The sequence below is a fragment of the Staurois parvus genome, unplaced genomic scaffold, assembly GCF_062004578.1.
Source record: "Staurois parvus isolate SC_StPar_1 unplaced genomic scaffold, SC_StPar_1.0 ptg000458l, whole genome shotgun sequence".
Taxonomy (NCBI): domain Eukaryota; kingdom Metazoa; phylum Chordata; class Amphibia; order Anura; family Ranidae; genus Staurois; species Staurois parvus.
Window position 1 is genome coordinate 1013860 of NW_028318254.1, and position 1153433 is coordinate 2167292.

A 1153433-nucleotide genomic window follows, 5' to 3' on the forward strand; every position below is an offset into this window, starting at 1 on the left:
ACGCAGGGGTGGATTGACCATTAGAGCACTCGGGCGCTGCCCCAGGGCCCAGGGTCAGTAGGGGGCCCCATGAAATGCCCCTGGTACCTTTTATAGGTTTTTTTGGGTGTGTTTTGAGTGTGGTCAAGGACACAGGGGCCCCATGATCCCCTATTGCCCAGGGGCCCCATAAGTTGTCAGTCCTCCCCTGGTAACACGTCATAACATGCATGTAAAAAAAACGTATTGACTGGTCTAGTGAAACCTGCATGCACTATGCTCTGAAGAAGCTCTTTATAACTTTTTCTAAATCAGAATTCATTTTATGTTATATGGACAATTTTGATGGAAATAGTGTTTATTGGAGCTCTTCTCTACCTTACTTTTCACCAGAACCTTTCCTCTTGATAATTCCTGTGAAATCTGGCAGAGTGCCCGGCTCCTACAGCCTCACTGTCATAAATAAAAACATTAGCGATGCCATGTTCTATAAGGGACTGTAAATTACCATTGCCGTGTTACGCCTGGCAGGTAAGGTCACAGGGAATACTCCGCGTTGCCTCATGTTTTCTAATTATTTGTTTTATTCATCAAAGCTCTGAAAAATTGCTTGTCTCATCAACGTTATCATTTTCTCCAGAGAGGAAGAGGAAAATGATTTGGTACGGAGGAGGAAGGTGAAACTGCGGCCTGGATTAATTAAACGGTGATAAATATTTAAGAGATGCAATCATTTTATCACAGGCTGTAAAATATGTCCTCTTTTATTTTTGCACTATCAAAGGATAGAGACTGTATGCAAAATAGCTGTTGGTTATCCAGACTAAAGGTGTGTAGCACCCTTGCTTATGGTGCAAGGCCACTTAATAAACTGTTGACATTTCAATCCAAGAACAACAGTTTAATGGTTCAATGAAGTGACAAACAATAATAAAATGTATTCAACAGAACAGCTCCAAACCTTGCATGCGGTGATTGTTAAGGATGGTTTACTGATGGGCATCTCAGCTGTGAGGGGTTCTCTGTAATGGGCTCAAGAAGGGGGAACCATGTGAGTCAAAACCTGCCACATGTGGCGGTGTATAGGTCCATTTCCTAGTTGGTGGAGTGTCTCCCAGAATGCAGAGAGGAACATTCACGGTGTCACTGGGAATTGCGCGCCTGAAGTGACCTCAGTGGACAACAAGGATGCCGGCACAAACTGTGCGAAACACGTCATCATGGTAACCAGGATTTGTCAGCAGGGCTCCCTGCTATCATCCTACTTGGCTGATAGACGACGACCAATGCCAGCTTCCTTGCAGTCCACTGAGGTCACCTCCGGTGCGTCGTGACATCACTTCCACTGATTCCCAGTGACACCGTAAATGTTCCTCTCTGTGATCTGGGAGACACTCCACCAACTACAAAGTGGACCTATACACCGCCACACGTGGCAATTTTTGACTCACATGGTTCCCCCCACCTTGAGGCCATTATAGAGGACCACTCACAGCCAGGATGCCCACCAGTAAACCATCCTTAACAATCACCACAAGCAAGGTTTGGAGCTGTTCTGCTGAATATATTTTATTATTGTTTGACACTTTATTGAACCATTAAACTGTTCTTTTTGAATTGAAATGTCAACAGTTTATTAAGTGGCCTTGCCCCATAAGCGCTGTACACTTTTATTGCTATACACCCCTTACCCTATCCAAGTTCTAATCCGCTCACTAAAATAACAAAACAAATACGTAACGACAGATTTCTGTCTATGGATGAGAGCTTGTGTGGAAACATGCTAAATGACTGGCTGTGCAGGACTATAGGGGGACCCAAATTCATCAGCAACCCTAAGGCGGTAGTGCTACAGGTGTTTGAAAAAAATAATGAAATTCATGGCATGAAAATAACTTTTGGTGATACTAAAAAAAAAAAATGCTAAAAAAAAGGTAAAAAAAGAGCAGTGCCAGATTTGCATTGGTGAAACCTGCCGGAACAGAAAATTTGGTGTTATAGATAACATATCCCTGCTGCGATCATCTCTGTTGCAATAAAGTATTTTTAGTTTTCTTGGTCCTAACTGGGCATCTGATACAGTAACATATCTCTGCTAGAATCAATTCTATTAGGAAAGTCTTCCCAAAGGACCTAGACAGCAAAAGTAAACACAGACTTTTTCATTCTTTGTTTCATTTCAGCACTGCTGGTGATCACCTGCAGCTTTTTTGCAGCCACTTCCTGTCTCCATGCACTCCAGCTATGGCTGTATGACATTTCCAGGGTGAGTTTCTTGCTGGTGAGAACAGTGGACCATGTCTGGGCATTGGGCATTGATATGGCCACTTGTAGTCTTCAACAGAAACCCAGGTGCAACACAAAAGCACAAATGGAAGACAGAGACAGAGAATGTTGTCACTAATTAACAGGAATTACCTGAATGTGAACCTTCCTAGTGGATTATCAGATACAGTGAGGAACAGAAGTATTTGAACACATTGCGAGTTTGTAAGTTCTCCCACTAAGAAATCATGGAGGGGTCTGAAATTCACATTGTAGGTGCATTCCCACTCTGAGAGACAGAATGAAAAAAAAAAATTCAGGAAATCACATTGTATGATGGTTAAAGAATTTATTTGTCTTGCACTGCTGAACATAAGTATTTGAACACCTGAGAAAATCAGTGTTAATATTTGGTACAGAAGCCTTTGTTTGCAATTACAGAGGTCAAACGTTTCCTGTAGTTCTTGACCAGGTTTGCACACAATGCAACAGGGATTTTGGCCCCCTCCTCCACAGAGATCTCCTCTAAATCTGTCAGGTTTCGGGGCTGTCGATAAGCAACACAGAGTTTCAGCTCCCTTCAAAGATGTTCTATTGGATTTAGGTCTGGAGACTGGCTAGGCCACTCCAGAACCTTGATATGCTTCTTACGGAGCCACTCCTTGGTTATCCTGGCTGTGTACTTTGGGTCGTTGTCATGTTGGAAGACCCAGCCATGACCCATCTTCAATGCTTTGACTGAGGGAAGGAAGTTGTTGCTCAAAATCTCACAATAAATGGCCCCATTCATCCTCTCCTTAATACAGTGCAGTCATCCTGTCCCCTTCACAGAAAAGCACCCCCAAAGCATGATGTTACCACCCCCATGCTTCACAGTGGGGATGGTGTTCTTGGGATGCAACTCATCCTTTTTTTTTTTCCAAACACGACGAGTGAAGTTTAGACCAAAAAGTTCTACTTTGGTCTCATCTGACCACATGACTTTCTCCCATGCCTCCTCTGGATCATCCAGATGGTCATTGGCATTCTTCAGACGGGGCCTGGACATGTGATGACTTGAGCAGGGGAACCTTCTGTGCAATGCATGATTTTAAACCATGACGGCGTAGTGTTCTACAGACAGTGACCTTTGAAAATGTGGTCCCAGCTCTCTTCATGTCATTGACCAGCTCCTCCCTTGTAGTTCTGGGCTGATTCCTCACCTTTCTAATCATCAGGGATACCCCATGAGGCGAGATCTTGCATGGTGCCCCAGTCCAAGGGAGACTGACAGTCGTCTTTAGCCTCTTCCATTTTCTAACAATTGCTCCAACAGTTGATATAATTTCACGAAGCTGCTTGGCAATTGCCCCATAGCCCTTTCCAGCCTTGTGGAGGTCCACAATTTTGTCTCTGGTGTCTTTTGACAGCTCTTTGGTCTTGCCCATGGCAGTAGTTGGCGTCTGACAGACTGTGGGGTGGACAGGTGTCTTTAAAGAGCTCAGACAGGTGCTACTAAGTTAGATTATTGAGTGGAGTAGAGGTGGACTTATAAAGGCACAGTAACAGGTCTTTGAGAGCCAGAATTCTTGCTGTTTCTTAGGTGTTCAAATACTTATGTTCAGCAGTGCAAGACAAAAATTCTTTAAAAATCATACAATGTGATTTCCTGATTTTTTTTTTTAATTCTGTCTCAGAGTGGGAATGCACCTACACAGTGAATTTCAGACCCCTCCATGATTTCTAAGTGGGAGAACTTGCAAAATTGCAGGGTGTTCAAATACTTCTGTTCCTCACTGTAAACTGTGATTTAAAGAGATTGAAAATTGCATTGGTACATTAAAACTTCTATGGGTTTTTAGTGAGTGGGCTTAGAGATATTTAATTTCCATAATGCTCGCAGTGTAGCACTATGGTTTTGAGTCATACAGCCATTCACACTCAAGGGTGTACATGTACTAATTTGCACTCACCTGGGTTGCAGACCAGTTGACTCAGTCTTTATGGAGTAGTAGAAGAAATAACACGTGTGTGTTGCATTGTTGACGGAAAATGAGTGACAGGAATCTGGAGCGGATTAACTTCAAATTTTGTGTGAAAATCAGCAACTGTGTGAGTGAAACTTTAGCTCTGGTGAACATTCCATGAAGAAATCTAGTGTTTTTGAATGGTTTAACAGTTTAAGGAGGGGAGGGGAGGGAAGATGTCGATGTTGAGGCAAGAAGTATGAACCCTCATGCGCTCATATGGAAATTGAGTGTGCAAATGATGACAGAAGAACCGAACATGAACAGGGAAGCATTCTAACCGAGGATTTTGGGTATGAGAAAGATTTCCGCAAAGATGGTGCTTCAAATTTTGACAGAAGATCAGAATGAACATTGTTTCCAAGTTTTATATCATCCTTTGAAGAATGAAGATCTGGTTTATAGGGTTATTACAGGTCTATTCTGGGAAATTATTTGTCATACTTAAACTTCGGCCAAACTGACAATTTTATGTCAATGGAGGTGGTCAGGAAAACAGAGCAGTCTAGTACTGGCTTTTCAGGAAGACTAGTAGAAATTGTCCCATGTTTTCTATCTGTTGGGTTGCCCACCCTGGCAGTGGTTGGCTTCTATTATCAGGGACTCTAACCTAAAATGACAGCATTGTCTGATCCTGCTAAAAGCAACTGTCATATCCATTCCATGGCCCTCTTTTAATGACACCCATTGTCAGGGAAAAACTCTGACATGATAATATTAATGAGTTCCTAAGTAATGCAGTCTCCCAATTATACTATTAGAGCTACAACAAGATATATAAACAGAAATGTTAGTATTGTTTTTAGGATCACAAATAGCAATTGGCCTAGGTTTTTCATCTGATGGATTACTTACTCCAACAGCATCTGGCTTCTAGTATCAGGGGCTCCCTCTTGAAATGAGGACATTGTCTGATCCGGCTGGAAACGACTGTCATGTTCTATCTATGAGAACCCTTACAACAACACTCATTGTCAGGTAAAACCTCTGACATGATCCTTTTAATGAATTCTGAAGTGACGACATCACCCAATTATATGATTACAGCTACAAGAAGGTATACAAGCAGAAATGCTATGCCTGTATTATATAATAGGAGACGTCTCTTTCTTCGGCTTTAGGCAGTTTGCTAATTGCATGACAATCATAATTATTCAATTTAAGGCACGAACAGAAAGCAACAACTGCTAAGAGGAGGAACGCGGAGCGTTGTAATCCATTAATCTATGAAACGCTCTCTGTTTGTTTGATACACTTTACATATTCTGATTTCATATTCTTTGAGCAATTCATTATCTCCTGATCTCTGTCTATTCTGTTACATTTTATGAAGTGCCACCGTCAATTACAAACAAACCCATCTGCCTGGGATCCTCCTGGGTTTTGCCTGACCCCTTAATAAAACAAAAATCATTTTGCATCAAGTCAAGCTGTGAGTACAGAATACTCCAGGAGGGAATAGATGAAACCTTATTTTCTGTTTGTACATAGACGGGTCTTAGTGATAGACTGCACATCACTGTTATTAGCTTGAACTGCAGTACATTACTCTGATAGCATCAGAGCCAAACAAGCCTGTAATTGGAGTGCCAGGTGAAAAATCCCGATTACGAAGTGTTTGTGGTTGGTGAGTCTTCATGGATCTTATGAGCCTACATGTACTGTAGGCATGTTATTTTTCAGGCTTGCAGAACATGCCAAAGGGGAGTTGGTTATCATTGTTTTCAAGGAAAGCTATAATAGCTGGGGTCAGTAGCATGTTAATTATTTTTTAAGTCAAACTCCAGGTTTCCTGAATTCCCCCCTCCCTTCCCTTTCCCCTTGGTCTATGCTTTAAAAACACATTATACTTACCTCTTTTTCTTGCAATCTTCAGGCCAGTTCATTGAGGACTCATGGTGGTGCATGTCATTCTGTTCAGGTGTACAGTTGGTCTAGTCTGCACTATGACACACCCCCAGGGAGCTGTGTTCATGACAAAGAAAAGCAAAAAAAGGGGTGCACCAGTCTAGTGCATTATCACACACATCATTTATTAATAAAAATGTAAAAGAATACTCTCAAAGGTAGTAGATATTTAAACTTGTGATATATCCAATAGCAACAGTATCTTGGACCTCTATGAATTGAAAGCAACATCGCACAGACCATTGCAAGAATGCTAAGGTGTTTCAAGGGATATACCCTTGTCTTCAGAACTCTATTTGTTTGATATACTTTACATATTCTGATTTCATATTCTTTGAGCAATTCATTATCTCATGAGCTCTGAAAAAGAGGGTATATCCATTGAAATACATTTGAATTCCTGCAATGGCTTATGCAATGTTGCTAAGGTCTCCCAGGTCACAAAGGTCCAAGATACTGTTGCTATTGGATTTTTCACAAGCTTGTGTATCTTCTACCTCCTTATACTCTTCAGAATCCTGTGTCATGTTTTGTTTTACTTGAGTGCAGATAAGGTGTTTTTTTATTGGTGTGCCCATGACAGCCTGGGCTCACAGGAAGTGAGTTGGATGACAATGACCATCAGTCAACTGGGAGGATGAGCTCTGCTGAATGCCTGGAGTGGTCAATGCATGGAAGATAGCATCAGAGAGTAATTGAGTATTACTATTGTTGTGTGCCGAGTGCAATGGGAGCTGTTTTCTTTCAAACTCTGTTTCTGACTTTGTATGGAGCTGTCTGAATGGAGCAAGCAGGGGATAGAAAAAAAGGGAGGGTACATGCCTCTGACTCTTTCAATTGCATGTGTAAATTTCAGCTTGGAGGATTAAACTTTGTGGAGAACATGGCCAATGCCATTCAACCAGCTATTTGTGGGTCCAGCTTGTCAGGGGACAATGATCAATGCTTACTGCTAAAAAATGGAACAGAAGAATGACCCCGCTGACCATGTCACCAATAAAAGAACACCTGGTATTTAGGCCTGTGTCCCTGAAGTTTAACAAAATGTATAACAAAGAACGGTTATGGGGGATCCTAATGGAATTGGGCTTTAAACCTTACTTAAAATAAATATGTTAGAGACAAGTGGGGGTAGATTTAGTGGACTGTTGCATAAACTTTATTTATCTATTACAGATACTTATAAAACACCATCAATAAATATATCGAACATTCACCTCAGTCTCTATCCCTCAAGGTGCTTACAATCTAAGGTCCCTAATTCACATTCCTACACATACTAGGGCCAATTTAATTACCAGCATGTCTTTAGAGCATGTGAGGAAGCCCACACAGGCACAGGGAGAACATGCAAACTCCAGGCAGGTAGTGCCCTGGTTGGGATTTGAACCAACAACCCTAGTGCAGCTAGGCCTGAGTGCTAACCACTTAGTCACTGTGCTTTACCTTATACATACTATTTTTCTTTGGAGCAAACACTTCACATCAGGTTTTCACCAGGTTTCAAAATGTTCTCTCTCCATCTGTTGCCTGTAGCGCCTTAGCAAAAACACACAACCTGCTCTTTTGTAGTATTTAGGAAGTTCTTGTAGACAGCAGCACATACAGAGGTAAATGGTGGGGATAATAGTATGCAGTGGCAAACAGAAGGGTTTAAGAGCACTTAGTGCACTGTTGTGAAACATGTGATTTTTTTAGTACCAGGCCTGCAGGAAATTTAATTATAGTAATATTATATATAAATAGGGTCCTCTAAACAAAGGGCAATAACTTGAAAATAGTTTAGCAAAATAAAGGCAATCCAGGCTTTACATAAACTTAACAAGTGTTATTGTTGCAATGTATCAGTAGCAAATGGGCAGTTGCCACAATACATTGGCAACAAACTGTCAAATATTACAATATATGTGCAAAGAATTGGCATCTTTAAAGTGGTCGTAAAGGTAAAAGGTGTATTACCTTTATACATTCTCTGCATTACGGTCACAAACCTTTTAATAGTAGCTCTCCCAGCCCTCCCTAAGATGCTTGCCTGAGCCCCATCTCATGTGCTGCGCACATCTGCAACAGCTCTTCTCTCCCCCTGCTCTCACTTGGCTTGGCTCAGAGCAGTGGGAGTCATTGGCTCTTGCTGTTGGCAGTCAAAATTTGTGAACATAAAGTAGGGGGCAGGGGATGATCCGGGTTATACCTGAATAGATGCAAACAGCCTGGCTTGGGATTGAGCCCAAACAAGTGCGCCAATAGGAAGTGGTTTCCTATAGGGCACTCAGAAGGGGAGGCCAAAATCACCTGTGGGGGACCCCAGAAGAGGAGGATAGGGGCTGCTCTGTGCAAAACCACACCATACAATGATTGTTATAAAAAAAAAAAAAAGAGAGCTTTACAATCACTTTAATTAAATCTGGGCAACAATTGAACAATTGTTACAATACACAAGCAACAAATGGGCAAAAGTATCAGTATGTAGACAATGACAATAACAGTGACAATAAGACTGACTTTAACTGGTGCCCAGTCTGTCTTCCCTTGTACACTTTTCTTTACTCCAGGCTTCTAGCCAGCTCCACGCTGAGACCAATTTGAGATCAGCATCTTCATTGCCGACTCACCTCTTTGGGTACTGCATAACAGGTGTAGTGATCTATTATCAGCAGAGGTAGCAGTAACTCCAGGCAAACTAGAGACCCATTTATCAAGCTGATTAGTCTCCAGAAGAAATCTGGAGAGTTTCCAAAAATGCTTACATTCCAAATTATATTAGGATTGTAACAAAATGATTAAGTCTTAAATATTATTATTATTTTGAACATGTATTATTTATATCAATCTGAAACTAAAGGGGAATGAAAACCCCAATTTACTTCCTTTATTCTTCTTTAACAAAAAATTATAGGATTTGTCTTGAGTCACTCTTTAAACTTTACATAAACCTAAATGTTTAAGCAACTTGAGTTGAAAATTATTCTAATATATATTGATTCTACAATAAAATCAGATATGAATAATCATCAGTGCTTTAAAAGAGCCAAGATAATTCCCTTGCACCGGTTCTATCTCCTGACTTTTGAAAATAAAAAAAGTAATTAAAATAACAATTTTCTGTTTTAAAGGCTTCTTCGTAATCCATTTATAATGTCTTCCCAGCCCCCCTTCCCCTTTAAATGTCTTACCCATTATTCACCTACATCATTGTCAGAATTTTCTCAATCATTCTTATTATCCATGATGACTTGTAACATATTGTGCCACCTTAATAAATGTTTAAAAGTGGAATGTTGTGTAAAACGCCAAGAAACCACTACGGAACACAGAGTGACTGATGATCCCAATGCTACTGCCAAGAATATTGTCTGCTAAAACTCATCTCCTCCATGGGACTGGAGGTAATTGCTTATTTAGAAGCTATTTCTGGTGAATAAAATTATTGTTTTATTTATATAAAGCCTAACTCCTGATTCCGGATTCCCCCTTCCACATTGCTCCTCCTCTGAAGCCCCCCAGCATGCATTTTATGCTTTCCTTTTTTTTCATAGTTACCTTTTCCAGATATCCCCAGGCTTATCAAATGAAGAGAAGGGTCCCTTTCTTTTTTACCTCTTTTCCAATAGCTGTCCTCAATATTTCAGATAGTTCTTGGCATTCTCACATACAATGCAAAACCTGAATTGACTTTGAGAATGTGGGAGAGCTGCAATTGGTCAAGGAGCCAAGAGGAGAGGCTTTGGGGGACTGGTTGTCCCCCAGTCATACAGGAGGTAAGAATTTATAAGGTAAGTATTTCTCTTTCAATATGTTTATTAAAGGTTTTACAACCATAACAAAGAGATTCATCATTCTTAAAGCCAGTAGTCCCACAAGGGAGGATATTGGCAAGATCAACATACCAATAAGGTACAAGATGTGTCACAAGGTAGCCTGCAGTTTCTTGTTTGTGTGTTCTTACCTCCTTGCTTCAGTGCTTTTCCTGATTCCTTTCACATGTGTGGTTTGTCTGTGGTCACCTATGGGCGTCGCCTGCTATTCTCTGGGTTTTATTTCCTTCCCTTCCATCACTTCCTGGCCCTCTTCCTAGTTTGCTTGTCTATATAAGACATGCTCAGTCTAGCCCACTTTGCCTGAGCAATGGATTTTATCTCTGAGCGCCTGGTTTTTGCTATGCCTGTATCCAACCGACTGGACTTGGTTTCCGCGTGTCCTGACCTTGGCTTGTCTATGGGATTTCCTGATGTCTCCTGCTATTGTACTCTGCTCACACGAGCAGTCTCTGAATCCCCAGATGGATGTACCTGGGGGCTGTGACCTGGGTCTAGCTTGCTGCAAGTCCATCCCCACCATCAGGGGCTTTGGTGAAGAAGCAGGATGGGGCTTAGACTCTGCACCCTGGGAAACCTCGAGTTGGCAATCTACAAGGGCTCACTACCACAGACACGTGACAAGACGTAGGGTCACAGATGTCCAAAACTCAAATCAAAAAGAAGCTTAAATATAAACAGAAAATAATATGATTGTGCTCCAAACCCACAAGTGGGACACTCCAATGCTAAATCATGGTACTCATCCATTAAGGTAAGCACTTTCGCATAATCATCTAAAACAGCCATTCTCAACCTGGGTTTTGTGGATCCCTAGGTTTTCTCCAGAGGTTGCTATGGGTTCTTTGAGCTGTGGCTGGTTGAACTTATTTTATGGTACCTGCATAGTTCCATGGCTAGCACCATTTGGCAAAGCTGGCAGAATGACACCAATGATCTTTTTAGCTATCATTGTGACCACCACTATAAGAGTTTTATTCATCCTACTGACAAATGTATAAAGCATTTTTCTGATTGCCCATTATTTTTATCTTATACAGGATTTATATAGCGCCAACAGTTTACACAGCACTTTACAATATAAATGGGGACAGTACAATTACAGTACAGTTCGATACAGAAGGAATAGAAGGGCCCTGCTCATGGAGCTTACAATCTAAATGGAGGTGGTACAAAAGGTAATAGTTGTAGGGGGTGATCTGATGGAGGTGACTTAAGTACAGTTCTTTGGTGGAGGTGGGTTAGGCTTCCCTGAATAAAATTGTTTTCAAGGATCGCCTAAAGGCAGACAGGGTAAAAAATTACTGGACATACTGAGGCAGGAAGTTCCAAAGGATGGGAGAGGCTCTGGAGAAGTCCTGGAGGCTAGTGTGGGAGGAGGTAACAAAGGTGCTGGAGAGCAGGAGGTCTTGCGAGGAGCAGAGAGGACGGTTTTGACAATATCTGCAGATGAGGTTGGTGATGATGTAGCTGGGGGCGATGTTGTGGATGGCCTTGTATGTTGTGGTTAGCATTTAGAATTTTATACAATTGGGTAGGAGAAGCCAGTGAAGAGATTGGCAGAGAGGGGCAACAGTCTTGAATCGGTTAGTAAGGTGTATTAGTCTAGCAGCAACATTCATAATAGACTGAAGGGGGAATAACCTGTGTAAGGGTAGGCCGGAAAGGAGGGAGTTGCAGTAGTCAAGACAGGTAATACCCAACAAGTAAATAAGCTGTTTCATGGTGTAGTTAGTCATGAAGGGGAAAATTCTGCAAATGTTGCGTAGGCTAAGGCGGGAAGATTTAGTCAGTGATTGGATGCAGTGGCTGAAGGAGAGCTCAGAGTCTAGGATTACACCTAGCATGTGTGGAGGGACCAATGGTTGTGCCGTTGATCTCAATAGTAAAGTCATGGGGAAGGGATCGGGCAGGAGAAAATATTAAAAGCTCAGTTTTGGAAAGATTGAGTTTGAGGAAGTGGTGTGACATCCATACTGATATGTCACTCAGTAAATTTGTGATCCGTCAGGAGATTAAGGGGGTGAGATTGATATCTGTAAGTGTTCACTGAGAGCTGAAAACTATTTTAGGGGTTCCTCTGGGGTAAAAAGATTGAGGAAAGATGACCTAGGCCAGTGGTGGGCAACCTTTTTTTTCAACTGAGCCAAATCTCGCCAAAACCACGATTGAAATTTATTTTGAGAGCCACATTTTTAAAACTGAAAATACATCCCCCATATAGTAATTCATCCCCCATAGTAATTCATCCCCCCCATAGTAATTCATCCCCCATAGTAATTCATCCCCCCTATAGTAATTCATCCCCCCTATAGTAATTCATCCCCCATAGTAATTCATCCCCCATAGTAATTCATCCCCCATATAGTAATTCATTCCCCATATTGTGTCAATTCACTTACCTTTGCTCCGCGCGTTCCTCTCGCCGTGTTCCGGCGCCGTTCCGGTGTTTAGGGCGGACTGTGAGAGGAGAGGAGTTCGTCACGTTGCCCCGCCTACATCCTGACAGCCAATTTTTGCCACGCTCCGCGGGCGCGGATTAAAACGTCCGCCGGGCCGTATGCGGGCCGTAGTTTGCCCATTGCTGGGCTAGCTGCAGAGTCCTGACTTTTGGGGCGGCCGCCCGAGAGGAGGGAGGGGAGCGGGCGCCCGGCACACAGAACAGCCGCATTAATGTGTGTAAAGAGCCGCATGTGGCTCGTGAGCCGCGGCTTGCCGACCACTGACCTAGGCTAATCAAAAACTTAACCCTTTGCTGTGTCCCCAGTGAATTTTTACACATAATGGGACTAAAACAAACATAAAAACTATAGTGTCCACCTTAAAAAAATAAAGAATAAGAGGTTCTCTTTTTTTCTCCCCAGATGAATGAATATGACCATAGTCTTAATCCTTGATATACAATGTTGCTTTTTACCTACATATTAGACTGAAGTCCAAGTATTGTCTTAAGACTCACAGAAACCCTTTAAAACAGTCTATTATTTTCCCGACTTTGGGTGATTTCCATTCACTGGCGGGGATTGTATAATTGAAGCGTTTCATCTTACAGACAGTATAGCTTAAAGAATTCATAGCTGGTGTTTCCATTTGATTTTTCTTATCTCTAGATAGCAGATACCTGAATTATGCAGGCGAAACACAGTCATAAACATGACACATTTTACAAACCCAGGCTGCAAAACTGCTTTAATGAGAATGTTCCCGATTTGGGAAATATGTGCAGACATTCGCTTTGTCCCCAGTGTTTGTTTACAGCTTCCATGGATTCTTTCTAAGCTTCAATTCCTGCATCTTCTAGTTATATCCGGATATACAAATTTTATTTCCATGCCGAACTCTTAGAATACAAATTAATTTTTTTAAAAACTTGATTACAGCGTAATGCGTGATGCAGTTCTTCTACCATGTTGTATTTAAAGGCCAACTTCATTCAATATGAAGTTGTCCAGTAAATATTCTCCACCACCCCTCTGAGTGGCAACCTGCTATCTAAAAACTTACCTTCAAACCCACTCTTGAGTTCTGCTCTGCCTTGTGCTAAAATAATCTGCAGAAAATTCCTGGTCCATGCTCATGGTAGTCCCATTCAATTCAGAGAAGTGCAGCTCCAAACATAGGAATGACAGGTTAGGTATATGTTAAGCAGAACCTGCTAGCAGCCTGGACTTTATTCCCCAAAAGCTGTGCAGCAGGGGGTTAGTTTGAATTGTGAAGTACTTAGCTGCCAGTCTAAAAGAAAGCATTTTATAGTATATAGTATATATTTTATAGTTTATTGCCAGCTCATACAGACATTATCCATGCAGTCAGGTACAGCACACTCATCACCAATATTTAGTCACCCATTTTGCCTGTTAAAGTGTTACTAAACCCACAACAGTAAAATCAGTCCGTATATGCAGTAAAGCATGCTTGCTATACTCACTGTGGAACCTAAAGGGTTAATCCTCAGCATTGTGTAAAAAGGATGTTTGATCCGGACTTCTCTGATCCTCCCCTTCTTCCAGTGTCCCCCTTTTATCTCCTGATAAGACATATTGTGTGGAGACACTCTGCACATGCTCAGCTTGGTGTGTATTGCTGAGAGGTTTGCTTTTTTTCTTGAGAGAGTGCATGTGATCAGCACAGGGCCAATAAGCGCTGTCCAGATCTGTCAGGGGTTCTGTGTCCTCCTAGAGCAAAATGAAAACTCCTACATGCTTTAACAAGTGGTCGGCTGGACGCTGAAAGAAGTCACTGCTGATGAGGAAAGATATTTAGCAGTTTATATTTACTAAAATAATTGCAATTCTATGTTGTGTGTTCTGTGGGAGACCAGATAGAGTGAATGCAGGGTCCTGGGTTTAGTAAGACTTTAATTTATGTATCTCACCCTAAGCTAAAGGAGACCACTTCCCTTTATACCACTCCAGACCAGGGGCGGACTGACAACTCATGGGGCCCCTGGGCAATAGGTGATCATGGGGCCCCTGTGTCCTTGCCCAAACTCAAGAAAGCCTACGAAAGGTACCAGGGGCATCTCATGGGGCCCCATACTGGCCCCAGGCCCTCAGGCAGTGCCCGAGTTTCCAAATGGTCAGTCCGCCCCTGCTCCAGACCAGATTCTATAAAAAAATATATATGACAGCATACTTATTTATTTCAGGTGTTTCTATACTGCTGTCAATTCATGCAGTGCTTTACATACATATATTGTACATTCACATCAGTCCCTAAGCCTCAAGTGGTATATAATCTAAGGCCCCTAACTCACATTCATACATACACATACTAGGGCCAATTTACCTACCAGCATGTCTTTGGAGTGTGGGAGGAAGCCCACACAGGCACAGGGAGAACATACAAACTCCAGGCAGGTGGTGCCATGGTTGGGATTCAAACCAGCAACCCTAGTACTGCCATGCAGAAGAGCTAACCATTTAACCACTGTGCTGCCTACATTGTCATCATGATGTTCTAAATTAAAAAGTTTGGTAAATTCTGTGCCAAGTGCTGTGGTTCTTATTAAATTACCACAAGTTATTTTTGTTCTTATTAGATTAGTTTTTATTATATAAGTCATTGTTTTTCTGGTTCATTTCCCAAGTCAATTTCTCTAACATCTGCAGGCAGGGAACATGATTGGACGCCCCCATAACCTTTAACTAAAATCATAGGTCTGTAACGTTTGTCTGAACCTGTCGTCCTCCCACTTCCTGTCTGTCATGTTACTTTACCAGGAAAATGGCTTCAACCTCCTAACTGTAACTTTGACATCCAGCTTTGCAAAAGCTCTGCAGTGTACTTTATAAAAAAAGCAGAAGAGTTAATTATATAGAAAGTCTTCTAATCGGTCCTGCCTGCAATCATGTTGCTAGGCAACCTATAAAAACGTATGTGGCGTCTAAAGATAACAGTGCAAAATACACATAAATATCTCCTGGGAAAATACACTGTAGAAAGAAATGATTAGACGCTACTTAATGTCAGCAGCTCTTGATGATCTTGTTGACCTTTTGCTTGATAATTTACATCTAGTTAAGTAGGCAGGATTGGGTTGATGCTAACTAGCTGTGATCTATGTCACTTGGATACTGGTAAAGCCTATGGAATAACAAACAGTGCTTTTGGGTTTTAATACAAGATTCTTACTGAGGTCCACATCTGATTTTAGATAAGTCTAGTTCCTATGTTTGCTACAGAAGTTTTTTTGGTTTTGGATGGGTAAGTATTATAGCTAAGTGAGATCAAGGAAACGGAATTCATTATTTTTGTAGCACTACCCCCTTAAGGGTTGCTTAGTAATGTTTGGGTTCCCTGTCAACCTGGACCTCTCGTTGAAAGCCCAAGCTCTGCTGACACCACCGTGCTCTGGTGACCCCTGTAAAATGGACTCACACCATATAAACCAAAATGAAGTTTATATCGGATTTGGAGGTAACTGAGTCAAGAATAATAACAAAATAACACTGGTACGGGCAGTATGTTTGATCACTCTTGGCAATTGTGAGCAAAGGTAATGACATTCACAATAAAACTGTTAGCAGGCCTGCTTTCAGAAAGAATCCACTGCCTCCAGTCGGAGGGGACTGTTGAGTCCCCAGTGAACAGGAATCAATAACTATCAATAACAGATAAGCTCACTGCAGGTCCTCAGAAATAGATAACAAGGATTAAATGTGAAATTAAGAGAATTCTCAGTTATATTTGGCAGTGTCCCCTTTAACCTCTTGGCGCCAGCGCCTCCCGGCCCTTTAAGGGTTTCAGAAGCTGGGAGGCAGGGCGGGGTTTTAGGGTCATGTGACCACCGTGATTCGCTGTCACATGATCGGGAAAGGTCCCGATCGCAAGAGGAGATCGGGACCTTTCCGTGAGTACCAAACATGTGTGCTGGGAGCGTGCAGGGCACGCGTTCTCAGCACATTTGTTTTTCTTAATTGCACGCAAATGTGCGGCCACTTGGCGTCAAGGCCCAGACGTCGGTAGGCCACACATTTCCATGCAGCCGGCTCTAAGAGGTTAAGAGTTCTATAATATCTTCTGGCTACTCCAGGCAGTGTGGGCGGGCCTTACTGCACCCCTGCACTGGGGGTACTTTTGCTCACCAATGCTCAGGACTAGGAGGGGACTACGTTTTATGTGAACAGTCTAACATTAACACCTTCCCACCTGGCCTATAGCAGATTGACGGCCGGGCGGGACACTCAATGTTGTGGCTGGGCGTCATATGATGTCCTGTCAAAACGAGCCGCTCACATGGTCGTGGGACACAGCCGATGACATATCACTACACCGCCCCGTTGCCAGTGTCATGTGACTGCTGTGACCAATCACAGCAGATCGCATGTCAATTGTATACAATGGATGGCTTCCTGCTATGCCATTCGTTGTACACAATTATGTTGTTAGCTGTGACTGGTCAAGGCAGTCACATGATACAGACAGGGCCAATCACAGGCCATCTGTATCATGTGATCAGCTTTGCCCAATCGCAGCTAATCACAACAAAAGACTGAATGAATCAGTTTCATTAAGTAACAATGATTGCAAAAATCTATGAAATACATTGGTATTAGCAATCATAATGTGTTAAAAAAAATCCTGATCGCTTGCCCAGAGTAGTTCAATGTTACTATGGTAACATTGTATTGCTTTGGCCACAGTGTGCTAAAAAATAAAATAGTAAAAAAAAGAAAAAATTTAATAAAAAATAAAAAAAAATAGAAACATTTGAAAAAAATACAAATTCAATTATTATTATTATTTTCACCAAAGAAATGTAGCAGAATACATTTTGACCTAAATTTATGAAGAAATGTTATTTATTTGCAAAATTTTATACCGGAAATGAAGAAAAGTGCATTTTTTTTCAAAAGTTTCAAGTGTTTTTTGTTTTATTTAGAAAAAAAAAAACTCAGTGGTGATTAAATATGACCAAAAGAAAGCTCTAATTGTGTGAAAAAAATTCTAAAAGTTTCATATGGATACAGTGTTGCATGGCCGCGCAATTGTCATTCAAAGTGTGAAAGCTGAAAATTGGCCTGGGCAGGAAGGGGGTATAAGCAGGGGCGGACTGACCATTTGGAAACTCGGGCACTGCCTGAGAGCCCAGGGTCAGTAGGGGGCCCCATGAGATGCTCCTGGTACCTTTTTCATAAGCTTTTTGAGTTTGGGCAAGGACACAGGGGACCCATGATCCCCTATTGCCCGGGGACCCCATGAGTTCTCAGTCCGCCCCTGGGTATAAGTGCCGGTATTGAGGTGGTTAAGATAGTCTCCTGACTTAGAGATGAGTTGACACTGCATGTAGTATGAAGCCAGGTTTCTCTATTAGGTGTTGTCCCATTCGGTTTCTCTATTAGGTTATGTTGCATTCGGAGTAGCTGGCCGGGCCGCACTGCCTCCACCGGTCAGCGTACCTCTGTGATCTCACTCCCAATAACAGAATGTGATCCTGCCAGACACATAGCACGGATCTCATGTGTGTCCTAGAATCGAGGTCAGACCTAGATTAACCACACAGTCATGCTGAGGGCCTTCATAAAGCTGGTCTGCTTCTGGTTGCTATTGAAGACAGACCGCTAGGGTGGGAACCCAAGAGGCAACTCCCTTGCTATGGGAGGATACCTCATCTTACCCAGGTACCACGCCTAATAAAGAAACTTGGCTTCATACTACATGCAGTGTCAGCTTATCTCTAACTCGGGAGATCGCCTTAATGTTAGACTGTTCGCATGACCGCAATTCCCACCTGGTTCCGGGAATTGGTGAGCGTGCCCTTGGGCAAAAGTTGTTCTGAGATCTTCCTAATGTCTGGTCCACAGGATCCTAACCTCTTACAAATGCAGATTCCCAGTGCATTGCCCAGTATGTGCCCATACCCCTTCACCAGGTTATCCAAATAATTATCATCATCATTATAGTCATCATCCATTCTGTTAGGTACCAGTATAACTTCAAAAGACGTCAATAGATCTGTTTAAATGTACATATGGATTGCAATGCATAGAACAGGCCGTGAAAATCATAATGATTTCATCTACTGTATTTATTTATATAAATGTCAAATCACAAATACTCAAGGTACTGTAGCAACGCCTAGAAAGATTTTTGCTGTTGTATTTATGCAATCAAAATGTTGAATAGAAGTGCAGTTACTGACAACATAATCTGAGGTATCAAGTCAACTTATTTTGCTTTGATTTCAGGTTTAATTATGTAGAAAGATCTGTTTCTTTTTTTTAGAATTTAATTGGAGATCTAGTCCCTGTTTTTGGCTTTTGACATTTTTTTCTACAGCCAGTAAGCCCCCCAGTATGATAACCTATGTGTCCAGGCACTCATAGACTGTAATCAACGTTTTTTGGCAGGGAAGTTTTTTGGCAGGAAAAAAACCCCAGAACTAGTGGGTTTCTACAGGAGTTTAACTCTGAAAAACGCAGTAAAATGCAGAAAATTTGTGTTTTTGGACTTTTTTTGACCCAAAAATAATTTTTTTTGGTACAAAAAATGCTAAAAAATGCAAATGCTGAAAAACGCCAGTCAACGGTAAAAAATGCTGGAAAACTCTCTTTTTTTAATGTGACTTTACACAGCTAATGCTACCAGCGTTATTAAAATGCCCAGTGTGCATGGAGACTAAAAACGTGAGTTTTTCATCGTTCTTTTAGCGTTTTTGCATTAGAGTTTGGCGGCGTTTTGCTGTTTTTTGGGTTTTTTTTGCGTTTGTGTTTTTAGCATTATTTTGGCAAAAAGAACATCCAAAAACACTGATTTTCCATGATTTACAGCATTTTACCACTTTTTTGCCACATTTTTCAGCGTTAGAGCGTTTTTACAGCTAAAAAAACTGTTCTAGAGAGCTCTCTAAGCAGAACTAGGCTTTACGTAGTAACAGTCTAGCTAAAAAAAGACACAAGTCCGTAATTCACCCAATAGAAAAAACTAAATACAGAATCCTATACCCACAGTTGATCCAGAGGAAGGCATAAAAAAAACCCTCTAGCCTTTTCCAACCTTTTTACCATGGAGGAACCCTTAAAATATTTTTTTGGCTTCAGGGAACACCTGCTAATAGTTATTATATTTACAGCCCACAGTACATTAGTGTGATGGTCAGTGGGAAGAATGCTCCTTACATTTGTGATCACTGGGAAGAATTCCCCCTTACAGATAGATAAAAAGATCATTGGTGTCAGTAGGAAAAATATGAGCGGTAGAAATTGCTTATTGTCTGAGGAACTCCTAGAAACCTCTGGAGGAACCCTGGTTGAGAAACCCTGCTTTAATGTATGGTCCAATTTGCTCCAGTGGGGTAAAAAAATATTCCTGATCCCTCAGAAGGCAATTAGATATTCCCTGTATCAACTACCCCAGTATTATTACCTATAAATGTTAGAATCTATTTATATTTTATGTATTTAAGAATGCATCCAGCCCAGCTTTTTTTTTTTTAAATCTTTGAGCTAGCCAGAACTAATCCTTGAGGAAACTTTAAATGGAAACTGTATTGGTTTTGAGTCATATAAATTTTATTCTAAGTTTACATGTTCAACTGTTTTATATCTGTTTTCTTATTATACAACATACAGCATCATTGTTTTACAAATACATTTTTAATGTATGAGAAAAGATTCCCAAAGCAGTATGAGTTAGCCAAACAGACAGTAGGCTCGCTTTGCAGTTCCCTTTGTCTGAATTAAACATTGTACTGATCTGTATAAAAAACAGAATATGTTTTAATGAGACTATTGCTCCATCTACTGGCTGAATAGGATACTGCACAATATTGAAGCTAAGCTCCATGCAAACACATGCACAGATGAAGATATAAGTGATCTGTATTATTTGCCAAAATATTTGTATTCCTGTCCACCTAGTTTGTTTGCACAGTCTTTCCAGACAGCACAGCCAGGCAGATCACACCTCTTTCTCTGTTACACCCCAGTCACATCAAACACTACTTTGAAATTGTGCAACTTACATTGAAGTCGCATGATTGCAAAGTCGGATGACATGCCGAATTCAGGTGCGAATTTGCAAGACATCTGATACAGATGTCTATGCATATCGTACCAAAAGTAGTGCATGTACTACTTTAGAAATCGGTGCGGCTCTGACCAAGTCGGAACCACACCGATATAACCGCTCTAATTGCGTACATTAGACTGCGATTTTGCATGCGATTTGCATCCAGAGTGACTGGGGTCTTAGAGTTTTCAACTGTAGAAGGGATAAAATGATGTTACCTCGCCATCTAGTGAAAGAGACTGTGAAGGAGTAGCAGACAGATGAGGTCATCCCTCTGCTTACTCTGTTCTTTTTTCCTATCCTCATGCTCCCAGTCAGCACATTTCCAAGCAGAGCACCTATTTGGCCAGATCAGTCCTGCCCCTCCCTGTCCCAGTGTTGCAGTGTAGGAGATTGCAAGAGGCTGATACCAAATCGAGTTCCAGTCTTACACTAGCTGCATAAAAAATAAATTTAATGATTTATTGATAAATATTTAACTACATTATGTTTTGTCTTTTTGCCTTTGATATCATCCTGGAGTTTGGTTTTAACCACTTCGCCAAAGTTTATGTAGTTACACTATACTGGGATGAGGATTGCAACTATAGGCATCATCCTGGCATCAAAACTTGCAGCTGGTGATGCTCTTTTTTGTAGAGTGGCTATACAACCATTTGATCACTTCTATAGGTGACGGAAGGGAGTACCCCATCACCTTACATGGGCTCTCCCATCACATCGGGGAGGGACCACTTCAATTGGTGGCATACTGTGACCTGCACAGAGAGAGAGGAAGTGATGTTGTTCCTCCCTCTCTGTGAGATCAGAAAGCGGAATCAACAAGGATTTAGCCACTTCTGGTTTCTTTGTGTACTGGCCAGTGAAGCAGTCGATCAAACTGATCTGTCTCTGATCAGCTGCATTTGGAGGCCAGAAGATCAGGGGTCTAATAGATCTCAGACACAGCTCATGCTATCACAAGGAATGTTATTTATTGTTCAATAAAGCTGATTAAAATTAAAATTAAAAGAACAATGTACACATTTTTTAAAAATAAAATAAGTATTAAAAAAAAATTAAAGCGACCTCATCCCCTCCTGCTATTGTGCAAATGCAATTGCATATGTAAGTCCCGCACTCGTGCAAATGGTGATCGCACCACACGTGGAGATTTAAAGGTACCATAGTTTGGTGCCATTCCGCAGGCATATGAAATTTTAAAATGTGACATGTTAGGTATGTATTTACTCAGTATAACATAATCTATCATATTTTACCAAAATATTGGGTATTATATTGTGTTTGTGTGCAGTAAAATTCATTAAAGTGTATTTTTTTCAAACAATTTGTGTTTGGAAAACCACTGTGAAAGTACCCATAAAAAATTACAACTCCCACCATTTTATTTTCTAGGACATCTGCTTAAAAATATATAATGTTTGGGAGTTCTAAATAATTTTCTAGCAAAAAAATGCTGATTGTTACAATTGGCCCCATGGGCAAGTAGTTTAAAATAATATTCTATTTTCAGCTCATAACATGTTTTAAAATGTTTACTTCTTTTGTTTTAAACATAATAATGAGACCATTTACAGAACCACTGCACATTCCCTTTAAATCCCCTGAGCTTGCAGCACGGGTCAAGGAAAACCTCAACAAACAGCGGCAATAGGCATCAGTTATGTAAACTTTCAAAACTATTCACATGAAAGCAAAGTCACTGTCCTTTTACTGAAAACTTTAGAAAAGACAGCAATTATCTTCGACCAAAATACCTACAAAATATCAAACATGTCGGGTATATTAATACAGTTTCTTTGCTGCGTGCTCCCATACCAGGATAAAATTTACATTGCTTCCCCATCTGAGAGAGCAGATTAACAAAATTCTGCAATGACCCACATGGGATTGGAAGTGATTTGACAGTGGGGGGGCTAGCTCAACTAATGACTTTGCATAAAGTAACAGATGGTATTCCTTAGCCATAGTGCCATAGATTTGCGTAAGATATACATTTTATGAGGGGTAAAAATTACCCATAACATAATTTTACTTTTGAAGCCATGCCTTTAGGTTCTCTTTAAAGTATCACTCTCAGTATATAGTTTTACTGACTAGCTCCACTAGACATATGCAGGAGTCTATGCTCTGCAACCTTCCGGCATTCTAAAACTGTACTGATCTTTATGTGATGCTACACTCTACCTGTTTTTCCTATAACGTGATGCATTGATATTGCAGAAATAAAAGAATTACAAAAAATGTGCATGAAACCAACAGTACCTGTAGACCTAAAAAAGTCTTCCTAACCTTGACAGGATCTCTGAATCCCTGGAACCTCATACAAGCACATTTCAAAGCTTCCTAGCAGTGTCAGGAGCGGACCACCCCTTCTGCCTCCCACACCTTCCATCAGCCAGTAAGGCCAACAATTATAGTGATGGGATAAATGAAAGTGAGTGAGGTAGGTAGCTGCAGGCCAGCACTCTGCATTGCTAGGAAGTGATGAAATTTGCCCATCGGTGCACCTCAGGATTCAGAGCTCTCATGGTGCTGAAGGAGACTTTAAAAGGTTTTAAAAATAAGTCCTAGGGCATGTTTGGTAAATGTATACATTGTCAGGTGTATTTTAAACTGCTCGCAGTACAGAACCAGTGGATGAGCAATTAACAGGCTCCTGCTCTAGGAGTCACTAACAGTAAAGTAACGTTCCAATTGTAGAGCTACCCCCAGAGGAGTTGCTGAATTGTTTTACGAATTCTTTGCACACCTGAAGATGGCACACCTTGTTCACTCAGCACTTAATGACACACCTTGAGATATTTCAAAGAAGTTATTAGGCCAAGCATAGCCTATAAGAAGAAATGATTAGCTAGCAAGTCAATTAGAAAACAATCACTAGGACAATAGTGTTACTCTGAGAGGTATGCTTAAACACCAGCAGTATTCTGACTGCAGCGCAGACCCCTGACAGGCCCTGCAGATTTGCTTCAGGTTCTCTTCCCAAATGGGTGCAGAGCAGCTAGGCACACAGCAGTACCAACAATCACTACTCAAGAACCAGGCAGAGAATGCCCTTTGTAGATTTAATGCTCATTGAACTTGGACGGGGCACAGGGTGAGCTTTGGTATACTCCAAATTTAGTGCACAAAGTAGGAAAGGACATACTCCACTCTAATTATACTCTTCAAGATAATTTCTTTCTTGACTAGCAATAGGCAAACAAGCAACTAAGGGAATCCAAGCACAGGAGCAGTCCCAAGTCAGCAATACTGGAGCAAGTGCTTAAAGGGTTAAAGCAGCAAAAGTCACTAGGATCTCTCACTCTGAATTGTTTTGCTTCTGCAAGTAAGATATGTATGTATATATATATATATATATGTATATATATAAAAAAACAAAAAAAAACAAACAAAAAAAAAACCTTTTTTTCAATCAGTGTATTGCTTATTATGTTTTCATATGCAAATTTTGTTATGTAAATTGCTTTACATTGGAACTTGTTTGTAGTTTCTTTCCTTTTGATATGTTGTAATTTTGATGGAACTTCATTATGTTTTTTCTTGTGTTATGGAAAAAGTGATGATTAACGATATGTTCATTTTGATATTTTTCTAATAAAAGAATTAAAAAAACTAGGATCTCTCACCCCTTTAAATGGACTCCAACTCCACTCAGAAAGTAGGCCCCGCAGCTCTCCCTGAGCTGGCGCCTCAATGAACTCCTGAACCCCTTCAGGCTGGGTCTTCTCCCCTGGACAAGAACTCTTCTGTTCCATGCCCCAGACAATTTATGCACTCCTCAGTGACCCACTGGGCTTTCTTGTCCCCATGATTGGATTAGACCACATGAATATTTAGGCCCAAGGTCTGCCTCTTCCAGCCTACTACATTATGGAATACACTAGAAAAGCAAGGGAAAGTAGTTGAGCCTGCAACCAGAAAGACCTAGAACAGCCCAATATAATCACACACTGCTCCACTGATTACAGTGGAGCTAAAAAACTAAATTTACCTTAACTTCTCTAGCAACCTATTCTAGGAGGATGCTACATGACTGAAAATAATTAATAGATCTAAACTGCATTTACCTAGCAACAGTATAGACAGTCCTATAACAGTCCTAATTTTATCCCACTGACCAGTGACTGATGAAAAAAACACTGGTTGGTAAAGTTGGTGCCCTTGAAAAAAGCACAACAGTACCCAGCAGACAATAGATTAACTTGGAGCAGCAGCTCCGATTTTTATCAGCACTCTTCTCCTGGACAGCGCAGCATTAGATAGTTCCAGCAAAAACTGTGGCCACTCACCACTGTTCCCATTTCACTGCACCTTTGTTGTGTTCCCTGCCACCTGTAGACCCCTTGCCCTTGGTTTGTTACTTCAGTCAATTGCCACCAGGATCGAATCAGACCCATCCAAGATGCCTGCCCCTTGCACTGGAGACACTCCACAAATGAGCATTGGAAAGTGGTTAACTAAGTCCAAACTGTAGAAAGATAATGCAGCAGCAACAAAGAGACGTTCCACAGCAGTCATCAGCTACAGCCCAGGTTATAAAAGTAACACTTTAGGTTATTAAAAGTAAATAGAATTTATCACCCCAAATAATCTGTTGCACATTGTATTGCTGCACAACATGGCGCTCACACATCATTTTCAGACAAGAGGAAGGGCCAACCAACCGGAAAACACCTGGCAAATTCTGTGCAAGGAGGACTTCAAAGAGGTTGGGGGCCAATATGCTGGGCTCTAACTCCTTCCCACCAACAATCCCTATTTTAACATTCCTCAATATGATTACCTGGGCTGCTAATACATTAATCAACATTCCATAGCAGTACTAGTGGCTGGAACCCATGTTGGCCACTGTTTTTTTACAATCCTGTATCTGACAACAGCTGCTGTCAAATACAGCAATTGGTATTCAATTATGGTTTCCAGCCATGTGATCGCTGTAATGCCACAGTGGTTACATGACACTGTCTTCAATTATTCCAGCTTTAGCTGTCTGAATAGACTTTGTGCCAGAAGGAGAGGCACTTTGACAAAAGCAACTCTTAAAGTGATGGCGTAACTGTAAAAAAAAAAGATAAGAACGTTATTGTTAATTTAAATTCACTCCCTTATTATCTCACGGCTCGACTACTGCAACTCCCTCCTCACCGGCTTACCTCATCACAGACTCTCCCCGCTTCAGTCTATCCTGAACTCAGCGGCCAGACTCATCCACCTCACTAACCGCTCCATATCCGCCACCCCCCTCTATCATTCCCTCCACTGGCTTCCGATTGCTCAACGCATAAAATTCAAACTACTAACACTGACGTACAAAGCTATTCATAATATTGCCCCAAACTACCTCACCGACCTGATATCCAAATACCACCCAACACGTACTCTTCCCCTCACAAGAGCTCCTACTCTTCAGTTCCCTGGTCTCCTCCTCCCATGCCCGACTCCAGGACTTCTCCAGGTCTTCCCCTATCCCCTGGAGCTCACTACCTCAATCCATCAGACTGTCATCTACCCTCCTCGCCTTTAGGCGCACCATGAAAACCCATCTCTTCAGGGAAGCCTACCCCGCCTTCACCTAACATCTGATCTCCTCCACTCCCCCTACCACTCCATCCCCCACAGCCTTTCCTCCTGTACCACTATCCCCTCCCTCCTAGATTGTAAGCTCCAAGGAGCAGGGCCCTCAAACCCCTTGTGTATTGTATTGTTACTGTATTGTCTCATGTACTGTCCCCCACTATAATGTACAGCGCTGAGCAAACTTTTTGGCGCTATATAAATACTGTATAATAATATAATAATTAAAAAAATATATATTGTAAGCATTTTTTCAGCTCAGAATAAAACATTTGAGCAGGTTTTTTAATTAAATGATGTTCCAAAATAAAGGTGTAAAACTTTCTAGAGTAGGAACCTTAGAGTTACAATTAGGTGGAATTACACATTTGGCCTCGGAATTTAGGCAATGATGAACCTCGATTATTAAAAAGTTAAAGATCATGTGACATTCAGCCAGGTGGATTTAAACTGCCAGCTAAATAAAAAAAATCGCAATATCTAAAACCAAGAACCTTCCCTGTTACACCTTCTCACTTTCTACAGTAGTTTTTCTCTGTCTTATTTTTTTTTTAGAAGTTGAATTTCTTAATTGAATAGTCCTCCAGCCCTGAAATTTATAAGCTCAGTATGAGATGCATGGCATATAACACAAGTCTCCGATGGCATTGAGATACAAAAAGCAATTTTTCTGATTTGATTAACACATCGAACATGGCATTGTTCCTGTCAGCGGCTTAACAAATTGTATTTTCATTGCATTTCTTTGGCAATCTTTTATTATGCACAAGTCACATCTGTCAAAAACAGTCTTCTCTGGGTTCCATAAATAAAAGAAAAATGAAACTGCTTGGAAAATTGGATCAGAAACTTGTGATTAGCATCCGCTATGTTCTAATCCACTTCACTTTATAATATTACAGGCTCCCAGCCAGGGCAATTGACGGCTTATGTCTGAGCACGTGTCAACACCTGATGATGCGATGAGCTGGCTTTTTTCACATAAGTCGCATCTTCAGAATTGCTGGTTAATGAGAGGACTGTGTATTGGGGCCAGGGCAGCTCAACAAAAATTGTAGGTCTTAAAGGAATTCACATATGAATGTTCTAGCTAGAACAAGTTAGATGAATGAAAGTGATTTTAAGATTTCTCAGTTCCAGTTTGATTTCCTATAAAGAAAATGTATCCAATCTAATAAAAAAAAAAATGAAGACCAATGTGTGACCCCTCCCTCTCCATAGAATGTCATAGATGGGAAGATCTGGAGTAGATATAGAACAGGTTTAGAGGAGCACATGTACAGTGCAGGGTTAGAAGCCCTGCACCATGGAGGATGATGTCTGGAGTTTAATGGCAGGACGAGAGCCTGCTGGAGTGAGGAATGGGGTAAGTAGTACAGCTTATCACTGCATATGTAGGCTAAATGAGCGTTTCTCTAATTGATTGATTAGTTCAAGGCTAACCGCCATGTACCTTAACATTTCTCATTTTCATATTATATATACTGTATATATATATATGTACACATCAAATTAAATTTAAAAAATGTGCCATTAATTAAAGACACGTGTGCTCTCGAGCTCCATCATGTGACATATGCCTTGAATAGCCTGGTATCTAACTACCGAGAGCTTTGTGCATGTTTCATGTCTTTAGCCACTTTGCCCTAGGTGGACATCATATGGCGTCACCAGGTTTAAGTGGTTATACAAGAATGATACCTGCATTATCCGTGCATCAAAATTTTCATTAGTCCACGCTGTTTCTTGTAGAGGTTGTTGGGGTAGCAGAACAGTTCACATCTACTCTGGTAGCCCCCCCCGCTTCTGCCATCCCAGAGGGGAGCCCAGGACCGATCCGGCTGGTGGGTGTTTTTCTCCTTCTCTGTGAGGTCAAAAACCAGAAGCAATGGGGATGTTGTCACTTCCAGTTTCAATTCTGTGTTTACTGGCCGATCACCATCCAGTAAAGCAGCCAACCAATTTGTGTCAGATCAGCTGCTTTGGGGTCTAATAGATCCCAGATCTCTCTATAAAGAGGACCTGTCATGCTTATGGTGAACAACATCCCTTGTGAAAGCAATGAAGTCGATAAAGAAATTAAAGGAAGAGTGTTAAGAAAGTTTTAAATAAAATAGATTTTAAAAAATGTAAAGCTCCCCTTAACCCCCCCCCGTGCTCACATGCAAATGCAAACACATACGTAAGTCCCACATGATATATAAATGGTGACACCACAGGTATCGTTGAACATGAGAGTGAGAGCAATAATTCTTGCAGTACTGTAACTCTAAACTGGTAATCTGTAAAGGTTTTTAAAGTGTCTCCTATAGAGATTTTTAGGTTCTGTAGTTTGGCGCCATTCCACCGGTGTACACAATTTTTAGGTTTGACATGTTGCATATCTCTTTACTCAACACAGCATAATCTTTTAGATTTTACCATGAAATTGGGTATTATTTTGTGTTTGAGTTCATTATAATTCATTAAATTTTTTTATAAAAAATTTGCATTTGAAAAACCGCTGTGCAAATATCATGTGACATAAAAAATTTAAACTCCCACCATTTTGTTCTCTAGGGCCTCTGCTCATAAAATATATGATGTTTGGGGGTTCTAAGTTTTTACATGTATGTGGGAAGTCTCAGAATTGACCCGGTATGCAAGAATTTAGAGGCTGCAGACAATCTGTAGTTTACAAGACACGCTATATGCATCCCTGTCAGGAGCCAACTGGTGGCAGCCTCTAGCGACCCACAGGCCGGAATTCCCCAGGGCGCGGAGTCTAAGCCTCAGTCTGCTGTTTCACCAGGGCCCCTGATGGTGGGGATGGACTTGAAGCAGGCTGAGACCAGGTCGCGACCCCCGAGTACAACCAGCCGTGGTAGAGGTAGCCGCCAATGGCAGGTGGCAGGTGAGAGCCAGATGTGAAGAGGTAGTAGCATAGTCAGACAGGCCGGATCGGTAACAGCGGAGGCAGACGGTACAGAGCGGCAGGCAAAAGGATAAAGAGGTCAGGTTCAGCAACTAGAGGTCAGACAATCAGGATCAGGCAGTGAATAGTCAGGACGAGCCAAAGGTCAGAGCAGGAGATGAGCAACAGGATCAGGGTCAGGCTGGGTCGGCAACAAGGCAATCACTGGACAGAAACGAGCAGGAACACAGGAAACAAGACCATACGGCAATTTGGAGATGCACAGGGCTGGTTTAAATAGTGCGCCCTGTGCTCTCATTGGTGCCAGGCGCGCGTCCGCGATCGCGAGTGCGCATGCACGGTTGCTGTGGTTGCCTATGCCCTACTGCCCATCGGCTAGTGCGCATTGGCGTTCTGCACATGCCCAGACCCCCGAGCCGCCGCGATCCCTGCCAATCCCTGCCAAACAGAGAGCGATTATAAGAAGAATACATCTTTCCAGGTACGTATACAATGTAATTACAAACTATACATATAATCATAATTAATTTAGCCAACATTGATTACATTATTTACATTAGCTCTAAGTTTAATATCTGTATTTGTACTCTAGTATAGTAAAAAAAAGACTAAAGTTCCCCTTAAAAGGAAACCTGTCATAATGGTAACATGGAGGCTGCCTTTTTAAACGTTATTTTATCTACAAGCCTGACATTTTATGACACATAAATTGCTTTGAGAATGGTCTTGATTTGGAATTTACAGCAGTGGTAGTGAAAAGGTTAAAGTCTACAAAAGCCATATACAAGGGCATCACCATATTTCCCCCATAGGAGGATTGTCAGAACAATAAATGCCTCTTCCGAAGTGTGTGGTCAAAACAGCAATCTCAAGATGTCAGCACAATAATACTTTACAGACAGGAGGCTTTTCACTTCTCCAAATCTTTAAATCAATGTTGACGTTTTATGTAATAACAACATAATTCATCTTGGCACATCCGAAAATTCAAACTTGTCTAGGTAAAAATAGAACGCAAAGAAAGCTCAAGTCCTTAATGAAAAATTACAGTCACCTAATACCAAATAATTCATGTCTGAACTAGTGTGTTAAGACATGACTAATGAACATGTTCCTCCTTGTATGTCTAGGGATAGGACATACAGGGATCTTTAGCACTTGGCACCCAGGGCATGAGCCTTGATCTCCCTTTTGGTGCAGTTCCTTCTCAATACCTCCATAGAAAAACTTTATAAATTGATTAGCATCATTTTCCCCTACTAGCCTTTCTTCTCTGCCCAGAATGTCATGTAAGGGGTGCTTATAGCATTTTGGCCCCTTTCCTCCCAATGTAGTAAGTAAATGAGGTCCTGTTCTGTGATTCAAGGAAACGTTTCTCCAATCTAAAAAAAAGCACTGGATGTTGGGTGGAGATGGGTTCTAATGAAGCAGTTACATAGTTACATAGTTAGATTCATCAAGTTCAATCAACAGAAAAAATAAAGCTTTTCTGTATGATGTAGCGTGCCTCCTTGTCTTTTGTAATGATCTTAAAGTGAATAACTCTACTCTAGGTTCATTATATAGACCACTTATGTATTTATATATGGGACTCATATTCACCCACATCTTCTCCAAAGAGATAATAAATTCAGCTAAACTAATGTCTGTATTCAGTATGGTTGCCCATCTCTGCACTTTCATCAGTTCTCCAATACCATTTTTGCAAACTGGTGCCCAAAAGTGCTTAAAAAGCCAGTCAAAGAGAAGAGACTTATTCTCTGAAGCTGTGGGACACCTAGGTCTTGACATTAGCAGGAAGAGAGTCCCATCTCTCAATAATCAGATACCTCAATACCATAGGGGGACGACGTTCCCCAGCCTGTGTTTATCCTGCAGTATACAAGAGGTGGCAGAAGAAGATGATAGAGGACTGTGTTACAAGGATGCTACATCCCAATATGTGTATCAACTAGAGTTCCGGAGACCCATGAAAGGAATGATGTTGGAACTTTGTTTTTATTTTGCGTTACCATGTTGGAAAACATGCCTTTAAGATCAAGAAGTTCCTGTATACAATTTCAATAACTTTCTTCAAGATACTGTAAAGTTTTAAAGCTTAGAGCAGTGGACGAGTTCCTTGTCTCCAATGGTACTTAGAAAAGTACTTATTTGAAGGGGGTGAAATGAGTACAAAACTGACAATCAAGGATGTGCTAAATAGTTAGCCAACATAATAGGTTGACTACCTAGAAGGCAGTAAGAGGAAATGCCTCCAGTATTCTACAGTGCACTATAGCTATAGCGTACTTCGTGGACTGATACTTTATATTTCTCACTAATGCCCTCAAGGCTGCCCTCTAAAGTGAAGGCATCCCCTAAGGGGTCTCCAGAGGTTACAGTAGATATATTGGCAAAATTAGAAAAATGCTATATATGATGCAGTCTGTCAAGCGCATTAATATAGTTTTCTATTTCAGATTCACCATTCCTGCCCTCCTCCTCCTTCCTTGAATGGAAGATGATGCCGTCTAGGATATGTGATGTGCACATCCCATGAGGCACCGGGTGCACAGCATGTCAATCTTGTCTAGGCAAGCATACAGGATGAAGGACAGGCCAGAATGTGCAAATAAGTTTTTAAAAAAGGAAAACAAACAAAAAAAGAGGGGATTTTCTTGCTGGGGAGGGTTTTATGGACGAGAGTATTTTTTTCCATTGAAGGTCCACTTTATCATGTAACTATGGCTAAGATTAAAAACTACAGTTCCATTTTAATTTTCCACTTTCTGTAATAGGATGACAACACTGTTTGTTCTGCAAGAAAACCACACAGCATGTCATGGAAGATCCATTCCGGTACACAGAAGATTGGTTTTGCAGCCAATTTGCAGGTGCATATGTGCGAGTGCATGCATGTGCACGAACGAGTGTGCACCAATGCCAGACGGGATATTTAAGCTGCACTATGAGCCTGGATCCTTGCCCTTTGGTCTATTATGTTTTCTGAAGTATCTGATACATGTTCTGTAGCAATTGTATGTACAGAGATGGACGCGGTCATCCATCTTGCTAAGGATCCTCCATCTTGTATCAATCTCTCTCCCTCCAATTACCCCTCCCTCAGGATTGTGGTCTGTATGTATGCCGAGAGATCACAGGCATAAGGCCCAGCTGGATAGCTTCATGGTTATAAACTCCAATTAGCCTGGGCCCAGTATGTCTGTGAGACTCTTGCTTGGAGGTAATCGTAAAGCCATAAACCAGTCCTTCACTGGACTTCAAACGCATTCCGGGATAGCTGTAAAACACACATCACATTTAAAACCCACTTTTCCATATAATTTCATATCTGGAGATAGGAAATAATTACAATCAAACAAAGCATATATTCGGATAGCTCAGTTTAATGCGAGTCGCCTGATATCTTACAACCCTAGTTGAAGTCTACAGGAGAGCAGAGAGCCATATAGTTCTAGCTGAAATAGTGAAATATGGCATGTTTGATGTCGGGACATTCAGGATATCATTCTGCATATTAATCTACTAGTGGCTAGGTTGCTACATGCACCTAGGGAAGGTTATTGACCATGATACAAACTGGGAGTGATTTGGTCATAGCCTGAGTTCACCGCCTAAAACACCCGTTCCCAAATGAGGCAATTGATTCTCTGCTGTAAGTAGACACCCTGCTGAGTTCCTAGAAAAAAGGCTGTCAGGTTTGGAGAAGTAAGATGAAGAGATTTCCCTTTTAACATCAGGAACCAAATTGGGAGATGGTACCCTTTTGTTCAGGAAACTTGATCTGCTTAAACCGGGTGTCGGCAACCCGCGGCTCCAGAGCCGCATGCGGCTCTTTTTCACCTTGGCTGTGGCTCCGGAGCACACTGCCCACCAGGTGACAGGCAATAGGGCAGCAATGGGCAAACTACGGCCCGGCAAACCTTTTAATCCGGCCCGCGGAGCTAGGCTCCCGCTAGGCTCCTCTCACAGTCCGCCCTGAAGACCGGTGTAGCATGAAAATCTGTCTCCTATGAGGATCTGTCCCCCTCGACGTATCTGCGCATGTGCCGGAGATCGCCGATCGGCTGCTAATGCCTGAAACTGGCACATGCGCAGATACGTCGAGGGGGACAGATCCTCATAGGAGACAGATTTTCATGCTACACCGGAACGGCGCGGGAACACGGCGAGAGGAACGCGCGGAGCAAAGGTAAGTGAATTGACACAGGGGGGACTTGGGGACTTAATAGGGGGGATGAATTACTATATGGGGGATGAATTACTATATGGGGGATGAATTACTATGGGGGATGAATTACTATATGGGGGAAGAATTACTATGGGGGATGAATTACTATATGGGGGGTTAATTACTATGTGGGGGATGAATTACTATATGGGGGATCAATTATTACAGTGGGGATCGAATGTTTTGGCACCCCAGCTAAAAATTTGTATTAATGTGCATAAAGAAGCCAAGGAAAGATGGAAAAATCTCCAAAAGGCATCAAATTACAGATTAGACATTCTTATAATATGTCAACAAAAGTTAGATTTTATTGCCATCATTTACACTTTCAAAATAACAGAAAACAAAAAAATGGCGTCTGCAAAAGTTTGGGCACCCTGCAGAGTTAATATCTTGTACTGCCCCCTTTGCCAAGCTGAGACCTGCCAGTGTCATGGATTGTTCTCAATCATCGTCTGGGAAGACCAGGTGATGTCAATCTCAAAGGTTTTAAATGCCCAGACTCATCTGACCTTGCCCCAACAATCAGCACCATGGGTTCTTCTAAGCAGTTGTCTAGAAAACTGAAACTGAAAATAGTTGACACTCACAAAGCTGGAGAAGGCTATAAAAAGATAGCAAAGCATTTTCAGATGTCAATATCCTCTGTTCGGAATGTAATTAAGAAATGGCAGTCATCAGGAACAGTGGAAGTTAAAGCAAGATCTGGAAGACCAAGAAAAATATCAGACAGAACAGCTCGCAGGATTATGAGAAAAACTATTCAAAACCCACGTTTGACTGCACGATCCCTCCAGAAAGATCTGGCAGGCACTGGAGTTGTGGTACACTATTCCACTATAAAGAGATACTTGTACAAATATGGTCTTCATGGAAGAGTCATCAGAAGAAAACCTCTTCTACGTCCTCACCACAAAAATCATTGTTTGAACTTTGCAAATGAACATATAGACAAGCCTGATGCATTTTGGAAACAAGTTCTGTGGACCGATGAGGTTAAAATTGAACTTCTTGGCCAGAATGAGCAAAGGTACGTTTGGAGAAGAAGGGGCACAGAATTTAATGAAAAGAACCTCTGTCCAACTGTTAAGCATGGGGTTGGATCAATCATGCTTTGGGGTTGTGTTGCAGCCAGTGGCACAGGGAACATCTCACGAGTAGAAGGAAAAATGGATTCAATAAAATTTCAGCAAATTTTGTATGGTAACTTGATGCCATCTGTGAAAAAGCTGAAGTTAAAGAGAGGATGGATTCTACAAATGGATAATGATCCTAAACACACCTCGAAATCCACGGGGGATTACATCAAGAGGCGTAAACTGAAGGTTTTGCCATGGCCTTCACAATCTCCTGACCTCAACATAATTGAAAATCTATGGATAGACCTTAAAAGAGCAGTGCGTGACAGACAGCCCAGAAATCTCAAAGAACTGGAAGACTTTTGTAAGGAAGAATGGGCAAAGATACCTCAAACAAGAATTGAAAGACTCTTGGCTGGCTACAAAAAACGTTTACAAGCTGTGATACTTGCCAAAGGGGGCAGTACAAGATATTAACTCTGCAGGGTGCCCAAACTTTTGCAGACGCCATTTTTTTGTTTTCTGTTATTTTGAAAGTGTAAATGATGGCAATAAAATCTAACTTTTGTTGACATATTATAAGAATGTCTAATCTGTAATTTGATGCCTTTTGGAGATTTTTCCATCTTTCCTTGGCTTCTTTATGCACATTAATACAAATTTTTAGCTGGGGTGCCCAAACTTTCGATCCCCACTGTATATGGGGGATGAATTACTATGGGGGATGAATTACTATATGGGGATGTATTTTCAGTTTTAAAAATGTGGCTCTCAAAACAAATTTCAATCGTGGTTTTGGCGAGATTTGGCTCAGTTGAAAAAAAAGGTTGCCCACCACTGACCTAAGGCTATGATTGTAATTATGACGATACACTGTGGCCCTGATTAACCCTTTGCTTACTGGGCCCTTACACCCCCTTCATGACCAGAGAGCTTTTTGCAATATATGCAGTGTCGGATTTGTTTTAAATGTTGCAATGGCTTTGCGGCTCCCAGTCTTTTTTTCCCTCTCGGAAACGGGTCCAAGTGGCTCTTTATGTCTTAAAGGTTGCAGACCCCTGGCTTAAACCAAGGCTGACGGCAAGTATTCTACCTCTCTAAACTTCTGTTATCTCTCTGTTGTGGTATTGCTCTCTGTATTTATATATATATTGGCTACATCTTTTTCTGTAAATATTTTTATTGCACCACTTTGACCTTTTTAGTAATAAATCCTATTTTCTGAGAAGTATTGAACTGTTTCTAAAGCTCTTTAATGCAAACTAAGAATCCCTGTCTCTGAAGAGCGCTACTGTGTGCTTTAAACTTCTGCATACATTTGTCTGCGGTGACATTGTGTATACATATGCTTATTCAAACATCATAGTGTTATTGCTAATATTGGCAAGTTTCCTCCTTTTCTCTACAAAAAGTCGGCGGTGGCAGTGTGAAGGGTTAATTGCGCAATTAATCTGACCCAGTAACAATCGCTCTCAGGCTGCAGGTACATAGATTGTGGTCCATTAGCTGGAAAATCTTTTTGCAGGGTGCAGCTGAGCGTGGCATTGTTACGCACTTGACAGCGCGGTTTTAGATTGACTAGTCCTTCGGTCACGAGTTGGTGAGAAGGGCTGGGGGCCTGACGCCGCGATCGTCACATGTTCCTGTGTTGACTTCCTGCTACTGATTTGATCTGCTCCTGACCCTGCCTGAACGCTGTGTGTTCCGTCCCCTGGCTTGTCTTTGGATTTCGTATTTGCCTGCTCCGTCTGTTTATCCATCCATCTGCCTGCTGTTACCCACCCTGGCCTGACTTTGACTATTCCTCTGCTTGCTGTCTGGTACCTTGATCTGCCTTCCAGTTGCTGATCTGGACTGCCTGACCCAGCTCATCTGCATCTGAGCCTGCTAACCTGTGCCTGCCTCTGTTCCAGTCTTCTTGCCTATATAGCCTGCTCTTCAAAAACACACAGCCTGCTCTTCAGCAACAGCATCCTGCAACAGAAGACCAGTCAGGCACCTGTGCCCACTCTGTGCTCAGGCACTCCTGTCACTTTACCAGGGCTCCTGAGCCAGAGGTGTAAGAGTGTATGACAAGGCAGGTAGATGTGCAGTTTTTTAACTACATTATGCATGTAGACTCTCCAGCATATTTAATTAGAGATGTGGTTGTTGGAAGATCACATTGCCACAATTAATTTTTTTACATGCAGTAGTGAATTAATAGGATATTTTTCACAAACAGCATGGACATATAGTACTTTGAATTACACCCCAAAACACTCAGTTATTCTTCCTGAGTAAAGGGATATATGTGAGACTTTTTTTTTGCAGCCTAGAAGCAAAGAGGGGCCCAAAATCCAAGGAGCACATTATATTTCACCAGTCCAGTAGAGTTGTAAAGAATATGATTTTAAGTAACTGTATGTGTATATTGTTTTTTAATAATAGGATGCCTCTACAATAAACTTAATTTTGTTTTATACATTATTGTCTTGTGATGTGCCTATAAAGTCCACTCAATTGGAGTTGGTGGGGACTTTCTCTGTACCAGGGGCGAACCGACCATTTGGAAACTTGGGCACTGCCCAAGGTACCGTGGTCAGTAGGGGGCCCCATGAGATGCCCCTGGTACCTTTTTCATAAGCTTTTTTGAGTTTGGGCAAGGACACAGGGGCCCCATGATCCCCCATTGCCCAGGGGGCCCCATGAGTTGTCAGTCCACCCCTGCTCTGTACAGTACATTTATGTGTGAGACATTTTCAATGTTTAGACTGATTATCTATAGGACACTGTATCTTGTCTATCACAAAATCAACCAACATTGAATCAAAAATAGTTTACTGTAATCTTTACCTCTGGACAAGAGTTCAGGGAATAGAGCTTAGTGTAGAATCACCTATAGTAGTGCCTGTTCTAGCCTATTCCTACCTGGCTGTCCCCACAAATATCATGCTCACTGGCCAGGAAGTATATAAAGCTAAGCAAAGTTTGAAGGAGTGCCTGTGGTTTCAGGAATGCAGTTGTATGCAAGGGATGGCTGGGCCTGGTGTCTCGCAGTCAAATGAGATGCATAGATGCATCAGTTCAGGCAGCAAGCAGAGACGTGGTTAATGAACAGACCAGGGTCAGTTCAGGCGGCAGGCAGAGGCAACACTGCACAGGTGTGGTGGTGATGAAGAACACTTTTGCTGGCTGCATTGACTCTGGTGACACAGTCACTGATGTGGCAACAATCAGAAACACTGATTCTGGCTGCACTGGTTTGGCAACACTGTGATTGGTGTGGCGGCATTCAGGAACACTGTTGATTGTTACACTGGTCTGGTAAAACTGGGACTGGTGTAACAGCTATCAGGAACACTGTTGCTGGCTTACACTGGTCTGGTGACACTGCAACTAATGTGGTGGTGATCAGGAACACTGTGACTGTCTTATACTGATCAAGTGACCCTGGCCCTGGTGTGGTGGTAATCAGGAACACAATTGCCTGCTGCACTGGTCAAGTGACACTGCTCTGGTGTGGTGATGATCAGGAATGCTGTTTCTGACTGCACTGATCTGACGACACTATGACTGGTGTGACTGTGATTAGGGACATTGCTGTTGGCTACACTGGTATGGCCACACTGTACTGGGATGACTAGTGTTCAAGGGCACCGGCTGGGTGCGCCATCCCACATAGAAGAAAAATATATTTTAAATATATTTTAAAAATATTCTTCCCAAATATATTGCTATAAATTTGAAATACTACCATTTTGGCCGTATTCAATATATTTAAAAAAAAATAAAAATTAGATAGATAGATAGATACACTATATGTTCAAATGCATTTTTATTATAAAATATATGAAAAATATTTTTAAAAATACATTTCAAACATACTGTATGTCTTTAAAAATACAGTTAATCTACATTTTTGGAATTCATTTACAAATATATGTAAAATATATTATAAAATTACTTTTTTTATTTGTTAAAAAAAATCTGAAGAATATATTTAAAAATTATATATTTTTCAAAATATTTTTCATATATTTTGTAATATATAAAAAATGAATTTCAACATGCACTGTCAGGGGCGGACTGACAACTCATGGGGCCCCGGGCAATAGGGGATCATGGGACCCCTGTGTCCTCGGCCAAACTCAAAAAGCCTATGAAAAAGGTACCAGGGGCATCTCATGGGGCCCCCTACTGACCCCGGCCCTCTTTTTTAAATATATTGAATACGGCCAAAATTGTAGTATTTAAAATATATGTCAATATTAAAAATACATTTCAAACATACTGTATGTCTTTAAAAATACAGTTAATCTACATTTTTGGAATTCATTTACAAATATATGTAAAATATATGTTAAAATTACTTTTTTTATATGTTAAAAAAAACCGAAGAATATATTTAAAAAATATATATTTTTCATATATTTTGTAATATATAAAAAATGCATTTCAACATGCAGTGTCAGGGGCGGACTGACAACTCATGGGGCCCCCGGGAATAGGGGATCATGGGACCCCTGTGTCCTCGGCCAAACTCAAAAAGCCTATGAAAAAGGTACCAGGGGCATCTCATGGGGCTCCCTACTGACCCCGGGCCCTCTTTTTTAAATATATTGAATACTGCCAAAATTGTAGTATTTAAAATATATGTCAATATATTTGAGAATAATATTTTTAAAATATATTTCAAATGTATTTTTCTTCCATGTGGGATATGATGACACTGTACTGTGTACAAAGTTTTTCTTTTTTAAAACTGCTGCAATTCACTATTGGAAACACTATGCTCCCTCTCACAGCTGCTCTGTGTAAAAGAAAATGCAGCACTGGCTACATGCAGCCTTGATTACATGTGTGATCGGTCAGAGGGTGCACTTGACCATTGCAAATAAAAAAAGCCTCCTGCCCTTGGCTGGATTGCCAGCAGTTAAAGAAGTAGAAAGATAATGGATCTACTCGCAATGACAGGTAATAATACTATGTTATAGGGGAACTAAAAAAAAACCCCAAAAAACTGGTGTGTTAATGCTGCTGGCAGATTGTATCTTTTATTATGCATATAGTTTCACTTTAATGCCAATCAATTTATCCAAAAACCTAAAAAAAAAAAAAATCCTTGTAGTTAAAATAAAGAAATGCTACATAGACATAACTACTGTACATGCAAATCAACTTATTTCTGCATTAATTAGTGTTCTGCTTTAAAGCCCAATGGAAGTTAGAACTTTTTTTGTTTTGATCGTAGCAGAAAAGGGTTAGAATCTTTGTTGATCTTTTATTGTTGACTGTTATCCATTGGGAAGATTCTGCTCACTTCTTTTCCAGGTGTCACTGAAACAGGAAGAGAAGTGAGATCTCCCTAGTGTGGACACCAACAACAATAAGGCATTTTTAAAGTAAAGTGAGTAAGATTCAGAGGGTACATGTGTCACTGGGTCATGGAGGAAAAAATCTATCGAGGGGACACATCCTTCAGCTAGGAAATGAAGCGGATTCTGACTATCTTCTCGTGTACACTTTGGAGTTTATTTACTAAGGCTGGAGAGTGCAAAATCAGACTCACTTCTGCATAGAAACCAATCAGCTTCCAGGTTTCATTGGCAAAGCTTAATTGAACAAGCTGAGGTTAGAAGCTGATTGGTTTCTGTACAGAAGCGAGTGTGATTTTGCACTCTCCAGCTTTAGTAAATAAACACTGAACTCAGAGTAAGCAATTTCAATTCAGGGAGGAACCTGTGCAACTGTGCAAGACTGGAGGGAAGGCTGGAGTTCACCTTTAAGGAAAAGCAGTCAGAAGTTCTACCTCTTCTCCACTCTAAAACTCTGCTAGAGTTTCACTTTAAGTCTTTTTTTTTTTTAACACTTTTATCTTCAGCAAGGGCAGATTTAACAATACATGATTTCCCCACTGTCTGCTTTGAACAAACATTTATGAATTAGCAAGAGAACCCTACGGACTAATTATCCTACTTGTCAACTTTCAAGTTTAAACAGGTTTTTTCAAACTGATGAATGTACAAAACAGATAAAACGTACTTAGATTGAAAGACCAGCAATTTCTGCACTTTGCTAAATATATGCCGTTTTGCTAATAATTAGAGAGTTTGCACAAAAAAGAAACAATTCAGAGTTGTGCATTATAATTGATATGCTCTGAAGGAAGAAAATATGCATGGTATACAAGGTGTCTTTTCCTGCCTTTAAGTTTTCGAATTGTATCCCTGTATACATGCAATGTGCAATATCACCACCAATAAATATATAAAAAATAGGTGAGCGCACAATAAAATCACATCAAAAAGCTGCTAGCATAAAAGGATAGAACCCCTATAAATAGCGGACGGCGTCAGCGGCAAGGCCATCCCTTCGAAAACAAGCTGTTGCACGAAACGTGTCAGGGAGGAGCCTTGCGGTGCTGACGTCACGACGCCGAGGACGCATGTTGGTCCGGTGGCCATCTTGAGTTCACATGTAAGCTGGATTTCTTCTGTTCTTGTTTATACTTGGATTACTTTACCCAATACAATTACTACACTATATGATTCCTGTCTGGTGGCCTGGTTTACTGAGCCATTTCTAAGGAGGAAGACTGACATCTATTAGTGCCGTGGCTGGGCTGAATTGGGTATTAAGGAGCAGTTCCTTTCCCATCACCTGCGCTGGATTGGTCTGTTGGACGTGTGGAGTGATTCCCCTGCTGTATGAATATGCCAGTGGAGCCACCTTCTGCCCTTGACCAGATCCATGATGAACACCAGGGTTCTGTTTGGAAATTATTACTACATGCGCATATGACTTGCGTTCTGGTAAGAGCAAGCACATATTAATTATTCACCACCTGAAGTCATGAGCACTGGAGTCATTCCTAATCCCAGTCACCAGAATCACTATTGGGTTTGAAGTTTGAAATCGTTCTGATACTCATCCAATCACGAGTATACTTGATTATAAATTATTTATTGAGCACTTTTGTGGCACTTTATGAACTTAATTTATTCAGATTGAACTTTATTTATTTATATTCAGATTTACCTTTTGGTGCAGTACTTGTGCACTTATTTTGCTCACTGTTCACATTTTTATCCAGCTACAACATTACTGGATTGCTTCCTTGCTGGCACTTTTAGGCACTTAATTTATTTATTTTTTTCATGTTTACAATCATATATTTATAGTGAAATATATATACTGTTAGTGCAATATTTTCAGTGCAATAATTTTATATTTTCATTTTTACTATTGAATATAATCATTCATCCATTCACTATATATTTTGCTACTGGATGTTAGTTAATCTTTCTATATTTCATTAGCGCTGCATATTGCTATATCAATATCACCACCAATATAAGATTCTTCCGATGTCACCCCTAATCACCAAATGCTTGTCACAGTTTCACAGGTATTACTTTCAACAAAATGTAATTTTAGATGTACAGTCATGGCCGAAATTGTTGGCACCCTTGATATTTTTCCTGAAAATCAAGTATTTCACACAAAAAAGGTATTGCATTAACACATGTTTTGCTATACACATGTTTATTCCCTTTGTATGTATTGGAACAAATATAAAACAGAGGCAGAAAAGCAAATATGACATAATGTCACACAAAACCCCAAAAATGGGCTGGACAAAAGTATTGGCACCCTTAACTTAATATTTGGTTGCACACCCTTTGGAAAACATAACTGAAATCAGTCGCTTCCTATAACCATCAATAAGCTTCTGACACCTCTCACCCGGAATTTTGGACCACTCTTCCTTTGCAAACAGCTCCAGGTCTCTCTTATTGGAAGGACACCTTTTCCCAACAGCAATTTTAAGATCTCTCCACAGGTGTTCAATGGGATTTAGATCTGGGCTCATTGCTGGCCACTTCAGAACTCTCCAGCGCTTCTTTGCCATCCATTTCTGAGTGCTTTTTGACGTATGTTTGGGGTCATTGTCCTGCTGGAAGACCCAGGATCTTGGACGCAAACCCAGCTTTCTGACACTGGGCCCTACAGTGCGACCCAAAATCCTTTGGTAATCCTCAGATTTCATGATGCCTTGCACACAGTCAAGGCACCCAGTGCCAGAGGCAGCAAAACAACCCCAAAACATCATTGAACCTCCACCATATTTTACCGTAGGTACTGTGTTTTGTTCTTTGTAGGCCTCATTCCGTTTTCGGTAAACAGTAGAATGATGTGCTTTACCGAAAAGCTCTATCTTGGTCTCATCTGTCCACAAGACGTTTTCCCAGAAGGCTTTTGGCTTACTCAAGTACATTTTGGCAAACTGTAGTCTTGCTTTTTTATGTCTCTGTGTCAGCAGTGGGGTCCTCCTGGGTCTCCTGCCATAGCGTTTCATTTCATTTAAATGTCGACGGATAGTTCGCGCTGACACTGATGCTCCCTGAGCCTGCAGGACAGCTTGAATGTCTTTGGAACATGTTTGGGGCTGCTTATCCACCATCCGGACTATTCTGCGTTGCAATCTTTCATCAATTTTCCTCATCCGTCCACGACCAGGGAGATTAGCTACAGTGCCATGGGTTGCAAACTTCTTGATAATGTTGCGCACTGTGGACAAAGGCAAATCTAGTTCTCTGGAGATGGACTTGTAACCTTGAGATTGTTGATATTTTGCCACAATTTTGGTTCTCAGGTCCTCAGACAGTTCTCGTCTCCTCTTTCTGTTGTCCATGCTTAGTGTGGCACAGACAGACACACAATGCAAAGGTTAAGTGAACGTCTCTCCTTTTTATCTGCTTTCAGGTGTGATTTCTATATTGCCCACACCTGTTACTTGCCCCAGGTGAGTTTACAGGAGCATCACATGCTTGTAACATTCTTATTTATCCGCAGTTGTGAAAGGGTGCCAATACTTTTGTCCAGCCCATTTTTGGAGGTTTGTGTGACATTATGTCGAATTTGCTTTCTTTCCTCCCTTTTTTTGTTTTGTCCCAATACACACAAAGGGAATAAACATGTGTATAGCAAAACATGTGTTAATGCAATACGTTTCGTGAGAAATACATGATTTCCTGGAGAAATATCAAGGGTGCCAACAATTTCGGCCATGACTGTATGTAGGCAGCAGATTAAAGCCCCAAGACATCCATGCTGGTATCTTTTGGCTCAAAAGAGGTGAGTATGCCAAAAAAGGGTTAAGTTGTCTGACAGTAGGCCTAGGCTTCATGTACATATAGTATATGGATGAAGGAAACTGACTGCTGGAAAAAGTAGGTTAAAAAACATCTGTTTAGCCGCGATTGCATACTGCGTTTATGAGCGTTTGAGTTTAGAAGCGTTTTTTAAAGATAACCTCAGGAGACCATCCAAAATGCCCAGAATGCACTGAAAAACAGTAAAAAATTAACTATTTCAGACATTTTGAGAGAAATAGAGAGAGCAGAAGCAGAGAGAGCCGTATTTGTTGAGATTAGCTGTCTTTTTTTTTTTGTGGTGTTTGGATGTGTTCCAGCTCATTTATGTGCAGAAATTATTGCAGCAGTGTCTGACATATTTTCTTTCATGCGAAACCTCAAAGTATGGTGTACCAGGTCCATTTGAGTACCGGGAAAACACTTTGCATGCATTTTTCATTTTAAAAAAAGGCTCTGGACAGCATCTGGAAATGGAAGAGTTAAAAAAAATTTCCAAACGCTTATAAACGCGGTTAGCCACGTTTACACGCATTTACAAGCATTTGGCGTTTGATACGCTGATAAAATCTACTCCTGAATGCAAGTTTGGTGTGTTCAAAAAAACAACTGTAAACTCAGCTGCCTGTAAAGGACTGTAAACAACATAGTGTACATGGATACATAGGAAAACATTAAGGAGAGTTCAGGGGCTGCTGAAAAAAATGCAGAAAAGCTCCTAAACGTGAGTTTATCAGCTGCAGTGTACATGGAGCCTTCAGTGTTATCTTAGGGTCACAGAATAGGGTAATGTGACAGTTATAGAATAGGGTTGTCGTTCTCGGTACAGAGTAGCTTTGTGTGAGTATTAGGGCCCTTTCACATGGGCAAGCCAATCGTACCATCCATTGCCCTCTATGGAGTGGTGGATGTAAACATACATGGGTCTGCCTGCATCCAGGCTGTGTATGTGTCCATTCTACATAGGTGGAGCCAGGGGCGGACTGACAACTCATGGGGCCCCCGGGCAATAGGGGATCATGGGGCCCCTGTGTCCTTGCCCAAACTCAAAAAAGCCTATGAAAAAGGTACCAGGGGCATCTCATGGGGCCCCCTACTGACCCCGGGCCCTCGGGCAGTGCCCGAGTTTCCAAATGGTCGGTCCGCCCCTGGGTGGAGCAGACATGGACCCAGTGATGTATTTAGGTTTCGTGCTGCCCTAGGCAACACAAAAATCAGCTCCCCCCCCCACGGAGAGCGGCCCTGACACTGACTGCCTCCCCCCCCCACAGAGAGAGACCCTGACACTGACCAACACCCCCCTTCCCCACAAAGAGTGCCTGACACTGACATTGACCAACAACACCCCAGTCCCCCACCTGTGAAGAGACCCTTCCACTACCACTGCCCCCCATACACTGGCAACCCCCCCTACCCCAGCGAGAGAGAAGACACTCACCTTCACAGCTCCGGACATCTCCGGGAACAAGAGTCAGGCTCTGCATACACCATCAAGCAGCCCACAGCCTCTCTCAGATCCCACCTGGTCCCCATGCTGTGTGTCTCTTCTTCCATCCCTTCTTTAGGGGGCCGGCTCTGCCCCCCTGAAAGATGCCGCCCTAGTCAAATGCCTTGTTTGCCTTGTGATAAATACGCCCCTGCATGGACCTGTCATCTACCTGCTCAGTAGGATCAGCAGACAGATTCCCCGCAGAACAGGTGGATCTGTTTGTGGAGTCCACCAGAAAGGGGCCTAAGTATTACAGGGAGAGTTGGTGCTAGGGCTAAAATAAAAATGAATCCGACAATAAAGGTTGCAGGGAAGGAGAGTGTTAGGGTTACAGGTAGGTATAATGTTAGGGTGATAGTGAAGGTAAGTGTGAGGATTACAGATAAGAATAGTTACAGAGCGGGTTAGTGTAAGGAATGCAGGTAGGTATAAGGGTAGGGAAGTGTAGCACTACCACCACAGGAGCTGCTTGGTGAATTGGGTTCTTTTTCTTCTGCCTCAACTGAAAACTAAGGTTCAGTATCAAAAACCAATCATCAGACTGGTTAGTGGTAAATGCACCCAATATCTTGTCATGGGTGGAAGGAAAGAAAATCGCTTTATTCCCCATAAACACTTCTAGTGTTGATGTGGGAATCCCTCCTGTAGCACTATTGTATTATGCCAGCGGGGAGTCTTCCCAGCCAACAGAACACAATGATTACTGCTAGCAGATATAGCTACTAACAGTAATCATATGTAAAAAATCCAACAGGCTGGTTGTGCCCAAGTCGATCGATGGATCAACTTAAGTACAACCAGTCTGTCCATAGATGGATTGAATCAACCAGTCCCTGCTGAACCGACTGAGATTCGACCCATCTATGGCCGACTTTAGCCTCTGATCACATATGTATATCAGAATTCGGATGCGTTTTGTACCCCACTTATTCACATGACATGCAAAATGAAGCACTTTTCTGCTTTTGTTCACATATATATGGGCCAGCCGCAGCTGGATTTTAAAAAATGTCCTGTGAGATTTTCAATGAGGTGCCGGTGCAGTTTCCAATCTGATACACTTTAACAATTTGCATTGGAATCACACCTGCACTGCATGAACAAAATTGCACCGCACTGGCCTTTAAAATCGCACTGCATGCTGCACAGCATATATAGTCATTGCCAGGGGCATGGCTTGAAGCTTGTGGGCCCCGATGAAAACATTGACCTGGGGCCCCCCACTACCTTCCACCATGCGCCAAGATGCTCCAAATGTGCGCCAAGATGGTGGCTGCCTCTCTCTTCTCTCTCCTGCTGTCATCTGCCTGTGCACACAAGGAGGGGGCAGGCAGGACACACTCTGAGCTGTCAGGTGAAAGCGGTGGGTTTGTATGTAAAAGAAGAAACTCAGCAGGCCCTCTGACTTCCAGATCCACAGCCTGCCCCACCCTGTGTGCTCGTGCAGGGCTGAGCAGGTGCAGGAGGGGGTACTGTACTGGGCTGAGTGGGGGGATGATCAAAAATCTGCCACTGCAGATATCAGATTTTTAAATTATATTTTCATTGTTAAACAGCACCCAGTTACCTCTCTCATGGCCAGGCTACAGTGATATTAGGGAAAAGTAATACCCCCCCCCTCCTAGTAAAGACAAATGCCCTCCTGCCTCCTCTTGGCATTGACAGATGACCCCTCCTTCAAGAGCCCCCCACTTCAGCTAATTAAATATGACCCCTTCCTCCTATAAAGACAAATGACTTGGTTAAAGAGTTGGTTCTGACCAGCTCAGTGGATTGCTTTAAAAAAGTCCTGGATTCTTTCTTGTATTCACAGAATATAACTGGATACTAACATTTATAGGTAAAGTTGATCCAGGGAATATCTGATTGCCTCTCGGGGAATCAGAAAATACTTTTTCCCCCTGCAGGAGCAAATTGGATCATGCTTGGCTGGGTTTTTTTGCCATCCTCTGTATCAACTGTGGGTACAGGATGATAATTTTTTTTTTTTTTTAATGGTTGAACTGGATAGACTTTTTTCTTTTTTCAGCCAGACTAACTATGTAACTATGTGACTTCCTCTCCTGGTAATGATACATGTTCTGCCACCAGGTAATGACAGATGACCCTTCCCACAACCAGGTAATGACAAATGACCTCCCTCCCCCCAACAGGTAATGACAGATGGCTTCCTTCCTCCAACCAGGTAATGACAGATGACCCCCCGGGGTGACAGATGACCCCCTGGGGTAACGACAGATGACCCCCCTCCCACTCCAGGTAATGACAGATGACCCCCCGGGGTAATGACAGATGACCCCCCGGGGTAACTACAGATGACCCACTCCAGGTAATGACAGATGACCCCCCTCTCCACCCCCAGGTAATGACAGATGACCCCCACCAGGCAATTACAGATGACCCCCCTCTGCCTCACCAGGTAATGACAGATGACGCACTCACCCACCAGGTAATGACAGATACTACTTTCCCCACCAGGTAAGGAGAAATGACAGATGACCCCCACCTTCAGGTGCCCTCCTCCTAGGGAATTACTGGTAATGTCACATTATTCCCACCCCCCTCATGCTGACAATGACAGATTGTCCATCCAGCTCCCCCTCTGCTCATCCAACTCAAACTGGCACAGTAAAATTTCCTGCCTCTGGAGCCCGCAGCCCCTCAAAGGCCCCTCAGGAGGTGTAATGGGATTTTGTGAGAATTTTTGTGTGAGTGTCAGCAGGAGTTGTGGGGAGGGGTGGGGTGTTGTGTGTCTGTTCTCTGCATGGATCTGACTAATATATTTTTCCCTCCCCAATGACAGAAGTACCAGCTCCTGGACAGCGTTCTCCTCCTCCTCCCTCGCTCAGCCTGGTGACAGCTCGGTGTCCATCCCCACTAGAATGTCAGTACTGACACCTTCCCGTCCAGCAGGGCTGGCCTCACCCCATCCTTCCTTCGCTACTCTCCGGCTCAGGACTTGGAAATGGAGCTAAAAGCTCAGAGCTGCCCCCCTGGAGCATGAGCGGGGTCACAATTGTGACCCCTGAGACCCCTGATGCTACACCATTAAAAAATATTGGCACCCCTGAATTTCTGTCAGATAATGTACTACTTTGCTCAGAAAACTGTTGCAATGACAAATGTTTAGGAATTCTTATGTTTATTTTTTTTGCTTGTATTGGAATGAAACAAAAAAGTGGAGAAACAAAAAGCCAAATCTGACATTCCACACAAAACCCCAAAAATGGACTGGACAAAATTATTGGCACCCTCTATTTAATATTTGGTAGCACACCCCTTGGAAAAAATAACTGAAATCAATTGCTTACTGTACCCATCAATGAGTTTCTCACACCTCTCTACTGGAATTTTAATTGCAACATTTTTCTCTGCGAAGTGGTGCATTATCTGAAAAAAATGCAGGGGTGCCAATATTTTCGGCCATGACTGTATGTGAACCTAGGCTTAGATGTTCTAGCCAATTTAGATAAATAAAATAAATCAAAGATTAAAGCCAAACCCCAGCACTTTATAAGCAGTTGCAGTAAACAGTTGTTTTCCTCTTGGGATAACGGTTATATATAAATAAATAAAAACTGATCATTAAGCACCCCTGTCAGTTGTAAATGGTTTGTCTCAACCTTGTACCTACTACATCTGAAGAACAGGTTGTTCTGTTAAATTTATCAGACTTCCTGGCCATATAAATAAATAAAGGAAAGAAAGCTTAAGAGAAGAAAACTAATTCAGCCATCACATCTAGGAATTGGTAAGCTGCAATATAATAAATGATTGCTTTTTGGGTTTAATACTGTTTTAAGGTTCCATGGAATATTAGTGTTAGAGTCAGAGGAATAGTTAATGAGAGAGTTATTGGGATGGGTATTATGAGGGGGTCTGGTTTTTTTTGTTAGTATGATGGGGAACATTGCTCTGCAACATAAACTACCAGTGTCAATCTCCTTTTTTTTATCTATTTTAATTATTACTTTACAGTTGTGACATTATTACTTACCATATCCTTTTATTTTTGCAGGATATATTACATATATGCATACCACTTGTGTACTCTATTGATCTTCACCTTCAGCAGCGTATACGACATGTTCCAATCAGTGACATGTTAGCTGGTTTGATGTCAAGCTTGCCAAAGCATGCCCCTAAAAGACTGTGACAGAGACGTACTAGATGTCGACACTCCCTTTAAAACAAGTGTTATTATCCCATGAAAAATACATCAAAGAGACTACCAAATAAACAGGCTGCAGATTTATTATTTTCCGCTTCTAAGAGAAGAAGAGATGCTTTGGATGAGCCGTTTTATCTGATTTTAATAGACTGTGCTGTGACAGCTGGTCCCCAGGGAAAGGAAGGCAGCAGATGTTGTATACTGACCCATATCACTGCCATTAGTTTGTTCTATCCAAATACAGTGTGGGGCCAACATGGAGCGCCACACAATAGCCCAGCACCAGAATCGCTCCCCATATCTATGTAGTCTACACTTCACTAAATGGTCCGAGAGAATCAGAATCCACATATGAGCAGAGAGGAAGTCTACCTTGTAGGATCAGCACTTTCTGCCTTAGCAGTTGGATGGTTAGGACAAACCTGGCTGTTTTGCTTTATTAGTCTACATTAGGATGGGATTACTAAGCAGTGTTTAAATATCTGCTGGACCTGACATTCTTTATGCCTTAAAGCCAAAGTTTAGTTACATATAAATATAAGCACAGCATTACTTACCATCAGTGTGATGCTGTCTCCAGGTTTAGGTGAAACCTTCTTCCTCTGATACCCACCCCCCCACCATAATCTTTCAGTGCAGCGGGGTAATAGAACTCAGGGAGCTGTTGCAGGCTCTCATCAATAGAGCTCAACTATTCCCACACGTTCTGTCCAGTTCCTCTATTCATAGAAGCTGTATATCTTCTGTGAATAAGAAGTGATCTATGAGTGGAGGAGGTGGACCTTTCAATCACTTACCCGTCCTTCATTGATAGATCCATTTCATTACTAGAATCTGTAGTTTGTCAAAATGTCACTTTTGCTGTAGCACATATCACAGCAAGAGTGAAAAGAACTTGGCAGCACAGTGACTAAGTGGCTAGGATTTCAACCTAACAGCATTAGGGTCATTGGTTCAATTCCCAACCAAGGCACTACCTGTCTGGAGTTTCCATGTTCTTCTGTGTGGGTTTCCTCCCACACTCCAAAGATGTGCTGCTAAGTTAACTGGCTCCTGTCTAAATTGATCCCTGTAAATTTATGTGATATAAAGACCTTAGATTGTAAGCTCCTTGAAGGCAGGGACTGATGTGAATGTACAATATAACTTGTACAGGGCACTGGGAATGTGTCCTTGATGGCAGGTACATTTTCCAAATATTTAAGTTTTGGTCTCTTTAAGGAGGAAAATTGCACTCAGAGGTTCTCACTCATGCAGGGTAAAGTGTCCCCAGTTAAGTTTGGCTGGAGAGGACTGATTTCCAGTGCTCTCTGGATTGCTAAATTTGTATTAGGGATCTGAGATTTCGTAGGTTCAAAGAGACTTGGTTGGGAAGAGCCTCCAAACCCTGACTACCAGGACTTTGGTCCAGAAGGGGTTAAGTCCCAGGTGATAGAGGCTTGAAAGGCAGCAGAGGGAAATAAGCACCCATGTCAGGGAAGTGAGTGGAAGAGAGACTTACAATCTATGTGGCAAGTGTGAGCTCTCAGACAAGCTGAGACCCGGGTTGCTAACCCCTGTGTTGCCTGCCTGGCACCCTTACTTTGGAGGAGCCTAACCCCTTTATGGGACCAAAGATTGGTGGTGAGCCTGTGGTTTAGTTTTATGATACCAAGATTTGGACTATTTATTGACTTTGGCTGAAGTAAACTGTCTTTTTTTTATCCGTGATTCAAATAATGGAACTGTTTTGCTTCTACCAAACTGTCTGGTGGTCATTCCAAAACTATCCCAGATCACAATATGTAGGTTGTCAGTGCTATGTAAATACCTGTAATAAATAAAATGTGTGGTATCCCCCCCCCAAAATGCATACTAGACCGTTTGCAAAAGAAAAAATATTGAGGTCACCTAAAAATTCATACCAGACCCTGCCATTGTATGTCGTTGGGAATACAATAAAAGCACATCAGTATGAAAGAGCACTTAATTTAAGCATGCAGTTTGGCTGGCCATGAAAAAAGGGGACTAACATTTTCCACCACACGTTCCACCCCCCCCCCCCCCCTACATCTGTACCAGGTCACATGCTCTCAACATGCCCTTATCAGAATCTGGAATCCCCCTGTACAATAAGAGGACCCCGGATACTGCCTTCCCTTGGGTGACTGAGTAAGGGGTACATGCTAAAAAATGCAACCTAGGAATAGACACCTAAATATTTGACAAGTCCTTTTTTAAAACAACCCCCCCCCCCCCCCAAATGTCCCTTTTTTGTTCCCTCTTTTTAAATCTATTCTGATTAAATTGAAAACCTGACAGGCCCGGTGCACATGGCCAATCCCAATGGTAGTGCTTGAAAAATGACAACTCCCTAAGACAGGGATAGAGGTGACATAATTGCCTAAATATGGCCAGTGGCCATACATGGGCAGCGATGTCACTGCTATCTCCACCTATTTCCTTTTGTGGCCAGGTATTCCGGGCCATACAAGCCAATGTGCCAGCGACAGCTGCTAGGAATACAGCAGCTGATGGTCCTCTCTTCTTCCTTAGCTGTCACTGACAGCTGGAAGTTGTCATATATAGAACAGATAGAAATACCACTTCTATATATGATGCCTGACTCCTGCTGAACAGGAGACCTAGATGGACACCAAACCATTGGCTCATTTTGGTGAGGTTTTGAGACCAAATTAGTGAGATAGCTTAGAGGAGAGTTGTGAATGGCTTTGTAGGTTGTTAGTATTTTTAATTTTATTCATGGGGAAATCAGAAGGCAGGGGAAGAGACTAGCAGGCATGGGAAGAGACTAGCAGACAGGGGTGAAGGACACTGAGCAGATGGTAAGGTATATGAGACTGGCAGCAGCATTCATGATAAAATGAAGAGGGGATAGCCTGTGTAGAAGTAGGCCAATGAAGATAACATTGCAATAGTCAAGACAAAAGATAAGGCAGTTGCTTGGTGATTTTATTGGTTAAGAAGGGCCATATTTTGGAAATTTTACAGAGGTAAATTCTGCAAGATTTGGGCAGTAATTGTGTTTAACCATTTAGTGTAGGTGTGTTAGATGTCCACAAGCTTTCGGCCTTATAGTGTACTTAGTTGCACTTGGAGTTAGCAACGGAGTATAGTGCCTGATATATACCTGAACCAGGAGACAAAAGTGAGGAAAAATCAATGTAACGGTCTACTATTATTCAGACTGCATGATGTTAAGAGACAGAAGGTGGCAGTGTCCTGCAACTCAGTGGCACACACTCTGCTGAAAAGCTTTATGGGTTTTGTAGACTGAACCGCAGGACTTTGTTAGAAGGCTGCTAATTTGGGGACTACATTTCCCAGAGGAGCTGGCGTGTGGGCGGAGGCATATAAAAGGTAGAAGCCTGGGAACAGAGGCAGGAAGTAAGCTGGGAGAGAGCTGGAAGGAAGGTGTGAGGAGGAAGCTGGGAGGAACACCGGAGGACTGGACCAGGCCGCAGAGTGGGAGAGCGGAGGAAAAAGGAGGAATAGCTGACCGCTGACATTGCCAAAGAATCTGGAGAACTACCCTGTCAGTTGGAGACTCAGAGGGCTGCTGTCACCAATGAACTCTGCAAGAGGAACTGCAGGACTGCTGGGAGCCCTCATCTGCAGCCAGACCACCAGTGATTGGGATAATGCCACATATCGGGTGAAAGAGTCCCAATCTCCAGCCAATTAAGTGAAAAGCTTACAATGTGCAGTAAAATCAGAGCAAGCCATTTCAGAAGAGGAGAAAAGAGTGTGCAACTGTGCAAGACTGAAGGTAAGGCTGGAGTTCAGCTTTAATGATACATAATCTTGTAGAAATGTCTGGATCATTGTACACAGAAAAGTGTGTGCCATATAACAAATTTCATGCACTTTTAACACTGACATGATAATAATAAATGAAATATATGTCTATATGGAAATGTTAATGTAATTACATGCTGTATAATTACTTTTTTTTACAACGTCTCCCGATGACATCTATTCTCATTCTCTCACATTAAGTTATTTAACAGATTGATTTAACTGTAAAAGTGCTAGACGTGATGAGTTATAAATAAATCTGGCTATAACTTAAACAGTAGCAAAGTGGACCTGTCATCTGTACACATTTACATCTGAAGAGATATTGCACTTCATTTAAAGCATTAGTTGGCACAAGACTGTAACATAAAATAAAAGTGTGTGTCAATTAACAAGCCCTCCTATTTATGTCTACCCATAATCAAAGTTTAATTAAGATGTTCATTTTGGGAGAATTTAGTGTCCACACACATTGTAATCTAGTTATAAGATTTAGTATTTTTATTTTTTAATTAGATACAGTCAGTGACTTATGATCAAAATTAGCGGAATACCAGTTGGATTTATTTATCCAGCCAAATTATAATGGGGGTTCATGATGTTTTTTACATTTGATTATTCTTTCAAATAAAGGGAACACAACCCATCTTTAAAGCAAATACCTTTTGATAGTTTTTCTATGCCTTTAACTACCCAAATTTAAGCTCAATACCATTTCATTAGGCTTATCCATCTAGTACCAGCCAAGGTTCCCTTTGAATGCCCCAGTGAAGGAAACGTTTCTTTAAGTTTATCTAAAGCCAACCTTTTATTTTCTTTAGTTTGGGCTAGGGTGGGGATGTGTTAAAACCTTCACCTTTTAATTGAATTTATGTGTTTGTCCTTGTAGGGGAGGTTCATCCTTTTTGTTTGTTTTGATTACAGCAGAAAGTGATGAGAAATCCAAAATATTACAGTTAATACTGGAATGGGAAAAAAGAGAAAATCTTCCATTGTTATAGATCATCCTTTCTCAAACTTCTCAACTCGGAGGAACCCTTGAAAAAACTTCCTGGTCTCAGGAAGCTCCTGCTAAAAATGATTATACAGTATCTACAACTCATGAGACATTAGTTTGATGGTCAGTGGGAAGAATGCTCCTTACAGTTGTGGTCTTTGGGAAGACTTACCCCTTACAGATAAAAAAAAGATTGATTGCATCAGCAGGAACTTATCTGAGAGGCAGAACGTGTTAATTGCTCAAGGAAGCCCTGTCAACTTTTCGAGGAACCCTAGGGTACCATGGTACCCTGGTTGGGAAACCCAGGCATGGAAGTTCCACAGGCAACTATCAATGATAGGATTTCCCCTCATTTTAGAGAGAGATCCTCATTTGCTGTTATGTCTTCGGGACAGTAAATTAAGTGAACAGGACACAAAAAAAGTTTTTTCTTTATAAACACTTTATGGGAGGAAAGGTCCTCTTTCTAACTAAAACCATTGTCGAGGAGAGATAAGTAAATATCTTAGTGTTGGGTGGGGTGGAAGGCTCAAGGTTTGATTATGAAAGGGGACTAGGTAGGGTGGACTGGCGTGTTTTGGTTACAGCTTTGTCCTTCTAAGTATTTTGCTTACTCAATAGCATAATGTCTTTTCTACAGATGTGTTGGACACATTCATGCTGCCATCCTCCTATTCCATTGTATCCTAAAGATTCTTATTTGGATTGGGATCTGAGGATTGTGAGGCATATTTTAAACCTACAGATTTCAATAAAATACTACCTACTGATCCTCTCATGAAGGACCTTATTCAGGTTCTTTCTGATATAGGGTGGCAACACTTTTTTTTGCTGTTTTCAACAAAACAGTCTTTAATAATAAAAGTTGTTTATGACACAAGGTGCTTTAGCATACTAAATGTCATTCAGTTAGGGCTTACATCTACTTGATATCATCAGCCTGAATGACTGACACAATACAGGGTTGATCCATGGATTAATGCAGTGTGTGTCTAATTCTGGCCCCACCATCTGCACATAGCGGTGGAAATTAAGATTCATCGGACCAGGCAACATTTTTCCAGTCTTCAGTCATCTAGTGTGGAAATCTGAAGATTAATGTAACTATTGGGTGAAAAGGAGGTGCTGCCTGGCCCTTTAAATTAACAACAAAAATTGATTGTGCAAAAAATCAAAATCAAACACATAATTAGTATCAATAAATTCCAATACAATGTGATAAAAAATAATGTCCATCAAAAAGTGTAGAAAAAAGTCCCAGCATCACCACATTTCTGTGTATACATATCAGTAAGAGTGGCTAGATCTTCTCCGCCAAAAGATATTTTAAGTGCTCCACCATATGTACAGCTGAAATACCAACTCACCAGAACAAAATTGCCATAGACAATGGCCAGACCAGCAATGTAGACAAACTCATGATATTTTGCAATTAATTCTTCTCCATGAACTGTACCATTATTCCACATGTAGATGTTATCAATATGGGACTCCCACCAACTCAGCAACAACTGGAGAAAAAGCCCAATAATAGAGTGACATAGTGTAGTAGATTATTATAACTGAGGAATCACAAAGGAAAATATGTCAATGCACTCACATGATTTTGGTGCTAAGGGGGGCACCAACATAAATGGCTCACTAGGGGGATCCTCGCACTGCCGTTCTCACCTTTTGAGCTGGAGTGTGTTCCAAAGACCAGATAGGATGTGGACCTGGGGACCGGAAGTGACGTCAGTGACTCAAACTTTTATGCAATTTGCACATGCTATGCATCATCAGGTAAAAAAAATGTTTTTCAGAATGTTTTTACCTGGCAATCATACTCCTTGAGCTACGGCTGATACTGAGGAACTCTCTATAAGAGAGCAAATACTAATTAGCAACAACTTTCAGCTGTTTTCTGAAAATAGGTGTGTATGTGTGTTCTCCCTTATGCAGGCCATAGAGGGGTTGAACATCGGCCGATTTTTCTAACGATAAACGAAAAATCGGTCGTTCGTTCGGCCGACATTACCACCAACGATTAAAAAAATTGACCGACTAAATCATAAAGTTCACCCCATAACTTCTGTCCCCTGCAGGTCACGGCTCATGCGCAGATTTTTTATCGTTAAAATGATCGGCCGATTTGGCCATCATTGCCGGGAAAATCGGCCGATCGTCCAAATTGGCCGCAAATTTTCCAACATGGCCGACCAATCAACCCACTAACAGTGCTAAAATTGGCCAATTTTTTTTTTTTGGCCGAAAAATTGGCCGATTTTCGAATCTTCTATGGCCGCCATTAGTTAAACACACTATATGGCCAAAATAAAGTGGATCTCACTCCAAATTATTGAGTTCAAGTATTTCCAGTGAAGGGTAATTTTAATGTTACAATTTACAAAGACATTTTGGACAATTGTACACTTCCAACCTTGTGGAAACATTTGAGAAAGGTCCTTTTCTGTTCCAGCATTACTGTGCCGAGTTTGGTGAGATACGTTTTGTGTGGAAATACTTACTTGGCCTACAACTAAACCCTACTGAAAATTTTTAGGATGAATTGGAATTGTAAGCCAGGTCTTGTTATCCAACATGAGTACCTGACCTCACAAATGCTCTTTTTGCTGAATGAACTGAAAGTCTCACAAACACAAAATCTTGTTGAGAAGCCTTCATAGGATATTAAATACATACAGCTCTGAAATCCAAGTCCCTTGGTTTTGGAGTAGACTGCCCAACTAACTATGTAACTATGATGGTCTGGTGTCCACAAAAGTTTGGCCATATAGTGTATTTTGGGTATTTATTCAGCCTTCAGTGGCACAGTGGACCAGTGAAAGATTGGCCAATAAGTACAACGTAAAATCTGTTGGCACTGCCTGCTGTAATGAGAACTTGTTATTTTGACCAGTATGAGCAAAGTACAGGTTCCCTATAACAGCAATAGCATTTTTACATAGCTGGATGACATTATTGTGCTCTGCCTATCAAGATGTAATTGCATCACCAATCTGGTGCAAGACCAAATATTATTTGCAAAATGCAAGTCATCATTCTAATGCTTCTATCAAGGGTGTGATATTTTTATTAAATCTAATGATATTCTTTCTCCGATTTCTGCCGGGAATAATTTGCAGCACATTTATCTTCTCTTTTTGTGATTGCATTAACATATGGAGTAATTCCTCTGACGTGTAGGTCACTCAGAAAGATGAGCTTTTGAGTTATAGCAAAGGCCATTTTTTCTGTGGCAGGAAAGGACGACCTGATTTAAAAAAAAATTACAATTAGAGATTTGTATTAGATCTAACTGACTTGGAGACCCAGGCGCAGATACACTTACAAAGCTCCATGGGGTAGATAAGTAAATTTGGCTGAGTGATGCTTGAGTATAAAAACCTGTTATTGATACAGTCACTCTGCTCTTTATGGGGGACATTTGCTTCTGCAGTAATAATCTTTAATATTTTAACAGCCCTCATGAACTTGCCCTTAGATAACTACATTTGCACATCTAGACTAAACCAATTTAAAGGTCTATTAAAATTAAATCATGTTTATATACAACAGTTTTCAGCAATATTATGCATAAACATGTGATATAATTTGATAAGTTTTTTTTTATCATGTAAAGGACCTAATGTACTGAGGTTAAGAAATGTTTACGCTCCCTTGCTGGCAAAATTATGCTTTCTTGCTTTCACTCTGCCTCCTTGCAGAGGTGTCCACGGCTGAATTTCAATTTCCTGACCAACTACGTCAAGTCTCCTGTGCTGCACTCCTCCTATCCCAGCTAACAGTCATAGAATCATAATAAAATAAGAAAGTGCAGCGCTTAAAAATGAATCAATAAAAAACAGTCCACATAAAAATCAATGAAAGTCATCAAAATAGTAATAATCCACAGGTGACAATCTGTGCACATATGTTGTGCATTGCAGCGATACTTCAGTGCTGGTGCTCCAAAACAGTGGGGTAAGAATACACACTCACCAGATGCGTAATGGTATTACACATTAAATCAATCAACAGAGGTCCCCTTTAGGAAATGGATATCAGCCAGGTCAAGGATAATCCCCCCTCTGGGTGGTGTGTGGTACATCAGAAACTCCTGGGCAATATGGGATCCAGTCAGTCAGAGGTCCCCTTTATGGGCTGGATGGGTGTAGCAGCCTGTGTGACAGGAACTCCCTCCTCTGGATGCTGTAGTGGATCGGGTGGGCTCTATAAATCAATCGCTCCATATAGGGAGGCACAAAAAAGTGCCCATAGTGTAGTAGGTACTCATAAAAGTATTTATTCCAAAATTTGCAAATCCAAACGTTAAAATGAAAAGAATGACACAGCAGTAAAACCCAGACTAACCGCCCATAAGCAAGATGGCCGCCGGACCTTCACGAGGCTCTGGCAGCGTGACGTCATGGCGTATTGGCTCCACCTTATGCGTTTCGTGCCACGTAGGTCTTCAAAGGGGATGCCAATACGCGAGCTGCAAGGGCCACATAAAATGTTCTGGTGGGCATGATTTGGCCTGCGAGCCTCGTATTTGACTCGTGATGCATGCTCTACAGAGGGTCAAAGCACAAGAGTTTGCATCAGGCAGGAGACTCTAATCTTGGTCACTTGTGTCAGTACACCTAGGTCTGACAACTAAAACGTCATGGTGGTAGTGGACCTTCCGTATCACCTGATGAATGAAGGCTCTAAAGAAGGCCAAAGCACAGATCCCAAGAGGCAATCCAGTATTTAACAATTCCCCTGTGATGGACTTTACTGTAAAATGGCTCCCAGGTTGCGGCCTTTGAATACACCTAGGTTTGCAATAACTGACAGGAACACGATGATGTGCAAATCTGAGAGACAAGATTGTGATCTAAAAAAGCAAGGGGGCAGGGGTGGGTGCATACAAGGATCATCCAAAAAACCATACAGAGGTTGTGTCAGGCAGGAGGCTGTAATTGTGATCACAGGCAAGCTGACTCATTAAATGTAATCAGAAACAGGATCAGGAAATCAGGAGCAAGGTCACAAAAACTGGAGACAGGGAACAGTGTTACAGAAAGAGGTTTTTGCTTTTCTGGAGCTTATTGCTCCCTTACATAGTACTGAAGGCAGCTAGCCATGGATGTAATTTGATGTTTTCCAGCAAGTAGCAATACCCAGACTACCAGATGACTAGTGATGTGCTGAACACCCCTCTGTTTGGTTCGCGGTCAAACATGACAAAGGTTCGACCGTGAACTTCGAACAGAGAGGACAATTCACTAAGCGGTGTCTTACCGCCAAGTATGCAGTAAGATACCACACAGCTACTAAACACATTCTTTATTGTTCCCCGCAGACAGCTGAATGTGAAAAGAATTGCTGGTATTGGCCAGCAATTAAACATTTATTTTTTTAAAAACCGGTGTTGTTTCCCCCTCCCCATCCATACCAAGCTCTTCAGGTCTGGTATGGAGTTTGAGGAGAACCCCCACGTCGACTCTTACACACAGCCCATCCCTATAGATGACATGTAGAACATACAAGAACAGTGATAAAGTTAAACCACTAGATGGTGCACATCTTTGGAACATATATGACTGAAATCTGTAAGTTCTAGGTAAGGCCACTGCAAGATTTGAATAAAATGTAAACAAATTTAAAATGGTTCTAAAGACTGAATGCATTTCCTGAGCCCGATCTAAAGCCAGCACTGTGTACAAGAGCAGTGGCTCTCTCCTTCCTCATAGGTTTAAAGAAAGCAGCAGGAGCCAATGTCAATCACAGCCAGTGAGAAGGGAGTGGGGGCAGGGCCAAGTTACAGTGTGTGTATGTGTCAAGGGACACACAGAGCATGGCTCAAAAGAGAGCCTACACAAGTACCCCCATAGCAAGCAGCTTGCTATTAGGGCACTTGGCGAGGAGGAGGAGCCAGAAGTGCCAGCGGCAGAACCCTAAAGAGGTTCATCAGGGTTGCTCTGTGAAAAACTATTGCATATAACATATACGCTGCTCAAAAAAATTAAAGGAACACTTTTTAAACAGAATATAGCATTGGGTCAATTCAACTCCTGGGATATTGATCAGGTCAGTTAAGTAGCAGAGGGGGTTGGTAATCAGTTTCAGCTGCTTTGGTGTTAATGAAATTAACAACAGGTGCCCCAGATGGGCAACAATGAGATGACCCCCAAAACAGGAATGGTTTTACAGGTGGAGGCCACTGACATTTTTTCCCTACTCATCTTTCCTGACTGTTTTTCACTGTTTTGCATTTGGCTAAGGTCAGTTTCACTACTGGTAGCATGAGGTGATACCTGGACCCTACAGAGATTCCACAGAAAGTCCAACTCCTCCAGGAGGTCAAATCAATACGTGCCTTTGCCAGAAGGTTTGCTGTATCTCCCAGCACAGTCTCAAGAGCATGGAGGAGATTCCAGGAGACAGGCAGTTATTCTAGGAGAGCTGGACAGGGCCATAGAAGGTCCTTAACCCATCAGCAGGACCGGTATCTGCTCCTTTGTGTAAGGAGGAATAGGATGAGCACTGCCAGAGTCGTACAAAATGACCTCCAGCAGGCCACTGGTGTGAATGTCTCTGACCAAATAATCAGAAACAGACTTCATGAGGGTGGCCTGAGGGCCCGACGTCCTCTAGTGGGCCCTGTGCTCACTGCCCAGCACCATAGAGCTTGATTGGCATTTCCCATTGAACACCAGAATTGGCAGGTCCATCATTGGAACCCTGTGCTTTTCACAGATGAGAGCAGGTTCACCCTGAGCACATGTGAAAGGGTTTGGAGAATGTTATGCCACCTATAACATCGTTCAGCATGACTGTTTTGGTCGTGTGTCAGTGATGGTCTGGGGAGGCATATCCATGGAGCGACGCACAGACCTCGACAGGATACACAATGGCACCCTAACTGCCATTAGGTATCGGGATGAAATCCTTGGATCCATTGTCAGACCCTACGCTGGTGAAGTGGGTCCTGGGTTCCTCCTGGTGCATGACAATGCCCGGCCTCATGAGGCAAGAATATGCAGGCAGTTCCTGGAGGATGAAGGAATTGATACCATTGAATGGCCCCCACGCTCACCTGACCTAAATCCAATAGAACACCTCGGGGATATCAAGTTTCAGTCCATCCAACATCGCCAGGTTGCACCTCAGATTGTCCAGGAGCTCAGTGATGCCCTGGTCCAGATCTGGGAGGAAATACCCCAGGACACTATCTGTTGTTTCATTAGGAGCATGCCCTGACATTGTCAGGCATGTATAAAAGCACATGAGGGCCATACAAACTTCTGAGTACCATTTTGAGTTGCTGCAATGAAATTTCAGCAAAATGGACTAGCCTGCTGCATCATTTTTTCACTTTGGGGTGTCTTAGAATTCAGTCCTCTCTAGGTTGACAATTTTAATTTCCATCAAACGATGGGGCATCCTTACGTTCCTAGCACATTACCCAGTCCATATCAGTATAGATATCCAGCACGATACTTTTCCCCATTGAGATCTGATGTGTTTTAATTTTTTTTTTAGCAACAAGAGCAGTAAAATAGAAGAGCAGAGGGGGGAAATGTAACCCTTCTCTGCTAACAGTTCGGTTCTAGATGTACATACCCCGAGTGGGTGAACTGTAAGTACACAGTACACCACTGCACCAATATAAATGCACAAACAGCAAAAATGAGGACCGTGCTTGGAACATTGTATAATAAATGGGAATGTATTACAGCCATCAACATCCTGTATGGCTCTGTGCCATCCCTGGCAAACCTGCCTCCCTAGGAGCTTAAGCTCCCTTTTTTACGTGTTTTCATATATCTTCTTAATTCTTGTAGTAATAAGCCTGGTTTCACAGAGCTCAATGGCTCAAGATAAAATAAACAACACAAGTGAATGAATCATAGTAACTTTATTGGAACACTCCATATGAGTTTTCAGTGATAACCTGTCACAGCCTGTCACAGAAGCAGGCAGGAATCTGCAATAGTGTTCATTAAAATCTATGTTTTATATATATATACATATATATATATATATATATATATATACTGTACATATATATTTAAATATAAAATGTACTGGGTAAGGATTTTAGCATCAAAAATCAGAGTTTAATATCAACACAGACCATGCTAATCTCAACTGCTTTTCTATTCCATTATTTTTCCCCATGTTAAAAAAAAAAAGTAGTCTGTTGGATATAAAAACACCGTGATAGTTTTCAGCACCATGTGAGCAGTGTTTACATACAACAGCCTTTTTCCTTTTAGTTTGTAACAAAATGTTTGAAATGAAAATGAAATGATTTAAACAAAAGGAATTCTTTCCCATCATTAGAATTTCCTGTGGAATAGACTGCCTATTCCATATGGTTACTTTCGAAAACTCAGAAGACAAAACACATGTCAGGGAGTGCTTGTGAAGCATCATTCATAGTCTGTTCCCAGGACTTGTCCATTTTTAGCTCTGGATGACACTAGCTCTTGTTCTTTACAGTTCATAAATGTGGACATTGGAAAACAGAGAACTGGGATTCATCACGTCCAGGACTATTCTAATTTCACCAGTAGTCATGACCTTCTTCATTCTCAAGACTTGCATAAATCATGTCAGTTTGAGAATTTCTCTATAAAATTAATCTGTTGACATAAACTGTATTTTTTGTCCAACAAAAGATGTCTAAAAGGGGCCTAAACATAGTACATTAAAGTGTTCATTTTTCCTTTAGACGTAGAAGATGCAATAAATCTGTCTGTCATAGTAAAGTCCAGGTTGGTTTGAATTATTTCATAATAAAGTAAAACAACCAACGCATCTCGTAGGCTCAAACACACTCAATTCATCTGGGCTATGCTATAGAGCTCCTATAATTTTCTAAGGACTCCTATCATGTTAAGCACACATATCTCTAAAGCTCTGATCGAGACGTGTTTGATGCTCTGAAATTTTTTGACTGGGTTATTTTATTTCAAAAAACTAAAAATCAGCTTGTACTCTACAATCATTGGTGTGGAGCTCTTCTTGTTTCCAGAAAACTTGGTTTGGGGAGTTCGCACAGTAATATGTTCATCTGGGTACCCAATATCCAATTATTTGGAGGGTGTCACCACAGAATACAACTAACAAAACAAAGACATTTGTGAAGAGTGACACCTTCTCAGGGTAACCCAATTCTTTAATGGCAAAAAATTAAAAAAAATGACATATACAAAAATGCCCAAAAATACAAAAATGGATGAAACTGGGAATTGGTAGGTAACAGTACTCATCATCATACATTTTTTTTATGTTATATAGGGAATTTTTATATATATAATTTTTGTTTTGTATTTTTGGTTATAAAGGTTTGGGAAACCCTGAGATGGTGTCACTCTTCACCAATTTCTTTTTGTTAGTTGGCTCTTCTTGCTTTTTTAGAGTCTGAAATCTACCCAGGATACCTCCTGGGGTTCCCTGTCTAATAACAGTAGCCTCACTAGCGCCGGTGAGTTCTAGAAACTGGCTTTGCTTTTAATCATCTGGGATTGCAATGTCTTAAGCATTTATTGCCTCATACCCACATTTCCTGAGTTAAGTATTCCTCTTTGTTTCTTGTTGGTGAGATTCCCCTTCACTTCCTGTCCTGGAAGTGAGAGGAAATCCTCCAAAGTGCGGGAGAGAAATTCTGATTTTAGACAGTTGTTGAAGGTGTCCCCATTGGAAGATTTACCCTCACCTTGTTCGATTGAGAACTGTAAAAGCTTAGATCTCCCATCACTTTCTGGTGATATATGGTTTTTTACTAACAAATAGAGAGTATGAATTTCCTCAGCAGGGACACTGGCAAAACAATAAAAACCACCCCCACTTTATCCTAAAATTAAAAAAAAGCTTTGGCTATAAGAACACATAAAAATGTATTGTCCTAAAAAAAATGTCATACCTGTAAACCTAAGAAAAAAAGTATGCTCACAACCTAGTCCCTTCCTCTACGCCTTAGGGCAACATCACTTTCAAGGAAAATCTATAGCAAATAGGAAAAATGATATAGCATATGCAATTGCTACACAAGACATGCTGTAACTTATTGTTCTTAAAAATGACCCTCCCTTTTCAATCTGCAGCCAATGTCATTTTCTGCAAAATGAAATGCTTTATGGCAACCTGGAGGCCTTCTGTAGACCACTGGTGCAGACCGCCCCCAGAACGTCATTTCCTGCTTCTCTGATTGGCTCACTGATTTTCCCAACAGAATAAAAGTCCAATTAAAAAGTCCAAAAAAAAGGGTAAAAGTCAAATTTTAGGCACCCCCTGCAATAGGAATTTCAGTTTTGCTGAGGTACTCCCTAAAGGTTAAATACAGTCATGACAAAAAATATTGGTACCCCTGCATTTCTGTCAGATAATGCACCACTTTGCCCAGAAAATTGTTGTAATTACAAATGTTTAGGCATTCTAATGTTTATTTCTTTTTGTTTGTATTGGTATGACACAAAAAAGTGGAGAAACAAAAAGCCAAATCTGACACATTTCATGCAAAACCCCAAAAATGAACTGAACAAAGTCAATTTAATACCTTGGCTGTGCTTACCCTAAAACTATAAATAATCTTCTGCAACAATAAATTAATATGCATATATAAAGAGCGAACACAATTGTTTTTACATAAAAAAAGTGGACGAGTAATTAAATTATTTAAAATCAGCTTAAATAACCAAATACATAGTCCCAATTCATATAACGTAATAAACTTCATGTACTGGATTCCTTATATCTCTTTCACCATCAGTGTTATTTAACTTCAGAAATTCAGTGATTCCCACCACCATTCACAATTGGGCTCACCAGAAGATGTGACCTGCAAATAATTAGATCAGATACGCCTTCCCCAGCATGGGGTAAATCTCTGTATCTAAAATCCCTACTGACTTCTTTTGGTAGCTTCTTATTCAGCAGGTGTATGGCCCTTTAAGAATCTGATTGCCGCTCAATATGATCATTTCTATTGCAGGAAGCAAAGTGTAGTGCTGTGCGACCCATGTCCTCAGACAGACATGGATCTGCTCCTTCATCTAGCAAATGCCGGACTGTATACATGTCATTCCCATTCGCTGCTTCTCTTAACTTCCTTAAAGCATAGTTCTCCTTCTCCGGAGGACAGATCCTGTAGCGTGTTGTCAGTGAGACTTCACTCGGACCCGAAACAATAATCCTTAACCTAACCTCCATGCTTAACTGCATGGTGTGTGCAGTCTGCAGATTAAGACACACACACTCTATATTGGGGCAACCCTCCCAATCATTGGATCCAGGTGTTCCAATCCCCTCCATGGCCAGAGGTGTATAAAATCAAGCACCTATGCATGCAGATTGCTTCTACAAACATTTGTGAAAGAATGGGTCGCTCTCAGGAGCTCAGTGAATTCAAGCGTGGTACCGTCATAGGTTGTCACCTGTGCAATAAGTCCATCCATGACATTTGCTTGCTACTAAATATTCCACGATCAACTGTTATTGGTATTATAAAAAAGTGGAAGGAACTGGGAACAACAGCAACTCAGCCACCAAGTGGTAGGCCACGTAACATGACAGAGCGGGGTCAGCGCGTGCTGAAGCGCACAGTTCGCAGAAGTCGCCAACTGTCTGCAGAGTCAATCGTTTAGAAAAAAAAAATCATATGGCCTTCAGATTAGCACAACAATAGTGCATAGAGAGCTTCATGGAATGGGTTTCCATGTCCGAGCAGCTGCATCCAAACCTTACATCACCAAGTGCAATGCAAAGCGTTGGATGCCGTGGTGTAAAGCACGCCGCCACTGGACTCTAGAGCAGTGGAAACATGTTCTCTGGAGTGAGGAATCATTCTTCTCTGTCTGGCAATCTGATGGACGTGTCTGGGTTTGGCGGTTGCCAGGAGAACGGTACTTGCCTGACTGCATTGTGCAAAGTGTAAAGTTTGGTGGAGGGGGGATTATGGTGTGGGGTTGTTTTTTAGGGGTTGGGCTTAGCCCCTTAGTTCCAGTGAAGGGAACCCTTAAGGCATTAGCATACCAAGACATTTTGGACAATTTAATGCTCCCGACTTTGTGGGAACAGTTTGAGGATGGCCCCTTCCTGTTCCAACATGACTGTGCACCAGTGCACAAAGCAAGGTCCATAAAAACATGGATGAGCAAGTTTGGGGTGGAGGAACTTGACTGGCCTGCAGAGTCCTGACCTCAACCCGATAGAACACCTTTGGGATGAATTAGAGTGGAGACTGCAAACCAGGCATTCTCGTCCGACATCAGTGCCTGACCTCACAAATGCACTTCTGGAAGAATGGTCAAACATTCCCATAGACACCCTCCTAAACCTCGTGGACAGGCTTCCCAGAAGAGTTAAAGCTGTTATAGCTGCAAAGGGCGGGCCAACTCAATATTGAACTCTACGTGTGTGTGTGTATGTATATGTGTGTGTGTGTGTGTGTATATATATATTGTGACAGTGTGGTGATCAGTCACCCAGGATTCTCAACAAGGCAGGTTGAGGGGCTCCAGGGTAAATGTTTGATATGGAGGAAAGTGGCTTTTCACTCTCCTTTGTTTGTAAGGTCTGTTTTGGGATCTGGAGATTGGAGATTTCAAAGAGATCTGGGAGGGATGAAATCTCCAATCCTGGGACCAGGTTTTGGGAATGGCCAGGAGACTGATTGCACAGGTGTGTGCAGGCCTTTAGATAGAGTCAGGACCAGGGTTCTGGGCTCCACCCCGGCAGATAGGAGTCAGGAGGGCTCCACTTGGAAGACAGGAGGTCACTGCCTGGAAGTCAGGTGGGCTTCACCTAGGAGAGGTGGAAGCCAAAAGCAGCAAGGGGCTGCTAGAGACTAGCTGTGTGCTAGAGGCCAGCGGTGTGCAAGAGCCATATTTTGGGAAGAAGTCTGCAGGAGACAGACAGCAAGCTGAGTATAAGCCAGGAGGCTGAACCATTGTTTTGTGGATGATCGATACCCCTGTGTGGGAAACATCTGTTTTGAACTTTCATTTAAATAAAAGTGGGCTAAAAAAGGCCTTAAAAAAGAAAGCGAGTAGCTGTGTGCGTTTAAAAGCTCTACCACTTTGAAGCGAGTTCCCACAATATATATAATAATGTATGTATATTAGCAACACCATGCAACCCTTCAACGTATCAAAATATATACACTGTAAATGTAATTGCAAGGTACCCCTGATAAAGTCATATTGACAAAACACAGTGGAGCCTGGTAAACTGATGTCCAGATGATTTACGGGAGTGGACAGGTCCTTATGTGGTTTAAGCTTATGCATTTAGGATACTTCTGCAATGTACTTTTTAAATGTGAATTGATATGCTTTGGTGTTATTAAATGAAAAGAATGAACACTATTTCTGTCTTTGTTCTTGCAAGGTATATAAATGGAGGATGTTTGTTGCATATTTATTGCCATGGGGATACATCTAAGCTGTGTTTGCCTCTCCATGATAGAAAGGTAAGCAAAATGTGAGTGTGGTTCCTATTTAAGGTTTGAATTCACACATGGACGTTGCGTAGATACACAACTGAAAAAAATGTATTTTTGAAAAAATGTATTTTTGAATTTCAACAATGGGATTATATTCATGTGTTTTACATTATCATGGACTTACTTGTTTATTACTGTTTGCAGGATTGTAGAGAAGTGTGGGGCCCTTTAGCCGGGGTCCAATCCAGATGGTTGCTGGGCATTGCATCCTGTCATTCTTATTTATTTACTAAGGGGTACTATAAAGGTCTGGTAGGTGGAGTTAGTTGGATCATTCAGTTGGTTCTGTACTGTTATGGAGTTAAAGGATAAGTTCACCTTCGGAACATGTTACATGTTCCACCTGTTTTTAAGGTGGAACATGTAACATGTTCCCAAAGACGCAGCAACGCACGCCCTCCCTCTGATGGATAGTACGGGGAGAAGTCTCCCCATTCTATCTGTCAGATTTGAAAACAGAGCAGCTGTGCAGGGCTCCTCCCACACATTCGCATCACTTATTCACAGAGTTCTGTGAATGAGTGCCTACAAGTCCCGACAGCCTTAGCGGCTGTCGGCTTGTAGTTTTCCATGAACTACTATTGAGCACCGTGGTAGTTCATTGGAGCTTCCTGTCAGTATATCTGCTTGTTTGTACATCCCATATGGCTAGCAGATATTCTGACAGGTCTGCAGGAGACCTGCATGGCATCAGTGATCTACTGATCGCTGGTGCAATGCTTTACATTTGGACAAAAATAATACATCCACATTTTTTACCTGTAAAAAAAACTGTTAATTTATTATTTTTGTCCAAAAGGTGAACTTATCCTTTCAGGGGGAACTCCATTCATACAGAGCTCACATCAATAGCCACCATGTGAATGCTTTGATTGCCGGGCTGTGCACAGCTGTTTAAAGGAACGGTGGGATTGCTCAATGATAGATATGTAAGAGAAGGAGAACACTTGCTGTTTCTTTTTGAGGCTTAGATGAACTGTGTGAACATTGAGTCTGTCTGTTTGGAGCTGCGTTGTTGGTGTATATACAGTCTGCGAAGAAAAAGATTCCTTTGACTTGTCTTGGCACTCATTTGTTGGCTCAAGGCATTTCTTGATGGAAAAATAGAGGAATGAGGACAGATGCTATTGAGGAGTTTTTGGGTCCTGTAGTGGAGCTGGTTAATCTGGCTTTGCCAGACTGGTTGCTACCTAGTAGTTTGGAGCGGTTGATGGTGTGGGCACACCCATTGGTGCTGCCCTGGGTGATTTGGCACAGCCACGTTTCAAGGCTTTCTACAAAATTATGAAGTGTAATTGTGGGGATTTGTGCTTAATCAACCAGATGAGCATTAGTGGGGTCAGGTATGGTTGTTGGGTGCGAGGAACTGGTTCACAATCTGTATTCCCAAAAATGCTCATTAGGACTGAAGTCAGGGCTCTGTGCAGGCCACTCAAATTCCTTCTCACCAAAATTCTCAAACCACATGTTTATGCACTGGTGCACATTTTTTTGGACACAAGTGGTGAAGAGTTGGGGAGATTGGGTTGATCCCACATCCATTGAAGGACTTATGTCATTGTGTGGTGTTGGGTTATACACTCTGGCAGACTTTTACTTTTATTTCTCATTTTTTTTGTTTTCAACTCTGCACAGATTTGTATTTATGAATTGTTGATGTATTATTAGGAATCTAGCAAGAGCCTATCTTTATTTCAGCATATTGTATCACGTGTTTATAGAGCTGGTGTTAAGCACAGAACACCGTCATGCTGGAACAGAAAAGGGCCTTTCCTAATCTATTGCCACAAGGCTGGAAGACAATTGTCTAAAATATGTTTGTATGAATAGTACCCTTCACTGGAAACACCTGCACTCAATAATTTGGAGGGGTGTCCATATACAGTACATTGGCATCAATGAACTCCATTAGCTAATGCTGTATTCATTTAGTATTGGCCAATGGAGGTCACTGATGCTATTTAGGAGGTGAAAAATAAAATTTCATCAATTATGCACAGCGTGCAAAGAAAACTGAATTTATAAAATTAATATTTGCTGAACAATTTTTATTTGATAGGCCCAATGATAATGTTCCACTCAAGAAATTGATTTTTTCTTCTATGCTGACTATACTGTAAGTTTAGATCTAATTCTCTCTGACAAAACCACAATCTTGATTACTAGTTTTTATCGTATTTATTTGTGTTTTTTTTTTATAAAATATTTTTTATATATTTTCAGGTGAAAGAGTGAGTCACATTAAGAAGACTTTGGTGGAGCTGTTCTTGGCATATTTATCTTTTGATATGACTGTGTAGCCCTGTTGTCAAAAACTTCAAGATGTTTTAGGCTACTAAAACAAAAAGCACCTGTATGGTCCCTTGAAGTCTGAGCCTCCACAGGGTGGGAGCATAGGACCATGGTATAGTCTCTTTGGAATGGCTCCTCTCCTTGTGTAGTGCAAGTTGGACCACCATTTGTGATTAATCTTGCCCCCCCCCCCAGACATAGTACTCTCTCATCTATCTTTTACAGTAATGGAAGTCCAGTACATGGATGCTGTTAAAGGATTATTAAAGAAGCAAAAGGAAAAGGGGTGGGTGAAATACCCAAACGGTAGCACATCTTCTCTTAGCCGACAGTCAAACCAATGACTGTTTAAGTGTTACATCAGTCCCCAGTGCTACCTCTTTAGCTACAACAAGATTGGTGTGGGTAGGGTCATCCTAATCATCAGGCAGTTGAGGCCCTCAAATCTGAGCACCAGCCCAGCACCTCAGACTCAGGCAACAGCTTGTAGGCAAAGAAAAGTCTTCCAGAAGCCTGATCAGGATATCTGTTAACCCCTTTATGGCATCACCCAGAGGAACTTTAAGTTGAATTTGATGTACGGGAGGCAGTGCAGCTTCATATGTATCGTGTGGCCTCTGTGATTGGCTCTCACAGCCATCACATCAATAGGAACCTATTCTGCTTGCGCCCAATCAGAAGTCTTGACCAAAAACTGTTGGTGACAACTCAGTCAGTGTGCTGGGATATGGATGTGTAAGTGTCATGGCTGAGCATTAAACTCCATCATATGCATTATTATTCTGAAGTCAGCAAGAGATAGGTCCAACCAAGTGAAAAAAAACCATCAGTGATTAACTAGTCAACAAATACGCAAGGCCAGCCCATGCTGCATTTCTGACTCCACTGTCTCAATCTCTCAACAGAATCTAGCAGATAGTACATTATACAAAGCCACTGCGCACACCATACTGGAGAAATACCTGCACTAACACAATTCCAGAAAAACAACAGCAGATTTAGGCAGTCTTATGTAACACATCTATATATTGTCCTGGCCTCAGAACCCATGTGAGCAGAGCCTTAGGGAACACATTCCTATATTTGCAAAATTCTAATTAAATCACAATAGAAAAAGAATTTGAAGTCTTTAATGTTAATAGTTTGCAACGGTATAACATTAATTAGTTTTAAAAAGGAACTATACATCATTAATGTTTTAATTAGATGTCCTAACGATGAGAGCCTGCCTTCCTAACTATGATGAGCACTTAATAAAAAAAAAAACACTAATCTGTTATTTGGTGGCGAGGGAGATGGCTGATTTGGCCAGACCATTTTATAATGCAGTAGTCTCCAAACAGCAGCACGAGATCCAGATGCATCCCCTTGTCTCCCTATATCCAGCCATTGGGGCACTGTTATTCTCACTGACACCAACAATGGGGCACTATTACTCCCACTGACACCAACAACGGGGCACTATTCTTCCCACTGACACCAACAACGGGGCACTATTCTTCCCACTGACACCAACGACGAGGCACTATTCCTTCCACTGACACCAATGATGGGGCACTATTCCTTCTCCTGATACCAATGATAGGGCACTGTTATTCCCACTAATACCAATGACTGGACCATAGTTTACTCCCATTGACGCCAGGGCATTTTCTATTTACACTGACAGCCAGCCCCCCAAAGTCTGAAGAACAGTAAACTGGCCCTTTCTATAGAAAGTTTGGAGACACCTGGTATTGTCAATTCCACAACCTCAAACATTGTGCTCTACATTTATGTTCCACATATGAATTATTGGAATTTAATGCGCTTCCATTCGGCAGCAACAGAAGACAATTATGTAGGCAACTAAAGTCGAAATCTTGTAGAAGACTATTTCATACAGTATATCCTCTTCCTACGTGTGTTTCTCTGTATTTTCTTCCTTATTTTCTCCATGATTCATCTAACGTCTATCATTCCTTGGTTGTAGTTTTTTATAGAAACATGGAAAACATTTTTCAAGAAGATACTCACTTTTAGTGTGTTTGGAAGCTCATTTGAAACGTGTGTCGCAATAAAAAGCTTTTCTTTCTCCTGCCTATATTGAACGTGGCGACTTACACACTAGGTTATGATGAGCAGCAATTAAGTTCCTCTTCATTCAACACAAGATATCCCAAGAAATCCATGTGGATGTGCTGGTGATGAGTGGGCTTCATCCCTTCCTTGACCCTTAAAAGCTGGGATGCTCGAGTGCATGAGGACAAATCAGTACTAAACCAAAAGTTCAATTACACCAACTCTAGTTACTGTGTTAACGGGAGAGATTGGAGAACATTAGCTGAAATGATAGACAAGGCTCTTGCTGAAGTTTGTCAAAAAGTGATGAATCATAACTTTCTGTGATGTTCAGGCTCTATTTGAAGCAGTTCACTAGTAGTGTAGCACTACTCCTGTAGGACCCGCAGGAATAGTGTCTAGGTCTTCCCCAAATACTTTGCCCCACGGCCAGGCACATTCACTCATTTCTCCAATAATCATTCTAGGGGTGTTTTTTTTTTTTTTTTTATTAAGAGTTGGGATAGGGATTAGGGATATGAGTGGGATACTCCAAATTGGGAATTATGTATATTGAGGACTTTGTCTGATCTTTATGGCAAGCTATATCAGAGTCCGTGCTTGAACCAAACCACAGACTTCAGTTTTAAGCAGTAGCAACAAGTAGTAGCAGTAACAGCGGTAACTTCTTTAGAGCAGTAGAGCCGTGTCCCTTTAGGTAGTAGTAGACAGGTGGACAATGCTCTTCAGAATGCCAGCTGGTGTTCCCTTTGCTAAACCTGCAGCTGACTTCCTAATACCAGAGGGGGTTAAACAGCACACAGTCTCTAAGACCCTTTAGGGATGTTTGTACTCACAAGGCCCAAGAGCAGCTGGATGCCTTCCTCTGTGACACCAGACCAGATCTTCAATAGACAGCCCATCAGTCAGCATAGCAGAACCTGGGTCTCAGCAATTCAGGCCCTCCGGGAGCCCAGCTGAGGCCTATGGCCGCAACTGCCTGAAAAGGGACCGTACCCTTTCCCAGGCTTGGGCAATCCTTGGAGCTCATCTCTCTAGGCTGAAGCTGTATGAATATTCATGCTGCCATCTGCATAGCTCCACACCTATCATCAAGAAACTTCTGCAGTTTCCTGGATACAGAAGAAGCTAGGCAGGTGAGCACAAAAAGTAGACCTCACTAAATGTTCACAGCTCACTTAGTACAGTGAGCTAACTATACTTTTACCTAGCAATAATTACAGCCACTTTGCATGCAGAATGACAGCTACATTTACCTATCAAAAACATAACTAATCCTATTTACCTAATCCTAGCACCTACCTAGGAGGCTGCTACATCAGTATTTTATTCATGTTTCAAAAATTACCTGTTTTTGGATTTCTTTTGTTTTCAATGATCCCTTTGATATTGGTCCATGGACAAGTTAGGCAATTACGGTGGGATAGGGTGGGCGTTTGTGGATAAGCCCTGGTGGGTAAGGTGGTTTTGGAGGCTTCAATAACTGGTGGTCTTGGGACCAATTTCTGGTCGGTGCACTTTGCTTAATGGTACAGATGGAACTCTGACTAATCCTACCTAACTACTCCAATGTTATTATTGTACCACCATATTGACCAATTTGTGTCCCTTACGGCTCACCTTTTATGCATTTAGGGATTCCTCTACACACTATACGTGTTGATTACCAGAGATCTTGTCTGGACCAGAATCAATGATATGAATATATTCCCTTAACATACTTTACACTACTGAATTTTCCCTTTATATGGCCCAAGTGGTCCGGAATTGATGACACTAACGCACCTCTATTTGTAGGAAGGAAGCCCTTTGAGGGGCTGTCGCTTGTCCGTTCGGTTTATTGGGGTCCCCCTGTCGACTGGCTCTAGCTGGGAGGGTTCAGATCCCCCTCCTCAACCCCTGCTTTGAAGCTTGTGGATTAGGTAAATCCTGAAGAAGCAATATCGCGAAACATGTCGAGTCACTACAGCCACTGACATTAGAATATGTCTTTTTAAACACTTACCGGGTTACGGTATATTTGTATTGTGGGATGCATTAACACTACATGTACCTACGAGATTTGTAACTGCACAGAGTGTATTATCCTATTGGGGACTACACTCTCTGCAGACGGTTTTACTAATTGATGTACGTCTATGTATATTTAAAAAAAGAACAATTTTAATGAATACTGTTGTAGTGCCTACAAAGTCCACTCTATGGCGCTCTTTTCCTGTTTGTTTTTCCCAATAGCTTTAATAGGACGTGGCACCTGGGAACGCTGTACATATCCTCACAGTTACCACTCTGTGTTGGATACCATATTTTTATAGTCAAGACATGAAACCTGCCATACCCCCTTTAAATGCTCAAGAATTGTCTGAATCTACAGCCGAAGCATCTTTCTGACCCACAATAAAACAACTTGGCATCCGTACGGCAAAGAGATTTCTCATATCCAGCAAAGCGTTGATGATTAATAACACAGAGGCTCACAGAGCCTACCAAGAGTTGGATCACTGGTCTTGCGGTGCTGGACCTGGAGCATGGGCAGTATGCCGCATCCACAAGACAATAGTTCACAACATCTCAACTAACTTCCATCACCCACGTCTCACAATAGACCAGACTTCAGTCCATGGTCCACCCCACAAAGTCAAGTTACAGCTTCCTACTCACATTTTATTTTTTCTGATTTATTCAGGTTTAAGTCTGAGGAAAGACCCATGTTTATGAGAAAATTCAATAAATGTTGATTGCCTCACTACTTCTGCTGTAACTATGAAGAAATATTACTATTTGTAGAAAAAGTATACTTAGTTATATATACTGTAGGTACTAAAGCACAGGATAAAATACCACAATTATTACTCTGTTCTTTCTTTGCTGGCAGGAGATTTTAGTAGACAGACTTGGTAAGTACGAAGCAATTGAATGATGGTGGTTTCAGAGTTTATTCCTTAGAGACTAGAGCCTAGAAATTGAACTAAAATCACAGATACGATTCATTTTTTTCAGAGACAAGGAAGCGAAATACATTTAAACTCTCAAGAGTATAAGAAGACAGAGTAGTGTAGAACAGCTAATAGCAGTACTTACTGCTTTTTTCTACATGTGTATCAACCACAGTTTGGGCAATACTGAAAGAAGAACACCAAGAACTCAAGCGGAACTTACAATACTTCAATAAGTCACATGTAGGCCAGCTCTAATGGATTTATTATTGTTAATTTGGAAAATCCAAGTACCGTATTTTTCGCTCCAAAAGACGCACCTGACCATAAGACGCACCTAGGTTTTAGAGGTGAAAAACAAGAAAAAAAAATATTCTGAACCAATGGACTGCAGACATAGTACAGGGGATGACCAGAAACTGCGGACACAGTACAGGAGATGACCAGAGACTGCAGACATAGTACAGGAGATGACCAGAGACTGCGGACAAAGTACAGGGGATGACCAAGAGACTGCGGACATAGTACAGGAGATGACCAGAGACTGCAGAAACAGTACAGGAGATGACCAGAGACTGCGGACACAGTACAGGAGATGACCACAGACTGCGGACACAGTACAGGAGATGACCAGGGACTGCGGACACAGTACAGATGACCAGAGACTGCGGACACAGTACAGGAGATGACCAGAGACTGCGGACACAGTGCAGGAGATGACCAGAGACTGCGGACACAGTGCAGGAGATGACCAGAGACTGCGGACACAGTGCAGGAGATGACCAGAGACTGCGGACACAGTGCAGGGAATGACCAGAGACTGCGGACACAGTGCAGGGAATGACCAGAGACTGCGGACAGTGCAGGGGATGACCAGAGACTGCGGACAGTGCAGGGAATGACCAGAGACTGCGGACAGTGCAGGGAATGACCAGAGACTGCGGACACAGTACAGGGATGACCAGAGACTGCGGACACAGTACAGGGATGACCAGAGACTGCGGACAGTACAGGGAATGACCAGAGACTGCAGACAGTACAGGGGATGACCAGAGACTGCGGACACAGTACAGGGATGACCAGAGACTGCAGACAGTACAGGGATGACCAGAGACTGCGGACACAGTACAGGGAATGACCAGAGACTGCAGACAGTACAGGAGATGACCAGAGACTGCGGACAGTACAGGGGATGACCAGAGACTGCGGACAGTGCAGGGAATGACCAGAGACTGCGGACAGTGCAGGGAATGACCAGAGACTGTGGACAGTGCAGGGAATGACCAGAGACTGCAGACAGTGAAGGGGATGACCAGAGACTGCAGACAGTGAAGGGGATGACCAGAGACTGCTGACCTTTGGGGAGGGAGGGGGAGCGGGTACCTGAATTTGACAGGTACCCGCTCCCACTTCCGCGGAGTTGCCTTCCCTCTTCTTCCCGGGCCGGCTTCTGTGACAGCCGGGTGCCCACTGCGCAGGTGCAAGAAGCGCTTCGCTTTGTGAATGGCCCGGCGCCTTCTGTGACCTTTCATGTGTCCCAGAAGACACCGGATCATTCACAAAGCGCAGCACATGCGCAGTGGGCACCCGGCTGTCACAGAAGCCAGCGCGGGAAGACTGTGCAGCGCTGGAGCGAGGAACAGGTAAGGCCCTGCAGGAGAGAACAGCTGAGCGGCCGGCCCGGTATTCTGACATGGTGGCGGCAGAAATACCGGACCGGCCGCTTTACATTCGCTCCATAAGACGCACTGACATTTTCCCCCCTTTTTGGGGGGGAAAAAAGTGCGTCTTATGGTGCGAAAAATACGGTATATTATTTACCTTTAGCATCTCCAGGTTAGAAGAGTAGCTACAAGGCTATAGTTATTTAGGCTATATCAACATTTGCCCAATTTTAAAACTCAACTCTGTAGGTGTTAACAAATCTGCTGCTGTACCATTGAACAATCCCATGCAACCACAAGATGTCCTCAGGGGGAATGACACTCAAGGTTCTATTTCTGAAAACAAAAATTTAGTTGAATCTGACAAGCATTTGCCCATCCTTGATGAATTCTGACTTTAATTTGCCTAATTCAATGATTTTTTATGATCATCAGCTACATCTAGTGGGCTTTTTTTTCCTGAAATACCTCAATCGGAAAAAAAAAACTATATTATGGCCACTGGATGGCACGAATTATTAAAGGACATTAAGAATAATAAACACAATACAGTCATAATCTGTCAAGGAAGGATGAATGCTTGTCACAATAGTACAATGGATTTTTTTTAGAGTCCTCCCAGCGTCATTAAACCTAAAAGACAAATTTTGAGTGCAGGTTGTCATGAACCTGTCCCTGAGAAAATGTCACCACAGCCTCTTGCAGTCAGTATATGGAGGTAGCGAGCGTTTTGGAATGATCACGTCAGCACTCCTCTCTGCATAGTTGAGCAGGTAGATATAACCATAAAAAAAGCATAAAATACTGCATGGTAGACCAAAAATGGGGGAGAGGGAAGCACTGGGGAGACGGAGGAAGGGATGGGGGTCAGTTAGTCTTTTAGCATTCTATACTTGCCTATAAAACTATACTTGTTATACTTCCCACACGTTTTGCATGCTGCCTCCTTTCTGTATCCCTGCTTGGAAGATTCACCCTTTCCATATGCCTTGATGGCCAAACTGATCACCAAGCAGGTAAGGGGGAATCAACCAATGGGGGCACCTGTTCTGGTACTGTCTAAAAGAGTATTTAGAGTCGACTCTCGCTTCCTGTTATATCTCCCTGTTAGGAAGTGAAGGGAAATCCTCCCCCTGCCTCATGGGACATAGCAAAAAAAAAAACTGATAGGGGTTTTAACTCATTCTATTCAAAATCTAAAAATGTTGCACTTTTATTTAGAGTTTGGAGCCCTGCACTGAGAAGTACCATAGCCGGTCTCCCAGAGCTGAGAAGAAATGTATCCTGACACTGAGCCAGTACCAAGAAATTCAGATCAAACTCTCGTTTCCTGTTTACTTTCACATCTGGAATCAGATTCTATCTGCCTTGTTTTTATTACAGCGCATGGCATGTATGCTTTAGGGAGACTAACCAGCTGTGTGATGTTACAATGGCAGTGACATTCTACAATCTCCCCTATTAGTATACACAGCTTGTGTGGACCAGCTAATTACAGCATAGCCATCATTCCTGGCACTCTGCTGCCACCTGCTGCTCCATCATATATTTGCATGGGCTTTCATATTTTATTAGAACTTAAAGTGTATATCTAGTTTTGTAGTCAAATTTGAGAAACCCTTTTCTATATGTTTATGTGTTCCCATTCACACAGCGTATCTAAAAAGAACGCACACACACACATTAACTTTTCTGATTTTTTTTGGAGTAGATTTATACATAGAACACTATAGGCAGCTTAACCATTTGATGGGTGGCACAGCCAGGCTCAGCAATGTAAATATATGTTGCCTGGCACATGCGTACTCTTGGTGTGCAGTGTGCTGCTGCTATAACCAGACACAACAGATTATGGTTCCCGGTATCTGGGGATCGTGTGACCACTATGCAATCACATGATCACAATGTCAACAAAGCTGTTATGAGGGCCAATTCACACTGACTTTTAACTCATGCTGATGTCCATTGACATATATTTTGATGTCCGTTGACATGCATGTGCAGCGTTATGATATGAATTGGACACATTGCAAATTATTGTTTTTCAGATGTCCTTCCATTGATATAATGTTTTACAGTCGTGCTAAAATGCAGAACAATGCACTGGTGTGAATCGGCCCTTAATCAATTTCATTCATAACACCTGTGCTTTCTATAGTGATGTTGTGATTGGCCCACAGTTATCACATGGTAGCTGAGCCAATTACAGCACCCTGTACCATGTGATTGGCTGCAGCCAGTCACAGCATGTCAACAATAAGCACAGCTGTTGGAATCCATTCATGACAGTTCAAACGATTGCTGTTAGAATAATAATGACTGTAACTGCAAATCACAATGTAAAAAAACCCCTATTGTGACTGAACTACTCTGATGACAGAATGTAAAAAAAAAATCTTAAAAAGTAAAAAAAAAAGTTTGAAAAAATTTGAATAAAAATGACCACTTCTTTTATACACACTGTCACCAGTCAGTATCCCTGACCACCGCCACACCAGTCATATGATGACGCTCTCCGCTGTTCTATTGTAAATTACCCTGCTGTCAGAATACACTGATCAGTGCTGCTGGCTATAACCAGTGACACGGATCATTTATGAAAAACCTGACAGGCTGGTTGTATAGAAGCCCACTGGTAGACTGAACCCTTCTGAACGAGCTGAATTTTGATCCATGAATTACTTATGGCAAACATTAACTCCCTAGTCCCCTCCTTAACATTGCATAGAGGTGGAAAGTAAGGTAGGATTTTAACCAAGTGGAAGCAAGTAAAAAGGAAAGCAGCAAGTGTATTTTTCTAGGTTATGCTTTGTGAATGGGAACATGTAACAAGTATACCATAGATGCTATCCTCATTTGGCTGCAAAAATGGAAATACACTTTAAGAAGGTTCTGTATCAAGAGTCATCATAGAACACCAGTGAAAAAGATCTTTATGTCTTTGGATGATTGATGGAGGAGGTTAGTGTTAAGAGGACATCTGCAGGTGTTGGCGTATGTCAAGAGAAAACAAAGATGATTGATGAGAAAGGCTGATCGATTGTCAAGCGAAGCTGCAGAATACACATGGACATGCAAACATTTTCTGAAGCCAACTGGCTTGATCTGGTGTCTATATAAAACTTAAAGCTGAACTCCAGGCAAACAGCTATATCCACAGGTGAAATACATACTGTATATAGCATTTCTATTTCTGTCCATTAATTTCTGAGATTTAAATACCTCTGCCACATAGCACATCCCTGTCAAAGCTTTCTGTGACTGGAGGAGGTGGACCTTTCAATCATCTGCCCATCCTTCATTCATGGAATGCTTCACATGGTGGGAACCTATAGTATATGTGTTACGAATGGCGCACAGGAGCAGAAGGGATGTGCATAGCCAGCACTTTTGAAAAGTGCCTGTCACATATGCAGCAGCTGATGTTAATCCCCACTGCACCAGAAGATCACTGCTGAAGAGGTATACAGGGCAAAGGATTGAGGATTTCTACTGTAAACAGCAGCCACTAGCATTGGCGATACGTTGCATCCCTGGTGATGTTTTTTAAAAAAACTAAACTTCAGCTCTAAAACAGTCTTGACCATTGAGGTTAAAACTAGTGTTTCTCAACCAGGGTGCCACAAGCATGGGACCCCATTTGCCCTGGATCAGTGGCTTAAGTTGCCATGGCCAACACCACCTCAGCAAATGCTTTAGGGCAGCAGGCAGGGAATCACTCATTGCTATGGTGTTAGCAGCTGACCCAACCACTCAATGACAACTTATGATGCTGATCCAGAGCAGGTGGCATTCAGAGCCACCCCAGAATTCAGCAGATGAAAGATAACTGGCTGCTCCAGACCTTCTCCACCTCCCATGCTCTGCCACTCTACTGGAGGCATAAGGGCTCTGATGTGAATAGGGTACTGTGTGATTGGGGGCTTTCTAATGGGGGACTGTGTGATGGCTCTGATTTGGGGCCTATATAATGGGGGGAACCTGATGTGATGAGAAGACTGTGATAGGGGGACTATGGCATATAGGGGGACTTTGGCATGATGGGGGGATTCAGTCATAATGAGGAAACATCTGAAATGATGAGGAACCTCTGACATGAAGGGGGTTCTGATGTTATGAGAGAACCATCAAAAAATAAATAAACCCAAAACAGTTTTTTTTTCAGCACCTCCTGGACTGTTGTATGCAGCAACCAAATGAATACAAATTCCAATAAACGTTGGTGGTTAACCCAAACAGATAACACTATTAGAATCCCTATCTATGTGTCCCTCACCTGAAGCTTCATGTATATCCCCTAAAACCAAGCAAAGCACAGTACTGGTAGAGGTGGCATTGAACCTCAAGCCTTACAAATTATGATACATTTTATATATTTTTTCTGTGGCAAAATTCAGCAGGATGAAAGTAGGAGGAAGTGGGTTAAGGGAAAGTTGGGAGGAATAAGGAGGAAATTTGAACCCATCTTATTGATGGCCTGCATGGTTAAAATGTATGTGTTTATATAGAACAGACTCCATGCTTTCACCAATAGCTCAACCTAGAAGAAGTAAAAATTTCATAATGACCAAAAGAGTGGAGTCATCAAGGCGATGGTCCACAATTGTCATTATAATAAATACAGCTTGGACTGTGACTACTGCCCTTTACATTGATCTCTTTGCTTCTTCCACTGTTGTGTTGGCTGTATCAAGAATTGTAGTGTACCAGTACACTGATACTGGAAACATGCAACAGTGTAAACATGTAATATACCACACATTTCTATATGTAGCGCCACGTTCGTGACACCCGCTGTGTTTTGGCTCTGCACAGCTAGACAACAGGTATTTTCTTCACACAGACTTGCATCCAAGATACAGTAACCAGTCCAAGGGCTTGGTTTTGTTATTTTATTAGAAGAAAATAACTTGGATAGGGAAATAGGGATTATAGGATGCCCAGTTTGGCTTGAATCAATGAAGCGGGGGACAGCTTCTTTCTTATGTACAAAGCCAGATCCTGGACTATTTTTTTCTTGAAAGCCATCAGTCATTACGGATCAGTAGCAACAGCCCTTTATGGGCGAGAAACTAGCACCCTCTCAAAGACCAGCTTAGCTTCTCGTAACTACATGCAGAAATGTCTTTAGAGCTGCTCCCAGCTCCACAGCCTGCAAACACTACCAGCCCTCCTGGCTGCTCAGAAGATCTCCTAGGACAAGGATAAAGGATTGAGCCCAGCACTGTCCTTTAAAAGCGTGCTACATTCCGCACACGTTCCCCTTGCAGATCCCAGAGAGTGCTACACTCTGTCCTCCTTGCTCTCTGCTGCTCCAGGTCTCGATCCAATTCATGCTACCTTCTGAATGTAACCTCCTGAGCCAGCCTAAGCCCAGCCTAGCGGCCTGCCCCCCTAGACCTAGGGGACCCCTCCCAGGCTCCGACAGTCTCCTCAGCACTCCATCTTCCACCCAACTCCCCTGTCAGTCTGACTTTCCCAAATTTATGAGCCAGTCCACCACTATACCAGGGCCTCCAAACCTGGGATTAGCCGGACTCCCATAAACATGCAAATTAGGTCTCCACAATTAGGTTTCCTGCTTATGTACTTCTGGAAGGTTATATGGTCCTCCAGAGTCACAACTTGGACCCACAACCTGCTAAGCCATTCAGCTGACCTGCAATAACCTGACAGCAATCACAGACTCACACAGTTACCATGAGTCATACACAATGATTTTACCTACAATACACTATTGTAGTAGCACACTAGAGGGTGCTACATATATAACAAAAAAAGAATTTTAGCCCCAGTGCCTATCAGTTTAAGTTTTCTTAACAGCTTGCTGTGTTTTCCTATATTAACATTGTTATACAACACATATAAATTTAACATCAAAATCTGCGCTGCTTCAGATGAATCGTAAGCTGCCAACACTAAATTCTGACACAAAGAATTTGCAAAACATACAAATAAAAGTGTAGTGCTAAAAAATATGGATAAACAATATTAATGCTTCACATCCATGAAGTTAGATGTGACATAAATCCCAATACAAAATGGAAAATAATGTAAAAGTGAAAAAATAAGTCCCCATACAATATGGAAGATAAAATAAAAGTGAAAAAATAAATCCCAATTCCAGAGAGAATGGAAAATATCAGAGAATATAAATGTGCATCTTCAATTGCTAGGTGATCAAACGTTATCCATGAGAAACACATATCACCCCACTACGTGCTCAAAGAAAGCTTACCAAATGTATTTGACCATTATATTATAGAATGGTCAAAATCAGCTCAGAATGATCATAAAGCAACCACTCCAGCCTCCTCCATAGCCTACAAATGTATTTCAAATGGCGTTCACCCTCTCTCCGTATTGACAGTCAATGCATGCGTTGTCAGTAGAGATGAGCGAATCGAAGTATCCGAAGTGGAATTCGAGTCGAATATCGGAAAAATTTCGATTCGTGCCGAATCCGAAAAATAGCCTAATTCGGACGCGCGAATCGAAATTTTTCAGAAAATGGCGGCTGACATGTGCGGCGACGGAGCGGGGATGCCTGGGAAGGCGCGCAGACAAGGCGCGCTGACCCATAATGCATTCCTCAACGACATGTGATCGCATCAGCCAATCAGCAGCCAGCCAGCCAGCACTGTGTAATGGTCGAGCTATAAATAGCGGCCATTTTGGAATTCTTCATTTGCCTGCAGTCATTGAACAGAGGCAGACCGCTCTGTACTAGGGACAGGGACAGAGTTAGGGCCACAGAAACGATAATTGGGGACAGAGAAAAGTTACTTAGGGACAGAGAACCATTACTCAGGGACACAGACTTGTTAATGAGGGCCACAGAATCGTTATTTAGGGACAAAGAAACGCTAGTTAGGGCCACAGAATTCATATTCAGGGACAGACAGAATTGTTACTCAGTGCCAGAGAATTGTTACTTAGGGCCACAGAAACGTTATTAGGGCCACAGAATTTTTACTCAGGGACAGACAGAATTGTTACTGAGTGCCAGAGAATTGTTACTCAGGGACAGACAGAATTGTTACTGAGTGCCAGAGAATTGTTACTTAGGGCCACAGAAACTTTAATTAGGGCCACAGAATTTTTACTCAGGGACAGACAGAATTGTTACTGAGTGCCAGAGAATTGTTACTCAGGGACAGACAGAATTGTTACTGAGTGCCAGAGAATTGTTACTTAGGGCCACAGAAACTTTACTTAGGGCCACAGAATTTTTACTCAGGGACAGACAGAATTGTTACTGAGTGCCAGAGAATTGTTACTCAGGGACAGACAGAATTGTTACTGAGTGCCAGAGAATTGTTACTCAGGGCCCCAGAAACTTTACTTAGGGCCACAGAATTTTTACTCAGGGACAGACAGAATTGTTACTGAGTGCCAGAGAATTGTTACTCAGGGACAGACAGAATTGTTACTGAGTGCCAGAGAATTGTTACTTAGGGCCACAGAAACTTTACTTAGGGCCACAGAATTGTTACTCGCACAGACACAGAATTGTTACTCGCACAGACACAGAATTGTTACTGAGGGCCACAGAACTGTTACTTAGGGCCACAGAATTGTTACTCGCACAGACACAGAATTGTTACTCGCACAGACACAGAACTGTTACTGAGGGCCACAGAACTGTTACTTAGGGCCACAGAATTGTTACTCGCACAGACACAGAATTGTTACTCAGGGCCACAGAACTGTTACTTAGGGACAAAGAAACGCTAGTTAGGGCCACAGAATTCATACTCAGGGACAGACAGAATTGTTACGGAGTGCCAGAGAATTGTTACTCAGGGCCACAGAAACTTTACTTAGGGCCACAGAATTTTTACTCAGGGACAGACAGAATTGTTACTGAGTGCCAGAGAATTGTTACTCAGGGACAGACAGAATTGTTACGGAGTGCAAGAGAATTGTTACTTAGGGCCACAGAAACTTTACTTAGGGCCACAGAATTTTTACTCAGGGACAGACAGAATTGTTACTGAGTGCCAGAGAATTGTTACTCAGGGACAGACAGAATTGTTACTGAGTGCCAGAGAATTGTTACTTAGGGCCACAGAAACTTTACTTAGGGCCACAGAATTGTTACTCGCACAGACATAGAATTGTTACTCGCACAGACACAGAACTGTTACTGAGGGCCACAGAAACTTTACTTAGGGCCACAGAATTGTTACTCGCACAGACACAGAATTGTTACTCGCACAGACACAGAACTGTTACTGAGGGCCACAGAACTGTTACTTAGGGCCACAGAATTGTTACTCGCACAGACACAGAATTGTTACTCAGGGCCACAGAACTGTTACTTAGGGACAAAGAAACGCTAGTTAGGGCCACAGAATTCATACTCAGGGACAGACAGAATTGTTACGGAGTGCCAGAGAATTGTTACTCAGGGCCACAGAATTTTTACTCAGGGACAGACAGAATTGTTACTGAGTGCCAGAGAATTGTTACTCAGGGACAGACAGAATTGTTACTGAGTGCCAGAGAATTGTTACTCAGGGCCACAGAAACTTTACTTAGGGCCACAGAATTTTTACTCAGGGACAGACAGAATTGTTACTGAGTGCCAGAGAATTGTTACTCAGGGACAGACAGAATTGTTACTGAGTGCCAGAGAATTGTTACTTAGGGCCACAGAAACTTTACTTAGGGCCACAGAATTTTTACTCAGGGACAGACAGAATTGTTACTGAGTGCCAGAGAATTGTTACTCAGGGACAGACAGAATTGTTACTGAGTGCCAGAGAATTGTTACTCAGGGCCACAGAAACTTTACTTAGGGCCACAGAATTTTTACTCAGGGACAGACAGAATTGTTACTGAGTGCCAGAGAATTGTTACTCAGGGACAGACAGAATTGTTACTGAGTGCCAGAGAATTGTTACTTAGGGCCACAGAAACTTTACTTAGGGCCACAGAATTTTTACTCAGGGACAGACAGAATTGTTACTGAGTGCCAGAGAATTGTTACTCAGGGACAGACAGAATTGTTACTGAGTGCCAGAGAATTGTTACTCAGGGCCCCAGAAACTTTACTTAGGGCCACAGAATTTTTACTCAGGGACAGACAGAATTGTTACTGAGTGCCAGAGAATTGTTACTCAGGGACAGACAGAATTGTTACTGAGTGCCAGAGAATTGTTACTCAGGGCCACAGAAACTTTAATTAGGGCCACAGAATTTTTACTCAGGGACAGACAAAATTGTTACTGAGTGCCAGAGAATTGTTACTCAGGGACAGACAGAATTGTTACTGAGTGCCAGAGAATTGTTACTTAGGGCCACAGAAACTTTACTTAGGGCCACAGAATTTTTACTCAGGGACAGACAGAATTGTTACTGAGTGCCAGAGAATTGTTACTCAGGGACAGACAGAATTGTTACTGAGTGCCAGAGAATTGTTACTCAGGGCCACAGAAACTTTACTTAGGGCCACAGAATTTTTACTCAGGGACAGACAGAATTGTTACTGAGTGCCAGAGAATTGTTACTCAGGGACAGACAGAATTGTTACTGAGTGCCAGAGAATTGTTACTTAGGGCCACAGAAACTTTACTTAGGGCCACAGAATTTTTACTCAGGGACAGACAGAATTGTTACTGAGTGCCAGAGAATTGTTACTCAGGGACAGACAGAATTGTTACTGAGTGCCAGAGAATTGTTACTCAGGGCCCCAGAAACTTTACTTAGGGCCACAGAATTTTTACTCAGGGACAGACAGAATTGTTACTGAGTGCCAGAGAATTGTTACTCAGGGACAGACAGAATTGTTACTGAGTGCCAGAGAATTGTTACTTAGGGCCACAGAAACTTTACTTAGGGCCACAGAATTGTTACTCGCACAGACACAGAATTGTTACTCGCACAGACACAGAATTGTTACTGAAGGCCACAGAACTGTTACTTAGGGCCACAGAATTGTTACTCGCACAGACACAGAATTGTTACTCGCACAGACACAGAACTGTTACTGAGGGCCACAGAACTGTTACTTAGGGCCACAGAATTGTTACTCGCACAGACACAGAATTGTTACTCAGGGCCACAGAACTGTTACTTAGGGACAAAGAAACGCTAGTTAGGGCCACAGAATTCATACTCAGGGACAGACAGAATTGTTACGGAGTGCCAGAGAATTGTTACTCAGGGCCACAGAAACTTTACTTAGGGCCACAGAATTTTTACTCAGGGACAGACAGAATTGTTACTGAGTGCCAGAGAATTGTTACTCAGGGACAGACAGAATTGTTACGGAGTGCCAGAGAATTGTTACTCAGGGCCACAGAAACTTTACTTAGGGCCACAGAATTTTTACTCAGGGACAGACAGAATTGTTACTGAGTGCCAGAGAATTGTTACTCAGGGACAGACAGAATTGTTACTGAGTGCCAGAGAATTGTTACTCAGGGACAGACAGAATTGTTACGGAGTGCCAGAGAATTGTTACTCAGGGACAGACAGAATTGTTACTGAGTGCCAGAGAATTGTTACTTAGGGCCACAGAAACTTTAATTAGGGCCACAGAATTTTTACTCAGGGACAGACAGAATTGTTACTGAGTGCCAGAGAATTGTTACTCAGGGACAGACAGAATTGTTACGGAGTGCCAGAGAATTGTTACTCAGGGCCACAGAAACTTTACTTAGGGCCACAGAATTTTTACTCAGGGACAGACAGAATTGTTACTGAGTGCCAGAGAATTGTTACTCAGGGACAGACAGAATTGTTACTGAGTGCCAGAGAATTGTTACTCAGGGACAGACAGAATTGTTACGGAGTGCCAGAGAATTGTTACTCAGGGACACATAATCGTTGAATTAAAGAGTATGTCAGACAACATGCAGAGGAGTGGCAGAGGAGGCAATTTTTTAGGAGCGAGCAGACGTGGCAGCAGAGGAAGGGGTCGAGGCAGCACTATTCGCAGCCAGAGGCCAGTGCTCCCGGTGTCATCCAGCGGTCCTGTCTCCACCGAGAACCCTGCCGTCATTGATTGGTTGGCTCGGTCGTCTTCCTCTTCCCAGGTCACCTCTGACACCTACAGCCAACGGTCGGTGGGTACGTCAGACACAACCGTTAGTTGGCATGGCCCGGGAGCAAGCCCACTGAAATCACATGTCCTCTACCTGCCCCTGTCCTTTGCTGTTCCCTCACCAAGCGAAGTATCGCATGCTGTGGGCTCAGCCCCACTGTACAGTGAGGAAGAGCTAACAGAGGGCGGTCAGGAACGGGGGGAGACATCGGCCTTTTCAGCAGCCAGGCGAAGAAGTACTGGCGAGGAGAGTGGCTCTGTAGCCGGTCTAGAGACAGGTCTGTCTCCTGACCCAGACGCAGCCGAGGGGGCTAGTAGTGAGGCGGAGACCGTACCTGATGATGAGGAGGTTGATCGCACTTGGCTGCCTCGTCGTCATCAGGCAATTTCTTCCGCATCATCAGGAGAAGAGGGTGCCAGCTTGGCAGCGAGCGAAACAGTCGGTGGGTTGCCCAGGAGGCAGCAGGGTCGCATCAGTGTCAGTGGAGCCAAACGGCCACGGAGTAGAGCACCAGCTCCACTGCAGCCTACCACCACGGCCAGTAGTGGTGCCGGTGCGCACGGAGGAAGTAGCAGTCAGCCAGTGAGGAGTAGCGGGGGCAAAGTTTCCTACTCGGTGGTGTGGCAATTTTTCGTCAAGCCGGCCGAGGAAGTAAACGTAGCCGTATGTTGACTATGTGGCCACCTCCTCATGCTGCTGCCAGTTCCAGAGTCTCTCATGGGTCCCTGTACGGCCTCCCATTGCTGCTGTCTCCATCGCCACACTCTGCCATGTGCCACTTTCAGGTCTCCTCACACTGCTGGTGTGTTGAATTTTTTGACATAGGGTGCTGGCAGATTACGGGCCTCCCATAGCTGCTGCCAGGCCCCTAATCTGCCATAGGCCCCTATATACCGCCTCCTCATGCTGCTGCCAGGTCCAGAGTCTCTCATGGGTCCCTGTACGGCCTCCCATTGCTGCTATCTCCATCGCCACACTCTGCCATGGGCCACTTTCAGGTCTCCTCACACACTGCTGGTGTGTTGAATTTTTTGACATAGGGTGCTGCCAGTTTACGGGCCCCCTATAGCTGCTGCCAGGCCCCTAATCTGCCATGGGTCCCTATATACCGCCTCCTCATGCTGCTGCCAGTTCCAGAGTCTCTCATGGGTCCCTGTACGGCCTCCCATTGCTGCTGTCTCCATCGCCACACTCTGCCATGTGCCACTTTCAGGTCTCCTCACACACTGCTGGTGTGTAGAATTTTTTGACATAGGGTGCTGGCAGATTACGGGCCTCCTATAGCTGCTGCCAGGCCCCTAATCTGCCATAGGCCCCTATATACCGCCTCCTCATGCTGCTGCCAGTTCCAGAGTCTCTCATGGGTCCCTGTACGGCCTCCCATTGCTGCTGTCTCCATCGCCACACTCTGCCATGTGCCACATTCAGGTCTCTTCACACTGCTGGTGTGTTGAATTTTTTGACATAGGGTGCTGGCAGATTACGGGCCTCCTATAGCTGCTGCCAGGCCCCTAATCTGCCATGGGCCCCTATATACCGCCTCCTCATGCTGCTGCCAGGTCCAGAGTCTCTCATGGGTCCCTGTACGGCCTCCCATTGCATCTGTCTCCATCGCCACACTCTGCCATGTGCCACTTTCAGGTCTCCTCACACACTGCTGGTGTGTTGAATTTTTTGACATAGGGTGCTGCCAGATTACGGGCCCCCTATAGCTGCTGCCAGGCCCCTAATCTGCCATGGGCCCCTATATACCGCCTCCTCATGCTGCTGCCAGTTCCAGAGTCTCTCATGGGTCCCTGTACGGCCTCCCATTGCATCTGTCTCCATCGCCACACTCTGCCATGTGCCACTTTCAGGTCTCCTCACACACTGCTGGTGTGTTGAATTTTTTGACATAGGGTGCTGCCAGATTACGGGCCCCCTATAGCTGCTGCCAGGCCCCTAATCTGCCATGGGCCCCTATATACCGCCTCCTCATGCTGCTGCCAGTTCCAGAGTCTCTCATGGGTCCCTGTACGGCCTCCCATTGCTGCTGTCTCCATCGCCACACTCTGCCATGTGCCACTTTCAGGTCTCCTCACACTGCTGGTGTGTTGAATTTTTTGACATAGGGTGCTGGCAGATTACGGGCCTCCTATAGCTGCTGCCAGGCCCCTAATCTGCCATAGGCCCCTATATACCGCCTCCTCATGCTGCTGCTAGGTCCAGAGTCTCTCATGGGTCCCTGTACGGCCTCCCATTGCTGCTGTCTCCATCGCCACACTCTGCCATGGGCCACTTTCAGGTCTCCTCACACTGCTGGTGTGTTGAATTTTTTGACATAGGGTGCTGGCAGATTACGGGCCTCCCATAGCTGCTGCCAGGCCCCTAATCTGCCATAGGCCCCTATATACCGCCTCCTCATGCTGCTGCCAGGTCCAGAGTCTCTCATGGGTCCCTGTACGGCCTCCCATTGCTGCTGTCTCCATCGCCACACTCTGCCATGGGCCACTTTCAGGTCTCCTCACACACTGCTGGTGTGTTGAATTTTTTGACATAGGGTGCTGCCAGTTTACGGGCCCCCTATAGCTGCTGCCAGGCCCCTAATCTGCCATGGGTCCCTATATACCGCCTCCTCATGCTGCTGCCAGTTCCAGAGTCTCTCATTGGTCCCTGTACGGCCTCCCATTGCTGCTGTCTCCATCGCCACACTCTGCCATGTGCCACTTTCAGGTCTCCTCACACACTGCTGGTGTGTAGAATTTTTTGACATAGGGTGCTGGCAGATTACGGGCCTCCTATAGCTGCTGCCAGGCCCCTAATCTGCCATGGGCCCCTATATACCGCCTCCTCATGCTGCTGCCAGGTGCAGAGTCTCTCATGGGTCCCTGTACGGCCTCCCATTGCATCTGTCTCCATCGCCACACTCTGCCATGTGCCACTTTCAGGTCTCCTCACACTGCTGGTGTGTTGAATTTTTTGACATAGGGTGCTGGCAGATTACGGGCCTCCTATAGCTGCTGCCAGGCCCCTAATCTGCCATAGGCCCCTATATACCGCCTCCTCATGCTGCTGCTAGGTCCAGAGTCTCTCATGGGTCCCTGTACGGCCTCCCATTGCTGCTGTCTCCATCGCCACACTCTGCCATGTGCCACTTTCAGGTCTCCTCACACTGCTGGTGTGTTGAATTTTTTGACATAGGGTGCTGGCAGATTACGGGCCTCCCATAGCTGCTGCCAGGCCCCTAATCTGCCATAGGCCCCTATATACCGCCTCCTCATGCTGCTGCCAGGTCCAGAGTCTCTCATGGGTCCCTGTACGGCCTCCCATTGCTGCTGTCTCCATCGCCACACTCTGCCATGTGCCACTTTCAGGTCTCCTCACACACTGCTGGTGTGTTGAATTTTTTGACATAGGGTGCTGCCAGTTTACGGGCCCCCTATAGCTGCTGCCAGGCCCCTAATCTGCCATGGGTCCCTATATACCGCCTCCTCATGCTGCTGCCAGTTCCAGAGTCTCTCATGGGTCCCTGTACGGCCTCCCATTGCTGCTGTCTCCATCGCCACACTCTGCCATGTGCCACTTTCAGGTCTCCTCACACACTGCTGGTGTGTAGAATTTTTTGACATAGGGTGCTGGCAGATTACGGGCCTCCTATAGCTGCTGCCAGGCCCCTAATCTGCCATGGGCCCCTATATACCGCCTCCTCATGCTGCTGCCAGGTGCAGAGTCTCTCATGGGTCCCTGTACGGCCTCCCATTGCATCTGTCTCCATCGCCACACTCTGCCATGTGCCACTTTCAGGTCTCCTCACACTGCTGGTGTGTTGAATTTTTTGACATAGGGTGCTGGCAGATTACGGGCCTCCTATAGCTGCTGCCAGGCCCCTAATCTGCCATAGGCCCCTATATACCGCCTCCTCATGCTGCTGCTAGGTCCAGAGTCTCTCATGGGTCCCTGTACGGCCTCCCATTGCTGCTGTCTCCATCGCCACACTCTGCCATGTGCCACTTTCAGGTCTCCTCACACTGCTGGTGTGTTGAATTTTTTGACATAGGGTGCTGGCAGATTACGGGCCTCCCATAGCTGCTGCCAGGCCCCTAATCTGCCATAGGCCCCTATATACCGCCTCCTCATGCTGCTGCCAGGTCCAGAGTCTCTCATGGGTCCCTGTATGGCCTCCCATTGCTGCTGTCTCCATCGCCACACTCTGCCATGTGCCACTTTCAGGTCTCCTCACACACTGCTGGTGTGTTGAATTTTTTGACATAGGGTGCTGCCAGTTTACGGGCCCCCTATAGCTGCTGCCAGGCCCCTAATCTGCCATTGGTCCCTATATACCGCCTCCTCATGCTGCTGCCAGTTCCAGAGTCTCTCATGGGTCCCTGTACGGCCTCCCATTGCTGCTGTCTCCATCGCCACACTCTGCCATGTGCCACTTTCAGGTCTCCTCACACACTGCTGGTGTGTTGAATTTTTTGACATAGGGTGCTGGCAGATTACGGGCCTCCTATAGCTGCTGCCAGGCCCCTAATCTGCCATAGGCCCCTATATACCGCCTCCTCATGCTGCTGCCAGGTGCAGAGTCTCTCATGGGTCCCTGTACGGCCTCCCATTGCTGCTGTCTCCATCGCCACACTCTGCCATGTGCCACTTTCAGGTCTCCTCACACTGCTGGTGTGTTGAATTTTTTGACATAGGGTGCTGGCAGATTACGGGCCTCCTATAGCTGCTGCCAGGCCCCTAATCTGCCAATGGCCCCTATATACCGCCTCCTCATGCTGCTGCTAGGTCCAGAGTCTCTCATGGGTCCCTGTACGGCCTCCCATTGCTGCTGTCTCCATCGCCACACTCTGCCATGTGCCACTTTCAGGTCTCCTCACACTGCTGGTGTGTTGAATTTTTTGACATAGGGTGCTGGCAGATTACGGGCCTCCCATAGCTGCTGCCAGGCCCCTAATCTGCCATAGGCCCCTATATACCGCCTCCTCATGCTGCTGCCAGGTCCAGAGTCTCTCATGGGTCCCTGTACGGCCTCCCATTGCTGCTGTCTCCATCGCCACACTCTGCCATGGGCCACTTTCAGGTCTCCTCACACACTGCTGGTGTGTTGAATTTTTTGACATAGGGTGCTGCCAGTTTACGGGCCCCCTATTGCTGCTGCCAGGCCCCTAATCTGCCATGGGTCCCTATATACCGCCTCCTCATGCTGCTGCCAGTTCCAGAGTCTCTCATGGGTCCCTGTACGGCCTCCCATTGCTGCTGTCTCCATCGCCACACTCTGCCATGTGCCACTTTCAGGTCTCCTCACACACTGCTGGTGTGTAGAATTTTTTGACATAGGGTGCTGGCAGATTACGGGCCTCCTATAGCTGCTGCCAGGCCCCTAATCTGCCATAGGCCCCTATATACCGCCTCCTCATGCTGCTGCCAGTTCCAGAGTCTCTCATGGGTCCCTGTACGGCCTCCCATTGCTGCTGTCTCCATCGCCACACTCTGCCATGTGCCACTTTCAGGTCTCCTCACACTGCTGGTGTGTTGAATTTTTTGACATAGGGTGCTGGCAGATTACGGGCCTCCCATAGCTGCTGCCAGGCCCCTAATCTGCCATAGGCCCCTATATACCGCCTCCTCATGCTGCTGCCAGGTCCAGAGTCTCTCATGGGTCCCTGTATGGCCTCCCATTGCTGCTGTCTCCATCGCCACACTCTGCCATGTGCCACTTTCAGGTCTCCTCACACACTGCTGGTGTGTTGAATTTTTTGACATAGGGTGCTGCCAGTTTACGGGCCCCCTATAGCTGCTGCCAGGCCCCTAATCTGCCATTGGTCCCTATATACCGCCTCCTCATGCTGCTGCCAGTTCCAGAGTCTCTCATGGGTCCCTGTACGGCCTCCCATTGCTGCTGTCTCCATCGCCACACTCTGCCATGTGCCACTTTCAGGTCTCCTCACACACTGCTGGTGTGTTGAATTTTTTGACATAGGGTGCTGGCAGATTACGGGCCTCCTATAGCTGCTGCCAGGCCCCTAATCTGCCATAGGCCCCTATATACCGCCTCCTCATGCTGCTGCCAGGTGCAGAGTCTCTCATGGGTCCCTGTACGGCCTCCCATTGCATCTGTCTCCATCGCCACACTCTGCCATGTGCCACTTTCAGGTCTCCTCACACACTGCTGGTGTGTTGAATTTTTTGACATAGGGTGCTGCCAGATTACGGGCCCCCTATAGCTGCTGCCAGGCCCCTAATCTGCCATGGGCCCCTATATACCGCCTCCTCATGCTGCTGCCAGTTCCAGAGTCTCTCATGGGTCCCTGTACGGCCTCCCATTGCTGCTGTCTCCATCGCCACACTCTGCCATGTGCCACTTTCAGGTCTCCTCACACTGCTGGTGTGTTGAATTTTTTGACATAGGGTGCTGGCAGATTACGGGCCTCCTATAGCTGCTGCCAGGCCCCTAATCTGCCATAGGCCCCTATATACCGCCTCCTCATGCTGCTGCTAGGTCCAGAGTCTCTCATGGGTCCCTGTACGGCCTCCCATTGCTGCTGTCTCCATCGCCACACTCTGCCATGTGCCACTTTCAGGTCTCCTCACACTGCTGGTGTGTTGAATTTTTTGACATAGGGTGCTGGCAGATTACGGGCCTCCCATAGCTGCTGCCAGGCCCCTAATCTGCCATGGGCCCCTATACCGCCTCCTCATGCTGCTGCCAAGTCCAGAGTGTGTCATGGGTCCCTGTACGGCCTCCCATTGCTGCTGTCTCCATAGCCACACTCTGCCATGTGCCACTTTCAGGTCTCCTCACACACTGCTGGTGTGTTGAATTTTTTGACATAGGGTGCTGCCAGTTTACGGGCCCCCTATAGCTGCTGCCAGGCCCCTAATCTGCCATGGGTCCCTATATACCGCCTCCTCATGCTGCTGCCAGTTCCAGAGTCTCTCATGGGTCCCTGTACGGCCTCCCATTGCTGCTGTCTCCATCGCCACACTCTGCCATGGGCCACTTTCAGGTCTCCTCACACTGCTGGTGTGTTACATTTTTTGTCATAGGGTGCTGGCAGATTACGGGCCTCCCATAGCTGCTGCCAGGCCCCTAATCTGCCATGGGCCCCTATACCGCCTCCTCATGCTGCTGCCAAGTCCAGAGTGTGTCATGGGTCCCTGTACGGCCTCCCATTGCTGCTGTCTCCATAGCCACACTCTGCCATGTGCCACTTTCAGGTCTCCTCACACTGCTGGTGTGTTGAATTTTTTGACATAGGGTGCTGGCAGATTACGGGCCTCCCATTGCTGCTGCCAGGCACGTAATCTGCCATGGGCCCCCGTACCGACTCCTCATGCTGTGACGTTGCAACAAGGTGGAATTCAACCCTACATATGTTAGACCGCCTTTACGAACAGCGAAAGGCCATCACAGATTTCCTGATGTTAAAAGCGGATAAAGGTACTCCCTGTGTAACTTAGATGTCAGCCATTGGCAGCTCATGCGTGACACCTGCCGCTTGCTCAGGCCCTTTGAGGAGGCCACGCTATTCGTGAGTCGGCAGGACTATGGGATGAACGACGTCATTCCTCTGTTGCACGTCCTGGAACAAATGCTGTTAACAATGGCTGGTCAGGGTGCGGTAGACGTGGCGCACAGATCTCAACGCCACATGACCCCTGTGGGGGCAGGACAGGAAGAAGAGGAGGAGGTAGAGGAGGACATTGGTGCTCAGGAATTATTGAGTGAAATGGGTGGTTTTTCCACTCAGCGGACAGGAGTGGAGGAGCAGGAGCATCTGGTAGAGGAGGAGGAGGAGGAGACAGAGGACCCAGACGCACCGTGGCAGTATGCTGTGGAGATGGAGGCAGGGAGTCCCTCGCATTCCTTGGCACAAATGGCCCATAGCATGCTCGGTTGCTTGCGTAGCGACAGCCGAATAATAACCATCAGACAGAGGGATGACTTTTGGCTGTCCACCTTGTTGGACCCTCGCTACCGGTCCAACATGGTGGCCTTTTTCACACCTGCTGAGAGGGAGGCCAAAATTACGTACTATAAAAACCACCTATGTAGTCAGTTGGTCTCTGCCTTTGTGCGCCAACGTCCATCCTCAGACACTGTGGGCCCTGTGCGCTCGCGTTCCGCTGGCATGGCAGCAGGGGAGGGGTGGGGTGGTAGGAGCAGTGGCAGCTCCACCAGCAGCGGCTGCCTCAGTCTGCAGTCGATGATGAGTAGCTTTCTTCACCAGCGCAGTGAGGAAACTACTAACCAGCCGCAGCAGCAGCAGCAGCATCAGGTGGACCTGGAGCAGGAGCTCAAACAACAGGCTTGGGCCTACTTGGACAGCACCCTGCCAACCGAGGTAGACAATCCCCTTGACTACTGGGCAACGAAACTTGACCTTTGGCCCCAACTAGCTGAATTTGCCCTTGAAAGGCTGTCATGCCCGGCCAGTAGCGTGGCATCGGAGCGCGTGTTTAGTGCGGCAGGAGGTATTGCAACTCCGCGGAGGACACGACTGTCCACCCAAAGTGTGGAGAGACTCACGTTTGTGAAAATGAATCAGGCGTGGATTAGTCTGGATTTCAAACCACCAGTTCCTGACACAACTGACTAAATCCGCCATGAATCATGCCCCAAACATGTGCCACTTTCAGGTCTCCTCACACACTGCTTGTGTTTTCAATTTTTTGACATAGGGTGCTGGCAGATTACGGGCCTCCCATAGCTGCTGCCAGGCCCCTAATCTGCCATGGGCCCCTATATACCGCCTCCTCATGCTGCTGCCAGGTCCAGAGTCTCTCATGCCATGTGCCACTTTCAGGTCTCCTCACACACTGCTGGTGTGTTCAATTTTTTGTCATAGGGTGCTGCCAGATTACGGGCCTCCTATAGCTGCTACCAGGCCCCTAATCTGCCATGGGCCCCTATACCGCCTCCTCATGCTGCTGCCAGGTCCACAGTCTCTCATGGGTCCCTGTACGGCCTCCCATTGCTGCTGTCTCCATCGCCACACTCTGCCATGTGCCACTTTCAGGTCTCCTCACACATTGCTGGTGTGTTCCATTTTTTGTCATAGGGTGCTGGCAGATTACGGGCCTCCCATTGCTGCTGCCAGGCCTGTAATCTGCCATGGGCCCCCGTACCGCCTGGTCACGCTGCTGCTGGGTCCACAGTGTGACATGGGTCCCTGTACCGCCTCCCATTGCTCCCACTCTGCCATGTGCCACTTTCAGGTCTCCTCACACTCCCGCTGGTTTCCATTTTGTCATAGGTTGCTGGCAGATTACAGGTCTCCCATAGGTGCTGCCAGGCCCCAAATCTGCCATGGGCCCCCGTACCGCCTCGTCACGCTGCTGCTGGGTCCACAGTGTGACATGGGTCCTTGTACCGCCTCCCATTGCTCCCACTCTGCCATGTGCCACTTTCAGGTCTCCTCACACTCCTGCTGGTTTCCATTTTGTCATAGGTTGCTGTATGGCCTCCCATTGCTGCTGCCTCCACCGCCACACTGTGGCTCCAAACACTGGTTTTGGCCCCGTGACTGGCCAAATGAGTGAAGTGTGCGGTGATTCTAAGATCGACGGCACTCATCTGCATGTCATACTGAGTGACAGTATTATTTCTCTTCCCCAGCAGACTCCAAGGGCATTTAAATTAAAGGTACAGTGTTCTGCACTAATATTAAGTCTCTCTGAAGCCTAGAAACACCCTTTTTTAAGTTAAATTCACAGCGAATTTATTCGACTCGAATCGAATATTGTCCACGAATTCGCCGAATCAGTCGAATCGAATTTTTCATTTCTTCGCTCATCTCTAGTTGTCAGGCATTAAAGTGGCGTGTGCAAGAATTGATAAAGCTTCAGCAGCTGGTCATCCGGCCCCTGGAGGCTATGGAGGAGGCTGGAGCGGTTGCTTTATGATCATCTTGATCACGTGTTTGTATGCATGCCTGACAACAGAGCTCCTGGACAATCTGAGGTGCAACCTGGCAGCATCGGATGGACCCAAACATGATATCCCAGAGGTGTTCTATTGGATTTAGGTCAGGCGAGCTTGGGGGCTATTCAGTGATATCAATTCCCTCATCCTCCAGAAACTGCCTGCATACTCTCACCACATGAGGAACCCAGGACCCACTGCACCAGCGTAGGGTCTGACAATGGGTCCAAGGCAGGACCTGGTCCAAGGATTTCATCCCGATATCTAATGGCAATCAGGATGCCATTGTCTATGCTGTAGAGGTCTGTGCATCCCTTCATGGATATGCCTCCCCAGACCATCACTGACCCACCACCAGAATGGTCATGCTGAACGATGTTACAGGCAGCATAACGTTCTCCTCGGCTTCTCCAGACCCTTCAGATCTGTCACATGTGCTCAGGGTGAACCTGCTCTCATCTGTGAAAAGCACAGTGTGCCAGTGGTGGACCTGCCAATTCTGGTGTTCAATGGCAAATGCCAATCGAGCTCTATGGTGCCGGGCAGTGAGCATAGGACCCACTAGAGGATGTCAGGCCCTCAAGCCACCCTCATGAAGTCTGTTTCTGATTGTTTGGTCAGAGACATTCACACCAGTGGCCTGCTACAGGTCATTTTGTAGGACTCTGGCAGTGCTCATCCTGTTCCTCAAAGGAGCAGATACTGGTCCTGCTGATGAGTTAAGGACCTTCTACGGTCCTGTCCAGCTCTCCTAGAGTAACTGCCTCCTGGAATCTCCTTCCATGCTCTTGAGACTGTGCTGGGAGACACAGGAAACCTTCTGGCAATGGCACATATTGATGTGCCATCCTGGAGGAGTTGGACTGCCTGTGCAACCTCTGTAGGGTCCAGGTATCGTCTCATGCTACCAGTAGTGACACTGACCCTAGCAAAATGCAAAACTAGTGAAAAACCATCAGAAAAAATGAGTAGGGCAAAAAATGTCAGTGGCCTACTTCTGCAAAACCATTCATGTTTTGGGGGTCATCTCATTGTTGCCCATCTAGTATACCTGTTGTTAATTTCATTAACACCAAAGCAGCTGAAACTGATTAACAACCCCCTCTGCTACTTAACTTACCAGATCAATATCCCAGGAGTTTAATTCACTTGATGCTATATTCTGATTAATAAGTGTTCCTTTATTTTTTTTGAAGCAGTGTATTTAGTTTTTGGATAGAGCCAGGGTAGGTTAGAATTTCTGTTTATCCACTTGCCGAACACCCTGTAGCAGTTTCATTGCTACATCATGTCCGTTCTACACAAAACCACGTATATATACATGATTTTGCGTTTCCGGGACGCTGTCTTACCCTCGCTGTCATTGGCTCCTGTTAGTGTCAATCACCGGGTTCTGGCCAAAGATTCATGGCCAGGACTTGGTGATTGGCAGAGCATCTGACCAGAGAGAGATCTCTGGAAACTGTGTAAATAACTTGACTGGGCACTGGTCAGCAAGTAGGAAGAAAAAACAACTGTATGTTATTTCAAGGAGAGCAGCCAGAAATATTGTACAAACTCACTGCACATTATGCAAGCATCTGTGCTTGTCCACTGTTGGAGGAAGAGGTGAGGCATATTTTATCGTGAAAAAAGATGACAGATTATAATCGTAATTATAATTTCATAATAATTATTATGTTACTGTTAACAGCCAAAAATATTTCATGCACACTCTGCACAAGATATAGGCATTCTACAACAAAATTGGGAGAGACTAGGCAGGTTTTATCAGGAAATAAAAATTAGCGTGTACATTTTCATAGCCAAAATCATTAACTATAGAACTAATTTGGTAGACAGTATGTACTGCTTTTTTGTTAATATGCATATAATTAAGACTTTTAAATCTTTTATTGATAGTCTGCTATTTGAGAGGGAGAGAGCATGCAGATTTCTAGAGAAAAAAACAAATATATTTTTTTTTTACTAACAGAAAAAGACAGAAAAATTGTACAAGCTTGCAACACACCTTAAATGGATAGGCCACAATTACTGAGGGAGACAACAAGCATATTGCATCTGGAAATAAATATTTAGTGTCTTATTTGCAAACTGGAAACAGAACATTTTCACACAATTGAAACAGAGCTATTGAGCCTTTTTGGACAGACTGCAACTTTCTGAGGGATCAAACAGGTATATTGCAGTTGTAGATCAAAAATAAGTGTTTTTTATATATTATATTATTATATATTATAAAGCAGAAAATTGGACAGATTTACAACACACTTGCAAGCCTTAATTAGAGTCTTAAAAGTCATTAAAGACTGTGTTCACCTTTTAGAAAAAAAATAGCAAATACACATATTTTGCAGGAAAACAATCTGTATTTATAATTTTTTCCACAGTGGCCTGCAAAGCATTGCATCTGCAAACAGTGGATTGCAGTTTGTCTTGAAAACTCTTCCTCCAGATTTCTGTCTGTACTTCTGTATGGTTGGCTGATTACTTATGTTCAATTGAGAACTACAAGTCCATCTGCCTTTGTGACAGAAGGGACTTGTAGTTTATTTATTCACATATCTCTTTGAATAAACAACGTGACTGTGCGGGCAGAGCCCCACATAGCCCCCCAAATTGTAAAAGTTACAAAAGCTGCAGGGGAGAAGAACCCCAAATGCTGTCATGTGAGGGGCTCAGGGTGTGGGCGCTTAGCAACATGTTACACCCTAAACACAGGTGTAACATGAAACATGATGCTAAGGGTGGAGTTACTCTTTAAGCCATTTTAGACAGGCTGCAATTTCTGATGAATCATCTGAAAATAAAAATTAGCGTCCCTTTGTTTTTATATTATAACAGCATTGTCCACAATTTCTGAAGGGGAGAGCAAGCATATTGCATCTGGAAATAAAAAATTGTGTCATTTTTCAGGGACTGAAGATGGATAAATTTCACACATTTTTACTACAGCTATTAAAGTGATACTAAAGGCTTATTTTTTTTAATAACAAACATGTTTTTCTTACCTGCTCTGTGCAAGGGTTTTCCACAGAGCAGCCCCAACCATCTTCTTCTCAGGTGTCCTGCTGGAGTTTCCCCACTATCTTCTGCTCTCTCCAATACTCTCTCCAATGCCTCCCACTGCTGTCTCTGAGCCACAATGTCTCTGAGCCGATATCATGCACATCATGCTGGATACGGATTAAGCTCAGGTAAGTATTGGGGGGCTGCTGAGGGAGCTGCATGCTAATGGTTTTTTACCTTCATGTAGAGAATGTTTTTATTTTAAATTGAATACATACAAATTGTATCAGATTGCAGCACACCTTTTAAGCCTTTTTGGATAGGCTGCAATTTCTGAAGGAGAAAGCAAGCAGACTGCATATGGAAAAAAAACCCCTTCGTTTAAATTGAAGACAGAAAAATGTTACAGAATTATAACAAAGAGAGACTATGATAGTTATAAAGATTTGCTGTGCATATTCTCATAATTTTTAATAGGATGCAGTTCCAAAAAGAGAGAATAGGCAGACTACATCTGGAAAATAAATTTTAGTATTTTTTTAAAATCAAAGACAAAATACATTGCATTTTTTAACCACTGGCCTACCAGGACAATTTCTCAATGTTTCACATACATGCTAAAATCGGCATTTTTTTCTAGAAAACTACTTAGACTCCTTCAGGTATTACATATTTTCTGAAAGCAGAGCCCCTGGAGAATAAGATGGTAGTTGTTGCAATTTTTAATGTTGCACAATATTTGTGCAGCTGTTTATCAAATGAAAACTTATACAAAATATTACAACAAAATCAATTTTAGTGCACACAGCAAAATACCCAGTTTTTGATAAAATGTAAAAGATGTTGCGTCATGTAAATAGATACCACACGTTAGGATTTAAGATTGCGCACGCCTGTGAAATGGTGACAAACTAAGGTACCTAAAATTATCCATAGGTGATGATTTACAGGTTACCAGTTTAGTTAAATGTGAGCTCTGGCACTAGAATTATTGCTCTCACTCTGACCTGGCTGTGATATCTCACTTGTGGTGAAATCACTCTTTACATGTGCGAGGCCAAAGTGCAAGACTGCAATTGCGCATAAGCATTGAGGAGAAAGTGAGGGTGCTTTACACATTTTTTGTTTTATTTATATTTGGTTTTCTAAATTTTTTTCTCATTCACCTTTATTGTTATCATCAGGGGTAAACACCACCTTTTGTGATAGCTTTGGCAGTGACAGATACTCTTAACTAGCTGCCGACCACAGATAGCCGAATGACGGCTGCACTGCGGCCGGCCAGTTCTGAGTGGACGTCATATGACGTCCTCCCAGAACGCGCTCTCCTGCGCGCACCCGGCGATCTCCGTGATCGCTGTGTCCTACGGACACAGCTGATCACGTGATGTGGTAAAAGGCCAATCACAGCGGCCTTTTACCACGTAATCAGCGGTGTCCAATGACACGCTGATCAGAGGGAAATGCAAGTGCCGGTTCTCGGCTGCACTTTCCTCACGCTGTCAGATCGTGAGGAAAGTACTGCCGAGAACCGGCAGTTGTCAGAGCGGGGATCGGCACCGATCATCAGGGCACTGATGATCAGTGCCCTGATGATCGGTGCCCAGCAGTGCCACCCGCAAGTTCCGCCCACTTGTGCCCAGAAGTCCGCCCACTAGCTCCGCCCACCCGTGCCCAGCAGATCACCCACCTGTGCCCAGCAGTGCACCCACCTGTGCCCAGCAGTGCACCCACCTGTGCCACTCTGCAGTGCCACCTACCTATGCCCAGAAGTGCCACCCACCTGTGCCCACCAGTGCCACCCACCTGTGCCCACCCACCAGTGCCGCCCACCAGTGCCACCCACCAGTGCAGCCCAGCAGTGCTGCCAGTCAGTGCCACCAGTCAGTGCCCAGGGGTTGTGCCAGTCAGTGCCGCCAGTCAGTGCCCAGCAGTGATGCCAGTCAGTGCCGTCTATCAGTGCTGCATATTAGTGCCGCCTATCCGTGACACCTCATTAGTGCTGTCTATCAGTGCCGCCTATCCGTGCCACCTCATTAGTACTGCCTATCAGTGCCCTTTAGTGCTGTCTATCAGTGCCCATCAGTGCCGCCTATCAGTGCCCATCAGTGCTGCCTCATCAACGCACATCAGTGAAGGAGAAAAAATACCTATTTGAAAAATTTTATAAAAGAAACTTTTTTTTTTTTTTCAAATTTTTTGCAATTTTTTTATTTATAGCTCAAAAAGTAAAGCGCCCAGTGGCGATTAAATACCACCAAAAGAAAGCTCTATTTGTGAGAAAAAAATGATCAAAATTTCATATGGGTACAATGTTGCATGACCGCGCAATTGTCAATCAAAGTGCGGCAGCGCTGAAAGCTGAAAATTGGCCTGGTAAATAAGGGGGTATAAGTGCCTGGTAGGCAAGTGGTTAATGGAGAGATCAGGGATCTGTAAGACCCCTGATACCTGGGCTGTCATCCAAGGCAGCTGATCAAACAGAGATCTATAAGATTGGCTGCTTCCCTGGTAGTACCGGCCAGAGAACACTGAACTGAAACCACAAGTGACAAAATCCTCAATGCTCCCAGGTTAACTACTCACAGATGACAGCATACAATGGGAGTGCCAAGGAACAGTGGTAGGTGGTGGGAGGGGTCCCTTCTGAGCATTTTAAAAGTGATTGGATGGCGGTGTAGCCACTCGGATCACTGTTACTGGAAAGCTGGTCGCCAGCTAAGAAAAAAAATGATGCCAGCATCATGGCTGCAGCTGAAGCCATGTTTCTGGTATAACCGCTTCCTTATGGCAGGGAGCAGTTTAGCCTAGTTGGATAGGCCACTATTTCAGAGGGAGAGAGATGGCAGATTTCATCCATAAATATTAAATTAGAGTGTATTTGTTCCAAAATAGAATATAATCTCATCCTATTTAATAGGATGCAATTTCAGACAGAGAGAGCAGGCGGATTTATCCCATAAATATTAAATTAGACTGTACCATTCTTTGAGAGAAAATATAAAATGTTAACCTTTTAATTTGGATGCAATTTCAGAGCAGGCAGGTTACATGCTTTCCAGTTTCTCCTAGATTCATGTGAAAAAATCATGTTGTTTACAGAACTCATATCTGTAAAAAGTTGGAGGGGAGTCAGAGCATTTTCTTCTTTGATTTACACCCACTACCTCCATGTGGCTCAGACACTGTTGCTTTGCCCTGAATAGGCGAGGTAACAGTGTCCACCAGTCACCAATTTACTGTAAAAAAAATCTAATCTCAGAAAATCAAGTATTTTTTTTTTAATCAGAAATTAAGTTTATTGAGGTACATCCAATAAACATAAAAAGTACAGCCATCAAACAAGCCAATGAAATGCGTTTCAAAGCACTGATACATCACAAAGAAAAGCATAGAAAAGAAAACAATGCCTGTAAATAAATAAATCAACAGCCTGTCTATAACCAAATCAGCAGGCGCAAGGCCTGGAACAGCTAACCAGTCCTCCTATAGTTTGTTAAATTTTCCTGGGCAGCCTCTGTGCTGAAAAATGATTTTTTCTAATCTGAGACTATCACCCACATACGTGACCCATTCTTTATCAGTGGGAGCTCTATCAGACTTCCAATGTTGAAGGATAAGCCTACAAGCCTGAAACAGGGCCCTATTAACTGCAGCCTTTTGGAAGTCTGTTAATGGGAGCTCGTCTAATATACCCAAAATGCAGCAGATAGGTTCAATAGGGACAGTAATATGTAAAACCGCATTTATGGTGGCAATAATATCTGCCCAGTACCGATGAAGTTTGGGACAGCGCCATAGAAGGTGAATAAGGTCCAGTAGCACATCTAGTACAAATAGGAGACTGGAGGAGACCCATGCGATGAAGCCTGAGAGGGTTGTAATGGGTACGGAGTAGTATGTATAGCTGAGAGACTTTGACTGGTATTGAGGGAGCTAAGCAAGACAGCTTCCAATGCATTACCCCACAACTCCTCATCCAATGGGCCTACATCCTGCTTTCTTTGTTCCATAGTCTTGCAGGGATGACCTTCTAGGAATGAGAAAAGTAGCATGTCATAACACCTGGATATGAAGCACTTTGTATCCTTTATAGACCATGCATAAATTATGTATGACACAGAAAGTGCAAACGTGATGGATCCTTGATAATTAACTCCGTATTAAGGTGACAGGTGCTTTACTGTGCTCAGACTGGTGCCCCACATGGATTTACACTCATCATTATTCCATGACCACCTATCTCTAGGTAGGTCACTAGCATTTTAATTGGGAGTAGCCCAAAATGCCATGTGTTGTTACTCTTTCCAGTTGTTCCATGACATTGCTACTGGTAACCAGTGTGTCATCACCGGGTCAAATGGTAAGTGATAGACAGTATCCTCCTCTGGGGCTAGTTTGATACTAGCACTACTCCTCTCCTCCACAAGCAATGTAGTATGTTGTCAGCATAAAAAAATAAAAAAAACAAACATCCCATAGTGTAAAACTGTATACTTTAATATTGGGGATAAATAGTTTGAAATAAAACTCACAAAAAAAGTGCCTAAACCCTCGGCACTGAGTGTGTACAGCTCTGTTGATTTGTATTGGAAGAAAAAGATAGCTGCCACGCTCCAGCATGCGTTCCAAAGGGCGGAAGTGATGTCGGCGGAAGTTACGTCATCAAACCTTGATGCGTTTCGGTCAATAGATCGCCATCAGGATGACAATCTATTGGTCAAAACGCATCAAGGTTTGATTACGTAACTTTCGCTGATGTCACTTCTGCCCTTTCGAACGCGGTGACCATCCTTGTTGAGCATTAACAATTTTGGTCAAAAGGTGTCCCGTTTGCTCGCCCTCCTCATAATAGGCCTGTTTTCTAAAAAATCTTTTCTGCTCTGCTGCTGTCAGATTCAGTTGTTTAAGTACTTTTTGGGCTTCCAGGCACGCCTTCTGGTGTGCTGGAGAGGGGTAACCTCTCACTCATATGCCTTGGTTGCGTTTTTCACCGCCTTAATTTCTAAGATTAAGAGATCCCTAAGATAGCATTTGAAAACGTCCCAGCATAGTAGAGGGTCCCTAAAATCCACATGCCAAAGAAAGTAATTAACAATACTAGATTCAACTGCTGCTGGGTCTTGGAACAACGTAAGCCAACATGAGTTAAGTTTTCAAGAGACTTTAAGTAGTGTGGTGTTAGGGTGAGTGGTGAACAACGCAACCAGGGGGACGTGATCAGAAACAGTTCTAGTGACATTTTGTAATTTAGAGACCAGAGCTGCACAATTAACAGAAACTAGACAGAGATCAATCCTAGAAAGGGACATACAGGTTTTGGAAAGCAAGAAAATCGACACTTCTTGGGATTCCTACATCTCCAGGTCTAACCAGCCCACTTCACTCACAAATCTACTAAAGGCAGTACCCCTATAATAATATACACAAAGACAAGGATACAAGCAATGTGAAAAATCTTGCAGTGGAGAAAGATATATCTACCCTCAGTATCTATCTCACGTGCCAAGACCTCAAAGCCAATTTGATGGTGCACCAAGAGGCTTATGCCATGTGAATAGGATGTGTGAACCAAGTGGCAGGCATTTCCCTCCCAGCAGTAAGACATACAGGTAAGAACATCATGCATTAGGTGTGTTTCTTGTAAGCAAATAATGGCAGGCTGATATTTATGCAATATTGAAGTGACCATTGTACGTTTTACGGGGGTCACGCATACCCCTAACAATACTAAGAAACAAACAGGATCAGTTTTGTCAATGTATAGGCGAGAAAGCTCATCTTGGCACCGCTGGTAGTGTCTCTGAGTACCACATATTGGAAATGGTGTAAACAAGCATCAGCCTAATAAATAATAATAATAGCCAAAAGCAACCATAGAAGATATGTGCCTGTGCAGCAGCGAACGTGGCATCCAAGTTCCCCTGTGCCTCCTGACTGTGGGCTTCCATTTTGCGTGTAGTCTCCCTAGTGGTCTGATTATGTCAGTATTTATGTGCTCAAAGCAGTAAATTTTTTTGCATGGAAATATGTCGTTTTTTTATTGTAGGCCTGTCATTTTTAGGAATAACTCACTGAAATCTGTCCGAACAGTCTAGTACACATCCCGAGTATGATAAAATTTGAAACACAAAATCATAAATTATAATTTAATAAATAATCATAAAAAATAATAATATAATAATAATACATTTAATTCAATAATGTAATCAAACCAAAAACACTGAAATTTGAAATATAGCACCAAGTTCGCACATCACTGAGCAAAGTCGCAAAACATTTTCAGTGTCTGATGACGAATTTCCCCCACGAATCATTATCACTCAATTCTGCAAGTAGTTCTAATTTACTATTGCTGTTCTCTAGCTGGTCTAAAACCGCTTTTGACCTAAAGGGATGCTTTTTGGACGCTATGGACATTTCTCAGTTTCCAGGCAGAAAGAACAGTAAAACTGCAGGCAGGGCACAGGACAAAGTACTCGGGACAAAATGTATGTGAAATGGTCTGATACAGTAATGTTTTACTATGTGATTTTAGTGTATTTAGTGAATGTCACTTTTTGACATTTTTAAATTTCCCACCGATCACGTCCCCCGTACGTCCTGACGTCACAGGGAACAAAACCTGGAAGACAGATGCCGGCATCGGCCGGAGGAGATGGCAGGGGATGCTGCAGGGGGGACATCGTGGGAGCGAAGGACAGGGTAAGTGCAGAAGGGATCCCGGAGCAGCGCTGCAGGGTGTTCCCGAGTGTAGCTCGAGGTTACCGCTTGTAGTGCTGAAACTTTACCCCGAGCTACACTCGGGAATGCCGCCAGGGGGGTTAAAATATCATATCTTTGGGGGTGTTCTTTTTTGTTCGTGGAATGGTTTCAGTCAGCAGATTTACTCACTGCATCTTTGAGCTTGTCTGCGGCACCTCGTGGTGTGCACTGCGGGAGCGGGGGGGGGGTTGTGTCTTCTCTATTTTTCTGGGTCATCTTTTAAGGGTGCAGTAAAAGGAACTGGTCAGCAGAGTCCCGGAGCCTGGCAGAGCAGCAGCGGGTGAGAGTGCCACTATCAGGATCGATGTGTGGATCAGTGTCGGGAGCTCCGTGAGACACATCCGCTCACACACCTGTCTAGGCCACGCGCCCGAAAATCAAGCGTTTTGAAATGAATAATTGCTGTGTTTTTAATTTCCATACATATATGTTATTCATATGCAATGTGCCTTTGAATTGCTAGACAATTAGACTGCTTGGGGAAGGGTAGATTCCCTAGATTCTCTTCTCACCTTCCAACAAAACCTTTTATGTAGCTGCTGGGGAAAGGGTGAAGGAGAATGCTATAAACTGTCACTTGAAGAACAGATTTAAGTCTTCCATGAGTTTCCCCAGCAGCAGTCTCAAAGTTTTTGGATGTGCACACAATGTAGGCTTTTACAGGTAAATAACATGCGTAAAATATTTTGAATGTATGGACTCTGGCAACAGGGCCCTTCAAATAAAGTTCATAGTGCTCTGTGTTCCTTAATGATTTTTTAAATTTAAGTCCAAAAGTCTGCACTAATGCAAACCAAGAAAAAAGATAAATTCACAGTGTGCAATAGACTGATACATTTTTTGGTGAATGCATCACTTTTACCAACATGACCTCCACCAAAAATTGTAAAGGGTAACTCCCTAGATGGTTGGATGTCTCGAACAAAAGGGGTCTATATGTTCTTAATGGATGTCCACATGAGATATGTATGAAAGACCTTTTGCCAATGAAATTTACAAAGAAGAAAGCTGTATTCATATGTGCTTGCTCAACCTAGTTAAAACACTCTGTTTACCCACAAGCAAATATCAACATAAAAAAGAGAGGAAGAGTCCAGTATCATAAGTACCATTGAAACATGTTTATTCCATAATAAAATACATACATGTATAAAATTGCTATCACCAGCAAACTAATGAAGTCTGACATCTCTGTGTTCTTAACTACACCCAATTAGGGGCGGACTGACCATTTGGTAACTCGGGCACTGCCAAGGGCCCGGGGTCAGTAGGGGGCCCCATGAGATGCCCCTAATACCTTTTTCATAGGCTTTTTTGAGTTTGGGCAAGGACACAGGGGCCCCATGATCCCCTATTGCCCGGGGGCCCCATGGGTTTTCAGTTCGCCCCTGCACCCAATGCATTTCATTCTATATGATGTCATCATTGGCTGGATGGCATTCCATAGGACAAAATGCATAGGAAGAAGCTAAGAAGGCACTGACATCAGATGTTATTCCTTTGCTGGTTATAGCAATGTTTTACATGTATATATTTTACTATTGAGAAAAACATATGTAACCCTCTTTCGGTGGTGGTGGTAGTGGTGGGGAGAGGGTTATGAAAAATGGCCCTCCACAAACAGGGTATTGTGCTAAACCTAGGTAAATAAGAGAACTAGCACCTTGGTGGAACTAGCACCTTGGTGGAAGAGTGGGTTTGAAAATAAAGTTGTCAGTGCCTTCACCCTGGATAGGGTCTCTGAGATCAGAGGGGATTCCCTTCCTGAGGAATTAACCAGTAAATGAATCAAAGTAATTGGATGCAGATGAACTACTGCACCCAGTATATACAATTAATCACAAGTATATAGATACACACCAATATGGAAATAAAATAAGCTTTATAAATTAAAAGATAACTAATAGTACAAACATCCTATGTATAAACATGTATTATCAGCAAATGGCCCGCTAAAAGTCCAGGTGAAATTGTGCACATACTGTATACCCGGGTATTAATCATCAATAAAGATACCTTCAAATGAATGTTACAGCAAAGTTCAGTTGCAGGGGCCCCTGAAGAGGATTGCAATGCAGCATCAGTAAATCGTCGATGTACATGAGCAGCTGCTAAACTCGAGTTTAGGAACTTTTGGCATTTTTTTGTCAAAGCTGCTAAACTCAACTCCATAAAAGCCTCGGTGTCCATGTACACATAGGCTTTTAGCAGAGTTTAGGAGCTGCCGTGTTTAAGTGAGGTTAAACCTCCCTCTCCTGAACGCAGAAGAATCATGTTCAGGATAGGAACATTTTGACCGCCAACCGCGGAAAAACACAAAACACGGCAAAACTGTGGCAAAATCGTGGTACTATGGTTACCGCGTTTTGCCACGATTTACGTTTTCCTGCAGCCGGCGGTCAGCGTAGGCTCGTGTACATAGAGCCTTATTGTGACAGAGATCTAAAGACAAAACTTTGTAGTTTCTTAGTATTTAGTAACTTCTACTCCGTCATGCAACGAGACCTCTAACTACCAGAGGTGGCCTTCAAATGCCTATCCTGGCACTAGCCTATGTTGGTTATTGAGCCCTAAGCTAAAATTAGCTATAGAATCCCAGACCAGAAGGAACTCTATTGCAATAAACAGATTCACCTACTAATATACTGGAAGGTGACCATATGATAAATATAATAGCACAGACCTAGTTATCTTGCACTGTGCGAAATATAGCAGCACAGACCTAGCTATCTGAACCTATGGTCAGCTGTAGTTAAAATTTTAGAACATAGAAATACTTTTCTAATCTGGAAACTCCCCTTTTATATACCAAAACAGTCATCCAATCAGGTTTCTGACCCAATTCGCAATTGCAGTAAGTACCTGTCTGTAACCAATTAACACTAAGGTAGTTAATAACTCAATATACAGCAGAGCTCAGAAAGGAGGAGTGAGAAGTGGCACAAGTTTTGTTGCTGTAGTCATTTGCTAACAATGAACATGCTGATGGGAGGAGAGAGAAGAGTGACAGAGAAATTAGCTCACCAGTCTCCCTCACTGTCCCATTTTCCAGCTACAGGCTGAGGGAGGGGCAAGTCCTGAGAATAATCAGAACTCTTTGCCCTGCAAACATGGCTGTGCTGTGCAAATCTCAGGACTGGATGGACATAAATACAAATGTTTTTTGCAGGTAAAATAGTTCCCATGTCTATGTACAGTTGTGTTCAAAATAATAGCAGTGTGTTGAAAAAAGTGAATAAAGCTCAAAATCCTTCTAATAGCTTTTATTTCCATACACACAAATGCATTGGGAACACTACACATTCTATTCCAAATCAAAACATGAAGAAAAATATATCAAGTTTGTGTTGTTCCTCTAAAAAAAAATTGAAGAAAAGTGAATATTAGACTGTTCAAAAAAATAGCAGTTTGTATTCTTCTTTACAAACTCAAACATTCACTATATAAACTGAAAAATGTTTGAAGATTTTGCTTTCCTTTGAATCACTTAATGAATATTTAGTTGTATAAGCACTGTTTCTGAGAACTGCTGTACATCTGTGTTGCATGGAGTCAACCAACTTCTGGCACCTGTGATCAGGTATTCCAGCCCAGGATGATTGGACTACATTCCACAGTTCTTCTCTCATTCTTGGTTTTGCCTCAGAAACTGCATTTTTGATGTCACCCCACAAGTTTTCTATTGGTTTAAGATCCGGGGATTGGGCTGGCCACTCCATAATGTCAATCTTGTTGGTCTGGAACCAAGATGTTGCACATTTACTGGTGTGTTTGGGGTCGTTGTCTTGTTGGAACACCCATTTCAAGGGCATTTCCTCTTCAGCATTAGGCAGCATGACCTCTTCAAGTATTCTGATGTATTCAAACTGATCCATGATCCCTGGTATGCGATAAATAGGCCCAACACCGTAGTATGAGAAACATCCCCATATCATGATGCTTGCGCCACCATGCTTCACTGTCTTCACAGTGTACTGTGGCTTGAATTCAGTGTTTGGGGGTCATCTGACAAACTGTCTCCGGCCACTAGACCCAAAAAGAACAATCTTACTTTCATCAGTCCACAAAATGTTTCTCTTTAGGCCAGTCAATGTGCTCTTTGGCAAATTGTAACCTCTTCAGCACGTCTTTTTTTCAACAGTGGGACTTTGCGGGGGCTTCTTGCAGATAGCTTGGCTTCACATAGGCGTCTTCTAATTGTAACAGTACTCACAGGTAACTTTAGACCTTCTTTGAGCTTCCTGGAGCTGATTGTTGGCTGAGTCCTTGCCATTTTTGCTATTCTTCTATCCATTTGAATGGTAGATTTTTGCTTTCTTCCACATCTTTCAGGTTTTCTTTGCCATTTTAAAGCATTTGCGATCATTTTAGCTGAGCAGGCTATCATTTTCTGCACTTCTTTATATGTTTTCCCCTCTCCAATCAACTTTTTAATCAAGGTACGCTGTTCTTCTGAACAATGTCTGGAACGACCCATTTTCCTCAGAATTTCAGAGAGAAATGCACTGTAACCAGCATGTACAACATTTGCTGCCTTCCTTCCTTAAATAAGGGCAATAATTCTCCACCTGTTTTTCAAAGACTGAATGACCTCACTAATAGAACTCCACACTGCTATTATTTTGAACATGCCCCTTTCAATTAGTGATTCAATTACACATACATGTCATGACTGTTGGGTCTGTTGGATTTCTATTACTCTACTACACCTGCTAGTAAATTATTTGCCATGTAGAAATATCATTTCTACCAAAAACAGTGATTGGTCAGATTAGTGATGTCTGACTGCTATTATTTTGAACACAACTGTATGTAACTGTTTGTTTGGAATATATCTATTGAAGCTAAGGAGCCAGCATGACAGCCAGTCAACTAGCTCTTTGAGAAAGAGCTCAGTAATGGCAGTCTTCGTATTACTTTAAAGGGAGAGTTTACTTTAACCATTTATCTGACAATGAAACACCAATGGTAGAGTTCTTGAGTACTTAGAAATATTGGTCTTGATCCACTCTTGTATTAAAAACAGCTGCCTACACAGGACCTGTGCCATATCATCAAAACATTGACCACAGCTATTTCTCTAATTACCTGTCACTTTCAATCATGTCCCAAGAGATAGTAGCTTAAGCAATATATCACTTTCTTCCCTAGCTGCAAAGACTGAAATAGATAACTCAGCACATATAGTGCAAATGTTCCGAATTCTGTAATATATACATGAAATCTGCAGTCTTGAACAAGCAATAACTGTAAACATCAATTTCAACAGAATGGCTTTCAAAACCCCGGGATTGCCATTGACGTTTACGAATAGCCAGTCAAATGCTTGCTTCTGCTTTCTAAGGCATATATTTAAAATTGACAGCTGGAATCTGATTGGTTGTTATGGCAAACCCTCCAACATAATCTTAATCCATAAAGTAAAATCATGCTGGTCTTGGACTTCTCTCAATAAACTCTTGTAAAGAGTCTACTGAACTGTCGGGTAATTTAAATCAGAAAGATAAAGGGCAGTTCAGGCACAGAGCAATGTGTACCTTATAGATTGAGCCATGTTGGAGGGCCTGTATAGGTCGTGCACATCAGCCCCTGCTCACATGTGGATCAATCCCCTGCTCCTAGACTAAGGGCTCATTCATATATGCAGCCCCCCCTTGCCACCCTTCTGAAAAGAGATCTGCAGTAGATCCTCATTGCCTAATTTAACCCTGTAAATTCCACACCAAGTAGTTGTGGCATGGCCCCATAGACTTGCATTGGTCATATTCAGGGGCAGTAACCCCTGCTGAATGCAGCATGCTATTTCATTTTTGTTGTAGCACGTGTACAGAACTGAGAGGCTGGTGAACAAAAGCAAAACAGGGCGCACTTTTTTCGTGCATTAACGTAGTAAACCAAGAGTTTATTAGAAAGCATAAAAATGCATACTCACAAACCAAAGGGGGATAAAAACAGACAAGAAAAGTCTGTAATGACAGTCCAAGGTGACGGTAGACCCTAGGTGCGGTAGGCTACCTCACCTAGGGTCTACCGTCACTTTGGACTGTCATTATGGACTCTTCTTGTTTGTTTTTATCCCCCTTTGGTTTGTGAGTATGCATTTTTATGCTTTCTAATAAATTCTTGGTTTACTACGTTAATGCACGAAAAGAGTGCGCCCTGTTTTGCTTTCGTTCACCAGTATCAAGATTTCCCGATCTATAAGGGCTTCACCTCTACGAATGACAGTCTCAGTTATCCTAGTCTGCATGAAGATTTGAGCGCTGGTTTCATTTATTCATTTAGAACTGAGAGGCAGCATGTCCTGGTTCGAGCAGGCAGTGTGTGGGGGGGGAGAGCAGTAGAACAGCAGCTCAACCACCTGCTTTTACTTCCCCCTAGCCCCGAAAGAAGCCTTGAAGCAAAGGGCATAGACATCAGAATAATCCTCAGCCTGTGCTGTGTAAAGCCTGGTAAACACATTGAGTTTTTTTGTTCAACCCAGTGGGCTGAACGAAAAAAACTGTACTAACAAAATGTGAACTATGCAGCAATCTCTCCCGCTGTGCCTTTGTGTTCTGACAGGGACAGCTGTGGGCAGCGAGCCCTGAGCGGATTATGGTTTTCCAGCATGTCCCTTTGACAAAAGCCGGTCCTGATGACCTGACCCTTATACTCTGCTTTCTATATCAATATTGCTTTAAGAATTCTAAATTGGAATGTAATTGGTGGCTGTGAAAAATTTTTAACCACCAAAATCAGGCTTTCTACTGTATATATGGTAGACAACAATGGGTGTGCTTGAAAATTCCACACTTGCATCACAAGCAGGTGTTCTTAAATCATCAGATTGACAAACAAGGTAGTGGTGGTTGACCACAAGAGTGCCTGGATAAAAAATTAACTACTGAGAAGTTGGCTGCATCTCAAAGCTTAGTTAATTTTTTAAAGATCTGGATACAAGATGATGGGTAATGGGCTATTAATCTCTCACATGGTGGAATCTAGTTGGTAATGCCAGGTGGCTTAGGTTTGGAGGCTTTTTTGTAACCTGTGGCCTCTCGAGGAACCCTGGGTAGAACCCTTGGGTAAGGAAAACCAATGCCAGCATCACACTGCAAGTCAATAGAATCCAAACTAAATGTCCCTAAATTCATAAACAAGATGACATGACAGAAAACATCCAATGCATTTCGGAGGTTGAGATCAGTCCCCCTTCATTAGGGTTTTAAGCTTTGTTTCACTCTGGTTCAACTTCTGGTGTGACTTGCGATTTAGAAATCTCACCTGAAATCACATCTAATGTATTTCTATGGCAATGTCTTAATCAGTGCAATATGAAGTAGCTCAATTTCAAAAATAGTTCCTGCACTACTTTTTTCTGATTTGATTGCAACTTGCAATTACTTCTTTTAAATGAAGTCGCAAGCCACAACGAGGTACAAATCGCACTGATCTGTGGCTTTGAAATCATGTTACTTCAAGTAAAGTAGCATGATTTTAAAGTTGTATTCAGTGTGAACCAGGACTTAGGGCTGTTTGTGCACAGACGACTGGACCCTGGGCTTGCTAAAAGATGAATTTGTTGGATTTTCTACATTTATAAGAAGTAGCATGTACCTATAAGACACCAGCGCAACTCTTTGTATGTGGTAGACGTGACTCCCTGCATTGTCCCAAGTGTAATGCTCACAGTGGTATCGTGATACATGTTATAGAAATATCCCAAATTAGCGAAGTATTGGAGGCATGTGGTTGCTGTGTAGGTCAAACCTATGCTGTGCAACTCTCATTTGACCCTTTGATATATCTTTTTGGTGCATTACTGTAGATGAGGAAATTATGCCCCAGCTGTTTATATAGCCCTCACCCAGCTTTTGTACCTTGCTAAAAAATTGATAGCACGCTACTGGCTGTCCCCACAGTCCCCTACCTGCCAGAAATGGGTTGAACAAGGGAATTCCATTCTCATTCATTCATGAGAAAAACACCTATCGGCATAGAATTCCCCCACCTCCCCAAATGTAAGAACATATGGCAATGCTGGCTAGATACCCCTGGTTTAGCCTCCCCCCCCCACAATCCCACTGCAACATTAACTTCAACTTTTATATGCATATTGTCTATTATACTATATTACATTGGCATTGACCCATGCTATCATTCCAGTTGGTCTCAATGCAGCTGACTCTTCCTTACAGATTTGTATACCAAAGGTACTTACCCATGACTTAATGGCTTTGATAATTCTAGTTCCATAATAAAGGCCTGGAGCTAGATGAGCAGCATGGGTGGAAGGCCAGACATGACTAAGTTGGCAGCATAGGCTGGAGCAACGTAGGATTAATAGAGGAGTTTTTGTTTAAGAAGGGAAAAAGTGTTAGCTGATTGGTGGGAGTTCAGGTGTGGCTTAAGAGGTATGCCAGCTAAGGGGTTTCACATACCAGGAGAATGGCCTCAAAATGAGCCTTCCGAATATAGGCTCCATGGTTAGGTAGTTATGTCCTACGTGAAGATATCAACTTATATGAAAAGTGAGTTTTTAAAAGTAAGTTTGTTTTTACGACCCCTTGGAAGGTCTTTTGAAGTTCAGTGAGGAACTCAGTTTATACTTTTACGATATGCCAGATTGCACAGTTTCTTAGACAGCTAGGCACCCAGCTCGTGAGGTTTTATAGCTCGGAGCTTCCGCCTGTGACCCTTCTCATCACTGAGACCACATGTTACTGTGGATGAACAGAGAGGGAGGGGGATGAGCAAAGATATATTTGTACAAGATGGACGATCCTTTGCCAAGATGGAGGTTGGAGCAAAATGGTTGAACCGCGTCCATCTCTGTGGGTACGATTGCTACAATGAGGTGTTCATAACTCACTCTGGGTGGTTTTTGTTGTTGCTTAAGTATTGTTATATCGTAACTGCCTGGTGTAACAGTATACTGGTTCTCTCTGCTGTACGTTACAGTAAATGTAAGACTGATTGTATCATTGTTCCATTTAATATTTTGTTGGAATATGAACCTGTATGCTGAATTTTTTATACTTTAATAAACAAGCACTTGATTAAAAAAAATAGAATCTCCTTGGGTGAAAAACATGTTGGGTGTTCAATCTCAACTTATTTATGATTTAAATGACATTAATTTCAGACTTTAAAAACTGGTGGCATGACCCTAGCATAAATTTCAATTTTAACTGTATACATCCAGATAAGAACTGATAACCTTCGGCTTGAAAGGTCAACACAACCAACTATGGGTTCCATTCTGACTGAGGAGGAGTGAGGTGAGCTCACCAATTGGAGCCACCAGCCCAACATATATTAGTGTAGTAGAAGGCAGGGCCAGTGCTACCACTAGGCAAACTAGGCAGCCTCCTAGGGTGCACTGCCGCCTAGGGCGCCACTGGTTTTCCTACTTTCCACCATGGTGGGACCTAGGGGGGTGCTGGGGTGGGCTATGCCTCCCAGATATCAGTTGTGCCCTCCCCCAGCCGGTCTTTCCATGGATGCCATGCTTGGCCACTGAGTGCCTTCCCCCATCCCTGCACTCACAGTTGGGACAAGGGGAGAGCAACCTGGAGCAGTGAAGCCTGTAAAGGAGAAATGATAGGAGAGAGGTGGGAGGTGCAGGCTGTGCTCTCCTCTCCTGTCAGTGGAGTGATCCTCCATCAGCATATTCAGTTTTTTATTAATTCCCTGGCTTCCTAATGTCAAGAGATCAGTCATCATTGGAGGAATTTAGGGGGCGGGCTAGCCAAACTGTGTACAGCCTGATCCAAGAGCGTTCCTGTGTCATCTGCTGTATGGAGGATCGCTCCACTGACAGGAGTGAGAGCACAACCCGCACCACCACTTGGTTTCCTGCCTGAAAGTTCGGGGTGGGAGGGCTGAGCTTACAGGCCAGGGAAACTGTGCACAATGAAAGGGGGGGGGGGGGAGTAACAATCATTTATGCTGAGATGAGAGGTTTGTGCAGGAGGGGAGATGGGGACTATTGGTGTTGGGAAGGGCAATGGGAATGATGAGGGGGGAATTTGTGCTAGGAGAGAGACTTGAGGGTATTTGTGCTAAACGGGGGGGGGGGGATTTTATGCTGGGAAGGGAAGATTGAAAGGGTTTTAGCTAGAGGAGGGATTTACGGGAATTTGTCCTAGGTGGGGGGGGATTTAAAGGAAGAGGATTGGTACTGGGAAGGGGTTTTGTGCTAGCAAGGGGGAGTTGGGGGGGGATTCATACTAGGAGAGGGGATATGGGGGATTTGTGTTAGGAAAGGGGATTGGGGGGGGAGTTGTGTTAGGAGGGGGGATTTGGGGGGAATTTGTACTAGGAAGGGGGATTGGGGGGGTTGTGCTAGGAGGAAGGATTGGGGGAGGGGGAATTTGTGCTAGGAGGGTGATTTGGATAGGGAGAAAGGATTTGTGCTGGGAAGGGTAATTAGGAGGGGGGATCGGGGGGTAACTTGTGCTAGGACGGGGATTTGGATAGGGAGAAAGAATTTGTGCTGGGAAGGGTAACTTGAAGGGGATTGTGCTAGGAGGGATTTAGGGGGATTTGTGCTAGGAGGTGGGATTTGGGGGAGAGGGTTTGTGCTAGGGTAGAAAAGTTTAGGTTAAAGAGGATGTGTGCTAGGAGCGGTGAAGCAGACCTACAGGTGAAGTTTTATTTTTTTTTGACATGGGGTGCAAGTAGCTGGTCTTGCCTACGGTGCAAAATAGTATAGCACCAGCCCTGGTAGTAGGAGGGACAAATGCTCTCTTCCCATATAAAGCTTTATAACTGTATTATTTGTTTTGACAGAGTAATATTTCCAAGAATACATACAAAGATGATAATAAGGGATTTAGAAGATGTTGCACCTCCCCCTTTAAATAAAGAATATATATCTGTATTATTATTTAAAATATGTTAATTTTGGATGACTTTTTAATATTGCTATATATAATCAAAGATTAAATGGTGAGCGCAAGACAAAAAAAAAGGACAAAATAAAGCAGCTAGCACAACGTGGCAAACCCTCTGTCTCCACTAAAACAAAACACTATAATATCAATGTGCAGCGCTAATAAAAATGTGTGTTATAATCAATGATGACCAATGTGATAGTAAAAGAGAAAGGAAACATCATAAAAAGAAATAGAGAATAGTGAATACTCCAATGAAGAAACAAAGTATAACAAATAACAAATGAAAATAAATAAGTCCTCTAAATATCATAATAGTCCCAAAAATAGTGATGTGATCAAATCAATAAAATGTAGTGACTTCTGTGACTTCCGCACTGCACCTCCACCATAATGCACTCACCAGAAGTAAGTAACAGAGCGGAATGACACTAAGGGGTGTTCCTGCTTGTTCCTCCTGCCGGTGACCCGGTTGAAGGTGGGATCTCTCCAGAAGCCAGTGATGCACCAAATGAACAATTAAAAGTAGAGTAGCCAAGTCTTCATCTCCTGCCCAAGGTGAACCAAAGAAAGGGATTCCACCTAGAGGGCAAGCTCATAGACCGAGCCCGGAGACATTAGTATTATATAGTGTAGTATGTTTTATTAAAAGGATAGCAACCACGTGGAGCATAAAATCATTAATGGATAAAAAGCACTTACAAAGATGGCCACCAGACCATCATGTGGACAACGCGGCGTAAAGTCAGCATGTAGGCTCCCTCTGACGCGTTTCGTGCACACGCACGTTCTCAAAGGGATCCTTTAGCGCTGCACATTGATATTATAGTGTAGTATTGCTATATACTAATACTTTCCTACTGTGGAGCCCATTGTTGTTTTGTGTGTAAACTGTTCATTTTGAAATTTTCTGTAAGAATTCATTTTGGAATATTTTATAGTATCAAGATTTATTTATATGTTTTTTTTAATATTGAGAACTGAGCCTTTTGACATCCAAGGATGTACACTGCTCAAAAACAATTAAAGGAACGCTTTGAAAACACATCAGATCTCAATGGTGGAAAATATCATGCTGGATATCTATACTGATATTGACTGGGTAATGTGTTAGGAATGTAACGATGCTCCATCGTTTGATGGAAATGAAAACTATCAACTTACAGAGGACTGAATTCAAAAACAACCCGAAAATCAAAGTGAAAAATTGATGCAGTAGGCTAGTCCATTTTGCTAAACATTTAATTCCAGCAACTCAAAATGGTACTCAGTAGCTTGTATGGCCCCCACGTGCTTGTATGCATGCCTGACAACGTCAGGGCATGCTCCTAATGGGACGATGGATGGTGTCCAGGGCTATTTCCTCCCAGATCTGGACCAGGGCATCACTGAGCTCTTAGACAGTCTAAGGTGCAACCTGGCAGCATTGGATGGACCAAAACATGATATCCCAGAGGGGAGCTATTGGATTTAGCGTGGGGGGCCATTCAATGGTATCAATTCCTTCATCCTCTTGGAACTGCCTGCATATTCTCGCCACATGAGGCTGGGCATTGTTGTGCACCAGGAGGAACCCAGGACCCACTGCACCAGCGTAGGGTCTGACAATGGGTCCAAGGATTTCATCCCGATACCTAATGGTAGTCAAAGTGCCATTGTCTAGCCTGTAGAGGTCTTTATGTCCCTTTATGAATATGCCTTCCCAGACAATGACTGACCCACCACCACAATGGTCATGCTGAAAGATGTTACAGGCAGCATAACATTCTCCACGGCTTCTCCAGACCCTTTCTTGTCTGTCACATATCCACAGGTTGAACCTGCTCTCATCTGTGAAAAGCACTGGGTGCCAGTGGCGGACCTGCCAATTCTGGTGTTCAGTGGAAAATGCAAATCAAGTTGTATGGTGTGGGACAGTGAGCACGGGCCCACTAAAAGATGCCGGCCCTCAGGCCACCCTCATGAAGTCTGTTTCTGATTGGTCAGAGACATTCACACCAGTGGCCTGCTGGAGGTCATTTTGTAGGGCTCTGGCAGTGCTCATCCTGTTCCTCTTTGCACAAAGAAGCAGATACCGGTCCTGCTGATGGGTTAAGGACCTTCTATGGCCCTGTCCAGCTCCCCTAGAGTAACTGTCCCCTGGAATCTCCTCCATGCTCTTGAGACTGTGTTGGGAGACACAGCAAACCTTCTGGCAATGGCAAATATTGATGTGCCATCCTGAAGGTGTTGGACTGCCTGTGCAACCTCTGTAGGGTCCAGGTATCACTTCAGGCTACCAGTAGTGACACTGACCCTAGCCAAATGCAAAACTAGCGAAAAACAGTCAGAAAAGATGAGTAGGGAGAAAATATCAGTGACCTCCACCTATAAAACCATTCCTCTTTTGGAGGTCGTCTCATTGCTGCCCATCTAGTGCACCTGTTGTTAATTTCATTAGCACCAAAACAGCTGAAATTGATTAACAACCCCCTCTGCTACTTAACTGACCAGATCAATATCCCAGGAGATTAATTCACTTGATGCTATACTCTGATTAAAAAGTGTTCCTCTCATTTTTTTGAGCAGTGTATTTAGTTTTTGGATAGAGCTAGGGTAGGTTAGAATTTCTGTTTATCCACTTGCCAACCTCCCTGTAGCAGTTTTACTGTTACGTCGTGGCCGTTCTACACAACATCACATATATATACATGATTTTGTGTATCTGGCGCACTGTCCTACCCACTCTGTCATTTGCTCCTGTAGGTGTCAATCACTGAGGTCTGAAACTGATTAGCAACCCCCTCTGCTACTTAACTGACCAGATCAATATCCCAAGAGTTTAACTGACCCAATTCTATACTATGATTAACCACTTCCCAACCGGCCGTTGCATATAAACAGCCGGACAGTGGCACTGCAGGGTCGGGTGGCCGTTTATAAACGGCCTCCCCGCACCCTGCTTGTGCGCGCTCCCTGGGAGCGCGCAGCTGCGCAATCCGGTGCCCGTTGTGTCCTCCGGACACAGTGAAACACCGATCGTCGGACGGGACCTCTGTACGAGGTCCCGATCATGTGATCACTGATTGGCCAATCAGTGATCACATGCAAAGTAGTAAGCAAGATGTCACTTCTGACATCATTGCTTACTACGTGTGAAATCTGTGAATGATCACAGAGGTCACATGGTACAAGGCTATTCACAAAGCCTTGTACCATGTGACAAGCTGTGACCAATCACAGCTCACTCAGTACTTCTCAATGAGTGCAAGAATAAACACAGGGAGAAAGAGAAATGATTGCTTTTACATCCTATATGGGTGTAAAAGCAATCAGTGTAAAAAAAAAAAAAAATCTTCATCACCCCCCACAAGTAGTACAGTGTCACCATGGTGACACTGTACTGCTAGGGTGACAGTATGTAAAAAAAAAAAATAAATAAAAAATAATAATATAAAAAAATAAAATAAAAATGTAAAAAAAATGTTTAAAAATTATAATTTTTGGTTATAAACTAATTTGGATTTTTTTTTTTTACTAAAAAGATAACGGAATAAATTTTGGCTAAGATTTATGATGAAATATTATTTATTTGCAAAATTTTATTTAAAAAAAACCTTTTTTTCAAAATTTTTGGACATTTAATTTACATAGCAAAAAAAATACAAATCCCAGTGGTGAATAAATACCACCAAAATAAAGCTTTATCTGTCTCAAAAAAAATGGTAAAAAATTCATTTGGGTACAGTGTTGCATGACCGCGCAATTGTCATTCAAAGTGTGATAGCGCTAAAAGCTGAAATTGCCCTGGTCAGGAAGGGGGTAAAAGTGTCCGGTCTGGAAGTGGTTAAAAGGTGTTCCTTTAATTTTTTTGAGCAGTGTTTTATCATAGCAATGGCAGGGTTAAAAAAAAGCACTAGCATCCATTTTTTCTCATTATTATAGAAGCTATTCAAGTGAACCAAAAGCCAACTAATCACTTCTGCAAATCTTCAAAGGAGAATCTTGTATGAAAACAAGAACATTTCTGGCTACCCACAGCAACCCATCATAATAACTGAGGTATCTTCAACTATGCAGAAATTACAGTTGGTAGCTGATTTATAAACAAGAAATATTCTTACAGCATTTTTTACACACAAGGCCTGAAATGGTTGTCTGAATCATTTGGATCGCTATGAGCCATTGAGCCTCTGCAGCAGAACTAAAGATGGCTAGTAATAATAAAATATTAAATACACCAGCGCCTTTGTACTATGTGAACCTGGAAGTACTTACCCATGAGTACATCTGAACTCATAGTGCCCCACCAGAAAAACTATAACAGTTTTGGATCAGCTTTTGTTCTATTTTCTATACAATTAAATAAACATTAAAATTCAAGCATGACAAAGGATTCCCAATGCACTGTGGATTCGCTAAAGATACAGCACAACAGACACTGCTTACTTTGCAGCTCCTTTGTTCTTATTAAAACTTATTGAGCAGCTGAATAGGGATGAGTCACTGCTCTGTGACCTAAATTTTGTAAACTACAGGCTTCTTTACGTATAAGCAAAGACTCAATGCTGACTATATGAAGGAGACTGCAACTCACCCTGCTGACCCTAAAGGGTGCTATGTATTATACTGCAGGAGTCAGGCTCATTCAGGCTTATTCTGTAAAAGAGTGCAAAGTGCAATACCCATAACAACCACTCATAACACATCTTACTCTAGTCTAAAATTAATTCTGATTGGTTGCCACAGATTATGCACTTTGCATGTCACACTTTACCCCTTGCACTGTTTATTAAATATTCTTGTTTGACTTTTCATAGTTCATATACAGAGGAATGTGTCCCCTTGGAAAATTGCATGTTTTATTTTTATTAATCGTTGAATCACAGTGTATTTTTTGTAACTCTTTTGCTAGATAAATTTAGTGTGATTTGCCCAGAGGAGCAGGGATCTGTTACCTTGGTCTATTTTGGCGTCACAGTCTGAGGATTTGATTGATCTATCCTGGCTCTGTTGAGAACCTTCCAAAGCTCAGGGTGCAAAATTCAAACGTTAAGGCTTGGCTTTTACCATGCTTCAGCCAGTCTCTGAAAAGGTGTGCCCAGATGGTGGGTGGGAAGCAGGTAACTAGCTGGGGGGTCCAAGCAGATATGCTCTTCCCCTGTAGGAAGAGGGACAGTGTGCTTCATAGTTGCATAGTTACATACATAGTCTGGTTGAAAAAAGAACACATGTCCATCTAGTTCAACCATTAAAAGCTGGATAAAAGTTATTTTACATATATATATATATATATATATATATATATATATATATATACATATATATATATATATATATATATATATATATATACACGTACATACACATCATATACATACATTCAATCCTATATACACAATCCTATACACACAGTTGATCCAGAGGAAGGCAACCCCCCTTCCCCAATAAAGCTGGATTCAATTTGCTCCTTCAGGTGAAAAAATTCCTTCCTGATCCTCCAAGAGGCAATCGGATATTCCCTGGATCAACTTTACCCAGGAACACTAGTATCCAGTTATATTATGTGCATTTATGAAAGAATCCAGGCCTTTCTGAAACAATCGACTGAGCTGGCCAGAATCAAGTCTTAATGGAGTCTATTCCACATTTCACAGCTTACTGTGAAGAAGCCTTTCCATATTTGGAAGTTAAATCTCTTTTCTTCCAGATGTAAAGAGCGCCCTCTTGTCCTCTGTGATGACCTCAGGGTGAATAACTCTACACGGAGTTCACTATATAGGCCACCTATGTATTTATACATGTTCATCATATCCCCCTTAATCTCCTCTTCTCAAGAGAGAATAAATTCAGTTTCTCTAATATTTCCGTGTAGCTGAGCTCCTCCATGCCTTTGGTTGCCCTTCTCTGCACTTTCTCCAGCTCCCCGGTTATCCCTTTTCTGAACTGGTGCCCAAAACTGAACTGCATATTCCAGATGAGGTCTTACTAATGATTTGTACCGGGGTAATATGATATCTCTCTCTCCGGAGTCTATACCTCTTTTAATACAAGAGAGGATTTTGCTCGCTTTAGAAACCGCAGCTTGGCATTGCATGCCATTATTAAGCTTGTGATCTACCAGAACTCCCAGATCCTTCTCCACCATTGATTCCCCCAGTTGTACCCCCCCTAGTATGTATGATGCATGTATATTCTTAGCCCCCAAGTGTATAACCTTACATTTATCACATTAAACCTCATTTGCCACATAATTGCCCAATCAAACAGTACATTGGTGTCAGTTTAAACTAGCTTCAGGGGACTGCTAAGCCTGAGGCTTTCCTGACTGGCTGCTGGACTACATCCTCCCGTAGTTTGGGTCCATGGCCTTGCTTCCACCTGGATTTGTAAGTAGGGCCTAATCTCCTGAGCTGCAGTTTATCTATGATCCCCAGCTGTTGATGTTACAACCTTAGACTGTTCCTGTCCACTTACTATACATGTTCTACCAGTGCTTTCTTATTCTCCTGGTCTACAGTTGGGAGTGAAAGACTGTGTTGCTTCCACCTAGAGAAAGCATCCTCTGCAAATTCATGTTTTAACATTTTGGAGTATCCCATACCCCATTGCCCTCCCCATTTACAAATTCCAGCAATAAATCCAAAAGCACGACATCCCCTAGACCAGTTGTAGGCAACCTGCGGCTCTCCAGCTGTTGTGGAACTACCATGAGGCATTGCAACATTACAAAACTGACAGTTACAACTATGACTTGCAGAGGCATGATGGAACTTGTAGTCCTGCAACAGCTGGAGAGCCACAGGTTGCCTCCCCCTGCCTTAGACTAAGCATTGAGCCAGAGTGAGTGAACTGTTGCTGTGTGCCATGCTGCCTCTGTACTAACTTTGGGGGAAATTCAATTCAAAATCTGTGAAATTCAGCATGCCTTGCAGAGGGGAGCGCTACATTTTTTACAATGATCAGCAAAAATATACCCTTTTGTCAACATGGAAAAAGATCTCTGTAAAATTATTTAAAGTCTGCTTCCATAGATGGATGATGACAGATTGCCATCTGTTTCCCTATTGGGGAGATTTCTCCTCACATCCTGTCTGAACTGGAAGTTATGGGAAATCTCTCTGTTGGGTAGATAGACAAAAACACACTTTTAGAAGCATAAAGACAGGAAAATCTTCTCAACCGGGGGGAAAATCTCCCCACTGGACTCAAACAGAAATAAGGGAAAATCTCTCCAAATATATCTCCAATGAGGAGGGAGAATCTCCTTAATGGTGTCACAGATAGAAATAAAAACCTACTCAAATGAATGTTAACAATGTCACAAATGATATCCAAAGAAAATACTGGCATATTCAAATCTTTTTTTTTTTGTAGAGAATAATTAGTAGCTAATGCATTTTGGAGGTGAACTCTTGCCCCCCCCCCCCCCCCCCCTTCATTAGGGCTTCAGAAAGTAAGGATGGTAATAAAAATTGATAAAAAATGCAGCTACATGTAGTTATCATGGTATGCATGGTGAGAAATCCTAAAATGACAAGTCAATAATTAAACATCAAATGAAGACTCAAGTTTTCTACCCCTTCTCCAACCACGTAAAATTAAAAAAAAAAGTACACACACTATATATATATATTATTTTTTACAAAGGCCTTCTAGCAGGTCCAGTAATATCATCTGTCCTTCTTCCTCTTAGCAGCACTGGTGGTTGGCCCTTTCTGTTGTACTGAATAGAATGACATCCTCCCTTGGGGTGGGTCCATGATATTCTGGGCTCAGAGGTAAGGACACTGGTCATCATTCATCCTGGAAGACTGATGACCTCTAGTGCAGGAAATAAACTACTGTGGCGGACATCTCCAGACCTAAGGTGAGTAATGCAGGAAAAACTGATACCATAAAGACTGGAGTTCCACTTTGTGGTTTGAGTCAAACCTTATTCAGCAGCCACATCTAACAACTGGTAAGCTGCGAAATATTACATTTTTGTTCTTGGGTTGAGATAACCTTTTACAATGTATATTAAAGAGTCCCAATAGATGAACTGCCAGGACCTCAAAGCAACCAATCAGCTTCTTCTTTTAATTTTCCAGCCTGCACTTACATTATGAAAGGAGGATCCCTTTGCTTGCTATGGGCCTGATGGCTAGCCCTTGCAAACACAACGACAAAACTCCCGTCTGCAGTGCAGCGTATGCAAGGTTGTGGTTTCATCTATGTAAATCAGATGTACACTGAACAACTTTATCCTTTGTTATTTGTATTGCACCTTACATGACTGTGCTCCTGGAGCCAGCAGTCTCACACTACCTCACCCACGTCTACAGGCTGAATATGCTTTTTTTATTATTGTTATTATTATTTCAGCATAGACCGATATTACACAGACCCTCGAAGCGTATTTTACAACTGTTGCATGCTGCTGAATGTTAATTTGGCCGGGATGCCGTTCATTATCACACAGTCTATAAATAATCATGCAGGTCACACGCAGATTGTGAGCCGAGCCAGAAGGCTGGCACGGCAGCATACATCACCGGATTGATTAAACATGAGGCCGTTACATATCGGAATAGGTGACACTTACCTGCCTCCATCACCTCACACTGCTGTCCAAAGGCGTGCGAGAAGGTGACGGGCCCAGAAGCATCCATGGCTCTCAATGTCATGGGTCTGACGGTCCAAAGCACCGTGCGCCGCTTGTTTAGCTATGTACGGCTTCCCAACCCTGTCAGCCCGGCTTCCAGACAACAAATATTTATTGAGGGCTCGAGTTTTTTGCAGGGATCCAGAAAGCTGTTCCAGCAGCTACATCCTCAGATGCAATTACTGAGAAGCAGAGGAAGAGATGCGAGGGGGGGAATGTCTCTGGCAGCTGCAGACGATCGTGTAAAACAAATGCAGTTATTACCTTGTATATGCAATATCTGCATTTATTTTGGACATGTTGGTAAGCTTGGACATCCTCCCAAGCTTAGGGCTGATCGACGGCTATATTTGTCCTACTTAAAATTCTAACAAGACGTTTGGGATCCCTGTATTGTTCAGGCTTTGTGACTGCAAGGCTGGTGTGTGACTGTGCGGCTTTCAAATGACTCAGTGTTCCCCTTTTTTTCTCCCTGCACATGATAAGGAAAATACATTACTCTTTGGAAAATGAATGACGGTTACATTAAAAATGCACAAATGGCCGTGTTAGTCTGCAGTATAGAACTTGAGTTGACCTTGCAGAATAACAAAAGAAATGGATTGTTGTAATCCGTAGCAGCCAATCAGGGAGCAGCTTTAGATCGTTCTCTGCACTCAGCCCAATAAAAGTTGATTTCTGATTGGTTACTATTCAGTATTGATTTTTGTGCCATGTTGTTAAAGTGCACCAGTAGTTTTGCAATGAGCATGCTGTATAGAAGGATGGTAGCGGATGTAAGTACAGCCCTTTTTTCCAATATATTTTTGCATTTTAGAAAGGTTGTGTGGCATTCAACCATAAGAAAAAAAAAAGTTAAAATAAAAATCTTATATCCTCAGAACCCTTCGGCTGATCCAGAGGAAGGAAAAGCAAACCTTTCCAATTTTCTCCAATAGGGAAAAAATATTTGAATCCCCTATAATTTAAGTTATTCCATGAATCAAAAATCACAGTGCTATGACTTTAAAATATTAATTTTCCGTTATATAGTGTACATTTGAGAGCACACCTATGATGAAACAATCTATATAATTAGCTTGAACCTTCCCCTAGTGTATACAGAGGTTAAACCGCTTTTCCTTGAGATGCAGAGGATCACCTTGATTGCAATTTCCTTAAATTGGCGCTCCACCCAAAAGGGGAAGTTCTACTTTAAGGACTGCTCCCCCGCTCCCCATTAAGGATTGGCACCTTTGGGGGGGGGGAGGGCGGGTACCTGAATTTGACAGGTACCCACTCCCACTTCCGGTCTGATCGCCTAGGTGACCTGAAGCAGAAGGTGTCCTCCCTCCCTCCCTGTAGTCTTTTGGGACATGTAACAGGTCCCAGAAGACTACAGGACCATTCATGAAGCGCAGTACTACTCGCGGATGCGCAGTGGGTACCCAGCTGTGAAGCCGCAAGCTGTCACAGCCGGGTGCAAACACTGAAGATGCTGGCCTCCTGGAATACAGGACGGCTGAAGAAACGGGCTGCAGGGGACTTACCGCGGGACCGAGGGACAGGTAAGTGGCTGTTTTTTTAAAAGTCAACAGCTACAGTCTTTTTGGCTGCTGACTTTTATTTTTCGACAGGATGAGTGGAACTCCGCTTTAAAGTGAACAACTTTGCACCAAGTTTACTATATGTACTAATCCTGTGTCTATAAAAGGTGATCATATCTCTCCTCGAGCTTGGGTTCACATATATGTGGTGCAGTATATTGCATGTGATGCGCACAGGAACCGCACCGCATTCCTGTGCAAATTACATGAGATTTGTGTGCGGTGCGATTGGAGCCGTATTTTATATGGTACTAATCGCACCACACCCACACCAAAAACGTGTAGGACCCTTTTTAGGGTCCGCACTAGAATCGGATCACATAGGTATTCACACCTATGTGATCCAATTCTGCACATCACACTGCGTTTTGCGGACCGCTTTTGAGGTGTTGTTAACTTAACATACACACCCACAGCAGTTCCCATGAACGGGGTGCGATTCTGGTGCTTTATGGAATTCGCACTGAAAACGCTGCAAATTCCGCACCACATCAGTGTGAACCAGGGCTAAATGCCTTTCCTCAAGGGAGAATGAATTTAGTTCAGTTATTCTTTCCTCTTAACTTAGGTTCTCCATGCCCCATATTAATTTAGTTTTCCTTCTCTACTACTTTTATTGCTTAAACCAAAGAAAACTGCACTTAGTGTGACAAATTAATTCATATGTGTCCAGCAGCACTCAACAACACCCAATACAAGTGTAGTAAATATATATGTACATGTTTGCTGCGCTGTATCTTAAAATGTGTAAAAATAAATGTGTATAAAAAAAGTGTATAATACCCGATGTGCATTAATAGGTAATACAAAAGCCCACTAAATGCCCATACAAACCAAGTGTTGTAAATAAATCCAGATATTTTTAATGAATTCCCTGTTGAGTTCCACTACCACTGCCACATTCAGCCTCTTACCAATGAAAAAAAGACCCCAAATTATAGGTGGTCTTTTCTTGCTTATAGATGTCTTATAGATGCCTATAGAACTCTTGCAGCAATCATACCACAGAGGGCAGGAACCATAAGGCACACCAGCAGGGATTACATCCAAGTCATCTCCTCTGCTCAGCATATATCATGAATCCAGAAAGAGAACAGGTGACAAGTTTGCATAGTGTAAAACTGCCAGGTTTATTTTGCCTTAAGTTAAAATACTACTAACAAAGGTAAATGAGCAAGGGCACATCAAACAAACTCTGCTGCTGCCGTCTCCTCTGGCTGCGTGATGACATCAGCACAGGCTCCAGCCAAACGTGTTTTGTCTTTCTAGATGTTCTCAAGGGTCTGGAAAAATCCTACTCTATGTGCTTCTCTGAAAACGATTGCTATTTTTATTGGGGGAGGGGGGATCTAGACTTTTGAACTATGCCAACAAACTGCCACAGTAGTCAATAAGGGGTCTCTCATTAGACAGGGGGATGAGGGTTGGTGGGGCTCAGCCCATAATTGAGGTCACCATAAGAAATTAAAACTGCACAGATAAGAGTTATCTCGTTAATAATGATAATAGCAAAGAACGTATGGTGTCTTAGACAGGACTGTACACAATTTAAAATTATTTAAATAAGTTTACCCATAAACAGAGATGAGCTGAAGGTACAATACAAGTTGGAGCAAACATTGGGTCTTTGGATATTTGCTTGAATGCCAGACCTTTAGCCAGTTCTGCAAGAGTCAAACATTATATATATATATATAGGTTCTAGCACTACCCCCCTAGGAGTCACTAGAAGATCTGGGTCCCCCTATAGTCCTGCACAGCCACTCATTACGCATCTTCACACAGGCTTGAATCAAGAGTCAGAAATCAGTCTTTGAGCTTTGGTTTTCTTGTTTTATTTAGGGGAGTGGAACTGGGATAGGGTTAGGGGTGTGCAGGATGCCCAAGGGTACTGATAAACTAAGGACAACTTCCTGGAATTATATACAGGCCTTCTCTGCTGCACAATCTTTGTTGGAGAGCTAGCCAGCGTCTCCTTAGTGTACCACGTCAGACCCCAGATAAACTTTTCCTTTTCCCCCCGCAATCTAGAGGTATCCATGAACAATGAACAGGGGATCTGGTTTCTGTCACTTTAAGAGATGAACAGTCACTGGCAGGTGGCTAATGTGGTTTTCCTCTGAGAGCTCCTTCCTCTATCCACCCAGGAGGTGTAGGTGTACTCACTAAGATCCTCTCTTGTACTTCTTGTGGGTTGCTCCTTCCCTGCCATACAGGTGGTGCTCTCTAAGGGGGGACGGTGAGCTTTGAGCTTTCCTCCTTTCCAGCTCCAGGCCTGCAGGTAGGCCCCATCCCACTGGGCCTCCTCACAGCCTCCTTCCTTCAGCCTCAGACCTTCCTCTATCTTCCACCTGAACTCTCCTTTCACTCTCCCTCTACTGAGCAGGCTCCAACATTTTTAAGTGTGTCCAGACCCTTCTTTTGGCCATTGGCTAGGACTCCTCAAGAGTGCAAGCCAGCCATGTCTCAGATCCACCCACTGCCTCTAGGGTCTTCCTCCAAAGCCCTGGAGCAGGGAGAAATTCCAGAGGGGCTGGCCTGCATAGCCTTTCAGCTCATGACCAAGTTTTGACCTTTTGGTTATTACACCCAGGCTGCTACTCAGCCTTCCTCACTGACAATGAAAACACTAGCTCCCCCTAGCTAAACAAGAGGGTGCTACATATTAGGTATTAGGTATACGTATTAGGTATACGTATTTTAGCAGGTGCATCCCGACATGGGCACAACGTGATCTCATTGGGCACTATAGACATACCTTGTGGGCCCCTTGTCTGTGTGAATACAAACTCCTGGAGGGAACACACAACTTACAGTTTCTTAAGCAGTATCTCAGTAGATCCCAAACAGTCCCGATGGGGCAAACACAATCAGAAGCTGCTTCTTCCCCTGCTTCACACTACTTTCTTCTCCCCTATGCCTACTCACACTAGCTTTTATACTCTACAGGGGCACCACCTAGTGGCTGAATAATTGAGTGTCCTGCCCAGGGGCGGATTGACCATTTGGAAACTCGGGCACTGCCCGAGGGCCCGGGGTCAGTAGGGGGCCCCATGAGATGCTCCTGGTACCTTTTTCGTAGGCTTTTTTGAGTTTGGGCAAGGACACAGGGGCCCCATGATCCCCTATTGCCCGGGGGACCCATGAGTTGTCAGTCCGCCCCTGGTTCTGCCACCCTTCTACATAAAGTACTATATAGTAGCAGTATTACTGCTGCTACTATACAGTATATGACAGCTTCTTATCTGTAAATGGCTGCTAAGGAAGTGGCAGGTGAAAGGCACTGGTGAAGTCCATAGCAATCAGTGACATAATCCAGCCCCTTTCATTTACTGGATGGGAATGTGTGACATCACTGACCAATCTGGACAATGACATTGAACAAATATAGCGGTGGCCATATTTGGTCAGTGACACACAGAGGATCCCTCCCCTTTGTTTACTTTTTGTGGTGGGGCCCCAGGATATGTAATTCTGTACTAGTAAGCGACAGGATTAGATGTGTCTGTCAGCTGTGGTGATTTTGTTCTTTCATCAAGCATTACTCATTATGATTCAGGTGGAGCTAAATCATTAGATGTCCTGTCAAAAAATCTGTAAGTGTCTTTGTTTACTGTTTATGTTTTTTTCTGTGAATTAGTGGGGGTACTGAGTGGATGAACGTGGGTCCCCTATTATTGTTAAGGGGGATTTCAAATTCCAATAAGCACCCTGCTTGCAGAACCCCACAATGACTCGGCAAGGGTTATGGGAGAAGAGGCCCTTGTCCTCATCAACATGGTACCACCAGGACATGTGGCCTGGTATGGTTCAGCAGGGGGAGCCATACGCTTGTTGTACCATTTCCTGGCTGGCCATGCTGAATGCTTGGATAAGGGTCTGGTATGGATTTTTAGGGGGAACCCCACACTTTTTTCCTTCTTTTTTTGCATAAAATTCCCATGCAAAATTAAAAATCAGAAAATCTGGTATGGAATTTGTGGCAACTCCAAACCACTGTTTCCTTTTTTTAGGGATAAGGACCAGGGGTGTATTTACCACAAGGCAAACATGGCATTTGCCTAGGGCGGCATTTTTCAGAGGGGAAGCACCACTCCCCGGAAGAAGGGATACACATGGCATGGGGACCAGGTGGGATCCGAGAAAGGCTGCGGGCTGCTTCATGATGTACGCAGAGCCTGACTCTTCCCAGAGGATGTCTGGAGCTGTGAAGGTGAGTGTCTTTCTCTCTCTCGCTTGAAGTGGGGGAGGTGTATGGAGGGTGGTGGTAGTGAAAGTCTTTCTTGGATGGGAGTGTGGTGTTGGTTGGTGTCAGGCTCTCTCTGTCAGGGGTTACTATTTTTGGGTTGCCTAGGGCAGCACAAAACCTATATACACCACTGATAAGAGCCTGTTATAGATGAAGATGAAACCCTGAATATTTGTTTAAAAACAGAAGTAAACATCCAGGAGCTGTCATTTGCCAGAAATTTAAACTGCATTTCTTTTCTTTGTAAATGTCAGTGTTGTGTTAGTACGTTGTATACATCATACAGATGCTCAACTTCACAGGCAGGCTAACAGCATCCTAGGCATGTCATTTGAAGGAATTTTGTGATTTTAGTGTTGACTTAAAAGTAAAACTATAGGTAAACCTTTTTTTTTTCATTTTATATAGAGTATGAGAAATTATACCCCCTGTAAGGTTTATTTTTGCCATCTTTGTCCAATTGGGGAGATTTACCTTCACTTCCTGTTCAATAGCCAAACAAAAAGTGAGAGGAAATCCCTGCAAATTAAGGGAATTTCTTGGTGACCCGCAGGTCACCAGAACTAGTGCCCCCATTGGAAAATTTACCCTCTTTTACTTTTCTGGGGACAGCACAAAATTTGGGATTTTCTTTTACTTTCACTTTTAATGATAACAGTAAACAGGACAACTGGAAAGGGGGAATCTCCCAAATGGGGACACAGATATCAAAATAAATTGTCAGGTGTTCTAATCCCTTTCCACTCTATCCAAAACTAAAAAAAAGTTTTTCCTTCAGTTATACCTTAATCATGATTAAAATCGCTACTTCCTGTCAAATGAACTTTGTAAAAAATTTTAATGCTTGGGTATCAGTTCTCCAGGGCAGTGCTTAGCCCCCATGCCATTTGTTTAACAATGTCTTGCCTATTAGCCCAGAAAATGGACCTTGCTGTTTTTTTATTTTACTGGGAATTGGCAACCAAACTAGTCATGTTCTGTGAACCCTGCTCAAACATTTGGCTCATCTACATATAAAAGGCAATTGGTTATGCGACCATTTTTGGCCAGATTTGGGGACAATCTCACGTCTAACAGGGTAACATTTAGTAGAGAGACTAACAAACAGACAAGTAGAAGAAATGTAAATGCCTAGGCCAGCATGCATCTTTAAAGCAACAGATTGTGCTTGCTTGTCTGAGCAGGAATATAGGCACCTTAAAACTTTTAAAGGCTAATCTGCTAATCACGAGATGGCAATATTCAACTATTATGAAATCATTAGTGATACCTCATCTGGAATATGCAGTTCAGTTTTGGGCACCAATTCACAAAAAGAACATTGGGGAACTGGAGAAAGTACAGAGAAGGGCAACCAAACTGATAAGAGGCATGGAGGAGCTCAGCTGTGAGGAAAGATTAGAGGAACTGAATTTATTCTCTCTTGAGAAGAGGAGATTAAGGGGGGATATGATCAACATGTATAAATACATCAGTGGTTCATATAGTGAACTCGGTGTAGAGCTATTCACCCTGAGGTCATCACAGAGGAGAAGGGGGCACTCCTTACGTCTGGAGGAAAAGAAATGTAATCTCCAAACACGGAAAGGTTTCTTCACAGTGAGAGCTGTGAAAATGTGGAGTAGACTCCCTCAAGAGTTGGTTCTGGCCAGCTCAGTAGATTTCTTCAAAAAAGTCCTGGATTATTTCTTAGATACACATAATATAACTGGATACTAACATTTATAGGTAAAGTTGATCCAGGGAATATCTGATTGCCTGGTGATCCCCCTCTCGGGGGATCAGGAAGGATTTTTTTTCCCTGCAGGAGCAAATTGGATCATGCTTTGCTGGGGTTTTTTGCCTTCCTCTGAGTCTACTGTGGGTGTAGGATTATAACTTTTTTTTTTTATGGTTGAACTGGATGGACTTTTGTCTTTTTTTAGCAAGACTAACTATGTAACTTGGAAGGCAGACAAGACTAAAGTAGGCCTTAAAGTGACAGTGCTGCTTCACTAAGAAAATAAGGGCACCTGCTCCCCGCAATACAAGAAGCTGAATGCTTACCTCTCTGGTGTGTGGGAAGTGAAACCTTCCCTGTCTTCTTCAGTTCCAGGAGCCGTAGCTATCTGACACTGTGTCCTTTTGAGTATCACCCACTGACGGTGTGGTTCCTCCAGATGGCCACTATGGTGATAGTCGCAAACGATTAATAGTAAAGAATAATTATAAATATAAATTAAATAAATAAAGTTATACATCAACTATAGTACCAATGTGCAATAATATGCAATAATATGCAAAATACTCTGATATCTGTGCAAAGAGAATGTGATGAGTCCACACAGTCCCACTTTAAAACTAAAAAATCCTTCTCTGTGAATTTTGTGATCTTGTAAACCTGTTAATAATCCGCCTCCATCAAAACCTTAAGGGTATTCTCTCACCTCTAAAAACTGTCCCTCATTATAAAGATCTGCTGATCTCACAGTGAACTGGCTGGTTGTGAGCTGTAGAGACCTTTACACTCGGTGGTGCCTCCTCGCAATTCTGCCATTCTCTCATGTAAAGCAGTTTTCTTCTATTTACATGTGAGTTTAACTTTACCTCTTCATACAATAAATTTGCCACAGTGAGCACTATGATTTTGATTTTTATCTGAGCTTGATTTCTGGATGGTGATCCTGGATGGCTGGAGAGATTGAAGTTGGTCTTTAGACATTTACCTGGATCCCGGTTTTATGTAACATGTATGTTTGACCTTTGTAATGAGGGTTGGATTTTTGAGGTAAGTGAATACCCTTAAGGGTATTAAAGTAGATTATTCACAAGTTTACAACTTCACAAAGAAGGACTATTTACTTTTAAAGTGAGACTGTGGATTTATCACATTCTCTTTGCACAGGTATGAGAATATTTCACATATTGGTGCACATGGGCACTACACATTTGTTATATACGTGATGCATAACTTTATCGAATTTACATTTTATGACTAATCTTTACAATTAATTATTTATAACATTTGCGCTGCACTTAATCACATTTAACTGAAGGTGTATGTCACACCATGCTTACACTTCTATTGGGGCTCTGTGACCATTCCCCGGTCGGAGGGTGGAATGCCTGACGCATGGCTGGAGCAGCGCTGGCTGATGCCACATTCATCTATATATTCATCTATATACTAAGCACCAGGTTGGTGAGCGGCATGCCCTCTTTTCCTTGACAATGTCTCTACACTTCTGAATGGCACAAAGACGCCTGCTCCCTTCACTGGTACCAGTAGGGAGACCTTAATCTCAGCTTGGAGCGGCACTGCTAATATTACAAGGATCACTGCTATTGGAGCTGTTGTGCAATTTTTTTTCACATATAATATCACAAAAGAACATAGCAGCCAACAGGAGGAAGCATGGCACCCAATGGAGTACATGATGTCCAACGCCTCCAAATATGTTGAAGGGCTGATGGAGACAGTGAAGATTTCACTCATTGTATGCTAAACAGGTAAATATGAGTTTCTTGTATGGCTAAGAGCAGCTGGCTGTATTTTAGAGAAGCGGGTTGCTTTCACAAAAGCCAAAACCATAAAACCTCATTACTAAAAAGGCTAATCTGTTAGTTATGAGATGAGAATAGTCAACTAGTAAACAGGAATACAAGACTAGAATAGGCCTTAAAGTAACCTTGCTGCTTCACAAAAAATGCAAACACCTGCTCACTACAATAAAAGAAACTGAATACTTACCTCTCTGGCATACAGGATGGGAAATCTTCCATGTCTTTCTCAGCTCCAGGAGCCCATTCTTTCTATAGTGCAGTGTTTCTCAAATGGAGTGCTGCTTGGGTGCCGCACACATAATATGCAGTTTGCATTGGATCAGCATCATGTACTGCAATGGTGTCAGTGGGCCACCAGCACCATATTAACCAATGAAGCTCTAGGGCCAAGACAGCACCCAACCTGCACCATGGCATTGCATGACTCTTATCCAGGCCACCCCATCAGGAGGGAAATGAGGACAGAAGTTTGTCCAGATCAGTGCCACCTCCCACCCTCTGCCATGCTGCTCGAACCATAAACTGTGAATCCTCTGAAGGGACTCTGTGATAGAGGGGTCTCATGTCTGGGGGGGGGACTCTGATATTTGGGGTGGAATATGATGAGAAGGATCCAGCTTCTGATGTGATGAGAAGTTTTTGTGATGTAGGGGACTTTGATGAGATGGGAGGACCTCTGATGGGAAAGGGGGGGGGGGCACTGATGTGATAGAAGGATGCTGATGTAATGAAGGGATGATGCAAACAGGAGACTCCAATACGATGGGTGTAATGAGGGCATTGTGATGTGAAAGGGGCACCTGTGATAAAAAGGGTGCCTTCTGATGAGAAGTTCATTTCATTAAAGCAGTTGTGTATATTGTCCCCGGATCTGGTTTGGTATTGATGGTAAGTAACCTTTACCCTTTTTACATTTTAGACTAGGGTGACTCAAGATTTTGTATACATTTGATGGGTGCTGTGGTTGAGAAATGCTGCCCTAGTGTGTCCCTTGTTGAGTGCTGTGGTTTCTCCCACCAACCACTACATCAAAAAAGGACACAGTAGTCATCAGGAGGAACCACAGTGCCCAACAGGACATCTCATAAGTATTTTCAAAATAACCCAAACAAACAAAATTTACCCAGCACATTTACCAGATAGCTTACAAAAAAATGTCCCTGTCTATCAATTCTCATTAAAAACAGAGGATTTAGTTTGCACACACTTGTAAATATACTGTATGTGTAAGCCACAATGTCTACGTCAAGGCCCCTCTGTATACTGATGTCCTAACTGAGAGTCTCCAAGTTTGAGCACATATAGCAGTGGAGAGATTAAAGTGTTACTAAACCCACAACAGTAAAATCAGCCTGTATGTGTAGTAAAGCATGCTTGTTATACTCACTGTGGAACCTAAGGGGTAATTCCTCTGCATTGTGTAAAAACGCTGTTTGATCCTGTCTTCTCTGCTCCTCCTCTTCTTCAAATGTCCATGTCTTACCTCCTGATAAGACAGACCGAACCTGTAGCCATTTTGCACATGCTCTGGTTAGTGTGTATTGCTAGAGAGGATTTTTTTCTTGGGAGAGTGCATGTGATCAGCCAACAGGGCCAACCAGCACTGGTCAGACAGAGGTCAGGGGTTTTGCATCCTCCTAGAGCAGAAATAAAACTCCTCCTACAAGCTTTAACCAGTGCTCTGCTGAACACTGATAGAAGTCACAAGACTACTCTAACTGCCAATGAGATAAGGTATTTAGCAGTTTATATTTACTAAAACAATTGCAATTCCATGTTGTGTGTACTGTGGGAGACCAGATATAGTGAATGCAGGGTCCAGGGTTTAGTAACACTTTAAGGGCAGGTTTGCCTGAAGGGAGACCACCCCTCCATAAAGGCATAAAAACATACAGGACACCAGCAAGAGCACAACAGCAGCTGAAGGCATCCAGTGCGTCCCCGCATCTAAGTTAATCAACTGTAAAGCAAAGTGAGAGAAATGTATAGAGTTAGGACTGAGGTACACAGAGGAGCCTTGACATAGGCACTGCAGCTCACACATTCTGTATATTTGCAAATGTGTACAAACTAAACCCTCTGTTTTTAATGGGAATTGTTGGACAGGGTCAATTTGATTTTTTTTTTTTTGTAGGCTAGCTTGTAAGTGTGCTGAGAAATGTTTGTTTGCTTGAGATGTGCATTGCCCTTACTGAAAAGGCTGGTTATAGGTTGGGGTGCTATTTTTTTGTGAATTCTTGTGAATTAAAGAAAAAAAAGAAAGAAAGAAACAAGTGAAGAGAAAACAAATCAATCATGTGTCTAAGAATGGCCGTATTGTTCTAGGCTTCTGGGCTGTTAATGGAATGCGTGTTTTTGCTACAATGCGGCACAATCTAGTCATTTTTTAAAGCTCAGCCGCATGCATAGAACTGGTGAGCCAGGGAGGCTGCATGTCCCATACTGTGAAAAAAATTGCTGCCTGTAAAATAGGATATTAAACATTCCTCTGTTTTCTATTTCAGCAGATGTCTATGCAAGGGATTGGCTTTTTGCCTAGAGATGCGAATAACTATATTTATACTTCCATTCTGAAATAAATAGCCAGTGTAACAGTCCTGGGTGAAATGTATTGTAACGATTGCTTTTGTTTTAATAAAAAGTTAAATTATTGCAGATCAGGAACCACAAACTTTGCTTTTATTATGAAATCTGAGTATTGACCCACTGACCTGGGCCAGGGAAATTGGATTTTATACATTATAGCTAGCTATTCTTGGCTTTTCTATTCTCACAGGACAGTTCTATGTTCCTGCAACATCCTCCAGACAAATGTGAACTTGTAAGGCATGGCAATGAAACAATCAACGTTGTAAATAGTATTTACAACTTATTTTGTTTCCCTTTTGCCTATAATAGCTTTTGAAGTATCTTGGTATCCCATGGGAGACGTTCATATTTTCCTTGTTGCAAGAACATGCTCAGTGCTATGCTGTGCCTCTGTACAAACTGGAAAGTTAACCACTTGACCTCTGAAAGATATTACCCCCATCATGACCAGGCTGTTTTTTTGCTGTTCATCACTGTGCTACTTTAACTGGCAATTGCTTGGTCATGCAATACTGTTCCCAAATGAAATTGTTATAATTTTTTTCACACAACAACAAAACAAAAAAAAACTGAAGATTTTGCAAAAAAAATGTTTCTTAGTTTTTGTTAATCTTGTGACAGTATGTAAAAAAAATGAACTAATTTTTGATTAAATTTTTCAAACAATTTTTTTCTTTTTCTACTTGGCACTGTACTACTCTAGGGGGTGATCAAGGATTTTTTATATTGCTTATAACAGTGATGATCAATGTTATAAGCAGTAGTTTTACCTGTTGGGAATGGCTTTCATTCATGACAGCTTGCTTTCTATTGTGATGCTGTGATAAGCTACACCTAATCACATAGTACTGGGTGCCAGGTACCATGTGATAGCTGTGGGCCAATCACAGCTTCACAACAGTAAGCAAGCAGTCATGAATGGAAGCCATTTATGAATGTTTTGTTTACATTTTAATCATGTGGTCACTATGATTGGTCATAGTGATCACATGGTACCAAGGGCTATTATCAGCTGTGTCCACCGGACACAGCAGTCATGGGATTGCCCCATGGGTGTACTAGTGAGCATGTGCTAGGCATCCTACAGGTGATGTAGGGGTACAGTACAGTAAAAGCAGCTAGAGGTAAAAAAATAAAATAAAGAAAAAAAAGCTAGATCAGGGTTTGAACTAGGTCAGGGTCAAGATTGGGATCAAAGGTCATATTTAGAGTCAAAGGTCAGGTTCAAATATCAGGTGCCAAAGGGTTAGAGTCCATGTAATATAGGTAGGATTAAAAGAAAAAAACATTTGTTTAAAATAGTATCAGTGTCAGAGTGTTTTAGGTAGGATAAAAAAAGCAAAATGCTATTGTTTCTGGGCCCTACTACAGGTACAAACAACAAATAACATACACATATGTGCAATCCCAGCAATCATCAGGAACATTTATTTTGGGTTGTTCTTTGGTAGTAAGTTATGTTAATGACAATAAATATACAGCCTCATTAATTTTTTTTTATTACTTTTTTTTACTGTTTTATGCCAGTTTTCCTTTGATAATAGAAAAAAATCAGGAGATATCTATTATCATTTACCAGCAAAAGAAAGCTAGAAGCCACCTGGATATATTATGTAGTTGTGATGATATGTACAGTTGCAAAGTTGCAAAACTGTGTTAAGGCATTTGTTTTACCCTCCGTTATGAAGGTGTTACTAGTGCTCCAGCAGCACACCAAATACCCTCATCTCCTGCAGATTGGCTTTAACATGGTTTAATATCTTTGAACTATAAATATTCTACATAAAATCTTTTTGACGGCCACTTTTACGTCACTGTTCCTGAGGCTGTATATGAATGGGTTAAGTAGTGGTGCAATAAAAGCATACAAAGCTGCAATCAACCTATCCTTATTCATGGAATAGCTTGATTTGGGTCTGAAGTACATGAAAATAGCAGAGCCATAAAACATAGTGACAACAATAAGATGAGAGGCACAGGTTGAAAAAGCTTTCTTTCTCCCAGAGGTAGACTTTATATTAAGTATTGCTGAAATGATGCGCACGTAAGACGCAACGGTTAATAAGAACGCACTGACAATGACACAGCCGCATGCCACTAGAAGGACAATTTCATTAATCTCTGTCGCAGAACAAGCCAAGTCAAGCAGAGGAGGGATGTCACAGAAGAAGTGGTTGATGGTCTTGGCACCACAGAAGGACAAAGTGAATGTGAGAACCGTATGTATTAAAGAGTTTATTGCTCCACTAATCCATGAGACAGCTATAAGCCCTAGACAGGTTCTCTTATTCATGATAACACCATACACAAGGGGATGACATATGGCATTATAGCGATCATATGCCATTGCTGCAAGCATATAGCACTCTGTGCCACCCAAGAGCAAAAAACAAAACATCTGAGCAACACAACCCAAGAAAGAGATGGATTTAATTCCTAGTAGAAGACTCGACAACAATTTGGGAACTGTCGTGGAAATGTAACAGATCTCCAGAAAGGAGAAGTTGGCTAGAAAGAAGTACATTGGAGTGTGAAGGCCTGAATTGAACCTGTAGGCTGAGATTATAGAGAGGTTGCCAATCACGGTAATGATGTAGATGAACAAAAAGACCACAAACAGTAAATGCTGGAGGGCAGGAGCTTCTGAAAATCCCACAAGAATAAATTCTTCTATTGATGTTTCGTTCATGTTTCCCATTGTGCTCTAAAAATCTGATAAAAGATCATGATTGATTAATAGAAAACTAAATTCCAGGCAATTATGGAAAAAACATGAATAAATTCAGTTATACAGAATATTTATTTTAAAAAATAATAATAATAATTTAAATGCAACTTGTATAAATATCTACATTTGACTTGATTTTATTATTTTGTAATCTGCTGGTGTTACTTGGGTCCAATCGTGTATTGTGCTTTCACGTGTGCTTACCAGAAACATGATGGCAGGATAAAAGAGCAGAGAGATCACCTTATCAGTCTGCTCCTGTTCCTTCGCTATCCAGCTATAGATAGAGGACAGGGAAGTGGACTTGCTGTATTACTTAACTGAGCAAAGAAGAGTCGTGTGGCAGGACTGTGTAAAGCTCATAGCTGGATAGTCAGAAATATTTTGGAAAGCAAAATAGCTTCCTGTAGCTGCTTTCCTGGAATTCAGCTTAAAAGATAAGATTCCCAGTTCCTTCAGAATCAATCATTAGTAGGTAATTGTTGCTAATTAGTTTACTTGTTGAGTACAACACTTGAGTTGTAACAACTGTTGAGTACTGTGCCCCTTTTGCTTTACTTCATATTTTTGGTCAAGCCTTTGAGAGACGTACATCCTTCTTCAGGCCAAGATGGTACTCTGTGTATTGTGACATAAAGGAGAAAGTAGACCTCTCAACAAGATATATCAAGTAAACATTACCCCTCCAGGCCAACCCACTCTTGCCTGGATGCACATCCAGCTCATAACTGAGATATGATGACCAGACAAACGCTAAGTAGATAGCAGCCCAAGTACTCAATGCAAAGTCTTTTATTCCATAGAAACTAGGATATTAAACAGATAGAATCTGTAAAGTGTTTCATGCAAACCCATAGACTCTATGATTAAGAGAAGGCATGTGTGAAACACACTAGAGATTCCATCTGCTTGCTACCCTGCATTGAGAACTTGGAGTACCATCAACCTGGCATTTGTCTGGTCGATTGGTCTCTCAAAAGCTTGTCAGTATTCAACTCTATTGACCTTCAGGGTCTGGAATACATCAAGCTCCAGCACTACTACTCTTTTTAACACTAGTGCTACTACAACTAGTTCTGTTAAAGTGTTACTAAACCCACAACAGTAAAATCTGTATGTATATGCAGTAAAGCATTCTTGTTATACTCCCTGTGGAACCTAAAGGGTTAATCTTCTTGTGTAAAAATTATGTTTGATCCTCTCTTTTCTGATCCTCCCCTTTCTGCCATTGTCTCCTAAATATTTCCTGATAGAACAGAGGCTTGGGGAAAGCTGCACATGATCAGTTTGGTATGTATTGCTAGGTATTTTTTGGGTTTTTTCATGGGCAAGTGCATGTGCACAGGGCCAATCAGCACTCTCCAGACAGAGGTCAGGTGTCTTGCATCTTCCTACAGGAGAATGAAAACTCCTCCTACAAGCTGTAACCAGTGCTTTACTAAACACTGATAGAAGTCACAAGACTGCTATAACTGCTGATGAGAAAAGGTATGTAGCAGTTTATATTTACTACAATAATTTCATTTCCATGTTCTGTGTACTGTGGGAGACCTGATATAGTGAATGCATGGTCCTGGGTTTAGTAACACTTTAAATCTGTTATTACACTCATTATTGCTGCTATTTTCAAATTAGAAATTAAAAAAAGAAAAAAAAGAAAGGTCAACAGCTGGAAATAGGAAGAAATAGTTACAAAGTGGTAAAAAAAAGGACAACGAAACAGAGGTGGGGTTTGGACACGTCTGTGGCAGAGCAATGACGGCATCTCCTGGAAAGTTATGGCAGTCTGTATTTGCTACATGCACTTTGTCTTTAGTGCACAATTTGGTTGCACCATCTAATGTGAGTTTTTAAAAAGAATTTATGTTTTTAAAAAAAGCATTACGAGGTCTATTTATGTCTCTTTTATCCTGGAAACAGATTTCAGAGTCATGTATATTTTACAGCTCAGTATTTGTGGCAAAAGGCTCATATTGACATTTATAATTAGATTTGTTTTTATAATTTTAAGGTCCATCCAACCAGGTGAGGTCCAGCCTACTTGAGAATCTGTCAGCACAAACCTTTTCCTGAATGGAGTGAAGCACTATTGAGTATTTTATGATTTATATTGGCCTTGGAGCACCAGAGAAACAGAATCACTTTCTTTGCACCTTCATAGGCACACACTTCTTATAACCCCCAAACCTTGTGGATTTATTGTGTAATATATTTATTTATCATATGGGTAGTGCTACCCCCAGAGGAATCGATGAATTGTTTTCTAATTTCTCTGCACACCTGAAATGACACACCTCACCTACTGACATACCTTGAGGTATTTCAAATAATCTATTGGGCCAGGTATATCTTAAAAGAAATAATGATTAGCAAGTTTACTTATGCCATTAATTAAAAATACAATAACATCAATCTGAGAAATATAGTTAAACAGCTTCAGTATTTAACAGAGCAGCATTTACCTAGTGCTAGTATATAAATACAGTCTCAACTTGCTATACCAGTCCCCGTTTTATCACACTGGTGAGTGAATGATGGAAAAAAAAGTTGGCCTGCAAAGTTGGGGCCTTTGAAGAAAGCACAAATGTTCCCAGCAGACAACAGATTAAGTTGTGCAATATTAGCCTCATACCAGACTCAGGACACCCTCTTCTCGGTCTCCACATATGTGCTCTGATTCAGTTCAAATCCTCAGGCAGGGATATAAGGTGCTGTGATTTCTCTCTTTTTGCCCTTCTAAGACAGTCCCTTTTTTCCTTCCTTACAAGAAGTGGGGGTGCTCACTAGTACAGTCTGATCACACCAGGCATCCAAACCACACTTCACATCCTCCCTGGGAGAGGTTTCCCGGTCTCTGAGGCTAGGTCCTGTGCGATGAACTGTTTTGTTACTTCTCTAAAGTCTCACCCAATTGTGGTCAGCTATTGCAGGGTTCCATTGAGCCAGCAGTCCAGTCTTTTCTGACCCACTGATAACTTAAAAACTGTCCCCTTTTTCCTCTCAGAAGCCCCCTGCCATGTTGTCCTTGCTCTGTTGCATCAGCCAATCACTTTCTTTTCAGAATTAATCCAGACCAAGCCAAGATGGCTTCCCCCTGCACAGGAGATGCTCCATACACAAGCATTGCAAATTTGTCTCCTCAAAAATGGCGGCTGCACATCTGCATTGATGAATATTCAGTTTAACCCTGTCTACACTGCAAAAGAATAATATAGCAGGAACTAAAAAAAGAAATTCCTCAGCAGTTATCAACTACAGTCCACATTACACATGTATTTAGGCCTAAGTATGATATACAGTTTTTGAAAATGTTATAACTGGAAAGCACTGGAGTTGTGATTTAATTTTCAAGTTTGGCCATATTGTATATGAAAAATGTCATGCTGTGAATGTTTGGGTTTTTTGAATAGAATGTATGATTTTAGGTAGGTATTCATAAGTAGTGTGGCATATCTATTTAAATGAATCATTATTGGGGAAATATAGTCTCTAAGTGTTTGAACATTTAGGTTTGAGGGTTTATTAGATAGGAGATAAAAAAAAGTACATTATTTTATTAGTGTGATTAATACATTTTAAACATTTGTGTTGTTTTGTCAGGTTATAATAAAAAGAGTTTTTTTTTTTTTAAATAAAACAGTGTCCCAAATAAAAGTCTTTATGTAATGTAAAAATCATTTAGGTTAATAAATTTAGTCATGCCGGTATTGTCAAGTCAACCAATGCATACTGATGCTGCTAACTTTGGCCTGGACATCTAGGCTTTAATGACCACTGTGCATGAAAGGTTACAATCTTGCTGTGACGTTTGCAGGCAATAAATGATCTCCATCACAGTTATTCTATCTTGTTTACTAGAATCCACATCTCTAAATATCAGGACAAACTCCATGTATTTAAACAATATGTTATAAGAATGTGAAGTAGTGATCTGAAATACATCAGATGGCCATAGAGGATGGTGTGAACACACTAAAAATGTCTACTTTTTCCAAACACCAGCTCTATCCAAATGACTTTCTGAATGGTACATGACAGCTATGTTCCTTTATAGCTAATAAGCCATTTACCTGACAGTGAATTTTGTACTTATTTTGTAATGGTAACTCTGATTGATTCCCCTGGATGCCTATGTATTTATTAGATGATTCTTCAACTCCCTTACAGTCTGACTAACTTTGTCACTTTGTAGACAACAGCACAACAACAGAATGATTTCTAATAACATTTTATAGTGAAATATTGTGAAACACAGACCTTGAAAATCCTGAGAGAGACATCTTTAAATGTATAATGTGTAAGCAGAAAAAAAATTGTATTCCGTTCAACATAAGACTTAATAAACAAAACTAGTGAAGCATGACTTTGCCAGAATTGGATTAACTTGCAATATCTAAACTAGTAGGAATATGGAAATGGATGTTCTTGTGAGAACGCCTTACATTTCTTAAAGGGAATCAACAGTGCTGCAAACATTTTCTTTAGACACACAGGTACTGTATGTGAATGTGTCTATGACCACACTAACTTGAATTTGTCTGTTTATCATAACAAGGTCCCTAAAAGCCTTTATGTAATAAAGAATGTTCATTTCCTAACATAGACCTAGCCTTAAGCTTGTGTACATGATGTCATGGATGGGTCATGGTAGGCAGGTTTACTGTAAATCACTGTTGTTTAGGATGTGGTCATTTAAAGGGGACAACAAGGTATATTTGGAGTACTCTGGGATTCTCACCCATGTAGGGTAAGGGGTTCTAAGATGATCCATCACAAAGGAAAAACTGACTTGCAGGACTGTTAACTGACTTTCCAGGATTGTTAAAATGGCTGAAAAGGCTCCTATTGTTTTTCTTAACTTATTAAATATGTTATAGTTTCCGCTTGTTATGCATTAAGAAATGGTTATGCATTAAGCAACCTCAAACCCCCTCCGCTTCCTATGGGGTTGCATGTGCACCCACAACATCGCTCAGCCCCACCCTTAGTTCCCTCCTCACAGAATTTGACTGGCAACAGCAGGAGCCAATGAGCTGACAGAGAGAGAGAGCATTGACTCTGCTCTCAGACATACAGCATGGACCGAAAGAGGGATCAGGTAAGTATGGGGGGGGGGGAGCTGGGGGAAGATGACCATGGAAGGTTTTTTACATTCATGCAGAGAATGCATGAAGGTAAAAAACATTATGCCTTTTAAACCACATTAAGTCCTGATATGGAATCCTGAATTCGGAGGCTTATAGAGATCTTGGGTGGGAAAGAGCCTTAACCCTGACTACAGGCACTTTGGACCTGAATGGGGTAACCCATATGAAAGAGAGGGCTGAAAGGGAAGCAGTCAGCAGGTGTTGATGAGGTGTTGTGCAGAGCAGGATCCACTTGTGAGAGAGAGCTGTGTGTTACTGAGACACTGCTAAGCTGCTGGTGACCCTTTTTTGGACCCTTGGAACAGGTGGGGACTGAAAACCCTATTAAGGCACAAGTGTATGCTGGCGGTGAGCCGAACATTTTTTTCCCAGAGATTGATGGACTGTTTTCTTTATTTCTCATGCTGAAGACAAGCTGTTTTTTATTTATTATTTAAAAATAAAGATTGTTTGCCTTTAACAATATGGATGACTAGTGATTCAGACGCCCAACATATCACACTGGTCATACATAGATTGAAATTTGCTCTGTGGGTCATCCTGTCAGCACCACCCAGCCTGACAAAAGTCAACTTTTGCCTAAGGAGTCAGGCAGAAAATTTTCAGCTGAAGAGCATTTGCATCCAATCAGATGCAGGCACTGGGGTATGCTGACAGCATCAGGTGCTGCAACTCTCATAATACAATATAGGTAAAGCTGATCCAGGGAATATCAGGAAGGATTTTGTTTTCCCTGCAGGAGCAAATTGGATCGTGCTTTGCTGGGGGTTTTTTTCCTTTCTCTGGATCAACTGTGGTTATAGGATTATAACTTTTTTGTTTTAATGGTTGAACTGGATGGATTGGATTGGAACTGGATTGTCTTTTTTCAGCCAGACTAACTATGTAACTATGTAACAATAGTTGGTGCTGCAGAATCATCCATTGACACTTTTTAGCTGGATGGGGAAATCTAATGATTTTTTAACATGTATGGCCAGCTTTAGATATATTTTTTCATATTAAAGTGAATGTAAACCCTTACCTTGTAAAACAACCCATTCAGTTTAAAATAGAAATGAAAGGCAAAACATTGATGTATATGTAATATACACCAATGTTTTGCCTTTCTGTTTCTTTGAATTTCTGCACTCAGTTACGGAGTGACCAGACTACATTTTCCAGAAGAGCTGGCAAAGGGGTGGGAGCCTATATAGACCAGATGCGATTTCTGCTGCGCTCTAGGACCCAGGCCGGTGGTGAGTGGATGGAACCAAAACTAGAAAAAGCGACCACCAGTGCATAAAAGGTTGTGCAGCTCCAAACAAGGCTGGGGAAGCCCGACCAATACTGCAAAGTAAAACAAAAAAGAGAAGTGCACCAACCTTGCGCATTACCTCACTAACCAAAATTTATTAATTAAAGAATGGTACTCACAAACAGCAAATAAAATCAGGCATGTAACTCAGAGTTAGCTCTGATGAAGAAGGCATGGCCTTCAAAACGTGTCAGCTGTACTGAGTGTCTACCCCCATGATGGGATTCGCGCTGGCTCCTTTTCTCTGAAGTCCCTCGGAGGACTTACATGCCTGATTTTATTCGCTGTTTGTGAGTACCATTCTTTAATTAATACATTTTGGTTACTGAGGTAATGCGCAAGGTTGGTGCGCTTCTCTTTTTTGTTTTACTTTGCAGTAGGAGCGTATATATTTAGAGGAACTTTACAGCAAAGAAGAGGATGGAGGATGATGATAGGCAGAGGACGTGTGAGTGTGGGGGGGGGGAGACCGTGCGAGACTCAGAGGATCCAGGCTGGATTGGGCCGCATCACATTGAGGGAAAGAGAGACTGCAGACCGCTGGTATCACTGATGAGCAGGATATTCAATCAATCAATTTATTTGTCTGCTACATATGCAAACTTATATATACAGGTTTTTTTTCTTTATTTTAATGATGATAATTAGCAAAATAAAATGAGGTACTGGATTCATCATATTTCATATTTGCTGTGACAACATTCTGTTTAAATTGCAGGTTTTTGCCTTGGATTTGTTTGTCAGCCAACAAGAAAACTAATATATTTTTAATATAAATTAATTATTATGATTGCCTAAATGGAGTCTTGAAGGAACATTATAATATTGATCATTTGACAGCTGAATTACAGGGGGAGTTGTTTTGCTTTTTAGTCTATTCAGATCATTTAATTATAGCATGAGAATTTAATAAGTGTACATCAAATCTTACATCGCATGACATGAGATGACAAACTGATAGGTTTATCAAAGCATTTATCAACACAATATTATTAGATTAGCTTGAGGTATACTGTTAGCCTGCTTTGTTAGATTAAATTTAGAGGCCAAAGTGTTTGTTAAGAGATTTTTTTAAATAATAAACATACTTACCTGCTTTGTGCAATGGTTTTTCACAGAGCAGCCATGATCCTCCTCTTCTGGGTTCCCCCACCGGCTCACCTGGCTCCTACCCCCTTCCTAGTGCTCCTATAGCAAGCCACTTAGCCACTTGTTACAGGGGCACTTGTGTGTGCTCAATCCAGAGCTGGACTCTCTGTGTCAATTGACACACATAGTGTGGCCCCTTCCCCCACTCCTTCCTCACACCATGTGATTGACAGCCAATGGCTCCTGCTGCTGCCTCCAGGTCCACGGAGTAGAGAGAGTGGAGAGAGTCGCTGCTCTCGGGCACAGCACTGCATAAAGATCGAGCTCAGGTAAGTATTTAGGGGGCTGCGAAGGAGATGAAAACAGAAGGTTTTTTATTTTAATGTAGAGAATGCTTTAAGGTAAAAAAAAAAAAACCCTCCTTTACAACCACTTTCACACCTTTGAAAAATGATCCACAGCGTAATGCTTTTCAGAAAACAGTATAGCAGCAGCTGGCAGGCTACTGCCTCCTCTTGAATGTTTTCTTTTTTCATTGCTAAATGGGAATTTTAAATTGAGGGACTGTGCTGCAGCTGTGACCCAAGCGTTTGTCACACAGTTGTAGTGCAGCCCCATTGATCTCAATGGGCAGGTCTGAAAGCCAGTGACACCTGTCAAACACTACAGCCAAAGTTAAAGTTTCTTCTTTGATTCACAGCCGCAGCATGTGTACAAGCTTGTCAGACTGTAATGGTAGAATCTCGATGGGTGGCTAGGAGTGGTAAAACCACAGCTCAACCGTCTGCATTTACCATCCCACAGCAACCGGAGTGAAAGATCCCTAAAGGTAACATTCCATTTACAGTGATATTAAACCCAAAAATAACAATGGAATATATTGCAGCTTACCAGTTCTTAGATGTGATGGCTGTATCAGTTTCCTTTTTTAGGTTTTTTTTTTTATCCACATTTCCTGTCCTAGGGCTACAACGCTCATTCACTGTTCTGTGTCTATAAAGGAGCAGCATATCATTCTAGAGCAAAAAGATATGTTTGAACTAATGAGCCCCCTCCTCATCCCTATAACCCGGGGGGGTGTTCTGTAATATCAGAGAAAACTCAAGCAGGACTGATACTGCTGTTTGAGATTTCAGTGCAGAATTGTTAGCACACAAAAACATTCGAAGCTCGTTGGATTTCTGGCGGGATTGATGGTAATTTTTTGGAAATCAAATAGATACAACAAAATACGTTCAATGGTGTATACACAGTATAAGAGATCAGAATGAAACTAATAAAAATGCTGTTAGGGTTTACATGTACTTTAACCACTTGCCTACTGGGCCCCTACATCCCCTTCCTGCCCAAGCCAAATTTCAGCTTTAAGCGCTGTCGCATTTTGAAAGACAATTGCGTGGTCATGCAACACTGTACCCATATGACATTTTAATTATTTTTTTCACACAAATAAAGCTTTCTTTTGGTGGTATTTACTTGCCACTGGGTGCTTTATTTTTTGCGCTATAAACAAAAAAAAAGGGCAAAAAATTAAAAAAAAAGTTTTTCTTTGTTTCTATTGTAAGATTTTGCAAACAGGTAATTTTTCTCCTTCATTGATGTGCGTTGATGAGGCTGGACTGATGGCCAGCACTGATGAGGTGGCACGGATAGGCAGCAGTGATAGGTGGCACTGATGAGCTGGCACTGATGAGGTGGCACTGATATACAACAATGATGGGCACTGACTTACGGCACTGCTGGGCACTGACTGGCGGCACTGCTGGGCACTGACTGGCGGCACTGCTGGGCACAGGTGGGTGGCACTGCTGGACACTGATGGGCGGCACTGCTCATCAGTGCCCTGATGATCGGTGCCAATCCGTCCTCTGACAATTGCCGGTTATCGGCAGTAATTTCCTCACACTGTGACAATGTGAGGAAAGTGCAGCCGATAACAGGCAACTGCATTTACCTCGTGATCTGCTGCGTCTTTGGATTTGGCCTTTTACCACATCATGTTATCAGCTGTGTCCATAGGACACAGCGATCACGGAGATCGCCAGGTGCACGCCTCCAGAACTGGACAACCACATTGTAGCCGTCATTCAGCCATAGCGTGGTTGGCAAGTGGTTAAAGGCCCATTCACACTCACAGGTTTTTTGTTGTGGTGCTTAAACTGGTTGTAAAGGCTCAAGGTTTCTTCTACCTTCATGCCCTCAATGCATGATAGTAAAGAACATTCTGTGTGCAGCAGTCCCACCAGCCCCCCCCCCGATACCTACCTGAGCCCCATCTCGATCCAGTGATGTACATTAGAGCCTTGGCTGTTTGGGGAATCTCCCTTCTCATTGGCAGAGACAGCAGTGGAAGCGAATGGTCAATCAGAGCCAGTGAGCCAATGAGAAGAGAGAGGGGGCGGGGTTGAGTGGCAGCTGTGTGTGTGAATGGACACGCAGAGCAGCGGCTTGGGAGTGCACCTGCTCAGGTGCCCCAAAGCAAGCTATTTGTTCTGGGGGCACTCGGCAGGGGACCCCAGAAGAGGAAGATTAGGGCTGCTCTGTACAAAACCATTGCACAGAGAAGGTAAGTATGACATGTTTGTTATTTTATTTTTTAATTGCCTTTAATATTACTTTAATGCACACGCTTTACCCTTGGTAGAATTAAGGCAGCTCATTCACTACAAATGGACTGGCAATGCACCACAACAGAGGACCATTTTTTTAACAACGCAACACACAATGTGTTGTGGTGTGCTGGTTTGTGTTGTGCATTTGGTTCAACTCTATGATGCAAACACCTTTTTGCGCTGCAATGTGATCCCAATTCAGAAGTATATAACGCCAACATGCTTTGCTGCCCTCTTCGGACTGGGGATGCCCTGATATGCACAACACTAGAAAAAAAGCAAATTGAGAGTGTGTTATAAACCATTTATTAATCAATAAAAGCAAATATTATACTTACAAATGAGTGAATTGACAAGCCCATCAATATTCTCAAAAACACAGACGCCAGATCTGTTGCATTTGCTCTTCGACATGGAAGGTAGCCATCCAGGTCAACTGCGACTAATGCGTTTCAAGGGGTAACCTCTCTCCATCAAACCCCTGATAAACATGGGTTACCCTGTGAAACATGTCGGCCACAGTTTACCTGGATGTCTGCTTCTCATAATGAAGAGCAAATGCACCAGATATAGCTTCTGTGTTCTTGATAATATTGGCGGGCTTGTTAATTTACTTGTTTGTGAGTATAATATTTCCTTTTATTGAGTAATAAATGGTTTATAAAAGGTAATGTGCTAGGCTGATGCGTCCTCTTTTTGTAATTTGTTCCTCTACTGTACAATGTGTACGGGTGCCTTTTACAATGAATGGGACCATATCACAGGTGCATTGCCACTTATTGTGGCAATACATATTAACACTTGCATTTTAGAGAGCATTGACACAACACACAAGTGTAAATGGGCCCTAAGGGTCAGTAAGTTCCTGATAAATTTTCAAGTGTGATAAATACATTTCTCGGGTGTGACAGGTTTTTTAACATATGTGATAAAGTTATTTCTGCCATACAATATTTGCTGAAATTGCTGGTTCTGAAACTCCAGCACCAAAAATACCAACGCCAGTTTTCAGATGTCAAAAACAAACATAGCAAAAAGGATTGGTGATTATAGATGAAAAATCAATTTGATATACTTTTGCCATCAGAATTTCTACATTCCATCAATATTGTGATCATTTGTGTTTATCTTTTCCCTATACAGCACACCAGAACACATAGCTTATATATGAATAATAATACTAATAATGACGATTATGAATTATATTCTGTAGATAGCAGATGAACAGATATTACAGAGACACCTTACCTCCTTATCTTTCACTGTGTGACAGCCATCATTCATATATGATGGATACATTGTCAACTAGGCAAGGGTTGTTATTCTAAGAAAGAGTAATTGCTTAAAGCAATATGACGCTGAATAAATACTGATATGTTGGGACATAATTGCCTGGTGGAGAACCTATGTTATCCTCTAAGGTACAAATGCGCACAGAAGGCTAATGACTAATTATATATAAACTGGGAACAAATAGTTTCTTTCTACTATAGCAGATGAGACCAAACTTTTTTTTTGCAAGTAACATTCAACTGTTAACTTTGTTTAAGAAACAATTCCTGGAAGATTTGTTTTCTTCATCTGTATTAACTATGTCAAATAAAACACACAGGTAAGTTATTACGGTTATCCTGCAAACTTTGAATGTGTGCTAAAATCAGAAAATTAATTTTGTTTGTTTTTTAAACTTAACTTGTGTATTTGTCCCAGCCATGGGTTTGCACAGAGCAGCCCCGATCCTCCTCTTCTGGGGTCCCCGTCGGCAAGCCTGGCTCTTCTTTTCTACCAAGTATCCCCCTTGCTAGGGGTGCTCTCGTGCAGGCTCAGTTCTGAGCCACATTGTGTGTGTCTGTTGAAACACACAGTGCAATTTGGCTCCACCCCCTCATCACTAGATATGACTTTTAGCAGGAGGATCCAATGACTCCCGCTGCTCTCACTGAGTTCAGTGAGGAGAGAGGGGGCAGCGCCATTGCTCTTGGGCAAATTGCTGAATTGAGATTGAGCTCAGTTATGTATTTGGGGGGTATGGAGGGAGCTGCACCTGTAGTGCTACCTTCATGAGGGCCGCTGTAAGACATGGACCCCCAAAGGTTGCCCTGACCTTGCAAGCCACCTGACACCTCTGACACCCTGGGTACAGACAGTCCACACAGAAAACAATTGCACAAACACTTGCATGCAGTAATGCAATTGAGTATTTATTAAGAATGATTAAGTCAGCACACAGTAAATAACGTTTATGAAAATACCTCTTCACGTAACCACCACCTTGTAGAACTCAAAATGTGAACACAGGTAAACTTGGTAGAGATGAACACAATGATTAAAACAGTGTTTCAAACATGCTCTGTAGGGAGCCTTTGATCTTAGGTATAAAAAGGGAAAAGAAAGGATTCTCAGTGTCAGCCTGCTCCCTTAAAATTCTGATGCCACAGGTCCAGACACAACAGAACACTATGTAAAAGCTAAATGTATGAGCTATGTTATGAACAATTCTAAACAAAGTCCCCCTTTTTCATGTGCACAGAGATAAGCACTGAGACTTGGGCTTGAGGAGTGTCAGAGTCTTGGTGGAAAGATTGTCCTGGGTCTTCAGCTAACTCAAAGAGGACCCAAAAAGATTGCTGTGCTATGGTGGTGACCAGCAATAATAGATATTTTAGGTAGATGATTCCAGGTAAAGATCACAAACTTTAAGAAAGCGTGAGGTATAAAAGGTGTCTGCATGCAGTGTACCTTACTGAAGAGTGTACACAGTGTGGGCTTCTGCCCACTCACCCATCCTGATGATACCGTAGCTCAAGGGATCCGGGATGTTCTGGAGAGCTCCTACAGAATCTGCTACCAGCATGGGATGCTTGGCCTAGCACCTGGTGACACTGGGATTCCGCTGTAACTGTAATGGTGACGATGCCCATGTCTTGGAGTCTTGGATCAGGCACTTCTGCTAACAGGAGGCTGGGGCTGGATGATCTGCTGGCAGGTCTGTAGCTCTCCTGCCAAGTTCCACATGGTCCGGACCACACGTTCTGCTTAACTCTCCATAGCAGCCAGGTCCCTGCTTGTAGCTTTGGCCCGTAGTCCCGAGAGGAAGAGCATTCTCTGTGGTCCGAAATATATATTCTCTCCCAGCATTCACTTCTCCTCCAGCCGGCTTGTAGTTCCCACCACTTCCTTGCAAATCTCAGCTTTCTGAACTACATGTCCCACAATCTCCAGCTCTTTGTTGGATCCTCCTCTGTTTCTTGGTGCCACTGAACACAATGTCACTATTACAACTATGGGCTAGGAGAGAGAGCAGAAGGGCAGCTGTGGGCTGGCAGAGAGGGCAGAAGGGCAGCTGTGGGCTGGGAGAGAGAAGAAGAGAGCTGTGGGCTGGGAGAGAGAAGAAGAGAGCTGTGGACTGGGAGAGAGAAGAAGAGAGCAGTGGACTGTGGGAGAGAAGAGTTGGAAAAAGGAGCGACCCGCCCTAACACTGGGACTTTAAGGGCTTAGAAAGTACTGGAAGTATTAAAAAGGTATACATTTTGGCAGAAAAGGTGATAACACAAACACATACAATACAATACATCATACAGAGTCATAATAAAGCATCACAATCAGAAAATGAGATTACATGGTAAGGATACCCAATATGAATGTGTTTGACTGGTCATAAAAGATACAAATTGGTATCATCATAGATGTAACAAAGCTGCAAAGATACTAATCTAATAGTTCCAACGCGTTTAAAGTGATTCCACTCCTTCCGCAGGGAAAAGAGAAGAACTCTGCATATGGGTGACATCTACAAGATTAAACATATTTGTTTGGAACATGTCTCATGTAGCAGACTCCTTTGTACAAGAGGATTCAGAAGGAATCACATGATCAACAGTCAGTCCTTTCTCTCTCTCTCCTATTTGTAAAACCTGGGCATTCTGCCAAGTTCATGACTCATCCGCTACACAGCAAAGAACGCTGGGAGGGGGAGGAAGCAGGAAGTGAAGGGGAGAACAGAGAGACACGAGGCTGGAGAAAAGACAGGGACATGTGGAGCCCGTCCAAGCAGAGGAGGAGGCACTACAGCACCCAGCGCGGATAGAGGGACCCTGCTGTGTGTTCAGAGTCTGGTGAGCTGTCCCCCTGGAGAGAGTAAGACACACCATTTACACTTTGCATATAGACTGGGACATCCGCACCCCACTGCTGGGATCTCACCCATCCGGGGCCCTGTGCAAGCCACAGATCCCTCTGCCTGCTTTGCCCCTCACCACCAGTGTAATTGAGACTGTCTGCCCCGGGGACTGACACATACTGGGAGATTGCATCCTGCGACTGCCCCTGGTCTTGGGGTGCTTTGTGTTGCTCTAGACACTGAGGTTGGACCCTCTCAGCCCAGAAACCTAGTGAAATCTGATGTAACCCACACCAGCTGAAACTCCAAAGAAGCCTTCAGCTGCTATTTACTTCATTGTAAGGACTAAACGTGCACCAACTAGAGCTCCACCGTTACAAGGACTGAAGTGGGGGAATCTGGCTTAGTAGCCTTATTAGAGGTACCTCTTTATTGCATTCTGTTCTGACTCTGAGGTGATTTTTGGCTAACGCCCCTCAGAAGCAGAATCATACCCCGGTGTGGGTAATACATTTCATTGATAGAGCATAAGTAAGTTTATTTGTTTGATATCAGTTGTATTCTGCTTAAAGTGCGACTCTGCCATCCGGAGACTCTTGGCTGTGAAGCCCTCTAGTGGCAGACCAAATTTACTGCATTGCATAAAAGAAGAAAAGTAAGTTTGGAAGTTGAAAGGTGAACCCCACCCCTCTACACTGCATTTCATTCTCCATAAAATTGTTCTTGTTTTATTTAACCCTGTGTCAGCAAATTTCTTGGCGGGGTATTTGCTATTCATTACCAGTTGTGCCAGAGGGATTGGGTTTGCTTAGGGTTGGATCTATTGAGCGCAGGACCCATAATATATTCCAGCTTGTCCCAAGGGGCAGTGCTACACGTGGGGGCTCGTCCGGGATTCTTGCTGCTCAATTACCCAACAACCACTCAAGCAGTGCCCTATACCAACTCCTAAGATGGACGTCATAGCCATGACCAAGTGGTGCAGCAGGGAAAATGCTTGCCCAGAACGGAGTGTAGTGGTCGAGTTCCCCAAAGAAATGGGGACCGAAGAACAGATTACCAAGATAGTGAATGAACTACCCACAGAGGGAAAGAAAACGTGGGTGATAGATGTGATACCCGCCTCAGACACCACCCTGGCATATGCCCTGCTAGAGTGGAAGAAGGGGATCCCTGACAGTTTCCAAGGAGCCAATATCCAAATAGAGGATGGGACAAGGCTCCAGTTACTTCAGTTGAACACCCCCGGGCCTAGTTGTGCAAGACCTGAGAGGGAAGAACCCCTGTCCCAGACACCTCTAGCCACCATAGGCCCGGAATTCCTCACTGCATTGCGGGACTTCATGTTAAAATGCCGCAAAGACCCCTCTCCATACACAGGGATGTATCGGAAGCTCCGATTCTTCTCGGGTAGGCAACCAATACCTACCGGGGAGGATGGCTTTGAAGAGTGGCTAGACCAAGCCATGCAAGCAATAAGTGAATGGGACATTCCTGAGGCCCACAAGAAACAGAGGATTACGGAGAGCCTAAGGGGCCCTGCATTGGAGGCCATTCGCAACCTAAAACTTAGCAAACAGGATTGCACTGCTCAGGGCTATCTAGATAATTTACAAGATGTATTTGGGCGTACTGAAAAGGCTTCAGACCTCATCTATCAGCTAGAGCATACCTACCAAAATGAAGGGGAGAAACTCTCCAGTTACATGGGACATCTAGACAAGATAATATACCAAATTCTGCTAAAAAGGGGAATAGGCCCTGAAAGAGTAGATGAGGTTAGGGCGCAACAAGTCCTACGGGGAGCCAGGCCCCTAGACCCCATTGCCATTCTATTACGAACTCGGCGAGATGGTGGTCTCCTGAACTATCCAGACTTGATCCGGACTGTGAGAGAGGAGGAAGCCATTTTGGATGACAAAGAGAGACAGTCAGACTCTGTTGTAGGGGTCCGGGTAGTCAATGTGGGAGGTGACACCCCTGAAGTTGAACTCCTTAAGACTCAGGTGTCCCAACTAATGAAGATGGTGACCATACTAATGGTGGGACCGTCGGGTTTAGCGAGAGAGACGAGAGCAGTTTCTGAAAACCTGTCAGGAGCTGCCCCAACGCAAGCAACCAGTCCCACCATTCAAATGACCTGCTTTAATTGTGGAGGGACCAGACATGTCAGGAGAGTCTGTCCGAGCCCCAGGAAGCCTGAAGCTAAGCGCCAAAAACCGGCGGAAAACTTCAGAGGGCCCTGGTGAAGGAGCAACCCAGGGACCCCACCACCGCAGCTAGCTCCACTCAACCAAGTAAAAGGGGGGTGAGGAGAAAATCTGGCCCTATCCAGAAGGACCCCACCATCCCTTACAAACAGCCTAGGGAAAATGCCACTTCACCTCAGGGAGTCAGTGCACACCTCAAACCTGGGAGTCAACCACGGCTTAGGCCGAGCCAAAACTCCCCCAGGAGGAGAGTAAGGATAAGAACTGCAGAACAGAAGAAGATGGCTACCTGTTCACCACTCCCTGAGAATTTAGTGGGACCCTCCCCTGTCGTCCCGATTCAGGTAGAAGGGATTTATACCAGGGCTCTTCTGGACACCGGAGCCCAAGTAACCCTTCTGTACCGAGACTTCTATGACAAGCATTTGAAGCATTTGCCATTGCAGAAGCTGGAAGATCTGGAAATATGGGGCATAGGAACCCAGAAGTTTCCCTATGATGGTTACCTATCGGTCAGACTAACTTTTGATCCTTCCATGACAGGGAAGGCTGAGACTTTCGAAGCCTTAGCCGTCATCTGTCATCGGCCGCCTGGGGCCGATGGGAGTCCCCTAATCATAGGGACCAACACCAATCTTGTCAGAAGGCTGCTGGCGCCATTGGTCGAAGAGCCCAATGATCAACCCACTTCTGTACATCCCATGCTGAGGCAAGCATATCAGCGCCTGGTACAAGAGAGGAGAGCCCCAGCGGAAAGAATAGGGAAGATATGGCGCCTGGATCAACATGAGAAGGTGCTACAACCCGGAGAGGTGGCGTGTTTACAGGCATCAGTCAAATTGACCTGGAAGCAGCCAGGCCCCTTCATTGTCCTTGAGGCTGGTGGCTGTGAAGAGAACACAGGAGTGGAGATCCTTCCGGAGGTAGTGTCAACAAAAGCGCTACGGAGGAGCCACGGAAAGGTTTCGGTCAGTGTTCATAATCCAACTGCTGCCCCAGTGAAAATCCCAGCTCGGGTGCTGTTAGGACATGTGGATCCTGCAACCCCAATCTTGCCCACTGAGCTAGGGGACGGAAGAGAGAAAGAAATCCCTGTCGATGCATTTTACCCAAGGAACACCCCCCTTTCCCTGGAATGGAGAGAGAGAGCGAAGAATCAACTCCTAAGGTGGCGGGCTGCATTCTCCAGAAGTGAGTTTGATGTGGGGTGTGCAGAGAGTGCCCATCATCGGATCCGGCTTCGAGAAGACGCCCCATTCAGGGAAAGGGTTCGACGAGTTCCATTGGGAGATTTGGAAGACCTGCATGAGCAACTGGCAGAGTTGAAGAGGACAGGCATCATCAGAGAGTCCCGAAGCCCATACGCCTCTCCGATAGTGGTGGTCCGGAAGAAGAACGGATCTTTAAGATTGTGCATCGACTACCGGACGCTAAACCGAAGAACTGTTCCTGATCAGTATACCACCCCCAGGATAGAGGATGCTTTGCAAAGCCTATCAGGGGCAAAGTGGTTCAGTGTGCTGGACCTGAAGAATGGGTATTACCAGATCCCCATGCACCCGGAAGACCGAGAAAAGACCGCGTTCATAACCCCAATAGGGTTCTTTGAATTTGACCGGATGCCTCAAGGTTTGTGCAAGTCTCCAGCCACCTTTCAAAGGCTGATGGAGAAGATGGTGGGTGACATGAATTTAATTGAAGTACTGGTATACTTGGACGACATCATTGTGTTCGGGAAGACCCTGGAGGAACATGAGGAGAGATTGGAGAAGGTGCTCAAGAGACTTCATGATGAGGGACTGAAGTTGTCTTTGGAGAAGTGCCAGTTTTACCAACCCTCGGTCAATTACCTGGGTCATATCGTATCTGCCGATGGAGTGGCCACTGACCCCAAGAAGCTGGAAGCTGTCACCTCATGGCCGAGACCCACAAATGTCACAGAGCTCAGATCTTTCCTGGGGTTTTGCTCCTATTATCGCAGATTTGTCCAGGGCATTGCTCGGATAGCCCGCCCACTCAATGAACTGCTCAGAAACGAAGAAGACAATGATGATGCAGATCTTTCTAGACCTGCGAAGCCAGCAGTGGGACCCAGGAGGCCTAGGGAATCTATTCAAGGACAATGGACAACCCAGTGTGAAGAGGCCTTTGAACGGCTGAAAAAGAGTCTAACCACCGCCCCAATCCTGGCCTATGCAGACCCAGCCAAGCCGTACGAATTGCATGTGGATGCAAGTAGAGATGGGTTAGGGGGAGTCCTCTATCAAGAACAGAATGGATGCTTGCGACCTGTCGCCTATGTGAGCCGGGGTTTGGCGTCCGCTGAGAAGAACTACCCCACCCACAAGCTTGAATTCTTGGCCTTGAAGTGGGCAGTAGTGGACAAACTTCGAGATTACCTATATGGAGCAGAATTCGTGATAAAAACAGATAATAACCCCCTCACATACATTCTCACTACAGCTAAGCTGGATGCTACTGGCCACAGGTGGTTAGCTGCCTTATCGGAGTTCACTTTCAGCCTCAGTTATCGGCCAGGGATTGGGAATAGGGATGCAGATGCCTTTTCCCAAAGACCTCACTGTTCCAAGGATTCCCCAGAAGAGTGGACTCAGGTGCCCTCTGAAAGGGTACGAGCCTTATGCCAAGGAGTGGAACACCGAACAAGAGGTGGGTCCAGGGCAGAAGACATTGGGATTTCGGCGTTTGGCATTCCCAGGTGTTATTGCAATGTCACCCAGGTTGGGGATGAAGGTCTGCCCAAGCTTTCCAGGAAGGATCTGCGAAGAGATCAGTTGGAAGACCCCCTCTGCGGCCTAGTATTGAAGGCTTTAGAAAGCAAAAGCCCTGATTTGCTTCTTACATCGTCAAGGGAGGCCCGGCGGCTACATCGTGAGTGGGATCGGCTACAGTTACGCCACGGAGTGGTCTACCGAAGGGGCCCCTCTGATGATCCTGAAGAGAAATGGCAGCTATTTTTGCCCGCAAAACACAGAGAAACGGTGCTGGCCGCTCTCCATGATGACCATGGCCATCTGGGACCAGAAAGAACCTTTTGTTTGGTAAGAGACCGCTTCTACTGGCCCTGCATGCGGACAGAAGTTGAAAGTTACTGTCACTCCTGCATCCGATGTATTCAGAGGAAGACTCTGCCTCAACGAGCTGCCCCAATGGGCCACCTTCAAAGTCAGGGACCCATGGAGTTGGTGTGCATTGACTTCCTGTGCCTGGAGTCGGATCAGAGTGGACAGGGAAATATCCTGGTAGTGACTGACCATTTTACCAGGTATGCCCAGGCTTTTCCTGCTAGAGATCAGTTAGCATCAACTGTGGCAAAGATTTTAGTAGAAAGGTTCTTTGTGCATTACGGACTACCACAACGTATCCACTCAGACCAAGGGAGAGATTTCGAGAGCAATCTCATCAAGAGACTCTTGAGTCTACTAGGCATCCAAAAGTCAAGGACTACTCCATACCATCCTCAGGGAGATCCTCAGCCAGAGAGATTCAATCGTACCCTCCTGAATATGCTCGGGAATTTGACTTCAGTGCAAAAGCAACACTGGAGTAAGCATGTAGCAGCCATCGTACATGCCTACAATAGCACTGCCAACGATGCTACAGGATACTCTCCTGATGTTCGGCCGGGAAGCCTGACTGCCAGTAGACTTGGCTTTTGGAACCTCTGTAGACCATACCTCTGCAGCTTCCCATAGAGGATATGTGGACCGCCTAAGGAAAAGCCTGAAGATTGCTTATGATAAGGCTCAAGCCACCTCAGACGCCAGGGGACAGAGAAACAAAGAGAACTTTGATCTCAGAGTGCGAGTACAGGACTTACAATCTGGAGACAGAGTCTTACTGAGAAATCTGGGTATCCCTGGAAAACACAAGTTGGCGGATAGGTGGCGATCAGAGCCCTATGTCATCTGCAAACAATTGCCTGGATTGCCAGTTTACCAGATTCGACCGGAAAAGGGTGTTGGCCCACTCAAAACCTGGCACCGCAACCACCTTTAGCCTTTGTCAGATGCAGTCCGTCTACCATCACAATCTGATCCACAGTCTACCCCCTCAACTTCTCAGAGGACTAGACCTGTGACCAGGTCACAACCCACACCACTCCTGCAGATGAAGAGGACAGTGAGAGTGAGGAGGTAGGGACAGATTTGCTGTGGCCATCTGACATTTCCGAACCCACCATTCCTTCTTCCACTGGAGTGACTGACGTAGTTCCTCTTAGGCCAGAGGCTCCTGAATTTGTGCCTCAGGCCCAACCTGCAGAAGACTTGCAAGAACCTGAAGACTGGTGGTCCATTGTTGATGAGGGAGAAGATGTGGAGGAAGCTGAACTGGGAGAGACAGAGAGCGTCGAGCAAGAAGCGAGGGTTGATGAGTCAGTAGTGTCAGAACCAACATCGGAAGCAACGCCAGAACCATTGCTAGAGCCCAGAGAACAGAGAGAGCGTAGAGTTATTCAACCCCCAAAGAGACTGACATATGATGTGTTGGGTGAAAACTCTGAGGAAGTAGTACATGCTTCTCAAAGGAACCTCGTGACGCCTGGTTCTCCTACAGCAGTTTCGGTAGAGAACAGCCCCAACTCACCCCCTGGCACATCTGGTTGGGCCATTCCCATTAGTGTGGCCTATGGGCAGGACAACCCTCACTCTGCTACATGGTGGGAGGTTCCTCTGCCAGATTCTTATGCAAGTGTGAATAATTTAATTTCCTGTGTTACTAACTTTGCTTTTTCTCCGCGTGTATATAAAAAGCATGTAACAGGTTGCTTTTACTGCTGTCTTCGGAGGACCAAAGCTTCTCGAGTGGGGGGAGTGTGTAGCAGGCTCCTTGTACAAGAGGATTCAGAAGGAATCACATGATCAGCAGTCAGTCCTTTCTCTCTCTCTCCTATTTGTAAAACCTGGGCATTCTGCCAAGTTCATGACTCATCCACTACACAGCAAAGAACGCTGGGAGGGGGAGGAAGCAGGAAGTGAAGGGGAGAACAGAGAGACACGAGGCTGGAGAAAAGACAGGGACATGTGGAGCCCGTCCAAGCAGAGGAGGAGGCACTACAGCACTCAGCGCGGATAGAGGGACCCTGCTGTGTGTTCAGAGTCTGGTGAGCTGTCCCCCTGGAGAGAGTAAGACACACCATTTACACTTTGCATATAGACTGGGACATCCGCACCCCACTGCTGGGATCTCACCCATGCGGGGCCCTGTGCAAGCCACAGATCCCTCTGCCTGCTTTGCCCCTCACCACCAGTGTAATTGAGACTGTCTGCCCCGGGGACTGACACATACTGGGAGATTGCATCCTGCGACTGCCCCTGGTCTTGGGGTGCTTTGTGTTGCGTTTAGACACTGAGGTTGGACCCTCTCAGCCCAGAAACCTAGTGAAATCTGATGTAACCCACACCAGCTGAAACTCCAAAGAAGCCTTCAGCTGCTATTTACTTCATTGTAAGGACTAAACGTGCACCAACTAGAGCTCCACCATTACAAGGACTGAAGTGGGGGAATCTGGCTTAGTAGCCTTATTAGAGGTACCTCTTTATTGCATTCTGTTCTGACTCTGAGGTGATTTTTGGCTAACGCCCCTCAGAAGCAGAATCATACACTGGTGTGGGTAATACATTTCATTGATAGAGCATAAGTAAGTTTATTTGTTTGATATCAGTTGTATTCGGCTTAAAGTGCGACTCTGCCATCCGGAGACTCTTGGCTGTGAAGCCCTCTAGTGGCAGAGCAAATTTACTGCATTGCATAAAAGAAGAAAAGTAGGTTTGGAAGTTGAAAGGTGAACCCCACCCCTCTACACTGCATTTCATTCTCCATAAAATTGTTCTTGTTTTATTTAACCCTGTGTCAGCAAATTTCTTGGCGGGGTATTTGCTATTCATTACCAGTTGTGCCAGAGGGATTGGGTTTGCTTAGGGTTGGATCTATTGAGTGCAGGACCCATAATATATTCCAGCTTGTCCCAAGGGGCAGTGCTACACTCATATCAATAACAACATATAATACCTTATAATCTGTAGATATACTTACAGTATATGAAAATGCAAAAAAGATAATTGGTTAAAAGACATAGATGCTTCAGAAAAGTCTCCTCATTAAACTGGGGGCCGAACGAACCAGGACAGCCAGGGGCGGACTGACAACTCATGGGGCCCCCGGGCAGTAGGAGATCATGGGGCCCCTGTGTCCTTGCCCAAACTCAAAAAAGCCTATGAAAAAGGTACCAGGGACATCTCATGGGGCCCCCTACTGACCCCGGGCCCTTGGGCAGTGCCCGAGTTTCCAAATGGTCAGTCCACCCCTGAGGACAGCAGAACCCCCCAAAAAGACCTGGAATCACAAGGGCATCCCAACTCACTGCAATAGATGACTAAATGAGTAATTGAAAACATGCTATATATATCACATCAAAGTGTGAACAGGGGACCCACCATAAAGTGTATAGACCTCCAAGTCAGCACACACAACCCCAAAGTTGTATTTGATGGAAATTCGTGAGAGACACCACCAACAGAAAGGGGAAGAAGGTACAAAACATTACGGCCACACCAAGAAAAACTGCAATGAATGACTATAAATGTAAGTTATAAACACACGTACTGTGTCCAACAGGGTATAATGTTAATTGAAAAGACATGAAAAACCCACCATAAAATATCTGTCAGGAATGGACTGGCCAGCAATGGTGGGACTCGCCTGCCTTATGGGCTGCAGTACCAGGGCTGGCCAGCGGGTGCTTTCAGCAATCAGAGACTCAACCTTGCAGCCAGCTAAACACCTGAAACTGCTTATACTGGTGTATTTAAGGGATGGCCAGACCTGCAGACTCTGCCTTGGTGTGTGTTTTTCCTGGGCCCTGTATCCTGTTCCTGCATCCTGTTCCTGTCTTGTTGCTGACCCTGCCTGATCTGACCTCTGCTGACTTCTCCTGCTCTGACCCCGGCTCGTTCCTGACCATCCCTCTGCCTGACCCTCTGTACCACGCTGCCCGCTACCTGCTGAACCTGGCTTGTGACCCCGACCATTCTCTGCTTGCTCCCCCTGTACCTACCTGCCCGATTGATATTGACCCGGCCTGCCTGACGACGCTTGCATTGTATGTACTGTTATCTGTGGGTGGTTGGTTTGGTACGTTTGCACTGTGTTGTTTTAGTATTGCACTGCGTTTATGTTTGTATTGTTAGTGTTAATAAATTATATTGTTTATAACATATCTGAAGTCTGCGTTTCCCTGCGTCAGTCACACACCTCTGGTCATACCCGGGAGCCCTGACATTACACCAAGGCCAATCCTGACCAGAAGTGGCTGCACAGGGAAGCCATCTTGGTTTGTTGATGGGAAGGATGGATCTTGATGAGGTTGTGTATTTATATCTGCAAGTGTTTGATGACAGAGAGTATGCTTATCAAACTCTGAAGGAGTATCCCCGGGATGAACTGCTAGAATGTATACGGCTCGCTCATGTTCTAGTAGATCAGAGCACAGAATTCTCTGAGGTGCAGCCATTGATTCAGATTTGTGCGGAGTTGGTTTCATCTGGTACCCCCGAATGCAGGGATGAATTTTTGCCGCCATTTAGTGCCGACCAGGTAGAGTCCCTGGTATGGTTATTAGAGGATGATGTGGATTGCTTCTTGGAGCATTATGCTGCATGTTCACCACAGATACTAAGAGATTGTATAAACGCAGTGCAGTCTTTGGTCAGACAGGCTTTGTGTAAGCTCAGCTTTGTTCAACCCATACTGCAGACATGGACAGATTTGTTGCACCCAGCCTCAGTCAGCCTACAAAAACCCAGTCCTGCTTCTAATCTATTTCCTCAAAGCTCTATTCCTGCATTCCCAACAGCTCCTCCTGCCCTGCTATCTACCGTATATCAGTACCCTGTTCCCACTCGCTGCACCTATCCTGCCTTTAACCCTGTAAAAAAGCCCTCTGTAGCAACTGCTCCCTCCCCTGTTCCATCCTCCAGCTCTTCTCTGTCTCCAGCTGCTCCATTCCTTTACAAACCTGCGTTTACTTGCAGTGCTCCAGTAGTTAAAACCAGAAAAAAGCGAAAATTCTTTCCAACCAATACCATCCTGCCAGTATCTAAACCGGTGAGCCTGCCGTCTGAGAACCTGCCTTCCGTGGTTCAGCCTGGTGCCTCGGCACCCGCACTGCAACCTGATGTCTGTACCCGGCCTGATGCCTGTACCCAGCCTGATGCCTGTACCCAGCCTGATGCCTCTATTCAGCCTGATGCCTCTATTCAGCCTGATGCCTCTACTCAGCCTGATGCCTCTACTCAGCCTGATGCCTCTACTCAGCCTGATGCCTCTACCCAGCATGATGAACTGATCCAGCCTGATGATCCTATTAGGCCAGGTGACTCGATGCCCGCTGTTGATCCAGATGATCCGGTACCTGATCCGGTGCCCGCTGTCGTGCCAATTGACTCAGAGCCCCCTGTCGTACCTGGTGACTCGGTGCCCACTGTCTTGCCAGATGACGCGGTGCCCGCTGGCAAGCCAAATGACCTGATGCCTGGTGACCCAGTGCCCGCTGTCATACCTGGTGACCCGATGCCCGCTGTCGAGCCAGACAATCCGGTACCTGATGACCCGGTGCCCGCTGTCATGCCAATTGAGTCAGAGCCCACTGTCATGCCTGGTGACTTGGTGCCCACTGTCTTGCCAGATGACGCGGTGCCCGCTGTTGAGCCAAATGACCTGATGCCTGGTGACCCGATGCCCGCTGTCCAGCCAGACGATCCAATGTCTGACCCAGTGCCCGCGGTCATACCAGTTGACTCGGAGCCCACTGCCTTGCCAGATGACGCGGTGCCCGCTGTCCAGCCAGACGATCCATTGTCTTACCCAGTGCCAGAGGTCATGCCAGTTGACTCGCAGCCCACTGTCGTGCCTGGTGACCCGGTGCCTGTCGCTCCGCCTGGGGGTTCGGCGCCCGCCGCTCCGCCTGGGGGCCCGAGACCTGTCGCTCCGCCTGGGGGTCCGGCGCCCGCTGCTCCGCCTGGGGGCCCGAGACCTGTCGCTCCGCCTGGGGGCCCGATGCCTGTTGCCCCGCCTGGGGGCCAGATGCCTGTTGCCCCACCTGGGGGCCCGATGCCTGTCGTCCCTCTTAGGGGCCCGGCGCCCGCCGCTCCGCCTGGGGGCCCGGCGCCCGCTGCTCCGCCTGGGGGCCCGATGCCTGTCGCCCCGTCTGGGGGCCCGATGCCTGTCGCCCCGTCTGGGGGCCCGGTGCCTGTCGCCCTGTCTGGGGGCCCGATGCCTGTCGCCCAGTCTGGGGGTCCGGCGCCCACCGCTCCGCTTGGGGGCCCGAGACCTGCCGCTCCGCCTGGGGGCTCAATGCCTGTCGCCCCGCCTGGGGGCCCGATGCCTGTCGCCCCGTCTGGGGGCCCGATGCCTGTCACCCCGTCTGGGGGCCCGATGCCTGTCGCCCCTCCTGGGGGCCCGGCGCCCGCTGCTCCGCCTGGGGGCCCGATGCCTGTCACCCCGTCTGGGGGCCCGGTGCCTGTCGCCCCGTCTGGGGGCCCGGTGCCTGTCGCCCCGTCTGGGAGCCTGGTGCCTGTTGCTCCGCCTGGGGGCCCGGTGCCTGTTGCTCCGCCTGGGGGCCCGGGGCCTGCTGCTCCGCCTGGTGGCCCGCTGCCTGCTGCTTCGCCTGGTGATCCGATGTGCCTCTGCCCGGAGTCCAGCCCGATGTGCCTCTGCCCGGAGTCCAGCCCGATGTGCCTCTGCCTGGAGTCCTGCCCGATGTGCCTCTGCCCGGAGTCCTGCCCGATGTGCCTCTGCCCGGAGTCCAGCCCGATGTGCCGCTGCCCGGAGTCCAGCCCGATGTGCCGCTGCCCGGAGTCCTGCCCGATGTGCCGCTGCCCAGAGTCCAGCCCGATGTGCCGCTGCCCGGAGTCCTGCCCGATGTGCCTCTGCCCGGAGTCCAGCCCGATGTGCCTCTGCCCGGAGTCCAGCCCGATGTGCCTCTGCCCGGAGTCCAGCCCGATGTGCCGCTGCCCGGAGTCCAGCCCAATGTGCCGCTGCCCGGAGTCCAGCCCAATGTGCCGCTGCCCGGAGTCCAGCCCGATGTGCCGCTGCCCAATGTGCCGCTGCCCGGTGTGCCGCTGCCCGATGGGCTGCTGCCCGGAGTCCTGCCCGGTGTGCCGCTGCCCGGAGTCCTGCCCGGTGTGCCAGTCTTTGATATCCCGCCAGTTACCAGACCCGGGCGGTGGAACATTTTGCCCAGCTAGGACTGTTTGGAGCGTCCTGAGGCCGCTCCTTGGGGGGGGGTACTGTCAGGAATGGACTGGACAGCAATGGTGGGACTCGCCTGCCTTATGGGCTGCAGTACCAGGGCTGGCCAGCGGGTGCTCCCAGCAATCAGAGACTCAACCTTGCAGCCAGCTAAACACCTGAAACTGCTTATACTGGTGTATTTAAGGGATGGCCAGACCTGCAGACTCGGCCTTGGTGTGTGTTTTTCCTGGGCCCTGTTCCTGCATCCTGTTCCTGTTCCTGTCTTGTTGCTGACCCTGCCTGATCTGACCTCTGCTGACTTCTCCTGCTCTGACCCCGGCTCGTTCCTGACCATCCCTCTGCCTGACCCTCTGTACCACGCTGCCCGCTACCTGCTGAACCTGGCTTGTGACCCCGACCATTCTCCGCTTGCTCCCCCTGTACCTACCTGCCCGATTGATATTGACCCGGCCTGCCTGACGACGCTTGCTTGTATGTACTGTTATCTGTGGGTGGTTGGTTTGGTTCGTTTGCACTGTGTTATGTTTTAGTATTGCACTGCGTTTATGTTTGTATTGTTAGTGTTAATAAATTATATTGTTTATAACATATCTGAAGTCTGCGTTTCCCTGCGTCAGTCACACACCTCTGGTCATACCCGGGAGCCCTGACAATATCTCAATGTCCAAAACTGATTCTATATCCTCTTCATGTTGACACAGTGAGTATAATAAAGGGCTTCAAGGCAAATATGCCCAATTGGAACCACAGATTACTAAGACCACACCACAGAACACTGCAAAAAATAACTATGTAAACAAGTCATAAGACCACATACTGTGTCAGACAGCATATAGAGAGAAAAGGAACACATAGAAACCCATCATAGAGTGTTTAAAAATCAAGATTCTGCACTTCCTCTTTATATTGGCACAATAAATATAATATAATGTGGGGCTTCAAGGACAAATAGGTCCAAAAAAGGATACAAATTACTACGACCACACCACAGGGCATTGCAATTAATTTATATATATGGGTCATAGGAACCCAGAATGTGTCCAACAACTTATAATAATAGATGAAAAACACACCATGGAATGTCTCAGTAGTGTCCAAAGGAAGGAAACCAGAAAAGGCTTACCAAAGAGCCCTGAATATGGTGCTCTCATGTATACAGGACCAACCTGCAGCGCTGCAAGCAACCATGTTCAATGGCTCACAGAAATAGACGTACATATGCCACTCAATGCTGTCATTAAGAAGATAAAAAACATAAGCGCAACTATCCAACTAACAAGTTCTGAACAACAGCATAGAAAGCACTATTATACCCAAAAAAGGGCTAACCAACATGGCCGCAATGTGGCTTGCCAAAACCCATAAGGATACTGCTCTCCAACCTACACAGAAAAGGAAAGAAACCTGCAGTGTGTCAAAGACCATGTGTGTCAGCTCACAGAGAACGAGGATTATCAGAGAACAGGAGAGAGGCTCCCTGTGATATAGGAGCCTAATTAGAGCAGTGATGATGTCCAGCTGTGCCACAGGGATCCAAGATGGCGTCTTAAAAACGCCGGACCACTGCTGCAAAAGCATGGACGTTGCTGGGAACTGCCCCCCCCCCCCCAACGTCGGTGCTCGATGTCGCTTTCCGGCTATGACTCGGCTTGCTTTCCAACCTGCCTCTTGACTTTTGATTCTTTATTATGAGGTTGGCTTGCGTTAAGGACTCCTGCTGTCTTCTGTCTTGTACTAGGTGTGCCTGACTGCTACTTGCAGTATATTAGTATATTGTGTGTAATATATATATATATATATATATATATATATACATATATATTGAAGATATTGAAACACATACTGTTCATTCTTGGACAGGCCCCTGACAAGACCACTTTACACATCAAAAGAACTCTTTGCTATGTTAATTGTATGCAAGGTCACCTTGGTATTTGGAGAATAGCCTGTTTATCTTCAAAGGGTACATTGTTTACATGTTTAAGAATGATAAAGAATGTGATTTGACCATACAAAAAGAATTTATTGATGGTAATTAGACTTGAGGGGGGTATTATATAGTGAAAGGATGACTTGATTACCTGGTAAACACTATAGTAAACACTCCATGCCCCCACACTCTATGTGACCACCCTCTGGAATGTTTTGCAGGAGGCATAAGAGGAGCCCTATCATCAACTCAGTCTCTATGTGATAATATGTGCCAATGTGGCCATAAAAGGAGATGTCTTTTTTTCAGAAAGAAAGTTGGACAACAGTGGCTAAGCGGTTAGCACTTCCACCTGGCAGCACTAGAGTCGCCAGTTCACCAGCACTATCTGCCTGGAGTTTTCATGTTTTCCCAGTAGCTGTTTGATTTTCCTTCAACACTCCAAAGACAAGCTGGTAGGTTAATTGGACTTAGTATGTATATGTATGAATGTTAGTTAGGCACCATAAATTGTAAGCTCCTTGATGGCAGGAACAGATGTGAATATACAATATAAATGTAAGTGGTCTGTGCTATATAAGTACCTGTAGTAAATAAACATCTTGGAGGCTGAGGTGTAACTAGTCCAGAAAGGAAAAGGTTGTCAAGAAAAAGTATATAGGTTTGTAGAGCTCGGCACCTAATCAGTAGGCTGCAATTATATAAAAATTTCTACTCGCTCTAATTATGTAGATATTCAAGAATATCAGAAATATGAACTTTTCAAGTGTGGGTATTTCTAAAAATCCCATTAGAATGTATTCTATAAAAGAAGTATTATGGCAACCATCCATTATTTAAACCTTTAGATTATACTGCAGTTGATTCAGACCGTATTAAAGTTGACCTTAAGGCATACAAAAAGATAAAAAATTAGTGTGTCTCTGTATTCATTAATACATTTTTAAAGTGTAAGTTCACCTTTTCAGAAAAAAATTTAAATTTAACACCCTACACCCTCCTCACAAGCAGCCAATGCAGCAGTCCAGGGATTTGATATCATTATCTTGTATTGATAGCATAAGTGGACCACTTTGGTAATTTAATATTAAGTTTGTACCCAGCCACACATTACATAGACCAAATCGGTTGGCAGCAGCAGGGAAACATTGTTGGATGATGGGTCATTGTGAATAATCATGGATCTACATTGCTGTACAACGTGATTGGTAATTTTATCAAGGAACATTATTTATTATTTTTGGCAATAAAGGGCATTTTCTTTTGTGGGAGTCTTTTCTTTTTTACATCTTTGCTGAAATATGTGAAGGGCACCAATGTACTAACACGGCCTAGTGTGATTCAGGAAGGGAGGGCACACATTCGCTGCCTTCAGTTTACTGGCCACCCAATTTGCCTGTATGGTTAGGAGTTTAAGGGGAACCCCATGTCTTTGTTTTTTTTTAAATTTGTACTACCCTTTTAATAAAAAAAAAAACCCTTAATAGTAAGTAATCATGAGTTGAAATTTTATTATATATGTAATTACAGAAATATTGAAAATTACCTTTGATATATAGATTGGAGAAATCATAAATATTGTACATTATGACACATTTAATACATTATATTACATATAATAATCAAATCTTGTAAAGAACACATATCAGTAGTTAATTCATATTTAAAAAATAATAATGAATGCTATTTTAGTAAAACAAAATGCAAGAAAAGGCAATATATTCTCAAAGTTAATGGGAAGAAGACAAATGTTGGCAGGCAAAGTGAATAAAGCAAGTATGCCAAATCTTCCACTTCCTAAAAAAGCAAATGCAGTTTTGTGCCAGGGTAGGGGATTAAAGAGACCCTGTCATCAAACGGTGCATTTTAATAAAAATACTCTGCTGCCAGAAGATGAAAAGGCAATGATGGTGGAGGTTGTGCTAGGGAACTGAGGTTTTTTGCCGTAGTCAGGTTTTCTAGTAGGTTCATAAATACAAGTGAATAAAATAATTTATGGAAAGGAAAAACAAACAAAATGCAAAAATGCAAATCCCATTATTTGTATTAACCTACCTGTAGAAACATAGACACAAATAGGGGTGAGTTTATATAACCCCAACCCACAAAAAAATATGTGACCATCTAAATGATGCATCTTATACAATCTTGCATGCACCTTAAATCTTTCAACACGTTTCAGGCAACTTTGGTGAATCCTTTAGGGCTCATTGACACTTGCAGTTAGGAAGTGGTAAAAACACAAGGTTGAGCCATGTTTTCCCACACCCAACCGCTCCTCTTTAAGCTGCAAATGCAGTGAATGCAGGCATACACATGATGGGCCTGCAGCAAAAACTAAACTCCCTGTCAGATTGACAGGAAAAGGGGGAGTATCCATTTTTGGCCTCCCTTTTACTCATGGGACCTGGCAGCGGAGAACAAAAACTATTTATAATAGATTTGAATGGGGTGTAAATCTATTGGTTGTTTGAGGTCACATGTTAGGGAGCCTTCAGGAATTTTTTGGGGGCTGAATGGTGATTGGTTAATCAGGGTCAGATGACCCCTCAGAAGATTCCAGAAGGCTCTGAATTCCCTATTTAAAGGAGCTGCCAGAAGGGTTCCATGCCAGTTGCCAGAGAGACAGCGGCGGGAGGAGCTCCCCTCCCCCCCATACCCAGTCACGGCTGGTTTATGTGGTGGGTCTCTTTGTTTATAAAGCATAGGGGACATGTAAGAAGTTGGTTTATATTAGTGATTTGTCAGCTCGAGTCGTAGTGGCTTGGCTGAGTTTTTAATACATTCATATTATTTATTAAATAAAGTTATGGTGTGGCAAATATTTTATTGTTATGATGTTTTAAACCAATAAACCAGGCTGTGTCCTATAAATATCCAATACAGTGGGAGTTCTTACTGTATATTTATTACATGTTTGTGGATATGCCTGCTGCCTACAGTCCCATTGGCAGGCAGTACCACCAGCTGAACACGACCCATTCAAATGTAATGCACTCAGTAGGCTTTTAGGGTTAAATAAGTAGTGAGGAGGCAAAATGATATCTGTCAAATGCCTTTCGGAGAGCTAAGAAAGCCAATGTTGAGATGGAAAAATAAGAAAAAGAGGTTTGCCTGGTCCATGAAGCATCACCAGTGGACTATTGAAGACTGGAAGATGGACTACTGAATCAAAATTTGAGATCTTCAGTTCATCATGTAGGGTTTTTGTATGCCTTTGAGTAGATGAAAGGATGGTTCTTCGGTGTGTGACACCAACTATCAAACATGAAGTAGGAAGCGTGATGGTCTGGAGCTCTTTTGCTGGGTGAGGTGAGTTGCATAGTGTGAGTGTCACCCTGAACCAAAACTACTACCACAGCATTTTGCAGCCCCAGGCAATAGCCTCTAGAATATGCCTGGTTGGTCAGGGGTTCATTCTACAGCAAGGTAGAACAACTTTAGAAGAAAAGAAAAAGATGGTAGGCTCAAAATCATGGCATGGCCAGCACAGTCTCCAGACTTAAACCCCATTGAGCTGGTTTGAGATGAACTGAATAAAAGGGTGAAAGCAAAGTAGCCTACAAGTGCTACACATTTGTGGGAACATCTCAACAGTGTTGGGAAAACCTTTCTGAACAAAATTTGATTTCCTTGGTAGAAAGAATGCCACAAGTGTGTTTGGCTGTTATATCTGCAGAAGCTGGCTACTTTGATGGGTCAAACATTTAGATTATATTTTGCTAAAGAAAGCAATTCCATGATTTATTTTTTATGCCCTACTGTTTATTTGTTCTATGCTTTATTTTCAGAGTACATTGTGACATTAAACCACAAAATTTCAATAAAAACTGGAAAAATGGGGGGTTCTAAAACATTTTACCAGTATTGTATATGTTTGTTATTGCAGAAGAGACATTAGGGTTGACTTACTTAGGCCTCATGTACACTGCTGCTCCTAAACATGAGTTTAGGAGCTTTTGGCGTTTTTTTGCCAAAGCCCCTGAACTCAACTCAATAAAAGCCCATGTCCATGTACACATACAGGATAATGCTCTGAGGAAAGGCATTCATCCCCAAAACGTGTCAGCAACCCGACCATACTGACAGTTGGACACCCTGCCAATTGTTGTGGCCATCTCCATTGTCATACAAAGAGTTATATACATGCCACCTTTGTGAGTATGTTTTTGTCTTTTATACATTTTGAATAAACCATGGATAATGCACTAGGTGTTTGCGACACCTGTTTGCTCTTTTCCATGTACACATAGGCTTTTACTAGAGTATAGGAGCAGCAGAATTTATAGGGGTAGCTAAACATTTTTTCTTCTGAATCTAGAATAAACGCGTTCAGGAGAGGAAAGTTTTGTCCAAAAACCTCTAAAAATGCGTGTAAATGCGGCTAAACACTAGGCGCGTTTAACGCTTGTTTGTTTATCCATGTCAATGGAAAATACTATGACCTACCAAAAGAATAAACGTCCAAGCGCTAAACGTGGGTAAACATGGCTAAACATGGTACCATGTTTACACTAATTATTTCCCCGTTTAGCATTTTTCTGCTGCCAGGAGAGTTTAATGACTAGGTGAGTTCATGTGTGCATGATGCCTACAACTGGAGAGTGCAAAAGCTGGTGCAGTTCTGCATAGAAACCAATCAGCTTCCAGGTTTTTTCTTTTTTTAAAAGCTTAATTGAACAAACTGAAGTTAGAAGCTGATTGGCTACCATGCACAGCTGCACCAGATTTTGTGCTCTCCAGTTTCAGTAAATCAACCCCATAACCAGGGGCGGACTGACAACTCATGGGGCCCCTGGGCAATAGTTATTCATGGGGCCCCTGTGTCCTTGCCCAAACTCAAAAAAGCCTATGAAAAACGTTCCGGGTCATCTCTTGGGGCCCCCTACTGACCCCGGGCCCTTGGGCAGTGCCCGAGTTTCCAAATGGTCAGTCTGCCCCTGCCCATAACATATCAAAAATATACGGTGTCCCCTTCACTCAGATAATACAAAATCCCCAAAACGCATATAAACACTTTAACCCCAAAAAGTGTAATATTCTTAATAACTAACTTTGTAGCTCAGTTGGCTAACCAAATGAAAGGGTTTTTTTTTCAAGTGGGCATCGTTTGGAGCATGGAGAGTTGGCTAACCAAATGGCTAACTGAGCTACAAAGTTAGGCTAAATCCAAATACCCATGTGTTTCATATAGGAAGTGCTACTCTGAAGAGCTGTGTGTACAGCAAACCTTTGTGCAGCTTCAAGCCTGCTTTCTAAACTACAGAGGTGCTGAGAGGAGGAGTTTCAGGAGGCGGAGTCAGTACAGGATCCCCTGCTTGCAGGCAGCAACGTACCTTGGGACATGTAGTCTGTAGAAAAGGAAACGGCAGAGGTGAACCTACAAGACATGCAGGAAGTTGTGGAAAGAGATGACAAGCTGAACTCATAACATGAAAGGGTTTTTTTTTTTCAAGTGGGCATCGTTTGGAGCATGGAGATTGCTGTTTAGAGAGGAGTGTATCTATGTGGCTGTGAAGATCCCTTTGGTGGAGCATATTATATGACATCACCCTGCCTTGATGATTACAAGCCCTGTGGTTTATTTTATTTGGTAAGGGTATCTAATCTGCAGACTATAGAAGTGGACACAGTTTTTCACAGTTTTGCTATTGAATTGATTTTTTCACGAGATTGTTTCACTGGCACGTTTTACACGGTTGTTCACTTTTTGCACTATTAGTGATCACGTGTGTTTTTTTGCGTGCGAATCACATTCGTCTATGTAGTGGATTGTATTCAAGTTGGTAAGGATAATGCACTATATGAGTTTTCTTTCTTTTTGAGATTTTTGGTCTCAGAAGTCACTTTGGAAGCTGTTTTCAACATGGAGGTTTTTTCTTTGAACATTATAAATGACTTTGATTTTTGAGCGACTATATTTACTTTGGAGGACATTTTTCATATTATTTATTTCAGATATTGGGATTTGAATATTTTTGTGATAATTGATTATTTTTAACCCCATAACATGTCTTTAGAAGTCTACTAAAGTCTGCTAACATATTGTTTAAGTGACAGTTAGAGCTCCCATTAGGATCTGTGTTTATCCTCCCCAAACTTGAGTAATATGTTAACAAGCAGTGAATCAAGTCTAGTGCTGCAGTAATATTATCTGAAAAAACGCGTATTTATGTGATTTCTATTATTATTATTGCAGCAGCGCTTTACTTGATTCCTTACTTATTATTTCAATATTTGTGGGAACACACATGAGTGTATTAGCAGCAGCTGTCTTCTTACTATTTATTATTATTACTTTCTTTATTTGTTTCTGGCTTAATTTACATTACATTACATTTATATTTCCATGTAGGGTAAGAACTTTATTATTCACTTGAGACCTTCATTTACTGACAATATCTTTGTAAGCGCAGGAGATGTACACTTTCCATGTTGAGCTTTATGTTATGAAAAAAGCTGCTTGACACCTGCTGAATGTCTTGGAAAAGCTTGATATACACACTGCCCTTTGACACCCACACCCTTGTAAAAAAGCAAGGCCAGGACAAGGGTGGAGCAAAGGGGCACGTGTCCATGCACAGTGGCTGTATGTAGAAGAGGGGGCATGCTGGGATTTCCATCTGCTCCCTTCAGGGGGAGGAGGGGAAGCTCTGGTCTGTGAAAAATGGGAGAGAGGGGTAGCTCTGTTCTGTGAAAAAGGGGGGAGAGGGGTAGCTCTGCACTGGGGAGTTGAGCTGTGTAGTGGGAAAGGGGGAGGGGGGGGTCAGGGTTGAAGGAAAGACTCTGTAATGAGGGTGGAGGAGGAGCTTTGCAGTGGTATTTCTTCCAGTGGTACCACTGAGACAGAGGCATTTTCTAATTCCACTGACATCTCCGATGCAGGGACATTTCAGTGACACCACAGATGCAGGTACACTTTTCCTTTCAGTGACACCACTGATGCAGGTCTTTTTTTTTCTTTTCAGTGACACCACCAGCACAGGAACATTTTTTCCTTTCAGTGACATCCCCAATGCAGGAACATGTTTCCTTTCAGTGACACCACTGATGTAGGAGTATTCTTACTCTTCAGTAATACCACCAATGCAGGGACATTTTTTCCTTTCAGTGACACCACAGATGCAGGGCATTTTTTCTTTTCAGTGACACAACCAGCATGGGGACATTTTAACTTCCATAAACACAACTGACTTAGGGACATTTTTTCATTTCAGTGACTCCACCGACGCAGGGACCTTTGTTCATTTCAGTTACATCACCAATCTAGGGACATTTTTTCTTTCAGTAACACCACAGATACAAGGCATTTTTTCTTTTCAGTGACACAACCAACATGGGGACATTATTCTTTACAGAGGCCCCACTGACTTAAGTACATTTTTTCATTTCAGTGACACCACCGACACAGGGACCTTTGTTCATTTTAGGTACATAACCAACACAGGGACATTTTTTCCTTTCAGTACACCACTAATTCAGGGAAATTTTCATTTCAGTGACACCACTGACATTTTTCCTTTCAGGGACATCTTTTTATTTGCCACTGGATGGGTGGGGGGTTGATAGGCAGTAAGGGGGCAGAGAAGAGTTTCCTGTCTTTGTCATGGGCACTGGTTGACCTTCTCCTAAACAAGACCTTGTCCTTAAAATATCAGCTTAGTTTGATACAATACAGAAAACAAGTATCTTATTTTTGATTGTTAATTTTACTTCTTTGTTTCTAGGAGTGTAGATAAATGGGTTTAATGAGGGTGCAATCACGGTATACATCAACACAACCATGGTATCTTGTGCTGAGTCATAATGAGACTTAGGTCTAAAACATACAATTATTCCAGGGATGTGAAATATTGCAATCACTATCAAGTGAGAGGCACAGGTTGAAAATGCTTTCTTCCTCCTAGAACTGAACCTATTACCTTGTAATATATTGAGATGATTCGTATGGAAGAGGGAAGTGTTAATATTAGTGAGCTGATCATGATACAACCAACAGAGATAAATAGTGTCAACTCATTGATTCAGGTGTCTTGACACTACAGCTTAAGCAATGATGGGACTTCACAGGAAAACTATTACTCTGATTTGATCTACAAAATGGCAAAGAAAACGTAAGAACTGTGTGTAATACTGAATTGATTGCCCTAATGCACCATGATCCAATGATGTGCTTAATGCAAGATCCTTTGTTTATTATAACTGTATATAACAGGGGTCGACAAATGGCGTTTTATATTGATCGAATGACATGACAGCCAACATATAGCACTCAGTTCCTGCCAGAAGTAGGAAATAATATACTTGGATGACACAACCATATAAAGAAATGGATTAATAGTTTGACAAGAAGTTGAACACATCGAGGGGAAGTAAATGTCACATAAAATATTTCCAAAAAGGAGAAATTGGCCAGGAAAAAGTACATTGGGGTGTGCACATTAGCAATTAAAGTATACGTTAGGATTATACACACATTTCCAGCCATTGTTATGACATAAATGAAAAGGAACAGTAGAAAGAGCAAAAATTGACCTTCGTTTAAAATGGAAAACCCAGAAGGGAGAATTCTGTAGCCACAGTGTTATTTGCAGTTATTTTATATTTCTAGAAAAGACAAAAGTAGTAACTGATAACTTATTTTCTATAGCATTCTGTTGGAAAATCGGCCAGTAGAATGCTTTATAGCAGTTTCACAAAATCTAGTTTGCTATATAAAAATGATTTTTCAGCCCTGTGGGTACACAGTTAAACAATTTTGTGCTCTATTTTTAAATTGGGGACTTTGAGTTAAACATCCATTTGTTAGAGGCTGGTACCTGGTTGTGAGTTGTCTGAGGCATATGCCTTAGAAGACCTGCACCTGAGTTGTTCCTAGAATCCCCAATGATGGTGACCACAGTGTCTTGGAAGACCTGCATCAGAATTGTTCCTAGAATGCCCAATGATGGTGACTACAGTTTCTTGGAAGATCTGCATCTGAATTGTTCCTAGAATTCACAATGATGGCGAACAGACTGTCTTGGAAGACCTGCATCTGAATTTTTCCTAGAATCCCCAATGATGGGGACAAGAGAGTTTTAAGAGTCCTGCATCTGAACTGTTCCCAGAATCCCTAACAAGGGGGACCAGAGAGTCTAGGAAGACCTGCATCTGAATTGTTCCTAAAATCTGCAATGATGGCGACCAGAGTGTCTTGGAAGACCTACATCTGAATTGTTCCTAGAATTTGCATAGACGGGCATTAGTAACAATGGGGCGAGTACAACAAAAGTGTTGGAGTTGAGCTTTAAATTTCAGTCATTAAATATGTTGCTTAGTCAAAACTGACGTGCTTTATATGGGGCTTCTCAAACCAACATGACATAACCAGGGGCAGACTGACAACTCATGGGGCCCCCGGGCAATAGGGGATCATGGGGCCCTTGTGTCCTTGCACAAACTCAAAAAAGCCTATGAAAAAGGTACCAGGGGCATCTCATGGGGCCCCCTACTGACCCCGGGCCCTCGGGCAGTGCCCAAGCTTCCAAATGGTCAGTCCACCCCTGGACATAATAATGCTATGTCACTGAAGTACCAAGTGCTTTGAAGACAAAAAAAAAACACTTGATGGTACAATTTCTGTTAAAAAAAATAAAATGGGATGTTATATTATAGACATGGTGTAAGAACATGCTTTCCTCCACAATTACCCTCTAGTTAGGTACTGAGGGTGAATTACAATATGGGGTTGATTTACCAAAACAGCTCTACATAGAAACCAGTCAGCTTCTGGGCTTTTTTTTTCAAAAGTTAATTAAACATGCTGAAGTTAGACATGATTGGCTACCATGCCCAGCTGCACCAGATTTTGCACATTCCAGTTTTAGTAAATCAACGCCTACGTGTTTTCAAGGGCAACCGCTCAGCACGGGACCTGGAACCAAGTTGAGATCTCTGGAGTAGCAGCATCTACTTCAGTGATTTCCAACTTCCAGGGCCATTAGCTTGGTGCCATGTATGTATAGTTACTTAGGCCCAAGCTAGACCAATGTAACTATGTATAAATAATCCATACCTTGAATTCTTTGAAATGCAAATAACATTCCATATCCATCTAAGACTACCTTCTCCACAGGGTGAAAATTCTGCTGTGCGATTTCACTGCATAACAAACAGCACTGTCAACCCGTTAAAGCAAATGGATCTACTGGCAGAATTAAAAGGTAATAAAACCATGTTTTAGGGGAACTTAGAAGCACAAACACTGATGTGTTAATATTACTGATAGCCTGCAACATATATCTCATTTTTTTATTTGTGAGTTCCAATTTTAAGTCAGGGACCCAGCGGTGGTGTGCTAATGTCCACAAAGGCCAATTACACTTTTCAAACTATCGTCCTGAACATGACAGTTTCATTATTATTCTAGAATTTGAAAGCAAATACCTGACTGGTTACTAAAAACAATTGCTTATGTGTCTGGAAGAAAAGGGCTAAAAAAAAAAAAAGTTACTAGAATCATTAAAACATTATTTGCTAGTTGAAGTTAACATAGACAGGGATATCCAATTCCTATCGCCTGACGCCTAGGACATGTAGTTCCAGGCGCTGGGCAGGTAGTTTTTTTTTGCCTTTAGCCCTGCTGCAGGCAAGCAGCAAGGCTCACCTGTCAGGTGGAAGCAATCGGGCAGATTGCTTCCACACAGCCCACAGTGTCAGCCTCCCCCCCCCCCCGCTATATGTTCCGTGCTCTGCTTGCCCATCTGTGGGCCTGAGACTGGTTCGGTGGGTGCCGCAGGAGGTGGTATAGGGGAGGGAGAAGGAGAGTGGACACATCCGCTCCCCTCCCCTTCTCCTGATCCGGACATGATGTGACGTCACTTCCGGGTCCCCGTTTGACAGATTCCCGGTCATTGATGCTGGGAAAGAATGTAATGCGGTGCGATGTGCACTGCATTATATTCAGTGTAGTACAGGGGAGACTTGCATGTCTCAAAAAAGAGAACCTGTCACCAAAAAATCATAAATCATGTTAAATGGAAGTTATACCCAAGCATATAACACCCCCAAATTTTTCAAAGCCCCCCCACCCCCACATATGTACGCACACACAAATGTAAAAGCACATACTCTGGCGCCTGCACATGAAACCGTCGATTGTGATACACATGTTACATATCACTGCACGTACCAGAATGAGAGCAATAATTCTAGCACCAGACCTCCTCCATACACTATACTGATGACCTATAAGGGGCTTTAAAAGTGTCACCTATAGAAAATATTGGGTACTAAAGTTTGTTGCCGTTTCACGAGCGCACACAAATTTAAGGTTTGACATGTTGGATATCTATTTACTTGCTGCAACTTCGTCTTTTATATTTTACAAAAAAATTGGATAATTTATAGCTTTTTGTACCATAAATTAACTTAAGTGTATTTTTTACTGAAATTTTGTGTTTCCTAGACCTTTGTGATAATATCGTGTGACATAAGAAATTAGAACTACCGCTATTTTAGTCTCTGATTTCAGAAAATATACAATGTTTGGGGGGTTTGTGTCATCTTCAGGCCTAAATCGATTTTTTAAATGTGTGAAAATTATGCAAAAACAGCTCTGGTAGCAAAATGGATAAAGGATAAGTCCGACACTCCCCTTTCCTGATGAGCACCCAATAGGTGCTCATTACACTGCAAAGTCTCTCCCCTCCCTGCTAGTCCCCGGGTGCCATGCTGGAGGCAGGCAGGGAGGGGAGGTGGAGATAAACATGGCAATGTTAAAAATATTAAATGTTTAAGTTGCCATAAAGCCCCTTTTGTTTTTAAAAACCCCAGACATTACTTAAAGCAGATTTAAATACAGTTTTGGTTAAAATGTATGTTTTTTTTTATCAGGACAAGTAGATTGGGACACTGATTTAGTCCCTGGACAAGTAGTTTTTTAATGAGACAGGTGTAATTATTGAACATTGCTGAACTCCTGAAGTATAGTTAAACCCTTCTTCTTTCCCTTGTTTTGTCTTGTGGGGGGATGTTTTGCAATCCTTTTGGCATATTACCAGTGGGATTGGCTTCTGCTGTTGCCTTATTGTAACAGTCCAAACTTTGTACCTTTTGCTCCTGAAGAAACGAAATACACAAAACATGACAAACCCTATGTGAATGTATGGTGGCAAATAGACACCAAACATTCCATGTCTTAAAATTGCGTGTGTCTGCGATATCGCCAAAAACTATGGTGCCCAAAAATCACCATAGGTGATGCTTTAAAAGCGTTTACAGCTCATCGGTTTAGAGTGAACTTCGAGCTCTTGTGCTAGTACTCTGACGTCTACGGCGATATGTGTGGTGTGACTGCGGTTTCAATACGTGTGCACACCCTGGGCTTCCGTTTGCATTTGCACAGGTGTGTGGGGCTTGGGGGGTTATGGCAATTTTAATATATTTTATTACAATTTTTTTTTTACTTTTTCCTTTTTGCTTGATTGCTATCACAAGGGTTTAATAAACCTCTATGTGATAGCATTGTGCAGGTAATGGGTGCTCTTTATGGAGATATTAGGGGTCTAATAGAACCCAATGTCTCTCCTGCCCTTCACGCCATCTAACCAAGCACAGATCAGCTTGGTTAGATGTGTCCCCTGGCTGTACTGGCCAGTGAAGGGTGCATCTGAATCTGAAAGTGACATCACATCTGGTTTCACTGCTTGCATGTGAGATTGAGGCATGGATTTCATTCTGTCTCACATCTCTCTTTCTCCCCTAGCCAGCAGTTGCGTTCCTGGGCGGAGATCCCGGGAACGGCGCGAGGAGGGGGACCGCTGGCAGGAGGGAGGAGGAACCGTGCTGCTGGCTCCATGAAAGTGATTAGCAGCTATGGAGCTGCCGCATTCTTTAACATTCCAGACAGCTGCGTCAGGCAAATTACTGTGAGAATGAGGCCTTAGGCAACCGCCTAATTTTCCTAATTATAGAGCCGCCTTTGATATACAAAGAAAACTCGTGGATTTCTGTAACTAAAAGGCAGTCTTCTTCCACTCACTGGCTTGTGTACAATTTTTGGGCAATTTTGAGGCATTTTGCCGAGGCATCCCTGAAGAAACCCGAAGGCACCCTGGTTAAAAAAAAGCTGATTTAAAGGGTGCAAATTATGTTATGTGTATCATTATTTTTAATTATGAAATTATATATCTCTGTAACAAAACTAACATAGTTAAATCTGTATAGATAGAGCTTAATTTATCCTATACCAACTTGATGCAGGCTTTCCCTGATAACCTGAAGATAGACATTTCTGGTCTCAGGGTGCCTCTTGGTGGCCAAGATGAAGTGGTGCTTGTCCCAACAAACAGACCATCGATAAATTGATCCACCAATGATAAGTAAGTAAACAACACTAGCTACACCCTCTGGGCAGATTTCCAAGAGCTGTATTGTTTTAATTTAATATTTATAGCAAGCTCAGGGAAACAGAGGGGGGACCCATCATCTGACACACACTCATCATCTGGAAGAGACACCTTATCATCTGACACACACTTCATTGAAGCCAGGACACATATCTCTAGCATAGGTAGACATCATTTTGAGGAGACAAACTCCACCCATTGATTGGCAGCAATCTTTAAGAGTTTGTTCTTCAGTCATTTTAAATCCTTCCTGTTTTACCCAGCAATCCCTTACATCCACTTTTGGAGGGTAGCTATAGTTTCCATTTTTCTTGTTGATTTTATTATGTTTGCAATACTTTTATGCTGGCTGATTTGCTCTCCCATGAGATACCCTAACACCCCAAGATTTGGTCATTTTATTTGCCATATTGGCATAATTTTAGAAAGATTACACCCTTTGATTCAGCTGCAGTGGATCAAAGGATATAGTTGTCAAATGCAGATTATTGTCTGCCAAATGTAATAAAATCAGTTAGGGTACTGGTATCCCTCGCTTAACGACCTACCCATTTAACAAATTTTTGCCCTTAAGACCTTTTTTTCAGCTTGGACTTACGACCTGACCTTGGACTTACGACCTGATTCAATTTCCTTTTCTCGGACTTACGACCCACTGTTTGGACTTGCAACCCTGCTGGGGGACTTACGACAGAGAAACTGAGCGGAAGTGTCGCCTTTGTTGGATTTTCTTGTGAAGCGGCAGTGCGGCCTATGGTGGCTTGTTTGTGGCCTAGGGTGTCTTTTCCGGCCTATGGTGGCTTCTGTGCAGTCTATGGTCACTTCTTTAGTGGCTTTTTCTACTCCACAAATTCCACAGATTTCTTGGTGAGTACTGTAATGTCTTCAGTATGTACTGTACTGTGTGGACAGTACTGTAAAGTATGTGCTTGGTGTTGCCTGCCATTCTTAGCCACCCTAGGCATTGCTGTTTCTCTGATGTTCATCCCAGGTGGTACCATACTTGCAAATAAAAGCAAAGTCATCAAGTTGGAGTTTCCTTTATCCATTTCTTTGTTCTGCATATTGTAATATACATACTAAATACAGTTGCTTGTATAACGAGCAAACTCACTTAACAACTCCCAGAACGTTAAGCAAGGAATATCTGTATCAAGGAGGGGGAACTAATTGTTTGATCTAATATAGGGTGCGTAGGTGTTAGGAGATAAATTCATTGCAAAAGCTTGTCTGTTCAAATCCTATTCTGACTGTTATTTATGATGTTTGTAAAGTGATTTCAGTAAATTAAATTATATAGTCTGCAGTCCATACTTACACCCAATTTAATTGTGTTTAAACAAAGAATTTCTGTATTGGACAAAGTATCTCGGGAATAACTAATTAGCCAGCTTAATTTTTTTTTAATAAATAATTTTTTTATTGGAGGCACTTTTGTTCATTAAGCACTATCGGTCGATATAGCTGACTAAACTAATCATTCAAACATTCTCAGACAAGGTAATACTACTTATCAGAGGTAATAATTGTTCATTATCGCCAATTTTTCCTGTAGATACCACAGTCAAAACAAGAGTAAAATAGTCTGTTTACCAGGGCTGAAATGCACACGCATCTGGTTTGATCATCTGCCAAGTCATGGGAAACAGGCAGGACTCCTTGGAAAAAGGCATCTATAGCTATGTTTATTGTTAATTTATTGTTACATTTTTTCGACATTATTACATTTGTTATCTCTATCTGTCATTACTTAATTAAATGGTATACATAGTTTGATTTTACCTGCAAGTGTTGTGATCGCTTTGCATATCTCAAAAATAAACCTCAAAACAAAAACTATTCCACAACCGTGATAAAACATTTGGAGTCAGAAGTTGGATTTCTGATTTGTGTGATCCAGGGATATTCATGATAGAATGTATAGTGGGGGGATCGTGTTACATTGAAATAAACCCCAAAAACATAAATGATCACATAACCATGATAAAATGATTATACACACATTTCCACCCACTGTAGCAGCACACATGAAAAGAATAAACCCAGAAGGATAAATTCTGTTACTATAGTGTTATTTGCAATTTATTTTATGTTATAGAAAAAGATTTAAAATTTTACTTGATTAATATGTTTTTTAAGGTGAGGAAAAAAGTGCATTATTTTTTATAGCTTTCTGCCAGAAATTGTTTTTGTTTTTTAAATGTAAACTGGTGGCCTCAAAATCATACAAACAAATTGAAATACAGTTTCTTTCTCAGAGCTGTACTATCTATTTTTCCAAAAATGGAATTTGAAGTGCCACAGGAATACCCTTTATCAGGACTTGATTGCAAACAATGTGAATAGACTAGAAGTGAGCAGGATCTCAGTTTGGCAGACAAACCAGCTACTGACAAAGGCCTGTGCTTGTAATCACACTGGATGAAATAACAATAAAGTTCCAGTCAGGGGCGGACTGACAACTCATGGGGCCCCCGGGCAATAGGGGATCATGGGGCCCCTGTATTCTTGCCCAAATTAAAAAAAGCCTATGAAAAAGGTACCAGGGGCATCTCATGGGGCCCCCTACTGACCCCGGGCCCTCGGGCAGTGCCCAAGTTTCCAAATGGTCAGTCTGCCCCTGGTTCCAGTTCACTTCTAGTCCATTCACATTGTTTGCAATCAAACCCTGACAGAGGGGGTGATTTTGGACCCGCAAACTACGTTGGATACTCTTTGAATTGTCCTTCTGCCTTTTATTGGAAAAAAGTTGTATCTGGACTTTCTAGCAGTGTTGTGGCACTTTAATTTCTATTTTTATTACATTACACTACAAGCCAAGGAGAATATTTTAAGATAGCAGTACCATTATGATAATCTTACAGGTCCAGCACTATTTTCCACTTTTCTCAACTATCCAATATTCCATCAGTTCAATCTCCCAGAAATGGTATTTATCTTTTTATGCAAATATTGTATTTATACTGTATCTTGTTTCTTACTTTTATAATATTTGTATTAATTTGAATACATTTTTATTATTGGCACGGTCTATTGCTTACATTTTACTGACTACCTATAGAACACTAAAAAACTTCAGTAAAATGGTGGTGTCCTGAATTTGCTTACTAGCTGTCTGAGGTGACTGTGAGAGTGGGAGGAAGTGAAATATCAGACAGAAAGTACTTGTGCTCCAATGCTGGAGTGTGCTCCATATACAGACAGTTAGTTCTACCTCTGCTGGATACACACACTGGCGGTTCAGGGTTGGTTCCTGTGGTTATGCAGCGGGGCACCTATGTGTGAAAATGGCAGTTGCACTACTTGTGATAAATGATTACTTACATGATTACTTATGATACGGACAACAATTCTAGGTGGTTAACCTTAAACCTTAAACTGATGATAAGTAAGACATTTTAAAGGTTCACCTATGGAAAATGTGGGTCTTCATTTCACGGGCACATGCTCATCTTTTATATTTCAGGAAAAAAATGGTAATATATTGTATATGTGAGAAATAAAATTAACTTTAGAGTATTTGTTACAGAAATTTTGAGTTTGACAAATTGTTGCACTAATATTGTGAGGCATAAAAAATTTAAACTATGACCATTTTATTCCCCAGGGTCTCTGCTTTCATAAAATATATACTGTTGGGGGATTTATATAATCTTCAGGTCTAAGAGCCAGTGTCACCACAACAGTATAAGACTCCATGTACACTGCAGCTGATAAACTCACATTCAGGAGCTGTTCAGCGTTTTTTTCAGCAGCCCCTGAACTCTCCCTAATGTTTTCCTATATGTCCATGTACACTATGTCGTTTACAGTTGTTTACAGGCAGTTGAGTTTACAGTCGTTTTTTGGAATGCACCAAACTTGTGTTCAGGAGTAGATTTATCAACATTTCAAACGCCAAACGCTGTAGACGTGGCTAACAGCGTTTGCGTTTGGAACTTTTTTTAACTCTTCCATTTCCAGATGCTGTCCAGAGCCTTTTTCCATCATGAAAAATAGATACAAAGTGTTTCCCGGTACTCAAATGGACCTGGTACACCATACTTTGAGGTTTCGCATGAAAGAAAACATGTTAGACAATGCTGCAATAATTTATGCACAGAAAAGAGCTGGAACACATCCAAACACCACAAAAAAAGAAGACAATTAATCTCAACAAATACTGCTCTCTCTGCTTCTGCTCTCTCTCTTTCTCTCAAAATGTCTGAAATAGTTAATTTTTTTACTGTTTTCAATGCATTCTTGGCATTATGGAAGGTCTCCTGAGGTTAAAAAAAACGCTTCTAAACAAAAACGCTCATAAACATGCATAAATGCCGTATGCAAACCCTGCTAAACAGACTGTTTTAACCTACATTTTCCAGCAGTCAGTTTCCATCGGTCAGAAGTGTCCCATGTACTGTACATGGAGCCTAAGCCAGCAACAGTGTTTCTGATTACCAACACACTTGTCAGTGTCACCAGACCAGTGCAGGCAGCAACAGTGTTCCTGATTGCCACCACACCAGTTGAGGTTTTGCCAGGCCAATGTAGCCAGCAACAGTTTTCCTGATATCCATCACACAAGTTAGAGTGTTGACAGACCAGTACAAGCCAGCAACAGCTTTCTGATCATCACCACACCAGTACAATGTCAACAGATGAGTGCAGCCAGCAACAGTGTTCCTGATCATCACCACACTAGACCAGTGCAGCCAGAAACAGTGTTCATGATTGCAACCAGGCCAGTCCCAGAATCACCACAGCAGTGTAAGTCAGCAATAGTGTCCCTGATCACAACCACACCAGATCAGTGTAAGCCTGAAACAGTGGTTCTGATCACAGCCAGTTGCAGTTGCCAGTGCAGCCAGCAACAGTGTTTTTGATTGCTGCAAAACCAGACTAGTGCAGCCAGCAACAGTGTTCCTAATCACCACCACACCAGTCCCAGTGTCAAAAGGCCAGTGTAAGCCAACAACAGTGCTCCTGATCATCGCCAAATCAGTCCAAGTGTCTCCACACCAGTGCAGCCAGTAACAGTGTTCCTGAATGCCACCACACTAGTCCCAGTATCTACAGATCAGTGTAAGCCAGCAACCATGTACCTGATTGCCACCACGCAGTCCCAGTGTCACCAGACTAGTGTAAGCCAACCACACTCTTCTTGGTCACTGCTATACCTGTCCCAGTGTCGGTAGACCAATATAAGCCAGAAACAGTGCTTCTGATCGTCACCACACCAGTGCCACTGTTACCAGACTCGTGTAATCCAGTAATCGTGTTGGTGATCGCTGACACATCGGTTCCAGTGTCAGCAGACTAATGTAAGCCAGAAACATTGTTTCAAATTACCACCACACCAGTCCCAATGTCATCAGACCAGTGCAGTCAGCATCAGTGTTCCTGATCACTACCACACCAGAGGCAGTGTCACCAGAACAATGAAAGTCGGCAACAGTGGTCTTGATCATCACACCACTAGTGCCAGTGTCACCAGAGTCAGTTCAGCCATTTACAGTGTACCTGATCACTACCACCTCAGTACAGTGTCACCAGTGTCACCAGAAAACCTTTATAAAAACCATAAAGACCCTATTGGAATAGCACCATCTTGTACTTATATGATTTGTATGCATTTATAAACATCAATATATATATATATATATATATTTTTTTTTTTAAATGTACTATATTTTTTTATGTTTAAGTTGTAGACATATGTGTTTTAAAGAGATTGACGTGAGGAGAAGGAGGAGGAAGTGTTTGAGGAGATGGGATACCATAGCGACTGTAAACAAACACTGCCATAAAGGTAGTGAGTGAGCACCCAGCCACGTACCCCTGAGGAAGTCATGTGACGATGGCGATTGACACCCATAACCGGAAGTGACTCGGGAGCAGCAACCCCGCTTTCTTATAATCAATGCCAGTTTTTTTAATGCAAATGTAAGTGCAATTTTATTAAATAAAAATTATTATAAGATTTACTACACTATTTTTTATGTGAGTTCACTACAGGAAGAAATCATAATCTTTTAAAGGGCCATACACCTGTTAATGTGTGCTGATACATAACCTCCAAAGTGTAAAGAAGTAAAGTGCTCCAGGGGAAGCTTTGAGTAGGAGGAAACCACAGCAATCCCCATGTGGTGGAAAAGTGTTGTTGACCTGATATCTGGCAGGTCCACTATTAGAGGTGAACGCATATAGTGAATGCTGGTGGGAATCACTGCAAGAAATAAATAAGAATACCATGGGTAAAAAGAAGATTTGGAACCATATGAATTGTTTATAACATAGGAGTAAAGAGGAATTGATAATTAATTATTTACTTTATTATTATGTCTTAGATTTTTATTGGTCACAAATGTTGAATTGATTAAGTGTTGAATTAAGAAGGTGCAGCAGTCTTTTACATCTGTAACTTTTGAAAAAAAGAATACATTTTAATTTTATTTCTGCAGTTTCCAAAAACATGTGGCATAAAATGAAATCCTGAAAAGGCTAACCATGTATCTTAAAATAGCAAATTGGGGTGTCTGCTTTCCAAAATGTGGTCATTTTGTGGGTGTTTCTAGTGTCCTGGCACTCCAGGGCCTCCAAACATGATAGGTAGTCAGGAAATTATATGCCTAATTATTGCCCTTTGAAATCCTGAAGGTGATCCTTGGATTTTGGGGCCCTCTATGCAGTTAGACTGCAAAGAAGTCTCACATATGTGGTATCCCCATACTGAAGAGAAAGTGTGTGTTTTGGGTGAAAGTGTGTACATGCTATGTGTAAGAAATATCTTCGTTATTGACAGCTGTGTGTAAAAAAAAGTTAATATTTTTTTCTTAATTTTCCAAAAATGTTTGGCAAAATGTGATCTACAGAAGACTCACCATTCCTCTAAATAAAAAAGATTGAGGGTCTGATTTGCAAAACCTGGTCATTTGATATTTGGCCCCTCTATGTATCTAGGCATCAAAGAAGTCTTATACATGTGTTATCCCCATACTTGGGAGGAATGAAAGAATCTGTTTTAGGGTGTAATTGTAAGCATGCCAATGTTAACATTTGTTTAAAAAAATGAAAAATATTAATTACTTTCTTCATTTTCCAAATAATTGTGGCACAAAATTACATTTTCAAAAACACACCATTCTTCTTACTAAATAACTAGGCGTTTCTGCTTCTAAAAAAAATGGGTCATTATGAGGGCGTTTCTACTGTCCTGGCATTTTATGGCCTCAAGAAATGAGATAAACAGTCAGAACATCAGGGCTGACAAATTTCAATTATACCTGTATACATAGGTGTACGCAGCCTATGGCATTAGGGCTTGCACCCTAAAACTCAAACACACGTGTTTGTTTGTGTGTGTATATATATATGGGCCCATCACAATGATCTTCCTGCCAACACAGTGAAAGAGAAGTGCGTAAGCACTTCTCTTGTGGTAGAGCCAGTAAGAGGGAGATCTTTCCCATGTTCCTACCGACACACAGAGAGGTAACACTAATGCACATGAGGTGATTAGGGTGTGCCCAGGCACATCCAGCACACCCTGTGAGCACACCTTTGCCTGTATATACCATGTTTTGTAAACTCTCCAACTTTCACACAGACTAAATATGATTCTTTTTTTTTACCCTAAGAAATTTAGTGGAATATATTTTGGCCTAAATTTATGAATTATTTATATTCAAAATTGTATAGCGGAAACTAGGGAAACAGTTTTTCTTATTTTGTTTTGCAAAAAAGAAAATAGTGGCAATTAAATACCAGTAAAGGAAGGTTCCTTTGTCTCAAAAAAGTAAAATATAAAATGAATTTGAGTACAGTGTTACACAACTCAGTAACTGTCAGTCATAGTATCACAGTACTGAAAAAAGGCTTGGGCAGGAAGGAAGCACAGGAACTGACTGAAGTAAATGTGAATTAAAAAAAAATATATTATATATATATATATATATATATATATATATATATATATATATATATAGTATATATCAGAACTTTACTTCAGTTATTATAGAGAATATCACAAGGTCTTGTTTGTTGACACAATATCCTTGTGATTGCTGATTTTACTTCTTTGTTTCTTAGAGTATAAATAAAAGGGTTTAAGAGAGGTGCAATCATAGTGTACATTAGTGATACAAAACTGTCATATGGCATCCAATAACTTGACTTGGGTCTAATATACATGAAGATCCCAGAGCCATAAAAAACTGTAACTACTGTCAAGTGAGAGGTGCAGGTTGAAAAAACTTTCTTTCTCCCAGAACGTGAATGTACTTGTAGAACTGTTGAGATGATCTGTATGTAAGAGAAAATTGTTAATATGGATGAGCCAATTATAACGCAACCAGCAACACTGAATATCATCCATTCATTCATCCAGGTGTCCTGACATGACAGTTGAAGCAATGGTGGAATGTCGCAGAAGAAATGGTTAATCTGATTAGATCTGCAAAATACCAAAGAAAATGTAAGGGCTGTGTGTATTATTGCATTAATTGCTCCAATGAACCATGATCCAATGATGTGCATAATGCAAGCTGTCCTGTTCATAACAATGGTATAAAACAAGGGTCGGCAAATAGCATTATATCGATCATATGCCATGGCTGCCAACATACAACACTCTGTTCCTCCCAAAAGCAAGACACAGTACATTTGGACTGCACAGCCATAAAAAGAGATAACTCTATGGTTAGATAATAAATTGGACAAGACTTTGGGAATGGTAGATGTCACATAAAATATTTCCAAAAAGGAGAAATTTGCAAGAAAAAAGTACATTGGGGTGTGGAGATTTGGACTAAACATATATGTAATAATTACAGATACATTTCCACCCAATGTAATGACATAGATAAGAAGGAACAGCGGATAGAGGAAAATTTGACTTTCCCTTAAGTTTGAAAATCCAAGGAGGATAAATTCTGTTACTATGGTGACATTTGCACTCATTTTATTTGTATTTTTCTGTAAAAGATAAATATACTTTATAAACGTAATGAATATTTGAAAAAAAGCATTTTTTTGTATAGCAGTCTGTTTTTTTAGCATTTTGTCTTAAAGTCAAAGTAAACCCTAACTGGATAATTTTTAGTTTTCTAAATCATTACATACAATAAATGTATTTTTTTTTTTTAAATTAAAATGCTTGTTTTTATCTTTTTCCCTCCCCTGACATATCTCAGTGATGCTGATCTGCTGCAACCCATTTTAAGCCGTCTAATGTCTACATCAACTCCAGTAATTGCTGCATGGCATTTTTAGGGCAGTTTTCATGATAGCGACCACCCGTTTTTCCCCTCCAAGGCACTTCTTTTCTCTGGTCCTCTCAGCCAGTACTGGTTTATCATGTATATTATGATGCCGAGGGCCTCACCACATTCCAGGGTGAGAGGGAAGATGACTAAAGCACCAGCTGCCATAGAAGCACCAGCTGCCACATACCTTGGAGTTAGGTATGTAATCCTCCATATTAGATCTCCATAAGAAAAAAAAATGTTCTGATATTAAGAGTTGTCTCATTAAATTTTTTCATTTTGCTTTGAGTTGAGTTTTAAAGTATATTTCCACTTTTGCAGTCAAATATGAGAAAAGTCCACCATATGTTTATTATGTGTTCCCATTAAAACAGCATACCTAACATATATTGAAAAAATATTTCTTACCTTTCTGAGAAGAAGGTGACATTGCTGACTACAAGCAATTCTCAGCTAGCTCAGCCTGATCTGTCCAATAGCTGGACTGGGGACTGACTGAGTCCACTTCTTATTAACATACAGAGGAGAAGCCCACCTCATGAACCTTTAACCTTTTGTTAACGGATAACTTCACCTTTTTAAAAAAAATAATAAATGCACATCGTTTTGCATTTATTATTTTTGCAATGAGAAAATAATAAATGCCACATGGCCACATTTTTTTAAAATAGTGGCAGATAGTGTGGGGGGGAGATCCCCCTTTAGCTGTCTTTAGATGCAAGGCATCTTCCCAGCTCTCCTCCCCATAACAAAGAGAACTAAGTAGAATTATTCCTTGTTTGAAATTTAAAAAGGTATGCTGCAATTTTTTTTAAGTAATGATATTTAAATGGGGACATGTACAAATATAAAGTAGTATTATCCCAATTTAGCTAAAATGTGGAAGTATTCTTTCCATTTTTGCTGTATTCTGAATATACCACTTCTTGGGAAATGTTTTATTTGTTTCCCATTTGTTTGAGAAAATTAAAGCAGTTAGGAAGCCCTGAAATTCATCATTGTGCATGAACTGACTCCATTAAAAAACAATCTATATTTGGTGCTCACCCTAGTGAATTAGGTTTTTTCAGATATCACCTGCAATCATCAAGCAGTAATAGGCCCAATGGCAGACAGAAATAGGCCAGCTGTTCACTGAGGCTCTCTCCCTTTTCTCACTGATGCAAAGTGCCCTGCCACTGGCCAGTTTCTATTAAACCCCTATTAGGAAATAGAAGACTGAAGGTGAAACAAGCGTTTTAAAACCAGCAGGGGGCCATTTTTATAAGCAAGTTTAAATAGCAAATAAAGTGCAAAGTGTACCCCCTTTAATTGTGAGGAGGATGGCTTAACCAAAGATCCTTATTGGCCATTCTTTGCCTGCTGGCCATGGTTCCATGGCCATGTAGTGCATTATGGTTAAAAAAAACACTGTCTGGTCAGATTTACATATAAACCTATCTGTACCATGAAGTTTGAACCCAAATCCATGGCTACAGCCAATCCATAATCTCATTCCTAGTTATCAGAGATGTCCTAAGTGCAAATAGAAACAGTTAAAACAACTTACTGGCCTTTTTTTTTATTAGTAGTTTTAGAGATTGAGATGTCATCATTCCAATACACAGGCCCGTAAAGCTAATCTTCTTTACATTCTCAGCTGTATTTCTTCTGTATCATTTTTGATGCCTTGAATACAATAAGAGGAGATGCATATGGTTACACAGACCTTGCATGGTTATATAATGAAAGTGAACCTGAGGGAATAGTGGCAGGGGAATTTCAAACTAATTTGCTGTAGTAGTGAGGGAAAATAACTTTTGTGTGAAAGTTTTAACTGTACAATGGGCAGCACAGTGGCTAGGTGGTTAGCAAGTCCACCTAGCAACACTAGGGTTGTAGACTTGAATCATAGCACTACCTGCCTGGAGTTTGTTGTCCCTGTGCTTGTGTAAGTTTCTTCCCACACTCCAAAGACATGCTGGTAGGTTAAATACCTCCTATATAAATTGGCCCTAGTATGTGTATGTATAGTGCCTTGAAAAAGTGTTCATACCCCTTGAAATTTTCCACCAAAAATGTAAATATATATTATTGGGATTTCATGTGATAGAACAACACAAAGTGGCACATTTTTGTGAAGTGAAAGGAAAATGATAAACGGTTTTCAAATTTTTTTACAAATAAATATTTGAAAAGTGTGGCATGCATTTGTATTCAGCCCCCTTTAACCCCTAACTAAAATCTAGTGGAACCAATTGCCCTCGGAAGTCACCTATTTAACAAATAGAGTCCAATAGAGTGTGTATTTTAGTATAAATACAGCTGTTCTGTGAAACCCTCAGAGGTTTATTTGAGAACATTAGTGAACAAACAGCATCATGAAGACCAAGGAGCACACCAGACAGGTCAGGGATAAAGTTGGGGAGAAGTTTAAAGCAGGGTTAAGTTATAAAAAAAATCCCAAGCTTTGGATATCTCATGGAGCACTGTTCAATCCATCATCTGAAAATGGAAAGAGTATGGCACAACTGCAAACCTACCAAGACATGACCAGCCATCTAAACTGACAGGCAAGGAGAGCATTAATCAGAGAAGCAGCCAAGAGGCCCTTGGTAACACTGGAGGAGCTGTAGAGATCCACAGCTCAGGTGGGAGAATCTGGACAACTATTAGTCATGAACTCCACAAATCTGTCCTTTATGGACTAGTGGCAAGAAGAAAGCCATTGTTGAAAGAAAGCCATAAGAAGTCCCATTTGCAGTTTGTGAGAAGCCATGTGGGGGACACAGCAAACATGCGGAAGAAGGTGCTCTGGTCAGATGAGACCGAAATTGAACTTTTTGGCCTAAAAGAAAAATGCTATGTGTGGTAGAAAACTAACACTGCACATCACCCTGAACACACCATCCCCACCGTGCAACATGGTGGTGGTAGCGTCATGCTGTGGGGAAGATGGATGGAGCTAAATACAGGACAATCTTGGAAGAAAACCTGTTAGAGTCTGCAAAAGACTTGAGACTGGGGAGGAGGTTCACCTTCCAGCAGGACAACGACCCTAAACATACAGCCAGAGCTGTAATGGAATGGTTTAGATGAAAGCATATTCATGTGTTAGAATGGCCCAGTCCAAGTCCAGATGTAAATCCAATTGAGAATCTGTGGCAAGACTTGAAAATTGCTGTTCACAGATGCTCCCCATCCAATCTGACAGAGCTTGAACTATTTTGCAAAGAAGCATGGACAAAAATGTCCCTCTCTAGATGTGCAAAGCTGGTAGAGACATCCCCAGAAAGACTTGCAGCTGTAATTGCAGTGAAAGGTGGTTCTACACAGTATTGACTCATGGGGGCTGAATACAAATGCACTCCACACTTTTCAGATATTTATTTGTAAAAAATTGTGAAAAACATTTATCATTTTCCTTCCACTTCACAATTATTTGCCACTTTGTTTGGTCTATCACATAGAATCCCAATAAAATATATTTACGTTTTTGGTTGTAACATTTTTCAAGGCACTGTATCAATGTGATTTAGGGACCTTAGATTATTAGCTCCTTGAAGGCAATGCTCTGTGAATTGACGGCACTATATAAGTACTTGTAATTAATACATTTCAAAACTTTTAAAAAGGTAACAAAGTTTGAGCCTCATATATGATCATAGTTTCAGGATAAAGGGTACCTGCATCATTCATAAAACCTTTAAATTCCTTAAAAAGTGAACATTTACTATCTTACAGGGGACATTTAGAATTAAATGTTATTCCTACACAGTATCCTGAATTATTTGTCTTGAATTCTTCCTGGTAAATGGAAGTACATTTCATTTGCCTAGACACTCCTGTGCCTTGAAATTCATACCAGTATATCTGTAAAATGTATGTAAGATCAATGCACTTCTGCCTTTGATTGCTAATCTCACAAGATTTGGCATGTGGAGATGTAACTACTGTGCTACTCATTGTTTTTTTTTTTGTTGGAAAGAAAGCTGTACCCGAGGACCTGTAGTGCAAAGATCGCCTTGCTTCTGCATTATTCATTCTCTGGAGCTGTCTTTTCTGCACTTCTGCAACTTTTTGAATATTCTAACATTAGTTATCAGATTACCAGTCATTGGAGGGCAGGTCTGAAATTTAAAGTGGTTCTAAAGTCTCAAGGTTTTTTATCTTCAAGCATTCTATGCATGAAGGTAAAAACCTTCTCTGTGCAGCAACCCCCCTAATACTCATCTAAGCCCCCTCTCAATCCAGCGATGTGCTCTGGAGTCTCAGCTATCCTGGGACTCCCTCTTCTCATTGGCTGAGTCAGCAGCGGAAGTCATTGGCTCCCACTGCTGTCATTCACAGCCAGTGAGACAAAGAAAAGAGTGAGAGGGTGGAGCTGAGCAGCGGATTTGTTTGTAAATGGACACAAGGAGAAGCAGGTGCCCACCTAGCAAGCTGCTTTCTGTGGGAGCATCTGACAGGAGGGGAGGAGTCAGGAGCGCTGGCAGGGGACCCGAGAAGAGGAGGATCCGGGCTGCTCTGTGCAAAACCATTACACACAGCAGGTAGGTACTGTATAACATGCTTGTTATTTTAAAAAAAAATAAGCCTTTAGTATCACTTTAAAAACAAAGCCCTGCCTCGAACAAGATGGCCTCTGCCATACAGAGACACAATGCAGAATAATACATATTAAGTCAGTAATGAGGAAAGGATCTTCTTCAGGGAGCCTATAGGCAATCCTTTTGATTAATCATTGGACCCTTGTTTGCCTTATTTTTGGGCAAAACCCTGACAGTACAGAGGTCCTCCTTAACTTGGAAGAATAAAAGGTGTTCAGATAGTTAGCCGTAGATTTTTCAGGCTTAGTTTAAACTTTATAGAAGTTGTTAAATTGTTGAGAAATGATTCTTAATAGTCCTCCCTTTACCCATCTTCACCCTTTTATCTAAGGGGCAAATGCACAATTATGTGTTCATGGTTACATGCATGTTAAAGTGCATTGTTGCCCCCGTTCACATCCTACTTGCCCAACACAGCAAAAAACATGGCTGACTTGTTTTTTCTAACACTGCATTGCAATCTATGTTCTGTAGTGTGTTGAAGGGTCAGGTGTGTTGTTCACTGCTTTTACGTGCATTGAAGGCTCATTAGAACTCTACTAAATGACCCGCTAAAATCTATGTGCAAAGCATGCTACTCATGGGTGTTAGCACACTTGATAACATGACCTAGCATGCCTTAAAGCGACTGAAAAGCCTAGTCTTTTATTTTTTTAATATAACAAACATGTTATACTGACCTGCTCAGTGCAATGGCTTTGCACAGAGCAGCCTTGATCTTCCTCTTCTGGGTTCACATGCTGACTGTGTCCACTCCCCCCCCACCCCGCAAAGTGCCCTCATATTAAGCTGCCTGCTACAGGGGCACTTGTGAATGCTTGCTCCAGAGCCATCTCTGTGTGTCCATAAGACACACAGAATGCGGCTTGGCCCTGCCTCCTGCTCCATCCTCACTGGCTGTGATTGACAGCAGCTAAAGCCAATGGCCCCCGCTGCTGTGTCTAAGCCAATGACGGGAGAGAGAGCTGAGAGAGCCTCTGCTCTTGTGCACATTGCTGGATTGAGATCAGGCTCAAGTAAGTTTTAAGGGGACTGGGGGGAACAGCACACTGAAAGTTTTTTACTTTAATGCAGGTAAAGAACTTCAGACTTTAGAACCACTTCAAAGTGCACATAACATGCCGGTGTTACAGGCAATATACCTGCATATGTAGGTTTAAAAACTATCCTTGGTGCCTAAACGGAAAAAGAACTACAGTAACCTGTGATTTTCCATGTTTGTGAGCGCATTATACATATTTGTTTAATAAAGTGTTCATTTATTACAGTATCTTACTGCACTATGATTGTTTGCTATGTGTCTCCCTGTCCCTTTTTGTCTTTGACATGCAGGATGCCTGAATATTTTTGAAATTTCATGTTATATTTAATACCTGTATTTAGAGTTGTTCTTATTACGGCAGCCAGGGAACAGTGTTTGAAAGTAACATAGCATACCATTGATGGCACTGTTAAGAATGGGGAGCATAGATCCCCAGAGATCATGGAGCAGGTGGTGACAAGGCAAAGTCTGTAGTGCTGAATGTTGCTCATGGTATTATGGAGAGGGATTGCGGTGGAGAGTAGTGTGAACAGGCCCAGATCTGATCTGAATGTATGGTGGACACTGTGTGGGTGGGGTGACCTGAAAAAGAAATAACTGCAGATAGTGAATGGAGAAATACAGAGAAAGGGATGGGAGAGATGGAGGAGGGAGAGTTGCAAAAAAATGCACTGTCGACAATGAGGAGACAGCTGCTACAAAACAGTGAGGACGGGAACGGGGGGAGGAGGAGCTGTTCCAATGTACTGTATTAATTCAGTTCTACAAGAATAAAGTTGGGTACATTTTCCTTCAATTTTTTTGTTTAACCTTTCGCCGCCCGGCCAATGGCCATTTGGTGGCCGGTAAAATCCCTCAGCGTTCCAGGTGGACGCCATATGGCGTCCTCCCGGCATGCGCAGTTTGCACGCCTGCAGAGCCGCGCAGCGGCACGATCGGTCATCGGCCATGTACCTCGGACACGGCCGATGACAGATCTGAGTACCAGCCCCCTTGCAGGTATACAGTTGTATACAATACAGTTGTATACAATGGATGGCTTCATTCATGCCATCCATTGTATACTAGTGTGTCTAGCTGTGAATGGTCACAGCGATCACTTGCACAAGCTGGGCCAATCACAGCCGTGGCCAAATCACAGCGAAGCACAAAAAAAAAAAAAAAAAAAAACCCCTGAATGAATCAATGTCATTCAGGTAAATGCTTGCTTATAGCAAAGTAATTCTTTGCTATAAGCAAATGGTGTAAAAAAAAAAAAAATACTGATCACTTCCCCAAAGTAGTACAATGTTACTATGGTAACATTGTACTACTTTGGTCATAGTGAAATATGAAAAAAAAATCTTAAAAAAAAGAAAAAAATGTAATAAAAAATTAAAAAAAATTATATATTTTTTTTTTATACTGTCAGTGTCCTGATCACCGCCATGCCAGTTATATGATGACGCTGTACTGCACTGGTGACAGTATGTAAAAAAAAAATAGTGAAAAAATTTTTTTTCATTTTCCGAAAAATTATGACAAAAACATACAACTTCAAAAAACTCGCCATGCCTCTTATGAAGTACGTCGGAATGTCTACTCTGCAAACAGTGGTCATTTGGGGGATATCTGTACTGTTCTGACATTCTTGGACCTCAAGAAATTAGATTGGCCGTCAGTACTTCAGGATTGATCAATATTCAGATCTATACCATAGTTTGTGAACTCTATAACTCTCCTACAAACTAAAAAATACATCCTAATTTGGGTTATTTTCACCAAAGACATGTAGCAGAATACATCTCGGCCTAAATTTATGAAGAACAATTATTTATTTGCAAACTTTTATAACAGACACAAAGAAAAAATTTTTTTTCTTCAAAATTTTCAGTCTTTTTTTGTTAATTTAGCAAAAAATAAAAATCCCAGCGGTGATTAAATACCACCAAAAGAAAGCTCTAGTTGTGTGAAGAAAATGATAAAATGTTAGTTTGGGTGCAGTGTTGTATGACCGCGCAATTGTCATTCAAAGTGTGAGAGCACTGAAACATGAAAAATGGCCTGGGCAGGAAGGGGTCAAAAGTGTCCTGTATGGAAATGGTTAAACCATTTGCCCTCCAGAGGATTCCCCCCCCCCTTTTTCTGCGATACAGCTCTGCGTTACATTAACTGACAATTGCACGGTTATGCAACGTTGTACATAAATGAAATTTATGTCCTTTTTTACCCACTAATAGAGCTTTCTTTTGGTAGTATTTGATCACCTGTGCCTTTTTTATTTTTTGCACTATAAACAAAAAAAGACCGACAATTTTGAGAAAAAAACAATATTTTTGACTTTTTGCTATAAAACATGTGCAGTAAAAAAAATTTAAAAATCACATTTCTTCATAAATTTAGGCCAACATGTCCTTGCTAATAAATAGAGATGAGCGAATTATTCAAAAATTCGATTCGGCTGATTCGGCGAATTCGCGGAATAAATTCGATTCGAGTCGAATATATTCGCTGCGAATTTAACTTATAAAAAGGGTGTTTCTAGGCTTCAGAGAGCCTTTATATTAGTGCAGAACACTGTACCTTTAATTTAAATGCCTTTGGAGTCTGCTGGGGAAGAGAAATAATACTGTCAGTCAGTATGACATGCAGATGAGTGCCGTCGATCTTAGAATCACCGCACACTTCACTCATTTGGGCAGTCACGGGGCCAAAACCAGAGTGTGGAGCCACAGTGTGTGTCAGAGCCTGGAATCGAACCTGGGCCTTCTGCGGTGAGAGACAGTGTTTCTTCTCGCTGAGCCACCTGGAATGCTGGACAGCTCCCTTGACAATTCTTTGGATGATCCTGCCTTTGCCCTGTTTTGTCTTGAACCTTGAACTCCTTGCTCCTCCCATGAACTTCCTATAAAAGCCATGTCTCTGCACTTCCTGGTTGCCAGATTATTGTGCCTTACCAGCCAATATCCTGCTTACTGTTCCTGCTGCTGTCTTCATCTACGTTACCGACCTTTGGCTTGCTACTGACTACGATTCTGCCTCATCCTATCTACTACCATTGGTGACCGACCCCTTGGCTTGTGACTGACTCCGCTTCTGTTTAATCCCTGAACTGATTGATCCGCTTTTGGTTTCCAGCCTACTCATTCCCTGGTGGGGTGATCCTGAGACCTGTGACCTGGCATTCACACGCAGCCAAATCCATCTCCACCATTAGGAGCTCTGGGGAAGACCGGTGGATGCTTAGACCCCGCACCTCAGGTGAGCCTGCGTCATTCCCAGGGTGGGCCGCTGGTGTACCAATCCTGCTGGTTTCAGGTAAGCCTTACAACTGCTGTAGCAACTGGTCTCTGAACCTGACCTTATATCGTGACAGAATAATCTGGCCCAAACATGGAGGCCGCTATAGCAAATGTTGTGAATCCTCTTAGGCAGCAAATTGCTGAGCTGCAGGAATTTGGGGTTACCCATCAGGAAAAAGTTGCCAAACTGGAAAGCATTGTGGATAGGCAACAGGGAGAGATTCAGGCTCTGCAGAGGCAACTGCTGAACCGTGATGATCCTAGCTCACATATGCCCCTGCCCCAACCATCTAAGTTTAATGGAGACCGCCGCCAATACAGGGGTTTCCTTAATCAATGTCGCATATATTTTCAAATGTACCCTGCTGCGTTTCCTTCAGAGAAAAAGAAGGTAATGTTTATTATTGGGCTTCTTACTGGGGAAGCTTTAGCTTGGGCCTCCCCTTATATAGAGCAAAACCATGGCATTCTAAATAATTTTGATACCTTTTTGACCGCGATGAATCAGGTTTTTGATGATCCCAACCGTTGTGCTTCTGCCGAAGCAAAATTACATAGTCTAAGGCAGGGTAGACGCTCGGTCGCTGAATACACAGCCGAGTTCAGAAGTTGGGTTGCAGATACCACTTGGAACCCTGCAGCACAAAAGAGCCAGTTCCGCCAAGGGCTTTCTGAACAGGTAAAGGATGAGCTTGCCAGAGGTGATACTCCTAATGATCTTGAGGAATTCATCCAATTGTGTATCCGAATCGATCAAAGACTTACAGAAAGGAGAAAGGAGAAGCTGGGAATACTTGGAAGTAATAGGGGCATGCATCTCTCTGCTAGTCCATTTGTTCAGCAGGATTCAAGAGTCTCTCTGGGTTCTAACACTCCTGAGCCTATGCAGGTTGATGCAATCAAGAGATCCATCTCCATTCAGGAGAAAGAGAGAAGACGTTCAGAGAATTTATGTCTTTATTGTGGGGATTCTGGTCATTATGCAATTAATTGTCCTAACAAGGTTAAAAGAACTATTGCTGTGACTGATGTGATTGAGCCTGAACACATAAACTCTATAAGCCAGTCTGTCTCCCCACTGATTTCTGAAGAGAATAAAGTGAACTCCCTACTTTCTCACTTTGTTATCCCTATTAAACTTGTATTTGAGGGCCATGAAATCTCCTGCTCAGCTATGCTGGACTCCGGGGCGGGGGGGAACTTTATGGATATAGAGTTTGCCAACAGCAATAATATTGACGCAAGAGACACATTTACCCCTATTGATATGGAGACAGTTGATGGGTCACCCTTATCTTCAGGACCTGTTACCCATAAAACGGTCCCCCTGAAACTGTTGTTTGCGGCTGACCATTGTGAGACCATCAGCTTTCAGCTGATTACATCACCCAAGTTTCCCATCATCCTGGGCATTCCTTGGTTCTCCACTCATAATCCTTCCATCAACTGGGGAGCACGGACTATAGATTTTACGTCCTCCCACTGTGAAAAACATTGCAAAAAACCTTGCCGACCAAGTTCATCACCGACCAAGGAAGCGCAAGGTGATATAGTGGCTACCCAGTCATATGACAACTTGCCCACACATTACCATGAGTTTCGGGACGTCTGTGACAAGAAGAATGCAGATCTATTACCCCCTCATCGCCCATATGATTGCCCCATTGAGCTGCTCCCAGGGGCAGAAATACCTTTTGGCCGCCTCTTCAATCTGTCGGAACCTGAATTAAAAGTACTCAGGGTGTGGATCGATGAGAATTTGGAGAAGGGCTTTATTAGACACTCAACTTCTCCAGCGGGGGCAGCCCTGTTCTTCGTTGAAAAGAAAGACTCCACCTTGCGTCCATGCATTGACTACAGAGACATGAATAAAATTACTATTAAAAACCGCTATCCATTACCTTTGATCTCTGAAATGTTGGAAAGACTTCGCTCTGCCAAGATCTTTACCAAGCTTGATCTACGAGGGGCATATAACCTTGTCCGCATTCGTCAAGGAGACGAATGGAAGACTGCCTTCAGAACCAGGTATGGGCATTTCGAGTCCTTGGTGATGCCGTTTGGGCTTTGCAATGCCCCTGCAACATTTCAACATTTTGTCAACGATGTTTTTCATGATCTGCTGGACCAATTTGTGATTGCCTACCTAGATGATATCCTTATCTTTTCCAATAATTGGGAGGAGCACCGCAAACATGTTTGCACAGTCTTTGAAAGATTAAGGAAGAATAGACTCTACATTAAATTGGAAAAATGTGAGTTTGAACAAACCCAGATCCAGTTTTTAGGCTATATCATTTCTCCAGAGGGCGTGAGCATGGATCCTGAGAAGATCAAAGCAGTGGTAGATTGGTCAGCACCTGGAAATGTTAAGGAAATTCAACGTTTCGTTGGGTTTGCCAACTTTTACAGAAAATTTATAAGAAACTTTTCTAAAGTGATAGCTCCAATCACACAGCTTACAAAGAAAGGGGTACCCTTCGTGTGGACCTCTGAGGCACAAGCTGCGTTTGAAAAACTAAAAACTCTTTTCACTTCTGCACCAATTTTGGTACATCCGGATCCTGAACTACCCTTTACAGTGGAAGTGGATGCCTCCAATTCTGCCGTGGGAGCGATCCTGTCTCAGCGAAGTGGTGAAAAGATGCAGCTTCATCCTTGTGCCTTCTTCTCCCGTTTGATGTCCTCAGCCGAAAGAAATTACGACATTGGGAATAAAGAGCTACTGGCAATTAAGGAAGCCTTTTCTGAATGGAGGCATCTGCTAGAAGGAGCTAATCATCCTGTAACTGTTCTCACAGACCATAAAAATCTGGAATTTATTCGTTCGGCCAAGAGATTGTCTTCTAGACAAGCTCGCTGGTCTCTATTCTTTTCCAGATTTAATTTTGTTATATCATATCGACCGGGATCGAGGAATGGTAAGGCCGATGCCTTATCAAGGATGTTGTCCGAGCCTCTCCTGGAGGGCAACTCCGAATATTCCATCCTAACACAAAAGAACTTCCTAGGGGCCACAAGTGCAAAGACGTTCTTGAGTCTTCTCAAAGAGGGGTATGAGAATGACCCACTTCTCAATGATCCTCCTAGGGACATGAACCTGGTGTACAAAAATGGCTTTTGGGTTCAAGGACATCATCTTTATGTACCTGAATCTGTTCGGGTGGAAGTTCTCAAGTTGGTTCATGATTCCAAACTTGCTGGGCATTTTGGAGTTACTAAGACCGAAGAACTGTTGTCACGTTCCTTTTGGTGGCCGGGGTACAAGAAGGATGTCAAACGCTATGTGGCCTCATGCTTGACCTGTGCACGCAATAAAACTCCCCGAGCCTCTCCTTTGGGGTTGCTTCAGCCACTCCCTGTTCCATCGAGACCATGGGGGTCTATTTCTATGGATTTTGTGGTAGATTTACCTCCCTCAAAAGAAATGACCACCATTTTGGTGGTGGTTGACCGTCTCACAAAGATGGCCCATTTTGTTCCAGTGAAGGGGGTGCCCACTGCTGAACAGACTGCAGAACTAATGGTTCGAGAAGTATTTAAACTGCATGGAATCCCTGATGATGTGGTGTCTGACAGAGGTGTGCAGTTTACTTCAAGATTTGGAAAAGCTTTTGCTCAGCCTTGGGTGTTACAATTAATCTGTCCTCTGCTTTTCATCCCCAGTCTAATGGGCAGACTGAGAGAACTAATCAAACAATGGAGCAGTATCTTCGATGCTTTGTCACTTATCTTCAGGATGACTGGGTGGACTGTATTCCCACTGCAGAGTTTGCATACAACAATTCTAAACATAGTTCCACCTCTCAAAGTCCCTTTTACTTAAACAACGGTTATCATCCAGTTTTTATTCCTGATCTCCCTATCACAACTCCAATTCCTGCTGTTACCAACAGACTAACTACATTGCAGGAGATTCAGGAGAAATTGATAGAGACTTTGAGGGAAGCTCAGGAATATTACAAAAAGGCTGCTGACAGACACCGGAGAGCACTTCCTACGTTTCATGTGGGTGACAAAGTTTGGTTATCAACGAAGAATCTGAAGGTGCATGTGCCATCTGCTAAGTTGGGTCAAAAGTTTGTTGGTCCTTTTCAGATTTCGGCTCAGATCAACCCAGTTACCTTTCGCTTAAAACTTCCTGACAGTATGAAGATTCACCCGGTTTTTCATGTATCGCTTTTCATTTCATGAAAATCCTTTCTCTGGTAGATTTCTTCCACCTCCTCCACCTGTTGAGGTACAGGGCGAAGAAGAATATGTGGTGGAGAAGATTCTTGATTCTAGGATGTTTAGAGGGAAGTTGCAATATCTGGTCCAATGGGAAGGATATGGGCTAGAGGAAAATTCTTGGGAGCCTGAGGAAAATGTTCATGCTCCTAGACTAACAAGAGAATTCCACCAGAGGTTTCCCCACAAGCCTGGTCCTAAGACATCCAGGGGACGTCCTGTGAGGAGGGGAGTACTGTCAGAGCCTGGAATCGAACCTGGGCCTTCTGCGGCGAGAGACAGTGTTTCTTCTCGCTGAGCCACCTGGAATGCTGGACAGCTCCCTTGACAATTCTTTGGATGATCCTGCCTTTGCCCTGTTTTGTCTTGAACCTTGAACTCCTTGCTCCTCCCATGAACTTCCTATAAAAGCCATGTCTCTGCACTTCCTGGTTGCCAGATTATTGTGCCTTACCAGCCAATATCCTGCTTACTGTTCCTGCTGCTGTCTTCATCTACGTTACCGACCTTTGGCTTGCTACTGACTACGATTCTGCCTCATCCTATCTACTACCATTGGTGACCGACCCCTTGGCTTGTGACTGACTCCGCTTCTGTTTAATCCCTGAACTGATTGATCCGCTTTTGGTTTCCAGCCTACTCATTCCCTGGTGGGGTGATCCTGAGACCTGTGACCTGGCATTCACACGCAGCCAAATCCATCTCCACCATTAGGAGCTCTGGGGAAGACCGGTGGATGCTTAGACCCCGCACCTCAGGTGAGCCTGCGTCATTCCCAGGGTGGGCCGCTGGTGTACCAATCCTGCTGGTTTCAGGTAAGCCTTACAACTGCTGTAGCAACTGGTCTCTGAACCTGACCTTATATCGTGACAGTGTGGCGGTGGAGGCAGCAGCAATGGGAGGCCATACAGCACCCTATGACAAAATGGAACCCACCAGCAGTGTGAGGAGACCTGAAAGTGGCACATGGCAGAGTGTGGCGATGGAGACAGCAGCAATGGGAGGCCGTACAGGGACCCATGACACACTCTGGACCTGGCAGCAGCATGAGGAGGCGGTACAGGGGCCCATGACAGATTACGGGCCTGGCAGCAGCATGAGGAGTCGGTACGGGGGCCCATGGCAGATTACGGGCCTTAACTGGCTGATAGAGGGCGATTGACGTCGGGTGACGGAGCAAGTAACGGAGCGGGTGATGGAGCGGGGGCTGGGGCAGGCAGAACCGCCGTATCTTTATCACGGTTTTCCCAGGCCACCGAATGGCGACGCTGCATATGCTGCCGCAACGCTGTAGTCCCAACATGGGCCCCCTGGCCACGCTTGACTTTCTGGCCACATAGTCGACATACGGCTACGTTTACTTCCTCGGGCGGCTTGACGAAAAATTGCCACACCGCCGAGTAGGAAACTTTGCCCCCGATACTCCTCACTGGCTGACTGCTACTTCCTCCGTGCACACCGGCACCACTACTGGCCGTGGTGGTAGGCTGCAGTAGAGCTGGTGCTCTACTCCGTGGCCGTTTGCCTCCACTGACACTGCTGCGACCCTGCTGCCTCCTGGGCAACCCACCGACTGTTTTGCTCGCTGCCAAGCTGGCACCCTCTTCTCCTGATGATGCGGAAGCAATAGCCTGATGACGACGAGGCTGCCAAGTGCGATCAGCCTCATCATCATCAATTAGGGTCTCCGCCTCACTACTAGCCCCCTCGGCTGCGTGTGGGTCAGGAGACAGACCTGTCTCTAGACCGGCTACCGAGCCACTCTCCTCGCCAGTACTTCTTCGCCTGGCTGCTGAAGAGGCGGATGTCTCCCCCCGTTCCTGACCGCCCTCTGTTAGCTCTTCCTCACTGTACAGTGGGGCTGAGCCCACAGCATGCGATACTTCGCTTGGTGAGGGAACACCAAAGGACAGGGGCAGGTAGAGGACACGTGATTTCAGTGGGCTTGCTCCCGGGCCATGCCAACTAACGGTTGTGTCTGACGTACCCACCGACCGTTGGCTGTAGGTGTCAGAGGTGACCTGGGAAGAGGAAGACGACCGAGCCAAGCAATCGATGACGGCAGGGTTGTCGGTGGAGACACGACCGCTGGATGACACCGGGAGCACTGGCCTCTGGCTGCGACTAGTGCTGCCTCGACCCCTTCCTCTGCTGCCACGTCTGCTCGCTCCTGAAACATTGCCTCCTCTGCCACTCCTCTGCGTGTTGTCTGACATACTCTTTAATTCAACGATTCTGTGTCCCTGAGTAACAATTCTGTGTCCCTGAGTAACAATTCTGTGTCCCTGAGTAACAATTCTGTGTCCCTCAGTAACGCTTCTGTGTCCCTCAGTAACGCTTCTGTGTCCCTCAGTAACGCTTCTGTGTCCCTCAGTAACGCTTCTGTGTCCCTCAGTAACAATTCTGTGTCTGTCCCTGAGTAACGATTCTGTGTCCCTGAGTAACGATTCTGTGTCTGTCCCTGAGTAACGATTCTGTGTCCCTGAGTAACAATTCTGTGTCCCTGAGTAACGATTCTGTGTCCCTGAGTAACAATTCTGTGTCTGTCCCTGAGTAACGATTCTGTGTCCCTGAGTAACAATTCTGTGTCCCTGAGTAACGATTCTGTGTCTGTCCCTGAGTAACGATTCTGTGTCCCTGAGTAACGATTCTGTGTCCCTCAGTAACGATTCTGTGTCCCTGAGTAACAATTCTGTGTCTGTCCCTGAGTAACGATTCTGTGTCCCTGAGTAACGATTCTGTGTCCCTGAGTAACGATTCTGTGTCTGTCCCTGAGTAACGATTCTGTGTCTGTCCCTGAGTAACGATTCTGTGTCCCTGAGTAACGATTCTGTGTCCCTGAGTAACGATTCTGTGTCCCTGAGTAACGATTCTGTGTCTGTCCCTGAGTAACGATTCTGTGTCTGTCCCTGAGTAACGATTCTGTGTCTGTCCCTGAGTAACGATTCTGTGTCTGTCCCTGAGTAACGATTCTGTGTCTGTCCCTGAGTAACGATTCTGTGTCTGTCCCTGAGTAACGATTCTGTGTCTGTCCCTGAGTAACGATTCTGTGTCCCTGAGTAACAATTCTGTGTCTGTCCCTGAGTAACGATTGTGTCCCTGAGTAACGATTCTGTGTCCCTCAGTAACAATTCTGTGTCCCTGAGTAACAATTCTGTGTCTGTCCCTGAGTAACAATTCTGTGTCTGTCCCTGAGTAACGATTGTGTCCCTGAGTAACGATTCTGTGTCCCTGAGTAACGATTCTGTGTCCCTCAGTAACAATTCTGTGTCCCTGAGTAACAATTCTGTGTCTGTCCCTGAGTAACGATTCTGTGTCCCTGAGTAACAATTCTGTGTCCCTGAGTAACGATTCTGTGGCCCTAAAGTCTCTGTGGCCCTAACTCTGTCCCTAATACACAGAGGTCTGTCTCTCTTGAATGACCGGAGGCTAATGGAGAATTCTAAGATGGCAGCAATTTATAGCTCCACCATTACACAGTGCTGGCTGGCTGGCTGGCTGCTGATTGGCTAATGCGATCACATGTCATGAATGAATGCATTATGGGTCAGCGCGCCTTGTCTGCGCGCCTTCCCAGAGATCCCCGCTCCGTCGCCACACATGTCGCCGCCATTTTTGGGAAAATTCGATTCGTGCATCCGAAGTTTACTAATTTTCGGATTCAGCGCGAATCGAATTTTTCCTGATCTTCGAAACGAATTCCACTTCGCCATGTTCGATTCGCTCATCTCTACTAATAAAAATCACAATACATGTAAATTAATTGGTTTACATGAAAGTTATAGTGTTTACAAATGGCAGTATATATACCGGAATTATTTTATTTTTTTCACTAGTAATGGTGGCGATAAGCGACTTATTGCGGGACTGTGGGACTGCGGTGGGCATTATGACACTAGGTGGGACCTGACTAACTGCCACAGACATCCCCAGTGACACTAATACAGTGATCAGTGCTAATAAAAAGCACTGTCACTGTACTAATGACACTGGGCAGGAAGGGGTTAACATCTGGGGCGATCAAAGGGTTAACAGTGTGCTGTGTGTGTTTTACTATGTAGAGAAGCTGCTTTGCATTGCTCTGGTGTGCAGAGCAATATAAAGCAGCCTGTTTGTGTTGACAGGGGAGAGATCTGTGCTGTTTACACCCAGACCTCTCCCCTGGCAGCTCTGCCAACGATCACCGAGTCCCAGCCGAGAACCTCTGTAAGATTTCAGTGTCCATGTTGGGGGGGGATTTCCACTCATGGCGATTCCAAGACACATCTTTCTAAAGGAGATATATACAGCAGTAAAAACAGTAGGTAACACAAAGAAGCTTTGTCAGGTTTTTGATGCTTTTTGTGTTCTTAATGAGTTGAATATCTTCATCCAAAATAAAACTGGCACTTGCTATAATCAGCTTTTAAAATAAAGTATGCATGGGCAGGGCAGTTCTCAAAACAATATGGCAACATGATACAAAAAAATTACCCCGAACACAGGCCAACTAGCCAGAAAAAAAAATTAAAAAAAAAAGTCTAAACTGTTTCATCCATGTGTGGTAAAAACAGAGGTTTTTGTTGCATACATTGGAAAATATTTGTTAATCACACTGGACCCCGAGTCTCCTCTGCAAAGCATGGTCCCTAATTCTAGTCTAATGGAGCTTCCAACTTGGGATATATACTGCAATAAATAAAATGAGGGCAGGTACTGTATACCTTGTAGGTAGCCCTCATCCACACCTTAGAGGTAAACCCAACCCTCCTCAAATATGCAGAGACACACAAGAAGCTCAATGATAGGTTGAAACCACCTGAAGAACTCCAGGATTTATTAGCTCTAAATCCAACAATCAAAGTGAAAATGGCGTCCGCCCTGACCAGTATATACCTAACTGTTTACTCATAGGTCCGCTTCCATTTGGCAGTGATGATAAATCTCTGCATTAAATAACTTTCAGAAGTTCTATCGTTTCTAAAGTTTCCTAAAAAAAATACAGTTTTGCAATGGAAATACACAACTTAAACAGATTTCAGAAAATGAATTTCACAATAACATCTCAAAGGATTAAGTGAAAGTTGTTCCATCTGTTTACTTGAATTAATATAACAGTTACTCTGTGGAATAAAACAAGACTCCCCAGTTACTATTTTCTCATTGTAATGGTTTGTGAGTCATATGGGACAAGTCTCAGAAATGTTTGCAATGTACTTGAGAAAGGCCTTCTGTGTGAAAAAAAACTGGAAATGTATTCAAACACATTCAAAACTTTCCCAGAACTTCTACTGACATTTGCAGAGGAAAGATCAGTGGCAGGCAAAAAGCCAAACAACCAATACTGTACTGTTCAATAGGGATTGTCTATCTTATTACAGTTCGCATCCCTTTATAAAAGCCAATGTTGAATACCTCCTAATGTGCAACACCTACTTTCAAGTACTCCTTGACTTTGGATCAGTTATTACCAGAACCTCCTAATTGTGTGTCCATGTTTTCCAAAAAAAAAAATCTGTTTTGACTTATAAATCTTCACTGCAATCAATTGTGAATAATATAATTTTTTTGTTAAAAACTCTAAAACTGAGGTGATGCTTGCTGTAAGAGGTACCATTTGAACACATTAGAAGTGACCAATGATGTACGTCTACCATTTATAAAGATAAAGTTCTCTGGATCTATAAAATATTGTTATAGTGCATATTTCAATGTTTGGTAGATGATGATATTATACACCAGACAATTTCTATCATCTCTCTGTGACCATATTGGTGAGATCTGTGATGACTTCCCAGGATTGCACAGAATCTATTGCCGTCAGATGGGTTTCCACTTTCTTTGACAATTTTTGTATTAGTTTTATTTTTACTTAAACAATGACTGTTTTATATTTTTAAACTTCTCTTGCACACAATTCGGCATTCTAACAGTACACAGATGTATCTAAATTACTTGCCTTCACTTTGCCAAATGCATGTTAACTTTTCAAAGTGAACATTCATTTTGTAAATTGAATAGTTGCTCCTTTAGTAAATAAACTCCAGTCAGTTAAAATATTGTTGGGATGGGTAGGTTTAACTGGCCAGAATTTGTATTTTGGAACTGAGCCAATGGTCACGATAAGGATGAAGAAGCTAGGAAGTAAAAAGCACAACCTGAACACTGATGTTTTGGTTGTGACCATGAGAATGAACATGGCAACTTGATCATTGGAATCTCTCCAAATCCCTCCATTCAGGGCTATAAGAAATATCTTAGATAAATTAGAATAAAATCTGTTCCTCACCTCCACTAGATAAATACCGGTAACATGTTTTGGTTGAAACGCATGGGGTTTTTCTTTGAATATTGAAGCAACCTGTGTTTATGATTGTGTACACAGCAGGTAACATCACGCTTTATATGTTTTTAGCATATTGTTATACTATTTATTATATTGTTTATATGTTGGGGTGTGTTTAGCCCTTGGACAGTGGTGTATGTAGGATTTGTGCTGAACTAGGCAACACAAAAATCGGCCACCCCCACATCCCCCTGTGGAGAGAGCCTGACACTGACCAACGCCACCCCCCCACGCCTGTGGAGGAGAGAGCCTGAGACATTGCCACAACACCCCTGCCCCCCACATCCATCCGAGAGAGCCTTCCATTACCATTGCCCCCAATACTCCGCCTTCCCCACTCGGTAAGAGAGAGAGAGACACTCACATTCACAGCTCCGGACGTCCTCAGGAATGAGAGTCAGGCTCTGCATATACCATCAAGCAGCCCACAGCCTCTTTCAGATCCTACATGACCCCCATGCCACCTGTGTCCCTTCTTCAGTCCCTTCTTTCTGAAAAATGCTGCCCTAGGCAAATGCCCTTGGAGGCTTTTTTACATCATGTAAATAAAATTTGTATACTTTTATAACATTACAATGAAGTCTATGCATGAAGGTAAAAAATCTTCTGTATGCAGCATATGCACTGGAGTCTTGGTTATCCTGGGACTCCCTCTTCTCATTGGCTATTACAGAAGCAGGAGCCATTGGCTCCCACTGCTGTCAATCACAGCCAGTGAGCCAATGAGAAGAGAGAGGGGGCGTGGCTGAGCCGTAGCTCCGTGTGAATGGACACACGGAGCAGTGGATGCCCCCATAGCAAGCTGCTTGTTGTGGGGGCTCCCAACAGGAGGGAGAGGCCAGGAGCACCTTCGGGGATACCTGAGAAGAGGAGGATCTAGGCTGTGCAAAACCACTACACAACAGGTAAGTAGAGACACGTTTGTTATTTTTTCTTAAAAAAAATAAACTTTTAGAATTACTTTAAAGTCTTAAACTTTAATATATAGCTAAAGACAAGGACTGTAGATGAGCAAGAAACAAGGCTGATTTTCTGCTATCCTGTACAAAAAAACAAATAAGAAAGACACATGAACAATGTGAGTACATTATGACTAATGTTGAGAAAATATCTAAGTTTATCTCTTGCAAACCAGGAATAACTTTCAAAAAATACATGTTGGTGCAGTGTACCTATAATGCCAATAGGGAGAAATTAAAGTGTTACTAAGCCCACAACCGTAAAATCAGTCTGTATATGGAGTAAAGCATACTTGTTATACTCACTGCGGAACCTAAAACATTAATCCTCCACATTGTGTAAAAAGGCTGATTGATCCTGTCTTCTCTGATCCACCCCTTCTACTGTCCCCAATCCATCTGCTGATAGAACAGAGCCTAAGGGGCAATTTGCACATGCTCAGTGTGGTGTATATTGCAAGAAAGTTGTTTTTTCTTTGTAGAGTGCATGTGATCAGCACAGGGCCAGTCAGCACTGTCCAGACAGAGGGTTATGGGTCATGCAGCCTTATAGGACAATCAAAGGAGAACGAAAACTCCTCCTACAAGCTTTAACAAGTGCTCTGCTGGACACTGATATAAATCACAAGACTGCAGTAACTGCTGATGAGGAAAGGTATTTAGCAGTTTATATTTATTAAAATAATTGCATTTCCATGTTCTGTGTACTGTGGGAGAACAGATATAGTGAATGCAGGGTTCGGGGTTTAGTAACACTTTAAAAGACCAGTGAATATCAGGGCTAAAAATGTAATTTCTGTTAATATATTTTAGTAAGGAACCTATTACAAGCCCTTCTGGCCAAAACATTTCAAACTGTGACACCAAAGGCTACACCTACTTTTAATGTAAATGTGGTGGATATTACATAAGGAAAACAAATAGAGAATTTAAGGCAAGCATCAGAGATTACATGTATGATAGCAAGAATTGTAAGCTAAGGGCTAGTTCACACTAAATGCAGTTCAGTGCAGTTTTTTTCTGCATCGAAAATGCATGCACAGTGTTTTCCATGTATTCCAATGGCCCTAGTTCACACTATTGCTGTCAGTTCCAGTCAGTTTCCAGTGCAGAAAAAACATAAAACGTTCTGCATTATTTCTGCACAAAACTGTACTATAACACAGCAAAACGCATAAGAAAGGAGTGTGGTGTGAATTGTAAACAAAAACTCATCCAGAATGCATCTGAGTGTGTTTTCATGGTGTGAACTGGCCCTTAGGTCACCTGTAGCAAGGTACGTTTGCCTCAAACGTAGTAAAGAATGTAAGTTGATCAGTTTTTGTATGTTGAAGCGGGTACATACTCGAGATAAGGTGACTTGGAAAATAACAATTACCACCTTGCATGGCCATATACTACATTTTCCAGGATTTAAAGAAGCCATGAGTTTTGTCTGTATTTATAGGCCTTATTAGTACTTTTTTGTGATTTTATTTTAGATGCAGTTTAGTCTCTTCATGGCTTTTTGAAAATGTTTTTCGTAACCATTTTTTCATATATTTTGGATGTTTACTTTTTACTGTTTTATACTGAATGGACAAGTCATCCCCTTTCTTGGCACAAGTACATTGCATTTCACTTTGGAACACAACCTAAGCACATTACCTTGAATCTTCTCACTTCCAGCTAGCTAGATAGCATGCACCACTCAAGCACCTCCTTCTGAGGAAGCATTTGCATGAAACATGTCAGATTTGGGTGGCATTTTTTTGGCATTGTTCCATGAGGACCATGGACACGACACACACCATTTGGCAGAGGGCTTCCCATGGACTCCACAGCACTGGTAGGCCTTGGTGATATCATTCTTTTTTGCAAACTTTATCCAGCTGTTTACTTTTGCCACTTTTCAGATCCCATCCATGTAGCATACCTTAACCACTTGATCTCCAAAAGTTTTTACCCCCTTCATGGCCAGGACCTCTTTTGCTATCCAGTACTGTGCCAATTTAACTGGTAATTGCTTGGTCATGCAACATCGTACTCAAATTAAATTTATATTGTTTTTTCACAAAAATAGAGCTTTCTTTTGGTGGTATTTAATTACCACTGGGTTTTAATTTCTGCTATACTTTTTAAACTAAAAATGACCAAAAATTTTGAAAAAAACACATTTTTCTTAGTTTCTGTTATACATGTTTGCAAACATATAATCTGTCTTCAAAAATGTAGACTAAAATGTAGTCTGCTACATTTCTTTGGTAAAAAAAATAACCCAAACCAGTGTATAATATTTAGTCTGTGTGAAAGATAGAGTCTACAAATGATGGTATATACAGTATATTTGTGTATTTAAAAATTGATAAATTGATCAATCCTGATGTATTGACTGGACAGGACAGTACATACTGTATACACCCCAAATAAACCCTTTCTGAAAAATAGACAATCCAGATGTAAGAGCTATGGCAAGTTTTTTGCAGTTGTAATTTTTTTTGTCACAACTTTTTTGAAAATGGAGAAATTAAATAAAAACTGTCACCAAATGCAGTACAGGGTCATCATATCACTGGTGTGGCTGTGATCGGGGATGCTGACTGGTAATAGTATGTAAAATCAATCAATCAATCAATAAGTTTTTATTCAATCTTTAAAAACATTTTTTTCTTTTTTTTTTAAACATTTTTTTCATTGTCACCATAGTGACTACAGTGGTGGGGTGATCAGGGATTTTTTTACACTGTAATAAACAATCATTTTAACTGTCATGAATGGCTTTCTTTCATGACAGCTTGCTTAATATTGTGATGTTGGGACTGGCTACAGCAAATCACATGGTACAGGGTAGCAGCTACCATGTGATAGCTGTGGGCCAGTCACAGCATCACACAATAGTAAGCAAGCTGTCATGAATGGCTTCCATTCATAACCGTTTTGCTTTCATTTAGTCATGTGATCACTATGATTGGTTATAGCGATCACATGATGCCCTAGCTGCTCACAGTGACTGGGTACCAAGCCAGCATGCCCCACATGGAGACCAATCAGAATTCTTAATTTATTTTTCTAAATAAAGTGTAAGGCCTGATAGGTTTATTTTGGCAACAACTCCAATTTTGTGCTCATTAATGCTTTTCATTTCTCCACATGGACTTAGTTACTTTTACAAGAGCATTTTTAACCTCACTGTTCCTTAAACTATATATAAAAGGGTTTAAAAATGGTGCCACCACAGTGTACATGACAGCCACCATTTGATCCTCATGCGTGGCATAACTGGATTTGGGTTTTAAGTAGACAAAATTTGATTGATCCATAAAATATCGTTACCACTATTAAGTGGGAAGTGCAGGTAGAAAATGCTTTCTTCATCCCCCTGGTTGAGTGGATTGTCAAAATTGATGATATGATCTTTATGTAAGAGAAAAGGATTAATATAAAGGAACAAAGTATAACCAGACCACTTGTACAAAATATGACAATTTCATTGGTCCAGGTGTCAATACAGGAGAGTTTCAGTAGAGGCGGGATGTCACAAAATATCTGGTTTATTTTATTGTCACAGAAAGGCAATTGGAAGGTCAAGACTGTATGTATGAAAATGTTGGCACTCCCAATAATCCAAGAGCCAGCGATAAGCTGAAGGCAAGTCTTTCTATTCATTATGGCGGTATACAGCAGTGGATGGCATATGGCATTATATCGATCATATGCCATGGCTGCCAGTACATAGCATTCAGTACCGCCACACACTCCAAAAATGTACAACTGTAGGATGCACCCGTAAAATGAGATGGTTTTATTACCTGACATCAAATTGGACAACATCTTGGGTACAGTAGATGAAATGTAACATATATCTAGGAAGGAGAAGTTGGCAAGAAAGAAGTACATAGGAGTCTGGAGTTTGGGACTAAATCTATATGCAGTGATAAGGGATAGGTTTCCAAGCACTGTAATGATATAAATCCAAAGAAGTACAATAAAAAATATATACTGAAGTTCTGGATTTTCGGAGAGACCAACAAGAAGAAAATCTGATACCATAGTCTGATTTTTCTTTGCCATTGTAGCAGCAGTTTCTGCAAAGACAAGATAATACACATTATGGTTTGTATGCAAATAGAAGTGGCTGCTCACTGTGACATTACTAAGTTCTGATGGTGGCCAAGCACGTAGCAATTTTTGATCAATACAAGTTTGAGCGATCACAAAGCAAGTTATTGATTAAAAAATTGAACAATGCCAAAAATGCTTTTGTTCTGCACTTTGCAATCAACTAAAATATATTGTAAATATTTGATCTATCAGTCATATATCTCTCTATTGTAACGAATTGTTTAATCTGTCTTTATAATGACTTCTCTGGGATACGCAGATATTTGTTTGATTGAAGATGTCCGAATGCTATTTACACAACAAACATTCTCATATTTTACAGTATTCTGCCACTAAAGAACTTACTATATGCTCTGAGCACAAAGATTAACCTGTGAAAGACCGCTCCTGGTCCAGACTAAAGATCAGTAGCCGATCATATGACCACTGTAACAGTGCTCACAAGTTTGCTGATCCTTCCCACCTCCAGAGCATTCAGAACTGTTTAAAGGGATTTCAGGGTGGGCAGGAAGGCCTAAAAGTAAACACATTTTAGAAGTTCTTGTGCCAGGTCTACGAATGTACTGACGACTTTTGTTGAAATATTCATACAAAAGTATTATTATTATTCAGGATTTATATAGCGCCAACAGTTTGCTCAGCGCTTTACAATATAACGGGAGACAATACAGTAACAATACTGTTCAATACAAGAGAGTTAGGAGGGCCTGATCCTTGGAGCTTACAATCTAAGAGAAAAAGAAAATCTACTAGTGCATGGCCAGCTTAAAAGGTAGTATCATAAGTATTACGTTTAAGCTTGTATGATATATTATTCTTTCTAGTGGAACCGCAATGGTTATGATGTATTTTTCTGTTCCTACGTGTGGGTATGTTTTGTTTGGTCCAGTAAGGTTGCTTGCATTGTAAGCCAAGGAAGCGTAGACCTCGGTAGAGTATTAATGCTTTGAATAGACAGAAAAGCTGCACTTACAACTGCAGAAAACACAATTCATAGCATGCAAGTTATAACAAAATATTCCTACAAGATGCACAAGCTGACTCTCTTCCTAGCAAAAAAAGCATGTGCAATATGTATACAATAAGTATACTAAACAGATACTCAACTTGGGCTTTCCATTAATGGAATTTTCTTCATGGTTCATTGCTCAGAGTCCAACTGCTTCCTCCACTGTCTTCAGAACAAGCGTGTTCCTATTTTGTCTCGAAGAGCAACTCTGTCTTTGAGTACATGTTCTATTCAAAGGGCTATCCCCCTCCCCTGTTTCCTGTTACATCATATTCTGTAGCCTGAACTTCCTGTGCTGAGCTGATAAACTAGTCTAACTAATTCATTTGCATATCAATAGGGGGATCCTAGCTTCAAACTCAACACATGTAACTTAAAAATCACATATGTAAGCTATAAAAAAATCACCAACTGATTTATAGCAACACAGTGGGATTGATTTGCTAAAACTGAAGAGTGTAAGAATGTTGTGCAGCTGTGCATGGTAGCCAATCAGCTTCTAACTTCAGCTTGTTCAATGAAGGGTTGGCGAAAAAACCTGGAAGTTGATTGGTTTCTATGCAGAGCTGCACCAGATTTTGCACTCTCCGGTTTTAGTAATTCAATCCCAGTGTGCTCCTGTGGTTTTCTAATAGAAAAAAGAAGTTCACTCAGCAATGTATCTTGCACCATCTGACTGGTAAGATGACATACCTGCAGTAGCTTTCCAACAGGTGTGAGTCGACCAGCAATATTCTGCTGCAGACAGTTGATTTGAAATCAGTCAAGAAATCAATTTATCGATCAAATACAGAGTCTTTGGTTTGTGATTTTTGTTCAATCCAACCCATTTAGTTGTATTGAATGATTAATTGAGTAATGACATTGATTTGCGTGTGGCCACCATTAGAACGTTTAACTTTTTCTTCAACTAAAGATAATTTTTGAATTGGACCACAGTGAGCAGTCATCTTTGTTTGTAAATTAATTATATTATGTTGGTTATGGATGGGCCAAACTGCACTTGTGATCTACCTGGTTGATCTGCAAGCTGACCGGGAACAGTGTTTACCTGTTTGTGGAAGACATTCGGATTTATGTAAACCCATCAAAAATGGGAAATAAAAACTATTATCAATTATCAAAATTAAAAGTTTTTATTTTCCAGTTTTTGATTCTTGATACAATGATAATGAAGCAATCATTGTAAAGATGTGGTTTACATCTCTTTAGCTTGGTCCTATGGGACAGTAATAGGTTAAATTCTGCTTGTACTAAAATCTGAGGATATTGCTTACCCATGAACTGGAACTTCAGAGAAACAAACATCCATATACACACTCAAAATACACATGAGCTCATCTCTGCCAAAGGATTTGCAATTCTGTCCAGCCACCTTTGTCATTCATACACCCTTGATAGACAGCACAACCAACAGGATGACACCGTTTTGTCTGATAGAATTAAGAAATACAATGGTGTCACCTCCCCATGTCTAGTCTTCTGATTGGGTAATGAAGAGCAAAACATTGACAAATCATCAGATGTGCTCACTCTGCTCTCTCCTCCTGCCAGCATATTGTCTGAAAACACATATGCTTGCAGCAGGGCCTTATTGAACCCTACTGCTACCAATATTGGAGGGCAATATAAAGATAGACTCAAGTACCTATACTAGTTGCAAATTCATTTAATTCTTTTTTTTTTTTAAATATATACAGTATAAAACTGCATTAAATCGTGTTTCCACACATACCAGGGGGACTAAGTACAGAAAACCATTTTATTAGAGAGGGATAAGATACTTGATTCCTACCAATTCATATCTGACCTACAGTGGGGATCGAAAGTTTGGGCACCCCAGCTAAAAATGTGTATTAATGTGCATAAAGAAGCGAAGGAAAGATGGAAAAATCTCCAAAAGGCATCAAATTACAGATTAGACATTCTTATAATATGTCAACAAAAGTTAGATTTTATTTCCATCATTTACACTTTCAAAATAACAGAAAACAAAAAAATGGCGTCTGCAAAAGTTTGGGCACCCTGCAGAGTTAATATCTTGTACTGCCCCCTTTGGCAAGTATCACAGCTTGTAAACACTTTTTGTAGCCAGCCAAGAGTCTTTCAATTCTTGTTTGAGGTATCTTTGCCCATTCTTCCTTACAAAAGTCTTCCAGTTCTTTGAGATTTCTGGGCTGTCTGTCACGCACTACTCTTTTAAGGTCTATCCATAGATTTTCAATTATGTTGAGGACAGGAGATTGTGAAGGACATGGCAAAACCTTCAGTTTACGCCTCTTGATGTAATCCCCCGTGGATTTCGAGGTGTGTTTAGGATCATTATCCATTTGTAGAAGCCATCCTCATTTTAACTTCAGCTTTTTCACAGATGGCATCAAGTTACCATCCAAAATTTGCTGAAATTTTATTGAATCCATTTTTCCTTCTACTCGTGAGATGTTCCCTGTGCCACTGGCTGCAACACAACCCCAAAGCATGATTGATCCAACCCCATGCTTAACAGTTGGACAGAGGTTCTTTTCATTAAATTCTGTGCCCCTTCTTCTCCAAACGTACCTTTGCTCATTCCGGCCAAAAGGTTCAATTTTAACCTCATCGGTCCACCAAACTTGTTTCCAAAATGCATCAGGCTTGTCTATATGTTCATTTGCAAAGTTCAAACGATGATTTTTGTGGTGAGGACGTAGAAGAGGTTTTCTTCTGATGACTCTTCCATGAAGACCATATTTGTACAAGTATCTCTTTATAGTGGAATAGTGTACCACAACTCCAGTGTCTGCCAGATCTTTCTGGAGGGATCGTGCAGTCAAACGTGGGTTTTGAATTGTTTCTCACAATCCTGCGAGCTGTTCTGTCTGATATTTTTCTTGGCCTTCCAGATCTTGCTTTAACTTCCACTGTTCCTGATGACTGCCATTTCTTAATTACATTCCGAACAGAGGATATTGACATCTGAAAACGCTTTGCTATCTTCTTATAGCCTTCTTCAGCTTTGTGAGCGTCAACTATTTTCAGTTTCAGTTTTCTAGACAACTGCTTTGAAGAACCCATGGTGCTGATTGTTGGGGCAAGGTCAGATGAGTCTGGGCATTTAAAACCTTTGAGACTGACATAACCTGGTCTTCCCAGACGATGATTGAGAACAATCCATGACACTGGCAGGTCTCAGCTTTGCAAAGGGGGCAGTGCATGCTATAAATTCTGCAGGGTGCCCAAACTTTTGCAGACGCCATTTTTTTGTTTTCTGTTATTTTTAAAGTGTAAATGATAGAAATAAAATCTAACTTTTGTTGACATATTATAAGAATGTCTAATCTGTAATTTGATGCCTTTTGGAGATTTTTCCATCTTTCCTTGGCTTCTTTATGCACATTAATACAAATTTTTAGCTGGGGTGCCCAAACTTTCGATCCCCACTGTATATTACCCTAAATGCTTTAGGGATCGGAAAGAACTATCATCTTTTCACAGGCCATTCACTATATTTTTGTTAGAGTTTTTATTGGGGCAGTCAAACATACCTTTAGTATTTGACTCAACTCACAATGTATCATTTTGTCTTTATATCAGGTAATTTAGTCAAGTTGAGCTGCACATATGGTAAAGTCTTGAAAAAAACAATGATTTTCAATAATCCTGGTAACTGGCATAGCTATAAGAAATTGGGATTTTCCTTTTGTGTATTAAAATAATTAAATTTCTGGAAAAAAATAGAGTTGAACAGTTTTCTGGTTTTATAATGCTGTAGTCCCTTTAATTCTTGCATGTTACTGAAAAAGAAACAAGAAAAACAGAAATGATCAGTGTTTTACATATACATAACTTGTAATCTTGAATGTTGTTTATTATTGTGCAGAGACTTTTAATATGTTGTCTCATAAACCAAGTGGGACAAGTCTTCTAGAGTAGATCTCAAGGCAATTCTTAATTCTAGAAGGAAATGCTAAACTTAAATAATAATTGTGCTGTTTTAATTTTAACACAGAGGAAAACACAAGGGCTTATGTGTGTTGTCTGCGACTGATACATTTAAATAGTTGACTTGACTTGGATTTCCTCTAAAGGCATACATAATATTCCCAATGGTTGTTAAAACATAGTGAAATAAATGCAGCACAACTTGAGCTGGCCATACAAATAAAATTTAATTCAGGAATGTTTGTATTCTGTACGTTCAGTTGATGTTCTACTGGTTAATGGGGTCAAATTAACAATCTTTTTGACAATAGTGACTAAAAAAGCTAATGAACATTTTTTTTTCTTTTTATTATTATTATATCTTTATTAACTTTTATAATACAAATGCATTTTAAACCAACATCATGCAATATAAAATCCATACTTAATTACATTACCCATCCCTATAGTTACCCCACCTCCCCCACCCACCCTCTTCCCTTTTTCTTCTTGGTCCTTCTATTTACTTCTTGTTCTTTGTTAATCTGTCTTACTGTTTCCCCTCCTTATATTTTTCCTCTTTCTTTCCTATTATTTCCAAACTCTTGTTTATTTTCTTTTTTTCTCTACACTCCAACCACCTCTAAAAATCTTTTTGATTTTTTTAAATTATACCATCCTTCCTAGGCCTTATTCAATTTTTCCATTTTGTCCTCGTCTACATAATATAATTCTTCCATTCTATGTATATACTCAACTCTGTCCATCCAATCTTTTATTTTTGGGGACTCTGGTGTTTGCCAATATTTAGGAATAAGGCTTTTGACCGCATTTAAAATATGGAATAATATTATATTTTTATATTGCTTCACCAAAAGCTCTGATTTATAAAACAGGCAAACCCTATCTATTGGTACACTAATCTTGGTACACTAATCTTCTGGATCTCTTGTATATTGCATTATATCCCTCCAAAACTCCTGTATTTTGGGACAGTGCCACCAGATATGTACCATTGTACCCTTACTCCCGCATCCCCTCCAACACTGGGATGTGACCTCTGGCTTAGTTTATGCATCACATTGGGTGTAATATACCATCTTACTAGACATTTATAATTCATTTCAACCAGGTTATATTCACCAACCCATGTATTAAGCTAAACATTTTATTTTTTTGTTGCTCATTGAATTTTGTTCCAAGCTCCATTTCCCACTTCTTCAAAAATTTTTGGGATACTGGTCCCTCTATTTCAGTGAGGATTCTATAAATCCTAGAAGTAATATGTTTCTGTGTTCTATTTGTACTCAGCAGTTGCTCTAAAGGATACATTTCTTCCTCAATCCTTAGTGGTTGTGGGAGCTTTGCAACAAAATGTCTTATTTGACCATACCGCCACTCATCCAGTGTAGAAAATATTTCCTTCGTATTCTTCAAATTGTGTAACGAACATAAAACCCCTTTATCCACAATATCTTTTAAACCTGCATTACTATCAATTATCCATTTCCTTGAAATATTATCATTCCCAGATGGGAAAACATAGTTCCCGCCAATGGGATTGACAGTGAATTAAACTTCCAATCCTTATGCTTGCGCATTTCATCCCAAATCCTAAATACATTCCACGTCAAAGTGCTTGTAGCCTCATCCCAGGTGCGAAATTCCTGTGGTATCCAGATAAACTTATCTAGTGGTGCCTTACTAAGTGAACTTTCCATTTTTACCCAACTTTTCCCTGTGCGTTATATATCCAATCTACAATTCGTGCTAGTAGCACCGAATTATAATATCTCCTAAAATCTGGCATAGTTAATCCCCCCTTTTTTTGTTACTGCATAAAACTTCATATTTGACTCTTGGATTTTTGTTGGTCCACACATATCTACAGTCAGGTCCATGAATATTGGGACAGCGACACAATTCTAAAATTTTTGGCTCTATACACCACCACAATGGATTTGAAATGAAACAAACAAGATGTGATTTAACTGCAGACTGTCAGCTTTAATTTGAGGGTATTTACATACAAATCAAGTGAACAGTGTAGGAATTACAACAGTTTGCATATGTGCCTCGCACTTGTTAAGGGACCAAAAGTAATGGGACAGAATAATAATCATAAATCAAACTTTCACTTTTTAATACTTGGTTGCAAATCCTTTGCAGTCAATTACAGCCTGAAGCCTGGAATGCATAGACATCACCAGACGCTGGGTTTCATCCCTGGTGATGCTCTGCCAGGCCTCTACTGCAACTGTCTTCAGTTCCTGCTTGTTCTTGGGGCATTTTCCTTTCAGTTTTGTCTTCAGCAAGTGAAATGCATGCTCAATCGGATTCAGGTCAGGTGATTGACTTGGCCATTGCATAACATTCCACTTCTTTCCCTTAAAAAACTCTTTGGTTGCTTTTGCAGTATGCTTTGGGTCATTGTCCATCTGCACTGTGAAGCGGCGTCCGATGAGTTCTGAAGCATTTGGCAGAATATGAGCAGATAATATTGCCCGAAACACTTCAGAATTCATCCTGCTGCTTTTGTTAGCAGTCACATCATCAATAAATACAAGAGAACCAGTTCCATTGGCAGCCATACATGCCCACGCCATGACACTACCACCACCATGCTTCACTGATGAGGTGGTATGCTTAGGATCATGAGCAGTTCCTTTCCTTCTCCATACTCTTCTCTTCCCATCACTCTGGTACAAGTTGATCTTGGTCTCATCCGTCCATAGGATGTTGTTCCAGAACTGTGAAGGCTTTTTTAGATGTCGTTTGGCAAACTCTAATCTGGCCTTCCTGTTTTTGAGGCTCTCCAATGGTTTACATCTTGTGGTGAACCCTCTGTATCCACTCTGGTGAAGTCTTCTCTTGATTGTTGACTTTGACACACATACACCTACCTCCTGGAGAGTGTTCTTGATCTGGCCAACTGTTGTGAAGGGTGTTTTCTTCACCAGGGAAAGAATTTTTCGGTCATCCACCACAGTTGTTTTCCGTGGTCTTCCGGGTCTTTTGGTGTTGCTGAGCTCACCGGTGCATTCCTTCTTTTTAAGAATGTTCCAAACAGTTGTTTTGGCCACGCCTAATGTTTCTGCTATCTCTCTGATGGGTTTGTTTTGTTTTTTTCAGCCTAATGATGGCTTGCTTCACTGATAGTGACAGCTCTTTGGATCTCATCTTGAGAGTTGACAGCAACAGATTCCAAATGCAAATAGCACACTTGAAATGAGCTCTGGACCTTTTATCTGCTCATTGTAATTGGGATAATGAGGGAATAACACACACCTGGCCATGGAACAGCTGAGAAGCCAATTGTCCCATTACTTTTGGTCCCTTAACAAGTGGGAGGCACATATGCAAACTGTTGTAATTCCTACACCGTTCTTCTGATTTGGATGTAAATACCCTCAAATTAAAGCTGACAGTTTGCAGTTAAAGCCCATCTTGTTCATTTCATTTCAAATCCATTGTGGTGGTGTGTAGAGCCAAAAATGTTAGAATTGTTTCGATGTCCCAATATTTATGGACCTGACTGTAAGTGTCATTTTTTTTGAGAAAGCTAAAAAAGACCCCAGAAGAGGTATTGGAAGCATATTAAATTTATATACAACTTTTGGTACTATAATCATTTTAATTATATTTATCCAAGACAACTTTTCCATAGAAGCTTTCCTCAATTCATCCTTTATCTCATTTATTATTGGGATATAATTTGCCTGATACAGATTCTTTATAGGCGATGCTAATTTTATTCCCAAGTACTTTAGTTCTTTTTCTCTCCATGTAAAGGGGAATTCTTTTGTAAAATTAGTTTATCAGCCTTTGAAACATTTATATTTCAAATATTTATATTTAAATCTCACTTTTCGAGGGATTCATTTTCAAATTGGATAACTCTCCATATTTGTTTTCAATTTTCTCATTAAGTTTGGTAATGTTAATCTGGGGTTTACGATATAGATCAGCATATGCTGCCACTTTATGTTCAATGTCCCCTATCCACATTCCCTTGACATCTGCACTATTTCTAACAGTTGCTAATAGCAGTTCCAAAGAGATGACAAACAGCAACGGGGACAAGGGACATCCCTGTCTGGTTCCATTATGCATCCTAAAGAATTATGATAGTGAACCGTTTACCTTCACTGCAGCTGAAGGATTCCTATATAACTCTTTTATCCACTGCATCATTCTAGGCCCAATTCCTAATGTTCTCAGCGTGTCAATCATAAATCCCCAATCTACTCTATCAAAGGCCTTTTCAGCATCTACTAACAGATTATTTCTCAGTACCTCCCCTCTTTCATTCTTTTGCAAGATAAGCAATATTCTTAGGCCATTATCCTTTCCCTCTCTGCACCGGGATAAATCCCACTTGGTCTAAGTGTATCTAGTCAGACATCAACTCTTTCATCCTTATAGCTAATACCTTCACAGATAGCTTTGTATCAGCATTCAAAAAAGATATAGGTTTGTAGCTGGTACATTGAGACCAATATTTCCCCTCCTTGGGAATTACTGTGATATATGCCTGTAAAGATTCCTCCCTCATATTTGTCTCCTCTCCCAGTGCGTTCAGGTAAATACACAGTTTGGGGACTAGATGTTCTTTAAACTTCTTATAGTATCCCACGGTAAATCTATCAGGTCTGGGACTCTTTCCTACAGCTGTACCCTTTAATGCTAAGTTGACTTCTTCTATTGATATTAAGCTGTCTAGAGCTGTTAATCTGGCTTTGTACAATCTAGGTAAACCGGCCTTGTTCAGATAAGTCTGCTTCTTCTTCCTCCTCTCATCTTCTGATTCCTTCTGGTTCTTACTTTCTGCTTCATACAGACCACTATAGTAACTCTGGAATGTGTTAGCAATGTCGGTGGTTGAATAAACCAGTTTACCTTTTTCATTTTTTATTTTATCTATAAAGTTCCTTGATTTCTTTTCCTTCAACTTCTTCATTAGGTATCTCCCTGGTTTATTCCCCCACCGATATCTTCTCTTCGAAACCCCATTAAATATCTTCCTTGTTTCTTGTTCCATAAAACCTTTTAACTCCTCTCTTTTTAATATTTTCTCTTGCTGTAACTCTATGTTTATTTTCTTTTTGTGTAATTGTTCCAGCTGATGTAGTTCTTCCGTTAATATCCTTATTCTTTTTCCCTTTTTTTTCTTTATCTCCGCCCCTATTGCAATCAATATACCTCTAATATAAGCTTTATATGCTTCCCATACCGTGGTGATAGAAACCTCTTCGGATTCATTTAACTTAAAATATTGATATATTTCCTACTTTACTCTTCTTTCCACTTCCCGGTTTTGTAAAATGGTCTTGTTTAATCACCACATATTTATTTTGTTCTGTTCCTTTCCAAACCATAGTCTTATTTTGACATGGGCATGGTCTAATATAGATATTACTTCTCTGTTAGTTTTCACCAAAGACTCCAAGAGTCTATGTTCAATCAACATATAGTCCAGTCTTGAATTCATCCTATGCCCCGCAGAGAAGAAGGTATTGTCTTTTTCCTTTGGGTGTTCAACCCTCTAAGCATCCATCAGCTGGCATTGATCTAACTTTTTTTTATATTCTTTAGACTCCTATCTCCCTCTCTCCAAGCGCACAATGAGACATCCATCTCTGGGTCCATGCAAAAATTAAAATCACCTGCCACAATCATGCTACCCCTTTAAAAGTCTGTTAGTTTTGCCAATATTCCTTCCAAATATTTTGACGGGTTTTTATTAGGGCAATAAACATTTGCTAATGTATACTCTCTTCTCTGAAAGCTTCCTCTTAAAAATAAATATCCGCCTGCTGCATCTACCAGCTTTTCATCCAAAGTAAATTTTATGTTTTTTCCAAACCCTATCGCTACACTCTTTGCCTGGCTTATTGGATAGTCCGCATAGTACCAGGTTGGTAAAAATCTAGAATATAGCTTAATATTTGAATCCTGGGATGATATATGTGTCTCTTAAAGAAACACCACTTTAATAGATCGATAGTATATTTCCCTTAAAACCTTATGTCTTTTTGTTGGAGTATTCAGTCATTTAACATTATGGGGTTTATTTACTAAAGCTGGAGAGTCCAAAATCAGACTCCCTTCTGCATAGAAACCAATCAGCTTCTAACCTCAGCTTGTTCAATGAAGCTTTGGCAATGAAACCTGGAAGCTGATTGGTTTCTATGCAGAAGGGAGTCTGATTTTGGACTCTCCAGCTTTAGTAAATAAACCCCTATATGTCATATTCCATATTCCTTCCTCCCATTTAACTGTTTTCCTCTATGTATCCTTTGTAGGGGTAGAGGTAAACAAAATTTTAGAACAAGAAGACCTTCCTTTTTTCCCCTCTTCCCACCCCTCCCCAACCCCTCCCTCTCCCCCTCCCCTTGAGAACCCCAGAGACCTATTTTTGGTTCTTGAATCAACTGTGACCCACAGTCACAGTTGATGCCTTCTTCTGGGTAAGAATCGCATGCCCATTCAGACCCTCATATTTTGGTCTGAAGTTTGGCAGCATGTTTGGCCTCCCTACTACCCGCCATGATACATCTTCCTCCCCCACCTACCCAATCTTCTTTATCATAGTTTTTTAGCCTATCTAATACATATTTATCTTAACATGAGAGCCCCCTTTTACCCAGAGAAATGTAAAAATATATATATATTAAGGGGGTAGAGAACACCACACTTGGATCCTCCACCTCCCACTTCTCTCTCACCTCCCCTCTACAACCGTCACCCCCCCCCCCCCCCACCTATCTCTTTTTAGAGATTATTTGCCATTTATCCTCATCTAATCTTATTTTCTCTTTCCCTCCTACAGACCACTCATTAATGTCTAAAATCTGTAATTCTAATTTTTCACAAAAGTTATTTAGATCTTCTGGGAATCTCATGCCGGGAATCCCCAAATGTAACATGTTTTTATTCCTCATTTGTTCTAACAATGGTTTCAAAGATCTTCTTCTAGCGAGTGTCTCCTGTGCTATGTCTGCAAAAATTTGCACTTTCGGCTCTCCATACTTTATATCTGGCATTCCGCGTAGCTTTTTCCAAATGAGTTCTCTATCTTCATAAAGGTGGAGCCTTACTATCACATCCCTAGGAGTATCTGATGTGACTTTTTGGGATCTTCTTATCCTGTGCACTCTTTCTATATTCAAGTGCTCTGTCTCTTTCCTTCCCATTATTGGATTAAACAGTCTTTTCATAGTGTCTAGAGATGAGCGAAGAAATGAAAAATTCGATTCGACTGATTCGGCGAATTCGTGGACAATATTCGATTCGAGTCGAATAAATTCGCTGTGAATTTAACTTAAAAAAGGGTGTTTCTAGGCTTCAGAGAGACTTAATATTAGTGCAGAACACTGTACCTTTAATTTAAATGCCCTTGGAGTCTGCTGGGGAAGAGAAATAATACTGTCAGTCAGTATGACATGCAGATGAGTGCCGTCGATCTTAGAATCACCGCACACTTCACTCATTTGGGCAGTCACGGGGCCAAAACCAGAGTGTGGAGCCACAGTGTGGCGGTGGAGGCAGCAGCAATGGGAGGCCATACAGCACCCTATGACAAAAATGGAAACCACCAGCAGTGTGAGGAGACCTGAAAGTGGCACATGGCAGAGTGTGGCGATAGAGACAGCAGCAATGGGAGGCCGTACAGGGACCCATGACACACTCTGGACCTGGCAGCAGCATGAGGAGGCGGTACAGGGGCCCATGACAGATTACGGGCCTGGCAGCAGCATGAGGAGTCGGTACAGGGGCCCATGGCAGATTACGGGCCTGGCAGCAGCAATGGGAGGCCGTACAGGGACCCATGACACACTCTGGACCTGGCAGCAGCATGGGGAGGCGGTACAGGGGCCCATGACAGATTACGGGCCTGGCAGCAGCATGAGGAGTCGGTACGGGGGCCCATGACACACTCTGGACCTGGCAGCAGCATGAGGAGGCGGTACAGGGGCGCATGACAGATTACGAGCCTGGCAGCAGCAACTTGGACAGGAGGACGTTCAGCTTCTGCACCGTCGGGTGCGTGCTCGCAAACTGTTGTCTCTTGGAAACGGATTCCAAGAAAGACTGCTGACGGAATCCGTGAAGAGGAGTAGCAGGAGAAGGAGCATCTGAACGAGCGGAATATGCCAACAAGCGACAACAGTGGCCCATGACAGATTACGGGCCTGGCAGCAGCATGAGGAGTCGGTACGGGGGCCCATGGCAGATTACGGGCCTGGCAGCAGCTATGGGAGGCCCGTAATCTGCCAGCACCCTATGACAAAAAATGGAACCCACCAGCAGTGTGAGGAGACCTGAAAGTGGCACATGGCAGAGTGTGGCGATGGAGACAGCAGCAATGGGAGGCCGTACAGGGACCCATGAGAGACTCTGGACCTGGCAGCAGCATGAGGAGGCGGTATAGGGGCCCATGGCAGATTAGGGGCCTGGCAGCAGCTATGGGAGGCCCGTAATCTGCCAGCACCCTATGACAAAAAATGGAACACACCAGCAGTGTGAGGAGACCTGAAAGTGGCACATGGCAGAGTGTGGCGATGGAGGCAGCAGCAATGGGAGGCCGTACAGGGACCCATGAGAGACTCTGGACTTGGCAGCAGCATGAGGAGGCGGTATAGGGGCCCATGGCAGATTAGGGGCCTGGCAGCAGCTATGGGAGGCCCGTAATCTGCCAGCACCCTATGACAAAAAATGGAACACACCAGCAGTGTGAGGAGACCTGAAAGTGGCACATGTTTGGGGCATGATTCATGGCGGATTTAGTCAGTTGTGTCAGGAACTGGTGGTTTGAAATCCAGACTAATCCACGCCTGATTCATTTTCACAAACGTGAGTCTCCCCACACTTTGGGTGGACAGTCGTGTCCTCCGCGGAGTTGCAATACCTCCTGCCGCACTAAACACGCGCTCCGATGCCACGCTACTGGCCGGGCATGACAGCCTTTCAAGGGCAAATTCAGCTAGTTGGGGCCAAAGGTCAAGTTTCGTTGCCCAGTAGTCAAGGGGATTGTCTACCTCGGTTGGCAGGGTGCTGTCCAAGTAGGCCTAAGCCTGTTGTTTGAGGTCCTGCTCCAGGTCCACCTGATGCTGCTGCTGCTGCTGCGGCTGGTTAGTAGTTTCCTCACTGCGCTGGTGAAGAAAGCTACTCATCATCGACTGCAGACTGAGGCAGCCGCTGCTGGTGGAGCTGCCACTGCTCCTACCACCCCACCCCTCCCCTGCTGCCATGGCAGCGGAACACGAGCGCACAGGGCCCACAGTGTCTGAGGATGGACGTTGGCGCAGACAGGCAGAGACCAGCTGACTACATAGGTGTTTTTTATAGTACGTTATTTTGGCCTCCCTCTCAGCAGGTGTGAAAAAGGCCACCATTTTTGAACGGTAGCGAGGGTCCAACAAGGTGGACAGCCAAAAGTCATCCCTCTGTCTGATGGTTATTATTCGGCTGTCGCTACGCAAGCAACCGAGCATGCTATGGGCCATTTGTGCCAAGGAATGCGAGGGACTCCCTGCCTCCATCTCCACAGCATACTGCCACGGTGCGTCTAGGTCCTCTGTCTCCTCTTCCTCCTCCTCTACCAGATGCTCCTGCTCCTCCACTCCTGTCCGCTGAGTGGAAAAACCACCCATTTCACTCAATAATTCCTGAGCACCAATGTCCTCCTCTACCTCCTCCTCTTCTTCCAGTCCTGCCCCCACAGGGGCCATGTGGCGTTGAGATCTGTGCGCCACGTCTACCGCACCCTGACCAGCCATTGTTAACAGCATTTGTTCCAGGACGTGCAACAGAGGAATGACGTCGTTCATCCCATAGTCCTGCCGACTCACGAATAGCGTGGCCTCCTCAAAGGGCCTGAGCAAGCGCAGGTGTCACGCATGAGCTGCCAATGGCTGACATCTAAGTTACACAGGGAGTACCTTTATCTGCTTTTAACATCAGGAAATCTGTGATGGCCTTTTGCTGTTCGTAAAGGCGGTCTAACATATGTAGGGTTGAATTCCACCTTGTTGCAACGTCACAGCATGAGGAGTCGGTATAGGGGCCCATGGCAGATTAGGGGCCTGGCAGCAGTTATGGGAGGCCCATAATCTGCCAGCACCCTATGACAAAAAATGGAACACACCAGCAGTGTGAGGAGACCTGAAAGTGGCACATGGCAGAGTGTGGCGATGGAGACAGCAGCAATGGGAGGCCGTACAGGGACCCATGAGAGACTCTGGACCTGGCAGCAGCATGAGGAGGCGGTATATAGGGGCCTACGGCAGATTAGGGGCCTGGCAGCAGCTATAGGAGGCCCGTAATCTGCCAGCACCCTATGTCAAAAAATTCAACACACCAGCAGTGTGTGAGGAGACCTGAAAGTGGCACATGGCAGAGTGTGGCGATGGAGACAGCAGCAATGGGAGGCCGTACAGGGACCCATGACAGACTCTGGACTTGGCAGCAGCATGAGGAGGCGGTATATAGGGGCTTATGGCAGATTAGGGGCCTGGCAGCAGCTATAGGAGGCCCGTAATCTGCCAGCACCCTATGTCAAAAAATTCAACACACCAGCAGTGTGAGGAGACCTGAAAGTGGCACATGGCAGAGTGTGGCGATGGAGACAGCAGCAATGGGAGGCCGTACAGGGACCCATGACAGACTCTGAACTTGGCAGCAGCATGAGGAGGCGGTATATAGGGGCCCATGGCAGATTAGGGGCCTGGCAGCAGCTATAGGAGGCCCGTAATCTGCCAGCACCCTATGTCAAAAAATTTAACACACCAGCAGTGTGAAGAGACCTGAAAGTGGCACATGGCAGCAGAGTGTGGCGATGGAGACAGCAGCAATGGGAGGCCGTACAGGGACCATGACAGACTCTGGACTTGGCAGCAGCATGAGGAGGCGGTATATAGGGGCCCATGGCAGATTAGGGGCCTGGCAGCAGCTATGTGAGGCCCGTTATCTTGCAGCACCCTATGTCAAAAAATTTAACACACCAGCAGTGTGAAGAGACCTGAAAGTGGCACATGGCAGCAGAGTGTGGCGATGGAGACAGCAGCAATGGGAGGCCGTACAGGGACCCATGAGAGACTCTGGACCTGGCAGCAGCAGGAGGAGGTGGTATATAGGGGCCCATGGCAGATTAGGGGCCTGGCAGCAGCTATGTGAGGCCCGTAATCTGCCTGCACCCTATGTCAAAAAATTTAACACACCAGCAGTGTGAAGAGACCTGAAAGTGGCACATGGCAGCAGAGTGTGGCGATGGAGACAGCAGCAATGGGAGGCCGTACAGGGACCATGACAGACTCTGGACTTGGCAGCAGCATGAGGAGGCGGTATATAGGGGCCCATGGCAGATTAGGGGCCTGGCAGCAGCTATGTGAGGCCCGTAATCTGCCTGCACCCTATGTCAAAAAATTTAACACACCAGCAGTGTGAAGAGACCTGAAAGTGGCACATGGCAGCAGAGTGTGGCGATGGAGACAGCAGCAATGGGAGGCCGTACAGGGACCATGACAGACTCTGGACTTGGCAGCAGCATGAGGAGGCGGTATATAGGGGCCCATGGCAGATTAGGGGCCTGGCAGCAGCTATGTGAGGCCCGTTATCTTGCAGCACCCTATGTCAAAAAATTTAACACACCAGCAGTGTGAAGAGACCTGAAAGTGGCACATGGCAGCAGAGTGTGGCGATGGAGACAGCAGCAATGGGAGGCCGTACAGGGACCATGACAGACTCTGGACTTGGCAGCAGCATGAGGAGGCGGTATATAGGGGCCCATGGCAGATTAGGGGCCTGGCAGCAGCTATGTGAGGCCCGTTATCTTGCAGCACCCTATGTCAAAAAATTTAACACACCAGCAGTGTGAAGAGACCTGAAAGTGGCACATGGCAGCAGAGTGTGGCGATGGAGACAGCAGCAATGGGAGGCCGTACAGGGACCATGACAGACTCTGGACTTGGCAGCAGCATGAGGAGGCGGTATATAGGGGCCCATGGCAGATTAGGGGCCTGGCAGCAGCTATGTGAGGCCCGTAATCTGCCTGCACCCTATGTCAAAAAATTTAACACACCAGCAGTGTGAAGAGACCTGAAAGTGGCACATGGCAGCAGAGTGTGGCGATGGAGACAGCAGCAATGGGAGGCCGTACAGGGACCCATGAGAGACTCTAGACTTGGCAGCAGCATGAGGAGGCGGTATATAGGGGCCCATGGCAGATTAGGGGCCTGGCAGCAGCTATGTGAGGCCCGTAATCTGCCTGCACCCTATGTCAAAAAATTTAACACACCAGCAGTGTGAAGAGACCTGAAAGTGGCACATGGCAGCAGAGTGTGGCGATGGAGACAGCAGCAATGGGAGGCCGTACAGGGACCATGACAGACTCTGGACTTGGCAGCAGCATGAGGAGGCGGTATATAGGGGCCCATGGCAGATTAGGGGCCTGGCAGCAGCTATGTGAGGCCCGTAATCTGCCTGCACCCTATGTCAAAAAATTTAACACACCAGCAGTGTGAAGAGACCTGAAAGTGGCACATGGCAGCAGAGTGTGGCGATGGAGACAGCAGCAATGGGAGGCCGTACAGGGACCATGACAGACTCTGGACTTGGCAGCAGCATGAGGAGGCGGTATATAGGGGCCCATGGCAGATTAGGGGCCTGGCAGCAGCTATGTGAGGCCCGTTATCTTGCAGCACCCTATGTCAAAAAATTTAACACACCAGCAGTGTGAAGAGACCTGAAAGTGGCACATGGCAGCAGAGTGTGGCGATGGAGACAGCAGCAATGGGAGGCCGTACAGGGACCCATGAGAGACTCTAGACTTGGCAGCAGCATGAGGAGGCGGTATATAGGGGCCCATGGCAGATTAGGGGCCTGGCAGCAGCTATGTGAGGCCCGTAATCTGCCTGCACCCTATGTCAAAAAATTTAACACACCAGCAGTGTGAAGAGACCTGAAAGTGGCACATGGCAGCAGAGTGTGGCGATGGAGACAGCAGCAATGGGAGGCCGTACAGGGACCCATGAGAGACTCTAGACTTGGCAGCAGCATGAGGAGGCGGTATATAGGGGCCCATGGCAGATTAGGGGCCTGGCAGCAGCTATGTGAGGCCCGTAATCTGCCTGCACCCTATGTCAAAAAATTTAACACACCAGCAGTGTGAAGAGACCTGAAAGTGGCACATGGCAGCAGAGTGTGGCGATGGAGACAGCAGCAATGGGAGGCCGTACAGGGACCATGACAGACTCTGGACTTGGCAGCAGCATGAGGAGGCGGTATATAGGGGCCCATGGCAGATTAGGGGCCTGGCAGCAGCTATGTGAGGCCCGTAATCTGCCTGCACCCTATGTCAAAAAATTTAACACACCAGCAGTGTGAAGAGACCTGAAAGTGGCACATGGCAGCAGAGTGTGGCGATGGAGACAGCAGCAATGGGAGGCCGTACAGGGACCCATGAGAGACTCTAGACTTGGCAGCAGCATGAGGAGGCGGTATATAGGGGCCCATGGCAGATTAGGGGCCTGGCAGCAGCTATGTGAGGCCCGTTATCTTGCAGCACCCTATGTCAAAAAATTTAACACACCAGCAGTGTGAAGAGACCTGAAAGTGGCACATGGCAGCAGAGTGTGGCGATGGAGACAGCAGCAATGGGAGGCCGTACAGGGACCATGACAGACTCTGGACTTGGCAGCAGCATGAGGAGGCGGTATATAGGGGCCCATGGCAGATTAGGGGCCTGGCAGCAGCTATGTGAGGCCCGTAATCTGCCTGCACCCTATGTCAAAAAATTTAACACACCAGCAGTGTGAAGAGACCTGAAAGTGGCACATGGCAGCAGAGTGTGGCGATGGAGACAGCAGCAATGGGAGGCCGTACAGGGACCCATGAGAGACTCTAGACTTGGCAGCAGCATGAGGAGGCGGTATATAGGGGCCCATGGCAGATTAGGGGCCTGGCAGCAGCTATGTGAGGCCCGTTATCTTGCAGCACCCTATGTCAAAAAATTTAACACACCAGCAGTGTGAAGAGACCTGAAAGTGGCACATGGCAGCAGAGTGTGGCGATGGAGACAGCAGCAATGGGAGGCCGTACAGGGACCATGACAGACTCTGGACTTGGCAGCAGCATGAGGAGGCGGTATATAGGGGCCCATGGCAGATTAGGGGCCTGGCAGCAGCTATGTGAGGCCCGTTATCTTGCAGCACCCTATGTCAAAAAATTTAACACACCAGCAGTGTGAAGAGACCTGAAAGTGGCACATGGCAGCAGAGTGTGGCGATGGAGACAGCAGCAATGGGAGGCCGTACAGGGACCATGACAGACTCTGGACTTGGCAGCAGCATGAGGAGGCGGTATATAGGGGCCCATGGCAGATTAGGGGCCTGGCAGCAGCTATGTGAGGCCCGTTATCTTGCAGCACCCTATGTCAAAAAATTTAACACACCAGCAGTGTGAAGAGACCTGAAAGTGGCACATGGCAGCAGAGTGTGGCGATGGAGACAGCAGCAATGGGAGGCCGTACAGGGACCCATGAGAGACTCTGGACCTGGCAGCAGCAGGAGGAGGTGGTATATAGGGGCCCATGGCAGATTAGGGGCCTGGCAGCAGCTATGTGAGGCCCGTAATCTGCCTGCACCCTATGTCAAAAAATTTAACACACCAGCAGTGTGAAGAGACCTGAAAGTGGCACATGGCAGCAGAGTGTGGCGATGGAGACAGCAGCAATGGGAGGCCGTACAGGGACCATGACAGACTCTGGACTTGGCAGCAGCATGAGGAGGCGGTATATAGGGGCCCATGGCAGATTAGGGGCCTGGCAGCAGCTATGTGAGGCCCGTTATCTTGCAGCACCCTATGTCAAAAAATTTAACACACCAGCAGTGTGAAGAGACCTGAAAGTGGCACATGGCAGCAGAGTGTGGCGATGGAGACAGCAGCAATGGGAGGCCGTACAGGGACCCATGAGAGACTCTGGACCTGGCAGCAGCAGGAGGAGGCGGTATATAGGGGCCCATGGCAGATTAGGGGCCTGGCAGCAGCTATGTGAGGCCCGTAATCTGCCTGCACCCTATGTCAAAAAATTTAACACACCAGCAGTGTGAAGAGACCTGAAAGTGGCACATGGCAGCAGAGTGTGGCGATGGAGACAGCAGCAATGGGAGGCCGTACAGGGACCATGACAGACTCTGGACTTGGCAGCAGCATGAGGAGGCGGTATATAGGGGCCCATGGCAGATTAGGGGCCTGGCAGCAGCTATGTGAGGCCCGTAATCTGCCTGCACCCTATGTCAAAAAATTTAACACACCAGCAGTGTGAAGAGACCTGAAAGTGGCACATGGCAGCAGAGTGTGGCGATGGAGACAGCAGCAATGGGAGGCCGTACAGGGACCATGACAGACTCTGGACTTGGCAGCAGCATGAGGAGGCGGTATATAGGGGCCCATGGCAGATTAGGGGCCTGGCAGCAGCTATGTGAGGCCCGTAATCTGCCTGCACCCTATGTCAAAAAATTTAACACACCAGCAGTGTGAAGAGACCTGAAAGTGGCACATGGCAGCAGAGTGTGGCGATGGAGACAGCAGCAATGGGAGGCCGTACAGGGACCCATGAGAGACTCTAGACTTGGCAGCAGCATGAGGAGGCGGTATATAGGGGCCCATGGCAGATTAGGGGCCTGGCAGCAGCTATGTGAGGCCCGTAATCTGCCTGCACCCTATGTCAAAAAATTTAACACACCAGCAGTGTGAAGAGACCTGAAAGTGGCACATGGCAGCAGAGTGTGGCGATGGAGACAGCAGCAATGGGAGGCCGTACAGGGACCATGACAGACTCTGGACTTGGCAGCAGCATGAGGAGGCGGTATATAGGGGCCCATGGCAGATTAGGGGCCTGGCAGCAGCTATGTGAGGCCCGTAATCTGCCTGCACCCTATGTCAAAAAATTTAACACACCAGCAGTGTGAAGAGACCTGAAAGTGGCACATGGCAGCAGAGTGTGGCGATGGAGACAGCAGCAATGGGAGGCCGTACAGGGACCCATGAGAGACTCTAGACTTGGCAGCAGCATGAGGAGGCGGTATATAGGGGCCCATGGCAGATTAGGGGCCTGGCAGCAGCTATGTGAGGCCCGTTATCTTGCAGCACCCTATGTCAAAAAATTTAACACACCAGCAGTGTGAAGAGACCTGAAAGTGGCACATGGCAGCAGAGTGTGGCGATGGAGACAGCAGCAATGGGAGGCCGTACAGGGACCATGACAGACTCTGGACTTGGCAGCAGCATGAGGAGGCGGTATATAGGGGCCCATGGCAGATTAGGGGCCTGGCAGCAGCTATGTGAGGCCCGTTATCTTGCAGCACCCTATGTCAAAAAATTTAACACACCAGCAGTGTGAAGAGACCTGAAAGTGGCACATGGCAGCAGAGTGTGGCGATGGAGACAGCAGCAATGGGAGGCCGTACAGGGACCATGACAGACTCTGGACTTGGCAGCAGCATGAGGAGGCGGTATATAGGGGCCCATGGCAGATTAGGGGCCTGGCAGCAGCTATGTGAGGCCCGTTATCTTGCAGCACCCTATGTCAAAAAATTTAACACACCAGCAGTGTGAAGAGACCTGAAAGTGGCACATGGCAGCAGAGTGTGGCGATGGAGACAGCAGCAATGGGAGGCCGTACAGGGACCCATGAGAGACTCTAGACTTGGCAGCAGCATGAGGAGGCGGTATATAGGGGCCCATGGCAGATTAGGGGCCTGGCAGCAGCTATGTGAGGCCCGTTATCTTGCAGCACCCTATGTCAAAAAATTTAACACACCAGCAGTGTGAAGAGACCTGAAAGTGGCACATGGCAGCAGAGTGTGGCGATGGAGACAGCAGCAATGGGAGGCCGTACAGGGACCATGACAGACTCTGGACTTGGCAGCAGCATGAGGAGGCGGTATATAGGGGCCCATGGCAGATTAGGGGCCTGGCAGCAGCTATGTGAGGCCCGTTATCTTGCAGCACCCTATGTCAAAAAATTTAACACACCAGCAGTGTGAAGAGACCTGAAAGTGGCACATGGCAGCAGAGTGTGGCGATGGAGACAGCAGCAATGGGAGGCCGTACAGGGACCATGACAGACTCTGGACTTGGCAGCAGCATGAGGAGGCGGTATATAGGGGCCCATGGCAGATTAGGGGCCTGGCAGCAGCTATGTGAGGCCCGTTATCTTGCAGCACCCTATGTCAAAAAATTTAACACACCAGCAGTGTGAAGAGACCTGAAAGTGGCACATGGCAGCAGAGTGTGGCGATGGAGACAGCAGCAATGGGAGGCCGTACAGGGACCCATGAGAGACTCTAGACTTGGCAGCAGCATGAGGAGGCGGTATATAGGGGCCCATGGCAGATTAGGGGCCTGGCAGCAGCTATGTGAGGCCCGTAATCTGCCTGCACCCTATGTCAAAAAATTTAACACACCAGCAGTGTGAAGAGACCTGAAAGTGGCACATGGCAGCAGAGTGTGGCGATGGAGACAGCAGCAATGGGAGGCCGTACAGGGACCCATGAGAGACTCTAGACTTGGCAGCAGCATGAGGAGGCGGTATATAGGGGCCCATGGCAGATTAGGGGCCTGGCAGCAGCTATGTGAGGCCCGTAATCTGCCTGCACCCTATGTCAAAAAATTTAACACACCAGCAGTGTGAAGAGACCTGAAAGTGGCACATGGCAGCAGAGTGTGGCGATGGAGACAGCAGCAATGGGAGGCCGTACAGGGACCATGACAGACTCTGGACTTGGCAGCAGCATGAGGAGGCGGTATATAGGGGCCCATGGCAGATTAGGGGCCTGGCAGCAGCTATGTGAGGCCCGTTATCTTGCAGCACCCTATGTCAAAAAATTTAACACACCAGCAGTGTGAAGAGACCTGAAAGTGGCACATGGCAGCAGAGTGTGGCGATGGAGACAGCAGCAATGGGAGGCCGTACAGGGACCCATGAGAGACTCTAGACTTGGCAGCAGCATGAGGAGGCGGTATATAGGGGCCCATGGCAGATTAGGGGCCTGGCAGCAGCTATGTGAGGCCCGTAATCTGCCTGCACCCTATGTCAAAAAATTTAACACACCAGCAGTGTGAAGAGACCTGAAAGTGGCACATGGCAGCAGAGTGTGGCGATGGAGACAGCAGCAATGGGAGGCCGTACAGGGACCCATGAGAGACTCTAGACTTGGCAGCAGCATGAGGAGGCGGTATATAGGGGCCCATGGCAGATTAGGGGCCTGGCAGCAGCTATGTGAGGCCCGTAATCTGCCTGCACCCTATGTCAAAAAATTTAACACACCAGCAGTGTGAAGAGACCTGAAAGTGGCACATGGCAGCAGAGTGTGGCGATGGAGACAGCAGCAATGGGAGGCCGTACAGGGACCATGACAGACTCTGGACTTGGCAGCAGCATGAGGAGGCGGTATATAGGGGCCCATGGCAGATTAGGGGCCTGGCAGCAGCTATGTGAGGCCCGTAATCTGCCTGCACCCTATGTCAAAAAATTTAACACACCAGCAGTGTGAAGAGACCTGAAAGTGGCACATGGCAGCAGAGTGTGGCGATGGAGACAGCAGCAATGGGAGGCCGTACAGGGACCCATGAGAGACTCTAGACTTGGCAGCAGCATGAGGAGGCGGTATATAGGGGCCCATGGCAGATTAGGGGCCTGGCAGCAGCTATGTGAGGCCCGTTATCTTGCAGCACCCTATGTCAAAAAATTTAACACACCAGCAGTGTGAAGAGACCTGAAAGTGGCACATGGCAGCAGAGTGTGGCGATGGAGACAGCAGCAATGGGAGGCCGTACAGGGACCATGACAGACTCTGGACTTGGCAGCAGCATGAGGAGGCGGTATATAGGGGCCCATGGCAGATTAGGGGCCTGGCAGCAGCTATGTGAGGCCCGTAATCTGCCTGCACCCTATGTCAAAAAATTTAACACACCAGCAGTGTGAAGAGACCTGAAAGTGGCACATGGCAGCAGAGTGTGGCGATGGAGACAGCAGCAATGGGAGGCCGTACAGGGACCCATGAGAGACTCTAGACTTGGCAGCAGCATGAGGAGGCGGTATATAGGGGCCCATGGCAGATTAGGGGCCTGGCAGCAGCTATGTGAGGCCCGTTATCTTGCAGCACCCTATGTCAAAAAATTTAACACACCAGCAGTGTGAAGAGACCTGAAAGTGGCACATGGCAGCAGAGTGTGGCGATGGAGACAGCAGCAATGGGAGGCCGTACAGGGACCATGACAGACTCTGGACTTGGCAGCAGCATGAGGAGGCGGTATATAGGGGCCCATGGCAGATTAGGGGCCTGGCAGCAGCTATGTGAGGCCCGTTATCTTGCAGCACCCTATGTCAAAAAATTTAACACACCAGCAGTGTGAAGAGACCTGAAAGTGGCACATGGCAGCAGAGTGTGGCGATGGAGACAGCAGCAATGGGAGGCCGTACAGGGACCATGACAGACTCTGGACTTGGCAGCAGCATGAGGAGGCGGTATATAGGGGCCCATGGCAGATTAGGGGCCTGGCAGCAGCTATGTGAGGCCCGTTATCTTGCAGCACCCTATGTCAAAAAATTTAACACACCAGCAGTGTGAAGAGACCTGAAAGTGGCACATGGCAGCAGAGTGTGGCGATGGAGACAGCAGCAATGGGAGGCCGTACAGGGACCCATGAGAGACTCTGGACCTGGCAGCAGCAGGAGGAGGTGGTATATAGGGGCCCATGGCAGATTAGGGGCCTGGCAGCAGCTATGTGAGGCCCGTAATCTGCCTGCACCCTATGTCAAAAAATTTAACACACCAGCAGTGTGAAGAGACCTGAAAGTGGCACATGGCAGCAGAGTGTGGCGATGGAGACAGCAGCAATGGGAGGCCGTACAGGGACCCATGAGAGACTCTGGACCTGGCAGCAGCAGGAGGAGGCGGTATATAGGGGCCTATGGCAGATTAGGGGCCTGGCAGCAGCTATAGGAGGCCCGTAATCTGCCAGCACCCTATGTCAAAAAATTCAACACACCAGCAGTGTGAGGAGACCTGAAAGTGGCACATGTTTGAGGCATGATTCATGGCGGATTTAGTCAGTTGTGTCAGGAACTGGTGGTTTGAAATCCAGACTAATCCACGCCTGATTCATTTTCACAAACGTGAGTCTCTCCACACTTTGGGTGGACAGTCGTGTCCTCCGCGGAGTTACAATACCTCCTGCCGCACTAAACACGCGCTCCGATGCCACGCTACTGGCCGGGCATGACAGCCTTTCAAGGGCAAATTCAGCTAGTTGGGGCCAAAGGTCAAGTTTCGTTGCCCAGTAGTCAAGGGGATTGTCTACCTCGGTTGGCAGGGTGCTGTCCAAGTAGGCCCAAGCCTGTTGTTTGAGCTCCTGCTCCAGGTCCACCTGATGCTGCTGCTGCTGCTGCGGCTGGTTAGTAGTTTCCTCACTGCGCTGGTGAAGAAAGCTACTCATCATCGACTGCAGACTGAGGCAGCCGCTGCTGGTGGAGCTGCCACTGCTCCTACCACCCCACCCCTCCCCTGCTGCCATGCCAGCGGAACGCGAGCGCACAGGGCCCACAGTGTCTGAGGATGGACGTTGGCGCACAAAGGCAGAGACCAACTGACTACATAGGTGGTTTTTATAGTACGTAATTTTGGCCTCCCTCTCAGCAGGTGTGAAAAAGGCCACCATTTTGGACCGGTAGCGAGGGTCCAACAAGGTGGACAGCCAAAAGTCATCCCTCTGTCTGATGGTTATTATTCGGCTGTCGCTACGCAAGCAACCGAGCATGCTATGGGCCATTTGTGCCAAGGAATGCGAGGGACTCCCTGCCTCCATCTCCACAGCATACTGCCACGGTGCGTCTGGGTCCTCTGTCTCCTCCTCCTCCTCCTCTACCAGATGCTCCTGCTCCTCCACTCCTGTCCGCTGAGTGGAAAAACCACCCATTTCACTCAATAATTCCTGAGCACAAATGTCCTCCTCTACCTCCTCCTCTTCTTCCTGTCCTGCCCCCACAGGGGTCATGTGGCGTTGAGATCTGTGCGCCACGTCTACCGCACCCTGACCAGCCATTGTTAACAGCATTTGTTCCAGGACGTGCAACAGAGGAATGACGTCGTTCATCCCATAGTCCTGCCGACTCACGAATAGCGTGGCCTCCTCAAAGGGCCTGAGCAAGCGGCAGGTGTCACGCATGAGCTGCCAATGGCTGACATCTAAGTTACACAGGGGAGTACCTTTATCCGCTTGTAACATCAGGAAATCGGTGATGGCCTTTCGCTGCTCGTAAAGGCGGTCTAACATGTGTAGGGTTGAATTCCACCTTGTTGCAACGTCGCAGATCAGGCGATGCTGTGGAATTCCGTTCTGCCGCTGCAGCTCAATGAGGGTGTTCTTTGCGGTGTAGGAATGGCTGAAATGCATGCACAGTTTACGTGACATTTTAAGGATGTCTTGCAGTGGGATGGTGGATTTTAGGAACCGCTTGACAACCAGATTGAACACGTGAGCCATGCATGGCGCATGGCACAACCTTCCTTGACGCAGAGCAGACACCATGTTCTTTCCGTTGTCAGTCAACATGGTTCCGATTTTTAGTTTGCGCGGAGACAGCCATCTGTCGATTTCTCTGTTCATTACACTCAGCAGTTCCTCCCCTGTGTGACTACGTTCGCCAAGGCATACCAGGTGCAGCACAGCGTGACACCGTTGCGCCCTGCACATGTGATATGCCGGTCGGGTAATGGGACTTGGCACGGGGGTGGCGGCTGAGGACACGGCGGAAAAAGAGGTGGTAGAGGCGGACATGCTTGCTGGACCAAGGACGTGCAAACGTGGAGGCAAAAGCGTCGTGACCTGTCCAAGTTGCTGGTGCGGCTGTGCCGGCACCACGTTCACCCAGTGGGCCGTAAATGACATGTACTGTCCCTGACCGTAGTTACAGCTCCACACGTCGGCGCTGCCGTGCACTTTGGCAGAGACCGACATGCTCAAAGACTGGCCCACCATCTCTTCTACATGTGAATGCAGGGCTGGCACTGCCTTTTGGGCAAAGAAATGACGGCTTGGCACTCTCCACCGCGGCGCGGCACAAGCCATCATTTCTCGGAAAGGTGCTGAGTCCACCAGTTGGAAAGGGAGGGACTGCAGCACCAGCAACTTGGACAGGAGGACGTTCAGCTTTTGCACCGTCGGGTGCGTGCTCGCAAACTGTTGTCTCTTGGATACGGATTCCAAGAAAGACTGTTGACGGAATCCGAGAAGAGGAGTAGCAGGAGAAGGAGCATCTGAACGAGCGGAAGATGCCAATGAGCGACAACTCCCCTCAGCAGAGGTGTTGGAGCCTTGACTGGCTGATAGAGGGCGATTGACGACGTCGGGTGACGGAGCAAGTAACGGAGCGGGTGATGGAGCGGGGGCTGGGGCAGGCAGAACCGCCGTATGTTTATCACGGTTTTCCCAGGCCACCGAATGGTGACGCTGCATATGCTGACGCAACGCTGTAGTCCCAACATGGGCCCCCTGGCCACGCTTGCATTTCTGGCCACATAGTCGACATACGGCTACGTTTACTTCCTCGGGCGGCTTGAGGAAAAATTGCCACACCACCGAGTAGGAAACTTTGCCCCCGCTACTCTTCACTGGCTGACTGCTACTTCCTCCGTGCGCACCGGCACCACTACTGGCCGTGGTGGTAGGCTGCAGTGGAGCTGGTGCTCTACTCCGTGGACGTTTGGCTCCACTGACACTGATGCGACCCTGCTGCTGTCTCCTGGGCAACCCACCGACTGTTTTGCTCGCTGCCAAGCTGCCACCCTCTTCTCCTGATGATGCGGAAGAAATTGCCTGATGACGACGAGGCTGCCAAGTGCGATCAACCTCCTCATCATCAAGTAGGGTCTCCGCCTCACTACTAGCCCCCTCGGCTGCGTCTGGGTCAGGAGACAGACCTGTCTCTAGACCGGCTACCGAGCCACTCTCCTCGCCAGTACTTGTTCGCTTGGCTGCTGAAAAGGCCGATGTCTCCCCCCGTTCCTGACCGCCCTCTGTTAGCTCTTCCTCACTGTACAGTGGGGCTGAGCCCACAGCATGCGATACTTCGCTTGGTGAGGGAACAGCAAAGGACAGGGGCAGGTAGAGGACACGTGATTTCAGTGGGCTTGGTCCCGGGCCATGCCAACTAACGGTTGTGTCTGACGTACCCACCGACCGTTGGCTGTAGGTGTCAGAGGTGACCTGGGAAGAGGAAGACGACCGAGCCAACCAATCAATGACGGCAGGGTTGTCGGTGGAGACACGACCGCTGGATGACACCGGGAGCACTGGCCTCTGGCTGCGAATACTGCTGCCTCGACCCCTTCCTCTGCTGCCACGTCTGCTCGCTCCTAAAACATTGCCTCCTCTGCCACTCCTCTGCATGTTGTCTGACATACTATTTAATTCAACGATTAGGTGTCCCTGAGTAACAATTCTCTGGCACTCAGTAACAATTCTGTCTGTCCCTGAGTATGAATTCTGTGGCCCTGAGTAACAATTGTGTGTCTGTGCAAGTAACAATTCTGTGTCTGTGCAAGTAACAATTTTGTGTCTGTGAGAGTAACAATTCTCTGGCACTCAGTAACAATTCTGTCTGTCCCTGAGTAACAATTCTCTGGCACTCAGTAACAATTCTGTCTGTCCCTGAGTAACAATTCTGTCTGTCCCTGAGTATGAATTCTGTGGCCCTGAGTAAGAATTCTCTGGCACTCAGTAACAATTCTGTCTGTCCCTGAGTATGAATTCTGTGGCCCTGAGTAACAATTGTGTGTCTGTGCAAGTAACAATTCTGTGTCTGTGCAAGTAACAATTTTGTGTCTGTGAGAGTAACAATTCTCTGGCACTCAGTAACAATTCTGTCTGTCCCTGAGTAACAATTCTCTGGCACTCAGTAACAATTCTGTCTGTCCCTGAGTATGAATTCTGTGGCCCTGAGTAACAATTCTGTCTCTGTGCGAGTAACAATTCTGTGTCTGTGCAAGTAACAATTTTGTGTCTGTGAGAGTAACAATTCTCTGGCACTCAGTAACAATTCTGTCTGTCCCTGAGTAACAATTCTCTGGCACTCAGTAACAATTCTGTCTGTCCCTGAGTAACAATTCTCTGGCACTCAGTAACAATTCTGTCTGTCCCTGAGTAACAATTCTCTGGCACTCAGTAACAATTGTGTGTCTGTGCAAGTAACAATTCTGTGTCTGTGCAAGTAACAATTTTGTGTCTGTGAGAGTAACAATTCTCTGGCACTCAGTAACAATTCTGTCTGTCCCTGAGTAACAATTCTCTGGCACTCAGTAACAATTCTGTCTGTCCCTGAGTATGAATTCTGTGGCCCTGAGTAACAATTCTGTCTCTGTGCGAGTAACAATTCTGTGTCTGTGCAAGTAACAATTTTGTGTCTGTGAGAGTAACAATTCTCTGGCACTCAGTAACAATTCTGTCTGTCCCTGAGTAACAATTCTATGGCACTCAGTAACAATTCTGTCTTCCCTGAGTAACAATTCTCTGGCACTCAGTAACAATTCTGTCTGTCCCTGAGTATGAATTCTGTGGCCCTGAGTAACAATTCTGTCTCTGTGCGAGTAACAATTCTGTGTCTGTGCAAGTAACAATTTTGTGTCTGTGAGAGTAACAATTCTCTGGCACTCAGTAACAATTCTGTCTGTCCCTGAGTAACAATTCTCTGGCACTCAGTAACAATTCTGTCTGTCCCTGAGTATGAATTCTGTGGCCCTGAGTAACAATTGTGTGTCTGTGCAAGTAACAATTCTGTGTCTGTGCAAGTAACAATTTTGTGTCTGTGAGAGTAACAATTCTCTGGCACTCAGTAACAATTCTGTCTGTCCCTGAGTAACAATTCTCTGGCACTCAGTAACAATTCTGTCTGTCCCTGAGTATGAATTCTGTGGCCCTGAGTAACAATTCTGTCTCTGTGCGAGTAACAATTCTGTGTCTGTGCAAGTAACAATTTTGTGTCTGTGAGAGTAACAATTCTCTGGCACTCAGTAACAATTCTGTCTGTCCCTGAGTAACAATTCTCTGGCACTCAGTAACAATTCTGTCTGTCCCTGAGTAACAATTCTCTGGCACTCAGTAACAATTCTGTCTGTCCCTGAGTATGAATTCTGTGGCCCTGAGTAACAATTGTGTGTCTGTGCAAGTAACAATTCTGTGTCTGTGCAAGTAACAATTTTGTGTCTGTGAGAGTAACAATTCTCTGGCACTCAGTAACAATTCTGTCTGTCCCTGAGTAACAATTCTCTGGCACTCAGTAACAATTCTGTCTGTCCCTGAGTATGAATTCTGTGGCCCTGAGTAACAATTCTGTCTCTGTGCGAGTAACAATTCTGTGTCTGTGCAAGTAACAATTTTGTGTCTGTGAGAGTAACAATTCTCTGGCACTCAGTAACAATTCTGTCTGTCCCTGAGTAACAATTCTCTGGCACTCAGTAACAATTCTGTCTGTCCCTGAGTAACAATTCTCTGGCACTCAGTAACAATTCTGTCTGTCCCTGAGTAACAATTCTCTGGCACTCAGTAACAATTGTGTGTCTGTGCAAGTAACAATTCTGTGTCTGTGCAAGTAACAATTTTGTGTCTGTGAGAGTAACAATTCTCTGGCACTCAGTAACAATTCTGTCTGTCCCTGAGTAACAATTCTCTGGCACTCAGTAACAATTCTGTCTGTCCCTGAGTATGAATTCTGTGGCCCTGAGTAACAATTGTGTGTCTGTGCAAGTAACAATTCTGTGTCTGTGCAAGTAACAATTTTGTGTCTGTGAGAGTAACAATTCTCTGGCACTCAGTAACAATTCTGTCTGTCCCTGAGTAACAATTCTCTGGCACTCAGTAACAATTCTGTCTGTCCCTGAGTAACAATTCTGTCTGTCCCTGAGTATGAATTCTGTGGCCCTGAGTAAGAATTCTCTGGCACTCAGTAACAATTCTGTCTGTCCCTGAGTATGAATTCTGTGGCCCTGAGTAACAATTGTGTGTCTGTGCAAGTAACAATTCTGTGTCTGTGCAAGTAACAATTTTGTGTCTGTGAGAGTAACAATTCTCTGGCACTCAGTAACAATTCTGTCTGTCCCTGAGTAACAATTCTCTGGCACTCAGTAACAATTCTGTCTGTCCCTGAGTATGAATTCTGTGGCCCTGAGTAACAATTCTGTCTCTGTGCGAGTAACAATTCTGTGTCTGTGCAAGTAACAATTTTGTGTCTGTGAGAGTAACAATTCTCTGGCACTCAGTAACAATTCTGTCTGTCCCTGAGTAAGAATTCTCTGGCACTCAGTAACAATTCTGTCTGTCCCTGAGTAACAATTCTCTGGCACTCAGTAACAATTCTGTCTGTCCCTGAGTAACAATTCTGTCTGTCCCTGAGTATGAATTCTGTGGCCCTGAGTAAGAATTCTCTGGCACTCAGTAACAATTCTGTCTGTCCCTGAGTATGAATTCTGTGGCCCTGAGTAACAATTGTGTGTCTGTGCAAGTAACAATTCTGTGTCTGTGCAAGTAACAATTTTGTGTCTGTGAGAGTAACAATTCTCTGGCACTCAGTAACAATTCTGTCTGTCCCTGAGTAACAATTCTCTGGCACTCAGTAACAATTCTGTCTGTCCCTGAGTAACAATTCTCTGGCACTCAGTAACAATTCTGTCTGTCCCTGAGTAACAATTCTGTCTGTCCCTGAGAATGAATTCTGTGGCCCTGAGTAAGAATTCTCTGGCACTCAGTAACAATTCTGTCTGTCCCTGAGTAACAATTCTCTGGCACTCAGTAACAATTCTGTCTGTCCCTGAGTAAAAATTCTGTGGCCCTAATAACGTTTCTGTGGCCCTAAGTAACAATTCTCTGGCACTGAGTAACAATTCTGTCTGTCCCTGAGTATGAATTCTGTGGCCCTAACTAGCGTTTCTTTGTCCCTAAATAACGATTCTGTGGCCCTCATTAACAAGTCTGTGTCCCTGAGTAATGGTTCTCTGTCCCTAAGTAACTTCTCTCTGTCCCCAATTCTCGTTTCTGTGGCCCTAACTCTGTCCCTGTCCCTAGTACAGAGCGGTCTGCCTCTGTTCAATGACTGCAGGCAAATGAAGATTTCCAAAATGGCCGCTATATATACCTCGACCATTACACAGTGCTGGCTGGCTGGCTGCTGATTGGCTGATGCGATCACATGTCGTTGAGGAATGCATTATGGGGCAGCGCGCCTTGTCTGCGCGCCTTCCCCGACATCCCCGCTCCGTCGCCGCACATGTCAGCCGCCATTTTCGGAAAAATTTCGATTCGCGCGTCCGAATTAGGCTGTTTTTCGGATTCGGCACGAATCGAAATTTTTCCGAAATTCGACTCGAATTCCACTTCGGATACTTCGATTCGCTCATCTCTAATAGTGTCCCTTAGATCTTCTCCATGAGACATTTCTGGTATACCGCTGATCCTTAAGTTTATCCTTCTATCTCTGTTTTCCTGATCTTCTGATTTATAGGATAACAGTCTCTGTGCTCTTTCCATTCTCTCCATTTGCTCTTCTAATTTATGAATTACTTGTGCTTGTTTCTCCAATTTCCCTTCCATTTCCTCTACTCGTGACAGAAATTGTCCCATTTCGCAGTGTAAAAACGCCATTTCGCTTTTTATAGAATTTTCTAGTTTTAAAAACAGATCGCCGATTTATGCTTTTGTGGGCATTTGTAGCCTTGTTTCTTGCTCCTCCATATTTCTTTTTCCCCTTTCACTCTCCGGCTTTGAGATTTCTTTCAGCTGATTTTTGTCCAATACCTCAAAAGACAATCTCCCTTGACTTCCAATACAGTTTTCCTCTCCATGACTTTCTAGAGTTGGTTCCTCTGGGCTTTTTTTGTCATGCAAAGGCATGTACTTTTTTATTGTACTTGTATTTAAATTCGACTGAGGAGTTTTCTCTACTCCTCCTTTAACAGATCTACTCTTCATGTTTCTCAAGATGTACAGAGGGTTATGATGCCAAGTGCAGATTTACTTTTCAGATTGAATCCTGAGTAGACTATCTCATCCACCTCTGGGGCCCCCAAAACACTGATTTTATATCCCCATGTCCCCAAGCCTTCACTGTAGCATTGGACACAGCTGATCACATCTTAGAGCCTACATCATCGGCTCTTTACCGAGATCTGTGATGCGTTGTGTCCTAGGGACACAGCACACCACCGATTGCCGTGTGCCCCCAGGGGCACACATACGCAGGTAGAGTGGGAGAACATCATATGATGTCCCCCCAGAACAAGAGAGTCCCTGCTTGTCTGTCATTTCCCTATACGGTGGGTAGGAGGTGGTTAATTTATCAGTTTTCTCTTCTCTGTAAGATGAAATCATATTTTGTCATATACATCCTTCCTGACCTTGTGCATTGTCAGCACAATGCCTGAATAAATCCCTGAGACTCGTGGTAATGCAAAAGCAAATACAATAGTAGTAAATGGGTATCTTTTATATAAACAGAGTTTCATTCAAATAATATTTTTTCAAAAGTAATGTTTCTGTGAGCCATGAAATTACCTTTTATATGACACTCGGTGTGGAATAAATATAATTGCTTTGGATTCCATTGATCTGAGATTTTAGCTCTCACATTTTCAAACAACAGAATCCATAACTGTTTCATAGGAACATTGATAATGTAATTAAAAATACAATTTCCTCAGAACCTTTGGCCAGCTATGATCTCGATAACCTAAAGTGTTACTAAACCCACAACAGTAAAATCAGTCTGTATATGCAGTTAAGCATGCTTGTTATTCTCACTGTGGAACCTAAGGGGTTAATCCTCAGCATTGTGTAAAAAGGCTATGTGATCCTGTCTTCTCTGATCCTCCCATTCTTTGAATGTCCCTGACTCATCTCCTGGCTTTGGAGTCACTCTGCAGTCTGCACATGCTCAGTTTAGTGTGTATGTGCTAGAGTTTTTTTTCCGTTGGGAGTATGCATGTGATCAGCACAGGGCCAATCAGCACTATCCAGACAGAGGGTTAGGGGTTATACAGCCTCATAGGGTAGTCATACCAGAATGAAAACTCCTCCTACAAGCTTTAACCCCTGCACACCTAAGGGTAAAACAAATCTTAAAGCCTAAGTAAAATTTTACAACTTTGACATGTGTTAGTAAAACTGTACATATCACCACAACTACTTTGTACATCCCGGTGAATTATACCTTGTTTTTTTGGGGACAAATAGGGCTTTCATTTGGTGGTGAAGTGTAATGAATATCCCCTGATTTTTATCAATGGAAATCTGGCCCAAAATAGTAAAAATATATCTATTTTTTTTAACCGCTTGCCGCCCTGCCACTGTGTATATACGTGTGCAGGGCGGCAGTGGAGCGCAAAAGCACGTTTTAAAACGTGCTCCGCGCTCCCGTCACATTCGCAGGTAGGGGGCGCGCGTGCTCCCGCCGACCCGCGGGTGATACGATTCGATCCAGGAGGGATCGATCATTAGATTTCAGCCAGTGATTTCTGGCTGAAATCACATGATCGGTCCCTGTCCTATCCTGTCCTGTGTTGATATTTACACAGGGCAGGATATGATGTCATTCTTCTCTGCCTGGACACATTCCGTTCCAGACAGAGAAGAAGACATCCAAAAAGTGAGTGCACAAGCACTACACTACAGTTAGAACACACTAGGACACATTTAACCCCCTGATCGCCCCCCCCCCTCCCAGTTAACCCCTTCACTGCCCTGTCACCATTTTTATTGATCAGTGTCGCTGGCGACTTCCGATAGAGTTAGCGCCCCTCCTAGATAGCGCCAGTTTGCCCGCTAATGCACGGGAGTGTCACTGATCAGTGAACCAATTTTTACTGATCACTGTATCAGTGTCACTGGCGACTTCCGATAGTGTTAGCGCCCCTCCCAGATAGCGTCAGATTGCCCGCCAGTACACCAGTAATCCCATTTAACCCCTTGATCCCCCCCCCAGTTAACCCCTTCACTGCCCTGTCACCAGTGTCACTGATCAGTGAACCAATTTTTACTGATCACTGTATCAGTGTCGCTAGCGACTTCCGATAGTGTTAGCGCCCCTCCCAGATAGCGCCAGTTTGCCCGCCAGTACACCAGTAATCCCATTTAACCCCTTGATCGCCCCCTTCCCCCCCCCCCAGTTAACCCCTTCACTGCCCTGTCACCAGTGTCACTGATCAGTGAACCAATTTTTACTGATCACTGTATCAGTGTCGCTAGCGACTTCCGATAGTGTTAGCGCCCCTCCCAGATAGCGCCAGATTGCCCGCCAGTACACCAGTAATCCTGTTTAACCCCTTGATCGCCCCCCCCCAGTTAACCCCTTCACTGCCCTGTCACCAGTGTCACTGATCAGTGAACCAATGTTTACTAATCACTGTATCAGTGTCGCTGGCGACTTCCGATAGTGTTAGCGCCCCTCCCAGATAGCGCCAGATTGCCCGCTAGTACACCAGTAATCCCATTTAACCCCTTAATCCCCCCCCCCAGTTAACCCCTTCACTGCCCTGTCACCAGTGTCACTGATCAGTGAACCAATTTTTACCGATCACTGTATCAGTGTTGCTGGCGACTTCCGATAGTGTTAGCGCCCCTCCCAGATAGCGCCAGATTGCCCGCTAATACACCAATAATCCCGTCTAACCCCTTGATCGCCCCCCCCCCCCCGAGTTGACCCCTTCGCTGCCCTGTCACCAGTGTCATTGATCAGTGAACAGATTTTTACTGATCACTGTATCAGTGTCGCTGGCGACTTCCGATAGTGTTAGCGCCCCTCCCAGATAGCGCCAGTTTGCCCGCTAGTGCACCAGAAATCCCATTTAACCCCTTGATCGCCCCCCCCCCCGCAGTTAACCCCTTCACTGCCCTGTCACCAGTGTCATTGATTACAGTGAACAGATTTTTACTGATCACTGTATTAGTGTCACTGGTGACTTCCGATAGTGTTAGCGCCCCTCCTAGATAGCGCCAGTTTGCCCGCTAATGCACGGGATTTTTTTTACCAAAAACATGTAGCAGAATACATTTTGGCTTAAATTTATGACTAACTTTGAGTTTATGATATATTTTTTATAGCTTAAAGTAGAAAATATTGGGTTTTTCAAAATTTTCGTATTTTTTTTTTATTATAGCGCAAAAAATAAAAAGCGCACAGGTGCTCAAAACCACCAAAAGAAAGCTCTATTTGTGTGAAAAAAAGGACGTAAATTTTGTTTGGGTGCAGCATTGCATGACCGCGCAATTATCATTTGAGTTAGTGCAGCGCTGTATAGCAAAAAAATGCATAAATTACAGTATCTATACCAGCGGTTCTCAACCTGGGGGTCGCGACCCTTTTGGGGGTCGAACGACGCTTCCACAGGGGTCGCCTAAGACCATCGGAAAACACATATTTCCGATGGTCTTAGGAACCGAGACACCGCTCCTCGCCGCCGCCGCCGTCTCCAGGTGTGGGCGGGATGACATGCCGCCCCTGTCATCTGGACACACCTCGAGATCAATCCTCGCCTGTGATTGGCCGCCGGCACTGTAGCTCAGGCACACAGGCGGCCAATCACCGGCAAGGAGGTGGAGCTTGGAGAGGAGGGGCCGAGCGGCACCGCGAAGATCGAGCGAGTGAAGAGGAGGAGAGCTGCCGGAGAAGGAAGACAGCTGACAGGTAAGTGTCTGTACCATGGGAGAGGGAGGGAGCGAGCGAGCCCAGGCTGGAGCAGGGGTCTGCAAGGTAAGTATCACTGGTGTCAGTGGGAATAGTGCCCCATCATTGGTGTCACTAATACCAATGATGGGGCACTATTCCTCCCACTGACACCAATGATGGGGCACTATTCCTCCCACAGACACCAATGATGGGACACTATTCCTCCCACTGACACCAATGATGGGGCACTATTCCTCCCCCCACTGACACCAACAATGAGGCACGATTCCTCCCCCAAATGACACCAACGATGGGGCACTATTCCTCCCCCACTGACACCAAGGATGGGGCACGATTCCTCCCCCCACTGACACCAACGATGGGGCACAATTCCTCCCCCCACTGACACCAACGATGGGGCACAATTCCTCCCCCCACTGACACCAACGATGGGGCACAACTCCTCCCCCCACTGACACCAAGGATGGAGCACAATTCCTCCCCCCACTGACACCAAGGATGGGGCACAATTCCTCCCCCCACTGACACCAAGGATGGAGCACAATTCCTCCCCCCACTGACACCAAGGATGGGGCACTATTCCTCCCCCCACTGACACCAAGGATGGGGCACTATTCCTCCCCCCACTGACACCAAGGATGGGGCACTATTCCTCCCCCCACTGACACCAAGGATGGGGCACTATTCCTCCCCCCACTGACACCAAGGATGGGGCACTATTCCTCCCCCCACTGACACCAATGATGGGGCACTATTCCTCCCCCCACTGACACCAATGATGGGGCACTATTCCTCCCCCCACTGACACCAATGATGGGGCACTATTCCTCCCCCCACTGACACCAAGGATGGGGCACTATTCCTCCCCCCACTGACACCAATGATGGGGCACTATTCCCCCCACTGACACCTATGATGGGGCACTATTCCTCCTCCCACTGACACCTATGATGGGGCACTATTCCTCCTCCCACTGACACCTATGATGGGGCACTATTCCTCCTCCCACTGATACCGATGATGAGGCACTATTCCTCCCACTGATACCAATGATGAGGCACTATTCCTCCCACTGATACCAATGATGAGGCACTATTCCTCCCACTGACACCAATGACGGGGCACTATTCCTCCCACTGACACCAATGAAGGGGGCACTATTCCTCCCACTGACACCAATGAAGGGGGCACTATTCCTCCCACTGACACCAATGACGGGGCACTATTCCTCCCACTGATACCAATGACGGGGCACTATTCCTCCCACTGACACCAATGACATGGCACTATTCCTCCTACTGCAAAATTACAGTTATGAAGTAGCAACGAAAATAATTTTATGGTTGGGGGTCACCACAACATGAGGAACTGTATTAAGGGGTCGCGGCATTAGAAAGGTTGAGAACCACTGATCTATACCATAGTTTGTAGACGCTATAACTTTCACACAAAGCAATCAATATACACTTATTGGGATTTTTTTTACCAAAAACATGTAGCAGAATACATTTTGGCTTAAATTTATGACTAACTTTGAGTTTACGATATATTTTTTATAGCTGAAAGTAGAAAATATTGTTTTTTTTCAAAAGTTTCGTGTTTTTTTTGTTTATAGCGCAAAAAATAAAAAGCGCACAGGTGATAAAATACCACCAAAAGAAAGCTCTATTTGTGTGAAAAAAAGGACGTAAATGTCGTTTGGGTACAGCATTGCATGACCGCGCAATTATCATTTGAATTAGTGCAGCGCCAAACAGCAAAAAAAGGCCTGGTCATTAAGGGGGGTAAATCCTCTGGGGCTCAAGTGGTTAAATTTAGCTCTGTGTTCCTTGTTACTATCATAATTTACCAACAAGAACAACCCAAAATAAATTCTCCAGCTCTTGACGATCGCAGTGATACCATATACGTGTATGTTATTTGTTGTTTGTACCTGTAGTACAGCCCAGAAACAACAGTGTGCATTTTGTTTTTTGTTTTTTTAATTGAACCACACTGACACTAACTGACACTGATAACAATTAAAAAAAAATTAAAAATCCTGACCTTTGACCCTGTTTACTCAAACACTAACCCTGGCACTGAACTAGATCAAACCTTGATCTAGGTATTTTTTTTATTTTTTATTTTATTTTTTAATATTTATTTTTTTATAAACAGTTTTTTTTTTCTCTCTGCAAGGAGAGAGAGATACAATGTATCTCTCTTCTCCATTCAGAGAGAAAAAAAAACAAGGGGGGAGACTTCATAGTGACTGATCTCTGTGATAGCCAATCAGAGGCTATCACAGCGATCATGTGACCCAGAATCGGGAGTCCGGGGTCCCAATCATTAGACACCCCGATCAAGGACCTCAAATATGCGGCCCCACGGAAAAAAAGCCAAGTTCTGTGAGGCCACATATTTGTGTTAGGTTGGCACCAAGGGGCTAACCAGTGCTCAGCTGGACACTGATAGAAGTCACAAGACTGTCGTATACTGCTAATGAGAAAAGGTATTTAGCAGTTTATATTTACTAAAATAATTGCGATTTGTTGTGGACCTTTTGAATCATGTCTCAAAAATATGACTTTATCAAGACATAATATTATATGACAAACAGCTCAGTATAGCCGGATGCTAAGAGTTAATTTTGTCTTGGTTGAACCCTCAAGGATTCTAGTTAAGAAATGGATAGAATGGGGGAAGTGAGACTTTTCCAAGACAATAAGACTGTTTGGACTGTCAACAAGGACTATTTGTATATTGAGGTTGAGAAGAATGCATATACAGAAAGTCAAACAGATAGCCAGATAGGACTTTGACTTTCAAACATTTTAACAATAATGAGACGGGAACTCAACTGGTTGAAAGCTTTACCCAAAACTTGCAGAGTGTGATAAACCAACAGAACTCTCAAACTATCACAATATACTATTGTCCACCAAGGGTGAAAGCATTAACAGTTGTTTACCATGATTCCAATACAAGAGCCAGGCAAACAGAGAGTTTTTTTTTCCTACACATAGAAAATGTTGGTTCTAAAACAAAGAAGTGAAATTCAGGACATTTAAGTCTAAGAATTGACTGTATATAATTACAAAGATATATTACAAAAACATATTATAAATAAGATGTTATAGATTTTACACACCACTAAATATTCAGCAATGGGAACTATATATCACTAACTTGAGTATTGAGATGATGGAAAGTAAGATGTATTATAAACTAGCATTAGTTACATGTCTTATCAGGAAACAAACAGGATGGTATTTCAAGAAGGAATAACTGAATATATACCTATATTCCATGGTCCCTATTTAGAATATTATAGGTATGATCACTTCTATATCTGGAAAAAACCGTATATTTAATTCCTGAAATTACCTTAAGATTCCACCCAAGGTGAGTCATCTCAAATACTCAAATTGTTCTATGATACATGACCGCCACCTGGCGGGCAGGTGAGAAATAGCTTATGTACACACATTTCTCAACTAGCCAATCAAGAAGCCTGGTGGGAAGGTATTTTAGAACAATGGATTGGTTGGTATAAAAGCCCTTGTACCTTTAAGAAAAAAAACCTCATCAAGAAAACCTCATCAAGAAAAGACCTCATCAAAAGAAGACCCTGACATCTGAAGAAGATCTCTGCTGAATAACTACTCTTCCATCCTTTCAAACTTCCTAAAACTTTAACTAAATTTCTAAACCTCTAACCTTATAACTTCCTACATTCTCCCCTACTGAATATCTATCACTTGCCCTATAATATCAGTCTAAAGGCGTTCCACTGCCAGCTAAATCCACGGGAGAGTTGCCTAGTCTGAATGCCGGGTGCGGTGAGATTGTTTATTTGATTTTGTATTACCTATTTTCTCTGTTGTGTGGAATCATAAAATTACCTTAGTGTATCACAACAAATTTGGGTAGTTAGATATATGTAGAGAGATCCTGTTTTACTGTTAAAAAATTGTTTGTTGCCATATTATAATTTTTTTTCATATTTCATAATTTATTGAATATTAATAATCAGAGTATAAAATATCAAGGGCTAACTTCTTGCAATCCTATGGCCACGGCTTGTGAGAATATAACCTTTGAGATACTCGAAATTATTAATTATTAATAAATTTAATAAATAATCAGATCATTTAAAAAGTGTGATATTGATGTAATTAGTTAGAAACCTTATTATTGTGTTTTACATTGGTAGGATATATTTTTGATTGTGTGTACCAATATTCATTTATCACCAGTCTTTTGCGTTTTGTGTTAATATATATATAATTTTTGTACATAAATAAATTTTTATATTTATCTATTATAAGGCAAATTTTGTGTGTATGGTACGAAATCATATTGGCTAAAAGAATTCAAGGTATAATAATAAGTGGTGATCAAATTATCAAGGTGTCCAAATTATTGGTTTACTAAATATTTGCCGTATTTTAACGGCTGGAGGCACTGTAATATTTCATCTAAGGGAAAGGGACACGCCCTTTATAAATAATATATATCCTTACATAAACCACCACAATTTCCATGTTCTGTGTACTGTGGGAGGCCAAATATAGTGAATGCAGATCCTGAATTTAGTAATACATCAATAAAAAAAAAAAAAAAGGTTTTCCCTTTCTTCCCCTTTTTTAAAAGTGATCACGTTCCCTCTATTATCAGTGCGGGGGAGGGGGGTGTCAGCAGAAGCCTGATCCATGAATGAAAGCCCACTGAGTTCCCAGCACAGATTGAGAACTGACCACGCTGTTCTCTCGTGTGGACTGGCAGAAACACCAGGGCTTTCACACATAGGAAGCAATACAAAGAGAGCAGGATACTTTTTCATATAGGTACATGGTAAGTAGGCACATATCAAGAATATGAAATTTTGGGTTTATGCATTTTTTAATTTTTTGCAGCTGCTTTCCCTTCCACCTGGACCTCAATTTCCGCTATCCATTTGGTACTGCCTGTAGTTCTTTGCTGTATGATTTCAAAAAAATTTTCTGTCTGTATTGGTGCATTTTACCTATGGTAGTGCCCAGCTTTCCATGACCCTAAAGTGGAACTGCACTGCATCTGAGTACCACAAACCAAAAATGCTATACAATTCAATTATATTATTCAAAACAAACTCCCCCATCTATCCATCTCTCCATGCTTTACTTTGCTAAGAAATAATTTTGAAACACATCCCCCAGCATTTCTGGCTATGGCCATCTTGACTAAGAGCAGATGATTCATGTAGCAGTTACTTCCTGGAATCCATCTGTCCTTAGTTCAGGCATTGGCTGAGCTGAGAGCCCTCTCTCCCCTCCTGAAGACTCCTTGGATGTATGACATAATTTGCCTAGGCATGGATACCAAGAAGTAAATGAAGGAATGCAAAAAAAAGAAGTTTAAATTAGTAAATATGATATACTTTCCTATCTTTTTACTAATTCTAGCAGCATAAGGATTAGAAATAGTCCATGTTGATTGTGAGAGTGAAGTTCTGCTTTAATTGACAAACCCTTGCATATTAGCCTTGATTAGTGAGCTGCTGTTTCTCCTTCCCCAGTTCTTTGAGCTCTTTATGCAGCTGAGAACAGAGGGTATGTGATCACTTATAAAAATTGGAAAAAGCAAGTCTTTTTGGAGATGTCTCTACAAGCTTTGTGAAAGGACCCTTAGGAAATCTTATTGAGTGAACCCCATATCCCAATTTGTACTGTCAAGTCCCAGGTATGGGCAAGAGGATATAGGAATCTATGTGTTGATTTAGCAGATCCTGGTGGCCAAGGCCCACCATCCACCTCCTAGTTATAAGTCTGACAGGTCCTAAGGATAGTTACAGTGCCTTAAAAAAGTATTCAATTTAATTTATACAAATAAATATCTGAAAAGTGTGGCGTGCATTTGTATTCAGCCCCCCGGAGTCAATACTTTGTAGAACCACCTTTCGCTGCACTTACAGCTGTAAGTCTTTTTGGGGATGTCTCTACCAGCTTTGCACATCTAGAGTGAAATTTTTGCCCATTCTTCTTTGCAAAATAGCTCCAGCTCTGTCAGATTGGATGGAGAGCATCTGTGAACAGCAATTTTCAAGTCTTATAAAATAAGTATGCAGCGCTTATATATGTATAATAAAGTGATGAAAAAGATGAATAATTAAATAATGAATAATTAAATAATGCAAAATAACATATATTAAATATGTTAGATAACTCAGTCCTTATAATAAAGTGATTAAGTGCAGAAGTTCCAACAGTCCATGATCAAGAATTTTCAAGTCTTGCCACAGACTCTCAGTTGGGTTTAGGTCTGGACTTTGACTGGGCCATTCTAACACATGAATATGCTTTGATCTAAACCATTCCATTGTAGCTCTGGCAGTATGTTTAGGGTCGTTGCCCTGCTGGAAGGTGAACCTCCACCTCAGTCTCAAGTCTTTTCCGGACTCTAAGAGGGTTTCCTCTAAGATCACCCTGTATTTGGCTGCATCCATCTTCCCATCAACTGTGACCAGCTTCCCTGTCCCTGCTGAAGAAAAGCATCACCATAACATGATGCTGCCACCATGTTTCACAGTGGGTATGGTGTGTTCAGTGTGATGTGCAGTGTTAGTTTTAGCATTTGCTTTTAGGTCACAAAGTTCAATTTTGGTCTCGTCTAACTAGAGCAGCTTCTTCCACATGTTTGCTGTGTCCCCCATATGGCTTCTCACAAATTGTAAAGGGGACTTCTTATGGCTTTCTTTCAACAATGGCTTTCTTTTTGCCACTCTTCCATAAAGGACAGATTTGTGGAGTTCATGACCAATAGTTGTCCAGATTCTCCCACCTGAGCTGTGGATCTCTACAGCTCCTCCAGTGTTACCATGGGCCTTTCGGCTGCTTCTCTGATTAATGCTCTCCTTGCCCGGCCTGTCAGTTTAGGTGGACGGCCATGTCTTGGTAGGTTTGCAGTTGTGCCATACTCTTTCCATTTTCAGATGATGGATTGAACAGTGCTCCGTGAGATATTCAAAGCTTGGGATTTTGTTTATAACCTAACCCTGCTTTAAACTTTTTCACAACTTTATCCCTGACCTGTCTGGTGTTTTCCTTGTCCTTAATGATGTTATTTGTTCACTAATGTTCTCTAACAAACCTCTGAGGGCTTCACAGAACATCCGTATTTATACAGAGATTAAATTACACACAGGTGGACTCTACTTACTAATTAGGTGATTTCTGAAGGCAATTGGTTCCACTAGATTTTAGTTAGGGGTATCAGTGTAAAGGGGGCTGAATTAAAATGCATGCCACACTGTTCAGATATTTATTTGTATACATTTTTGAAAACCATTTATCATTTTCTTTCCACTTCACAATTATGTGCCACTTTGTGTTGGTCTATCACAAAAAGTCCCCAAAAAATACAGTTACTATTTTGGTTGTAACATGACAACATTTGGAAAATTTGAAGGGGTATGAATACTTTTTCAAGGCACTGTATGTATGATGTATTGGAGAGGGGAGTGGCATCCAAGTCTAGCAGTTTTTTGTATCTAAACTAAAAATAGAAATCTACTTTCTGAAAATGTCTTTTCTTTTTGAATAGAGTGAGAAAGGGCTTAGAGAATCTGCTGAATTTTTACTGCTGTCAATGACTCCTTTGGAACAATGCCTCCCCAAATTTAATACTTGTGAAACCAAGACAATTAAGGTGGAAAAAAGAATGTCCCAAACAGAAAGCAAGATGAAATTTACCTGAAGAGTAGTGTATGAAAATTTTACTCACCTTTCCTCTGAATCAACCCTTCTCAACATTTTTACCCTAGAACAGGGGTCAAACTGGCGTCCCTCCAGCTTTTGCGAAACTACAAATCCGAGAATTACTACCTTTGGGAGTAATTCTTGTAACTGTCAATCTTGCAATGCCTCATGGGACTTGTAGTTTGGTAACAGCTGGAGGGCCACCAGTTTGACACCTGTGCCCTAGAAGAACCCTTGAAATAAGTTTAAGGTTTCAGGAAACACCTGCTAAAAGTAATTATTTGAGGGTTAGTGGGAAGAATGCCTTCCTCACAGGGGTTGTCAGAATGCCAACCTTAAAAACAGTTAAAAAAAGGTCATTAGTGTAATGCTGATGGCTCTGCCGAGAACTATGAAGGCACCATCAAATTTGAACCCAATCAGTCACAGCAACGGAACCTCTAGCAACCTCTGGAACCTGGTTGAGAATGGCTGACCTAGATGCTTTCAAATTCAACTATTTCTTTGGAACATTGAAAAAGACAATGTTTACAACAATAGAAGCAAAAATAATAATAATCAGAGCTGTATAATACAGTACATAATTTGTTATCAGTGTGATAACCATATCAAATGTTTACCCTCTTTCAGTCCTTTGGGACATAATCCCAGCTGGTCTAATTTTCTTTCAGCTAAACATAGTGTGACAACAGATGTTGCTTGTTTGATTTCAGGGAATTGCCATACCGAACCCTTCTTTTTAATTTCAAGTTCTTATCTATGTTATCTATCTAATCCAAATATAATAAAGTATAACATTTCAAAAGTATTTTTTCAAAGAGTTATGGTGACTGTGATGACTGAAACTGAAATCACCTAAAAAAAATAGTAATGAGAGTGGCATCAGCTAGACCTTTAGGAAATAAAGGTGCAATCCAGATAATGGTAATATAAAAAAAATTGATTGTCCTAGGAATATACTGAAAATGTATTTATTTTTTAAATTTAAAGCTGAATTTATAAAATACACAAATGAATGCAACTCTCTATCCATTAATACATCACGGAATCTATTTTTTTTAAATGCAGTTAGGTACCTGAATTAAGTCGATATCAGGCTCTTGATGTCCCAGTACAGCAGAGCTCAGACTGGGAGAGGAAGAAGCATTACAAGGGGTGTTGGAATTAATACATTTGATTTCCCTGCAGGATATAAACTAAAATAAGCCCCCTGGAAAAACAAATTGCAAATGGAGTTGTATTAAGGCGAACTAGAATGATGAGTACTGACATTAATCAATGAATACATGCCTTAGGGAGAAGTAGCATGGGGATGGTATGCATGCATTAAGGGAAGCAAGAGACAAGTGTTCTTTCTGAAAGGCCCATCAACTCAGGAATGTTTACCTCCATGGTGATAAAGGCCCCAAGTGATGTCTATGGGTGTGATAGATTCTGTTGATGAGGGAACATGGAATCTTGAGTGGCCAAATATATTCCAAGTATATGAGGGCATATACACATATTGCTCAGTTACTAGACTGACAATGATCTTCCTTTGGTAGACACTGTATACCCATTTATTGATGTGTGCACAACCTGGATGAATCTGTTTTAGTTGAATCCCCAGGATTACAGTCATAATTGGAAACACAAAAAACTGTTGCATATAATTTGCTAAACGATAGAGGGTCTAATTTGTGTCTAATTGTATTGCTGACTTACTTAATATGTGCTTTCCTTTGCTTTTATGAAAAAAAAATTTTTCAGGTTTTTAAATTAAATTATTAAATAATATGTGGTGCTACTAACATAATACAATGATCAATAAATACAAACAAATCAAATGAAAAACAATATTTTAAATAATGAGCAATATGTTATGTGCGGTGATCAGTCCAAAAAGTGCATTTAATATTTTCTAAGTGTATATACAGTATATATATATATATATTTATTTTTATTTTTTATATATATATACTGTATATGTGTATGTTATGATTTGTTTATTATGAATTGGTAGGAGCAGCAGAAGGGGTTAATGTAACTTTGTCTAATTATATTTAGGAATGTGAGTAGCACAGTGGATGAAGTGAATAATAAAGATTCATATGTGGTAGAATGTTAGCTGTGCTTTGTAAGGCAGGCCACGTATGTAAACTGAGGGGTCAAAGATGCCCACTGCCCTCTAAAGAAGTCCCTACCCAAGGACCCAACATGTAAGCACGGAGCCAAGGCGGTGACATCAACACTTTCAGCAGCTCAGTTCAGGTGAGCGAGCAGTGCTTGCATACTACTGGCAGTTCCCAATCTCCATTATATTAAAGGGACAGGTGTCTCCTGGTGTTGTGTGCTATTTTTGACGGCTATAATGTGAGTAGTTGGTGTGTTTATTGTACAATAAATTTTGATTAAACTGGTATTATTGCTTTGAGGGACACTTGGTATTATTGGATTGGATTTTTCAGGATAGGATTGCAGCTATTCCAATTGTGGTCATGGATCTTTCATTTATTTTGATTGAATCTTGCCTACTTTAACCATCTGGTGTTTCAGAGGTCAGTCTTGAGGTGAGCAGATTCAGTTTTTATTTTGTGTGAAGAGCACATTTGAAAGGTGGAAGTATATAGTTATCTGAAGATCTTTAGGACTGATCACAACACATATAGCAAATATTGTTCATTATTTAAAATATTGTATTTTTATTTGTTTGTATTAATTGATCATTTTATTATGTTAATAGCGCCGCAGGTTATTTATTAATTCATATTGATCATATTCGCAGGAGGTGGAATCTTGCTTTTTTGTTGTTGTTTATATATATTTTTTGTTTCACAGACACAATTTGAAATTTGGGTTTTTAAGTGTTTAAAACAATAAAGGTTTGGATATGATCAATTCATAGCAATGACAAAATTATAAAGTTAATGAATTTTGGAAACCTGTCATGGATGAAATATAGCACATCATTGGAGATTTCTTTCTAAAATATGTTAGATACCTGACCGTAGTGGTAATGCCCTGACTTCAGCACATTCTGAGTCACATTCTGAGGTTTACTTGTGACACTTGTGATTTCTTTTGAAAGTACTCTGTGATACATGTGTTGTAGTCAGAAAGTAAGATAATTCTGGACACCTATATTTAAGATATATATCAATCTGCTGTATAAAATCTAACTTTTGAGGTATCCCATATGTCTATGTATTTCTTGGGACTTGTCAACTTCCTCAGGATGTGCATGAACAGTTACATGTTCACAATTAGAGATGAGCGAATCGAACATGGCGAAGTGGAATTCGTTTCGAAGATCAGGAAAAATTCGATTCGCGCCGAATCCGAAAATTAGCAAACTTCGGATGCGCGAATCGAATTTTCCCAAAAATGGCGGCGACATGTGTGGCGACGGAGCGGGGATCTCTGGGAAGGCGCGCAGACAAGGCGCGCTGACCCATAATGCATTCATTCATGACATGTGATCGCATTAGCCAATCAGCAGCCAGCCAGCCAGCACTGTGTAATGGTGGAGCTATAAATTGCGGCCATCTTAGAATTCTCCATTAGCCTCCAGTCATTCAAGAGAGACAGACCTGTCTGTATTAGGGACAGAGTTAGGGCCACAGAGACTTTAGGGCCACAGAATCGTTACTCAGGGACACAGAATCGTTACTCGGGGACACAGAATCGTTACTCAGGGACACAGAATCGTTACTCAGGGACACAGAATCGTTACTCGGGGACACAGAATTGTTACTCAGGGACACAGAATCGTTACTTTCTGCTTCACAACCACTATTGAATTAAAGAGTATGTCAGACAACACGCAGAGGAGTGGCAGAGGAGGCAATGTTTCAGGAGCGAGCAGACATGGCAGCAGAGGAAGGGGTCGAGGCAGCACTAGTCGCAGCCAGAGGCCAGTGCTCCCGGTGTCATCCAGCGGTCGTGTCTCCACCGACAACCCTGCCGTCATCGATTGGTTGACTCGGTCGTCTTCCTCTTCCCAGGTCACCTCTGACACCTACAGCCAACGGTCGGTGGGTACATCAGACACAACCGTTAGTTGGCATGGCCCGGGAGCAAGCCCACTGAAATCACGTGTCCTCTACCTGCCCCTGTCCTTTGGTGTTCCCTCACCAAGCGAAGTATCGCATGCTGTGGGCACAGCCCCACTGTACAGTGAGGAAGAGCTAACAGAGGGCGGTCAGGAACGGGGGGAGACATCCGCCTCTTCAGCAGCCAGGCGAAGAAGTACTGGCGAGGAGAGTGGCTCGGTAGCCGGTCTAGAGACAGGTCTGTCTCCTGACCCACACGCAGCCGAGGGGGCTAGTAGTGACGCGGAGACCCTAATTGATGATGATGAGGCTGATCGCACTTGGCAGCCTCGTCGTCATCAGGCTATTGCTTCCGCATCATCAGGAGAAGAGGGTGCCAGCTTGCCAGCGAGCAAAACAGTCGGTGGGTTGCCCAGGAGGCAGCAGGGTCACAGCAGTGTCAGTGGAGGCAAACGGCCACGGAGTAGAGCACCAGCTCCACTGCAGCCTACCACCACGGCCAGTAGTGGTGCCGGTGTGCACGGAGGAAGTAGCAGTCAGCCAGTGAGGAGTAGCGGGGGCAAAGTTTCCTACTCGGCGGTGTGGCAATTTTTCGTCAAGCCGCCCGAGGAAGTAAACGTAGCCGTATGTCGACTATGTGGCCAGAAAGTCAAGCGTGGCCAGGGGGCCCATGTTGGGACTACAGCGTTGCGGCAGCATATGCAGCGTCGCCATTCGGTGGCCTGGGAAAACCGTGATAAAGATACGGCGGTTCTGCCTGCCCCAGCCCCCGCTCCATCACCCGCTCCGTTACTTGCTCCGTCACCCGACGTCAATTGCCCTCTATCAGTCAGTCAAGGCTCCAACACCTCTGCTGAGGGGAATTGTCGCTCGTTGGCATCTTCCGCTCGTTCAGATGCTCCTTCTCCTGCTACTCCTCTTCACGGATTCCGTCAGCAGTCTTTCTTGGAATCCGTTTCCAAGAGACAACAGTTTGCGAGCACGCACCCGACGGTGCAGAAGCTGAACGTCCTCCTGTCCAAGTTGCTGGTGCTGCAGTCCCTCCCTTTCCAAGTGGTGGACTCAGCACCTTTCCGAGAAATGATGGCTTGTGCCGAGCCGCGGTGGAGAGTGCCAAGCCGGCATTTCTTCGCCAAAAAGGCAGTGCCAGCCCTGCATTCACATGTAGAAGAGATGGTGGGCCAGTCTTTGAGCATGTCGGTCTCTGCCAAAGTGCACGGCAGCGCCGACGTGTGGAGCTGTAACTACGGTCAGGGACAGTACATGTCATTTACGGCCCACTGGGTGAACGTGGTGCCAGGCACAGCCGCACCAGCTACTTGGACAGGTCACGACGCTTTTGCCTCCACGTTTGCACGTTCTTGGTCCGGCAAAGATGTCCGCCTCTACCACCTCTTCTTTCGCCGTGTCCTCAGCCGCCACCCCCGTGCCAACTCCCATTACCCGACCGGCATATCACATGTGCAGGGCGCAACGGTGTCACGCTGTGCTGCACCTGGTATGCCTTGGTGAACGTAGTCACACAGGGGAGGAACTTCTGAGTGTAATGAACAGAGAAATCGACAGATGGCTGTCTCCGCGCAAACTGAAAATCGGAACCATGTTGACCGACAACGGAAAGAACATGGTGTCTGCTCTGCGTCAAGGAAGGTTGTGCCATGCGCCATGCATGGCTCACGTGTTCAATCTGGTTGTCAAGCGGTTCCTAAAATCCACCATCCCACTGCAAGACATCCTTAAAATGTCACGTAAACTTTGCATGCATTTCAGCCATTCCTACACCGCAAAGCACACCCTCCTTGAGCTGCAGCGGCAGAACGGAATTCCACAGCATCGCCTGATCTGCGACGTTGCAACAAGGTGGAATTCAACCCTACATATGTTAGACCGCCTTTACGAACAGCGAAAGGCCATCACCGATTTCCTGATGTTACAAGCGGATAAAGGTACTCCCCTGTGTAACTTAGATGTCAGCCATTGGCAGCTCATGCGTGACACCTGCCGCTTGCTCAGGCCCTTTGAGGAGGCCACGCTATTCGTGAGTCGGCAGGACTATGGGATGAACGACGTCATTCCTCTGTTGCACGTCCTGGAACAAATGCTGTTAACAATGGCTGGTCAGGGTGCGGTAGACGTGGCGCACAGATCTCAACGCCACATGACCCCTGTGGGGGCAGGACAGGAAGAAGAGGAGGAGGTAGAGGAGGACATTGGTGCTCAGGAATTATTGAGTGAAATGGGTGGTTTTTCCACTCAGCGGACAGGAGTGGAGGAGCAGGAGCATCTGGTAGAGGAGGAGGAGGAGACAGAGGACCCAGACGCACCGTGGCAGTATGCTGTGGAGATGGAGGCAGGGAGTCCCTCGCATTCCTTGGCACAAATGGCCCATAGCATGCTCGGTTGCTTGCGTAGCGACAGCCGAATAATAACCATCAGACAGAGGGATGACTTTTGGCTGTCCACCTTGTTGGACCCTCGCTACCGTTCAAAAATGGTGGCCTTTTTCACACCTGCTGAGAGGGAGGCCAAAATAAAGTACTATAAAAACCACCTATGTAGTCAGTTGGTCTCTGCCTTTCTGCGCCAACGTCCATCCTCAGACACTGTGGGCCCTGTGCGCTCGCGTTCCGCTGCCATGGCAGCAGGGGAGGGGTGGGGTGGTAGGAGCAGTGGCAGCTCCACCAACAGCGGCTGCCTCAGTCTGCAGTCGATGATGAGTAGCTTTCTTCACCAGCGCAGTGAGGAAACTACTAACCAGCCGCAGCAGCAGCAGCATCAGGTGGACCTGGAGCAGGACCTCAAACAACAGGCTCGGGCCTACTTGGACAGCACCCTGCCAACCGAGGTAGACAATCCCCTTGACTACTGGGCAACGAAACTTGACCTTTGGCCCCAATTAGCTGAATTTGCCCTTGAAAGGCTGCCATGCCCGGCCAGTAGCGTGGCATCGGAGCGCGTGTTTAGTGCGGCAGGAGGTATTGTAACTCCGCGGAGGACACGACTGTCCACCCAAAGTGTGGAGAGACTCACGTTTGTGAAAATGAATCAGGCGTGGATTAGTCTGGATTTCAAACCACCAGTTCCTGACACAACTGACTAAATCCGCCATGAATCATGCCCCAAACATGTTATTATTTTTAACATAGGCCTCTGTATGGCCTTCAATTTAAGCTGCTTACGCTTCGCCACTCTGCCATGGGCCCCTGTACTACCTCCTCTTGCTGCTGCCAGGTCCAGAGTGTGTCATGGGTCCCTGTACGGCCTCCCATTGCTGCTGACTTCATCGCCAGACTCTGCCATGTGCCACTTTCAGGTCTCCTTACACTGTTGGTGGGTTCCATTTTGTGATAGGGTGCTGTATGGCCTTCCATTGCTACTGCCTCCACCGCCACCCTGCGCCATGTGCCTCTGTCGTCTGCTCACGCTGCTGACGGCTTCCGCTTTTTAACCGAGGCCTGTGTTAGGCTTCCGAATACTGCTGCATCCACCGCCACCCTGCGCCATGTGCCTCTGTCGTCTGCTCACGCTGCTGACGGCTTCCGCTTTTTAACCTAGGCCTGTGTATGGCTTCAGAATAATGCTACCTACACCGCCACCCTGCGCCATGTGCCTCTGTCGTCTGCTCACGCTGCTGCCAGGTCCATACTGATTCATGGCCCCCTGTACCGGCTCCTCATGAACGTGGTTCAGCGGGTTTGCATCACTTAACGGCAAATCGTTGACAAACGCTGGGACGTTCAGTGTTGTGCGCATTAAGCCAGACACCAAAGGGCAGCACAGACCTGTTATTACTCGCTCAAGCATGGCTGAACAAAACCAGTCTCTACCACAAATTGGACCCAGACCTGCCCAGGGTCTCGTAAGTAGATTGCACGGAGGAGTACAGTTCGTTATTGGAATTAACTGTGAGGGACTTTTAAACCTAGGCCTGTGTATGGCCTTCAATTGAAGCTGCTTCTGCTCCGCCACTCTGCCATTGGACTCTTGATAGTCGTCGACTGGTTTTGTTCAGCCATGCTTGAGCGAGTAATAACAGGTCTGTGCTGCCCTTTGGTGTCTGGCTTAATGCGCACAACACTAAACGTCCCAGCGTTTGTCAACGATTTGCCGTTAAGTGATGCAAACCCGCTGAACCACGTTCATGAGGAGCCGGTACAGGGGGCCATGAATCAGTATGGACCTGGCAGCAGCGTGAGCAGACGACAGAGGCACATGGCGCAGGGTGGCGGTGGATGCAGCAGTATTCGGAAGCCTAACACAGGCCTCGGTTAAAAAGCGGAAGCCGTCAGCAGCGTGAGCAGACGACAGAGGCACATGGCGCAGGTGGCAGCAGCAATGGAAAGCCATACAGCACCCTATCACAAAATGGAACCCACCAACAGTGTAAGGAGACCTGAAAGTGGCACATGGCAGAGTCTGGCGATGAAGTCAGCAGCAATGGGAGGCCGTACAGGGACCCATGACACACTCTGGACCTGGCAGCAGCAAGAGGAGGCGGTACAGGGGCCCATAGCAGAGTGGCGAAGCGTAAGCAGCTTAAATTGAAGGCCATACAGAGGCCTATGTCAAAAAGTCCCCCCAGCAGCAGCGTGGGGAGACGACTATTAGTCGTCTCCCCACGCTGCTGCTGGGGGGACTTTTTAACATAGGCCTCTGTATGGCCTTCAATTTTAGCTGCTTACGCTCCATGGGCCATGGGCCCCCGTACCGACTTCTCATGCTGCTGCCAGGCCCGTAATCTGTCATGGGCCCCTGTACCGCCTCCTCATGCTGCTGCCAGGTCCAGAGTGTGTCATGGGTCCCTGTACGGCCTCCCATTGCTGCTGTCTCCATCGCCACACTCTGCCATGTGCCACTTTCAGGTCTCCTCACACTGCTGGTGGGTTCCATTTTGTCATAGGGTGCTGTATGGCCTCCCATTGCTGCTGCCAGGCCCGTAATCTGCCATGGGCCCCTGTACCGACTCCTCATGCTGCTGCCAGGCCCGTAATCTGTCATGGGCCCCTGTACCGCCTCCTCATGCTGCTGCCAGGTCCAGAGTGTGTCATGGGTCCCTGTACGGCCTCCCATTGCTGCTGTCTCCATCGCCACACTCTGCCATGTGCCACTTTCAGGTCTCCTCACACTGCTGGTGGGTTCCATTTTGTCATAGGGTGCTGTATGGCCTCCCATTGCTGCTGCCAGGCCCGTAATCTGCCATGGGCCCCCGTACCGACTCCTCATGCTGCTGCCAGGCCCGTAATCTGTCATGGGCCCCTGTACCGCCTCCTCATGCTGCTGCCAGGTCCAGAGTGTGTCATGGGTCCCTGTACGGCCTCCCATTGCTGCTGTCTCCATCGCCACACTCTGCCATGTGCCACTTTCAGGTCTCCTCACACTGCTGGTGGGTTCCATTTTGTCATAGGGTGCTGTATGGCCTCCCATTGCTGCTGCCAGGCCCGTAATCTGCCATGGGCCCCCGTACCGACTCCTCATGCTGCTGCCAGGCCCGTAATCTGTCATGGGCCCCCTGTACCGCCTCCTCATGCTGCTGCCAGGTCCAGAGTGTGTCATGGGTCTCTGTACGGCCTCCCATTGCTGCTGTCTCCATCGCCACACTCTGCCATGTGCCACTTTCAGGTCTCCTCACACTGCTGGTGGGTTCCATTTTGTCATAGGGTGCTGTATGGCCTCCCATTGCTGCTGCCAGGCCCGTAATCTGCCATGGGCCCCCGTACAGACTCCTCATGCTGCTGCCAGGCCCGTAATCTGTCATGGGCCCCTGTACCGCCTCCTCATGCTGCTGCCAGGTCCAGAGTGTGTCATGGGTCCCTGTACGGCCTCCCATTGCTGCTGTCTCCATCGCCACACTCTGCCATGTGCCACTTTCAGGTCTCCTCACACTGCTGGTGGGTTCCATTTTGTCATAGGGTGCTGTATGGCCTCCCATTGCTGCTGCCAGGCCCGTAATCTGCCATGGGCCCCGTACCGACTCCTCATGCTGCTGCCAGGCCCGTAATCTGTCATGGGCCCCTGTACCGCCTCCTCATGCTGCTGCCAGGTCCAGAGTGTGTCATGGGTCCCTGTACGGCCTCCCATTGCTGCTGTCTCCATCGCCACACTCTGCCATGTGCCACTTTCAGGTCTCCTCACACTGCTGGTGGGTTCCATTTTGTCATAGGGTGCTGTATGGCCTCCCATTGCTGCTGCCAGGCCCGTAATCTGCCATGGGCCCCCGTACCGACTCCTCATGCTGCTGCCAGGCCCGTAATCTGTCATGGGCCCCTGTACCGCCTCCTCATGCTGCTGCCAGGTCCAGAGTGTGTCATGTGTCCCTGTACGGCCTCCCATTGCTGCTGTCTCCATCGCCACACTCTGCCATGTGCCACTTTCAGGTCTCCTCATACTGCTGGTGGGTTCCATTTTGTCATAGGGTGCTGTATGGCCTCCCATTGCTGCTGCCTCCACCGCCACACTGTGGCTCCACACTCTGGTTTTGGCCCCGTGACTGCCCAAATGAGTGAAGTGTGCGGTGATTTTAAGATCGACGGCACTCATCTGCATGTCATACTGACTGACAGTATTATTTCTCTTCCCCAGCAGACTCCAAGGGCATTTAAATTAAAGGTACAGTGTTCTGCACTAATATAAAGGCTCTCTGAAGCCTAGAAACACCCTTTTTACACGTTAAATTCGCAGCGAATATATTCGCCTCGAATCGAATTTATTCCGCGAATTCGGCGAATCAGCCGAATCGAATTTTTGAATAATTCGCTCATCTCTATTCACAATCATTAAATTAATAAAGCTGTAAATATCTATATACAGTTTTGTTACTCCTAAGTAGTGCAGAGGTCTGACCTGATGTCATTGGGTGAGGGGACTGATACTGATGTGTGGTGGAAACAGATGTGCTTTTCTCTCCCATCAGAACAGGAAGGGACTTAGGAAATTGGAAACTCTAAATTCGGAACTCAGAACTGGAAAATCAGAATTTGGAATTTGGATCCCAGAATTTGGAATTTGGAAATCGGAATTTGGAAATCAAAATTTGGAATTTAGAACTTAGAAGAGTTTGCAATTCAATACTCAGAATTGGAATTTGGAATTTGAAATCTGGAGCTCGGAATTTTAAATTTGGTGTTCAGAATTTGGAATTTAGAACTCGGAAATTATCAGCATACGGAACTTGGAATGCTGAATTTAGAGCTCAGAATTTGGAACTCAGAATTTGGAACTTAGAATTAGGAACTCAGAGTTTGAAATTCAGAATTTAGAATTCAGAACTGGGAATTTGTACTTCAAAATTTGGAATTTGGAACTCAGAACTTGGAAATCAAAATTTGAAATTTGAAATTTGGAACTCACTATGGTGTGTGCAGTACATAGATATATAGCATGTGTGGGGCAATCACCATTTTCGCATGTAGGAGCCCCACTGCATACATTTTTGTATGTGTGTGTGGCGGTGGAGTGGGCTTTAAACATTTTTTTCTTTATTTGTCACTTTAAAAACCTTTCTTTTACATAACTGTACTTCTATCACATAGGGGACCAATAGCCTCCAATGTGATAGGATATGTTGTGACAGGTTCTCCTAATGGACCCCCTGTACTCCACTGACATAATACTGTACATGTCAGTATTATGCCTCTACCCCCTCCCTCCTAGATTGTAAGCTCGAAAGAGTAGGGCCCTCTAACCCCTTGTGTACTGTTTGCTGTTACTGTTCTGTTTCATGTATTGTCCCCCCCATTGTACAGCGCTGAGCAAACCCTTTGGCGCTATATAAACACGATAAATAAATAAATAAATAATGTCAGTTCCTTATTCATTCACTGGAGGGAGGAGCAGTGAATGGAAGTCTGCTGAGTTCATTCTGCCACACCCATTCATACCTGTCATGGCCATCCTGGGCCCACAGGTGGGACAGAGAAGCTTAGTATACATAGGGGATGCTTGGGGGGGCATCATGTTGCGAAGTGATAAGGTGGCTTCATAGCCACCAGTATCACTTCCACCTTAAAGCCAACAGTTGGCTTAAATTGGAGCTAAAATTATCTTTCCTCAAATGGTCTACATCCCTCACTGGCACCATTATCTGCTGCTGGGTGCTGGTCTTCGGCCATCTTCATTGGCTGGCTCAGGATGATACAGTGCAGTCATTCCGCCACACAGGTATTGTGTTTGAATGTAAACTGAGCTGCACTTGTGCAGCTCAATCTACATTCTAAAGAAGACTGTGATCAGGCAGGTAAGTTTCTTTTCTTGAGGAGACATTGTATTCAGGGGTGGACTGACAACTCATGGGGCCCCCGGGCAATAGGGGATCATGGGGCCCCTGTGTCCTTGCCCAAACTCAAAAAAGCCTATGAAAAAGGTACCAGGGGCATCTCATGGGGCCCCCTACTGACCCCGGGCTGTACCCGAGTTTCCAAATGGTCAGTCCGCCCCTGATTGTATTTCTTTTCTTCAGTAAAGATCCTGCCTGCTAGTGGGTTTTGGCAGCAGGACTTCAGCTGTAAAGGGAGTTCACAAACTCCTGGCCATTATAGCAGCTGTGAGTGTGTTTAAAAGCCCCTGATCCCAGCGCTACTTTAAAACGGTGCTAGGAAAAAAGTGGTTAAAGGGGCAGTCATGTTATATATGTTATAAGTGTTAAGAGACTTTTACTGTATATTGTAAGGAAGTTCAGTAAGCGTCCAGATTTTTATGAAAATTATTAAGCATACGGTATAATAAATAATGTACGTTTGTAGTAATCAATGTAGTGAAACAATCATTTTTTCAAGTTTTGATCTGCATGACAACCTCTCTTTCTATTTGTGCACGTTTGGCCATTTAACATATTGAGGTGATAAACACTGAAAAATCCATATATCAAAATAGGAAAATCTGAAATTGGTTTTAACAAGAAAAGCTTTATTTTAAGACAAACCTTGTTTATTACACATACTATACTATTCATATACTGTATGGTCAGTTTAGATGTCAACAGTATTTGGTAGAGGTATTCTTTAAAAGCTGATTTTCAGACAGATATGTAAAACACCATTTATCCAGTTATGTATTTTTTTAAATTATATGTATTATTATGATTATTTTATATGTACACTCAGAGAAATAAAACTTTCATAGTGTAGTGTATTTATTTTAATAAAATAGAAAAGTCACTAGAACAAATTGCACTCACATTTTGTTGTGCCTGATTGACACTAACACATAAAGCGTAGGGTCGGATAAAACACCAAGTACTGCCGCTCACAATCCCTGACTTTTCTCTTTTAACCAAATAAATATAGTACACTATGGAAGTTTTATTTCTCTGAGCGTATGTGTGTCACTTCCATCTATGCGCGATTACTCATTAGAAGATTGTGATGTTACCTGCTCCATTTCCTCTTCTTTCTGATGGTCACAATTGAGAGGTGTGATAGGATTACTGGTTACAAAGATCTGGTAAGTTATTAATCTTACCACATGTGGTGGACCACTGGATTTGGTTTATGGAATGATTATATATTGATTATTTTTCACAGAGTTTGTTGATATTTTTCAATTTATTTCAGAGGTTATTAGTATTACATATATCAGGAGTAGCTCCTACCTTTAATTATTGTTTTTTTTTTTAATTTACAAACTGGTTAAAACTCTAAAAATGTGCATGAAACTGATCAGATCAAGACTCTGATAAATGCTTCTTAGAGACCATCAGCTTATGATACATTTTAACAAGAGCAATTTTGACGTCTTTGTTCCTTAGACTATAGATAAAAGGGTTTAACAGAGGTGCAATAGCTGTATACATGACTGCCACCAACTTGTCCTGGACAATGGCATTGCTGGATTCAGGCTTTAAGTACATAAACATAACAGAACCGTAAAATATAGTGACCACCGTGAAGTGTGAAGTGCAAGTGGAAAATGCCTTCTTTCTACCGGATGTGGAATGAATTCTTACAATGGCCAATATAATATATACATAAGATACCAAAATTAATAAAAATGAACCAACCACAACACAGATACTTGTCACAAATATAACAATCTGATTAATCATGGTGTCAGCACATGCTAAGGTTAATATTGGTGGAATATCACAAAAAATGTGATTGATTTTATTAGAACCACAAAAAGGCAAAGTGAATGTAAGAACTGTATGCAGCAGAGAATTTGCTGAGCCAACCAAATATGATCCGATGAGAAGTTGAATACAAACCACTCTTTTCATTATGATGCTGTATAAAAGAGGGTGACATATTGCACTATACCGATCGTATGCCATTGCCGCTAATAAATAACACTCTGTCCCACCACAGACTCCAAAGCTATAGACCTGTACAGCACAGCCATAGAAAGATATGATCTTATGTTCAAATAACAAGTTGGAAAGCATCTTTGGAATATTGACCGAAATGTAACAAATTTCAAGAAAAGAAAAATGAGTAAGTAGAAAGTACATAGGGGTGTGAAGATTTAGACTAAATAGATAAGCTAAAATAATACATAGATTTCCAATGACAGTAATCATGTAAATAAATAAAAACACCATAAAAATTACAACTTGGAGTTCCACAATTTCTGAAAGTCCAATGAGAATGAATTCTGTCACTGTTGTATAATTATGGTCCATGTCTAGTTATTTTCTGTCTGTAAATACAAATATTGACTGATTCAAATCTACAGTTTCAAACCAATCATCACAGTGTTCTTTTTTATTACAGTTTTGTTGTTCTAGAAGCCTGGTCTCCAAACTGCAGCCCAGGGACTGGATGTGTAGGTTTGCATGCCTTTATCTGGCCCTTGGGGCACTATTCCTCCCACTGACATTAACAATGGGACATAATGCATCCCACTGACACCAATTATAGGGCACTATTTCTCTCACTGACACCAATTATGGGTCACAATTACATCCCACTGACACCAATGATGGGACACTGTTCTTCCCGCTAACACCAAAGATGGGGCACAATTCCTCTCATGGACACGAGCGATGGGACACTATTCCTCTCACGCACACCAATGATGAGCCTTTATTCCTCTCATGGACACCATTGATGGGACATTATTCCTCTCAAGGACACCAGTGATATGGCATTATTCCTCTCATAGACACCAATGATGGAGCACTATTTGTCCCACTGACACCAACGATGGAGCATTGTTACGGACACCAAGACATTTTCTACTGCTACTGGCCACAGTCTGGCCCTGTGCAGCACAGTGGCTAAATGGTTAGCATTTCCATCTGGCTACTAGGGTCATTGGTTCAAATCCCCACCACGGCTCCACCTGCCTGGAGTTTGCATGTTCTCCCTGTGCCTGCGTGGGTTTCCTACCACATTTCAAAGACATGCTGGTAGGTTAAATGGATCCTGTCTAAATTGGCCCTAATATGTGTATGTATGAATGTAAGTTAGAGACCTTAGATTGTACACCCCTTGAGGGTTAGGGACTGATGTAAATGTAATATATATATATATATATATACTGTATATATACATATATGTAAAGCACTGCGTAAATTGGCGGCACTATATAAGTACCTGAAATAAAGTCTGAAGGATAATAAACTGGCCCTCTTTTTGGAAAGTTTGGAGACCCCTGTTCTAGAGTAACCTAATTACAACACAATAAAAACAGGTGTTTTAAAATTGGTAGAATCTGCATTTACCAAAAGGATTTGCAAGATTTGTAAACGGTGCAATTCATTGATAAGCATTGCTTTTGTTTTTACAATATGCTATAAAGAATAGAAAAGTATTAAATATATCAACTTTCTACCATCCACATAGAAAAATATATTACCAAAGCATATACAAGGATTTAATTTCCAAGCATCAATAGTCTAGATACTTCAGAATAGTACAATTTGAAAAAAGTAAGTTCCAACCAAATACTTCTTGTGTGAGTAGGTCCTCTTAAACCATCACTCATCACAAAATTGTTCTTAACTCAAAAAACAGCACATGTGATGGATCAGATCTTTATCAGATTCCTACATCTCGTTTGGAGTCCAATGGCAAGGTTTATACACCCAAACTTCCTTTGGCCCATTTTAAGAGGTCAGCCAACTCTATAGGACTCTGTAGGTGAGATCTCTGCATTTGTCTGCATATATGCTGTGATGAGCAGTTTCCACTCTCCTTGTTTGATAGCTTATTTACTTTACATAACCGACAATAGAAACATAGAATGGCAGAAAAAGACCAAATGGTCCATCGAGTCTGCCCGTTTTGTTTTGTGGGCGGGGGGTTTGCTAGTTTTTTTGTTTGGGGTTTTTTTTCTGTTTTATTTTTTTTTTTTAACCTTTTTGTCTGAGTATAGATCTATGCTTGTCCCATGCATGTATGAAGCTATTTATTGTTGACTGGCTCACTACCTCTGCTGGAAGTTTATTCCAAGCATCAACTACTCTTTCAGTGTAGGACAATATAACAGGAGGAGCTGGAACATACATTACATTACATTAGTATGTTACATTACATTACTCAACTGATTACAAAAGGAATTATAGCAAGGAGATCTCAATAATGAAGTATCCAGAGCCAAGACATAGGAATCCAGGTGCTGATTTAGACTACCAGGCGCAGTATGTATATATAGTCTGTGTGTCTGAATATATATTTGTTTGTTTTTTTGGGTGGACACTTAGGCACATCCTAATCATCCTGTGCAGTGCAGATTCCCTGTGCTGCCCGGGGTGTGTGTTTTCATTACTGAAGCACAGTAAACTGTGTTTACTATGCATCAGTTTGTAAAAGAACTGGAGCCTTCTGTTCATTAATTCAGTGCAGCTGGAGCTGCAGAGAAAGGGACTGGGGAATCTATGTCTTCGGTCCCTTTCTCTGTCTCAAAACTGTGACATCAGGAGATTCCTAAATAAGTTTAAAAAAAATATAAAAAAATGATATTGTAAAAAAAAAATAAAAAAAATTGTAATAAAATAATAAAAATAAAAAACTACTGACACTGTCCACTGCCCTATTGACACCAACCTTTGCCCTACTGATACGTTCACTGCTCTATTGACACCGTCCACTGCCCTACTGACACTGTCCAATGCCCTACTAACACCATCCACTGCTCTTCTAACATCGCTCACCATCCACTGCCCTACTGAAACCATCCATGTTTTTATACATTTTAAAATGTTTGTTTATGTTTGTTTTTCAGAGTGTGTGTGTGCATGTGTGTGTACAGTATATACATACTGTATATACACACACACATGCATGTGTGTTTGAGCTTTGGGGTGCACACCCTAATGCCATAGGATGCACCTTTGGGTAGACAGACCCTTTAAGGAACCTATTGAGTGCTTAAACCATAAAAATAGTCTATTGTGTTTTGTATAAAGTGTTTTAGTTGTTTTACTTGTTATTTTGCAGATTAGTTATCCCCAGAGGCACATGTACTAGCTTTTAGTACATATTTTTGCATCTGAGCTTTAATAGATGCACATCTAGGGATTTTTGAGCCCAAGAATTTTAACAATAACTTTGGTATTAATAAACATTTTGAGAAAGGACTCCTATTTTTTATGAGGCTGAGATGATTTGTGCAATTACTAAAGAAGAGCAATAAAACTGTATGGACTATCTACATGGCCCCAGAGACTGGCGCTATCAGTGTGTATGTATTGACCAATAATGTGCTGAACTAAACTATTTGCTGAGTTTTGTGAGACATGCGGCACACTGGGACTATAATAGTTTGTGTATGAATGTTTCATCTTTGTAGCTTGAGTTGTCTATGTGTCTACCAATATGATCTATATGGGATGTATGTACTTACTGTGTCACGTTGAGATTTTGATGTTTTTCAAGTTTTGACCAGTTAAGCATCAAAGCATTTTCCAATTTCAGCTATTTTAGACTATTTATTTGGCAATAATGTTGATACCAAAGTGAGGCATGTATTGCTTTATGGGACAATTCTTTTGGTGGAATTGTATTCCAGGAGTTGTTTAATTTTCTATAATTGAAAGAATTAAAAAAAGTAAAAAACTAGAAAAAAATGTTATGTTTCCAAGTTTGATCATCTATTTAATGCAACTGTAAATATAAAGTGCTAATTTTATTCCGCAAGTTTTTCCTGAATGTCCATAACACCACATTATGTTGTACTGTATGTTTCTGTTAAAAGTTTGTTCCAAGTTATTTACATATTATTTAAATTTTGTTTTTTTTTAACCATAAATGCTCATGCATATGGCTGATCAAGGCTGTACACCACCCAGGTCAATGTATTTTTGTGGCGGGTATGTCCAGGTGTTTCCAATCAGCCAAAGACAGAAAGCCTGTATAAATCAATGACAGACCGTCCCTATCATCAGCTGATGGCATGAAATTGCACATGGAGCAAATACCACTTGTTAAGGACAGATGTGCACCCTTGGACAAAGGCAGACCACATCCAGGGTCGCTCATCTGACCCTACCCAAGGTAATCACTCCATGTGAAATTACATGCATAGATTAGATATGGTAGTTGCATTAGTTTCCTTTTCTCAGGCTAAGTACATTTCCTAAAATAATAAACAAATGTTAGTGCTGAACAATGGTGGAATCTACAATCCTTTATCTACCAAAGTTCTAATTATTGGTGCAGTCCCTTTTTTTTTACCTAATGTAGTAGAAAAAAAAAATGCACTCTCTCCAGACAATGGAATTCTCAGAAAAACTGTAAATGAAACAGAGATGTCACTGACATAGTGTAAGATCCTGAAACAATCTTACATGGTTAAAATAAGTATATTGTACATAATTTTTCATCAACCAACAAATGCACTCATGGACAGATTTGTTTGTTGGTGAGAAGCTCCTTGTGGGAATTTTTTGAGATTCATGTCTTTATATCACTATTGTGTGTACAATAAACTGTATTTATATTAACCAGTTAAAGATATTTTGAGGCCTTTATGCTATGCCACTGCGATCTCAGTGTCAATTACATTTTTTAAGTATATTTTCTATGGCAAGATCAATTAAATACCATGATCTTGACCATAATCCAGTGTCTATGTAATGTCTTGTGTGCTGAACTGGTATCTCAAACAATATTATCAGCTATCTTTTGTGAACCACAGAATACCTCCATCTTTCCTATTTAACGGAGATGGGGAATTGTATAGGTGTTTGTAGTCCAACTCAGGAGAGCAGCATTGCCGCTCCTCCAGAAGATCCAGTACAGTAAGAGAGCATTGTCACCCTGGGACAATAAGTGTTTTAATAGGAGGATTACCAGGTGAAAAATAGGAAAATTAATGTAGCGACCACATCTGAAAACGGGTAAACTTCAGTACATTACAGTTTTGTAATTTTGTTCTTAAGTCGGCCATAGACGGTTCGAATCTTGACTGGTTCAGCAGCAACCAGCCAAAATTCTAACCACGTATGGGCAGACTGAATGTACCCAAGTTGATCGATTGATCAACTTGGGTACAACCAGCATGATGGATTTTACATGTGATTATTGTTAGCAATTGTTATAGCCACTAGCAATAATCACAGTGTTCTGTTGGCAGGTACAGCTCCATCCACCCCCAACCACCCCCACCAGGAGAACACAAAGGCTCAGCAGGAGGGATTCCCTCATCAACACTGACTGTGTTGATTGGGGAATCGAGTGATTTTCTTTCTTGCAACCCATGGTTGCAGTAAAGGAAATTTCTTCATCTATGACCATCTTTAAGCTTAAAATACACTTTATTAAGTAACTGACCTGTTAAAAGCTTGCAGGACAAAAGTTTAGACATTTTCAGATATTATTCTCTGCTTAATTGTAACTCACTCAATAGGTCATTATGAACATGAGAGCCCTGAATCCTAGACCTTTAAAAACAAGTCAGCCATAGAAACTCACAGATTCACTTTAAAAAGATTACAAGAAAAAGTAACTCAACTTACCTTGCCCATCAATTAATTATATAAAACAATTTCCCAGTGTAATAGTCTTAAAACTGTTATATGCTAATGCTGAAAATTATTGAACATTTTCTAACTTCCATTTTTTTTACAGAACATACACAGACTGTGTTGCACTCATCCCATGGTAATATAGAGTTCCTGTACCTCCGGGGACAAATCCTCAGTGTCACTCGCTCTCATTTTGTACACATTAATTGCTGTTTTGATCATTTGTCCTCAAGGAACAATTATTACCCAATCGGGAATTGCTATTGTTACATCTCTTTTAATTGGACTGATAGTTTGTTGATGAAGGGTTCATTATACAGATCAAGACACATGGCTCAAGACATAAACTTCAATTATTAAACAATATTGACACGCAAATTCACGAAGCATACCATATTTAAAGTCCTGAAAATTGTATAATAGTGCAAATAAAAAACGTATAATGGACAGTACTCAATTGTTGCACATGCACTAAAACCTTATACACAATATTTATAACTCAGAAAAATTCAACGTACACTGGGGTAATTGTGTGCAATTAGCTGCATGTTTCATAAGAAGACACTTTAGTCAACAATTAGGTGAAACAAAACATTGTCATTAAAGTGCATCTTACACTATCTTAAAGCCTAACGGAACTTCCAGTTTAAATCAGCTAAATACATCCCAGGTGCAGCACAATAAGTGTGCAAAGTCTTAGGCTGTGGAGCAGGGGGTGATAAAAAACAGGCAGCTGAGACATGGTTTTTATGACCTCCCCCTATCCCCCTCCACCCACCTAAAGGCTAAACAATAGCTGAAGAGAGGCTATTCACATGTCACAGCAAATTTAACAGGACATGGCTAGTTGACAGGCGAAGTAGCCATTCAAGTCAATGGGGTCGCACAGCAACCGTGAACCAAAGGCAGCAGGATTACGGCCTGAATGTCTGACAGCAGAAGTGTGAATTGCATTTCAGAGCATTGGCAAGTGTAAACCTAGCCCTACAATTTTTATCTTTAGAAAGTAGCCACAGTCCAAGGTAAAAAGCTTTTGTACTTAGGATGTAGCAGTTTTCTAAATACAATGAACTGTAAGACTTTGAACAAAGAAACACAGCGCCTCTAAGTGTGTACTGTGAAGGTATTTAATAGAAAGATAAGTAGTAACTCACATCTTAGAATTACTACTTATCTTTCTATTAAATACCTTCACAGTACACACTTAGAGGCGCTGTGTTTCTTTTTTCCCTTCTGCACAGTAATGCTTCGCTCCTACGCAGCTTGCCCTTAGTGCCTACTGGACTACCCTTACCCCTGCCCATTTGGAACTCATCAAACATACATGGACTGCCACACCATGCGCCTGTTATCCCTTTTGTAAGACTTTGAACGCCTTTTGTTTCGATGTACCTGGAATATATTTAGCTGATTTAAACTGAAAGCTCAGTTGAACTTTAAATATAATATAACTTAACTTATGGATTGGGGGACTAATTGGTAGCACAGCGGCAGAGTTGCAGCTCTGGGCCCTGGGTCCAATCCCCCCCACCACCCCTCAAATAATTTACATAGATAGATGTTATCTGATCACCTTGTAAGGGACCTGGATTGGACAGCAGTTCCAGACAAGCTGACCCAGGTACCACCCAGCTTCTTTTCCAGACAGGACATGCACATACAGTATCTGTCCTTTGAGAGAGACTCCACAATTTTGTGTCGCCATCTCAACAGGCTTGAGGCCCATCCTCATCATGGCACTCACATATTCCTGGCTGCCAGGCTGAAGGTTTGTTTCCCAGAATAAAGACTGTCCAAACAGGGTGCCATTCAACGATTTACTGGAAAATATTTGCATAGCATTACAGTCCACAATCTGATTTCTTCAACATTGTCTTTACAATGCAAAACACAGTAGCTCCATTACACAACTTCCTGAACAGTGGTCCCCAGGTCTGTCTTAATGCATGGGCACCCTTGGGCACTGCCCCGATTTGTCAGGACAGTCATGTTTTTTACCAAGCTGTGAATGAACTGGGCAGAGTCCCAGAACCTGTACTGTGTCTTTCTGATCCCAGTATTGTGCCCTCCTGACTCCCCCTTTACTGTTCCCTTCTGTCTCCCTCCCCCTGTACTGTACCCTTTGTGTTGATTAGTCTTTGATTTATGGCATGTTTTCTTATTGTTTGAAATCAATTTTATTGAAAGTACTAATATATGTTCAATTCTATCAACTATTTATATTTTAATTCTTGAGAGTAGGTGTGTAAATTGGGGTAAGTTGGTAGGGGCCCCAGTGCATTACTTTTCCCTGGTGCCCATTTTGCTATTAAGATGGCTCTGGTAGTTCCTACAATGCAGAACACAATATTGCAGTGATCTCAAACTCAATAAGTCCAACCATCTCTCCTCTTGCTCTTCCATGAGTCCTCACATATGCAGTCTCCTCTGGCCCAGGCTCCAATGGGCTACTCCACTTCCAGGTACAGACCTGCTAAAGGAAGGTCAGGGGTAAGTACATCCTTCTGTTTCCTCCCACTTGAGTGTTCCATAAAAGCCTTTCACCAGTTCAGCCCTGCAGAGCTCTCTCTCTCACAGATCACAAGCCTACCTGTCGTTTTCTAAAGGTGACCTGTTCTCATACCCAAGCTAACTGGTCCCGCCCACTAAATATAATAAAATAGCACAGACTCTACCCATTACATCACCGGAGTGGCACTACTTAAGGGGCACTATACCTGCCAATAACCTCCTAGAATCCAGAAGAAACCAGTAGCATCATTTGCTTCTAGGCAATATTTTTGTATGCACAGGGTCATTTTTGGGCCCTGGGCAAATCTCATCCGGGGGCCACAATATCCTAAAATGGTGTCAGATTGCAGAGGCATTAATGAGACTGACCTGTTGTTGAATTGGTGCAGCAGTAGCCTTCCTTCAAATATTACCTATGTAGTGATATATGCAGAGTTTAAGTGGGAGGGTCCTCGTGCCTAATAGAGTGAAGGAGTGAATAGAGTGTTAAAATATTGATACAGCAGGACTTTTCCTCTGAAACCCTTCCTATATCAGTACATGAGTAGAGTTTTAGTGGAAGAGTCCTGATGCGCCAATTACAACATCTTGCTGCAGGATTTATACAGGGTGGAGTGGTCTATGTTCTGCATATTTGGGGATGTTGCAGTTCTGGAGGTGGGCTCCACTAGGAAATATGTGGCTTTTCATTACATTATCAAGTTTCTTCCACCTTCCATATCACTACCTAATAATCTACTCTATGATACACTAATGTAAGCATGGTGACCTTTAAAGTTTAAGATCACTTTTTCAGGAAAAATGAAAAGGCAAACCAACACTGTGCATCCTCCCCACCCCCCTGGCCCCATTGTACTTACTTGTGGGTATTGAGCTGTCCTGGGATTTGAATCCTTGCTCTTCTCCCTCTTCTCTGTGCACTACTTCCAGGATGGATCAGAATGATGTTCTGCGTTGTGCTGACCATTTAGAAGCACTCTAATCCCTCCAGGAAGTGCTGCACAGAGAAGGAGAAGAGCGGGAATTTCAAGTCTATGAACTACTGTACCAGTGCATGGGTACTGACAGCTCATCACCCACAGAGGCTATGTGCGAACCATAAAAAGAAGAGAAGCAGCGCCATCTAAGGGCAGCAATAAAAACAACTTATTTCCAAAACATTTACAACTTATAATAGTAGTCAAATGAGCACTTGTTAAACTGGTATCAACTGTTGTGCAACTCTGGTCTGGTCCAGCTGCAGGCAGGTCTCCAATGCATTGCCCTTGGCTGTGCTGGTGGCTTCCAGCACTTCCTGGTCGGCATGGATCCACAGAGTGGGCGGGAGTGACGTCAGCTCCAGGTACAGCAGCAGAATATAAAAATTAAAAAGAGGCTTTAAAAAGCGGAATGATTGAGCTGAAGCAAGTTGCCAGCTTGACCCCAGTCCTTTCACATTTTCGGTTACCCTATACCAGCTGGATCCAGGGCCAAGACAAGGGGTGAGCAGGAGGGGCGCTGTGTAGAGAGTTTCTGTAACGGAACCGAACCCAGACTACACTAGGGTATTTCCAGCTTTCCTGTCCAAACACAGATCCACGGACACCACCGCTGGCAATACAAGACGAAACAGCACCAGACAGGAAATAGACTGCTTTATTTTAACATAGATACAAGATATATAAACAGGGTAGGGAAATACACACTCAGACAGGAAACACATCAGCAGGCCGTCCCATTAGGGGGAAGGGCTGCTGGAAACATTACATCCCATAATAGTTTGCTAGAACAGAGAACATTGGGATAAACCAGGTGGCAGTAGACAATACACAAACATTACATCCCATAATAGTTTGCTAGAACAATGGGATGCACCAAGTGGCAGTGAACAATGACCAACCCCCACACCAATACACTAACATTACATCCCATAATAGTTTGCTAGAACAATGGGATGCTTCAGGTGGCAGTGAACAATGACCAACCCCCCACACCAATACACAAACATTACATCCCATAATAGTTTGCTAGAACAATGGGATACAGCCGCATGGCAGTGAACAATGACCAACCCCCACACCAATATTAGAACATTCCACCCTGTACCCCTAAGAGGCACAGGGTGACTTACACATAATGGGGATATGGGGAGCTGAGACAGGGGTCCCCCCACCCCCAAAAGTCACTCCCATCACAGTTTCTACCTACAAGCTGGAAGTAGTGACAACAGCTTTAGAGTAACAAACATTTGTGCTGGGGATGAAAGTATTTGCGATAGAAGGTTGAGAGAGAAGAGTATTAGTGCTAGGTGGTAGGTTTGTGGGGATGTGTCACAGGAGGGGGGATTGGGGGGAGGGGATTTGTACTGGAAGGAGGAAATTTGGGAGCGGCTGTGGCATACAGTTCAATTTAGAAGGAAAAATTGGGGGGGGGGAGGTAATTTGGGGGGTTGTGCTAGGAGGCAAGATTTGGAGGAAGGGAAGGATTTGTGCTCAGAGGGGAAATTTGAGGGGTAGAGGATTTGTGCTAGGAGGAGGGACAGTGGGGGCAAAGGTTTGTGCTGGGTTGGGGATTTGAGCATGGGGAAAGGATGTTGTACTAAAAGAGGGGGATTTTTTGTTTGAGGAGAATTCTGGCTTGCAAATAGAATTTATGCTTGGGGATAAGTGTGCATATTAGTGCTCAATTTTCTTTGAGAGAGAGGGAGGGGACACATAATGCATACATTTTTTTGTGCGGGAAGAGGGGTGTTTGGCATCTTCACCCTGGGCATTAGATGGCCTTGTCCTGACACTGGCTGGATCCTCCAAAGATCTTGATTGTGGAGCTGCAGTCAGTGCTTAGTAAGACATCCCATGGATTCCAGCCATTCCCATACATCTGATGTTTTCACGTATTCACTATGTTTATTAAATTTTACAAGACAACATGGAATCAAAGCATATTTAGTTTATCACACAGGGTACAAAGGGTTCAGTAGCTTATCAACAGTAAAATAACAAACACATAAAACAGACTAAACTAAAATATAGGAATAAATGAATAAAAATAATTGTGCAGGAGTAGGGAATGGATGGAAGATCACTAGTAAGCATATATTGAAAGAAAGCAGGAGGGGTCATTCCAAAAGGTATGTATCATGAGGACAAAAGTATATTGTGCAGATAGAATAGCACAAGGCCTTCTCAGTGGTGGATGGTTGATGGTTTGACATCTGATTTTTTTTATTAAGAGACTGTACTGTATATGGACTATTGAATTCTTTTTGTGCTGGACTTTTTTACAATTTATTTTTAGCAATATGATTTTGATAGCGGTTTCATAGGTTGTGCTACAGTACATTTATTGTTTGGGTGTATTTCATATCTGCCTGGAATTCAACTTTAAAGGTATCACTTTTTTACAATCCTGTCTTTTTTGTCCCTTTGAACACAATTCATTTCCTAATTAGGCTAAATCTGTGATTTAAATGATAAGAACAAGAGCATACATATATTTTTGCATAGCTGTGCCCATAATCCTAAAATGTTTTTTTGTTTTCTTTTATTAATTTTAAGAAGGCCGCTTTCAGGGGCAAAGTACACAAAATGCCATCTCCCCACAGTTATTTTCTTTAGCATTTTCATGAAAGCCTCTTTCATTTCATTGTTACGTATACTGTATATAAAGGGATTTAACAAGGGAGCCACAATCATGTACATGACAGACACAGCTCTGTCGTGCTTTAGATTGTACATTGATTTAGGTTTGAGATACACAAAAAAGATGGAACCATACAATATAATAACAACAATGAGGTGAGATGTGCATGTTGAAAAGGCTTTCTTCCTCCCAACAGATGACTGAATTTTGAAAATGGATGTAATGATGTATACGTAAGAGATCACTATTAACAAAACTGTACTTGCAACAAGTTAGCTACCTAATGCAAAAACCACCAATTAGTTAACCCGAGTGTCAGTGCCAGTCAGTTTTAGTAAAGGTGGAACATCACAAAAGAAGGGGCTTACATTAGACCTACAGAAAAGCAAACTGAATGTAAGTGGTGTACGTTACATAACTGAGCACCCCCAGAAGGTACGTATGACCCAGCTACAAGTAAACTGCAAGCGACTTTATTCCTAATCCTACTATATAATAATGGATGACATATAGCACTATATCGATCATAGGTCATGCTTGTAAGTACATAACACTCGGCACCACCAAATAACGTACCACCAAACAGCTGTGTGGCACAACCAGAGAAGGAAATGGACTTGTCTTACGATAGTAAAACACACAACATTTTGGGTGATGTGTCAGTTACATAGCACATTTCTAGAAAGGAAAAGTTGGCAAGAAAAAATTCATGGGGGTCTGGAGGTTTGAACTCAGCTTGTTGGCAAGAATTATAGACATGTTTCCAAGTACAGTGATGATATAGATGAATAAGAATAAAATGAAAAGATAAAATATATTAGCAGGGTTCTCTGATAGGCTTACAAGGAAGAAATCTGTAACTCTGATCCTGTTGACTTTGTACATATTAGTTTAGAGAAAAATAAATTATTATGTTAGTAAAAAGCTCAGAAGATATAGATTAAGCTGCTCATAAATAGCTGAATAAAAGCAAGAGATGTCCCCAGTTTCGAGCACCTTATCTTGACCATTTCTGATCTGCTAGAAAAAGACTATGGGGGAGATTTCCTAAACTCAGTGCACACAAAATCTGGTGTAGCTCTGCATAGTAACCAATCAGCTTCCAGGTTTTATTGTCAAAGCTTAAATGAACGAGCTGAAGTTAGAAGCTGATTGGTTACTGTGCACAACTGCACCATATTCTGTGCACCAGTTTTAGTAAATCTCACCTAATAACCTCCTTAAGCAGTTGGAGGTACTTGTAATGGCACAGGGAAATTTTCCAAGGGAGATCTTTAAGGACCTATGCACATGTACTGTTTTGGCAAGTCAATTGAAATGCTTGCTAACAAGTCAGTTGTCATTAAAGCGATACTAAAGGTTCTTTTTTTTGTAAAGTAACAAACATGTTATACTTACCTGCTGTGTGCAGTGGTTTTGCACAGAGCAGCCTGGATCCTCCTCTTCTCAGGTCCCCTGCAGGCTCTCCTGGCTCCTCCTTTCTGTTGGGTGCCCCCACGGCAAGCACCTTGCTATAGGGCACCCATTGTTCCGTGTGTCCATTCACACTCCGCCCCCTTTCTCTCCTCATTGGCTGACTGGCTATGATTGACAGCAGCGGGAGCCAATGGCTCCTGCTTGCTGTCTAACCCAAAGAGGAGGCAGAGACCCGGGAGAGCCGAGGCTGTTGTGTACATCGATGGATTGTGATGGGGCTTGGGTAAGTATTGGGAGGTATGGGGGCACTGCTGCACACAGAAGGTTTTTTACCTTCATGTGTAAAAAACCTTGAACCTTTACAAATGGTTTAAGTTAATTGAAATTAAATTGTATTTAAATTTGTTGGCAAATCAAATAAAAATACAACTTAGAAAAACATCAAATGCAGGTGAGAAGGAGGTCAATTGTTAAATGAATTGTCAAATGAACCTGTGAAGGTCATATGAATTCCAAACTGATTTCACATTCAACTTGCTAAGTAGAAATGAATGAGATGCAAATTGATGTTGTAACTAACGTAAAATGAGCCCTAATATAATAAATTGAGGATTCACAACATATAGTCTTGCCTGTCCAGTTTCTGCTCAAATGCGTTTCACCTCATAAAGGGCTGATGGGAACTAGAGGTACAAGGAAAGAGACATGTATGGAGCGGCACAGTTACTATAAATTTTGCTTGCAAGCTAAATGAATCTGAATGCAACTTGCATTTCTCCTTCAAAGCAAACATCAGGCAGCACCCATAGTACTCTGTGCATTGGGCTCTCTAGGCTAATGTGAGAATAAATGGATTTATTTCTGCCTGCCAATTTTTTTAGAGCAATATTTGCATGTTTATAACAGAAGTCTCTAAACTGCAGCCACTTGCTTGCCTTTATCTGGCCCTTGGAGCACTATTCTTGCCACTGCTATGGGGGACTTTCCCCCACTGAACTCAAACAGTGGGGCCTAGTTCCTGCCACTTTCACCATTGATGGAGCATTAACCCTCCCATTGATAAGATAATAGGGCACTATTCCTCCAACTAATACCAATGATGGAGCACTATTCTTCCAACTAATACCAATGATGGGGCACTATTCCTCCAATTAATACCAATGATGGGGCACTATTCTTCCAACTAATTCCAATGATGGGGCAATATTCTTCCAACTAATACCAATAATGGGGCAATATTCTTCCAACTAATACCAATGATGGGACACTATTCCTCCTCCTATTGACAATAGATGTAACTGTTTTAACCACAAAGCCTGAGACATTGTCTACTTTCACTGATGTTGAGAAATGTTTGCAATCTGGCACATATAAAGTCTCGACAGTAAACTGGCCCTTTGTTTAGAAAGTTTGGAGACCTTGGTTTATAGCTAGTCTAAATATAACTGTCCTTACTAAATAAAGAACTCCTATTCTCCTTAGTAAGGTATTGATCTGTACATAAAAAAAATCTTTTTTTTGTCAGGTAAATCTGAGCTAACTGTAAATAGACATTCAAATCACTTTACAACTATAGGCTACTTTCCACATGTTTAAAGAATGTCTAATTCCAAAAACAAAAATATAATACATTGTAGATTAGCAGTCCTTAGTTATGGTGGCTACATTTGATTTTTTTTAATTCGGGCTAAGAGCATTGAGGTGATTAGAACTTGGATAGGGTAAGGAGGGGGTATAGGATGCCCAAGGGCACCGAAATCTGAGGACAACGTGATGAACTAACCACTTGCCCCTCTGAGGATTTACCCCCCTTCATGACCAGGTCATTTTTTGCATTACAGCGTTGCGTTACTTTAACTGACAATTGCGTGGTCATGCAATGCTGCACCCAAATGAAATTTATGTCCTTTTTTTCCCATGAATTAAGTTTTCTTTCTGTGTTATCTGATCCCCTCTGTGTTTTTAATTTTTTGAGCAAACAAAAAAAATAGGCCGACAATTTTGAGAAAAAAACTGTATTTTTTACTTTTTGCTAGTAAACATGTCCAGTAAGAAAAAAAAATCAAATTTTGTCATAAATTTAGGCCAAAATGCATTCTGCTACATGTCTTTGCTAAACAAAATCCCTATATGTGTAAATTAATTGATTTACGTGAAAATTATAGCATTTACAAATGGCGGCATAGATAATGGGATTTTTTTTTCCACTAGTGATGGCAGCGATCAGCGACTTTTAGCAGGACTGAGAGGGAATTAACTTGGGGTCACTAACATCTCCAGTAACACCATTACAGTGATCAGTGCTAAAAAAAAGCACTAATACTGTACTAATGGCACTTGGCAGGAAGGGGTAATGTGAGGGTTGACCAAAGGGTTAACTGTGTACTGTGTGTGTTTTACTAGGGGGCGGGGGTGTGCTTCACTCTAAGCACATTGATCGGTATGGCTGTACTGTACACAGCCATCCAGAGCAGTGTGCTTGAGCTGACCGGGAGGAAGATTGTTTGTAAACAAAACAATCTTCCTCCCTGTTGAAGATGCTCGGTAATCACCGGGCGCCGGCAGGTAATTACCTTTCGGGACTCGCGATTGACATCTGCGGCTGCAAATGGAGGTGTGGGTATGGTGTTCGCGCACCTCATACCTGGAAATGCAAAATTACGTATATATATACGAGATCCCGAGCACAGGTGCCGCCCAGTAGCAGTATATCTGCTATAGGGCGGTCCTTAAGCGGTTAAACCTATGATTGCCATGCAAGTCACTCGAATGCAACGCGGTAATACAGCAATTAGAGGTTTAAATCAGGTGAGAGGACTCAACACTGTGCCTAGTGATTTTTGACTTCTCCCATGTTGTTCAGGTTGATATCCTGAGGAGATTGAGGAGAATGGCATAATAATTGCTCTATAAATTGCTTATACTCATACTTTCCTTTGTTTCTGGACAATGTTTGAGATATTTCAGAATTTCTTTCTTTTTCCCTGTTATTGTAACATTTAAAGATATAATAAAACAATATTAAATGGAAAAAAAAGAAAAAGGAAAAAGATTAACCGAGATGGAGATATTTTCAAAAGTGGAGTAAGCCAATTTGATCCTAAAAATATGTCCAACAAAATGTTTATACTGAACTTCGATCACAAAATACCTCCATGAAACAACATTAAAAATAGACGAAGACATGCTAAAATGCAGCCAAAATTTTTATTTAATTTTAGGCTGAGTGGGAAGTGGTTAGAATCCCTGCCAGGTTTAGATTGCGTTCTATGTCCCCTCTCTCTCTGTTTGACCTTGTGATCCTTGTTTTTAGACATTTTAGAAAATTCCCCTCACTTTGTGTTTCTGCTTAACCAAGGCAAGAAATAGGGCAACATGCTTCTGGAACAAGAAGACACAGGCAACAATATAAAAGCAAATAAATGTGTTATACCTTTTACATTGTATAAAACGTGTTATTGTCTGTGTCCCCACTTGAGAGATTTCTCACCACTTTCTGCTCATTTAACACTCTTGGACAGGAATTGAGGGAACATTTCCATTATGGGTCCATTGCAATAAAAGCACAACAGATTTTCAAAACAAAAGAAAATAACACTTTACCTAGAGTTGGGCTTCTCTGTTCTGTCTGACATAGCTGACTTTATATTATTTCATGACAAATTCTAATAGATAGGCCTTGAGGGTCTGTGGCTAGGTTGGCAATCAATTGCTGAAGATGAGGACTGCACCTATAACAGTACATATGACATCTGTGCTTCTTCAGTCACTTGGCCTCTGGAAGGTTTTACCCCCTTTATGACCAGGCCATTTTTTTGCTATTCAGCACTGTGCTACTTTAACTGGGAATTGCATGGTCATGTATCACTGTACGCAAATTAAATTTATATAATTATTTTTCACACAAGAGAGAGCTTTCTTTTGGTGGTATTTAAACCAAGTATTTTTATTTTTTTATTAATTAAATAAAAAAAAGACAGAATATTTTGAAAAGAAAACAATATTTTCTTCTTTATTTTTTTTCTTTCTTCTGTTATAAAACATGACCAATAAAAAATTAAAAAAATAAAAAGTTTTCATAAATTTAGGCCAAAAATGTATTCTGCTACATGACTTGAATAAAAAGACTGGGAGGATCACTAACTGACACTGACGTCGCTAGTGACGCTAATGCACTGATCAGTGATAATACTGTACACTGACACTGTACTAATGACACTGGTTGGGAATGGGTTAACATCCAGGGACAATAAATGGGTTAACTGTGTGCTTGATACATGTAATTTTTGCTGCTTTTACTTATTAATTTGGTTGTTTTTTCTCCCGGTTTTTCAGGGAGAAGAAACAGCCAGATCACTGTTCACTGTACACAGAGTTCTGTTTGTTTGTAAACACAGAACTCTGTGTGTGATTGAACAAAGCCGATCAGCAGATTTCAGCCAAAATTATTGGCTGAAATCTGCTGCCAAACTCGTGCGGTGTCCGATCACAGCATAGGTCAGCAAGGAGTACCTGGAAGCAAGCCAGCAACATACATGTACATTGCCTTGCCTGCACATGCTGCCTGCTTGCAATAAATTTATTGTGAGCGGTCAGCAAATGGTTAAACACAATAGTAGCTCTTGTATTTGAAAATGCAGATATATCATTTGTAACCTCAGCTGTAGTGTTGAGCTGTCCCATTTTACAGAAATTAACCATTTAGCTTAAAGCGTATTACCTAAAGTAATTTAAAGTAATCACAGTGATTTTGTGGGGGTAGTGGACAGTGTCAGTAGGGAGTGAACAGGGAGCACTAGTATATATTGGGCTATCATTAGATTGGGATGAATAAACAGAACCTATACCCCCTTATATCGGAAGGAAGGGAATGGATGGAAAGAAAGAAAGAAAGAAAGAAAGAAAGAAAGAAAAGGAAGGGAATAGATGGAGGGAGGAAGAAAGGGGATGGGAAGGAAGGTAGGGAAGGAAGGAAGGAGGGAGGGAACAGATGGAGGAAGGAAGGAAAGAAGGAAGGAAAGAGGGGTGGGAGGAAAGAATGAAGGGAGGGGATGGAGGAAGGTAGGGAAGGAAGGAAAGAAAATGGATGGACAAAGTAATGAAGGTAAAGGAGGCAAGCAAGGAAGGAAGGAAGGGGAGGAAAGGAATGGGAGGGAAGGAAGGAATGGGAGGTAAAGAAAGAAGGAAGGAAAGGGAGGGAGGGAAGGAAGGAAAGGGAGGGAGGGAGGGATGGAAGGAAGGAAGGAAGGAAGGAAGGAAGGAAGGAAGGAAGGAAGGAAGGAAGGAAGGAAGGAAGGAAGAAATGATTGAAGGATGAGGGAGGGAAGGAAAAAATTAAGGAAGGGGATAGAGGAAGGAATGAAGGTAAGGAAAAATGGGAGGAAGGGAATGGAGGAAGGAAGGAAAGAAGAAAATGAATGGAGGAAGGAATGAAGGAAGGGGAGGGAAGGAAGGAGGGAAGGGAGGAACGAAGGAAGAAAAAGGAGGGAAGGAAGGAAGGAAGGAAGGAAGGGAAGAAGGGGAGGGAGGGAGAGCGAAAGGAAGGGAGAGAGAGAGGGCAGGAAAAAAGGAAAGAATGAAGGGAGGGGATGGAGGAAGGAAGAAAAGAGAGGGAGGGAATGGATGGAGGAAGGAAGGAAATGGATGGAGGAAGGAATGAAGGAAGGGGAGGGAAGGAAGGAAGAAAAGGGAGGGAGGGAGTGGATGAAGGAAAGAAGGGAGGGAAGGAAGAAAAGGGAGGGAAGGAAGGAATGGATGGAGGAAGGAAGGAATGAAAGAAGGATGGAATGAAGGAAATGAAAGGAGGGATGGGAGGAGAGCATGAAAGGAGGGGAGGGAGGAAAGAATGAAGGGAGGGGATGGAGGAAAGAAGAAAAGGGAGGGAGGGAATGGAAGGAAGGAAGGAAGGAATGGGAGAGAGGGAGGGATAGAGGGAGGGGGGATAGAGAGAGATAGAGGGGGAGGGAGGGATTGAGGGAGAGAGAAAGGGAGGGAGAGAGGGTGAGAGAGAGGGGGGGTAGGGAGAGGGAAAGGGGGGGAGAGCGAGAGAGAGAGGGGAAGGGAAAAAGGAATGAAGGAAATGAAAGGAGGGATAGGAGGAAAGAATGAAAGGAGGGGAGGGATGAAAGACTGAAGGGAGGGGATGGAGGAAGGAAGAAAAGGAAGGGAGGGAATGAATGTAGGAAGGAAGTAAGGAATGGATGGGAGAGAGAGAGAGGGAGGGAGAGCGAGAGAGGAGGGAGAGAGAAAGAGAGAGAGGAGGGAGGGGAGAGAGAGGGAGGGGGAGTGAGTGAGAGAGAGGGGGGTAGGGGATGAAGAGGGAGGGAGGGAGGGGGAGATAGAGAGGGAGGGAAAGAGAGGGGGGGTGAGAGGAAGGGGGAGAGGGGGAGAGGGGGGAGGGAGAGAGAGAAGGGGGGTGAGAGTGGGAGGGAGGGAGGGAGGGAGAGAGAGAGGGGGGAGAGAGAGGGGGGAGTGAGTGAGAGGGGGAGGGGGAGAGCTACAGAGGGAGAAAGAGAGGGGGAGGGAGAGAGAGAACATTCAGAAGCATCACGGAGCTGCCGGCTGATCTGGACAGGGGAGGCAGAGCAGATCCTCTCTCCTCTGCTCTGCCGTGGAGGATGGGGGGTGGGGCTGGACACTGTCAGAGAAGACGAGGCATCAGAGACCTGTGGGGCGGGGGATGAGGTGCACAGAGGGGGGGCCCAGGAGGGAAATCCGATGCAGAGTCAGTGATGATAGGTGCAGTGGAGGGACAGTGACAGCACCAATCTCCCTGCATGGATTTCAACAAGGCAGCTGGAAGCCTCCCCTCCCGTCACCCGACTCACTCTACCACCACAGTGACAGGTGACCTACTTCTGGGTCAGGATCTGAGATTGCCTCCTCCTCCCCTCCCCACACTGTCACTGGACAGTGATCCTCTCATAAGCCCCCTACTGACCCTGCGCCCTCGGGCAATGCCCGAATGGTCAGTCCGCCCCTGGAGAGGTGTGTGTTACAGCGCTGAGCACACCCATAAGGTATGACCCAAGTAAAAGTAATCTACAAGCAATTTTGTTCATAATACTATTATATAATAATGGGTGACATATATCATTATACCGATCATAGGCCATGCTTGTAAGTAAGTAACACTCGGAGGAACCACCCAACAACAAACCACCAAAGAGTTGTGTGGCACAACCATACAGAGAGACTGACTTGTCTTGTGATAGTAATACAGACAGCATTTTGGGTGATGTACCGCTTACGTAGCAAATCTCCAGTAGAGAAAAGTTGGCAAGAAAAAATACATGGGTGTCTGAAGGTTTAAGCTCAGCATGTAGGCAAGAATTATAGACATGTTTCCAAGTACAGTGATGATGTAGATCAATAATAATAGAATGAAAAGGTAACATTTCATTGCTGGGTTCTCAGACAGTCTTACAAGGATGAAATTGGTGACTGTTGTCCTGTTGACTTCATGCATATTGGTCTGGAGAGAAAAATAAATTCCAAAAAAGGTCAGCATGTGCGAATTGAGGTACCTATAAGCCTGCTCAATAAAAGTGTATAAAATTTCTGATTTCAAGCATCACATGTGACTGTTGCTGCTTCTGATATACTGGAGGAAGACGATGAGCATGTTAGGCAGCTGGAGGTACTGCTTTTTACACAGGGAAATTTTCTAACCTAATGAAATATCACAATGAAATTGGAGGCAATCCTTTACTCTCCTGTAGAGAAGAGGGAAAGATCCAAACTATACAATATGACCCAAATTTTCTGGATATCTAACCATCACACCTACCTACAATATTTGGTCAACAGTTTGAGGACATCCCTTCAAACTATTGAGATAAAGTATTCCCAGTGAAGGACCTCTTCTGACTCAGAATGACTGTGTCTTTGTGCATGTTTTGAAGTTTGAAGTGCGGAGGAAGGTGAGCGGTGTGCAATGTCCTGACCTCAACCCCACTAAACACCATTGTAATGAATTGGAAAGCAAACTGCTTGCCAGGTTTTCTTGTCAAACATCAGATCAAACTGTACAGTATGATATCTCAGCAACCAAAGTGTTATCTCATGATATGCTATAATTATCATAACACTATATAGTATCATCTCATTGCCAATACTGCCAACATTTTTATTTTACTGTTATTTAACTTACTATTCTCCTCGATCCCCTCATGTTTTGCATTGTATTGGTATTGTTCTGTCACATGTTCTGTCCCCCTTTGTAATGTACAGAGCTGAGCGAACCATTGGCGCTTTATAAATACTGTATAATAATATTCTTGTGGAACATACTTGTATGCAGTATGTTTTCCTTGCATTGTAAAACTTTATAATCTTTAAATAAAAGAATGTATAAAAAACATCAGATCAACATTTATATTCTACTCATATCTACAGCCGGCATCTTATACACTCATCAGCCACTTTATTCGGTACATCTGTTCAATTGCTTGGTAACAAAAATTGCTAATCAGCCAATCACATGGCAGCAACTCAACGCATTTAGGCATCTAGATGTACTGAAAACGACTTGCTGAAGTTCAAACCAAGCATCAGAGTGGGGAAAAAAGGGGATTTAGGTAACTGTGAACATGGCATGGTTGTTGGTGCCAGACGGGCTGACCTGAGTATTTAAAAAACTGCTGATCTACTGGAATTTTCACACACAACCATCTCTGGTGGTCGCATGAAAAAGGGGAGGAACAGAGAAGAAAGGATCAAACAGCCTTTTTACACAATGCAGAGGATTAACCCCTTAGGCTGCATTCATATGTGAGCATTTTGTAGTGTGAAGCTCAACGCTCCAAAACATTTAGGAGAGATGATTCACATCAAGTCGCCTGTAGCAGCACACCTGAAGCTCAAAAAAGTTTTGGAGCTACTTTTGTAGCTCAGTTTGGGCAGATGTGCACGTTTTTCAGCGCGTTTTCATTCCAATTGAAAAGAGTAGAAACATGCGTTTGTGTGTGTTTGTGTACGCAGTTTGTGTGATTTTCTGATCAAATGAAAAAATGTCAAATAAAAAATAGTATTAGTAAATGAAAAAATAAATGTAAAATAAATATAAATACACATATGTATAAAAAATAATGATTAATAAATCATACATAAATAAATAATAACTAACTAACCCCTAACCTTAAAAAATTAAATAAATGATTATTATTATTATTATTATTATTATTAATAATAGTAAACACACAAACAAAAAAATATTATCAATAACAACAATAATAATAATAAAAAATTATTGTTTTTATTATTTTATTACTTTTTTAGGTTTTGGGGTTAAGGTTATGGGTTATTTATTATTAATATACTAATTTACTATTACAAGTATTTATTTATGATTATTTTTATTTATGTATTTATTTTCCATTTATTTATTCATTTTATTTGTATTATTATTATTATAACAATAAATAAATACATAAATAATGAGAAAATAATAAGTAAAATACTATAAATAAAATAAATAATAATAAAATAATAAATAAAATACTAATCTCAACCCAAACCCAATCCTAACCCTAACCTAACCTTAGCTAACCCCTTACTCTAACAAAAAACAAAATAATAAAAAATGAATAATAATAATAATAATAGTAATAATAAAAACTAAAGCTGATGGAAAAACTAAAAAAGAAAAACCTAGCAACAAATGATGTAACAAATTATATTTCTATTGGCTAATAAGAAACACCAAAGTTCATAAACGCCTAAAAAATGCGCAAAAAATGGCAAAACGCAACAAAGATGCTGAAAACGCTACACTCAGATGTGAATGGAACCTTAGTGAGTATAACAAGCATACTTTACTACATACACAGACTGATTTCATTGTTGTGGGTTTAGTAACACTTTAAGCTATACTCACAATTTTTCAGTATTCTTTTCATCAGTGTAACATGAAAAGGGAAAAATGCGCTCAACTGACAGGTGTATTAATTAGCAAGTAATTATAATTTGGGGTTGTGTCAATTTGTACAAGTAACATTAGAATCACTCTAACTCTCCCCCTCAAAAATATTCAGACTACAAAGGTAACAGTTATGAGATGCAAAACCTACATTTCCAAAAAAAGACAGAATGATGTACCCAAACCACCATGCATGGGTAAAGATAACAAAGTGTATACCTTCAATCAGCTAACTTTTACTCAATGAAACAAGATTTAGTTACTCCAAAATAAACTGGAAGCAAATGAATGCAGTGATACAAATGTAAAGCTAGGATGTCATGTAACAAGAAATATTCTAGGAAATGAAGGAAAGGAGCAATGAATACTCATGATCATTTACTGCAGGTTTACTTTTTCTATCATATATTTGTGTTTGGGTGCTGCCCCCTGCTGGTTAGTTGTTCTCAATGTTCCCTTCTAATAAGCAGCATGAGGAATTTCACCCAATTACTTCTCTGAACTCCCCTGCCACTTCACTGGGCAAGAATGTGGGCAGTCAGTGAACGAATACAGAGCGCTGTCATTTTAACTTCAGCTGAATGGTGCATGTCATGATACAGCCAAAAGACAGCAAAGATTTGGATAAAATTTTATTTCTATAAACATTTTTAATTTTGCAACCAGGGAAAAGTAAACAGTTATAGGCTCCATGTACACGGGATGTTTGGAAACACTTCTGAATGAAGGAACCTGACTGGAAAACGTAGGTTGAAAAACGTCTGTTTCACCGCATTTGCATACCACGTTTATGCGCGTTTGTGAGCGTTTGCGTTTAGAAGCGTTTTTTAAAGATAACCTCAGGAGACCTTCCAAAATGCCCAGAATGCACTGAAAAACAGTAAATAATTAATTATTTCAGACATAGAGAGAGCAGAAGCAGAGAGAGCAGTATTTGTTGAGATTACCTGTGTTTTTTTTTTTTTGGTGGTGTTTGGATGTGTTCCAGCTCATTTCTGTGCAGAAATTATTGCAGCGGCGTCTGAAATATTTTCTTTCATGCAAAACCTCAAAGTATGGTATACCAGGTCCATTTGAGTACCGGGAAAACGCTTTGCATGCATTTTTCATGATGAAAAAAGGCTCTGGACAGCATTGGGAAATGGAACATTAAAAAAAAAATTCAAACGCAAACGCTTATAAACGTGGTTAGCCACGGTTAGCCACGTTTAGCCACGTTTACACATGTTTACAAGCATTTGGCATTTGAAACGCTGATAAAATCTACTACTGATCGCAAGTTTTCTGCGTTCAAAAAACGATTGTAAACTTACCTGCCTGTAAACGACATAGTGTACATGGACACATAGGAAAACATTAGGGAGAGTTCAGGGGCTGCTGAAAAAAAACACAGAAAAGCTCCTGAACGTGAGTTTATCAGCTGCAGTGTACATGGAGCCTTAAGTTTAGACGTACAAAAGCAATAAAAGTGAGCGCTCTTATGGGTAAGCAGCTAGGCACTCAAGGAAACCAAATAAAGCCTTAAGGAAAACGCATAAAAAACGTGCAGCGCTAAAAAGACAATGAAGCAGTCATTCATAGCACCTGCCTGATCCAGCAACAGTAAAGATTCCAGAGAAGGGAGATCCTGTACACAGGCACCTGAACCCACCTATCCCTTAAAGGGACCTCTGGCCAGCTGGATCTTCTTATCATCCCGTGTGCTCCTGTTACTACCACCCACTCAGAGGGAGGATTATCTCCTTGTGTTCCTGACCAGACCAACCACCTAGAGGGAGGATATCTTCCCCCATCCCAGACCAGACCCTTAAAGGAGGCTTCTGTGGATTTTTCTTAATGCACATTTACATTGTGCATCTGGTGAGTGCACAATCTCTCTACATTGCTTGGAACATCACTGCGGATTTTAAAGGGGAACACACTATAAGTATATGACTCCTCTCATATACTTGCTCACCATATGTCTCCTTACTCACTGTTATACTGCAGCCAGCATTACACCTTCTTATAGTCACTCATCACTCATCTTGATTTCATCATTCATTTATTACTATAATGTATATCCAAATTTCTTTCCATAGTAATTATTTTAGGTTTTATCATGATTGCCCACCCACTTTGAATCTGCTTCTGGCTTGTCCCCTTGGGTTCTTGCGGAGTCGTACCTCCACAGCTCCCGAGTGAGACTCCCCTGGTGATCATTATTTGGAAATACTGTTATATGCATTTTTAGCTGATTTTAGGGTCCCTCTGGTGACCCTTGAGATAGGAGCCACTTTGTACATTACCAGATACCACTAGGTTGTTATATACTTGATGTTTTACCTTGCAGATATTATACATGCATCTACTCCTGAAGAAGTGAACTGAGAGTCACGAAACGTGTCGAGTTTTGGATTCAATGTTAATGTAATTATGTAGTGACATCTGGATTGTATATGGTCAACTGTATGTCCAATTATGTATGAAATGCATTAATATGGATTTATTACAAATCAGTTTGTTACCATTTTATCCTTTTTTTGTAAGCAATGCGAAGTTTACTAATTTATTAAAAATCAACGTTGGAAACTAGCTATTCTTTGGTTATGTGTGTTGTGCCTGATTTAAAGTCCCAGGACAAATAAATTTTTTGTATGGATTATCCTAGGAGAACGTCATATGACGTCCTCCCAAGATCACGCCTCAAGCTCACCCCACGGGCCGGTGTGAACTGTCACCAGCTGTGTCCACCTGACATGGCCGATGATGGATCACTACACTGGCCCGCTGCCTGTGTCATGTGATCGCTGTGACCAATCACAGTAGATCACATGGCAGTTGTAAACAATAAATGGCTTCCTTTCATGCCATTCATTGCTTACAATGGTGCTGCTAGTTGTGACTGGTCACAGTGGAACAAAAACAGACTGGGCCAATCACGGCCCATCTGTAGCATGTGATCAGCTATGGCCAATCACAACTGATCACAACAAAAACTACTGAATGAATTAGTTTTATTCAATAAAAATGCTTGCTTAGACCAATGAAATTTGTTCGTATAGACAATCATTTGTAAAAAAAAAAATCCTGATCACTTGCCCAGAGTAGTACAATGTTAATGTGGCACATTGTATTGCTCTGGTCACAAAAGTAGAAAAAAAATCATTAAACATTTTTTAAAAATGTACTAAAACTTAAAACAAAGTAAAAAAATTTATTTTTTTTTTTTTTTTTTTACATACAGTCAGTGCCCTGGATCACCGCCACACCAGTTGTATGATGACGCTGTCCTGCATTAGTGAAAGTATGTTAAAAAACAAATTGTGAATATTTTTTTTTAATTTCTTCATTTTCCACAAAAGTACATCAGGATTTATAAATTTTTGTAGATATACTGTATACCACAGTTTGTGAACTCTAACTTTCCTACCAAATAAATAATAAACCTGATTTGGGTTATTTTCACCAAAGAAATGTAGCAGAATACATTGTGGCCTAAATTTCTGTAGAAAGATAATTTGCTAAATTTTATAAGAGAAATGAAGAAAAATGCATTTGTTTTCAAAATGTTCTGTCTTTTTTTCATTTATAGCACAAAAAAATAAAAACCCAGTGGTGATTAAATACGTCCAAAAGAAATCTCTATTTGTGTGAAAAAAAAATTTGTGCAAGTATTGTGCAACATATAAAACTTCAATTGCCACAATTGTATTGTACAAGGTCTTTGTTTACAGAAAGTATATAATTGTTTACAGGTTTTAGGTAATTTTCTAGCAAAAAATGTTAACAGGTACAAAAAATTACAAAATTGCTCAAGCAGTGAAGTGGCTAATGCAGGCCATAGACGGGTCGAAAATCGGCCATTTAAAAAAAAAAAAAACAAGGTCGTATTCATATGGGGCATACTAAAGTGTACACCCGTGGGGGCCTGTTTTCCCACAAGGGGATACTTCCAGTCCTGTGCAGCGGTGAGGTAAGAACAGACCACATGCTTGTTGAACTTCAAGTAACAGATCAGCTTTTGCTGTTGACCTGTGACACAAATTTCGTGGAAAGAGTTCCATCACCTCCATGGTGTTCAACATAGGGGACGGCTGAGGAGCCAGTTCTATATCCTGTGTGGTATTAGTCGGCTCATTGATATCCAAGGAAGTGCTGGCACACGGCTTGTTTACATCTCCTCAGTTACCTGTGCTGGGCAAACAAATATGATACCGTCAAGTATGCAACTAACATGCAAGGTATTGGCCCCATCATATTTCCACTCACCCGTGCTCCCCCATTATTAGAGAAGTGCTTTAACTGATTCTTTCACAAGGAGATATCAAGTTTTGCCTGGTTCCAGAAGCTGTGCCGTAGTCAGCAGAAGAGGTATTTATAGACTCACAATGCAACATATCAGCTTCCTCAAAAGAGCTTGGTGCTGTTTTTCTCCTCTCTGTCTACTTCATCTTCCTCTCCCTTTAATCCCTTACTCAACAGAGTCATTCACAGACTGCCGTTTGCCGTTTGTATTTCCTGAAGCTGCATGGCTGTTCTTCAATGGTATCATTTCAGAAGCTTCCCAAACCAGCAAGGACTTACAGGGTGTGCAATTATATTTACATAGTTAGTCTGGCTGAAAAAAAGACAAAAGTCCATCCAGTTCAACCATTAAAAAAGTTATAATCCTACACCCACAGTTGATCCAGAGGAAGGCAAAAAAAACACTGCAAAGCATGATCCAATTTGCTCCTGCAGGGAAAAAAATTCCTTCCTGATCCCCCTGATCCAATCATATGGAAAAGGGACAATATCCCTTACCCTTACCCCCTTAATATTGGCTTACCCCACCGCAAGCTATCCCTACTTCAGTCTGGCCTGAATACTGAGGCTAGACTCATCCACCTTACTAACCACTCCGTATCCGCCACCCCCCTCTGCCAATCCCTCCACTGGCTTCCGATTGCCCAATGGATAAAATACAAAATGCTAACATTGACGTACAGAGCTGTTCATAATACTGCCCCAAACTACATCACCGATCTGGTATCCAAATACCACCCAAAACGTACTCTCCGCTCCTCACAAGACCTCCTACTCTCTAGTTCTCTGGTCTCCTCCTCCCATGCCTGTCTCCAGGACTTCTCCAGGGCTTCCCCATCCTCTGGAACTCTCTACCCCAATCCATCAGACTATCACCTACCCTCCTCACCTTTAGGCGCTCTCTGAAAACCCATCTCTTCAGGGAAGCCTACCCCGCCCTCAGCTAATTGCCGATCTCCTCCACTCTTCCTACCACTCCATCCCCCACAGCTATTTCCTCCTGTACCACTATCCCCTCCCTCCTAGATTGTAAGCCCAAGGAGCAGGGCCCCTCGAACCCCTCGTGTATTGAGTTGTATTGATACTGTACTGTCTCATGTACTGTCTCCCATTATAATGTACAACACTGAGCAAACTGTTGGCGCTATATAAAATAAATCCTATATGATAATAATAATAATATCAATACAAGACACACCTGACTTCCCTTTTATCCTACCTGGACTCCTCCCGCAGTCTTGTTTCTGAGCTTTTAATCTGCTTTACTGGCACTCCATAACGAAAGAACTTCTATGTATAGTAGCAGAGACTCTAGGGGACTTTCACATGACGTGGAATTTGCACCTTTTGGACTTTTTGTGTGACATTCATTGGATACGTTTTGTCCTTTTTGCATTCTTGTGCTGTATTTGAATCCATGTCCACTTAGATAACACTCACCAGCCACTTTATTAGTTACACCTGTTCAATTGTTTGGTAACACAAATTGTTAATCAGTCAATCGCATGGCGGCAACTCAATGCATTTAGGCATCTATCCATGGTGAAGGCGATCTGCTGAAGTTCAAACCGAGCATCATAATAGGGAAGAAATGGTATTTAAGTCACTTTGAATGTGGCATGGTTGTTGGTGCCAGACGGGCTGGTCTGAGTATTTCAAAATCTGCTGATCTACTGGGATTTTCACACACAACCACCTCTAGGGAAATTGAGACTAATCAGCCTAGGCAATGCTTTTCCAATCTTCTATTGCCCAATTTTGGTGAGCCTGTGCGAATTGAAGCCTCCTTGTCATGTTCTTAGCTGACAGGAGTGGCACCCAGTGTGGTCTTCTGCTGCTGTAGCCCATCTGCTTCAAGGTTCAACTTGTTGTGCATTCAGAGATGGTATTCTGCATACTTTGTAACAAGGGGTTATTTGAGTTACCGTTGCCTTTCTATCATCTCGAACCAGTCTGCCCATTCTCCTCTGACCTCTGACATCAACAAGGCATTTTCATCCACACAACTACAGCTCACTGGATATTTTCTTTGCAAACCCTAGTTATGGTTGTGTGTGAAAATCCCAGTAGATCAGCAATTTTTGAAATACTTAGACCACCCCGTCTGGCACCAACAACCATGCCACGTTCTAAGTCACTTAAATCCCCTTTCTTCCCCATGTGGACCTGAAATTACTGTTGAGTCATTCTTAATGTCCTTCAGTGACATATGTTGAAACTGCTTCATGCCAGCTATCAGCTCAATGGTTCTTGCAGTAGACCCCTCAAGATTTGTATATGCAGTTAACTCTTGCTGTCATAACACAGACCAGTTAAAACGTTTGTACACTTATAAAGCTGAATTCCAGGAATTCAGCCACTTCGCAAAAAAGTGCAGGCACATTATAAGTTAAGTCTAAGGAGGTACATTACATTTGAACTTCTCTATTATTTATGTCTGACAGGTTTATAGCTGTGCTAGAGAAACACTCAGGATGGTGAGAGAGATGCTATGCCCACCCCTACCCTCTGCTAGCCATTCAGAGAAGCCTTTGTATTTTGTGAATTAGTTCACATAATATAAAGGCTTCTGTGACTGGGCAGGAGGAGGGAAGGGGCAGGCATAGCAGCTGCAGCACTCTACTGTTAAAGATGCCACGATTTGAAGGATCAGCTTCGGGCTTCTGGAAATACAATACCAGATACAGTAGTTGTTTTTCTGGAACACAATAAACCTGTCAGATATAAATAATAGAGATAAGTTCAGGAGAATTCATGCTCCTCTTTGGACTTAACTCATAGTGTGCCTTCACCTTTTACAAAGGAGCTGAAGTCCTGGAATTCAGCTTTAAAGCTTTGGATGGAAAATAAAGCTTTGGATGGAAAAATGGAAAATGAAGAAGTAAAGTGAAGACTCCAGTCAAGTTTTATTGTTTTTCCTGTATCCTTTTTGCAAAACTCCCCTGTACTCCCTGTCCCGAAGACACAATGAGAAGTTTCCTTTTAGACAGCTGTCACTGGAACAAATGACCACATTGGAAGATTTTTCCTCTATTCCTGTTCTGCTGACAACTGTAAACATTGAATTTCTGATCACTTTCTGTCTCAGGAACAATGGTCACCAACACCAGTAGAGGGGGTGAATTCTTATTACAATTCTTAGCAAGACCACAAATGTCAATTAGTATTAGTGAGGGGGATTCCAATATTTAGCAGGTGGTGTTAGTGAGGGGCAACCAGATTTCACAGGCAGTGTTGGTGAGGAGATAGTAGATTTCACAAGCCATGTTAGTGAAGGGATGCCAAATTTTACAGTTGTGTTTTTGAAAAGATACTAGATTTCACTGGTCTTGTTAGTGAGGGGACACCAGATTTCAAGGGCCATGTTAATGAGAAGATACAAGACTCCATGGCCCATGTTAATGAAGGGATACCTGAGATTTGTCCATTACCAGCACCTGCCACCTCTCCTAGACTGCCAACGTTATCATCTCATCCACCTTTGCGGACCATCATTTCCAGCTCTTGCTACCTCTGCTGGCCTTCCACTGTTGCCATTCTGCTACCACATCTAATCATGTGCCACCAATACCAACTCCTTCCATCCCTGCTGGATTGTCACCATTAACAGCTCCTGCCACAGCTCTTAACATGCCACTGCCACCATTAACAGCTCCTGCCACTGTTCCTGGCCTGCCTCCAATACCAGTTCCTGTGACCTTTCCGGTCCTCCAGCCCTATAAAGGAGCCACACAACTGGGCCGCAGCTGCAACATTTCTAATGTTTGCTGCAAGGTAAATCATGTGTTTTCTAGTTTGTGGGCTATTCCGGCATGCAAACATATTTGTGGATATCCGCTGTCTGCAATACCAGTCTGGTTATTTTCAGGCAAAAACTGACTTCTCTCCCTGTTGCACTGCAGCCTAATAAAGTTACTTGTGTACTCTCCAGCAAAAGTTAAAGCAGAGCTCCACCGAAAAGGGAAAGTTCCGCTTTAAGGACTACTCCCCCGCTCCCCATTAAGGATTGGCACCTTTGGGGGGCGGGGAGGGGGGAGTGAGTACCCAAATTTGACAGGTACCCGCTCCCACTTCCGGTTCAATCGCCTAGGTGATCAAAAATGGAAGGTGTCCTCCCTGTAGTCTTTTGAGACAGGTCCCAGAAGACTACTGGTCCATTCATGAAGCACAGCGCTACTTGTGCATGCGCAGTGGGTACCTGGCTGTGAAGCCGCAAGCTATCACAGCCGGGTGCCCACACTGAAGATGCCGGCCTCCTGCAATACAGGACGGCTGGTGAAACAGGCTGCGGGGGACACACCACGGAACCGATAAGACAGGTAAGTGGCTGTTTTTTAAAAGTCAGCATCTACAGTTTTTGTAGCTGCTGACTTTTATTTTTTGACAGGGTGAGTGGAACTCCCCTTTAAATATTTTTTAAAAATGCACTCTCATTTTTATGTAATGACAAAATCTGTCTCATCTCTCCATCTTAAATTTCAGCCTAATAAGGCTGCTTACATACTCTCCAGTGAATGTACAAAATGTGTGGTTTTGCCTCTGTAATAAAACTTTATTTCCTAATTAATGAAAAATGCCTTATCTGCATAATTGTCTCGGACACAGGTTTGGAAAGTATTGAAACTGGTTGAGGTCCATTGTTTACCCAGAATGCTCCTGTGCTGAGGTCCGAAGTTGTACTGCCTTAACCGATTTGCCGTTTCTTTATATATACCCCTGTTGCATGTTTCAGCCAGTTCTGGAGTTCTCCTTGCATGTCCTTCTCCACAGCATGGTTCCTGTCTCCACCTCTGCCACTAGCACTCCATGAAAGGGTCCCTAGTGGGCAGCAGTGGCTAAATGGTTAGCACTTGCCTGGAGATTGCATGTTTTCACTGTGCCTGTGTGGGTTTCTTCCATGTATTCTAGTTTCCTCCCACACTCCAAAGACATGCTAGTAGGTTAATTGGATCCTGTCTAAACTGGCCATAGTTTATGAATGTGAGTTAAGGACCTTAGATTGTAAATGCCTTGAGGGCAGGGCTGGATGTGAATGTATGATATATGTAAAGTACCTGAAATAATAATAACAGAATACTTGCTGGCCCTTAAACTCTGTGTCCTGGGGGATCCCACAAGTTCACTTTAAAGGATAAGTTCACCTTTTGGACAAATATAATAAATGCACATTTTTTTGCAGGTAAAAAAATGTGCATTTATTATTTTTGTCCAAAGGAGCCTGGAAAACACTGCACCAGCAATCAGTAGATCGCAGATGTCGTGCAGATCTCCTGAAGACCTGTCAGAATATCTGCTTGCTGTACGGGATGTACAAATGAGCAGATATACCAACAGGAATCTTCAATGAACTACCACGGCGCTCCACAGCGCCATGGTAGCTTATTGAAAACTACAAGCCCACTGCCACAAGGGCTGTTGGGACTTGCAGTTCATCCATTTGCGAAAGTCCATGAATGATGTGGCCGTGTGGGCGGAGCTGTGGTTCATGTTCCCAAAGGTGAACTTATCCTTTAAGGCCTCATGCACACTGGGCATTTTAAAAAAGCGGGTAGCTTTAGGTGTATATGGTCATGTTTAAAACACAAGTTTTTCTGCACTTTTGCATTAGCATTTAGCCGTGTTTTTCCACATTACGATTTGTTAGACTAAAAAAAAAAATTTACTTTTGCCTCAAAAACACTGGTTTGCCATGTTTTACAGCTAAAAAAACTCCTCTAGAAACCCACTAGTTGTGGGGGATTTTTTCCAGCCAAAAAATGCTGATTAAAGCCCATGTGTGCATGGACACATGCTGGGGAGTTTACTGGCTGTAGAAAAAACCCCCGCCAAAAGCCAAAAACAGCAGCTGTTAAAACATCCAGTGTGCATGAGGCCTTATCACATGCATAACACCAGGCTTTATTGGTAATTTGCTAGAACTTAGAACAAAATCTGATTTAATTGTGAAAAAACGTGCACAGTTAGGTTTCATTCACACTTTCTGCGTTTGGGTACCAGCGCCCACATCGATGTCAAATTGAGAGAAAAGGCTGTGTCCGTGCAGCCACTGTGTCCCAATCAACATGGATGCGACTGGCTGCACATGGATGCATGGAACACTTGTGCATCCCATGCAGCCAAAATACGGCCTTTACACAGGTGTACACTTAAGTACACCCATGTGAATGAGGTCTTGGAGTAAAAGTATAAAGAACTGTTTGTGACCATTGACAAAGGGTGATCATTGAGCCTTTGTAAACAGGAAAAATGAATATGAAAGATGCACAGAAAATAAAGAATAACACCTGAAAACATATTTATTATATGGTAAAGTCACATTGCTGTCAGCATTTCAGTTCAGACAGCCATCATTTCCTTTGTTACAGGAAATATTACAGTGCACAGCGCAAGGCATCAATGTTCTCCATTGACATCTGAAACAGAAGAGTGAACTGTAGGAACTGTGAAATCATCCCATATGTGGAGGGAAAACTGCCAGCGTCACACAGACCCATCATATATGATATGTCTAATTTCATATGACTATATACTAGAAACTTCATCCCTGCCTGCTGATAAATTCACATATTCAGTGGGGTCCCTCCAGCATTGCATGGGTTAAATGTTCATTTGGCTAGGAGGGAATACGTACACATGACCCTATTCCTTGCTCCCCTGTCTGTTGCTCCCAGGATGTAGGTGGGCCCTCATTGCCCTCTCGTAAAATGCAGGACTGCTGGTCCTACACTGTACATGATGATGTCAGAGAGCTAAAGCTAGCCAAGCAGTGAAGTGAAGTGGCTTAGACGACCATTTGCATTGAGAGGAGGTATGAGGGATCAAGGAATAAAGCAAATATTTCAATTTATTTCCTTCTAGCAAAAGAAGTAACCCACACAGTGCAGGAGGGAACCCAGTTCTGGGGTGCATTTAACAACAGTCTGAAGTGGGATTGTAATCAGTTTTTGCTGTCTTTTGTGAATTCTACCATAAAACAGCTTTATGTCATCGTCACAGAAAACACAGCAAAAAAAAATATATATTTATTTTTGTCGCAGTGTCTCTAAAGTCCACAATTGGCCTTTGCTTTATGTGTTTGTATGATTCTATTTAATGTTTTAGGACGTGGCACATAGCAGCCTATATATGCCACTACAGTTGGTCACTCATTTGTTATATTTATTTGTGTGAAAACACAGCAAAGACCATCAATACGGCATCTAACAGAGATATGGAGAGCTAGCATGCCCAACTGAAAACTGGAGACACACAACTACTGTGTGCAAATAAAAGAGGACAAAGTAAATCATAACTGCAATTCAGGCTTACATCTATTAAACAGCATAACAGATATCAAAACCTAAAGCATTTTAAATACTAAGATTATTTACAAAATGTGTTTTATTATAAAGATATACGATCTGGTAAGGGACATATTAATACTGATTTTATGGGTTGCAGAAATAAGTCTGCTACGAATTCATATATATATCTTTATAATAAGAAAACATTTTTTTTGTAATTACTCATTGTTAAAAAAAAATTATATATATATATATATATATTGGCAGTGGCATCACTAGGGTGGTGCCTGACCCCCCTACACCAGAGCGGAGCCTGCCCCCGCCTTCTGATTGGATGGCTCCTACTCTACATGTCAGTCCATGAATGGTAATGACCCCACCCAGAGCTCGCCCCTCTGCATCACACATAACTGGCCGGTCCCTGCACAGGACATCCTTCCGTCTCCAAACACAGAGCCCGGGACCAGGGTGACACCATGTGTTACCACACCGGGTGACACCAATCCTTGTGATGCCTTTGTATTTTGGTACATGTTGCTGCTACTGTGTGGTTCAAAAGATGTAAGAGGGAATTTCAGTTCATAGGAATATGGAGATCAGAATGATGTGTCTTACACTATGTAGAGAGGATGTGACATCTTTTCTCTGTTGGGGAGCTAATGGATATGAGCAGTTTACAAAAATCATACACACTTTAGATAATGTGCTGTTCATCAGATATTCCCATTTAAATACATTGGTTATTGAGGACTTGTAATGACAGTAGAACCCAGTCTCATCCATAAATGTGTATATAGAATGAGCACCAGCTTAGACAATGCACTTATGGCATGAAGATGTTGTGTTCATCTGCTAATGTGACCTGAACCAGTCACTTGCTGAATGTTCAAAAGTAGCGATGAGTAAACCCAAAGCCATTTTCACTGATAACAGATATTGGTTGCAGATTTGTTTCTCCATTTTGATCACTAGCTGGGAAATAGGTCCCTGTGGAACAGAACAAAATTATCATTTCATATACAATATTTAAAGACACCTCTATCAGAACGAAGGTTTCTGCTAAAGAAGATAAACATCAACATGTAAAGGAGGGCTTGGGGAAGACACTCAGCTGCTGATAAGTTAGTGAGAGCCTCTTGCAGTTACAGGGAATCTTTACTGTGAGGGCCAGTTCACACCAGCTGTAAAGCGCAGATCAATGGAAGGACATCTGAAAAACAATCATTTCCAGGGTGTCCTATTCACACCATAACACTGCGTTGACCTGCGGTGCGCTAAGAAGCAACATGTATGCATTTTAGTGCAACATAACAGATGTAAGTGAATGTCAACACAATGCACAGAATATCCTGTGAAAACGCTGTATGCTTTAACACTCTCTAAAATGCATGTCAACAGATGTCAGCGCATGACTAAAATGGATGGAAAGTACATCCATTTTCCAAACATTTTAGCGCAATTGAGTGTGAATTGGCCCCTTACACACACTGCCAGACTCCTGCATTGCATAATCATTGATTACGCCACGTCTGTCATTTAGGTAACTGCTATTTCCCTCAGTGAGACTGTGGGAACCCCTTTTTTTCAATGTCTTTTGGTTACCATGAAAACACTGAACAAGTGAGTTGGCTTTATACTCTATATCGTGAGACTTTTTTTTTCTTTTTTTTGGTTATACTGTCAGCCTGTACCTCCCATACGGGCAGGCAGTTACTGATTTGCAGGAAGAATCACCAATGTCCTCGCAGTTCATTGAGAACTACAAGGGGTGCTCAAGTCAAACCGGGACCTTTACTTTTTCAGGTATAAAAAGGGATGCTAGAATGGCGGTACTACACGCAGTAGTAAGTGGCAAGTGTGTCCTAGTACTGATATGTGACGCACATGTCATGGGCAAGCCTAGAGACCGGTAATCGAGATGGCCGACAACAGTGTTAGTGCGTGCATGGAACAGAGTTTGGTGATGAAGTTTCTTGTGACCGAAGGTGTAAAACCCATAGAGATCTACAGAAGACTTCAAGCACAGTACGGTGATGAGACGCTCAGCCACAGTAAGACATTTGAATGGTGAAAACATTTCAAAGATGGCCGCACGTCTATTAGTGACGATCCCGGCCGTGGTGGTTCTCAGCCCACAGCAGTCATTCCTGTGAACATTCAACGCATGGAACGCCTGATCCTGGACAATCAACGCATAACCTGTCATGAAACTGCACAAGTGACGAATCTTTCTGTGAGAATGGTGAACACAATTATCATAAAGTGAAGCAGGCTGTCCATGCAGCTTTCCAGGCATTAAACACTGGGATAAGTGTATAAATGTAGCAGGGGAGTAGGTAAAACAATTAATGCAATTTGCTCCCCGTGAAATTTGCTTTTATTATATAAACTCAAAAGTCCTCGTTTGACTTGAGCTTGAAGTTTGGTGGAGGGGGGATTATGGTGTGGGGTTGTTTTTCAGGGGTTGGGTTGGTCCCTTAGTTCCAGTGAAGGGAACTCTTAAGGCATCAGCATACCAAGACATTTTGGACAATTTCATGCTCCCACCTTTGTGGAACAGTTTGGAGATGGCCCCTTTCTGTTCCAACATGACTGCGCACCAATGCACAAAGCAAGGTCCAGAAAGACATGGGGGAGCAAGTTTGGGGTGGAAGAATTTGACTGGCCTGCACTTGCCTGAGTCCTGACCTCAACCTGAAAGAACACCTTTGGGATGAATTAGAGCGAAGACTGCGGGCCAGGCCTTCTTGTTCGATCAGTGCCTGACCTCACAAATGCACTTCTGGAAGAATGGTCAAACATTCCCATAGACACACTCCTAAACCTTGTGGACAGCCTTCCCAGAAGAGTTGAAGCTGTTATAGCTGCAAAGGTGGGCCAACTCACTATTGAACCCTACGGACTAAGTCTGGGAAGCCATTAAAGTTCATGCGCATGTACCACTGGATGGGACTGATGCTTCTGTGTTGAGCACGTGCTCACTGCGTGCTCTCAGCACAGAGACCAATCTGTCAAAGTCAGTTCACAGTCTCTGTGGGACCAGCTCTCAATCATGTGATCACTATGACAGCAAATCACATGGCAACAACATTGTCGATCCTCCCCCCACCCCCAGGTGTTCAGGGATATCAGGGTGGGCATGAGGGGTTATAAAATGATCATGCATGCCTTGCTGTAATAAAAACCTTCTGCCTTTGATGGCAAGTCACTGAACATATAATGTGGATCAGGAGATAAGAACTCCATATCTGTATATTTGCCCCAGGTCAGTGACTCAAAATACTGAAGAAAGAGGCAACCTGCCAACAGTAGCCTCCGCAATAAATTAGGCCTGTTAAGATGGATGTAATGGCAATCCTGGCTGAACACCAAAATATCTAATACGGTGATTATGAAGAGCACAGGGATTCTGCTGGATCTGAGCAGATCCATCTTCTTTTATCGACATTTGCAGGTCAATGATTCTGAAGTAAGGTAAACATGCCTAATCCTGTCCCTTCCATCTCTGCAAACCTCCAGCAGCCTATCAATGTATCTGACCAAGAGTGATACCCAGGAGTTGGGGCCAACTTTATTGATCTTCAGCTTGCACAAGAGCACTAAGGCTTAAAAAACATTTCCAATGCTTTCTCTACAGGTATTCCTAGCTAATATACCGTTTGAAACCTTTTGATATATTTGTTTGATCCATGCAATCACATATCTGTTGTTTCTGACAGAAATTTAGAGCTATCCTTAGTACACTTCCGGTATTATCTCTCAGTGTCTCTGGATTACTAATTACTTTCCATGTTGTGGAAAGGAGTGGTTGAGTTATTTGCCAGAAGAGGACCAGACAGGGATACAGCAACACTACTAAGTCTACAGATATATTATAGGCTGATAATAAAGGGAAAACAAAATAAAATGTTGTTTTAATATTTGACCTATCCCAATATTTTTCCTATTATTACAAATATTCATTAAGAAGTGTCCCTATGCACAACAGAATACACAGAAAAAGAAATAAACTGACACCCATTTACAAGCATGTGACAATCACTTTGTAATGAACATCACATCATCAGTGGCCATGCAGATTGGTTCCCAATCTTTAAACGTGACTGGGGGGAAAATTTGCTGAATATACTGCTCTTATCCAAACTGAAGCCTGTGTGTACAAGGCCAAATATCACCCCAGACTTTCAGGGCTTCATGGATCCTCTAGAAGAGAGGTAAAACCATGCGCAGGCACCTACCAGCCAATGCATCAAAGCTGATTTGATTATATTGTATGTATTTGATTATATAAAAGTAACTTTAAAGGTTTTGAAAGAAGCGATGATGCATGGTATTCCACAGTCACTACATTTCTCCCCGAGAAACTGGCCATCCTACCAGGATGTGCAGGGGAGGGCGCTGCACTGCTGTATATGTAAAAAGAGGAACGCCTTTTTGTCAGTCTCAGCTGAGAATATCATTAATGATAACAGACCTGCACATTTTATTAAAACTACTTAAATTAAACGTCCAGAAATCAGACAGGTAAAACCTGTCAGTTCTGGGCAGAGGCCACCGATGGATGACACAAACTCCCGTGGCCAGCGGGAGGTAGATGAAGGAATACTGGTGGCACCGCAAGCAGAAGCATATGTGGAACCTCTGACAGTCTCTGACCCATTGGGGTTTATTTACTAAAGCTGAAGAGTGCAAAATCAGACTCCCTTCTGCATAGAAACCAATCAGCTTCTAACCTCAGCTTGTTCAATGAAGCTTTGGCAATGAAACCTGGAAGCTGATTGGTTTCTATGCAGAAGGGTGTCTGACTTCGCACTCTCCAGCTTTAGTAAATAAACCCCATTGGGTCTGTGGGCCAGAAATGACACTCACCAGGAGCCCGGAAGTGATGTCATGGTACTGGCGGAACGACCCAAACGGATGCCGAAGTAAGGGAAAAGGAGACTGCTGATGTCTTCAAGAGCCATCTGCAAGCGAACACCCAAAAACAGAACAAGGTGGTTGCTATGAGTACATGTTTTGGGGCAAGGCCCTTCCTCAGGTCATGTCAATGATATTTTTACTTGGGACCGACAAAAAGGCATCCTCTTGTTGACTTTTACAGTTTAATTTCATTCAGTCCATATGGAATCTCAGAGCAGCCATCTCTGTAGTGTTTTTCATTAGTATTCCATGGACATCCACGTGAGCGCCCACATTCTTTTACTGCTGTGTATGTGGTCATCTTATTAGACTCTGCAGGGAAGGAGATGCACTGCTGAGTATGTGGTCAACTTGTCAGGTTGTGATGGGAAGGGGGGTGCACTGCTGTATATGTGTGGTCTTCTCACCAGGCTCTGCGGAGGGGGGTGCACTGCTGTATATGTGTGGTCTTCTCACCAGGCTCTGCGGAGGGGGGTGCACTGCTGTATATGTGTGGTCTTCTCACCAGGCTCTGCGGAGGGGGGTGCACTGCTGTATATGTGTGGTCTTCTCACCAGGCTCTGCGGAGGGGGGTGCACTACTGTATATGTGCGGTCTTCTCACCAGGCTCTGCGGAGGGGGGTGCACTGCTGTATATGTGCGGTCTTCTCACCAGGCTCTGCGGAGGGGGGTGCACTGCTGTATATGTGCGGTCTTCTCACCAGGCTCTGCGGAGGGGGGTGCACTGCTGTATATGTGTGGTTGTCTCACCAGGCTCTGCGGAGGGGGGAGCACTGCTGTATATGTGTGGTCTTCTCACCAGGTTCTGCGAAGGGGGGTGCACTGCTGTATATGTGTGGTCTTCTCATTAGGCTGTGCAGGGAGAGGGTGGACTGCTCTGTGTGTGTATTTATTTATATATATATATATATATATATATATATATATATATATATATAGCGCGCCATCTTATCAGGCTCCCCAGGAAGGGGGTGCACTGCTGTATATAGGGTCATCTTACAGATTCTGCAGAGGAGGGATGCACTGCTGTTTATGTGGCCATCATAACAGTCTCCGCAGGGAGGGGGATGCACTGCTATTTATGCGGTCATCTCAGCAGGCTCTACAGGGAAGGGGGTGAACTACTGTATCTGCAGCTATCTTAGTAGGCATTACAGGGAAGGGGGTGCACTGCTGTATAAAGGGGCATCTTACAGATTCTGCAGAGGAGGGATGCACTGCTGTGTATGTGGCCATCATAACAGTCTCCGCAGGGAGGGAGATGCACTGCTATTTATGCGGTCATCACAGCAGGCTCTACAGGGAAGGTGGAGCACTACTGTATCTGCAGCTATCTTAGTAGACTCTACAGGGAAGGTGGAGCACTACTGTAGCTGCAGCCATCTCAGCAGGCTCTTCAGGGAAGGGGGTGCACTACTGTATCTGCAGCTATCTTAGTAGGCATTACAGGGAAGGGGGTGCACTACTGTATCTGCAGCTATCTTAGTAGGCATTACAGGGAAGGGGGAGCACTACTGTATCTATGGCCATATTATCAGGCTTTGTGGGGAAGGGGTGTACTGCCATATATGTGGCCATCTTACCAGGCTCTGAAGGGGTGGGGGGTGCACTGCTGTGGAGACAGTACTAGTCCCTTTCTTTGTGACCCTAAGTGGGCACTGACAGGCCTTGATAACCCCGACCCCCACCATCCCACTAAGACTACTGCACAGTATGCTGTTGCTGTATAAACCATTCATTATAGAAAGTGGCTCACTTAGAATGTAAAGAACGTATTTATACAATTATTCTTCACTTCCCCCTCTGATAACTATACAATGATGTGACTGACTACCTTTCACACGCTGTAAAAAGCATTCAATAAGCAGCATTATCTCTATCCATTCTGTGTTATATCCTTTCCCAAATGAAATGTACACAAAGTTTTTACCTTTAGAATGGAAAACTTACAAATCCTGTGAATGACAATGACCTTTTCTTAGTTTAATAATATATATAGTGAGAGACAGCTGGAAAGGCAGCCACAGCCATTTACCTGCAGTGATGCTATGTGCCCATTATTTCCCAGTGTCCTGGTCACTTAAAAATTTTCCTCCTAACGCTACAAATAATTATCATAGTGCAAATCAGCTGCACCGTGTACATCCCCACTTCCCTCCCCATCCCAACACATATCTGGGCTATCCCAATATTTTTCCTATTATTACAAATTTACATGTATAAAAATACTCTCCACAAACACTGAATGTTATTAGAACAGAAAAATAGAAAATCATAGCCAGCTTACTCATACCAATGACAAACAATATATTGCTGACACAACCAGCAGAGGGCAGTAAAGTGTCACTATTCGCTGGACTCAGTTCAGGGCGCAGCAGCCCGTAGCCCCAGGACTGTGGGAAGAAACTCTTCCAGACGATGAACCATTAACATATCACTTCTCTAGGATAAGAAATCCCATTTTATTCCATTACCCCAGCAGTGCCTGGGAGGGTCGGTGTCAGCCCCTTGCTGATGTTCAGTAATTCTTCTGTGCTTCCATTTTGTTTTTGTTTGTTTTTTTATGAAGAAGTGACTTCAGTTCATCTTGTGACAACTTTCTGCAAACAGCTTCAGTGAATTCCTGGAAACTAAAAACGCTTTATATTTGGCAGTGATCTGGCTAATACTGTAAACGGTACAGACACACCCACACATGGCGGGAAGTTCCCGCTTCCAGCGGAGGATGGGCTGCTTGGACTTTGGCAACACTCAAACATTTCATAGTGAAGTGCGGTCTTCTCCAATTCAGTGCAAGTTTTTATTTCGCCAAGCTTCTTACTCAGATGACAAAGGAAGATTTATGTCGGAAATCGCCCTAGAAAAAGATCATACAGTCAGTTTTTTCAGTTGGTGTCTGAATCACTGCGCAATAGGATTCTAGAGCCATTTGTTCATTATTACAGTCTGTATGCGTACATGTGGCCACTGCATTACCTGTGCTGGCTGGCAATCCCTGGAAGACAAATCTTTATTAAAGTGTTCTAAATCCTAAACTTTTTTTTTTTACCTTATTGCATTCCCTACATTAAGAAAAAATGTTCCAGTACCTGTACCGCCCCTCCCCCATATGTCCTCACTTGATCCAGCAATGTGCCAATCTTTGGAAGCTCTCCACGCTCAAAGGCTTTGCTGAAGCCTTGGTTCCGGCTGCTCTCAGTCAAATCCTGTGATGATGGAGCAGGGGGTAGGACCAAGCCGCGCTGTCTGTGTCTATGGATGCAGATAGCATTGCTCTATAGTGGCACACCGTGAGGAGGAGGAGCCAGGAGTGCTGGCAGGGAACCTCAACAGAGGAGGACCGTGGCCACCAGATAAGTATGACATTAATATTAGACTTTGCATTCACTTTAATGTAACAACAAAAAGGCCTAATTTCCACAGCCAATCACTAGGGTCATCCTGAGTTTAGCACACAATCCACAGTATGCTCAGGAGTTTTGACTTCACTCCAGACCACTATGCTGCATACCACCTATCATCCTGGGGGTTCCAGGCCACAGAGATAGGTTTGTGCATCCTTCAAACTCATCTCTAACCAAAACTGTGAACTCCAGCTTTTTTGAACTCCATTGAGTTGCAGAATGGGTCATTCCTAAACTCTGAGGCTCATGAACTCCCCCGCAGCTCAAAGTTCGGAATTCAGGATAGAGATGAGAGCCCAAGGTCATCTCTAGTAGGCAGCAGTATCTAGCAGAGCTAGACACATTTCTGGATAGAGTACATTACATGTGCATTTGGCCCTTTGGGTTTCATATGTCCTACATGGTCCCATAATCTTCTGGTCTCATGGAAAATGGCTCTGGTATAATATGGCTATGGTCTGTGGGAATATAGCTTCAGTGACTTACTTTGTTTATGGTGGTGTAGGAAGAAAGAGCAAAGGTGGCTGAGGAGGAGGAAGAGCAAAGAGCTGGGCTAGTGGAGGTAAGAGGGTTCAGCGCAGGAGACAAAAGTAGTAAAAGTAGGTCAGTGATGGTACAGATGAGTGGGAAAAGTTACCGTACAGCAGAAGCAACTGAGGTTGGGAAAGAAGGCCATCAAGGGACCAGAGGAGGCAGAAATGTGAGAGACTGGAAATTCATGGCTGGCACACTGCAGTGTGCTCCTTCCCCACATAGTACACAAATCTTCCACAGCAAGGGTGCAGCTAAAGCTTTGGGCTTCCAGCTGAATACATCAGAGGAGAGAAGTAGAGCTCCAAGTCCAGCTGCTGATGACTGTGCAAAGCTGTATGTCATACGTACAGTAGCAGCCATGAACGATTAAGCCCCGAGAGTGGAGCGAAATGAGTTGGGGCAATGGCATGGACGGAGCTTGCTGAGCCTGCTACTATCCTTATGACATACATGTTTGCACGGTGTGCAGTGTCTAAGACCTTTCCCATGCCTTTACATTATGCATGGAGTCAGGATGGACTCCCATCCAGTCTGCACTTACAACAGGATCCACCGAACAGGTCTCTAAAAGCCTGGGCAGAGGACCCAAAGCTTCTTTCAGGTCAAGCTGTTGATGAGTGTTTTTTTAATAAGCCAGTATAGCAATGTATTCCAACACATTCCGCATTAAAAATAACCCCCAATTGTTTGTTTCTTATGGTTTTGCAGCTGTTTTAAAAATCCTCCTTCCTGGGGACAATTTACTTCCACCCTTTCTGCTAGTCCGAGCTGTAATCTTGCGCATGCGCTTTGGGGTCTCAGGCAAGCCTTATTCTAGTTCCGGGATCACTATGGCAACCATGTCCCTCTGCAGTGTGCTGTGATGTTCCAATGTTCGCACCCCCTTGTGACGTGTAAGGTCACATGGGATGTGTCAGGAAATGCTGAATGAGCAAATGAGCTGTAATATTGCAGAATCTTGGCGCTGTGCCGCAGATAGCGAATGTGACGGACACAACATACATCTTTATGAATATGACGGCACAAAGAGCGTGGCATGAACTGAGTTAAAGATGCGCATGTGCCGGTGACACCAGCAAAAGCAACGGGACAGATTACAAGCAAACAGAGCGAGTAAGATGACATTTACATACAGCTATTTTAACAGTTTTTAGTGATGATTGATATGTGCAAAACCTATGGGGGAGAGTTTACTTATACTTTAAAGCATAAAGAGCTGTAGAGGACAGAATCGATCTGAGAGGGAATGAGTCAGGACTGGGAACACGCAAATGACTACGCTAGAGTCCATCCAAGCTCAAGAGAGGACATGAGGCCATGTTTTGATGTGTGAGCCTGAAGAGGAGGAGGAGGAAAGGACCATCATCCAGGAGACAAGATGAAGGAAGGGAGATATATTTTTTTAGGATAGATTAGTAAGGATAGTAGAATAGATTAGGTATAAAAACCTGAAGAATGGAAGAAGAGATTTAGAAATGAGGGATGAGAAGAAGAATATATAGGGAAAACATGACACTTAGGAAGGAAGAATTGAGAAAAGGAGACGACATCTAAAAAGAAAGATGAGAAAGAAACACACAGAAAACCTAGAAAGTAAGATGGAAGAAAATGGCTGGACATTTACAATGGGAGAGCAAAACTCTGGAGACCTTAAGTGGACCAGCAAGGACAGAAAATTTGGAGCTCTTCTGGGGCTGTCATCATCATCCTTGCTGTAACAGTGATCCACTGACCTCATACAAGCATACAGGAAGAGGGGGTCTAAGTTTTTAGTCTTTATTAGTCTTTATGCTTGCTTTAGTTTATTGATTTACTAAGTAGTAAAACAAAGGTAATGATGACAGCCCCAGAATACGTAATAATACAAAAAATCAGTGATGGAAACTACCAGATTTCTATCCTGAAGGCTCTGCAGAATTACTCATCTATTCCTTTCTAGATGCCCCATCTTCCTCCTACTGCTACCAAGCTTCAGCTTCACATTTGGTGGTGTACTATACGAACAGTTGGTGCTGAAATGATGGACTGCCTGGACTCACATTGCAGTCTTCTGCATTTGTATGCACTCTGAATCCTAATATGCTTATCCTTGTCAGCAAGCCACATATGTTACATATAATACATTAGAAAATGAACATTACATGAGCTTAGAAATGAGGGCCAACATGTCAAGGAACCAGAATAGATCCCGCCACATCCTCACCTCATCATTTGACCGCAAATAGTTCATAGCGTCTGGCTTAGCAGAATTCTTGTAGCTGTAGGAAAAGGAGAATGTCAGAGAGACAGCAAGTTTCATTACAACAGTGAGCAGAAATGAATCATTCTTATAGTTAAAGCATACTGGCAGACCAGAACCACCACTGTATATTTACATACAGAAATTTTAAAAAAGGCTCATTCTCCCAGCATAGACCTTCCAGAAAACCGTTTGGCCAGTGCACTATTTGCTGAGCGTGTGGGTGACTTTCTCACAATGGAGCAACAATTTAGGTTTTGCCAATTCAACAGCCCTATCTATGTACAATCTGATAAGTGTAACATCCAGAGTAACTACAGCACTCTAATCACTCCATTTAGTAAAATGGCAGAGCTGTGGGAGCTTCACAGATGGCAGCCAGAGAGATTGCTGTGCAGGGAACAAATTAAACTGAGTCGTATACAACTGCTGAGTCAGAATGATCAGGGGCATGATGGGTAGTAGGAAATCTGTCTTTTAATTGAGAAATGTGACATTTATTTTATTTATTTATTTTAGGTACTTCTATAGCGCCATCAATTTACGCAGCGCTTTACATATATATATTTATTGTACATTCACATCAGTCCATAACCCTCAAGGGGCGTACAATCTAAGTTCCCTAACTTACATTCATACATAAACATACCCAGGGGCGGACTGACTCCATCAAAAGTGTTGGAGCCTGCTCAGTAGCAGAAGAGTGGTAGTGGGAGAGGAGTGAGAAGCAGGAAGATGTGATGCTGGAACAGGGGCGCACTGACAACTCATGGGGCCCCAGGGCAATAGGGGATCATGGGATCCCTGTGTCCTTGCCCAAACTCAAAAAAGCCTATGAAAAAGGTACCAGGGGCATCTCATGGGGCCCCCTACTGACCCCAGGGGATCATGGGGCTCCTGTGTCCTTTCCCAAACTCAAAAAAACCTATGAAAAAGTTACCAGGGGCATCTATGGGGCCCCTTACTGACCCCGGGCCCTCAGGCAGTGCCCGAGTTTCCAAATGGTCAATCCGTCCCTGAACATACCTCACTATAGACAATTTAGACAGGAGCCAATTAACCTACCAGCATGTCTTTGGAGTGTGGGAGGAAACCGAAGCACCCGGAGTAAACCCACACAGGCACAGGGAGAACATGCAAACTCCAGGAAGGAGGTGCCTCCAGGAAGGAGGTGCCGTCGAACCAACGACTCTAGTACTGCCAGGCAGAAGTGCTAACCATTTAGCCACTGTGCTGCCCATATTTGAACAGTTAAAGAATTTACCCTTCCATATAGAAAATAGAATAAGCGGCACTCAGTCAATAATAAAAGCCTGTACATACATTTAAATACTTAAAAATCAATAAAATTGTTAACAGAAAGTAAATAATATAAACATGGAGATGCAGTATAATAAATAGTTATCAAAGTTTATTCAGAAATGTGTATTTAAATAAACTGCTACAATTAGATCTCACATGTCATGTTTCACCAAGTGTCTGACTGAGGTAGCAGAACACAGACTGGAGATACTGCTTTTAAAATTTAGCATTGCTCCTCTGCTGACAGATGAGACATGAAGGAACGTTTGTCCTCCTAGTATTTGATGACATGGAGAGGGCAGACAGGAACGTGACAAGGTCCAGACAGCTGGTGACTCACCTTTGGCCGCTGCCTCTACTGCTGCTGGAAAAGTAACCTTTACGGTAGGCACAACAGATGCCAACAGTGATCAAGACCAGCACCACCACCACCACTAGGATACCTCCAACAATGCCAGCAATGTTCAGATCATCTGAAAATTAAGACAAAGCTCAGATTACGTTAAAAATAACTAAACAAGACCCAACTTTGAAGACAACGCCAGGCTGTGAAAATACTGTGCTCTGCACAGGTGTACTGGGTGTGGGAACATTGTCCAAAATCATCAGCGCTGTATATTCATTCTACGCTCATCTCTGCTTCTCTATATGACATCTCCCCAAATGTTTTTGAGATCACCTTGCTTCATTAAAGGCATAATAGGAAGAGGAAGACATTCTACTCAGGAGCTTAAAATGCAGGTTCATGCTCAACTAAACATCTGTCTTCAATTACCTTGCTGCCTGTCTTACCCAGGATCAGGGATGGGAACGCCTTTTTGTGCACTGCTTACACAAGTCCGCAAACTGCAGCTGATTTCTGAACCCTGCATAAAATGTAATGGCGGGCACAGTTGTAACATCACACAAATGACAAAGGAAGACTGTGAACCTTTGGCTTGGGAGACAACAACCCTTTCACCGCAAGGACAGTTTTCTGCCAGCTAAAGATAGTGCATCACGTTAAGTGTTCCACGGGTATTGCTGGACATGTTGAAAGGTGGGTGTTGTCACCAACCTTTTCAAATACAGTACATATGACAAAAAGGAAGATTGAAAGGGATACACTGTCAATTATAAAGTATTAAGCAGAACAGGAAGACTGCTGATCTGTGGATATGATATAACATATCATTATGACAAACAATTCTTATTATTCAACTCCTTTAAAGTATATGTACCTAAGTGTATGGAACCCTAACCAATTGTAAGGTGCTTTTTGTTCCTGATAATCTATGCTTTTATATGTCATTTTCATGATAGTCAACCCAAAACACATGGTGAATCCGCCAGTCTACTATGCCCTCTGAAGCTTCCTGCTCTATACGCCAAGCCATGAAATGATTTTAGCACTGATTTATGGAGCTTTAGGATCCACACAAATCTCAGTAGGGTCCGCACAGTCTATTGGACATTGGCTGATACAGCCTGAGTCAACTATTTCCCCAGAAAAAGGTTGTTCAAATATCCCACTATGGAGTGTCGCTGAGCAAGAGCAGGGGCAGCACTTTTTGAAAAATTCAATGCTGCAGTGGAAAAGCCAAAGGAAAAAGAGGAAAAAATGGTAATGTTACATGCCCACAGCCAAACGCAGGTGCTGGGAACATGTACATAGGAATCCTTGATTTCCACAGAGGCCAAAAGGTCTCCCGAATGGACAAAAACCAATGACCAACCTTGAGGATTCCATGTAGAATATTGTACAAGGAGAAAGGTGTTTAGGACCATCAGATCCAGTATGGGGCAGATTTCCCTTTATATTCTGGGGACAGTGAATATGTTGAATAGAAACCTAAAAACTTCTCCTTTTCAGGGACAATTATCTCTGAGACAAAAGCTGTACCAGAACAGTGTGAAGGTCCACCAGCCTTTTCAGGGATGTTGGCAAACTGGACAACATGAAGCTTGGTGGAGACTGGAATTCCAGTCTGTATCCTCTGGATACAATGTTCCTATATTCTGGACCCAAATGTTTGAAATGTCCTGGGAGCAGATGGCTACAAAGGGTGCCTTTTTATTGTGATGAGGACTGGTTTGTGAAATTATAGAGGACTTGGGTGTTCACAATTTATGGAGGACCTGAGTGTTAGGCTTTGTCCTAGGTTAAGGCTTGGGAATAAGGAAATTAACACTTTCCAACTTCGGGGGTATAAGGTTTCTCAAGTGGAGATGATGGCTTCCTTTTCAGGGGAAAATGGGTACTCTTTACCCTGGTGTGTCCTTGGTAAAGTTGCCTAGGGATTCACAAAAAAAGCAGCCCCCATCAAAAGGACATGCATCAATTGCTGGAGAAGAGAAGAACCTGTCAGGATTGATTGAAGATCCAGAGACATAACCATGGACCAGTTAGTTTGGGCCTAGCAACTGATCATGTCTACAATGAAAGGTTGTAGGGTAGGACCTGCAAGGAAGAATAAGACCTCAGAGAAAGGGGTTGAGCATTTGTCTACTGGGTCTTTAAACACAAGGATGTCCATAACAGTGACAGAATCTTGTGTAGAAAGGAAACAGCTGGGTCCACTTTTTAGAAAAACCTTTTCCAAAGGTTATTGATGTGTAAAACATTCAGGAGGAACAAAGATTTTATCCAGGTTAGGTCAATCACTATAGAGGAAAGGTTGAAATAGGGAATGCACTGGAAAAGTCTTTTCCAGGCTCGGGGCTTTTTGAGGAACCCCAGCTGATAAACTTAGGCATAGCTGAAAAAGGGAGCTCCAAGTCAAAGCATGTATAGACTGCGTCAGTAAGGAACAAAATGGTATTCTTAAATTGAAGGGTTTTGTCAGAAGACTGAAACTCCTCCTGTGCCAATTCTTCAAATAAGGATAAGGTACAATTCTCTTCATCCCCAGCTGACAGTGCAGACGCAATTACAGCCCCACAGAAATCAGAGGCAAAATTCAAATCTGGTGCAGCTCCCCTTTCCCGCTGACAGCCAAAAGAGTTGCAGCTGGGGCACAGTAATTTAACCAGTTATTTGGACAGGGCAAAATCGCACCAGCAGGCACTCTAAATAAGGGCAAAAGCCACTTCCGGTATGTAGATAGCAGAGAGACTTGGAATATGGCTCTACAACCAAAAAGACATTCAGTCTTTGGCTGCTTGACCCCCTTGCCAAAGACAAAGCCATGACTTTGTCTGACTGCACCCTGATTGGATGACTATGTAGGAACGAGGTTCAGTGTAGGAGAATCAGTCTTATGGCACTCTGTTTCAGAATGTTGATGGGTAGCATCAACTCCTGTGGGGAACAGGGTCCCTAGACAGTCAGGTAGTTGTAGACCCAGCCCCAGTCCTTCAGGTTTACGTATGTTGTTGCCACTTTCCGGGAAGGGGGAAGGTACAACTTCCTGGATTCTAGGAGTTGCAAATCCACATTGCCAGGTAGATTTTTGACTGGCTGGACGACAGTAACAGGCAATCTAGGGTGGGGGTCTAATTGTCGCACATTGGGAGATTGTTGTGCTGTAAAGATCTAGAGTGGAACTGAGACTTGAAGAAGGCCACTATGCAGAAGTGAGTCAAGAGAATCCAGGTTTGCCCAACAGTCCAACAGCTGGACCTCAGAGATAAAATCTTTTCCTGGGGAAGGAAATTCTCTGCCTGGGCTGTGCCAAAGTACAGCCCCAAGTACTCTAGACGATGGGAAGGCTGGACAGCAGACTTTTTGAAGTTGATTAGCCATCAAAAGGTTTGAAGGAACTAGATTGTCTTTTGGATGTTGGAAGTCAGGACTGTGGCTGAGGGATCTTTCAGGAAGGAGTTGTCCAGGTATCTCACAACCTGGATGCCCTGAAATATGATCAAGCTCTTTGGTGAAGACTGATACAGAGGAAAGTCCAAATGGCAGGGCAACAAATTTAAAAAGTGTTGGTCTCCCACAGCAAACAGTAAAAAGCATTGGTGTGCAGGGAGATGGGAATGTGAAGATAGGCATCTTCACACTGATGGCAGAAATTCCCTTGGTCTGGAGAAGCAATGACAGATTTTGCAAACTCCATGCTTAATTTAAGAACATGCAGATATCGGTTTAGGGATTTTAGGTCCAGAAGGAGGCAACTGACACCGTTTGGTTCTGGGACTGTGAATATGTGTGAGTAATAACCTTTGCATTTCTGCAGGTATTGAAGTTATCCCTTATGCCTTCAAATTTGCCTGACTTTGAGGTAGGGCTGCCAGGTTGAAGGGTAGGATAGAAATTCTATTTTGTAGCCCTTGAAAATAACAGAATGGATCCAGAGGTCTGGGACATATCTGATACAGACTGACGCAAATGCCAACAGACATCCCCCCAGTCTAGAGTGTGGGGGCATCCCTTCACTGCAAGGAGGGCTTCAAGTTTTCATTGAAAGGACTGACCGACCTCTGACTTAAGAAAGGATACCTGGGTGGAGAAAAAAGGACCTCTTTTGGTTAAAACAGGCAGTAGCCTTTTTTGTGGGGTACTTTCCCACCAGTAACTTCATTAATAAATCTATTAAAGAATTCACTGAACATGCATTCACCATCGAAAGGAATGCACAAAGGCCTTTTGCATGCAGGCTCAGCAGACCATGCCTTTAATTCTGGGCATATGCACAGACAACAGGGACACCTTAGAGACCTGGCAAATAACATTCTCTAGAGCAGTCATTCTCAGCCAGGGATCCGTGAAACCGCAGGGTTTCTCCAGAAGTTGCTAAAAGTTTCTTGAGCAAAAAGGCAACTTCTGTCTCTCACGCTGAGTAACCAATGATAGCAATGATCTTTTTAGCTATAACTGTAAGGAAGGGATTTTTATAAGCTACAAATGGATGGAGCATTTTTTCCTCAATGACCATCACACCAATATACTGTGAGCTGTAGGTAAACATTCGCACCTGAGGAGGAGCTAGAATTAGAGGAAGGAAGCAGTGTCAGCACAGGGTCTTTTTCCAGTGCAAGGGAACAGCTATCACCCTTAGCATTTTGAGCCATCTGTAGATTGAATGCTATTAGGCCCTTTGTCTCTAAGCTTCTCTGCGCCTTGAGTTCACAATTACTTTGTGAGGGGATCCTCTGTGGGGTATTCATGAAGTGGATGCGGAATGAAAGGGAAAAAGTGTGTCCTGAAAAGGAGTCGAAAAAACCCAAGACACTGACCAATGTCCAGTGGCTGAGTCTCCGGAATGTCAGGCAGCTGGGAGATAAGCAGATGCGCTGCTTGCGTTCTCAACACAAAAGGTGGGCAATAGTGTATCGGTCAACACCCAAGCCTCAACGCTGTGTAGGAAAGCCCTTCAATGTTTTAAAAGTAAAGCAGCATAATCACTTTACTGATCACCAATGTAGTAGAGACATTTACAGAGGAGAATAAAATGTTAAGTGAATAACACCCTACATGTAAAAACAGGACTTGGGCACAAATACAGGGAAACCCTGTCCAACTTTATCCACACCGCAGTCTCCTAAAGGAAACCAAACTCTACCCGTCACAATGGGCCTACCGTTGAAAGTGGTCTTCAGGGATGCCATAAGAATGGACCACAGCCCCGAACCTGTAATAGCACTCTGTGGCTAACAGAACTCATTGCACCACCTGCCAGTGGGAGCACCGAACACAGGATCCAGTGTCCAAAGCAAACATTACAGGCCAGCCCCTCAGTTGCAGGGTCCCAATCCGGTTCCCAAGTTGTACATCAATGGTAACCGATCCGGAAATGGTTAGTAAGCCCTGAGGCAAAAAGCAGTTGGATCTCAGTATAAGTGTCAGTCGAAGTAGTTAAAGAAATTTAACAAAAGAATGGTTTAGCTGGTGCAGTGGGGGTATCAGCTTTTGCAAATGTCCAATCACCTGAAGGTAGCGGCATATACAGTAATCCAGGGACTATGATTTGCTGTCCTGTGTTCTGTACAGTGCAATTAAGATATATATTACAGTTTTATTTTTTGGTGTATATATTTGGGAATGAATAACAGTTCAGTTAAAAAAAAACAAAAAAAAAACATAAGAACAGCTGTGACATGTACAACTTACACACTTCCAGGAGCTGTGAATCACAACGAGCAGACCCGGCAGAATTTCTGGCTACACAGTAGTATAGTCCCATGTCTCCTTTATTAACTGCAGCAAATTCCTACAAAACACACAGTGCAAACTTCAGATCATTGTGGCCAAAGCATTTCTCCAACCCATGCTTCAAAATGTGAACTGCAGTCATAAACCCAGATTCTAATCTCCTCTGATCTCTGCCACCAGCCCCTCAAATACTAACAAAACGACAACTCCTCTCCACAGCTCAAACACTGCTGTCTCTGAGCCAATGAGGAGGGAGAGAGCAGACAGATTTGCTCTTGTGCACAGTGCTGGATTGTGAGCAGGTTCATGTGTGTATCAAGCAGGGCTCGGGGGAACTGCATGCAGAATATTTTCTTTACCTTAATGCATAGAACACATTCAGGTACAAAAAAAATTCTGCCTATAGAACCACTTTAAGATCAGACCCTGCTCATATGCTGAACATTTGTCTTGTACCTGTATGCCCCCCTGCTTGGTCAGAAACAGTCTAATCATCAAGTTCAAAATTGGTAGCTTCACTTTTTTTGCATGCTTTCATTGGACTAATTTATGACCACATAAGGCAAACAGTCTTTAATTAAGATTCAAAATTAGGGACTATTTTTCCTAAATTGTGTTTGAAAAACCAGAACATATGGTGATCATATACTCTTCAATTACTAAAGAAGAGGTCAAATATAACTGGCCTATTTGCCAGATGTTTGCAGACTTCAGAAAAACAATCATATGCGTTAAACAAAAGAAAAATCAAAGACCCTAATAAAGTCTATAATGTGCCTAGAGATTATAAACTGATAAATGTATGGTAGCTTCAAGGCCAAGCAGAGCATGGAAGCCTGTCAGAGTCTGTACAAGTCTAAGACAGGCATATAACATGGATTTTTATCCTATCAACTCCAACCTGGCCTACAGAGACAAGCAGAGTGCCTGTCTCTGTACACTATGTAGCAGGTGGCATGCTTCCCCTCCCCATCTGTTACAGGTTGTTAAAGATGCTGTTGGTTTCAAAGCTGACAACCTCCTAGTAAACAGTGAAGCTGACAGTGGGTAGAGCTTGATGGTGAAGCCAACACACTAGTTCCCCATTAGGTCTGCTCTCTCCTTGTGACTGACAGCAGGCAGATTCTATACAAACAAAGATGAAATTTTCTCATGGCCTGGATCAAAACGTAGCTGCATCAGCAGTATATCCAGAGAGATGGAATGAGATGGAGGTCCACTGGCTCTTAACCACTTCCAGACTGGACACTTTTACCCCCTTCCTGACCAGGGCAATTTTCAGCTTTCAGCGCTATCACACTTTGAATGACAATTGCGCGGTCATGCAAAACTGTACCCAAATGAATTTTTTACCATTTTTTTGAGACAGATAAAGCTTTATTTTGGTGGTATTTATTCACCTCTGGGATTTTTATTTTTTTTGCTATGTAAATGAAAATGTCCAAAAATTTTGAAAAAAAGTGTTTTTTTAAAAAGATTTTGCAAATAAATAATATTTCATCATAAATCTTGGCCAAAATTTATTCCATTATCTTTTTAGTAAAAAAAAAAAAAAATTAGTTTATAACCAAAAATTATAATTTTTAAACATTTTTGTTTACATTTTTATTTAATTTTTTTTATATTATTATTATTAATTTTTTTTACATATTGTCACCCTAGCAGTAGTGTCACCATGGTGACACTGTACTACTTGTGGGGGGTGATGAGAATTTTTTTTTTTTTACACTGATTGCTTTTACACCCATATAGGATGTAAAAGCAATCATTTCTCTTTCTCTCTGTCTGCATTCTTGCACTCATTGAGAAGTACTGAGTGAGCTGTGATTGGTCACAGCTTGTCACATGGTACAAGGCTGTTGTGAATAGCCTTGTACCATGTGACCTCTGTGATCATTCACAGATTTCACACGTAGTAAGCAATGATGTCACAAGTGACATCTTGCTTACTACTTTGCATGTGATCACTGATTGGCCAATCAGTGATCACATGATCGGGACCTCGTACAGAGGTCCCATCCGACGATCAGTGTTTCACTGTGTCTGGAGGACACAGCGGGTGCCGGATCGTGGTGCTGCGCGCTCCCAGGGAGCACACACAAGCAGGGTGCGGGGAGGCCGTTTATAAACGGCCACCCGACCCTGCACTGCCACCGTCCGGCCGTTTATATACAACGGCCGGTCGGAAAGTGGTTAACCAATCCATCAATAAAAAACAGCAGCAACTGGTTAGTCCTGAATGCTGTCAGGGACAAACTGAGTGAAGAATCATGTATGAATGAAAGTGTTAGCTGATGTCCTGTGCCACTAAATCAGGTCATCTTCTGTATTCCATATACAGCTTCATTCCTAGATCATAAACACCTTCTAAACCACTGACTCCACCTTATTTCTATGGCCTTTTTTTTCTACCCTAGATTCTGTGTTTGATGTTTCTCCTTTTTTTTGGAGTACAATATGTGTTGTTTATAAAAAACCTAATGAAAACTATTTGGGGGAAAATAAAAACCACTGACTCCATACGTCTGCCATATATTATCCTGCTAGACTAGGGTTTTACCCAAAAATCCATGTCTTTCCCCTAGACCAGTGGGACCCTATATAAAGCCACACCCTACTCACACCATATACAACCCTTTAATGCCATTGGCTGTTCAAAATCTCAGAATAACTCAAATATCTTTGTCTAGATTACATTCTGTATAAACTTGGTGCAGAGCTATACCAAAATGTTACATTCACTAAACGGATTCAACCATTGCGAAGACCAATATTGTGCAATCGCTATGCTGCGCAAATAAAATGATGCATAAAACAATACAATCTTCAAAATCAAAACAACTGGACAAAATGTTCTAGTCAAAGTATGAAAGTGCTGCTATTGTAAACAAGAAGGCTCCATGCAAACTAGCATTTTTTTTAGGCTCAAAAAAACGCAGTAAAAAATGCTGGATAAAAAAAAATGCTGGCGATAACAGTTTAGTACCATTTAGAAGCATTTTATTAGCATTTTTACAGTATATGTAGGGGGAAAAAGAAGCTGTTAGCAACTTTTTCGTAGCAGTTTTCCTGCCTGGAAAAAAAAAGCTCCCAACAACTTTACAATTTTTTTCTGCTCCTAAATGCTGGAGCTTGAAAAACGCTACTAGCCTCAAATAGTGCGCATAGACACATAGGAAAATACCTTTTAGCTTCTAGGAGCAGAAAAAAATGCTGATAACAGCTTCTAGGGACTAAAAAAAACCCCAAAAAACCCAAGAAGCCTAAACGTGTCTACCCTAGTGCGAGTAATCAATAAAATGCTCTTCGAAAAGAAAGTCTGTGCAGGTTTATTCCTTCCCTTCATCCTCAACCGTGCTCCACATCAACCATAGAAGTGTTTGTGCTTCTCCCCACACCCTCTGTGAGAGACACTCACTGGATAGTTAGTGACCCCTTTGGTTAATTATCATGTCAATAGCACTTTAATAGCCCTCCTTCCCCTCTGTAGCACCTATGCTGATGTCATTTCTGAGTGGATTGCATGACCATCTTTACTGGGAAATGAATGTGCCATTGAAGTACATGGAGGCTGTTACCCGTTCAATTACTGTGGAAGTGCAATGATTGGTTTTATGTGATTTAACCACTAGCCTACCGGGCACTTATACCCCCTTCCTGCCCAGGCCAATTCCCAGCGCTGTCACACTTTGAAAGACAATTGCGCGGTCATGCAACACTGTACCCTTATGAAATTTTTATCATTTTTTTGAGACAGATAGAGCTTTCTTTTGGTTGTATTTAATCACCTTTGGGATTTTTATTTTTTCTAAAACAAACCAAAAACCGCTAAAAATTTTGAAAAAAACATTTTTTTTCTTAGTTTTTGTTATACAATTTTGTAAATAAGTTATTTTTCTCCTTCACTGATGTGCGCTAATGAGGCTGCAGTGATGGGCACTGATAGGCTTCACTGATGGACACTGATAGGTGGCACTGATGAGGAGGCACTGATGGGCATTGACAGGCATCACTGATGGGCACTGAAAGGCAGCACTGATACATGACACTGATGTATGGCACTGATAGGTGGCACTGATAGGCAGCACTGACTGGCACTGATAGGCAGCACTGACTGGCACTGATAGGCAGCACTGACTGGCACTGATAGGCGGCACTGACTGGCAGCACTGATTGGCATTGATAGGTGGCACTGACTGGCACTGATGGGTGACATTGAAAGGCAGCTCGGATGGGCACTGATATGTGGCATTGATGTGCACTGATATGTGGCATTGATGTGGCACTGATAGGCACTGGCACGTGGCATTGATGAGCACTGACTGCTGGCACTGATGGACACTGACAGGTGGCACTTCTGGGGCCACACTGATCATCAGGGCACACTGATCATCAGTGCCCTGATGATCAGTGTACATGTCCCCTCCGCGGAAAGCCGATTACCGGCTCTCCTCTCCTCTCGAGCTGTCAGCGTGACAGCTCGAGGAGAGAAATGCTGATAACCAGCATTTCCGTGTTTACATGTGATCAGCTGTGATTGGACACAGCTGATCACATGACCGAGCCGGCATCTTCGGCTCTTTCTGTGATCACAGCGCACCGGCGATCGCTGCGCGCTCCCTGAGCCGCGCATGTGCGGTGAGAATGGAAGGACGTCATATGACGTCCTATCAGAACGAGAGAACCACCTTGCGTCCGTCATTGTACTATATGGCGGGCGGAAGGTGGATAAATAAACAGAAGTACACTATCGCAGTCTTCTCTCTGATTACCGGAGTGTGGAGGTGATGAAGAGCGGTGAGGAGGTACCCCACTGAATCAAGCATAGATGACACTGAAGAGCTCTTAAAGTGCCACTGACCTGATAATCAACCTTAGGAGGTCATTATCATCTAGAGCAGTCTTTCTCAACCAGGGTGCCCAGGCACCTCGGGGTACCTCGAGGTTTCTTCAGGGGTGCCTTGGTAAAATGTCTAAAAATTGCCCAAAACTTGTATACAAGCCAGCAGGTGGAGCAAGCCTGCCTTTTAGTTACACAGTCACAGATCTTCATTGTGCACCATTACAACCTTCTAGCCACCAGCATCCTGACAACCAATGAGGTCATCAGTTGATGAGGATGTCAGCTGCCTGCACAGCATCCTAGTTTGACCCTCCCCATCCCTCTCCGTCAGTGCTGGGGACACATTAGCACAGTGATGGAGAAAAACTGAGGGAGAAGAGAAACATTGGAATACTAGTCAGTACCAGTGTAAGCGGATGTAAACAGACATGTGTCCATTTACACCCGATCTGGTCTGCTAAAAACAGATTGATGGGGATCCATTCTACTCCATCTAACGGATCAGATGACAGTCTGATGCAAACGGACAGGTGGTCCATTTACATCTGACCGTCCACACAGGACAGCGGGCTGTGTCTGTGTCCGCTCTGCTTAATTGGAGAGGACATGGACCTGTCATCTGCCTGTTCAGCAGGAATTAGCAGACAGATCCCCCACTCAGCAAGTAAATCCGCTGGCAGAGTCTGCCTGTGTGAAAGGGCCTTATTTTCACTAAGGGTGGACACATTTGTTGTTTCCAAATAGCAGCACTTTCATACTTACTGGAATTGGAAGAACCATTTTGTCTGGTTGTTGTTTTGCTTTTGAAGATAGTATTGATTTATGCATCATTTTGTTTGCACAGCATAGTGATTTCACCATATTGAGCACTGCCTGTGTCAGTTTAATGAATGCACTATTTTGGTATAATGCTGCTCCAAGTTTATATATGAAATCGGCATTATTTCCCCAATGGCTTATAGAAGGTGCATAGCAACTTAAAATGGAACTTCACTCTCTCAATCAACATTGACTATTTGTAATCCTTATGCTGCTAGCATTTGTAAATAGATCAGAAGATATATTTTTACTTGTTTTAAACTTTTTTTTTCTTACATTTCAGTTACTTCCTTGTTTCCAGGCCTAGACAAATGGGGGTTTATTTACTAAACCTGGTTGACTCAGAATCTTGTCCACTTCTGCATAAAAACCAATCAGCTTCCAGGTTTTATTGCTGAAGCTTAACTGAACATGCTGAGGTTAGAAGCTGATTGGCTACCATGCACAGGTGCCCAAGATTCTGAGTCAACCAGGTTTAGTAAATAAACCCCATGATGTCATACATGCCAGGAGTCTTCAGGAGAGGAGGAGGGGTTTTCTCAAATAAACACACCCTCCTGCCTGCAAGCCTGAGCTAAGGGCAGATGGATTCCGGGAAGTAAATGCTACATAAAACATCTGCCCTTACTCAACATATCCATGACCAAAAATGCTGGGAGGATGCTTTTCAAAGCGATTTCTCAGCAAAATAATGCATGGAGACATGGATGGATGGGGGAGTTTGCTTTGAATAATACAAATGTATTAAAGAGTGTTTTTGGTTTGTGGTGCTTAGATGCAGTAATATTCTGCTTTAAAGTGATGCTAAGCCTAAAAACATTCTTTACCATAATGAACTGCTCTCATTAAGGTAAAAGATGTTTTCTATTTGTCTGTGCTCTCCCATCCCTGTATGAAGGGGAAGAAAGGGGAGAAGAAATCAGTGCTGCGCACACCTGCATCTCTTCCCCCCTTGCTTTCTCTTCATACGGACTCAAACAGCAGCTGGAGTCATTGGCTCTTGCAGCTGTCAGTCAAATGTAGTGAAGAGGAAATGGGGGGGGACTAAGTCCCACTGTGTATGTCTATGAAGCGCAACTCCATAGACACACAGGTTGGGAGCATCCATACAGCATGTGTCCCCATAGCAAACAGTTTGCTATGGGGACACACAAAGAAGAGGAGCAGAGATTGCCGGTGGGGGACCCGAGAAGAGGAGGATAAGGGCCACTCTGTACAATATCATTGCACAGAGCAGGTGAGTATAAAATGTTTGTTGTTTTAATTGAAAAAAAATGTCAGACTTTAGTAACACTTTAAGGAAGAAGAGCTGAAGAATACACACCTGAGCGCAGAGGTTAATTGATTATAACATGTATTTGGCTGCCTCACACATAATATACTCTTACAAGACCTTACTCTTCCTTATTATATCAAACAGCCAAGATCAGACAGTGTGACATAGTCAGACCTATTTGATTCTTTTCCCACCCCCCACATATCTCCCCATTATGCCAGGGTTGCCACTAGTCTCACCAAGGTTCCAGTATTGGTGTTTAAGGTAAAAGATGAATTGACAAATTTTGGGCTGGTTTTGGAGTCATCTGGCAGTGCGTCAGTATTGCGATACCATCGATACACAGAACTGGGGTAACCCTCATTCTCCTGGCAATGCAGAACGGCAGACTTTCCCACTGGGACAGACTTGGGCACTCGGCATTGGGGAGTCACTGGTTTTACTAAGGGAGAAAACAGAAAAAGTGTTAGATGCATCTTCATAACAATGGGTAGAGCTTTACTAGAAATGACAGGCGACCTGCCTTTGATTTTGAGGGCTCTCTTACTACATAGATCATTTATTTACTATCTTTCTGTAAAAGAGACAGTAGTCCACAAGCAGTACTACAGCGGTCACCCTGGTGGCACTTGATAGATGGCTCCTGTTTTACACACACTTTCTATTGGCATGTCATTTTGTCATGCTGTAGTTATTACTGTGACAATAGAGACTGTATTATAGAATCGTTGTTCGTATACCTGTTGCAATGTTTTCTGAAAACTTCTTTTACCAAAAATCATTAAACCAGAAATGACAGACGGGAATAAACAAAATAAGTTGAAGAAAAGGAAAACCTAAAAAAAGTCTCACCATTCAGTGCCCCCACACTAGGAAGATCTAAAAAGTCTCTCCATACAGGGCCCCTATACTACGAAGACCTGAAAAGTCATGCCATTTAGTGTCCCACACTTCTCCTCCACAGCCAGGATCTAACTCTAGGGCTGAAAACCCTTCTGCATCTTAAGAAAAAAAATCCTGCTACAGGTATAATAAAGACTGCATTAAAGGCCCATACCTGGGCAGTTCTAATAGGCAAAGCTAGTGTTAGAGTTTGCCGCCAAGTCCAACCTCCTCATTCTTGGCCAGTAGGAATGAGCAGGAGGCAAAAAGGAGTTGAGACGAGCGTTAACACCATGAAGCATTGATGAAGCTTTGCACCAAGAACCCAGCATTCATCTGTAACTAGAAACTGGATAGACTATGCACACTACAATACAGTATGTACATATTCTGAACAAGCAGTAAAAAGTGTTTAAAAACAAGCCCTCATTGTTCTGTATCTATAGGCATTGTGGTTAACATCATCTTCACATTTCAGCTCTTTTCCTCCTACTTTCTATTGCGATAGGATCACAGCAGCCTGCCAGCCCTCTAATGTAAATACACAGCAGATGTTTCTATCAGATCATGGCAACCCTCTAATACAGGGTTTCTCAACCAGGGTTCTGCGAGAAGTCCCCATGGGTTCCGCTGCAAATCAACACTGTGGTGGATGTATACCACCCAGTGTTGTTTTCAGTGTTGTTCTCAATGCACGCTGACAGTCAGTACTGTCAAAGTGCATTGATACCAGATGCCTCCTCTGAGTTCACAGGAGATGGACCTACAGAGGGAGGTGCTGGGAGTAGTGCAGTCAGCGGAAGATGTCCCCTTAACCAATACAATTTTTTATACTGTTTTATAAAATCCCTTTATCATTTCTTTTATGATTATATATACTCTTTTGTCTCTCCATAAGAGACTTATTTATACACGTGATTGCAAGCATGTCCATTCTTCCCCTATTTCCTCCAATCCACTGTTTTTTTATACATTGCTCCTAATATTGTCTCATATTGCCTTTTGTTAACAACGTTCATTTTCTATGTTTTGCGGTGATCCAATGTTTTTATTTCAATTTTTATCTCTATGTCTCTTAATATGTCACTTTTATGTACTTATTTGCCAGTGCTGGATCAATATCCCTCTGCTACGGACAGCGTTTCGCTGCTCCGTCAGAGATCCTCCTTTGTTTCCCCACCCCCCAGGCCTGTCTATCAGTTCCCATTGATCTACATAAGGTTTTCCCACTCCTTTGCTCTTCCTTGCCTGATGAAAGAGCGCGCCGGCTGACGTTGGTCCCACGCATGCTCAGAAATGCATCACATCCCGATGACGTCAGACGCCCAACGTGATTAACGCCGGACATATTGGAGACCCAGCCAGGCTTCACCATTTGTGCGTCACCTGATGCAGCACCACCTGCTGGCGAACCAAGGTTCACTGCTCTCCGGATCAGTCAATTTACATCTGGCTACAGACGTTTTACATCACTTCCCTATGAGCCTGTTTTTATTATCCAAGATACTTACCTGCTTATTAAATGATTACACAGTATACACTTAGAGGTGCTGTGTCCTTTTGTCTCTTTAAGGCCCCAGTTCCAGCTGAAGAAGAACAGCCCCAAAGCATGATGCTGCCACCACCATGCTTCACTGTGGGTACAGTGGACTTTTGGTAATGTGCAGTGTTGTTTTTGCGCCAAACATATCTTTTGGAATTATGGCCAAAAAGTACAACCTTGGTTTCATCAGACCATAACACATTTTCCCACATGCTTTTGGGAGACTTCAGATGTGTTTTTGTAAAATTTAGCCGGGCTTGGATGTTTTTCTTCGTAAGAAAAGGCTTCAGTCTTGCCACTCTACCCCATAGCCCAGACATATGAAGAATATGGGAGATTATTGTCACATGTACCACACAGCCAGTACTTGCTGTATATTCCTGCAGCTCCTTTAATGTTGCTGTAGGCCTCTTGGCAGCCTCCCAGACCAGTTTTTTTCTCGTCTTTTCAGCCATTTTGGAGGGACGTCCAGTTCTTGGTAATGTCACTGTTGCAGCATATTTTCTGCACTGTCTTCACTGCGTTCCATGGTATAACTAACGCCTTGGAAATTCTTGTGTACCCTTCTCCTGACGGATACCTTTTAACAATGAGACCCCTCTGATGCTTTGGAAGCTCTCTGCGGACCATGGCTTTTGCTGTAGGATGCGACTAAGAAAATGTCAAGAAAGACCTACTAGAACAGCTGAACTTTATTTGGGGTTAATTAGAGGCACTTTAAATGATGGCAGGTGTGTTCTGACTCATATTTAACATGATTTTGAATTTTGAATGTGATTGCTTAATTCTAAACACAGCTACATCCCCAGTTATAAGAGGGTGTGCACACTTAATCAACCGCATTATTTTAGTTTTTTATGTTTACTTCCCCCCCTAAAAGATTTAAGTTTGTTTTTAATTGAGTTGTACAGTTTCTAGGTCAAATTAAAGGTGGAAAAAGTTCTGAAATTATTTATCTTTGTTTAATTTTTTTACATCACAGAAACCTGACATTTTAACTTTTTATATCCACTGTAGTTCCAAAGGCTGAGACTTTTTCCATGATTATAATCATTTTAAATATAATGCACAATACTGGTAAACTTTTAGTTTATACTGAGGCTCAGTTGCCACTAGTGCCGTTTTGCAGGCCACAGCACAGCAGCCCATTCATTTGAATGAGCTGTTGTGCCTTTCAAAACGAGGGAAAAAGTCCCTGCACCTTTCCAGATATTGCAGCCTTAATTGACGCTATAGGGAACCAGGTGACTGCCTTATCTTTGCATCAGGACTGTGTTAGGCAATGCTGCCTGGCACATCCCAGTGCAAACGGTGTGAATAAGCCCATAAATGGACTTCAGTGTCTTTGTTATTTTCTTTGCGAATGAGTTACTTTACATTAAAAGCAGCTAGTGAGGTCAGTGGTGGTTCATTTTAAAGTGTTTCTATTGTTTGTTAAGAATGTTTAAATAAGTTAATGCCCATAGACTGGGCACAGGTGCGGGTTAAGGGTTCTGTAGATTACACGTACCTAAACTTTACATCGGCATTAGTTTTAGAAACAGCTTCTTTAAATGGGCCAGTATGTGACATTTCTCTGCTTTGGTAAAACAAATATACCTTAGATTTGAAATTTGCTTCCATATGTGGAGACAGTTCCTAAAACTGGACCACTGACATCTGGCAACTATAGTATGACAGTCAGCAACTGACAAGTCAGCAATAATTCATCTAGATGAGACAACTAGCAACTGAAAATGACAATCTGATCATCAGCCTCTGGCAACTACAACTGACTAGCAATATCTGTTATGTCTGGGATATCTCCAGAGAGCCAGATGCTGCTGGCAACACATAAAATAACACAGAATCAAAGTGTGGACTATTTCTGCATGTTACAGCAAGAATTACCTTTGACAGTGAGATTAATGATAATCTCCGCTAAATTCTTCTGGTCGTCCACAGCGGCCACTTCGCAGCGATATGTTCCAGTGTCGGTCCGGCTGGCATTAAATATAACCAACGAGCTCTGGGACTGAATTTCAGCACGATTTTTCAAGTCTCCTAATACACAAAAACACAGATTTGCACATATATAGCACAGGCACTTCAAACTACTATACCAAGTACATAAAACTGTTCACATCAGTCTACACCACCATCTAAAGGACCCCAGCACAGTCACACACTATACTTACTATACATTTATATAGCGCTGAAACATTCCGCAGTGTTGTATAGAGACCACTAAACCATTCACAACGGTCTCCGCATCAGAGGAGTTCACAATCTAATGTCCCATCACAATCACACACTATTCTTTTTATTATTACTAATAGGATACATTTATATAGCTCTGACATATTCTACAGTGCTGTACATAGAACACGAGCCAGTCACATCTGTCTCTTCACCAGAGGAGCTTACACTCTAATATCCTCACCACAGTGTAACAATATTATACATTTATATAGCTTTGACATATTCTGCAGTGCTGTACAGAGAACACTGAGCCTTTCATGTTCGTCTCTGCACCAGGGAGCTCTGACAACAGTCAAATAGAAACACACAAATGCACAGAAGTTACTCAGTGGTTCTCTATAATGCAAGCAGTCAGTACACAGTATCACTATCACAGTGTACCCTCTTCCTCTCACAACCCTTCACTGTCTGCCCCCTTCCCTCATCACCCTTCACTGTCTGCCCCCTTCCCTCATCACCCTTCACTGTCTGCCCCCTTCCCTCATCACCCTTCACTGTCTGCCCCCTTCCCTCATCACCCTTCACTGTCTGCCCCCTTCCCTCATCACCCTTCACTGTCTGCCCCCTTCCCTCATCACCCTTCACTGTCTGCCCCCTTCCCTCATCACCCTTCACTGTCTGCCCCCTTCCCTCATCACCCTTCACTGTCTGCCCTCTTCCCTCATCACCCTTCACTGTGTGTCCCTTCCTTATATCAGCTTTCATTGTGCACTACTTCAACAAAAGCACTCTTTACTCTAAACCCTTTCCTTTCATCACCCTTCACTGTGTGCCTATTCTCCCCATCATGCCTTCACTTTGCACCCCTTCCTCTCATTTCCCTTTACTGTATGCCCCTCCCCTTGTCGCCCTTCATCTCCTCACCCTTCACTGTGTTCCACCTCCCCATGTCACCCTTCACTGTGCGACTTTTCCCTCATCACCCTTGACTGTGCATCCCTCTCCCTCATCACTCTTCACTATGCATCCCTCTCCCTCATCACCCTTCACTGTGCACCCCCTTACCTTGTCACCCTTCATTGTGCACCCTTTCCCCTCATCACCATTCATTGTGCCACCCATCCCCTCGTCAACCTTTCCTGTGTGTCCCTTCATCGCCCTTCTCTGTGCGCCCCCTCTCCTAATCATGCCTCCACAGTGCGCCCCCTCTCCTAATCATGCCTCCACTGTGGACCTTCCCCCTATCACCCTGCAGTGTTTGCCCCCTTCCCCATATCACCCTGCAGTGTTCACCACTTCCACATATCACCCTGCAGTGTTCGCCCCTTCCCCATATCACCCTGCAGTGTTCGCCCCTTCCCCATATCACCCTGCAGTGTTCGCCCCTTCCCCATATCACCCTGCAGTGTTCGCCCCTTCCCCATATCACCCTGCAGTGTTCGCCCCTTCCCCATATCACCCTGCAGTGTTCTTCCCTTCCCCATATCACCCTGCAGTGTTCGCCCCTTCCCCATATCACCCTGCAGTGTTCTTCCCTTCCCCATATCTCTCTGCAGTGTTCGCCCCTTCCCCATATCACCCTGCAGTGTTCTTCCCTTCCCCATATCACCCTGCAGTGTTCGCCCCTTTCCCATATCAACCTGCAGTGTTCTTCCCTTCCCCATATCTCTCTGCAGTGTTCGCCCCTTCCCCATATCACCCTGCAGTGTTCGCCCCTTCCCCATATCACCCTGCAGTGTTCTTCCCTTCCCCATATCTCTCTGCAGTGTTTGCCCCTTCCCCATATCACCCTGCAGTGTTCTTCCCTTCCCCATATCACTCTGCAGTGTTCTTCCCTTCCCCCTATCCCCCTGCAGTGTTTGCCCTTCCCCATATCACCCTGCAGTGTTCACCCCTTCCCCATATCTCTCTGCAGTGTTTGCCCCTTCCCCCTATCACCCTGCAGTGTTCGCCCCTTCCCCCTATCACTCTGCAGTGTTCGCCCCTTCCCCCTATCACCCTGCAGTGTTCGCCCCTTCCCCCTATCACCCTGCAGTGTTCGCCCCTTCCCCCTATCACCCTGCAGTGTTCGCCCCTTCCCCATATCACCCTGCAGTGTTCTTCCCTTCCCCTCATCACCAGTCACTTTGCACCCCGTCCTCTGATCATGTCTTCATTGTGCACCTTTTCCTCTAATAACCCTTCACTGTGCACCCCCTCATCTTATCCCTCCTTACTTAGTGCTCCTTCCTATGCATGACTCTTACATTTATGTATGTCTCCAAGTCACCCCACCATCAATACCTCCAATAACACCCCCCCACCTCCTGCATATTGCCCAGCTAATATACCTTGAATATTATTCTCAAAATAGACATAGGTAGTCTCGTTATTACGGGTCTTCTTCCATTCAATGCGTGGGTCATTTGTGTTGCTGTTTTTAATGATACAAGAGAGCTCCGCTCCTGGCAGGAAACAGGGTACAAAGATGAACCTTGGCAGAATTTCACATTTGAAATACCAACATATGCAATAAGTATATAAAGAGTCTGCAGTCTGGAAATCACAGCTAAAGGTGTCCACATACATTGATGACAAATTTTCAAATGCAGGGAAAAAAAAAAAATCAACCCTGAGAGGATTACCAATCGCATTTAAAGGATTTTCACAAGCAATCACAAAAGATCAGTGTAGCATTTAGGGTTGCGTCCAGGGTCAATGACAATCTAGGGTGATGTTCATGGCCAGGGGTTAGTGGCAATTTAGGTTTTACATTATTGTTGATGACATTGGCTTTAGATACAGTTAATACCACGATGAAACATAACATAGGCTAAATACATAATAGCAACAAAAACGTGCTCTTGTACAATGCAGGAATAATGTACGAGTGCTGAAACGGTGTAAAACGCAAACACGACAATTCTTGAAGCCAAAAACCAAGCCACTACAGCCAGACTCCATGCATTGATGCTGCAGGCAGCAACGTTCATTTTATGCCCACTACCAGGATGCTTGTGACATTAAAGCCCAACTCCAGTTTCTTTTTTTTGTTTTTTTTTAATACTTCCAAAAATTACCCCCATATATTTCTCCTTTTCTCAGCTTTCTTTTCATACTTAGATTGTCTATATCACTGTGTAGCAAGATGATTTCATATTCTACTGCTGCCATCCCATCGCATTATGCTGGATGATTCTCAGCATGTATGAACATGTGTGCACAAGCGCTCTTCTTGCCGGTCACTGCATGACGCTAGCACGGAGGAAGATGTCTCTGGCCCTTTTGTTTTCATTAAAAAGGCTGGGAAACTTGATGGGTGGGTTAAGGAACCCCACTGTGTGTTTCCGTTTAAATCCTGGAGTTGGGCTTTAAAGTGGAATTCCAGCCAAAATCAACTAGGCTCAAAAATGTTTCCTAATAAAAAATGTAAAATAGATGTGTATACTTACCTATTTTTGGTCCGTTCCAGTCCGGTCATATGATCCCTTGTGGCTGCAGGGGAGAGGAAGGAGAACTGAACAATGACTGGGAATTTCAGCCGTGATGTCACCCATAGGCTCCCATGTCCAATGTCGGTGCTCCCTCCTCTTCCCTGCAGCAGCTACTCACTGACACAGGGGAGCCAATGCTGCGAGATCAAATGACTGAACCAGAGCTGTGGGATCATGTGACTGAACCAGAACGGATTAAAAATAGGTAAGTATACAGATCTTCCTTACACAGGTTAGGTAGGATAGGTAGCAGGAAGGGGGAGGGAACATTTTTAAGCATAGTTAGTGTTAGTGGAATTCTACTTTAAGGAGAAAATGACAAAACATGTCCCACCCTTCCATTCATCCCACAAGATGGAACAATCTCCGTTCATTAGCCATCATGCACTGGAAAGGTACAATTGGAGTCTGATTACTGTGGGAAATATGCTACAATGCTTCTCACCCTCACAATCCGGACTACATATCTATATAATGACCAGAGAAAGGCTGCAATTACCTTCTGATGTTATCACAACTGGAAAAAAGGAGAAAAGGACTGATACTGATCAGAGACAGGAGGACACTGACTTACTTTGATATTCTTGAACCTCAGGATTTGTGTGAAGAGTAGTGAGCTCCACTGCCAGCACAACGCAACCTGCAAACAGAGATCAGAAATCAGTACACACTCCACCATCATGGAAACCAGTGACTTTTCTTCTAATTAAAGGCTCTGCACAGCCAAATCTGACATTTGTAGATTCTGGTGAATGACGAAATGCATAAATGAACACTTCAGTCAAATCTGACTGTTAAAGTAGAACTGAAGTGCAGCTATGGGAACATGTGACATGTTCCACCCTAAAAACGGGTGGGACACGTAACATGTTCCCAAAGGTGAACTTATCCTTTTTTAAAAAAAAATTAAATCTTCAAAACCGCAAGTGTCCTCAAAATGGGGATGTCTGTTTGCATCTATTTACATCCGAGATAGTTTATGTCTGCAGAATAAAATGAAGATTTACATCTTTTTCCATGTGCAGACATAAATGGATGTTGTCTGTTTACGTCTGTTTTTAGGTAAAAAACACTTTTTTTTGTTTTTGCACTTGTCCACCTATGACTATTTTATTCAAAAACTACACCAAATGTATTAAAAGAATCAAAAAAAACCCATGAAACACTGGTGTATACTGATGTAACCTGAACTGAACTAAGACGGATGTACAAACTGATGTAAAAGGATCGAGTTTTCAAGGTTTTTTTTTTTTAAATCAGTTTTTGTGATGAACTGATGTTGCCTGTGTGAAAGGATCCTAAGTGTACTAGAGGCTGAATAGGGTCTCTGATTCTGCAAAAAACACTCTTCCACTGATACATGATGGCTACTGCTATGACAGCAATCCTGTGTTTGGTACAAGTTATAGCAACAGCCGGCTATACGAGCAAGATAGGAGAGGGAGAAAAAAGTCAGGGGTCTCAGCAAACATCAGGTCATGGGGAGTATGGGAAAGTGAGTGACAGACTGTTGGGGCAACATAAAGCAACAGTGGAGAGCAAAGCCGGCCACAGATGGATGGAAATTTCAGCTGGTTCAGTAGGGACCAGACGATTTTCGCTCCAAATATGGGTAGGTTGCTTGTACTGAAGTCGATACCATCAATCAACTTCAGTACGACCAGTCTGTCGGAATTTTTCATCCGATCGCTGCTTGTGACTATAGCAGCTGGCAGTGTTCATTGTATTCTCACAGCCGGGAAACCACCCACTGTCCGTATACAAAAGCTCCATGGAAGGGATTCTCCACACAACACTGAATGTGCAACTCATGGATGCAGGAAATAAAGTTGCATATTCTACGGCCTACTTAAGACACAAGCAAGAGGAAAGAACAGAACGCAGACAGGGTGGGGGACTTCAAGGTGGGAACTACGGCAGAGACAGGTCAATAATGGCACCATCAAGCCAGAAGGTGACAAAGCCTACTGGATTCCACCCAAAACTGCGTGACTGAACAGAACTTTTGACGAGAAGTAAAGGAACAGATATGTGCTACAGGGCTTCGGGTTATAAATGTGCCGCAGATAGAGGAGAATCAGAACAAGCTTTAATAAATACCATCAGCAGTTGGCACCTTGGCAATACCCCTCCATCCCAGTGAGTCTGCTCTATCTTGACTGAATTGTACTTTTAACTAACCTCAAATGGCAGATCCTAACACAAAGTGCCAGGGCTCACTAAATCACCTCTGAGATGGAACAGAGATAGCCAATCGCACAGCCCACTGAAAATCCCACTTACTGCTACAGAACTGTCCTGGGGGTCACTTTTTCTCAACAACAAGACATTAATTGCTTGAACGTACAAAAAGGTTTTAGCTTTTTTCCACTCCGGCTGCTGCAGGAAGGCTAAGCGCAGTGCAGAGAAATTCACACCAGGACCAGAGGGATCATTCGAGCATTCCTCGGTCACTAAAGTCTCCAGGCAGCTGTCTCACCATCTGAAACTGGAGTTTCTCATCTGTCAGAACAGCAGAGAACAGCTATTGGGGAATCATGGCCAGGGAGGAGGCCATAATAAACGTATTCACAGAAAACATGTCTGCGTGCCAACCACACTCTGTGATCAAAGGCTACTATCTGCATAGTTACATTGCTTACCAGGCTGAATAAAAGACACTTATTCACAGAGTTAAACCTTGAAGATCAAGAAAGATCCTTGAGACCACTATGTTGCCCTTCTACCTACCACCACTATTTTTTACCACAACGTGCCTTATTGCCTACGAACCATAACTGCTCTCTTCAACCGGGAGCCTTCTGCTGACAGATTGACTAGACTAGGCTTGCCTTCTCTCCCCACTCCACTGCCCCCCCCCCCCCCCCCTTACTCTACAAGAGACTGTCCATGTGGAGTTGGATACAGAAGAGGACTGCTGGTTTTATGTTCCAGGATAAAAACTGTGATAACTATTTTTTGTTCTGTTTGTTATACAGTTACATGGTAGGGAGTTCAAGTTGTTGGGGAATTTTCTCATTCTCAATCTCTTTGTCTTAGATCGGGTAGCTTTTGTGGTCAGGGAGCAAGGAGGATTCTGTTGGAGAAATGGCAACCCCCCCACTAATTTCTTTGGCATTGCTCTATTAGATCCGATGGATCCGTTCTAATTATTTCTGCACGTAGATTCACAAATGTTGCACCATGGCTCCTAAACTACTCTCTTGGAATATTCCTCAATGTTTAAATATCTACAGACCTACAAACCACAGGTCCTCTTTCTATAGGAAACACATCTTATAGGCAGTAAAATACTGGCCCTTCGTAGGGCTTGGATTAAACAAGATTTTCATGCTATGTACTTGGCCTATGCTAGAGGGATTGCCAATCTCCTACATAAATCCCTTTTGTACAGTGATAAAAGTCATGATTGATCCTGGGGGAAGATATGTTATTCTGTTATTAGAGATTGATGCTACTGTATGGGAATTTGTAAATGAGTATCTCCCACCCACCTGTATGTCATCCAAGGGAAATTGGCTCCCTATCTCCCAGGGAGAGTGGTTATAGGGGGAGACATTAATGCCATACTAAATGACAAGCTAGATACCTCCAATCCAGTCAGAGGCGCTGCCCAGGAGCTGGTGGGTTGGCACCCCTCTGGGGCAAGCATTGATCTGATGTTTGGAACCTCTTTTGTGTTGACCCAGGTGGACTCACTGACCTACCAGCCAGCAGCCCTGTCTGCCTACTCTGCCCTTGAACTTGTTTGAGGGTTGGGGGTCAGCGGGACCCCGGCTTTTGGAGACTGGCCCCAAGGTGGATACAGAATGCCGCAGTGAAAGAGCTGGTTGATAAAAATTTGGTGGACTACTGGACTTAATGAGGAGTTGGTTTCCCTGTCTATGGTCTAGGAGGCCTATAAGGCCACTACCAGAGGGGAATTCATTTCTGCTATCAAAGCAGCACGTACAAACGCTGCCTCTAAAACTGCCTAGCTAGAGGAGCAGGAGGGGAATGCAGCTGAGGTTTTTGCAGTGGCTGCGAACCCAGAACACTATGCGAGCCTGCAGCAAATTAGGCGGGATTTGAAACTACATCTTACTGACCCTACTCTGTCTGATGTCAGGACCTTGGCAGGGAAACTTTTTGAGTCTGGAGATAAAAATGGAAAACTCCTCACTAATCTGGTTGCCGACCCCTGTTACCAAACGGCAGTGCCTGCGATTTATTCTGCCTCTGGGGTCCTACTCACCTCGGCCTCAGATATACTTGGTGAGTTTGAATGTTATTATGGCAACCTTTATGCCCAAACAACTTCTCTCTCCTCCCAGAATTAGCCAAACTTTCCTTGCCTACTCTCCCTCTTGGTGAGAGAGAGAGAGGGCCTGGAAGCTCCCTTACCATGATTGAAAATAGAAATGGCCATCTCCTCCTTCCCTACTAACAAGTCACCAGGCCCAGATGGTATACCTGGGAAATGGTATACCTGGGGAATGGTATAAAGAAAACATTTCGGTGTTAGCCCCTAAATTACAACAATTATATGCTACATGCGTAGAACAAGGCCAGATTCCATTTATGAGGCTCATGTGGTACTAATTCCAAAACCAGGCAAGGACAACAGAGCCTGCACTTCCTATAGACCCATCTCTCTCCTAATTACGATTTAAAGATCCTCACCAAGGTCCTGGCGACTAGGTTAATGAAGGTCCTTTCCTCCTAAATAGACATAGATCAGACTGGCTTTATGCCAGGTAGGTCTACTGACATAAATTTGCACAGGGTAAAAAATACTCAAATCCAGCTTCCAGTGAAAGCTTCTGCAACCAGGGTATTAGTAGCATTAGACATTGAAAAAGCCTTTGATTCTGTACACTGGCAATACTTAGATATGGTACTAGGAGTCTTTGAGTTCAGCTCAGTGTTCAGACTAGTGGTGCACCGAAATGAATATTCTGATGCCGAAACCGAAAATTCAAAATGCACTTGGCCAAAAACCGAAACGCGCAGTTTTTAAAAATGAATATATATTTTTTGTAAAAAAATACACTTTGATTTAAAAAAAAACAAAACAATATATACCCCAATTGTTTTGTAAAATATGTAAGAGGATGTTACGGCGAGTAAATAGATACCAAACATGTCACGCTTTAAAATTGTGCACACTCGTGGAATGGCATGAAACGCGGTACATGCGGTACTTAAAAATCTCCATGGGTGATGCTTTAAAAATATCTACAGGTTAGCAGTGTAAAGTTCCAGAGGAGGTCTAGTGCGAGAATTATTGCTCTTGCTCCGACGTTCGTGGTGATACCTCACATGTGTGGTTTGAACAACATTTACATATCTGGGCATGGCCTATGCATGCGTTCACCACTATGTGCGAGCACGGGGGGATGGGGGCATTTTAAAATTTAAAAAAAAAGGATTTAATTTTTTTTTGTTTTTTGTACTGACCCTTTTAAAAAAATTGTAATCACTTTTATTCTTATCAAAAGAAATGCATGCATCCCTTGTGATAAAAATAATTAGTTACAGGTCCTCTTTATGGCGAGATATGGGGTCAATAAGACCCCACATCTCTCTTCTGCAATGTAAAGCATTAGATAAAAAAAAAAAAAAAAAAAAAGCATTGATCTAATGCTTTGGAAAAAAAAAATGTCTGGAACCGGAAGTGACATTGCTCCGGTCCTCCAAGGGCATAGAGATGTGTGGCGGCCATCTTTCCTTCGCTCATCTCTATGCACAGCGCCGGGATCGATGAATTCTCAGGTAAGACTAAACTAGCGAGCGGCGGCCAGCGGGCGATGGCGGATGGGCGGCGAAGAGGGGCAAGCGGCTTTGAAGGGTGGGGTTTTTTCGACACCTGTATCTGTGTTTTTTTCATTTCGGCCGACAACCAAAAGGGGTGTTTTCGGCCGAAACATTTTGGCCACCAGAATTTTGGTGCATCCCTAGTTCAGACAATGGTTCCACTTGCTTTATAAATGGACTACGGCCTGAATTTGGTTGGGAGCTGCCCTCTCTTCACCTTTCTCCATCCAACACGGCACGTGGCAGGGGTGAATGATATCCCCTGCCCTGTTTGCATTGGCGATGGAACCACTAGTAATGTCCTTGCGGATGGCGGAGGCTGTGATTGGTATTAGGGTTGGTTCTATTATTGAGAAAGTGGTGCTATATGCTGACGATCTGATGCTCTTCCTTAATGACCCAGGCCGCTCGCTCACTAATGCTTTGGAGATTTTGGCTGCCTTCGCTGATCTCTCAGGTCTCCACACCAACTGGAAAAAAAAATCATAAATTCTTCCCATAGATCAGGGGGCACTGCGGTTGGCCAACTCAACCATTGCCTTGACTTTGGTTTCCTCCATGAAATACCTCGGCATTATTATCTCGGCTTTGGCACAAGAGTTTTGCCAACTTAATCTATACCCCAAAATGCAGGTCATCAGACAAAGGTTGAAAGCCTGGGGTAATCTCCCCCTGAACATCATTGGTTGAATTAATTTAATTAAAATGAAAGTGCTCCCTGTACTGCTATATGTACTTAGACATTCACCCACGTGGATACCGAAAACATTTTTTTTTCCAGTTGCATTCTCTCCATAGTTCCTTCATGTGGCAGTCAGCCTGTTGTGTTTGAAGTGGCATAAGCAGGTTCATTTGAAACATTTAAACATACGCTATACTGCCCATCCCTTTCCCTAGCTATGAGAGCAGTCCTTATGGCCTGGCGGTTGACCATGCCCTGGTGTTCTTCAGCCTCTGTTATTTGGTCTCCTCATACAGTATAATCCCAACCTAGCTGAATTCCAGTCCCTGCCAGAGCCCTCTATTTGGGCAGTGCAAGGGATGAAATATTTAGATGACATCAGTATTGTAGGCGCTCTGTCAACCTTTGATCAGCTGAAATTGCTGTTTGCCCTCCCCAGTTCTCACTTTTCCAGGTTTCTCCAACTCTGCCATGCCTTTCGGTTTCAATTTGGTATGGAACCTATTCATCTTTTACCTGATGAGCTGAAGTCCCTCCTTAGTGACTCTTCTCTTAAAAAGCCGCTCTTGGCCATCTACAAGGCGCTATTACCCTCAGTACATGCGGGTCTAGACTCCTTGCAAGCGATATGGAGGGCAGAGGTATCTGAGCTGGATGGTGAGGACGTTTGGGACTATTCTCTTTCCCAATTAGTAGCAACCAGAGATAGACTAATCAAATTTAAAATATTGCACATGGTTTATATGACCCTTGTATGTGAATATAGATTCCATAACTCCAAACTCTACACTCCCTCTCCAGTCAGCAGTGAACCAGGTACTAGCCCAAGCCTGTCCTCGCACGGTGAGTCACAGCAAACAACCGAAAAGGACCACATTAGAGAGGTGTGAGCCCGTGTGGTGGGATACAGTGGTATGTCATCATCAGAGTGCAGCCCCTTATGAATGTTTGCGATGGATCTAACTTCTCATTCACCTCCCAAAAAACGTTTTTGTAACAAACAGAAGTTTTGGTCTTTAACTCTAGTGAAAATACGCCCAAGAAGTTCAGCACTGAGCACAATAAAATGACACCTGTTAGAATATTAAGCATGGCTAGATAATATCAGCCCTAACATCCGGCTCATTTTTTCCAGGTCACTGCAAGGAAACAACCGAGCAGAGTACAGCATTGGTGACACACAGTTCAGCATTATCCAGCTGCACCCTCTTTTCATTTGTGTACAAAGAGCTGACTGCGGGTCAATCAGGCGTGCGTCCTTTTCAGCGGGATAAATCCCTCCATCTGATAATCCCAAAAATACAAAAGCAAGAGGACAGAACTGAAGCAAAATGAGGAGTTAGCTCTGAGTTAAGACCGTACAGAGAACACATAACTGCATGATAGACCACATAGAGCAGGGCCACCGTGGAAGTGGAGGTTCTGTGCACAGACTGTATGAAGGAGAAGATATTACACCAGAAATGCCCAAGACCCAGTAGACTCATAGGACAGGAACAGGCAACTGTTTATAGGCCGTGTGCAAAATCTGATGCATACTTCATAGAAACCAACCAGCTTTCAGGTTTTATTGTCAAAATTTAATTGAACAAGCTGAAGTTAGAAGCTGATTGGCTACCATGCACAGCTGCACCAGATTCTGAGTGAGGAGGAGACTCTGTGTCTAGACAGGATGGAGGACATATGGTAGCAAGAGAGACATTATAAAGGAGGGAAGAGTGAAGCCACGGGGGTTGGCTTTCTATACAGACACATGGCTACAAGGCAGACACGACACTAGGAGGATAGAATGAATCCACATTGGGGAATGAGGGGGTAGATGTCTTTTATATAGACATTAGGGAAGACACAAACTGCAGGACAGATATGACACCAGGAGGATAGATTTGAGGCAGCCCTAGAGGAGGAGGCTCTGTATACAGACAGTGGGGAGGACACATAGCTGTGGGACAGACAATATGCTAGAAGAACAGAGTTGATCCACGGGGACAAAGGATGCTCTTTATACAGAAAATGAGGAGGAATGATGGCTACAGGATAGATAGGACATTAAGCAGCCAAAATGCAGCTACAGGGGAGGAGGTGGCTCTATATACAGAAAATGTGAAGGACGTATGGCAGCAAGGACAAACATGACACTAGAAGATTAGAGTGGAGGCAGCTTACTATATACAACGTATAGACACCTGGTTACAAGACAGATATGACACTAGGAGGACAGCGTAGAGGTGACTCTCTATATCAGGGTTTATAAACCAGGGTTCCATGGAACCCTAGGGATCCTCCATAGGTTGCTAGGGGTTCCTTGAGCAATTTCTGCCTCTCAGATAAGCTCCCACTGACACCACTGATCTTTTTTAGCTATCTGTAGAGGATAATTCTTCCCACTGACCACAAGTGTAAGTGCATATTTTCCACTGACCATCACACTAATGTATCATGAGTTGTAGATAAAGTCATTCAGTTCTCAAGTGTATTGAGAAAGGCTGCCCTATATAGACAGCACATAGGACGCATGGTTGCAGGACAGAGGTGACAGGAGGACAGAATAGAGGCGTCTCTCCATATACAGACAGCACTGAGGACGCATGGTTGCAGGACAGAGGGGACAGGAGGACAGAATAGAGGCGTCTCTCCATATACACAGCACATAGGACGCATGGTTGCAGGACAGAGGTGACAGGAGGACAGAATAGAGGCGTCTCTCCATATACACAGCACATAGGACGCATGGTTGCAGGACAGAGGTGACAGGAAGACAGAATGGAGGCGTCTCTCCATATAGACAGCACATAGGACGCATGGTTGCAGGACAGAGGTGACAGGAGGACAGAATAGAGGCGTCTCTCCATATACACAGCACATAGGACGCATGGTTGCAGGACAGAGGTGACAGGAGGACAGAATGGAGGCGTCTCTCCATATAGACAGCACATAGGACGCATGGTTGCAGGACAGAGGTGACAGGAGTACAGAATGGAGGCACCTCTCTATATAGACAGCACTGAGGATGCATGGTTGCAGGACAGAGGTGACAGGAGGACAGAATAGAGGCGTCTCTCCATATAGATAGCACTGAGGATGCATGGTTGCAGGACAGAGGTGACAGGAGGACAGAATGGAGGCACCTCTCTATATAGACAGCACAGAGGACGCATGGTTGCAGGACCAAGGACTACTCTCTTTATAGACAGCATTGAGGACACATTGTTGCAGGACAGACATGACTATGACTAAGGAGAGGCGACTTTCTATATCAACAGCATTGAAGACACATGGCTGCAGAACAGACTTGACACTAAGAGGACTGGATGGAGGCAAAGGGGAAGAGGGTGGTTGCTGCTAGCTCAGCGGGATCCTAATAATCTCCCATGCAATCTTCCAGTTATCAGGATCTTATCTCACTGCTTCCTTCATCCCCTTAAGTGCTCATCCTCTATACTCTGTATTGCAGGGCACTGGGCATTGAGATGCCATCTTAACTTTTAGATGCTTCTAGATGAGCTACAGTATATGCCCAATAAATACAATGTATTGCATAGTGTGCCGGTCAGAAGGGAAATATCCTCAATGACAGATATACAGGGGGGAAAATAATTATTTTATTCCCTGCAGATTTTGTAAGTTTGCCCACTTACAAAGAAATGAAGGGTCTATAATTTTTTATCATAGGTGTATTTTAAATGATAGAGACAGAATATCAACAAAAAATCCAGAAAATACACGATACAAATGTTATAAATTGAGTTGCAGTTCAGTGAGTAAAATAAGTATTTGATCCCCAAGTAAAACATGACTTTGTGCTTGCCAACAAGGGTTTCTCCACCAAGTACTGAGATAAGACGTTTCTTGTAGTTGGTTACCAGGTTTGCACACATCTCAGGAGGGAATTTGGTCCATTCTTCTTTACAGATCTTCTCTAAATCCTTAAGGTTTATTGGCTGTTGCTTGGCAACTCGAGGTTTCACCTCCCTCCATAAATTTTCTATAGGATTAAGACCTTAATGTGCTTCGTCATGCGGCAAAATCTTGCATGGAGCTCGATTGATGATTATTTTATATTTCTCCTATTTGCGAGTAATCACTCCAACAGTTGTCTCCTTCTCACCACGCTTCTTGCTGATTGTCTTGTAGCCCATTCCAGCCTTGTGCGGGTCTACAATCTTGTCCCTGATGTCCTTTGACAGCTCTTTGGTCTTGCCCATGATCGTGAAGAATGAGATTTTGTCTTTTATACACATAATGAATTGTCATCAAGAGCACTTTCTTGAATTGACAGGACTAATCTGTGTACCACATAAGCACATTGGCAGTCTGTGGGAGCCAGAATTAGTGTTGGTTGGTAGGGGATCAAACACTTATTTTACTCACTGAACTGCAACTCAATTTAACATTTGTATTGTTTTTTTTTCTGGATTATTGGTTGATATTTTGTCTCTATAATTTTAAATACACCTATGATAAAAATAATAGACCCTTAATTTCTTTGTAAGTGGGCAAACTTACAAAATCTGCAGTTTTTGGAAGTGGGCTCTCTAAGAGACATGCAGGATTAACCACTTGCCAACCTGCCACAGTACATATACTACAGCAGGGAGGCAGCCATAGGCTGTGCGACATACTGGTACGTCACTGCCTGTCTTTTGCTTTCGGGTGTCCGTGCGTGCACACGTATGCCCCCACCCACCTACTCATGATTCAATGATTCATGGCCGGGATCTGCTGATTAGCTGTGTCGGATCACAGCCTACAGCCCCATGACGATATATAACACAGGGCTCTGAACACCGGGAACGATCACTTTGTTTTCCATGCTAAATAGGGAAAAGAAACAAATCAACGTTTAGTCAAAAGCTGCACACATTAACCCTTGCTGGGCACACAATTAACCCCTTGATTGCCCTTAGATGGTAACCCCTTTCTAGCCAGTGTCATTAGTACAGTGACAGAGTATGTTATTAGCATCGATCACTGTATTAAAGTCACTGGAGATGTCAGTGTCATTTAGTTAGTTCTTATAAAATGTCAGTTAGTGTCACACTATTACAGTCCCACTATAAGTTGCTGATCACCTCCATTACTAGTATTAAAAAAAAAAGTAAATAAAAATTCCAGTATAGATACCATCATTTGTAGACATAACTTACATGCAAACCAATTAATACACACATTTTGAGATTTTTTTTTTTTTTTACCAAAAATACGTAGCAGAATACATTTTGGACTAAATGTATGAAGAAATTAGATTTTTTGTTATTGAATATGTTTTATAGCAGAAAGTAAAAAATATTGCTTTTTTTTCAAAATGTACAGTCTTTTTTCGTTTATATACTATAAAATAAAAAAACAGTGGTGATCAAATACCACCAAAACAAAGTATTTTTTGTGTGAAAAAAAATTATATAAATTTCATTTGGCTACAATGTTGCATGACCACGCAATTGTCAAAAAAGCGCAGTGCTGAATAACAAAAAAAGGCCTGGTCATGAAGGAGGTAAAATCTTCCAGAACTCAAGTGGTTAATCAGGAAAGGTGAAAAATAACTTGGCAGAGGAGGTCTCAGGTGGGTGTATGCTGCTCTAGGTTTTGGCTACATTCACAATTGAGCGTTTTGTAGCTTCAAGCTCCTAAAAAGCTCAAACTTAAAAAATCAAAATGTTCTCTATGGTGACTGTTCACACCTGATCATGCGAACAGGCACCATAGAGAACAATTGACTTTTTTTAAAGTGGAGCTCAACCCAAAAGGGGAAGTTCCGCTTTAAGCCTTTGTCCCCCGCTCCCCATTAAGGATTGGCACCTTTGGGGAGCGGGTATCCGGATTTGACAGGTACCCGCTCCCACTTCTGCTGCAATCGCCTAGGCAATTGGAAGTGAGAGTTGTCCTCCCTCCCTCCCCGTAGTCTTCTGGGACACATGACAGATCCCAGAAGACTACGAGGCCATTCACAAAGTGCAGCGCTTTACGCGCATGCGCAGTGGGCACCTGGCTGTGAAGCTGCAAGCTGTCACAGACGGGTGCCCACACTGAAGATGCCGGTGCCAGGGAGAGAAGACGGCCAGTGAAATCAGCCACGGTTAAGACACCACTGGACCGAGGGACAGGTAAGTGTCTGTATTTTAAAAGTCAGCAGCTACAGTTTATGTAGCTGCTGACTTTTTTTTTTAGGTGGAACTTTGCTTTAAGTTTGAGCGTTTTTGGAGCTTCGAGCTACAAAATGCTCAAGTGTGAATGCAGCCTGAGTGTGGGCCGGAGGAGGCTCATTCCTTTCGTGGCTGGGTGAGATCACTGCTTCTACTACTAATGCTGCCATGTATCTGAATATGTGTTTGCTATATGGACATTATATGGCTGAAGTGAGCCAGTATCATTTATATTTAGGACTTTATAGAGTTGCCATAAGAAGCAGTGTTCATGTTCATTACATGTGGCTGAAGATAAGGCCGATAAAGACACATTATTTTTTTTTCTATGTATAACTAAGACACCTGTGGAGAAGGTGCAGCAATTTTGCGATTCCCAGAGGGCAGAGGTGCGATTTTCACAGCTAAGAAATTTTATTACAGGTGTTTGCAATAAAGACATTTTTGTGACAACATTTTTGGTGTCCCCATTCCCAGCTAATATTCCAAAAGCTAGAAGTTCATCAGATATTACAGACCAGAGTTAAAAATTAAAGCAGCAGATTTCCAGTCTGTGATATAAATCCTAACACAAAAACGATACAGACCATAATGACCAATGATAAAATTCCTGAACTGCAAAGGAGTAGGGAATAGGGTGCAACTTTCCAGGAAATCAGGCTTTACCTAGATGTGGCTGTTAAATTCCCCTTTTTCTTAGAAAGGTAATATAATAAGTGATCTCTAATATTGTTGTCTCATCGCACTGCTTTACTGCTTTGATAGTGTCCCATGAGATGTACAGCAACAAAGCTAGCCTGCAACCCACAGAGAAGTGTATTTAATTTACATGAAAGAAAATGCGGACTTCCAGCCTGGAGTCTCTGCACAGGAAATCCTTAATAACTGCAGCTATCTGTCAAAACATGAAGAAACAGCAGGACCAACAAATCAAACAGACCTAATAAGGAGGAACTTCACTCAAAAAATTAAGTCCAACTGGCTCCCTCCCTTCCCCCAGCATGTGACAGATTTAAAGTTTTTTTTATGGGGGGGATGAGAGCAGATTTCTTTTCTTTTTTAAGCAGTACCCACTTACATTTCCGCACCCCTCGCCTAGCTGAGGATAACCCTGGTTGCCCTGCCCCTTCCCACCAACTCCTGGGACCAGTCACATGTCCCTGGAGGCTGCAGGACCATTAGAACCATTCACAGAGCATCGTGTGGGCTCGAACATCACAGTAGGGAGGGGCTGTTTCCCTAGAAAGCCATAGACGGCTCCCATATCCAAGAAGTGCTGGGGACCCACAACAGTAGGAAGAACCAGCTGTGGGAAGACAGTACTGGACTACGGGTTGTACATACGTATTTGACTTTTATGGCTCCATGCACACTGGGGCTTTTATAAACACTTCTCTCCTGGCAGGAGAAAAGCAGCTTCAAAAACACGCCTAAGATACGTTTAGGCGCGTCAAGCACTTGGAGGTTTATTTATTTTACGGGCTAGATAAAAAACAGACCACTTGTCAGTTTACATCCAACTGTCATGTGATCTGCTGGACCAGTGGTCTCCAAACTGTGGCCCGGGGGCCAGGTGCTGCCCTTTGCTTGCCTTTATCCGGCCCTTGGGACACTTTTCCTCCCACAGACATCGACAATGGGGAATAATTCCTGCTATTGACATCAACAACAGAGAACTATTCCTCCCACTGAGACCAACGATGGGGCACTATTCCACCCACTGACTCCAACGATGTGGCACTATTCCTTCCTCCCACTTAATCCAGCAATGGAGCACTATTCCTCCCACTGACTCCAAAGATGGGCACTATTCCTTCCTCCCACTTACTCAAACGATGGGGCACTATTCCTCCCACTGACTCCAACGATGTGGCACTATTCCTTCCTCCCACTTACTCAAACGATGGGGCACTATTCCTCCCACTGACTCCAACAATGTGGCACTATTCCTTCCTCCCACTTAATCCAGCAATGGAGCACTATTCCTCCCACTGACTCCAATGATGGGGCACTATTTCTTCCTCCCACTTAATCCAACGACGGGGCACTATTCCTCCCACTGACTCCAACGATGGGGCACTATTCCTTCCTCCCACTTAATCCAGCAATGGAGCACTATTCCTCCCACTGACTCCAATGATGGGGCACTATTCCTTCCTCCCACTTACTCCAACGATGGGGCACTATTCCTCCCACTGACTCCAACGATGGGGCACTATTCCTCCCACTGACTCCAACGATGGGGCACTATTCCTTCCTCCCACTTACTCCAACGATGGGGCACTATTCCTTCCTTCCACTTAATCCAATGACAGGGCACTATTCCTCCCACTTACTCCAACGATGGGGCACTATTCCTCCGACTCCAAAGATGGGCACTATTCCTTCCTCCCACTTAATCCAACAACGGGGCACTATTCCTCCCACTGACTCCAAAGATGGGCACTATTCCTTCCCCTAATGCCAAAGAGGCAATGTTTACTCCCACTGATGGCAGGACAATTTCTACTCCCAATGGCCACAGTCTGGCCCCCCTAAAGTCTGAAGGACAGTAAACTGGCTCTTCATTTAGAAAGTTTGAAGACCCCTGCGCTAGAAGGATGGGGAACAGATCCTCCATCCATCTAACGGGTCAGATGACAATTGGATGTAAACTGACAGGTGGTCCATTTTATATCCAACCGCCCCATAGAGAACAGCAGACTGTTCATTCTCCACAAACGGAGCGGCCACAGACCTGTCATCTGCCTGCTCAGCAGGGATCAGCCAACAGACCCCCCGCTGGGCAGACGGATCCACGATTGGCAAAATCCGCTAGTGTGAAAAGACCCTAAATAATAAAAAAAAAAATGTAAAAAGTTCCTAATTAATTTATGAAAATATCTGAAATTGTTGTTTCTTCAATTTAATGCTAAGCTGGTCAGCCACCAAATTTTACAGAAAGTTCAGCCCTGTATGATGTCTGGCAATGAGTGGGTTTGTACAAGAGTAGAGCGATCAGTGAGAAAAACCAGCCAGAGCATTTACAGATCTAACACATCTCTGCATGTTCTACGTAATTCAAGGAGTGGACTTATGTTCCCTTTTATATAATATTAATCTAAGGATTAATGGGTTAATTATTTGCTAGTCCCATGTACAAAGACCCAGCAAAGGGCTCAAGATGGAAATGATCGCAGCTACGCCCCAGAGCTCCCCTACACCTCAATGGAGATGTGTTCAGCAAATCTACATGGAAGGAAATGGTTAACAGGAGATAAAATATCCTCATAGCAGGAAAGTGCTAATTGGAGAACAATGGAGGCACAAAGCAATGTAGCAAGCCAACAAAAGTAATCATTAGTACAGCAAGAACACAGTCCTGGTCACTGCTGTCCATTGTATGCTTCTGTTTCCACACAGTCTGTTTCCATGCTAGGACCCCATTGATAATATTGTTAGAGACCTGACTGGACCTGCTCCAAACCAGGCAAATCAGATGAGCAGATCCAGAGATATACCAAGCAGAAGGTTTTCTCTTTTTTTTTTTTTGCATAGTTACATTGGTCCAGCTTGGACCAACATAAGTATGTATGTGACGAACCTGGCTGATCCTCTAGAAATCGCTGTAGTAGTCACTGCTACTACAGAAATCGCCGCTGCTGAGTTGCTGCCCTGTTGCATAACGAATACAGGGGTCACTTGCTTGGCATGAGTGTAATTTAGAGAACACTTCGTTTGCTCAATGAATGCATAGTGTTCTCTAACTGGACAATGAGGAGAGGCGACTTCACAATCTCCACCTTGTCCGGTCAGAGAACACTATGCATTCACTGAGGAAACGCAAACAGTTCTCTGAATGGCACCAATGCTGAGCAAGTGACCCCTGTGCTGCAGGACCTGACTATGCAGCAGGACAGTCGCTCGGCACGGCACCCAGAGGCCAGTGGAGTAGCAGTGACTATTACAGCAATTTTCAGGGACCAGCCAGGTATAATGCATACATACGTACATTGGTCTAAGTGGAATCAAAGCAGCCTTACAAAAAAAGCAAAACCTAAACTATAGCTTTAAAGGACTAAACAAAAAAGAGATTTGGAGTGCACTCGGGTGTTAGGTCTTTTCCAATTTAAATACATTGGTGCCACTTCCTAATTTACTAGACTGAAAAAGGGGGAAAGGAAATGAGCAAAGGGAAAAAATGGACTTAAAGTCCATTTTTTCCCTTTGCCCATTTCCTTTCCCCCTTTTTCAGTCATAGCTTTAAAGGAGTTGAGTTTTGCACCTCCCTACTTGTCAGCTAGGTCAACAGAGGTGGAGGGGCAAGCTCAAAATTTACAGAACTTAACATGAACAAAGCATATCCCTCTACAGTGTGTACTTGTCTCAATCAAGTGCACCAACTATCATTTCTCTATGCTGCTTTGTTCCACTTTAAGATTTGCATAGAACGTCAACTGCCATTACCTCTAGATCTGCTGATTGGAAGAACATGTACATTTCCTATCATCAACCTTTACCTACACGTTCTCTCGTTGAATTGTCCGCATGTGACAGGTTCACTTTCTTTTACTAACACGGTATTTACAGCCAAAACGTTATTATTTCTTACAAAATAGTGTTGTCACAAAGTATTTAAGACCAGTAAATACTGGGGAACCGGGACTGGATCGTCAAACTGAACTGAGCAGCAACTCTTTTGTGGTTATTAAAATTGGAGCTGTTATTTTTTGGTGTTGTGGAATTAGAGAGAGTATAGGAATAACACAATAATATCATTCTCAGGAAGTATGACTAGCACTTTAGCTAGATGTGGCCTTTGCACGGAGTTAGAATTATCAGCATTCTGATGTACGCCGATGACGGATATCATTAACCACAAGACAAAGGAACACGTCTCATCCAAATTCCGGTTATGGAATACACAAAGGCTTTCCTGTACACACTTCCCCAATGTATACAGAGGAAGAAAGCAGATCCGGTTCTGGGCTTCACATACATAAACTTTATTTTCACCCAACAATCCACAAGGAGAAAGATAAGAATGTATATGAGGGAGCCACGGAAGACGGCCAGATATTAGTCACCAATCTGATGCCCTTATTGGGAGAGGTGGTGGGTTTTCTTTTTCTACAAGTCTGGTTTAAATCTAAAACTTGCCATACATATGAAGATTTCGGTCTATCATCCTAGTGAGCTGAATGAGAGAAATCCACATATTCCCCTAACACAACGTGGATAGACAAATTTCCCACTTCCAGCTATTGTATACTGACAGCTGTCACCCACGGCTGTCAGAAAACTACAACAGTGAATACACTGGACATTGGTTGCAGTCAAGGTTCACTCAGTTCCTTTTGCCCATCTCCTTCAATTTCTCAAAAATTTGTTGAGCGTGGTGGCTGCCACTGGGCCACAAAAAATCTCAGCTGATTCACAGAAAGTAGATGAAATTCCAGCCATGTATGGCCACCTCACACCAAAGATGCGATTTTCTTTTTTTTTAATTTTCTGCACAATTTAGTATATCACGTAAAGTCACAAATCTACACAGTTGACTATCACACCAGCAATCCAGTGTCAAATACAAGTATTTTCCCCAAAAAAGGTAAAGAAACGGACCATAGCCACTGCGTATAGAGCTCAGCAATTTGTCTCCACCACAGAAACATTTGAAGAACTAGCCTATCAATTTTTTGCATCAGCAATTAGGACATCTAGCAATGGGAGGAGACATCCAACAACCATTATCCCCAGCAATGGGAGGAGATATCTGACAACTGCTACCCCCAGTAATGGGCGGAGATATCCAAAAAACGCTACCCCAGGCAACACGCAGATAATTTTGACAATCATTACTCCCAGCAATGGGCAGATATATCTGACTTCCACAACCCTGCAATGGACGGAGATATAGGACAACCACAACCCCCAGCAATAGATGGAGGCATACAACAATGGGTAAAAAATCTGGCAACCATTACACCAAGCAATGAGCATATTATTTTTTGAACAATCGCTACCCCCAGCAATAGGCAGGCACATTAGAATAAACACTACCTCCAGCAATAAGTGAAGAATCTAAATGAATGCTACCCCCAGCAATGGACAGACATATTCAACAACCATTACTTTCAGCATTGGGTGGAGACATCTGACAACTACTACCCCAAGCAACAGTAAGAGACATCCAATAAATGCAACCCCAAGCAATGGATGGAGTTATCCAAAAGCTATCCTCAGTAATGGGTAGACCTCTGACAATTCAAACATTGCCTCCAGCAATTAGTGGGGATATGCCACACTGCTACACCCTCAACAAGGCACAGAGACATCTGTCAACCACCACCTCTAGCAATGAGTGGAGACATCCGACAACCTCTACCCCCAAGCAAAGTGTGGAGAGATTCGACAACCTCTACGCCCAAGCAAGGTGTGGAGACATCCGACAACCTCTACGCCCAAGCAAGGCGTGGAGACATCCGACAACCTGTACCCCCAAGCAAGGCGTGGAGACATCCGACAACCTCTACCCCCACGCAAGGCATGGAGACATCCGACAACCTCTACCCCCAAGCAAGACGTGGAGACATCCGCCAACCTCTACCCCCAAGCAAGGTGTGCAGACATCCGACAATCTCTACCCCCAAGCAAGGTGTGAAAACATCCGACAACCTCTACCCCCAAGTATGGTGTGGAGACATCCGACAACCTCTACCCTCAAGCAAGGTGTGGAGACATCCGACAACCTCTACCCCAAGCAAGGTGTGGAGACACCTGATAAACTCTACCCCCAATCAAAGTGTGGAGATACGGACAACCTCTACCCCCAAGCAAGGTGTGGAAACAACTGACAACTGCTACCTCCAGCAATGTGCAGATACATCCAAGCAGCCACTACCTCCAGCAATGTGCAGAGACATCTGAGTACAACCAGATACATGGAACAGGACTGATCACATATATTATAAACTGCATTCTCTCTTATCAGATTATTTTAAATGACAGTGAAAAAGGTTTCTTCTTTAATAACTTTTTAAGCTTTTCCATATTTGTTAAAATAATGGTCCCCATATATTCTCATATCATACAGCACTATGGCGGTGACTGTGGCTATCCCACTCCTGGTGTATGCTGTTTGCAATAAAAGGATTCTATCAAGGCATATACAATTCCCAGCTTCACTGAAAGAAGCAGGTCACTCTGGACAGGGTGACCCCATACTTAACTGAGAAACGTGCTGACCTCTCCATCTGAAAATACCAGTCAAGTCACTGACAGTTCTGACTTGCTTACTACATGCTAAAGAGCTCCTGTGAGACACAGTCAGATGCACTGTAGGAGGTCACCATTACTTCATCTTCAAGTGTCAACAGGGTTTCACCATTATTGTATCTTCCTGGGTCACCCATCTGCTCAATGGATCAGTCATGTGATGTCGGTACTCCAAGCACAAAGCATACCCACCAGACGGCACAAAAGCCTACCAGTGTCAGGCTCACACACCAAACACCAAATTGTGGGACACTAATCCTACCTCTCATAGCTTTCGTGTAACCCACACTTGAGGGCATGCCCTTGGAGCCCATACCTCAGCTGCATTATTTTCTCCTCACCAAGATGCAAAGCAAATTTAATGCTACCATGTGTACATCTCCATCTGGTCCTTGTTTTAACAATTGTCAATAGAGTTGATAGGCGGTCGGGAAGTAGTAAAAACGCAACCCAACCACCCATTTTCAACATCTGAGTGAATGAGGCCTTAAGGGGACCTTCTGAACAGTATGTTTTAGTTTTAGACAGATTCTGGTAGGCTACATAAAGCCTCCTGTCTCTTGGGGACTCCACAGAGATTTCTTTGACAAAACTCTTCGTTCTGCACCTGTCAGCTTTAAAATATCCTATTCCATTCACTATGACATTCAGTGCTCTGTAGGTTGAGAAACACTGCTTTCTAGTATAATATAGGTCAACACATGTAGAATGGAATCCAATTATACTGGTTTAACCAGAGATTTCATCAATAAAGTCCCCAAAACAAGAGTGAATTCCACAAGGGTCAAACATTCCAATATTAATTTGGAGTTAAAGTAGTTGTAAACCTCGGACATGACATATATGGAAAAAAGCATATCCCTCTATAGTGTTTACTTGTCTCAATTAAGAGCACTAAATGTCATTTGTGTCTGCTGCCTCATTCCTCTGCTATCAACATGAGTCACTTCTGACAATTTTTCCTGGCACCAAGAGAAAAATGGTGACAGGGGAAGGACCTCCAGCAGATTGACAGCCTCAGCTTTGTTCCTGTGTGCTGTGTTGAGGAGGGTGTGTCTCTTTCCTCCAATCAGCTTTCAGAACTCTCCTCACTGAGCTGTGCTATGTCCACCCCTTTTTTTCTGAACTCTCAGACAAGCTTAAAGCGGAGTTCCACTCACCCTTTCAAAAAATAAAAGTCAGCAGCTACAAAAACTGTAGCTGCTGACATTTAAAAAACAGCCACTTACCCGTCCCTCAGTGTGTCCCCCGCAGCTCGTTTCACCAGCCATCCTGTATTCCAGGAGGCCGGCATCTTCAGTGTGAGCACCCGGCTGTGACAGCTTGCGGCTTCACAGCCAGGTACCCACTGCGCATGCGTGAGTAGCGCTGCGCTTCGTGAATAGTCCTGTAGTCTTCTGGGACCTGAACTGGACCGCACTGCTCAGAAATTGGACAGGACTCATTTTCAATCCGCACTGCCAGTGCACCGGGCATATGTGAACAGGCTCCATAGTTAGCAATGTTATTTCACATGTCATGCAGATTGGATGCGGTTCAAACTGCATATATGTGAACTGGCACCAGGGTGGATAAAAATCAATGATTTAAAAAAAAAAAAAAAAAAAAAATCGGATTTTTTTTATTTAAATCAGATTTTTTTAAATAAAATGCTTTTTGAGGAAAATATATTACCATCCAAAAGTTATTCCATCATGAAATAAAGATTAGTTTTTTAATTATGTAGAATAAGGCTGTATATGTTTAATTTTTTTGGTAAATAAATTCCATGAATCCATTCACAATGTCATGCTCTTCCAGAGGTTTTTGTAAGATCATTGGGCAGTTTCTCTGCCTACAAGATATTATCACAGATGCTTGGTTTACTTTTGCAGTTCTCAAAACTGAATTTGACTCAGCGGAGATCACATGCCTCTTCTTCACAGCAAAAATGTTATAACATGAACAGAGTTAAGAAAAAGACCTTAATCCTAACTTCTACAAACCTATGAATACAGAATCAACCCCTTCAGTGCTAAGTTTCAAGAAGTTCAGTGAATAGAATAGAAACAATATTTTTCTGATTGTTTGGAGTGGAATAGATCTGCACAAGAAGAAAGTGAAACTAAGTGTGAGGAGGAAGGGGCTGACAGTCTAAGTTTCTTAAAATCTATATATTTTGTTTAGCCAAATTAGTTAACAAACATAGATGTTTGTTTAAGCAAATCACATATGCTGGAATGTTATTGTTTCAGTTGAATAAATCTATTTAAATTGTTATTATTAAGGTAATGATTATTTTTCTCCTTCCTAAGTACAACAGAAAAGTTGTCCAAATATGAATGATTAACCTATTAAACTGGGGATAAAAAAACTAATATGAAAAGTTGTTATTCTAAAAATCTTCATCTACTTGTATATTAAAGTTATACCAGCAAGAATTAGTCTTTATGTAGAAAACTAGGATTTAAATCAAGCCTTACTGACTAGTGATTTAAATTGGGATTTAAAGCAGTTTGATTTAAATCAAATCCACCCTGACTGGCACCTATAAATTCTGCATTTTGAATTGACGTAGAGAAGAGAAGACTTATGTAGGAGGATTTGTTTCATCTCTGTGTATCACCTGAGACCAGTCACTTCACTGGGTATATGTAAGGGTCTACAACGACTTTAGGTGAGCCTTTACATTAGATATCACAGGTACCTTAGGAGACTAAATAAATAACTAAATCTTTTGTTATCCTTTTTGCAGTGATTTTCCAATTTCAGGGTCACAGCTAAACACACGGGAGCAGTGACAACTGACAGTGTAATATACTGCATACGGTCCCTACCATGGCAACATGCACAGAATGTGTAACTAAATGAAATGGGCAAAATGTGCTGAAATAAAAGCAGGCACTGAAGTCACATTTCAATCCAATTCATACATCAGAAATCTTTCTGGCATTGGTTGTGAGATAAGCACAGTTCAGGTACAACTGACAGTTGTTATGGTGGAGGGACAGTGACAAATTCATACCCGGCTCCATCACATCTCCCCCATGGTCACTGTGCTCAGGGGGGGGCCCAGCCATTCATCACCAGATGTCACGTCTACTGCATTTATCCGGCCAAGAGCCACCAGTGTCCCCGTCAGCTGTTCCATTCATGCTCATCGCTCTGATCAGACAGACGAGCCGGCGACAGCTGTGAGGGGCTGCAGACAGTGACAGGTGTGCGTCATCTGAACCCACGCCAAGCTTTATACATCCCCGTATGTTAGGAGCAGCAGCTACACACGGCACAGGTATCACGGAGCATAGCACACACATGTAATGTGCAAGTCCATATGAATTACACATAATACAAATCAAGATACAGTATGAAGTAATTGTTGCTATCTTCTGGAATATTATCGGATCTAAACACAATATCAAATGGAAGAAAAAACTTATACCTAAATACACCCCCCCCCCCCAATCATTAATGTTACCAAAAACCAGCCATGTGTCTCATAATGCAAAGATCGCCGGTGTTCTGCCTTTATTTTGTGCTGTTCACTGCCTGTCACATTATCCCAATCCCCCTCCATTCTAAGGGCAGCCGGTGGGCATGTCTAGTGAGGGTGCGATGTGCCCTGCAGCTCTGAGCCCGCAACTCGCTCATCAATGAGGACCCTTTTGCATGCTCATTCATGAAAAGCATGGGACATCACGGACGGGGTGGGGCTGATCAAAACGGGGAGCGGTTGGGTAAACCTGTTAGAACAGACAACAATGGGACTAGAAGTGCCTCCGATCAGCCACATTCGGCTACACAGGTACACCGCTGTCAGTGAAGAAGAGGAGGGTTACTCCATGTCTGAATTAGACAGTTGTTTCTAATCAGATATTCAGGTATTTAGCAAACCCAAAAGTGCTTCAAGTGATTGTAAACCCCTATTTTGTTTAAATAACAAACATGTCATACTTATTTGCCCTGTGTAATGGTTTTTCACAAAGCAGCCTCAATCCTCCTTATCTCATGTCCCCCGCCAGAGCCCCTTGCTCCTCCCCCTTGACTAGTACCCCCAATGGCAAGCTGTTTGCCATGGGGGCACTGGTGAGTGCTCACTCCAAGCCCCACTCTATGAGTTCATAAGACACATAGAGCTGTAGAGGAGATGGAGAGATAAAGACATGTCTGTAGTTCGTATCAAGAGAGCAGCCTAGAGCAGGGGTGTCAAACTGGCGGCCCTCCAGCTGTTGCAAAACTACAAGTCCTATCATGCCTCTGCCTTTGGGAGTCATGCTTGTAACTGTCAATCTTGCAATGCCTCATGGGACTTGTAGTTTGGCAACAACTGGAGGGCCGCCAGTTTGACACCTGTGGCCTAGAGTGACAACCATGGCTCCTTCCATAGATACAAGGCAGGAGTAAAGTAGCCAGTCTGGGAAAAGAAGTGTTTTATTTTCAGGTTTACCAGGTGAAAATAGAGCAAAAAGTTTGAAAAAAGAAACCAAATGCGGCCACCACACCAAGCACTGGTAAGCTGGAATATATTACATTGGCACATACTGTAACATGCTTTTCAATGCATGTCAACACGTGTAAAAATGCATCAATGTGTGCTTTGCTGCACTAAAGAATTCAGGTTACAGTTCAGGATTACAACTAGCTCTCCTAGAGAGAGAGGGTGCACAATGTCATTCAGTCCAGAGCCAGCTGGTAGTTTTTACAAAGACAGAAAGCATGAACTTTTCACTAAGACTAGAAAATTTGTTCTACTTTGGTTACCCAACATCGAGGACTGGCCCAGCTTGGTAGGAATATGTATAAAAATATGTATAAAAATATTGAATATGGGAAACGTATTGCTTTTGTAAAGTCTGAGCAGACAGCATTGTGCCCGTGGCGTCAGCCTCAATTCATCCAGAGCTTGTGTACATTATTCGTCCCGAATGACAGCACCAAAGAGCCCAACAATGACGGAAGGCTGTACTGTATCTGCAGGAAGAAGTGCGCTCATTGTCTGGTGACATCTCACTGCCAGCACATTCCTGGCACTATCCTGCTCGGCACCATTTAACGCCTTCTTTTCAAGAGATAAACAAAAATACATCAACTGTGATGGATGTGTCCACCTCTGGAGAAGACTTGGTTCTGGGTTGTTAAGACATACATTCATTTTTACTTCCTTAGGGTAACAAAGTAATACATGTGTTGTCTTCTAGAAACAAACTAGCCTTTCTTTTGGTAATATTGCCTTGCAAAAATTATTTTTTTTCTATGGAATCTAAAAATTTTGACCAGTGTTTGTTTTAAAATAAATAGTTTTACCATAAATAGTGTCTGTTTTTACTATGATTTGTCCTGTTTTAAATCACACAACAATTATGCTTCTATTGAAAATGTGTTTTGCCAATTTAACCACCTCCCGTCCGGCCGTTGTATATAAATGGCCGGAGGGTGGCAGTGCAGGGGCGGGTGTCCGTTTATAAACGGCCTCCCCGCACCCTGCTTGTCTGCGCTCCCTCCGGACACAGTGGAACACCGATCGTCGGACGGGACCTCTGTACGAGGTCCCGATCATGTGATTGCTGACTGGCCAATCAGTTATCACATGCAAAGTAGAAAGCAAGATGTCACTTGTGACATCATTGCTTACTACGTGTGAAATCTGTGAATGATCACAGAGGTCACATGGTACAAGGCTATTCACAACAACCTTGTACCATGTGACAAGCTGTGACCAATCACAGCTCACTCAGTAGTTCTCAATGGCTGCAAGAATACAGCCAGAGAGGAGAAATGATTGCTTTTACATCCTTTATGGGAAAAAAATGATTGCTTTTACATCCTTTATGGGGGAAAAAAAAAATCTTCATCATCCCCCACAAGTAGTACAGTGTCACCATGGTGATACTGTACTGCAAGGGTGACAGTATGTAAAAATAAAAATAATAAATAGAAAATATAAAAAAAATGTAAAGAAAATGTTTAAAAATTATAATTTTGGTTATAAACTAATTTGGGTTATTTTTGGTTTACTAAAAATATAACGGAATAAATTTTGGCCAAGATTTATGATGAAATACTATTTATTTGCAAAATTTTATAAGAAAAACAATTTTTTAATTTACATAGCAAAAAAAATTTAAATCCCAGTGGAGAATAAATACCACCAAAATAAAGCTTTATCTGTCTCAAAAAAATGCTAAAAAATTCATATGGGTACAGTGTTGCATGACCGCGCAATTGTGATAGCACTGAAAGCTGAAAATTGGCCTGGACAGGAAGGGGGTAAGAGTGTCCGGACTGGAAGTGGTTAAAAAAGTACTTTATAGTGGAATTCCAGTCAATAGAAAAGATTGTTATACTTACCTACTCTGAAACCACTCCGGTCCGGTCTCCAGTGGCGGCTTTTGTGTGCAGGAGAAAGAGGAGAGAGCCAACAACGGCTGGGAAATGCCAGGTAGAGGACATCACCCATAGACCTACTATGGGACATTTGTTGTTGGCTGCCTCTCCTGCACAGGAGCCACCATTGACAGCTCAGCCTGGGATTGGAGCGGAGCGGCCTCAGAATAGGTAAATAGAGTGATCTTTTCTTTCCAGGGTTAGACAGAATAGCATTCAGATACATTGGGTTATGCTGCCGTCAAGCGGTTAGACACCCTCATACAAAAGCTGTAAGAACAGCTTAATATATTCCCTCCCACTCCCAGCATGCCTCAGTTTGGGAAAAAAAGCAATAGAAGGAGTGGATTATAGAAATAGAGGGTAGGGACTTTAATTTCCTCCAAGAAAAGGAATTTTAAAAAAAATTCTATTTGTATATGCATTGTACACAGTGAGGACTCCATTTTGATCAGCAGGGGATCTGTCCACTGATGGGATGACACATCCATCTTTGCCTATTTTCTGCAGAGTGGACAACAACAGAGGCACTATGCTCTACGGGCAGCCAGAAGTAATCAGACACCGCAGTACATTTACACCCGACTACCCTTTGATCTGATCCACCTAAACAGAAGAGGATGGCTTCCAGCTGTAAATGGACAGTCTGTTTACACCCACCGGTCCATAAGGGTGAATGGACCTTCCGTTCAGGTCCGTCTGAAAAACTGACAGTCAGACCTGGTCGAATTCGCCATGTGAAAGGGGCCTACTGGACACAGAATGAAGTATTCAGGTACATTGGGATGTTCAACAGTATTCCAAATGAGTGATGGGCAACACAGAAAGCAAACACTAACACATCCATAAAAACCAACAGATTAACAGAGAGGTCTCAACAGAGTCTACAGAGCCATCTGGAGAGCCTTACCACTGAATGTCCACCTGATGAATATTAAACTGTATCTATGGTCAAAATTTTAAATTGTGTACTTAAGTCCACATTAGAATATAATGATTTCTAGCATAGTCCTACTAATCTGAATGATCTTGAAGTTCAAAAACTTACTTGAAAAATACCACGCATCAATAATTTACTAACAGACATAGACTGGATGTCACACCACTTCCTCAAACTCTACCCAAAACTGAGCTCATATTTCCTCCCCTACGTGCCCCTTCCCCTGATTTCTCAGTCCAGATCACTGGCTCAACTATCAACCCATCCCCCCATGACAGGGTGTTAATTGCTATCCTTGACTCTGAATGATCCTTTCGGCCCCACATCCAATGTCCAAAGCCTGCCGCCTCAACCTCCCCAACATCTCCAAAATACGCCCCTTCCCAACCAATGATAATACAAAACTCCTAGTCCACTCCCTGATCATCTCTCGCCTTGACCACTGAAACTCCTCATTGGATTGCCTTTACATAGATTATCCCCCCTCCAGTCCATCATGAATGTTGCTGCCATACTCATCCTCCTTACCAACCATTCTGTGTCTACAACTCCTCTCTGCCGATCCCCCCCCACTGGCTTCCACTCACCCAATTAACTATATTAAAAATACTATCAACTTCTTAGAAAGCAATCCACAACTCTGCCCCCAGCTACACCACTAACCTAGTCTCAAAATACCAACCTATTCGTTCTCTTCATTCCTCCCAAGACCTCGTGCTCTCTAGTTCCCATGTCACCTCTTCCCATGCTAGGCTCCAAGACTTTACCTGAGTCTCTCCCAATCTATGGAACTCCCTACTCCAATTTGTCCCACTATCTCCTAACTCTGTCCACTTTTAGGCGATCCCTAAAAAAACCCTCTCTTCAGAGAAGCCTACCTCACCTCTACCAAACAACTGTATTTTCATTATCTCGATCAGCTCACCCCCCTCTCACAGCTGTTACCTCATGTATCACTTTACCCTGCCTTTTAGATTGTAAGCTCTAATGAGCAGGGCCCTCTGATTCCTCCTGTACTGAATTGTATTGTAACTGTACTGTCTTCCCTCCCGTTGTACAGCACTGTGCAAACTGTTGGCACTATATAAATCTTGTATTATAATAATCAATTGTAATTCTTTTACAATGCTGATGTTATAAAATGAAAGCGTATTCTGTGACTTTATATCTTCTTCAACAAACATAAACAGAAGACCAAATGGCAGCCTTGTAAATCTAAGAAACTGATGCCTGTTGCTAAAAAGCCTAAGAATCATGGACTGATCTTGTGGAATGCCCTTTGACTGGGAAATATGGAACCTTGTCCTTAAAGCGGAGTTCCAGTTGCATTGAAAAAAAAATAAAAGTCAGCAGCTACAAACACTGTAGCTACTGACTTAAAAAAACAGCCACTCATCTGTCCCTCGATCCTGTGGTGTCTGCCCCACAGCCCGTTTCACCGGCCGTCCTGTATTCCAGGCGCTGGCATCTTTAGTGTGGGCCCCCAGCTGTGACAGCTTGCAGCTTCACAGCTGGGAGCTCACTGCGCATGCGTGAGTAGCGCTGCACTTTCTGAATGGTCCTATAGTCTCCTGGGACCTGTCACATGTCCCAGAAGACTACGGGGGGGGCAACTTCTGCTTCCGATCGCCGAGGAAGTGTAAGCGGGTCAATTTCAGGTACCCGCTCCCCCTCCGCTCACCCAAAGGTGCCAATCCTTAATAGGGAGTGGGGGACCAATCCTTAAGGTGGATTTTCCCCTTTTGGGTGGAGCTCCGTTTTAAGTCTATAGGCCTAAATGATGAGGTATAAAATTCACTTGGAAAAAGTAGAACAAAAAGCAGGCTGTCCCCTACAGGGACCTTCAGGAATGGCAAACAGAGCCATACAGTCTATGGGGAGATGGAGCCAAGAAATAGACTCGTACAGCGTGTGCTACATCCAGACAATGGAGGAAAATCTCCTTGGGGTATCATAGAGCAGGACAAAGAGAAGGGAGAACATGTTCTAATTAAGGGGAAAGGAGGAAACCACTCTGAGTAACAAGGCCATCAGCCTCAAGACAACCTTGTCCCTATGTAGGAGAAGAAAGGGTTCTTTACAGGTTTAGGCTGCCAACACAGAAGGCGTCTTGCAGAGGTGATAGCCAGGAGGAAGGGAACTGTGAGAGTAAAAATAGACAGAAGAATATCCCTGAGAGGTCAAAGGGCACTTTCTGAAGAACCAGGTTGAGATCTCACAGTGTCACTGGGGGATGTACAGAGGAAATAATGTGAGCAATGTAAGCAACACCATGAACAAAGGTCTTCACTAAGGAATCAGAGACAAGTGGTCTTTTAAAAAGCACTGTTAAAGCGTCATGAAAACAGCTGGTGTAACTGCAATGCAAGCTGGAGTTTGTTAGAGCATTTAAATATACTAGTGCCCCCGACATTACTCTCCCCCCAGACTGACATTGCTGCTGTCCAAAAGGTGCCCCTGTGCTACTTCATCCAAAGTAGGGACACCAATACAGGAGGTGTGTTACTTGCCAAATCACCAGGTGAAAACAGGGGAAAAAAGTCTAAAAAAGAAAACTAATGCATCAATCGCATCTAATGATTGGTAAGCTGCAATATATTACATTTTTTGGGTATGGGGTTTTATATTGCTTTAAGGCTCAAATTTGTCCTTTGATGGTGCTCAATGCCAAATGCTAATCCAAAACAAGATTGGAGGAAAGACAGGATTCATTGCACGGGGTACTTTCTAGGATGGAATATCCTTGCCTCCCACCAAGTATGCGTTTCAGGTGTGATGGTGCACTTTGAAAGAAGTCAATTTCCTTACTAACCGCTACGTATCCGCCACCCCCCTCTGCCAATCCCTCTACTGGCTTCCGATTGCCCAACACATAAAATTCTAATTCTTAACATTGACGTACAAAGCTGTTCATAACACTGCCCCAAACTGCATCACCGACCTGATATCCATCTACCACCCAAAACGCACTCTCCGCTCCTCACAAGACCTCCTACTCTCTAGTTCCCTGGTCTCCTCCTCCCATGCCTGTCTCCAGGACTTCTCCAGGGCTTCCCCATCCTCTGGAACTCACTACACCAATCCATCAGACTATCACCTACTCTCCTCACCTTTAGGGGCACCCTGAAAACCCATCTCTTCAGAGAAGCCTACCCCACCCTCACCTAACTGCCGATCTCCTCCACTCTTCCCACCACTCCATCCCCCACAGCTATTTCCTCCTGTACCACTCTCCCCTCCCTCCTAGATTGTAAGCTCCAAGGAGCAGGGCCCTCGAACCCCTCGTGTATTGTATTGTATTGTTACTGTACTGTCTCGTGTACTGTCTCCCATTATAATGTACAGCACTGAGCAAACTGTTGGCGCTATATAAATACTGTATAATAATAATAATTTCCAAGCTTTTAAAACTGTGGGAATAACAGACTGGGATAGGTCCCTATGCCTCAAGACCTGGGCTTTTACAACCAGACTATTAAACCCAGCAAGCAAGAGGCAGAGTGATAATAATGCTCCTTGGGACAGAAGATCTGGATGATCTGGGAGTGCACATGGAAAGTCTTCCAGGAGTCTGAGTACTACATTTGCCTGGACTAGTTTGGTGTAATGAGAATCACAGGAATGCACTCTATCTTGATCCTGTGGGGTAGATAAGGAAGGAGTTTCAGAGAAGGAATGATGTAGGTTAGATTAAACTATCCCATGGAGTCACCTGGGCATCCGCTGTAAAGGATAAAGGATTGCTGGTCTTGAAAACAATCCAGCTCAGTTTGTTGTACTTGGAAACCAGAAGGTCCATGTCCAGCATCCCCCTGTGATAGGCGTCTTAATACACCTCAGGGTGAAGATACTGCTCTCTGGAGTCCAGACATTGAGGCAAAGTCCGCCTGTCAGTTTCCATGACTGAAATGTGCAGTGTACGGGGCTGAAATCCAACGTTTTGCCAAAGCTTCTCTTTGAACTGTGAGACCTCTGGTTCCAATAGTTGGTGCAAGTCACTGATTGAATTCTGGTTGGAGGACCCAGCAGTCGAGGAGTTCAGCGTTAAAAACTAAATGAATTGCTGAGCTCCGGAATACTGATTTGGAGATATGCATCCTCTGGTGACCACATACCGTGCACCAAGACAGAATAAAGAACTGCTCACCAGCACTACAAAGTGGCATCTGTTGTGGAGATTTTTCAAAACAAATGGAAAGAAGGATTTCCTGAGTCCAACACTGGACTTGTGACCCACCTCGCCACAGTAAGCCCAATTTTGTGGGTCAGGTGAATGCAGTGGTCCAGAGACTGAGCCTACCTGTCAAAATGTTGAGTTGCAATGGCCTGGACATAAGGAACTGCCTCTTAGGAGGCCACCATAAAGCCCAGAACCATCATGCAAACGCAGAGTGTTAGTTGGCTCCTGGACTGTATCTGAGCATGGGAGAAGAGAGTTTGGAGTGTGTCCTGTCAAAAGAAAATGTGAAGGCTGTATCCAAGACCAGGCCCAGATACTTCAAGCAATGAGGCAGTTCCAGCACTGGTTTTGGAGATTTAGGAAGCTCTATAGGGTCTGGAAATTCTAAAAGATGTTGGCTATTACAGACAGTACCAGTTCTCCCAAATATCTAGAAATCCCAGGATGCCTAGAAAGCAAATAAGAGCAAGAACAGGTGCTAGCACTTTGAAGAAAACCTGAGATACAGTGGACTGACTAGGGGAGGGCAACAAAATGATAATTCTGCATCCCACTGCAAAATGAAGGTAGCGTTGATCCAGCATGAGAATGGAGATGTGCCAGTAAGCATCCTTGATGTCCATGGAGACTAAGTCTCCCAGATAGATGGAAGCAACAACCAACTTGGCAGATTCCGTGTAGATTTTTATACCTGGAGAAAGACATGTTCAGCATCTTGGGATCCAGTCTGAAATAGACGCCTCTGTTGACTTTAAGAACAATGAACAAGTTTGAATAAACTCCCTGGAGTCTTCACCTTTCCCAGAACAATGGCTGTGCCAGAGCAGTGTGGAGGATTGCCAATTCTTATGGGAATGTCAGTAAATTGAATAATATTAAGCAGGGTGGAGAAATTCCAGCTGTAGCCTTTGGATACAATGAGAAAGGCAGGAGAGGAGGTGAGCAGTGTATACAGATAGGCTCCCTCACTTGCAGCCGATACGTCATTGCCGGTCTTTAAATGCAATTTCCGGCTTTTTTCTTCCTTCACTATAGCTCTCACATGGAGCTGTCATATGCCCCACCGATAAAATAAAGGGGCGGGATCAGGGGCGGACTGACAACTCATGGGGCCCCTGGGCAATAGGGGATCATGGGACCCCAGTGTACTTGCCCAAACTCAAAAAAGCCTATGAAAAAGGTACCAGGGACATCTCTTGGGGCCCCCTACTGACCCCGGGCCCTCGGGCAGTGCCCGAGTTTCCAAATGGTCAGTCTGCCCCTGGGCGGGATCACCCAGTGACCCCACCGCTTTGTTTACTTTAGCACCGGGGTGAATGACAGTTCCTTCTCAGAGCTACCGTATTTTTCGCTCCATAAGACGTGCCTAGGTTTTAGAGGAGAAAAACAAGAAAAAAAATATTCTGAACCAATGGACTGCAGACACAGTACAGGGGATGACCAGAGACTGCGGACACAGTACAGGGGATGACCAGAGACTGCGCACACAGTACAGGGGATGACCAGAGACTGCGAATATAGTAAGGGGGATGACCAGAGACTGCGGACACAGTACGGGGGATGACCAGAGACTGCGGACACAGTACAGGAGATGACCAGAGACTACAGACACAGTACAGGGGATGACCAGAGACTGCGGACACAGTACAGGGGATGACCAGAGACTGCGGACACAGTACAGGGGATGACCAGAGACTGCGGACACAGCACAGGGGATGACCAGAGACTGCGGACACAGTACAGGGGATGACCAGAGACTGCGGACACAGTACAGGGGATGACCAGAGACTGCGGACACAGTACAGGGGATGACCAGAGACTGCGGACACAGTACAGGGGATGACCAGAGACTGCGAATATAGTAAGGGGGGGTGACCAGAGACTGCGGACACAGTACGGGGGATGACCAGAGACTGCGGACACAGTACAGGAGATGACCAGAGACTGCGGACACAGTACAGGAGATGACCAGAGACTACAGACACAGCACAGGGGATGACCAGAGACTGCGCACACAGTACAGGGGATGACCAGAGACTGCGGACACAGTACAGGGGATGACCAGAGACTGCGGACACAGTACAGGGGATGACCAGAGACTGCGGACACAGTACAGGGGATGACCAGAGACTGCGGACACAGTACAGGGGATGACCAGAGACTGCGGACACAGTACAGGGGATGACCAGAGACTGCGGACACAGTAAAGGGGATGACCAGAGACTGCGGACACAGTACAGGGGATGACCAGAGACTGCGGACACAGTACAGGGGATGACCAGAGACTGCGGACACAGTACAGGGGATGACCAGAGACTGCGGACACAGTACAGGGGATGACCAGAGACTACAGACACAGTACAGGGGATGACCAGAGACTGCGGACACAGTACAGGAGATGACCAGAGACTGCGGACACAGTACAGGGATGACCAGAGACTGCGGATACAGTAGAGGGGATGACCAGAGACTGCGGACACAGTACAGGGGATGACCAGAGACTGCGGACACAGTACAGGGGATGATCAGAGACTGCGGACCTTTGGGGAGGGAGGGGGAGCGGGTACCTGAATTTGACAGGTACCCGCTCCCACTTCCGCGGAGTTGTCCATCCTTCTTCTTCCCGCAGCGGCTTCTGTGACTGCCCACTGTGCATGTGCGAGAAGCGCTGCGCTTTGTGAATGGCCCGGAGCCTTCTGGGACCTGTCATGTGTCCCAGAAGATGCCGGACCATTCACAAAGCGCAGCGCTTCTCGCGCATGCGCAGTGGGCACCCGGCTGTCACAGAAGCCGCCGCGGGAAGACTGCAGCGCTGGAGCGAGGAACAGGTAAGGTCCTGCAGGAGAGAAGAACTGAGCGGCCGGCCCGATATTCCGACATGGTGGCGGCAAAAATACCGGTACTGGCCGCTTTACATTCGCTCCATAAGACGCACTGACATTTTCCCCCATAAGCGAGTCTTATGGAGCGAAAAATACGGTATATAGTGAAGAAAAAAAAAGCCGGCAATTGCATTTAAAAACTGGCAATGACATTTAGCGGCAGCAAGTGAGGGAGCCTCTCTGTATACACTGCTCCTCTCCTACCCCATTCCCCCTACAAAGAGGACCTGTCACTTATATGCTATCACACAGGAGATTATTGGTCTCCTATGTGATGGCAATAAAATCAGAGGTTAAAAAAAAAACACACATTAAAAGTAAAAAAAAATAACAAAAAAAATAAATAAAATGTAGGTCTCCCCACCCCCACATATGCAGACATTTTGGTTTCGGTTTTCAGCCAAATGCATCCTGAATTTTTTATTTCGGTTTGGGCACCAGAATTCTCATTTCAGTGCACCACTACTCCTCAGGACAGATCCAGGATCCCACATCAAACCAGACACCCAGGGGCTGATTTACTAAAACTAGAGAGCGCACTATCAGGTGTCGCTGTGCATGGTAGCCAATCAGCTTCCAACTTGTACAATTAAGCTTTGACAAAAAAAAAACCCTAGAAGCTAATTGATTTGACTGCAGAAATGCACCTGATTTTGCACATCAACCTTCCCCCCCCCCCCCCCCCCCAGGGTCTGGCAGATGGACATGGCAGCAATGACTGGTTAAAGCAAGGCCTATGAAGTAAAATAAGGCCTTGGAAAGAGTCTTTAGCCTTTCATCCACAAGGTCTTCTCTACACGGACAGTCAGTGTCTCCTTAGGACAGGAAATGGTTGGGGCCACAACAGGGATGCTCGTTTTTTTCTTTTATTAATCTTCTTAATTTTCTTTAATCCTCAACATGGCATTGCTGGGCAGAGCGTTTAGGAGGAACAAAGCCTTCACTTGGAGTAGGTCAATCACAACCATCTGGAAAAGTCTTACCACGCTTGGGACTTTTAAGAGCTTTAGGTATATTTATTTATTTCAGGTACTTATATAGCACCATCAATTTACGCATTTATTTACATATATATTGTACATTCACATCAGTCCCTAACCCTCAATGAGCGTACAATCTAAGGTCCCTAACTTACATTCATACATACACATACTAGGGCCAATTTAGACAGGATCCAATTAACCTACCAGCATGTCTTTGGAGTGTGGGAGGAAACCGGAGCACCCAGAGGAAACCCACGCAAGCACAGGGAGAACATGCAAACTCCATGCAGGAGGCGCCATGGTCGGGAATCGAACCCATGACCCATTTACTGCAAGACAGAGGTATAGAAGTAACAAAAGTAGCTCCAAGTCTAGGCATGTGCAGCCTGTGCCAAAAATGAGCGATAATGTCTGCAGATTGAGACTCCTCCATGTACCAACTTCTCCAATAGGTACAGTCCTCCTCATCCTCAGCTAACTGTACAGAAGCAGCTGCAGGGAAATCCGAGATGGACTCCGAGGATGGCATGGCAGCACGCTTGCAGTCCCTGCATTCTTATTCAGCTATCATGGCCCTTTTCCACACAAACACAGAAACAGTAGCAGAGAATTCCTCTATAGATAACACAGAGGAGGGAGCCACCACTGAAGGCATTAAAGTGATTCTAAAAGTTTGGGGTTTTTTTAAAGAAAAAATAAACATGTCTATACTTACCTGCTGCGCATAGTGGTTTTCCACAGGGCAGCCTGGATCCTCCTCTTCTTGGTTCCCCCGCCGGCAATCCTGGCCCTTCCCTTCTATCGGGTGCCCCCACAGCAAGTAGTTTATTTGGGGGCACTCGCTGCCCCGGGCGCCCATTCACACATGGAGCCACAGCTCAGCCCCACCCTCTCTCTCTTCTCATTGTCTGTGACTGACAGCAGTGGGAGCCAATGCACATCACTGGATCGAGAGGGAACTTAGGTGAGAATTGGGGGGGGGTTAACAGAGAAGGTTTTTTTCCCTTCATGCATAGAATACTATTATACTCAGTAAGGATCTAGCTATAATATATACACTCAGCCCAGCTCCAGCTATAGTATATGTAGTGTCAGATAGTGGACACATACCGCTCAACATTAAAATAAGAATATTGTTAGGCACTTTAGTGTAACTCCGTTTTTATTGAGTAAAACAATAAAAAAAATTAAAACTCTCTGGGTGATCTATGTACAGTATACCATAGCTGTTTGTTTCACCATGTCCTTGACAGACTGACTCATGAATGAGAGGGTCTGTATGTCACTATACCAACCTGGTGAAACTTCAGTGTTTGGATGAGGAAAGCTGCAGTGTCGGCATCCCTTTAAGAAGTAGATAACACTTGGAATGTCAGCTTTGATGAGATACCTCCTATTACAGGGAAGGCCAAATATGATTATATTAGAGTGAATGTCTGGGAGAAATCAGTGAGCCAATAACAGAAGCAGGAAATGACATTTCTGGGGGCAGTCCACATATCAGTGGGGTACAGGATGTCTCCAGGCTGCCATACTGCATTGAATTTATTTGACAGTCTTAGAAAATTGCAATACTGACCCCTTTAAAGATGGCCGCCGAGCCATCTTTAAAGGGGTCAGTATTGCAAACATTTTTTGTAACTGATATATGATGCATACTGCCCTATGTTTGTTTTATGCTTTAATAAATTTTTCCTGAAATACTACACTATTGGGCACCTGTTCTTTGAGCTCCTATGCGAGCTATTACATCTGCAGGAAATCCCTGTGATATCCAGTATCCAGAGAAGGGAGCCCTTTCCAAAGCAGAATACCTGTCTATCCTAAGGGGGACCTCTGGACCAGGCAGATTCTCACTACTCTCCAATGCTTGATGATCAGAGAGGCAGCCCACCTATCATTTATTACTACATGCGCTGTTAATATGCGCTTCCGGTGAGTGCGCATTTCTGCTATTTTGGTCGGCTGTTTATACCAGCATTTGAAGTACTGAGATACCTGCCTTATAAGGGTCTATTGCTATTCGTTGAACTTTTATATATTTATTGATGGAATTTATTATTTTTTGTTTCTGGAACCTGGAGACCATTCCACCAACGATCAGCAGATGGCTGGTGCCATGCAGGTCTCCTGCACACCTGTCAGTATATCTGCTTGCCCGTATAGGATGTACAGGCAAGCAGATACACTGACAGGAAGAATCAATGAACTACCACAGTGCTCCACAGTGCCATGGTAGTTTATTGCGAACTACAAGCCCACAGCCGCTAAGGCTGTCAGAACTTGTAGTGTTCTCATTCACAGAACACTGTAAATGAGTAAATGGACATATTCTCCAGCACACCATGGATCTCCAATATTGTCCAAAAAGGTTTTTATTGCAAAAAGATCACATCACAAAAGAAAGTGCAACGTTTCGGAGCCACGCAGGACCCCTTCATCAGGCATGTGACCATATTCCTGATGAAGGGGTCCTGCGTGGCTCCGAAACGTTGCACTTTCTTATGTGATCTTTTTGCAATAAAAACCTTTTTGGACCATATTGGAGATCCATGGTGTGCTGGAGAATATGTCCCTTTACCTATGATGTTTCTAGTCCCAGCTGTTGCTACAGCACACAATACGTGGAGCCCCACGCAGCAACGTTTTTTAAAAATTATGACAGCTGGCAGGGGGAGAAGATCCCCCGCTATCTGTCACAACGGGAATTGGGGGTATGGAGGCATGGTCTATTCGTAACATGTTACACCCTGAATATTGGTGTGACATGCAACATATTCCGAAAGGTGAACTTATCCTTTAATCTGATTAAAGTGACTGTAAAGGCAAAAAGGTGTTCACCTTAATACATTCTTTGCATTGAAGCAGTAATAAATCTCCCCAAAAAATTGGGTTCCTTGCAGGTTTATGCCACAATGTGCTAGAATGCACCACATTGCACAGGAACCATGGGTTCCTGAAGCTGTCAGTCAAATACAGTCAGGAGGGAGTGGCCGGGGGGGGGGGGGGGTCTTGAGACACACGGTGTCTATAGACACACACAGCGCAGCTCAGGAGAGAGCCTACGGGTCTGCCCCCAGAGCAAGTTGCTTCATTTGGGGGCAGACACAAAAGAGGAGAAGCCAAGATCACTGAGATAACACCCCAGAAGAGGAGTTTTGGGGCCGCTCTTTCCATTGCACACAGCAGGTGAGTATAGCAGGGAGAACCATACCAGCCTTTACAACCTGGAGTAACAAGTTCTATGATATACCAATATTCTATAAGTAAAAATCTAAAGTTTAGTCAAAAATAAAAGCAAACCCTTCCCATCTTCCATTCCCTTCATAACACATTACACAATCATATGACCAAATCCCATCATGTTTATGGAGGGGATGGAAATGGCAACATGTCCACAACTGTCAGTCCGGGTTCACACTGGTGTGGGTGGTGCGGCTCGCCTTTGCCCGGGCACAGCAGCCATTCATCTGAAGCGCAGGGAAAAAGTACCGGACCATTTTTAAGAAATGGGACCCCAAAGGACCGTATGTTGCTTGGACATCACGTGGTTTTACACAGTTTACAATGCCTGAGGGTGCCCTTAAGAGTTAATGGCACCCCCCTCTCCCCCCCCCCCCCCGCGCATCTACCAAAGAGCAGCACATTTTGCTGTGAATCAGGGGGGGAAGGCTTGCGAATCAGGGGGGGAATGCCTGCAAATCAGGGGGGAATGCCTGTGAATTGGGGGGGAAGGCTTGCGAATCAGGGGGGGAATGCCTGCAAATCAGGTGGGAATGCCTGTGAATTGGGGGGGAAGGCTTGTGAGTCGGGGGGGGGGGGTGTCTGCAATTAGCATGCATTCCCCCAATCGACATGTGTGTGAACCTAGACTTAGACTTACAGGACAACACTCCCCCCCCCATCCCCTTATTGGTTATTGAGGTTCAATAGCCAGATAGAGGGGGATTACTGGGGTACAATAGAGGGGCAGAGGGTGGTTATTGGGGTGCAACAGGGAGGGGTTATTGGGTACAGAGGGGTGTTATTGGGGTACATTAGAAGGACAAAGGGAGGATTATTGGAGCACAATGTTGGCGAGGGGTATAATAAAAGGCAGAGAAGGAAATGGGGGTACAATAGAGGGTATTACTGAGGTACAATGAAGGACAGAGTGTTATTGGGGAATGACAGAGGGATAGAGGAAATTATTAGGGTATAATAAAGGAAGAGGGAATTTTTGGGGTCCAATAGAAAAAAAGGGGGAATTATTGGAGTACAATAGAGGGGCATAGGGCAGAGAGGGTTAATGGGGTACAATAGAAGGGAGATTGTTGGGGTACACTGAAAGCCAGTGGGGGATTGGGGTACATTATAGGCAGAGGAGGGAATGGAGGTACAACAGAGGCATGGCAGGGAATTACTGGGGTGCAACAAAGAACAGAAAGGGTGTATTATAGGTAGAAGTAGCATTATTGGGGTGTGTAATAGGCAGAGGATGGATTGTTTGGGTGTGTTATAGATTTATGATTATTGGGGTGTATGATGGACTATCAAGGTGTATTATAGACAGGAGAGGAAATATCGGGGTGTATGATGGATTATTGAGGTGTATTATAGTCCTGACAGGGCTTAAGATTTATTAATCGGGGTGTACTGTAGGAAGCAGAGGGTATAATATAAATGGGAGATGGATTATTGAGGTGTATTCGTGGCAGAGGATGGATTATTGGGGTGTATGATAGATTATTGGGGTGGATTATAGGCAGGGATGTATTGGGGTATATAAAGCATTATTGGGGTGTACTATAGGCAGAAGATAGATTATCTAGATGTATTATAGGGGTGGATTATTGGGGTGTATGATGGATTATTGAGGTGTATTATATTCCAGACAGAAGAGGGTTATTTGGGTGTATTATAGGTGTAGGATGGATTATTGGGCTGTATTATAAGTGGAGGATTAATTATCGGGGGGTGAATTACTGGGGTGTATTATGGGGGGGGGGGACTGCTTTTCGGAGTGCATGATGGATTACTCAGGTGTATTATAGGTGGGGGTGGATTATTGTGGTTTATGATTATTGGGGTGAACTGTAGGAAGTGGAGGGATTATTGGGGTGAATTATAGATGGGAGAGGGATTATTGGGGTCTATTATTGGCAGAGGATGGATTATAGGGGTGTATGATGGATTATTGGGGTGCACTATAGGCAGGGGATGGATTGTTGGGGTGTATTATATACAGGGGATGGATTACTGGGGTGTAATATATACAGGGGATGGATTGTTGGGTTGTATGATGGATTGTTGGGGTGTACAATAGGTGGGGTATGGATTATTGGGGTGTATGCTGGATTATTGGTGTTTCCATCCCCCACCTATAATACATCCCAATCATCCATCCCCCACTTATATAACAGGTGGGGGTTGGATGATTGGGGTGTATTATAGGCAGAGGGTGGGTTTATGGGGTGTATGGTGGATTGTTGAGGTGTATTATAGGCAGGAGTGGATTACTGGTGTGTATTATGGGCAGGAGATGGAATATAGGGGTGTATTATAGGTAGGGGGTGGATTATTTGGGGGTTTTATATGCAGAGGGTGGGTTATTGGGGTGTGTGGATTATTGGGGTATATTATAGGCAGAGGATGGATTATTGGGGTGATTATTATAGGCAGAGGGTGAATTATTGGGGTGTATTATAGGCAGAGGATGGATTATCGGGATGTAGGATAGGCAGAGGGTTGATTTTTGGGGTGTAGGCTAAGCAGAGGGTGGATTACTGGGGTGTATGATAGGCAGATGGTGGATTATTGGGGTGTATGATAGGCAGGGGGTGTATTATTTGGGTGATCGGGGTGTATGATAGGCAGAGGGTGAATTATTGGGGTGTATGTTGGATTATCGGGGTGTATGATAGGCAGAGGGTGGATTCATGGAGTGTATGATAGGCAGAGGGTGGATTATTGGGGTGTATGGTGGATTATCGGGGTGTATGATAGGCAGAGAGTGGATTATTGGGGTGTATGGTGGATTATCGGGGTGTATGATAGGCAGAGGGTGGATTATTGGGGGGTGTGGTGGATTATCAGGGTGTATTATAGGCAGAGGGAGGATTATTGGGGTGTATGGTGGATTATCAGGGTGTATGATAGGCAGAGGGTGGATTATTGGGGTGTATGACGGATTATTGGGGTGTATGATAGGCAGAGGGTGGATTATTGGGGTGTAGGGTGGATTATTGGGGTGTATGATAGGCAGAGGGTGGATTATTGGGGTGTATGGTAGATAGGGGTGGTTTATTGGGGTGTATGGTGGATTATCGGGGTGTATAATAGGCAGAGAGTGGATTATTGGGGTGTATAGTGGATTATCGGGGTGTATGATAGGCAGAGAGTGGATTATTGGGGTGTATGGTGGATTATCAGGGTGTATGATAGGCAGAGGGAGGATTATTGGGGTGTATGATAGGCAGGGGGTGTATTATTTGGGTGTATGATCGGGGTGTATGATAGGCAAAGGGTGGATTCATGGAGTGTATGATAGGCAGACGGTGGATTATTGGGGTGCATGGTGGATTATCGGGGTGTATGATAGGCAGAGGGTGGATTATTGGTTTGTATGGTGGATTATCGGGGTGTATGATAGGCAGAGGGTGGATTATTGGGGTGTATGGTGGATTATCAGGGTGTATGATAGGCAGAGGGTGGATTATTGGGGTGTAGGGTGGATTATTGGGGTGTATGATAGGCAGAGGATGGATTATTGGGGTGTAGGGTGGATTATTGGGGTGTACAATAGGCAGAGGGTAGATTATTGGGGTGTATGATAGATGGGGGTTGTTTATTGGGGTGCATGGGGGATTATCGGGGTGTATGATAGGCAGAGAGTGGATTATTGGGGTGTATAGTGAATTATTGGGATGTATGATAGGCAGAGAGTGGATTATTGGGGTGTATGATAGATGGGGGTGGTTTATTGGGGTGCATGGTGGATTATCGGGGTGTATGATAGACAGAGAGTGGATTATTGGGGTGTATGGTGGATTATCGGGATGTATGATAGACAGAGTGGATTATTGGGGTGTATGGTGGATTATCGGGGTGTATGATAGACAGAGAGTGGATTATTGGGGTGTATGGTGGATTATCGGGGTGTATGATAGACAGAGAGTGGATTATTGGGGTGTATGGTGGATTATCGGGATGTATGATAGACAGAGAGTGGATTATTGGGGTGTATGGTGGATTATCGGGGTGTATGATAGACAGAGAGTGGATTATTGGGGTGTATGGTGGATTATCGGGATGTATGATAGGCATAGGGTGGATTATCGGGGTGTATGATAGGCATAGGGTGGATTATCGGGGTGTATGATAGGCAGAGGGTGGATTATCGGGGTGTAGGGTGGATTATCGGGGTGTAGGGTGGATTATCGGGGTGTACACTAGTCTATTCCAGGCGGAGGTGGTTATCGGGGTACAATAGACGGACGGCGGAGGGTTGCGGAGAACAATGGAGGAGATCAGAGGGAAGGAGAAGCAGAGACAACACAGAGATGCCGTAACCGGGTAGAACGGGACATTCTCCCTCAATCACCCGGCGGTGGGAGGAGTCAGAGCCCGGTACTCACCCCGCAATAGGAGGAAAAGAAGCCCCGAAACTCTCCGCGCCGCCATCTTCTGCCCCGAGGATGTACTAAGCTCCGCCCACCCCTGTCCATTGGTCTACCATTCCCAACATCTAACGGTATTCAGGGATGAAGGTTTTTTTCTCCCTCTGCTGGTCTCTTCGAGGTATTACACCTCCCTCTGTTTCCTATACACAGCTATAGACTCCTATGATCACCCCCTGCTGGTCGATGTTTAGTGTTGCAGCCTTATTTATCTCCAATATGTCCCCTTACTGCTTACTGTGCTGCCACCTGCTGGTCATCTTTCAGTATGACATCTTCTGTTTTTCTTCTATGTAAGGCAATTCTAGAACTAGTTTGTGGGTTGAGCAGCAAAGAGGAAAAAGTTTTCACAACAATCTGGGAATAAGAAAAAAAAATTTTTCCCACACATTACAGTTGTAACAGCATGGGATGGGCCACATGATCAGACAGTGATTAAAGGGTAACTCACTTTCACAGAGAAAATATAAAAAATTATTAACAAATTACATAGCAAATAGAATTGCTATAAAAGTCATGTTGTAATTTAACCCTTTTGCTGCCAGAACTGTTCTTGTATTTGTTTACAAATGTTTGAAAAATAATTATAGACCTGAAGATTACCTAAGACCCCCAAAACGTTATTATTATTATTAGAATATTATACAGGATTTATATAGCGCCAACAGTTTTCGCAGCACTTTACAATATAAGGGGGATAGTACAATTACAATACAGTTTAATACAGAAGGAATTGGAAGGCCTGCTCATGGAGCTTACAATCTAAAGGGAGGGGGAGGTGGTACAAAAGGTAATAGCTGTGGGGGATGATATTATGGAGGTGGCTCAAGTACAGTTCTTTGGTGGAGGTGGGTTAGGCTTCCCTGAATAAATGAGTTTTCAGGGAACGTCTAAAGGCGGACAGGGTAGGAGCTAACCAGACAAACTGGGGCAGATTGTTCCAGAGGATTGGAGAGGCTCTGGAGAAGTCCTGGAGGCCAAAGTGGGAGGAGGTAACAAGGGAGCTGGAGAGCAGGAGGTCTTGGAAGGAGCAGAGAGGACAGTTTGGTCGATATCTGCGGATGAGTTTGGCGATGTAGCTAGGGGCGATGTTGTGGATGGCTTTGTATGTTGTGGTTAGTATTCAGAATTTTATATGTTGGGCTAGTGCAAGCCAGTGAAGAGATTGGCAGAGAAGGGATTGGTTAGTAAGGTGTGTTAGTTTAGCAGCAGCATTCATAATAGACTGAAGGTAGCCTGTGTAGTTGTAGGCCGGTGATGAGGGAGTTGCAGTAGTCAAGGTGTGAAATAACCAAAGAGTGAATAAGCTGTTTTGCGGTGTCGTTAGGAAGGATCGAATTCTGGAAATGTTGCACAGGTTGAGGCGGCAAGATTTAGTCAGTGATTGGATGTGGGGGCTGAAGGAGAACTCAGAGTCTAGGATTACGACTAGCACCCTGGCATGTGAGGAAGAACCTATGGTTGTACCGTTGATCTCAACGGTAAATTCATGAAGAGGGGATCGGGGAAGAAGAAATATTACAAGCTCAGTTTTAGAAAGATTGAGTTTGAGGAAGTGGTGTGACATCCATACGAATATGTCGCTAAGTAAATTTGTGATCTGTAAGGAGATTGAGGGGGTGAGTTGAGAAGTGGAGAGATAGATCTGGGTGTCATCAGCATAGAGGTGGTATTGGCAGCCATGGGAGATTATCAACTGGCCCAGGGAAGAGGTATAGAGAGAGAAGAGGAAGAGCCCCAAGGACAGAGCCTTGAAGTACCCCAACAGAAAGAGGAAGAGGAGCAGAGGAGATAGTATTGTATGTGACACTAAAAGTGCCCTGAGATAGATAGGAAGAAAACCAGGAAAGAGCAGAGTCACGGAGGCCAAGGGAGTGGAGTTTACTGAGAGGGAATGGTTGATCAACTGTGTCAAAGGCAGCAGGAAGTTCTAAGAGTATGAGTATGGAGTACTGGCCATTGGTTTTAGTAGTTAGTAGGTCATTGGTGAGTTTTAATAGGGCAGTTTCAGTGGAATGTTGTGAGCTGAAGACTGTAGGGAATTGAGAATGTTGTTGTCAATGAGGTAGCAACTCATATGGTTGTGGACAAGGTGTTCAAGAAGCTTGGAGGCAAACGGGAGTAGGGAGATGGGCCTTAAGTTATATATTTTCTGAAAGTGGAGACCCTATAGAATAAAATAGTGGTAGCTGCAATGTTTTATGTCACACAATATTAGTGACATGGTTTAGGAAATGCAAAGTTTTAGCAAATAACACACTAAAGTTCATTTTATTGCACACACAGTTTTACCCAATTTTTTGTAAAATATAAAAGAAGGGATTGAGGTGAGCAAATAGATACCCAACATGTCAAACCTTAAAATTGCTTGCACCCATAAAATGGTGACAAATATCAGCATCCTATATTTTCCAGAAGTGATGCTTTAAAATCCCCTACAGGTCATCAGTTTAGTTTTAACCATGAATAATGAGCCTAGAATAGGTGCCCTCAATAGGAGCATTTACATTTGCATGTGCATGTATGTGGGGGTGTTCAAGATTTTTTTTGGGGGGGGAGGGGGTTAATTGCTGGAGTAGATTTTTTTAAAAACTTTTTTACACTATTTTTTCAAATAAAGTTTTTTTTTTTTCATTTTTTTGTGACAGGTTCTTGTTAATGAAACATCAAAATTCTAAAAGACCATGCTGGTCCCAGGTCCACCAATGGACACATAGAGCTTGGGAAACATGGGGCACATGTGGGGGCAATAAGCAGTTACCAAAGTGTGTGGAAGCGGCAGCTGCCGGGAGTGTGTTTAAAATTCCCAAATCCACTGACATAGTTTCTAGATTGGTGGCAGAAAAAGGGTTAATGTTATTAAAGACAACCTTTCCTTTTCAATCTGCAGCACTGTAATTTCTATAAAACGCAATGGAATATGGCAACCTGGAGGCGTTCTGTAAAGAGTTGGTGAACATAACTTCCCTACAAATGTCTAAACCAAAAGAAGAATAATGGGATTTTAGCAGTGCTGAAAGCCTCCCCTCAGAAAAAGCTCATAAAAACTTAATCACAAAAGAAGTTTTTAATATAAGATAATAAAATATCTTGGGGAATAATCCCCTAAAAGCATATATAAAGAAAAAGCAGCTCAGCCACCCCTGACAACATCTTTTTCCCCCCAACATAATATGGATCATATAATGTCTCATACAGATGAATTGTAAAACCAAGGAAATCATAAAAGGGGTAGAAGAGGGTGCACCCCCTGAACCCCTGAAGAAGCAATATGCGAAACACGTTTGGTCAACATCCAGTACATCATTCTGCTCTTCTCCCCCCTTTATGGTTTCCTTGGTTTTGCAATTCATCTGAATTGAAACATTATATGATCCATATTGTGTGCGGGGGAAGGCGATGTTGGCAGGGGTGGCTGAGCTGCTTTTTCATGTATATGCTTTTAGGGGATTATTTCCAAGATATTTTAATATATTATAATAAAAACATCTTTTATGATTAAGTTTTATGAGTTTTTTCTGAGGGGAGGCTTTTGGCACCATTAAAATCTCATTATTATTCTTTTGGTTTATACTATATACTGTATATTATTGGGATGAGGAGCCAAGTTTGTCAGCTGGACCCATTGTTATTTTTCTTTTCCTAAAAATGTAATTTCCTGCATTGTGTGATTGACTCACTGGTTTTCCCAGATGTCTGCACTAAGATACAAGTCAGATTTTAGGCACCCCCTGCAATAGAAATGTAAGAAATGGTGAAATACTCCCAAGGTTTAAGCACTTATAAAAGGATGCAGACACTGCAGCTTTCCTTAGAATTCAGAAAGTGCATCAGCTGATTATAATGAACCAGACCTTACCATTTAGAATGAGTAATAGCTATTTCTTCACAGCAACAAAAGTTAGGAATCTGATACAAAGTTCACCAAAAACCCTGTAATGTATACAGATCACCCAGAGGGGATTGTTGCTTTTTCTTCTCAGTAAAAGTCATGTTACTCTTTAACTGTAAATGCAATTTGCTAAACAGTTTCAAAGTTGGAATCAATAATGCAAAAGAATGCAAACACCATGCATACACTGCAGACTAATACAAAACAGATTTGCAGGGGCGGACTGACAACTCATGGGGCCCCCAGGCAATAGGGGATCATGGGGCCCCTGCGTCCTTGCCCAAAAATCGAAAAAGGTACCAGGGGCATCTCATGGGGTCCCCTACTGACCCCGGCCCCCCGAGTTTCCAAATGGTCAGTCCGCCCCTGCAGATTTGGAACGCCACACAAACATGTCTCACTGACTCTTTCTAGCAATGTCTCTTTGGCTGAATTGGGGTAACATGTGGCTGGGCAGCATAGCACTGTTTCTATAACAGCAGACAGTCAAGTTGAGGATCACTAGTTTAGTAAAATAGTACAGAACACAAACTTGTGCATATGCTCATAACCAGCGTCAGTGAAATCCAGGGTAGCTCTGGTAACAGAGGCAAACAGCTGGAGGGATCCTGTGATGCTCAGCCCATTGCCTAGGTCAGGAAATATAGTGTCAGGAAGCCCATAGCTGTGTGCATGCATCAATGTGCAGATGGAGGACTTTCACCACTAGCCAACGCACTTCAGTGCATCTGTGTGCTTCCGCATGTGACTGCGCACATATCTGTGAGCAATGGCATACGTCCAAACCTATGGATGGTGACAAAAACACTGCCTATTTAAAGGAAGTGCTGATGTCTGGTAATTGCTGGATGTTCTTTAGCTCCCCTGAGATCTGTGTTCCTACTCCGGCTGACTGATCTCCCGTTGCTGACCCAGCTTGTCCCTGACCTTATTCTGTGAATTCTGAATACCGACCATGGCTTGTCTCTGACCACACTCTGCCTGCTTTCCTGGTACTGACCCCGGCCTTCTGCTTGACTACACTTTCACCTGCCTATCTGTGTATAATGCAATAAATAATTTTGCGCTAGTATATATGAATATATAAAAGTTCAAATCATAAGTCCAGAATAAAAATACCAATACCACAAAAAAATGTGCAAAAAACTTTTGTGCAAAGAAAGTGTCTAAATATAAAAAAACACCACCAAAAAACCTTGATAATATGATGGCAGGTCATCCATAGATATATTTTCAGAAACAAAATTCTGCAGCCCACCGATCCTCATAGAGCAAATAGCAAAATAAAAGAAGCTTTTCAAATTATCGAAAATCCACTTCTCCAAAAGACAGAAACCACCTTCAATTGTATCCAAGGAGGAAGATGCCAGGCACTCGAGAAAAACAGAGAGACTTCATGGTGCAATATTATAAAAGCCAATTCCTTTATTAGGTACTCATTGCACTTACTCAAGAGGTGTCCCAGCCGACACCAGCATCAACAGCATAGCAGCAATCACATAAAAACGAGCCTAGCTACTCAGCACATGCGCAGTAGCTGGCAGCCAAACGTAATGACGTCACATCAATCAAGCTCCGCCCTACGCGTTTCGTCATCGACGTCCTCACGGAGCGGACGTGATCCGCTCTATTGGATAGAACCTATATGGTTATGACACATGTCTTTATATTTATTACATGTGACACTATATACCTATGGTATAATTTTTGTGTACACCTCCTTTGGGAAGTGTTAACCTATGTGCCAGTGCTACAAAGACTTTAGACTTTAGTGGTCATTGTCTTTGCAGCACATCTATCCAGACCGGTCTTGGTGTTATTTTATATGGTTTTAGGTCTGTGTGTATTGTCTCATACTGAGGTGATGGTAAACCAGGGCGATTGCCCATATGTCAAATATTTATATGTAATAAAGAATAATTTTTGGAAATTTTTCTGAGTATCACATTCTGTTCATAATGTAGCCGCTTTCTGTGAATTCCTTTTCACAAACCCTTCTTTTTTGTATCCATCAAGCAGAGCCCCTTGGTCAGTCAATAAGAACAGAAGCGATTTGGTCTCCATTGCCTGGCAACAGAGTTGTAGGCTGTGCCAAGCGGCAGGGACCAGAACAGGAGCATGGGCCACAGATTCAAGGTATGAGGATAAGAGGAGTCACTCCACTGGATCTGCAGTACTTTGCTAGCAGTTGCAGTGGTGCTCTCCACAATAGCTGGGTATTTTGGAGAAGCTGTATGCTATTGGCTGTGAGCATAGGGAGTAAAAGGGCAAAGAGTGGCACAGTTGCCAGAAGTCCAATCCAGGGAAGCTCACAGCTTCACATCTAAAGGAAGATGTGACTGTGAAGTGCTCATGCAGACAGAAAGGATGTTCACTAAGGAGAAGCAGTCTGCAGAGTAGTTGGCAGAAATACTGGAGTACAAGAAAAGCTACTAGTATGATCTTGGACAGACGGTGGCTGGCAGCCATGAAAACAGGAAACAGGAGGCAGGCTGAGGTCTCACCAAAAAGTTGGTAGAGATAAGCTATGGTCAGGAACTAGCTGAGGGCACACCAGGGATCAGCAGAGATACAGTTGCAAGAAAAAGTATGTGAACCCCTTGGGATTACGTGGAGTTTTGCATGAATTGGGTATAAAATGTGCTCTGAACGTCATCTAAGTCACAACAATAGAAGAACACAGTCTGCTGAACATAATACTACACAAACATTAGATGTTGCCATGGTTTAATTGCACATAACATGTAAACATTCACAGTGCAGGGAGGAAAAAATATGTGAGGCCCTAGCTTAATGACTTCTCCCAGAGCTAATTGGAACCAGGAGTGAGCCAACCTTGACTCCAATCAGTGTGATGATATTGGATGTGTTGCTGACAGCTGTCCTGCCCTTAAACAACACACACCTGTTTTGGGTTTACTGGTTTCAAGAAGCACTGTCTGATGTGAACCATGCCACGCAGAAAAGAGCTCTCAGAAGACCTACGATCAAGAATTGTTGACTTGCATGAAGCTGGAAAGGGTGACAAAAGTATCTCCAAAAGCCTTGATGTTCATGAGTCCACGGTAAGACAGACTGTCTACAAATGGAGAAAGTTTAGCACTGTTGCTACTCTCCCTAGGCGTGGTCGTCCTGTAAAAATGACTGCAAGAGCACAGCGCAGAATGCTGCATGAGGTAAAGAAGAGTCCCAGAATGTCAGCTAAAGACCTACAGAAATCTCTGGCACATGCTAACATTTTTGTTGACACATCTACAATAAGGAAAACATTAAACAAGAATGGAGTACATGGGAGGGCACCACGGAGGAAGCCATTGATGTCCAAAAAGAATATTGCAGCACGTTTGAAGTTTGCAAAAGAGCACCTGGATGTTCCACAGCACTACTGGCAAAATATACTGTGGACAGATGAAACCAAGATTGAGTTGTTTGGGAAGAACACACAACACTATTTGTGGAGAAAAAAAGGCCCAGCACACCAACATCAAAACCTCATCCCCACTGTAAAACATGGCGGAGGGAGCATCATGGTTTGGAGCTGCTTTGCTGCCTCAGGGCCTGGACGGATTGTTGTCATTGATGGGAAAATGAATTCCAGAGTTTATCAAGGCATTTTGCAGGAAAACGTACGACCATCTGTCCGCCAACTGAAGCTCCGCAGAGGATGGGTAATGCAACAGGACAATGACCCAAAGCATACAAGTAATTCAACAAAACAATGGCTGCTACAGCACAGAATACGCCTTCTGGAGTGGCCCAGTCAGAGTCCTGACCTCAACCCGATTGAAATGCTGTGGCATGACCTTAAGAGAGCGATTCACACCAGACATCCCAAGAATATTGCTACACTGAAATAGTTTTGTGAAGAGGAGTGGTCCAAAATTACTCCAGATCGTTGTGCAGGTCTGATCTGCAACTACAGGAAACGTTTGGTTGAGGTTATTGCTGCCAAAGGAGGGTCAACCAGTTACTAAGTCCAAAGGTTCACATACTTTTTCCTTCCTGCACTGTGAATGTTTACATGTTATGTGTAATTAAACCATGGCAACATCTAATGTTTGTGTAGTATTATGTTCAGCAGACTGTGTTCTTCTATTGTCGTGATTTAGATGACGTTCAGAGCACATTTTATTCCCAATTCATGCAAAACTCCATGTAATCCCAAGGGGTTCACATACTTTTTCTTGCAACTGTACACATACAGGTGAAGCTCAAAAAATTAGAAAATCGTGTAAAAGTTCATTTATTTCAGTAATGCAACTTAAAAGGTGAAACTAATATATGAGATAGACTCATTACATGCAAAGCAAGATAGTTCAAGCTGTGATTTGTCATAATTGTGATGATTATGGCTTACAGCTCATGAAAACCCCAAATCCACAATCTCAGTAAATTAGAATATTGTGAAAAGGTGCAATATTCTCGGCTCAAAGTGTCCCACTCTAATCAGCTAATTAAGCCATAACACCTGCAAAGGGTTCCTGAGCCTTTAAATGGTCTCTCAGTCTGGTTCAGTAGGAATCACAATCATGGGAAAGACTGCTGACCTGACATTTGTGCAGAAAACCATCATTGACACCCTCCATAAGGAGGGAAAGCCTCAAAAGGTAATTGCAAAAGAAGTTGGATGTTCCCAAAGTGCTGCATCAAAGCACATTAATAGAAAGTTATGTGGAAGGGAAAAGTGTGGAAGAAAAATGTGCACAAGCAGCAGGGATGACCGCAGCCTGGAGAGGATTGTCAGGAAAAGGCCATTCAAAAGTGTTGGGGACTTTCACAAGGAGTGGACTGAAGCTGGAGTCAGTGCATCAAGAGCCACCACACACAGGCGGATCCTGGACATGGGCTTCAAATGTCGTATTCCTCTTGTCAAGCCGCTCCTGAACAACAAACAAAGTCAGAAGAGTCTTACCTGGGCTAAAGAAAAACAGACCTGGTCTGTTGCTCAGTGGTCCAAAGTCCTCTTTTCTGATGAGTGCAACTTTTGCATCTCATTTGGAAACCAAGGACCCAGAGTATGGAGGAAGAATGTAGAGGCACACACTGCAAGATGCTTGAAGTCCAGTGTGAAGTTTCCACAGTCTGTATTGATCTGGGGAGCAATGTTATCTGCTGGTGTTGTCCACTGTGCTTCATTAAGTCCAGGGTCAACGCAGCCATCTACCAGGAGATTTTGGAGCACTTCATGCTTCCTTCCGCAGACAAGCTTTATGGGGATGCTGACTTCATTTTCCAGCAGGACTTGGCACCTGCCCACACTGCCAAAAGCACCAAAACCTGGTTCAATGACTGTGGGATTACTGTGCTTGATTGGCCAGCAAACTCGCCTGACCTGAACCCCATAGAGAATCTATGGGGCATTGTCAAGAGAAAGATGAGAGACATGAGACCGAACAATGCAGAAGAGCTGAAGGCCGCTATTGAAGCATCCTGGTCTTCCATAACACCTCAGCAGTGCCACAGGCTGATAGCTTCCATGCCACGCCGCATTAAGGCATTAATTGCTGCAAAAGGGGCCCAAACCAAGTACTGAGTACATATGCATGCTTATACTTTTCAGAGGTCCAATATTGTTCTATGTACAATCCTTGTTTTATTGATTGCATGTAATATTCTAATTTTCTGAGATTGTGGATTTGGGGTTTTCATGAGCTGTAAGCCATAATCATCACAATTATGACAAATCACGGCTTGAACTATCTTGCTTTGCATGTAATGAGTCTATCTCATATATTAGTTTCACCTTTTAAGTTGCATTACTGAAATAAATGAACTTTTTCACGATATTCTAATTTTTCGAGTTTCACCTGTAGACTATTGCTGCCATAGTGAGCACTGTGTGTGAACAGGGGACCGTGAACTGGATCTGAGGGACCCTGAAAGCTGCGACTGTTTATTGTTGCTGATGAGAGACTGTTTCCCTGACCATGTGGAACCTTGCTGAAACTGTGTTGTTCAGATCTGTGTTGCTGTGGGACCACAAGGTTCAGCATGCTGTGAAAGAGAGTATGTGTATCCAGGGCGTCTGCTGCAACACCTGGAACACTCTGACTGCGGCAATCACCCTCAGAGACCGCAAGAGTCAGTCTGCTCCTCATATCCAGTGACATAGTTCCAGAAGAGGAAGGAATCTTTGTGTTGGACTCCAGAGTGATGAGAGACCTTTGGTCATGATCTTTGTCACATTACAGCTTAAAGGGACAGCACCACCCCCTTTTTGGGACTCTTAGGATTTGTCCTTTGAAGAGTTCTCTCTCCCCTCATTGTTGGGATACAAAACTCTGTTTAGTGCATACCAATGCCAACTTTGGGACCCCACATTTGCTGATAAAACACCTCTTCAGAATGCGCAGGTTAAACACAAATGTCCCACTGCAACAACTGCAGCTCACAATCCTACAAAAGCACGCTGACTCAAGACTCCAAAGGGCTAATTTAAAAAACAGCAGGATGGCCATATGGCTTGTCATGGACGAGGTTGCAGAGGGTACAAGTAGGAGTGATGTGCAAGGATTTGTAGTGTTTCATCATCTGTCACATGTCCTTAGAAATTGACCAGCATATTGGCACAAATCACAATGTGAACTAAACGTTCCTCAGCACACATACACTATCACACCAGTTGCCACCTAATGTCAAGATATCATGCCCACAGAGACTTGCAAGCCAGTCTTGTTTGAGTAGGGGAATGAGAAAATAGCTTGTTTGGGAAGGTGACGAGGGTGTGAAACAGTTATCATAGACTATTACCTGCCACGCAAAATCTAGTCGGCTGAACACACACAGGCATATGCAAATCATGAATACGATCTGGTGCACTCAAGGGTTGTGTAGCAGCAAGGTGATTCCCACACACTTCTGAGATTTACAATGATTCGGGGTAGACGACCATCACCTTTAGTTTTGCTGTGTGTTGGCACCAAACTCCCTGGCCCTCTTCTTCTGGAATAGGACAGTTACCCACTTGCTGGTAGTTGTAGCCCTTTCCCACAGCGTGTCAACTCATGGCCATAGGCCCGCTCATAAGAACATCCCTGGCTGTAGGCCTTAATATTCAAGAATAAAGGAATGCCCACACAGGAAGTATATTTTCTGAACTTTAAAATAGCTTTTCAAAGATGTCTGTGAGTAAAAAGCACTGAGACAGAACCTCTTCCCAAACCTGGCAAAACTTTGTTAGCATACTGCAGTGGAGCAGTAATTTATATTCTAGGTGTGGCCAGTTTCCTTAAGCTTGGTGGTTGATTGCTCCTGTCTGCCTCTGAAAGAAGCTTCCAGAGTAGGAGGGTCAGCCAATGAGTTATGAATATTTATCTAACCTCAGCCAGTCCCTGAGAGGAGGAACCCAGAAGATAGCTAGGTAGAAGATAAATGTTTTGGGAGGCTTGTTTAGAGAGTCATTTCCCCTGGGGCTGCTGCCCCTAGGAGGCAGCCTGTGTACTGAAGAGCTGTTGCTGGGCCTCAGCATGTGCTCGGCTGAGGGCCTGGAGGAATTTGAACTGAAAGACATTTGTTGGAGGACACTACTTTAGAGAGCTGGGCTGTAGAAGGACCCTATATCAATTCCTCCCAACTTTTGAACTTGAGAATGAGGGACATTTCAGGGAGATAGTGACCTGTGGCGCGCTACGCACACCACAGCAAGGTATGTGGGTGTGGCCAGACATGTCAATGGAAGGGTCTTAAGGGGCATGGTTAAAATAAAACCTGGGCTTCCTTGTACCTATAAAATATGCTTTGATTGCTGTGATACATACTGTATAAACCTCAGCACCTCATTAAAAAAACTTCCAATACATGTGGCTTGGTTTTGTATTCATTGAAAATAGACAGAGAGCTTAACCCCTTGGCACTGCTGCCTCCCGGCCCTTTAAGGGTTTCAGAAGCCAGGAAGTGGGGCAGGGTTTTACGGTTATGTGACCGCTGTGATTCGCTGTCATGGCGGTCACATGATCGGGAAAGGTCCCTATCAAAAGAGGAGATTGGGACCTTTCTGTGAGTACTGGACATGTGTGCTGGGAGCGCACAAGGCACGCTCTCTCAGCACATATGTTTTTCTTAATTGCACGCAAATGTGCGGCCACTCGGCGTCAAGGCCCAGATGTCGGGAGGCCGCACATTTGCGTGCAGCCGGCGCCAAGAGGTTAAAATAGACAGAGAATTATGAAGGACCTGAGGAACCCTAGGATGGAGCTGAAAAATAATTACTGCAGCATGTGTAGCACATAATGGCAATGATGGACATGGTCAAGTTGTGTCTAACAGTCGGAGTGGCTTAAAGAGGGATGGTTAAACAGAAGCTGAGCCTAGTTGCTGTGCACAGTGCAGCATTGCTTGAAGAAACGATCATGCAAAGGAAATATTACCTCAAATGTTAGAAATATGCAACATAACAGTTAGGGCTCACTCACAGGGGTGGTAGGGGTGCTAAAACCATGCCTTGACCACTGGGTTTTACACCTCCCAGATTGCTCCCCCTTTAGCTGCAGAGGCAGCAGCTGGGGTGAACATATGCTGCATCCGCAATGCTTTGCTTCATGGCTGTGGCAGGAGTTATACCCCCTGAGACATTGGCATGCACTACTGCCCACCGGCCACAACCCATTCAAGTTAACAGGTATGCTCTGCAAAGCACTACTTTTTGAAATCATGCCACACCAATCCGCATTGTACTGCGGTACCATGCAGTTTGGTGGCCACAAACATGCTATTAACATTTAATAGCACCCACATGCATCTCGAAAGGGCAGCATGGTTGCATGCAGTGCAGGAAAGGCATATGGAACGTGTCTTTCCTGCAGTGTGTCCCAGTATGAACCAACCTTTAGGGAGAGAGATTTGAGAGAGAGGGAAGGAAGGAAGAAGGAAAGATCACTGTTATATGGAAGGAAGGATCACTAAGGTATATGGAAGGGAAGAGAGATCACTATAGTACATGGAAGGAAGGAAGCAAGGAAGGAAGGAAGGAAGGATCACTATGGTACACAGAAGGCAGGAAGGATCATGATGGTATATGGAAAGCATGAAGGATCACTATAGTACATGGAAGGAAGGAGGAATCACTATGTTACATGGAAGGAAGGAAGGATCACTATGGTACACAGAAGGCAGGAAGGATCATGATGGTATATGGAAGGCATGAAGGATCACTATAGTACATGGAAGGAAGGAGGAATCACTATGTTACATGGAAGGAAGGAAGGATCACTATGGTACACAGAAGGCAGGAAGGATCATGATGGTATATGGAAGGCATGAAGGATCACTATAGTACATGGAAGGAAGGAGGGATCACTATGTTACATGATAGGAAGAAGGATCACTATGGTACATAGAAGGCAGGAAGGATCATTATGGTATATGGAAGGATCACCATGGTACATGGAAGCCAGGAAGAATCACTATGGTACATGGAAGGAAGGAGGGATCACTATGTTACATGATAGGAAGGAAGGATCACTATGGTACATAGAAGGCAGGAAGGATCATTATGGTATATGGAAGGATCACCATGGTACATGGAAGGCAGGAAGAATCACTATGGTACATGGAAGGCAGGAAGAAAGGATCACGATGGTACATGGAAAGCAGGAAGGACCACTATGGTATATGGAAATCAGGAGGGATCACTATAGTACATGGAAGGCAGGAAGGATCACTATAGTACATGGAAGGAAGGCAGGATCACAATGGTACATCGAAGGCAGGAAGAATTAACATTGTACATGGAAGGCAGGAAGGAAGGATCACTATGGTACATGAAAAGCAGGAAGGATCACTATGGTACATGAAAAAACAGGAGAGATCACTATGGTATATGAAAAGCAGGAAGGATTAATATGGTACATGGAAGGCTGAAATGATCACTATGGTATATGGAAGCCAGGAAGAATCACTATGATATATGGAAGGCAGGAAGAATCACTATGGTATATGGAAGGTAGGAAGAATCACTATGGTACAAGAAGGTAGGACGGATCACTATGGTATATGGAAGGCAGGAAGAATCACTATGGTACATGGAAGGCAGGAAGAATCACTATGGTATATGGAAGGTAGGAAGAATCACTATGGTACATGGAAGGTAGGACGGATCACTATGGTATATGGAAGGCAGGAAGAATCACTATGGTACATGGAAGGTAGGACGGATCACTATGGTATATGGAAGGCAGGAAGAATCACTATGGTATATGGAAGGTAGGACGGATCACTATGGTATATGGAAGGTAGGAAGGATCACTATGGTATATGGAAGGTAGGAAGGATCACTATGGTACATGGAAGGCAGGAAGGATCACTTTGGTATCTGGCAGGTAGGATGGATCACTATGGTACATAGAAGGCAGGAAGGATCACTAGGTGAACCTGGGCCTTAGGGGGAAATGTATGGTGCACAGGGAGGGTGATGCATGCAGCGGAGGGAATTAGTAATTACTGGAACTGATCCCCTGTATGGCTCTTTCTGCAGCAGCTGAATGTCAGGTATAGGGAGCGGGAAGAAGTCAGCTTTCAGCTGCTGTAGAGAGAGCCATACAGGGGATCAGTTCAAGTAATTGCCCCCCACCTTCTTGATCACCCTCCCTGCCCACATCCGATTCACCCAGCTGCCTGGGCCCCCCTGCTTGCCTGGGCCCCGTACAGAAGGACTGGTGGTACCCCCTTATCCACTGCCCTGATGGTATATGGAAGGCAGGAAGGATCACTATGGTACATGGAAAGCAGGAAGGATCACTATGGTACATGGAAGGCAGGAGGGATCACTATGGTATATGGAAGGCAGGAGGGATCAATATGGTATATGGAAGGTAGGAAGGATCACTATGGTACATGGAAGGCAGGAAGGATCACTTTGGTATCTGGCAGGTAGGAAGGATCACTATGGTACATAGAAGGCAGGAAGGATCACATTGGTATATTGAAGGTAGGAAGGATCACTATGGTACATGGAAGGCAGGAAGGATTACTATGGTGCATGGAAAGCAGGAGGGATCACTATGGTACATTGAAGACAGGAGGGATCACTATGGTACTTGGAAGGCAGGAAGGATCACTATGGTACATGGAAGGCAGGAGGGATCACTATGGTACATGGAAAGCAGGAAGGATCACTATGGTACATGGAAGGAAAGAGGGATCACTATGGTACATGGAAGGCAGGAAGGATCACTATGGTACAGGGAAGACAGGAGGGATCCCTATGGCACTTGGAAGGCAGGAAGGATCACTATATTATGTGGAAGGAAGGAAGTATCACTATGGTACAGGGAAGGCAGGAAGGATCACTATGGTATATGGAAGGCAGGAAGGATCACTATGGTACATGGAAGGCAGGAAGGATCACTATGGTACATGAAAGGCAGGAAGGATCACTATGGTACAGGGAAGACAGGAGGGATCACTATATTTTGTGGAAGGAAGGAAGGATTACTATGGTACATGGAAGGCAGGAAGGATCACTATATTATGTGGAAGGAAGGAAGAGAGAGGAGAGAGTTCCGTCACAGATAATCTGTCCTCCTGTACCTGTTTTGTGTTTTGGAGTATCCTGCACCCGTCCCTCTATCCTGTTCAATTTCTGCAATATAGATACAAAAGACATCCCCTAGACTGAGCCTGTTTGTTGGTGTGCGTGGAATTGGTGTCTGGGCCTGGCAGCGTCTGAACAGGTAAGGGAGACCTGGGTCATTTCAAGCAGCTCCCTTTGGGGTAAGCGCTACAATACTTATATCAGAAACAAAAGAAAAAATGTTCATATGCTTTATACACAGCAGTTGGTATTTTACAATTGGTACAGAATCCCCAATAACATAGTAATAATCAGTCTGGTCCTTGCTGTTTCTAATTAGCCCCATGTCCCCTCTTCAAAACAATTATAATTTAATAGGGAAGAAAATCTCTTCTTAAATAATGCCCATTGGACCCCATGTGAGCCACAGGGAAGAAGGAGAAAGGAGAATATATAACAGATGGATAAAGAAAATCAAATTTACTTTCATTGCATAAATGAGGGCCAAACACACACCGCTGCGTCTCTGATAATACAATAAAAACAATGTCCTTATATAATGTTGAAATAATTAAGTCTTGTTAATAATAACTGTAACTCAGATACCTATGATCATCTCAAATAAAAAAATATCTGAATGGAAAACTGAAAATGTTGCTGTTCTTTATTCATTTAGCACATATACAATTTAATTTTGTTCTGTAAATGTTTGTTACTAAAGATATTATCAAATAAAAGCACCTGCCAGGAAGCCAACAATACCAATTGTAGCGCCCTCTAGATAAGCTACTTAGGATTATTGTTAGTTAGAGGCTGGGTAGCAGCCTGGGATGAGTCAGCCTGGGAGTGAGGCAGGAGTTCACCTCAGGACAAGCTCTATAGGTCAAGGCTTCTGGAGTCCTCCCCCCCTTCTAGAAACTTAAGAGAAGTTTCTGGAAGAGGAGTGGAGGAGGGTATGCGGCCCAGATCTGCATGTTTGAGGGACCTTGGCTAATCCCCAGTCAGGAGGCCAGAATGTGCTGGAGTGTGGAGCCTGAGAGGGGGCCCCCAAGGAGGGGAGCCTACCTACAGGCTCATTGCTGGACAGGAGGATCTTCACTGTTCCACCGTGTCTTAGGGAGGACATCCTGATCAGCAGGGAAGGAGCCAGCCCAGCAAAAGACTTGAAAACAGCTACCAACCCACCACACTGACAGGACAGTGTGAGTACTCCTACACCCCCTGGGTCAGATAAAGGGCGAGGGCAGTCAGATGCAAAACCCAACTAGGTCTCATCTGGGACTACATAACTTCTAGATCTTGGAATCCCTTGCCTAGGGATACCATCGGTGCAGCTGGGTGAAGAGGAGGATTCATCTGGGGTCTCAGGATTTACACCAAGGGGACTCCAGTGCTCCTTAACAGAGACAGTTGCTATTTTTGATCCACATTTTTGTACAGTATTGCTGATAAGAAATGTGTCCTCATGTTTGAAGTTCCTTGGGCATCCCATTTTCCCCTAGACCCCATCCAAGTTGTTACCCCTTAATAAAAAACAAATACAAACCAGCTCAAGGACTGTCCACTGATTCTGAATGTGCAAGTGTGGAAAATGTGTGTTGCCTGGCCGTGCAGAAATTAGGGGGACCCAAAACAAATCCAGCAGCCCTCAAGAGGGTAGTGCTACACAATGATAGAACACATTATTTCCCTAGAATAGAAGTGGGAGCAGCATTGACTAGTGTGGACATGGAAGGTGGTGCAAATTTGTTTTCCAATTTTCAGGAATTTAATTATGTTGGAGTTGGACATTGTCAGGCTGCCTTCCCCCATGGCTGTCCAACAATGCAGTTAGCCAGGAGATAGCTGAATTGATAGCCTCACATCTGGCTCCATGCACTTTCCTGATACAAACACCGGCAAGAAGAATTCAGAGAGAGGGGGGAATGTCAGCGAAAATGTTTAGGCAAGCAGGCAGGTGTTTGGAAATGGAGACAAGCGCCACTATCAATGCAGCTGTCTTCTTCATAGCTGAGTTTTTGGATAGCCATGGGGGCACCTTTTCAGACCTCATAGCTAGTATTCCACAGCCGTTAGTAAGACTGGACATAGTACTTGTATTTTGTTCCCTGGGAGATAGAATACTGTAACAATAAAAAAGAGACTTCTTAAAGTGAGTGTTGATTTCCTGTCTTTCCAATTGCACTCAATGGTTCATCCCGCCAACCTCCTCATCACTACAGTATCCTGCACAGGATTGACATTCGGGAAGTATTGGTTTCTGAAGAAACTTCACTTTGTATTTTCACTTCAGTGGGGCAACTTTTGCTACTAGGGGGAGCAGGAAAGGTGAATATTCTCTTTTTCCTTTGCATACATGTTTTATTGGCAAGTTAATTCAAACAACACATCCATTTTATGTGGTTTCCAATCTGCTAAGACCTCTGTGTAAAGTAGGTGGCCTCGAAGAAACTGTTCCTGAAAAAAAATCATGAAAGCAGTCGTGATGTGAGGCTTAAAGTGGTTGTAATCTTATGTAATGAACAATGAACAGAACATATCCCTCTATACCGTGTGTCAAACCAAAGTACCTAGCGTGGTTCCTTTCTCTCTCTCTCCTTTCTCTGCTATCTGCAAGACTCACTTCTGAAAATCTAACTTACCACAGAATGCCAGGTGACAGCCCCTCCTCTACCCGCCTCCAGTACACAGCAGGTGACTGACAGCCTCAGCTGTGCATGTTTTCCTGTAGAATTGTGCGTAGGGGTGTGTGTCCATTCTCTCCACACAGGTTTCAGATTATACAGAGCTCTCCTCTCTGAGCTGTGCAGTGTGTGACACCAAATCCACACCCCTGCATTCTGGAGCTGACAAAAAACCTTTGATCTGCGTGTTTTAGGAAAATATAGAGGAGAAATTACTACAGATAAACAGGTACAACTTAGGTAGGACAATTTGTTTAATCTCTGTGTATCACCTGAGGCCAGTCACTTTTGCAGTAAGTATATGTAAGGGTTTACAACAAATTTAAATTTAAAGTTTGAAATGGGGACTTGCTGTGTATTCCATGCATAATAACGTTCAGTGAGAAAGTTCAAAAGTTGACCACAGCTGTGTGGACATGGATTACTCCTTATGTACTCCTTAGACACCTGGTCTAAGTATAATGCAACTGTTTCAGTAAAGAAAGGAGGCTGACACAGACTAAATATAATATGACAGCTCTGAAATGATCAGGAACCATGAGAGAAGTTAGTAAGGTCTAGAAGACCTAGTGCTAGTAACTAGATGCGGTGGCATTAGAATTAGGAAGTAGAAGTTTCCTCATGGAGTTCCATGGGAGAGGCACTAAAGGAGTTCTGAAAAAAACCCTAGTGAAGTTCTGTCCATGACAAACTGGAGAGGCACTAGGAAAGGGGTAACAAGAAGTCCTGTCCACCACAAAGAAAAGTGCATAGGGTCTGGAACAGAGAACAGAGTATGGCCCATGAATTTATGAGACCAGTCTAAGGATCTGCAATGTAATGCTTGCAGAGAAACATCTAGAAAAAATAACCCTCTGCTATGATGCAGTTGCCAGAAGAAATAGTTTTTCCTCTGCTATATGGTGAGTCTCCGCATAAACCACAGGTGATATGTCCAAATCTATACATATACACTATATTGCCAAAAGTATTTAGGACGCATGGCTTTACATGCACATTAACTTTAAAGGCATCCCAGTCCTAGTCCATAGGGTTCAATATTGAGTTGGCCCGCCCTTTGCAACTATAACAGCTTCAACTCTTCTGGGAAGGCTGTCCACAAGGTTTAGGAGGGTGTCTATGGGAATGTTTGACCATTCTTCTAGAAGCGCATTTGTGAAGTCAGCCACTGATGCTGGATAGCAAGGACTGCTTCGCAGTCTTCGCTCTAATTCACCCCAAAGGTGTCCTATTGGATTGAGGTCAGGACTCTGTGCAGGCCAATCAAGTTCTTCCACCCCAAACTCACTCACCCATGTCTTTATGGACCTTACTTTGTGCACTGGTGCGCAGTCATGTTGGAACAGGAAGGGACCATCCCCAAACTGTGCCCACAAAGTTGGGAGCATGAAATTGTTCAAAATGTCTTGGTATGCTGATGCTTTAAGAGTTCCCTTCACTGGAACTAAGGGCCAAGCCCAACCCCTGAAAAACAACCCCAGACCATAATCCCCCATCCACCAAACTTTACACTTGACACAATGCAGTCAAGCAAGTACCGCTCTCCTGGCAACCGCCAAACCCAGACACGTCCATCAGATTGCCAGACAGAGAAGAATGATTTATCACTCCAGAGAACACAACTCCACTGCTCTAGAGTCCAGTGGCAGCGTGCTTTACACCACTGCATCTGATGCTTTGCATTGCACTTGGTGATGTAAGGCTTGGATGGAGCTGCTCGGCCATGGAAACCCATTCCATGAAACTCTCTACGCACAGTCTGCATGGCTAGGTGTTTGATTTTATACACCTGTGGCCATGGAGGTGATTTGAACACTTTAATTCAATGATTCGGAGGGGTATCCCAATACTTTTGTCAATATAATGTATATAAACACAGAAGCCCAGATGACCCAAGGAGAAGTGTTGAACAGCAAATACACTGTGTGCACAATTATTAGGCAAGTAAGCATTTTGACCAAATCATTATTCTAATGCATGTTGTCCAACTCCAAGCTGTATAAACTTGAATGCTTATTGTATTTAAGCATATCAAGTGTTGTGTATTTGTGTAATGAGGAAGGGTATGGCCCAAGGAGATCAATACCCTATATCAAGGTGTGCATACTTATTAGGCAGCTTATTTTTCTAGGGCAAAGGGCCCACAAAAGAGATTTAACTGATTCTGAAAAGTAAAAAGTCTATCAGAGGGATGCAGCACTCTTGAAATTGCTAAGATATTGGGGTGTGATCACAGAACCATCAAACATTTTGTTTCAAATGGTTAACAGGGTCGCAAGAAATGTGTTGAGAAAAAAAGATGCAAATTAGCTGCCAAAGATTTGAGAAGAATCAAACGTGATGCTACGAGGAACCCATTATCCTCCAGTGCTGTCATATTCCAGAACTGCAACCTACCTGAAGTGCCCAAAAGTACAAGGTGTTCAGTGTTCAGAGACACGGTCAAGGTAAGGAAGTCTGAAACCTGACCACCACTCAACAAGACACATAAGTTGAAACGTCAACACTGGGCCAAGAAATATCTGAAGATAGATTTTTCAAAGGTTTTATGGACTAATAAGATGAGAGTGACTCTTGAAGGACCAGGTGGATGGACCTGTTGCTGGATCAATAATGGACACAGAGCTCCAATTCAATTCACGCACCAGCAAGGTGGAGGTGGGGTACTGCTGGGCTGGTATTATTAAAGATGAGCAAGTTGGGCCTTCTGGGGTTGAAGATTAACTCAAAATCAACTCTCAATCCTACTGCCAGTTTTTAGAAGACACTTTCTTCAAGCAGTGGTACAGGAAAAAGTCTGCATCTTTCAAGAAGATATGATGATATTTATAGAGGACAGCGCTCCATCGCATGCATTGAAATACTCCACTGCATGGCTAGCCAGTAAAGGCCTTAAATATGAAATAATATTGACATGGTCCCCTTTCCTCACCTGACCTTAACCCTATTGAGAACTTGTGGGCCCTGGGAGATTTATGGTGAAGGAAAACAGTACACCTCTCTGAACAATGTCTGGGAGGCTGTGGTTGCTGCACCACAATAAGTTGATCATCAACAGATCAAGAAACTGACAGACTCCATGAGTGGAAGGCTTATGAGGTTGATTTACTAAAGGCAAATAGGCTGTGCACTGCAAGTGCACTGAAAGTGTAGTTGCTCTAAATCTGAGGGGAACATGCAAGGAAAATAAAAAAAAACAGCATTTTTGCTTGCACATGATTGGATGAAAGAAATTAGCAGAGTTTTGCCTCATTTCAGAGCTTCCCCTAAGATCTAAAGCAACTGCACTTGCAGTGCACTTGCAGTGGACACTATATTTACCTCTAGTAAATCAACCCCAAAGTGTGAGCCCCCCCAAAAAAAAAATCTATACCAGACTCTTAATCTGAGCATGCAGCCCCCACCCCACCATCATTAACCTAACCAGGTCACATGCCCTTAACATGGGGGATGCCCCCGGAAAAGCAGCTTGTTCCCATGTTGATAACGGCAAAGGCCTCTTCTGCACAACCCTGGCTAATGGTGGCGGAGGTTTGTGGACAGGGCACTTATTGGAATGTGGAATCTTCCTTTAATAGTAAGTGGGCTCCCAGATACCACCTTCCCATACATATCTAGTACCCTTACTCATTCACAAAAAAAAAGTGTAATCCTGAAATAGACACCCAAATATGTGACCAGTCCTTAATTAAATAAATAAAATTTGCAAAAAAAGTCTATTGTGGTAAATCCAATGTCAATCGCGATGTCTACTGCCCGCCAACTTGCCAAAAAAAAAAATACTTGACAGACCTGGAGCATGCAACCAATCCCAACACTACTCAGCTCAAGCTGTCACCAGCTTCTGGAACCTTCTGCAATATAGGGGGACTGCTGGGATCCGTAGTCCATCCTGAAGATACCAGCCCTGGATACTGCCATCATGGACTCTGCCAAGAATGGACTCTTGCCTATGCAGGTATGCTGGGGCAGCCAGAGTTAGGGATTAGGGATGTTAGGGAAAGCAAGGCCTTGCATATGTACTATAGGGGCTTCCATCCTGGCCTTTGGGTTTAGTTTACAAGGAACTGGGTGTCCTGGTTGGAGGACTAGTATTCTGCACTATCTCTCCCATACTGTCTCCAAGTCAAACCTGGTATATGGTGGTCAACTGGCAGGAAGAGTAAGAATGTTGTTTTCCTTGTGGGGCCCTGGTAAGTCAAGATGACCTCTGGTCTATAGGGGGCATTATCCCACATGTTAACATGTGTGTCCACTGAAACACCCAAGGGTTAAAGTGGAATCAAACTTACCCTAGGTTCACACCTAAGTGTTTTCTACAGCGTTTTGCAGAAACGCAGTACAGTCCATTTCACATGATTTTCTATGGGACATGTTCACACCTGCACGTTCTCACCTGGTGCATTTTTTGGAAATGCTCAGGGACTTTATTGAACGCAAAACGTTGCATTTTTGGTTCTACAGAGTTTAATGGGAATGCTGCAGAAAAGCATATATTGCGTTTTTGATGCGTTTTCGGCATGTTTTTGATGCGTTTTGCATTTATAATCTGCCTAGCAACAAGAAAAAAAAGAAGCCCCCCCCCGCAAAACTCATTACAAACACATAAAAAACGCAATGCAGAAACGCATCAAACACAACCTGCATAAGTGTGAACCTAGATTTAACAAATAAGCCAGGATTTCTATAGCAAAAGAGACCCTATTGGTCTCTCCTGTCATAGTCCCTTCTTCCTGCCTGTCAACATTTGTGTACTCTGAGCCACGCATGCACAGCTCACCGTATATTTACAGCATGGCTCTGTGCAGTGACAATATGACTCCCTTCTGCATTCATGGGAATGATGTCAAGCTGCCAAAGCAACTGGAAGGGATTGCATGCCAGTGCATCTGCCACAATGTGTTATTATGCTGTGACTCCTAACATATTATGGCATAAAGCTTATAGGGCCCTTTCCTTTTTTTTTTTTGTGGAGGTTTAATTATGGATTAAGACTTCAATGAAAAAAAGACATCCAGGAGGCTCCGGAACTTTGATATGAGTTAATACAAAGTGGTGAAAGGGCAAGAGTACTTGAAGAGCCCAGTAGCTCAGATTAAGCTGCTCACAGCAGACAAGGCTACCAGAAAGTAATCCAGCAGGTTACCAGCAAAAAGTGCATACATGGAAGGAGCACCAGACCAAAAGATAAAAGACTCCAAATTCATTTATCGGTATTGTGCTTAAAGACAGCAAGCGCATTTTGGAGGTCAAAGGAACTCCTCTTTCATCAGGGCTATGACAAAAAATAATATAATGTAAATATAATTGTGACTGATAAAATCATGAGCCTAACAATCATATAACATCATGGACAACATACATGTACATTGATTACATTATGTATGTTATCAATTCTATATGATTTGTAGGCTCAATTGACCCCCAGATCAGGTTGGCTGTATTTTAGTACAATACCAATAAATGAATTTGGACTCTTTTATCCTTTGGTCTAGCTCCTTCCATGTATAAATATTTTTTTCTAAATATGGTTTAAGTGTTATCATGTACAACTTTTTTCATGGGATCATTATCTAATGCTTTGCTGAAATCAAGATAGGCTATATTCATAGCACATCTCTGGTAGAAAACATTTGTGATACAGCCAAATTTAAATCAAAAGAGTCTGACATGATCAGTAAAGCCATGCTGCTTTGGGTCCAGAACGTTGTGTGTTTTTAAGTGATCATTGATCCTTCTTTTTTGGAATTATTCCACTAATTTAACTATAACAGATGTTAAACTCACAGACTTGTAGCTGCCAATTTCTTCTTTCCAACTCTTCTTATGAATTGGTACAATATTCGCTGTCCAGCAGTCATGGAGAACTTCTCCAGTTAGAAGTGATTCATTAAAAAGATCAGTTGGTAGTCTGACAAACATACCTTGAAGTTCTCTTAGAACTCTGGTATGGATAACATCAGAAGTGAACCCATTGCTTTAATACGCTTTAACTGACCCAGTTCCTTTTCTACGTCCTGAAAATGTACCTTCATCACTAGAAGAACCAATATGATCCCCCAACTTGTTTTCTTAGAGTCATTTATTTAAGAGAAGACTGAACAGACGTAACTGTTTAAATAGTTTGTTACATCCGGGTCTCCCTCAACAAATGTGTTCCCAGTTATCATTGCTGTGATCCCATTGTATTTTTTTCTTTCCGTCAATGATGTACCTAAAAAGAAAAAGATTTTAATTAGTGAAAGTCCACCTTAACCTCCTCGGCGGTATGATTCTTTCCGATTTTTTGTGCTAAAAGCGGTACCATTTTTTTTGCATGGAAATATGTAGTTTTTTATTGTAGGCTGTAATTTTTAGGAATAACTCACTGAAATCTGTACGAACAAGAGTCTAGTAAACATCCCGGGTAGGATAAAACTTGAAACACAAAATCATAAATTATAATTTAATAAATATTCATAAAAAATAATAATATAATAATAATAAATTTAATTCAATAATATAATCAAATCAAAAACACTGAAATTTGAAATACAGAGGCAAATTCGCACATCGCTGAGCAAAGTCGCAAAATTGTTTTCAGTGTCTGATGACGAATTTCCCCACAAATCATTATCACTCAATTCTGCAAGTGGTTTTGATTTACTATCGCTGTTCTAAAACCGCTTTTGACGTAAAGGGATGCTTTTTGGACGCCATGGACTTTTCTAAGTTTCCAGGCAGAAAGAACATTCAAAATGTAGGCAGGGCACAGGACAAAGCAGTAGGGACAAAATATATGTGAAATGCATTGAAACAGCAATGACAGCAAAAATGACATTTTTTAAAAATTTAAAATTTCCCGCCGGTTCCGGTGCCCGTACATCCCGACTTCACAGGGACCGGAACACAGAAGCCGGATGCCGGCATCGGCCGGAGGAGATGGCCGGGGACGCTGCAGGGGACACATCGCAGGAGTGAAGGACAACGTAAGTGCTGCAGGGGCTCCCTGAGCAACACCGCATGGTAAGCCCGAGTGTAGCTTGGTATCGAAATTTTACCCCGAGCTACACTCGGGAATACCGCTAAGGAGGTTAAGCTGGCTCTGTGGTTTCAATACTTTCTGAGTCACTGAACTGGGACAAGCATGCAGATCAGGAAAGTCACAAATCTTTATCTGCGAATTTGTTCTAAGTTAGTGACAGTAAGGCCCTGTTCACATCAATGTGTTTTTTAGTGCTTTTTGCAGAAACACACTAAAGTCAATTTAATATGGTTTCCTATGGGACATGTTAACATCTATGCTTTTTTGAGCTGCTGCGTTTTTGGAAAGGGTCGGGGACTTTTTTAAAAGCAAAAAGCAGCATTTTTGCTACAATAGAGCACAATGGAGAAGCTGCTGAAATGCATTTTTATTCTGCCCAGCAACAAAAAAAATCCAGCTTAACAAAAAAAAAAGCTGAACAAAATGCAAAACCTGTTCAAAACACACCAAAAACACATCAAAAACCCATGTCGAAAAATGCAAAACAAACTGCAAAAGCACTGGAGAAAGCATCAAATGCAAAATGCATACAGTATCTCACAGAAGTGAGTACACCCCTCACATTTTTGTAAATATTTTATTATATCATGTGACAACACTGAAGAAATTACACTTTGCTACACGCTGAGCACGTGCACTCAACTTACTTGGTCGACCATGGCGAGGCCTGTTTTGAGTGGAACCTGTCCTGTTAAACCGCTATATGGTCTTGGCCACCGTGCTGCAGCTCAGTTTCAGGATCTTATAGCCTAGGCCAGTGTTTCTCAACCTTTTTTCAGTCAAGGCACCCTTGAAAATGATGAACAGTCCCGAGGCACCCTTTAAAATATGGACAGTCTTGAGGCACCCCATTTTAAAATGGGGTGCCTCAAGACTGTCCATAATTTTAAAAAGGCAAACCATTCTAAATGTGAAAAGTTTTATATATCGCAGCACAGGGGCAGACTGACAACTCATGGGGCCCCCGGGCAATAGGGGATCCCTACTGACCCAGGGCCCTTGGGCAGTGCCCGAGTTTCCAAATGGTCAGTCCGCCCCTGTCGCAGCAACATCCACACATGTAGGACACCCAACATTAGAGGTGATTTATTCTTCCAAAGCAAATAAACTTTTGCACACTGGTACTGACCAGGGGCGGACTGACAACTCATGGGGCCCCCGGGCAATAGTGGATCATGGGGCCCCTGTGTCCTTGCCCAAACTCAAAAAAGCCTATGAAAAGGGTACCAGGGGCATCTCATGGGGCCCCCTACTGACCCCGGGCCCAGTTTCCAAATGGTCAGTCTGCCCCAGTACTGACTAGTACTCCAATGTTTCTCTTCTCCCTAGGTTTTTCTCCATCATTGAACTAATGTGACTCAAACACTGATGGAGAGGTGCAGGGGAGGGTCAAACAAGGATGCTGTGCAGGCAGCTGACATCCTCCTTATCAACTGATGATGTCATTGGTTGTCAGGAAGCCGGCAGTTAGAAGGTCGTAATGGTGCACAATGAAAACCTGTAGCTTTGTGTAACTAAAAGGCAGGGTTGTATACATGTTTTGGGCAATTTTTAGACATTTTGCCAAGGCACCCCTGAAGAAACCTCAAGGCACCCCAGGGTGCCTGGGCACCCTGGTTGAGAAAGGCTGGCCTAGGCCATCTATATGTAGAGCCACAATTCTTTTTTCAAATCCTCAGAGAGTTCTTTGCCATGAGGTGCCATGTTCAACTTCCAGTTTCCAGTATGAGTCATGATAACACCAAATTTAACACACCTGCTCCCCAGTCACACCTGAGACCTTGTAACACTAACAAGTCACATGACACCGGGGAGGGAAAATGGCTAATTGGGCCCAATTTGGACATTTTCACTTAGGGGTGCACTCACTTTTGTTGCCAGCGGTTTAGACATTAATGGCTGTGTGTTGAGTTATTTTGAGGGGACAGCAAATTTACACTGTTATACAAGCTGTACACTGACTATGTCACATTGTAGCAAAGTGTCATTTCTTCAGTGTTGTCACATGAAAAGATAGAATCAAATATTTACAAAAATGTGAGGGGTGCACCTGGGGCGGACTGACCATATCGGCACACGGGCATTGCCCGAGGGCCCGGGGTCAGTAGGGGGCCCCATGAGATGCCCCTGGTACCTTTCATAGGCTGTTTTGGGTGTGGTTTGATTGTGGGCGAGGACAGAGGGGCCCCATGATACCCTATTGCCCGGGGGCTCCATGAGTTGCCAGTCCACCACTGGGGTGTACTCACTTCTGTGAGATACTGTATATGTGAACCAAGACTAAGATTCTCTCTGGAAAGCTTTTAATGTGATCAACTCTTCTTTCTGAAAGCTTTTCTCATTTTATCCACTGGAAGGAGACATTGCGCTTTGCCAAGAATAATGCTGAAGTGCGATGACTGATTTTATGTACCAAGAGAGCGACATCCCAAAGAGCTGCCATTGCTCTCCACTGAGGCTGGAAATTAACAGATAGCTGTAGTAAAATAATTATGTGAGCTGTACCCCTTCTGAGAAGAATAATTACAGTTGTGACCAAAATTATTCAACCCCCAATGCTGTAAAGGGGTTTAGGGACTATAGTGTACATTTGGAATTGTATTCAGAATCAAATCCTACAAGGACGTTGTAACTACCCAAATGCAACTAAAATGACATCAATTGTTTATGTAATACAGTAGTAAATGGTTCTTATGTGGTTTCTTCATTGCCACAATTATTCAACCCCTTAAAGACTACCACTCTGAAGAACAGAGGTTCATACAGGTGCTTTCCATCAGGTATTGAAAACACCTGTGGATGTCACCGAGCAGCAATCAAGCATAATAAGCACCAATTAGGCAGCTTTAAAATGACTGTGATACTCAGCTCCTTCTAGACATTTACTGGTGTGGTTACAAACATGGTGAAGGCAAGAGAATGGTCCAGGAAGACAAGAGAAGAGGTGATTTCTCTTCACAGGAAGGGCAATGGCTATAAGAAGATTGCAAAGATGTTAAACATACCAAGAGACACCTTAGGAAGCATCATTCGCAAATTCAAGGCAAAGGGCACTGTTGAAACGCTACCTGGTCGTGGCAGAAAGAAGATGCTGACTTCGACTGCTGTGCGCTACCTGAAGCGTAGAGTGGAGAGAAGTCCCCGTGTGACTGCTGAGGAACTGAGAAAAGATTTGTCAGATGTGGGTACAGAAGTTTCAGCCCAGACAATAAGACGCACACTGCGTAATGAAGGCCTCCGTGCCAGAACTCCCAGGCGTACCCCCTTGCTGTCTCCAAAGAATAAGAAGAGTCGACTGCAGTATGCCAAAAGCCATGTGGACAAACCACAAAAGTTGTGGGATAGTGTTCTGTGGACTGATGAAACAAAATTAGAACTGTTTGGGCCCATGGATCAACGCTATGTTTGGAGGAGGAAGAACAAGGCCTATGATGAAAAGAACACCTTGCCTACTGTGAAGCATGGTGGAGGGTCAATCATGCTTTGGGGCTGTTTTGCTTCTGCAGGTACAGGGAAGCTTCAGCGTGTGCAAGGTACCATGAATTCTCTTCAGTACCAGGAGATATTGGATGGAAACGTGATGCAGTCCGTCACACACCTGAGGCTTGGGAGACGTTGGACCTTTCAACAGGACAATGATCCCAAGCATACCTCCAAGTCCACTAGAGCATGGTTGCAGAGGAAAGGCTGGAACATTTTGGAGTGGCCATCGCAGTCACCAGACTTAAATCCGATTGAGAACCTCTGGTGGGACTTAAAGAAAGCAGTTGCAGTGCGCAAGCCTAAGAATGTGACTGAACTGGAGGCCTTTGCCCATGAAGAATGGGCGAAGATACCCGTAGATCGCTGCAAGACACTTGTGTCAAGCTATGCTTCACGTTTAAAAGCTGTTATAACTGTAAAAGGATGCTGTACTAAGTACTAAGATTGAATGTCACTTGGGGGTTGAATAAAACTGATAATGCTGTGAGCACAGAAAAGACATTTGTGGTTATTTCATTATAACTGTTATGTTATATTTGTCTGACCTACAAGTGCCTCTTTAATGTAAATGTAAGCAAGATGACTGAATGATCAAAAGCAATGTCAAACTGGCCAAAACACTCAATTTCAGTGGGGGTTGAATAATTTTGGTCACAACTGTACCTGGTTATTGTGCTGATTAAAAAAAAAACGTTTATTACTGAAAGTTCCAGATAAACTCGGACTTCACTGGCTGCATACTTGGTCCAGGTTAGTGACTTAAAAAGTATTGAAGTCTCCTGGATCTGCAGCCAGGCAAATAGCATTTTCAAGAGATCAGCAATGACAGTTCTTACATTTTTGAATGGGTATCCTTTAAGCTCACAGGAATGTATTAAATGTGTCCATATACAGTCGTAGATTATAATTAGGGCAATTTAGGTGCAACCTGGGGGAAGTGGGGGGCAGCCTGTTGAGGGAGTGGTTGCTGCTGGTTGAACCCCTCCACCCCATTCCATTGTACTAATAGGATGTAATTGTCCTGTATGCTGGCCTGGACCTTCTGGGGTGTCTTCTGCTGCTACTGTAACTCCCTCCTCACTGGCCTACCTCATCGCAGGCTATCCCCACTCCAGTCCATCATGAATGCTGCTGCCAGACTCATTCACCTTACTAACCACTCTATATCTGCCACCCCTCTCTGCCAATCCCTCCACTGGTTTCCAATTGCCCAGCGGATAAAATTCAAAACACTAACACTGACATACAAAGCTGTTCATAACACTGCCCCTAACTACATCACCAACCTTGTCTCTAAATATCACCCAAACCGTACTCTCCGCTCCTCGCAAGACCTCCTACTCTCTAGCTCCCTTGTCTCCTCCTCCCATGCTCGTCTCCAGGATTTCTCAAGGGTTTCACCCATCCTCTGGAACTCCCTACCTCAAGATATCAGGCTATCGCCTACCCTGCTTGCTTTTAGGCGCACTCTGAAAACTCATCTCTTCAGGGAAGCCTACCCTGACCCCGGCTAACTACTGGAATCCCCTACTCCCCCAACCACTCCATCCCCCACAGCTAATTACCTCTTGTACCACTATCCCCTCCCTCCTAGATTGTAAGCTCCAAGGAGCAGAGCCCTCTAATCCCTCTTGTATTGAACTATATTGTTACTGGGATAGGAAAAAACCTCCTGCGCTAAAATGGGGCCCTATCACTATAGCTGCTGACACTAACCTCTTACCAATGTGAGTCAATAAATAATATATATAAACAGTGCAGCGCTAAAAATAATATAAATGCATAAACATTAAATAATATAAATTAGTGCAAACAACCCTCCAATGTGCAAAGGGGTAAAACTCCTATAAAGTGCAACACGTGTATTCCCTGCGTGAATAATGAAAGTGCCAAAGTGGTATGCCAAAACTCAATAAATCTAAAGTCACTCAAATGTGATATATGCAAACGCACAATATAAAATGTCCATATCCAGTGATCCAAACGCAATATTCATGCAGGTGATGCTAAGTGTTCACACTGTGCAAATCCTTAGGTGGCTAAAGTGGCCCCTCACCTCCTTAAATCGACCCTACAGGGTCAGCTCAATTAGGATGTAAACCCCTCTGATAGGTAACAGGATGCTCTCCAGAGTCCTCCAATCCTTGCTTGTACCACTCTGTCAGCAACCTCCTCTCCGTATCATATACAAATAAAGAGCCTCCATAGTGTAAAACCGCAATTTATTTGAATAAACCAATATAAAATGTGCCCACTCACATGTATATTCTCCTTTCACATGGCTTTATACCTCATGCTATAAATGCATTGCATGGGTATTAATACAGGGATTTCAAATATGGCCCCCACACCCGAAGTGACGTTACCCGTCACCCGGAAAGCCTCCTCGCGTACCGACGCGTTGCGTCACGCTGGACACGTGACTTCCTCAGGGTAAAAAACATCTCATGGGGCCCCCTACTGACCTCGGGCCCTCGGCAGTGCCCGAGTTTCCAAATGGTCAGTCCGCCCCTGGGCGTTAAGCAATCACAGTTTTATTTCATGCAGGCTTTGTACAGCACGTCTATGACAAAAAACAAAGAAAACATCTGGCTGTCTGAGTCAGTAAGAAAATGCTGGTCAGTTCCTAACTAACAGGGTGCTCCGTAAAAAGACCTCCAACACAAACAGACAGCTCTTGCACCTTTTTAGTGTGCTATGAGCAGTCAGTCTTTTCAGCCAGCAGAAGGCTCCCACAACAGAGAGAATGAGAGAGAAAGAAAGTCCTGAGCTACAGTCAGCTCACATATATAAAGGAAAGGTAGAGCCCTGAGGATTAGTCAGTTCACATATAAAAATGCTGGCGGACAGCTAAGACCAATAATGAGGTCTGACTACCAAGAAAGATGGCCACCTGGGGATGGAGGCTTTATCCCACCCAAAGCTCTACAATGCCTCTGGGCTCAGGACCCAGAAAAGCTTGTTTTCTCCACATCAGTCATAATCCTTGGAGCCTCTTGCCATGCATATGTGATAAATCTAGGTGACACATATACATTGTTCATAATCTTGCCAGCGACAGCCTCAAAATACCTTTTCTCCACTTCATATTCTTTGTTACTGTAATGCACTTTCCTATTACACTTGTGAGCTGCAAACAGCTCGGGACTCAAGGTACACTTAAAGCTACTCTGCCTCTAGACAGTAGATGGCTGGATCGGATGGCGATAAAGTGACTGTGTGGCACTGACAGCCAGCTGAGGCTCCTTGAAGGAATACGGTCAAGTTAGCACACTGTATTTCTTATGTTAATCCAGCACTAGGGGTGTCTGTAAGGCTCGTCCTCCATGCCTGACATAAACGGTAGCCCAGGGTGACCATCTGTGTTTAGGGCCCGATCTTAGACACAGATGCCAAAGGGTAGCAGCATTGTTCCAGCATGTCCTGCTCTTGTGTCCATGGCCAACTATAAAGCTATGCAAATGTTTAACATCACAAAGTGTGATCTGCCTGTAAAACCTAGATTTGGCCAGGGAAATGTGTGGGTTTCCTTGGCTTTTGCTAGAGCTCTTTGCAGGATATAAATGTAGTTGCTGTCAAAAAGGGTTGGTTCTGAGGAAAGGAAACTTAACAATCATCCAAAAAATGTCATGCTGCCCACGAAAATTAATTTGAGGTCACCAGGACATCTCAATCTAGCATGCTACTGCTAGAAGGCTGTGAGTCACCATTTGAGGCCGACAGAATTGTCCTATGTGGATTGCTGTTGCTATCAGGAGACAAGTCATCACCTGAGGCCACCGGAAGTGTCTAATGGTCTTTACTGCTGCTAGCAGGATGTGAGTCACCTGCCACAGCCTAGGGATTGTATCACTTGCCAGGGCCAGAAGGTTCAGGACTTCAGAGCTCTCCTGATTTATTTAAGTGACCATCTTATTTACAGACTGAAGACCTCACACAGTTCTAGATAGACTATCTGGACCGGGTTCTCTGTAGGGTAATTCACCCAGACAAGGCTCTATAATGGCACTTGAGTTGGGCAAAGCAGCACAAAGCATCAAATTGCAATAATTGTATCCCTAATACAAGCCACATTTTATCCCATACAAGCCACATTTGTGGAGAATTTGTGATATTGTTGTCACATGCACACAATGACTACTCTTTGTCATCAATTCCTGCACCTTCTTCAGAGTTGCTTATAGGCCTCTTGGGAACCTTTCTGACAAGTTTCCTCCTGGTTCTTTCATCCAGTTTGGAGTGACATCCTGATCCAGGGAGGGTTTGTGTTGTACCAAATATCTTCCACTTCTTAATACTAGACTTAACTGTGCTTCTAGGCATTGATAAAGCCTTTGAAATTTTTTGGGATCCATCTCCTGACTTGTGCCTGTCCACAACTTTATCCTGGAGATCTTTTGACAGTGTCTTGCCACTTATAGTTTATTGTTTGCTTCAGTTGCACTTCCAGTGACTGAAATGTTCCAGGAAAGCTCTGTCCATGCTGAGCTAATCAAAATGGCCACAGCTGATCCCAGTTGAAAGTCAAATGGCTTTGTGTGCCATTGGGGTGATTAGACCTGATTGAGTTTATTTTTAGGAGGGGGTGATCCTTTTTCCAACTCAGTGATTCTGTTTTTGATTTGTTTTTCTGACATGTTGGTGTTCTATCTTTCACTTGGATGCTATAAGTTGCACTGAGTATATACAGCTTTCTAGCTGTAAAGCAACAAAATGTGATTATATTAAAGTTGGGCGATTCTTTTCTATACCCATTGTAATTTTCCACATTGTATTTAAATTATCTCTAGTCTACTCCTATTAGTCAGACAGATTTTGAAGTTTGCAACTTACTTTGTGAAGATCCCACACATTTACTTCATTGTGTGACACATATACACTATGCCCTGTGCGTAGGCACTGCTCTGTCACACATTTCACAGAGCCTGCCTTCGTATCTACAGAGATGCCGAGAGGAGGAGTTTGAGGAGGCGGAGTCAGTGCAGAAATCCCTGCTTGCAGGCAGCAAGGTACCATGGGATATGTAGGCCTTAAAAATTGAATGTCAAAAGCAGAGGAGAAGCTGCAAAGCATGCTGGGAATCCTGGAAGTTGTGGCAAAAAGGGATGGGAAATATAAATAAAATATTGCTATTATTTTGATGTGTCCCTTGTGCTACTGGCTTCTGTTTTCCTTGAACTCTTCATCCTCTAATTCTCCCAAAACCTCATCATTGCAATCTTCTGGTGTGGCAGGGTTGAATAGAACTGAGGGAGCTGTGACAAGCTCTCATCAAGCCCCACCCTTTCTGCCAAGCACCTCCATTCATAGAAGTCATACAGCTGCCTCTATAAATAAAACTCCGCCTATGAATGCAGGAGATGCATCTTTAAATCATCTGCCCATCCTCCATTCATAAATCTTTTTTTCTATTCATAGAGACTGTAGTACCTACTCCAATGAATGAAGGAGATAACTGGAAAGGGCTGACATAATCAGGTACTCTTGATGAGTGTATGTCACAGTTCCCTCTGTTGTAGTTCACCTTTTAGACAAAAATAAAAAATACACATTTTTGTGCAGGTAAAAAAAGTGCATTATATTTGTCTACAGGAGCCTGGAAAGCATTGCACCAGTGATCAGTAGATCGCTAATGCCATGCAGGGCTCCTGCAGACCTGTCAGAATATCTGCTTGCCGTAACATGTTCCCAAAGATGGACTTATCCTTTAACTCCCACTATACAGGTAGATTATGGCGGTAGGGGTAGTTGGAGGATGAAAACAGTAGCCAGAAGCACAAGGGCCACATTGGATTAATAGTAAATAATGTCCCTTATGCTGTTTTTTTAGGCTTCTGCTGGGAACATAACTATTTCCTGTCTCATAGATAGTGCTCACTCCAATACAGATGTGATTTTTGCTTCCTTTTTCAAGCAATTCTTTTTTGGAGAGAGCCATTGCCTTCTAGATTATGACAATGAGCAATGATGATATTATGACAATGAGCAATGATGATATCATGGCAAATATAATACAGTATGTCAATATAGTCATTTTATCTCAAGTCATTATCCTGTCAGCTGACAATATTTTACTATACATGTAACATTTGTTTCTTCTTTTGTGTGATGTTTTCTTGGATGATAAAAGATGGTTACAATTGGAGATAGTTTATTGTTTCTTTGGTGATGGTTGATGATTTCTTGAGTGATAGTTGAGGGTTTCTTGGGTGATGGTTGAGGGTTTCTTGGGTGATGGTTGATGAATTCGTATGTGATGATTTATTGGTTGAGGGATGATGATTTCTTTGGTTATAAATGATTAATAGATGATAGTTAATGATTTCTTGGGGAATTAATGATGATTTATTGGGTATTGGTTGATGAGTTCATTTGTGATGATTGTGGATTTCCTAGGTGTTGGTTGATGATTTTTTGTGATGGTTACTGATTTCTGGGTGATTGTTCCTGACTTCTTGCGTGATGGTTGCATGGGTGATTGTTGATTTCTTGCGTGATGGATGATGTTTTCTTGGGCGATAGTTAATGACTTCCTAGGTTGTGGTTGATGTTTTTTTGGGTGATTAATGATCTATTTGGTAATGGTTGATTTCTTGTGTGATGGTTGAGGATTTTTTGGGTGATTAATGATCAATTTGGTAATGGTTGATTTCTTGTGTGATGGTTGAGGATTTCTTAGGTGCTGGTTGAGGATTTCTTGGGTGATTAATGATCTATTTGGTAAAGGTTGATTTCATGTTTGATGGTTGATGATTTCTTGGGTGATGGTTAATGATTTCTTGAGTGACGTTTGACAATTTCTTGTGTGATGTTCAATGATTTCTTGGATGAGGGATGATGATTTCTTGGCTGATGGATGATGACTTCCTAGGTTGTGGTTGATTCTTTCTTGGGTGAGTAATGATCTATTTGGTAATTGATGATTTTTTGTGTGATGGCTGAGGATTTCTTGTGTGATGATTGAGGATTTCTTGGGTGATTAATGATCTATTTGGTAATGGTTGATTTTTTTGTGTGATGGTTGAGGATTTCTTGGGTGATTAATGATCTATTTGGTAATGGTTGATTTCTTGTGTTATGGTTGAGGATTTCTTAGGTGCTGGTTGAGGATTTCTTGGGTGATTAATGATCTATTTGGTTAAGGTTGATTTCATGTTTGATGGTTGATGATTTCTTGGGTGATGGTTAATGATTTCTTGAGTGACCTTTGACAATTTCTTGTGTGATGTTCAATGATTTCTTGGATGAGGGATGATGATTTCTTGGCTGATGGATGATGACTTCCTAGGTTGTGGTTGATTCTTACTTGGGTGAGTAATGATCTATTTGGTAATTGATGATTTTTTGTGTGATGGCTGAGGATTTCTTGTGTGATGATTGAGGATTTCTTGGGTGATTAATTAACTATTTGGTAATGGTTGATTTTTTTTGTGTGATGGTTGAGGATTTCTTGGGTGATGGTTGATGATTTCTTGGGTGATGGTAGAGGATTTCTTAGGGGAAAGTAGACAAATTCTTGTGTGATGATGGATGATTTCCCATGTCTAATGTTTTATGTCACAGTATTATCTGAACTGATTCTTTGTTAATATATCATTATTTCCTATAATGAACACTATACCAGAACCAGATAATGCAGACATAATGGAAATTAGCTAGTTCCTTTACCTGTGTGTAATGTAGACATTATATTGTGTGCAATTCTTAGGAGAAGATTTAGCTTTGCAGAGCTTTCCATCCTACATCACATTACTTAGCTGTTACCTCAATACTCTCCGCTGGGCTTGTTCATTCATTCTGTATAAATTCCATAATCTAAAGTGGAGGATGTTAGTGTGGAAGGGAAAACCGCATTGATTTTCTCTGCTAGTTTATCGTGTGGCAGATATTTCCATTATGTTCAGTTCATGATGCAGGAAATGTGTAAAACAAGTGTTTTATGGTGTTTCATAATCACAAGCCAGCCCAGTGACACAGTTTATTTATTGTACTCTAAAACATACTTCATGTGTATTTGGGTTCTTTCTGTAGACTGCAATCCCTTAATATCAAACTGTTATACACTTCTCTGTTGTCCATTAATGAGTCCTAACATGGCTGAAACATGCTCTGTGTAGTGCGGAGAGGAGAACACTGAGTGGAAGGGTTGAACTCTTTCTAGAGTCCTGTTCTTCGTCCACCCCTATAGTTTAGCTTATGAATACTAAACGTGTGTGAGAAAAATTACATACAGACAGGCCTACAACTACTTACCTGACAGAATAATAAAACATGCAATAAATACAAAAGATGAACATGTTCTTACTTGGAAACTCCTTTTCAAATGTCCTGGAGGCAGTACCCCTGAGTAGACAAATCTGGTACATTGGAGCACATGTGCTCAGGTTCAGCGGCGGACTGACAACTCATGGGGCCCCCAGGCAATAGGGGATCATGGGGCCCCTGTGTCCTTGCCCAAACTCAAAAAAGCCTATGAAAAAGGTACCAGGGGCATCTCATGGGGCCCCCTACTGACCCCGGGCCCTTGGGCAGTGCCCGAGTTTCCAAATGGTCAGTCCGCCCCTGCTCAGGTTGTAGGCCCTTTCATCACCAAATGAAGTTTAATTTCTATAAAGTGTATAATTTGATTTATATTTTCATAAACTTTAATTTATATAGGGTGTATAATCATATTTTTATAAAATGATATAAACTTTAAGTTATGTAAGACTAATTCAGCAAACCATCTTGCTGTGCCTTGAAATTATTCTGATTATGAGGTCCTGGGAGGCGCGAAATTGTACTTTTTCTCTTTTTGAGGGCTTAATGATTATCCTCCATTTTACTCAAAAACATAAAGAATGTATATTATTGTTCAACAAACCCGTGCAATTGACAAATAACCCCCTGGGCTGATGTCTGGAAGTCTGTCTGACGTCTTGAAGCAATATTAAACCTAATAAGAAAAATGTAATATATTGCAGTTTACCAATCCTTAAATGTGGTGGCTGTTTGTTTTTGTTTTTTTCTAGATATTTTTTTCCTTTATTTTTTACTTTGTGATCTGGCCACTAATATGCTTCTTGTTTTAGGGTATCTCCTTTCTGAATGAAGGAGCAATACAGACACCTTTGGATAGAAGCACTGTCAGTCTGGGGAGAGAGTAGCAGATTTTGATGGACTTAACTAAAAAATTGAAGCTGAACCCCAGCTAACACTTTTTAGGCTGTTACAGCAACAGTTTTTTTTTATTTTTGGGATCAAGATTTTAAATAACAAATAAAAGCTGATCATTGTAAGCACCCCTGTATTATGCAATGCATACTAGCACATTATGACATTACCTTGCCTTTTCTTTTTTCTCTGCAGTTTACTACCATTTAAACAAAGTTAAAAAATATCAAATGACTGGCCAGCAGGTGAAAATAAAGAAAAAAGCTTTTAAAAAAGTTACCACTTTAAGGAAAAAAACTGAAGGGAAATGGAAGATCTGATGAACAGTACAACTTAGAGGACAAATCTATTTCAAGTGACACCTGTTAATGAAATGTCTTCAGACTGTAAAATAAATCACTTTCTCTTCATCTCAATGATAGATCAGAGGAGCCAGTCTAGAACTCACCTTTCTCTTTGGCTGTAGATAGTTGCTTCTCTGAACACAAATTGATGTTGGTCAGAGCAGATGTCTTACATATTGACTAGAGATGAGCGAAGAAATGAAAAATTCGATTCGGCTGATTCGGCGAATTCCAGTGTGAAATTCGATTCGATGCGAATTTCTCCGCTACGAAGATGACTTATTTAAAGGGTTTCTAGGCTTCAGAGAGCCTTTAAATTAGTGCAGAACACTGTACCTTTAATTTAAATGCCCTTGGAGATGAGGAAGGAGAAGGAGAAGGAGAAGGATGAGAAGAAGGAGAAGGAGAAGGATGAGAAGAAGGAGAAGGAGAAGGGTGAGAAGAAGGAGAAGGATGAGAAGAAGGAGAAGGATGAGAAGAAGGAGAAGGAGAAGGATGAGAAGAAGGAGAAGGAGAAGGATGAGAAGAAGGAGAAGGAGAAGGATGAGAAGAAGGAGAAGGATGAGAAGAAGGAGAAGGATGAGAAGGAGAAGGATGAGAAGGAGAAGGATGAGAAGAAGAAGGCTGAGAATAAGGAGAAGGATGAGAAGAAGGAGAAGGAGAAGGATGAGAAGAAGGAGAAGGATGAGAAGAAGGAGAAGGAGAAGGATGAGAAGAAAGAGAAGGATGAGAAGGAGAAGGATGAGAAGAAGAAGGATGAGAAGAAGAAGGATGAGAAGAAGGAAAAGGATGAGAAGAAGAAGGATGAGAAGAAGGAGAAGGATGAGAAGAAGGAGAATGATGAGAAGAAGGAGAAGGATGATAAGAAGGACAAGGAAGAGAAGAAGGAGAAGGAGAAGGATGAGAAGAAGTAGAAGGATGAGAAGAAGGAGAAGGATGAGAAGAAGGAGAAGGATGAGAAGAAGGAGAAGGATGAGAAGAAGGAGAAGGAGAAGGATGAGAAGAAGGAGAAGGATGAGAAGAAGAAGGATGAGAAGAAGGAGAAGGATGAGAAGAAGGAGAATGATGAGAAGAAGGAGAAGGATGATAAGAAGGAGAAGGAAGAGAAGAAGGAGAAGGAGAAGGATGAGAAGAAGGAGAAGGATGAGAAGAAGGAGAAGGATGAGAAGAAGGAGAAGGATGAGAAGAAGGAGAAGGATGAGAAGAAGGAGAAGGAGAAGGATGAGAAGAAAAAGGATGAGGAGAAGGAGAAGGATGAGAAGAAGGAGAAGGAGAAGGATGAGAAGAAGGAGAAGGATGAGAAGAAGGAGAAGGATGAGAAGAAGGAGAAGGAGAAGGATGAGAAGAAGGAGAAGGAGAAGGATGAGAAGAAGGAGAAGGATGAGAAGAAGGAGAAGGATGAGAAGGAGAAGGATGAGAAGGAGAAGGATGAGAAGAAGAAGGCTGAGAATAAGGAGAAGGATGAGAAGAAGGAGAAGGAGAAGGATGAGAAGAAGGAGAAGGATGAGAAGAAGGAGAAGGAGAAGGATGAGAAGAAAGAGAAGGATGAGAAGGAGAAGGATGAGAAGAAGAAGGATGAGAAGAAGAAGGATGAGAAGAAGGAAAAGGATGAGAAGAAGAAGGATGAGAAGAAGGAGAAGGATGAGAAGAAGGAGAATGATGAGAAGAAGGAGAAGGATGATAAGAAGGAGAAGGATGAGAAGAAGGAGAAGGATGAGAAGAAGGAGAAGGATGAGAAGAAGGAGAAGGATGAGAAGAAGGAGAAGGATGAGAAGAAGGAGAAGGAGAAGGATGAGAAGAAGGAGAAGGATGAGAAGAAGAAGGATGAGAAGAAGGATGAGAAGAAGGAGGAGAAGGATGAGAAGAAGAAGGATGAGAAGAAGGAGAAGGATGAGAAGAAGGAGAAGGAAGAGAAGAAGGAGAAGGAGAAGGATGAGAAGGAGAAGGATGAGAAGAAGGAGAAGGATGAGAAGAAGGAGAAGGATGAGAAGAAGGAGAAGGAGAAGGATGAGAAGAAGGAGAAGGATGAGAAGAAGAAGGATGAGAAGAAGGATGAGAAGGATGAGAAGAAGGAGAAGGATGAGAAGAAGGAGAATGATGAGAAGAAGGAGAAGAAGGAGAAGGATGAGAAGAAGGAGAAGGATGAGAAGAAGGAGAAGGATGAGAAGAAGGAGAAGGATGAGAAGAAGGAGAAGGAGAAGGATGAGAAGAAAAAGGATGAGGAGAAGGAGAAGGATGAGAAGAAGGAGAAGGATGAGAAGGAGAAGGAGAAGGATGAGAAGAAGGAGAAGGAGAAGGATGAGAAGAAGGAGAAGGATGAGAAGAAGGAGAAGGATGAGAAGGAGAAGGAGAAGGATGAGAAGGAGAAGGATGAGAAGAAGGAGAAGGAGAAGGATGAGAAGAAGGAGAAGGAGAAGGATGAGAAGAAGGAGAAGGATGAGAAGAAGGATGAGCAGAAGGAGAAGGATGAGAAGAAGGAGAAGGATGAGAAGAAGGAGAAGGATGAGAAGAAGGATGAGAAGAAGGATGAGAAGAAGGAGAAGGATGAGAAGAAGGACAGTTCTGTGACAGTTTCTGTCTATTTCTGACAGTTCTGGGACATTCACTCCATACAGCGGTTTCAACCGCTGTATGGAGGGAATGTCATAGAACTGTCAGAAATAGACTATTAATGACAGTTCTGGGACTGTCCTTCCATGCAGCGGTTGAAACATTGTATGTATTTGTTTCCATAAATGGATCCATTTATGGAAACAAATACATACAATGTTTCAACCGCTGCATGGAAGGACAGTCCCAGAACTGTCATTAATAGTCTATTTCTGACAGTTCCATGACATTCCCTCCATACAGCGGTTAAAACAGCTGTATGCAGTGAATGTCCCAGAACTGTCATAAATAGTCTATTTCTGATAGATCTGGGACATTCACTCCATACAGCTGTTTTAACCGCTGTATGGAGGGAATGTCATGGAACTGTCAGAAATAGACTATTAATGACAGTTCTGGGACTGTCCTTCCATGCAGCGGTTGAAACATTGTATGTATTTGTTTCCATAAATGGATCCATTTATGGAAACAAATACATACAATGTTTCAACCGCTGCATTGAAGGACAGTCCCAGAACTGTCATTAATAGTCTATTTCTGACAGTTCCATGACATTCCCTCCATACAGCGGTTAAAACAGCTGTATGCAGTGAATGTCCCAGAACTGTCATAAATAGTCTATTTCTGATAGATCTGGGACATTCACTCCATACAGCTGTTTTAACCGCTGTATGGAGGGAATGTCATGGAACTGTCAGAAATAGACTATTAATGACAGTTCTGGGACTGTCCTTCCATGCAGCGGTTGAAACATTGTATGTATTTGTTTCCATAAATGGATCCATTTATGGAAACAAATACATACAATGTTTCAACCGCTGCATTGAAGGACAGTCCCAGAACTGTCATTAATAGTCTATTTCTGACAGTTCCATGACATTCCCTCCATACAGCGGTTAAAACAGCTGTATGCAGTGAATGTCCCAGAACTGTCATAAATAGTCTATTTCTGATAGATCTGGGACATTCACTCCATACAGCTGTTTTAACCGCTGTATGGAGGGAATGTCATGGAACTGTCAGAAATAGACTATTAATGACAGTTCTGGGACTGTCCTTCCATGCAGCGGTTGAAACATTGTATGTATTTGTTTCCATAAATGGATCCATTTATGGAAACAAATACATACAATGTTTCAACCGCTGCATTGAAGGACAGTCCCAGAACTGTCATTAATAGTCTATTTCTGACAGTTCCATGACATTCCCTCCATACAGCGGTTAAAACAGCTGTATGCAGTGAATGTCCCAGAACTGTCATAAATAGTCTATTTCTGATAGATCTGGGACATTCACTCCATACAGCTGTTTTAACCGCTGTATGGAGGGAATGTCATGGAACTGTCAGAAATAGACTATTAATGACAGTTGTGGGACTGTCCTTCCATACAGCGGTTGAAACATTGTATGTATTTGTTTCCATAAATGGATCCATTTATGGAAACAAATACATACAATGTTTCAACCGCTGCATGGAAGGACAGTCCCAGAACTGTCATTAATAGTCTATTTCTGACAGTTCCATGACATTCCCTCCATACAGCGGTTAAAACAGCTGTATGCAGTGAATGTCCCAGAACTGTCATAAATAGTCTATTTCTGATAGATCTGGGACATTCACTCCATACAGCTGTTTTAACCGCTGTATGGAGGGAATGTCATGGAACTGTCAGAAATAGACTATTAATGACAGTTCTGGGACTGTCCTTCCATGCAGCGGTTGAAACATTGTATGTATTTGTTTCCATAAATGGATCCATTTATGGAAACAAATACATACAATGTTTCAACCGCTGTATGGAAGGACAGTCCCACAACTGTCATTAATAGTCTATTTCTGACAGTTCCATGACATTCCCTCCATACAGCGGTTAAAACAGCTGTATGGAGTGAATGTCCCAGATCTATCAGAAATAGACTATTTATGACAGTTCTGGGACATTCACTGCATACAGCTGTTTTAACCGCTGTATGGAGGGAATGTCATGGAACTGTCAGAAATAGACTATTAATGACAGTTCTGGGACTGTCCTTCAATGCAGCGGTTGAAACATTGTATGTATTTGTTTCCATAAATGGATCCATTTATGGAAACAAATACATACAATGTTTCAACCGCTGCATTGAAGGACAGTCCCAGAACTGTCATTAATAGTCTATTTCTGACAGTTCCATGACATTCCCTCCATACAGCGGTTAAAACAGCTGTATGCAGTGAATGTCCCAGAACTGTCATAAATAGTCTATTTCTGATAGATCTGGGACATTCACTCCATACAGCTGTTTTAACCGCTGTATGGAGGGAATGTCATGGAACTGTCAGAAATAGACTATTAATGACAGTTGTGGGACTGTCCTTCCATACAGCGGTTGAAACATTGTATGTATTTGTTTCCATAAATGGATCCATTTATGGAAACAAATACATACAATGTTTCAACCGCTGCATGGAAGGACAGTCCCAGAACTGTCATTAATAGTCTATTTCTGACAGTTCCATGACATTCCCTCCATACAGCGGTTAAAACAGCTGTATACAGTGAATGTCCCAGAACTGTCATAAATAGTCTATTTCTGATAGATCTGGGACATTCACTCCATACAGCTGTTTTAACCGCTGTATGGAGGGAATGTCATGGAACTGTCAGAAATAGACTATTAATGACAGTTCTGGGACTGTCCTTCCATGCAGCGGTTGAAACATTGTATGTATTTGTTTCCATAAATGGATCCATTTATGGAAACAAATACATACAATGTTTCAACCGCTGCATTGAAGGACAGTCCCAGAACTGTCATTAATAGTCTATTTCTGACAGTTCCATGACATTCCCTCCATACAGCGGTTAAAACAGCTGTATGCAGTGAATGTCCCAGAACTGTCATAAATAGTCTATTTCTGATAGATCTGGGACATTCACTCCATACAGCTGTTTTAACCGCTGTATGGAGGGAATGTCATGGAACTGTCAGAAATAGACTATTAATGACAGTTGTGGGACTGTCCTTCCATACAGCGGTTGAAACATTGTATGTATTTGTTTCCATAAATGGATCCATTTATGGAAACAAATACATACAATGTTTCAACCGCTGCATTGAAGGACAGTCCCAGAACTGTCATTAATAGTCTATTTCTGACAGTTCCATGACATTCCCTCCATACAGCGGTTAAAACAGCTGTATGCAGTGAATGTCCCAGAACTGTCATAAATAGTCTATTTCTGACAGTTCTGGGACATTCACTCCATACAGCGGTTTCCGGCAAAAAGTGTATGTGCAGAGTTCCTCTATTCTGCAGATACACTTAGAGGAGCTCTGCAGATACACTTAGAGGAGCTCTGCACATACACTTTTTTCCGGTTTGGAATTATTCTTATTTTCATCCTACATCTTCTTCTTCTTCTTCATCCTCATCCTCATCCTCTTCTTCTTCTGAGGATGAGGATGAAGAAGAAGAAGAAGAAGAAGTAGGATGAAAATAAGATTAATTCCAAGCCGGCAAAAAGTGTATGTGCAGAGCTCCTCTAAGTGTATCTGCAGAGCTCCTCTAAGTGTATCTGCAGAATAGAGGAACTCTGCACATACACTTTTTGCCGGCTTGGAATTATTCTTCTTTTCATCCTACTTCTTCTTCTTCTTCTTCTTCATCCTCATCCTCAGAAGAAGAGGATGAGGATGAGGATGAGGATGAGGAAGAAGAAGAAGAATGAAAAGAAGAATAATTCCAAGCCGGCAAAAAGTGTATGTGCAGAGTTCCTCTATTTCTGACAGTTCTCTCACAGCTTCTTCACATGTACAGCGGTTGAAATATCTGTATCCTAAATGGAAACTAATAGATACAAATTGTATCTATTAGTTTCCATTTAGGATACAGATGTTTCAACCGCTGTACATGTGAAGAAGCTGTGAGAGAACTGTCAGAAATAGAGGAACTCTGCACATACACTTTTTGCCGGCTTGGAATTATTCTTCTTTTCATCCTACTTCTTCTTCTTCTTCTTCTTCTTCTTCTTCTTCTTCATCCTCATCCTCATCCTCTTCTTCTGAGGATGAAGAAGAAGAAGAAGTAGGATGAAAAGAAGAATAATTCCAAGCCGGCAAAAAGTGTATGTGCAGAGTTCCTCTATTTCTGACAGTTCTCTCACAACTTCTTCACATGTACAGTGGTTGAAACATCTGTATCCTAAATGTAAACTAATAGATACAATGTTTCAACCGCTAAACATGTGTTCCTTCTGTCAGAGAACTGTCAGAAATAGCGGAGCTCACTGCAGGGACACTTTTGCCGGCTGATCGGGAAATGTTCGATTCGCGCACCCGAAGTAGGCAAAATTTCGGTTTCGACACGAATCGAATATTTCCTGAAATTCGACTCGAATTCCGGTTCGCCTAGTTCGATTCGCTCATCTCTAATATTGACACCATACAGTGTATGTTCTATCCTAAAGCACTGCTGTTGTGACTTTATTCATTAGAATAACTTTACTAAGTACATTCACCAGTTATTTTTCCATGTCTCCATTACGTACATAGGAAACGATTTGTTCTTCACCCATCATTTAGAGTCATTCTGATCCATCTAGTGCTTCCTATTCACCTCTTATATTGCCTTTGCTTTTCCATTCCTGTGCTTTAACCACTAGCCTACAGGGCACTTATACCCCCTTCCTGCCAAGGCCAATTTCCAGCTTTCAGCGCTGTCACACTTTGAATGACAATTGCGCGGTCATGCAACACTGTACCCATATGAAATTTTTACAGATAGAGCTTTATTTTGGTGGTATTTATTCACCTCTGGGTTTTTTATTTTTTCTTAAACAAACCAAAAACCACTGAAAATTTTGAAAAAAAAAGTTTTTTCTTAGTTTTTGTTATAAAATTTTGTAAATAAGTGATTTTTCTCCTTCACTGATGTGCGCTAATGAGGCTGTAGTGATGGGCACTGATAGGCTGCACTGATGGACACTGATAGGTGGCACTGATGAGGAGACACTGGTAGGTGACACTGATGGGCATTGACAGGCATCACTGAAGGGCACTGAAAGGTAGCACTCATATATGGCACTGATAGGTGGCACTGATAGGCGGCACAGACTGGCACTGATAGGCGGCACTGACTGGCACTGATAGGCGGCACTGACTGGCACTGTTAGGTGGCACTGTTAGGCGGCACTGATAGGCAGCACTGACTGGCACTGATGCACACTGATAGGCGGCACTGACTGGCACTGATTGGCAGCACTGATAGGTGGCACTGACTGGCATTCATAGGTGGCACTGACTGGCACTGATGGGTGACACTGAAAGGCAGCTCAGATGGATACTGATATGGTCTTGATGTGCACTGTTAGGCACTGAAATGTGGCACTGATGGGCACTGGCAGGTGGCATGGATGAGCACTGACACATGGCACTGATGGACATTGACAGGTGGCACTTCTGGGGCTACACTGATCATCAGGGCACACTGATCATCAGTGCTCTGATAATTGGTGTAGATGTCCCCCCGCGGAATGCCGATTACCGGCTCTCCTCTCCTCTCGAGCTGTCAGCGTGACAGCTCGTGAGGACAGAAATGCCGATAACCGGCATTTCCCTGTTTACATGTGATCAGCTGTGATTGGACACAGCTGATCACATGACCGAGTCGACATCTTTGGCTCTTTTCGTTGATTGGTGATACGCTGTGTCCGAGTGACACAGCGCACCGCCGATCGCAGCGCGCTCCCAAAGCCGCGCATTCGCGGTGAGAAAGGAAGGACGTCATATGACGTCCTCCCAGAACGAGAGAACCGCCTTGCGCCCCTCATTGTACTATATGGCGGGCGGGAGGCGGTTAAAGGGATCAAAACTGATATTTCAGGCTCCATGCACACTAGCGTTTTTTTTTTAAGCTCAAGAAAGGCTGGAAAAAACGCTGTATAAAAAACGCTGGTAATAGCATTTTTTGTAGCATTTTAGAAGTGTTCAGAAGCATTTAGGAGCGTTAGCATTTTATTAGTGTTTTTACAGTACATGCAAAGGAAAAAATTAAAAAGCTAGAAAAAAGCTGTTAGGAGCGTTTTAGTAGCATTTAGCACTGTGTAGGAGTGTTTAGCATTTTTTTCTGCTGGAAAAATGCTCCAAAAAAATCTACAAAAACAATTTCTTTTCTTCTCCTAAAATGCTGATAGGAGCTTAAAAAAACGCTAGTGTGCATGGAGCCTCCATTTTTTATTCTGATCAATAAAACTAGTGTTTATCATACTTTGTAATATTGACCACATATTTCAATGTATCTCAATTAGTTATTAAAGTGGGTATATTTTCTGCCTTTATGCTTTTTTAACCACCTGAGCTGGAAAATTTTACCCTCTTCATAACTAGGCCATTTTTGCTATTTACACTAAACTAATTTAACTGGTAATTGGGTGGTCATGCAACACTGTACCCGAAATTTGTACATTTTTTTTCATACAAATAGAGCTTTCCTTTGGCAGAACACCACTGGGTTTTTTATTTTTTGCAATATACTGGTAACTGAAAAAATACTCAAAATTTTAAAAAAAGCTGTGTTTTTTACTTTCTGCTACAAAAAATATCCAATAATTTTTTTTTTTTTTAAATCAACTTTCTTCATACATTTTGGCCAACATGTATTCTGCTACATGTATTTCAGACAATAATCCCAGTAAGTATATATTGACTGGTTTGTGTGAAAGTTATAGTGCCTATAAACTATGGTATTAATACGGGAATTTTATTTTTTTTATGTATATATTAATAGCAGTGATCAGTGACTTATAATAACTGATGTGGGGGGTACTGACTAACTGCCACTAGCATCACCAGTGACATTAATATGGTGATCAGTGAGCAGGCGGGGGGCGCAAGCAGCTACGTACAGGTACGTCTATATGCCTGTCTGCAGTCCATTGCGGGTGGGTGGTCTTCAAGTGGTTACCACATATATGTTTGATTTATTTTTTAAGGAATTCACAAAGGCTAGGTTCACATTTATGTACAAAAACATGCATCCATTTGAAGACACACAATGGTGTCAATGATTCTTAATAACAACCAACTGCACCTCACTAAGGCACACCTAAAATTGTACTGAGTTTTGGTGAGGCACAATTTAAGAAAGGGTCATGTATTTCTTTTGTGATATTTTTGCGTGTAGTTAAAAAAAAGGCGTAGGTGTGAATAGAGCCTAAACTTTAAAATAACTAGTTTGATTTGGATAAGATTTTATATGAATAAAATATAATCTGTCCCTGTACAAAGCATTAGTAAGACCTCGTTTGGAGCATACAGTTTAGTTTTGGGCACCAGTTTACAAAAAAACATGGTGGAACTGGAGAGAGCGCACAGAAGGACAACCAAACTGATGGAGGAGTTCAGCGGTGAAGAAAGATTAGCTGAACTTAAAGAAGATCTTCAATCTAGAAAGTAAAAATTTAAAGTCAACAGCTACAAATACTGTAGCTGCTGACTTTTAATAAACAGACACTTACCTGTCCAGGGATCCAGCACTGTCCTCACTCGGGCTGGTTCCTTGCCGGTCTTCAGGTCCCTGGCATGGTCACTGTGGGAAGGCGGAAGAGTTGAGCTGTACTTTGTGAATGGTCCCACAGTCTTCTGGGACCTATGATGTGTCCCTGCAGGCTGTGGGTAAAGGGGGGGGCAGCGAAAGTGGGAGCGGGTAACTATAAAAACTAGGTACTTGCTCCCCCCAAAAAAAATTTTAATAAACAAAATGTGGTGGTGGGGGCATAAAACAAAACTTCCAATGTTAGGGTGATGTTCCGCTTCTGTTTATTCCCTATGAATTAAGAGTGGATATGATCGCCTTTTATACTGTAAATACATAAATGGTCTATATAGTAAACTTGGCGCAAAGTTAAATAAAAAGTTCATGTTAAATAAAAATTACAAGGTTGCACTCTATGGAGGAAAAGAGATGTAACCTCCAGAAAGGCTTCACAATAAGAGCTGTGAAAATGTGGAAAAAACGTCCCTACAAGATAGTTCTAGCCAGTTCTGTAGAACGTTTCAAAAAAGGATGGAAATGTTTGTAAATGCACAAAGTACAACCTGCTTTTACTATGTGCTGTAACAGTAACAGTTGTACAACCTTCATGCCTTTTTTATTGTTGTGGCTCATTAGTTTGCAGAACATGAAGAAAGATCGCAGGTACAAATATCAGACTTTATTGACACATCACAGGATTACAACCATCTGACTGTCCTCATCTAGAAAAAATGTACAAACGCTGTGGAACATGCAGCGATCCGGCTGTGTCTTAACTAAACATTCTTCCCTTCTAAGATTTAAATGAAAGCCAAATAAATACATCCCAAAAATTTCATTGTGTCATGAAATTTGAAGCGTGCTCCCCTGAATAGATCAGACTATTACTAAAATGATGTCTATGACAAATCTGTGGGACATATTATGGCTGAAATGATGTACAGATGTAGGTGAGAAGTTGCTGGAGGTTACTGTAGAGGGGAATGTTTCAGCCATCACTCTAGAGAGGCAATGCTCTCCAGCTTTCTGTTGCTTCATTAATATTTTACAAACAATTTTTAAATGATAACAATGGATGGATAGTACTGAAGATTCTAGGGCAGGGTGATTGTTATAGCAGGGGTTGCAATCGGCAGTTACAGGCTGGCTATCAGCCCACAGTTGTCAGAAATGAGTTTCCAAAACAATATCCTGACATTGAAGGTCCCACAATAATGACACTAACAGTTGGGGATCCAGTTTGGCAAAATAACACTGTGTAAAAGAAATGTAGTCATCTGTTCTTGAACCATAGGAGTCTCTGATAGTCCAGTTGGCCATCACATCCTTTCATGTATAATATAATCACCTTCAGTCTTTACACAAGACTGCTGGTAAATGTGTGCTTGACAACAGGTGTGTGCCAGTGTCCATCTTATCCAATATGGGTTGTCAGAGTCAGAGGGCTCCCTCACGGCATCCACCGTTAACATACTTAGACAGAACCCACAAAGCTGCAGACTGAATGGAAACTGATCAGTAAAGGGCCTCTGAAGACCCAATGGGACACTGGTGATCTTTGGAACGTACAGATGTTCTTATAGATCATGTAATCCTATTGCACTGGAGAGATCCGTACTCTGCATTTGACAGTCTGGTCTGTGCAAGTGATCAGTATGGATAATAAGCTCAGCACAATTTCACAAAAATATCTGCCCACTCGTTCCTAGAGCCTGAGTATTTCTTGTAGGTCCACTATATGTACAGCTCCTTTGCAGTGTCCAGAAAAGTATAATGTATCTGTGGAGCCAATGATGCAGGTGAAGGAGATCTCCATTCCACTGATGCAGTGAAGACCACTGTCCATGTAGCCAGCCATCCATTCACCTCATCCTGCCTTATCTGAAAAGACCTATGGAGCATAACACAGGGACTGACATAGACACCAACACAAGAAACCAGCCCCATTGTTCCCCCGGGCTCTCATTCCACATCTGAGGTGCCTGTAGGGGCTGTCAGTGTGTAGAAAAGAAAGATTTCTTTCAGCAGGATAACAAGCCCGAGGGAGGATGAGGGTAGCAAGGTCCTCCAAAATATCTATGAAGTCTTTTCCTGGGAAAGGGGAGAGGGGTGCTCCACATGGCTTCAAGGTATCCCAAACCTCCCCCCATCTCCACAGTCACCTTCTTCATCAAAACTTGCTGAGGGAGTAGAGGATGGAGAACCAGAGGCAAATGATGGCCAAGGCAGCTGAGGTAGAGCTGCTTGTGTTGTGCACAGCTCCCGGTCCTGCCAAGAGAAAGTGTTCATTATTCATCAGTGATAGCTAGTGAAAATAGTTTACATTAATCTGGGATCTTTAAAGCTGCTTGTGGAAAAAACATTTACAGATTTGCAAGACGACAACCAGACGCGATACAGCAGAATGCTTCAACAGGATGGACTAGATGAAGCAAAGACCCCGTAAGAGTTGAAACACATTGAGAGGATCTAAAATAGCAACCTGTTGTTTTTAATGTATATATTTAAATTGTACCCACCTTTAGTAGATGCAGTTAAGAAATATGCTTTATTAATCTTGGGGATGTGCTAGTCAATCAAAAGGACTCTGACTTATTAAAGAGTGTGAAATATTTGTTGCCACCTGGATGCAGGGTATAGCAGAAATTGAATCAAAGTCTGAAATCTGATTGACTACACAGACAGAAGTGATTTGTGTTCAGCTTACATCTCTCTCCTCTCGGGATGGTGACAGGGTCTCTAATATATGTAGGTGATAGAAAGCTTAAGTGTTCAGCCTTGTGACGTGCGGCTAGTGTGGATTGTTACTATGGCTGCCCTTCTCAGCAGGAGACACCAGCAGAGTTGCTCATACTAACCAACTAGAGCCCAGAACACATTGATCCAGTGCAAGAGGCAATCAAAGCTAACAATTGATTAGTCACTACAGGCAACACAGATGCTCTTCTTATCGTCATACCATATAAGATGACACTGGCGTTGCTGTTGCCCAGCTTATTTGATGCCACACAAGTATAATTCCCATAATCCTTTTCAGATACATTGAAGAAGGTCAGAACGGACATGTGATCTTTGTTATCGATCCTTACTCCACCTAGGTTGTTAGATAACCTGTAGAATATAAGCAAATTTCATCACAATTCAAGTCTCCTAGGAATACAGAACACATTCATTTGCTCTGGCAGAGAATCTATTTGAATAAAAATCACTTGTCAGTTTTTCTTTCTTGGAGATGTGCGCATGTTACCAGACACAGCATGCTAAGATTCATTGACATGAAAGATGTAGCCAGATTCCCTACTGTCACTATCAAGTCATGCAAAACCTTCAACTTCTGCAGTTCCTCTTCCTGAAATGCTGTGCAGGTTCTATCCTGCCTCTATAGTAATAATCTGTCTGTTTCAAACTATTTGTTTATATTATTTCTCCAGAATCTCCTGGACAAGGGGCCGGGCATCGTGTCCAACGCTTAGCACAGCATCATTGGATCTAGACGTGTTGAAAGGCCACTGATGGAGGGTTGGAAGACATTTCACTTGTATAATGGGCAGCGTCTGCTGAACAGGAGCAGGGCAATGTGTTGGATGCTCAGTGTGGCATCATCAGGACTAGAATTGTTGGAAGAAGGTGGATAGAAAGGTGGCAGGCATTTCACTTGTATAATGTGCAAAGTCTCTTGGACAAGGGGCAGGGCAATGTGTTGGATTCTTAGTGTGGCATCATCAAGACTAGAATTGTTGGAAGACCAAAGATAAAAGGGTGGCAGACATTACACCAGTATAATGGGTAGAGTTTCCTGGACACAGGTAGGGCAGTGTGTTCCTCGGTGTGGCATAATCAGATCTACATTTTAACATGAGCAGGGTAGATATGAGCCCTCTTGGATCCAAAAACACAACCATGTCTTGTGTACAGCCAACAGCTTCTGAAGGGTGATTGTGTGACCTAGGACACCACAAATATGTAAACCGCCATATATCCTGATGAATGAATATTACCAATTCAATTTTATTACAGATATGAGAAGAGGCCAGCCACATGTCAGTTTTGGAAGTGATGGTGACACCAGTGGATGATGCCTACATAATGTGTGTTGGCATTTGTAGTCTCCATCAGAAGCCCATGTTGCAGAGTGTGAACCCTGAAGCACAGTCTAGAGACAGGGCCAGAACACTGCCACCCTTTAACAAGAAGTGCTTGAACAAGGACCGTCATTGCAGGATCACCAGAGATTATATTATTGGAAGCTGCAAATTAAAAGTATTGAACCTGGATGACATTAACATTAAAAGAGATTTTAGTGATTGGATTTATATCTACTTTCAGGTGATTTCACTGCAATGTTTGTGAGTGTTCTTTTTTTTCAATTTTCCCAGCTCAATCAACTGTGAAGTATCGACAGATGAAAGGTCCTTACACTTCAGCCTGTTTCTGTAACCTAACTGCAACACAGTATGCACCCTCAAGGCTCACAATACTTTCTGAATCATTAACCTGGAACAGGGATAATGTTAAAAGGTCACATGTCCTTGTCTGTATACCCATTCTAGTTTAGTAAAAGCAGAGGGTCAGCAAGACACCCAGGTAATTAACATTCTAAGGATGGAGAGGTCCGCAGTGGCAGACTCCATGTTTCTATCAGGAAAGGCTTCAAAGTCTGACTACCTCCCAAATAACCATCACACTAAAGGGCTGGCATCACTCTTCTGCCCATCAACATCTCATAATAATGGAAATGTTTCTGAGGTTCTGTATGCTGAAACTATGGAACAGAGGCAAAGGGGGAGATTTACTAAAACTGGTGCAGCTGTGCATGGTAACCAATCAGTTTCTAACTTCAGCTTGTTAAGCTTTGACAATAAAATCTGGAAGCTGATGGGTTTCTATTCAGAGCTGCTCCAGATTTTGCATCATGCAGTTTTAGTTATACCCTCCAAAGACACCTGGACGTTGGTATACACTGGGACTCATCAAGCAGTTTTGAAGGCTTTGAAAAGCAGTCTTTAATTTCTGAACTGGGTGGTATAAAGAAGTGTTTATTGTGTTTTTTTGCACACATAACTATAGTTCCCCTACACAAGCCAATGAAAATATATTGGGAACGCATCTCCATTGCAGCCATTTTCCAGGAACACAAGCGAGAACTGCTTCTGGTATTCGTATGTGCTAATCTTTACAAGGTAATGAGTCCTCCGTATTACCATATGTGTAGCTGATTACATACTGTGCAAAAGACGTTATAAATCTATAATCGTATTACTGATGTTATATATCTAGTACATGATAACCCCCAGCATGCTGCAGCAGGGAGCCTGCCTACTTTACATACATCAGAGTCACACTACTGGAAACATCTGTTCTTCATTTGGCATCAGAGATGAATAAAGAAACTAAAGATGCTAATATTTTATAAATTACTATGAAATGTACTTGGATAAGAATTCAATTCTGAGACCAAAAATAAACAGCGATGCCGTCTATTTATAAGCTTCTCTTGTTCCATCACATTCCAGAGGAGGGAGCACTCCTCTGTCAGTCTTTCACTCTCAGCTGAAGGGCCAGAGCAAATTACACCAAATGTTCTGATCGATCTTCTATCTCCTTATATTAGATTATAGAAGAGTGCATAGCCCATAGACTTGCTGCCTTTGGATCTGCTTTTTGTTGGTGCCACAGTGTAAAGAAGCACTTCTTCCTACATTGGTCTATATGAGCAGTTCCACCCATGGAATAGACAAGCTTCAATGAGAATGCAGCATATTTGGCCATTTTAATGGAGTTCAGCAGCATAGTGTGACCAGGAAATCTTCTATAATCAGAGATGTGGTCACACAGCTTCAGAAAATGATTTACGCCCAAAGAGCAGCAATAAAGTGGACCTTCCCTGTCCCTGCCTTCTCCCCCTTCCACTCTCACATTTAGATATTTTTTACCTTTATTGTGTTTGAGGAGAGAATGACATGTAGCACCCTGTCTTAAAGAGGGGCTACCACCTAAATTTAGCTATGCTTGGTGGTAGTCAGCCAAAGCTGAATTTGTAGTTTATTTTGGCACTTGGTTTCCCCTAAACTCAGTGGAGCTGTTGTTTCTTTCTTCGGCCAGTAGGTGTCAATGGTACCTTTGACATTAGTGTGAGATTCCACAGTAAGACTGAGATATGAATAATTATATTTCCTTCAGCCAATTAATAGGAGTTTTTTTTTTACAACTGGTGCATGCTCGGAAGGATATGCTTGTGATCTGGCCTGGGGAGGTGTTGCTGGAGTAATCTATCCTGTTAGGCCAATAGCCTGTGTGGGGTCTACCATGTGCCCTGGACTAGGAAATAGGCCTGCCTGAAGTGGTCCTGGAAGTTGTCCTGCCTGTCAATGGGGGAAGCTGTGCCGAGATCAAGACCCAGGAAGAGGACCTGGGTGTGGCAAAATAAGATGAAGGCTGGTTTTCATGCAGAGGCATGGTGACTCTCTTGGACAGAATTCATGAAAGCTTAGGACATTGTACAGAGTGTACTGGAACCAGCGCAGAAAGAGAAGTCTATGACCAGCTCAATAATTTACCTACAGTGCTGCCTAGCTGGCTTAAAGGATCTTGCACCGTGTAGCTGAACATGGATCTGGAGAAGTCTGTGTTACTCTGGGTGTTTGGGATCCATTTCCTCCTTGTGTGATGAGACATAAGAGGTGACTGCTGCCCAAAGTTCTTTTTGTCCCTCATTGTAGCCATTGACTAAGTCCTGGGGTGACCCACCCTATCCCCTATGCTTCTGCTTCAGGTCCTAGCAGAGTCCTGCGTCACATCTGCACACATGGTCCTCTTTAACATATCACCTCAGATCCAATCTTACATAGCAATGGACAGGGCTGGTCCTTTAGCACCAAAGGCAAAAAAATCAAAGAGTGCCCCACCCATGAGTGGTGAACTACTTCTTCATCATAGATTGCAGGTCCTGCCCTCTCTATGCCCTTTGTCTCCTGCTGAAGTGCTTAAGGCAGCTCTTCTGGCTACTCATAGCACAAAACCTAACTAATCTCCAATTGTCAAAGCCAATTATAATCTTCATCTACAGATGTTCCTGTAATGTATTGCTAGCACACATCATTTCCCCAATTAAGAATAAGGATTATAAGATTTCACAAAGTTTATACCGAATTCTCACAGACTCACCGAGTGTCTTCCTTATACCACTGGAATTCAGCCAGTGGAACGGCCAGGGCGGAGCAGCGCAAAATGCCTTTTTGTCCAACAGACGCTCCCGTGTTTCTGGCATCAGAAATGTATGGAGGGTCTATGAAATGGACACACAAATCATAAAGTCATATTGATTATATAATTATGTGGCATGGTTATCAAAGATTTAATTAGGAAGACTTCCATAACATTCACCCACCATTTTCCCCAGTGAAAAAATACTTTGCTTCACTTTCAACAACATTTGTTTTTCAAAAGGGGAAGGCCATTACGGTAACACTCACCCTATTCAGACAAATTTTACTTGCCTGTGCAGTCACCTGACATTCCATCAACCGGTTTCTAAATAAAATGTGCCTGGTTGAGGAGTCAAATCATTTTTTTTTCAATAGAAAATGAAATGCTTGCTTATAGAGCATGTTGGACCTGTTTACAATGTAAAAAAAAATAAGAAAGTGCCCCCCTCTCAGAGCTAATGAGCCTGTTATCCGCCTTATCACCATAGCAAAAAAAGCAGCAATCCTGCTGTTCCCCCCTTACAATGTTGATACCAGCCCACATGCATTTCTGCACTGGGGGCTGCTTTCAAAGAGGTTTCTTATAAAAAAAGGGCAAGCTCCCAACCATGCTGATAGGTATTGGGAGGGTAGGTGGGTGGCCACTGCCTGGTAAACTGGGTTTAGGGTTTTTTCAGACCACTAACAAATTAACAAATGTGTGTGGGTATGAATATGAAATTTTAATAAACACACTAAACAGTTTTAAAAATAAATGGGTGCTTTACTAATATTTACCTTCCAGGCCCAAGGGGTGTCTGAAGAAGTCCCACACAGAGCCTCCTCCAGTGGTAGAATCCTAGAGAAGACAGCACACCCCCTCTTCTGGTTTTCTACCGTTGGCATTGTTTTAAGTGCTCAGGGAACTCTGGGGAAGTGTCTTTTTAAGATCCCTATGCCATCACTAACCAAGTGAATTGCACATATTTGGGCTAATATCATATATAAGCTGCAATGTTATCTCCTACCCCTCTCAAAGAGCCCTCTGTGCTGAAGGGCATAGGGGATGATATCAACACACACATACAGTATAGACTGCGCCTGCTAACATATAGTACTGTAGTGCACATGCTTGTATGTGTCATGCCTTGTAGATGGTCTTTGCTGGTATATGATGTATATATGGATTCTACCTCTTGGGTTTTAGAGTCCTCTGTGAATTATTTTTTTTTTTTAGATGACAATAAATTGCTAGGCACAGATATACACTGTCAGACATTTCTCAGCCTCTTTCATGTACGTCTTTGCTATAATAGCAAAAGAAGAAGATGTCACTCACAGTTGACTGTGATTCTGACTCTGCGGACATCAGGTGTGGACACCTCATTGGCAGCGCTGCATTCATATAGTCCTGACTGCTCCCTGGTGATCCCTATAATCTCCAGATACTCATCATCACCGACAAATCCACGAGCTGTAGGAGGAGAAGAGACAACAGTCATATGAAAAGCACATACAGGACCCTACGGATGAGCACATGGCTTCACTGAGAATACCAGGTTGGATGAAGCCAATGATCTTGCAGATGTAAACACCAGCTTTTCCATCCTACCCTGTCATTAACCATAATGTCCTCCTGCAGACTCCAGTGTTTTACCTCCTCTGCAGCATTTCCTGTGGTCAGAAGTGAAGGCATTTTTCACTCATGGTACACAAAATCTGGAAACAGAGAATGGGCAACCAAGAGAGGATGGTGACTTTAAGCTGAGGAACCAAAATATTGGTGTACCTAATAAATGTCTCCTGTACACGACATTATGGGAAAACTGCAGAAGTGGTAGTGATGGTACAGCAGCGTTATCTTCTGGCAGGATAATAGTGTGATCAAGGCCTGTAACAGGCCACCACTCTCTGTGTGGCCTATGGACCTCTTGCATGAATTCTTCATTTCTCTGCAGAGTCCCCCTCTCCTTATACACTGGGAATGATGGTATCTTTACTGCACAATTGTCTCACAGCCTGTCCACACACATGACCATTTAGTATATACAGTACATATATATATATATAGTATATAAGCAGTGTTCCATGTAGCAGTGAAGTGTCGGCCCCCCCTAGGATGGGAAGTGATGACATTAGCCCAGGACCTCGGGTGGTCAGCAGTCTCTGATTGGAGGATTGGTCCATACATCTCCGGTACACACACTGGCACACACAATCCTCCAGCTGTAACAAGGATTCAGCTAGTGACCGAAGCACTGGCTCCGCCTTCTTCTACACAACTGGAGCCAATCAATAGACGGGGGTGTTCTCTAGTTGCAGGGTTAACCCTTTGTGAGCAGGATGATCGGGGTGCGAAGTGTATGAGAGGGAAGCGGTGTAGTGCTGGGAGGCTGCCTGTCCTCCCTGAGAGCCGCAGCCTGGACTCCGCACCCCTCAGGAGCCATCAGAGGTGATCCGAGCCTAGGAGGATGGTGGGTCATGGAGGTGACAGGAGGAGGAGGGGGCAGACAATGGTCAGGGTGAGGGGAGAGGATGCTGACTGATTGTGTGGGAAGCCGCCACGTCATAAATGATCCTTCAGCTGAGGGGAAGGATGGCAGAGGGGGAGGAAGAAAAGACAGAGGAAGACACCGGGTGTCTGGGGCCAGTTTAGCAGCATTCAGCAGTGTTCCTCTCAGACTCAGTCTCTTACTGCAAGCCAGTTGGTGGCTGCTGATCACTGTGGATTTTTGTAACTCTGTCTCTTTTTTTGTTTTGTTTCTCTGTCTGATTGGTTAATATAGTTAATTTATATTTGGTTAATATATATTTTGTCTTTAATATTGGTGCTGGTGGCATCTTATGGCACTTAATTTTGCAAATTAAAAGAAATGTATTAGTTTCATGTTTTGTTGATTTAATATTTTCTACAATTTTTTTTTAAATGTTTAATTAATTCATTGATTATTTTTTTTTTTTTTTGGGGGGGGGGGGGAGGGCGCAAGTAGCTGGTCTTGCCTAAGGCGCAATATAGTCTAGCACCGGCTCTGCGTGTGATTACACAGCACAGTGCCAGACTTCCAATAGCATGGCATTATGGGAAATAATACAGCAGCTTTAAAGTATCTCAAGTTCTAAAAAGTTTGTTTTCCTTGTTGATGGAGTGATGGAACTCTTAGTTTAACAGTTGTTACTGCTACAGGAGTTGAGGGGAACTCTTCTAATCAGAACAACTGTTCCAGTGACAACTGTCTAAAAAAATATTCTTAGTGTGAAGAGACTTAATCTAACTTCCTCTTGCTTTTCCAGGACAGAAAATAAAGGAATACAGTATCTGCCAAGCACAGGCAGCAGGAAATAAAAAAAAAACCTAGAGAATATTTAACAATTCCCTTCTCTAAAACTAGAAAAATTGCATGTATATTCAAGCAGGTAATTTGCAGCAATGTTCATTGTTATGAGCCACTAAAGTAGAAAGTAGACTCTGAGGACCAATCACTATGGCCTGATCCCTGCTGATGTATCCTGTGATTGATAATGATTGTGTATTACGTGCAATGTCCTGCTATTGATCACAAAAACCCACAACACCCAGCTATTTTCTAATCACCAGATAGCTGACATATGGGTGGGAGAATATGACATGGCTTTGGTGAGAGAGAAAAAGAAGATCTACGGGAAAGAGGATATAAAATGGATTTACAGTCAGGTCCATAAATATTGGGACATCGACACAATTCTAACATTTTTGGCTCTATACACCACCACAATGGATTTGAAATGAAACAAAAAAGATGTGCTTTAACTGCAGACTCTCAGCTTTAATTTTAAGGGTATTTACATTCAAATCGGGTGAACGGTGTAGGAATTACAACACTTTGCATTTGTGCCTCCCACTTGTTAAGGGACCAAAGGTAATGGGACAATTGGCTTCTCAGCTGTTCCATGGCCAGGTGTGTGTTATTCCCTCAATATCCCAATTACAATGAGCAGATAAAAGGTCCAGAGTTAATTTCATGTGTGCTATTTGCATTTGGAATCTGTTGCTGTCAATTCTCAAGATGAGATCCAAAGAGCTGTCACTATCAGTGAAGCAAGCCATCATTAGGCTGAAAAAACAAAACAAACCAATCAGAGAGATAGCAAAAACATTAGGCGTGGCCAAAACAACTGTTTGGAACATTCTTAAAAAGAAGGAACGCACCGGTGAGCTCAGCAACACCAAAAGGCCCAAAAGACCACGGAAAACAACTGGTGAGCCTCAAAAACAGGAAGGCAAACTCGCCAAACAACATCACAGTTCTGGAACAACATCCTATGGACAGATGAGACCAAGATCAACTTGTACCAGAGTGATGGGAAGAGAAGAGTATGGAGAAGAAAAGAAACTGCTCATGATCCTAAGCATACCACCTCATCAGTGAAGCATGGTGGTGGTAGTGTCATGGCGTGGGCATGTATGGCTGCCAATGGAACTGGTTCTCTTGTATTTATTGATGATGTGACTGCTGACAAAAGCAGCAGGTTGAATTCTGAAGTGTTTCGGGCAATATTATCTGCTCATATTCAGCCAAATGCTTCAGAACTCACTGGACGCCGCTTGACAGTGCAGATGGACAATGACCAAAAGCATACTGCAAAAGCAACCAAAGAGTTTTTTAAGGGAAAGTGGAATGTTATGCAATGGCCAAGTCAATCACCTGACCTGAATCCGATTGAGCATGTATTTCACTTGCTGAAGACAAAACTGAAGGGAAAATGCCCCAAGAACAAGCAGGAACTGAAGACAGTTGCAGTAGAGGCCTGGCAGAGCATCACCAGGGATGAAACCCAGCGTCTGGTGATGTCTATGCGTTCCAGACATCAGGTTGCAATTGACTGCAAAGGATTTGCAACCAAGTATTAAAAAGTGAAAGTTTGATTTATGATTATTATTCTGTCCCATTACTTTTGGTCCCTTAACAATTGGGAGGCACATATGCAAACTGTTGTAATTCCTACACCGTTCACCTGATTTGGATGTAAATACCCTCAAATTAAAGCTGACAGTCTGCAATTAAAGCACATCTTGTTCGTTTCATTTTAAATCCATTGTGGTGGTGTATAGAGCCAAAAATGTTAGAATTGTGTCGATGTCCCAATATTTATGGACCTGACTGTATCTGCTGGGGAGTACAGGTGACCTATGGGGGAGGATATAATTAAGATCTATGGGCAGAAGAGGAAAAAGGAATATATGGGTAAGAGGATTTAAAAAGATCTATGAGCTAGCTAACACAGGTGACCTATGGGGGAGGAGATATGGTGGATCTATAATATGAGCACTGAGGAGGATATAAAATGGATCTATGAGCTGGGGAGTACAGAAAACCTATGGGGGAGGATATAATTTTGATCTCTGGGCAGAAGAGGAAAAAAGGATCGATGGGTAAAAAGATCTAAAATGGATCTATGAGTTGGGGAGTATAGGTGACCTCTGGGAGGAGAATATCATATGGATCAATGGGCAGGAGAGAAAAAGACGGTCTATAAACTGGGGAGGAAAAGGTGGATCTATGGACTAGAGAGGAAAAGAGAATCTACAGGTTTGCCTGCTTCCCTCCTTTTGCAGCTCAGAAAGGCTACAATTGATAGGAAAGATGTAGCTAGGCAAGTGATATACAACCTAATGGGAGGCCCTCCACCGACAGAACTGGTGTGTGCAGCCGGGCAGGAGCCAAATAGCACTAACAAAGGACAAAGGAAAGGCGTTGCAAGTGTGTGCCCCCCCCCCCTCCGAACCATACCAGGCCAGGGGACCCCTTTGGCAGAACACCTTGTCCCTGTGTTGATGAGGACAAGGCTCTCTTCCCACATCCCTGGCCCGATGGACGTAGGGGTCTGGGTGGGGTGACTAAAAATTATGTAGTAAATAAACAGTGTCCTTGTTTTCTAGGAGGCAGGCGGTTGCTTGTGTCCTAGTAACCAAATACACTTGCGACCCACAGGGCCGGTGCTAGACTGTTTTGCGCCCTAGAAAAGACCAGCCACTTGCGCCTCCCCCCCCCTTCCCCCGGCCAAATAAATAAATAAACAAACAAATAAATAAATAAAACATTTTAAAAACAGCAGAAAATATTAAATCAACAAAACATGAAATTGCTAAATGTCTTTTAATTTGCAAAATTAAGTGTCATAAGATGCCACCAGCACCAATATTAAAGACAAAATATATATTAACCAAATATATATTAACTATATTAACCAATCAGAGAAACAAAAACAAAAAAAGAGACAGAGTTACAAAAATCCACAGTGATCAGCAGCCGCCAACCGGCTTGCAGTAAGGGACTGAGAGGAACACTGCTGAATGCTGCTACACTGGCCCCAGACACCCAGCATCTTTCTCTGTCCTTTCTTCCTCCCCCTCCGCCGCCCCTCTCCTCAGCTGAAGAATTATTCATGGCGTGGCGGCGTCCCACATGATATTGTCCGCCCCCATCCTCCTCCTGTCACCTCCATGACCCGTCATCCTCCTAGGCTCGGCTCACCTCTGATGACTCCTGCCAGGGTGCGGAGTCCAGGCTGCAGCTCTCAGTGAGGACAGGACCTAACCAGCACTACACCACTTCCCTCTCATACACATCGGGCCCCGATCATCCTACTCACAAAGGGTTAACCCTGCAACCAGTGCACACCCCTGTCTATTGATTGTCTCCAGCTGTGTAAAAGAAGGCAAAGCCAGTGCTGGACACACCCCATTCGGTCACTAGCCAACTCCCTGTTACAGCTGGAGGATCATGTGTGCCAGTGTGTGTACCGGAGATGTATGGACCAATCCTCCAATCAGAGACTGCTGACCACCTAGGGACCTGGGCTAATATCCTCACTTCCCATCCTAGAGGGAGCCGACACTTCACTGCTACATGGAATACTGTTATATATATATATATATATATGTATATATATATACTACATGGTCATGTGTGTGGACAGGCTATGAGACAATTGTGCAGAGTAAAGATACCATCATTCCCTGTGTATGAGGAGAGAAATGAAGAATTCATACAAGAGGTCCATAGGCCACACAGAGAAAGTGGTGGCCTTTGCTGTGCCCAAGCGCCCCTAGGTGCTAGTGCGCCCTAGGCAACTGCCTAGTGGAAGCACAGGCCCTGGTGACCCATACAGTGAGAACTGGTCATTTGTATTACTACCGCCAATAATTAAATAACTTCCGGCAGCAGCCAGAAGTTCGCTTCGGCAGGTGAACACCCTATTTAGCTCATCTCTCTACTTTAAGGTAATTATTCTCTGCATTAAGGTGTTACTAAACCCAGGACCCTGCATCCACTATATCTGGTCTCCCACAGTACACAGAACATGGAAATGCAATTATTTTAGTAAATATAAACTGTTAAATACCTTTTCTCATCAGCAGTTATAGCAGTCTTGTGACTTCTATCAGTGTTCAGCAGAGCACTGGTTAAAGCTTGTAGGAGGAGTTTTCTTTCTGCTCTGGGAGGATGCAGAACCCCTGACTTCTGTCTGGACAGTGCTGATTGGCCCTGTGCTGATCACATGCACTCTCCCAAGAGAAAAAAACAAAAACTCTCTACCAAAATACACCAAGCTGAGCATGGGCAGATGACTCCACACAATATGTCTTATCAAGAGTTAAGAGGGGGACACATGAAGAAGGGGAGGATCAGAGAAGTTGGAATCAAAAAGCGTTTTTACACAATGCAGAGGATTAACCCCTCAGGTTCCACAGTTAGTATAACAAGAATGCTTTACTGCATATACAGACTGATTTTACTGTTGTGGTTTTAGTAACACTTTATGGTAAAAACCTTTTAATAGTAGCATGCCCCCAACCCTTCTCCCCTAAATACTTACCTGAGCCTGATCTTGATCGAACGCTGTGCAAGTTTGTGTGTCTGAACAGACGCCAACAGCCCGGGATCAAGCATGCGCAAGTGCCCCCATAGGAAGTGGTTTCCTATGGGGGCATCCAGAAGAGAGGAGGAGCCAGGAACACCAGGAGAGGACCCCAGAAAAGGAGGATTGGGGCTGTTCTGTGCAGAACCACAGAGCAGGTAAGTATACAATGTGTTTTTTTTCCTGTCTTTTATTTTTATTTTTTTTTTTAAGAAAGCTTTACAATCACTTTAAGACTGTAATCTCTCAAAAGCAGGGTTACTCTTGTACTGTAACTCTACTGATTCCCTATACTTTTTAAAGCACTGTACAAACTGTTGGTGCTATATAAATCCATAATAATAATAATAATAATATAGCGCTACCCCCTTGAGAGCTGCTGGTTTTGGGTCCCCTTTATTTCCTGCATTTACTAGGGATTTATTAGGGAATTCAACTTGGATTAGGTAAAGGGGTTATGGGATGCCTAACTTGACTGAAGAACAACGAAATGAGGTTGGATTCCTTCTCTATCGTACTGCAAAAATTACAGATATTTGACTGCATTCCAGTCTGAACCACAACAGTCTTTAGCAGTGTAATCCTCTCCTAGGGATTCCGTGTTCCAGATGTGAATTTTCAGCAAAGTGACAACTTACAGGAGCTCTGAGTCCCCTTTGTGAACAAAATACCATCCCACCTGGCTACAGTATCTGATTCCAGGACAAGGGATAGGGTAGGCAATAAACTGTCCCCTGAAGACTTGCTAAGAACTTACATCTAGCAGACTTCTCCCTTATAGGCCCTGGGGGTATAGGGGTACTCACACTGTCCTTGTCCTGCAGCTGTGGATAGAACTGCTTTCAGGCCTTCTAGGTGGACTGGTTCCTCTCCAAGCTATGCAGGCTGCCCTTCCCCGGGGGACTACAGGACATTGGAGCTCCCTCCTTCAGCTTTCCTCCTTCCTCCAACCTCTATCCTGGAGGCAGAACTCCTCTTCTCTGAGGCCCCCTCCCAGGCTACACAGCAGCTCCTCAGACATCCATCTTCCACCTGGCTCTCCTGCTGAACAGGCTCTGTCATATGGGCCAGTTTGTCACACTGCCAAGCCTCCTGCCTGGGATTAGTCAGACTCCCATAAATATGCAGATCAGCCCCTACTCACCTCTGCCTACTGCTTCTAGAAGCCTCTCCAAGCTTCTAGAGCAAGGGAAGGTACCAGAGGACTGACCTGTAGAGCCCTCCAGCTTAACCTGAAGTAACCCTCTCACTCACACCCAGGCTTCTAGCAACCCTCTAACAACATTCAACATACTATGTGCACAAGTGAGCCCTAACATAATAATAATCATTACACAATTCCCTATTGGGGATCAGGATAGTATTTATTTTCCCCTGTTGGAGCTAATTCGACCATGCTTTATAGGGTTTTTTGCCTTACTCTGGATCAACTGAGAGTACAGAATTCTGTATATGGAGATTTTCCATTGTTTCTATTTATTTATTTTTCTATTAGTTGAACTAGATGGACTTGTGCCTTTCTTCCATTTGACTAGCTACGTAGATATGTAAATATTCAAACAGAGCACTTAGGGCTGACCATTGAGAGAGTTTAGTAAGTATTCTGCTTCTGGTCAGACCTAATAAAGAAGTGTGTGGCAGTCTCAGTACAAAGGAAATCACAATCAAGCGGCTAAAATCAGTACAGAATTCATGTATTATATGGTTGAACAGTTCTAATCTCACCCTGCCATTACAAGCTGTGAGTCAGGACCCCAAATGTTCTCCCTAATATATTGACACACCCATTCATCTGCTGGAAAGCAAAATACTGAACGATCTGTCAGTCAGAGCCCCACGCTTAGACTTAGGGTGCCAAATAGAAAGGTTTTGTATCTGTGATCTGGATTACATGTGGCAGCAAACAGGTGAAGCCTGTGGAGGATTTCTGTAGGCTGATGCTTAGTGTTTTAATGGGAGATCAGTCAATCATTCCTTAGTTCATGTGAAAATCTCCTTCTGTCGGGTGAATGACAGAACTGGAAGGATCTATTCTTGACTTACAGTCAAGACATGAGACACCTACGCAGCACTAGACTTGTCCAACCATCTGATAAATCTCCTTGGTCCGGCTCCTGCCAGCCTATTGCACTGAGCCATGCCCGGCGCAGACAGGCTGACAGAACATCTGCAAGCCGTGCTGTGCTATTCCGGCATCATACAGCCTCCATCTCTGTAAATAATGCATTGAAGATGGCAGGCGAAGGTTTCACAGTATAGTTGGCGCTCTGTGGTGAGTCACAGCTCCCGTGAAGTGCTGAGCTGGGAATACATCCCTCTACCATTATCTGCATATAAATAGCATCTTGATTCCACGAGGGGGGGAATGCAGGGGGTATCGTACCCTGTCACTGGTGCTGAATTTATAGGACGTTGAATCTTCCCCTTCATTTCAGCCCTGAGCCTGGAAGCAGCCAGTGCCACTGTCACTGATTGTATTCATTAACAAACTCTCCATTTATCCTGTTCCTTGCTCTCCCTGCGCTTATTATGTCACTAGAGTTCCAGGTTCTTCTGTCCCCTCAAACTTTTACCCCATGTCTGGCTGCCTCCCCTCCTCTCTCTGTGACTTCAGCAAGTGACAGAATGGGGACAGGCTGTGCAATGCCAGCAGCTCAGGGGAACTTACCAAGATAGGAATGTGGAAATAGAAATGTGTAGAGTTTTAATTAGTTCTTACACTTAATATGCAAATGTTCATGTCCTTCTTAGGTTGGGTAAAATGAGACTTTTATTTAAATGTGAGGAGCGCTTAGAAGAGCTAATTAAGCAGCCAAGAGAAGATAGAATAGGAAGCTTACGGCGACACCTGCATGTGTACAAAATCAATATATGTTCTTTGTGTCACTTCCAGTCTGGGCACACATCTCCTCTGGATTCATCACTCCGGGGTCCTCGGTGAGGATACATAAGTTATACTACAGAGATGCCCCTTTGGAGGTGTTGGAGGAATAAGACATGCCAACACATATTATAACGAAGGAGGAAGGATGGGGGTAATGTGAAAATGTTGTTGATGTGCCTTCATGGTAATAACAATCCTAGCATCCCCTGTGTCCCTCGTTAGCTGACCTTGCTGTGAAGCTGCTTGTTATAATTACCAAGATTAAATATTATGCTCCAATTAAAACAGACCACCTGGGGAACGGAAGAAGAATCTTCACACCAATTCACATCAGAAAAAAAAGCCCATTATAGCTTTATGCCTCCAGCTGAGCCACCAAAAAGGGGCGCTACCCTGCCACTATGCAGAGCTGCACTCACATCTAAAAGTGGCTGTAAACCTCAGACATGAAATATGAGGAAAGCATATCCCTCTATATCAGTGGTTCTCAACCTTCCTAATGCCGTGACCCTTTAATACAGTTCCTCATGTTGTGGTGACCCCCAACCATAAAATTATTTACCCAGTAATTATAATTCATGAGTGTCGTTTTACCTCCAATACTGCTGCTTTCAACACAGTAGCTGCTTTTAACAGAGTAGCTGCTTTCAACACAGCAGCTGCTTTCTACACAGTAGCTGCTCTTTACACATCAGAAATATGTGTTTTCTGGTGGTCTTAGGGGACCCCTGTGAAAGGGTCGTTTGACCCCCAAAGGGGTCGCGACCCACAGGTTGAGAACCACTGTTCTATATTGTGTACTTCTCTCAAATAAGAACACTAAATGTTATTTCTGTCTGCTGCTTTGTTTCTCTGCTATCAGCATGAATCACTTCTGACAAGTTTTCCAGACACCAAGTGAATAAATGGTGACACGGGAGGGAGTTCCAGCTGATTGACAGCTTCAGCTCTGTTCCTGTGCGGTGTGTGAAGGGCGGGGGGTCTCTTCCTTCCAATCAGCTCTCAAAGCTCTCCTCACTGAGATCTGCAGAATGTAATTTTAGCTCTCTGCCCTCATTTTTCTGACAGCTCAGTCAAGGTGTATAAATTCTGCACTCTGAATGGCTATTAGAGAAGACTGCAGATAAACAGGTAAAACCTATGTATGAGGATTTGTTTAATCTCTGTGTATTAGAGGAGGCCAGTCACTTCACTGGGTATATGTAAGGGCTTACAACCACATTAAGGCAAGGCAGAGACCAAATAGCAACCTTAGCACATCAAATCTCACCTGATCTCATCTTAGTACCATATGTAGCATATCAAGGATGCACAGAGCAGGAACATTCCCCAAGGGTCAATTCTGTGTATTGATTTGGTGTGATGTCTAAACTGCTCATGGCATCCAGTTTGAGACCAAAGATGCTCATATATACGTGGAATACAAACAGGGAAAGATTTAGACATTCTGTGATAATAATCAGCCAGTCTGGGGGCGGCTCACGCTGGTGTCCAGTTAGAAAACATGACCTAAAAGATGGAATTGTTTGGTTCCTTGCACACAAGGATGCTGACCCGCTCAATCTAAATGCAAGCGACTTTCCCCTGTCAAGGCAGCACTGTTGCAGTGTAGAGCCTTCTATACACATGAACAGCTGTGTGCTGCTGTACTCAGGTATACAGCGGTGCTAGGATAAACACAAGTACAACGTACAGGCGAATACAAAAATAGAACGCTTTCTGCTTTACATACACCCATATGCTGCCTGTGTGCAAAGATCCTTAGGGTGCTGCACTGAAAAATGTATTCAAATTCACTTTGTATGTATTCAGTCACTTCTATGGTCTCTGAACTGATGTCTGTCAGATTTGGATATCATGAAGGTAACTAAATCCACTGCACTGGCCATTTCCCGATGCAGCTTTATCTCAATCTCAATTTAGTGTGTTGTTGTTGGACTACGGTTACCAGATTTTCAGAATGAAACCCAAGAACACCTACTGTGCACACCTGCATTTAAACCACAAAACCACACCCCAATTTGTAGCCACCCTAAAAATAATGCCCCATTTTTAACATGCTTTGCAACAGCTGAGCTGCATGAACATTAGAAATAATGCAGCGCACTTGGTGCGTGGTGGTGAATGGTCATATATATGGTGCAAAGATCAGTAGGGTATAAGGTACAGAGTGCAGAGGTCAGGAGGGGAAAACACAGATTGCAGAGGTCAGGAGGGTATAAAGTACAGTGTGCAGGGGTCAGAAGTTTGTAATGTAGAGTGCAGAGGTCAGGAGGGTGTAACACACACAGCGCAGAGATCAGAGAGTATAATGCACAAAGAACAGAGATCAGGAGGGTGTAACACACACAGGACAGAGGTCACAAGGGTATAATGCGCAGAGAACAGAGGTCAGGAGGGTGTAACACACACAGGACAGAGGACACAAGGGTACAATGCACAGAAAGCAGAGATCATGAGGGTGTAACACACACAGGACAGAGGTCACAAGGGTATAATGCACAGAGAGCAGAGATTAGGAGGGTGTAACACACACGGGACAGAGGTCACAAGGGTATAATGCACAGAAAGCAGAGATCAGGAGGGTGTAACACACACGGGACAGAGGACACAAGGGTATAATGCACAGAGTGCAGAGATCAGGAGGGTGTAACACACACAGGACAGAGGACACAAGGGTATAATGCACAGAGAGCAGAGATCAGGAGGGTGTAACACACACAGGACAGAGGACACAAGGGTATAATGCACAGAGATCAGGAGGGTGTAACACACACAGGACAGAGATCACAAGGGTATAATGCACAGAGCGCAGAGATCAGGAGGGTGTAACACACACAGGACAGAGGACACAAAGGTATAATGCACAGAGAGTAAAGATCAGGAGGGTGTAACACACACAGGACAGAGGTCACAAGGGTACAATGCACAGAGAGCAGAGATCAGGAGGGTGTAACACACACAGGACAGAGGACACAAAGGTATAATGCACAGAGAGCAGAGATCAGGAGGGTGTAACACACACGGGACAGAGGACACAAGGGTATAATGCACAGAGAGCAAAGATCAGGAGGGTGTAACACACACAGGACAGAGGTCACAAGGGTATAATGCACAGAGAGCAGAGATCAGGAGGGTGTAACACACACGGGACAGAGGACACAAGGGTATAATGCACAGTGAGCAGAGATCAGGAGGGTGTAACACACACGGGACAGAGGACACAAGGGTATAATGCACAGAGAGCAGAGATCAGGAGGGTGTAATGCAGGGTGAAGAGTTCAAGAGGCAAAAACACACAGATTGCAGAGGTCAAAATGAATTAAAGTACAGAATATAGGGGTCAAGCTTTCATAACACACAGACTGCAATGGTCAGAATCAAGTAATCCATACAGTGCAAAGTAATATGTGCAGCAGCAGCAGCATAGTAGTTTTAAGATATTCTACCTTGCCCTCTGCATCTGGTCCAAGTGAAAGTCTGGCATCCATCCCTCCTCCTTTGCTTGGGCTTTTTAATGAATGCAAGCATCTCAAGGTATTCTGCCTGGCCATTGCTGTGCACTGTAAACATTGAGTGGTGGCTCATCAGTCCCCAGCATCCCGGCATCCCACGGTAAGCGCACAGCCAAGACACCCACTCAGTAATCACCCTATGCAATGGTCAATCAAGTTTCCAAAGTGCACAGGGCAATTGCTGAGTGGCCGCCTATGCTGTGCATTTGATGCGGGCTGCCAGGATACAGAGGGTGATGGACAATGGCAGGATGCTTGTTTCAGGGGGACAGATCACTTGAAATGAGGATGGACACTGAGAAATGGAGTCAATGACATTCTTAGGCTGGGCTGTAACCACATTTCACATAGCACCAGATACTCTTAAGTTGCTTGCTGTACTTTTGGCCTGCCATCATAAGAAACAATCACCTGTCACAATTGATACTCTCACACACTGGGGCTTATTTACTAAAGCTCGAGAGTGCAAAATCAGGTGCACTTCTGCATAGAAACCAATCAGCTTCCAGGTTTTATTGCCAAAGCATAACTGAACAAGTTGAGGTCAGAAGCTGATTGGCTACCATGCACAGTTGCACCAGATTCTGAGTGAACCAGCTTTAGTAAATAAACCCCACTGTATAAAATAAATAAATATAATGGCGCCTAGGGAAAAAAATGTAGGTCATTAACTGATATACCAGCTGCAAAATCCACCATAAGATAAATACAGTGTAAAAACAACACAAAAATAATTTGCGCTAGTAAATAAATATACAATTATACCTGTGAACAAAAAAATATATAAATACTATCAAAGTGAATAATAAAAATAAAAAGTGTCCAAAAAAAGTCCAAATTGGGATGTGTGATAAAAATCTGAATAAAAAGTGCACCAAATTGTGACAGTCCACCACCACAAGCACTAAATAAACTCACCAGAGCTATAAAAAACAGAAGCATATGTTGCTCTGGGGGTGATGGTATAAACGGAGTAATGAACCATTCATGGATGTCTCTTCAAGGAGTAATATTCTGCAGAACCCAGCTGACCAATTTCAATGAGGCAATGCTTTATACAAAACCACTGAGGAAATCCACTTCTCCAAGGGATCACTTTAATCGTATCCGAAAGGGTAATACCAGACATCAAAGAGGTGTCCCAGCCGACACCAGCATTAACAGCATATAGGAATCACAATACAACGAACCCAGCCACTCGGCACATGCGCAGTAGTTCGCTGGGAAACGTAATGATGTCACATCAATCAAGCCCCGCCCCACGCGTTTCGTCATCGACGTCCTCACGAACCCCACTGTGCCTACATACACTAACTGAAGAAACAATATGATACAATGTCAGAGACTTGGGAATTACCACACTCACTTTTCATGCTGTACTTACATTTCTCGTGATAGTGCTTCCACGTCACAGCAGGTTCAGGTCTGCCAGTAGCCAAACATCGCAGAGTCACTGTGCTGCCCTCATTCACTGTAATGTCTGAAGAGATATTCAAGATTTTTGGGGAAACTGTTGGAAAAAAGCAGAGGGAAGGGGATGAAAGAAGAGAAGTAAGATTATTTTATATGACTGCAATTCAGAGACTTATATGTGCCTTTATTCTGGGCAAATAGTGTAGCTGAAATCCCTAATACATTGTCTTCAGCCTTTACCCAGGTAATTCATACAACACATCAGGAAAGAAAAAAAAGGAAAAGTATGTTACAATCAAAGAGAAGCCAATTTCACTTTTAATTGATAGAAAAATGATTTGAATCACACTGGGTCCTATGGACAATAACATGCTTTGCCGAATTGCTGTAGAGAAGATATGGGAATGTCCTATGTTTCCCAAAGAAATGTGTTTTAATTTCAACCTTTTTCTGTGCACGTTATTAAAGGAAACGCTTCTCGCACTCTGATCTTTCTCCTACTGATTGTGGAACAATGCAAAAAGCAGTAGACTGTGGCAATAAACAGTTCAAATTACTGAATATCAGTACTTAGATGAGTAATGACTGGTTGGTACATGGATTTTTTTGCAGAGATTTAGTAATTCTGAGTACTGAGACTGTGAGGTCAAACACTGTACTCTTGAATACAGCACTGGTTTTAGACAGAGCAATGAACAGCACAATTTTCAAAGTTATGAGGATCCCAGTGAATATGATTGTTTATGATTTAATAACTGCTTTATAAGGAATAATGAGTTTTCAGCATCTCACTGTGAAGTAATCGGTATTACATATAGCATCAATTATGGGGTCACAGCTTCCAGATCTAGGCTTTCAGCTGATATTACAATCTTTCAGTGTTTGATCTAAATTGTAATCTGGTTTGTATCATCATATTTCTCTGTACTTGGCACAAATGGGAGCTGGGCCTTCTATGTGAAGATTATAACAATTAAATTTAATACAAGATAATTAGAGACAATTTAGGAACAAATTTAGAAATCTGCTCTAATTTTTTATAAAGGGTTTATGGACAGGCCGGAGACATATTTGAGAGTATCTGGAGAAAGACATATTGAGGGAGACTTACTTCAACTGGGGCACACACATTCTGATGCAGCTCTGCAAAGAAACCAATCAGCTTCCAGGTTGTATTGCCAAAGCTTAATTTAACAAGCTGAAGTTAGAAACTGATTAGCTACCATGCACAGCTGCACCAGATTCTGTGTGCCCCAGTTTTAGTAAATCTGTCCCATTACGATACCTTCAAAGATTGACTGACAGCAGCCTACCAAGATTACATGATCTAGAAGACCAGAAGTGACTGAGTGAGATCTACAAGGGTTACTAGAACTAGAATACATTACTGGATCTAAAAGAAGTCCGGAGGTGAATGGGTGTGATCTAAAAGGGTTACTGGATCTAGAAGAAGACCAGCAATAACTGAGTATGATCTACAGGGGTTACTGAATTCAGAGGAAGTCCAGCAGTGATTTAGCGGTTTCTTCAAGGGTTACTAGGTCCTACAGAATCTAAAAGAAGAACAGCAGTGTTTGTGTGGGATTTGCAAGGGTTACTGGATCCTGAGAAAGACCAGTGGAATCTTCCAGGGTTCTTGAATCTATAAGAAGACGAACAGTGACTAAGTGGGATCTACAAGTGTTACAGATATAAAGGAAGACCAGTAGGGACTGAGTGGCATCTCCAAAGGTCATCAGTCCAACCAGCAGTCACTGAATACGCTAAATAGAAATTACAACTGTTACTGGATCTAAAGTAAGACCAACAGTGATAATTTATAAGGATTACTCTATGAAGAGGAAGACCATCAGGATCAAAGAGTGTTGCTGGATCCAGAGGAAGACTATGCTGGCTAGTCAGGAGTCAGTCATTAGATTCCCCCCCTAACCACTGTTTGTGGCCTTCAGTGGTAGGATCTCATATGATAGTAAAAACAGGGTTATAGTGCACCTTTTGGTTGTCAGTACTAGAGGGAAGATTCCCCTGTATCTTGTAGTATGAAGGATGGATTATCCATGAGTATGTATTTTCTTATAATCAGTATATTCCTTTCTTTTAGCAATGATACTAATCTGATGAAGCTGAGCTCTGTAGCCAATCAGCTTCTAACTTTAGCTTGTCCCATTAAGCTATGGCTATAAAACCTGGAAGCTGATTAGTCTCCATGCAGAGCTGCACCAGATTTGTGCACTCTCCAGTTTTAGTGAATAGCCCCACTTTGTGACCTTGTGCCAGGACTTTTGCAGTGAAGTTGGCAGTTGGCCTTTTATATTTATAGCATGACATGGCTGCTGTTAAAGTAAGTGCTCAGATAATGATATATTTATCTTTATGAAGCTATGGCATCATTAGTATTTACTAAATTACTGTGTAATACATAGGCTGGATAAAACAAGTGGTGCAATTGAATATTTTCACAAAGTCACATAAAACACCATCATTTGTAACTATGATAGAGAGCTGCATTTTGGAACGCTGGATATTATCATATCTGTAAACACATCATAAGGAAAAGCAAACAATTTATCAAGCAGCTGCATTGTCTTCCTTCGAGGATTGGGTGACATCTTCACGTTGAATTGTAAAGTTTCAATTGAAAAAAGACAATATAAGGCTTAAGTGAAGCATAGGAGGTTGGCCAACAGTAGTCTATTATATGTTCTGAATATTCTCCAAACAGATCCACTCAATGGATTTTATGTCATTTAACAAGGTTCTAGCACAGGGAAATTGAACAGGAATTTTTTAGCAAATTGTCATTACTAAAAATTTAAAGAATAAAACAACACTGAGACTGACGTGGCAGACAATTGTCATCGCTTCATGTTTGTGCACACTTCTTGCGGTGAAAATGTACACCAGGGATTGATTTATTATTTAGCTCCCAACACTTGGGGCAGATTTGAAAATGAAGCAAGGATTTCAATTAATTGCTCTAGGCAGCAAAAATGTTCCTGTTAGCACACTTTTTCTACATCTGCCCCTTTCCATTTTCATGTAAAATTTTAGCCAGTTCCAGAACATTATCTGCAGATGGTGCCCTGAAAATGTAGGTCCTGTTTAATGGGAACTCGCACGATGACTCTTCATGTGGTAATTCAGATCTAATTCCATAGTGAATGGCCAGCTACAACTTATCATTATACTGTAGGTACATGGGGCTGAAAACTCCAGTCTGTGCAAGAGACATACAGCGGAAAGAGGGGGTTACAGTTACAAGGTTACAATTTCGGGATTGGTGTGACCCTTCAAAGATCCTGTATTTATATTGTTCTCTCAAAACGTACTATGCAGGGTAATATTTCACAATCCATTCACAGGATAATCATAGTTGTCCTCATTCCTTTCTGCACATAATGTGCACATTACACAGCAGACAATGGTTGCTATGGTCAACATCACTGTTTTCAGAAGTGTGGAATATCGTGCGGCAGGAATCAGGCACCTGGCTTCTCCATTGACATTTCATTCATCAAATAATATTAAAAATCTGTAGTAATGATCAGCTAAGAAGAAAATACATGCTGCTGCCAGAGCTCTACAAAAAGTATTACCAATTAATCTAAGCAATTTTTACTAAGCAAACTGTACATTAAAATGCTATTAAAAGCATAAGGCCTCCTAATAACAGCACTCTTGTCACACAGAATTACATTCTAGATGCCTCGAAATATTAACTGAGCAGTACAAACTAACTATATCTCTGTCAGCTAATATCAGCCAGTTCCTAGCTTGGAGTCACATTGCAGCGTCATTTGGCCTGGCTGTGGGAATCTCAGGACAGGCTCCACTTCACAATCCTCAGCAGGTTCCACATTTCTTGGTCCTTATGTACCTACATCACAGTGCTCAATCTGTTCCTATGGGTCACAGAAGAAAATCCACCATACTAATCAAAGCACTGATAGGGATAGAGGAGGAATGAGGGACAGGGGTGGAACTACGTTTAGAGGAAGAATGAGAATCAGGGAGGAGCAGGGGAGGGACTGGGATAGGCAAGGATTAGGGACAGAGGAGGAATAAAGGGCAGGGGAGGAACAGGGGACAGAGAAGGAATGAGAGGTTGGGGAAAGACTGGGGACAAAGGAGGAATGAGGGGTTGGAGAGGGACTGGGGACAAAGGAGGAATGAGGGGCATGGGAGGGACAGGGGACAAATGAGGGATTTGGGGCACAGGAGGGACTGGGGACAGAGGAGGAATGAGGGGCAGGGGAGGGACTGGGGGCAGGGGAGGAATGAATGGCATGGGAAGGACTGGGGACAAAGAAGGAATGAGGGACAGGAGAAGAACTGGAACAGAAGAGGGATAGGGTAAAGAGAAGGGGGAATGGACTAAGAAGAGATGGAGGAGAGAGGATAAATGGGGGACAAAGAAGAAATGGGACAGAAGAGGCATACAGGAGAAATGGGGACAGATGAACAATGGAGAACAGAGGATAAATAGAGACATGGAAGGAATGGTAAATGGAGGGACAGAAGAGAGAGAAGGCACAGAGAAATTTGGGAGACAGAAGATTAATGAAGAACAGAGAAGAGAGAAGAAAGGGGTTAGTGGTGGGATGGGCAGAGATAGGGGGACAGAAAAGTCATGGGGAGAGATGGCCAATAGAGGAGGGATGGGGGACAGAGAGGGGATGAAGACAGAACAGAGATTTGGGACACACTGTAAGAGACGGTCAGAGACTGAAGATATACTGCAGGAGATTATCCATACTGGGGACATACTACAGGAGATGGTCAGAGATTCAGGACATACTACAGGAGACAGCCATAAACTGGGGACATACTACAGGAGAAGATCTGAGACTGAGTACATAATACAGAGACTGGGGATATACTGCAGGAGAAGGTCATAGGTTATGTCTTCCCTGGGTACTTCTGCCATGTGCTTGCCATGTGAAGGCCCCAGCTGGGCAGCTGGAGGGCCTGGAGCTACTGAAAGTGATATTAAAAGGAAGTTAAATAAACAAACATGTCATACTTACCTGCTCTGTGCAATGGTTTTGCAGCGATCCTCCTCTTCTCAGGTCCCCTCTAGCACACCTGGCCCCTCCCTCCTGCTGAGTGCCCACAGAACAAACAGCTTGCTATAGGGGCATGCAAGCAGACTCGCTTCCAAGCTGCTGCTCTGCGTGTCCATTTACACACAAGCTGCGGCTCGGCCCACCCCCTCTTTCTCCTCATTGGCTCACTGGCTGTGATTGACAGCAGCAGGTGCCAATGGCCAACAGTTGTTGCTGCTGTCTCAGCCAATAAGGAGGGGGAGTCTCCGGAGATCACTGGATCACTACGGGGCTTAGGTAAGTATTAGGGAGGGTTGCTGCACACAGAAGGTTTTTTTACCTTTATGCATAGAATTCATGAAGGTAAATAAACTTGAGCCTTTGGAACCACGTGAAGGTTTCTGAAGCTGACTGAGGGATTGTCATCTGAGGCTCTAGTCTGGAACTTCAGGGAGCAAGGTATCTTATCTAGAGTGCTGCCACCACTCTCTTGTGTGTTAGAAAGTCAGTGTTTGCAAAAAGGGGACATTGTAAATAGTGCCCTGAAGAAAATAGTCTATCTAATTCTTTGTGAGGGGACTTTGCTTGGATTGTCCACAGATGAAGATTCAATGCTGCTACTGCCCAGCCAGTCTTCTATTTGCTCATACAGGGACTGTGTTCAGTGTTCTAAGAAGCAAGTTCAGTGTCCTCAAGTCTTGTTACCAGGAGGTATTGGAATATCCAATCACTTCCCACTGCTGTCCAAGTTCAGCTCTTTATTAAAGCAGCAGTAAATCATCCCCTAGAGTCTAGACTGTTTCTTGCATGTATGCCTGGCTGCTGGGCAATTACGGGAAAAGACCTAGGGGCCTACAAAATTGCTGGCTCCTACAGCTACTGTTACATATACAGTATCTTTTGGTAGATGATATAGTGTACAAATATCTCTATGCACACTTTATATACAGTGCATATAAAACTGTAAGCCATCTTACAGTTGGGGGAACAGGTCTCAGCTGTTTGTAGGCAAAGTGTATCCTGCAGCTAATACTAGTAAGTGACAGTTTATTTCTAATTAGCACTTTTTATGTCAGTTCGTTAATGACGATCCAGCATTCCACAGACAAAGTGGTCACCATAGCAATGTACTCTATTAATATCAGTATAAAGACGTGGCCGCAACAGTCAGTAAGTGAACTGTGCAGAGATGGGCCCCTGGCTTCAGTTGTCCCCTTTCATCATACAGCAGTCAAGTTCCAGTATCATACAGAAGATGAGTATAGGGGCCTTGATATAATATAGCCACAGGTGTGAGGCCCTGGTATATAAGAGATGTCATTATGGGGCCCCTGGTATAATACAGCATAAGGCATGGGACCCCTGGTATAGTAAAGCAATTGGTGCGGGCCCCCGATATCATATAAATAATTTTGTGGGGCACCAAGTATTATATAGAAGCTGGCATGGGGCCCCAGGTATCACATAGAAGATAGTGTGGGGCCTGGTCTCATACATCAGCTAATAAGAGTGCCTCATATCATACAGCAGCTGGTGTAAGGCCTCTGGCATCTTATAGCAGCCAGTGTAGGGCCCCTATCACCACACAGCAACCATTGTGGGCCCCTGGTATCATACAATAGCCAGTGTGGGACCCCAGGTATTATACAGTAAACAGTGTAGGCACTTGCATCACATTATAGGACTCCTTGTATCATACAGTAGCCATAGCCAGAGTGGGGCTTTTTGTGTCCAGCAGCAACCAGTGCAGGGCCTCTGGTGTCCTGAACATCAGATCTAAAAAATGGCCACGAAAAGTGACCACCAATCAGTTATTAGTATGCTGCAAAATGGCCCTTTGATGTCTGTGTATGTTGGCAGAAAAGTTACTCTGGATTGTAACTATTCTACCTTGTTCTAGTAGAGGGGCCATATATTCCTGCATTAGGATTTTAAAAGGTAAATCAGTTATTACTGGCTCCCCCATTTTTAAGTAAATGGAAGCACTGGATCCATTAGGAACTCACATATCGAGTCCAGGATGAGAATAATAAAGGCAGCTCTTAAGCCAAATTCACCATATTCATAGTTCGGAGTTTCAGATAAAGCCAACCAAGCTAAACTTTGAAGAGCACAAAAAACTATATCCAAAGAGGTTTCAGATGCTCTAAAGTCCATTTTTGTTGCTTGCATTTCTTAAAGTTCTTGCTTCTTCAAACTTTAAAAGTTAAAAAGGCAGCCTAGAATTGCTGTTCTAAGTCATCACTAACCATCTATTCTCAAGGAGGCTGGACATGAAAGACAGTAAGACAGAATGCACTGGATACTGTGCACTATGCAGGCTGATAGATATGCTGGGAGGTATAAATAGAGCTTGCAGATGTGTTAGAATGTATGCTGAGTGGAAATGGTGACCATCCTTTGTGGTGTCAAAAGGCCATACTTGCCCCCCCCCCCCATTTACATATGTGTCAGTACAGCTAGAAAATTCATTAGCAGCAACTACATACAATATGACATGGAAATCCCAACCAAATGTCTCCTTACTGTGCCAACATCTAGTAGGGGGTGGGGCCAATGCATAGGGGCCTGATGGGTCATTTTATCCCCCCCCCCCCCCATAAGACACTCCAGCGGCATCCTGCAGTTTTCATAATAGCTATGTACATTTTGTGCTGTCTTAGGGAAAAATTGACTTCAGGGAGACCACATTCCACACATCGGGAGTAAATAACTGCTACATTTGAAAGAGAGCTTGTTCTATTAAAACACAACAGACCTACTGGCTGCATCACTAGATGATAAAAAGTGGAAATTGTGTAATGTTATTCTACATGGCAAGAAAACCATTTCTTTATGTACAGGCCTATAGATACCTATTATTTAGTTCTACAGAAAGAACAGTTACATTTTGCAAAGCTTACGTTTTCAGTTTTGCCATTTTATTTTGCATAAACTGTCTTTCGGTAATAAGAGGCCCATTTGTTCCACAGCAGCTTACCATCAATAGAACTTAAAGGATTTCAAACTACCCCAAAATGGCTGCTGCAATGCAGCAATGTAAAACAGGCACTATCATCACAGACAAACAATTTATCAGACAGAGGAGAAGGTTCTGTCTGAGAAGAAAAACATCTAAGAGCGCCATCTTGGAAAGCTGCAGAGAGCAAATGAGAGAATCCCCACAAAAAAATCTGTCCCCCATCCTACAGAGAGCTGACTACTGCATTATAAGTGACACACAGTCTTCACAGAGGATTCAGAGCTTTGTCCCCCATCCTGTAGTCTGTCATAGAGAACAGTGGAAAGCTGACTACTGCACTTGAAGCGGCACTTAGTCTAAACAGTGGCAATATTATATGAATGTAGCAACCTCCTAGATAGGTGCTAGGTTAGATAAATTTAGTTCTTTGGCTCGCCTTCTGGATAGTTCTGGAAAGTACTGGGCTGTATGAAGCAAATCAACAGTTGAATATTTATGTTGTCCCAGCCAATCCCTTGGGGTTTGAAGCCTGCAGCTGCCCTGTTCTTGTCCTGTAGGATACTTTTTGGTGCTTAACTAGATTGGGAGCCTCTTTGTTTTTATGCAGGTAAGCTTCTATTGGTTCCACAAACAAAGGATTATAAAATCCAAGCTAACCTCCCAGAAATACTCTACTGTTTTTGTGAAGGGAACAAGTGAGCCTCCAAGACGTATTCCATAAATCAGATTAGAGTATGAGGCCTTTTCCTGGAAAAAATTCTCCTTCAAATCTTTACAGCAGGTGGAAGGAAAGGGAATGTCTACCATCATCTCGCTTTCACTCTCAATGTGTTCTGGTTTATATTTAGGACAGTTTCCTGAATGGTGACAGTTTTCCATGTTTAACTTTAGTGTCAGAAAAAAGCTGCAGGTGTTGCTCCAAGGAGTGATAATGACACTAAGAACTGTGTCATAGCATGCATATGAGAAAAGTAATCAGATTCCCTCCTGCTAACCATTAATGATTGTTCTACTTGTGATTATTCATGTTCATTATCATGTTTTTCCTACTGATAACTAAGGAATACAAGTCCAGAGGTGATGATGAACTACTGCCCCAGAAAGATGCTGGTGTGATTTGTTGACTCATAGACTGCTCGATTCTTCCCGATCCATGGGACTCTTCAGTTCTTCAGGATTCATGGACTTCATGGTTCTTGCTAACTCGGTTCTTGTGGGCTTCTTGCAACCGCTTCAAACTACTCAGTTCTCGTCAATCTCAGTTCTTTCTGGCTTGCAGACTTATTTTTTTTCTAAACGTGGACTTCGCAATTCTTTCGGACTCGCAGACTCCTCACCTCTTTCACATTCATGGGGGGAACCCCGCTGACAGCTGATGACTCATTGGTTTCCCTTAACAATTAGTTCATACCGCATGCCTCAACCACTACTTAATTACGGCATGGATTTAATTATCTATTTCCTTCCGTGAATTGACTTTAAGGTCTTTTTCTGCTGTATTTACCAAGCATTTTTGCTATTTGCGGTAAATACCGCATACTAGCAATAGTAAATTATAAGTATTTTTCAGACATTTTCAGTATTGCATGCGAAATGTGGCCACCTGACCGACATAAAATCTTTGGATTTGACTAGCTCATGGTCTCCTTGGTTCTTGGTAACTGACAGGCTCCTCAGCTCTAAATGACTCGTCGACTCCTTAAGTTTTTCTCACAGAATCTTTGGATTTTACTATCTCATGGACTCCTTGGTTCTTGGTAACTGACAGACTCTTTTATTTGAACTGACTCGCGAACTCCTCAGCTCTTTGATGCTCACATAATCTTTGTTTTTTACTAACTCATGGATTCCTTGGTTCTTGGTAACTGAAAACCCTTCAGTTCTAACTGACTGGTGGACTCCTCAGTTTTTACTTGCTCACAGGCTCCTTTGTTCATAGCCATTTGCCCATTGAAAGTGCATGTACACTCCTTTTGTGCCAATGTTTTACATTCGAAAAGCACAAGAACAGTCTATTCACCTTCATTTTTTTGCCCCACTGGCACAGAATGAATGTACACGCACTTCCACAGAGTGAATGGATATGAAAGTTTTTTATACATCAACCCCTATATGTTCATAATAAATTGTTCAAAAAAATTCTTAGGTGTGATTTTTACCTTATATCTCTGGTTTTGAACAGTACCATTCATTGCAGTTGATTCAAGAGCCCACCAAGTCAAACTTTGTCTGGCACTATAAGAATTGTGCAGCCCTAGACAAGATTTGTTGTTAGCAAACTGACTTGATTAAGCAGCCATATAACCAGCCATAAGGCTCTTAGCGTACTCTGCTAGAACAGAAAGGTTACAGAGAGTTTAAATGGTCATACTGTCACTAATGTCTATATAGCATGGAATGAGACATATCTTTGCTATTAAGATGGTGCCATGTTTTTTACCCAGCAATCCATCTTGAACTAACAAAAAAGACCTGTAACTCGAGTGCTCCTTACACTACCTGAACAATTACATTGAGTAACAATAATACGCTTTTTACAAGTTGTGGAATGAAAGAAAAGTGTACAAGAGTGAGCTCCGATCATAGTAATTGATGTCCAGGTAAGAATTTCTAGAAATTTTCAGATGTGAGAGTTGACATGAGACAGTCTTACCTTGTACAATGAGGTGTATGCGGGAGGTTTTGGGGTGATTGTCTGTCTGGACAGAGCATGTGTACGGTCCCTCATCATAGATGTCCACATTTTGGATCTTGATGCTGTATTGGGTCTTGGTGTTGGCTACCAGAACCACACGGGGGTCTATAGACCACTTGTCATTGCTGGTGTATAAGATGGTGCTGCGGTTCAGCCAGGCCACCCGCGTCACTCGATTGTCCACTGCGCACCTGCAGATTTAAAATCAGTCTGGTTACACATCAGAAAGAAATTCAGTTGAAAGAATGTGACAGCTGCAAAAAAATTTCCATTAAGTAAAATGAACCAGTGAAATGTTAATGCTATACAGAAAGCACTGAAAATGTAGGACTGACGCTTCCTGTTGCATGAATACCAGTAACTTCCACTTCCAATGAGCTCAAAAAGAACAAATGGTGCTGAGAACACACAGGATCAAGGTTGTTCAGAAGAATGCAGAAACTGCCAACTGATTTGGCCAGCAGTTGATGAATACAGGGTGAATGTCACAGCTGATCAGCGGGCAGGTAGAGTCCTTTGGATCAGTGGGACGTGTACTGTTTCTAACCTACAATCAATGAATGCAGCTTTGTACTAACACTTCACACACAACATAATGACATGACTGGTGAATCTGAACATACATATCTACAGATACCACAAAGTTGGGAGAAATTTGTTCTTTTTCCTGTTTACAAATGATAAAATGTAATAGATAATCCCTGTTAGTTACACAGCCTGGCGTTTATTAATAAACTGGTCCATTGACCTGCAAGCACAGTTTATTAATCCTGCTACTTCTGATAAGGTTGCTGTGCTCTGTTAGCACTGATTGATGATGTTGTCATCAAGCTTGCTCTTTGCATGGCATTTGTGGAAAACTCTTTGAAAGTGGTATAAATGTAGGAGAGCTTAGGAAGGTCTATTAGGCCACATAGACACAGTGAAGAGATCCCAGTCCCTAATACACATAGGAATGGGACCACTCTCCAAAGAATACAGGAAAAGGCCACATAGGCACGGGAAAGGGACATACTGTATGATACAAGGACAGGCCAGAGGGACACAGGGAAGGGATCTTTGTCCATAGGATACAGGGAGAGGCCACACAGACACAAGGAAATGAGGATCTCTGTTCATAGGATACAGAGAGAGGCCACATAGACACAAGGAAGCAATTTCTGTCCATAGGATATAGGGAGAGGCCACATGGATACAAGGAAACGATCTCCATCCATAGGATACAAAGGGAGGCAACATGGACACAAAGAAGTGATCTCTCTCTATAGTATACAGGGAGTGGCCACAGAGAGACAAGGAACTAATCTTTGTCCATAGAAAACAGGGAGAGGCCACATGAACACAAGGAAGTGATCTCTGTCCATAGGACACAGGGAGAGGCCACATGGATACAAGGAAGTGATCTCTGTCCATAGTATACAGGGAGAGGCCACATGGACACAAGGAAGTGATCTCTATCCATAGAATACAGGGAGAGGCCACATGACACAAGGAAGAAATCTCTGTCCATGGGATACAGGGAGAGGCCACATGGACACAAGAAAAGTGATCTCTGCCCATAGGATACAGAGAAAGGCAAAATGGACACAAGCAAAGGATCTTTTTCCACAGAAAACAGAGAAAGGCCACAGGAACACAAGTAAGCAAGGAATTGATCTCGGTCTATAGGGTACAGGGAGCTACATGGACACAAGGAAGCAATCTCTGTCCATAGGATACAAAGAGAGGCAACATGGACACAAGGAAGTGATTTCTGTCCATAGTATACAAGGAAAGGCCACATGGACACAAGGTAGTGATCTCTGTTCATAGGATACAGGGAGAGGGCACATAGACACAAGGTAGTGATCTCTGTCCACAGGATACAGGGAGAGCCCACATGGATACAAGTGATCTCTATCCATAGTATACAGGGAGAGGCCACATGGACACAAGGAAGTGATCTCTGTCCATAGTATGCAGGGAGAGGCCACATGGACACAAGGAAGTGATCTCTGTCCATAGGACACAGGGAGAGGCCACATGGATACAAGGAAGTGATCTCTGTCCATAGTATACAGGGAGAGGCCACATGGACACAAGGAAGTGATCTCTGTCCATAGTATACAGGGAGAGGCCACATGGACACAAGGAAGTGATCTCTATCCATAGAATACAGGGAGAGGCCACATGACACAAGGAAGAAATCTCTGTCCATGGGATACAGGGAGAGGCCACATGGACACAAGAAAAGTGATCTCTGCCCATAGGATACAGAGAAAGGCAAAATGGACACAAGCAAAGGATCTTTTTCCACAGAAAACAGAGAAAGGCCACAGGAACACAAGTAAGCAAGGAATTGATCTCGGTCTATAGGGTACAGGGAGCTACATGGACACAAGGAAGCAATCTCTGTCCATAGGATACAAAGAGAGGCAACATGGACACAAGGAAGTGATTTCTGTCCATAGTATACAAGGAAAGGCCACATGGACACAAGGTAGTGATCTCTGTTCATAGGATACAGGGAGAGGGCACATAGACACAAGGTAGTGATCTCTGTCCACAGGATACAGGGAGAGCCCACATGGATACAAGTGATCTCTATCCATAGTATACAGGGAGAGGCCACATGGACACAAGGAAGTGATCTCTGTCCATAGTATGCAGGGAGAGGCTACATGGACACAAGGAAGTGGTCTATGTCCATAGGATACAGGGAGAGGGCACACAGACACAAGGAAGCAAACTCTATCCATTTGGTATGGGAAGAGGCTACATGGATACAAGGAAGCAATCTCTGTCCATAGGATACAGGGAGGGGCCACATGGACACAAGGAAGTGATCTCTGTCCATAGGATACAGGGAGGGGCCACATGGACAAAAGGAAGTGATCTCTGTCCATAGGATAGAGGGAAGGGCCACATGGACACAAGGAAGTGATCTCTGTCCATAGGATACAGGGAGGGGCCACATGGACACAAGGAAGTGATCTCTGTCCATAGGATACAGAGAAAAGCAACATGGGCACAAGGAAAGGATCTCAGTCCAGAGGAAACCGAGAGAGGCAACATGGGCACAAGGAATGGATCTCAGTCCACAGGAAACAGAGAGAGGCAACATGGGCACAAGGAAAGGATCTCAGTCCACTGGAAACAGTGAGAGGCAACATGGGCACAAGGAAAGGATCTCAGTCCACAGGAAACAGAGAGAGGCAACATGGGCACAAGGAAAGGATCTCAGTCCACAGGAAACAGAGAGAGGCAACATGGGCACAAGGAAAGGATCTCAGTCCACTGGAAACAGAGAGAGGCAACATGGGCACAAGGAAGTGACCTCTGTTTATAGGCTATGGGGAGAGGCCACATGGACACAAGGAAGCAATCTCTGTCCATTTGATATGAGGAGAGGCCACATGGAAACAAGAAAACAATCTCTATCCTTTTGATATGGGGAGAGGCCACATGGACAGGAAGGGATCTCTCCCCACAGAATACTGGGTAGGGTTACGTGGATACAAGATGCATATATCGACGGAAAGTTTAGTACAACATAAACAATTACGGCAGGTATATAGGATATTTATACATATCTTTGTGCCAGACCTAAAAGGAGGGACATTTGAGGAATAATGAGGGACACAGGGATTATGTTCCAAAAGATAAACAGTTGAGACCTTTATAATTGTGTATTACAAATGGCACATTTTTAGTGGTTTTGTCCTGTTCTCTCACATCTGGACAAACTCTGCTAGAACACACTTGGAGCATGCAGACGGGATAAAAGATGGCTACACAGCAAGACAGGGAAATAAAAAAATGGGATTCTGTATTTTTCTATAAAAGTATAAGCAAATTGCAGCTGGTCTAGATTGCTCTCCGTATTTAATCGGATCCCTTTCAATGGTAATAAGGTTTATCACAAACAAGAATGCTCCTCAAAAGCAAATCTTATGACACGGAGATTAATCCATAGAATCCACAGAACAGAAGTATGGAAAGATTGCTGCTCAGAACTTACAGACACCAGGAGGAGCTCTTCTAGCACAAAGCAACGCACAGCAGAAGACTCTTATGCAGAAGCTTACCTTGAGACATGATCAGCAGAGGGCCTCTTCTCACAGTCACTATGAGGAGCACTGACAGCCAAGATGAATAAGACATAAACAGTGACATTAGCTACCCCATTCTTACAGTCATTGGGACACTGAGAGATGAGGCACAATCAACAGGAGGAGCAACTCCATGCTGTGTGCTGCTGGCAGTATGGAGATAGCATGAGAGAGCAGCCACACCTAGCTATCACTGTATATGTACAAGCCTCACAACAGAAAAAACAACCAACGCAATTTAGCTTTCATTCTCTAGCCAGGAAATCTGATTGATATGGGCAGCAAATGAGCCCAATGAAGTGTTTGCCACCCCCTGGAAATACAAATCTCTAGGAATTGTAGCAATAGCCTGAATAAATGCAACTCCCATAGAAGGTTCTGCCACTAAACTAATCCTCATAATAATACATGGGCCAGAAAAGAAATATACCACATAAAGAAAGGAGCCAGAGCAAAATAATCACCTTATAACTAATCGACCTGTCAATGAATGAGACATAATGATCTCTGATCACAATGAAAGCAATAGATTGATCTCCGTCCACAGTTTGGAACACAAATCCTGAATCCTGGGATCCAAACAGAAAAATGTGCACAGTATAGGAGACTACAAGTGACCCGTCTCTACCACGTATAATCTGTTTTACCAAAATATAACCTGTGCCCCCAAGTATCACCTGTTCCCTCAAAGTATTGTTTACCCAAGTTGTGTGCCCTCCAAGTATGACATGCGGCCCAAATATTGTGTGTGCTTCCAAGTATCATATGTGTCCTCCAAGTATCATATGTGGCCTTGAAATTTTGCATTTGTATCGCAAATATCTTGTGTACCCACCAAAGTATCATGTTTGCCCCCCAAGTTTTACATTTGGCCCCCATGTACTGTATATCCACATTGCGATTCATCCTTCTTCACAATTGTCCCTGAGCTTATTGTATCAGAGCTGATTAATAGATCTGCATGAACACAAGCACTGATTAGTTTTAAAGTAGGTTATTTTGCTTCATATAACCTGGACTAGATAAATGAATATGATCACTACGGGGAAAAACACTTTGCATTCAAAATAACTTCCTTTGCACATTCTTGTGTTTTTGTTGTTCTTGGATTTAACAGAACCTCCACAGAGTAGCCTCATAGATCTTAGGGGGGACCAGAGGCTGTGGAATAATCTGGTTAGAAGGATGCGAAATAGATCAAAGGGGCGTGGAAGGGCAGATATGCTGGAGTAGAGGCAGATTCTGAGGTAGATCAGGGGAGATCACTAGATGAAGGAAAGAGACTTCTTCAGGGAGATACTGGATAAAATCTGATTAATTAGATGCTGAGGGAGATCTGGTGGGGCAGATGCTTGGTGAAATCTGATAGATCAGTTTCTATTGTGGACCTGGTAGAGAAGATGTTAAGCAAGACATGGGTGAGACTTGGAGCAGATGCTTGATGAATTCTAATGGACCAGTTTCTCCTGCGGACCTGGTGGAGCAGATGCTAAGGAAGACATGGGTAAGACTTAAGGTTGGAGAACAATCTGGTGCAGTGAGAGACATGGTGGGGTAGATACAGTGTGTTGAAAAAGTATTCATACCCCTTGAAATTTTCTACTTTTTGTCAGGTTACAATTAAAAACATATGTATTTTATTGGGATTTTATGTGATAGACCAACAAAAAGTGGCACATAATTGTGAAGTGGAAGGAAAATGGTAAAAGATTTTAAAATTTTTTTACAAATAAATATCTGAAAAGTGTGACATGCATTTATATTCAGCCCCCTTTACTCTGATACCCCTAACTAAAACCAATTGCCTTCAGAAGTCACCTAGTTAATAAATAAGTCCACCTGTGTGTAATTTAATCTCAGTATAAATACAGCTGTTCTGTGAAGCCCTCAGAAGTTTGTTAGAGAATATTAGTGAACAAACAGCATCATGAAGGCCAAGGAACACACCAGACAGGTTGTGGATAAAATCGTGGAGAAGTTTAACACAGGGTTAGATTATTAAAAAAATATCTCAAGCTTTGAACATTTCATGGAGAGCTGCTCAATCCATCATCTGAAAATGGAAAGAGTATAGCACAACTGCAAACCTACCAAGACATGGCCATCCACCTGAACTGACAGGCTGGGCAAGGAGAGCATTAATCAGAGAAGCAGCCAAGAGGCCCATGGTAACTCTGGAGGAGCTGCAGAGATCCACAGCTCAGCTGGGAGAATCTGTCCACAGGACAACTATTAATCGTGCACTCCACAAATCTGACCTTTATGGAAGAGTGGCAAGAATAATGTCATTGTTGAAATAGAGCCATAAGAAGTCCCGTTTGCAGTTTGTGAGAAGCCATGTGGGGGACACAGCAAACGGAAGAAGGTGCTCTGGTCAGATGAGACCAAAATTGAACTTTTTGGTCTAAAAGCAAAACGCTATGTCTGGCTGAAAACTAACACTGCACATCACCCTGAACACACCATCCCCACCATGAAACTTGGTGGTGGGTGCATCATATTGTGGGGAAGGTTTTCTTCAGCAGGGACAGGGAAGCTGGTCAGAATTGATGGGAAGGTGAATGGAGCCAAATACAGGGCAATCTTAGAAGAAAACTTGTTAAAGTCTGCAAAAGACTTGAGACTGGGGTGGAGGTTCACCTTCCAGCAGGACAACTACCCTACACATACAGCCAGAGCTATGATGGAATGGTTTCAAAGCACATTCATGTGTTAGAATGGCCCAGTCAAAGTCCAGACCTAAATCCAATTGGGAATCTGTGGCAAGACTTGAAAATTGCATTTCACAGACGCTCACCATCCAATCTGACAGAGCTTGAGCTATTTTGCAAAGAATGGGCAAACATTTCACTCCCTAGATGTGCAAAGCTGGTAGAGACATACCCAAAAAGAGTTGTATTGACTCAGGGGGGCTGAATACAAATGCACACCACACTTTTCAGATATTTATTTGTAAAAAATGTTAAAAAACATTTATCATTTTCCTTCCACTTCACAATTATGTGCCACTTTGTGTTGGTCTATCACATAAAATCCAAATAAAATACATTTACATTTTTAGTTGTAACATGACAAAATGTGGAAAAATTCAAGACACTGTATAGGGGCTTTCAGGTGAGAGACTTGGGGCAGACAGTTGTTGAGGGATAAGTGATGGATCAGTTGTTGGGGGAGACCTGAGGCTCAAGAATGACCTGAGGGAAGGGTGGCAGATGCTGGGGAAGGACCTAGAGTGAACCAGAATTTCAGATGCATCAGGAGGGGGTTCAGAGGCTGGAGTATTTAGGAGTACTTCAAATGCTCAATGGGATTAGTGAGTTCTTGAGGATGTGGTAGATCTGGAGGAAAGAGATGCTGGAGGGATGGGGTTTGTGGATTTTACAATTAATAGGTTCTCTTCACATGCAAAGATAAGAATGTGGTGCCCACTAACTCAGCATGATAAAGCGCCAGAGGATTAATGAAGCATTACTCTAAATTCATTAATGCAGTGTGGGAATCAATCGACTGTTACAGATATCCTGCTTAAAGTGAACAGATTAATAGAAATTAAGGGAAGTTCATTGTGAACCTTCCAGCTCACCTTGTATTACCTGTTCAAAACCAAGTAGAGATTTCATCACTGCCAGTATCCTCTTATTCCTGCTCTCTCCAGTTACAACATGGCAATGTAACCCATAGCAGCCATTACTGATCTGAAAAAGCAAAATCAGGCTGCTTTGTATCGCCCTTGTAAGAAACCTAAGGTAATTCCAGGAAAACTCCTATATTTTCCTACATTTGGCTGTCAGTAAAAATGCATCGTTAGATAGAATTACAGGTCCTTTAGGTGGGCGATATACCTCCGATGATGTTTCTCATTAGTTATAATGGCCACTAGAAGGATTAATGCAAATAGTAAAACTAATGTGGCGGTCACGCTAATAAAATGTGAAAGCTTTCTGGTCATTGGCAGACATGTAGAACACCGTTCTGCTGATTTACATGCTGCGCTGTACAACGCCCTGCTAATGTCATTAAGATGAGGACTAGAAGGCTGTGGGATGATGGGTGTCTGGGAAGAGGCAGAAGGGGCGTTACGACTTATGAAATTGTTGGGCATTGCTCCAGCTGTTCTTGCCTCATACTGTACAGTGCAGGTACCAACATTTGTTGGGCCTGGCTTACTTCACATATCATGAAATTAGAAATCAGGTTTCTATCTCATCTATCTGGTTTAATTGAAATAAGCCTGCAATTAGCTGATAAGACAGTGAGGAGGTCAGAGACTGTCTGTGTATTGTCTTCTGAACCCACAGTGGTTTTATGTTGACTACAATGAAATGCAATTAATATAGTGACCACTGGAATCAATATACCCAAGCTAAAGCCTGACTGTGATGTGTTAAAATAAAATCTAGATTATTGCATCTTTGCAGAGATATCCAGCAAATTGTCCCTTCCATAGGAATGAAAAACACACTTGGAATGTAGAAAACAGATGCGTGAATTTCGCCACAGAGATGTTTAGCGATAAGACACAATAGTGCTACCCATGTAGGAGCTGCTGGTAGTTTGCCCAGGCCTTTCCCCAAATCTTCACCCGCAACCAAGCCCACAGTATTTCCGATAGCTGCACACACACTTTCTCTAGGTATCTCCAATGACAGTCTAGGGGATGTTTGTTTTGTTGTTTTACAGGAGAACTTGGATAGGGATGGGGAACTTAGTAGGATACTTCAAGAAAAGAACTAATTACAACGAGGACACTATCTGAATTCTGGTTGAGCTTTAGGTGAGGTCCTTGCTGGAGCAGATAAAGACTTCTCCTATGCAGTAAAAGTAGCTTCAGGTTAGAGCAAAGTTCCTTGTAGCAAAGAGTAAACAGACAGAGCTCTTCAGAACACTAGCCAGTGTCCCCTTGTCTGGACCTATAGCTGACTCTATAGCACCATGAGGGGGTTAAAAGAACAGCTAAAGATTCTTTAGGATGTCTGTAATCACAAAATTTGCAGGGACAACTGGTTGCCTCCATCCAACTCCCAAGCGACACTCTATACCAGTGATACCTGACCAGATCTTCAATTGATAGCCCCCTCAGCCAGCTCTCTGTAAAACCAGGGTAACTCTCTCTGACTTTAGGACCTCAGGTCGCCCACCTGAGGCCACACAGCAACAGATACCAGGGGAGGCAAGCCTGCCTCAACCCTGGCATGGTACATTCCACTCCTGAAAAGACGCTAAACTCATGTGCTCACAGAATATACATACCAGCTCCCAACATGCAATGAGGCCACCTTCCATTTTAATTGGCCAGGGCTGTATCCATTATCATGCTGTTAATTTAACGGGTTCCTGCCTATGTTCTGGAAGGCTTTCTTGGCTTCCAGAAGGCAGGTGACACTCAAGCAGACTCAAAAAGCACCAGATCATCATGAGCAGTCCTGAACAATAGATTGCAGCACTCTGTTAAGCAGAATGCCAAACTGAATTTACCTAACAGTCTCTCTGTTAAGCAGAGAAACACAGCTATCCTAACTGTACAAATCCTAGCACCTATCTTGGAGGGTGCTACAACATCTTAATATATAATATTCTCCAAATGTCCATAGACACTTCTCCAGGACATCTCTATGATAATCTGGCTTATTGCCATAGACCCAGGAAAACGTTGGAAGAACTTTGTCATGAAAAGACTGAAGCGGGATGGAATTTCTCAGACTAGACCACTGTACCTCAGAAGCAGTGCTAGTGAATATGCAGGTGAAACAAGTAGGATATTATCTCAAGAAGACATCATCTAGTAGACAGGCTGCCATTTACTGCCATCTTCAAAAACATAAATGTCCCATTCCAGAAGTAGAGTTTACGGAAAAAATGAGCCATTATAAGTCTTGGCTGACCCATTGCATATTTTCCTTTTTTTCAACCCATCTATTCCCACTGTCTGTGCTCCAATTGTAGTAACCCGCCTCCAAATACAACTACAAAGACTAGCACAGATTGTTTCATAAACTGACATTTGCTATGATTATTATGGAAAGCATCCCAATTTTCCTCCGTGCCTTCATACTAAATCTTTGTAGATCAGCCCACTTTGAAAAACTCCTGGGATTTACTATCTTGGTGACAATTATTTTGTCATTTGTATAACATCTTTTTCATGTACAGATTATAGAAAAGGCTATCCAGTTTCTTAAAAATCACAGCTACTGCATTTAAGAGAGCCTGTAATTACATGAGCCACAGCAACAGCATACAAGCAAAGCAGCACAAAGTGCATGAACCCGTAGCAGCCAATCAGAATTTATGTTTACTTTAGTAAGAAGACTGAAAGATGAATTCTGACTGGAACGCAGCATCCTATGGAGCCACCCTTTATCTTGCAGCGTCCCTTGGAGTCACTCTTGCATACAGGGACCATAGTTGTGCCTCCCTACAATGTGTGCATCAATAGAAACACAAAGCCCTGTAATTTAAAATGGCAATGGACTCCATGGACCTCCATCCTCCTCCCCTCAACTCTCTCCAAGCTAACAGACTGACTCCAGACTGCACTGTCCATTATATATATTATGTCCATTATATACCTAAAAAAAATCTGACAGTGGTTATAACCCTCCTTTGCTCTATTCAACATGAAAACTAAAGAGTCTTATCTACAGTTCTACTTTAACTCTTTTCTGTAAAAAAAACACTGTGAGAGCAGAAGCCAGCAGCATTGAAAGTTGTAAACTGCAAGTGCTGGGGTAGGAATTTTAACACATAGTTTTCTGAGGGTTTATTGCTACACTAAATACTCTAAAGATCAACGGAGAAGGGTTGGATAGGCTGATTATTACTAAGCACTTGGGATGTCCCCAAGACTCCCATCATTCATGTCAACGTTAGAATGCATATTGAAGATGATATTAGAATATAATTGTTCCCACAATACAGCAGGGAAGAAATATAACACAAAAGAGTTTTTTTTTCATAATATAGTACAGGGTTATCATTGTTCAGAAATCTATAGCAACAAGATTCTCACACACCAATAAATGTCTCAAGGCCAAACCGTATTTATTAAGAATACCTTTTCTTCCTAATGCTCCACAGACCTCTAACCACTATCCCACCACCACAAGCCCAAAAATCCTCCTCCTCATTAATCTCATTCCCAGTACCACCAGTAGCATCAGCACTCCCTCCAACTATTCTTCCAGCCATCAATCCTTTGTCCTGGCATCCCTTCAGCAATTCCTACCACCACCTGCCCTATCCTCCATCCATACATTCCTACAACCATCCCCTTCCTTTTCCAAAACTCTTCCTCCAACACTGCCTATCCCAACCCTATTTTATACTCCTTGTACCCTAGTCCTCCCTCTGATCCTTCTCCCATCCACCAACGCCCATTGCCCCACTTTTCCTCCACTCATGCCTCTTACCACCCTCTGCTCCCTCGTCCTTTTACCTCACTCTTCCTCCAAATATTCTACTATTCACCAACTGATTCCACCCTCCTTTTGTTGTCCCTCCTATCACCAGCTGGTCATCCAGCCTCTTTCTCTGCCACCAAATGTTGTACTGAACATTTTCCCCAGCCTTCTTCAATCATCGCATCATCAGCTCCATTTCACTCTTCAACTATTCTTATTACCCCCTGCTGAAACTTCTTTCTTTCTGCTTCCCAACATTAACTTCCTTGCTCTACTTCAAATTATTGTGCCTCTCACCACCTTTCACAACCTACCATCCAACCACCCCCATCATCACCACTACCTAATTTCACCCTCTCTCACTTTTACCTCCCCCTACCACCAGCTTTCCTCCCACCAACCATTCTTCTCATCCGTCTCATCCTCCTTCAATCATTTACCACCACCAACATCAGGCCCCCATCACTGACTACAAAGAATATTATACAAAACTATGCTGTACATCAAACCAAGGAATAACAATGAAGTGAGACAGTGGCTTTGATCAGAAAGAGGGTTTGTCATGCATATACACACTTGGACTGGAAAAGCATTTCTTCTCTATACAATGATATGCCGACACCCTACTAACCTTACTTGTTATTATTTGACCCGCTGCCCCCATGCTGCATCTTCCATGTGGTGGATATAAGCTGCTTCAGGTGTGTTACACATCATTGTCATGAATAAATGAAATGGAATCGCATTCTACATTTGTTTTGAATATCAGTGGAGTACATGGCATCTCACATCGTCCTTGGGGTGTCCTTCATGCTGGAATGTTGTCATTCCAAATTGTCCTTGAGCATCCTAAGTGAATTGTTTTCTGTTGTGGCTTCTATAGAAATATCAGTGCATACAGATCTCATGCAAGGAAGCGTGAGTTAGGATAGGGGCTCTAATAGTAATAATGACACTTTTACTATGTAATCACACTTTGCAGAAAAAGCTTGGCTGCTCCATACTGATTTTCACAGCGCTGGTCACTGCTCTATCCTGACCATGGGAAGGGTTGCCATGAGAAGAATGGTCACCTAAGAACTGTACTTTATTCTGGGTTCCCCTTGGAGGGGGTTCCTATTAGCTGGGCGCGGCTGCACTTCACTTGCCTCAGAGAGACTCACAACAGCAAATGTGCCTGGAACTTGTGGAACTATGTTTGGTCTAAGGCTTGATTGACTTTTATATATTGCGAACCCTCAGTAAAGAAGAAGTTTATCTTTACATGGCCTCTGTGTGAATTCTTCAGGTAACGCAGTAGATGTAGTCACAGAGCACAGTTATAGTGATGCCACCTGGCTGCTGAGCCCTGGGAGAAGTGGGCCAGCATCCTGATACTGATAGTCTTTGCAGTCAGTGATATTCATCTATAAAAGTTGGAAGTCTGGCACCATTCACCTCCACATAAATTTAGAAATCCTCACATCCTCTCATGGACACGTTTATCAGTAATTTCCATATAAAAATCAAACATAACACCCAAGGCTCTAATTGCTGTTCCTTTCTGCTAAAATGCTGGCCCCTGGAAGGAGCCCAGCTTTGTAAAAGCTGGCAGAGTATCTACAGGGCTCTAGGTACTGGAGGAAACCTACCAGTTCTTGGCACAGTAAATCTTATTTGAATCTTTAAAAATCTCTTTCTATGTGAAACAGATCCAGGATATAATTAGAGACAATGTAGGAGAACTGTATCTTCGGCCCCTGTGACAGAGGCCAGTGGATGGGCCTCTCAATATAATGCAGGATTGTGTGACTACACTGACTTTCGCTGGACCAATATCAGACCCTAAACTTATTTCTGCAGACACCAGAGCTCTTCATGCAACTGCTGCAGAGATGAGCTCAGTGTGCCTTGAAACAGAACAATAGATGTGGGTGGAGGTGCCAGTGTAAAGTGTATGCGTTGAGGGGGGGGCACTGACTGCCAGTCTTTATATAACACAATAATCTCTCGCTGGAATAGTTATCAGGATGTGCTGCTGATTTCTGTTAGCAGCTCAGGATCTTTATTTAGCACAAGCGTGGCATTGTTTTCACTCAGATTTGTGATTTTCTGTTATCATACATTATCATGTTTTAATTAATAACTCTAAGTCCTCTCCAGAGCATACAAGGCATCTTCTCCAGACATAACAGGGAATAAGAGGAAAATGTCATCACAACATCTCCAATAACCCATAATGTACTGATAAAATCACTTGATGCCAAGATACAGGTACCCGTCACTTCCATTGTCTTTACAGGCAGGGTTCCCCTGACAGCTCCTCTTAGAGGCCTTCAACCAGAGGTCCACTGCTTCAAGCAAAGCTCAGAAATGAAATCAAAGTAGAGGTGATGACACCATCAAGCTACAACCACAATAATGCTGCCAATACTAAAATGCTTCAGTTTTCTCTACTTTAGAAGTAGATGTAGCAGTAGCAGTTCAGCATGAACTGGGACCCTGTAGCCACAAAATCTCCGACAGGTTCTTCTGCCATTGAAATACCTATACAGCAGAAGACCTGTGTATGGGCACTGCTCACTTCTGTTGCTGATTAGCTGGATACCACACACGTAGGAGGAAATATTCCTCCCAATGGTCACTGTATATAGCAAATATACAACCCCCATCATCATCTCCATTACCATTCAGCAATTGGATGAATGTATCTGTTCATATTGCCAAATCCATTCATCTGATGGCTTATTGGCCAAACGGTCAGGATAACATGAGATAAAAGGAAATTTCTGATTTGTTGCTATAGATTGCAATACAGAATAGGGCAGAGATGGAAGATCTGCTGGTGTATGACCATTTTACAGCAGCTGTTCACCCTCTCATCTGTTGACGATGTGTTATTAAAAATGATAATAATTAGATGTGATTGTATCTAAACAATGAGAGATGTATGAAGCTTATAACAGTAATATGAGATTGATAATTACACTGTGTGGCTACCAGAATGGTTATATAATCTGTCCCATTTACCTGGGAGGTGTCGCGCTGCAAGTTATTAATAGCAAATCCCTGGTGAATTAATGGAAAGATTGTAATAAATCTCCTTTTTTCCCGGAGGAAACACACGTGAGCAATAAACCAGATTCATCCAGGTAGATAGAGCACTATTGATCCGAGTGAAGAGGGATATAATACCGCCAAGGGGCGCAACCGCTTTACTATAGACAGGAGATATTTCTACCTAAAATGTCTAACCATATGATTAAATGCTATTATTCCATTTACATTTTAGCCTGCAGAAACATTGGCTGATAACATGTGACCTGAAAACAAGCACTGACAGTCATTCTGCTGATATATATGCAGCAATCATTTTGCCAACCTTCCCATTTATGTTTAGATACCAGATGCCTAAACAAATACTGTCTTGTAAATTTGCATGGTTTTGCAAACACTTCTAGATTCTAATCACCATCTACACCAGCCTTTTTCATCACCCTGGGGTTCTTTCAGGGTTCTTCAAGGGTGCCTTGGCAAAGTACCTAAACGTTGCCTCAAACTGTCCACAAATTGTCAACAAGCCAGTAAATGGATCAAGCCTGACCTTTTTTGTTACATAATGCCACAAGTTTTTATTGTGCATCATTACAATACAACCTTGGATACATCGTGGGCTACCTGCTGGCTTTCTAAAAAACTGATTATTTTGTAGGCTGATAGGGAGGATGCCAGGCTCCTGAGGACTTTCTTGTTTGCACCTCCCATGCCCCTCTCCATTAGCACTGGGGTCACATTAGCCAAATGAGGAAAAGAAACTGAGGGAGAAGAGAAATGCTGGAATATTAGTCAGTATCAGTGTGCAAAAGTATATTGCTTTTTAAAAATCATCTCTAATGTTGGGTGTCCTATGTGTTTGGATGCCACGGCATTATATAAAAACTATTAGTTTAGATTTTTATATTTTAGAATTTGATGCCTTGCGATTGTGCATAATTTTAAAGGCCTTGACCAAAAAAGGCGGAGAAACACTGATCTATACAAATAGCTCTAATTATCACAAATCATTATTTTAAATTAAGCACAATTGTCTGAAGGTATGCTTGTGTCTTACATAATTAACATGTATAATACATATGGCAGAAAGGACAGTGTGGTCTCAGAGGATCCTCTTGTGCCCTGGACAGGAACTGAAGGAAGAACACAGAAAGATGGATTTGAGAGACGCCGCTATAAAACAACAGATTCATAAAATTAAACCAGCTGCTGGGAAACAGCTTAGGTGGATCACCATAAATCTATTCAGCTCATCCAGTCCCAGAACGCAGACTTCCCCCTAATCCATATATGAGAACTGATCAGCCGACACGCTGCTCTATATCTCTAACCAAAGAAGAAGATGACACCGCAATAAAACTCACTGCCTCTCCCTGTGAAGGTTCTCAGTTATCCAGGTCATGGTATAGTTATTAGCATTTGGTCACATCCATGTTCTTTAATGTTAAAGACATTTCTGTATTCTTTCAAGTTTATTCTTCTGTTCTTATGAGTGTCAGAAACATGTTCCAGCATTTATTGGTACACATGTGGCAACTCTGTCTTCATCCAATCCCTATGGAATGTGTCAAGGCAGATGTTGATTATCTAAGAACAGGATGGGCGGTGTGAACGTTTCTGAAATCACCGTGTTCTAATTACATGATTAGAAAGATCCAAAAACATTTACTCCTCTCTACATGTTCTTGGACAATCAACATCTGCCTCGATAACTAGCTTTGGTAGAGGTAACAGCACCATCAACCATCTATGGCAGTGACTCCAGTACCACCATCCATGGCATCAATGCTGACACCACCAAGCATTTACAACAAATATGTCAGAAATGTTGAGACACTCAACTATCTACTGCAGACACCATCCATGGCAGAGACACTAGTACAAATACCTATAGGAAAGATGCCAACGCAACATCTATGGCTGGGACACCAATACAACTTTCCTATCACAAGTCTCAATAAGAACTGCTGAATTACCCCATATACACCACTGCTTCTATACCATCCCTCTGAACAATTTTAAAGGCATTATATTGGAGGCCAGCTTCCTAACCTAAAATGGCTGCTGAGCTCTGACAAATGAATGCCTAGTGATACAAGGCAATGAAGGCATACCCTTGATCATCAGGAACACACCTCAAGTTACAGAGGTCACTTAGTTGGCTTTCTCAAAGCAAGCACCACTAGGTTATCAGGACCACACTGAGCTGACAGAGTGATGGTGCAGTAAGGGAATGACAGCAGTTGCTTCTCTGGTGCACACAGAAAGATGGAAGCAGATTTGCCATTTACTAGACCATATATCTACATCTCAGTCTGTCTGCTGCTGGTCCTTTAAATACCTTTCTAGTCTCAAGCCGTGATGGGAAGGACAACATGACACCTAACACAGAAGAAGCACCCTTGCACACCATTCATATCTCCCTCAGGATTACCACTGCCCTGCAGTACTAACTAACCAAAAATGGGTTAAAGCTGTGCTGAAAGAAATACTAAGACTTATTTTTGGAGCATTACCCCCTTAGGAATTGCTGATGAATATGGGTCACCGTATAGACCTGCACAGCCAGTCAGTTAGCATTTTCCACACAGCTTTCAACCACAGACAGAAATCAGGCCTTGAGCATTGGTTTTGTTATTTTATTGAGGGGATTAAAGTTGGATGGGGTAAAAAGGTGCATAGGTTGCTCAAGGGAACTAAAATCTGATGACAGCTTCCTGAACTATTCACAGCTTCTCTTCTCTGACACAGTCTCTGTTGAAGTGCTAGCCAACAGCTCCAGTTGTACTACCCCAGACCCTAGATGAACTCCTCTTCACCCAGCAATCTGGAGACATTCTTCCTGAGCAGGGGATCTGGCTCCTGCTCCTTTAAGTAAGGTACACAGCCACTAGCAGAGGGCTTATCTGGTTTCCCGCCAGAGTGCTCCTTTCCTTATTCACCCAGGGGTGCAGGTGAACTCATTCAGATCCTCTCCTGTAGCGCTTGCGGAATGGCTGCTGCTACCAGGCCTATCAGCTGGGCTGCTCCTTTCCTGCCATACAGGTGATCCACTCTCAGAGGGCCAGTGAGTCCCGAGTTTTCCTCCTTTCCAGCTCCAGGCTCACAGGCAGGCCCCATCCCACCAGGCCTCCTGACAGCCTTCCTCTTCCAGCCCAGGGGCAGACTGACCATTTGGAAACTTGGGCACTACCCCTGGTACCTTTATCATAAGCTTTTTTGAGTCTGGGCAAGGACACAGGGGCCCCATGATCCCCTATTGCCCGGGGGCCCCATGAGTTGTCAGTCCGCCCCTGTTCCAGCCTCACATCTTCCTGCTTCTCACTCCTCTCCCACCACCACTCTTCTGCTACTGAGCAGGCTCCAACACTTTTGATGGAGTCCAGCCCCTTGCCAAGCCTTCTGTAGGGGATTGGCTAAGGTCCCTCAAAAGTGCAGCCAACCACTTCTCAGATCCACCCACTGCCTCCAATGCCCTCCTCTGAAAGCCTCAGAGCAGGGGGAAATTCCAGAGGGGCTGGCCTGCAGAGTCTCAAAGCCCTGACCAGAATTTGACCCCTCTGACTATCTCACCTGAGCTGCTAAACAGCTCATCACTAGCCATCAGGGTCTAGCTCCCCCTAGCTAAACTAGAAAGGTGCTACACTTTGAAAATGCTAGTTTCCTGGCCATCATTGATTCCTCTGCCTTCAGTACTCTGAGTCACTAATCTAAAATAAGAATTCAGCAAGTGGGATTAAAGTGAATCCAAAATACTTTTCTTTAACAATCAGTACACTGGGGTACTCCGCCATTTGATTAGAGAAGAAAAGATTTTCCAGATGTTCTGTTGTGTTAATTATCTGCTGAACAGCTGGACAGCAGATAAAGTCACAATGCAGGAAAGAGGCGGCCAATTATTGTCTGATATTATCTTAAGAGAGCAGAAACAAAATCATCTGCCAGGCCTCCCAAGGGGGTTTAGTTAAAGAAAAAGCGAGATGATAAGGAAAGAGACAACCAGATTAATTGGACTCTGCAGACAGGAACAGAAAGTTCTTCGGGCAGGAACACAACCTTCTGCTACAGGAGCCACTACAGGCAGGAATGGGACCCTCTTTGAACAGGAACAGGACCACCGCAGGCAGGAATGGCACCCTCTGCATACAGTAGCATGACCCACTGCAGGCAGGAAAAGAAACCTTTGCAGGCAGGAATGGGACCCACTGCAGGCAGGAATGGGACCCTCTGCTGGCAGGAATGGGACCCTTTGCTGGCAGGAATGGGACCCTCTGCAGACAGGAACAGGATCTTCTGCAAGCAGGAACAGGACCCTTTAAAGGCAAGAACAGAGCCCACTTTAGACTGGAACAAAACCATTTGCAAACAAGAACAGATCCTTTTGCAGTTAGGAACAGGATCCTCTGCAGAAAGCAGGACCCACTACAGACAGGAGGGAACCTTTAACACTCAGGAATGGAACCCTCTGCAGACAATAAAATAATCTTCTGCAGGCAGGAACAGGACCCTGTGCAAAGAGGAACAGAATATTTTGCAGGCAGGAAAAGTACCCTCTGCAGCAGAAATGAATGGGACCCACTACAGGCAGGAGAGATCCCTCTGCAGGCAGGAATGGGACCCTCTGCAGACAGGAACAGAACCTTTTGCAGGCATGAGCAGAACCCTCAACAGAAAGAAACAGGACCCTCTTCTGACAGTAACAGGATCTTGTCAGATATGAGCTGACCATCTGCACAAAGGAATGGGATCCCACACAATACCGGGAGAGGACACAGACAAATAAAGTGAAGGTGGACACAGAAAGGACTGTTGAGGGTGGGCACAGACTGGACAGTAGTGAGTGAGCACACACAGAAATGGAGATGTGGGATAGTATCATGAGAGAATTTATTTCAGAAGTTTTGTATTACAGGCAGGAATGGTCTAATACTGACCTTCATTTCCTTCCAAAATACATATACAGAGACTTTGAATTTTTCAGTTTTACTGACATTCCATCTCTGCCCACCTCTCCCAGTTCTGCCACTGCTTGTAGCCAACATATCCCAAATCTCCTCCTCAAGCAATCTACTCCATGGCAATTCAGGGCAACAAAACGTCTTGTAACTGTACATTCTGTTTGGGTGACCCCAAATCCCCAATTAGTGTTAGAGCCTCTAGCTCTTCTCAGAGCAAACAGAATGTACAGTTTCAAGAACATATCAAAAAGCATTTAACCACACTTGAAAGGAATAACCCCACTCAGAGACCTTATTATGAAGGGCGGGGGAGGTCTTATAGAGCCAATTTTGGCTACAGGAGACCAGGTGGCTATAGGGGAAATGGATTTAGAAGAGGGGGTTTTCAGGGGAATTTTTCTACCAGAGGGGGTTTTCAAGACCCCAACAGAAATTTGGGATTCAGGAATGAGTAACTATTGACCCAATTACAGGGGATGGAAAGGACAAGACATGTATGGGGCAGGAAGAGGTTCAGTAAATATAGAGGAAAGAGAGGAGGAAAGCAAAATGAAAAGGAAAAGAGAATCATAGTTAATGGGATTTTTAATCTAAGTAATGTTTCTTTAACAGAGAGTGAACTGAGAGTATTGGATTTGAGACTTAAGTATATACCTAGAAGTAATGCAAACAAATTTGATGTTTTCATTGATATTCAAAAAATTGTGAGAAAATTGAATATAAAAAATTTTTTGGAGCTTAATAAAAATAAGAAAGATGGTAATAAAATTCCACCAAGTACCTATCAACATAGCACTTTAAGAAATTCTTTGACGTTTAACCCAAAAAATACTGGAAATGAATTTTAAGAGGTTTTTAAAAAAATGGTCGTGTAAGGGAATGCCCGGCGGTACCTCTAGCAATCCACCGGTGAGGTGCTTCCAGAGTGCGGAATCTAAGTCCCAGAGCACTTGTTCACCAGGGCCCCTGATGGTGGGGATGGACTTGGAGCGCTCTGAGACCAGGTCGCGACTACTGGGCACACCCACCACTGGTAGAGGTATCCGCCGAGGGCTCCCGCAGAGAAAGAGCCTGATGTGAGGGTGTCGGGAGGTCCCGACGGGATGGATGGCTGAGCAGGTGCAGGGTCAAACAAGCCGGGTCGGGAACCGTGGGGTCTGCGAGGTACAAAACAGAGTAGTCGGGTCACACGCCAGGTCAGCAACAGTATGTCAGAATAAACAGGGGGCATCCAGGAGAGAGGTCAGGCAAGCCAGAGGTCAGGGCAGGAGAAAACAGCAAGGTCAGACAATCCAGGTAAGTACTCACAGTAATCAGGTAACACAGAAACAGAATAGACCGAACGGCATTCAATGACAGCTCAGGGCGATTTAAATACCACGCCCTGCGCTGTCATTGGTGCCCGGCGCGCGCCCGCGTCACTCAGGTGACAGGTTGATTCCGATGTTAAAAATATGGATTCAAAGAATAAAAGTTATATCCCTAAGGATATTGTACAAGGAATTAGGGATTTGGAAAAAAGGAAAGATTGTTATCAGGGGAGCTAATAAAGGAGGAAGTATCGTAATTTTGAGTAAAATAGATTATGAATTGGAGATGAAGAGACTTTTGAATATTAAGGACACTTATAAGATTTTGACATCGAATCCTACTAAGAGACCGAAAAATCGCTTGAGGCACCTGATCAACAAGGGGAGTGAGTCGGGTGTTTTAAACGAAAAAGAGGCTAAATATCTCTATATAAAGAATCCCAAAATTCCAATTATATATTATTTGCCAAAATTACATAAAAATAAACAGAATCCCCCTGAGAGGCCCATTGTTAGAGGGATTAATTCCATATTTGCCCGCATTGGGGAATATATAGACTCATTTTTACAAACGATAGTGAGGAATAATCGGGCTTTTTTAAGAGACAGTGGTGAGCTCATCAACATTCTCAGGTCCATAGGGGGTGTTGATGATTGTTTTTTGGTCTCCATTGATGTTGAGTCGTTGTATACTAGCATTAACCAGGATGATGGGATCAAAGCAGTGAAATGGGCTCTAAAATATAAATCCAAGATTAAAGCCACTCAAAGACGATTTATTATTGAATTGTTAGAGTTCGCTATGTCGAACAACTTCTTCTGGTATGACAACACCTTTTTTCAACAATGCAAAGGGGTTGCAATGGGAACCAAGTATTCTCCCAGTGTAGCGAACATTATGGACAAATGGGAAGAGGAATGCATCTTTGATAGATGGCCAGAAATGGCTTTATATAGGCGCTATATTGATGACATTGTGATGATCTGGAGGGGTTCAAAGGAAGATCAGAATAGGTTTACCAACAGTATCAATATAAATCAATATGGGTTGAGGTTTACAGTTGTAAGTGATTTTGATAAAGTGGATTTTTTAGATCTTACATTATATAAACATAAAGGCGGTATCTGCACCAAGACTGTTTTCAAAGATGTTGATAAAAACAGTTACATTCCTACTTCTAGTGGACACCATCAGAGATGGTTATTTAACACGCCAAGGAGTCAGTTCACTAGGATTAAAAGAAAATGCAGTAAACGGGAAGAATACTGTGGATCAAACTGGACTTTTGATAGAGAGGTTTATTGAAAGAGGCTATAAGAGGCCCTTTTTGGAGGCTGAAAGGGAGGTTATTTATAAGAAAGATATGGACCTTCTGCTATCAAATAGAAAAGTTAGGAATGATAAGAAAGAAGTTGCCTACATTACCAATTTTAACAATCAATATAAGAACATTGAGGGTATTTTTAAAAAATACTGGCCCATATTACTTAAAGATGAGACTCTAAAAGAGATTATTCCTCAGAAACCCAGGTTCATATATAGGAAAAATAGATCTTTAAAGATGAAATTGGTCCATAATGTTTTAGATCCGCCTAAAGAAACCAATTTTTTCACCGATGTTCGAGGTTTTTTCAATTGCAATAAATGTAAAGCATGTAAAACAGTGAAGAAAGATTCAAAGAAAAAAAGAAAAAACTTTGTTTCAATGTGTACGAATAAAGAATATAAGATAGATTCGTTAATTTCCTGCAATTCATCTCATGTGGTTTATGTTTTGGAGTGCCCATGTCACTTTCAATATGTGGGGAGGACAGGAAGGCTATTAAAAGCTAGAATTGGTGAACATCTTAACAATATAAAAAAGGGGTACGATAAACATAGTGTGTCAAGGGACTTCAAATTAAAACATAACAGTGACCCAAGTTTAGTAACCTTTTATGGAATAGATAGAGTGAGCAAATATTGGAGAAGAATAGATATGATTAATGAAATATCCAAAAGAGAGGCGTTTTGGACATATGAATTAAATTTATTGAAAATATAGACATCGATTTAAACAGTTTTTTAACGAATTTTTAAAAAAATCCCTATACATACATAGTCAATATTATGGTGGGGTTGGTACATTAGGTTGTTCTTGGTTCAGAGAGAGATATACATCTTTTGGATTAGAAAAGAGTATAATTATGCTATTCCCTGGGTTTTTAATATCTTATGGTTTAGGTGAACTTGCTTTGGTGCTTGGTGGTAGAGTTCCTCCCTAATTCTTGAAATATTTGATAACGTCCCTTTAAGTGAATGACCCTATAATGCAACAAGTTCACTCTCTTGTGTGTGTTTTTTTTGTCTTTTTTTTATAATTTTATGGATTTAATTGCTCAGCAATATATATATAATATAATGAATATGTAGATTAAACATGTTTGATAAGGTTGTTTATCATGTTAAACCTGGGCTAATCGAGCGGCGCTGTGTTGGTGGAGTGCCGCTGTGATTGGTTGGGGATTGCTGCTATGCAGAGTGCCAGCGGTATATATTAGACTGAGTTGACGTCAGTATCCATGCCGCTCTGTGAGGATGTCGGATTGACGAAACGCGCAGGGCGGAGCTTAGTGGATGACATCAGGACGTTCCCTGTGGCTGTCGGCAGTTTGTCCGCGGTGAGCGGGGTTCGGCCATCTTCTTTCCTCCTCTATGCTGGTTACACTGGTATCTGTCAGGACACCTCACTTGTGAGTGCAATTATATTTTAATAAATGTGAAACTTTTTAAACTTGCTGCACCATCAAGCCTTTTCTTTGTTCCTGAATGCTATCCCCACACACGTGGAGAAATTATCGATATATGAAGGGTCCTATTCATGCTATAGAGTGGCTGCAGAGTATTGGAATCCACCTAAAACCACAGAGTATTGCTTCTTTAAATTGGATTCATTCATCGCTCCCAGAGCAAACACGCTTGTGCTGATTTATAATTTGATCAGCATCTAGCTCTGGTGAGTTTATTCCATTTACCTGGTGGTGGATTGATCATGGTGTTTTGACTTATATAAGAAGATGTTTTGGTGTTTGAGTTTTACGCAAAGTTAAACTGACTTTTTTGGTGTTATTAAGTGTTCTTGCATGGCAAGACCACGTACTGTTATCTCACATATATATTCATTATTATTATAGCAAAATTTACCACCCTAACTCCTCCCACAGTTTTTACACTACATAGACAGTAATATACCGAAACGTGCGGATTGTTCCCGATTGGTGTGCTATTATTTTGTGGAACGTTTCGCCGAATGGTTCACGAAATATCGCAGTTTTTGTGGTGAACGGAATGAAACTGAATGAAAACTAGAGTGGGAGCTGACAAAAGCTAGAGTGTGAGCTGAAAAATCAGGACACGATTTCTAAACTGCCATCACTCCCTCATTTTCAAGCCCACCTACACAAATCTTATATCAAAACGTTCAGCTATCCCCGCTGCCACTAAAAATGTCCACGGCTAAGCCATAGTCCTGACAGTTTTCACAATATGACCATTTGTTTGCAACTCACGCCGTCCATTGACATTCATTGAAATTCCACTCTAGACACCTAAAATTTGAAGGGCAATTTCTAAACAGTGAGTTAGAGACTGTGCCTTCATTTTTAATATTTCAGAGACATACTATGCATCAAAATGTAGGTATGGGTCTTGTGATTCTCACAATATAAAGCTCTTCACGTAGGATTTATAGTTTTAAAACTACAACCATTTGAAGATGGCAACCGCCAGTGAAGTGAGCAAGTTGGAGCAGTTTGTTTTTAACCGCTCCTCTGCCCTTGCTGTAGAGTGAGTTGCCATAGGAACCCAGGTGTGTGAGCAGGCAGCAGAGTGACAAAAGCTACTCTGCCCACTCCAGTAGTAGACTACTGGTGGAGGCAAGAACACTTCACACAATTTCCCCAGAAATTGTAGATTTTCTACTATATGTTTGGTGTTCATATGGTGTTTGGACTTTCACACATTGATATATGGACTTTTTTTCTGTTTATTCTCAGTGCATTCCTGTTTATGTTTGATTTCTGAGAAATGTTTATGGCCAGTATTTCTGGGAAATGGATACACATGTCCGGCCAAACATTTCTCGGTAAAGAGAAACCACAGCTGTCCCACCATACAACAACAACATATGAAACAAAGGTTATGAAACACCAAGTAGAATTCAGAACATAATATATAAAGTATTTATGAAAGTTAAAGGAGAGAGGAGATAGAACAATTCATATATGCATAGATGGCAATAATCTGACTCCATTTTGATTGTCCATCTTAACAGGAAATAAGCCAAGTAGTCGTAGTAGAGTTTTTTACAGTGTTATCCATCGATTGAAGTTTTTGAGATTTTAAGTGATCCTCTTCAAACTTATTTAAGTTATTTGTTGTTTAAGAATTCAAGGTTTTGGGTCCTCTTAAAGTAGAACTGACTAAACTGGGTAAGAAAGATGTATATACTTACCTATTTTCAGCCTGCTCTGCTCCGGTCACGTGATTTTGATCTCCTGTGTCAGTCAGCAGTGGTTGCAGGGGAGATGAGGGAGTGTCAACAATAGCTGGGTCATAGGAGTCTATGGGTGATGTTACCGCTCCAGGCTTTACCAGCCATTGTCAGAGTTCATTCTCTTCTCCCTGCAGCTGCCGCTGGTTAACACAGGGGATCATGTCACTGGACCACAACAGGCTGAAAATAGGTAAGTATATACAGTTGTGTTCAAAATAATAGCAGTGTGTTGAAAAAAGTGAATAAAGCTCAAAATCCTTCTAATAGCTTTTATTTCCATACACACAAATGCATTGGGAACACTACACATTCTATTCCAAATCAAAACATGAAGAAAAATATATCAAATTTGTGTTGTTCCTCTAAAAAAATTGAAGAAAAGTGAATATTAGACTGTTCAAAAAAACAGCAGTGTTTGTATTCTTCTTTACAAACTCAAACATTCACTATATAAACTGAAAAATGTTTGAAGATTTTGCTTTCCTTTGAATCACTTAATGAATATTTAGTTGTATAAGCACTGTTTCTGAGAACTGCTGTACATCTGTGTTGCATGGAGTCAACCAACTTCTGGCCCCTGTGAACAGGTATTCCAGCCCAGGATGATTGGACTACATTCCACAGTTCTTCTCTATTTCTTGGTTTTGCCTCAGAAACTGCATTTTTGATGTCACCCCACAAGTTTTCTATTGGATTAAGATCCGGGGATTGGGCTGGCCACTCCATAACGTCAATCTTGTTGGTCTGGAACCAAGATGTTGCACGTTTACTGGTGTGTTTGGGGTCGTTGTCTTGTTGGAACACCCATTTCAAGGGCATTTCCTCTTCAGCATAAGGCAGCATGACCTCTTCAAGTATTCTGATGTATTCAAACTGATCCATGATCCCTGGTATGCGATAAATAGGCCCCACACTGTAGTATGAAAAACATCCCCATATCATGATGCTTGCACCACCATGCTTCACTGTCTTCACAGTGTACTGTGGCTTGAATTCAGTGTTTGGGGGTCGTCTGACAAACTGTCTCCGGCCAATAGACCCAAAAAGAACAATCTTACTTTCATCAGTCCACAAAATGTTGCGCCATTTCTCTTTAGGCCAGTCAATGTGCTCTTTGGCAAATTGTAACCTCTTCAGCACATGTCTTTTTTTCAACAGTGGGACTTTGCGGGGGCTTCTTGCAGATAGCTTGGCTTCACATAGGCGTCTTCTAATTGTAACAGTCCTCACAGGTAACTTTACACCTTCTTTGATCTTCCTGGAGATGATTGTTGGCTGAGTCCTTGCCATTTTGGCTATTCTTCTATCCATTCAAATAGTAGTTTTTCGCTTTCTTCAACGTCTTTCAGGTTTTGGTTGCCATTTTAAAGCATTTGCGATCATTTTAGCTGAGCAGCCTATCATTTTCTGCACTTCTTTATATGTTTTCCCCTCTCCAATCAAATTGTTAATCAAGGTACGCTGTTCTTCTAAACAATGTCTGGAGAGACCCATTTTCCTCAGAATTTCAGAGAGAAATGCACTGTAACCAGCATGTACAACATTTGCTGCCTTCCTTCCTTAAAAAAGGGCAATAATTGCCACCTGTTTTTCAAAGAATGAATGACCTCACTAATAGAACTCCACACTGCTATTATTTTGAACGTGCCCCTTTCAATTAGTGATTCAATTACACAGAATCAGTAGAGATCACTCACTGTGTTCATTCATAACTGAAGCATGGTAAACTGTGTGTTTTTGTTTGTTTTTTAAGGGGGAAGGCCCTGTCAGGTTGGCTGTATGGGACCCTGTGGTTACTATCAGCAGCCCTGTTTCCATCCATAAGCTTTGATACTGTATGTTGTAATCTGTGATTCCAAATAATGACTATATGTCATCATGTTGTAAATGCTGCCGGATAATGTTAAATTGAATTTTTAAATTATCCTCTCCTGTGAGAATACTTTAGTATTTGGCCATCGCATCTTTAATCTGTTGATACTGTTGGTTATACAGTGAAGGAAATAAGTATTTGATCCCCTGCTGATTTTGAATGTTTGCCCACTCACAAAGAAATGATCAGTCTAAAAATCGAATGGTAGGTGTATTGTAAAACTGAGAAACAGAATAGCAACAAAAATTCAAAACAAATGCATGTTTAACAAATTATGCACTGATTTGCATGTTCATGAGGGAAATAAGTATGTGATCCCCTATCATTCAGCAGGATTTCTGGCTACCAGGTGTCTTTCATACAGGTAACAAGCTGAGATTAGAAGCAGTGTCTTAAAGGGAGTGCTGTTAATCTCATTTTGTTACTTGTATAAAAGACACCTGTCCACAGGAGCAATCAAATAATCAGATTCCAAACTCTCCACCATGGCAAAGACCAAAGAGCTGTCCAAGGATGTCAGGGAGAAGATTGCAGACCTAAACAAGGCTGGACTGGGCTACAAAACTATCGCCAAGCAGCTTGGTGAGAAGGTGAGAACAGTTTGTGCAATCATTCGCAAATGGAAGAAACACAAAACAACTGTCAGTCTCCCTAGGTCTGGTGCACCATGCAAGATCTCACCTAGTGGAGTGTCAATGATCATGAGAACAGTGAGGAATCATCCCAGAACTACACATGAGGATCTTGTCAATGATCTCCAGGCAGCTGGGACCACAGTCCCCAAGAAAACAACTGGTAACACACTACGCCGACAAGGATTGAAATCCAGCAGTGCCCGCAAGGTTCCTCTGCTCAAGAAAGCACATGTCCAGGCCTGTCTGAAGTTTGCCACTGAACATCTGAATGATGCAGAGGAGGACTGGTTGAAAGTGTTGTGGTCAGATGAGACCAAAATCGAGCTCTTTGGCATCAACTCAACTCGCCGTGTTTGGAGGAGGAATGCTGCCTATGATCCCAAGAACACCATCCGAACTGTCAAACATGGTGGTGGAAACATTCTGCTTTGGGGTGTTTTTCTGCTAAGGGGACAGGACAACTGCACCACATCAAAGGGTTGATGGATGGTGCAATGTACTGTCAATTCTTGGGTGAGAACCTTCTTCCCTCAGTCAGGGCATTGAAAATGGGTCGTGGATCGGTGTTCCAGCATGACAATGACCCAAAACAAGACAACAAAGAGTGGCTCTAGAAGAAGCACATTAAGGTCCTGGAGTGGCCTAGCCAGTCTCCAGACCTTAATCCAACTGAAAATCTGTGGAGGGAGCTGAAAGTTCGAGTTGCCAAACGTCAGCCACCAAACCTTATTTATGTTATTTATTTATTACAGGTACTTATGTAGCGCCGTCAATTTACGCAGCGCTTTACATATATATTGTACATTCACATGAGTCCCTAACCCTCAAGGGGCATACAATCTGAGGTCCCTAACTCACATTCATACATACACATACTAGGGCCAATTTAGACAGGAGCCAATTAACCTACCAGCATGTCTTTGTAGTTAAACCTTAATGCCTTGGAGAGGATCTGCCAAGAGGAGTGGGCAAAGATCCCTCCTGAGATGTGTGCAAACCTGGTGGCCAACTACAGGAAACGTCTGACCTCTGTGATTGCCAACAAGGGATTTGCAACCAAGTACTAAGTCATGCTTTGTGAAGGGGATCAAATACTTATTTCCCTCATGAACATGCAGATCAGTGCATAATTTGTTAGATATGCATTTCTTTTGAATTCTTGGTTGCTATTCTGTCTCTCAGTGTTACAATACACCTACCATTCGATTTTTAGACTAATCATTTCTTTGTGAGTGGGCAAACATTTAAAATCAGCAGGGGATCAAATACTTACAGTATTTCCTTCACTGTATGTGTACCCTGATTTTGTTCTGATTTTTCCCCTGATGATGACTTGTTACCATCAAATCTGTCTGAGAAGCTTGGAATACTAGTCCAGTTCCTTTTAGTGCTGCAGAAGGAGCATACTCCCAGGGGTCAGTCTCTGTTAAAGTAACACCTATTTGCATAGGTCCTAGTGAAGGAAACCATTCCATGTACTGGAGATATGGGATGGCTGCTTCCACCAAACATTTATCATATAGGTGTTCTGCTATGTGACTGGGTACCTTTAAGGCTGATATTTGTTTCCTGTCCCTAATGTGAAGATGTGGGATGGTTTCCCCATGTGTCCTGTAAAATCATGCATTCCCTATCAGATCTGCCACTTAAAGCCAAACTTCCATGCAGGTACAGTATTTGGTCTTTAATACACATAACTGCAATAATAAAGCTTAATCGAAATAAATTAAGAGATTACTGAAAAATATAAACCACAGCAATGATCAATAATGAGAGCACCACCCTTATCACCTGCACAAGCAGCACTTGTTAATACACACATTTCAATGGTGGATATCACAGCAGTCCCTGATATAAAAATGGTACGTGTTGAGGACGCTGGAAAGCCATACATGTCCGTGCTGCCCTTGAGCAGAGTAATGAAGAAGAGTATTAATATATACAGTAGTCGGCGCAGAGTGTAATGAAATACTACAAGCATATTAGGAAGGTGATAGATGAGCTCATTGCTATTACAATGAGAGGAAGGGGGCCAATTTCGTGCCTTGTCACTTGCTATCATGCTGGGGAGAGATGAAGCCTGGAAGGACCAAGTAAGAATATGTACTGGAGTGTGGGAAGGCCCAGGATACACATGACAGGTTCAGGCAGAAGTGTGTGAAGGACCAGGATGTACAGGATCTTTACAGCACCAATCATTTATACAAATACACTATGGGGGAGATTTACTAAACCTGGTGCACACAGAATCTGGTGGAGCTGTGCATTGTAGCCAATCAGCTTCTAACTTCAGCTTGTTCAATTAAGCTTTGACAATAGGACTAGGAACTGATTGCTTTCCATGCAGAGCTGCACCATATTATACACCATGCAGTTTTAGTAAATAATACTCTACAAACCTTATGTAGTGAATAAATTCCCCCTAGGAGTACAAATCTGAGGACACAATCCTGTGTATCCCCTGTGTATTATAGATATATATATAGGGGAATTGTGGCGGTTGGATATTACATTAGTGAAGGTCCTGTGATAATACACTTCCAGATTGATGGTTGGAGGCCGTTGGGGTAAACTTGGTGGACCTTCTGACCAATGGTGGCCTGAGCATTCTATTAGTGACTTTTGTATTGTATTGCATTACATACACTGATAAATCTTCAGGATGGCACTGAATTAATTTTGTAATCAAGACTAGGGATGAACATCGGACTTGGGTTGACCATGAGCTCAACCTGAGCTCAAGCCATTCTCAGTTCTGAAAAATGGTGAACTAATGTGATTGTTTGATTGCAAGAGCAATTGATTACTAATCATGTGCTTCCTATGCTTTAAACTGTGGTCCAGTGGCTTAGAAGGGCCAATAATGGGGGTTTCTTAGCCATCCTTCTCCCTGTAGATGTTAGGGTCCCAGAAGCCTTTGGTCAGTGTGTGTTGGAGAAGAAATGGAGTAGTTAGGGAGAAAACACATAGGGGTTGATTTATTAAAACTGGAGAGTGAGAAATCTGGTGCAGCTCTTCATAAATACCAATCAGCTTTCAGGTTTATTTGTATCAAAGTTTATTTGAACAAGCTGAAGTTAGAAGCTATATGGGTACCATGCATAGCTGCACCAGATTTTGCACATCAACACCAGAGTGTTTGAAGGGAGAGCCAGTTGTTGCTGCTGATTGCTGAAAATGTCTGTATTCACAGACACACTCACCATTTGTTGGAAAGTCCTGTAACAGATAGGGATGGATCACAGAGTTTGTGCAGGGAAAGAGTTTTTACCATCCTATACAATGCTGCTGAAAAGTCCTACATTTACAGTCAGTGCGTGTTAGGGACACTTGGAATAATAGATAGTACGGTTACCACTCCTCCTCTTTTGCTAGGGATAGGCCCCATTTTTAGGGGTCTGTTCTGGCAAACAAGTCCCCTTGGTAGTGTCCCCAGAAGTATAGCCCCTTATGTTTTTGTCTTCAAAATGATCTATGCAGCTGCAGGCTTCGGTCCCCATCTGCTGGCTCACCCACTTCACCACCGTATGTCAGACCTATAGCAGCACAGTTCAGAGCACTTTCCTCTTCTTTGCTTCCCTACCTTTGTAATTGACAGCTCACGCTAATACTTTGTTAGAGCCTACCTAAAAGAAGAACTTTGTTAATTGCAAACTACAATTGCAATAAGCAACTGCTAAGAAAGTATATGGTTTGGTCAATGTAAAAGTTCAGGGGTCTGGTCAATATAATGCACTACACAGCACAGAGTGTAGCTGTCAGGAATACCAGCAGCAAGGATGGCCAGATCTCTGTAACTACACTTAGGAAACTGAGGCCAGGGCCAGGGGCGGACTGACCATTTGGAAACTCGGGCACTGCCCGAGGGCCCGGGGTCAGAAGGGGGCCCCACCTCTTTCATAGGCTTTTTTGAGTTTGGGCAAGGACACAGGGGCCCCATGATCCCCTATTGCCCAGGGGCCCCATGAGTTGTCAGTCCGCCTCTGGGCCAGGCTATATACATTATCACCCCCCCCCCATCCTATCCATCATCACCAACAACTCCACTATCACTCCCGCCCCGCAAGCCAAAGTCCTTGGCGTCATTCTTGACGCGAACCTCTCCCTCCAACCGCATGTCAAATCACTCACAAACACATGCAGGCTCCATCTTCGCAACATTGCCAAGATACGCTCCTTCCTCACCCCAGACACCACCAAACTTCTAGTACACTCCCTCATCATCTCACGCCTTGACTACTGCAACTCCCTCCTCACTGGCCTACCCAAGTGCAGGCTCTCCTCGCTCCAGACCATCCTGAACTCAGCTGCCAGACTCATCCACCTCACCACCCGCTCCACCTCTGCCACCCCCCTCTGCCTCTCCCTCCACTGGCTCCCGATTGCCCAACGCATCAAATTTAAACTCCTAACCCTGACCTACAAAGCCGTTCACAACACTGCCCCTGACTACCTCACCAACCTGATCACCAAGTACCACCCTACCCGTACCCTTCGCTCCTCACAGGACCTCCTTCTATCCTGCTCCCTGGTCTCCTCCTCCCATGCACGACTGCAGGACTTCTCCAGGTCCTCCCCCATCCTCTGGAACTCACTGCCCCAATCCATCAGACTGTCGCCTTCCCTATTCACATTCAGGCGCTCCCTCAAAACCCATCTCTTCAGGGAAGCCTACCCCACCCTCACCTATAGGCCATCCTCCCTCATTCCTCCCACCACTTCATCCCCCTCAGCCACTTCCTACTGTACCTTTACCCCCTCCCTCCTAGATTGTAAGCTCGTAAGAGTAGGGCCCTCTTACCCCTCGTACGTTGTTTGTTGTTGTTGTACTGTGCCATGTATTGTCCCCCCTATTGTACAGCGCTGAGCAAACCCTTTGGCGCTATATAAACTCGTAGTAATAATAATAATAATAATAATAATAATATTGCCAAAAGTATTGAGACGCTTGCCTTTACACTCACATGAACTTTAATGGCATCCCAGTCTTAGTCCGTAGGGTTCAATATTGAGTTTGCCCACAATTTGCAGCTGTAACAGCTTCAACTATCCAGGAAGGCTGTCCCCAAGGTTTAGGAGTGTGTCTATGGGAATTCTATTGACCATTCTTCCAGAAGCGTATTTGTGAGGTCAGCAAAGAAAGTCTGGCTTGCAGTCTCCGCTCTAATTCATCCCAAAGGTGTTCTAGCGGGTTGAGGTCAGGACTCTGTGCAGGCCAGTCAAGTTCCTCCACCCCAAACTCGCTCCTCCATGTCTTTATGGACCTTGCTTTGTGCACTGGTGCGTAGTCATGTTGGAACAGGAAGGTGACATCCCCAAACTATTCCCACAAAGTTGAGAGCATGAAATTGTCCAAAATGTCTTGGTATGCTGACGCCTTCGCTGAAACTAAGGGGCCATGCACAACCCCTGAAAAGCAACCCCACACAATAATCCCCCCTCCACCAAACTTACTTTATGGCTGAGTTGTTGTTGTTTCCAGTTCCTTCCACTTTGTTATAATACCACTAACACTTGGCCGCAGAATATTTAGTAGCAAGGAAATGTCACGGATGGATTATTGCACAGGTGGCAACCTATCATGGTACCACGCTTGAATTCACTGAGCTCCTGAGAGCGAACCATTCTTTCACAAGTCTTTGTAGAAGCAGTCTGCATTCCTAGGTTATTTTTATTATTATACAGGATTTATATAGCGCTAACAATTTGCTCAGCGCTTCACAATATAAAGGGAGACAGTACTGCTTGATTTTATACACCTGTGGCCATGGAGGTGATTGGAACACCTGAATTCAATGATTTGGAGGGTTGTCCCAATACTTTTGGCAATATAGTGTATCTCGAGGTTCGTTGGTCTCCCTCTTGTGTGACCTGATTCCTTTATCCATTGAATCTATGTTACATTGTGCACAGTGCATTCACCAGAAATGTGCAGAGCTACTGCAAGAGCCTGAGATTTGCAGCAGAGATGGAATAGTTTCTGTGAAGTATAAGCACATAGCTCTGTACACCTGCTAAGTGCCAAGAACCAAAGCTGCTATTAGTGGGTATCGATTCTGTATGCGGTCTGGCACACTAAACAAAATCAGATACACCATTTTGGCTACCAGGCCTCAAGGTTCCTCTGCTGCTTTGTGAGAACAGTTTGGGGATGTTCCCTTCCTGTTCCAACATGACTGCACACCAGTGCACAAAGCAAGGTCCATAAAGACATGGATGAGTGAGTTTGGGGTGGAGGAACTTGCCTGGCCTACACAGAATCCTGACCTCAACCCGATAGAACCTTTGAGATGAATTAGAGCGTAGACTGCGAGCCAGGCCTTCTCTTCCGACATCAGTGCCTGACCTCAAATGCTCTTCTGGAAGAATGGTCAAACATTCCCATAGACACCCTCCTAAACCTTGTGGACAGCCTTCCCAGAAGAGTTGAAGCTGTTATAGCTGCAAAGGGTGGGCCGACTCAATATTGTACCATACAGACTAAGATCGGGATGCCATTAAAGTTCATGTGCGTGTAAAGGCAGGCGTCCCAATACGTTTTGCAATATAGTGTATCTGTGTGTTACTTTTGCAAACAAATCACTCTGCTTAATGGGCTATTGATTTAGGTGTTTAATATTATCCAGCAAATTGACATTAGTACTGGCCCTATTCCTTGCAACTCTCCTGTTGGAAAAAGACTCTTTCCTTACCCTTTCCCTAGATATTAAAAGTGGTTGTAAATCCTTACATATACCCAGTGCAGGGAATGGCCTCAGGTGATACACAGAGATGAAGCAAATCCTTCTTCATAAGTTGTAGCTTTCTATCTGCAGTCTTCTCTTCTATATATTTGTTCACAGTCCAGTATTTATAAAGCTTGTCTGAGAGTTCAGAAAACAGGGGGTGGGGAGCTGAAGTTATTCACTGCAGATCTCAGTGAGGAAAGCACCGAGAGCTGATTTCAGGGAAGAGACACCCCTCCTCCACAAAGATCACAGGAACAGAGCTGTCAATCTGCTGGAGGTCTCTCTCCTGTCACCATTTTTCTTTTGGAGTCAGGAAAACGTGTCAGAAGTGATTCATGTTGATAACAGAGGAACAAGGCAGAAGACAGAAATGACACTTAGAGCTTTTAAAATGTTATTAAACCCCAGACCCTGTATTCACTATATCTGGTCTCCCACAGTACACGGAACATGGAAATGCAATTATTTTAGTAAATATAAACTGCTAAATACCTTTTCTCATCAGAAGTTAGAGCAGTCTTGTGACTTGTATCAGTGTCCATCCCACCACTAGCTAAAGCTTGTAGGAGGAGTTTTCTTTCTGCTCTAGGAGGATGGAAATCCCCTGACCTCTGTCTGACCAGTGCTGATCACCCCTGTGCTGATCACATGCACTCTCCCAAGAAAAAAAGAGAAACCTCTCTAGCAATACACACCAAACTGAGAATGTGCATGCCTACGGTTCAGTCTGGAGATAAGCGGTGGTCACTTGAAAAAGGGAAGGAACAGAGAAGAAAGGCTCAAACAGCCTTTTACACAATGCAGATGATTAACCCCTTAGGAGTACCACAGTGAGTATAACAAGCATGCTTTACTTCATGTACAGACTGATTTTACTGTTGTGGGTTTAGTAACACTTTAATTGAAACAAATACACACTACAGGGGGATATGCTTTGTTCATATTTCATGTCTGAGGTTTACAACCACTTAAACTTGGCAGGCAGAAGAGCACATTTGCCCACTAAAGAAATCTGCAGACCTTCTGATTGGCTCATGCAAAGCAACAATATTCATGGGTCAGCATATTAGCTATCCATCATATTAGATTGATACTTCTTCAGTAGGTAAACTTCGTTTTTTTTGTTTTTTCTCCTTCTGTAATAATCGAAACAGTGATAGTTTGTCCTGTCTGTTCAAGGATTCACATGCTGAGAGTTTTACTACTTTTCCCTACGTCTGGCAGAAGCTTCCAGAGCTTAGGGAGGTAGATACAAAATAATGAACCTGAATATTTATCATGCTCCAACCAATCCTTGGAGAAGAGTGTCCAGAAGGGGGATGGAAAGGTGATAAATAGTCTGAAACACTGCAGAGCAGGGTTCTCTCTGCCCAAGAGGGTTCCAAAGCCTGAGGGGCTGCTGCCCTTAGGCAGCCCATATAATGTGCAGCTGTCCTTGAGGTCTCAAGAGTGTCAAGGCTGAGGGCCTTGATGGATCTTCTTAGAAGCTGGTTGCAAGACCTCACCATAAGAGATGAGGTCTGGAGAAGGATTATATCACCCACTGGACTGTGTCTGGAGGAAGCTGTAAGGTGGCAACTGTCCTGGAGACTTGTGAGTAATCACCTTGAATTGATCCGTGTGACTGTTCAGTGTTCTGGAATTCACACTGGGTACTGATAGTTGTGCTATGGTGAAAGGTAACCAGATGCCAAAGAGACTTTCCTCATGGTCTTCAGCTTTGAGGCCTTAGACTGTTCAATATTCACTATTACTTAAGGAAAATATTGTCCTCCCATTGCTATTGGTGAGCATTTTGAAATATCCCATGGCCTAATCCCTCTCCTGTTAAAGCTTTTTCAAGCAATAAATCGTAAAAAGTCATTTCCTAGACTGAGTTATTGCAGCCAATGTGAATAGACTGGTGCTTGTGGTGGTGAGCAGCCTTTGTGCTTTTAGGGAAGAACCAATATCACTATGGGGTAGTGCTACATACAGAATAAGATCAGATACTGAGAATTACACCCAGCATACAGAACAAGAGAAGTGGTACTGTGCAGAGTCCATACATACAAAATAAGGACAGATACTGAAAATTGCGCCCAGAATACAGAACAAGAGAAGTGCTACTGTACAGTGTCCACCCAGGATAATTAATAATGATAATGGAATAAAGAATTGTGTGCAGGGATTTGTTATGATGTCTCCACGGATACAGGATATGGAGAGATGGCAAGCGCTGGGTTCTCAGTAGCCGCCATTAGTTTGGGCTCCTGCAGGTAATAATGTCTCAATTCTTTAGTGCATTGTACATTTCATTAGGAATAATCACGGCGGTTATTTGTGGCCCACCTGCGGGAATGTTAAAAGAATAAAAGCTCTGATTGCAATTATGCGATCTTGTATAATATTCACAAAATTTATTGATACCTTTTACCGGAAACTGGAAATGTGTTTCCTGGAACGAAACACAAAACATGGCCTTGAGATTATTTATAATTTGTAGAGAATTCTCTACCTAACGAGCTCTTCTCATCCAGCGGCGATCTCTCCGGACAAGAGCGCACTGCTATAAATCATAGACGTGATTAATGTCATTAACATGTGTTGGCTGCGAATATATTAAGAGCTCATTAAAGAAAATTCATGCCTGGCTTCCTAATGAGGTTCCCGTATATACATTGTACATATATCACTGTAAGCAGAGTCAGCAGGACACCATGTTGTCTGTCCTATTCTACATTAATAATGGATATGATGCCGGTCTGAGTCCAGCAAACTTGACCCTGAACAGGACATTGGAAAGACAGTTCAATATTTAACATAGTCAGCTGCTGAGAATGCAGTGACACGGCCGGGAATTGTGTGAACTAAAACAGTAATGGCTGATATCACCTGAATGTGTGTTTAGACAAGGTGTCCAATCACACACTCCACCAACTATGACCACACAGAATGATCACACGCTCCATCAACTATGACCACAGAGAATGATCACACGCTCCATCAACTATGACCACACAGAATGATCACACGCTCCATCAACTATGACCACACAGAATGATCACAGGCTCCAACAAAAAAGACCACACACTCCACCAACAATGACCACACATTATAATCACACACTCCACCAACAATGGATACAAAGAATGATCACACACTCCACCAACAATGAGCACACAGAATGATCATACACTCCACCAACAATCACTTATGATGAAGAAATTAAACTGGCCCTCTTCCTCCACTAGTGTGTGTGCGTGAAAGTGCTGGATTCATAAATGATTTAGTATTGGCAGAAAAACTGTGGAGTATGTTATCCTTCAAGGAGGTTTTTACCCAAAGGAGGTGTGATGTGTGGTCTGCTGCCTCCCTGAATGTGACGGAAACATTACTGTGCAGAACAACTTTTAGGTAGGTATACAGGCACACCCAGTATAAATGTGGAGTATGTTATCCTTCAAGGAGGTTTTTACCCAAAGGAGGTGTGATGTGTGGTCTGCTGCCTCCCTGAATGTGACGGAAACATTACTGTGCAGAACAACTTTTAGGTAGGTATACAGGCACACCCAGTATAAATGTTCGTCACACTAGAGAGTATATTAAAAGTAGAACTATAGACAAAACTTTTTTTTTTCATTTTGGATAGAGTAAGGGAGAGATATAACCCCTGTCAAATTCTTTTGCCATCTGTGTCCAATTGGTGAGATATACCTTAACTTCCTGTCCAATAGCCAGAACAGGAAGTGAGAGGAAATCCCTACAAATTAAAAGGAATCCCGTGGGGGTCCCAGGTCACAAGAACTAATGTCCCCATTGGAAGATTTCCACTCTATTACTTTTCTGGGGACAACCCAAAATTTGGTATTTTCTGTTACTTTCACTTTCAATGATAATGGTAAACAAGACAAATAGAGAGGGTTAAATCTCCCTAATGAGGACACAGAAAGCGATAAAAACCCAACAGGTATTTTACTGCATATTTAATCTATCCAAAATTTTTTAAAAAGTTTTGCTTTTAGTTATACTTTAAAAAGTTTTTTGAAGATAACAGTTCATAGGTAGCAGGTAACGCCAATGCATTTCATGGGAAATGCCTCCCCATCATCAGGGCCCTGAGAATGCAGTTCAGCTGCTGAGAATGCAGTGACATGGCTGGGAATTGTATGAACTAAAACAGTGATGGCTGATATCACCTGAATGTGTGTTTAGACAAGGTGTCCAATCGCACACTCCACTAACTATGGCCACACAGAATGATCACACGCTCCACCAACTATGACCACACATAATGATCACATGCTCCAGCAACAAAGACCACACACTCCACCAACAATGACCACACATTATAATCACACACCACACCAACAATGGATACAAAGAATGATCACACACTCCACCAACAATGAGCACACAGAATGATCATACACTCCACCAACAGTAGTACACAGAAGCATCATACACTCCAACAACAATGACCACACATTCCACCAACAATGAGCACGCAAAACGATCATACACTCCACAAACAAAGACCACACACTCCACCAACAATGAGCACACAGAACGATCGTACTCTCTGCCAACAATGACCACACTGAACAATCACATGCTCCGCCAACAATGACCACACAGAATGACCACACAAAACAGCTACACACTCCATCAACAATACCAACAAAGAATGATCACCATTCCAACAACAATAACAACACAAAATGACTACACACTCCATCAATAATGACCACACAGAATGATTACACACTCCACCAACAATAACAACACAGAGAGATCACACACTTCACCAACAATGAGAAAACAGAACATGTATGTGCTCCGCCAACAATGACCACACAGAATGATCACACCTTCTACAAACAATAACAACAAAAAATGACCACACACTCCACCAACAATCACCATACAGAATGACCACATGCTCAGCCAACAATGACCACACACAGTGATCTCACACATGCCACCAACAATGACCACAAAGAACATTCACGTGATCCGCTAGCAATGGCCACACAGAACAATCACATACTGCACTAACAATAACAACACAGAATGATCACACACTCCGCCAACAATAATCACACAGAATGGTCACACACTCCACCAACATGACCACACAAAATGATCACACATTCCATCAATAACAACACAGAATGATCACACACTCCACCAACAATGAGCAAAGAGAACAATCACATGCTCCACCAACAAGGATCACACAGAATGATCAAACACTCCACCAACAATGAGCAAAGAGAACAATCACATGCTCCACCAACAAGGACCACACAGAATGATCAAACACTCCACGAACAATGAGCATAGAGAACAACCACATGTTCTGCCAACAATGACTACAGAGAATGATCACACCCTCCACCTACAATGACCGCAAAGAATGAAACCACACTCCACCAACAATGACCAAACAGAATGATCACACATTCTGCCAACAATGACTGCAGAAGGGTTACATGCTCCTCCAACAATGACCACACTGTATGATCAAGCACTCCACCAACAATGATCTTGCACACTGATCACACACTCTATCGACAATGACGACACAGAACGGTCACATGTTCCATCAACAATGACCACAAAGAATAAACACACTCTCCTCCAACAACGACCACACAGCGTGATCACATGCTTCACCAGTCATGACGTCACAGAATAATCACATGATCCAACAATGTCCACACAGAATTACAGTTAATCTTCAGCTGAGGATGATGACACTCTCCAAACATCACTATTATCACATCTGGGCCCTCAGGAATAACCTGATTCATGCAACATGCTGGGACCTGAGGTACCACAATGGCTGTCCAGCCTCACCCCCTTCTTCACAGAAATCTTTCTCTAATAAACACAATTATTTATGATGGACACAGTCACTTATGATGAAGAAATTAAAGTGGCCCTCTTCCTCCACCAGTGTGTGTGTGTGAAAGTGCTGGATTCATAAATGGTTTAGTATTGGCACAAAAACTGTGGAGTATATTATCCTTCAAGGAGGTTTTTACCCAAAGGAGGTGTGATGTGTGGTCTGCTGCCTCCCTGAATGTGACGGAAACATTACTGTGCAGAACAACTTTTAGGTAGGTATACAGGCACACCCAGTATAAATGTTCATCATACTAGAGGGTATATTTAAAGTAGAACTATAGGCAAAACTTTTTTTTTCATTTTGGATAGAGTAAGGGAGAGTTATAACCCCTGTCAAATTCTTTTGCAATCTGTGTCCAATTGGTGAGATATACCTTCACTTCCTGTCCAATAGCCAAAAGGAAGTGAGAGGAAATACCTACAAATTAAAGAAATCCTGTGGGGTCCCCAGGTCACAAGAACTAATGTCCCCATTGGAAGATTTCCCATCTATTACTTTTCAGGGGACAACCCAAAATGTGGTATTTTCTGTTACTTTCACTTTCAATGATAATGGTAAACAAGACAAATAGAAAGGGTGAATCTCCCTAATAAGGACACAGACAACGATAAAAACAGGTATTTTACTGCATCTTCACTCTATCCAAAATTTAAAAAAACGTTTTGCCTTTAGTTATACTTTAAGAAGTTTTTTTGAAGATAACAGTTCATAGGTAGCAGGTAATGCCAATGCATTTCATGGGAAATGCCTCCCCCATCTTCAGGGTCCTGCAGTCAAACAGCTTTTAACAGGCCTCATTCATAGCCGTATCACTGTTCCAATACCAACCATTGTTCCAGATCTTTATATAACCAAATCCACCAGTACAACCCTGAAAAAGGGAGGTATTTACCTCACAAATGCATTGACCTTACCTGCTCCCTGTGAAATGTTATCTTCAATAAACTTCTTAAATATACCCTCTAGTGTGACAACCATTTTTTATACTTGGCATGCCTTTATACCCATCTAAAAGCTTTTCTTCCACCAGGCAGAGTCTGCTCACCCATTGCCAGTGAGCCCATCACACCAAATGAAAGACCTGAAATGTACAATTGTGGAAACTCCATCTGTGGATCAGCTTCTCAGCAAAGACTAATATCACCAACAGAAAGAATACATGGAGGTGAAGGGAGACATGGACATCATGAATAAAAATGACATCTGTCACACTCTGCACTTCTCATTAAGTGTTCTTGCATGACAAGACCAGTTATTGTCGTCTCACATATATATTCTTATTATAGCCAAATTTACCACCCTAACTCCTCCCACAGTTTTTACACTACATAGACAGTAATATACCGAAATGTGCGGATTGTTCCCAATTGGTGTGTTATTACATTGTGGAACGTTTCACCGAATGGTTCACAAAATATCGCCGTTTTTGTGGTGAAATTGGTCCCATAGGAATGAATGGCGTAATGTTCAAAACTAGAGTGGGAGCTGACAAAAGCTAGAGTGTGAGCTGAAAAATCACGACATGATTTCTAAACTGCCATCACTCCCTCATTTTCAAGCCCTCCTACACAAATCTTATATCAAAACGTTCAGCTATCCCTGCTGCCACTAAAAATGTCCACGGCTAAGCCATAGTCCTGATAGTTTTCACAAAATGACCATTTGTTTGCAACGCACGCCGCCCATTGACATTCATTGAAACTCCACTCTAGACACCTGAAATTTTAAGGACAATCTCTAAGCTGCAACTGTGCCTTCATTTTTAATATTTCAGAGACATACTACATCAAAATGTAGATCTGGGTCTTGTGATTCTCAGAATATAAAGCTCTTTACTGTAGGATTTATACTTGAAGATGGCAACCGCCAGTGAAGTGAGCAAGTTGGAGCAGTTTGTTTTTAATCACTCCTTGCTGTAGAGTGAGTTGCCATAGGAACCCAGGTGTGTGAGCAGGCAACAGAGTGACAAGCCACTCCACCCAGTTACTCCACCCACTCCAGTTGTAGACTACTGGTGGAGGCAAGAACACTTCACACAATTTCCCCAGAAATTGTAGATTTTCTAGTTTAATCTTATTGTTCTATGCAGAGAACAATAGAGTACTGTGAGACATTTTCCGACTCACACGAATGAAGTGCCACAATTATGATAATAACACTTGCAGTACAGGGGTTTATTTAATAAATTTTATACAGCGCTGAGTGAACTATCGTCGCTTTATAAATACTGTATAATAATAATAATAATAATCATTGTGCTCAGTGTTTGTGGAGTTCCCCTTTCTCATGTACAGAGGAATGTAGAATCAGCTATGAAGGGTTAATCCCTCTCATGGTTTCTGACCTGTGATAATAATGTGGTCAGCCAATGTGCTAATCACCCCATGATGGTGACCTAATGGTGTCATCACGTCTGTGTGTCACCATGTCACCTTCCCACTCACCACTACTTCCATGGAATGCTAACCGTGAACACCCAAAGAATCCAAGCCAGAATAAAGCAGACACCATTCATACCTGACACACCGCAGTGCGCTGACAATAGCACTGACAGCCCCACACACACTCATAAATCATTCTTTCTTATATGCTTGGCCGCTCCAAAGATTGAGTGTCAGCTGCGTGACAAGCCCCTGACTCAGCGCATGCAGAGTGACAAGACAGGGAGGGGGAATTAATTAAACTCTTTATCCTTGAAGCCTCGTCTAGGTACAGAACAATAATTACCCACCTTAGAAGAGGGATTTTGGGGGGCAAATACCCATCTACTTCTCCCACTCACCGTTCGACCTTCATAGAGGTCAGCAGCTTCATCTCCTCATTTCAGGCACAGCCGCCTCTGACAAGTTTTACAAGCATGACGAGTAATCTGTGATCAGTAACGGCTATAAAAATCAATAGAACCATTTCACGGAATACAGCATAAAACAAATAATGACACGTCCAGTTCCTCCTGGCTAGAGGACAAAAGAGAGGACAACCCCGATGTACCCAGCCCCACTGGCCTACCAACCTGGCCAGCCAGCCGAAATATAGCCAAACCTCCCCAGAGAGACACCTGGGTCCTCCATGATACTACCAACCTACGGAGGAGAACCATACCAGCTGAGCATGAATGGAGGTTTATATCTGTTCTGATTGTGTATGTAAAGATACTGCACTTCTCATCAGTATAATCTGTGTTCCTGACCTATCTGGTGCCCCAAGCTCTCTGCTCTGGGAAGTTTGAGGTTTTTGGCACTCATAGCACAGATTGCTGTTGTCTCTTTCCTTGAAATCCTCGGTGTTAATATGTGCAGGATCTCATCATTCGATGCTGAAAACAGCAATCAATGCTTTTGGGGCCTCTTCTTGTGAAATGCAACCTTCGCTCTCAGAAATATCACCGCCGCACTCCAACATTCACAACAAATGTGAAATGTTCATCTGCCAAAAATAACCATCCTCGCGGACAATTCTTCACCACAAGGGTGTCCTAAAACATTTCCCGGTGTCACTGGAAAACAATACTTTATTAAATTGTAAGATTGCTTCGCTCCTGTAACCAATTTCACTTCGATCAGCTCTGTGCTGGTAATTTATACATACTTATTTGAAATTAGCAGCACATATTCATTTATTGCTTGAATCGCCATCTAAGACCAGAACTGAAGAAAACAAATTAATAGACAATTATGTGAGGAGCAGTGATGTATGGAGGGAGTAACACAGAGGTGACAATGACATTCCATACCTGGTATTGTCTCCTTCTCGTTGTTAAGTGCGGGAAAAAAAAATCCAACTGAATCACAAAGAACGTGAAACTGCGCTAAAATGATCTTTGTTAACCACAAACAAAAATTTACAATTTTGTAACATTTAATTGTAGATTGATGGGACTAAATCAGCACAAACTACAGAAATTAGATCTGAGATAACCACAGGGACACAATCACAGGAATGAGATCTTGGAGGACCCCATAATGCAATGATGAGATCACATTACTTAGATCTGAGGTGACCACAGAGAAGCAGGGAGATCACAGTATTGAGATCTGAGATGAGCCCAAGGATGCAGTGGCAAGATCGTTGAAATGAGATCTGAGGAAATCACAGGAATGAGATCTGAGATGATTCTGGGGGCACAATGAAGCAATCACAGGAATGAGATGACCCCAGGGACATAATGACCAAATTACATAAATAAGATGTAGGATGACTCTTGGGACACGGTGAAGAGATTGTAGGATGAGACCTGTAGTGACCCCAGGGACATAATGACCAGATTACAGAAATAAGATGTGGCACGACTCTGAGGACGCAATGAAGAGATCGTAGAATGAGATCTGAGGTGACCCCGGGGGCACAACGTAGAGATCACAGAAATTAGATGTGGGATACTCCTTGGGACTCAATAAAGAGATCATAGAATAAGATCTGATGTGACCCAGGAGATGCAACAACGAGATTATAGGAATGAGATCTGACACAACCCCAGGTATAGAATGAAGAGATCACAAAAATCAGGTGTGAGATGATGCTGGGGATGCAATGACAAGATAATAGGAATGGGATCTAAAATATCCGTGGGTATGCAATGACAAGATTACAAGAATAAGATCCAAGTCAAACCCAGGGACAAAATCACGAGATCACAGGAATGTAATCTGAGACGACCCTGGGGAGGTAAGAAGATCACAGGAAAGAGATCTAAGATGACTCTGGGGACGCCATGAAAAGATCACAGGAATGAGATCTGAGGGGACCCAGAGGAAGCAATAACAAGTTCACAGTAATAAAATCTGAGACAACCTGGAGAACACAATGAATAGATCAAAGGAATGAGATCCAAGACGACCCTAGGGGGTGGAATGTCAAGATTAGAAACTTCACAATTTTTAAACCCTCTTTTTATAGATATTATTGAATCTAGAAGCCATACTCTGGGAAGAAAATCATTACGCACATTTAGAAGAATTAAAAAAAATTAACATTCTTCATAATCTTTGGACATAATCATGTCCAATAAGTCTTGGAAAAGGGCTTATTTTCAACAATAACTATTTGGCAGATTAGTAGAGTTGTACTGAGCAGGAAGATTTGTCCCCATAAACCATGAATAATTTTTCATGTATCATTTATGATGAGTCGTCCAAGGATTCTGGGAGTAGTTTAAGATATTGACTAATTTGCATATCAGGAATTCCTCCCAGCTCCAAAAACTGGACAATATTGTTAAAGGAAATCTATGGTTACAGCATACACTTTCGTTTTATAACAGCAGCATTGTAATAACAATACAAACAATAGTTATTATTGGCAATCCAATATAAGTTTACTTGAAAATTCTCCTTTCATGTTGTCATCTCTGCCTGTCTGCTGACCATCTTGTTCCACAACTTCCTGGATTCCTTGCATAATTTGCAGCTTCAAGTCTGCTGTTTACTTTCAATTTCAAAGGACTATATATCCCATGGTACCTTGATGCCTGCAAGCAGTAATTCCTGTTTTGACTCTGCCTCCTAAAACTCCTCCTCTCATCACCTCTGTAGTTCAAAAGGCAGGCTCCGTGAAATGTGTGACCCAGGAGTGCCTATCCACATGATATAGTGAAAACGTGTCACAGAATTCAAGGGAGTAAACATAAAGATTGTTTAGTTTAATAGGAGTAGTCTACAAATAATTGAAATATAATGTGGAAATGAATAATGTATATGTTTTTACTTTTTGACCATAGATATACTTTAACATGTTATATTCAGGGGTGTAAAGCAAGAAGTCTGAAATAGATTTTGTTTGGACTGAAGTTATCCTTATCCAATAAAAAGCCGAGTGTTCTAAGAGGACAACTCACAATCATCTCCTTTGTTATTGATGGTTGCTGCCATATCAGAAATAAAAGCTGCTGACCTGGAACGCCCCCATTACATGGCAGAATGCTATATAATAAATAGAGCCCCTTTCTAGGGAGAGTTCTCTTATTCACTTCATAGTCACATAAGCTGCGCACACAGCGCCATCCATACAGCCAAAGAAAACCTCAAGTATCATATTTTGTCAATGGCCGGGACCAGCATTCTGAAACTCTTTCTTGAAGGTCTGCGATGTTTGATGACACTAACATAGAGCTGGCAGAGTTCTATAACTTTAATGGAAATATGGAATGCCTCGAATAGTTCACATCTAGCATATCTTAGCTGCTCTGCACATTAAACCCATGCTGGGAGCACAGCTCTTATCAGGGATGGCTGGGACTCAGAAATCCAGGAGATGGAAGACATGGTACATTATTTCTGCGATACACACTAAATAATCCAGGATGGCAAGATTGTACACACATCAATCTGCAGGGAACTCCCTGCACAGATGATATTGTGGCAGATTATGTTCCTAATTGGTGATGTATTAAGCATGGCGCAGAGTTAGAGTTGTACTGAGCACACTGCAGGATCAGAGGAGTTGTAGGGAGCACAGTGCAGAATCAGAGAAGTTGTACTGAGTACTATCCAAGAACAGAGAAGTTCTACAAGCATGGTGAAGGGTCATAGGTGTTCTTCTGAGTATGGTGCAGAATTAGAGGCTTGTACTGAGCACAGTGCCAGTTCAGAGGAAATGTACAGAGCACAGTGACAGATCAGAGGAGTTGCACTGAGCACAGTGACAGATCGGAGGAGTTGCACTGAGCAGAATGACAGTTCAGAGAAATTGTACTGAGCAAAGTGTTGGATCAGAGGAGTTGTAATGAGCTTAGTGTTGGATCAGAGGAGTTGTAATGAGCATAGTGTTGGATAAGAGGAATTGAACTGAGCACAGCATTGGATCAGATGAGTTGTGCTGAGCACAGTGACAGTTCAGAAGAATGGTAATTAGCACAGTGACTTATCAGAGGAGCTGTGCTGAGCTCAATGACAAACTGGAGGAGTTGTACCAAGCACAGTGACAGATCACATGAGTTGCACTGAGTACAGTGACAGATCAGAGGAGTTGCAATGAGCACAGTGCAGGATCATTGGATTTGGATTGAGCACAGTGACGGATCAGAGGAGTTGCACAGAGCACAGTGAAGGATCAGAGGAGTTGCACAGAGCACAGTGAAGGATCAGAGGAGTTGCAATGAGCACAGTGCAGAACCATAGGATTTGGATTGAGCACAGTGAAGGATCAGCAGAGTTGCACTGTGAAAGATCAGAGGAGTTGCACTGAACACAGTGACAGATCTGAGGAATTGTACTGAGCACAGTGATGGATCAGAGGAGGTATGAGCACATTGTCAGATCAGAGTAGTAGTACAGAGCACAGCAACTGATCACCTAGTTGCTTCAACTGCTTCAGCTTCCTGAAGACTCCAAATTACAGACAAAACTAGTTGAAGCAGTGTTCCCCAGTAAGTTTTTATATGGTTTAATAAGGTCGGCTGCTTTGCGCAATTAAACTTTCCCCTGATACTGTTTTTTGAGTGGTGGTGCATTGCATTGGAAGAAATCGCATCCTGGTACATGTGAATGGTCAAATTGGTGGCTTCCTGAAGACATCCAATACTGATACATAGGACATTATTTGTATTTTATGGTGTTTTTCATTTATTTTTGCATTTTCACATGTGGGAAATTGTTCAGTAATATTGATTCACATTATTTGGCAGCGCAGTCTACAGTCATGGCCGAAATTGTTGGCACCCTTGATATTTCTCCAGGAAATCATGTATTTCTCACGAAACGTATTGCATTAACACATGTTTTGCTATACACATGTTTATTCCCTTTGTGTGTATTGGGACAAAACAAAAAAAGGGAGGAAAGAAAGCAAATTCGACATAATGTCACACAAACCTCCAAAAATGGGCTGGACAAAAGTATTGGCACCCTTTCACAACTGCGGATAAATAAGAATGTTACAAGCATGTGATGCTCCTGTAAACTCACCTGGGGCAAGTAACAGGTGTGGGCAATATAGAAATCACACCTGAAAGCAGATAAAAAGGAGAGACGTTCACTTAACCTTTGCATTGTGTGTCTGTCTGTGCCACACTAAGCATGGACAACAGAAAGAGGAGACGAGAACTGTCTGAGGACCTGAGAACCAAAATTGTGGCAAAATATCAACAATCTCAAGGTTACAAGTCCATCTCCAGAGAACTAGATTTGCCTTTGTCCACAGTGCGCAACATTATCAAGAAGTTTGCAACCCATGGCACTGAAGCTAATCTCCCTGGTCGTGGACGGATGAGGAAAATTGATGAAAGATTGCAACGCAGAATAGTCCGGATGGTGGATAAGCAGCCCCAAACATGTTCCAAAGACATTCAAGCTGTCCTGCAGGCTCAGGGAGCATCAGTGTCAGCGCGAACTATCCGTCGACATTTAAATGAAATGAAACGCTATGGCAGGAGACCCAGGAGGACCCCACTGCTGACACAGAGACATAAAAAAGCAAGACTACAGTTTGCCAAAATGTACTTGAGTAAGCCAAAAGCCTTCTGGGAAAACGTCTTGTGGACAGATGAGACCAAGATAGAGCTTTTCGGTAAAGCACATCATTCTACTGTTTACCGAAAACGGAATGAGGCCTACAAAGAACAAAACACAGTACCTACGGTAAAATATGGTGGAGGTTCAATGATGTTTTGGGGTTGTTTTGCTGCCTCTGGCACTGGGTGCCTTGACTGTGTGCAAGGCATCATGAAATCTGAGGATTACCAAAGGATTTTGGGTCGCACTGTAGGGCCCAGTGTCAGAAAGCTGGGTTTGCGTCCAAGATCCTGGGTCTTCCAGCAGGACAATGACCCCAAACATACGTCAAAAAGCACTCAGAAATGGATGGCAAAGAAGCGCTGGAGAGTTCTGAAGTGGCCAGCAATGAGCCCAGATCTAAATCCCATTGAACACCTGTGGAGAGATCTTAAAATTGCTGTTGGGAAAAGGTGTCCTTCCAATAAGAGAGACCTGGAGCTGTTTGCAAAGGAAGAGTGGTCCAAAATTCCGGGTGAGAGGTGTCAGAAGCTTATTGATGGTTATAGGAAGCGACTGATTTCAGTTATGTTTTCCAAAGGGTGTGCAACCAAATATTAAGTTAAGGGTGCCAATACTTTTGTCCAGCCCATTTTTGGGGTTTTGTGTGACATTATGTCATATTTGCTTTTCTGCCTCTGTTTTATATTTGTTCCAATACATACAAAGGGAATAAACATGTGTATAGCAAAACATGTGTTAATGCAATACCTTTTTTGTGTGAAATACTTGATTTTCAGGAAAAATATCAAGGGTGCCAACAATTTCGGCCATGACTGTATATACACTTTTATAGGACTCACCAATGTGGAAGTTGGACACGTTTTTAATACTGCAGCAGCCATAGCCACATTCATTTGTATTTCCTTATTATAAGTTTCTTTTGGATTTGCCTGTGGCACAGAGTTTTCATTGTTATTTGTTGGGATCAGAGGAGTAATACAGAGCACAGTGATGGATCAGAGAAGGTATGAGCACAGTGACGAACCAGAGGAGTTGTACTGAGCACAGTGACGGATCAGAGAAGGTATGAGCACAGTGACGGATCAGAGAAGGTATGAGCACAGTGACTGATAAGAGGAGTAATACAGAGCACAGTGACGGATCAGAGAAGGTATGAGCACAGTGACGAACCAGAGGAGTTGTACTGAGCACATTGACGGATCAGAGAAGGTATGAGCACAGTGACGAACCAGAGGAGTTGTACTGAGCACAGTGACAAATCAGAGCGGTTGTACTAAGCACAGTGATGGATCAGAGGTGGTATGAGCAGTGACGAATCAGAGGAGTTGTACTGAGCACAGTGCAGGATCAGAAGAGTTGTACTGAGCACAGTGACAGATGAGAGGAGGTATGAGCACAGTGACAGATCAGAGGGGTAGTACAGAGCACAGTGACGGATTAGAGGAGGTATGAGCACAGTGAATAATCAGAGGAGTTGTACTGAGAACAGTGATGGATCAGAGGGATTATACTGAGTACAGTGCAGGATCAGATGAGTTGTACTGAGCACAGTGACGGATCAGAGGAGGTAGGAGCACATTAACAGATCAAAGGAGTAGTACTGAGCACAGTGACAGATCAGAGGAGGCATGAGCACAGTGACAGATCAGAGAAGGTATGAGCACAGTTATGGATCACAGGAGTAGCACCGAGCACAGTGATGAATCAGAGGAGGTATTAGTGCAGCGACGAATCAAAGGAGTTGTACTAAGCACAGTGCAGGATCAGAAGAGATGAATCAGAGTGACGGATCAGAGGAGGCATGAATAGAGTGATGAATCAGAGTTGTACTGAGCACAGTGCAGGATCAGCTGAGTTGTAGTGAGCACAGTGGCAGATCAGAGGAGGCATGAGTACAGTGACAAATCAGAAGAGTTGTACTGCGCACAGTGCAGGATCAGATGAGTTGTACTGAGCACAGTGCAGGATCAGATGAGTTGTAGTGAGCACAGTGGCAGATCAGAGGAGGCATGAGTACAGTGACAAATCAGAGGAGTTGTACTGAGCACAGTGCAGGATCAGAAGAGCTGTGCTGAGCACATTGACAGATCAGAGGAGCTATGAACACAGTGGTGGATCAGAGGAGTAGTACCAAGTACAGTGACGGAACAGAGAAGGCATGAGCACAGTGACATATCAGAGGAGGTATGAGCACAGTTACAGATCAAATCCATCACTGAGAACAGTGATGGATCAGAGGGGTTGTACTGAGCACAGTGCAGGATAAGATGATTTGTACAGAGCACAATGATGGGAGGAGCTATGTGCACAGTGACGGATCAGAGGAGATATGAGCACAGTGACGGATCAGAGGAGGTATGAGCACAGTGACGGATCAGAGGAGGTATGAGCACAGTAACAGATCAGAGGAGTAGTACTGAGCAGAGTGAGGAATCAGGTGAGGTATGAGCACAGTAATAGATTGGAGGAGTTGTACCGAGCACAGTGCAGGATCAGAAGAGCTGTGCTGAGCACACTGACAGATCAAAGGAGCTATGAGCACAGTGGTGGATCAGAGGAGTAGTACCAAGCACAGTGACAAAACAGAGGAGGCATGAGCACAGTGATGGAACAGAGGAGGCATGAGCACAGTGATGGAACAGAGGAGGCATTAGCACAGTGATGGAACAGAGGAGGCATGAGCACAATGACAGGTCAGAGGAGGTATGTGCGCAGTTACGGATTACAGGAGTAGCACCGAACACAGTGACGAATCAGAGCAGGTATTAGCACAGTGATGAATCAAAGCAGTTGTATTGAGCACAGTGCAGGATCCAAAGAGCTGTACTAAGCACAGTGATGAATCAGAGGAGGTATGAGCACGGTGACAAATCAGAGACGTTGTACTGAGCACAGTGACAGATCAGAAGAGCTGTGCTGAGCACAGTGACAGATCAGAGGAGGTATGAGCACAGTGACAGATCAGAGGAGTAGTACCAAGCACGGTGATGGATCAGAGGAGGTATGAGCACAGTGACAGATCAGAGGAGTAGTACCAAGCACGGTGATGGATCAGAGGAGGTATGAGCACAGTGACAGATCAGAGGAGTAGTACCAAGCACGGTGATGGATCAGAGGAGGTATGAGCACAGTGACAGATCAGAGCAGTTGTACTAAGCACAGTAAAGGATCAGAGGAGGTGTAATGAGCACAGTGCAGGAACAGAGGCCTTATCACAAACAAATAATGTCAGTTTTGCTACAGGAGGGTGATGAAGAATTAGGAATCTGACTGTGATAATTGCATTGTGCCACTTGATTTTTTTTAATGTCACAAATTCTACTAGCTGGTTTCTGTAGCTGTGTTCCAGTGATGCTATGATAGTAGATGTCTGCATATCATTAGCCATGTGACATCACGCTGTTCACTCTGACATCATCACTCCATGGAGAATGCTGACTCACATTATAGAGACAATTAAATTTAATTAACCTCAATAACCCAAGAGGATAAAAAACACAGATCAAAAGAAATTAATTAGACATGGCAGAGTCATGTGACCTCCCCATTTCAGAGCGCCTCTTTGTGTAACGAGGGACATCATTATTATCACTGTTATTATTTATGGTAGCAATCACCAACTCGTAGGAATGAAGGAGACCAAATGTAAACTACAAATTACCATTTTGTACAGTAGAAAGCAGAAATGTATCAATACACAGGAAGTTGAACGATGATAATGAGCCCAAGTACAAGAGATCCGTCTGGATACTTCGTATTAAACATTCGATCAGTGTCACCACATTGTGCCCCCTTGCAAACAAAGTTTGACTTTTCTATTGACCAGTACACATGTATTAGGTACATCACAACAAAGAGAGGAATTCACAGCACACTCTGTAAGCCCCGGTTCACATATATGTGGCCGCATGGGCCACGTTTTGTGCAGGCACAAGAGCTCATTCATTTGAATGGACTCCCGTGCCCCGTGACACGCACCCTGCACTTCTTCTGAAAACGCAGCCCACTCAGGAACCTAGGGTCCCAGTACGGTTGCATTTTCCAGTGCGGGCGGCGTGCCATTAGAACTAATGGCACCCGCCTGCGGGTCCACATTCCTCTGTGTGGGTGGTGTGGCTGCACGGATTTTCGTGCCTGTCCTCAGTGGCACCACCCGCACAGATGTGAACCTAGCCTAAGAGTCTGTATAGTGCACTGACTACCTACCTTACATCAAGAAGCCATCCAAGCAGGGTTGCCAACAGTTTGTAAATTTATGGACAGTTTGTAAATTTAGGGCTATTTAGAATCTTTCCGTAAATGTCCGTTATGGACGGCCACTGCCCGTACAAAAATTTGCAGTGCACTGCACATGCACAGTACTGAAGCCAGCTGAATGACATCCAGCCATCTTTGGCATGCATGCATATTGTGGTGTCAAATTAGGTCCGCACATGTGCAGTGGGCATTTTCATGATGTCATGATGCATGACGCTCGACATGCATAAAACCATGTGCTGATTCCTATCAACTGCCATTTGCATTGCAGAACTCCTGAAGGAAAGACTGGTTCCTGGCTGCACCACGTGTTCGCCGCTTTGCACACTGCCCTGCCCTGCTATCCGTTAGCTCACCACCATCTGCTTCTCTCAGTGACTGCCTGCCCTGGACTTAGTCCTGCCTGCCAGTGCCAATGACATCCAGCCCCAGTCCAGCCCAGGCCCAGCACCACCACAGCCAGTGACCAGACCAGCTGTGCCCAACCAGTGCCCAGGCCCAGCCCACACAAGTCGGTATGTATTATATTAGCAATTTACAAATTTTGTGAGATCATTGTGTGGAAGTGCAAACTAGTGCTGTTAGGGCAAAACAGTGAATATCGAAGCAAAATTGCAAATAGCCAACAGTGACGAGACCACTCCCAATCACGCCTGCTTTAATCGGCCTATGCCACCACTGCCGCCAACATCTTTGCCTGCTTCCCTTCTTGGATCTAGTGAACTGCACCAAACACAAAGTCAGCAAAAACATAATTTGCAGTGGTGTGGTTTGTCAAGAAATTGTCTACTCTATTGAAACTCATTTTTTGGTGTTTTCCTTCTCTCCCTTTGTGCCGTAGGTTGGTTCTCCTCTCCCTGGACTTCCAGTCATGCAACTTTAACAAGCTTCAGCCTGTTCCACTACTGCTGCCAATGCCTTGCCTACTGCTCTCAGCCCTCCTTCCATCAAGTGAACTGCACCAAACATAATGTCCGTTGTCGCCCTTCACTACAAGCACAAGTACTGCCTGCTGGCCTGTTGCAACTCCTGTCCTGAATTATTCCCTTTGGCTTCATAGAGCTACAGTTGTGACCAAAATTATTCAACCCCCACTGAAATTGAGTGTTTTGGCCAGTTTGACATTGCTTTTGATCATTCAGTCATCTTGCTTACATTTACATTAAAGAGGCACTTGTAGGTCAGACAAATATAACATAACAGTTATAATGAAATAACCACAAATGTCTTTTCTGTGCTCACAGCATTATCAGTTTTATTCAACCCCCAAGTGACATTCAATCTTAGTACTTAGTACAGCATCCTTTTACAGTTATAACAGCTTTTAAACGTGAAGCATAGCTTGACACAAGTGTCTTGCAGCGATCTACGGGTATCTTCGCCCATTCTTCATGGGCAAAGGCCTCCAGTTCAGTCACATTCTTAGGCTTGCGCACTGCAACTGCTTTCTTTAAGTCCCACCAGAGGTTCTCAATCGGATTTAAGTCTGGTGACTGCGATGGCCACTCCAAAATGTTCCAGCCTTTCCTCTGCAACCATGCTCTAGTGGACTTGGAGGTATGCTTGGGATCATTGTCCTGTTGAAAGGTCCAACGTCTCCCAAGCCTCAGGTGTGTGACGGACTGCATCACGTTTCCATCCAATATCTCCTGGTACTGAAGAGAATTCATGGTACCTTGCACACGCTGAAGCTTCCCTGTACCTGCAGAAGCAAAACAGCCCCAAAGCATGATTGACCCTCCACCATGCTTCACAGTAGGCAAGGTGTTCTTTTCATCATAGGCCTTGTTCTTCCTCCTCCAAACATAGCGTTGATCCATGGGCCCAAACAGTTCTAATTTTGTTTCATCAGTCCACAGAACACTATCCCACAACTTTTGTGGTTTGTCCACATGGCTTTTGGCATACTGCAGTCGACTCTTCTTATTCTTTGGAGACAGCAAGGGGGTACGCCTGGGAGTTCTGGCACGGAGGCCTTCATTACGCAGTGTGCGTCTTATTGTCTGGGCTGAAACTTCTGTACCCACATCTGACAAATCTTTTCTCAGTTCCTCAGCAGTCACACGGGGACTTCTCTCCACTCTACGCTTCAGGTAGCGCACAGCAGTCGAAGTCAGCATCTTCTTTCTGCCACGACCAGGTAGCGTTTCAACAGTGCCCTTTGCCTTGAATTTGCGAATGATGCTTCCTAAGGTGTCTCTTGGTATGTTTAACATCTTTGCAATCTTCTTATAGCCATTGCCCTTCCTGTGAAGAGAAATCACCTCTTCTCTTGTCTTCCTGGACCATTCTCTTGCCTTCACCATGTTTGTAACCACACCAGTAAATGTCTAGAAGGAGCTGAGTATCACAGTCATTTTAAAGCTGCCTAATTGGTGCTTATTATGCTTGATTGCTGCTCGGTGACATCCACAGGTGTTTTCAATACCTGATGGAAAGCACCTGTATGAACCTCTGTTCTTCAGAGTGGTAGTCTTTAAGGGGTTGAATAATTGTGGCAATGAAGAAACCACATAAGAACCATTTACTACTGTATTACATAAACAATTGATGTCATTTTAGTTGCATTTGGGTAGTTACAACGTCCTTGTAGGATTTGATTCTGAATACAATTCCAAATGTACACTATAGTCCCTAAACCCCTTTACAGCATTGGGGGTTGAATAATTTTGGTCACAACTGTATATCATACAGCAAGAAAATAGACAACTTGTGGTGTGCTTCCTCAAGAAATGATCTGCTATAGTGCCATGTTAGGTTTTCTCCTCTTTCTGCCGTTAGGTTCTCCTGAACCTTGACTCACAATCAAGCCACTGCTATTGACCATCCACTGGCATTGCCACCATCCGGATCCCTTTTATTGGAAGGAACCCTGTTCTCTGGTAATTGTGTCATCATTTAGAAGCCAGTGTTTTTTGCATGTCTACTTTGTTTATGTGTGGGGATTGGGGAGTCTGGGGACAGTCACTGAGGTCAAAGCAATCTGATTCATTTTTTTGTTTCTTCCCTAGAAAAGTCTACAGTGTATTGACAAACCAGCTGTATGGAGCTACAGACACCGCCACCACCACCACCAGATTAGACAGCCACCTCATCTAACAGCAAGTGGTTATCTTTCACACCAATACAGCACACACATATTTTATTTTCAGCCTACTGTATAAGGCAAGTGGGCAGCACAGACAGACAGACATGATTTTTCTTCTTGCTTTTTTTAGACACCTTCCGAAACTGAAAACCAATCTTCATATGTGATGCATCTCTAATTGCAGCTAATATGTTTTGATAACATTTTTCCCAAAGTTCCAAAAGATCAGTTTTCATTAACAATTATAGCCTTGCTGACTTTCATCAGATATATAGGCATCTGCAGCACAAAAGGCAGTAGTAGGTTAGGTTATACAGTTACTGAAATGTTACAGGTTTGTTTGGCCGTAGTTTTTACAGAGAATTGTGACAAGATTTTAAAGGGCTCTTGATTTCAGTTTAAAGTTTGACACATTTAACAGCTGTTGTTGGTAACACAACGGTTCAGGGGGTGTGTTTTAGGTTACAGTGTGTGCAGTGCAGTTGCGTTTTACAAATGGAACATATGGTAGGGGCACTGCAAGATTATATTAACCTGACCTTCATGTAAATGGAGAAATATGTTTTTTGCCTTTTGTTATACATTAATATATTGTTATTAGCACTGGCTACATGTTTGAAGTTTCAATATTGTTATTTGCACTTTGTGCACTGAAAATGACGTTTTCGGGTTTATTTACTAAAGCTGGAGAGTGCAAAATCAGGCTCACTTCTTCATAGAAACCAATCAGCTTCTAACCTCAGCTTGTTCAATTAAGCTTTGCCAATAAAACCTGGAAGCTGATTGGTTTCTATGCAGAAGTGAGCCTGATTTTGCATTCTCCAGCTTTAGTGATAAAAACCCCTTTATGTCCTTTTTTGAAAGAAAAAATTGGTGCTGTCAGTACATTTTTGGCAGCCTGTTAGTAAATTCCACTTCAGGAGGCTGGCAAGTTCATTCTGCCACCAATTTCATACAAACTAAAACTACATTCCACACAAATATAATAACCCACTATGCAGGCTAGTTTAAAAAAATAAAAAAAAACTAAATTTATTTAAAAATGAGCTCCGGGACAGGGGCGGACTGACCATTTGGAAACTCGGGAACTACCCGAGGGCCCGGGGTCAGTAGGGGGGCCCCATGAGATGCCTCTGGTACCTTTTTCATAGGCTTTTTTGAGTTTGGACAAGGACACAGGGGCCCCATGATCCCCTATTGCCCGGGGGCCCCATGAGTTGTCAGTCTGCCCCTGCTCCGGGATAAGCATTTATTGTCTAAGTTGGTATTTTTTTCGAGTTATGTATACTTCTTGAATGTTTGTGTGCTTTGTGTATTTCTTCTTGACCTTTATAGTAATCCAATGTGAGACTTTACCTCTGTGCAGTAGCTTCCTGTAATAAAGACACTGCTGCTGTCCCTCCTTGTAGGTGACTGGTCTTGTCTCCATCCCTCCTGTAGTTTTCTGTAGCCGGCCTGTAGTGGGTGGGGCTTGCTGCGTCCCTCCCACAGCTCTGCTCTGTCTCTGCAAAGGCAGAGTACAGCACATGTACAGCACTGCGATTATGTCAGTGCTACTTTTACAATATAATATCTGGGCTTGAAAAAGCATTTAAGTCACACAAAGTACATTTATATACTTTATGGAATTTGGGGAATATATTGAAATGAAAGTTTTTTTGCTCAAATTTCAGTTATAAAAATAGTATAACATTACTGCTTTACACAAAGCTGTTATTTTATCATGTTTTAGGCACTGGTGTCTACGGGAAAAGAGGAAACATGATTATGTGTACCCATAATTACTCCTATTCCTGGCAGGTAATACAGAAGCCAGCACAGCTCTGGGCTTTAAACAGTGGTGTCACCCTTTGGCTGTTTTGCCTGGCAGGCATATGTAAATCAGTAGAGCAGCTGATCAGAACTGGAATATTTTCAGCAGTTGGTGCAGTATACATACATTCAGGGTCAGCGCATTTGTTTATATGTTCTATAAAATATATAAATGTTCTATAAAACTCAGTTTTGTCAAAATTTTGGAAATTGTTCTTGTGTTCATTGAGATATTAGTTAAAATCTTACTTTTCAAAAGTGGTGTACTCATTTATGCTGAGCACTGTATATATATATATATATATATATATATATATATATATATATATATATTGTGGCAGTGCGAGGCCATGTTACTGTGTGATTAGGCAGTTTATGCCAGGTTTTGTAAGGTAAGCACACTAATGGCACAGGTGTGTGCAGCCGTTCTCCGGTTTCTGCAGCTCTGGATCGGAACATTCATTCCTGTGTTTGGGTTTTGTTAGACACCTTCAATCTGGAGTACACATCTGTGAGTTGTCGTTATACACTCGGTGTGAAGCTCAGTTTATTGGACCATATTACAGTCTTCCATTGATTGATAGTCCACAATTTATGGGTGTTGTACCACTCTCTCCCCTTCTGAGCATTAATATTGGTCACTAGTGGTTTGGCAATCATAGCTCATCCATGAATGTTTTGTTTATGGAGTTCCCTCCGCACAGTTTTTGTGGACACGGGCTTTGGAAGACTGAGATTTAGTTCTGCAGTCACTTTTGTAGCAGTTGTTTTCTTATTCCGGGTCACAATCCTGCGCAATGTGCATTTGTCTCTTTCGGTCCGTTGACCATGTTGACTGTGCTTTTGCTTATCAGATGATGTTTTCCCAGAAACTGTATATACCATCATAACCTTTGATACTGTACCTCGTAACACGGCAAATAAATTGTAAACTTCAGTCACAGAGGCTCCAGATAAGCGGCCACCAACAACTTCCCTCTTTGAAGCTCAATAAGCTCTGACATGACCAGGGAATGACTGACCATTTGGAAACTCGGGTAATGCCCGAGGGCCCAGGGTCAGTAGGGGGCCCCATGAGATTCCCCTGGTACCTTTTTCATAGGCTTTTTTGACTTTGGGCAAGGACACAGGGGCCCCATGATCCCTTATTGCCTGGGGGCCCCATGAGTTGTCAGTCTGCCCCTGGACATAACTCTGTATTACTAGCAGCACACACAGTGAATGACGAAAGTGAGGCTTCCCACCTGTTAGCTAGGTGTCTCATCACATAGCGGAAGCAAAAGAATGTTACATCACTTCCACTTTCAATGTGAAACATGTTGTCACTGTAATATATTTACTCCAACTTGCGTTGTGATACACTGCAAAAAGTGCAGTGGGACAAAACATTTTGAGCATTGAGGTGTAAAATAATGCAGCTATTTTGCAGCCAGGAGGTGTCGGGGCCAGTTAACCACCACTGATTTAGACAATTATTATTATTATTATTATTATTATGCAGGATTTATATAGCGCCAACAGTTTGCTCAGCACTTTACAATATAAAGGGAGACAATACAGCAACAATACAGTTCAATACAAGAGGGATAAGAGGGCCCTGCTCCTTGGAGCTTACAATCTAGGAATATGCCAGTAATGTTACAAGTAGTAGCTTTAATGACCCCAACAATTAGGAATTATACATCCCATAAATTGATGTGGCATAATCATGCTTTACCTATCATCTTCATTTTGTTGACAGCAATGTCAGCAGCATAAAACTGTATGAATAAATGAAGAGGGAATATTTCTCTGTGATATTTTATTGATGAAGTGCTGCAGGTCATACGATTAAACATGTTTGAAGTGTAGGCATGGACTCAGTCTGCAGGAGGCACAATCAGCACACTCAGTAAATGGCATTGTTAATGGATGGACAGGCATGCGTTCCAATCGCCAGATGCTGGACCTGATAACAGTGCCTAACTGTAATCTGTACAAATGCTGCATTCTAGAAGCAATATATTCCCTATCAGTGGTTCTGGTTCCTAACACGGCTAGAAATGTACGCCATAGAGCATTTGCCTATGACACTGTGTACTTGCACCATCTTGTGACATCACAAATTCTAAGACTGCTAAGATGTCTGGGGATGTGGACTATGGTTAACCAGGAAAAGAAGAGACATCAGAACTGTAAAAATAAGGCAATTGCTTTACTGAGGGCCTACAGCAAACACAATTGCTTAAAGTGAACAGCTTGCTACAATAAAACAATTCATATAGTAAAGAGTGCTAGAGCTTGCTACAATAAAAACCATTCTAATATATATATATAGGAAATGAAAAAGAAATATATAAACAAGGGGGAAAAAAACACCACACCACACCACTTGTACAGCTCCAATCAAAGCCCAACGGAGAAACTTTACAATTGTTTCCTATATGCGCAATTACTATGATTCTTGTGAGTTGCCAATTTTAGCTTTATTAAACTTGCGTTGTTTTACATACTACACTCAGAAAGGGCTGCTTCTGTTTTCTACATTGCTTCCTAGAGTCGCTTCTGCTCTGACAGCTGGCTGCTTTCCATAAGATAGTATCTGGACTATTATTGTCCTTATGGTCTGCTGACCCAAATGTGGTTAATATATGAACTATATATATATATTTTATATTTACCATTTTTTTTAGATAATCCTACTTATCTCTCTGCCCCCTGCAAGCACTATCACCTCTCTCCTTTTTAGTTTTCTATATTTAAGTATGTATGCATTCTGAACAAACAGTAAAAGAGCTTTAAAATGAGCCCTCACTGAACTCCGTAGGTGTAGGTACTATCAAGCATGAAGAACACATAGTGTGTCACAGTTGTGTCCTCTGCTAGCTCCCCAATAACAGTGTCCCGTGCCCTTCGCAAAGCAGTTTTCTCTGTCCTCCTTCACATCAATCACCCCCCCCACTGTAGTGTCCTCTTCCTCCCTAAAGTCTCCTCTGCCCCTCTTCCCCCTGAAAGCATTGTCCGCTAAACCCCCCCCCCTCCCAAGCAGTGTCCTCTGCCCCTCCCTTTCCCCAAAGCAGTGTCTTCTGTTCCTTTCACATTACCACCCACACTATAGTGTCCTCTTCCCCTCTGAGCTCCCCCCCCCCAAACCAGTGCCCTCACCCCCCCCAAAGCAGTGTCCTCTGTCCCTATCACATCACTCCCCCCCCACCCACTGTAGTGTCCTCTGCCCCCCCCCCCAAAGCAGTATCCCATTCACACCCCTCACCACTACCACCACACCTCCAACACACACAGCACTGTGTAGGTAGCACTCTCCTACCCGACACCATATGTACAGCAGAACAGAGAGCAGGAGGCAGCACAGTACTGGATGGAGGGCTGGAGCTGCCAGTTAACTTTTCATAATAACAAACTGGTGATTGGTTGCTAGGACTGCCCGGTGTCTTAGCAACCATTCACCTACTGGTTAATTCAAAAAGGTAATTGAGGCAGCTCCCACTCCTGCCCTCCATCCAGTATTGTGCTGCCTCCCACTCTCCATTCGGCAGTGAAGATGAGAGTCGTGGAAGGCTGGGGGGAAGCAGGACCATGTTCACAATCTACCTGTCAACTGCCCGCGGTCGACCAGTAGATCATGACTGATGGCTTGCCACCCCCTGCAGTATGTGTTTTGCATTCTACAATAGTAGATTTTGAAGACATCCCATCATATTTTTCCATGCAGCTATTACCTGTGGTTGATCGGCCCTGGACGCAAGCATTCTGCATTCATGGCCTTTTTTCTGTGAAATAATATACCATAGTTTTGAGTTAAAAGCTATTATTTTTCCAATTTAAAATCTCCCTGGTCCCTGTCTTTAAACCGTGGCCTATTAAAGTGGTTATAAAGTCTAAAGGTTTTTACCTTAATTCACTTTCTTCATAAAAGTGGAACTTTAGTCAGAAAATTAAGTCCTGCTAAGTCACTTCAGGCTGCCCCCTTTTGCAGGTATAGCTATGAAAAACATTAACATAAATGCCTATTCTGTTTAGAATGCAGTAATACAATGTCTCACCCTGCTCTGCACATGCTCAGTTGCTCTCTATTTTTTGGCACTGTGCTGAAAATGTAGAAGCCAATTTGCTGACAGCCCAAAGATTTACTGCACAGAGGCTCTTGGCTTCAGAAAAATGGCAGCCTCCAGCAAAATGAAATAGGAAAAATGCTGGAGGCAATTTACAGCACACACTCGCTCTTCTCTACCCCTCCTCATATGGCCGACTGAATGCAACAGGAGCTTCTGCTCCTGTCAATCAAATCCTATGATGAGAGAATGGGAGGGAGGGTGTCAAGCACCGCCTGCTGGTGTCTCTAGCAGCCCACAGCACGGGGTTCCTCAGGGCGTGGGGTCTAAGTCCCAATCTGCTTGTTCACCAGGGCCCCTGATGGTGGGGATGGACTTGGAGCAGACTGAGACCAGGTCGCGACCCCTGAGTCCGTCCGGCAATGGTAGAGAGCGCCGTCAGGGGTGTGCGGGAAATGGAGCCTGACGTCAACTGGCTGGCAAGCCTGGTAACAGGGACAGATCCGTGCGGGATGGATCATCAGGGTAATGTAAGGCGTAGTCAGGCAGGCCAGGTCAGCAACGTGCGGGCAGCGAGGTACCGGAGGAGCAGGCAGAGAATGGTCAGGGTCACAAGCCGGGTTCAGCAACTAACGGGCAGCGAGGTACAGAGGATCAGGCAGAAGGATGGTCAGGTAAGCCAGGGGACAAGCAGGAGACAATCAGCAGGGTCAGGAACAATGCAGAGGCCGGCAACAGAAGCTTCACAGGATCAGATAACAGGAACAGAACAATAAAGACCAAACCGGAATTGACATACCTCCTGTCCCATTTAAATAGCGCGCCCTGCATTGTCATTGGTGCCAGGAGCGTGTCCGCGATCGCAAGTGCGCATGCGCGGCCGTCGCGATCGCCCAGCTGCGATATGTCCTGCTGCTCGCTGGCTAGAGTGTATCGGTGTTCTGCGCATGCGCCACCCGGCGCATCACAGCAGAGTCACCAATCCCTGACAGAGGGATTCGACCAGCACCAGCACCCCAACGTTTCGTCTAGTTTGACTTTGTCAAGGGGAGCCCCGTGAGTAGATGAAACATTGGGGCACTGGTCAAGCAGCAACCTGATGTAATATCAGTGGTTGTGCCTTAAGTGATGTACTGTGAGGAATATAATTATTTGATCCCCTGCAGATTTTGTAAGTTTGCCCACTTACAAAGAAATGAAGGGTCTATAAATTTTATCATAGGTGTATTTTAAACGATAGTGATAGAATATCAACCAAAAATCCAGAAAAAACACGATACAAATAATTATAAATTGAGTTGCAGCTCATTGAATAAAATAAGTATTTGATCCCCTACCAACCAACAATAATTCTGGCTCCCACAGACTGGCTATGTTCTCATGTGGTACACAGATTAGTCCTGTCAATTTAAGAAGGTGCTCCTAACGACAACTCGTTATGTGTATCAAAGACACCTGTCCACACAATCTCTTTCTTTTATTCAAACCTCATCACCATGGGCAAGACCAAAGAGCTGTCAAAGGACGTCAGGATCTGTTGTGGCTGCACTGCAATTCCTACCTTTGAATAATGCCTGTTATGGGCTGGTTAACCGCCTCCTGCCCGCCATATAAGGAAATGACAGGCGGTTCTCTTATTCTGGGAGGACGTCATATGACATCCTCCCACTCTAACCGCGCATGTGCACCCCCGGGGGAGCACAGCGCGGCTATCGGTGGTGCGCTGTGTCCCTGAGCAGATGACTTCGGTTCTGTCATGTGATCAGCTGTGTCCAATCACAGCTGATCGCATGTAAATAAGGAAATGCCAGTTATTGGCATTTCTCTCCTCACGAGCTGTCACGCTGACAGCTCATGAGGAGAGGAGAGCTGGTAATCGGCATTCTTCAGAGGGGACATCTACACTGATCATCAGTGCCCTGATGATCAGTGTAGCCCCATCAGTGCCACCTGTAAGTGTCCATCAATGCCACCTGTCTTTGCCCATCAATGCCACCTGTCAGTGCACATCAATGCCACATATCAGGCCTACCAGTGCACATCAATGCAACATATCAGTGCCCATCTGAGCTGCCTTTCAGTGCCACCTATCAGTGCCCATCAGTGCCAGCTAACAGTTATAGTCAGTGCCAGTCAATGTCACCTATCAGTGCCAGTCAGTGCTGCCTATCATTGCCACCTATCAGTGCCATATATGAGTACTGCCTTTCAGTCTGTGAATGCCCACCAGTGATGCCTGTCAATGCCCATCAGTGCCACCTACCAGTGCCTATCAGTGCAGCCTGTCAGTGCCCATCACTGCAGCCTTATTTGCACACATCAGTAAAGGAGAAAAATTACTCATTTACAAAACTAAGAAAAAAATTTTTTTTTCAAAATGTTCAGTTGTTTTTGGCTTGTTTATCAAAAAATAAAAAACCCAGTGGTGATTAAATACCACCAAAAGAAAGCTCTATCTGTCGCAAAAAAAATGATACAAATTTCATATGGGTACAGTGTTGCATGCCAGCGCAATTGTCATTCAAAGTGCGACAGTGCTGAAAGCTGAAAATTGGCCTGGGCAGGAAGGGGTGAAAGTGCCCGGTAGGCAAGTGGTTAAAGAAATCAACTTTTTTTCTCCTAATTAAAATAATGAGTCAGATGGGTGTGCTGCTACTGCTATATTAAAACCAAGCAATAATATAAAAATAAAAAAAAATTACACATGCAAATTATGTGATGCCAGCATATGGTGTCGCTGACGAAATTGTACAGTTCCCTAACACCACATACCGCCTAGGCATCAAATGTAGTATGGAAGCAAGTATTTGAAAGAATTGGGGTTTTTTTACACATTGCATAAACAGGATAAACCCATTTCCTGTTCAACTGTATTTTTTCAAATTAATTTTTGTATTGGTACCGTACATGTGCCCAGCTCCCCATGCCCTGTTGACAATCCACAGCCTAGAGCCTTGAAATTATCCAGAATTGGTTTTTCGGAAATTTTCAAAATTCATCCCTCCAGTGACTTCAGTGGTGTTTGGATTAAAGTTTGCTATTTCCAGAATTTACAATGAGTTCGATGAATGGCCCACAAATCAAACTCAGGCACAATCCTTCATCACTAGTCTTGAAAAATGAAGGGAAAGAGGGAACATGAATGAAACCTTTAAACACATAAAGGGTGTGAATAAGCTTCAGACAAAAAGGTTAAATACAGAACAAAAACAAATTAAAAAAAAGGGGGGGGGGCAGACTCAATGATCCACTTAATCTTTTTCTGCCATCTCTCTTCTATGGTTCTATTGGAGGAGATGTGGTTCAACCTTAAACTGCATAGGGGGTTCTTTGCTGTTAGAGTGGTAAGGATGTGGAACTCCCATCCACAATCAGTGGTGTCAGTGAGAAGTTTCGATAATTTAGAAAAACTCTTAGATGGGCATCTTAGCAAATGCAGTATAGAGGGATATAGGAAATGGTATTGCCATAAACACACTCCCACATACACCTACACACACCTAAACAGGTTAACATAGATAGACTGGTGTCTTTATGCAACCTTACTAACTATAAAAACAGCTCAGCAAGATGAATAAAAGTCTTCAGTCACATATATTAAAATTTGAGACCATACAACCTATCAAGATATTATGTGGTGGATCATAATAGCACCGCCATGAGGGGTGGGGGTGTAGATGTTCTTTTATCATTACTTGATTACGGGAAGACAGCAATAACAGCTTAATGGACCCAGAAAAAGCATGCAACCAGTGAAGTCTGCTGAGAATCAGCTTTGCTTATTTTTGGCTTCAATGTATTTGACCCCTGCACTCCACAGCCTTTGCAGCTCCATTTACCAATTAAGGAGTAAATGTTCTGGAAATCTCACACGAGACTTTATCTGCTATCACCAGAGACTGATGGAGCTTATTCTACTGAACATTCTGGGACATAGAGAAGAGCATACTTTTCTATTTGAATGTTAAATTCTACTTTTAGTTGAGGTTTATGTCATACAATCCATATAGTGCCAGAACTAAACCGCTGTCCAGGTGGGAGATGTTTGGGTTATATTTGGTATTTATATAACTGATTTTCCACAAGCCCATAAATACAAAGAAGGGATCATTATTAAATCTGGACTTTACATTTATTTCTGCTTTTCTCTACAAACACAAAAAACGCTTTAGAAACCTCATTTAGCTGAGGAGCTGACAATTTTCTGCTGACAAAAGGAAAGCTGCCTTAAGCCTACTTGAAACACAACACAAGAATTACATCGAGGACCTGCAAGAGAAATGTCACTCTAGGCCTTTTCTTAGACAATAAACCCAAAAAGTCAACAACAAATCTACATCAAAATTAAAAAAAAAAGTGATCATGTCCTTACTCTCCATCCAGCACAGAAGAGTGAACAGGTCCTCACTCCATCCAGAACAGGAAGGGTGAACAGGTCCTCACTTTATCCATTATAGGAAAAGTGGATAGGTCCTTATACTCCATCCAACACAGGAAGAGTGAACAGGTCCTCACACACTATCCAGTACAGGAAGGGTGAATGGGTCCTCACACTCCATCCAGCATAAGAAGGATAAATGGGGCCTCACACTTCATCCAGCATAAGAAGGATAAACAGGTCCTCACACTCCATCCAATACGGGAAGGGTGAACAGGTACTCCCTCTCCATCCGATAAAGGAAGGATGAACAGGTCTTCACACTCCATTCAGCACAAGAAGGATGAACAGGTTCTTGCACTCTATCCATTATAGGGAAAGTGGACAGGTGGGTCCTAACATTTCATCCAGCATAGGAGTCCTCAGACTCTATCCAGCACAGGTAGGCTGAAGAGGTCCTCACTCTTTATCCAGCACAGGAAGAGTTAACAGGTCATCACTCCATCCAGTACTAGAAGGGTGAACAGACCTTCTTACTCCATACAGCACAGGAAGAGTGAAAAATGTTATCCAGCAAAGAAAGGCGATCAAGGTTTTTGCATTCCATCTTGAACAGGAAAGGTGATCATGTCCTTATACTCCATCCAGCACAGGAACAGTGAACAGGTCCTCACACTGTGTCCAGTACAGGAAGGGTGAACAGGTCCTCAGACTCCATCCAGCACAGTAGAATGAAGAGGTCCACACACTTTATTTAGCACAGGAAGAGTGAATAGGTCATCACTGTATCCAGTACAGATAGGATGAGCAGGTCCTTATTCCATCAAGCACAGGAAGGGTGAATGGGTCTTAATACTCTATCTAGCACAGGAAGGGTGAGCAGGTCCCCACATTCAGTACAGGAAGGGTGAACATGTCTTCACACTCCATCTAGTACAGCAGAGGTGAACAGGTAAATACGCTCCATCCATTACAGGAAAAGTGGACAGGTGCTAACATTTCATCCAACACAGAAAGAATGAAAAAGTCTATACAGCAATGAAAACCATACAAGGATCTCACGTTCCATCCTCAGCAGAAAAGGTAAACATGTCCTTATACTCCATCCAGCACAGGAAGAGTGAATAGGTCCTCACACTCTATCCGGTACAGGAAGGGTGAACAGGTCCTCAGACTCCATCCAGCACAGGTAGGATGGAAATGTCCTCACACTTTATCCCGCACATGAAGAGTGAACAGTTCTTCACTCCATCCAGCACAGTAAGCATGAACATGTCTTCTTACCCCAACCAGCACAAGAGAGGGTGAACAGGTCCTCACTCCACTTAGTATTGGAAGGGTGAACAGGTCCTCGCTCCATCCAATACAGGAAGGGTAAACAGGTCCTCACTCCATTCAGCAGAGGTAGGGTGAAGAGGTCCTCATACTACATCCATTATAGGAACAGTGGACAGGTCCTAATGCTTCATCCGGGAGAACTGAAAAAGTCTATCCAAAAATGAATGGGGAAAAAGGTTCTCACATTCCATCCAGAGCAGGAATGTTTAACAGATCCTTATACTCCATCCAGCACAGGAAGATTGAACAGGTGCTCACACGTCATCGTGCACAGGTAGAGTGATCAGGTCCTTACACTCTATCCAATACAGAAAAGGTGAACAGGTCTTTATACTCCATCCAGTACAGGAAAGGTGAACAAGTTCCCACCAGTGTTGCCAACCTACAAAATTGAAATTCACTGACACGCCACCCAAATTGTACTGGCACAGTTTTTACTGACATTGCCAAGTCCTCACACCCCATCCAGCTCAGGAAGGGTGAACAAATTCCATACTCCATCCAGCTTAGGAAGGATAAACAGGTCCTCACACTCCATCCAGTACCAGAAGGGTTAGCAGGTCATCACTCCATCCAGTACAGGAAGGGTGAACAGGTCATCACTCCATCCAGAACAGGAAGGTTGAACAGGTCATCACTCCATTCAGTACAAGAAAGGTGAGCAGGTCCTTCATGCACAGAAATGGTGAACAGGTCTTTTTACTCCATCCAGTACAGGCAGTACAGGAAGGGTGAACAAGTCCCACACTCCATCCAGTTTAGGAAGGATAAACAGGTCCTCACACTCCATCCAGTACCAGAAGGGTGAGCAGGTCATCACTCCATCCAGTACAGGAAGGGTGAACAGGTCATCACTCCATCCAGAACAGGAAAGTTGAACAGGTCATCACTCTATCAAGCACAGAAAGGGTGAACAGGTCTTTTTACTCCATCCAGTACAGGAAGGGTGAACAAGTCCCCACCAGTGTTGCTAACCTACCAGATTGAAATTCACTGCCACGACATGGAAATTTTATTGGCAAAGCCAAATGTTAAAAAGCTACAGTTTTAAGTGCAAATTTTAGTATTTAAGCTACAAACAAATACGATCTGCAATTAGCAATGTGATTTAAGGTAGATATTAAGCTAACAAACATATTTCTTATTATATTTTTGATATAGTAAGTAACTCAGGGATGGGACTCAAGAGGGCAAGAAATTAGAATGGGCAGGCGTTCACACATGAAATTTACTCTCACAATGACACTGACAGCAGTGAGCAGCAACACAGATGATGACGACACCTCACCAATATGACATGTCCCCTTCTGAGTCACAGTGACTGTCTCTCTCCATGCCAGGTGGTCCCTTGTGTCCACTCCAGTCCAAACAGTACTTACTGTCCCGCTCCCAGCTTGCCATGCTCCCATCCCGCAGACCCACACACGAGGCTCCGGCTGCCCCACTTGGCTCCCTTGCACATCACGTGACATGCTTAGGCACCAAATCTGCCAGACCTTCCCCCCACTGGCACCACCCTGAACACACTGTAGCAGGTACTTGGATGGTCTTGGCTGGTTTCGGACTGAAACTGCGCATGTCCAAGCCGAGGGACACAGCCATATTTTTAACTGGCAACCTTTTCCTGTCACTGGCATTTACTGGCAAAAGAACAGTACTCCTTTTTTACTGACTGCCAGTTAAAATACTGACGGTTTGCTCCATCCAGTACAGGTACAGTGAACAGGTCTTCACTTCATGCAGAACAGGAAGGATGAGCAGCTCCTCAGTGCACTCAACGCAGAAAGAATGAACAGGTCTTCACACTTCATTCAGCAAAGGAATGGCGAACAGGTCCTCATACTTAATTCAGAACAGGAAGGGTAATCAGGTCCTCACACTCTATCTAGCACAGGAAGGTTGAACATGATCTCATACTCCATCCAGCACAAGAAAGGTGAACAGGTCTTCATTCCACTCATCACAGGAAAGGTGAGCAGGTCCTAATTATCTATTCGGAACAGGAAGGGTGAATGGGTCCTCCATCCAGCACAGGAAGGGTGAACAGGTCTTGATTCTTCATAGATCAGGTGGAAATGTTTTTTTTTCTATCAGTTTTTGGGGGTGTAATGATCTATTCTGTCCCTGACCCATCCTCCTTTTGTATCTCTCTCAGGATGAACTCTTTTATTCTTTTATCTTTTATTCCAACTCAAATTGATTTTCTTCTTGTCCAGATCACTTCAAATTATCACCTTCTCTGTGCTGCTGATAGATTTTTTTTTATTTAAGATTTCCCAAGGGCTCTTACCACTTTATGAATCCTTTCTGTGGATTGATTGCATGGTTGGCTTTTCAATGAGTATCAAACCTACAGAACTGTGAGCCAGCACCTCTCTGACATGCTCTATGCTGTGATGCCTCCTTCAGTTTCAGGCCTGACCCAACCATATGGCCTGCAGTTGCCACTAGAGTCCACTGACAGTTATATTTCCATTCTGCTTGTTGCTATTAACCTGATCTTGCATCTTCAGTCCACAGATCCAGTGTCGTCTCTTGCCCTGGTTGACAGGCACTCCCTCCCCCCTTCCATTCTAGAAACCAGGTGGTGAGATGCTAAAAGCAGCCTTTAGAGAGGCATCCAAGTATGTAAAATGATTATACATTTCACATCTCCAAAACTGGAAGAATAATTCAGACTCATCTCCCTAGAGACTGAGGGGAAAGCACTGAGCACAGTAGAATGAGCGAAATTCCTGGAATGACCCCAATATTGCCATAAAGAATGAGGTTTATCTTCACACTGAAGGTACAATCTTCTATAACAAGCTTCATTAAGTGCTCTGATACTATAACCTGTGTGAAGATATCAGCCCCCACACTCCATATGCAACATATAACAGATGCACAATGCGCTCAGGGGATAAAATCAGAATATTTGAACATAGGATCAGCATCGACAATCATACTTCATCTACAAACCTCTGTAATTTACTTCCTAAACAAACAGATGAACCATCTGTAATCATAGCTTGATCTGTTCAGGGTTGCAAAATATCACTGATAAATTAGAGCAAGGATTGAACGTACCTGGAAATTCCCAACTAAAATCATATCTGAATGTATTTTTCTAGAAGTGCACAGCAGCAGCCTAATAAATGGAGATGAGTGGAGCAATAGCCTTCTTGCAATGTAAATCCAGGAGTGAGGCCACCAGCTGGGGAAAAATCTCCATCTTCTGGGACTCAATTCCATTTCCTGGTTGGTTTTGCATCTCTGTCTCTGTCCACACTTTGTCTTTGAGGTGTCTAGAACCTTTTATTTCTGTTTGGCTGAATAAAGGCACCAAAGAAACAAATCGTTTCGGTATGCCATCCTTTACTGACTCTTCAAAGACCCTCCAGCACTTCTCTGTCTTTTTAAGGAGTGGAAAAAAAGGAGAAAAACTGCACCATAAAAGGTCTGCTGAGTCTTAGAAGACAGTGTGAGGACATGAAAGATGACTGAACACACAGGCCCATCATGTACTAAGGACAGAAGAATTTGAGAAGCAGAAAATCCTCAGCCAAGAGTGTAAGAGGGCAGATTATCCTCAGTCAGGAGTATGAGGGGGCAGAATATCATCAGCCAGGAGTATGAGAGGGCAGAATATCCTTAGCCAGGAGAATGAGGGAAAGAACAATCTCGGACAGTGGCATGAAGGGGCATAACATCTTCAGGCAAGAATATGAGGGTGTAAGGTATGAGTAGAATACCCTTAGCGAGGAATATGAGGGGGTAGAATATCCACAGTCAGGAGTATGAGGGACAGAACATCCTTAGCCAGGAATATGAGAGAGCAAAACATCCAGTGAGGAGTATGAAGGGAAAGAATATCCACAGCCAGGGGTATGATGGAGCAGAACATCCTCGATCAGGAGTATGAGCAGAGCATTCTCAGCCAGGAGGATGAGGGGCAGAATCTCCTCAGTTAAGGGTGTGAGAGGGCAAAACATCCTTAGCCAGGAGATAGAGGGACAGAGCTCTCTAAAAGGTGTATGAGGGGACAGAACATATTTAGCCAGGGGTATGAGAGAATAGAATATTCTTATCCAGGGGTATGAAGAAGTAAAACGTCCATAGTCCAGAGTATGAAGAGGCAGAACATCCTTAGCCAGGAGTATGAAGAGGCAGAATATCCTTAGCTAGGAGTATAACAGGCAAACATCATCAGTACCATGGAGTACGAGGGGAAAAATATCCTCAGCCAAGAGTATGAGAGGACAGAATATACCCAGCCTGGAGCATGAGGGGAAGAATATCCTCAGCTGGAAGTATGAGGGGGGCAGAACATTTTCAGACAGGAATATGATAGAGCAAAATATTCTCTTTCACTAGTGTGAAGGAGCAGGATATCCTCAAAGGGGAAAAGGGGAAGGGGAAGGAGAGGTGGAAGTACCTGTAGAATAACACTGTTGCCTTACAAAGCAAACTTTATACTATTTATTACAAGTGTGCCACTAAAAGCAGGCTCAGCCCTGTCCTGCCAAATTCATTGCCAGCTCTGGTGATATTCATAATCCTTCTACAGAAGGGAAAAGTAATTGTATGAGGAGCTTTTATCTCCCATTTATCCAGTTCTCCCCACAGACTGGAACAGAAGCTCTCTGATAAGAAGTATAATATACTGGAGTCTCCGTTAACCCATTCTGCCAGCCTGAGTATGTCTGCCATGGGACGACAGTGGTGATGATTATTCTGGCAGCTTTACCTGCACCCCCCAGCGGTTATGATAAGCGTGAGGAGGCCAGACATATATCTGTGTCCCTGTGAGCTGCTTTCTGGGGAAACAGCTGCTATGGCTTGATAAGTGGATTTAATGGTCAGATCTCAGCCTCTCTCCAGCAAATCGAAGAAGCAGCAGGAAGAAAAAGCAGAAGTCATCTGCTTCTAGCAGCAGCCGAGCACTCCGCAAAGGTCAGAGCAGTGGGGGCAGCTGGGAAATATGTGACAGCAGAGAGTCCCCTTCTCAGGAGCCAAAGAGATGGATGGCGGGTGAGGAAAGTCCAGTGTGGGAAAGCCTATCTGCTGCCATAACGCATTGTCCTGCCAGGTTATTCCTGCACCTGTCCCCCAACAGATACAGGGCAATGAGGAGAAACTACATACATATTAAACAATCTGCAGAAGGGAAAGCAAAAAAACACCAAAGCATATCACTCCAAAAACGTAGCCCATTACCAAACGTGCCGTATTAGAGAGGTAATAACACCCTGTGGGGTATGCATGATGTCTGTGGAAGAGATTACTGAGCATATATAGGTAATAAAACCTTATGGGGTACATGTGATGCCTGTGGAGGGGATTAGTGAGTATACAGAGGTAAAGATACCTATAGCGTACATGTGATGTCTGTGGAAGGGATTATTGAGTACACAGAGATAAAGACTCCCTTTGGGGTAATGTGATATAAGGGGATTAGAGTAGGGGATTAGTCATAAAGCAGAGTCCCTTTTATGCCATACACTTGGCTGCTTCTCTTTAGGACAGGGAATAGATTTTCAGTGCTTTTTATGCCTTACACCCTCAAACTAGCTAGTCAGCTAGGGGGAGCTAAAGTTTCAATTGTTAGTCAGAGGGCTGAGTAGCAGCCTGGGTGTGATAGCTAGCGGGATCAAATTTGGGTCAGAGCTGAGAGGCTCTGCAGACTCGCTTTCTGAGACTTCTCCTTGCACTAGAACTTTGGAGATAAAGAGTGGCTAGTCTGCACTCTCAATAGATCCTGGTGAATCCCCAACAGGAAGCTTGGCAAGGGGCCAGGACAGCCCTTAAGAGTGACCGAGACTGCTCAGCAGCAGAAGAGTTCGGGTGGAAGATGGAGAGGAAGTGAGAGGCTGGAGGGCAGGAGCCTGGGAGGAGATCCAGATGGCAAGGGGCTCACCTACAGGCAGAGGACCTTGGAAGGAAGAAATCTGGAACTTCTTTGGCACCCAGAGTGAGGAACATCTATGCAACAGGGAAGGAGAGGCTAAGCGGAAGACCTGAGAGCAGTCACTGACCCAGCAGCAGCATAGGAGAAGGACTGAGTGAGTTGACCTACACCCCCTGGGCTAGTAAGGGGAAAGAGGCACCCTAGTGGGAAACTGGATAAGCTTTCTTACCCGGCATTGTTTCACATTGCAGTGGGAGGCACTGGATCCCGTGCCCAGGGATTTACCCAATACAGCTGAATGAGGAGAGGATTCATCTAGGGTCAGGGGTGGTACAACCAGAGATGCTGGCTAGCTCTCCAAAAGAACATTTTTGCTGTCTGAAGAGACATATTATTCCAGGGAAGCTATTCTCTGTTGTCATTGCCTTTGGGCATCCCATATAACGCTTACCCCATCCAAGTTCTAATTCCCTTAATAAAACTTCAAAACAAAGCACTGGATGCAAGTCTGAGTGGAAAACATGTGTTGCCTGGCTGTGCAAGACTATAGGGGGACCCAAATCTTAGCGACTCCTAAGGGAGTAGTGCTACACATACATGGATCAAAATTCGGCTGGCTAAGCAGGAATGCTGAATGGCCATTCCTGTCCATGAGATATTGATCTATCGATCAACTTCTCACAAAGAGGACTGCTGGAAAACCTGTTTGAACAGCACTGCAGCTAATAGACTGTAACACTGATCAGTGTATTCTGACAGCGGGGAAGAAGGGGGTCTCCCTGCTGTCAGTATACAAAGACATATTGAGAAGGGTTCCTGCATCCACACCAAATGGTTGACTGAACCAAATTCTGACCCATGTATCGGCAACTTTATGCCTACAGAGCACAGTAAACGTATTAAAGTGTATTTCCACTTTTGCAGTTAAAGTAGAGCAAACTCCTCTATATGTTTGTTATATGTTCCCCTTTACAAGATGTACATTAAAAAAAAACGAGTATTGCCTTTTTTTCAGATATTTCTTAGGAGAAGGTGTTATCGCAGACTGGAAGCATTTCTAAACAAATTTATGGTGAGTCTGTCCCAACAGAAAGGCTAAGGATTAGCGGAGCTTCCTCTTATTACCACAAAATGCAAGAGCCCAGCTTCTAACTCTTTAACCCTTTATTAGGACAAACAGTGTTCAAATCTCATTTATAACAGATAATGGGATCTACCACCATAGACCAGATAGGGTTAATTATGGCAAACACATCTCCCCAGTCCCCTCATATACAAAGAAAACTAAGGATTTTCAGTGCATAAATTTCCAGAGAAACAGCATCTAAAAAAGGTAAGCTGCAATTGGTAAATGTGTTTGTTTCAAGTTATGCTACTGTATGTGAATGGCAACATGTAAAAAATATAAATTAGGTGTTATCCCAATTTACCTGCAAAAGTTGAAATACACTTAAAGAATGAAATGCACTCAAGTGTGTCTATGTTCACATGTAGGGTCTGCGCATCCCAAGACAACATGCTGGAAAGGGTTTGCCCAGAAAGGGACATGACTATTCCGCTGGAAGGAGCTCAGCATCCCCTAAATATGAAAGATGCTTCCCAGAAAGTTCTATAATTGTGTATATAGGTCACACTGCCAAAAATGTAAGTCAAAGTTACTAAACAGTTTGTCATATGAAAAAGTGCAAAAAATAAACAACACTAAAAAATCCAACTAGTGTCCAATGTATCAGTAACTCCCATTCAAATAATAGTTGTTTGAAATCCAAAAGATAGGTGAACAGGTGCTGGTGCCATTAGTGACAAATAAACAAGTGACCACTTCCGTGTGCTCCAGGTGACCCCACATGGATTTGCACTCACCACAATGGATGGGTTTTCTATTACTAGATAGGTCTCACTGTGCTTTTTTGTAGGACCTACTGTGTATCTTGTCACCAATTTGACCAAGATGCAATTTCTTCCAATGCAATACACCACCACTCAAAAAACAGTATCAGGGAAAGGTTTAATTGCGTAAAGCAGCCGACTTTACCAAACCACATAAAACCTTACTGGGGAACACTGGTTCAACTAGTTTCGTCTGTAATTTGACGCCTTCAGGAAGTTTCCTGAAGACGGCCATTTACAGACGAAACTATTTGAAGCAGTGTTCCCATGCCAATACGTCACATCCCATTCCTGGAGCACAAGCTAGCCTATGTTCTTGGGGCAGTGGCAGCCATCTTAACCATAAGGGCTTTATGTACCTGGTGCCAGTCTTTAGGCACATATACATGTGATTGCAGTCTAATTGTAAGGTTTTACATGGTTTAATAAAGTCAGCTGCTTTGTACAATAAACCTTTTTCCTGATACTGTTTTTTGAGTAGCAGTGTATACCATTGGAAGAAGCCACATCCTAGTTCCTATGAATGATCAAGTTGGTGGTAAGACCTCTTCATCTGTGTTTCCTTATTTTTAGTTTCTTCTTCTGGTTTTGCCTGTGGCGCAGAGTTTTCATTGTTAATTGTTACTTCCCAGACAGTACCATTACACTACAACCGAGTTACCTTCATATCTAGATCTCAGATGGTTGTTAGCAATTTGGCCTATTCTGCCTAAGCAAAATTAATCATTATAGATAAGTTACATTGTCCATCATACCTCACTTTCCCTATTTCCATCGTACCTCATATCCTCTATGTCGCCTCTGTGACCAAACACAGGTGGACGGGGCGAAACGTATAAGCGAACGTGGCTAGAGCGGATGCTGAGGCCATCCCAGATACCTATGTTTGACTCCCAGGGTTGGTTCTGAGTGACGTTCTTTTCTATCATCCCATTCAAATTTCTGGAACAGCTTTGGGACACTGCTCCCCTCTCTTCCTTTGTCAGCAGGGTGACTTTTTCTCATATCCAGCTTAAGAGCGACACCATCAAGTTTTTCTCACAGTTCACCTATACTCCATGTCAGTTATACCTCCCATTCACCCCTTCTTTCATATCTCTTTTGATCCTCATATTTGTCACATTTTTAATTCTCTGCATCCATCATAACTCTAATCATCCATGTTTGTCATACTACCCATTCCTTGTGTCAGTCATTCCTCTTATCCCTTCAGTCATGCTTGACATCCTCCATGTTCATCAAACCTCCCACCTTTTATGCTCATCATAACTTATATCTTTTTTGTAGTCATATCTCCCATCCTCCAACTCAGTCATCCCTCTCATTCTTTGCATCAGTCATCCCCCCATTTACCATGTCTGTCTTACCTACTGTTCTCCATGTTTGTTGTACCTCCCATCCTCGAAGTTAGTCATATCTGTCATCCACCATGTTGGTCATCCCTCTAAATCTCCATGTCAGACATCCCTCCCATCCTCAATGTCCATCATCCCTCCCATACTTTATGTCAGTAATACTTCCCATCCTCGATGTCAGTCATACTTCTTGCCTGCCATGTCACTCATACTTCCCATCCTCTGTGGCAACAATCCCCCTCTTCTGCATCAGTCATTCCTCCCATCTATCATGTCCATTATCCCTCACAGCCCATACGTCAGTCATGCCTCACATCCTCTGTGTCAGTCAGACCCCTGATCTTATATATAGGTCATACCTCCCACCTTAATGTCCATCATACCTCCTAACCTCCATGTCAGTCATCCCTCCTCAATTCTCTATATCCATTGTAACTTCCATCCCCCGCGTGATTCATCTTTCCCACCCTCCATGTCTGCCATACCTTCCATCCTCCATGTCCTTCAAACCTTACATCCTCTGTGTCACTTATCCCCCTAATCCTTTATGCCAGACATCCCCCCCATCCTCCATGTCAGCAATCCCTACCATGTTTGTCATACCTCCAATTTCCGGTGTCAGTTATCTCTCCCATCCGCCACATCAGTCATGCCTCCCATTTTCCATGTCTGTCATAGTTCTATCCTCTGCATCAGTCATCCTTCCGATCCTCCATATTAGTCACCCCTCCAATCCCCCATATACCTCATAGTGGTCCATTCCTCTTCCACATCCTGCTGAGTACAATAAACAGAGAATCTCCATTTCACATTACAGCCCTCCTGCTGCCACCAGCTGTACTTACAAATAAAGGACATCTGTACATTGACTTTTCTCCAGTAATTCCTGCCAGAACAGGACGTTAGGTGGCCATGTATCATGGCAGAAGCCACTGAGATTGCAGGTTAAAGTGCTGTGTAACAGTAATAGATGCTGGCAAATTGCCTCTGCATGCTTCCAGACAGGACCAGGGTGTGAGAGGCAGAGATGGAGGAAAGCTCCATGGCGGCTATCTTCATACGAACTTCTTATAGTTTGCAGTGTACTACATAATCTCTTGTTGTAGGTGATGCCAATATTTCTGGCAAATATTCACCAAAATGCAATATACATTTTTCATTCTGAGTAATTTTTCATCAACTACTAGAAAATGATAAATGAATGAACTATTGTGTATGATCTGTCACTTCACAAAGTGTAGTGCCTCATGCCTTTGTTTATACAGAAGCTAATAAAATGTGGTATCACTGTATTGTGGTCATTATAGAGCTGCAATATTAGTGAATGGCAGAAGCATTGGTGCACATTGGAAGGGGTGTGAGACATGACAGCCATGTAGAAGACTCCGGGATCTGGCTGGAAAGATATGGAGTTTTAGGATGCATGCCAATGATAATCCACAGGCGATAGAGCCTGGAAGGGGCTGACATGCAAGGTCTGCATGGTGTGACCTTGAGAAGCAGCCTAGGAGAGTGATAATCCAATACTCTGCATCTCTTCCAAAAGCACCAGGGCAAAGAGTGAGAGCAGGTCTAACTATCTCACCATCTGCTCAGCCGGCATGCCTCCGCATAGTCATCCAGTACTGCTGCTCATGTCCGCTTAACGCTTTCATCCCCAGAATGCGCCAGATGCACACTCTATGCATTTCATGACCCCAGTACTATGGGAGAGACAGCTCGCTGCTGGCCCATTTACCCCTCGCTGCAGAAACTATGACACTTTTCAGACTGAAGAGAATCTGGCTTCATTATGGAAAGGTCTGTGTCCTATCAAATCGACCACATCATCCCATTACCAGTTTACAGCTCAACAATTTTCGACGGTGGCTGCAGATTGTGTTTAGTAAAAATGTGCGAGCCAAACACAGCCATGAACTGCTTAGAATGCAAGAAGAAATAAAATTATAGTGACTTGACTTCTACTTATAACACAGCCTCAGCAGTGCAAAAACAGTATATACAGTATCTCAGTGGAACCAGTCATGAGAAATACCTGGATGATTCTCTATGACCTTCTCTAAAAATGCTAGCTTCCTGGCTGTCACAATGATACTTCAACTTCGGTACTTAGTGGCTCGCAGACCTGACATGGATGGAGCTAGTTTAAATACCCTAAAAGCATTCTTTTTCTGTGACGAAAAGGGTTACTAAAGGCTATTTTTTAATTACAATTAAAATTATTATTATTATTATACAGGATTTATATAGCACCAACAGTTTGCTCAGCACTTTACAATATAATGGGAGACAATACAGCAACAATACAGTTCAATACAAGAGGGATAGGAGGGCCTGATCCTTGGAGTTTATAATCTAGAAAACATATTTCACCTACCTGTTATACCTACCTGTTCTGTGCAATGGTATTGCACAGAGTGGCCTTGAACCTCCTCTTCTCAATTTCCCCGCCGGTGCTGTTCTCTTCTCCTCTTTGGTGTCTGCCCCCATAACAAGCGCTTGATATGGGGGAAGGCGTGTAGGCTTAATCCCAATCCAGGCTCCGTGCATCTATTGACACACATGGCTTGGCCGTGCCCCTCCTACCTTTTCATTGGATTTGATTGACAGCAGTAGGAGCCAATGCTGTTCTCAGATATAGTGCTGGATTGAGATCAGGCTCAGGTAAGTATTTATGGGGGCTGGAGGGAGCTAATCTTGGAAGGTTTTTACCTTAATGTAGAGAATGTTTTAAAGTAAAAAAAAAAACTTCAGCCTTTACAACCACTTTAAAGAGGAACTTCAGGTTTTTTTAATCTTTTTTTAAAGTCATCAGTTACAAATACTGTAGCTGCTGACTTTTAAAAATCAGGTACATACCAGTGTCTGGAGTTTTGCACTGTCTTCACACAGTCAGTTCTGTCACCTCCAGCAGTTTAAATTGTGCATTGTTCACTACCTTACTGCTCAGTTGTGATTCCAAACACCTTCTCCTAAGCAATCCTGTACTGTAATGGATTAAAATCTCGGTTTCCTCTATGTGAAAAGTTAATATCCTGCTCTGGGGACCAGACATTTGTCCCTGCTTCTTTTTTCCTCTTTTGGTCACTGGTCCCCTCACTGCCCCCATCAGTTCTCCTGTCTCTGAAGCCTATGAGAGAGGACTCTTCCACTGGAAGTGGTGCCTCCACCAATACGTGGTCCACATCAAGCAGGCAGTGAAGGACCCCAGTAAACAGAAGAGAGAAGGATCATCATGTGACCATGGTTTCACTTAAGGCAGAACTCAAAGTTTGAAACACTTACCTCTGCTCCAACAGTCCAATGTCTATGAAGGTTCTCGCCAGCATCTTCTCCCCAGATCCAGGCCCGGACTGGGACAAAAAATAGGCCTGGGCATTTTAGACTGAGCAGCCAATTTCCAGGGGGGATGCAAGGGCATTCGCAGGGGTCTTCTGCGCTGTAATATAAAGGGGCACTGTGATATAAAGGGGATGCACTGTAAAGGGGCACTGTATTGATTACAGTGCCCCTTTACAGCACAGTCCCCTTTATATCACAGTGCCCCTTTACATTACAGTGCACCTAGAGATCTAAGCACAGTGCCCCATATATATTCAAAGAGATGGTCCAATCCAGCATAGACACACCCCCATATAGCAAAGATGGGATGTCTCTTGCTGGATGAGGTTGTCCCTTCTTGGACTTGGCTGTCTCTTTGCTGGATTGGGATGTCTCATTGCTGGACAGGGATGTCTCTTTGCTGGATGGGGATGTCCCTTCTTGGACTTGTCTGTCTCTTTGCTGGATTGGGGAGTCTCTTTGCTGGACCCAACTGGGCAAAGAGACAGCCCAGTCCAGCAAAGAGACAGACCATCAAGCAAAGACATCCCCATATAGCAAAGATGGGATGTCTCTTTGCTGAACAGGGATGTTTCTTTTCTGTATGGGGATGTCCCTTCTTGAACTAGGTTGTCTCTTTGCTGGATTGGGATGTTTCTTTGATGGACCCAACTGGGTAAGGGAACAGCCCAGTCCAGAAAAGAAACAGTCTGTCCAGCAAAGAGACAGCCTGTAGAGCAAAGACAGCCCTTCCAGCAGAGACAGCCTATCCAGCAGAGACAGCCCATCCAGCAAAGAGACAGCCTTCCAGCAAAGAGACAGCCTTCCAGCAAAGATATAGCCCATCCAGCAAAGAGACTGCCATCCAGCAAATAGACAGCCTCTTCAGCAAAGAGACAGCTCATCCAGCAAAGAGACAGCCCCTCCAGCAAAGAGACAGCCCCTCCAGCAAAGAGGTAGCCCATCCAGCAAAGAGACAGCCCCTCGAGCAAAGAGACAGCCCGTCCAGCAAAGAGACAGCTGTCCAGCAAAGAGACAGCTCATCTAGCAAAGAGACAGCCTGTCCAGCAAAGAGACAGGTTAAGGAGAGGCAGGAGTATGTCCGCAATGCTGCAAGAAATGAGCTGCCAAAAACGTGAGAACGGATGCAATTGTGGAAAATTAAATGGCTACAGGAATCTGTTTGAAGGAAAAGACCAGAACTCTGGGCTGACAAATAGATTCTCCACCACGACAATGCTCCTGCGCATGATGCGTTACGTGTTCATGAGTTCCTGCCCAGAAATTTTTTCCGAGACTTGACCAAGCACCTTATTCCCCTGATTTGCACCTTGAGATTTTTGGCTGTTTCCAAAATTAAAAAATGCCTTAAAAGGATACAAATTCAATGACATTCCAGACATCCAGCGCTCTGCGACAAAGATGCTGCATAGCGTTCCGGAAAATGAATTCCAGGAATATTTCCAGTAGTGGCACAGTTGTCTATAAAAGTGCGTAGCTTCACAAGGGGAATAGTTTGAAGGTGACAACAGCCGCTAGTGTATAGGTAAGCAAACATTTTTTTTATTTACGTCCATTTCAGAAATGAAATTGTCACACCTTGCATGTCATTGGGGTCAAGCAAAAGACCTCTTATGGCCAGCTAGCTGAGGACTGGAATTAATAGAGCCAATCATCCTACCATACAAGAAGACACATGAGGCATGACCATGGTGCTGAGGATAAACTGCACACACACTTGATCAAATGGTCTCTGCATGATGCTGCAATCTAGTAATGCAGGATAACATATAAAGAACCCTCTATTGTATAGAGCCTACAGTTTAATAAGAACTGGGACTGGGGGCAGCTGCTCCTTTCATGTATCACATGACCCGTTAGAAGTGACATGCTAATAGCACGTATGAAAGATTTATTACTGGATGATAAAAGTGGATGGAGGAAACTTGTCAAGCATAGCTGCTGAAGAATAAATCTGTCACTCGTGATAAAAGCCTGGAATGATATCTGTCATCTGCTGTATTATGGCGTCATGTTAGATTCTGACAACTGGGTGACAGATTTATGACACACAACCGTCACATGAGACAAATGTTGTCATACATGAAGGAAAGGACGCAGAGAGGTGTGCTCTGTACCTTGTAGGGAATAAGTCACACTTTAATGGAGTCATTAATTACAAGTAATTTGCACATGACTGACGATGTTGGATCTGGAAGTCATTAATTTTCTGTCTGTGCTCATCTCGTCTGCCACATATGCCAGAGATGAGGAAGTCACAAACGTCCATCATGTATATCAATTATACAAATGGCAGATTTCTCCCTTGTGTAACGGACCAAGCCTAAAAACACCAAAGTCAGCCATAACATTTATGCCAGTAAAGGCTCAGAGAAATGCATCTGATGTATCACAGAAGTGCCGCTTTCCTAATACAGGGCACAGCTTATCCCTCTTTAGTGTGTACTTGTCCCAGTCCAGAGCTCTATAGGGCCCCCGGGCAATAGGGGATCATGGGGCCCCTGTGTCCTTGCCCAAACTCAAAAAAGCCTATGAAAAAGGTACCAGCGGCATCTCATGGGGCCCCCTACTGACCCCGGGCTCTCGTGCAGTGCCCGAGTTTCCAAATGGTCAGTCCGCCCCTGATTCTGACAGGTTTTCCTGACACCTAGAGAAAAATGATGACAAGGAGGGCACAGCCTGTGAATGACAGCCTCAGCTCTGTTCCTGTGAGCTGTGTGAAGGTGGGTGTGTCCCTTCCCTCCAATCAGCTCTCAGAGCTCTCCTCAATGATGTAACGTCAGCTCCCCACCCCCTGCTTTTCAGAGCTGAGAGATCCTGTGTAAATTCTGTGCTTTGAATGGATATAGGGGAAAGACAGCTGTAGATAAACAGGTACAACATATGTAGGAGGATTTGTTTGATCCCTGTGTATCATCTAAAGTCAGTCCCTTCACTGGGTATTGTCACAGATAAAACGCATGCCCACGGCAACTAGATAACCGGGGCGTGGTCCGTGACTGTGGTAAAGAGAGAATGAGGGGCACTTTGAGCATATAAGACTGGCCCTGATACACTTTCACATCCCGCACTACCTCTGGCCACCACTAGAGGGAGACTCCACTCCAATCTAGCTGGCTGACCACACACAGGCAGATACGAATCTTATATACAATCTGGTGCACTATAAGGGTTGGGGAGCAGCCTAGCAATTGGCACACCCTTCTAGGATTCCTCCAGCTATCCTACAAGCTAGAACCCCGGTGTTAATCACTCTTCCACTGTCCACACACCCCCACACCACAAACAGTAGCTTGCCACCACTCAACAGTTTGTCTGCAGATTGGTCTACTGGGCCACCACACACAAACACACAGATCTCCGTCTGGCAGATCTACTACTTTACAATCTGCATGCAATCTGCCAACACGCAGGAAAATTGCATACAGATTGCCAATGAACTTAGACCGAGCACATAGACACTACAATACAACAATCTCTCTGGAGATATGAGCCCGAGCTTAAGTACATAGAAGTCACTTATTAATTTTATGATTTAATAACCCAAAAGTGGGCAATGCATAAAATATGTACTAAGAAAAAACAGTTACAGAAAATACAAAAAAGACACGCAATTGGCTATTCACTATAAAACAAAAAGGGAATAAAAACAGAAAAAAAACTTTTACCAAGATTTATCCTGAGACTGGAGCAAGTCAACGAAAGTCTGCAATTCGCCAGTCAAATAGAACCGGCTCCATACAAATCACCCCGTCCATATCTCCTCAATTTATTGAAATATGGATGTGGGCTGGACTTTATCCCTTGGCCAATCAACCCTGGGGGGGTGTTTCTGTCCCCGCCCACAGGACGTTCTGTGTTCTGAAGTGCCCAGAGCTGCATGGGCCAAGAACGGTTCAGATCACTGGTTCTGGGATAGGATTTACGACACCAGTGCATCAGTCGTATCGCGACAGTACCAATCATTGTTCAGCTGTTGCTTTCAGGCGCCATATAACCATTTTGTTTGTTTCTCCGGGGTTCTACATAGGCAACAAATACAGTTTTACATGTACATGGAGCCTAAAATGTGTCCAGTCAGAAGGAATTATTTCCATCTCTCTGCAGCTAATATTTTAGCTTTTATGAGAGATTAAATAGATTCCTCTGATCTGTGGAGATAATTCAAAGCTGACAGACCTTTAGGAGCCGAAATGACTAGGATTCTTCTTTTAGGTTCAAGAAGGTGGCAAACTCTGGCTACATAGGTGAGAACATTTTATTGGCATCTAGGTGACAACTCTTGTCTAGAAGCTTGCTCTGTCCTTTCAAATGCTAATTAAAAACATATGCCTATGACTAAGGAATACTGTATCTCTAATAACATAGGATTAAACTATATCCTCCAATTATATACTTCTACAGATCACATCATATTTCAGCTACCCTACTCTTACATTTATGTTACAGGTATATGTAAGGGTTTACAACCACTTTAAATGTTAAAGTTCTGGCTATGTGCAGCACAGACAGGTTCCTTTGCAGCATACCCACCAGGAAGAACACCTCCTGAACTCTGCTAGTTTGCTGTGCACTGAATTGTCTCCTGGCTATATTCAGCTGGGAACATACTGTAGATCGCAGTAGGAAAGACAACTTTCTTCTATCCTTTGCTTGGACGCAAACATGAGGACACCCATAAAATGTTGCTGTAACTATGGATTACTTTGGTCCAAGTTGCAGACACTATAATGACTTTACCTGTTAAATGATCTTATGTGACATAATACTAAATTCTTTATCTAATCCCAAAAAAGCGGAAATCATATTCTTACTGTGCCCTCCATCATCCTGTCACTGTCTATTTATATCACTCTGGCTCCTCAGAACTTGCTGGAGAGAAACAGGCAGCCCCCGCTCCCCTTCATACTGTACCCATTGAACATGAAAGAGGCCTGCTATTGGAATTCTGACAAAAAACAAATGCTCCTCTCCCCCACGTAGGCGCCAGTAACGCACAGAACATTCTGTGTTGGTACAATCTAATTATTGGTGTTTGGTTCTAATCATTTCGATTATCCAAAAGGCCAATTCATCTGTAATGAAAAAATTGCAGATTTTTATTATGTATAAAAGAAATGATTATAAATAATAAAGAGATGGGGATGGTGATTTGCTTGGAAGACGTGAAGCACGCTGACCCACAATCTGCTCACTTTATGTGACAGATGCCAGTTAGAAGGAGTTTAAATGGATAAAAAAAGAAAATTTCAGAAGGATCAGAAAAAGCCAATTTCACTAATAGAAACGAAAAGATCTGTTTCTGAATGTACTGAGAGCTGCAACAATCCCGAAACCTCATTGATGTTCAATATGATCTCAGCATCATCACCTATTCCCAACCGCTGCACACTGCAACTTTGACCTCCGTTACGCTGATTATGTTCAAGCCAACATTGTTTGAGATACTACCAGTTGGTCAGGAAATCCCTTCCTTCCTCCACTAATATTCTGATGGATTACAACCTAATGTGTAAGGTAAAGTCTACAGGCTTGGAAACATCCGTATGTAAATGGATAGAAAATTGGCTAAAAGATCGTATTCAGAGTAGTGGTTAATGATTCATACTCTGAATGGTCTAGGGTTGTCAGTGGTGTACCCCAAGGTTCAGTGTTGGGACCCTTACTTTTTAATATATTTTTAAACAATATAGGGTCTGGGATTAAAAAGCCCATTGCAGTCTTTGCAGATAACACCAAGCTGTGCAGTGGAATAACGTCCTTACAAGATGTCTTCAACTTACAAGCCGACCTCAATGCACTGTTTAATTGGGCAACTATGTGGCAAATGAGGTTTAATGTTGATAAATGTAAGGTTCTGCACTTGAGGGCTAAGAATATTCATGCATCATACATACCAGGGGGGTACAACTGGGGGAATCAATGGTGGAGAAGGATCTGGGAGTTCTGGTAGATCACAAGCTTAATAATGGCATACAATGCCAAACTGCAGTTTCTAAAGCGAGCAAAATCCTCTCTTGTATTAAGAGGTATAGACTCCAGAGAGAGAGATATCATATTACCCCGGTACAAATCATTAGTTATACCTCATCTAGAATATGCAGTTCAATTTTGGGCACCAATTTACAAAAAGAACATTGGGGAACTGGAGAAAGTACAGAGAAGGGCCAAAAAACTGATAAGAGGCATGGAGGAGCTCAGCTATGAGGAAAGATTAGAGGAACTGAATTTATTCTCTCTTGAGAAGAGGAGATTAAGGGGGGATATGATCAACATGTATAAATACATCAGTGGTTCATATAGTGAGCTCGGTGTAGAGTTATTCACCTTGAGGTCATCACAGAGGACAAGGAGGATCTCGTCACATCTGCAGGAAAAGAAATTTAATCTCCAAACACGGAAAGGTTTCTTCACAGTAAGAGCTGTGAAAATGTGGAATAGACTCTCTCAAGAGTTGGTTCTGGCCAGCTCAGTGGATTGCTGAAGTCCTGGATTCTTTCTTGGATACACAGAATATAACTGGATACTAACATTTATAGGTAAAGTTTATCCAGGGAATATCCGATTGCCTCTTGGGCGATCAGAAATGAATTTTTTCCCCTGCAGGAGCAAATTGGATCATGCTTTGCTGGGTTTTTGCCTTCCTCTGGATCAACTGTGGGTGTAGGATTATAACTTTTTTTTAATGGTTGAACTGGATGGACTTTTGTCTTTTTGCAGCCAGACTAACTATGTAACCAAAAGCAATTTAATTGTGTAAGATCTTATCAGCAGGCCAGGGGATTCCCCCTTCACCTACTAATATTATGGTGGATTACACCAAATCTTATTGTGCGAGGTCCTATCAGCAGGATAAGGATCCCTCAATTCATCTATTAATAATATGATGGATTACATCAATGCCCAATCTCGTTTTGTGAGGTCCTATCAGCAAGGTTGGAGATCTCTCCCTTCATCTACTAAAAATATGATGGATTACACCAATGACCAATCTTATTGTGTGAGGTTCTACCAGCAGGCCATGAGAATCTTCCCTTCAGATCAGGTACTGACAATACAGACACATGTTTAATTAATGGAGAAAGTTCTGCCTGGGTTTACTATCCACACAGGTGAGGTGCTACAACCCAATTTATTCTCTCCCAGGATGTGGTATGGTGCTTCACTGTGCCAGACTGACAGTCTCCATCTGCTTCCCAATAGACACTTCTTCTTCTATATTGAAAACGAGGAGTAAAATGTTCCATAGCATGACCCACACCAAAGTGTTTCAGTCCAGAAAAGACCTTATGCATAGTCTTATATGTCCTAACCTTAAACAGTGTTTTCTGAACTGAAACACATTAGCGTGGGCCATGCTATGCAACATTTTACCCCTCATTTTCAATAAAGAAGATTTATTTACTTTTACCGCATTGAAAGTGACACATGGTATCCATAGAGGAGTCAAAGCTCTGTCTCCCATCCTACTGTCTGCAATTTAAGACAGGAGAGAGCTGACTACCGCATTGGAAGTGACAAATGGTTTCCATAAAGTTGCCAGAGCTTTGTCCCCAATCCTACTGTCTACCATAAAGGACAAAGGAGAGTAAACTGTTGCATTGGACGTGACACATGGAGGCTTCTTTCAGTATGAAATCTCCTAAAGGGACAATGCACATTACCCGAAGTCTAGATGTGCTAATCTCCAACAAAGATTTCTCAGAAAGACATGTTTAAAACTAGCTTGATAGTTTATCTACTCGATTGACTGATCTGTAATATCAAATTTATTGATGAGGTAATGTTATTATTGTGATTTATAGATGCAACATTTTACATTTTTATTGAATTTGAGCTAACCATTTGCTCTCGCTTTCTGCAAGTTAACTCTCCTGAATAAGGCTGTATGCTACTTATAAATTTAGCGTACACCTTGTTAGAGCTATTCAGCAGAGAGGCTGGGTCCACTGAGTCCCTTAACATGCCTTATGTTAGCATTTAACTGGAAACTTTTTCTACACTATTTATTATGCTCTTATTACATGTTTTGCATATTGCACAATGCAAATCATCCAAATCACAAAGCAGTTTTTTTGCCTTTGATGCTACAGTACAATAAGTCTAGTTGAAGGACCAACCTACCAAACAGTGGTCTTTTTGGTACTCATGCTTCTCATTGTAGTCAGGCCAATTAATGTAGAACATAGATTACAGCTAAACGAACGAGGCAGCTTTTCATGGCTTAATAAATGCTGCACTGGGCTGGACAGTATAATCATGTCAGACAGGGAGATATTGCCATATTAAAAAAACAGCATTTACCCAAAACAGAATTGAGGAGAACAATTTCATCAAGGGTATAATTTACACAAAAAATCCTGAAAGAGAGCTACTGTCACAGTTATCACCATATACATTTGCCATATATAGTATGGCGGACATCGTATGCATGCCAACAGCCATAGAAGAGGGGGCCTTGTCTGCAATACACATGGCAAGAGCCTCAGATGAGGGGCCCTTTCTGCACCACCTATGCCAAGAGCCACAGAAGAGGGGCTCCTCTCTGCACTACACATGCCAGGAGGCACAGAAGAAGGGTCCCTGTCTGCACTGTACATGCCAGGAGGCACAGAAAAGAGGGGGCCCTGTCTGCACTATACATGCCAAGGGCCACCGAGAAGGGGGTCCTGCCTGCACCTCACATGCTAAGAGCCACAGAAGAGGAGGCCCTGTTTGCACTACCTATACCAAGAGCCACAGAAGAGGGGGTCCTGTCTGTACTACATATACCAGCAACCACAGAATAGGGGGACCTTGTCTGCACTACATGCCAAGAAGCATAGAGGAGGAGGCCCTGTCTGCACTTCTCATACTGAGCAACAGAAGAGGGGGCCTTGTCTGCACTATACACTAAGGGCCACAGAAGAGGGGGCCCTGCCTGCACTACCCATGCCATAAGTCACAGAAGAGGGGGCCTTCTCTGCACTACCCATTCCATGAGACATGGAGGAGGGGCCCTCTTCTGCACTACACATGCCAGGATGTACAGAAGAGGAGGACCTGTCTGCCCCACACATGCCAAGAGCCACAGAGGAAAAGGTCCTGCCTGAACCTCACATGCCTGTCTGGACTGCCTATACCAAGAACCACAGAAGAGGGAGCCAATCCCGTATTACACATGCCTACAGCCACAGAATAAGGACCTTGTCTGCACTGCATTTCAAGGACCGCAGAAGAGGGAGGCCTGCCTGCATTACTCATGCTATGAGTCACAGAAGGGGGGGGGCCTTGTCTGCACTGCATGCCAAGGACCACAGAAGAGGGAGGCCTGCCTGCACTACTCATGCTATGAGTCACAGAAGGGGGGGGCCTTGTCTGCACTATACGCAAAGGACCATAGAATGGGGACCCTGCCTACACTACTTATGCTATGAATCACAGAAGAGGGGCCCTTCTCTGCACTACCTATGCCACAAGCCACAGAAAAGAGGGCCTTGTTTGCACTATCTACAGCAAGAGCCACAGAATGTGTGTTGGGTGGGGGACTGTTTGCACTACATATGCCAGGAGGTACAGAAGAGGGGGCCATGTCTGTACTACCACCTTGGGAAAAGTCTCTGTTTTATACCTTTATGGTTTAAGATGGAGTGTTTTCCTCTTCAAAAAGCAGACATTCACTCCTTGGCTTTCAATTGCATATCTTTCCTGCCACACTGCTGTTTACAGAATGGCACGATCGGTAGCTTAATGAAAAACTAGCAGCTGGAAAGTGGAGCACCCCAGGGGCAATTTAATGTCCATTTATTAGACATGTGATAAATATTATTGCTGTTATTGAGTGACGGCGTAGAATAACAATCCGTCATATCCAGGCTGGACAGCTCTATTATGGTGATAGGATAATGTGAAACCTTTACATTTGTTACACATTCTACACATCTGTTATCATGTAGTACTACCCCCTTAGGGTTGCTGATGAAATGGGTCCCCCTATAGTCCTGCACAACCAGTCATTTAGCATTTCTTCACACAAGCTCTCATCTGTAGACAGAAATCAGTCCTTGAGTGTTTGTTTTGTTATTTTATTGAGGGGATTAGAATTTGGATAGGGTAAGGGGTGTAAAGGATGCCCAAGGGAACTGATATTTTTTTCTTTTTTTCTTTCAGGTACTTATATAGTGCTGTCAAATTACAGCACTTTTACATATATATTGTACATTCACATCAGTCCCTAACCCTCAAGGGGCGTACAATCTAAGGTCCCTAACTTACATTCATACATACACATACTAGGGTCAATTTAGACAGGATCCAATGAACTTACCAGCATGTCTTTGGAGCATGGGAGGAAACTGGAGTACCTGGAGGAAACATACGCAGGCACAGGGAGAACATGCAAACTCCAGGCAGATTGTGCCATGGCTGGGATTCAAACCAACATCCCTAATACTGCCAGGTTGAAGTGCTAACCATTTAGCCACTGTGCTGCCCGATATCTGACAACTACTTTGAACAGCTTCTCTCCTCTGTCACAGTTTCTGTTGGAGTGCTAGCCAGCAGCTCCAGTTGTACCACCCCAGACCCTAGATGAGTTCCTCTTCACCCAGCAATCTGGAGACTTTCTTCCTGAGTAGGGGATCTGGCTCCTGTTCCTTTAAATGGGTAACAGTCACTAGTAGGGGGCTAATCTGGTTTACCACCAGAGTGCTCCTTCCCCTATCTGCCCAGGGGGTGCAGGTGTACTCACTCAGATCCTCTCCTGTACCGCTTGCGGGATGGCTGCTGCTACCAAGCTTGTCAGATGGGCTGCTCCTTCCTTGCCATACAGGTGGTCCTCTCTCAGGGGGCCAGTGAGTCCTGAATTTTCCTCCTTTCCAGCTCCAGGCTTGCAGACAGGGCCCATCCTGCTAGGTCTCCTGACAACCTTCTTCCTCCAGCCTCACATCTTCCTGTATCACACTCCTCTCCCGCCACCACACTCCTGCTTCTGAGCAGGCTCTTCCACTATTATGGGAGTCCCAGCCCCTTGCCTAGCCTCTTTTTGGGATTGGCTGAGGTCCCTCAAGAGTGTAGCCAGCCACTCCTCAGATCCACCCACTACCTCCAAGGCCCTCCTTTGAAAGCCTCAGAGCAGGAGTAAATTCCAGAGGGGCTGGTCTGCAGAGTCTCTCAGTCTTAACCAGAATTTGAACCCTCTGACTATCTCACCTGAGCTGCTAATCAGCTCCTCACTAGCCCCCAGGGTCTAGCTCCCCCTAGCTAAACTAGGAGGGTGCTACAATAATACTACCTAGAACTTTCTATATACAGGAAAAGGCCCCACAGGGAAAGAACTGTGAAATCGGATAAAGCACTGTGGAAGTGGAAAAGAGACTGTGGGAGCAAGGAAGGTACTGTGGGAAATGAGAAAGGCACCGTGGGAGTAGACTGTAGTAGCAAGGATGAAACTGTGGGATCGGGAAAGAGACTATGCGAGCCAAGAAGAGACTGTGGTAGCAGGGAAGGGAATGTGGGAATAGGGAAGAGACTGTGGTAGCAGGGAAGGGAATGTGGGAATAGGGAAGTGACTGTGGAAGCAGGAAAGAGACTGTGGAAGCAATATAGAGACTGTGTTAGAAGCAGGGAAGGAACTGAAGGAAGTGTGGGAACAGGGAAGAGACTGTGGGAGCAGGAAAGGAACTGAAGGAAGTGTGGGGAACAGGGAAAAGACTGTGGGAGTAGGGAAGGAACTGAAGGGAGTGTGGGAACAGGGAAGAGACTGTGGGAGTAGGGAAGGAACTGAAGGGAGTGTGGGAACAGGGAAGAGACTGTGGGAGCAGGAAAGGAACTGAAGGAAGTGTGGGAACAGGGAAAAGACTGTGGGAGTAGGGAAGGAACTGAAGGGAGTGTGGGAACAGGGAAGATACTGTGGGAGTAGGGAAGGAACTGAAGGGAGTGTGGGAACAGGGAAGAGACTATGAGAACAGGGAAGGGAGTGTGGGAGCAGGAAAGAGACTGTGGTAGCAAGAAAGAGACTGTGGGAGTAGGCAAGGAACTGTGGGAGCAGGGAAGAGAGTGTGGGAGCATGGAAGAGACTGTGGGAGCAGGGAAAGGAATGTGGGAGCAGAGAAGGGAGTGTGGCGTAGGGAAGGGAGCGTGGGAGAAGGAAAGAGAGTGTGGGAGTGGGAAAGAGACTGTGGGAGCAGGGAAGGGACTATGGGAGCAAAAACAAAACTGTGGGAGCAGGAAAGACTGTGGAGCAGGGAAGGTGGTGTGAGAGTGGGAAAAAGACTGGGAGCAGGGAAGGGACTGTAGGAGCAAGTAAGGCACTGTAGGAGTGGGTACGGTACTGTGGGAGTGGGAAAAGTACTGTGAGAGCAGGGAAGGCACTTCAGGAGATGGAAAGGCACTGTGGGAGTGGGAAACGCACTGTGGGAAATTAAAATGGCACTGTGGCAGTGAGCTGTGGGAACGGGAAAGAGACTGTGGGAGCCAGGTAGAGTGTGGGAGCAGGGAAGAGAGTGTGTGCATGGGGAATGGACTGTAGATATAGGGGAAGGAATTGTAGGAGCAGGAAAGGGATGGTGTGGACTGGAAAGAGACTATAGGAGCAGGAAAGAGTTTGTGGGCACAGGGGAAGGGACTCTGTTGTGACGGAGGAACTGTGGACGCAGCAAAGGGACTGGATGTGGAAATAGGACTGTGGCTGCAGTGATATTGGTGTTATCAATAATAATTAGACTTAGGCCTCATGCACACAGGATGTTTTTTGCCTTTGCTTCAGGAAGGAAAATGCAGCTTAAAAATGTGTATAAAACTTTTTGTGCATGTTCTTGCAGGTTTGTGCATGTTCCTATGTGTTTATGTGCATTTGTACATTTGGTGTTAATGCACTTTATTGGGCAGAATATTACTTATAGCAATTACATATGATGCATTAACGCTCAAACGCACAAACATGTCTAAACGCTGCTAGGATTACTATGCATTTTTGCACATCTGGCGTTTTTTCCAACCCAAATGCTCCTCTTCTGAATATGCAAGCAATGGTTTTTTGCTGCCTCTAAATGGCTGTAAAACCCTATGTGTACATGGACACATAGGCTAAAATATAGGAGCATGTAGAGGGAAAAAACATCAAGCACCTGTAAAAGTAGCACTTTTGACATTCTGTGTACATGAGCCCTTAAAGTGTCTGAATGTGCTCCACAAAACATTTGTTGGTTTCATAGTTTTGGTCTCCAAATTGTTTTTCAGGAATGAATTAAGTTGGCTGTTGTGTAGCATGGAGCAACATAGACAGTTCTTAATTCAGGCATTGTGGGGGTTATTTACTAAAACTGGAGAGTGCAAAATCTGGTGCAGCTTTGTAGAGCTACCAATCAACTTCAAGGCTTTATTTCCAAAGCTTAATTAAACATGCTGACGTCAGAAGCTGATTGGCTACCATGCACATCTGCACCAGACTCTGAGTGCTCCAGTTTTAGTAAATCCCCCACAGTGATACATGAGGTATGAGAGGTAATTCTAAGGCCCCTTTCACATGAACGTTCCTCCATTCTCCTCTATGGAGCAATGGGACATGTATTTGTTTACACCCGCCAACATCCAATCCAATCTGATCAGCTAGAAACCGATGGATGGGGATCTGTTCCCCTTCCATCCAGCGGGGCAGATGACAGTTGGGTGTTAATGAACAGGTGATCTGTTAACCTCCCACCATCCATAGAGGAGAGGGGGCTGTGTTCGTATTCGTTCTCCATAAGTGGAGTGGACACAGACCTGTCATCCGCCTGCTCAGTGGGGATCAGCGGACAGATCCCTGCTGAGTAGGTGGATCGCAGCCAGAGTCTGCCCTGTGTGAAAGGGGCCTATCCATCCAATCAGACAGCAGATCACTCTGGTTTGACTTTTCTCATTTCTGAATTTGCTGAAGGTAACTCCACATCCCCCTCTATACACTATCTTCTTATAGCTGAGTTTTAATGTTGGCATTTATCTGTCTTATTCCAATATCTGCAAATGTTGGAAGACTCTTGCATTTGAGAACTGAGGTTGACTAAGGTAATACTTCTCTGAATCTGGGAAAATAAGGATTGTATTCTGTGCTATGAATCATATATTTACTGTGTTATTTTCTGTTATATACAGTATATTTTAGACTAGTTATACATGCTGTAGTATATAATCTGTGTTGTATATACCTCATAATACACCAGTTTCTGTATTTTCCGTTTCATATTCTATGTTCTATATGGTAGAACACGTATAATACTTGTAGTGGAAACCCCAAGTTGGTCACAGATTCTTTTCCCTATTGGGTGCATGGCAGCCAAGCACACAGCAGATTTCCAGTCTCTCCACTCAATGACCAGGCAGAAGTTTTTTGGGTTTATTGGTTGAAGAACTGGGATAGGGAATAGCTTGAGCCTCCAGAACTAGTATAACTTGAACTGAGGAAACTCTCTAGTAGAACTAACTTCTTCAAAGTAGGCCTTCAAAACAAGATTAGGCTCACATCTATGCAGAATGTGGTTGATGCATTTTCCAGGTGTATTTTGTGTTTTTTTTCACACCCGTTTTTGATGCTTTTTTTGCATTTTTTATGCATTTTGCATTTTGTGCTTTGTGTGACTTTCACTGGTTGCCAAGGAGCGGGCGGCCACCGCCGTCCTTAACAACCAGTAAACAACATGGCTGTTAAAGAGCGGGTGGCCACCATGTCCCTAACAACTGATGAGTCAGCAGTTGTTAGCAGGATTTCCCACTGACAGCTGAATATAAACAAATCTATTGCTGGCAATTAAAAAAAACTGTGTGGGGTCCCCCCAAAATCCATATCAGATCCTTATTCGGGCATGCAGCCCAAAAGGTCAAGAAAGGGGGGGACGAGCAAGAGCCCCCCTCCCTCCTTTTCCATACCAGGCCACATGCCTCAACATGGGGGGTTGCTTTGGGGCAGGGCAAACTCTGGAACAGTCTCTTACAAAAAGAGGTAACAATAACAACATTCTCTCCATGATCTCTCTCAGGCATTTAATCACTGTGTCCCTGTATACATGGATGCCTCCTTCCAGTATCAGCAAGACCATGAGCTTCCTGGCGATCCTCAGTAGACTTCACTCCAGACTGTTCTTCTACCTTTAGCAGCCCCCTAGCACTCCCTGAGCTGTGACCACACTGAACCACTTTTAGGTTCCTTCTGGATGGTCCAGTGGGGCAGGCAGCTCCTCCAGGCTGAGTTTTTCTCCAACAGGCAAAGGACCCTGTTGTTCTAAGGTGCCAGACTATTTTTGCCCACATCAGTCCCCTGCTAGTGACTATCTTGACCAGGGATTGGCTGAGGTAGAATAAATATTCATGCTGCCTTTTGGTTACTCTTTATCTATGTTCTAGGACAACCCAGAAAGTTCTGAAATGCAGGGAGGAGAAACCAAACTGGCAACCCAGAACAGCCAAAAAACAATCAACCTACCTCACTTGCTACAGTGGAGCCAAAAAAGAAAATACTTATAAATGCTACATACTTATTAATGCATGTAAAGCAGTGTCACTTTAAATGTAATATACCTTCTTAATAGTGCAAAGAAATAAATTCTCCAAACCTGTACACATAGCACAAACACTTTAGTCATAGTTTGAATAAAAATCAGTGCTAAACCAAATCTAAAGGAAATAAAATGAAAATTGAAAAAAAATTCCAAAGTGTAGCAATTACAATAAAAGTCCAAAAGTATTTAGTGAAGTATCTGTGATCCATCAATCCATTCAACACCATGTGCATTGCAGCACTGGGTTAATCCTTCACCACCACCCAAACAGCATGCACTTCTTTCCAGATAGCCAGACCTCTATTTATATGGAGGTCTATCACACATTGTCCCACATCCATGGGTATACAGGTAGCCAGCAAATAGATTATTCAAAAGCCAAATCCTCTCCTCCGACACTCCAGGGTGTTCAGTGAGTCACATATTCCCATTAGGTAAGACGTTGTTCAAGTGATTTGCAGAATCCCTTTACATCAGATGAGGAGGTATGTATGTATAACAAGAGTTCCGTGTGCTGGCAGGTGTGGCGTTCCTTGAAATCTTCAGTCCTCTGCCCCATGGGCACCTGATGGGCGGTGGACCTCCTCCTCCTCGGGCCTACATTAAGAGCTTCATGCTCATTCACTCTCCCGAAGGAGAAGAGATATTACATTTAAAGTGATAGCTCTTTACATGCGTTTGCAATTACAACTTTTGATATTTGTTTGTGGATATTTATGTGAACAGCTGTCCTTAATATTTAACACTTTGCACAATCACAAGGATATTATATTTAAAGTGACAGCGCTTTACATGCGTTTACTTTCTGATATTTCTGTGTGGATGTTTATGTGGGCAGCTGTCCCTATTTAATCGGTGGAGGTTTTTAAAATAATTTTTTAAATTATCTTTTGACATCAGCACAGAGTTCGTTTGGGGGGCTGTAAAACAAGTCGTTGAGCTGCAGTTTTAATGCCCTTCCCCTTTAAACTAAAAAGGCTGCTGGACCAGGGGAATACACATACCACATGCTTCATGGTTGCAGCAAACATTATACCCTCTGTAATGCCACCGAATGAGTAGAGGATTTTTGCATCTGATCTTATCTGAATGACAGAGACAGTTTACAGGCATGGCTGCAGGAGAGGATACTGTCACAGAACATAGAGCAGCCAGTGTTAAGCCCCCCTCTATCCACTAGGGGGTGCAATGAGGATGTAGACTACTAGAGACTCTGGAGAGAGGTGTAAAGGATTGTGAGAGGTATAGTTTCTGCAGACTTAACTGGTTTTAGAGATTCTTAGAGAAAAAGACTTCAGCTCCTATTGGCATTGTGGTGCATGGGAGGGGAGTATTGTAGCCTTCCCAGGCTGAGGAGAGGAAGGAATAATGTCTTGCAGAGAAACTGAGGCTTCTAGTGGACTACTGCACTTGAGTGAGAGACATAGTGGCAGACATTTCGGAACATGGAGAATGCTCTGGATGCTGGTTGAGCCTGCCGCCTGAATGAGGAGCTGAACACTGAGGACACTGACCCGGGTACACTTTGCCAATGAACAGAAGGAGATCCCCAGCTGAGTGGTGAGAGGCTGCTGGCCAACCCTGCAATATACCTCGATAAAAGGGAGATAGAGTTGTCTACAAGAAGTACAGTGACTGTTCCTGCATCAGTTCTTAAAAGGACACTACCTTCAGTGCTCCTCCAGAACAGTTGGGCCCCAATGAGCTGGCAAGCAAAATAAATATTGTAGCATATTACTGACTGCTGAACTGTTATTGTGGCACATATATACATCTCCATAGTTAATATTTAGTCCATATATCTCATCTCACCCATAGTCCATATATCTCCGTAGTTAGCATTGACCAGCACAGGGTTCAGAGGGGGTTGTATTCTATAAAAATAATTTTTTATGCAGCATATTACTCCTATGGCTTAATCATTGCAGTATATTTCTCTTACTGTTTAACCATTGCAGTATAACTCTCTTACTGTTTAACCATCATTTCTTCTTTGTTTACCTTATTGCAATATATATTTTGCTAATACTTAGCCAATGGGGTTTGTATACAGATATCTACAGTAAAAATTCCCTGGTCAGCCAGGTGTGTCAGTGTGTGTGGTGCTGTTTGCAGAGTCATTTGCACAGAAATAGGGGACCCAAAGCATTAAGCAGCTCCTTAAGGGGTAAACGCTTTGTATATATGGTCTATGTATATAGCATGTGTCACTTTCCATTCAGGTATAATTTGGCTTGGTGTCTGGGGGGAGGGGGGGGTAGTCAGTGCAGACAGTCTGTTATTCATTATTTTTCAAAAAGGTTTACATCAGTATGACAGAGGAATTATGTAAACATTAACAATTTTACAGTCAGGTTTTCAAGTTGCGAACAGCACAATTATGGAGTGTTCCCGGGGTAACACGACAATAAAGAAACCTTTGTTCTCAATACACACTTAAAAGTGAAATGAGCTAAATAGGTTTGTACTGACCAATAAGGTAACAGTGGTAGAAAGGGAGCTGTCAGTGTACATACACATGGGAAAAAAATAGAGGAAACCTAACAACCAAACTTAAGCTCAACCTCAATCTACAAGTATAATTACAGTATATATGAATGGCTCAACACACATGAATATCAAAACAGAAAACCTTTATTGAAAAACCTATGCTATACAAAACCCAAAAACCAACTGTCCCAAAATAAAATATAATTGGCCAACAATTAAAAAATAGTTCTCATGGAAGCTGTGGGAAAAAATGTAAAGCATCACCTCACAATAAGGGGCACATACGTGAAGTTGACCCAAATATTTATACCAATGATTCTGTAAAATATGAAACTATATCATATAAGAGAACCTCTTCCTTCATGGGGATTTATGAAGTCTATTCATTCAATAGCTAGGTACAGATTCAAAGTCCTTGTTGGATGTTAAGTAAAGTGTTGGCATTATCATTTGTAGCATATCTTGTCAATCATTGTAATACAAAGATATACCGACTGCATAGTTTAACGGCCAAACAAGGGAGCCACCAGTATGCTGAGATTGCCGGAAGACTTCCAAGAGTAAATGGACCGTGTATCTTTCCATATAATTATAGACTTATCATGCTGATGACAGAATCCTTATATAAGAAAATTTACTGCCATACAAATTAATTTGCCAGTCCAAGGAGCCACCAGCTAGCTTGAGGTGGCAGAAGACTTCATAGGCAGTTATGCATATTAGAAGGATTTTTTTCCAATCAGAAAGCACCCCATGGTCTCATCTAGGTTGATATTCACCTCTGATGCAGCGGGTGGGACCAGTGAAACCGGTCAGGTTTCCAGACTCCTTTCCATGTTGCAATCTGTTTGGATGCTTTTCCCTCCCTATCTCCTCCATCCAAGTTGACACCATGGGGCGCTTTCTGATACATCCATGAAGCACTACCACTATAGAGCACAGGCTTGAGACTTTATTGGATGGCTAAGTATTACTTTGCTTCATTACTGGACACTTATAATTTGGAACTTTCCTTACTGTATCGGTGGTTTCCATCATAGGCAGTTACCAAAATTTGCCTCACATATTGATAAAATCCTTCTATTATGCATAACTGCCTATGGAGTCTTCCAGCACCTCAAGCTGGCTGGTGGCTCCTTGGACTGGCAAATTAATTTTTTTCAGAGGGTAAAATAAGTATTGAACACGTCACCTACCCGCTGTATGTGCCTCTTATTGGAAGGTGATGTTTTACATTTTTTTTCCCACAGCTGCTATGGGGAATGTTTTTTCATTATTGGCCAATTATATTTTATTTTGGAACAGTTCGATTTTGTATAGCATACGTTTTTCAATAAAAGTTTTCTATTTTGGTATTCGTGTGTGTTGAGCCATTCATATACATTTATACTTTTAGATTGAGGTTGAGCTTAAGTTTGGTTTTTATGTTTCCTCTTCTTTTTTTTCTAGAAAAAAAACTAGTATCTACTGTGCACCAATTCTCAAATGGGTGCAGTGGTTTGTATCCTTCAGATTTAGATGTCAACTTGTGAAAATTAGAGCCAATGCGGACAAACAGCATAAGACACTCCTGAATCGATTATTCTGACAATACAGATGCACACCGTGTTTTCCAAAAAGGGTTTAGTACTAGTAGTGGGAATAAGATAATGGGAGAGTATAGACAGGAAGGGAAAGGTGGGGGGGAGGACAATGAGGAGGAAAGTGTTCCAGGTGGAGCAACTGGGGAGGAGCCCCACCCCATCACCCAGCAGGGTAAAGACCACCATAAAATTAGACATACTGCAGGTATTTGTCAGAGAAGCAGAATTGATGCCAATAAAACCATCGAGTTCAATGTACCTCGGTCTTGTCTTGAAGGGCAGAGGTCAGTTGTTCCATGCTTTCTATGTCCTGTGCTCTGGCAAGTCATTGGGCCACGATCGGTGGGGTCTGCTGTTTCCACATAAGGGGAATATAAGTTCTGGCTGCGGTAAGTAAATGCTTAAGTAAGCATCTATGATTTTTTAGACGGACCACTGTGAGATTGTCTGTGAATTTGTGCAAGAGTTGAAGCATTGGGTGCCAAAAAAAGGCATGCAGACAATTTTTATTTCAGACATGATACGGATAGGGTGTGCGGCTGGTAGTTGCTCATACATTTCCTAGTTAGTGTTGAGTTTGTTTATGTAAATTAGATAAGGCCAGATTAGCAGCATCTGTCTATAAAACCACAATAGTATTTTTTTTTTCGCAATCTCTGATTTGCACAGACAAGGAAGTTGGGGGTCCTGGGACATGAACAGGAGGTGCTCATTAGGTTTTGAAGATTCTGGGTAATTTAGGGTTTCACAAAGCCCTGTCGGCATGATGGATTTATTTCTCTCTAGAGTTTCTGGAGGTTTTTTTCTTTAATTTTCTTGGATGGAAGTAAAGTCTGAAGTGTGAAAATATAATTAACAGACAAACTTGAGAGCGAAGACATTTGTGAGCAGATAAATTGGGATCCTTTTTATTTCCATCCCTGCCGGTGAGCCAAGGCAGCGCTGTGCAGTCACATAGGAGGACATCTCTGGAAACGGCTCATTAATTATAATTAGGGTAGAAATTTTGGCGGCAGGGTCTCTCCTTAAATATACTGTCAGTACATTGAGAATGCCTTGTTATACACATCAGAGAAGCAGGTGAGATTCTATGTATAAGATAACCCCACTCTACTTATGTTTGCGTCATATTACTCTGATATTCTCGAGCCCAGAGCACATCACAAATCACATACAGTGTTCTAGAACTGAACCACAGAGCTGACAATCAGCTAAAACATCATCGCCAACTATTTGTGATCTATGACAAGAATGAAGTGAACTCTAGCCTAACTGAAGTTTGCCTGGGACAGAATTCAGCTGAATTGCATTTGTCTTGATACCGGCAGATTGGAGGTAAAAGTGATTCTAAATTCAAACTGTTTTATACCTTAATGCACTCCTGCTGCTTTCAGCCAAACTTGTGTGAGGAGGGAGCTAAAGCACAGCTTTCCAGCACTGTGTGTGTCTTTTGGCACACACAGCCCAGCTCAGCAGCATGCAAGCACGGGTGCCCCCTTAGCACAAGGCTTATTGAGAGGACATTTGGAAGAAGGAGTGCTGGCAAGGGGTCATCAAAGAGAAAGTACGGGACCACTCTGTGCAATAGTGTTGCGCAGAACAGGTAAGTATAACATCTTTTTTTATTTCAAGAAAAAAAATTGATTTTATATCACTTTAAAGATGTCTCTTCTACAGTTGCAGAACTTTTGGGCATTGTACCAGTTCTGCAGTGATACTGGTGTCCTGTACTGTTGTGCACAAGTAATCTGACATGCCACATAGTACTAGGCAAAAGTTTTAGGCAGGTGTGAAAAATGCTGTAAATTAAGAATGTTTAAGAAACAGTCGTTTTAATAGTTTATTTTTATCAGTTAACGAAATGGAAAGTAAATGAACAGAACAGAAATCAAAATCAAATCAATATTTGGGGTGACCACCCATTGCCTTCAAAACAGCATCAATTCTTCTAGGTACACTAGCACACAGTTTTTGAAGGAACTCAGCAGGTTGGTTGTTCCAAACATCTTGGCGAACTAACCACAGATCTTCTGTGGATGTAGGCTGCTTCAAATCCTTCTATTTATTCATGTTATCCCAGACAGACTTGATGGAGTTAAGACCAGGGATCTATGGAGGTCAAACCATAATTTCCAGGACTCCTTATTCTTCTTTACTCTGAAGATAGTTCTTAACCCCTTCACGCCTAAGGGTGAAACACATCTTAAAGCCTAAGCACAATTTTGCAACTTTGACATGTGTTAGCAAAACTGTACATATCATCACAACTACTTTGTGCATCCTGGCCGATTATACCTTATTTTTTGCAGGACAAATTGGACTTTCATTTGGTGGTAAATGGTAATGGATATCGCCTGATTTTTTTTTATTATCAAAGGAAAACTGGCCCAAAATAATAAACAAACAAACAAACATTTTTTTTTAAATTTAGTTGTATATTTCTTGCTACTGCCATATCCAACCACCAAAGAACAACCCAAAATCCAATCAGAGGCTTTCACAGCGATCATGTGACCCAGAATCGGGAGTTCCGATTTCCAATTATTAGAAAGGGATCCGGGGCTCTCACTGACACCCCGGTCTTTGTGCTGGGAGCACGCCGTGTGGCACGCTCCCGGTACAAAGACAGGTACGCAAATTAGCAGACCCACGGAAAAAAAGCCAGTCCAGTGGGGCAGCTAATTTGCGTACGCTTGGCGCCAAGGGGTTAATGACATTGGCTGTATGTTTGGGGTTGTTGTCCTGCTGCAGAATACATTTGGGGCCAATCACATGCCTCCCTGATGGTAGGAAATGATGGATAAATATCTGCCCGTATTTCTCAGCATTGAGGACACCATAGATTCTCACCAAATTTCCAACTCCATTTGCAGAAATGGAACCTCTGCCATGCTTCATTGTTGCCTGCAGATACTCATTATTGTACTGCTCTCCAGCCCTTCAGCATACAAACTGCCTCCTGCTAGAACTACATATTTAAAATTTTGATTCATCAGTCCAGAGTACCTGCTGCCTTTTTCTGCACCCCAGTTCCTATGTTTTCATTTATAGGACATGCAAACAATGCTAAGCAGCTCAACTATGCATAGGTACTGAGGTGCAGAAAAAATTGATCTGGGAAATATAAAAAGAACATTATACAGTACTTCCCAGATCCATTCTTTTTGCATCTAAATGTACTTGCGTTTACACGTCCTTAGCCAAAGGCACCCAAGCTAAATGGTCCAGGGATGCACAAAAAGGTCTTGTTTTTGTAAATGCAGCTAGACTGATTCACCTAGATGCAGCTGAACATCTAAGTGTAAATTCAGCAGCAGCAAGGCATTACATGTTTCCAGATGCTTTTTTGACGCATATATTTGCACACCCAAGAGCATGGGTCTAAACAATTAATAAACATTTTCTAATCACATAGACCATTGGTGCCTCTGATCTTACCAAGATCTTTACGGCTCTGGCTAATAAATTGAGAAAAGCTTGCTCATTTCATTAAAAACCACACACTCTATGATGAGGAACTTCTGGGCCTTGAATTATTAACAGACACCCTTGTCTCCTCAGCGACATGTCAATTAGCCCAAAGCCATGTGTAAGTTCTCCCTCCATAATTATAGGACATATTCAATACTATATGCTACGTTGTGGTGGAAAATGTCATATTAAACCCACTTCATTACCAGAAAAAGTCAAGCAGCATTAACAGGATTATATAGAAAACCCTTGTGAGAAATCCAACATTCTTTTGTTCTTATCAGACTCTTGTCATTATAGACAATATGCAGTACATATGGTACCAAGCTCAGCATAGAGTATAAACAGGAATGCTATCAGTATGTAGCACTACCCCCTTAGGATTTGCTGAATATTTGGGTCCCCCTATAGTCCTGCACAGCCAGGCAACACACATCTTTCACAGACTTGAATCCAGGAGTCAGAAACCAGTCCTCGAGCTTGGGTTTTTTGGATTTTATTATGGAAATTTCTCCTGCTGCAGGCTCTCTCACTTTTAAGGATTGTCCTGGCCCTTGCCAAACCTTCTATTGGGGATTGGCCAGGATCCCTCAAAAGTGCAGATCAGCCACTCCTCAGATCCACCCACTGCTTCTAGACCTTTCTCCAAAGATCTAGAGGGGGAAATTCCAGAGGTCTGGTCTGCAGAGCCTCTCAGCTCTGACTGTAGTTTGACCCCTGCTACTCATCACAGCCAAGCTGCTACTCAGCCCTCTTCACTAACAACTGAAGTCTAGCTCCCCCTAGGTGACTAGGAGGGTGCTACCAGTATACTGTATTAAGTCCCTGGGCATATAGGGCACCCAGTCAAAGCATACATCACTATATTAAGTGCCTCGTATGTTGGTAATGAAGTCTGACAAACCCCAAATGAATGGGGGGAATACAGAAAGTCATTATTTACACAAAGTGCCACCCATTTCCCCAAAATGTTAGTAATGGGGACAGTTGGATATACAGTAAATCTCATGTCTGTGTTAGGAAGCAAAGAAGGTGCAGATTGAGAGGTAAAAACAACCAACTCAAGACAGATTGATCCAGAGCAAATCAGTTTGAATGTAATGCATAAACATTTTAACCAGAATATGTACAGGCTTGTTAATGACTCTGTCATAAATGGATGCCCTTGAACCACAGACTGCAAATGGCTCTGATGGTAACATTTTGGAAGACTAGCTATACTTGACCTGAAACTGTCCTTTCATACATCTTTAGCTCTCACCTTTGTCCATAATTCATCATTTTCACTGTAATGGAGATACGCTATTAAAAATGATTACACTAATGCATAAGAAAATAAAAATTACGGTAGATATCAAACACCATTATATTATGGAGTACAGAAAGCAGATTGGACACATTACATCTCCAAAGGGGAATATGCATCATATCTATATCATGTTTGATGTTTATCAAATCATATTTTCATTATGTGCAAAATTATGTTGATTGTTGCCTTATAAAGTATGGGTATCAGACCAAAATATATATAGTTAGACTAACTGGTATTGTGGCAGTGTCTGCTGAAGTAAATTAAAAACTAAATCACACCCCTCAGCACTTTTGATTAGGTGGGAATTGACTTGTACTCTGCCAGAACCAAAGACCAAGCTCAGAATATAGACAGGGGTGCTATCAGTATATGGAGTCTCTGGGTAAATAAGGCATTGGGTCTGGCATAAAGACAGGAGTACTGTCAGTTTATGGAGTTCTCAGGTGTACAATGCTTTGGTCTCAGCACATAAACAAAAATGCTGTCATTATATGAAGTTCCTGGGTATATAGGGCTCGAGGCTTGGTGTACCGACAGGACTTCTGTTGGTGCATGGGGTATGGGAGTATATATATATATATATATATATATACACACACACACACACTTACTGGCTTCTTCATTAGGTACACCTTGCTAGTACCGGGTTGGACCCTGTTTTGTCTTCAGAACTGCCTTGATTCAACAAGGTGTTGGAAACATTCCTCATTTTGGTCCATATTGACATGATAGCATCACGCAGTTGCTGCAGATTTGTCGGATGCACATCCATGATACAAATCTCCCGTTACACCACATCCCAAAGGTGCTCTATTGGATTGAGATCTGGTGACTGTGGAGGCCATTGGAGTACAGTGAACTCATTTTCATGTTCAAGAAACCAGTTTGAGATGGTTTGAGCTTTGTGACATGGTGCATTATCCTGCTGGAAGCAGACATCAGAAGATAGGTACACTGCAGTCATAAAGGGATGGACATATTCAGCAACAATATTCAGGTACGCTGTGGCATTTAAACGAGGCTCAATGGACACTAAGGGGGTCAAATTGTGCTAAGAAAATATCCCCCGCACCATTACACCACCAGCCTGAAACGTTGTTACAAGGCAGGATGGAATCATGATTTCATGTTGTTTAAGCCAAATTCTGACCCTACCATCTGAATGTTGTAGCTGAAATTGAGAATCATCTGACCAGGCAACGTTTTTCCAATCTTCTATTGTCCAATTTTGGTGAGCCTGTGCGAATTGTAGCCTCCATTTGCTGTTCTTAGCTGACAGAAGTGGCACCCGGTGTGGTCTTCTGCTGTTGTAGCCCATCTGCTTCAGGGTTCAACGTGTTGTGCGTTCAGAGATGGTATTTTGTATACCTTGGCTGTAACGGGTGGTTATTTCAGTTACTGTTGCCTTTCTATCATCCCAAACCGGTCTGCCCATTCTCCTCTGACTCCTGACATCAACAAGGCATTTTTGTCCACACAACTGCCAATCACTGGATATTTTCTCTTTTTGGGATCATTCTCTGTAAACCTTAGAGATGGTTGTGCATGAAAATCCCAGTAGATCAGCAGTTTTTTAAATATTCAGACCAGCCCATCAGGTGCCAACAACCATGCTACGTTAAAAATCACTTAAATTCCCTTTGTTCCCCATTCTGATGCTCGGTTTGAACTTCAGCAAGTCCTCTTCACTACGTCTAGATGCCTAAATGCATTGAGAAACTGCCATGTGATTTGCTGATTAGCAATTTGTGTTACTAAGCAATTGAACAGGTGTACCAAATAAAGTGGACGGTGAGTGTATAATATATATATATATATATATATATATATATATATATATATATATATATATACTCCAGGCACAGCATACTGTATGTAGGAACATATATAGACTTAAACAACACCAAAATACCAAAGTCACAACCTAAATGCCTGTCCCTACCATGAGTGTAAGACTGCATTTGACTACCCCAAAACGGAGGGCAAAAAAAGTAAATGGCATGAAAAGCACACAGCACAAAAGCAGTCAAGGTCAAAACTGCCACACACCAGTCAGTGATCAGCTGATGAATGCCTCACAGTCACCAGCACTTGCTCAATATGCATCTACGTATAGACCCAGACTGAAAATATACAGGCCATGTTCATTCAGTGCACCCTGTGAACTATTGCCTCCTTCCAATTCTTTATTTCGCACAACCTCGTTAGAAGACTGAAGTCTTCAAGGTCAGTACATTTACCACTGGAAGTACCCTCCCATTCATATTACAGCCCAAACAGACCTTTATAAACTACCTAAATGCAAAAAAAATAACACCTTTAAAAATGCTGTACACCTAGCAATCAGGATTCACTTTTATTTGGGTGCAGGGCCATCAATATTCATTTAATTTACATTGAATCATCTATTGACATTTCTGCAGCAAGACTGAGCAGGGCTCCTATTGTGCTTCTTGGCAGGACTGCACTGCAATTCCCTCCTGAACAATACTTGCCATAGTGTAAAGACTTCCCTACTGATGGTGGAGTTGTGGTCATTAGATTGGAGCAGTCACATGGCGAGTGTAAGAACAGATCTGCATATAAAGATATAAGACATTTTGTCAGGTGGGACGAGCTGGAAACAATGGAAACCTTGGTCTCCTTACAAGACTTGGTAAGGAGACCCAGATGACTATATTCCCATTCCTCCCAACTGTCTCTCGGGTACGGTCCCTCTTTATTGAACCAAATCCCTGTGTCCATCTTGTCTTCTCAATTGTCAATCATTTTGGATAGATGTGTCTTTATGAAAATAAAAAAGAGAGTGCACAAACCTAGTGCATTTTCATAAGCACCATTTATAAATAAGAAACTAAAGAAGTACTCACAAAGGTAGTAAATACACAAGCTTGTAATAAATCTACGGCTGCATGCACACTGGACGTTTTAATAACGCTGGTAACGTTAGCCTTGTAAAGTCTCATTAAAGAGATGAGTTTTTCAGTGGTTTTTAGCATTTTTGTATTAGCGTTTAGCGGCGCTTTGCCGCGTTTTTTCACGTTTGCTTTTTTTAGAGTTTTTTTGTACCAAAATGCTGGTTTGGCGTGATTTACCATGGTTTACCGCGTTATGCTGGGTTTTTCAGCGTTAGAGCATTTTTACAGCTAAAAAACTCCTCTAGAAACCTACTAGTCCTGGGGGTTTTTTCCAGCCAAAAAACGTCCCTGCCAAAAAATGTTGATTACAGTCTATGTGTGCATGGACACATAGGATAACATGCTGGGGAGTTTACTGGCTGTAGAAAAAAACATCTAAAGCCAAAAACAGCCGCTATAAAAATGTCCAGTGTGCATGACGGCTAATAGCAACAGTCTGCTGAAACGCTATAATCTGGGAGACCTCAGCAACATTACACAAACCACTGCAAGAATGCTAACACGCTTCATGGGATATATCCTCTTCCGTAGTGCTAGCTAGCTCTGAAGCTTGTATATTAACTACCTTTGTGAGTATTCCTTTATGTTTTTATTAATAAATGGTGGTTATGCTGGTGCAAGATCATTTTTGTTTTTCTTTAGGATCATAGATTTCCCCAGTCTATGGAGGGCAGCAAGGCCTTAAGTTGATTCTGGGCAACACATGGATTGGATGGCGCAACAAACCTCCTTATGACCTTCAGGATCCTATGTCTTGTTTTTGCTACACTTGAGTGCAGATGAGGTGTTTATTTTCATGCATTTGTGTCTTTATAATAAAGGCAATACATAAAGCCCAACTCCAACTAAGAATGATCCCTTGCAGAGGGGAGTTAATTGCTCGTTGAGGTCTAGGAGGACAATAAAAGAAGAGTTTCTTACTCAATCCTCTACTCCTCCCTGCTGCTACACTGATGTTCGCAGTTTGCAGCGTATTCTCCCCCACACTACGGCGGTCTAGGGTCCTGACATCATCAAGACCAAAGCAGAGTCCATAACCCTGCATTGGACGTGTTAATGCTGAGAGACAGTCCACTGTAGAAACCTTTAGGAGAGCTTTTTGCCGAGGAGAACAGAGGATCAGGTGAGTAAAACCATTTCTTCTCTCCCCTAGACAAAATGACGTTAACTACCAAAGTAGTTTATCACATTGTTGTTTTAAAAAGGTAGTATAAAGGAAACATAATGATGGAAAATTCACTTTTGTGTTCATCCAATCATTTTTTGCTTATTAATTCATCACAGGCAACATAACTGAGGGTGTGACAGGGGAAGGTGTCCTTTGTCTACCCACTTTGTTTACCCGTTCAAAACGTTTGGAGGTATGTGTTCCCAGCTATCAATGGATTCTACATGACAAGGTGGTCTGCAGCAGAGAATCAATGCCAGAAATGACTTTGTACCTCTGTAATTTTGAAAATTTCACATTGGACATGGAAATACTTGTACCCATGCCAAGAGAGGATTGAAAGAAAATTATGTCTACAGGCAGGAGATCTCTTCATTGACCCTAAAACTTTTTGTCTGTCTTTGTCTGTGCAATTCTTTTCTCGTCATACTGATAATATTGAGCTGTACTATTACATTATGTGTCATGCCGCTAGCATGTCAGTTACTGTCAGTCACACGTCAACATCTGGGATAACATCTCTGTCTTTATTTGACATTTCTGTATCACTGTGAGCCAAATAAGCCCCATTCCTACTTTTTTCCTGCAGCAGATTCAGCTTCTGATATAACATATTACTGGAAGACCTGAAATAACACATTTATACAATAGAATGACATGTCTCGTCTATAGTGCCAATATTATTACCAAGTCAAATTCTTCCATCTGTTAAATAGAAAATATTACTACTCTGAGAGTTGGCAGCAAAGGCAAAAAGTGGATCTTTTCTCAGAGGTGATCAGTTGATCATTCGCAAAGTTTAAACACTGAGGTGGTCAAATCCATCCACTTTTTAATGCATTCATTTCCAAATGAAAAACCAACAACATCATTTATCAATGGCTAAAGTCAATCTACAGACACAACTGAAAGCTTCTGTAAGATCACACAATAGACCAATAGTTTCCAAACTGCAGCCTGGGGACTGGATGTGGCCCTTTGCTTGCCTTTATCTGGCCCTTGGAGAACTCTTCTTCTCACTGATACATGGCGCTATTCCTACCAATGACACTAGCAATGGGGAATCATTCCTCCCACTGACACCAATAATGGGAAACTATTCCTTCTCCTGACACCAACAACGATGCACTATTTCTTGCATTAATACCAATGATGGGACACTATTCCTGCCACTGACACCACTGACAGGACACTACTCCTTCACCAGATACCAACAATGGGGCACTATTTTTTCCACTAATATCAATGATGGGGCATTGTTTACTCTAATTGACATTAGGGCATTTTCTACTCCCTCCGTTCACAGTTCACTGGCTCTTTGTTTACAATGTTTGGAGACCCCTGTACTAGACTAACAACTACACTAAACAATCCCACCTAAGTATTTGCGGAGGGTCCATTAGGAACCAACAGACCTTCAAATAATAATTTTTCTCCAATTTTTTATATAGCACTGGCATCTTACACAGCATTGTGCAGTGTACACCAGGTATCAGTAAAGGGGGACCAAAAACAGGCCACATGACTTATCCGAACCATGGGTCCAACATGTAGCAACCTGGGTGTCCTCTCCTAGGTAAATCCTCCTTCCTCCAATCCCCCCCCCCCCCCCACACACACACATCCCTATACAGCAGGTAGAAGCAGAAGGTGCGGCATGTCTGGACAGAGGCTGGGAGCTTCCCAAGTTAATAATCCTGTGATTGTTTTCTGTGGGTGGTCATAGCAACCAATCATCTGCCTGATAATAAGAGACCTTAGGCAGCTCCCGCTCCCAGTCCAGACATGCTGCACCTTTTGCCTTCTACCTGCTGTGTAAGGTAGGGTTGAAAAGGTAGCAGAAGGATTGTGATTGACAGGGGAAAATGTGATGCAAGGGAGGGAGTCCCATTCACATAAAGGGGACTGGGTTGCAAATATGGAAGGGGGTCTGTGAAGGGGACTGGGCTACAAGTAAGGGGGAACGTGAAGGGGGTTAGGGTGAAAAGAAGGAGGGCTGTGAAGGGGACTGGGGTGCAAGGAAAGGGGGATGTGAAGGGGATTGGGTTGCAAGGAAGGGGGCTGTGAAGGGGATTAGGGTACAAGGAAGGGGAGCTGTAAAGGGGACTGGGATGCAAGGAGGGGGGCTGTGAAGCATACTAGGTTGCAAGGAGGGGGCTGTGAAGGGAACTGCTGTGAAAGGAAGGGGGGGGCTGTGATGGGAACTGGAGTGCAAGGAAGGGGGGTTGTGAAGGGGACTGGGATGCATGGAAGGGGGACTTTAAAGGGGACTGAGGTGCAAGTAGGGGGGCTGTGAGGGGGACTGGGGTGCAAATAAGGAGTGCTGCGAAGTGGAATGTGGTGCAAGGAAAGGGGGCTGTGAAGGAGACTGGGGTGCAAATAAGAGGGGCTGTAGAAGGGACTGGGGTGCAAGTAAGAGGGGGCTGTGAAGGGGACTGGGGTGCAAAGAAGGGGGCTGTGAAGGGGATTGGGGTGCAAGGAAGGGGGCTGTGAAGGGGATTGGGTTGCAAGGAAAGGGGCTGTGAAGGAGACTGGGGTGCAATTAAGAGGGGCTGTGGAGGGGACTGGGCTGCAAGTAAGAGGGGCTGTGAAGGGGACTGGGGTGCAAGGAAGGGGGCTGTGAAGGGGATTGGGGTGAAAGGAAGGGGCTGTGAAGGGGATTGGAGTGCAAGGAAGGGGGGTTGTGAAGGAGACAGGGGACCAAGGAAGGGGGCTGTTAATGGGACTGGGATGCAAGGAGGGGGGCTGTGAAAGGGACTGGGTTGCAAGGAGGGGGCTGTGAAGGGGACTGGGGTGCAAGTAAGGGGGGGGCTGTGATGGGGACTGGAATGCAAGGAAGGGGGCTGTGAAGGGGACTGGGATACATGGAAGTGGGACTTTAAAGGGGACTGATGTGCAAGTAGGGGGGCTGTGAAGGGGACTGGGGTGCAATTAAGAGGGGCTGTAGAGGAGATTGGGGTGAAAGTAAGAGGGGACTGTAGAGGGGCTTGGGGTGCAAAGAGGGGGGCTGTGAAGGGGACTCAAATGCAAGTAAGGGGGGCTGTGAAGGGGCCTGGGGTGCAAGGAAGGGGGGCTGTGAAGGAGACAGGGATCCAAGGAAGGGGGCTGTTAAGGGGACTTGAATGAAAAGAGGGGGGCTGTGAAGGGGACTGGGGTGCAAGTAAGGGGGGGCTTTAGAGGGGACAGGGGTGCAAGGAAGGGGGGCTGTGAAGAAAACTGGAATGCATGGAAGGGGGGCTGTGAAGGAGACAGAGGTGCAAGGAGGGGGGCTGAAAAGGGGACTTGGATACAAGGAGGGGGCTATAAAGGGCACAGGGATGCAATTTTGAGGGGCTGTGAAGGGGACTGGAATACAAGAAGGTGGCTGTAAAGGGGACTGGGATACAAGGAGGAGGCTGTAAAGGCTGCTTTGGTTTAGGCTTAGGGGGCTGTGAAGGGTACTGGGATACAAAAAGGGGGGTTTAAAGGAGCTGGGTTGCAAGGAGGGGAGGCTGTAAAGGGGACTTGGATGCAAAAAGGGGTGCTGTGAAGGAAACTGGGGTGCAAGGAAAGGGGACTGGATTGTGAAGGGGACTTGGATGCAAGGAGGGGTGGACTGTGATGTGAAGGAGTGACAGAGGACACTGATGTGAAGGGGAAGGGGACTGTGATTTAAGGTGGTGGCTGAGGACACTGATTTAAGGGGGAAGGTCTGTGATGTAAGGAGGGGGACTGTGATGTGAAGGGGAGACAAAGGGCAGTGATGACAGTGATGTAAAGGGGGCTGTGATGTAAATGGGGGGACTTTGATGCAAAGGGGTCTGTGATGTAAAGTGGGCACTATATTGTAAAGAAAGATCTGTATTGTAAAAAGGGGGCTGTACTGTAAAAGGGGGTGCTGTGTAAAAGAGGGAGCTGTGATGTAAATGGGGGGAGAATTGATGGGACTTATGTAAAGGGGAAACTGTAATGTAAGGGGGTGGGGCTGTGATATGAAGAATAAGAGTCAGAGCACAAACATGAGACTCGGACCTCAGCTGCATGAAAATTTTAATGATCGGACCTCACATGGGGAACATTCAAACATCTTGCATACAGGCAGAATCTGAACCCTGCATCCTACATTGCAAGGCAAGAATGCTTACGACTGAGGAAATGTGCTGCCTCCTCTTCTTTATCACAGAGGATAGACCCCATTAGGTAAACTCTCCATATGGCACACAAGAAACCCTGACAGTATTTCAAGGCACCTAGCCATGATCTGCACAGCCAGTGTTTCACTCACTGATACTGCCAGCTTCACAAACTGACACTAAATCAGAAATCTAGACAAGCTAGAAAAGTGTCTATTTACTTTTTCCCCAGTGTTGAATATTTAGCATGCCAAACAGCAGGTCCCTATATTCTTTTTCTTACAGTGTAATATTGGCTACGTTATGGACATTCATATATTTAATATATAGAAAAAAGATTAAAAAAAAGTACTCAGTAATCTCTGTAGCTGCAGGAATTGTGGCGCAATTCATCCTCAAAGCCATAGCAGAATAACTGTAGTTCTTATCACAGGCAGTGCAGCTTTCCCTGTTCCCCCTCCCTCCTCGGAAGTGATCCAGAAGCGCAGCTCAACTTGCTTCCCCTTCCAGCAGTGACTCAGCAGTTCAGCTCAGCCTGTTTCCCCTTCTGAAAATGACTCGGTAGCTGTTCCTCCACCCCAACAGTGACTCAGCAGCTTTCTAATCTCTAGTGTAAACACAATGCAGGTGCACTGGGAGAGGAGAGTTAAGCTGCAGAGTAACTGCAGAGAAGGGGGAGCAGTGTGAGTTGAGCTACAAATTCCGGCCATACATGGGTTGAAATTCAACTGATTTTTCGTCCGAAATTCGGACCTAAGAATAATCGGCCGATTTTCACTCTATTAGTGGGTCAATGGTACCAGATGATTTTCGTGGTTCCTCCCTTTTTCATGTATTGGGCATGTTGGAAAATTCATGAAAAATTACCGATTTTTGACTCAATGATGGTCAAATCATACGGTTGTTTTTCCGAAAAGAATATGCGCATGAGCCTTGACCTGGAAGGAACAGAAGTTTTGCCTGTTATATGGGGTGAACTTTATGACTTGGTCGGCCGATTTTCAAAATCATTGATGGCACCATTGGATTACCAAGCGAACGTTTTCGATTTTCAGGGGAAAAATCGTTCTGGGTTTAAACCCATGTATGGCCTACATTAGTCACTGCTGGCAGGTGGGAACAGAGTGAGTTAAGCAGCTGAGTCACTGCTGGGAGGGAGGTGCAGGGTGAGCCGAGCTGCTGAGCTTCTGCTGGATAGGGGGAGAGAGAGCTTAAAACAGAACTAAACTCTCTCAATCAACATTAACTATTTTTAATCATTATGCTGCTAGCATTAGTTAATCGATAAAAGTATATTATATTTCCTTGTTTTAACCTTTTTTTTTGCATGTCTTCAGTTTCTTCCTAGTTTCTGGCCCAGGCCGAAATAATGTAATACATCCCATGAGGCTTCATGGTCATTTTATTTTCATCTGAGGGAGGGGCTTTCTCAGCTAAGCACACCCTCTTACCTGCATGCCTGCACTAATGGCAGATGGATTCCAGACGAGTTTGCTTTGGATATTAACACTGAATTGAATAGCATTTTCAGTTTGTAGCGCTCTGATACAATTTAGTTCCACTTTAAAACTGTTGAACTGCTGCTGGAAGTGGGGATTAGAGTGAGCTGAGCTGAGTCGCTGTTGGGAGGGTGCAGCAGGGTGGGTCAATCTGCTGATTTACTGCTGGTTGATGGGGTGGGGGCAAAGTAAGCTTAAACTGCTGAGTCGCTGCTGGGAGGGGGGGGATAGAGTGAGCTGAGCTGCTGGGTCACTGCTGGAAGGGGGGGGGGATAGAGTGAGCTGAGCTGCTGAGTCACTGCTGGGAGGGGGGGGATAGAGTGAGCTGAGCTGCTGAGTCACTGCTGGGAGGGGGAGGGATAGAGTGAGCTGAGCTGCTGTGTCACTGCTGGAAGGGGGGGGGATAGAGTAAGCTGAGCTGCTGAGTCACTGCGGGGGGGGGAGGGATAGAGTGAGCTGAGCTGCTGTGTCACTGCTGGAAGGGGGGGGGGATAGAGTGAGCTGAGCTGCTGAGTCACTGCTGGGAAAGGAACAGGAGGTGCTAAGTTCTTGCTTGAGGAGGGTGGCTTAAAAGGATGCACTGTTTCTGCTGTGAAATTTGAGGATGAACTGATCCACAGTGTATGCAGTTACAGAGGTCAGGTGAAGGTTATTTTAAAGCAAATTTACTACTTGAGAGTCTGTACTTCAATGTTCATAGGAAGGCCACAGGTTCACTTTAGGATTTAATCAAATGAGCATTCGTTTCTGCCATAAAAGTGCAGTCTGTAGCAACATGTGCATCAGCTGGAAAATGTAGAGAAGAAAGTAATGGTCTGTGTCACGTGATCAGTTACTGCACATAAGAGCTTTGGGCAGTGATGAGTATAATGTTGCCCAGAGCAACCAATCAGACCTACAGAAGCCAAAAGAGACTGAATGCTATGAGTTGCTGCGCATGCCTCCATCTTTTTGCAATCTATGGGCCAAGGTGCCCAATACTCTCAATACGACAGCAGATTCCTCTGCATCTTTCAGCATTGTGTTGCACTCTCCCTGCAGTCTGCAGCATTTAATGACTTCCATCTCACCACGTCTGTCAGAGATCGCTATCTCAGGAACGGGAAATGTTAGTGCGACCAAAATAGATGCAGAGACAGCAGGACGGCCTTTATGATGGACGGTTACCAAGGTAGTTGAGCAGCACAGATTATGGAGTGTGGCTGAGGCTCCAGCTTGATTAAAACATAGCAAGGAAAGGTAATTAAACTTAATCCTCTTCTCTCATCCTCCGCCTGCAATGGGGGTTCTTGCCCTAATCCGCAGAGGCAAGATCAACACAAAACGTCACAAAAACTGTACATTTTTTAAGATCTTTTATGAATTATTACAATAATTAGAATAATAGAAGTGATAAAAAAAACAGCCACGACTCCACAACTAGAACGGAAAAATATTTTTACTGCTACTTCTTTAAAGACTTTGTAATGAGAAATGCCCCAAATGGCACAAGTAAACATAATCAAATATTCATGTAGACATGGAGCACAGACAAGAGAGCCAGTGGGGGATACAGCCCGAGTCCATCTATGCAGAGAAAATGTCTTCAATGAGACCAAACAAGAGACCAAATCAGATCTTGACTAAAGTTCCCAGTCTTCAGAATTTACGCCTCTATCACACTGAGATTGGTTATTTACCTCTGTGACCCCCAGCTGCTATTGTACTGTCAGACATTTCTATAACTACCTCAAAATACGATGTGCACAAAGGTGATCCTGGGTGGCTGGTTGGGGGGAGTGGGGAGGTATTTTGTAAGGTGTCATTGGGAATGTCAACACACAAAGGGCACTCACCACTGTAGAGCTCACTGAAGTCCTAACACTGTATTTTCTGAAGATCCTAACACTGCACTGCTCTGAGCCAGCCTGGGAGAGCAATGTTCACTGCACTGCTCTGAGCCAGCCTGGGAGAGCAATGTTCACTGCACTGCTCTGAGCCAGCCTGGGAGAGCAATGTTCACTGTACTGCTCTGAGTCAGCCTGGGACAGCAATGTTCACTGCACTGCTCGGAGTCAGCCTGGGACAGCAATGTTCACTGCACTGCTCTGAGCCAGCACGGGAGAGCAATGTTCACTGTACTGCTCTGAGTCAGCCTGGGACAGCAATGTTCACTGTACTGCTCTGAGTCAGCCTGGGACAGCAATGTTCACTGCACTGCTCTGAGCCAGCATGGGAGAGCAGAGTACACTGCACTGCTCTGAGCCAGCACGGGAGAGCGATGTTCACTGTACTGCTCTGAGCCAGCCTGGGAGAGCGATGTTCACTGCACTGCTCTGAGCCAGCACGGGAGAGCGATGTTCACTGCGCTGCTCTGAGTCAGCACGGGAGAGCGATGTTCACTGCACTGCTCTGAGCCAGCACGGGAGAGCAATGTTCACTGCGCTGCTCTGAGCCAGCCTGGGAGAGCAATGTTCACTGTACTGCTCTGAGTCAGCCTGGGACAGCAATGTTCACTGCACTGTTCTGAGCCAGCATGGGAGAGCAGAGTACACTGCACTGCTCTGAGCCAGCACGGGAGAGCAATGTTCACTGCACTGCTCTGAGCCAGCCTGGGAGAGCAATGTTCACTGTACTTCTCTGAGTCAGCCTGGGACAGCAATGTTCACTGCACTGCTCTGAGCCAGCATGGGAGAGCAATGTTCACTGTACTGACCTGAGCCAGCATGGGAGAGCGGAGTACACTGTACTGCTCTGAGCCAGCATGGGAGAGCAATGTTCACTGTACTGACCTGGGCCAGCATGGGAGAGCAGAGTACACTGTACTGCTCTGAGCCAGCCTGGGAGAGCAATGTTTACTGTACTGCTCTGAGCCAGCACGGGAGAGCGGAGTACACGGTACTGCTCTGAGTAAGCCTGGGAGAGCAATGTTCACTGCACTGCTCTGAGCCAGCCTGGGAGAGTAGAGTGCAATATACTGCTCTGAGTCAGCCTGAATGAGCAGAGTGCACTGTACTGCTCTGATTCAGCCTGGGAGATTAGAGTACACTGTACTTATCTGAGTCAGCCTGGATGCGAGGAGTATACTGTACTGCTCTGAGTCAGTCTGGGGGACTAGAGTACACTGTACTTCTTCGAGTCAGCCTGAATGAGCGGAGTGCACTATACTGCTCCAAGTCAGCCTGGGAGAGTAGAGCACACTGTACTGCTCCGAGTCAGCCTGAATGAGCGGATTGCACTGTACTCCTCCGAGTCACCTGAATGAGTGGAGTGCACTGTACTGCTCCGAGTTAGCCTGAATGAGCGGAGTGCACTGTACTCCTTCGAGTCAGCCTGAATGAGTGGAGTGCACTCTACTCCTCCGAGTCAGCCTGAATGAGTGGAGTGCACTATACTGCTCCGAGTCAGCCTGAATGAGTGGAGTGCACTATACTGCTCCGAGTCAGCCTGAATGAGTGGAGTGCACTATACTGCTCCGAGTCAGCCTGAATGAGTGGAGTGCACTATATTGCTCCAAGTCAGCCTGAATGAGTGGAGTGCACTATACTGCTCCGAGTCAGCCTGAATGAGTGGAGTGCACTTTACTCCTCCGAGTCAGCCTGAATGAGTGGAGTGCACTATACTGCTCCGAGTCAGCCTGAATGAGTGGAGTGCACTATATTGCTCCGAGTCAGCCTGAATGAGTGGAGTGCACTTTACTTCTCCGAGTCAGCCTGAATGAGTGGAGTGCACTTTACTCCTCTGAGTCAGCCTGAATGAGTGGAGTGCACTGTACTCCTCTGAGTCAGCCTGAATGAGTGGAGTGCACTATACTGCTCCGAGTCAGCCTGAATGTGCGGAGTGCACTCTACTCCTCCGAGTCAGCCTGAATGTGCGGAGTGCTCTGTACTCTTCCGAGTCAGCCTGGTAGCAGTATATACTGTACTGCTCTAAGTCAACCTGGGAGAACGGTATACACTGTACTGCTCCGAGTGAGCTCGGGAAAGCAGAGTACACTGAAACATAAAATCACAAGAAAAGCAATGACATGATTCCTAAAACTATTTATTTTCAGCTAGTTAAAACCATAATGATCAAATCATAAGTCCAGAAAAATATATATATACCAATACCACAGAAAAATATAAAAAACTTTTTAAGGTGCAAAAAAACTTTTGTGCAAAAGGAGTGTCTCAATATAAAAAAAGTGTCTCAATATAAAAAAATTCCACCAAAAAACCTTGATAATATAATGGCAGATCATCCATAAAAATATCTTCAGAAACGGAAGCTCTCCAACACACCGATCCTCATCGATCGAAATAACAGGACGAAAAACTTTGTAGTTAATCGAAAATCCACTTCTCCAATAGAAAAAGGACCACCTTCAAACGTATCCATGGGGGGAAATGCCAAGCACTCGAGAGAAACAGAAAGACTTCATGGTGCAATATTATAAAAACCAATTCCTTTATTAGATACTCATTGCACTTACTCAAGAGGTGTCCCAGCCGACACCAGCATCAACAGCATCAACAGCAATCACATAAACGAGCCTGACTACTCAGCACATGTGCAATAGCTGGCAGTCAAAAACGTAATGACATCACATCAATCAAGCTCCGCCCTACGCGTTTCGTCATCGACGTCCTCACGGAGCGGAAGTATATTGAGACACTTTTTTTATATTGAGACACTCCTTTTGCACAAAAGTTTTTTTGCACCTTAAAAAGTTTTTTATATTTTTCTGTGGTATTGGTATATATATATTTTTCTGGACTTATGATTTGATGATTTCTTTACATATATTTATATATATTTACTAGCGCAAATTATTTATTAATTGGTACACTTTATATATGGTGGTTTTTTTGCAGCTGGTACACTATTAGTAAGTTATACAATTTTGACCATAGGCGCTATTATTAATTTTTCTTATTAAAACCATAATGCACTTACATCAAGTGTGCTGAAAGATGGTCTTAAAGCAGAGTAAGGCTCTGTGTGTCCAAGGAGGATAATCAGGGTTACATGGACACTGCTGCATCTTTATACAGCCGGTCTGAAGGAAAGCCACTGTGAAATCCAACAATAGACACCACCTGACCAGAGTGGATAATGTGCCTTTTTTAACGAATGAAGTCTTAACCTGATTTAAAACTGATTTTGAGGCAAACAGATAAATACACAGGTGAAATACACATAGGGGAGCCATTTTACCTACCAAAAGATTTGTATCTGATTTTTCTCTGCTGCACACTACAGTTCAGTAACAATAAAGCTGGGTACACACAAGCCGAAAATTGGCTGAAAACGGACAGTTCAGCAGGAATCGGACAACTTTCAGCATGTGTGTACAGCTGTCTGTTCTATAGAAGCCAGCATTACAACTGACTTCTGTTGAACAGGCATGTTGGAAAACCAGCATCCGACCGACATCTGCTCAGCACTGGCAGCCATCAGCATGCTTCACTGTAGCTCAACTGATTGGCTCTCTGTGCTGATTCTCCATTCCCCAATTTACAGTTTTGCTGTAAAAGAAATGCAAGAAGCTAATAAAAAGTAAAATTCCGTTACTTACACTGCTTGTATTAAAAATACATTAAGTATATATTAATGAATACAGAGCTCCATCATTTTGGTTTTTTTTAGGTCTGGAGATCAGCTTTAAGGTGGTTGTAAACCTCTGACATGAAATATGAACAAAGCATATCCCCCTATAGTGTGTGTCTCGATCCAGAGCACTGAGCATTTCCTTCTGCTGCCTCATTCCTCTGCTATCAGCATGATTCACTTCTGACAAGTTTTTCTGACACCAAGAGCTAAAAAGGTGATAGGGGAGGATGCTCCAGCACACAGACTATGATTGTCAGCCCCAGCTTATTGCTCTGCGAAGGGGTGTGTGTGTCCTTTCTCTCCAGTTAACTCCCAGAGCTCTCCTCACTGAGATCTCCAGAGTATCCCTTTAACTCCCTGCCTCTGCTTTCTGAAATCTCAGACAAGCTGTATAATTTATGTAGATAAACAAGTACAACTTATGTAGGAGGATTTGTTTCATCTCTGTGTATCACCTGAGGCCAGTCACTTCACTGGGTGGTTTACAACCACTTTAAGGCCCCCTTTCAGGACACTTCATAGTAAATACATATTTTTGAATTGTCAATTTGTGGTCATTTCATTGCATTTTTCTAATTTTTTTGTGCATTCTATGATTATTGAGAATTGTACCAATGTTTACATCAAAACAGATATACACAATACAATAAAAAAAGAAAATTGATTTAATATATCCTAGGCAGTCCAGTGGGCTAAGTAACATTGTGCAGGGTTCCTCAGCAGAGGGTGAGGTACATAACCATGTACAGTACATGTCTAAGGCAGCCTTTTTCAACCAGGGTGCCCAGGCCTTGAAGTTTCTTCAGGGGTGCCTTGGCAAAATGCCTAAAAATTGCCCAAAAATTGTATACAAACCAGCAGATGGATCAAGGCCTGCCTTTTAGTTACACAAAGCATAGGTTTCATTGTACACCATTACAACCTTCTAGCCATAGGCTTCCTAACAACCAATGACGCCATCAGTTGATATGGAGGATGTCAGTTGCCTGCATGGCATGCTTGTTTGAACCTCCCCTGCCCCTCTCTGTCAGTTTGGGAGTCAAATTAGCTGAGTGATAGCGAAAAACTGAGGAAGAAGAGTTGGAATACTGTTCAGTATCAGTTTGCAAAAGTGTATTTGCTTTGGACAAATAAATCCCCTCTATGATTGGATGTCCTACATGTGTAGATGTTGCTGCATTAGGTAAAACTATTAGAATAATTTTTACATTTAGAATGGGGTGCCTTGAGATTGTCCATAATTTTAAAGGGTGCCTCCAGATTCTCTATAACTTTAAAGGGTGCATTGACTGAAAAAAGGTTGAGAAACACTGATCTAAGGTACATTCAATAGAATTTGTTTATCAAGCTAACTTCTAACATTGCCTCTGCCCATGCTCAGACATAAAGAAAAGTAGTGCTACATGGGCTTTGAAGCATCCCAGAGTCAGTATGTCAGATGCCTGTCAATAGACATAGTGCCAGGGACTGAGACAATGTTACAACATCCAATACCAAGGAGCAAAGTGCCATGTACACAGTCTGACACATGGCATGGATGGCAATATTTTTTATGGGTGTGGGTATAATGACAGAGCAATGGTTAGGTGTATGGAGGGGAAGAGATGGTAGGTGAAGAGGCCAAGGATGGTAATGATGTAATAGCAGGACACTACAGATAAAGTAGAATCTCTCAGTGAGAAAAATGTGTGGCTCTAGGCACAAATGGAATGTATTACCAGAAAGCAAGAGAAAAAAAATCTTTTACATTTATCAGTGATATGTCCTTGTGTGTGAATGAAGGCTGCATACAGCCTCCAGTACACATTTCTAAAGAAGGTCTCTGTAGATGTGAAAGGAGAGATTTTTCAGAAGTGACAGAAGGTTTGTGGTCCTGATTAGAATGGCAATATTTGTATTCCTGCCACAAGATAACGGAATTATGAAAATATTAAACCAAGAAAATGAGGGAAGTTGCAAGACCAGAGAGAAGCTGTTAAGACGGCTAAAGGACACTGCTTACGCCTGCTAACATGCCAATACTCCACACATCCTTAATTCCATGGAAATAGTCCCCACACTACAGCAAAAGTCATCTCTCCTCCCTTACCAGATCAAGAGTCCACTGACCCTGCAATACCATAGTAAGTATTTGCCCCCCTCCCCCACAACTATAACAGGACTCCATTGTCTTCCTTCTATACCATAACAGGAGTCCGCTCTTCCCTATACCACAGCCAATCTAATTTCCTTGCCTACCATGCCAAGAGTCTGCCTCTTCCACATCTTGCAAAAATTCTCTCTTTCCCCCATGCCTGAAAAAGAGTCCACACCACTGTCTCACTCCCATGATAGGAGTCCGCTCTCCCCTAAGTCACAGGAAGACTCCACTCTACTCCAAAACCACAGAAATGTGGCTTCCCTTTCACAGGAAGAGACTACCCTCCTATACCACTGCAAAGGTCCATTTCCCCCATATCAATTAAAAATGTGCACCCCCCTCATACTATGGCAAGACTCTGTTTTCCCCTCCATATCATACCCCCCCCTCCACACACAAATACACACACCCCTGCAAGTCTACTCTACCACTGTGTGACAAAAGTCTGCACTTCATCCTTATCAACAAATGTCATGGCAAGGCTCTGCATTCTACCAATACAACAGCAAGAGTCTACTTTACCTTGTACAGTGACAAGAGTATGCTCTTCTTTTCATGATCCCAGGACAAAAGTCTGTTTTCCCCCCATATAATGGCAGATTCAGCCCCCCCATATAAAAGCAGGAGTCTCCTGTACCATGGGAAAACTCCACTTTCACCTCATACCATCAAACGTTTCTGCTCTTCCCCCATACTATGACAGAACTGTGCTCCTCCCTCATAGAATGGAAAGGCTCAAATACTCCACAGAATGACAAGATTCTGCACTCCCCATTCTGTAAAAAGATATAGCTCTCCACCCATATTTTGGCAAGACTCCGCCTTACCCCATACCATTACAAGATTAAGCTGTCCTTCCATAGCATGGCAAGACCCAACTGTCCCCCCCGTACCACAGTAAAACTCCCCTGTCTCCTCATACCATGACATGAGCCTATTTTTCCTCTTGTGCTGCATTCAAACTATGGTCATACCATAGCAAGACATCTCTCTTTGACTGTTCTTTGGCAATATTCCCCATATCATGAGAAGATTCCACTTTTCTCATAACATTCCTACACTCCACTGTCCCCCCATACTACCTAAAGACATCACTATCCCCCCCCCCATACCATGGAAAGACCTGCTAAAAATGTAACTCCACTCCCCATCCCTGATAATACCTAAAACTCTACTATTCCCAAACTTCAGCAAAACCCTACTCCACCCCCAATTCTACCCCCCACCCCCATTTTATGGCAATGTTCCCTTCCGCCAATACCAAGACCCACTATGAAATGACTCCTCTCTCCCCAATACTTTAAAAAAACTCAACTAGCATGGCAAGATATTCCTGTACTCCAATACCAGGCAAGAACCGCTATGACATGACTCCACTCCCCAAGCCCCGTAATACCCCTGAGTTACACTTCCCTCCTATACTTCAAGAAATCTCTCTGTCTTTCATGGTCAGAGCAAGAACAATATGAGCTGGGGAAAGGTACACTGTGCTACAGACTCTCAGTTGACTCATATGACTATCAATATGCCATGAGAAGCTGTCTCATTCTGTGGATCAGCAGCACCCCGAGGAATGGAAATGCAAATGACCTTTGTGCCTGATCCGGTTTTCATTGATTAAACTGATGCAAGCATTGATTTTCACTGGTGTGAAGAAGTTATTTTACCAAGGGGTCACCTAGATATCATACCAAGGGGTCACCAACCCAAAGAATCAAAGCAAGGATAGGTCCATTGTGTGCTCAGGACTTGCCATGTTCAGTGTGGAGGTTATGTTATGCCATGTAGGAAACGTTAATATGGTTGGATTAAGACATGAAGAAGCCCTGTGTAGTGAACCCCTAGCACCCCCAAGATAATGTTTTTTGATCCTTGTTGGCAGAGACTGCAAATTTTTGTCTTAGCAAAATAATCTGTAACAAGAGAAATATGGAAACGTCTATGGCAAACCTCTCCTTCTGAAAATACTATGTGACTGTCTATCATGTTGCTCCACTGGCTTCAGTACCTTCCGAGTCACTGACTTGATGCCAGTATGCAGTTCAGGTTCTCAGGCTTCACTTCAACTTTCCTGATATGCATGCCTGTTTCAGAAAAAGGGGAAAGTTCTAAAGCCAGAGATAGTAAGAAAATCACTGTCATGCAGCTTTTAATCCTTGCCTATGTTCCAGTTTAGACTGATGCCATGATGACACTGCCCCAGGTTTCCTGTTTCAGGGTTGCTCCTTTCTCTTACAGCATCCTGTGGAGCCACCCTTGCATGCAGTGACTAGACATGTGTCTCCCTACACTGTGTGCTTCAATGCAAAAGCACAGCCCCATAGCCTAGGATGGCAAGGGATTGCCCTGCACCCCTTCAACAGGCTAACAGACTGACTCCAGACTGCACTGTCCAGGAGCCAGCAGCATTGAAATATGAAGACTGGAAGTGCTGGAATACGAATTTTACTAAATAGTTTATTATGGAATGATTATTTTATTGTGCTCAATGTCTTAAGCGAAACTGCTGAGGGGTTAATGCTACTATATTGATGAAGCACAGTAACCCATGGAAACCAGATTTCACCTTGTACAAGTTTAGTGGAGTCAAAAAAACTGATTGCCACACTCTGCACGTTGGCCATCAGTCCAGGAAGAGGTGATGAAGGATTTACTGCAGATGCTGGATAGCCACAGAGACCAAGACTGTGAGCGATTCAATTTAGAAGCATTCAGATAGAAGACGATGTGACAGCTGAGCCCCGGAGATGTGCCGCAGATGTGATACCAGGGCTCAGAGGCTTAAAGGAATTCTCAGGATCTTTACCATCATGTAGCCACATTCCACAAAGCTCGCTTCATTATATTTCTAACATGGAAATGGCCTCGTACATCCCCCGTACAGGCATCCGAGGTCATGTGACCTGCCAAGCAGATTGTGTCACTTCAGACCTGTAATTGTCACCTCTGTCGGCACTTCACACACTGGATAGATGGGATTTAAAAGCAATTTCTAAGTAACCAGATTCAATCAGCCGCTACATCACACAGACCGGCAGTCTGTAATGAGGTAGAAATAGCTGTGCTGGGCAACTGAACCATCCTGAACCTCTAGAACGAAATCTAGGCACCCCTCCTCCCTCTGCAGGAGTGCCACCACAGACACAAACCACAGTGATAAAATCTCCCCATTGTGGGAGGGGCAGAGACACAAACCACAGTGATAAAATCTCCCCATTGTGGGAGGGGCAGAGACACAAACTACTGCAAGGAAATCTCCCCATTGTGGGAGGGGCAGAGACACAAACTACTGCAAGGAAATCTCCCCATTGTGGGAGGGGCAGAGACACAAACTACTTCAAGGAAATCTCCCCATTGTGGGAGGGGCAGAGACACAAACCACAGTGATAAAATCTCCCCATTGTGGGAGGGGCAGAGACACAAACTACTGCAAGGAAATCTCCCCATTGTGGGAGGGGCAGAGACACAAACTACTGCAAAGAAATCTCCCCATTGTGGGAGGGGCAGAGACACAAACTACTGCAAGGAAATCTCCCCATTGTGGGAGGGGCAGAGACACAAACCACAGTGATAAAGTCTCCCCATTGTGGGAGGGGCAGAGACACAAACTACTGCAAGGAGATCTCACCGTTGTGGGAGGGGCAGAGACACAAACTATTGCAAGGAGATATCACCGTTGTGGGAGGGGCAGAGACGCAAACTATTGCAGGGAGAATTCACCATTGTGGGAGGGGCACAAACACAAACTACTGCAAGGAGATATCACCATTGTGGGAGGGGCAGAGACGCAAACTATTGCAAGGAGATATCACCGTTGTGGGAGGGGCAGAGACACAAACTATTGCAAGGAGATATCACCGTTGTGGGAGGGGCAGAGACACAAACTATTGCAAGGAGATATCACCGTTGTGGGAGGGGCAGAGACACAAACTACTGCAAGGAGATCTCACCGTTGTGGGAGGGGCAGAGACACAAACTACTGCAAGGAGATCTCACCGTTGTGGGAGGGGCAGAGACACAAACTACTGCAAGTAAATATCACCATTGTGGGAGGGGCAGAGACACAAACTATTGCAGGGAGAATTCACCATTGTGGGAGGGGCACAAACACAAACTACTGCAAGGAGATATCACCATTGTGGGAGGGGCAGAGACGCAAACTATTGCAGGGAGAATTCACCATTGTGGGAGGGGCATAGACACAAACTACTGCAAGGAGATATCACCGTTGTGGGAGGGGCAGAGACACAAACTATTGCAAGGAGATATCACCGTTGTGGGAGGGGCAGAGACACAAACTACTGCAAGGAGATCTCACCGTTGTGGGAGGGGCAGAGACACAAACTACTGCAAGGAGATATCATCGTTGTGGGAGGGGCAGAGACACAAACTACTGCAAGGAGATCTCACCGTTGTGGGAGGGGCAGAGACACAAACTACTGCAAGGAGATATCACCATTGTGGGAGGGGCAGAGACACAAACTACTGCAAGGAGATCTCACCGTTGTGGGAGGGGCAGAGACACAAACTACTGCAAGGAGATCTCACCGTTGTGGGAGGGGCAGAGACACAAACTACTGCAAGGAGATCTCACCGTTGTGGGAGGGGCAGAGACACAAACTACTGCAAGGAGATCTCACCGTTGTGGGAGGGGCAGAGACACAAACTACTGCAAGGAGATCTCACCGTTGTGGGAGGGGCAGAGACACAAACTACTGCAAGGAGATCTCACCATTGTGGGAGGGGCATAGACACAAACTACTGCAAGGAAATCTCACCATTGTGGTGGAGGTAGAGACACAAACTACTGCAGGGAGCTCTCACCATTGTGGGAGGGGCAGAGACACACTACTGCAGGGAGCTCTCCCCATTGTTTGAGAGGCAGAGACACAAACTACTATAAGGAAATCTCACCACAGGAATCACTAATATAAAATCCATACAGAGATTCAGTCCTCAATTATCTACAGTACCTCTTTTGCTTGGGGATTGTCTTACTTAACATTCTGATAAAACTTAGTGTATTTTTACTGCTTGGACCTTGAAGAAGGGGATACACCCTAAAAGACTGCACTAACATTTGGATGTTGGTGCAAATAAAAAAAACATATCTCTGACAGTATTCAATCTTTCTACCTCTAAGGAAAATTTAACATTTTGACTGCTAAAAACTATTGCTAACTCATGTGATTTTTTAAAATATGAAGCCGTACATGTGTTTCTTTGCAGGATATAGTGTGCACCAAGAAGTTTAAATTCATTTTATATGCCTAGTGTAAATTTCCCAGGGTAAATGCTGTGTTTTCAAGAGTATGGCTGTGTACATTCATTCACTTGTATAGCAGGCTGTATGTGGCCCCTGCAGATCCCCCTGGCATGGCAAAGCACCAGGAAGTTTGCACTAGATATATAAAATGCCAAAAAATATCTATGTATATGAATAACCCTTGCCCTTCAAATATGTCCACACAAAAAGCTGTAGCACACTTCAAAGGTTTTATGCAAAAGGACTTAGCATAAAATGAGCAATGCAGCAGTTTCAAGTCATCCATGCTATATCATAATGTGATTTTTGACTTGAAACATATTTCAGATTATTGAATACAAAGATGACACATGTCTCACCTAGAGATTCCAAACAATCTTGTCTTTTTTAAAATCCCTAATTGAGTTAAATGATGAAAATATACATAAAGTATTCTCAGTAGAAAACATGGAATCTGTTCATATAAAAGTCCTCAATTAGTTGCCCCTCGCCCCCTCCATTCCAGCACCACCTATTCCTGTCCTCTGGTATTTTACTCTTCAGAGACAAGGATAAAAGCCCAGCGGGGAAACCACTTAACAGCCAGCAAACATGTTTGTTTATCACTAATGATATTTGCATAATTAATCTGTCAACATTGTGATACATAAATATTAATAATGGGTTGTTATAGTGCTCTTGTCAGTTGGATCACAGCCCCTGCTCGGGCGCCTTTTCACTAAATCTCATGGTGATCGCTAAGTCAATATTGGGATTGGCTACTGAATGCGGAATTTATTTTCAGTTATTTTTCATTGCATCAAAATACCGAAATGCAAGGCCGACAAAGATCGTAACTGCTCAGTGAAGAAAACAAAAGTAAAATGGAGTGAAATGATTTGTGGTATTACACAGCTCAGTCACGGTTTCTGCGTTATCTCACAAGATCCCACGGGAGTGAACACAACCGTGTGACGGAGGAAGGTTTTGGTGTTTCCTATTCCAGGCCAGGTTGTGGAAAAAATAAAGACAATCTAATTGTTTGCCAGTTTAGTATGCATTGCTGCTATCAAATGCCAACCTAAGGTGGTAGGATGGGTACAGAATACCTCCCAACTTTCCGAGAAAGAGGAACACTGTATATACCATATATTTGCAGGCAAAGGACACATCCCTGACAATGAAATCAAAGGAAACGATGTAGAATAAAGGGTTAAGCATAGTGTAAGATAATTTAATACTGCATTATTATAATAGAGGTTCACATATAAGACCAAAAAGAGGGACAACTGAGGCGGAAAGGAAGAATTTGGTTCTGTAAGACATCACTCCTGATGAAGGGGTCCTGTGTGGCTCTGACTTGCTGCATCTTATTGCGGTGATGTGATCGCTAGAATAAATGATTGGACAACTTTCTGATGATCCATGGTGTGCTGGCAACATAGGCTCTTGGTTCCAAAAAAAGAACAGTTCTTCCATATGAGGGACAGTTGGGACCTATGGGTACAGGAGCTGGGAAGGAAATGCTCATATGATGTCAGCAGCTCTCATACAGCATGGGTTATAGATTAGTTCATCAGTTTGTTGTAGATGAGGCACATACCATATACAGTCTTCTGTGCAGAAAAACATTGGCACCGATTGAACTTGCAAATAGAATTGTATGGAAACCTCATCCCCCTGTGAACTCCAGACAGATGAACAAAGTGGTCACTGGGGCACTTGTACATCAGTTCACTTCTATAACTATTATTAGGTATTCCCAAGAGTTTAATGAGTATTTAATAACGAGTGACAAGAAGCATGAGCTGGAGGCTCTAATTAAGGATGGCTCATTGCTAATTACAACCCGGGAAGTCAGAGGGTTCACCGAGGAATGCCGGGTAGGGGATACCAAGAAAGGAAAACACTAAAAATACTACTGTGATGATGGTCTTACTGATTAAATTACAAATATTCATTATAGCTAGTTCCTTCAAGGATTTGGGTGAACCTCTAGCATGCTGTTCTACACAGGTGTGGATTTCTGAGGTAAACTCGCAGAGAATTCATCTCTCACAAGGCAGTATTTATTAGTATGATGTCGTCATGTGAGTAGTGTCATTATTGTGCCATTCCTTCTGACACATAGATTATTTCTGGTGTTAACTATTAATGAAAGCTGACCTGGAAATGGCTCGACCCACCACTTACCTTACCCAGATCAATCAAATAGGCTTCACTGTGATCTGCTCCAACCTAAGGCCGGCCATAGACGAGCCGAAAACTGAACATTCTGTTGACTGAAAAAAAAAATGGAGCATACGATTGTGCATGTTGGATCAAGGACTTTCAATTGCAGCATACAAATTGTTTGTCACAACTGGTAGAATAATGATGCGAAAAACAAACAATCTGATTGTCAACAAGAATTTTCGTTCCGTTTTCTCCTCGTCTATGGCCTGCTTTAAACATCTATTCAGGTTTTAGGCCTGACAGATGCTCCTTGTGGAATCCATAACCAGACACCAAGTATCATTGTCACTCTGTTCATTCTCCCAATACAGATAAGCCCAAGAACAAGAGAAACTGACTAGCTGCTACAAACAGCCCAAACATTCCTTTCCCATTAATTGATGAGACTTAAGCTTTGTAAACATGGGCCGAATTTCAGTCAAAACAGCCAGTACAGTGGATATGGGCTGACATTTGGCCCCTTGTATACAGGTCCTTATTTGACAGAAGCCGATCTCACAGCCAGTTTCTGTGGAATGAGCATGCTGAAAACAGCAGCCAATCAGCATCCGATCAGCGCTGTCAGCCAATGTCTGCGAGCACTGACCAATGAGCTATGGCTGTGGGGTGGTCACCCTTTCAGAACACAATAGCTCAGTGGGGAGATAGCTGCAAAGACCTCCTCACGAGCTCCTCAGCCCACTTGGCCGAATGAAAAAAAACTTATTGTATGTACCAGGCTTCAGGCCAACCACAGATCAGTCAAAAACCAAACTGCAGCTGGCATACTAATGATGCAAAAAACAAATGATCTGGTGATTGACAGGACTTTTCGACTTGTTTATAGCCTGGTTTATAGAACCTATCCATATTATTCAGCTTTCTGATCATTTAGTCTATTCTAACAATAAAACCTCCAGAAAGAAGGCTATAGAGAGTCTTTTCATTACTTTTGTTTGGTCTGGGGTTCTAAGCATCCTTGAAGGCAGCAATACAATTAACATGTTTGAAATTCCAATACACAGGAAAAATACACAATCTAAAAACTGTAAATAATATCAAAAGTCAGTTAACAAATTTGGAAAAGTTCAAATAGATCCTCATCCTGGATAAAGCATATATCACCAGCACACCATGGATCTTCAAAATAGCATCCAAAAGTTGATCACATCACAGCGGACTCTTGGAATGATCTGCTGTGATGTGATCACTTTACAGTTGCTAGTTTAGGTAAATTGACTTTGGCTCCCCTGTAGGCAGAGGACCAGGGGCTAATTGTGTTTAGGAGACCGGGCAGTGCTTCATAGGCAGTGGCTCTATTACCTCCCCCTGTCTTCTGGAACTCAGTGGATTTTTGCGGAACATAGTGGGCAGAGGGACAGAGGCTGCAGCCTGAAAATTCATGGAGCTTCAACCAATTCTTGGGAAGGTCGGCCTAGAAGATGGGGAACAGCCCATAAATATTCCATACCTCCCAACTATCCCTGATTTTGAGGGACTGTCCGTGATTTGGAACAAAGTCCCTCTGTCACTCTTTTCTCCACATTTGTCCCTCTGTCACTGTTTCCTCCACATTTGTCCCTCATTTTGCTCTGATCTATATACAGTAGTTGTATATAAAATGCACTTTTTATCTTTAAAAAGTGCTAAACCTTTCATCTAATTTCTAAATGGCTGCATTTCTACATTTCAAAAGCCAGTATAAAAGAATAGTAGTGGTAAAAAAAAGCAATTGTGGGTTTAACCAATCTTTTTTTTTTGTATAATTCCCCTTCAAAGCGGAGCTCAATCCAAAAGGGAAAGTTCCGCTTTAAGCCTTTGTCCCCCACTCCCCATTAAGGATTGGCACCTTTGGGGACCTGGGGGGGAGCGGTTTCTAGAATTTGACAGGTATCCGCTCCCACTTCCACTGCGATCGCTTAGGTGATCGGAAGCGGAGGTTGTCCTCCCCCCCTCTCTCCCTGTAGTCTTCTGGGACACGTGACAGGTCCCAGAAGACTACGGGGCCATTCACAAAGCACAGCGCTTCTCGCGTATGCACAGTGGGCACCCGGCTGTGAAGTCCTTAGGATTAACTGTTTTGCTGGAGATAGTGCCTCTGACAATTGTTTAATATTTGTATTTTAGTTAAAGTGGATGTCATTTATATTTCAATTTATTTTTATGTGATTTATATTATTTTATGTTAATTAACATGTAATGACCATATATCATATTTAATTTCATCACAGCCTTGCCGGATGACAATTAATAAGTAATTTGATAGTTTAAGTCATCACAACTGTACTTACAGTGGTTTGCTATTTATACACTCTCATGATGATATAGTATCAGGGGTATTGTGCTCATAATCCTGGGGATATGATTGCACTCCTATCATAGCCGATATTCATTTAAGGGGAGTCTATTTTCTTATTTTTCACCTAGCAGACGCCCTTTCCCCCTCTTTCATATGTTGTGGGCTTGGACTTTGCAATTGTGTAACTCCAGAGGGCTATGTTGGTGTTTTGTAGATGGTATATATATATATATATATATATATATCGTTTCTGGCTCCAGAGCAAGGCTGTTATGATTTTTAGGTCCATGACAAAATGGCACCTGCTCGTTCGTGCGCCTTCGACAAAGTGGCGCCCGTTCAGTCACGCGTCCGAGACCTATATAAGGCATTCAATGTTATGGCATCAGTGCTGGGCGGATTCCTTTGAGAACGAAATGCGTCAATGAGGAGCCTACATAATGACGTCACGCCGCCGAGTCCATGCAAAGGGTCCGGCAGCCATCTTTGTAGGTGATTTTTAGTCCTGGTTTGTATTATGCTCTACGTGGTTGCCGTTAGTTTTAATAAACATACTACTATATTGCGCTGTCTCCGGGCTCTGTTTGTGAGCTCTCCTTTTAGGAGGGATTCCACCCCTGGATGGATCAGTGACTGGTGATAGTAAATGGGCAGATATGCTTCAAAGAGTCATTTTCATCCAATGCTGGCTTGCTTTTTGCTTCTGGTGAGTGCATATTGGTGGAGGAATACCAAGGAATTTACAGAAGTCAGTCATTTTTCGTCACCATTTGATCACATCACTTTTGGGACTATTACTTAGTTAAGTTTTTTTGGGACATACCACAGTGGATTATATTTACATCCCTGTCATTCATATATTGGACATTCTATACTGGTCATCTATTACATTGTTTGGTAGCACATTTATAAAATTTTTATATATTTTAGCACTGCACCATTTATTTATATGTTTGTATAGTGGGAGCAGAGGGTTTGCCACATTGTACCAGCTGCTTCCTTTAATTTTCTTTTTGCACTTACTGTTTACATTTTTACTGTCACAGCCGGGTGCCCACACTGAAGATGCCACAGCCAGGGAGAGAAGACGGCCGGTGAAACCAGACATGGTGAGGACACCGTTGGACTGAGGGACAGGTAAGTGGCTGTATTTTAAAAGTCAGCAGCTACAGTTATTGTAGCTGCTTTTTTTTTTTCTCAGCTGGAACTCCATGTTAAGGGGGGCGGCGTGTCAGGGGGAGTGTGTCCTATGCACACATACTAATAGGTAAGAGACCTATTGCTAATAGGTGTCCCTTGTTCCCATCACAAAAGGTTGGGAGGAATGATATTCTAGCAATCAGGGAGCAGAGTCCAGGGTCCTACCACTTGGAGGGACCCCTGTGCTGGGGGCTCAGCAAGAAGACAAAAAAACAGAAAGAGAGAGAGAGTACAGTGTAAGACAGCCAGCTGTCCTGGCTGTAGGTGCTGTGAGCGGGAAATATGCCCAAAATCCGGCAGTTCCTTCATGGGCAGCTCTACATAAACATTTGGATTCTTGTTTCCTGCTGGTGTTGATACTGGTTCACAGTTGGTAGTTGCTTGCTACAAGCCATTTGAAGGAATGTGTGTGATGGGAATATTTAACTTCATCCTGGGTATAGGAAAACACTCTGAACTAATAAAAAAAGCAAACAAAAGTTACGTTGTTGCCCAAAGTGACCAAAAATGTTTCTTCTTTTATTCACTGAAAAAAAAAAATGAAATAAGGAAGCTAATTGTTCACCACAAGCAACGATGGAGCTTGTCTTCCCATATTCAGCTCTTTTTTTTTGTTTTATAATTGTCCTCCATTGGTTTCTTTGGACATCCTAAATGTACTAAAGGTCCCCGCAGATATCAGATGGCACAGTTCTTCAATTGTACAACCACTCTTGATAGTGTATGACTATGTTTGAACAGACTTGCCTGATGAAGCCCTTATTTCTGGGAACAGTAATAATCTTCTAGCTGATGGATCTGGGCCAGCATCAGCCAGCACAGGGTATTGTGTGATAGCTAGGCATACTATTACTCTGATTTGATGCTTAGCAGCTGTATGGAACACATATGACTGGTCTAACCCTGATGAGTGGCCTTCATGGTATGCATTCAGGAAACCCAATGTCACGCCACATATTGTTCCTCCTCCACTGTGCGCTTCCCTCGCTGCTTTAATATTTACTCCATAGCATTGTTGCTGCTGCTTTGCGTTTCACTACCGTGGGACCATAAAGAATAAACAGCTGTAAAACAAATTCCTCTAGATTAGTGTGTAGTAATAATACAAGGTGTTTATTGACCATATCAGTGACTGAACACTGCAGGGAATACCTGGGACATTCTGCATGAATATAGTACAAAGCAGTAAGGAAGGGGTTACCCTTGCCAGAGGTAGAAGCGAGAAAACAATTGTGCTGGGAAATCTTTTCTCCTTTTATCTAAAACGCACATTCACTCTCATAATACGGCGTGATTGCATATGAGGGTAATTGAGCAAATGACACCAATTATACAGAAAGTGCCAAAAAAATGCAGCATTGGAAAATGAATGTCATAGCATAATGCACCCTTTCACTGCTGGAGAGAAAAAGGCACTGACTGCAGCCATGGGGGAGAGGTATATACGTCAGTTGGTATCCAAGACTGTACTACGCCACTTCCACTAGGTATACAGTATATGACTTAGCAATAAGTGTGATAGGCATGCAATAATTGGCAGAATTTCTGTGAATCTTGTCACCCTTTGGAAGGTGTGAAGCCTGTAACAACTTCATCTACACAAAGTGCTTAGATCACTGTCTGCAATATAGACCCACATGTGTTTGAGATACTCTGAATGGTCTTTGTCTTCCAGAAATATATGTATCATTTATTTTGTAGAACCGCTTACCCTTGTTAGATGGAGGATTTGAGTTAGGATCTTGGTGGACATGATTAGAATGTTTTCTCAGCTGGTGGGTTGGGTGATCCTGGCCCCCTCACTCTATAAATGGTTTTCAAATGCCCCTTATCTTACAGGGTCTGGTAAACAGAGGCTGTTACCGATATCAAGCACTCAGATGAAATGTAAAAAATCTGATTGGTTGTTATTTGTTACAGCTGCAAGTTTTTTTACTCTTGCTTTTGTAATGACTTGCAGCATTATGACTGGGTGCAGAGCTGTATAGCATGCATACCACATGAGGTCATCTACAGGCATTAGGCTCCATGTAAACGAGCCTACCCTGACCGCTGGCTGCGGGAAAATGCAAACTGCCGCAAAACGCAGCATCCGCGGTACCGCGGTTTTGATGCGTTTTGGGGTTTTCCGCGGTTGGCGGTCAGGGTAGGCTTGTGTACATGGAGCCTAATGCTTGTAGATGACCTCATGTGGTATTCTTTCACGTTCACGAGAGGAAGGTTTAACCTCACCTAAACGCAGCAGCTCCTAAACTCTGCTAAAAGCCTATCTGTACATGGACACCGAGGCTTTTATGGAGTTGAGTTTAGGAGCTTTGGCAAAAAAAATGCCAAAAGCTCCTAAACTCGAGCTTAGGAGCTCCTCATGTACATGAAGCCTAAGGCTCTTTTCACATGGGCATTCCGTATGTCTCTTTTTCATCTGTCCATTTACGGATGAAAAACAGACAGAAATGCATTCCTATGACCAAATGGATGTACACGGATGACCATCTGTTTACATCTGCATACATCCACATCCATTTCTTTAAACAGATCAAAGGTAGGAAGGTGTTCTCTACTATGTCTATAATAATGAGAATAAACCTGACATTTTTCTTGGCCAATCCAGACATCCCACCTAGACATGGAGAGGACCTAGTGATGCATTCTACAGACAAAATGTCTATTACTAGGTCACAACTGGCCCACTAGATTCCTTTGCTCACCTAGCTGTCTTCTACAGCTAATTGTACTAAATGCCATGGTACAAGTTTCCATTCTGCTGCTGCATCCAGTATGGTTGTTTACTCCGATTTATATCACAGAAATTTTTTATAACAAATACTGGGGTGCCCTAACAATACCAAGACATTCACAAGAGCAGATGGTCCTGACAGTCAAAAAAACAGAAATAGCCCTGACCTCTGTCACTGAAACTAAGGGCCGGTTCACATCACAGAAATGCAGTCTGGACGTACTTCTGCATGCATGTTTTTGACAAACTTTTTACGTGTTTTTGGCTCATTTTTGGTGCATTCTGGTGCATTTTTGATGCGTTCCAGTTCATTTTTTTCCCTTTCTTTTTCTTCAATTTAAAAAGGGACATGTGTGTTCTAGTGTGTTTTTGGTGCATTTTACCGTGTTCCTGTACAGTTCTGTGCAGGAAAAATGCTGCCTGTTCTACTTTGTTTTCTGCAACAGAACACACTGGAACCGCAAGCACTGATGTGAACTATAACATTGACAACCATATAATCTGTGCCTTTTGGATGCAGAAAAAAGCACATTGAAATGCATGTAGTGTGAACTGGCCCTTAGATGGTCCTGACATCAGTCACAAATGTACTGGGATGGCCCTGACATCAATCACAAAGACAGTCACAATGACGCATGATCCTGACATCACTAAGAGAGCCACAATTACATTGGCATGGTCCTGACATCACTAAAGTACCCAGGAGATGGTTACTACAAAATGGAATCAAAGGGACATTGTCAAACTGAACCATAGACTAGTTAGTTCTTTTCCAATGCGCTCCAGAGGATTTATTCCCCCTTCCTGACCAGGGCATTTTTTGTGTTACAGCGCTGCGTTACATTAACTGACAATTGTGCGGTCATGCAACATTGCACCCAAATGAAATTTACGGCCTTTTTTTCCAATGAATAGAGCTTTAATTTGGTGGTATTTGATCACCTATGTTATTTTTTGTGCTATAAAAAAGGCTGTCAATTTTGAGAAAAAAAACAATATTTGTGACTTTTTGCTATTAAACATGTCCAGTAAAAAAATGTCATCAAATTTCATCATAAATTTAGGCCAAAACGTATTCTGCTATGTCTTTGCTAAAGAAAAATCTCAATCTGTGTAATTTAATTGATGTGAACGTTATACACCCTGTTCCAAATTATTATGCAATTATATTTTTCTCATTTACCTAAATAATTGATGTAAATAACAGTCAGCATAATTCTCATGTTATCAACTATTAAGAGTACAATTCAAATTTTATTGAACAAACCTCCTAATGATAACAGGATTTTTTTTAAACATAAAAAACTTACAATGCACTGTTCCAAATTATTACGCACAATAAGTTTCAAAACACTTTATAGGTTGTAAAGAACTGAAAATTGTCATTTGTTGTGTTTGCAGCATATTTACTGAAATCAAAAGCTATTTCAATCAAACTTTTAACAACATTTTAACGTTTTAAACATTTTAACAGGTTGCGTTACATTTTAACATAGGACCCCTTATTTGATAGCAGCTTCACAAGTCTTGTATCCATTGAACTTGTGAGTTTTTGGACAGTTTCTGCTTGAATTTGTTTGCAAGATGTCAGAATAGCCTCCCAGAGCTGCTGTTTGGATGTAAACTGCCTCCCACCCTCATAGATCTTCTGCTTGAGGATGCTCCTGTAGTGGATTGTGATAGACAGTCCACATTCTATTAGATGATCAGTAAAATGACAATTTTATAGTCTTGCTACTCTCTGCTTCTTGCTCTCTAAATTCCTTAATCTCTTAAGAAAACAATCAGATATAGGGCAACGGAACAATGATAATTAAGATGGCGCCTTCATCCGGAGTCTCACCCTAGGTGACTCATTAGAAGAAAAGCATCTTTTAATGTAAACAACCCCCATAAAAGGGAATGAGTCGTTTTGGTGACAATGATTGGAAGATATCAACACGGATGGAAGAACACGCAGGAAACTTAGGGGACTTTTCACCCAATCATCGTATATGCTTCGCCTGCGTCATGAGACTTATAAATGTTACTGTTATTTCCTCAATAAAGTAGAAATTAGGAAGTTGGCAAACTGCATTCTGTGCCAGTGTCTTACTTCCACGTATTCTCACATTAATTAGGCTCACTGGTAGATCACAACAGCTGTGGTTGGTAAGTGATCACATCCAAAACACTCCAAAGGTTCTCAATAGGATTGAGGTCAGGGGAGCATGGAGGCCACACCATGACTTTCTCTCCTTTTATCCTCATAGCAGCCATTGATGCAGAGGTATTCTTTGCAGCATGAGATGGTGCATTGTCATGCATGAAGATGATTTTATTATGGAAAGCGTAGTTCTTCCTTCTGTACCAGGGAAGAAAGTGGTCAGTCATAAACTCCACATACTTTGCAGAGGTCATCTTTACAACTTCGGGGACGCTAAAGGGGCTGACCAGCTCTGTTCCCATGATTCCGGCCCAAAACATGACTCCACCACCGTTTTGCTGATGTTGCAGCCTTGTTGGAACAGGGTGGCCGTCCACCAACCATCCACTACTCTACCCATCTGGCCCATCCAGGGTTGCACGGCACTCATCAGTGAACAGAACTGTTTGAAAGTTAGTCTTCGTGTATTTTTCTGCCCAATGCAGCCGTTTCTGCTTGTGAGCATTGGTTAGTGGTGGCCGAATAGAAGGTTTATGCACAGCTGCAAGATTCTGGAGGACTCTACACCTTGATGTCCGTGGGACTCCAGAGGCACCAGCAGGTTCAAATATCTGTTTGCTGCTATGTAATGGTATTTTAGCAGCTGCTCTCTTGATCCGATGCATGGATCTGGCAGAAATCTTCCTCAATGTGCCTTTATGTGCACGAACCCGTCTGTGCTCTGAATCAGCCACAAATCTCTTAATAGTGCAATGATCACGCTTAAGTTTTTGTGAAATAACTAATGTTGTCATACCACGTCCAAGGCATTGAACTATTTCACTCTTTTTCAGCAGCAGAGAGATCCTTTTTCTTCCCCATATTGCTTGAAAATGGTGCTCTGCTTAATAATGTGGAACACCCTCCTTAAGTAGTTTTTCCTTAAATTGGGCTCACCTGCCAATCTAATTATCACACGTGTCCCAGGTTGTTTTCAGTGATCAAAAGAGCCCTGACACACAATGCCATCCATGAGTTAAACTGAAAACTAAATATTTAATCTTTGTGACACTTAAATAGAATTTGCATAATAATTTGGAACAGGGTGTAGTGTTTACAAATGGCGGCATATATAATGGGATTTTTTTTATTTTTTATTTTTACTAGTAATGGCGGTGATCAGCGACTTATAGCGGGACTGCAGGACTGCGGCGGGCATTCTGAGACTGGAGGGGAACTGACTTGGTGTCACTGACATCCCCAGTGACACAAATAAAGTGATCAGTGCTATTAAAAAGCACTGACACTGTACTAATCACACTGGGCAGGAAGGGGTTAACATGTGGGGCGATAAAAGGGTTAACTGTATGCGCCCTGTAGCAGGATGGGAAGCGGTTAAAAGGCCCCAACCTGCCAGCAGAAGATACTATCCCCAACCTTTCGAGTGACAATTCTATATCCACAACTACTCATCGCTTACTTAAAGGGGTACCCCATCTTTGTACAAATATCTATAAAAGGCATTCACGTGGTCTCATTGCTTTGCACCAGTGATAACAAGAGAGCTGGCGGTTTTCTTAGGCCTCTTCCCTACGACCAGTGTTGAACTCTCAACAGGCACCATTGATGCACGGTGGTTATGCACAGTCTGCTGACATTGTTTGAATATTGATAGTCACCTTGTGTTACCTTTGTTTAGTCCTTCAAAGTGTGTACATTGCTGTAAATAGTTTGTAACCCCTTGAGTCATCCTTAACTTCAGCCATTCTTGAGGTAATGAATACAACTGTGGTTACTGAAATGTTGTGTTCATTGCCCTTCTTACTCTGTGCTGGGTATTATTGGGCTAACCATGTCTGAACCTAAAGTGCCAGAATGGTTGAGAAGTTTGCAAGGTTAGTGCAACACCAGAGGACAAGCATCATCCAGCAACTCCTATGGGGGTAGCGCTACACTAAGATAGCCACAAAGATACTGATATGACCCTGACATCATTATGAGAGCCACAAAGACAAGGAGGTGCTCCCGACACCAGCCGCAATTACACTTAGATGGCGCTGACATCAGCCACAAAGGCACTAAGATTGTCGTGGCATCCCTTAGAGCCACAAAGACATCTGACATCACTGAGAGCGCCACGATGGCACCAAATTGGTCCTGACATCCTAAGAGAGTCATAATGACACTGACATGGTCCTGACATTAGTTACAATGAAACTGAGATGTTTCTCTTATCAATCACAATGACACTGATATGGTTCTGACATCACTAAGATAACCACAATGACACTGAGATGGTCCTGACCTCACTAAGACAGCCACATTGACACTGGGATGGTTCTGAATTCCAAATGAAAAATTGGCCGATATTCACACCATTAGTGGGGCAATGTCATCGGCCGATTTTCGCAGTTCTTTTCTTTTTATTGGTCATGCTGGAAAATCTCCGAAAAAGCAACGACCGATTTTTCATTTATTGGCCGGCAAATGTCCCGTCTATGGCCTGCATTAGTCCTGGCATCAGTCACAATGACACTGACATAGTCCTGGTTATCAACTGTAAAAACAAAGAAAAGGGCGCAGCAGCCTTGTGTATTACCTAGGGTGACAGCTTTAACTTAATTATAAGAAGTCTAAGTCAGAAGTTTTTATTATTATTATTTCTACTGTTATTCATTATATATTACTTTATAAAACCTCAAGTACTAACCAAGATATATGTTGTACTATGTTTGATTATGTTTTGGATCTACTAACAATCAGTTTTACTTGATTCTACTAACAATCAAGTATTACTATTGCCTTGTGAGTTCACATGTGGTCTATTGCACACATGGATAATGCAATCATAATAGATTCTTAATTCAGTCAGGTTTTGTTTGGGGTGTTATCCTCACCTCCCTGTGGGAGGAGTTTAGACTATGCCATGTGACCTCGGTTTCAGTCATATAAGACTGATTATCTGAATTATCAGACCGGCTCTGAGGAAGAGGAGACCACTCCTCGAAACACACCAGCCTTAAGAGGGTCCTCACGAATTTGGAAGCTGATCCTGTGTACTGGTCGCTTTGCATTTGACACACTTTTATTTCTACAATGTTTGTGAGTATATTTTGTTTTGGAAAAATATAAATAAACAGCGCAAACATAGACCTCTCTATCAAATCAAATATATAAAGTGCAAACATATATAGAAAATTATATTAGTAGTGAAAGTCCATCATGATAATAGACAACAAAAGTTCAGAAAATTCGTGCAAAAAGATCAAAAATTCTTCTAATGAAAAGAAAAACTTCCACCTTCCACCCGTGCAAACCAACATCAAATGCACTCACCAGATATAGGTGAATGAAACGCCTTTTAGGAATTTTTATGGGATCCTAAACCCTCTTTCGTGTCCACTCTATAGGAATCCTCACCTTCAGTATAGGCTCCACCATACAACCGGGGAGAGAAAATCTCAGATAGTGTGATATTGCAAACTACCGTTTTTAAATAAAATCAAGGATTAAGGCCACTCACATTTAAATCACTTTAAAAAGGCGTATTTATTAGGACAAGCTTCCTCCAGATGGACAATGAATGTCAGACAACCTCCTCAGGAATCTCACATCACAGCTCCAGGATACAGCAGAAGCTCCACAGAGACCAAACATGCACAGATCCCAAAAGATGGCCGCTGGAACGCACCGCTCAGCGTGCGCTCCACTCACCGAAAGTGACGTCAGACGTACGGGGTAAAGACCAGAAATGCGTCAACGCGTTTCGCCCCTCCCATCGGGCGTTCTCAAGACGTCCATTTCCTGTCTAAAGCTCCCTTAAATACCCAACAGGGACCCACCCCTCCGTTACAATTGGTCAAAACACATCCCCAGGATTATCAAAAACCACTCCTCCTGTTGTGTGACGTGAGAGTCCTTTACAAACGAGGCATATACCTACACAACTTAAAAACCTTTTTAAAATATTCCCATCAATACTAGATTTACTCCTTGCAACAAAATATATTAATACATATCCCTAGTGGGACAAAAAATATAAATTAAAAATTGCCTACATATTACAAAAAAACGTTCTTTATTAAATGAGTAATGAATGACATCCCTACTGAATAGTAATAAAAATAATAATGTTTAAAAACATTTTTATTTAAACATTATTATTTTTATTTTTATTACTATTCAGTAGGGATGTCATTCATTACTCATTTAATAAAGAACGTTTTTTTGTAATATGTAGGCAATTTTTAATTTATATTTTTTGTCCCACTAGGGATATGTATTAATATATTTTGTTGCAAGGAGTAAATCTAGTATTGATGGGAATATTTTAAAAAGGTTTTTAAATTGTGTAGGTATATGCCTCGTTTGTAAAGGACTCTCACGTCACACAACAGGAGGAGTGGTTTTTGATAATCCTGGGGATGTGTTTTGACCAATTGTAACGGAGGGGTGGGTCCCTGTTGGGTATTTAAGGGAGCTTTAGACAGGAAATGGACGTCTTGAGAACGCCCGATGGGAGGGGCGAAACGCGTTGACGCATTTCCGGTCTTTACCCCGTACGTCTGACGTCACTTCCGGTGAGTGGAGCGCACGCTGAGCGGTGCGTTCCAGCGGCCATCTTTTGGGATCTGTGCATGTTTGGTCTCTGTGGAGCTTCTGCTGTATCCTGGAGCTGTGATGTGAGATTCCTGAGGAGGTTGTCTGACATTCATTGTCCATCTGGAGGAAGCTTGTCCTAATAAATACGCCATTTTAAAGTGATTTAAATGTGAGTGGCCTTAATCCTTGATTTTTTTTAAAAACGGTAGTTTGCAATATCACACTATCTGAGATTTTCTCTCCCCGGTTGTATGGTGAAGCCTATACTGAAGGTGAGGATTCCTATAGAGTGGACACGAAAGAGGGTTTAGGATCCCATAAAAATTCCTAAAAGGCGTTTCATTCACCTATATCTGGTGAGTGCATTTGATGTTGGTTTGCACGGGTGGAAGGTGGAAGTTTTTCTTTTCATTAGAAGAATTTTTGATCTTTTTGCACGAATTTTCTGAACTTTTGTTGTCTATTATCATGATGGACTTTCACTACTAATATAATTTTCTATATATGTTTGCACTTTATATATTTGATTTGATAGCGAGGTCTATGTTTGCGCTGTTTATTTATATTTATCACATTTTGTGTTCATCACATTGCACAGCAGCAGGATAGATCCTGTAGTAGTGTTTTTCACTTGGCGCAGGAAGAATATTTAGTTTAGTTTAGTTAATATTTTGTTTTGGATCAATAAAGCTGTCACCCTAGGTAATGCACAAGGCTGGTGCTCCACCAGGTTTCCTTTGTTTTTACAGTTGGTTCCTGTAGGTTTCCCCCAACCCCCAGAGGGCAGCAAGGCCAGTGCTGATATTGATACACAAAGGATGTGTCACAGTTGCATCTTTGTACACCACTCTTGAGCACAGGGGACTGATAGATTTCTGCTATACATAGTCCTGGTTATACAAACACTATGCTGCAAATGCCAAGATTCCTCAAGACATTGAGATGGTCCCAAAAGCATTAATCCTTTAAGACTGAACATAGTCTGACACAGTAAGATACAGATGGACCATTGGTTGAACTGCACACTGTCCATCTGCAATCTGTGTTCTCAATCAGTGACCAAGGTTAACAGATAGGGAATGAGAGCTTGGCATTGCTGACTGCAGTGAAGAGGTGGACTCCAGGCTCTCTTCTGCTGTCTATTACTCTGTAAGGAGCGAAGAACGTTCTGATACACACAGCCAGTTTTCCGTCTACTAATTAAATGGCTATTATAAGACTTTTAAGGGAAAAGAAAATGATGATTGTGTTCACTTTGTTTATCTTAAAAATTCTTTTTGGGAATTACATGTATAATTAGGAGCCAGTTGATGCATGAAATGAGCCTCTAACGATGATGGCAGACGGGAGAAAAGTCAATTTTACAACTGGCTTTCTTTCAGATACTCAGTAAGGGTCCCACTCGGGCCTGTCAGGGATATTCTTCAATTAGTGCTGACATCAGATAGCAGGAACTTACGTCTTCAGAAGTGATGGAAAAGTTTCATTGGGTTCAATTTGCTGGGTTGCTCAGTGAACGGGCCAAAAAATACACAAATTGTGAACTTTAATGCATACCCCATTGACATCTAGTGGAAGGAAAGGGGCAAATCATGAAAATCAATTTTCTCCATTTTCAAGGCTGGGATTGTCAAACAAAGGGCATAGGGAATATGTACTAATACAAAAAAAAAAAACATGCAATTTAGGGCTTAAAGTAAAACAATAAAAATGCACAATTCCTTTAAATAACATGTCCTAAACCTGCATATGAAGAGGCACACCTGTAGTATGCACTAAATCAAAAGTGACATTTTGGAAAGAAAAAAAAAACATTTGCCACTAAATGATATTTTCCTGCTAGCTGGGTTTCTTTTGCAAAAACCGCATGGGGTCCCACTCCCCTAACACTGTATATACCAGCCCAGATACATAACTCCTAATGATGATACCAGATCCTGATCTGAGCATGCAGCCTGATAGGCCAGAAAAGGAGGGCAGTGAGCATGTGGGCCCCCCCTCCTGAACCATATCAGGCCACATGCCCACAATATGAAAGAACCTTGCCAGGTGGAGCAAGAGCCAATTACTTACATCCCTGGCACAGTGGATGTGGGGATCTGTTCCCCCTCTACATAAATGAGTAATCCTGAATACTCACAAAAAAATCACAAAGAAAATAAACACATCATGATAAAGTCCATTATTAAAAAAGAAAACAAATGCTACATATCCCACTATATCCATTGTTAATCACATAATCCAGAGATGTAGATCCACTGCCAATCACTATAAATGCTGATCTCAAAGACCCGCAGACATAAAATGACGACCTGGATTGATGATCATCTCCAAATGGGTTCTCATTGCAACTGACAGATCCCCACCTGACAGCTGAATGTAAACAAATGATGTGGGCTGACATCATTGACCAAGTATGGCCCTGGTATAACCTAACCGGCAGTTGAATGGGGCTGGGAATGCATATTTGGTTACCAGCTTATCAGCAGCCAAGGGAGGCCCTAAGTGGGAAGTTGTCATATTTAGTGGTGATAGTAATCCTGCACAGCCAGAAATTTGGTTCAGCAGGCATGTGAGCAGGGTGCAGCATGGTGTGTCAGCGGCAGTGGGACAAGTAATATGAACAATATATTATAAGTTCCAACAAGGTACAAACAGGCCCAGCGGGTGTGCACAAATGCCCAGAGCCACTTACAGAATGCACAGCAGCGATACAGTTGCTTGAACGATGCGGACAACTTCTGCAATGAGGTGCGGGAATGTGGCCTGGCCAATCCAATCCAAATTCGAGGTCTCCTTAATGGAAATAGCATAGTCCCTGTGCTTTCCGTACTCCTCTGGAACTTTCCCTTGCCATTCAATGCTGTCCCTAACAGATGGGAAAGGAAGCAATGATCCAACACAGGGTGGCTACTGTGGGTGCATAAGACTTATAAAAAGTACCACATCCCAGATAATGACAATGTTGGGAATGATTAACACAAGGACTTTTTAGGCACCACAACATTCGTTTAAAGGTACAAGTTTATTAATACTTCACATTAAATGTAGAAAAAATGACAACATTTTTTAAAAAGACCTTTTCCACACTACCCAAATACTCCAAGGCCCCATATGGTGACAGAGGAACTAGCGGTCAACTATATACTTGACAGGGCATCTTGATGTGCTTAGGTTAAAGCTCAAGCTCTACATGTTCTGCAGTAAAGATTGCTTCCTCAGGAGATGTGTTGTATTTTTCTATATAGATAAAAACATAAGTATTACAACAACATATATATTATATAATATTCATATAATCATCATTCAACCATAATACAAATGTTGTGAAAACAACAATATAGAACATACAAAAACAACTAAATACTTAGACACAGCAAGATTCTGGTGATAGATAGATGGAATCCGGTAGAAGCTGAGTGCCAGAATAGACGTGGTGACCACTATATAAGGAATCAAAGCCCCTAAAACACAGATAATATATACACTGGTTCAAGTAAGGACTAAGATTACCTGAACACCTCGATACCTGGAGCCATAATGCACCTACAATTCTAACGCTGGAGTAGGGAGGACCCTAGAGGTGTTTTCTAAGGCAATAGGAGTGATTGATAATTATATCCTCCAATAGTCCCAAGGCCTGAGGGGATCTATAAAAAATATATACAAATAAACTCCCAACTCTTAATACCTATAGGCTGAGAAACATATTGCCTTAGAAAATGCCTCTAGGGTCTTTCCTACTTCAGTGTTAGAATTGTAAGTGTGTTATGGCTCCAGGTATTGTGGTGTTTGGGTAAGCTTAGTCCTTACTTAAACCAGTGTATATATTATCTGTGTTTTAGAGGCTTTGATTCCTTCTATAGTGATCCCCGCATCCGTTCTGGCACCCAGCTTCCTCCGGAATACATCTATCACCAGTGCCTTGATGTGTCTAAGTATTTAGTTGTTTTTGTAAGTTCTATATTGTTGTTTTTACAACATTTTTATTACGGATGAATAATGATTGTATGAATAATATAGAACATTTATGTTTTTGTAATACTTATGTTTTTACCTATGTAGAAAAATACAACACATCTCCTGAGGAAGCCATCTTTACATGAAACATGTAGAGCCTGAGATTTAAATTAAACACATCCAAATGCCCCGGAAAGTATATAGTTGACCGTTAGTTCACCTCTCACCATATGGGGCCTTGGAGTATTTGGGTAGTGTGGAAAAGGCCTTTTTAAAAAATGTTGTCATTTTGTTTACATTTATTTTGAAGTATTAATAAACTTGTTCCTTTTTAATGAATGTAATGGTGCCTAAAATGTCCATGTGTTCATAATTCCTAACAGACAGGAACTCTGTCCCTACACTACTCACTTGCTCAATGTGCGCCAATTTAGGGGGTCAGGGGCTTAAATAAGCTCTGCCCTACGTAAGATGACTGTGGAGGTCACATGGGGTTCAGCTTCCAATCAGACAGCTGTTTCCAGGTGACTGAAGGAAATCATAGAGGAACTAAGTGGCCTATAATTTCCTCCTCCATCTGTATTGCCGCTTTAGCTCAGCGCCACCTATAGTGAGGAGCACAGACTGTGCCTGCCTACAGGGGGGTGAACAGGTCATTTAGGCCTGTGTCACCACATACTTGAACCTTCTGCCTTGCAGCACTAGGGTCCTCGGTTGTCCCTGAGGTTGTGTGGGTTTCCTCCACACACACCAGTTTCCTCCCACTCTGCAAAGATATATGGATAGGATAATTGGCTCCTGTCTAAACTGCATGTACAGTGTGGGGGATAGGGACCTTCCTTGAGGACAAGGATTGATGTAAATGAGAAATATATAGAGTGATGTAAATGCTTAGAGATATATAAATGCCTTTAATAAATAGTGGATATTACTAATATTTGCCAAGCTTTTCCATACAGATGATTAAATGTTTTTTACTATCAAGCAGATCCCAGAACTCAGAAGCTCAACTGTTTCCATTTGGGGCCCTTCTATTCCTCAATAGAAATACTACAGGGTACATGTTGGGTCTGTGCAGGATGGAAAGCAGAGAAGTACCTATTGATGGCTAAGGTGACAACCTCCCACCCTTTCATGGCCACCCCTGCAGACTGTCTCACCAGGTCAGAGTCTAATGGAAAAACATATTTCTGGCTTCCCCCTCCTTTGGGGTCTGCAGAGACATGCCACAGGGTAGTAATGAGAAGGAACATATCTCACGCACAATTAATACAACAAGGACAGAGTGGCTCAATTTTATTCAGAGAATGACAAGGTTGCTGTAATTATCCTGCTACTGGAAAAAGGGAAGTGACTAATAACAGGCCTGTCCTGCACTAATGGGCTCTAACTGCAACAAGCTCATGTGGCAGGACCTTGTGTGCAGGCCAGTCCAGCGAGCAAGAAAGAGACTTGTAAGTCAGCACCACAGACAGTTCCCAACTCAACCAACACACTAATCCTGCATGACAAATAGCACATCCTTTGCTGAACAGCCACAATACTGCCTCTGGTGGAAGCATTCCTTGTTACAATAGATGAAGGTACAACTGCAGATGGAAGGTGACAGCTGACAGGTAAGAAGAATCTGCATATAGGTAGGAGGGGACAACAGAAAATTGAAGGTGACAGATAACAGGTAAGTGATAACTAGACAGGTGGGAGGGGAGGGCAAACAATAGAAAGTGTCAACTGACAGGTGGGGGGGCTCTGTAGACAATAAGAGTAAGGGACTGCAGACTGATGGAATGCGACATGTAAGAGGGGTTTGCAGGCAAATGAGAGGACGAGAGATAAAAAGGAGGTGATGCTAACAGGTGGTAGGACTTAAAAAGATGGAATGAGAAAACTGACAGGTGGAAGGGGACTGAGGACAAGTAGATAGGAGGATTCTGCAGACAGGTAGGAAGTGTCTGTAAACAGAAAGTGATAGCTGACAGATAGGAAGGTTTTGCAGACAGGTAGGTGGAGACTGCATACAATAAAAGGTGACAGCTGACATGGAAGAGTAAGCAGAAGACAGGTAGGAGGGGACTGCAGGAAATAGGTGACAGCTGACAGGAGTGGTCTGCAGACAGGTAGGAGAGGACCAAAGACAATAGAAAGTGACAGCAGACAGATAGGAAGGTTTTGCAGACAGGTAGGTGGAGACTGCATACAATAAAAGGTGACAGCTGACATGGAAGAGTAAGCAGAAGACAGGTAGCAGGGGACTGCAGAAAATAGGTGACAGCTGATAGGAGTGGTCTGCAGACAGGTAGGAGAGGACCAAAGACAATAGAAAGTGACAGCAGACAGATAGGAGTGGGCTGAAGACCATTAGGAGAGGACCAAAGACAATAGAAGGTGACAAATGGCAGAAAACAGCGGTCTGTAAACAAGTAGCAGGGGAAAGAAGACAATAGTAGGTGTCAGCCAAGAGATAGGAGGGGTCTATAGAGAGGTGCAGAGGGACTGCAGACTAATGGAGGGGCCTTCTAACAGAGGGGAAGACTGTGGTTAAAAAGTAGGTACTACAGATGGAATCTAACATGTTGGCGGAGTATGTAAACAAATGGTGATCATTGCAGATAATAAAAATGGAAAGAGCTGGTAGGTGGAAGGGGACTGAGGATAAGTGGAAGGGGGCTGTAGACAGGTGGGAGGGTGCTAAGAACCAACATGGAACCTCCTATTGCCTTCAGAAAGTCTTCCGGCTTCAACTTTGAATTACTAACCCTTTATGCAATTCAGGAAAGTTAGAGGAAAGTAAGATGTTCCTATCTGAAAACTTGTTCTTAGTCAGTGGCTCAAAGTATTAGATCCAGAAGGTCAGCATAACAGCCAGGCAACCAGCATTTTTAGAGGAAGGTCAGAAATAGCAGCCTCAGATTTCACTCATTATTGGACTTAAAAGTGTTAAAACTAAGCTTAATGTTGTGTTTCTGCAAGGCAAACGTGAATCTGGCTTTACTGTAATTGGAGTGGTAGTATCTGCCTGTGGGGTGACATCATGCACAAATGTCCTCAGGAGTACAGTGATCAAATATATATTATTAGATCGGATATGTACACCCAAGAATATCAAATTTGGATATTAAAAAGGGTAGAACAGGTAAGGCTTCACAGCTTGAATTTGGCTATTCAGATGTCCTCTATGAAGGGTCAGAATCCACAATATAATACCATACAGAGATAGACTCAATCAAATATCCAACATTTAGAGAAGTTTTCTGAGGACCAAATAGCATTTTACAAATTAGCTGCTTATGTGTGCTGGTGACAGACAAATCTTCATAAATCAGACAATCTGTCAACAAGATGTTCCAAACACCCAGCAGATACGGTCTAATTTCCAGACGACATCTACATGAAAAACAGATATTTCCCTGAAATCTATATTTGGGTTCCTAAAATTAAAAGAAAAATTGCAATTTTTTTCTATATTATCCATATCACATGTAATCAGAGTATACTTACTGTAAGTGAATCTGCCACCTACAGAAAGGCTTTTATCCTGACCTGTGATATGAGCCGTACTGATTATGGTGGTCTCTGCTGGCCTTTCCTGGCCAGAAACAATCCTCATATAAAACAACTTTCTCTGTAATGACTGACCTTTGATGGCACCTCACTATAGATTCTATATGTTCCTGAGCTATGTATATTCTGTGCATTTCCCTATAGATGTATATGTTGGCTGACCCCTCCATATAGATCCTATATGTTTCTGAGCCATGGTTATGCTGTGTATTACCCTATAGGTGTGTATGCTGTCTTTCCTCTGACCCTATGAATCCTATATGTTCCTAAGCTGTTTTATTTGGTGTGTTCCCCTATAGATGTGTGTGACTGATGGCACCTCTCTCTTTACAACCTATCGGCTCCAGTACCACGTATATTCTGTGTATTCACCAATAAATTTGTGTGATGGATGGCCTCTCACTCTATAGATCCTGCTGTTTGCTCCTGAGCCATGTATATTATATATATTCCCCTTCATATTTGTGTGCTGACTAACCCATCACTCTAAAAATACTATACGTTCCTAAGTTGTGTACTAGGTGTAGTCCCTTTCAGGTGTGTGTGTGTTAGCTGGCCCCGCACCCTATAGACCCTATATGTATATACTGTGCATTCCTCTATAGATGTTTTTGCTGACCAGTCTCTTACTCTATAGATACTATATATGCATGAGCTGTGTATATTCTGTGCATTCCCCTATAGATGTGTGTGCTGGTTGGACCCGCACTCTATAGATCCAATGTGTTCCTGAGCCATATGTAATCCCCTATAGATATGGGTGTTGTCCAGCCTCTCACTCTATAGATTCTATATGTTCCTGAGCCATGTATATTCTATGTATTTCCCTATAGTTGTGTATCCTGACTATACCTATAGATTTCTGATCTGTCTGTATTCACTATCTTCTTGGATTCAGGAAGGGTTGAGGATGTCAGTGAGGGCTTATCTGAAGGACAGGTGTAGCCTGAGGGGGAAATAAATAATCTCACATTTTATAGTAATCTGCTGGTTTGAAGATAAGATTGTCTGGTGTGCGGCTCTAGCGTGTCCCATTTTATTAATAGCCAGTTCTCAGGGCTCTTTATTAAGTGTTGGCTTTGTGCAAGATTGGACAACATCAGAAATATGGAACTGAGTGGCGTATTGTCTGCACGGCATGTTTCATCGCAGAAATGAATGTGCTCCGTACACACTGAATACCCATAGGGAAGGGGGAGTGTTGGACATAAGTCCTCACACACTGCATTGACGGGGATTGGGGGGTTACTTCCATGCTCACATGTGTGTTACATGAAATAAGAGAGATAATACTGCTGGATATGTTGATGTTCCTGGGTGAAATTGCATACGAAGGTCACAGAACTTCACATATGAGCCACAATGGGGGACATTGTATACAGGGGTCACAGAACATCATATATGGGTCATGATGGGGGGCATTGTGCATGGGTTCATAGAACATTACATATGGATTGTGATGGGGGACATTGTGCATGGCGGTCAAAGAACATCAAATATTGGTTATGATGAGGGTTATTGTGTACATGGGTCACAGAACAACATATATAGGTCATGATGGGGGACATTGTGTATTGGGGTCATAGAACATCACATATAGGTTGTGCTTCACTTTTGAAGAATACCCAATGACATGGAAGGAAAATGAAAAAAACAGCATTTTTGCTTGCACGTGATTGGACGATGGAGTCAGCAGCGCTTCCCCTCATTTCATTAGCTATGGAGCAACTGCACTTGTAGAGTATTTCTGCATTTGCAAAGTGTACAGTCTATTTGCCTCTACTAAATCAACTCCATTGTGTACAGGGGTTACATGATGATGTTCCGTCACATATAAGCCGTATAGAAGAACTGTCGGACAGCCATGTAACCACACAGGGTCTTGATTCCAGTCACAGGGTATTATGGTTAAGAAGAGTGAGCAACCATGACAGTTCAGCGGTTTTATCTTCCTGTAGGATGGTCATGTGACCACACAGCGCCATGATTCCTTTTAGTAACTTAAAGCACACATCATATCTGGACACATTTCTAGCTTCACTCGATGCTCAGAGGAAAAACGTTCATTGCCATGTGGAGCTGATGTAGCAGGAATGTTGTTTACTGATCTCACAGGATGGCCAAAAAAAAAATCAGCAACATACAATCTGCTCTGCTCTGTGATGTGACTGGCCACCGGCCATAGTTTGGTCTCTTTCCATTAATGTGAAGATAGAAAAAGGCAGATAGAGACACCGAGTGGAAGCATCAGTCCGGCATGCCCAGTGGGATGATGGAGCCACCAGGATCATCTGTAGAGCCGCACACACAGATACTCTACAGGAATTCAGGATTGTCATCAAGGCTGTGTGGACTCTTTTATCCCTAGTGACAGGCTGGGAAGTAGCATCATCGCAGCCACTTCATATTAGAATGAAGGTGTCTGCTTATGGAGTTGCTGCAACTTCTCTTTGTCACAGCAGATTTAACGCGTGCCGTATGTATGATACTTGTTACTAGCAGGTGATTGGGAGCTAATGACTCTGAAAGTCTGACAGCTGCCATGGCAGATAATGGCACACCAACACAACAAGGTACCCATTTGTCTGAAAGCTGAACTGTCTATGTTGCCACAGGTTTCAGTGCATCCTAGCACTGTTTTTCTAATTATCATCTTCACTTCCCACTATTAACTGCTTTATATCAAGTCTTACTAATAACATTCCATCCAATTTATCTATTACGGATGAGACTAAAGTAACCTGAAATCTTGCCTGCTAGAGGGTATGGCACCTTCTGGTTCATTTTGGCTCTTTCCTGGGAAAAGCACAGAGAAAATAAATTATATCTTCCTAAGGGAAGTGAATATTAAAGTGACACTAAACGACATCCTTATTTTCCAAAAGTAATCCATAGACATCCACTTCTTAATGGCCCTGTAATCTATTTTTCATGAAATTGCTTCTTACTGTGTTTTTCTGCCTCCTTGTTACATCCTCTGTGAGTTCCCAAGCCTCTCCTTCCCCCTCTCATTTCCATTTGTTTAGAACAAGCAGTAAATGTTAGTTGCAGTCATATACAGTACACTGCTCTAAGAACACTACAAATCACATAGTTTATAGTCAATGTCAGGAGCAAGCAAGAGAGGGTGGCTACGTTCCTACATACAGTGGGATCATGGAGAATGAAAGTAGCCACCTTCTAACAGGAAGTTGGATCATAGCAGCAAAAATAAGACTTTGGAGATTTAGAGGAGGCTGAGAGCAAAGTACATTATTATTATTCAGGATTTATATAGCGCCAACAGTTTGCTCAGCACTTTACAATATAACGGGAGACAATACAGCAAAAATACAGTTCAATACAAGAGGGATTTGAGGGCCCTGCTCCTTGGAGCTTACAATCGAGGAGGGAGGGGCCAGTGGTACAAAAGGTAGTAACTGTGGGGGATGAAATGGTTGGAAAAGTAGAAGATTCCAGTATTAGCTGAGGGCAGGATAGGCTTCCCTGAAGAGATAGGTTTTCAGAGATTGCCTAAAAGTGAGCAGAGTAGACGATAGTCTGATAAACTGGGGTAGAGAGTTCCAGAGGATGGAGGAAGCTCTGGAGAAGTCCTGGAGACGAGCATGGGAGGAGGAGACAAACGAGCTAGAGAGTAGGAGGTCGTGCGAGGAGCGGAGAGTATGGTTTGGGTGATATTTAGAGACAAGATTGTTGATGTAATTTGGGGCAGAGTTATAAATGCCTTTATATGTTATTTTTAATGTTTTGAATTTTATCTGTTGGGCAATAGGAAGCCAGTGGAGGGATTGGCAGAGAGGGGTGGAGGACACTGAGTGGAGGAATTGGCAGAGAGGGGTAGCAGATACAGAATGGTTAGTAAGGTGGATGAGTCTGGCAGCAGCATTCATGATAGACTGAAGAGGGGATAGCCTGCGATGAGCTAGGCCAATGAGGAGGGAGTTACAATAGTCAAGGCGAGATATAACCAGGGAGTGAATAGGTTGCTTAGTGGTTTCCAAGGTTAGGAACGGGCGTATCTTGGAGATGTTACGGAGGTGAAGTCTACAAGATTTGGACAGTGATTGGATTTGGGGCTGAAAGGACAGATGGGAGTCTAGGATTACACATAGTACCCTGGCATGAGGGGAGAAACTGATGATTGTGTTATTGATCTTGATGGAGAAGTCAGGGGAGGGGGCATGGGCTGGGGGGAATACTAAGAGCTCAGTTTTGGAAAGATTGAGTTTGAGGAAGTGGAGTGACATCCATGCCGATATGTCACTTAGTAGGTTAGTAATGCGAGAGGAGTCTGAAGGGGTGAGGTGAGGGGTAGAAATATAGATTTGTGTTTCATCAGCATAGAGATGTTACTTAAAGCCATGGGAGTTTATCAAGTGACCAAGGGAGGAGGTGTAGATGGAGAAGAGAAGGGGTCCAAGGACAGAACCTTGAGGGACCCCTACAGAAAGAGGGAGTGAAGAAGAGGAGGCAGCGTTATAGGTAACACTGAAAGAGCGCTGAGATAGGTAGGAGGAGAACCAGGAGAGAGCAGAGTCTCTGAGACCAAGAGAGTGGAGTTTTTTGAGGAGATGGTCAACCATATCAAAAGCCGCAGGGAGGTCAAGTAGTAAGAGTACGGAGTAGTGGCCATTGGTTTTAGCAGTTAGTAAATCATTAGTGAGTTTTAGTAGGGCAGTTTCAGTGGAGTGTAGTGAGCGAAAGCCAGACTGTAAAGGGTCAAGAAGGTTGTTGTTGGTGAGGTGGAAGCTCAGGTGATTGTAGACTAAGCGTTCTAGGAGTTTAGAGGTAAGTGGCAGCAGGGAAATGGGTCTCAAGTTGTTCAGGTTGGTGGGGTCCAGGGAGGGCTTTTTATGGAGTGATGTGCGCATGCTTTAGAGGGGAGGGGAAGGCACCAGTAGATAGGGAAAGATTGAAGATGTGAGTGAGGGAGCATAGGATGGAAGAAGAGGGTGACCGTAGTAGTTGTGAGGGGACAGGATCCAGGGGGCAGGTGGTGAGATGGGCTTCTGAGAAAACCTTAGTGACCTCTTCGGTGGTGGCAAGGTCAAAAGAGGAAAGTGTTGAGGGAGGTTTAGTATAAGGTATGCTAAGTGGGATGGATGTCTGTGCAGTGGCGATGTCCCTACGAATTGCGTCAATCTTGTTTTTGAAATGATTTCCAATCTTGTGAGCAGTGAGTGAGATACTGGTGGGGGGTGGAGGTGGAGAAAGTAGAGAGTTAAAAGTAGAGAAGAGATGACGAGGACTGGATGACAAGGTATTAATAAGAGTGAAAAAGTAGGCTTGTTTGGCAGCATGAAGGGAGGAATTGTATGTTAAGAAAGCAGATTTATATAGGGTGAATGCTTGTTGAGATTTGGTTTTACACCACAATCGCTCCAGTGCACGACTATGTCGTTTAAGTACATTACTGAGTAAAACGACAACTAAACCCAAGAACAAAAAATGCTATATATTGCAGCTTACACTCCTTAGATATGGTGGCTACATTCGTTTTCTTTTTTTGTTTTTCAAATGAAGAATATTTGTAGCAAATACAAAAAATACCTGTTGATTTTTCCAGAAATGCGTTGTCCTTGTCACTTCCTGTGAGCCACACCAAAGGATATCTTCATTCCTAGCTATCCTCCTAGCTATGCAAACTACCATTTGCCCTGTTCCCCTTGTAATTGAGATTTAAAGATACAGACGTATTTGTAATCCATATTAGGAGACCAGCCTTGGGTGACAGCCATGCTTCCCTCCATAGATACAGTGGAGGAGTGACAAAGCCACCCAGGGACAGGAAGGGGATTTACTAAAACTGGAGAGTGCAAAATCTGGTGCAGCTCTGCATAGAAACCTATAAGCTACATTGGACTGATACATACTTTGGAAAGACTTTGATTCGTGGACTTAGGCCCCCCTCACTTTCAGGGGGGGAGGGAGAGGAGGGAGGAGGGGGGGGGGGAGAGGAGGAAGGGAAAGGAAAAGAAAGGAAAAGTTTGCCATCCTGAATGTTGGATACTGAATTGCCATTTAACACATGATGCTATTATTGGATTTACTTGATGTTAACTGTGGACATGACTACATTTGATTGCTATGGGGGTTGTTTTGCTTTTTGTTCGCCTGATTGTTATATCCACTACCCCCCATTCTCTGTATTCCTCGTATCTTATATATTCAATAAAACTTTATTTCGGAAAATAGAAAAAAAAAAAACACAACAATAAGCTTCCAGGTTTTATTGCCAAAGCTTAAAGTGGCTGTAAAGGTTCCTTTTTTTTACTAACACGGCTCTGACCTGACCGCCACTCTCTCCTCACTGGCTGTGATTGACAGTAGCGGGAGCCTTTGGCCTGTGTCTGAGCCAATGAGGAGAGAGAGAGAGGTGAGAGAGATGCTGCTCTCAAGCACATCTCTGGATTGAGATCGGGCTCAAGTAAGTATTATGGGGCTGGGGAGGAGGGGGGGTGGGGTGAGCTGCACACTCAGGGTTTTTTTTACCTTCATGCATTGAATGTATAAAGGTAAGAAACCTTCAGTCCGTAGAACCACTTTAACTGAACAAGCTGAAATTAGAAGCTGATTGGCTACCTGGATAAAATTTTGAGTGCTCCAGTTTTAGTTACTCTCTCCTGAAGTGTGTTATTTGCAAGACTACTAGGTGGATATAAAAAGAAACAAAACCTAGAAAAAAAGGAAAACTACTGCAACTACCACACCAGACTACCAATCTGCTACATATTACATTTTTAGTTTTGGGTTTAGATACATTTTAAGAAAAGTTTAGTGTTACTTTAAATTTCTTTAAATTGGATTTACACTGTTTCGTGTACATTGTATCAGCGCTCCCTTCATATGCAGGATTCCTGCACATCGCAGCAGGAGGGATGTACAGCATGCATTCTATGCCTGAAGTGACAGATGGATCATACAGCCAGCCTATACAAATCAATGACAGGCTAGCTGAAGCTGCAGTTCCATGTATATACAGTGTATGCAAATCCCAATGTTTACATGCATACAGGGACGGACTGACAACTCATGGGGCCCCGGGCAATAGGGGATCATGGGGCCCCTGTGTCTTCGGCTACACTCAAACCACACCCAAAAAAAGCCTATCAAAGGTACCAAGGGAATCTCATGGGGCCCCCTACTGACTCCGGGCCCTCGGGCAGTACCCGAGTGCTTGAATGGTCAGTCCGCCCCTGCATGCATACCAGAATTTACGTACTGCCCCAAAGATAGACCTTCTGCATTTAGGGCAGTGTGTAATCCCCTTACATATACAAACAGTGGTCTTTTGCCGTGGCTTCAGCCAGCCTCTTATTGAATTGCTTTTTGATCCACCTGTCACTTCTGGACAGAGTAATACACTAGTATGTACGCTGTATGGCCTTCTTGATGCCATGTGCAAGAGGCCATATTAAGGTATTAGGTTTCTTGCACACTACTGTATGAAAACACAGTTTTCAGGAATACAGGCTTTTTTTTACTGATCTAAATGCAACCCATTCTGTTCAATGTGCCTACACACACATGCGCATAAGTATGCGCATGTGTGTACATGCGCATACTTATATGCTATGTATTGATCAGTAAAAAATTGCAGAAATCTGAGTTGCTGGCCTGGTCGCATGTATAATTGCAAATACACAAAAATACTCGCAAATACACACAGATACATGCAAATTTCATGTTTCTTGCTTGTGTGCTCATATTCCCAAATACAGACAAATACTCGCAAATATGTGCAAGAGATATACAGCCCACCCTTGTGTGTTTTTCTGCCAGGAATTTATGATGTTCATACCTCACTACACTGTACAAGAGGCCTTAGCCAGGTTCTTAAATAAAATCTAAAATATCTATTTATACATATTAAAACAACCAGTAAGAAGTATTTTCTGCTCCAAAATGCCATGATGAATCCCCTCTCATTTCTAATGTAATAGAGTAAATTCCAATCCTGCGGACTTATTGCACAGTCTTATTAAATGGCAGAAGTAGCCACCTTGCATATGCAGACATTAGCATTTTTTATAATTCCATCCAGCCAGAAGAGTTAGTTCACAAATGATTCCACTTTCATTGCAACGCTGTACTTCCCTGGGAGAGTCAGCAATTTTCTCTGTATAAAATGGATTGGGAATATGTAGATGTCAGTTTTTATAGAGTGATTTTTTTCTGATCCTAGAATCTTGGTGCTACATGGTTTCAGTGCAGGAAAGGCTTGCTGGTGATTTAGAAACTCTCGGCACAGAATGAGGTCACTATGAAGCAGAACAGGAATACCCCTGAGCCCCTGAGAGCCCCATCATTGTTAGGGTGCTGACAAGTGGGGTGATGCATGGCTGATGCACAGTCTGGGACCATCACTGTGTCACTGTTTCAGTTGTTATGTACAGGGAGCAACACTCCACATCCAATTGAATGCAGGAATGCCCTAAATCCTGGAGCGTTTGCATGGGATTCATTAGCAGCCATGTCACTGAAAAGCATCATTAGGCAGCAGATACAGCGATCGCTCTCCGATAGTGATGACAGACAGTTCTGGAACGTTTATCATTGGTGCCGAGATATAGAAACAAATAATGATATAAATAATGTGCTGTACAATGACACAGATCAGAGATTCTGCACAATCGCCATATACCCAGAGGGCCTAATATATTCACAGCAGCTATGAATTATTACTGCTCGTGTGCATGCAGGGTCACAGCATTACAGTCTATGATGGAGCTACACAGTAGAGAAATTTGACTACCACTTACCTGTCTCTACCTATTCCACCACACACACACACACACACACACACACTGCGGACCTCTCTCCAACAAATTAGGGGATACCCACAAAAGACTTGTCACCCAGTCTGACCAGTATTGGCTGGAGGTATAACGACTTCATGTCTGGGGATCTTCATTGGTGTTACCAGACTCAGAGCCTGCACTTATCACTACCAGTTATTCTGGGCCCCTCACTTTTCCACCATTTGCATAAATCATCTGGTGAGCAATGCCAAAGATGACATGCTGGCACTCCTTGCATCTGCTGGAAGAGGTTTTACCTACAGATATAGAAATGCTTTCTTATGGTAAGAGCTAGGAAAATGCAGAATAGACTTCCATATGAGCTAGTTCTAGCAAACAACACATCTACTGGTATGAACAGGCTCGCATCTAGACTTCAAGCAGTATTAAACACAAAAGCAAACATATTGCAGCTTACTAATTCTCAGATGTGATGGCTGCATTCATTTTCTTTTTTAGGCTTTCTTTCTTGTATTTTTATTGGGTGATCCAGTCAGTAAGTCTGTTGCTTCTCAATAGAGTAAGCTCCCTTGTGGTTTCAAGGATGAGACAAACCATTTAACACTGAGAGAGGTGCTTAACACGATCAGCTTTTATTTATGTAAAATTGTCATGGGAACACATGCCCATGGTGACTAACTAACCAGGGTGTGGGTCTTGACTGGGGTAAAGAGGGAATGAGAGGGACTTACTTTGAGCAATAAGACAGCCCACACTACCTCTGGCCACCACTAGAGGGAGACTCCACTCCAATCCAGCTGGCTGATCACACATAGAAATAAAAAGGGATAAAGAACAGAAATAAAACTTTTACCAAGATTTATCCTGTGACTGGAGCAAATCAGAAGAAAGTCAGCGATTCACCAGTCAAATGGAAATGACTCTGTATGAATCACATTGTCCATATCTCAGGGTCCTCAATTTATTGAAATATGGATGTGAGCTGGACTTTAGCACTTGGCCAGTCAACTATGGGGGATGTACCCATCCCAGCCCAAAGGACTTTCAGTGTTGTGACCAGTCTCAAATGGGCCAGGAACGGTTTGGATTGCTGGGTCTGGAATAGGATTTCCGACACCAGCGCGCCAGTCCGATCACGACAGTAGCAGTCACGGTTCAGTTGTCACAATCAGGCGCCATTTAACCATTTTGTGTGTGGGTTTGTCTCTGGGATTCTACATAGGCTAGAAATACAGTTTTACATGTATATGTAGCCTAAAATGTATCTAATCAGAAGGAATTATTATCATCCTCATGCAACTAATATTTTAACTTTTATGAGAGATAAATATATATTCCTCTGATCTGTTGGTATAAATCAAAGCTGACAGACATTTTGGAGCCTTCTCCCTGACTCCTGAAACAGGGATACAGTAGTTTTACTGGCATCTACAACCCCTGGCAATAAGTATGGAATCACCACTCTTGGAAAATGTTCATTCAATTGTTTCACTGTGTAGGAAAAAAAAAGCAATGACAGACATGCCTCAAAACTATTTTCTTTTAACATTCAAACCTTTTGACTTTAAGAAACACTAAAAAAAATAAAAAAGAAAGAAAACTGTAGTCAGTTGCAACTGTTTTTGCAGATCAAGCAGAGGAAAAAAAAATGGAATCACTCAATTCTGAGAAAAATATTGTGGAATCACCATGTACTTTGCAGTTCTAAAACACACATCTGCATCAGATTACATCTTTAGTTTTTTATAATTAGTCTGCAGTTAAAAAAAATGCTTGCACACCTTGGTGAGCTGTTGCACTTGGTAAGCTGATTGGCATGAATCATGGCTCCAACATCCTGAGAGATGTCAGTTGAAACAAAGGAGAGGATTATAAAACTTCTTCAAGAAGATAAATCATCAGGGAATGTTGCAAATGATGTTGGTTGTTCCCAGTCAGCTGTGTCTAAAATCTGGACCAAGTACAAATCAAATGGGAAGGTTGTAAAAAGGAAGTGTACTGATAGGCCAAGGAAGACATCAAAGCGTCAACATAGAAAACTTAAAGCATTATGCTTTGAAAACAGAAAATGTACAACAAAGCAAATGAGGACCAAATGCGCAGAAACTGGAGTCAATGTCTGTGACCGAACTATAAGACATCGCCAAAAGGAAATGGGATTTACATACAGAAAACCAAACGAAAACCATCATTAACACCTAAACAAAAAAGAAAGGTTACAGTGAGTTAAAGAAAAGCAATCATGGACTGTGGATGACTGAATGAAAGTGATATTCAGCGATGAATCACAAATCTGCATTGGGCATGGTGATGATGCTGGAACTTTTGTTTGGTGCCATTCCAATTAAATGTATAAAGATGACTGTCTGAAGAAAACATGCAAAGTTCCACAATCACTGATGATATGGGGTTGCATGTCAGGTAAAGGTACGGGGGAGATGACAGTCATTAAATCTTCAACAAATGCTCAAGTTTATATTGAGATTTTGGATACTTTTCTTATTCCATCAATTGAAAGGATGTTTGGTGATGATAACATCATTTTTCAGGATAATGCATCTTGCCATAGGGCAAATGCCATGATAACGTTCCTTCATGAAAGACATACAATGTCAATGGCATGGCCTGCAAATAGTCCGGACCTCAATCCAATTGAAAATCTATGGTGGAAATTAAAGAAATTGGTCCATAACAAGGCTCCAACCTGCAAAGCTGATCTGGCAACTGCAATAAGAGAAAGTTGGAGCCGGATTGAAGAATACTGTTTGTCGATAGTTAAACCCATGCCTCAGAGAATTCAATCTGTTATAAAAGCCAGAGGTGGTGCAACAAAGTATTAGCGGTGTACTGAAGTGCGTTTTTTTCATGATTCCATAATATTTTCCTCAGAATTGAGTGATTCCATATTTTTGTTTCCTCTGCTTGATCAACAAGTTGCTACTGACTACAGTTTTCTTTCTTTTTTATTTTGTTAGGTGTTTCTTAAAGCCAGAAGTTTGGAATGTTAAATGAAAATACTTTTGAGGCATGTCTGGGATTATTTTTCTTCTACACAATTAAACAACTGAATGAACATTTTCCAAGAGTGGGGATTCCATACTTTTTGCAAGGGGTTGTACTCTTACATTTATGTTACAAAAATCTTTATCCCAAAAGTAAAAAAAACAGTTTGCTGTAACTGCTTATAAAGTATTATCTGGAGCTTGGATTCAGTTTGCTAATGTATCTAAATCTGCTAGTACATCTAAAACTCCGCTCCCCCCCAGACTGAAATGCTGCTGTCCAAAGGTGCCAAAAGCACATGAGTGGCTCAGTATACATTACTACTGACAAACAGAGAGAAAGGTGTATGACAGAAGAGATCAATAGGGTCTATTTTGTTATAACCCCCCCCCCCCCCACCTGTCAGTGTTTCTATTTATGAATTTAAATTACACTTTAATTCTTTATGGCAAATGGGGCACCACAGAGTTTGCCCTTTCTCTACATACTTTGTGATTAAAGGAGTCCCAATTTTTATTCTCAGAAAGTTGGGGGGTATCAGACCAGTCAGTCCACCTTCTTCCATTGGTCCATGGTCCAGTTGTGCTGCTCAAGTGCCCATTGTAGGTGCATTTGGCTGTGCACACTGGACAGCATGGGCACCCTTACTGGTCTGAGGCTACACAGCCCCATACACAACAAACTGTGACGCTCATGTTTCTGCTTTCAACACAACTTCAGGGGCTTGTTTAATTGCTGCCTAATATATCCCATTGAATTTCAGATGCCATTGTAATCCAAGTTATTTGCTTAACCTCTCAGTAGTGATAAAGTCATGGCTGATTGGTTTATATTTATAGACAAATGCACACAATGGTATATACACACATATTATAAATACACACAAACCCAGTGGTCTACATACCCATACACACCGTGATATACACACCCATGATATATACACAGACATTAGGGGTTATTTACCAAAACTTGAGAGTGCAAAATCTGGTGCAGCTCTGCAGAGAAACCAGTGATCTTTCAGGTTTTATTGTCAAAGCTTAACTGAACAAGCTGAAGTTGGAAGCTGATTGTCTACCATGTACAAATGCACCAGATTTTGAGTGTTCTAGTTTTAGTAAATCTCCCCCACTATCTACGTATTATTTACATGCTCACATACACATGGGGGGTTGATTTACTAACAGTGGGAAGTGCAAAATCTGGTGCAGCTCTGCATGGTAGCCAATCAGATTCTAACTTCAGCTTGTTCAATTAAGCTTTGAGAATAGATCCTGGAAGCTGATTGGTTTCTATGCAGAGCTGCACCAGATTTTGCACTCTCCAATTTCATTAAATAACCCCCATAGTATGTGTGTATATATATATATATAGTGAAAAGTATATACACCCACACAATGGCATGGACAGGGCTCCGTCCTCCCAGCTCCTTCTCTCAGGAGACATCTGCTCCTTGGAGGGTCTCCGCCACTGACTCATTTTGCCGCCAATTAGAAGCATATTGAGAGGGAGATGACGTGTTGATCCAGAGATGTTAAACATCCAGAGGGGGAACAAATACTCAGCTGGGTGTTAAGACGACATCAGCCATTCACAGAGGAAATGAACAAGGAATGGGCTCATTTACAGCCCGCAGCGCTCTCATTTATCGCCAGTGCGCGGCGATGCCAGGCTGATTGCTGCTACTTAGAGATTCCTGTACAGGGTAAAGAGCACCTGTCATTACCAAGCAGAAAGGGGCTAGCTGCAGCTCTCTCATGTCTCATGGAATGCTCAGAGGATGAACACAAAATGTGATTGGTCTGGATATGAACCATGCTCTGACTGACAATGAACATTTCTGGTAAAGGGGGCTGCACATGTATCAATCAGGGGCGGACTGACAACTCATGGGGCCCCCGGGCAATAGGGGATCATGGGGCCCCTGTGTCCTTGCCCAAACTCCAAAAAGCCTATGAAAAAGGTACCAGGGGCATCTCATGGGGCCCCCTACTGACCCCGGGCCCTCGGGCAGTGCCCGAGTTTCCAAATGGTCAGTCTGCCCCTGGTATCAATATGATCATACAATCAATAAGTGTAACTAAACTGATCAAATTGAATAAAAATCCTACAACAAAGAGAGTCCATTTGATTTAGTGAGCTCTTAATCTATTTTGATGATCGCTTCTAATCAATTGAACAAATGTCAAGGGGTGTGCGTAATCCTAATTCAGATTGATTCAATGATATTTTTTTTTAGATTGTTCACATAGATTGTATTTGCAATGTTTTCAGTTAACCTCAAAGTGCAGAACAATACCATGTGATGCATTGTTCGCTTTATTATTCATTGATAGATCGCTTGTTTGCAGTCGCTTGTATCTAAATCGATGACAAATCTCTACATGTATGGCTACCTTTAGGTGCAGGTTGGCTATACAATGACAGGTGTTATGGTGATAGAGACGTAATTCTATCTACAAATCTTGTTATTTAAGTTAATCTCAGACTTTCATTTCACAAGCCATCTGCGGCCTCGGATTGTGTATATGACATTCTTGGCTGAGGTCACCACTTGTAGAGCCGCGTACAAAATGCCGCCTTTTATTGCTTTTAACATTTCTATTTGTTTTTCATGTTTTCTTTGGTGCTTGTCATTTTTTTCCAGTGTATTTCTTGGAGGATTGATGTTAAGCCAACAACATGCACAAATTCGATTTCTACATATAGAAAGGTTGCTAAATATTATTGTCATATGAATGGATCACTGCTGCAATTCAATATGCAGAAACATTTCTCAGATCTATCATATAAAATTATTTATCAGGCACGCTATAATCCAATTCCTAAATTTGGAGAACATGATTAGACTGTATACAAGGAGGCTGAGCCATCCATCATGGAGGTTTCCAGGTCTTTCGCATCACTGAATAAATAAGGTGAAAATCAACATCAGTTGCAGCCAGGCATTGCTATACATCTCCTGTACCCTACACCAAGAGACCTTTCTGCCAATCGTTGTGCCCTACATACATACCTTTCCACCAATCGCTGTACATCTCCAGTACCCTACATACATACCTTTCCACCAATTGCTGTACATCTCCTGTACCCTACATACATACCTTTCCAACAATTGCTGTACATCTCCTGTACCCTACATACATACCTTTCCACCAATTGCTGTGCATCTCCTGTACCCTACTTACAGACCTTTCCAGCAATCAGTGTACATCTCATGTACCTTGCATACATAAATTGTCACCATTCGCTGTATGTCACCTATACCCAACATATAGACCTTTCCACTATATGCTGTATGTCACCAGTAGTCTACATACAGAACTTTCCATGAAACACTATTTGTCTTCTGTACCCTACATAGAGATATTTCCACCAATTACTGTACTTCTCTAGTACCCTGCATACAAACCTTTCCAACAATCATTGTATGATGTCTGTACTCTACATACAGAACTTTTCACCCAGTCTATAAGTCTCTTGTCCCCTACACACAGACCTCTCCACCAATCATTGTATACCATCTGTACCCTATACAAAGGCCTTACCACCAATGCCAATAACAGCGGGAGATAAGCACTAACAGAGAGCCATGGGAAGTAAATACAAAGGGAGGGATAGGATGTACCACCCAAGACTACCATACTGAACACAGGACTCTTGTACTTTGTCTGGGCACTCGTGGGGCTCAAACCCCAAGAACCAAGAAGAGATTCACAATCCCAACCTTCATGCTTCATGGGGACGTAGTAGTGAGCACGGGAATCACATCCTACATCTTTGCCCCCTAGGAACTTTGACAGCAGCCAGCCTGGCAGAGTCCACATTCACAACAGGTGCCAACTCCACTCTACCTTTTGCAGAATCTTCCCTCGAGAAAATTTCAAAGACTGGGAATGTCCAAGCCAGAAGATTACAAATGTTGTTGTTTTTTAAAAACGCAACTTTATGCATTGCTCCAGTTTTCAATAACAATTTTTTTAGCATACCTCTTTGTAAACAAGAACTCGCTTTCCTCAAGGGTGGCTCAGGTGCTCTCTCAGTTGAGAAGAATACACACTACATGTAATGGGGATTAGGCCTCCTCCATAACAGAGAGAGATTCTTACTGTTCACAATAAAGAGGTGAGGCACTGCCTGTGATAGAGAGGGCTAAGTGTTATATGTAATAGAGAAAAAGGGTGGAATGAGGTACCTTGTGAAATAGAGAGGAATGTGGCACTGTGTGTAGTATAGAGGCATTTGTTGGAGTGCTATGGACAATGAAAGTAATAGAGAGGGATGAGACACTATGTGAAACAGGGCAGGATAAGGTACTTTGTTTAATAAAGGGGGGGGGGTGGCACTGTGTGTAATGCAGAGGGATGTGGCACTGCATTTGTTGTAGTACAATCAACACTGTAAATAATAGAGAGGGATTTATTGCCAAAGATTAATTGAACAAGCTGAAGTGAGATGCTGATTGGCTACCATGCACAGATGCACCAGATTCTGAGTGCTCCTGTTATAATAAATGTCCCTGTGTGCCTGAAAAAGGTATGAATCACTGCATGTAATAAATAGGTAAGGGTCACTGCATGAAACACATCAGAGGCATGAGGCACTCTTTGGATGGTTGAGGCAAAGTGTGTAATACAGAAGTTGAAGTCCTCTCTCTGGGGACGCAAGCACTGAGTAGGGAATTATGTGATGCAGATTTCACTGATGGCATGGATACTATTTCCTGGGCAGTGTGGTGGCTTTTACAAGGCATAGATGTCAACATTTTTGGGATTTCAGGGGTTACAGGAGTTAGTAACAATGAGCAGATTCAGGTTATCACTGTTAAAATTCTACTCATAGTCCCTCACACCATCCTTTTGTGTTATCTAGGACATGTCCTAAGCTGACCTGACAAGGCTTAGCATCATATAGGTGTCAGACAGAGGAGCTTCACCCATGTGAATGACATTTGGAGAATGGAAAAATGTGTGAAGGTGGAGATGATTAGGCCTATAAAACCCTTCTAATTCAGTATATATGAAGCGTATGATGTAATCTGGTATTGAAGTAGTCCTATCTGCTCTGTAAACAGCCCTGGTCACAGTAGTATACTATGTCTAGTAAAACACAGAATAAAGGGCTTGTTTCAGTTGTTTTGGCGGCATAAGGATTAAAGACAAACTTTTGTCGGGAAGGTTTAATGGCAAATCGGATTAAGGTGACTTTCCTTGCTGTGCCGCGTACACAATCATACACAAAGTCAATAGTTCTCTCTCCAGGTGGAGGAAGGTATTGATAATATGGTACCGTGTTCAGAGCATTCTCGGACTCCACTAAAAATAGTGCTGAAATACTGGATACACGGGTGGTGACAATATCTTATATATAAGGCACTAACACCTTTCATGGTCACAAAAACAGTATGAATATATTGGATATTCCAACCTAATGCTACCCGCATAGACATTACAGCACAACACTTGTATCAGTAAGGACATCACCAAAACTGCTACATTACAATTTATATATTTTTCCCAAACAAAAACTACATTCACAGTTAGAATTGAATTCATTCCAAAAAAATTCCATCCTGCTGCTTCAAATTTTCTGCCACTACACTCAAAAAACAAACAGCAATTTGACCCCACAAACCACAAATTGAACAAATAATCCAAAGGTGAAACATTTTCAGCAAGCATCTCTTGTGTATGGCCAATAGATTGCAGGGCCCTCTTAACTCTTCTGCATTTAATTGTATTGTCGCCCTTTGTTTTTGAAAACACTGCGTAAACTGTTGGCTCTGTATAAATCTTGTATAATAATAATGTAATGAGCGTACTATGTGAAAACAGTTTCATCCCTGTTAGGAAATTTGTGTGTCTCTCATGGAAGTGTGCAGAGATGGAGGGCAGTGGGCCCCTTTCACTCAATAGTTTAGAAAATACAGAGAATGAATGTGCAGACTATGAAATCAGTCACATGTTGCTCACACCAGAGGGGCCATTCAGTCCAAAATATGAGATCCCTTAGGAATAAATGCCATGTATAGAACCAAACCTCCCACAGTCAGTACACAATCCACACAATCCATATAGTATACAATCTACTACTCAGCATTATAAAAGTCTTCTTAGTGACACTTTAATCTAGAGTCATACGACGCCTACTTACTGACACATCAATCCCGAGTCATGCACGCCTCTTTACTGACACATTAATCTAGAATCATACAACGCCTCCTTACTTACACATCAATACTGAGTTATATAATACTTCCCTACTGTCCCATCATTTCAGGTGTTCTACAATGCCTTCTTACTAACACAACAATTCTGAGTTATTCAGCACCACCTTACTGACACCTCAACCTAGAGTCAAACAGTGGCTCCTTACTTACACATCAGTCCTGAGTTATTCATTGCCTCCATACTAACACATCAATTCTGAGTTATATAACACCACCTTACTGACACCTCAAACTACAGTCAAACAGTGGCTCCTTACTTACACATCAGTCCTGAGTTATTCATTGCCTCCATACTAACACATCAGTACTGAGGTATATAATACCTCCCTACTGACCCATCATTCCAGGTGTTCTACAATGCCTTTTTATTAACATATTAATTCTGAGTTATACAACACCACCTTACTGACACTTCAACCTAGAGTCAAACAATGGCTCCTTACTGACACATCAGTCCTGAGTTATACATTGCCTCCATACTAACACATTAATACTAAGTCACGCCACACCTCTTTACTAACACATCAATTGTGAATCATATAATGCCTCCTTACTAACAAATCAATCTGGATCATACAACGCCTCTCTACTAACACAATACAACATCTCCTTACTGACACATAAATCCTGAGTCATATAACGGCTCCTTACTGACACATCAATCCTGAGCCATATAACGGCTCCTTACTGACACATCAATCCTGAGCCATATAACGGCTCCTTACTGGCACATCAATCCTGAGTCATAAGACACCTCCTTACCGACGCATGAATCCCGAGTCATACAGCATCTACTACTTAATGGCACATTAATCTCATGTTGCACACCCTTCTAATTTACACATTATTCTAAAGTTTACTTTCCACTAATTTACCTACCTCTCCAATCTGTGAAGAGGTAAACATTGTTCCTATATAAGGGAAACAAACAGGATGTAAAGAATTATTATGAGAAAATGTAACCTTCTGCCCCTGTTTCTTGCAGCATATAGACTGGAGCTTGTGCTAAAGTACAGTCAAATTATTGACACATTAATCTAAAGTCAAATAATGCCTGTTTACTGACACATTGCTCCAGAGTCATACACTGATTACTGACACATCAATCCCAAGTTTCACACCATCTGTTTACTAACACATTCATTCTGAGTCACACATTGATAACTGACACATCAATACCAAATCATACAATGTCTTCTTACTGACACATTATCCCTGAGTCATACACTGTTCACTGACACATAAATACAAAGTCTTACAACATCTTTTCACTGATACATTATTCTCATATTATACAACGTCTTATTCCTGACACATTAATCCCAAGTCATACAGTGTTTATTGACACATTAGTGCCAAGTCTTACAATGTTTTCTTCCTGACACATTAATCCCAAATCATACAATGAATTCTTACTGACACATTAAGCTCATATCAGGCAATGGGGGTGATTTACTAAAACTGATGAACTCAGAATCTGGCACAGCTGTGCATGGCAGCCAATCAGCTTCTAACTTCAGTTTGTTCAATTAAGCTTTGACAAAAAACCTGGAACCTGAATGGTTACTATCTATTCAGAGCTGCACATGATTCTGTACCATGCAGTTTTAGTAAATAACCCCTAAGTATTCTTACTGACACATTAATACCGAGCCATACACTGTTTATTGACATATTAGTCCCATGCCATACAGTGTCTTTTCATTGACACATTAAACCAATATCATAGTGTCTTTTTACTGACACATTAATACCGAGTCATACACTGTTTATTGCCATATTAGTCCCAAGCCATACTACAGTATTTCGTCTCACTGACACATTGATTTCAAAATCATACAATATCTTCCTACTGACACATTAATACCGAGTCACACACTGTTTATTGACATATTAGGCCCGTGTCTTATAATGTCTTCTTACTGACACATTAACCCTGAGTCATACACTGTTCACTGACACACAAATACAAAGTCTTACAATATCCATTCACTGAAACATTATTCTCATAACATACAACGTCTTCTTACTGACTTATTAATACCAAGTCATACATTGTTTATTGACATATCAGTCCCAAGCCAAACATTGTATTCTCATTGATACATTAATCCAAAATCATACACTGTTCATTGACACAAAAACCAAGTCATACGTATTTTCACTGACACATTAATCTCATATCATACAATGTCTTCTTACTGACACATTATTATGAGTCACACACTGTTTATTGACATATTAGTCCAAGGTCTTACAATGTCTTCTCATTGACACATAAATCCAAAATCACACAGCAGTGTCTTCTTACTGACACATTAATATCGACTCATACAATGTTTATTGACATATTAGTCCCAAGCTGTACTACAGTATGTCTTCTCATTGACACATTAATTTCAAAATCATACAATATCTTCTTACTGACACATTAATACTGAGCCATACACTGTTTATTGACATATTAGTCCCAAGCCATACAATGTCTTTTTATTGACACATTAAACCAATATCACACAGTGTCTTCTTACTGACACATTAAAACTGAGTCATACACTGTTTATTGACATATTAGTCCCAAGCCATACTACAGTATGTCTTCTCACTGACACATTAATTTTAAAATCATACAATATCTTCTTACTGACACATTAATACTGAGTCACACACTGTTTGACATATTAGGCCCGTGTCATACAATGTCTTCTTACTGACACATTAACCCTAAGTCATACACTGTTCACTGACACACAAATACAAAGTCTTACAATATTCTTTCACTGATACATTATTCTCATAACATACAACGTCTTCTTACTGACTTATTATTACCAAGTCCTACACTGTTTATTGACATATCAGTCCAGAGCCAAACAATGTTTTCTCATTGACACATTAATCCAAAATCATACACTGTTCATGGACACAAAAACCAAGTCATACATCTTTTCACTGATACATTAATCCCATATCATAAAATGTCTGCTTACTGACACTCTAATACCAAGTCACACACTGTTTATTGATATATTAGTCCCAGGTCTTACAATGTCTTCTCATTGACACTTTAATCCAAAACCACACAATGTCTTCCTACTAACACATTAATACATAGTCATACACTGTTTATTGATATATTAGTCCCAAGCCATGATCTGTCTTCTCATTGAAACATTAATCCCAAATTATAAAACATCGTCTTACTGACACATTAATCCCAAATCATACACCGTCTGCTTACTGACACATTAAGCCCAAATCATATGTCTTTTTACTGACACATTAATCCCAAATCACATGTCCTCTTACTGACACTATATTTCCCAATTATACAATGCCTTCTTACTGACACATTAATCCCAACTCACACATCGTCTTCTTACTGACACATTAATCCCAAATCATACGTCTTTTTACTGACACATCCATCCCAAATCATACACAGTCTTCTTACTGACACATCAATCCGAAATCATACACAGTCTTCTTACTGGCACTTTAATCCAAAATCATACATCTTCTTACTGACACATTAATCCTAAATCATACAATGTCTTCTTACTGGTGCATTAATCCCAAGTAATGCAACGTATTCTTAATGACACATTAATTCCAAGTCATACAACATCTGCTTTCTGACACATTAATTCCAAAGCATACAACGTCTTCTTACTGACACATTAATCTCATACCACATAGTGTTTTCTTACTGACACATTAACTTGGAGTCTTATTTCCAATACGACACCAAGCTGTGAAGAGGGAAATATTATTCTTAAAATATGGGACATAAACAAGAGAAGAATTCTCATGAGGAAACACAACATGCTGCCCCTGTATCTTGCAGCCTTTAGGCTGGAGTCTGCACCGTATTTCCATTAATCCAAAGAATTATGCAGATTGTAAAAGACCACATTTCACACTAACATCAGTATAATTCTGCCTAAATCTTCCAAAATAGCCAGAAGGCTTCTTTCTTACCTTCCCAGTGCAATTTCTACTGACAGGAACTGTTACCTGTGCTGATAAGGAGCATTGTGCATTATGTGTCTACTCAGCAGCATACAACATGACATAACTACAGGAATCATGATGACTCCCCCCGCAGCATTACTTCAACTAAGCACAGCATTTTAATGGGATGGATCTATTTCATTTGTATTGTACTAAATATCCAGCAAGCGGCTCCCCGTTCCAAACATTAAGGTTTATCATCTTTTTTCTACAATTTCTCATTGTTTCTGTGACCCAGTTCTTTTTATACTGCTGCCAAAATAGCGACATTAATCTCTCTGCCGCCTTGCCTGCAGGGAAACAGAGTAATTGCATTTATCTGCTTTTGGAAAGTGTTAGATTTAAGAGAAAGGCGGAAAAAAAATCACCTTTGTTTTTCTGCGCTGACACTGCGTAGACAGGTGATTGCTTAGACAGGCAGGAAGTCCCCAGAGAAACAGGCCAATTAATACGGGAGCCCCCGCGTCAGCCTCACTCACATGGCATGAAGGCATTTTGTAGGTTAAACACCAGTGATTAAACCCATCTGGAGGAAATGCCAATTGTACATGAAAAACACAATCATTCAGCATCAAAGTGCCGGTCACATCTGGGGGGCTACAAGACTCCAACACAACATGACACAATACAAAACCTTTTACATCAGCTATACACATCATGATCCGGTGCTACTTCACCTTCCAAATATTGTCTGATAACAAACAATGGACCGCAAACTTACACAATACAACCAATTTTATCAAAATTTAACACAATATACCACAATACATGATGATATTATCAATAGACCAATCCACAACATACTACAATATACAGTATGAAAATATTATCCATAGGCCAATCCACTATAAACCACAATACATGATAATACTATCCATTGGCCAATCCCCAGCATACTACAATACATATCAATATTATCCATAGGCCATTCCACAGCATACAACAGTACATGACATTATTATCCATGAACATATACGACATGCCACAATACATAATAGTATTTTCCATAGGCTAATCCACAATATACCACAATACATGATAATTCTATCCATAGAATATAATCTATCCATAGATAATAATCTATCCATACATAATAATATTATCAATAGCCCAATCCCCTACATACCACAATACATACTATCATCGTTAGGCTGTTACCCAGTATGCCACAATACATGATAGTATTCTCCATAGGGCGATCCACAACATACCAAAATACTTGATAATATTATCATAGACCAATATACATCATACAAAAATACATTACAATATTCTCTATAGACCAATCCACACCATACCACAACATATGATATTATCCATAGGCCAATCCACAACATACTACAAACATAACAATATTATTTTATAGACCAATATATCATAACCATAATAATATTACCCACAGCCCAATCCCCTACATACCACAATACATACTATTATCCATAGGCCGTTCCCCAGCATGCCACAATACATGATAGTATTCTCTATAGGTCGATCCACAACATATGATAATATAATCCATAAACCAGAATACAACATACCACAATACATACCAGTATTCTCTATAGACCGATCCACACCATACCACAATATATGATCTTATCCATAGGCCAATCCACACCATACCACAATATATGGTAATATTATCCATAGGCCAATCCACAACATACCACAAACATAACAATATTATTTATAGACCAATATACAATATACCATAAACATAATAATATTACCCACAGCCCAATCCCCTACATACCACAATATATACTATTATCCATAGGCTGTTCCCCAGCATGCCACAATACATGATAGTATTCTCTATAGGTCGATCCACAACATATGATAATATAATCCATAAACCAATATACAACATACCACAATACATGATAATATTATCCAAAGACCAATATACAACATACCACAATACATAACAGTATTCTCTATAGACCGATCCACAACATACCACAATATATGGTAACATTATCCATAGGCCAATCCACAACAAACCACAAACATAACAATATTATTTATAAACCAATATACAACATACCATAAACATAATATTATTATTATCAATAGCCCAATCCCCTACATACCACAATACATACTATTATCCATAGGCTGTTCCCCAGCATGCCACAATACATGATAGTATTCTCCATAGGCCAATACACAACATATGATAATATAATCCATAAACCAGAATACAACATACCACAATACATACCAGTATTCTCTATAGACCGATCCACACCATACCACAATATATGATCTTATCCATAGGCCAATCCACAACATACCACAATATATGGTAATATTATCCATAGGCCAATCCACAACATACCACAATATATGATCTTATCCATAGGCCAATCCACAACATACCACAATATATGATCTTATCCATAGGCCAATCCACAACATACCACAATATATGATCTTATCCATAGGCCAATCCACAACATACCACAATATATGATCTTATCCATAGGCCAATCCACAACATACCACAATATATGATCTTATCCATAGGCCAATCCACAACATACCACAATATATGATATTATCCATAGGCCAATCCACAACATACCACAATATATGATATTATCCATAGGCCAATCCACAACATACCACAATATATGATATTATCCATAGGCCAATCCACAACATACCACAATATATGGTAATATTATCCATAGGCCAATCCACAACATACCACAATATATGATCTTATCCATAGGCCAATCCACAACATACCACAATATATGATCTTATCCATAGGCCAATCCACAACATACCACAAATATAACAATATTATTTATAGACCAATATACAACATACCATAAACATAACAATATTACCGATAGCCCAATCCCCTACATACCACAATACATACTATTATTCATAGGCTGATCTACAACATGCCACAATAAATATTATCTGTAGGCCGATTCACAACTTACTACAATACATGACATTATCCATAGGCCACTCCCCGATCTTTATACAACACATAATTACACTGCCTTGAAAAAGTATTCATACCCCTTGAAATGTTCCACATTTTGTCATGTTACAACTAAAAACCTAAATATACAGTATTTGTGTTTTTATGTGATGGACCAACACAAAGTGGCATATAATTGTGAAGTGGAAGGAAAATGATAAATGGTTTTCAAAATTTTATGCAAATAAATAACTGAAAAGTGTGGCGTGCATTTGTACTCAGCCACACCCCCCCCCCCCCCCCCCCAGTGTCAATACTTTGTAGAACCACCTTTCGCTGCAATTACAGCTGCAAATCTTTTTGGGGATGTCTCTACCAGCTTTGCACATCTAGAGTGAAATTTCTGCCCATTTTTCTTTGCAAAATAGCTCAATATCTGTCAGATTGGTTGGGGAACGTCTGTGAACAGCAATTTTCAAGTCTGGCCACAGATTCTCAATTGGATTTAGGTCTGGACTTTGACTGGGCCTTTCTAACACATGAATATGCTTTGATCTAAACCATTCTATTGTAGCTCTGGCTGTATGTTTAGGGTCATTGTCCTGCTGGAAGGTGAACCTCCGCCCCAGTCTCAAGTCTTTTGCAGACTCTAACAGATTTTCTTCTATGATTGCCCTGTATTTGGCTACATCCATCTTCCCATCAACTCTTACTAGCTTTCCTGTCCCTGCTGAAGAAAAGCATCCCCACAACATGATGCTGCGACCACCATGTTTCACGGTGGGGATGGTGTGTGCAGTGTTAGTTTTCCGCCAAACATAGAGTTTTGCTTTTACGCCAAAAAGTTAAATTTTGCTCTCATCTGACCAAAGCACCTTCTTCCACATGTTTGCTGTGTCCCCCACATGGCTTCTCACAAACTACAAATGGGACTTCTTATGGCTTTCTTTCAACAATGGCTTTTTTCTTGCCACTCTTCCATAAAGGCCAGATTTGTGGAGTGCACGACTAATAGTTGTCCTGTGGACAGATTCTCCCACCTGACCTGTGCAGCTCCTCCAGAGTTACCATGGGCCTCTTGGTTGCTTCTCTGATTAATGCTTTCCTTGCCCGGCCTGTCAGCTTAGGTGGCTTAGATGTCTTGGTAGGTTTGCAGTTGTGGTATACCCTTTCCATTTTTGGATGATGGATTGAACAGAGCTCTGTAAGATGTTCAAAGCTTGGGATATTTTTTTATAACCTAACCCTGCTTTAAACTTCTCCACAACTTTATTCCTAACCTGTCTGGTGTATTCCTTGGCCTTCATGATGCTGTTTTTCACATGTTCTCTAACAAACCTCTGAGGGCTTCACAGAACATCTGTATTTATACAGAGATTAACCGCTTCTCGACCACCCTATAGCAGATATACTGCTATAGGGCAACATGGGTGCACAAAATCACACACACACATATACAGTGGGATTCGAAAGTTTGGGCACCCCAGCTAAAAAGTTGTATTAATGTGCATAAAGAAGCCAAGGAAAGATGGAAAAATCTCCAAAAGGCATCAAATTACAGATTAGACATTCTTATAATATGTCAACAAAAAATAGATTTTATCTCCATTTACACTTTCAAAATAACAGAAAACAAAAAAATGGCGTCTGCAAAAGTTTGGGCACCCTGCAGAGTTAATATCTTGTACTGCCCCCTTTGGCAAGTATCACAGCTTGTAAACGCTTTTTGTAGCCAGCCAAGAGTCTTTCAATTCTTGTTTGAGGTATCTTTGCCCATTCTTCCTTACAAAAGTCTTCCAGTTCTTTGAGATTTCTGGGCTGTCTGTCACACACTGCTCTTTTAAGGTCTATCAATAGATTTTCAATTATGTTGAGGTCAGGAGATTGTGAAGGCCATGGCAAAACCTTCAGTTTACGCCTCTTGATGTAATCCCCCGTGGATTTCGAGGTGTGTTTAGGATCATTATCCATTTGTAGAAGCCATCCTCTCTTTAACTTCAGCTTTTTCACAGATGGTATCAAGTTAACATCCAAAATTTGCTGAAATTTTATTGAATCCATTTTTCCTTCTACTCGTGAGATGTTCCCTGTGCCACTGGCTGCAACACAACCCCAAAGCATGATTGATCCAACCCCATGCTTAACAGTTGGACAGAGGTTCTTTTCATTAAATTCTGTGCCCCTTCTTCTCCAAACGTACCTTTGCTCATTCCGGCCAAAAAGTTCAATTTTAACCTCATCGGCCCACAGAACTTGTTTCCAAAATGCATCAGGCTTGTCTATATGTTCATTTGCAAAGTTCAAACGATGATTTTTGTGGTGAGGACGTAGAAGAGGTTTTCTTCTGATGACTCTTCCATGAAGACCATATTTGTACAAGTATCTCTTCATAGTGGAATAGTGTACCACAACTCCAGTGTCTGCCAGATCTTTCTGGAGGGATCGTGCAGTCAAACGTGGGTTTTGAATTGTTTTTCTCACAATCCTGCGAGCTGTTCTGTCTGATATTTTTCTTGGTCTTCCACATCTTGCTTTAACTTCCACTGTTCCTGATGACTGCCATTTCTTAATTACATTCCAAACAGAGGATATTGACATCTGAAAACGCTTTGCTATCTTCTTATAGCCTTCTCCAGCTTTGTGAGCGTCAACTATTTTCAGTTTTAGTTTTCTAGACAACTGTTTAGAAGAACCCATGGTGCTGATTGTTGGGGCAAGGTCAGATGAGTCTGGGCATTTAAAACCTTTGAGATTGACATCACCTGGTCTTCCCAGACGATGATTGAGAACAATCCATGACACTGGCAGGTCTCAGCTTGGCAAAGGGGGCAGTGCATGCTATAAATTCTGCAGGGTGCCCAAACTTTTGCAGACGCCCTTTTTTTGTTTTCTGTTATTTTGAAAGTGTAAATGATGGAAATAAAATCTAACTTTTGTTGACATATTATAAGAATGTCTAATCTGTAATTTGATGCCTTTTGGAGATTTTTCCATCTTTCCTTGGCTTCTTTATGCACATTAATACAACTTTTTAGCTGGGGTGCCCAAACTTTCGATCCCCACTGTATATATATATACACATATATATATATATACTGTATACATATATATATATATATATACTGTATAGATATATATATGTGTGTGTGATTTTGCATTTCTGGGTAGTGGACGTGCGTGAAGTGCGCGCACGCCCGACCCGCACCACCATTCGCGGCCACGGCTGTCGATCACTTGCTGGCGCCCAGTGTTTGCCGAGCCTCTCCTACAGGGAGGAGAACTGTTTGTAAACAAAACAGTTCTTCCTGTCAGCTCGTGCACACTGCTTTGGATGCATGCAAAGCAGTGTGCTTACAGTGAAGCACACAGGCACAGCACCAAGTAAACAGCACACAGAACACAGCTAACCCTTTGATCACCCCTCATGTTAACCCCTTCCTGCCCAGAGTCATTAGTACAGTGTCAGTGCTTTATTTTTTGGATGCCAGTGACACCAAGTCAGTTCCCCCCAGTGTCAGAATGCCCGCCGCAGTCCTGCAGACCCACTATAAGCGATTGCCGCCATTACTATTAAAAACACTAAAAAAATCCCAGATTATATTCCGCCATTTGTAAACGCTATAACTTTCACGTAAACCAATTAATTTACATATATTGATAATTCTTTTAGCAAAGACATGTAGCAGAATACATTTTTTAAATTTATGATGAAATTAGAGTTTTACATTTTTTTACAGGACATGTTTAATAGCAAAAAGTCAAAAATATAGTTTTTTTCTCAAAATTGTCGGTCTTTTTTTTATAGCGCAAAAAAATTTAAAACCGCACAGGCGATCAAATACCACCAAAAGAAAGACCAATTTGTGGGAAAAAAAATACATAAATTACATAAATTTAATTTGGGTGCAGCGTTGCATGACCGCACACTTATCAGTTAAAATAACGCAGTGACGTAACACAAAAAATGGCCTGGTCAGGAAGGGGGGTAAATCCTCAGGAGAGCAAGTGGTTAAATTACACACAGGTGGACTCTGTTTACTAATTAGGTGACTTCTGAAGGCAGTTGGGTCCACTAGATATTAGTTAGGAGTATCAGAGTAAAGAGGGATGAATACAAATGCACGCCACACTTTTCAGATATTTATTTGTAGAACATTTTGAAAACAATTTATCATTTTCCTTCCACTTCACAATTATGTGCCACTTTGTGTTGGTCTATCACTTAAATCCCAATAAAATACATTTACATTTTTGGTTGTAACATGACAAAATGTGGAAAATTTCAAGGGGTATGAATACTTTTTCAAAGTACTGTATATTAGTTATAGGCCAATCCCCAGTATACTACAATACTTGATAATGTTATCCATTGGCCAATCCACAGCATACCACAATAAATCATAATATTATCCATAGGAACATCCACAGCATACCACAATACACGATATTATCATCCATAGGTCGATCCACAATATACCACAATATATGATAATATTATCAATAAGCCAAACCAGAATATACCACAATACATGGCATTATCCATAAGACAATCCCTTACTTTCCACAACACATGATTATATTAGTCATAGACCAATCCCCAGCATATCACAATACGTGATAATTTATTTATAGACCAATCCCAAACACAGCACAGCAAAATCCACAAAATACCACAATACATGAATTTATTATCCATATTCCAGTGCCCAACTTTCCACAATACATGATTAGATTAGTCATAGACCAATCCCCAGCGTACCCCAACATGTGATCATTTATTTATAGGCCAATCCCAAACACAGCACAGCAAAATCCACAAAATACCACAATACATGAATTTATTATCCATATTCCAGTGCCCAACTTTCCACAATACATGATTAGGTTAGTCATAGACCAATCCCCAGCGTACCCCAACATGTGATCATTTATTTATAGGCCAATCCCAAACACAGCACAAGATCCACAAAATACCACAATACATGAATTTATTATCCATACTCCAATGCCCAACTTTCCACAATACATGATTTGGTTAGTCATAGACCAATCCCCAGCGTACCCCAACATGTGATCATTTATTTATAGGCCAATACAGACCATGCCACAATACATGATAATATTATCTATAAGCCAATCCACAGCATACCACAGCACATGATATATCCACAGGCCAATCTACAGCATACCACAAAAATCATAATATTATCCATAGACTAATCTCCAATATACCACAATATATAATAACAGTATCCATAGGTCAAGCCACATCATACCACAATCCATGATCATATTAGCCCCAAGCCACCAATAAAGGTGCAGACTGCAATAACGGTGCGCTCACATTTTAAAGTAAAGGTAAGCCTAAACTGGAAGATGTTTAGTTTCCCAAAGCCCTGTGTATCAGATTTAGTTGCCTATTTTTTAAATACTTGTTACCTTGTTTTCATTCTGTTCCCCATACTGCTGATCTCCTGCAAACTCTTCCTCTTCAGTGAAGGCTGCATAGCATTTCTCACAGTGGGTTCCATGATGGTGACAATACTGGCCAAGTGTAATGTAGATTAAAGCAGCCACTTCTAGTCTCCATTGGAAGCCCGTGTAACAAGATGACAATACAGAAGCACAATTGGAAGACAGAGACAAAACTCTGTCACCTTATAAGTGCCTGAACAAGGACCTTTGTGGCAGGACCACCAGAAATTATTTTAATGAAAACTGCAAATTTAAAATACAGAAAGCAACTTTTGAAAATGAAAATGTTTACTATTATATGGGAATTTAGGGGTTCGGTTCTCATTTACTTTACAATTTGGGATCCAAATGCAAATCATGAAATCAGTATGAAGCAACTAATGGTTTTCACCAGTTCAAACATCAATTTAATGAAGTGTCCAACAGTATATAATGGCTATTCTACGGAATGTGTGTCTTTCTAGGTCTAAAGATATTGATGTTTGAAGCGGTCTTTATTAAGGACTTTATAATGAAAAATAGGTTCCTCTACAATATTTGGGATGCAGAGTCCCTAATTTAACTTCCAGCTTTGTGAAGTATAAGGAAAAGATGGTGTGACATTTCATAAACTGTCCCTTCCTCTATTTGCCTTATTTCCACAATAAGGGGCCATTTAATCTGCTCTCAGGCATTTCATCAATGGGAGGTTTTAGTAAGTGTCCGCTGTGGAGATACACAATCACACGCTTCCAGAGAATAGCGCTATTCAGCATGACGAGAAGTGACAGGCCTTCTATAAACTTCATAATGTCTGATAATCACACAGCGCTAGAAGAAGCATGGCTTATGGCAGCCAAGTTATTAAAACGCTGCACGAAGAAAGGCCTTGTTTCTTTGTGGATGAATATTATAATGAGCAACATCTTTATAATCTATTGCCTCTACATCTCTCTAATCATATAACACAGCTGAGACAGCTAACAACTGCCAGGCTGTGCAATACTCTGCACTACTTCCTGACCCTGGGAAGAAGAGACGAGTGGTATTGAGGGATCATGTGCAATGCTCTACAAAGCACTTTAAATCTGGGGAGGACATATTGTTGGCATGGAGGGGTCCAGTCCCTTCCTATCCTATCACTGTGCAATGATCTAATGATCTGCAGGACCAACCGATCCCGGGAGGAGAAACTGGTGTTCATATCATTGACTGTTCTAATGCAATGCTCTGTAGACCACTGTGACCCCTGGGTAGAGATATCCTAAAAGGACAGGAGAGTAGAGGAAGAGAATAGAGGAACAGAGGAAAGTACAGGAGAGAAGAGAAAGAGGGGAAATGACAGGAGAGCAGAGCAAGCAAGGAGGGGACAGGAGTGTAGAGGAAGAGAGGAGTGGACAGAAGAGTAGAGGAAGAGAGGACAGGAGAGTAGAGGAAGAGAATAGAGGAACAGAGGAAAGTACAGGAGAGAAGAGAAAGAGGGGAAATGACAGGAGAGCAGAGCAAGCAAGGAGGGGACAGGAGTGTAGAGGAAGAGAGGAGTGGACAGAAGAGTAGAGGAAGAGAGGAGTGGACAGGAGAGTAGAGGAAGAGAGGACAGGAGAGTAGAGGAAGAGAGGAGGGACAGGAGAGTAGAGGAAGAGAGGAGTGGACAGGAGAGTAGAGGAAGAGAGGAGTGGACAGGAGAGTAGAGGAAGAGAGGACAGGAGAGTAGAGGAAGAGAGGAGGGGACAGGAGAGTAGAGGAAGAGAGGAGAGGTCAGGAGATGCCAAGAAAGTAAAAGAAGGGAGGTGGAGACAGAAGCATAAAGGAAGAGAGGAAAGGATTGGAGTGTAAAGGAAGAGAGGAAAGGACAGAAGTGTAGAGGAAGGAAGATGGTTACAGGAGAGTAGAGAAAGAGAGGAGAGGGTAGGGGAGTAGAAGAAGAGAGGAAAGAACAGGAGAGTAGAGAGAAAGGGGAAATGACCAGAGAGTAGAGGAATGGAAGTGGGGACAATAGGGTAGAGGAAGGAAAGAAATGACAGGAGAGTAGAGGAAGAGAGGAGTGCACAGGAGAGTAGAGGAAGAAAGGAGAGGACAGGAGAGTAGAGGATGAAAGGAGAGGGCAGGAGAGTAGAGGATGAAAGGAGAGGGCAGGAGAGTAGAAGAAGAGAGGAAATGACAGGAGAGTAGAGGAAGAGAGGAGAGGACAGGAGAGTAGATGAAGAGAGGAAATGACAGGAGAGTAGAGGAAGAGAGGAAATGACAGGAGAGTAGAGGAAGAGAGGAGAGGACAGGAGAGTAGATGAAGAGAGGAGAGGACAGGAGAGTAGAGGAAGGAAAGAGAGGACCAGAGGCGAGAGCAGGAAAGTAGAGGGAGAGAGGAGAAGGCAGGAAAGTAAAGAAAGAGAGGAGAGGACAGAAGAGCAGAGGAAGAGAGGAGAGGACAGGAGAGTAGAAAAAGAGAGGAGAAATCAAGAGAATACAGGAAGAGAAGAGTGAACAGGAGAGGAGAGGAAGAGAGGAGAGGACAAGAGAGTAGAAGATGGGAAGAGAAAAAGGGGAGAGACAGAGAAAGTGAGAAAAAGAAAGGAAGGAAGGGAACAAGATGATTGAAAACAAAAGTGAGAGAAAGTGGGAGGAGTGGAAAAGTCTGAAGGAGGAGCAAAGTAAAAGAGAGAAAGGTGAAGTGAGGGTGGGCAAGGAAAAGAGAGGAGGAGAAATGGAAAAATGGAAAAGGTAGAGGAGGAAAGGAGATAAGTGGACAAGAGAAGATGGGAGCGAAGATTAGAGGAGAGAGGGGAACAGAAGAGAGGAAAGGAAAAGAGGAGAGGCAAAGAAGAGAGAGGACTGAGAGGAGTAATGGAGGGGGAGAGGACAGAAAGAGAGAGAAGGGGATCGGGGAAAAAAAGGGAACAGGAAGAGGAGAGAAGAGTATAGGAAAGGAGGAGGAAGAGAGGAGAGAATAGGAAGAAGCTGAAGAGACTGGTGAGGAAGGAGAGAAGGGGATGGAAGGAGGGAAGGGAAGAGGAAAGGGTGGGAGGAGAGGACAGCAAAGGAGAGGAGTACAGGGGGTGAATGGGAGAGAAGGGGAGTAGGGAAAAGTAGAGGAGTGGAAAGGAGGGCAGATGGGAGGAGAGGCTAACGTAGAGGACAGTGGGGGGTTACAGGGGAAGGAGAGAATTGGAAAGGTAGGAGAGGAGATCACAATAGGGGAGAAGACAATTAACATTATATGAACGTAAGAACTTCCTGCGCTAGAAATGGGGCCCTATTCACCAAGCTGCTGACACAATACTCCTTACCAACATGAGTGAATACATATAGATATCAGGTGCAGCGCTATACCTAAGTGCACTAAATCAATATAAATATAAAGTGCAAACTAACTATTCAAAGTGCTCTAAATATTACCACAAAGTATTATACTTATGTGCAAAATTGTGCATTAACAGAATGCTGTGCAACCCGTGTATTAAAAAATATAAATAAAGTGCAATTAGTGACAACCAAATCACTACAATCATTGGTTATACATAATAATAAATCCAAATAAGTTGTTTTTAAAGTAAAAAAGTGTCCAAATGCAACAAAACTTTTCAATCTTCATGCATGTGTTACGTGTCCACACTGTGTAAATCCACACTTTAGCCGTGATGGCCCCTCACCTCCTTGTCACGACCCCTCAGGTTTAATACACGGGTTGCACAGCATTCTGTTAATGCACAATTTTTGCACATAAGTATAATACTTTGTGGTAATATTTAGAGCACTTTGAATAGTTAGTTTGCACTTTATATTTATATTGATTTAGTGCACTTAGGTATAGCGCTGCACCTGATATCTATAATTAACATTATATGATACAACACTTGGCAACCATTTTTCAGTGTCCTGCATTTGTACCAGATGTGACACCATTCCTGCTGGACTTCCATGCATTACTGAACTTAAAGGAGCCTTTATCGGACTGATGTGTCTGGCATTGCTGTTAATGCGCCACCTGTGATGAACCTGGAATTGCTCTTCGTGCTCCTCCTGAGGGATCTGCATTGCTCTTAATGTGCCCTCTGTTGATGGATGTTGTATTGCTCTCAGTGCACCCTCTACAAACGGAGCTGGCATTGTTCTTAGAGCGCCCCTCTTGTTAAATTGGGCATTGCTGTCAGTGAGCCCCTTGTTAATGGAGTTGGCATTGCTCTGAGTTCCCCCACACACATGCACTGATGCAGTGGGCATTGCTGTGTGTGTGTCCCTTGTACATCGAGCTGGGTATTGCTTTCAGTGCACTCCCTAATGGTGTGAAAGGCAGTGTGTTCAGTGTGCCCCCTGCTGGTGAACTTGAAATTGCTCTTTGTGCTCTCCTGCTGAAGGAATGGGCATTGCTGGGAGTAGGCCCCCTGCTGCTAAAGCTGGCATTGTTCTCGGTGTGCCCTTTGCTAATGGAGTTGGCATTGCCGTGAGTGCGCCCCTTCATTGATGCAGTTGGCATTGCTCTGTGTGTGCCCCTTGTACTTCAAGCTGGCAGTGCTCTCAATGCACTCCCTACTGAAGTACTGATTTTAGTGTGCCCCCTGCTTATGGAGCTGCCATTTTCATCAGCAGGCCAACGGCTGGTGGAGCAGTCATTTTTCTCAATGAGCCACCTGCTGCTAAAACTGATATTGCTCCCTTTTGGAGTTGGCATGGCTCTCTGTACACCCCCTGCTAATGGAACTGGCATTGCTCTAATTGCGCCCCCTGCTGCTCGAACTGGCATTGTTCTGAGTGTGCCCCGTAATATCGAAGTTGGCATTGTTCTGTGTGTGCCCCGTAATATCGAAGTTGGCATTGTTCTGTGTGTGCCCCGTAATGATGAAGTTGGCATTGTTTTGAGTGTGCCTCATGCTGATGAAGTTGGCATTGTTCTGAGTGTGCTCCTTGCAGGTGGAGCTGGCAGTATGCCCAATACACTCCTTAGTGATATAGCTAGCATTGCTCTCAGTGATCCCCCTGCTGATAGAGCTGGCATTTTAATCATTGCACCCCCTCCGAAGCAGCTGGCATTGCCATCAGTGGGCTTCCTGCTGGTGGACTTGGCATTGCTCTTAGTATGCCCCCCTGCTGATGGAGCTGGTATTGCTCACAGTGTGCCCCCTGCTGATGGAGCTGGTATTGCTCACAGTGTACCCTCTGCTGATGGAGCTGGTATTGCTCACAGTGTGCCCCCTGCTGATGGAGCTGGTATTGCTCACAGTGTGCCCCCTGCTGATGGAGCTGGTATTGCTCACAGTGTACCCTCTGCTGATGGAGCTGGTATTGCTCACAATGTTCCCCCTGCTGATGGAGCTGGTATTGCTCACAGTGCCCCCCCCCCCCCCCCCCCCCGCTGACAGAGCTGGTTTTGTTCACTGTGTGCCCACTGGAGATGGCGCTGGCATTGCCCTCAGTGTACCCCCTGTTGATGTAGATGGCAATGTTGATTGTGCCCACTGCTAACAGAGCTGGTATTGTTCACGGTGAGCTCCCTGGAGATGCACTGGCATTTCCCTTACTGTGCCCCCTGCTGATGAAGATGGCAATGCTGTGTGCTCCCCCTGCTGTTAGAGCTGGTAGTGCTCACAGTGTACCCCCTGTTGATGGCACTGGCATTGCCCTTAGTGTGCCCCCTGATGATGAAGATGACAATTCTGTGTGTGCCCCCTGCTGTTAGAGCTGGCATTGCCCTTAGTGGGCCTCCTGTTGATAGAGTTGGCATTGCTGAGTGCACCGTCTGCTGATACAGCTGGCATTGGCGGCAGTGGGCACCCTGGCAATGGCACTGGCATTGCCCTTAGTGTGCCCCCTTCTGGTGGCAGTGCTGAGTGTGCCTCCTACTGCTGGTATTGTTCACAGTTGGACCCTTGGAGATGGCACTGGTATTGCCTTGCTGTGCCCCCTGTTGATGTAGATGTCAATGCTGAGTGTGCCTCCTGCTAACAGAGCTGGTATTGCTCACAACATGCCCACTGGAGATGGCACTGGCATTAGTGTGCCCCCTGCTGATGAAGATGGCAATGCTGTGTGCGCCTCCCTGCTGTTAGAGCTGGTATTACTCACAGTGCGCCCCCTGCTGTTAGAGTGGGTATTATTCACAGTGCACTCCTGGTGATGGCACAAGCATTGCCCTTAGTGTGCCCCCTGCAGATGAAGATGGTAATGCTGTGTGCGCCCCCTGCTGTTAGAGCTAGTATTGCTCGCAGTGCTTCCTCTGGCGATGGCACAGGCCTTGCCTTTAGTGTGCCCCCTGCTGTTAGGGTTGGTATTGCTGGCAGTGCGCCACCTGTAAGCTGGTATTGCTGGCAGTGTGCCCCCTGCTGTTAGGGCTGGTATTGCTGGCAGTGCGCCCCCTGCTGTTAGAGCTGGTATTGCTGGCAGTGTGCAGCCTGCGGTTAGAGCTGGTATTGCTGGCAGTGCGCCCCCTGCTGTTAGGCTGGTATTGCTGGCAGTGCGCCCCCTGCTGTTAGAGCTGGTATTGCTGGCAGTGCGCCCCCTGCTGTTAGAGCTGGTATTGCTGGCAGTGCGCCCCCTGCGGTTAGAGCTGGTATTGCTGGCAGTGCGCCCCCTGCTGTTAGAGTTGGTATTTCTGGCAGTGCGCCCCCTGCGGTTAGAGCTGGTATTGCTGGCAGTGCGCCCCCTGTTGTTAGAGTTGGTATTTCTGGCAGTGCGCCCCCTGCTGTTAGAGCTGGTATTGCTCGCAGTGCACCCCCTGCTGTTAGAGCTCATATTGCTCACAGTGCGCCCCCTGCTGTTAGAGCTCATATTGCTCACAGTGCGCCCCCTGCTGTTAGGACTGGTATTGCTCACAGTGCGCCCCCTGCTGTTAGGGCTGGTATTTCTCACAGTGCGCCCCCTGCTGTTAGGGCTGGTATTGCTCGCAGTGTGCCCCCTGCTGGTAGGATCTCTGTAGAAGTGTATAGAAGTAGAAGATCACTCCAATGATAAAAATTAGAAGTCAGAGACCCTACTCTCCCCCCACCTCGATAGCAATGACAATGCATGCTGGGACATGTAGTGCTACCAATGATCTGCAGGGAATTCTCCTGGGGGATACACATATCATACAATACACATCGTACTCCAATCTCTCCATCAGTCTGCACAGCAACCGATCTGTAAGATCATCACAGCCCCACCCCCCGAGCAGACAGGTGATAGGAGGCTCCCACCTGAGGACCTCAGCCCGTACATGAGCCCCGATCACAGCACACACCCCCCGACCACACAGGTAATAGCAGGCTCCTACCTGAGGATGGCGCTCTCTCCTTGCCGCACCGTGACGTTGTCCATGGCTTTGGAAAATCCAGCATCCCCGCTGCGGACTGGCACTCCTGCGGGCACAAGAAACAACAGCCTGAGACCCAGGGCAAGTAGCCACCTCCAGCAGGGGGCGACCCCCATGGTGAGAGCACAGAGAGTGCAGACACTGACTGACTGGCTGCCCCCCTTCTGCTACATGTCCATAGCCTGGCACCAGCACAGGGCACACAGCCTGGCACTGTGTATAGAGGAGAGAGGACTGTGCGTGATACAGTCTGCGATCGGCTGCCTCCCTCCCTCTCTCCTCCTTCCATCCTCCCTCCATCACATCTCCTCCTCCTCCTCCCTCCTCCTTCCCATCCTCTATACCTTACACAGTGCCCACTCTTCATACATCCTACACAGTGCCATACTTATCTCCCATCCTCTTCCTCCTCCTCCTCCTCCTCCCTCCTCCTTCCCATCCTCATCCTCTATACCTTACATAGTGCCCACTCTTCATACACCCTACACAGTGCCATACTTATCTCCCATCCTCCTCCTCCCTCCTAATTCCCATCCCCATCCTCTATACCTTACACAGTGCTCACTCTTCAAACACCCTACACAGTGCCATACTTATCTCCCATCCTCCTCCTCCTCCCTCCTCCTTCCCATCCTCATCCTCTATACCTTACATAGTGCCCACTCTTCAAACACCCTACACAGTGCCATACGTATCTCCCATCCTCTTCCTCCTCCCTCCTCCTTCCCATCCTCATCCTCTATACCTTACATAGTGCCCACTCTTCATACACCCTACACAGTGCCATACTTATCTCCCATCCTCCCCCTCCCTCCTCATTCTTCCCATCCCCATCCTCCATACCTTAAATAGTGCCCACTCTTCATACACCCTACACAGTGCCATACTTATCTCCCATCCTCCTCCTTCCCATCCCCATCCTCTATACATTACACAGTGCCCACTCTTCATACATCCTACACAGTGCCAGAGATATCTCCAATCCTCCTCCCCATCCCCATCCTCTATACCTTACACAGTGCCCACTCTTCACACACCCTACACAGTGCCATACCTATCTCCCATCCTCCTCCTCCCTCCTCCTTCCCATCAGCTATACTTTACACAGTGCCCACTCTTCATACACCCTACACAGTGCCATACGTATCTCCCATCCTCCTCCTTCCCATCCCCATCCTCTATATATTACACAGTGCCCATTCTTCATACCCCCTACACAGTGCCAGAGATATCTCCCATCCTTCTCCTTCCCATCCCCATCCTCTATACCTTACACAGTGCCCACTCTTCATACACCCTACACAGTGCCATACTTATCTCCCATCCTCCTCCTCCCTCCTCCTTCCGATCCCCATCCTCTATACTTTACACAGTGCCCACTCTTCATACACCCTACACAGTGCCAGTTATCTCCCATCCTCCTCCTCCATTCTCCTTCCCATCCCCATCTTCTATAGCTTACACAGTGCCCTCTCTTCAAACACCCTACACACTGCCATACTTATCTCCTATCCTCCTCCTCCGTCCTCCCTCCCATCCCCTATACCTTACACAGTGCCCACTCTTCATACACCCTACACAGTGCCATACTTATCTCCTATCCTCCTCCTTCCCATCCCCTTCCTTTATACTGTACACAGTGCCCACTCTTCATACACCCTACACAGTGTCAAACTTTCTATTCTCCTCCTACCACATCCTTCCCATCCCCATCCTCTATACCTTACATGGTGCCCACTCTTCATACACGCTATACATTGCTAGTTGTCTCCCACTCCTCCTCCCTCCTCCTTCCCATCCCCATCCTCTACACCTTACACAGTGCCCACTCTTCATACACCCTACACAGTGCCATACTTATCTCCCATCCTCCTCCTCTTTCCTATCCCCATCCTCTATACCTTACACAGTGCCCACTCTTCATACACCCTGCACAGTGCCAACTAAATCTCCCATCCTCCTCCTCCCTCCTCCTTCCCATCCCCATCCTCTATACCTTACACAGTGCCCACTCTTCATACACCCTGCACAGTGCCAGATAAATCTCCCATCGACCTCCTCCCTCCTCCTTCCCATCCCCATCCTCTATACCTTACACAGTGCCCACTCTTCATACACCCTGCACAGTGCCAGAGATATCCTCCTCCGTTATCCTTTCCATCCCCATCCTCTTTATCTTACACAGTGCTCACTCGTCATACACCCTACACAGTGCCATACTTATTTACCATCCTCCTCCCTCATCCTTCCCATCCCTATCTCTCATGTCTTTCTTAGTATCCAGCTCTTCATATACCTTACATTGTGCCAGAGTCATTCCCCATTCTCCTTTATTCAACCACCTCTTCCTTTCTCATCCTTCCCATCCTCATCCTTTATGTCTTACATATTGCCCACTCTTCATATACTCTACACAGTTCCAGTTATCTCCCTTCCAACTCCTTCCTTATCCTTCCCATCCTCATTCTGTATGTCCTACACAGTGCCAAAATTACATTCCCTACATCCATCTCTTCCCTTTCCCTTCACCTCCCAGTCCTCTGACTCCCAGTGGTCTCACCTTACATAGTGCTCCACTGTTCATATGCTCAACAGGGTACCAGAGGTTTCTCACTTTTCTACTCCTTCCATCATTTTCCTCCCTCATCCTTCCCATCCTTGTCCTCTGCCACTCTCTGTACATCCTACATCTGCTGCTGAATATCTTACACAGTGCCACAACACCCCTCCTCTCCGTGTACACCTTACACACAGTGCCAAAGTTTATGTCCTCCCTCTCTCTACATCTTACACAGTGCCAGAGTCTCTCTTTTACCTCCCTATACATGTTACACAGTGCCAGAGCCCCATTCTCTCTGTGTTCATCTTACACGGTACCAGAGACCCCTTCTTACTCTGTATATCTTACATGGTAACAGAGCCCCCTTCTCTCTCTGTACGTCTTACACAGTGCCAGAGTCTCTCTTATACTTCTTTATACATATTACACTACGCCATTGTTTCCCTTCTCTCTCTGTATGTGTTACACAGTGTCAGAGTCCCCCTCCTCTTTGTACATGTTACACAGTGTCAGAGTCCCTCTCCTCTTTGTACATGTTACACAGTGTCAGAGTCCCCCTTCTCTTTGTACATGTTACACAGTGTCAGAGTCCCCTTCCTCTTTGTACATGTTACACAGTGTCAGAGTCCCCCTCCTCTTTGTACATGTTACACAGTGTCAGAGTCCCCCTCCTCTTTGTATATGTTACACAGTGTCAGAGTCCCCCTCTTCTTTGTACATGTTACACAGTGTCAGAGTCCCCCTCCTCTTTGTACATGTTACACAGTGTCAGAGTCCCCCTCCGCTTTGTACATGTTACACAGTGTCAGAGTCCCATTTCCTTCTTTGCACATCATACAAGGATCCAGAGTTTCACTCCCCATGTACATCTTACACAGTGCTAGAGTCTCTCTGTTAGCTCTCTATACATGTTACATGGTGCCAGAGGCCCCCCCCCCTTTTTTTCCTCTGTACATTACACAGTAAATAAAGTGAAATATTTCGCACTATCAACAAATGTGTATCAAATAACACAAAAGTAGGTGCTGCTTAATACAGTGCTAGTAAAACAATAAATGACCCATTAAAAAAATATTGAAAATGATATTAAGTCCCCCCCTCCTTTAGACAGTCTGTGAAAACATCAATTCACAACATAACCCTCTATATAAGAACCTTAGGCTGTCACAAAGAAAACTGTGTAACAACTTCCAACTGTGACAATGTTGAAATTATCGAATAAAAGTCCAAACAAGAAGTCTCTGTGCAAAAATAAAGAAAAATAAAACAAAAATGTTTGTTTTGGCTTTTATTTGATAATTGCAATATTGTTACAGCTGAAAATTGTTACACAGATTCAATTTGTCAGATCCCAGTGTTCTTAGAGGGAAATGCTATGTTTTGTATTTGGTTTCCCTTTAATGAAGTTGTGTTCTTTTCTGTTTTCATACTTTGAATACAGACCACTGACTCCAGGTTTTTGGGTTTTGTTTTTTTTTAAAACCTAATCCCTCCAATACAACATTTGAACAAACAGATCATTGCCACATCAGCCTGGACAGCTCCCATCATAACAACTATGGCCCAGGAGCGGACTGACCATTTGGAAACTCAGGCACTGCCCGAGGGCCCAGGGTCAGTAGGGGGTCCCATGAGATGCCCCTGGTACCTTTTTCATAGGCTTTTTTGAGTTTGAGCAAGGACACAGGGGCCCAATGATCCCCTATTGCCCGGGGGCCCCATGAGTTGTCAGTCCGCCCCTGCTATGGCCTGTGTATGTTGGTGCTCCCACAATACAGTGCTCTCTATATACAAGCAGCCTGGTGTATGTTGGTACTCCCACAATGCAGTGCTTTCTCTATACAGGCAGTCTGGTGCATGTAGCTACTCCCACAATATAGCAGTCTCTATATACAGGCAGTCTGGTGTACATTGGTGCTCCAAAATACAACACTCTCTATATACAGGCAGTCTGGTGTATTTTGGTGGTCCCACAATAGAGTGCTCTCTATATACAGGTGGTCTGGTGCATGTAGGTACTCCCACAATACAGCAGTCTCTATATACTGATAGTCTGGTGTATGTTTGTGCTCCCACAATACAGTACTCTCTATATACAGGTTGTCTGGTCATGTAGGTACTCCCACAATACAGCAGTCTCTATATACTGACCGTCTGGTGTATGCTTGTGCTCCCACAATACAACACTCTCTATATACAGGTGGTCTGGTGCATGTAGGTACTCCCACAATACAGCAGTCTCTATATAGAGACAGACTGGTGTATGCTGGTGCTCCCACAGTACAGCGTTCTCTATATAAGGGCTGTCTGGTGTGTGGGTGCTCCTACAATACAGTGCTCTCTATACACAGGCAGGTAGATTTTTGGTCTAGGGCAGTAGATGAAAGATGAAGCACTTCAGAACTCTGGTCTAGGATGGTAAATAAACAATGGTAACCCTAACCACTTTGTCTAGGAGGGTAAAAGAGAAAGGATGTCCTCAGACCTCCATCTAGGATAGTAAGTGAAGAATGAAGGCCCTCAGATCTCCTATCTAGGTTAGTAAATGAAGAATGGAGACCCTTAAATCAGTTGGTTGCCTATGTCTAAAGGGGTATGTGAAGAATGAAAGCCCCCAGATCACTGGTCTAGGATAGTATGAAAAGGATGTAGGCCCTCTAATCTTCAGTCTAGGATAGTAAATTAAGAATAAAAGGCCCTTGGATCATTTATCTCAGATAGTAAATTAAGGATAGAGGCCCTCAGACCTTCAGTTTTGTAAAGTAAATGAAGGGTTGAGGCCTTCAGATTTCCATGTAGGATTGTACTGAAAGTGAAGAATAGAGGCCCTTAGATTTCCGGTCTAGGATGGTAAATGATGTATGGAGGCCCACATATTTCCTTCAAGGATAGTAAATGAAGGATGAGGGCCCTGAGATCTCCAAAAATGAAGGATGAAAGCCTTCAGATCTCCATCTTTGGTAGCAAATACAGGATGGAGGCCCTCAGATCTCTAAGGTTGAAGGCTCTTAGATCTGAGGTCTAGGACAGAAAATTAAGGATGGAGGCAATCAGAGCTTGTGCCAGGATAGTAAATACAGGGTAGAGGCTCTCATAACTCTGGCCTGGGATGTACATGAAGAATGGAGCCCTACAGATCTCTGTCAAAGATGGTAAATAAAGGATGGAGGTCCCTAACTCTCTGTCAAGAATGGTAAATGAAGACCCTCAGATCTTCAGTCTTCTATAGGATGGAAGTCCTCAGATCTCTTGTTTAGGATAGTAAATGAAGAATAAAGGCCCTCAGAGCTCTGTGTAGGATGGTAAATTAAAGATGGAGGCACTCAGATCTCCAGTCTAGGATGGTAAATGAAGGATGAAGGCCCACAGATCTCTATGTAGGATGGTAAATAAAGGATGGATGCAACCATCTCTCTAACTAGAATGGTAAATGAAGGGTGAATGCCCTCTCTTCTCCAACTGCAATGGTAAATGAAGGATGGAGGCCTTCAGATTTTCTTCTAGGATAGTAGATGAAAGATGGAGGCTCACTGATCTCCATCTAGGATGGGAAATGAAGGATGGAGACTCTGAGATCTCCAGTCCAGGATGTTAAATAAATAATAGTGTGTCCCTTAAATCCACTTGCCATGAAAAGGTTCCCCACTTTACTTTCAGTAGGCCTAATGGCACACTGAACTGTGGGTGAGTTGTCTATTTTAATAAGAGAGCCAAGCTGAACATTCCTGTCTTGGGGGGAGTGAGTTGCCTGCATGATATATCTTCTTTTATATAGAGTTACTATTCTTGACTTCTTTTGAACTCTACTAGTGCATATTTTAAAGAAACTGATTTTTGGTCATCATGATAATCAAAATGAATTGTTAGGTAAGAAGACAAATAATTATATTAGTTATGATAAGGCCTCTGCACTAGGTGGGGCTGAACCAGGCTGTGTTGTCAGCCATGTCTTTCCCTGCTTTGCCATCCACCCTATCTTGCCAAAAGCCAACTATGGAAATGTGCAGGTGCAGTTAAACATGGATGGTGAAAAGTTCATTTTGGTACAGACACAACTGTTAAGATGCTTGTATTGTCCATACCATTATTGATAATGTGCAGACTTTAAGGCCCAGCATGCCTTCAAGCCTTGGAGGACTTGAACTTCCCCTGTGCATGGAATAAAGTGATCAGAACAGCAGACTGCTGGGAAACTGACAGACGTTATAGTATGTAAAACATCCTTCCTCCAATAAGGAGATGGTGGGAGAAGACTGACACTTCTCCCTCCGGAATGGCCATACTCCAGGCTGCGCTGCCATTTATCACGTTAAACAGCTGTTTGCCACATGAAGAGAACTTGTCACCGACTGTGACATTCAACAAACGCTGACATTTTGCCTTTTAATGTTGCAGGGGGTCACTTCTATTCATTGTCCTTCAGAGACAGAAATCTCAGAAAAGATGACAGCCGCTTGCTGGCACAAAGGTCTATGAAGTATATCAGAATATGAATAAATAAATAAATAAATATATATATATATATATGCAGTTTGCAAACTGCTGTGCCCACTTAACCTCTTCCCTGATGCCGCCAGTCACAATCTGGCTAAATCACCGTCCGGTGAGATCACATCTACTTATGGATTCATTTTTCAGGAACAGAATTGTTCTTTTGAAGCTTCAAATGCAGCAAATGATGTGAACATTGACCTTCCCAGCCAATCTAGTCAGCAATGTGTTCAGCTTTTGAATAGTCATATCATTAAAAGCAGACATGAGAAGGGCAGCAGAGGCAGATGAAGTTTTGCATTACCTGGCTACACGCTATACGATTTTACTTCTGACAAACATTTCCAGCAAATATAACCCCCTACACAGGTATGAACAGGCACAACGGGCACAACAGGACATACTATATAAATAACACACATGGAATAGGTAGGTGCCAGAAGCAGCACCAAAAGAAGAATAATGTGACAATTCCCAACAACGCCAGTCAAAAGAAACTTTTATCTATAATGATTGAATGGAATAACAAAGAAATACAATGCTTTTCTTTGTAGAGCATTCCCCTTTTTTAGAACTCGAATAAAGTAATGTTCTAACAGAATATTGAACAAGAAAAACACTGTCCAAGTACTGTAGTTACGGGGTTCAGGGACAATTGCAATTGCAACAATGTCTCTTTCAACCAAAGAATGAAGAGGACTTCCCTTTAGCCCTGTTCACCCTACTGCGACTTCTGGTGTGGCTTGTGACACGCAGAGTCGCATGACAAGTGAAATCACATTATCTTCAGTGGTTGCCATTCCAATTAGTGTGACTTAAGACCCTGAGACTTTGAAAACAGTTTCTTCACTACTTTGGTGTGACTCCCACTTCAACTTGGGTCCATAGACTTCTACATTATCTTACAGAAGTTGCATCAGCATTCAGATAAGAAGCGACTTTGAAGAATAAGTGTTTTTTTAACCCTCACCTCTCCCACATCATCCTTGCTACCTAAAAGCACTTCTCCCAAGAACATTCCATGCACACCTGAGTGTAGCAGAAACACAATCATGCTCGCATTTTTTTGTGCGTTTTTCACGAGTAAGCATGCATTGCGTATAAGGCAGTCCATTCACTTGAATGGACTGCCCCATGTGCGACAAAGGCCCCAAAGTAGCTCCAGAACCTTTGTGATCATGGAGTGTTGCACATTTTGTCATGCAGCCAAACCTGCATCTGCTAACCACGATTGACAATTAGCCTGCATTCACATCTGTGCATTTCTGAACATGCAGCAACCCACACAGAAAACATGTGCTTTTCTGCGTGTTTTGTAAACTCATGGCAAATGCGTGTCACGCTTGCGTTGCCATTTAGGCTGTGTTCAAGTCTGTTTATTTCTGAACATGCGGAAACCCGCACAGAAAATGCACAGCAAATGGGCATTGTATTGCAATTTAGGATGCGTTCACATATGTGCATTTTGAAAACACATGGCAAAGCGCATGTTTTCTGTGTGGGTTACCCCAACGTAAGTGTGACATGCATTTGCCATGCATTTCAGAAATGTGGCAAAGCGTGTGTTTTCTATGCTGGTTGCCAAGAGTTCCAAGAAGCCAATGCAGTCTAAAGTGTAACGCAAGCGTGACATTTTTGGTGCACCTTCCTGAAAGCACAACAACATGCACAGAAAACGAACGCTGTGCCGCGCATCTCTGAAATGCACATCATGCTTGTGTCGACAATTAGGCTGCATCTACTCTTTTTCAAATGTACTGCATCCGCACAGAAAATGTGCACTGCTGTGTTTTGCACAGAACACGGCAAACATGTCCCACTTGCATTGCCATTTAGGCTGCGTTCATATCTGCACACTTCTGAAAGCACAGCAGCCTGTACAGAAAATGTGCACTTTGCCATGTATTTCAAAAAGGCATGGCAATGCATGGCAAATGCATGGTGCACTTGCATTGCCATTTAGGCTGCGTTCACATCTGCACATTTCCAAATATGCAGCAACCCGTACAGAGAACATGCGCTTTGCGGTTTTTTTTAGAAACACGCATTACGCTTGCACTCTGTGAGCAAAGTTGAACTGAAGTCACAAGCATTTATCACTGCATAGTTTCACCAGAAATTGCATGACAATAGGGTCGCAGCTCTGTAAACTTAGGTTTAAGGTCTAAATTTCTATCTTCTTAACTTTTACCCAAATTCACTCAGTAGTAGACTGAAATGCAGCCAGAGACTTTCCTAATAACAGGTCATTCCCAAGCAGGGCTACCAAAGGGGACATTTTCTGCCATGGTCCCAGGCTTTCTGTTCTATCCTGTTCCCAATGTAGAGACAAGGATCTTTTCGGAGCCTCTTTCTGACCAAATGGGGTCCTATTCCTAATACTGTATACTCCCCACTAGAGGGCCCCCTTATCATACCTGCATCCTCTGATGACTACCTCAATTCAGACTACTGCAATGCAACATTGATGCAATATACAGCGCAACTTTGTTGGGGTAAAAATTATTTTTATTAAGTTTAAAAAGTATAATGCACAGAGACACATAAAAATATATTAAACTGATTTAGCCAGTAAGAAATAAAAATGAAAACAACAAAACTATCCCCTCCCACTTCCCTTCCCTAACAACAGTACAATGCCTTCAGTAAAACAGAGTCAAAGACTAGGTGCCCCAACATTACAAAGTAATGACTTCACATGTAGCATACCCAGAGAACCACAAGCAAGGAAATATTAGACACTCAATGTATATGATTCACTCTACAACATATACCTAGGACCAGATATAATAGTAGGCAAACATCTTCAATCCCCCCTATAGATTTCCTGTTGGAGTAGAGGAAGCAGAAACACAACAATGCCAGACCTTATCAACTTTTTTGGGGGAACCTCTGCTCGCTTTATAAAGTGGTAGCATCTTGTTAATCAAGGACTTCCAATAGTAGATAGTTGGAGCTGCAGGTTTTTTTCCAATGGAGTAAGATAGCCTTACGGGCAGGGGCGGACTGACCATTGGGGAACTCAGGCACTGCGCGAGGGCCCGGGGTCAGTAGGAGGCCCCATGAGATGTCCCTGGTACCTTTCATAGGCTTTTTTGAGTGTGGTTTGAGTGTGGGCGAGGACACGGGCCCCATGATCCCCTATTGACCAGGGGACCCATGAGTTGTCAGTCCGCCCCTGCTTACGATCATAGAATAAGGTCACTGAAAGGTGGGTGCGCTGTGCGAGCAGAGGTGCTAACTCCTCCACCAGCCCAAGAAGGCATACCATACAGTTTTCAAAATTTGCAACGTGATGAGATTGACCAGAGAGCGGGCCACCTCACGCCAAAAGTCTCGAATCATTGGACAGTACTAAAAATATGGTCAGAATCCGCTGAAGAAGATGTACAACGCCATCAGTCCGCCGAGTCTGAGGCATGTATATGTGCTAGCCTAGCAGGTCTGTAGTACATTTTATGCACCAGTTTTAATACAATGCAACTTTGATGCTACTTTGCATATTCTATAGGGCCAAGTCTCACTGTAAATCGCATCAAAGTAGTGCAGGAAGCTTTTCCAAAATCGCACTGTGCTTGAATAGAAGAGACGTCATTGAAAAATATGAGGTTTCCCTTGTCACGCGATTCTGTATGACTAAAGTAGCATCAGAAGTTGCACAATGTGAACCAGGAGTGAATCTAGTGGGAATTCTGGGTCCAAACAGGATGTGGCTGGCCATCCTCAGCTGAGCAGAATCCACTACTATCCTAGATCAGTGTTTCTCAAACTTTTTTCAGTCAAGGCACCCTTTAAAATTATGGACAGTCTTGAGGCACCCCATTTTAGAATGGGGTACTTCAAGACTGTCCATAATTTTAAAGGGTGCCTTGGGACTGTCCATAATTTTAAAAGGGCACCCTATTCTAAAATGTGAAAAACTATTCCATATAACTATTCTATATAACTATTTTTTATAATGCAGTAACATCTACACACATGTAGGACACCCAGTATTAGAGGTGATTTATTCTTCCAAAGCAAATACACTTTTTGCACACTGCTACTGACTAGTATTCCAGTGTTTCTCCTTTCCCTCAGTTTTCCTCCATCACCGAGCTAATGTGACCCCAGCACTGATGGAGAGGGTCAAACTAGGGTGCTGTGCAGGCAACTGACATCCTCCTTCTTAACTGATGATGCCATTGGTTGTCAGGACACCGGCGGCTACAAGGTCATAAATGAAAGCCTGCGACTTTGTGTAACTAAAAGGCAGGCTTGTTCCACGAGCTAGCTTGTATACACGTTTAGGGCATTTTTAGACATTTTGCAAGGCACCCCAGGGTGCCTGGGCACCCTGGTTGAGAAAGGCTGTCCTAGATTCTAGAATATCAAAGTGCTGGCCACCTGACTGCTCTATTCCCAAACAGAATGGACAAACACATGAGAGGCTAATACTCCACCTTTGCCCCACTCCCATAGACATAACAAGAGAGGGCAAAATTAGGGGGGCCTGACCCCCTACTACACACAGAGCTGCAGGAAAAGCAGGTATGTCTTCTCTGGAGGGTTCCCATATCATACAGCCACTTCCATATGCTCCATCGATACACCTCGTGGCAGATTACTAACCACATACTTGTATGAACTTCTCCAGGCAGGATTCAGTACAAACATGCTGCACTAATGCAGAGCCCAAATGTGGCAGAATGATTGCAGAGGGCTAGAAGCCATCATAGTGTGAAGGACCTTTACCTCTCTGTGCTGCATGACATACCCAGAATCTAGCCTGTGACAGGCAAAAGGACGCGTCGTTATTAATAAAAGATCAGAGGATTCCCTAGAGGTTCAGAGGATCAAAGAGCACTTATCGCCTCTGGACAGCAGTGTGCTGATCCATGGTGTCAGGAAAAGAGACAGATACAACTGTCATTGTGCTGCCAGGGCCTTCCTTTATTGGATGGTAATGCCAAGGCAGTGCCAGAGGGTCTTGCAGGCAGGGTTAAGAGGAAGGGCATCTACACATTTCCATAATAATTGTACAGATGATATAAACCTACAGCAAAAGCCAGCGGATTGTCACACAACTGTCACCATCTGTAGAAAGGGAATGGTACCAAATCTTACAAATGTGTCCATCACCCCAGCCTTATATTTATTCTTCTTGTGAACCATTGTATCCGTCATATCTCTGCCACAGGGACAGCAGGCTGCTATCACGCAATGGGGGTTATTTACTAAAACTGGAGTGTGCAAAATCTGGTGCAGCTCTGCATAGAAACCAATCAGCTTCCAGGTTTTATTGCCAAAGCTTAATTGAACAAGCTGAAGTTACAAGGTGATTGGCTACCATGCACAGCGGCACCAGATTCTGAGTGCTCCAGTCTTTAAACGGCAGGAATTCTTTCCCACTGAGCAGAAGAGATTTCCTTTCACCCCCAGCACCTTCCCAGGAATGGTAACACCTATCAGCTGCCCCCCTGGGGAGAATTCCCTTCACTGTGAACAGTTTAGGGGATATTTTCTTCATCCATTTCTGTTCATAAGGTGCCATCATTGTCAATATTATGATGCAAAATCTCCAGAATGGACATCAATTCATGAAAACCAGAAAAACACTTTTTTCTCAATGGTGATCATTCCTGCACACCCTGAGCATCACCCTAGGTTCACACCTAAGCTCTTTCCGCAGCATTTTGCAGAAACGCAGTACAGTCCATTTAACCATCATTTTCTATTGGACATGTTCACACCTCTGCATTTTCACCTGGTGTTTTTTGGAAAGGGTCAGGGACTTTTTTGAACGCAAAAATGTTGCGTTTTTGGTTCTATAAACTTCAATGGAAACGCTGCAGAAAAGCATGTAGTGCATTTTTGCCATGTTTTGTTGCGTTTTTTATGCGTTTTGCATTTTCAATCTGGCTAGCAACAAGAAGAATGTTAAAAAATTTTAAAAAATGCAAAACGCTTCAAAAACATAGCAAAAAGGCAGGTGCAAAAATGCAAAATGCAATGCAGAAATAGGTCAAACGCAACCTGCATAGGTGTGAACCTAGCCGTACTCAGCGTCTGCTGGGTCTGAAATATTGTCTGCTTTTGATAGAGATAATTAATGTCCATACTTAAAGTGATATTAAACTCCGGACCCTGCATTCACTATATCTAGTCTCCCACAGTACACACAACATGGAAATGCAATTATTTTAGTAAATATAAACTGCTAAATACCTTTTCTCATCAGCTGTATATAGCAGTCTTGTGACTTCAGCAGAGCACTGCTTAAAGCTTGTAGGAGGAGTTTTCTTTCTGCTCTAGGAGGATGCAGAACCCCTGACCCTCTGTCTGAACAGTGCTGATTGGCCCTGTGCTGATAACATGCACCCTCCCAAGAGGAAAAAAACCTCTCTAGCAATACACATCAAACTGAGCATGTGCATGTGACCACTGTTCAGTCATTTCAACAAGAGGAGGGGCAGAGCAGAAAGAATCAAACATCCTTTTTGCAAAATGCGGAGGATTAACCCCTTAGGTTCCACAGTGAGTATAACAAGCATGATTTACTGAATATATGGACTGATTTTACTGTTGTGGGTTTAGTAGCACTTTAGGAGGGACTCTATAGGGGTAATCTGGGATTTTTTGCACTGCGGAGAGAAGAATATCTCTCTTAACCCCTGTTTGGAAACTACATTGCTCTGTTGCTTATAAATCATCCTCATCCTGGTTTCACTTAGTGAATCCCTGACAAGGCACAAGCATGCAGCAAAAGAAGGCCAACAATGCAAGGTCCTGTCCTGCATATTTGTTACTATTATAGGGCGGAAATCCAGAATAAGGATGACTTCCCTTGCAATGGCAGCTCCTCTTCTACCCTCAGAGGTTTGCTTTAAGGTGAATTAGAAACATATACAGTACATAGGGCTACCCCCAGAGGGGCCGCAGTAGATTAGACAGGTTCTTTCACAAACAGTGCAGAGGCAGCCAGAGACAGAAACAACAGTCCATTTAGTCTGGCTCATTAATCAGTCTAGGGGTTGTCTTTTTAGGCTTCATGCACACAGGACATTTTACAAACGTTCCTCCTCTTGGTAGCAGCATTTTGGCAGAACAAAACGCCTGACACTTGTCAAAGTGTCTAATGTTTTTGCAAGCATTTAAGTGCATTTACAAGTGTCAAGCGCTTGGGCGTTAATTCATTTCATTGTCCAGAATAATAATTTCTTTTCTGCCAAAACGCTGCTGCTCCTGGACACACTGGCCCCGGATTTTTTTTCCTGCTGGTAAACGCTACTGCTACTAAAAGCTTCTAAAAGTCTATGTGTGTCTATGTGAAGAAAAAAAAAAAAACAGGGCCAGTGCGTCCAGGAGCAGCAATGTTTTGGCAGAAAAAAAGTTTGACATGTGTAAACGCACCTAAACGCATTTTATCGCTAGGCACGTTTAGAGCTTGGGCGTTAATTCATTTCAATGGCTAGAATAAATTATGGTTAAATGGCTAGCACTTCCGCCTGGCAGTACTAGGGTCTTTGGTTCAAATCCCAGCCATGGCACCACTTGCCTGGAGTTTGCATGTACTCCCTGTGCCTGCGTAGGTACTTAGGTTTCCTCCCACACTCCAAAAACATGCTGGTAGGTTAATTGGCTCCTCTTTAAATTGGCCCTAGTATGTGTATGTATGAATGTAAGTTAGGGACCTTAGATTGTACGCCCCTTGAGGGTTAGGGACTGATGTGAATGTACAATACATATGTAAAACGCTGGGCAAATTGACAGAGCTATATAAGCACCTGAAATAAATAAATAAAATAATTATTCTGGCCAATTAAATGAATTAATGCCCAAGCGTTCGATGCTTGTAAACGTGCCTAAACACTTGTAAAAACGTTAAACACTGACAAGCATAAGGTGTTTTTTCTGCCAAAACGTTGCTTCCAAGAGGAGGAGCATTTATAAAATGTCCTGAGTGCATGAGGACTGAAAGTTTATTTGCTAGTAGAAGCTGGGAAGGGGTCGGGGTAATGTAAGATACTCCAAATCGTATTGTGGGCAGAGGACACTTCCCTCGCAGTAGCAGTAGCACTATTGAAGGCAGATTGGACCAGTCCACAGTTCATAGCTGGGAACCATGAAGCAGTTTCATGCAGAAAAGAGACTTTACTCAAAGGATCCTGGTAATCAGTCCATTGCTGAAGCCTCTTGCAATGTAGTCCAGCATTCAATCCAAAGGGCTCCAGGGGTTCCCTCCTCATAGCTCACAGATCCATGCCTACAGTGGTAAAAAGACAATCTCCTCAGGGCTCCAGACTATTTAACAGCAGCCCAGCCACCATCTGGGCACACCTCCTCAGGGATTGGCTAAGCCCTGCTTACAGTGGTTGTAAAGGCTCAAGGTTTTTTACCTTCATGCATTCTATGCATGAAGGTAAAAACCGTCTCTCTGCAGCATACCCCCAAAACCCCCCTAATACTCACCTAAGCCCCCTCTCGATCCAGCGATGTGCACTGGAATCTCTGCTATCCCGGGACTCCCTCTCCTCATTGGCTGAGACAGCCAATTGGCTCCTGCTGCTGTCAATCAAAGTCAGTGAGACAATGAGAAGAGAGAGGGGGTGGGGTCGAGCCGCAGCTTCATGTGTGAATGGACACATGGAGCAGTGGCTGGGAAGTGCACATGCTCGGGTGCCCCCATAACAAGCTACTTGCTGTGGGGGCACCCGACAGGAGGGAGGGGCCAGGAGTGTTGGCATTGGACCCAAGAAGAAAAGGATTTGGGCTGCTCTGTGCAAACCCACTGCACACAACAGGTAAGTATAGACATGTTTTTTTTTTGTTTTGTTTTAATGTAAGCATTTAGAATCACTTTAATATTTAGTCTGGACATTTAAATTCTCCTTCCCTAGGCTCTAGAAACGTCTCGCAGAGGCAGGAGGAAGTAATCAAACTCTCAGTCTGTGAAGCTCTGAAACGACCAAACCAAACAATTGCTGCTCCTGTTAGTTTTTGGCTTCTGCTGTAATCAATTTACCTAGCAGACTAACTAGGAAGGTGCGACAAGTATATACTGTATAATAAAACATAGGTGGAGGAAGGTATGATATATTTTATAAATGGTGGAACACCCTCACATGTCCAACTTGTGCTCAGTATGGTGTATGTAAATCCTAAGGCTGCCACAGGCAGCTTGAATTTCAGTCGATTCCTACTTAATTGAAAATTGAAGCCATGGTTGGCGCTGTTGGTACAACCCAGCTTGACAAAAGTCGATTTTTCAATTGACTTTTGTTGAAGGAAATTGACTTTTTTGTGGGTTGAAAATTGTCAGCCAAACAGTGACTACATCCAAACAGATGCAGTCACTGTTCAGGTATTCTGAAAGCTGCGCATACTGGTTATAAGAATACAATAGCCCTGGATCAATAGGGTTGTATGAGGCCCTCCTTATTATTACAATGCAGCTATCTTTGTGTTCATTTAAACAAGGTCTGTCTCTGTGAGACATAAAACATTGACGTTTGAACGCAGAACAGCTGAGGCCAGTACTCTTAGTTTTTGATCCAAATTCATAACTGGAGCCAGTTTCTTAGGACTGTTAGTACCAAATCCCTACTAATCCTGATTGGCTAATATGCAGCGTCCAGTTCTTTCCTTCTGTCTGGATAGTCTTAGTGGGTGGCAACTCACTTTGCTCACCCAAGTATAACAATAGGGATCAGCCATCAAACCTGAGGGATCTCATCTATGTGGCAGTTATGGTCCATGTTTTGTATCTAAACCCGGAAGCAGGAGAAATAATTTTTCTGTGACTTTCTGTAACTTTTATTCCTTTCATTAGTAATACTGTTTCCTTGTGTATGTCAGTTTGTAACTTTCTGGACCTGGTCTATGCACTGCCCACTTAGGGATATTAAATATGAAATGAATTGGCTGGTTGTTGATTACTATACTCCACTGCTCAAAAAACATAAAGGAACACTTTTTAATCAGAGTATAGCATCAAGTCAATTAAAGTCCTGGGATATTGGTCTGGTCAGTTAAGTAGCAGAGGGGGTTGTTAATCAGTTTCAGCTGCTTTGGTGTTAATGAAATTAACAACAGGTACACTAGATGGGCAACAATGAGACGACCCCCTAAACAGGAATGTTTTTTTTCAGGTGGAGGCCACTGACATTTTTTCCCTACTCATCGTTTCTGACTTTTTTTCGCTAGTTTTGCATTTGGCTAGGGTCAGTGTCACTACTGGTAACATGAGATGATACCTGGACCCTACAGAGGTTGCACAGGCAGTCCAACTCCTCCAGGATGGCACATCAATGCATGCCATTGCCAGAAGGTTTGCTGTGTCTCCCAGCACAGTCTCAAGAGCATGGAGAAGATTCCAGGAGACAGGCAGTTACTCTAGGAGAGCTGGACAGGGCTGTAGAAGGTCCTTACCCCCATCAGCAGGACCAGTATCTGCTCCTTTGTGCAAGGAGGAACAGGATGAGCACCGCCAGAGCCCTACAAAATGACCTCCAGCAGGCCACTGGTGTGAATGTCTCTGACCAAACAATCAGAAACAGACTTCATGAGGGTGGGCCTGAGGGCCCGAGGTCCTCTAGTGGGCCCTGTGCTCACTGCCCGGCACCATAGAGCTCGATTGGCATTTGCCATTGAACACCAGAATTGGCAGGTCCGCCACTGGCACCCTGTGCTTTTCACAGATGAGAGCAGGTTCACCCTGAGCACATGTGACAGACCTGAAAAGGTCTGGAAAAGCTGTGGAGAATGTTACGCTGCTTGTAACATCGTTCAGCATGACTGTTTTGGTGGTGGGTCAGTGATGGTCTGAGGCATATCCATGGAGAGATGTGCAGACCTCTACAGCTTAGACAATGGCACCCTGACAGCTATTAGGTATTGGGATGAAACCCTTGGACCTATTGTAAGCCCTACGCTGGTGCAGTGGGTCCTGGGTTCCTCCTGGTGCACAACAATGCCCGGCCTCATGTGGTGAGAGTATGCAGGCAGTTCCTGGAGGATGAAGGAATTGATACCATTGAATGGCCCCCATGCTCGCCTGGACCAGTGATGCCCTGGCCCAGATCTGGGAGGAAATACCCAGGACACCATTTGTTGTCTCATTAGGAGCATGCCCCAACATTGTGTCAGGCATGCATACAAGCACGTGGGGGCCATACAAACTACTGAGTACCATTATGAGTTGCTGAAATTAAATTTCAGCAAAATGGACTAGCCTGCTGCATCATTTTTTTGCTTTGATTTTTGGGGTATCTTTTAATTCAGTCCTCTGTAGGTTGATCATTTTCATCAAACGATGGGGCATCCTTACATTCCTAAAACATTGCCCAGTCCATACCAGTATAGATATCCAACATTATATTTTTCCCCATTGAGATCTGATGTGTTTTCAAAGTGTTCCTTTAGTTTTTTTGAGCAGTGTATATAGAACACACAAATCTGAAGAGACTGTTTTGTGTCTGGAAGAGCAGATAATATTAGATTGGAAGAGCAGACTGCTATGAAACTGGAAAAGCAGGCTATTGTTAAGCTGTAACAGCAAACTATCCTTATGCTAGAAAAACAGAATATTAAAAAACTGAAAGGACATCCTTTATAAAGCTGGAAGAGCAGACTATTTATAAAGCTGGAGGGGGAAACTATAATAAAAATGGAAGGATAGACTATTATAAATTTAGAGGAGGAGACTATAATACAATGGAAGAGCAGACTATTATAAACCTGAAAGATTAGACTATTATAACGCTGGGAGAGCAGACTATATTAAAACTGGAAAAGCAGACTATCACAGAGATGGCAGAGCAGACTATTGCTGAGCTGGAAGAGCAGACTATTATAGAACTGGAAGAGCAGACTATCATAGAGATGGAAGAGCAGACTATCATAGAGATGGAAGAGCAGACTATTGTTCAGCTGGAAGAGCAGACTATTATAGAACTGGAAGAGCAGACTATCATAGAGATGGAGGAGCAGACTATTATAAAACTGGAAAAGCAGACTGTTATAGAACTGGAAGAGCAGACCATTAAAGAGATAGAGGAGCAGACTATTATAGAGATGGAGGAGCAGTCAATTACGAAGCTGAAAGAGCAGGCTATCATAAAACCAAAGGTGCAGAATATTATACATTTGGAAAAGCAGACTATCATAAAATTGGGAAGCAGACTATTAAAAAACTGGAAGAGCAGACTGTTACAAAGCTGGAAAAGCAAATTAATATAAAGCTGGAAGAGCAGATTATTATAAACTGGAAGAGCAGTCAATTACAAAGCTGAAAGAGCAGACTTTCATAAAACCAGAATATTATAGATTTGGAAAAGTAGACTATCATAGAATTGGAATGCAGACTATTACAAAACTGGAAGAGCAGACTGTTACAAAGCTGGAAAAGCTAATTAATATAAAGCTGGAAAAGCAAATTATTACAAAGCTGGAAGAACAGTCAATTATGAAGCTGGAAGAGCAAAGTATAATAAAACTGGTAGAGCAGATTATTTTAAACCTGGAAGCACAGACTATCATACAACTGGAAAGAAGATTTTTAAAAAACTGGAAGAGCAGACTATTATAAAGCTGGAAGAACAGACTATTATAAAGCTGGAAGAACAGACTATTTCAAAACTGGAAGAGCAGACTACCATAAATCTGGAAGAGCAGACTATTATAAAGATGGAAGAGACTTTTATAAAACTGCAAGAGCAGACTAACAGCGCAGAATCCCCAGCAATCCTGATATTTCCCAGTCATATCATGTCAACACGCATGTATTCATATACTACCCAAATCCTAAGGCAAAGAACTGCTTCCACACAGTTTGTACATCAGTGTAGACGTCAGTCACTGACTCCCTCCTGTATTCCGCTGTGTACTGGAACACTGAATAGGCTGCCATGTGGCCCCTCTGCTTCACTTGCAATGAGGATAATTTAATTACAATGTGTGATAGAGAATTCCCAGGGCCAACATTAATTCTCCATTCACTTCCCACTAATAGAATATCTGTAAGATGCACTGACGAGCTGCAGATCATGTGACCGCGCCAACTTCTTCAAGAATCTCTATTATCACAGAGACAGCAGGCACTGTGACTCTGCCCATTATATATACACCAAGATAGCAGGCACTGACATACATTATGGCATTGTCCCCTGTTCATCCACAGAGATGCTATAAATGGATGATGTCAGTGTACAGTGTATCTGGCTGTGCTATAGATAAACAGGTGTCAGGATGGCATATATGGCTATTTGTATAGATGGATGGGTATAAGAATGATGTACCTGATTGTGCTATAGATGAATGGGTATCAGAGTGGTGTATCTGATTGTGCTATAGATGAATGGGTATCAGAGTGGTGTATCTGATTGTGCTATAGATGAATGGGTATCAGAGTGGTGTATCTGATTGTGCTATAGATGAATAGGTATCAGAGTGGTGTATCTGATTGTGCTATAGATGAATAGGTATCAGAGTGGTGTATCTGATTGTGCTATAGATGAATGGGTATCAGAGTGGTGTATCTGGCTGTGCAATAGATGGACAGGTGTCAGAATGGCATATCTGGCTCTGCTATTGATGATCGGGTGCCAGGATGGTGTATCTGGTTGTACAATAGATGGATAAGTGTCAAGATGGTGTTTCTGGTTGTGTAATAGATGGATGGGTGTCAGGATGGTATATTTGGTTGTGCTATAGATGGATGGGTATTAGGATGGTATATCTGGTTGCACTGTAGATGGATGAGTGTCAGGATGGTGTATCTGGTTGTGCTATAGATGGATGGGTATTAGGATGGTGTATCTGGTTGCGCTATAGATGGATAGGTATTAGGATGATGTATCTGGTTGCGCTATAGATGGATGGGTGTCAGGATGATGTATCTGGTTGCACTATAGATGGATGGGTATCAGGATTATGTATCTGGTTGTGCTATAGCTGGATGGGTATTAGGATGGTATATCTGGTTGCACGGTAGATGGATGAGTGTCAGGATGGTGTAGCTGCTTGTGCTATAGATGGATGGGTTTTAGGATGGTGTATCTGGATGCACTATATATATGGATGGGTTTTAGGATGGTGTATCTGGTTGCACTATATATGGATGGGTGTCAGAATGGTGTATCTAGTTGTCCTATACAGGTACTCGAACACTCCATTAATGATCCTCTTCCCACTCACTCCCAACTGCAGGTGCAGGCGTACCAAGCAATTCATCATTCATGTGAAACAGAAACCATGAAGTGGAGAGAGGAAGCTGCAGTCCAATGTACAGGCAAACCACCTGAACTGCTACTGGCTAACGCGTTTCACTCAAACAATGATCCTATTTGAATGAAGTTTGCAAGGTGAGAGAGAAAAAAAACACCTCCCATCTCTCTTTTTTCTCTTCCTTCCCTCTGATAATGGGTCATTTTGATATTAGAGATGTAATTATGTATATTCAGAATTGTACTCCTGACAGGATGAATTTTATATGATATAGTGTTCTTCTTTAATTGGACATTTAATATTTATTACTATATATAATGATTTTAGTTTTGCTTTACTCATTTCTTTACCAAAAATGAAATGGAACTAAACTGCATCTGAGCACCACAAACCAAAAACGCTGTTAACCACCTACTCTCCAGAGGATTTACCCCCCCTTCCTGGCCAGACCATTTTTTGCGATACGGCACTGCGTTATTTTAACTGACAATTGCGCAGTCATGCAATGCTGCAACCAAATTAAATTTAAGTCCTTTTTTCCCCCAAAATGGAGCTTTCTTTCGGTGGTATTTGATCGCCTGTGTGGTTTTTATTTTTTGCACTATAAACAAAAAAATACCAACTATTTTGAGAAAAAATAACAATATTTTTTTCAATTAAACATGTCCAGTAAAAAAATAAAAAAAATGTAATTTTGTCATAAATTTAGGCCAAAATGTATTCTGTGACATGTCTTTGCTACAAAAAAATTCCAATACGTGTAAATTAATTTCTTTGTGTGAAAGTTATAGCGTCTACAAATGGTGGTATAAATACTGGATTTTTTTTTTTTATACTAGTAATGGCGGCGATCAGTGACTTATTGCGGGACTGCGGGCATTCTGACACTGGGGGGGAACTGACTAACTGTCACTGGCATCCCCAATGACATTAATACAGTGATCAGTGCTAATAAAAAGCACTGACATTGTTCTAATGACACTGGGCAGGAAGGGGTTAACATCTAGAGCGATCAAAGAGTTAACTGTGCTGTGCTTTACTGTGTCAGCAGAGCAGAGCAATACAAAGCAGTGTGCAGGAGCTGACAGGGAAGAGATCTGTATTGTTTACATACAGACCTCTCCCCGGTCAGTGATACTCGACGATCACCAGATGCCTGCAGGGAATCACTGGCAGGGATCCGTTAATCGACAGCTGAGGCCGGCAATGGCAGCTGAAACATGAATGAATGTTTCACTACCAAAATACCGCATGACTTAATAATATAACTCATGCAGTATTTTAGTAACTGAGCGGTATCTTAGCACATATTCAGATGCAGTAAGATACCACTCAGTATACTGTTCGTGTTCGAAGTTCGCGGTCGAACATTCTGTAGGTTTGGATGTTCGACCGCGAACCGAACGGGGGGGGGGGGGTGTTCGGCCCATCACTAGTGACAGCTATGAGGCATTTTTGGTAGGTGAAGTCTATTTGAACTTAGTCTTATTTGTTTGTGAAATGACTTTTAAGTCTCCTATATATGAAATAGAGCAGTGTAATATTTGGTTACCTGTTGGTTACCATCAATTTTGAAGAAGATACTCCTACATGAGTCAATGAGCACACTGGGCAAACATAGCAAATGGGTATTTGGATGATAGCACATGCATATACAGTTGTGTTCAAAATAATAGCAGTCAGACATCACTAACCTGATCAATCACTGTTTTTGGTAGAAATGATATTTCTACATGGCAAATAATTTACTAGCAGTTGTAGTAGAGTAATAGAAATCCAACAGACCCAACAGTCATGACATGCATGCTGCTGATTCTCTGTAATTGAATCACTAATTGAAAGGGGCATGTTCAAAATAATAGCAGTGTGGAGTTCTATTAGTGAGGTCATTCATTCTTTGAAAATCAGGTGGCAATTATTGCCCTTATTTAAGGAAGGAAGGCAGCAAATGTTGTACATGCTGGTTACAGTGCATTTCTCTCTGAAATTCTGAGGAAAATGGGTCGTTCCAGACATTGTTCAGAAGAACAGTGTACCTTGATTAAAAAGTTGATTGGAGAGGGGAAAACATATAAAGAAGTACAGAACATGATAGGCTGCTCAGCTAAAATGATCGCAAATGCTTTAAAATAGCAACCAAAACCTGAAAGACGTGGAAGAAAGCGAAAAACTACCATTCGAATGGATAGAAGAATAGCCAAAATGGCAAGGACTCAGCCAACAATCAACTCCAGGAAGATCAAAGAAGGTGTAAAGTTCCCTGTCAGTACTGTTACAATTAGAAGACGCCTATGTGAAGCCAAGCTATCTGCAAGAAGCCCCCGCAAAGTCCCACTGTTGAAAAAAAGACATGTGCTAAAGAGGTTACAATTTGCCAAAGAGCACATTGACTGGCCTAAAGAGAAATGGCGCAACATTTTGTGGACTGATGAAAGTAAGATTGTTCTTTTTGGGTCTAGTGGCCAGAGACAGTTTGTCAGACGACCCCCAAACACTGAATTCAAGCCACAGTACACTGTGAAGACAGTGAAGCATGGTTGCGCAAGCATCATGATATGGGGATGTTTCTCATACTATGGTGTTGGGCCTATTTATCGCATACCAGGGATCATGGATCAGTTTGAATACATCAGAATATTTAAAGAGGTCATGCTGCCTTATGCTGAAGAGGAAATGCCCTTGAAATGGGGGTTCCAAAAAGACAACGACCCCAAACACACCAGTAAACGTGCAACATCTTGGTTCCAGACCAACAAGATTGACGTTATGGAGTGGCCAGCCCAATCCCCGGATCTTAATCCAATAGAAAACTTGTGGGGTGACATCAAAAATGCAGTTTCTGAGGCAAAACCAAGAAATAAAGAAGAACTGTGGAATGTAGTCCAATCATCCTGGGCTGGAATACCTGTTCACAGGTGCCAGAAGTTGGGTGACTCCATGCAACACAGATGTACAGCAGTTCTCAGAAACAGTGCTTATACAACTAAATATTCATTAAGTGATTCAAAGGAAAGCAAAATCTTCAAACATTTTTCAGTTTATATAGTGAATGTTTGAGTTTGTAAAGAAGAATACAAACACTGCTATTTTTTTGAACAATCTAATATTCACTTTTCTTCAATTTTTTTAGAGGAACAACACAAATTTGATATATTTTTCTTCATGTTTTGATTTGGAATAGAATGTGTAGTGTTCCCAATGCATTTGCGTGTATGGAAATAAAAGCTATTAGAAGGATTTTGAGCTTTATTCACTTTTTTCAACACACTGCTATTATTTTGAACAAAACTGTATATATGGGCTAATATATGTACACACGCATGCATATGGCAATAGGTTTTTGAGGGACAGCTATATGGATATGTGCATGTATAGTTACATGTATATATTTGGGATATGTTCTAAGGAATAACTATAAAGAAATAATAAAAAAAAGACAAAAACATATATTTTATTATACATTACAGGTGATTCCAGCATTATATGGCTTCTCCACTCAGTCTAGTTTATGGGATAATCCACCAACATAGCTTTGTAGTGCCTTTTGTCACAACCATCTTAGTGGGATCCCCACAGCTTTATGTGCCTCCCTATCCGAACCTCAAACACTGATCCTTCCTTTCTTGTCTCTTTTTGGACAGATTCGGGTAAATGGAAACCAAAAAACCATAGATATACATTGAGCAGAATATAATAATAATATGTGTTAATACAATATATTTTTTTTTTTCATATTCAGTGGTAATCATCTTTAGCTCTTGATGAAGTGGATAAAATCCAAGAAATGCGTTGAGCTTTCTGAGAACCTGAATTTGTAATCTGCATTGTACTTGAACTGCAATTTCCAAGCATTTGTGTTTTTAGACACTAAATTTGATGTTAAAAAATTGGTTTTAATATGTATGTACAAATAAAGTGCATGATTTAAGAGAACAATTGTGCTGTGCCTTAAAAATCACACCATGTCAAATGTTCTTCTAATTACAATTAATAGGGAAGTGGCACTCTTTAGGCCATTTAATTTTAAGTTAACGTCATGTCTCCATGCTTTATTTATTGAGAAATTACTTTGAAAAACACCTCCTAGCATTTCTGGCCGTGTACATCTTGAGTAAGGGCAGATGATTCATGTAGCATTTACTTCCTGGAATCCATTTGCCCTTGGTTCAGGCATGTAGGCAGTAGCTATGAAAACCCCTCATCCCCTCCTGAAGACTCCTAGGATGTATGACATTATTTGCCTAAGCCAGAAAATAGAAAGTAACTGAGGAAATGTAAAAAAAAAAAAAAAAGTTTAATACAAGTAAATATGATATACTTTCCTATTTTATTGCTAACACTAGCAGAATTAGGATACAAAATAGTCAATGTTGACTAAGAGAGAGAGGTTCCGTGTAAATGATCTTAGGGTGGTTGCAGTGTAAGGTTTGTGCTGAAGGAATTGATATATAAAAATAAGATTACACAAAGCTATGTATAGCAATTATTTATATTGGGACTTTCTGTGTGCCTTTGTGTGCTTATGTAGAAATGAAATGCTTTTCCATGTCTTTGTATGTGCTGTTTGATGTTAGACTTGTAACAAATTGTATATGATTTTGCTATAATGTAACAATGCTATATAATTAGCTCTGTTTTTATGAATGAGGTTAATCGGGTACAAGCCTTAAGATTATTGCGTGTATAAGTGAATCCTCCCACCTTACAACTTCCAATCTATGAATAAGCTCATTGTTTTACTGGATGTGCTATAAATGAAAAGGTGTCAGGATGGCACATCTGGCTGTGCTATAAATGGATAGCGTATCTGGATGTGCTATAGATGATGGGTATCAGGATGGCACATATATCTGAGAGTGCTATAGACAGAAAGGTGTTAGGATGGTGTATCTAACTGTTATGGAGGAATGGTGTCAAGATGAAGTACCTGGATATGTTATAGGTGGACGATTGTCAGGATGGAGTATCTAACAGTGCTATAAGTGGATACATGTCAGGATGGTGTATCTGGCGGTGTTTATAGCAGGACGGGTGTTAGGATGGTGTATCTGGCTGTGTTATAGAGGGATGGGGTCAGGATGGTGTCTCTGGCTGTTTATAGCAAGACAGGTGTTAAGATGGTGTATCTAAAACAATGGCAAAAAGTATATGAGCGCTAGGTAGTGCAGGAAAAAGCAGCTGACATAAAGGCAAAACCTCTTAACCTTCATAAAATCCAATAATAAATATGCAGCGCTAAAAATCGAATGACACAAATAATATAAACAGATATATTTGAGCTGTGAGGCGCTGAAGTTAAATTCAAGTGCAATAAACATCTGCGGACGTTATATTGTGCAGGTGGTGAACTTCAATAATAAAGTGTTACAAATAAGCACATAAGTCCCAAACTCCATACAGAAGTGCAAAACAGGACTCCAGTAATGTGTAAATAAGTGTAGATTGCACTAACCAGATACCGCAATCAGATGCGCATTTGAGTACTGAAACCACTCCTGGTCCTCTGGGTATAGAAAGATCTGGCTGTGGTATAGAGGGATGGTGGCAGGGTGGTGTATCTAGCTGTGTTATAGCAGAACAGGTGTCAGAATGGTGTATCTGGCTGTGTTACAGCAGGACAGGTGTAAGGATGGTGTATCTAACTGTGTTCTAGGGGAATGGTGTCAGGTTGGTGTATCTGGCTGTGTTATAAAGGGATGGTGTATCTGGCTGTGTTATAAATGGATGGTGTCAGGATGGTGTATCTAACTGTGTTATAGATGGATGGTGTCAGGATTGTGTATCTAACTGTGTTATGGAGGGATGGTGTATCTGGCTGTGCTATAGATGGACAGGTGTCAGGATGGTGAATCTGTGTTGTAGAGGGATGGTGTCAGGATGGTGTATCTAACTGTACTATAGAGGGATGGACAATAATGGTGAATCTGTGTTGTAGAGGGATGGTGTCAGGATGGTGTATCTAACTGTGCTATAGAGGGATGGACAATAATGGTGAATCTGTGTTGTAGAGGGATGGTGTCAGGATGGTGAATCTAACTGTGTTATAGCGGGATTGACAATAATGGTGAATCTGTGTTGTAGAGGGATGGTGTCAGGATGGTGTATCTAACTGTGCTATAGAGGGACAGGCCAGGATGGAGTACCTGGCTGTGTTATAGATAGATGATGTCTGGATGTTGTCTCTAGCTGAGCTAATGGATGATGTATCTGGCTGAGTGATAAATAGATGGTATTTTGAGTGGACTGACCCCTTTAATGAATGTGTCTTTTAAATTTGTTCCCCTCAAATCTTCCCTGTCTGCAGCCCATCATACAGCACAGCCTGTAAGGAGTGCTTTAACTCGGAGCTCCCTGGCACTGACCAGAGGCATCAGACTAGAAGATCTTAGAGTATCTTTCTCAAAGCCGAGACCACCTCATCATGCAAGGATAGAGACATCTCCTTCACAGTGCTGTAATCGGTCATTCCATTCCATTTTTCTTTTTTCAGATTTATCTTTGTGCTGTTATTTCCTTTCATTGGGCCCAAATTAGTATTTCATTACAATGAAAACATTTACAGATTATTCAATCTTCTGATAATATGAGGAGGAACTATTACACCAGCACACACAATGAAGATCTGGAGCTGACAATAATCCTCCTGCAAGTCATTCTTTGAAGACTCACCAGTGAGAAAACCGCAGGAGAACAGAAACCCACAGGAGTCTATCAGGAGACAAAGGCTACAAACCGTATATCAGGTCACTATGGTTACTGCAATCATTACTCAAAAGAATTATGTATATTGGTAAAAGCCTATTTCTGGCATCCAATTGTATACAGTGCCCCTTTTCTGACATCTAGCATTATCCAGTGTCCCTTACTGATATCTAGTGATATCCAGTAACTCATCTTGGCATTTAGGGTATAAAGTGCCCATTTCCTGACATCTAGCGGTTCATAGTGCCCCTTTCTGACATTACTGTTATACAGTGCCCCTTTCTGATATCTTTTGTTACACAGTGCCCTTTCCTGACATCTAGCAGTATACAGTACCATTTCCTGACATCTAGTGCAATACAGTGTCCCATTCCTGACATCCAGCGGTATATAGTGCCCCTTCCTGACATCCAGCGGTATATAGTGCCCCTGACATCTAATACTACACAGTGGCCCTTCCTGACATCTAGCAGTATAAAGTGCCCCTTCCAGATATCTAGTGCTATTCAGTGCCCTTTTCCTGACATCTAGTGGTATATAGTGCTCCTTCCTGACATCTAGTGTTATATAGTGCCTCTTCCTGGCATCTAGTGTTATACAGCACCCCTTTCTGACATCTAATGCTACACAGTGGCACTTCCTGACATCTAGTCTTATAAAGTGCCCTTTTCCTAACATCTGGTGGTATATAGTGCCCCTTCCTAACATCTAGTGCCATGCAGTGCCTTTTTCTTACATCTAGATATAGTGACCTTTCCTGATATATTATTATTATTATACAGTATTTATAGTGCTATTTAGTTCCCCTTCCTGACATCTAGCAGTATACAGTACCCCTTCCTGACATCTAGTGCTATACAGTGCCCCTTTCTAACATCTCGCAGTATACAGTGGCCCTTCCTAACATCTAGAAGTATCCAGTGCCCACCCTGGCATCTAGGAGTGAAAATGCCCCTCCCTGACATCCTGTTGTACACCGTGCCCCTTCCAGACATTCAGCAGTATATGGTGCTGTTTCTTACATCTAGTGTTATACAGTGCTATTTTCTGACATCCAGTGGTATACAGGGCCCATTCCTGACATCTAGTGGTATACAGTGTCCCTTCCTAACATATAGTGGTATACAGTGTCCCTTCCTGACCTCTAGTGGTGTACAGTGTCCTTTCCTGACATCTATTAGTTTACTGTGCTACTTTCTGACACCTAGTGTTATACAGTGCCCCTTCCTGACATCTGTTGGTATCTAGTGCCCCTTACTGACATATAGCGGTATACAGTGTTCCTTCCTGACATCTAGTGAAATACAATTCTCTTTCCTGACATGTAGTGGTATACAATGCCCCTTGCGGACATGTAGCATTATACACTACCCCTTTCTGACAACTAGCAGTATTCAGTGCTGTTTGCTGACATCTATTGCTATACAGTGCCCCTTCCTGACATATAGTGGTATACAATGCTGTTTTCTGACACCTAGTGGTATACACTGCCCTACTCTACACCTAGCGATATATAGGGTTGCGCTTCCTGATGTTAAGAAGAGGTACGTATATAACTAGATGTTTAGTGGTTTGCAGTGCCCCGTATTGACACCTAGCATTATTCAGTACCCACTCCTGACATCTAGCAATTTACAGTGCTCTTTCCTGACATCTAGTGGTACAGAGTGTCCTTTCCTGACATCTAGTGGTACAGAGTGTCCTTTCCTGACATCTAGTGGTACAGAGTGTCCTTTCCTGACATCTAGTGGTTTAGAGTGTCCTTTCCTGACATCTAGTGGTTTAGAGTGTCCTTTCCTGACATCTAGTGGTACAGAGTGTCCTTCCTGACAACTAGTGGTACAGAGTGTCCTTCCTGACAACTAGTGGTACAGAGTGTCCTTTCCTGACATCTAGTGGTACAGAGTGTCCTTCCTGACATCTAGTGGTACAGAGTGTCCTTTCTTGACATCTAGTGGTACAGAGTGTCCTTTCCTGACATCTAGTGGTACAGAGTGTCCTTTCCTGACATCTAGTGATACAGAGTGTCCTTTCCTGACATCTAGTGATACAGAGGGGTTTATTTACTAAACCTGGTTGACTCAGAATCTTGTCCACTTCTGCATAAAAACCAATCAGCTTCCAGGTTTTATTGCTGAAGCTTAACTGAACATGCTAAGGTTAGAAGCTGATTGGCTACCATTCACAGGTGCCCAAGATTCTGAGTCAACCAGGTTTAGTAAATAAACCCCAGAGTGTCCTTCCTGACATCTAGTGGTACAGAGTGTCCTACCTGACATCTAGCGGTACAGAGTGTCCTTTCCTGACATCTAGTGGTACAGAGTGTCCTTTCCTGACATCTAGTGGTACAGAGTGTCCTTCCTGACATCTAGTGGTACAGAGTGTCCCTTCCTGACATCTAGCGGTACAGAGTGTCCTTTCCTGACATCTAGTGGTACAGAGTGTCCTTCCTGACATCTAGTGGTACAGAGTGTCCTACCTGATATCTAGTGGTACAGAGTGTCCTTCCTGACATCTAGTGGTACAGAGTGTCCTTCCTGACATCTAGTGATACAGAGTGTCCTTCCTGACATCTAGTGGTACAGAGTGTCCTTCCTGACATCTAGTGGTACAGAGTGTCCTTCCTGACATCTAGTGGTACATAGTGTCCTTCCTGACATCTAGTGGTACAGAGTGTCCTTCCTGACATCTAGTGGTACAGAGTGTCCTTCCTGACATCTAGTGGTACAGAGTGTCCTTTCCTAACATCTAGTGGTACATAGTGTCCTTCCTGACATCTAGTGGTACAGAGTGTCCTTCCTGACATCTAGTGGTACAGAGTGTCCTTCCTGACATCTAGTGGTACAGAGTGTCCTTCCTGACATCTAGTGGTACAGAGTGTCCTTTCCTAACATCTAGTGGTACATAGTGTCCTTCCTGACATCTAGTGGTACAGAGTGTCCTTCCTGACATCTAGTGGTACAGAGTGTCCTTCCTGACATCTAGTGGTACATAGTGTCCTTCCTGACATCTAGTGGTACAGTGTCCTTTCCTGACATCTAGTGGTACAGAGTGTCCTTCCTGACATCTAGTGGTACAGAGTGTCCTTTCCTGACATCTAGTGGTACAGAGTGTCCTTCCTGACATCTAGTGGTACAGAGTGTCCTTCCTGACATCTAGTGGTACATAGTGTCCTTCCTGACATCTAGTGGTACAGTGTCCTTTCCTGACATCTAGTGGTACAGAGTGTCCTTCCTGACATCTAGTGGTACAGTGTCCTTTCCTGACATCTAGTGGTACAGAGTGTCCTTCCTGACATCTAGTGGTACAGAGTGTCCTTTCCTGACATTTAGCGGTATAGATTGCCAGGACGTCAGCGATCATAGCACTAAGTCAACTCCCGGGTACAGAACATGCACAGGCCTGGCAGACTAGAGGATGCAGAAATACAGAAGAGCAGTTGTCAAAGAGACTGGCAACACACAGGAACTGTGTCAGGTTTGAGAAACACAGAGTATTGGGGTTGTTTTTTGTGCCCAGATGGTGCCATCATGATGAGTAAAAGTTATTTTGGACTGAGCACATAAACTGGCAGAGTGGATCTTGGCTCATCATGCCTGCAGTGCTGTATAAAAATCTGACTTATGACATTGTACATACATTTTTAGAACAGTACAAGCAGTTTATTTTTAAGAGAGCTGTCAAAATAGATTTCTGATTTACATGCCTCTCACCCAACGCACTGTGCTAATTAAGCTGCTTGCAGGATTTAGGAGTGGGGGGAGCAGATAATTTAGATAAAACGGATTTGGGTTGTGGAAAGGGATATAAATGGCTTTGGATTTTGGATATTTAAAGTTTTATCTGTTCACCAGAACAGGAGGTGAGGGGAAATCTTCCATCAGAGGCACGTGTTCCACTGATAATGTCCTAAGAGAGATTTTCTCTTCACTCCCTATTGGCCCTGGGACACGAAGGGGAATATTCTCAGTAAGACACATGAAAAACTTACAGGGGATCCAACACTTTCTCTTTCTAAACATTCAGAAAATAAAAATGAGTGAATTATTAGTGGATTACTGATTAAATAAAGGTCAATTTTGTAGCTGATCTAAAGACAAGAATATTGTTGGAACATTTGCACAAGACTCTGGATAGTTTTCCCTTGTAAATGTATTCTCTTTTATCCACTTATAATGACATAAAGCCGACGTACAAATGTTTGCAACCAGTCTTCTCTGTGCTGACCACACAACTGCCAATGTGTACCTGGAGAACTGCCAATGTGTACCTGGAGAATCTTCTGTGACATGGTCAGCCTCTAAAATGTCTGTAATGCCATACCAGTCACCCAGGGTTATTTTTCAATGAGAGTGCAGCACAGACTCCTAACAGGCCCCACAGATTTGTCCCAAGTTCTTTTCCCGTGTAGGTGTAAAGGCAATCAAACACACAGCAGCACGATCAGTCTCACAACTTACCAACACCAAGCAGGGAATGTCTTTTTAAAATGTAATGCTCGTCAAACTTGAATAGGGTGCAGGGTGAACTTTGGGATACTTCAAATTTACTGTACTAAGGACGCTCTTTGCTTTGTCTACACTCTTCTGGACAATTCTCCTCTGGTTGGATCATAGGAGAACAAGCACAAATCAACAACAAAGCAGCAACAGTCACTACGATCTCACACTCCGGCCTATACTCACAATGTCCCCATGTACTTGGATGCCCCCACCTTATACCTGCCAGACACAACTCCTGTGAACCTCCAGGTCAGATCCGCAGCAAACCTCCTTTGAATTGGCTCTAGCTCCTTTCAGAAAGTCGGCCCCCCAGCTTTCCCTCAGCTGGAACCTCTATGAACTCGGGCAACACAGTGGCTAAATGGTTAGCACTTCCACCTGGCAGCACTAGGGTCTTTTGGTTCGAATCCCAACCATAGTACCACCTGCCTGAAGTTTGCATGTTCTCCCTGTGCCTGTGTGGGTTTCCTTTGGGTACTCCGGTTTCCTCCCACACTCCAAAGACATGCTGGTAGGTTAATTGGCTCCTGTCTAAATTGGCCCTAGTATGTGTATGTATGAATGTAAGTTAGGGACCTTAGATTGTACACCCCTTGAGGGTTAGGGACTGATGTGAATGTACAATATATATGTAAAGTGCTGTGTAAATTGACGGTGCTATAAAAGTACCTGAATTAAATAAATAAACTCCTACAGGTATCAGCTACACTGCCCAAAAAGGCAGCAGCCTCTCAGGCTGGGTCTTTTCCTCCCGGACAAGAACTCTACTGTTCCAGGCCCCAAACTATTCATGCACTCTTCAGTCACCTACTGGCCATGTTTCCCTCCAGGGATTGGCTGAAACCACATGAATGTTAATGCCCAGAGTCCACCTTTTCCATCCCACTACATTCTAGAATCCACTAGAAAACAGGGAGAAGCAACTGAACCAGTAGCCAGTGAGACCCATGAGCAGGGAAAATATAATCACACACTGCTCCACCGATTACAGGGAAGATAAAAAACTAAATTTACCTGAGCTTCTCTAGCATCCTATTCTAGGAGGGTGCTATCAGAGTAATCATTATCTTTACCTGATTGCTTTTTCAGGGTATCACAGACACTTGGCCAAGTTATTCTACCTAAGTCCAGCCATAGAAGAAATAAAGAAACACAGCGCCTCTAAGTGTATACTGCAATAATACTTAATAAGAAGGTAAGTAGTAACTCACATTTTAGAATTTAAAAACAGGCTCATATGGCGGAGAGGTAAAATGTCTGTGGCCAGATGTTAGGTGACTGTTCCAGAGAGGAGATAGCCTAGGTCCACCAGCAGATGGTGCTATGTATGTGAAGCATGGGTGGTGAAGCCTGGCAGAGTCTCCAAGATGTCCGGGATCGGTCACGTTCAGCATCTGACATCAATGTGCGACGCATTTCTGAGCATATGCAGGACAAGTGTCACCCAGCACGCTCTTTCATCAGGCAGCCTTATGAAGGATCGCTAAACCATGCGCCTGTCATTCCCCTCGTAGTACCTACGTCCAGCCAACCCAACTGAAGAAATCTTTTAGATATGTTTGTTCCAGCTAAAGGGGGCCACTGGCTCTCCATCAGTCCTTAACTTCAACTCATCCGCCATTCCAGCACAGACCAGCACAAAGACTGCGATAACAGCAAACAGTCTTTCTTATAGAGTTCCTACTGGGAAGTGAGACTCCTGAGGTCAGATTTGTATTACTTCGTACAATATGAAGAGAGAGATTCCGGAGTGCCAAGAAGAGCGCACAGCCTTCTTCCTCTCGATCAGCAGACACAGTTTGGTATTTTAAAGTAAAGGTTAATTAACTTTGGCTGCCAGTCTGAAAGGCTGTAATCAATTATCAGCCGGACTGTTGCTGGCAGTCAATTTGTAATTATCTTCATTTGTGATTGGTGAGGTGGAGGCGGATCCTCGACCCAGGTGTCACGAGCAACCTTTTGTGCATGAAGAAAGAAAAAGGCAACATGTATCACACAGAGGATGGAGGAAGGGATTTTTTTTACAGCTTTGGAACTATTATAAAAGTTCTAGGTCTTTCACCCCGCACCGCAGACAGCCCCTCCCCTACACTGATATGTATGAAACATAACATGACCCACACTGAGCCTACAGACAGCCCCTCCCATACACTGATATGTATGAAACATAACATGACCCACACTGAGCCTACAGATGGCTCCTCCCACACACTGATATGTATGAAACGTAACATGACCCACACTGAGCCTACAGACAGCCCCTCCAACACACCGATATGTATGAAGCGTAACATGACCCGCACTGAGCCTACAGACGGCTCCTCCCACACACCGATATGTATGAAGCGTAACATGACCCGCACTGAGCCTATAGACAGCTCCTCCCACACACTGATATGTATGAAGCGTAACATGACCCGCACTGAGCCTACAGGCGGCTCCTCCCACACACTGATATGTATGAAGCGTAACATGACCCACATTGAGCCTACAGACGGCTCCTCCCACACACTGATATGTATGAAGCGTAACATGACCCACATTGAGCCTACAGACGGCTCCTCCCACACACTGATATGTATGAAGCATAACATGACCCGCACTGAGCCTACAGACAGCTCCTCCCACACACTGATATGTATGAAGCATAACATGACCGGCACTGAGCCTACAGACAGCTCCTCCCACACACTGATATGTATGAAACATAACATGACCCACGCTGAGCCTACAGACAGCCCCTCCCATACACTGATATGTATGAAACATAACATGACCCACACTGAGCCTACAGATGGCTCCTCCCACACACTGATATGTATGAAACGTAACATGACCCGCACTGAGCCTACAGACAGCTCCTCCCACACACCGATATGTATGAAGCGTAACATGACCCGCACTGAGCCTACAGACGGCTCCTCCCACACACTGATATGTATGAAGCGTAACATGACCCGTACTGAGCCTACAGACGGCTCCTCCCACACACTGATATGTATGAGGCATAACATGACCCACACTGAGCCTACAGATGGCTCCTCCCACACACTGATATGTATGAGGCGTAACATGACCCGCACTGAGCCTACAGACAGCTCCTCCCACACACCGATATGTATGAGGTGTTACATGACCCACACTGAGCCTACAGACAGCCCCTCCAACACACCGATATGTATGAAGCGTAACATGACCCACATTGAGCCTACAGACAGCTCCTCCCACACACTGATATGTATGAAGCGTAACATGACCCGCACTGAGCCTACAGACGGCTCCTCCCACACACTGATATGTATGAAGCGTAACATGTCCCGCACTGAGCCTACAGACAGCCCCTCCCACACACTGATATGTATGAAGCGTAACATGACCCACATTGAGCCTACAGACAGCTCCTCCCACACACTGATATGTATGAAGCGTAACATGACCCGCACTGAGCCTACAGACGGCTCCTCCCACACACTGATATGTATGAAGCGTAACATGACCCGCACTGAGCCTACAGACAGCCCCTCCCACACACTGATATGTATGAAGCGTAACATGACCCGCACTGAGCCTACAGACGGCCCCTCCCACACACTGATATGTATGAAGCATAACATGACCCACATTGAGCCTACAGACAGCTCCTCCCACACACTGATATGTATGAAGCGTAACATGACCCGTACTGAGCCTACAGACAGCTCCTCCCACACACTGATATGTATGAAACATAACATGACCCACACTGAGCCTCAGGGGCGGACTGACAACTCATGGGGCCCCCGGGCAATAGGGGATCATGGGGCCCCTGTGTCCTTGCCCAAACTCAAAAAGCCTATGAAAAAAGTTCCAGGGACATCTCATGGGTCCCCTACCGACCCCGGGCCTTGGGGCAGTGCCTGAGTTTCCAAATTGGTCAGTCCACCCCTGCTGAGCCTACAGACAGCCCCTCCCACATACTGATATGTATGAAACATAACATGACCCACACTGAGCCTACAGACAGCTCCTCCCACACACTGATATGTATGAGGTGTTACGTGACACGCATTGATATCATAGACAGCCCTCCCACACATTGCATATCTTCCAACAGTCCCAGATTGGGCGGGACATTCCTGCATTTTCACCTTTCTCCTGCGGTCCCGGTGTACAGGGGCTTTGTCCCTCATTACTCTATCTATTCTTTATATGCTAACTTCCAGCCAAGCAGGACCTGCAGCAATGTGAACATCTAGCACAGCCAGGGATTGCAGCCTCAATGAGAGAGAGCATGCAGCTGTCAACTCCAACCTGTGATGTCAGGGATGGGCGGGGCCGATATGCATTTCTGGGGCTCCGCCCCATTTGTCAAGCAAGCACGGCATGAGCACACAGCTGGCATTTATACATTGCTGACCAGGGAAGATGGTGACAAGGGGCAAGACCAATTGGAACTACTGCATGTGCACAAGCAGTGGTGTATATTAAACCTGAATTATACACTGCTGCAGGTGCACATGCAGTAGTTGCAATTGGTCCTGCCCCTTGTCACCTTTTTCCTGGTTGGCACTGTATGAATGCTGGCTGTTTCCCTATGAACAACTTGTGCTGAAAAGGGGGCGGAGCCCCCTGAAACGCATATTGGCCCCGCCCATCCCCAACATCACAGGTTGGACTTGACAGCTGCACTCTCTCACATTGCAGCCGTACCCCAGTTAGCTTGTTCACCAATCCCTGGCTGTGCTAGATGTTCACACTGCGGCAGGTCCGGCTCGGCTGCACTCATTTGTTATCCGTCTAATGCCTAATTCTTGCCTGGGCTCCTGTATGCTGTTAATCAAGATGTTAAAATATAAGTGTATGTTTAATTGGTGTCTGTGTGGTTTTACTAACTTCTGAACCTTGCACTCTGTACGTAATGCATCCCTGAATCCTGCACTCTGTACATAACGCACTCCTGAATCCTGCACTCTGTACATAACGCACTCCTGAATCCTGCACTCTGTACATAACGCACTCCTGAATCCTGCACTCTGTTTGAAACTCACTCCTGAATCCTGCACTCTGTTTGAAACTCACTCCTGAATCCTGCACTCTGTTTGAAACTCACTCCTGAATCCTGCACTCTGTTTGAAACTCACTCCTGAATCCTGCACTCTGTTTGAAACACACTCCTGAATCCTGCACTCTATATGAAGCGTACTCCTGAATCCTGCACTCTGTATGAAACACACTCCTGAATCCTGCACTCTGTATGAAGCGCACTCCTGAATCCTGCACTCTGTTTGAAACGCACTCCTGAATCCTGCACTCTGTATGAAGCGCACTCCTTAATCCTGCACTCCGTATGAAACACACTCCTGAATCCTGCACTCTGTATGAAACGCACTCCTGAATCCTGCACTCTGTATGAAGCGCACTCCTGAATCCTGCATTCTGTATGAAACACACTCCTGAATCTCACACTCTGTACATAACGCACTCCTGAATCCTGCACTCTGTATGACACACTCCTGAATTCTGAACTCTGTATGAAATGCACTGCTTAATCCTGCGCTCTGTTTATAACGCATTCCTGAATCCTTCCACACTTTGTGTAATGCACTTTCCACAGTTTGTGCAAAACCATTTGCAATTAAAGCTTTTTATTGTGTTTTTTAAATGATTGTGCTGGGATTTGTGTCCGCGAGACTCTTGCTTGTGGCACAGCAATCAAAGTATATTTTATAGGTACAAGGAAGCCTGGTGTTTTTTTTAACCATGCACCTTAGGCCCCTCCCATTGTTAAGCATTTGGCCACACCCGTTCCTTCCTCAAGTGTCCCACATTGTGAAGTTAAAAAGTTGGGAGGTATGCACATGGATTTGTACGAAGTGTCACATAACCCACAATGATACCATAGACAGCCCCTCCTACATGTAGAAAAGTATGAGTTTTTTATGACATGTAGGAAAGTGCTATTAAAGCAAACTTGTTTTTTGCTTATTAAGGGTTAATGCCTAATGTGCTGGGGGTTAATGTGTTAAACTAAAAAGTAAATTTATTTTATTGGGATTTTATGTGACAGACCAGCACAAAGTGGTACATAATTGTGAAGTGGAAGGAAAATGATAAATGGTTTTCAAAATTTTTTACAAAGAAATATCTGAAAAGTGTGGCGTGCATTTGTATTCAACCCCTTTACTCTGATACTCCTAACTAAAACTTAGTGGAACCAATTGTCTTCAGAAATCACCTAATTAGTAAATAGAGTCCACCTGTGTGTAATTTAGTCTCAGTATAAATACAGCTGTTCTGTGAAGCCCTCAGAGGTTTGTTAGAGAAAATTAGTGAACAAACACCATCATGAAGGCCAAGGAACACACCAGATAGGTCAGGGATAAAGTTGTGGATAAGTTTAAAGCAGGGTTAGGTTAAAAATATCCCAAGCTTTGAATATATCACGAAGCGCAGTTCAATTCATCACCAGAAAATAGAAAGAGTATGGCACAACTGCAAACCTACCAAGACATGGCCATCCACCTAAACTAACAGGCCGGGCAAGGAGAGCATTAATCAGAGAAGCAACCAAGAGGCTCATGGTAACTCTGGAGGAGCTGCAGATATCCACAGCTTAGGTGGGAGAATCTGTCCACAGGACAACTATTAGTTGTGCACTCCACAAATATGTTCTTTATGGAAGAGTGGCAAGAAGAAAGCCATTGTCAAAACAAAGTCATAAGAAGTTCCGTTTGCAGTTTGTGAGAAGCCATGTGGGGGACACAGCAAAAGTGGAAGAAGGTGCTCTGTTCAGATGAGACCAAAATTTAACTTTTTTGGCATTAAAGCAAAATGCTGTTTGGCGGAAAACTAACACTCTGAACACACCATCCCCACCCTGAAAGATGGTGGTAGCAGCATCATGTTGTAGGGATGCTTTTCTTCAGTAGGGATAGGGAAGCTGGTCAGAGTTGATGGGAAGATGGATGGAATCAAATACAGGGCAATCTTAGAAGAAAACCTGTTAGAGTCTGCAAATCCAGACCTAAATCCAATTGTGAATGTGTGGGAAGACTAGAAAATTGATGTGCATAGACGCTCTCCTCCATCCAATCTGACATAGCTTGAGCTATTTTGCAAAGAATGGTCAAAAATTTTACTCTCTAGATGTGCAAAGCTGGTAGAGACATCCCCAAAAAGAGTTGCAGCTGTAAGAGCAGCAAAAGGTGGTTCTACAAAGTATTGACTCAGGACGGCTGAATACAAATGCAAGCTGCACTTTTCAGATATTTGTTTGTATAAATTGAATTGAATACTTTTTTAAGGCACTGTAACTATCCATAGGACCTGTCAGATTTATATGTAGGAGGTGGATGGTGGGCCTTGGCCACCTTGATCTCCAAATCAACATGTAGATTCCTACATCCTCTTGCCCATTAATGGGACTTGACAAGTGAGTACAAATGGGGATATGGGGCTCACTCAATAAGATTTTCTAAGGGTCCGTTCACATGGGTGGACCCGTTTAGTTGGTCCTCTTGCTCAGCGGGGGATCTCTTCGCTGATCCCCGCTGAGCAAGTGGATGACAGGTCTGTGTCTGCTCCGCTGTTGCAGAGTGAACACAGAGCAGCTCGCTGTCCTCAATGGGCTGTCAGATGAAAAAAGGACCGCCTGTCCATTTCCATCCGACCCGATCTGATGGACAGGTTGGGAATTGGATCCCCATCCATCCCTTTTTTGCGGGTCAGATTGGATGTCAGGGGTATAAAAGGACACATGTCCAAGTCAGCGTGCCTTCTGGCTCACTCTCTGGAAGAACCACTGAGCTATATGTAGGAAGTTTATTTTTAGAGTGTAGATGAAGGCCCCCTGTGTCAAGAGGACTTTTTTCTTAGAAGCCCCTAAATCCATCCCAAGCCAAAACTAGTATGTTTTCATTAACTTCCACATTCTAAAGTTACAGCATTCCAAACACCAGTGATAAATATCCCAAAGTCCATGTTAATTGAAAACCTGTGAGCTGACCCCATACAATGACATAAATGACATCTCAAGAGCCAGTCTGTCTCAGCTCAGTTAAAGGAACTACTTCATTCTTATACAGTGCTGATGAAAGTAAGCTGGAGAGAATCTCTATAAATAACATTATATTACTGGGAGTTTATCTGAACTATGACATTTATGGATTTTATCTTGAAAAATCTCAGGAAACAGAAATGAAAATTATGCAAATAGAAAATAGTGAGAAGTTATATTTCAACCAGTCATTGGTAGATGACATTTTTGGCTCCACCTTTACTATAGAGTGACAGCTAAAATAAAGAAATACAGCAACAGACTGCACAAAAACTTAAAATATCGTGTGAGGGTAATTAGCATGCCTTTTATATATCATAAATCTATCAAGTTTGGTGGTACTTCACATTTTATAACTACTAATCTGTCTTTCTTTCCAGCTCAGCTGTGACTGTTTTCCCATGATACACTTTTCAGAAATCTTCTGCTTTGAGAATGGTGATCTTGGCAAATTGCCTTCATGGACAAGCAATCTCAATCCATCAAGGAAAGTTGGAAACACTAGTCAAGGTAAGGCTGTCAGCTTACCTGTCACCCACAGAAACTTGCAGCTGTCCAGGACAGAGGCTGGAGTTCAAGAGACATATAACCCTTAGGATGGCAAGCCCACCACTTGAAAAGTTTTCTGAATTCAAAGTGTTCTTGTTTCCTTCCCAAGTCTTCATATCTGCCCTGGTTAGTAACCACTCCAAAGCACACCAGTACATCCAACAATGTGTCAGCAGCTCCTCTGCACAGCACGATAACTTTCTGTCTTTGCGGTTTATATTGTACAGGATACTGTGTTCATTAGCAGCATCACCCAGGAAGAAAGTTTAATTAGCAGGGCACAGTGAGAGGCCTCATCAGTCTGCATACTAGAATCACACAACAAATGCAGCTCAGCCCCTTCGATGAGAATAAAGATGGGTAGACGTGGCTTGTCGGATGTGAATACACTCTGCTTGACCTGTCAGTCACAGTGCACAAAGGTGAACCACATCATGTTACGCGCTGCTTAAGCCGTCTTATCCAGTGAGGTCCCTGGACTACCTGTGGGCAAGCTATAGGCCGACCATTCTAGACTAAGAATGAGCAGAGGTCATGAGTCGCCTATTCATATCACAAAAAAGGAGACAGGAAGATTGCTAAGCAACTGGCACATTTCTGCGCATTCGCCCTTTCACAGAGAACAAAACTTGTTTATATAACTTGGTCCAAGAGGGACAGAGGAGACACTTATCAAAGCCGTTCCTCTCCAATTCATCTCAGTCTGTATCAAGGGATTTCTCAATATACTGGAGTAGTATAACTAGGCAATCTGAGTGCAATGTAATGCCAAAAGCCCCCACATTGGTGCACTGCTGTCATTAGCCACTTAAGGGATTAGCATATTTTTAATAATAAAAGTCACGATTCATATTCATTAGTGAAATTCTTCTGGGTCAAAGGAAAGAAGGGAATATAAGGATGGATGGAAGTATACAAAGTCAGAATTCAAAGATGGATTGATGGATGGAGGAAGGGTCAAAAAGAAAATACAAAAGAGAAACCCGACTTTACTGCTACTAGGGAAGACATGAATGTATAAAATATATTTCAATTTTATTCCATGAATAAAATGTACCATATGTGGAACATGTCCCACATATATGGTTACATCTCTCATGATCATATTCATCCGAATATACAGTTTACATGATGGTACATAACTCCACAATTTTGAAAATTCCAAAAGATCAATGCGTTTCACAAGAAGGTTTCCTCAGGACCTTTTCGTGGAATTAGGAGAAAGTAACCTATCACTTGAGAGCATAAAATGGAGGTAGAAGTTAGCAGTGGCCAGCAGTCACCTCACGCCCCATGGGTACACCAATTACATACATCCATTAGGGCCATGGAGCAGCTGAAACGATCCACAGGGAAGTAGTCAATAACCATCAAAGGATCATATGTAGATAACTGTCCCCAGGAGCTATATATTTTTATTCAAAACATACTTTCAATGCCCCAAAAAGTCCAGATAGACAATAGCTCTAATCATGGCATATAGCAACGTAGCTCAACAAAAAAACTCCCAGCTGCTTATGGATTAATGCATGACGTTCCAATTCCATTGACAGATAAATACAGTTTCCAAAGGGAAGAGCAAGACAGAGACCCAACCCCAGTATTCACCACTGGTCACCCCATTACATGTATTTGCTGCCACTCAATCCTAAAGACTGCCTCAAAGTTAAAAACGGAAGAAGAGATGGATGGATAAATGGATGGATGACGGAAGGATATGTAGCACCCTCTAGGTAGCTTGGCTTTGCTTTCTTTAGACAGAGGCTGGGTAGCAGCTTGGGATGAGTCATCCTGGGAGTGAAGTAGTGAGTTCACCTCAGGACAGGCTGGGAGGCTCTATGGTTCAGGGCTTCTGGAGCCCTTCCACCCTTCCAGAAACTCACAGAACTTTCTAGAAGCGGGGTGGAGTAGGCCCAGATTTGCATGTTTAAGGGAACTTAGCCTATTAAATGTGGAAGAGCCTGAGCAGTAGGGGAATCGAGTGGAAGATGGACTGAGAGAAGGCTGGAGTGTGGAACCTGGGAGAGGGCCCCAGGGAGGGGAGCCTACCCACAGACAGGATGCTGGAAAGAAGGACCTCCACTGCCCAAGATCTCTTAGGGAGGACATCCTGAGCAGTAGGGAAGGAGCCAGCTCAGTGAAAGGCCTGAAAGCAGCTACCAACCCACCACACTGACAGAACAGGACAGTGTGAGTACTTCTACACCCTCTGGTCCAGATAAAGGGAGAGGGCGAACAGGTGAAAGATCCAACTAGTTCTTATCCAGAACTACTTCCTTGATAGATCTTGGAATCTCTTGCCCTGGGATACCCTCAATGCAGCCAGGTGAAGAGGAAGGATTCATCTGGGGATAAGGAAGTACACCAAGGGGACTTTAGTGCTCCTTAAAGAGACAGTGCTATTTGCTGTTTTGGGATCTATATTTTTTAGTACAGTGTACAGGTTGCTAAGAAGTTTGTCATCAAGTTCCTTGGGCATCCCATATACCCCTAGATCCCATCCAAGTTGTTAACCCCTTAATAAAAACAACTAAAAACCAGCTCAAGGACTGTTTACTGACTCCAAGTGTGCAAGTGTGGAAAATGCATGTTGCCTGGCCATGCAGAAGAACCCAAAACAAATCCAGTGGCAAGAGGGTAGTGCGAAAGATAGATAGATAGATAGATAGATAGATAGATAGATAGATAGATAGATAGATAGATAGATAATGGAGGGTGGCGGGATGGATGGATGGAAGACTAGAGATGGATGGAAGGATGAATGGGAAAATGGGTAGATGGATGAATGGATAAATGGATGGAAGAAAAGAAGAATAGAGATGGATGGATGGATAGTAGTTGGTGTGGACATTTGTGTCAGTGAGCTGTGGCTGTGTTGGCTGAGCTGACACTGTTTGTATTACAGGCAGTGTTCTGCTCCCATCCAGGGATCGATATGGCGCTCTCCTAATCAGCCTCTGTCCCCAGCACATCACTCATCCAGCTGCAGTGGACACTGAGTAATCGCACTCATTATGCTGGTGGAGCAGAAGCAGCCTGAACATCCCAAGGGCACCAGATCACATTTTCCTGGGAAGATGAAGCAAACGTCCTGTACCCTATAGACCCCCTCTTCTCTGCACCCTGTACATATCTCTCCTCTGTACACATCTTTCTTCTGCACCCTGTATATACCACTCTTCTGCACCCTGTACATACCTCTCCTCTGTACCCTGTACATGCCTCTCCTTTGCACCCTGTGCATACCTCTACTGTGCGCCATGTACTCTTTTTTTCCCTGTACATACCTCTATTCTGCAGCCTGTATATACTTCTCTGCATTCTGTGAAGCCCCTCTCCTCTGCACCCTGTGCACCCCTCTCCACTGCACCCTGGGTACACATCTTCTCTGCACCCTGTATATAATGCCCCTCTACACCCTCTGTACACTCCTCTTCTCTGTACCCTAAAAAACATTCTCCTCTGCACTCTGTACATACCTCTACTAAGCACCATGTACACTCCCCTCCTGTGCACCTTGTACATACAGTTGCAAGAAAAAGTATGTGAACCCCTTGTGATTACGTGGAGTTTTGCATGAATTGGGCATAAAATGTGCTCTGAACATCATCTAAGTCACAACAATAGAACACAGTCTGCTGAACATAATACTACACAAACATTAGATGATGCCATGGTTTAATTGCACATAACATGTAAACATTCACAGTGCAGGGAGGAAAAAGTATGTGAACCTTTGGACTTAATAACTGGTTGACCCTCCTTTGGCAGCAATAACCCTAACTAAACGTTTCCTGTAGTTGCAGATCAGACCTGCACAACGATCTGGAGTAATTTTGGACCACTCCAATTCACAAAACTGTTTCAGTGTAGCAATATTCTTGGGATGTCTGGTGTGAATCGCTCTCTTAAGGTCATGCCACGGCATTTCAATCGGGTTGAGGTCAGGACTCTGACTGGGCCATTCCAGAAGGCGTATTCTGTGCTGTAGCAGCCATTGTTTTGTTGAATTACTTGTATGCTTTGGGTCATTGTCCTGTTGCATCACCCATCCTCTGCGGAGCTTTAGTTGGCGGACAGATGGTCGTACGTTTTCCTGCAAAATGTCTTGATAAATTCTGGAATTCATTTTCCCATAAATGACAACAATCCGTCAGGCCCTGAGGCAGCAAAGCTGCCCCAAACCATGATGCTCCCTCCGCCATGTTTTACAGTGGGGATGAGGTTTTGATGTTGGTGTGCTGTGCCTTTTTTTCTCCACACATAGTGTTGTGTGTTCTTCCCAAACAACTCAATCTTGGTTTCATCTGTCCACAGTATATTTTGCCAGTAGTGCTGTGGAACATCCAGGTGCTCTTTTGCAAACTTCAAACAATACAGCAATATTCTTTTTGGACAGCAATGGCTTCCTCCGTGGTGTCCTCCCATGTACTCCATTCTTGTTTAATGTTTTCCTTATTGTAGATGTGTCAACAAAAATGTTAGCATGTGCCAGAGATTTCTGTAGGTCTTTAGCTGACACTCTGGGATTCTTCTTTACCTCATGCAGCATTCTGCGCTGTGCTCTTGCAGTCATTTTTACAGGACGACCACACCTAGGGAGAGTAGCAACAGTGCTAAACTTGCTCCATTTGTAGACAGTCTGTCTTACCGTAGACACATGAACATCAAGGCTTTTGGAGATACTTTTGTAACCCTTTCCAGCTTCATGCAAGTCAACAATTCTTGATCGTAGGTCAAGACAGGTGTGTGTTTTTTAAGGGCAGGACAGCTGTCAGCAACACATCCAATATCATCACACTGATTGGAGTCAAGGTTGGCTCACTCCTGGCTCCAATTAGCTCTGGGAGAAGTCATTATGCTAGGGCCTCACATACTTTTTCCTCCCTGCACTGTGAATGTTTACATGTTATGTGCAATTAAACCATGGCAACATCTAATGTTTGTGTTGTATTATGTTCAGCAGACTGTGTTCTTCGATTGTTGTGACTTAGATGACGTTCAGAGCACATTCTATGCCCAGTTCATGCAAAACTCCACGTAATCCCAAGGGGATCACATACTTTTTCTTGCAACTGTACCTCTCCTCAGCACCCTGTACACCCCTCTCATCTAAGCCCTGTACACCTTTTGCTTTTGCACTCTGTACACCCCTCTCCTGTGCCCCCTGCACACTTTTCTCCTCTGTACCCTATACATCACTCTTCTCTGCACCATGTACAAACCTCTTTTCTGTGCCCTGTGCATCCCTCTCCTCTGCACCCTGTGCATCTTTCTCCTTTGCACCCTATACACTCCTATCCTCGGTACCCTATACCCCACTCTCCTCTCTACCCTATACACCCCTCTCCTCTCTACCCTATACACCCCTCTCCTCTCTACCCTATACACCATTCTCTTCTGTACCTTATACAGCCCTCTCCTCTCCACCTTATACATTCCTCTCCTCTCTACCCTATACACCACTCTCCTCTGGACCCTGCACACACACTTCTTCACCTCCTGGACCTCTTTCCTCTTCAGCCTCCAAACCTTGCCTTTTCTCTTCACAATTGCCTACCTTTCTCGCATTGCACATTATTGCCCTCCTTTCCTTGGACACCCCTGAACTGTTGACTCTGTGAACCCCCTCTTCTCTGCACTACCCTTCATTCACCTTTCTTCTTCACTCTGTGTACTATCATCTTCGGCATAGTTTGCACCCCTGTCCTTCTGCTCTCTTTATCTTTTTTAGACCCTTTCATTCCTTACTGAACCCATATACCCTCTGGCACGCAACACATATACCGCACTGCTATGTGGGCTGCGCAGAATCCTTCTCTTCTTGCTGGAGATTAATAAATGTATCACAGTGCAATCCACACAGTGCAGCCCTCCTGCTAATTTCTTTAGTTTGGGCAAACTTTAGTAATTGCAGACATTCAACAAGCCCTCTTAATTTCCTGCTCCCCTCTTACTCTGCCGGCAGCAAGAGAAATAGTCTACCAATTACCCCCAGAAATATGCTATGTGTCTCCAGCTACTCCATGAACCTAATCAGTCCTTTCTATATTATATGGCGTCAGTTCTGAACATCCTAGCATTGTATCTGTCATAATGAAACCCAGGTCCAGTTTATATAGTAGTGTCAGTTTTTGTCACACCCATCTTGTAGGCAGGGGCAGTCTACAGTTGCCACTGCATGTGGCATTCATTTGTAAAGGAAATGCAGCTGAAGGAGGAAGTCAAGAGAAAATAGGTTTCTCTGTGGTTTACTTGGTCCCCTGGAGTAGTGAGCCGGCTGGTTACTCTGGATCTGTGTGACCTTGGTGGCCATCTTGGGTCACACAAAGTCTTTTTAAGTCCCCCAGGTTTTTGGCACACATTTTGCGAGTGGCTAGTGTACACACTGCTGACTCTCTCTCAGAACTGTTGTAAGTGCCCCAGTGCATGAGCCTCCCTGCCAGGTCTTGTTGTACTGTTTTCAAGTCCTGAAATACATCATTTTCTGCAATCCAGGACCCAGTGTGCTTTCCACTGCTACACAACACTGCAGCTACCCAACACAGCTCTGTTCCTTATAGTGTTGGTTCTGTACATCCTGGCAGTGTATTCACCATTGTCACACATGGGTCTGCTATATATAATGCCAGTTCTGTACATCCTGGCAGTGTATTCATCATTGTCACACAAGGGTCTGCTCTATGTAGTGTCAGTTCTGTACATCCTGGCAGTGTATTCACCATTGTCACACATGGGTCTGCTCTATATATAGTGTCAGTTCTGTACATCCTGGCAGTGTATTCACCATTGTCACACATGGGTCTGCTCTATATAGTTTCAGTTCTGTACATCCTGGCAGTGTATTCACCATTGTCACACATGGGTCTGCTCTATACAGTGTCAGTTCTGTACATCCTGGCAGTGTATTCACCATTGTCACACACGGGTCTGCTCTATACAGTGTCAGTTCTGTACATCCTGGCAGTGTATTCACCATTGTCACACAAGGGTCTGCTCTATATAGTGTCAGTTCTGTACATCCTGGCAGTGTATTCACCATTGTCACACAAGGGTCTGCTCTATATAGTGTCAGTTCTGTACATCCTGGCAGTGTATTCACCATTGTCACACATGGGTCTGCTCTATATAGTGTCAGTTCTGTACATCCTGGCAGTGTATTCACCATTGTCACACATGGGTCTGCTCTATATAGTGTCAGTTCTGTACATCCTGGCAGTGTATTCACCATTGTCACACAAGGGTCTGCTCTATATAGTGTCAGTTCTGTACATCCTGGCAGTGTATTCACTATTGTCACACATGGGTCTGCAATATATACTGTCAGTTCTGTATATCCCAGCAGTATATTTGCTGTTGTCACACATGGGTCTGCTCTACAGTATATAGTGCCAGTTCTGTACATTCCAGTAGTGTATTCTCCATTGTCACACCCAACTTTGCTCTATACTCTATACAGTGCTTTAACTGCCTAGTAATATCAGGGCATATTAAACATAGTAGAAAGCTGGGGAAATGCACAATGTACCAAAAACTTGAAATATGTTAGCGACAGATTTCTGCCTTCACTTCATAACCTGCTCTGGAAAATTTAAGGTCTAATTTGTTCACTGTGAGCTAAACAGACAACAAGGGGTCTATTTATAGAAAAAAAAAAAAAAATCACTTTGCAAATGTATCATCTGCGCAAACATAATAAACAATGTTTGTAAAATATGTATAATGTCAGTTTTTATTTGTTATAAACAAATTAACACTCATAAAAGTGTATAATCTACGCGCTTATGTACTGGAGGATCAAAAAAAGGCTGCATAACCAATGAGCTGTTGTTTTTGGTAATATACAAAAAAGAAAGAAATTATATGAGTAACAAACAATCCTCATATAAACAGTGCTTCATTCTGTAGGATCATACCAAAAAAAACCAACATAAAATAATAACATAATATAATGTAACTAAAAGAAGATCAATCGAATAAATGAAGTAAACCTCCACCAAGCTGTAACAGTGAAATGAAAAGAATAGGGTCCACCACATAGATCTTATAAGGAAAGTCTCTGTAATTCATACATTCACTCCAGCACCACCATGTTCTTTAGGTGACAATCACCCCATCGGACTAAATACTCACCAGAACATGGTGTGAATTAGGTACAACAAATTATCCTCCTCTTGGACCCGCAGTCACTGCCGTTCAAAAATATCCAATAGGTCCAGTGCATAAATCTTAAAGAAGAACCTCCATAAAATAGTTAGGGATCTCTTAGCAACCAGCAACCCATCTCTGAGATCTCATCAAACGTGTTCTCTCCTGATTGGTTGGTGTCCTTTAATCCTCCTCCAATAGAGAAAGTTCCAGACAAGTTGTCAGCAGTTTCTGAATGATTCAAACTTATCAGGAGAAATCTGGAAATGTGTTGGGTCATCTTGCTGTGTGTTATTTAGTATCTTCCTGAAGGTTTCAGCTTAACTTCATATCAGGTGACTGATATCTGACACCTCAAGTCTGACCCACCACTGAGGCCCCACACTCTGCCCCTACCAAGATTGTGCCGGCCATCTTTCAGAAACTGCTGACACCTCGTTATCTAATCAGTGTGTGATGTTTATCCTGATGTATACTATTTGTGGTTATTGTTCATGTGAGGACTGCCCCTATTTGTGAAGTGTATAAAAACCTGTGCTTTCTGTTCAATAAAGTACTTCCTGTTTGGCATCTAAACTAGTATTGTCTAGGCTTAGATGTAATACGCAGCTATAATACCTTGGTCCTGTGTCCCAGTGGTGCGGAAGCAGGTCTCTGAATGAGTTACCTAATCAGGGTGACAGGTGTTATCTAATCAGTGTGTGATGTTTATCCTGATGTATACTATTTGTGGTTATTGTTCATGTGAGGACTGCCCCTATTTGTGAAGTGTATAAAAACCTGTGCTTTCTGTTCAATAAAGTACTTCCTGTTTGGCATCTAAACTAGTATTGTCTAGGCTTAGATGTAATACGCAGCTATAATACCTTGGTCCTGTGTCCCAGTGGTGCGGAAGCAGGTCTCTGAATGAGTTACCTAATCAGGGTGACAGGTGTTCTGTCACATTTGGTGGCAAGCGATAGGATGTATCCTGCAGTCTGGGGCATCCACCACCATGAACCAGTGTCGGGTGATACTGAAGAAGTGTTCCAGGGGCTGGTCACCATGTAAGTGGAATTCCAGTGTCAAATGCAAGAGAATGTCACTCAGTATGGAAAGCCTGGTTTTGCCCACAACATGCTGGAATGGAGAGCTCCACCAGAAGCTCTGGATGGAGGCTCTCCAAGTGGAGCAAGATTATTATGGAAAGATTTTCCCTACAGTCCTGGATAGGTACTGGCTGCAGTCAGACTTGTGAATACTATTTCTAGAACAGCATCCTCAGCAGGAATGGATTATGGAGCTGTATAGGCTGGCCCACACAGAAATGGTGCTGGATGGTGGTTATTTAGCGCTGCAATGGTATGCTGCCCAAGTGTGTCCATGGCTGAAAAACAGCTCTCCCATAGAAGGCAATGACTACATTGGCCCAGGATTGATATTTGAGATGCTTCAGGAAGATCCATATTTCGGTAGTGCAGTGGAGTGGAGACGGGAGGACATTTGAGATGTTAGGGAGTTTGAACTTCCCAGTGAGCTTGGATTGAGCCATGACTTGGACTTTAGCGTTACACAAGTAAAGGAGTTGCAACAAGCATATAAAACACTGTTTGACGAAGCTCAACAGTATGCCCCAGCCCCCATGGATGTTATGGATTATGAGTCACCTGCCGAAGCACTGGTACTGGGCTCAAGTGCTGCCAGCCTGTGTCCTGGTTTCACAATTCCAGAGATTGGGAATATAATAGACTTTTCTGCTAAGGAGGAACAACCCAGTGAGTCTCCAGGGGAAGATCTGGCATCCGGGCAGAGCACCACTGATCTCTGCCCAGCACCAACTGCCTTTTCAGAACTCCAGGGAGCCAGGGTAGCCAGCCCTTGCCCCCAGCAGCAGGCCAATACAGTGGAAATCCTAACTGCAGCCGAAGCGCTGGCAGCGGGGCAGAGCACCGCCAGTCTCTGCCCATACACAGTCCCAGCAGAAAAGCTGGCAAAAGACCTTTGCCCAACACCCACAGCAGTTCCAGGGGCCCAGGAAGAGGAGGTGGTCATCCTCCCCCCACAACAGTCAGCCAGAGCAGAGGAAACTGTCTTCCCTCCCCAGCAAGGATTCGTGCACCTGGGAGACAGTACCAGAGAAATGTCCCAGCAAGGGAGATGGAGCAGCCAGCTTATCTCTCAAGCAGCAGTTCAAGGACCAGGGAGAGGAGGAAGTCGCCTTCATTCCCAAACAGCAGATTCACAGTCTGGGAGAGGAGATGGTCGTCCTCCTCCGCAGCAATTCAGGGACTCAGGAGTGAAGGAAGTCATCCTCGCTCAACAGTGGGAGTCCAGGAGTTGGAGCACCCAACTCATCTCCCCAGCTGCAGTTCAAAGACCAGGGAGAGGAAGAAGTCATCCTCCCTCCCCAGCAGCAGATCTACAGTCCAGGAGAGGAGGTAGTCATCCTCCCTACCCAACAGTCAGCCAGAGCAGACAATTCGGGGTCCCCAACTGAAGCATTGGCAACAGGGCAGAGTGCCACTGGCCTCTGCCCAACACCTACTGTGTCTTCACTTTTCCAGGGAGTTGGGGCAGTCGGCCCCTGTCCCCAGCAGCAGACCGAACCCCGAAAGGGTAAAAACCTCCCAGCTGAAGCAGTGGCAGCTGGACAGAGGGTCCACAACCTCTGCTCCTCACCTACCGATGACAACTCTACCTGCGGCCAAGAATGGAGATTGTGTGGACCGACTATGTGGGTTCACTCTGCCCGATTAACACATGTCCAGATCAAGTGGAGGTCTGGGACCTGGTTAGTCGACTTTTGAGGTGCAAGAAATGTGACAGTCCCATCGGGGGCTTTTGGAGGGGACCATCCTGCTGCCCACTGATTATGGCCCTTGAAGAGAGCAGATCATTCTCTAATGGTGGACAACAATGTGATAAACGCTGAAAACGAGGCTTGTATTAATTCTCTGCATAAAGACAATAAATCGTCTCTGCTGGAGTGGATAGAAAGATGTAATATTAATCTTGTACAAGTTAATGGTCAGAATAAATATGGTGGTCCTCATGCGGACTGGGTTGGAGAAGCTACTCCACTTAGGAAAGAAATATTTATCAACAATCTCCCTCAAGAAATCTATGAAGATATATTAATTCCACTTTTCAGACCGTTAGAATATTGTATGAGCTTTGTCTTATGATGGACAGATTATACAAGTGAAAGCAAACACCTGATAGACAGCATGTGTAATGTACTTTGTGTATTCAAGGGTGGGTTTGTTGCTGGGCTGTCTGAGGTGGGCTCCCTGATTAATCAAAGCATTGGCTGAGTGCCTGGCTGTTGATTAGCTTACTGTTAAGCTGTTGGCTGTACTGTTTACCACTTGCAATGTTTAGGATAATGTGATCAAACTCTTACCTAATCGGAGCAGGATGTTTATCTCAATGTGTAATATTTGTTTATTGTTCATGTTGGAACTGCCCTATTTGTGGAGTGTATAAAAACTGTATTTCTGCTCAATAAAGGAGTTCCAGTTAGGCATCTCAGCTAGTCTTGTCTAGTCTTGGGTGCAATGCCTGGCCATAATACTTTGGTCCTGTGTCCCAGTGGCAAGGAAGCTGTTCTCTGATGGAATCACCCAATTGGGGTGACAAGCGTTCCGTCACAGTCCTGTTTACTGTTATCATCGAAAGTGAAATTATAGGAAAATCCCATATTTGGGGTTGACACCAGAACAAAAGTAGAAGGGAAATTTTCCAATGGGGTGCTGGTGATAACCAGGGATTCCCTCACTTTGGAGGGATTTCTTCTCACTTCCTATTTTGGCTATGGAACAGGAAGTGAAGGGAAATCTCCTCAATAGGACACAGATGGCAAAAAAAACCTGACAGGGGTTATAACCCTCCCTTACACTGTCCAAAATGAAAAAACGTTCACCTTTAGTGACACTTTGATAAAAAAAAAAGTCCCATGACATAAATAGTCTCCCTCATATTTTCTCCCTGGTTTTTAGCCTATAATGTTAGGCTATTTTCTCTATTAGTGAATGTTCTTTAATACGGTATTAAACCTAAAAGCAAACATTTATTATATTGCTGCTTACCAATTCCTAAATGTGATGGCTGCATTAGTACTTTTTTTTTAGGCTTTCTTCCTTTCTTTTTATTCACCTGGTGATCTAATCAACAAGTCTGCTGTTTTTCAACAAAACAAGCTGTCCTGCAGATGTAGCACTTAGAGGGTTGAGATAAACCATTGTTCTCTATATTACTGAATATGCAGCTTACTGATTCCCACACTACATTACAGTTCTTGGCTAATGTAGAAATATTCATTGCTGGATCTGCTAAATCAATACAGTTCTTTAAATATTGTGTGTGAAAGTAACACATTCAGCGGAATTCAATATAACCTTAACAGCACTTTTCTGGTGATAGTTCCCTTAAAGCCGGCCATAGAAGAATCAAAATTCAGCTGGTTCAGCAGGGACCAGCCGAATTTTGATCCATGTATGGGCACTGAGGTAGTACAGAAGTCGATCTACTGTACAGCTGTCCTGTTGCATTTTCCCTATTCAAATGGCGCTGTGGCTATGGCCCACAATGCTGATCGGTGTATTCTGCAGTCTCACCATTGTCAGAGTGCAATAGCTCAGTGGAGAAGATTCCCCCATCCACCTCAAGTGTGTGGATGGGGGAATCACCTCTTTTTTTTTTTTCATTCACCACTCTGGTTGAATTAAAAAAAAAATATAATAGTGTGGGCTGCCTAAGTACCACCTGTGCCTAATTCAGGCAAGCATTTAAGCCAGTTTTGGTAACATTTCCAATATGTGCGGCAAACATTGCTAGTTCTCACTTCTGCCAATTTAGGGTTATGTTGCTTTGGCAGCAGCAAATTTTAAAGAATTAATGCCAGTTCGCTGATTTAAAAACGAAAAGCGATTAAAGTAATAAACCCCAAATAATCTTTAATTATATTGCACTTTAGCAATTCTTAGATGTGGTGGCTGCATTGGCTTCCATTTTTAGGCTTTCTTTCTATTATTTTCACCTGATGGTCTGGCAAGTAAGTCTGTTGTTTTTCAACAGAACAAGCCCTCCTGCAGATGTACCAGTTAGAAGGTTGAGACAAAGCAGTTGCCGCTGACAGAGGTGCTTACTTTATTAATGGAAAACCTTTTTCCCAAAAGGACCACAGCTGTTGCTGCAACTGCTTATAAAATGTTCAGTTTCCCTTTGTTAGTGTATCTAAATCTGCTAGTTCAACAAACACTCCCCTCCCTACAGACTGACAATGCTGCTGTCCAAATGTGTCTCTGTTGCTCCTTCATCAAATGTGTAGGCGCTCACTGTAGGCATCCAGAGTGTAGGCATTCCCCTGGCGAAAGGCAACAAACAGAAACAATTACACAATTATTACAAATATTAGGGGTATTATTTGTGCTATTGATGGGACATTCAGAAAGCATTTTTTTAATTACAAATAGACTCCTTTGTATCTGTGGCCTGTTTCTAGGGACTTTTCCAGGTAGGAATTTGACAATAAAATCTCTCCTATCTGACATCACACAGCAGTTTTATTTTCTTTGCTATTTTCTACAAGTAACTATTGATTATGAAGAGTACAAAGACGTAAATAGAACACAATATTTTCTAAGTCAGATCACCTGAGAATAAAATGACCCTCCGGTACAGTATGAAGTGCTGGCTTTGTGCACATCTGTGGATTTTAGGTGTGCCGTGGGTACTGTGTGTTAGAAAAAAGACTTGTTTGTTGTATCTTTGATTTCCAGCAAAATGGGCATTATCTAGAGTTCAATGGTGACGCATGTACAATGCAAAACATGCATACAGCATAGCACACCGCAATGCACTCCAGCGTGTTAATAGTTGTATTTGGGGCAGCAGCTGTGTGAAAATGACATTGTTGACATGAGTCCGGGGAATTCACATAGGGTATTGTACACACCCTTTAGAATTCCATTGGAGTGCAGCACTGAAAGTGTCAGTGCTTGTGCCTGATTCACGTGGTTGTCAGAGACAGGAACATGAACCTGTCCATGTGTGCACTGAGGATGGAGTGTATACACAGGACACTGTGTTCCCTGGACACTCCTTGCTCAGTGTACGCCCACCCTCCCCGGCCACTGCGCCCGCCACCCTGAAAGGCACATGGCTGAGGTTTTGTACTGGGAGGGCGGAGCCTGATGGGGAATTAAAGTGAAGTTGCAGTGAAAAAAAATAGTCAGCAGCTTCAAAAACTGTAGCTGCTAACTTTTAAAAAATGGACACTTACCTGTCCCTCGGTCCTGTGGTGTCCCCCCTGCAACCCGTTTCACTGGCCGCCCTGTGTTCCCGGTGCCGGCATCTTCAGTGTGGACACTCGGCTGTGACAGCGCATGCGTGAGTAGCACGGCACTTTGTGAATGGCCAATAGTCTTCTGGGACCTGTCACGTGTCCCAGAAGACTACGGGCGGGGCAACTTATGCTTCCGATCGCCTAAGAGATTGCAGCGGAAGTGGGAGCGGGTACCTGTCAATTATTTTAGTTCCTTAATGGGGAGCTGGGGACCAGTCCTTAAAGCGGAACTTCCCTTTTGGGTGGAGCTCCCCTTTAAGAGACTAGCTCTCCATCAGAAACACAAACAAGATATACCTGTGGTCAAATCCCGTATAGGTTGCATGCCGACGATCCCCGGAGTCTGATCCATTATGCTCCCCAATCTGCAGATCCGATCCATCCTGCGGGGATTGTCAGAATGCAACCTATATGGGGTGACACCGGACCCACTCCACGAAAAGGTAAATTGTAAAGAAAGCCGACAATCCACGTAGAATCCTGCGGGGATCGTCGGCTTGCTTTACAATTTACCTTTTCATGGAGTGGATCTGGTGTCACCCTGTGCTGTAGGTGTCACCCGGTGCGGCACACACCCCCTGCACCTGCCTCGGAACGCCACTGCCTACGCAAATGCTACTGTGGATACAATGCCAACATAGGGGAAAAGGCAAAGCGGGGAGAGCTCTCCATCAGGTCTGCTTTACTTTTGATTGACAGCTCACAATAGTGGGCCACTACTGAAACTGCCTACTGCCATGCGCTGTCAAAATAAAGACGATCCAGTGGGGAGAAAGTCTCTCAGTTCCTCATCTGGCTCCGCCCACGCAGTGGACATTGTCCATATTTGGGTAATGACATCATCCGTATCCCCTGTTTACATGTAGCTATCAGCTAGGGATTCTCCAGCCGACAGCTGAATGTGGTCAGGGATACAGAACTGTGCAGACATGACAGATTCCCAGCACAGGCACGGCCCGCTGTGAGTACTGGTTTCCACTGTACACCAGCTCAGAGCTGCTCTTAAAGTGGTATTAAACCCAAAACCAAAACTCCAATATATTGCAGCTTAGAAATCATTAGATATTATGGCTGCATTAGTTTTCTTTTTATAGGCTCTGTTTTCACCTGGTGATCCGGCCAATAACACAACTCCTGTATTAGAATGCTGCCGCTCTGGAGGAAGGAGAACAGGGGGCACAGCAGCACTGTCAGTCTGGGGAGGGGAGCTTTCGAGGTACTAGAAGATTTAGATACACTTACAAATTGAAGCCAAATTCCAGATCACACTTTATAAGCAGTTACAGCAAACATTTTTGTTCCTTTTGGGATAAAGGTTTTACATAAATAAATGCTGTTCATTGTAAGCATCCTTGTCAGTGGTAAATGGTTTGTCTCTACCCTCTAACTGCTACATCTGCAGGAGGGCTTGTTCTGTTGAAAAACAACAAATTTGCTTGCCAGATTACCAGGTGAAAATAAAGAAAAGAAAGCCTAAAAAAGAAAACAAATGCAGCCATCACATCTAAGAATTGTTAAGCTGCAATATAATAAATGTTTTCTTTTGGGTTTAGTACCACTGTAATTGTCACCAGTTTTCAAATCAATGCTGGCAGAAATTGTGTTGCTGCCAAAGCAATAGGTTCCTGAATTGACAGTATTAAAAATACTACCTGAGCAGGGATGGACTGACAACTCGTGTCCTTGCCCAAACTCAAAAAAGCCTATGAAAAAGGTACCGGGGGCATCACATGGGGCCCCCTACTGACCTCGGGCCCTCAGGCAATGCCCGAGTTTCCAAATGGTCAGTCTGCCCCTGTACCTGAGTTTGTGGCACGTATCAGTAATGTTACCAAAACTAGTTTAAATGCTTGCCTGAATGAGATGTAGGTAGTTCTTAGGCAGCCCACACATTCAGCATTTTTTTTTGTTAAACTAACGGTTTGAACAAAAAAAAAGATCTGATTCCCCTATCCACACATTTGAAGTGGATGGGGGAATCCCTCCCACTGTGTTATTGTATTCTGACAGTGGGGAGGCTTTGTGGGCTATAGCCTACAGCACAGATCGAGTGTTGAGTGCCCATACATGGGTCGAAATTTGACCAGTCCCCTCTGAACCAGCTGAATCTTGATTCACCTAAGGCCGGCTTTAAAGGAAATACTGGCAGAAAAGTGCTGTTAGGGTTATATTGAATTCCCCTGAATGTGTTTGTGCTCCTTCCACACACAATATTTAAAGAGTTGTATCGATTTGGCAGATCCAGCAATGAATATTTCTAATTTAGCCAAGAAGTGTAATGCAGTGTGGGAGTCAGCAAGCTGCATATTCAACAGTACAGACAATGGTTGTTATAGGTGCAGCACCTGATATTTCATATGTTACAAGACTACCACCTTGTGGGAACATTGTGGAACTACATTAGTCTTTCCTCTTGTCCAGTGTAAGGAGCTGCCATGGAAGTCTGTGGGGCTGCAACGGCTCTCATGTTTCTGAAAATAGTTACATAGTTACATAGTTACATAGTTAGTGTGGCTGAAAACAGACAAAAGTCCATCCAGTTCAACCATAAAAAAGGGCCTTTCTGCATCTCTCTGTGTATTGTTAAGTATCGAACCTAAAACAATCATTCGGTGAACAAATGTCAGAAAAGTGTCAGGATTCCTAATCTCTTCAACTATCACAAACTACATTGATCTGAAAGGCAGCAGAAGGCCGGGCTGGAAAGTCTTCAGTTGTACTGTGATGGGGTTGTATTATCTGTGCTAGCATTGAAATTCCTTTTCATCATTGAAAATCAATTAAATAGAATCTATCTTCTTAGCAGGAAAATGGAAAACTTGTGGCTGAACCACCTCAGAATACGATCAAAGTGTTCATTCAATTGTATAAAACAGCGTGAGTGTCCCGTGAGTTCCATAGTACTCGTCACCGACCTCATTTATATTCCCGAGGAGACACCGCTACACACGGGGAAGGGCTGGAGTCCTTCCATCACACCAACATGTTCCCAGTACTTACTGTATGCACATACCACCTCACATGAAACACACCTCACACCACACCCGCCACACACCTCACACCACACCCGCCACAGGTACACCACACACCTCTCACCACACACCTCTCACCACACACACACCTCTCACCACACACCTCACACTACACCCGCCACATACCTCACACCACACACCTCTCGCCACACACCTCTCGCCACACACCTCACACCACACACCTCACACCACACACCTCACACCACACCCGCCACACACCTCACACCACACCCCTCTCAGCATACACCTCACACCACACCCACCACACCACACCCGCCACACACCTCACACCACACCCGCCACACACCTCACACCACACACCTCACACCCGTCACACACTTCTCAGCACACACCTCACACCACACACCTCACACCACACCCGCCACACACCTCACACCACACACCTCACACCACACACCTCTCACCACACCCGCCACACACCTCACACCCGCCACACACCACACACCTCACACCACACCCGCCACACACCTCACACCACACACCTCACACCACACACAACACCCGCCACACACCTCTCACCACACACCTCACACCACACACCACACCCGCCACACACCTCTCACCTCACACCTCTCACCACACACCACACCCGCCACACACCTCTCACCACACACCTCTCACCACACCCGCCACACACCTCTCACCACACACCTCACACCACTCCCGCCACACACCTCTCACCACACACCCGCCACACACCTCTCACCACACCCGCCACACACCTCTCACCACACACATTACACCACACCCGCCACACACCTCTCACCTCACACCTCTCACCACACACCTCTCACCACACACCACACCCGCCACACACCTCTCACCTCTCACCACACACCTCTCACCACACCCGCCACACACCTCTCACCACACACCTCCCACCACTCCCGCCACACACCTCTCCCCACACACCCGCCACACACCACACACCTTTCACCACACCCGCCACACACCTCTCACCACACACATCACACCACACACCTCTCACCACACCCGCCACACACCTCACACCACACCCGCCACACACCTCTCACCACGCACCTCACACCACACCCGCCACACACCTCTCACCACACCCACCACACACCACACCCGCCACACACCTCTCACCACACACCTCACCTGCCACACACCTGACACCACACCCTCCACACACCTCACATCACACACACACCACACCCATCACATACCTAACACCACACCCGCCACAAACCACACCCGCCACATACCTCACCCGCTACACACCACACCTGCCACACACCTCACCCGTCATGTACCACACCCGCCACACACCTCACACCACACCCGCTACACACCACACCCGACACACACCTCACCCGCCACACACCTCACACCATACCTGCCACATACCTCACCTGCCACACACCTCACACCACACCCGCCACACACCTCACCCACCACACACTTCACACCACACCCGCCACACACCTCACCCGACACACACCACACCCACCACACACCATACCCACCACACACCTCACACCACACCCGCCACATACCTCACCTGCCACACACCTCACACCACACCCGCCATACACTTCCCACCACACCCACCACACACCTCACCCGCCACACACTTCACACCACACCTGACACACACCTCACCCGACACACACCTCACCCGACACACACTTCACACCACACCCGCCAGACACCTCACCCGCCACACACCACACCCGCTACACACCACACCTGCCACACACCTCACCCGTCACGTACCACACCTGTCACACACTTCACACACCACACCCGCTACACACCACACCCGACACACACCTCTAACTCCACCCGCCACACACCTCACCCGCCACACACTTCCCACCACACACCTCACCCGCCACACACCTCACACCACACCCACCACACACCATACCCGCCACACACCTCACACCACACCCGCCACATACCTCACCTGCCACACACCTCACACCACACCCGCCATACACTTCCCACCACACCCACCACACACCTCACCCGCCACACACTTCACACCACACCTGACACACACCTCACCCGCCACACACCACACCACATCTGCCACACACCTCACCCGACACACACTTCACACCACACCTGCCAGACACCTCACCCGCCACACACCACACCCGCTACACACCACACCTGCCACACACCACACACCTCACCTGTCACGTACCACACCTGTCACACACCTCACACCACACCCGCTACACACCACACCCGACACACACCTCACCCGCCACACACCTCACCTGCCACACACCTCACACCACACCCGACACACACTTCACACCACACCCGACACACACCTCACACCACACCCACCACACACCATACCCGCCACACACCTCACACCACACCCGCCACATACCTCACCTGCCACACACCTCACACCACACCCGCCATACACTTCCCACCACACCCACCACACACCTCACCCGCCACACACTTCACACCACACCTGACACACACCTCACCCACCACACACCTCACCCGCCACACACCTCACACCACACCTGCCACACACCTCACACCACACCCGCCACACACTTCACACCACACCCGACACACACCTCACCCGACACACACCTCACACCATACCTGCCACACACCTCACACCCCACCCGCCACACACCATACCCACCACACACCTCACCCGCCACACACCTCACCCCACGCCCGCCACACACCATACCCGACACACACCTCACACCACATCTGCCACACACCTCACCCAACACACACCTCACCCGCCACACACCTCACACCACATCTGCCACACACCTCACCCAACACACACCTCACCCGCCACACACTTCACACCACACCCGACACACACCTCACCCGCCACACACCTCACCCGCCATACACTTCCCACCACACACCTCACCCGCCACACACTTCACACCAGACCCGCCACACACCATACCCGCCACACACCTCACACCACACCCACCACACACCATACCTGCCACACACCTCACACCACACCCGCCACATACCTCACCTGCCACACACCTCACACCACACCCGCCATACACTTCCCACCACACCCACCACACCCCTCACCCGCCACACACTTCACACCACACCTGACACACACCTCACCCGCCACACACCTCACACCACATCTGCCACACACCTCACCCAACACACACCTCACCCGCCACACACTTCACACCACACCCGCCACACACCTCACCCGCCACACACTTCACACCACACCCGACACACACCTCACATCATACCTGCCACACACCTCACACCACACCCGCCACACACCTAACATCACATCCACCACACATTTCACATCTTACCCAGCACACACCTCGCATTATACCCGCCACAAACCTCACATCATACCCATCACACATCTCGTATTATAAGCACCACACACCTCACATGATACCCTCTATACACACACACACACACCTTCCATTATTACCCATTTTTTTGGTAGACTATAAAAGATGACGTTTGCACCATGATAGCAGATAATGAACATGTGAATCTTTAAAATTACACATGCCCACAGGCTGCAACAAGCATCAAAACCCTATATTTTCTATAGGCGACGCTATAAAAGCCACCACAGGTCACCACTGAAGAGTTAACCATGAGTATTGGCTAGAATTATTGCTCACATTCTGGTTTGTGTGGTGATATGTAACATATGTAGTGCAAACAACATTTTCGTACATAGGCGCCTCTGACGGATGTGTTTACATTCACCTGTGTGCATACTGGGGGCTGGTGGGCTCAAAATGTTTGTGGACGGGTTCTAAGTGTTTGGGTGTAACTTTTTTCTTGACACTTTTTTAAACTAAAATTTAATTTATATCACATAGAGGACACAAAGCATCACTTGTTCTCCATTGCAGATTGCACTCCATTAGCTCCATCCTTGTCCACAACTGATAGGGAAAGTGACACCAAAAACCAGAAGTGATATTATACGTGTTGATTCTGGGTTCTTTGCATCTAGGGAAGATCAGTGAACAGATGTTTGCTGGTCTTCATCCCCTCCACCTAGTGGCATGCTGCATGCCGGTCCCGAGCCTGCAGGTGGGACTGTGGAGTCCAGAAAGCATGGCAGAGGGTAGCATGGGGGGCACAGAAAGTGATTGGGTGGGTTTACCACTGCCAGATCGCTTTCATGAGAAGGCCAACAGTCGGCTTCTGTAGCAGCCTGGAGTGTGTATAAACCCCCCCTTCCACTGCCATGACATATGATGCTGGCTGTAAAAGGGTTAAAGTGTACCTTCACTGTTGGACAACAGAGAAAAAAATAATCCCCTCTGGGTGAGCTATGTATGTTGCAAGTATTTTACCAGACTTTATTACAGAGCCCTACCTTTTTCTGTTCTGGAGAAATAGCTTTTTGTCCCCCCATGTCCTTTCCAGACTAATTCCTGCATGGGAGTGTCTGATTCTGAAATGGGATATTCTGATTCCTAAATGGGAGGGTCTGATTCCTGATTATTCCCACCTGGTGAAATCTCAGTGTTCTGCTGAGGAACTCTGCCGTGTCTACATCCCGTAAGCTACTAGTAGTTAAACAATACATTTAATAGACGTGTACAGATCAGAGGAGGAGAGAGGGACAGAGGAATTCAGATCCAAATGAAGGATAGCTGAGGACTCTGATATAGATAGATGTAGCACACCTGTATGAAGACACGAATCTCTGCTATGTACAGTATATCAGCCATTCTATATATGGAAATATTCAGCAATAATTCATGTACAGAAATGTGTGATATAAAGTGACATCTGGAGTAAGGGAAGGAAAATAACCTGGAGCACTCGCCTTTTACTCTCATTACATTGCGTTACTGGGGAGAGGAACCGCCTAGCGCCATTCAAGGCTCAACTGATTAGCATGGATTTGCATAGTAATTAGATTTGCAGCATCCAAGCCTGTTGTGCCTTTCGGAGAAGAAAACTTTCAATGTCACAGCCGGGAGGTAGATGCTGAGCTGGATCTTGGTTCATCTCTTTGGGGCTTATTTATAGATATCGATCAACATTGCTTTTCGATGGTAATGGTTCAAGGGTAAAAAATGGAGCAAAGTGAAAAGAAAACAGCAAGATATCCCAAATAAAATTTAACCCCACCTTGAGAAAGTACCTCTCTAAGAAGTTGCAGCAGGTAGAGTAAAACAGTCTTTATAAATTCAAATGTTCAACAAAATAGGTGTTTGCCTTTTATTTTACACTTTTGCAAAAAAAAAGAAGTTTTGGAAAATAGGGCTTATAAACAGATGGAATGCCTAGAATTCACATTTTTCAGCTGAAAGTGTCTATACTAACCACATTTTCCTATACACTCTGAGGGCCACCAACATATATAACCTGGACTGTAGCTGATAACTGCTGTGGAACATTTTCCTTTGTTGTTACTGTATTATCTCTCTGCAGTGTGGACAGGGTAAAACTGAATATTCTCTAATGCAGAAGTGCAGTCTTTAAGGAGACCACTTTGCAATGCTTATCTATGGCGTGCCTCCAGTGCAGGGAACAGTTATATTGGCTGGGTCTGTAGCAAGGATGGTGATTGGCTGATACAAAAAAGCAAGGAATAGGGCAGTCTGTAGGCTTTGGAGGAAAGAGGAGAGGACTGTCTGGAAGCAAGCAGGTGCACAGGGAAAAAGACAGGGCTGCTGCTGCACAGATCCTTGCCATAGCTGAGCACAATCAGGTGAGAACTCAGAGGAGCAAAGAACCTGAGATCCTTCTACTTGGGAGGTTATGAGCTGGGATTTGGATACCTGGTGAGCTCAAACTGTGCTAGAGAGCACCCCCACCACCACTCTCTTCTTTTAGGCTATGCTTGGCCTCATAAATCCTTTTAAATACCTCATGGTGTGATGGTAAATGCCAGGTAAGTGAGGTGTGTCATCTTTGGGTGTGTAGAGAAATTACAAAACAATTCTGCGGCTCCTCTGGGGTTAGTACTGTAATATTAATATTAACTGTAATATTTGCTATGCACACCTTGTCAAAACTTAAAAGTGATGCACCCACTTCATATAGATGGGGTGCAACTCCTCTCCACACTGGAGTAGATAATCTATTCACAGAGGATTACTCAACCTTCTGGGGAATTCCTAAACTGTACGCAGGGCAATGTGGGCATGCTGGAAATTTTGCTTTATAATATGTTAAAGGTTTTACATTCAGGCCTGAGCATTTGTGGTCTTCTCTGAACAACCAGCTGCAGCTCTGTATGGATGAAGGAAGCAGTTAGGTGAAGCACAATGCAATGACTCTGTGATGAGCTGTGCAGATGAGAAGCATTTAAGTTTTCTGAATAAAGAAATGCAAAGTCACTGACAACAACCAATCAAATTGCATTTTTTATGCTATCTCCTAAACTAACTCGGGTTGTTAATAATCTCTGATGTGTAATGTCAGTGATTCCTTAAACCACCAGCATGCGGCGCCCTCCAGTTATTCATCGGATGCTTCAGGATAGTTCATGATATCTTTGTTGCTCAGGGACAAGTGGGCCGTTTTGCTCATTGTGGTAATTTATACAGTGTTCTGATTACACATGCAGGCTCATCTCAGTGTTGGAAAAGTCATTTTGTCCCTTTTCTGAGCTGAATATAAACTCTGCTGTGTCCAGGGCCACACTCAGGTCCTGACTAACCTTCAAGAATGTGCTAATGAGCACTATCGATGAGCCCAACCTAACGAGGCATCCATGCCAAGAGTGCGGGCATCTGAGCTCCCTCCTCCTGCCTGCCCACAGGAGCTGCCCCTGCCACCGGCCATCTGGACACCCCGAAGCTATTGCTGCTCCACACTTAACCCTTCTGCATAATTGCCGGATAAGGCTCAAACGGGCACAATGCTACTTAGCTTGAGGAGCCATCCCTGTAAGAACACAACTCTAACCGTAAGGAATCACAGACCAAAGCATAATTCTGCTTCTCTGTAGCACTTATGATAGTCAGTAAATTCATTTATTAACATGACAGATAATATGAATGTGAAATAATTCAATGGACACACTTGAACAGCTTAATAAAAAGTATAAAACAGAAGTGTGTTGTGTCCAGGCAATCTTACTTAGAATGACTAGTAATAATCTCTGAGATGACAGGTGAAATCCCATGTACCCAGTAAGAGTGGCAGGTGATCACACATGGGACCGATAACAGGGAGCATGTGACCACAAATTTACCTAATATGAGGGGCAGTTGAACACACACAGGCTTGGTACGTAGGTGCAGGTGATTGCATATGGGCCTCACAACTGGGAGTGGATGACCACACATGGCCCTTATTACAAGGAGCATGTGATCATAGGGGACAGCACATTGGTCTGATGACTATGATTACTCAGGAGTAAGATGACTCTAGTGTATTCGGAATAAAATATCTCTAGCAGTCTCAGGGTAAAATGACTCCACTAGATTCAGAATAAGACAATTCGAATGGATTTGGGAGTAGGATGAGTATAGTGTCCCTGAAACAGAATTACTCTGGTGTCTCTGAGTGAGATGACTCTACAGTTCCCAGCTTAAGATGGCTCTAGTATCCCATGGGGTAATATGGCTCTAGTGTACCCAAGGTTACTTAACTCTGCTGTACCTGGAGTAAGATGACTCTAGTGTCCCTGGGATTAGTTTACTCTAGTGGGTCAGGGATAAGATGACCCCAGTGGGCCTGGGGTAAGATGACACTAGCTAGTGCATCCAGAGTAAGATGACTTTAGCGTCCCTGGAGTAAGAGGACTCTAGTGGTGACAAGGTAAGATCACTCTAGTGTCTCTGTGATAAGATGAAGCTAGTGTCCATAGAGAAAGATGGCTCTAGTGTCCCTGGGGTAAGATGACTCCAGTGGTCCCAGGGTAACAAAGAGAAGAGCAAAACAGAGCACACTTGCTAGTGCAGATAACATTTATTTAAATAAGTAAAATGATAAAAGTTGCTATTACAAGTAAAAGCTTGGATCAGGGCATAACACAAAAAAGAAGCCACTTCTTGTGGGCTACCAAGTCACAGCAACCATTGTGTTGTCCACTTTGACTAGGCAGATGACATTGTATCCTTGGAGATGCTTCAGTATATAGGATACAATTTTGTTCCCTTTTGCATCTAATTATAGAAGGAGATTTGCAGTGTCTCTTCCACAAGTTTCTTATAAGTTCTTCTACTCCCTTCTCATGCTGACTGCCTAGTGAGAGTGGACATTGGTTCAATGGTTCCTGTGACCTGGTACCCTTTTGGTGGTGGCTTTTTTCTAGTGTTATGTCCAGGGGCGGACTGACCATTTTTAAACTCGGCACTGCCCGAGGGCCCGGGGTCAGTAGGGGGCCCCATGAGATGTCCCTGGTAGCTTTTTCATAGGCTTTTTTGAGTTTGGGCAAGGACACATGGGCCCCATGATCCCCTATTGCCCCATGAGTTGTCAGTCCGCCCCTGGTTATGTCCTGATTCAAGTTATTGTTTATATATGCAACTTTTATTATTTTATTTTTTAAAAGAGGTCTTATCAGAACTATCCAGTGCACTCTGTTTTGCTGTTCTCTTTTATGTTCAGTTAACTGGCTTTTATATAGAGAGAGAGCTTGCAAGAATAAGCAGTTTCTGGTTATGCTGTTTAGCAGTAAGACTCGTTCACACCATACCCATAGAAAAACTGATGGAAACTGATGTGCAGATTTCACTTGCTGAGATATCAGTTTATGTCAGTTTTCATGTGTGTTTCAGTGAGTTTTATACACATTGTACTTGTACAGAACAAAATGCACATGATACTAGTGTTGTGATGTGAACAGGGCACATAGAGAACAATTGTTTTTTTTGTCCTTGCAGAATGTGTGCAGAATTACTCACATCTCTGAACATGGTGTGAATGAGGCCTAAATCATGGGACATTTCAAAATGTTACTCCAGGGTCAGATGACTACTGTCCATGAGGTAAGAAGACTGTAGTGATACCAGGGGAAAAATTAGTTTAGTGTCCTTAGAGAAAGATGACTCGTGTCTCTTGGGTATACAGACTCTAGTGTCCACAGGTAAGATTACTCTAGTATTCTCAGGGTAAGATTACACTAGTGTTCCTGGGGTAGGATTACGCTTGTGTTCCCGGGGTAAGCTTACGCTAATGTCCCTGTGGTAAGATTACTCTAGTGTTCCCAGGGTCTTATTGGTTGGCATTTTCCTCTCCCCATGAAGTAAAAGATGAAGTGATTCCCAGCAGCTGGCAGCCAGCAGTAATAGCAGCAGAATTTTTCAGGGAGAGAAAGGGTTATTATGATGGCGTCACCTTCTCTGTACTCTTCCTCACAGCGGGAAACCTGATTTTCCGTTCCAGTCAATTCGCAGCCTCTCCGCAGCACACAAACTGCCACATTCTTCCCCTTTGAAGCCCAACGATCCGTCCCTTTCATGTGTGTAATGCTGCCTATGCTCACAGCTCCCCAGAGACAGATGAACACTGCCCAATAATGGGCACACTGTGTGATGGGTACACTGCATTATGGAGGGATTTTACTGTTTCCTAGGCGGGCAAATAAGAAAAATTTTTATTTTGTAGTAATTAATGGAAAATGTCACAAAAATGAATGTTTCTTCTTTAGGGCAGAACCAGGTTACATTGTCATGATTATCCTCAGAGGAAGCGATTATCTTCAGGATGGCCAATCTCTTCTGGGTAATGGGGACCACCATGGCCAGGCATTCGGGGAGAAGAGTGCAATACAGCAGCCAGAGACACATTAGGAAGGACACCACAGAAAAGAGTAAAGTCTGATTTTCTTTATCGTACATCATGGGACACAGAGCAGGCTATAATCATTACTACCTGGGTTATGCACCACCTATAGGTGAATGAACAATGGCAGATTAACCTCTTAGCGCTGGCGCCTCCTGGCCCTTTAAGAGTTTCAGGAGCTGGGAGGCGGGCGGGTTATTAGGGTCAGGTGACCGCCGTGATTCGCCGTCACGGCGTTATGATACAGAGTCCTGCATCAGGAATAGTAAGTTTACAGTGTTTCTTTGAAAATCTGGCTGTCTGGTCATTCTCCCGATGGCCACTGGGCGCAGTGTGCTGATTGGTCTGTCAGTGCTCTGTGTGTCTCTGAAGGAGTATTGAGCTGCAGTTTTCTCCTCCAGCCACTAGAGGTTGCAGGGCCCCGTGGGGCTTGTACAAAGGTTTTCTGATACACCTCTGCACAGGTATCAGGGTGCTTATAGGAGTTGTTGCTTCAGAATATCTTGCATTTGATCTCCAGGAGCTTACATATGCAAAACTAGTATGGGGCCAAGTGCAGTTAATTTTGAAACAGGTCTTTGATGAAACAATATGCTTCTAGAAAGCGGAGAGGGGCAGGAGCAGCATTGTATCACATTATTGCATACAAACCTGCATAAAAATTTGAACTGCATACTTGTATAACCTGCATATGTGTACTTACATAAACTGCATACTTATACTTACATAAACTGCATATGTACAGTACATGCATACTTAAATATGTACTTGCATAGACTGCATACATATATACATACTTGCATGAACTGCATACGTACATGCATATTTGTATAGACTGCATACTTATACTTGCATAAGCTGCATACATACATACGTGTATATTGCCACAATCTGCATATTTACATGCATGTTTGCATAGACTGCATACTTATACTTGCATAAACTGCATACTTACATGCATACTTGTGTGAACTGCATAGTTGTATAATATGTATAGCTGAGTACTTGTATACTTGCATAAACTAAACTGCATAAATGCATACCTGCATAACTGTATACCTATGTACTTACATTACTACATACCTGTGTTTCTGCATAGCTGCATGCTTACATATCTGTAGACCAACATGGTTATGGACTTCCATCCCAGCGGGACAGCATAGTTAGGTGGCAATATAGATACTACATTATTGACTTAACTGGTCCCAGAAGGGGGAGGCAGCTGAGAGGCAGGTGCACCATCCTCAGGTCAATCCTCAGAATACCTTAATGTTCCTATGCTCAGGAAGCAGTTAATTCCAAGTTTAAAGCAAAATATAAGAAGCAAAAGGTATCCTTTGATATGTCTCTGCATGAGGAAGTGGTATCTACATTGAAGTGGTTTCCTAAGTGCAGTTCCTCTCCAGAGGAACATTCTGTCTGCCTGGATCATTAACATCCAGTCATTGGATTGCCAGAGGGCATTGTCCCCACATTATTGCAGAGTCAGAATTGGTGTATTATTGTTCAGAATCTGCAGAAGGGGTACATTTCCTTCCAGAGATATGGAAGATAGGAACCATCAATGCCAGTTTCTCCTGTTGAGGAGTTGGTTTGGAGGTGGCTACAGTTTAGAGGACTTGGTCTCCACAGGAGAGAATACTGCCCATCAATATCTTGGAGATTTGGGCAGTACGCCTTGCTCTCTGGATTACTGGATGAACCAGCTGCACAGGTTGTAGTCAGGTTTCGGTCCGACAATGCCAGGGCAGTGGTGTATGTCAACCACCAGGGCAACACCAGGACTCGTGCGATTCAGGGATAGGTGAACCTTACTCTGTTTGGAGCATAAAAGCATGTCTCGTCTCCATCGGCAATACATTTTTCAGGCATAAAAAACAGGCAGGGGTTTTTCCCCAGTCATCAGCGGCTAATACCGGGAGAGTGGTCCCTGTATCCCGAGACGTTCATGGTATCCTGCCAGCATTGGGGAACTCTGGATGTGGATCTATTGGATTCCACATTCTACAGCAAATTAGACAAGTTTTGTCAAGAGTCCCACTGGTAATAAGGGTAGATGAACTGGTAACACCTTAAGGACCAGTTCTCCCTAATCTATGCCTTCCCCCGATTCAACAATTGCCATTTCTGTCAGCAGGATCCGGGAGGATGTAACACTGATAATAATGATAGCCCGGCCTAGCCCAGGATGGGCTTGGTACACCGACATAGTGAATCTGGTAGTGGATGCTCCTTGAACACTTCCGGTCTTAGATCCAATAATGTATCTCACTTTAAGATCGCTTGGTGTTTTGAAGCCCAGGTCTGGAAGCATGTTGAACGCCAGGAAGCCAGCTTCAGGGAGCTTCCATTACAGGACCAGGAAATCTTATCTGCCTGGTGTGAAGCTAGGAAGTGGCATCCACGGAAATATGTGATTGGGAGATTTTTGTCCTTTCTCCAATTGGGAGGGGAAATTAAATTGGCCTTAAGTACCATTAAGGGTCAGATTTCAGCTCTATCCATTTTTTTCCAGAGGCTGTTTGTTTCTCACTTCTTGATTCGTACTTTGTAGAGGATGTAACATGGACAGTCCCACCTATCAGGCCACCCCTTGTGTCCTTGGGACTTGAACTTGGTTTTTACTGTCCTTGCAGAAGCCACCTTTTGAACCAATTTGCGAGACTCCATTAGATCTTTGACTCAGATGGTGGCATCTTTAAATACTATCACTTCGACACTTCGGTGTCAGTTGGCTGGTCTTGCATCATGATAAGGTGATGTTGCATCCTTATCCTTTTTTTTACCTAGAGTGGTTCTAGTTTTCACTTGAGTCAGGACAGTGTCTAGCCTTTCTTTTTTTTTTCTACCTCTCAGTCGGCAGCGGAAAGATCCCTAGATGTATTTTGGCAGTCATGATTTACTTGAGTTTGTGGGCACACGTCAGGAATCTTGGTTTGCGCTGCCAGAAGGACCCAAGAAGAGTAGGCGGCATTCAGGTCAACTATTTTTCATTGGATCTGCCAGTTAATCATTCAAGCCTATGGTTTGAAAGGGCAAGGTTCCACCCTTTTGAGTAAGAACATACTCAACAAGAAATGTGAGAGTCTCTTGGGCAATTCGCCATCACTTCTACCTGGTTTTCAGGGTATACATTCACAAGGTTCTACCAAGTGGATGTTAGAGCTACAGAGGATTCTGCCCTTGGTCCCAATGTGTTGCAGATGGCAGAATAGGTCATTGGACTCATGATGGTGTCTGGGATTTGTGTCTCCAACCCTTCAAATGTATGGCTTTGGGACATCCCAGACAGTAATGATTATAGCCTGCTCGGTGTCCCATGATGTATGATAAAAAGAACATTGGATTTTTTCTACATCCAAAATCTATTTCTTGGAGTACATCAAGGGACACCGAGTTCCCTCCCCTCTTTTCAGAATTTTGTTGCTTGCTACAAAACTGAGGTACTTCCAATATAGGAGGGGTTATATAGGGGACAACTTCCTGTTTGGATGATCTGCCAGTGCCCATTCACCTATAGGTGGCACATAACCCAGATAGTAATGATTATAGCTTGCTCTGTGTCCCATGATGTACTCCAAGAAATGGATTTTACAGGTAAGTATGTAGAAAAAAATCCAATTATCTGGGCCCTATAAGAAGTGACAGGTGGCCATACATAGGCTCAGTAAGAGAGGACAGATGACCACACATGTGCCCAATAAGAGGAATCAGATAACCACACATGAGCCCAATATGAGGGGGCAGTTGACTGTACATTGGCCTGGTAAGATAAGACAGGTAACTTTACATGGGCCTGATAAGAGAGGGTAGTTGACTGCAAATAGAGGTGATAAGAGGGTGTAGATGACCACATATGGCCTGATGAGAGGGGCAAATAGGTCCAATAAAAGGGTGTAGGTGACCGAACATAGACCTGATAAGAGGGGTGGTTGACCTCACAGGCATAGTAAGAAATGGTAGGTGGCTACACATAAGTCTGATAAGAGGGAGCAGGTAACAGCACATGAGCCCAATAAAAGGGGACAGGTGACCAAACAAGGGCCCGATAAGAACAAGTGAATGCACATTGGCCAGATAACATATGCTATAATTATGGCCTGCTACTGCTAAGGTAGGCTCCATACACAGAAGCCATAGAATTGTGAAAGGGCAGGGGGGGGGGGTCCAGACAGATGACACTGCAGATTCTGCGTATGACAGTCGCAACAGGCTGGAAATATTGTTTGAGGTATACTAATCAGCTAAATGAAAGTGTATCTTTTCAAGAATGGACAGCAATCCTGAACCTGGTATACATACCATTGGTTTTCACAACAGTAATGATTAAATGTAGTTTGCCTGAAGCTCTTCTTATATACAGTATGTATGTTAGGGGTTGTATTGCTAAATAAATTAATATTTATTGTATTAACTTATCAGACTGAAACTGCACCTAGTTTTAGAATTCACAGAGCAACAGCCTTGCTTATTATAGAAAGCAACACAATTAGCTGTAATTGTTCTGGCCAATCAACTCTGGGATATACTGTAATAATCTTCTGGAGTGCCTCCCATATTTGGAAAGAGAGGAAGCCATTGCCATCCATTTTTGTATCATTTTAACAAGTTCACAACCTGCTTGATCAGAGGGCTCTAAGACAATCCAAAGTACAGGTTTGGCCCTCTCACTGAGATGGATGGAACTTGAAAAAGAGACACGAGACTGCTATTTCTGTAACCTGTTGTCAATTAAGTGCATTTTATTTTCAATTCTTTTTAATTGTGCTATTTCACTGGTACTATGTTAAGAGACCAAAGCAATGGATATAATCACTTTTTGGGTCATTGCAAATGAATTTAAGATGAACAGCCAGACACTTGTTGATCTTGCTTACATCTGATCATTAAATCCTGAGACCAAACACCTAGCTCTACAGGAGTGATATGTCTAATGTAGTTCAAGCTCATCAAGGTGGTCTCTGCAGCATACAAATATGTCATGTGTCCTTTTTTCTTAGTATGCAAAACTTAGATATCAGACCTTTATCAAAGCATGCAGCCTGGCTGCAAAGAAATGGGGTGGAGGCCACATGTCCTCAACATTGGAGGGTGCCTTGTCAGGGAAGGACCCCTGGCAAAGCACCTTGTCCCTTGTTGATGTGGATAAGGGCTTCATCCCCACATCCCTAACCCTGTGGATGTTGGGGTCAGCAGGGGTAATTTATGGCAATCTTGAAGCTCTTCCATTTAAAATATGGGAGCCCCAGATATCATCCACCTCCCCTTCCTGGTGTGAATGAGTAAAGGGTACATAGGACCACTGATTACTCATTCACAAAAAAGTTAATTAGTATATTGTAGCACTTACTAAGCAGTGGTAACACCACTACAAATTAATGATTTCCTGAACAGCCAATGGTTTGCTGCGGAGGGTGGAAAAATTGGATATTTAGTTCAGTGGAGCGTCGAAGTGTGAAAACCCAGTTTGGGGTGAGCTCTGCATCTTCCTGAACTCAAATCTCACCCCTAGTTAATAATGGAAAACAGAATATGAAACATGCACAAACATGGACTCTTCACAGCTATGTTTCTGTGACTCAATCAGGGTAACTGAAAATGTGGCTGCAAAGCATAGTGTCTATAGGGACTCTATAGCAACAGAGACTAGGTGAGAATTACTACTTCAGTAAAACAATCAAGATCACTAAACAGCTACTTGCAGGTATGCTCATCAACAGCGTCCCTCTCATTGATGTCTAGGGTAGCCCTGGTTATATAGGCAAACAGCTTGAGGAATCTAAGACCCAAATATGAACAGCCACCTGACTAGGATTGCAAGACCAAAAGGGGAAGTATTCTCTACAGTACTTGGGTCTTCTAGAGAAGCAGTAGCCCAGATGCCTGCACACTGGTTCTGAACGATTCTGCACATCGTTTGCCAGGCTAACGCTGCATCGTTAGATGTGGCCTCTCTGAGCTCCTGAGGTGCAAAAGCAGAAAAACCAATCATCACTTGGGGTGTCCAGGAACCCAAGGAGCTATAGGAAGAGAAGTTAAATGGGTCTGCACCTGAATTAGAGCATGGTGAGTAAAAAAGTACTCCGTTACAACACCCTGACAAGAACAGCATGTTAGTATACATTCATCATGTTAGCTCTGGTCTATCGGATAATGGATTACCTTGTCCAGCCAATGAAATTGTAAGACTGAAATGTAAAGTGAGATCGACTGTAATATGAAAATCACTGCACTATATTATATAAAATATAATAATGCTTATTTTGTAAATGAGAGAAGTGCCATACTTCCTAGTGGATGGGTTTCATTAGTGTCAGCAGTTTACAAGCCAATGTCTGTTTGTCAGTGCACTGTGTACTCCTGGACTGTAGATATACATCTATATAAAAAATTCTGGGGAATATATCATTTAGGTACAATTTATAATGAGCTACACAGGGACATCAATGTTTCATGATTTCTTCACAGGTATAAGAGGGGTTAATCTAGGCCACTGTCACTTGTTTCCTCTGGGAAGTCACACTTCCTTTTATGTTTCTGAAGGTCAATGATTGACAGCATAATTAGTGGCATTTTCTGATATGGTTCCTAGAAAAGTTCTTCAGTCACATCTTGGATGAGCGAGACCTCTGGGAACCAGAAGATTTTACAAAAAAAGATGATGAAGGCAGCAAGAGCAGAAGAGGAACCGCAGGAGAATCACCACTTTGAAGAGGAACTTGCAGGTTTCGGCAGAGTCTCTGGAGACAATCAAACAAAAACTAGAAAGGTTCAACATTTTTACAATTTCCTCATTGTGTGACGACAGAAAATCCATCAGAATATGGAGGAAGATGGGCTACATCTCTGATTACTGCATGGTAGACAATATTGACCTTTATCTTGTCTTGATAGGTACAATAGATAAGAAGAAATACTATAAATATAAACTCATAATAGAAAGCACCTGCAGAGCTCATATGGAGGCCGCTGTTACCAACATCTCAGGTGCAGTGAGATGGCATTCCTACTGACTACGGTTAAAATTGCCACAACCTAACATATCTATGGCCTTATGGGTATGGCTGACCTGTGGTTCACTTTCTAAATTATTATGATGGAGTCCCAGGGATGCTGGCTCACTTTTCTTCCTCTAGTGCCACCGACACTGACATTTCTCCTTTGTGAAAGCTGCCTAACTGTTGTGGAGGAGCCATGAGCAGAAGGAAGACTGAATGGTTTACAGCTTCCTCCTTGAGGGCAACAAGAAATTCATAAAGCTCTAACATGTACTGCATGCTGTCAGCCTCTGATGTAAAGCTATCAACAGCAAATAGAAATCTGGTATTGCACAGCGCCTCTTTCAGATGTAAGGATGTTCTGATAAAGACTTAATCACTTTGCTCAGTTAGCCTCCAGGAAAGTTGAAGTGCTTGTAGACATTGGAGAACACGGAGGGCACAAGTTTAGGAGTTTGCCAGAGGCTGCTATTTCTATTTGTATATGACAGATGATAATCAGTGAGTGTCCTCACAGGTCAGTGTCCTGGGTGACCATACAACTCACACACAGTTACAAGAAAGGAAGTTCAGGAAGATCATACACATAACCTTGTCCTAAGATCTGTGCATGCGCTTGCTGCAGCTCGTGGACCAGTACATAGGGCGAAGGCTGTGTGTGCATTTTCTCATGATCACTAATTCCCGTACCCATTAGCATGAATTACCATGCACATCTGGCACTGGCTTTTGGCACCCAGAGGCCTATGTAAAGCTCAGTGTAACTAAGGAGAGTTGCTGAGTGGTTGTCAGCTTCTGTGATTGGTGACTAGACCCGCATCCTGGGATTTCATATTTGACCCAGCTTGCTCCTCCTTGCTTTATTCTGGTCTCCCGTTGCTGACTTTGCTTGGAGTCCTGACATTCATCTGTTGCCTGCTGTTTTGGTACTTTTGCTGCTGATATTGACCCCAGCCTGGCTTCTGACCCTGCTCCCATCTTTTGAATTGATACCTCAGCTATTCGGTTGTTTCCTGCACCTGCAAGATTCTGTACACCATCTGTGTGCCACCATTCTGCACAAGTTCCAGTCTGAGTATTCACAGTATCTCAGCAGCATCCATACTGTCATCTAGCCCATTCACCATGTAACTCCTCATTCTACTACACCTCATTAACAACTCCAGGCGGTATTGGACAGGCAGTGTAAGGGGAGCTCTCTTGTCAGCCTGTATCATGTACGTGACAACCAGAAATGGGGCAGGGAAGTTCTTTTGTACCTGAGTTGACGGCTATATAATAAAGTTTATTAAATGGTGTCCAGAAGTCAGTTGTGTGGATCCTGTTGGACAGTAGCATAAAGTTGGTATGATCTCATTGGCCTATATGGTGAGTTTCTGGTCTGTACAGTTGGTGAGTTTATAGGATCTCATCTATTGGTATTATAATGTTGGTGAGATCCAGCTGATTGAGATTGTGATGTTGGTGGGCTGTCATTAGTTGGTGAAATATTATTGGCTAGGGTCAGCTTACAGCATTGGTGTATACAATGAAGTTGGTGGGATCTCATCAATCAATATGGTGAGCCAATGGGATATTACTGGTGAGTCCCTGGGATGGATTCTGACCTACCCTGAAACAAATGTATATTTAAATCTTTTAAATCCTGGGTAACAATTTAACAACCTGTAACTCCATCCAGTGCACAACCATAAAACCTTCTGTAAAAGCAAGCACAAAGAGGAATTGTTGGAGTTTTATGGTAGTTTTATGGTAAAATAGGTGGAAGTTATTAATATTTGGCTCTTTTTACACTGGTACTGGTTCTGTGATGTGTAAAACATCAGAGTTTGGTGTCTTTGCATAGCAGAAATACAGCTGAGACCATTACTCATTCTTTCTGATTCCTAACTGACATAGTTATGAGTTTTAAAGATTATTATCAAAATGTATCCTGCTGATTAGGTAATATGTAATGGCCAGTTCCTTCCATCCAACTGAATAGTTAGTCTGTAGGGTATAACAATTGAGTTCTGCCATCAAATCATAATCATATCAGAGCAGTCCCATCTATGTGGCGGGTATAGTTTGTGTTTTCTATCCACCCTGGAAGCAGAAATAATTGTCCTGTAAATTTTATCCCCTCAGGTAACATTGTTTGTGTGTGTGTCTCACTTTTCTTTTTGTAACATTCTTCTAACACTTTCTGCCTAAGGATATTAAGGTTCGTTCCACAGTGCTGTGAACCGAGCTTGTGACTTCCCTGCAACATTTGAGGTTTAATATTGTAGTGTATGGCATTCAAGTCGCACCAAAGTTGCATAAAAGTAGCGTGGGGACCTATTTTTGCTGCTGCAACTTGAGTCGCATTGATTATGGTGGCACCCATTGAAATGCATGTGTTTTGACTTGTCATGTGACTTCCATGTGTCCCAAGTTGCAGCGGTGTGAACCAGGACTGGATATAAATATTAATAAGCTGTTTTTTGTACCTTTGTGTTTGTAGTTATATTGTATCCTCAATGTTTATAAATTCAGTCCTAAATCATTGCTACTGTATGTGAGACTGCATCAAGTAACTGCGCCCTTGAGTTTTCTGTATTTCAGTGGCTGCCAGACAGAGAATGAGACAGCCAGCCAGCCAATCTCATTGCAGGCAAATTAGAACCAGCAGGGACAGATCTCATTGGCAAACAAGAACCTGTGAGTCTGATTTGTGTGTTGTCAATGGGAAAGGTGACAGCGTAAAGATAATTGCTCACAGGGTAACTTGAGGGATTTCAAAAGTATGGGGGTATCACCTAGCTACCACACAACCATCAAAGTACAGAAAGATTTAATTCTCTGTGGGTATCCATTCAGCTAGATCCTGTGTGAGTCCATGTAGTGGTGGCTGTTGGAAAGAGATTGTGAGTAATACCTGGTAAAACTAAGGCAAAGCCATATGCACCATGGGTTGCAGGAAAGAAAATCGCCCGATTCCCCCATCAACACAGTCAGTATTGATTTGATGGGGTAATCCCTCCCATGGAGCTATTGTGTTCTCCCGGCGAGGAGGCGGGGGGAGCCATTCCCACCAGTAGAACACAGTGATTACTGTTAGTGGCTATAATAGAAAAATCCGACATGCTGGTTGTACCCAACTCTTGCAACAATTGACTTGGGTACAGTCAGCCTGCCTATAGATGGCTCGAATCCTGCCAAACTGGATGGGATTTGAACCATCTATGGCCGGTTTAACCTGTACTGCTAGGGAGAGCAGAGTGTATGGTATGCTGTAGCCTGTGTTCTAGTCTGCTGGAGAGCAGAATGTATTGTTTAGAGGTGTCAGGAGCAAGGTTTCCCACAAGCTTGTAATTTGTGGGTGGTGGCAACTTAGATATTAGTGTGTGCATGTTGTGTTGTTGTATATGGTTGTTATCAGTTGGCTGTTTCCTGATTGGGGAACTTAGGTGCTCATGATAATTTGCTGGCATACTGGTCATTTTCTAAGGATGCACAATGGGCAGAGATACATCTTCTGAACCTCCCTCAACCCTGTAGCATTGGTACACCTGTCAATGACAGTGAGTTAGTGGAAGGTTGTGGACTGTCCCTGCTGAACTATTTAAGACAACACATAGCTTGACCAGTGTCTCTAGTGTTGAAGTCCTTGGCAACATTCTGTCCTTCTATCAGAGTACAGAAAGAAAAGATGATTGCTGATTTGTTGCAATAAGTTATTGAGTTTTGCCTGATGAGATAGGGTGTAGCATGTACACACACATTCAGAGAGCCCTAGTCCTTAATCAGTCATTTTCCCCATCATCACTCCTGTTCTCTCCCTGCACACTGATCTCTGTTAAGTCTGTAATTAATATGGTGTAATTACCGCATGGGACTCTGTGCTGCCACCAGCCACTCCTCCATGACAGACTAATAAAAAGGGGAACATGATACACAGTTCAGACCACATGCAAGCTAGAGAAGGCAGAAAACCATGAGAGACCCAAGGATCTGCAGCACTATAGAGCACACAACATCTCATAAGAGACATACTGGATCACAGAGTAGAATATATAATAGTTATGCCCTCCAATACAGAGGACACCAGCATATGATATAGAGAAGAGCAGAAGCCAGTAGGCAGGAAGAAGCTGATGTATGGCTCAGAAGAGGAGGAGGACGAGAGAAACAGAAGGGAGTCATAGTAAACAGTAAAGAATAGGAGTCTTGCTTCCAGTAGAAAGAAGAGTCCAACCTCCAGGACATTCTAGGAGACCAGCCTTCAGGACACAAGAGGAGACCAGCCTCCAAGACACAAGAGGAGACCAGCCTCCAGGACATAAAAGAAAGGCCAATCTCCAGGACAAGAGAAGACCAACCTCCAAGATACAAGAGAAGACCAACCTTCAGAAAATAAGAGAAGACCATCCTCCAGAAAATAATAAAGGCCAACCTCCAGGACAAAAGAGTAAAACAACCTCTAGAGTAGAACAACCTCAGAAGAGAAGACCAAGCTCTAATTCAGGAGAGAAGACCAGCCCCTGGGACGTGCAGTAAAGGCCAACTTTTGGGACATAACAAAATTCAGACACATACAATCCAACGAGAGCAGCAAATGTCCAAAAGTACAAGGTAATTTAATGATAAAAATTATTCATAGCAGAACGGAGCCAACACTTTTCGGAGGCCAAACACACTCCCCATTCATCAGGATAGCCCTGCAATCAGTGTACAGTGTTCTACTAGGAATTAATTTTATCATTAAATTACCTTGGACTTTTGCATGTTTGGCACTCTCTTTGTATTGCATGCGTGTGGATTCTCAGCTCTGGTTCCTTTCCCATTTTCCTGAGGGTGGCCCCGTTTTGTTGAGTGCTGCCAAACCAGACTCAGTGTTCACAGTGATAATTTCAGTGACTTAGAAAATCAGAATCCAGTGCCCTGCTTTTTCTTGTGCTAGGACATATAGAAAACCAACATCCAGATTATAAAAGGATTTATGAAAGAATGTTTTTGCCAGACCAACTGTTTAACATTCTCTTGAGGAGACGAGCTGTAATTTTGATAGGGAAGGCCACTTGACATAGTATATCTGGTTTTCGCTAGGACAGTACCCCACAAACACAATTTACACTTAATTTTACACTTAATTTACAAATTAAGGTCTTTTGACAATGATATTATATGTACCTGGACAGAAAATTGGTTGCAGAAGCATGTCCAGAGAGTAGTGATTAATAGCATATTTTCTGAATGGTAGAGCTGTGAGCGGTGTGCCCCAGGGCTCTACCCTGGGACCAATTCTGTTTAACTTGTTCATAAACGATATTGAGGTTGAAATAGATAGTTCAATCTCAGTGTTTGCTGATGATACAAACCTAAGCTGGGCAATAACTTTGCAACAGGAAATACAGTTTTACAAAAGGACCTTGGTAAAATAGAGGGGAGGGCAGCTATATGGCAGATTAGGTTTAATATTAAAAAAAATAAAGTAATGCACTTGGGAGCTAAATTGTGCATGCAAGTCACTTATTAGGGGGAGAACTTGGAGAATCAAGGATGGAAGAGGAACGGAGGGTAGTAGTAGATCACAGTCTTAGGAATAGTATGCAAGGACAAGCTGCAGCAAGCAAGGCTAGCAGACTATTAGGCTACATGCACACTAGCTTAAAAAAAAAACGCAAGTATTTTTGGCAAAAAAAACCCTTTTTTTTTTTTTCTGTAGTAGCATTTATTGGAGTTTTTTGCCAGAAACATAGTCTCAAAAATGCATAACAGAATGTTTTTTTTCTGCCTCCAAACGGCAAGCTTAAAAAACACCTTTTTTTTTAAGTCCGCGAACGTGCGAAAAACGAAAAAACCCGTAAGTGTTCACAAAAAACGTGCAAGTGCAAAACACCACACAAAAAAGTGCACTTAGGGGTGTGCTTTGTCCTTCCCAGGGTAGGGGATGGACCTCGACCCTGATCCCTCGGGGCACGAAGCTCCTGAAGGGGACAAGGTTCCCATTTGGTCCGCCTAGCTTAAAAAACACCTCTTTTTTTTTTTTTTTTTAAGTCCGCAAACGTGCAACTATAACGAAAAAACCCGTAAGTGTTCACAAAAAATGTGCAAGTGCAAAACACCACACGAAAAAGTGCACTTAGGGGTGTGTTTGTCCTACCCCCGGAAGGGTTGGACCGTTCACCCGATCCCCCGGGGCACGAAGCTCCTGACAGGGACAAGGTTCCCATTTGGTCCTCCTGGCCAAAAGGCCTGGTGGACCACCGTTCCTTATGCCCAGCCGAAGCCGGACATCCAGTACTAGGCAAGGGGGTTCTCCCGAAGAGAAAACCCCCTAGGGATCAGGGGAGGAAGGAATCGTAGGGCCACACATCCTCCCCCTAGACTTCAGGTAAGGCCCGAGGACCCACACCCTCCATCCGTGAAAAACACACACATAAGAACAGAAAAAGTGACAAGACGTGGGAGTGGTTAAATTAAATAAATAAAAAAATAAAAAAGTGGTACCGTGCCAAATAGTGCACAGACCAGGCCCTGAGGCCTGTAGCAAAAATTGCCCCGGACTTAGCCAAAAGATCTGGTCCTTAGGGCGCTGTGCAAAAAGAAGTGAAAAACAGTGGCCATGTGTCATTTTCACACCGTGGGGTCCCACACCCAAGTGTTACTAGTGACACCCCTGAGAGCGTCTTCCCCAGGGGGCACTGAGTTTGCGGACTTTTTGCGTCCCCAGCCCCAGGCCAGACCAAGGTAGATCCGTCCGAATCAGGAGGTACTGGGTCTTTCCAGCTTCACCAGAGGAATTACTCCCAAGGCCCCAGAGCTCATCATGGCGCTCCCTGGTTTCTGTCCCTCCGGTTCAGCCTTCCGGACCCCCATCATACCAGTGAGGGTACTATACAACAACCATCCCCGCAAAGCTAGAATGGTCGGGAGCACCCCCACTGGACACTGATAAGAACAGATACTACACTTGATCTTAGCCAAAAGGCCGAGAAGCGATAAAAAACACCTCTTTTTTGATTGAAAAGATACTTTTATTACAGAAGCATCAAAAACAACATGATACGTGTAATCGGGGTACATCTCACCCTATACTGCGACGCAGCGCACCACATAGCAATATAGTTCCAAGCATACAATAAATACATTCAGAAATAAATACATTCGCTCAGCGGTATGATGCCTGACGTGATGTGCAGAGGACGAATCCCCCGACCGCCACGTCATGCATAACGCCGCTTACCCCAAAAACTGTAACATTCTAATACACATTACGTTTCCTAATAATACTAGTGCATGCAAAGACGAAAACCGGATATTACGATCAACAATAGGCATCGGGTGAGTGTGGGAAGGGGAAAAAAAAAGGGGGGGGGGGGAAAGAAACACAGGCCCGAAGCTTTATTGAAAGACAAAGACACGCAAGGGGGAGTAGGGGAAGGGGGAAATCTTCAGACGTCCTCTTCCTCCTTAAAGTCCATCAAGGAATAGTCTCTGAGCAGACTGAGGATCAGTCTGCGGCAGTCCTCAATGGACATCCTCTCCCGCTGGTGGATGAGGCGCTTTCTGGCGCACCATAAAGCGTCCTTAAAACAACACAGCACCCGCCAGGCGCCGTCAATGTCCTCCAGAGAAAAGGTTCCACAGAACAGTCCATTCAACACCCCAAAGTGAGTGATGGCTGTCTGTGGTACAAAGTCCTTGAGTTCAGATTCCAGGGCCCCCAACAGGGCCTGAGCAAATGAGCACTCCCAGAAAACGTGGTAAGACGTTTCCTCGTGGATGATGCAGAAGGGGCAGTGTCTGTATCTGCTCAGGTTCCTGGCATGCATAAATGTCCTGAGAGGCAACCCCCCTTGGATTGCCATCCATGCCAGGTCTTTGTGCCTGTTGGTAAGAATGTTGGAAGAAACATTCCTCCAGACCACCTTGCAGGTGTCTGAAGGCAGGCCTGGAACCGACTCCAAAATGTCGCTGGCTCGGATGAGCTTGTAGATAGTCTTTGGCTTCCACAAGTCAGGCTTGACTCCCTGCAGCCCTTGCTCCCTGATGAACTTGAAGGTATCCAAGTAGTACCAAGGAGTGTCCCAGTTGTAGGGGATGGAACTATCCCAAGTGTTCCACCCCAGGGACCTCCAGAGAGGCAACAGGAAGAAGCGAGACATTGCGTTCCCGCCAGAGTCCATAATCCGTCTGGGCAAAGTTCTGCGGACGCAGTTGCAAGCAAAGAACACCCTCAGCTGGGTGGCGATGTCGGGCACGCCCTTACCGCCCTTGAGGGGTTCCTTGAACATTACTGCCCGCTTCACTCTGTCCATCTTGGAGCCCCAGATGAAGTGAAACACCGCCCTGGTGATGGCCTTACAGGTGTTGACCCGAGGGGGCCAGGCCTGGGCGAGGTACTGCAACACAGGGAGAATCTCGCTGCGGAGTACCAGTGTCTTCCCTTCGATGGTGAGGTCTCTGAGGCTCCAGAGTCCAAACACCTCTAGACTACCTAACGTGCATGGACACACAGGATAACATTAGTTGCCACTTTACAAAACTCTGTCTCAACCACATCTGGAGTATGCTGTTCAGTTAGGGTTACCAGTCTTAAGGAAGAATGTTCTTGAATTGGAAAGAGTCCAGAAATGGGCAACAATGCTAATAAGGGGGCTGGAGAACCTCAGTTATGAGGAATGACTACAAAAATTAAACATGATCTCCCTGGTGAAGAGGCACTTAAGAGGGAATATGCCAGAAATACCAGAAAATACAAATATTTAAATACTGACTGCATCATTGCAAAAAAATATATTTAAAGCAGACTACACTGAACACCACAAACCAAAAACAGTATTTCATTCATTTGCAATATTCAGAGCAAACTCACCCATCCATCCATGTCTCCATATTTTATTTGCTGAGAAATCACTTTGAAAAACACCCCCTAGCATTTCTGGTAGTGGCCATATAGAGTAGGGGCAGAGGATTCATGTAGCATTTATTTCCTGGAATCCATCTGCCCTTTGCTTAGGCATGCATGCAGAATGAGGTGCTTAGCTGAGAAAACCCCTCTTCCCCTCCTGAAGACTCCTGGGATGTATGACATAATTTGCCTATTCTAGAAACCAGGAATTAACTGAAGAAATGTAAAAAGCAGTTTAAAACTAGTAAATATGATATACTTTCCTGTTGACTACTAAGGTTAGCAGCATAAGGATTAAAACTAGTCAATGATGATTGAGAGAGTGATGTTCCACTTTAATCTAAGGTCTCTGATGAAGATACAAAGCCACCTAATAAAGTTGGAAGAGAAACGGTTCAATCTTAAACTGCATGCCAGAACACAGAGCAGCTGTTAACTATAGTAGGCCAATAAGTAGGGTGATCAATGCGCAATGTAGATTTTTCCCTGTAATGCCATTAGGTCTATCAGAGCACATATTCATGCAATCAAATTCTTCAACATTGCTGTAAAAAATCTGACCAAATGACAGAATGCAACAAATCAGAAATGTGATTGGCTGCAGGTCCCGATTCAGGGGGTGCTGGGGTTGGCTGTGCCTCCCCATATTTTAGTTGCGCCCCCTCCCCCCCCAGGTCTCTGAGAGTGCATCCACTGACCCATGAGCCAGTCTGATGGGGGCAATTAATGTAAGGGAGCACTCTGGTGCAGACAGTTAATGTAAGGGACATTCTGATTGGGATGATCCATGTAAGGGGGCACAGTGATGAAACTTACCTGATGTAATGGGGCACTGTGATGGGGACACTTGATGTAAGGAAGCACTGTGATGGGGACAACTGATGTAAAGGTGCACTTTGGTGGGGAGCCTGATGTAAGGGAGCAATTTGCTGGGAACAGTTGATCTAAGGGAGCACTCTGATGGGGCACTCTGATGGAGGCATCTGATGTAAGGGTGCATTCTGATGGGGACACCTGATGTAAAGTAGCAGTGTGGTGGGGACCCTGATGTAAGGGGCACTCTGATGGGCACCCTGGTATAAGGGGAACTCTGATGGGGACCCTGATGTAAAGGGGGACTGTGATAGGGATACCTGATGTAAGGGTGCACAGGTTCTATTTAATTACCCTAATCTATCGCTAGTCTAATACATACTAGTGTTTCCCAGGTTGTGACACTGTGTGGAAGACTGTTAGTGACACACACAGTATTGACATTGTACCCCCTGACTTTTTTTTACTGCACCCCCAGATCAAATAGGCTAGATCCAGCCCTTATTGGTTGTGTGGATTGCGGCAATGTAAGGGCTATGCGCCTCTCAGCTTTCGTGTGTTGGAGAATGTGCATCAAGTCTGATGCACTGTATAAAATATAGCACTAATAAGAGTTAGGTTTCACAGACTAGGAACACCATAAAGCCTTGTGTGGTGGGATGAGATCTAATTAAAAAAACTCTTTCAAATCCAGAATTTCCAAATCTTCTGTCAAACAGTGAATAAGACACGGCAATCTAAATGTCAGCCATTACTAAAGACTTAAACCCCTTACTGAGCACAAGCTGTATAGTATTCAGAAGTGTACTTCATTATGGAAACCCGACTGAGTGGTGTCTGATTGCTATGGGTTACCTCACTTGCAGATCACTGCTATATACAACTATTGCGCTGTGCGTAGATACATTATGGAATGACTTTTCAGCAGATTAACAAACTAGCATGCCTGCAGGTAGTAAAGAGGCCCTGCCTCAGGAGGAGAGATCAATAATCATCAGGTAGTTTAGCTCACATGAAAGATTTAATCTGGATCCAGAGCTGGAGGAGTTGTGGTGTGTGTGTGTGCGGGGGGGGGGGGGAGTGTTGTTAATTTTCCTCTATATTCTGGTTTCGCTGACAGAGAAGAATTAATTGTCTTTACAAGATCTGTTTGTGATAGTGAAGAGTTATCAGCTCTAGTCTTTCTCATTATTCTCGTCTCTAACACCACGTAATCCCCACCACAGAATAGAAGGATATTGGCCTGTGAATATGAATATTGCAGCTTCATTATGAGCACAGAGTAACTGGTGAGAACACTTTGCGCACAGTACAGCTCGGCACAGCCTCCAGGGAGGGCAGATGTGCACTTATACACAGGACAAAAAGAGCTTATACTCTCCATATAGTGAAATATATTCTCAGGGCGCCTTCACACATGTTCACCTTACTATGGTAAACTGCAAATATTTTGCTAATTTTCTTAAAGGTGGATATTCCCCCAAAATAAAATACTCTTCTACTCATAGTCATAAGTCCCTGAAATTCTGTCATTAGAGGAGACTCCATATCCAATTCTAGTGGGTACTTTCTGTCTGTTGCACACCGTGTCCTCCATTGTATTTCAGGTAAGAGACCTTTAACGTGAATGAAGAGAGATCACATTGATCTGTGTATGTTCTGAGATATAGGAAAACAGCTGGAATCATGGGACATGCCATATCATTCTGAGATTGTGGGACAATGTTCCTGAGATATGGGACAGCAGTGTGATACCAGCAAAAGTCAAATAATTCTCAGCGTAGATTATGGGACAATATTCCTGGGATATGGCAGAGCAGCTACAGTGTGATCCCAGGACAAGCCACATCATTCTCAGTATAGTTTGTAGGATGATGTTCCTGGGATATGGCAGAACATTAGGCATAATCTAATGATGTGGTTTATCCCAGGATAAACCACATCATTAGATTATGGTATGGATTTCCTAGGATAAAAGAAAGCAGCAACAGGGTGACCACAGAACACGTTTCATAACTGTCAGTGTATATTGTGGGACAATGTCCCTCAGATATGGGAAAGCAGAAGCAATATGATCCCGTGACAAGACATCATTCTCAGTGTAGATTGTGGGACGATTTTCCTTGATTAAAGGAGAGTAGCAGCAGTGTGATCCTGGGTCAAGTTTCATTATTCTCACTGTACATTTTGGGACAATCTTTCACAGATCTTGTGGAGCAGAGATAATATGTTCCCAGGACAAGCAGAATTATTGATACTATAGATTACGGTTTCTCAACCACGGTTCCAGAGTTTGCTAGGGGTTCCTTAGCAATGAGCAATTTCTGCTTCTCAGATAAGTTCCCACTAACTCCATTGATATTTGCAGCTTTCTGTAAGGTGGTAATTCTTCCCAATGTCCAAGAGTGTAAGAACCATTTTTCCCACTGATCATTACACCATTGTATCATGAGTTGTAGAGACAGTAATCTTTACCAGGGGTTCCCTGAGACCAGAAAGAAGGGTTCCTGTATGCTGAAAGGGTTAAGAAAGGCTGGTATAGATCATGGGTGTATGTTCCTGGCATATGGGAGAATAATTGCAGTGTGCTCCTGGGACAAGCCACATCATTCTTGGTATATCAAAATATCAATAAATGAAAAACCCCAATGTGTAACCCAAATAGCAAAATTAGTGCAAACATCCTCCAAATTCACTAAATGTTGCTGCAGAGCACTAAAATGTGTTCTCACATTAAACCTATAAATCAGGGGTCTCCAAACTTTCAAAACATAGGGCCATTTTACTGAAACCAATCAGGTGAGAAAGTCCCAATCTCCAACCAATGAAGTTGTCACTGATATTTTCTTGCATCAGCCATTCTCTATACAGTTATTGACATTGTTGACCAGTTACACAAGTTGATGCCTAGTTCTCCCAGCCTATTAGCAAACACATCTCCAGCATAATCCAGTCATCAGAGCCTGCTGTAGTGTCAACCCTCAGCGGGCCAAGCCACCCCACTATTTCCCCTGCAACTGGCTTATATCTTCCAGAGACACTTGTCATTGTAGCCATTTGCTATTTCAGCCTAGAGAGGAATGAACCCATTGTTAACAATTGCCTCTGCCCACCACTTAAACCTTTTGCTCAAAGCCTGCATTTCATCTTGTGCCTTAAGGGGGTACTGCCCAAGCTGAATACCACTTAAAGGGATTGTGCCTGTACTTGCATAAATCCTTTACAGCAACCTCCACCTCTTGCAACCAATGAGATCTGAATTCTTTTGTGCACCAACTGGGCCCAACAAGCATGCAGAAGACCTTTCACTGCAGTTAAAGGAGCTTTAGCCTTCCTAATTAAAGAGCTCTTTCTTCATCTCAGATTTCAACCTTGACATCAGCTTCTGAGGGCTCAAAGTGAGCCAGCCTTATTCCTTAGTAGTTCTCCTTTGCTCACTGGGGACAGAAACATCTCAGAGTTGAGGCACTTGGTTAAATTCTGATCTGCAGGACGTCTAGAACTGATTGAGATTTTTGGAGGTATGCGTTGGCCTTTGCTTAAAGTTACTAAGAGTAATAATTGTTATTCTTTACATGCCTATATTTTTGTGCCGCTTTACTATGCTTATACTCAACTCTAATATAAACAAAGTATCAGTTCACTCCAACTTGTGTGTGAGTCTGTTTTCTGGTAACACTGACAGAGTTTACTCTGACCCGAAGTGTTGGGCTTTCTGAGTGGGGTCAAGAGTGACAGGGAGTCCGAAAGTAACTCAGTGACCCTTAAGAGGGTAGTGCTACATGTCTATGGTTTACCACCACTTTAACCATCTCTGACTGGGGAGGCATGGTTTTGACTCTACAGGACTCTCTAAAATCTGTACTTTCCTTATGTCGAGAATAAAGTGGGACAGGCACAGTGTTTATCAGGTTAGCCACAATAATTCTCTATTATGTAGAGAATAGTGTAACATCACCATAGTGCTTACTGGATTTGGCCCTCTGTATCCCCATAGCATGGAAAACAGCTCTAGGCCTGGACTGTGTTTACTAGGCCAGGTTCTCTGTACCTTCATAATGTAGAGAATAGAATAGGACTAGGTCAGAGTTTATCTGATCAGCCACTACTATATGAAGCTTTATAATGTTGGGGAGTAGTGTGAGGCCAGCATAGTGTTCACCAAATTTAGTGCTCTCTATCTCCATAGTAAAGAGAACAGCCCAAGGCCAGCACAGTGTTAACCAGACCAGTCGTTTTGTTCTTTTATAATGTCGAGAACAATGTATTGCCACAGTGTTTACCAGCTCTAGCATTCTGTAGCTCCTTAATGTATAGAACAACCCAAATCAGCACAGCGTTTACCACATCAGGCTCTGTACCCCCCATAATGTCAGAATATGTGATGTATTTACCAGCTTCGGTATTCTGTGGCTCCGTAATGTGGAGAGTAGCTTGGGGCCAGCACAATGTTTATCAGCTCTGACACTATGTACCTCTATAATTTAAAGCAGCGGACTCCAAACTTTCTAAACATAGGGCCAGTTTGCTGTCCTTCAAATGTAAAGTGGTCATAAACCTAAGACATGAAATATGAACAAAGCATATCCCTCTATAGTGTGTACTTGTCTCTATCCAGAGCACTAAGTGTCATTTTTGTCTGCTGCTTCGTTCTTCTACCATCTGTATGATTCACTTCTGACAAGTTTTCCTGACACCAAGAGAAAAAGGTGACAGAGGAGGGACCTCCAGCTGATTGACAGCCTTAGCTCTGTTTCTGTGAGCTTTGTGAAGGGTGTGTGTCTAGGGTTGCCACTCATCCCTTTAAAACCAAACACATATTAATTAAGCAGGTTCTGAGGCTAATTTTATGCAGATAAGGCACTAAGTGAGTTTAATTACCACCTTCATCAGCCACAGAACCTGTGTAATTAATATGTGTTCAGGTTTAAAGGGATGAGGTGGCACCCCTTGGTGTGTCCCTTCCCTCTAATCAGTTCACAGAGCTCTCCTCTATGAGTTCTGCAGAGAGTAACTTCAGTTTCTCACCCTTCCCCCATTTTATAAATTCTTCACTTTGAATGGATGTAGAGATGAGAATACAGCAGATAAATTGATACAACTTGTGTAGGAGGATTTGTTTAATCTCTGTGTATCAACTGTGGCCAGTCACTTCACTGGGTATATGGAAGGGTTTACAACCACTTTAAAGATGGCAGTGCGACAATGTCACGAAAAACTCATGAGAACTGCAAATGATTTTAGAGACTTGTCAAGAATTCCCTCACTATCTACAGTCCTAGAAAAAAATGGTGACAGTGTAAATCTACACAGGATCAGAGAAAAATATGTATCAGAGGTCAGGCTGGGCCTAAAATTACAGAGGAAGAACTTTGTACATATATTGACATTTCACACACAGACTGTAAGGATTTTAAGACTCCAAAAATGCATTTGAGTTTTTGTAAATTGCATTGTTTTTCTGTAGTAGACAGGTATACTTAGTTATGGGTTTTTCTTTCCCAAATTATATCCGCACTAATTTTGTGTGCTTTCTCAGCATTTGAAATGCAGAAGACAGATATGTGCTTTTATAGAGAACGGTGGGAAGAACACCCAATCACACAATCTCTGGGTGTGTTGGCCATCTAAACACCACATTTTCCACTCCATTTGTCTATCCAACAAGCTCCCCTTATCTATCGGATAGTATGGGGGTAATTTACCTATCTGTTGCCGGGGCGTCAGGATGACAGGAAGGAGGCACAGCTGAGGCTGATTAGCAACATCAGGAAGGGACAAGGTGTCTTAATCAGCCGAATTTCAGGTCCATTATTGTAATCACCACCCTGCCTGGCTCTGTTTTCAGAGAAAAATTTGATTTCAGGTCTAAAAGGGTTTTATTAGCAATCAGCTTCATCGTAATCACTGAAATGCCAGAGGAAGGAATTTGTATCACATAACCTCATCTCACCAAGTCAAAAAAACAGATGAAGACTTTGAGCAGAACATGACAGAGATCTACTATGTTATATGGGGAAGATACTGCATAGAGCGTAGTCACATGTGATACGGGTGATGTTTAGCTCAATGGTAGATTAGGGTTGCCACCTCATCCCTTTAAAACTGAACACATATGAATTACAAAGGTTCTGAGGCTAATTTAATGCAGATAAGGCACTAAGTGAGTTGAATTACCACCTTAATCAGCCGCAGAACCTGTGTAATTAATATGTGTTCAGTTTTAAAGGGATGAGGTAGCAACCTTATGGCAGATGCATTTATAAAGTGAGTCCATGGTGGTCTGAACTGTATTTAACGGTATGGCAGCCCACTTTTGTTAAACAAAATAATGTTTTCAGAACACAGGCTCTCCCATCAGTAGAGTTTCCACCTCCCTTTAAACCCAAACACATATTTATTACAAGGGTTTCAATCTTTTCAGTTGTGCCTCGAGATATGCTGGTTTATACCTCAGATACAGCCCAAATATAAAGCCATTTATCCAACTGTACATCCAAAGACACTGGTTAATAGCCCAGATGCAGCCTAAATATAGATCCATTTATCCAACTGCTCATCTGTAGCCATGATACAGCCTAATTATAGAGATGTTTATCCAACCGTCCACCTGGAGCAGTCAGCTTATAGTCCAAATACATCCTAAATATATAGCCATTTATCCAACCATCCATGCAAAGATCCCTGTTTATAGCCCAGATGCAGCCTACATACAGAGCCGTTTGTCCAAAGGACAATCCAGAATTGGACTTTATAGCTCACATACAGCATAAAAAATATAGAGCATTTTATCCACCTATACACTCAGAACAGCTGGTTTATAGCACAGATACAATCTAAATATAGAGTCATTTATCCAACTTTACCTCCAAAGCCTCAGGTGTGTAACAGGGAGTTAGGACCCTATAGTGTACATCTGAGAAGATGTCTCTTGTAGTTTCTGCAACACTGCATGTCTCTGTTCTCCTTGGCTTTGGCCGTGTGCAATTATGTGAGGTTCCTTTTATGGGTAGTGCAACCCAGGGGTAGCTGGGTAGCTGTTATATCTTTAAAGTGGTATTAAACCCAAATAAAAAATGTAATATATTATTATTATATTTAGATGTGGGAGCTGAATTTTTTTTAGCCTTTTTTACCTCTGTTTTCACCTGATGATCTAGCCATTAATATGCTTCCTGTATTAGAGTGACCCCACTCTGGATGCAGGAGCAAAGGGGCACAGTAGACAGCGGCATTGTTAATCTGGGGGTAGGGGATTGTTTGGTGGGCCCCCCATGGTCTAGCCTGGGAAGTTGGAAACACTAGACAGAGTTGTGTCTCATAAGTATGTGAATGTGTGTTTCCTGGCATAGTCCAAGAAGAGTGAAGACCCTGAAAAAGTGGTAAGCAGAGTGATGGTTACTTGGGCCTCAGTCAAACCATCACTAACATTAGACTGTACGCCTCAGCACTACAGTTGGCTTTAACAACCGAAAGGGGCCCATACAGTTTTTAGCACAAACATAGCCTAAATATAGGGCTATTTATGCAATGGTCCATACAGAGCTACTGGTTTATAGCAGCGATACAGCCTAAATAAAGAGTCGTTTATTCAACTGTCCATCTAGAACCACTGGTTTATAGCTCATATATAGCCTCAATATAGATCCATTTTTCCAACCGCACATCCAGAGCCACTGGACTAAATATAAACTCTAATTTACAGCAGAGTTGCATCTTTAATATGGACAAATGATACCAGGATATGGATACCCTTTTTCTTGAGAAGATACAAAGCAGCCAGTGATACTGGTGAAGAGGCCTGGAGGAGACAAAATGTATGTAACTGTGATACAAAAACAATAGTCCACAACATACAGCCTAAACACCAATTATTACTGTATTATTATTTTAAAGTTCCATTACAAGCAAGTCTTTTGTTAGTGGACCTGCGGCAAATGCCCTTTTTACCTCTTTTTTGAAATGGCCTTGCTGGAAACATCAGTCATCCTCTGGGATAATGTGTTGCTTAGGAGTGGCAGATGGTGCACCTTTCTCCTGAGTTGCTCCCTTGTATTGTGTATTGGGATCAGGGCTGTGGATAAAGGGGTACCACCAGTCCTCCTGTACGGGGCCAAGGCAAGCAAGGGGGCCAAGGTAGCTGGGTAAATCAGATGTGGGCAGGAAGATCATCGGCACAATAAGGGCAATTACTGCAACCAATCCCCTGTATCGCTATTTCTGCAGCAGCTGAAAGCTGGTTTCTTCTTCTCTCCCTCCCGCCTGCTTTCAGCTGCTGCAGAGAGAGCCATACAAGGGATCGGTTCCAGTAATTGCCCCCCTGCTGCACCCATGACCCTCTCTGTGCACCATACATTTCCACCTGCTGCCCAGGCCCCCCTGTGTGTCCTCACCCCTGCAGTGCCTCCGGCTTCCCTCCTGTCTTTGCCTCCGGCAGCTGCAAGCACTGGTACTGGTCCAGTAAAAATGTCACATTTACCAGCCCCTTCCTTTCCTGAAAGAATACAATGAGTGAACTGTACCAATCATTCACTGTGTACATTCATAACTGAAGCATAGTTAACTGTGGTTTTTTTATTTAAGGGGGGCGGGAAGGGAGGCCTGTATGGGGACATATGGTTTCTAACAGCAGCCCTGATTGGGATGGATGTCTTGAAAACCACCCTCCTCAGTAAATCTTCATGTTCACCAAGAGGGCTACAAAAATGTTACCTACAACATTCACCCTGTGGATAAATATGGTGTATTATGTACAAAACCTTTGCCATTTAAGAGCAGGGCCCTCGATCCCCTCATGTTTTGCATTGTATTGGTATTGTTCTGTCACATGTTCTGTCCCCCTTTGTAATATACAGCGCTGAGCGAACTATTGGCACTTTATAAATACTGTATAATAATAATTTAAAACTACTCCTCTACTTGCTGATGACATTAGGCTCCTACACAGGTTCCTCCTATCTAGGGAATATATCATGGCCTGTTTGTGTATCTCTAGCTTAGAGAAAAAAGTGTGTGCTGGTCTGGCACAGGTCATTGACAGAGGTTAGATGTTATTATGCTGACATTTCCCTTCTATTGTTGGGACCTTTTCAAAGGCCGCCAGTGGCGGGCAGCAGGATGACGTTAAAGTTTCCAGTGATCCATAGTTGGTTTTTTCAACCCACTGACCCCTTGCTCTTTACTGGCTCATTTTCTGCGTGAATGAATATTTAGTGCTAGCTTTTGAGAGTTGCTTACACATCCAGCTGTAATGATAGGATATTTCCATCCGAATGGATGCATAGAGCTTTTCTGGAATGCCAGAAGCCTCCCCATAACTCCCAGCATATAAAAGTTGCCTTTGTATTATAGGTATTACAATGCTTTACAAAAATGATTCCTTTTAATTGCTTAGACACTGTACTAATCACTTGCATGCTTGTCTCATAATGCAACTCTTTTTGAATGACCTAAAGATTGTATTTATTTTATGCTGAGTTCAACAGGGAATACCAGCAAAGTGTCACTGGGCCACAGGGGTCCCTTGTTACATGCAGCAACAAGAGATTGGAGTATACTGGAGCCAAAAAGAGACAGATCATTTCCACAGGTTTCAGGATGGGAATATAAAGAAGATTTTGAATGAAGGAAGATAAGACAGAAATGTGGACAATTACGTTTGGATCTGCCTAACTGTTTGTTGCTCTGTCTTGGTTTGCCACTCATTAACTTAACACAGAAGACAGAAACTGCCCGTCCATGTCTGTTCTCATGAAGATAAAGGACACCGCATATTCTGAGCTGTCTATTTATTTTTCCATTTGTTTAGAAGACGAGCCTGAAATGCTAACAGAAGCAGAATCCTCCAGCGCAGCTCCGTCCCTGACTGATGGGGACGATACTCCGCCAGCACTTAACTAATACAAATGACAGCAGCCTATCTAGTCAAGCAGATAGTGTGACTGTATGCTCGGCCCCAGCAAGGCCTACAAAAGAGGCAATTTCATTCTGTCCCAAGGCAATCAGATGCAGGAAACATCTGCTTCCCTATGTAGCTTTCAGGCCCCGCCAAGAGATGACAAGGGATGCAATGGCCTGCTTGGGGACATTTTCCTGCAGCAACTCATTACTGCTCAGTGCCCGCAAAGGCCACTTTTTCTCATTTTGTAATTTTTCAACCTGTCAACAGACAAACTCAAACCCTGTTCCAAGGTCTCCGGCGCCCCCGTTAATCCGAACTGCGAAAGAAGAGGGCAAGGCCCTGCAGACAGAATCACTACTGATACAAATGTCTGACCTTTAGGGAAATGACAAGACAAAATCCAATACACAATATGAAGGGCCGCCTTTTTCATTTCAATTAAGTCTGGAAAAAATCAATTATTCTGGACAATAATGGGGTCCAACCAAGCCCTCTGAGTAAACTATTTAAAGTTTAACCACTTTGACAAAGGCCCGGCCCTGCAGCTTGTAGCTTGCACAATTGATAAATACCAGATACAGAGCTACCATTTCCTACCAGTCAGCTCCAGATCCTCATATCAATGGATGGAAGAAGACAAATAACACAGAGAGTGCACAGCCCAGAGCCGGCACAGCTCCGACACAACATTTGTCTAATTATACACGGCAAAACTTTCAACAAGTCACCATACATGGTGTTATTAACAAGTAATCTGATATAGTGAATGTGACCGCAGGACACATTCCCCTCTGTTATTGATCTGTACCAGAGACTGATGACATCCTGAAACAATGACACTAATGAATTTAACTGATAGAGATGTTTTGAGTGGAGGGAAACCTTTTAACACTGAGAGTACAAAGCATGGTAGGGATGTCACTGGAGGGTAAAGGCCAGCACCAACACCACGCTTTCTGTTCAACTTCACAGCCCTTCACAAAACCACATCCCAGCTACTAGTGGATAATGTGCCAAAGCTTAGAAACTTTCTTTTTTGTCAGCCTACAGGCTCTAGCTTTTACACAAATATATATTTATAACTTATCTTTACCAATTATTATAAATAATGGGTATAGGTCTCATACATTCACTCTGGGAAACATTTTGGTAATTTCTCCTCTTATCCAATATTTTTGCCCCCATGGGCAAAGGCATTTTAGCACACAATAAGTACATTTTAGAAAAAGGCTGTATATGTCTTAAAACCCCTGAACAGTACATCTTTTCATGATCAAATAGTGATACTAAAATGTATTTCCTGTCAGGGAACATGTTGGGGTAAGGTATAGCAGAACCAAAATTTGAAAATGTCATCAAATTATTCTTGGGATTAATGTGACTGTTATTTCATTATCAGTTTTTGTTTGAACTACTTATTAGAACCTTTTTGATTTATAATGGATTTCTATTTATATCTATCTGATTTAAATTAAGCATTCGTGTTCTAACACTAGAAACTAGATTGTGCCTAATAACATATCATTTAAATGTCAAGCTCTTTCTTTCGCTCTCTTTACAGTCCTTCAGCATCCATATTGTCAGCGGTGACCTCAGCCAGAGGACATACAGACTCATATCCTCTGTAAGTCCTCACAACTGATTCTTGGATCTCCTCCTAGGAGCTCAGGTGTAATAATCATCTATAATTCAGGTGACGGTATCGTTCCGGATAAATCAGTGAATATTCCACCTGCGTTCAATGGGAAGATCCAGAGAACATGGCCTGTCAGGGAGGCCCACAATGACCTAGAAGACCACAGAGGACAGGAAGGAACGAAGAGTGCCCGGATGAGGGGAAATCCACAATTGATTTTCTTGTTTTCTCCTCTTTGGGTTTGTGACCAATTTCTCATTTCCAGGAATTTAATAAGCAGCATAATGAATGTCATTTAATTTGCTGGAAGAAACTAAAGTGCAATTACTTTGCTGGAAGATGACCTTAGTGCTACCTGATTAGTTAGTGAAGCTAATAATGATTAATTATTACAGTATTTGACTTTCACAATCCATCCTGGATAAGTAATAGGGTTACATTTCATTATACTCAGCTTGGTTTTATCTATACATTTACATTCCAATGAGATAAACCAAGAAGCTGAAGAAAACATTGTCCAGCAAACATTTGGTGCTAAGAGTAGATGACATGACAGTTCCCGAAAATAGGACTAAAACAGGAAATCTCATGGCAGTAATCAAGTCCAATGCAGTGTAGGTTGTCTCTGATGTTATATAATTAGGAAACCAGCTCTAATGGAAGAGTCACAGCACTCTGTAGAAAGAAAAATGCTCTTCTTTCATCCAGGCAGCAAATAAAGTCCCCAAGCACGTCTCATGACCTGCTAAAATAAACAGCAAGTGTTTCCAGTACAGGGAGAGATCTGGGAGCTGTTCTGTGCCAGCCAATAACCCAACAAAGGCTGAGTGATCGGTTGGATGTCTCCTGCATACAGCTAGTCAGTCTGGTGAACATTACCGTTTCCTGAAGTAGTATCTATGTTTGACACTTAAGAAACCAGCAGAAGATCACATTTACATAGCCGGCAACAAAGGTTAGTGACTTTGCAAGGAAAGAAAAGAGTGCAAATATCAGTTGTCAGCAGGGGCGGACTGACCATTTGGAAACTCGGGCACTGCCCAAGGGCCCGGGGTCAGTAGGGGGCCCCATGAGATGCCCCTGGTACCTTTTTCATAGGCTTTTTTGAGTTTGGGCAAGGACACAGGGGCCCCATGATCCCCTATTGCCTGGGGGCCCCATGAGTTGTCAGTCTACCCCTGGTTGTCAGGAAGATCTGAACTTTTCATCCATGATCCATTGAAATTGCCAGTTGCACCATACAAACTGCACCAAATAAAATCCATCACTAGGAAGGAGGACTGCAGGATTCAGTCTAGAGAAGCAGAAAAGTCTAGTGTCAGCTCTGTTGCTGTCTTCTGGCAAACCTTACCCGCCTCAGGCAAATAAAATCATATATGCAGGGACCCCTGTGAATTGTGGGTAGCATGCAGCCCCAAGTCAAATATTTAGGGACTGCTGTGCATTGGGGGTAGGGCCAACTTTGCATCCCCAAATCTTCATACATTTTATCTACCTCATTAACACACTTCCAGGATTTCTGGGGGGAAAAAAAACTACAAAAGTCACTAATGCAGCAAGTTATAACAAGTTCAAGGAATTGACTGCTGCTTCATAACTCTTTGTGTATCAAAGAAGAAGAAATTTTCAACACCAAGGGAAAAAAATCTGTGATTGAAAATCTATTAATCTGCTGACAGTGCAAAGCTTCACATTACAGATAGAAAGGTACATGTTACAAAGACACCTGCAATGTGGACTGTTTATTTCAGGATTCAGATGAGAACTGGAGAAGAGATGTTAGAAGAATCATAAAAGTTTAAAGGAATAAATATAAGAAATAAAATCTCACTGTGGTGAACCCAAGTAAACCCATTAAGATCTGACTGTGAAGATGTGAAACAATATTCCCAAAATTGGACTTTGCTATAAAATAGTAACAACCCACCAGATAACAGTATCTGTGAAAACATGTCTAAATAAATAGCAGTCAGCAGTAGAGGTGAGCAGAGGGATTGAGTGGAGGGATGAGCACAGGGATGATCCAAGGCATTGAGCTGAGGCATAAATGAAGGGATGAACAGTGGAATGCGAAGGAGGAGGAGAGGGAGGAGTGCAGAGATGGACAGAGGGATGAGTTGTGGGATTGAGTGGAGGGATGAGCAAAGAATGAGCCGAAGGAGAAGCAAAGTAATGAGCAGAAGAATCAAGGGGATAAGCAGAAGGATGGAGAGATGGCTGAGCAGAGGGATGGACAGAGGTGATGAGCGAAGGGATCAGTTGAGGGATGTGCAGAGTAATGAAACAAAGGATAAACTGAGGGTAGAAAGAAGGGATCAGCAGAGTGGAAAGGATAAGCAGAAGGAAGAAAGGGTGGATTAAATGTAGTAATGAGCAGAGGGATAAACAGAGGAATTGAGTGGAGGGATGATCCGATGTATTGAGCTGAAGGGTGAATGAAGGGATGAACAGAGGGATGAGAAGAAGGAGAGGGATAAGTGCAGGGATGGACAGAGAAATGAGCTGTGGGATTCATGGGGTAAAAGAGAACAGGAATGAGTGCAGGGGTTAACAGGAGATTACCAGGAAGAAGAACAGAGGGATGCACTGAGGGGTGGCTAAGGGGTGAGATAAGGTATGAGCGGTGGGATGGATAGAGGGATGAGTACAGAGATGGACAGCGGGATAAGTGGAATAATGAGATGAGGGATGAATGGGGCAAATAGCGAAGAGATGAGTGCAGGGATGGACAGATGAGTGAGTGGAGAGAAGAGCAGAGGGATGAGCAGAGGTATTAAGCAGAGGGACGAGTGGAAAGATGGACAGAGGACTGAGTGGAGGGATGGACAGAACAATGAGTTAAGGAATAAGCAGAGGGATGAGATGAGGGGTGAGTGGAGGTATTGAGCAGAGGGATAAGCAATTAATCACAAAAAAGAGTGGGGAAATGAGCTGAAAAAATAAGCGGAGGGATGAGTACAGAGATTGAGTGGAGGGATGAGTAAAGGGATTGAGTGGAGGGATGAGTAAAGGGATTAAGTGGAGGGATGGGCAGAGGGACAAGTAGAGGGATGACCTGAGGGATGGATGGAAGGCATAGGTGTGCACAACCTATTGCATTAGGGTGTGCTCCCCAAAGCTGAAACACACGTTTGTGTTTACATATATATGGCCCCGGCACATTAATCTCCCTGCCAGCACAGCGAAAGAGAAGTACATAAGCACTTCTCTTATGGCAGAATGGCAATAGGGAGATCTTTCCCATCTCTGACTCCGGGCACAATTCACTAAGCGGTATCTTACCGCATCCAAGTATGCTGTAGGATACCGCACAGCATTTAAAAAAAAAACATTTGAATTCACTAAAAATATTTAAGTAGTGAAAACCATGATTTAATGTTTCAGCTGTCAGCGGGGTTCCCCACTGACAGCTGAATGTAAAAGAAAGAATTGCCGACAATTAAAGAAATCATTTAATAAACTGGTGTGGGGTCCCCCCCTCCATCCATACCAAGCTATTCCGGTTTGGTATGGATTTTGAGGGGAACCTCCACACCAAATTAAAAAAAAAACAGAGTGGGGTCATGTTGATGGGGTCTGCGGGCGGGGGGCTTATCAGAATCTGGAAGCCCCCTTTGGTAAGGGGGCCCCCAAATCCTGCCCCCCCCCACATGTGAATGAGTATGCAAAAAGACAGGAGACAGTCTTTGACAAGTTCTTTATTAAATGAAGAAAAATAAAAGAATGTCCACTGAAGTAGATCCATCACGATGTCATCACGCGTCAACCACAATGGCTGCCGTCGGCCGCTACCCGAATAAATAATAAAGGACTTGTCAAAGACTGTCTCCTGTCTTTTTTTCACACTACAGTTTTTTTTGTGAATGGGTAGTGGTACCATGTATTGCATACTCATTCACATGTGGGGGGGCTGGGATCTGGGGGCCCCCCGCCTGCAGACCCCCACAACCACTGACCAGGGCCATGGGGAAGAGGCCCTTGTCCCCATCAACATGACCCCACGCCATTGTTTTTAAATTTTGGTGTGGAGGCTCCCCTCAAAATCCATACCAGACCAGAAAGGCTTTGTATGGATAGAGGGGGGACCCCACACCAGTTTATTAAATGATTTCTTTAATTGTTGGCAATTCTTTCTTTTACATTCAGCTGTCAGTGGGGAACCCCGCTGACAGCTGAAACTACGGGTTTTTTTGTGAATGGGTAGCGGTACCATGTACCCCATAGTCATTCACATGGGGGACCAGGATCTTGGGACCCCCGCCCGCAGACCCCCACAGCCTTGTCCCCATCAACATGGGGAGGGCTTGTGACCTGGTATGGTTCAGGAGGGGGGACTCTCACTCACCCCCCCTTTCCTGACCTGCCAGGCTACATGCTCGGATAAGTATCTGGTATGGATTTTGGGGGGGACCCCGCGCCATTGTTTTTAAATTTTGGCGCAGGGGGTTTTCCTCAAAATCCATACCAGACTAGGGTATGGTATGGATAGAGGGGGGGGACCCCACACCATTTTTTTATTATTTTTTAATTGCCGGCAATTTTTTTTTTACATTTCACTGTCAGTGGGGAACCCAGCTGACAGCTGATGATTCATAGGTTGTTAAGGACTCGGCGGCCACCCATTCCTTAACAACCCACGATAGTACTGACAGACACCAGTACATATCGCATGCCTGGACCACTATTTAATTACCGCTTGCATTTAATTATTTATTTCCTTTTGTGAATTTACTTTAAGGTATTTAATGCGGTATTTACCGAGTGTTTTTGCTCTTTTCGGCACATACCGCATACTAGCAATAGTGAATTGACATTTTCAGTACCGCATGCTATATGTGGTCATACGACTGACTTAACTCACGTGATAAGCTTTAGTGAATTGTACCCAGTATGATAATGCTGATGTGCATGGGGTGATTAGGGTTTGCCCACACCTATGATGGAGCGGTTAAGAGGACCATCAATCCACTCTACTCACGTATACTGTCAGAGCCTCTCTGAATTAAAATTATAGCATAACTTCTCAATGAGTTATGCTGAATAACCTCTTGATGAACTCCGCTGTCAGGGCTCCGGGGTGTGACCAGAGGTATGTGACTGACGCAGGGAAACGCAGGCTTCAGATAAGTTATAAACAATATAATTTATTAAAGACTAACAATACAAACATAAACGCAGTGCAATACTAAAACATAACACAGTGCAAACGAACCAAACCACCCACAGATAACAGTACATACAATGCAAGCGTCGTCAGGCAGGCCGGGTCAATAACAATCGGGCAGGTAGGTACAGGAGGAGCAGGCGGAGAGAATGGTCAGGGTCACAAGCCAGGGATCAGAACAGGAGAAGTCAGCAGAGGTCAGGATCAAGCAGGGTCAGCAACAAGACAGGAACAGGAACAGGAACAGGAACAGGAACAGGAACGCAGGTTTACAAGATACAGGGCCCAGGAAAACCACACACCAAGGCAAAGACTGCAGGTCTGGCCATCACTTAAATACACCTGCATAAGCAGTTTCAGGTGTTTGGCTGGCTGCAGGGTTGAGTCTCTGATTGCTGGGAGCACCCGCTGGCCAGCCCTGGTACTGCAGCCCACAAGGAAGGTGAGTCCCACCATTACTGGCAAGTCCATTCCTGACATCCGCCATCACAGGTGTACAAGATCGCAAACTAAAAGACCCTAAGAACTGGCTGTGAAAGGAGAGAGTGTCTGAGATTCATGGTAAACAAGGCCACACACGCCTATGGACAATGAATCTATATCTACATCGCCGCTGCTCAGACTTCCACCCCACCTAGCACCCCTCACACCAAAACCTCCTAAACACCCCTCTCCCTCGACCTTGCCACTGTGCAGACCTCCAGCCCACCTAACATTCCTCACACTAAAACCCCCTCAACACTCCACTCCTTTGACCTTGCTACCACTGAAGAGGTCACTAAGGTCTTCTGTGAAGCCCGCCTCACCACCTGTCCCCTCGACCCTGTCCCCTCACAACTCCTATGCTCTCCCTCCTCCTCCATCCTCCGCTCCCTCACCCACATCTTTAATCTCTCCCTCTCTACTGGAGCATTCTCCTCCCCTCTGAAGCACGCACACATCACTCCCATACTTAAAAAACCCTCCCTGGATCCCACCGACCTGAACAACCTTAGACCCAGCTCCCTGCTGCCATTTACATCCAAACTCCTTGAGCGCTTAGTCTATAATCACCTAAGCTTCCACCTCAATGACAAAAACCTCCTTGATCCCCTACAATCTAGCTTCCGTCCTCTACACTCCACCGAAACTGCCCTACTCAAACTCACCAACGACCTGCTAACCGCCAAAGCTAATGGCTACTATTCAGTGCTCCTACTCCTCGACCTCTCCGTGGCTTTCAACACAGTCGACCACCCCCTCCTCCTCAAAAAGCGACACTCCCTTGGCCTCAGAGACTCCACTCTCTCCTGGCTCTCTTCCTATCTATCACAGCGCTCCTTCAGTGTTACCTATAACGCTGCCACCTCCCCCTCTCCTCCCCTCTCTGTTGGGGACCCTCAAGGCTCTGTCCTCTTTTCCATCTACACCTCCTCCCTTGGCCAACTGATACACTCTCACGGCTTCAACTACCATCTCTATGCCAACAACACACAAATCTATCTCTCTACCTCTCGCCTCACCCCTTCAGTCTCCGCCTGAATCACTAGCCTACTGAACGACATATAGATTGGATATCACTCCACTTCCTCAAACTGAACCTTTCCAAAGCCGAGCTCCTAGTTTTCCCCCCAGCCCGCTCCCCCCCCCCGACTTCTCTATCATGACCAACAATGCCACAATTAGTCCCACCCCGCAAGCCAGAGTACTTGGTGTCATCTTAGACTCCAATCTGTCCTTCCAGCCCTCGCTGACAAACTCATGTAGACTCCACCTCCGCAACATCTCCAAAATACGTCCGTTCCTAACCCCAGAAACTACTAAGCAACTCATTCACTCCCTTATTATATCACGACTTTACTACTGTAACTCCCTCCTCACCGGCCTAACTTACCACAGGCTATCCCCGCTTCAGTCTATCCTGAATACTGCGGCCAGACTCATCCACCTTACTAACCACTCCGTATCCGCCACCCCCCTCTGCCAATCCCTCCACTGGCTTCCGATTGCCCAACGGATAAAATTCAAAATGCTAACACTGACATACAAAGCTATCCATAACACTGCCCCAAACTACATCACCGACCTGATATCCAAATACCACCCTAATCGTACTCTCTGCTCCTCACAAGACCTCCTTCTCTGTAGTTCCCTGGTCTCCTCCTCCCATGCCCATCTCCAGGACTTCTCCAGGGCTTCCCCCATCCTCTGGAACTCCCTACCCAAATCCATCAGACTATCACCTATTCTCCTCTCCTTTAGGCGCACCCTGAAAACCCACCTCTTCAGGGAAGCCTACCCCGCCCTCAGCTAATTGCCGATCTCCACTCCTTCTACCACTCCATCCCCCACAGCTACTCCTCCCGTACCACTATCATCTCCCTCCTAGATTGTAAGCTCCAAGGAGCAGGGCCCTCGAACCCCTCGTGTATCGCATTGTATTGTTATTGTACTGTCTTGTGTATTGTCTCCCATTGTAATGTACAGCGCTGAGCGAACTGTTGGCGCTATATAAATACTGTATAATAATAATAATAATATCTGAACTACCATCCACCAGACCATACCTGAATAAGGAGTAAATCACTTTAAATAAAACTACTCTTCTATGTTTGCAAGGCCTGCAGAGACCTACAAGTGTAAATTGTGAAGCAAACATAATCGGTTTACCCAGGTGACTGAGAGACACACTTCTGAATGCTTATCTTACTACGAGAAACTGCTATTGTTCATTCCTGAGAACAACTGAAGGACACCTTGGAAACCATTAACCAAAAATCAACATGCTGTACTCTATACACTATATTGCCAAAAGTATTGGGACACCTGCCATTACACGCACATGGATTTTAATGGCAACCCAGTCTTAGTCGTAGGGTTCAATATTGAGTTGGCCCGCCCTTTGCAGCTATAACAGCTTCAACTCTTCTGGGAAGGCTGTTCACAAGGTTTAGGAGTGTGCTTATTGGAATGTTTGACCATTCTTCCAGAAGCGCATTTGTGAGGTCAGGCATTGATGTTGGATGAGAAGGCCTGGCTCGCAGTCTCTGCTCTAATTCATCCCAAAGGTGTTCTATTGGGTTGAGGCCAGGACTCTGTGCAGACCAGTCAAGTTCACCCCAAACTCGCTCATCCATGTCTTTATAGACCTTGCTTTGTGCACTGGTGCGCAGTCATGTTGGAACAGGAAAGGGCCATCCCCAAACTGTTCCCACAAAGTTGGGAGCATGAAATTGGCCAAAATGTCTTGGTAAGCTGACGCCTTAAGAGTTTCCTTCACTGGAACGGGAAGGGGCCAAGCCCAACCCCTGAAAGACAAACCCACACCATAATCCCCGCTCCACCAAACTTTACACATGGCACAATGCAGTCAGGCAAGTATCATTCTCCTGGCAACCGCCAAACCCAGGCATGTCCATTGGATTGCCAGCCAGAGAAGCGTAATACATCACTCTAGAGAACACGTCTCCGCTGCTCTAGAGTCCAGTGGCGGAGTGCTTTACACTGCTGCATCCAATGCTTTGCATTGCACTTGGTGATGTAAGGCTTGAATGCAGCTGCTCAGCCATGGAAACCCATTCCATGAAACTCTCTACGTACTGTTGTTGTGCTAATCTGAAGGCCATATGAAGTTTGGAGGCCTTTAGTTGTTGACTCTGCAGACAGTTGGCGACTTCTGCGCACTGTGCACTTCAGCATGCGCTGACCCCACTCTGTCATTTTATGTGGCCTACCACTTCGTGGTTGAGTTGCTGTTGTTACCAGTTGCTTCCACTTTATACCACTAACAGTTGACCATGGAATATTTAGTAGCAAGGAAATGTTACAGATGGACTTATTGCACAGGTGGCAGCCTATCACGGTACCACGCTTGAAACCACTGATGTTTGTAGAAGCAGTCTGCATGCCTAGGTGATTGATTTTATACACCTGTGGCAATGGAGGTGATTGGAACACCTGAGTCCAATGATTTGGAGGGGTGTCCCAATACTTTTGGCAGTAGAGTGTATATGAGTCTGCCCTGCTTCCTTAAAGCGGAACTTCACTCTCTCAATCAACATGGACTATTTCTAATCCTTATGCTGCTAGCATTAGTAAATAGATAGGAAAGTATATCATATTTACTTGTTTGTACACCTGACTCCAAGGGGTGTCCCAATACTTTTGGCAATATAGTGTACATTTATATATATATAGTGTGTGTGTATATATACAGGTGAAACTCGAAAAATTTGAATATCATGCAAAAGTTCAGTAATGCAACTTAAAAGGTGAAATTAATATATGAGATAGACTCATTACATGCAAAGCAAGATAGTTCAAGCCGTGATTTGTCATAATTGTGATGATTATGGCTTACAGCTCATGAAAACCCCAAATCCACAAACTCAGAAAATTAAAATATTGTGAAAAGCTGCAATATTCTAGGCTCAAAGTGTCCCACTCTAATCAGCTAATTAAACCATAACACCTGCAAAGGGTTCTTGAGACTTTAAATGGTTTCTCAGTCTGGTTCAGTAGGAATCACAATCATGGAAAAGACTGCTGACCTGACAGTTGTGCAGAAAAACATCATTGACACCCTCCATAAGGAGGGAACACCTCAAAAGGTAATTGCAAAAGAGGTTGGATGTTCCCAAAGTGCTGTATCAAAGCACATTAATAGAAAGTTATGCGGAAGGGAAAAGTGTGGAAGAAAAAGGTGCACAAGCAGCAGGGATGACCACAGCCTGGAGAGGATTGTCAGGAAAAGCCCATTCAAAGGAGTGGACTGAGGCTGGAGTCAGTGCATCAAGAGCCACCACACACAGACAGATCCTGGACATGGGCTTCGAAAGTCATATTCCTCTTGTCAAGCCGCTCCTGAACAACAAACAACGTCAGAAGCGTCTTACCTGAGCTTCAGAAAAACAGACCTGGTCTGTTGCTCAGTGGTCCAAAGTCCTCTTTTCTGATGAGAGCAACTTTTGCATCTCATTTGGAAACCAAGGACCCAGAGTATGGAGGAAGAATGGAGAGGCACACACTGCAAGATGCTTGAAGTCCAGTGTGAAGTTTCCACAGTCTGCGTTGATTTGGGGAGCCATGTCATCTGCTGGTGTTGGTCCACTGTGCTTCATTAAGTCCAGGGTCAATGCAGCCGTCTACCAGGAGATTTTGGAGCACTTCATGCTTCCTTCCGCAGACGTGCTTTATGGGGATGCTGACTTCATTTTCCAGCAGGACTTGGCACCTGCCCACACTGCCAAAAGCACCAAAACCTGGTTCAATGACTGTGGGATTACTGTGCTTGGTTGGCCAGCAAACTCGCCTGACCTGAAACCCATAGAGAACCTATGGGGCATTGCCAAGAAAAAGATGAGAGACATGAGACCGAATAATACAGAAGAGCTGAAGGCCGCTATTGAAGCATCCTGGTCTTCCATAACACCTCAGCAGTGCCACAGGCTGATAGCTTCCATGCCACGCCGCACTGAGGCAGTAATTGCTGCAAAAGGGGCTCAAACCAAGTACTGAGTACATATGCATGCTTATACTTTTCAGAGGTCCGATATTGTTTTATGTACAATCCTTGTTTTTTTGATTGCATGTAATATTCTAATTTTCTGAGATTGTGGATTTGGGGTTTTCATGAGCTGTAAGCCATAATCATCAAAACAATTATGACAAATCACGGCTTGAACTATCTTGCTTTGCATGTAATGAGTCTATCTCATATATTAGTTTCACCTTTTAAGTTGCATTACTGAAATAAATGAACTTTTGCACGATATTCTAATTTTTTGAGTTTCACCTGTGTGTGTATATATATATATATATACACACATACACACAGGATATCATAGTATCTACAACTCAGTCATGATTATTAGCATGTTGATATTTGCTTGCAATCCTTATCATAAGAAATAGTTGTGTTTCATAATTTAGACGTGCTCAGAAGTGGGAGGGAAATGGTATAAAGTGTGTACAAAATATTTTTTAGGTGTATATATAATATTTTAACATGGATATAAAATGGCATCCCTTTAACCAAGATTTCATGTTTCAGATTGTACCAAAATTTAAAAATCACAAATAACGCAACCAAATTCTGGGAGGGTTTTATCTATATACCCTCTAAATAAACTAACATATAAATTAATCTAAGGATAAAATTGGTTTATCCTATAAAGGTTGAATCAAATAAATCCTCTCTATTCTGAATATAGGGATTTCTAGTCTCAGAGTGCCATCTGGTGAACATGTTTAGCTATTGTCTGTGTAAAACAATAGTTAATTGATAATACTGACCTCCAAACAGGAGTGAGTAAATATTATAAACTACACCCTCTGAGAGGACTCCTAGGTTAAATTATTTTTAGGAAGATAATTAAGAGAGCTCAAGGAGAGACAGGGGGATCACCATCATCATCACCATCACCATCGATGGTCTCCATCTTGAAGTTCAGCTCCATCTGGAGATCGACTCCATTTTGAAAGAGGGACTTCATCTTAGATCTGATCCATCTTAAAATATAGACTCCAGCTTAAGCTTGAGCCATCTCTGTCCATTGGTAGCCATATTGAGGGTTTGGTTGGCAGCCACCTTAATTATTATTATTATTATTATACAGGACTTATATAACGCCAACAGTTTTCTCAGCGCTTTACATTATGGAGGGAGACAGTACAGTAACAATACAATTCAATATAAGAGGGATTAGAGGGCCCAGCTCCTTGGAGCTTACAATCTAGGAGGGAGGGGATAGTGGTACAAGAGGTAATTAGCTGTGGGGGATGGAGTGGTAGGAGGAGTAGTGGATTCCAGTATTAGCTGGGGGCGGGGTAGGCTTCCCTGAAGAGATGGGTTTTCAGAGTGCGCCTAAAGGTGCGCAGAGTAGGCGATAGCCTTATAGCTTGGGGTAGGGAGTTCCAGAGGATCGGTGAAGCCCTTGAGAAATCCTGGAGACGAGCATGGGAGGAGGAGACGGGAGCTAGAGAGTAGGAGGTCTTGCGAGGAGCGGAGAGTATGGTTTGGGTGGTATTTAGAGACAAGGTTGGTGATGTAATTAGGGGCAGTGTTATGAACAGCTTTATACGTCAGTGTTAGTGTTTTGAATTTTATCCGTTGGGCAATTGGAAGCCAGTGGAGGGATTGGCAGAGAGGGGTGGCAGATATAGAGTGGTTAGTAATGTGAATGAGTCTGGCAGCAGCATTCATGATGGACTGTAGTGGGGATAGCCTGCAGTGAGGTAGGCCAGTGAGGAAGGAGTTACAGTAGTCAAGGCGTGATATAATAAGGGAGTGAATGAGTTGCTTAGTGGTTTCCGAGGTTAGGAACGGTCGTATCTTGGAGATGTTGCGGAGGTGAAGTCTACATGAGTTTGTCAGTGATTGTACCTGGGGCTGAAAGGACAGATTGGAGACTAGGATTACACCTTGTACCCTGGCGTGAGGGGTGGGGCTGATGGTAGTGTTGTTGATCTTGATGGAGAAGTCGGGGGGGGGGCACGGGCTGGGGCGAATACTAGAAGCTCAGTTTTGGAAAGGTTGAGTTTGAGGAAGTGGAGTGACATCCAGTCCGATATGTCACTTAGTAGGCTGGTGATCTATTGGAGACTGAGGGGGTTAGGTGAGGGTTAGAGAGATAGATTTGTGTGTCGTCGGCATAGAGATGGTAGTTGAAGCCGTGGGAGTTTATCAATTGGCCAAGGGAGGAGGTGTAGATGGAGAAGAGGAGGGGTCCATGTACAGAGCCTTGAGGGACCCCGACAGAGAGAGGGAGTGAAGGGGAGGTGGCAGCGTTATAGGTAACACTGAAGGAGCGCTGCGATAGATAGGAGGAGAACCAGGAGAGAGCGGAGTCTCTGAGTCCAGGAAAGTGCAGTTTTTTGAGGCGGGGGGGTGGTCAACCGTGTCAAAAGCCGCAGAGAGGTCAAGTAGTAGGAGTATAGTATTGTGGCCATTGGTTTTGGCGGTTAGTAGGTCATTCGTGAATTTGAGTAGGGCAGTTTCGGTGGAGTCTAGGGGGCGGAAGCCGGACTGTAAAGGGTCGAGAAGGTTGTTGTCATTGAGATGGGAGCTCAGGCGATTGTAGACTAAGCGTTCTAGGAGTCTAGAGGTAAATGGCAGTAGGGAGATGGGTCTTAGGTTGTTCAGGTCGGAGGGGTCCAGGGAGGGTTTCTTAAGTATGGGACTGATGTGCACGTGCTTTAGAGGGGAGGGGAAGGAGAGGGAAAGATTGAAGATGTGAGTGAGGAAGCATAGGATGGAAGAGGAGGGGGACCGCAGGAGTTGTGAGGGGACAGGGTCCAGGGGGCAGGTGGTGAGGCGGGCTTCGGAGAAAATCTTAGTGACCTCTTCGGTGGTAGTGAGGTCAAGGGAGCAAAGTGTTGAGGGGGTTGTTGTGTTAGGAGTGCTAAGTGGGGTGGTTGTCTGAGCTGTGGCGAAAGCCATATCCATTCATCCAAGGCAATTTACCACCATCTATTTCTGAAGGTAACTTACAGTGTGCTATTATCTAGATGATTCTTGCCTATTTAATTTATTATTTTGATTGCAATAGATTTTGTTGGTTTGATTTTATATTCCACTCACAATATCATAGCCCCTAGGTAAATTTTTGGTGTATTTGCACAACTCACAGACAGACTTCAGACCTTAACCCAACTGCAAGGGATTAACAAGTACAGTCTGCAAACACAAATTATTGTCTGCTAGGTTTAGTTATAATTGGTTATGGTATCTATAAGAGGAAATAAATGATTGGATTCAATATACAGTATTTCCTGGTATTTGTTTTAGCAGTATAAAAGTAGGGATTCATTCTCGAATATAAAGTTTGGTGTCTGTGTTCCACTATCAATCTGTTATCTGTGAGAAAATGGGAGGGATGAGCGGATGGATAAGCGGAGGAATGAGCTGAGAGATGAGCAGAGCAATTTAGCAAAGGGATGAGAGGAGGGATGGAAAGAGGGCTGATTGGACGAATTGAGAAGAAGGATGAGCTGAGGGAAGTAAAAAAAGTAAAAATGTATATTGATAAAACAAAATATAAGAATATAACTTTAAAAAGGCCTCTCCCCACCACACACATACAGTATATGCACATATTCAGTTATGCACATAAATGCTTACTACATCGTAGATATCCCCCACATGTCAGAAATTAAAAAAATATTTAGAAGCCATAATTATTTTTACACTCTTTTTTAACATTTTAAACAGAACAGACAGGGATGTAAGTAGGTTTGTACAACAAGAGAGTTAATGGACAAGGCCAGAGCAAAAAATATACAAAGCGACCAGGATATTGATCCACATGACAATCTAAAGTGTCTCAACAGTCAGGTGCATGTTAGCTACTTCACATCCCATCCAAGGCCATCATTTTATTTTTCACCTCAAATTGGTTTATAGTGGTTTTTAATGTATGGCCTATTTATATAGTTACCGTACGTGTAATGGATTATTTACCATTTTGCAGGGTAATATTTGTTATTTATTATGCTGATTCTTTTTATGTAAACCATTTGCAACTATAAACTATTATCCTCACAGGCAGGTCAGTGATTTATAGACATTGTACTTGGAAAAAGGTCTAATCTAAAATATACTTACACTAATATATGGGGATTTTAGAGCGTAAATGTGTGTATCAAAATCTACACATATCTGGGGTCCCTGTACAAAGGATATATACAAGAAAGTAATTTATTGAAAATATTTTGAATAGTGCTCAACCTGAAGTTAGCCTTTTCTTATTTAAAAAATGCAAGGTTGTGCACCTAGGTCTGGAGAATAGCATTACCCCTATTTATTAAATGGAATACAAATGGGCAAAACAAAAATAGAGAAGGAAATAGTTCTTTGCAATCAATTGAGTAGCTTTCCTCAAAGTTAGGTGGCAGCTACAAAAGCAGACAAGACTTTGGCTTGTATAAAAAGGGAAATAAAACTGTGTGAAGGGTTCTTTATGAAAGGGTTCTTTAGAGTAAAGCAGCCCATACATTAGTATTTTTTTTTTCGTTAAACCACGCGTTGAGCAGGGGCGGACTGACAACTCATGGGGCCCCTGGGCAATAGGGGATCATGGGGCCCCTGTGTCCTTGCCCAAACTCAAAAAAGCCTATGAAAAAGGTACCAGGGGCCCCCTCCTGACCCCGGGCCCTTGGGCAGTGCCCGAGTTTCCAAATGGTCAGTCCGCCCCTGGTGTTGAGTGAAAAAAAAAGGACCAGATTCCCCCATCCACATATTCGAGATGGATGGGGAAATCCAACCTGCTGAGCATTTGTATTCTGACAGTGGGGAGACTTCTTCATTGCCAGAATATATTGATCAGTGCTGACAGCTATATGTGGCGTTGATCGAGCGGCAAAATCCAACAGGGCGGTTGTACAACAGTTGATCAGTAGACTGACTTCTCTCCAACCACCCTGCCCTCACATGGATTGAAATTTAGCTAGTCTCCTCTGAATTGGCCAAATTTCGATTTATGTATGGCCAGTTTAAGAGTTGGTACGCTGTAGAAAGCATTTTGACATAATGCAGCAATAGAAAAACAATAATGGAGGCAAAAAGGTCTTGATGATTTCTTGTGCATAATAATATTCAGAGATATAATTACTAAAGGTTAAGAGGACAATTTTTTACTAGTTGCATTATGCGGGCTGAGGCACAGCAGCCCATTCATTTGAATGGGCTGCCGTGACTCTCAAAAAAAAAGAGAAAAGGTCCTTGCACCTTTCCAGCCTGCAACCGAACTATAGTTTTGCAGTGCGGGCGGGGTTCCATTAAGATTAATGTCACCTGTCAGTGGGTCCCGCATTTTGTGTGATTGCAGCTGCGGGACAAAGTGTGGGTTCCACAGCAGCTTCTACCCGTTCTATTGTGAACCAAGGGTTAATTCCAGGTAGTTAGTTAAATTGGCTGACCTTGGACAGCCATGATGTATTTTTTTAAATAGTCTGTGGAACAATTGGCAGCAGTTTCACAGGGAGTCGGAGGGGGCTGTTTTGTTCTCTTGCGCAAAAGCTGCAGATATCATATATTATATACACTGCTCAAAAAAATTAAAGGAACACTTTTTAATCAGAGTATAGCATCAAGTCAGTTAAACTCCTGGGATATTGATCTGGTCAATTAAGTAGCAGAGGGGGTTGTTAATCAGTTTCAGCTGCTTTGGTGTTAATGAAATTAACAACAGGTACACTAGATGGGCAACAATGAGATGACCCCCAAAACAGCAATGATTTACAGGTGGAGGCCACTGACATTTTTTCCCCTACTCATCTTTTCTGACTGTTTTTCACTAGCTTTGCATTTGGCTAGGATCAGTTTCACTACTGGTAGCATGAGGCGATACCTGGACCCTACAGAGGTTGCACAGCCAGTCCAACTCCTCCAGGATGCCACATCAATATGTGACATTGCCAGAAGGTTCAAGAGCATGGAGGGAATTCCAGGAGACAGGTAGTTACTCTAAGAGAGCTGGACAGGGCTGTAAAAGGTCCTTAACCCATCAGCAGGACCGGCATCTGCTTCTTTGTGCAAGGAGGAACAGGAGCACTGCCGGAGCCCTATGAAATGACTTCCAGCAGGCCACTGGTCTGAATGTCTCTGACCAAACAATCAGAAACAGACTTAATGAGGGTGGCCTGAGAGCCCAATGTCCTCTAGTGTGCCCTGTGCTCACTGCCCAGTACCATAGATTGCTATTGAACACCAGAATTGGCAGGTTCGCCACTGGCACCCTGTGCTTTTCACAGATAAGAGCAGGTTCACCCTGAGCACATGTGACAGACGTGAAAGGGTCTGGAGAATGTTATGCTGCCTGTAACATCGTTCAGCATGACCGTTTTGGTGGTGGGCCAGTGATGGTCTGGGGAGGCATGGAGGGATGCACAGACCTCTACAGGCTAGACAATGGCACCCTGACTGCCATTAGGTATCGGCATGAAATCCTTGGACCCATTGCCAGACCCTACACTGGTGCAGTGGGTCCTGGGTTTCTCCTGGTGCACGACAATGCCCGGCCTCATGTGGTGAGAGTATGCAGGCAGTTAATGGAGTATGTAGGAATTTATACCATTGAATGGCCCCCATGCTCGCCTGGCCTAAATCCAATAGAACACCTCTGGGATGTCATGTTTTGGTCCATCCGACACCGCCAGGTTGCACCTCAGACTGTCCAGGACAGCATCTGTCTTCTCATTAGAAGCAGGATGCCCGGCCTCATGTGGTGAAAGTATGCAGCAAGTTCCTGGAGGATGAAGGAATTGATACCTTTGAATAGCCCCCAAGCTTATCTGTTCTAAATCCAATAGAACACCTCTAGGATATTATGTTTCGGTACATCAAACGTTGCCAAGTTGCACCTCAGACTGTCCAGGAGCTCAGTGATGCCTTGGTCCAGATCTTGGAGGAAATACCCCAGGACACCATCTGTCATCTTAATAGGAGCATGCCCAGACATTGTCAAGTATGCATACAAGTACGTAGGGGCCATACAAACTACTGAGTACCATTTTCAGTTGCTGCAATGAAATTTCAGCAAAATGGACTAGCTTGCTGCATCATTTTTTCACTATGATTTTTGGGGTGTCTTTGAATTCAGTCCTTTGTAGGTTGAAAATTTTCATTTCCATCAAACAATGGGGCATCCTTACGTTCCTAACACATAGTGTTCCTTTAAGTTTTTTGAGCAGTGTATATATGTGTAAAATATACCAAAAATGATAATAAATAAATTGTGAACCAGCTGCAATGCACTCAGTGAACTCTAATGCTAGTCATCAAACCTATAATAAAAACACAAAATAGCACTGTGCTAATCACATAAATGTGTGTGACATAATCAATAAAATGCCATACTGTATTGTTTTCAAAGTGTTCCTTTAATTTTTTTGAGCAGTGTACTTTTTAAAGTACAAGACACATATGACCTTATGTTGACAAGTCACAAAGAGTAATTCTCACTGAATGACAATTTTTATCTGCTGGCTAGGGGCATGGTATCACTTTTGACTGGTCAGTCAAGCGCATTTACTTCATGGATTATAAAAGGCAGGAGTCATAAGAGACCCCCAGAGGGGATTCCTGGCTATTGCTGTATCTTCTACTCCTTCAAAAACCATTATCGGGATCTCCTGAATATTCTACTTGTAGCCAATGCAGAGATCTTTACAAGGAGCTCTTAACCTGTAGCTTTAGAGCTCCTCAGAGACATATTTTTGCTAAATCCTCCACTTACTGTTCCTTCAGAGACCTTTAGACAGAGCTGTTGGCCATGACTCTATTAGTATCACCTTCTGAGATCATTAGAGGTTAGAAGAACCTCTTGCTAAGAAACCACCTATTAGCAGGTACAACATAATATGTGCAGAGTGTGACCTCACTGGACACCACAGACAGACTTAAGATCCTGGTCCCCTTGTCTGTGTGGTTCCACACTCCCGACAGCAGTCTGAAGAGTTTTCAAAGCTTTGCTTGATAACTTCATCAAAGTAATAATAACAGTTTGGAGCTCTAAGCAGACAACATTTTGAAATAAGTCAGAGGCACTTTACAAGTTACACCTCTCCTGCCCCAATCCTTCCCTTCACGGCCACAGGGCCCTTGATAGGCATTTCCCAGCCAAGGAACAACCTACCACTGATGTGGCTACATGATGGCCGTACAAGCCCCAACGAGTCCCACAAAGGCGGACACATCTAGAAGCTGCTACTTCTCTTTTCCCTTACTTTACTCCCCCTCATGCCCATGCTTCTACTTTATACAGCTCTATGGGATGCCACCTAGTGGCCAAAATAAGGGAATGCTCTGCCACCTCCTACACACTGATAACTGGGAGTCTGTTAATATAGCAATTTTAGCACAAATGACAAGAGCAGGGGCGGACTGATCATTAGAGCACTCGGGCACTGCCCGAGGGCCCAGGGTCAGTAGAGGGCCCCATGAAATGCCCCTGATACCTTTTTATAGGCGTTTTTGGGTGTGATTTGAGTGTGGGCAAGGACACAGGGGCCCCATGATCTCCTATTGCCCGGGGGCCCCATAAGTTATCAGTCAGCCCCTGGACAAGAGCCATGCTTGAATGTAGTGGAGGGCAATGGGGGACCCAGTGTTGATAATATTTAGGCCTGGCATATTATATTATTCAAGGTTCAGGATGGATATGTTAGGGGTTCCTGGCTGCAAAACTGCTATCTGACAGGACCTAATTTTGTTTTATTTATGTGGGGAATTTCAGTTTTAGTGTTGTTCCCCTCTAACTGGTTTGGGAGGAACCTTCAGAATCATTAAAAATATTTGAGCTATCTGGAGGAGAATTTGGTGATGCAGATACCAACAAGGGGTTATTCTGAACACAGGGAAATTATGCATTATTAACACAGAACAACACATACAACACACACAGCCAATATTCCTATCCTAGAGATGGACAATGGGGCCAGCTCAACTCACCGGATGTAATCCAACACATCATTATAAGGCAGAGCTGCTTGCAGGCTTAATGACAACTGTATGAGTCAAGCATTTAACGCTAATTAGGATAGACTGCCTTTGTACTTTTCTATTGTGTGTGGAGGACTGTTCCCTGAAAGAAGACAAAAGCCCCTATAAATCGCTCCGGTAACCTGCCAGCGCCTCTCTTGTTTCCTCACCCACTGCCTGCGCTTCCCCTGGTAACACTGAGATAAAGAACAAAATTTATCAGTATTTGTGTGTTTTATCTAATTAGCGCCTGGTCACCACGAGTGATCATAGAAGGAAAAGTAACAAGTTCTCACCATTTACAGAGAATAATTGAGGAAAGAACAGTAAAATTGCAATCAACTTTTCTGAGATATAAATAAGAGACTGTGGGAGGCACCATATGACACCACATTTCTGCTATATATTGGCAATTGTTACCAAATGCACACCGACTGTGTGACTTTATATGATTTGTAGGAGAATGTACTGTATATCTATAATAAAAGAAAACCTAAAGAAGCCATTTGTTGTCCTCACAGATCTCCTTATCTCTATCCAGCAGACAAGATGGGATTGTCCTCAAGTTCAGAAGGTAATCAGTTTAGATGTTCATGGTCATGTTCATGGTCATGCAGATATCACAGTCTGCTCATCACATCTCATGATCAGAAGCAGCCTCAAAGATTACAAATTACAAAAATTATTTTTTCTAACTTGTCAAAATGCAGCTGTCAAAACAAACCACATTAACTTCTGCATCTTCTGAAGAAGTAAAATGTTATCTCTACCCCTTTAGCCAACTCCTCTCATCCTCACCATGGCCACTGCTTTCCTCCTAGTGGCCTCATGACCTCACAAACTACACGTACCAATGTAACACCAATCATGACAACAGACCTCTAGTACATACACATAATACAAGACATTTGTCCTCATTGTATACAACAACACAAGAAAAATTCCAGAAACCTCCAGATATCCATGATCCAAATTTAGGATCCCAGGCAGTGATTTGCCACTTGGCCTGTTGGGTGTCATAGACACTCTTAGATTTGGTAAATTCACTGATGTCAATACATTTTAACTCAAACTTTCAGTACAAGACATTGCAGCACCTTTTATTCAGATGTTGGACAGAATTCCAAAATAGTATTACTACAATACAGTATTTAATTACTGTGTCTGCTTACCAGTATGTACAGACCATCAGGCAGTCTAACACTGAATGTGTTCACTACTGTACCTATTTCTCATGACCTTGGTGAACTTGTTTAATGTGGATTCTGGGAAACATCTGTATTCTTCATACTACTTTATGGTAGGTCTGTTGGACCTGAGGACACATACAACATAAAATGCATCACAGACTGTCCAACCCTCTGGATGCAACCTTCTGCAACTTCACATCAGAAGCCCACCTTCACATCAGAGGTCTTCCCATCACATCAGAGTTCCCCTTTCATATCTGAGGCCCCCAACACATCAGAAGTCCCCCCTTCACATTTGAGTATCCATCACATTAAAGTCCCTTCCTATACATCAGGGGCCCCACACCATAGAGTCAGAAGCCACCCATTACATCAAAGTCCCTGCATCACATAGAAGCCCCCCTATGCATAAGAGTCCCCACATCTTATCAGAGTACCCCATCATATAATTTTCTTCCATCACCACAGATCTCCGCACCTTTCCCATCACAGAGTCCTCTCATCCATCTCTGATCCATGGCAAACTGAATCTCTTGCTCACAGCATCCCGGAGGAACCCAAATGGCTCCCCAAGGTGCCTAAGTGCTAAAGATACAACAAATATGGAAACTAGAATTTGCTTGAAACCCACGTTTACCTCTAAAAAAAAATTACAAAATAAGCACAAGGGACATTACTTACCTTCAGTGTGATGTGTCACTTGTGCTTTTGTCCTCTGATGCCTCTCCCCTATCCCCTTTCCGCCCAGCTCCTGCAATCATAGCAGCCATACTACAGTTTTGATTAATGAAACATGATCTATGAATGGAAGGGTGAACCTTGCAATCACATGAGTGTCCTCCATTCATAGATCACATTTCATTCATAGAAGCTGCAGTACTTACTTCTAAGAATGGAGCAGCTGGGCAGAATTGGCAGGCATAGTTGGGCACACTTGATGAGTGTATGTGACAACTTCCTTAGCTTCCATTAACCCCTAGAAGATTACGGCAGTGAGGATTTAGGGCGGCATCAGAGGATGGAAGATTGCAATTGAAGACAGGAGCACAAGGGACCCATCACACTTTTGGAAAGTATTGTCCCTTGTGCTTATTTTCTTTTTTCTGTAGGCAAACTTAGACTTTAATCAGCAGCGTTCCCAGTACCCAACTCTGCTTCTTCCACATCATAAGAGCCACTATCACAATACAACTTACAAAATGTGAAATACCCAAAATCCTGAGATCCCACTAAGGTGGCAAGCCTATATTTCTCTGTAGGGGGGAACCTGGGGTGCACTGTACCAAATTTCATCCATTTCCCATGCTCTGCTCTCTGGTAAGCCTTCTCCGAGTCAAAGATGTAAATGGGACACAAAATTAGAACTTTTGAGCTATTGTCTATAGTGTGTGTAACCCATTGAAATGTTATTACTTGCAATACATTAAGATGGACTTTAGATGGCTGTGGCCTGTTATTCAGAGTTACTTACATGGACAGAACAGCCCTCTGGAACTTGTATGCTGAACAGCAGGACTCAGCTGGTGAGCAGGGTGTTCAGGGACTACATTTCCCAAGAGAGGCATCATGTGTTGGCGGGGGGGATATAAATATCCAAAAGCGGGAGATTGGCCAGGAGAGTGCACGGAAAGATTGAAGAAGAAGGAGGTGTGCTAATGGCTGAAGTGCTGAACTAGGCCGTGGAGCCAGGGTTGGAGAGAAGAGGAAGAGCGGAAAGAGCCTACTGACCATCTGGTCTGCCATTCTACCCAGCAGGGATGCAGTCTGAACAGCAAAGTCTGTGGACTGACCCCATCTGCAGGAAAAGACAGACTGTTACAATCTGCCAGGCTACTTTGATCGAGTGAGAGAGACCCATACTCCCACTAACCAAGTGAATACTGACAGTTAGGCACCTCCGCTATCTACCTACACATAGTTGTGAACATTACATATAGTTGCCCCTAGTTCTCATAGCCGCCATTGTTGGGATACATCTGCATTACAGTTTATCATACAAGCTGACCACAGGACAAAGAGTTGCAGGCCAGCATACAGCAGGGCCAACTGAAAAAACAAGTTTTCCTTCTTCAACAAAGCAGAATACCTACTACTGTGCATTTTGCCTTTGATATTCAGAAGGAGTTTTCTTTATCCATAGACATGTATGCCAATTGTTGCTATTCATTACTTCAAACCTGCCCTATGTTTAGTGCTTTAAAGGGGACCACGCCCTAATTCACTACCACCAAGAGGAAAAGTGTTAAATCTCCCTTTTTCCCTCTCTATCTTTGTGTTACCATCCTAAGGAACTATATTCCACACCTCAACTCAACTTTATACCAACTGGGCCCCAAAAAGCACACAGAAGACACTGTAGTGTCGTTAAAGGGACAGTGCTCAATTTCAAATGAGAACTCTTTTTCCTTCACGTCTAATCCTTGTCATCTAGTTCTAGGACCCACAGTAAGCTTACCTGTTTCTTGATAGTTGTTCCTGCTCACTGGGGATTCAGCAGTCTCCTCAGATTTGAGGCAGCATATTATTTCTGAAAGCAGGCCTGCGAACAATTATTGTTGATTTATGGTGAATGTCGTTACGTTTGCTCACAATTACCAAGAATGATTATATTTGCTGCATATATCTGTGTCATATTGTTCTTTTTGACCAAGTTACCTTTACTTCCAATATAAACTTCATATTGGTTTATACTAACCTGTGTGTGAGTCCATTTTACGGGTGTGATTTATTTTGGTCACAAGAGCACGATGGTGTCAGCAGAGATTGGGCTCTGAACAAAAGGTCAAGATTGACAGGAACCCAAAAATTACTAAGCAACCCTTAAGGGGGTAGTGCTACATGTACAATTTCAGCCAGAGTGCAGTTCATATGTAGCATTCTACAACAATCTGCAACAAAATGGTGCCTGTCCATACACTGCCTTTGCATATAGTAAACTCCTCTTGGTAAGAAATGGCCTCAGCTTGGCTTACTATATTCCAAGGCAGTGTGCAGATGGGCTCCATTTTGTTGTAGTCCTCGATGTGTTTGAGGAGCCAGTATTCAACCCAACCAGCACCTGCAAACATTGTGGCCAGTCAGCTGGGAGAACAGATAGGGGCATTTAAGCAGTATCAGTTTTATTTGGCTTTTGGGTTACTAATTTAGATGTATAGTCCCTATAATAACCAGTCTGAATGTCTATATTTGCAAAGCCTTCCCCAGACTTCAAGCAGCTTTCATGGAACATTAAACACACCCTTCTGTTTCAGTTTGTGGATGTTCATCTATAATTTTTTTTTTGTTTTGGATGGAGTGGGGAATTGGATCCCAGTCTGGTTTTTCTGCTGTTTTGGGCTCAGTTAGGTAAATTTCTCCTCACTTTCTTTGCTGAGGACAACTTTTTCAGCAGCCAGAAAGTGAAAGAAAACTCTCCAGTAGCAACACAGACAGAAATTATTATTATTATTATTATTTTTATTAATAGGGGCATGCTAAAACCCCTGTCTGTTTTTATTGCTCTCTGTTTCCATGTTGTAGATTTCTCCTCACTTCCGGTCTGGTGAAACGTTGTTACCAGAACAGAAAATGAGTGAAAATCGGAGCGGAGTTCCAGATAGCAGGAAAAATTGACAGAAGTCCTAACCCTTCTTCACTTTATCCAAAACTGAACAAAAAAGAGCTCTGTCACTTTAATGAATTTGCCATCCAGCTTCAGCACTACTTGGAACTTGTTAAGAGCCAGTTGAAGCATGCTAATAGCTAGTTTAAGGTGACAGCCCAAACTCCAATTATCGTCTATGTTTATCATCCCCAAACTGGAGCTTAAGTATAGTATAGTTTAGTTTAGCTTATAACAACGCTTGTGCAAATAAATCCATGCTTCTACTGGGAAATGGGTTACAGTATGTGTGCCCGCTACAGTCATGCATTAAAGTGGAACGGGAAGATGTCCCAATAGTGACACACAGGGGTGACACACAATGACAAAGTGCGGTCAATGGCAGATCCTAGCTCTCATCAGATACTTCATTTAAACCTAATGAGAGGACCTGAGCAATTTTCAGGATGGCCTGTCAGTGTAGTTTATTAATTACTGCAGTCATTAATTAATGTTCAGTAATGAGAAGAGGGAGAAACAAACTAATCATATTACCACATCCGTTTCCTCTCCATCAATCACCATCATGTCCCCAAACCATTTACCTCAACACTGTGACGATGTGCTATTCTATCCGTCATTCTCTGTCTGTCTGTGTCATTCCCAACTGTCATTCATTGCCTGTCTGTCACTGTCATTCCAGTCTACATCATTGTTTGTTACTGTCCTTCCTCTCTATTGTTGTCTGTCCATCTCTCATTGTCCTTTCTTTCCATCATTGTCTGTCTGTTTGTCACTGTCCTTCCTCTCCATCGTCCGTCCGTCTGTCACTGTCCTTCCTCTCCATCGTTGTCTGTCCGTCTGTCACTGTCCTTCCTCTCCATCGTTGTCTGTCCGTCTGTCACTGTCCTTCCTCTCTATCATTGTCTGTCCATCTGTCACTGTCCTTCCTCTCCATCATTGTCTGTCCGTCTGTCACTGTCCTTTCTCTCCATCGTTGTCTGTCTGTCACTGTCCTTCCTCTCCATCGTTGTCTGTCCGTCTGTCACTGTCCTTCCTCTCTATCATTGTCTGTCCATCTGTCACTGTCCTTCCTCTCCATCATTGTCTGTCCATCTGTCACTGTCCTTCCTCTCCATCGTTGTCTGTCCGTCTATCACTGTCCTTCCTCTCCATCGGTGTCTGTCTGTCTGTCACTGTCCTTCCTCTCCATCATTGTCTGTTGTCTGTCACTGTCCTCCCTCTCCATCGTTGTCTGTCCATCTGTCACTGTCCTTCCTCTCCATCGTTGTCTTGTCTGTCACTGTCCTTCCTCTCCATTGTTGTCTGTCTGTCACTATCCTCCTTCTCCATCATTGTCTGCTGTCTGTCACTGTCTTTCCTCGCCATCATTATCTGTCCGTCTGTCACTGTCCTTCCTCTCCATTGTTGTCTGTCCGTCTGTCACTGTCCTTCCTCTCCATCATTGTCTGTTGTCTGTCACTGTCCTTCCTCTCTATTGTTGTCTGTCTGTCACTGTCCTTCCTCTCCATTGTTGTCTGCCCCTGTCCTTCTTCTCCATCATTGTCTGTTGTCTGTCACTGTCTTTCCTCTCCATCGTTGTCTGTCCTGTCTGTCACTGTCCTTCCTCTCCATCATTGTCTGTTATCTGTCACTGTCCTCCCTCTCCATTGTCGTCTGTCCGTCTGTCACTGGCTTTCTCCTCGATCATTGTCTGTCTGTCTGTTATTGTCCTTCCTTACTTTCCATAATTTTCCATCTTTATGTTGTTCCCTGCCTGTCCCTGTCATTCCTGTCTGTCATGTTTTATCTCTCTGTCTGTAACAATCTCGGTCTGTCTGTCACAGTTATTCATTTTAATAATTCTTTGCCTGTCACTGTTCTTTTTCTCTAACATTGTCTGTCTGTCTGTCACTGGCATTCCTCTCTAACATTGTCTGTCTGTCACTGGCATTCTTTTCTGTCACTCTCCATCCCCTCTGTCATTCCCTCCTGTCTGTCTGTCACAGTCTCCATCTATTTGTCATTCCTCTCCATTATTCTGTCTGTCATCATCATTCCTGTCCATGACTCTACTAATTTTCCTCCCTTCTACATGGATAAGTTCACCTTTCATAACATGTTACACCCATATTCAGGGTATTCAGGGTGTAACATGTTACGATCAGACCGGCCCCCGAATCACCCCCCCCGATCCCCGTGACAGCTACCGGGGAATCTTCTCTTCCCCGCTAGCTGTCACAATTTTTTTAAAAACGTGACCTTGCGGGCTCTGCCCGTCTGGCTGCGGCACTTATTCACAGTATTCTGTGAATGAGAAGACTATAAATTCTGACAGTCTTTGCTACTGTCGGCTTGTAGTTTTCAATAAACTACCACGTCGCTCCACAAAGTCATGGTAGTTCATTGGGCCTTCCTGTCAGTAGTATCTGCTTGCCTGTAAAGGATGTATGGGATGTATGAGCAAGCAGATATACTGACAGGTCAGGGGGAGACCTGCATGGCACCAGCAATCTACTGATCGCTAGCGCAGTGCTTTAGAGGCTACAGAAACAAAAAATAATAAATGCACATTTTATTTACTTGCAAAAAAAGGTGCAATTATTTTTTTGTTAAAAAGTGAACTTATTCTTTAATTTGCACAGTGAGTTTTGTTTTTAACAAATGCTGCACACCATGCCAAGGCATCTCTGTAAATGATGGTCCTTTACTATATGATAGGAGTACCAACAGTGGATATGAATTTAGCTGGCTGATCCATGTAGCTGCCGATTCTTCTGCCTTCCCCTTCCCACCTACGTTGTTACACTGGGAACCAGAGCAGCCTGTGTAAAATGATCTTCCCATGCTGGCTGTGCTATGGCTCTGTGTGAGACTACTCATCCCCAGTTTACTCCTCTCTTTCTGACAGCAAAGCAAAGGACCAATCAGAAAGCAGGAGAGCTACCCATGCAATGATATAGACTGTAATACAGAGTGCTTGGGGATCGGAAATGTAATCTAAAACGGCATCTCTATAGTGCAGGAATTTACTTTCTGAACTATGAATCCAGAAAGACTCTGAGACTCGTGAGGCACAGGAGAAGGAGGACATTGGGCTGCTGCATTGCACACTGTGACATGTAGTCCTCCGGGGAGATTGATGCACTCTGGATAGCCGAAAAACTACAGATCCTAAGGAGGAGGAGAGTAGATCTTTTTACTTTTACTACCTGGGAAAGCTTGTGGTTTTCTGCCCAGGATCCCAAGGAGTAAGGACCTCTGTCTTGCCCAACAGCCAGTTGGGGAGGGGAACTTGGTGCCAGACTAGGGAAGGAAGCAGATGTCCAGGCTAGAGTCCACAGGCACTCGCCTTCCAGTGCTGGAGCAGCAGCATCATCAGCCACATAGAACGGGTTTGATGGTCTTTATCTGCATCTACAGCTATACAGAGCAGGTTCCCCCAGAGTCAAGCCGTCGATCCACGAGGGACCCTTTTGCCATCGGTACCTACAGTCAAAGAGCAGGATTGGTGAGAGGGCTGCCAACCCACCAAACACTCTGCTCCACAAAACAAAGCAAGACTCTAGATAACACAGTTTGCCATTCAGTTCCTTTGCCGCTACCGTACTCATGCATCATACCACTGAGCAGTATTTTGCTTCATAGTTTTATGGGGTTGAGTATGCTCTTAACAATACAGTATGGCATTTTATTGATTATGTCACACACATTTACGTGATTAGCGCAGCACTATTTTCTGTTTTTATTATAGGTTTGATGACTAGTATTAGAGTTCATTGACTGCATTGCAGCTGGTTCACAATTTATTTATTATCATTTTTGGTATATTTTACACATATATACACTGCGCAAAAAAATTAAAGGAACACTTTGAAAACACATCAGATCTCAATGGGGAAAAATATCATGTTGGATATTTATACTGATATGGACTGGGTAATGTGTTAGGAACGTAAGGATGCTCCATCGTTTGGTGGAAATGAAAATTATCAACTTACAGAGGACTGAATTCAAAGACACCCCAAAAATCAAAGTGAAAAATAATGCAGCAGGCTAGTCCATTTTGCTGAAATATCATGTGCTTGTATACATGCCTGACAACATCAGGGCATGCTCCTAATGAGATGACTAATGATGTCCTGGGGTATTTTCTCCCTGATCTGGACCAGGGCATCCCTGAGATCCTGGACAGTCTGAGGTGCAACCTGGAGGCATCGCCATGATATCTCAAAACATTATATCCCAGAGGTGTACTATTGGATTTAAGTCAGGCTAGCGTGGGGAACATTCAATGGTATCATTCATCCTCCAGGAACTGCCTGCATACTTTCGCCACATGAGGCCAGGCCTTGTCATGCACTAGGAGGAACCCAGGACCCACTGCACCAACATAGGGTCTGACAATGAGTCCAAGGATTTCATCCTGGTACCTAATGTCAGTCAGGGTGCCATTGTCTAGCCTGTAGATGTCTGTGCTTCCCTCCATGGATAAGCTTCGCCAGACCACCACTGACCCACCACCAAAACAGCCATGCTGAACAATGTTACAGGCAGCAGCATAACATTCTCCACGGCTTCTCCAGACCCTTTCAAGTCTTTCACATGTGCTCAGGGTGAACCTGCTCTCATCTGTGAAAAGCACAGGGCGCCAGTGGCGGACCTGCCAAACCTGGTGTTCAATGGCAAATGCCAATTGAGCTCTGTGGTGCATGACAGTGAGCACAGGGCCCACTAGAGGACGTTGGGCCCTCAGGCCACCCTCATTTAGTCTGTTTCTGATTGTTTGGTCAGAGACATTCACAACAGTGGCCTGCTGGAGGTCATTTTGTAGGGCTCTGGGAGTGCACATCCTGTTCTTCCTTGCACAAAGGAGCAGATACCGGTCCTGCTGATGGGTTAAGGACCTTCTACGGCCCTGTCCAGCTCTCCTAGCGTAACTGCCTGTCTCCTGCACAACTGTCAGATCAGCAGTCTTTCCCATGATTGTGATTCCTACTGAACCAGACTGAGAGACCATTTAAAGGCTCAGGAACCCTTTGCAGGTGTTATGGCTGAATTCACTGATTAGAATGGGACACTTTGAGCCGAGAATATTGCACCTTTTCACAATTTCACAATATTCTAACTTTCTGAGATTGTGGATTTGGGGTTTTCATGAGCTGTAAGCCATAATCATCACAATTATGACAAATCACGGCCTGAACTATCTTGCTTTGCATGTAATGAGTCTATCTCATATATTAGTTTCACCTTTTAAGTTGCATTACTGAAATAAATGAACTTTTGCACGATATTCCAATTTTTGAGTTTCACCTGTATAAGCATTTGTGTGATTTCTCTTTGCACATCTCAAATAAAACCCCCAAAATGTAAACTATCACGTAACCATGATAAAACAACCCTCCCTGTTACAACCCCAGTACCAGTAACACTTCTGAGTTTTCAGTCAAATAAAAATGTCTAGATATTGTGGCATTAATCATATGTGGAAGAGCATCAGCCAGATGGTCCAATATACAGTATACCAACCATCATTGAAGCCCAGCTGAAAGAATTCACACTGGAATGAGTCCATTCTGTAGGAAACATGTCCATTCCTACTAAACCCAGCTTACAGTGTCTGAAGCGATAACAATCCAGCCGTTGGACGGATAAACTCTTGTATACATCCATCACATTCAATTCACTCATTTCTCTATACCCCAATGTGGGGCAAATGCAGACAAAAAGAAATTCTGCACATTTTGTGGAAGATAGTCTGCTGTTATGACTTGTCTGCTGTTGTGACTTCTGTGTGTGACTTCTGAACAAAAACGCACATTATCTTTCGCTCCACAAACACTTCTATAAGGGACTTTTATCAAATTATTAGAAAAACATGCTAATCCTCGTACACAAATTTAATAATTACCTTCCTAATAGATTTCTCTTTTCCTGGCTAATTCCCCTAAATGAGGCCACCAGGTGCATGTGGGATGAAAGGCGCCTTTCTGAAATCTGGGCCCTTCATGTTTCTGGATAAAGACTAATCATCAGAGGACGTGGAGTGGGCACAGCACATCGCCTCAGTCAGTTATCGCCACAATCTGAGTAAATGCAATGTAAATATGATGTTTGGCTGGCTCGGTTTGGATCAGGAACAATGTGACATCTCCACAATCAGGAGATAAAAGTTGTGCATTAAATGAGGTGCGGGAGGGAGGAGGCCCAGTCGAGTCTGGAAAGTGAGATAAATCTGAAGTGGAGACCGACAGAAGACTCTACCTGCCGTGACCAACATTCTTCTTCCGCAAGGTGCAGGCAGCATCCCAAGCACTGCCTGCCATTGCTTGACTTCAGACACCAGCTTTGCTTACCTAACAGCATGAGGCAGGAAGAAAAAAAAAATCAGTTAAGCAGCTTCTTTCAGAGAAGAAAAATCTATTTTACTGGCTGCTGACAGACTCGGCTCCCTTCATTAATGTCTAGGTTATCTTGCTATCCCTGATAGCATACTAACTGCCAGTTTCATATCATAGCCTACAGGGAAGAATTCTGGGACCTTCAAAGAGCCAGAGACAAGGCCAGACCTTCTATCCTCCATCCATAGCAAGACTGCATTAAGGAAACCTGCAGGGAAAAAAATCTGTTGCCCACAGAAACAAATTCCCTTTAATTCTTAAACATTTCTGCTGTATAAGGGATGATACCTGATCAGTTTCTGTTGGTACCTGCTCCACTTTTAATATAAGAGCCCTGTGTGAAGTGATATGCATACCATTGTTAAATCTGCCACTATTTCTAAGATAAAAATTGCTTAATGTGGAAGTTCAGTCGAATCTAACCTTAAATCTGCTTCCACCTCCATTCTAAGCCCTATACTAACTAACATGTAGAAGAAAGATGTCTATACTTACTTATTCTCAGGGCACTCCGGTATGGACACCTGATCTGCCCCAGTGGTTGGCTTCAGTGAAGAGGAGAGATCAACAACAACAACTGCAATGCAGTGATGTCACCCATAGTCTTACTATGGGGAACCTGTTGTCGGCTGTCCCTCCTCCACCCTGAAGCCTGTGCTGGGAGTCGATCATGTGACCAGACTGGGACACCCTGAGAATAGCCTGATCTATATAGTAGTCCTCAGCTCCGCCCAAGACAGGAGCTCTCAGTTTGATTGTAACCCTGATTCAAATGTCATTTCTGGTGTCACATGACCCAAAAATTGTCTAAGAAAAGGCTTTGACTGAGACTGTCAATGTGTTCCCTACATTTGCTATCCACATCTCTCCCTACTTCACCATTTCTGCACAAGTTCATAAAACACCATCACAAAATGTCTGATATACATGGTGCAATTGTATCCAAAAGGTGGCACAATCGTATGGGACTTGAATGAGCAGCTGATTCTGAAGGTATTGACTATGATTCAGCACCTGACTTCTTCCTTTTCCTGAAGGCCAATCAGTCCAGTTAGGGCATTTCTGACTCAAGCTCTGCTTGTCCAGTGTTGTCGGTGATAACCTCCAAGGTGTGCTGAGGTGTTTGGAGGCCAACAGGTCTAGCTTAAGACCACAGCAACAACCTCTTCAAAATATTTTTTCTTTATACCCCTGCAGCTTGTTCTCCCTGTGAATGTTAGCAATGGACCATGCATGAAGAATAATGTCCCTGTTCATGGGATCAAAAGCCTCAGTGAAATGTGTCAGCCATTGCTAGAAGAATGTCTGCTGATTATATTACAATAGTTTAATACATGGTAAAAAAAAGCTGAAAACTCAGCCAAGGTCCCTTCACAGTGGATGGAGTGCCATTCTACAAATGCTTGCTATGGAGACAACAAACACTGCGAGTAAGGAAGGAAATATTCCACCACAACTCATCCAAGGCCACAAGTGACCATTTATTCTGTTCAAATTACATAATGACATTTACATTATTTTAATGGTCTGCGCTTCACTTGCCGTACGGAGATGAGCGCAGTCCAGTCGTTGGTGAAAGGTCAATGTAAAGCTTATCTTTCCCCCCTGTACAATTTACATGTCTGTTTCTAGGATCTGCTGGTAATTACTGAGCCGCACTGACACATCGCTGGAAAACAGCCGTGTCAATTGTATAATTACAAACATGGGTAAGCGTGTACAGGGCTCGGCTGCACAGCTGCCAGGCGGGGCAGGCGGGGAGGTGATTGTGGTTCTGGGTGGACAGGAGACATAAAAGTGGATTATTCTGAATACTTTGTGCTCTGTGATTCAAGCAGGTCAGACCGCACACTGAAGATTTACCTTCAGTAAGCACATAATGCAAGTGTGAAGGCTCAAAGGATGACAGGATTCCAGATGTGACAATAGATGGTTTCAGTCAGCAGGATTTTCCAGCAGTTGGGAAATTGCTTAGGTTCAGTTGAGGGGAGAAGAATACTTTAGAGATTATTTCTAGGGTAGGTGGGTGACACTCCCTTCATGCTCCCCTCCTCCTTGGGGGCCCAAGGTGGGTTCTTCCGGGCTATGTTGGACACCAGCAACAGGGTAATTCTCTCTGCACATGGGGTACCTTTACTTGTGCCAATGCTATCAATGGCCAGGGACAAGGCTGAAGCTGCCGTCAGGGAATATTCAACCTTAAGGCAGGCCTCTGACACCATGTACACTGTACATTTACATAAAAACGGTCCCCCGATTAACTCTTGGACCCCCGTGTCATTGTACACTCTCACTGTAACTTGCAATTTGGAGGGACACGCTGAGTCCATGTCTACATCCACCTGTCCAGCATTCTCCACTACATCTCTTCCAGTCCTAAACAGAACCCCTCTGTACACCTAGCTCAGGCTCCGCACGTGCACTTAACCCTTGACCTCCCATACCTCTGTGTAGGATAGGGACCTCTGCAGTGCAAGTCTGCTCCCATTGCTGTGGTAGATGGACTGCTGGTGGAAGCAGTGCCAACAACATCTCCCTCGCTGCTACAGGCTGTCCCACCTGACACAGGTATGTGCTTAACGACAGGCTGCTTAACTGCCTGTTGACTTCCATTACCCTTAGTAACCATGTGCTATCTTCAATCCCCAATATGCTATTGACCCAACTGGAATGTGTGCTGCCAGTTACTTGCAATACACTTCTTTAATGACTGTAAATCAGATTAGGCAAAAAGCAGAGTTTCAACACTTTACTTAAAAAAAGTGTCAAAACATTACAAAGTCCAGCAGACATGAACAGTCCCATTTTCCAATGTCCCTAATCTAAAACTCAGGATTGTGTGCTACCCCGGCATACCTGTATAGGCCTTTTGTGATAGAGTCCATTGCATGGCAGTTTCCAATAGCTGGTGTCTTCGGGGCTATGGACCACTGTCCACTTTTTATAATGTACAGTATACAGGAGCAGGGGGTTGGACCCAAAAAAACAGCCAAAGAAAAACCGGGAAAACAGAGTTAAATCTCATTCTCCCGTTTGGGGCAGCACCTAACCAGCTAAAATTGTACCCTGCTTCCATATGGGATAGGGAAGTCCTTTCATCTGACCTGAGGAGTGATCTGCCCGTCTGTGGTGAAAACCATTTTTTACTCTCTGTCTATATTTAGAATAAGTCCTGAGACTGTAGGGACCTATTAAGCTAGCCATCATTTGATACAGCCTTTTTCAACCAGGATGCCATCAGCTTTCTTCAGGGTTGCCTTGGCAAAATTCCTAAACATTGCCCAAAAAAATGTTATACATGCCAGTGTTTGGATCAAGCCTGCCTTTTAGTTATACAAAGCCACAGATTTTCATTGTACACCATTACAGCCTTCCAGCCATTGGCATCCTAACAACCAATTAAGTCATTGGTTGATAAGGAGGACATCAGGCACCTGCACAGCATCCTCATTTGCCCATTCCCTGCCCCTCTCTATCAGTACTGGGTCACATGAGCTGAGTGAGGGAGAAGAAATGAAGATGTAGAGAAACATTAGAATACTAGTGCAAAAGTGTATTTGCTTCCAATTGCCTCTGTAGCCCCAGAGCTGTAGATAGCCTCACCAGGCTACCTGAGGTTGTGACAAGCTCCCCCTTTAAATAGATGTGATTCAGGTGGAAAAACATTTCTGAGCTTTCACAGTCTGGTATATTACTGGCAGGATAATTTTAAAATAAGCGAATCAAATGAAGTATTCAATGAGAAAGTAATTCCATCATACATGGGGACTTAATCTGAAATAACGCTCTGAAGCGGACACTGCTGTCTATCGAGGTAAATTGTGGATTCTTGTTTGCTCACAAAACTGCATAATCTCGGAGTGATAAACAATTGGCCATATAAAATCATGACAATGCTTGCACTATATGAGGCTAAATACAAAGAGTCTATAGATCATCTATAGATGTATCTCAAATAAATCAGACAGAGAATGTCAAATTACTAAATTCACTCCTAGGTTACAGAATTCATTTTCAGGAGCTTCAAAGAGATCTACAACTGGTATGTTATATATGTGAAGACCCCCTTTCCTCCACTCTGCACTCCTCTATCTATACATCTACTTCTCCATTAGAAAATGCCGCTTAGTGAAGAGGCAAGAGTGGAGTGTCAGGGTGATGGATTGCACATTTCCCATCAGTGTCTGCGACAGCTGGAAGTTGTTTATTAATAGCATCAGCTACACAACACAGATCAATAAGTAGAGTATATCAGACCTATATGATTCCAAAGATTCTGGAAACTTCACTTCAGTGAGTATATGAAAGGTAATGCAAATTGCAGAAAATCACCAATACACTGACAGAGATAAGAACAAAGGAAGTCCAAGCGGCTGCACTCCCAAACAATCCACTTTATTGAACCAAGATAAAACCAGTACAGACAGTGGAAATACAGTGGGGGACTGGCAGGTAAAGACAGTGCTTATTCAATAATACAGGAGGAGTTGTGCTTGGAGATTGGGAGTCTCTCTACCTTGAGCAGTAGTAAACATACACTGACAGAGATAGCCACCATGCCTCATAATCTTGAAATCTTACAGATGGAATCATATGCAGGCACACAAATGGCAGCCAAGCGCATAAGTCACCCTGAGCACAAACATTGTCCATGCTTCCAGCCAACCATATTGAAGATATCACTTTCTAGCTTGCTTTAGAAAATGAAAGCAAGTATTTTACTGAATGCTATGAACACCATCATTTTATTTTGCTTTGCTCGTTTTTTTGGCAGAATAGCACAGTATATCTTACAAAGCCACTTTCTGACATCTGTGTTCTTTAACTGCCAATTTAGAGCAGCTGGAGAAATTACAGAAGCAAGGCAAATCTTGCGCATTATCAAAGGAAACCATCAACTGCTACTTTTAGCCTATTTAAAATAAAAGCAGTAAAAGTATAAAAACAAATAATTTTTTAAATGTAACGCTGGACAGAGCATGGGAGAGTTAAAACCTTTGTCAGAGTTTTTTTTATTGCTACGTTCTTTTGGGGAGATTTTCCATCACTTCTTGGCCTACACTCAGTGTTTCTCAACTCCAGTCCTCATGGACCCCCAACAGGTCATGTTTTCAGGATTTCCCTCAGATGAAACAGCTGTGGTAATTACTAAGGCAGTGAAACTGATCAAATCACCTGTGCAAAATAATGGAAATCCTGAAAACATGACCTGTGGGGGGTCCATGAGGACTGGAATTGAGAAACACTGGCCTACAGACACATGAGGGAGTGAGAGGAACAGAATCCCAGAACATTTAGTGCTAAGTGAAATATTCCAAGAAACATAAGGTTCCTTTGTCTGGTGTATACACTCAACAATTTATTGGTAAGGCTATACTTTATTGGTAGGGCCTCCCTCACTTTTTCATAACATGGAATCCGCATTCCTTCGAAATTCTGGTCCATGTCGATTTGATTGCATCACACAACTTCTGCAGATTTGTCAGCTGCACATTCATGTTGGGATTCTCCTATCCTACCACATTCCACAGGTGTTCTATGGGGGCTGACCTACTATCTGTGCCACAGCAGAAATCTAGATTTTTTTAGACCAGGTGTCAGCACTTGCATCACCTTCTGGGGGTACTGTGGATCCCAGAGCAGAAGGTTATAGTTCTAAGTCCACCAGCGTATGTTTCCCAGCAGCCAGCAGATCCTAGTGATCAGTGTCCACCTGATGCTGGCTGCTGGAAGAGTATTTAGTACCTTCTCTACCAGTATCTCTCACATTAGTGTTTTGTTCTGATAGCCAGATAATGCTTGCCATTTATTCTGACCCTGCTCCTCATCTTGTGCTTTCCCTCCATCCTGTACCCTGCTACCTTGTGTCTGCCTCCCTGTTCCTTATTCCAGTCCTCCTTGAATTTCCAGTTTTACCCTGTCGTTTCTTGTTTCCCATTTTGTACATATTTACATAGTTAGTTAGTTAGGCTTTCTGATACTCAGGTTGCTTGTTACTTTTTTTGTTATACATTTATGGTTCACTTTTATCTTCACATTTGTTCTTTTTCCTGTTTGCTGGTACTTGTTGTTGTGGTTAGGAGAAACAAAATAATATGATAAGTGCACTGGCTCTGGCCTGTCTGCTCATTTAAAAAGAGGACTCCTTTCCAGTAGGCACATAGAATGTGACCCAAAAATGTGATGAAAGAATCAAAAATGTTTTATAGTTCAAAGTATGGTCACAAAAAATCAGTGGGGTTGATTTTCTAAAGGCTAATAGACAGTGCAACTTGCAAGTGCTGTTGCACTAATTGTCCCCAGAGCTTAGTGAATGAGGTTAAAGTTTACTTTGTAAAGAATACAAATCATGTGCAAAGAAGGAAAAAAAAAGTATTTTTGCTTATACATGATTGGATGATGGAAATCATCAGAGCTTTACCACGTTCACTATGCTCTGGGGAAAATGAGTGCAATTGAACTTGCAAAGTGCACAGTCTGTTTGCTTTTAGGGTGAATTCACAATAGAACGGACAGCTGTAGGAGCACTTCCGTTCCCGACTACGGTAGAGGGCAGTGTGATACATGATTCAGCACAACACACACAGCTCCCTTTTTTGTACAATCTTTATTTGAAGTGTATAAAAGTACACTTTATTCATGTTGCTGCACAGAAGCACAATGCACTGCACTGCTGAACAGTGCCATGTTGTTTTGTACAGTGCACTGGGCTGCACTGCAGTGTAAATGGGACAAACAGAAAACAAATGTTTTCTGTGTGTCTTTGCAGTGACAGGTGTTTTACAATGCATGTGTGAATTCAACCTTAGTGAATCAACCCCAATGTGTTTTGGAGGCCAAAACATCTGCCCTTCATTAAGGCTTATATAAATATGAACAATTTTGAATATCCATATAAGCACAGTAAGTACAATAAGTGCAAACATATAAATAATCATTTAATCAGTAATAAAAAAATGTATGACTCAAAGTGGTTCCAAAGGCTGAACGTTTATCTTCATGCATTCTATGCATGAAGGTAAAAAAAACCTTCAGTGTGCAGCTCCCCCCTCAGCCCCCCCAATACTTACCTGAGTCCCATCTCGATCCAGCACTGTGCACATGAGCAGCAGCTCTTCTGGGACTCTCTACCTTCATTGGCAGAGACACAGCAGTGGGAGCCACTGACTTCCACTGGTGTCAATCACAGCCAGTGAGGAGGGAGCAGGGGGGTGAGACTGAGCCACAGTCTGTGTGTCCCACAGACACACAGAGGCAGCTCCTGAGCGAGCACGCACGAATGCCACTCACCAAAGGGGGAGGGGCCAGAAGCACCGGTGGGGGGCTTGAAAAGAGGAGAATTGGGACTGCTCTATGAAAAACCGTTGCACAGAGCAGGTAAAAATGACATGTTTGTTATTTGAAAGAAAAGAAAACAAACCTTTAGAACCACTTTAAAATATATACTGGATATAGTATAAAACTTTATGATAGGAATATATTCAGAATGAACCAGATATAATAAATATAATAAAAAACAGGTGTTTAAAAAGATACGCAGTTGTCTATCCAGCATGTACGGTATATGGATGCTATTTATTGCTTTGGATTTGAGCCATAGTAGTTTTTGGATTTATGGTTATATGGTTTTAAACACACGTTTTTTTTTTTTAAATGAAGCTGGTCATTCCAGTTTAATATATTCCTATCATAATGTTTTTAAATAATATATTTTAAAGCCATAAACTTTTTTTTATTACAAAATATATTCATATGAGCACTTACTATACTTATTGTATTAATATGTATTTTCAGGATTCTTATATTTATTGTTGGGGATGTTTTGGCCCACGAACCCCGTTTGCTGTTTTATTTGATTGTACTTTGAACCATTAACCATTGATTTAGACTCAGTTGGTCCGGCACTCCTGTTATTTTGCTACACCTGTAGAATTCCAGTCAGCACCAATCAGTTTAGCCATTCTCCTCTATTCTCTCTTATAAATGTAATGCATCCTCTAAGGAGCTACTGGTGAAACTAATGCTTTACCCCCATGTAGGCAGGGTGAAGAATGTGCTAGTTAGGTGCTGCCGCGGACAGGAGGGTGAGGGTTAATGCCTTTCCTGATTCTTTGGTTTTGGCGGGTTATTCCTAGGTCCAACCCACTGATCCTGTGATATAAAACAGGGACAGTGGTCTGGAGCTGAGGAGAAGGGGAGAAGAAGTAGAGAGAGTGGTGAGAGGTAGCCAAAAGCCTGGAAGAGAACCCAGGGAGGGAGAAGATTGGGAAAGCTGAACTCAGGAGGAGTACAAGAATTTTGCCTGCTACTGCCGTAACATAGAAGGTCCTCTGTTCCTGAGGTTGGTCTCTGAAGATACCAGCTACTGGGAAATGCCACTGATGGACTCCTGCGTGTACATGGACTCTACCTAGGGAGTAGGGATGTGGGGATAATCCTTGTAGGTTGGACTTTGAGATGTTCGTTCTGCACTTTTCCAAATAAAGCTTTAAAACCTTGTTCCTGTATGGCCTGAAGTTGCTCAGGGGGTGTAATGCAAGCAGATGGCAAATGTTGTCTACAGTTTGGGTCGTTTAACACATTGGGGTATGAAAACAGCTCTGTAAAATTTAACACAGCGTGGATTGCAGCAAATGGTTACCTAGCTTAATGGAAGTTTAACAAGCTGCCTGCCATTAAGTCTGTGCCTGAGATAGGTGGGATAGCTTCTTGCAGAAGTTGACGGCACTCTCTCTGTGAGCGGTCTGTAGCCCATAGCAACAAATATGGACTTGCACTGCAGAGGTTCCCAGTTTGTATAGAGTTACAAAAGAGTTAAGTGAAGTTATGTGAATGTATGGAGTCTGTGCTAGGTGCATGTCAGGAACCCATACTGTTACTGGGAGTGAGGTATTGGTGTTATGCTGGGTGGCTGGAGGTGGACAAGAATCAGTATGTCCCTTCTAAATGCAAACTACAGAGACAGTGTACATTGTCACGGGGATCCAAGAGTTAAATGTTGAACAGTGATGGTGCAAGTGTACATGGGGTACATTCATCTCCAACAGTAGCGGCCCACCTTAAGGACAAGTATTCCCCCACGGTAGTCTCAGCCTAGTTCCAAAGCATTGTGGAAACAGCACAGAAGTAAAGGTACCCTATGTGTATTGAAAGTGATCCAGGTACAGATGCCTAGCCTAGCCCAGAAGAACACACTCTAGGGGTAGTCCTCTCAAGTGACCCACACTTGATGCCCAACGAGTTATTGGGGAACATGGAGGAATCCACCCACAAACTTACACCTAGATTAGTGCACATACAGCAAGGCACACAGCATTTTCTCCACTTTCATTGACTCGAATGGAACAATCTAGAGATGTCTCTTTAGGATTTTACTGGAAAAATGAACTTGGATGGGGTGAAGGGAGCATGGGATACTCCAATAAAGAAACTGGTGAACCGAACACTTTGAGAACACCTTCTCTATCTTTCTAAGCTGTAAAAATGTCCCACAGAATCTCTACTGCTGACAGGTGACTAGGACTTTCCCGAAAGACCACAAGCGGCACTCAGTCACTAATTTCCACCACTGGGGTCACCTACTGAGACGGCCACAGGATTATATGTTGCCTCCTTCCAATATCCCTTGGACACTCTTCAATGAGAGAGATACAGACTCACACCACCATTGTACAGCTGGACAACTTTCCCCCCCAACTTCCTCCAGGCACTCTCCACTGAACTTCTCCAGACCCAGACCGACTCCATGACTAGGCTTGCTGATTAGGCCCCCCAGCTAAAGCTTCAGCTGAGACCTTGATGTTTTCTAGATGCCCCCTCAGTAAACCTGCCCCATGAACAGAACTGGACCAAGGAACTCTCTCCCTCTCACCTAGGCCTGTGAAACACTGAGCAGGCTAGAACAATTAATCCTTGCTCCACTAATTACAGAGGAGCTAAACTAAATGTACCTAGAAATTTACACTAACTAGGAGGACTCTACACCAACAAGGTTTTTCTGTCTGCAGTACTGCTGTTCACTTGATGGTTTTTGTTTTTCGCACTATTCTGAGTAAACACTTGTATGCGAACATCCCAGGAGATCGGTGGTTACAGGAAACGTCAAAGCAGCCTGCCTGTCAACAACAACCATGACACAGTTAAAATCACTGAGATTACAATTTTCCTCACTTTGATGCTTAATATGGACATGTGAACTGTAGCTTCCGACCCCTATCTGCATTACACCACTGCCATGATACTGATTGCATGGGTAATCAGGTGTGCAGGGTTTCATAATAAAGTGATGAGTATACAAGCTCTGCACTTTACTTAGTGTTTGTTTACACCTGTTGTTTTAAAGGGAAGAGGATAAGGGGGGCAGTAAAACATGCAGTTGAGCATCATTTTTACCATCTTTCCCCCTTAAACTGCAAAGGGAATAGCTGAGGGTGTACAAATGTCCACTGCAAAGCAAAAAAAACCTGTTGCGTTAAACCGAATGGGGCGTAGTGATGCAAGCTTTTACGGGTTAAAACAGGAGGTGAGGAGCTGACACTTTCTCACTGCTTATCAAATGCTGTTTGTAAAGCAATTCACTGTGGATTTCTCTTCAGAGGGCTAATGCTAGTATACAATAACCCAACTATGCTAAAGTCATGAACTTCAAGATATTTCCCAGTCTGCTCTCTCCTTTGCAGTCTGGAAATACGATAGAATATCCCACTGAATTCTGGGTAAATCGCAGAGGAAATTGTGATTTATCGCTAGGCCAGGTTGGTCTGCATAACGCAGCTTCACGGTCACAGGAAAACTGATCATTCTATGAATATATTTCATTGTTTGCTCATAAATATAATTTGATGGATCTATCTGTAAGTGTTATTTCCCTCACGATGATTCATGGAAAGCAGTCCGCTTCCTTCTCCTTCCGTCTCATTTACCGTCTCTTCCTGATTTATAGAGAATTTCTGCATCAACATCCTAGGGATTCGGGCCAACTCAAATCACCTTTTACTTTATAACAAATCTGAAACAAATCTGCAGTTTCTACAATATAGAGTACAGCCGCCCTGAGGAGTGAAACCATCAAAGAAGTCCGAAGCTTACTTTTCTGACCCCCCAATGGTCTCTCGTACTTTTACCAGACTGGCCTAGGACACAAAAACCAAACATTAAAGGAAATGATATGAGGTTTCCGTCCAACTTCCTCTGCCTAACTCCAAGAAGAAATGCTAGTCTTATAATAGAACAGATTGTTGTATGTGATGCTGCAGAGGGGCACTCTGTCCTGGAACTGGCACCACTGCTGGAAGTCAAGCCAAGGCAGCCTCCAGCCCTGCAGTGGAGTCTCAGCTCTCCAAAGTTAAAACTCTCTGATGCGTTTACTTCAATTATCCACTACTAAAATGAGGTGAAACCCAAGAATCAGAATTCTAGATAGTGTAGGTAATCCCCAAAGATGTTGGTTATCATATTGATAAAAGAATTAAACTGACACTAAAGGTAAAAATGTTTTTCTATTAAAATAGTATATATGTTATACTCACCTGCTCTGTGCAATGGTGTTTCACAGAGCGTGACTGAACCTCCTCTTCTAGGGTCCCCTGCCGGCGATCTTGTCTCCTCCTCTTCTTTATGTGGCCCGATAGCAAGCCTCACTCCATAGACATACACAGCAGGGCTTAGCCCTCCCCCCCACTTCCTCCTCACTGCATTTGATTGACAGCAGCAGGAGCCAATGTTATACCTACCTGCTCTGTGCAATGATTTTGCACAGAGCAGCCCTGATCCTCTTATTTTCGAGTCCCCCCCTCCCGCTAAGTGCCCTCACTAGCAAGCCTCTCGGTATAGGGGCACTCAAACAGTCTTTCTCCCAAGCCATGATCCTGTGAATGGGTATTGTCCATTCACACACAGAGCATGGATCGGCCCTGCCCCCCCACCCCCACCCCCAATGACTCCGGTGCTGTGCTAGCCAGTGAGGAGAGAGTGACTTAGGGAAGATCCGGCTCTCATGCACTTTGCTCGATCAAGATCAGACTTAGGTAAGTATTAGGGGGGGCTCAGAGAGGGGCTGAACCCAGAAGATTTTTTACCTTCATGAATAGAATTCATGAAGGTAAAAACCTTCTGCCTTTACAACCATTTTAATGTTCATTTTTTAATGAGCATCCATTTAGCTTCCGCCCATTGCCTGACACTTCATCTTCTGGTTTCTGATTCTATGTTTTGACGGTGTGCATTAATTATGTCTGATTAATGCTATTTTATGAAGATGAAGAATCCTTTCTATAAATAAAGACAGGAAAAACAGTAGTAGATAATAAAAGACTCTGCTGTCTCCTGATTGTATATACATAATATTCAATAATTTATTTAATCAAAAATGGGTCATAAAAATAACTTGTTGTAAACACTTTGTTGTGCCAACTACCACAATCGTTTGAAACATTTACTTTTCATAAAATCAAAATAAGATTGAAAAAGGCATTACTTCCCTATGTCATAGAGGACATGTTACAAACAAGTAATTGGATGTGAATTTAAATGCTTTTAACATGGCGCAGTGGTGTTTATTTTTCGTGTTGGTAGTTGGCACAAGCAGCATTTACAACAAGTCTTTTTCATGACCTTTTTTTTTCGATAAAGTATTGAATATTTTTGCATACAATCAGAAGACAGCAAAGTGCTTTAACATCTACGACTGTTTTTCTTTTCCTAATTTATATGCTGATTTGGTAGCTAAGTACCCACCTGAAAATAAGATGAGTCAGTCACTGATTGGTAATATACAGTAACCAAAAATTCCCCTTTTTTTATGAAAGAAGCCTCCCTTTTTGTATGACTATTCTTTGCCATCCTCATATTTTGGCAGTTTTACTTATTATTTGTCACACAGGCCACCATCTTCCATTTCAGGTCCTCACATTTTAATTGTTAATCTATATATCTTTATTGAAAAGCAGAAAGCAGAGTGTCATTGTGGGGCGCGGCCGCCTGGTGACATAGTGGGGCACCTTCTCTTCTCAGAGAGAAGTCGGGAAGCTGGGTGTCAGTTCGCTGTCTGTCCTCCAGCAGAGCGGAGCACCGGCACAGCGATCCGGGGAGGAGAGGACACAGTGCCCGGTCTGGGGAGAACACATCCCAGCTACACTCAGGATCCAAAAGATGGCAGGCGACGGATGTATGAAAGTGACCAAATACTTCCTGTTCCTATTTAACCTCCTGTTCTTTCTGTATGGTGTATAGGAGTTTTAACGGTTTGGTCATATACGTCAGGTGAGAGCACAACTGGTGAAGGAGCACATTATTTAAGATTGGTGGACTATACGTTATTTACCTTGTATTACACCATTAGAATACACTTCAAAATCACAGATTATTCAAAGACATGCATGCAGCACAAGCGTGATTGTAACATCATGCTGCTGAATTAATGTTGGACTTATTCACTCATTTTATTTTATTATATATATATGTATATATATTTATTTCTATTAATGAATGTTTATATATTTCATATCATCGTTATTGATAGTGGAAAGCGACTGTCAGGAATGGACTGGCCAGCAATGGTGGGACTCACCTGCCTTTTGATCTGCAGTACCAGGGCTGGCCAGCGGGTGCTCCCAGTAATCAGAGACTCAACCTTTCAGCCAGCTAACACCTGGAACTGATGATACTGGTGTATTTAAGGGATGGCCAGACTTGCAGACTCTGCCTTGGTGTTGTGTTTGTCCTGGGCCCTGTATCTGTCCTGCATCCTGTTTCTGTTCCTTTGCTGACCCTGCCTGATCTGAACCGCTGCTGACTTCTCCTGCTCTGATCCCGGCTCGCTCCTGACCATCCCTCTGCCTGACCCTCTGTACCACGCTGCTTGCTACCTGTTCTGATCCCTGGCTTGTGACCCTGACCATCCCTCTGCCTGACCCTCTGTACTACGCTGCTAGCTACCTGCTGAACCTGGCCTGTGACCCCGACCCATCTCCGCTTGCTCCCCCTGTACCTACCTGCCGTATTGATATTGACCCGGCCTGCCTGACGACGCTTGCTTGTATGTACTGTTATCTGTGGGTGGTTGGTTTGGTTTGTTTGCACTGTATTATGTTTAGTATTGCACTGCGTTTATGTTTGTATGGTTAGTGTTAATAAATTATATTGTTTATCACATATCTGAAGTCTGCATTTCCCTGCGTCAGTCACACACCTCTGGTCACACCTGGGAGCCCTGACATTACACCAACGCCAATCCTGACCAGAAGTGGCTGCACAGGGAAGCCATCTTGGCTTGTTGCTGGGAAGGATGGATCTGGATGAGGTTGAGTATTTATCTCTGCTAGTGCTTGATGACAGGGAGTATGCTTATCAGACTCTGAAGGAGTATTCCCGGGATGAACTGCTAGAATGTATACGGCTCGCTCATGTTCTAGTAGATCAGGGCACAGATTTCTCTATGGTGCAGCCATTGATTAAGGTTTGTGTTGAGTTGGTTTCATCTGGTTCCCCCGAATGCAGGGATGAATTTTTGCCACCATTTAGTGCAGACCAGGTAGAGTCCCTGGTATGGTTATTAGAGGATGATGTGGGTTACTTTCTGGAGCGTTATTCCACATGTTCACCACAGGTACTAAGAGATTGTATAAACGCAGTGCAGTCTTTGGTCAGACAGGCTTTGTGTAAGCTCAGCTTTGTTCAACCCATACTGCAGACATGGTCAGACTTGTTGCACCCAGCCTCAGTCAGCCTACAAAAACCCAGTCCTGCTTCTAATCTATTTCCTCAAAGCTCTACTCCTGTATTCCCAACAACTCCCCCAGTTACAGCCCAGTATACTTGGCTATCTACCGCATGTCAGTACCCTGTTCCCACTCGCTGCACCTATCCTGCCTTTAACCCTGTAAAAAAGCCCTCTGTAGCAACTGCTCCCTCTCCTGTTCCATCCTCCAGTTCTTCTCTGTCTCCAGCTGCTCCATTCGTTTGCAGACCTGCGTTTACTTGCAGTGCTCCAGTAGTTAAAACCAGAAATCACAGCGACACCTTGTTTTTTGATTTATATATACACCTTTATTGATTATAATCTCAGCTCTTTAAAACATCTTCAACAGATTTTAAGTTGTCTAGCTGTCTAGCTTTCTATAGACCTCTCTTTCCTGAACTTCTACTTCTCTCTTGACCTGCTCTTTATTGCCAATAAAAGTGGCAATTATACTATTCTGAGAAAAGTGTTTTACCAGACTCGATCTGAGCTTGGACTGTGAGACCAGCACAGTGCTGGGATTTCAATATTCTTCACGAGCATGAACTATGGGATTGTCACAGTGCTAGGATTTGGAGAATTTCCTGAGTTTGAACTATGGGGTTGTCCCAGGGTTGGGATTTCAGGATTATTTCTGAGTTTAGACTATGGGACTGTCTCCATGCTAGGTTTTCAGAACTCTACCCTATCTTGAATTATGGGATTGTCCCAGTGTTAGGATTTCAGTATTCTTCCTAAGCTTGGACAGTGGGACTGTTCCAGTCCTGGGATTTCAAAGTTCTTCCTGAGCTTGGACTGTGGAACTGTCTCAGTGCTGGATTTCAGGATTCTTCCTCAGGTTGGACTACAGGACCATCCCAATGCTGAGATTCCATATTCCTTCTTGAGCTCAGACTATGAGGATGTCCCAGTGTTGGATTTTAGGATTAATTCTGATCTTAGGCTGTGGGGCTATCTAGGCAGTCTAGGATTTCATAGTTGTTCCTTAACTTGGATTATGAGTTTGTCCTGGTATTGGCATTTAAGGATTCTTTTTTTTATTAATTTAAAGGCGAGTAACTGTAAGGTACCTGTAAAAGGATTAGTCCTGAGTGGAGCTTTGGCTGGGGGTTGAGGCGTTAGCATTGTCAGGCAGGCCAGGTCAGCAACAAACCTTGACAGCAAGGTACAAAGTCAGAATCCAGAAGCATGGGTGCAGGCAGGCAGGGTCATACACAGACTGGCAGAGTAAAGCAGAATCATCAGTCAAAGAGAGTAATCCATTAATCAGTCAGAGGTCAAAGTCCAGAAGTTCAGTAACTCAGCAGTATAGCACACCCTCAAGAAAACAGATCCGACAAACGGCCCAGTACACAGAAAGTCCTACAATTTAAACTTGGTTTATTGTGGATCAACTGCTGCTGGAAGGCAAGAGGAGCTAAAGAGTCCCAGGAGCAGATGTACTAAACAGAGTGTAAACTGCAGAGAGTCAGATTACCCAGTGGCAGAGCAAACAGCACCACAGCACAGAGCTGGAAGAACCAAGGTTCAAACCCAGGCGCATGACAGTAACAGACTACAATAGAACATAGACTTCAAATAACATACAAAGTAAGCTTTCCAGTTATGTACAAAAGGCATTCAACTGAGGAAGCAACCAAGCATATAGAAAATACCATGAATGTGGTAAGGCATATAGTCACAGACATTGGCTCCTTACCATGGAAGCACCAAGAGGACTGGCCTCTAACAATTAGATAAGTCATTATGTTTGAGAATGGCTGTGAGGATTCTTTCTTAGCTTGGACTGTGGGACTGTCACAATGCTAAGATTTCTGGATTCTTCCTGAGCTTGAACTGTGGAACTGACCCATTACTGGGATTTCAGGGTTCTTCCTGAAAATGGGTCTGCCCTAGTGCTGGAATTTCAGTGTGGGAGTGTCCCAGTGCTGGAATTTCAGGACTCCTGAGCTTGGACTGTGGTATTGTCCTTTTGCTGGGATTTCGAGACTCTTGATGAGCTTGGACTGTAGGACTGTTCCCGTGCTGGGATTCCTTGTCTCACAAAACATTTGGGATACATAATCAAACTTGTAGGTTATTTACTTAAGAAGCAGAATGAACAGTGTTGCACTGGTAGCAAAACTGGAATGCACAGCTACAAGCTGTTCTATACAGTCTGGGACCATTTAAAGTATTTATAGGTCCACTGGGACAGGACTCAATATTTGCTGAGGCTTCCAGAGGGAAGTGAGAGATGTAAAGAAAGGATGTCTGAGAGACCCTCTGACTAATGATTGTGCTGGCAGTAAAAATAAATTGGCATTCTAAAGTACTGATTGATAAGGAAGCGACAGTCACAGTAAACTAAGAGTACATGATCCCACAGAGCCTCTGACTTTGGCCTGTTCAGTATCTACACACAAGATCCAGCATTGTTCCAGGATCACTTTCTACACACAAGGCCCTTCTCTGTCCTGAGGTCAGTATCTACATACAAGACCCATCAATGTGTCAGGGTCAGTATTTACACACAATACCCAGTATTTATACATGAGACCTAGCACTTTGCTAGAGTCAGTAACTACACAGGTGTATTTAGGTTTCCTGCTGCCCTAGGCAACACAGAAATCATCTCCCCCTCATGGAGAGACCCTGACACCGGCCAACACCCCCATGCCCCCACGAAGAAAGCCTGACATTGACCAACAACACCCCAGCCCCCCCCCACCCAAGAGACCCTTTCACTACCACCACCCCCCACTCTGTCGAGAGAAGACACTCACCTTCACAGCTCTGGACATTCCTGGGAACAAGAGTCAGGCTCTGCATACACCATCAAGCAACCCGCAGCCTCTCTCATTTCCCACCTGGTCCCCATGCTGCATGTGTCCCTTCTTCCATCCCTTCTTTTGGGGGACAGCACTGCCCCCCCTGAAAAATGGTGCTGCCCCCCTGAAAAATGCCGCCCTAGGCAAATACCTTGTTTGCCTTGTGGTAAATACGCCCCTTAGTAACTACACACAAGACCTGTCAATGTATTGGGGTTAGAATCTACAAATAAGATTCATCTCTGTCCTGGGATCAGCATCTACTTACAAGACCTTTCAATGTCACAGGGTCACAAAATACACATCCGTGTTATCTCTTTCCTGGGGTCAGAATCTACACAAAAAGCCTAGCACTACCCTAGAGTCAGAATCTATGCACAACGATTATCAACATCTACACACAAAACTTAGCACTATCCTAGGGTCCATATCTACACACAAGACTAATCTTGATCCTGGGGTCAGCAACTACACACAACACCTGTTCTGCACCAGGATCAGAATCTACACACAAGACCTGTTCTTCACCAGGGTTAGTATCTACACACAAGACCCATCTCTGTCCTGGGGTCAGTATCGTCGCACAAAATCGATCAATGTCTCAAGGTCAAAATCTATGCAGAAAATGTGTCTCTATCTCAGGGGTTAGTAACTACACACAAGACCATTCTGCACCAGGGTCAGTATCTATACACAAGACCTGTCAATGTCCTGGGGTCAGTAAGGAGAAGGGAGGGCTATTTAAAGTTTTTACTTTGCACCTTTGAGTTCTATTGATAGTTGTATATATGACATGACTGAGTGAGGCCTCCAGTTTCAATGTCTTTTGAGGACCGCAGTAAGTGAAGCCCCCTCTGACAGATTCTCTGGGGTGTGAGTTAATTGAGGTTTCTGTTGTTATAGCCTCTTTCCACCATAATCCTCTTGTAAGTGCAAATTGCCGGAAAGGCAGCACTGACCCTCTGGCCTTCCCTTACTGTGTGCTTTTCCTACCAATTTCTTTTGATAAAAGCCAGTTGATGTAATAGTGTAACAGGATGGGTAATCAATGATCAGACAGAAACTGTAACTTGCAGTTTACTAAACAGGTGTACGGTTGGATTTAAAAATACAAAACAGGGTCAAAATGGCAAACAGCATCCACGCATATATAATAGATTATGAAAACTGCACATAGATGGACTCTTCACAGTAAACTTTCTGTGACCCAGTCAGGGAAACCTGTGGCCCCATAGTACAGTCTCTATAAGATTCTATAACAACTTAAAGTCAAGCTGAAAATCACTGCCTAAGTAAAACAGCAGAAAACATAGCTAATTTCAACTGTCCTCATAAACATCACCCCTCTGAAGTCCAGGGTAGCTCTGGTAACACTGGCAAACAGCTGGAGGGATCCAAGTCCTGAGGAAGAACAGCTCACTCACTGGAACTGCACTACTCTGGTAACAACCAGTAAGGTGCTCCCCAAAGCAGTTGGGTCTTCCTGAGAAGTTCTGTGCTATCAGGTTCCTCCCCAGCTCTCTGCATATTGGTTTTGACAGTGGAGGGTCTTTCACATGGCTGCAGATCACTTGCCCAGCTACCTCTTCCTCCTCAGATGTGGCTTCTCTGACCTATTGAGGGAGGAAAGCAGAGAAACGTATCTTAACGTATCTTACCTGAACCCAGGGAGTTAGGAAAAGGGGTTAAAGGGGACCTTTGCCCACATCTGAGTATGGTTAGTAAATAGGCATTCCTCCACAATACAAAATTTGCACATTTGTGTTCTATTCTAATTGGCATATGAAGAGATAAATCTGAAGAGTGGTGAATTGTCTGCTGGTTGTTGTATGGTTAAAAAAAACAGGAATAGTCCAACATGTTCCTAAATCCTTCACAGTGTGCACCAACCAACAAATCACAATACACCAGAAATCAGCCCTGTCAAAATGATGGAATCAGAAAATTCTAAATCATACTCCTCCTATCATTCACCATTTCTCCTCTATTGGCCTTCTTGTATTGGAAGCTGAACTTCAGGCAGAGCTGAATAACACAATTTGTTGCATGTTCTCTTCACAATCTGTCTTTTTTTAAGGGTTTTTTTCAGCCGCTTACCTACCATAAATGTTGGGGGTGTTAGATCTGGCAGACCTTTTATATAGAGGAGACAAATTGATGACAGATTGTTTAGTGACATGATCACGTGTGGAATGAGATATGTGTCCTGCCTATGTCATGTGTTCTGTATGACAGATGGTGACATACAGAGAATAAAAAGTTATTAATATAGGCCTAAATTATATAATGTGAAATGTGTGCAGAAAGGGAAAGATAAGCAGTGAAAGGTCAGTACATAACATGTCATTACGCATGAGAAATTGTTCTCTCTCTGCATATAAACCATCCATAACACCAGACTTGGTTGAATAAAAGAGAGCACACTGTCTTCCCCAAGTTTTATCACTTACGATGTTGAGTTTTATGATTAGTGCTGCAGTCTGCTATGTGGACGCACAGGTCATCCCAATCCCCAAACTCCTCACCAACACACAAGACAGAAATCAGTGACACGCCTATAGAGTCCCCTTGTCACTGCACATCTCTTGATGTATGAAATTTGGTGAGGATTAAAAGGGTGGGAGTTGAGTATACCTGGGGCCGCAGGTACACAGAGAATCTCTCTGGAGGACAAGCTGAGCCTGCTAATTAAATCCGAAGAGCTGTCAGGCATGGTACTCTGATTCATTTCCGTATTATCAGCTGTGAAGAAACAGAAGGGAAAGATTGGATTTTAATCAGGCAGATTTAATATTTTATTTGGCTCGTTAGATGGAGTCTTCAGATAAGAGGGCTGGTAAATATTTCAGGCTCCCTGGAGCTGGGAGGGGGATTGTGTGCTTAGAGTTTACTCTGGAAAATAAAGACATGGGAGACATCAGATCTCTTCTATGGAGAGGTCAGATGAGTCCAGATGGGTGACAGGGGACCTTTCTGCCTTCTACTTCCATCATGGCTGCAAACTCATCTTACCTCCAGGGCCTCAGGACACACAGATGAGACTAAATATTGCTGAAGGAGTCTCAATGGTGACAACCTTGTGCAGGCCCATGTAACATAATGTTTATTCCTCACACTGAGAAATGAAATGGAATTCTCACAAAATGTTGTTTTTATAGTAGTGGAGGAGGGTTAGAATCAATCTTAGGTTTTTGTTACTGTCTGTTGTCCCACTGCAAAGATTTCTCCCTATTTCATGTCCTGGTGACATCGTTGTCACCAAGACAGGGTGTAATAGGAAGTATCTTTATCAGAAACAGCAAGTGATAGAGCACAGAAAGGCTTCAAACCTCAGCAGCTATTTACAGTATTTCTTTTATCAAGACAGGAAGGGAGGTGGAATCTTCCCAACGAGGGCACAGCGGTACAAATGTGTATGGTACAAAAAGATGTGAGCACTTTGCTAAAATCCAAAAGGGCAAAGTCTTATAAAAGAAAAACTACATGAATGGTTCTTATTTAAAGAAAGTTTATTTGTCTGTTGTAATCCTAGCAAACACTTTCTGTGGTATCAGAATATCTCCATCATTAGGACTATATAATTTTTACAATAAAAACACCAGCAGGCAAAGACAGGCTAAATTCTGGCTGCTGGTTTGTATCCCAATTCTGTTCTTTTCCAAGCACAAGAAAACTATGACCTATGAGCCAAATATTTCCCATTCCAACCAAAACTAAACAAAAGTAAACAATTTCCTGTTATTATTTGAAGGCCTAAGGATGGACAACACTCAACAGGTCTTAGGTTTGATTTAGGCCATACCTAGAAGATTGGTTACATTTCTTGAGCCAGCCAAATAAAAAAAACAAATTGCAAGGTTATAGGAAAACTGGTTGAAGTGTTTCATAAATATGTCATCGGACGTCCGGTGATGAAGAGAGCAGCAGCCCCTGAATATTACTAAATGTCTGTGGTTTTAACTGAAGTTCTTTAAAATCCAGTCTTATGTTGGGAGGCCCATAGGTGCTCTGCTTCCTGAATCTGTGCTGGTTTATTGCCTCTGTTTTTGCTCATGGTATCACCAATGAAAATCACATTTCCAAGGACACTGACTTTACTTCTCCCTTGGAAGTGCTGAACCCTTCTCTGCCCATTCACTGTCTGCTCCCTGCTCCCACCATGGTCCTCTCAGAGTTTTCTTCACTGACCCCCCCCCCCCACCTGTCATCTTAACATCCCTTTTGTTGTCTCCTCACTGTCCATCATTGTCCCCCCACTATCCAGTTACTGTCTGCTCATTGTTCCCTTCACCTCAGTGTCCTTCACAGTCCTTCAAAGCCCCTACACTCTCCTCTCACTGTCCCCCCACCATCCCTTCACTGTCCCCCCCAACAATCCCCTTGCTGTCTCCCCACCATTCCCTTGCTGTTCCACCTTGTCCACTCATTTTTTCTCCAGCATCCCCCCAGTGTTCCCCACCATCCCATCCTGTTCCCCCACCATCTCCTCACAGTCCTCCCACTGCCCTCCCCCCCCCCCCCACTGTCCCTCTTCCATCTTCTTACTGTTCCACTCATCATCTCCTCCGTCTCCCATCACCCCCCTTATGACTCTCTGCAGCCACTCTTAATTTACCCCCAAATCCCTTTGCCAGTGGCAGAACTACCAGGGTCGCAAAGGTCACACTTGTGAAGGGGCCCTGGTTGCCACTGTGGGGGGGGGGGCAGCGTGGTTGCTGGCCGCAGGGCTCTGAGCTGAGACTGTCTTTCTCATACAGCCCAGAGCCTACACTGACAGCTCCCCTCCCTCCTCTCTTGCACGGATGGGAGAGGAGAGAGAGCCGATCTGCTCTTTCTCCTCCCGCCCCTCTCCTCCTGTGTGTGCGCAGCGGGAAGAGGAGAAGCCCAACCGGCGGAGAGAGAGCAGATCGTCTCTTTCTCTCTCTCCCATCCATGTGAGGGAGGAGGTAGGATGAACTGTCAATGCAGGCTCTTGGCTGTATGAGAGACACTCTCAGTTCAGAGTCCTGCTAAGGCGACATTGATAGCTGGCACTGATGGGGCTGCACTGATAATCAAGGCACTGATAATCAGTGTAAACAATGTACTGACTGTCTTGTCAGTTAACAGCTCCCCTTTCCCTATACAAATACAGCATAGGAGGAAAGGACTGCTGATACCTGGTAAGTCTGTTTACATGTGATCAGCTGATCACATGATAAAGGGCCACTGTGATTGGCCCCTTTGCTGTGTCTGCAGGACACTGCAGTCACAGAGCGTGCCAGATGCGAACCCCAGGGGGCACACGGGAGGTGGGGTTCTGGACAGGGGCGGACTGACAACTCATGGGGCCCCCGGGCAATAGGGGATCATGGGGCCCCTATGTCCTTGCCCAAACTCAAAAAAGCCTATGAAAAAGGTACCAGGGGCATCTCATGGGGCCCCCTACTGACCCCAGGCCCTCGGGCAGTGCCCGAGTTTCCAAATGGTCAGTCCGCCCCTGGTTCTGGAAGGGTGTCCATGGACTCCCTCCTAGAACTGGAAGCCAGCACTGTAGGCGTCCTTTAGCTATAGTGCAGGTGGGTAGAAGTTAAATCAAGGTTCCCAGAGCACCCCTTACACCAGTTCCTTTTTACAGTCCAGAGTCCACAGAGATCTCCCTTACAGTGTTAGTGGAAATTCTGTGGACCTTATAAGGAAGAACTCTGCAGACTTGATGTAAGGGAAAACTCTGCAGACTCTGATGTAAGGCAGGCTCTGGAAACCCTGATTAAAGGGGAATGCCGCATACTCTGATGTAAGTGGGGGCTCTGGTTACCAGAGTCTGCAGCGTTTCCCCTTACATCACAGTTTCCTTCATGTATCAGAGTTCTCACTATTCCCCTTAAATTAAAGTCCTTAGAGTTCTCCCTTATATCAGAGTCTGCAGAGTCTCTCCTTACAGTGTAAGGGAACTCTGCGAGTTCAGATGTAAAGGGCAACTCTGTGGATTCAGATGTAAAGGGGAACTCTGTGGACTCTGATGTAAGAGGGGAGTCTTGTGATTAAATTCATATGTATAGAAATGTTATTTATTCACAAAATATATGTATAATGTATACTGCAAAAGAAAAATTTGCAACACTAACGTGTTCCGGTTTGGCTTGAAGAAAGGGTGGCAATCCTGCCCAAGACAGTAGGAAAGGGGCCCGCTGCAGAACATATGAAAGGGTCCCGTTGTGGGACCGTAATAAAGGGCTTTGAGATGAGAGTAAGGGGCCCTGGATTTTAATGGAAGGGGGGGGGGTCAGGAAGGCCCTTCATGGTTTCTTGCACCGGGGCCCTGAAGGTTCTAGTTACGCCTCTGCTTCTTGCAGTTCACTTACCATCTTTTTTACCTATCCTTCCACCATCCCCTCAATCCCCCCACTCACTCCACTGTTTCTTCACATTTTCCTGTTGTTAGTATAAGAATCTTGTCTTTACTTGATGAGTTGGACATTTCCTGCTACAAAGGAATCACTAACCCCCTCCGCAGAGTGTAAAAATACGCCATCTTGACGGTGTCACTCTGAACACTTACAAGTGCCACATTAATTCCTCTGCAGTAAATGACAAGACATACAATGTGTGTTGCTTCAAGCGATGACTTCTAATATGGAAGGAGACCGTGTTTAACACCTTCACTTCACAGCAATCTGCTGGACGTACACCGTGTGGGAGGGGGGAAACTAACACATTTTCCATGATGCAAGTATTGCAGCCTTCAGAAATGCTGGGAAATTGCAGGATTAGACAAGAATACCTCCAGATTGTTATATTTTCTACAGCCAGTAGTTAGTGACGCCACAACAGCATGGAACAGACTTCTTTGTCAAATATCAGTCTGTATTGTTAAGAAAAGAGGTTTTTGGTAGGAAGGGAAGACCTGCAAATCTCAGATCCCCACTTCAGCATTCTGGAGGCAATCTCCCACCTATAGCCCTCAGATTCCCACTTTGCCATTCTAGAGGCAATTTCTCTGGAATTCCTTCAGTGCATAATTCAAAATGCTGCTGGCAATCAATTTTCCGGCATGGTATAGTAGTAATCCCTCATAATGATACTGCCATACAGTGCACTGCTCTTGACTGATCATAAAGAGGATGCAGTGCACCCTCTATAAAGAATAGTTATCCTGGGTAGTCACTGCTTTACACTCAGGTACCCTGTCTGCCTTATCAAAATTCACACTTCACCATTTACATTCGTCACCCTAGAATCTACCTTTCTAGGGATAAACAGAATTCTGGTAAAAATCTAGAAATCAAACGACCACAGAAATAAGCATGCCCCTTCAGATATGAAGGCAAAAGCCTCAACAAAGTCTCTGAGAAGACGTGATTGGACAGTGTATTGTCACAGGATGCAGTCCGCAGAAAAGGTGTGTATGGGAGGTAGTAAAATAAGAAGCAGATCCAAAGACCAAGAAGGGCTGGGCCTGTATGAGAGACAGAAGAGAAGAGACAGAGGTGCCCATCTAAGTGTAGCAATAACACTGTATTTAATAGCAAATGATTAAAAACACTCACAAAGGAAGTAATAAAACAAGCTCATCTGTGTATACAAGAGATGAACATTCCTCAAAAATTCCTGTAGGCGCCACTGGTGTTAGTGCAATACCAGCCGGGCTGATGGAGATGGTAAGAGACACTGCAGTGGTCAACCCTACAGAGTGGTGGTGTTGTAGAGCCGATCCAGTGATTGGCCAATAGAAGGAGCTAGAGGCTCCGAGCGCGTAGCCTGAATGTCCCACGTCTGTGCTCTTCCTCCCCATTGACCCTCCACCTCTTCCTGTGACATCACATCCTGCCGGTGCATTCCATGCTGGTTACTGGGTCCCTTCCTGCACAAGCGCCGCTGGATCGGCTCTACAACACCACCACTCTGCAGGATTGGCCACTACAGTGTCTCTTACCATCTCCATCAGCCCAGCCACCAACCACCAGTGGTGCCTGCAGGACGTTTTGAGGAATGGTCATCTCTCATATACACAGATGAGCTTATTTTATTACTTCCTTTGCAAGTGTTTTTAATCCTTTGCTATTAAATACAGTGTTATTACTACACTCGGATGGGCGCCTCCTGTCTCTTTTCTTCTGTCCCTGCATACAGAGCTTGCTTGCTCCGAGGATGGCTGCCATCTTTTTGTGCTAAAAAGATTCCAGGCAGATCACCTGAGAGACTCTTATAAGGACTTATTGTACACCAATGCATTTACATACCCTGTTTTAAAGTACTTGTATGCCAATATTGTCATTATCATCTTTTACTTTATTTTTGAGAGACAGGTCTGGCCTGTATGATAGAGGAGCTGAGCCTCTATAGGGAAGGCCTGGCCTACTGTATGTGTGAGAGGAGCCAAGTCTGTATGAGACAGGAACCGAGCCTGTATGAGACAGGGGCCTAGCCGATATGAGAGAGGAGACGGGCAGGTCTAAGAAAGGGGTTACATCTTTATTAGAGAGAGGTCAGACCCTGTATAAGAGAGGGATTGAGCCTGCATGAGTGAGGAGCTAAGTCTATATAAGATGGGGGCTGAACCTGTATAAGAGAGGGACTGAGCCTGTATAAGTGAGGAGCTGAGCCTGTAAAACAGAGGGACAAAGCCTGTATGACAGAAGAGCCAGGCCTGTATAAGAGAGGAACTAGGCCAGTAAAAGACGGGGGCTGAGCCTGTATAAGAGAGGGTCCAAGCCTGTATGAGAGAGGGGCCAAGCCTGTATGAGAGAGGGGCCAAGCCTGTATGAGAAGAATACAATATATATATTAGAGGGGATAGGCCTGTATGAAATAAAGGCCAGCCCTGTATAAGAGAGGGGCTGGGCCTATATGATAGAGAGATGTGGCTTGTATGAGAGAACGGCTGAGTCTATATGAGAGAAGAGCCAAGCCTGCATGAGAGAACAGCTGAGCCTATATGAAAGAGGAACTGAGCCTGCATGAAAGAACAGCTGAGCCTGCATGAAAGAACAGCTGAGCCTATATGAAAGAGGAGCCAAGCCTGCATGAGAGAACGGCTGAGCCTATATGAAAGAGGAACTGAGCCTGCATGAAAGAACAGCTGAGCCTGCATGAAAGAACAGCTGAGCCTATATGAAAGAGGAGCCAAGCCTGCATGAGAGAACGGCTGAGCCTATATGAAAGAGGAGCCAAGCCTGCATGAGAGAACGGCTGAGTCTATATGAAAGAGGAGCCAAGCCTGCATGAGAGAACAGCTGAGCCTATATGAAAGAGGAGCCAAGCCTGCATGAGAGAACAGCTGAGCCTATATGAAAGAGGAGCCAAGCCTGCATGAGAGAACAGCTGAGCCTATATGAAAGAGGAGCCAAGCCTGCATGAGAGAACGGCTGAGCCTATATGAAAGAGGAGCCAAGCCTGCATGAGAGAACGGCTGAGCCTATATAAAAGAGGAGCCAAGCCTGCATGAGAGAACAGCTGAGCCTATATGAAAGAGGAGCCAAGCCTGCATGAGAGAACAGCTGAGCCTATATGAAAGAGGAGCCAAGCCTGCATGAGAGAACAGCTGAGCCTATATGAAAGAGGAGCCAAGCCTGCATGAGAGAACGGCTGAGTCTATATGAAAGAGGAACTGAGCCTGTATGAGAGAACGGTTGAGCCTATAGAGAGAGGCTGAGCATATAGAGGCTGAGCTTGTATTAGAGAGAGCTTGAGCCTGTATGAGAGAAGGAGGACAGGCTTGTATGTAAGAAGGACTGGACCTATATGAGAGAGGGGTCAGGCAAATATGAAAGAGAGGCAGGGCCTTTATAAGAAGGGGTCTGTGCTTGTATGAAAGTGAGGCTTGGCCTGCATGAGAGAGGGTTCTGGTCTATACAAGAGAGGGGCTAAGCCTGTTTGAGAGAGAGGCTGAGCCTGTACGAGAGAGGGGGCCAGACCTGTATGGGAGAGAGCTTGAGCCTGTATAAGAGAGGGGCCTGGCCTATATAAGAGAAGGGTTGGGCCTGTATGAGAAAGGGGTCAGACCTATTTGAGAAAAAGGTTGGGCCTGTATGAGAGAGGGGCTGTGTCTATAAGATAGAGGGGCCTGGCCTGTGTAACAGAGGGGCCTGGCCCATAGACGACTTTGGCCTATACAAGCATGGGGCTCTATGTCACACACAGGTTAAACCTTCAGTTTAGCCTTACTAAGTTCAGAGAGTTTATGCTGTGCACCCAACAAACAATCAAATCAAAACATGTACCCTAGGCAAATTCTTCAACACAGACTAGAGTCAAGAGAAACGCAATAAAAGGGGAAAAGAGAGACCAGCAGCACATGTAGGTCAGCATGGAGTTTTAGAGACATTCCAACATTGGAAGGTCACAGCAGAAAAGCGGAAAGGAGATAACAATACTGGTGTTGGTTTACTACATCATTCAACTAATGTTTCATCTATCAGTAGAAGATATAGATAAAATTATACAATGTGATCCTTTTCCATCTAGAGACCATCTACAGATCATCTATGGGCTGCATCTACCACCAACCTGGCTGATTATGGGATTCCAACCATATCAGATATCACAGTGTTCCTGAATAATAAATACAGAGTTCAATACTCATACAATCTTACCACATACACATCTGGACAATGCAAACCAGTGCCCAGCAAATATCACAACTGCTGACTTTTTCCTTCTCAACGTGTAGCTCTAAGCTTCTCTGTAGAGATCAGGGCTCTCCTATACATATACACGGCCTACTAGAGAATGCACAATAACCCCTTTGCACCTGAGAAGCCCTGTATAGCCTACTCCGTAGAAATTGTCCCTAAGTCTGTAGCAGCAGTACTGTCACCAGGGCTATAAATAATTGAAGGAATATGAAGGTCCAATCCCCCCCGATCGTTCATGGTGTTGCAGGTACTGCTGACAATCACTGCACAACAGCAGCACTTGCCGCTGCCACTCCTGCCATCTGTCAAAACTCAAAAACTGGCAACAGAAGTTCAGAGTGAGGGAGGTTCTTCTATTCTAACCCAGCAATTCCCCCCACATGCAAATGCCTGGTCCAGTGAGTAGATTTTATGGGAGGAGGTTAGTTGTACTGGTGAGGGAGGGGTAGGTCTGTTCTCAGAGTAGCTGTATTGGTGGGGGGGGGACTGGACATTGGGGGGGGGGTCTGTACCCGGGGAGATCTATACTGGGGCAGATATGGACTGGGAGAGCTGTACTGGGGGGGGGGGGAGCTGCACTTATGTGAGCTGTAATGTGAGTAGTTGTACCAGGGGAAGGGGAATCTGTACTGGGGGATCCGAAGGAGGAAGGGGGGGGTCTGTACGAAAAAAGGAGATATGTACTGGGGGAACATCTGTATTGGGGGGAGATCTGTACTGAAGGGAGGAGATCTATACCTATACGGCGGAGATATATATCTATACGGGGGGAAGCTGCACAGGGAGGGATATATACTAGCTGGAGATCTGTACTGAGGGGGAGGCTGTACTGGTAGAGGGGGGAGCTGTACTGGAGGGAATATCTGTACTGAGGGGGAATTTGTACTAGGGGTTGCTTTACGGGGGAAGATCTGTACTAATGGGGGGAGATCTGTACTGGAGGTAAGATCTGTACTAGGGAAAAAGCTAATATTGCGGGATATCTGTTCTTGCGGGGGGAAGATCTATACTGGGGGGAAGATCTGTACTGAGGAGAAATAAGTACTGGGACAGGAGCTATTCTATGATGAAGATTTGTACTGGGGAAGGGGGTATTTACTAGTGGGAGGGGGGAGATCTGTACTGGGGGGTTTTGGCTTGGGAAGGAAGGTAAGTTTTTGTTGCACCCTGTACACTGACCTGTGCAATACACACTTCTGACCCCGTTGGACTCTTGCTTAAAGAATAACTTTTTGGAAACAAGAACCGTGTACATAATGAGAAGGCTAAAGTTTAAAGCCCCACCCACAGTTATTACAAAAGTCCAGTGTGCCACCTAATTAATTTCCCCTAGGTGCCCAAGGCTGAATTTGCCAAAGCCCTGACTGTCACTATCAGCTCTATGGCTATAACATTATGGCTGATCCTTGAAGGAAAGAATGTCAGCTCTTGGGACAAATAAGATACTCATTTCTCTTTACAGTGTTACAGTACAGTATGTCTGTGCATTATATATCACCACAATGCGGGTATCATCAGAGCCTTAAATCCTGCAGTAAATTTTTCAGTCTGCACCACATCAAACTCTCTGTCCTGTTCAGCATTGACAATGTGATTCTGTTTCCACTCAGGACCACTGCCCCATTATCTATGCCTTCTGTCAGATAATATCCCTCTCTGTCTAGCCACAGCTGCAGACAGGCATCCCAAGAGGGCATGCATTCCAAGGTTACTTCTAGAGACAAATGCATTATTTACCTGTGTAGAGGCCCCTCGGGGTGTCCCTGTCCATTCTTCTTCAAATCAAACTAACATCCGCAGGCTAAACCATCCTGTACCGGATTCAGCCGCTGGCAACATCTGCCCCACCACCATTTTTCCCAGAGGAGAGCAGAAGAGTCATTTCACCTGCTCAGAAATATTAGCTGCAACATCACCTGGCACTCAGTTTAACATTGCCCAGGTGACCCTGTCCTCACCTTGGCCATTACCCAGGTGACCCTGCTCTCACCCTGAACAACACCAAGTGACTCTACTTCCACCCTGAACATCACCAAAGTAACCCCATATGGTACACTCAGGGCCAGTGCTAGACTATTTTGTGCCCTAGGCAAGACCAGCTAAAAAAACTGTAGAAAATATTAAATCAACAAAACACGAAACTCCTAAATATCTATTCAATTCATTAAAAAAAAAAAAGTGCCACAAGATGCCACCAGCACCAATATTGAAGACAAAATCAGTGTCATGGACAGATTGTATCTGTGGCTGGCAGTGGCGGAGTTACAGTTTCGGTGAGTTGGATCCACACTCTGACAGATTCCAGGCAATGGGGGGCGATAAAACGCTGTGACAGCAGGCAGCCCAGCCCAGCCCAGACACACACACAGATCAGCAGGCCCAGCAGGCACTAGAAGAGCAGGCTTTGGGATCGTGATGATGTCATCACTCACTGACACATTGCACATGTGATGGATGGCTGGCAGGGTCACACTCACACAGGCACAAAACATCAGTCAGACATTACCTTCCTCCGCAAGTGCAGAAATGCCTTCATTGATGAATGTGAAGAGAAGGGCTGGAACTCCACAGTGATCAGCAGCCACCAGCTGGCTTGCAGTAAGGGACTGAGTATGAGAGGAACACTGGAAGGAGTGGCAGCTCAGCTGCTAAACTGGCCCCAGACACCCGACATCTTCCTCTGTCCTTTCTTTGTGCCCTCTGCCACCCCTACCCTCAGCTGAAGGATCATTCATGATGTGGCGGCATCCCACATAGAATGCTGGCCTGTGCTGTGTCCAGGTGCCCCTAGGTGGCAGTGCACCGTAGGCGGCCGCCTTGTTTGCCTAGTGGATACACCGGCCCTGGATACACTAGAACATTGGGAAGATGGCAGTACGGGGCATACTCTTTTTTTCCTGAGGTTTTACTGGTACCGCATCCTTATTTATAATAGACTGCATAATATTAAATCCCTGAAGAAAACAAACTAATAGGACTTTCAAGGTACCACACTATAATATTTAAAAAAATCACTTTATTTGTACATGTTAGAAAAGTTATTAAAAAAAAACCGAACACATATGTAATATTTGTAAGAACTGCAGTTACACATTTTGCAAATCGTTATTGACCATAACTCCAGATGGTCATAAGGGGTATTTCATGTAGATAACTGACGCGTTTCGCAGGACAAAGTTCGCTTCCTGAGAGAGAACTGGCATAAATATCTGAGATTACAAACAGATAAGCAAAAAATGAACATCATATAAGATCATATAAATGAAAAATGAACAAGTAGATATACAAATATATAGACATCATCCATTATTTATTGGAATGCTCTGTAGTCTATTTACTTTTCATAAAGTTCATATCCAGTATCCCACATCTATAATTTATATTTTATACATATTTTCTGCATTTTGGATTAATTTGAGCAAGGGGGTGTATAGAGATGTTACCATAGGATGATTCAACTTGCATTTTTATCCCCTTTTTCTTCTTTTCTACTTCCCTTTCTCTCTGTAGGAAGACTACAAGTCCCTTTTATTACAATACAGTATGACCCCATTTTGTTTTAGCACAGCTGGGTTTCTGTCCTTTATATTTTCTGGCCACAGTTCCACATTTTTGGTTTAAGCTGTATGCAATTTGAGCATCTATGACGGGTAGTAATGTTGTTTACAAACGTATGTAATTGGATATTCTTGTTCATATGTATATGATCTTATATAATGCTCATTTTTGCTCATTTGTTTGTAATCTCAGATATTTATACCAGCTCTCCCTGAGGAAGCAAGCTTTGTTCTGCAAAACGTGTCATGGATGTCTGCAAGAAATACCCCCTATGACCATCTGGAGTCAGGGTCATCAACCACTGGCAAAATGTGTAACTGCACTTCTTAAAAATATTACCTATATGTTAGGTTTTTGTATTATTAACTTTTTTTATTATGTTGTACAAATAAAAAAAAGGAGTTTTTGAATTTTATGGTGTGGTTTCTTGAAAGTCCTGTTAGTTTGTTTTCTTTAGGCATTTATTATTATTCAGTACCTAAATGACCCCGCTCTCACCCTGAGCAATGCTCTGTTGACCCCACTCCCATTCTGAAAAACATCCAGGTGACCTCACCCTCTCCCTGAACATCACCTGGTTGCACCTACCCATATGACAATCTATCAAAGTGTTCAGTGTGTACACCTTCCTGTATGACAGCCCATCACAATACTCAGTGTGTACACCATCCTATATGACACTTATCATAATACTCAGTGTTTACAACCTCCTGTATGACAGCCCATCACAATACTCAGTGTGTACACCTTACTGTATAACAACCCATCGCAATACTTAGCATTTACACCCTCCTGTATGACAACCTATTACAATGCTGACAGTTGGCATGGTGACCACATAGATTAGAGTTAGGTATCCAATAAAATCAGCTATTAAATACAATAATAACTATCTGGAAAATATCCTATATATATACTCATGCAGTATACATGGCTGTAGTCTGCAGAAGTGATAATTGGGTCCCCAGAGCAGGGATAAGCTACATACATATGTATATACATGGAGGAGCCTTTATTGTACAAAAAAAATAAGAATGCTCTCCTCATTACGAAAAAAAGAAAATAAATTATAGGAGAAAGCACACTCCTTTGATAAGTGATTACATTTGTTCATGAGGTGTATGCCTGGGACAAAGCTAACATAGTTATGTAAATGGACAGTGAGGCCATAAGGAACTCAACTTTCGCCCACCTATGCTTTAGGTGTTTGTCAGACAATATGTATCATAGATATGTACATCATTTCAGCCAAATCTACTCATCAATCCCGCAAAGTGATCATCCTTCGACTATCTGAGGCCTAATTTCCTCCAAGCATACACTGAGCACTCACAATGTTGAGTTGTTAAGATTTTGGTGCTGATTGGAGAAGTGTTTTGCCCACTGTTGTCTTTTCCATGCCAAGCTGATAAATCCAATATTGTCCCACTATAGGTCTCTATGTGATTTGCTCTTTTTTCATCACATGAATATGACAGAACGTGAACCTTTCTATACATTCCTGTGGGCAGTTTCCTAGAAATGTCCACTTCATTGTTGGGTGTAGAATATCACAGTATGCACAAACATCATCAATTTCAGTTTATACACTTCTGACAAATATTCCAACCATGATATCCAGCTATATTCAACATATGAGGCCTTCCTAGCTGCTTTCTACAGATAAGGTGCTTCTGGAAACCGAAGCACCATTTTTGTGATTAGCTGATAAAAAGGTAAGGCAGACAGTCACTAAACATAACAAAGGTCTCATTACTGTATAGCATAAAAAGTTGTCGAATTTGGGCAAACTTGTTTATGTTTCCAGATGCAACTTATTTCACAGAAAGCTAAATTAGCAGCTTGTGGAGGAACTCTTCACAGCCAGAATGTGAAATTGTAGACAGAACCTTCATGGGCACATAGCAGCAGCAAGAGCTCACACAATATTCCTGCTGCTGTACTTTTTAAGCGGAGCAGGAAAAAATGTCGTACTGGCAACATGAAAAGACGCAACATCAAGACTTTGGAGGGTATCAGCTTGGCTAGAACTTTTGCTGGATAACAGGAGAGAAAAGAAAGACAACCCATTTCTTGTTGTTTTCACAAAAGGTGTCAGCTACAAACTCAAACACTGCTTGAGGAGGAATAGGAACCAGTACTAAAAGAGTTACTTGTTGCCTCATCCCTGTAAATATATGATACAGTTATGGGTGTGTATAGAAATGATTGACCAATTAAGTCTCTGCTGCTTTACCATAAAGAGAAACTGGAAAATACTATTCTACTGTCAAACCACACACTTCAGTGACTGAATGAATGAAGAATCCCTATTAACTCTTCATTTAGCACTGGCATAATAAGTAATCTCAGACTCCTCTTCCAAAAACATTTCAGGGTGTCTGACCCTTTATCATTAACATAAATTAACATCTTTATTTCTAAAACTCCATTGCACCTCATAATCCATGACCTTTAAGCACCAAACCTGCCATATCTAGTGGTGTCTATCCTGCATCTCTGCCAAAGTCCACCCTCCACCTCTGCCAATGTCTACCTGTCATCTCTGCCTATTTCCACCCACCATCTCTAGCAGTATCCACCTGCCATCTTCAACGTGTCTATCCGCCATCTCTAACAATGTCCACCCTCCATCTTTACCAGTATCTACCCACCATCTCTACCAGTGTCCAACTTTCATTTCTAGCAGTAACTACTCACCATCACCACCCGCCATTTCTGCAAGCATCCACCCCTCATCTTGGCCAGTGTCCACCTTCCAACTTCATCAGTGTCCACCCGATCCGCCAACAGCCACCCTCCATCGCTACCATTATCTACACATTGTCTATGCATGTATGCACCCTTCTTCACTAACTGTGATGACTACAGATATGAAGAGGTGGTGACTGTTGTTGGTTGTCATCACAGAGAGGTACACCTCTCTTCGTGGCTTAAAAATCTGATTCAATTTTCAATAGAAAATAGAGAGTGTGTGTTCTGGTTCATATTTTCAGAAACATTTTTAACATCAGTCATGATCCAGCCAAGAAAAAAATTAAAAAGCATATTTATTGTCAAAATTTAAAATAACCAGTCCTTGAACACATTTTTTGAAGTTTTATTAAGGGAACTAAACTTGGAAGGGGTAAGGGGTGTATGGGATGCCCAAAGGGAATGCAACAATTCCTCACAATTTCTCTGGAACGATGTACAAGTATCTTTAGACAGCAGAAATTCTCTTCTGGAGAGCTAGCCAGCATCTTCTGGTGTACCACCACAGACCCCAGATATTCCTTTATCCAGCTGTTCTGGGAGAATCCCTGGGCAGGGGATCCAGTGCCTGTACCTTTAAAAGATAAGACAGTCCTGGGTAGAAAGCTAATCCAGTTTCCCACTAGAGTGCTCCATCCCCTTTCTGGCCCAGGGGGTGTAGGTTTACTCACTCAGTCCTCTGTGAGCTGATGGGTTGGTGGCTTCTCTCAGGCCTTCTGCTGGGTTGCTCCTTCCCTGCTCCACAGATGATCCTCGCTCTGGGGGCCGATGAGGTCCTGAGCTTTCCTCCTTTCCAGCTTCCCTATTTGTAGGTTGGCCCTTTCTAATCTGGGCTCCCTCCCAGGCTGCTGCTCTCCAGCCTCTTGTTTCTCTTCCACCCAAACTCTCCTGCTACTGAGCAGTCTCTGTTACATTTGAAGGCTGCCCTGGCCCATGCCAAGCCTCCTGCTTGGGGATTGGCCAAGGTTCTCCAAGTGTGCAGGCCAGCCCCTCCTCACCCCCGCCCACTGCTTCTAGAATCTTTTTTAAGATTCTAGAGCAGGGGGAGGTATCAGGGAACTGACCTGCAGAGCATCACAGCTCTTACCGGAATTTGACCTCCCTCTGCTACTCAGCCTCTGCCTAACAATTTGACACTAGTTCCCTCCAGCTATCTAGGTGGGTGCTACACAGAGAATCTAGGAATTTGTGGAACGGGATAACCAGTATACATGATAGGAGATTTTTCAAGTAATCTTATATTGGATTGTCAAAAATAACTATTGTTTATATGGATATTACAGTGCTGATGTTATAAAATGAAAGTTTATGTTGTTACCATAGAAGTCATTTAATTAACCCTCTCCCACCCACCCTATAATAGAATGACAGCCGAGTGGGAGCTCTCCCATTATGGGTGGACGTCATATGACAGCCCTCCCATGGGCTGTGCTGTGACAGATGACAGATCAATATACCAGGCCACTGCCAGTACCTTGTGATCGCTGTGACCAGTCACTGCAGATTACATGGCAATTGTACACAATGAATGGCTTTTCATAGTCATCCATATGCACTATTGTGTTGATCCCTGTGATTGGTCACAGTGATCACATGGTACAGACAGGGCAAATCACAGCCTGCCTGTACCATGTGATTAGCCATGACCAATCACAGCTAATCACAACAGTACACACTGGATGAATGGATTAATTCATAAAAAATGGCTGCTTATTACAAGTGATCATAGTGTGTTAAAAAAAAATCCTGATCACCTAACCACAGTAGTGTTACTATGATAAAATTGTACTGCCTTGGTCACAGTATGTAAAAAAAATGTAAAAAAAGAAAAAATTGTAAAAAAGAAAAAAAGTGTTAATAAAATTATTGTATTTTGTTTTACATACTGTCACCAGTCAGTGTCCCTGATAACTGACACACCAGTGATATGATGACACTGTACTGCACTGGTGACAGTATGTAAAACATTTTTTTAAAACCCAAACAATTCAGTTAAAAAACTCACCATGCCTCTTACTGGACTGTCTACTTTTCACAAAGGGGTCATTTGGGGATATTTGTACAGTCCTGGCATTTTCAGACCTCAAGAAATAAGATAGGCAGTCAATATATCAGGACTGATCGACTTTTGCAACATACACTATATTGCCAAAAGTATTGGTCGGCCTGCCTTTACATGCAAATAAACTTTAATGGCATCCCAGTCTTAGTCCATAGGGTTCAATATTGAGTTGGCCCGCCCTTTGCAGCTATAACAACTTCAACTCTTCTGGGAAGGCTGTCCACAAGGTTTAGGAGGGTGTCTATGGGAATGGCCTGGCTCGCAGTCTCCGCTCTAATTCATCTCAAAGGTGTTCTATCAGGTTGAGGTAAGGACTCTGTGCAGGCCAGTCAAGTTACTCCACCCAAACTCGCTCATCCATGTCGTTATAGACCTTGCTTTGTGCACTGGTGTGCAGTCATGTTGGAACAGGAAGGGGCCATCCCCAAACTGTTCCCACAAAGTTGGGAGTATGAAATTGTCCAAAATGTCTTGGAATGCTGATGCCTTAAGAGTTCCCTACACTGGAACTAAGGGGCCAAGCCCAACCCCTGAAAAACATCCCCACACCATAATCCCCCCTCCACCAAACTTTACACTTGGCACAAAGCAGTCAAGCAAGTACCGTTCTCCTGGCACCCGCCAAACCCAGACTTGTCCATTGGATTGCCAGACAGAAAAGTGTGATTCATCACTCCAGAGAACACGTCTCCACTGCTCTACAGTCCAGTGGCGGCATGCTTTACACCAGTGCATCCGATGCTTTGCAATGCACTTGGTGATGTAAGGCTTGGATACAGCTGCTCGACCATGGAAACCCATTCCACTAAGCTCTCTATGCACTGTTGTTGTGCTTATCTTAAGGCCACACGAAGTTTGGAGGTCTTTAGCTATTGACTCTGCAGACAGTTGGTGACTTCTGTGCACTGTGTGCTTCATCATGTGCTGACCCCTCTCTGTCATTTTACGTGGCCTACCACTTTGTGGCTGAGTTGCTGTTGTTCCCAGTTGCTTCCACTTTGTTATAATACCACTAACAGTTTACCGTGGAATATTTAGTAGAAAGGAAACTTCACAGATGGACTTATTGCAACCTATGCAATAATACTACACTTGAATTCACTGAGCTCTTGAGAGCGACCCATTCTTTCACAAATGTTTGCAGAAGCAGTCTTCATGCCTAGGTGCTTGTTTTTATACACCTGGGGCTATGGAGGTGATGGGAACACCTGAATCTAATGATTTGGAGGGGTGCCCCATTACTTTTGGCAATGTCGTGTATATACACTGATTTGGGTTAATTTTACCAAAGAAATGTAGCAGAATACATTTTGGCCCACGTTTATGAAGAAAGATTATTTATATGAAAAAATTTTAACAGAAACAAAGAAAAACAAAGTTTTACTAAAAAATTTTTTTTTTCTTCATTTATTTAGCAAAAAAATAAAATATCCAGTGATGATTAAATACCAACAAAAGGAAGCTCTATTTGTGTGAATAAAATATTAAGACTGTCAATAGGGTACAATGTTGCATGCCTGAGTAATTGTCATTCAAAGTGTTTGAAAGCTGAAAATCGGCCTGGGCTGGAAAGGGGTGAATGTGTCTAGTATTAAAGTGGTTAAGTGCATTTGTTTTGCCTCCTTTTCATGTATTTTTCATGTCTTGTATTCAGAAGCATTAGGTTATTACTGTTTGTAGTATGCTGACATCTAGTGGCAGTTTTTGGCCACTATAACTTTTTTTACTATGTGATTTTGTTATCTTCCTCTGTCCTCCCATCCTGTTTACTGCTAGTTGGTTTAGTCCTACCTAGACCCTCCCTATTTCTTTCATGTTCCCTTAGTAAAGTTACTTATTCACAGAGACAAGACATAGGAAAGTCATTGTCTTCTTAAACTTCAAGGATTATATAAAATATCCTCTGTACTGCAATTAGCTAACTTCTGTGTCTTATTGAAGAGTTAAGCTGCCTGTGGATGGTGCAAAGTCAGAAGGTGACCATACTGTCCGGACAGCCTAAGTCCAAAGAGGTATGTGAATACATCACTCAGTATTTGAAACAAAATAATCTGCATAAGCATTTTAGCAATTTCGTTTTGAAGAAAGGCCATGTTTGCCCAGCAGGAATCTACACAGCAATATGCAGTCTTCCTGAACATTCTAGCTGATGAATCTGCATCCCGAATTATCACAAACTAGGTGTCAAGTCTTAATTAGCACCTGAGACAGATGTGTGGCATTCATTCTTAAAAAAAAACAAAACTAAAAAAAGGTAACTCATAACTCCCGACCCATGCAGCACACAATCATTAAACCATCTGTAAAAGCCTGTTAGTGCAAAAAGAAGACATCAAACATCCTAGTTTTATGATAAAACATGGGGAGTTATTACTATTTTGATCTATCTGTGGTGCTACTGGTTGTGGGTGGTGTAGAGTATCATAGATTGGAGTCAAAAGAACAATAGCTGGAGCCATTACTCTTACTTTAGGATGACATAACTAGAAACAGAGGTGTCAGGAGCAAGGTCTCTCAAAATCCTGTAATTTTTGGTTGGTGGTAGCCTAGATATTAGTGTACGTGTGGTTTTTCAGACACTATCATTGTCCACATTGGAGCATCCTTGGAGTCTTCATGCTAATCAGCTAACATGCTGGTCAATTTCTGAGGGCATGCACCAGATGGCAGTGAATCAAGCACTTTCCAGCCTTCCTTGTAACAGTACCCCTCACTACCCAAATGTCCATGATCCTTGACAAATAATAATAATAATAATAATAATGTGAGCAATCAGGCTGTAAAATTGTAATGCTGGCTGGAATCTAATCGGTAATTGTGGAACATGGAAACAGTTCTGATTCCATGCCCAATGACAAGTGAGGTCCAGTGGTTCTCTCTAGGCAGATTTAGTTTGATTTGTCTTTGAATTATCACCCAGGCACACAGGTGTCATCTCTGTGTCCTCTCCAGAGGTGGCCATAGTTCCTGTGCCAGTTTGATGACTGCTATATGGGAGGAGTTTTAACCTTAGCTCTTATCTATATTGCCCCTGAAGCTGAAACAGCTCCTCTGTAAAAGTTAGGATAGCAGTGGAGCAGCCAGTCTCTGGCAGAGCTCTCAGCACTACAATGGCTACAACACCAGGGGTGGACTGACCATTCGAGCACTCGGGCACTGCCCGAGGGCCTGGGGTCAGTAGGGGGCCCCATGAAATGCCCCTGGTACCTTTTTTATAGGCTTTTTTGAATGTGGGCAAGGACACAGGGGCCCCATGGTTCCCTATTGCCCGGGGGCCCCATGAGTTGTCAGTCTGCCCCTGCACAACACATTGATGATTAGTTCTAGCTCAGAAGCTTTCAGAATAGATGAGTTTCACTTCACTCTCAGCCTGCTGTTTATGTCAGCCTTTCTCAACCTTTTCAAACACAGAAGAACCCTTGAAATTACTTTCTAATCTCAGGGAACCCCTGATAAAAATTACTATATCTACAGCTTATGATATATTAGTATGATGGGCATTGGGAAGAATGCTCCTTAAATTTGTGGTTATTGGGATCAACTCCCCCTTATAGGTAGCTAAAAAGATCAATGGTGTCAGTGGGAACTTATCCGAGAGGCAGAAATTTCTTATTGTCCAAGGAACCCCCAGCGACCCCTAGAGGAAACTTAGGGTCCCACAGATCCTTGGTTGAGAAACCAATCAACTGATAATCCAGTGGAACCTCCAGGTTGTCACAGCAACTTCACAGTGGGCCATCATCAGTCATGGTCACCTTCAGAATGTAGTGCTGTGTGACCGCACAGCTAAGACCTGCCATGTTATCTGTAAATGTAGACTTGCTGAGAAAAAAACATTCTCTTCTTGGTGATCTGTACATTGTAAGGATTTTAACATACTTTGTTGCAGATTCCTTTTGTTATTCTAAAGAAAGTGCTGTTTGTTGGATGTATCCATGTGGAAAGTGAATCTAATGGAAGCAGTTTCTTAATTATCAATCAGCTGTTGCACTTGCAGGGCTCTAATGAGGAAAATTGAGGGTCTGTATATGTGATTTCCCTTTGGGAGTGTTTTACCCAAAATGACTTTTTTGTTGCAGGGGATGCCTGAAATCTGACTTGTATCTTAGTGCAGACTTCTGGGGAAATCAGTGAGCCAATCACAAAAGCAGGAAATGATTCTATGTACAGAACACCTCCAGGAAGCGATATTGCTTTGCATTTTACAGAAAATTACAGCACTGCAGAGTGAAAAGGAAATGTAATTTTTAGTAACATTCAATTACAATATGACTTGTGTCGCAATTGTATATTCTATATTATTTTTTTTATTTGCTATTTTCTTCCCAACAAAAGTGGAGTTACCCTTTAACGACCAAACCCAATTCCTACAAATTGACCATCAGCGGATGCTAATCATTCATCGAGACTAGTCTGAGGGCCTCAAGGCTGCCACCAAGCAATAATTATATTTCTGGAAAATTTTTACTAACAGTGGCTATCTCTCCAATATATTCGTGACTCTACTGTGCCAATGCAAATGACCAATTTGCAGAGTCTGTGGCTGACTGGCAGAAGCATAATGGGGCTATTAAAAGAACAGACTCACTACCTCTACAGCCTCAGGTGGTGTCATGTTCAGTTCCTAATGGAGGCCAACAATGTAATCCTGGGAGGAGGGCGCTATCTTCTCCGCCAGAAGAGAAAGTTGAGTGATAGTAACTCCACAAAACACCAACTCTCTGAATAGAATTGGTGTGTGTGTATTTTATGTGTCTATACATTGTGTGTGTACTGTTTGTTTGTAATGTGCATACTGTATGTGAATGTATATACTGTGTGTGGGGTGTATAGACACACATAGATATTATAAATATTCTTTTTTTCCTGAATTCACTGACTGGTCTCTAAAGGATGCTACAGATTTCCCAACAGTGACATTTTATTGTATCCTTCTTGGCTGTTTCAGGATCACCACATAGCAGATGCCACCAGAATGACTTTAATTTTGTAAAACCAAGTCTATCAACACTAGATACCATCAACTGCCACATACAGTAGTTACCTGAAGAGGCCTCAGAAGCAAGACAATCAAAGCAAAACCTAATGATTTACATTTAATATATCTGTGCATCCAAGCCACAGCTTAAACTGACACGCAACACGCCCTCCATACACTGCAGATTGCTATATTCCCCTGCTGATGTCACAATCCAGAGATGCTCGAAGTGTCATTTTCCAGCCAGGCAGAGGAGAATGAGGCGTCTCATTGAATCAGTTCATCTGTCAATCTGCAGCGGACAGAAACTGGAAAATGGCCCATCACCCCCCCTCCTTTCCCTCTTACATGGGATATAAAACCTCTACAGTTGATCATAAGGGCCCCTTCTGGCCCTAATGTGAACTCTGAGATGATTTCACACTTTTGTAGAACATGACAGGGCTTCTTCTTCAATTTTTTTAGCTGTCAGGTTAACAAGCAATTAAATCTGCGTCAAGAGGATTGTGGGGGAGGAGAAAATGGACAGAACAGAATGAACCTCTGTAAAGATTACCCAAAGAGGAAACAAAATCAGGACACTGCGGTGCCTGTTACCTAGAATCTTCTCTGTTCTTTATTTTAATCCTGAGGTTTCCTCTGCCCCCTTTTATCCTGTAGTCTCTTCCCATCCTCCATTCTGCGGTCCTCTATCCCCTTCCTGTGGTCTCCTACACCACCTCCATTCCAAAGTTTTCTTTAGAATCTCCCTCCTTTGGTTTCTTCTCCCTGTCCATGCAGCTGCAGTCTTCTCTCCCTCCACCATCCTGTGGTCCCTCGTCTTCTCCTTCATGTGGTTTCATCTCATCTCTATCCTGCGGCCTCCTCTTTCACCTCCATCCTGTAGTATTTTCTTCCCCCTAAATCATGGGGTCTCTTCTTCCCCCTATCCTGAACTTTCCTTTCTACCTTCTATTACCTATATATTATGGTGACTTCAATATCCCTATCAATGTCAACAACCCGGCTACATCCCAACTCCTCCACTTAACCTCTTCTTTTGCACTCTCACAGTGCACACAGTCCTCCACCCACACCGACGGGAACACCCTGGACCTTGTTTTCTCCCATCTCTTCACCCTCCACAACCTCACTAACACCTCTTTCCCTCTCTCTGACCACAATCTCATTACATTCTCCGTCTCCCTGAACTCTAACACCTCCCCCCCAAACGTCAAACCATCATCAGCCGTAACCTCCGCAAACTGAACCCAGCCCCTCTCCACTCTGCAGCTGACCGTCTGTACGACAGTATCCTTCCACTGGCATGCCCCGACCTGGCCACTACTGTTTATAAACAACTCCTTCAACCCTGGCAGAATGACCACACCAAAAATCTTAAACTACGCATTTGCGCGCTGGAGCGACCGTGGCGCAAAACCAGATCCCCTCGAGCGTTCTCCCTCTACAAATCCGCCTTCCTCACCTACACCTCCTCCCTCCAAGCCGCCAAACAAGCCTACTTCATAACCCTCATCAACACCCTCTCCTCCAGTCCTCACCGGCTCTTCTCCACTTTCAGCTCCCTACTCTCCCCCCCCCCAGCCCCCCCCAGTACCTCACTCACCTCCCAGGAGATTGCCAATCACCTCCAAAATAAGATCGACGCAATCCGTAAGGACATCACCAATGCTCAACCTACCTCCCCACCTAGTCTCCCTCCCACCATAACCCCACCAACTCTTCCCTCCTCTGACCTCACAACCGCCCTGCCCCCCACCACATCTAACATCCCGCACACTATTACCTCCCCAACACTCCGCTCCTTCAGCCTTGCCACCACTGAGAAGGTCACCAAGGTCTTCTCAGAAGCCCACCTCACCACTTACCACTTACCCCCTAGACCCTGTCCCCACACAACTCCTCCAGGCACCCTCCTCCTCTATCCTACGCTCCCTCACCCACATCTTCAATCTCTCCCTCTCTACTGGGGCATTCCCCTCCCCCCTAAAGCACGCGCACATCACCCCCATACTCAAAAAACCCTCCCTGGACCTTGCCGACCTGAACAACCTTAGACCCATCTCCCTGCTGCCATTTACTTCCAAGCTACTTGAGCGCTTAGTCTACAATCGCCTAAGCGCCCACCTCACTGACAACAACCTCCTCGATCCACTACAGCCTGGCTTCCCCACACTCCACTGAAACCGCCCTACTCAAAATCACTAATGACCTGCTAACCGCCAAAGCTAATGGCCACTACTCAGTCCTTTTACTCCTTGACCTCTCTGTGGACTTTCAACACAGTTGACCACCCCCTCCTCCTTAATAAACTACACTCCCTCTGCATCAGACACTCCGCTCTCTCCTGGCTCTCCTCCTACCTATCCCAACGCTCCTTCAGAGTTACCTATAATGCTACCACCTCCCCCTCTCTCCCCCTCTCTGTTGGGGTCCCCCAAGGCTCTGTCCTCGGGCCCCTTCTGTTCTCCATCTACACCTCCTCCCTCAGCAAACTGATACACTCCCACGGCTTCAATTATCACCTCTACGCCAATGACACGCAAATTTACCTCTCCACCCCTCACCTTACCCCTACAGCCTCCGCCCGTATCACCCACCTGCTGAACGACATATCAGACTGGATGTCGCTCCATTTCCTCAAACTGAACCTTTCCAAAACCAAGCTCCTAATCTTCCCCCCAGCTTGCGTCCCCCCAGTCCCACCCCGCAAGCCAAAGTCCTAGGTGTCACTCTAGACTCAAACCTGTCCTTCCAACCCCATGTCCAATCATTGGCAAACTCATGCAGACTCCACCTCCACAACATCTCCAAAATACGTACGGTCCTAACCCCAGACACTGCTAAACAACTCATTCACTCCCTCATTATTTCACGTTTGGACTACTGCAACTCCTTTCTCACCGGCCTACCTCATCACAGACTATCCCCGCTTCAATCTATCCTGAACTCAGCGGCCAGACTCATCCACCTTACCAACCGCTCCTCTTCTGCCACCCCCCTCTGTCATTCCCTCCACTGGCTCCCGATTGCCCAACGCATTAAAATTCAAACTACTAACACTGACATACAAATCCAATCACAACGCTGCCCCAAACTACCTCACCGACCTGATACCCAAATACCACCCAACCCGTAATATTCGCTCCTCACAAGACCTACTTTCTAGCTCCCTGGTCTCCACCTCCCACGCCTGACTGCAGGACTTCTCCAGGACTTCCCCCATCCTCTGGAACTCACTACCCCAATCCATCAGACTGTCACCTACCCTCCTCACCTATAGGTGCACCCTGAAAATCCATCTCTTTAGGGAAGCCTACTCCACCCTCACCTAACAGCCGATCTCCTCCACTCCTCCTAACACTCCATCCCCCACAGCCACATCTCCTGTACCACTTTCCCCTCCCTCCTAGATTGTAAGCTCGAAAGAGCAGGGCCCTCGAACCCCTCGTGTATTGTTTTGTTACTGTACTGTCTCATGTTCCGTCCCCCACTATAATGTACAGCGCTGAGCAAACTCTTCTGGCGCTATATAAATACTGTATAATAATAATAATTATGTGGTCTCCTCTCCCACATTCATCATGTGGTCTCCTCTCCATTTTCTTTCATGTGGTCTCCTCCCCTCCTCAGTCATGCAGTCTTCTTTGCCTAGTCCATAACAAGGTGTCCTTTTTTCTCTTCTTTTTGCATCATGCGGTGTCCTCTCTCTCCTCCATCCTTTGGTCACCTCTCCTCCTGCATCCTGTCATCTCCTTTCCTCCACTGACCTTTGGTCCACTCTAACTTTCTATCCAGCAGTTTTCTCTCCAACCTCCTTGTTTTGTTCCTTTTCCATCCTGCTGTATCTTCTTTCCTGTAATTCTGTAGTCTTTTCTCCCTCCACTATCCTGTAGATCCTTATCCAGCTCTGTCCTTTGGTCTTCTCCCTCAACAGTGTCCTCTTCACCTCTATCCTGTGGTTTCCCCTTCCTCCTCCATCATATGGTGTTCTCTCTCCCCTCTGTGAGTAGGTGCAGCTTGGTGCGTCAGCAGTAATCACACTGAGTCCAGTTGCAGATGACAAAAACTTTACAGACAGCCCAGCAGGAAGCCTCCAAGCCTGGAAACACTCACAGTTCTGTGCAACTAGAGCATACATCAAATTCTGATGCACCGATAGCCTCCGTCTAAGAGGGCAAAATGCAGCCTGGCCGGTCCATTCCCAATGTAGAGGATTCCAGTGTAGGAAGTGCAGGATGGTGTGTCCCTATCCTTTCCCTACTCACCATGAACCTCTCCCTGCCACCAATCACTTTTCCTGACAGACGGGTGCTCTTTCCCTGCACTGTCCACTTTGCAAATGCTTGCAAAAACCTGGAGACAGGGACCTAATAAGGCCCTGTTAACTCAAGATGGCCGTCAGGGGTCACCTGAATGCAGCGTAGCCAACCAGAACGGTGCCCCAAGGCCCAGGTAACCACAAAGAAACCAGGTTTCTCCTTACTTCCTCTCCAGCTGCAGTACTGCTCCGATCAAGTGCCAACTATACTGGAGAAAGCAGACTGCACCTGTCTACATCTCCATCATGTGGTCCCCTCTCTCCCTCCATACTGTGGTCTCTTTTTCTCATCCATTATGTAATCTCCTCTCCCCCTCACTATCCTGCAGTTTCCACTCCAACGTTCATCATTTATTATCCCTTGTGTGGTCTCCTCTCCTCTTTATCCTGTGGTCTCCTCTCACCATCCATACTGTGGTCCCCTGTCCCCTCTTCATCATGCTATCTCCTGTCCCCCCTCCATCGTGTGGTTTTCTTTACACCTCTGTCTTGTGTTCCCCTCTCCTTCCTCCATTATGCAATCTTGTCTCCATCCTCTCTCAAGTGGTATCCTCTCCTCCTCCATACTATGGTCTCTATCCCCCAACCATTATGTGATCTCCTTTCCCTCTCACTGTCCTGCAGTTTCCCCTCCACCTCCCTTCTTTTATGATGCCTCCGCTGTGTGGTCTCCTCTCTATCTTTCATTATGTGGTCTCCCCTTTATTCTGTGGTCTTCTCTCATCCTCCATCCTGTGGTCCACTGCCCCTCTTCATCTTGCAGTCTCTTGCCCCCCCCCCCCCCCACCATTATGTGATTTCCTTTACAACTCTTTCTTGTTTTTCCCTCTCCCTCTTCCCTCATGCAGTCTCCTTTCCCTTTCACTTCTCTGCCCCCTCTAACCCTTACTCATGTGGTCTCCTTACCCACCTCCATTATGCAGTCTCTTCTACCCCTTCATTCTGCATGCTTTTCTCTCTCCTCTGTTATGCAGTCTTTTCTTCCTCCTCCATCATGCAGTCACCTCTGTGGCACTTTGTTATGTGGTGTTCTTTGCCTCCTCCATTATGCATAGGTTTATCTATGTTCTGTCATGTGGTCTCCTCAACCTCCTCTCTTATGTGGTCTTCTTTCTCGTGTGGTCAGCTTTGCCTCCTCCATGATGAGGTTCTCCGTCCTGCAATCTCCTCTCCCTCCTACCTCATGCAATCCTGTCTCTCCAGATCCTGATCTCCGAAATGAATTTCACTATTACTGGTGGTAATTACATTGGTACATAACCCATCAACCAATCAGAGGCCGGGTTCTCAGTCCAATGTCTGCAGTCGGTCATGATCTATCCATGGCAAAGGAAGTCCTCAGTCAGTCATCATTTCTCCATAGAAGGAGAGTTCTGCAGTTAGTCAAAATCCTTCAATGGCAGAAGAGGTCTGCAGTTAGTCATTATTACTCCATGGCAGGCAAGGTCCACAGTCGGTCAACATCATTTCATAGCAGGAGAGGTCTGCAGTCGGTCATCATCCCTCCAGGGCAGGAGAGGTCCACAATCAGTCATCATCCCTCCATGACACAGAAGATCTGCAGAGGAAAGCTATAGCATATGAAATTAATTGTAGAGAAGATTTGGGATGCACGTGGTAACTCTGCACCCCTTCCATTCCCATATCTGTGTTGAGGGGAGCCATGGTAGTGCACTTGCAATATCACAGACAGTACAATCATATCTGAGTTAAAATAGCAACATTTCTCTGACCCGTCTTCTTTCACACAAAAAAGATGATGGGTTTCTAGTGAATAAACAAGTTAGGGGTCATCAAGATGTATAAAAAAAGGAGCAACTTGCCCTTCTCTGCACTTGGCAAGAAAATTGTAAATATGCATGTAGTTCCAGGCCGAGAGATGCATTTGTCGCATTCCTCTTAATCTCACATCAACCTTGATGAAAGGCTTTATGTGTTTTCATCACACTGAGAGCAATGCAATTCCCCATTCTTTACACCAAATCCCCCAGCGTGGCACACAGGCAGCCTCGGCACATTTACCAACAAAACTTCAAAGTCCCTTTTACACATTTTATCTTCATATTGTGACAGTTTTCAGCACAGAGCTCTGAGCACAGAGAGCAGGCTGGGGGAATGATCAGTGTGCGAGGATGGGGAGCCGCTGTTGTATATCCATTAATGGCGGAGCCACAATTCCCATCAATTCATCAAATTCCAGGTGACTTTGTGCCATCTCTTTCAATGTATCTTTTTTTCTTACTTTTATTTCACTGACTCTTTTATGCAAACAGAGTATTTTTCGACACTTTTGCCTTTTCTTAATTCCCAGATCTCCACTTTTATGCAGTGATCGCAGCTCCTTTGTTCTATTTCTTTTTCCAACCAATTACAAGGCTCCTTATTCGTGAAATGACAGAATTCCATACATATTACAGAAAAAAACTACAAAACAGATAATCTATACATTTCTCTCAGAGTGCCTATGTCTATTTGCAGGTCCTGAGAAGTCCTACCAACACTGCAGGGATCCCAATGGATGATCATATTTTCAAGCATTTCTGGGACCCAACAGAGTGCACCAAAAGTCACAGCAGATATGGTAATAATGCAGATAATATCCAACAGCAATACTTAAGGATAAAAATGTACACTCTAAACCAGCAATCAGGATTCTTGTACAAGATTTACATAGCACAGCACCATCTTTTGACTTTACAGCAAGCCCATTCAAGAAAATTCCCTGGAGGAACCATGGATTGTTAAACCTAAATTTGCTATGCAGAAAATTGTTTACTGGCTTCAAAGTACAATGTAGATGAAGGTAAGCATGATCTATACTATCACTCTGGTAGAGGTCGGTAGAGGTCACCCCCATATCTTCAAAGCTTCATAAACATGCTCCAGGTCTCTAGTGATACCATGATTCCTACTCCAGCCACAAGGTCCAGCCCGCTAAAGTCAGTACTAGAATCCATTATTACACATGAGGGTGTCCTACGTTCCAATTTATACAGAGATGGAAAAAATATATATTTGGGCAGTACATTGTGGGCAGACTGCAGAAATAGCTAGTCTTATCAGCTGACCAACCCATGGTGAGTTTGTCATCTGTGGATTGGACTGTATTTGAGAAAACTGAGGTGCGCTGTACTAGAAGGGGCCTTTGTTAGTTCTCCCTCACTGGGAGAGGCCTTTTGGTTATTCCTCCACTTTGGGGAGAGGTACACTAATGTCCTGGTGAGTCCAGGTAATGTGCCTCTTAGGAGTTCAACTAGCTAAATCCTGGACCTAGAGGGTGCAGGCCATGTAAAACTGATTATTTCTAGAGCCAGAGTTGGATCAGACTAGCAAAAAAATTTCCTATTTTGTGGCTGAATTGCTGCAGTGTTAGCTGCAATATCCTGGTTGCTGAGACCCACCCAGCAAATATTAACCAGGGAATCTGTAGTAGCCCTACATTATCATAGGTATTCCACTTTCTCCTGTCCCATTCACACAAGTTTACTTTAAGGTTTGGGATTGCTTGGTTAGTCACTGATGATACTAATGCCTCTGTGGTACTGGATCCTGCCTATTAGAGCTTTTAACTTATGGCACCCTGAGGTGCCTTGTCATAGATCCCCATATAGCCCACTATGGCTGGATCCCACACTCCCTTACTTTTTCTCTGTTCCAGATTCTACTGTTTTGGCATCCAAGGGGATTCAGTATCTCAATCAGATTTGTGAAAACGGCACCCTAAAAACCTTTGATACTTTAAAACAACAATATCCCTTTCCGAACTCCCACCTTTTCTAGTATTTACAGTTATGCCATGTGTTCAGTGTCCAATTCAGTATGTCCCTGCTATCTTATACATCTTCTGGGCTGGAAAACCTCTATGGGACAATGAAAATGCTGTCTACGATATATAAGGCCCCATTCACCTCTATACATTAAGGTTTAGATGGTTTACTTGTTAGGTAACGAGAAGAGGTTCCAGAGCTTGATAGTGAGAATTGGAAGGATATTTGGAAGTATCCTATGTCACAGCTTGTCTCAGCTAGAGACTATATATTCCAATTCAAACTTCTTCACAGGATATATTTTACCCCTCAATAGCTGCATAAAGTTTACTCCTCCACCTCCTTGAGATACTGGAAATTCCTGCCTCCAATGTGTTCTGGACCTGTCCTAAGATTCAAACTTTTTTGGATGACCTGACATGTTTAATTTTCACATAACTGTTCAAATATTTGTATTTTGGGATTAGTTAACTCTTTAGGCCCTGCAAGAACACTTAGAACTCTGTTAGGCCTTCTCCTATATTGTGCACGAAAATCTAAAAACATAAAGTGGAAGTCTCCTTTAACCCCCATTTTGGATTATTGGAAGCACCTAGTAAACGCAGCCATTCTGCTTTACAAATTTACATCTCAGTCTAGGGGTGTCCATAAATTTTTTTCAGGGTTTGGTACATTTGGCTCAATTTCCTTTCCACTACTGCCACTCAGGAGCTACACCCCTTGTACTGAGTACAGTATGATGCATTGATGATGTATGTGGGGTCCATTTTGATTTCCAGGATTCCCTGTAACATGACAATGGGATGTATTTAGACGCGGGCCGAGCTAGTATTGATATACCAGGAGATGCATCTGCCAAGTAAATACGCTACTCCTGTATATCCTCAGGCTGGTGCTGTGAACAGAGTGCCTTTAGGGGTTGGTTAAGCTGTTATGTTCTCTTTTTTTGTACCTTGTGAACCAGGATATGCCAAAATGGCTCTGTTTAGTGTTTTCTTACACATAACTTAAAAAAAAGAAGTTAGGGAAAAATAAGTTTGGAATTGCACCTAAAGAATGGACCTGTATTTGTCACAAGAACAAGTCAGAAAACTACCAGGGACAAGTTATTTCTAGAATTGAGTCCCATCTTGTATTCTCTTGTAGAATCTATTAGGTGATGGCACTAATGAACTAAAAACTCAGGAAGGTTAGCTCGTCTCCCATTTAGCAGAGACCGAAGATTTCTTTGTTACCCTGGTTCTACAGAATGACTGGCGGTTAGTGCTGTCCAGAGCACTCACACCCATTGACATCAGCTCTGGCACCCACAGCAGCTCACAATCTAATGTCCCTTTTACAATCATGCTAGAACAGTTTCAGAAGGAATCAAATTACTCAGTATGGGTTTTGGGATGAACCCGAAGCACCTGGAAAAAACTCAGACAACACGGGGAGAAAGAAACAAGCACCCTTGCTGAGAATTAAGTCTAGTAAGGCAAGACTAATAGCCTCCATGATGCCCCAAAACCCCAGATTACTGCATTCTAAAGGTTGAAGGCATGGGTGACGTTTAACATTATTATTATTATTATTATACAGGATTTATATAGCGCCAACAGTTTCCTTAACAGTTGCATCAGCTTTAAGAATAATGGCTTATAATTTCTTTTAGTCACTACTTCAAGTGATGATGTGAAGAGGAAGAATTCTACTGCAAAGAACAAAATGGTATTAAATTGCTCCAGCATTTACTCGATTGCCACCATAAAGCAGAAAGCAAACATTCTGAGCTAGCACCCTACTTATCAACCTGAATGGGGTTCCTCAGAATACATGAAAAGCTCCTTAGTCACATCAGTCATCAGAAGACAGTTTATTTACACAAAATCTCACGTATCTGCTTCCTTCTTTATAACAATATTTAATTATAACGGAAGCAGTAATTATAGGTTTCCTCAAAAAGTCATTATTTTCCCAGCACAATGAGACAAATACGACAATGAAATGCTGCCTTTATATATCTATGACATCCTGCACTACTACGTGCTCCAAGAGAGATATACAAATCACCACAGAACTTCAAAATCATATATGAAGCCTTTGCTGAATGATTTCTTATACAGAGTTCAAAGGGGGCTTCCACGTCTAGAAAATCTATAATTACAGTTTGGACAAGACCCACCTACCCTCCTCACTGCTCTGCCACCATTATATCAGTACAGAGGACTAACTGTGGTAACATAAATAGGACAATAATTGTATTTCAGCTCCTGCAATATCCTTCTCACATATAAATCATGAGAAGTAAATAGTTTGTGTCTCTACTCCTCTCAAAATGGTAAATTTGCTCCACAGTAGTTTGTGTCCCATCCCCTCCCAAAATGGTAAGTTTGCCCTGCGGTAGTTTGTGTCTCTGCCCTTCCCATAATGCTTAGATTTACCAGCTGTTGTTTGTTTTTCCATTCCTACCACAATGGTAAGATTTCCCTGGGGTATTTTGTGTCTCTACTCCTCCCACAATGGTGGGATTGCCCCGCAGTAGTCTACATCTTGGCCCCACCCACAAAGAAGGCGTCTTCCTTTCACGGCTTAACCTGACAAATATTTGTTTATTTGTATATCTAGCAGGGGAGGCTGAAACCATCAATAAACTTTGTAATAAAGTGTTATTGTTTTCTATAGTACTGACTGGTGAGCAGATAAACATGCAATTTCCTAGATGCCCATTACTAGTTGCAAGCCTAAAGAGAGGGAGCCTCCTTTTTATCCTGAGAGCTGCACCCATCCATCCCTTAAGGGGAACTCTGGACACCCCGGGATCATCATTTAAAACCCCAAGATCCATCCACCCTGAGAAGGAGTGATTTCCACAGGAGACCTGACCCTGATGATCCTTTGATGACACCAGGATATATTTTATAATGCGCATTATAACTGCGTGTGCGGTGAGTGCGCATTCTTTCCGTTTATGAAAGCACAAGCACCGACTACAGCAATCAGGATTATAAGAGCACGAATTGGTCCCCTATATGAACTATTCATTTTATTTGGTCTTAACCATTTATTTATTACATATGGACTTTGTACCCATTATTTATTATTACTATTAACTTTTAGCACTGCACTTATTTATATTTAAAACTTTAGATATGGCTGCTGCAATAGTTTTCTTTTTTTTTGTTTCTTTTTCCCTTTTCCAAGTAATCCTGCTAGTAACATACTTCCTTTCCAAGGGTGACAACACTCACTCACTTTATCTATGGAGCAGCAATGTAGTCAGCCTATTACTGGAGTATAGAAACATCTCTCTTGCATAATTTACATAACATAGGGGCCATGTGTTCTGTAGTCTGCAAAGATAGCCGGGAACAATGTTACTGAGTAGAGAGCAACACAGCACAGGAAGTTATCATCTCACAAGATTTCTGGAAAGATTTCTGGAAACAGTTTTGTTTTTGCACTTATAGAACAGCTATAACAAAACATTTTCAATAATATATTTAACAGACAAAATAGATCATACAATAGAAGTTCATTATTACTGATTTACATACACTTCAATAAAAAAAAAAATCTGTAAACATCAGAGAATAGCTGGACATGCAAACACAGTCTAGCCATGTCACCATATCTCTTGGCAATAAGCAAATACAGTTTGGTGTCCATTGCCTTCCTGGTTAGGCAGTAAAGGGTGGAGTGGTCAGACACATCATAGACAGTCCCAACTTCATTTTATCAGTAGAAAATATTGAATGAGGGATTATATTCTAATTGCTCTCTGAGATATGACAAACCATCATCTGGTCTGGCCCAGAACAGCCAATCAGGATGCACTTTTCTCAGAGTATTGACAAGAAATCTACAGATGAAAGTGAAACCTGGTGGATGCGATATAGAACGCATTAAATTAAGCCCACCACTGTTTGGTAATGTTGGGCTGTCACCCTGCTCAGCTATCCAGTGACAATCTCACAGTGCTATACGTGGCTGTATTTTAACTTTTAGAAATCCTCAGACTACATTTCTGCTCTGCATCAGCAAGTCATACTTCCTTCTAACGGAAGAACAATCTATTTTTACCAAATAAATATAAATAAAAGTGAGTTGTGGAAATTGATTTAATTTAATTAAGCATAAAAAATAATGCTCCTGTTTTTATGGTGAATGCAATAGCTTTCAATTATGTATACAGGAACATTTAATAGTCAGTAGAAGCTTTAGATACCTAACAAAGTCTTGTGGGATGGTTAGTGATGAAAGGCTGGGCCAGATAGACAATAGGTCGCTGAGGAGGTGATGGGGACAAAGCTGTTATGTAGATCATTAACTGATTGTAGCATCAAGTGGTCCTCAGAGTGGTGACAATACCTATTACCATGTGTTTTTATTGCCAGAGTGATGTGACACACTCTATCTTCTTAGAAAACCAGCCAGGCTATCAATTTAAATTAGACGATTGGGGTAAGAGAGGAGGGAAAGAGGCGATGTAGTGGGAGGGGAAAAAAGAGGTGGTTGGAGTGGAAAGGGAAATAAATGAGGAGGCTGGAGAGGGAGGGAAATGAATAAGGCAGAGTGAAGGAGAAAGACTTGAAGTAGTTGGAGCAGGAGGGGAAGAAATTAGACAGAGGATGGGAGGGAAATGAATGGGGACGTTTGCATAGCAATAATTAAACATATGGCATGAGAAAGGAAGAGGAATGAGGTGGTTGGATTTGGAGTGTAGGAAGAGGCAACTGGGCAAGAAATGAAGTGGTTGGATGTAAGGAATAGGATGGTTGGGGTGGGATGGGAATAGGTTACGCAGATGGGAATGAAGGGAAAGGAATGAAGGGTAGGAGAAGGAGTAGGAATTAGGCAGTTAGGGTTGGATAGGACAGAATGAGGAGGTTAACATAAAAAGAGAAGTAATAATAGGGTTGGTATGGGAGGCAAAGGAAAAAGGCTATTGGGGTAAGATGGGGAGAAAAGGGATGATTGGGTGGGGTGGAAATGAATGAGGCAGTTAGGATGGAAGGGTAAGGAATAAGGTGCTGGAGATGGGAGGGTAAGGAATGTGGTGGCTGGAGTAGGATTAGAAGGAAAAGGGCAGTTGAAGTGGAAGAAGAAAGAATAAGGCAGTTTGGATGGGAACATAATGAATGAGATGGTTGAGGAAGCAGGGGAGAGAATAAGGTGGCAGGAGTGGGATGGGAAGGAGTGAAGCAGTTGGGGTGGGAGGGAAAGGATAAGGTGGTTAGGATGTGAGGGGAAGGAATAAGGTGGTGGAGCTAGAAGGGGAAGGGAATTAATAGGTTGGGGTTGGAAGGAGAAGGAATGAGATAATGGAGGTTGGAAGGAAGGGAATGAGGTGGTTGGGGTGGGGTGGGATGGGAAGAAATGAGGCAGTTATAGTTGGGGGAAGGGGGAAGGATTGGGGTAGTTGGGGTTGGTTGGTGTTGGGTGGAAGGAATGAAGCAGTTGGTATAGAAAAGGAGGAAATGAGGTGGTTGAGTGGAAAGAATGGGGCAGTTGGGGTGGGAAGAAAAGTAATGAGGTGGTTTGGTGGAAGGAATGAGATAGTTAGAGTGGGATGAGAAGGAATGAAGAGGTTGATATCTAATTAAACTTGGTAGGACAAGAAGGGTAGGTAAATGGCTATAAACTGTAAGGTTTGGGTGCAGAAACTCCATTCAGATTAAAAAGCTGGTGAGTGTAACTTCACCTTTAGGAGCACTGCTTCCCTTAGGACAAGCAGGCCTACTGGTGCTAGGTTGCCCCCAGAACTTAATACACAAAATTATAAACTCTGACTGTTGAATATCAATATTTTACCAAAGGTAGAAGGGAGAATACATACAGTACAGCAATGGGAGGAACAATATAGAAACCACTCTGGAAAGGTCAGGAATTGCAGTTGGCAGTGGGCAAAATCTGTGGATTTAGCAAAGATCAGGGCAGGTGGCAGACAGAAGAGAACTCTTGTCAGGACGGCACCAGGCAGGAGAGGTACCAACTAAATGTAGCTAAGGCTGGGCAACAGACAGAAGAGGCATCTGTTAAATATAGCAAAGGACAGTAACTGGAACACTTGCTTAGCAGGAAAAAGCTATTACAAACACTCTGGCACAGGTTGATTGTGTTTAAATAAGGTACCTACGGTGCTAGGGACCAATCCAGGAGCTGGTAAGCATGTGCCTAGCAAAATGTGGAAGATACAAGGCAGCAGCCACCAATCACTGTGCAGGGCTGGCAGGCTGCATCCTGTTGCCCTTGTCCTGTTGGATGCTAACCAAGAGGAAATGCACTGTATCTCATTGCTTGCCAACTGGGACATAGACTGCCATTTGGAGGAGAGAGCACTGGAACCGGACAACAGAGGGCTGCCAGCAGAAAGGTAACTATGTAGGGATTCTGAAGTAATGGAAATGAAACAGAAAAATACTAGAAATTAACATTAAGTTATCCTTAAAAGGTACTATGAAATAAATATAATTCATATTACCATATGTTTGCAGGAACAAGAACAATTCATTAAACATAAACAGGCGTTCACAAGGCAATAGGAGCTGAGAACATAATGGTTGAAGTGGGGATTGTGGTAGTCCCTGAATATTTGTCGATCTTAATAAAGATAATTATCTCACTTAGATTGATTTAGTGGAAGGGAAATTACATTTCAGATAAGGGGACACATTAAGTGCTGATGTTCCATTGTGGGCCCCCATAGGAATGGTGGTACGGCTGACTGATTACAATCCTCTGCAGCCTCCTATGATGATATTTCAGACAATAAGAGACAATCTGGGGAAGATCTCATGGATGTCACAGATATTAATGTTCCTGTAGATTGTGCGCCAAGGTTAAAGGTCTTGGCAGCTCTAGATTATGTGGCAGGAGATGGAGAATGATAATTGGCCTTGTTCTTTTATTTACCGGCCTTTAATTAAGAGCAGGCATGTGCCTACTGTACAGTCAATCAAAGAGCAAAGCTATTCATTATACAGGTTAAACGTTCTCATTGACAAAGTGCCTGGACTCTCAGTAGGATAAAAGTTTCTGTGAAAACCTTGGATTGCTATCCATACCCATCATTGCATAGGACAGGACAGACATCAGACAGGGCACAGCCACCCTTCATCAGGGCAGGACTGACAGCTCTTCTGTCTCTGGAGAAATGTATTCAGCAGGGAACATTCTGATGTTGGGTGACAGGCACATAGAATCCTTATAGTGCCGGCTTTTGTTGTATCAGCTAGAGCTACTCACACCATTCTGCTAGCTTTTTCAACGTAATCTCTCAGGAATCACATGACTTTATCATACCGTTAACTTTCACCTTGGTTTTGAGGGTCCGCACGACCACACCAGACTTCCAGTGTTCACTATATCATTTCTGATTTATCGTTGGCATCATTTTACTGGAAACTTTTACTGCTTTGGTGGTGACAAACCCCAAAACCTTAAAGTGTTACTAAACCCAGGACCCTGCATTCACTATATTTGCTCTCCCACAGTACATAGGACATGAAAAAGCAATTATTTTAGTAAACATAAACTGTAAAATACCTTTTTTCATCAGCAGTTAGAGTAGTCTTGTGACTTCTATCAGTGTCCAGCAGAGCACTGGTTAAAGCTTGTAGGAGGAATTTTCATTTTGTTCTAGGAGGATTTTACTGTTGTGGGTTTAGTAACACTTTAATTTACAGCCAATTTTGACCAGATTGACTCTGAAAAATCACATAGTGTTACCTGGCACACCCCTAGTGTATTCTAAAGAAAATGCAGTCAAAAGAAAATAGTGAAAAGAAATAAACAAAAATCAGCACAAGGAAAATTACTTATTATTAAAGCACCGTGTCCCTTGGGCTGCTGGCTCCTGGTTTCCTTGAAAATTTTCTTCATCGATCACGGCCCCCCACCCCCCAAAAACAATCTTCCAATGCAGCAGGGGTAATATAACTGAGGGAGCTGTCATTTGCACTTGTCAAGAGGGCCCAACTATGCCTGTCCTTTTCACCCAGCTCCACCATTCATGGAACACAGTGCTACAGTGGAAGGGACAGGCCTTTCAATCATCCACCTGTACTCCATTCGTACAGTAGATCCTGTTTCATTCATAGAAGCTGTAGTACAGGCTTTTATGAATGTTAAAGCTGGGTGGAAATGGGAAGCATTGTCAGGCAATCTTGATGAGTGCAAATGACAGCTCATCCAGTTCTATACCTTTCAAGGAAATCAGGAGTCAGTACCACAAGGCACACAGTGCAATAATAGTAAGGTGTGTCCTTTGTGCTGATCTTTGTGTTTTTTTATTTTGACTACACTTGGGTTTTCTTTTACATTGGATTTTATTATAGAATAGACAAGAGCACTGATCAACAACAAATAAAACTTACAAGTTTTCTGATGAATAGTACAAAAAAAATGCACAGAAGTATAGACAAAGAAATAAACTTAGTACACAAGTGCAGTATATGAAGAGATAAAATAAAGCATCACAATTTGCAAAAATGGTGGGCAATTAGAGACCATGGAATTAGTACACAATGATCAAAGATCAGCACACGATCCGCCTACAAAAGGCAGGAAAGGTGGAACACAGAGCCTCACTGGATGCACACTGGCATTCCACATCCAGGACTTCCGAGGAAGTCCAAAAGATAGATACAACATTGCTGGTGCAGTTCTTTTATATAAAAAAGAAAAGAGGTTACAATCAGCACAACTACACTTAGGTTTTCAGCTTTGGTAACTGGAAAATGGCAAATCTGAAATCTATTGCACCTACAGAGGTTACTAGAAATATGAACTCATTACGGTCCCCATAGAAAGCAGCTTGCAGGGATTCAACAGTAGATGTGTTCTCAAGATCCTCTACTATGAGGTACATAAAACTGCAACAGCATTCGAAGATTCACTTTGTTAAATAAAAATGAGGCTGGAGAAAGGGTAGTAACCCAAAATGCGTTGCTTAGCAACCAGTAACATGGAAGCAAATGCAAAGCACCTCCACTGCTCCACGGCCACTGCCAATCTCACTGTACCACAGGTTGGGGACTGATCATCAGAGGCCATTTACAGGGGCACACTGCTTCATGTACCTGTGAGTGGAAACATATTTTCCCACTGACTCCTGATGGTGAATCCTATGGCAACTACGACGAGTTTGTATTTCTAATAACGTTTGTGGGTGCAGTAGTTTTTATTATTTACCATTTTCCAGTTATCAAAGTATTAAAGTATAACTAAAGGCAAAATGTTTTACTTCATTTTGGATAGCGTAAGGGAGGATTACTACCCATCTCGGTTTTTTTGTTGTCTTCTGTGTCCCATAGGGAAGATCTTCTTTCACTTCTTGTCCAAAAGCAAAAACAGGAAGTGAGAAGAAATTGCTCCAAAGTGATGGAATCCCTGGTTGTCACCAGAGTCAGCAAAACCAGTGTCCCTATTGCAAGATTTCCCCTCTAATTCTCGTCTGGTGACCCAAAATTTGGGATGTTTTTTCACTTTCACTTTCGGTGATAATGGTCACCAGGACACATAAGAAGGGTAAATTTCCCCAAAGGTGGCACAGTGAATGTTAAAACAGACAGGTGTTCTAATCCCTTCCACTTAAAAAAAAGGTTTGCCTTTAATTACACTTGAATACACTAAGGGTGCGCAACCCTCTTTTTCTTGTTTCCTTGCCCTAGTCTGGGCTTTAGTTCTGGTGCATGGGGATCTGGCATTTAGCAAGCAGCCTGTCAAACTCTATTAGAGGCTTCAGCTGCTGCAGATGTATGATGCAACTAGTGATACTTACATTTAGGGCAGTATTGCACCCATGGCCAAGTGCCAAACAATGCAGACTGCTTGCATTCGGGACATTCATCCCTGAATGCCGATCACCCAAAACATTCATACCGCTGGGTGCGCTGTCCAGCCCTGCCCACCCACCAGAGCCTCATGCACCACTGAGTGTGCATAGGGCATTTGAGTCTGCCTACTGTTTCTGACGTCAGTGTGGCAACACCTCAATTTTAAACTTATATTACAGGGCACTGGCCTTATAAACTAACTACAAGTTAAATATCTCAGGAGGAAAACTTTAGGGAGAAACACAGTTGGACAATCAATTCCCATTAAAGTGGAGACAATATTTAGTACAATTTTTTTTTTGAGGGGGGGGGGGGGGGGTTTGGGGGTGGTGGTCATGAACTTTATACTGTGTGAAAATTTCCAGTTGGACATTTATATACAGAAGTCCCTATTTTTAAAGTAGATAATAAGATGACAGATATGATAACACAACACTAATTACAGTCTGCTGAAAATCAAGCACTTCTCTAAATGTATAAACAAGAATGCTTGCATAGCATTGGGTCTCAACCTTTTTTTTTCCACATAAGTACCCATTGGCAGCCTATTTGTTTTAAATATATCCCTCAATGGGAGTTAGACAGAAGGCAGAGTAAGGGGTGGGGACAGTGATTGTAGTGCACTGCAGTCCGTGGTAGGTGTGGCCAAACTGTGTTAACAGTAGGAGGGGCTTAAAGTGGGAGGACAAAATGCTGCAGTGTCGGTGTCAATAGGAATAAAAAAATGCTACTTCATCAGTGTCAATGTCATGAAGGAGGAAGCTGGGAGGCTGGAGCGGGAGGCTCTTTGGGATGTACCATATTGCAGTGGTGTGTCCATTGTTATCTTTGGTCTTGTTTAGGGTGTATCCTGTGATCATGGATTCCCTGAATGTTGCACTCCACTGTGGTTTTTGGCCCACTGTGCATTAGGGGGCTAGTCATCCCTCCATGAAGTGTGTCATGAAGGATGCAGATGGAACATATGTACATTCTGGTGGCTCACCTGTATGTTGCAGTTCATGGAGGGCTGCAGCAGCACTTTCAGTGCTTCGTAGAAAGTGAGGGGGAGGGGATTGATGCTGCAGAGTGGAACATATCTCATCCAATGGAAGCACTTTAATGGACTGGAGGCTGGTGCACCCTGAGGAGAGGAGGGTTGATCCAATTTTGGTGCGGTTTAGGGCTCACTCAGGTCTCAGGTCTTAGCACTCACCATCTCTGTCCTTCCCCTTCAAGCCAGATTGCAGAAGGCAGTATTCACCCTTAAGAAGTGGCATATAACTCCAATGTGACCTGACTGAAGTGACGACAGTCAGAACTATAGAAAAAGTGAAAAATGGAAACCGTGGCCATGGAATTACTCTGCAGACCTACCGCACATAGTTTTCCCTGCCACACTCTTTTATTCCGCACACCAAATGCTCAGAATCAAGTCCCTGACTCCCCACTGCCACAGCCTTTTTCTGCTATTACAAAAATATTTCCAAGTACTCTTAAATGTGTTGCCAAATACCACTGGGGATACTTGAGCCTGAGGTTGGAAACTACTGATCTACACCAAAGTGTCCAGAAAGTGTTGATAATTCTTGATTTCCAGATAACTTCCACCATCTGGGAAGTCCGCTACCACTTACAGACTACACTGTCAGCCCAATGTTTTGACCACCTAAACCTAGGACTGCCATTTCTGATGGCATATCTTATGGACACTAGATTAATGATTGATGGACCTTTCACACATACGTTTTAGTAATTTTCATTTATACATTTTGGGAATTGCCTCTTTTTTTTACTTTGGCCTAAATTTAGAGGTGTGCAGCTAAATTACTATGTGTGCAGCACTTAAAAATAATTCCACTTAAAGCATAAAAAGCATAAAAATCAACCAAATTAGAACAATAAAGTGAAAAAAGTGCTAGTGCAACAATATCAGTTCATAAACGTTCTCGGTGATACTACATAAAAAGACCTTAAAGTCAATTCTCAAAAGGAAATAAATAAATGCATGTGGTAATTAAGTAGTGGTCCAGACATGCGGTAAGTACTGGTATCTGTCAGTACTGTCATGTTATGGCAATTAAAAAATTAAAAAACGGTGTTGGGTTCCCCCCATCCACCCATACCAAGCCCTTTGGGACTGGTATGGATTTTGAGGGGGACCCCCATGCCAATTTAAAAAAAAATGGTATAGGGTCCCCCCAAAATGCATACCAGACCCTTAGTATGCTGTGTGGATGATGTCACAAGGGGGCGGGGTCACACGGGTTATGTCACCAGGTGGCGCCTCCCCTTAGATATTTAAGAACGGTCAGGCTTGTCAAAGACTGTTTCCTGTCTTTTTTTACACTACACTTTTTGTTTTTGTGAATGGATAGCGGTACCATGTACCCCATACTCATTCACATGGGGGAGGCGCCTTGTTAAAGGGGGCTTCCAGATCCTAATAAGCCCCCACCCGCAGACCCCCACAACCACCGACCAGGGTTGTGGGGAAGAGGCCCTTGTCCCCATCAACATTGGGGACAAGGTGCTTTGGGGGGTGATCCCCCCTGCTCCAATGCCCCCCCCGTGTTGAGGGCATGTGGCTTGGTATGGTTCGGGGGGGAGGCGCTTGCTCCTCATCCCCCCTTTTCTGACCTGCATGCTCAGATAGGAGTATGGTATGGATTTTGTGGGGACCCCCATGCCATTTTTTTTTAAATTTTGGCATGGGGGGGTTCCCTTAAAAACCCATACTAGCCCCGAAGGGCTTGGTATGGATGGAGGGGGGAATCCTGCGCTGTTTTTATAATTATTTTTTTAATTGCCAGCATTTCTTTTTTTTACATTCAGCTGTCAGTGGGGAACCCCGCTGACAGCTGAAACATTAACACATGGTTTTCACTACTAAAATACCGTATGACTTGATAAAATAGTATTTTATTAGTGTTTATTAGTGTTTTTAGTGAATGCAAACTTTTTTTTTTTAAATTGCGATATCTTACCACATACTCGGTTGAGGTGAGATACTGTTTAGTGAATTGTGCCCTTAGTCTCCAAGCACTCACTGTGCCTTTTTTTCAGCTAAATTACTATATTTTTAAATTTTATTCAGAATGGGGTTTTTAAGTGGTGTGCAATATAGGTATACTTGTCCTATCACAGCTTTGTTTGTCAGTCCAGTTTATTCTATTCCCCTTCATGTTGCAGAAATGGTTGCACTCTAGAAGACTCCACAGAGCCACTTCCTCAAATTAAACCTTGCCAAAACCGAGCTCCTAGTTTTCCCCCAAGCCTGCGCCCCCCCCCCGACCTCTCCATCACGACCAACAACGACACCATCAGCCCCACCCCACAAGCCAGAGTACTAGGTGTCATTATAAACTCCAATCTGTCCTTCCAGCCCCAGATCCAATCGCTGACAAATTCATGCAGACTCCACCTCTCCAACATCTCCAAAATACACCCGTTCCTAACTCCTGAAACTACAAAGCAACTCATTCACTCCCTTATCATCTCCCGACTTGACTACTGTAACTCCCTCCTCGCCAGCCTACCCCAACACAGGCTATCCCCGCTTCAGTCTATCCTGAATTCTGCGGCCAGACTCATTCACCTTACCAACCGCTCCGTATCCGCCACCCCCCTATGCCAATCCCTCCACTGGCTTCCGATTGCCAGACGCATAAAATTAAAAATATTAACATTGACATACAAAGCTGTTCATAAAACTGCCCCAAACTATATCACCGACCTGATATCCATCTACCACCCAAAACGCACTCTCTGTTCCTCTCAAGACCTCCTACTCTCCAGTTCCCTGGTCTCCTCCTCCCATGCCCGTCTCCAGGACTACTCCAGGGCTTCCCCCATCCTCTGGAACTCACTACCCCAATCCATCAGACTGTCACCTTCCCTCCTCACCTTTAGGCGCACCCTGAAAACCCTTCTCTTCAGAGAAGCCTACCCAGTCCTCACCTAACTGCTGATTTCCTCCGCTCTTCCCACCACTCCATCCCCCACAGCTATTTCCTCCTGTACCACTCTCTCCTCCTTCCTAGATTGTAAGCTCCAAGGAGCAGGGCCCTCGAACCCCTTGTGTATTGTATTATATTGTTACTGTACTGTCTCGTGTACTGTCTCCCATTATAATGCACAGCACTTAGCAAACCATTGGCGCTATATAAATACTGTATAATAATAATAATGAGCCCTGGCCTTTCAATAGTCATATCTATAATGAAAAGACACCAGCCAGCACACATATGAGGAAAAAGTATGTTTGGAATACACATTAGCACTGGCCCAGATACAACATGTTGGAGGAAATGGATCAACCAGAGCAGCCATCAGTAAGTGCTCCATCTGTCAAATAACATAAAAAGCGAATGGCCTCCCTAAAAAATCCCACACACCATCACTCACAACAACCACATTACTGTCCAGATATGAATTTCCATGCACAGAATTACCCAGGAAGAGATGCTCTCATTCTATGTTTCTTTCATTCTCTCCGTTTATGGCTCTCTGTCTCAGTTGACAGTACTTACGACTAGCTGTTGGAAGGTCTGGTTTGGGGGACAGGTGCAGCATGGTGGGATGCCAGTAACGATACAGAGTCCAATTGAAGATGACAAAAACTTCAACAAAAGGCTCGACTTTACAGACAGCCTAGTGGGAAGCCTCCACACCAGGAAACACTCACAGTTCTGTGTAACTATAGGATACAGCATGTTCTGATGTACCAACAGAGTCTGTGTAAGAGGGCGGAATACCAGTCTGGTCCCAATGGGAAGAATTCCGATGTAGAATGGCGTGTCCCCAGCCTTTGTTTGACTTATGTAAAGTACAGGTGAAACTCGAAAAATTAGAATATCGTGCAAAAGTTCATTTATTTCAGTAATGCAATTTAAATGGTAAAACTAATATATGAGATAGACTCATTACATGCAAAGCAAGATAGTTCAAGCCGTGATTTGTCATAATTGTGATGATTATGGCTTACAGCTCATGAAAACCCCAAATCCACAATCTCAGAAAATTAGTATATTACATGCAATCAATAAAACAAGGATTGTACATAGAACAATATTGGACCTCTGAAAAGTACAAGCATGCATATGTACTCAGTACTTGGTTTGGGCCCCTTTTGCAGCAATTACTGCAATTACTGCCTCAGTGCGGCGTGGCATGGAAGCTATCAGCCTGTGGCACTGCTGAGGTGTTATGGAAGACCAGGATGCTTCAATAGCGGCCTTCAGCTCTTCTGCATTGTTCGGTCTCATTTCTCTCATCTTTCTCTTGGCAATGCCCCATAGATTCTCTATGGGGTTCAGGTCAGGCGAGTTTGCTGGCCAATCAAGCACAGTAATCCCACAGTCATTGAACCAGGTTTTGGTGCTTTTGGCAGTGTGGGCAGGTGCCAAGTCCTGCTGGAAAATGAAGTCAGCATCCCCATAAAGCTTATCTGCAGAAGGAAGCATGAAGTGCTCCAAAATCTCCTGGTAGACGGCTGCGTTGACCCTGGACTTAATGAAGCACAGTGGACCAACCCCAGCAGATGACATATCAAATCAAATCAACACAGACTGTGGAAACTTCCCACTGGACTTCAAGCATCTTGCAGTGTGTGCCTCTCCATTCTTCCTCCATACTCTGGGTCCTTGGATTCCAAATAAGATGCAAAAGTTGCTCTCATCAAAAAAGAGGACTTTGGACCACTGAGCAACAGACCAGGTCTGTTTTTCTTTAGCCAAGGTAAGACACTTCTGACGTTGTTTCTTGTTCAGGAGCAGCTTGACAAGAGGAATTCGACATTTGAAGCCCATGTCCAGGATCCGTCTGTGTGTGGTGGCTCTTGATGCACTGACTCCATCCTCAGTCCACTCCTTGTGAAAGTCCCCAACACTTTTGAATGGCCTTTTCCTGACAATCCTCTCCAGGCTGTGGTCATCCCTGCTGCTTGTGCACCTTTTTCTTGCACACTTTTACCTTCCACATAACTTTCTATTAATGTGCTTTAAAAATACAGCACTTTGGGAACATCCAACTTGTTTTGCAATTACCTTTTGAGGCTTCCCCTCCTTATGGAGGGTGTCAATGATGGTTTTCTGCACGACTGTCAGGTCAGCAGTCTTTCCCATGATTGTGATTCCTACTGAACCAGACTGAGAGACCATTTAAAGGCTCAGGAACCCTTTGCAGGTGTTATGGCTTAATTAGCTGATTAGAGTGGGACACTTTGAGCCAAGAATATTGCACCTTTAGACAATATTCTAATTTTCTGAGATTGTTAATTTGGGGTTTTCATGAGCTGTAAGCCATAATCATCACAATTATGACAAATCACGGCTTGAACTATCTTGCTTTGCATGTAATGAGTCTATCTCATATATTAGTTTCACCTTTTAAGTTGCATTACTGAAATAAATGAACTTTTGCACGATATTCTAATTTTTCAAGTTTCACCTGTATATTTGATCACTGTTTACGGTGTTTTCTCAATGCCTGAACGTTGATTAATGAGAGTATCTTAATTAGTGATGAAAGACAGCTGTGTTTTTACAATTTAAGTTGTTCTTTGATTGGTAAATGTCAGTTATGAATGAGCACACGTCTTTGTGTGAATCGCGTTAACTGTCCTCTGTCCAGTGTATGGAGTTGTGATTTATGCTTTAACAAGAAGATTTCAATAAACATTGTTTTTACTGGAATTCCGTTGGAGTGCAACCCAAGCATAATTTGTACTACTTAAGCTGTGGTCACGGGTCGGGTCTGCACCTGTTGGATCCCAGAGAGGTGGTTGCTGCACACTCTCACCTGGAGTGGTTTATGAGTTTTCAGTGTCCCTAGCCTTTCCCTACTCATCCGGAACCTCTCCCTGCCGCTAATCACATTCCCTGACAGACACGTGTTCTTTCCTTGCACTGTCCACTTTGCTAAGCAAGCCAAAACCTGGGGGGCAGGGAGCTAAAAAGGCTCTGTAAACCCAAGAAGGCCATCAGGGGTCATTTGGATGCAACGTAGCCAACCAGAACGCTGCCCCAGGGTCCAGGAAACCACTAAGGAACCATGTTTCTCCTAACTTCCTCTCCGGCTGCAGTGCCGCTCTGGTAGAGCTCCACCTACAATGGAGAAAGCAGACTGCAACCTGCCTACAGGCCCATACCACCTGAATGAAGTAACCTATTTTGGATTTACATTTGTGACACAGTGCCACTACCATTGACTAAATGGAGGTCAGTCATTGTGGGGTATAGTAAGCCCTATGTAAGAAATAAAGTTGTCCCTGGAAGATATCATAAGAGAGATATATTGTTGCAAGCATTTATATTAGTCATCGTCTGTCAGCTCAGGGATGTCCCCTTTCCATTTGTGAAAAAGGCAGGCTAATGTTGTTGTATTTGTACAAGGTAAACTTAAGTAGAGGGTGTTGAGTGGCTTGTTAACCCTATCAATAACCAGAAAACTCTCAATAACATCAGATGGTAGCATTATTGGTGTTGGAAATTGTGTCTGAATTTCATGTCTTAATTTTCTATTTCTCTTTTTCAGCCTAGGTCTCTTGCAGTATCTTTGGTCTACATCCTTCTCTCTCTCTGTATCTTTTAGTCTCTCTGTCTCTCTTCCTCTCTATGCAGTTCAGTCTTTACCTCATTCCCCATGAAACACCAAATGCAAAAGAATGACTGCATCCTGCTGACAAGAAGTTTGCCTAATTAAACCATTTAATTACAATGAACAAGAATAATTGTGCTTGTCAACCTAAGAGAGGGCAGCTGGGAAATTTCCTCCTACTCCACCATCCTGCTGGAGAGAAAAATGAGACAGAGGGAGAGGACGGACTGGTGGAGATTGAGGAAAAGAGAAAGGAGAAGATAGGAGGAAGAGAGAAAGGGAGAGAGAAAGAGACACAGTGATAAAGAGGAGGAGAGAGGGAGAGAAAAAGAGATAGCAGCAGGAGGAGAAAGAGAAAAAGGAAGAGATGGGGAGAGAAACACAGAGAATGAGAAATGGAAAGAGAGAGAGAGAAAAGCGAGATAGGGTAAAAGAAAAGGAGAAGGCAAAAAATGGAGAAAGACAAATCAGAAAAGAGGTACTGTAGATAAAGGGGAAGGAAGAGAGAAAGAGAACTGCAGAGAGAGAAAGGAGTGAAAAGAAGAGATCAAAGATGGAATCTGGGGGACAAGAAGATGGGAAAGAGAAGTAACGCAGAGAGAGTGACAGACAAATATGGAAGAACACAAATGACATAGGAAAGAAGATAATAGCTGTAGAGACAGAACAATTTCTGCAGTACAGAGACAGTAACAGTACAGCCCTATGACACACACTGATAAAAGATTACTGGGGAAGCAATGGAGAAACAAAGATAAACAACTCATCTGTTTCATGGGAAATTCTGATAGACTTGGAGGAAATGGCCCATTTTATACTTGTGGAGACAAAGCGAATTTTACATCACTTACTGAAATGTTTGATGAAAAGCCATGAATTATCTACACTGAGCATTAGGCACAAAGTATACAGGAGCAGTTACAGATCTCAATACCATGATATATATCTCATTCAGAAACCCAGCCCTGTAACTGCCATATATAATCCACCCAGAGACCCCAGTACCACCATATATAATCCACCAAGAAACCCGGATAACACCAGTAATGATCCACCCAGAGACCCTGATAACACCATATATAATCAACACAGAGTCCCATATACAACCATATATAATCTACCAAGAGCCAATACCACTATATATAATTTACCCAGAGACCTAGATACCCCCACAGACAATGCACTCAGAAACCCCTATTCCACCACTAAAAAACAGCAAAGAGAGGGTGAGCCAGCCTAGTGTATTACCACTATATAATTTTATACTGGCTCTGAAAAAGAGGGTTCATCCCTAGAAATGCATAAGCTACATTTGACACTGAAAGGTCTTCCCATTCTATCAGTTGAGCAGTGTGGATCTGGAGTCGGTCTCATCCTAATTTGATGATATGCCTGTCACTGTCATGTGTTTGTGAGTATATCACTTGCTTCATTTATCAAAAAAAATTGTTTAGAGGTAATACGCTGGGCTTGTTGTTTTGTAGTGTTATATGAAAGGATACCAACAAGTCTTGAAGGGGGCAACAAGGCATGCCAGCACTACAGTATATCTGGAAGTTGGGAAATGGACAGCATATCAAGCTCTTAAGCACCACATTCAAGTGCAGGAGGTTGTTTTTGGAATATACAGTATATACCCCTATTCCACCCACAGACTACAATACCACCATATACAATCCACACACAGACACCAATGCCACCATTTATAATCCACCCAGAGACCTTTATACCACCATAAATAATCCACCCAGAGACCCCTATACTACCATATATAATCAACCCAGAAATCCCTATACTTCTAATATAAACTACTCAGAGACCCTTTTGCTGCCATATTTAATCTACCCATAGACCCCGATACCACCATATATAATCAACATAGAGGCCCTCATACCCCTCTATATAGTCCACCCAAAAACCTGGACAGGATATTAGACAAGAAGACTGGCCCATACTGCAGCCATCTGTTGTCCCGTAACATGGTGACACACACAAAGGTAATTACTTCAGAATGGGCAGTTCATACTTGACATATTTGATACAAATAGTCAGTCTTGTAGAATAAATGTTTAGTGCATTATTAGTAATCCTTTGAAAAACAAAGAAACCCTTTCACAATGAGAACAATCAAAATAAGAACCACTAAATTTTGATTGGTTACTTTGTATTCCATTGCTGAAGGCAGTAAAGCTTTGTTGTGTCTGGTGTGATGAGGTTTTCTCTTCTATGTAGATCCAGCAGACTCCAAGAGATGTCAAGTCTTAGAATTCTCTTAAATGTCGGCTATGGAGGGAAACTATTTCCTCTACAATGCAGCTACAAATAATAAAATAAATTAAAGTGCTCCTTGTCTTCTAGGCTTCTCCTTTTGTCTACACAAAGATTCACTTTCCTCAGCAGAGTAGGATTACTCCTAGTAATGGACCAGAGATGGATGACAAAGAGGGTCAGTATTGGCCACAGATCATATCTGTCATTGCCAGCGCTGCTGTGAGAAACCACAGGGCCCCATACAGCCAACCACACAGCCTCCCATCCCCCCCCCCTTCCCCCCAAAAAAACAAAAAAAATCACAGCTTTCTATGTTGCAGTTATGAACACAGTGAGTGATCAGTACCGATTAGTTATTGTGTTCATTCAGGAAAGGAAGGGCTGTTAAATGTGACATATTTACTGGGCTCTTCCCCCATTCTCCATCCTGAAGGATCATATTCTATGCTTGCTGCTGCTGGTGGGAAGGAGAGGAGGGAAGAAGAGCAGGGAAGGAGAGGAAGGAAATTGGCAGTACTGCAAGGGTGGGGTATGGTGCACAGGGAGAGAGATGGGTGCACTAGGGGGGCAATTACTGGACCCGATCCCCTGTACGGCTCTCTCTGCAGCAGCTGAAAGACAGCAGGAGTGAGAGGAGAAGAAGCCAGCTTTCAGCTGCTGCAGAGAGAGCCATACTGGGGAACTTTTCCAGTAATTGCCCCCCATTGCCATGCTGATCACTCTCCCTGCCCACATCTGATTCACCCAGCTGCCTAGGCCCTATACAAGAGGACTGGTGGTACCCCTTTTTCGATGACCCTGGTCTCTGCCCCATCACTGTGTCGAGCCATATATGAAAACACTTCACAGCACCATTACTTGGTCAAAACTACTCTGACCACATGACAAGGCGTTAATGAAACCCAATTACACCATTCTTCTTCTTAAGAAAAGTGAGGAAGAGAAGCCAGTGTTACATTCCAATAGTATCCACTCTACAGATCACTCAGAGAACCCCATATGACATTATTTCCCTGTAATGTAAACTGCTATAGATCAGCAACACCCAAACAGTTTCACTTCAAGCCAACAAATCTCTATCACACAAGATGTTCTGACAACCAATTATTAGGTAGTAAATAAAATATAGATCGGTGTTCAGGAAGATGTATAACACAGACTTGTGACATGATCTAAGTCATAAACCAACAGCTGAATAATCCGCTGTTCCCCAGAAAGCCTCTCACCTTCAGATATGATTTGGAGTGGGGTGGGGGGTTCACATCTGTTCAAGGTCAAGAACTCTTTCAGGCAGATCTTGCACCACCACCGTCAAGGATTATTATTGTAAAAGTCATAGATAATAAAAAGGAAAGATATCAGCTGGAGTCTGGTGGAAGACCTTCCTTTCCTCACACTGAACATGCTAGGGGCCACTTTTACCAACTCTTGCCAGACACCATAGTAGTACCATTACATACACACATGTATTCAGCAGAATTTGACAGGATCAATGATAGACTCCAAGGAGTGGGAGTACCACATTTCTGTCACAGAGCTGAATCATTCTGCTTACTTTGGAATGTTAGCATTTACATGTATTTGTTCTAATTCCATCCAGGTCCTCCATTTTGCTATCCTCAGTTATAAAAAAAAAACCAATAATGTCCTACATAAGGCCCCTTCCCTTCATAGACTATGAGTGAGCTGTATACACCACCAAGATTTTCTCCAAGTGTGTGTCTTTTTTCTAGCTATTTGTGTTCTGTTCTTACAGTTCCCTTATTATCAGTCTGAAGATCTTCTATCAAGATTTCCACTTGTGTCATCATGACTAATGGCAAATTGTGTATCTGCCATATTTTCTTAAGTTATTTATAAATATGAATTATAAAAATGTATCTGCCATATTTAAAGCAGAACTCCAGAAATGTTTTTTCCCGTGTAGTGGGGCTTGGGTTAACTGCTTGTTAACTGATCGCGGGGGTGCAGAGGTGGCAGGGACCGGTCTTGCGCTCGGAAGATCTACAAATTAGGTGAGTATATCTCCACTCTCCTTACCCCTAGACAAAAATGAACAGTTAACCCATGTAGTGTAGGCACAGCCCCAATTCATAGAAAAAAAAAATATTTTCCCAGAGTTATTAACCTGTGTTTAGTGTATTTATTATTTAACAGAATATCCAAATTATATATCTGCTTAACGTTTGTTGAGTTCCATATCACCTTCTATCCCAACTCTGTATTGCATGTGGGGCCAGCATTAAACATTACACCCGGGACCTTTACCAGTAAAACAATCTTTCTTTCTTTCTTTCTTTCTTGTAAAATATTTTAAACAGGCAATAATGCTTAAAGTGGTTGTAAAGCCTGATGCTTTTTTCCTTAATGCATTCTCTGCAAAAACTTTTTCATGTCAGTTCCCCCCCCAGAAACCCAAATACTTACCTAAGCCTGATCTTGATCTAGCGCTTTCTCTCCTCACTGGATTTAGTGAGAGCAGCAGACACCAATGGCTTCTGCTGCTGTCAATCAAACTGGCTCCCTATGGTGAGACACGAAGAAGAGGAGGAGCCCTGAATGCCGGAGGGGGAACTGAGAAGAGGAGGATCGGGGCTGTTCTGTGCAAAAGCATTGTACAGAGCTGGCAAATATAACATGTTTGTTATTAAGAAAAAAAAACAAGAACTTTACAGTTACTTTAAATTGTAAGTTCACTTTTGTTCATATAAAAAGGGTAATCCCATCCATGTACATTGCGAGAAAGTTTTAACACACTTTGTTGCAGATTCCTACCATTTTCTGTTCTGATGAAATAGCTGTTTGTTTCCCTATGTCCTTTCCAAACTGATTCCTAAATGGGGGAGGGGTTTATGATTAGTGAAGGGGGAAGTATGATTTCTGAATGGCAGGGGGGGTCTTGCGTTTATTACACCCACCTAGAGAAATCTCAGTGAGAAAAGCTGCAGTGTCTGCATCCTTTTAGAATCAGTTAACCCTTAGGGAGTTTCTCACCGAGAGGGATGTTCCTACTACAGACGAGGCCAGAAATATGATGTCTGTGAAATATATTTTTATAGACATCTGTGAAAATGAGTGAGCTAATCGCAGTAGCAGGAAATCACACTTCTGATGGTTTTCCTTACACCCACATTGTGCAGAACACCTCCAGTTTGTCTTATGTCATTGCATTTTTTGACAATTCTAGAAAATTGTTGCAACTGCAGATTGGAAAGGTAATTTTTACTAAAATGAAAGTGAAACTTTAGGTTAAGGCATTAAAATTGGCAGAGAGTAATTATCTTTAAACATGATCTGCACAACTGACGTAGCTCTAAAAACACTGTCTTTATTCAGTAAACCACAGTGTAAAAGTTACAGTGACAGTTGACGCGTTTCCGCCTACATGGCTTTAGTTAGAACTATAGTATAACATGAAACAGAAAAATATTTAGTGGCTAAAAAACACAAAGACTCCACCTATCAATTAGCTTAAGAAATTAATCTGAAATGGCAACAGCTGATATGAATGTCGTGGAACCTCTGTGTATACCACCACATCTCACAAACATATGCATTCAAAGAAAAAAGAAATGAACAGAATAAACAAATAGACAAAAGATAAACTATAAAAAAAAGCTGTGTAGGCTGAAACGTGTCAACTATCTGTAACTTTTACACTATGGTTTACTGAATAAAGATAAAGATTGTAGAGCTACGTCGAGTGTGCTGATCAAGTTTATGGAAAGTGTATTCTCAGCTGTGTGACTGGAGATCGGTGTCAGGGCTCCAGGTATGACCAGAGGTGTGTGGACTGACACAGGGAAACGCAGGCTTCAGATATGGTATAAACAATATAATTTATTAAGACTAACAATACAAAACGCAGTGCAAATCTAAACATAAACACAGTGCAAACAAACCAAACCAAACCACCCACCGATAACAATACATACAATACAAAGAATAGTCAGGCAGGCCGGGTCAGTAGCAAACAGGCAAAGGGAGTACCAGGAACAGGCGGGAGAGTGGTCGGGGTCACAAGCTGGGTTCAGTAACTCACGGGCAGTGTGGTACAGAGGGTCGGGCAGAGAATGGTCAGGGTCACAAGCCAGGGATCAAGCAGGAGAAGCCAGCAGAGGTCAGGATCAGGCAGGGTTGGCAACAAGTCAGACAGGAACAGGAATACAGGATACAAGGTACAGGGGCCCATGGAAAAACACACACCAAGGCCTTGACTGTGAGTCTGGCCATTCCTTAAATACAACCCCTGCAATCAGCTTCAGGTGTTTGGCTGATTGCAGGGGTGAGTCTCTGATTGCTGAGAGCACCCACTGGCCAGCCCTGGTACTGCAGCCCACAAGGCAGGTGAGTCCCACCATTATTGGCAAGTCCATTCCTGACAATCAGGCACCTGCTGGCTCTGCTAATGGAGGTCTGTTTGGGTAGTAGCTCCACTCTTTCTTTTTTTCAGTATTAAAACAAATAAATGTCCACCCCTGTGCAGTGAGCCATGCATGCGCTGTACAAATTTGGCAATGCCAAATCTGACTGAACTCCTGTGTATGCACAGCAGTGACATCATCCCCCCTGTGCCAATATCAGCGGCTGACAATTGAGACCTGGAAACCAGCCACGTGAAGATGTCAGCGGCCAGGCAGGAGCTTGAGGACGCCACATTGCTGAGGTGAATATTGTTCCACATTAAACTAACAAATACTTTGTGTAGTAATCTTTTATTTGTTTAACAAAAGTAAAAAAAATCTTAAATTTGAATTTTAGCAACAACCTCCATCCCCACCATATACTCCCAGCAACCATCACACACAGCACATATTGCCTCCTAAACTGGGAGCACCTCCAACTCCCCCATCTTGATGGAGTCACAACTACCACCCTGAAGAGATGCTACTACATCACTATGGCCCAAAAACAACTATTTTACATAATAAAGCTGAACTTCAGGCAAACAGTGAAACACATATGTGGGAGCTAATATGGGAGTCAGAAAACACCATGACAACCTTATTTTCTTAAAATTCGCCAGTCTGTGACACAAGCCAGATTGAAATCTTTTGTTTGTAGGATCCTCATATATCCCCAGTCTATGGACATCTTAAATTCCATTCCAACCAACAACTTTTACATTTCTTTCATTTTAAAGATCTCTTGGTAAAGCGACACTAAACTCTGGTTAAAATATATATGTATTCTATTCAAGTATGGATTCTTAAAGGAGAAGTACACCCAAAGCTCTTTTGGCTGTACTTCTGTGGATCACAGGAATGCTGTTCACTCAGCCGGTCCAGGCTGAGGAAAGATCCCAGCTTTAAAGTCGGGATCCACCCAAGTCTGGAGCAGCACCTGGCATGGCCTGTCAGTGATCTGCTGAGAGTCTGGGCTAACGCTGTGGGGGAAGAGGGGCAGAACAGACAGCGGTGACTGAGAGTCACCGCTCTCTGCTCACAGGTGAGAACTCAGTGATCAGCAGTCATATGGTCGCTGAATTCTCACACTTAGTGGTGGTAGGCGCAGACGCAGCACCGAACCGATGCTGCATCCACCTAGGTAAGTATAATTTGGGGGGGGGGGGGCAAACTTTTAACTCAAAAAATCACCTCCTATCATTCTGAACTTCCTACAAATAACCAGATTTTGTTTTTTGTTTTTTTTTGCTGCTGTGATCTGAGGGTCGCTAAGTTTGTTCTTCATGGTTCCACTGTATGTATAAACGTAGTCACCCTCTCTTGCTTGCTCTCGAGATGGACTAGGGACTATGGGATTTGTAGTGTGCAAAGAGCAGTACAGGTGACCACAACTGCATAAAAACTAAATGCAATGATTTGCAAATCGCATAAATCCATATTTTATTCACAATAGAAAACGTATCAAATGTTTAAACTTAATGTTTAAAAAAAAAGGTCATTTTTAAATTGATCTAAAAATATTTTGGAGAGAGTCATGTTTACCACGGTGTAGCATCCCTGCTTCTTTTAACAACACTGCAAATATCTGGGAACTGATTAGACCAGTTGCTGGAGTTTTGGGGGAGGAATGTTGTCCCATGCTTAGCTGGTATAGGATTTTAACTGCTCAATGGTCCTGGGTTTTTTGTCATTTTTTCAAATGCGCCAAATATTTTCAATTGGTGAACGTTCTGGACTGCAGGCAGGCCAGTTAGGCACCTGGACTCTTTTAGTAGGAAGCCATGTTTTGTCAAAGATGCGGTATGCAGTTTAGCATTATCCTGCTGATATATGTAAGGCCTTCCTTAAAAAAGAAGTCAGCAGGGTGGGAGCTTATGCTGCTCTAAAACTGGGATATATATTTTCTCTATTGTTGGTACAAATTATTTCTAAATCTGCTAGTGCATCTAACATCCCCCCCCCCCCAGCTGACAATCCTGCTGTCCAAAGGTGCTCCTGTGCTCCTTTATGCAGAGTGGAGGCACTCTCTGAATAGCTATAAAATATTTAAATCTACTTTTCAGCTTTTTTAGCCTCACTTTCCTTGTAAATATAATTTGTTTGAGCATGCTCTCCCTGCTATCTAGTTATTATATGAACAGTATGCTGCCATGTTGGTCCTAGGAAAATGGAAAATTCTAGGAAACTCACTGTCTCTCCATAATTTTCCTTTCCTGGTGCCAATCCATGGCAAGATACTTTTCCCACCCAGTTTGATCCTGGCTATTTACAGGGCATGGCAGTGCAAGGCCCTGCCATGGTGAAAATGTAGAAGAAAAGGAACAAAAAAGGTATCCAACCTAGGGCCTGGGTTTTTCCAGAAACCAAAGGCCTGAACATGCAGGTGTTCAAAGCCCTTATAATGTAGGACCTGACCATAGTTCAGGGCTCCACACCCCCACCCCAGGAGTCCATGCCTGTTGTTGCAATGGAGCAACCAGAGAGGTACTCATGTTTGCATGATACTGTCTGGGACAGAGAGCTGACAGAGGTACAGTATTTGTTCACAAGCACTGGGATGTTGTGTTAGATAGTCAGGAGGACCAAGGTCTGGGTAGCAGGGCTGCCAAAGAGAGCCAGAAGGCTGAATGTTGTTCATTTTGTATTGATGGTGGAAACATCCTGTGAGGGAAGCTGATTGCTGTTTTAATGAAAAGTGGGCCTACAAACCCTGAAAAGGCATATCTGATATGGACTGAACTCATTGTGTAGCTCACTGACCTAAACAACCCCTAAGTTGTCACAAGGGAATGATCTGACACGTGGGTTGAAGTAGTGGGTGGGGCTACTACTATATCTATGCTGCCATGGAAAAGAAAAGTTTGGGGGTAAGTATGATAGAATTTTCCATATTTGTTGCACTATTTGTAAATAAAGCAATATTTCTATCTATAGTTATGAAGTTTCACAAATAGAAACACACTCCTAAGTGGAAATTAAGAAGAAAATAAATTAATTGTAAATATGCGTGTATATATATATATACAGTCATGGCCGAAATTGTTGGCACCCTTGATATTTTTCCTGAAAATCAAGTATTTCACACAAAAAAGGTATTGCATTAACACATGTTTTGCTATACACATGTTTATTCCCTTTGTATGTATTGGAACAAATATAAAACAGAGGCAGAAAAGCAAATATGACATAATGTCACACAAAACCCCAAAAATGGGCTGGACAAAAGTATTGGCACCCTTAACTTAATATTTGGTTGCACACCCTTTGGAAAACATAACTGAAATCAGTCGCTTCCTATAACCATCAATAAGCTTCTGACACCTCTCACCCGGAATTTTGGACCACTCTTCCTTTGCAAACAGCTCCAGGTCTCTCTTATTGGAAGGACACCTTTTCCCAACAGCAATTTTAAGATCTCTCCACAGGTGTTCAATGGGATTTAGATCTGGGCTCATTGCTGGCCACTTCAGAACTCTCCAGCGCTTCTTTGCCATCCATTTCTGAGTGCTTTTTGACGTATGTTTGGGGTCATTGTCCTGCTGGAAGACCCAGGATCTTGGACGCAAACCCAGCTTTCTGACACTGGGCCCTACAGTGCGACCCAAAATCCTTTGGTAATCCTCAGATTTCATGATGCCTTGCACACAGTCAAGGCACCCAGTGCCAGAGGCAGCAAAACAACCCCAAAACATCATTGAACCTCCACCATATTTTACCGTAGGTACTGTGTTTTGTTCTTTGTAGGCCTCATTCCGTTTTCGGTAAACAGTAGAATGATGTGCTTTACCGAAAAGCTCTATCTTGGTCTCATCTGTCCACAAGACGTTTTCCCAGAAGGCTTTTGGCTTACTCAAGTACATTTTGGCAAACTGTAGTCTTGCTTTTTTATGTCTCTGTGTCAGCAGTGGGGTCCTCCTGGGTCTCCTGCCATAGCGTTTCATTTCATTTAAATGTCGACGGATAGTTCGCGCTGACACTGATGCTCCCTGAGCCTGCAGGACAGCTTGAATGTCTTTGGAACATGTTTGGGGCTGCTTATCCACCATCCGGACTATTCTGCGTTGCAATCTTTCATCAATTTTCCTCATCCGTCCACGACCAGGGAGATTAGCTACAGTGCCATGGGTTGCAAACTTCTTGATAATGTTGCGCACTGTGGACAAAGGCAAATCTAGTTCTCTGGAGATGGACTTGTAACCTTGAGATTGTTGATATTTTGCCACAATTTTGGTTCTCAGGTCCTCAGACAGTTCTCGTCTCCTCTTTCTGTTGTCCATGCTTAGTGTGGCACAGACAGACACACAATGCAAAGGTTAAGTGAACGTCTCTCCTTTTTATCTGCTTTCAGGTGTGATTTCTATATTGCCCACACCTGTTACTTGCCCCAGGTGAGTTTACAGGAGCATCACATGCTTGTAACATTCTTATTTATCCGCAGTTGTGAAAGGGTGCCAATACTTTTGTCCAGCCCATTTTTGGAGGTTTGTGTGACATTATGTCGAATTTGCTTTCTTTCCTCCCTTTTTTTGTTTTGTCCCAATACACACAAAGGGAATAAACATGTGTATAGCAAAACATGTGTTAATGCAATACGTTTCGTGAGAAATACATGATTTCCTGGAGAAATATCAAGGGTGCCAACAATTTCGGCCATGACTGTATATATTTTTTTTTTTTTACAGTACAACTAATTTCCAGTGAACGAATGGCTCCTGTCTTATTAAACAGCTTGCCAGAGGTTTCAATGAAAGACAGCGTGTCCGAATGGGAAATACTTGTGCTTTGCTGTCTCTTGAGGTAAATCATGGTGCTCTGGGAATTCTTTCTCATCTATTACATATGTATATTTAAAACACAAAGATATAAACCTATACACTTTAGAAAATTAAAATGACCCAAAAATACTATAGTTTTCAGTCCAGCTGCTGAAAGTAGCAGTAAAAATTCCCTCAGCCTCTAAAGTCACACAGAGATTGTGGGTAGCCATTCTACAAATTCTCAGAAACTGGGATGCGGCCTCCAAACATCCAACAGATGGCTTACCTTCCCTGGCATTACAGAGCATTCAGTATGTGTGCCAGTCTGTTTCCTAATCTCCTATACAGAATATCCTGATATAAAATCCATCCCAGCCTGTGCCGCCCCCACACAGAAGCAGAGAAAGAGCATTTCATGGCGTCTTCTGCCTGAAGATTTGCTCTCCGTCTCCTTATGACACCTTCCTAAGTTTGATGTGCAACAGAAAGCTGAAAAGGCTACGGCTCAAATTGAGCCTCCATTCAGCAGCTCTGTGGATAAGTACGAAATCCCTTCTTAACCTTTTGAAAATATCATTTTGATTCACAGTGCTGCAGTCTTCCCAGAGAAGCAAAGGCAGAGATTAGGAAAGAGAAAATGGGATGAGAAATGCTGCTCTTTAGGCTGAAAGGATCATCTGCGCCCTAATGTTTTCTGAAGGGTGAGGAGAGCAAGAAAAAAGTCAGAGCCACCTCCATGATTAGAGAGAGGAGAGCAGGATACAGACTGACATATACAGATGGAGGGAAGACAGACGCATCCCACCGCTTAGTATTTTATAGACCATATATGGGCTCTACACAGTGTATCTGCAAGTGCAAATGATGATAAAACGCATCTCACTTACTACAGAGAAGGTCTGCAGGGAGGACAGGGATGCTGCCAGGGTTAACATTCTGTATATACAACTTATAGGAACCCCATACATTGGAGGTCAAACCAAACATAGAGATAACTAAAGGGTGGGCATTGAGGGCAGCTGTTTGGGGGTTTAGATCCAATAGTGCATAACAGGACATTTCAGTGCTGAAATATGTTACGGCAGAATAATCTACCTTGCTGATCCTTTTGGTTCTGACCACAGCCAGTAGATTCTAATGGATGAAATAGCAAAGATTACCATCATACAATGTTGTGTGTAGTGAGGCCAGTATGATGTCACCATAGATTAAAGTGTGTTTATAGGCCATTTCTTTAGTTTTAAATGGAGTAGGAAAAGGTTATAACCTCTATCAGGATGTATTGCTGTCTGTGTCTAAGCTGGCAAGGTTCATTAGATTTGTCCTGGTGACCAGGTAGCTGGTAGACATTTAGAAACTAAGACAGAACTAAGTAAAAATTCATGGTAAATAGAAGGTAGGTAGGTGGATGGTAGATTGAGGAGATGGAGGTAGATAAATAGCAGATAAAAGGAAGGGAGATAAAGGGATGGTATATTAAAGAAATGGAAGTAGGTGGATAGTAGATAGAAGGAAGTAAAATAGGTAGAAGGTAGAAAGAGGGTAGGGTGATAGGTGGACAGTAGCTAATATGGAGATAGGTTGGATGGTAAATAGATGGAAGGGAGGCAGGTGGATGGATAATAAAAGGGAGGGAAGTAGGTGGATGGTAGATAGAAGAAAGCATAGTAGGTGGGTAGTAGACAGAAGGAAGTAAGGTACAGTAAGTAGATAGACAGTAGGGAGCTAGGTGGTAGGTAGATAGAAGAACAGGAGGTATGTGACAGTAAATAAAATAAAGGTTAGGTAAATGGATGGAAGATAACAGAGAAGCATATAGGCGTAAGTTAGATAGAAGGATGGGAGCTAGGTGAATTGCAGATGGAAGGAGGTAGGTTGATAGTCGTTAGAAAGGAGGTAGGTACATGAAACATAGTAAATAGAAGGAAGTGAGATAGATGGACAGTAGATAAAAAGAAAGGAGGAAGATGAATGTAACATTGAAGAAAGGGAGGTGATGAATTCTGAAACAGTATCCTGCTTATTTTATGCCCTTGGTGTGTTCTGCCGTTCCCATGTATGGTGTTAGTTGGTGCAGACACTCTGGGGTTTATTTACTAAAGCTGGAGAGTCCAAAATCAGACTCCCTTCTGCATAGAAACCAATCAGCTTCCAGGTTTCATTGCCAAAGCTTCATTGAACAAGCTGAGGTTAGAAGCTGATTGGTTTCTATGCAGAAGGGAGTCTGATTTTGGAGTCTCCAGCTTTAGTAAATAAACCCCCTCTGTCTCACTCTACTGTGCAGTTTGGTCTCACTTTCCAGTGTGGAGGCTGGGCTTAGGAAAGGCATTGTCCTCTTAAATGTCAAAAGACTGGAAACACATCATCTGTACTGCATTTACTGAAGAAAAAACTAAGTTGAGCTCAACTTCTGTGTCCTATTGAAGAATTAGGCAGGCCATATGTAATTCATTTAAATCCATTTTACCTGCTGGTTGAACGAAAGAAAATGAATCAATTCCCCTATCCACACATTCAAGGTGGATGGGGGAGTCACTCCTGTAGAGCTATTGTATTCTACAGTGGAAAGACTGCCCTGATGTCAGTATACACTCATCAGCCAGCAATAACCAATGGCACTGATCAAGGGAAAGTTTTCCAACAGGCTGGTTGTACAGAAGTCAATCAAGAGATCGATCTCTGTACAACCAGCCAGCCAGCAGATGGATCAAAAATCCGACAGCCCCTGCTATGGCCAGCTTTAGGCTGCCTGTGGATTTTGCCAAGTCAGCACTAACTGTGGTATCTCATTGTATATATAGTATAATGACATTTGAAACTGTGAGAAGAGATTCCTAAAGCTTCTACAAACTCTGTTCTGTCTGCTGTGAAGTCTTACCTGTGACTCAGAAAGCACATGGTACTGTATTTGCCTGCATTCTCAGTGAAAACATGATGAAATACAGACTCTGGGGACTGCTTAAAAATTACACTTTTTCTGAAGCAATTCTGGATCAAATTGCAATCTGCTGTATTGCTCCTGAAGTGTATGATCTTAGGCATTGTAAGTAAATCTTTTAACACCATGGAAAGCTGGGCATGAATTGGAGTTTGCAGTGTAATAACCTTTGTTTGTGGAACTATAAGCACTGTTGTTTCTAAAATTACCCCTGCTGCTGGGATTGCTGTGCTGTGGTAGACTGTGTGTGATTTCTGCGCTGCACAGGCACCTGATTTTCTGCATAACTTGCACTTAAGTAGGCCATACATTAAGCAATTTTCTTTCCTGCAACCTGTGGTTTGATTGTCTCATCAACACATTCAGTGTTGATGGGTGAACCTCTCCCTCGAAGGTTTTGTATTCTGACAGCGGGAGGTTTACCAGCTGTCAGAATATGATGATCACTGCTAGCTGCTATAAACACTGGCAGTGATCGAACAAAAAAAAAAACAACAAGCTGGTTTTACTGAAGTCAATCAACAGATCAACTTCAGTATAACCAGCCCACCATAGATGAATAGAAATTCGGATGGTCCCAGCTTGCCTTGTTTATAAGACTGCAGAACATTTTAAATTAACAGCACAGACAACCAGATGTTTCAGGAACTAAGTGATTTTTATCTTGTGCCTGAAATCATCAAGAAAGACCCACATTTATCAAGTCTTAGCTACTAAGACACTTAACACGTTATAAGCCCAGTTGTAGCAAAATTGTTTTACAATATCAAATATCAATAACAAAATATAAGAAAAAATGGTACTAGTGGGTTAAATTTTTAAGAGGGAACATCAAATCTCATTTCCACCTTTTTCCTACTCTCACTTCCTCAAAGTTTTGGTCAGAGCTAAGAATGATCCAAGATTCTCATTTACTGACTTGACCTTCCCTAGCTCTCCAGCTACAAGAAGAGAAAGCCTCACTGCTTAATATAGCAGCTCTAGAAACATTCGGGTTAGTTTACTAAAGGCAAAGAGGTTGTTCACTTTGCAAGGAAATTTGCCTTAGAGCTGAGTGGCTGTGGTAAATTTCACTCTGCAAAGAATACCTAATCATATGCACGTAAAATAAAAAACTAAATTTTGCATACATTTGACTGCTTGATATAAGTTGGCAAAGCTTCTCCTCATTCACTAGGTTCTGAGTCAAATTCCCTAGCAAACTGCAGTTTTTCTTTCAAAGTGAAAGACCTGTTTGACTTTAGTAAATTAACTGTATTATCTCTGTTGGAAAGACCAGTGGTGACAGCGAAGAAAGGCGAAAATACTCAAACTCATATTTTCTCATTTATGACAAACCACATCCTCTCAGGAAATATTGTAAATTTTAGAAAAACTATTTGAAGAACACAAAGAGTTTCTAAGGAACAATGCAATTTGCAGATGTAGCACATCCACAGAGCACTTTGCCACAGAATGCAAGACAACAATTTAGTGCTTGAAATGTGATAATGACATGCACATATCAGCCTTACAGCAAGGCCTTTGAAACAAGACTCTCCATCCAATGGATTTTACATCCATGTCAGATCATGACAGGAAGAGCCATGAACCATAACCGCAAACCATCATATCTGAATATAGTGAACTGCATCACAAAGGACATTCGTTTGCAATTTCAGAGTTCTTTGACATGTTTAATGTAAATGGAGAAGTATCTTCCTACAAGCTAATCTCATGTGCTGGCACAGTAGAAACCACAGAAAGAAAAGCTCCTATTTCAGACATAACAGGAACTGGAGGAATTCTCTTGATCTCTTGGAGAGTAATCAAATACCTTATTATAGAGAGGAGATCCCTAAACCAGAATGTGTATGTCATGTGCTCTTCATGGGATTGACTGGTTACATCCTACCACTGGACAACCATTCCAAACTCAAGCCTCTGCTAGGAAAAGCCGACAAAAAAAACACCATAAAATGCAGTATATGAACAGCTAGATGATTGTATTGATGATGTTTATGCCCAAAGGACCTGACTAGGTTGGGTTGTTATCCGTCCCTCTTGCTCCAGTAAGATGCAGAATTCAAACAGTATGTGCATTTGTAAAACTATTACAAGAACTTAAAACATCCGTTTCACCTCTCAAAACATTCTACAAGGACTTTAAGGAGATACCAGCAAGATTTCTGATAAAGCCAGCATAAGAGAATCATCTTAAAGCAGCGTCAGTGAGTCAAAATCTCAAACCTCCGGTAGCTACAGCATTAAACCTTGACTGGACTGAACCACAGGTGACAAAGAATATGAATACTGGGATCCTGCACAACAATACTTGTGCTCATTATTTGTGGACTGTGTAAGTAATAGCACTAATCAATATCTATGATGCTAAAGAGTTGGACATCAGGCTGGTGTTTTCATTGAAACTACTGTACATCTGAAAAAGACTTTGATTCTACATTCCTTCAAAATAATCTAAGCTGCAACTCAGGTACAGATTCATCCATCAAGACCCAAGTTGACATGGTTGTCTGCTCAAGCATTACTGTACATCAGCAACCTTGATAACAGTGAAAGGCTTGACTCATTTTAGTCTTCTACACCCATCACAATTTAGAAGCAGAATCTCCTGGAGACAGACTTATGAAGAGGTGCTTTGAACCAACTAGAGAGACTATCCCACTTAAATCCATACAGGTCCTTGCAAGATTTGCCAACTTGAAGTGACAATGCCTTCAGGGACTTGTCCAGCTGTAAAAGTTGTCGAAGTTTTGTCAGAGACTTTGTATTTCTTTTATTGACTTAGTTAATTGTGTTGCATTTATGTAATTCAGGTTGCAAGAAAAAGTCATCCACATTTGCGGACATATTTTATGCGATGTTTTTGTATTTGTTGCTATTTAAATTAAGCAGAATATAACCATTTACCTCACATAAAATAACCCCCCCTAGCTATTTAAAGTACTCCACCCATTTCAAGTGGAGGTTCGGAGGCGCAGTGTGTCTAGCTATGGGATCATTTGCAAAGACTGACCCCAGGCCCTCGGGCAGTGCCCGAGTGCCGGAATGGTCAATCCGCCCCTGGTCTGCAACCATTGGATGAAAACCAGGGGGAACCCCATTCTCCTGACAACCTCCCATAAATAAGGCCACTCTATGGTGGCTAATGCCTTCTCAATATCGAACAAAGCAATCACTCTAGATCCTTGATTAGTATGTTTGGCATGCAGGTTTGTAAACAATATATGTAAGTTGATGTCCACAGAACTACGTGCCATAAATCCAGTTTGGCCCAAATCAACCGCCGAGGGCAGTAATGGGTTAAGCCTATTGGTGAGAAGTTTTGTCAGTATTTTTAGGTCATTGGTGTTAGTTGCAATTTAATTGCATTATTAAACTAGAATTCCTGCCTTAGACTAACTAGCCTTATAAAAGTTCCCTCCCCCTTGCTTCCTATTTTGACTAACCTGTGTAAAAGACAAAATTTATAACTACCTATTTTTGGCCCGCTCCGGCCCAGTAACATGAGGAACTGCGAGGAGAGGAATTCTTGGAGTGGTGACTTCACTCATAGGCTCCCATGTCCTAGCAGTTGTTGGTGCACCCCCCTCTCCCCTGCAGCTATAGCTTACTGACACAGGGAATCACATGGCTAGACTAGAACAGGTTGAAAATAGGTAAACCTACACATTTTGTTTTACATAAATTAGTCAGCATAGGTAGCAAAAGGTAGGAGAGGATTTTTTTTTAGGGCTAGTTAGTGTTAGATAGGAATTCAACTTTAATACAGTGGTATTTATCGATAGCAGGCAAGGAGTGTACTTCCACACCACTATGCTTCCCTGTTCTTCCTCCTGTTTGGTGCTAGCTGGTACAGTATTTAGCTGACCCTCCCTGCCTCATTCTGCCATGCAGTTTAATTTCACTTTCCATCACAGAGACAGGACTTACAAAAGTCAGAGTTTTCTTACACTTCAAAAGACTGGAAAAACATCCTTTGTATTGCATTCCTCTGTAGTAAATTTTTGTTTGATTCAACTTCAGCGTCGGAAGAATTAAGCTGCCTGTGGATTCTGCCAAGTCAGCAAGTGGCTATACTGTCTGCACAAACTGGGCCTAATGAGTTACTGGCTGCTATTGCATATATCTGCATTTGAAACAGAATAAGGGAGCTAAGTGGATGTTAAAAGAAAGTTGGTGGATGTGAGATAAAATATAGAGTGTTGGTGGGTGGCAGATAGAAGGAAGGGAGGAGGATGGATGGTGGATAGAAGGAAAGGACTGAGGAAGATGATAGATAGAAAAATGGGAAGTAGGCATATAGTAGATAGAAGGAAGGGAGGTAGTGGATGGTAGATAGAAGGAAGGGAGGTAGTGGATGGTAGATAGAAGGAAGGGAGGTATATGGAAGTTGGAAAGAAGGAAGGGAGTTAGGCTGATGACAGAGGTAAAAAAAAATGGAGGTATGGGATGGTGCAACGTAGATAGAAGGAGGGGAAATAGGTGGACGGTAGATGAAAGGAAAGAAGGTACTGTAGATGGATTGTAGCTAGAGTAGAGGAAGGAAGATGGATGGTAGAATTAAGAGAGGCAGGTGGATAGTACACAAAAGGAGGGAAGGAGGTAGATGGTAGATAGAATGAAGAGAAGTAGGCAGATGGAAGACAGAAGGTAGGGAGATTATTGGAGGAATTACACATTTGATGGGGAATACACATTATTAGAGGGATTATGCATTATTGGGTGGGGGATCACATTGTTTGGGGGATTATACACTATAAAGGGGCATTATGCATTACTGGGGAGCATTACACAATATTGGAGAATTACACATTATCAGGGATTTCTAAGATCTTGAACATTTTTGTGAGATATCCAAGTGGAAAATGTGTGGAATTTGGAGATATCTTCCAGTGTGCAACAACCATTAATGTCTTTTAGATGGTAATGTGCATTTGTAACATATATAATTTATCCAGTATAGAATGGCATTGTGTCAGTGGGAGTTTATTTCGGTACATGCTGCACGCCAGCAGATGTGTACATGTCACCTCGGCTCCCACAGCTGCGCCAGGCTGACAAAGGCTCTGATCTACGACCAATGAGGGCAAGGAAAAAAGACAATGGAAGCGTCCGCATCGCCAGCCCCCCGAGAGCGCCAAACTGAAACTCAGCACGACAAGGCAAAGGTCTATTGAGTCTCCCACTAATTACTGACTTTCTGCAAGAAAATGACAATGACATTACATAACACGCAATTTTCACAACGCCGTCACACTTCCTCCCGCACACGCCGCAGATGAAGGACATTTCATCTCTGAATTGGAGCTCAAAAGATTTTTAAGCTTGCGGTAAAATAAAATGCTAAAATGAATCAGATTGCTGTGTAGTTCTAATGATCCAGAACTCCGAGAAGAAATCTTCTCTATTATCACCTCTAGAGAAGAAGAGACGTTCCCCTAATAATGCAGCTGCAGAGGAAGACTGGGATGGACATCATACTGTATATTCAACTGATTGTCGTTTCCTGTTATGCAGGCACTGAGTCCCCATATTGTTTATCCATCAATTAGGTTAAAATTCTGTAATTCAGGACAGGACAGATCTTATAATACAATAATGTCTACTCTGCATTGCCCCTAAATTCACTTACCTGTAACAATTTGGCCAGATGGCACTGCGGTCTCAGGAGGTGTGCGGGGCCACTTATCTCCCTAAGGTATTATGCAAATACTAACTTCAAACAAGAAGGCTGTTTTTTTTTACCTGCCCCTCCCTGCCTCTAGCAACACACTACTTGCCTGTCATTGGATTCTGAGGCATCACTAACCAATGCCTCTCACTATATTCTGAGGAATCACTGACCAATGCCTCTCATTATATTCTGAGGCATCACTGACCAATGGTGGGGTGCTGTAGGCAGGAGGGCACAGGTCAACAACTGTACTACCTGCCTGAAGTTGGTATTTATGTAATAGAGCAATGTAGAGTACTCTAGATTATGCAAAGACTAACGTCAGGCAAAATGTCCTCTATTTTGACCTGCCCTTCTCGCCTCTGGCAATGCACTACTTGTCTGTCATTGGGTTCTGAGGCATCACTGACCAATAGTGGGGTGCTATAGGCATGAGGGCATGGGCCAACAAGTGGGCTACCTGGCTGAAGTTGGTATTTGTGTTGTAGAGCACCCTTGGAAGATAGCTTAGCATCCTCCAGGGACTACACTGCCATCCTGATGCCAGCTTACATCATTAAATTCTTCCTGGATAATAAAAACCTGGCAGAGGCTCAAACCTCTACCTACTCTAAGCAAAACAAAATGTAAAGGTTTGGCTGGATTTGGCCTTTAAAGCTTGTTTGGTTTACCCAATATCTGTAGTGATCTGAGCACTTATAAACCCAGCTGCTCACATCTATAAAATAGAGTGATGGTTAACCCCACTTCCAGTGTCACAACTCCTGCACTGGGATCCAACTTCTGCTCTTGCTGGATGAGGGTGGTAAGCAGGTGAAGTTCCATGTTTGTCAGTCTACCTTATTCCCTGACATACTATAGAGTGTATGTATGTGTATTCATAATAATAATATTATTGCTTGACTGTGGTAAGTGTCAGCTCCTTTGGTTCAGTGGCTGATGCGACTGATCCAGTGTTCACTGTACAGCACGCTTGAATATATCAGAGCTATATATTTACAGTATGTATAATGATAATAGTGTATGATTGTGATGACAACATTAGAGTGTAAAACAGATTCAGTGAAATCTGTGCACTGCTATACAATAAATAAACAATATTATTGTTATGTGAATAGAAAAAAAATGGAGATTGCTGCAACAACTACCCAAGTGTACTCTCACTCAAAAAAATATAATAAATATAAATGTGGTGCACTAACTTTTCAAGGAGCATACATGACCATAAAGAACAATAAAAGAATAAACATAAGTCCACAACTATAATTCGTGAAAAATAGTGACTCAGTCCCAAATAGAATGTCCTGATACAGTGCTTTACGACGTGCCTGGCATCCACGTCAAAAAATGCTTTCCTTGTGAATACTCTCCCTAGTCACCTTATAATTAGACCTACATAATAGCGTAGGTCTGATGGGCTTGTTGTTAAATCTTGTCCTTCATGCTGAAACTAGTACATACCAGTTCCCTACAAGCATATCTTCACTCCTTGTGACTCCAAACGTGCAGTATGGATCCAAAAAAACATTTCATAGTGCAACACCGTTTTGGTAAAAACAATAAATACGATAAACGCGCTCTCGCAATAACTATGTTTCAACATGCTCCACACCAAGTGTTTCAGAGTTCAGAAACAACAATCCTTCCTAAACCCAACAATGCTCATGGTGTGTAGTTATCTGAGGTACTTCCCACCACCAATACCTGTGCTATGCACTTACCTTCTTCTTTGACCTATAATAAGATAGGCCACATACACTTTTAAGTTGGTCAGTCTCTGCTCATCCACCTCTGTTCTTTAGTAGTTCCTTCCCATGTACTGTCCCTTTAAGATACCAGACTCCAGAAATTTCCACTGGGATGGTAAACGCAGGTCACGAGGGTTGGCAAGTCCAAAGTCAGTAAAAGGGCTTCTACTAGATTCTCACCAGTACTACTGTATCAAAGAGCACAAGATTCTCACCAGTCAAAGAGCCCGCTCTTTGATACAATAGTACTGGTGAGAATCTTGTACAAGCCTTTTTACTGACTTTGACTTTGGCATGACATAAAGCACTGTATCAGGGCAATCTATGTGGGACTGGGTCACTATTTTTCACAGATTATAGTTGTGGACTTATGTTTATTGTTCTATCTGGTCTTGTATCCTCTTTGAGGAGTTAGCGCACCCCATTTATATTTATTATAACATTAGAGTGTAAGCTCCTCTGGTGCAGAGACTGATGTGACTAGCTCAGTGTTTTCTGTGCAGCACTAGGAGTATGTCAGAGTTATATGAATGTATAATAACAAACAAATAGATCCTGGAGATACAGGGGAAATTGGCAGTGCTATGGTGACCTCCTATAATCTAATACGACAACACTTCTGAAATAATGTGTGTAAGAAGTGTGAGCCCTCCAGATCAGAAGACGAGCCAGCTGAATGCGCCAGGCCAGCACAATTCGTAATTCCATCGGCAATGTTTGATTGCATTCTTCAAAGTGCCTCAACAAATGCTCCTCTGGCAGACTGATTGGGGGGAATTGTTCCTCAAGCTTTTTTCAGCTTCTCCGTCTCTTACAAAGACATAAAAGACGCTGTTCAGATATCAAACCGAACCGCACTGAACCCAACACACTCCCTTTATAGGGACGCATATATGTATATGAGTTTTTAATTAAGTTGTGTTAATTATAATCGCTGTGATGTGCTTACAGCTTATCTGATAATTATGGGAAAGTCAATTTGGCTATTGCCTTGTGATTAATTAGGTAGAATTAGTAGTGATAATTACAGTTATAATTATTAGCGGCTATGACTGTGGTGCCCTGCCTGGGGGGAAGGGGGATTTTGGGGTTTCAGGTGCCGCTCGCATGGCTTCAGCCCTTTTTCACAGTGTGAGGACATTGTCCAACATGTGCATATTGGGTTCTGAGTGTGTATAACATTTGATTGACCTTCTATACTCTGGTTTGATGAAGACCCTCACCATAGATGCCATATACAGGCTTCTTACACATCCATGGCACGTACTGGAACCTGTATATGAAAGGGTCAAAGTAGTTCTTTATTTTGGACAGAGTAAGGAAGGGCTATAACCCCTTTCAGTTTTTTTGTCATCTGTGTCATATTTGCAAACTTTCTCTTCATTTTCTGTCCCATTGCCAAAACTGGGAGGGAGTCCCTTAGTTTTCATCAGGGTCACCGGAAGTACTGTATCCATTGGAAGATTTCTCCTCTATTCCTGCTCTGGTGACTGCCCAAAACTGGGGATTTTCCTTCACTTTTAGTCTTGTTGATAATAGTAAACAGGACTATTAGAGAAGATGAATTTCACTAATAAGGGTACAGACAATATGTGCAGCATGCAGATATGGAATGTGTCGAGCTTCCATGACTTTTCTTTGAATGGCCTCTTCTAGTAGTGTACAGCATACAAGCTCCAGCTGTATACTGTAGATCCTAATTGAGCTGAATGTAGGAGGATTGTATGTCACTCAGGAGATTTTTAATCTCATAGTAGAAGGAACTGAACCTCTGGCTAACAATTCAGAACAATACGTCCCAGTTGAGGTATCTGCCAGAAGGAGTTTTATGCTACTAGGTGATGACAAATCATGGCAGAGACGCAGTTTGTGCTATTTTTATCGGGAACATCACAATAAAGATGTAGGACCAATCTCAATTTCATGTCTGTGATATCATTTGCCATTTTGCCGTAGACATGAAAATCTGGAGTGTGCATTGGTCCCAGGGGGAGGCCTTGTTACCAGATGCCAGAAACATACATTGACAATCTTATTTCCTTCTAGTAGAAGTCGGAGAAATTTCATATGAAATAAAATTCTATTTCTGCATGCATATTGATGTGGAAAGCCTTCGGGGCATTTGTCATTGAATGGTGGAAGTAGGACGGATTTATGCACTTCTATCAGAGAGCTGCTGACTCTTTGATGGAAAATAGTCAAGCATCTATCAAAGAGGAGAAAACTGTCCCATCTGCCCCACACTGGAGTTAATACCAAGCACCTTCTGCCCAAAGCTCAACCGGTCTTACGCGTTAATCTGTAGAAGGAAATGGTAGCAGCATGGCACTGTAGTTGTAGTTATTTATGCCTTGTAGACAGGGCCGGTGCTTCCACTAGGCACTGTAGTTGTAGTTATTTATGCCTTGTATACAGGGCTGGTGCTTCCATTGGCAAACTAGGTGGCTTCCTAGGGCACACTGCCACCTAGTGGTGCCTGGGCACAGCACAGGCCAGCACTCTTTCTGTGTGGTATGCCGCCATGTCATAAATGATCCTTCAGCTGACAGGAGAGGCGGCAGAAGGGAAGAAGAAGGGACAGAGGAAGATGCCGGGTGTCTGGGGCCAGTGTAGCAGCTGAGCTGCTACTCCTTCCAGTGTTCCTCTCAGACTCAGTCCCTTACTGCAAGCCATCTGGTGTCTGCTGATCACTGTGGAGTTCCAACCCTTCTCTTCCCATTACAAGTGCAATGTGTCAGTGAGTGATGACATCATCACGATCCCACAGCCTGCTCTACTAGTGCCTGCTGATCTGTGTCAGTGTTAGTGGTGGTGTGTTGTGTCGGATCTGTCACCATGTGGGATCGCTCAGTTCAGCTGCCTACTGTCACAGTGCCTGGGGAATTCCAGCCTGGGATCTGTCAGTGTGTGGTTCCATCATCCTGCACTCACTGCAACTGTCACCCTGTCACTGCCAGCCACAGATACAGTACGTCCGTGACACTGATTTTGTCTTTAATATTGGTGCTGGTGGCACCTTATGGCACTTATTTTTGCAAATTAAAAGAAATTTACCAGTTTCTTGTTTTGTTGATTTTATATTCGCTATAAATGTTTTAATTTTACATTTTAAAATGTTTTTTTTTGGGGGGGGGGCATAGTAGAAATACTAGGACCTCCTGTTTTATGGATTCTGTTCTCCTGAAGAAGCTGCATTCTGCCGAGGGCCATCCAGTGACTGCTAGTAGAGGAGTAATAGGAGTCCCTATTAGTTTAAATAATCTACCTCCTACTGTCCTACCTTCTATCAAGTTGGAATAAGTAGTTGACCAGTATTTAGGTTTGCACTCGTACTACTTTTTCTACAGAAGTTTTAAGTGTTAAGCACCCTTGGCACAAAATATCCTAGAAGAGACTTCCAAGCCATTCTAGGCAGAGCCACTAAAGACCAACTCAGAGTAAACCTTAAAATCCCACTTAGCTGAAGATCAGGATTCCTTGTTACCCAGCAGCTGCTATGGTGTCGGGTGTAAGTGCTGAAAGATAGCAGTCGTCCCACATGACATTCATGTGTTGTAATGAAAATCATTCCTTCTAATAGTATGAGCAATGAGCTGCATACAAATGCAAAATGTCCTGACTTTATAGAACCGCCTAGGGAATGACTAAACAATTATATAGACCCTGCTCAAGGCAGGAGAGTCATGTTTGGACTTTCTGAGATTGGGATGATGCACTGGTGTTGGAAATCCTAACTCCAACCCAGCCATTGGACCTGGCTGGTCCATATAACCTCCTGACACGTCTGAGGTAAGAACTGTCCTCAGGCCCAGTGGAGTGCAACCTCCAAATGTGATTGGCTAATGTGAAAAAGCCAGTCCCACATCACTATCTCTATAAATTAGGGAGCAACTGGCCATTGTAATTGTCTGGAGTGTGTTTCAAAATACGGCAGTTATTGGATGACCGGCTTGCTTCTGCCAACAAGATAAAATTGTACTGCCCAAACTGAAAAAATAATTTCTACCTTTTTTTATAGAAATTGGCTTTTGTTTTTTGTAATTTTTACTTCTGTATATACTGGCACCTAGGCAAATTAAATATAAAAAATAATAAGTGGCCTTCTGTGTACTGAGCTAAGAATGCATAACTCCTAGGGAGACTGATGTATTGTATTACCAAGTGTTTGGCTGTAAATTCACTGCCAATCTGTGTGAGAATACATTGCATGGCCTTGTGTTCTCTGTACTTTCAAGTGATAGCGTGAAAGAGAACAAGACAGCCAATCTGATTGCATGCAGATTAGTGTCCGTGTGTGGTGGCTTTTGTTTCTGCCATAGCCAGGGATAGATTTCCAATAGCCAACAACATGGATCCGTATGTGCCTGTGTTTGGACCAGTAATAGACCAGTTATTTGAAAAACTGTGTGGTGGCAAGCTATCCAAGTATTCGAGTAGTGTGTGTGTGTGTGTGTGTGTGTGTGTGTGTGTGTGTGTGTGTGTGTGTGTATGTGTATGTAGTGGGAAGATTGAAAGTGTGCAAGGCTTCCAGCTCACAGGTAGTTTGAGGAATCTCAGATTCAACTGGTTAGATTTTGAGTGAGTGTCCCTCTAGTGGTGGCTGGTGGTATTGCAAGCTGGGATAACAGCCTTGTTTTACCTTCCCAAAGCAAGTCCAAAAGTGTCCAAGCTCCCTGTGTTTCAATTCTGCTACTGTGACCAAAGGAAAGATGGGGGAGCTTTTAGATGTTCAACAGCCTTTATGTGCCATCTTACTTGATTGTTATTTACATCCTTCTCATGTGTCACCTTATGCTATATGTCCCATCATGACATATTCCTCCTGTCTTCTATACATTTCTCACTGTGTCACTCATATACTGTGTGTCCTGTCCTGAGCTTTTCCTTCATTATTCTTTGCATCTCTTTCTTTTCTTACCTATACATATGTCCCCCCTCCCCGATTTATTCCTCTATTCTTCTATATGTCACTCTTCTGTGTTACCTATATACTTCCCCCACATTTTTTCCTCCTTTCTTCTTTCCATCCCTCTTCTTTGTCACCCATATACCTTCCCCCTCCCTGATATATTCCTCCATTCCTCTGTAAGTCCCTTTCCTGTGTCACCTGCATACTGTTTGTTGCTCCCTGATTTAGTCCTCCATTCTCCTATACCTCCCTCTCCTGTGTCACTTGTATACCCCCACCTGATTTATTCCTCCATTCTAATATACATCCCTTTCCTTTATCACCTACAGTCATGGCCAAAAATATTGCCACCCCTGTATTTCTGTCAAATAATGCACCACGCCTCCCAGAAAATTGTTGCAATTACAAATGTGTCGGCATTCTCATGTTTATTTATTTTGTTTGTATTGGTATGACACAAAAAAAGTGGAGAAAGAAAAAGCCAAATCTGACACATTCCACGCAAAACCCCCAAAAATGGACTGGACAAAATTAGTGACACCTTCTCAAAATTGTAAAAAAAACCACAAACAAATTTTGAGAAGGTAATAAAGTAATCTTAGAAAAGCGCCACACTTTTGACCATATATAAATAAACAACTGTAGCCGCAACTCCCAACCCAAAAAATATTTTGGCATAAAATTGAAAAAATATATAGGAATGCGCTAAATATTTAAATATAACAACAAAATAAAGTGTCCATAATTAAATATGTGAAAGTCCAAACACCATAAATATATCAAAAAGTCATCTTGTGAAAATCATAACACCGTGATCAATCCACCACCAAATAAATTGGATAAACTCACCAGAGCTAAATGCTGATCAGGTTATAGACCAGCACAAGCGCTTTTGCTCTGGGAGCGATGAATAAAGCGGTATCCAGACTATAGATGCAATGCTCTGCAGTGGTAATCACATTTCCAGGTACTAAGCAGCAATACTCCGCAATGGTGGACAATATCTCAATGTAAGGAGCAATACTCTGCAGCCAATCCTCCCAGGGTGAGCCTTTTCATATACCAACGTATCTCCATAAATATAGGGACCACACTCAGGAACAAAGGAAAAGAAATGATGGTACAGCAGGTTTAAAACAAGATAACATTTAATAAAACCTCATAGCACTCACAAGTAAGGTGTCCAGACCGACACCAGCATAAACAGCGTTACACAGCACTGGTAATGGACGAGACCCGCTCACTGCGAATCACCGTCGACAGTCACAGGGAACGTCCTGACGTCAACATCAAGTAAGCCACGCCCTACACGTTTCGTCTGCATCTGTACCGCCCCGTGAGGACGTCGTGGTGACCAAACGCGTAGAGCATGGCTTACTTGATGTTATGGAGATACGTTGATTTTGCTTTTTGTTTCTCCACTTTTTTGTGTCATACCAATACCAACAAAAGAAATAAACATGAGAATGCCAAAACATTTTTAATTACAACAATTTTCTGGGTGGTGTGATTTCTATATTTTCAGCACCTGTTAATTGATACAGGTGAGTTTAATTATAAATTACAGCAGCATCACAAACTATGGTAAAAGGGACCCAGGAGGACCCCACTGCTGACACAGAAATATAAAGAAGCCAGATTGGAGTTTGCCAAAACTTACCTGAGGAAGCCAAAATCCTCTTGGAAGAACGTGCTGTGTACAGATGAAACAAAATTACAGCTTTTTCGTAAAGCCCATCATTCTACTGTTTTCAGAAAAAAGAAATGAGGGCTTTAAAGAAATTAATACAGTCCCTACAGTCAAACATGGTGGAGGTTTGGGGGTTGTTTTGTTGCTTCAGGCACTGGATGTTTTGGCCATGTGCATGGCATTAGGAAATCTGAAGTCTACCAAGGAATTCTGGGGTGCATTGTAGGGCCCAGTGTCAGAAAGTTGGTTCTCCATCAGAGGTCATGGGTCTCACAGCAGGACAATGAACCAAAGCACGTGTCAAAAACCTACCAGGATTGGTTTAAGACAAAGTGCTGGAGAGTATTGAACTGGCCAGCAACGAGTCCAGATCTCAATCCCATAGAGCACCTGTTGAGAGATCTCAAAACATCAACTGAGAAAAGGAACCCTTCCAATCTGAGAGACTTGGAGCAGTTGGCAAAAGAAGAGTGGTCCAAAATTCCAGTAGAGAGGTGTAAGAAACTCATTGATGGTTACAGGAAGCTATTGATTTCAGCTATTTTTTATTTCAAAGGAGTGTGCTACCAAATATTAAATTGAAGGAGCCAATAATTTTGTCCAGTCCATTTTTGTGGTTTTGTGTGGAATGTGTCAGATTTGGCTTTTTGTTTCACCACTTTTTTGTGTCATGCCAATACAAACAAAAGAAATAAACATGAGAAATATTTGTAATTGCAACGATTTTCTGGGCGGAGTGGTACAATATCTGACAGAAATGTAGGGATGTCAATATTTTTGGCTATGACTGTATATACTCCCCCCTCCCTGATTTATTCATCCATGTTTCTATATGTCTCTTTCCGATGTCATCTATGTACATTCCTCTCTGACTTTTTCCTCTGTAACCTCTACAAGCCTCTTTTGAAAGCTATTACCAGCCATTAATCACACACACACATATATAAGAAATCATATAACTCCGCTCTGTCCTTTGTCTCAACTACAATGACACTAATTGCTGCTAAAGGAGAGCAGTGCGCCTGAGAGCTTATCACCAGAGATCAGATATCAGGAGGTGCTTAGAGACTTCCATCCTGACACCCATCTGAGATAATGCTGTCTATAGATACAACCACATAGCAAACACACTGTACTGATACAACACTCATACACACACAGAACAAATGCAATCCTCACACGCACACTGCATAAATACAACCCTGACACACACCACACAGATATAACCATGATGCACACACCATACATATATGAAGCCGGTTCTGCAGCTCTGGCAGGATAGGGACTCTATATCTGTGCTGTAGAGGAGTTTTTTACACAGGCACAGCTGCAGGAGAGATTCCTATTGCAGAACATACAGCAGCCAGTGTTAAGCCGCTTTCCATCCACTAGGGGCTGCACTGAGGATGTGGATTGCTAGAGACCCTGAAGAGAAGTGTGGAGGATTGTGGGAGGTATAGTTTTTACAGGCTGAATTGACTTTAGATTTTAATAGGAAAATAATTCAGCTTCCAGCAGCACTGTGGTGGACAAGAGGGGGAGTGTTGTAACTTTCCTGTCAGGGCAGGAACGCTGGAATGGGCAGGCAGGCCTATGGTACGGTCACGCTGCGACTGACGACAGCCACTACCCACAGACCAGAGTCCCTCAGGGCGCGGAGTCTAAGCCCCAAGCTACCCTTCACCAGGGCCCCTGATGGCGGGGATGGACTTGACGCAGCCCGAGACCAGGTCGCAGCCCCCGAGTGACCCCAGCTGCGATAACGACTGCCGCCAATGGCGTACAGCTGGTGGGAGCTAGATGGGAACACGAGTAGAGTAGTCAGACAAGCCGGGTCAATAACAACGGAGCAGACAGTACTAGACGGTAGGCAAAGAATACTCAGGTCACGGGCCGGGTTCAGCAACGGGAGGTCAGATAAAGGGTTAACGCAGAGAGTAGTCTTGTCCAAGCCGAGTCGGTTACCAGGAGAGCAATGGGAACAACACAAGAGCTTGCAACAGAGCAACATACAGGACACAAGTGCAGAGCACACTTGCAGACAGCAGGTTTAAATGTGCTCAACCACACCCTTCTGAGGAGGAGCCGCAGAAGCCTGAAGGCATAAAGGTTCCCACCATGCTTTGCAGAAAACCAAGATGGATGCCAGCTCATGGAGATGCACAAGCTCTGAAGAAAGGTAGGACCTTGACATTTCCCTGGCTGAGGAGAGGAAGAAAGGAAGAGAAACCATGTCTGGGAGGGGACCACTGCATCTGAGTGAAAGAGACACAATGGCAACCATTCTGGAACATCAGAGGATGTCCTGGATGCTGCTTGAGCCCGCTTGAGAAAAGGGACAGAAGTGTCAAGAAATCAGTGGCAGTGTCTGCATAAGTTATTAAAGGCACACTGCCTTTAACGCTCCACAATAACAGTTGGGCCCCAACGAGCTGGCCAGCAGAAGAAATAGGGTAGCATATTACTGACTGCAGAACTCATATTGTGGTATATACTGTTTATACAGTACATCTCCTCCTAATTAGGGTTACCCAGTAGGGGTTGTGTTCTACAATAATTATTGTATCTGCAGCATATGACTCCTAATGCCTAATCGTTGTAGTACATTTTTCTTACTGTTTAAACAATGCAGTACAATTTTCTTGCCTTTTATTAATTACAGTATATTATTTCTTTGTTTACCCTGTTACAATGTACTTCTTGCTATTACTTTACCAAATGTGTTGTTCCTGGTTTCTATGTACCTTGAGCCTTTGGGGTGTATATACAGAGTCCTGCAATAAATATTGTCCAACCATGAGGTGTGTCAGAGTGTGTGGCACTGTTCAGAGAGTCTTGGGCATATCTGCAGGGGTCCCAACAAATCAAACGGTTCCTTCGTGTTGTAAGCTCTACATATACAACTATGACACTAACATTGCACTGATACAACCCTGACAAACACACACACACAAACACCGTACATACACAACCCTCACAAACACAGTACAGATACACTATATTGCCAAAAGTATTGGTAAACCTGCCTTTACACGCACATGAACTTTAATAGCATCCCAGTCTTAGTCTGTAGGGTTCAATATTGAAAGAGCTATAACAGCTTCAACTCTTCTGGAAAGCTGTCCACAAGGTTTAGGAGTGTGTCTATGGAAATGTTTGACCATTCTTACAGAAACGCATTTGTGAGGTCAGGCTTACAATCTCCGCTATAAATCATCCCAAAGGTTTTCTATTGGGTTGCGGTCAGGACTCTGTGCAGGTCAGTCCAGTTCCTCCATCCCAAACCCACTCATCCATGCCTTTATGGACCTTGCTTTGTGCACTGATGCGTAGTCATGTTGGAACAGGAAGGGGCCATCCCCAAACTGTTCCCACAAAGTTGGGAGCATGAAATTGTCCAAAATGTCTTGGTATGCTAACACCTTAAGAGTTCCCTTCACTGGAACTAAGGGCCCAAGCCAAACCCCTGAAAAACAACCCCACACCATAATCCCCCCTCCACCAAACTGTACACTTGGCACAATGCAGTCAGGCATGTACCGTTCTGCTGGCACCCACCAAACCCAGATACGTCCATCGGATTGCCAGACAGAGAAGCCTGATTAATCGCTCCAAAGAACATGTCTCCACTGCTCTAGAGTCCAGTGGCAGCGTCCTTTACACCACTGCATCCAACACTTTGCATTGCACTTGGTGATGTAAGGCTTGGATGCAGCTGCTCGGCCATGGAAACCCATTCCATGAAGCGCTCTACACACTGTTGTTGTGCTAATCTGAAGGCCACATGAAGTTTGGAGGCCTTTAGTTATTGACTTTGCAGACAGTTGGTGCCTTCTGCGCACTGTGCTCTTCAGCTTGCCCTGACCCTGCTCTGTCATTTTTCGTGACATACCACTTGTGGCTGAGTTGCTGTTGTTCCCAGTTGCTTCCACTTTATTATAATATCACTAACAGTGGACCGTGGAATATAGTAGGAAGCAACTTTCATGGATGGACTTATTGACAGGTGGCAGCCTGTCACGGTACCACGCTTGATTTCACTGAGCTCCCGAGAGCAACCCATTCTTTCACAAATGTTTGTATAAGCAGTCTGCATACCTAGGTGTTGATTTTATACACCTGTGGCCATGGAGGTGATTGGAATGATGTGGAGCGGTGTTCCAATACTTTTGGCAATATAGTGTATAATCCTCACCACTCTGTACTTATACAACTCTACACACACACCACAGAGATACATGGCTAACACACGCACTGTGCAGACACAACCCTCATACACACACCATGCATGTGCATCCCTTATACACACAACATACAGATACAACATACACACACTCACACTGTACAGATACAACCCTCCCACACACAACATACACATGCAACTCACACACACTATATTTCGCCCTTAATCAATCAGCGCATTTAAATCACCCTCCCCATCCTGGCTCATAATGTACCAGCACTGTGGATAAAGATGCAATCTCTATGAGCATACAGTGATTATGTCTTGGTAATAAGGAAACACAAAGCTTAACTTGGATGCCTTGGACAAGCTGAATTTCTGCCACAAATGACATTTAATAGACAAATTAAAATGCATTGTACACACACACAGCAAATGTCAAAGGCCTCATTACCACATATTGTCTACAAAACAAACACAGGGGAGAGCAGCTAGAGGGGATCCTGGAGGGGGTTTGAGAACTGGACCATCTCATGAGTCAGTGGGACCTCCAACACTACTTTGCAGAGTATCCAAATTTCATTAGATACCAATGAGAAGACAAAGTTGGCTCCCCCCCCCCCCCCCGTCACTGAGATTTGTCCAGTGGGAGACTATATAACATCATCACCCCACACCTATTCTGTCACTAAACTTCACAGACCAAGATCACAAGGCCCTGCCAGAAGACCACAGCCTTGTAATCATCTGAATAATCCGCTGGAAATTCAACATCATCCATAGAAAATCTGTGGAATTACAGAAATTTATATGTAAAGCAATCAGAGAAAAATGAGTTCTGTGCATTCACTCAATGAGGGAAATCATTATTATTTCAAATTGCTACCAATCAGTGCAATACATGGGCAGCACAGTGGCTAAATGGTTAGCACTTCTGCCTGGCAGTACTAGGGTCGTTGGTTCGAATCCCAACCACGGCACCACCTGCCTGGATTTTGCATGTTTTCCCTGTGCCTGCGTGGGTTTCCTCCGGGTACTCCGGTTTCCTCCCACCTCCAAAGACATGCTGGTAGGTTAATTGGATCCTGTCTAAATTGGCCCTTGTGTGTGTATGTATGAATGTGAGTTAGGGACCCTAGATTGTACGCTCCTTGAGGGTTATGGACTGATGTGAATGTACAAAATATATGTAAAGCGCTGAGTAAATTGATGGCGCTATATAAGTACCTGAAATAAATAAATACATGACCTACTCAATGTTTATATTTTGGGAGGAAAAGCTACAGTTTGTGGTTAAATGGTAGTTGTATGGGTGCATATGTTGTGATGTTATCCTGTACTGTATTGATATCATAATATCCTTTTTTGAGAACACATAAACCCACCATAACCTGTTGAGGCATGGACTCCATTAGACCTGTGAAGGTATGCTGTGGTATCTGGCACCAAGCAGTCAATAGCAGATTCTTTAAGTCCTCTAGGTTGTGAGATGGGGCCTCCATGGATCAGACTTGTTTTTCCATTACATCCCCCAGATGCTTGATTGGATTGAGATCTGGCGATTTTAGAGGCGAAGCCAACCCCTTAAACTCGCTGAGACAGTTTTTCACTAGTTTTGCATTTGGTTAGGGTCCGTGTCACTACTGGTAGCATGAGGTGATACCTGGACCCTACAGAGGTTGCACAGGCAGTCCAACTCCTCCAGGATGGCACATCAATATGTGACATTGCCAGAAGGTTCAAGAGCATGGAGAAGATTCCAGGGGACAGGCAGTTACTCTAGGAGAGCTGGACAGGGCTGTAGAAGGTCCATAACCCATCAGCAGGACCGGTATCTGCTCCTTTGTGCAAGGAGGAACAGGATGTGCCCTGCCAGAGCCCTACAGAATGACCTCCAGTAGGCCGCTGGTGGGAATGTCTCTCACCAGTCAGAAACAGACTTCATGAGGGTGGCCTGAGGGCCCGATGTCCTCTAGTGGGCCCTGTGTTCACTGCACCAGCACAATAGAGCTCGATTGGCATTTGCCATTGAACACCAGAATTGGCAGGTCTGCCACTGGCACCCTGTGCTTTTCACAGATGAGAGAAGGTTCACCCTGAAAACATGTGACAGACATGAAAGGGTCCAGAGAAGCCATGGAGAATGTTATGCTGCCTGTAACATCGTTAAACCTGACCATTTTGGTGGTGGGTCAGTGATGGTCTGGGGATGCATAGCCATGGAGAGACGCACAAACCTCTACAAGCTAGACAAGTGCACCCTGACTGCCATCGAGATGAAGTCCTTGGACCTACGCTAGTGCAGTGGGTCCTGGGTTTTTCCTGGTGCACGACAATACCCGGAATTGTGTGGTGAGAGTATGCAGGCAGATGAAGAAATTGATGTCATTAAATGGCCTCCACGCTCACCTAACCTAAATGCAATAGAACACCTCTGGGATATCAAGTTTCAGTCCACCTGACGACACCAGGTTGCACTTCAGACTGTCCAGAAGCTCAGTGAGGCCCTGGTCCAGATCTGGGAGGAAATATCCCAGGACACTATCTGTTGTCTCATTAGGAGCATGCCCTGACATTGTCAGGCATTCATACAAGCAATGACATTTCAGCAAAATGGACTAGCCTTCTGCATAATTTTTTCACTTTGATTTTCAGGGTGTCTTTGAATTCAATCCTCTGCAGGTTGATAATTTTAATTTCCAGCAAACGATAGGGCATCCTTATGTTCCTAACACATTACCCAGTCCATATCAGTATAGATATCAAGCCTGACATTTTTCCCCATTGAGATCTGATGTGTTTTCAAAGTGTTACTTTAATTTTTTTGAGCAGTGTACATTGAGGACTTTTGTCTAATCATTAGGGCAGGCCATACTTGAGTCTGTGTTTGAACCAATGGTCTTCAGCCTAAGGCAGTAGCAACAAGTAGTAACTTCTTTAGAACTCGAGAGCAGTGTCCCTTTAATAGTAGTGAGCAGATGAACAAATCTCTTCAAAACACCAACCATTATTCCCTTTGCTAAACCCGCAGCTGACATCCTAGTACCAGAGTGGGTTAAACTGCACACGGTCTCTAGATCCTTATGGCTGTCTGTAACCACAAGGCCCAAGAGCAACTCGAGGCCTTTCTGCATGATACCAGACCAGATCTTCAGTAGACAGTCCCTCACTCAGCGTTGCAGATCCCGAGTTTCAGCAATTCAGGCCCTAGGGTAGCCAACCTGAGGCCTACTGCAGCAGCTGCCCAGGAGGGCAATGTGCCATCCACCAGGCTTGGGCAACACTAGCCAAGAAAGACCTAGAGCCATGTGTGCTCACTGAATCTGTACAGTTACCCAGCATGCCTTAGAGCCCCTCTCTCTGGGATAGGCTGAGGCTGTATCAATATTCATGCTGCCATTTGCATAGCTCCACATCTATCAGCCAGAAACGTTGACAGTCTACTGGATGCAGAGGAAGCTAGGCAGACTAGCAGCACCTGTGCACACAGAGTAGACCTCACTAAATGACCACAGCTCACTCAGAACAGTGAGCGAACTATACTTTTACCTAGCAATAATTACAGCCACTCTGCCTATGGAGTGACAACTACATTTACCTATCAAAAACATAACTAATCCTATCTACCTAATCCTAGCACCTACCTAGGAGGGTGCTACAATTACAGTACATAGACATAACACTCTCTCTATAGTCTAGGTTGGAGATACAGTAATAAATATGCTTTTGTTTCTGTGTATATTTATATACCAACTATTGCAGGAAAGGATAAAAAAAACACATGTGCTAATAGCATTCTGAAAGGGCGGACTGCTGCTCTCACACAAAAGCATATGTACAGTATTATTGTATATGTAACCTGATTACGTAACAGTAATAAATAGGAAGCTTTATTTGGGCTTTAATAACGTTTTTCTGTAAAGCGATAGTAAACCGCAAACAAGAAAAAATTGTCCCCCTGCAGGATAATGTCATAACCTGATAGTATGCACCGCATACTAGCACGTTATGACAAATCTACCTAAAAAGGAGGTGCTCCAGCGGCGTGCTGTCACCGCTGCCACAGCTTCCATCATCCAGTCTTTCTTCCAGGTTCACAGACTCTGGCCATTTGAACGGCCAAGCCGTGATGACGTCACTCCCATGCATATGTGCGTGAGTCGCAGCTGCGGCACAGAGCTTTGAATGGAAGGCACAATCTATTCAGAGCCCAGTGCACATGTGTCGGTGACATCACCAGCTGCTGCTAAAGTACATTTCTCCTAAATGATGCATGTGTAGGAGTTATTTACTGAACCTACAGGTAAACCTATTATTGACTTCTGGGGGTATAAATAAAACAGGTGGCTTTACCACCACTTTAAGGTAGACTAAAGATGGCAACACATAGAATAAAAAAACAAAATTGATTCCCATATCCACACATTTGAGTTTTGATTCCCATATCTGATTCCCATATCCACACATTCGATGGAGGTATCCTCCCTGCTGTGTTATTGTATTCTGACAGCGGGACCCTCCGCTGTCAGAATACACTGATCAGCACAGCATGAAAATATACCAACAATCATGTTTGAGAGGAGCTGGTCATTACAGTGTCCATCTCATATGGGAACAGCTACAGATGGATCAAGTAACTCACATTATTCTGGTATATGTTGGAACCCACAGTGCCCCCACCTCATTCCCTCCTCAATAAACCATCTCAATGCAACTGTACGCCATACTTGAAGAAGCCAAATTATTCTGGTATATATTGGAACCCATCGCACCACCTTCAGTCCTCTGGAAACTATTTTACTACAACTGTACCTCACACCTGTTCTTCTTTAAAGTGGTTGTAAACCTCAGACAGTAAATATGAACAAAGAATATCCTTCTATAGTATGTGCTTGTCTCAATCCAGAGCACTAAGTGTCATTTATGTCTGCTGCCTCATTCCTCCACTATCTGCATGAGTCACTTCTGACAAAATTTCCTGACACTAAGAGAAAAATGGTGACAGGGGAGGGCACCATCTGTGACTGACAGCCTCAACTGTTCCTGTTCGCTGTGTGAATGGGGTGTGTCCCTTCCCTCCAATCAGCTTTCAGAGATCTCCTCACTGAAGTAACTTCAGCTCCCTGCCCCTGCTTTTTGAACCTGAGAGATCCTTTGTAAATTCTACACTTTGAATGGATGTTGGGGATGGACAGCTACAGATAAACAGGTACATCATATGTAGGAGGATTTGTATATCATCTGAGGCCAGTCACTTCACTGGGTATATGTGAGGGTTTACAACCACTTTAAGGTAGACTAAGCTAAAATATCAGAACCCACCGTGCCCCCATTCCTTCCTCAATAAACTATCCTTCATTCCTTCCTCAATAAACTGTCCTCCATTTCTTCCTCAATAAGCTGTCCTACATCTAAAGGAGCCACATTATGTCAATATACAACATGTATATATTGGAATCCGCTGCACCACTGTGCCCCACCATTTAATTCCTCTGGGAACTATCTTACTACAATTGCACCTCACACCAGGAGGAACCATATTATTCTGATTTACATCAGAACCCACTGTGCCCCCCTCTCCATTTCATTCCTCTGGGAACGGTCTTACTACAACTGTACCACCACCTGGAAGAACCATTCTATTCTGATATCTTTTCAAATCCACTGTGTATCCTTTTCCTCATGAATCATCTTACTACAACTGTAACCACGATTTGAGGAACCACAATATTCTGGTTTATTTTGGAGCCAACTTTGGCCATCTGGAACCCTCTTATGAAAACACATTAGGAAAACTGTACCTCCCATACTCCAAATGATTTGTGTCTTTACTTGGTACAAATTTACATATAGGCTCATATTTTGACTAGTTTGCTAAATTTGAAGATATAAACAATATCAGGCACACCAGAAACACACACATTGATGGGTCAGCTTGGCCTCCTGGCAACAAACAGATACAGCAGACCAATGGAATTGGAGGAAATTGTGTCCTGTTCCATTTAACAACAATTCCAGACATGTCTCTGTTGTAGTGTGCACTGTCCTCCTTCCCCTGGCAGCAGCCAGTGTAATATGGAGAAGTCACGTCTAACTCCAGACAGTGTCTTGTTCTTCATTTTTGCAGCATGTCCAGAGGATCCAGCGTTCCTTGTCACACGCTCCAGTGTCTTGTGATGTTTCTGCCGCTGTGAACGGACAACTAATGGACGTCATAACATGAACTCTCAGTAAATGGCACAAGCGTGTCTTGGCTCAGTCCCTGGGGGGAAGTCTGTGTAACCTTTATCAGCATGCTCGCTCCTTACGATATTCCTATGTTATAAAGGGAGTTCTGGGAAACGCTGAAGATTAGAAGACATCTCCAGTCCATATGAGCTGAGCTGCTATCTAGTGCCTTAAGACCAAAACTGTCAAAATGAGCAACTGTTCAGGAGATAATAGTAGCACTGTTTGCACATAGTTTAGTATGGCAGAAAAAAGGTACAGATGGTGCTATCAGCAAAAAGACAACATAAACGAGTGCAAACAGGCCTGATGAGAGGCGAGAAAGAACAGGCTAGAGCCCTGGAGTTTGACATCTAAAGGGGACTCAACAGCATCTCATGGTGCAAGAGTGCAGCTGGCAGTGTGTGCTGTGTTAAACATGGCTGGCTTGATGGTCCTGATGTTGATTGCCCATTTGCTGGTTTGCAATTGTGTAGAAATTACCCTCAAGATGCTTCAGCAACTCAGCAGGACTAGAGAGAAAGTACTCTCCAATGCAGGGTGTCATGTTTCACATGACTGTCATATGCCTTTAAGTGTTTTCTATATTTTGTTTCTGCTCCTCCCTTTTCTTTGGTTTAGTTAATGCTGTATAGATAGCCCCACCCCTTTCCCAGAAATGCATTGCAGCTCTAGCCTCAGGTCATGGAGCAGGAAACATTATGATCTTTTGACCTATCAAATGTTCATTGTTGTAAGATTCTCTCAGTTTATGGAATAAACTTCACAAGATCTACAAGATGTCTTATCGATTGAGTCACTGACTGTGGTATCCAACTGAGGTTGAAGTTATCACTATCTCATCACAACTGCAAGTTACAGAGATCACACTATCAATCCTTAGATTGGATATACAGAACTCAGGGACTGCTGTTACTTCCTTTCTATGGCAAGAACCTTTGGAGATCCCACAGCATCTGAACTCTGAATGATGATATTTTCCACACTTACACAATGAAGGCTTACCAATGTCATGATGTCTGAATGCGAGGAATGACAACGCTCTGTAAGGGCTATATGTGTACAAGAATAAATGCTGCACTATCACCAATAGTTTATCTGTGAGTAATAACCAATGTGTGTAATCTGATGTTGTATGTGGTTTCAGCAATCATCAAATACTCAGAGAAAAAACTATCAACCAATCATAAAAAAACTATCAACCAAACAATAAAATAGTAAAGCCCATATAATTGTGAATGTAGTAGTCCCATACAACTTATGATATACAGTATATCACTCCCAGGTAAGTGCTGTAAGAACTAGCAAGTAGAAAACATCTCCACCACAGTAGATCCCTTATGGGCAAACTCCCACCTCTGGCCACTGGCTCTGTGGAAGAGGCAAGCCCTCGAAACGCGTCAGCCTATTGGATGTATACACTCCCTATTGCGGACTGTTACTCAGCACGGTGTTGACCCAGCTGTTCTTTATGATGTACCTTGACTATATTGTCATTTGTGAGTACAACACCTACTTTATTTTTTATTAAACATTTTTTATGGTAATGCACTAGGCCTGTGCGCCCTCTGTTTTTTCTTTCCTCATTCAGTATATTTGGATCCCCCCGGTCTATTTGAGGGCAGCAAGGTGTGCATGTTCCAGGACATTCTTAATGTGGTTGTAGCCTGCATCAAGTCCATCCCCAAACGCAGGAGCATTTGTGTTTGCGGGTGGATGGATGATTCAGAGTGTATTTACATGTTAACCTCCCTGGCGGTATGATTCTTTCAGATTTTTGGTGCTGAAAGTGGTACCATTATTTTGCATGGGAATTTGGCATTTTATATTGTAGGCTGTAATTCTTAGGAATAACTCACTGAAATCTGTCCGAACAAGAGTCTAGTAAACATCCCTGGTAGGATAAAACTTGAAACACAAAATCATAAATTATAATTTAATAAATAATCATTAAAAATAATAATATAATAATAATACATTTAATTCAATAATATAATCAAACCAAAAACACTGAAATTTGAAATATAGCACCAAGTTCGCACATCACTGAGCAAAGTCGCAAAATTGTTTTCAGTGTCTGATGACGAATTTCCCCACGAATCATTATCACTCAATTCTGCAAGTGGTTCTGATTTACTATTGCTGTTCTCTAGCTGGTCTAAAACCGCTTTTGACCTAAAAGGGACGCCATGGACGTTTCTCAGTTTCCAGGCAATAAGAACAGTAAAAATGCAGGCAGGGCACAGGACAAAGCACTCGGGACAAAATGTATGTGAAATGCTTTGATACAGTAACGTTTTACTATGTGATTTTAGTGAATGTCACTTTTTGTCATTTTCAAATTTCCCGCTGTTCCGTCCCCCATACGTCCCGACGCTCGCAGGGGATGGAACCCAGATGACAGATGCCGGCATCCGCCGGATTACATTGCCGGGGACACTGCAGGAGGGACATCGCGGGAGCGCAGGACAAGGTAAGTGATCAAGGGATCGCAGAGCAGAGCCGCATGGTATTCCCGAGTGTAGCTCGGGGTTTCCACTTGTGGTACTGAAACTTTACCCCGAGTTACACTCGGGAATACCGCCAGGGAGGTTAAAAGACAATGAGAACCTATATAATGATCACAGTTTTTTTATTAAAAAAACATATAAATAGAAAGCCACTCACATGTATTAGGACCAAACATGAGCCTATACAGCTTTAAAAAAGTCTCCATCTGTAACTGTCAGGGCAGATGGCAATGGATTGGATCCTTCAATGGAAGCTTCCACTGTCAGCTTGCTCTTTCTCTCTCAGTGTCGGAGAGCCACAACTCGATCACGAGGGGCATGGATGAGGAATGGCTTCACGACATTGAGAGAAAGCAAGCTGACAGTGGAAGCTTACATTGGAGGATCCAATCCATTGCCATCTGCCCTGACGGTTACAAATGGAGACTTTTTAAAGTTGCATTTAATTTAAACACCACTGCAGATATATGAAATTAGAACAATAACTTTCTCTGCTTCCTAGAAAAGGGAGGCCTGTGCTGGACAGCAGCCAGATTTCTGGCTGTCAGAATACAATATTCATGTATTTTTGTACAACATCAGTGTCAATGTTCAGTAGATATATATTCTTCAGCCAGTAGATGGCAGTGTTTATAAGTTTTTAGCCGCATCTATGATTAAACTCTATGGCTTTTCTCTACAATAAAAGTTCCTGTTTCCAGAAAGTTATGAAACACTTGTGACAGCACTTGATACACATCTAGATTATGAAGTACATTGGAATATTTTAAGGGCAAGTTTGTGGATGAATATAAGCATAAAACAGAAAGCATTAATAGTAACGGTGCTTCAATTTCCAGAGTGTGCTTTAAAGACGGAAAATAGGAATAAAAGCAGTAACATGCAACAAAAACATGTGAATGTTTTGTGTGCAAGAAACAAGGCCATTTAATAGCAGATTGCAGAATCTGGAAAGCTAGTGTATCGCTACCCTCATGAGGACCACTGCGTTTATAGGTACCTTAAGCTCTGCACAGCCAAGCAACATGCATTTTCCACACTTCTACAGTCCATGAACAGTCCATGAGCTTGGTTTTTGTTATTTTATTACAGGAATATAACTTGGATAGAGTAATAAGGATTATAGGATGCCCAACTTGACTGGATCAATGCACAGAGACAACTTCCTTCCTATTTACAGGAACAGATCCTCCTATTTACAGGAACAGATCCTGGGCTGTTCTTTTCCTTGACAGTCATCAGTCTTTGCGGATCAGTAACAACAGCCCTTACGGGCGAGGAACTCACAGCCCCCCTCTGAAAATCAACATGACTTGTAACTACATGCAGAGATTTCTCCTCTCCCTTGTAGAATTGCTCCCAGCTCCACAGCCTGCAGACACTATCAGCCCTCCTTTCTGCTCTGAAGACCTCCCAGGACAAGGATAAAGAATTAAGCAAAGCACTGTCCTTTGAAAGCTTGCTTTTGAAGCCCTGGATGTGCTGATGTACTCACTCTGTCCTCTTTGCTCCTACTGCTGCCAGGCCTTGATCCTGTTCATGCCATACTGCTGAATAAATCCTTCTGAGCCAGCCCAAGCCCAGCCTGTAGGTCAGCCTCCCCAGACCTAGGGGACTTCTCCCAGGCCACTGACAGTCTCCTCAGTACTCCATTTTCCACCCGACTCTCCAGCCAGCCTGACTCTTCCATATTTATGGGCTTGTCCACCACTGTACCAGGGCTTCCAAATCTGGGATTGGTTAGACTCCCATAAACATGCAGATTAGGTCTCCATCTCTTCCACCTACTAGCTTCTGGAAGGTTCCTGTGGTTCTCCCAAACTAGGTGGAGGTGATAGAATCCCAACCTGTTAAGTCATCCAGCTTGACATGCAGTAACCCAACCTTAATCACAGACTCACACAGTTACCATGAGTCTTACACAATGGATTTGCCTACACTGTTCTAGTAGCACACTAGAAATGCTACACTAGAATGCAAAAAAAAAGTACAAAAGGCCAAAAAAGTGTGAAGGAAGAAACTGATTTTTCTTGAGATAATAAATATGATTTTCAATCCAAAAGTTGCACTTCATGTTTGCAGCATGACTATGTGTGTGTTGATTCAGGAACTACGAGCCACATGACAAATGACAGAAATTTCTTTATTCACCTTGTTTAAAACAGAAAAAATCACCACAGCTAATGGGCAAATACTGAAGGAATAGGAAACAGTTTTCTTTACTGTCCTATTTCCCAGAGTGTCACCAGAATGATACCTGTGAAAAATGTCCTGTATGTTCCTGCTCTTGAAACAAATCTTTTGTCAGTGAAGAAGCTCACAAAACAAGGCAATGTGACGACCTTCCAAGGTGATAGTTGTGCCATCACAAAAGGGGATATCTTACTTGCAAAGGCTAACATTACAGATTAAACTTCAGTGTGTTCAAAATGTCATGAACTAACTCAAATGCTTCAAACTAAGTCACAAGTTTTTTGGCACTAAACTCACCCCACGTTGTGTTGATTTATTCATGTTATGCCGATTTGTGTTTGTGCACAAAAGAGTGTATTCAAGTGGACATTTATACAGATTGGACATTTATGATCTATCACTTATTGTGTGTTTTATGAAATGTTGGTACACTTGCACTTGTGTGTTTATGTATAGGTTGTGTTCCCCTACAGGGAATCACTTGTTTCACTTTCTACCTGATCCCCCGATTGGGGATATATATGTTTTTGGGGGGTTCTCTTTATAGGCTTGTGATTTTTTTCACTTATTTGTGGTATATATTGATTTATTATTATTTTATTATATTTATATGTATTAGTATTTATTTAGCGCTACACCATTTATTCATTCAAAGTAAGGGAAATTCCACATCAGGGTCACATGAAGATAAGCAATAAAGGCATCCCAGCCAAATGTCTGTCCTATGTTGCTCGCATAGCACTAAAACCAGAGCCAGATCCATAGAATGAGATTCCAACCCATGAGAAACAAAAGTGGATCAGAGCTGCTCATGAAGATAGAACATCTCTTAGTGAACTGAAACAGATTTATAAAGCTGAGATTCGAAATGGGACTAATATAAGGAGCTGTTGTTGAGTGGGGGTGTTGGAATACATGTTCATGTATTTTTGTACAACAGCGTATCAGTGTCAGTGTTCAATAGAGGTATATTCTTCAATCAGTAGATGGCAGTGTTTATAAGTTTGTAACTGTAACTATGGTTAAACTTTATGTTTTTTCTCTGAAATAAAGTTCCTGTTTCCTGTTAGCAGAGAAGCAGCAGATAAAGCAACAGAAGCAGCAAACTGTGCACTGTCTGTTCTGTAGGGCTATATACAGAATCTCTAGCATTGGCATGCTCTGTCCTGGCCAGGACTGGGCTCTAGTGACTTTGCAGAAGGATGAGTCAATAAAGTTGAATGACCATACTTGCGCAGACAAGAGGTTAACCCTGATCAATTTCTGGCAGAAAAAGACACGGCCTATTGCTACATCTGCTGCAGGCTTCCCCTGGAGACATGCAACTAGCTTAATGGATAATTAATAGCACATATTTATACAGTGCTGCCAGTGTATACAACTCTGTGCAGGTCTGCTCCGAGCTCCCATTACTCATTATCAGAAAGATTATAAAGTGAATCTCTCCTGCCAGGTACTGCTGTCCACCCACCACCCACAGATGAAGGCAGCACATGCCATCTCTAATATCTCCCCAGCCTGCTACAATGTGATGGCTCAATCTGCCCTCTTTACCCCAGCAAGGGAAAATAATGTAATGGGTTGGCTGCTGGAACACACGACAAACGCCAGAGATAAAACAAACAACTCGCACTTCAGAGATATAAGGTAATTCGATTATATTGTACATTTCTTACAAGGGCAACAATTCTGGGTAAAGCAAAATTCAGAGCTGGAATACCCAGCATTAGGGATTACATTGGGAACAATATGCAGACTGTCACTTCTGTCTGACTTTGATAATGCTAGCTGCCTGGCTGACTTGTTTATCAATGACCAGACAATGTAAATCAGGTGTTTCAGGTTCTTGACTCAGAAACTACTAAAGACAGTAAGGCACCTAGCCGGTTTAGAATAGCCGTTTATTGGCAACCTCCAAAGTTCTATCAGTGCAGTCTTATATTATCACAATAAATTAATTTAAAAAGAAAATCTGCTCCTCTATATACTATCAGGTATTAGATGAAAAAAGAAAGGGCCTTGGGAAAAGGAGTCTGCTCAGACTGAAACCAACACACTGTCCAGCAGCTTTTTTCTGCAACCCCTAATTCAATATCTGAGCTCTCTAATAATAACACCGACAAATTCAGAGAAACTCTGTCTGAAAGAGTGAGACCATTATCCCACATAAAAGAACCATGTGATAATCTTGATGAAGACTGCTTCATCACTACATAGAATATACACTATAGAATTTTACAGCTGTGCTCAGAGACTTTGATGATTAGGGGTGTACGGAACCCCCTCCATCCTAAAGGTCACTCTGTAATCTAATGGTGAAGGGAGAATTTACAGTGCCTTGAAAAAGAATTCATAGCCCTTGAAATTTTCCACATTTTGTCATGTTACAACCAAACATGTAAATGTATTTTATTGGGTTTTTTTGTGATAGACCAACACAAAATGGCATATAATTGTGAAGTGGAAGGAAAATGATAAATGGTTTTCAAAATGTTCTGCAAACCAAACCCATTTCAAGGGGTATGAATACTTTTTCAAGGCACTGTATTTCCCTCTGCCCTCCACGTCAGTCTTCAGTCAGCTGGTGAGGGGTGTAGGGATCCCCTCTGCCCTCCATATCACACTGCAATTAGTTGACCAGGAGTGTAGGAATTCTCATCTGACATTCTGTAATCCAATGGTAAAGGGTGAATGGATCCAAATTTCACCATCCATGTCACTCTGCAATCTGCTGGTGAGGGATGTATATAGATCCCTCTCTGTCCTCTATGTCACTCTGTAATATGATGGTGAGGAATGTATTGATTTCACTCTGCCTTCAAAGTCACTCTGCAATCTGCTGGTATGGGGTACATGGATCTCCCTCTGCCCTCATGTTACTCTCTAATCTGATGGTAAGGGGTGTATTGATTTTTCTGTCTTCAATATAACTCTACAATGAGCTGGTGAGGAGTGTAGAGATCCTACTCTGCCCCATGTCACTCTACAATAAGCTGGTGAGGGGTGTAGAGATCCTACTCTGCCCCATGTCACTCTACAATGAGCTGGTGAGGGGTGTAGAGATCCTACTCTGCCCCATGTCACTCTACAATGAGCTGGTGAGGAGGGTAGAGATCCTACTCTGCCCCATGTCACTCTACAATGAGCTGGTGAGGGGTGTAGAGATCCTACTCTGCCCCATGTCACTCTACAATGAGCTGGTGAGGGGTGTAGAGATCCTACTCTGCCCCATGTCACTCTACAATGAGCTGGTGAGGAGGGTAGAGATCCTACTCTGCCCCATGTCACTCTACAATGAGCTGGTGAGGAGTGTAGAGATCCTACTCTGCCCCATGTCACTCTACAATGAGCTGGTGAGGGGTGTAAGATTCCTCTTTGTCTTCCATATAATTCTGTAATCTGATGGTAAGGGGTCTATGCATCTTCCTTTCACCATCCATTGCACTCTGCAATCTGATGGTGAGGGGTGTACAGATTTCCCTCTGCCCTTCATGTTACTTTGTATCCTTATAGTGAGAACATTATGGATCCCCCTCCATTTTTATCTCACAATCATTGATTAAATGTACAGTAACAAGCCTCTGCCTGGAGTTCTGGAAAACTTGGCCTTGTGAATATTATTAGCCTCTTCCTTTCTACACCTATGTTTTACTTGGATCGGAGTGAAAAGATGAAAGCATACAATGCAGTGCAATTAAATGATGGCGGACCATCTAATATCAGAGACACAATTCTGCCATTTAGGGATCGCTTTATTTTCCAGGTGACCCAAGAGGTCCTATAATTTCACCTTCCTCATGTTATTAGTCTCAAGAAAGCCATTTCTTGTTTTTACTACCTCCTGAGTCACTGACAGGCTGGGAAAGGTCATCATCTCCTCTCCATGTGACAGTTACAAGATTATTTTCATCACCCGTCACTGACATTGTCCCATTGTATGTTCTCTGCAATTACTGACAGTGATGAGAGCCCATCTACCCATACATATCAGCCACCAGTCCTACATCAAGCAGCAGATTTACAGCGAAGAGGATCCATTTGCAAGATCTTTTATACTAACATCAGAGACACAACTGTCCCAGGAGGGGCAAACATTCATGACAGGACAATATGCCACACAATGCTGCCATTCAGCAGAGGAAATCCAAATATCTGAATTCATAAACTAACATCTGTTTGCATTGTACACACATTAAAGAACTCAGCTGCCCTTGGTACGTCTGAATCCAATAGGGATGGAGCCACCATCAGGTCTATATGTGTTGGTGTTGGTACTCTCATAGATTAGAGTATGGAGCACACTGTTTATGAGAGCATTTTGCTTTTCATAATTTGTAACCTTTAATTGTTATTGGGATTTCTTTGCTAGCCAGCATGGCTCAGTGGTGGCAGTGGTCTTGTTCACATCTGCAAACTGGACACTTCCCACATTAGACCACATGAAAAAGGAGACCCTCTTTCTTTCACCAGAATACCCAGATGCTAGAGTTGCAGGCTACTGGGGAGGCTAAGCTTCTGACCCACTGCAAGATGGAATAGGCAATAATCTACAGTGCTTTACATGGCTCTTTTTATAGTACAGTACATTACAGTGCCTTGAAAAAGTATTCATACTTCTTGAAATTTTCCACATTTTGTCATGTTCCACCAAAAATCATAAATGTATTTTATTGGGATTTTATGTGATAGACCAACACAAAGTGGCACATAATTGTGAAGTGAAAGGAAAATGATAAATGTTTTTCAAATTTAAAAAAATATATATATATCTGAAAAATATGGCGTGCATTTGTATTCAGCCCCCTTTACTCTGATACCCCTAACTAAAATCTAGTGGAACCAATTGCCTTCAGAAGACACATAATTTGTAAATAGAGTCCACCTATGTGTAATTTAATCTCAATATAAATACAGCTGTTCTGTGAAACCTTCAGAGGTTTGTTAGAGAACATTAGTGAACAAACAGCATCATGAAGACCAAGGAACACACCAGACAGGTCAAGGATAAAGTTGTGGAGAAGTTTAAAGCAGGGTTAGGTTATAAAAAATATCCCAAGCTTTGAACATCTCACGGAGCACTGTTCAATCCATCATCCTAAATTGGAAAGAGTATGGCACAACTGCAAACCTACCAAGACATGGCCATCCACCTAAACTGAGAGGCCAGGCAAGGTGGGCATTAATCAGAGAAGCAGCCAAGAGGCTCATGGTAACCCTGGAGGAGCTGCAGAGGTCCACAGCTCAGGTGGGAGAGTCTGTCTACAGGACAACGATTAGTCATGCACTCCACAAAGCTGGCCTTTATGGTAGAGTGGCAAGAAGAAAGCCATTGTTGAAAGAAGGTGCTCTGGTCAGATGAAACCAAAATTGAACTTTTTGGCCTAAAAGAAATATGCTACGTGTGGCTGAAAACTAATATTGCACATCACCTTGAACACACCATCCCCACCGTGAAACATGGTGGTGGCAGCATCATGTTTTGGGGATGCTTTTCTTCAGCAGGGACAGAAAACCTGTTAGAGTCTGCAAAAGACCTGAGACTGGGGCGGAGGTTCACCTTCCAGCAGGACAACGACCCTAAACATACAGCCAGAGCTACAATGGAATAGTTTAGATCAAAGTATATTCATGTGTTAGAATTGCCCAAAGTCCAGACCTAAATCCAACTAAGAACCTGTGGCAAGACTTGAAAATTGCTGTTCACAGACGCTCACCATCCAATCTGGCTTGAGCTATTTCGCAAAGAATGGGCAAAAATTTCACTATCTAAATGTGCAAAGCTGGTAGAGACTTCCCCAAAAAGACTTGCAGCTGTAATTGCAACGAAAGGGGTCCTACAAATCATTGACTATAGGGGGCATTTGAATACAAATGCATGCTACACTTTTTAGATATTTACAATTTTAGTCTTTACATTTTTTAACAGCCCTGTGGGGGCTGGTGAAATATCTCTGGTCTAAGCAGACACCAAACTTCTCACTTTTGAGACAGAGAAAGAGATTGAGTCCTTTCTTTGCAGCCTCAGAGTGAATGAACAGGAAGCGCTCTATACTGTACAGAGGCTCCCTTTCCTCCGGGTACTCAGGTTTCCTCCCACACGCCAAAGACATGCTGGTAGGTGAATTGGCTCCTGTCTAAATTGGCCCTAGTATGTGTATGTAAGTTAGGGACCTTAGATTGTACACCCCTTGAGGGTTAGGGAATGATGTGAATGTAAAATATATATGTAAAAGCGGTGTGTAAATTGACGGTGCTATATAAGTACCTATAATAAATAAATACTAACAACCCGAATGTGGAAGACCACACTGTGCACAAAGCAGATGTCCAGCTCCTATCAGATAGGCCGGGAAGTCAGCTGTTGGCCATGTAGCCAATGGTGATAATTTATAAAATCTGAAAGTATTTTTTTCAAATCAGAAAGTTTTGTGTGGCTGATCTGTCACAGGGAGACTGCTGGATCCGTGCCGCTCTCCTCTATACATATGCTGCTTCCCAATCTGAAGAATTTGATGACTTCATCTACATTGAGGCAGATGTCTGCTAATTACATTAAATCTCCTAATATAAAAAAGAAAAAGCATATGATCCTACGGAGACTTTCACACTTAAACCTCATCTCTGCCAGCATTAGGAGCTGTGTATGAAAGCTCACCATCTGCACAGTCACATTGAACAACACCCCGTTCATTATACTGACAGCTTCTCAACATCAATTCGTCACTTCAGAGACTCTTCCCACCTGCACACATATATAGCAACAGCCTCTATTATGGAGGATGAGATTTTCCATCTTCCTATTATAAGAGGACCACTAAACCTGTGCAGAGGCCAGAGGAACATTTGACTTCTATGGTTGGTTTTCTCAAGCTTCTACTGTGTTAAGTAGACCAGAAGACAACATTTGTGTGTGTTGTAAGCAACACCTCTTCTCAACTGCCCAAACATATCACACACAATCATAAATCTTAACCACATTTGATGTGGGGCTGTCAGTCCATTGAGGTATGCCCGGCTGAACATCATTATAAGGGTCGTTCATTGTCTAGAGATTAATGTGGAATGTTCAAGGCTCAAATTTTCTCCACTCCCCTCCTCTTCCCTATAGTAAGACATTTGTGAAGAAGCCAAGCATAGGTTTGCTCCTTTAGTACTGACATCTACCAGACTTCATGGTAAGGAGAAGACTCAGTAATCAGTACTCTGGTAGTCCTGTTACACTGTCACACTATACACTTGTTATCTTTTTTAGCCAATACCCACCACAACCAGTGTTGTTGGCACATATTATACCTTTGTAATGATGTTTACATTTTAACTACGAACATAATTTTGTTTTAGTTTTCTGTGATTTACACAAAGAAGTTGTTAGTTGAACCTCCTGCAGGTGGTAGAAGAAAAAGCAGCGTGAGGCTAATACAGAGGCCATAAAGACAGAGTGCTTCCATAAAGTGAACCTGTGGACAGGCTATGGATTTTCAAGTATTGAAATATATCCTAACAAGCTGTAAATGAGCTTTGAAACAAGCCCTCACTAACCTTTGTAGCTGCAGGCACTATTGACTAATTCATCTTTTACACCAGAGGCACTGAAGTCATGTGTCAGCAGCCTTCAAACCTCCCAATCTCCCATCCAAACACAGAGTATGTGCTTTGGATTGGGGGGGGGGGGGCAGGTACAATTAGCTGCCGAGTCACTGCTGAGAGGGTAGTTGTATAATGATTTATTGTTGGGCAGGAGGAGTAGAGTGAGCTGGGCTGTTGAGTCGATGCAGGGGGAGGGGAGCAGGGTGAGCTGAGCTGCTGAGACACTGTTGGGGGAGGGGTGGGGGGCTGCACTGCTGAGTCACTGCCGGTAGTGAGGAGCTGATCTTTTAAGTCACTGTTGCGTGAGGGGACCAGGGGGAGCTAAGCTGCTGACTCACTGCTGGGAGGGGGAGAAGGATATGCTGAACTGCTGGGCTGCTTTGAACGGGGAGGGCAGAGCAAGGTGAGAAGAGCTGACTGCTCACTGCTGACAAGAAGGAATAGGGAAAGCTGAGCTGTTAAGTCACTGCTGGATGGGAAGGCAGGGGAAGCTAAACTGCTAAGTCCCTGTTGCATGGGGGGAGCAGAGTGAGCTCAGCTGCTGCGTCACTGCTGGGGGTGGGGGACAGGGTGACCTGAGCTGCCGAGTCCCTGCTGAGAGAAGGGAAACAGGGACCGAGCTGCTGAGTTGTTATTGAGTGATTTGAGTTATTGCATGGGTGGAGCAGAGTGAAATGCTAAGCAAATTACTTGAATTACTTCAGTGCTTCTGCTGTGAACTGTGAAGATTAATTATTCCACAATGCCTGCAGCTATACGGGGTAGTGAAGGCCTGTCCTAAAGATCATTTACTGCTTCTTGAGAATATGTAAATATTTGAAAGTCCACAGCCTGGTCACAAATTTAATTCAAGGTAATAGTGACATGTTTGAATTGGATCATTCCTTATGTACTACCAGAGGCGACAAGGACAGAGCATGCTGCATCATAAAACTTTTCTCCCTCAAAAAAAAATTAATGTTAATCTTAAACTTATACACAAAGGCGGAGCACAGACTGTACATAATGGTATTTGATCACAAATGATGCTCCTTGAAGAAATATACACTCTATAGGTAACACACATTGCATATTCAGTATATACAGCTTATTCACTAAAATGAGAACAAAAAATATATATGACCTCTCTTATAGACATACATCATCTCACTATGTATTGCAGTCTGAAATATATTCAGCCCTGATGTGTCTATAATATAATTCTTTGTCCAAAACAACAATCTAGTCATATAAAAGAGGTTATAGCAGCTGACTATTGGCTGTTATTGACTAAGCATAACTAGTTAATTAATTCTATTACAGATGAGACAAACACATAAAGCCAACATACACCAGACCTTAGTTAACTACTGAGGAATAATAAGCGACCATCACACACAACGTATATCCACAATCTATATATCTGTCACATGGACACTGGAAATGAATTGGGCTCCTCACCTCCACCATCTGTTATACTGTACGAATTGATAATGGCAGTCAGGTTTGTGCTCAGGAATAAGTAGCCACCCCAAATCTACTCTTTTACTTTCCATGTCCTCTGCTATGCCCACTGCAGAAAGTTACAAAGGAACTTAAACTGAAAACTCCCGAGACATCTGGTGAAAGATAGAGGAACACATCTCTGGAGTGAAAAAACTAATGGAATTTGAAAAAAAAAAAAAAAAAACAAGATGCACTGTGATAAAAATTCTCTTAACAGGTATTACTGTGTCCTAAAACCCAAAGAGAAATATTGGCATACAGAGAGAGATTATAAAATGAAGTGTTGATGGTATAATAGAGAAGGGGAGGGAACAGTATAGGAGTGGAGGAAAGGAGGGACATCATAAGAGGAGTTGAAGGGTCAGTGAAGGAGAACATGAAGTGGTTGGAAAGGAGGAGTATAGGGAACAGCGGAGGAGGAAGGGTCAGGGGAGGAGGAGATTAAGGGAAGTTTAGGGAGCGGAGGAGGGAACAGCAGAGGAGAAGACATGGCAGAAAAAAGGGAAAATGAGCAGGCAATAGAGGAGTAGACCAAGGTACAGTCTGAGAAGGAAGGGGTATTGGAGAAGGATATGAGGGTACAGCAGAGGCAGAGTTTAGGGGGTAATGGCAGAGAAGAGGACAGTGGAGGAGGAGATCAGGGGAGAGTGGATGATGAGATAAGGGGTTTGGGAAGGAGGACATGAATGGGAACAGCAGAGGAGAGGATTTAGGGGATTTAGAAGGAGGCAACCAGAGGACAGTGGGGGAGGAGATGAGGAATCGGGAGGAAAAAAGTGAAGGGGTAGTGAAGGAGAAGATAAGAGGTCAGGGAAGGAGGAGATGAGGGAAACAGCAGAGGAGAAGATTAAGGGACAAAAAAGAGGAGAGAGGACAGAAAAGAGGTAGATGAGAGAGCATCAGATGAGGAGATCAGAGGACAACTATAGAAGGAGGATTACTTGAGAATGATATGAAGGGATGGAAGAGGAGAAGTTAAGGACGTAATGGCAGAGGAGGAATGAGGAGTAGAGGATAAGATAAGGGGATAGTGGAGGATGAAATGAGGGGTCAATTGAGGTGCAGATAAGAGTAGTAAAGAAGACGATAAGGGTCAGGGGACAAGGAGATGGATGGGGGGAGGGGCAGTAGATTAAAAATTTTAGGGCCCAACAGCAGACAAGGAGATGGAGGTAGTGGAGGAGGATATGAGGAGATGTTGAAAAAGTTGATTGGGGACAGTGGAGGAAGAGATGAAGGGTTAGTGGGGGAAGAAATGAAGGAACAACGGAACAGGGGGCAGTAGAAGAGAAGAGGAGATAGTGGAGGGGGAGAGATGAATGGGTAGTGGAAGAGGAAAAGAAGGGACTGAGGAGGAGGGGTCAAAGGAGGTGAGAGGACAGTAAAAGAGGAGATAGGGCAGAATATAGGGAGATGAGGGGGCCACAGAGTCGGAGCTTAGGGGATAGGAGAGAAGGAGATGAAGGAGTAGTGTTGGACAATATAAAGGAACAATGGAGGGATTATAAGGAGGTTGTGTCAGAGGAGAGGAGGAGACTATTGGAGGAGGAAATGAAGTGGTAGTAGAGGAGATGAGGAGAAGAGAGGGGACAGCAAAGCTGGTATGTATGAGGAAATCAGGGGACAGTGGAGAGAAAGATGAGGGGAAAGGGGAGGAGAAGAAGAGGTGGTAATTGAGAGAGAGAGATGGAGGGACAGTGGAGAGAAAGATGAAGGCATAGCAGAAGGGGAGAAGAGGGGCAGCAAAGGAGGAATATATATAGAAAAAGAAGAGATGAAGATGACTAGAAAAGGGGACAGCAAGGAAGGAGATGAGGAGGCAATAAAGGAAAAGATGAGGGGAGAGAAGAGGAGGAGTTGAGAGGGTAATAGGAAAGAAGAAGATGAAGGGGTAGTGGAGGAGAAGATGGGGCTATAGTGGGGGAGGAGAGGAGAGAAGGGGAGGGGAGAGGAGAAAACTGGAGATGAAGATAAGGGGAAGAGGAGATGAGGCTGTAGAAGGAGAGGAGATTGGAGAAGAAGATAAGGGGAAGAGGAGATGGGGCTGTAGGAAAAGAGGAGACAAGAGGAGAGGAGAGTGGAAAAGAAAATAAGGGGAAGGGGACCAGGAGACGAGGTTGTAGCGGGAGAGAAGAAAGGACACTGGAGAAGAAGATGAGGGGAGAAGAAAAGCACATGAGGGAATTACAAAATAGGAGATTGGGTGATAGCCGAAGAGGGTTGAGGGCAGATAGTGGAAAAGGGGGAAGAAGATGAGATGTTGAGAAGGCCGAGATGAGGGGACAGCAGACAAGTAGATGAGGGGATAGTGGAGAAAGAGGTGAGAACTCAGCAGAGAGGTAGGAAAGGGGATAGCAGTGAAGCAGATGACAATCAGAAAAGTATATAATTAATGTTGGAGAAGAAGATAGACAGGGACAGTAGAAGAGGAGATTAGAGGCAACGGAGAAGAAGATGAAGATGCAGTGGAGAAGAATATGAGGGGACTCTTGAGCGAAGAGATGAAAGGACAGTCAAAGAGAAGATAAGAGGCTAGCAGGGAAGATGAGGGGACAATGGAGGCGATGAGGGGAGAGAGGAGTTGATGGGGCAATAGAGGAAAGGAAAAGACACAGTAGGAGAGATGAGGGCATAGCGCAGTGGAGAAAAGGGAAAGGTAGCATAGACCAGTGAACACTAGTGGAGAAGGAGAGGGGACATTTAAGATGATAGGTGTACACATTGATCAGACACAGACTGGAGGATGCAGTAACGTAGTAGTACTGGGATATGATACACACCAACTGATCCCAAAATTATGTAAATACAGATGGCATATAAAGAAGAACAGGTGCCCAGTAAGGTGCAGACACAAGCAATAGCTGATACATGATTGGCTAAGCTAAGGTGTAGGGCACAATTGTAATGCAGAAGGGGCAGTACACAGGTGAATTATAATGGAGAGATGTACCAGGAGCAGAGCAAAGGTTAATTTGGGCTACAATTGAGGGCAGTGTGAGGATTACTAAGCGCCGCTAGATGTACCAAGAATTAGTGAGAGGGTTTGTGAGTACTACAAAGGGGCAATGTAAGGGTTAATAAGGTCCAATAGATTTATGAGAGCAGTGCAGGGGTTAATGGGCACTAATAGATGAAGCAAAGGGGACTCTGCAAGAACTTGTGTGGACCTATAGATGGGGAGGGGGCGGGGGGGGGGGCATTTAAATGACCAATAGGGCAGTGGCTAGGAGAGGTGACAAGGCGGATGCAAGGGTCAGTAAAGACCAATAAAAGTGTCAGGAGGTAGTGCAAGGGACAGGTGATGGATGGAGGGATGATGGACAAGTGAGGAGGATGGAGGGATGACAGACAGGTGAGGAGGATGGAAGGATGATGAACAGGTGAGAAGGGTGGTGGACAGGTGAGAGAGTTGGGGGGATGACAGACAGGTGAGAAGAATAAAGGAATAAGAAGGATGGAGGGATAGCAGACAGGGGAGAGGGATGGAGGATTAATGAACAGGTGAGAAGGGTGGAATGGATGATGGATAGGTGATGAGGAAGGAGGGATGACATACAGGTGAGGAGGATAGTGGGATGATGGACAGGTGAGGAGGATGGAGGGATGATGAACAGATGAGGATGGTTGGATGATGGATAGGTGAGGAGGATGGAGGGATGACGGACAGGTCAGGAGGTTGGAGGGATGATGAACAGGTGAGGAGGATGACGGGATGACAGGTAGGTGAGGAAGATGGAGAGATTAGGGAGCTAAGGAAAATGGAGGGATGACGGACAGTTAAGGAGGATGGAGGGATGATGGACAGGTGAGAAGAATGAAGGGATGATGGTCAGGTGAGGAGGATGGAGGGATGCCAAACAGATGAGGAGGATGGAGGGTTGATGGACAGGTGAGAAGGATGGAAGGATGACGCACAGGTGAGGAGGATGGAGGGATGACGCACAGGTGAGCAGGATGGAGGGATGACGCACAGGTGAGGAGGATGGAGGGATGACGCACAGGTGAGGAGGATGGAGGGATGACAGACAGTTGGGGAGGATGGAGGGATAACGGACAGGTGAGGAGGATGGAGTAATGATGAACAGGTGAGGAGGGTGGAGGGATGACAGGCAGCTGAGGAGGATGAAGGGATGAGGAACTGGTAAGGAGAAAGGAGGGATGACGGACAGTTAAGGAGAAGGGAGGGATTATGGACAGGTGAGGAGGATGGAGGAATGACGGTCAGGTGAGGAGGATGGAAGGATGACGGACAGCTGTGAAGAATGGAGGGATGACGACCAGGTGAGAAGAATGGAGGGATGACGGACAGGTGAGAAGAATGGAGGGATGACGGACAGGTGAGAAGAATGGAGGGATGACGGACAGGTGAGAAGAATGGAGGGATGACGGACCAGTGAGGAGAATGGAGGGATGACGGATAGGTGAGGAGGATGGAGGGATGACGGACAGGTGAGAAGAATGGAGGGATGATGGACAAGTGAAAAGCTAGGAGGGATGACGGACAGGTGAGAAGGATAGAGGGATAACGGACAGGTGAGAAAGATGGAGGGATGATGGACAGGTGAGAAGGATGGAGGGATGACAGACAAGTGAGGACAGAGGGATTAGGGATAGGTGAGGAGGATGGAGGGATGATGGTCAGGTGAAAAAGACAGAAGGATGACGCACAGGTGAGGAGCACGGAGGGATGACGCACAGGTGAGGAGGATGGAGGGATGACGGACAGGTGAGGAGGATGGAGGGATGACGGACAGGTGAGGAGGACGGAAGGATGACGCACAGGTGAGGAGGATGGAGGGATGACGGACAGGTGAGAAGGATGGAGGGATGACGGACAGGTTAGGAGGACGGAGGGATGACGGACAGGTGAGAAGGATGGAGGGATGACGGACAGGTTAGGAGGATAGAGGGATGACGGACAGGTGAGAAGGATGAAGGGATGACGGACAGGTGAGAGAACAGAAGCGGAGGAGGGATGGAGGTGGATGGACGGGATAGGTTGCAGGAGGATGGAAGTACAGAAATCGGTCCCGGTAGCGGGATCGGTACCTGGTACGGAGAGCAGTGCGGTCAGGGCCGGTCCGGTCAGCCAGCACAGGAGGGTTCGGAAGAGGTGAGTGGGGACCCCCCGCATGGTGACGGCGGTAAACAGGGGCAGATGATGGGGATGATGGTGGTGGTAGCAGCTCCGGGCTGTGTGACACCCGCAACATTCACTGACACACACACTGCTCACCCTCCACCCACCTACCCACCTACCTACCTACCCCTCACTCTGCTATTGGCTACGCAGAGATAGGGGGACACCCCCATATATACACAGCCTGACACCCCCTCTATATATTGACACCACAATATATACACTGCCTGATATCCTTTATACACTGACACCGTCATATATACACTGCCTGACATCCTCTGTATACTGATACCATCATATATACACTGCCTGACATCCTCTATATACTGACACCACCATATATACACAGCCTGATATCCTCTATATACTGACACCACCATATATACACTGCCTGACATCCTCTATATACTGACACCACCATATATACACTGCCTGACATCCTCTGTATACTGATACCATCATACGTACACTGCCTGACATCCTCTATATACTGACACCATCATATATACACTGCCTGACATCCTCTATATACTGACACCATCATATATACACTGCCTGACATCCTCTATATACTGATACCATCATATATACACTGCCTGATATCCTTTATATACTGACAGCACCATATATACACTGCCTGATATCCTTTATATACTGACAGCACCATATATACACTGCCACATATCCTCTATATACTGACACCACCATATGTACACTGCCTGATATCCTCTATTTACTGATACCATCATATATACACTGCCTGACATCCTCTATATACTGACACCACCATATATACACTGCCTGACATCCTTTATATACTGACAGCACCATATATACACTGCCACATATCCTCTAAATACTGACACCACCATATGTACACTGCCTGATATCCTCCATTTACTGACACCACCATATATACACTGCCTGACATCCTCTATATACTGACACCACCATATATACACTGCCTGATATCCTCTATATACTGACACCACCATATATACACTTCCTGATATTCTCTATTTACTGACACCACCATATGTACACTGCCTTATATCCTCTATATACCGACACCATCATATGTACACTGCCTGATATCCTCTATATACCGACACCATCATATGTACACTGCCTCATATTCTCTATATACCAACACCATCATATATACACTGCCTCATATCCTCTATATACTGACACCACCATATATACACTGCCTCATATCCTCTATATACTGACACCCCATATATACACTGCCTGACATCCTCTATATACGGACACACCCATATGTACAGTACATGACACCCCCTCTTTATACTGACACTCCATAAGTACACCACCTGATATCCTCTATATACTGACACCCCCATATATACACTGTCTGATAGCCTCTATATACTGACACCTCCATATATACACTGTCCAGGGGCGTACTGACAACTCATGGGGCCCCCGGGCAATAGGGGATCATGGAGCTCCTGTGTCCTCGCCCACACCCAAAAAAGCCTATGAAAAAGCCCATGAAAGGTACCTACTGACCCCGGGCCCTTGGGCAGTGCCCGAGTGCTCTAATGGTCAGTCCACCCCTGACACTGTCTGATAGCCTATTTATACTCACACCCCCATATATACTGTCTGACATCCTCCATATGATGATAATCACTTATATACACTGCCTGACATCCCTCTATATACTGACACTCCATATAAACAATGTCTAACACCACTTCTGTAAACTTGTAACCCATATTTACACTACCTGACTTCCCCTCCATATACTGACACCCACCTATATAGACTGCCTGACATCCTCTATATACTGAAACCCTATATATATATATATATATATATATATATATATATATATATATATATATATATATATACACACACTACCTGATATCCTCTATATACTGACACCATCATATATTCACTACATGACATCCTCTGGATATACTGACACCACCATATATACACTACCTGACATCCTCTATATACTGACACCCCCATATATACACTGCCTGACATCCTCTATATACTGACTCCCCCATATATACACTGCCTGACATCCTCTATATACTGACACCCCCATATGTACACTGCCTGTCATCCTCTATATACTGACACCAGGGCCATCTTTAATATTGATTGGACCTTGGGCAAACATTTTCTTGCCCCCCCATTGCAATTTCACTCTCCACCTGCTCTGAGACATACAATAAATAGCCGCTAGACTCAAAATTAGTTTATTTATCAGGCAGCTATTGCAATTGGTTACTGGAGGTTACAGCATATCATTACAGCTCACTGACTGGTTGGTAGGGTTTACAGCACATGATTTCTGCTGGCTGATTAGTTGTTAGAGGTTAATGCACGTCATTACTGCTCATCCATTGGTTGCTAGGGGTTATTGCACCTAATTACTGCTCGCTGATTGGTTGCTAAAGGTTACTGCACATCATTGTTGTTTACTAATTGGTTGCTAGAGATTACAGCAGATCACTACTGTTAACTGATTGGTTGCTAGAGATTACTCCACATTATTACAACTCACTGATTGCTGAAGGATACAGCACATCATCTCCTCCCTGCCTGCACACCATGGACTTGGAAGCTGAGGGAACCCACTAATAGACAGAAAACTCCTAGAGATTCTAGGACTCCTGGAATCAGTAGCAGTGCTGAGGGGAGGGTGTGATCGGTGGCAGTGCCTGGGGGCTTGATGGGATCAATGGTAGTGGTGGGGGGGATAGGATAAGTGGAAGTGGTGGGGGATGGGATAAGTAGCAGTGGTGGGGGGATGGGACGAGTGACAGTGTTGGTGGGGGGGATGAGATCAGTGACAGTACTTGGGGGTAAATGGGATCAGTGGCAGTGCTGGATGAGAATGGGAGGTGACATTTCTACATCAAACACCAATGTAAAAGGGGATTTATACTAACCACCAGTGTAAGGGCAAATCTGCACTTACCACCAATGTAAAGGGACATTTCCACTGACCACCAATGTAATGGGGGATTTTACACCAACAACCAATACATTATACACTGGCCACCAATGTAAGGGGGAATTTACACTGACCACCAATTTAAGGGTGGCTTCTACATGGACCATCAATGTAAAGGAGGATTAGACACGGACCACAAATTCAAGTTAGGATTTTTTACTGACTATCAATATAGAAAGGAGTTTCTACACCGGCCACCAATGTAAAGGGGATTTACACTTACCACTAATGTAATAGGGCCATTCACAGTGACCACCAATGTGAGGAGGGATTTACACTGACCACCAATGTAAGGGGGACATTCACAATAACCACTAGGATTCTACACAAAGCCCCAGTGTAATGAAAAGATATACACTGACACTCAATGTAAATGAGACATTTAGCCATGTTCACATTTGCACATGTCGGGAATGCATGCAAAATCGCTTTCCTGACACCACAGAAATGTGCTGCCCTTTAGCAGATACACAGCAGTGCCATTAATTGTTAATGACACTCTCATGCATCTGCTGACGTGCGCATTTCCACATGCACCAAAATTCACAGTGCTGTGGCTCGGTGTGATTTTGAAAAAGGGTTGGGGACATTATTTTTGCATTTCTAGCACAAAGAGCAGCCTATTGAAATGAATGGGCCGCCCTACACATAACATACAGTTAGGTCCATGTATATTTGGACACAGGCACACTTTTCATACTTTTGGCTCTGTATGCCACCAGAATAAATTAAAATGAAACAATCCAAATGAATTTGAAGTGCAGACTTTCAGCTTTAAATTTAAGGGGTTGAACATAAATACCAAGTTCAAATTTTAGGAACTGCAACCATTTTTCTACACAGTCCCTCCACTTTCAGAGGCTCAAATGTAATTGGACAAATGAATATAATCATAAATAAAATGTAAATGTTTAATATTTTGTAGAGAATCCTTTACTGGCAATGACTGCCTAAAGTCTGGAACCCATGGATATGACCAAAGACTGGGTTTCCTCCTTTCTGATGCTTTGCCAGGCTCTATCTACAGATGTCTTCAGTTGTTCTTTGTGGCTCTTTCTGCCTTTAGTTTTGCCTTCAGAAAGTGAAATGCATGCTCAATTGGGTTGAGATCAGGTGAATGACTTCTTTTCCTTCAAAAGCCCTGGGGTTGCTTTTGCAGTGTGTTTTGGATCATTGTCCATCTGTACTGTGGAGCGCCGTCCAATCAACTTTGCTGCGTTTGGCTGAATCTGGGCTGACAGTATATCTCTAAACACTGCAGAATTCATCCGGCTGCTTCTGTCTTCTGTCACATCATCAATAAACTCCAATGACCCAGTGCCACTGGAAGTCATGCTTTCCTATTCCATCACACTGCCTCCACCATGTTTTACAGATGATGTTGTGTGCTTTGGATCATGAACTGTTCCAAGCCTTCTCCACACTTTTTTCTTCCCATCATTCTGGTATAGATTAATCTTAGTTTCATCCATCCAAAGAATGCTTTTCCAAAACTGGTCTGGCTTTTTTAGATATTTTTGGCAAAGTCTAATCTGGTTTTTCTATTCTTCAGGCTTATGAATGGTTTGCACCTTGTGCTGAACCCTCTGTATTTGCTCTTGTGAAGTTTTCTCTTGATTGCAGACTTTGACAATGATCTCTTTGCTGGACTGGGCTGTCTCTTTGCTGGATTAGACTTGTCTCTTTGCTGGATTGGGCTGTCTCTTTGCTATATGAGGCTCTCTCTTTGATGGGCTGGGCTGTCTCTTTGCTGGATTGGGCTGTCTCTTTGCTGGACTGGAATGTCCCTCTGCTGGATTGGGCTGTCTCTTTGCTGGATTGGGCTGTCTCCTTGCTGGATGGGGATATCTCTTTGCTGGACTGGGCTGTCTCTTTGCTGGATTGGGCTGTCTGTTTGCTAGACTGGGCTGTCTGTTTGCTGGACTGGAATGTCTCTTTGCTGGATATGGCTGTCTGTCTGCTGGATTGGGATGTCTCCTTGGTGGATGGGGATGTCTGTTTGCTAGACTGGGCTGTCTCTTTGCTGGACTGGGCTGTCTCCTTGCTGGAAGGGGATGTCTCTTTGCTAGACTGGGCTGTCTGTTTGCTGGATATGGCTGTCTCTTTGCTAAATAGGGATGTCTCCTTTCTGGATGAGGATGTCTACTTGCTGGATCGGGCTGTCTCTTTACTGGACTGGGCTGTCTCTTTGCTGGATTTTGATGTCTCCTTGCTTGATTGGGATGTCTCCTTACTGGATGGGGATGTCTCTTTGCTGGATTGGGCTGTTTGCTGGACTGGGCTGTCTCTTTGCTGGACTGGAATGTCTCTTTGCTGGAAAGGGATGTCTCTTTGCTGGAAAGGGATGTCTCTTTGCTGGATTGGGCTGACTCTTTGCTATATGAGTCTCTCTCTTTGATGGGCTGGGCTGTCTCTTTGCTGGATGTGGATGTCTCCTTGCTGGATTGGGCTGTCTCTTTACTGGACTGGGCTGTCTCCTTGCTTGATTAGGATGTCTCCTTGCTGGATGGGGATGTCTCTTTGCTGGATGGGGATGTCTCTTTGCTGGACTGGAATGTCTCTTTACTTGACTGGGCTGTCTCCTTGCTTGATTAGGATGTCTCCTTGCTGGATTTGGATGTCTCCTTGCTGGATTGGGCTGTCTCTTTACTGAACTGGGCTGTCTCCTTGCTTGATTAGGATGTCTCCTTGCTGGATGGGGATGTCTCTTTGCTGGATGGGGAAGTCTCTTTACTGGACTGGGCTGTCTCTTTACTGGACTGGGCTGTCTCCTTGCTGGATTAGGATGTCTCCTTGCTGGATTTGGATGTCTCCTTGCTGGATTGGGCTGTCTCTTTACTGAACTGGGCTGACTCCTTGCTTGATTAGGATGTCTCCTTGCTGGATGGGGATGTCTCTTTGCTGGATGGGGAAGTCTCTTTGCTGGACTGGAATGTCCCTTTGCTGGATTAGGCATGTCCCTTTGCTGGATAGGGATGTCTCTTTGCTGGATAGGGATGTCTCTTTGCTGGATAGGGATGTCTCTTTGCTGGATAGGGATGTCTCTTTACTGGGTTGTGATGTCTCTGCTGGATTATGATGTCTCCTTTCTGGCTGGGGATTTCTCTTTGCTGGACTGGGATGTCTCTGCTGGATGGGAATGTCTCTTTGCTGGATAGGGATGTCTCTTTGCTGGATTGGGCTGTCTCTTTGCTAGATGGGGCTGTCTCTTTGCTGGGCTGTCTCTTTGCTGGACTGGAATATCTCTCTGCTGGATTTGGCTGTCTCTTTGCTGGATTTGGATGTCTCCTTTCTGGATGAGGATGTCTCCTTGCTGGATTGGATTGTCTCTTTACTGGACTGGGCTGTCTCTTTGCTGGATTTTGAGGTCTCCTTGCTTGATTAGGATGTCTCCTTGCTGGATGGGGATGTCTCTTTGCTGGACTGGAATGTCTCTTTGCTGGAAAGGGATGTCTCTTTGCTTGATTGGGCTAACTCTTTGCTGGACTAGGCAGTCTCTTTGCTATATGAGGATGTCTCTTTGCTGGATTATGATGTCTCTTTGCTGGATAGGGACATCTTTTTGCTGGATTGGGCTGTCTCTTTGCTATATAAGGATGTCTCTTTGCTGGATGGAGATGTCTCTTTGCTGGATTGGAATGTCTCTTTTCTGGATAGGGATGTCTCCTTGCTGGATTGGGCTGTCTCTTTGCTAGATGGGGCTGTCTCTTTGCTGGGCTGTCTCTTTGCTGGGCTTGGGCTGTCTCTTTGCTGGACTGGAATGTCTCTCTGCTGGATTTGGATGTCTCCTTTCTGGATGATGATGTCTCCTTGCTGGATTGGGTCATCTCTTTACTGGACTGGGCTGTCTCTTTGCTGGATTTTGATGTCTTCTTGCTTGATTAGGATGTCTCCTTGCTGGAAGGGGATGCCTCTTTGCTGGACTGGGATGTCTCTTTGCTGGACTGGGATGTCTCTTTGCTGGACTAGACAGTCTCATTGCTATATGAGGATATGTCTTTGCAGGATTATGATGTCTCTTTGCTGGATAGGGACATCTTTTTGCTGGATTGGGCTGTCTCTTTGCTATATAGGGATGTCTCTTTGCTGGATTGGATTGTCTCTTTGCTCGATTAGGCATGTCTCTTTGCTGGATAGGGATGTCTCTTTGCTGGATTGGAATGCCTCTTTGCTGGATTGGAATGCCTCTTTGCTGGATAGGGATGTCTCTTTGCTGGATTAGAATGCCTCTTTGCTGGATAGGGATGTCTCTTTGTTATAAGTGGATGTCTCTTTACTGGATTGTGAGGTCTCTTTTCTGGATGGGGATTTCTCTTTTCTGGACTGGGCTGTCTCCTTGCTGGATTAGACATGTCTCTTTGCTGGATTGGGCTGTCTCTTTGCTATATGAGGCTCTCTCTTTGATGGGCTGGGCTGTCTCTTTTCTGGATTGGATTGTCTCTTTGCTGGATTGGGCTGTCTTTTTGTTGGATAGGGATGTCCCTTTGCTGGATTGGGCTGTCTCTGTTATATGGGGATGTCTCTTTTTTACTGGATTGTGATGTCTCTTTTCTGGATGGGGATTTCTCTTTGCTGGACTGGGCTGTCTCTTTGCTGGATTAGACATGTCTCTTTGCTGGATTGGGCTGTCTTTGCTATATGAGGCTCTCTCTTTGATGGGCTGGGCTGTCTCTTTGCTGGATTGGGCTGTCTCTTTGCTGGACTGGAATGTCTCTCTGATGGATTGGGATGTCACTTTGCTGGATTGGGATGTCTGCTTGCTGGATGGGGATATCTCTTTGCTAGACTGAGCTGTCTCTTTGCTGGACTGGAATGTCTCTTTGCAAGATATGGCTGGATGTTTGTTTGCCAGACTGGGCTGTCTCTTTGCTGGACTGGAATGTCTCTTTGCTGGATTGGGATGTCTCTTTGCTGCACTGGGTTGTCTCTTTGTTGGATTGGGCAGTCTGTTTGCTGGACTGGGATGTCCCCTTGCTGGATGGGGATGTCTCTTTGCTGGGTTGGGCTGTCTGCTGGACTGGGCTGTGTCTTTGCTGGATTGGGCTGTCTCTTTGCTAGACTAGGCACTCTCTTTGCTATATGAGGTTGTCTCTACCTGGAATGTGATGCATCTTTGCTGGATTATGATGTCTATTTGCTGGATGGGGATTTTTTTTTTTTTTTTTTGCTGAATGGAGATGTCTCTTTGCTGGATTGGTCATGTCTCCTTGATTGACTGGGCAGTCTCTTTGCTGGATAGGGATGTCTATTTGCTGGATGGGGATGTCTATTTGCTGGATGGGGATGTCTCTTTGCTGGATTGGGCTCTTTGTTGAATATATAGGAGGCACTGGCATGACTGTAAGTGGCTCTGTGATAGGGGGCTGTGATTGCTTGGGGCACTGCAATGTAAAGGGGCACTGTAATCAATGCAGTACCCCTTTACAGTGGAGTCCTTTTTATATCACAGTGCCCCTTTACATTACAGTGCCAAGGACTGACTTTGTGGATTTCCATCACCAACTGCCCCCGCGAACGCCCGACCCCTATTCCCCAGCCCTGAGTTATTCACCCTGAGGTCATCACAGAGGACAAGGGGGCACTCTACATCTGGAGGAAAAGAAATTTAATCTCCAAACATGGTAAGATTTCTTCACAGTAAGGGCTCGTTCACACTTGGCTGTTTTACCAACGCTTGCCAAACGCCCCTATAGCGTTTGGCAAGCGTTGGTCCAGCGTTTGCAGAGCGTTTTTTAACGCTCGGCAAACGCTCCGCAAGCGCCGCATGCGCGGTTTAGTGGCGGTTGCTAGGCGTTTGCCGAGCGTTAATAACGCCCCACAAACACCTATAATACAGTAGAGTGGTGTTACCGCTCCGCAAACGCCCCGCAACTGCGTCGCAACCGCACCGCAAACGCTGACTGGGCGTTTGCGGAGCGGCACCATAGACGAGAATAGGAGGCTTCAAAGCCTCCTGACTCGACCAGAGGCGTCCGTTTTGCCGCGACGCGACGCAAACGCTCCCATTAGAACAGCACCATGTGCTGTAATGTGCAGAATGGGCAGAGGCGTTTGGGAAGCAGTAAAAACGCTTCCCAAACGCCTCTCTGCCGCCTGCACACAAGGCTAGTGTGAACGTAGCCTAAGAGCTGTGAAAATGTGGAGTAGACTCCCTCAAGAGTTGGTTCTGGCCAGCTCAGTGGATTGCTTTAGAAAAGGCCTGGATTCTATCTTGGATACACAGAATATAATTGGTTACTAACATTTATAAGTAAAGTTGATCCAGGGAATATCCGATTGCCTCTCAGGGGATCAGGAAGGACTTTTTTCAAATTGGATCATGCTTTGCTGGGTTTTTGCCTTCCTCTGGATCAATTCTGGGTGTAGAATTGTAACTCTTTTTTTTTTTTTTTTATGGTTGAGCTGGATGGACATTTGTCTTTATTCAGCCAGTCTAACTATGTAACCCCCCCCCCCCCCACACACTTGGCTGCTCGGTATAAAATGCCCAGGCCTATTTTTTTCCCAGTCCATGCCTGTCTTTAGGTGTTAATTCTGTAAACAGCGACTTCTGTGCACTGTGTGCTTCAGCATGTGCTGACTCCGCTCTGTCATTTTACATGGCATGGCATTTTACACCACTGCATCTGACGCTTTGCATTGCACTTGGTGATGTAAGGCTTGGATGCTGCTGCTCGGCCATGGAAGCCCATTCCATGAAGCTCTCTATGCACTGTTGTTGTGCTAATCCAAAGGCCACCCGAAGTTTGAAGGTCTTTAGCTTTTCACTGTGCAGACAGTTAGCAACTTCTGCACACTGTGCGCTTCAGCATGCGCTGACCCCGCTCTGTCATTTTACATGGCCTACCACTTCGTGGCTGAGTTGCTGTTGTTCCCAGTAGCTTCCACTTTGTTATAATACCACTTACAGCTGACCGTGGAATATTTAGTAACAAGGAAATTTCACGGATGGACTTATTGTACAGGTGGCAACCTATCACAGTACCATGCTTGAGAGCGACCCATTCTTTTACAAATGTAATAGAAGCAGTCTGCATGCCTAGGTGTTTGATTTTTTACTTTTGGTAATATAGTGTGTGTGTGTGTGTATATATATATATATATATATATATATATATATGACACCCCATATATATACAACCTGTCATTGCCTCTATATACTGACACCCCCTGGCTAGAAAATGGAGTACGACGCACTTACAAAGCAGTAAATATTATTAGTAGGTGGAATGAACATCCACATCATTAGGTGAAAGTCCTCAAAAGCAGTAAATTCCACTAGTGGGAGCAGACAATGATAAGGACCTTGGGTGAATGTCTACAGAAGTCATGGGTGAATGTCTACAGAAGTCATGTGTCCCTAGTGAGTGGAAATAATAGTCAAGAGGTGGCCCGTAGAAGCCATAATGATCACTTGTGGATGGAGAGAATAGTCAAGATATGGGATGAACTGCCCGTAGAAGCAGTAAAGGCTCCTAGTGGATGGAGGGGGTGGGGTTAAATTCCCACAGCAGTAGTAAATGTAGCAGCCCTGATCTCTAAGCGCCTGATCGCTGAACCCACCCCACCAACTGCACACGGCTTCAATCAACAGTGCTGCTCATGGAGGTAAATTGTTTCTGATTGGTGCCGTGCACAGGTGAGCATGTAGGACTGCCAGAGACCTGGACCATACCTGTGTATAAGTGCAATGGTCTGATTTTCTAAGGTTAGCAGCGCAATTTAACCATTGCTGCAATATATAGGATTTAATAAAAAGAGCAGTATATTTATAAGGGCTCGTTCACACTTGACTCTTTTACCAATGCTTGCCAAACGCCCCTATAGCATTTGGCAAGCGTTGGTCCGGCGTTTGAAGAGCATTTTTTAACACTCGGCAGACGCCACATGTGCAGTTTTGCGGCCGTTGCTAGGCTTTTGCTGAGCGTTAAAAATGCCCCACAAACGCCTATAATATAGCTTAAATGGTGTTACCATTTAAGCTATATTATAGCCCCTATAGCATTTGGCAAGCGTTGGTCCGGCGTTTGAAGAGCATTTTTTAACGCTCGGCAGACGCCACATGTTCAGTTTTGCGGCGGTTGCTAGGCGTTTGCTGAGCGTTAAAAATGCCCCACAAACGCCTATAATATAGCTTAACTGGTGTTACCGCTCCGCAAACGCCCCGCAACCGCATCGCAACCGCGCCGCCAACGCCGGCTGGACATTTGCGGAGCGGCACCATAGACTAGAATAGGAGGCTTCAATGCCTCCTGACTTGACCAGAGGCGTCTGTTTTGCCGCGACGCTAACGCTCCCGTTAGAACAGCACCATGTGCTGCAATGTACAGAATTGTCCGAGGCGTTTGGGAAGCGATAAAAGCCTCTCTGCCGCCTGCACACAACGCTAGTGTGAACGTAGCCTTACTGTGTTATTGTGCATGCACAGATTGGCTGGAGCTGGTCAAACGCATACACAGTAAATCTAACGCACATGACTGGGGTGAACATGTAGTGTAGGATTGAAGCTGAAGTATTTCTGAGTCTGGAAAGTGATACAGAGAAAGGTATACAGGTGAAACTCAAAAAATTAGTGGCATGGAAGCTATCAGCCTGTGGCACTGCTGAGGTGTTATGGAAGAGTAGGATGCTTCAATAGCGGCCGTCAGCTCTTCTGCATTCTTCGGTCTCATGTCTCTCATCTTTCTCTTGTCAATGCCCCATGTCTCTCATCTTTCTCTTGTCAATGCCCCATAGATTTTTTATGGGGTTCACAGTAATTCCACGGTCATTGAACCAGGTTTTGGTGCTTTTGGCAGTGTGGGCAGGTGCCAAGTCCTGCTGGAAAATGAAGTCAGCATCCCCATAAAGCTCGTCTGCGGAAGGCAGCATGAAGTGCTCCAAAATCTCCTGGTAGACGGCTGCGTTGACCCTGGACTTAATGAAGCACAGTGGACCAACACCAGCAGATGACATGACTCCCCAAATCTACACAGACTGTGGAAACTTCACACTGGACTTCAAGCATCTTGCAGTGTGTGCCTCTCCATTCTTCCTCCATACTCTGGGTCCTTGGTTTCCAAATGATATGCAAAAGTTGCTCTCTTCAAAAAAGAAGACTTTGGACCACTGAGCAACAGACCAGGTCTGTTTTTCTTTAGCCCAGGTAAGACGCTTCTGACGTTTGTTGTTCAGGAGCGGCTTGACAAGAGGAATACAATATTTGAAGTCCATGTCCAGGATCTGTCTGTGTGTGGTGGCTCTTGATGCACTGACTCCAGCCTCAGTCCACTCCTTGTGAAAGTCCCCAACACTTTTGAATGGCCTTTTCCTGACAATCCTCTCCAGGCTGCAGTCATCCCTGCTGCTTGTGCACCTTTTTCTTCCACACTTTTCCCTTCCACATAACGTACATTGATACAGCACTTTGGGAACATCCAACATTCTGCACAACTGTCAGGTCAGCAGTCTTTCCCATGATTGTGATTCCTACTGAACCAGACTGAGAGACCATTTAATGGCTCAGGAACCCTTTGCAGGTGTTATGGCTTAATTAGCTGATTAGAGTGGGACACTTTGAGCCGAGAATATTGCACCTTTTCACAATATTCTAATTTTCTGAGATTGTGGATTTGGGGTTTTCATGAGCTGTAAGCCATAATCATCACAATTATGACAAATCACAGCTTGAACTATCTTGCTTTGCATGTAATGAGTCTCATATATTAGTTTCACCTTTTAAGTGGCATTACTGAAATAAATGAACTTTTGCACGATATTCTAATTTTTTGAGTTTCACCTGTATAGTTATAAATAGGATTATTCCAGCCATTAGTAATTGTCTTTTTATTGCAGAAAGGCTCCTTATCAGTGAAATACGTAATCTGCAAAGTGCAACCATTTAGATGCAATATCTGCAATCTGGCTGCCAGCATCGCTCCCTCTCTTGGCTGTTAGCAAATAATTACAGCGATCAGAGCCATGTGAATTTCTTCCTAATTGCTGGTATATGAATGGAAGTGGACTGGAGACTTGATCTGTACACTGTGTTCATCAAGACCTAATAAAGGTTTGCCAGACTTTATGTCTCTAATACTCACATTCATGTAGAATCGAGAACTACAAAAATGATGATAAATTGGAAAGGCGGATACTACGGTAAAGCCAATCACCAATATACAGTACATTGCCTCTGCTGTGCTTGAATAGGTCCCCAGTCATACCTACTAGCAAGCTAAAACACAGATCCTCTCCACCTCACCGAGTTTCAACTAATAAATGTCAAACTTATCACACTGGTCCCACCTGTTTCCACAAAACACTTCAAATTAAACATAACTAGTGTTTCTTAATTACCGACTATTGTACACATTTCATGTGAGATTATTATGTGATAGTGTGGTCTTTATGGAATTTTCATCTGTTTCACTTCACTTTAAAAGGTTAGTTCCCCTTTACCAAAAACTGTGTAGCACCCTCCTAGTTTAGAGTAGGCTACTAGGAAAATTTAGTTTAGCACCACTGTAATCAGTGGAGCAGGGGTGGATTGCTTAGGGCTGCTCAGTGTTTCACAGGCTGCTGCTCTGTTACTTCCCCCTGCCTTCTAGAGATTTCTAGAACATAGTGGAAGGGAGGGCAGAGTCTGTAGCCTGAATATTCATTAGGACTTCAGCCAACCCCTGGGGAGTTGTGCATTTATGGTGGTGGGGGGGAAGGGGGCCATGAATAGTCTGAGACATAAGCATCAAGGGGTGAGTTCCTGGATCCAGTTCTGCAAGAAGAGACCCTGTTGAGGGGCTCTGCCCTCTTGGGCAGAAGTCTGGAAGGAAACTAGCCTGAAGACGCCAAGGTCCCAGCTGAGCTTAGCTGGTGGTCCTATTTGCAAGATCAGTCCAAGGATCCAGTTGGATCAGGAGATAGCTTATGGGTTAGAGCTGGGAGGAAGCTGAGGGAGAGAGCCCAGGTTGTCCGGAGGGGGAGCCTGGTGGATATCGGCAGGAGGCAACCTATGATCCTGTGAGTACAAGATCCCAGTGCTGCTGCTTGTAGATAAAAACAGTATGTGCAGCTTTGAATAATGCCCTTGCTATAGGTCAGGATGGCAGCTGTAAATGACGAAACGTGTAGGGCAGGGCTTACTGTTTTACATCACTGCCGCTTGGTATAAACACAGATGGAAAGCAAATCGGCATTCTTAGTTGTTAATTTCCTGCTTTTACCTCCGATGTTATTGTAAGTGCATTTTTATCTTCTATACTAATTTAATAAATATTATTGCACTATAAGGGGCTCCTTTATTTCTCTTCACCTTCCACATTCTGAAGAAGCCATGTGATTGTGGCGCAACGCATCGACGCATTTCCGGTTAAGGGGTAACGTACTTCCGGTTCCGGGTTCGGACGCCATTTTGGTTCACCTGAGTACACCCATAGCACATGGGAAACTGCTTCTTTCTGCTGGATGACATGTGAGTGTTCATTTGCTTTGGAAATTTTAAGTGCATTAAAACAGTGTTGCACTATGGAGGTTTGTCTTTGTTTCTACATATACGTCCTGTGTTTATGAGTCCATATTGTGAGGAAAGTGATTGGAGAGGAATTCATTGCTTGGAGGGGGATCTTAATTGAGTCAGTGGAGTCAGTGGGGCATGAAAATCTGGCTGAGATACTATATATTTAAGGCTTTGTGACCCGCAAGGGTCGAATGTGGAAGGTGAGGAGGCATTTTGGCTAAATCCAGGGGAGTCACATCAGAGTGTCACGAAGAGCACGTTTGCAGCATGGAGTGAAGTTATAATCACTGTGTATTGAACACTTATTATTTGTACAGTGTGGCATCACAAGTCTTTGGACTGTTTATTTGATTTAGTTCATGTAATTGGATACACTTATCACTTTGCACAGATAAACTGTTAACATTTGTATTCGATTTTTCACGGTCTTTGACCACTAGGGGGCATAAATAGGAGTGTGAATTTGCACCAGTTATTTATAAATGATTTTGTATAGTTTATAGAATTTAAGAGGGAATTAAGCACTTATTTTGTATTTTTCACAATATTATTGATGTAAAAAAGGGTTTGTATACACTATATAAGTTGAGCGCTTCATCACAAAACATATACATTTTATTTGCACATATCTTAAGGTATAGGGAAAAGGTGATAGCAGCTGACTTTAAGTTAAAGGTTCTGTGGAGCGCAGGGGGATTCTTTCTATATTTACCTTTATTTCTCTGTTTACATGTTAATGGGCTACCATGGAGGTTTTTAAAGACACAGAGGCACTATCTATACAAGGACCCAGAAGATTCCTTGGGAAGTGTTTGATGACCATATATCATCTCAGGAGGAGGAAATACCCATTGTAACAAGCTGTTTTTGACCTTCTTGTAATAAAGAGGTCAAATGTTCTGGTGGGAGCAGTGTGTGCACTGTGAGTTTGGAGGAGGATCACTTAAAGTGTTACTAAACCCACAAGAGTACAATCAGTCTGTACAGACAGTAAAGCATGCTTGTTACACTCACTGTGGAACTTAAGGGGTAATCCTCCGCATTGTGTAAAAAAGATGTTTGATCCTGTCTTCTCTGATACTCCCCTTCTTTCATGTTCCCCATATCATCTCCTGATAGAACACAGCATTGGGGACTCTCTGCACATGCTCAGTTTGTTGTGTACTGCTAGAGATTTTTTTTTTTCCTAAAGAGGGTGCATGTGATCAGCACAGGGCCAATCAGCACTATCTAGACAGAGGGTCAGGGGTTATGCAATCTCATACGGCTGTCAGAGCAGAATGAAAACTCCTCCTACAAGCTTTAACCAGTATTCTGCTGGACACTGATAGAAGTCACAAGACTCCTCTAACTGCTGATGAGAAAAAGTATTTAGCAGTTTATATTTACTAAAATAATTGCATTTCCATGTTCTGTGTACAGACCAGATATAGTGAGTGCAGGGTCTGGGGTTTAGTAACAGTTTAATTTTACTTTCACCTCACTTAATATTTAGTTGTATAAGCACTGTTTCAGAGAACTACTGTACATCTGTGTTGCATGGAGTCAACCAACTTCTGGCACCTGTGAACAGGTATTCCAGCCCAGGATGATTGGACTACATTCCACAGTTCTTCTCTATTTCTTGGTTTTGCCTCAGAAACTGCATTTTTGATGTCACCCCACAAGTTTTCTATTGGATTAAGATCCGGGGATTGGGCTGGCCACTCCATAACGTCAATCTTGTTGGTCTGGAACCAAGATGTTGCACGTTTACTGGTGTGTTTGGGGTCGTTGTCTTGTTGGAACACCCATTTCAAGGGCATTTCCTCTTCAGCATAAGGCAGCATGACCTCTTCAAGTATTCTGATGTATTCAAACTGATCCATGATCCCTGCTATGCTATAAATAGGCCCAAAACCGTAGTATGAGAAACATCCCCATATCATGATGCTTGCGCAACCATGCTTCACTGTCTTCACAGTGTACTGTGGCTTGAATTCAGTGTTTGGGGGTCGTCTGACAAACTGCCTCCGGCCACTAGACCCAAAAAGAACAATCTTACTTTCATCAGTCCACAAAATGTTGCGCCATTTCTCTTTAGGCCAGTCAATGTGCTCTTTGGCAAATTGTAACCTCTTCAGCACGTCTTTTTTTCAACAGTGGGACTTTGCGGGGGCTTCTTGCAGATAGCTTGGCTTCACATAGGCATCTTCTAATTGTAACAGTACTCACAGGTTACTTTACACCTTCTTTGATCTTCCTGGAGCTGATTGTTGGCTGAGTCCTTGCCATTTTGGCTATTCTTCTATCCATTCGAATGGTAGTTTTTCGCTTTCTTCCACGTCTTTCAGGTTTTGGTTGCCATTTTAAAGCATTTGCGATCATTTTAGCTAAGCAGCCTATCATTTTCTGCACTTCTTTATATGTTTTCCCCTCTCCAATCAACTTTTTAATCAAGGTACGCTGTTCTTCTGAAGAATGTCTGAAACGACCCATTTTCCTCAGAATTTCAGAGAGAAATGCACTGTAACCAGCATGTACAACATTTGCTGCCTTCCTTCCTTAAATAAGGGCAATAATTGCCACCTGTTTTTCAAAGAATGAATGACCTCACTAATAGAACTCCGCACTGCTATTATTTTGAACATGCCCCTTTCAATTAGTGATTCAATTACACAGAATCAGCAGCATGCATGTCATGACTGTTGGGTCTGTTGGATTTTTATTACTCTACTACACCTGCTAGTAAATTATTTGCCATGTAGAAATATTACTTCTACCAAAAACAGTGATTGATCAGGTTAGTGATGTCTGACTGCTATTATTTTGAATACAACTGTAGATATTTCTGACATTTTTGGAACCTATACATCTGATTGACGGCTTCTCCTTTCTGCTGTTCTTTGTATAGTTTTATACATTTTTTTGTACATTTCTCACAAATGTATTTATTATTTGTTAGTGTTATAATAATTTGTGTCACTTTTACAGTTCAACAATTTGTTTGAGCGGGTGTTTAAGGCATTAGTGTTTATATAAAAAAGCTAGTGTAGCCTTCTTCTCAAAGACATTAACTGTGCCACCTGCTGTGTAGTTGTATAGAAAGAAGTGTTTTGAGTTTCAGCTGCCATGTGGCACTGTTGCCCTTTTGTTTTGCATAAACAGTCTTGCAACAACTAGAGGCCTGTTTATTCTAAAGTAGCTTCTCAGAAATGGGAATTATTGGATTGCAGACTACCCCAAAATGGCTGCCACAAGTTCATTTTATTAAACAATACAGATACGTGTTCCAACAGATGGAGAAGGTTTGCCTGGGAAGCCTGGGAAAAAGTACATCAGAGAGAGACATCCAGCACAGAGGAAATAAGAGAATCAGGGTAGTCAGGATTCTGTCCCCCATTCTACGTTATGCCTTAGAGGACTGAGAAGATCCAACTAAGTCATACTTGTTCCTCACAGAGGAGTTAGAGCTCTGTCCCCCATGCTACTGTCTGTCATACTGTAGATGACTGAGGAGAACTGATTACAGCATTGAAAGTCTCACATAGTCTTCACAAAGGAGCTAGAGCTTTATGCCCCATTCTACTGTCTGCCATAGAGGACTGAGGAGAGCCAAATACTGCATTGGTAGTCACACATAATCTTCAAAGAGGAGTTGTAGCTCTGTCCCCCATCATACTGTCTGCCATAGAGGACAGAGGAGAACCAAATACTACACTGGAAGTCACATGTGGTCTTCACAGAAGAGTCAGAGCTTTCTCCCCATCCCACTGTCTGCCATAGAGTACTTAGGAGAGCTGATTGCTGCTTTGGAAATGGCATGTGTTGCCCACAGAGAACATCTTTTTTTAATGAATTTTTTAGTTAGAAAGGGAATTGCAATATTATTTGTTTGTGCTGCAATGTTAATATTGCTATTTGAAATGTAAGTACAGCTGCTCGTACTAATGTGCCATGAAGAGAACCTGTCTAAGAGAGTGAACGAATAGAGCTGAGAGTACAATTGTGAGAGTGATGCAACAGAGAATCATGAAGCTGATGCCCAGATGTTTGGATAGAGTAAAGAATGGGAGATCACTGAGAAGTAGAAAATTCCTCCCTATGATGTCCCCTAAAAAAAGAACAAGAGTTCCTGGGTGCGTCTGAATGAGGGTAACTTGAAGCAGTATGCCAGAGTATCCACTGGCAGTGCCCAGGCCTTAGTGGAAAGGTGTGGCCCTGGAGTACAACTTGTTCATTGATAGAAATCTGTGAAAATCACTCAAATACTGGTTACAATAGAAACTATGTTTTCTTCCCACAGAAGGAAGGAAAGGAGAGAAATACAGAGGAGCAAGGACATAGGAACCTGGATAATACAGCTGTCAATGGCTGCTCTTCTTCTCATTTACATTTATAAAGAAGTAATGGAGAGTAAAGCCTATGGCATATTAGAGTGGGCTATTCGGTGCCTGCACAGAGATTGTGAGGGTAGAGAACCCTGGAATGAAGATTGTTGATGGAGTAGATCAATTTACAGCACAATACCAATGTAGTAAGGCATGAAGTTGCTGCAAAATTCTTGTCTGCAGGTGATTGTTTCTATCACTGGTCTTCAAACTTCAGCCCAGGAGCTGTAGGGGGCCTTTTGCTTGCTTTTTTCTGGCCCTTGGAGTAATATTTCATTTTCTGACAATCGGGACTAATTCCTCCCACTGACACCAACAATGGGGCATAATTTCCCCCACTGACACTAATGAAGGGGTACAATTCCTCCCAGTGACAAAAACGATGGGGCATGATTCTTCCCACTCAATGACACCAATCTTGGGGCACAATTCCTCTCACCAACACCAAAGATGGGACATTGTTTACTCCCTCTGATGCTGGGACATTTTCTATTTACCATTGTCACAGTCTGGCCTCCTTAAAGTCTGAAGGACAGTAACTGGCCCTTTGTTTAGAAAGTTTGGAGACCCCTGTTCTGGACTTCCCTTTAAACCAATCTTATCTGCTTTATTGTCAGTTACTTATGATTATTTCAGTAAGGAATGTTTATTTAATATTCCCAAAGATACACAGTCCTAGCTATCTGCGGGCCCATGACGAGTCCTACACAGGGACTATTTCTATATGCACCTAATATAGATGGCTTTGCGCAGTTTATGCCTGTGCCATACTTTGAACAATTTAAAAACTCACAGGCTGCACTCGGATAACGTCACTGCACTAAAAATTTTATTTCAAAATCTTATTAGCTGTCAAAATATCCACTGTAGATAGTGCTTCAGAGTAACGTTTCACCCCAAAATGGGTTTAATAGTAGAGACTTTGCCATACTTTGTTAGCTAAAATAGCAATATCGCATTATAAGATTAAAGCAGAACTCTTGGTAAATTCAATACAACACTGTCAACCAAAAAAAACTGATTTCTGGAGGAGGGAGTACAGGGAAAACCTGTCTGCTGCTATTCCTTCATTATCCAATCAAAGGTCAGGGTGGATCCATATTTAAACTGTATTGCTTTTACTCAATTTTTGGAAAAGTGAAGTCACAGACTTTAATGTTTCTTATTGCATAGGTGAAGGAACCTCAAGGGTGGCTGCACAAAATTTAAAATCTTTTTCCCTATGTAGCACCCTCCTAGTCTAGCAAGGGGGAGGTAGATCCTAATGGTTAGACAGGAGCTGAATAGCAGCTCAGATGTAATAACCAGAGGGGTCAAATTGTGAGGTGTGGAGAGTTGGAGGAAGATGTGAGGCTGGAGGAAGAAGGCTGCCAGTGGGACGGGGCCTGTCTGCGAGCCTGGAGCTGGAAAGGAGGAAAGCTTGGAACTCACTGGCCCCCTAAGCAAGGACCACCTGTATGGCAGGAAAGGAGCAGCCCAGCTGATAGGCCTGGTAGCAGCAGCCAACCCACAAGCGGTACAGGAGAGGATCTGAGTGAGTGCACCCCCTGGGCAGATAGGGGAAGGAGCACTCTGGCGGGAAACCAGATTAACCCCCTACTAGTGACTGTTCAACTCTTTAAAGGAACAGGATCCAGATCCCCTACTCAGGAAAAGCTCCAGATTGCTGGGAGAAGAGGAAAATGTCATCTAGGGTCTGGGGTGGTACATCAAGGAGATGCTGGCTAGCTCTCCAACAAAGACTGTGTTGCAGAAGAAAATGTTTGTGAATAGTTCCAGGATGTTTGTCCTTGATCATTGTTTCCATTGGACATTCTATACCACCCTTACCCTACTATACCCCCCTTACCCTATCCCAGTTCTAAATCCCTCCAATAAACCAACAAAACAAAGCTCAAGGACTGATTTCTGACGATTGCCTGACTGTGTAGGTCTATAGGGGGACAGAATTCATCAGCAACCCCTAAGGGGGTAGTGCTACACCTATATAAAGATTATTACAGCGTGTTTAATACTGTACGTTACATGGAGTTTGGCTTTAATCATATAGGCTGTCCAGTAAACAGTTTATATTAATTTTCATTTGTAAAATTCACTTTGAAGGGAGAATTGGATATATTTTCCTGAATGTGGCATGCAATTACAAACATTTTTACTGAAAATGGAATCAAAACAAAAAAATCTTCACATTGTCCAACATCCTCTTCATCATCTATATCCTCCCCAACATCATCATCACCATCTTTATCCTGTCTACAGTGAATTTGCATCCATATCCTTCACTAACTGACGCCATATAGGAACAGGCAGAGTTTACATCTATATAAAGATTAAGCCCTGTATGTCCAGTCTAATTAGACTGCTAGCTCTGTGGGTTACGCAGTATAGTGGGGTGGAGCTGTTAATATATCTAGATACAATGTTAAGACTTTCTATAGCTGTGTATGATATTGGATAGTTTGTAATATCTTGTGACAACGTCTGCGCTGCTTATCTGTGAGCGATGGAGGATGGTGAAGTCGATTATCACATCCCATTCATGTGTGAGCCATTTACATTGTCAGTAATCTCAGTCTATGGAGACATGAAGTCAGCCGTGCTGCCTGCCGATGACAATACACAACCAGGGATGATGTGCTCTGCCGCCCTTATAATATCACAATTTGTAGACCGCTCAGAGGACGCTTAGCACAGCGTTTACCCTCGCTGTACAATGGAAAGTCAGTCAACTATGGCAAACAGGTTCCGCTCTGTATAGGAGCTTCTAAAATCTACAAATCCAGTTTGGGAATTGTCAGGACTTTCCTCAGAAGGAAGAATCCCCCAAATAACCGAAATATTTCTGTATTGTAATTTTTAGGTCAATCTCTTTAATAGATGCTACTTGTTTAATGTCTGTGCCAGAATGGGAGGAGTGTTCTGCAGAGGTGTTGTTAGTGTATGTATAGGGATGGGAGGAATGTTCTGCAGAGGTGTTGTTAGTGTATGTATTGGGATGGGAGGAATGTTCTGCAGAAATCCCATTCAGTGTCTGTTCCAGGATGGGAGGAACGTTCTGCAGAGGTCCTATTCAGTGTCTGTGCTAGGATAAGAGGAATGTTCTGCAGAGGTCCTATTCAGTGTTTGTGACAGGATGGGAGTAATGTTCTCCAGAGGTTCTGTTTGGTGCCTGTGCAAGGATAAGAGGAACATTCTGAAGAGGTGCCATTTAGTGTGTGTCCAGATGGGAGGAAGGGTCTGCAGAGTTTTCATTTATCGTCTGTGCCAGGAAGGGAGAAATATTCTGCAGATGTGTCATTTGGTATCTGTGACCAGATGGTGCTATTTTGTGTCTGGGCTAGGACTGAAGGAATGTTCTGCTGAGGTCCAGTTCAGTGTCTGTGCCCAAATGGGAGAAATGTTCTGCAGAGGTGAGAGGCAGCAAAACTGTTTAATAAATTTACTGGCTTGTACGTCAATTCTACAGTATGTTCGGATATGTAGTAAAGGGAGATCAGTGCATGCTGGGATATGTAGTGCAGGGAGCCGAGAGCATGCTGGGCTATGCAGTTCAGGGAGAGGAAAGCTTGCTGGGCTATTGTGTGCAGAAGTGGTGGTATAGCACTGTGTGAGCTGTTTCAGTAGTTGTCCCAGAGACTGGATCCATCTGATTGGGATATCACTGATTGTAAATAGGAATTCACACTACTCTCCTGGTCTGCCTGGCTGTGTTTGGTGGAATACACTCTTCATCTCCTAGAATTCTATTGTCTTTGTTGGGAAATGTTTTCTGATAATGAGGGAAGAGGACCTGTCACACCAATGAAGGATGCACCCCGGGAATCCCTGATCCATTGGTTCTAAGAACATCAAAAATGTGCAAGGGGCAACTCACTGTGACCAACCAGAGCAATGTCAGTTTCTTATATGATTTCTGGTTGGTTGCTATTGATATATGCCCTTTGCATGCCCTTTACTGAGTGTAATAGCAGGCCCAAGTTGTCATCTAACTTCCAATATGACCTCCTATTATGGCTTCAGTGGAAAATTGTACAGTCACCTGTCTGAGATCATCTTATATAACCTATGTCTGAAAATCAGAAACTAATTAGGGTGGAGCATTTTAGCAATCAGCAGTCTCATCCATATCCTCCAACAGATCTGTTCTCATAGACTGCAGTGAATGAAGGATCAATTATTTAAAACACAATTAATCAGCAAATATATTTGTAGTAGCAAATTAACTTTGAAGTCTTAATTAGTTTGTCCAGGATTAACGAATCAAATATATTTGGCTGATGGCAGCTGCAATCCATTCGGCTGCTACTGAAATTGTCATGGTGTTTCCTTTAAATTACCATTACACATTCTGGATTCAGTAATCTGCACTGATTTGTGACTTACCTTTTAAGCATGACCCCAACAGGCAGCAGAACATCCATGAGTCTGGGAAGAGGTTCTGCAGGTCATTGGATGCTATTGGGATAAGTAAGTGTTGGTCGTAGGTGGGTAGAACCAGGGGCAGAATGACAACTCATGGGGCCCCCGGGCAATAGGGGATCATGGGGCCCCTGTGTCCTTGCCCAAACTCAAAAAAGCCTATGAAAAAAGGTACCAGGGGCATCTCATGGGGCCCCCTACTGACCCCAGGCCCTCGGGCAGTGCCCGAGTTTCCAAATGGTCAGTCCGCCCCTGGGTAGAACTAGAAGGGAGCTTAGAAATGCAGATGTGCAAAATTTTTTGTGCTTAGATGAGACAGAGCTCAGTCAGCTTCACTTCTCCCTGAAGGTCAGTTAAGAGGAAATATGGAAGGGCAGTGTTGAATTCTACATTTAGGAGGTCTGCACTCTTCCATAGACTGTTGAGACAGGCTATCCCCCGTGTGGTTCAGTAACCCTTTCTTCTTTTAGCAAGCTGAGAACCTAAAAAGAAATATGCCACCAATATATTCCATTATTCAAGAGACACCAAGGTATATTGTTATGCCAGAGAAACCCCCAGTATGACTCATTACTCAGAAGAGATATGCCCCAATATTCCATTATTCCAGCACAGACCTCCCACAAGTATATCCTATTATTTTAAAGAGACCCCCCCAATATCTATAAATCCTATTATTTCAGAGAGACCCCCCCCCCTTATATCCTATTACTCTAGAGAGATCTACCTATCACGCTTACCCCTAGCACAGGGGATCAGGCACTATAGCTGGCTTCTGTGTTCTTCACCTATAGTAGCCCCCTTGCGCATAAGGCAAGCAGACCTACAGACACTCAGTTGCTCCCCAGGACTTATACACAATAATATAGTGCCTGGCTACCACACTGGGGCAATCGCAAACTGAGAACAGCAAACAGGTACTTGCGGATTGGTAGACAGGCAGAGTGGTAAAATTACAGTCCAGGTACAAGGTAGGAGGGTTTCAGAATAGTGGCTTAAATCAGGTTTTGTCTCCACCCAGAGATTTCTCCATTTTCTCCAGATATATTTCCCAGTATATCCTATTATTTCAGAGAGACTCCCAATATAGCTTATTATTCCTGATAAATCCCAGTATATACAATTATTATAAGAGAGATACCCACAATTTTTCCTATTGTTTTAAAGCGTTCCCAATACATTCTATTAATCCATAGAGATCACATTACAGCCTGTTCCAGAGAGACACAAAATCCTATTACTCCAGAGATTCTAACCAATATATCCTGCTATTTCAGAGACCCCTGGTATAGTATATTCTATTGCTCCTGATAGACTTCCAATAAATCCTTTTACTCCAATAGGACCCCCAACATGTCCTATTACTCCAGTTAGACTCAAATGTTTCATATCACTGTAGAGAGACCCCTCCCCCAATCAATCCAGTTACTCGAGTGAGACCCTCAATATATCCTTTTACTCCTGCGAGACCCCTAATAAATCATATTACTCCAGAGAGACTCAGATGTATTCTATTACTGAAGAGAGACCCCCCTTCCCGATCAATCCAATTACTCAATTGAGACCCTCAATATATCCTTTTACTCTAGAGAGACCCCTAATAAATCCTATTACTCCAAGCCAGGTGCACTGGACCAGGAAGGCTAAGGCTCTATGTATTTGCCTTTTTAATCCCCCCCCCCCCCGGTGTTGGGGGTCCGTCACACCTTTCCCTCCAGGTTTAGACATGACAAACACGAAGAGTCCGCCTTTATTCAATTAATGACAATGAAGCAGAGTAAACTTGTGCAGCGCTTTGGCTGTTTTATTGATTATAATGAAAGGCTGAGTGGCGGCCGGTCAGCTGTGAAAAGCAATCCATTTGAGATGGGTAATTGATCGTTAAAAAATTGCTGTTCCAGCGCCAACAAAAGCTCTTTGCATGTGAATGGGTGGCAGCAAAGTGCAAAGAATGGATAGTGGTGTAGTGCAAGGGATGGATGGATGGATGGTAGTGGAGTACAGTGGGTTGATGGTGGTGGAGAACAGGGATGCTTATTGATGCTCAGGTAGATGGATGTGCCCAGAACTGTTAACTTTAACCTTTTAGTAGTGAGAAAGCATGTAGCCTTGTTTAAGTTTTTATGTATTAGATGCAGGAATACGCCCCCGCAGCAAGGCCCGCCAGCCTCGAAGAAGTGCACGCTGTGATGCATTAAACGATGATGTGAAGATATATTATCTGTAGCTCCCTCCAACATTCTGCAACCGCAGCAAATAAAAGCAGTATGGAGGAATTAGCTGGTGATTATTCTTTGCTCTAACTTGATTATGGATCTGTAAAACAAGCTACAATCCACTGCTGGTCAAGTCAATTATTCTGTGTGCAGAATACTGATGTGGAAATCTCAGAAAGGCCCAGCAAGCTGCTTTGTCAGATTCTTGCAATAGTCAGCATGCTGGACAATTTACAGCCACGGATCTCCATCCTCAGGGAAGTCTATCTCCTGCACTATGTACTGAGGTTTACAGTCACTTTCTACACTTTGTAAATGAGGCCAAAGAAGCAAGCAGCAGGATATACATTGTTTCATATATGTTTAGAGACCTTGACGAATTTTAAAGGGTTGTTCCACCTGTAGCACCATCTAGTGTGCTACTAGTGTAAGTGTAGGTAAATTTATTATGTTATGACTCATGATAACTGTGTGAGTCTGTAATTAGGTCGGGTTACTGCAGGTCAGGCTGGGAGACTCAGCAAGTCTATCACCTCCACCTGGTTCTAGAGGACCATGAAGGCTTCCAGAAACCAGTGGGTGGGAGGGGTGGAGACCTACATCTGCATGTTTATGGGAGTCTGGCCAATCCCAGGTTTGCAAGCCTGGTAGTGTGGTAAAGCTAACCCATAAATATGAGAGAGCCATGCTAGCGGGAGAGTTGGGTGGAAGATGAAGTACTGAGGAGGCTGTCGGTGGCCTTGGAGAGGTCCCTAGTTCTAGGGGGCCTTGGGCTGGCTCTGGAAGATCCATTCAGCATCATGTTACGAACAGGATCATTGCCAGGGAGCAGTGGGAGAAAGGAGTGAGAACATCAGCACACCCAGGGATTCACAAGGAGAGAGGCTGCCACATTTAGCAAGCTTTCAAAGGACAGTGCAGTGCTTAATCCTTTATCCTTGTCCTGGGAGATCTTCAAAGCAGCCAGGAGGATAGATAGTGTCTGCAGGCTGTGGAGCTGGGAGCAGTTCTACAGAGGAGAGGAGATACTTCTGCATGTAGTTTGCAACAATCTGTGCTAACTTTCAGAGGGGTTAAAGCCCCTAGCCCATTATGGGCTTTTGCTACTGATCCATAAAGACTCATCGTATTCAAGAACAGGATCTTTTTTTCTGTAAATAGGAAGTTTTTCCCGCTCATTGATTCAGTCAGGTTTGGCATCCCATAATCCCTATAACCCATCCAAGTTATTTCCCCTAATAAAACAACAAAAACCAAGCTCAAGGACTGTTCACTGACTGTGGATGCAAGTGTGGAAAATGTGTGTTGCCTGGCTGTGCGAAGCATAGGGGAACCCAGAACCACAGAAGCCCTCAGGAGGGTAGCGCTACACACCTCTTACTGATATTATAGCATTTGGTGGATGATGATGAGTGGAAAAAGCAAAGGGTTTCTTCTATTTTTAAGTGGTTTTGATTTCTGCGCTGAATTTCTGAGTCTGCACACTGGCTTCCGCAAATAAAAGAGACTTCTTCTCTGGCTGCTGGAGCTTCAAACTCATTTATGTTATGGATAGTACATCAAAAGGAGCAGGAACACTTCAAGAATGGGGAAAAAGCCAGGACCTATGACAGGAAGATGCCTCTGCTGGAGCTGTAAATAGGGAAGGACTGCTATTTTAACTTACCAATTACACTCTTCCCCCAGGTACTCAGATCAGTGTCTGCTGTGGTTGCCTTTTGGAAGACCTCCAGGCAGTATATAATATTCCACTATAAACTGATAGAACTGTATACCTGTATAAATGTTCTGCTAATGGCTGCAATGCTGGGAAGCAAGGATCATTTTCCATAGCAATTTAAAATTCGTAGCAGGAAACATACAGTCTGCAAGGGTTGTGTTCTCCTGTAAACTACAGACAACATGCAGCCATTGCAAACAATGCACAAAAAGAAAGTTGCTTTCAACATCTTGTTATCCTGCAAAAGTGCCCAAAAATGTGAGATAACAGGCAATAAGATAACAATATCATGGCTGCAGGGCCAAGACAGGCATAAGCTAGGTGAATGATTTTAGTGACATTGGCAATGAAACTGGAAAGAACCCGTATTGTGTCCCTCCAGACCTTGTGCTGTCTCATTCCATTCAAATAAAAGCAAATGCTCAGGTGAACTGTGTTAATGGTATAACAGGGCAATTGTTTCATATCTCATGGCACAACACCCTCCTGTGTATGACAACAGACTACCCTCTCATTGCTGACCCTTTCATGCATGAAAGCAGATCACCCTGCTATGACTCCTTACGGAGCCGTTGGAGATAATTTGGTTCACCTACCCATTCCATGGCTATCTGCCCTGTGACTGGATCCAGCAGCTCACTGACAAACCTCATACAATAAATAGGCTCCAAAGAGTTCTGGAAAGGTACTCCCAAACATTTATCATCACCCCAGGCCATACTTCCCCCCCCCAGGCCATACCTGATTATAGCTGCTCACAGGTTGGCTGGGTCAGATAAATATTAGCAACCCAGGCTGACCTTCCCAAACAAATTACTGGAGCCTCCTTCCAATAATAGGCAAAAACAGCTCAGGTGACCCCCCCCCCCCCAGCTTAGGAAAAACCTGAAGAACTCATCAAAACATCAGCTCAGACTGGTTACAGCCTGGCAGTATTAAAGACACAACTGCAGCAAACCACTCTTGTCATGGACTACCACACGCATGTTTATTCCAGCAAATTACCCTCCAGTGTATGATGGCACATCACCCTCCTGTGTGTGATGGCAGACTAATCCCCTGTGTATGTCAGCAGACCACCCTCCCTGTGTATGATGGCAGACCACCATACTATATATGACAGTAGCCCACTTTTCTGTTTGTGAGGGCAGACCTGTGTGAAGGAAGACCACCCTCCTTTGTATATAGGTAGAGCACTCTCTACTATGTGAAGACAGACCCTCCCTTAGTAGAGCAACCTCCTCTGTGTGAGGAAAGCCACTTTAATATGTACAGTATGAAGGCAAATCACCCTCCATTGTATGACAAGTAACCTCCCATGGCAGACCACACTCCTGTTATTGTTAGCAGACCACCACCCATGTATGACAGCAGAGGTTTTGTCGGCCATCATACACAGGAGTGTTGCAGACCACCTTCCAGTATTTGACATCAGACCACTCTTGTATATGACAGCAGGCCAACATCCTGCATATGATGACAAACTAACCTAGTGCAACCAACTGCCTCTGATCAGCTGTATAACCTGTAATTAAAACTTGCTAAAAGTTACTCACCTACCAGTTTTCCCTAGTATCTTCTTTGGTAAGAGTCATATATTCACTCTTCATTTCCTGCTCCATTTGAATACCAATATTATTAAATGCTCAGATAGACAACTAGCAACCAGCCAGAGTCCCAAACTTATGAACTAATAATTAGCTGCAAGAACAACGATGGGAAGATGTTTTAATAGTTATTAAAGAGGAGCTGAAATCTTTAAGCCACAGTAATTATATGGGTGAATCTGGCCATGAACTACATGAACTAAATGTCATCACAGGATTCACAATTGCAGTCTGGTTTCCAACTTGCAGTTGAGTTATTTGTTTGGTGTAATTAATCCCATGTCCAGAGCACAGCCCCTGACCCATGTGCCTCAGACCAGCCCCATCCAATTAACTAGAAGTGTTATTTATTTCTAGCAAAAAATCTTTACAAATAACTTAGATGAAGAAGGCTGTGCATCGAATATCCTGATCCACAGATGTCTTGTTCCTGACCCAAGTAATCTACATATTGATTGTACAAATCTCGATATATAAAGGTCAAAATAGTCTCCCACTTCTAAGGGAATAAACAAGCGTACATACAGTACAACTATGACCTGACTTACAGGTGAACGGTACCTGTTACTGGGAATCCACAATGTATATTTACCATGTCTGTTCTAATAAATGGAGCTAGATGAATAGGATATCCACAAAGAATCTGTTCCTGCACTGTATAGTGTAAAAAAAAACATAACATTTATTTAAAAATGTATTGCAATTAGAGGCAGACTATGCTCAGCACACATTCCGTAATCACCAATCCTAAAAGGTTTGTATATCTGAGCTATATATATATATATATATATATATATATATATATATATATATATAAAAGGATGCCCCATTGTTTGATGGAAATGAAAATTATCAATCTACAGAGGTCTGAATTCAAAGACACCCTGAAAATCAAAGTGAAATAATGATGTAGCAGTCTAGTCCATTTTGCTGAAATTTAATGGCAGCAACTCAACATGGTATTCAGTAGTTTTTATAGCCCCCACGTGCTTGTACGCATGCCTGACAATGTCGGGGCATGCACCTAATGAGACGATGGATGGTGTTCTGGGGTATTTCCTCTTAGATCTGAACCAGATCCTAATCCTGGACAGTCAGAGGTGCAACCTGGCGGCATCGAATGGACCAAAACATTATATGCCAGAGGTTTTCTATTGGATTTAGGTCAGACAAGCGTGGAGGCCATTCAATGGTATCAATTTGTTCATCCTCCAGGAACTGCCTGCATATTCATGCCACATGAGGCCGAGCATTGTTGGGCAGCAGGAGGAACCCAGGACCCACTGCACCACCAGTCTGGCAATGGGTCTAAGGATTTAAGTCTGATACCTAATCGCAGTCAGGAAAGCTATTGTCTAGCCCAGCCTTTCTCAACCAGGGTGCCCAGAGGTTTCTTCAGGGTTCTTAAAAAACTGCCCAAAACTTGTATAAAAGCCAGTGGCTGCCGTTTAGTTACACAATGCCACAGGTTTTCATTGTGCACCATTACAACCTTCTAGCCACCAGTGTCCTGAGAATCAATGACATCATCAGTTGATAAGGAGGATGTCGGCTGTCTGTACAGCATCCTAGTTTGACCCTCCCCTGCTCCTCTCCATCAGTGCTGGGGTCACATTAGCTCAGTGATGGAGAACAACTGATAGAGAAGAGAAACATTGGAATACTAGTCAGTACCAGTGTGCAAAAGTGTATTTGCATTGAAAGAATAAATCATCTGTAATGTTGGGTGTCCTATGTGTGTGGATGTTGGTGTGTTATATAAAGCTGTAAGAATAGTTTTCACATTTATAATGGGGTGCCTTGGGACTGTCAATAATTTTAAAGGGTGCCTCAGGACTGTCCATAATTTTAAAGGGTGCCTTGGGACTGTCCATAATTTTAAAGGGTGCCTCGGGACGGTTTGTGATTTTAAAGGGTGCCTCGAGACTGTCCATAATTTTAAAGGGTACCTCGAGAATGTCCATAATTTTAAAGGGTGCCTTGATTGAAAAAAGGTTGAGAAACACTGGTCTAGCCTGTAGAGCTCTGTGCGTCCCTCTAGGGCTATGCCTCCCCAGACCATTACTGACTCACCTCCAAAATGGTCATGCTGAGCAATGTTACAGGCAGCATAACATTCTCCATGTCTTCTCCAGACCCTTTCACATCTGTCACGTGCTCAGGGTGAACCTGCTTTCATCTGTGAAAAGCACAGGGTGCCAGTGGCGGACCTTCCAATTCTGGTGTTCAGTGGCAAATGCTAATTGAGCTCTATGGTGCCAGGCAGTGAGCACTAGAGGATGTTGGGCCCTCAGACCACCCTTAAGAAGTCTGTATCTGATTGTTTGGTCAGAGACATTCATACCAGTGGCCTGCTGGAGGTCATTTTGTAGGGCTCTGGTAGTGCTCATCCTGTTCCTCCTTGCACAAAGGAGCAGATACCGGTCCTGCTGATGGGTTAAGGACCTTCTACAGCCCTGTCCAGCTCTCCTAGAGTAACTACCTGTCTCCTGGAATCTCCTCCATGCTCTTGAGACTGTGCTGGGAGACACAGCAAACCTTCTGGCAATCACCCTTTTCTGTCTGGCAATCCGATGGACGTGTCTGAGTTTGGCAGTTGCCAGGAATACAGTAACTGACTGCATTTGTGCCAGGTGTAAAGTTTGATGGAGGGGGGATTATGGTATGGGATTGTTTTTCAGGGCTTGAGCCCTTAGTTTCAGTGAAGGAAACTCTTAAGGCATCAGTATACCAAGACATTTTGGACAATTTCATGCTCCCAACCTTGTGGAGAGCCTTGCCAGAAAACAGGAATGGTTTTACAGGTAGAGGCCACTGACATTTTTTTCCCTATTCATCTTTTCTAAATGTTTTCCACTACTTTTGTATTTGGCTAAGGTCAGTGTCACTACTGGTAGCATGAGGCGATACCTGGACCCTACAGAGGTTGTAAAGGCAGTCCCACTCCTCTAGGATGGCACATCAATACGTGCCATTGCCAGAAGGTTTGCTGTGTCCCCCAGCACAGTCTCAAGGGCATGGAGGAGATTCCAGGAGACAGGCAGTTACTCCAGCAGAGCTGGACAGGGTCGTAGAAGGTCCTTAACCCATCAGCAGGACCAGTATCTTCTCCTTTGTGCAAGGAGGAAAAGGATGAGCACAGCCAGAGCCCTACAAAATGACCTCCAGCAGGCCACTGGTGTGAATGTTTCTGACAAAACAATCAGAAACAGACTTTATGAGGGTGGTCTGAGGGCCTGATGTCCTCTAGTGGGCCCTGTGCTCATTGCCCGGTACCATAGAGCTCAATTAGAATTTGCCATTGCCACTGGCACCCTGTGCTTTTCACAGATGAGATCAGGTTCACCCTGAGCACATGTGACAGAAGTGAAAGGGTCTGGAGAAGCCATGGAGAAAGTTATGCTGTCTGTAACATCGTTCAGCATGACCGTTTTGGTGGTGGGGCAGTGATGGTCTGGGGAGGCATGTCCATGGAGGAACGCACAGACCTCTACAGGCTAGACAATGGCACCCTGACTGCCATTAGGTATCAGGATAAAATCCTTGCACCCATTGTCAGACCCTACACTAGTGCAGTGGGTCCTGGGTTCCACCCGGTGCATGACAATATCCAGCCTCATGTGGCGAACGTTTGCAGGCAGTTCCTGGAGGATGAAGGAATTGATACCATTGAATGGCCCCCACGCTTGCCTGTTCTAAATCCAATAGAACACCTCTGGGATATCATGTTTTGGTCCATCCGATGCCATCAGGTTGCACCTCAGACTGTCCAGGAGTTCAATGATGCCCTGGTCCAGATCTTGGAAGAAATAACAAGACACCAGGGGGTTTATTTACTAAAGCTGGAGAGTGCAAAATCAGACTCACTTCTGCATAGAAACCAATCAGCTTCCAGGTTTCATTGCCAAAGCTTCATTGAACAAGCTGAGGTTAGAAGCTGATTGGTTTCTATGCAGAAGGGAGTCTGATTTTGCACTCTCCAGCTTTAGTAAATAAACCCCCATCCGTCATCTCATTAGGAGCATGCCCCGACGGCATGCATACAAACACATGGGGGCCATACAAAGTACCACTTTGAGTTGCTGCAATGAAATTTCAGCAAAATGGACTAGCCTGCTGCATCATTATTTCACTTTGATGTTCGGGGTGTGTTTGAATTCAGTCCTCTGTAGGTTGATCATTTTCATTTCCATCAAACAATCCTTACGTTCCTAACACATTACCCAGTCCATATCAGTATAGATATCCAGCATGATATTTTTCCCCATTGAGATCTGATGTGTTTTCAAAGGGTTCCTTTAATTTTTTAGAGCAGTGTATATAAATACAATTTAGTGCATATCCAAACTCAATATATTGATTTGATTGCAGCAACTAATGTCATGTGACCCCACACCCAAAGTATCCAGTTAAATTAAATAAAACCACAGCACAACCAAAGTTAATTACTTATAAATCTACCTAAAATAAATGTGAATAACTCAAATTACATCACTGCTTAAAATAATACAAATATATTTAAATTCAATATGCAGTGAATCAACAAAAAACTTAATAATAAAAGTCATCATAATTTTTTCCACCTCTATGAAAGTGGAGTTAATATTTGAAATTTAAAATCTAAAGTGGACTTTCATAGAGGTGGAATATATTATGATGGACTTTTAATATTCCATTTTTTGTTGATTCACTGCATATTGAATTTATATATATTTGTATTATTTTAAACAATGATGTAATTTGAGTTATTCACATTTATTTTAGGTAGATATATAAGTAATTAACTTTGGTTGTGCAGTGGTTTTATTTAATTTAACCTCATTCCACCAATGCCCTGAAATATCGGCCTCTTCCTTTCAACTTCCTGAATTACTGGACTTTTCCTATCTATGTTCTGAATTATCTGACTTTTCCCATTTTAGTATTTATTCATAAGCGTCTTCCCATCAATGTCTTCAGTTATCATCCTTCTTTTAACATTCTGAATTGTTGGTCTGTTATAATAACGTTCTGAATTTTCCGCTTCTTCCAATAACTATCTTTATATCCAGCCTTTTCCCTTTAATATCCAGAATTAATAGGTTAAACACTTCAATATCCTTAATTATCCTCCTCTTCCCATCAATGTGCTGATTTTCAAGGTCTTTGCCATCCATGTTCTGAATTGCTTGCCTCTCTCCTTCAATAGCCCTAATTACTGACTGCTTCCCCTCAATGTCCTAAGCTATTAGCCTCTTCCCATCAATGTCCTGAAATACTGGCCTCTTTCCATCCATATCCTGATTTACCAGGCCCATCCCATCAATGTCCTGAATTACCAACCTCTTTATATCAATGTCCTGAATTACTGGCTTCTTCCCATATCAGTCTTGATTTTACAACCTCCTCCTATCAGTGTGCTGAAATACCAGCCTCATCCCATCATTGCCCTGAATTTCCAGCATCTTTTTATTAAAGTTCAGAAATATTAGCCTCGTCTTGTTAATATCCTGAATTACATGCCTCTTCCCTTTTTCATCCTGAATTTTCAGGGTCCTTCTCTGGATGTCTCAAATAACTAGCTTCTTCCCATCAATGTCCTGAATTACCAGTCTCTTCTCATCAATGTCCCAAATTACCAGCCTCTTCCCATAAATGTCTTAGATTGCTAGCCACTTTTCTTTTCCCATTGACACCCTGATTTTCCAGCCTCTTCCCATCAATGTCCTTAATTACCCGTCTATTCTTCCAGAATTTCTGGTCTCTACCTATCAATGTCTTTAATTACCACCATATTCCCACTCAATGTCCTGAATTACCCGCCTTTTCCGATCAATGTCCTAAATTACCAGCCTCTTCTCATCAGTATCCCAAATTAAATTCCTGTTTCCTCTTACCATCAATATTCAGATTTTCCAGCCTCTTCTCATCGATTTCCTGAATGACCTGCCTTTTCAAATTATTGTTCTGCGGTTCTGGTCTCTCTTTATCAGTGTCATGAATTAGCAGCCTCTTCGCATCAATGTGTTGAACTACCAGACTTTTCGCATCAACGTCTTGAAACATCAGCTTCTTCCAATCAATGGGCTCAATTCACTAAAGCAGATCACATGTGGTATTTAGGTGATTTGACACATTTTTCCAAAATGTTACATGCAATGCTGAAAATATCAATTCACTATCCCTTTATGTGTTAGTTACCTCAAAAACCAAAAATGCTTGGTAAATACTGCATAAAACTATGTTAAAGTCAATTCACTAAAGGAAATAAATAAATGCATTCATTAAGAAGTGTTTCAGGCATGTGATATAAATCATGTATATTATTTCAGCTGGTTATCAAGGAGCCAGCTGGTTGTTAGGAGCTGGCAGTCGCAGGCTACTTAACAGCCAGTGAATAGCTGGCTGTTAAGGAGCTTACACCCGCCGTGTCCTCAGCAACTATGACTAACCTGCTGAGAAAAAAAAAAACACAGTGTAAACCCCCCCCAATTCATATAGTCCCTTCAGGTCTGGTATAGATTTTGAGGGGGACCCCATGACAAATGTTAATGTTTTTAAATGGCCTGAGATCCCCCTACATACCAGACCCTTATCCGAGCATGCAGCCTGGCAGGAAAGGGGGGAGGGAATAAGCAAATGGCTCCTCCCCTCATGTATCATACCAGGACACATGCCCTCAACTTGGGGGGTGCTTGGGGGGACCCTATGTGAATGAGTATGAGGTACTTAGTGCCCTCACTTATTCACAAAAATATGGTCAAAGTAAATAAAAACAAAGACAGTTTTTGACAAGCCCTTTATTAAAAAAAAACAGCCAAAAACATAGTCCCCCGAAGTAATTCCAGCATCAATTACAATGAACGCCGACCTCTGACCCAGACAAAAGAAAAAACCCAATCAACACCCAACGCTTGGCTCCATCGGAATGATAGCTCCCCTACATACCCACCGTTAAATAAAGTAAGGGGTGAGGCCACCAACTGACAAAAGATACGTCGACATTAAAATACTGCTAGTTTTCACTAGTAAAATACTGCATAGTTTCAAGAAACAGCGCATGCAATATTTTAGTAGCATTTGTTTTGTGAAATGTAAAAAAAATTTTGAAAAACAATATGAAGTATTTTATCACGGATCTATAGATGGTACATACTGCTTCATGAATTGAGCCCACTATCCTAAATTACTGGCATCTTGCCTCTTCCCATCATTCCCACATGCCTTTTATCATCACCGTCCTGACTTTACGTCCTCCTTCTAACTGCGTCTTCCTATCAATGTCCACAATTATCAGCTTCCTCCCTGAATTATATCAGTCTTTTCCCATTATTGTGCTGAATTTTCAGTGTCTTCCCAACACCATCCAAAATCACCAGAATCCCATTAATGTCCTGAATAATCATCCTTTTAACATCAACGTCATGAATTACCAGCCTATTGACATCAATGTCCTGAATTACCAGCCTCCTCCCATCAATATCCTGAATTACAAGCCTCTTACCATCAAGGTCCCAAATTACCAGCCTTTTCCTCTTTGCATTAACTTCCTGAAATGCCAGCCTCTTTTCATCAATGTTCTGAATTACCTGCTTCTCCCCAATAATCTCCGAAATTTCCAGCTTCTTCATATCAATGTATTGAATTTCCAGGCTCTTCCTATTAATGTCCTGAATTTTGGACTTCTTCCCATCAATGCCTTGATCTATCGGTCTATTCTCATTATTGCCCTGAATTACTGTCTATTAATGTCCTGAATTTCCCCCTTCCTAATAATGTTCTGCATTACTGTCTTTTTCATCCATTAATGTCCTCCTAAATTATTTTTCTATTCACATCAATGTCCTGAGTTACAAGTCTCCTCCAATCAATGTCCTTAAATATAGCCCTCTTCCCATCTATGTCCTTAATTTCTAGCCTCTTCAATCAATTTCCTGAATTACCTCCTTCTTTCTATGAATATCCAGAATTAGCATTTTGCATCTTGCTATCAGATATCTTTAACCACCTTCCTTTTCCTATCACTGCCCAGAAATTCCAAACTCCTCCCATGAATGTCCTAAGATACTGTGCTCTTTCCATTAATGCATTCATTTCCTTCCGTTTCCCACTAATGCCCTAAATTACTGGCTTCTTCCTATCAATGTCTGGATTTTCCAATGTCCTGTGATACTGTCATCTTCCCATCAATATTCTGAATTACCAGCCTTTTCCTATCAATGTCCTGAATTACCAAACCCTTCTGATTAATGTCCTGAAATTCTGGCCTCTTCCTGTCAATGTTCTGAATTACTATCCTCATCCAATCAATGTTCTGAATTACCGTCCATTTCCTATTAATGTCTGGAATTACCAGTCTCTTCCCAAGAACATTGTACATTAGCGGCCTCTATAAATGTCCTGAATAACCAACCTATTCCCATCAATGTCCTGGGTTTCTAGCCTCCTCAATGTCCTGAAATTCAGACCTCTTCTTGTCAATGTCCCCTTGCCGACACCTCTTGCCATTAATGTCCTGAATTATCAGCCTCTTCCCAATAATGTCCTGGGTTATCTGCCTATTTCTATCAATGTCCTGAATTATTTGCCTCTTCCAATCAATGTCTTGAACACCATATTCTTACCTTTTTCCATCAATATCCTGATTTTCTGGCCTCCTCCTATCTATATATGCTGAATTACTGGATTCTTCCTGTTAATATCCTGTTTTTACAAGATCTTCCAATGTCCTGTGATACTGTCCTCTTTGTGCCAGTGAATAATCTGAATAACCAGCCTCTTCATATGAAAGTAATGAATTACCACCCTTTTCCCATCATTGTGCTAAAGCAGTCTTTTCCTATCAATGTCCTGAATTGCCAGCCCCTCCCCACTTATTTCCTGAATCACCAACCTTTTCCAATGAATGTCTTGAAATTCTAGCCTCTACTTATCAATGTTCTGAGTTATCGGCCTCTTTTCATCAATGTGATAATTTTATCAGCCTTCTCCTATCAATGTCCTGATTTTCTAGCCTCTTCCCATCAATTCCCCGAGTTACTGGCCTCTTTTCACCGATGTTCAGAATTTCTGGTCTCTTCCCATACATGTCCTAAAATTCTCCTATCAATTTCCTTATTACCAGCCTCTTACCATGAATGTATTATCCTCTTTCCATCAATGTCCCGAATGTTTCAGGTTCTTCAAATCAATGTCCTGAGTTATCAGCTTCTTTCTATCAATGTCTTGAATTTTTGACCTCTTCCCATCATTTTCCTGAATTCTAAGGCTGTTCCCATCACTGATCTGAATTACCATCCTCATTCTATTATTAATTCTGAACTACCAGCCTCTTTCCATCATTGTGCTCAATTATCAGCTTTTTCCCATCAATGCCCTGCATTATCAGCCTCTTTCCATCAATTTCTTGAATTACTCACTGTCAGGGCTCCCGGGTATGACCAGAGGTGTGTGACTGACGCAGGGAAACGCAGACTTCAGATAAGTTATAAACAATTTATTAACACTAACAATACAAACATAAACGCAGTGCAATACTAAAACATAACACAGTGCAAACGAACCGAACCAAACCACCCACAGATAACAGTACATACAGTGCAAGCGTCAGGCAGGCCGGGTCAATATCAATCGGGCAGGTAGGTACAGTGGGAGCAAGCGGAGAATAGTCAGGTCACGAGCAGGGTACAGCAACTAACAGGCAGGTAGGTACAGGGGGTCAGGCAGAGAATGGTCGGGGTCACAAGCCAGGGATCAGAACAGGAGAAGTCAGCAGAGGTCAGAATCAAGCCGGGTCAGCAACAAGACAGGAACAGGAGCAGGATGCAGGAACAAGATACAGGGCCCAGGAAAAACACAACACCAAGGCAGAGTCTGCAGGTCTGAATGTCCCTTAAATACACCAGTATAATTAGTTCCAGGTGTTTGACTGGCTGCAAGGTTGAGTCTCTGATTGCTGGGAGCACCCGCTGGCCAGCCCTGGTACTGCAGCTCACAAGGCAGGTGAGTCCCACTATTGCTGGCCAGTCCATTCCTGACAGTACCCCCCCCCTCAAGGAGCGGCCTCAGGACGCTCCAAACAGTCCTAGCTGGGCAAAATGTTCCACCGCCCGGGTCTGGTAACTGGCGGGATATCAAAGACTGGCACACCGGGCAGGACTCCGGGCAGCGACACACCGGGCAGGACTCCGGGCAGCGGCACACCGGGCAGAGGCACACCGGGCAGGACTCCGGGCTGAGGCACATCGGGCTGGACTCCGGGCAGAGGCACATCGGGCTGGACTCCGGGCAGAGGCACATCGGGCTGGACTCCGGGCAGAGGCACATCGGGCTGGACTCCGGGCAGAGGCACATCGGGCTGGACTCCGGGCAGAGGCACATCGGATTACCAGGTGAAGCAGCAGGCACCGGACCCCCAGGTGGGGCGACAGGCACCGGGTCCCCAGGCGGGGCGACAGGCATCGGGCCCCCAAGCGGGGCGACAGGCATCGGGCCCCCAGGAGGGGCGACAGGCATCGGGCCCCCAGGCGGGGCGACAGGCATCGGGCCCCCAGGCGGGGCAACAGGCATCGGGCCCCCAGAAGGGGCGACAGGCATCGGGCCCCCAGGCGGAGCGGCGGGCGCCGGTTTCCCAGGCAGAGCAACAGGTCTCGGGCCCCCAGGCGGAGCGGCGGGCACCGGACCCCCAGGCAGAGCGACAGGTCTCGGGCCCCCAGGCGGAGCGGCGGGCACCGGACCCCCAGGCGGAGCGACAGGTCTCAGGTCCCCAGGCGGAGCGGCGGGCACCGGACCCCCAGGCAGAGCGACAGGTCTCGGGCCCCCAGGCGGAGCGGCGGGCGCCGGACCCCCAGGCGGAGCGACAGATCTCAGGCCCCCAGGCGGAGCGACAGGTCTCAGGCCCCCAGGCGGAGCGACAGGTCTCAGGCCCCCAGGCGGAGCGACAGGTCTCAGGCCCCCAGGCGGAGCGACAGGTCTCAGGCCCCCAGGCGGAGCGGCGGGCGCCGGACCCCCAGGTGGAGCGGCGGGCGCCGGACCCCCAGGCGGAGCGACAGGTCTCGGGCCCCCAGGCGGAGTGGCGGGCACCGAGTCACCAGGCACAACAGTGGGCACCGAGTCGTCTGGCAAGACTGCGGGCACCGAGTCGTCTGGCAAGACTGCGGGCACCGAGTCGTCTGGCAAGACTGCGGGCACCGAGTCGTCTGGCAAGACTGCGGGCACCGAGTCGTCTGGCAAGACTGCGGGCACCGAGTCAACTGGCGGAACAGCGGGCATCGAGTCAACTGGCGGAACTGCGGGCACCGAGTCGTCTGGCAAGACTGCGGGCACCGAGTCGTCTGGCAAGACTGCGGGCACCGAGTCGTCTGGCAAGACTGCGGGCACCGAGTCGTCTGGCGGAACAGCGGGCATCGAGTCAACTGGCGGAACAGCGGGCACCGAGTCGTCTGGCAAGACTGCGGGCACCGAGTCGTCTGGCAAGACTGCGGGCACCGAGTCGTCTGGCAAGACTGCAGTATGGGTTGAACAAAGCTGAGCTTACACAAAGCCTGTCTGACCAAAGACTGCACTGCGTTTATACAATCTCTTAGTGTCTGTGGTGAACATGTGGAATAACGTTCCAGAAAGTAACCCACATCATCCTCTAATAACCACACCAGGGACTCTACCTGGTCTGCACTAAATGGCGGCAAAAATTCATCCCTGCATTCGGGGGTACCAGATGAAACCAACTCAGCACAAACCTCAATCAATGGCTGCCCTCAGAGAACTCTGTGCCCTGATCTACTAGAACATGAGAGAGCCGTATACATTCTAGCAGTTCATCCCGGGTATACTCCTTCATAGTTTGATAAGCATACTCCCTGTCATCAAACACTAGCAGATATAAATACGCAACTTAATCCAGATCCATCCTTCCCATCAACAAACCAAGATGGCTTCCCTGTGCAGCCACTTCTGGTCAGGATTGGCCTTGGTGTAATGTCAGGGCTCCCGCGTATGACCAGAGGTGTGTGACTGACGCAGGGAAACGCAGACTTCAGATAAGTTATAAACAATTTATTAACACTAACAATACAAACATAAACGCAGTGCAATACTAAAACATAACACAGTGCAAACGAACCAAACCAAACCACCCACAGATAACAGTACATACAGTGCAAGCATCAGGCAGGCCGGGTCAATATCAATCGGGCAGGTAGGTACAGGGGGAGCAAGCGGAGAATAGTCAGGTCACGAGCAGGGTACAGTAACTAACAGGCAGGTAGGTACAGGGGGTCAGGCAGAGAATGGTCGGGGTCACAAGCCAGGGATCAGAACAGGAGAAGTCAGCAGAGGTCAGAATCAAGCCGGGTCAGCAACAAGACAGGAACAGGAACAGGAGCAGGATGCAGGAACAAGATACAGGGCCCAGGAAAAACACAACACCAAGGCAGAGTCTGCAGGTCTGAATGTCCCTTAAATACACCAGTATAATTAGTTCCAGGTGTTTGACTGGCTGCAAGGTTGAGTCTCTGATTGCTGGGAGCACCCGCTGGCCAGCCCTGGTACTGCAGCTCACAAGGCAGGTGAGTCCCACTATTGCTGGCCAGTCCATTCCTGACACTCACCTTTTACCATCAATTTCCTAATTTATTGGCCTCTTCCTATAAATATCCTGTATCATCAGCCTCCTCCAATCAATGTCCTGAAATACCAGCCTCCTCCCATAAATATGCTGATTTATCACCCTTTTTCTTTCAGACCTAAGTTACTGCCCTCTTTTCTATCATGTCTGGAATTGCCAGCCTCTTTCTATCAATGTCCTGCATGATTGGCATCTTCCTAGCAAAGTTGTTATATTGTGGTCTCTTCCCATTAATGTCCTGAATTACCAGCCTCTTTCCATCAATGTCTGCAATGAAAAGGTCAGTAACTATAATGATTCATTTCTGAAGCCTCATGTGGGAACACTATCCTCATATGTCAGTGCTAATCATCATCTGTTTTCCTTGATTACATGGCTTGAAGTACCATCAGGAACAACCCTGGTGGGATCTGATCTGGAAGCCTTATATTCAGCCATACCACATGAGAAAGGACTGGGATGGTGAGAAAATTCCTTGAAACATTGGACATATTGGAAAAGAAACACAACAAATTTCTGTAAGCATTGTTTGAATTTGTTCTTATGCACAATATTTTCCTCTTCAATGGGTCCCAGTACCTCCAAGTTCAGGGTTCTGCAATGGGTACCACATGTTCTCCATCTTATGTAAACCTGTACCTAGGTGCATAGAAACATGATGTCTAGTCATGTTATTCTCTATGTACCTGTGCAAAGGTTTATCATGACACGGGACTGTAGAATACTTTTCATCTGTTGGATCAGAGCCATGGAACAACTTGAAGCATTTGTAACACTCTAAAATAGTAATCAATGTAACCTCATGCTCATCAAAGAGATGTACAATGAGAATCTGTCTTTTTTGGATGTAAAGATCTGTAAGGATATACAAGGCAAGCTGTACACAATGTTTCATAGAAAGAAAATGCCAGAAACCATAATTAATGAGGCAGGGAATTCACATCTGAGCTCGTTAATAAAAAGATCTCATAATAAAATGTATTGTGGTATTAAACCCAAAATGTCATATTTTGTAGCTTACCAGTCCTTAGATGTGGTGGTTGCATCAGTTTTCTTTTTTTAGACTTTTTCTCTCTGTTTTCACCTGGTGTTCTGGCCAGTAACACACCTCCTGTATTAGAGCGCCCCCATTCTGGATGAAGGCGCACAGGGGCACTTTTGGACAGCAGCATTGTCAGACTGGGGGGAGGGTAGTCTAAGATGTTCTAGAAGCTTTAAATACTGTCATGTACCTTGGTTCAAGGCTGAGTTGACAAGAGAGCTTCCCTTGAGGCTTTTGTCCGAGCACCCCTGAATGTGCTGACAGAGGTACAAGATTTAAAGAAGCACGGGTGCTGATAGCTTGATAGCAAGTGATTGCCACGGTCAGGGATGTAGTCAAGATGAGCCAGGGTCATACACAGTGAGACAGCAGCATGGTCAGGAGGCAGGCCGGGGTGAATACCAGGTTAGCAAGCAGAGTAAGGTCCAGTAGCAAGCCAAGGTCAGCACCAGGATATCAGGCATAGGATAGTCAGAGGTATGCCGAGGTCAGAATCCAGAATCCACAGAGCAGGGTCAACAGCAAGCCGAATCACCAACGGAAGATCAGTCAGTACAAATAGGAACACAGGAACACGGGTCACAAGAAGCTGAAGAATATCCAGCGATTAGTACACAGCAGAGTCTCCTTTAAATAGGCAGCTTGGCGCCAATGCGGGAAGACATGCACGCTGGTGCGCAATGGCACATAGAAATGCACCTATGTGTCAGTGCTGCTGGATACTAGCCTGGGCTTGTCTTTGTGCTGGTACACGTGCACAAACATTAGCTGAACGGAAATTTGCATTAGCTGCACAGGAATTCGCATTAGCTGAAGACGCATGAGCTGCAGAAGAATTAGCAATAACTGTAGAAGAATTAGCATTAGCTGCACTAGTTTCATGACAAATACACTAACAAGCTGACATTGCAGTAAGACAAAATGTTACAGCAACAGTTTTTTGGGGGGGATAAATACATAAATAAAAAAACCTGATCATTGTAAGCACCCCTGTCAGTTATAAATGGTTTGTCTCATCCCTATAACTGCTACATTTGAGGGAGAGCATGTTCTGTTGAAAAAAACAACATATTTACTGGCTCGATCACCAGATGAAGATAAAAAAAGAAAGAAATCCTTAAAAAAAATTTAAGGCGGCAATCACGCTTTAGGATTTATTACTTGGTTGAACTAGATGGACTTTTTTGTCTTTTTTCAGCCAGACTAACTATGTAACTATATATGGCAGCCAATCAGCTTCTGACTTCAGCTTGTTCAATTCAGCTTTGGCAATAAAACCTGGAAGCTGATTGGATTCTATGCAGAGCTGCAGCAGATTTTGCACACTCCAGTTTTAGTAAATCCCCCTCATTTTTACATATTGTAATCAGCAGAACAATATATTTAAAATTGGACAAATTTGAAACAAGGTCTTAGACTATCAAAATTCATATCTGATAGGCCACAAATAATTTATAAAAGCATTGTGCAAATTTTGAGACTGAAGTGTTGTATATCTCCTTTTGTGTGAATGTGATATACTGTATATTACATTGAAAAGACAAGGAGGATGTTGAAGGAAAGGATCTCAGATCACGTTTCTGATGTGGAATCCCCTGAGGCATGTCACTTGGTATTCAACCAAAGTAGTAGAATAGATAAGCTCTGCTTCTTTGTCCTGGATAGGATACATATGATGAGGTAGGGAGTGTAGATGAATCCACCAATTGAAATTTGATGGCCAGGCATAAATGGGACTATTCATTTTTGTATTTTTTATTTTAATTATATCTTTATTTAAATTTTCCAGTACAAAAATATAACAATCCAAAATTCATCGCATTCACAAATAATCTACATAAGTCTCTTTTACAACATCTTATCCCCCACCCCGCCCTTCCTCCCTCAGACCCCCCCCCCCCACCAAAGTACCCCTGTCCAGATCTTGTTAACCAAATTCTTACTCCTCATATACTTATCTATCTATATCTATGTCCCCATCCCTCTCACAGGACTCTCTCGTTTTCAGGTTCTCCGTCAGGCTCTCTCCAGACTTTTCCCCCCGTAAGCTCCAGACCAATTCCAAGCATCTTTTAGATGTTTTAAAATCTAACCAACTACTCCACATTTTACTAAATTCTTCCATTTTGTCCTCCTCCAAATGACACAACTCATCCATCCTAAAAATATTATCCACTCTATTTAACCAATCATTTATTCTTGGTGGCTCCACACCCTGCCAAAATGTGGGGATCAAGCCCTTAGCCACACTGATCAAATGATAGAATACCCTGTTTTCATACTGTTTGCCTACGGACTCAGAGTAAGATAAACACATCCACACATGGCCAGATCTAGGGGGGTGCTGGGGTGGGCTGTGCTCCCCCAGATTCCATTTGTGCCCCCCCAGGCTGAGTGCCCCCTCCTCCCACCTACTTTGTGCCGTGCCCGCTGAACTTTCTCCCCCCTCACTCACGGTCATCGAAAGTGATCAGTCCAGACAGGAGCGGCAGAGAGAAGAGAGCGGGGAAGAGATGCGGGCTCTCTGTGATCTCCCCTCCTCTCATACCTGCAATCCTCCATACAGCAGGTTACACAGGATCGCTATTACATCCAATAGTACACGGCTTCATTACCCACCCCCCATCCACATTTCCAAGAGTTGAGAAGTCTTTGGAGGAGATGGGGAGGGTAATGAAGCCGCGTACCGTCGGATGTAATAGCGGTCCTCTGTGATCTGCTGTATGGAGGATTGCTGGTATCAGACGAGGGGAGATCACAGAGAACCCGAATCTCCTCACTACTCCTGTCATTCCCTCTGGTAAGACTGGGGGAGCTCATTGAGGAGGAATGGAGGGGCTGTTTGTGCTGGTAAGGGTAATTGGGGGTGGGGATGTGTTGGGAGGCAGGATTGGGGAGGATTTGTGCTAGGAGGGGGGGAATTGGGGAGGGTTGGGTTAGGATTGTGCTAGAAGGAGGATTTGGGAGGGGGGTGGATTTGTGCTAAGAGGGGGGAATTGGGGGGGAGACTAGTGTTAGGTGGGGGGAATTGGGGGTGATATGTGCTACTAGGGTGTTTTGGGTATTCAGGGATTTGTGTTGCGAAGGGTAATTTGTAGGCAGTTGTGCAAGGATGAGGAATTTGTTTGGGGGGGGTTGTACTAGAAGGGGGGATGGGGAGGAATTTTACTAGTAGGGGGGATTTGTACTAGGAGGGAGGATTGGGAGGGGATTTGTACTATAAGGAGGGATTTGGGGAGGAGGATTTGTACTAGAAGGTGGGAATTGGGGGGGGGGGGGATTTGTACTAGAAGGCGGGATTTGGTGGGCAGGATTTGTACTAGAAGACGGGATTTGGGAGGAAGGATTTGTATTAGAAAGCGGGATTTGGGGGGGAGGATTTGTACTGAGGGTAGGATTTGTGATGAGAGGGGAGTTTCAGGGGGGAGTATTTGTACTGGGAGGGGAGATTTGAGGAGAGCATTTACGCTAGGAGTGGGAGGGAGAGAGAGGGTTTGTGCTAGAAATAGAGGGAAATTTGTACTAGGAGGGGTGATTCTAAGAGAGAATTTGTAGTAAGAGGGTGGATATGGGGAGAGGATTTGTGCTAGGAGGGGGGATTAGTACTAGAAGGGGGAATATGGTAAATGATTTATGCTAGGGGGGATTGGGGAGAGAATGTGTACTAGGAGTGAGGATTTGGGGGAGAGGTTTGTACTAGGAGGAGGGATTTGTACTAGAAGGGGGAATTTGGTAAAGGATTTACACTAGGAGTGGGAATTTGTACTAGGGGGGTGGGGGGATTGTGGAGAGAATTTGTACTAGGAGTTGGATTTGGGGGAGAGAGTTTGTACTAGAAAGAGGGATTTGGGGGAAAGGTTTTGTACTAGGAAGAGGGATTTGGGGGAGAGGGTTTATACTAGGAGGGGGGATTTGGAAGGAAAGAGGATGTGTGCTATGAGGGTGATTGTTGGGGCATGGACGATTTGTTAGGAATTGGGGGGATTTGAGCTGGAAGGTGGATTGGGGGGAATAGATTTGTGCTGGAAGGGGGGGGGGGTTTGGACTGTGAGGATGTGTAGTGTTTGCATTTTTGTTTGGGTAGAATTTGGGCTTGCAGAAGGGATTCATGCTTAGGGGGTGAGTGTGTTGATTAGTGCTGTTTTTTTTTTTTTGGCGGGGGGGTACAGTTTGTCATCTTCACCTTGAGTGCTAGATGACCTTGTCCCAGCACTGCCTGCACTGCACACAAGGCACTCAACAGAGTTTTTCCTTCCCACATAACATGTAGCTGAGATCAGATTCCTCACAGCATTGATCTGCACAATGTGTAGCTGGCTGCAGTTTCCGTTCTGAGCTGTAAAATTCTCTGATTGGATTGGCAGCTGCAGTAGCCAGCTACACACTGTGTGGAGGGATACTGACCTCAGCTATGTGCTGTTTGGGGAGGAGGAGATATCTTAAGTGCCCTGCCAGCAGTGACCCTGTCCTTACCTCTGCTGACCACAGTCTTCCGCCATGTTGACCCCTGTACCCTGCCCTGCTAACCCCTCTCCACTGCACTGCTAACCCCTATCTTCTGTCCTGTTGACCCCTGTCCTCTGCACTGCTGACCCCTGTACATTGCCCTACAAACTGCTGACCCCCTGTACACTGCTCTACTGACTCTTATACACTGCCCTGCTGACCTTGCATCCTCTGCCCCCCTGACATTTGTACTGCACCCCCAAATCAGACAGGCTAGATCTATCCCTGCATCTACAGGTCCTTTTGTATAGTGATCCCACAAATTTCCTGGATACAGTGAATTATTTCCTTCCAAAAATCCTGTATATTCGGGCAATCCCACCATATGTTTGCCATTGTACCCTTTTTCCCGCAACCTCTCCAGCATAAAGGTGAAACATCAACTCGGTGTAATATATCATCTTGTCAAGCATTTGTAATTCATTAATTTAAATATTTTATTCCTTTGTTGCTCATTCAGTTTTTTTCCAAACTCCTTTTCCCATTTTTTCAAGAACCCAGGAGGATCAGTTCCCTCCATATCTGTCAGGATCTTATATATCCTGGAGGTGGCTTGTTTCAGAACTGTATTGACATTCAATGGGACTATTCATTCTAGTTGGTTTTTAAAAGATCAATTTAACAAAAGTATAGTTGTGTTCTGCTTCTCCTCTCACTTCTTCCCCCTCTCTCTTTCCCTTTTTAACTCCCCTCTCTCACTTTTTATTTCTCTCTCATTCCCATTTTTCCCCCTTCCCTCTGCAGCTTCTCCCTTCATTGTCCCTTACTGCCCTCCCCTCCTGCTCCTCCAGCCTTCTTTTCCTTTTGATTTTTTCCCCTTTTTTTGGAGATTTAATGTTGGATCCCCAACAACGTTATGTTGTCTTTCTGTTCCCTCTAAAAGATCTGAGCATACAAACAATAATGGGATAATTAAAGCTAATGCTAAACACATATGAAAGGACATGTATTATTCATGAATCATAGGCCTGCATAAGGTGTCCAGTGTGTTTATCATTTATGGTGTACTAACAAGTATATATTGAACTAGAAAAGCTACAATTTCTGGAGAAATTGTGTGAAGTGTTCTTGCCTCCACCAGTAGTCTACAACTGGAGTGGGCGGAGTAGCACTCTGCTGCCTGCTCACACACCTGGGTTCCTATGGCAACTCACTCTATAGCAAGGGCAGAGAAGAGCAGTTAAAAACAAACTGCTCCAACTTGCTCACTTCACTGGCAGTTGCCATTTTCAAACGGTTGTAGTTTTAAAATTATAAATCCTACACTGAAGAGCTTTATATTGTGAGAATCACAAGACCCAGACCTACATTTTGATGCATAGTATGTCTCTGAAATATTAAAAATGAAGGCACAGTCTCAATTTAGAAATTGCCCTTCAAATTTGAGGTGGCTAGAGTGGAATTTCAATGAATGTCAATGGGCGGCGTGAGTTGCAAACAAATGGTCATATTGTGAAACCTATCAGGACTATGGGTTAGACGTGGACATGTTTAGTGCCAGCAGAGATAGCTGAACGTTTTGATATAAGATTTGTGTAGGTGGGCTTGAAAATGAGGGAGTGATGGCAGTTTAGAAATCATGTCCTGATTTTTCATCTCACACTCTAGCTTTTGTCAGCTCCCACTCTAGTTTTGAACATTGCGCCATTCATTCCTATGGGACCAATTTCACCACAAAACGCAATATTTCGTGAACCATTCGGCGAAACGTTCCACAAAGTAATAGCACACCAATCGGGAACAATCCGCATGTTTCCATATATTACTGTCTATGTAGTGTAAAAACTGTGGGAGAAGTTAGGGTGGTAAATTTGGCTATAATAAGAATATATGTGAGATAACAATAAGTGGTCTTGCCATGCAAGAACACTTAATTAAATGCATGAATAATGTGACTAGTATCGAAATTGTTTAAGGTTGGCTAGCACAAAATATTCACCAGACACTATATTACACTATATAAAGAAACATTCTCTTTACTTTGAATAAGATGTATATTTGATTATACATAAGACAACAACCTCTTATGTTTAAAGAGACATATGCACTTAAAGAGTAACTCCACTTGGGAAAAAATTGCTAATATAAAAGTAATATAGTGTATACAATTGCTACACAAACCATGTTGTAATTGAATGCTGTTTACAATTACATCTCCTTTTCAATCTGCAGCGCTGTAATTTTCTGTAAAATGCAATGCAATGTGGCTTGTGTAATTGGCTTACTAATTTTCCCAGAAGTCTGCACTAAGATACAAGTCAGATTTTGAGCATCAATACAAACAAATAGAAACCACCCCAACCTATAACTGGCCTTTTCAGCAAGGAGCACATGGAAGGCTGACGAATGTAAAAAATAACATACAAAATTTCCCAGCTCACTGACCAGCCACATTTGCAAATATATGCGTAAGCTGAAGAGGCCATGTCATAGCACTCCAGTGTACTGCAGTCATAATTCTATACATTTTGAGATTCTCCTATGTTGGAGCACATATATATTAATGGATATATTGAGGGCAGGTATGCCTGGAAGGAAACCGAGGGCCCTGCATTCACTATATCTGGTCTCCCACAGTACACAGAACATGGAAATGCAATTATTTTAGTAAATATAAACTGCTAAATACCTCTCATCCGCAGTTAGAGCAGTCTTGTGACTTCTATCAGTGTCCAGCGGTGCACTGGTTAAAGTTTGTATGAGGAGTTTTCATCCTCCTCTCACTGCCCTATGAGATTGCATAATTCCTGACCCTCTGTCTGGACAGTGCTGATTGGCCCTGTGCTGATCACATGTACCCTCTCAAGAAAAAAACTCTCTAGCAATACACACCAAATTGAGCATGTACAGAATGTCCCCGAGGCTCTGTTCTATCAGGAGATGAAATGGGGAACGTGGAGGAAGGGGAGGATCAAAGAAGACCAGATAAAACATTCTTTTTACACAATGCGAAGGATTAACCTCTTAAGTTCCACAGTGAGTATAACAAGCATGCTTTACTGCATATGCAGACTGATTTTACTGTAGTGGGTTTAGTAACACTTTAATGTATAGGGATGCACTGGACACCCAGCAATAGCACAATGGCAACAAAGGTGTACCCCCTTACCAATTCACCAACGGTACAAAAAGCAACCACCCCAATCTATTCCTGGCCTTTGCAGCAGGGAGCACATGTCAAAAAACAACAAACAAATATTCCCAGCTCAGTTACCAACCAGCCTGCAATAAACCACTTTAACCCTGCCTAACAGTTCATGTTAAAACAAGGGGTTTAGTTTGCACACATTTGCAAATATATGCGTAAGCTGCGGAGGCCACGTCACGGCATCCCAGTGTATTGCAGTCCCAATTCCTGGAAGGGCAGGGAGGGATTTTGAGCATCTCCTGCAACTAAAAGGATGAAAACCCTGTCACTGTCCTCAATAGCGCCCTGCGGGTGATTGATGATTATAAAAAAAATAACTCCCATACAGATTCACTCCGCACATGGACACAGACAAACAAACAGCTATTTCTTCAGCATAACATAAGATAGGAATCTGCAACAAGGCTTGTTGACGTTTTGCAATGTACATACAGTCCCAGAGGGGAATGTATTTTTCTCAAAAAAGTGGGAGTTACTCTTCAAAGGTAGCATAGCTAAATTATGGGACTGTGAGTTATGGATGCTGGCTGGCCCTGTGTGGAGCACAGACCATTGTAGCAGCTTTGCAGAGACACTTGACAAAGCCTAATAAAAGAACACCATGTATGATAAGCTGTATAGTACCTCAAGATTAGGTTCATTGGACATTATGATGATGGTTACAACAGGTTTGGACTGGTGCATGTAGTTTAGCACAGTAACTTGATGTGGAATAACTTGGACACATGTTAGACTGTCGTAGCATGACTGACACATACAGATATAGTCTGTTTGTGTATTTGTACCTGGATCCAGGTTTGGACATTTGACTATTTACTGTAGTGGAATTGAATACATCCAGACTTGATTACCCACAGTAGTGAAAGAGAGACATCTGCTCCCACAGCCCGCTTGCAATTGTATGGTAGTGTATATCAAGTGACTATGCTGAATGTTCTGAGGTCCAGACCAGTAAGCACAAGCACACTGATTACCCTATTGTACACACAACCCTTGATATTACAAGGACAAGGTCTGCATTGGACGCAAGGAACCATTAGGCCTCTTTCACATGAGCGGTAGTTCTGCCACTTGTAAATGCATGTTTGTTTATTTTGTAATTCCAACACTCCTGGCACAGAGATCACTTGCGTTTGTACATTGCGTTTATCTGCGACTACATGCTGCTGCGTTTAGCTGCGGTAGTAAATTCTTGCCTTTTCTATAGCAACTGTTTACTCATTTTTTCTTTGTTCTGCGATTAACTGTGTTTATGTACAAATAGCTGCGGTACATCGCTTCTGGACACTGTCAACACTTTTCCTAAACACATAAAACCGTATGTTATGAAAAACACTGGTAAACACAGTGTGTGAATGGAACCATAGGGATGTATTGTCTGCATTTAGCTGCAGTAAATAAGTTCTTATAACCGCAGTTAAAAGCTGAAATCTTACCATCCATGTGAGAGGGGCCTTACACATTCACAGAGGTCCTGTAGACTATTCAGAGGACACTAGTGAGAAGGAGTTGCATATGTTTTACAAATGTATAGTGATACACTCTTGAGAATGGAGTTGAGGCACCAAGGGTGCGGTTTAATTTGGAATGCAACATGCAACAGTGGTGATGATATGCAATGAAACAAGATAAGGCTAAGGATTTGTGTTTGTACAGGACCCAGGTCACACGGAATCTGGCTTCTGAACATGTTTTTGCAGCTACAAATATAATGCCAACACAATTTCTGGTTATATGGGATCCTGTTTGTACTGAATCATTTGCTTGGGACATCATCTTCAAAGTGGATTACAATTTTACTGGTGCACACATACTGTATATGTATTCTGGCAGCTGCATCCTAGAAGTACTAATACAATGCGTACTTGAAGTGACTAGTTTGAAGTTTGGATATTGACATACAAGTAACAAAGCAATATATCAAGGGTCACTTTGAGTATGTTTGGTTTGGTATATCTGTATAATATTGATTAAAGGTAAATGTAATCCTTCAGAATATTAAGTGATTTAAAGTTCTTCTCTTTGGGCTATCTCCACTTTTGAAGAATACAGACTCTTGGATTATTGTTAGCTAGGAACAAGATACAGTACTTGGTTGTCCATGTTCTACGTTCCCTCACCTTTTACACACTTTCTGGAAATACTGGCCTCTTCCCATCAATTTCCTGTGATACCAGCTTTTTGTTATTAATGTCCTGATTTTTTTGGCCTCCTGCTGGGTTAACAAGACACACACTATCCCATTCTATCCTTCTGAGAATTACAGCAATTTCTTCTACAAATATTTGGCAGTGAGGATTAGATTCCTTGTTGGAGACAGCAGAAGTGGCTTCTGCATATTAACCTACAGACTGCTGGAAGCACAACAAAGTACCGATGTTCACTGCTGACATCCTTCTGGCAACAACAAAAGGAAGAACTTTAGGGAGAAAAAAAAAGAAATTAATATAGCTAAATGGCTTATTCCACTAACTGTACACCCCTCAGACTGGAGGAGGAGAGCAATGAGTTCATGAATCCATACTTTTATATAGCTCTCTTTCTATATTTCATGCTTTTTTCACTCATTATCAACTAAACATTGGTAATTAAATAGTCTTTGTTTTTAGAAGTGGAATTCTACCCACGTTGTTTTGTCTAGTTTTTGTTGAAATGAAAAACAAATTCATGAAGACTTCGGTAGTGAATGTAGTGAAAACCAGTCATTTTTATTTACCTGTAAATTCTATATCTGGAGTACAATACAGGATACATGGCTTGCATTCATAGGCCATAGGATATATCTAGGATACCTTCAAGTAGTTGGATAATGGCAACAAAACTTGCTAGGGCTGGCCCTACTGTATTCTCATATAACTCCACCCAATCCATGAAACTCCAGTTTTTATGTGATTAATAAGAAATGACCACAGAAGACAGAGGGTGTAGACCCTGGAAATAAGGAGTTGGACTGCCTGTGCAACCTCTGTAGGATCCAGGTATAGCCTCATGCTACCAGTAGTGATACTGACCATAGCCAAATGCAAAACTAGTGAAAAACAGTCATAAAAAATGAGTAGGAAAAACATTGTCAGTGGTCTCCACCTGTAAAACCATTCCTGTTTTGGGAGTCATCTCATTGTTGCCCACCTAGTGCACCTGTTGTTAATTTAATTAACACCAAAGCAGCTGAAACTGATTAACAACCCCCTCTACTACTTAACTGACCAGATCAATATCCCAGGAGTTTAACTGACTTGATGCTATACTCTAACTAAAAAGTGTTCTTTTAATTTTTTTGAGCAGTATATATATATAGTACACTTGTGATTGTCAGCTGCTAAATGTTCACCTTTAACATTTTATTGGTTGTCTTTCTGTCAATAAAACATTTTTGGAATTTTATATATACAGTTTACACTTACTCTTGCCTTGTCTGGGTGTATGGGATTATTCTCTGTTTGTGTCAATGGCAGTGCTGCTGCTTATCTGGGGGATAGTGGAATTCCCATTTATTCATCATGCTCACGTGCAGGCGTAGGCCCCTTTTACTCCTTTTTCCACAACTCCCTGAGTTGCATGACACACCAAGGGAATGTGATTTTCCCACACACGATCAGGCAGATGTAGCTGGGCAAGGGATCAGTAGCCATGTGACAGGTCCTCTATTGTCAGAACCATAGAGTGGGCAGCCAGGCAGGAGCCCAATAGCACACAGCTTCTCCAGAAGACCCAGCTATTGTGGTGACTACCTCCACAATTGACATTAGAGAACTCTAATTCCAGTGAGGTGCACCCTTGTGTCCTTGGGTCAGGGATCCCCCCAGCTGTTTGCCTGTGTCACCGTGGCTGCCTTGGGCCTTGAAGTGTATTTCCACTTTTGCATAAAAATTGGGATAATACCTACCTTATATTTCTTACATGTTCCTATTCACATTACATAACTTAAAGAATATGTAAAAACAGTAGCTTACCTTTTTTAGAAGCTCTATTCTGAACACTCCAGCAAGGAATAATCCTACATAGTTCTTTTTGTTTGTGTTGGAGTTGAGCAACTATATTTTCCATAATTAAGCCTGTCAGTACTGTGCATGCAGATTTACATTATCAATTAGAAGTGGATTTGAATACTGTCTGTCCTAACAAATGAGCAGGGGTGTCAAACTGGCAGCCCTCTAGCTGTTGCGGAACTACAAGTCCCATCATGCCTCTGCCTTTGGGAGTCATGCTTGTAACTGTCAATCTTGCAATGCTTCTTGGGACTTGTAGTTTGGCAACAGCTGGAGGGCCACAGTTTGATACCTGTGGTTTATAGGCTTGGCTTCTTGCATTGTATGTTATTGGGCAGCTGTCCCCAACCTTTTTGGCACCATGGATCAGTTTCGTGGAAGACAATTTTTCCACGGACCGGGAAGGGGGGGATGGTTTCAGGATGATTCAAGTTATTCAAGAATTACATTTATTATGCACTTTATTTCTATTATTATTACATTGTAAAAGATAATGAAATAATTATACAACTCACCATAATTCAGAATCAGTGGAAGCCCTGAGCTTGTTTTCCTGCAACTAAACAGTCCCATCTGGGGTGATGGGAAGCAGTGACACCCAAAGCGTGTTTCTTATGTTCAGTCTACTCCTTAATCATGTTTTGATTGCTGTCATTGCATTGCTTCACAAAGATAGGATGCTGGAAATAGAAGCAGGTTTTTCAGTGCATCTCAGGATATTCTGCCTTGATTTTAATCCAGAGATTTAAAGTTGTCTCAGACATACTTTTAGAGCCACCATCATTTGTGATCCTCTTCCAGCATGGACTAGCTTTGATTCAGCTGGTTTATTCACAATAAGCAGCTGTAAATACAGATGAAGCTTCTCTTGCTTGTCCGCTGCTCAACTCTTGCTGTGCGGCCCAGTTCCTAACAGGCCACGGACCATTTAGGACCCAGGGGTTGGGGACCTCTGTACTGTCTTAGAACAGGTTGACTCTGACATTGTTCAAAAAATCCTGCAATCATCCAAGACACCTTCTCCTGAGAAACATCTAAAATGTCAGAAATATCTACAGTTGTGTTCCAAATAATAGCAGTCAGACATCACTAACCTGATCAATCACTGTTTTTGGTAGAAATTATATTTCTACATGGCAAATCATTTACTAGCAGGTGTAGTAGAGTAATAGAAATCCAACAGACCCAACAGTCATGACATGCATGCTGCTAATTCTGTGTAATTGAATCACTAATTAAAAGGGGCATGTTCAAAATAATAGCAGTGCGGAGTTCTATTAGTGAGGTCATTCATTCTTTGAAAAACAGGTGGCAATTATTTGCCTTATTTAAGGAAGGAAGGCAGCAAATGTACATGCTGGTTACAGTGCATTTCTCTCTGAAATTCTGAGGAAAATGGGTCGTTCCAGACATTGTTCAGAAGAACAGTTTACCTTGTTTAAAAAGTTGACTGGAGAGGGGAAAACAAATAAAGAAATGCAGAAATGATATGCTGCTCAGCTAAACTGATCGCAAATGCTTTAAAATGGCAACCAAAACCTGAAAGATGTGGAAGAAAGCAAAAAACTACCATTCGAATGGATAGAAGAATAGCCAAAATGGCAAGGACTCAGCCAACAATCAGCTCCAGGAAGATCAAAGAAGGTCTAAAGTTACGTGTGAGTACTGTTACAATTAGAAGACGCCTATGTAAAGCCAAGCTATCTGCAAGAAGCCCCCGCAAAGTCCCACTGTTGAAAAAAAGACGTGCTGAAGAGGTTACAATTTGCCAAAGAGCACATTGACTGGCCTAAAGAGAAATGGCGCAACATTTTGTGGACTGATGAAAGTAAGATTGTTCTTTTTGGGTCTAGTGGCCGGAGACAGTTTGTCAGACGACCCCCAAACACTGAATTCAAGCCACAGTACACTGTGAAGACAGTGAAGCATGGTGGTGCAAGCATCATGATATGAGGATGTTTCTCATACTACGGTGTTGGGCCTATTTATCGCATACCAGGGATCATGGATCAGTTTGAATACATCGGAATACTTGAAGAGGTCATGCTGCCTTATGCTGAAGAGGAAATGCCCTTGAAATGGGTGTTCCAACAAGACAACGACCCCAAACACACCAGTAAACGTGCAACATCTTGGTTCCAGACCAACAAGATTGACCTTATGGAGTGGCCAGCCCAATCCCCGGATTTTAATCCAATAGAAAACTTGTGGGGTGACATCAAAAATGCAGTTTCTGAGGCAAAACCAAGAAATAGAGAAGAACTGTGGAATGTAGTCCAATCATCCTGGGCTGGAATACCTGTACACAGGTGCCAGAAGTTGGTTGACTCCATGCAACACAGATGTACAGCAGTTCTCAGAAACAGTGGTTATACGACTAAATATTCATTAAGTGATTCAAAGGAAAGCAAAATTTTCAAACATTTTTCAGTTTATATAGTGAATGTTTGAGTTTGTAAAGAAAAATACAAGCACATGCTATTTTTTTGAACAGTCTAATATTCACTTTTCTTCAATTTTTTTAGAGGAACAACACAAATTTGATATATTTTTCTTCATGTTTTGATTTGGAATAGAATGTGTAGTGTTCCCAATGCATTTGTGTGTATGGAAATAAAAGCTATTAGAAGGATTTTGAGCTTTATTCACTTTTTTCAACACACTGCTATTATTTTGAACACAACTGTTTATATATATATATATATATATATATATATATATTGAAAAAAAAGATCATATGCTGTGTAAATTGGAGCACATAGTAAACATATAGTGGGGTTTTCTCATCTTGGAGTATGGAAGGAGAGGGAGGGAGAGAGAGAGACTAATCAGTAGTTGGTGTGATGAGGGAACAGGAAGCTGGAGTACTGAAAAGGAAGTTCTTCATCTGTGGACACTACTACATGGACTGTGTTTGGTAAGTAGCACCACAGTGCCCCTCCTGTGCAGGCAGAGGGACTTACATTACATCTGTTTTAACCAGGATGTGGACATGTTATTTGCACCTTCAGCCATAGTGTGCAGATATTTATACCATGTATAATGGACTGTATTAGCAGCCTTGGGGAATTATGTGTATCTCTTTTCAATAATTTATACAGTCATTCTAATGCCTCTGTCATGACTAAGAGCCTGTGAGATGTGTGAATTAGTGAGCACATCAATACGTGGGAGAAGATTAAATGTAAATATTTGGACAAAGCTGGTCAGTTCAAGCACTTCTAAAGCCTAAACATGTTTTACATTAATGCATCCCCTGCTTTAAATGAAAAATGTCTAGATGTTAGTATCACCCCCCATCACCCCTCCTATACTTAAAGGGTTAGTTCACCTTTATTAAAAAAACACCAATGCAAATAAAGGGCACCTGTAGATGAAAACAAACTGTGCACCTTTGACCAAAGTTGAATAATACCCTTGCTATAGGTGTAGGCCATTTAGGTACCTCATGAAGCGTGACTGAAATACTCCCAGTATGTTGCTAAGTGAGGCCTAGTCATTACTGCTCACCTCCTCCATCACGGAAGCAAGCTCTCAAATGCTGAGCTCAGAGCTACTGCATCAGGGGAGAAAAAAATGCATGTTAGGGGGTTTGAATCATAGAAAAAGCTTACTCCTGTGATGATGGAGGTGAAAGGTAATGACTAGGCCTCACTTAGCAACGTCCTGGGAGTATTCCAGTCAGGCTTTGAGAGGTACGTAAATGGCCTGCACCTAGAGCAAGCGCATTATTCAATTTTAGTCAGAGCTGCACAGTTGGTTTTTACCTTCAAATGCCCCTTACCTTCATAGTCAGTTTTTCTGTAAGATTGAATTAACCCTTTAATGGAGCCTTCACTTGATCCAGCACTGTGCCCCTCTGTAGCAGCTCCCCCTGCTCTCACAATAGGTGGCACACGGAGAAGAGGTGGAACAAGGAGCACCAGCCGGGGACCCGAGAAGAGAAGGACTGGAGCCGCACAGTGCAATTCTATTCTAGAGCAGGTAAGTATAACATGTTTGTTAATTAAAAAAAAATAAAAGTGTGTGTGTGTATATATATATATATATATATATTTTACAATCACTTTCAGGAGGAGGTGGTGATTAGAGGATGGAGTCACCCTGAGAGAGAACCCCCTCATGGAACTTGAGCAAGGTGTCCCGGGCTTCTGTGTGACATGGGCCCTGGGTTTTCATTTGTGCACTCAGAGTCATAATCCCTAATGATATGAGCTGGTAAAACCAGCATCTGAGCACGTGATGACTGACACGTGAGTCTGTGAAGACTTGGGGGATACAAATTACAGAGTGTTCCCCAGAGAGTCCTGTGCACAAGTGAGACCCCAGCTGCAGGGAGCAGGGTTGGGGGACTCACCTTCAAGTGCCTCTGTTTATCCCATATGGGAATATTCTCTATCTGTATAGCAGTGTCTCCACTCATCTAGGAGTACTGGAGTATGTTCTGTGTATCTTTATGACAGTGCTCTTGCTCATCTTGGAGAATTGCAATGCCTTCACTCATCTGGGAGTATAGGTACATTCTGTATGGCAGTGTATCATCTCTTCCTGAAGTATGGGAGTATTCTCTCTGTATCTCTATGGCAGTACCTTAGCTCATCTGGGTCTATGGGAGTATTCACTTTTTTATTTCTATGGCAGTGCCTCTCAGTGTACCTCTGTGTCAGTGTTTCTGCTCATCTGGGAGTATGGGAATATTATCTGTGTATCTCTATGGCAGTGTCTCCTCCCATCTTGGAGTATGGAAGTATTCTCTGTATATGTCCATTGCGGCGACTCCACTCACCAGGGAGTATGGGAGTATTTTCTATTAATTTCTATGGCAGTGCTTCTACTCGTTGGGGAGTATTATCTGTGTATCTCTATGACAGTGCCTCTGGTCATCTTGGAGTATGGAAGTATTCTCTGTATACAGTATATCCATGGCACCGTTTCCACTCACCAGAAAATATGGGAGTATTCTCTGTGAATGTCTATGGCAGTGCCTTTGCTGGTTCAGGATTGTAGGAAAATTATCTGTCTATCTCTGTAGCTGTGATTCCCCTCATCTGGGAGTATTCTCTGTGTATCTCTGTGGCAATGCCTCTGCTCATCTGGGAGTAGCCTTTGTGTATACCTATGTAGGCAGGTTGCCTACAATGTGGGTTTGTATTAGCAATTTAGTTAACCTGCCAAGGCTGGGAAGGGGTTAACTAGGTTTGGTCTCCTTTCTCAGGCTTTTTGGATCCTGCCTTCCTACGCTGTGATATAAAAAGAAGGGGAAAGTCGGGTTCTGGCCGTGACTGCAAATGGGATACTGAGGAGGGGCTGCTGCACCATGTTACATAATTACCTAGTTACATAGTTAATCTGGTTGAAAAAAGACACTAGTCCATCCATATCAACAAAACAAAAACACCACACACAAATAGAAAATCTCCACACTATCCTATACCCACAGTTGATCCAAAAAAAACCAATAAAGCATGACCCAGTTTTCCCCAGCAGGGGAAAAAATTATTTCCTGATCCCCCAAGAGTCAATCGGATATTCCCTTATCTATAAATATTAGTTCATGGAGCCCCACGGAACATCGGAATAATCGAAGTGTCTGGAAAACGCCAATTGTGGACTTTCACCTTAACAAGGTATGCCTGGGCAGCCTCAATTTAGGTTAATAGGGTTGAAAATGTACAACATTGTTATGGACTTTGTCATGAGAAGTACTCAGTAAAGTTTTAAAACATTCTAAGCTTGGTCTAAAGTTATTCACGGGGTTCATGGTAGCTTATAGTGTATCAGAAGAACAAATCATGCATGAAGCCCATGCTAGTGGACTGGAAGTGAGGTGGCAGATGTACACTGGACTGATGGAGAGGGCATAGGCTCAACAGTGTCCCTCCTAAATGCAGAATTCATCAAGCAAGGGTGTGTAGTACCATGGGACAAGTTACTTCATAGAAGGACAATATACAGCGCATCTCTAAGCCAGGTTACCACCGTAATGTTGATATCACTTGAATGTGGCCCCGCCTGGTCCTGGGCATTGATGAGCATGTGCATGAGACGAAAGGTACCCCTGTGTGCAGGATGAGTGGGCCCCACGCACACCTATGTCAGTGTCCGCCACTCATCTGGAAGTATTCACTGTGTATAACTAGCTAGGTTAGAAATGCAAAGTCTTGCAAAGCAGAAATTCACACCCACCAGATAGATGTTACTGAGCAAATACAACAGTATTTGTTTTCTTACAGAAATATCACTTCTATTTTATGGAGTTTAATAGAGCGGTTAATAGATATCATTATTAGCAGATGATACTTTGTTCTTTCCATAATCAAATTTTCCATATTGACAACAAAATACATTTTCTAATTATGTTATAGAGCTTCCAGTTAATGAAAATTTTGGATGTTACATGTTAGGAAGTCCGGACTCAGACGATAGTGCCATCATAGTGCAGAGTTATGCAAACATTTACATTATGTCTAGTTCTTCCTCAATTATATTCTTTATCAAGTAATTGTGGAAAATCTACCATGAAATTGACACATTTTTCTTCTCTATGTACATTTACAATAACTGAAGCAAAGGGGGGCGCATGCGTGAGGCTGCACAAAATGGCTGGTCTAAGCTAGCTCCACTCACCCCGGGCACTTAACCTCCTCCCTCTGAAGCCAGAAGGAGTCTATAGCTTTCCCATTGATCTCGCTTGCACAGGTGAGTACAGGGGATCGGTCCGCCTCCATGGCCCTTCCAGAAAAGGCCAAAATGAAGCAGCAGGCCGACCCTAAGTTGTAGCGCCAACTGCCTGCCAGGGTGATGCCTGCTTCCCCTGCAGATGAGAGCACGCGGCTTTCACTGGGGGACTCGGAGGACTCGGCAGGCAGCTCCCTGCAATTCCCCTCTGCCCTACAGCCTCCTCACCTGGATCTGGACGCAGTTCTCTTGGGTAAGATCAGGGGAATTGTTTGGGAGGAACACCCAAACAGAGTCAGAGTCACCCTTATCAGATTTACTCTGACCTCTCCCAAACTACAATCTTGAAGAGGAGATCTATGAAACCTTGAAGAGCAGAGGGTTGGGTGTCTGTGTATGAAGAGCAGAGGGTTGGGTGTCTGTGTGTGAAGAGTGGAAGGTTGAGTGTCTGTGTATGAAGAGCGGAGGGTTGGGTGTCTGTGTGTGAAGAGTGGAAGGTTGGGTGTCTGTGTATGAAGAGCGGAGGGTTGGGTGTCTGTGTATGAAGAGCGGAGGGTTGGGTGTCTGTGTATGAGAGCGGAGGGTTGGGTGTCTGTGTATGAAGAGCGGAGGGTTGGGTGTCTGTGTATGAAGAGCGGAGGGTTGGGTGTCTGTGTATGAAGAGCGGAGGGTTGGGTGTCTGTGTATGAAGAGCGGAGGGTTGGGTGTCTGTGTATGAAGAGCGGAGGGTTGGGTGTCTGTGTATGAAGAGCGGAGGGTTGAGTGTCTGTGTATGAAGAGCGGAGGGTTGGGTGTCTGTGTATGAAGAGCGGAAGGTTGGGTGTCTGTGTGTGAAGAGTGGAAGGTTGAGTGTCTATGTGTGAGAGCGGAGGAGCAGGAAATCTCTGTATAAGCAATGGAGTGGCCAGGGTTCTGTGTTGCGCAGAGGCTTAAGGTGTCTGTCTGTGAGGAGCAGAAGCCAAGTATTGGTGTGTGAGGAGCAAAGATTCATGTGACGAGTGGGGAGGCTGGTTGTCTGCATGTGAGGAGTGGAAAGGCTGGGTGTCTGTATGTGAGGAGTGGAGAGGCTGGGTGTCTGTATGTGAGGAGTGGAGAGGCTGGGTGTCTGTATGTGAGGAGTGGAGAGGCTGGGTGTCTGTATGTGAGGAGTGGAGAGGCCAGGCGCCTGTGTATGAGGAGTGGAGAGGCCTGTGTCTGTGTGTGAGGAGTGGAAAGGCTGGCCACCTGTGTGTGATGAGTGGAAAGGCCGGGTGTCTGTATGTGAGGAGTGGAGAGGCTGGGTGTCTGTGTGTGAGGAGTGGAGAGGCTGGGTGGCTGCGTGTGAGGAGTGGAAAGGCTGGGTGTCTGTGTGTGAGTAGTGGAGAGGCTGGGTGTCTGTGTGTGAGGAGTGGAGAGGTCGGGCACCTGTGTGTGAGGAGTGAAGAGGTCGGGCACCTGTGTGTGAGGAGTGGAGAGGTTGGGCACCTGTGTGTGAGGAGTGGAGAGGTCGGGCACCTGTGTGTGAGGAGTGGAGTGGCTGGGCACCTGTGTGTGTGCAGTGGAAAGGCTGGGTGTCTGTGTGTGAGGAGTGGAAAGGCTTCTTGTGTGTGTGTGAGGAGTGGAGAGGCTGGGTGTCTGTGTGTGAGGAGTGGAAAGGCTTCTTGTCTGTGTGTGAGGAGTGGAAAGGCTTCTTGTCTGTGTGTGAGGAGTGGAAAGGCTTCTTGTCTGTGTGTGAGGAGTGGAAAGGCCGGGTGTCTGTCTGTGTGTGAGGAGTGGAAAGGCCGGGTGTCTGTGTGTGAGGAGTGGAGAGGCTGGGTGGCTGTGTGTGAGGAGTGGAGAGGCTGGGTGGCTGTGTGTGAGGAGTGGAAAGGTTCGGTGTCTGACTGTGGGGTATCTGTAACTGTTTAATGCCCTTACATCTCCATATATATCTGGGAGGTCATTATTTGCAGCCCCCTGAGCCATCACTTACGTTAGTCTGCGCACAATATGTGTTAAATGGTTTCTCTGTATGTATTGATTGTGGAAATAAATAAAGATTTAACTTGTTAAATGGTGTGTGAGAAAAGGACTGAGAAGGATCAAGGGCTGCCACTATCATTAACACAGTGAAGAAATGTTTACACTTCATTGCCCTCCATATTCCCTGCTTACTTCTGGTGTCTTCTGGGTATGGTATGCTTAGGCCATGTACAGAGATCGTAATCCTTATAGAACAGCTATTACCACAAGAGTACACTACACAATGTGCTACAGCAACAACTGCTCACACAGTATACCACACCAAAGTATTGGAGTACAATAAAAAGACAGATGAGTTTTGGGTACAATAGCAGGACAGAAGGGGGATTGAGGTATAAGAGAGGGACAGGGGGGATTTGAGGCACAACAAAGGGACAAATGGGGTGGGATTGGGATACAATAGATGGACAGAGGAGGGAATAGGGGTAATATAGAGGGAAGAAAAATAAATAGAGGAGCAGAGGAGTGACTGAGATGCAATAGAGGGACAAAAGGGTGACTGGGATACAAAAGAGTGACAGAGAAAGTATTGGTGTACAATAGAGTGACAGAGCGGAATTGGGATATAATAGAGGGTTGGGTTGGAAGGGGGATTGGGGTACTATAATGACATACAAAGGAGATCAGGGTATAGCAGAGATACAGAGGAGGGATTACATTACAATGGAGGGGCATAGAGGATTGGGGGTGCAACAAAAAGGTAAAGGTGGGATTGGGGTACAGTGGAGGAATGGGTGGTTGGTGTAAATACAGGGATAGAAGGGCTTATTGGAGTAAATAGATGGACACAGAGACTTCTTGGGGATTAGTTACAAGAGAGGGACAAAGGATTACATTGATGTACAAAAGAGAAGTAGAGGTGGGACTAGAGTATAACAGAGGGACAAGGAGATGGTTGGGAATCAGTTTGGAACTATGAAGACCCCTCTTTGAACAATGTCTGGTACAAGTGCTCAGGATTATATATTGCTTTCCAAATCTTAAAATAAGAACAACTGAATGAGAGATGGTGGGAACTGACACCATGGAGTAACATCAATGTTCTATAGAAGAGTTGAGATTCTCCTATCTTATTCAGACAATGGAAATTATGGTGGGAACTGACACCATGGATTAACATAAGTGTTCTGGAGAAGATATGATGGAAGAATAGATTTCCCCATCCTCTAGACAATGAAAGAAATTTATAATTTAAAGTAGCTTCTTGTAAACTGTCTCTCTATAGATGTTTTTACAGCCACCAAACCCAATCTAACCAGCAGTTTAAGCTGACATTGTGCACTAACATACCAGACTGTGAAGAATTCTTCCTGACACAACAGCCATTCCAGTTTTGTTTGTTCTGACTGCAACATATATATGTAATAAAAACATTCTCTAGGCCCAACAGACAGTCACCTTCTCTTCCCAACAGATCATTATTAGATATCGTTATTTAATCAGATGATGTAAAATATACTGTACAGTGACCTACAGCAGTGAATCATTTAATTATTTTGATGTTTGCCATGATTTACAGCACTGCCTTATGAAGCAGACCCAGTGATGTAAAAGCAGTGTACTACACCATTGCGCAGAAATCAGGTGTCATTTTTTAATGTAGGTTGGACAGTCAATGGACACATGTGATTGGCTCAATAGGCGAACATTAAAAATTTTCTTTTTGAAATTTTGCCAAAAAAGACCACACTCCATGTTCATTAACTCCTGTGTGCGATTTAATAATTCTGTAGAATGTTACTTCCTCACTTGTGAAACACAGGAGTTGATTTACTAAAGGCAACTATACTGTCTACTTTGCAAAGTGCAGTTACACTCTTCAAGTGCAGTTGCTCCAGAGCTTAGTAAATGAGGTAAAGCTTCATTTTGCGAAGAATATCCAATCACATGCAAGGAGAATTTAAAACACAGCATATTTGCTTGTACATGATTGGAAGATAGAAATCAGCAGCACTTCTGCTCATTTACTAAGGTCTGGAGCAACTGCACTTTGCAAAGTGCACAGTCTATTTTACGTTAGTAATTCAACCTTACATTGTCTGCTAGAGCTCTGAAGGGGTTAATGTCAAACCACTGAACATCTTTCCTGCTCTGCGCTATCCAGCTTCCTTGCTTGCTGCTGGGCTGTGGCACCCCAAACAGAGGCTGGTGCAATCTTCATTAAGCTAATGGGTTGTTAATTTGTTTGCAGATGGAGCCTCATTGCCTCCAAGGAGGGGGTAATAGACATGAGGATAATGGGATGAAAATTCTAGTGCAGTTTTTGCTGGAGAAGTTGGGGGGGTTAGACATCACTAAAAATGGCTCTGTGTGATGAGGACATGATCACCATTCTATATTTCACAATAAAACAAGTGTGCAGCAGGATTATGCTGAATACTGGACTTTGTAAATTGACCCTCCCTACCTGCTGTCCACTCACTTGCTATCTGTTTATCCAGCCTGGAAGATAAGGGCCACAAAATGCGACACCAATCCACCTCCTCTATATCCACAACACTGTACCATCTTCTCCATGCCCACTATACAGTACTAGCCTGGAAGAAGCTAACAATTTCACTTACACCAACACCAACACCAACACCTCCTCTGTATCCGCTATTATCTGCCTAGAACAGCCTGGAAGTGTCGCTTATACACCTACACCTCCTATCTGCTGTACTCTGTCAGAAAGAGAGAATAGGTATCTTTGTTAGTTGCTTCAGTTCCTTTGTTATAATGTTCACACTACCTAAACAACCTAAATTGGCACTGGGGATGGCCTGCATTAAATATTATCTAACATCAAGGCTGTGGTGCTCTTTGTAGGCTCCAAGGGTAGTTGTGGGGTTTAACATGAATCCAGTCTTCTTTTGTTTGGGCTGTGAAGTCTGGCCATGGGAAAAAAAGGATGGGCCCCCTGACCGTGGAGAAGAAAGGGGGGGCTATCTGGCTATAGAAATTAAAAGGTGCCCTCTTTGACCATGGAGAAGAGAGTGTGGACTATCTGGCTATGGAGAAGAGAGTGTGGGCTCCCAATTCTGTGGAAAAAAGAGGATGGGATCTCTAGCTGTGGAGAAGAGAAGGGGAGCTCCCTGGCTATGAAGAAGAAAGGGTGAGCCTTTTAATCATGGAGAAGAGAGGGTGGGCTCCCTGATCATCAATAAGAAAGTGTGGCCTCCCTGACCATGGAGATGGCAGGATGAGCTCCATGGCCATGGAGAAAGAGGGTGGGCTCCCTGGCCACTGAGAAAAGATATTGGGTTCCCTGGCCATTGAGAAAAGAAGATGGACTCTTTAGCCATGCAAAATAGAGTGTGGACTCCTTGGCCACAACTCCAGACTGCCCTGGAAGTCTGGAGTTTCTTAAGAGTAGTTGAGCTTGTTAAAGGGATAGCAACTTTGAGTGTCAGTGAAGGGAACAGATTGTGCTCATTGCACCCCTGTTTTAAAACATTTTTGTATATTTTTGCTTTCTGAACAAACAAAAGTGGGCTTGACAGCCATGAAATCAACAATGGTGCTCTTTTAGATAGGGAATACCAAATGCCTGGCAGGATGTTACAGTGATCAGTGTTGAGAGCAGATTGGATTGGCTAGAGATCAGCAGAAGACTGATCGAATGCTTCTTAGAAGAGATTGAATAACCACACTTGACTAAACAGACTTTTACACATTTGAAAGGATAACAACTGGATTGGGAGAAAACTAAATGGCCTGGATAGAAAAGACTGGATAGATTTTAGATGCTAAAGCATAATGTGGCAGCCTCTAGACCACACTGGATGACAATTGGAGCAGAGGGATGGAGAATAGACCATTCTGGACAGAGTTTAGGCCACACTGGATGGAAACTAGGCTACAGTGGATGAAGCTGGGCCAGTCATTACATTGGAGTAGACAAAACTTGGACCAGACTGGACAGAGATCAGACTAGACTGAGTGGAGATGGGACCAGACTGGCAAGAAATCAGTCTGGACTAGATGGAAATTACACACCAGACTAGGTAGAGATCAGAATAGAAATGATTGGTGGATCTGAACTGGACTGGTTGTGTCACAGACTGGGATCTTTAGCCACTGGAAGCCAAACAGTCCAGGTAAAGGCAAAGTGCCAAGCTGTGTGGAGACATAGGTGAGGGAGGTACCCAGGTGTCAAGGTCCTATCTTTTCCCTGAGGTTATGTTACTCCATGTGCCGGTGTCCATCTTGGATTCTGCTGTGCATGGTGGGAATCCTTTTATGCCTTCAGGTCTCTGTGGTCCATCCCCCAGAGGGGTGTGGCTGATGACATATAAGCCTGTGGCCCGCACATGTTCTTTGCACTTGTGTCGCTATTACTCTGTTCTGACTCTCGTGACTCTCCTGGTATCTGATTCGGCTTGTGACTCGACTATTCTTTGTATTCTCCTTTGATCTGACCCTCTGTTGCTGAACCCGGCTCATGACCTGTGATTCTCGTCTGCTGTCCTGTACTGTTTTGTCCTGTTGTTGTTGACCCGGCTTGTCTGACTACTCTTTTGTCTCTTCCACCAGCTACACGCCATTGGCGGCGGCCATTACCGCAGCTGAGGTGTCTCGGGGGCTGCGACCTGGTTCCTGGCTGCGTCAAGTCCATCCCCATCATCAGGGGCCCTGGTGAAGGGCAGCCTGGGACTTAGACTCCGCGCCCTGAGGGACTTCGGTCTGTGGGTGGTGGTTGTCGTCAGCCAGTGCGTTACATTGTTAGGCCTGCCTGTCTGTTCCTCGGCTCCTGCCCTGACACCAGGGCACAATACAGACACAGAGTTATACTGGTTACCCAGAGGTGGCATTGACACCAGAAGCTGTAGGGTTCCTGGGGACACAGGACTCTGGGAACACAGATAATGATCAGGAAATGCAAAAAGTCCCTGGTTGCTGAAGAGACACAAAGAGACACCAAATGCTCTGAAGACACAGAGAGTTGGTGACTTTGGGTGTCTACACGTATAAAGACGCTGTGAGCCTTAGGAAGGGTCGTAGAGCAGAATTTAAGTAGCTGCCTAATATTCATCAGAGCACCCTGCAAAGGGATGATGTACTTAAATGAACTAGATACTCTGGGTTCACTGGATGAGACATGGAAATGGACACAGGGAGAGCAGGAATGCTGAGGTCTCAGGGGTGCTCAGAGGTCACATGGTACACTGGAGTCACTGGAATGCACAAGAAAGCAAATCTCTGGGATGCAGGGGTCACTGAGGAGGCTACTGGGGAGCCAGAACACTGAAGTTACTGGAAGTACATAGGGGTCACAGAGGATGATTGGGTGTACAGTAATGTGGAGGCAGTCTCTAAAAAACACCAGGAGACACAAGGGCAGAGCAGCTAGTGCGGTGCTCGGCTGCTGAGCAACATATCCGCTAGCCCTTTATGCCACTTTTTGTAGTTAAATCTCAGAAAACACCAGCATACCAAAAGAAACATTTTAAAAATATTGTATACCTTTTAGATGTTTCTCAGGAAAAGGTGTTATTGGTGACAAGGATTGTTGAACAATGTTAGAGTGAGTCTGTCCTAAGAACACGATGAACTCCCTCTCATTAACATACAATACAAAAAGCCACGCTTCTAAACCTTAAAGCCAGCCATAGATGGATCGAATCTTGGCTGGTTCACCAGGGACCTGCTGAAATTTGCTCAATCTATGGGCAGGCTGGTTGTACTGAAGTCGATCCATCGATCAACTTCAGTACAACTAGCCTGGTGGATTTTTTGCATGCGATCACTGACAGTTGCTATAACTGCCAGCACTGATCACTGTGTTCTGTCGGCAGGGAAGGCCCCCTGCCAGAAGAACACAATAGCTCTGTGAGAGGGATTTCCCCATCAATACTGGCTGTGTTGATGGGGGAAGCACAGGTTACAGAAAAGAAAAATGCATCGCTTATGGCTTGCCTTAAACTTTTGTTTCAACAGACAGTGTTCAAATTTAGTCTCAACTGAAAATGAAGATCTGCCTGCACAGCACAGAGAGGGTAACTATGAAAAACATAGCTGCCCAGCCCCCTTATAAACAAAAAATCTAGTAGGATTTTACAGTGCTGGAGGTTCCAAGATAAAGCATCTAAAAAGGTAAACTGCATTTTTATAATATTTTTTAAGTTATGCTAAAAGAATGAGAATGTAACAAATATGAAGTAGGCGCTATCCCAATTTGGCTGCAAAAGTGGAGATACACTTTAAGATAATGGCTGGCTGCGGGTTGACTGTGGTGCTGGCAGAACCCAGTAGTTGATGACCATGCTCAGAGCACAAAACCTGCTACTAAAATGGGGCACAGGTGAGTGTGACAGGTTGCAGATTATATTGGACAGATTTTAGGGTGGAAATTGCCCAGACACTTTTCCCATCCCCTCCTTCAGACACTTGCTGTTCTATATCTGGACGCAGTTTTGATCTGAAACTGCCCATTACAGCAGAGATCCCCTGAATCTGTAGCAAGCACACTGTCTTGTCTAATGTAGCAGCCACAGAGCAAATACATTGCACTATAATGTATGCTTCAACTCTGAACACCAATCACTGCATACATGGTCAAAAACAAGATTTATTCATGATTCTGTGACTTGATAAGAAGAAATTATTAGCCATGCTTAAAATCATCATGCGAGAAAAAAAGTGATGTGCCTGTATCATTCATTTTATATATAGAGACCCAAGATATTACATAGCAGCAGCATCACCAATATCAGTTCTATGCAGTCCAACCATCCTGCTTCAATGACATTACTGGTGGCATTGTTCTTTTTTATTAGATTCCTCTCCTCAATTTGTTCTGTAACATATCCAGCATTGCTACAGACAATGGCAAGTTATCACCATGAAAAGAACAGGTGTGGGAGCAGCAGGGGCCACTGATGTGCCCCCTGCACCCCCTAGCCTGTCTGGCAGAGCTCAGCAATGTTAAGATTCCAGACACGGATAGAGAGATAATACAAACAGCTCCATTCCCAGTTCACTTCGTAGACAGCCTGTGGATGCCTCATTACCTGCGCTACTACTGGGCCCATCTAATAAAATTAAGTCACACTGGTAGGGGCTCTACACTTTAGGGGCCCCTTCTAGATCCCCTATTAGTACAGTGAATGAATAGACCAGCAGTTAGGTTGCTTATATAAGTCAGCATGCTTATATATTTCTCAAATTATTTAACAGATTTCCTTTTCAATAGCTTTATCGTTTTTTTAATAAAGACATTATTATCAAATGTTCCAAAGATTGAAGTTGCTTTGTATGCATGGTACAAATTTACAAGTGAATATATTTTGCAATTAATGGTTATTCATGCATTACAATTGTACATAACTTTTGAGTCTTTCTTTGTAACATTTTATATTGTCCATGATTTGTTGAACTTTTCTTCTCGTCAAGCATGTAAAAATAAAAATTTTCATTTTCTACCAAAATGTTACTCATTCAACAGATTTTCATTGTTCCCAAGTCCTATTTGTAACTGGATAGTGAAAAAAGTTCTAGCCGTCTGATCATTCTCAGAATATAATCATCCACATGTCATTTCCCCTCAAAACATGGTCACCCACAGACTGTTCCTCTCAGAATATGAAAACATACTGCCCATTCCTCCTCCGAACATGATCAAAGACAGACCATTCCTCCTCAGAACACGGCGACCCACAGACTATGCCTCCTTAAAACATGGTAACCTGCAGACTGTTCCTCTTCAAAACATGATGACCCACAGGCCAAAAATATGTTGACCAAAATATTATTTCTCTTCAGAACATGGTCACCAACAGATCATTCCTCCTTAAATCATGGTCTCCCACAGACCATTAATTTTTCACGCTTATCATTTCTCCCCAGGACACAGTAATCCACCAAATATAACTTTTTAGAACACCACCACCAACTGGGTCACTTCTTCCTCAGACCTTGGCTGCCTCCTACCACTTATTCCGAAAACAAGGTTCCTCTTCAGTAGGCAAAAAAGTAGCCTGCTAATCCCCAAAACAAAGACAGCCAGAAAATTATTCTTCTAGAGAGCAAGACCATGCATACTGGCTGTCCATAGTAAAACTATCCACTAACCATTCCTTAAAAGAACAAGCTCAGTTGCCTTCATTTATGTTCAAAGCAAGACTACCTGTTAACTGTTCCTCCCTATGGCTGCCCATTCCAAAGAATGAGGCCACACCCCTGCTGTTCCTTCCTTCAAAGAACCTATTACTTGACAATAAAAGGCAGTTTAACAACCCCCCTCTTAACAGGACAAGGATGTCCTCTGACCCCAGTACTGATGCTAATGACTGCAGAATTCTGCAGGTCAGATTGTGAGGTTGTAGAGGTGTAGGCAGTTTTTATTCTGTAGCAATGGGCAGAGCTTTACGTAAAGTATATTTTACTCCCCTCTGTTCTGATTCCTGGGACCGCAATGTATCACCGCATTAAGACGCACGCCATTAAACTCATCACTGCTGAAAAAATGAAGACCTTTAACACAAGAACTGCTTAATAAATGGCACTGAATTCCTCCATTAACCCCACAAAGCTGAAAAGTCGTCAGCAGCTCTTCTTCATTAACTCTACGGATGGATAAATCCATGGCAGTGAGAGGGCCTACATATTATGCTGCTCATTTAACCCATGCTGTGCCAAGGGGGATTTGTTGGGCTTAAATTATCACCATACTGTTGCTGATTCATTGAAGCTTGTGTGCTCAGCCCGTGCTGCAGAAAATTGTGAGCAATACTCAGCAGGGTCCCTCTTCTCTTAAAAGCTTAGACTGATGATGGAGGGGCAGTGAGACATCAGAACAGGTCAACCCTCGTTAGAAGCTAATGGAGCCATCGTGTAGGTCTGTCCTGGCCACCACGCTGAGCTCTCATGCCGAGAGCCACAGGGATCCAATAAGGAAAGCTACGTCTGCTGCTTCTTATTTGTGCCTTACTTATAAACACCCGAGAATTAAACATGAGCAATACTGAATAATGCATGAGCACAACTACAGCTTATTTGTGGCTTTACTTTTGCTTAATTTCCCTCCCTCAGTAATGTTCCTTTACCAAATATTAAACCCTTTCTCCTATCAACAACATGCTGTACTTTCTACCCCCCCCCCCCCCTCCTAGTGACACTCTGCACTTCCTTCTTCCTCCTTTCAGTGACACTCTGCACTTCCTTCTTCCTCCTTTCAGTGACACTCTGCACTTCCTTCTTCCTTTTCTCAAGGACTCTGTACCTATTTCCTTCCTCCTCTCAGTGACTCTGTACTTCCTTCCTCCTCCCATCAGTGACACTCTGCATTTCCTTCTTCTTCTCAGTGACACTGTGCTTCATTCCTTCACCTATCGTGACACTATATACTTCCTTCCTTTTCTCAGTGACACTCTGTGCTTCATTTCTTCACCTATTGTGGCACTCTATACTTCCTTCCTTTTCTCAGTGGCACTCTGTGCTTCCTTCGTCTTCCTTTCAAAGACACTCTGTGCTTCCTTCTTCCTCCTCTCAGTGACACACTTGTGCTTCCAAAGGTTCTGTGTGTGTTTTTCTTCTGTTATGTACATGTTCTGGGGTTAGGTGTTTCAACTGTGTTAATATATGAAAGCCACTTGTTATGATGTAGGGTTATTTCACTGTGTCCTGGGTTGATCTGCTGGGCTGGTGGTTCCTGAGAAAAAATAAATAAGTGTTAAAGCTGCTGAACAGGTTTGCATGCACTTTTCAGGAAGGTTACCACTCCCTGTAGGTCATACTATATAAATAGGAGCTCACTAGTGCCCCGAGAAGGAGAGAGGGGGAAATACTGCCAAAATGTAGCTGTTGTGCTGTTGGTCAAAACCAGTGTTTCTCAACCTGTGGGCCGTGACCCCTTTGGGGGTTGAACGACCCTTTCACAGGGGTCCCCTAAGACCATCAGAAAACACATATTTCCAATGTGTAAAGAGCAGCTACTGTGTAGAAAGCAGCTGCTGTGTTGAAAGCAGCTACTCTGTTAAAAGCAGCTAATGTGTTGAAAGCAGCAGTATTGGAGGTAAAACAACACTCATGAATTATAATTACTGGGTAAATAATTTTATGGTTAGGGGTCACCACAACATGAGGAACTGTATTAAAGGGTCACGGCATTAGGAAGGTTGAGAACCACTGGTCTAAACCATCCCTTGGGAGGGAGCCCAGTGGGGTCTGGAACCTGTGGCCCTATGGACTTGTGTTACCTTTTGCTGGACCTAGTGTAAGGGTTATTGCTACCTCATGTGGATTACTGACAGTTATGGAATGTTGCATTGGAAAGGATTCTTTCTCTGGACTTGCTGCCTAGATCAGGTATGACTACTTATGGGGCACTTAGAGAACTTTGTACAGAAAATTTTGTGGAAGATGTCTTTGAGAACTGTTTTTTGTTACCTTAATCTACTTCAGTAAAAGATCTTTATTGTTCATCTAAATTGCCTGATCTGAGGTCTCTAAAGGGGTGCATATAAGATGTATCAAAAGAACAAGGAATACCACAGGGGACTGGGAATGTTAGAGAAGATTCCGTACAGAAAGCCTAATGAGTAGAGAGCTGTTTAGAGGAAGCTATAATGCCTTTAACAATGACTACCATGTTTGTGTCACTTGTTAAAGCAGCCAACCAGCCAGGAAACTGGTGACATGGCAGTATTGATGGATACTCTGGTAGAGAAGGGGTGTTGTGCTTGGCTCCTTCACTAGCAACTGGTTCCCCACATACTGGGAGCGACCACCTGGAACAGAGCACCCAGAGAACCAGCTTGGATTCATGGAGAGAGATGTAGAGGGGACCTTGGGAGGAGAACAAGCATGGAATTATGGAGAAGTGTTTTTCCTGTATCCATTTGTAACATACAGATTTGTCATTGGGAGTGAGGTGACAGGACTGCTGAGTTGGTGGAGACTGGTGCACGCTCCAGGGTACCAGCTCAGAAATGTTGCACACCTAGGTAGAGGTGTTCTCTAACAAAAGTTGTGCCTGAAGTGCATTGGTTTAATCAGTGGGAGAAGTTTGGTCACGGCTTAGAGAAAGTTAATTGTGCAAGTTTCCTGCTTGCATCTGGAGTACAACCCTAATGTTGATTTCACATTTGTGAGTGCAGTTCCATGGTGTCCCCGCTAGGGTGCCTTAAGCCCAGCCCACACTCTGTACTTCCTTCCTCCTCTCAGTGACACATTGTACTTCTTCCATTGTCCACTCGATGACACTTTGCAGTTCCTTCCTCCTCTTGGTGACAATTTCACCAGCAGGCGTACTTCCTTTTTTTCTCCTCTTTCTGTTGGTGACACTTCTGAAGAAATATAATAAGAATAAAGAATAACAAAAGTATAAGAAGTCCAAAAGTTAATATGTACAGTCAGGTCCATAAATATTGGGACATCGACACAATTCTAACCTTTTTGGCTCTATACACCACCACAATGGATTTGAAATGAAACAAACAAGATGTGCTTTAACTGCAGACTGTCAGCTTTAATTTGAGGGTATGTACATCCAAATCAGGTGAACGGTGTAGGAATTACAACAGTTTGCATATGTGCTTCCAACTTATTAAGGGACCAAAAGTAATGGGACAGAATAATAATCATAAATCAAACTTTCACTATTTAATACTTGGTTGCAAATCCTTTGCAGTCAATTACAGCCTGAAGTCTGGAACGCATAGACATCACTAGACACTGGGTTTCATCCCTGGTGATGCTCTGCCAGGCCTCTACTGCAACTGTCTTTGGTTCCTGCTTGTTCTTGGGGCATTTTCCCTTCAGTTTTGTCTTCAGCAAGTGACATGCATGCTCAATCGGATTCAGGTCAGGTGATTGACTTGGCCATTGCATAACATTCCACTTCTTTCCCTTAAAAAACTCTTTGGTTGCTTTTGCAGTATGCTTTGGGTCATTGTCCATTTGCACTGTGAAGCGGCGTCCAATGAGTTCTGAAGCATTTGGCTGAATATGAGCAGATAATATTGCCCGAAACACTTCAGAATTCATCCTGCTGCTTTTGTCAGCAGTCACATCATCAATAAATACAAGAGAAGCAGTTTCATTGGGAGCCATACATGCCCACGCCATGACAGTACCACCACCATGCTTCTCTGATGAGGTGGTATGCTTAGGATCATGAGCAGTTCCTTTCCTTCTCCATACTCTTCTCTTCCCATCACTCTGGTACAAGTTGATCTTGGTCTCATCTGTCCATAGGATGTTGTTCCAGAACTGTGAAGGCTTTTTTAGATGTCGTTTGGCAAACTCTAATCTGGCCTTCCTGTTTTTGAGGCTCACCAATGGTTTACATCTTGTGGTGAACCCTCTGTGTTCACTCTGGTGAAGTCTTCTCTTGATTGGTGACTTTGACACACATACACCTACCTCCTGGAGAGTGTTCTTGATCTGGCCAACTGTTGTGAAGGGTGTTTTCTTCACCAGGGAAAGAATTCTTTAGTCATCCACCACAGTTGTTTTCCGTGGTCTTCCGGGTCTTTTGATGTTGCTGAGCTCACCAGTGCGTTCCTTCTTTTTAAGAATGTTCCAAACAGTTGTTTTGGCCACGCCTAATGTTTTTGCTATCTCTCTGATGGGTTTGTTTTGTTTTTTCAGCCTAATGATGGCTTGCTTCACTGATAGTGACAGCTCTTTGGATCTCATCTTGAGAGTTGACAGCAACAGATTCCAAATGCAAATAGCACACTTGAAATGAACTCTGGACCTTTTATCTGCTCATTGTAATTGGGATAATGAGGGAATAACACACACCTGGCCATAGAACAGCTGAGAAGCCAATTGTCCCATTACTTTTGGTCCATTAACAAGTGGGAGGCACATATCCAAACTGTTGTAATTCCTACACCGTTCACCTGATTTGGATGTACATACCCTCAAATTAAAGCTGACAGTCTGCAGTTAAAGCACATCTTGTTCGTTTCATTTCAAATCCATTGTGGTGGTGTATAGAGCCAAAAATGTTAGAATTGTGTTGATGTCCCAATATTTATGGACCTGACTGTATCTTCTGCTAGAGGCTAAGAAATGTCAATGTTGTGGGTGGGGCAGAGACACAAACTACTGCATTCTTTTCATATGTGTATAATGTGGTTTTGGGTTTATGTACCAGCACTGAGGTGGTAGAAGATGCATATGTCTCAGCACTGAGGCGGTATATTGCACACATTTATGTATGTCACATGCATTGCAGTATTTAGAGTAAAAATGCCTGATTCTACCACACGTCAGTGACTTTACATATAGATAAGAGGGATTAATGCTCACAAGGTTGCCTCCAATACTCCGTTGAATGCTATCACATTACAATTAGTAATTGAAGCTACACGTGGCATCGTATTAATGATGCTTATCAGGAGTCATTAATTAAACTCGGTATTAATGGAAGCTGAGCTGGAAGTGTAATGGGGCAAACTACAGAGTCTAATTAGCAGGATTTTGGCCTTGGCTGCGGGTAATATTCATTTGGTGGTGGTGATGGGATGATGTGGAAAGGAATAACCGGTTGGTAAGACAGATGCATATCAGGAAGACATATTGCGAACGCTGCCAGCACAGGATGAGATGGAATAAAATAATGAATAATGACCCACAATGTACACCGAAGAAATGGGATACCGCAAGGCAGGCAGATAGGGGTTGCCTGGGTCAGAATATAGACAAGCCTGTACAGGGACTATGGGGACTATCTATGCAGGGACAGGTCTGTCCATTTTACTTTTCTCAACTGCTCCTTCTGCAGGTATGATTCTTAATATTTTGGGATTCCAAGACCATCAGCCAAGCACAATGGTAAAGGCAAACCTTTTTATTTTCATAAAAGCAGGCAAAGAAAACATCAGCTTATCTTCAGCGAACAAATATAGTCCATACATTGCTGACACAAAGAATAAAGGGTCGGCTCTCCGCCAGTCACACCTGTCCCCTATTAGGCTGTTTGAAAGTTCCTGTCTACCTCAGGGGTCCCAAAGAGGACACAGTTCACTAACCGTATCTCAGCCACAGGCTAGCCCACATTACTCACTCAGCTGTGTGTTTTGCTCTATTCCATCTCACAGACAGGTACTGGCTGATTCCTCTTCCTTTTCTGGACTCAGATGCAGATGGGTTAAACCTTTCAGAACCAAAGTCCCTATATTCATGATTTGAAGGTTCTCCAAACCTTGAATTCTGGGTCCAAAATGGGGACTTAACAATCCAGAGAGTACTGAAAATCAGTCCTCTCCACCGGACTACCCTGGATCCCCTCACCCTGCATGGACGAGAACCCAACAATGTCTTCAAATTATCCCTGTTAAAATGACTACAACCCAAACGGGGGAAATTTACCTGCTATCCAGGACCCATCCCTGGCATCCTGGACTCCTGATATGCAATCACCTCGTGATCTTATTATTTCCTGTGAATTTGTTTCTGTAGGAAAGAATACCATATTAGTGGAGAATCAGCCGCACACTAACCCATAGTTTCCACTGCACAACACTGGCCCCATACTATGATCAGCAGATTTACATTTGCTGCTTTATGCCAGAGATGTACCCAGAGAATGGGGAACTGGCCATATGTAAACAGACATATAGCTTATACAAGTTTAGGGATGGACGCTGGTCAACCAACCCCAGGAGTCCAATGTTGAGAAATGGCCTCAGCCACCGTACTGGCCATGTCCTCTGATGTGTTTTGCCCCACCCACTGGGGGGCTTGGTCACACCTCTGTGATCAAGCCCCCGGAGGGTGGGGTGAAACGTGTCAGAGGGCATGGCCAGTATGACAGCTGAGGCCATTCCTCAACATTGGACTCCTGGGGTCAGCTGAGCAGCGTCCATCCCTTAACTTGCATTGGCTGATGCTGGAATCATTTGGACTCATGCTCCCATCTTTTCATCTGCCGGAGGGGTGATCTTTTTCCTTCCATCCAGAGCTTGGAGTGGCACCATAAGGTATACTTTTCATCAGACATATAGTTTAGATGTGCCACGTATGAGATAACACCCAGAGGGTTCCACCAGAAATCCCAAACCAGAATATGGCAATCAACCGTGTACATTAAAAATGTATTCTAAGCTGTAAATATCGGACCACTTCCACCCAATGTGATATCTCTGCACTGCACCCTGCACTTTCCCTGCTATGACATCACTGGTGTCACTTTTAACAAACCCTGCTGTGATATTTTTGCTTCCACTCTTCCCATACCTTCTTTTTACAAAAGCGATCAGGCTTTTTGGTTAGTGGTGAGTTCTCGGAATTGTAATATCTGCTAGACATACATAAAGTCACTGGAAGGGGAACATGGATCCCTTCACAGGTACCAGGAGGGGGCCCAGTGTTTCTTTTCCCCTTTGAAGACATTGACGACATTTCTGCTGCTCTCTGGGTGGTGAACATATGAGCAGAATCCTTTCAGACTCCCCTATGACTCTCCTGTCTGTGTGTCCCGGCTCAGTCTCCCTTCCACCATATGCCAGGCAGTGTAAGATCGGGCACAGCTGTCATGTCTGCATGAATCATTTACACAACACCTCCATCTTTGCACCAGTCATGCACATCAGGCGGACAGTTCCTGGAGTAGAAGATAATCAGTTGGGACACAAAAAGCACAAGCAGCTTCTCCCTGGGCATCACACACCAAATACCTACCATATATCTGGCACTGGTACAGAGTGCACAACCCCCCTGACAGAAATGCAGGGGTGCCAATATATTTGGCCATGACTGTATACATCTGTGTATAGGAATGGAGGTGATAGTGATATAAGAGGGGTAGACCTGTATATAATAGTTTGTGACTGTGGTGGGACATTCCAGCGTAAGCTCACTTGGTGCAAAGAAATGTGACTGGCATAGTGTCCCTTGTAGAGTACTGTGGAATATGTCAGAGCTATGAAAATATATATTTAGAGTATGTGACTATAGTGGGACATTAGAATGTAAGCTCCTATGCTACAGAGACTGGTGTGACTGGCTCAGTGTTCTCTGTATAGCGATATGGAATGTGTCAGATCTATATAAATGTATAATAACTGTGTGGATGAGGTGGGACATTAGAGTGTAAGCTCATCTGGTGCAGAAACTGGTGGGAATGTCTCAGTGATCTCTCTACAGCACTATGAAATATGTCAGAGCTACGTAAATGTATCATAGTAATAGTGGTTGACTTTGATGGGGTTATAGCAACAACTATGTGGCTAAGGTGGGACATTAGAGTGTAAGTGTCTCTGGTGCAGAAGCTGATATGAATGATTGTTTTCTGTGTATAGCTATAGAATATGTCAGAGGTATGTAAATATATAACAATAATACTGTGTGATAATGGTGGGACATTTTTGTTTATTAAAAATCTTACAAACAACATAATAGAAAAAACATATTTACATATAAACAGAATACATAAAATAAATATATATAATTAAACAAAAAGAGCTTACTTCAGCATAGAAAACAGGAAACGGCTTTTTTTGCCGGGAAAAACAAACAGAACCAATCATATTTTACTATTATTATCATCTTTATAATGTATCTCTGCAAACATTACCATCACCTAAACACTCCCTTTAAGAAACAATTAAACATTGACCCCATGCATGCAGCCTTTTTTTTTAAAAATCTGATCTTAGAAAAATCTAAGGGACGTGAAATGACAGAAAGAGAAGCCAAGCCCCCAGAGACTAACAGACAGCAGCTACGGGACCTGACATTCCTCCTCGCCTTTGTCCAGGGTCTCAGCCCCCACCTGTCCTTCTTAAGACCCCGAATCTTCATAGCCTCACCCAGAATGTTGTTCACCACCACCTCGACAGAAAGGACTTTTTTGCGAATGGAAACCTTACACCGTGCATTCCACGTGTAGTAATGAACTACTAAGCTAACTAGAAAAAGTCTTGGTGAGTTTGAAAGGCACCATAAGACCATTCCGTGTAACTCAAGCGGGAAAGGAAAGGGATACCCAGAGCCCCACCCACCCGCTTGTAGACTTCTATATTCAAGGCGCACTCTTGGACAACCACGGTTCTCCGCAGAGCGATGCTTCAGGTTGCCCTTCACATAGAGTCTGCTGTGGAATGAGAGCCAGGCCAAATCCCAAAACTTTAAAGGGATTCTCTCCAGATTCATCAAACATAGACCCTCCCTCATAACCTGGCCTGGGCAATCCCTCAAGGCCAATGGCTCGCTAAAGGCAGATTCAACAACCCTCCTCTCCAGGGCCTTCTTAGGAAGAGACTTCATTTCTTCTGCCGTCATTCACCATTGCTGAAGCATTTTCAGGCATGGGGCAACATAAGCTGGGAGCTTACCATGTTGGACCCTCAGGCTTTTCACTGGCCCACCATTCTACCATCTCTGCAGAAAAGGCCTAAATCAGGACTGAAAAATATCAACCCACCCAGGCGGTTCCTCTGCCAGCATGCTACCAAAATTATGTTTCACAAACATCAGAGAAAAGAAAACCACTGGGCTGACCAAACCTAGGCTACCCATCTGCCTGGGAAGGTAGGTTACAGACCTCTTAATGAGGTTCAGTCTGTTCCCCCCCAACAGCTGGAAGAAACAACTGTAGATCTTCACATAGAGAGAGACTGGCAGAACACAGACAAAGCTGACATACAGAAATACTGGGATCAGGTAAGCTTTTAACAGGTCAATCTTTTCCCTGTAAGAACGTTTCCAATCCTTCCAGCTGGCAACCTTGGCATTGGCATCTTGTAGCCTGCTTACCCAATTTGCAAGGCAGTAATCACCGGGACCGAATATGATGCCTAAAACTTTAATTTCCTGCCAGGGCTCTGGGAAAGCATCCAGAAGAGTAAAGCCTTCACCTTCCTCTCCCATCCAGAAAACCTCACTCTTATCCTGATTAATCTTTGAGCCAGATACCTCAGCATACTGTTCCATCACCGAGAGCACCTCCTCTGCCTTCTGCGTCCCAGAGATGAAAACATACATGTAATCAGCATAAGCCATGACACTCAAAGGAGGCTCCCCAGGAATGCCCAAAGGAACTCCACACAACGGTTCGCTCTCTAACCTCCGAATGAAGGGATTGATTGCGAACGCATATAGCAGAGGACTCAAAGGACACCCCTGACACACACCTGAACCAACCCCAAAGGGTCGTCCAATCCAACCATTTACAAGCATGAAGCTTTCATCCCCTCTGTATAAAGTCTTTAGCCAATTGATAAAGCCCCCCTCCAGGCCATACTTGCCAAGAAGCAGCCATAGGTACTCATGATTGACCTGATTAAAAGCTTTGGCCTGATCCAATGCCTGCAAGAACTTTCCCCAGCCTGCAGCCCTGCACTGCTCCAGGGGCTCCCAGACAGCTAACACCGCTGAAAAAGTGCTTCTACCCTGAACCGAACAGTGCTGATGGCGAGAAAGTAAATTGCCCGCAACAGACGATAAATGCCACAAAAGTATCTTTGCCAGTGTCTTCCTACCAGCATTGAGAAGGCTATTGGGCCGCCAATTCTCAATTTTCGAAAGAATCCTTACCCTTTGACAGAAGAATCACTGCAGATTGCCGCATGGAGGGAGAGAGCGAACCCTCTCTCAGATAGCCATTTAAAACCTCCACCAAATATGGGGCCAGAGTAACCTTAAAGTGCTTATAAAACTCGGCTGTCAATCCGTCTGGCCCAGGCGACTTCTTCATGGCAAGCTGATCAATAGCTTTAACCACCTCATCTGCCGTGATGTCTTCTGTCAAACTCACAGGAGAACTGCCATTTCCCAGTCCTGGAGTAGAGTCCAGAAAACCCAACATGCTCGCCCAATCAAGGTCCCTCATACCCAGGAGTTCAGCATAATATGACCTGGAGGTTTCCAGGATCCCCGACTTGGACTTTGTCAGGGAACCCGTACTGTCAACCAGGCCTACAACTGACTTAACTGCTCTACCCTTTTGCAATTCTGGTAAGGGTCGGGCGAGTAATATTTCCCATAATCCCTTTCCAGACCAAAGAGGCATGCCTGTCATATTGATACTTCCTGAGCAAGAGTTTAACCTCAGAGATCGGCCCCGGATCTGCATTATGCGAGAAACGCCTATTGAGCTTCCTCCGCAGATGCTGGTAGGTGACATACTTATCAAGCTGTTTATTTCTTCCTATGGCCTTGAAAAACCCAATGATCCTTCATTTGTAACCTCCCTCCACTCTGACTTACTGCTGCAAAAGTCCATGATTGATACCTGTGCCTGAAAAAAAATCCTCAAAGGATTGACTCACCTTCTCATTGTCCAGGAGGAGCCGAATTCAGCTTCCAGGTACCCCTCCCCCTAGGTGGTGTATCCGGGCCACTCAGAGTCACAGACAGAATGCAGTGATTGGAAAACTCCACCACTTGACACACTGGTGCCGAGAAGGAGGAGTTCCACTTTAAAAAAAAAAACCCTATCTATTCTACTCCGACTAGCACCTCGCTGAAAAGTGAATCCCGTGTCATCTGGGCAATGAATGTGCACATCAACCTGACCTGCCTCTCTAGCTATTTTGTTTAAAAAAAGCCATCACAGTCCAGCATGGCTTCGGTACCTTTCCTGTCCTTAGTCCTAGTTACGGTGTTAAAATCACCACCGAAGACAACTTGCTGGGCTGTAAAAAGAAAAGGCTTGATCTTCATGAAGAGGCATTTCCTGTCCCATTTTGTCTGGGGCCCATAGATGTTAATCAGGTGCAGGTCCAGCCCCCCTATGGAGACATCTAAGACCATGCATTTCCCCATTTCTACCTCAATAATCTGCCGACAGGTTACCATGCCGGAATAAAGTACTGTAACTCCAGTGTAAGGCTCGGCCGCAAGAGACCAGAAGGAGGGGCCACGCCTCCACTCCTTCACCATATGAATATCTGCCAAACCGGACAACCTGGTCTCTTGCAAAAAGAAAATATATCAGCAACAAACCTGCTGAGCAAAAATAAGGCCATGTTACGAGCACTTACTGATTTTATGCTGGTGACATTAATGGTCGCCACCTTCAAAGGAGTAGTAACCGCCATCAGGATGATTGATGTACACGTTTCTTAGCCTGCTTACCCCCCTCCCTACTTGGAGACCCTACACACTTCAGTGGTACATTAGAGTGTAAGCTCCTCTAATACAGAGACTCAGTTTTCTCTCTACAGCACTATGAAATATCACAGCTCTATATAAATGTAAAATAATAATAGCAGTTGTGGTGGAGATACCTGAGTGTAAGCTCCTCTGGTGTGGAGACTTTTCTACTCCCTGTACATCTCTGTGGAATATGTAAATATAAAAAAAATACAAAGAATAACCATGATCCATAGATCTGGATATAATGGATGGGATCTTCATGTACGTACGTGTCATACTCCGATAATTCCCAATACGGTTTACTAGTTCTTTGAGCTGCTTCTAAATTGCTTTTACACACATTTTGACTTTGTGAAACTCAGACAAAAGCCTCTGTACATGAGCCTTAATTCTCTAGAAACCATTCCATATTACACTCTGCCCCCAGTGATTGCTCTGTGTTTAGGGCAGAGTGGGGACACTTCTCATCTCAGCACCATGGACAGATCCCACAACTGGGCTCATTCTAGTAATAGTGTCCTCCAGCTCCTGGTGATCTACTGCCACCTTCTGGATGTAGTCAACACTTCACCCCCTTTCACTAGGTGTATTTATATAGAAGATATGACTGTGGCAGTCAGGGTTCTCTCTGTGTGCTGTGACTGTGGGCTCTATAAGTCCCCCTCACACTTGATACTTTTTGTACCCCCCTCCCTCCCAAAGTGGACTTTACCAAATGATATCCACTGATCCCTCCATATCTCTTGGCTTCCTCACTATATCAGTGCAAAGTGCAAGAACCCAAAGTATTCCTAAGTTTGACTTTAGTACGATGTAATTTGGTTGCTGTTGGTAACTTCCCTTAGAGTACAAATTATATTTTTGTTCATTAATTCATAGCTGTGAATGAAACAATTGTAACCTTCCATAGAATGATGAAGAAGTATCCATCACCTCTATTTGCATTCCTCATGAGTCACAAGTTGCCTCCAGGGAGGTGGCTGTTGTCACCCAGATTGTATCACTTATAATTCTGCATAATGTCAGACATCGGGCAAAGCAGGCGGCTCCATTCTGAAATATCAGATCTGGCATTCAAGATCACCAGCATGACCCAACACGGCTATCGGACAAAAGCAGAAGGTTTAGATCTACTAGGTCTATCTTTGAAAATATCTATTGGAACAATTGTGTTAAATTATTTGTACTGTTATACTAAAGGCAGTCAGAACCAAAGGGGAAAAAGAAAGAGAATCTGACTGGCTGGATAAAACAGACTATAACAATTCCTCAGATTTTCCTACAAGGGTGACTGATCAGTATAGAAAAACTCCTATGTGCTTTACACCTGAACTCTGGGTACCAAGACTCTCATTTAAATGCTGTATGGTGCACAGTTGCCAAAAAAATCCACTTTGGGTGCACCAAATGCTAGATATTAAAAGTAGCAGCGACATCATCTCTGTACTGTATATGACTTGTGCAGAGAGCAGAGCTGTGGGAGGGGCCTGGCAGCAAAACCTGCTACAAACTGTTAGCAGAAACCTACAGAAGGGGCGGAGACAAGACCAGTCACCATACATAAAGAGAGAGAGCAGCAGTGACCGGTCTTCATTATTATTAGGAAGCTCCTACACAATTGCACAGATCTGAAAGAGATATGTAAAGTACACTAGGACTCAATAAAGAATATACACAGCTTTTCTATTTAGATAATATTTGCTTATACCTGAGTTCAGCTTTAAATCAGAAATTGTATGTATTGTAGGAGACTACATGCCTAAAAAATACTACCCACACCTAATGTGAGGTTTTCTTGACATGTTCCCTGATATTTGTCTGTTCCTGGACTGGCCTGACTGGCTCCTGAATGCCTGAACCATTAATGACTAGCAATAAACTACTATACAGATGAAACTAATGGGTCACTATAGTATAAAGTACTCAAGTAACATATAGTATGGATTAATCACACATGATTGCATGATGCTCCAAATGTGTGAATATAATGACAAGTACATGCTACATGTGTAAAAGGGTCCTATCCCTGGAGTGATCCTTTGCTGTTCTTCACCATTAATAGAAGTTTATTCAGTTGGTTGTACTACCAAAACCCACCCATGTTCTTCCGCTTATATACTGTTCACCTAGGGAGTATATCACCAAAACTAAAATTCCTATCACAGGGGATGCCTACAATCTGCCTTGTATCTTAGTGCAGATATCTAAGAAGTCAATCTCACAAGCCGGACATTACATTTTTGGCGGCTTTTCCTACATCAGAGGGGTCAGGGAGGAACTTTTTCCAGTCAGAGCAAATTGTTCACTGCTTTATTAGGGTCTTTTTTGCCTTCCTCTGGGTCATCAGCTTTAATTATAGGATTCTGTATACACAGGTTTTCTATTTATTTATTCATTATTTTGTTTGAACTTAGAAGTTCAGGAATTAAAAAATAAAACAAGTAAACATTTATAGTCACCTAGGTGGATGTAGAATAGTTCTGATGCTGCATCTGCCCCCCATCAGCCCCATTCACATCTGCCGTTTTGGGATCTCTGTCGGAATCTTCTGCCCACGACCTCAAATCACACTGTAACAGTGGGAAAATACACCATGCGTGTTTGGGGGCCATACAGTGTTAATGGCACCTAAACGCGCTTCAGGTTGTGGCAGGATTTACCGGGCAACAATCACAGCAGAACTGCACTACATTATGAAACTGAATGGCACCTGAACACTTTTGGTGTGTTTTGCCACTATTGCAGTGCAATTTGGGATTGCGGGCGGAATCACAGTGATTCTGCCTAAGATCCCATAACGCCAGATGTGAACAGGGCTTAAGACCGAGTACCAAGCAGTCAAGGATGGCTGATCGCTTGGTTCTTGATCTTCAGTGAGCAGAGAGCAGTGACTGTCAGTTACAGACTCTCTGCTCTGCCCCTCTGATGTTCAGTGGAGTGCTGGGATGTGGAGGGGAGGGAGCGGCTGGCTCAGGGTCTCAGTGGTACGCTAAGAAGCTGAGCCTGGTGTTGGTCATGAATCTGGGTGGATCCCTCCAGAGTCTGGACTAGCTCAGTGATGTCAGCCAACAGAGGAGTTTAGCCTGACATCAGCTGAACACAAGTCACAGGAATGCACAACTAAATGAACTTCATGTGACCCACAGGAAAGGAGCTTTGGCCATACTTTTCCTTTAAAGGACGTGCGTCTTTTCTTCTATATGACTATAGGACTCTGCTCTCCCCCAAGGCCCACATGAGCTTTGGGGGTTCTGCTGCTAATGTGAATTTGTTGCATTCAGTCCTATATAGAACCTCCAAGGATGGTGTGTAAGAAGGCAGCAAAGGGTGTAATGTGGTTCGCGACCAGCAGATGGTAGCAAATCATCAGAAATACTGATGATCATCCAGAGAAGAAGAGCAGAGTCTTTCATTTTATAAAGCATTTTCATGTAAGCCAGTCTGATCTGTGAAGAATTATACAATTAAGGAATCATGATTTCTGCGATTATTTTCAGACTGGACAATCTTTATTTAAAATAATGTGCAATTCACCTGCTGTGTGAACTGACAGCTGTGAGTCTTCTGTCTGTCCTCAACCGCTCCGAAGCACCTCATATGTCTTCACATGGCACCATTCCATCATACATAGTTCCTGGAGGCCATCATTCCATTATACATAGTTATATAGGGATGCTGTTCTGATATTTTATTTATTTACGCCACCCTGGTACCATGCAATCACTGTGACCAATCACAGAGTTCACATGTCCAGTAGTAAATATGGCTGCTATTCATAGGGCCATTAAGAACCACTTTGATTGGTTACAGTGAACACATGGTACAGGGCCAAGCACTGCCTCCTTGTATGATGGATAGCTGTAGCCATTTACAGCTATCACAATAGTTCTTAATGGCTGCATGAATGCAGGTGAGAACTGTCAGAAACAAGTGTTTATATAGCCATCAGCTGCCCACAAGGTTTAGGAGTGTGTCTATGGGAATGTTTGACCATCCGACCATTCTTCCAGAAGCGCATTTGTGAGGTCATGCACTGATGTCGGACGGATGAGAAGGCCTGGCCCACAGTCTCTGCTCTAATTCATCCCAAAGGTGTTTTATCGGGTCTAGGTCAGGACTCGGTGCAGGCCAGTCAAGTTCCTCCACACCAAACTCACTCATCCATGTCTATATGGGCTTTTCTTTGTGCACTGGTGCGCTGTCATGTTTTGTTTTTTTTTCTTTTTTTTTTTCAAAAATTTAAGTGGTTTTTGGTTTGTTTAGCAAAAAATAAAAAACCCAGAGATGATTAAATACAACCAAAAGACAGCTCTATCTGTCTCAAAAAAAATGATAAAAATTTCATCATATGGGTACAGTGTTGCATGACAGCTCAATTGTCATTCAAAGTGCTACAGCACTGAAAGCTGAAAATTGGCCTGGTGTCAAGGTCCTACCTTTTTCCTGAGGTTATGTTACTCCATGTGCTGGCGTCCATCTTGGATTCTGCTGTGCATGATGGGAATCCTTTTATGCCTTCAGGTCTCTGAGGTCCATCCCCCAGAGGGGTGTGGCTGATGACATATAAGCCTGTGGTCCACACATGCTCTTTGAACTTGTGTCTTTGTGTTGCTATTACTCTGTTCTGACTCTCGTGACTATCCTGGTATCTGATTCGGCTTGTGACTCGACTATTCTTTGTATTCTGCTTTGATCTGACCCTCTGTTGCTGAACCCGGCTCGTGACCTGTGATTCTCGTCTGCTGTCCTGTACTGTTTTGTCCTGTTGTTGTTGACCCGGCCTGTCTGACTACTCTTTTGTCTCTTCCACCAGCTACACGCCATTGGCGGCAGCCATTACCGCAGCTGAGGTGTCTCGGGGGCCGCGACCTGGTTCCTGGCTGTCAAGTCCATCCCCACCATCAGGGGCCCTGGTGAAGGGCAGCCTGGGACTTAGACTCCGCGCCCTGAGGGACTTCGGTCTGTGGGTGGTGGTTGTCGTCAGCCAGTGCGTTACACTGTTAGGCCTGCCTGTCCGTTCCTCGGCCCCTGCCCTGACACCTGGGCAGGAAAGGGGTATAAGTGCCCTGTAGGCGAGTGGTTAAGATTCTGAGGCCACATGGAAAAAGGTGTTCTGGTCAGATAAGACTAAAATTGAATTCTTTGGCCTCAACAAAAAACGATATGTCTGGTGCAAATCCAATACAGCTCACCCTCCAGATAACACCATTCCTACAGTAAAGCATGGTGGTGGTAATATCCTGTTATGGGGGGTTTCTCTGCAGCAGGGACTGGAGCACTTGTCAGGATAGAAGGAAAAATGGGTGGGGCAAAATAATGTCAAGTTCTTGAGGAAAATCTGCTGCCAGATAGTTGTGAATGGGAAGGTGGTTTACCTTACAACATGACAATGACCCAAAGCATGCAGCAAAAATGAGCACACCGTGGTTGGAGGAGAAAAAGGTGAATGTCCTTGCATGGCCTAGTCAGAGCCCAGACTTAAACCGCATTGAAAATCTGTGGAATGACTTGAAGACTGCAGTCCACATATGGTCACCATCAAATTTACCTGAATTTGAGCAGTTCTACAAAAAAAAGCAGACAAATTTTGCAAAGTTAGTAGAGACACATCTCAAGACATTAAAGACTGAAACGTGGTTCAGCATAATACTAATACAAGGGGGTGATCCTTTTTGCAACTTAGTGATTCTTTTTTTTCTGACATGTTAGTGATATATCTGTCACTTGGCTGTTATAAGTTGCACTGAGTAAATACAGCTGGATAAAACAAAAACTGTGTCTGTCTTCATTTCAGGCTGCAAAGCAACAAAATGTGATTATTTTAAAGGGGGTGATTCTTTTTCATACCCACTGTAAGGAATACCACTCATAGGTATACACAGTATTCATCAAGTCTCTGTATATTCTAACCTTTCATGGTTAATCCAGCTTTAAAGGCTAAATTCACATTTTTTTTCACATTCACAAAATATTTACCAATATATCATTAATATACTTCTGTTGCAGAAAAGTTACTAGCACGATCTTTGTAGAAAATTTACATTTACCAAAACTATACAACAGGAAGATACAGCTATCTATCCAATCACTCAGGCAGGCCCTTGCACGACATATTTGATGGTAATGCTAAAGGAGATTGTATAGTGTATGGTGAGCTTTACAGACCTTTCCTGTTTTCAGTACTACAGCCTGCATGTGAGTACAGCAGTGGCTGGGAGCAATTTTCTGGAGAACAGGAGCAGGGTGTGTGCTAATGAGGTCAGGGGCATCCCTAGGGTTGGTGTCACCCTGTGCAATAACACTTGGTGACACCCCCTCTGACGATCCCCGCAGACAGAATGGATTAGATCTATGGATTGAGCATAATGGATCGAACTCCGATTCTTTATGCTCCCCAAACCACAGATCCGATCCATCCTGCGGGGATCGTCTGCTTTCTTTACCACTTACCTTTTCATAGAGCGGGTCTGGTGTCACCCCGTATAGGTTGAATGCCGATGATCCCCGCAGGATGGATCGGATCTGTGGATTGAGCATAATGGATTGGAGTTCAATTCATTATGCTTCCCAATCCGCGGATCCGATCCATCCTGCGGGGATCGTCGGCATGCATCCTATATGGGGTGACACCGGACCCGCTCCATGAAAAGGTAAGTGGTAAAGAAAGCCGATGATCCCTGCAGGATGGATCGGATCCATCCTGCGAGGATCGTCAGCTTGCTTTACAACTTACCTTTACGCGGAGCGGGTCCGGTGTCATCCCATGCGGTAGGTGTCACACGGTGTGGCGCGCACTCCCCGCACCTGCCTCGGGATGCCACTGGTGACAGGGCCAGGGATAAGGGGGTACCACCAGTCCTCCTGTACGGGGCCCAGGTCAGCAGGGGGGCCCAAGCAGCTGGGTGAATTGGATGTGGGCAGGGAGATTGATCAGCAATTACTGGAACCAATCCCCTGTATGACTTTCTGCAGCAGCTGAAAGCTGGCTTCTCCTCTCCCTCCCTGGCTTCCAGCTGCTGCAGAGAGAACCATACAGGGAAGGTTACAGTAATTGCCCATCACCCCCCCCTGTACGCCATACATTTACCCCTGCTGCCCCCAACCCTGCAATGTTGCCGGCTTCCCTCCTCTCCCTCCCACCGGCAGCTGCAAGCATACAAAAGGATCCTTCAGGATGGAGACTGGGGGAAGGGTCTGGTAAATATGTCACATTTACTAACCTCTTCCTTTCCTGAATGAACACAATGAGTAATTGGTACCAATCAATCACTGTGTCCATTCATAATTGAAGCATAGTAAACAGTTTTTTTGTGGGAATTGGGGGGGTTGTCAGGTTGGCTGTATGGGGCTTCGTGGTTTCTAACAGCAGCCCTGGCTGGTGAATTTCTTCCTGTGTCTTAAGAGTGTTCACGTCCTAAATCTACAGTGGGGATCGAAAGTTTGGGCACCCCAGCTAAAAATGTGTATTAATGTGCATAAAGAAGCCAAGGAAAGATGGAAAAATCTCCAAAAGGCATCAAATTACAGATTAGACATTCTTATAATATGTCAACAAAAGTTAGATTTTATTTCCACCATTTATACTTTCAAAATAACAGAAAACAAAAAAATGGTGTCTGCAAAAGTTTGGGCACCCTGCAGAGTAATATCTTGTACTGCCCCCTTTGGCAAGTATCACAGCTTGTAAACGCTTTTTGTAGCCAGCCAAGAGTCTTTCAATTCTTGTTTGAGGTATCTTTGCCCATTCTTCCTTACAAAAGTCTTCCAGTTCTTTGAGATTTCTGGGCTGTCTGTCACGCGCTGCTCTTTTAAGGTCTATCCATAGATTTTCAATTATGTTGAGGTCAGGAGATTGTGAAGGCCATGGCAAAACCTTCAGTTTACGCCTCTTGATGTAATCCCCCGTGGATTTCGAGGTGTGTTTAGGATCATTATCCATTTGTAGAAGCCATCGTCTCTTTAACTTCAGCTTTTTCACAGATGGCATCAAGTTACCATCCAAAATTTGCTGAAATTTTATTGAATCCATTTTTCCTTCTACTCGTGAGATGTTCCCTGTGCCACTGGCTGCAACACAACCCCAAAGCATGATTGATCCAACCCCATGCTTAACAGTTGGACAGAGGTTCTTTTCATTAAATTCTGTGCCCCTTCTTCTCCAAACGTACCTTTGCTCATTCCGGCCAAAAAGTTCAATTTTAACCTCATCGGTCCACAGAACTTGTTTCCAAAATGCATCAGGCTTGTCTATATGTTCATTTGCAAAGTTCAAACGATGATTTTTGTGGTGAGGATGTAGAAGAGGTTTTCTTCTGATGACTCTTCCATGAAGACCATATTTGTACAAGTATCTCTTTATAGTGGAATAGTGTACCACAACTCCAGTGTCTGCCAGATCTTTCTGGAGGGATTGTGCAGTCAAACGTGGGTTTTGAATTGTTTTTCTCACAATCCTGCGAGCTGTTCTGTCTGATATTTTTCTTGGTCTTCCAGATCTTGCTTTAACTTCCACTGTTCCTGATGACTGCCATTTCTTAATTACATTCTGAACAGAGGATATTGACATCTGAAAACGCTTTGCTATCTTCTTATAGCCTTCTCCAGCTTTGTGAGCGTCAACTATTTTCAGTTTCAGTTTTCTAGACAACTGCTTAGAAGAACCCATGGTGCTGATTGTTGGGGCAAGCTCAGATGAGTCTGGGCATTTAAAACCTTTGAGATTGACATCATCTGGTCTTCCCAGGTGATGATTGAGAACAATCCATGACACTGGCAGGTCTCAGCTTTGCAAAGGGGGCAGTGCATGCTATAAATTCTGCAGGGTGTCCAAACTTTTGCAGACACCATTTTTTTGTTTTCTGTTATTTTGAAAGTGTAAATGATGGAAATAAAATCTAACTTTTGTTGACATATTATAAGAATGTCTAATCTGTAATTTGATGCATTTTGGAGATTTTTCCATCTTTCCTTGGCTTCTTTATGCACATTAATACAAATTTTTAGCTGGGGTGCCCAAACTTTCGATCCCCACTGTACATACCAGGAAGTCATTAACTTTTCTATGGAGCAAGCTGGAGCTGGACAGGTAAGGCTGTTCTAAAACACTAAGAAAGCTTTATATTTTCAGCAACAGAGGTACATTAATGGTATATTGGTACATAGTGGAGCTGGAATTAAAAAAAGAAAAGAAGTGAACTTAGCCTTTAAAATCTAAGTATAGTTCTATTAAATACAGTAATGTCATTGCTTTGTTGCTTACTGCTTCACCCCTTCTTCTTTGTATTGTATTTCACTAGATATTCACTCTGTTACAGAGTATAATAGATGAATTCTTTATAGACTATTGGTCTATTATAAAAGGAACAAATGTCACTGCATTCACAACTATAAACCGCTAATAAAATATATATATATATATTTGTACAATTCAAAAAGTTCATAATGTGTGTGAATCAGTGACAAAGTTCCACCAAATTCATTAGATTATTTAAATCAGTTCATATTGCAATAAGTACTTCAAACATCCTCCACACATGTCCATACATCTAAATATTAAATTATTTCATCCACCAGTGCATAGTGTCACAGTGCTGTGCAAAAGAGTGAATTATAATCTTTGCAGTGCACAAAAAAAAAAATAAGTCTGTGACCTCCACCTTGGGAAATGTCTACTCACCAACAGATCCCAGGACAACACAATACAAATCAATGTACAGTTATGATGTTCTAGTAAGCATGTAGAAAGTCAATCTCCTGCAACAAGTGTTCTCCTAGATCAGGGGTCTCCAAACGTTCTAAATAAAGGGCCTGTTTTCTGTTCTTTAGACTATAGCAGGCTGGATTGTGGCCATTGGCAATATAAATTGTCCTGGCATCGGTGGGAGTAAACCATACATCTTTGGAATCAGGGGAAGGAATAGTGCCTCATCGTTTGTGTCAGTGGGAGAAATAGTGCCCCATAGTTGATTTTAATGAGAGAACTGGTGCCCCATTGTTGATGTCAGTAGCAGGAATTATGGCCCATTGTTGGTGTCAGTGGAAGGAATAAGGTATTGTATCAGTGAGAGAAGAAGGGCCGGATAAAGGCAAGTGAAGGGACGCATCCAGGCCCCAGGGCACAGTTTGCAGGTCACTGTCTTCGTTGGTCATCAAGGGGTTACAGCATCTCCAGTATCCCAGTGGTTATATAACTCCTAACTCCATCCACATAGATGGGAAAGAAAACAGTGTAAAAACTTTTATTAGCAAATAAAAACATGTATCACACATACATTTGTCAGTGTCAAACCTGACATTAAGGAATCTAGCGCATAGATATTACTCAGCTCTGCTGACTCCAGCCATGAACTGTGACTGCAAGTGAACAGTGTGGGGTGATGTGACTCCAATTAGGCTCCGCCTTATGCGTTTTAACGCATTTTCGTCACCAGGAGCTGCAGGAGGTTGACATATCATTGTACCGGGCTGCTGCCACTACCATGTGATCTGCTGTGACCAATCACAGCAGATCACATGGCAATTGTACACAATTAATGGATTTTATTCATAGCCATTCATTGTGTACTATTGTGTTGATCTCCGATTAGTCACAATGATCACATGGTACAAAGAGGGCCAATCACAGCCCATCTGTACCATGTGATTAGTTGTGGCCAATCAAACCTAATCACAGCAGTACAAATGGAAGCTTTTAATAAAAAATGGACGGGAATCCAACTATGGCAATCACAGTGTGGTACTGCATAGTACAGTGTTACTATGGTGACACTGAGCTACTCTTATGACAGGAGGTAAAAAAAAAACCAAAACATTTTTTAATTAAAAAAATGTAAAAAATAATTTACATTTTTTTACATACTGTCACCAGTTATATGATGACACTGTACTGCACTGGTCACAGTATGTAAAAACAAAATTGTGAAAACACTTTTTTAATTTCTTCATTTTACAAAAAAAATTACAACCTCAAAGAACTTGCCATACCCGCTTACTAAATACCTTAGACTGTCTACTTACCAGAAAGGGTAATTTGTGGGGTATTTGTACTGTCCTGGTGTTTTAGGGCCTCAAGACATGAGATCAGCTGTCAGTACATCAGAACTGATCAATTTTCAAAGATACAGGTGAAACTCGAAAAATTAAAATATCGTGCAAAAGTTCATTTATTTCAGTAATGCAACTTAAAAGGTGAAACTAATATATGAGATAGACTCGTTACATGCAAAGCAAGATAGTTCAAGCCGTGATTTGTCATAATTGTGATGATTATAAATGAACTTTTGCACGATATTCTAATTTTTCGAGTTACACCTGTATATCCCATAGTTTGTGGACTCTATAACTATCTTACAGACTAAATAATATACATTTATTTGGGTTATTTTTACAAAAGGAATGTAGCAGAATACATTTTTTGCCTAAATTTATAAAAAATTATCATGTATTTGCAAAATTTTATAACAGAAAAGATTTTTTTTTTTTCAGATTTTTCATTTTTTTTTGGTTATTTAGCAAAAAAATAAAAAAGAACAGTGTTGATCAAATACCACCAAAAGAAAGCTCTATTCGTGTGAAATGTCATTGGGGTACAATGTTGCATGAGTAATGGTCAAAGTGAGAGTACTGAAAGCTGAAAATTGGCCTGGGCAGGACGGGGATGAACGTGTCCGGTATTGAAGTGGTTAAAATGTATGGATTCTCTAAAGGTTATTGGTATATTATAATGTATAATGCTGTCAACTCTCTAAAGTCTAACAGTTTCTTATAGTGTGTAATGGATGGACTCTCTATAGAGAATCTGATATAGCGTAAATTGGATTTCCCATGTTATTAGAAGGTATAATGGATGGACTCTCCATAGGTTTTAGTTCTACTTTAGTGTATGATGGATGGACTCTCCATGGGCTGTTGGTCTATTAAAGTATACATTGGGTGGACTCTCTATAGGTCATTGGTCTATTACAATGTAAAATGGATTGATTCTTCATAGGCTATTGGTCTAATTTAATCCATACTGGATGAACATTCCATAAACTGTTGGTCTATTTTAATATATAACAGATGGAATCTCCGCATATTATTAGTCTATTATAGTGTGTAATGGATACACCTACCAGAGTGTATACTTGGTGGAATTTCTTCTGGTTTTTGGTCTGTTATAGTGTATAATGGGTGAACTCTCCATAGGTTATTGTTATATCGCAGTATATATGTGGACTCTCCTTTGGCTGTTGATCATTACATTACGGTGTATAATGGCTGGATTCTCCATGGCCATTTTTGGTTATGGGCTCTGCGAACATTTATGTGAACTTTCCTATGGTTATTAGGTCTATTAAAGTGTATATTGGATGGACTCTATAGGTTTGTAGTCTACTATAGTGTATAATGGACTGGGTATTCATAAATTATTATAGAATATAACAGATGGACTGTGCAAATTGGCATATCAGTATATAATACAAGGACTCTCCAAAGGTTTGTGGTCCATAAGAGTGTATAATGGATGGACTCTCTATAGGCTTTTAGTCTATTATAGTGTACCATTTAACAGGCTCTTTATAGGTTTTTAGTTTATTATATTGTATAATGTTGTGGATTCTTTATAGTATTTGATCCATTATAATTTATAAAGTCATGGAATCCCTATGGAACGTTGGTCTATTGTAGTGCATAATAGAGGGACTCTCTATAGCAGGGCTTTTTTTCAGCAGGAACATGGGGGAACACAGCTCCGTCACCTTCAGCACTGAATGTATAATGGCAAGGGGTGCTGGAGGGTCTATTGATGCTTGCTTTTAGGGGATCTATTTTTGAGTGGGGGTCTATTGTTGCTAGGGGGTCTTTTGTTTCTGGGGGTAATTTTTACTGGGAAATAAATACTGTTGAGGGAGGGGGTCTATTAGTTTTGGCTGCTGGAGGGTTTAGAGATATGTTGTTGCTGATGGGGGTCTATTGTTTGTATTGTGATTAACTGTCCATAAGTTATTGGTGTGTATAATGGATTCTCTATAGATTGTTGGTCTATTATAATGTGAATTAGGAGGCCTCTCCATAGATTTGTGGTCTATTATAGTGTTTAATGTATGGATTGTCTATGGGATATTAGTCCCCGATAGTAACATTGCCCATCAAAAGGTCCAAAGTATGAACGCTTGCTTATGAAGAGATAGTTTTCTATCAGCCACAATCAGATTCAAACCACTTCTGAAGGTCTGTGGGGAAGTATGCCAAGTCATGTGTGTCAGGCCTGGAGTGTCTTGGTGTCAGATTGATCAGCCAGTTATCCTCTTGCTTTGGGCTTGACCATAACCAGCTAAGTGTGCTTTCAATTGGGGGCACTCTTGCAAAGTACTCAGGTCCCTATATAAATATACATACTGATGTTTTTTCTGGAAAGAAGTGACTTCTTTGCTGTCCTTCTTGACACCAAAAGTCTTCGCCTCACTGTGTGTGCAGATACACTCACACCTGCAAGCTCTGCACTGGTGGTGCCCTAATCCCACAGCTGATTCAACTTTAGAAGACAATTCTGGTGCTTGCTGGGATTTCTTGGGCACCCTGAAACTTTCTTTGCAAAAATTGAACTTAGAGAATGAAGACACAAGAAGAAACAATGTAAAACAGATTTCATATATTTATTGTAAGAGTTTTCTTTGCTTCATTAAATATGCATTCACTTGTACAAATATTTATTGAAAATGACTCTGTCTGGTTTCTAGGTGTGAGGTGTTTATTACTTGAATGACTGTGATAAAACCGGAGACCCAGATTCTGCTCCGTAATGTTTCAAGCACCAATGTAAGGTTTCTGGGTTGTGTGTTCAGCGGGAGAATCTTTAGGAAACCATTAACATAAAACAGCCGGAGCACCAGTGCCGGTCTGACATTCTAATTGCTGGGATTACATTCTGTGGTAGAGAGCCTGGTTGGTCCACAAAAAAGTGATAGTACAGTTACAAGTGGAACATGGTGGGCTGAGTTGCTTACCGATTTCTGATATCTCTGGGGAACTCCAGTGATGAAATTTCACTGTCAGATTTTGTGGCTTTGTTCCGCCCACTTTTGGGGTGCTCCCAATCCTCCTGCTTCATTATCCTTTGTGTAAAATAAAGTAATATTCTAGCAAGCAGAGAGGGAGTCCTCATCATGTTCACAGCCCAAATCCCTGAGAGATATGAGTAACCATAAGGTGGATTGAGTACCATTACCTACCAGCAAAATATCAGTTTTGGGTGGAATAATCCTACAAAAATCCCAGAGCTCCGGCTGTGGAAATGACAGAACTCAGAAAATCAGTCTTGTGCCACACACTGTAGATCAGAGCAGGCTCACTGCTTATTGTAACGCTCTAATCTATATGCTTTCTGAAGTCTGAACCTCATCACCAAGACCATTTGCCTCACTCCCGTATAATTAAGGATAGAACAGTAGGACAGTATCCCTCCTTTCATCTGCCCTGAAACACCCCCATAGGGGGGAGGAATAGGAATATTACAGAGCAGAACACAAACTCCAAAATAATTGTGACCTCTATGCTGAAACACCCGACAGCAGAAGACGAGTGACAGGACATGTCAGGTGTCTCTATCTACAAAGTGAGGGGAGTGGCACTGTCACTTTGTAGGTGTACTTCATTCGTGCTCCGCTTGTGTCTATAGGCTAATGGGAAAATGCACAAAGGTCACGCTCTTTGCAAGCACGTAATACACAAGTGCAATAGACATGAGTGTGTCACCAGTGCGCTACTCAGTGCATTCTTCACCCTCCTGCGAGGAATCAAGATATTCCCCAACATGATTGCCCAAGCTGGGGAATGAAGAACTGACATGACGGCGTTGTCTCCTGGTGCTTACAATCTATAGTGCATGTCACACAAAGGAGTGGGAAGAGGGAGTCTTTCAGTGCAAAGCCTAAAACAGCAAGCAGGCTGCCAGTGCCCCTATAGGGATGTTCCCCTATGTATTTTACACACAACTATATTTTAGCAATCATGGAGAAAGCCCTGGCTACTGAGAAATTCGGAAGAGATTGGCAATGGGCTCATTGCATGATAGAGAGATAGCAATAATGAGCCTTCTTCAGATATTGTTAGGATCCAATGGAAGATGCCTGACAAAACACAAGAACCATCTGCCAACCCTAACACAACTCATCTACCATAGGGAGCTACTAGGATCTTCATCCTTTTGTGGCTGAAAGTGGCAGCAGTACAAATGTGTTCAAAGCTTTGTTCCCCTTATCTCCTTCTTATTGACCAAAATTGTTCCAACAGTGGAAAATGTTCACTAACAATCACTTAAAAGCTTTTACAGCACCTGTAGAAAGTCTGATACATTTGCCTCAATGCCTGCTTTTATCAGGCCGTTAAAGGCCAGTCTGTTAACCACCAACCAAAAGATTAGCCAATACTGGTTCTAATGTCAAGTCAGGATAAGCACACAATCAATGTTCTGCAAGAAAATGGGGCTCATTAAGTCAGCACTGAAAAATGCTATGGTGACCTTACATGAGATTCACCGTCTCATTTTCTGAAAGCAATACAGAGAATTATTTGAACTATTTTTCTAAAAGTGTTTTCAGTAACTTCAAGTGTAGCTCGTCTACTTGCAAGAAAGAAGTGCAGCAGTTTAAAGACACCTAACTTTAGTTTCTATAAAATTGCCTGGGAGGATTTCACTTGTCTCTCATTTACCTGGGTGCAAAACTTTATTTGTTGCTGGAAGAATGGCAGCTTGCTTCCTGTAGAAATGACTGAGCCCATTCAGTGAACACATTCAATAAGAAATATCTAGAAACTTTGGCACAATGTAGTTTGAAAGTTGTCAGAGAGCACCAGAACTGGTCACCGGCAACAAAAGAAAACCTTGGATGAGCAGTGAAAGACAATGTGTCTATGAATAGCACCCTTCAATGTAAGACAAACCCTACCAGCTTATCACCTCTTCTCTACTGACAAGCTAAGGCTTCAACAGGTATATCTGAGATGGCATATGTGCTTCTGATGGCAATAAGGCACTGAAGGGGCACCAGCAGATTACCCCCTCCAGCTGCAGACCAAATTCTGCCCAGAGAGGTTAACCACACCTGGAATCTCTGCGATGCTCCGGAGACAGGTACCCCAATGTGCTTCTTCTGAATGTCTCCCAATTCGTCACCTTCCAGCCGCACATAGATGGACCCTGAAATAAAAATAGGGTGTTCTAATATCTGCGGGTTGCGGCAGTGGCACTCGCTCCTTGGCTGGTAATGCACAGTACAGAATATTGAGGTGTCTGGTGATTAGGAAGGCAAGAGGCCATCATATGAATAAAGCTAGAAGCCAGGAGTCAGACACCTGAGCGACAATCATCTGAACTGCGAATCTGTGGAAGGTTTGATGGCACTGTAAGACAGACACCCTGCAGGCAACAGTCAGATGCCCCCCATGATGTCACTTTACTGCTGTACAGCACACAAGAGAAATGGTTTAGCCAGAGATCACCGAAATATTAATGGCTATCTGGCTAGGCCTATGCACCAAAGAAACTACTGAAATGATAGCCAGACGTCTATAGCACCGACAAATGATCCCGACCAGAGAGGAGGTGTGCTAATCTCCAGAGGGAATCAGATGACTCTGTCCACAGGGGCCAGTTACTACTCACAACTAGCCCTGTGGCTAGCAGCAGCTTGATAGAAAAATAAAAGATACTATATATAGATAAAGTCTCTTCCTCTCTCTCTCACTATATATTTCTCTATATAGATTTATATATATTATTCTTATATGTAGACTTTGATATTAGCACATAGAAACAACAAGAATACCTTCGGCCATGTAAAACAAGGAAAAGCTCCAAAGGATTAATAATGAACAGGTATGTACAAGATGAGCCCCGAGCAAGTGACCCTCTATGCACCACTAAGCAAGTTATGTGCCAAATCAAACCAAAATAGCACCGATGCAGTCTGTAACAGGACACAGTTTATACTGTGCACACAGGAACCGTATGCACCACATGTACATGACACTAGCTACACTGTGCGCAGAGGACCCATGTGTACCGTGTATACATGACATGACCTACACTGCACACACAGGACCCGTGTGTACCATGTATACATGACATGTGTACCATGTATACATGACATGACCTACGCTGTGCACACAGGACCCATGTGTACCATGCATACATGACATGACCTACACTGCGCACACAGGACCCATATGTATCATGCATACATGACCTACGCTGTGCACACAGGACCCATGTGTACGATGCATACATAACATGACCTACACTGTGTACACAGAACCCATATGTATCATGCATACATGACACGACCTACGCTGTGCACACAGGACCCATATGTATCATATACATGACCTATGCTGTGCACACAGGACCCATGTGTACCATGTATACATGACACGACCTACACTCTTCACACAGGACACATGTGTGCCATGCGTGGGACACAACCTACATTGTGCACACAGGACACATGTGTGCCATGCGTGCGACACGACCTACATTGTGTACACAGGACCCATGTATACATGACACAACCTACACTGTGCACGTCGGACTCATATTTACCATATGTACATGACAAAGTCAGTTAATCATGTAGGGTAACACCTCTCATCAGAGTTATCCGCTCTGTGGAAATATATCATCTGAAACAAATTATTATCCAGTGTCTGCTTTTGCCGTGTCAAGAACCTTGCGATATACACTGGGAGTGAACAGACCGAACTGTGAATACAAAACTGCCAGACTGAAGAGAGATGAAAGCAGGTGCTCTCTCCTTTTTCTTCATTGTGGTATACGGCAGATGGGTAACATCATCCTACAGCTGGCAGCAACACATCTCCATGTACTCTCGCATCTCCGGACAGCAAGAACCAACCTCAGATGGACACACAGATCACAATAGACTGCAACTGTCTGGCCTCTCACCACTAACATTATTGCTGAAACCAAAGCACCCCTTCAATTAATACTACAGTACATTGTAACAAGAAGGACGGAGAAACCATCAAGAGAAACTCCAAATATCTCCACCAAACTCACAGCAAGATGAACATGGTTCTATAAATGAGAAGGGAATCCTGAGAGACCTTCATCAGAATAGACTGAAACAAAGAAGATGGCAACCACTCCAACAAATCGTTATTCACAATCGCCACCCTGATCTAATGCCATCTACATTCACCACTTAGATCTAACGCAGATCACAGCCATCACTCCGAACTAATGCCAAACGCAGCCACCACTCAGAACTAATTACATTTGTAGCCACCACACAGATCCTATGCCTTTCAGAGCCTCCACTCAGATCTAACTCCATTCACAGACATCACTGAGAACTAATGCCAATCGCAGCCATTATTCAGATATACAGTTATGCTCATTAGTTTACCTAGAAGAGGTTGTAAAATGTTAGCTATTCTTGCTGCACCGATGCCACTAAACAGACCACTTACAATATGTAAAAACTGCACCAAGAGAAGCCTCAAAACTTCTATAACAGAATCATATGAAGGGATAACACCATAACTGAACTTTGTAGTCACAACAATAAACGTTCCCTTTGGAGACAAAACCATTAAAGAAAAGCACACCATCCCTACTGTTAAGCATGGCGCTGGATCCCTGCTGGTATGCGAGCTACACTGCACAGGGAATACAGTCAAAATTGAGGGAAACATGAATGCAGCATATTATAATATAATGGAGGAAAGTCTGCGTTCAGCAGCTTGGAAAGTGCACATGGTGCGCACTTGGATTTTCCAACAAGGCATCCAAGACATAGGGCCAAGATGACCCTTCAGTGGCTGATGCTGAAAAAAAGAAGGTTCTGCAGAGGCCATCACAATCTCCTGATAACAACCTTAATAATCCACGCTAGGGAGATCTCAAATACACAGTTCACCAATTTAGATGACCTGGAGGCTTTTTGCCAAAAAGAATTGGTGGCTTTGCCAAGCTATTATTGGTTTTATTAAAGTATCACTAAACCCACAAGAATAAAATTTGGCTGTACATGCAGTAATGCATCCTTGTCATACTCCTCGTCAAGCCAGCCTCTGATCCCCCTTTCTTTCACTGTCCCCAATTCAGCTGTCAATTCTACAGCGTAACGTTGGCAAGCAACCAGCATGCTCTGTTTTATCTGTGTTTCAGCACAGGACATTTCCTGTGATCAGAGTTGTGCAGGTCACATGTTACCCATCATACATGTGGGCATACAGATGATAAATGAGAGCCCACATCCTCCCTCCTTCTCCATGCCCACTAACTAGCAAAATACACAGTGGGTGGGGTAGTGAAAGATTATGATGGATGTGTAGCTCCACCCACACCATGCTGTTGCTGAATTATAAAAAAGCCTGTGTGTTCGAATATGTATGTGTATGCTCATTTTATATAAGGATGCAACATTAAATCTATATTTTCCTACTGCATCATCAATAATTTTTTTTCCCGGGGGGGGGTTTGGATCATGTGACCAGGACAGCAACAAACATCGCTGTCTAGACACAAGGGTCACTGTTCATGCTCCCTTTTCTGATGTACATAGATACACAGAGGAGAATGGAAGCTCCTCTTATGATCTCTCCTAGAACTGGGCTGAGCATTAGATATGAATCATGTGAGACCACTGTATGCAGCTATGGCATACAGGCACCTAAAATAAAATCAAAACCACTCTCTTAATAAATAAATCCAATTCCCCACAGCACCATCAACACCTTCACCCCAAAAGATGTACAAAGATCAACAAACAGAAAATGCTATATCATAAGTCCTCAAAAACTATGTGCAGTCCCTTATGATTAAGTCGATGACGAAACGCATCAAGGGGAAGTGACGTCAACGCGCACACGGAAACCGGAAGTTGACCGGCATCCATCTTGGATGAGGGAAACGATCATCTGATTTCCCCTGGGCACTTCCTGGATAACAGTAAACTACTTCTGAGTACTTTTAAGCGTTTTTTAAGCTGATGAAATGTGAGCATCCTATTTAAAGTTGATTATAAGATTGATTCTGGCGGTATTACACTATTGTGTTTCCTATATATTCATATTTATATGATACATGCCTGATGTGGATATATAGAGTCTCAAGGCTGTTGGATCCTGATGCTAATATGAAGGCAGACTATATTGGGTAAAGATCAATAGGAGGACTGTCTCCCACCTTCCTTTTGGAAAGATATAAAAAAGCGTCTATTTTTCTGAATATTGGTAAGGGTATGCATTCCTTACTGCACTTAGAAGTGTCACAGTGCTGGTTGGAATAGAGCACTGAAGAGTGATTCACATTCACAAGGGTTTTTATTGTTTTTGGCTTCACAGTTTTTTTCACTTTGTTCACTTTTTTCACGGATTATTTATGGGATTGGGTATTCACTTGTATGAAGTCATTATTATTTATTTAGTTATAAAAAAACATAATGCACTATGTGAATATTTTTTCTTTTTGAGGTACATTATCGGAGGAATTTTTTGAAAGGTACTTTGAACACGAGAAGAATTTGATTTAAAGATTGGACTTATAGGGTTTGGACTGCACATAGTTTTTGAGGACTTATGGTATAGCATTTTCTGTTTGTTGATACAGGTACTTAGCAGTTTCATTTTTTCAAATAAACTAGAAAAACATGAATAGCATACTTTGGCAGAACATATAAAGGTTTTTATGGGGTATGTGTTTAGTATTACTTTAAGACCATTTTATTCTTTTTTGGTAATGCTGTGGTTTGTGTACTGATAGTGATATTCCATGATGCTTAACAATTTATTTTAATCATGTGAACAAATGTGTCTGGTATTCACAATCTTCTTTTTTTTATAATAAACTCTGCATTTCAAATTCTGCAAGGAGTATGTAAACTTATGAGCACAACTGTAGTCTTTTCACAGCTGCCACTCAGATCTAATGCCAATCACAGCCACCACTTAGATCTAATGCCATTTGCGGACGCCACTAAGAACTAATGCCAATCGCAGCTTCTACTCAGATTTAATGCCAATCACAGCCGCCACTCATATCTAAGGTAGTTCTGACCGCCCTTTTGATCCAATGCCATTCACTTTCATCACAGAAATGCAAAATCAGTCTCAGCTGAAGGAAATTTTACAGAAAATCCACTAACAGTCTCATGTTTCAGGTTATAACTGCCCCTCAGACTGCCTCGTTATTACTCCTGCCAGGGGTAGAATAATGATCAGGAAATGGCCCGCTTCTACGCCTGGATCAATCTGTCCAAATACAACACATGCCTACAGGCCATCCAATAAACAAAGGACCTTATACTATAAAACCTGGGAACACTTCAGACTGTGTTAGCTACATCACACCATGGACACACCATCTTGTAGGATGGGAGCTATTTGAGGTTCTGTGGTACTGTGTTGTCAATGGAACACCCAATGCATTCATAATATGTGGTCTGTTCATTCCAGGAATTACAGACAACAGGTAGATTTCAACATAAATTACCTATAGAGGCCAACTCTGCTCAGGAACAGCCAAGTATGACCATGAGTGGTGGATGGGGATGACAGATAGGCCCCTTCCCGTCACTGAGAGGTACTTTATTTCTCTTCTGTATTGTTGGCACTAATATGGGTTTGTGACAACCTATGTGTCTGCAGTCACCTAGGTAATGGGACTGTCAGGCGTTCCATGTCAGCAGTCCTGGAAGAAGATGACCCAGTGATACAAGACATTCTGAGAGGAAATGTGACAAAAGAGCTAAACCATCTGCAGCAGTTTCTGGAAATTATTGCTTACACGATTACCTCAAATATTCCCTCTGCCACAACCATCGCATTCAACATCTGAGCTATCACAATAGCAGCTTATGGAGAATATCACATGCGATCTGTGGGACCCCCCACCATACAATGCCGACCCAGGAGGGCTTTATCGCCATTACATCATAAAAAAGCCTTCAAGAAAAACAAATGGCAACAAAAGAAGTAACCGAACAGCTTGTACTACTTCTTCATGTGCTTAAAGGTGGCCTGTCATGACAAAAACCTGGAGCCCACCATTGATGGCCTCTCCTTTTCAAAAGTGTAATTGGCTGTCATGCTGACCCTCTGGCTTTGATACTTCGAACAAGGATGCAGATGAGGGCTTCTGGCTTTTCTTTGACTTTCCTGATGTACTGACTTCTTTATGGTTAGTGATTCAGAAAGAAATAAACTTCGGAAAACAGCCAGATGACCAGCATTTCCAGAACAATGTTTTTCTTATGACAGGTTTCCTTTAAAATTGATCCCAGTTTCCCCACCCAGCAAAACAACAAGTGAACACCCCAGATAAGATCCCTTCTGTCGTGGCTGGCCCCTCCGAATGTGGAGACAGAAATGGGAATGGGCTGCACTGCTAGCGAGGGTTCAGGAGAAGCCGGCCACAAGACAAATAAATTAAATAAATAACAATAATGACTGAACACATGAATAGGTAGTACAAACTAGATGGATGTCATTCAGCAGCTTTAGTGATGTCCTTCCCCAATAATACAAACATCTAATCAGTCTAATCCCTACACAATAAAATATATCATTTATGTCTAAATATTCTCTCTATGTACTGCGTAGTCAAGGCGCACCCATTAGGGGGTACATGTACAAACACATGTATACACAGACACGCCGTGGCATGTTTATGTAAACATGCAGCGGCTTGGCTAGACTCACAGCACAACTCTCTGCTACGGTTCACATAAAAACACCATTGGGTGGATTGGGCTGTGAGACGTGGCTTTGTTCTCAGAGCTGCCACATGTGCTATGGTCATACAAAGTGCCAAGCTGTGACCAGCATGTGTGTCCCCACCAGCAGCCATCTTAACACTGTACATGTCTCCAACATGTGAGGCTAAGTCTCTCCTCCGTGCACACACAGGATTGGTGAGGTAGGAATGAACGCACAACTTGCTGCTCACATTTTTTTTTAAGAGGGAGGGCGGGTAGTGTCAGCACCAAGAGACAGAAAGGGCCCATAATAAAGGCCTCTCTCTAAGGATGGTCACAGAAGGGTGGCATGGCCGCTGGAATCGTCAGGCTCGGTGCTGGTCAGTATGGCAGCCCGGTCGTCAGACAGCGAACGGTGGCAAAGCTCATCCCTCAGAGCGGATAGGCGAGACAGGGGGTCTTGTCGAGCTGGACGCTTCTTCCTACGAATGCAGCGAGTGTCAGTATACATGGCTGTGGCCGGCTGGTAGACCTGCGAGGTGGATCCATCTGGTGGAGAGAAGAAGTGTGCATTAATACACCAACTCATTTCTAAACTATATAACAGAGAAAGAGGTATTAAGAGTTGACAGGATACATCACATGATGATCAGAAAAGGACCTGAAATGGATTGAGGGAGTAGAACACACAAGTAACATTGTTCTTTATGTGCAGTACATTGTATAGACAGAAGCAAAGTCAGCAGTTCTTACCAGAGTGCTTCCTGGATTTTGATCTGCCCTTGCTAGATTTTTTGGGCTTGTGGATGCGGTCATCTATGACTTCAGACCTCTCAGGTACAGCAGCTAACCCAAGCCTGAAGGGGAAGAAGAGAGCGATCAGAGCCATAGTGGGAGCAATCTGCCCCTTCACTGTCACCGTATCACTGCCATGGCAATCTGGGAGTTGGACAGCCTCTGCAAGACACCTTCATCCCATCTGAGCATATGTCTTTATGTTAATATGAAGCGCACAGGGAGTGGTCGGTCAGATGGAGGCCCTTGTCAGCTAAATGACATCCTGCTAAGAGGTTCCTACAAACACAAGGGCCATCTACCCAACAGTAGGCACTGCCACTATACATATGACCAGAAAATCACAGTGAGTTACTGCACTCTAATAAGACCATAAGTGTGGTGAACTGTACCTCCAAGGGGGAAGGCATCTTCCTACACACTGCAACCAATCACACAGCGCCATCCCACACATCATCAATTTATGCTGTGCTGTGATTTCATTGGATGTCCATCTTGAGTTTATTCAATGCTTCCTTACATACCACTGTGTATTACTGTCATTTATTAATTATCACTGGGAGCCTATGGGGGTCTATTTATAAAATGCTAAAACTATTTAAACTTTTCTTCATAGTTCATGTGGATTTTAGTTGTAGTTTGTTGAAAAAAAAACAATGACCAACTATATAAATCTGTTTACTTTTCACTATTTCAGCAATGCTAAAATTAAACTTTTAGGTCCCTTTCACATGGGGCGGATTCTGGTCCGATCAGAAGGGGATCAGCTCACCGGATCCCTGACTGATTGGAGAAGAGTGAGCAGGTGACACATCCATGTCTGCTCAGTTTCTGCACAGTGGACACAGACAGAGCCTGCTCTGATCTATGAGTGGCCAGGAGTAAAAAGACTTCGCTGTCCACTTACACCTGACTACCTCTGATCTGCCATGCCCAAATGGAAGAGGATGTTTTTTAGCTGACCCAATCGGATATGGAGGTAGGTAGGTGTAAACAGACAAAAATTTGCTTACACCTGCCTGTCTACCATAGGGATGAATGGATCTTCTGATCAGGTCCGCCTAAAAAACTGACAGGCAGACCTGATTGAACGCCTGTATGAAAGGGCCTTCCCATGGGGGGGGGGAGGGCGGACAACTGGGATTTTTTGCTGAGATGAAAAACTATTATTTGGCCAGTCTTTGTACACTTATGTAATGAAACAGTACACACGGTGCACAGACACTGCATACAATTATATGGTGAATGGAATCTTTTTTTCACCAATTTGGTGTGCTGGTCAGAGAATATGTGAAACGACAGAGTAGATGAGCCTTTTGTTGACTGGATGACTGGACGACTCACCAGAGATCATTATACCGAACACATCACTGCAAATGTTTTATTTATTTCTAACAGATTGCGTTAGCCAGTCAGGTGCAGGTCCTCACTAATGAGCTAAAATGTATGTTGTAATAGAAATGTTTGCCTAAAATGATGAAGACATGCTATTAATATGAATGTATTGATTCCTGTTATTAATGTGAACTTCCTTGACTAATTATTAGTCTACTAATAAAAGCGACACCATTACACTGCAGCTTCATTGTTGGCAGTGTGCAATAAAACAGTGTAAGCAGCAAAGGACCCAATGCATGAAAAGTGTGCTAAACATGCTACTGGTAACAAGAAAATTTTAATTTAGGACACTGTTCATACATCATGAACCCACAGAAACCCAAGAGAAACTCCATGTTCCAGTCTGGCCCCAGTAATTAAACTCAGCAGATTTGCTATGGATATAGCACCTCATCCCTGCCCTTGTAATTTTAAAGAAGTTCACCTTTTAGACAAAAATAATAAATGCACATTTTTTTGCAGGTTAAAAAAATGTGCATTTATTATTTTTGTCTACATGAGCCTGGAAAACATTGCACCAGCAATCAGTAGATCACTGATGCCATGCCGGTCTCCTGCAGACCTGTCAGAATATCTGCTTGCCATACGGGATGTACAGGCAAGCAGATATTCTGACAGGAAGCTTCAATGAACTGCCACGATGCTCCACAGTGCTGTGGTAGTTCACTGGAAAGTCAGTGAATGAATGATGCAGCTGTGTGGGCGGTGCCCCACACGGCTATACTGTTTTCTAATTTGACAGGTAGTACGGGGAGACTTCTCCCCATACTGTCAGAGGGAGGGGGGGCGGCGGCTGTGGCTATGGGAACATGTTACCTTCCACCCTATAAATGGGTGGAACATGTAACATGTTCCCAAAGGTGAACTTGTCCTTTAATTATCTTGCTGTTTTTTTTCTGCAGATGTAGCATGGGCTGACAGGACACTGGGGGGGGGGGGGATTCAGAGAACGACTGGCAGAAATTAATGTTCTTTAGTGGTTTATGAAGATGAATTCAGCAGAAGACTGTCTTACAATGACAGTGAATCCTGTGGAAGATCCTGCATTCTTCCCAGCCAGAGCCTTGACAATGGTGGAGAGTAAAGCAGGGGGACATAATAAAGGGAGCATGTTTGCTGATGTCCAAAAACACACACGCATATATATAGTCATGCCGTGAAATAGTCCTTATTCTGACTCAAAAACCAACAGCAATTGCTTTGTCCTATAAATTTCAGGATGTAATAAACCATTTGGCGCCTATTTCAGCTCTGGCTGAAATGAACTGCACTCAATAAAAACCTAAATTCACATTATAATGCTGTCATTATACATATTCTGGAGTCTGCACTTGGAATGGGCTCATTCATACTCTGGTTTTTCTTCCGTTTGTATAATCTTTTGCCTTTTACAGAATGGGCTCACTGAATGTATAGCAGGACACCCGGTCTGGCCATGAAAATGCACACCTCACCATCTCATTGTTACTGGTTATTTTGGTAGACTAAAGCATGATGAACCAGCAACTCCCCGCATTCCGTGTGCTCCCATTTCTTTCCTTCTAAAATCAAAATGGCAGAACCCAGAATTGGTGGTGAAAAGTTCTCCAGAGATGAAATGGTAGGCATTATTCATAAATGCCTGGCAGATAGCACCACCTCTAGGGTTTAGAAAAGACATTTCATTATTCTGCCATAGAAGGGTTATACATCTACCAAACAGGTTACACTGGGATTACTCTACGATGGGATGGTCTTCAAGTTTTGTTTGCTGATAGGACAGGATATTATGTACCTGTATGTCTTTGCTACATGAATAAAGACAGACATCCACAACAGGGGGGAAACACATATACAAGACAACCAACTCAATAGCCATTTAGGCAACAGAATGGCAGGCAACCAGCAGGTGGGAGATATGTGTCCACTTTCTGTGCAGGAAACAAGTACTTCCTCCTCAGCTGTCAATCATTGCTGTCATGTTGCCATAAAGGGATGTAAGAACATTGCAGAACTCAACATACACTCAAAGAGACAAGCATGGACACTGAAGGAAAGACGTACTGTAGAAATTTGTTATTGAAAAACAAAACTGCAGTGATCACACTAACAGACACAGTGAGGAGGAACTTCACTACAGGCTGTGAAGGAGGAAAATGTCACTTTAAAAGCACCAGTGAGTATTGCCAGGATGGCTCATTGGATGAGGGTCTCACCATGACAGGAAGGGAGGAAGACGGAGGGAGAGGTTGCTACAGTCACAGCATTAGGACAAAGCTTTGTCATGCACAGGAGTTGCAGAGATCTCCTTTAAAGGGGAACCTGGCACCCTTGAAGAAACCCATTCCCAAGGCCGGCTATGTACCAGGCTCTCTTACACATCCTATATAAAAAATGATCAGCTGTTTTGCCCAAACTGATGCTGATCTGAGGAGGTACAGTTAATGAGACTGCTATGGACCATAACTGTTTATGTATTGTGTTATAAATCTGTGCAAAATGTATAATAATTTTCTATTATTATAATGGCAATGATACATCTAAAGGTGACTGTAGAGATGAAAAGAGATATGTCACTATATGAAATTGTTGCTTGTGTGCAGTAGTAGGGATTATATATTTTACTTTACTAAGATAAATTGAAGAAAAGGTTTTCCTTGCTAGAATGCCAGTTGGGACTAAAAAGAAATCCTCTGGAGTTTACCATCAAATGGAATCCAAGCTACAAGGAGTTCCAAAACATTGCTGAATTCTTTCTTCTGACTGTAGAAATCAGGTTTAGGTCAAACAACTTACATATAATACCTTCCGATTTGTCTGATAAAAAATAAACACTTTTTCCAGTTCCAAAATGAGTATTTCTTTGCCTTTCCCTGCCATTCTAGTAATGAAAAATCATAACTTTTGTAATCTATCTATCTATACTGGTCACACTCAGGGCACAGTGGACACCCAAAGACCTCAGGAAGTTTAGAATTAGGCCTCACTTAGCTATCTTGTCTATACTGGGCACTCCCAGAGTATAGTGGCCTGTTAATATTGGCCACTCCAATGAAACTGTGGTCCATTGGAGATCACTCTCATTGTATTGTGGCTTGAGGAAGAACTTGGAGAAGGATTCTGAAAGTAAGCTTCATCTCCCTCTCCTGTCTTTACTAGACTCACACAGAGTATGGTGGTCTGGTAGAGACCTTAGGAACCCTGGGAATAGGCCTTATCCCCGTCTTGTCTATATTGATCACTCCCATGGTATCGTGGCCTGGTGGAGACCTCAGAGAATTGGAGAGAAGGCCTTGTATTTTTATCCTGACTACACTGGGCACTGTAATGGTATGGCAGTCTGATGGATGCCTCAGAAATTCTGAGTATGGGCCTCCCCACCCTATTCTGTCCACAGTGGACACTCATGGGCCATGTGAAGACCTCAGAAATTCTAGAATGAGGATTATTTTGTCAATACTGGGCACTGCCAGAGTATAGCAGTTTGGTGGATACCTCAGGAATTCTGAGAGCAGACCCGACCTCTCTCTCTCCTTTCTATCCTGGCCTGGTGAAAATCTCAAGAATTTCCAGTAGTAGGCCTCAACTTCCAATCCTGTCTATGCTGCATTTATTCTTCTGACATTTATACACCACTCTATAAAGCTTTCTAAAAAAGCCGAAATCTATTTTTTTGTAGAGTAGATATCAACACAAACCCTTAATTTACACACAAGACCTCCACATGGATGGCTCAATGGGTTCACACTCAGGAATTCTGGAAGCTGACCTCACTTCCTCATCCGGTTTTATACTGAAAACCTCTGGGGTATGGAGACCTGGTGGATACCATAGGAATTCTGAGAATAGGCCTCACCTACTTCTCTTGTCTATACTGGACACACAGTGTATGGTGGCTTGATGGAGACTTCAGGAATTCTGGGAGTTAGTTTGACCTCCCTATCTCTCCCGTAAGGGAAACTCCTATGGTGGCCTGGTAAAGATCTGAGGTATTCAGGGAATAGGCCTCACCTCTGCATCCTGTCTATACTGGACACTCCCAGGTTATGGTGGCCTGGTGGAGAGCTCATGAATTCTGGTAATATTCCTTACCTCCCTATCCTGTCTATACTGCACACCTCCATTGTATGGTGGCCGGATGGAGACCTCAGGAATTCTGGGAGCAAGCCTCACCATTTTGTATCCTGCATATACTAGGCACTGCCGAGGTATGGAGAGCTGAATGATCACCTCTGGAATTCTAGCAACAGGCCTCACTATTCTATCCTGTCTATATTGGGAATCCCCAAAACATTGTGGTCTGGTGAAAATCTTATGAATTCTAAGAGTGAGCCTCCATTCCCTCTCCTGTCTATACTGGATACACCTAGGTTAAGGTTGCCTGAGGGGAACCTCAGGACATCTGGGAGTAGGCCTCACCTCTCTATTCTGTCTTTAGTGCACACTTCCAGGGTATGTAGGCCTATTAGAGAGCACAGGAATGATAGGAGAACCCCTTTATTGAATGCTACAACCTGGACATTAAATAAGGTCAGTGAGTCTGTTATACACGATCACATAGTCATACATGCTCCTTTTAGGCTGTTTGTGATTTCCATGTGGAGTGTGTAGCATCTGTCTGTCCTCTTAGATGTTGACTGTTCAGGGGTGAATTATTATGGCTCAGTGCTAAGAGAAAATGAGCCTGAAACGTGTGTGTGTGTGTGTGTGTGTGTGTGTGTGTGTAAAAGACCGAAACCAGACCTCACTCTTGTCATCACAGACTTATGAGATGGGCGAAGCTGTGGCAAGCCTAATACTGGTGGGATTAATGGGATCTGTGTGATGGGAGAAGCCGTGGTTCTTTGGAGTGAAGCGACACAAGAAGTGTTCTTCATATAATAGGAGAAATGATAAACCCATTGGTTGAGGTTTGATGAACACTTTGTCTTATTCTGGGCTCTGTTCCCCTTTAAAGCAGACATTGGGATTAATAAACAGAGGGAATGAAAGGCCCATGTTTTGCCCACCCACCAGGAGCCCACCCCACACTTCCCTCTTCCCCCTTCAGACATGGATCACCCTTACCTATTGGACGGAGGAGCTCATGACGTCAACACTGCTCAGATAGCTGAGATCAATCAGAAATAGACACAGTTACTCAGGGCAGTGCAGGGGAGGGGGGAGGCTGAATTGGGGGTGTACATGCCACTATGGAAGATACCATATTACTGTGCAGCTTGATTCTAACATGTTGGAGAGGCTTCAAAACAAGATCCTAGCAGGTTTATACACATAATATTCTGACATTTGTACTCTGTTCTCTGGAGCTTTCCTAAACTGCTGCCATCTCTTTCCTTTTTGTAGAGCAGATATCAACATGTATCTTTCATTTATGCATCAGATCTTCATGTTGATATCTGATCAGGCTTAGTTAAAAAAGAAGAAAAATAAAAAAACACAATGACAAGACAAAGAGGGATTACATCAGTAATATTCATTGCCACTTTACTGAGAAACTGGTGGGATAAGACATGCAAGACAGAATAACAGAAACATTTAATTCCTTCTTTCTGGTAAAAACCTGATAAGGCTTCCTTCATTTTATGTAGCTTGACTTCACCAATTGGTTATGGTTTGGAGATATCAGGTGAACTTTTCTTCAATATCTATGCTTTGTGCATTGTGTGATGATTCTCCCAACCCAACCCCCCCCCCCCCCGAAAAAAAAAATAAAAATCACTATTTATATGGAGTATAAACAGTGCTTTTCTAACAGACCTAGTTCTATTCGAATTAATGCATTGTGGGAAAATGCTGTCCAGGGGGCAGTAAGAGACAGACAGACATTGAACACAACACAGAAGTATACAGTCTCCATGTTCTCACTCCACTCTGAAGTGTGTGCGTTGTGCATACAAAGTGTGTAACATTTAGGATGTCCTCCTAAAGTCTTAAGCGCTAGGAATATAAAGAACAATGAGAAGAATTGCAGAGAGCACAATACATTTTATTTCATGTGACACAATGCAAAGGTTACAGCAACAATGTTAGGGTTTATTGCCATTTATTGACACACAACATGAGTGATAAGGCTGTCTGTGCAATGTTCATACAGAGTGCATCTCACATCTACAACAGAACACAGCGTTACTTATGCACTCTGCTGGTTTATGATAACCAGGCCATGTAAGGCCAATCTTAGCTCTGTGATCATCTAAAGACAGAGCAAAGAATGTTGCAGGTTCAGAAAGTAGAATTTGGCACAATGTGTTTAGTATAGCACAAGAACTTACTACTAAGTGTAATATTCTCCAGAGGTACCAAGAACAGATCTGAGTGATTATGTGACAGGTGATGTTACTTCTCAAAAGTAAATGTGTGTGCTTTTAGTAACTACATCTACCATAGTTTTTACTCTACTGGGGTAATCCAAATCTAAGCAAGCCATCTCTGTTCTGCATTGTGGAGTATACCAGTGTGTAATAGCACAGGCGGCCCCTTGGTAATTACTGGTCCATTTTGTAGGCCCCTGGGTAGTAATAGGTTGCAAAACATGAATGGCCATCTAACAAATCAAGAAACCCCATTAATAAAGTGTGTTTTGCTTGTCACTAGAGGTAATATTAGTCCTTGGATCTTCTTGCTCACAGCAGATGACTCAGTATGGTGGCAATGTTTTACCAACATAAAATAAAGAATCTTTATAACACGATTAGAAGAATATAAATACTATATGTAAAACGTTTCTTCTGGCTTTGTTTGTTAGGTGAAAACCCCTATTTTCAGTGTGCCGCAGTGCTGGGGATGCAATCCTTGGGAGTTAAGCAACGTTACCCCACTGGTCCCTAATACACACATCATGGAGGAAATTTCACCAAGCAAAGGAAGGCAGAGATTCTCTTTAAAGTGTCCCTGGGAACTAGCGCTGTTTACTTCCCAAACACAGGGATGCTGGGCACATTTACTGATTCCAATTCTGCTTTAAACAGGAACTCCTCTTGTTAACAAGCCTTGTTCTGTCAGCACAACCAAAAAAAAAAAAAATCTTTTAACAGATAATGTCACATTGGCATGACACCGCTAAAGTGGATCTTCAGACAAAACACTTTGTTTTTAATTTTAGACAGAAAGCCAAAGAAAATGTCACCAGCAGGGACAGAGATTGCATTTTCCCTCCAGATACTCCAACAATTGGCTGGAGTTCCACTTTAGGTTTGATGCTTGGTCTGAGCTGACAGAATCTTTCTAGCAAGTTTTGTAGGGTATGGTAACAAGCGCTTATATACTTTTCACTGCATGCAGTCCTTCAGTGCAAAGTTTCAGATAAGGAACCTAGTTTGCTCTGAAAGCATTGAAACCCAATGCTTCCACAGATCATCATTTTTCCTTTAATGTTAATGAAAATGCATAAACTGTGTTTATACTGTGATTCCTCTTTCTCATATGATCTGTACACTGTCCATTCGAAGCTCCCTAATACTGCATTAATTCTCACACTAGTAGCATTGGACTCACCCTGCAGTGCACAGCACCGCTGTCTCTGCATGTACACGCTCTTCTCCTCTTCTGCGTCCTTCTGCATGGGGGGAAGCATCAGGTGGGGTAGGCCGATAGCTTGGACTATCATGGCTGCTCTTTGCTGGGGATCCAGAGGAAGGAGGTGATTTGTGTAAAAAGACTGGAGGCTGTAGAGCAATGCCAGAGCAGTCTGAAGGTGGGGGAAGCAGGCCAGGCCGAGGCCTGGCTCTAGCACTTAGTTCAGGTGAGCCATGTCTTGAACTTAGTGGACTCTGTGTTAGTGGGGAAAGACGAGAGGGCTGCAGCACCACCTGATGTATACTTGGCTCTAGTCTACGATGCTGCCTGGGGCTCATTTGTGGACGAGTCCGGCTCTCAAACCAACGAGCATCCATCCCGAAGGACCCTGGATCGGGGATGTCTGGGTATGGAAGCACCGGAATTCCCATCCCTTGGCTAGTGTGCCGGAGCTGACCCTGAGCAGCCAGTTGCATAGCTGCATCCTGCCAAGAAGTTGGGTGGGGAGGATGAGGGCCGCGTCCAGGTAGCCGACCTGACCAACCTGGATGGGGTTCCAGAGGCAAGATGGCAGCATATGGTGGAACTTGCAAGGAGCTAGGAGGTGGGCGTCCTCGTGGAAATGGATCTGGTGGCGGTGGAGGCAAAGGACGCCTCATCTCCCCAGGTTCATAGCGGTGTTGGATAAACATAGAAGGAGATGGGGGAGCATCCAAGCCTCCAAAGGGGAACTCTGGTGCTCCCCACTGCTCTGGAGAGCGCCCCCCAGTGGGTGTATGAGTGAGAGGCAAGGTACTGGTAGAGCTGTTCTCTCCATTCTCTTCTGGAATGGGTGGAAAAGATCCTTCAGGATGTAAAGGTGGAGAGGACATGACTGAACTAAGAGGACTGACTTCTGGCATATAGAAGGGTGGAGGAGGATCAGAATCACGAGGACTGCTGCTAAGATATCCATATATATGACCATGATGGTATCCACCAGGTCGGGACTGACCAGAAGCCTGCTGCCTTCCCTCAGGGGGCTGATGCTGGAATCTGGGACTGTAGGCCGGAGGCTGTAGGGGAGAATCTTGGCTGGATGACAGTGGAGTGAGCTGGGCCTTTAATCCAGTCGGCTCATCATTTTCTTCATCAGACTGGCGGAACTCTGGGTACATGTCAGTTTCTTCTGCAAATGGAAAACCTTGTATCCGGCGACTGCGCAGAGCTGGCTCCTGGTCTGGACTCCCTGTGACAAAACGCCCATCTGGACCTCGACTGATCAGTTCAATGGGTGTAGTGACCTCTGCTTCTGCCTGGCTTACACTGTACTTCTTGCTGGTCATGGCACGCTTGGTCTTCTTATACAAGGACAGCTCTTTCTCACGGCCAGGACTAAGCGGCCTCTTGGATGGTAGACCCTGATCCTCAGAAGATTCTGAAGGGGCATGGAGAGTCCGAACGCTCTCTGGACTAATTTTTCCAGAGGATAACCTATGATGAGGGAGGAGGATGTTAAAATGAGGCAGGTAAAGCTAAACATAGATCAATGAATGATCTATGCACTTATTTTGGTAACAATACTGCATGTGACAAATTTCAGATGCTAAGTTTGTAACATGTTGTAAGGTCTATGCAAAATAAAAGAAGACATGTTGGGTGTTGTGTATATAGCTAGATCTACATGTATTATGTGTACAGTAGTAGTAAATAAAGGAGAATATATAATATGTATACCTTATTTCTTATGTGTTTTGTACATATTGTTTTATCTGTATCATGCATAGTTGTGCTATGTCTATACGTCTTGTGTAGACAGGTCTATAAAACTTAGTGTATAAGTATTGTGTATATAGTTCCATCTATAAATTCTGTCTTGATATGCACTGTGCGCTATACGCAGCAGTAAGATACAATAACACTTACGGTGACTCCATACTTTTACGACAATGAGTAATGGACAGTGGTGGATCTGAGAAGACACAAGCACAATTACAAAATTTGTCAACGTCAAAGCATCAAACCAATCAAAGAGGGTGATAACTGTAGAAATTATAGAAGTTTCATTGTATTGTGAAAGGACCTAAAAAACTGACAGCAGAATAAGGGTAAAGGAGATGGATTCTGGTGCAAGCATATGAGGCACAGGAGATATGGATTTTGGCAGAGGGAGAAGGGCACAGGAGAGATGCATTCTGGCAGAGGTACTAGGGCATTGTGGCAGATGTACTCTGGCAGGAGGAGGATGGAGATACATTGTGACAGAAGGATGGGGCAAAGGGGAGATGTATTCTGTCAGAGGGATGGGGGTACGGGTACATTGCATAATGAAAAAGGAAAAGAAGAGATGCCTTTCTGGAGGAAAGATGCAAGCACAGGCAGACAGTATTGGGGCAGAGGAGAGATGTGTTCTGAAAGAGGGATGTGGATATACTGTATGTACACTGTATAAGGAAATAGATGTATTCCAGCAGAGGGATGGATAACAGAAGATATGCGTCTGGAAGGTAGAGGTACACTGTATTGTGGCAGAGAAGAGATAGATTCTGGAAGTACACTGTATTATTGAAGAGGAAAGATGGATTCTGGCAGACCATTGGGGCACAAGGGACATGTATTCTGTTTAGACAGGGCACAGGAGAGAAGCAGAAAGTTGGGGCACAGGCGAAATAGATTTTAGCGGAAGAATGATGGCACAGCAGCAGTACATTCTAGCAGAGGGATAAGGCATGGGGGGATATTTACTGGCAGAGGGAGGGGAAACAGGAAACATGCATTTTGGCCTAGGTATATTGGTAAAACCGTATGGTATTCTGGCAGAAGGAAAAACGTGAACAGAAGCATTGTATTCTGGCAGAGGAATACAGACGCTTTCCATTTGCACCTTACTGCAAAAGCTAGTCATAGGTTAGGACTGTTGCCACTTTTTTGTATAGCTGATTAACTGGAAGTGCGGACGCACTGGATGCCTTCAGCTGCCTTTGTGCTCTTGCTGGGCATCCCTGTGCCTTTAAAGGAAGGCTCCCTCCAAGCTAACCTGCCCCTAATCTATCCACTGCTATATGTGCTTTGGAGACTCTGAAAATTATAGTTAGGACCGTAGTAGACAGAGGAACCTTGACGTAGGCACTGCAGCTTACACATATATTTGCAAATGTGTGCAAACAAAACCCTCTGTTTTTAATGTGAATTGTTAGACAGGGTCAATCTTTTTTTAGGCTAGCTGGCAAGTGTTCTGGGAAATCTGTGTGATGTGTGTTGCCCTTCCATGTACACCTTACTGCAAATGCTAGTTATAGGTTGGGGTGGCTGACACTTTTTTGTACAGAGCAATACAGGACCAGGAAAGCTTTATTCTGGCTGAAGAAAAAGGGCTCAAGTGTATCCTGGCAGAGAGATTTATGCATAATGTACATGTACAAGAGAATAATAATCCTGCACAGAAAGATGAACACAAAAAAAGCTGTATATTGGCAGAGGTATACTGTCACAGAAAAATGTATTGTGGAAAAGGGACACAGGTACAAAAGAAGGGTATCTGGTATTATGATAGAGGATTACAGGCACAGAGACATATTCTGGCAGAGGGATACATGTTAAGGATGGATGTATTCTGGAACAGGGACAGGGGATACAGGTACAATGTACTGTGAAAGAGGGATTATTTTTTAGACATCACTGAGCATATAGGATAAAGAAACTTCTTTCCACTTCTACAGTGAATGCTTTTGGAAATACAGGAGAAGTGTTAATAGTTTATTTTTATCAATTAACAAAATGGAACGTAAATGAATAGAAATGGAAAGTAAATGAACAGAAGAGGAATACAAATCAAATCAATATTTGGTGTGATCACCCTCTGCCTTCAAAATAGCATCAGCTCTTCTAGGTATACTTGCACAATTTTTGAAGGAAGTTTTTGAGGGAACATCTTGGAGAACTAACCACAGACCTGTGGATGTATGCTGCCTCAAATCCTTCTGTCTCTTCATGTAATCCCAGACAGACTCCATGATATTGCGATCAGGGCTCTGTGGCGGCCAAACCATCACTTCCAGGACTACTTGCTCTTCATGCCGAAGACAGTTCCTAATGACATTGGCTGTATGTTTGGGGTTATTGTCCTGCTGCAGAATAAATTTGGGGCCAATCACACACCTCTCTGATAGGATGGTATGATGGATAAATATCTACCTATATTTCCCAACATTGAGGATACCGTTGATCCTGACCAAATCCTCAACTCCAGTTGCAGAAATGCAGCTCCAAACTTGCAAGGAACCTCCACCATGCTTCACTGCTGCCTGCAGACGCTCATTATTGTACCGCTCTCCAGCCCAGCCAACAAACTGCCTCCTACTACAGCAAAATAATTCAAATTATGACTCATCCGTCCAAAGTGTCTGCTGCCATTTTTCTGCACCCCTGTTCCTGTTTTCCTGCGTAGTTATGTCACTTAACCTTGTTTCCATGTCAGAAGTTTGTCTTTTTAGACGCAATTCTTCCATGAAGACCACTTCTGGCAAGACTGCTCCAGACAGTAGAAGGGTGTACCTAGGTCCCACTGGTTCCGCCAGTTCTGTGCAGATGGCACTGCTGGACATCTTCTGATATTGAAGGGAAGTAAGCATGATGTGTCTATCATCTGCTGCATTGATCCTTTGACACCGACCCAACACAAAATTTGCAGCCTCACTGCACTGGGTTTGATGCCGTGGGGCTGCATATTTGTATATCTCCATTTGTGCTGGAAGCGCCCTGCACAGCGCGCTCCCAGCAAAGAAACCAGGGTCTCACTGTGAGCCCCAGGTCCCGCACGAACGATTTGGACCCGTAACTCCCAATTCCAGGTCACCTGATCGCTGTGATAAGTCACTGTGAAGCAAGCCCCTGTTTTTTCCTCTCTCTGAATGGAGAAGAGAGATGCAATGTCTCTCGATTGAGAGAGAGAACCCACAACAGTTTGTAAAACAAATATTAAAAAGAAAAGAAAACAAAGAGAAAATACCTAGATCAATGTTTGATCTAAGTCAGTGTTTGAGTCACGTAAGGGTCAAAGGTCAGGGTCCATTTATTTTGGGCAGAATTTTTTTTTTTTACATTAGTATCAGTGTGTTTTAGGTAGGACAAAAAAAATTGCAAAATGCACACTATTGTTTCTGGGCTGTACTACGGGTACAAACAACAAATAACATACACATACTGTATGTGGCATCGCTGCAATCGTCAGCAGCAGGAGAATTTATTTTGGGTTGTTCTTTGGTGATTGGGATTTGTTTTACCCTTAGGTGTGAAGGGGTTGTTTCCTTGGCTGACCACTGTGTCTATGGTCCTCAATATTGCCCCATTTCTTTGTGCTTCTTCAAAAGAGCTTGAACAGCACATCTTGACACCCCAGTCTGCTTCAAAATCTTTCCCTTGGTGAGACCTTGCTGACACAGTATAACTAGCTTGTGCCTTGTTGCTATGCTCAGTCCTGCCACGGTGTATGACCTGTGACAGTTTGGCTCTACACAGCCCTGATCTCAACATCAAGTCTGTCTGGGATTACATAAGGAGACTATATTTGAGGAGGCCTACATCCACAGATTTTTGGTTGGTTCTCCAAGATGCATGGAACAAACTACCTGCCGAGTTCCTTCAAAAATTGTTTGCAAATATACCTAGAATTGATGTTGCTTTGAAGTGAAAGGGTAGACACACCAAATATTGATATGACTTTGATTTTTCTTCTGTTCGCTCACCTGGCATTTTGTAAATTTATAAAAATAAACAATAAAAATATATATGTTTGAAAGCATGCTTACTTTACAGCATTTCTTCACACCTAAAACGTTTGCATAGTACTGTGCCCCAGACGACGTCAATTGTGACGAAATGCGTAGGGCGGAGCCTGCTGTGACATCATTGCATACCGGAAGTTCGCCGGAGGCCATCTTATCTGCTGGTTGGATTGAGTGGTTACATGCGCTAATGCCGCATTATACATGTGAGCGTTTTTACCATTTTAAATACATTTTATAAAGGATTTCACACTATGCTGGATTCCATTTCTCTTGTATATCTGATGAATGGATGACTGTATATGAGCCTGCTTATATGGAGACATTCCTTGTCCCAGATGTCACATACCAGAGTTATTTTGGAGGAGACTTCCATGGGATATTTGTACCAAAGGGCACCATAACCTTCCGTGATTAGAGGATCATAGTTATTCGGTAAGCGTGTATGGTGTTGTCTGGTGGAGGCCCCTCACATCTTCCCAGCTCACCCTTGGAAACAGTTTATTTTATTCTGAGATTTTGGACACTTGTATTTTTATTTTGTATATTTCTTTTCACATTGGGACTATTATCCTTTATTTGTTTGATCACCATTTTCTTTATATGTATTTGTTTAAATACATTGAAATAACAATGTGCTGTGCTCTATGTAAATATCACATAGTAGGTCTGCAGTACATGATTTTTGTACACATAAGCGCAGTGCAATATTTGGTATATACTAGTTTGCACTGTACTACACGTCCTCGTGATGTGACTGTAATGCCGTTTCCGAACTACAGTAAAGTGCAACAACACCAATTATTGTGTGGACATTCCTTTCTTGGAGTTAAAAAACAATTATAGCTATTTACATAACTCTGTGCCATCCAGCACTCAGTTTATCCAGCGTTTGAAAAAGAGTTCCAGAGCCGCCACCATTCCGTATACCCGGAACCGGTGTGCACTGCACTGATATAATTTGACATCACTGTAATTAATGTTTGTGCCCGCTAACCCCAACTCTACGCATTTCATCGAGAAATGAGGTCTCCAAGCCCTTGTTTTGAACTTAATAAATGTGTTGCGCAGTGATTTCTGCCTCACAGTCTTTCTACTCTTTGGAGCTGCATAACCAGGATTTATGAAAGTACTGGGAGCCCCCTTGTGGTTGGAGTGGAGAGGTGTTGGACAATTATAGTGTATAAAGCGCATCTTGACCCATGTATTAAATCAGGGTCAAATTGTTTTGGTGAGTGCACACATATTTGTGTGGCACTGTGGAGTGATGTGGCACTTGTATTCACCAGTTGAGAGCACTGACTTTTCTTTAAAAATTGTATTATAAAAAGTGTAGACTGGTAGCATTTTGTGTAGCACATGGATGCTTTAGAGTAAAGCACTTTTCTATTCAGAGGTGGAGGAACAATACACATTTTTTAAAAAAAATTTTTGTATATAATTATAATATTATGTATTGGATGGTACTCACCTTACGAATATGTGGTTGAATCTATTATGATATGATATATTTTTGGCATTTAGCTTTTGCTGACATATTCAGAGATTTATTTTGGTAAACTGTTAGAAGGAATTTTGTCACTTCTTTAGAGAGGCACTTCTTTCTAACATTTCAAAATGGAATTTACAGGCAAGTCAAAATTCCTCATTTTAATTGTACAGTGCAGGACACAGGCTAAATGTTCACAGATCTTGGAACACTCCCAAGCAATGAATGAGAAGGCCCAACTACAACAAGGGTCAACTGATTAAACTTCAGAGTGCCGCTGCAAGAACCCTGTGGCTGAAAACTGCATCTGCAAAAGATTGGCCATCCACCTGGTAGAACTTTGAAAATGTATGAACAGAGGAGCAGGTGGTGGCCTTACAATAGTAGGGTACAGAGGCCTGGTGGTGAAATGCCCAGGAAACTCCCACCAACCTGGCCATGTAAAAGCACAGAAGAAGACTGAGAGTGTAAGCGCTAGTGATCAGTTGTCTTATCCGCCAAGCAATGGTAGACCTGGAAGCAGGAAGCGCCTTGTGAGGTCCGGAGGATAGGACAAAGAGAATCCATCTTCCTGACAGAAACAGTTGTTTTGAGGTGGACTCTTATGGCTCTGACTAAATCCAGGCAAGGATGGGAGGGCTGTATCTTCATTGAGGTAGAAGACTGATAACCACCTTAAGAAGAAAAGATGGTCTTGGACTAGGAACTACCTTGTCATTGTGAAGAATGAGGAATGGGTGCTTACAAGAGAGCCACCAACACAGAAACAAGTCTTATAAGACATGATAGCAACCAAAAAGGCCACACTGCAGGAGAGGTCATCTGAGGGGATATCCCTGATGGGTTCAAAGGGTGGTTTCTGCAGGGCAGAGGGAACCAAGTTTAGGTTCCAATGAACCACAGGGTTCTGCAAGTGGAGCCTGGTTGGAGACACACCTTAAATAAAGGTTTTGACAAAGGAAAGTGAAGCCAGAGGTTGTGAAAAAAGAATAGACGAGGCAGAAACCTGTCTATTCAGAGTGCTTCACCTTTCGTAACATGTTGCATCCGTATTCAGGGTGTAACATGTTATGATCAGAACATCCCCCGCTCCACCCAGCCACGTCACTCATTCAGTCTTTTGTGGATGAGAGACAAGTGCCGAATGAGAAAGCCTTGGTGGCTGTCGGCTTGTAATCCTCCATGAACTACCACAGTGCTGTGGAGCGTCGTGGTAGTTCATTTATTCTTCCTGTCAGTATATGCGATTGCTAGTATATATTCTGTACGGACAAGTAGATATGCTGACAGAGCTGCAGGAGACTGGCATGGCAATGTTTTACAGGCACCTGCAAACAAAAATAATAAATGCACATTTTTTTACCTGCAAAAAAAATGTGCATTTATTATTTTTTTTTACTAAAAAGGTGAACTTATCCTTTAAAGCCAAGTTTTGGTTAAGTCCTGATTGTAGGAAGGCCTAAATGCAAGACACAGTGTAATTTCTCGGACTGAAATGCCTTGTTTCACACCAGGCAAAGAAGGATTTCCAGGGATATTAGATCTTTCTGGAAGTGACTTCTTACTTTTAGCAAAGTAGGAACAGACTTAGAGACTCCTGTCTTTTAAGACCTGAGCGGCCATGAACAGGGGGCCCTGAGTAGGTCTGGCCTGATTGAGAGAAGCCAGGGGTTCTTTCCTAGTAGCCCAAGTATGTCTGCGTACCAGGTTCAAGCCAGTCTGGTGTAATGAGGGTCACCAGTTTCTTCTCTTGCTCGCTTTTGTGGTGCAGACAAGGTAGAATTTGAACTGGAGGGAAGGCAAAGATTCAGCTGAACAGAGACCAGAGGATTATCAAGGGATCTGATGCCAGCTATGTCTAACATATCAGGCTGAAGATGTCAGGGTGAAGGGCCTATTACCCTTGATCCAGGTGAGGGCAGCTGAGGTACTCGGCTTTGCAGTTGTCCATTCCTGAGATGTGGACTGCAGAGATCACTGTACAGCAAGTCTCCATCCATGACATTATGTCGCTTGCTTCCTGAAGGGCTGCAAGACTCCTGGTCCCCCCTTGGAGGTTGATGTAGGCTACAGCCTACAGTCTGATTGCACCCTGGTTGGGTATCCTTGCAGAAGGGAGGTCCAGTTTTGTAGGGCTATCCTTATTACTCTGTGATGTTGATGAAGAGTTTGGCTAATATCACTTTCCAGTTTTAAGAAAAGAAAGACTTCCCTATTTTCAAGGCTGCGCTGGAGATCCTAGCCTGGAGCATCTGAATTGTCTTGTGGATATTTGTGGATAGCTGGAAAGGAGATGAATTCTTCATGAGAAGGCCATCCTGATGACCCGTGAGTTCTTAAAAAGACAAGAAAAAGGTACTAGGACCTTTGTGAATACTCTGCGAGCAGATGATTGGCCACCAGGCAATGCAACAAACTGGAAATGACTGTGTTCCACTGCAAAGCAGAGAAACTACTGATAAGTAGAATCAATGGGAATATGAAGATAGACTGGATGTCTATGGATGCCAGGTATTCATATTGTCTCAGAGAGACATTAGCTGACTTTGCAGATTCCATGCAAAACTTGGGAATTTGAAGGTATTTGTTGAGGGATTTTAGATCCTGAATGGGATGAATACCCTGATGGGCTTTAGTTCCGTGAACAACCTTGATTAGAATCCTTTGAACCCGACTTGTGGGGATACTAGCACAACTACTGCCTGGGACAAGAGATGGTTCAGGGCATTGTGCAAATCTGACTGTCCTTGGGCAGATTTTAGTTAATTTAAAAAGAAGAAAGTGGTGAAGGGGTAAACATTTGAACTCTATTTTGTACCCCTTTGAAACCATCAACTGAACCCATATCTAGGACCCAGAGAGGCACATTGTAACATAAGTCCATCTGCTTGTAGGAGAGAGGATTCCCCTTCATTTTGAAAGAGAACTTTGGGAAAGACTTGGTGGGCTGTGTGTGCCAAGGCATATGCCAAAAGAAAGGGCTGAACTTAGGTTTTGAAGCTGAAGCCTTGACAATGCCAAATACATATCCACATTAGCAGCTTATTGTGTTATGCTGCAACTTCAGGTGTATACGAGTCTGGGAGCGAGAAATGTTCTGCACCCTCTTCTAACTCTGCCCCTAGGTCCTCTTCATTCCCTTCTATATCCACTTCATCTAGACTGGGCATATCAGGCTCTGATTCAGGAAGAGCTAGAGGATCTGGAGAAAGGGCTTGGTATTCTGAAACCCTGGACAGAGATTTCTATGTTAAAGCTGTTTGTTGTCCAAAATATTGTGGCATAGCTCCAGAAAAACATGCCTTTGGCAGGTAGGCCACTTGTGTGCCTGAAAGGGAACTAGAGTCAGATGTAGAGGACTGTGGTAAAATATGGTTCTGCTCCTCTGCAAGGGAAGCATTGTCACTCTGACATTGAGGGTTGTGTGGGCCTTCTGCAGATTGAATAATTGCTTGCGTTTTTGCCATGGCTCCCTTTTGCTCACCATAGCCATGGGTGAGAGTATTCTTCTGTAGGGTGCTCACGTAGTGTGCAGAATATAGAGAAATTGCATCTGGAAGGAGTGTGCAGCAACCAGGGTGTAGACCATCCTGTAGCGAAGTCTTTGTAGCAAAGAAAGTGCCTGAGTACTTTACTGGGCTCTAGGTGCATGTGCAAAGTGTAAAGTGTGTGACCAGTGTTGTGATTACCACACAAAGTGGGAAAAGTTTGCAGTGTAAACTTAATACATTACAATCGCACCGTTTTTAAGACTAACAGTCAGATACCAGGTAATACTGTCCATTGTGTGCATACCCCCGAAGGGGTCTTCTGGGTCTGGGTTCCATGGGGATGGACCATGGTCCTGGACCTGTAAAATACCCTGAGACTGAATTTATGCATTGTACAAAGGATTCAGGACCCAAAAGCATCATTACAGGCCTCAGCATGGGGTCCAGGTACGACTCCCAAGGTTTTACCAAAGTTGCACTGATCCAGATGCACTGCTTCTATTGTGGTATTAGAAAACAGTGAAGAGTTGATTGAGGAATCCGAAAATAAACAAAATTAAGCCAAGAGTGATATCTCCATAAAAGGAGAAAAGGTCCATCATCTTGGGACACTAGCAAAAGGTTTCCTATAACCTGAAGGAACGAGCCCAGGTCTATGAATACTCAGACTGTGTCCTGTGCTGCAGGATTAGGAGATATGAATTCTGGAGAAGAGATGGGGGTATAGGTACACTGTATTGTGGCAGATGGATAGGGCAGATGACAGTTGTATCCTGGAAAAGGGATGTGGGAACAGGTACACTAGCCCAGAGATGGAGCAAATGAGTACAAAATAGTTTTAGCCATTCCCCACGTCAACTAATACTAAAAAAAGTTTTATTTGGTGCTACACTTTAATAAGAGTGATACGATAAAAGTGACCAGGGGTTAGGTTCCTGGGAGACAGACATGAGTTATGTATTAGAGCAGTGTCACTATGTTTCATCAGGTCATGTGCAAAGGTTGTAAGAGGATTAAGACTGAATAAGAGACAGGCCGATGTTTTGTGGTTGGAAAGAAATGAAACATGTTACTGCTCTGCGTTTGTTAGATGTCCAAGAGAAGAAAAATCCGCCGTGAGTTCCACTCTCACCTTTTTTCCTTTTCAACTTGCGTTTTCGCTGCCTGTTGACAACACATGCTGCTAGGGTGCTGAACAGAACTGCTGCGGCCAAAAAACAGATTGTGGCGACAATTCCGGCAAGAACAGGGCGAGCAAAACCTTCATCGCTAAGTTCTGGAGAGGGGAAGACATCTGTAGAATGAAAAAGTTGAAATTCTCAAAGAAATAGTAACATCAATGAAAACTATAACAACCAGTGAGTCATTATGTACTGTCCCAGGGTGGCTGATGCTCAACTACTAACATAAATATTCATATGTATTCTGCTCAAATCTATAGATCCATATTTCCAGATGTATATTAATATTTAATGTTCTTTGGTTCCAATGCATAATGTGATGTGGCTGGGAGGAGCCAGCAGAAGGCGTTCTAATAGAAGACAAACAGTAAAGCACGCAAGCAAAATCTCTGATTGGCAGACAGATTACCTGGCACAGCTGAGCTTTGTATAAACCCAACAGGCACTGTGCAGACACAATCCTGGCACACATCACAGCAACCATAACAATATATAATGTAATATAAGAATCTGCAAATACCAACCTGTGCTGGACAGTCCTGCAATATTACTGGGCTCACTGATGAGATCCTGCATCACAGCTAGAACACGGAACTCGTACCACGTCTCCTACAAACAAAACAAAACGTTGCATGACATGCTACTGCTGAACAAGGACTATCAATATGGGACATGTCATAACCCTATAAACAAATGTAGATAATCTAAGGGTAGGCACCCATAATGTGGAAAAAATTTCAATGCAGAGAAACCCAATGTCGGAATCCTCAGGGTAATCACAGTGTAGGCACATGTAATGTGGGAAATCTCAGGACAAGGACCCATAATGTGGGAAACCCCAGTGTAGGCACCCATAATGTGGGAAATCTTAGGACAGGGACCCATAATGTGGGAAATCACAGTGTAGGCAAATGTAATGAGGGAAATCTCAGGACAGGGACCCATAATGTGGGAAATCACAGTGTAGGCAATTCTAAGGTGGGAAATCTCAGGACAGGGACCCATAATGTGGGAAATCACAGTGTAGGCACATGTAATGTGGGAAATCTCAGAACAAGAACCCATAATGTGGGGAAACCTCAGTGTAGGCACCCATAATGCGGGAAATCTCAGGACAGGGACCCATAATGTGAGAAATCTCTGGGTAGGTTCCTGTAACGTGGAAAATCTCAGGGTACATAGTCTGGTTGAAAAAAAAAGACACAAGTCCATCTAGATAAACCATTAAAAAATAAAATACAATGCCATATGAAATAAATGAATACAAAAAATAAATTTGTAATGTGGGAATTCTCAGGGTAGGGACTTATAATGTGAGACATCTCAGGGTACAGTCTGGTTGTTATTCTTATGAATTGTGAGATCATGCTGACATACTTCTTGTATTTTGTGCCCATTCACCATGGACATCACTACTCCTCCTGTTAATGTCCCCACAACATAACATAGGTTCAGTAATGATTTTAGGAGCCCCTAGTAATGCCTGCAGCAAGGTTGCAGAGCTGGGAACAGAGATTGCACTATTAAGAGTCCCAAAAAGATAGAAAGAATGATCAGGGGATTCAATTTCCCAGGATCCAACAAACAGTGACCGATCCTTTACAATATAGATAGTTTTCAAAAAGTTATGATAGTCAGATGAAGAAATATGAAAAGTCCTCACAAGTGCAGAAGGTTATAACAAATTCCCACACACCTTTCACCTACCTGGGAAAGTTCTTTTGCCAAGATCTCAGTCTCAGTTCCAGCTATCGAGTCATCGAGAATCTCCCATCTCTCTGCTAAGCGAAACTCCATGATGTAACGATCGAGTGGAAAGCTGTGATTGGCTGGGGGGAGCCAGGAAAGCAGTACACCTTGCTGGGTCCGATTGGCTATTAGGCAGCGGGGTGAGGTCAAAACCAGGAGAGGCTCCGGAGTTGTGAGAGGGAAGGCTGTCAGGAATATGATGACATTATTAGAGGATACCCTATTACAGCTGTATGTTAGAATTCAGTCTATAGAAATACCTATCTGTGCCTCACCTAAAGTCCGCACCGTGACCACCTCACTGAAAGAGCTGGTCCCCAATTTGTTTTGTGCAAGAACGCTGAACTGATATTCCGTCTCTGAGTCCAGAGATTCTACAAGCAGGAATGAGGCTCCACTGGCTACAGGCATGGAGACCCAGTCATGAGGCCCAAACTGAGCACGCTTCATCCTGTTACAAAGCCAAAATATGGAAATATAGTAACAACAATCACATTTAATTTGGCAAGAACCCATTACACAGGAATATATCTTTGAAGAAAGGGGGGGGGGAATCAGATAAACCGTTTAAATAATTCAACAATGGTCTCTTCACAACTCAGCCAGTCATTGCAGTGAGAGTTACCAAGTCTTTCTTCTCCAATAGTAGGGAACCTAGAAAAGCAGCTAATGTACCTCCTAAACAAACAGTACAAAGGATGGGTGGAAATATAGTAATTCAGAAAGGTCATCTAAAGTACAGTAGTATTTTCCTCACTTTGTCCCAATGACACTCAATGATCCGCCATGTGAGATGGGTTCCTGTCATATGCCATGTTCTGTCATTTTCTAAGGTGTCCAACTTGGTTCCATGACTTTCTACAATCAATGAGTCTACTATGTGAAATAGCAGCAGTCTCCTGGTTCATCCACAATTTTCTCACTCAGAAGTGAATGTCAACATTAGAGCTCATTAGGCCAACTACTTATTAGACAAGTTGATAAGCTGCAGCAACCAGTGAGATGCTCTATTGCCTAAGCAGCAACAAATACATTTTGGTAAAGTGCTAACATTGTAATATTCAGAAAAATCCCACCAGTTTACTTTGTATCTATGTTTTTATAAAATCCACTACAGCTAAATGCAGAAGTTGTTCACACTTGTATGTGTGTCTGAGAAGGGCTCCCCATCTAGTAATAGGATGAGCCTTCTTATACTATAGCATATGAAGGCAGGGCTGAAGTAGGTGGCCCTAGAACCAGGGAACATACTGGCTACGTTTTCATAGGTTCAGACTTAGTCATTCACAAGATGAGGATTTAGCAAAATTGGGCATCCTAGTGCATTTGACAGACACCAGTGAGGCTGTGTCCCTGGAAGCCAATTTATATGTTCCTATCTGAAAAAATAAAGGACACCTATACTGAGAGGCCTAAAAGGGACAGTCAAAACTGCCATCCATCTGGGAATGCTAGTTACCTGGCAGTTTCTGTCTTAGAACTTAGTGAATCACTGACCAGTATCAAGCATGTAGAAAAAACAAAACCAATGTAAAGTCATAACTTTGGACAATTGTTTCAGTTCAGTAACTCAGAGGTACTGAAGCCAGAGGATCACAATGGCAGCTAGGAAACTAGCAGCCCATGTAGTTTCCTTTAAAGTGAGCAATTCACAAGGGCAACTAAAACTGAACATATGATGGAAAAAAGAACAAGCAGATACACAGATATTGCTTATTATGGAAAATGTCAAGTAAATCAGTAGGTCCAGGGAGATTGCAAGCTAAAGTTATAGGCAGATCTTAACTTCCTGTAACAATTGCACTTGGTGGCTGCTCTACCTCCCTCAAAAAGTAAGCCTGTGCCCAGATCATGGAAACACCAATCTCCATTTCAATTAAAAATGACTAGACTCAAGTACCCTGAGGATAGCAGCAAAGTGCTCAAAATCTATTCCTCTAGGGAGCCTGTACAGGGCTGTTGCAGTGTTCTGGGAGCTGCCAACTTGGACTCCTCCACGACAGCCAAGTGATAGATGGCTAGACATTGTGCCCAGGCTTTTAACTTGCCCCTGGTTCTTCCTATGCAAAGCTCACATGACCACCTTGAGGCACTGACTTACAAGTTGGGACACTGTGTTAAGTAAATACAAAGACAGAGCAGATCAGTACCTTCATGTGACAGGCACCATTTACATCCCACAGCCTTTCAGGGAGATCACATGAAAGAAAGACAGATGGAAAGGCTGCAGTGACTCAAAAGGGAGGGAGGGAAGCAGGGTCAAGCATATTCAGGGTTTGAATATACACTATATGATCAAAGATTTGTGGACACCTGATAATCTTACATACTATATGACAAAAATGATGTGACACCCCCTCCTATAGTAATTGAGTGCAGGTGTTTCCAATGCAGGTTCTTGTTAATGTTGCAGCATACAAAGAAATATTAAACAACTGTGTGCTTCCAATCATGTGATGACAGTTTTAGGACGTGGCTGTGCGCAAAAGTCAGGTCCAAAATGATATGGTTTGATGAGCTTACTGTGGAGGAACCTGAGTTGCCTTCACAGAGCCTTGACCTCAACCCTATTGAAAATCTTTGTGATATACTCAAATGCCTATTGTGTGCCAGACCTTCTCATTCAACATCAGTACTAGACCTCACAAATGCTCTTTTTACTAAATGTGTCAAATTCCCACAGACACATTTTCCAGTGGAACCTGTTATAGCCCCAAAGTGTTGTACAGTTGTGTATCCATGCATGTTTTGGAAAGGCATATTTAACAAACCTGTATATTGTAGGTGTGATGGTCAGATGTCCACAAACGTTTGATCATACAGTGGAAGTCACTTTGGCCTAAAGTTCCAGACTGAATTACTGCTTAGTGCCTGCAGTTTGGAACCAGGAAGAGCCTGTTTGAGAGGCATTTTTCATGCTCGTTAAGGAAACATAAAAATGTAATTATTTTAATGTGCAAAGCCTGACCACAAGAGCCATCATGGAGGTTTTGGGAGACAAATTCCCAGTCTGACTTCTGCAGGAAACATCAGCAGTTGAAATCTCTGTGCTTCACAAAGAAGATAATCTCTGCTTATGTATTTAATCATCATATTCTCAGCTTGAATTGCCCAGATTTGTTACAACTATAATTGAACGCAACATTCAGTATTATCTCTTTCTAAGGGGAACAACAGGTTGGTCAGGGTGTGAAGAGCAGGAATGATGCAGGGTACATGGTCAGGGCGTGAAGAGGAGGAATGATGCAGGGTACGTGGTCAGGGCGTGAAGAGGAGGTATGATGCAAGGTACGTAGTCAGGGTGTGAAGAGGAGGAATGATGCAAGGTACCTGGTCAGGGCGTGAAGAGGAGGAATGATGCAACGTACGTGGTCAGGGCGTGCAGAGGAGGAATGATGCAACGTACGTGGTCAGGGTATGAGGAGGAGGAATGATGCAGGGTACGTAGTCAGGGTATGAGGAGGAGGAGGAATGATGCAGGGTACGTGATCAGGGCGTGAAGAGGAGGAATGATGCAGGGTACGTGGTCACGGCATGAAGAGGAGGAATGATGCAACGTACGTGGTCAGGGTATGAGGAGGAGGAATGATGCAGGGTACGTGGTCAGGGTATGAGGAGGAGGAATGATGCAGGGTATGCGGTCAGGGTATGCGGAGGAGGAGGAATGATGCAGGGTACGTGATCAGGGTGTGAAGAGGAGGAATGATGCAGGGTATGTGGTCAGGGTATGAGGAAGAGGAATGATGCTGTAGCCAGCATGTGAAGAGAAGAGGCAAAGCAAGTTGTATTCAGAATGTGGAGAGAAAGTCTGATGCAAGGTGTGTTCAGACTAAGTGGTCAGGGTATGGATGGAGGAGTGATGCATGTAAGTGTGTTCAATCCACGTGCTCAAAGGGTGGAGAGGAGGAGCATTGTAGGGTTTGTTCAAATTGTGTGATCAGGATGTAGAGAGAAGGAGCGAAGCAGGGTGTGTGTTGGGATGTGGAGAGGAAAAGTGATGCAGGGTGTGGGGTTAAAGTGTGAAGAGAAGGGGTGATGCAAAGTGTGGTTAGGCAGTGTGTGGTCAGGGTGTCGTGAGGAGGAGCAATGTAGAGTGTGTGGTCAGGGTGTCGAGAAGAGAAGTGATGCAGGGTGTGTGGTCAGTTTGTGGAAAAGAGGAACGATGCGGGATGTGTGGTCAAGGTATAGGGAGGAAACCTTATGCAGGGTGTGTGATGTATGTGTGGAGAGGAATAACAATGCAGGGTGTGTGGAGAGGAGACACATACAATTCTTCTTCACTGGAAATGCATTTTCTGCTTGTCCTGCACACTGTTACAGTCTTCCCATTATTTGCATGTTTTTCTATTCAGGGTAAAAAATGTACAACAAAACAAGGCAGGAAAAGATGCAGTCTCAGTCTATGGTGTCTCACCAGATGCAAATATCATACATAGATCTTAAACACATGACTAATAATCACAAATTATCATAGTGCAAACATGAAGTGGCATCCTTTATATGTGTGCGGCATAATATATACATCTCTGGTGTATATACAAACACACATATATCATACAGACATATAGGTGGCTCTCTATATGTCACAGCAGGAATGCAAGGCTAACATCCCCGACAAAGCATGACAGACACATAAAGACAGTGTGGAGATAGAAGCTGCAAAGCATGCTGGGATGACTCACAGAGCTCCATACCAAACTGAGAATGTCTGCTCAAATCCTCCGTCGTACCCAGCCTCCCAGGTCACATTGGCCGTGTTCATGGACACCACAACTCGCACATTGGAAGGGGCGTGCGGGCTGGTACCTACAGACAGGAAAGCAATATGACATAGCAGGAAGTGCTCAGATCAGTAGACATGAGATTTCAGATGTCACCATACACAGGTGGGATGCTAAATGTCAAGAAAGTTGTTAGCATGTGCAGGGCGAGTGCTTCCACTAGGCAAACTAGGGCGCACTGCCATCCAGGAGCACCTGGGCACAGCACAGGCCGGTACTCTCGGTGTGGGACGCCACCACATTATGAATGATCCTTTAGCTGAGAGAAGGGGCTGCAGAGGGGAAGAAGAAAGTACAGAGGAAGATGCCGGGTGTCTAGGGCAAGTTTAGCAGCTGAGCTGCTGCTCCTTCCAGTGTTCCTCTCAGACTCAGTCCCTTACTGCAAGCCGGAAGGTGGTTGCTGACCACTGTGGAGTTCCAGCCCTTCTCTTCCGATTCATCAGTGGAGGCGGAGCTGCGCCTGAGGAGGAAGGTAATGTCTGACTATATCTCATGTCTGTGTGAGTGTGACCCGGCCAGCCATCCATCACATGTGCAATGTGTCAGTGAGTGATGACACCATTACTAACCAACAGCCTTCTCTTCAAGTGCTTGCTGAATTGTGTCAGTGTTGATGGTGGTGTGTTGTGTTGGATCGGTCACTGTGTGGGATCGCTCTGTTCAGGTGTTCTCTGTGTGTGGCAGTGGGATGGGCTGCCTGCTGATCTCCCCCCATTGCCTGGGGAATTCCAGCCTGGGGCCTGTCAGAGTGTGGATTCATCAACCTCCACTCACTGCAACTGTCACCCTGCCACTGCCAGCCACAGATACAGTCGATCCATGACACCGACTTTGTCTTTAATATTGGTGCTGGTGGGGGGGGGGGGGGGTCAAGTACCTGGTCTTGCTTAGGGTGCAAAATAGTCTAACACCGGCCCTGAGCGTGTGCCATATGTCTACAAATACAGGTGGGAAGTCAGATTTCACCATACATGGCTAAGATGTCAGGCAGATCTAGGGAAGTGCTGGGTAAGGCCCCCCTCCCCTCCACCACACACACACGCACTTTAGTTGCACCCCTCCCTAGATCTCAAAGTACATCCACTGATCCATGAGCCAGTCTGGTTGATGCAAAGGGACACTTGGGTTCCGGTAGCCGATCCAAGGTGGCACTTGGGTGCCGGTAGCCGATGTGGCACTCTGATGCAGGTAGCTGATGTAAGGGGGCACTCTGATGGGGGCAACTGTTGTAGGGGAAGCTCTGATAGGGACATTTGATGTAAAAGGGCACCTTGAGGGGGAAGCTGATGTAAGGGGACACACTGGTGTGGACAGTTTATGTAGGAAGCAGTTTGATGGGGACAACAAATGTGAGGGGGCATGGATGAAGACAGCTGATGTAAGGGGGAACTTTGATGCAAACAATGTATGGGGGCACTCTGATGGGGACAACTGATGGGGGCACTATGATGTGGACCCTGATGTAAGGTGGATTCTTATAGGAACCTTAATGTAAAAGGGGGACATTGATGACTCCTGATGTAAAAAGAGACATCTGTTATGGGGGGGGGAGTTCTGTTTAATCATCCCAATCTAATGACAGACTGCTGCATATTAGAATTCCCTGTTCACTCCTGCACCACCTTTACACTACCTGTCAGCCATATCTTCTGTGTCATGACTTGTGATATAGAAGTGCTCCAAGTGAATAGAGAACACTGGCTCCCCACATCTATCACACTATGTGACAGTCTATTAGCGATTCACACACAGTGTTAACATTCTGCTCTGACTTATTTACTGCACCCCAGGATAAGATAGGCTAGGTCTGGGACAGTTTTCAGGAGCCACCTGGCAGTTAAGATCTAACATCCCATCGGTGTCTGGAGACATGTACATCTCACTTCTGTATGGTGACATCTGACATCATATCTGTGTGTAGTGAGATCCATCCCACATATTTTCTTAAATCCTTAAAATGCCAAAATGACATCAGATCTCTAACCAATGTGGTATATTCCAGTCATGTCTAGGGCAATCCAATAAAACCATCCATGCCTGGTGACTTCTGACATATCCCAGTCCTTTCTGGTAGCATTAGCCTTGGATCTTGTACCATCCAACACCTCACCTGTGTCTGATATCAGATCCAAGTGAGATGTCTGACGTTAACAGGATATTTCACCCATGTCTATTTGTGATTTTACCCGTGTCTGGTGATATCTGGCATGTAAAGCTGACTAATGAACTAACCAAACTCAACCACTATACCCAACAATTTTCAATCCAAGAAGTCAGGCGAAAAATTGTTGGCAGAAGAGCACCTGCATTCATTCAGATGAAGACACTATTCAGGCATTATGACACCTGGCAGCCTCAGCTGTGGAAGGAAAGAATATTGCTCGATTCCCCCATCAATACTGCGTGTGGGGGGCACGGGGAGCCATCCTGGCTAGCAGAACCCGAGGATTACTAGTAGTGGCTATAGCCACCAGCAGTAATCGTATGTATAAATTCCACCACACTGGTTGTACCCAAGTCGACTGATGGATCAACTTGGGTACAATCAGTCTGCCCATACATGGATCGAATTTTGGCTGGTCCCCGCTGAACCCGGCTGAATTTCAATTCATGTATGGCTGGTTTTAGATTTAATTTGTTTAGCCTACAGGCTGAATTAAATTTAAAAAAAATCTATCAGGGTCTGTCCAGCTTTACACATGCTTGGTGACGTGACAATGCAATCATGTCTGGTAATGTATGCTATCCCACCTGTGTCCAATGACATTCCATTATGGTCTGTTGCCATCTGACATCCTATCTATGCTTGATGACATCTGACGTCTTCCCTGTGTATGGCAACATCTGATATGCCACCTGTAGTGACATCCGATATCCTATCTGTGCCTACTGACATCTGATATCCTACCTGTGCCTAGTTACATCTGATAACTTACTTGCACCTGGTGACATCTGATAGCTTGCCTGTTTAGGGTGGTATTTCTCACATGTGCAGAGGCATCTTACATCTTGTCCACATATGGTGACATGCCACCTGTGCCTAGTAAAATTTGACATTCCACTTCTGTCTCATAATTTCTGACCTCAAGCTCATTCCTGACAACATCTGAGATGCCACCTGTGTCTAGAGACATCTCACTCATGTCTGGGAACATCAAACTTCTCGCCTGTGTTTTGCAACATCCTACAGTCCACCTGTACCTTGCGATATTAGATACACCACCTGTGCCTGGTAACATCTCATATTTTGTTTCTGGTTGCACCCTACCTATGTTTGGAGACACCTAAAATTTCACCTACATCTGGTGTAATCCCACCTTTGTCTGGTGACATCACATTTGTGTTTGCAGACATCTGACATCTCATAACTATATGATGGGATTCAACCCATGTCTTGTTACCTGTGACATTCCACCGGTTTCTGATGACATCTGATATCCTGTGTTTGGCAACATCAGATTTACTACCCATGCCTCATAACATCTTCTACACTACCCATGCCTCATGACATCTGCTACACTACCCATGCCTCATAACATCTACTACACTACCCATACCTCATAACATCTTCTATACTACCCATGCCTCATAACATCTGCTATACTACCCATGCCTCATAACATCTGCTATACTACCCATGCCTCATGACATCTGCTACACTACCCATGCCTCATAACATCTACTACACTACCCATACCTCATAACATCTTCTATACTACCCATGCCTCATAACATCTGCTATACTACCCATGCCTCATAACATCTGCTATACTACCCATGCCTCATAACATCTTCTATACTACCCATGCCTCATAACATCTGCTATACTACCCATGCCTCATAACATCTGCTCTACTACCCATGCCTCATAACATCTTCTATACTACCCATGCCTCATAACATCTTCTATACTACCCATGCCTCATAACATCTTCTATACTACCCATGCCTCATAACATCTACTATACTACCCATGCCTCATAACATCTACTATACTACCCATGCCTCATAACATCTGCTCTACTACCCATGCCTCATAACATCTTCTATACTACCCATGCCTCATAACATCTACTATACTACCCATGCCTCATAACATCTGCTCTACTACCCATGCCTCATAACATCTTCTATACTACCCATGCCTCATAACATCTGCTCTACTACCCATGCCTCATAACATCTGCTCTACTACCCATGCCTCATAACATCTGCTCTACTATCCATGCCTCATAACATCTGCTATACTACCCATGCCTCCTAACATCTGCTATACTACCCATGCCTCATAACATCTGCTATACTACCCATGCCTCATAACATCTGCTATACTACCCATGCCTGATGACCTCTCATAACCCACTTGTGCCTTGTGACATCTTACCCATTTCATTTCTGGTGACACCCTACCCACGTCTAGAGACATGTAAAAACGTGTCTGCATCTAATGACATCTCACCTGTGTCTGCTGACATTTGATATTTGATCTGTGTCTGATGACATTTGACATCCTCCACCTGGGTTTGGTGACAACACACTATAATGTTGTTGACACCCGACTTGCTTTTGGTGACCTGTGACATGCCACCTGTGTCTAGTGACATCTAAATTCCCACCTGTGTCTGGGGACATCTGATGTCCTACCCCTCACCAAGGTCTGGTTCCATACCACCTGTGCATGGTGTTGTTTGATTTCCCATTTGTGTCTTGTAACTTAGTTGTTTCTATCGGCACCCTACTCATTTCTAAAGAGCTCTAATATTTTGCCCACATTAGGTGACATCTGTGGTCCTGCTCATGTTTGGTGACATCCCAAAGTTGTCTGGTGACATCTGACGTCTCACTCGTGTATGGTGACATTTGGTGGTCACATGACACCTCACCTATCACCTGGTACATTTTAATATCTACAGTGGCTCTGATTTCCACAACAATTTGTTGAAGTGAAGCCATGTTCTGTGAACAGAACCCAGCAGCTATATAATAAGAATCTCTTATTCTTCTTCTCATATAAATCAATGTGCACGCCACTAGTTTATCTTGACTTACCAATAACAGTGAGGTGTGCACTGGCAGTGATACTCGTCACAACATTGCTAGCAACACATTCCCATTCTCCATGATCTTCCTTGCTGAGTGACCGAAACTGCAGGGAGCCACTAGGCAGCACGCTGTGCTTACTGGATGAAGGTCTTCCCACCTACAGAACAGACAAATTGAAACCACAATATGGAACACAGAGGATACTACAGCCCCAAGTCATGATGTATGTTGCAATCCTCAGACACACAGTATATTGTAAACCTACCAGCGACACAGGGTTTGCCACAACCCAGGGACATAGTATAGCGCAACTACTGAACACAGAGTACAGCACAACCCTGGGATGCAAACCACAGCACCATCTCAAGACACAGTGTACAGCACAATTCTAAGACCAGTGTATAGCACAACTTCCAGATAAAAAGGCATATTTCAAATCCAATACTAATTACAATAACAAAGACCAGCATGCCTTGCCTTCCTATTAGGTCTATCCTGAGACTTTCTAGAAAACTGATTTGCACTGAACTACTAGAACATATAAATATGAATTTATCATTTTTACAACTCAGTGTGGACTTCTGTGTGAATGAAAATCACAGGAGGAGCCAAAAGTGCTTCGCAACATTAAAAAAAAAAAAAAAAAAGCAGTCTTCCCCTTCATTTGTGGACAATTATCCAAGAAGAATGAACTTAAAAGAGCAATGTACAAACTCTGAAGAAAAACAGAACCTGGACTGCAAGACCCCCTTCACCCTACCGAGCATTAAATGAGGAGCGCCACCCTGTGAGGAATGTGAATTCCATCAGGAGAGGAGCACAGTAAACATCTTGTGGCTATACAATGGAGGGTGAGTGGTTTGTTATGCATCTTCTAATGATATCTGGGTCACACAATGCTGCATATAAGGCAGCTCTGTCACCGTTCCAGTTTATGGAATTCCCACTACTTATCTCAGGGGAAGGAACGCAGAAGAGGTGTGGCTCACAGTGTGCTGGTAAATGCAGAGGAATGGGGAAAGCAGATACATAAAATGATAGCAACAATGTAGAAGGATTTCGTTAACACACTTCTATCTGCGCTTTACAGTCCTATTAACTCCAGAAACAAGAAGTGAAGAATTGTCTGAAATGACGTTATCACTGAAGATGCACATAGCTCAGCAAAGATCTGCGTGAAATCTGATGGCCTCAAATTCTGCCCTTGACCTTTATATCTGAAGTCAGCACCGAATCAGCTAGCTAATAAACAAGCTTGTGTATGTCCTAAATATGGGTAGCCATCTTTCACTGTCACATCTGAACTTATGTTCCACCCCATCTGCCACACAACTACTACTCCTCCTTCACATGCATATGTAATTTGCTTCCAAAATGATAGCCCAATAATATCTTCCCAGACCATGCCAAAGAACAATACTCCTTTCAAGAACAGAACTTCACATATCCAGACGGCTTCACAGAATAATTCTCTGCCTACTCTGATGCCTCTCCACAACAATGCTCCATCTACCCATATCCCGCTCCAGAACAATGCTCTGTCTACCGAGACCATACTCAAAAGCAATGATCAATCTACTCTGTCTCTGCTCCACAACAATGTTCCACCTGTCCAGACCCTGGTCCAGCTTTGCCTATCCAAAACCCTCCCCAGAACAATGAACTGCCTGCTCACAGCCTTCTCCAGAAGGATGCTCCTCCTGCCAAGACCCTGCACCAGAAAGATGCACCACCTGCCCAGACCCTTCTCCAAAATAATGCTCCTCTTACCAAAGACCCACCTCTTGCAGAGCAGTGTCTGTTAGCTTACATACCTTTCTCCATGTGATAGTCGGGAAGGGGTCTCCAGCAGCAGCACAAGGAATCAGCAGCTCCCTTCCAGCCTCCTGTCTATACTCCCAGCCAGGCAGCACCGTGAAATAGGGCGGGTCCTAGCAGTATGAAAAATGCGGTGAACAGAATATGAGACAATACATCAGAAAGATACCGTAAATAAAATTAGAAAAACACAGGAGTTTATATAAGGAAAACCGGCAAAAAAAGTACAACCATAACCATAAGACTTCAACAGGCTGAGGGGTTAACTGGACAAGTTCATTTCTAAGTGGAGATTTGTAAGTAAAAAAAAAAAAAAAACACGGAGTGACTGGGTGTAGCCACTGGAAAGCACTAATACATAATTGATGTCTCAAAGATTCGGATAATGGTGAGGAGACCGGGATATTACACATTAGGAAGGCAGACATTTGCTGCTTCTCTCCATTCCAGGAATCTCTCTAATGGAAAACAATCTGCTGCATTTTATCTCTCAACAATCACAAAGCTTTTTATAAATTTCCCGCCCACCCAGAATTCACAAATACAATCTGCAATCAGGGCCCTAATAGGCCCATAATGGGGCCCTCTCTCCATATATGTGCTAAATGATTAGGCAGAAGGTGACCTCTTTGACTACACCTGCATGCAAACATAAAAATCAGAACTCTGTGGATACTGCCAATCAAACTACAAAAATCTGTTTTACACCCTAAACTTACACAAGTGAGATCACCTACCTACTCTACTTACCTTCAGCAGCAGCCGTGCAGGAGGGGACTGGCCCATGGTCCCCAGTGCATTGTAAGGCACACAGGTGTAAGTGCCCAGCAACTCCTCTGTCGCCTCCTCGATGTGAATAGATCCATCATCCAAGATTTTCCAACCTGACAGCTGAAAACATTAGGAGAAAAAAAAAAAAAAAAAGGAGTAGAAACATGTCATTCTTCAAGATAAATAGTCTTAGGCATCGCAACTCTGCACAAAGATGTGCACAAAGCAAAAAGAGAAAATGGCAGCTGCTCAGTTGCTTTATAACCAATGACAAGGGACTACTCCCCGTATTCCAATACCGGAGGGGCTAATTGAAACTACTTTTAATACTGTGAAACATTGCTCTTGAAAGCTTCTGGATTTTTTTCAGGTTCTCCTACCCTTCCTAAAGGGTATACCCAAACACTTGCTGACAAACATACTTCAGAATTGACAGACTTTTGTATTCCTTGCTTTATTGGCTATAAATTGGTGAAAGAGTGACAGGGTATACGATACCCAAAACAGCAGCAAAAATCCCTCCACAAAACAGACTTTTCAAAGAGTTCTTTAGGCCCAGATCGGTTAGTATCATTCTGATCTCTGCCACAGGTCAGCTTTGGGCCTCTGCCACAAGAAAGTGTAGATTCAGTAGACCCAAACAGCTAGCTAACTTTCAGTTTGTTGAGTCTTTGCCACAGGTCTGCTTAGGACATTAGACCCAGACAGGTAGCTAGGAAAACAAAGCCCTCTCTTAACTTTGGCTTCCTTCTCCAAGAGGCATAGGGAGCAATGACTGAGCCTCTCTGGAGCTACACCCTCCCCAGGCAATAACTTAGGAGTGGACCCCGCTACACTCATATCCTTACCAGGCAAAGCCTGGAAGGATTCTTCCAGAAGATCCCTCCAGATGTTTTCCTTTTCCACACCCCACATTACTGGATTGAATCGCTCAGTGATTGACCAGGGTGAAATAAATATTCATAACTCAATACACTGTATCTCATCACACTTTCTACAGGAGAACTCTTAACATCAGCAGACAGAAACAATGCCCTTGGCTTGGGAGAAACCTAAAGAACCCAAAATAACATAAATAGGCTGAATACAGCCCAGTTGCAAACATTATATTTTGATAGGGACACTTCAACTTACGGCAGGATCCTACATATGTAATAAAATTGGCACACTAATCTGTGAGAGCACCTTAGGGCTAAATATAGCAAAGAGTAAAGTAGGAGCCACTTACCTGCAGGTAACAACACAAAATGTGGTAAAATTCAACCTGCAGTTTAAAGAGGTGAAAACTCCTTGTATTTATTGCAGTGTCACAGTACAAACATAGCATACTGGAGGTTCATCTGTCTTCCCCCTCCTCATGTGAAAAGGACAATCACATATATTTGCAATGTATGCAGCTGACGGGGATGGCATAACCACCTGGTAAGCTACTCACTATTCATTGCTATGCAAGTCCCAATGTTGGAACTCTTAGATTGTGACAGAACTATGCTGTACAGAGAAACCTTGGAACAGTTTGCAGCTTCTATACGTGCAAACTTATGCAACAGAGATATTTTCACCCAGAGCCCCTGTGAGGAATACTACCAGCAATATCATGAGTATTGAGGTTGGCTCTTCCAGGTGTGCCATGGGATAGTATACATCATATGGGACCTGGGTGCCCATACACCATTTTCATTTCCCCTCTACACCTCTTCTCCACCAAAGTTAAATATGTAATCTTAATTACCCCAAATGCACATCTTTCAACAACCAACATAAAGTGCAAAAAATAAATAAAAATTACAGTACAATAAATTAAAATGAAATAAAATAAATAAATCAACTTAGTGTCCAAAAAGTGTCCCTTCTATATACAACAAGTCCAAAAGACTTTTTCTTCACTTCAATCACTTCTCCTTGTGATATTTTATATGAAATTTCCAATACGATAATCCAGTGGAACAAACCTCAAAAAAAAATATAAATCGCAAATAGTGTATTATCTTATAACAAAAATGTATTTGTGCACTATGTGTCATGCACACTCCAACACAAAGTGTTTAAGCAGTGAAGAAAAAAAAAATAAAAATGTATCTATAATCTATAAATATGCTCTAAATGTGCACCAAAAATATATCTCGAAACATATACCAAGTGCATCTATATAATGTGACAGTGAACTCAGCACACTGCAACCAATACTCAAAAAATGTGAATCAAATCAACCAGTGTAAAGGTGACCACTCCAAACTGGTGCTGCAAATGAACAATTACCCTATGGAGGTAATAATCCGCTTTCTGGAATAGTAGATAGCTGCACATCCAATTTTCTCATACTTCCATTACACGTATACCCATGTCCTTTTGGTATGTCTCCATATCCCTCATAAGGTGAAATAGGCAGTTAGAGACTGAGTAATAAAAGGTACAACACTTTTATTACATCCACTTACATAAAAAAAATCCAGCTTTCAGCTTGTTTTGCACATGGACAGGCACTTTCCTGGAGAAAATCGCATTTTCCCTAATCAAAGATGGCCGCACACCTACTTCCGGTCTAGCGTGATTGCGTCATACGTCACGTGTCCCGACGCGTTTCGTCACTTCCTGGACACGTCATATAAAATATCACAAGGAGAAGTGATTGAAGTGAAGAAAAAGTCTTTTGGACTTGTTGTATATAGAAGGACACTTTTTGGACACGAAGTTGATTTATTTATTTTATTTCATTTTAATTTATTGTACTGTAATTTTTATTTATTTATTTTTTGCACTTTATGTTGGTTGTTGAAAGATGTGCATTTGGGGTAATTAAGATTACATATTTAACTTTGGTGGAGAAGAGGTGTAGAGGGGAAATGAAAAGAACTCTTTGCTGATTATATCACTTTCAAGGGTGAAAGTAGTTGATCTTTTCTGGGTAGGGCATTGTTTAATTTTTGAGGGTGTTCGTATTATTCACATACACCATTTTGCCAAAAGTATTGGGGCACCCCCTCCAAATCATTGGATTCAGGTATTTCAATCACCTCCATGGACACAGGTGTATAAAATCAAGCCCCTAGGCATGCAGACTGCTTCTACAAACATTTGTTAAAGAATGGGTCGCTCTCAGGAGCTCAGCAAATTCAAGCGTGGTACCATGATAGGTTGCCACCTGTGCAATAATCCAAATGTGAAATGTCCTTGCTACTAAATATTCCACGGTCAACTTTTAGTGGTATTAAAACAAAGTGGAAGCAACTGGGAAAAACAGCAGCTCAGCCACGAAGTGGTAGGCCACGTAAAATGACAGAGCGGGGTCAGCATACGATGAAGCGCACAGTGTGCAGAAGTTGCTAAGTGTCTGTAGAGTCAATAGCTAAAGCCCTCCAAACTTCGGGTGACCTTCAGATTAGCATAACAACAGTGCATTGAGAGCTTCATGGAATGGGTTTCCATGGCCGAGCAGCTGCATCCAAACCTTACATCACCAAGTGCAATGCAAAGCATCAGATACAGTGGTGTAAAGCACGTCGCCACTGGCCTCTAGAGCAGTAAAGACATGTTCTCTGGAGTGACCAATCACACTTCCCTGTTTGGCAATCCGATGGACTCTTAAGGTGTCAGCACACCGAGATATTTTGGACAATTTCATGCTCCCAACTTTGGGAATAGTTTGGGGATAGCCCCTTCCTGTTCCAACATGACTGGGCACCAGTGCACAAAGCAAGGTCCATAAAAGACATGGATGAGCGAGTTTGGGGTGGAGAAACTTGACTGGCCTGCACAGAGTCCTGACCTCAACCAGATAAAACACCTTTGGGATGAATTAGAGTAGAGACTGCGATCCATGCCTTCTCGTCCGACATCAGTGCCTGTCCTCACAAATGTGCTTCTGGAAGAATGGTCAAACCTTCCCATAGACACACTCCTAAACCTTGTGGACAACCTTCCCAGAAGAGATGAAGCTGTTATAGCTGCAAAGGGTGGGCCAACTCAATATTGAACCCTATGGACCAAGGCTGAGATACCATTAAAGTTCATATGTGTGTAAAGGCAGGCTGAAATAGATAGGTTGAGTCTTTTGAATCACAAAGGTAAAAAGTGCGCTCCCTCTCCCACCCACTCTCTGGATGACCGAACCTCCACTTCCCTTCGCTGACCAACCACCAAATCACCCACCAGTCTCGATCACATAGAACACCTGACCAAAGTGGTGGAGAATGACAAAATGAATGAGTGATTCTGCCACAATACCCATCACCAACCTTATCCATCTTCAGGGGTCGGCCATCTTTATTCCACTTCACATGGGTGACAGGCGGCACAGCGTCCACAGGGCAGCGGATTTGACCATGAATACCGACCGGAACATAGATGACAGGTGGCATGTTGACTACTCGTGCAGGATCTGTTAAGACGAAAGATCAATTACACAAGAGGCAAAACACTTTAATATTGAACTTATTACATGCTCTGCCAACTAGACATGACTAATGTATTACATTTTTGGCAGCTATCTGGAAACCGAAGGAACCCAAAGAGGATCTCGGATGAGGACAGTGACTTCCCCTTTAAGGTTGTGTGTGTTGATTTAAAAAACCCCTGTCCCTATATGATATCCTCCAGCCAGACTCACACTGGATGGTGAGGTATGCTGATGCTGATGGAGAGCGTCCAAGGCTGTTGCTAGGCACACAGGTATACTTCCCAGCATCCTCTGGTTTGACCCGGAATATGATGAGCGTTCCATCGATGAGGATACGAACCCTCAGCTTCAGGTCACTGCCACAAGAGAGAAAATGCAACGCTTGTTAGAATTGCAATGTCTGATGAGGCTACCATTCAGCTTTTCTACATCGCACAACTCACACCTCAACAACTGTTGATTAACCGTCCAGTGAGAAAATTTATAAGAAAAATATAAATCTATAATTTTTTCCCTCTCTCCCATCTTCATCTCTAGTTAAATCAGGAGCTGAATGGTGTTTTAAAAGCTTCAAGAGGGTTGCTTGAAGCTTGCCCAAACTTCTGCGAAAGCTTCATTAAAGTTTGCTGTTCACACTACTCCCATACATGCTGAAGCCCATGTGAACTACACCATACAATCTAACAGACAGATCCCTACAGAAGCAAGTACATTCTAATGGAACCAATACATACAGATACAATCTAATGGAGAAACCCATTAACACACACCTACACACATATTGATGGATGGACACAAAAACAAACACACACAAACACACACACACCTTCAATCTGACAGGTAAATCCCTACACACAGACAATCATCTGACAGGGAAAAAGGTTATCAGGCCAACTTACTTTTTAAAGAAGACATTCTCATCCTGCCAGTACCAGGTATAGGTGAGGTTTCCTGGATACGCTTCAGCCTGGCATGTGAACAGGGCATCCTGGGAAATGTTAACGGTGATGTTCTCAGGAGGGGAAACAATGAAAGGCGACCCTGGGGACAGAAGAAACATTACCTCAGCTGCCCAAAACAGGCCATGTTGTCACCTGGAGGCCAAGCAGCGAGGGCACACCCCGGGGACATGGCAGCCTGGAGCAGATGAGACGCCGTTACCTTGTACTAGAAGCCGCGTACTGTGAACTGCTTCTCCCTGAATACTGGTAGCGCGGCAAGTGTATGAGCCCCGGTCTTCACGCCCAATCGAAGAAATGGTCAGACTGCCATCGTTCACCTGCAGAAAGCAAGCACATGTCAACAACACCCACACTTCAACCAATGACACTCACTGCTTATATCCTATATGGCGTAGGACCCACAGCAACCCCAAACTTTTACCTACTCCAATCCTGGTCTATCACTAAAATATCTGCCTATGAAGAAAATTCATGTTTTGCCCTTCTTCTACACAAATTAAAACCTAAATACTGGCTATTCTGCATGAAATCACGTTACCCGTAAGGGGGGGGGGGGGGATTGTGACTTGTTACCCACCTGATATTTTGGGGTTCCCCCGAGGAACTCGCCCTCTCGCAGCCATGTGACGGTTGGCTTTGGATTCCCAAAAGCAGTGCAAGTTAGAGTGATGCTACTTCCTTCCTTCACTTCCAGGTACTGTGGAGGGGTCTCAGTGAAGGTTGGAGGAGCTATTAAAAGATAGAAATGGGGGGAATAAGACTACAAGCAATCAGAGATATACAATTAGACAACCAGGAATCAGAGATATACAGTATGATGAACAGAGATATACCATAAGATAGGCATAAATCATAGAAATACAATATGACAATCAGGGATCAGAGATATACAGTATGATGAACAGAGATACCATAAGATAGGCATAAATCACACAGAGACAATATGACAATCAGGGATACAAAGACAATAGGGCAACCAGGAATCAGAGATATACATGTTGACAGTGGGGGGTCATAGATACACTATTACTGCAAGGGACCAGGGCTATATAATAAAGAAAGCCAGGGATCAGGGCTATATAATAAAAAAAGCCAGGGATCAGGGCTATATAATAAAGAAAGCCAGGGATCAGGGCTATATAATAAAGAAAGCCAGGGATCAGGGCTATATAATAAGACAGCCAGGGATCAGGGCTATATAATAAAGAAAGCCAGGAATCAGGGCTATATAATAAAGAAAGCCAGGGATCAGGGCTATATAATAAGACAGCCAGGGATCAGGGCTATATAATAAAGAAAGCCAGGGATCAGGACTATATAATAAAGAAAGCCAGGGATCAGGACTATATAATAAAGAAAGCCAGGGATCAGGGCTATATAATAAAGAAAGCCAGGGATCAGGACTATATAATAAGACAACCAGGGATCAGGGCTATATAATAATATTTTCAAAAATTCAAGAAAACGGACACGATTTTAAACATCCTGTGGATAAGGAAAGGAGAAAGTTGGTAACAGATACAGCTCACTTGGAGGAAAAGTGGTTACCATTAGCAACACTGTTTCACTGGGATAGTCCCCAAAGCACAAATGACCCTCCTAGAGATAGGTGGTCATTGGATGATGGCGAGTGTCAGTCCATGTGGGGAACTATTCTGAGCACAGGTTGTATTGTAAACGGAGTTCACAATTAAGAAATTGACAGTAGAATATCAGCACTCTGCACCATTTTTTCCCCTTATTGGGACTGAATCTATTTAATTCTGTTTATTTTGTTATACAATTCATGCTGATTTTTGCACTTATGCGTGGTCCATATGGTTATTTATCTACATTATAAGACAGCCAGGGATCAGGAATTTACAGTATGACAACCAGGAATCCAAAACATACAATATGACAGCGAGGGATCACCGACTGCATACCCACACAGATGGCAGCAGGGAGATCTGTACAATAAGCTCAGTACACATTCTCCAACCAAACCCCCTAAAAAGCTGAAGATAAAAGTTCTGAATGTCTGAACAGTGAGCGAATTTTGGCAGAAGAAAACATAAATGTGCAATTACTGTAATTATGGCATGGTATATCACATAGAAGAAATACATGAAAAAGATAGAACTGTGAGGGGACACAAATGTATCACCTGAGGTACAAAATATTCACCCTAAATCTAGCCGATTTAACTTTTATATGGGGGTTCCATACAGGGAAGGTGGCTGAATAAAAGGCTCATCTGCCAAGTCCATCTCTCTTCAACTTCAGAATAAAATAAATAACCACCTTTGGGGTAACTGGGGTCAAATCTGCCACACAGGGCCAACTCCTTCCGGATCAATCCTCTGAGGAAAAAATACTCCCAAATTATAACAATTCAGAACCAGAAGAGTAATATTCTGTGCACAACACATCACTATAATTGTGTCTTAGAAATACATCCTCCGTCTATTCAGTACAATAAGTAAACAGGCTGGAACACTTGGCAATAACTTGGATGCTGAAAGAAAGAAAAGTGTGATATTTTTTCTGTGCCCACAACAGGTCTTGGAACACTACTGAAAGTTCCCCTAGAAGAGCGTTCTTATAGAGACTTACCTTGGAGCACACCTGTAGGCAGTCAGATTCTATAAGAAGAGTGTGGGAACAGAGAGCTGATCCAAAATGGATGTATCTGGTCAACATGCCACCAAGCTACGGTTCTCCATCCCAAACTTAAAATATTCATAAAGCAAACACTAAATTCAGTTGTAGAGCTAAGAGTTGCAGCGTGTCCTGACACTGGTCAGGTATTGCCTATACCAGGCAGAGGAGGCAATGTGAATATAATGAGCACCAAGAACACACCTTATCATATGTTCTGATCATTCTTCATCCTCTGGCATTGCCCATACACCATACTCACCGTTCACTGTCAGATGAACCCAGCTGCCGTTGTGAAATGTGTCGTATTGCTGCTCCAGCATCAGCACTTTGCACTCGTACCAGCCCTGATCTTGTGAGCGAGCCTGGTCAATGCGCAGCGATGCTTTGTCATGGAGGGTGGCACGGCCTAAAAAGATAGCAAAACGATCAGTAAAATTCAGACAATATATTACCATGGCCATTGTTTAGGATTCTTGTAATGGATGGCTTTTTCATGATAAAAAGGTGGAGCTTTTATAAAAAATATATTGTTGTCATATTGTGACAAGTCAGGAGAGTATTCATCCAGACCTATAATGTCACGGACACCTCCACTTTATTGATGAGAAGAAAACAAGGACAGCAACTGCTATTGGGAGAATATAATGGCCTATGGTGGAGGAAACTAATAATTGCAACAAGTCCAGATTTGTTGGCACAGTTGAAGCTTTTAGAAGGAGCTCCTCTCCTTCAATTTCCAAGGGTATATACTATGGAGCTTATGACTCATAATTCCTTCTCACTCCTCCAAAATGTAGAACTCACGTCTCTTCACATTTTTTTTATTGCAGAAACCCTATGTCACTCTCTTAGCTATATGTTAATCTAAGCTTGTAAACACTTCACATTGTGCAGCATTTACAAAGCACTTACTGAGCTTTGATCAGATTTTTTGTGGCTCAGGAAACATCCTTCAGTTCTAGCCTGGAATGGAAGCTCTGCCTGCAGCTTTATACAAACCATTATTAGGCTTCAGGGAGAATTCAACAAGCTATGGGACACCACTGGGCTCTGTAAACACTAAATGATTAGTAAATGTCTACTTGAGCTTGCTAAATGCTTGGTTAAAGCTACAGCCAGCTTTGTCATCTTATGTTGCTATACTTTTGGGGGGGGGGGGGGGGGATTTACTAAAACTGGAAAGTGCAAAATCTGGTGCAGCTCTGCATAGAAACCAATCAGCTTGTTTTTTTGTTAAAGCTTAACTGAACAAGCTGCAGTTACAAGCTGATTGGTTAACATGCACAGCGGCATCAGATTCTGAGTGCTCCAGTTTTAGTAAATCCCCCCCTTTGTGTGTCCAGTTTGGGAAGTGCCCACACATCACAGTAAATCAAACTGAACAGCAAAACGTGTAAAAAAAAAACCTGGTAAACCCAGTAAATGAGCAGTCAGTTTGTGTACATATTCTCAGCTCTAATTTAGAGCCGGACCCTCAAACCAAAAACTATTACAATAAAAAGAAATGGTATACAGAATCAAAGTGATAAATCTGCACTTAAAAAAAACAAAAAACGTTGTTTCATTGCTATTAAAAGTAGAAATTTGCAAAGGTCTTGATCTCTTCACAAAAAAAAAAAAACAAAAAAAAAAAAAACTATATTATTGCTAATATTGAGACATCATTGTTTATACACCTCAAATCTCCTCATTCAGGTAGTTCAGTCAGTAACAACTGTTCTATAATAAATAAATAAAATAAATAAAAATAAACCATGTAAAATCCATGTAATATGACTGGACAAACTTTCAAAAGCCTCTTCCCAGCAGAAGTGATAGCAGCAGTATCACCTATGAAGGCAGGTACACAGACATAGGGCTCGGTGAATGGAGAACTGTTCAACACACTTAAGATGACATTTATTTTCTGCCTAACATTTTGCCTTCCCTGGTCCCTTTCTACCCTCATCAACATGTTAATGACATTTTAAATAAAACATGTTTTCATTAAATACTTTATTTCAGACCTAGTGGGGTAATAAATGGGTCCCTGTGCTTCTCAATGCAATGCAGGCAGATCATAGCTGGTGGGAGGGGCCGGCAGAGTGCTGTACACAGCTTCCTGAAATCATCACAGCACCCTGCTTCCAGGAGCCACCAGCTCTGATACAGGCAGTGGACTTGCTCTTGGAAGGAGTTATGCAGATATCAGAATACCTTGATGGTGCTGTGCATTGTACATTAGGCACCCCCCCCCCCTCATTTTCTTAAATCTATTTGCACTCAAGCTTGATATGACCTACTGTATTGAGATATAGATCAGTATACAGGTGTGACAGCTCATGGATACTGTTTACACTCATAAGCTGTGCATTGTATATCTAAAGGGGAATTTTTATATGAGATTCAACTTTTTTCTTTTATGACATGGTCACTGTGCAACCTGACCTTTATGTCACATTATACTATCATACTTGACCCTCCTTTTGTATTGTAACTCCACAATAACCACTTGATATCTGCAGGGTTTTACAACCTTCATGACCAGGGCATTTGTGCTATTGCCAGTTAAAGCAACTGCACAATCATACAACACTGTCCACAAATTAAATTTATATCATGTTTTTTCACACAAATAGAGCTTTCTTGTGGTGGTATTTTATCACCACTGGGTTTTTATTTTTTTATTATGTAAACAGAAAAAGACGAAAGATTTTTTTTGGAAAAAATCCTTAGTTAGACTTACCAGTGATGGTATTTCTAGAAGCCTTTCAGGACAGCACCTGGAGGGAGTGCAGCTCCACCCTCAACACAGGAAACACAGCCTCTTCCACCATGCCCTCAGTTATAACCGAGTAACCTCTGACAAACTGGAAAACAGAAAGCGAAAAAACGGATACCATGCCAACCACAGAATTACGGACATAGTAAAAAAAGGGAGGGTTAGAGACTGCTGTCCTGAAAGGCTCCTAGAAATACCGTCACCGGTAAGTCCAACTAAGGATTTCTCCCCTCACCTTTCAGGACAACACCTGGAGAGGATAACCGAGTAACTTACCTCTAGAGTGGGACCACCACTTGCAGGCCCTTCCTGCCGAAAGACTGGGCTATAATGGCGTATAAATGTGGAAAAAATGGATCAAGTAGCCGCTTTGCAAATCTGTCCTGGAGATGCACCAGCCTTTTCAGCCCAAGAGGCCACCACCGATCTTGTGGAGTGTGCTGCAACCCCCTCCAGATTAACTTTGTCTAATGCCCCATAGGGTTCTTTGATGGCCTGTTTGAGTCATCTGCCCAGAGTACTTTTGGAGACTGTCTCCTCTTTGCGGTTTCCCATAAAGAGTATGAATAAGAAGTTCGACTTTCTAAACCCCTTGGACACTTCCAAAAATCTCAACAGACATCTTCTCAAGTATGAATCGCCTCTTCCCCTGGATTAGCTGGAGCTGTACAGAAGGTAGGCAATACTATTTCCTGCTTACGATGAAAGGATGAGGAGATTTTCGGAAGAAAGCCCGGATCCGTTCTAAGGACCACTCGGTCCGAAAAAATAACTAAAAAAGGTTCGGAAATCGACAGCGCCTGGATCTCACTAATCCTTCGAGCTGACATAATGGCAATTAGAAAAATGGTTTTTAGAACTAAATTTTGCACCGACACTTCCTCTAGGGGGCTCAAACTGTTTCTTTGTGAGGCCCTGTAAAACTAAAGACAAATCCCATTTTGGAAAAAAAAAAAAAACTTTAACTGAAGCTGGCCTGGTCCTGGCCAAAGCTTTAAAAAAAATCTAATAGTTAGCACCTCCTGGGATAACTTTTTCTCCCGGAATGCAGATATTGAGATTTAAGGGTGCTTGCAGCTAGGCCCTTCTCCATTCCTTCATGGAGAAATTCCAGGACTGACATGACTCTGTTCACCTGGAAACCCTTCTCTGAACACCAGGAATTATACTTTCTCCATACTTTCAGATATATTGCTTTAGTCACTTTCCTGCTTGAGACTAAGGTGGCAATAAGCTTATCTGATAGCCCCTTTCTTCTTAGGAGTTCTTCAAGAACCAAGCTGTTAGGTTGAATCGCTCCAAACAGGTCGACCTGAGTAACACCCCAGGCTTCTGAGATCAGCTGGAACACATCCTGATTCAATCCCCACTTGGACTCTACTACTTTTCTTCTGCTCAAGAAATCCGCCAGCTGATTCTGCGAGCCCTTTAAGTGAATGGCCGAGAGGGAGGCCAAATTCTTTTCTTCTCAAGACAGGACCTCTAGTGCCAACTCCAGGAGTTCCCTGCTCCTTGTGCCCCCTTGTCTTGAAATGTAAGCTACCACTGTTATATTGTCCGATAGGACCTGAATGTGCTGCTCTTTTGCTGACTGTTGAAAGGAAAGAAGACCCAGCCGGATGGCTTTCAATCCCCTCCAGTTTGAGGACTTCCTGGCCTCCACTTTGGACCACGGGCCCTGTGCTGACTGATCTCTGAAGTGGGCTCCCCACCCCCATGCACTCGTGTCTGTCGTTAGATGTTTGGACTTTGGAAATTACCATAGCAGGCCCTTCCCTAAATATGTTGGATCTCGCCACCACCAAAGCGCCCTCTTCACTTTTGGAGCGATCCTTATAGGCATGTCCAGAGGATCTGGATATGTCCACTTATGCAGGATGCCCCCCTGGGAGGGGACGGGAATGGAATCTGGCCCACTGAATTGCTGGGATGGTGGCAGTAAGCAGTCCCAAAACGGACATGGCCACTCTGACTGACATCGACAGGTTGCACTGAACCTGCCTAAGGCCCAACTGGATCCTATTTTCTCCTCCGAAAGGAGTATCCTCTGTTGAATGGAATCTATGATATATCCCAGGAACCTTATTCTATGGGCTGGAATCAAGTTGGACTTTTCCAGGTTTAACAGCCATCCTAAGCTTCTCAGATGAGCCTGAGTGGTCTGAAGATCTAACAGCACCTGTGTCCTGGTTTCTGCAAACACGAGTAGGTCGTCTAAGTATGGCACCACCGAAATCCCTCTCAACCTCAGAGGATCTAGTGCTTCTGCCACGACCTTGGTGAACAACATTGGAGAAGATGACAGGCCGAAGTAAAGCACTGCAGGTGCCAGATGGACAATCCCAGATTGACCACCAAACGTAGGAACTGCATCCCGCAGATTGATAGTCGCCATAAAGCAACAAGGGATAGCAGCTTCCTCACTGAAAAAAATTGTAACTGTGCGGAAGTGCTTGTACTGAATGGATAAGTTCAGTAACTTCAGATTCAAGATTAGACGGAACTTCCCTGAAGGCTTTTGGACTAAGAGGATGTGCAAGTACAACCCTCAGCCTTCTTGTTCCCTTCTCACCTGAATGATGATCTCCTGCTGCATCAGCTCCTTCAAAAAGGGACGTCATTGATGAGGCCATCTCATGACTCCTTGAGGGACTGGACACACAAAAATCTGGATGGTGGGGTGTGGGAGAACTCCAGGCCATACCCCTGGGTCACAATATTTCTGACAAAGGCACTTGATGTTGTTTCTTCCCACAGTGAGGAGAAGGTCCAAAGCCTCCCTCCCACCGGAAGAGAGATGTCATTGGTTCTTGGATGGCCTCTTTGGGGGTCTGAAGAGTACCTCCTTCCTTTACCCCTTATTCTCTGGAAACTCCAATTTCTTTTCTGGGCCTGTTCCTTATGTTTTTGAGTTTGTGAAAAAAGATAAAAATTCTGACTGGTTGCTTACTTTTCCACAGGAAAGCTTTTTTCTTATCTGCTGTTCTATCCAGCACCGATTCCACATCTGGGCCAAAGAGCAGGTTCCACGAAAGGGGGATTCCGCATAACTTCACTTTAGAAGCCGAGTCTCCCGATCAGGTCTTGAGCCAGATGGCTCTCCTTGCCGAGTTGACCAATGCTGAAGACCTGGCTGTCATTCTGATAGATTCTGCCGATGCGTCAGCCATATACTTCACAGCTTTTAGAAAGAATTACTCCAAAAGCTCCCTCCTGGAGTTCCCTGCCTTGACATGATCACTCAGCTGTTCTAACCCACACTCCAAATTTCTCGCCACTACCATGGAGGCCATAGCCGGCTCGAGGTTGGTCAGGGAAGAGTCCCACGCTTTAAGGAGTGAGTCTGCCCTCTTATCTATTGCATCCTTCAGAATGTCCATATCCTCAAAAGCCAAGTCAGTGCATCTTGAAACTTGCGAAAATGCCACATCCAACCTCTGTTTCTTATTCCACACCAGGGACTCGTCTTCCTCGAAGGGAAACCTTCTTAGAGATTTGGAAAAGAAAGGACCCCTTTCTGGATCCTTCCATTCCTTCTTTACTGAGTCTGAGAATACCTGATGGACCAGGAAGACTATGTTTAGCTTGTCTCAGGCCCTTGTACATTTTATCGTGGACTGACAGGTGGACATTCTCCTCTTGGATTTCCAGCGTCATATATATTGCTTTCAGCAGGTCGTTCACCTCTGCCAACGATAGTTTGTATCTGGACGAGCTTGCAACCTGCTCCTCACCGTCCTCTTCCTCCAAATCTCTGAGGAATGGAAGGACGCTCTCTCTGTCCCTTCGAGTCGCCGATTTCCTTTTGGCCTGAAAAGGACGGCCATGGACTGGACAAGGTGCTATGTTTGCAAAGCAGGGTGAAGTGTCAGTTTATCCAACAAGGATTGGACTGACCCCAGAGTCTCCGACAATCCCTTCTTGACAGAAGCAAACATGTGACTGCATTGCTGCAAAGATTCTTCTTTTACTAAATCTGCCACACATACTTTACAAAGCGGTTTTGGCCATGACTCTCTCAGGGGATTCCTACAAGACGGACACTTCCTTTTAACTGGTGTGACCCCCTTTGTCTTGACCATAGCCTTGACCTAAAAAATTGGAAAGGAGCAGGACAACAGAAAAAACCCAGATCAGACTCCCATCCAGCCGGATCCTCCTCAGCCCACCCTCCTAACCCACTGTGCGAAGGTACGAGAGAGAAGAGAGGGGGAGACTTAGCTCACACTACCCCCAAGTCATCCCCCTGAGCCATGCAGCAGAGCAGTCACCTCTGTGCCACAGCAGCAGGCTTCCCAGGGAAGGCAACAAAGAACATACCAGAAGAAAAATCGAAGGAGCCCCACTGTAAGGATAGAAGCCACCACTGTACTCCCCTTACCTGGACTAGGCTGGTGCATGATGCGCTTGCTTCTGCCGCCACTGCTGGACCCTCTGTCTCCTCCATCCTACAGAGAGCGCAGCTTACCGAGACCTGTGGTCCTTTAAAGTTCCCGCCGGTCTCCAGCATCCTGGTGACCTGGAAGCACCTGCCGACTTGCCTCCTCCCCTTGCATTGCAGCGGCTGGAACCAATGCCGTCATGCCCCCGCTGTGCGATGTTCCCCGCCGGTTGGACCAGCCAGGACCTCCAGAAGCTGCCTGTAGGCTTCCCATGGCCCGGAAACCCGGGAGACCCGCTCCCTGCGAGAGGAAAAAGTGTGGCAGGACTCCCCGGCTGGTCACCGCTCCCCTGAGCAGAAAAGGACCCCCCCAACCAGAGGAAGGAGCTGGGCTGGTCCTCATGATCCATCTGGGAGGTAAAAGACCAACGCACTCCAAACGCTGAAGAGAGCACAGCCTCCTCATAACCCAGGTTCCTTCGGCGCTTCCACCATGGCAGAGGAAACACCATAACTGAAGGCATGTGGAAGACGCAGACTTTTAAGTTGCAGTGTTTCCTGTGTTATGGGTGGAGCTGCACTCTCTCCAGGTGCTGTCCTGAAAGGCGAGGGGAGAAAATATCTACTTTCTGTTATAAAACATATTTAATCCCCATTTCAGTCTTTATCCTCTGAATCTGAGGGCGACATTATCTTGGCGGGTGATTCAAACTTGGCTTTAGATCATACGTTAGATACATCTCATGCTGTTGAATTTAAATCCCTTTCTAAGCAAAATCACAAATTTGCACAATTATTATATCTCTATTTATTTGTCGATGTCTGGAGGGAGGCCAATCCCACTTCTAGAGACTCACTCATTTCTCTATGGCTCATAATCATTCTCGTATTCACCATGTTTTCCTCCTCTCGGAACAGTTATCTAAAATTACCACTGGCTAAATTTGCACCTACACCCTGGTCAGACCATGACCCTGTGGTGCTGACATTTTCCAATTTGATGGGTAAACTGGCCGAACCACACTGGAGTTTAAATGAGTTGCTTCTTAGTAAGGAGTCTTATTGCTTGGACATTGTTGATCATCTAAACTCCTACCTTGTAATTAATAAGGCAGAGGATACTATGCCTGCTGTTAACTGGGCAGCTCATAAGTCCTCCGTCAGAGGCTTTTTTATCCAACTGTCCTCCAGACTTAAAGAATATGAAGCCTTAGTCACCCAACACAAAACTACCCCAAATCCTGACCTGTTACACAAACTCATTCCTAAACACTCAGTTGGCGCTCCCTAAAATTAGGCTTTCGGGGGTCATATTTTGCAGGATCCTCAGAAGATTCTCCAGGAATTCCACAATTTCCATGCTAAACTCTATAGTCAGCCTCAGACTGCTGGTCCTTCAATTCAATACTTTTTGGGGACTCTGCCTCTTCCGTTTCTCACTGATGCCCATAGAGAGCTCATGGAACAGCCTATTACTTGTGAAGAGCTCCACAAGGTCATTAAGATCCTGTCATCACATAAATCGCCTGGTCCCAATGGTCTCCCTAATAAATATTATAAAAAATTTTCTGAACGTCTTCCCCATATGGCCCTTTATTTTAACTCTTTAAGAGATGGTGGTGTGGTTCCTCTAGGTGAGAAGAAGGCATAGATTAGTGTAATTCCCAAACCTAATAAATATTCTACTGATGTTCTTAATTATCACCCAATTTCGTTAATTGTGACTTGAAAATTCATAGGAGACTTTTGGCCCTGCGTCTTAAATCTTTTCTTGTGCAGTATATTCAAAAGGATTAGTCAGGCTTCACAACTGGACAGCAAACTTTAGATGAGATCGCTGGTCTATCACCTTGATCTCTGCTGTATGTTCTAAGTGGGATGCTCCTCTTTCAGGGAAATTGTGCTCTTTTCATTCGAACCTCCACAAGGGTTTTGACAGCCTGATTTGGGAATATTTATTTGCCACCCTTGAAGGCATTTGTGTTTGGTTTCACATTTCTTGAACACTTTATACGATACTCCTTCAGCTCAAGTTTCCATTAGAGGCTATAGATCCTCATTGTGCCCCATCTGACATGGCACAAGACAGGGCTGTCCGCTCTCTCCATTGCTTTTTGTATTGGCAATTGAACCTTTAGCTATGGTGATTTGCTCCCACCCCTACATCCATGGTATCTGTTGTGGGCAACAGGAACACAAATGTATTTTATTTGCGGATGGCATTCTTATGTATATTACTGCCCCTCAGGTCACTACCTAATTTGCCATCTCTTCTAAGCCAATTTTCCCAACTCTTTGGGCTTTCTTAAATTCTCAAAAAAACGACAGCTCTTAACGTTTCATTACCCTCTTCTATGGAGCAGACTCTCCGGAACACTTAACTTTCACACACCATTCCTTGCCATATTTAACGATTCAATTAACTGCTTCTATCGAGACTATCAGGCTAATTACGCCCCCCCCTCCTTTTTTAAAAACTTTAACAATCTTTGCCATTGGGCGGACTACTCGTTATCTTGGTTTGGCAGAATCAACTATTAAAATGACATTCCTACCCTGACTGTTGTACTATTTTAGAACCTTACCGATAGCAGTTCCGAGAGGTGATTTACAGAGTTTACAGGCCGAGGTCCTCCACCTTATTTGGGGTAATAGAAAACCTTGGATGAACAAACTGACATTATATGCCTCAAAGCCACAAGGTGAGATTGGCCTTCCTAATCTACAAGCTTATTTCCAAGCTGTACAAATTGCTGAATTGGCCTACACCTCTGCCAGGGAGCCTACACCCCTTTGGGTTTCTGTTAAAGGTTTTTTCCTGTCATCCTATTGCCATCGGCTCCTTGTTATGGCTTCCTAACCGGTTACACCCTCCTATATTGTGTCACACATTAGCATGTTAATTGACCGCCCGGGATAGAGTACGCCACCATAAATCTTTATCATCTCTGCATACACCATTGGCTCCTGTTTTTTGCAATCCTGAGTTTGTGCCTGACTGGTACCTACCCCATTTCAATGGTGGATCAACAAAAAGTGTTGTTGCAGATAGGAGACTCTCTCAATGGTGATAGAATATATTCTTTGCAGCACTTTAAAGACAAGCTACAGATACCCTCCAATCAGATTGTCTCTTTTATCCGATACAAACTCAATTTATTAGATGGTCCTCTTTGCCTTTGCATTGTCTAAAATACCAATTAACACATTAATAGAAGCAAATTATAAAACATTGCTACATTGATATTTAGTCCCTACTTGGGTTGCCAAAATGCACTCATCCTCATCACCTACTTGCTTCCGGCATTGCAGCCAGATGGAAACTATGTACCACATCTGGTGGCAGTTCCCGGTAGTCACCAGTGTTTTTTTCCAAATATTTAACTTTATCTACTCAGTGATGGGAGTGAATATTTGCAGAGCCTCGGAGACAGTCCTTTTTCACAAATTCCTGACGACATTTCCAGAAAGTCACATAAATTGATAAACTATACATTGTTGGCAACAAGAATTACCATTGCTAAATATTGGAAGCAGTTGGCAATTCCACTTGACTATGTCAAGAATAAGCTTAACTGGATCATGGTTAATGACAGACTCACCTGTATTCTTCACAATAATACTAAAACGTTTGATAATACCTGGGATCCATGGATTCAATATATTTCAGTCCCTTAGCGAGTCCTGGACTGACCCTCCTTCTTGCTTTATTCTACTGTCCTTATTTCTTAATTCTTCTGTTAAGTACAATTGATTATACCTTTGATTGTTCTAAGATGTTCTCAATGCCTTAGATGGCTGTGACTCGGCTTGTAGTCTCAGACAAGTGTTGTTTCCCTCTACCTCAAGTCCACCACCTTTTCCCTCCCCGTTCCATATCCCACCACTGTGTTGGTCCTTTATATTTTGATGTATTACTAATTTGGACTTTGCTGACTGGGTTTGTTATGTCCCCAATCTCTTGTGCTCCGGACTCCTGTTACCCTTTTCTATCAATGGGAACCTCTTTTATTTTGTTTAGGATGGTTTATATGAACATGTTTAAATGCTGCAATTTGTGTCTACTGGCAGGGACTAAACTCGGCCTTAAATGTTTCCTAACAAACCCATGCTCCATTTTCTTTTTTTTTTTTTTTTTAGAGACTACTTACTGTGATATGACTACTGTTCAAATGTTATTGTTATAGACGCTATACTGGTAATGGCGGTAATCAGCCACTTATAGTGGGACTGCGATAGTGGAGGGCTTGCTCCCGTACACCATCAATAGTGACCACTGATAATACTGTACACTGTACTAATGACACTGACTGGGAGTGGGTTAACATCAAAGGGCAATCAAGGGGTTAACTGTGAACCTAACAATGTGTAATGTGTCCTGCTTTTACTTTACTATCGGACTGTTTCTTCTCCCTGAAAAGCAGGGAGAAAAAACAGCCTGATTGCTGTTCACAGTACACAAAGTTCTGTGTTCTTGTAAACACAGAACTCTGTGTGTGATTGGACACAGCTGATCAGCTGCCAAGCTCGTGCTGTGTCCAATCACAGCACGGGTCAGCAGGGGGCGCACGGACGTGCGTCCCAAACCCAGAGGAAAGCCAACCACGTACATGTATGTGATTGCGACTCTACCTGCCACCCACTCGTAATGTTCTTTATTGTGAGCGGTCAAGCAGGTAGTTAAAATTCAATAAAAATACAGTAAAAAAAAAAAAAAAAAAAAAAAAAAAGGCCTTGATGTTCACCAGGAGGAGTGGGTATTCATAGGCAGACTGCATTTGCATGTAGATAGTCCTAGGTATCGCCCACATGTGATGCTGTGCCTCCATGAAGGGAAAGTCAGGGTTCAAAATTAAATGAGAATGTGACACTGATTCAGTAAATGTAACAAGTTTTAAAAAGGTTGTAACAGTCTAGCAAACAGTTACCTGCATATTCTGGGTCCACGTGAGGAGGATAGAAGCCAAACTTGATGAAGATGGGAATGGGAACACCAAACTTAAACCACTCTACAACATAGGGCGGAGGCTGCGCTGTGAGCGGATGGACCACGTTGCACCTCAGGATGACGCTCTCTCCAGCACGTGCGGTCACAAACTGTGGCTCCTCCCGCGAGCCCCCTGCTCCTGCAACACAACACATTTCTGGATTCAAAAATTCTAGAAGTGAAGAGCCTTCCAAATGTAGTTCAGACCTCCATAGAGGAGAAATCATCATATGCAAGAGCCCAACACGTACAACAACACGCTCACCTGTCATATGGACTAGGGGCCTCATACAAGACCTCCGTACTTACCCATCCCCAATCCCCCCCACCTATCACCACTATGGATAATGTCATGGGGTCCACAATACACAAGTATTACTAACTCAGAACAGATATCCAATTACCCCTCCTCCAGGTGCCTTCATATGGGACAGACATGGACACTCACAATAGACAAATATGGGCCTTCCCAGGATACAAGCCCAGGACATTCTAGTGAGAAAATAGGGGCCCCATAGGAGACAGACATAGGTCTTCAAAGGGTGAGGTACAAAACATCAGGGGGGGACATACATAGGCCCTCCAAGAGGACAGATATGGTACTTTGCAGGGGACAGACATGGCCCATTACAGGGGAAGTACTGTATGTATCACAATGGGAACAGATATGGTACCTTTGAAAAGGGACAGATCAAATCTTTCTAGGAGGCAAACATGAGCCTTAACAGAGGAGAGACATGGGCCCTCAAAAGGGGACAGCCACGAGCCTTCACTGGGAGAAGACCCATGGGCCCTCACAAGGGGCAGATATGAGCCTTCACTGGGTAAAGACATGGGCCCTCAAAAGGGGACAGCCACGAGCCTTCACTGGGAGAAGACCCATGGGCCCTCACAAGGGGCAGATATGAGCCTTCACTGGGAGAAGACCCATGGGCCCTCACAAGGGGCAGATATGAGCCTTCACTGGGAGAAGACCCATGGGCCCTCACAAGGGGCAGATATGAGCCTTCACTGGGAGAAGACCCATGGGCCCTCACAGGAGAGACACAGACTGCGTTACAAGAGCTAATAATGACCCTCAAGGGGGACAGGTAGGAAGCCTTTGCATGGGGCAGACACAGGCCCTTATAGGACAGATAAGGGCCCTCACTGGGAATAGACATGGGCATCTGCAAGAGAAAGATACTGGTCAGTCTTCAAAGGGAGAAAATAAGGCCCTCCCCACAGTGGACAGATATAGTTCTCTATAGGGGACACCGGGGGGGGGGGGGCCTTCACGTCAGACAGGTCTTCACAGAGCTCTTGCAGGGGGCAGACATGGGCCCCCGCAGGAGAAAAACAGGAGCCTTCATATTCACAGTGGGAGAGATAGAAGTCCTCACAGGGGTCACTGGGGAAAAAAAAAGCAACACACAGATCATGTAATCAGCTGTCATTTACCCCTACAGATACTGAGAGGAGCTCTGCTATACATATACCCCTACAGACAAAGATTAGATATGCTATACATTTACCCCTACAGATACTGAGAGGAGCTCTGCTATACATATACCCCTACAGACACTGAGAGGAGTTCTGCAATATTTACCCCAACAGACATAGAGGAGTTCTGCTATATTTACCCCAACAGACATAGAGGAGTTCTGCTTCACATTTACCCCAAACACTGAGAGGAGCTCTGCTATAATTTACCCCAAACACTGAGAGGAGCTCTGCTATAATTTACCCAACAAACACTGAGAGGAGCTCTGCTATAATTTACCCCAACAAACACTGAGAGGAGCTCTGCTATAATTTACCCCAACAAACACTGAGAGGAGCTCTGCTATAATTTACCCCAACAAACACTGAGAGGAGCTCTGCTATAATTTACCCCAACAAACACTGAGAGGAGCTCTGCTATAATTTACCCCAAACAGACACAGAGGAGCTCTGCTATAATTTACCCCTACAGACATTGAGAGGAGCTCTGCTACACAATTACCCCAACAAACACTGAGAGGAGCTCTGCTATAATTTACCCCAACAGACATTGAGAGGAGCTCTGCTACACAATTACCCCAACAAACACTGAGAGGAGCTCTGCTATAATTTACCCCCAGATCTTGAAAACCAGAAAGCTGCATGAACACTAAATCCATGTTTATCTGGAGGAGAGTTCCCTCCACCTCTAGTGAATGTTTCAGTTTGGGGAGGAGTAATGTAACACACTGGGGAAGAACATAATTGGAGGCTACATAAGAGGTCTTGCTGGCTTGCTATGGAATGAGAACCCTGCCTGTGATGTCTTCTAAGCATGTGTTCAGTGAAAAGATCACCTGATTTGGAATGGGAGACCTCCAGCCCGGACATCAGGCGCAGGGGGCCACACACTACAAGATCTGCAATACATCTGCATCTCATCGTCTAATTTGTCTGATAAATGAATGGTGGAGATGCTCTGCAGATGCTTCCTTGCAATGCTCTGCGGGAAGGAAGGAGTCGCGCGGATTCTGTTGCTGGGTCACGTTTCCTCGGTGATGTCACCGGTCACGCAGGAACATGGGGTGGGGGAAGGGGGCTCTAGAAGGAGAAGGATGGCTGAACATGCACAGGATTCTTTCCAGCAGGGAAGGGGTTACATGGACTCAGCTACGAGACTGCAGCAAGCGTTTTCTGCCAGCAACCTGATTGGCTGCCGGTGACATCACCAACTCTGGGGAGTGATATCAGTGGATATTTCTGACACACAGGAGAAAGTCAGTGATGGAGGAGACGGTGGTGACCCCGAGTGACAAGCACTGACATATCCACACCCCGAGAGGACAGCTCTGTGATGTGCCTTCCATACAGAGGAGGGGGGTCCGGTCATCTCATACATAGTATAGAGTGAGGGGCGGGTCAGGTCCTCTCATACATAGTATAGAGCGAAGGGGGGGGGGGGGGGGGTCAGGTCATCTCATACATAGTATAGAGCGAAGGGGGGGGGTCAGGTCCTCTCATACATAGTATAGAGCGAAGGGGGGGGGGGTCCGGTCCTCTCATACATAGTATAGAGCGAAGGGGGGGGGGGTCAGGTTCTCTCATACATAGTATAGAGCGGAGGGGGGTCAGGTCCTCTCATACATAGTATAGAGCGAAGGGGGGGTCAGGTCCTCTCATACATAGTATACAGCAGAAGGGGGGGTCCGCTCCTCTCATACATAGTATACAGCAGAAGGGGGGGGGGGTCCGCTCCTCTCATACATTGTATAGAGCAAAGATGGGGGTCTGCTCCTCTCATACATTGTATACAGCAGAGATGGGGTCCGTTCCTCTCATGCATTGTATACAGAAGGGGGGGGGGGGGTGTCCAGTCCTCTCATACACTGTATAGAGCAAAGATGGGGGGTCCGCTCCTCTCATACATTGTATATAGCAGAGATGGGGGTGTCCTGCACCCCCCCCCTATACATTGTACAGAACAGAGAAAGGGCTGCCCGGTCCTCCCATACATTGTACAGAGAGAAGGGGGTGTCCGGTCCTCCCATACATTGTACAGAGAGAAGGGGGTGTCCGGTCCGCCCATACATTGTACAGAGAGAAGGGGGTGTCCGGTCCTCCCATACATTGTACAGAGAGAAGGGGGTGTCCGGTCCGCCCATACATTGTACAGAGAGAAGTGGGTGTCCGGTCCTCCCATACATTGTACAGAGAGAAGGGGGTGTCCGGTCCTCCCATACATTGTACAGAGAGAAGGGGGTGTCCGGTCCTCCCATACATTGTACAGAAAATAGAAAGGGGTGTCCGTTCCTCCCATACATTGCACAGAGAGGAGAAGGGGGTGTCCGGTCCTCCCATACATAGTATAGAGCGAAGGGGGGGGGGTCAGGTCCTCTCATACATAGTATAGAGCGAAGGGGGGGGGTCAGGTTCTCTCATACATAGTATACAGCAGAAGGGGGGGGGGGTCCGCTCCTCTCATACATTGTATAGAGCAAAGATGGGGGTCCGCTCCTCTCATACATTGTATAGAGCAAAGATGGGGGTCCGCTCCTCTCATACATTGTATACAGCAGAGATGGGGTCCGCTCCTCTCATGCATTGTATACAGAAGGGGGGGGGGTGTCCAGTCCTCTCATACACTGTATAGAGCAAAGATGGGGGGTCCGCTCCTCTCATACATTGTATAGAGCAGAGATGGGGGTGTCCTGCACCCCCCCCCCATACATTGTACAGAACAGAGAAAGGGCTGCCCGGTCCTCCCATACATTGTACAGAGAGAAGGGGGTGTCCGGTCCTCCCATACATTGCACAGAGAGGAGAAGGGGGTGTCCGGTCCTCCCATACATTGTACAGAGAGAAGGGGGTGTCCGGTCCGCCCATACATTGTACAGAGAGAAGGGGGTGTCCAGTCCGCCCATACATTGTACAGAGAGAAGGGGGTGTCCGGTCCTCCCTTACATTGCACAGAGAGGAGAAGGGGGTGTCCGGTCCTCCCATACATTGTCCAGAGCAGATAAGGAGATGTCCTGCCCCCTCCCATACATTGCACAGAGCAGATAAGGGGGTGTCCAATCCTCCCATACATTATACAGAGCAAAAGAGGAGGTGTCTTGTCCTCCCATACATTGTACAGGGAAGAAGAAGGGGTGCCCAGTCCTCCCGTACATTATACAGAACAGAAAAGTGGGGTGCCCTCCACTCCCATACATTATACAGAGGAGAAAAGAGGGGTACTCAGTCCTCCCATACATTATACAGAGCAGAAAAGAGGGGTGCCCTGTCCTCCCATACATTATACAGAGGAGAAAAGAGGGGTGCCCTGTCCTCCAAAACATTATACAGAGGAGAAAAGAGGGGTGCCCTGTCCTCCCATACATTATACAGAGGAGAAAAGAGGGGTGCCCTGTCCTCCCATACATTATACAGAAGATGTAATGGGTGTCCTGTCCCCCCCCCCTCCAATACATTGTACAGAGCTGTATCTGCTATCTACAGTGACAAGAAGGGGAAATCCTTCCCCTCATACAATGTACAGAGTAAGTGATAAGAAGGGAGTAACCTGTTCCCACCTCCCTCAAACATTACACAGAGATGAGGATCAGCACTGATAAGGTGGTCAGGTTCGCCCCCCCCCCCCCTTACACATACAGCAATGTATTTGCAGTGATGAGAAGGGGTGTTCTATGCCCCCCCATGCATTGTACAGAACTGAGTTTTCAGTGATAGGAAGGGGTATCCTGCCCCTTCCATACACTGTACAATGATGTATATGGAGTTACATCATTATACAAAGCTGTATCTGCAGTGATAAGAGAACGTCCTGCCCCCACCCCCAATACGTTGTACAAGGATTACAGCGGGTAAAACAAGTATTGAACACTTCACCATTTTTCTAGGTAAATATATTTCTAAAGGTGCTATTGTCATGCAATTTTCACCATGTCGGTAACAATCCATGCAATCCATACATGCAAAAAAAAAAAACAAATAAGTTCAGAAATGAAGTTATGTCTAACAACATGAAATGACACAGGGAAAAAGTATTGAACACATGAAAAAAAAGGGAGGTGAAAAAAAGGCATGAAAAGCCAAAACACCAGCTGAAATCTGTCAGCAATTAGAAAACAATCCTGCCCCTTGTCAGTGCAAATTAATATCATCTGGTTCAGTCTCAAATGATGGCCTATAAAAAAAAAAAAAGGTGTCTCATTACCAAGGTGTCACACAAGAAACATCTCATGATGGGCAAAAGCAAAGAGCTCTCTCAAGACCATTGTAACCTTATTGTTACAAAACATATGGATGGCATTGGTTACAGAAGGATTTCTAAACTCCTGAATGTTCCAGTGAGCACTGTTGGGGCCATAATCCAGAAGTGGAAAGAACATCATTTCACCATAAACCAGCCACGACCAGGTGCTCCTCACAAGATTTCTGACAGAGGAGTGAAAAGAATTATCAGAAGAGTTGTCCAAGGGCCAAGGACCACTTGTGGAGAGCTTCAGAAAGACCTGGAATTAGCAGGTACAATTGCTTCAAAGAGAACAATAAGTAATGCACTCAACTGCCATGGCCAGTATGCATGCTCACCATGCAAGACTCCATTGCTGAAGAAAAAGCATGCTGAAGCACGTTTAAAGTTTGCTGCACAACATTTATACAAGCCTGTGAAATACTGGGAGAATATAGTCTGGTCAGATGAGACCAAAATGTAACTCTTTGGATGCCATAATACACACCATGTTTGGAGGTCAAATGGCACTGCATATAACCCCAACTTCACGAACAGTGAAGTTTGGGAGGTGGGAACATCATGGCGTGGGGCTGTTTTTCAGCATACAGTACTGGCAAACGTCATATCACCGAAGGAACGACAAATGAAAAAATTTACCGAGACATATTTGATAAAAATCTGCTGCCATCTACCAGGATGATGAAGATGAAACGAGGGGAGATATTTTAGAAAGACAATGATCCCAAACACAAAGCCAAGGAAACTCTCAATTGATATCAAAGAGAAAATAAAGCTGCTAGAATGACCAAGCAATCACCTGACTTGAATCCAAAAGAAAATCTATGGAAAGAACTAAAGATCAGAATTCATAGAAGAAGCCCACGGAACCGTTAAGATTTGAGGACTGTTGTGTTGAGAATGGTCCAAAATCACATATGAGCAATGCATGTGACTAGTTTCTCCATACAGGAGGCATCTTGAAGCTGTCATTACCAACAAAGGATTTTGTACAAAGTATTACGTTTCAGTTAATGTGTTCAACACTTTTTCCCCGTGTCATTCCATTTTATTACACATAACTTAATTTCTGAACCTATTTGTTTTGGTGTCTTTGTATGTATGGATTGCATGGGTTGTTACTGACGTGGTGAAAATTTCATGTCAGAGAAAGACACAAAATCCACACATATACAGTATAAGAACCCATTACCTTTGAGGCCAACATCTTAACTGAATCACCAACAAGACCAACAGCAATACCAGGCCACCTCAGAGAATGACAATGCTATTGGATAACTTGACATAAGCCTTGCTACTGGATCACCTGCAAGGGTAACAAAGCCACCCAATCAACCCAAAAAAATGTAAACACCAGACACAAAATCCACACATATACGAGAACCCATTACTTGAATGTTATCTAATCACTTCTGACACCAACAGTGTCACCTGATCACCTACAAGCCTTACAGCTTCACCTGGTCACCTCTAATACAGACATCATCCCCTGACATTACACAGTTCCCATTTATCAGCAACTCTTACACCAACAGTGTTACCTGATCCCCCCCGCTGACACAGACCGCGATACCTGATCCCCCGCTGACGCACACCGCGATACCTGTCACCCCTCGATGCACACCGCGATAACTGATCTCCCTCCGACAAAGACCGCGATAACTGATCCCCCTCCGACACAGACCGTGAAACCCAAATCCCTCCGACACAGGGAGCGAGATCCGGATCCCCTCCGACACAGGGAGCGAGATCCGGATCCCCTCCGACACAGGGAGCGAGATCCGGATCCCCTCCGACACAGGGAGCGAGATCCGGATCCCCTCCGACACAGGGAGCGAGATCCGGATCCCCTCCGACACAGGGAGCGAGATCCGGATCCCCTCCGACACAGGGAGCGAGATCCGGATCCCCTCCGACACAGGGAGCGAGATCCGGATCCCCTCCGACACAGGGAGCGAGATCCGGATCCCCTCCGACACAGATCGCGAGATCCGATCCCCTCCGACACAGATCGCGAGATCCGATCCCCTCCGACACAGATCGCGAGATCCGATCCCCTCCGACACAGATCGCGAGATCCGATCCCCTCCGACACAGATCGCGAGATCCGATCCCCTCCGACACAGATCGCGAGATCCGATCCCCTCCGACACAGATCGCGAGATCCGATCCCCTCCGACACAGATCGCGAGATCCGATCCCCTCCGACACAGATCGCGAGATCCGATCCCCTCCGACACAGATCGCGAGATCCGATCCCCTCCGACACAGATCGCGAGATCCGATCCCCTCCGACACAGATCGCGAGATCTGATCCCCTCCGACACAGATCGCGAGATCCGATCCCCTCCGACACAGATCGCGAGATCTGATCCCCTCCGACACAGATCGCGAGATCTGATCCCCTCCGACACAGATCGCGAGATCTGATCCCCTCCGACACAGATCGCGAGATCTGATCCCCTCCGACACAGACAGAGATACCCGATATCCTCCGACACAGACAGAGATACCTGATATCCTCCGACACAGACAGAGATACCCGATATCCTCCGACACAGACAGAGATACCCGATATCCTCCGACACAGACAGAGATACCCGATATCCTCCGACACAGACAGAGATACCCGATATCCTCCGACACAGACAGAGATACCCGATATCCTCCGACACAGACAGAGATACCCGATATCCTCCGACACAGACAGAGATACCCGATATCCTCCGACACAGACAGAGATACCTGATATCCTCCGACACAGAGATACCTGATATCCTCCGACACAGACATACCTGATATCATCCGACACAGACATACCTGATATCCTCCGACACAGAGATACCTGATATCCTCCGACACAGAGATACCTGATATCCTCCGACACATACAGATAGCTGATCCCCTCCAACACAGACAGATAGCTGATCCCCTCTGACACAGGACAGAGATACCTTACCACCTCAGGGATACACAGGGGTAGATTTATTAAACTGATTCACTCAGAATCTGGTGCACGGTAGCCAATCAGCTTCTAACCTCAGCTTGTTCAATTAAGCTTTGGTAATAAAACTTAGAATCTGATCAGTTTCTATGCAGACGTGAGCCTGATTTTGCACTCTCCAGGTTTAGTAGATAAACCTTACAGTGCCTTCTAGACATTTATGAGACCAGCAGGGCAAGTCTTTGAGATGTGTGTCAATGGCAGGAGCTGTCTGTGGTGCTGAAGCCAAGTATCTGACTCAGGCATGTGAGGTGTATGTTGGGGCTTATGGCAGGAATTACTGTGGCTCCAATATGAGATAAGTGCCGCACACACAGCTCACACTACGGGCGCCTGTTAATATATGACATGGCCTACATACAGCTGTGATCACATCTCCCTGCCACCTTCTAAGTGTGACATTCCTCATCTCACTAGATTCAGCATGTGCGTCTACTCTTCTCAAAGAGAACTTGCCTTTATACATGCACGGCTCTTACAGCCACCCTTCACCAGGAAATTATTAATCACATTAGTAGATATTTGTGGAAGACATCCAATCATCTGCAGAGCTAGGTAAACAAGTATTGTCTAAATGAAGTATTAAAAACAACTGAAATAAATGAAAGTCTTTCAACCTTTATTCTGAATATTGGGAAGGAGTGCAGGGACCTGTGCTTCTTACACTCTTAGGATCTGTAATGTTTTTGGCAAAGCCAGGAAAAGAAGCCTGACAATGTTCTACTTCTAGAAGCTTCAGAAAACAACGCTGCAATTCTATACAATGCAGTTCCATAAGATGCTCAGTCCTTGTCCATCTCCTTCATTCAGTTACACAAAGTAGCTGAAATCTGCAGGCTCTGTTAAGGGAAAAAGAGAACAGCAGGGGACAGAACATGCGATTAGGCAAGTTCACCAACAAGTTTTAATGAGTGGAGTCCTGATTGAAATAATAGAGATCCTTAGTCATGGTCTCTGTGCACTTTGCACATAGATGACCTCTATATGTCACCAAACTATGTCAACCACTCACCGTCCAATCTGCCCCTGATCAGACACTTCACTCATTAACTGGAGGCCTACCCAGTGTTTCCAAGACAGTTTATTAGAAGAAACTTTCTTGTACATGCCAGGAGAAACAAGAGTTCAGTTGGAAGACAATTCAGCTTTACTTTGGTTCATTAGCATACTTTATCAAAAGAAAAAAAAAAAAAAAAAGAGTTAGCATTGTCAAAACAATGATTTGATGACAGGGATCCCTTCTGGCTGCGTTCCTGGCCCCGCCATGGAAAGTGATACCCTGCTAGAAGAAGTTACAAGATGTTTCGTATCAATACACACGCGTGAGTGGGCGTCTGTGTGGGCCGTTGTGTGAGCTATAGCTGCCACTTGGCAACAAACACTCCTTCTTGCTAGTCAAACTTGTTTACTACGACTTGAGATCAGAATTTTAAGTGGAGAGTTGTAAAATGCTAAATTCTCCAGAAATCCTAATTAACACAAGGATTAGGTACATAAATGTTATTGCTACTCACATGACTGCCCTGCAGGTTATACAAGCTGGACATGGAAGGTGGAGATCAGAGGTGACATGGAAGGCTGAGGATTGGATGTGACATGGAAGGTGGAGATCAGAGGTGACAGGGAAGGCTGAGGATTGGATATGACATGGAAGGTGGAGATCAGAGGTGACAGGGAAGGCTGAGGATTGGATGTGACATGGAAGGTGGAGATCAGAGGTGACATGGAAGGCTGAGGATTGGATATGATATGGAAGGTGGAGATCAGAGGTGACATGGAAGGCTGAGGATTGGATGTGACTTGGAAGGTGGAGATCAGAGGTGCTGTGGAAGGCTGACAATTGGAGGGGACACTGAAGGCTGAAGATTGGTTATGGTATGGAAGGCGGAGGATCAGTGGTGACATGGAATGCTAAGGATTGGGTATTGCATGGAAGGAGAAGGATCACAGGTAAACACAGATTGGCAAAAAAAGCCCAATTCCAGCTAAAATACGGTTTTCAGTTTGTATTGCATCAACAAGAGTAAAATTTCTGTCAGGTATTTTTTCTGTGACATCATTGTAGAGATTTCACCTCACATCCTGTCTCTGTGACTCCTGTACAAGAAATAGGAGGTGCAGTTGTCACCCGTACAAGATGGTGGAAGGAAATAAAATGTTCTAACCATTTACCACTTTCCTGAAATTGTGCTTTGGTTTATGTCTGTGACCCTGCTAAAAAGATTCTTGTCACCAATAGGATGTAATAGAACATCTTCCTTGTTACTCACCACTCAATTCATAATTAAAAAACATTTTGGCTGGTTTTGGACATTAAATACAGCAATATGAAAGTTTAGTTGCTCCACGTAGGAAAGATTTGTCTCTACACCTGTCAATACATGGACTGTGTCTCAGCTAAATCTATCTTCTATAAATTGTTCTTGTAGGAGAGAAAGTGGGCAAGTATACAAAATATGGCTGTCACCAGATCTGGATATGAAGGGAAATCTTTCAGTGTGAACACTTGTTCTACTGACAAAGGTCAAAGTTGAGAATGTTCACCTCAATTGGGGAGATGGGGACAGAAATGTAGGAAAACCTCACAAGTGGGGACATTGGAAGCTTCAAAACTCCAGAGAGGTTTCAATTCTTACTCACTCCATCTAAAATGTAAAGTGGTTGTAAACCCTTACATTTACCCAGTGAAGTGACTGACCTCAAGTGATACAGAGATTAAACAAATCCTCCTGCATAAGTTGTACCTGTTTATCTGCAGTCATCTCTTCTCTACATCTGTTCAAAGTGCTTAATTTATAAAGCTTGTCTAAGTTGTCAGAAAAAGAAAAAGGGAGTGAAAAGACGCCTCCCCCCTCTACAAATCAAACAGAGAAAAACAGGCTGTCAATCTGCTGGAGCTCCCTCTGGTCACCATTTTTCTCTTGGTGTCAAGAAGACTTGTCAGAAGTGATTCATGGCAATAGAGGAATGAGGCAGCGGACAGAAATGACACATCGTGCTCTTAATTGAGAGAGGGATACACTTTATAAAATACAAAAATATAGGAGATAATATCTGATCACAGGAGCTTGCATTGCAGATAACCAGCAATAAAGAAGTTACACAGGCTGGCCAGAAGTGAACTCTGGGCTATCTAACAAGACAACGCTTAGAACAGAGATGGAGGTTACACAAGGTTGAGGGATTAGGAATTTTACCTCCTGCATACAGAGTGGAGCCTGAGAACAGAGTTAGTGGAGAATATCATGAGATGAACACTTCCCTCTGTGGGGAGAACTTCAAACACTGCGGATTAGGAAGAAGTTTGGAATCAGAAGCAGAGCATTGACTTGTGAGAAGCCTAGGAAGGGGTTGGGAGGGTCTGCCGAAGGAGAGTGAAGAGGGTTTGCCGAAGGAAAGTATGGAGGGTTTGTGGAAAGAGTGTAGAGGGTAGGCGGTAGGGGAGTCTAGAGCAGCTTTTTTCAGTCAAAGTACCCTATTTGCACAATCTCGAGGCAGCCCATCCTAAAAATGTTAAAAACTATTCGTTTTATATAAGGCAGCCACATCCACATACTTAAAGACACCCAACGCCAGAGGTGATTTATTCTTACATAGCAAACACACCTTTGCACACTGGTACTGATTAGTATAACAATGTTTCTTTTCTCCCTCAGGATCTCTTTCTTTCACTCAGCTTATGTGACCCCAGTGCTGGTGGGCATGGGAGGGCAAACAAGGATGCTGTGCAGGTGCCCGACGTCCTCCTTATCAACTGATAATGGAATCTTATAATATCTTGGAGAAAAAAAGAGAAACTAATCGGTGGCAGACATGACAGCAATGAAATATTGTGTAACCTGCAGAAGTTTACGGACAACAGAGATGAGACAAAATAACACAGACCACAGGCAAGACACATGTGGCATGGCATCAATTACAGGGTCACTGACAGAGGCAGAAGTGGAAACACTGCTAGTTCTATCTTTCACAGTTTATAGAAAACTGCAGAAAATCAGCCAGTAACCTGAGCAGGAGGTGGATCCCAGGACTTAACCAGCTATGATATCCTGAACTGCAGAGAAGTGTGGAGTCTCATTCAGAGCATTCCATGGCCTGAGAAGTCCCATCTATAAGATTCTCGGCATGACAGATTCATGGTCCCATCTTGGTCATTTCCAGGCCCGAGAGAGATAGAGGGCCAGCTAGAGGATTCCTGGGACTGAATGGTGCAGAGTTGAATTTAGGGAATTCTCAAGTCTGAGAGGTGAGGAGTCTTATTACAGAAGACGTCATGGCACCCAGTATCTCACAATACAGTGCCCCTTGTACAAAGGATGACAGGGCTTCCAATATCACACAATGCAGTGTGCATCATACACAGGATGTCATGGCACCTGATATCCCACAATGCAATGCTCATCATACACATGATGTCATGGCACCTGATATCCCATAATGCAATGTTCATCATACACATGATGTCATAGCACCTGATATCTCACAATGCAATGTTCATCATACACATGATGTCAAGGCACCTGATATCCCATAATGCAATGTTCATCATACACATGATGTCATGGCACCTGATATCTCACGATGCAATGTTCATCACATACAGAATGCCATGGCACCTGATATTCCACAATGCAGTGCTCACCATATACAGAATGTCATGGATCCCAATATCCCACAGGGCACTATGCTAAAAAGTAACGTAACAAAGCTTTTCAGTTTTCATCCCAGATAGAACTGGTGGCACGTTATTACTGTATCTACTCCCATACCTGGGTATAGGGGAAAGCATGGTACTTTGTGAATGGAGGATGGGAGCAGAGCATTGACTATGAAGCAGACATCATGCCATCCTAGACCCAGTGACCATAACATGACGTATGCAGCCATGGAGAGGATGGACAGTCTGCCTGGAGAAATCCAAAAATGATATTTCACATACAGGTGGAGCACCCCATAGACGCAGTTGCAGATGTGAAACTCAACGTGGAACCCTTGAAAAGATATGGCTAGGTGCTTTAATTCTACAGCATCTACGAGACACAAAGATTTCTGGGTGGAGAGTCTGTTTAGTGTCATCTACAGCCAGAATGAATAGACCTTCCCAAACAAAAACTGCATTCACTATTGGAAATGTGTAGGGAAACAATTTATCATTCTGCTGCTTTGAATTTTCTTATTAATGCGGGCAAAAACAAACGCGAATTTAACCCACAATTAGAAAATCAAACAAACATTCTTATATTAGGAAAGAATATTGAACATAATTCTACCAGTGCATGGCAAACTTAAAGTATAAATAAAGGCAAAATGTTTTCTTTTAGCTTCGGACAGAGTAGAGATTGATTATAACCCCTGTCAGGTTTTTATTGTTGTCTGTGCCCCAGTTGGGGAGCTTCAGCCTCTCTGTTTATCCAGTTTACCATTATCATTGAAAGTAAAAGAAAATCCCACATTTTGGGTTGTCCCCAGAACAGTAATAAAAGGGAAATCTCCCAATGGGGACAATAATTCTGGTGACCTGGGGGGCCCAAAGGGATTCCCTTATTTGCAGGGATTTCCTCTCACTTCCTGTTTTGGCTATGGGACAGGAAGTGAAGGGAAATCTCCACAATAGGACACAGATGGGGGAAAAAAAACTGACAGAGGTTATAACCCTCCCTTATTCTATCCAAAATGAAAAAAGGTTTTACCTATAGTTCTACTTTAAGAGAGAAGTGTGGGTTTTCAGAAAAACAAACATTCATACTCACCTAGATGGATGCAGCATCGGTCCAATGTTGCATCTGTCTCCTATCGCCTCTAAGACTGAGAACCGAGCGATCAAAGGCCACTGAACGCTCGGCTCTCAGTCTTCAGTGAGCAGAGAACAGTAATTGTCAGTATCCACTCTATCCCTCCACCGCTCATTGGAGAGCCAAGCTGTGCAAGGGCCAGGAGCAGCTGGCATCTGGGTGGATCTCAACATTATTGTCTGAATCCCTGCAGAGCCTGGACTGGCTCTGTGAGGTCAGCCAACAGCTGACTTTAGCCCACTGTCAGCTGAACCCAGGTCACAGAAGTGCAGAATTAAATGCTTTGGTTATACTTTTCCTTTAGTTCTCCTGGTCAGTGGAATGATGTCATTCAGAGAAGATGGAGGCAGCAAAGGGTCCCTGTGTGAGAATAACGTGCCCCCTTACCCCCCCCCCCCTCCCCACCCCATTCAATGCCTTAGTACAAACAAGTACTCTTTGTATATAAACAGATGCAAGTTAGGAGTGCTTTGTGTGCTAGGATCTCCACCATGAAATATAACTGGAGTCAGGCAGCGAACATACTTCACTTCCTGCCCAGAGCGTCCACAGGAAGTGGGAGAAGTGTTCCGCATGTCTCAGTGCCAACATGGCAGGAAGTGAATATTCAGGGAATGAGGAGACCACAGGTGAGGTCCCAGCATCCAACCAACCTGCATTTTGTGTATCTGGGCCCCTAAATCCAGAGGGCTCCTGTGCAGATGCATGCATGGTGTGCCCATTCTGTCCTGTTCCTTGTGGCTGTCTCCTGAGATCTGGAGGGATCCCAGACTCTGCACATTAACTACAATGTACTCTGCTCAGCATCACATGGAAAGAAATTGAAAGTTCCAGGAGCCATCTCCATCTCTGGGGGACAATCACACAATTCTTCCGCCAGTCAGTCAGTGCAGTAAAAAGGGGACATCGCACTACCTGCACAGATGGATCACATCAGCCTTGTCCTAACATATGGAGCAGAACATTCATTTGTGGTAAGCCCCTTCCCCCACGCATCACACATCAGTGATGGCAAAGTGAGCAGCTCCACCAATCACTGAATTCCCCAGCAGGAAAATGTCATTTCCTCTCAGCTCTGCCAATAGTGCAGACAAATTGTATTCCCCTCTTCCTGCAGACTACAGTCTCTGTGCCCGGAGGACTGAGAGGAGAGGGATCCCACGCTCATCAAAGATCATTTCTGCAATTACTGGTGGAAACTTCAAGCTGTCATCAATCAGCGGCCTTTAAATCAGAGCACAAGATGAATTAACCCCTTTGCTGCTGGAAACACAACAGACTACTGCAGCCTGGTGAGAGGCGCAGAGGAGCTGGCAGAGGAAGGGTTAAGCTCCAGAAGGTTCCCAGGAATACACGCTGCTTCCAGGTGATGTCTCCTCAGCAAGCCAGTCATGACAACTTTCGTTGACACACATCTAGTGACATGACCGGATCCCCCTGTAATGAATAGATTCATCATACACTCTGCAATATCGGTTTATCCTTTCAGAACTCCACCCAAAACCACCCGGGACAAGCTGCCTGTCACATGGCAATGAATTCATGAATTACAGATGACATCATCCAGAGCCTCCGCGCTCCGACCGTCATCTCCCTCTTGCACCTCTACACGACTTGTGACACTGACTCACACTAATGAGATGTGGCAAGATAAAAACGTGGAGCCTGTCAGCACCCCACAGCCCTCCTGGTCAGAGTCCTTCACCATCCCTGCTGCATGGACACTCAGCTCACCATCAGTCTGCAGCAGCCATCCATTAACCCTTTCCTCATCGCCCGTCACACTCCATCAAATATCTAGGATGTCAGACACAGGAGTGCAGGAGAGGACATGGCGGGGTCACAGAGCATAAAGGGACATTTCTCCTCCTGGAAATCACAGATAAAGTGACCTCATTTACTCTGTGTCCCTGCTCTGCCCTCTCTGTGCCTCTGCCAAGGCCTAGCCTGCACACAACTATGATGCCAAGACAGACTCCACTGCGGTGCTGCTAATGCCAACAGCTGCTGCAAGTTAGGAAGTGCCAACACCTGGACATGGGATGTCCTGCAACGGACAACATCCCACAAGAGTGTGTGGCACCTCTAAGTACCCAGGAAACCTATATGGACATAATCTAATCTAACTAGCGAACAGAGGGATAACCCTAGTGTCCCATCCAACGATCAGAGAGCTAACCCTAGTGTCCTAACCAGCGATCAGAGAGCTAACCCTAGTGTGCGAACCAGTCATCAGAGAGCTAACCCTAGTGTCCCAACCAGCCATCAGAGAGCTAACCCTAGTGTCCCAACCAGCCATCAGAGAGCTAACCCTAGTGTCCCAACCAGCCATCAGAGAGCTAACCCTAGTGTCCCAACCAGCCATCAGAGAGCTAACCCTAGTGTCCCAACCAGCCATCAGAGAGCTAACCCTAGTGTCCCAACCAGCCATCAGAGAGCTAACCCTAGTGTCCCAACCAGCCATCAGAGAGCTAACCCTAGTGTCCCAACCAGCCATCAGAGAGCTAACCCTAGTGTCCCAACCAGCCATCAGAGAGCTAACCCTAGTGTCCCAACCAGCGATCAGAGATAACCCTAGCGTCCCAACCAGCAATCAGAGTGATAACCCTAGCGTCCCAACCAGCGATCAGAGTGATAACCCTAGTGTCCCAACCAGCCATCATAGCGATAACCCTAGTGTCCCAACCAGCCATCATAGCGATAACCCTAGTATCCCAACCAGCGATCAGAGAGCTAACCCTAGTGTCCCAACCGGAGATCAGAGAGCTAACCCTAGTGTCCCAACCAGCCATCAGAGAGCTAACCCTAGTGTCCCAACCAGCCATCAGAGAGCTAACCCTAGTGTCCCAACCAGCCATCAGAGAGCTAACCCTAGTGTCCCAACCAGCCATCAGAGAGCTAACCTTAGTGTCCCAACCAGCCATCAGAGAGATAACCCTAGTGTCCCAACCAGCCGTCGGAGACATAACCCTAGTGTCCCAACCAGCCGTCGGAGACATAACCCTAGTGTCCCAACCAGCCGTCGGAGACATAACCCGACTGTCCCAGCCAGCGATCGGAGAGATAACCCGACTGTCCCAGCCAGCGATCGGAGAGATAACCCGACTGTCCCAGCCAGCGATCGGCGAGATAACCCGACTGTCCCAACCAGCGATCGGCGAGATAACCCGACTGTCTCAGCCAGCGATCGGAGATAACCCGACTGTCCCAACCAGCGATCGCAGAGATAACCCGACTGTCCCAGCCTGCGAACGGAGCGAAAACCCGACTGTCCCAACCAGCGATCAGAGAGATAACCCGACTGTCCCAACCAGCAATCGCAGAGATAACCCAACTGTTCCAACCAGCGATCACAGAGATAACCTTACTGCCCTATCTAATGGTCAAAGAGATAATCCAATAAGGAGATATATTCCTACTCCCCCCAATTAGTGATGGGAGAGATAACCCAACTGCCCCAAGCAATGAGAAAAGGTCATCCTATTGTCCCAACCAAAGAAGAAAGACAATCCTACTGCCCCATCTAATGGTCAATGAGATAAGCCAATAAAGAGAGATGATCCTATTGCCCCATCCAATAAAGAGAGATGATCCTATTGCCCCATCCAATAAGGAGAGATAATCCTACTGCCCAAGCCAATGATCAGACAGATGATACTACTTTCCCAGCCAATAAACAGAGATAATCCTATTGCCCCATATAGTGAGGAGAGAGAATTCTACTGCCCCATCCAGTTAAGGGAGAAACAATCCTACTGCCCCATCAAATGACCAATGAGAAAATCCCATTGCAAGTTGCAATTAGTGGCAGGACAGCGAGGGGTAGATTTTGGGGTATAAGTACAGAAGAGGTGAAGGATGGGGGTGGCAGGTCAGGGAGAAGGAGAGGAGTTCTATGTAACTGAATGGGGCAGACAGGAGGGGGTACATGGGTATTACAAAGCAAAAAGGGGGAGGGAGATACTGGGGCCTAAAAGGGCAGACAGGAGGAAGGGGAGTTCTGGGGTATTGCAGGGAGTACTGGGGGGTATTCGGGCAGACAGGAGTATTAAAACACTGGGGTATTAAAAGTCAGAAAATGGATTGGGGGGGGGGGGTTGAGTACAGACATGGGAGGGTGGACAGGAGTAATGGGGGTACTGGGGTATTGGAAATGAGGGATGGAGTGGAAGGTCAGGAAGCAGGAGAGGAGTTCTAGGTAGCTGAAAAGGGCAGACAGGAGGAGGTAGTGGGGTATTAGAGGACAGACAGCAGAGGGAGGAGATGCTGGAGGATTATAGGGCAGACAGGAAGAGGTACCGGAGTATTAGAGAACTGACAGCAGAGGGAGGGTATGCTGGAGGATTAGAGGGCAGACAGGAGGAAGGGGGTACTGGGGTATTAGAGGACAGACAGCAGAGGGAGGGGATGCTGGAGGATTAGAGGGCAGACAGGAGGAGGTACTGGGGTATTAGAGGACAGACAGCTGAGGGGAGGATTCTGGAGGATTAGAGGACAGACAGGAGGAGGTACTGGGGTATTAGAGGACAGACAGCAGAGGGGAGGATTCTGGAGGATTAGAGGGCAGTCAGGAGGAAGGGGGTAATGGGGTATTAGAGGACTGACAGCAGAGGGAGGGGATGCTGGAGGATTAGAGGGCAGTCAGGAGGAGGTACTGGGGTATTACAGGACAGACAGCAGAGGGGAGGATTCTGGAGGATTAGAGGGCAGACAGGAGGAGGTACTGGGGTATTAGAGGACAGACAGCAGAGGGAGGGGATGCTGGAGGATTAGAGGGCAGACAGGAGGAAGGGGTACTGGGGTATTAGAGAAGACAGGGGGGAGTATTTGGGTATTAGAAGACAGAAAATGGAGGGAAGAGAGAGGTGGTTGGATCCAGACATGTGAGGGAAGGAGTACTGGGTTATGGCCAGACATGAAGGGGGTACTGGGGTATTAGAGGACAAATGGGAAGGAGGGGGCAGAGAGGAGGGAATAATGGGGTGTTAGGAGTCAACGGTGTGAAGGGGGTCAGAGGTATTAGAGGACAGACAGGGGGGTGTGCTAAGATACTAGGTTCAGACAGGAAGGGGGGGTACTACAGTACAGACAGTGAAGGGGCTACTGGGGTAATAGAGGAGAGGAAGAGGGTACTGGGGTATTAGGGCAGACAGCAGCAATAATTTATGGGGGGTTGGAGTACAGATAGGAAGGGGGTACTGGGGTATTAGAGGGCAGACGGAAGGGGTGCAGTGGAGTATTGGGATATAGACAGGGGTCAGAGAGAGATGAGGAGGAGGGGGGGATCGGGGACACTTTGGGGTCAGGTCAGTTTGGGGGGACAGTCGGGCGGGGGTGGAGGGTAGTCCTCCCCAGTGTAGCAGGCAGTAGTTGGTAGGACAGGCAGCTCCGGTCAGTCGGTCTCACCTTGAGCCCGGGGAGGGGCGCACACGGCGAAGATGACGGCGATGAAATGTCGCACATAGCGGATCATAGTAGATCGTACGATGGTCGCTCCGGAGCCTCATCCTCCCCGCCGTGTCATCCCCCTCCGATCTCCATCTCCTCTCTGCCCGCACCGGACACCGACTATAGCGGCAGCACCCGCCCCCTCACCGCGCCCATTGGCCGGCCCCACTCTGGGGGAGGCGCAGATTGGTCAGGGGAGGCGCCACTCAGCGAGAAGGGGGTGGGGCCAGGCCAAAGGACAGCCGCAGTGTCATGCGCAGTGCTGGGGCCCCCAAAAGCACCGAAATTCGTTCCGGCAGTGTACCCGGCCCCGCTAACATTGTCCGGACAAGGTCCCCTCCACCCCCACTACCACCCCCCACACACACAGCACCACCGAGTGTACTGCGCTCCCCGTACTCCGCTGTTCAGCACCACACACCATGGACAGCGCCGGTCCATTCTACTACACTATGTGATACCGTCCCCCCCATGTACTCCTCTACCGGACCGGACCCTCTATGTACTCCTCTACCGGACCGGACCCCCTATGTACTCCTCTACCGGACCGGACCCCCTATGTACTCCTCTACCGGACCGGACCCTCTATGTACTCCTCTACCGGACCGGACCCTCTATATACTCCTCTACCGGACCCCCTATATACTCCTCTACCGGATCGGACCCCCTATGTACTCTTCTACCGAACCCCCTATGTACTCCTCTACCGGACCGGATCCCATATGTACTCCTCAACCGGACCGGACCCCATATGTACTCCTCTACCGGACTGGATCCCTATGTACTCCTCTACCGGACCGGACCCCATATATACTCCTCTAAAGGACCGGACCCCCTATATACTCCTCTATCGGACCGGACCACCTATATACTCCTCTACCGTACCCCCTATGTACTCCTCTACCGTTCCCCCTATATATTTCTCTACCGTCTCCCCTTTATACTCCTCTACCGTACCCCCTATATACTTCTCTGCCGTACCGTCCCCCTATATACTCCTTTACCTCCCCCCTATATACTCCTCTACGGTACCCCCCATATACTCCTCTACCGTACCCTGCCCCCATATACTCCTCTACCGTACCCTACCCCCATATACTCCTCTACCATCCCCCCTATATACTCCTCTACCGTACCCTACCCCCATATACTCCTCTACCATCCCCCCTATATACTCCTCTACCGTACCTCCCATATACTCCTCTACTGTACCCTACCCCCATATACTCCTCTATCGTACCATACCCTCATATACTCCTCTACCGTACCCCCTATATACTTCTCTGCCGTACCGTCCCCCCTATATACTCCTCTACTGTACCCTACCCCCATATACTCCTCTACTGTACCATACCCCCATATACTCCTCTACTGTACCATACCCCCTATATACTCCTCTGCCGTACCGTTCCCCCCATATACCCCTCTGCTGTCCCCTCTATATGCCTCTCTGCCGTACCGTCCCCCCTCTATACCCCTCTGCCGTACTGCCCCCCTATATACCCCTCTGCCGTAACGTCCCCCCTCTATACCCCTTTGCCGTACCAAACTCCCTATATACTCCTCTACCATACCACTATATACTCCTCTGCCATACCGTACCCTATATACTCCTGCCATACCCCCTATATACCCCTTTACCGTACCCTCTATATACCACTCTACCAACCCCCCTATATACCCCTCTACCGTACCCCTATATACTCCTCTGCCGTACCCCTATATACTCTCTCGTACCGTACCCTCTACATACTCCTCTACCGTACCCCTATATACTCCTCTGCTATACCGTAGCCCCTATACACTCCTCTGCCATACCCCCTATATACCCCTCTAACGTACCCCTATATACTCCTCTGCCGTACCGTACCCCCTACATAGTCCTCTACTGTACCCCTATATACTCCTCTGCCGTACCCCCTATATACTTCTCTGCCATACCGTACCCCCTATATACCCCTATACAATACCCCTCTACCGTACCCCTATATACTCCACTGCCGTACCGTACCCCCTATATAATCCTCTGCTGTACCCCCTATATACTCCTCTGCCATACTGTACCCCTATATACTCCTCTGCTGTACCCCTATATACTCTGCCATACCGTACCCCCTATATACTTCTCTACCTTACTGTACTATGCCATACCTCCTATATACTCCTCTACCATACTGTACCTCTATATACTCTACCGTACCATACCCCCTATATACTCCTCTACCTTACTGTACTATGCCATACTCCCTATATACGACTCTACCGTACTATACCATACCCCTACATACTTCTCTATTGTACCGTACTCCCTATATACTCCTCTACCGTACCGTACTATACCCCTATATACTCCTCTATCATACTATACCATTCCTCCCATATACTCCTCTACCGTTTTTTACCTTACCCCCTATATACTCCTCTACCATACCTCCTATATACTCCTCTACTGTACCATACTCCCTATATACTCTACCGTACCCTACCCCCTATATACTCCTCTACCTTACTGTACCATACCCCCTTATACTTCTGTACCATACCCCCTATATACTCCTTTACTGTACTGTACCATACCCCCTATATATTCCTTTATTGTACCGTACCATACCACCTATATATGTACCGTACCATACCCCCATATACTCATATATCATACTGTACTATGCCATACCCTCTATATACTGCCCTACCATACTGTACCATACCCCCTATATACTCTTCTACTGTACCATACCATACCCCCTATATACTCTTCCACCATACCCCTTATATACACCTCTACTGTACTATACCACACCCCCTTCCCCCCATATACAGTAATACCTCGGTTTACAAATGCCTCAGTTAACGTAATTTTCAGTTTACGAATGAAAATCCATTGAAAATAATGCCTCCGTTTACAAATTTTTCTGCAATACGAAGTGTATGTCAGTGCTGATTTTTAAATGCAATTGCCGGCTTTTTTTTTTCCTTCACTATAGCTCACAGAATTAGCTGTCACTTTCGGAGTTAACAGAAACTTTGTTTCTTTTAAGAAACTAAAAGGAAACATTATTTCTCTTAACTCAGGGAAATAAACTAAAAGGAAAAACTTTCTTTCTTTTAGCTGGGGGGAAAGTGACAGCTGAATTTCTGAGCTATAGTGAAGAAAAAAAGCGCGGTAATTACATTTAAAAAACGTCACCATAATAAATAAAACAACGGCTTGGGGTCCCCCCTCCCATCCAGCCCTTCGGGTCTGGTATGGATTTTGAGGGGAACTCCCACGCCAAAATTTGAAATAAAAAATGGTGTGGGCTACCCCCCCAAGATTCATACCAGACCCTTGTCTGAGCATGCAGCCCGGAAGGTCAGGAAAGGGGGGGGACGAACGAGCACTCCCCCCCTCCTGAACCATAGGCCACATGGGGGGGTGCTTTGGGGCAGGGGGGCTCCCCCCCAAAGCACCTTGTTGATGGAGACAAGGGTCTCTTACCCACAACCCTGGCCGGTGGTTGTGGGGGTCTGCGGGCAGGGGGCTTATCGGAATCTGTAAACAAGGGGGCCCCCAGATCCCGCCCCCCCATGTAAATGAGTATGGAGTACCCCTACTCATTCACAAAAAAAAAAGTGTGTGAAAAAAGACAGGACACAGTCTTTGACAAGTCCTTTTTTAAAAGAAAAAACTAACAGAATGTCCCCCGCAGTAAATCCAAATGTCAATCACGATGCCCGCCGTCACCGCCGCTGTCGCAAACCCGAAAAAAAAAGCTCTGCTCCCGACAATGATTTCCAGCTGTCTGCCTGCTCCGGTGGTTTGACAGTTCTTAAATATGTAATGGGTGGGGCCACCTGGGGACATCACGCATGTGACCCCACCCCAGGTGACCTCAATGAGGTCACATGGGGCAGGGTCACTCGGGTGATGTCCCAGGTGGCCCAGCCCCTTACATATTTAAGAACTGTCAAGCCACCTCAGAAGCAGACGGCGGTGGCGGCAGCGGCGGGCATTGTGATTGACGTTGGATCTACTGCAGGGGACATTCTTTTAGTTTTTTCTTTTAATAAAGGACTTGTGATTAAATACACTGATTAAAAAAAACAAAAGAAACAATATATACCTCAATTTATTTGTAAAATATGAAAGAGGATGTTACGGTGAGTAAATAGATACTGCGGTACTTAAAAATTTCCATGGGTGATGCTTTAAAAATTTCTACAGGTTAGCAGTGTAAAGTTACAGAGCAGGTCTAGTGAGAGAATAATTGCTCTTGCTCTGACCTTCGTGGCGATAAATCACGTGTGTAGTTTGAACACCATTTACATATGTGGGCATGGCCTATGTATGTGCTCATGACTACATGTGAGCACGGGGGGGGCGGCGACACTTTACATTTTTTAAAAAAAATTAATTTAATTTTTTTTTTTTTTTGCAATGTCCCTTTAAAAAATTTTTAAATCACTTTTATTCTTATCACAAGAAATGCATGCATCCCTTGTGATATAAATAATTAGTGACAGGTCCTCTTTATGGAGAGATAAGACCCCACATCTCTCCTCTACAAGGTAAAGCATTGGATCAAAAAAAAAGCATTGATCTAGTGCTTTAAAAAAAAAATGGCCGGAACGGGAAGTGACATCGCTCCAGTCTTCCAAGGGAATAGAGATGAGTGGTGGCCATCTTTCCTTCACTCATCTCTATGCCCAGCGCCGGGATCGATGGTTTTTCAGGTAAGGCTGAGAATTACCGAGCGGCAGCCGAGGGGCGGTGATGGCGGGCAGCAGCAAGGGGCGGGCGGTGGCGAGGGGCTTTTTTTTTTCCGGCACCTATATCGGTGATTTTTTGCACTTTGGCCAACGGTAGAAAGGGGTGTTTTCGCACAAAACGTTTTGGCCACTGAAATTCTGGTGCATCCCTAGTTGTCAAAATAAAATAACTCATGCAGTATTTTAGTAGCCTTTACTTTTTACTGACCTTAGGAACAGATTAATTGGTTAACTGCATTTCGGTTTACAAATTTTTCGCTATACGAAAAGTCCTGCAGAACGAATTAAATTTGTAAACCGAGGTATTACTGTACTCCTCTACCATACTGTACCCCCCTATATACTCCTCTACTGTACCATACTCCCCTATATACTCCTCTACTGTACTATACCATACCCCACATATACTCCTCTACCATACTGTACCCCCCTATATACTCCTTTACTGTACCATACTCCCCTATATACTCCTCTACTGTACTATACCATACCCCCTATATACTCCTCTACTGTACTATACCATACCCCACATATACTCCTCTACCATACCGTACCCCCTATATACTCTACTGTACTATACCAAAGCCCCTATATACTCCTCTACTGTACTATACCATAACCCACATATACTCCTCTACCATACCGTACCCCCTATATACTCTACTGTACTATACCAAAGCCCCTATATACTCCTCTACTGTACTATACCATAACCCACATATACTCCTCTACCATACTGTAGCCCCCTATATACTCCTCTACTGTACTATACCATACCCCCTATATACTCCTCTACTGTACCATACACCCCTATATACTCTACTGTACTATACCATACCCCACATATACTCCTCTACCATACTGTACCCCCCTATATACTCCTCTACTGTACCATACTCCCCTATATACTCCTCTACTGTACTATACCATACCCCACATATACTCCTCTACCATACCGTACCCCCTATATACTCTACTGTACTATACCAAAGCCCCTATATACTCCTCTACTGTACTATACCATAACCCACATATACTCCTCTACCATACTGTAGCCCCCTATATACTCCTCTACTGTACTATACCATGCCCCCATATACTCCTCTACTGTACCATACACCCCTATATACTCCTCTACTGTACTATACCATACCCCACATATACTCCTCTACCATACCATACCCCCTATATACTCCTCTACAGTACTATACCATACCCCCTATATACTCTACTGTACTATACCATACCCCCTATATACTCCTCTACAGTACTATACCATACCCCCTATATACTCCTCTACTGTACCATACGCCCCTATATACGCTACTGTACTATACCATACCCCACATATACTCCTCTACCATACTGTACCCCCCTATATACTCCTCCACTGTACTGTACCATACCCCCTTTATACTCCTCTACTGTACCATACGCCCCTATATACTCCTCTACTGTACTATACCATGCCCCACATATACTCCTCTACCATACCCCCTATATACTCCTCTACTGTACTATACCGTACCCCCTATATACTCTACTGTACTATACCATACCCCCTATATACTCCTCTACTGTACTATACCATACCCCTTATATACTCCTCTACTGTATTGTACTACCCTATATACTCCTCTACTGTACTATACCATACCCCCCCATATACTCCTTTACCATACCGTACCCCCTATATACTCCTCTACTGTACTATACCATACCCCCTATATATGCTACTGTACGATACCATCCCCCATATACTCCTCTACACTGCTATACCATACCCCCCCATATACTCTTCTACCGTACCTCTCCTATATACTCTACTGTACTATACCATCCCCCTATATACTCCTCTACTGTACTATACCATACCCCTCATATACTCCTCTACCATACCATACTCACCTACTGTACTATACCATACCCCCCATATACTCCTCTACCATACCCCTCCTATACACGCTACCGTACTATACGATAGCCCCCATATACTCTTCTACCATACCGTACTCCCCTATATACTCATCTACTGTACTATACCATACCCCCCCCCCATATACTCCTCTACCGTACCCCTCCTATATACTCCTCTACTGTACTATACCATACCCCCCATTTACTCCTCTACCATACCGTACTCCCCTACTCATCTACTGTACTATACCATACCACCCCATATATGCCTCTACCATACTGTACCCCCTATATACTCCTCTACTGTACTATACCATACCCCCATATACTCCTCTACCATACCGTACTCCCCTATATACGGTACTCCTCTACTGTACTATACCATACCACCCCATATATGCCTCTACCATAATGTACTCTCCTATATACCCCTCTACTGTACTATACTATACCCCCTATATACTCCTGTGTACGTCACTATACTGTACATCACTATACTGTTTTGTTTGTTCTGTGCAAATCCCTCCTATAGTCACCTTACTTTATAAGTCTAGTTAAGAATTGATTGGAGCAGTTGACATTTTTGTTTAGCTTGCTGGATTTGGTGCAGGGACACACTAGTAGTTTACAGCTGCCATTGTGCTGCGCTGGGCTTCTGCTGGGCCATTCACCTTTAAAGTGTTCTGTAAAGCCTCATCTTTTATCTATTTATTGTTTGAAAATAACAAACATATTATTCTTACCTGCTTTGTGTAATGGTTTTGCACAGAGCAGCCCCAATCCTCCTCTTCTCAGCCACCCTGCTGGCACTGTCCACTCCTCCCCCTTTGCTGAGAGCCCCCATAACAAGTTGCTTGCTATGGGGGCACTCATGCATGCTCACTCCTAAGGAGCCCCGCACTACTGTGTGTCCATAGAAAACACAGAGCATGGCTCGGGCCCAACCCCTGCTCCCCCTTCACGGGCTGTAATTGACAGCAGCAGGAGCCAATGGCTACCACTGCTGTGACTGAGCCAATGAGGGGAGAGAAAGCCGAGAGAGCCTCTGCTCTCATGCATAGTGCTGAATCAAAATTGGGCACAAGTGTTAGGAGGGACTGGGGGGGGGGGGGGCGTGCGAGCCAGCACACTGAAGTTTTTTCCCTTAATGCAGAGAATGCATTAAGGTAAATTAACCCTCCAGGCTTTAGAACCACTTTCAGAGAGTATAGGCTTCCTCCAGTCATGCCTGCCCTCAATGTGTTTGTTGCTATATATGCACCAAGATGGAAGATCTCATAGGTTAGAGATCACATTTCACATGGGGGCCCTACACACCAATATACCAAGGGGCCGTGGCGATGCAGTGCAGCTTTCACATATACACTATATTACCAAGAGTAGTGGGACACCCCTCAAAATCATTGGATTCAAATGTTCCAATCATCTCCATGGCCACACGTGTATAAAATCAAGCACCTAGGCATGCAGACTGCTTCTACACACATCTGTGAAAGAATGGGTCGCTCTCAGGAGCTCAGTGAATTAAATCGTGTTACCGTAATAGGTTGCCACCTGTGCAATAAGAAATTTCCTTGCTACTAAATATTCCATGGTCAACCGTTAGTGGTATTATAACAAAGTGGAAGCAACTGGGAACAACAGCAACTCAGCCACAAAGTGGTAGGCCACGTGAAATGACAGAGAGGGATCAGCGCATGCTGAAGCACACAGTGTGCAGAAGTCGCCAACTGTCTGCAGAGTCAATAGCTAAAGACCTCCAAAGTTCGGGTTGCACTTCAGATTAGCACAACAGTTTTCGTACAGAGCTTGGTGGAATGGGTTTCCATGGCCGAGCAGCTGCATACAAGCCTTACATATCCAAGTGCAATGCAAACCGTCGGATGCAGTGGTGTAAAGCACACTGCCACTGGACTCTAGAGCAGTGGACACATGTTCTCTGGAGTGACCAATCATGCTTCTCTGTCTGGAAATTCGATGAACGTGTCTGGGTTTGGCAGTTGCCAGGAGAATGGTACTTGCCTGATTGCATTGTGCCAAGTGTAAAGTTTGGTGGAGGGGGGATTATGGTGTGGGGTTGTTTTTCAGGGGTTGGGCTTGGCCCCTTAGTTCCAGTGAAGGTAACTCTCAAGGCGATAGCACACCAAGACGTTTTGGACAATTTCATGCTCCCAACTTTGTGGGAACAGTTTGGGGATGGCCCCTTCCTGTTCCAACATGACTGGCCACCAGTGCACAAAGCAAGGTCTATAGAGACATGGATGAGTAAGTTTAGGGTGTAGGAACTTGATTGACCTGCACCTCAACCTGATAGGACACCTTTGGGATGAATTAGAGTGGAGATTGCGAGCCAGGCCTTCTCATTAGACATCAGCGCCTGACCTCACAAATGCGTTTCTGAAAGAATAGTCAAATATTCCCATAGACACACTCATAAACCTTGTGGACGGCCTTCCCAGTAGAGTTGAAGCTGTTATAGCTGCAAAGGGCGGGCCAACTCAATATTGAATCCTACGGACTAAGACTGGGATGCCATTAAAGTTTATGTGCGTGTAAAGGCAGGCGTCCTAGTGCTTTTGGGAATATAGTGTATTTGCAAACTTAAACCTCTGTTTTTAATGCAAACTGTTAAACAGTGTTATTTGTTTATTTATTTATTAGCTAGCTGGTATGTGTGCTGTGAAATGTTTGTTTTGTGTTTCTTCCGTGAAAAGTCCTTCCATGGGCACCTTACTTAATAAAGATAGATAGATTGAATTGGAGCCCCTGCCATTTTTGTTTACACCACTATACTGTACACCCTGCAAACCACTATACTGTACCTGCTCTGTACACAAATATACTGTACTCCCTGTATATCACTATACTGTGTCCACACTCAGGGCAGAAATCAGAAATTTTGGCAGCCCTTACACAGCTTTGAGCCTGGGTCCCCCCGGGCCTGACCAACAACATTCCCCAAAGCCTGGTCATTGGCCATAACACCAAATCTGCCCACAGGCCATCCCACAAAGTCCTTCAGTGCCTCCACTTTTAACTTAATATATCCTCCATCCCATGTCCTCCTCCTTCAATCCCATCTCCTCCATTCCATGTCCTCTTCCCCCTCCAGTCCCATCTCTCCAATCCCATCTCCTCCATCCAATTCCTCTTCTTCCTCCAGTCCCATCTGCTCCATCCCACGTCCTCCTCCTCCTCCTGCAGTCCCATTTCCTCCATGCCACGTTGTCCTCCTCCTCCTGCAGTCCCATCTCCTCCATTCCACGTTGTACTCCTCCTCTTCCAGTTCCATCTCCTCCATCTGATGTCTTGCTTCAGTCCCATCTCCTCCATCCCACATCCTCCTCCTCCTCCTCCAGTCATATCTCCCCTATCCCATGCCCTCCTCTTACAGTCCCATCTCCTCCATCCTATGTCCTCCTCAACCTCCAGTCATATCTCCCTTATCCCATGTCCTCCTCTTACAGTCCAATCTCTTTCATCCTATGTCCTCCTCGACCTCCAGTCATATCTCCCTTATCCCATGTCCTCCTCTTACAGTCCAATCTCCTCCATCCCACATCCTCCTTCAGTCCCATCTCCTCAATCCCATGTCCTCTTCCACCTCCAGTCCCATTTCCTCTATCCCACATCCTCCAGTCATATCTCCCCTATCCCATGTGCTCCTCTTACAGTCTCATCTCCCCATTCCATGTTCTCCTCCTCCTCCATCCCATGTTCTCTTCCTCCTCCAGTCCCATCTCCTCCATCCCATGTCCTCCTCCTGCAGTGCCACCTCCTCCATCCCACATCCTCCTTCTCCTGCAGTCCCATCTCTTCCATTCCACATCCTCCTCCTCATGCAGTCCCACCTCCTCCATCTCACGTCATCCTCCTCCAGTCTCATCTCTTCTATCCCATGTCCTCCACTTCCAGTTCCATCTCCTCCATCTGATGTCTTCCTTCAGTCTTGCCCTCCTTTCAATGTCCTCCACCTCCATCCATATCCTCCTCCTCCATTCTATGTCCTTCTCCTCCTCCATCCCACGCTGTCCTCCTCCAGTCTTGTCTCCCCGCTATGTTGGTCCTCTCTCACAGTGTCCTCCCTCTGTAGTCCTTTTATCCCTCCTGCACCTTCAGTACAGCCCTAATCCAGGTGATACACCTCAGTGTATGGTCCCTCCTCGGCCCCGGGGCTCACCTCGCTCTCTCCGGACACACAGCTTCGATCGATCCCACTTCCATATGCAGACTTCCCACTGCAAATCTCTCACCCCACTGGAGCCTATTGGCGTGACTCATCAAAAGGGGGGGGGCAGGGGGTCCAGATGGCACAAGGTACAGCTAGAAGAGAGCGCAGACATGGCTGCTCCTGTACCTGCAATTCTTATTTAAGTCACTCAGCCTGGGACACATACATCTCGGGACAGCTTAATGAAAATCATGGCAACTATGTGCGCAGAGCGTGCTCAAGGGACAGCTGCTTTGGGGCCCACAACAATGACCGGGCCCGGGGCAGCTGCCCCTTTTGCCCCACATTAAAGATGGCTCTGGTTGAGGTCCAAGCCCTTTGGTACACCCAGGCCCTTTACATGTGTATGGGCTGTCCCCTCCTGATGGCCGCCCTGCCTGCACTGTATACCACTTTACTGTACACCCTGCACACCACTATACTGTACCTGCTCTGTACACCACTATACTGTGCATGCTGCAAACCACTATACTGTTCCTGAACTGTATACCACTATACTGTATCCACATTGTACACCAATATATTGTACACCCTTCACACGGCTATACTGTACCCGCACTGAACACCACTATACTTTACTTGCTCTGTATGCCACTATACTATGCACCACTATACTGTACCCCCCAGCGCAGTAAACATCTATACTTAACCCACACTATACTCCACTATATTGTACTTCCCCCATACACCACTATATTGTACCCCACACATAACACTGTACTGTATGCCCCATACACCGCTATACTGTGCCCTCTGCACACCACTATACTGTACCCCTCATATGCCACTACACTGCACTCCTTTGTATACTACTATACTGTACCCCCTGCACACCGCTACAATTTACCCCTATACTCTACTCCTTTGTTTTATTTGAACAGGTGCAAGGTATCAAATTAAACCAAATACAGTTTGCTTTAAACAAGGTAGGTTTAAGGTTGTAAGGTGTAAAGTAAGGAGTCTGCGTATATTCACAGTCCCACCAGCAAGAAGAGGCACACTATATACACACATATATGGTAAGTATCTTGTCCTTTTTAGCTCCTGTCAGCTGCACTCTTATGCAGTTAGGATTTTAGGGCAAAGACAGCATTTTTATATATACCTTTTATCGATCTATCAGAAAGGTTGGTCCCCTGGGACAGTTTTTTTTCTGTTATTATCCAGTGCTCTCTACGAAGTCATTGATACGAAGTCATTGGATCATATTGTGTGACCTTCTCACCTTATAGGACTCTGTAGGGACTTTAACAGAGGAGTGACTTAGTGCCAGTTGTGGTGCCAACTTTTCCATGTTCCTCTTCAGGGTATTATCAGCTGTGACATCATCATGATGACATAAAGATAAGATATTCTTTGCAAGCTTTACAATGTATCCATATTAGAGCATCAGCATTGTACATGATTGGCCCCAACCTGTGCCTGTGACCAGAATTCTCTTGCCTTTTCTTTACTCAGTTCGCCCATCTGTAGAAACACCAACACAAATGCAGAAATAGATTTGTGATTCATTTTTCACTAGAATAGCAGAACAGTGTAAATAAAGCTATTTATTACTGGGAACTCACAAGCTGCACAGTGCCCCCCCTCCAGCATCACACTAGGTCTCAGAACTTTGAAGACAAAGGAATAAAATTGTATTATAAATGGGGGCTGTGAGGTGGGATCTATACAGCCACTATGTGACGGAGGAATAATAATGCCCGCATAGGTCACATTCTTTGTGTTCTTTAATATGGGTTACTCTGCACAAAAAAATGATTGCCCCACTGGATATTCTACAGTTGAAGCATATTCCTATCTAACTCATAAATATGCACTGCACGATCAGGGCCTGCTCTGATTCAGGTCCAGATAATGAATCAGGTTCTGATTTATTTATCCCTAGATATATCCTCCGGTACTCCCCACTTGCATCTTCCAACATTCACACTAACACATTGCATCCCTAGACAACACTTTTAACATGGAGGAATTTGTGAAGTAACTTTCTGGTCCCAAGGAACCCAGCTACTTTTATTTACAGCTTAATGCACATTAGTTTGTTGGTTATTGTGAAGAAAGCCACTTATATTTTTGGTCAGTTGGAAAAATTCCCCCTTACAGTTAACTAAACAGTTAACTGATGTCTGTTGGTTATGTATTTGAGAGGCAGGAATTGCTCATTGCTCAAAGAACACCTAGCAACCTCTGGAGAGACCCAATTGAAAAAAGCTGCCCTTGACCACCATGTTTTGACAAACTGCCCACCCCAAGGCCAGGCCACCCCACCCAGAATGAATCTTCCAGTATTTGGTTAATGTTGGAGCCTTAAAGTGGACCAACCTCAAAAAGTTAAGAGCGTTAAGTGTAGATAGCATCTAGATTTGTTAACTGTGAAAGATCTATCTTTGTTTCAAATTCCTCTTTAAAACCAACAGTGCACTTCAATCAATGTGGTAATCCTCAAGAGATGTAGGAGTCCAGCTGATAATTCTTGTCCCCCAACCTCACCCAATATTATTTTTGGATGGGGAGGTCTTTTAAGGGGGTAAAGAAATAGTCGGTTTATCTGTTTGCAATCTCGGTAAAGTGACATGAACAGCATGCAGACAAGCAGAAAGTTTCACAGAGCTGTAGTCATCAGTGGAATGAGTTGTCTCACATTGTCCTCAAATAAAGCTTCAAGTAGCTGTAGGAGTCTGATCACTCAGCTCTCTGATACGTTTCATACGTGCTGATGATGAAACACAAGGACCCGTTTGCTGCACCCCCTCACATTCTGTGCACACCGTGTAGGTGGTGTCTGAGCAAGGGCCTTGTCTGACAAATGCAGGTGAATCACATTTGTCTGGAGTTCTGCAGATGGTGAACAGTGTGAAATGAACAGCACAGCAGCATTACCAAAGATCTTCTAAAGATATGGAATTTGGAAGGACTAACAGGATCTTTTGAGGAAAGTCTATTCAGATGTGTCCCAAATCCTCCTCAGGTTTACACTGAACTACCCTGTACAGGGCACTGAATAACGAATATAGAGACCCTGTAATTTCAGACTGTCCCACCTTTCTGGCCCTGTATTCCAAGTTCCTCTACCTCCTCAACCTGGACGTTTGCATAAGGCTGTAACCAAGTATCTACTCAGCACGACATGAATTCCCAACTGCTGGTTTGCTTTTTTTGGCCCACAAATAAGGACTCTGTAACATATCCTGGGTAAAGGTAGAAATGTTTCTTTGATTGAATTTTCATACCCATTTTTCTGGGGGTGAGATGTGACAATCCTTCCTCCTGTCTCCACCTCGGTGACAATACAAGGAACTAGATCATTGTACAATCTGTATGTCAGGAAGACTAAGGGAGTGTGTCCCACCTGTGGCCTGTTAGCCCATCTAGGGGCAGATTTGCTATGATGGTATTATCACCTGGGTACTCTGGTGGCACTGCTGCAGAAACCTGTGTCTAAAGTATCTATAACAAGAGCGATCATTTGTTTTAAACTTATATAAACACAATATAATACTGAAGTGAGGCAGTTGCCCCTTGCCCAAGTCCAGAAGCACATGACCCGAAATATAGACTAAAAGATATACTAAGCCCCAGAATCACTAACTGGGGGGAAAGAGGAGACTCAGGGTCCTTTTGTTTATCTGCCATATTTACTTGGGTACTAAAAGGCTAATGCAGTCCCTCATCTGTGATGCTGGGGCTTTTAGTTCATCCTCAGTGAGGTACCGGGAGTTCATCCTCACCTTTTGGTACTGGGAGTCACAGTTCCTGTTCATCTGTGATATATGAATTTGTAGTCCTGCCCCGGTTATCGCTTTGGGACTTTAGTTCTTACTCTTATGCATGCTGGGACTTGTAGTGTCTTTTCATCCACAGTCCTGGGATTTATAGTCTCTTCTCATCCATAGTGCTGGGACTTGTAGTGTCTTCACATCTGCAGTACAGTGACTTGTACTCTCTAGTTATTCTCAATGCTGGGACTTTTAGTCTCTTCTAAACTGTAGTAATTGGTCTTGTAGTCTCTTCTTACTCACAGTAATGGGACTTGTAATCTCTTCTAAAATGCGATGCTATTCATCTGTGATACTGGGACTTGCAGTCTTTTCTTAACGGTGGTGATGGTGCTTATAGTCTCTTCTCACATGTGATCCTGAGACTTGCAGTCAGTGGCAAAGCTAGACATTCTTTCACCCGGGGAAAAGACTCAGTTCGGTGCCCCCCTTTCCTCCTGAAGAGGACGGTGTCAGTAGGGTAGAGGTTGGTGTCAGTAGGGCAGTGGACGGTGTGAGTAGTTTTTTATTTTTATTATTTTTTTTATTATAATTTACAATTCTGTAGCAGCCCTGTTGGACGGCTTTGGAGAAATATCAGGGGTCTAGATAGACCCCTAACATCTCACTTTTGAGACAGAGAAAGGGACTGAGAACAGAGATTGCCAAGTCCCTCTCTCTGCAACCTCAGCTGGACTGGACAGCACTCCCCCCTGCCTTGTACAACTCTCTCTCCCCCCCCCCTTCTATACCTTTCCCATCCTCCACCCTCACCTCATCTTGTGCACCCCCTGACACCCTCCCCTCACCTTGTGCAGCCTCCCCCTGCCCTCACCCACCTTGTGCACCTCCCACCTTGTGCACCCCCACCACTTTATGCAGCATCTCCATCCCCCCATGCCCCCCCCCCTCACCTTGTGCAGCTTCCACATGACCCCTAGAGCCTTGACCTTGTAGCTGTGGTGCCAGCTTTCCTCCAGACACTGGCAATACAAGCAGTCTTACACAGCACACAATACATGCTCATGGTGGAGATCATGCAGGGGCTCAGTCTCCGGCTCACCTGGCCCTGAGTGGACAGTAAAAGGTAGTGTTTGAACAGCGGTCCTTGGGGCGGATGACAGGGGAGGCGGCAGAACAGTAGAAGACATCTCTCTGCTGATGGTGGCCTTCTTCTGGCTCTGGAGGGCGGCCACCTTGCTCTGCTGGTAGTGCTCCAAGATGCCCTCCAGAACCCAGTGTAGCTACACCAGTTTTCAGTGACGCCGCAGAAGCCCAGCTCGTCGAGCATAAGGGAGCGGTAACACTGCAGGCAAGTCAGGCACTGGTGGCGGAGAGGTGAATCAGGGCCCTGGAGGAGTGGTGATGAGGTTTGTGTGGGGCGGGCATGGCCAGGAGAAGACCTGAACTCTTTGTTCTGGGATTTCTGTCAGAGGCGCCCCTCTCAATCCGGTGCCTGGGCTCATGCCCCCCCCCCTAGTTTTGGCCCTGCTTGCAATCTCTTTTCATATGTGGTCCTGGAACTCGTGGCCTCTTTGCATCCATAGTGGTGGGACATGTAGTCTCTTCTCATTCGTGGTGCTGGGACTTGTAATGTCTTCTCATCTATCATGCTGGGATCAGAAGTCTCTTTCATCCATGGTACTAGAACTTGTAGTTTCAGCTCACATTCATTGTTTGAACTTGTAGTCACTACTGACTCTTCTAATCCATGTTGCTAAAACTTGTAGTCTGTTATCATCCTTAGTGCTGCGACATGCAGTTTTATTTGACAGGTGGTGCTGGGACTTGTAGTCTCTTCATCTGTGTGCCTGGAATTTATAGTCTTTACTCAGAAGCAGTGTTGGGACTTTTAGACCCTTATCATTTGTGGTGCTGGGACTTATACTCTCTTCTCACATGCCATGCTGGGACTTGTAGTCTTTGTTCATTCGTAGTGCTGGGCCTTGTAGTCCATTCTCATCTGTGGTGCTGGGACTTGTAATTATTTCTCACATTTTGTGCTCGAACTTGTAATCCCTTCCATTTGTGGTGACCTGATTCAAGATGTGAAGTGAAATGTCTAGATTGTTGTAAAAACTCCAATTAACCCTCATTTAGTGACATTATTGTGTTTTGCCGTGTACTTTTGGTTGTAAATGTCACACTGCTTACTAAGACTAATGCTCCACAAATCCCTAAAAAGATAAAAATACCGAAACAAAACACTCAGCTTTTCTAAAGACTTGCTAAGATGAGCTTGACAAATGTCTGAGTATGACAATGGGGGTAATTTTCACATTATGTCATAAGCACAATACGGAAGTCAGAACACAATTATACTTTTCAGCTAATCATTTTCATCATCTGATTATAAATAAAAACAAATCTTTCATGGGCTACTGCATTATAAACCTCTTATGATTGAATAAATGAACACGGAAACCTCTTTCTCCTACGTACTGTATATCTATGAGCTGCAGATTTACAGCAGCTGATAACTCCGTAATGGTCATTTAACTATTTTTAGTAGTCAGAAGAACAGGAACCCTTCCTCTGAATCATATTGTATAATTGTTATTTTTAGCAATGAGGGCCAAAGGCTAAAAATAACAGTGAAAAGGCCTACAATAATTATTATAATGGAAAGTAACATGTTCATTATATCTTCGTAAATTGAGCCTTTTACTGAGATAAAATAACGATTCATGACAAAATAGGACATTCAAGAATAAATTGTCCATTTCATGCAAAACAAGAAAAAAATCCACACTTAAACAATGTTTGTCTGTGAATTGAACATGACATGAAAATTATCACAAGATAAAATGATAAATGGAGTTTGCAACAGCAAATTTTATCACCAGGCAGTACCACATTGCATTATATGACAGTGTTATAGTGAATAGTTGTAGGAACATATCACAACATAATAGCAAATTACACCAATGAGCAACAACAAAATGATATCAAACCATATTATGTGATTGTACACCACCTGGGCTATCTGCAAAATTGGTGGAGGCGTGAGGCCTAAAATATTTGGAGGCACAGAGTCCAAGTTGCTGCCACAAGGGGTGATGGGCTTTGCTGTGGGTGGCTCCCAGGTCGGTCCTCAAACACAACTGTGCAGATGGCAGCTGATCAGGGAAAGAACCAAAACAAAGTGCCAAATTGATAAGCAATCTCAAAAATGTGGATAGTCCAAAGGTCAGGCTGGGCAACAGACAGGCATGGTCAGATACAGAGCTGGGGTTGATAACCAAAAAGACAAGAACATGATCCCTGTACCTCTGTGCCTTCAGTGACGTTGTTATCCCTGTGTTCCCAGCACCCCAGTGCTGCAAGAGACCTTCACTCCCGTGTTCTTGTGATCCAAGCATCTCAGTGCTCCCATTGACGCTGTACAATCCTGTGACTTCACTGTCTCAACCTGCACTTTGTGCCTCAATTGACCTGTGTCCCCCAGTTTCTTCAAGTATAGTGTTCTGAGTTCAGGTGTCCCCAAGTTCTCAGACCCGAAAGCCCTGGTAAGGATTGGGGTGGGGCCCCTCGCTGGTTTTTTCTTAAATTTAAATGCCGGCAATTCTTTGGTTTACATTCTGTCAGCGGGTCAACTGTGCAGCGCAGTGACTAAAAGTACAGCAAGCCGCATTCTTCCACATCGCAAATGCTCAGAAATGCATGTAAAAGCACTGCAACACAGTGCAGTGTACATAAAAGCCCAAAGAAAACAGAAAACAGAGTTGGCCTTAAAGAAAATGCAAGCTTAGGAAAAATGCACTGCAAATGCGCATAAAAACGTGTCAAGTGTACCTTTCCGCACATGCACAAAATGCGCAGTAAGTGCACAGTTTCAGATGTGATGAGCCCTAAATCTTTTTTCTTCCAAAGGCAGAGTGTTCCCTTGTCTTTTGCAAAGATCTTGAAGTGAATAAATTTGCACCAAGTTCACTAAATAGAGCATTAATGTATTTATACATGGTGATCATATCTAGAGATGAGCGAATCGAAGTATCCGAAGTGGAATTCGAGTCGAATATCGGAAAAATTTCGATTCGTGCCGAATCCGAAAAATAGCCTAATTCGGACGCGCGAATCGAAATTTTTCAGAAAATGGCGGCTGACATGTGCGGCGACGGAGCGGGGATGTCTGGGAAGGCGCGCAGACAAGGCGCGCTGACCCATAATGCATTCCTCAACTACATGTGATCGCATCAGCCAATCAGCAGCCAGCCAGCCAGCACTGTGTAATGGTCGAGCTATAAATAGCGGCCATTTTGGAATTCTTCATTTGCCTGCAGTTATTGAACAGAGGCAGACCGCTCTGTACTAGGGACAGGGACAGAGTTAGGGCCACAGAAACGATAATTGGGGACAGAGAAAAGTTACTTAGGGACAGAGAACCATTACTCAGGGACACAGACTTGTTAATGAGGGCCACAGAATCGTTATTTAGGGACAAAGAAACGCTAGTTAGGGCCACAGAATTCATAATCAGGGACAGACAGAATTGTTACTCAGTGCCAGAGAATTGTTACTTAGGGCCACAGAAACGTTATTAGGGCCACAGAATTGTTACTCAGGGACAGACAGAATTGTTACGGAGTGCCAGAGAATTGTTACTCAGGGACAGACAGAATTGTTACTGAGTGCCAGAGAATTGTTACTTAGGGCCACAGAAACTTTAATTAGGGCCACAGAATTTTTACTCAGGGACAGACAGAATTGTTACTGAGTGCCAGAGAATTGTTACTCAGGGACAGACAGAATTGTTACTGAGTGCCAGAGAATTGTTACTTAGGGCCACAGAAACTTTACTTAGGGCCACAGAATTTTTACTCAGGGACAGACAGAATTGTTACTGAGTGCCAGAGAATTGTTACTCAGGGACAGACAGAATTGTTACTGAGTGCCAGAGAATTGTTACTCAGGGCCCCAGAAACTTTACTTAGGGCCACAGAATTTTTACTCAGGGACAGACAGAATTGTTACTGAGTGCCAGAGAATTGTTACTCAGGGACAGACAGAATTGTTACTGAGTGCCAGAGATTTGTTACTTAGGGCCACAGAAACTTTACTTAGGGCCACAGAATTGTTACTCGCACAGACACAGAATTGTTACTCGCACAGACACAGAATTGTTACTGAAGGCCACAGAACTGTTACTTAGGGCCACAGAATTGTTACTCGCACAGACACAGAATTGTTACTCGCACAGACACAGAACTGTTACTGAGGGCCACAGAACTGTTACTTAGGGCCACAGAATTGTTACTCGCACAGACACAGAATTGTTACTCAGGGCCACAGAACTGTTACTTAGGGACAAAGAAACGCTAGTTAGGGCCACAGAATTCATACTCAGGGACAGACAGAATTGTTACGGAGTGCCAGAGAATTGTTACTCTGGGCCACAGAAACTTTACTTAGGGCCACAGAATTTTTACTCAGGGACAGACAGAATTGTTACTGAGTGCCAGAGAATTGTTACTCAGGGACAGACAGAATTGTTACGGAGTGCCAGAGAATTGTTACTCAGGGCCACAGAAACTTTACTTAGGGCCACAGAATTTTTACTCAGGGACAGACAGAATTGTTACTGAGTGCCAGAGAATTGTTACTCAGGGACAGACAGAATTGTTACTGAGTGCCAGAGAATTGTTACTTAGGGCCACAGAAACTTTACTTAGGGCCACAGAATTGTTACTCGCACAGACACAGAATTGTTACTCGCACAGACACAGAACTGTTACTGAGGGCCACAGAAACTTTACTTAGGGCCACAGAATTGTTACTCGCACAGACACAGAATTGTTACTCGCACAGACACAGAACTGTTACTGAGGGCCACAGAACTGTTACTTAGGGCCACAGAATTGTTACTCGCACAGACACAGAATTGTTACTCAGGGCCACAGAACTGTTACTTAGGGACAAAGAAACGCTAGTTAGGGCCACGGAATTCATACTCAGGGACAGACAGAATTGTTACGGAGTGCCAGAGAATTGTTACTCAGGGCCACAGAAACTTTACTTAGGGCCACAGAATTTTTACTCAGGGACAGACAGAATTGTTACTGAGTGCCAGAGAATTGTTACTCAGGGACAGACAGAATTGTTACGGAGTGCCAGAGAATTGTTACTCAGGGACAGACAGAATTGTTACTGAGTGCCAGAGAATTGTTACTTAGGGCCACAGAAACTTTAATTAGGGCCACAGAATTTTTACTCAGGGACAGACAGAATTGTTACTGAGTGCCAGAGAATTGTTACTCAGGGACAGACAGAATTGTTACGGAGTGCCAGAGAATTGTTACTCAGGGCCACAGAAACTTTACTTAGGGCCAGAGAATTTTTACTCAGGGACAGACAGAATTGTTACTGAGTGCCAGAGAATTGTTACTCAGGGACAGACAGAATTGTTACTGAGTGCCAGATAATTGTTACTCAGGGCCCCAGAAACTTTACTTAGGGCCACAGAATTTTTACTCAGGGACAGACAGAATTGTTACTGAGTGCCAGAGAATTGTTACTCAGGGACAGACAGAATTGTTACTGAGTGCCAGAGAATTGTTACTTAGGGCCACAGAAACTTTACTTAGGGCCACAGAATTGTTACTCGCACAGACACAGAATTGTTACTCGCACAGACACAGAATTGTTACTGAAGGCCACAGAACTGTTACTTAGGGCCACAGAATTGTTACTCGCACAGACACAGAATTGTTACTCGCACAGACACAGAACTGTTACTGAGGGCCACAGAACTGTTACTTAGGGCCACAGAATTGTTACTCGCACAGACACAGAATTGTTACACAGGGACACAGAACTGTTACTGAGGGCCACAGAACCGTTACTTAGGGCCACAGAATTGTTACTCGCACAGACACAGAATTGTTACTCGCACAGACACAGAATTGTTACTGAGGGCCACAGAACTGTTACTTGGGGCCACAGAAACGTTAATCAGGGACACAGAATTGTTACTGAGGGCCACAGAACTGTTACTTAGGGCCACAGAATTGTTACTCGCACAGACACAGAATTGTTACACAGGGACACAGAACTGTTACTGAGGGCCACAGAACCGTTACTTAGGGCCACAGAATTGTTACTCGCACAGACAGAATTGTTACTCGCACAGACACAGAATTGTTACTCGCACAGACACAGAATTGTTACTCAGGGCCACAGAACTGTTACTGAGGGCCACAGAACTGTTACTTAGGGCCACAGAATTGTTACTCGCACAGACACAGAATTCTTACTCGCACAGACACAGAATTGTTACTCAGGGAAACAGAACTGTTACTGAGGGCCACAGAACTGTTACTTAGGGCCACAGAATTGTTTCTCGCACAGACACAGAATTGTTACTCGCACAGACACAGAATTGTTACTGAGGGCCACAGAACTGTTACTTGGGGCCACAGAAACGTTAATCAGGGACACAGAATTGTTACTGAGGGCCACAGAACTGTTACTTAGGGCCACAGAATTGTTACTCGCACAGACACAGAATTGTTACTCAGGGACACAGAATTGTTACTCAGGGACACATAATCGTTTAATTAAAGAGTATGTCAGACAACATGCAGAGGAGTGGCAGAGGAGGCAATGTTTTAGGAGCGAGCAGACGTGGCAGCAGAGGAAGGGGTCGAGGCAGCACTATTCGCAGCCAGAGGCCAGTGCTCCCGGTGTCATCCAGCGGTCGTGTCTCCACCGACAACCCTGCCGTCGTCGATTGGTTGGCTCGGTCGTCTTCCTCTTCCCAGGTCACCTCTGACACCTACAGCCAACGGTCGGTGGGTACGTCAGACACAACCGTTAGTTGGCATGGCCCGGGACCAAGCCCACTGAAATCACGTGTCCTCTACCTGCCCCTGTCCTTTGGTGTTCCCTCACCAAGCGAAGTATCGCATGCTGTGGGCTCAGCCCCACTGTACAGTGAGGAAGAGCTAACAGAGGGCGGTCAGGAACGGGGGGAGACATCCGCCTTTTCAGCAGCCAGGCGAAGAAGTAGTGGCGAGGAGAGTGGCTCGGTAGCCGGTCTAGAGACAGGTCTGTCTCCTGACCCAGACGCAGCCGAGGGGGCTAGTAGTGAGGCGGAGACCCTACTTGATGATGAGGAGGTTGATCGCACTTGGCAGCCTCGTCGTCATCAGGCAATTTCTTCCGCATCATCAGGAGAAGAGGGTGGCAGCTTGGCAGCGAGCAAAACAGTCGGTGGGTTGCCCAGGAGACAGCAGCAGGGTCGCAGCAGTGTCAGTGGAGCCAAACGGCCACGGAGTAGAGCACCAGCTCCACTGCAGCCTACCACCACGGCCAGTAGTGGTGCCGGTGTGCACGGAGGAAGCAGCAGTCAGCCAGTGAGGAGTATCGGGGGCAAAGTTTCCTACTCGGCGGTGTGGCAATTTTTCGTCAAGCCGCCCGAGGAAGTAAACGTAGCCGTATGTCGACTATGTGGCCAGAAAGTCAAGCGTGGCCAGGGGGCCCATGTTGGGACTACAGCGTTGCGGCACCATATGCAGCGTCGCCATTTGGTGGCCTGGGAAAACCGTGATAAAGATACGGCGGTTCTGCCCGCCCCAGCCCCCGCTCCATCACCCGCTCCGTTACTTGCTCCGTCACCCGACGTCAATCGCCCTCCATCAGCCAGTCAAGGCTCCAACACCTCTGCTGAGGGGAGTTGTCGCTCGTTGGCATCTTCCGCTCGTTCAGATGCTCCTTCTCCTGCTACTCCTCTTCACGGATTCCGTCAGCAGTCTTTCTTGGAATCCGTTTCCAAGAGACAACAGTTTGCGAGCACGCACCCGACGGTGCAAAAGCTGAACGTCCTCCTGTCCAAGTTGCTGGTGCTGCAGTCCCTCCCTTTCCAAGTGGTGGACTCAGCACCTTTCAGAGAAATGATGGCTTGTGCCGCGCCGCGGTGGAGAGTGCCAAGCCGTCATTTCTTCGCCAAAAAGGCAGTGCCAGCCCTGCATTCACATGTAGAAGACATGGTGGGCCAGTCTTTGAGCATGTCGGTCTCTGCCAAAGTGCACGGCAGCGCCGACGTGTGGAGCTGTAACTATGGTCAGGGACAGTACATGTCATTTACGGCCCACTGGGTGAACGTGGTGCCGTCACAGCCGCACCAGCAACTTGGACAGGTCACGCCGCTTTTGCCTCCACGTTTGCACGTCCTTGGTCCGGCAAAGATGTCCGCCTCTACCACCTCTTCTTCCGCCGTGTCCTCAGCCGCCACCCCCGTGCCAAGTCCCATTACCCGACCGGCATATCACATGTGCAGGGCGCAACGGTGTCACGCTGTTCTGCACCTGGTATGCCTTGGCGAACGTAGTCACACAGGGGAGGAACTTCTGAGTGTAATGAACAGAGAAATCGACAGATGGCTGTCTCCGCGCAAACTGAAAATCGGAACCATGTTGACCGACAACGGAAAGAACATGGTGTCTGCTCTGCGTCAAGGAAGGTTGTGCCATGCGCCATGCATGGCTCACGTGTTCAATCTGGTTGTCAAGCGGTTCTTAAAATCCACCATCCCACTGCAAGACATCCTTAAAATGTCACGTAAACTTTGCATGCATTTCAGCCATTCCTACACCGCAAAGCACACCCTCCTTGAGCTGCAGCGGCAGAACGGAATTCCACAGCATCGCCTGATCTGCGACGTTGCAACAAGGTGGAATTCAACCCTACACATGTTAGACCGCCTTTACGAACAGCGAAAGGCCATCACCGATTTCCTGATGTTACAAGCGGATAAAGGTACTCCCCTGTGTAACTTCGATGTCAGCCATTGGCAGCTCATGCGTGACACCTGCCGCTTGCTCAGGCCCTTTGAGGAGGCCACGCTATTCGTGAGTCGGCAGGACTATGGGATGAACGACGTCATTCCTCTGTTGCACGTCCTTGAACAAATGCTGTTAACAATGGCTGGTCAGGGTGCGGTAGACGTGGCGCACAGATCTCAACGCCACATGACCCCTGTGGGGGCAGGACAGGAAGAAGAGGAGGAGGTAGAGGAGGACATTTGTGCTCAGGAATTATTGAGTGAAATGGGTGGTTTTTCCACTCAGCGGACAGGAGTGGAGGAGCAGGAGCATCTGGTAGAGGAGGAGGAGACAGAGGACCCAGACGCACCGTGGCAGTATGCTGTGGAGATGGAGGCAGGGAGTCCCTCGCATTCCTTGGCACAAATGGCCCATAGCATGCTCGGTTGCTTGCGTAGCGACAGCCGAATAATAACCATCAGACAGAGGGATGACTTTTGGCTGTCCACCTTGTTGGACCCTCGCTACCGTTCCAAAATGGTGGCCTTTTTCACACCTGCTGAGAGGGAGGCCAAAATAACGTACTATAAAAACCACCTATGTAGTCAGTTGGTCTCTGCCTTTGTGCGCCAACGTCCATCCTCAGACACTGTGGGCCCTGTGCGCTCGCGTTCCGCTGCCATGGCAGCAGGGGAGGGGTGGGGTGGTAGGAGCAGTGGCAGCTCCACCAGCAGCGGCTGCCTCAGTCTGCAGTCGATGATGAGTAGCTTTCTTCACCAGCGCAGTGAGGAAACTACTAACCAGCCGCAGCAGCAGCAGCAGCATCAGGTGGACCTGGAGCAGGACCTCAAACAACAGGCTTGGGCCTACTTGGACAGCACCCTGCCAACCGAGGTAGACAATCCCCTTGACTACTGGGCAACGAAACTTGACCTTTGGCCCCAACTAGCTGAATTTGCCCTTGAAAGGCTGTCATGCCCGGCCAGTAGCGTGGCATCGGAGCGCGTGTTTAGTGCGGCAGGAGGTATTGTAACTCCGCGGAGGACACGACTGTCCACCCAAAGTGTGGAGAGACTCACGTTTGTGAAAATGAATCAGGCGTGGATTAGTCTGGATTTCAAACCACCAGTTCCTGACACAACTGACTAAATCCGCCATGAATCATGCCTCAAACATGTGCCACTTTGAGGTCTCCTCACACACTGCTGGTGTGTAGAATTTTTTGACATAGGGTGCTGGCAGATTACGGGCCTCCCATAGCTGCTGCCAGGCCCCTAATCTGCCATAGGCCCCTATATACCGCCTCCTCATGCTGCTGCCAGGTCCAGAGTCTCTCATGGGTCCCTGTACGGCCTCCCATTGCTGCTGTCTCCATCGCCACACTCTGCCATGTGCCACTTTCAGGTCTCCTCACACACTGCTGGTGTGTAGAATTTTTTGACATAGGGTGTTGGCAGATTACGGGCCTCCCATTGCTGCTGCCAGGCCCCTAATCTGCCATGGGCCCCTATATACCGCCTCCTCATGCTGCTGCCAGGTCCAGAGTCTCTCATGGGTCCCTGTACGGCCTCCCATTGCTGCTGTCTCCATCGCCACACTCTGCCATGTGCCACTTTCAGGTCTCCTCACACACTGCTGGTGTGTAGAATTTTTTGACATAGGGTGCTGGCAGATTATGGGCCTCCCATAGCTGCTGCCAGGCCCCTAATCTGCCATGGGCCCCTATATACCGCCTCCTCATGCTGCTGCCAGGTCCACAGTGTCTCATGCCATGTGCCACTTTCAGGTCTCCTCACACTGCTGGTGTGTTGAATTTTTTGACATAGGGTGCTGGCAGATTACGGGCCTCCCATAGCTGCTGCCAGACCCCTAATCTGCCATAGGCCCCTATATACCGCCTCCTCATGCTGCTGCCAGGTCCAGAGTCTCTCATGGGTCCCTGTACGGCCTCCCATTGCTGCTGTCTCCATAGCCACACTCTGCCATGTGCCACTTTCAGGTCTCCTCACACACTGCTGGTGTGTAGAATTTTTTGACATAGGGTGTTGGCAGATTACGGGCCTCCCATTGCTGCTGCCAGGCCCCTAATCTGCCATAGGCCCCTATATACCGCCTCCTCATGCTGCTGCCAGGTCCAGAGTCTCTCATGGGTCCCTGTACGGCCTCCCATTGCTGCTGTCTCCATCGCCACACTCTGCCATGTGCCACTTTCAGGTCTCCTCACACACTGCTGGTGTGTAGAATTTTTTGACATAGGGTGCTGGCAGATTACGGGCCTCCCATAGCTGCTGCCAGGCCCCTAATCTGCCATGGGCCCCTATATACCGCCTCCTCATGCTGCTGCCAGGTCCACAGTGTCTCATGCCATGTGCCACTTTCAGGTCTCCTCACACACTGCTGGTGTGTTGAATTTTTTGACATAGGGTGCTGGCAGATTACGGGCCTCCCATAGCTGCTGCCAGGCCCCTAATCTGCCATAGGCCCCTATATACCGCCTCCTCATGCTGCTGCCAGGTCCAGAGTCTCTCATGGTTCCCTGTACGGCCTCCCATTGCTGCTGTCTCCATCGCCACACTCTGCCATGTGCCACTTTCAGGTCTCCTCACACACTGCTGGTGTGTAGAATTTTTTGACATAGGGTGCTGGCAGATTACAGGCCTCCCATAGCTGCTGCCAGGCCCCTAATCTGCCATAGGCCCCTATATACCGCCTCCTCATGCTGCTGCCAGGTCCAGAGTCTCTCATGGGTCCCTGTACGGCCTCCCATTGCTGCTGTCTCCATCGCCACACTCTGCCATGTGCCACTTTCAGGTCTCCTCACACTGCTGGTGTGTAGAATTTTTTGACATAGGGTGCTGGCAGATTACGGGCCTCCCATAGCTGCTGCCAGGCCCCTAATCTGCCATAGGCCCCTATATACCGCCTCCTCATGCTGCTGCCAGGTCCAGAGTCTGTCATGGGTCCCTGTACGGCCTCCCATTGCTGCTGTCTCCATCGCCACACTCTGCCATGTGCCACTTTCAGGTCTCCTCACACACTGCTGGTGTGTTGAATTTTTTGACATAGGGTGCTGGCAGATTACGGGCCTCCCATAGCTGCTGCCAGGCCCCTAATCTGCCATGGGCCCCTATATACCGCCTCCTCATGCTGCTGCCAGGTCCACAGTGTCTCATGCCATGTGCCACTTTCAGGTCTCCTCACACTGCTGGTGTGTTGAATTTTTTGACATAGGGTGCTGGCAGATTATGGGCCTCCTATAGCTGCTGCCAGGCCCCTAATCTGCCATAGGCCCCTATATACCGCCTCCTCATGCTGCTGCCAGGTCCAGAGTCTCTCATGGGTCCCTGTACGGCCTCCCATTGCTGCTGTCTCCATCGCCACACTCTGCCATGTGCCACTTTCAGGTCTCCTCACACTGCTGGTGTGTAGAATTTTTTGATATAGGGTGCTGGCAGATTACGGGCCTCCCATAGCTGCTGCCAGGCCCCTAATCTGCCATGGGCCCCTATATACCGCCTCCTCATGCTGCTGCCAGGTCCACAGTGTCTCATGCCATGTGCCACTTTCAGGTCTCCTCACACTGCTGGTGTGTTGAATTTTTTGACATAGGGTGCTGGCAGATTATGGGCCTCCTATAGCTGCTGCCAGGCCCCTAATCTGCCATAGGCCCCTATATACCGCCTCCTCATGCTGCTGCCAGGTCCAGAGTCTCTCATGGGTCCCTGTACGGCCTCCCATTGCTGCTGTCTCCATCGCCACACTCTGCCATGTGCCACTTTCAGGTCTCCTCACACTGCTGGTGTGTAGAATTTTTTGACATAGGGTGCTGGCAGATTACGGGCCTCCCATAGCTGCTGCCAGGCCCCTAATCTGCCATAGGCCCCTATATACCGCCTCCTCATGCTGCTGCCAGGTCCAGAGTCTCTCATGGGTCCCTGTACGGCCTCCCATTGCTGCTGTCTCCATCGCCACACTCTGCCATGTGCCACTTTCAGGTCTCCTCACACTGCTGGTGTGTAGAATTTTTTGACATAGGGTGCTGGCAGATTACGGGCCTCCCATAGCTGCTGCCAGGCCCCTAATCTGCCATAGGCCCCTATATACCGCCTCCTCATGCTGCTGCCAGGTCCAGAGTCTCTCATGGTTCCCTGTACGGCCTCCCATTGCTGCTGTCTCCATCGCCACACTCTGCCATGTGCCACTTTCAGGTCTCCTCACACACTGCTGGTGTGTAGAATTTTTTGACATAGGGTGCTGGCAGATTACGGGCCTCCCATAGCTGCTGCCAGGCCCCTAATCTGCCATAGGCCCCTATATACCGCCTCCTCATGCTGCTGCCAGGTCCAGAGTCTCTCATGGGTCCCTGTACGGCCTCCCATTGCTGCTGTCTCCATCGCCACACTCTGCCATGTGCCACTTTCAGGTCTCCTCACACTGCTGGTGTGTAGAATTTTTTGACATAGGGTGCTGGCAGATTACGGGCCTCCCATAGCTGCTGCCAGGCCCCTAATCTGCCATAGGCCCCTATATACCGCCTCCTCATGCTGCTGCCAGGTCCAGAGTCTGTCATGGGTCCCTGTACGGCCTCCCATTGCTGCTGTCTCCATCGCCACACTCTGCCATGTGCCACTTTCAGGTCTCCTCACACACTGCTGGTGTGTTGAATTTTTTGACATAGGGTGCTGGCAGATTACGGGCCTCCCATAGCTGCTGCCAGGCCCCTAATCTGCCAGGGGCCCCTATATACCGCCTCCTCATGCTGCTGCCAGGTCCAGAGTCTCTCATGGGTCCCTGTACGGCCTCCCATTGCTGCTGTCTCCATCGCCACACTCTGCCATGTGCCACTTTCAGGTCTCCTCACACACTGCTGGTGTGTAGAATTTTTTGACATAGGGTGCTGGCAGATTACGGGCCTCCCATAGCTGCTGCCAGGCCCCTAATCTGCCATGGGCCCCTATATACCGCCTCCTCATGCTGCTGCCAGGTCCACAGTGTCTCATGCCATGTGCCACTTTCAGGTCTCCTCACACACTGCTGGTGTGTTGAATTTTTTGACATAGGGTGCTGGCAGATTACGGGCCTCCCATAGCTGCTGCCAGGCCCCTAATCTGCCATGGGCCCCTATATACCGCCTCCTCATGCTGCTGCCAGGTCCACAGTGTCTCATGCCATGTGCCACTTTCAGGTCTCCTCACACTGCTGGTGTGTTGAATTTTTTGACATAGGGTGCTGGCAGATTATGGGCCTCCTATAGCTGCTGCCAGGCCCCTAATCTGCCATAGGCCCCTATATACCGCCTCCTCATGCTGCTGCCAGGTCCAGAGTCTCTCATGGGTCCCTGTACGGCCTCCCATTGCTGCTGTCTCCATCGCCACACTCTGCCATGTGCCACTTTCAGGTCTCCTCACACTGCTGGTGTGTAGAATTTTTTGACATAGGGTGCTGGCAGATTACGGGCCTCCCATAGCTGCTGCCAGGCCCCTAATCTGCCATGGGCCCCTATATACCGCCTCCTCATGCTGCTGCCAGGTCCACAGTGTCTCATGCCATGTGCCACTTTCAGGTCTCCTCACACTGCTGGTGTGTTGAATTTTTTGACATAGGTTGCTGGCAGATTATGGGCCTCCTATAGCTGCTGCCAGGCCCCTAATCTGCCATAGGCCCCTATATACCGCCTCCTCATGCTGCTGCCAGGTCCAGAGTCTCTCATGGGTCCCTGTACGGCCTCCCATTGCTGCTGTCTCCATCGCCACACTCTGCCATGTGCCACTTTCAGGTCTCCTCACACTGCTGGTGTGTAGAATTTTTTGACATAGGGTGCTGGCAGATTACGGGCCTCCCATAGCTGCTGCCAGGCCCCTAATCTGCCATAGGCCCCTATATACCGCCTCCTCATGCTGCTGCCAGGTCCAGAGTCTCTCATGGGTCCCTGTACGGCCTCCCATTGCTGCTGTCTCCATCGCCACACTCTGCCATGTGCCACTTTCAGGTCTCCTCACACTGCTGGTGTGTAGAATTTTTTGACATAGGGTGCTGGCAGATTACGGGCCTCCTATAGCTGCTGCCAGGCCCCTAATCTGCCATAGGCCCCTATATACCGCCTCCTCATGCTGCTGCCAGGTCCAGAGTCTCTCATGGTTCCCTGTACGGCCTCCCATTGCTGCTGTCTCCATCGCCACACTCTGCCATGTGCCACTTTCAGGTCTCCTCACACTGCTGGTGTGTAGAATTTTTTGACATAGGGTGCTGGCAGATTACGGGCCTCCCATTGCTGCTGCCAGGCACGTAATCTGCCATGGGCCCCCGTACCGACTCCTCATGCTGTGACGTTGCAACAAGGTGGAATTCAACCCTACATATGTTAGACCGCCTTTACGAACAGCGAAAGGCCATCACCGATTTCCTGATGTTAAAAGCGGATAAAGGTACTCCCTGTGTAACTTAGATGTCAGCCATTGGCAGCTCATGCGTGACACCTGCGCTTGCTCAGGCCCTTTGAGGAGGCCACGCTATTCGTGAGTCGCCAGGACTATGGGATGAACGACGTCATTCCTCTGTTGCACGTCCTGGAACAAATGCTGTTAACAATGGCTGGTCAGGGTGCGGTAGACGTGGCGCACAGATCTCAACGCCACATGACCCCTGTGGGGGCAGGACAGGAAGAAGAGGAGGAGGTAGAGGAGGACATTGGTGCTCAGGAATTATTGAGTGAAATGGGTGGTTTTTCCACTCAGCGGACAGGAGTGGAGGAGCAGGAGCATCTGGTAGAGGAGGAGGAGGAGGAGACAGAGGACCCAGACGCACCGTGGCAGTATGCTGTGGAGATGGAGGCAGGGAGTCCCTCGCATTCCTTGGCACAAATGGCCCATAGCATGCTCGCTTGCTTGCGTAGCGACAGCCGAATAATAACCATCAGACAGAGGGATGACTTTTGGCTGTCCACCTTGTTGGACCCTCGCTACCGTTCAAAAATGGTGGCCTTTTTCACACCTGCTGAGAGGGAGGCCAAAATAACGTACTATAAAAACCACCTATGTAGTCAGCTGGTCTCTGCCTGTCTGCGCCAACGTCCATCCTCAGACACTGTGGGCCCTGTGCGCTCGCGTTCCGCTGCCATGGCAGCAGGGGAGGGGTGGGGTGGTAGGAGCAGTGGCAGCTCCACCAGCAGCGGCTGCCTCAGTCTGCAGTCGATGATGAGTAGCTTTCTTCACCAGCGCAGTGAGGAAACTACTAACCAGCCGCAGCAGCAGCAGCAGCAGCAGCATCAGGTGGACCTGGAGCAGGACCTCAAACAACAGGCTTAGGCCTACTTGGACAGCACCCTGCCAACCGAGGTAGACAATCCCCTTGACTACTGGGCAACGAAACTTGACCTTTGGCCCCAACTAGCTGAATTTGCCCTTGAAAGGCTGTCATGCCCGGCCAGTAGCGTGGCATCGGAGCGCGTGTTTAGTGCGGCAGGGGGTATTGCAACTCCGCGGAGGACACGACTGTCCACCCAAAGTGTGGAGAGACTGACGTTTGTGAAAATGAATCAGGCGTGGATTAGTCTGGATTTCAAACCACCAGTTCCTGACACAACTGACTAAATCCGCCATGAATCATGCCCCAAACATGTGCCACTTTCAGGTCTCCTCACACTGCTGGTGTGTTCCATTTTTTGTCATAGGGTGCTGGCAGATTACGGGCCTCCCATAGCTGCTGCCAGGCCCCTAATCTGCCATGGGCCCCTATACCGCCTCCTCATGCTGCTGCCAAGTCCAGAGTCTCTCATGGGTCCCTGTACGGCCTCCCATTGCTGCTGTCTCCATCACCACACTCTGCCATGTGCCACTTTCAGGTCTCCTCACACTGCTGGTGTATTCCATTTTTTGTCATAGGGTGCTGGCAGATTACGGGCCTCCCATAGCTGCTGCCAGGCCCCTAATCTGCCATGGGCCCCTATACCGCCTCCTCATGCTGCTGCCAGGTCCAGAGTCTGTCATGGGTCCCTGTACGGCCTCCCATTGCTGCTGTCTCCATCGCCACACTCTGCCATGTGCCACTTTCAGGTCTCCTCACACTGCTGGTGGGTTCCATTTTTTGTCATAGGGTGTTGGCAGATTACGGGCCTCCCATAGCTGCTGCCAGGCCCCTAATCTGCCATGGGCCCCCGTACCGACTCCTCATGCTGCTGCCAGGCCCGTAATCTGTCATGGGCCCCTGTTGTTGCTTGTTGGCATATTCCGCTCGTTCAGATGCTCCTTCTCCTGCTACTCCTCTTCACGGATTCCGTCAGCAGTCTTTCTTGGAATCCGTTTCCAAGAGACAACAGTTTGCGAGCACGCACCAGACGGTGCAGAAACTGAACGTCCTCCTGTCCAAGTTGCTGCTGCCAGGCTCGTAATCTGTCATGCGCCCCTGTACCGCCTCCTCATGCTGCTGCCAGGTCCAGAGTGTGTCATGGGCCCCCGTACCGACTCCAAATGCTGCTGCCAGGCCCGTAATCTGTCATGGGCCCCTGTACCGCCTCCCCATGCTGCTGCCAGGTCCAGATTGTGTCATGGGTCCCTGTACGGCCTCCCATTGCTGCTGCCAGGCCTGTAATCTGCCATGGGCCCCCGTACCGACTCCTCATGCTGCTGCCAGGCCCGTAATCTGCCATGGGCCCCTGTACCGCCTCCTCATGCTGCTGCCAGGTCCAGAGTGTGTCATGGGTCCCTGTACGGCCTCCCATTGCTGCTGTCTCTATCGCCACACTCTGCCATGTGCCACTTTCAGGTCTCCTCACACTGCTGGTGGTTTCCATTTTTGTCATAGGGTGCTGTATGGCCTCCCATTGCTGCTGCCTCCACCGCCACACTGTGGCTCCACACTCTGGTTTTGGCCCCGTGACTGGCCAAATGAGTGAAGTGTGCGGTGATTCTAAGATCGACGGCACTCATCTGCATGTCATACTGCCTGACAGTATTATTTCTCTTCCCCAGCAGACTCCAAGGGCATTTAAATTAAAGGTACAGTGTTCAGCACTAATATTAAGTATCTCTGAAGCCTAGAAACACCCTTTTTTAAGTTAAATTCACAACGAATATATTCGACTCGAATCGAAATTTTTCCACGAATTCGCCGAATCAGTCGAATCGAATTTTTGAATACTTCGCTCATCTCTAATCATATCCCCTTTAATCGCATCTTCTCAAGAGGAATTTAAATTCAGTTCAGCTAATCTTGTCTTATAGCTGATGTCCTCCATGCCTCTTATCAGTTCAGTTGCACTTCTCTGAACTCTATGAAGTTCCCTAGCATACCTTTTATGAACTGGGGTCCAAAACTGAACTTAACTGAATACTCCAAATGAGGTCTTACTAATACTTTATGCAGAGGGAATATTATGCTATTTTATCTGGAATCTGTACCTTTGTTACTACAAAAAATGATTTTCCTTGTTTTACAAACCGCAGCTTGGCATTACATGCTAATATTAAGTCTATCATCTACAGTGCCTTGAAAAAGTATTCATACCCCTTGAAATTTTCCAGATTTTGTCATGTTACAACCAAAAACATTAATGTATTTTATTGGGATTTTATGTGATAGACCAACACAAGGTGGCACATAATTATGAAGTGGAAGGAAAATGATAAATGCTTTTCAAACTTTTTAGAAATGAATATCTGAAAAGTGTGGCGTGCATTTGTATTTAGCCCCCTCTGTCAATACTTTGTAGAACTAACTTTCGCTGCAATTACAGCTGCATGTCTTTTTGGGGATGTCTCTACCAGCTTTGCACATCTAGAGTGAAATTTTTTGCCCATTCTTCTCTGCAAAATAGCTCAAGCTCTGTCAGATTGGATGGAGAGTGTCTGTAAACAGTCATTTTCAACTCTTGCCACAGATTCTCAATTGGATTTAGGTCTGGACTTTGACTGGGCCATTCTAACACATGAAGATTCGTTGATCTAAACCATTCCATTGTAGCTCTGGCTGGATGTTTAGGGTCGTAGTAGTGCTGGAAGGTGAACCTCTGCCCCAGTCTCAAGTCTTTTGCAGACTCTAACAGGTTTTCTTCTAAGATTGCTCTGTATTTAGCTCCATCCATCTTCCCATGAACTTTGACCAGCTTCCCTGTCCCTGCTGAAGAGAAGCATCCCCACAGCATGATGCTGCCACCACCATGTTTCACAGTGAGGGAGGTGTGTTCAGGGTGATGTGCAGCGTTTTGATTTTAGGCCTCAATTTTGGTGTCATCTGACCAGAGCACCTTCTTCCTTATGTTTGCTGTGTCCCCCACATGGCTTCAAACTGCAAATGGGACTTCTTATGGCTTTCTTCTTGCCACTCTTCCATAAAGGCCAGATTTGTGCAGTGCATTACCAATAGTGGTCTTGTGGACAGACTCTACCACCTGAGCTGTGGATCTCTGCAGCTCCTCCAGAGTTACCATGGGTCTCTTGGCTGCTTCTCTGATTAATGCTCTTCTTGCTTTGCCTGTCAGTTTAGGTGGACGCCCATGTCTTGGTAGGTTTTCAGTTGTGCCATGCTCTTTCCATTTTCAGATGATGAATTGAACAGTGCTCCGAGAGATGTTCAAAGCTCGGGATATTTTTCTTTTTATAACCTAACCCTGCTTTGAACTTTGCCACAACGTTATCCCTAACCCGTCTGGTGTGTTCCTTGGCCTTCATGATGCTGTTTGTTCACTAATGTTGTCAAACAAACCTCTGAGGGCTTCACAGAACAGCTGTATTTATACTGAGATTAAATTACACACAGGTGGACTCTATCTACTAATTAGGTGACTTCTGAAGGCTTGGTTCCATTTTTGTTAATACAAATGCATGCCACACTTTTCAGATATTTGTAAACAATTTTGAAAAACATTTATCATGTTCATTCCACTTCACAATTATGTGCCACTTTGTGTTGGTCTATCACAAAAAATCCCAATAAAATACATTTACGTTTTGGGTTGTAACATGACAAAAATGTTGAAAATTTCAAGGAGTATGAATACATTTTCAAGGCACTGTACATACCAGAACACCGAGATACTTCTCAACCATTGGCTCCCCCTCCTAAAATGGATGATGCATGCATGTTTTAGCCTCCAAGTAAATAACTTTCCATTTATCAACAAAAGAAAATTAGGCACATAGTTGTCAAATCAAATAGTGCTTTAAAGTCTGCTTGCAAGCTGGAAACATCTTGTAAGAACTTTATTCTATTACATAGCTTGGTGTCATCTTCGAACACTGAAATGGTACTTTTAATCCCAAAATCTATCTCATTTATAAATAGGTTAGAAGGTAAGGGTCACAACACTAAACCTTGGGGTACATCACTAATAACCTTACTCCATACAGAGTATGAACTATTAATCACTACTTTCTGAATACGGTCTTTAAGCTCATTTTCTGTCCATTTACAGACTGAATTTTCCAAGCCTGTAGATCTTAAAGTGGAGTTCCAGCTGTTTTTGTGTTTTTCTAAAAGTCAGCAGCCACAAAAACTGTAGCTGCTAATTTTTACCAAACACACACTCACCTGTCCCAGGGTCCAGAGATGTGCTCACCCACAAAGTCTCTTCTCTCGCTCTTCTCTGCAAGGCACCGGCATCTCAAATGTGGGAACCAGGCTGTGACAGCTTGCGAGTCTTGCTGCGCATTCTGATTGGTCTGGCAGTCATCTGGGACCTGAGAAGGTTCCTAGGAGACTGCGGGAGGAAGGAGGGAGCAGAATTTCCTGCTCATTTTGCCGATTTTGATAGGTACCCGCTCCCCCCCAAAAGGTGTCAAATATGGCAATGGAGGAGGGGAGGAGGCAAACAAGCAGAGCTTCTACTTTTGAGTGGAACTTCGCTTTAATTTACACATTAGCCTTGTGCAGGGAACTGTGCGAAACACTTTTGCAAAGTCCAACTATACTCTATGCATAGCCACTCCTTTGTCTGGGTTTTTGCTTACGATCTCATAAAAAGAAAGAAGATTTATTTGACAATTTCTGTCTTTTGTGAATTTATGCTATCGCTTATAATACTGTTTTATAGCAAGAATTAATCTATGTGGTCCTTTATTAAACAGTCAAGTATCTTCCCAACTATAGAAGATAAGCACACAGGTTTGTAATTACTTGGTAATGCATTTGGTCATTAAACAATGACTTTGAAAAAACAGATCCCAACAATTTGAGGCCTTGCGGGTGTTAAGCTATCTGGCTGTGCTACTAACTACATCTCCACTACTGACTTGAGCTTCCCCATTTTCCTGTGTATACACAGAGCTGAAGAAGGATTTTAGTATATGTGCCATCTCTTTGTCCCTCTGAGTTTGTTAATTTTTGTGATCCTAATTTTCTTATTACATAATTTGTTATATTCTTTGTGGTTTTCGAATGAAGAAAGCATTCTTTCATTTATTTTATATTTTAAAAGCACTTTTTAGCTGTTTAACCACTTGAGCTCTGGAAGGTATTACCCCATTCATGACCAGGCCATTTTTTTTCGCTATTCAGCACTGTGCTACTTTAACTGGCAAATGCGTCGTCATGCAACATTGCACCCAAATGAAATTTATATAATTTTTTTTCACACATAGAGCTTTCTTTTGGGGGTATTTGATCACTACTGGGTTTTTATTTTTTGCAGCATAAATTAAAAAAAGACTGACATTTAAAAAAAAAAAAAAACACAATATTTTCTGCTTTCTTTTATAAACCAAATCCAATAAAATCAAATTTCTTCCTATATCTAGGCCAAAATGTATTCCACTACGTTTTTTGGTAAACAAAGATCCCAAATAAATGTATATTAATTGGTTTGTGTCTATAAACTATGGTATATATATTTGAAAATTGATCAATCCTGATGTACTGAAGGCCTCATTTCTTGAAACCCTAAATTGGCAGGACAGTACAAATCCCCCCCAGATGAGCACTTTTTGGAAGTAGACACTCTGAAGTATTTAGTAAGAGGCATGGCAAGTTTTTTTAATTTGTAATTTTTTGTCACAATTTTTCGGAAAATGAAGAAATTTAAGAAAACTTGCTTTTTTTCTTTACACTTTTTTACATACTGTCTTCAGTGCAGTACAGCATCATCATACGACTGGTGTGGAGATGATCAGATATCCTGACTGGTGACAGTATGTTAATATATATAATGTATATATATATATATATATATATATATTTATATATATTTATTTATTTTTCATTCAAGTTCTTATAACTCTTTTCTTTTTTTACTATTTGTTTTCCTTTTTTTTTTACTATTTTGGGTTTTTTGTACATACCATCATCAGCGCAGCTCAGTGTCACCCTAGTGCAGTGTTTCTCAATTCCAGTCCTCATGGACCCCCAACAGGTCATGTCAGGATTTCCATTATTTTGATGATTTGGGTGATTTGATCAGTTTCACTGCCTTAGTAATTACCACAGCTGTTTCATCTGAGGGAAATCCTGAAAACATGACCTGTTGGGGGTCCATGAGGACTGGAGTTGAGAAACACTGCCCTAGTGACACTGTACCACGCTGGGAGTGGGGGGGGGGGGGTTATCAAGCGTTGTTATTGCTTATACAGAGAATATCACTGTATAAGCAATAGTTTTAGCTGCCATGAATGGGTTAACCAATAATAAACAGCTTGCTTTTGGTTGTGATTGGCTAAGTTAATCACATGGTACAGGTAGCCAGGTACCATGTGACTGCTTTGGGCCAATCACAGATCACTGCAGTAAGAAAGTTGCTCATGAATGAAAAGACATTCATGACAGGTTGTTTACATTAGTATCATGTGATTGCTATGATCAATCATAGCAATCACATGACACCCAGTTACCGATTACCAGTAACTGTCACAGGAGGAGCGTGCTGCACACCCAAGGGGGCGTGCTGCACACTTCTAAACCAGAGCAGGCACAATGACTTACATGTACGTGATTGTGCCTGCCCGTGCCGCCCCCACCATAGTATAATTGCTAATTAGTTAAACTTATTACCCACGGAAATAGATTTTGCAGCAAGTTTGCAAATTATTGATCTGAAACATTTCCATTTGTGTTCTCAAGTCTTTGACAACAATATTCAAATGGTCGACAATCATTTAATCGACTTCTGTTGAAGTGACAGACTGGAAAACTTTTGGCAATCAGCGGCTGCAGGCAATCAGGTGCAACCTGTGATCAGTGTATTGTGGCAGTAGAGGGTTCTGCTATCAGAATACAATGTCTCAGCAAGGGGATTCCTCCATCCACCTCTTTTTGTCTGAATGGAGGAAACTCGCTGGCTGAAGGAAAAAAATAATAGTGTATGGCCAGGCTGTCTTGCAGGGCAGCCCTCAGCATTGGAAATTTTTCTCTTAAAGTAAATAGTTTTCATTTTTTTCAGTATGTGCTTGTTGTTTACATAGTAAATGAAATCATATTATGGTCACCACTACCCAGATTTTCTTTTGTACATACGTTTGTAAAAAGCTCAGCATTGTTTGAGATTAACAGATCCAGCAGAGCATCATTTCTAGTCAGAGCCTCTATACACTGTACCATGTAACTGTCTTGTAACAACTTTATACAGTTCCACCCTTTTATTGTTCCAGCAGTGCCATTACTCCAGTCAATTTCAGGGTAGTTATCCCATTTTTACAATTGTCCCGGGCCTTCTAGCCCTTTCTATTTCGTGTAAAATTTGTAAAAAAATTTTAACACGCTGTCACCAGTCAGTGTCCCTAATCACCACCACACCAGTCATATGATGCTGTACGGTGACGATATGTAAAAAAAAATGTGAAAGAAATTTTTTTTTCCAAAAAACAAAAACAAAATTGTGACAAAAAAATTACAACTTCAAAAAAAACTTGCTATGCTTCTTACTAAATACCTCAGACTGTCTACTTTCCAAAATTTTAATTTTGGGGGTACTTGTACTGTACTGGCATTTTAAGGGCCTCAAGAAATGAGATCGTCTGTCAGTACATCAGGACTGATCATTTTTCAAATATATTTCATAGTTTGTGGACGCTATAACTTTAGTACAGACTAAATCCCCTAATAGCACCAACTGTCTAGGCCTTTCTGAATTACCACCACCACTTCTACTAGATAGACTGCCCTCCCAGCTGTTATGGGTAGCAGTGACATCCAGGGCTGCCACCTCTAGGTTTTCCACCCACAAATCTTCACTCAACTTAGCAAATTTGCGTGGGTGCTCAAATACAGGACTGGCCTTTTTCTCTATGAGACTCTGCCTATTACTCAAAATAAAGTAACCAAGGAAGTTGAACATATTAATTGCATACGTAATTATATTATAGAGACCCTGCCACTGACCAAAACTAATGAAAACACAAATTGCTTGTAAAAGGACAGACTTTATACTTACCCTTTGTACTTACCCAGTCTGACAATCTTCACTCCTCTGCAGATCTGAAAATCAGACAATCTTTACATCTGATGCAATTCTGGGGTTGTCAAATTCTCTGTTCTAAACTGTAGATACAACTAGAAAAGCTACAATTTCGGGGGAAATTGTGTGAAGTGTTCTTGCCTCCACCAGTAGTCTACAACTGGAGTAGGCGGAGTAACTAGCTTTTGTCAGCTCCCACTCTAGTTTTGAACATTCCGCCATTCATTCCTATGGGACCAATTTCACCACAAAAACGCCGATATTTCGTGAAGCATTCGGCGAAATGTTCCACAAAGTAATAGCACACCAATCGGGAACAATCCGCACGTTTCGGTATATTACTGTCTATGTAGTGTAAAAACTGTGGGAGGAGTTAGGGTGGTAAATTTGGCTATAATAATAAGAATATATATGTGAGATAACAGTAAGTGGTCTTGCCATGCAAGAACACTTAAGGACCAATATAGGGAAACTGTGTGAGTTTCACTTTTGGCTCTGGAGTATAATAAAAGGCAACCCAATGCAGCCAACAGGAAGCATTAATATTCTACAAGATTTATATAGCGCCAACACTTTTCACAGCGCTTTACAACATGAGGGAAGACGGTAAAGATGCAATACAATTCAACATGGGAGAAATCAGAGGGCCTTGCTCATTAGAGCTTACAATCTATGAGGGAGAGTCAAGTGATACAAAAGATAATGTGGGAGATGAGCTGATGGAGAAAGAGAAAATCTGGTTGTTAGGTGGAGGCGGAATAGGTTTCCAAGAAGAGAAGGGTTTTCAGGGATCTCCTAAAAGTGGACAGAGTAGGAGATAGTCGGGCAGATTGGGGTAGGGAATTCCATAGGATGCGAGAGACTCAGAAGAAGTCCAGGCGAGTATGGGAGGAGGTGACAAGGGAGCTAGAGAGCAGGAGGTCCTTGGGTCTTGGGTCCTTCTGTCTTTGGGCTGCGGCTCTCTTCGCTCTGCAACTGGGGAACCTGAGTCTTGCAGTATACATCTTGTATAGTACCTCTGCTCCTAGTACTCTCTAGCCCCACCTGTCTTCTAGCTGCAATCAGTCCACAATCATATCAGTTTAAAGTGTTGGACTTCCTATGGACTGTGCCCATTTGTTGCTGAGCTACTGAACTTCTGGACGTTGACCTCAGCCAGATTTCTGGATTACTCTCTTTGCCTGATGATTCTACATAGATTGTAGATTATTTTGCCAGTCTGTGTATGACCCTGCCTCCGACCACACTTCTGGATTCTGAATTTGTACCTTGCTGTCAAGATTTACTGCTGGCCCGGCCTGCCTGACTATGCTAAGGCCTCAACCCCCAGCAGAAGCTCCACTCTGGACTAAACCTTTTACAGGTACTTTAGATTTACCATGTTATAGACATAATCTCACATATAGTGAGATTATGAAGCAAATTTAGACATGGTGATGGATGGCAGATTCCAGCACACTTTCATTTTCTGGAGAGAAAAACAAACATTTGTGACTGTTTTACGAATTGTTCCCTGGCAAACAACTTGTTCCATTATTATTAAAGGAATTCAAATCAATAAATGTAACAACAGATTTGCATTGGACTGCAGCAAAGGTTGATTTGGTTGTTGTTTCTTTGTGAACCTGATACCAGGGGCGGACTGACCATTTGGAAACTCGGGCACTGCCCGAGGGCCCGGGGTCAGTAGGGGGCCCCATAAGATGCCCCAGTACCTTTTTCATAGGCTTTTTTGAGTTTTGGCAAGGATACAGGGGCCACATGATCTCCTATTGCCTGGGGGCCCCATGAGTTGTCAGTACGCCCCTGCCTGATACTTATTTACACACTTCTTGGTCACTTTTTTAGAGGACAAATGTTAAATACACTTTCTGAAGTTTCTTGAGACTTCTTCAGCCAGTGTCTGTTTGTTAAATGATCCTTTGCTTAATGAGGTAGAATTGAGCAGCAAACCATTCCACAGCACAGGATAAAACAATGCTTTTTTACTACGTTTTTTAATTTCTACTTGTTGAGGATTACTAATGCAAAATTTGGTGCTTGGAAACAAAACTTAGAGCGACAGAAACACAGTTTTAATAGTTAAATCTGACATGTACAGACAGACCTGAGGTAAGGGAGGTTTGGTGATCAGAGATGTTGGGTCATCCCCACATTGCCTCCCAATACTGCCCCCCATATTATATTCTTATTGCCCCAATAATTCTCTACATACTATCATTATACTGCCCCCCAATACTCATTTCAATGCTCCTCCCTGTCACATTTTGCCCCAAGTCACCACTCACCATTTAAGCTTAGTGTATATCTAACATTAGTCCTAAAATATGAGTTATTGTAATTTTGGGGATAAGGCAGTTATTGTTTTATCCTCCATAATGGCAGCCCTGCCTGTGTCCAACAAGCTGGGAGAGAAATCAGAAATGTGCCTGATATAAAAGCTGGGAGAGTTGATTATCCTGCCTTCTCTACTGGGAGCATAGCAGGCTATATATAGTCTCCATTTCTGGGGCAGATAACAGAACCTTCTGCTTCCTCTGATCAGATGAGTCTCACCGGCCCAGAAAAGCTACAGCTTCCCACTGCAATCAGAGTGATCTGAGTGATTCCTCCCTACACAGAGAGACCTTCTGGTATATTTCCTCAGCCAGAGGTCCTGTGGGGTGCATGTGTCACATTACCTGCACTGACACAACGGACAACCTCCCACACACAGATATGTATGAATTGTCACATGATGTGCACTGATGCCACAGATAGTCCCTCCCACACACAGATATGTATGACGTATCACATGCCCTGCATTAATGCTACAGACAGCCACTCCTACGCATTGCAATGTATGAAGTGTCCCATGACTAGCACTGACACCATAAATAGCCCCTTCCACACACTGATATGTATAATGTGTCACATGATCTGCACTGACACCACAGACAGCCCCTCACACACACACAGATACTGTATGTATGAATTGTTACATGGCCTGCACTCTTTGCATTTAACATAGGTCACTCATAGGGTCAGGTGACAAATCTCTGTTCAAGGAGGAGACTCTTCTTATACCTGGAAGGAGGTTTTTTTAAGGTTCCCCCACACTAGGGAAGTATGGCATTGTTGGCATTGCTCCTTCTGGGGGGGGGTTGAGGGTTAGGGGGTCAGAAACTGTCCTTGCCTCAACTCTGCAAAACACTAAGTGGACTGCAGGCCTAGTCTTCCCCTGTTGTCCTTGCTTGAAATAGACATCTGCCATCTGAATTGCGACAACTAAAAAGATGAATTTTTGTGCAGATAGGGAAGAACATTCCAGTAAAAAAATCTGCTGTTCAGCAAATGGGAGTTGTGTGGACTCCAGATATTTCTCACACATTTTAAAGATCACCTGTCTGAGGTTATGCAGGTGACTGCAAAGGGAAGGAGATGACAATAGCTAAAGAAAGGCCTTGGGTGTAGTCAGTCAAGGAGCAACAATGAATTGGGGATGAACATGACAAGATCTAATGACTTGCTTTGATTCAACTGGAATTTTCTACCCATGAGGCTCAAAAAAAGAGATGGATGGTTGTATAGTGATAAGGTAATGATTCCAAGACCTAATGAGGTCCTGTCCATAACAGTGATGGAAGGTATCCTGAGAGTGCACTATATCTGGTATATAGCCCAGGGATGTATGAAACCCATCTGCTCCAATTTCACTTGGTTCTATTAGGCCCTCTCTCTCATCTACCCACCTCTGAACCCCAAATATATTGATCTAACCTTTATACCTTGCAGGGCATTTTGTTAATTTGTAGGTGATTGTGTCGGACCACCTGGCACCCTGTCTGGGTGCCTCTGCCAAAAAGTACCTCCTGCCCTCCAAACCCTTTCAACAGGCCAATAGCCAATACCAGCTCTTTACACCAAGCACCATACACAGACAAGATGTTGAGGTAAAAGAAAAGAAATAAAACCCAGACACATACTTTATACTCCCAGAACACTTCCCTCTTGGGGATATTAGCATAAATAAGATGTACAAACCAGTAAAAACATGACAATGTGTCACATACCTGGGTAGTGAGTCTGACGTGAAGAGGTAGGCCTCCCGTACAGCTCTGGCTCAAGAGCTACTGGTAGTGGAACAGCGGCTGCAGGAGCATGGCAAGGTATGTGTGCCTGTGATCAGTCCAGTAGTCTGCGTGTCAGCAGTAGTCAGCAGGCAGGTGAGGCAGGACAGGCTGATGGCAGATAACCTAGCATAGGACTGATGAACTGCAGGAAGCAGGATGAAGGATGCAAGGTCAGACGAGCCGGGTAGGTAGCAGTTGGCGGATCAAGCAGAGACGGTAGGAGGCAGAGTAATCAGGTCACAGGCCAGGTCAGCAGCGGAGGTTCCATCAGACAGGAGCAGGAGGCAAAAGAGTAATTAAGAAAAGCCGGGGTCAGGGCAGGTAGCAGACAAGATCAGGAACAAGCCTGTTCAGTGTCAGAAGTCAGGCACAAGAATCTGCAACACACTCAGAAGCTGTAGACCAAACAACAATGAGACAAGACTGCAGCCAGTTTAAATAGCCCTTTTGGCATCAGCATTAGTGACAGGCATGTGCATGAATGCGTGGGTGCGCATGCGCGTGCCTATGCCTAAGTCCATGCACATCTGCGCAGCAAATCTTCACCTGCACCATGGGCAAGCCTTTCCTGACATAGCCCCCTCCCTATGGTCAGCCTCCGGATGCCCAACTGATTCCTCTTCTGTGGGTGACTGAGAAAAAATCAAGTTCGTAGCATGCACATTTTGTACTGGTTCCCAGGAACATTCCTCTGGCCCATACACTTTCCATTTAATCAAATATTGTATCTGACCCCTTCTTTTTCTGTAGTCCAAGATAGCCTCAATCTCAAATTCCTCATCCCCATTAATAATTACAGGTTCAGGAGGCCTCAATCTCCAATCAGGAAAAGGATCTTGTACTGCAGGTTTCAGTAACAATGCATGAAATACTGGGTGGACTCTAAAGGATTCTGTTAGTGCTAGTTCATACAAAACATCATTAATCTTTAGGCTTACCAGAAATGATCCCACAACTTAGGTGCCAAATTCCTCAATGGACATGCCATCTTCAGGTTGGTTGTGGCAAGCTAAACCATGTCTCCCGGCGGCAGGATCAGTTCTCTCCTTTTTTTATCAAAAGCCTTCTTGTTGTCCTTCTGGGCTTTTGTGACCATTTCCTGTAACAATGTTATTATGAGTGAAAAAACTCAAAGTGCTTTAGGCGGCAGGAACAGAGGATTCAAAGATAAGATCAGGTAGGAAGGTGGGGTGAAACTCATAGTTGGCAAAAAAATGGGGACTGCTTGGTAGCTGAATGGCTGGAATTGTTGTAAGCAAACCCTGCTAGCGGCAGCAGTCATACCCATTCATCTTGGACAAATGAAATGAAGCACCGAATATACTGTCTAGAGTTTGATTTGTCTGTTCTGTCTGTCCGTTAGTCTGTGGGTGGTAAGCTGAGGAAAAAGATATTTCAATTTTCAAGGCTTCACACAATGACTTCCAGACCTCAAGACTTCCAGTTAATTTGTGGATTATGGGCCTGTAACCATGGTAGGCCCAAGATGACAGGAAATAAGGCTGAAGCAATTGCGTCTAAACGCAGCAGTTCTTGATGGTGGATGTTACATATCAAAAATTGTGCCGTGCAACACTGAAAACAAGCAAATGTATATATATAACGGTTTGGTCATATATATGAGGTGAGAGCACAACTGGTGAAGGTATATGGTGATATCGACATTGGGTTAATTTTTGGAAGTTTTGTATGATTTTTAAAGATATATATATATATATATATATATATATATATACACATATTTTGCTTGTTTTCAGTGGAGCGCGGCACAATTTTTGATATGGAAGAGTATTGGCACATTTGTATGGGTATGTGTAAGGTGCAAGTGATCTGCTAATATCCATATAGGTTAACAATTTGTTGGCACTAAATAGTTGGTATAGCAGCTCACAAGATTTCACTTTTGTTTTCTTGATTGGTTTATGGCTGTAGTAGTCATGAGAGGTGGGGTCTCTTTAATTACAAGTCCTGATTTAATAAAAGACCCATCAGCCAGAAATACATTGAGTCCTTGTTCTTTGGGTTGTAATGGAATGTGTCGCTGAGCTGCAAAGGACAGATCAATGAAGCAGCTGCAAGCCCCGGAATTAATAATAGCAGTCACCGGCACGACCCTTCCAGGAAGCTGGAAGGAGACAGGTATAGCCATATGAGTGGAGCTGGCGGACAATGGTGACTGGTTAGCTGAAGAGAGAGAGAGACCCTTACGCAGCTTGGCTGGGAAGCAACACACATAGTGACCGGCTTCTCTACAGTACAGACAGAGGTTGTTCACATGGCGGCGTTGACATTCCTCCAGAGTCAGTGATGGGCGAAACAGGTCAAGCTGCAAAGGCTCAGGTGCCTCTGGTGTAACTGGAATGGGATTCCAAGGTGGTGGACTGGAATGAACCAGAATCTTGGGTAGCATCCATACAGGCCAAGATAGTTGCGTGAACCTCTCCAACCTGCGTTCACACAGGTGGCCGTCAATCTGGATTTACAGAGAAATGAGTGCCTCCAATGAGCTTGGTACGCCAACTTGGCCAAGTTCATCCTTGAGGCCTTCAGAGAGGCCCAAATGGAACTGATGACGCAAGGTGGCAGTGTTCCAGTCCCCTCCAATCCCCTCCGGCTCGTCTCCACTTTCAACTCCCTACTCTCTCCCCCCCCTCACCCCCACCCAGTAACTCACTCACCGCCCACGAGATTGGCGAACACTTCCAGAATAAAATCGATGCAATCCGTAAGGACATCACCAATGCTCAACCCACCTCCGCACCTGGCCTCCCCCCCACCATAGCCCCATCAATTCTCCCCTCCTCTGACCTCGCTACCGCCCTCCCACCCACCACACCGAACTTCCCGCACAGCTTCACCTCCCCTACACTCCACTCCTTCAGCCCTGCTACCTTTGAGGAGGTCACTAAGGTCTTCTCAAAAGCCCGTCTCACCACTTGCCCCCTTGACCCTGTCCCCTCGCAACTCCTCCGGTCACCCTTTTCCTCCATCCTTCGCTCCCTCACCCACATCTTAAATCTCTCCCTCTCTACTGGCACATTTCCCTCCCCCCTAAAGCTCGCCCACTTCACCCCCATACTCAAAAAACCCTCCCTGGACCCCACTGACCTGAACAACCTCAGACCCATCTCACTGCTGCCATTCACTTCCAAGCTCCTTGAGCGCTTAGTTTACAATCGCCTTTGCGCCCACCTCACCGAAAACAACCTCCTCGATCCCCTACAATCCGGCTTCTGCCCCCAACATTCCACCGAAACCGCCCTACTCAAAATCACCAACGAACTGCTATCCACTTAAGCTAATGGACACTACTCTGTCCTCTTACTCCTCAACCTCTCAGCGCCCTTTGACACAGTTGACCACCCCTCCTCCTTAACAAATTACACTCCCTTGGCATCAGAGACTCCGCTCTCTCCTGGCTCTCCTCCTATCTATCTCAACGCTCCTTCAGCGTTACCTATAATGCTGCCACCTCCCCCTCTCTGTTGGGGTCCTCCAAGGCTCTGTCCTCAGGCCCCTTCTCTTCTCCATCTACACCTCCTCCCTCGGCAAACTAATACACTCCCATGGCTTCAACTATCACCTCTACGCCGATGACATGCAAATTTACCTCTCCACCCCTCACCTCACCCCCTCATTCTCCGCCTGTATCACCCACCTACTGAACTACATATCGGACTTCCTCAAACTGAACCTTTTCAAAACCGAGCTCCTAATTTTCCCCCCTGCCAACACCACCCCCCCCCCCCCCCCACCCTCTCCATCACGACCAACAATGCTACCATCAGTCCCACCACGCAAGCCAAGGTCCTAGGTGTCATCCTAGACTCTAACCTATCCATCCAACCCCATGCCCAATCGCTGACTACCGCATGCAGGTTCCACCTCCGCGACATCTCCAAAATACATTCGTTCCTAACCCCAGACACTACTAAACAACTCATTCACTCCCTTATTATCTCACGCCTGGACTACTGCAACTCCCTTCTCACCGGCCTACCCCAAAACAAGCTATCCCCGCTCCAGTCTATCCTGAACTCAGCGGCCAGACTCATCCACCTTACCAACCGATCCACTTCTGCCACCCCCTATGTCATTCCCTCCACTGGCTCCCGATTGCCCAACGCATCAGATTCAAACTACTAACACTGACATACAAAGCCATTCATAACGCTGCCCCAAACTACCTCACCGACCTGATACCCAAATACCACCCTACCCGTAATCTTCGCTCCTCGCAAGACCTCCTACTCTCTAGCTCCCTGGTCTCCACCTCCCACGCCCGACTGCAGGACTTCTCCAGAGTTTCTCCCATCCTCTGGAACTCACTTCCCCAATCCATCAGATTGTTCCCTACCCTCCTCACCTTTAGGCGCACCCTGAAAACCCATCTCTTCAGGGAAGCCTACCCCACCCTCACCTAACAGCCGATCCCCTCCATTCCTCACTCCATTCCATCCCCAACAGCCATCTCCTCCTGTATCACCATCCCCTCCCTCCTAGACTGTAAGCTCGAAAGGGCAGGGCCCTCTAACCCTCGTGTATTGTTTTGCTACTGTATTGTCTCATATCTTGTCCCCCATTCTAATGTACAGCGCTGAGCAAACCCTTTGGCACTATATAGATACTCTATAATAATAATAATAATATCTGCGCTAGAGCATCTAAAGTCTGTATCGTAGTCCTCAGCCGCTCTGAGGCCTTGCTGCAGTACATGTAAAGCTGCTTATGCAGTTGCTGTAAGTTGTGGCTCGTCATATAGCTGGGCCATAGCGTCAAAGAAGGTGGACATAGTGTTCAAGTGTGCATAGTTCCCCTCTAATAATCGATAAGCCCAAGCCTGTGGTTCACTCTGGAGAAGCGAAATAACAAATCCCACCTTAGAAGATTCTGAGGAAAAGGTTACTGCCTGGAAATTGAAATCTAAATCTCTAAATTTACTCCGTTCGCCAGTGAACCGCTCTGGAGTAGGTACCCGAGGCTCAGGAGGCGGCATCATGACAGTATGATTAGCAAGGTCTCTGTTGGAACCGCAGCTGCGGCTGGAGCAGAAGCAGGTACAATAGTAGTTGTGGATGTAGCCAGGAACTGTACAAGCCAGGGACTGTACACGTTCCTCCGGGTGCACATAACCTTCCTGTAGGGTCTTAACTGCTTGGGTCAGAGCTGCCAGGTGCTGACAAATCTCATTCAATGGAGAGGGCCCTCTTGCAGGCTCAGACATGGCTGTTTGGTACTGTCACGTACCTAGATAATGAGCCTGACATGAAGAGGTAGGCCTCCTGTACAGGTCCGGCTCGAGGGCAACTGGTAGTGGAACAGACCTGCAGGAGCAAGGCGAGGTATGAGTGCGTGTGATCAATCCAGTAGTGTGTGTCAGCAGTAGTCAGCAGGCAGGTAAAGCAGCACGACAGGCTGATGGCAGATAACCTAGTACGGATCTTGGCTGTCAGCAGGTAGAAAACTTGCCGCAGGAAGCAGGATCCAGATACGACTTTACAGGACTGATGAACTGTAGGGAGCAGGATGAAGGATGCAAGGTCAGATGAGCCGGGTCAGTAGTAGTCGGGCGGATAAAGCAGAGATGGTAGAAGGCAGAGTAATTGGGTCACAGGCCAGATCAACAGCAGAGGTACAATCGGACAGGAGCAGGAGGCAAAAGAGCAATCTAAGACAAGCTGGGATCAGGGCAGGTAGCAGACAAGCGGAGATCATGAACAAGCTGGTTCAGTGTCAGAGGTCAGGCACAACAATCAGGAACACGCACATAAGCTGTAGACCAAACAGCAATGAGACAACACTGCAGCCAGTTTAAGTAGCCCCTTTGGCACCAGCATTAGTGACAGGCGTTCCTCTTGAATGCGTGGGAGCTCCAGCGCGTGCCTATGCCCGAGTCCAAGCACATCTGTCTGGCCCGTTACTGTTCTGCGCATGTGCATACTTGTGCACCACAAATTTTCACCTGCACTATGGGCAAGCCTTTCCTAACACAATGCAACATCTAAACATTAATCTAATTAACAGCTAGGCACCTAGACAAGTCTTATCTGGTTAGTAATCACAGGAATTCCCCACCCTGCCTCCCTTATCTATGTGCTGGAAAACATATCTACAATAAGTCTTGTTTAGCCAGGGCGTGCTCACCAGGATGCCCAGAAACAGTTCCACAACATGACACCACTCATTTCTAAATGTCCCACCCCAGTTCCAGCATAGATCTACGTTACTAAGCGACACATCTTCAGTGGAAATAATATAAAAAATTAATAACAAAGTTGGTAGTAGCTGGGGCAAAATGGGTAAATGCTGCATTATGCATCTCTCGATGACGAGCCAGGGCAAGTTAAGAAATTAGCCCAAGAAGAGTTCCATATCCCCAGCTGGTGAAGGTATGTTTACATTATCTGTCCGACACAATGTTACCGCAGATGCACCACTGCTCTGCTAACGTCCTTTGCTGCATAATCTCGGTAGATACTCAAGGCCAGTCAAAGGGTTTCAGGTCCTAGCTCTTATCCATGCTCTGACTGGGAGAAACAGACACAATCCCTGGTCTCCTCCATGGGCCATAATCAGTGGGTAGAAGGCTAGCCATAGTCCCCTCCAAAAGCTCCTGATCCGGTTGGGTCTGTCACAGGGATTTTTTATTTATACCAGGGAGGGGGTTCTGTTTATACTGGGGAGGATGTGCCGTTTACATGGTAGAGGTGGTTTTGTTTATATAGGGAGAGGAAATTCTGTTTATATGGAGGGGGAGGTTCTGTATATACTAGGAAGGAGGTCCTGTTTATCAGTGTGAGGTTTTGTTGATACTGGCAAGGAGGTTCTGTTGATACTTGCAAGGAGGTTGTTTATACTGGGGGGAGGTTCTGTTCATATGGGAAAAGGAGGTTCTCTTTATATTGGGGAGGAAGTTCTGTTTATGCTGGGGAGAAGGTTCTATTTATACCAGGTAGGATCTTCTATTTATGCTGAGGAGGTTCTGTTATTATCGGCAAGGAGGTTCTGTTTTTATGGGGCAGGATCATTTTTTTTTATAATAGGACAGAGGCTCTGTTAAGCCAGTTATACCAGAGGGGAAGTTCTGTTTTTGCTGTTGTGTAGGTTCTGTTTATACAGGAGAGGTGGTTCTGGGTAAAATGGGGAGGAGGTTCTGTTTAAACAAGAGAGGAGGTTCTTTTTAAACAAGAGAGGAGATACGGTAGAGAGGAACCACATCCATGTGGGACTGGCTATCTACGCTTTCTAAATAAAAGGAAACAAGAGAAACTGACAAGGAGGACTCTAAGATGCCTTAACACTAAGGAAGATCTCCGACAGAAGTTTTTTGCCCAATCTCCTGCAATTGCTGTAGAGTAATCCTAGGTCCTTGTGTTTCCTATGGAGATCGTGAATCCACTTTAACCTCAGTTGAGTAACCCTTTCAGCGTATTACTATTGTATACAGAGCATAGTTTCGCTAGGTGGTAGGTAGCATTTTGCTTGTAATAGGTATATCTTTCAGTCTTGTTTTGTATTCCTATAACTGTATTTGTGTCCATGTACAGCATTTTCATTTAGTAAAAGCATATTAATACATTATGGAGGTCTAAGTTTCCTTGCTTATAATGCTAAGTAACCTTTACTAGACACCAAGCAAAACAATTGGGGGCTCGTCCGGGATTTGCATTAAAGTTCAACTGAAGCAGACCTGTTTTCTGTGGTGTGTTCTGTGGCTTGTGCTAACTATAAATGCTGTGTAAGCTGTTTAGGAAAAACAAGGCTGCAGAGGTTTCTGGTAACCAGCAGGCGGCATGCACTCTCCCGTCCTGGGCCAGAAATAACGAGTGGGAGCCTCTTGCTAAAAAATTTGTAAAGTATGCTTCTCCCTTGAATAAGACTTGGGGTGATAAAGTCCCAGATCATTTTGTAGATTTTAGCCTTGAGGGGTATGATTTAAGTAAAGCAGAGAAGAGTGGGTTGGTACTTTCTTTATGCTCTCTATACTGAATCACAAAGGAAGGAGAAGGCAGAGGCAGAAATTAAGGCATTAAAAAAAACGCTAGCAGTTACTTCGAAGTGTGTAAATTCAATTGCTAGTCGGGCTATTGCCATACCCCCTGAGGACGTGCAATAGGCAATAGGTGTACCCCTGAGGATGTGCATGCATACAAAATGCATTGGGTGGAGCCACCATTTGCTGAGGTCACACCGCCACTGCCAACAGTCGAAGTGGTGACCATCTTGGTACACTTTTTATGCTTTTTGATTTCTGTCTCCACATGGATACTTTTTAATGTTCTAATAAATACTACACTATATGTAACTTTGGCGAGCTGTGGTGAGCTATTCTCTCTAGGACAAGGACCGACTTCCCATCCGAGTGCCCAGGACAAATTTGGTCTGGTTTAACCCTTTGGCCGCCTTCTATTCTCAGATGTTTAATGCTTGATTGCCTGTTACCATTTTTCATCTGGTGAGTGTACATCTGAGAGAGGTGGTGGATTCTTTTGTGTGATCATCAGCACATTTGCACTCTACACCTTAATTATATTGTGCCTTATGGTTTCACGGACAATTGCTTCCATTTATGGATATATGACTATATAAATAGCACGTTTAACCATGGACATTGATGTCGAGTTTTCTCCTATTTATATATCTCAGATTTTATATGTTTATTGTAACATCATTTACTACTGCACTTTACTTCACGGATCAACACGGACATTATTGTATTTAGATTCTGCCCGTGATACACTTTATTGTTTGGCAATTGCTTTTTGAGCTGTTCAGCTGATATTTTCATGCGTTTACTTGATGCACTTTACTATATATATATATATATATATATATTTTTTTTTTTTTTTTTTTGTAAGCGCTGCACTTTCTTACATATACTATTGTAGGGGATTGTTACCTTCACCTTGTGTGCTAGCTGCTCCCCAGATATCGCCAGCGCTCACCTATATATTCGATTCTGTTACAGTCAATTCAGACTGAATGGGGTACATTCACATTCGGGTATCCTGATAAAGTGTATCTGGTTAGGGTGGTGAAAGCTGTGGTCAGAGGTCGTGAGAAATGGACCCCTGTCTACATTCCTCCACCAGAGAAGCCAGTCTGTCTCAAGCAGTACAGGCTTCCTAGAGGCTGCAAAGAAATTGGGGAGACTATTCAAGAACTGTTGAGAGTAGGGATCTACTCCTTTCTTGTCTCTGGTGTTCCCTGCAAAGAACCCTGATTGGAAATATAGAATGACTGTGGATTACAGAGGTCTAAACAAAGTGACACCTCCATTGAAGTCAGCTATAGCAGTACCTATGATCTCCAATTGCTAAAGAGGCAGGAGAATATTATGCTGTGATAAACCTAGCTAATTCGTTTTTCTCAATTTTGATAGACCCAGACTGTCAGGACCAGTTTGCCTTTGTGCGGGATGGCCACCAGTACACTTTCACTGTCCTTCCGGAAGACTACCTTCATTCTCCAATGATTCGTCATGGATTAATTGGCCGAGATTTAAGTACATCAAATCTAAAAGTCGCTGTGTTTCATTACATCGATGACATCATGATCTCTGGGACATAAGAAGATGTAACTGAAGCACTGCACCTGCTGATACAGCAAATGGAGAACAAAGAATGGGTTATCAATAGGGACAAAGTCCAAGGACCTGAAACAGAGGTGATATTATTGGGAATGATGTGGACTGGGCAACAGAGGAAAATTCCAGAGACAGTTGTGCAAACTATCCAGGCACTGTCGCCACCTACTACCAAAAAGGAGGCACAGAAGTTCATTGGAGTTGTGGGATTCTGGAGATCATCCATCCCACATCTTGGACTGATGGTGAGGCTTATATACAACGTTACCAGGAGAAAGAAAAAAGGAAAAAGAGTTTTCATGAGGTTCAGAGCAGCAGACCGCATTCCTTGCTGCTAAAGAAGCCATTTTGCAGCATCAGGGATTGGAACCAATGAGACAAGGAGTACCATTCCAGCGTGATGTAGTGGAGCAGGATGGTACCATATCTTGGAATCTGCTGCAGCCACATGAAAAGAAAGGACAAAGAGCAATACCTACTGGATTTTGGTCCAAACAACTGACAGGAGCACAGAGGAAATACGTGCCCCTAGAAAAGTACCTGCTTGGGGCCTACAGAGCACTTCAACATGTAGAGACCATTACAGGAAAGGACAAAGTCACCATCCATACTGCACTGCCAATAGCAGGATGGGTGAGAGATAATGGACTGACCACTAGGGCAACTATAGCTCAGAAGCAGACACTGATGAAAAGGAAGTGAACCTTCAAGATAGAGGGCATATTGCAGCTGAGGATGTCAGAGAGATTTCAAAACCGTTGACAGGGCTTGTCACTTTTACCAGCACCCAACCAGAAGAATAAATAAATGTACTGTAGACATCCCTCATTTAAGAGGCTCTAGCTTTTGAGTCTGTCAGAAGACATAAAAGAGTCAACATGGTTCACTGATGGTTCAGCTATAGTCCCTTCGTCTGGGCGTCAATGGACAGCAGCATCCTACAACCCAAGTACAGACACAGTCCTGTAGTAGACCGGAATTGGAGGGTCCAGTCAGTATGCAGATTTGAAAGCTGTATTAATGATTCTTCAGGAATATTCTTCCCATGCCGCTATCTACACTGACAGCTGGGCGGTCTTTAAAGGACTGACTACTTGGATGCCCATGTGGAAGTCCCATGAATGGATGATTAATGGAAAGGTTGTGTGTAGAGGGAAGGAAGTCTGGGACTACATCTGGAAGGAAGCTCACTCACGCACCATAAAAGAAGGGCATGTTGACACACATGTGCCCCTAGTCGCAGACTTCGAGAACTACAACAGAGTGGCAGACAAAATTGCCAAGTTAAATGCAGTTTTGCCAATTGATCCTCTTGATAAACTTGACCAACTGGGCTCACAAGCAATCTGGACATTTGGGGCAGAAAGGAACATATAAATGGGCTCAGCAGAGAGGATTTATATAGAGGGTGGGTAAGTGAGCGCAAAACAGATCAGGTGAGCAGCTAACATACAGGGTAATCCTCAGTACCTTGGAATATAAAAATGTAAATGGGGTATGTAGCGCTAAAGAATGAATAACAAGTAAGGAGGGTGTCACCATATATAGTAAAAATTTAATAGTTCATATAATGTAGCAAAAAGGAAGCTGGATATGATCCAATGGTGTTTCCAAATCCCATTCAGTAGAATAAGAAAAAAATTAAGTGAGGTTGTGCGCTTACCACAAGTACACACAATGTAAGCATTGTATGCAAAAAAACAGCAACCGGGCGTCACAGTCTGGTCAGCAGCCTGGGCAACATCTAGTCATATGAGGACATCTAGATCGCAGGTCCAACGCTGTCCAGGCCCCCTCTGGCTCTCAAATCCAAATCGCCACCTTACAAAGCTCATTAACAAACGAGCCGGGAGGCAAGAAAGTGCTAATAGTGAAGTACGTTTATTAAGAGCATAAAAAGTGAGCTAAAACAGCAAAAACTCACATCGATAAAGCATACATCCAGGCCCAATAGATAGGCTCCCTGGTGGCTAGTGGTACAATCAGCATGCAAAAATATACACCTCCAGGTCCAATAGATAAGTCCCTGGTGGCTAGTGGTATCATCAGCATAAAGACATAAAGTTTAAATTTTAGTGATGACAAAGATACTCATCCAGGTCTGGTGAAAGTATTCCCTGGTGGCTGGTGGTTCCCTAATAGCAAGGCGTCAGTAGGGTGGATCCCCTAACATGTTTCGAGCTAAAGCTCGTTTTCACCCCTTTGAAAACGAGCTTTAGCTCGAAACATGTTAGGGGATCCACCCTACTGACGCCTTGCTATTAGGGAACCACCAGCCACCAGGGAATACTTTCACCAGACCTGGATGAGTATCTTTGTCATCACTAAAATTTAAACTTTATGTCTTTATGCTGATGATACCACTAGCCACCAGGGACTTATCTATTGGACCTGGAGGTGTATATTTTTGCATGCTGATTGTACCACTAGCCACCAGGGAGCCTATCTATTGGGCCTGGATGTATGCTTTATCGATGTGAGTTTTTGCTGTTTTAGCTCACTTTTTATGCTCTTAATAAACGTACTTCACTATTAGCACTTTCTTGCCTCCCGGCTCGTTTGTTAATGAGCTTTGTAAGGTGGCGATTTGGATTTGAGAGCCAGAGGGGGCCTGGACAGCGTTGGACCTGCGATCTAGATGTCCTCATATGACTAGATGTTGCCCAGGCTGCTGACCAGACTGTGACGCCCGGTTGCTGTTTTTTTGCATACAATGCTTACATTGTGTGTACTTGTGGTAAGCGCACAACCTCACTTAATTTTTTTCTTATTCTACTGAATGGGATTTGGAAACACCATTGGATCATATCCAGCTTCCTTTTTGCTACATTATATGAACTATTGAATTTTTACTATATATGGTGACACCCTCCTTACTTGTTATTCATTCTTTAGCGCTACATACCCCATTTACATTTTTACAGCAGAGAGGATTGCCCATATCCATGGGCATGATAAAGACTGTAATAGGGAACTGTACAGTGTGTGGAGAGGTTTGACAATGGCCATTGCAAAAGTACACCACCGGGTCGATTAAGAGGGGCGAGAGGCCTGCAGAGATTTTGCAGATTGACTTCATCGGGGAACAATGGACTTAGAAATTGTTGCACTGCAGTAGACACCTATTCAGGACTTGTGCTTGTTCATCCTTGCAAACATGCAGATCAAGCTGCAACACTTTAACTGCTACAGAAACTTGCCGTTGCTTATGGTTGTCCCAAATGAGTCCAAAGTTATAACGGCTCTCACTTCACCAGATCAACAGTACAGCAAAGGGCCAAAGATTCTGGAGTGTACTAATCGTGCCACATCCCATACCATCCACAAGCAGCTGGGTTGATTGAAAGATACAACAGGTTATTGAAGGACCAGATATGCAAACTTACACCTACACACACACTAAGGGGGTGAGATCGGGTCCTTACACAGGCAGTTCTGCTGTTAAATTCTAGGCCAATAGCCAAAAGTACACCACATGAGAGGATGGTGGGGGCTGGGGCACAAATTCCACAGCTGGAGTTCAGAGTTCAGTATTTACGTAAGGTTCTTGAAAGAACAGGGTTTACCAGGTACCAAGTTATTGCTTCCCATGACATAGAAACCGCAAATGACATATCTGAAGCTGAAGCCTATCTAGGAATGAGAGGGAATCTGGCAGGAAGGTTGGAAGTTATATTTGCATTGGCAGATGAGCTTCAAGACAGTGGCTGAGACTCTGACTGGTTATTGGGCACTTCTGAGCAAGAGTGGAAAGTGAGGCTCTATAACATCAAACCTTCCAAAACACACAGCAATGGTGTTCTGGAAAGTATCAGTATATTTCCTCTCCTCCTTATCGATGTTCTTTGGGAGGATCACAGATGGATACAGGCAGGTGGCAAAGTGTTGGTTAGAGATCCAGGCAAGAAGCCAGTTAGAGAGAGTGTTAGAGCGAGTTAGAGGAGAGATCGTAGCTGAAGGGCCAGGGTTTATTGTGTATGTATTATTAAAAGGACTAGATAATCTGCTTTGTTTCCACTTCACAGGCTGTCACCGATTTGATCCATAGGAAGACCAAAGAAAGTGACTTCATGATGGATAGAATGATGGCAGACCACAAGAGCTTTGAAGAGCAAGGCCTTTGATGCGTTTCAGGCCTGGATTTGTTTATTATGGGCATTTTATAATGAACTTTTGCTAAAGACTGAAACACCTTCTCAGTGTCAGAAATATGGGAGGGGTTTGCTTTCAAGGCAAATTATTGTCTAGTATAGTAATGAAGTGATTTTCTATGTGGAATCTGAGAAAATCAAGGGCGGAATGTGTTGCATTTGAGAGAGATATATAAATATATATATATACACACAGTATATGTGTACTGATTTCCTCAGACTGTTTGTCTTGGAGACAGACATCAAGTTTCTTGGATTTTGAGGAGATTCTTCTCAAACAAATGCCGCTGAATATAATGGTAACATAGATACCATTGTTGTATTTCAGTTGATATTTGGCTATTGTTCTGTAACCATGGTAACCAATAGCTTGGCCTTCTAACATATATGACCTATGGCATGTATGTTACAACAGTGCCATCTTGCATATGATTTTTGTTGAGACTTTTTTTTCTCTTTGCTGTGTCTAGGTGTCAGCCAGTTAATTGATCAATTTTATATATTCTTCCTATACATGTTTTGTAGATGTCCCTTGAGCACACTTTTTAGGCTCTGGTTTAGATATGCCTACACCTATGTTGACACACAGTAATAGGATTTCTATTTTGATATTTATTATGCCTCATCAGAATACGGTGCCTGTTTATTCACCAGCAAGTGGCACTGACTCAGCTCCTATTCTGCTGGACTGAGGACGCATTGTTGGTCTAAGTCCGGATGACCGGAAGTGACGCTTCAGACACCAGAAGTGTGCGGTGGAACACAGCTCCGGTCTGGTCTTCCGGTTCACCGCTATGGCATGCATTCCATGCCGCATTAATGATAGTTCCTTGCTACTCTGGGACTCTCCATCTATACTATCTCTATTTATGCAAGTAATCATCTACATTGGGTGTGTGCTTTTTTTACCTTCATCTGGCACATATGTGGGAGATGATTATTAACAATGCCTGTATGATCGACTATAGCAGTGCATGTAAGTATCCTATGAACAACATGTTCCTACTGATAATATAATGTGTTCGTTGTGTGGATAGTGAATAGTATGCATCTTTCGTATGCACCTCTGTGTTTTTCATGTGTACATGCGGATGCACTGGTGTGCGTGCGAGTGTATGTCTGTAGATTTTATCGCAGCAATACTGATGTACCTGTCTCCTCCCCTTCCTTTCTAGTACATGTGGGAGTAGTTTTAGACACACCATGCCTACAATGTTGGGTATATAATGTGATATCAGGCTCCTGGACTTTGGCTCTGAGGAAGAGGGATTTCCTTGAAATGTGTCAGACTTCCCTGATCCTGTACAGCTCCATTCCAGTGGCACAGGGTCCATTGGGTCTCAGCATAATCGCATCATGTGGTAACACTTGTTTGCGACCATTTACTACAATGTTTGTGAGTATAATTTTATAGAGTTTGCAATAAATTGATCCTCAGATAATGCACTAGGTCGGTGCGCTCACTGTTTGTTTACTGTTGCCTTTTGGACTACCCTGTCATCTGTGAGAGCAGCAAGGCCTTACCTTATTCATCTACATGTCATATGTGACACTATCAGGAGAGTGGCCTCTAGTCCTTCTCACGCATGCGCAGGAGAATGTGACTATTGTATTTAAAAAAGTACAGCCAAAGCTAATTTTGCTGTACTTCTGCTGCGGATCACAAGATTGCAGTTTGTTCTGCACTCCTGTGACCTGTTTTCAGCTGACAGTGGGCTGAAGCCTGCTATAGGCTGATGTCACTCAGCTGGTCCATTCTCGGGAAAGATCCCGACTTTAAAGTCGGGATGCACCCAGAGTCCGGAGAGACACCTGGCTCCACCTCTCAGCGAGCTACTAGAGCCTGAGCCAGCCCAGCACTCCAGTGAGCACAGCGGGGATGCAGAGCATACAGCGGTGACTGTCAGTCACTGCTTTCTGCTCTCAGCGGCAGTGAGAACTCAGCAATCAGTGGTCATCTCACACCTAGACCCAGCGGGGGACAGATGCAGCATCGAACCGATGCTGCATCCAACTAGGCAAGTATGATTTCAGAAAAAAAACAAAGCCATACTTCTCTTTTAATACCATTAAGTTCTGTTTATATTATTGAGCAGGTTCTGATTATACCGGTGAGGAGGTTCTGTTTATACTGGAGAGGAGGTTCTGTTTATACTGGAGAGGAGGTTCTGTTTATAACAGTGAAGTGGCTCTGATAAAAACAGGGAGTTCTGTTTCTACTAATGAGGAGGTTCTATTTATAATGGGGAAGTGGCTCTTTTAATACCAGGAAGTTCTGTTTATACTGGAGAGGAGGTTCTGTTTGTAACAGGGAAGTGGCTCTGTTAATATCAGGAAGTTCTGTTTATACTTGTGAGGAGGTTCTGTTTATACTGGAGAGGAGGTTCTGTTTATAATGGGGAAGTGGCTCTGTTAATACCAGGAAGTTCTGTTTATACTGGAGAGGAGGTTCTGTTTATAACGGGGAAGTGGCTCTGTTAATATCAGGAAGTTCTGTTTCTACTTGTGAGGAAGTTCTGTTTATACTGGAGAAGAGGTTCTGTTTATAACAGGGCAGTTGCTCTGTTAATATCAGGAAGTTCTGTTTATACTTGTGAGGAGGTTCTGTTTATACTGGAGAGGAGGTTCTGTTTATAACGGGGAAGTGGCTCTGTTAATACCAGGAAGTTCTGTTTATACTGGAGATGAAGTACTGTTTATACTCAGGAGGGCGTTCTGTAGGCTACAAGCACACAGATGTACTGTACATGAGAATTAAATGTATGTAGTCTTAAACTCTTTCGGCGGCTGAGCAGTGTGGTGCACTGCCTGTCATAGAAGTGAATAGCTGCAAGTCTCTCAATAGCTACAAGCCTGTGCATGTGCATACAAAGTATTTACCCAAATGTAAAGTGTCCGCTTCAGGAAATTATGTTGCATTCACCGTTACATGCCCATAAAATGAAGCAGGTTTACATGCGTAAAGGGGCAAACAGTCATTCGCTTCTATGACAGGTTGTACGCCCAACCTGCTAAAACTATGCTGTTTTATGCTAGAATATTTTTTGCCGATATTTGTGCCAATATTTGTGCCGATATTTTATAACAGGAATGAGTTTATCCTGCAGAGGATGTTCTTTATGTTTAGGATTGTTATAGTTTTGAAATGTGTATTTATAAAAAAAATTAAAGGAACACTTTGAAAACACATCAGATCTCAATGGGGAAAAATATGCTGGATAGCTATACTGATATGGACTGGGTAATGTGTTAGGAACGTAGTGATGCAACATCGTTTTATGGAAATAAAAATGATCAACCTACAGAGGACTGAAATCAAAGATACCCCAAAAAATCAAAGTGAAAAAAATGATGCAGCAGGCTAGTCCATTTTGCTGAAATTTCATTGCAGCCACTCAAAATGGTCCTCAGTAGTTTGTATGGCCCCCACATGCTTGTATACATGCCTGACAACATTGGGGCGTGTTCCTAATGAGACGACGGATGGTGTCCTGGACCAAGGCATCACTGAGCTCCTGGACAGTCTGAGATGCAACCTGGCAGTGTCGGATGGACCGAACCATGATATCCCAGAGGTGTTCTATTGGATTTAGGTCAGGCGAGCATGAGGGCCATTCAATGGTATCAATTCCTTCATCCTCCAGGAACTGCCTGCATACTCTTGCCACATGAGGCCGGGCATTGTCATGCACCAGGAGGAACCCAGAACCCACTGCACCAGCAGTAGGGTCTGACAATGGATCCAAGGATTTCATCCCGATACTTAATGGCAGTCAGGTTGCCATTGTTTAGCCTGTAGAGGTCTCTGTGTCCCTCCATGGATATGCCTCCCCAGATAATCACTGACCCACCACCAAAACGGTCATGCCGAATAATGTTACAGGCAGCATAACAATCTCCACGGCTTCTGCAGACCCTTTCACATCTGTCAGATGGGTGAACTCGCTCTCATCTGGCACTGGGCGCCAGTGGTGGACCTGCCAATTCTGGTGGTAAATGGCAAATGCCAATCGAGCTCTATAGTGCTAGGGCAGTAGGCACAGGACCTACTAGAGGATGTCGGGCCATCAGGCCACCATCATGAATTCAGTTTCTAATTGGTCAGAGACATTAACACAGTGGCCTGCTGGAGGTCATTCTGTAGGGTTCTGCCAGTGCTCATGCTGTTCCTCCTTGCACAAAGGAACAGATACCAGTCCTGCTAATGGGTTAAGGACCTTCTATGGCCCTGTCCATCTCTCCTAGAGTAACTGCCTGTTTCCTGGATTCTCCTCCATGCTCTTGAATCTGTGCTGGGAGACACAGCAAACCTTCTGGCTATGACACGTATTGATGTGCCATCCAGGGGTGCAATGGTCTGATTGGATGCTGCAACAATGGATCAGTGGTCATCTTTAGTGAGGTCAATGCTAATAAACAGCATGGCCCCACTCCAGTTGGCATTCATTTACGAAGTGGATAGTGTAGGGATAGGATCCACCCTGTATAGAAGAAGTGTAATTAGCCCTAGGGAAAGATTCCTGGTGAGGAGGGACAGAATAGAGATCTTGCTGCTGCTAACACTATCATTGGGACTCTAGAGCTGCGACATAGATCTGGTCATCGGACTTCTAAGTGCCGCTTAAACCGCTACCCTGCCTAACAGCCACCCTGCTGCTCAGATTCTGCTTCAGTAATGCATATCTTGTTCTGTGACAACTTTTGGAACTACTCCAATTTGCTGCTAACATTGCTGAGAGCCTTTGTACCTGTGCTACATGTGATATTAAGGATGACATTGCAATACTTTGTAAGTGTGAAGCTAACACCTTGCTGCTGTTCTCCAAGTGTTAATTGTTATCTCCACTAAACCAAATAATAACTGTGCTACTTTTCATGGTCTCTGTGTGCCTTTCCTCCATCTTGGGTACCAATCAACTGGCCCTGCCTACAATGTGGCATAGTCAGCAGGATATGACATCAGCTGGCATAGACGAAGGTTTAGGGATCACTATGGCACCTTTAGGAGCAGCCCTAGCACTAATTCCAAAGTTCAATGGTTCTAATGTCTCACTGGTGGAGTGGGAAGAGAGACTAGAAAGCACGATATGCATCTGCTAGGTACCTGGCAAGCTGATTGCAGAGTTAGCTATTAATTCTTTAGAAGATGATGCCCACCAAGCTGTCATGGTACTGCACAACTGGAAGGCCTTTTCAGGGACAATGTTACTTTGACTGAACTCAGACACTAGTTTTTCATTCTCAGAAGGTAAGAGGGCAAGAGACTCACCTACTTTGCAGTAGCCCTACAGATATGGAAGTAGCTGGAGAAAATCAATCTTCAGAGGTGTGCTGATATAAGCCCCACAGACAAGCTATTACAGGGCTAACTCATAGGAGGAATGAGCACATGATACATGTGGCGGGCTCTACAAGAATGGGTGAGGTCCCATCCTTCTCTCCTGTTCAATGGATGTGGTGATAGAAGTGGTGGCCTGAGAACAGAAGAACGCAGAAAACACTACAGTGGTGACTAGGAAAAGTGAGCCAGTGTATCTGAGGGAAGAGGCCTTAGCACCTTCCCTTCTTTTGGCTCTGAGAACAACTATTGAGTTGACATAGAATATGGCCTCCATGCAACAAGAAAGGACTACGGTTAAGCAGGAGTTGGCCCAGTTTTCCAAGGAGGGGAACTGCTTACGGAGAGACCCTGATGAAGACCAGAGGTGTGGGCAGCGTGGACAAAATGGACATCTGGCTAGAAACTGTGGCTGCATTGAGAATAAGGGCATCCCTCACCAGCCATTCAACTTAAAGTTCCCACAGTGGAGGGACAATCTCTGTGAAACTCCCACAAAAGTCCCAAGATACATGACTCGATGGTTGCAACAAGTCCTGTGGTCACAGCCTATATTAATGGGAAGCAAGTCCATTGTCCCATAGATACAGAGTCTGAAGTTACCAGTACGAAGTATGACTTATTTGCAGCGGTTCAAGCCCAAAATCAGCTAGACCCGTCACAGTTGTCCTTGGCAAATAACTTACCCATC

At 43.6% G+C, this 1153433-nt stretch overlaps 7 protein-coding genes and 4 pseudogenes across 14 annotated transcripts in view; all 11 read right to left on the minus strand.

Moving 5' to 3' along the window:
* KAZN (kazrin, periplakin interacting protein) overlaps positions 1 to 126744 on the minus strand; it is a 739264-nt gene extending 612520 nt beyond the window's left edge. For all 4 annotated transcript variants that reach the window (XM_089688889.1, XM_089688888.1, XM_089688890.1 and 1 more), the window contains exon 1: positions 126502 to 126744. In XM_089688889.1, the coding sequence (XP_089545015.1) occupies positions 126502 to 126583 (82 nt within the window). In that variant the 5' untranslated portion in view covers positions 126584 to 126744. The remainder of the gene's footprint in view (positions 1 to 126501) is intronic.
* Positions 126745 to 140014: 13270 nt separating this feature from the next.
* LOC149452854 (olfactory receptor 5V1-like) lies at positions 140015 to 141226 on the minus strand. Its single transcript, XM_089688881.1, has one exon. It carries the CDS (start codon positions 141224 to 141226, stop codon positions 140282 to 140284), a length of 945 nt encoding a protein of 314 aa, XP_089545007.1. The 3' UTR covers positions 140015 to 140281.
* Positions 141227 to 191313: 50087 nt separating this feature from the next.
* LOC149452855 (olfactory receptor 5V1-like) lies at positions 191314 to 192267 on the minus strand. The gene has a single exon (XM_089688880.1). The coding sequence runs from the start codon at positions 192265 to 192267 to the stop codon at positions 191314 to 191316; it is 954 nt and encodes a 317-aa protein (XP_089545006.1).
* A 23838-nt stretch (positions 192268 to 216105) lies between these two features.
* Positions 216106 to 217057, minus strand: LOC149452856 (olfactory receptor 5I1-like; annotated as a pseudogene).
* Positions 217058 to 274673: 57616 nt separating this feature from the next.
* LOC149452857 (olfactory receptor 5G9-like) lies at positions 274674 to 276107 on the minus strand. Its single transcript, XM_089688882.1, has one exon. It carries the CDS (start codon positions 276105 to 276107, stop codon positions 275154 to 275156), a length of 954 nt encoding a protein of 317 aa, XP_089545008.1. The 3' UTR covers positions 274674 to 275153.
* An 11231-nt stretch (positions 276108 to 287338) lies between these two features.
* On the minus strand, positions 287339 to 296412 carry LOC149452858 (olfactory receptor 5AR1-like; annotated as a pseudogene).
* Positions 296413 to 309421: 13009 nt separating this feature from the next.
* Positions 309422 to 386834, minus strand: JAM3 (junctional adhesion molecule 3). Its single transcript, XM_089688892.1, has 9 exons — positions 386765 to 386834; positions 344500 to 344565; positions 342783 to 342896; positions 340162 to 340314; positions 336086 to 336288; positions 328867 to 328966; positions 323173 to 323305; positions 321495 to 321549; positions 309422 to 318210 (listed from the first exon to the last, which is right to left on the minus strand). The coding sequence occupies exons 1-9, from the start codon at positions 386808 to 386810 to the stop codon at positions 318175 to 318177; spliced, it is 906 nt and encodes a 301-aa protein (XP_089545018.1). The 5' UTR covers positions 386811 to 386834; the 3' UTR covers positions 309422 to 318174.
* A 48851-nt stretch (positions 386835 to 435685) lies between these two features.
* On the minus strand, positions 435686 to 908464 carry LOC149452860 (opioid-binding protein/cell adhesion molecule homolog). The gene is made up of 8 exons (XM_089688893.1): positions 908282 to 908464; positions 656292 to 656376; positions 468577 to 468809; positions 457888 to 458013; positions 443545 to 443679; positions 442186 to 442306; positions 437981 to 438132; positions 435686 to 437289 (listed from the first exon to the last, which is right to left on the minus strand). Exons 1-8 carry the CDS (start codon positions 908364 to 908366, stop codon positions 437192 to 437194), a joined length of 1035 nt encoding a protein of 344 aa, XP_089545019.1. The 5' UTR covers positions 908367 to 908464; the 3' UTR covers positions 435686 to 437191.
* Positions 738479 to 738594, minus strand: LOC149452861 (U2 spliceosomal RNA; annotated as a pseudogene).
* Positions 908465 to 1004816: 96352 nt separating the features above from the next.
* On the minus strand, positions 1004817 to 1089864 carry LOC149452862 (protein turtle homolog B-like). 5 transcript variants are annotated; one of them, XR_016314823.1, is made up of 21 exons: positions 1072122 to 1072257; positions 1069745 to 1069942; positions 1057934 to 1058080; positions 1055609 to 1055760; positions 1055231 to 1055348; positions 1054969 to 1055110; positions 1054280 to 1054425; positions 1053909 to 1054051; positions 1049653 to 1049793; positions 1048899 to 1049015; positions 1047091 to 1047241; positions 1041943 to 1042066; positions 1037536 to 1037711; positions 1037219 to 1037445; positions 1036036 to 1036120; positions 1035463 to 1035624; positions 1025494 to 1025539; positions 1023568 to 1025061; positions 1014652 to 1014755; positions 1008710 to 1014447; positions 1004817 to 1008662 (listed from the first exon to the last, which is right to left on the minus strand). XR_016314823.1 is itself a non-coding variant. In XM_089688896.1 (20 exons), exons 1-20 carry the CDS (start codon positions 1089786 to 1089788, stop codon positions 1014233 to 1014235), a joined length of 4155 nt encoding a protein of 1384 aa, XP_089545022.1. In that variant the 5' UTR covers positions 1089789 to 1089864; the 3' UTR covers positions 1004817 to 1014232. The 5 variants fall into 5 exon arrangements, 4 of the variants coding, with proteins under 4 accessions (XP_089545022.1, XP_089545021.1, XP_089545020.1 ...); XM_089688896.1 differs by lacking the exon at positions 1072122 to 1072257 and adding an exon at positions 1089722 to 1089864 and having other exon boundaries at positions 1004817 to 1014447; XM_089688895.1 differs by having other exon boundaries at positions 1004817 to 1014447; positions 1041955 to 1042066.
* LOC149452863 (uncharacterized) lies at positions 1062185 to 1064945 on the minus strand (annotated as a pseudogene).
* Positions 1089865 to 1153433: the final 63569 nt, after the last annotated feature.

Coding starts and splice junctions, on each gene's coding strand:
- LOC149452860 (XM_089688893.1), bottom strand. CDS start 908,366: ATGCGGGGGGTCCCCACTCACCTCTTCCGAACCCTCCTGTGCTGGCTG. Junction 656,377..908,281: donor CGCACTGCTCTCCGTACCAG/GTACCGATCCCG, acceptor TTGTGCCCGCAG/GAGTGCCAGTCCGCAGCGGG. Junction 468,810..656,291: donor GGAGAGAGCGCCATCCTCAG/GTAGGAGCCTGC, acceptor TTAAATCTGCAG/GTGCGCAGTGGACAATCGAG.
- LOC149452862 (XM_089688894.1), bottom strand. CDS start 1,072,206: ATGAGATGCAGATGTATTGCAGATCTTGTAGTGTGTGGCCCCCTGCGC. Junction 1,054,052..1,054,279: donor AGCATACCTCACCATCCAGT/GTGAGTCTGGCT, acceptor TCGTCTTAACAG/ATCCTGCACGAGTAGTCAAC. Junction 1,014,448..1,014,651: donor AAAATCCAGGAAGCACTCTG/GTAAGAACTGCT, acceptor TCTCTCCACCAG/ATGGATCCACCTCGCAGGTC.
- LOC149452855 (XM_089688880.1), bottom strand. CDS start 192,267: ATGAGTGCAAATGTCACCATAGTAACAGAATTTATCCTCCTTGGATTT.
- LOC149452857 (XM_089688882.1), bottom strand. CDS start 276,107: ATGGACCATAATTATACAACAGTGACAGAATTCATTCTCATTGGACTT.
- JAM3 (XM_089688892.1), bottom strand. CDS start 386,810: ATGGCGGCGCGGAGAGTTTCGGGGCTTCTTTTCCTCCTATTGCGGG. Junction 344,566..386,764: donor TCTTTTCCTCCTATTGCGGG/GTGAGTACCGGG, acceptor CTCTGTTTGCAG/GTTGCGTTGTGCTGGCAGTG. Junction 328,967..336,085: donor ACACCAATACTGGAACCTTG/GTGAGACTAGTG, acceptor TGTGTTTTGTAG/GAATTTGCTGCAGTTAATAA.
- LOC149452854 (XM_089688881.1), bottom strand. CDS start 141,226: ATGGGAAACATGAACGAAACATCAATAGAAGAATTTATTCTTGTGGGA.